Source organism: Chiloscyllium plagiosum, unplaced genomic scaffold, assembly GCF_037043375.1.
Source record: "Chiloscyllium plagiosum isolate Xiang-an unplaced genomic scaffold, Cpla_swu_hap1 HiC_scaffold_3, whole genome shotgun sequence".
Taxonomy (NCBI): Eukaryota; Metazoa; Chordata; class Chondrichthyes; order Orectolobiformes; family Hemiscylliidae; genus Chiloscyllium; species Chiloscyllium plagiosum.
In genome coordinates, this window is record NW_028270141.1 from 24,719,952 (window position 1) to 25,873,384 (window position 1,153,433).

Here is a 1,153,433-nt window from a genome sequence, read left to right on the forward strand (position 1 = left end):
AAGATTTTGTGAAGCACAGCCTTATTTCAGGTAGGACCAGAAGGGAGTAGAGAACAAGCAAATTGGCTATAGATATTTTCAAAGCAACTTTTTCGGAGAGGTTATTCCATACCTCCAGGCAGGAGGGACTTGAACCCAAACCTTCTGGCCCAGAGGCTGCTCCACAAGAGTACTTAAAAAGTGCACCAGCTACAAATCACCTACATGAGTTTTCCACCTGTCCACACCATTTTTACCCATTGATGGGACAAGCCAATTTTTTAGATATTTTAAACTGTTCAGAGGTATTAGTGATGTTTTGAACCCAAAGGGACACTAGCACTAATTCCTTGCTACCATTTGAAGTGGCTTAGTGGGTAATTAATGTCTTCAAAGGCAATCCCTGATTGACTTGGCATCAAAAAGAGAGTTCTCACCAAGAGCTGCCCCTGATGCCCTTTCTGATGACCTCTCTCCCCATCTCAGAACTGTCATCCTTAACATTTAGCTGTGTCTTGATCCATTCATGATCTTGTCCTTGAGCGGGTACCTGCAGGCACCACCACTTCCCCAGTGGCACCAATGATCAGCAGTGAACCTGGGATCTTCTACTGAAAGAGAAAATTGAGAAGGGATTCAACTGCGGTTTAAAAATCATAAAGGATTGAGATAGAGTGGATAGAGTAAATCATTGGCAGACAGCCGTGATCCAGAGGACCGATGTTTAAACTGATTAGCAAAAGAATCAAAGGGGTCATGAATATTTCTCTTTAAATGCAGTGGCTATGATCTAAAATGTACTGCCTGATCTGGAAGAGGCACATTTCAGAAAAGTAGCAAACAAAATCTACACTAGGGGGAAATGGGACTATGTAAACTGCTTTTATGCGGCATGGGACTCAACGGACCAATTGGTCATCTGCACTGCAACTATTCTATCATAACAGATCCTTTTGTTTGTTTGATGGGAGCCTGATTTTCTCATCTCCGTTTTTGTTAGAACTAACAAAGCAATATTTAAAAAAACATAATTTTATTTAATACCTTATTTTATCCTGAAAATTAATCTTTAATCTTTTGGAAACTAATCTTTAATCTAGGAAGACTTGACCACAGTACTGGAAAAGGCTGAAGGAGCTATTGAATTCCTTCTTTGTACAGCTGTTACACTGAATTTAATATTCTCTCTTTATGATTGTTACCATGTTATCTATTTTACTCCCTTAAGCATCTCATTATTCATCCAATTCATTTACTCTACAATCTATTCTGTCATCTATTCATATACTAAGAGATATTTTTCTCTATCATTGTCTACCATTACTCACAGTTCAAACTGATTGATAGGTCCTAAAACTTAAAGTGTTGATTCTCAACTACCATCCCCAGCCAAACAAGTATCCTAAAAATATATATTAAAGCATTATCTATAACAGCACCTGAACAAAATCAAGGAATAAGTGTTCCAGAGCTATTATCAACAAACTACTCATGAATAATTATCACTTATCAGTCCTTGCCTTTCCAAATACATGTAAATCTTGTTCCTCAGAATCCTGTCCAACAACTTACCTACCACTGATGTCAAGCTCACTGGTCTATAGTTCCCTAGTTTTTTCTTAGCACCTTTCTTAAATAATGGCAACACATTAGTCACTTTCCAGTCTTCCAGCACCTCACCCATAGCCATTGATGATACAAATATCTCAGCAATGTGTGACTTGATGAAATAAATGACAAATAAAGCAACTCACCTTATCTCATTTGATATATTTTCTAAAATTTCCCCAATTGGTTGGTACCACTATTTAAGAAAGGTGGTAAGGAAAAGCCAGCGAACTATAGACCGGTGAGCCTGACGTTGATGGTGGGCAAGTTGTTGGAGGGAATCCTGAGGGACAGGATTTACACGCAATTGGAAAGGCAAGGATTGATTAGGAATAGTCAACATGGTTTTGTGCATGGGAAATCATGTCTCACGAACTTGATTGAGTTTTTTTTTAAAATAACAAAGAGGATTGATGAGGACAGAGCAGTGGACGTGATCTATATGGACTTCAATAAGGCACTTGACAAGGTTCCCTATGGGAGACTGGTTAGCAAGGAGCTGAAAATGTGTTGCTGGAAAAGCAGGTCAGGCAGCATGCTGCGAATCCTGGTTAGCAAGGAGACTGGTTAGACAGGTTAGATCTCATGGAATACAGGAGAACTAGCCATTTGGATACAGAACTGGCTCGAAGGAAGAACACAGAGGGTGGTGGTGGAAGGTTGCTTTTCAGACTGGAAGCCTCAAGAATTGGTGCTGGGTCCACTGTTTTCCGTCATTTACATAAATGACTTGGATGTGAACATAGGCGATATAGTTAGCAAGTTTGCAGATGACAAAATTGGAGGTGTAGTGACAGCAAAGAAGTTTACCTAAGAGTACAATGGGATCTTGTTCAGAGGGGCGAATGGGCTGAGGAGTGGCAGGTGGAGTTTAAATTAGATAAATATGAAGTGCTGCATTTTGGAAAGGCAAATCTGAATAGGACTTATACACTTATACAGGTAAGGTCCTTGGGGATGTTGCTGAACAAAGAGACCTTAGAGTGCAGTTCATAGTTCCTTGAAAGTGGAGTTGCAGGTAGATAGGATAATAAAGAAGGCATTTGGTACGCTTTCCTTTATTGGGCAAAGCATTGAGTACAGGAGTTGGGAGGTCATGTTCCGGCTATGCAGGACATTGGTTAGGCCACTTTTGGAATATTGTGTGCAATTCTGGTCTCCTTTCTATCGGAAGGATATTGTGAAACTTGAAAGAGTTCAGAAAGGATTTACAAGGATACTGCCAAGGTTGAAGGTTTTGGGTTACAGAGAGAGGCTAAATAGGCTGGACCTGTTTTCCATTGAGCGTCAAAGGCTGAGGGGTGACCTCATAGAGATTTATAAATTAATGAGGGGGCATGGATAGGATAAATAGACAAGGTGTTTCCCCTGGTGTAAGGGTGTCCAGAACTAGAGGACATAGGTTTAGGGTGAGAGGGAAAAAATTTAAAAGGGACCTAAGGGGCAACTTTTTAACACAGGAGGTGGTGCGTTTATGGACGGAGCTGCCAGAGGATATGGTGGAGGCTGGTACAATTACAACATTTAAAAGGCATCTGGATGGGTATATGAATAGGAAGGGTTAAGAGGGACATGAGCCAAGTGCTGGCAAATGGGACTGGATTAGATTAAGATATCTGGTCAACATGGACGAGTTGGACCAAAGGGTTTGTTTCCGTGCTGTACTTCTCTCTAGTCAATTTTCTGAACTCGTGCTGCCAGAGTATTGCCTATCAGGCACCCATTCAAGCCCATACCAGGAAGTACAACAATAATTTCCTGATGTGTGCCGCAGACAAATGAGGATCCACATCATCATAGCCAGCAAAGAAAACGGAGTTTAAGAGATCTCCTAAACAACCGGAAACCCCAGAATCCTTTTCACTTGGATAGACAGGACAGAGTCATAAACAAACTCATCTATTCGAAGATAACTACACTGAGATGTTGCATTGTGCCTTTTTCTCCCTGTACAGCCACAGGTGACAGTTTAATTCCAAAATTGTGTTTACAAAACACAAACTATTTTGTTGTTGGCGCTGCTATTTGTATGTCACACAACTCACTGGAATAGTGCGCTAGAAATCAAGCCATGCTGTTCCCAATGTTGTCACAAAAGTTAAAGATTTAAAAAGAAATATACCAAATCCCTAAACTATCTGATTTTCAGACCCAGGTTGACAGAAAACATGGACTGTACTTAAAAAGAAATCACTCTTTATTACAGATAATTGGAGATTCTAGCTACAGGTGAACAATTATACAAAATTAGGTAATGTCTACAAACTAAAACTAAGTCACTTATAAACTCCCCTTTATACACATACATGCAGACAAACAGAAAAAAATATTAAAATTTGGACAAAGGGAAAACTGGGAGAGAGTTCTGTAATCTTTGTTCAGAAACTCTATTGGGTCAGTTCTTCTTGATCCAAAGGTTTCTCCTTGACCTTCCTAATTCTGAATGCTTCCACTGGTTTGCATGAGAGTGGGATGGCTATTTCACTTATGAAAGTTCTCTTATTTATCCAATTCGATGTCACAACTTGCAGCATCAGCTGATGGAAATATAAGTTGGTTTTCTTCAGGTTTAAAGTGGCTTATAGTTAAAAATGAGAGAGGGTGCGAGAGAAACAGAATTGCTCACAGCATGAATTGTTCAGCCAACAGATAACCAGTTATATAGTCATAGCAAACAGAGGACTTTTCTCATTGATAAATTGGTCCCTAGTCCACAAAACAATCAGCTAAACTTGTAAACACGGCTCAATTCCAGTTCGTCTGCATGTTGCTACAACCCAGGCAGCAAGAGAGTCGACGTTTCGAGCATTATCTCTATAGTCCTAATATGAGCTTATGCCAAAAACATCGACTGTCCTGCTTCTCAGATGCTGCCTGACCTGCTGTGCTTTTCCAGCGCTTTTTGACTCTGATCTCCAGCAGCTGCAGTCTTCACTTTTTCCTGTTGCTAGAACCCCACAACTACACAAATAGAATTTGCAGTTGGTATCGAATTCCTTCCTTTCAAAACATGCAGCTATCCTTGTAAAACAGTTGTCTCTCCTCTTTCAATCCATAGTTTTTTTTTCAAAAATGGAACAAAATTAAAAACACAATACCTTTACAGCTGAGGATGTCAGCAATTATACAAGGACCATCAGTTGGCAATTTGCAGAGTCAGCCTATCCTAGCATTAATTAGAATGTAATGCAGATTTGAGTTAGAGTTGCCATACTGAAGCTCAGCACTGAAAAAGGGCTTATGCCCAAAACGTCGATTCTCCTTCTCCTTTAATGCTGCCTGACCTGCTGCGCTTTTCCAGCAACACATTTTTAAGCTCTGAAGCTCAACACTATCTTCTAACACATTCTTCAATCTCACCCAGCTCACTATATGTTCGGCAGTGATGAGAATTTGCCAACACTGCTATTAAACAAAATCATCCATTACCTTAAGGTTGATTGCTGATTTATTCTGGCTGTTGCTGAGTTGCAGATGGTTTTTGTGTTTTAACTGTTACTTAAAGTTACTTAAGTGTGATGACGCTGTCACTTTAAGAGGTAATTTTGTCCTTATTTTTGAGGAGTGGTTGTAAGGCAGAGGTACCGAGCTGTCTCGAAGAAAGTAAACAATTTGTGAGGCCTTGGGTTTTTTTTTAAATTGGGATAATGGGAGCAGCCTGGGTGTGGCCAGCTCTCACAGACCAGGCTTTCTAGGTTTTTGTAATTTTTAGGTTTAGTTTTAAGCAGAAGCCTTTGGGGTCGCAAAAGAGTGGGAGCTTCAGTGAATATCTCCTACTTACTCTGAATTTTCTCTTGATGTTTTTGTCTTCCTGGATTGAGAACTGTACATGAGAATCTGTGTCTGAATTTGTCTTTTTGTCAAAGGGTCTGTGTATGAGATGTTACTATAGTGGAACAGTTAATTAATAATAGTTACTATATCTATTAATTGGATAAGTTTTCCAATAGTTAAGTTAATCTAAATTCTTCCTTGTGTTTGTATTTTAACTATCGTGTTTAAATAAATTATGTTATGCTTAATGTTGAGTAGTTTGACCAGTTGCATCACATCTGGAACACAGCACTTCACATCTATCTTTAAAATAAAAAAAAGGAAGGGTCTAGGTTACCGTAAAATATATTGAGGGGTCCAGTCTGGTCCATAATACAAGTCTCCAAAGGGTGACCTGACAAGTTGGGAATGACTTGTCTGACTTCCTTCGGTTCTGTATATAATATCTTCTGCCAGAGAACAGTAGCTTGTATTCACACTGGAGTCGAAGCTAACAGAGAGAATGAGCAGAGATTACAAAGAACAGGACAAGCTTCTGGAAGAAGGAGAATTGATCTCTGCAAGGAAAACTTCTCCTACTGTAACCCTAGATAGAAACAATGTTTCAGATATCTCCATTTTGCCAAGGAGGTACTCAAACCTGAAACCTGCTGCAGCCATACCTGAAACTCAGCAGGTTAGGGAAGGCATTCCCAGTGCTTAGGAATGTGACAGTAGCCTAACCATTTTTTTAAAATGTCAGATCTCTTCCAGGTTGGACAGCGCACTGTCCACTGCTGCATAAGGCAGGTGATGAGAGTTTAGAGTAGAAATTAGATTAGATTAGATTAGATTAGATTACTTACAGTGTGGAAACAGGCCCTTCGGCCCAACAAGTCCACACCGCCCCACCGAAGCGCAACCCACCCATACTCCTACATCTACTCCTACACCCATAACTGAATACATATTTTCATGCCAGAGAAGGATAGACAAAATGAACACATAGCTTTGCATGCAAGTATTGTAGGTTTCCCTGTAACACAGCCACCTGTGACTGTGCACCTGTCACACTGAAGACACAGTGTGCCATTTAAGTGTCTAGCTCAGATTGAGAATACTCAACCCGTCATGCAAGTTAATGGCTAGATTTCCAGAAAAAAAGTAATGTCGTAGGTCCCTTCGTTCTGAGGCAGCTCACTGTAGCATGTACATTTAAGTCACAATAACAGACTGTGAAATTGGGGGACTGCTGTTTGAACAGCTCTGGAGGAACCCTGCAGTACTTGTGACAAGATTAACGGTGGTCTGCTGCATGCTGCAGAACCTCACATTATCCTTCAGGGTGCACCCTATCTGCCAGTTATATAGCAAGAAGTGAAGGAGGAAAGGAGGAGGAACGCAATGCATTCTCTTTCTGAACAAAAACTCAACAGGTCTGGCAGAAGAACTGAGGAAGAATCATATTGTACTTGACACGTTCCCTCAGTTTCTCTCTCCACAGATGCTGATGAGTGTTTTTCCAGAAGTTTGTTATTATTTCATTAGCAGTATTTTCCTTTTATATCCCCTCTCTGGATGGGCTGTCTGTGTTCAACACAATTGATTGTGGTGACAGCAAACACAATCCAATTCCCCACTCACCAACAATCTGACCCCTTGCCTTTCCCATTACTGATAATCACCGCAGCTTCCAGGTTACGAATCAGGAATGCAGACCACCACAAAACAAACATTTCAAACTATATTTATAAACAAAGCCATCCACTATTCCATACAGAAGTCAACTGTGAGGGACATTTAGCTCTCTTGTGAAACTCTGCAAGCCTGTCATAACACCATCATGATTATGGGACAGCATGGTCACTCAGTAGTCAGCATTGCTGCTTCATAGTGCCAGGGACTTGGGTTTGAGTCAACCCTTAGGCAACTGCCTGTGGGGAGTTCGCATATTCTTCCCGTGTCTGTGTGGGTTTTCACTGAATGCTGTGGTTTCCTCCCATAGTCCAAAGATGTGCAGGTTAGTGGATTGGCAATGCTAAATTGGCCATTGTGTCAGGAATGTGTAGGTTAGGTGGGTTAGACATTGGAAATGCAGAGTTACGGGCTTAGAGTAGGATGATGGGTTTGGAGGTATGTTCTTCAGAGGGTCGGTGTACACTCGATGGATCAAATGGCCTGCTTCCACACCATTAAAGAAGAAATCACCCAGACCTGTGATAGAAACAATCTGATTTACATGGCATCAACCTTTACTAGTGCAAGTTCAGTCTGCAGTACTCAGAACCTGGTGGCTACTCTTTGTACTGTCTTGGAATCTGAGACCCGAGTCATCAATTACTGCATCACACATGGATCAACAAGTGTTCTTATGACCACCACTTACATGACAGAGAAGATGAGCTTCAAACTCTGTGTAAAGCACTATGCAATGTTGATGCCAGACTCCTCCATGCTCATTAACATTGACCTCAGGCTTTCTGTCAAACTTGCCAATTCACCAAGTATTTCAATGTACTGACCCAGGAGCTTGTGTCTATCACCATGGCTAAAACCTCATTTGAATCCTTTCCTGACCAACCTGGAAGCTGTGCCACCCTTGTCCCCTGCCCTGTTTGCAGGCCACTCAAATTTGCTATTTTACCATGAGCAGATCCAGTCTCTACGCTGGTCTCATATTTGAGCTGGTGGTGTGAACACCATTTGAGTGATGGCATTTCTTCATCTTGGCTGTCTTCCTGCTCTTCCATCTTGAAAGGAAACAGAGGACAAGTGGTGCATACTTAGACCATCAGCAGTTTGTAAATTAGAAACAAATTATGACTTAGAAATGGGATGTGACATGTAGGGTTTGGTACAAGCATACCATCATCTTTGATGGTTTCAGTCCCCACCTCTGTTTACAGCCTCAACCATGACCATAAGTATATAAGTAAATTTGTACCTATCTTATATTAATTAGATTCTGGATGTAGTTTTGCTCGCTGAGCTGGAAGGTTCATTTTCAGACAGTTCATCACCATACTAGGTAACATCTTCAGTGAGCCTCCGAATGAAGCACTGGTAGTAGCCTGTTTCTATTTATATGTTTGAGTTTCCTTGGGTTGGTGATGCCATTTTCTGTGGTGACATCATTTCTTATGGTGATGTCATTTCCTGTTGTTTTTTTCTCAGGGGTGGTAAATGGGATCCAAGTAAATGTATTTGTTGATAGAGTTCCGATTGGAACTAGACATTCTCTAGGAATGCCTCTAGAAATTCTCGTGTGTGTCTTTGTTTGGCTTGTCCTAGGATACATGTGTTGTCCTAATTGAGACAAATCTTCTCAAAACTCATTAATTAGATGTTGCTGACTTCAATTGTGCATCACCTTGTTCCAGAAAGAGAGGGAAGTGTATCAGTGAATGTGCTGCAGTCTGTTTGACTGATGTAACAGTCAGGATTTAATAGTTTGTGCAGGCTGGGGGATGACAGAGAGACTTGAAGCAATGCTAAATGTGTGAGGGTGAGGTGTAGCTATGAATGTTTCATATGAATCTCAAATTGCAGAAATTGTTGGCAAGTGAGTGGTGGGAATGTGGTAGATTAAGCAAGGCATGAGGTCATTGATAGGATTTGATGATTCATGGGAGGCAATGGAACGCCTTGCAGCACCATTGTCAAGCTATCAAAGTTTGACTTATGATGTTGATCATGATAGCTGGCTGGTCATTCTTTTCAAGTAAATCTCTGAAATTCTCTATCCCAGACAACAGTGGAGGTGAAGATGGGCAGATTCTTCAACTTTGCCGTTCTGGAAAACAAACACAAAATGGAGTTGAGGCTAAGGTTTGTTCAGCCATGATCTGTCTGACTGGCATAGCAGACCAGAAGGGCCGAATGGCTTACTCCTGGTCCTATTTATTAAGCTCAGCTGCCCTATTCCTTTCTATGAGAAAACATGTATCACCCTCTCCATCCTCTGCACCAAAGCCCCCAATCTGTAGCACACCTTCCCTGTTGCACACTTAGTCACTCTAACTTGCAGGTCTGACCCTCTAACCCAGCCTTTGCAAGCACCTGCTTCAGCCAGATCCATCTCTCCTTGAAGAAATGAAGGATAGTTTAATGTAATGCTAACATCTAAGGAACCTTTTTGAGGGAGACAGTCATCCAACTGCATGTTTAGTGCTGGGCTGCAACCCACCATCAGGTTTGTCCTGCACTGCAATTCTCAGGAGTCAATTTTCCCCAGGGTGTTTATGGCCTGCAATGAAAAGAAAATAGCATCTGTACTACCAGCAGATGTCACCATGCAGATGGACAACTCATAAGGTATAGATTTCTGGGAATGTACTGATCTGCTCAATACAGTGGAACCTCGATTTATCTGGCATCCGATTATCTGAATATTGGACAATCTGGCAAGATTGCAAGGTCCCGATGCTGGGCTAAACTATGTTATCTGGCATTCGATTATCTAGAATTCGATTAATCGAATGAAATACACCCTGCCCGTGTTCTTAGGATAGTCGAGGTTCCTCTGTAGTTCGATCTGAACTTCCTGGACCTCGGCATTATCAACGCCTCAGCACAGATATAACTTTATCAAACTCGCATTGCATCAGGATGAAAATATTACATTCAAAACAGACCTATGAAGGACTTATGCTTAAACAGGCACAGAGGAAAATAAAAGGGCAAAATAATTTGAGCCAATCAGAATTAATTATTGATCATGAAGGTTTAAAGTTCGAATTAGTAAATTCATGCTCCAATTTGATGCAACAATTATAAATTTTAAAAAGAGCCAAATTCGTTTAACTGCATTTACTGCAATATAAGGATAAGGTATTTCATATTACTTAAATCACAAAGTTATGAACCTAATTAGTTCTGATGTACCTATACGTGCTTGTAAACAAAATGTGAGATGTAAGAAAAATAACTTTTTGTACACCCCATCTCATCAACTTTCCAGTCACATCAAATGTTACAATGAACAGCCCTCTTTCAAAGAACAGATATGCCTGAACCTCCCATAGCAGGATATAATCGCAGAAAAGAGCAGGTACTCTTAATCAAGGTTGGCAAAAACCTGACTAATGTAAAGGCTCTTATTACAAAAATACGTTGTGTAGTTAATTGTGTAGTTTGAGTTAATGTGCCTTGGGGAAGGAAGTGTGCTATCCTTACCTGGTCTGGCCTACACGTGACTCCAGATCCACAGAAAAGTGATCAACTCTTAACAGCCTTCTGAAATGATCCAGAGAACCAGTTTGGAAGTAATTAGGGATGGGGAACAAATGGTGGCCTGGCCATTAACATGCACAGCCTATGTAAGAATAAGAAAAAGGAAAGAGATTGGATCATTTAAAACTCAACATGCCAAGAAGGTAAGTGAATTATAGGTTCTTTTCAACCTTGTTATTTTATTCCTTCAGAAGTATTGTATATGCGTTTGAAAAGGTCCAATAAGGATTTGTACTGAGGAGTGCCAGAAGTAGCATTCACTATGATAATAGAGAAACTATGGGCAGAACAGCTTAGAATCTTAAAGGACCTAACATTTGGTCCTTCTCAAAGTCCCTGTAAACAATGTCCATCATATCAATGTAACTTGTAACTAGTATATGTAACTATATATTGTAAATACACAAAACTCTACTAGTTAGAGTGGGAAATGGTTTTCCTTTACCTTGTAGATCAAGTAGGCCCTATTCTTTTCTGCATATAAAGCATACCGTGGCAACAACGTTTATTGTGAGCAACAACTCATACAGCTTAGTGAGCTGGCATAACTATAAAACACAAATGATTTACTATGCTCTACCTCACAACCTTGTCCTCATAAGAATCAGTCTCAAGAGTGTCAGTCTCTGGCAGACCAATGGAACAATTAAAATGGTGGATGAGTATACTTGGACATGACCTCAGATATCATCATAAGAAAGCCACATACCAAGTCTGCTGATGACATAAAGATTGTAAAGCAAACAGTGTAGAAAGCAACATAAAATTACAAAGGGGCATTAATATGTGAAGTGAATTGGTAAAATAGCAGCACAATTAAGCTTAGCGAGTGATTACTGGGGTGGCCTGGTGGCTCAGTGGTTAACACTGCTGCCTTACAGCACCAGGATCCCAGGTTTGCTTCCAGCCTTGTGGGACTGTCTGTGTGGAGTTTGCACATTCTCTCTGTGTCTGCATGGGTTTCATCCCACAGTCCAAAGATGAGCAGGTCAGGTGAATTGGCCATGCTAAATTGATCATAGTGTTAGGTGCATTAGTCAGAGGGAAATGGGTCTGGATGGCTTACTCTTCGGAGGGTCAGTGTGGACTGGTTAAGACAAAGGGCCTGTTTCCACATTATAGGGAATCTAATCTAATTGTTATTTATTTTGGACAAATTATTTAAATGGTGAAAACTTAGGAAGAGTGAATATCTTAAAATATCTTAAAAAGATATTTTAAGGACTGTATATATGCGCCTGTGTATAATATATATATATATATATATATATATATATGAATATGTTACTGAAATGTAGTAGTCAGGGACAAAAAAGTATTCAAATATTAAATCTTTAGATCGAAAGAACTGGAAAATGAAGAGAAATAAGTTTTGCCATGGTTACACAATGCATTGATTGGCGTACAGGGTTTTGGTGCTGTACATCAGATAAGTATGTTAGCCTTGAGTGAAAAACAGCACAGATTTACCAGAATGTTACCATGGCTCCAATGATTAGATTATTAGTAGAGATTACATAAATGTTCTATTCCCTAGAATATAGAAGGTTAAGGGATGATTGGATGGAACTTTTTAGGACTTGGAAAAGAATTGATAAGGTGAATGCAATGAATCTTGTTCCACAGTTGCAAGAATATAGGACAAGGGGACATAATTTTAAAATCAGATACAGGCCATTCAGGAAAGATTCATTCAGGAGTGAGAACACTTATTCAGCAGAAGGATGATTGAAATTTGGATCTTCTTGTCACAAAAAAAAATAGATTAGACACTAGCTCAGTTGGTAACTTTAAATCTGAATTTGATAGATTTTTGTACAGCTAAGTCTGTAGCAGGATATGGAGTCAAGGCAAGTTGATTGAGATTATATTAGATTCCTACAGTCTGGAAACAGGCCATTTGGCCCAACAAGTTCACACCGACCCTCTGAAGAGTAACCCACCAGACTCATTCTCTATCTACCCTGACTAATGCACCTAACACTATGGACAATTTAGCATGACCAATTCACCTGACCTGCACATCTTTGGATTGTGGGAGGAAACCCACACAGACACGGGGAGAATGTGTAAACTCCACATAGACAGTTGTCTGAGGCGGGAATTGAATCCAGGTCCTGGCGCTGTGAGGCAACCACTGAGCCACCATGCCACCCCAATATAAATCAGCCGTGATCTCATTGAATAGCTGAACAGCTTCAAAGGTATGAATGCCTTTTTCATGATCATCCATCGATGAGTTTTGTTTGGATAAAAAATAGGTTAAACTACCCCAACCCCTCTACCACATCAAAAAAAACAAAACAAACCAGTAACTCATAATGCAAGAGAAGAGCCTTTGCAAAAATGGCAAGAACAGAATGCATGGAAACTCCCAATGGTCTTGCAATGTTAACTATAGCAGACAGATAGGCTGTGTGCTGGCTTATCCTCTTCCATCCTCTCACATTCTGCTAATTTGGGACTTGATTCCACAAAATTTGTGGCATTCCTTGGCCCATTACGCTACAGCAGCACTTTATCTACTTGAGTTAAAGTTCCAATTTACCTCTCAATGGCAAGAACCACTCCTTGTTGAGCTTGCTGCTTTTAATCTTCCATCCATATTTAATTATCCCACAAAAAAATCCCTGTCAGAATTTTCTTTCAATTAATGTTCCTTCAAGTTACAAAAATAAAAACACAAAATGACCTAAATCAACTGTTTATCTTAGCCCAATCTAGTGTTTCTTTGACAGTAAGAAAGAATGCTTATCAGTGAAACCCATGGGATTAGGTGAACATATAAGTAGAGGTGAATTGATAGAAGGTGAAAAGAGTTTACTCTTTCACCAGTCATTGTCTGAGGGAGGGAACATGTAGGATAAGGGGGAAGACGGTGAAGTGAGTAATGGGTATGAGACTGTTGCAGAAGGGAAAGGGGATGGTGAGAATAGAAGGACGATGGGCTTCTATTAACTAAATAGAAGCTAAAACTTCTCAAGTTCCATCCTAATTGTAACTAAAGCTACTTCTTTTCTTTTCACACAATACCTCTCCAATGATCACCTCACCTGACAGGAAAGTTTAAAAAAACACAGAACCAGGAAAGGTAAAGAAAGGGTACTATTCAGGAAAGTAAATAGGAGAAGTTAGGGACAAAAGCAGAACAGGAGGGTCAGACCTTCCTTTCCAATGTGTGGAAAACTCACTGAAATATTAATATAGTTCAGAAATAATTTAAAATATTTTAGTCTCCAAAACTCTCTTCCTCTGAAGGTGGTGGAAGGAGAGTCTGACGATGTTTAGAACAGAGATAGTTAGATTTTTGATGAGCAAGTTAGTGAAAAGCTATCATAGGTAGGTGGGGATGTGGAGTAATCAGATCTGCCTCCTTTGTGAACATTGGCGGGTATGGTTCGTAAGTTTGCAGATAACACCAAAATTTAACATGTAGTGGACAGTAAAGAAGGTTACCTCAGAATACAATGGGACCTTGACCAGATGGGCCAATGGGCTGAAAAGTGGCAGATTAAGTTTGAATTTAGGTAAATCGAGGTGCTGCATTTTGGAAAGGCACATCAGGGCAGGACTTATACACTTAATGGTAAGGTCCTAGGGAGTGTTGCTGAACAAAGAGACCTTGGAGTGCAGATTCATAGTTCTTTGAAAGTGACATTCCAGGTAGACAGGGAAGTGAAGAAGGTGTTTGGTACGCTTGCATTTATTGGTCTGTGCACTGAGTAAAACAGTTGGGAAGAAAATTTTCTGGCTGTACAGGACATAGGTCACTTTTGGAACATTGCGTGCAATTCTGGTCCCCGACCTATGGGAAGGTTGTTGTGAAACTTAAAAGGATGTTGCTAGGGTTGGTGCATTTAAGCTATAGGGAAAGGTTGAATAGGTTGGAGCTACTTTCCCTGGAGTGTCGGAGGCTGAGCAATGACCTTATAAAAGTGTATAAAATCATGAGGGGCATGGATAGGGTGATTGGACAAGTTCTCTTTCCTGGGGTGGGGGAGTCCAGAACTACTCGGCATAGGTTTAAGGTGAAAGGGGAAAGATTTAAAAGGGACCTAAGCAGCAACATTTTCACACAGAGGGTACTGCGTGTATGGAATGAGCTACCAGAGGAAGTGGCGGAAGCTGGCTGGTATAATTACAACATTTAAAAGGTGTCTGGATAGGTATAGGAATAGAAAGGGTTTAGAGAGATATGGGCCAAATGCTGGCAAATGGGACTAGATTAACTTAGGATATCTGGTCGGCAGATATCGGACGAGTTGGACCGAAGGGTCAGTTTCCGTGGTATACATCTCTATGACTATCTTTGGACTGTGGGAGAAAACTGGAGCACCTGGTGACACATGTTGGTTGTAATGGAACCAAGAAAATTAACTTATTTTTTCTGTGCAAGATTTAAATGCACGTTGAAATGATGTAACAATTTGTACAGCAGGAGAAGAGGTTGCTGATTGGTTACACTGTGGTGAACATGGTTGCAGGAGTTATTCTTAAAGGCCTTAGTTAACTGAATATATTCAAACCAGGAAGATTGACTCTGATCACAGAGGTGCAAAGAAAATACTAAGCATTAATGGAATGACTCACATTTTAATGTGGAAGGGTAAATAAAATGCATCCAACAATGCAAGAATGAAAGTGCAAACATTCTCTACCAGGAGGAAGAACAAATACGGGAAAGGAAGTTGGAAATTAATGTGGACAACAAAAAAGTGAATGAAGGGGATAATGGATAAAAAAATTCAATTCATTTTTTTTAAAAAAAACTTACATTAGCTATAACATTGTCAATAAGGCAGTTACTGAAACAGTGAAAATGTTAAAGAAACTGATGAAAAGTGGTGAAATTAGGTCAATAAAGGTTTAGCACATACATGTGTGAAATGAATGACAAATGAAACAGTAAGATCTCTTTGTGATGGCATCTAACTGGATATTTTAAGAGTGTTCCTGAAAGTGAATAAGCCTGTCAAGAACATGAAGGTAGCCAAATATGGTGTGAATGTATACTAAAAGAAAGATGATAGACAATTACGCAAAAGTATAATACTGTGGACATTGAAAATTGGAAATAAAATCAAGAAAATACTGAAAAAACTTGCAGGTCAGGCAGTATCCATGAGAGAAATAGAGTTAAAAGATTAAAATCCTTTTATCTGAATGCTTCTTAACATTGATATTAGAGAGAGATTATTGAGGCATCAGGAAAAATATAGCATGATAGCAAGTAATAAAATTACCTTTACAGATGGTAGGCCTTACTCTAATAGAGCTTTTCAATAATTTTGGGTGTGAAAATGGTACTACTTTTGATTAATTCAGAAGATGTGCGCTTTGCTGGTAGGATTCTCATTTATCCCCATTTGCCTTGTGAAAGTCATGGTCAGCTGCCTTTTTGACTGCTGCAGACCATTTGGTGTAGATAGATTAACAATGCTATTAGGGAGGGAATTCCAGGATTTTGACCCAGTGACATTGAAGGAGCTTTTATATATTTCAAGTCAGGATGGCGTGTGGCTTGGAAGGGAATTTGCAGGTGGCATTGCACCCTTGTATCTGCTACCCTTGTCCTTTGAGATGATAGTGATCTTGCATTTGGAAGGCAAAAGTTTTGTAGATGGCATACAAACTGCAACTTGAGCATCGGTGAGAGGGAGTGAATGCTTACGGACGTGATGCGGATAGAGTAAGTTATTTCATCCAAATGGTGTCAAGCTTCTTAAATGTTGTTGGAGCTACACCCAGGCACTTGGGTATTATTCCAACTGACTCCTGCCTTGTAACTTGTGAACAGGCTCAGGGGAGTCAGGATGTGACTTGCTGCAATACTCCTAGCCTTGTCCTGTTCTTGTGGCCACTGTATTTATATGGCTAGTTCAGTTCAATTCCTGATCAATGGTGCCTTCAGGATGTTGGGAGTGAAGCAGTCATAATGCAAATGAATGTCAAGAGTGATGGTTAGATTCTGTTGTTTGGGATAGGTCAAAAGCAGCCATGACGGCAAGGGCTGTCATTTTCACCTCACCTCTGGAATTCAGCTCTTCTGTCCATGTTTGAACCAAAGCTGTAATGAGGTTAGGAGCTGACTGGCTTTGGGAGAATGAAGGCATCAGTTAGGAGGTTATTGCTGAGCAGGTGCTGCTTGATACCACTGTTGATGACACTTTCCAATACTTTACTGATGATTAAGAATAGACTGATGGAACACTTATTGGCCAGATTAGATTTGTCCTGCTTTTATTGGCATGACATTCTTTGACAATTTTCCACATTGTTGGGTAGATGCCAATGTTGTAGTTGTAGTGGAACAGCTCATCTAGGGAAGCAGCAAGTTCTGGTGCACAAATCTCAAGTGCTATCATTGGGATGTTGTCAGGGCTTATAGCCTTCGCAGTAATAGTGCCTCTAACCATTTCTCAATATCAGGTTGAAGGCTGGTATCTATGAGGTTGGAGAGCTCAGGAGAAGTTCGAGACAGATTATTCACTCAGCACTTCCAGCTAAAGATTGTTACAAATGTTTCAGCCTTATGGTTTGCAGTGATGTGCTGGGCTCTCTCATCATTGAAGATGAGGAGTTTTGTGCATCCTCCTCCTCCAGTAAGTTGTTTAATTGTCCTCCACGATTCAACATTGCTTAGCTCTGTGTAGTTCTTACTGCTAATGCTGTTGGGCATCCAAGTATCCCCATGTTGTTGCTTCATCAGGTCGGCATCTCATTTTAGTTTTACCTAATGCCTAATGCCTGGCACGCCCTTCTGCACTATCCTTTGAAGATGTTGTGTCTATCTTTCAAGCATGAAGAGGATTCATTAGTAATGGAACAGCTAGCGTACTGCTTGTGCAGATATTGGTGCCATTGGTCATCAGTTTATACAATCAGTTTTTGGCTTGTGCTTATAGAGGTCGAGCCTGGCAAATGCATCACTGTAAGGTCTGATATCTATTGAAGAATTGATTGAGTAATTAGTCTCAAACAGAATGGTTCAGCAACTCTGAAAGGAAGTAAGTGTTAAAAAAGACCCGCTGAGCAGTCAAAGGAACTGATAAGCTTCACCTTATTCCAGAGTTTGCCTGTGATCAATCCACCCCACCTATCCCTGAACATCGGTGCTGATGGCCATAACTGTGCATAGGTTTGAATACAATGGATGTAGAATGGCAGCAGCAGCTTGTTTTGAGTATGTAGACAACTTCCCGTGATCAATTTCTGGACTGGGGTTCAGGCTTTAATATCTGGGCACACGTCCCATATGAAGTTTCAGAATCTGGGTCAAAGGACAGATGCAGAATAATTTCTCTTTCAAAATGTAACTAATGATGAGAGGTGCCCAATAGATTTAATATATCTTGGCCTTAGAAGAGCACAAGACAAAACATCAAATGAAAAGCATAAATAGATTGGGGATATCATAGTGATTAACTGGATGAGACAGAGGTTATAAAATGTAATTGATAAGAAAGTAACATCAAATATGATGCTCCGGAGAGTACCACAGGGAACAGTTGTGTGACCATTGTTTTTTTCTGGTGTTTATTAATGATTTTGAGGAAAGGATTGTATCAATGTTCTTCAAATTTGTTAATAACGATATCGGAGGAATGGAGTCATTAATCACAAGCTTATTGTATAAAGAAGTAGACAGGTTGGAAGATTGGATCAAAACATGTCCTTAAAACTGTGAAAGAAAACAAATGGTGAAGTACAACAACAATCAGTAACACAATGTCGAAAACAAGCAAGCTCTTGTGATGAATATTGATATGTTATCGCACAAATCTGAGCAATTGATAAATTGTACAAATTCATTAATGTGCACCCAGCTGAAGTATCAAGGAAGATACCCTGTTCATGACCAGATTACAAACAGAAATAAGAGAATTCATAACTGTGACAACAATGTGAGTAAGATTCAATGTCAATTCAAAAAGGGGATCATCAGTATAAAAATTAGAATAACAATTTGGGCGAGAGCACATATCATAAAAATAAAGAACAAGTGAGTGAAGGTGAGCTGGAAGATGTTAAATATACAAGGATGTAATGAAACTATGCATGAAAATAAAATGCTCAGAGAGAGAGTGCAGACAGGATAGCCTGCTTCTGCTTTGTAAAAATTCCATGATTCAACCTGGGTGTATGTAATTGTGCTGCATTACTAGGGGCCCGCTTCCTGCATATGTACGGCTGCAGGGTTCTACCTTGTTGAGACTGCCTCTTCCGATGCAACCTCGCAAAACCATGCATAATGCAGTGGTGAGGCCACCACTGACCCAGCCTGTGGAATGTACAGCCTAGGTGTACAAGTCCTGTCCGGTGACAGCTGCTGATCAATGAGAGGCCAGTGGATCTTGCACTCAGCATTGCCACAGAGGCAGCCTTGTCTTTGTCTTCTTCAGTTTGCCTGGACTGTCGTGCCACTACTGAGATTGTTCTGTATTCCTTTTTACAGCTTCAGCGTGTTTCTATTAGGCTAACGGATCTGTAGTTGCCCACTTTCACTCTCCTCTCCTTTTTTAATTGGTGGAGTTACATCACCAACCCAAAGAAAACGGACAGAGCTGACCTACAAAGAATGAAACCGGAAAGCAACAACACCCCCAGATTCTATGGATTACACAAACCAGACTTCCCACTCAGACCCATAGTATCACTACCAGGGACACCATCATACAAACTGGCCAAAGAACTACAACAGAAACTGAAACACCTGGTTAGCGGATCCAAACACTCTATACAATCAACACAGGAATTCTTTGACATCATCAGAAACATACACATAGACAAAGAAGAAACCATGATATCATTCGACGTGATGGCACTGTTCACTTCGATTGACAAAACCTTAGTCAGAGAAACAATAGCCAACCTACTACACATACAGAACAGAAAACAGGACGCTGAACCTATCAACAAAGACGGCATACTTTAACTACTGGACTTGTGCCTCACAACACACTTCACATTCAACAACCAGATATACGAACAAATCAACGGAACACCCATGGGATCACCAATCTCGGGACTCATAGCAGAGGCAGTTATGCAAAGGTTAGAACAAACAGTCCTACCACAAATTCAACCCAAACTCTGGGTCAGATATGTCGATGACATGTTTGTAATCATTAAAAATACAGAAATAGAAAAAACACACCGGATCATCAACGCCACACTCACAGGAATCCGATTCACGAGAGAAGAAGAAAAGGATAGCCAACTCCCATTCCTAGACGTGATGGTACAGAGAACACCAGACGGAGAATTCACTACAAGGGTATACAGGAAAGCCACACACACAGACCAAGTCCTAAACTATGAAAGTAACCACCCCAACATACACAAACGAAGCTGCATCAGGACACTATTCAAAAGGGCCACAACACACTGCAGTACACCAGAACTGCAAAAAGAAGAAGAGGAACACCTATACAAGGTATTCGCCAAAAATGGATACCCGCGCAACTTCATCAACAGATGCCTAAGAGAAAGACCATGGAACGAGGACATACCACAACCAAAAGGACTAGCCACACTACCATACATCAGGAGCATCTCAGAACTGACAGCCAGACTACTGCGACCCCTAGGACTCATAACGGCACACAAACCAACAGCCACGCTCAGACAACAACTCACCAGAACGAAGGACCCGATACCCAACATGAGCAAAACTAATGTAGTGTACAAAATACCATGCAAGGACTGCACAAAACACTATATAGGACAAACAGGAAGACAGCTAACAATCCGCATACATGAACATCAACTAGCCACGAAACGACACGACCAGCTATCCTTAGTGGCCACACACGCAGACAACAAGCAACATGAATTCGACTGGGACAACACTACTATCATAGGGCAAGCCAGACAGAGAACAGCCAGGGAATTCCTAGAGGCATGGCATTCATCCACAAATTCCATCAACAAACACATCGACCTGGACCCAATATACCAACCACTACAGCGGACAGCTGAAACTGACAACCGGAAGCGGCAGGGACAGAGCACTATAAACACCGGAGGAAACATCAAAGAAGCGCTTCGCAGGAGGCTCCCAAGCACTGATGATGTCGCCTAGCCAGGGGACGAAACGTTTGCAACAAAAACTTCCAGCTCGGCGAACAGAACCACAACAATGAGTTCCATTCTTGAGTCTGTTTGCAAATTGATTTTTGTGCAAGTCAGATCACAACACACTACAGGACAATCTAAAGTAGCTGTTCGTAAGTTAGAAAATGTTTATATGTCAGATCTTTAAAATAAGTATGTGTGTTCATAAGTCAGGTGTTCATGAGTTGTACAAAGTATTTGTATAGTTCCTCTGCAGCTTCCTGATTTCAAATTTTAATTCTGACTCTGCTTGAAATTAAAAAAAAATTGCTAATGGCATCTTTTTTTACATACCTAGAAAAGCTTTTACAGAGCATTTTTACGATTCTGCAACTTTGCATTCATATGCTACTTTTCCTTTCTTAATCTTTTTCCAGGGATAATTTTCATAATCCAGAGTGAAAAACCAGTAAAACAAATGGTCATTCTGGGGCTCTGTTGCATTACACAAGGAATGTCAGATCAGTTTGTATCATTGAAAAGTTTTGCTATTCTTCTCTCATGGGAGATTTTACTGTACATTCATGAGATTGTTACATTCAAGTTGTTTTACAGTATGTTGCATTTGTATAAAATGCCATGTTAATCATTGTCAATAAATTTAAAGATGGAATTTTTATGTCTTATAATATATCTTAAATGCTAACAGCATTTGCGTTGTATTTGTTGCAATTGGGAACCAAAACGATGGCTTGTTCTGGTAAACAACTCAATTTTGGGAAGGTCTGCACCATTCTATACTTGGAAGAAACTCAGAACAAAAACCCGGAATTTTAAATTCAGAGAATTTCTCATAAAACAGACATTGATATGTTTATAAGCTTCAACACTAAGTTTATAAATGTTGTCGTGAGGTGAGAATGGCGAGATCACAAAATTTGCACAGCAGCAGCATGACAAAAGCTTATTTGGAGTACCCCTGCTAAGAATGAAGCTAAGAAATAAAACCAACGTGTCCTGGGCTAGATGATGCCTAGGGTTGGAGAAAGGGGCTCTTTCAAAAGATCTAAGGCAAGAAGGTATATACAAGTCTTTGGGGTGCAGTTGGATGCTACAATTAACAGAAGGTTAGCAGGAATGTGGTCTTTGTTCAGGAATTAACTGCAGAGGTAATACACTGTCTCATCTGCGAACAAAGGGCAAAGAAAATTTACAGCCCAGGAACAGGCCCTTCGGCCCTCCAAGCCTGAGCTGATCCAAATCCACTATCTAAACCAGTTGCCCAATTCCTAAGCATTTGTATCCCTCTGCTCCCCACCTACTCATGCATCTTAAATGAATCTACTGTGTCTGCTTCTACTACCTCTGCTGGCAACACATTCCAGGCACCTACCACCTTCTGTGTAAAGTACTTACTGCGTGTATCCTCCTTAAACTTTTCACCTCTCACCTCTCACCTAACGAGCGTGATCTCTCGTTATTGAATCCTTCAGCGAGTTTTGAGAAGATTTGTAGATCAAGTTGAGGTTCTGGATGTAGGTTTGCTCGCTGAGCTGGAAGGTTCATTTTCAGAGGTTTTGTCACCCTACTAGGTAACATCTTCAGTGGGCTTCCGGGCGAAGCACTGCTCCTGATTCCTGCTTTCTATTTATATTCTGGATTTCTTTGGGTTGGTGATGTCATTTCCTGTGGTGATGCCATTTCCTGTTCTTTTTCTCAGGGGGTGGTGGATGGGGTCTAACTCAATGTGTTTGTTCCATACACATACCACCCTCTATGTGAAAAAGTTGCCCTGTAGATCTCTTTTATATCTTTCCCCTCTCATCCTAAGCCTATGCCCTCTAGCTCTGGACTCCCCAACCCCAGGAAAAGACTATGCCTATTTACCCTATCCATGATCCTCATAATTGTGTAAACCTCTATAAGGTCACCGCTCAGTCTCCGACACTCCAGGAAAAACAGCCCCAGCCTGTTCAGCCTCTCCCCGTAGCTTAAATCGTCCAACCCTAGCAACATGCTTGTAAATCTTTTCTGAACACTTTCAAGTTTCACAACATCTTTTCAATAGGAAGGAGACCAGAATTACATGCAATATTCCAACAATGGCCTAACCAATGTCCGTAAAACTGCAACATGACCTCTCAACTCCTGTATTCAATAATCTGACCAATAAAAGAAAGCATACCAAACGCCTTCTTCACTATCCTATCTACCTGCGACTCCACTTTCAAGGACCTATGAACCTGCACTCCCAGGTCTCTTTGTTCAGCAACACTCCCTAGGACCTTACCATTAAGTATATAAGTCCTGCTAAGATTTGCTTTCCCAAAATGCAGCACCTCGCATTTATCTGAATTAAACTCCATCTGCCACTTCTCAGCCCATGGTCCATCTCGTCCAGATCCTGTTGTAATCTGAGATAACCCTCTTCGCTGTCCACTACACCTCCAATTTTGGTGTCATCTGCAAACTTACTAACTGTACCTCTTATGCTCACATCCAAATCATTTATGTAAATGACAAAAAGTAGAGGACCCTGCACTGATCCTTGTGGCACACCACTGGTCACAGGCCTCCAGTCTGAAAACAACCCTACGCCACCACCCTCTGTTTTCTACCTTTGAGCCAGTTCTGTATCCAAATGGCTAGTTCTCCCTGTATTCCATGAGATCTAACTTTGCTAATCAGTCTCCCATGGGGAACCTTGTCAAACGTTTTAGTGAAGTCCATATTGATCACATCTACCACTCTGCCCTCATCAATCTTCTTTGTTACTTCCTCAAAAAACTCAATCAAGTTTGTGAGACATGATTTCCCATGCACAAAGCCATGTTGACTATCCCTAATCAGTCCTTGCCTTTCCAAATACATGTACATCCTGTCCCTCAGGATTCCCTCCAACAACTTGCCCACCACTGAGGTCAGGCTCACTGGTCCTGGTTCCCTGGCTTGTCCTTACCACCTGTGAATATATGATGATTCAAATATCTCAGCAAGAGGCCCAGCATTCACTTCTCTAGCTTCCCATAGAGTTCTAGGGTATACCTGATCAGGTCCTGGGGAATTATCCACCTTTACCCATTTCAAGTCATCCAGCACTTCCTCCTCTGTAATATGGACATTTTTCAAGATGTCACCATCTATTTCCCTACAGTCTATATCTTCCATATCCTTTTCCACAGTAAATACTGATGCAAAATACTCATTTAGTACCTCCCCCATTTTCTGCAGCTCCACACAAAGGCCGCCTTGCTGATCTTTGAGGGGCTGAAAATGTGTTGCTGGAAAAGCGCAGCAGGTCAGGCATCCAAGGAACAGGAGAAGCGACGTTTCGGGCATAAGCCCTTCTTCAGGAAAGGGCTTTGAGGGGCCCTATTCTCTCCCTAGTTACCCTTTTGTCCTTGATGTATTTGTAAAAACTCTTTGGATTCTTCTTAATTCAATTTGCCAAAGCTATCTCATGTCTCCTTTTTGCCCTCCTTATTTCCCTTTTAAGTATACTCCTACTTCCTTTATTGTCTTTTAAGGATTCATTCAATTTATCCTTTCTATACCTGACATATGCATCCTTCTTTTTCTTAACCAAACCCTCAATTTCTTTCGTTATCCAGCATTTCGTACATCTAGCCTTTCCTTTCACCCTAACAGGAATATACTTTCTCTGGATTCACATTTCTCATTTCTGAAGGCTTCCCATTTTCCAGCCGTCCCTTTACCTGCAAAGATGTGCCCCCAATCAGCTTTCGAAAATTCTTGCCTAATACCGTCAAAATTGACCTTTCTCCAATTTTGAACTTCAACTTTTAGATCTGGTCTCTCCTTTTCCATCATTATTTTAAATCTAGTAGAATTATGGTCACGGGCCCCAAAATGCTCCCCCACTCACACCTCAGTCACCTGCCCTGCCTTATTTCCCAAGAGTAGGTCAAGTTTTACACCTTCTCTAGTAGGTACATCCACATACTGAATCAGAAAATTGTCTTGTATACACTTAATAAATTCCTCTCCATCTAAACCCTTGACACTATGGCAATCCCAGTCGATGTTTGGAAAGTTAAAATCCCCTACCATAACCACCCTATTATTCTTACAGATAGCTGAGGTCTCCTTACAAGTTTGTTTCTCAATTCCCCTCTGACTATTAGGGGGTTAAAAGTGCAATCCCAATACGGTTATCATCCCTTTCTTATTTCTCAGCTCCCCCCAAATAACTTCCCTGGATGTATTTCCGGAAATATCCTCTCTCAGCACAGCTGAAATGCTATCCCTTATCAGAAATGCCACCCCCCCCACTCCCCCCACTCCTCTCTTGCCTCCCTTTCTATCCATCTTGGAGCATTTATATCCTGGAACATTAAGCTGCCTGTCCTGCCCATCCCTGAGCCTTGTTTCTGTAATTGCTATGATATCTCAGTCCCATCTTCCTAACCATGCCCTGAATTCATCGGCCTTCCCTGTTAGGCCCCTTGCCTCGAAATAAATGCAGTTTAATTTATTAGTCCTACCTTGTCCCTGCCTGCCCTGACTGTTTGACTCGCTTCTGTTCTCAACTGTACCAGTCTCAGATTGATCTCTTTCCTCACTATCTCCCTGGGTCCCACCTACCCAACTTACTACTTTAAATCCTCCTGAGCAACTCAAGCAAATTCCCCTGCCAGTACACTTGTTCCCTTCCAATTTAGGTGCAATCCATCCTTCTTGTACAGGTCACTTCTACCCCAAAAGAGAATCCAATGATCCAAAAATGTGAATCCTTCTCCCATACACCAGCTCCTCAGCCATGTATTCATCTGCTCCTCCTATTCCTGCCCTCACTAGCTCGTAGCACCGGGAGTAATCCAGATATTACTACTCTCAAGGAAATCCTTTTTAAATTTCTGTCTAACTCCCTGTCATCTCCCTTCAGAATCTCAACCTTTTCCCTTCTTATGCCATTGGTTCCAATGTGGACAATGACCTCCTGCTGGCCCCTCTCCCCCGTGAGAACATTCTGCACCCTCTCTGAGACATCCTTGATCCTGGCACCAGGGAAGCAACACACCATTCTGCCTTTTCACTGCTTGTCACAGAAACGTCTGTCTGTAACTCAGACTAGAGAATCCCCTAAAACAATTGATCTCTTGGAACCCGACATACCCCTCGTTGCATTAGAGCCAGTCTCAATACCAGAAACTCGGCTGTTCGTGCTATGTTCCCCTGAGAATCCATCACCCCCTACATTTTCCAAAACAGCATATCTGTTTGAAATGGGTATATCCACAAAAGACTCCTGCACTAGCTGCCTACCTCTCTTACCTTGCCTGGAGTTAATCCATCTATGTGACTGTATCTGAGACTTGCCCCCCTTTCTATAACTGCTATCCATCACATACTGTTGCTGTTGCAAATTCCTCATTGCTTCTAACTGATCTGATAAGATTCACAGCCAATAGCATTTATGGCAGATATAATCCATAGTAACCCTTAAACTGTCTTTAAACTCCCACATCTGACAAGAAGTACATAACACTCTATTAAAGGCCATCTTTGCCCCTTCACAATCTACAAACCCAGAAATTAACACCACCTTATTCCTCTACAAACACTGCTCCAGGTTAAATTAATAATTATGTCTTATATTTTAAGTGTAATCAAGAGACATATCGCCAAAACATAGAATCAAGAAAGAACCCACTCTGCTCACTACTGCAGATTCTCTGTAGGCCACACTTAAAACAATGATTAACTTATCTGATTCTGTGCTGTGAACTTCACCCAACAGTTCCTCCAAGATCAGTTGTGAATTGCTCTGTTTGTTAATTTTCCCAGATGCACTCCGATGTCCAACGATACATGAATTCAAACAGCAAAAATAATCATTGCTATTTTTATTGACATTTGCTAACAGTGACTACAATTAAAAAATGAAAACTTGGCTCTAAAGTACTTTGGGATGTATTAGGTTGTAAACTGCTATACAGTTTATTTTCCCCAGAAGGATGACGATGGTAGAGGAATTCCCAAGTTCATTGTTTCCATTCCTGCCCTGAGTTCTGTGACAAAGACTTTTATTAAAGAAAGTCTTGTGGTATACAATCCATGCAGAGATTTTTATGTAATTCTGATATTTACTTTTAACTAGAGTCATATCGTGTCATACAGCATGGAAACAGACCCTTTGGTCCAACCAGTCCACACTGACCATGTTCCCAAACTAAACCATTCCCACCTGCCTGTGCTTGGCCCATATCTCCCCAAACCATTCCTATTCACAAATTTATCTGAATGTCTTTTAAACATGTTTCATGCACCTGCAGCTACCACTTTCTCTGGCAGTTCATTTCGCACACAAACCACTCTGTGAAAATTTTGTCCTTCACGTTCCTTTTAAATTTCATGTTAAAAATATGTCTCTTAATTCTTGAACCTTGCTACCCTAGGGAAAAGGCCTTTTTCATTCATCTTATTGATGCCCCTGATGATTTTATAATCTCAATAAGGTCACCCCTCAATCTCCTATGCACCAGTGAAAAAAGTTCCAGTCTATTTTTATCTCTCAAATTCCCCATTTCCAGCAACATCCTGTTAAAACTTTTCTGAATCCTCACCAATTTGTTAATACGTTCCTATGGCAGGATGATCAGAACTGCACACAGTACTCCATAAGAGGCCTCACCAATGTCTTCTACAACCTCAAAATGATGTCCCAACTTCTATACTCTAAGGTCTGAGCAATGAAGGTAAGCGCGCTAAATGCCTCTTTAACTATCCTGTGTACCTGTCCACTAATAGTGGCAGTGGATGAAGAAAAGATTATTTAATTTCTGAGAATCAATCGAAAAACACTTGTTTGCTGTTTCTTGGCAAGTTTCTTACAAGCTTTTTTCTTAATTATTTTTCTAAGATGGTAGAACTATTTCACACTTCCTTTCCACAGTAGCACCTTTGCAACAAAAATTCTGATCACTACAGGTAAAACATTGGAAGATGTATAAAATTATAAATTTAAATATATGTTTTACTCCTCATAATAGATGTGCTATGTTTCAAATTCTAAGCCTTTCTGCTTCGTTTTTGTGACTGACTGACTCAGTTTTCACGCAACAGCAAAAAGTTAGGACTGGACTATATTAGGAACATTGCAATCAGCAAGCATGAATGAAAAAAACCAAGAAACAATTGTGCCAGTCCTACAGATAGAAGCCTTCATATTTGCATATAAACCTTAGTCAGTTCCAGAGTAAAGAACTCTAACATACAAATTGTCTATAATGACCCAAATCATTATTGCTGTTGTATCCACTGAATTATCCTTTGGAAAGTGTTCTTTTCAAACATTCAAAATATATGCACATTTGCAACTAGTTGACATTAATATACATTAATATTTGAATCACCTATCTTCATAACAGTGTGGTAGGGCAAAGATTAATGGAAGTGGTGGGGGTTTGGTCTGCTGACTGGAGAGACCTGTGTCAGGCTCAATGCTTTAAGTAACTCAAGCACTCAATTGGAGCCTTCAAGTCCTCAACAGCAAGAAAAAAATGGAAAACCAAACCACATTTCACTGGTTATCAGAATTACAATGTTTTGCTTATTTGGTCCAACAATATGCAATTATTTAGAGTAAACAATAAATCTTTCACAACTACCAGGAGTTTGAGGAGATTTGTGCTTCTGTGCGTAATTCACTTTTCTAAATGGAACATTGGCAGGTGTGATATGTCAGCTGTACAAATCATGGAGCCCATTACACTTACCCTTAGTTTATCGGTGTTATGGTTATGAATTGGTTTTGCTCATTGAGTAAATGTAACATGTTCATTTCTGTACCTCCAAAACAGTTATGTTTATTTACTCATTTTGGATAGAATAAGAACCAGTTTTAACTTGGCAAATGAGGAGTTAAAAGAATACACACAATATTGAGCCAAAGACCAGACATGATTATCGATTAGGCGCCTTACTCAAACAACCACTTTGTCTGCAAGGTGATGCTGACTCATCCCAGGGATGTGGGGAACCTAATGTCAGAATACTGCAGCTGACTATTATCTTTAGTCATAAAGATTGTTCCCTGATGGAGAAGTGGGTGGATAGACAATGTGAGAAATAATTGAGCCACATAGATTCAAAAGGCTTGTCTTTAATTTGCAATCTGTGTTGATTTAGCTGATCCATATACAGCTGATAGCTGGGGAGTAATGAAGTTGATGATGGTGGTGCGGGGGGTGGTGGTGAAGGGGGGGGGGCGGGATCTATGTGGTGGCAGTAAGGTATTTGGTAAGCATTCTTTTTCCAGTTCAAGTGCCCATTGCCAAACATTAAGGATAGTGGGTGAGAAAAGGTTAAGATTGAGCTGTGATACCAGCTATGCCAATTCATCTTTGGATACTGGAGCCAAAAGAAATGCTGAATGTATCCAAATCCTGAGACTTACCCAGTCAATAACCTCATGTTGTTAAATCCGCCAACATTTACAAAGTGAGGAGGTTTATTCTTTACAATGGAAAAGATAAGCAGGGTGCTGCAGTCAAATACTTTTTGAAAAGAAAAACATGGTTGGGGAGGGTACCACCTGAGAGTCTGAGATTTGGAAATGCCGGTGGGAGTTTCAACTTCAGTGGCTTTGACTGGGATGATTGACATGTTTCCACCAATGACCTATCCAAAAAACTTTCAGAGAAGACAGAAATTCAATTGGTAACCCTTTGGCTGCAGTTAATTCAGAAAGCATCACAAATTGTCAGCTGCATTCACTGAAAAGGCTAAGATACAAAGAGCAGACACCTAGTGAGTACCAGATGGTTGCCTGTACTCACTCAACATAGAATAATCTGAAATCATACATTACCAAGGTAAGGAGACAGCATGAACAAATGATAGTAAGGGCCCAAAATTCCAGTGATATTGCTGCATAGTGTGGCCAGATGGAATGTCTGCCTGTCACGATGTAACATTGATCCCTGCATCAATTATTGGATCATGAGTTGGAATGCTGCCTCTGCTGTGTAAACCCAGCTTGTACTTACCTCTTATGACATTACAGATAGGCAGGAATATTGTAAAGCAGTGGGCATTAGGCCACAACTGCAGTGTGAATAGGTGTCATTTGATGAAAGGGATGGAAATTACTTGGAGGATACATGAAGAGACAAAAACCATATCACCGCTTAAGATGGCAATGACAGCAGGATTATTTGATTGAAAAGAAGATGACAGTAAGATTGTCATACTTGAATATTTCCCTCATGGGGGTGCAGAGCGTTAGAGCTGTTTAGCATTCAAGGTTGAAGTCTTCTCTGGAATGTGGAACACACCATGAACATTGATGAGTGCAGCTTTGAGTGATACCTCATTAACCACAGGACTTCATTACAGTGTGTGTAGGAATATAATAACATGACCTGAGTTACTGAGATAAGCAACTGCTCCTTTGACTTTTGTTTGCAGTTCCCAATGCACTAAGCAGTACTCTGAACAATAAATTGTCTCTTCTTCTTTCTTGACTTTTAGGGCCCTTTCTGTACTTTGTGTTACACATGAGCAAACCAGCCTAATTTATTACACCTTTGCTTTCTGCCTTCTTATAACCTCATAAGCTAATTTATAACAGCACATTTCATTACAATTCTCATACTGGTGTTAATTTATGCAGATAATGTGATCATTTTATCTGCAAGCTGATCAGGTGCAGTTCTGTGACAGGAAAATCTCTGGACAGCAGGTTTAGTTATTTTCATACATGTAAGGGCAGAGTGGATGACAGTCAGCTAGTAGCACCCAATTCCATCCGATTACAAAATTGTTCTAAAATCCCAACTTAATCAGTAATGTCCTGATTAAGGGACAATGCTGTTCTCGCTCATTCTGGTCCATACTGACCCCAGGCACAAAGCAATAGTTTTGTCTCTTAACTGCTCTCTGACCCAGCAAGTGGTTCACGTACAGTGCAATAAATGCTAGCATTTTCCACATTTTTTCTAAACGTTCTACAGAAGTATAAATTTCCTCAAACTAAATATTTGATTCTGTTCCTGCCACTAACTCTAACCTTCTTCCTTGCCTTTGTCTGAGTCTTGGACTTATAGTTTTGGAGTCCTATTTGACACTGAAATGATTTTGTGACCATGTATCCACCTCATTACCAAAATGGTCAACTTCATCAACTGTGGAAATCCTCATCCACGGATTTGTGACTTTTAGGCTTGACGATTCCAATACGTTCCTGGCTGGCCTCCCATCTTCCCCCCACCAAAAACTCAAATGCGGCCAGAAGTCTTCTTACTGTGTCTTAGTTTGCACCAGGTCCTATTCATACATTACTTCTGTGCCTCCTGACCTGCATTCCAGTCTGGAAACATCTCGCTTTTAACATTTTCATTTCTATTTTCACATCCCTCCATGACTTTTCCCTCTGTACTCCTCCCCAGCTCAATAAGCCACTGGGGATTGCAGCACTCATACAATTGTGGCCTTTTGTGCAACTCCATTTCTAATTGCTCCACAGTTGGAAGCCATGCCTTCAATAATCTTCAATGCAATCAGAGTATTTTCTACATTTAGAATTCTTTTTTTTTGAAAAGGTCGTCTGGCTTATACCTATATTCACTGTGTAGCAAGGCACAGCTGCAAAATGATTCAGCCGTCACAAACTTGACCTAGGCAGAACAAGAGTTGAATCAAGTCCACTGGGCTTTCAGTTTGAGGTTTTCAATAGTGTAATACATGCTACAACAGTCTTAGATGTGCAAGCGATGATTAACTATGCATTTGAACTTGTGCAGACTCGGGTTGGAGTTTCAGGTGATGACAGTCGTTTGGGGAAAAAGTTCCACAGGCAGGAAAAACACTGTCTGAAGTTTTAGAATTGATATTCTGTGCAGATAGCAGGATCAATACTGGAACATCAGAGCTCTACTGCAATAACCTTTCTATTCCACTGATAAGGAGGAAATGAGGACTGCAGGTGCTGGAGATCAAAGTTGTAATGTGTGCTGGAAAAGCACAGCTGGTCAGGCAGTATCCGAGGAGCAGGAGAATCGATGTTTCAAGCATAAGCTCTTCATCAGGAATGGGGTGAGGGGGTGCGGGGCCCAAGGCAGCTGAGAGATAAATGGGAGGGGGTGGGGATAGGGGGAAGGTAGCTGGGAATGCGATAGGCAGATAAAGCTGGGGGGTGAGGGTGATAGGTCGGAGAGGAGGGTGGAGCAGATAGGTGGGAAGGGAGATGGACAGGCAGGACAGTGCCGAGTTAGAGGGTTGGATCTGGGATAAGATGAGGGCAGGGCAAATATGGAAACTGATGAAATTAACATTGATCCTGTGTGGTTGGAGGGTTCCAAGGCAGAAGATGAGGCATTCTTCCTCCAGGTTTTAGATTAGATTACAGTTTACAGTGTGGAAACAGGCCCTTCGGCCCAACAAGTCCACACCGACCCGCCGAAGCGAAACCCACCCATACCCCTACATTTACCCCTTACCTAACACTACGGACAATTTAGCATGGCCAATTCACCTGACCCTGCACATCTTTGGACTGTGGGAGGAAACCGGAGCACCCGGAGGAAACCCACGCAGACACGGGGAGAATGTACAAACTCCACACAGTCAGTCGCCTGAGGCGGGAATTGAACCCGGGTCTCTGGCGCTGTGAGGCAGCAGTGCTAACCACTGTGCCACCGTGCCGCCCACGGTGTCGGGTGGCTAGAGTTTGGCAGTGGAGGAGGCCAAGGACTTGCATGTCTTTGGCACAGTGGGAAGGGGAGTTGAAGTGTTTGGCCACAGGGCGGTGGAGTTGCTTTGTGCATGTGTCTCAGAGATGGTCTCTGAACCGTTCTGCAAGTTGGAGTTTCAGTTAGGGATTACTTTGGGAGTAGTGATCACAATTCTGTAAGTTTTACAGTACTCATGGACAAAGGCAAAAGTGGTCCTAGAAGAAGAGTGCTAAATTAGGGGAAGGCCAACTAAACCAAAATTCGGCAGGAGCTGGGGAATGTGGATTGGGAACAGTTGTTTGAGGGTAAATCCATGTTTAATATTTAAGATGCTTTTAAAGAGAGATTTATTAGAGTGCAGGACACACATCTCCCTGCGAAATTGAGGAATAGAAATGGCAAGACTACGGTACCATGGATGCGAGGTGAAATTGTGAGACTAGCTAAGAGGAAAAAGGAAGCATACATAAGGTCTAGGTGACTGAAAACAAATGAAGCTTTGGAAGAATATTGGGAAAGTAGGACCAATCTGAAATGAGGAATTAAGAGGGCTAAAAGAGGTCATGAAATATCTTTCGCAAACAGGCTTAAGGAAAATCTGAAAGTCTTTTATTTGTGTATAAGGAAGAAGAAGGTAATCAGAGAAAGGGTTGGCCCACTCAAGGACAAAGAAGGAAAGTTATGCGTGGAATCAGAGAAAACAGGTGAGATTATTAATGAGTACTTTGCTTCGGTATTTTCCAAGGAAAGGAACATGAAGGATGTTGAGGTTAGGGATAGATGTTTGATTACTCTAGGTCACTTCGGCATAAGGAGGGAGGAAGTGTTGGGTATTCTAAAAGGTATTAAGGTGGACAAGTCCGCAGGTCCGGATGGGATCCATCCCAGGTTACTGAGGAAAGCAAGAGAGGAAATAGCTAGGGACTTAACAGATATCTTTTCAGCATCCTTGAACACGGAGAAGATACTGAGGGATAGGATCTATTTACATTTGGAAGAAAATGGGCTTATCAATGATAGGCAGCAGGTTTTGTGCAGGGAAGGTCATGTCTTACCAACTTAATAGAATTCTTTGAGGATGTGACCAAGTTCATTAATGAGGGAAGATGTCCCATTATACAGATGCAGTGTGGGTTTTCTTTGGTTTCCTACAGCATAGAAACAGGCCATTTGGCCCAACAAGTCCACACCGACCCTTTGAAAAGCAACCCACCCATACCCATTTCCATCTGACTAATGAACCTCGTACTATGGACAATTTAGCATGGCCAATTCACCTGACCTGCACATGTTTGGACTGTGGGAGGTAACTGGAGCCCCTGGAGGAACCCCACGCACACACAAGGAGAATGTGCAAACTCCACACAGGCAGTCACCCAAGGCAGGAATCGCACCATTCATGAAGGGCAGGTCATGCTTCACAAATCGTTTGGAATTCTATGAAGACATTTCAAGCAAGATGGACAACGGGGACCCAGTGGATGTGGTGTACCTAGATTTCAAAAAGGCCTTTGACAAGGTGCCACACATGAGGCTGCTGCATAAGATAAGGGGTGTTAGAGGTAGAGTATTAATGTGGATAGAGGATTGGTTGACTGACAGGAAGTAAAGAGTGAGGGTAAATGAGTGCTCTTCTGGCTGGCAATCAGTGGCTAGTGGTGTGCCTTGTGGGATCGGTGATGGGACGGCAATTATTTACAGTTTATATAGATGATTTGGAATTGGAGAACCACGTTTATGGCGTCAAAATTTGCCAATAACACAAAGATGAGTGGCAGAGCAAAGTGTGCAGAGGATTGTGAAATTTTGCAGAGAAACATAGATACACTGAGTGAGTAGGCAAAGGTCTGGCAGATGGAATACAATGTTAGTAAATGTGAAGTCATGTGAAGTTGGCCTTCGCTGAAACTTTATTGCTGGAACAGCACAGCAGGTCAGGCAGCATCTAGGGAACAGAAGATTCGACGTTTCGGGCACATGCCCTTCTTCAGGAAGTTGGCCTTCCCCTAATTTGGTAGGAATAACAGTAAATAGATTAATACTTGAATGGTAAAAAGTTGCAGGATGCTGATTTGCAAAGGGACCTGGGTATCCTTGTGCATGAATCACAGAAGGTTGGTCTGCAGATACAACAAATAATTAGGAAGGCAAATGGAATGTTGTCCTTCATTCCTAAAGGGGTTGAGTTTAAAAGCAGAGAGGTAATGTTCCAGCTGTACAAGGTGCTGGTGAGGCCACACCTGGACTAGTCTATGCAGATTTGGTCTCCTGACTTAAGAAAGGATGTACTGGCACTAAAGGGGGTGCAGAGGAGGTTCACTAGGTCGAGTAGACTGGAATTATATTCATTGGAATTCAGAAGAATGAGGGGGGAATCTTATAGAAACATAAAATTTTGAAGGGAATAGATAAGAGATAAGTAGAGAGGATGTTTCCTCTGGCAGATGAAACTAGTACAAGAGGGCATGACCTCAAGATAGAGGAAACAGGATTAGAACTGAACTGAGAAGGAACTTCTTCACCCAGAGGGTTGTTAATCTATGGATTTCCTTGCCCAGGAAAATAGTTGACGCTACTTCAGTAATCACTTTTAAAGCTAAGGTAGATACTTTTTTGAAAAGTAAAGCAATTAAGGGTTATGGTGAAAATGTGGGTAAGTGGAGCTGAGTCTATGAAAAGATCAGCCATGATCTTATTGAGTGGCAGAGCAGACTTAAAGGGCCAGAGAGCCTACTCCTGCTCCTAGTTCTTATGTTCTATCCGTGGACTTCAGTAAGGCATTTGATAAGGTTCCCCATGGTAGATAGATGGAGAAAATGAAGTCGCATGGAGTCCAGGGTGTACTAGCTAGATGGATATAGAACTGGCTGTGTAGCAGGAGACAGAGAGTAGTAGTGGAAGGGAGTTTCTCAAAATGGAGAACTGTGACCAGTGATATTCCACAGGGATCTGTACTGAGACTACTGTTGTTTGTAATATACGTAAATGATCTGGAGGAAGGAATAGGTGGTCTGATTAGCAAGTTTGCAGATGACACTATGATTGGTGGAGTAGCAGATAGTGAAGGGGACTGTCAGAGAATGCAGCAGAATATAGATAGAATAAAGAGTTGGGCAGAGAAATGGCAGATGGAGTTCGCTCTGGGCAAATGTGAGGTAAAGCATTTTGGAAGATCCAATTCAAGAGTGAACTATAAGAGCCAGATGCCATATCACTTGCCCTTCACTCCTCCCTAGAATATCTTGACACCAAGAACAGCTACGTAAGAATCCTACTCATTGCATACAGTTTAGCCTATTACCCCCTTGAGACTGATTACTAGCCTTAGTGATCTCGCACTAAGCCTCACTCTCTGCAACTGGTTCCTCAGTTTCCTGGTCCACAGGCCACAATCAGTGAAGATTGGGGACAATATTTCATTCTCACTAACATTCAACACTGGAGCCCCCCCAGGGGTGCATACTCAGCCCCTACTGTGCTCACTTTAAACCCTTGACCTGCGTCGTCAAATACCAGACTAATGCCATTTACAAGTTCGCTGATGACACCACCATAGTTGGTCAAATCTCAGATGGCGACGAAACAGACCTACAAATGAGAGGTGGAAGCCTGGAAAAATGATGCACTGAGAACAATCTAGCTCTCAATGCCAGCAAAACAAAAGAAATCATTATTGACTTTTGGCGGGATGTTACTCATGCCCCTCTACACATTAACAGCACAGAGGTGGAACAAGTGGAGAATGTCTAGCTCCTGGGAGTGACCATAGACAACAAACATTCTTGGACTCTTCATGTGGATGCACTGGTTACAAAGGCCCAACAATGTCTCTTCTTCCTCAGACAGCTGAGGAAATTCGGCATGATGGTGAATACCCTTGCCAACTTTTATAGGTGCACCATCAAGAGCATTCTGTCTGGATGTATCACCACCTGGAATTGCAACTGTGCCATTCAAGATTGGAGACAGTTACAGAGAGTGGTGAACTCGGCTTGGACAATCACAAAGGCCAACCTCCCATCTATAGAATCCATCTACCAGGCCCACTGTCAAGGAAAGGCCGCCAGCATTCTTAAAGTTCCATTCCATCCTGGCAATGTTTTTCTACAACCTCTACCATCAGGGAGAAGGTTTCGCAACAGTTTCTACCCTACTGTTGCTTGAATACTGAATGGACTCACAAACTCTTAATATTCGCCTGTACTGTGTTTTTGTTTTTGCCGCTGTTTCCCTATTATTTACTATCAATGCTACTTAACTGTGTGATCTGCCTGTATCGCTCAAAAGACAAAGCTTTTCAATGTGCCTTGGCACACATGACAATAAATTCAATTCAATTCAATTCAATTCAAGTATATGGTGAATGGAAAAGCCCTGGCGAAAATATACAGAGAGATCTGGGTGTTCAGATCCATTGTACCCAGAAGATGGTAACACAGATTGATAGCGTGGTCAAGAAGGCATAAGGCATGCTTTCCTTCATTGGACGGGGTATTGAGTACAAGAGTTGGTAGGTCACGTTACAGTTGTATAGGACTTTGGTTCGGTCACATTTGGAGTACTGCGTACAGTTCTGACCACCACATTGACCAGAAGAATGTGGATGCTTTAGAGAGGGTGCAGAACAGGTTCACCAGGATGTTACCTAGCATGGACGCACTAGCTATGAAGAGAGGTTGAGTAGAGTGATAGAGTCATAGAGATGTGCAGCATGGGAACAGACCCTTCAGTCCAACCTGTCCAGGCCGACCAGATATCCCAACGCAATCTAATCCCACCTGCCAGCACCCGGCCCATATCCATCCAAACCCTTCCTATTCATATATCCATCAAAACGCCTCTTAAATGTTGCAATTGTACGAGCCTCCACCATTTCCTCTGGCAGCTTATTCTATACGCGTACCACCCTCTGCGTGAAAAAGTTCCCCCGTAAGTCTCTTTTATATCTTATCCTAAACCTATGCCCTCTAGTTCTAGACTCCCCGACCTCAAGGAAAAGACTTTGCCTATTTACCCGATCCATGTTCCTCATAATTTTGTAAACCTCTATAAGGTCACCCCTCAGCCTCTGACGCTCTAGAGAAAACAGCCCCAGCCTGTTCAGCCTCTCGCTATAGCTCAAATCCTCCAACCCTGGCAACATCCTTGTAAATCTTCTCTGAACCCTTTCAAGTTTCACAACATCTTTCCAATAGGAAGGAGACCAGAATTACACGCAATATTCCAACAGTGGCCTAACCAATGCCCTGTACAGCCGCAACATGACCTCCCAACTCCTGTACTCAATACTCTGACCAATAAAGGAGAGCATACCAAACGCCTTCTTCACTATCCTATCTACCTGCGACTCCACTTTCAAGGAGCTATGAACCTGCACTCCAAGGTCTCTTTGTTCAGCAACACTCCCTAGGACCTTACCACGAAGTGTATAAATTCTGCTAAGATTTGCTTTCCCAAAATACAGCACATCGCATTTATCTGAATTAAATTCCATCTGCCACTTCTCAGCCCATTGGCCCATCTGGTCAAGATCCTGTTGTAATCTGAGGTAACCCTCTTCGCTGTCCACTACACCTCCAATTTTGGTGTCATCTGCAAACTTACTAACTACCTCTTATGCTTATTTTCATGCGAAAGATAGAGGTTGAGAGGGGACCTGATTGAGGTCTACAAAATCATAAGAGGTATAGATAGGGTGGATAGCAAGAAGCTTTTTTCCGGAGTGGGGGTCTCAATTACTAGGGGTCATGAGTTCAAGGTGAGAGAGGAAAAATTTAAGGGAAATATGCATGGAAAATTCTTTATGCAGAGGATGGTGGATGCCAGGAACGTGATAGAAGTGGGCACAACAGCATCATTTAAGATATATCTAGATAGAAGCATGAATGGACAGGGAGTAGAGGGATACAGATCCTTAGAAAATAGGTGACAGGTTTAGATTGAGGATCTGGATCAGCACAGGCTTGGAGGGCCAAAGGGCCTGTTCCTGGGCTGTAATTTGCTTTGTTCTTTGATATATTAATAGCTATTCATTCTCCCAGCCAAATCATTATCGACTCCTTTGTCTGTCCAAATGTTGTTCTCTCTCTTTGGGTTTTATCTCCACCTATCGTTTACTCCTTATTCTCTCCTCCACCTATCTTCTGCATAAGAAAAAACTTTTTCCTACCTTTGATCAGTTCTGAGGAAGGGTCACTCACCCAAAATGTTAATTCTGATTTTCTCTTCACAGACGCTGCCAGACTTGCTGAGCTTTTCCAGCAATTTCTACATTGGTTTCTGATTTTTAGCATCCATATTTCTTTCGGTTTTTATGAAATAATGGGAGGATTGCTGTGAAAATCAATTAAGCAGCATCCCGGAGTCATCATGTAACACAGCAAAAGCAGATAAAGGAAGGATATTAATAAGACTGAAGTTCTCACTGTGAAGGATTTGTCCTACAGTGTCTTGGTAAATATAATCCACCCCTGAGGCTCCCAGCCTCATTCCTGATGAAGGGCCTTTGCCCGAAGCGTTGATTTTCCTGCTCCTTAGATGCTGCTTGACCTGATGTGCTTTTCCAGCATCACTCTGATCTAAACTCTATTTTGGCTGTTAGCCAATTGACATTTTTTTGAGACTACGTAAGAGCAAATTAATTAACGTTAAACCCAAGGAAAATAATAAAAGAACCATCAAGCACATGGCCTTCATGCAGTCACTTGGGCTCTGACACAAACAGACATCATAGTGCATGTGGAAATTATTGAAAATGATCAGTTTTTTAAAAAAATAACTCATGCTGTGTAGGTCTTTCTGTAGGAAAAGGGTACCCTGCGGAGACAAAATGGAGACAACAGCTTCTTTTCAGTTGTTTGCAAAAAACAACTCTTGGAGCCTTGTTTGAAATATAGCTTCCAATGTATATTTCCAAAGGATTATTTGGTTGGTCCTTCTGTGACAGCCTTGTTAATTTTCAGTGCTCTGCACTTGTTTTATGTCCTCCTGAGATTAAAGTAGATTTTTGGGAGGTGAAAACCTAGCTGTTGTCCCTCAATGGGGGTCAATCCATTTTTGCAAAGAGAGTTTTAATGATCCATTGTTGGAGTTCCCATTATCCTTTTGACAGAAAGGGAAGCTTTACTTATCTGCTTTGGATAATGAGTTACAGATTTAAATCTTTGTTCCAGCAAAACCTGTAGTCAAGGAGTCTCATCCCTATGCAGCAGCATTTGAAGATTTTGTTGTAATAATAAATTCCAGATGAATGTCCATGTAATTACCCCTCAGATACTTTTTTTCCCCACTGTTATAGTCAGTTCTAGACTTTAGACATTCTTTTCTATATTCCTGGGAATATGACTATTTTTTAATGTTACAATGGGCCAATGGGCTGAGAAGTGGCAGATAGAGTTTAATTTAGATAAATGAGGTGCTGTATTTTGGAAAAGCAAATCTTAGCAGGACTTAATGGTAAGGTCCTAGGGAGTGTTGCTGAACAAAGAGACCTTGGAGTGCAGGTTCATAGCTCCTTGAAAGTGAAGTTGCATGTAGATAGGATAGTGAAGAAGGCGTTTGGTATGCTTTCCTTTATTGGTCAGAGTATTGAGTACAGGAGTTGGGAGGTCATGTTGCGACTGTACAGGACATTGGTTAGGCCACTGTTGGAATATTGCGTGCAATTCTGGTCTCCATCCAAGTGGAAAGATGTTGTGAAACTTGAAAAGTTTCAGAAAAGATTTACAAGGATGTTGCCAGGGTTGGAGGATTTCAGCTATAGGTAGAGGTTTAATACATCAGGCTGTTTTCCCTGGAGTGTCGGAGGCTGATGGGTGACCTCATAGAGATTTATAAAATCATGAGGGGCATGGATAGGATAAACAGACAAAGTCTCTTCCCTGGGTTTGGGGAGTCCAGAACCAGGGGGCATAGGTTTAGGGTGAGAGGGAAAGATGTAAAAGAGACCGAAGAGGCAACTTTTTCACACAGAGGGTGGTACGTGTATGGAATGAGATGCCAGTGGAAGTGGTGGGGGTTGGTACAATTGCAACATTTAAAAAGCATCTGTGTGGGTATATGAATAGGAAGCATTTGGAAGTATATGGGCCAGGTGCTGGCAGGTGGGACAAGATTGGGTTTGGATATCTGGTTGGTATGGACAAGTTGGACCCAAGGGTCTGTTTCCATTCTGTACATCTCTATGATTCTAAATCACTTTTAACTATAGTTTTGCTAATTTCTAAAGTCTAGGGCTTTTAAGTTAGGCAATGAGAATTTAAAGATTGATAAACTGTATTTTATATTATCATGACAGCACTTAAACTTTTCCAAAATAGTGTTTTTCTGGTTGCAATGATCTGGTGCTGATTATGGGCCAGTTCATTAATTGAGAGAAAACAAAAACAATGTTCAAGGTATGACAGTGGCATGGACATTTGATCATATGACGTTATGCAGGCAATACTGAGTAGAATTGGATGTCCGTAGTTCATTTAACTGAGGTATCTATGAAGACTTGTCTTTGTGACAGGCCATGTAATTATCAAAGTATTTTCATGTAAAAATAGTTCTCAAGTGTTATCCTAAGTTTGTAGAAGTGAGTTTTGGTAACATTCTGGAGCTGAAAAGTATGAATGAGGGATAAAGAGATGAATATGATCCTGCTAAGAGTATCAGCATCAGAACCTAGAATTACCTGGGCAATCTTGAGAGACAATTGAACCCTTTCTCCATTGTATGAAAGTTCTTGGTCTGATGCACAAAACAGCTTCAACATTTCCCTCAAGACAGTCTGCATGATACTTATATAGCGACTCCCCGATACAAGAGAGTCTGTTTCTTCTAGCCATGACTGCAGCCAAAAACACAAACACAAGTGCATCAGAAAACTTTCAGTACTCCTGCTGGCTTCACTCAGGAGATTGGTCCTCATTTACCTTGCATGAACTGTTGCTGAAAAAGAGATGTCTACCTACCATATAATTCATTACTGTCTTGTAACAGCTGTGCCTGTCCTAAATTTCCTTCCCTCACAGTAACAGTATGCTATCCTAATGGTCTTATTCCTGAAATCTCATCCTGCAAGCCATGTCTAGCGCCCCACAAGAAATAGCAAGGGGAAGTAGTAGATTCATATGGACTGGTCATATTCCCAGATCTCCACAGGACCAAACAACGGGAGGAGAGTTTAGCTGTTTGTGCCTTGCAAATAGAAGACAAGATACAGATTAAAGCTATGTTGGTAATGGTCCAAAAAAAAGGCTAAATATTTCTACACTACTTGTTTACATCAATTCACCACAACAAACTTCAGATTTCCACGTCTCAGGGTTCGTTTACGTAACCAATTTGTCACTGATATAAATCTGTTGTGGTTTTCCACATGATTGAACTGATTGTGTTAATCTGGACTTTCAGTACAACCTGAATCTACGATGAAGTGGAATGAAACTGTGGCAACAGTTAGTCTTATACTCCTTTAGTTAACATGAAATGGAGTGTATATCCAGTTGAGAGTCAAGCCTGGTTTTCAGAAATGCTCCCTTCCTTAATATTCTAAATAATTACATTTTGAACTTTAGGAGGCAGCTCTGCTCGATTAGGCATGCACATAGCTCTCTCCTAAAACCTTAGCTGGGCCTTTTAGTCATGAAAATATGAAGCAAGTAGTTAAAATTTTTAACTCTCTCTCTCCCAAAAGACTGTGGATGATGAGTCAATTGATGTTTTCAATTGATAGATTTTGTTCGTTCAGGATATTTTAGTGATAGGGATGAGAAATGGAGCTCAGGTACAGATCAGCAATGATAGAATTAAAGGGCAAAAAATGCTCAAAGGGCCGACTGGCTTATTATTATTACATTCCCCTGTCAGTTAAAGCTCCAGACAGGCTACATTATCTGGACAAGGTTTCCTCACTTGTGGGAACACAAAGGCAGACTACAATGTTAAATGTAACTTATTAAAGAGCACTTATATGCACAAATAATAAAAGACAACATATTTAGCAATGTAACATGAACTGTAACATTTGTAGCATTTGGGAATTGCTCAGCAGTGACTAGAAAATGTACAGTGATAATCTGTGAACTATAGCATATAAATTGCCTAAAAATACTATACTATTTTTAAAGCAAAGCCAATTTATGAGGCTTTTAACTGAAAGGCAATTGTAAATACACAGAATTATATCCATCAGCTTTTATAGTAGCTTCCAATAGAGTTATGTTTTCTACTAAGTAATTTGGGATTTCTGTTCTGGTGGAGTTTTGATTGGGTATGAATAACTATCTTGCCTAAAACTAAATATAGTATAATTTATTTGAAACAAAGCAGATGTAGAGAGAAATCTGGATATGTGGAAGTGGATTATGCTCTTCACAGGCCACGCTGCCATCATGGCAGGGAGGGAATTATGATCCTGCTGAATTTTCTGGGGTCAACATGATGCAAATATCTTATGTAGGGTGCTGAACCAGTCAGTCAACCATAATGGAGGAATGGTGAGTGAGATGGGCATTATGAAAATTCCTGACATTGTGGACCTTATTGCAAGGGGCAGAATGAAGTCTAGAGTGATTTCCTTTTGTTTAATAACATTCAATAGAATAGGATTTTCAATTTTAAAAGGGGCCTCCATTAATTCTGGAAATGTGGATAATAATGGCATTGTCTTTCTTACTATTTAGTGGCTAATAGAATACTCCCAGTGTGCACTATTTCTCTATTTCTCCTAACTTTAAACAAATAAACTGTGGCTATCATTGTCATCTGTACTCCAATATCAATACTGCTATTCATTCTTTTTTCTTCCATTTTCGTTGAACACCTTGTATGTAGCAATTTGCGATTTTGGAGAAGATTTGTAGCTCAGGTTGTGGATCCGGTTTTAAGTTTGCTCACTTAGCTGGTAGATTTGTTCACAGACATTTTGTCACCATGCCAGGTAACATCATCAGTGAGCCTCCGGTGAGGCGCTGGTGTTCTGTCCCACTTGCTATTTATGTGTCTCGGTTTGTTATGTTGGATGATATCACTTCCGGTTTGGTTCTCAGGGTTGGTAAATGGAGTCCAAATCGATATGTTTGTTAATGGAGTTCCAGTTTAAATGCCAGGCCTCTAGGAATTGCTGTACGTGTCTTTGTTTAGCCTGTCCCAGGATGGATATATTGTCCCAGTCGAACTGGTGCCCATTTACGTCGGTGTGTATGAATACCATTGATAGTTGGTCATGTTTTTTGGTGGCTAGTCTTTGCTCGTGTATTCTGGTTGATTGTTTTCTGTCCGTTTGTCCAATACACTGTTTGTTGCAGACCTTGCAGGGTATTTTATATATGACACTCGTCCTGCTGGTTGTTGGTCCTTTAAATTCATTAGGAGCTGTTTCAGTGTGGTGGTAGGTTCGTGGGCTACCATGATGCCCAGGGGCTGGAGTAGTCTGGGCATGTTATGTCTTCTTGTTTAGGTCTATTGTGTAGGAATCGGTGGACTGCGCTTATCGGATACCTGTTGTTCCTGAATACGTTGTAGAGGTGTTTTTCCTCAGCTTGTTATAGTTTCTGGGTGCTGCAGTGTTTTGTGGCTCGTTTAAATGAAGTTCTGATGCAGGTCCATTTGTGGGTGTTGAGATGGTTGCTCCAGTAGTATCTAATCAGTGTGTGTGGCTTTCCTGTAAACGCTGGTCTGCAGCTCTCCATGGGCTATTCATTCCACTCTAACATCTAGGAAGGAGAGTCTGTTGTTGTTCTCTTCCTCTTTGGTGAACTTTATACCAGTAAGGATGTTGCTTGTGGGTTTCTTCTAATTTGTTCTGTTTCGTGATGGCAAAGGTGTCATCCACATAGTGGACCCAAAGCTTGGACTGGATTGTGGGAAAGGCTGTTCATTCTAACCTCTGCATAACTGCTTCTGCTAAGAGTCCTGATATGTCTAGCGTATTTAGTACTTGTTTTTTGTTTGGTTCCTGATATCTGTCATTAGCACATAAAGGTTCCTATGTAACTGTTTGTGCTGTGATCTTAGTTACCATGCTTCAAACATTTATGAAGAGTATGTGTGCTATAAACGCAAATTAGATCTTTCTGCATTTTCTCTTCATCTGACTCTATCTAACAACTTGCTATTTCTTACTTTAATGCTTTCTGTTTCTCTCAATCCTTTATACATCTTTTTCATTCTTCCAGATGCTGTATTTTGGTTCACATTCCCAACAGCACTTATTAAACATCCTCATGATGACACTGGTCCAGCCCTGCTGAGGTACAGGTCTGTAGCAGTCCCATCTCCTTGAATCACTCTGAAAGTCACAGTATCAAAAGATCTTTATCCTACACTGTATCTCTTCTCCTCCTCTATGCTCAGTATGTGTGTCACCAGGAGTGATCCAGGGATTACTACATTTGAGGTCCTGTTCATTACTATCCTTTCTAGCTTCATGAAATCGCCTGAAAGACCTCATTTCTCTTTCTATGTATATCATTGGTATAGGAATGTACCACAGCCTTTGGTTGTTTACAGTCACCACACAGAGTGCTATGCAGCCATTCAGTGATACTCTTGGCCCTAGCACCAAGGTGGCAACATAGCATCCTTATCACCCAACCATAGAATCCTTTTTCCCAATCCTCCTGCAACCACTGATGTCAAGTCAGGCCATGCATGATGCAATGGACTTCCTGACTTTGCATTCCTGAGATGAACTATCACTCTTACCAGTATTGAAATAACAGTGGGGGCAAGATGCACTCAGGTAACTCCTGTGCTCCTTGTCTGATCATCTTTGACTGTCTAGCTGAGTGGTGACCACATCTAAACACATGCTATGCACTAAACACAGCTTCATGGATGCACTACAGTGATGCCAACTGTGATTCAGACTCCAAAATCTAGTTCTGAGAAGATTTGTAGCTCAGGTTGAGGTTCTGGATGTAGGTTTGCTGGAAGGTTTATTTTCAGACGTTTCGTCACCATACTAAGTAACATCTTCAGTGAGCCTCCAAATGACGTTCCAAAACCTAGCACGTTCCAGATATTCCAGCTGACAAAACTTCCGCAAATGGTTGTTTTAGACATAAGCACCATCCCTGGAGCTCCCATGTGGAACAGAATATGCATTCTATGGATCTGAGATAGCATGCCTTATCTCTATCTATTTGACAAACTAAACTGAACAGAAATAACTAAAGACTTATCAAAGACATATATTAAAAAAATGCTTAACCGGTTCAGTAATTTACTGGAGTAATTGTGAGTGGTTCACAGTTTGAGGAAAAATAAAGCTGCAATATTTGACAAACAATCCCCGTTCTGCTTTTCCTGTGACATCAATTCTTGATTCATTTTGTATTTTAGATTTCACTTTTGAGTGCTATGATAATTTTGTCTTTTGTTCTTTGTTTTTGTTCTTATATAATCTTTATTCTTTGTTTTTTGTTTATATATAATCTTCAGTACTCTCACACAACAGTTTTATTTCTGGTCTCCCTCACGAGTTGGGGCACACACTCCTAATGTTGGCATTGAATTTTTCACTGTCAAAATTTTTATGCAGAGTAATTGATTCCGCAGTGTATCCCTTTTCTCACAAAATCAAATTTATTTATTTCCCATGTGTCCCTAAAGGACACAAACACTTCCATATTTATCAACTCTTTTTATTTCTGAACACTCCCTGAATATTTTAGACACTTCTGTCTTCAAGATTTAATTTCTTAGATTCCCATTGTACACAGCAGTTTTCAATTCTTTTGTCTTGATTTTCAAGCTTCTGAGTTATTTTCAATCTATGTCCTTTCAGGTTACCTTGGATGTTTGTTCCTGCTCCCCATTTCATGTATGCTTTGCGTTTCTGTGATAATGCTCAACTTTAGACTATCTGCACCACCACCGCTCACCCTCCAACCATGGACTACTTTCAATCTCAACCCAGTTTGTGACAAGAGGGATGGGAAAGAACAATGATTATTAAAGCTATCTCAATTTCTTTTTGTGCATCTCCAAGATCTTAATTAATTTAAATACAATCTGTCCCTAGATACATCATTTTGACAAGAAGAACGTTCCCAGTTATTTAAAAAATGTGTTCCAAATGAATGTTTTTTGTTTTTTTTAAATGGTTAATATCAACTCAGTGCAACTTAACCGATGACAAAAGTTGAGTAGAATTCAACTTTAGCTACTATCATTAACTTGACGCAACCTAATTGATGATAAAATCTGGGTAGAATTCAGCTTTGGTGACTATCTTGATATGAGAGTACGGGTTGTTATACCATTTGGGAAATTTATTTTTTGATACATTCAGAAAAAGCCTGGACATTTGGCAAATAACTGTTCAACTCTGAAGTTTATTTATCATAAATAATACAAGGTTGAGCAGATATCTAGGAGAGCTGACAGTATCTGAATCAGGCAGGTGGGTAGTGCTGGCATTGGACCAAGTACAGCAATCTAATTATCTATTTGTATATTGCGACCTTACTTAACTTTAACTTCCAGCACTCATTTTGTTTTCTTCACAGAAGCTGAACATGCTCAACATCACACAGGGAACTGTGCACTCTAATGCAAAATGACAAACGCAGGGATGGAGCTGGTCTATAATTCAAAAGGTGGCTGTGACTGGGGAAGGAGTGATAAAGCATTTACGTGTCCTTGGAAATTAAGTGGTAACTTACAAAACGCAGTTAAAAACACACAACACCAGGTTATAGTCCAACAGGTTTAATTAGAAGCACTAATTCTAATTAAACCTGTTGGACTAGAACCTGGTGTGGTGTGATTTTTAACTTTGTACACCCCAGTCCAGCTGCGGCGTCTCCAAAATCATGACAAAACACAGTTTGCAAAACGTTGTCGGTTGCAGCTTTGCTTTTTTTTTGCCAAGAGTTCACACTTGAGTTGGTGTCATTGTATGTGCAGCTTTCAGAACACTCCCAGCCAAGAGCCAACTGCAAGCACGGTCAATAATGTGAACTCTCCTCCTTTCCCGCTGGTTGGAAAGTTAGAAACGAATCGGGATAACCTATCTGCGCTGTCTCATGGCCGCAATTTGAAACTTCCTTTTCCTACCCTGCTTTCATACAAGGTAAATAACCGGGGGAGCTCCCTTTTCTCAACCTCCAGAGTGGAAAATAAAGAACTTACTCATTATCTTGGCCAAGATGTAGTGCACCTTTTTTGGGGGGGATCCTTGATAAGGAAAGAAAGTTGGGAAACACAGATAAATATTAGTAAGATGTGTTAGTCAAAAGATCGACATTATTAATAGGAACTGTTAAAATGTGCGAATCAAGGCTTTCTTTGTATCCCGTGCATTAATGAGTTTGCAAATTAAAACACACTCCAGCATTTGCACAAATTTAATTCCAGACTTTTACAAAAGCAAGAGATTTCATTCTGTGAACAGCATTGTTTTATTTTCATCGATGGGGTGTATGTCTGATCGGGGAGACAGTGAGGTCTGCAGATGCTGGAGATCAGAGTTGAGAGTTTGTTGCTGGCCTGAAACGTGGATTTTCTTGTTCCCCGGATGCTGCCTGACTTGCTGTGCTTTTCCAGCAACACACTCTCTACGCTGTAAGTCTAATGGTATTGCTTTCTAAGACTGAGCGACGTTTTTGTGAATATTTTCTGTTCTTTTACTCCTTCCACATTTCTAACATCATTAATGTCCTTGCTGTATCTGGGAAAGAATTTCTGGAAAGTGACCATAAAGGAGATTTCGAGTTTCCACCTGTTAGTTTTACCTATTCGGAAAGTCCAGAAGGGAGGACTCTTCTAAAATATAGACAGAGTAAGTGTGCGGGTTACCACAATATAGATCATAAATTTGAAAGGTGAACGGAGTATATATGTATCTATTTTCACAGTATTGCATAGTATGGATTGATACATAAATATTTCTACATTAAAAATAGTTTAAAGTGGGTTTAGGGAGAAGCTGTTCCAGGGGCAGGAGGTTAGGAGCCACAGAATCAATGTAATTGGTAAAGGAACCAGAAGTGATACAAGGAATCCATCACATTGCATGGAAATACACTCTCAGGAATGGTAGTGGGAACCGAATTCAAAAGAAAATTGGCTAAATACGCAAAAAGAAAGTGCAAAACAGTAGTGGAAGACAAATAACTTACTGATAATCAAAGAGCTGGCTTTGGCACAATGGCTGAATGGCTTGCTATAATTCCTGATTGATATCAGTAATAACAGCACAGTTAACACAATTACTTACCAGTGTGTCAGTAGTGTGTTTAGTGCTGGTTTGCATGTGTGTTTATGCGTTTCTGAAATATGGCGTGTGTTCTGATCATCTGTCCTTTTGTGTTTGTGAATTATGTCTATACAATATGTGTAGTTGTCTGACTGAGTTGCATTTGATTAATGGTATGTTGGTCCCCGTGCTTGGGGGTTCCTTGATATGATTTCACAAAGTGTAATTTTGAGAATCTGCAAGTATGCTTAACTCTCAGGACAGTTGAATCAGCTTTGTGATTTCAGGGCTATAATGAGAAAAAGAACAGCTGTTGACCAGTAACACATCCAAATACTAGAGAAACCTTCTTGATAAAGGGAGCGCTGCCTCAGTTACAAATGTCTCCAGACAACTTGCAGCCAGTATCCAAAGAGGAAAGGTCAGGAATAACAATAGTTACTTATTTAAAAATTCAGTCAACGATTGGGGTTAGGTGAAATAATGAGGTTAGAGTGCTTTTCCAGCACCACTCTAAACTTGACTCTGATCTCCGGCATCTGCAGTATGCACTTTCGCCTTAGACAAAATAATGGCATTGCCTAACAGTGTGTGAGTGCAAATATACCAAATGCATTATTTTCAAGTTTTTTTAACAAAAGATCAATTGTGGATTGGTAATAGAATGTTTTCTTTAGTGATTTATTTATAGCACAGCAAACATGTTATGGATTAAATACACATTTTGAAAATGCCTGACTGGTTTAAAAAAAAGTCATGGAGTTCTAAAGAAATGTCACTGGATTCAAAATATTAATATTGTTTTCTCTCCGCAGATGCTGCCAGACCTATTGAGTTTCTCTAGCAATTTCTGTTTTTGATTGCCTCTGCTACCTATTTCAGATAGAATTATATTTACGTTGTCTGAAACCTCAGAGCATTTTTTCTCCTTCTACTTGAGCCATATTTGCACATTGTTACACTGCTTCAAGTACAGTGTAGCTTTAAGATCAGATTCTTCTTTTGCTCGTCATTTATCAGCCCTGTCCCTTCCTCCTCTTGAACCTTCTGGGACAGCTGTTTGAGACGGGTGCTTTTGCATCACCAAATAAAGCAGGACCTTGTATTGGCTTCAATTTTCATTCCACTGAATGCTCCCTCGTGAAATACAGCCAGTTTACCTGATACTCCTTAAGTTTGAGGATGAATTTCTGTTTCTGAATACCTGTGTGTTGTAATGTATTCTGGATCCTTGGCTCTTCTATCTACTTGCAGCTGTGCACAGTCTTAGTTGTCTTTTTTTGCTGGTCCATTTCCTGTTGAGTAGCTCCACAGTAAACAGATCATCTTCATTAAGTTGAGAAATGATTTGCAGAATTTCTGCACAAACTCACAGACACTTGCTGTAGCAACCAGAAACACATTTACAACTTAAAATACCAACCCAAGACCTATTAACGGAAACAAGGGTCCTCTTAAGTTGTGTTTGAGGGATCCATATGGTGACTGCTCCCTGCCATGAGTTGCTAGGTTATAATATTAACGTTTGGGTGCACAGGGATAGCTGTTGAATAAAACAACTCCAATTCAGACTCAGGACCCTTATTTACATATCTAAATGATCCCTGGATATGGTGACATCCAGTGGTATCCATGGTGTTGAGATCAATTATGTTACTGTTTGATGTGAATATCTCACTGTAAATTTGAATTTGTAATGCCTTCTTTGGCCGGGAATGAAAACAAAACATCTTAATTTCTATCCCATAAATTTAATCGCCTCTGTTCTCAGAAAGTTCTTGGAAGGTATATGCAACTAATACCTGAAGTGGGTATATTGCCTTATCTTAAGTAGGCCAATCTTGAGTCTGCTGAGTTTAGAAGAGTAAGTAGCAACTTGATATATAGCCCAAGATTCTGAGGGGCCTTGACAGGGTGCATGTGGAAAGCATGTTTCCCTTGTGAGAGAATCTAAGATGAGTAGTCACTGAATTAAAAGTAAGGCATCTTCCATTTAAGACAGGGATGAGGTGAAATTTTTTTCACAGTACAGGTCATGAGTCTTTAAACTCTTTCTCTGAAAAGGCAGTGGAAGCAGAGTATTTGAATATGTTTATGCTGGAGGTAGATGGATTCTTGATAAGTAAGGGCTAGATGGGAATGGGGAAGAATCAGATAAACTATGATCCTTTTGAATATTAGACCAGGCGCAAGGGAATAAGCAACTTACTTTTCCTAATTTCACATTCATCTAAAACATTCATTTTACTTTTTGTTCCAAATAAGCAAGTATCTACTTTAACTGGGAACTAGTTCCGTATACACTGTATATACAAGCTTTGTTTGGAGTATTATAGATTTTATTTTGCTATCATTTAGATCTTCTCCTAGAGTTGATTCCAAATAGTCCACTTGCATTGCGATTTAGCATTCTCAGCAATTTTAAAACATAAATCAAAAACTGAAATTGTTAGAGAAACTTTGCAGGTCTAGCAGCATCTATGGGGAGAAAGCAGAGTTAAGGTTTTGAGTCCAGTAACTTTTCTTTTTTGCTTTTAGCCCACAAATGCTGCCAGGCCTGCTAGGTTTCTCCAGCAATTTCTGTTTTTGTTTTGGATCCCCCAACATCCAGTTTCTTTGCTTTATTAAAAATATAGATCATAGCTCTGTTAGCTTTCCTTAAATGAACATTTAATTCTGTGTTGCTCTTGCTTCAGAATTGTGGAGAAAAGGTTTGCTTTTTGTGACGTGTAGCAAGGTGGTAATCTTACTGAATCTATCAGTTGACAGTATTGTCATATATTACTATGCAGATCTTGCTCTTTTTGATTGCACCACTGCCTTTTGTCCTTATTGATCATATTTTCCATACTTGCCAGTGTTATCAATTTTCCTATAAAATCTTTTTATATTATTGCGCTGCTCTCATTCTTACACAATACACACTAGTCACCACAGTAGTTGCAATTTTTATAACCTACTAGCAATAACAGTCAGCGTAAGGATAATCCAGATGTCATGCAGAAAAACTCCTGAGTTATTCTTTGCTACTTATCTGCGTGTTCAGAAATTAGTGCCTCACACAGCCACACTGTGGTGGCTGCTGCTAATCCTTGATTATATTAAGTGTATAATTTTCAGTGAGGCTGTGATTTTAGCTTGCAAAAATTAGGTGTAACAGTGAATTATATAACGGGTCTTTCAGAAGTTCATTTCTGTGGTTGCAGTTACCTTGAAAAGAGACTATTTGAATACAGGTGTATGAGCGATTTAGGTGAAATTTCTTTGATTTATATTTTGCACACTTATCATATTATTTGAAGTGCTTAATTTCTGGACAAATGTTGGCCTTGCTTGTTCCATTCATTGTATAGAATGATATCAAAATATCAGTGAGACCACACGACAACAAAAATTTGACTTGTGATCAGATAAAAAAAATGGCGTCCAGAACATTACAGCACAGCACTGGCCCTTCAGCTCTCGATATTGCACCGACCTGTGAAACTAATGTGAAGACTATTTATCCTACATTATTCCATTTCTGCCCGTATGTCTGTCCAATGACCATTTAAATGCCCTTAAAGTTGGCAAGTCTACTACTGCTTCAGGCAGTACCTTCCATGCCCCTACTACTCTCTGTGTTAAGATATTACCTCTGATATCCGTCCTATATCTATTACCCCTCATTTTAAAGCTATGCCCCCTCGTGCTAGCCATCATCATCTGAGGAAAAAGGCTCTCACTGTCCACCTGATCTAACCTTCTGATTGTCTTATATGTCTCAATTAAGTCACCTCTCCACCTATTTCTCTCCAACGAACACAGCCTCAAGTCCCTCAGCCTTTCCTCATTAGACCTTCCCTCCATACCAGGCAACATCCAAGTAAATCTCCTCTGATCCCTTTCCAAAGCTTCCACATCCTTCCTATAATGAGGTAACCAGAACTGTACACAATACCCCAAGTGCGGCCACACCAGAGTTTTGTACAGCTACAGCATGACCTCATCCGAAACTCAGTCCCTCTACAAGTAAAAGCTAACACACCGTATGCCTTCTTAACAACCCTATCAACTTGGGTGGCAACTTTCAGGGATCTATGTACATGGACACTGAGGTTCCTCTGCTCATTTGCACTACCAAGAATCTTACCATTAGCTCAGTACTCTGCATTCCTGTTACTCCTTCCAAAGTGAATCACCTCACACCTTACTGCATTAAACTCCATTTGCCACATCACAGCCCAGCTCTGCAGCTTATCTATGTCCCTCTATAACCTACAACATCCTTCTGCACTATCCACAACTCTACTGACCTCAGTGATATCTGCACATTTACCAACCCATCCTTCTATGCTCTCATCCAGGTCGCTTACAAAAATGGCAAACAGCAATGGACCCAAATCAGATCCTTGTGGTACACCACCTGTAACTGAACTCCAGAATGAACATTTCCCACCAACCACCACCTTCTGTCTTCCTTCAGCTAGCCAATTTCTGATCCAAACCATTAAATCACCCTCAATCCCATGCCTCTGTATTTTGTGCAATAGCCTACTGTGGGGAACTTTATCAAACACCTTACTGAAATCCATTTACACCACATCAACTACTTTACCCTCATCCACCTGTTTGGTCACCTTCTCAAGGAACTTATGTGAGGCATGATCTACCCTTCACAAAACTGTGTTAACTATCCCTAATCAACTTATTTATTTCTAGTTGATTAGAAATCCTATCTCTTAGAGCTTTTTTCAACACATTGCTCACAACTGAAGTAAAGCTCACTGATCTATAATTACTAGCGCTGTCTCTACTCCCCTTCTTGAACAAGGGAATAACATTTGCTATTATCCAGTCTTCTGGCACTATTCCTGTAGGCAATGACGACATAAAGATCAAAGCCAAAAGCTCAGCAATCTCCTCCTTCACTTCCCAGAGATTCTTAGGATAAATCCCATTTGGCTAAGGGGAGCTATCTATTTTTATGCTTTCCAGAATTGCTAACATCTCCTTCTTGTGAACCTCAATTCCATCTCGTCTAGTAGCCTGTATCTCAGTATTCTCCTCGACAACATTGTCTTTTTCCAGTGTGAATACTGACAGAAAATATTCATTTAGCACTTCCCCATCTCCTTTGACTCCACGCGCAACGTCCCACTACTATCCTTGATTGGCCCTAATCTTACTCTAGTCGTTCTTTTATTCCTGATATACCGATAGAAAGTCTTAGAGTTTTCCTTAATCCTATCTGCCAATGACTTTTCATGTCCCCTCCTGGCTCTTCTTAACTCTTTCTTTAGGTCTTTCCTGGCTAACCTGTAACTTTCAAGCACCCTAACTGACTGTTCACATCTCATCCTAACTTAAGCCTTCTTCTTCCATTTGACAAGAAATTCAACTTCCTTAGTAAACTACAGCTCCCGTGCTCGACAACTTCCTCATGCCTGACAGGTACATACGTATCAAAGACCCCGCAGTAGCTGTTTCTTGATTAAGCTCCACATTTCAATTGTGCCCATCCCCCGCAGTTTCCTTCCCCATTCTATGCATCCTAAGTCTTGCTTAATCACATCTTAATTGCCTTTCCTCCAGCTATAACTCTTGCCCTGCAGTGTATACCTATCCCTTTTCATCACTAAAGTAAACATGCTTGAATTGTGGTCACTATCACCAAAGTGCGCACCTAGCTCCAAATCTAACACCTGGCCGGGTTCATTACCCGGTACCAAATCCAATGTGGCCTCGCCCTTTATTGGCCTGTCTACATACTGTGTCAGGAAACCCTCCTACACACACTGGACAAAGGTTGATCCACCTAAAGTACTTGAACTATGGTATTCCCAGTCAATATTTGGGAAGCTAAAATCCCCCATAACAACTACCCTCTCACTCTCGCTCCTATCAAGAATGATCTGTGCTATCCTTTCCTCTGCATCTCTGGAACTATTTGGAGGCCTATGGAAAACTCCCAACAGGCTGATCTCTCCTTTCCTGTTTCTAAACTCAGCCCATACAACCTCAGTAGACAAGTCCTCAAAAGTCCTTTCTACAACCATAATACTGTCCTTGACTCACAATGTCTGTCCCTGTAACTATGGATTTCCCCAATGACTAATGCTCTGTTTTTCTCCCCCTTCCCTTCTGAGCAACAGGGATAGACTCTGTGTCAGAGACCTGTATCTCATGGCTTATTCCTTGTAAGTCATCCACCCCAACAGTATCCAAAATGGTATACTTGTTGTTGAGGGGAACGGACACAGGGGATCCCTGCACTTTCTGCCGGTTTCCTTTCCGTCTCCTGATGGTAACCCATCTACCTTCTTCTTGTCCCTGAGGTGTGACTACCTCCATGTAACTGCTCTCAATAGCCCCCTCCACCTCCCAAATGACCTGAAGTTCATCCAGCTCTGATTCCCTGATGCAGTTTTTGAGGAGCTGGAGTTTGTTGCATTTCCCACAGATGCAGTCAGCAGGGACACTAGACAATAGACAATAGCTGCAGGAGGAGGCCATTCTGCCCTTCGAGCCTGCACCACCATTCAATATGATCATGGCTGATCATCCTTAATCAGTATCCTGTTCCTGCCTTATCTCCATAACCCTTGATTCCACTATCCTTGAGAGCTCTATCCAACTCTTTCTTAAATGAATCCAGAGACTGGGCCTCCACTGCCCTCTGGGGCAGAGCATTCCACACAGCCACCACTCTCTGGGTGAAGAAGTTTCTCCTCATCTCTGTCCTAAATGGTCTACCCTGTATTTTTAAGCTGTGTCCTCTGGTTCGGCACTCACCCATCAGCAGAAACATGTTTCCTGCCTCCAGAGTGTCCAATTCTTTAATAATCTTATATGTCTCAATCAGATCCCCTCTAAGTCTTCTAAACTCAAGGGTATACAAGCCTAGTAGCTCCAGTCTTTCAGCATAAGTTAGTCCCGCCATTCCAGGAATTGACCTCGTGAACCTACGCTGCACTCCCTCAATAGCCAGAATGTCTTTCCTCAAATTTGGAGACCAGAACTGCACACAGTACTCCAGGTGTGGTCTCACCAGAGCCCTGTACAGCTGCAGAAGAACCTCTTTGCTTCTATACTCAATCCTGAAACTTTATTGCTGGAACAGCACAGCAGGTCAGACAGCATCTAGGGAACAGAAGATTCGACGTTTCGGGCACATGCCCTTCTTCAGGAATGAGCAGAGAGTGTTCAGCAGGAGAACACTCTCTGCTCATTCCTGAAGAAGGGCATGTGCCCGAAACGTCGAATCTTCTGTTCCCTAGATGCTGTCTGACCTGCTGTGCTGTTCCAGCAATAAAGTTTCAGCTTTGATCTCCAGCGTCTGCAGACCTCACTTTCTCCTCTATACTCAATCCCTCTTGTTATGAAGACCAGCATGCTATTAGCCTTCTTCACTACTTGCTGTACCTGCATGCTTACCTTCATTGACTTCAAGAACACTTAGATCTCTTTGTACTGCCCCTTTACCTAAATTGATTCCATTTAGGTCGTAATCTGCCTTCCTGTTCTTGCCACCAAAGTGGATAACCATACATTTATCCAATTTAAACTGCATCTGCCATGCATCTAACCTCTCACCCTGTAATCTCCTAACATCCTTCTCACATTTCACCCTGCCACCCAGCTTAGTATCATCAGCAAATTTACTAATGTTATTACTAATACCATCTTCTATATCATTAACATATATTGTAAAAAGCTGCGGTCCCAGCACTGATCCCTGCGGTACCCCACAGGTCACTGTCTGCCATTCCGAAATGGAGCCTATTTGTTTCCTATCAGCCAACCAACTTTCAATCCAAGTTAGTACCTTGCCCCCAATGCCACGTGCCCTAAGTTTGCTCACTAACCTCCTATGTGGGACTTTATCAAAGCTTTCTGAAAGTCCAGGTACACTACATCTACTGGATCTCCCTCATCCATCTTCAGAGTTACATCCTCAAAAAATTCCAGAAGATTAGTCAAGCATGATTTCCCCTTCATAAATCCATGCTGACTCTGACGTATCCTGTTACTACTATCCAGATGGATAGTGTGTAATCTCACACCAGATGTGTCGTAATTTCATCCTTTATAATAGACTCCAGCATCTTTCTCACCACTGAGGTCAGACTAACTGGTCTATAATTTCCTGCTTTCTCTCTCCCACATTCTTAAAAAGTGGTACAACATTAGCCACCCTCCAATCCGCAGGAACTGATCCCGAATCTATCGAACTCTGGAAAATAATCACCAACGCATCCACGATTTCTCGAGCCACCTCCTTCAGTACCCTGGGATGTAGACCATCAGGTCCCGGGGACTTATCAGCCTTCAGACCTAACAGTCTCTCCAACACCAATTCCTGGCAAATATAAATTCCCTTAAGTTCAGGCCCTTCAGCCACTGATACCTCAGGGAGATTGCTTGTGTCTTCCCCAGTGAACACAGATCTGAAGTACCAATTCAATTCTTCTGCCATTTCTTTGTTCCCTGTAATATATTCCCCTGTTTCTGTCTTCAAGGGCCCAATTTTAGTCTTAACCATTTTTTTGCCTTTCACATACCTAAAAAAGCTTTTACTCTTATCTCGTACATTCTGCAGGAGGAACATTCAACTGCTCTACCCTCCATTCCCACTATTCTAAATTCCTAACAAGTCAATTGAAAAACTAAAAAAAAACGAAAACTAGTCCGTTACCAATCCGGCGCATAGAACTATTTTTTTGGTTAGAGGAGGCGGACGTATGGGAGTAGTGTTTCGGGTAAAGTAACTGAGACTGAGGGGTGACCTTATAGAGGTTTACAAAATCATAAGGGGCTTGGATAGGATAAATAGACCAAGTCTGTTCCCTGGGGTGGGGGAGCCCGGAACTAGAGGGCATTGTTTAGGGTGAGAGGGGAAAGCTATAAAAGTGACCCAAGGGGCAACCTTTTCACGCAGAGAGTGGTACTTGTATGGAATGAGCTGCCAGAGGAAGGAGTGGATGCTAGTACAATTGCAACATTTAAAAGGCATCTGGATGGGTATATGAATAGGAGGGGTTTGGAGGCATATTGGCTGGGTGCTGGCAGTTTGGACTAGATTGGGTTGGGATATCTGGTCGACATTGACAAGTTGGACTGAAGGGTCTGTTTCTATGCTGTACATCTCTATTACTCTATAAAATATAAAGCCTCAATTACCAAGCAGACCCGTGCTCGCTCCTGCTCAGTTTATGCTTCCCCTCTCCATGAGGTAAGTTTATATACATTAAATTTGCCTCCCCGTCGGGCCTCTGGTCCTCATTGTCGCCCCTCCCACTCCAACTGCCACCGAAAAAATGTAGACCGCTGAACCCCCGCGGTAAGTTTACATGCCTTGGGGGTTCTTTCTGTGTCAGTTGAATCAATTGCTGCGTGAAACTTCAATTTTTCTCCCTTTCTGGTCAGGCAATGCTATACATCTTCCAACATCAGACAACTCTCTTTGAGCACAAACCTGTATTCATCCACACTGTGAGAGGGGTTTTAATTTCACGTGAATTGATTTGGGAGCCAGTGGGCATTCGAAATGTTAAAATTAATAGCAAGTCAGGAAAGCAATGGAACCCCAAGAGGCATTTAAACACCAGGCACTGGGGCACAGGCAATCTGTTGGCCCTTTAAGCCAAATGTACTGTCATTCAATAGGATTATAGGTGATCTTGTTGTGGCCTCTTGGCTTTCTGGTTGACTTTGCTCCCTTAAATAAATTTCATGTCCCTGCTTCCACTGCTTCCTGGGAAAGGTAATTCCACATACTAATTACCTTTTTGAGAGAGAAAGAGAAAATTCTCCTATCTCCATCTTGAAAGGGAGATCTGTTACTCTTTAAACTAAGATCCCTAGTTCCAGTGTTTCCACAACAGGAAAGTTTCTCTCAGTGTCTACTCTATTAAGCACCCCAAGGATCATTTATTTATTTTGAGTTTAGTGAGTTAAGTGGCGGTATTGTGGTAATGCCATAGTGGTAATGACATAGGGATCCAGGCTAATGTTCGAGTGACATGAAATCCCATCAAGGCAACTGGGTGAAAATTGTGTTCAATAAAAACTCGGAATTGAAAGCAATAGTGTAATTATTGTTGATTGTCATAAAAACCCGTCTGTTCACTGGAGAAGAAAATCTGCTCTTCTTACCTTTTCTAACATATGTGTGACTCCAGATCTGCAACAGCGCAATTAAATCATAACTGCCCTCTGAAATAGCCCAGGGAGCTAATAAAATAAGGTCAGTTAGGAGTGGGGAATACATGTCAACCTTGCCAGCAACGCCCACATCCTGTACAAGAATTTTAAAAAATCACTTCTCATTGTTCTAAACTCCAGTGAGTTAAGGTCTAACCTATCCAAGATGCTTAGTAAGGTAAGCACTTCATCTCAGGGTTTGAGTTTAGTAAACCTTCTCTGGACTGTTTCTCATGAAATTTAACTTTTATTTCACACAAGACTAAAACTGTATGCAGTCTATAAGATGTGGTCTCACCAGAGTTGTGTATGGCTCCAATAAAACATCCCTATTTTAATTTCCATTCCCCTTCCTACAAACACCAACATTCCTGTTGCCTTCCTAATTGCATACTAACTTTATGATTCATATACCTGCACACCCAGGTCCCTGTATACCTCATAGGTCTGCAGTCTGTCTCTATTTCAACAATGCTTTTCTCTTCTTCCTGCCAAAGTGGACAAGTTGACATTTTTCTGCATTATCCACCTTCTGCCTTATTTTGCCCACCATCTAATCACTGAATCTACTGACTTCTGCAGTATGTCAGGCTGCATGCAAGAAACTGCTAACTTATTGTTCAGATGGCACGATTTTTTAAAGGGGATTTCAACTGTAATTGTGGGTGCACAGGAGGCCCAGTCACCAGTTAATGCAAGGGGAGACCATAATGGCAATTGAGGGGACTGTAGAAATCAGAATTTAAAATTCCCACAGTGCTGAAAACTCTCAGTTGCTTCCTTGCCTAATTGTCTGAAAGGACTTTGCTGACAGAAATTGTCCTTGACAGTTCGCTTCTATTGCAGGTGACTTCTACTGCTCAGGTTTGTGCATCTGCAGGCTGCTTTGCATTTGTGATATTATCAGACTGGAATGGGTACTGCTTATGTTATTGTAGCTTGGAGCTCAGGAACAGGATGAATCAGCAGGATTAGCAGCAACAGTATCTTCAAAGGCCTGCAGCTCCACAGGGGGGAGAGAGAGAGAGAGACAGAATGAACAGGGAGGTGTGGATTGCAGGAGGAAGATATACATGCAGGAGGTTAGCTTTCTGGAAAGGTCTGAATATCTGTGGTCCCGTACAGGGTGTGATTAGATTAGATTCCCTACAGTGTGGAAACAGGTCCATCAGCCCAACAAGTCCACATTGATCCTCCGAAGAGTAACCCACCCAGACCCATTCCCCTACCCTTTACTTATGCCTGACTAATGCACCTAATGCTATGGGCAATTTAGTGCGGCCAATTCACCTGACCTGTACATCTTTGGATTTTGGGAGAATCCGGAGGAAACCCACACAGACACGGGGAGAATGTGCAAACTCCACCCAAGGAGGGAATCGAACAGGGTCCCTAGCACTGGGTGGCAGTAGTGCTAATCACTGAGCTACCGTGCCACCCTAATGTCTGCCGTGTGGGCAGACATTTTTAGACTGCCAGAACATGACCTGTTCCCAAGTGAACCTGGTAGCTGTGCTTTATTGGTTGCAAAATCAAAGTGACCACTGATCTAAACTTCTGCACCTCCAGCTTCTTGAAAGGATTTGCAGAGACTCTGAGACAGTTTCGCAGTTGGCTCACTATTGGTCACAGTATTGGTGACTGATACACTATTTGCAAGGCAGCCCATTATGTACACTTTGCTGTGATGGTGCCAGTTAGCATAATCAGGCACTTGGGTTTGTTTTTATCTCTGGCAGTAGTCATTGACTGCATGCTAATGGCAAACGAGGCAGACACAGATCATCTGGGGTGCCGGTGAACCGGAAAAGCTTTTATCCTAAGAGTTCAACAAATGTGCAATCACAAGAAATTACGTGCAGATCTGTGCAATTTTTCCAGGGAACAGCTGTGATGTTTTTGCCCAAGGAAATAGAATGACCAGCTGCTAGTTTGGGGTTTCAGGGGAGCTACTTAGACTATAGGTCTCGTCACCTCTGAGAAGCCAGGCAATGAAACCTGTCAGTCGTACAAGTCTAATGAGAATGGAATTAAGCAAGTTAGCAGGATGTTGAAATAACATTTCAAGCATCCTTCAATGTAGATCAACCAAGGAGCCTGGAATGATGCTGATTCACCAGCAGGAGTGTGTTCCCAGCTGTCAGCCATATGCTAACGCCACTTGTCACCCCATCCCCTCTCCACCCCAGTCAGTCAATCCAATAATGTATAAACCACCCAACTGCAAGTGTTTGTACAATTCTAAGTCTTTACGCTGCATTTTCCTACCCCTTCTAAATGGTACTATTGCTGTGACTCCAACAGTGCTTGAGGGAAGCTGCTTAGACCTTTGTTCTGACTGCCTGCACACTCTTAGCCAATTTGGGCTTTGGAGCCTTTGAGGGCCTTGCCAAAGACTCTCCAACCTGCATCTGTTAGTGAAGATTCCGCCATTGAGAGGTCAGACAGCCGGCTGGATTTTATTGAGTATAGCAGTCAATGTACCAACCCCCATTCCCTTTCTGGTAAAACATCAGGGCATGGGCTCCACCATTGCTCCCTGTTAGGAGCCGAGCTGATAGCAATAGTGGACAAGTCAGATCCCAAAGGGAAACTGGAATGATAGACCATAAGTTTTATTTTTGCTACATGTTTATCATGGTGTTAGTCATTGAACGTATTCACAAGACGCTGGCAATGGACTTGTGAAACAAGAGCATAATAATACAACAGAGAAGAAAGAACTTTGCTTTATTACACAGAATAATTTTAAAAACTGTCTTATCACAACATCCAGAAATAAACATTCAATTATATTGTCCTTAACAGCAACCTTATAGATAGTCAAAACTTAGTATAGTGTCACCCTGTCTCCTGTTTAAAGTACTTGGTTCAGTGCTCAAGGCTATACTTCATTTTTGGGGCTTTCGTCTTATTGACTTCTAAATACTTTCATGGCCAAACACATGACTTTTCCCTCAGCTTCCAGCAGTTTTTTTAATGTTTCTGGAGTTTTCCTCTGAGCTACTCAATGTTTTCCCCTGATTTGACTGTTATGAGTCTGATGCCCTAACAATGCCTTTTCACTTTAACAGAGCCTGCTCATACTGCCTGACCTGCTGAATGGTTCTGTTTTTCTGTAATACAGGACCTGGTTGCTCAGCTATAGCAGTTTATTTTTCCTCCTGATGCAGTGAACTGTTCACCTTGAATTCCACTTCAAGGCTTCAAAGCCGCATTAAAAATACATGGATCCAACAACCAACACACTGAAGCAAAACTATGCCTTTCCCTTTTCAGCACATCTAACATAGAAATATAACTAAAACTACATTGTTTCTTTACTTTAAAACCCACATTTCTAAATATTAATACTAAAATATTGTGAATCTTCACATTTTGATGCCTGCCCTACAGCAATGTAACACTCAATACAGCAGTAATTACTTAAAGGTGAGATTTCTACTCCTTTTTCGGGAGTAACTCCATAACTCAGAGTGGCCAACGTCTTTGTCGTCACAGGATGCCAACCAAAAGCACTGGCATCTGCTGCAGCTACAGGCAATCTCACCACACTGAGGAGCTCAGTTAAGTTGTCATTGGAGGTCTCAGTAATGGGTATGAGTGGGATGTGGGTTGTGGGGGCAAGTTCAAGAGACTGGAGGAACATTAAAAAGGATGACCACTAGAGGGGATGCCTAGATAGGTCCAGGGTACCGGCAAAGGAGGTTCCCCCTTTTTACCTAAAACCTATTAAAACTGGCAGGCTTCGCAAATGCTGTCGTCCCCCATTCATAACCACTTCCTATAGGGCTGGGATCTGGCCCTTGAGCAACCATTAATTGGTCACCTAAGGGCGTTAATAGGCTCAAGGGCAAGTGGCTGGACTTCTTTAAGGATCAAGGTATTGATTGCAGCTTTAGAGCTCTAATTACATCTTCACACTACAGTGGAGCATTAATAAACTGATAGGACAATCATTTTGTTTATGGACAGCCAGCCCAGACCTGCACAGGATCATGTAGGTCAATGTCAGCATTCCTGGCAGCTGTTATGTTGTCATTTTTGAAGCAATCCATCATTCAGTCTTTGTTTGACCTATGGAAGAAAAAAAGTACTTAGGCTTCTAAGAGACCAAGATATCCTCTCAGTCATGGTTCATAGCAGCAACTTTTCTGACCTGATATAGAGACTGCTTGATGTAAACCAGATTCATTGTGAAGCACTTTGATGTGAAGTGAATGTTTTAACATTTTGACAATTCACATATATTCTACATTGTCAGTGTGATATTTTGAACAGACTGCATTGGTTATATTCTCCATAGCTTTATGCACAACAGGGACCAGTCAGAACAGGATGTTATAATGTATTACCTTCGGAATCATTGTTCAAGAGCAATAGGATTTAGTTGAATAAGAATTTGTTCTAGCTGTGAGAGTTGTTCTGTTTTCTCTCTCATATACAGTATATCTTTTACTAGTTACCTCAGTGAACTTGCTGTAAGCTATCTTTCCTCTATCTTTCCGATGCTCTGCTATACACCTATACTGTAATAACAACCTAATTGTCAGCCAAACAGCGATGTATTTCCTTAATACAATTCAATACAATATCCTTTATTGTCACAAGTACTCCATTGTAGGAGTACAGTGGAAAGCTTTTACACTGTCTGCCTTCTTATAGCGACATCTTAGGTCCAAATACTTCGGTACAATTCTTGGATACAGCAGAGGAACAAAAGTAGTTGCACTACACAGAGTTGATAAATAAGTTGAAATAGAACAACATTAAAATCACATAAATGAGGTTCTCTAAATATGCAGTGACTTAAATGCCACCATCTATCTGTCTTATCAGGATCTCCACACTCTCCACCAGTGGCTTCTTTCTGTCCAGCTGTCTCCTCCTTTTGGTACCTTGGGCCAGAGTTGCAAAGTGGGCTGAGGAGCCCAGTGATGATGGACCAGACCAAACCCCTCAAAATATATTCAGAAGAAGGACTAGAACCTAACTTTTTCTTCTTTTAAAGGTAAGTGCAAGGTGTTGCCTTGCAAATGCAAATCAATTGGTCAAGCTACTGGACACTAAGCAAAACACACTTTATTTTTACGTGACAGTTAAAATACAGACAAAATAAAAGAAAATAACTGGCATAAGTGTAACTTTATTGAAATGCTTAACAAAATAGTAGATACATTAACTGCTACTAATTAACCACCAAGATAGTAACGCTCCATAAACATACCCTTTGTAAAGGCAAATTCAGTAAAATAGATTGTCTCACATGCAATTCTCGCAGCAGGAAGAGAATCCCCAGCTTTTAGCTGTAACAGAGAGAGGAAAAACAGCTTCCACATCCAGCTCCAAGACTTCAGAAGCTGCTACTGAAAAGTGAAACTGAAAAAAAAAAATTCCTGGTTCTGTGGTAGCTTGACCCCACCCATTTAGGGCTGTTTCTGTTGTTCCAACTTAAAATAAAAACAAGGCCTTACAAGCTGTTTCCTTTATTGAATTCGAATAGACAGTTCGTCACCTCTGTCTTTGAATCAGGACAAAATACACGTCTTAAAGCCATAGCATCATCACACAGTACCCAAGAGGACCCCAAGTCCCGAGCCTGTGCTTTACATTTAAACAACCTAATTAGCCAGGAGAACAACTCTGGGCCCAAATTAGATGCACTGAGCAGCTACATGAGGCAGGGGCTTCTCAATTAGTACCAATGACAAAGACTGATGCCAGCCATAATGGGGACAATGAGGGCAGGCAGCTCCTTCAAAGGTTGGAAGCTGGAGCTTGGAGACAAGTGGCCTTTGGTATTCATTCAGATATACATGAGATCTGATGCCAGTTCACCCATGAGGCTTTTGTTTTTAACAAATAAAAATAAAATTTCAAATGCCCCCTCAATGAACCTGAGAGCTGGGCACAGAGAGAAACCAGTGCCTTTGAGTCCACTGAAATAAAGGTTGAAATTTAACATTCCCCACTGCATGTGCCCTTTAACTGGCAGCGAGTGAATTGCCCACTCCATGCCCTATCCGCTGTCAGCTGTTTTGACAATATGAAACTCTTCCAGAGGTGTCAGGGTTGTGAGGTGACTGTGTAGTCCATGCTTTTTGAATAGTACCCACATTTGGATCCTGATCTGTCACCATTGGATGATTCTGGCCTTTGTGTCTGTGTCTCATCTACTGCATTCTCCTCAACTCACTTCCTAAATGCCCTTGTAAGGTAGACTAATTTGCTGCTATTATTGCGCATGTTGTGCCATCTTGCTCCACCTGAACACTTCCCTTCTACCCCTCTGGGGGAGGTGGGTGTTGACAAGATGAATCTATACTCACACAGTTATTATTAGCTGACACCACCTTGACTTTGATAATGCACAGAAGGGATAAGCCTCAAGTGCTAGTTTGAATTAAGGCCCCATTTGGGTGGATCTGTGCTCAAAGTATTGAAAATTCAAGTTGCTCCTGTCTTTCAGTATATCCCATCCTCTGTTGGTGGGAGATAGTGGCTGAATAGTCCCTTCCCGCATATCAAAGAGCTATGTCAGAGGAGGCATCCCTGTCGCTAGGTTGCGATTATCCACCCAGATCCCTGCCCTCTCTGTTACCTCATTGTCTCCCTTTGGTTTATAACATTTTCTCCTATATGATCCCTTCTCCTCTCCTCACCATCTCTTTTATTAAAACTGGCTTTACCCTGACATGACTCATCAGAGCACTGGCACCAGCATGGTTCAGGACATACCCATCCAAATTGGCACAGGTCCCAATTTTCCCCAGTACTGATACAGCTTCTCATTTCTTCAATACCCATTTCCCAAGGACATACATTTTTAAAACCTTATTAACCTCCAGCCAATTTGAATTAGTACAAGGAAAGTCTGCATGGAGGCACACTGTGACTTCACAGCGAGTGTCAGGATTGAGCAATGTTTTGATTAAGGAGGAAAATAATTTTCCTGCTGTAGACCATTTGACAACTGTACTGATAATAGCTGTGCCACAGTTCAGTCTTCTATTGTTAATTTCAGAGGATACCAAATGGTTTAGCTGCAGGTTCCTCACTTACATTTACCTAATCCCTGATAAAGACTTTTCAACAGCTTGACCATGACATCGGAACTGCACTTATTTCAGCAGCCCTACTGATCTAAGTATAATGTATTTTTCTTATCATTTTAACTAGGGAATTCAAGATTGAAAATGTCCTGCTAATACAGAGGGTCTGGTATTTCTTTGAACTGTGTAAGGTAACTAATCATTTAAATGGTTCATGTTTTATTAAGGCTGATTCTAAACAGTAACGTGCATGCTGACATGAAATTTTCTTTCGGCAAAATATGAATGGAGGTTTGGAGGAGAATAAGGAGATGGTCCTGTTTTTGAAATTCATGGAATCGAGGATCCCCTACTGTTCACTCCCACAGCAGTGCTGCTATTCCAAATAGAGATTCAGCTTGCCACAGACCAACATTGACTGCAGTCAGAATAATTGAACACATTCCTTGCAAGCTTCATGAATGCGGAGGATCAAAAATAAATCCATCCTTCTTTTGCTGGATTCCAAAATTTGTGTTGGTCAATTTAAATTTTCCTGCCTTTTTAGTTGATATATGATCAAAGTGGTACAGTTAGTCAATGCTCAGACATGTCAGCTGGATATAAATATATTATTTAAAATCAATTACTTTTGTTTGATAAAAGGAGACAGTGTCATTTTAAACAGGCTTGGAGTTAGAACATAAGAAATGAGTTGCTCTGAGTTTGCTCTGCTGCTCAGTAAATTATGTTTAATCTGTTTTGGGCCTTTAACTCCATTTCCTTGCCTGCTTTTCAGATTAAGAAACTGTCTAATTCAGCCTTGAGTATATTCAGTGACTCAGCCTCCACTGCTATCTGGGAGAGGAAATTACAAAGATTAACGACTGTCTAAGAGAAGAAATCTCATTTCAGTGGGCACCTCCATTTTGAAACTATGTACCTAGTTCCAGATTTTCTCATGAGGGGATACACTGTCATAGTACTGATCCCATCAATCCCTCTTAGAATCTTTTGACAATAAGATCACCTTAAATTTTTCTGAACTCCATTGCTCCCAATCTGCTCAACTTCTTCTGAGCAATCGACCCTTTTTGTTTGGGACACGATTGCAACACTGGACCGTAATGCCGCTTCGCTTGCTGTAGTCATGTGACTTCTATCACGAAGCACCAACTATGGGCATTCACATTGGAGCCAGTTTCAATAAATACACAAAAAAGGCAACATGGTACTGGATTGAATACGGAACGTGGTGTCAGGAGTAGAGTTGAGATTGAGTTGAGTTGGAAAGCTGTACTAAAGGAGAGATACGGGAATATTCAGAACTGTGAAAGCTGATCAAAGCCCCTGACAAAAACCAGAGAGGAACAAAGAATAAGGCCACAACTGAAACATCCGGTAAGACACAATGGCTGCAACCTTTCTTATGAACTGTTGAACCGACAGTTTATCCACTTGCAGTGGCAAAATTATGTAATTAGAAAAGATCTACTTAAGCTAGAGAAGTTGTAAGTAGCTTCCCTTTTACCACGGCTAGGGAAAGACTGTTTAAAGTGTATTCCACCCTGAATCTCTGAAGAGAACAGGGGAGAAAGGACAGACTGTGGAAATTTTGAAAGCCTTGAAGGTTTATTTTGAATCTAAAATGAATGTAGTGGGCGGCACGGTGGCCCAGTGGTTAGCACTGCTGCCTCACAGCGCCTGTAGACCCGGGTTCAATTCCCGACTCAGGCGACTGACTGTGTGGAGTTTGCACATTCTCCCCGTGTCTGCGTGGGTTTCCTCCGGGTGCTCCGGTTTCCTCCCACAGTCCAAAAGATGTGCGGGTCAGGTGAATTGGCCATGCTAAATTGCCCGTAGTGTTAGGTTAAAGGGGTAAAGGTAGGGGTATGGGTGGGTTGCGCTTCGGCGGGTCGGTGTGGACTTGTTGGGCCGAAGGGCCTGTTTCCACACTGTAAGTAATCTAAAAAAAAATCTAATCTAATATGTAAACAATATGCATTCAATGCTAGGCTATATTGAGAATGAGTCCACTGATCAATATATGGTCATATCAATACAGTTGACAGAATCCTGTGAATTTGAATTAAAAGGTGATCTAGTTGTAGACAGGATTGTATTAAACGTAAAAGATTTTCCAGCGAGAGCAAATCTACTGAGGGAGGAGAAACTTGCACTAAGGAAAGTGATTGATGTGTGGGAAGTGTTGAGGGTAAAAATCAGCAGCTATACCTTAAGCATGGCAGAACAGAGTAGGCCTCATGAAATGCTGATAGACATTCCAGGCCGAAAGGGCAAAATGATCATGGACAATATGCAAATACTTGGACATCAAGGGAAAACAGGCATGTCCAGCATGGATAGAGCTTTGCAGGAAGCCACATCATGTTGTGGACAGCTGTAGAGCTAGAAGGCAGCATCAAAATCAGGTACAACTGGCCAGTGGCAGGCTTTCAACCAAGGATTCTGACTTACCCTACATCATACAACGCGTTAGTTCAGTCAGGTCCATAGGTGACACATGGTTTGTGAGTGTTGGAATAATTACTACAAAAGAAGAACATTATATCAGTAGAAGATAGACATCAGTGCATCATCAGGACCTTCAGAAAACTGTAAAGTTCTTTATGTGATGAACTCTTGAAAGTAAGGTTGAGACCATGTGATGGCGCTGTCCTCATGACGAGAGGTCAAATTATTCAGAGCCTAATGAATAACAGAAATGAAGATCTGAAATTTCCAAATTAGAGACAATAAGCAAAAAACTACTCCTCTCAGCTGGAGCCTGACTGAAGGTTGAACTGAAAGTCTCACTGTGCCAAAGAGATTTGTAATGTGTCACAGCACATTAAATCATTGACCACGGAACTCTGTCCTGGAGGAGTGCAACATGATGTTATTGTAAACCTGTAAACACACTGTGGATGTCATCTTGAAGTCAGTGAGAGTGTAAGACCAATTTAGCATCTATTGAGGAAAGTTCCAGCTGCCCTTGAGGCTAACCTGAAAAGCAAGATAGGCCTCAAAAAGAAGGAAGTAATCAAAAGAGTGACAGAACTCTAACAGAATGGATTATCAGCATGGTAGCAGACAAACGACTTGGAAAGCTGAGAGTATGCATCAACCTAAAGCTCTAAAGAGATCTCACAGCCCCATGCTTACCATTGTGGGAATTTTGCCACAACTTGCAAAGGCAAAATATTCACCATCCTGGGTGTGAAGGATGGTTACTGGCATGGGAAGCTGAATGAAAGCAACATCTTTCCCCATTTTATATTCTGGGTTCTTAGTTAGGCGGTACAGATGGTTGAGTGCTGTTTGGAATTTCTAAATCTTTAGAACAGTTTCAACCCTGATAACATATTGTACAAGGGAAGTAGAGTTGTTATCACTCGGGAGCTGAGAGTTCCTAAAACACATTCAATCAAGCCACCAAGGAATTGAGTCAGAGAAAGACAAAGAGATGTGCTCTACTGGCCACTATGTACCAAAATCAATGACCACATCAGCCAGTGCATTTTTTGTAATGAATACCAAGCTAACAAGCTAGAAAGCGTCTGATGCAACATGACATCTCAGACAGTGAGCTGTGAGTGGATCTCTTCACTCTCGCAGCAACTAATTACCTTGTCACTGTTGATGAGTGTTCTAATAACTGGGAGGGGATCAACTGACTTCAAGAACTTTTGGTAAGATTGTTGAATACCTGAAAGCACACTTCAGCTGTTTTGCATTTCCGAGATTGTGATGAATGATACAACAAGTGACTGATTCAACTCTCTCTGATGGGGAAGTACAACGCAGTACATCATCTCCGTACCACTGACAGTCAAGTGGAAAGGCTGAGGTGGCAGTGACCTGGTCAAGTCGGAGCTCCTCTGCTCTCCTTTTTCTTTTTTTCTGCCTCTTTATATCTTTTTCTTCCCCTCACCCTCCCCCCCCCCCCCACAACGTTTGACTGCCCTGCCCTACCTGGAGGGTGGAGTGGAGGGAGATGGGTCATTGCTGGAGCCTAGGCAGGAGCACAACATGTGGGCCGGACCCTGCAGTGGAGACAGAGTGAGTGGGCCGATTCCGAGAGTGGTGGTGGAACGGGCAGAGACCAAAGCAGCAGCCGAATGAGTCCTAGACAGAGGCTGCCACATGGAGGCAGTATAGCCTCGTACTCTGGGGCTGGTGGGCAGGGACTCATGTTGGAGAGGGCTGGAACTTCACTACTTATGGTCACTTCTATTATGATTCTGGACTTTTTAAACTCAGTTCCCATGCTCACCTTTTCTTTTACTCTGTAACAACACTCAAAGTATCTCTACCTAGGTACGCTGTACCTAAGATAGCACCGAGAGGCTTTTCACTTTACTCATTCAAATACACTTGACAATAAAGGCTATTCTATCCTATCCTGTTCTGTTCCATTCAAAGTAATCATTAAGAAATTGCGCAAATCCAGCACAGTTAAATGCATGGCAATCCTTGAGTGGAGAATTGCATTGACTGAAGGCATGTCATGCCATAGCCAAACTCATGTTCCAATGACAAAAAAAGGTTACTGAAGCCAGAAATATAATAGCTGTGAGTGACAAAACCAAAGTGAACTGTCAGGAAACCAAAGTGCATTTTGACAAGATTACCAAACCATTGCCTCATTCCTGAAGAAGGGCTTATGCCCAAAATGTTGATTTTCCTGCTCCTTGGATGCTGCCTGACCTGCTGCGCTTTTCCAGCAACACATTTTTCAGCTCTGATCTCCAGCATCTGCAATCCTCACTTTCTCCTAAACCATTGCCAAACCTGAGCATTGCCAGTCACAAGTCAAATTTGCAGTGCTCTCACAAGAGTCAGCCCAAGCAGTAACTTTAGACTTGAGTAGCAAAGTTGTCACCTCAATGAAGTGCTGTAGAAGTGCTGTGAAAAGAGCAGAGATACCATAACTAACGTGAGCATGAAAACACAACTCAAAACTGTTCCTCAAAACACAGGAAGCCAATCAGGAAGGTGTCACCTCATTGTCTGCGCAGACCACAGATCAACCATTCAACCCAGAGGTCTACAGCACCTCAGTAATGGATATGTTACAATTACTGGTACCATAACAACGGCATGCCATGGAAACAACACTCCTCGGAGAAGGAACATCAATGAGATGAACTGTGCACATGTACTACTTGGATACTGCAATGGTTTAAAGGCTAAGTGCAATGCATGTGCAAAGACAAAAGGGGAAAATAAACTGATAATGTATGAGAACTGTTGTGTATGTAGTGGGTAACTTGGGGAACTCAATGCAAATAAAAATATATACAAGTTTCTTGTATAAAAATGGGTATTTTTGGACTGAAAGTATAATATTTAACCGATGTGCCTTCTGGCTTGCTGTCATGATATTATCTCAGCTGATGTTAATAAGGGCAAGTCAGATTCTAGAATGAAACTTGGGAAGATAAGTTTTATATTTGCTATCGGTCTATCATTGTGTCAGTTATTGCACGTATTTACAACTGGCTGCCAATGTGCTTTTAACAAATGTCATTACAATAAAATTTCATTACATACAGACCAAATTATATTATATAGGAACTAGTTGAAATAGTCTTGTTTCAAATGCCAGAAATAAAGATTCAACCATTTTACCCTCGACAACAAATAGTCAAACCTCAGTCACTTTTAGATTAGATTCCCTACAGTGTGGAAAGAGGCCCTTCGGCCCAACCAGTCCACACCGACCCTCCAAAGAGTAACCCACCCAGACCCATTTCCCTCTGACTACAGCACCTAATACTATGGGCTATTTAGCGTAGCCAATTCACCAGGCCTGCACATCTTTGGAATGTGGGAGGAAACCGGAGCACCCGGAGGAAACCCACGCAGACACAGGGAGAATGTGCAAACTCCACACAGACAGTCAACCCAGGCTGGAATTGAACCTGGAGACCCTAGTGCTGTGAGGCAGCAGTGCTAACCACTTAACACAGTGTTGCCCATATTAATGTTCTTTGTTTATTTGGCACAGTTGTTATTGGTTTCTAGAGCTTTCTTGATGCTGCTTTCTAGATTCTTTCACAGCAATCACATAGAACTTCCAAACCCGAAGCTTCCAGCAGTTTTTTTTTGCTTTTAGATGTTTTCTTTTTGAGCCACATTTCCCCACAGCTCTTGCTGGTTTAGGGATTGTCAAACTAACAGGTCTTTTTTTCGTCCTGACTGAGCTGATTGGAAAGCCTGACCATTTGTGAGACTGGATTCCTAATAAAGCAACATCAGTATGTGTATTTCTTTTAGCCTTTTGTTTTAATTAATAGATGGAATGTAGGTGTCACTGGCTCAACCAGCATTTATTGCCCACACCTATTTGCCTGTGAGAGGTGGTGGTGAGCTGCTTTCTTGAACCGCTGCAGTCCGTGCGCTGTAGATTGACCCATAGTGCTGTTAGGGAGGGAGTTCCAGGATTTCGACCTAGTGATAATGGCAATATATTCCCAAATCAGGATGGTGTATGACTTGGAGGGGAACTTGCAGCTGATGGATCTTCCCAGGTATTTGCTGCCCTGTTTTTTTTTGGAAAATATATTTATGAGCAAATTTTTTAAACTTTACAAACATATTGATTGTATTTTTCAATAATTTTATAACAAATATCAGTATAATAAAAGAAAAAGAAAAGCCAAAAAAACAAAAAAAAAAACACAAAATACAGAACAGCTATGCTCGGCGCAAAGCCCCAAAACAGAGGAAGGGGAGCATTGTATATATGCCCATATTAACTCAGGAGACCCCCTTCAGGGCTTGACAAACCTAGCCATCCTAGTTAAACAAATGGAGAAAGTGAGGTCTGCAGATGCTGGAGATCAGAGCTGAAAATGTGTTGCTGGAAAAGCGCAGCAGGTCAGGCAGCATCCAGGGAACAGGAGAATCGCGGGCATAAGCCCTTCTTCAGGAACCTAGTTAAACAAATGCCCTAGTTAAAGTAACTGACAAATCTATATCCAAATAACTCAAGTAGGGCTGCCATATCTTCTAAAAATGGTCTGTTGTGTGGTGCATCATATTTGTAAAAAAGTCCAAGGGAATGTGCTCCATAATTAATTTCTGCCATCCCAGCAAGCCCGGCGGGTTCTCAGACACCCAGTTCATCAGAATATTCTTCCGTGCACAGTATGCAAGAATATTCAAATAGTTTTTTCCCAGGCCTGTCTATAGATGGTAAATTTGGTAGACCTAAGAGGAGAGATATCGGGTATACTTTGACTTCAGTCCCCAAAACCCTCCCTATCTCTCCCGCCACAGCGCTCCAGTAAACACGGAGCCTGTGGCATATCCAGAAGCAATGGGTAAGAGTACCTACACTTATTTTACATTTGGGGCACACTGAAGATGCCCCTTTTTTAAACTTCGCCAGATGGTCTGGTGCCAGATGAGCCCTGTGCAGAACTTTTAACTACATAGCGCATTACAGATTGAGATCTTTTGAGCATTCTCCCATACGTTCTCCCATGTTTCAGAAGAGATCTCCACTCCTAGCTCTTACTCCCAGACCTCACATCCTCCATCTTGGAGGATATCCTGCCAGGCCCTGCCACCCAGCAGGTGATAGAGGGCACTAACTGAAAGGGTGCTTGTGGAACGTAGCAACAACCTCTCTTTATCAGGCTCATCGGGCTAAGTAAGAAGCGTAGTCTTTTGGATGAAATCCCTAACCTGAAAAAAATGGAAAAGGTCTCTGCTGGGCAACCCATATTTGTGGCTCAGTTGCTCAAAAGACATCATAACCTCCCCCTCAAACATGTCTCCCAAACTAGAAACTCCTCTCGCTGCCCATAGTTTGAACGCTGAGTCCATCATCCCTGGTCGGAACCCTGGCATGCCAACTATAGGCATAGGTGGTGAAGTCTTGGATAAACAACCCTCACTCTGACGCATTGCCCTCCATGCCTTGACTGTACTAATGACAATGGGGTTCCGGCAGTGGTCCATAACTGTCCTCATCCATGAACAACAGGTTAATAAGAGGGCACTTGCCTGGGAGGCCTCAATATCCAGTCATATTAAGTTTGGATCGTTACCTACCCAATCACAGACAAAGGACAGCAGCGAACTCAATTGATACCTGCCCTGTCTCTCTAGGTGGAAGTGGTTGTGGATTTGGAAGGTGCTCTCTCAGGAGCTTTGGTGAATTCCTGCAGTGCATCTTGTAAGTGACTTACACTACAGTTACTGAGTGTTGGTTGTAGAGGGAATGGATGTCGAACCAATCAGGTGGACTGCTTTGTCTCAGATAGTATCAAGCTTCTTGAGTATTTTTGGAGCTGTACACATCCAGGCAAGTGGGGAGTATTTTATCAAATACTTGACATGTGCCTTATCAGTAATTGACGGGCTTTGGGGAGTCACTCACTATGGTATTGCTAGCCTCCAATCTTCACTTGCAGTCACAGTATATATGTGACTGACCAGAAACCAAAGTTAAAAATCACACAACACCAGTGTGATTTTTAACCTTGTACACCCCAGTCCAACGCCAGCTTTTCCAAATCAGAAAACAAACTGGACGAGTGGGTAACCACCGAGATGTTGATAATGAGGTTCAGTGATGATAATGTCATTGATAATGCCATCACCAGTGATGGTTACATTCTCACTTGTTGGAGATGGTCATTGCCCGGCTTTTGTGTGGTGCAAATGTTAATTGCCAGTTGTCAACGAAATCTGGATATTGTTCAGATATTACTGAGTTTAGACATGGACTGATTCAGAATCTGAGGAGTCACAAATGGGACAGAAGATTGTGCAGGTATCCCCACTCTAATGGATTCTGGGTAATCCAAGATGGAGGACGGGAAAAATTTCTGGCTGTAACAGCTGCTCCTTTTTTGAGGTATTTTAGTTTTTGGAGGTGATTTTCTGGAATTCCAAGAGCAGCAATTACTGTTTTATATGCTGTTGCATTGTTTTGGAACCTTGGAAAAAAAAGTTAAAATAACAGTTTGAAAAGGAAAAAGAACAGACAAAGGAAGCAAATGGTGAGGTCATTGCAGGAGAGAGAGAAAGAGAGAACCTGCACAGTTACTGCCTTTGCTGTTTGAATTCATGTATCGTTGGACATCGGAGTGCATCTGGGAAAATTAACAAACAGTGAAATTCACAACTGATCTTGGAGGAACTGTTGGGTGAAGTTCACAGCACAGAATCAGATAAGTTAATTGTTGTTTTAAGTGTGGCCTACAGAGAATCTGCAGTAGTGAGTAGAGTGGGTTCTTTCTTGATTATATGTTTTTGGAGATATGTCTCTTGATTAAACTTAAAATATAAGCCATAACTATTAATTTAACCTGGGACAGTGTTTGTAGAGGAATAAGACAGTGTTAATTTCTGGGTCTGTAGATTAGGGGCAGCACGGAGGCACAGTGGTTAGCACTGCTCCCTCATAGCGCCAGAGACCCGGGCTCAATTCCCGCCTCGGGCAACTGTCTGTGTGGAGTTTGCACATTCTCCCCGTGTCTGCATGGGTTTCCTCTGGGTGCTCTGGTTTCCTCCCACAGTCCAAAGATTAGGTTAGGTGAATTGGCCAAGCTAAATTGCCTGTAGTGTTAGGTGAAGGGGAAAATGCAGGGGAATGGGTCTGGGTGGGTTGCTCTTTCGAGGGTCGGTGTGGACTTGTTGGGCCGAAGGGCCTATTTCCACACTGTAAGTAATCTAATCTAATCAAAAATTGTGAAGGAGAAAAAATGGCCTTTAATAGAGAGATATGTACTTCTTGTCAGATGTGGGAGTTTAAAGCGAGTTTAAGGGTTACTGCGGATTATATCTGCCATAAATGCTGTTGGCTGCGAATCTTATCAGATCGAATGGATTGGTTGGAGAGACAGTTTGAAGCAATGAGGAATTTGCAACAGCAACAGTATGTGATGGATGGCAGTTATAGGAAGGGGGGAAATCTCAGATACAGTCACATAGATAGGTTAACTCCAGGAAAGGTAATAGAGGTAGGCAGGTAGTGCAGGAGTCTTTTATGGATATATCCATTTCAAAGAGGTATGCTGTTTTGGAAAATGTAGGGGGTGATGGATTCTCAGGGCAACGTAGCACGAACAGCCAAGTTTCTGGTATTGAGACTGGCTCTAATGCAACGAGGGGTACGTCGGGTTCCAAGAGATCAATTGTGTAAGGGGATTCTGTAGTCCGAGGTACAGACAGACGTTTCTGTGGCCAGCAGAGAAAAAGCAGAATGGTGTGTTGTTTCCCTGGTGCCAGGATCAAAGATGTCTCAGAGAGGGTGCAGAATGTTCTTACGGGGGAGAGGGACCAGCAGGAGGTCATTGTCCACACTGGAACCAATGACACAGGAAGGGAAAAGGTTGAGATCCTAAAGGGAGATTGCAGGGGGTTAGGGAGAAATTTAAAAAGGAGGTCCTAGAGAGTAGTAATATCTGGATTACTCCCGGTGCTATGAGCTAGTGAGGGCAGAAATAGGAGGATAGAGCAGATGAATGCATGGCTGAGAAACTGGTGCATGGGAGAAGGATTCACATTTTTGGATCATTGGAATCTCTTTTGGGGTAGAAGTGACCTGTACAAGAAGGACGGATTGCACCTAATTTGGAAGGGGACTAATATACTGGCAGGGAAATTTGCTAGAGCAGCTCGGGAGGATTTAAACTAGTAAGGTGGGGGAGGAACCCAGGGAGATAGTGAGGAAGAGGTCAATCTGAGACTGGTACAGTTGAGAACAGAAGTGAGTCAAACAGTCAGCGCAGGCAGGGACAAGGTAGGACTAATCAATTAAACTGCATTTATTTCAATGCAAGGGGCCTAACAGGGAAGGGAGATGAACTCAGGGCATGGTTAGGAACATGGGACTGGGATATCATAGCAATTACAGAAACATGGCTCAGGGATGGGCAGGGCTGGCAGCTTAATGTTCCAGGATATAAATAAAACAGGAAGGATAGAAAGGGAGGCAAGAGAGGAGGGGGAGTGGCATTTTTGGTAAGGGATAGCATTACAGCTGTGCTGAGGGAGGATATTCCCAGAAATACATCCAGGAAAGTTATTTGGGGGGAACTGAGAAATAAGAAAGGGATGATAACCTTATTGGGATTGTATTATAGTCCCCCTAATAGTGAGAGGGAAATTGAGAAACAAACTTGTAAGGAGATCTCAGCTATCTGTAAGAATAATAGGATGGTTAAGGTAGGAGATTTTAACTTTCCAAACATAGACTGAGACTGCCATATTATTAAGGGTTTAAATGGAGAGGAATTTGTTAAGTGTGTACAAGACAATTTTCTGATTTAGTATGTGGATGTACCTACTAGAGAAGGTGCAAAACTTGACCTACTCTTGGGAAATAAGGCAGGCAGGTGACTGAGGTGTCAGTTGGGGAGCACTTTGGGGCCAGCGACCATAATTCTATTAGATTTAAAATAATGATGGAAAAGGATAGACCAATTCTAAAAGTTGAAGTTCTAAATTGGAGAAAGGCCAATTTTGACGGTATTAGGCAAGAACTTTTGAAAGCTGATTGGGGGTAGATGTTCACAGGTAAAAGGACGGCTGGAAAATGGGAAGCCTTCAGGAATGAGATAACGAGAATCCAGAGAAAGTATATTCCTGTCAGGATGAAAGGGAAAGCTGGTAGGTATAGGGAATGCTGGATGACTAAAGAAATTGAGGGTTTGGTTAAGAAAAAGAAGGAAGCATATATAAAATATAGACAGGATAGATCGAGTGAATACTTAAAAGAGTAGAAAGGAAGTAGGAGTATACTTAAGAGGGAAATCAGGAGGGCAAAAAGGGGACATGAGATAGCTTTGGCAAATTGAATTAAGAAGAATCCAAAGGGTTTTTACAAATACATTAAGGACAAGAGGGTAACTAGGGAGAGAATAGGGCGCCTCAAAGACGAGCAAGGCGGCCTTTGTGTGGAGCCGCAGAAAATGGGGGAGATACTAAATGAGTATTTTTGGAAGATATAGACTGAAGGGAAATAGATGGTGACATCTCGCAAAATGTCCAGATTACAAAGGAGGAAGTGTTGGATGTCTTGAAATGGGTAAAGATGGATAAATCCCCAGGACCTGATCAGGTGTACCTGAGAACTCTGTGAGAAGCTAGAGAAGTGATTGCTGGGCCTCTTGTTGAGATATTTGTATCATTGATAGTCACAGGTGAGCTGCCAGAAGACTGGAGGTTGGCTAACGTGGTGCCACTGTTTAAGAAGAGTGGTAAGGATAGGCCAGGGAACTATAGACCAGTGAGCCTGACGTTGGTGGTGGGCAAGTTGTTGGAGGGAATCCTGAGGGACAGGATGTACATGTATTTAGAAAGGCAAGGACTGATTAGGGATAGTCAACATGGCTTTGTGCGTGGGAAATCATGTCTCACAAATTTATTGACTTTTTTGAGGAAGTAACAAAGAGGATTGAAGAGGGCAGAGCGGTGGTCGTGATCTGTATGGACTTCAGTAAGGCATTTGACAAGGTTCCCCATGGGAGACTGGTTAGCAAGGTTAGATCTCATGGAATACAGGGAGAACTAGTCATTTGGATACAGAACTGGCTCAAAGGTCGAAGACAGTGGGTGGTGGTGGAGGCCTGTGCTCAGTGAAGTGCCACAAGGATTGGTGCTGGGTCCTCTACTTTTTGTCATTTACATAAACGATTTGGATGCGTGTATAAAAGGTACAGTTTGTAAGTTTGCAGATGGCACAAAAATTGGAGGTGTAGAGGGTTACCTCAAATTACAACAGGATCTTGACCAGATGGGCCAATGGGCTGAGAAGTGGCAGATGGAGTTTAATTCAGATAAATGCGAGGTGCTGCATTTTGGGAAAGCAAATCTTAGCAAGAATTATACACTTAATGATAAGGTCCTAGGGAGTGTTGCTGAACAAAGAGACCTTGGAGTGCAGGTTCATAGCTCCTTGAAAATGGAGTTGCAGGTAGATAGGATAGTGAAGAAGGCATTTAGTATGCTTTCCTGTATTGGTCAGATTAATGAGTCCAGGATTTGGAAGTTCATGTTGTGGCTGTACAGGACATTGGTTAGGCCACTGTTGGAATATTGCGTGCAATTCTGGTCTCCTTCCTATTGGAAAGATGTTGTGAAACTTGAAAGGGTTCAGAAAAGATTTACAAGGATGTTGCCAGGGTTGGAGGATTTGTGCTTTAGGGAGAGGCTGAACAGGCTGGGGCAGTTCTCCCTGGAGCGACCTTATAGAGGTTTACAAAATTATGAGGGTAATGGATAGGGTTGGGGAGTCCAGAACTAGAGGGCGTAGGTTTAGAATGAGAGGGAAAAGATATAAAAGGGACCTACGGGGCAACATTTTCACACAGAGGGTAGTACGTGTATGGAATGAGCTGCCAGAGGAAGTGGTGGAGGCTCGTACAATTGCAACATTTAAGAGGCATTTGGATGGGTATATGAATAGGAAGGGTTTGGGGGGATATGGGCCGGGTGCTGGCAGGTGGGACTAGATTGGGTTGGGATATCTGGTCAGCATGGACGGGTTGGACCAAAGGGTCTGTTTCCATGCTGTACATCTCGATGACTCTATGAACTGTTCACCCCACGTTCCACTCTAAGGCTGTGAATCCTCATTAAAATGCAAGCACCTGCAAGATTCAGACATCCTGAACTACTCAAAAAATAAATCTACAATGAAAAAAACTAACACTAAATGAATCTTAAATTACGACTGTCTTCCTTTTTAACATCAGCAAGATAGAAATACAACGGAAAGCTGTTCATCATTTCTACACTGTAAAACCTAATTTTCCAAAATGATGTAAATGTAAATCACGATAGTCATGTGACCACCACCAAATGGCAAAGACGTGGGGCTTCCATCTTGTAGCCTGTTTTACGAAGCCCACTGTGTAGGCAACATGGTTTTGAATTGAACCCTCAACACCCTTCATTCCCAGGAATCACCCTTGTGCACCTTCTCTGGACGGCTTCCAATGTAAGTGATCAAACTTGTACACTATTATAGGTATGGTTTTCTCAATGCCCTCACAGTAGTTTAATCTATAATGTTCTTTTCTCTTTTATTGGGAGGTTGCGGTGTAGTGTTATTATCACTCGGCTGTTAACCCAGAGAGAGAGATAATGTTTTGGGGACCCAGGATTGAATCCCGCTATGGCAGACATTGGAATTTGAAATCAAGAAAAAAACAATCAGGAATTAAGTTTCCAATGGTGTCGACCAAATGTTGTCAATTGTTGGAGAAAGCTATCTGTTTCATGAATGTCCTTTTGGAAAGGAAGTGCTGTCTTTAGCTAGTCTGGCTTATGTGTGACACCAGACCCACAGCAACATTGTTAACTCTTAACTACCCTCTGCACAATTCAGGTTAAGTCATAAATGCTGGTCTAACCAACAATGCCCATATCCTGTGAACAAATAAAAACAATTAGATCATTCCCTTCAGTCTGCTCTGAAGGAACCCTCCAGAACCCACTGGAACACATATCTCTGTTTGTGAGGGTTTGCTGCATCCTCAACAAGCTGGCAATCATGGAGGCATTGGTCGTGTCATCCTCATTCAGTGATGTCTTCAGGACGAAAGGAGGAGGCAGCCTGTACACCCATATTTGGGATTAACATCCAACATGCAGAATGTCTGTCCCCAGCAGAGAGCCACCTGGTCCGGCATAAAAGAGGAAAGTGTGCCACTCTTCGAGATGCAATGTGTTTGGGAGCTGCTCTGACTATAGTTGAATAATAATAATATTTTACGATTAAAATATGCAGCTTGAAATAGTGCTGAGTGTGTGATGATGGGATTATATGAATGTTGTGATTCATGGTTGCAACAAATTGTTGGTAATCAAGTGAAAGGGCTATATTGAACTGATTGGTGTGGGATAAGCTATCATGTTTGAAGATGTGTTCACCAACTTTGACCACCCGTGGGATCTCATTAAAACTTTCAGCACAGCATGCCGATCTTTGAGACTGGACTGTGGCATTGACTGTACTGATTACTTGCTTCCACTGTTTTGGCAGTATTTGTCGAGAGAACCTTCTGCTCCCCTGTGGAAATATGACCTCTGCCTTCTTGTATATTTCCAGCACTAAAACATTGAAACATAGAAGATAGGAGTAGGCTATTTGACCCCTTGAGCCTGTTCTGCCATTCAATGTGACTAAGGCTGATCATTGAGCTCAATACATTTAATCCAGCCTTTCCCCCCTATCTCTTGATTTCTTTAGCCACAAAAGCTACAGCTACCTCCTTAACATAGAACATTACAGTGCAGTACAGGCCCTTCAGCCCTCGATACTGCACCGACCAGTGAAACCAATCTGAAGCTTATCTAACATACACTATTCCATTCTCGTCCATATGCCTATCTAATGACCATTGAAATGCCCTTAAAGTTGGCGAGTCCACAACTGTTCCAGGCAGTGCATTCCATTCCCCTGCTATTCTCTGATGAAAGAAATTACCTCTGACATGTGTCCTATATCTATCACCCCTCAATTTGAAGCTATGCCCCCTCGTGCTATCCACCAACATCCTAGGAAAAAGGCTCTCACTGTCAACCCGATCTAACCCTCTAATTATCTTATATGTCTCAATTAAGTCACCTCTCAACCTACTTCTCTTCAACGAATAAAGCCTCATGTCCCTCAGCCTTTCCTTGTAAGACCTTCCCTCCATACCAGACAACATCCTAGTAAATCTCCTCTGAACCCTTTCCAAAGCTTCCACATCCTTCCTATAATGCGGTGACCAGAACTGCACACAATACTCCATTTGTGGCTGCACCAGAGTTTTGTACAGCTGCAGCATGACCTCATGGTTCTGAAACGCAATCCCTCTACAAACAAAAGCTAACACACTGTATGCCTTCTTAACAGCCCTATCCACCTGGGTGGCAACTTTGAGGAATCTATGTACATGGACACCGAGATCTCTCTGCTCATCTACCCCTTCCAAGAACCTTACCGTTTGCCCAGTACTCTACATTCCTGTTACTCCTTCCAAAGTGAATCAACTCACACTTTACTGCATTAAACTCCATTTGCCACCTCTCAGCCCAGCTCTGCAGCTTATCTATGTCCCTCTGTAACCTACAACATCCTTTGGCACTATCCACAACTATACCGACCTTAGTGTTGTCTGCAAATTTACTAACCCATCCTTGTACACCCTCATCCAGGTTATTTATGAAAATAACAAACAGCAGTGGGTCCAAAGCAGATCCTTGCTGTATACCACTAGTAACTGAACTCCAGGATGAATATTTCCCATCAACCACCGCCCTCTGTCTTCTTTCAGCTGGCCAATTTCTGATCCAAACAGCTAAATCACCCTCAATCCCATGCCTCCATATTTTGTGCAGTAGCCTATCATGTGGAACCTTATCAAACACCTTACTGATATCCTTCTTGAAAACACAATGTTTTGACCTCAGCCATGTTCTATGGTAGTGAATTCCCCAGTATCACCGCTCTCTGGGTGAAGAACTTTCTCAGTCCTTGAAGGTTTTTATCCTTAAATAATGGCCCCTGGTTCTAGACTACCCATCGTCAGGAACATCCTTCTTGCATTAACCTGTCTAATCGACTTAGAATCTTATAGGTTTCTATGAGAACCCCACTGCCAACCCTTCTTCTGAACAGTGATTATAATCCTAACTGACTCACTCTACCTATACATTATTCCTGCCATACCAGGAATCAATTTGGTGAATTTTTGCTGCATTCCCTCTTCAGCAGGAGCATCTTGCCTTAGATGAGGCGATCAAAACTATACACAGTATTCCAAACATAGGCTCACCAAGCAAGACATCCTCTCGCTGTGAAGGCCAGCATATAATTTGCCTTCTTTACTGTCTGTTGCTACCTGCTCACTTCCTTTCAATGACTGGTGGCATTGAACATCCCCCTCTCTAAATTTACAACCAAATAATTATCTGCCTTCCTATTTTTATACCAAAGTGGATAACCTCACATTTATCTGCATAACATTGCATCTGCCATGCATTTGCCCATTTATTCAGCCTGTCCAAATCACATTGTAACAAATCATATCCACCTGACTGTTCAACCTTCAACCCAACTTTTTGTTATCTGCAAATTTTGAGATATTACATTTAGTTGCTTTTCTAAATCATTAACAGAAATTGTGAATATCTGGTGTCCTAGTACCGTTCCCTCCAGTACCCCACTAGTAAGTGCCTGCCATTCAGGAAAAGATCTGTTTGTTGCGACTCTTTGTTTCCTGTCTGCTAACTATCTCAATAGACCACCATCAATCCAGTATATTTTAGTCTTACACATTAATGTCATGTGAAACTTTGTTGAAAGCCTTCTGAAAGTCCACATAAACCACGGCCATTGACTCCCCTGATCAACTCTACTCATCACATCCTCAAAGAATTACACTTGATTTATAGAGTCAGACAATAATACAGCATGGAAATAGACCCTTCAGTCCAATTCATTTGTGCGGAATGTTTCAGAGAACACCTCTGGGACACCCGGACCAACCAACCCAACCACCCCGTAGCCCAACACTTTAACTCCCCCTCCCACTCCACCAAGGACATGCAGGTCCTTGGACTCCTCCATCGCCAGACGATGGCAACACGATGGTTGGAGGAAGAGCGCCTCATCTTCTGCCTGGGAACCCTCCAACCACAAGGGATGAACTCAGATTTCACCAGTTTCCTCATTTCCCCTCCCCCCACCTTGTCTCAGTCAAATCCCTCGAACTCAGCACCGCCTTCCTAACCTGCAATCTTCTTCCTGACCTCTCCGCCCCCACCCCACTCCGGCTTATCACCCTCACCTTGACCTCCCTCCACCTATCGCAATTCCAACGCCCCTCCCCCAAGTCCCTCCTCCCTACCTTTTATCTTAGCCTGCTGGACACACTTTCCTCATTCCTGAAGAAGGGCTTATGCCCGAAACGTCGATTCTCCTGTTCCTTGGATGCTGCCTGACCTGCTGCGCTTTTCCAGCAACACATTTTCAGCTCAAACATCCCATCTGACCTCGTCCCATTTGTCAACATTTGGATCATTTCCCTCAAAACCCTTCCTATTCATATACTCATCTAGATACCTTTTAAATGTTGTAATTGTATCAGCCTCCACCACTTCCTTTGACAACTCGTTCCATTCATGCGCCACCCTCTGCATGTAAAAGTTACCTATCATGCGCTTTTCAAATCTTTTCCCTCACATCTTAAACCAATGCCATTTCGTTTTGGACTCCCCCACCGGAGGAAATAGACCTTGGCTATTCATCTTATCCATGCCCTTCACGATTTTATACACCTCTAATAAGGTTACTCCTCAGCCTCTAACGTTCCAGGGAAAAACCTCTAGCCTATTCAGCCTCTCCCTATTACTCAAGCCCTCCAATCCCAGCAACATCCTTGTAATTTTTTTCTGCATCCTCTCAAGTTTAGCAATATCTTTCCTAAAAAAGGCCAATCAGAATTGTACACAGTATTCTAAAAGTGGCCTCACCAATGTTCTGTGCAGCTGCAACATGGCCTCCCAACTCGTATACCCAATGTTCTGACAAATGAAGGCAAGTGTGCCAAACACTGTCTTCACCACCCTGTGTACCGATGACTCAATTTTCAAGGAACTATGCATCTGCACTCGTAGGTCTCTTTGTTTGACGACACTCATTGGCCCTACAATAAATTGTATAAGTCCTGCCCTGGCTTGCATTACCAAAATGCAACACCTCACATTTATCTAAATTAAACTTCTTCTGCTGCTCCTCAGCCCATTGGCCCTTGTGATTGAGATCCTGTTGTAATCTGAGATAATCTTCTTCACTATCCACCTAAAAACATATCATCTAAAAACACATAGAGTCATAGAGTTGTACAAAACAGAAACAAACCCTTCGGTCCAACTTGTTTCATGCTGACCAGATATCCTAAATTAACCCAGTCCCATTTGCCAGCATTTGTCCCATATCCCTCCAAACCCTTCCTATCCATGTACCCATCCAGATGCCTTTTGCATATTGGAATTGTGCCAGCCTCCACCACTTCCTCTGGCAGCTCATTCCATACATGCACCACCCTCATGATTTTCCTCTTGTAAATGCATGCTGATTGTGTCCGATTCTCCCACTATTTTCTAAGTGCTCTACTATAAACTCTTTCCTAGTCAACTCTAGCAGGTTTATCACTACCAATGTCAGACTCACTAATCCATCTATCTCCCTGTTAAATAGTAGAGTTACATGATCTACTCTCCAAACTGTAGGAATTGTTCCAGACTGTAAAAAATCTTAAAAGATGATCACCAATGCATCCCATATATCTTGGGCCACTTCCTTAAGTCAGTTGGGATGTAGATTACCAGGCCTTGGTTGTAGATCAGCCATCATGTCGATCTTAGATTAAGATAAATGCTCAGCACAACATCATGGGCCGAAGGGCCTGTACTGTGCTGTACCCAGGATGCCTGGGTTCAAGACTCATCAGTAATAACATCTCTGAACAAGTTTATTAGAAAGTAGTTTTCAATTTTCCATTGATTTCCCCAACACCATTTTTCTATTAATACGGATTTTCCTCAGCTCCTCCCTCTTTCTAAACCATGATAATTTAAGCATATATAATAGCGAGGACACCCTGCCAGGCCTCAGAGTATACAGGCTTTCAACATGACACTTGAGAACCCAACAGCTTGCTCACTAGCCTATTTCTTTATTTCTGTATGTGCTTGCTGGTCTTCGACCCTTTTATAAATAATCCTCATCCTGTGCAGATAGAATCTATCCATGTCTTTAACAAGTAGGATTTTAAATAGGATGATCCAGCTTTAAGTGGTGCTTACCTCATTTGAAGATGTCCCGCTACTGAAAAGTATAGCTGCTTGACAGAATGCTTAGTGCTGCTGTATGGCAGCATCATTAAAACGAGCAGTCAGTGTGAAGCTTGTTTGTCACCTGCACCACTTTGAACGTGTATGGGTTAATCATGCTTCATCACTGTTCTCAATTTTGGGATTGTCCAATTTTGCTTCCTAAGTCTTTCGGAATCCAGAGAAATATTGGAAAATTCGCACATCAGAAATGTCATTGGAGATATGCTAATTACTCTTCTCCCACAGAAAACATGAGCACAAAAGTGCGCAAACCATTTCCATACCAAGATCTAACCTTGTGTTAAGAAATGTGAGTCCATTAAATGGTTTCAGTGTACAGAGCACACGGTGACCCTGAGCCAAACCTCGACAGTGAAGCATCAATAAAAGGTGAGTGTTTTGGATTTAAGGAAATAAGCATCAGGAAATCCATTTAATCTTAACTTGAATGTTTGTCTTATTGTATCATAAATTTATCCCAAATGCCTGCAAGTTTTTAAATTCATTTCCCCTGAACGCAACTTTGTGGAAAGGTTTCTGTTGTGGATTATTGCAAGTGTTCATTTTACATGGTTCATGATTATCAGAAAAAAATGTAACTATGATTGCCCTAAGCTGCTGATTTAATAAATTTCATCTCAAAATAAAAGTAAGTTTTGTCTATTATTTCAGTTGTAAGTATTTCTCAAGTATTATGTTCATTATCCAAATCACTTGCTAGTTTTAAAAGCATAAAGCTGTGATGCTGCACTGTTTCTCTCTCCAGTATTAATGTTTCTGGTCTGTGATCTGGGTTCTAATGAAAGGATGCAGACTTGAGTGGATAATTGGACATTACCTGGTGTTAAAGGCACAATCTCAAAATTAGCTAATAATACAAAAATGGGAATTTGGCAAATAGGGAATACTCTTTTCAGAGAATATTCTATAGTGTACCAAGTTGGAGGAAAGAGGAACAGTTTTATAAGGAAATTTTATTGACGAGCAAAGAATAGTTGTAATGTTACTTGAGTTAAAAATAAAACTGGAATAGTAATAGTTTAAAGGGAAGCGAAGAACAAGACGTTTTGAAATGTGTTCGGGAGACGCTTCTGAATCAGTATGTTTCCAGCACAGCATGGAAGGCAACATTGGTGGATCTGGTTTTGGGGAATGAACTAAATCCAATGTCAGTAGAGGTCTATTTAGGGAACCTTAACCATAATATCAAAAGGTTTAGGTTAGCCATGGAAAAGAACAGTTCAGATCTCTCGTAACAAAATTATTGACTCATTCAATATTGGATAATTACAAGTCTTCCACTATCACTGCTGTACAGTTGACGAGCCATTTGGAAAATCTGCATCTTCCGATAGTTTGGTGGGTTTCAAAATATAACAATAAACTTTTAATGTTTATTAATTCCACAAATAGTAAGTTGGACCGTCAAGAAATTCTGTCCTTTTTGTACGATAACAGACAGTAAGACCATAAGAGACAGGAGCAGAATTAGGCTACTTGGCCCATCGAGTCACCAGTTGATCATGGCTGATCTGTTTCTCAACCCCATTCTCTTGCCTTCTCACAGTAACCCTTGATCCCCTTGCTGATCAACATTTGCCTTAAAACTGCTATCCCTTCCTTTTACATAAGAAGATAAGAACTAGGAACAGAAAAAGGCAATTCAATCCCTATAGCCTGCTCTGCCATTTAATACAATAATGGCTGATTTCATCTTGACCACACCTCTGTTTGCCTGCTCGCTCTCCATAGCTCTTTACCCCTTATGAATTACAAATCTGCAAGTCTCCTTTCATTCTTCAAAACTCCATCGAGTACAGGCCTAAACTGCTCAATCTCTCCTCATAAAACAAGCCCTTCAGCTCTGGAATTAATCTGATCTGAACTGCCTCCTTCTCTGAAATGCCTCCAAAGCAAATCCAAGTAAAGGGACCAAAATTTTATGCAATACTTCAGATGCAGTCTCACCCATGCCTTGCAACAACTCTTCCCTACTTTTATGTTTGATTCCTTTAGGAATAAATACGTATAATTAATGAATGAAGACACCCAGGTTCCTCTGTACTAAAGCCTTTTGAAGTATTGCTCCATATAGATAAATTGCTTTTTTAATCTCCTGACCAAGATGGACAACCTCATAATTTTTTTATGTTAAACTCTATTTGCTACATTTTGGCCCATTCACCTATTTATATATATTTGTAAATTTCTTATTTCTTTTCCGACTTACTGTCTCACCTATTTGAGTGTTTTTTTCTCCTTAATGTATGACTACCTTCTGAAATAACATCATGGAGGGCAATATCCCCTCTCCAAGTCACTCTTTATTTACACATGAACTTCCCTTGATGATACTGCCCTATATAGAGTCAGGCACCAGAGTGGCTATATCTCTGACACTCAATATTTTCATGTCAGCAGGGCTCTCTGATTAGATCAGAATAACAGCCTAATTAGGGAACATATATTCTATGATGTCCAGCTGGCTGACTACACCTTTTATTCAGGAATATTAAGCATTTAATCCTCCCCATTCCTGAACCAGAATTGGGATATTGATTAATTTTTCTCATTCTACTTTCTGGGAGTCCAAGTTCTCCATGCATTATTGCAAATAGAGATGGTATTGCTACTATATAATTGCATTATCTAGTAAATGAATCAGTGAGACTAAAAACGAAGCCCTTGAAAACCAAAAAGTAATCTCCCTTGAGAATTTTTCATGGGGCCTTCCAAAGAAATTAAGTACTATTTGTCACCGATGTTTATGGTTACAATAATGGCTGCATTCACGGTCTTTGCCTCTCTAATTCTCATTTTAAAATGCTCCTTAAATCCAGCTCTTTGATCAAAGTTGTAATCCCCTCTGATGTTATTTCTGGACAAGCAGATCCCAGACTGAAACCTGGCTTGATAGATCATGTGGTTTTAACGAAGTGGTTTGTTACTGAAACACAAACACACAATGTTGGAGATTTGGTTTTAACATAGAAGTTTATTATGTGAAAGAAATGGAGATAAATAAATTAAACCAAATTCCATATATATAAAACACATGTTTAAAGATTTCAAAACACACTGTAAGATACGGTACCACTAATCCCAATATTACTGATTTATAGTACTCACATCACCTGAGAAAATTCCCTTCTCCATCATATCAGTCTTACCTAACTGTGGCATCTATTTTTAGTCCTGAGAATCTGATAGCTCTTTCCTGAAGTTGTCATACAAGTGAGCTTTGACTTTCTTAGCTTCAGGTAATCTCTTCAGGGTTTAACCAAATACTTAGGGTCTGAAACTTTCAAACTAAACTCACAACACTGAGGTATCCTATTTCTAGCAGTTTAAAAAAGCCTCCTGTCTTCAGGAGCAACTTTTGTAGGCATCCATCTCCAACAACGCCTTGTGCAATACTGAAATTAAAAGGGCTTTCTATCAGCGTTACATGTTTAGATTAGATTACCTACAGTGTGGAAACAGGCCCTTCGGTCCAACAAGTGAACACCGACTCGCCGAAGCACAACCCACCCATACCCCTAACACTACGGGCAATTTAGCATGGCCAATTCACCTGTCCTGCACATCTTTGGACTGTGGGAGGAAATCGGAGCACCTGGAGGAAACCCACGCAGACACGGGGAGAATGTGCAAACTCCACACAGTCAGTCACCTGAGGCGGGAATTGAACCCGGGTCTCTGGCGCCGTGAGGCAGCAGTGCTAACCACTGTGCCACTGTGCCGCCCACCTAAGATGGGTGTTTCCCCTAAGATTGAAAGAAAAATTCTGGAAAATTGTACCTTAAAGCTCACCTAACATCTTACTCTCATACTGTGTTTGAAAAGAAATCACCATGGCTACAGAGCTTTTTTAAAGGTAATCATTAAACAAATTCATACTCACAGACTAAACCCAAATGCCACGTTTTCAAATTCCAAACTTTGCAGTGACTGATATTGAAGTATGTACCTCACACACATTGAATCGCACTGAGGTTTTAGTTATCTAGCCTAATACATGGATTGATGGCAGAATTGTTTGATAAGGCATCGTGAAACACCCTGGGACATTTTGCTGTTTTGAATATACTATATCAATGCAGATTGTACAGGAATAACGGCATTTCCCTTATGGGCAACAGAGCAAACTTGTAATGTAGTACTAGACTTGCATCTTATTCTTTGTGCTCAGTCATCCCAGGTGAGTATCACCAATTGCTAATGATGAACAGTGGTATGTTATAGTTGACAGATGGTCTTGATCAGTAGTACTACTGAATAAACCAATGTGCTTTCTGTGTTTATGATAATGTCCTTCTCTGATTGGGGAAAAAAAATTCAGAGTTGTTCTAGAATGTTACTTATTGTGTCTGTATCAGCTTTGAGAATTTTAACCTAGCAAGAATACCCTGCCTTTTCCCTATTACCCTGAACATTGTTTCTATTTAAATAATTATCCAGTACTCTTATGCATATTATGGTTTTACAGATCAATTTTAAAAGGATCCAAGCTTATTTTGCATGACAGTTGCACCAGGGTGTAACTGTAAGTATGAGGAAAATGCCCAGGTCTTGGACGCATTTTGACTGCAGTGCAGAAACGATCGAACTTTCCTTTTGCTGTATTTCTCAAAAAGCAATAGTCATGATTGAATATGTGATTTTCTACTGAACTGAAAATAGGAAAACTGTGATTTTTAGCAAGAAGAGGGGCATTTTAATTGCTCTGCATAAGGCTGAACTAATGTTGAGGCAGCAACAACATAATTCATAAACAGATGAACTGACTGTCTGACTGTCTATCTGTCTGTGCCTTTTCTAAAGGAGCAGTATATCTAACTTGAAATTGTGCCAATTTACCAGATTCCAAAACTAGCAAATAAAATTGAGCTTGTGCAACACTGGCTACACTGTATTGCAAAATCAGCATCACATTTATAGGTACATGTTGATTAACTTTGATGGAGTAGCTATCTGCATTAACGTGTATTGTTTCCTTTAAAATTTCAAACTGTCCATTTATTAACAAGAGTCAAAGCGTGAGTGCTTATTTTGTGTGCTGCTCTTCGTTATCAGCCTGTAATGACTTGAGATTGCTAGACTCTGCCTTTAAAAACATCTCACACCAAGTTCTAAAATTTAAATGCATTTTATGGAGAGATTAAAGAATTCAAATATATTTATATGTAAAAAAATGAAATCTTTTGTTAAATGTGATTAATTGCTGATTTCTTGGAGGTCTTTTGACAAAATGAGTAGCGTCCCTGAGCAAGAAACTTGGGGAGGTGATGGCTAGTGATAATAATGCTAGACTATTCATCTGGGTACCTTGGGTTCGAATCCTGCTATGGACTTGAATTCATTTAAAAAAGAAATTGGGAATTAAAAGTCTAATGATGGCCATAAAGCCAGTTGTCAGGAAAAGCCCATCTGGTTCACTAATGCCCTTCAGAATATTCTTACCTGATCTGGCCTACATGCAACTCCAGGCCAAGTGGCAAGGTGGTTGACTCTCAACTCTGTCTAAGCAATTAGGAATGGGCAATAAATGCTGGCCTAGCCAGTGCCGCCCACATTCTATGAATGAATAAAGAAAAATCCCCTTGAGTTCACTTCCTGTAAGGTAAAGGAAGTTGTGGCTGATCATGTCTGAAAGGAGTTTTGACACAATGATGTTGGATCATTTGGAATTTGAGTCTGTGTCTGTAGGGCTCCAAGTAAGATGCTTTATTTTTTGTCATCCTTTATACGTTGTTATGTTGAATAAAGTCAGTTGCTGCTCACTTGCAAGAGTCAAGATCTTTTTTTACTACAAGCCCTGCCCTAGGATTGAATGGCTAAGAAATATACATTAAAAACACCGCCAAACAGGTTGATTACCAACTTGTCGATCCTTGCAGCATACGCCAGTGGCACTTGGGGACACACCTGGCTTCTGGTAGTTGTATTATATCTAATTAGCTAATGTTAGTTATACCTATTGTTCTTGTGCAGTGAACTACACCTGTTATGTCAGACAAATGTCACGTATTGTTGAGATCCTCTAGTGGTCTATGCTACCACTGATAATTATGCAGGCCCTTCGACTCAGCATGGAAAAGAGGATTGATAAGCTTCTGTGTAAATTTCCATTACATATCTGAGCTTCTGTTACCTTGGCTCATGAGGAGGTTTCCAAACCGTTATTGTTTATTTTGGCAGATTAGAAAATAGGATTCGTGGCAGCACTCAACCATCATCTGCCAGTGGTTGATACCCAGAACCTAATATGACACTCAGTCAACTTATTTTACAAGTAATGGCAATAAATTCCTTCATGAATTCTCTGCCCAAAGGCAGGTCTGACCCACAACACTACAGCCTTCACCATGGTCAGGGTAAAAAGACAAGCCCGAAATTCAGCACATCCACAATAGAAATCCAATCCCATGCGGTCAATATCAATCCATAATGGTCATTCAGTCCACAAGGCCCATCACCTAAAACCCCCAACCCACACCCTTACTCCCACACTCAAAACATCTGAGTTGCTATGGCAACAAACATTTTACAGGCATGTTATAAATCCATAGCAATGGATAATGTTAGGAGCAATTTTTTTTACAAATGTTGAACTGAAGAGATTGAACTTGCTGGTTTAGAGCTTTAAAAAATTTGAAAGAAAAAACTGCTGTTGCCTAGCAACTGCGTTCTAGGGACACACAGAGAGATGAACAAAAAAATCCATAAGTCAGTCAGTCAGTGTAGGTGGGCCAGAGAGCAGAGGCAGGAGGGATAAATCTCTGGTAAGAAATCCTAATTACACCTATCAGCAGCCAGGTATGTCACATCTGACTCCTCCAGGACCTTGGGAAAGACTAACTGCTTGTCCACCCAAAAGCTGTGTGGCATCAAGAGGCTGGGTAGAGGTAATGCAATTTCAACATGAACTCTTTTCAGGACTATTACCTGTACAACACCAAGTGGAAGTAACTGTTGAAACACATCATTCATGTGGTAAAATGGCGGCATAATTCCAATAGCTAGATTAATCGAACTTTTATACTGGTTGAATCTATGTTTAAAAAATTATATCATAAATTTTGAGTGGTTTCCAGCTAATATGTTCAAATATGGAAGCTGAGTAATAAATTGAATTTCCAAATTTATTTAACCGAGTTATATAAATTTATAAACTAGAATCTAAATAGTTCTATATCCCTGAACAGTAATTTATTCAAAGTTCCAGTCTGATATTTCATTACTCCATTCAAGGAAAGTAATATAAGTAAAAATAATTTCTGCTTGTTGGTGTCCTTTAGAATTTATTAAAAAATACAAGCTGTCCTTTAGTATTCATGGGTAAATAAAATCACACTTGTCATTTCAAGTGGGTACTTGTGAGATAGAACTGAAGACCAGCACACAGTAATGAAAAGACATTCCTGAACTACTAGTGAATGGTATACTATTTCTTTTAATGATCTGGTACTTTATAAAACGTGATTATAAATTCAGAGGAGTCTTTTTTATATTTAGGAGATAGTGTAACGTGGGCAATACCAAATTATTTACCATTACACATTACCTTTGAAGTCAATTATATTGTAAATAGTCTCTGACAATTGAGGCTAGAGGAGAGGCACAGTGCTAGAGCACATTAGAATTGAACTATTAAACCGTATGATGCCAATCCATTCCTGCACAGCTTCATTTACTATCATTATTTATTGTAGGTGGATTTTCAGGGATAGTCCTGTAATTTGGCTTTCCATCACATGCTCAGGTATTGGTTCTCTGGGAAGTCATTTGTCCTGGATTCCTCTGGGCAGCGACCGAGAGGACTGCTCAAAATATCTACTGTCACTTTTGGGAACTTCCAGTAACTTGAGGCATGCAAGGGCTGAACTCAAGGTGAGTGAAAATTGTTGACATTCATTGATGAAAAACTATATACCTGACTGTGATGGAGGTGCAGTTTCCTAGTGCCTTCTTGCAGGTCTCAGTCCCATGTGATCTGAGCTCATTATGATACAGCTGTTAATATGTGCATAAGTAGATATTACTCTATTGGTACTGTTGACTTCTTACTCCACACTCAAGGACGTTTGTTGCTGCACCTTGAGTGTCTTTGGTGACTGCTCAAGTGCGGTGTGATCATACACATGCGCGGATTTGAGACAGTATCTATCCAATGACATCCATTGCATCAGCCCCACCAATACCTGAAACTCCCAATCCCAATCCGTCAGCCTAGAGTTTGCCATCCTGGAGTGGATGTGGGCAAGTGCTGACTGAGGCAAGGCACTTTAACAAAACCAAGGGAAAAAAATTTAAAATTTGGCATATGGTTTAAAAGGAAGATTTGCATTTCACAACCATAATACTGATTACATTATCATAAAATGAACAATGGAGGACTTTTTAAAAATGTGTAATCACAGTCATTGTGTAGGTAACGTGATGTCTGATATGCACACAATAAACAACCATGTGAAAATGACGTTTTTGCAATGAATTTTGAGACATAAATATTGGCCAGGACTCTGGGATAACTCTCCTGCACTTTGTGATGTTTGTCTGGAGTTGCACCAGTAATTATAGTATTTGATGCGTTGGTAGTCTGTTTCCCATACCTGGATTACATATGTTTGTGGGGATGTTAGTAGACATGTGGATCACTGGGGACTCCCAAGCTGTGGCTGTTCATCATAGGATGGTGGTCACTGATAACCTTCCAGGCATGCCAGACCCTGGACCCTGTTTGTTACTAAATGGTCAAAAGAATGGTTACTTGTTTTCCCGTTGACAGAAACAGATTGTGAGTTATAAGATTTCACTTGTAACCAATGTTTACATCTTTTTCTGGTCTCACTCAGTGTCACTGATCATTATCACCTTTTACAGCCCCGCTCATCTCAGGTCGAACCCGGGCCTATCTCGGGACCTCTTTATCAGAATCCATTTTGCCAAATTCTCCCCTCCCCCACCTTACTTGCCCCTTTCTCTTCACACTCTTCCCAATTTTTCTGATGTGCATCAACTTCCTAATTTTTAGCATTGATGCCAATGTCAGGATAAAGGTTTTGTGGCGTGTTTCACTGCCTGATCTATTCACTGATTCCCATGTTGACTTTCTCAAACAGAAAAAGGAGGCACAAATTTAGGAAACTGTAGTCAGACAGAGCCCTTGAAGAATACAAAAATAGCAGGAAAGAACTCAGACAAGGAATTAGTTGGGCTAAAAGGGGCAATGAAATGTCTTTGGCAAACAGGAAAATCCAAAGGTGTTCTATACCTATGTAAGGAACATGAGGGTATCTAGAGAAAAGGGTAGGTCAACTCATGGACTGAGTAGGGAATTGATACATGGAGCTGGAGGAAGTAGGTGAGGTCCTTACGAATACTTTGCATCAGTACTCACAAAGCAGTCGGACATGATGGTGAGACTCGGGAGAGGTATGTTATTATTCTAGGGCACGTCGATATAAAAAAGGAGGATGTTGGGTATTTTGAAAAGATTATGGTAGACAAGTCTCCAGGTCCTGATAAGATCTATCCTAGAACACTGAGGTAGGTAAGGAAATTGCTGTGTCCTTGTATGAAATCTTTGTATCTTTTTTGACCATAGTAGGGGTCCCAGGGGAGTGGCGAACAGCTAATATTGTTCTTTTGTTTAAGAAATAAAACAGGGATAAAACAGGAAATGACAGGCCGATGAGCCTTACGTCAGTGGTAGGAAAAGTATTGGAAAAGATTTTTAGTGTTAAGATTTACTCATATTTGGAAAAAAAATGGACATAATCACATTGCTTGGTGCAGAGAAGGTTATGTCTCGCAAAGTTGATTGAAGTTTTGAGGAAGTGACAAAGATGATTGATGAGAAAAGATGAGGTGGTAGACGTCTATGTGGACTTGAACAATGCCTTTGGCAAGGTCCCTCACGGCAGGCTGATATTAAAGGAGAAGTCACATGTGATCCGCGGTGAACTGGTAAGATGGATACAGAAGACACAGAGTAGTGGTGGGAAGGTGTTTTTCTGACTGGAGATCTGTGACAAGTGGTGTTCCAAATGGATCAGCGCTGGGACCCCTGTTGTTTGTAGTTTTTGTAAGTGATTTGGATGAAAATGTAGGTGGTCTAATTGGTAGGTTTGCAGATGACATAAAACTTAGGAGAGCTGCAGATAGTGAGGAGGATTGCCAGAGGATACAGCAGGATATGGATAGGCTGGAGACATGGGCAGAGAAATGGCATATGGAGTTTAATCTGGACCAATGAGATATGATGTATTTGGAAGATCTAATGTAGATGGGAAGCATGAAATAAATGGTACAACTTGGAACAACATCAACATATAGAGAGATCTAGGAATACAGGTTCACAGTTATCTAGCAACACAACTGGATAAGGTGGTCAAGGGGGCATATGGTTTGCTTGCCTTCATTAGATGGGGCATTGAATATAAAAGTTAACCAGTCATGTTGCAACTGTATAGAACTTTAGTTAGGGCAAATTTGAAATATTTTGTACAGTTCTGGTCACCGTACTACTAGAAGGATATGTAGGCTTTGGAGAGGACACAGAAATGGTTTAGCTGGATGTTGCCTGGTTTGGAGGGTTTTCACCATGAGGAGATATTGGACAAGCTAGGTTTGTTTTCACTTGAACATTGGAGGATTAGGGGCAACTTGAAGAAGGGCTTATGCCCGAAACGTCGATTCTCCTGTTCCTTGGATGCTGCCTGACCTGCTGCGCTTTTCCAGCAACACATTTTCAGCTCTGATCTCCAGCATCTGCAGTCCTCACTTTCTCCTAGGGGCAACTTGAGACAGGTTTACAAAATTATGAGACAAATAGATAGAATGGATAGTTGGAGTCTTATTCCCATGAGAAATGTCAATTACTAGGGGACAAAGTTTTCCGGTAAAAGGAGGTAAGTTAAAAGGAGATGTGAGAGGCAAGTTTTTTGCATGGAGGTGGTGGGTGCCTGGAATGCACTGCCAGAGAAGATGGTGGAGGTGGGTACAAGAGCAATATTTAAGAGGCATTTTAATAAATATATGAAGAGGCGAAGAATAGAGGGATACGACATGCGTAGAGGCAAAAAAAAATTAATTTTGAAAGGTATCATGTGTTGGTGCAATCCTGGTGGGCCGAAGGACCTGTTCTGTGCTGTTCTTTATTCTTTGAATGGGGTTATATGTTGTTAACCTTTATGACTGCCAGCTGATTTGACAGGTTTACTGCCTTCATCAGTGATTATATGATCTCCTTATGCTCGATTTGTCCTCCTCCTCAAGTTATGTATCATCTTCTGGCTCATGTACTATTCCCAAGACACATTGCCTAATCCAAAGTACTTTTTTTTAATATAAGGTTTTCCCTTTCTTATGTTAAATTACCTATCTCAGGTTTTTTCTGATTGACACATTTGAGATAGCACTTAAATTATTCTCTTCAATTATCTGCTTCTCGCTTTTCCTTATTTCATTCCAGGAATTATCTAGGGTCCCAGTCCTCTTTCATGTTCATGACCATCAAAGATTCAGTGAGTGACCCATTGAGTCTCCACCTTGGCTCGTGTTCCTGGTCTGAGGATTCCAGTCCGTCCATTGTCACACTTCTATGGGGAATGGATCATCCCATTTTACTCCATGATAATTTTATTAACTGTGGGAAATGGATCCTCTTGTTCTTCTCTATGGTTGTTCTCTAATTTACCTAATATACCTAAGGAACTACACCTTGTTTATCTGAGGAATCTATGACTATTCTTTACTTCCCAACATGGGTCCGGCAGAATCAAGAGTTCTAATCAGTTGCAATTTCTCAGACGCCTTGATTAAAAAAACTCCAGTGTCCCTCAATGAGCTTTCTTTTAAAGATATCAGTCCACAGTATTTCAACAAAACTTGAAACAAATTCCTTCAACAGACCCCTCCAAGAAGTATTAAATATGAAGCATCTTTGTAACTGCTGGGACAATGCCTTGTATATCTGAAGAATTACCCCTCATACATTCCTGAATATGTACTCTGTCCTGTTTTACCCTACAGTCATTCTTTGATTTTCCTTTGTTTACCCCAGAAACAATACTTGTTTCTGTAAGGGAACATGATCCATATGCTGCACTATCTTTGATTACTTCACCCACAGACCCAGATCCATTCCTTGGTTTGCACTCCTCATTTGACCTACTGACTTCTGATGGGAAAGTAAAGGTACACACCTATCTTTTGATGTCAACGTTTGATCCAGTAATGTTTATTGATCCTGGAAATCCTGTTGGCTACACCAGTTGTTCTGGTGAAAAGGCCACTCTCAGATATGCGGAGTTCAAAAAAGCAAAGATATTTATTTCAGCATACATGGAAGGGAGCAGATCTCATCGGTCAGGGAGCCTTACTCAATTCCACAGTATGTGTAGTCCATGTTTATAGCATTCAAGTCCTTTTTTCCCTCACACTGTTTCACTATTTGAAGACTCATTAGCCATTTGACATCTATTTGTGGGACAATTCTGTTCTGCATATAGCAGACACACAAAACCTAATATTACCACATATGATCTAATTTTGTTTTCCCCTGTTGTAATCTTACAGTGTAAGTTACTACTAAACAGTTCTTGTGAAGACAACATCCCATTTTTACATTGACAGTACCCTCAATTACCGTTGTGTTGACTATAACGTGGAGTTGCCAGTTTTGGACTATGGTGGATAAAGTCAGGAGTTACATGACACCAGGTTATAACCCAACAGGTTTGTTTGAAATCATAAGCTTTTGGAATGCTGCTCTTTCATCAGACGAAGTGTAGCACTCCGAAAGCTTGTGATTTAAAATAAATCTGTTGGACCATAACCTGCTGTCATGTGACTTCTGACATTGTGCTAGTTGAGAGAGATTTGAACAGGTCTACCAACTCTCACAGAGCATCCATGAGGGGCTGTGAGTCATTAGTGGATGCTGATTTGTATTTAACCAAAATGGCCTGGCATGGACCTCACACTACCATCAACTCAGTGGACAAACTGATTCAATGAAAGTTGCAGGAGAGCATGCTGGGAGCAGCACCAGACTTACCCAAAAATGAGGTGTCAACCTGGTGAATCTACAACAAAGAACTGCATACATACTAAATAGTGGAAGCAGCATGCGATAAACAGGGCTAAGCAATCCACAGCCATTGGGTTACAATGCATCTTGAACGTGAACTGCACATATTTAATCCATGTCATAGGGGTGCATGTGCTATAAGAATTTCTGCATTTCTTAGTCTTCAAGTGCCAGTCAGATCACAAATTCCCTTTTCATACTTCCTACACAGTGATTGCAGTTAGAAAGTGTTTTTGCATGAACATTGATTGAGAATAGAATTAAACTCTGCTCTCATACTGCATAGTTAAATAGCATGACAACATTCCCAATCCCGAACATACACACAACATAAGATTAGCGACACTGTGGGGCTTATTGCATGCTATTCTGGTGTGTATGCCATCTAAAGAGAAGAAGTTTGGAAATGGGGAAGAAACAGATGAGTTTTCTTGAGTCCTTAATGATGAACCATGTCAGCTGCGAGCTCTGTCAGAATCTCATGTTTTGATTTTGTGGCTGAAACATCTCATATTTCGTGTGTATATGCACGTGTGGGTGAGAGAGAGAGAGAAATGCTTGCATAACTGAAAAGACTTGAGAGAAAAAGTGAAAAATTGACAGACGGAGAAGACATGTTGGCTCGTTTTATTTCAATGTCAGAAAGATTAGATTTTACTTTTTACTTAATTGTATATTGTTAGAAGTTTGATCTCACAGCAAACTATGTAGTAAGTCACTGAAATTTTATCTATTGCATTTATTAAATGGCATACCAGCATCTACAAGTTACGCACCATTAACAACTTTGTTGTTCTCCATTAGCTCACCACATCCTCATTCCAAGCAGCTGTTAGTCTGAGGAAGCTCATTATTAATATTCATTAAGAACATTTGCTGTACATTGCTGGATTGAAGCGCTGAAAACACCAAGCACTTGGAACAAGAGAAGCTTTTGGATAATACTACAAAGTATAAAATGTACCATTGTCTATTGTGTAGTGGTTTGTTGATATCAAGCTTGGGTGTGCATGATTTCTTAACTTAATTTCCTTCCCTTAGCCCCTGCACCTTTATCCTGTCTTTTTGATCCATGTTTTTGGTCACTTGTCCTAACATTTCCTCCATTGGTTTTGTGTTAATTTTTACAGTGCTGTTACTTAAACAGAGAGTTGATGCTGCTGACTTGCTGGTTGCCCGAGCCTGCTGCCTCTCACTTCCTGTCTCATTCTCTGCTTCACTTGTTTCTTGCCCCAAACCTCACACATTTGCTGCCTTGCTCACCACCTTAGCTCCCCATTTCATCCGCATATGTTTGTAGATGAGGCAGCAAGGGCTCAAGGGTGTGGAGAAGGGTGGGGAGAGACTCAACAAGAGGGGCAGTGTGTTGCGTAGCAAGTGAGGTGGTGAAGGGTTGGCAAAGAACCAGCAATCTGAAACATTGTTCTTTGCTATTTGAAGTGGTCTTTGGCATTGTTATCAATAACGTCACAGGCACTGCAACTGCATGTGCAGTGAGTATGATCTTTGCAGTTGCAGTAGCAGCAAATGCAGCCTAATTTGTATTGGATGGATGAAAATGTAGGTGGTTTGATTAATAAGTTTGTAGGCAATAGAAAAATTGTTTGAGTTATAGATACTGAGGAAGGTTATTAAAGCTTACAGAAGGATATAGATCAGTGGGAAAGTTGGATGGAGAAATAGCAGATGGAGTTTAGTCTGGACAAGTGTGAGGTAATATATTTTGGAAGGTTAATTGCAAGAGCAGAATATACAGTACATGGCAGGACCCTTGGAAAAATTGATATACTTGGGGTCCAAGTTCATAGCTCCCTGAACGTGAGAACACTAGTGGATTAGTGGTAAAGGCGGCATACAGCATTCCTGCCTTCATTGGTTGGGGCACGGAATATAAAATTCATGTTGCAGCTGTGTAAGACTTTAGTTAGGCCATGTTTGGAGTATAGTATGCAGTTCTGGTCACCATATTATGGGAAGGATATGGAGCCTTTGGAGAGGCCAAGGAGGTTTTCCAGGATGTTGCCTGGATTTGAGTATATTAGCTATAAGGAGAAGTTGGACAAACTTGGATGTTTTTACTGGACCATTGGAGGCTGAGGGGCGACCTGATAGAAATATGTAAAATTGTGAGAGGCATGGATAGGTGGATAGTCAGAATCTTTTTCCCAGGATGGAAATGTCATGTACTAATGGGTATATGTTTAAAGTGAGAGGGGGAAAGTTTAAAGAAAATGTTCATGGAAGACTTTTTTACACCGAGGGTGGTAGGTGCCTGTAACATGCTGGTCAGGAAAGGTAGTAGAAGCAGATACATTACCAGAGTGTAAGAGGCATTTAGACAGATGTATGGACAGTCAGGGAAGCAAAGGATATGGACATATGCAGTCAAACGGAACTATTTCAGAATGGCATCAGGGTCAGCACAGAAATGATGATCCAAAGGCCCTGTTTCTGTGAATACATTATTTTACATATTATGTGCATGATATGTATTAAAGACACTACAGCCCAAATTATTGTTGTCATATTTCACAATGGCTCCATTATTTAGTATTTATAATTCAGAAGTCTTTATGATATGAAGACCTGGAAAATAAATTCTGTTCAGTTGTGTCACAGAGCATCTAATTTTATTTTCAAGCAGGCCTTAACTTAAAACCCAGAGCTTCCACTAAAAGCAGGGTAAACTCTCAATCAGGTTTTTAGGTTTTCCTAAGATGGATTTAGAACCTTGATACAGAATTCAGAGTCTTATGATGACCATGAACTCATTGTCGGAAAAATCAATCTGGTTCACTGAATGCCCTTTAGGGAGGAAAATGGCCATCCTTACTCGGTCGGACCGACATATGATTCCAGACCCACAGCAATATGGTTGACTCTTAACTGCCCTCTGGGAAATTGGGGATGGGCAATAAATTCTGGCCGAGCCAATGATTCCCTCATCCCATGAGTGAATGAAATAAAATTAAATTCTGGTCCTGCACCAACCAGAGCATATTCTGTATGCCCTCAAACGAGTGGAATTTAAGATTTTGGGAGCTATACAGTGGTCCTTAAAGAGAATGCTCAAGACTACTCTGGAAACCTTGAAGGTAATTTTTTAAACCATATTGGTGAGAACAGGAGGAACTTGATTCTGCTGGCCTGGCTTTGTAAAGGACTGCCAGATTTGTGTCACCTACTCTCCCCTCCCCACTCCCTAACTCCTTGGAATCAGTGAACTATCAGTGTTCATGTAGCACTGGCAGCTCACTCAGTACATTTGAGTGAGGTCCAAACCTGAAAATGTTGGACAGGTGGTGTGATTGCCAGACATCCAGTCAAGATGAAAAATACCCCCACTATCTGCTGTTCACATTCTTGTGCCAAGCTTGGTTTGCAAGTTTTGAACACTGAAGATGGGAATAATTCAAATTTATAGATCAGTGTGCAATTGTTTTACTTGGCTTGTGACTTAACCACAATTTTACAACAGTGAGAGAGCCTAAGTTGCAATAGAAACAATTTTGTTTGGATTGAAGCATCAATCTCTGCAAGTAACAATTGGTCAGTATGAAGCTTTTAAAAGATCAAAAAGTTATTGGAAATATCTGAGAAGCTTTTCACTTTAATAGAGGCTCTGACAATGCTAATGATTAAAAGCAGGAGAATTGTTGTCCATATCTCACAAAACATGTTTTAAAAAGCTTTAGATTAATTCTCATAGTGTTGATTTTTATTTGGCTTAGGTTACTTTGAGGAACAGTTTAATGGATTTTTCTATAGAGTTGCAGGTTCAGAAAGGGGTTAGTGTGACTAATACTCTACAGTGCAAGAGGAGGAAGATCCTCTGAGAACGAGCTATATGATAACTGTATTGTACTTGCTCCCTGAGAGAATAAGGACAGCCAGTCTACTGTCAGTGCGTTCTAAAGCAGGAGACCATCCAAATAGGATAGGAAGGGAAGTGTATGGTATTAACAGGAAATTCAGGACCTTGGTGGGGGACATTTAACACCCTTTGTAAGCTGAATCAAAAATCCCATGTCTGGTGTCAATGTGAAGGACATCTTGAACTAGCTTGGAAGCATATTAAAGAAGAAAGGGAGGGGCTCAGATCAAATCATTGCAATCCATGTTGGAACCAAACATAAAGAAGACTTCCAACAACATAAAGAAGAATACCAGGAGCAAGGAGCCAAATCAAAGAATTAGAAGTCAATGTTTATGGTGCAAATCATGTGCAAATTATAGGTGTAGGGATAAGCAGATAAGAGCGGTACGCACATGGCTGATGTAGTGGTGTGAGTGCCAGCATTACAACAAGAATGAACTATACTTTTGACTCTTACTAAGCCAAATAGCCCTTGTAGAATGGTTAAGTGGTGATCACAAGGACTCTAAAAGAATCAATGAGAGTGAGTGGAGCTCAAGTAATTTGAAACATTTGCAAAGGTAGAAATTAGAGAATCAACTAGAATGTATACCTTCAGCAGTGCAGGTGAAGGTACAATTTAACATAATGTAATTAATGTAGCTGAATTGTTTTTGTATGATTTCGTAAAGTAAGAAACAAATTGATTGAATTGCAGGCTCAAATGCAATTTGTAAAGTATGACATGGCAGCCATTACTGAGATATGACAGCAAGACAGTTTGGAATGGAATCAAATATTCTAGGTTAAAAATCCTTAGGAAAGGTGAAGAAATTAGTTGTGGGATGGGAGTGGCCTCTGTATTTCAGTGAAATCACTGCAGTGATGAAAGGGTATAACAAAAGTAAGCAGGTAATGGAGACTTTATGGATAAAATTGAAAAGGAAAAGATTTTATGATTATACAATGTAAGTTGTGTATCAAAGCTTTGATAGAACCTTTAAATCAGCATGTAGTAATGACAACATAGTTTTGATGGGGGATTTTAACTTTCATGTAGAGAGGGATAAGAAGATGAGTGAATGACAAACTGGTAGTGAATTGCTTAATTGTTTCTAAGATATTTTTCCGCAACAATATGCTCCAGTAGTGTGTGCCAGGCATATTAGACTCAGTCATGAGCTGGATTTAGTTAAAAGTGTAATGATACGTGACTATTTATCTCATAGCAGTCATGAAATGATTGATTTAACTTTGTCTTTGCAAGAGAGAAATATAAAACAGCTATAGAGATTCGGATTTAATTGAATTTAATAAGCGATAAAGAGGGTTCTATTTGATGGACTGACATCCGTACTCGGACAGGAGAGTGCTGGGACATGCTGTAACTGAATTGAGCAGGTCTCCAGCAGAAAGGATAAATAGGGTGATCTGTACAAGAGTAAATGAAGGAGAGGATTGTTGTCTGGAGTATATGACTTTCTGTTAATGGGTGAAATGACAGAAATTCAGTGAGAAGTACTGAAAGAGAATTAACACGACACAGAACTAGTATTATCTCTCAAGGGGCAAGACATCTATTTCCCAAAAACAAACATTGTAAAGACACAGAGCCAGACAGCTGAACCAAATCCACCTTTCCACCTCTTTTTTCCTAAATAGGTAAAATTAAAACCTTCAAAGACTCTCAAAATTGATCCCATTGGTTCCTGACCAGACTTTTCTTGAAAATCCAGTCTCAGTCTTTGCGAATAATTGATTCTTGACACTAGTTTATAGCTTAAACAAAAGATTTAGCAATTTATTAACAGTGTAGTAACTTTAGTAGAACAAAATTAAACAACCAAGTAATCTAATTGGATTCTGCTATAAACTCAAAAACCTTTGTTTTCAGCCCCATTCACCCAAAAGACAGGCAGACAAACACAAGCAAACACAATAATTTTTTTTTTTAAAACTGACCAGGTAATGTAAGTGGCTTTCATGATAGTTTCTTGGTTGATTTCCTGAGATGTTGATCAGCGTCACCTTTGCGGGTTCACTCAGATGAAAGCAGTATACTTATAACTTATTTTTAAATTCGCTGAGCTTCCAAGAGCTGCTTATGGGAGGTAAGGCAGGAAGCTTTCAAATTTTCATCCTATGGTGCCAACAACCAGATTCCTTTTTCTCAGAAAACACAGTCTAAAACCCAGTTCTAGCTTTAACTACTCCCTGACAGACTGACCATCTTCTCCGTGAGGGCCCAGTTACCATTCAACATCTGCTGTCTGCTTGAGCACAAGGTCTTTTCCAGACTTGCTAGAACCAGTTCCCAAATATTGACCTTGTTACTAGTCTACTTCTGCTGTCTGTAAGAAAGTGTATGTTTTCATCATTAACTTGAGGTGAAAGAAGGCTAAGGTATAGGAGTAGGGTGGCATGGTAGCTCAGTGATTAGCATGGTTGCCTCACGGTCCCAGGGACCCGGGTTTGATTCCCGCCTCAGGCGACTGTCTGTGTGGAGTTTACACATTCTCCCTGTGCCTGTGTGGATTTCTTCTGGGTGCTCTGGTTTCCTCCCACTGTCCAAAGATGTGCAGGTCAGGTGAATTGGCCATGCTAAATTACCCATAGGATTAGGTGCATTAGTCAGAGGGAAATGGTCTGGATGGGTTACTTTTTAGAGGGTAGGTGTGGACTCGTTGGGCTGAAGTGCCTGTTTTTACACTGTAGTGAATCTAATCTAATTGAGTACCATCATAATTGTCCCTGAGGGCCACAGCCTCAGTGATAACCCTACCTTTGATGGCCAGTACTGTCCAGTCCATAGGATTAAGCTGTGCAGAAGTTTATCCCTCTAGGTTTTTTTCTTGGAGGAAAGTGTAAAGTATGCATTGTTATGCAGGATGTATGGGTAGTATGGCTATCATGGTTGATTAGTTGGGAATATTTGCAAACTGAGTGTTCAAGGTGTGATTTATCACTGCACTTTGTGTATGATGGGGAGGCAAAACAAGCAAATGGTCTACTTGGGTGTTGTTTGGTTGGGATTGTTGGCCAATGTGCCAGTGGTGGAGCTAACAGTAAATCCCTCCTGAACGTTTACCTGGCAGCTGTCTTGCTTTCTTGACGTCACAGGGCACCCTTCTTTGTGGCACCTTTTTCACTTCCAGTGCAATGTGAAACTTTGATATATGTTGTCCAACATGCTCAGCAGTAGCTGAATCTCCCACACTTCTGAAAACACTTCCGACACCTCCAGCTGCCAGAATGCACCTTCCCTTTAAGAGGATCAGGCTAGCTTTAGATAGCTTGAAGCACATTTGAGATTTAGTCGTAACAAATAAATGCAGGCACTGAATAGTGTAGGGAGTATTAATTTCAGATGTTAGCTAGCAGCTCAAATCTAATGCAGCAACTTTAACAAAATAAATGGGCACTGATTAATGACTCGATAAATGCGGCCCCTATTTCAAAAGTCATCCAATGTATTTGCCAGCATTTGACACGCTGAATGAGAAAGTGAAACTGAGAAATCAAGGAAAGGATGATAAAAATGAGTGAAAATGATTGACAGAAGAGAATATTTGGTCCATCAACCATGCTCCACACAAGCCTGGTGCCTAAGACATGCTCTCACCTCCAGGAGTCATGTACTCCATTGGAATAGAAAACATATGAGAACATGACAGAGGTTGTGTGAGTTCAGAAAAACTTATCAAGTGAAGTAACCAGAAATGAAAACAATTCAGGATGTCACTCCAACTGAGAATCAGTTCTAAGGAAGAGAAGTACCATTAATGCTACCTGAAATGGGCTGCATGGTGGCACAGTGCCAGAGACCCGGGTTCAATTCTGCCTCAGGCAACTGTCTGTGTGGAGTTTGCACATTCTCCCCGTGTCTGTGTGGATTTCCTCCGGGTGCTCTGGTTTCCTCCCACAGTCCAAAGAAAAACGTGCAGGTTAGGCGAATTGGCCATGCTAAATTGGCCATAGTGTTAGATGAATGGGTAAATGTAGAGGAATGGGTCTGGGTGGGTTGCTCTTCGGAGGGTCAGTGTGGACTTGTTGGGCTGAAGGGCCTGTTTCTATATAGTTAGTAATCTAAATCTGAAATAACTCCACAGAGGTCAGTATCCCATCACCAAGTTGCCCTCACTTTACATGTGGAGAATCCTTGACACTGATCCAGCTTCCTCAGAACCAGCTCTCAGAGTGAAAAGAACCCCTTGCACTTCTGTTTATATCTATCAGCCAGGGCTCCCTGATTGGACCAGATTGACAGCCACAATCAGGGAACTCAGATTCTATGACGTCCATCTAGCTGACCTCGTTACAATCATTACACTACCAAGATAGAAACAGACATTTGAAGAAGGCTGAATTTATAAGAGGGTGGGCCTATTTTTCCCAGAACTTAATATTTGAACTGTTCAGAGTAGCGTGCAATGTGACACAGTACTAAAATAGTTGTCAAGAGTCCTGGTTCCTCAATGATAAATTCACTCCATCCCTATTCTGCCACAGGTATTTTGATAACACCATTCTCTCTGACTCACAATATTTGGTGTTCAACTCCCAGTCTAGGGCTCAAGGGCAAAAATCAAGTCTGACCATCCTGTCGAGTCCTGGTAGTCAGCTCCCAGCATTGTCGGGATGCCATCTGTGGGATGAGATGTTAAGCTCTGGCCCCTATGCTTGCGTTGGATAGACGTAAAAGATTCCATGGCATAATAATGAAGAGAAACTGGGTAGTTTTCTGTCCTGGCCAATATTTGTCTCTCGGTTAACATCACAAAAATATTTTCTGGTCATTATCATATTGCTCCCTTTGAGCAAGTGTGCTGTATGTAAATTTGTTACATTACTTATGTTAGTGCCACTTGGAATGACTACATTTGAAAGTACTTAATTAGATCCATATGAGACATCCAATGGCCATGCAAAATGCAAAATGAATGCAAGTTTTTATTTTATCAAAACTATAAATGATATTTTGTACAACTGTGATAAAGATAGACTTATTGCTCAGTCTGTACCCTTGCTCTCCATGTGGTGTTCAATGTGATTCATCAGTTGTGGGATGGTTGTAGCTGGGAATCAGCAAGAGATTTCCTTTGCCCACCGTGACTTGAAGGTTGAAGGATAAACATTGGCGAGGCCATTTAGATAAATCTAGAATTTTTTTCTTGATTAATATCATGGCTTCTCTCTCACTCAGTTAAAAAGGAGATAGTGTATCAATTTAATATTTTATGCAGAGATACACTGTTTTGACAGTACAACACTCACTCAGTACTGCTTTGAAATGCCAGTCTAGATAATGTGCTCAACTTGTGGGCTCCAGCTTTTGGTGGTTAGATTGGAGAAGTTTGAATGTCCTTTCCCTTCCCTCAACGTGAAGTAGGTAGGTGACCAGAGGCAGTGCGTCATGTAGATTCGATACCAGTGATTCAGCTGTTCTGGTGCAATCCTCTGTCACATTAGAACCATTGTAACCATTATAACAAATTGAAGGATACACAGTGAATGGCAAGGTTATTTATTCATGCTATCGCTTATGACTCCATTCTGGAACGCACACACATGTTTGTATCAGGCATGCCATACTATCACAAGGAGCATAATAGCATAGCAGACCCCAGCAGTACACAGCTGAGCAGGTTTCAAGGTTTGTGTTGGCATGCTGAATGCTGTACAACAGTTCCAGTATGAGGACCCATCAGGTGAGAAGCTGAGATTCGTGTGTTGACTGAGAGAGGAGGGAGGCTGCAACTTACATATCTCCTTTCAGCCTCGTCTGTCCATCATCAAAACGTTCATCACAATGATTTCTGACTTATACAATGGATTTCTTCCTCTTTCACCGAATTTCTTTTCATTGTCAAATGAATCCAAAACCTGTGGGTGGGTCTTTAAAGAAGCATTAACCCCAATAGTGTATTATATAATATTAAAACTTGTTGATCAAATGATTTCATAAGTTTTCTTTGTAAATTTGCTTCGCTATTCATGTAGGAAAACAATGAGTAAAAAATAAAGCCTGAATTTATATTTGGTTGTTACTATTGTGAAGTTGTCAGCTATTTAAATCTATTTTTGTTTATGTTAATTTAATGCTTCACTGAGCTTCCTTCATATAGGTGAGATATTAAAGCTGTTATCAGTCTCAATTACATTTATACTCAAAGATACATGCAGTTTAGCAATGAGATTTTTCAGACATCATACAAATTTGCCATCTAAAATAATTTATTTTATTGACCATATATTGCAGTGAGATGTGATACACTGGGGAAGTTTTCAGAATGTTCACCTCTGAAGGTCACTTTGTGTTATGTTGATGCAATTGATCTTCCCAATTTCTCATTCCCTGTAGCATGCACAAACTATCTGCATCTAAGGTTTTAGCACCAACAGCAGCTTTAATTCACACTGCCCCTATCGTGAAAGGGAGAGAGAGAGATTCCATATACAGTACTGGATTTAACAGGGAGCTGTGGATTCCTGCGTATTAGGCAAAAGTGAGGACTGCAGATGCTGGAAACCAGAGTTTAGATTAGAGTAGTGCTGGAAAGGCACAGCAGGTCAGACAGCATCCGAGGAGCAGGAAAATCGACATTTTGGGCAAAAGCCCTTCTTCAGGAATAGAGCCTGCGTATTAGTTTGCTTTAGGATTAGCTTGACTAGTTTTTGACTGGAACAATTAAATGTCAAACCCACATTAGTGTTCAATGAATAGGACAGTTCAAGTTGGAATGTGCCACTTGATGGAAACGTTGCAGGATATGGGCGGCACAGTGGCTCGGTGGTTTGCACTGCTGCCTCACAGCTCCAGGATCCCAGGTTTTCCATGCTGTACATCTCTATGACTCTATGACTGTCTGTGTGGAGTTTGCACATTCTCCCCGTGTCTGCGTGGTTTTCCTCTGGGTGCTCCGGTTTCCTCCCACGTCCAAAGATGTGCAGGTCAGGTGAATTGGCCATACTAAATTGCCCATATGTTAGGTGTGTTATTCAGAGGGAAATGGGTCTGGGTGAGTTACTCTTCAGAGGGTCGGTGTGGACTGGTTGGGCCGAAGGGCCTGTTTCCATACTGTAGGGAGTCTAATCTAATCATAAATTCTGCAAGTGGTTCCAAGAAAGAGCCTGAAGCATTGGTCAAAATCTGATTTGTCTGCCAGGCTCACTTTTCCATCATTCACATTGATTAAGCTCACTTAATTTATTGGTTTTGAAGTAGCAAGTGAGGGGAGGGGTTGATCACAGATGGCCTTATCAAGCCTTTAGTGAGGTAGACGAAATGCGTTTCCTGAGTATGATTAAAAAAAAACTCTGCATTAGGAGCTGTCTCATGTCCAGCCCCATAAAGACTGCATTTCCAAAGCCTTCAAGGTACCGTAAGATGAGCCAGTCACTTTTTGCAACAGGAAAGGCTGCCACTTGATTAATGTTCAGCTCACGTCTTCAATCTATCTGCTGGTGTTTGGGAGAAATGGAGTGCGTTGCAGTGTCTCCTCAGCAGGATAGTTCTCCTCAGAAGCGTGTCCTTGTGTGATTGTTTCTTTTGAGAAGGACCTTGAGGAAAGGGAATAAAGACTGGCACTGAGAGGCGGATGACAGGCTTCATAACTCAGCCTGAATTTGTCAAAATAGCTGAATATGCTTATTTCCGAGGTAGATGAAGGGTACAAGTCATAAGCAGAGATGTTGTACACCCTTTATAAACCCTACATGAACTACATTTCACAGAAGATTGCGTGGGGTGTTTAACAGATAACCAAACTCTTACTGCCCATTTTAGACCTTCCCAAATTATAAAGGTTATGATTTTTCTGAAAAATGCATTCATCAAAGTTGAATAATATAAGTTTGGAATTTTTCTTCTTTAACTTAGATTATGAAGAAGCTTCCTTTTAAAGATTATTTAATGTTTAAAGCGTTGGTATTCAAATTTCCAATGATGTTAAATGGGGAGAACCCCAGAGTGAAAACTCAATAAGAACGGTGAATGATTTCTTCTTTTTCATGTTCTTATCCACAAATACATTAGAGCTACGAACATTGCTGCAATTATAAAGTTCTTGTCACGTTTTGTTAATTTGTTCTTGGTTTCATGTATGCCAGGCTTGTCTGGTGTTATCTCGAAAGTTGTCATTCTGCCTAGCGGTTGTTAAGTGCCCCCTGCAAGCCCTATTTCAAGGAAAGGACAATCGGTGACTGACATATTGCTGATTGAAGTCCTTCCTTCCAAAGGAAAGATGTATTATTCGATTGCCCAACTAGCTTCTTCCGCGATGGCATCGCTTCCACAAATCAATCAATGCAACCTCTTACTCACTTGAACCTTTTCGAAATAAAGCAAAATTGGGATGGACAAAAGCGAAAATTTCTGTTTGGCTGTAGCTGCTAAGATACAACTTAAGGTTTTTTGCAGCAGTGATCACAGCTACCCAAATATGTTTGTGCCTCCTGTTTCTCTTAAGGAGCTGAATTAGCAGAGAGGTTGATGTAGAGTGGTGGGATCTTCTGCAAAGACACTGCTGCCGCCAAGATGCAGTGGGGAAAGACCACTGTATGAGGTCTTTCTGTCGAAGTTAAATGGCGGTCTGTTCAGTTAACAGGTCCTTCCGGTGCCTCAAATACATATAAATGTAGTCTTGCACAATTAAGAAATGCCTCTGTTTGCTGGAAAAAATCAAATTCCAATGTTTATTTGGTTTTTCATATGCTACTGTACGGAACCGAATTGCTTTAGTGACTAAGTATGTATATAAAGATCGTTTTATGAATAATGTACATTTCTGAAATAAAAAAAATTGTGGCTAGATTACAGCAAATGTTTGGTACACATGCGACTGTAACAGTTAGTTGTGGCCTGTGATTTGGCTGCAACCCTTTACTTCTCTCAGACAATCACCAAATCATGCAGGGCTGAAGGTGGCCATTCATCCTATTATAATGCTAATGCTGGTTCTTTGAAAGAATTGTAAACTTGTTCCATTCCCTTGTGCTGAAAATGTGTTGCTGGAAAAGCTGGAAAGTTCCTTGGATGCTGCCTGACCTGCTGCGCTTTTCCAGCAGCACATTTTCAGCTCTGATCTCCAGCATCTGCAGTCCTCACTTTCTGCCATTCCCTTGTGCTTCAATATACTTGTGAATTTTTTCAATGATATATTCAATTCACTTTTGAAACGTTGCTATGGATATACTTCCCTTTTTTTCCACAACAAGGCTCACAATAACTAGCTGTGTAAATAAAAATGAGAATAAAATTCTCCTTATTTCACCTCTGGTGCTTTTGCCTGTATCTTTAATGTATGCTTTGCTTCCAAGAAGAATAACTCCAGCTTCTCAAATGTCTCCACATAATTGTGGTCCCTTAGCACTGGTACCATTCCAGTAAATCTCTCCTATACCTTCTCTAAAGTTTTGACTTCCATCTTAAAGTGTTGTGCTCTGTATTGAGTACACTATTCAAATGGAGGCATAACCACTGTTTCTAAAACTTCCTTCCCTTTACCTTCTATCATCGGTTCATACAATCAAGGAATCGAGGACCCTGGAGTATTCTGTGCAGTTCTGCTCCTTACCTAATGAAGGATATACGTGTCATAGTGGGAATGCAGACTGATTTCTGGAATTATGTAACTGTCCTATAGGGAATGTTGAGGGGACAGGGACTGTATTCTATAAAGTCTAGAACAGAGAGAGAGGCAATCTAATTCAAACTTCTTACAGGAATAAACAGGGATGCAGAAAGGATGTTTCCCATGTCTGGTTGAGCTAAAACACTGGGCACAACCTTAGAAGAAGGTCTGATTTGGGGAGAAATTCATTTGGGGCTAGTGAATCTTTGGAATTTTATAACCTGCAGGGCTCATGAAGTTTAGTTATTGAATATGTTCAAAACAGAGATCAGTAGACTTCTTGATACTAGTGAAGTCAAGGAATATAGGGATGGGGGATAAGTAATGATGAGGTAGATACTTAGCCATGATCATTCTGCTCTATTGTTTCTGTGACTCAAGATCTTTTTTTAAACAGCTGTCTCAATCTGTTCTATTACTATTAAAAATTGGTGTATATACCGCTAAGGCTCTCTTCTAAACTCTTTTAAATTCAACTATTGAGATCTGTTATCCTTCCCCATTCCTCTCACCAAAATGTATCACTTCACACTTCTCCCCTCAAATTTGACTTGGCTTTTGTCTGTGTATGTCCTCCTGAGGTCTGTTATTACTGCTGCTTTGCTGAATACTTTTCAAAATGCCAAATAGTGTTCATTTTGTAATTACATCCCATATACCCAAGTCCAGATCATTAATGTATATCAAAATGAATAACAGTCCTAATAGTGACCCCAAGGGAAAACCATTATGAACTAATCCTTGGTCTGAAATGAAACATGAATGGTGCAGATAGAAATTGGTTGCAAACGTAATTCACAAGAAATGGGCACTATTTAAGGCAACAATTTTTAAAAAAAGGATTAAACATTCTGGAAAGCCTTGAAAGATATTTCAACTCATTAAACCCCACAGCCTGGCATAAAGAGACGGGTGTACAAACTGATGACAAAAATGAAAGAAATGCAAACGGCATGTGTAGCCATAAGGCTGCCAGTAAGTGATAGAGTTCTTCAGCATTTGCTGGCAGCTGTAGATGAGATGGTGCTACATCCTAAGTTCATAGCATCACCCCTACACAGTCACATTACCTTGAAGGAGAAGGAGACAGTCTCAGTTCATAGAGCCACCGGTTCTGTCAGCCACATGTTATACGTTACCACCAGGTGTCGTTACAGCATGTGGCACTGTTCTGCAACTGACATTTTTTGCTGACTTGAACCCAGTTAAGGAGAGATAGACTTGCATTTATATCATATCTCTCACTGCCTCAGGATTTTACTATTTTTGGAATGTAGTCACAATTGTAATGTAGGAGATTGTCAGTTTACATGCAGGAAGGCTTGTCAGTAGGTGCAGGGATTGTGGTGCCAAGTTTATTCTCACTTGCTGATTGCATTTCCTCCAGAAATTATATTTGTGCTGCCTGCTCTTTTAAATGATTTCTGCATACAACCAGCACGACCTGCATTGGTGTTTGCTTGCATGCATCAAAAGGGAACCTTATTAGTAGTAGAACTACAGAATCCTAGATTCCAATTGTTCACCATTTTAGAGATACTGTTTGAGGGCTAAATATTGAGCAAAATACCCAGGAGAGTTTCCCTACTCTTCTTTGAAGTAGTGTGACCTGATCTTTTACATCGATTAGAAAGAACAGACAGGCCTCAGTTTACTACTGAACTGTGAAAAGTGACACTGCTGAGTCCCTCAGTATTGCACTAGAGTGTTAGTTGAGATTGTGCGCTCTGGTTTCTGCTGTGAGGCTTGATTTAGAGCCTATGGTGCTGCCAACTAAGACACAATTGATAGACAATTGCAAGATTTCCATTCCCCCTTTATCAGGACTGATATCAAACAATTGATAATGGATTCACTTCATGTGACAAAGGAGCAGCTTGGGATTTCAAATAAACCTGTTGGACTATAACCTGGTGTTGTGTGACTTCTGACTTTGTCTATCCCAGTCCAACACCGGCACTTCCAAATCTGAATATCCAACATTATTCCTGCATTATTCCTGAGTAAGCAGCTGGGAAAGTAATGGCATAATTTTTTTGGTGAGAAGTGAATTGAATGAATTTGACAATGCAGCCTCTCGGTGGGTGAAATTCTGGTTCATTTGTAATTTCATAGTAATCAGGCAAATCCATCAGCACAGGTTTAGTTATGGAGATTAGTATTGGAACTAAACAAATCCTGCCTAACTCCTGGAAAAATTTCTAAGAAGATAAACTCAGTGGGATTCCCCATTGACTATTAATGATAATGTTGTGAAATTCTAGAACATAAACCAAACATGAAATGAACTTTATACAATTTGTATTTGCAAGTTGGTAATATGGACAGAAAGAGAACAGAGCAAGGCATGAAGAAAGAAAAGATTTTGAATGTAATAAGAACAAAGTTTCAGAAACAGCTCAGGTGAGATGGAGCTGGCAATGTTACAGACATTTTGGATTATAACAGGACAAAAGCCATCATCTAGAGATATATGTATTTAGTGTATTCACTTGATTTTTAACAGTTATCCATCCAGCTTAATTGACAGAATTAACTGCTTTTGCTAAAAGTCTTTTTCTATTGCTGCGCAAGAAGCAAAATTCCTAAAGTTATATCTTGTTACACAATATATATTTTTTGTTTTTTTTATGTTGAATGTCTCAATTGATACACTACTGCTTGATTATCGCATTAGAATTATCTCGAAGGTATTCAGACAATGCCCAGTTTTACCTCTGCAATGCCATTTTCTATTTGAGGGGGTTAAATAGTTATGGGGATCACAATATGCTTATTTATGCACTGTTGTATGCAATGCAGTGTTGCACTCCCATGACAATGACTTCTGTGTGCAGCCCCCACTTCATGCACTGGTCAGTTTTTTGCACACATCAGCAATACAAAGGTTAGTGAAAACCTTCACAACACGTGCTGCCTTAAAGATAAAGTTTTGTAAAAGGGAGGTGTGTTGGGGCTAAAGCAGGTGCTGGAAGTCATTCTACAAGTAAATTTGATCTGGGAGAAAGTAAACAATGGATGGTTATGTGACAGCACAGATTCTCAGGCTTTTAGACACTATACAGAAGGTCTCGCTGGAGAAATTAGGGAGGAGGACAGATACCCTGTATTGGAAAGATTAGGCCTTTCAGACACATGAAGAGAATGCAGATAAGGGGATAGATAATTACAGATGTCACCACAGTAATTAATCTGAAAAAGACTAGATATATTTCCGGAAGGAGGTCAATGGTTTCACTGACAGAGTCAAGGTCAGTTAATACATCTTAAGTAACAAATCAAAACAGTTACACCATTAGCATGGCCCAATGCTCAATTTACTGTATATACATCACTCACCTGGCAACAATCTTTTTCAGTAAGGACTCATACCTAACATGCATAACTTCAGATCACCCTCTCAGATTTAGCACAGTTAAGAGTTTCAACCCTATGCGTATCACAGCTTGCTTAGATCTGCCAGAGCATTTTTCCGCAAAGACCGTTTCCTCCGCGGCCACCTGGTCAGGTCCACGCCACTTAACAAGCCACCCCCCCCACGGCATCTTCCCCTGCCACCGCAGGAATTGTAAAACCTGCGTCCACACCTCCTCCCTCACCTCCATCCAAGGCCCCAAAGGAGCCTTCCACATCCATCAAAGTTTCACCTGCACTTCCACACATGTCATTTATTGTATCCGTTGCTCCCGATGTGGTCTCCTCTACGTTGGGGAGACTGGACGCCTACTTGCAGAACACTATAGTGAACATCTCCAGGACAGCCACACCAATCAACCCCACCCCATGGCTGAATATTTCAACTCCCTCTCCCACTCTGCTGAGGACATGCAAGTCCTGGCCTCCTCCATTGCCACTCCCTCACCACCACACACCTGGAGGAAGAACGCCTTATCTTCTGCCTCGGAACCCTTCAATCCCAGGGCTTCAGTGGACTTCACAAGTTCCTCATTTCCCCTCCCCCCTACCTTACTCCAGTTCCAATCAGCCAGCTAGGCCCCCGTCCTCATGACCTGTCCTCCCTGTTAATCTTCCTTCTCACCTATCTGCTCCACCCTCCTCTCCAACCTATCACCTTTACCTCTACCTCCATCTACCTATCGCACTCTCAGCTACCTTCCCCCAAGCCCCCCCCCCCCCACATTCATCTTTCCACCCCCGAGGCTCCCAGCCTCATTGCCCGAAACATCGATTTTCCTGCTCCTCGGATGCTGCCTGACCTGCTGTGCTTTTCCAGCACCACTCTAATCTAAACTCTAGTTTCCAGCATCTGCAGTCCTCACTTTTGCCTAATACGCAGGAATCCACAGCCCCTTGTTAAATCCAGTAATGTATATGGAATCTCTCTCTCTCTCTCCCTTTCACGATAGGGGCAGTGTGAATTAAAGCTGCTGTTGTTGTGCTTTTCCAGCAACACACTCTCAACTCTGATCTCCAGCATCTGCAGACCTCACTGTATTCTACATCTGCCAGTTATTCAATCGCGGCAGCTACATTACCTCAACAGATTACACAACGTTCGCTGACACATTGCCCTCTTTCAGTAAAGAAGATGGCACAGAATTGGAGACAACAGGAACTAACTGGAGAGGGAAAGGGATGCCTGGGTTGTGTTATATGACCTAATTATGACTGCTGTCATGTCATAGTCTCTGCCACTGCTGCCAGCATTTCGCCAGCGGGAAGTCATTGTACACATTAGAACTAATGACATAGGAAGGGAAAAGGATGAGATTTTGACAGGAGAATATAGAAAGTTAGGCAGAAATTTTAAAAGGAGGTCCTCGAGGGTAGTAATATCCGGATTACTCCCGGTGCTATGAGCTATTGAGGGTAGGAATAGGAGGATAGAGCAAATGATCGTGTGACTGAGGAGATGGTGCAGGGAGGATGGTTCACATTTTTGCATCATTAGAATCTCTTCTGGAGTAGAAATGACCTGTACAAGAAGGATGGATTGCACCTGAATTGGAAGGTGACTAATGTACTGGCAGGGAGTTTTGCTAGAGCTGCTCGAGAGGATTTAACCAATAAGGCGGGATGGGGGGGTACAGGCAGATTGTGAAGAAAGAGAACAATCTGAGACTGGTACAGTTGGGAAAAGAATTGAGTCCAACTGTCAGGGCAGGCAGGAACAAAGCAGAGAATGAGGTAGGGCTAATAAACTGCATTTATTTCAATTCAAGAGCCTAACAGGAAAGAGAGATGAACTCAGGGCATGGTTAGGAACATGGGACTGGGATATCATAGCAATTGCAGAAACATGGCTCAGGGATGGGCAGGGCTGGCAGCTTAATGTTCCAGGATACAAATGCTACAGGAAGGAGAGAAGAGGGAGTAAGAGAGGAGGGGGAGTAGCGTTTTTGATCAGGGATAGCATTATAGCTGTACTGAGGGAGGATATTCCCAGAAATACATCCAGGGAAGTTATTTGGATGGAACTGAGAAATAAGAAAAGGATGACCACCTGATTTTCTCATTCAGTATGTGGATGTCCTGACTGGAGAAGGTACAAAACTTGACCTACTCTTGGGAGATAAGGCAGGGCAGGTGACTAAGGTGTCAATTGGGGAGCACTTTGGGGCCAGCGACCATAATTCTATTAGATTTAAAATTGTAATGAAAAAGGATAGACCAGATCTAGCAGTTGAGGTTCTAAAGTGGAGGAAGGTCAATTTTGACCTTTCAAAACTTGATTGGGTGTAGATGTTCATAGATAAAGGGACGGCTGGAAAATGGGAAGCCTTCAGAAATGAGGTAACGAGCGTCCAAGACAGTATGTTCCAGCCAGGGTGAAAGGAAAGGCTGGTAGGTATAGGGAATGCTTGATGACTAAAGGAAGGATAGGAAGGGAGGCAAGAGAGGAGAGGTAGTGGCGTTTTTGATAAGGCATCGCATTACAGCTGTACTTAGGGAAGATATTTCTGGAAATACATCCAGGGAGGTTATTTGGGTGGAACTGAGAAATAAGAAAGGGATGATCACCTTATTGGGATTGTATTGTAGACCCCCCCCGCCCCCCCATAGTCAGCAGGAAATTGTGAAACAGATTTGTCAGGAGATCTCAGTTATCTCTAAGAATAAAAGGGTGGTGGTTATGGTAGGAGATTTTAACTTTCCAAACGTAGACTGGGACTGACATAATGTTAAGCGTTCAGATGGAGACGAATTTGTTAAATGTGTACAAGAAAATTTTCTGATTCATTTTGTGGATGGACAGGAGAAAGTGCAAAACTTGACCTACTCTTGGGAAATAAGGCAAGGCAAGTGGCTAAGGTGTCAGTGGAGGAGCACTTTGGGGCCAGTGACCATAATTCTAATAGTTTTAAAATAGTGATGGAAAAGGATAGACTGGAACTAAAAGTTGAAGTATTAAATTGGAGAAAGACTAATTTTGATGGTATTAGGCAATAACTTTCAAAAGCTGATTGGGGGCAGATGTTCGTAGGTAAAGGGACGGCTGGAAAATTGGAAGCCTTCAGAAATGAGATAATGAGAGTCCAGAGACAGTATACTCCTGTTAGGGTGAAAGGAAAGGCTGGTAGGTGTAGGGGATGCTAGATGACTGGAGAAATTGAGGGTTTGGTTAAGAAAAAGATGGAAGCATATGTCAGGTATAGACAGGAGAGATCGAGTGAATCTTTGGAAGAGTATAAAGGCAGTAGGAGTATACTTAAGAGGGAAATCAGGATGGCAAAAAGGAGACATGAGATAGCTTTGTCAAATAGAATTAAGGAGAATCCAAAGGATTTTTACAAATACATTAACTAGAGAGAGAATAGGTCCCCTCAAAGATCAGCAAGGCGGCCTTTGTGTGGAACTGCAGGAGATGGGGGAGATACTAAATGAGTATTTTGCATCAATATTTACTCAGGAGGAGGACATGGAAGATATAGACTGTGGGGAAATAGATGGTGACAGTCTGAAAATGTCCATATTACAGAGGAGGTGGTGCTGTCTGTCTTAAAATGCATAAAGGTGGACAAATCTCCAGGATCTAATCAGGTGAACCGTAGAACTCTGTTGGAAGCTGGGGAAGTGATTACTGGGCCTCTTGCTGAGATATTTGTATCATCAATAATCACAGATAAGGTGCCAGAAGACTGAAGATTGGCTATCATGGTACCACTATTTAAGAAATGTGTTAAGGACAAGCCAGGGAACTATAGATTGGTGAGCCTGACATTGGGGGTGGGCAAGTTCTTGGAGAGAATCCTGAGGGACAGGATTAATATGTATTTGGAAAGGCAAGGGATAGTCAACATAGGGATAGGAATACTGATTAGGGATAGTCAACATAGCATTGTCCACGGGAAATCATGTCTCATTAACTTGACTGAGTTTTTTGAAGAAGTAACAAATAGAATTGATGAGGGGAGAGTGGTGGACATGATCTGTATGGACTACAATAAGATATTCAACAAGGTTCCTCCTGGTAGACTGGTTAAAAAGGTTAGATCACATGGAATACAGGGAGAACTAGCCATTTGGATACAGAACTGGCTCAACGGTCGAAGACAGAGGGTGGTGGTGGAGGGGTGCCTTTCAGACTCCAGGCCAGTGACCAGTGGAGCGCGTCAAGAATCAGTGTTGGGTCCATTACTTTTCATCATTTATATAAATAATTTGGATGTGAACTTCGGAGGTATAGTTATTAAGTTTGCAGATGACACCAAAATTGAAGCTGTGTAGTGGACAGTGAAGAAGGTTATCTCAGAGTACAATGGGATCTTGATTTGATAGACCAATGGGTTGAGAAGTGGTAGATGGAGTTTAATTTAGATAAATGTGAGGTGCTGCATTTTGGAAATCAGAGCAGGACTAATACACTTAATGATACAGTCCTAGGGAGTGTTGCTGAACAAAGAGACCTTGAAGTGCAGGTTCATAATTCCTTGAAAGTGGAGTTGCAGATGGATAGGATTGTGAAGAAAGCATTTTCCATGCTTTCCTTTATTGGTCAGAGTATTGAGTACAGGAATTGGGATGTAACATTGCGACTGTACAGGATATTGGTTAGGTCACTTTTTGGAATATTGCATGCAATTCTGGTTTCCCTCCTATCGGAAGGATATTGTGAAAGTTGAAGGGTTCAGAGAAGATTTACAAGGATGTTGCCAAGGTTGCAGTGTTTGAGCAATAGGGAGAGGTTGAAGAGGCTGGGGCTGTTTTCCCTGGAGCATCAGAGGCTGAGGAGTGACCTTATAGAGGGGCATCGAAAGGGTAAATAGACAAGGATTTTTCCCTGGGGTGAGGGAGTCCAAAACTAGAGGCATAGGTTTAGGGTGAGTGGGGAAAGATTTAAAAGGTACTTAAGGGGCAACTTTTTCACACAGAATGTGGTGCGTTCATGGAATGAGCTGCCAGAGGAAGTGGTGGAGGTTGATACAATTACAACGTTTAAAAGGCATCTGGATGGGTACATGAATAGGAAGAGTTTAGCGAGATATGGGCCAAGCGATGGCAAATGGGAGTAGGTTAGGCTAGGATATCTGATCAGCATGAATGAGTTGGACCGAAGGGTCTGTTTCCATTCCATACATCTCTATGATCGAATGACTACACGACATACCTACTTCCCTGGGAGTGATAGTGCTTAGTGTGTTGTGAAGTGTCACTGAATGAGATGATATCATTCCGGTGTAATACACTGTGCAAGTCATTGAGTGTAATTAAGACAGAGATAGGATCTTGATTAATAAGGAGATTAAAGATTACTGGGAGAAAGGGGGAGAATGGGGCTGAGAAATGTATCAGCCATGATCGAATGGCAGATTAGACTCAGTGGGCCAAATGGACTCGCTCAGCTCTTATTATCTTATGGACTGATGACACAAGTGTCCATAGCCGAAGAAGATGGAAGGTGCGATTGTTTCAAATGTTATGGTCACACAGTTATTTCTGCAGTGGACTCAGATGATGAGTGATGGGCCACATTACAGGAGAAGAATATTAAGCATATAGCCAGAAATTCTTGCATATTGCAAAGCCTATCAAAAAGTCTGCATCCAGTGTCAAGCAGCATGGAAGAGTCCACACCAGCATGACACAGGGCTGCCTATCCTGGAAGTTAGATGCTAGCCCAGTATGTTGCCATGCTCCCCCAGGACCACAGATATAGTGTCAGACTACATGTTTGACATCACGTCAAAGATAAGTTATACTATGAGGTGGCACAGTGGCTCAGTGATTAGCACTGCTGCCTCACTGTGTCAGGGACCTGGGTTTGATTCCAGCCTTGGGTGACTGTGTGGACTTTGCACATTCTCCCTGTCTCTGCGTGGGTTTCCTCCCACAGTCCAAAGATGTGTGGGTTAGGTGAATTAGCCATGCTAAATTGCCCATAGTGTGCAGGGATGTGTAGGTTAGGTGCATTAGTGAGAATTGGCGGGGGGGGGGGGGGGGGAGGGGTGGGGGTTGCTCTTCACAGGGGTTTGATGTGGTCTTTTTGGGCCAAAGGCCTGTTTCCACACTATAGGGATTCTGATTCTAACTTCCAGCAAGACCAAAACCATCCTTTTCTCTTTGGATCGAGAAAGTACACTCTCATCCTTGTCAACCTTCAAAGTTGCTGTCAAAATTGACTGTGAAAATGGGCACCTTTGATTCAAGGGGTTGTGTTAGAAATATCATTTCTAATTCACCATGAAGGCTATTGATCCCAATCTTGGAAATATCTCTCACTCCCATCCTTGGCTCATCCCAAACGCTGCTGAAATTCTTCTCCATATTTTGGTGGCCTCCGGTCTTGACATTTTCCTGCACCTTTTTCAAAACTTCTTGAGCTCTTCACTGTCCTACGTTGTTCATCATCCTCATGTACAAAGATTTCATTCACTAGCCCCCATCTAAAGTTTCATTTAGTGTGTCAAGCTTTGGTACTTTTGCAATCAAGTCTACTCCTATTATTTGCTTTCATATTGTGCTATGTTTTGTTTGAATTGCTGTGCTTGACCTTTCTCTGTGTTCCACTTGCAATGGCAGAGCCTTCAATTATTACACAAGAAGCAATCAAAGGAACAGTTATAACAGCAGTGGGATGATGCCATTGAGGTCAAAGATAAAGACTGGTTGGCTGGAATTGCAGAGAAATAGGCTCGCAAATAGTTGGAAGATGACAGAAGTACAGATTTGTTGGCTGTTTGTGGAAAAGTACAAGAATTGCATAATATTAGACATGGCATGGTAGCTCAGTGGTTAGCACTGCTACCTCTCAGCACCAGGGACCCGGGTTTGATTCCAACCTCGGGCGACTGTCTGTGTGGAGTTTGCACATTCTCCCCATGTCTGTGTGGGTTTCCTCCAGGTGCTTCGCTTCCAAAGATTTGCAGGTTACGTGAATTGGCCATGCTAAATTGCCCATAGTGTTCAGGGATGTATAGGTTAAGTGCATTAGTCAGGGGTAAATGTACAGTAGCAGGAGAATGGGTCTGGGTGGGTTACTCTTCAGATGGTCGGTGTGGACTTGTTGGGCCAAGTGGCCTGTTTCCACGCTATAGGGATTCTATGAAAATTGATGACGGGGACTCCAAACATAGACACCAGTTGTAAAGCTGCAATTGACAAAGGAGGAAGAAATTCATGAAATATTTACAAGAGGATGTGTTTGGTCATTATTCTACCAACCCAATGAGATGATGTGGAGATGCTGGTGTCAGACTGGGGTGGCCAAAGTCAGAAGTCACATGACACCAGGTTATAGTTCAACAGGTTTATTTGAAATCACAAGCTTTCAGAGCGCTGCTCCTTTGTCAGATAAAGGCGCTTCATCTGATGAAGGAGTAGCGCTCCAAACGTTTGTGATTTCAAAAACACCAGTTGGACTATAACCTGGTGTCGTGTGACTTCTGACTTTGTCCAATGAGAAGGGAAGTGGTGTTTAACCCAGTTTTGGGAATGACCTGGAGCATATGTCAACGGGCGAGCGTTTTCAGAACGGTTCTTATAAATATCAAATTGTGATCAACGTTGGAAAAGTGTAATTTTTTGTACAATCAACAAGAAATACATTTGACTGGAGGAAGATGTGGTGAAAAGAGAAGTGGCCAAGGTGGATTTGAATCAAGGCAAAACAATGATTGAACAGTGGGAGACCTCCAAAGAGGTACAGCACAGGGAGATTTCTGAGAGAGAGGAAGGAAAGAGCATACAAATTAAATCTCTCAGAGTGATGGAAGTTGTTAACATGAGATAGACCAAGAACAGGTGATGAAGGGAAAATTGACTCCACTCTTTTCAACCTCCTTGGTTAGCTGCAACAACATTTATTTTCCTTTTAGCACAAGGGGATTTTAAAATGTAGTTTCACGGTGCCTCTTGTATCAGTAAGGAGCCAACTGCAAGGTTTTCTTGGATAAAAGAAAGAACAATTTTATTATTTGTTAATGAAGAAATTAGTAAAGATGTAACGTCAATTGTACTTGTATGCAAGTACAAAGTTAAAGAGCTATAGGACCTAGTTCAAAAAGGAAGGCTAAAGAAATTTAAATGCAGTTTAAAACCCATAAGGTGTCCTTTCAGTGGAAAGTTTTAACTTGAGACTACAACTACTTAAGTGATGTCGTATATCATCAGTAGTGGCATATACTTTGAATTGTTCTTGGCATTTTGAATTTTTAAAATTAATGTTCTCACTAAGTGCTTTGTCTCTTGAAAGAGTGAGAAGGATAGTTATCCATTTCTTCAAGTCACAAATCCATTTTTTCTGACCTGCTGGAAGCAGCTCCCTGGACTACAGCTGCCCTGTGTATTCCAGTGTCTAATTGTATCTAATTGTAGGCCATGTCTTTCATTCGTCAGTGTGCAAAACCCAACCTAGCGAGAGAAGCAGATGAAAGTGGGTAGCACAAGAGTTACTTTTGGTGGTCGTGAATGAGTGAGAAGGCAGCGTAGAGGGCATGTTGGATGAATGGAATGGTGTGTTGGAGTGGGTTTGAATGAGTAAGGGAAGAAGCTGCAAGCAGTAGTGCGAGTGGTAGAGTATGAGACTTAGTGGGAGGTGAGGGCAGTAATAGAGATAGAGTGAGTGTGAGATATCAAAGAGAAGAAAGTGCCACTTATGCTGGTAAAGAGGAGAAGATACTCTCCTATAATACTGTGCATTCCACTCTCAATTGGATGGCTGGGTTGCAATGCAGAGTGATGCCAACAGTTTAGGCACTATTCCCACATCTGATGAAGTCACCATGAAGGTCCGGTCTTCACAACCTTGCCTCTTGGTTGACCCTCAAGTTAAGCCATCACCAGTTACCCCTTTCTGTCATAAGAGAGGAACTTTATAGTCCTCTGGGAATATGGTAACTTTTACTATATGGTAAATCCATGACTGGTTTTCTCCATGAACAGGATGATGGCATCAAGTGAAAAAAAGGTGTGTTTAAGTGCTAGTATGATGCCAGGTACATCCCAATGACTGGCAGACTGTGTCAAACAACATATCACATTGACCATTCATAGCTGGCAGCAGAGCACTCATGTACACCAGGCTCGAGATTACAAGTTGTAGAAAAACATATCCACCTTTAAGATGTGATTCTGTCACTGAAAATTACTTATTAAATAATGCAGGCTATACTAGGGATTTCATCAGAAACCAATTTAAGATCATTATTTGGACCTGCAGTGTGATGGATTTTGCGTGTACTGGAAGCTATACACATTTATACACAGGACCCTCTTTTATTTGGAGAAAAAGAATTGATAAATGCATTGAAACTTCTTTTTAAAGAAGTGATTAGGGAGACAGCAAAGCTTAGGCAGTGCCCTGACCAATCAGAATTAAGCTGAGAATTAAGATTGACAGTCAACTGTTTTTCGTGTATCTCCGTGCCAATTATGGGTGACCTAGCAGCCTCTTCTTGCTCTGTGTAAAATGGTGCCTCCGTTTCAAGTCATAGAGTCAGCATGGAAACAGACCCTTTGGTCCAACCTGTCCCTGCTGACCAGATATCCCAACCCAATCTAGTCCCACCTGCCAGCACCCGGCCCATATCCCTCTAAACCCTTCCCATTCATATACCCATCCAAATGCCTCTTAAATGTTGCAATTGTAGCAGCCTCTACCATTTCCTCTGGCAGCTCATTCCATAAACGTACTACCCTCTGTGTGAAAAAGTTGCCCCTGAGGTCTCGTTTATATCTTTCCCCTCTCACTCTAAACCTATGCCCTCTAGTTCTGGACTCCCTGACCCCAGAGAAAAGACTTTGCCTATTTATCCTAGACACCATAGTTCTGATGAGAATAAGATGAAAAGCTTCAACTTCTTGCCTCCTTTTACCAGTCTTCAAGTTCTGTGGTAAAAGCATTTATTCATAAGTCCATAAATAGTAAAATGATATTGATTTTATTTTGTTTATTGTCACATGTGCCTCAGTGAAAAGCTTTGTTTACGAGTTGTACAGGCGGATCATAGTAAGCAAGGACATACAGATCATAGGGTGATCATGTGGGCGGCATGGTGGCACAGTGGTTAGCACTGCTGCCTCACAGCGCCAGAGACCCGGGTTCAATTCCCGACTCAGGCGACTGACTGTGTGGAGTTTGCACGTTCTCCCCGTGTCTGCGTGGGTTTCCTCCGGGTGCTCCGGTTTCCTCCCACAGTCCAAAGATGTGCAGGGTCAGGTGAATTGGCCATGCTAAATTGCCCATAGTGTTAGGTAAGGGGTAAATGTAGGGGTATGGGTGGGTTTCGCTTCGGCGGGTCGGTGTGGACTTGTTGGGCCGAAGGGCCTGTTTCCACACTGTAATCTAATCTAATCTAAAAAACTTAGACAGAGATGTACAGGTTACATTGCACAGCATGTGCGCTAGCAAGATCAGCATTCTTTGAAGTTACACAGTCCATTCATCAATCTAATAATGACCGGGAAGAAGCTGGTGCATGTGTTCTAGGCACTGTATCTTCTGCCTGACGGAAGAGGTTGTAGGAGAGCATTACCCGGGTGCAATAGTCTTTGATGATTTTGGCAAGAGCTGTGTAAATGGAGTCAATGAATGGAAGGTTGGCTTCCATGATGATCTGGGATGTGCACACCACCTTCTGTAGTTTCTTCCGGTCCGGGACAGGGCAGTTGCCACACCAGGCCGTTGTGCTACCAGATAGTATGCTTTCAATGATACATTTTTAGAAGTTGGTGAGGGTCCTTCTGGACATGCCAAATTTCCTGAGCTGCCTGAGGAAGAAGAATTATTGTTGTGCCTTCTTAACTGTTGCATCTATGTGGGAAGTCCAGGACGTTTTCGGTTATCGTCACTCCTAGGACCTTGACACTCTCCACCTTCTCAATCTCCACTCCGTTGATGTAAAGGGGGGGGTGTCCTCCTCCTTTCTTTCTGAAGTCAATTATCAGTTCTTTAGGTTTGCCAATGTTGAGAAAAAATTGTTCTCACTGCACTACGTCATCAAGCTTTTTGTACAATCTCCTTTTTGTACCTTGACTTGTTGTTGTCAGATATCCTTCTGACCATGGTGGTGTTGTCAGCAAACTTGTAGATGACATTTGTTTGGAATTTGGCAACATAGTCATGGATGCACAAGGAGTACGGTAAGGTGGTCCAAGAATCCATTCTTGGATTATTCCTATTGAGTGGAAGAGTGGGGCTGATTAAGGACTAAAGAGGAGATAATCTTGTCCAGGCAGAGCAAGCTTCTCCAACAGAGGGTTTTCTCGAGCCTGTGCAATACTGCCCCTTGAAAGAGACAGTCAGGAGTGCAGAATGGGGTAATTGGTGCAGTGAGGTGTTGGGTCAGAAAGTGAGAAAGGGTGTATGAGGAATGGAAAGACAGAAAGTGATTGATCGACTGTGGACTGGGTAGGGAGCAATGGGACCAAAGAACTGATCTGACTCTCCGTACTCCTCCTCTCTCCACAATCCTATTCACAAAGCAAGCTGAAAGAGGAGGCAACAAGCTGGTGACAGCCGAGTGGTATTATTTCTGGACTGTAAGACCAGAGACTGGACTGTTCATCCAGAGACCCAGATAATATTCTGGGGGACTCCGGTTCGAATCCCAGATGGTAGAATTTGAGTTTGGTAAAAATCTGGAATTAAGAATGTAATGACGACTGTGTGTCAATTGTTGGACAATGTGTAAAGGTTGGACAACCTGATGCAGAGACAGAGTCTATAGTTGAGGTTCTCAGTGATTACTTGGCAACTATCTTTACTGGAGAAAAGGATGTTGCCAATGTAGCAGTGAAAGTAGAAACAGTATTGAAATTGAGATTATGGATGCCCTCAGAATAAAATAATTCACTTTGTCTGGATGGGATATCATATGTTAAGGAAAATATAGGTGAATGTTCTGGATGTTTTGACCCTAATCTTTTAACTTGCCTTGGATATAGTGATGTTACCAGAGGACAGATGGATTGCAAATGACAACACCTTCCTCTCCCAATCTATTTAAATAGGGAGAGAAAGCTAAACCCAGCAACCTGGAGTAAGTCACCAAGTGTCCAATGGTGAGGAAACTATCAGAAGCAAAATCTGTCATTAAGTTAATTGGTTCTTGCTTTTTCAAGATCTGACTAACTTTAAAAGAAAGGACATCAGCGCAGGATTGGTCAGAGCAAATCACTAAGCTGGTCAAGTCTTTTAATGAAGTAGTGCGGGTCGTGTAGGAGATGGTCTCTGAAAGGGCATTTGATTAAATAACACATAATAGACATCCTTACTTCATAGGATACATATGGCATTATGCTAGAGTCCTTACCTCTGAACAAGGAGGCCAAGGCTCAAGTCCACCTACCCCTGAGGTAGCTAAGTGGTTGATTAAAAAAGTTCGAGACACGCTTGCAAAATAAAAGGTCATGGTTTAAAGGGACTGTGATAGTTTGGAAACAAATTTGGTCAAGGAACACAGGGTAGCGGGGGCAGGATTTCTTCAGACTGCTGGGAAACATACAATTTTGTGTGTGTCTTTCTCTCTCTCTTTCTTTCTTTTTCTCTCTCTCTTCCCCCACCCCCTCCACTCCTCTCTGTTCGCTTCCCCCATAAAAATAGTTTGTTGTGAGGACCCTCTGTTGCTTATAATGAGCTGGACTTGGGCATATGGGCCATTGTTTCAGTTTTGCAGTTGATGTAAAACTCAGAAATATAGCTTGCAATGTAGAAAATAATAATAGACTTCAGGAGGATGTGGAATTGTGAAATGGGCAGAAACTAGCCAGATGAAATTTAAAATGACTAGTGCGGAGTGATACATTTTGGTTAGAAGAATGAAAGCAGGCAAGAGGAATGAAATGGTGCAATTTTATAGGGGATGCAGGCATCAGAGTATCCAAGAGGTGTAAGTCTTTAACAGGGCCAGGACAAATTGAAAAGGCTGCAGAACAATGCAAATAGGAAGCTTGGTTTTATCAGTAGAGCATAAAAGTAAGACTGAATCTTTGAAAAATTCTGGTTCCACCTCAGCTGGAGGGTTATGTTCACTTGTGGGCACCACACTTAAGGATATCAAGGTGTTGGAGAGGCAGTGGAACATATTAACTAGCATATTCTCAAAGAGGTGAGACTGGAGAAGCTGGGCTAGTTGTTCTTAGCACAGAGAAAGTTGAGAAGACATTTGGTAGAAGTGAACAAATCATGAATGGCTTTTGATAGCATGAACAAAGAGAGTTTTTTTCATGGAGCGTAGTATCAGTAATCAGATGCTGCAAGAGGGCAAGTTTTTTTTTACACGTTCAGTTGTTGTGATGTGGCACATTCTGTCAGAAAGGGTGGTGAAAACAACTTCAATAGTAACATTTGAAAGAGAATTGGATATATACATGAAGGGAAAAGAATACAGGGCCTTCGGTAAAGAGCAAGACAGGGCATTATTTGGAAATCTCCAGCTAAGAACTGGCATAGAGACAGTGAGTCAAATGGCCTTGTGTGTTATAACTTCCCTTGAATCTATAAGTTATCTTGCCTCATCAATCTTCCTCAATATTTCTATTTTGCAAGATCATTCCCCAGCTTCAACAACATTCTCAACTCTTATCATTTCAATCACATCTTTGATGACTCCCCAAGTCTTTTCCTTATTCTTGCAGGGTGTGATGTGCCCTTTTGTAGAGTGGTTTGAGACTTCAGCCAGTTGTAAGTTGCTTCTGCACTTCCCACGGCTTTGAGTCTGTTTAGTTTCCCTATCTTCAAAGAAGTTCAATTCTGTGAGATGTCCTGAATGAAACCCAGAATTATCCCATCACTCATCTCTGAGCACTCTCCTCTACATCAATATGCCCTTGATGGTAGGATGTATCAAGCAGCACACAGTGTGCCAAATATTGCTTTATCAGTGAGTTGCATAGGATTAAAAAAACTCTGGCTTGAGTTAGAATCAAATACATTTGAGATGGATCATAGTACATGATTCGGATCATTAATACCAGCACCAGAGTGATTAATTAATGTCAATGAATGCTTTTCACAGCCAAAACACTTTTTCATTTTCCTCCTTTTGATAATGATATTCATTATGTGTATGCATTCTAAAGCTTCCTGTACAAAAAGCATACTTTTACATTCTCCCACTTAAATAATAAGAAACATAAACCTTCCTGCAGGAGGAGGGGAGCAGAAGGAGAACACTACATTGTACAAGAGTCCTTCAAGACATCTGTGCCTTGCTGAATATCAGATCTCTTTCTGGGGCGTGCTCTTAATTCTTTTATTCCCCTTTTCTCAGTACGTGATGTCTCTTTTGTTGCTGACCATGTGAGAAAGTTTAAATGCATTAATTTTCCACTCGACTATAAGTAGTTCAAATTCCTCTCTGATCCTCCCTGCAACTGCAGCAGTGAAACCTACCTTTTACGTTAATTTGTGCAATATTCTCACGCTGTTCTTTCAGTGATGTGGAGGTGATGAGGAATCAGTGCTCCAAAAGCTTATAATTTCAAATAAACCTGTTGGACTATAACCTGGTGTTGAGTGACTTCTGACCATATGCTTTCAGTGCCATCATTCTAATTGTTGGTCTGCTGCAACTTTAGCAGGATAGCTCCCCACATTCCTATTGTACAAACTAGCCCATTATAATTGTTGCTTTGTGTCATGGATTCTTCCCAGAAATCAGCTTCCACAGTAGCTTGTTATTGCCACTTTTCAGACAAAGCGCTAACGCCTGCTGTGACCAATGAATTCTTTCATTATGACAGGAAATACAATGTTCCGATTTGGTGACTCTTGATTCTTGGTGATGTTTGGGCCCAGATTCAACCGGAAATTTTTTGTGAAGTCTTGAACCTCATAATAACACTGCTGTAAAAGTATATAATTTAAACAATATGCATTTTGCGTATAAATTCAGGGAGAAAACATGAGTAGTGCTCAGGCTACAGATAATTTCTCTCAATGTCGTTCATAGACTAATCCAACCTCTAGATTTAGCTTCTAGTCAGGTTTTGGTTTGAGCAATCAGATCTTGGCCATAACATGGATAATCCACAGAGTGTTTTCACTCATTCAACACTGTACACAGCAGTCACTTCAGTCCTGGTGCTAATGCAATGAACAAAGGGTTAAGAGTAGATTATACATCCTGTACTGCTCAACCATTTCATAATATTATGGCTGATCGAACACTTCAATGCCTTTTATTCCCACTGTTCCCATAACCCTGGGCACCACTGATAGTGAGAAATTCATCAATCTTTAAACACACTCAATGCTTAAGTTTCTACAACACTCTGGGATTCACCAAAGATTCACAATGCAGTTTAACTTGCCAAGACAAAAGACTGTTTATATTTAAAAAGTTAGACTTCTCATGTGCTGAGGAGAAAGATATGTTCAACAGAGCCAACAGTATTGGTGAAAGGAACCCATCCTCAGAATTTAGTTAGCACTGGTAAGAATGCTTGTTTGCCTGAGTGCAGTCCCAGCTCACATCTTTACAAATTCAAACAAACAAAATTCAAAGATTGTCCTTTGTCGGAGACTCCATCCAAATGCACAAGCTGCAACTGACAAGGATGGAAGAATTAAACTTCTGGAAATATACATTTTTAGCGGAGCCCGTTTACTGTGTCCAATGCAACTGCAACAAAAATAATCTGGGTGTAAAATGTGTTCCAGGCAGTAAGTTCTGCAGAGTTCCTCAGCACTTACACAGCCACCTAATGAGGTTGTACCATTCTTCCAAGGGCTTTTACTTGGAATTAACAGATAACTATAAAGCAGTTTTCATCAATTGAACAGCACGACACCAAATGCTGTGAAGTATTTAATTCTACAGTATTTTAATCCAATAACATTGAAAACTGTGAGGAGCAAACTTGATCATTTATCAGATACATTGACTTACAACAAATGAAAGGTTTGTTCCAGTGTTACCAACACAAAGATCCAGAGTTAATGCTACCCTGGCAGTGGATTTCAAGGTGGGGGAAACATCCAATCCAGCAGGAACTGTGCCTGCCACCTCCCTGAGCACGGCTCAGGTTTACTTACTGCAGCTGCTATCAGACAACCTGCTCACTCAGGGTGAATTGAGATTCTTAAATTTAGGAGAAGAGGTATCTGATTTAAAATGGTGATGAAGTTGAAGCACTGCTCTTGAAAAGTTGTGAACTTCTGGAATTCACCACATCACAGTGCAGTAGACCACAGGACATGGAATAAGTTTAAGGAGGAGATTGACAGATATTTAATTATTAACCATTAAGGGTTATGGAGAGTGGACAGGAAAGTAGAGTTGAGAATGAGATGAGATCAGCTGTGATTGTATTAAATAGTGAAGGAGGCTTGAGGAGCTGAATTGCCCACTCATGCTCCCAGTTCTTATGATAAATGGGTACCTGAAGCCCACTTAAAGCCTGATTCCATCACCACTGAGATTTAACTGATGTCATACAGTCATAGAGTCATGCAGTATGGAAACAGGCCCTTTGGCCCAACTCTTTCATGCTGACCAAGTTTCCAAAACCGAACTAGTCCCGTTTGCCAGTGTTTTGCCCATATCCCTTGAAATCTTCCCTATCCATGGATAAAGTTGCCCTTCAGGTCCCTTTTAAATCTTTCCACTCTCACCTTAAACTTATACCCTTTAGTTTTAGATTGCCCCACCCTTGCCTATTCACTTTGTCTATGCCATTCATGATTTTATAAACCTCTCGGCCTCCTAATCTGCAGAGGAAAATGTCCCAGCCTATCCTGCCTCATTTAGAGCCATAGAGATATACATCATGGAAATAGACCCTTCGATCCAACTTCTTCATGCCAACCAGATACCCTTGCTAAATCCCATGTAGAGAATGTTTACCACTCTGCCTTCATTTTACTTCTTGGTCACCTCTTCAACAAACTCAATCAAATTTATGAGACATTATTTCCCACGCACAAAGCCATATTGACTGTGGTGGCAGAAGAGACCCATGCCAACCCCAAACCTAAGAGCTTTTCCAACACAAACTGGGGATGGGCAGGAGAGGTCCCACTTTAGTGGCTTGCTGGAGCCCCCACTTGCCCCTAGCACCTTTCACAGGGACCTGCTAGCTTAGCTCCAGTTTCTCTCTGGTCTGAGTCCAGTGCAGCATACACCTCTATAGACTACCTGTTGGACTAACACAATGCCCAGTGAGGTAAAAACAATGACTGCAGATGCTGGAAACCAGATTCTGGATCAGTGGTGCTGGAAGAGCACAGCAATTCAGGCAGCATCCGAGGACAGGCATCCTAGTGATGCAGTTGGTACTGGAAAGCTGCAGGTCATCAGTAGCTTCTTTGAAACTGGTTCCAAAGAGGTGTAATTCTCGTCCCTACTTAAATAATGACCAATTGGTTGTTTAATGGCTATGGAGTAGTTGCTTGGAAGCCGGTGATGGTGGCAGGGAGAGATGACTGCATTTGTGTTAAATTTTTTTTAGTGTTTACTTTTTCGATAGATATAATGCTGCAGTGATCAAAGCTGTTATATCTTTTAACCCAAAATTAAGATGTTTTGTTGATTTGTTACAAATAAATTTCCCAACCTGCAGGCACAGCGATGCCCCTCTTTCCAACCAGCTCCCCCTACTCTTGCAGTAGCTGTGCAATCCACTGTCACCAATCCCCATCTGAAACTCAGGCCCAGCACAGATTCTTAAGTAGTACGCCAAAGATAATCCTTTTTTCCTTCATGGACTGCAGTGGTTCAAGAAGGCAGTTCACCACCATCTTCTCAAGGACAATTAAGGATGGGCAATTAACGCTGGCCAGCCAGTGACACCCAGATCCCACAAGAGAATAAAAAAAAGCCACCTAAATGTTTATATTAGTCATGCAGAACCTAAAATTATTCAAAAGCTAAACATGATATTTTTCTAATTTTTTTTAATGCAAAGCTTGGGATTAAGATTATAAGATTTTAAAAGAGAATAAGAGAATTAAATGTGTTGCCCACTGTTGCAAAGTTGGGTAGAGTACTTGAGAATCGCGAGTCAGGAAGTTAGAATTTGGTGTTTATAAAGTGCTTGGGGGGCGGGGGGGAGCATTGCTTGGTCCTTTTGGAAGATCATGTGCTTTTTCTGTGTCTGTGAGCAACAGCTTGAAAGTTTGCAAGTATAGGGAGCACGAATTGAAACATTTGTATAGAGAGGCCATAGAGTTAGCAGGCCAAGCAGCAGTTTTTAACGAGACAACATTTAGCCAATCAATTTGAACCAGGTTCTTAGGTACCAAAAACCTATTAAATTTAGGTGATGGTTTTGACAACATAGGACCAATCCTATTATAAGAAATATTGATATGGCATCACGGGTAGAAAATAAGGGGGCAGTTGCACAAAGAGCCAGGACTCATACAAGAACAGAGAGCTTACGATAGAGTTACACAGAACTTTAGTGAGGGAACAGCTGGGAGATTGTGCAGTTTTGGTCATCGCACTACAGGAGGGATGTCATTGCACTGGACAAGGTACAGGAGGAGATTTTTCAGGACGTTGACTGAACTGTGGGAATATGTTATACAGGCTGGGGTTGTCTTCCTTAGAACAGTGGAGGTTGAGAGCGGGCCTGACAGGTTTATAAGATTATGAGGTGCCTGCATAGGGTGGATGGAAAGGCACCTCTTCCAATTACTAGCGGGCTTAGATTTAAGGGAAGACATAGAAAGCTAAGAAGAGGTAATTCATTTCAACCAGAGGTTGGAGGGATTCTGGAACTCGCTGTCTGAAAGGCTGGTTGAATGTCTGGTTATATTTTAGGCAGTATTTACATATTCAATTATAGCGCCAAAGTCTCCAGAGTTCAGAAAAGATTTATAAGGATGTTGCCAGAGGTGGAAGATTTGAGCTATCGGGAGAGGCTGGGACTGTTTTCCCTGGAGCGTCGGAGGCTGAGTGGTGACCTGATAGAGGTTTATAAAATAATGAGGGGCATGGATAGGATAAATAAACAAGGTCTTTTCCCTGGAATGGGGGAGTCCAGAACTAGAGGGCATAGGTTTAGGGTGAGAGGGAAAAGAGACTCAAGGGGCAACTTTTTCACACAGAGGGTGGTACGTGTATGGAATGAGCTGCCAGAGGAAATGGCGGAGGCTGGTACAATTGCAACATTGAAAAAGCATCTGGATGGGTAGATAAATAGGAAGGGTTTAGATGCATATGGGCCAACTGCTGGCAATGGGACTCTATTATGTTGGGACATCTGGTCGGTATGAACGGGTTGGACCAAAGGGTCTGTTTCCATGCTGTACATCTCTATGACTCTATGATTATGACTCACTGCCATCTGCCAAAGCTAATGGCCCTTGCCCTTAAGAGAGAATTGTTCACTCTCACAGCCTCGTCTTTGTCTTAGAGAAAGTACCATCCAAGTAACAATGGAAGACAGTAACCTGGCTGTAATTTCGAGAGACTAAATTCTACATTTTTTATACTAGTGGGATTTGTATTTATTGGAACAGCATGCCATTATAATCTTGCTTTATTCGGGACTAGTTAGTAGTTAAAAGGGATTTATTTGGTTTGTTAATAGTTTGGTTAATTTGTTCACTGTTAGAGTAAGATAAATAAATTATTCCTGGTTGGTTTTAAAGTGAGTGTCATGGATTTATTTAATTTAATCAGTATAAGTTGCTGAAAAGCAGGTTACACCACTTTTCCCACTCCTTTTACAGATTATGGACCCAGGAGCTCCTCTTTGGGTGTTTCGGTTTTAGTTCTTTGGGGGCATCAACTTCCACTTTATGACAGCCACATAAATCAGGTTGAGGATGAGCTAGGTAAATGTAGTGTGATTATAGCCAAGTCCTCTATATTCAGTGCACACTCTTCAAATACACCGACTCTTACGTTCCAATTTGCAGGAGACAAATCAAATAATGCATTCACTTGAACCATAATGTCCTTCAGGGAAGGAACTGCCATCCTGACCTGGTCTGGCCTACATGTGACTCCAGACCCACAGCAACATGGTTGACTCTTAACTGCACATTGGGCAATTAGGGATGGACAATAAATGCTGGCCTAGTCATCGACACCCTCATCCCATGAATTAATTAAAAAAAGAGCAAAACAAAGCAACACTGATGTAATGATATTAGGGTAGTCAGTTTCTCACTGAGTGTCCTGCCCCCTCAATTAAAACTCAAAATCAGCACCCTGCTCCCTTCACCATCTGAAACTCAGGTTGAGAAACCGGTAATCCAACTAACTGAGTTTCAGGCGTAACTCCCTCCACCTGACCTGATGAAACTTGTGACTCAACTCCACCTTGCCTTAGCCAGCTACATGATGGATTCCCCAGGCCTGCTCTGACCTCATTAAAATCTCCTTCATGCTGCCCCGGTATAGCTCCTCCAGCTACATGGTTCCAGCCTTCTGCACTTGCTTCACCTTGAAGTGGTAGTACTGACTCAAAGGAAGACAAGAATCTGAAGGAGCAGCAAGGGTACCAAAGGATTGTAGAGGGTTTCAGAAAGAGAAAAGCCTGTTTTTTCACCATCCACAGAGTGGCACAGTGGCTCAGTGGTTAGCACTGCTGCCTCACAGTGCCAGGGGCCTGGGTTCGATTCCCGCCTTGGGCAACTGTTTGTGTGGAGTTTGCACATTCTCCCTGTGTCTGCATGGGTGTCCAGGTGCTCAGGTCCCTTAAAGATGTGCTGGTCAGGTGAATTGACCATGCTAAATTGCCCATCATGTCAGGTGTCTTAGTCAGGGGTAAATACATGGGACTGGGTCTGGGTGGGTTGCTCTTTGGAGGGTCGGTGTGGACTTGTTGGGCTGACGGGCCTGTTTTCATGCTATAGGGAATCTAATCTAATCATCCAGTTATTAATAATACATTCACTAACAACTCGCCCATTCTGCATATTGATACCATACACATTCTCCATCATTTCACTTCACCATTAATTGATGGAAATATATCCAATGGCTCCGTGAAACATGGTTAACTTGTACGCTGAATGGGCTGAAGCCTCTGTTCTGTCATTAATCCTGGTGGAAGAAAACACCTCTGAGCAGTCCTCTTGATATTTTTGAAGTATCAGTTGGGCATGTAATCCTGGGCGAAATAACTTTCATCCTTGCAGGAAGTGCTTTACAACTAACCAGATTCAACAAAATATACTTTATTGCCACATCACTGTAAATAATTCAAAATTCTGCACCTCTGTCATTTTAAAGACACTGATTACATCACCCTTCAACCTTTTAGACTTATTGGGATATAAAACAGGTTTGTGCCTTTACCCTGATACTTTACCCCCTAAAATATTTCTAATATTTTGGTGAATCTCCACCATATTATATTCCCGCCCACACAGTATGTCTTTCAGATGTATAGTCTCCCAGGTTGAATACAACATTTCAGTTGAGCTCTGTACATGTATATTTTCCTATTTTATATTCAAAATCCCTGAATGATAAAGTCAACACTCCATTGGATCTTTACGTTTACTTTTGCATTTCATTGTTGTTGTTTTCTGTTTACTTTACCACCTAAATCTTTGCTTCTCCACAGGTCCAAATTTCTGACCATTAAGCAACTTTCCAAAAGAACCTTTCTTGGATCCAGAGTGGACAGCCTCACGCTTCCCCACATTGAATACTGTCTATGTTAGCTGTGCTCTCTGATTCTGTCTGTCACTGTCTGTAACTTCTCTGTCTTATCTAGACAACTTTCTGGTGGTGAAATTGACCTAACACAAGAGTGCAAATTGGGCAATAAGCAATTTGGTAACTTGCTTGTTTCACTGAAGCCAAGGAAAAGAAATTCAGATGTCGTGTAAATTCACTATTAGTTAATAATAATAATCCAATTTCATATTACTGACAGAAACCAATTTCATGTCCTCTATGCATCCTAGTTTTGTTTTAGCTGTAATCTCAATTATCTCCATTTGAGTTGTAAATGTATATGGTAGGAAACCAAGACCCAAATATAGGCCATTTGCCACGACCCACTGATAATAAAATGTTCTCTTTTACTCTCCTTTTTCTCTCAAACAACCAAAAACAATGTCATGAGGCTTGGCAGAATGTGCAACAATGAGAGATGAGTTTTACCCACAGTAACAGGAAGCATTTATTTTAGAATTTCATGCTTCAGATTATTTTCGGAATTAATGTCCTGTGAATCCAGTTCGAATCTCGCCAGTCCAGTTGTTGAAATTTAAATTCAATAAAAATATAGGGTTAAGAGCCCTATGATGACCATGAGGCTCTTGTCAATTGTTGGAAACATCCATTTGGTTCACTAATGTCCTTTAGGGCAGGAAATCTGTCATCCTTACCTTGGTTTAGCCTACTTGTGTCTCCAGACCCACATGAATGTGCCTGACCCTCAACTGCCCTCTGGGTAAGTAGGGAAAAGCAATGAATATTAGTCTGGTCAATAATGTCTAAATCCTGTAAATGAATAAAATATACACATGAGAAGAATCATTGGCTTAAATTCTCTATAAATTGGGAATAATGAATTGACAAACATAGCAAGAAACATTAGAAAAATTGAGTATGATTAATTCACATTGCATTGTGAAGCACCTAATGAAATGCCCCATGAAAATGATTGCACCACTTTGGGAAAATGTCCGATCGTTAACTAGAGAAAGGTATGGATATATATCCAAAAAGAGAACACACCTTCAATGAATTCATCTGCATGATGAAATAAAGCCCACGAGTTACCCACTATTCATTTCCTGTGCAAGAAAATCTCCATAAAATGTTTCTTGAACCACACGGAAGAAAATGTCACTGACACTTATGATTAGCTCTATCATCCCAGCACTTAACAATACTACTGCCTGATCAAGGTATGCAGTAGCTGTATTTGCTTTGTCAGTTACAGTGTGAGCCTGTCTGACCATTTGAAATTAGCTGTTAGTGCAATTCCTGCCAAACTCAGGATTGTTCATTAACTGCTGACTGGTCAGTGAGACATAATGTTATCCTGGGCTTTCCAAGCACAGGCTTCTTGAGTACAGTTAGTATTCTGCTTGTTTTGAACAGCTGAAGAAAAACAAACCTTTGGTTCAATACACATTTTTAGTTCTGAAGCAGTATAAATCACTGTTTACTTCAAAATTTGGTATTCTCGTGTCCGTCCTGATGAATACTAGATGAAATGGTTTCAAAAGCATGTTACTTTGTTCACCAACACTCAAACATAGAAAATAGGAACAGCAATAGGTAAAGCAAGCTGTACTGTTCAATATGGTCATGGCTGATCATCCAATATAGTTCTTCTTTGCTCCCCATATCCTTTGATCACTTTAATCCTAAAATGTGAAAATGTTGGGCCTTCTTTTTTTTCATAATGCAAAATCTTTGGAAATGTTTGGAAATTGAGTTCGTTGGAGTGGGTTGTGAAGAGATTAGCTTTGAAGGGATGATTTTAATTTATTTTTATTGCAAATTATACTTTTTTATTTCTTTAAAGCAATCAGTTGATCCAGCGAATGTTCTTCACTCTCTTTCTCCCACACTTTTTCCACTTGTGCTGTACTGTCTTGATGAAGAACAGTTGGCCACTTGCTGTTCTCCATCGCCATCCTTTTCACCTTTAGGAAGTACTACTGCAACAACATTAGGCAGCATCACTAGTTCTGGGGAAACTGAGTGTGCTACACAAGTTTTCAGAACATGCACATTTCCTGTTCTATTACACTTCCTGCAGCTCCAGGAATCTCATTTTATTTGTTGCTTGCATTGAGCCAAAATCTGCAAGTTTAACACTTGAAGCTTTGAAGGAAGTAATACTCTGAAAATGTGCTTGCTAAACCTGAAAGTATTTGTTGCAAAAAAATACTTTTGACCCTCATTTAATTTAAAATGTCTCTCACTTACCTGTTTGCTTAATTGGTCATTGCACCACGTGGTAGAATATTAGATAAATGAACATGATTTCAGATTTGATTCTGTTTTTTTCAATGAGTTGATCTGGCTGAGGATAACTATTGGATGCCTTATCTGGACCCAGCAACCAGGGCAAAGGAAAGAAAATGCCACTTATGGTATGTACCTTCACCTTTGACTGGGAGGCTTTTCAGTGTACTGTCCTTGCCTCTGACCAAGAATGGTCAGGTTTGAGTCTCATTCCAGGACTTGATGGCCAAAGGAGCTATATTTATAATGTACCTGAACAGATCAAATATCAACTTACAAATTCTTCCAAACCACACCAGTGGCAGTTTTTAAGAGTGGGAGATTTTCCTGCTCAGCCATGTGTTGGGAAGAATGTTGGAACCTTTGCCATTACCATTCAAAGCTCCAGACCATGTCATGCATGCAAGAAGTGTATGTGAATTCCCTGACCAAACAGTAAAACTCCACTGTTACATGTATGTGTATAGCTGACAGCTATGAGTGGATATTGATTCAATAATATTGCTCAAAGTGGTACAGTAGCTTACTAATGTTCATGATGTAGGCACCAAAATGGTAATATTCAAGTGGGCAAGATGTCCTGAGACATCAATCATATCTCAGTAAGATTCCTCTAGATGAGGAAAGGGTTAATTGGAATTGAGTGAATTGCCACTGACACCTTGACTATTGATTATCATTGATTCTTGTAATATATGAGACAGAGCAATGAAACAAATTGTACATTTGTTCCTAAATATGAAACTGCAGGCAGACTGAGAGACATACAGTAACATTAAAAAAAAATCCACAGGTACACTGGAGGTAGGATGAAAAATAGTAGTGTTCTTGATGAGAATCTTAGCCACCATCTGAGCATCAACAAAATAACATCAATAAGAAGGCATTGCTTCTCCCCACAAATCATAACTCATCAGCAATCTTTTCTATTAAGTAATGGCATCTACTATGTCTTCAGTAAAATAAACCCAATTTGATTACAAATAAAATTAGATCTATGAGTTGGTCAGGGCCAAAACTCACAAGAATTATGTACTGATGTTACACAAATTAGAAGGAAAATCAACAATAGACAATAATGAAGTATGTATAATGGAGTAAAAAAACCTTGTATTTAAGCAAAGGGGCAATACTGCCCAGTATTTATTATCTATCCCTGATGAACCTTGATTAAGGGATGGGGAGCTGCCAGTTGAACCACTGCAGTCTATCTGGTGAAGTTTGACCATCAGCTGTATTAAGTAGGAAGCTCCATGATTTTGATATAGTGATGATGAATGAATGGCAATACTTTTTTTAAGTCAGTATGCTGTATTAGGTAGTGATTCACCTACTATTAGAATATGGACTAATTGGAATATCAACACATTTTATATGTCCACCCTTTTGTTGGTTCAAAGACTATATTGTTCCTCAAAATTATATCAGCTATACTCAAATAGGCTGTTGCATTGGGGACTTGAGTTGTTCTGCTTCTTGCAGTCCATGTGAGCATTGCAATCTCCAATCATAAATAATCTTTTTGTACATCAAATTTCTCTGTTCTCCATATTTACATATCTCGCTACTTTATCACTGGTGTCAGGGATCTGCAGAGACAAACTCCACCAAGGCCTTGTATTTCTTTGTACTGATCGTAATAAGGCCAACCAGGTGGACTTCATAGAATATGAGTTCCCTGATTGGGGCTGTTAATCTGGTCCAATCAGGGAGCCCTTGGCTGACAGATGTGAATAGGAATGTCAGTCCCTCTGAGAGCTGGCTCTGGGGGAGCTGGATCAGCGTCAAGGTCTCTGCATGTGTAAGTAAGGGGTGACTTGTTGATGGGATACTGGCCCTGCAGAGTTATTTCTGTGTTCTTTCATTCTATATATCATGATGTTTCTAGTCTCTGCCCATATTCACTGAGATCTCCTCTTTCTAAAGCTCTGATAGTTTGATTGACATTATTGCTCCTCTTTTCCTCCTCTCCCTTACCACATTTCTTCTTCCTTTCTGAGGATTTATTGTACGAAATGCTCATTGTCCAGTCAGAGCCAACTTAGAGTTATGTTTGGGTGATATGTTACACCCTTTAAGGTGAATTTATTAATTGTTAAAAGTATCTTATGCTTGGTACATTTATATGTAGACATTAATTTGCCCAAATGACTATATGTTTTTTCTCTGATGTAATTTTACCCACACATTTTAATTTAAGACATTTTTCATCACTGTCATATTTTATGAGTTATTTCATTGTTTCCTGTATTGTTTTATGAACTTGAAGCATTTATTTGTCTTTAACAACATTTATGTTTTTTACCTAAAAATTAGAATAAGAGCTATTTTCACTTCTACTGACTGCTGTATGTATATGTCTATTGTTAGTTCTTGCCTGTGTGCCCTTTATTGCAACTAGGTAACTCATGATCACTAATGTCTAGTCTTCAGCTTCTTTGGTTTTCAGCTGACTGACTCATTACTAAACACCTCTCAAGTGGTAGTCTAGGTGGTGATCGACAAATGAGAAGCAAACTTTTCCTTCCTGTCCTATTTGTTACGTATTATTTCAGAGGATAAGGAAGAAATTGGAATGTTTGAAAGAGTTTCTGTTGAACAGAGTGTACACATTTCTACAGAGTAGTTCACAGGACTGATGTGATAATTTTATAATCAGATTTGTTGTCAGATTGTGTTTTGTGCAAGAGCACGAGAAGGAAAAGAAGCTGATTAACAAATTAACTAGAATTCCTTCTGATCTAGGACTTGGCCATTTTCAGTTTTATTTGCTTTCTCTTCCTCTTCTCCACTGTTACATCTTGAAGTGGCAAAGAGACAAATGTTGCAGTTTCATCACACATGGCCAGTCTCGAGGTTGAATTCAAAATAATGGAAGCTTTGCCCTTTCATAAGATGTCCTCAGAACCAAATGTAAGATGGACACCATGTGAGGCACATATTGGGCTCAGTGAATGAAAAAAACATGTTGCTGGAGTCTGGGTGTCTGCAGGTTCCTGCAGTATCTGAGCATTCATGGTGAACAATTGAAGCTCTAAAACTCAGTGATGGGAAGGCAAAAACGTTTAGTGGGGCATTTGCTGCTTTGATTATACTTTCTACTGTTCCCCAGCACATTCACCAGTTGACCTCCTCCCTACCATTCTCAAAATCACATCTCACCCCAATTTTATTTGGCCAATCAGTACTTCCACCAAAGATGGGAACATCTGGGGCACTGTGGCATTTGGGAGACAAGATTGACAATTCTTCTTGACCAAAAACCAAAACATCTTCTTAAGAAGCCCGGCCTAAAAGAAATCCCAGCACCGACGGAACATCCCTTGACATTGTATCTTTATGTGCCCAAAGAATAATGAGCTCTGAATAGGAGAAACAATACTGTTGGAAGCCTACTTAGAATTTTTAAAATCATGCCGACCCTTAACATTCAATGGAAGTCATCAATCAACCAGTTGATGGGAAAATAGTGTATGCGGAGTGAGGGGTTGGTGATGATTGGTGAAAGCTGGACACTGGCACTGGGATCCTGACATTACTAGTTTATTCAATTCTTTGGTTCTGATGTGGGCAATATTTGAACTGGTTGCTTCTGCCACCTAATTCAAGTGATATTGGAATCACTGATATCCATTAAAAAAAATCCTCACTCCATAGCTGCTCAATCCTGCGACAACATTGACAAGAGAAATGGTATTCTTTCTCATTTGCCCACAAAAAATAATTTCTACACTGATTAGGATTTCAGCCACCACGTGGTTAGTTTAATGTTTTTTGATTTATGATTTAAAATAAAAATGTCTCTCTGCTGATGCATTACTTTCAGGCTGCAGTAAAAATAATTGTTGTTGTCACGAGTTTGCTCTGGTTGAAAACTGGAGAGACGAATTTTTGCTCCTTCGTTTTCCTTCATTACTGTCAGCGATTAAGGAGTTTCATGTGAAACTTTCTCTCAGGAGATTAAGTGGGAAGGGCAGAATCAATGATGGAGTAGATTGTATATAGTTTGTGGCAGTTTGTTCAATTGTCTACCGCAAGGTGAAATTACAGACCGCACTTGGAACACTGATGTCACTGATGCCTTGACATTATCAGGTATGTTCTTCAAATAAATTCTGTCAAATGTTTGGTTTTGCATTTTACTGAGAAAATTATTCTTTAACAAGGTACTATGCTGCAAACATTCACAATGACAAAAAAATAATTTTTGAAGAGATATGGTTAAGAGGTAGTAATTAATGAATGCTGGAAAAATTACCATTTGCTCTCAAGCTGACCATTCAATATAACCAGTAAAATTTAACGTTTATAGTTGTCATCTTTCCATTTCGAGGGAGTACTATAATTGAACAGAGTTGAGGCAGACAGGGAGTTCCTCTTCTTGTTGTTAGGAGTGTGTGTGTGAATGATGCTGTGTTCCTATGTTTCCTGCAGGGTGTGGGTATGATTGCTGATCCACTGCCTGAGCACTGCAGGAGTTAGAAGGATGGAACACAGGCCTCAAGTTCAAAGCTACCTGTCAGTTCTAATGACTTCTTTTTAAGATGTTTTCTGTGTGTGAGCATAATGGCCTGCAGGGGTCCTAGCAGCTAGCTGTCTGAAAAACCACCAGAAAGTGCCTTATTTGTGACCTGAATAACAGAAGCACGTCTCTCAGCATTGCTGCTTTACATGCAGTGTGCGTACCTGAGAGGCACACAGCAGCCTCCCTGATACAGTTACTGTATGGCAGTTATTGCTGGGATGCATTTAGACATTGCTGCTGTAATTTGCCTCGACATGATATCGTCTTTTGACTAGGTCACAAACCCATAATTTTTAAAAAATATATTTCAAGTCTTGTTTGCATTGAACTCAGCTGGCAATGACACAAGACCTGAGCTCGTGGCAAACTGAAAATAATTTAACCTGAAAATCTCTTCTGAGCTAAAAATATTTGCATTTGAATGTTTCTGATGCCTTTTCTTTGCTGTTGCCAGCAGGTGTTGTTAGTCTGCCTGTACAGATGGATCTGTGGTCAATGTATGGTTGATCTGGTTTCTTTATTAGAATAGGATTAACAACATGGAACGAGGTTGTGGTATGGAAAGCTTTTTAAGAGCCTGTTTGCTATTTTGTCAGCACGCGCAACCTTTAGTTGAGGCTACAAGGCGAGATTAGATGGCTTGGATTGTTTTCTTTAGAGCAAGAAAGGCTGAGGGGGGAACATGATTCAGGTGTATAGGATTCTGAGGGGTATGGACAGGGTGAATAGATATCAGCTGTTCTCCTTGATGGAGGGATCAAACATGAGAGGGCATAGTTTTAGGGGAAAGAGCAGGAGGTTCACAATGGATTTGGGAAAAAAAACTTCTTCATTCAGCACGTGTTGGAAATCCGGAATGTGCTTCCTGGGAATGTAATGGAGGCTGGAAACCTTAAAACCTTTAAATACATTTGGATGAGTACTTCAAATATCATAACATTCAAGGATATCAGATAAGTACAGGAAACTGGGATTAGCGCACTTTTAGTGGTAGTTACCTCGGTGCAGACTTGATAGGATGAAGGGCCTTTTCTGCATTCTATGAATCTCTGAGTGTATAATGATCTTCCCGGGGTTGTTTTCTCAGTGTCTTACCCCTTTAACCATGTTCATTCTGGTTGTAGCTGCTGTGTAGAAATCAATCCATGATTGATAAGCCTGGAAAGGTTTCGCAAAATGTAACACTCACTCTCACTCCTGTGACATTTCTCCAGAACAAACTTTCACGGTCTACACATAGTGCTGCGGCTGCAAACTATGAGCTGTGGCCTTTGTTACACGGTGGCAAAACCAACCACTGGCTTCTACTGGATGGAAGATGGTGCTGCTACTTATCTTCCTTCCCAAATTTCTTTTTGCTCAGATGTGTTATGGTACACCTCCAGGACAGGTGGGACGTGAACCTAGACCATGTGATTGACCCAGATGGTACCACTGTATTACAAGCCATTGGCCTGAGCCCTAGATTACTTGTGCAGTGATGTCACCACTATACCATTGCCTTCCTTTTCGATATTTTCAAACCAAACTGTACAGGGATGTTCTTATACGTCTCTAGAGCAGTCGGTCCTCCTGGCCCAGAGGTAGAGATGCAACTGCCTTCTATACTGCCCAATTCTGCTCTTTCAAATGGAATTTATCTAGACTAGTTAAACAGCTCCTGATGGTGCACTGGAACAAAAATGCAAATTTATGATTAATGGAAATTTAGTTAAGGAGATTTGTAATTTATTAACTCATAATAATATTACCCAGGGTGGTGATGTGTCCCCTCTCTAGATATTTTCCAGTTAACCTATTCAAAGATGTTGTTACACACCTTTGAATCAGGCAGCACCTGAACCTAGGCCTCCTGCTAAGAGGTAGGGACACTACCACTGCACCACAAAATTCCCCCACCGTCGACTTCTGTGCTGAGTTTGAGAACCTATTTGTTTAACAGTGATAGAGGATAAACCACCAGTGAGTCGTAACAAAAGAGGCACTTGTATTGATGACGAGGTGTAGTTTTGTTTTGCATGATAGCAGTAGGTACAAGTTACATTAACTAGTTTAACCATTACTGAAATTGCTAGGAACCAGAGATGACATGTCAGTCTTCATTGGGACCTCATGCTAGACTGCTTCATCTCTACCCATAGACTATATGACATCATTAGGTTAGATGGACCCTGATGAAATCTCCAATTTTAACCCTTCCAGAGCCATTGCCTTCTACAACAGTTTTAACCAGGCCTACAGTCTGTGCAGTTAGTTAACCTGTTAACAGGTTAGCCTCCTGCCAACTGTCAAAACTCTCCTCTCCCAGCCTGTAACCATTCAGCACTACTTAATCATAGCTGACCATCTATTCGATTGATATATATTGGTATTGCTGGAAGAAACCAATGCAGTTCTACCCTTGTCCAAGGCCTGTGCCTGAAAAATGAAGTATAATGTGCAGTCAACAAGTGGGTATGTGCATTTAAAGGTATGCACATGCATATGGGGATGAGCCTTTTACATCAATTTTCATGAAAGCAGAAAATAAAAATTTGCATTAATATATAGAGCTGTTCACAACCACTTGAGGATGCAAATGGCTTTACAGGCAATTAAGGTAGTATTGCAGTACAGACATTGCAAAATCCCTGCATTACTACAATCAGTTTTGTGCATAGCAAACTCCCACAGACAGCAACATAATAACGATCAAATAATTTGTATTTGTAATGTTGGTTGAGAGATAAATATTAGTCAAGACTGAAGGGGTGATTTAAATCAGTGTGATGTGTATTCTGTCTTGTCCACACATATACAAGATGTACCTGCATATGAGTGCTCTGTGACCCTGCCTAAATTCTAAATTGACCAGACAGAAGTTTTCATCAATTTCATTTTTATTACAACATAGTTTTCCTGACATTGTTGCAACTACCTTAAAACGTTGAAAGAATTTTTTGTGCCTATAATGACCAGTGCAACATGTGTTTCTGTCATCTGTTGTGAGTTGTAAAAGCATAGTGTTCAAAGCTGGCTGCGCTGAAAAATCATGATTCCACCCCTCCTCAATCCACCAGCAGTTCCACCACCACCCTCCATAAGGCTTGGGATAAACTCCAAAAATCAGATTGGAACCTCTGGGTGCTAGAACTGTAGGCACATTTTGAAAGGTTTTCCTTTACACTTTTAAAGTGAGCTCACAACTGTGTCATGACTTAGCGAGAACACTGGTTTTCTGGATGTGATTTTTGATAATTTAAAATCAGGTTACTTACATTGACACTGTAAAATAGAAAACTCTATTGGATAATCCTAGTCAATCTTTACTAAGTTACTGCTAAATCTATCAAAGAATATGCTGTACTTTTTAAAAAAATAGATAACTTCTTTGGCAAATGAACTTAAGTGAAACTTCAGGGAAAATGCATTGCAAAATCGGTATGATTTCAGGCTCCATTTGCATTAGAATTCCACTTGAATCCAAAATGGAAATTTTACCCTACTAACTTTGCAGATTACCGTGAGTATTAACATTACAAACCTCCAGACACCTTTTAATGTTCTAGATCTTTCAATATAAGAGGTCTTTCAATATCAAAAGTAAGAATAAGACAATTTCATAAATGATTGCATTCATTTTGGAACTATACCACTATTCCTTCTGGGTTAAAAATCTGAGAACTCACTTCCTAAAAGCACTGTAGATGTACATAAATGCCCCTGCACCAGAGTTCAAGAAGGCAGCTCACCACCACCTTCTTGAGGCAATTAGGAATGGGCATTAAAAGCAGCTTGAGCCAGTGACGCCCACATCCCTTGAACAAATCTAAAAAACCTATGTAGTCATCACTGCCGAAGAATCAGATGCATATTCACTGCCAAACCACTAGGGAACAGTGATGCATCTCCCACCAAACTATCAGACAGCTTTGTCTGCCCACTAGGTGGCTGAGAAACAAATAAAAGGAAAAAATTGCAAATGCAGGAAATCTAAATTAAAACCGAAACTCTAGGAAATAAACAGCAAGTCTGTCACTTGATGTAACGTAGATGAATGTTTTGCAAAGAGGTGCTGTTTCCGAACTAATGAAGCTTTAGAGGAGAAAGAAATGAAGTAATAAAATTAAAAGGTAACAGGCTATCTCTTTCAGTACTTTGCCTGGGACTTTATAGGTTGATGTGACTGGAATTAAAAAATAAGTACAGATTAGTTGCTTTCTGACAACACCTTTTCCATTAAATGATTTTTTGGGATTTGGGAGCGAAGAAAGTATGAAGAAGCATTTTCTCACAAGGAAATCTTGAATCAACAAACCAGCTAATGATTGGCATTCTATTGAATTCGAAATGGGTAAGGGCTGAATGAAGACTAAGCACTTCCCACCAAGGGACAGCAAAGTGGTGCAGTGGTGTGTGCTGTTGTTAGGGTTGGTCAGGGAGTTTTGACCAGATTTCATTGTGGTTAAATTCAGTGGTGATATTGACGCACACTTAATCTGGTGTTTGTATTATTGTCGACAATTTGTGTGTGGCTCAAGAAGGCCCAAGTAAAAATAGGAAAAAACAAGTTGTAACAATTGGAACAAATAGAGGGTTGGATTTCCACCCTGACAAAAAAAGACTGCAAAGTCAATTTGACTAAATTATTTCGGAGATCCAAATTTAATAGCACTCCGTGAAATAACCTAAAACCAGTTACTACAGATTAGAATTAGAACTAAGCAATCAAATATTAACCATGGTCTGACATCCCTCTTTCCGATACATTATACAATGTGTACTTTTGGACTGCATTTCACATATTCTTGACTGGGACAAATTGTACATGTAGAGAAATTCATCCTAAACTGGTTAGTTAAAAAGAATCTCACACAACATTCTGTCTGCAACATAACTTTAAACTCATTCCTGCAGTATTTAGGCTATTCGCTACTGAGATAAAGCTTTTATTTCAAACTGGGTGAGAATAACATTGCATTTCACAGACTCTTTGAAGCTGCACTACATCTTGCATTTTTGAGATATTTTGTGGAGAGGGGAGTTCAAAGAGAAGTAGAATTTTGTACCATTGAGAAGAAGATTATCATAGGTGTATAGCAGAGCTACTTGACACAGCAGTTCCTTTGTGTAGCCTCAGCAGAGGTGTGCCTCCTTTTGACAGAACAGCTGTTTGTTTAATAAGGCGCTACCGTCCATCAACTGTAGGGATTAGTTTATATTTAAAGAGAGTTATTGGATCGCATTTTGAAAGCAGGTGAAACATCCATCTGTACACCATTTGCAGGATGAATTGTAGTCTGTATGAATTAAAGGATTCAAGAAGGTTGGATTTAGAAAATCCTGAAAAAAAGGTGTCGCTTTTAATGAAAAAAAGTAGGTGTTTCTAGGCAGAGATGCACCCAGTGATCATAACAAAGGAAAATTTCTCACGGATTAGTTCCGTCTAATTGTTTTTTAGCTGATTAGCCAGTAATGATATCATTGATTCACTCCTGTAGTAAAGAGAAATATCTATAATTTGAATGTAATGATGCTCAATTTTACTGTAATTTTCTGCTTTTTGATTAGCTTACACTCCAAAAATTGCAGTTGTACAATTACTTGAGGAATATCATTATTTGCTGGAAACTCTTGCTATTTTAGGTAACATGTAAATACCTAGTTTATTACCTACGTTGCTGGCATAAAACAGTATTCATAATTAGTTTAAAAAAAAACATTCACTAATTTAAGGCTCATTGCAGGTCTACAATTGAGGCTGTTGATACACTCATTCCTTGTTAACCATCAATTTGCTACCTTAGTGTCTGTGTAGTCATGAGGTCAGTCCCAGATCCCTTTCTCCCCATTGTTTGGTCTGGTCTGCCTTGGTAAACTGTTTGTAGTCCTTTTCAATACACTGGAGTGGTATTGTGTCTTTTATTATGTACAGGAAGTCCATTGCCCCTTTCTCTCATAGATTACACAAACTGAGTGTTGTAAGCTTATTTTTGTTTTACAATAGCACAGCTGTGCTAAAGGAGGAAACTATGGAGGTCTTGGGTAGTGAGGCATTATGGGTGGAACTGAGAAATAAGAAGGGTGCAGTTACATTGTTGGGGCTGAATTACAGGCCTCCCAGCAGTGAGCGTGAGGTAGAAGAACAAATAGGTAAACAGATTATGGAAAGATGTAGAGGCAACAGGGTAGTGGTGATGGGAGATTTTAATTTTTCCAACATTGGCTGGGATACACTTAGCGTCAGAGGTCTGGATGGGGACAAATTTGTAAGAAGTGTCCAGAAGAGTTTTCTAGAGCAGTATGTCAATAGTCCGACGAGGGAAGGGGCCATATTGGACCTGGTACTGGGGAATGAGCCAGGACAGGTGATAAAAGTTGCGGTGGGAGATTTCTTTGGGAACAGTGACCACAATTCTGTAAGTTTTAGAATACTCGTAGATAAAGATGAATCTGGTCCTAAGGGAAGAGAAGGCCAATTATATCAAAATTAGGCAGGAGCTCGGAAATGTGGATTAGACACAGCTTTTGGAGGGACGTCCACATTTGATATGTGGGAGGCTTTCAAAGATAGGTTAAAGATAGTGCAAGATAGGCATGTCCCGTTGAAGGGAAAAGATAGGAAGGGCAAGATTCGTGAACCGTGGATGACAGGAGAAATTGTATGACTAGCCAAGAGGAAAAGGAAAGCATACATAAGGTCTAGGCAGCTAAGAACAGAAAGGGCCTTGGAGGAATATCGGAAGAGTAGGACAAGTCTTAAATAAGGAATCAAGCAGGCTAAAAGGGGCCATGAAATAGTTTTAGCAAGCAGAATTAAGGAGAATCCCAAAGCATTTTATTCTAATATAAGAAGCAAGCGGGAACTAGAAAAAGGATTGGTCCACTAAGGGAGAATGAAGGAAGGCTGTGTGTCAAACCTGAGAGAATGGGTGAGATTCTGAATGATTACTTTACATCAGTGTTCACTGAGGAGAGGAACATGATGAATCTTGAGATTAGAGATAGAAGTTTGAGTAGTCTGGATCACGTTGACATAAGTAGGGAAGATGTTTTGGGTATGCTAGAGGTTATTAAGGTGGGCAAATCCCCAGGACCGGGTGGGATCTATCCCAGGTTGCTGAGGGATGCGAGAGAGGAAAAGGTGGGGCCCTGACAGATATCTTTTTGGAATCCTTGAATACAGGTGAGGTGCCGGAGGACTGGAAGATTGCTCATGTTGTCCCCCTGTATAAGAAGGGTAGTAGGGATATTCCAGGTAACTGTAGACCAGTGAACTTGATGTCGGTGGTGGGAAAGTACTGAGGGATAGGATCTATGTATATATAGAAAAGAATGGGCTTATCAGTGATAGGCAACATGGTTTTGTGCGGGGGAGATCATGCCTTACTAACTTAATAGAGTTCTTCGAGGAAGTGACCAAGCTGATAGATGAAGGAAGGGCTGTTGATGTCATATACATTGACTTTAGTAAGGCGTTTGATAAGGTTCCCCATGGTAGACTAATGGAGAAAGTGAAGTCACATGGTGTGCAGGGTGTTCAAGCTAGGTGGATAAAGAACTGGTTGAGCAACAGGAGACAGAGAGTAGTAGTTGAAGGGAGTTTCTCGAAATGGAGAAAGGTGACCAGTGTTGTTCCACAGGGGTCAGTATTGGGGCCACTGTTGAATGTGATATACATAAATGATCTAGAAGAGAGCATTGTTAGTATGATCAGCAAGTCTGCAGATGACACGAAGATTGGTGGAGTAGCAGAAAGCATAAGGGACTGTCAGAGAATATGGAGGATATAGAGAGACTGGAGAGTTGGGCGGAAAAGTGGCAGATGGATTTCAATCCAGACAAATATGAGGTGATACATTTAGGTAAGGCTAATTCTAGAGCGAATTATACAATGAATGGAAGAGCCTTGGGAAAAGTTGATGGGCAGAGAGATCTGGGAGTGCAGGTCCATTGTACCCTGAAGATTGCTGCACAGGTGGAAAGAATGGTCAAGAAGGCATATAGTATGCTTGCCTTCATTGGACGGGGTACTGAATATAAGAGCTGGCAAGTCATGTTAAAATTGTACAAGACGTTGGTTCGGCCATGTTTAGAATACTGTGTACAGTTCTGGTCGCCTTGGAGAGGGTGCAGAGAAGGTTTACGAGGATGTTGCCTGGTATGGAAGATGCTAGCTATGAAGAGGGGTTGAGTCGGTTAGGTTTGTTTTCATTAGAAAAAAGGAGATTGAGGGGGCTCCTGATTGAGGTTTATAAAATCATGAAGGGTACAGACAGGGTGGACAGAGACAAGCTTTTTCCCAGGGTGAAGGATTCAATAATGAGAGGTCATGGTTTCAAGGTGAGAGGTGGAAAGTTCAAGGGCGATACACGCGGCAAGTACTTCACACAGAGGGTGGCGGGCATCTGGAATGCGTTGCCAGCAGAGGTGGTAGAGGCAGGCACGGTAGATTCAATCAAGATGCGTCTGGACAGATGCATGAGTAGGTGGGGAGCAGAGGGATACAGATGCTAAGGAATTGGGCGACAGGTTTAGACAGTATATTTGGATCGGCTCAGGCTTGGAGGGCCGAAGGGCCTGTTCCTGGGCTGTAAATTTTCTTTGTTCTTTGTTCTTAATTCATTAATTCACTTTTACCAATTAATTTTCATTAGTCTTTTCCCAAATAAGATCACTATTTTTTATCTCTATATGCAAATACTATATAGCAGATTAAATCATTGGTTGCAATCCTGTACCCTTCCCACTGTGGTTTTTGGTAGCGGTGAGGGTATGACATTTAATCAGATGGGAGCACGATGAGTGGAGTCTCTGCCACCTTCTTACCTCCAACTTGATTAATTCTGTGATGAAAATGCTTATGCACAGCTGTCCTGCCCCTAATTGAGCCACTTGAATGGGCAGCTAATGCCCATGTAAGCACTTCATCCCAGTGTTACGGGTATTAACCCAGTGGTTTGTTGGATGCTGGCCAAATGGAGAGTATTAACAGACTGCCCCCACTAGTATGTTTGCTTTTGAGGGATGTTTCTTGATTGAAGACCCACAATCAAGATTAGAGTGGCGCTGGAAAAGTACAGCAAGTCTGGCAGCATCTGAGGAGCAAGAAAATCGATGTTTTGGGCAAAAGCTCTTCATCAAAGACCCACAATGTCTGATGAAGGGAACTGGCATTCTTTTGGCCATCCAAAAGATGGGAACCTGTGCACCATTAATTGTTTAGTGAAGCTCATTCTCTGTACACTAATTGGCCAATTCGTGGAAAATCTCTGCTGGGTGACTCTTTTCACAAAGTGCAGGCTTCTGATCCACATTGACACTGACAGAGGGTGGTTTTCACTTACAAAGAAGAATAGAATGGAGAAATATAGATGAACATGTGCCACACCTCAACCAATAGGCTATAATTCCAACATTTGTATTCTAGGATTAACACTTTGTATGTGGGATGTATAGTTTTTGGATGGCCAATATTAAATGGTTAAAAGAATCTTGTCTAAGGTGTTGCATTATACTATAAATGTCCTATGCTCCTTTGTGTTCTGTCAGAGTATTATAGTTGCTGCCTTTGAAGAATATACGCCTCTGCCTTTTAGAAGAATCACTCCCTTTTGCTTTTTCAGAGGCGTTTTGGTTTGTCACTGAAAGTTCTATCTACCTTCCCTTTAAATTATGCTGGCTGGCTAGATTTTGCAAGTGGCAGCTGTTAAAATGTTGGGTCTGACATCCTTCTCACGCTTTGTGTGCACAAGGAGCCAAAGTAAATAGTGGCTTTATTGGGAATCGGGAAGGACACAGCTATGCATTCAAGGTTTCTCAAGATCTTCCTCCTTTCACATTGATCACTAAGGTATTTGCCATGGTGATGAAAGAATGGGTCATTGATCATTGCAACATTAAACCATCAGAGGAAACTGTAGTTTTCACACCTGCGTCGGAGCCCTCATAGAAATGAGCTGCTCTTCAAAAAGGAAATAATTTTGGCGCAGCGCACAAAATAGTTAAACAGAAGGAAATTCACAACAGGTGCATTAGGTAGCATGTTTGAGCTGTAATGTTTATTAGGCAACTGTGGGTTAATTTTTACCTTGGACAAGTGTGAAACGGCTGCTATCGATTCAGCCTCCCGTTATAAATCTCTGCTGATTTTCATTACCATTGAAGTCAATAAAAAATCGGGAGAGATGCATAATGGGCAGCTGAATCAATATTGCCCATGTTACGCTATCTCCCAAAGTCAACATGTGCACCATCCCACCGCTGCCCCCCCAAAAAACAAATCCAAATTGTGATGAAGCAAAACAGTTCTGATGTATGATTCTTGGAGAGGGAGGAACACATCTCCAGTGTGTGTGATAGTCGTTTTATGCTGCAGTATCAAGCTAAAGAACAATTCTGACATAAATTATGCTGTTTACACTTCAGGCTGTCACCTCTCTTAGGTCTAATTTAACAAAAGGGATTAGGGAGTCTGCTGGAAGATTAATTCCCACCTGAGATTTGTATAAACTGATGCATACCTTTGATTCAAGCCTATAGCTATCATTAATATGATTTTTTTTTGGAAAACATGTCTGCTTCAGTCTCTTGTTTATGCTGGATTTGAGTGAATTAAACCAATAACCAATGCTTCATGGTATAAAATGAGGGCAAGACAGTCCTTTGCTCTCTACTCAAAGTCCTTATCTGAGGAGTTCAGTGGATTTTCCATTGATATAGATTTGGAACTTATTTTAAGCATGATATGACATCCGCCCAGTGTCGGGCACAGAGATGTGCCCCTGAGTCCTGACAATTTTCCACTCTCAGAATACGCCTGGAACACGGGTGGAGAATAAATATTATAAAGCTCAGAGGACCATTATCGTCACCAGCTTCACTGTCGATGACATAAATTCAGAAAGAGATCTTGGTTTGCTTTTGGTTTGATATAATGACTTAAGCAATTAGTCACTCGCCAACCCATCATTTGCCATCTTCAGCTATGTATCCATGGCCACATAAAGTGAAGGAGAAATAGTAAGCTCTCTCATAACTGAAAATATAGTGAGGCCCTCCATCATCATTAGGTCACATCATTTGTGTAATACAACTAATTGGCATGTGGTCACTTTACCTTCTCAACAAAGATCAGTATGCAGCTGTGCTTTCACAAAATAAATCCCAGAAAGTCAGGTGGTGTCTTTTGCAGATCCTGTACAGACATGGCTGAACGCATCTCTGGAAAGAAAGGCAAGTTATCTGATTCACTAGCACTTGTCACTTCAAAAGAAGAGATTTTAAAATGACAATGGGCGGTGGACATACAACCTTGGGTAGTCAGGAAATGGGTTTGTTGTTGCAGAATTCCTATCCTCTGGTCTATTTTTGGAGGCAGAGTATATATATATATAGTTAGTCCAGTTCAATTTCTGGCCATTGGTAACCCCCAAGATGGAGAAGAACTTTATTCATTCACAAGGGCAGCTCAAGTTAGTCTGGGATGAGCACCTTAGATGGAGAGATTTCATCTAGGAAAAGGAAAGAATCCTGCCTTGTAAACGTATCATCTCATGCAGTGAAGAGACGCTGATTTATTTTTGCTGGAAGATTACTTCTTCATCACAGAAGCTTAGCCAAATATCATCTGAAACACCAAGAAAGTTCGAGTTATCATTGGCTCAGGTGATTCAAGAAAGAATTGTTCAGATCTTCATCTTTTCAGCCACCATTGTAAAGGCTGTATGAACAAATGACCTGGTTCTGTTTTACTCTTCTCATAATCTAAGTGCATGTTACATCTCTAGGAATAAACTTGCCTTAATTGTGTGTGTCTCCGTGTTTGGGTGTTTGTTCTGTTTCATTTCAAATGCCATGGACACAAATGTGTATAATTTCTTTTGATTTGAATTTACAAAGAAGTCTAATGCTATTTGTTCTTTAAAATCATAGAGATGTACAGCACATCCTTTGGTCCAACTTGACTATGCCGACCAGATATCTTAACTTAATCTAGTCCCATTTGCCAGCACTTGGCCAATATTCCTCTAAACCCTTCCTATTCATATACGCATCTAGCTGCCTTTTAAATGTTGTAATTGTACAAACCTCCACCACTTCCTCTGGCAGCTTATTCCACCCTCTGCGTGAGAAGGTTTCCCCATAGGTCCCTTTTTAAATCTTTCCCCTCTCACCCTAAACTTATGCCTCTAGTTCTGGACTTTCCCCATCCCAGGGAAAAGACCTTTGTCTATTTACCCTTTCCAAGTCCTTCGTGATTTTATAAACCCTATAAGGTCACCCCTCAGCCTCTGCACTCCAGGAAAAACAGCCCCAGCCTATTCAGCCTCTCCCTATTGCTCAAACCCTCCAATCCTGGCAACATCCTTGTAAATCCTTTCTGAACCCTTTCACGTTTCACAGCATCCTTGAAAAGATTAAACACTCTTTTTCAACAATGCATCGGGTTGCGAACAGTTGAGAGGTGAAAAATGAGTGAGGGAGCCAATTATCTCTCATCTTTCCCTGTTTATAACCCCAATCAATTCTCCATCCATACCTACCCTGGGTTCCACACAGGAACGACCAGAAGTAGGGCAGAAGATCATATCAGAGACTGTATTCTGTATTTTGAGTAAACAATTTTTACTTCTCTTAGGCTCTGTCTTCATGTGTATAAACATGCATGATGTTTCAGTCTAATGGGAGGAGTGGCATTGTCAAATTTATGATAGTGTCATGATAAACATGATAGTTATTCTGCATGGTTTACCTTCGGGTCATTTGGAAAACATCCTTGCATTTGTTGAAGTCCATTAATTCTAAAACCTTACCTTAAACTGTGACCAAAAGGATAATGGCTCATTGAATAGTGAGCTTCAAACTTCTTTATTATTAGCGGGTGCTGACAAACTGATTATTAGTCCATTGCAATTATCCTCCATGAATCAGATACAGTTCTTGTGTTTCTCACGACACCTTGTATTAATTTATTTTTAAAAGCAGGCTATGTCTATTAAGATTGCAAAACTACTTGCAACTTTGAATTTTAAAATCGTTGAAAAGTTAAGCTGTTATTCAAAACTCCAATTCAAAAATGTTAATGTTTACTTTCCATACAAGTTCTGTAGGTAAGTGATGTAATGATTGACATTTTCAACATCAAAGGCTTGTTGTTGGTGAGAAGTTCAGTCTTGCATTGGCGGTCATACACCCATTGAACCCTAGTTCGTAAAACCATTCTATTTAGGTTTGGGTGAGGCAGGGTTGGAAATTCTGTCTTATTGCAGTTTTAATTTCCTTTTAGTTATGGTGACTCAATAACATGAAGTGAAGTTGTAAAACTTGAAAGGGTTCAGAAAAGATTTACAAGGATGTTGCCAGTTTGGAGGATTTGAGCTAGAGGGAGAGGCTGAATAGGCTTGGGCTGTTTTCCCTGGAGCGTCGGAGGCTGAAGGGTGACTTTACAGAGGTTTATAAGATCATGAGGGGCATGGGTAGAGTTAACAGATACAGTCTTTTCCCTACGGAGGGGGAGTCCAGAACTAAAGGCCATTGGTTTAGAGTGAGAGGGGAAAGATTTAAAAGGGACCTAAGGGGCAACTTTTTCATGCAGAGGGTGGTGCGCATATGGAATGAGCTGCTAGAGGAATTGGTGGAAGCTAATAGAACATTTAAAAGGTAACTGGATGGGTATATGAATAGAAAGGCTTTAGAGGGATATGGGCCAAGTGCTGGCAAATGGGACTAGATTAATTTAGGGTATCTTGTCAGCATGGACGAGTTGGACCAAAGAGTCTGTTTACAAGGAATACATCTCTATGACTTTATTTGGCAAACCAGGGTCGCCTCCATGTGGATACTGTTATAGTTGATCATCCGCAGCAGTAAAGAAACTCTATGTGGCAAAATGAATTTTTCTCTGATCACCTGCATTTCCCCTCCCAAATAGCTGAACAAGATCTTCACCTAACATTCAGCCAAAGCTCTGACCCATAACAGTAGCAGTTTTTGCCCCTGGGAGTTTTCATTGATCAGAAACACAACTGGACTCACGACATAAACGCAATGGCTACAAGAGCAAGTCAGAGATTAGGAATACTGCAGCGAGTAATTCATGTCCTGACTCCCCAAAGCCTGTCTACAAGGCACAAGTCAGGAACGTGATGGAATACTCCCCACTTGCCTGGATGAGTGCAGCCCCAACAACACTCAAGAAATTTGACACCATTCAGGACAAAGCAGCCCTCTTGATTGGCACTGCATCCACAAGCATCCGGTCTCCAGCACCGACGCTCAGCAGCAGCAGTGTGTACTGTCTACAAGATGCACTGCAGAAATTCACAGAAGATCTTCAATTAGCACCTTCCAAACCCATGACCACTTCCATCTAGAAGAACAAGGAGAGCAGATATATGGGGACACCACCGCCTTCAAGTTCCCCTCCAAGCCACTCATGATTCTGACTTGGAAATACATCATTTTTCCTCCACTATTGCTGAGTTCAAATCCTGGAATTCCTTCCCTAATGGCATTGTGGGACAACCCACAACAGGTGTACTGCAGCAGTTCAAGAAGGTAGCTCCCCTCCACCTTCTCAAGGGCAACTAGGGACAGGCAATAAATGCTGGCCAGCCAACAATGCCCACAAAATGAATAAAAAACAAAAGAACAATAAAGCCATGGACCAACAAGAAAAACAATTTGTCTTTTCCTCTTCCTACTAAGCAGAAAATGCATCTGTCTCTATTGAATGTAGTGTACAGTCCAGTGCCTGAAATCTGACACTTTTGGGCAGAGACTATTTTGGATTTGAGATTTTCCCATATTTCATATTACCTATTACCCACTGCTTCATGAATGGGTTTGCTGAAGAAAGGTGTAGTTAAGGACAGCTTCAGAATGAAAACAATGAATACAAATGGATGCAGGTTACAAGTGTGAGAAAAGGAATGTTCTGATAATTAAGCCTCACTACTCTACCAGTCACACCATTAGTGAAAATATATTGATTCAATTGATCAACTGGCCACTGAAGAGACGAAAATTTTTTGTTTTAAAAAGGGCGAAAGGGTAAAAACACAGTCTTTCTGGGCCAAGGATTTGAAAAGAAGGATAAAATGTATTGAGTTCTCAGGGCCACTGAACTTCCTGTCAATCACTGAAAGCTGTACACTGTTGATTAATGTCCATTTTGGATTCTAACTGACTTGGATTTATGTCGTTGGTGATTGGTCACAATTTTCCCCAACTCTTTTAGATTTTATGGGAATACTTGTATTTGGAAACTTTGTCAGGTTTCCAGAAACTTTTACTGAGAAGAGGATTTTGGAAGAGAGTGTGTAGCTTCTCCAGTGTAATCTGGATCTGCAGAATAAAACACAAAATTCAGAGTGGGTTATGAGACAACAATTAGCATAGGGACCCCAGTCCTTTCAATACGGGATTTTCACTGAAATGAAAGCACTGAAGCCCATCTCTTTCTTATCACAAAAATCTTTGTTTAGCTGCTTTTCCAAAGTCACTTGATTTCCACTAAAACAGCTGGTGACTCACAGCAAACATTAAATATTGGCTTCATTTCCAAGAAATCACATGGTAATCCTCCTAAATCCAGACAATGTCCCCATAGTCCAAAAGCTTCCAGTGTTCCTCAAATCATCTTTCAATGTAAATATGCATTCCTAAAATAGAGTAAATTATATCAATGTTGTAAAGATTGAGCAGTGGAAAAAAATGGACATTTCTGATTTTTGAATAGCTGGATTTGGTGGTACCAACCCAGCATTTATTAAAGTGAGGAGAGACTATATAAGTTAAAGAGTACAATTCTAACATGGAGCATAAAGAACTATTGGGGCATAAAGTACAAAAGTAAGGAATTTATGATAAAGTGGTAGAAAGCACTTACTGGCCAAAACTGGAGTACTACATTCATTTTTTATGTATAGGAGGTTGAGGGTAACCTTATAGAGGTTTATAAAATCATGAGGGGTGGCGATAAGGTGATTAGCAAAGGTTTTTTTTCCCCCTGTGTAGGGGCGTGCAAAACCAAAGGGCATAATTCTAAGGTGAGAGGAAAAAGATTTAAAAGGGGCCTGAGGGTCAACTTTTTCACACAGATCATGATTCATATGTAAAATGAACTGCCAGAGGAAGTGGTAGATGCAGGTACAGTTACAACATTTAAAAGACATTTGGACAGATAAATGAATAAGAAAGGTTGAGATGGATATGGGCCAAATGGGACTAGTTTAGTTTGGGAAACCTGGCCAGCATGGTGTATGACTCCGTGACTCTATAAGAATATGAAGGCATTAGGGAGAGTGTAAAAGATTTGTGTGAATATTTCCAAGGATGAGGGACTTCACCCATGTACGTCAATTGGAGTAGGTGGCTTGGATCTCCACAGGTAAGAGAAGATTGAGAGGAGATTTTGTGGAGGTGTTCAAAATCATGACAAATCTAAACAGAGGTGATGGAGAGAAACTGTTCCCATTGACAGAAAATTCAAGAACTAGAAAGCTCTGATTTAAAATGATAAAGAAAAGAAGCAGAAGGATCTAGAAAACACTGCCTAATCACAGCTCTCAAAAGGGCATTGGATAAGGGCCTCAGGGGAAATAAATGCAGATTTGCAGGTTAAGTGTAGAAGGGTAGCATGAGCTAAATTTTTACTGTAGTATACCAGGCATGGATTTGACAGTCTTGAAACTTCCTTCTGTGCTCTAACTATATTCTAATATTCCATCTGCCCTGTAAACTCAGAAACACAATCGATTTAGTGCAATGTCTGGGTGGAATTTCACAGGTTTTTTTTGGCTGAGTTTGAGTTGCGGTAAGTTTTGTTTTGAGAGATTCTTGCTACAAGGCCAGGCCAAGTTTCTTGCCAAACACATTTCATTACCAAACATGATGGAATCCACTATTGTCCCACACCAGCAAGGTAATGGCAGAGTAACTACAAAGCTGCACTGCCCATAACACAGAGCTGGCATGACTGGCACTCCCTCATATAAACAACCCCATTTTCTCAACCTAGTCACGATTGAACCAATAGGCTACACCATTCGCCTGTCCTTAGCTACGCCCCCTCTAAACACTCCCTCCTAGTCACTGTTACATTGCCCACTGGATACTTGCATCTTTTCATCGTCCAGTAGCAGATCAACACATACAGCAAAGCACTATGACAGCTCCAAACTTGAACTTTTATATGCAACCAGCAAATTGAAATGAGTATGGGCTGCAGTTTGCCCCCACAATGTAACCCAAACGCTGGCATCAACTATCTTGACATTCCATGATGGTCCTAGCTCCCCGCCCTGCCGTGTGTTCACCATCCCTCCAGACTTGCCCCTCTCTGAGGATGAAAGATCAGTCCTCAGCAGAGGCCTCACCTTCGTTCCCACACGTTCTCGGGTCAATGAATTCAATACACGGAGTGACATCGAACAATTCTTCCGCCGCCTTCGCCTCCGTGCCTTCTTCTTCAATCAAGACTCTCGCCCACCTTCTGACGACCCCTTCTCCCACCTCCAACACACCCCTTCCACCTGGACACCCCGTGCTGGCCTCCTACCTGCCCTCGACCTCTTCATAGCAAACTGCCGCCGCAATATTAACCGCTACCTGAACTCCCACACCCCTCCCACCCACTCCAACCTCTCACCCTCGGAACGCGCAGCCCTCCACTCCCTCCGTTCCAACCCCAACCTCACCATCAAACCAGCTGACAAGGGAGGCGCAGTAGTAGTTTGGCGCACTGACCTTTACACCGCTGAGGCCAAACGCCAGCTCGCAGATACCTCCTCCTACCGTCCCCTTGACCATGACCCCACCCCCCACCACCAAACCATCATCTCCCAGACCATCCATAACCTCATCACCTCAGGGGACCTCCCATCCACCGCCTCCAACCTCATATTCCCACAATCCCGCACCGCCCGTTTCTACCTCCTGCCCAAAATCCACAAACCTGACTGCCCCGGACGACCCATCGTCTCAGCCTGCTCCTGCCCAACCGAACTCATCTCGGCATACCTCGACACGGTCCTGTCCCCATTAGTCCAAGAACTCCCCACCTACGTTCGTGACACCACCCACGCCCTCCACCTCCTCCAGGATTTCCGCTTCCCCGGTCCCCAACGCCTCATCTTCACCATGGACATCCAGTCCCTGTACACCTCCATCCCCCATCATGAAGGACTCAAAGCACTCCGCTTCTTCCTTTCCCGCCGTACCACCCAGTACCCTTCCACCGACACCCTCCTTCGACTGACCGAACTGGTCCTCACCCTGAACAACTTTTCTTTCCAATCCTCCCACTTTCTCCAAACAAAAGGAGTAGCCATGGGCACCCGCATGGGCCCCAGCTATGCCTGCCTCTTCGTAGGGTATGTGGAACAATCCATCTTCCGCAACTACACTGGCCCCACCCCCCATCTTTTCCTTCGCTACATTGATGACTGTATCGGCGCTACCTCGTGCTCCCATGAGGAGGTTGAACAGTTCATCCACTACACTAACACCTTCCACCCCAACCTCAAATTCACCTGGACAGTCTCGGACTCCTCCCTCCCCTTCCTAGACCTTTCTGTTTCTATCTCAGGCGACCGAATCAACACGGACATCTACTACAAACCTACCGACTCCCACAGCTACCTGGACTACACCTCCTCCCATCCTGCCCCCTGTAAAAACGCCATCCCATTCTCCCAATTCCTTCGTCTCCGCCGCATCTGCTCCCAGGAGGACCAGTTCAAAATACGTACAACACAGATGGCCTCCTTCTTCAAGGACCGCAATGTCCCCCCCGACGTGGTCGACGGTGCCCTCCACCGCATCTCCTCCACTTCCCGCTCCTCCGCCCTTGAGCCCCGCCCCTCCAACCGCCACCAGGACAGAACCCCACTGGTCCTCACCTACCACCCCACCAATCTCCATGTACAGCGCATCATCCGCCGTCACTTCCGCCACCTCCAAACAGACCCCAGCACCAAGGATATATTTCCCTCCCCTCCCCTATCAGCTTTCCGTAGAGACCACTCCCTCCACGACTCCCTTGTCAGATCCACACCCCCCACCGACCCAACCTCCACTCCCGGCACCTTCCCTTGCAACCGCAGGAGGTGCAACACTTGCGCCCACACCTCCCCCCTCACTTCTCTCCAAGGCCCCAAAGGAAACTTCCATATCCGCCACAGATTCACCTGCACCTCCACCCACATCATCTACTGCATCCGCTGCAGCCGGTGTGGCCTCCTCTATATTGGGGAGACAGGCCGCCTACTTGCGGAGCGATTCAGAGAGCACCTCTGGGCCACCCGGACGAACCAACCCAACCACCCTGTAGCACAGCATTTCAACTCCCCCTCCCACTCCACCGAGGATATGCAGGTCATTGGACTCATCCACCGCCAAACCACAACAACGCGACGGTCGGAGGAGGAGCGTCTTATCTTCCGACTGGGAACCCTCCAACCACAGGGGATGAACTTGGACTTCACCAGTTTCTTCATCCCCCCTCCCCCCACCTTGTCTCAGCCGAATCCCTCCAGCCCGGCACCGCCTTCCTGACCTGCAGTCTTCTTCTTGACCTCTCCGCCTCCATCCTACTCCGACCTATCACCCTCACCTTGACCTCTTTCCACCTATCACATTTCCAACGCCCCTCCTCCAAGTCCCTCCTCCCTACCTTTTATCTTCTCCTGCTGAACACTCTCTGCTCATTCCTGAAGAAGGGCCTGTGCCCGAAACGTCGAATCTCCTGTTCCCTGGATGCTGCCTGACCTGCTGTGCTGTTCCAGCAATAAAGTTTCAACTTTGATCTCCAGCATCTGCAGACCTCACTTTCTCCCATTCCACGATGGTCCCCTGTACCCAACTCCATCCCAGCCCCAACATTACATCTTCATGATGTCCACCTTACTCCTCTATACTCTCCCTGTGGAGGCCATGATTACCATAATTACCGATAACTTCCCCGCTCTGGTTGTTGTTCTGAAAAGTGCCCACCCCAAACTCCCCAACAATCCTTGTGCCCACCCCCACAAATGTCTCTGCTTCTGTGCATTTGCATCTCAGCACACCCAACTCAGCCTATTCATGTCACACTTCCAAGTTTTCTCTCCTTTGTGGAGAGACTAGGTGGTGCAAAAACTCAACATGTTAAAGAGACTGGATATGTATTGACTGTAGCTGAGCAAATGCTTGAGCCAGCCATCATGTAACTACTCCTACTGCACAATGTCTGTGCATACTTCACCCTGATCATTCATCCATGCAATTTTGCATTGTTAAACCACCAGCTTCATTCACCACATTGTCACTGACTGCACTCAGACTAACTCAGACTTCACCAGCTCTTCAACATTCTATTTCGAAACTACTGGACGATTGTGACTTGCATGTTTCTGCACAGAGACAGCTGCCATCTCATGTGCCTGCACAGGATGCTTCTTGGGCTGATATGAACATAGGCATCCAATGACTCTGAGCTTGCAATGTTACCTCTCACTGACTTTAGTACTTGCGTGAATGTATCCAGCCTCTCTATGACTTACGTTGCTTTGTTAGTTCGCACTGACTTTAGCACTGAGCTATGGGCTGCCAGCCTCTCAAGTTGAGTGTAGGGGGAGAGGCAGGCAGGTTGTGACAGCAAAGAACACTGAATATTGAAGATACTATCAGACATGTTATGGCACAGAGACAGACACCAAACTAAATCAGCCATTCTATCTAAATGTTCGTAATTCAGTAAAATGAAGACCTTCAAAGACCCCTGATAGTTACTCCAATGGTTCATAACCAGATCTTTGAATAACCAATCCCAGTCTTCATGCATAATTAATTCTGGACACTAGTTTTGTAGCTTAAGCAAAAGATTTAGCACTTTTTGAAGTATACAATAAATTTAACAGAGATGAATGGTCAAACTACAATCTAATTAATGTCTAGGCTTCACACATCTGTTTTCAGCCCCCATTCACAGAAAATGCAGATGAACAAACATAGGGTAATGGATAAATAAAAGAAAATAATAAAACTAGCCAGGTTACTTAAAGGATTTTTACAAAGAATTGTTTCACAGGTATAGATGGGAACTCCTTGGTTGCTTTTCTGGAGACATCAGTCAGAGTCACCTTTCCAGTTCACTCAGACAAAGTCAATATTACTTCTAACTCAGCTTTCCCCCTCTTTGAGTTTCCAAAAGTGGCAAAGAGAAGTCAGGTAGGGAGCTTTCAAATCTTCATGCGGTGTCATCAGCAATCACACTCTTCTCTCCAGAAAACGCAATTCAAAAAAAGCAACTTTAGCTATAGTCCTGTCCTGATTGACTAACCATCTTTAAAAAAGCCATACTTACCATTCAATATCTGTCATCTGCTTGAATAGACGGTCTCTTCCATACTCGCCTAAACCAATTCCAAGGTACTGACTTTGTTAATAGCAAGTTTTGATTATGTGTTTACACACAAAGCTCGTCCCAAAGTTACTGTGTCTGTAGGAGTCCATTTAATCAAGAATCAGCCTGCAATTAACCTGGCATGGCCTCTTGAACAAAAGTTTACTTCGTCTGTTCTTTTCCTTCTACCGCAAGCTGTTTCCCATTGTCAGCTCACAATTTCTAGTTCTTGACTGAAAACCAAATTGATAAAAGATGAATAAATAAACATAATGAAAAATCAGCAAGGGTTCTAATAGATATGGATTACATTTGTTGTTGTATGGTACTCAGTTATGGGAATATCATACTAGTAGCATGTGCAAGCCTGTGGGAAGTTAGGGAAGAAATATTTGTGTCATCTATAAGCACAGGTGAGTCGCTGAAGCACTGGAGGGTGGCTAATGTTGCCTTTATTTAAGAGAAAGCGAGGGAACTATAGACCTGTGAGCTTGACATCAGTGGTGGATAAGCTTTTGGAGGTGATTCTGAAAGGTAGGATTACATGCATATGGAGAGGCATGGAATGTTTAGGAATAATCAGTTTTGTGCAAGGGAAAGCATGTCTCACAAACTTGACTGAGTTTTTTGAGGAAGTAACCAAAAGGATTTATGAGGGAAGAGCAGTAGACATTGTTGACATGAACTTTAGTTAAGCCTTTGACAAGGTTCTGCATGGTAGACTAATGAATAAAGTTAGATCACATGGGATTTGGGGTGGGCATGCCAATTGGATACAAAATTGGTTTGATGGTCAAAGATGGAAAGTGGTGGTGGAGGATTGTTTTTCGGACTGGAGGCCTGTGACCAGTGATGTTCCACAGGTACTGGGTCCACTTTTGTTTGTCATTTATATAAACAATTTGGATGAGAAAAAAGGAGCCATAGTTAGTAAGCTTGCGGATGACACCAAAATTGGTGGTGGAATGGACGGTGAAAAAAGTTATCTAAGATTACAAAAGGACCTTAATCAATTGGATCAATGAGCTAAGGAGTGATAGGTGGAGTTTAATTTGGATAAATTTGAGGTATTGCATTTTGGTAAAACAAACAGGGGCAGGACTTATACAATTCATCGTAGAGCTTTGGGTAGTGTTGTAGAACAGAGAGACTTAAGGGTTCAGATCCATAATTCTTTGAAATTTATGTCATGGATAGACAGGGTAGTTAAGAAGGCATTTAGCACACTTGCCTTTGTTGCTCAGAACTTTGAGCAAAGAAGTTGGAACCTCATATTGAGGTTTATAGTATGTTGGTGAGGCTTCTTCTAGAGTACTGTGTACAGTTCTGGTTGCCATGATAGAGGAAGGATATTATTAACTTGGAGAGGTTTCAGCAAAAAAAAATCAGCATGTTACTGGGAATAAAGGATTTAAATTACAAAAATAGATTGGATAGGCTTTGATATTTTGCAATTATAGAAAGTTGAGGGGTGAGGTTTATAAAACCATGAGGGGCATAGACAAGGTGAATAGCAAGGATAGGGGAGTTCATACTAAGGGGCATATTTTTAAGGTGATAGAAGAAAGGTTTATAAAGGAAATGAGGAAAAAGGAAAAAAAACGTTTTTTACACAGAGATTAATTGGTGTGTGAAATGAACTGCCAGAGGAAGTGGTGGATGCAGGTACGGTAACAACACTTAAAAGACTTTGGATAAGTGCATGAATAGGGTATGTTTGGAGGCATCTGTGCCAAACACAGGCAAGTAGGACAGGTTTAATTTGGGAACATGTTCAACATGGACTAGTTGGACCAAAGGGTCTGTTTTTTTGATTAGATTACTTACAGTGTGGAAACAATCCCTTCAGCCCAACAAGTCCACACCGACCTGCCAAAGCACAACCCAGCCAGACCCATTCCCCTACATTTATCCCTTCACCTGACACTATGGGCAATTTAGCATGGCCAATTCTGCACATTTTTTGGATTGTGGGAGGAAACCGGAGCACCCGGAGGAAACCCATGCAGATATGGGGAGAACGTGCAAACTCCACACAGAGAGTCGTCTGAGGCGGGAATTGAACCCGGGTCTCTGGCGCTGTGAGGCGGCAGTGCTAACCACTGTGCCATCGTGCCTCCCATATGGTTTTCATGCCATATGACTCCATGACATACTTTATGTGCTTCAGGCAAAAGGTCGTGTATCAAAATCAAGCAGGAATCTTTAATTGAGTGAAGGAGATGACAGTGAGTCAGTGGGATTTTTAAACATTCATTCATAGGATGTGGGTGTCTGTGGCCAGGCCAGCATTTATTACCCAACCCGAATTGCATTAAGAGTCAACCACATTGCTGAGAATCTGGAGTCCCATGTAAGCCAGACCAAGAAAGGATGTCAGTTTCCCTTCCCTAAAGGAGATTAATGAACCAGATCGGTTTTTGCTGATAATCAGCAATGGTTTCACAGTCATCATTAGGCTCCTAATTCCAGATGCTTATCAAATTCAACTTTAGCCATCTACCTTGACAGGATTCAAAACTAGGTCCCCAGACTCTCTGGATTAATAGTTCAGTGATAATACCACTAGGCCATCACCTCCCCATGGTACCAATATACTCAATCAATGGGCTCAATCTAATCCAATTCAGGGGTTTGGCCATGGTTAGTCAAGCACTAGATCCTACACAAGTCTGCGGATCTCTGACCTTGCAGACTAGAGACTAAGCAAAGATCAGACACAAGTAGTCCAGGGATTATAGCTGGTTAGCCTGGGTAAAGTGGAGAGATGGTGTAGGTACTCTGCCACATTGTCCTAGGCTTTGCTTGATAATGATCCGGGGCTAATCTGGGGTTGTCCATGGAGCCCTGGTGTAACAGGCAGTTCAGGAGCTGGACCTTTTTTGCACTGGTTTGTTGAGGGAATAGTCACCATAATAGAGGGCATTTGCAAATACTAGGCAGCTTATAGTGAATTGGAGAAGACAAGGAACCTTTGAAGAAGGCAGGTCACAGTAACTGTAGCTTCTACATTGGGAAGAAGTAAGATCCAGAAATATTCAATGTCATGGACTCTGGGATAAAGTGGGCACATGACAGTGATGCAACGAGGCTTAACTAAAACAGGGGAAACTGAAAGGTCGTTGAGGCAACAAAAGAGAAGGGATTTTTCACACTTCAGACTTTTATCAATTGTTTGACCTTCTGGCAAGCAACTCCTGTTCATATCAAAATACAAGTGGACCTGGGTATTTTTGCAGTCCTTTAACGATTATGTCAATGAATAAATGTCTCATTAACAATATGATCGTATGTATAATATCTTTGCATTATCCCCGCTTTAAAGTATCTACACATAAAATGCTTTACAAGATCCTTTGACAATCCACTTATGTTGCATGGCACTGATGTTATATACCTCTCAAGGCATCTGTGAGTACTTGATGTCTAAGTGCAATGTAATGCAGTTCCACATGACAACCACCAGATTGACATGAATTCTGAGAAAGCCACTATGACTCTTCCATCATCTATACCCTTCAGTGCTTCAGAGTACATGCAGAGTACCAAAACAATGCCTTAAAATGCTTGCACATCCTCTTTGTCAGCAATGAACCTGTGAGAGGCAGGGCTTTGTGTGGCCTTTTTCTGCAAAGTGGTGTGGAGTGACAGATGGTGGACTTGTGCGGTGCACATTGTGTATCTCCCAATCTTGAACGTCAATATGCTCCCTTGAAAGATTGATAGATGGAATGAACGTTGTCCCCAGAGATTTATGAAAGTATCACTTACTCCAAAATCTCACTCATAAAGTGGTAAATGCGTGGAATAATGTGTGCAGAAATGCAGATCTGTACAGATATACAGCAGATGCTGTGTATGCTGGACCTGGGTTCCAATGCTCTCTCTCACCTTTCCATAGAGGGAGCCAGATGCACACATGCTGTAGGCATTATGGTACTGGGAATGTTCATGGACATCTCCATCCTTCAGTCTGGTTTACCAAATGCCTCTGACAAACCTGTCTTCTGCCTAGGGATGAGCAGGTACCTGGTCACTTTTAGTCCTTTTGAATATTTCCACTGGCTGTGGCGATGTATTAATGATGGACTCAGCCAGTTTTGCCGTTGAGTCCAATCTTGATAGAGTTATAACTGTGAATGTTTCTGTGTTGTAAGGTGCAGGCAATCTGAGAAATCAAGGGATGGATTGAGCATGATGAAGTGGGTTTCAGAAATGTTTTGGCTCATGCCCGAGCAGGACAGCTGACGAGGTTTCCCTGGTGTGTTTTTAAAAATTCATTCATGAGCATTGCTGATCAGGCTAGCATTTATTGGCAATTAAGAATCAATCCACAGTACTGCAGTTCTGCAGTCATATGTAGGCCAGATCAGGTAAAGACAGCAGATTTCCTTCCCTGAACTATATTAATTAACTGAAAGAGTTTTTCTTATGAGAATCCAGTTATTTTATTCTAGTTGTTTTTAGAGTCAAAATGTCACCATCTGCCATTGTGGAATTTGAACCCATGTCCCTGGAACATTAACCTGGTGCACTGGATTACTCATTGAGTGAAGTGCAAAGGGCAGGAAGAGTTTGTAATTATAGAGTATGAACTGGGTGAGAGCCCATGAGTTGTACAATATGGAGGGTCATACTACATCAGCCTTGATGAGATCTGTGTGCAGTGGCAGAATTAGAGTGAGTGATGACCCTTTGAGTGTGTGGGATCTCCCCAGAGATAAGATGATAGTAGTTATCCTTGTGGAGGGCAGAAGATCATTAGCTTTCTTACTGCACGATTGGGTGGTCCTCTCATGTGAGACAGGATACTGCCCCCTGCTGCAAGCATGCTGGATCTGATGGTGTGGCTTCCTGTGGAGTCTGCTTGGAAGAGGACTGATCTCCTCTCTTCTACTCTGTTCACCAACACCTCCAGTTCTCCAGCCATGAAGCAGGAAAAGAACTTCATTTTCTGCTAGGACTTCTCCTCAGTGATTAGATTCAAGTACCACAGTGTGAGCTCATTCCTGGGTTACAGTGTCTGAAGTGCTGTCCAGCTGTGTCTTACATATGGCATCAGAGTAATGGGTGCCAAAGTCCTGGCAAGAACTTCTGACTCATATGGTATAAATTTCCCCAAGAAATGCATGTAAGAGCTCAGTTGCTTCTTTAACAATGTGAATGTTGCTCAAGAAAGCTCATCCCTGGCCTTGGCAAAGTGAAAGCCACAAAACTTACTCGCTACGACACTTGAACTGCAAATAGGAAAGTTCTGCCCAATGGCAATTTTCTGCCATCAGTTTTGTGCCATGGACAAAGATTCACACAAGAATCTTTTTGTATAAATTTTAAATTTTGCTAAGGTGAAATGAAATTGTTCGTGCATGCAAATTCATAACCCCCTCATTAATTCTTGTAATAGACAAAAGTTCCTTTTCTTTTGATATCTTTTTTTAATTTTTGTGGATTAATACAGCTATAGTTATCTTGTTAACTTTTGAGCTTCATTTGGATTTAGCCCTTACAGCTTAGAGGTTATCACTTTAGACTATACCTGAGGGCTGAAGTATCAATTGACAGTTGTACATATGAAAAATTGTATAATTGGTTTCTATTAACACGAGGTGTTATCATGATTTAAGACATATTTTCAGTTCAACAGTGCAACCAACATTATAAATGGATTTTATGTGTAATTTAGTATTTGCTTGCTTTCAGCTGTTAACTATTTATTTTTGATTTCCAATCATATTAAGCATTCTTTTGAAAATAACTTACTGATAGAACAGAACAGTGAATGCTTTCAGGTTTGGTAGAGTCATAGGGATGGACAGCACGGAAACAAACTCTTCAGTTCAACTTGTTTATGCCGACCAGATATTCCAACCCAATCTATCTCACCTGCCAGCCCCCAGCCCATATCCCTTCAAACCCTTCCTTTTCAGATACCCATCCAGATGCCTTTTAAATGTTGCAATTGTACCAGCCTCCACCATTTCCTCTGTGAGCCCATTCCACACATGCACCACCCTCTGAGTGAAAACGTTGCCCTTGAGGTCACTTTTATATCTTTCCCCTCTCACCCTAAACTCAGGCCCTCTAGTTCTGGACTCCCCCACCCCAGGGAAAAGACCTTGTCTATTTACCCTATCCTTGCCCCTCATGATTTTATTAACCTCTATAAGATCACCCCTCAACCTCTGACACTCCAGGGGAAACAGCCCCGGCCTATTCAACCTCTCCCTACAGCTTAAATCCTCTAACCCAGGCAACATCTTTGTAAATCTTTTCTGAACCCTTTCAAGTTGGACAACATCTTTCTGATAGGAAGGAGACCAGAATTGCACACAATATGTCAAAAGTGACCTAACCAATTTCCTGTACAGCCACAACATGACCTCCCAACTCCTGTACTCAGTACTCTGACCAATATCAAACACCTTCTTCACTATCCTATCTACCTGTGACTCCACTTTCAAGGAGCTACAAACCTGTACTCGAAGGTCTCTTTGATCAGCAACACTCCCTAGGACCTTATCATAAGTGTATAAGTCCTGCTAACATTTGCTTTCCCAAAATGCAGCACCTCGCATTTTTCTAAATTAAACTCCATCTGCCACTCCTCAGACGATTGGCTCATCTGATCAAGATCCCATTTTAATCTTCTTTGATGTCCACTACACCTCCAATTTTGGTGTTACCCTGCAAACTTACTAACTATACCTCTTATCCTTGCATCCAAATCATTTATATAAATGATGAAAAATAGTGGAGCCAGCACTGATCCTTGTGGCACTCCACTGGTCACAGGCCTCCAGTCTGACAAACAACCCTCCATCACCACCCTCTGTCTTCTACCTTTGAGCCAGTTCTGTATCCAACTGGCTAGTTCTCCCTGTATTCATGAGAACTAACCTTGCTAACCAGTTTCCCATGGGGAAACTTGTCGATCACCTTACTGAAGTCCATATAGACCACGTCTACCACTCTGCCCTCATCAATCCTCTTCAAGTTTGTGAGACATGATTTCCCACACACAAAGCGATGTTGACTATCCCTAATCAGTCCTTACCTTTCCAAATATATGTACATCCTGTCCCTCAGGATTCCCTCCAACAGCTTGCCCACCACCGACATCAAGCTCACAGGTCTATAGTTCCCTGGCTTGTCCTTACTACCTTTCTTAAATAGTAGTACCATGTTAGCCAACCTCCGGTCTTCTGGCACCTCATCTGTGATAAATATATCTCAACAAGGGGCCCAACAATCACTTCCTGAGCTTCCCACAGAGTTCTAGGGTACACCTGATCAGGTCCCGGGGATTTATCCACTTTTATGCATTTCAAGACATCCAGTACTTCCACCTCTGTGATATGGACATTTTTCAAGATGTGACCATCTATTTCCCTACATTCTGTATCTTTCATGCCCTTTTCCACAGTAAACACCGATGCAAAATACTCGTTTCATATCTCCCCCATCTCCTGTTCTCTCCCTAGTTACCCTTTTGTCCTTAATGTATTTGTAAAAATCTTTTGGTTCCACAGTAAACACTGATGCAAAGTACTCATTTTGTATCTCCCCCATCTCCTGCAGTTCCACACAAAGGCTGCCTTGTGATCTTTGAGGGGCCCAATTCTCTCCCTGGTTACCCTTTTGTCCTTAATGTTTTTGTAAAAACCCTTTGGATTCTCCTTAACTGTATTTGCCAAAGCTTCTCATGTCCCCTTTTTGCCCTCCTGATTTCCCTCTGAAGTGTTTTGGATTACAGGAGTTGGGAGGTCATATTGCACCTGTACACGACATTTGTTAGGCCACTGTTGGAATATTGTGTGCAGTTCTGGTCTCCTTCCTATTGGAACGATATTGTGAAACTTGAAAGGGTTCAGAAAAAAATTACAAGGATGTTGCCAGGGCTGGAGGATTTGAGCTATAGGGAGAGGTTGAGTAGGCAAGGGCTGTTTTCCCTGGTGAATCAGAGGCTGAGGGGTGACCTTCTCGAGGTTTATAAAATCATGAGGGGCATGGATAGGGAAAATAGACAAGGTCTTTTCCCTGGGGTGGGTGAATCCAGATCTAGAGGGCATAGATTTAGAGTGAGAGGGAAAAGATATAAAAGATACCTAAGGGGCAACTTTTTCATGCAGTGGTTGGTGCGTGTGTGGAATGGGCTGCCAGAGGAAGTGGTGGAGGTTGGTACAATTGCAACATTTAAGAGGCATTTGGATGGGTATATGAATAGGAAGGGTTTGGAGGGATATGGGCTGGGTGCTGGCAGGTAGGACTAGATTGGGTTGGGATATCTGGTTAGCATGAATGGGTAGGACCGAAGGTCTGTTTCCATGCTGTACATCTCTATGACTCAACAAATCTAAGTATACTCCTACTGCCTTTATACTGAGGACTCACTTATGGATCATGTCTATATCTGACATATGCTTCCTTCTTATTCTTAACCAAACCCTCAATTTTTTTAGAAATTCAGCATTCCCTACACCTACCAGCCTTTCCTTTCACCCTCACAGGAATACACTGTCTCTGGACTCCAGTTATCTCATTTCTGAAGCTTCCCATTTTCCAGCCATCCCTTTCCCTGCGACCATCTGCCCCCAGTCAGCTTTTGAAAGTTCTTGCGTGATACTGTCAAAATTGGCCTTTCTCTAATTTAGAACATTTTCTTTTAGATCTGGTCTATCATTTTCCATCACTATTTTAAAACTGTTAGAATTATGGTCGCTGGCCCCAAAGCGCTCCCTGACTGACGCCTCAGTCACCTGCCCTGCCTTATTTCCCAAGTTTTGCATTTTCTCTAGTAGGTTCATCCACGTCCTTAGGGCTAGTAAGGTATGCCACATTACTGACGCTCCTGAAGTTACAGTAGCCCCTCTTCTTTCCTATTGACCTACACTTCAAATCCAACTCCAACCTCTCCATTCCTCTGGCCCTCCAATGTTTTTATCACCGGGCATCATGTATTGGTACGAGATTCTTGGGTAATAAAAATAAAATACTTGCAACACAATTATTACAACAAATAATTGCAACACAAATGTCCAGTTATCTATTTCAATTTCAATTGAAGATCAGAATGTATTTTTTCTCACAGTGATTTTAATGATCTCCATCTTCAAAACTGGCAATTTCTTTTTCTAGCTTTGAGCTCTATATTTCTTGCTTTAAAGGAGAAAATACATCTATTTGGTCAAAGATGTATCATCTACTAATGTTAAAAGTACATCATATATTAAATCAAAACCTACACAAATAATTAAAATGCCTAAGTATGAGATGTAATGAACCTTGGATTTATAGTGGTACTTGGATTCGTTTCTAATAATTCACTTCCAGTCTGTGGGCATCACTGATAAGGTCAGTGTTTATCACACACACCTTCTGAAGCATCTGAGTGACTTGCTAGACTACTTCAGTGGGCAACTGCAGTTCAAGTATGAATAGAATGTAACATTTACAGGATAGCACACACATCTTTTGGTTGCGTGGCAATTATTTTATTTACAGTGATATATGGAGAGAGATGCAAATAAGCATCGGGCCATAAATTAAATATAGCATAGATATGGGGTCAGTAAGGCTAAGGAAAGAAGTTATACTTTTAAAAAGTGTTTTGCCTCGTCACATTTCAGTACTGTTAAATAATTTATGCAGTTCTGACAAGAGTGTTTTGGGCATATTGTAGCTATGCTTTTAGCAAATCAAAGTGTCCTATGTTGATGGCCAATTTCTCTGTCTGACAATTATTTGTTGGCATATAGGAGTAATTAAAGGAAAATTCTATTCATTTTCTCTCACTGATTAATTGCCACTCAGCAGCCAACATTATGCTTAACATGATTTCTCACTCCCTCCAAATACACACATGCATTCCAAACACACACACACTCTCTCTTTCTCTGTCTCTGTCTGTCTCTCTCTTTCACACACACACACACTCCTCCATTTGAAACATTGATTCTGATTTCTTTTTATTTTGCACTTGCAATGGGAGAATTTTCACCAATTACATACTGGTTACTTGTCCCCCTGCAATATCCCTTTAATTATTAATCACTAGACACATCTTAATTATGGTGCACTGCAATATTGTTGGATTAATCCAGAAAGTGTAGACTCATTATATTTTGATATAAAAGGTAACCAACACAGACAAAAATGTTCTCACTACAGCCATTTCAGATCAGCTACAATGTTATTGAGGGCTTAAACAGTTTTCTCTCCTAATCAATTAATTACGTATGTTGCTCTAGATTGGTTATTGTTCCCAGGAAGCCAGTAGCCTTAGATTGCCAGATGTTACAAGGACATTCTGTATGGACTGAATGGGCTGGATTTTTTGAGCAGTGGTCATCACATACAGATTGCCATTCCAATCCTTGTCTACAAAATGAGAGAGCTTCACATTTTTGGCAGGACACTTGTAATGCAGCAATATTGGGGAAAGGTAAACTTTGCCCCTTTTTGCATAGCAGTCATTTACCATGTTCTCTGATTTGATAGCTCTGGGTAAAAGGTAAAGGTGTAACAGTGAGACTAGGGTGCTAAGATGAGTAGGGTGCCAGGTGAAAAGTAGGAAAGGGGTACGTAATTGAATATTGAGGGTAGGTTAGGTGGATCAGAGATATCGGATCTAGCTGGGAAGGGTATTGTCAGGTCCTAGGGTGGGGAGGAGTCAGTTGGATCCCATGTGGAAAGAAACCATTGTAGGTGGGGTCCCAAGGGGTTTGAGATTGGGAGAGTGAGTGGAGATGTCAGGGGCTGGAAGCACGCTGGATCTGGTAGGCAGTGGGAGGTAAGTGTTGGAGAGGGAAGAGTGAGGGCCCCAGGTCCTGGGAGTTTGGATGCTGGGAAGAGAAGGAGCGTGTCAGTGGGTGCTAGGTCCCGTCAGAAAAGTTGTGGGGGACATTGAGTACCAGGTGGAAGTTTGTTCCTGGAGTTATGGATCCTGCCCGAGGTGGGGAAGGCTGTAGGAGGTGGATGGTGTGGGAGAATATGCTGGGACGAAGACAGGGGTGGGTGTTGTGACCCAGGCCATGAGGATTGTCTAGTCTCAAGGTGGAGTGTTGGGGTCTGACGGGAGACATAGGTGTTCTGAATCCCAGGCAGATGAGGGGTTGTGTTGGGCACCCAAGGGGAAGAGCTTGTTTCCAATCCTCGCAGGAGAAGGCTGGAGAGGGATAGATTTCAGGCTGTGGGGAACCAGGGGAGCATGTCAGGTCCTGGGGTAAAGGAGGTATCAAGTCCCTTGGGGAGAAATGTTGTCAGATTTTGGGAGCAAAGTAGGGTCCTGAATCCTAGGGAGAGGGTGTGCATAAAGTCTGCATCTGGGAACTGTGAAGAGGCTGGGTGAATTGTGGTTCTGTATGTATTTGGTAAATGGGGGAGATAGTTTAGTGGTTATTCAGAAATTAGGTGAGGTTTTCAAGAGTAACTTTTCTGAGTAATTGTTCACTTCACTGCAGTGACACCCTTAGAATTCTTCAACTTAAACAGATGTTTGCCAAGGTTTCCAGAGATATGGGAATTGCTAATCTGAATCTTCAATATCGCGGTCAATCCCTTGGATGCTACTAAATCAAGGATTCTACAGGTTCCCAGAGAGAAACTTCAATCTCTTTATTAGAAACTGCTGCCTGGTCATTGGAAAGTATGGGTCTGAAATATCAAATTTAGATGACAGTTTCAGTTAGTGATATGACTTGATTTAAGAATTCCATTCAGTGGAGTCTTTTCCATGCATTGTTTTGCACTCCCGTAATCCTCTCTTTGACAAGGTTCTTTGAATATATAGATTCATTTTCCACCAGAATAATTCATGTTTGTTTTGCCTTCTTTACTTCAGAGTTTCCATCTATTTGATATATGAATGCTTTCCATTCATGCAATAGGAGCTTCACCTGGCAAGCCAGAATTTGTTTCTAGTCATGAACTCCCTTGAAAAGTTGTGCTAAATTGTGTTCTTGAACCGCTACAGTCCAAGTGGTATAGTTAGACCTCAGTTCTAATCAGGAGGGTGCTTCAGGATTTTGACCTGGTGGGAGTGAAGAAATGTGATTGATTTCCAAATATTATAATTGTAGTGAAAATGTACTATTTATATTGCAGGGTTCATCATTTGATTGTAATATCTGAGGTTCTCATGGATGGTTTTAGACATGATATCTCTAAAGTGGTTGCTGTGATCACCTGACAAACCCAGGCAGCATACAGGAATATATAAACTGACAGCATCAGAATTATCAGTTTATATCTGTGAGATATCAAGAAATGTTCGTCTCTTGTTTTACTCATTCTTGCATGATAAACTTACATATTGGGGAAAGAAAGATTATCTGTGGAATGTTCAGTTTGGAAAAGATGATGGACCTAGACTTGGAATGTATATATAAAATTTAGTCTCTTGCTTTTAAAAACTTTAAACTACTGACTTACCTTAATGTCTGAATTGGACAATCTGAAGTATGTTACCTGCATTTGCGTGTTTTATGCCACTGTTTTTGGGGTATTAGGCAATAACATTTCTCTCTTTTGTTAAGAGAACATTGGAATTGGCTGCTTTATTTGGATTTAGTTAATTAAGTTTTAATTGATGTTTTAGAGCTACATGCTAAAAAGAAATAAAAGTGTTTGGTGCAACTGACTGGGGGGGATTTGAAATGACTCGCTCAAACCTCCTCACTTGGATGTAAGACAAGTCAAGATGGTGAATGCTAATTATGGTGTGGGTTGAGGGCTACTTACACTTGATGCCGTTCCTATGCATCTGCTGCCATTATGTTTCTAAGTGGTGGAGATTGTGGATTGAGTAGATGCTGTCAAAAGGTTCCTTAGTGAGTTGTTACTTTGATAAGGCAGGAGGAGAATTATTTTCTACATAACTCCCAGTCTTGAACCTGCCACTGCAGGTACAGTATTTATGTAGCTGGTTCACATAAGTTTCTGGCTAATGGTACCCTTCCCGATTGTTAAGGGTGTGGGATTCAATCATGGTAATGCTGTTAAAACTCAGTGGGCAATGGTTAGATTTTCTCTTGTTGTAAGTGGGAGTTGCCTGACATTTGTGTGATAGGAACTTTGCTTGCCATGAATCAACCGAAGATCTGCTGTCCAAAGTCTTCTTGTATATGGACATGGACTGCCTGAGTATCTGAGGAGTAGCGGTCAGTTGACTTATCCACTCCTGACTTAGGCTGAAGATTGCTTGGGTCTAACACACAATTCTGAAGATTCCTGCAGCAAAGATTATGGGACAGAGCTGATTGATATTTAGCAGCATATTTCCTTGGACTAGATATGACTTAAAAACATTGCAGGGTTTCCCTCTTGATTCTCATTAACTTAAATTTTGCAAGGCCTTCTTGAATCATTAATCATGGAGGATGAAAGAGTCTGTGTTTAATTGTTTAAACGTGAACACTTGTAAACAATAGGATACGATAGATCTGGCGAGCTTTGATCGGATTCATTGGTTGAGGAATTGCTTTGCTGTGTGTATCCTTTTGTGCTGCATTCAACTAGTCCTGTGTTATAGTTTTAATGGGTAAGTGTGTTCTTTCCAAGTGTTGGCAGTTAAACAGTAAGGTACTACTGACTTGCTTACCTATACTCCTTTTGAATGAGCATTGGGCAACCAGACTTGATGGTAACAGGAGAGTAAGGGATATGCTGTTACAGATTGAGTTCCTAGTCCTGGTCTGCTGCTGCTGATGGTCCACTTCATCTCATGGATGTCTGGTTTTGAGATGCCAGATATTTTCTGAAAACATACTGTTAATGTGGTTCCAATACACAGCACAATGGAAGGTTTCCTCAGTATAAAGATTACTTTGACTCTGCAAGGACTGTGTGACAATCACTCCTTCTGTCACGATCATGTCAGATATAATGACAGAAAACCTTGGTGGTGACAAGGAGCATTTATAATGGCTGGTTCACATCCCAGCGCTGTAGGAGCTTGAATCTTCCCTAAACCCTATTTGGTAATTGTTATTATTGTTGTTACTTTATGTTTATATAGATCAGGGAACTTTAGTCCAGGAGACTTGGTTCACTATTTCAATTTTGGACACCCAGAATTAGTATTGACCATTTACGACAAATCTCTTGCCTCTTTCAGAATCCAGTCTTTTGTTCCCAAAGGCCTTTCAGGTGACAAGACGTAAGTGTTGAAGTATTTTCATGCCCACATTTTTGGGGTGGTGTATATTGTCCCAGAGAATGAATTGTACTGTTAATCGACATTGAAGAGAAGATAATCCTTGATGTGAAATCTATCCCAGTTTGCTATAACCTGTTCATAGAATGGTACAGCACAGGAGGAGGCTGTTCAGCCCATCATGCCTGTGCTGCTACTGTGATTTGAAAGAGACATCCAATTAGTTGGTGTCCCTTGCTTGTTAATGGCACTTAGCTGTCTGACTTTTTTTTAATGGTTAAGGTAAATTGGACTGAATTTCACACAAATCCATTGCTTCAGTGCCTGCAGGCCCCCATTTCATCTCCTTTGTTGCACAAAAATGCACAAAAATGCACAACTCCAAAATTTAAAGCAACATAATAGATGCAGAGAGCTATTAGGACAGAGATTCTGGGTGATGAGATGTGAACATTTGCAAGTCCTTACTGGGCCTGCAGGTTGTCCATGATTAGCTCAGTTTCAATCATGGACAACATGTAGGCCCCTACCCACAAGGTATTCTTGTGCCTTGCGCCTCTCAAGTTGTAGGATCATAAAATTAATTTATATTTCTCAGCTCCTTTAGAGTATTGTGACTGTCTGTGTTTCGTATAGCAGCCAGAAAGCTTTGAAGTCAATAACCATTATAACTGGTGAAAGCTTTAAGCCCACAGCAGCAGTTGAATATTCACCCTGAGTTTTGAGTGCAAGTTCTGGCTAAGAAGTGAGCCTGAAATTAATGATTGTTCCGTCTCTGCACATTACCCAAACTGATTAATCCAGATTGGTATAGACAGGAGACAGGTATTTCAGTTGCACATTGCCTGACTTATGACCTGTTGTTGCAGGAAAGGGAATTGAGAATGAGTACTTTTAACTGAGTCAGTGTTCTCCATCCTTCACTGTGGTTAATACCTGAGTATGTGTGTATTCATTATTACTCTCTCTCTCTCTCCCCTGCCATGTCTCCCCCGTTCTCAGACTCTACCACTTCATTGCCATAGATCCCTTACGTGCTCTGCTTTCTTTTGATATACTCAAATGTAAATTGCTTAAAGTATAGTTGAATAGCTAAGGATTATCAATGAACAACTACCAAACCTATCAATTGAGCATCAGAAGTTCACTAATAACTACTAGCCAAAAACAAACAATAAGTAGAATAGTAATGAGGTTTTAAAAATTTAAGGTAACTCACAAAAGCAGCATTGTTGGGATATCTCTGCAGCAATCCCTAAATGGAGTATCCTGGGTCCAGCCATCTTCAGCTGCTTTACCAATGACCTTCCCTTCATCACAAGATCAAAAATCGAGATACTCGTCGATGATTGTACAATGTTCAACAGCATTTATAACTGTTCAAATATTGAAGCGGTCAGCAATTACAACAAGATCTGGACAACATTCAGGCTTTGGCTGATCAGTGGCAAGCAATATTCATGGGTCAGATGTGCCAGACAATGACCATCTCTAACAAGAAAGAAGAATCTAACTATCTCCCTTTAATATTCAATAGCATTGCCATTGTTGATCCCTATCTGTCACATTTCTGGGGATTACCATTGACCAAAAATTGAACTGGAGCAGCCACATATTACTGTTGCACAACAGTAGGTAATAGAGAGGGAATTCTGCAGTAACTCATCACCTGACTCTCCAGAACGTGTCCACAAGGAACAAACCATGAGTGTGATACTTTGTCCAGATGAGTGCAAATCCAACAATAATCGTGAAACTTAACACCATCCTGGATAAAGCAGTTCACTTGATTGGTACCCTATTTATACCTCCAGTGTTCATTCCCTCTACTACAACCACACTGTGGCAGCAGCATGCACTATTCATCATGTGTACTGCAGCAACCCCTCCTTCAACAGCATCTTGCACACAAACAACCTCTAATGAGAAGGTTAAAGGGAGCAGATCCAAGTTCAAGCCACACAGCGTCTTGGCATGTAACTGTATCGCCATTCAATTGGTGTCACTGTGTCAACATCCTGAAGCTGCCTTCCTAACAGTACTGCAGGTGTGCCTACATCCTAATGACTGCAGCAATTCAAGAAGACAACTCACCACTACCTTTTCTGTGGCAAATGGGGATTGGCACTAAATGCTGGCCCAACCAATGATGCCCACTTCTCACAAACAAACAGAATAATAATCAAGAGAATATTTGTTTCAGCAGTGAGTTATTCTAATGTGGAATGCACTATGTGAAAAGGTAATGGAAGCAGATTCAATAATAACTTCAAAAAGGGGATGAGATATATATGTGGTTGATTTTTCATTGATTTATTGTTGCCGAGATGCAGTGAAAAATGTTTTGTGTGTTAAAAGGGCAAATCATACCATACAAACTGCATCAGGTAGCAGAACAGAGTATACAGTTTTATAGCTGCAAAGGAGGTATACTGTATAGACAGAGATCAGAATTAGCATTTGAGAACTCTTCAAGTCTGATAACAGCAGTGAAGAAGTTGATCTTGAATCTGTTCGTACTTTTATTCAAACTTTTATAAATTCTGCCCGATGGAAGAGAATGGAAGAGAGCATAATAGTGTGGGAGGGGTCTTTGCTTATCTTAGTAGTTTTCCCGAGGCAGCAGAAAATATAGGTGGAGTCAGTCGATGGAAGGTTGGTTTGTGTGATGGACTGGGCTATGTTCACGACTCTCTGTAGTTTCTTGTGATTTTGGGAGAGCAGTTGTTCTTATTGAAAAGGAAAGATTTAGGAGGCTACAGGAAAGAGCAGGGAAATCGGGCTAAATGGGATAGTTCAGAACTGTGACGGACCTGGTAGGCAGAATTATCTTTGCTATAAGCTTCTATGAATTAACTGAGAAATTAGAAAAAAAAGACTTTACTGTCTTCAGTCATCCAAGTATGAGGTTAAGAGGAAACCTTGTTGTATAATACACATAACAGTTATGCAACGCACAGAAAAAAATCAGTGAACTTATTTATACTGCTACCTTTCTGTGTTTGAAATCTTATTTTCTATGTTAGCTGACTGAGCTGACCAAAGCTTTCTGTTTGTAGGGTGAGAATGGTGCAGAACTAAATGCCCTGTTATAAGTAAGGGATGCTTGATGGATCAGCTTGATGGACATTTGCTGCCTATGAGATTTGTACATTTGTGCTATTGGAGACAACAATTTACAGACCACACTGCTATTGTTCTGTGAGGGCATTCCGCAGGGTATAATTTCTGGAGCTGAGGCTGTTTTCTTTAGACACTAATGCACATGACCTTGGAATGTGAAGGGGAGATTCTTTCTAATGTTTTATTATTGATGGAGAATGTCTAAGCTTATAATGGTTGATTTTTAAATATGAAGGCAAAAACAATTAGACTTATGAATTGTGTTAATGGATAATCCTGGCCATAGTTTGTGAACTGCAACTATGGCTCCTGTTTCATAATGGAATAGGGCTGTAGCTCTAAAATCACACAGGTCATTATGAAACCCAGTAAAGGTTCAAAGGTAATTGTGCACTTTTTTATATTTAGAACAAAAAAAGTGAAAACAGCAAACTTCGAACTGTGTCTGACAGAAATAATAGTTTAAATAATTCAATATGAAGGCTTCTGCAGAGTCATTATAAAATAGAATACAATGATATTATCCAATAAATTGTCCAAAATGATGGCTTACTAATGCTAATTAATATGGATACAGATGGCGCCTCACTAGTAATATGAGCACTGCAGACAGAGGTCCATTTCCACATAGGTGTAAGGTAATCCAACACTAAGTAGAAAGACTTTAGGAACAGTAGCCAAAACTTGTTTATGCAATGAACAGGGTGGAGTATCTGAAAGAAGAAAGCATCAGGAAGTTAGGAGGAATAAATTGCAGAGATTGAGGTATAGCCAGTCAAACGTATTCTTGTCAATATTAGAGTAAAGAGAGAGTGCGAGAGACATACAAGTTGCTTGAATTCAGGTTGAAGAACATATTAAGAAAATAGTTAGCAAAGCACAGAGGGTCTTAGACATCAAGAGTAGAGGTAATTGGAGCTTTTAAGCTATAGGAGAGGCTGAATAGGCTGGGACTATTTTCCCTAGAGCGTCAGACGTTGAGGGGCATGGATAGGGTGAATAGCCAAGGTCTTTTTTTCTCAGGGTAAGGGAGTCCTAAACTAGAGGGTATGGATTTAAGGTGAGAGGGGAAAGATATAGTCAGTATCTAAGGGGCACCATTTTCCTGTAGATGGGGGTGCATGTATGGAATGAACTGCCAGAGGAAGTGGTGGGGGGTGGTACAACTACAAGCTGGTGGTTTCTTCTTTGAGCAAAGGAGATTGAATAGAAATTTGCTCGATGTACATGCTGGTGGTAATGGCTTAATTTACCATTGACCAAGTTTTTGCAACTCTGTTGGGGCTGGGGACAGAGGCAGGCAAGAACTGTAAATAGTTCCACAAGCTGGCATGCTGGTTCCCCAGCATCTCCCCTCTGTCTTATTTTCACTGCGCCTGATTCATTTGGTGTGGGGGTGTGGGCGCGGTGGTGGGTAAGGGAATCTTTGTAGCATGGGCACAGGGTGGATTGACGACACAAACAATTAAAAGCCTATTAAGGTGAATCTAAAGAGGTTAATGAGGATTTTCTATCAATTTCTAGGCAATAGGAGCCAGTTTAGATGCCAAGACCTGGCCTCTAAGTGGTTGCTTTTGGATGATCCTTTTGGCCAAATTATAGAATCCCTACTGTGTAGAAGCAAGCCATTTGGCCCATCGAGTCCACTCTACCCTTCCAAAGAGTACCCCGCTCACACCTTACCCGATCCCTGTAACCTGCATTCCCATGGAAAATCTATCTAGTCTGCACATCCCTGGACAATATGGGAAACTTGGTATGGCCAATCCACCGAACCTGCATGTCTTTGGATTGTGGGAGGAAACTGGTGCACCTACAGGAGACCCACACAGACACGGGGATAATGTGCAAACTCCACACATAGACTTGCCCAAGGGTGGAATCGAACCCTGGTCCCTCGTGCTGTGAGGCAGCAATGCTAACCACTGAGCCATTATACTGCCCAATTATACGATCGTGGCAGCCCGTCTTCTTGTTGAGGATTGGTTGGTTCAATCTCTGATTGCCTTATATTGAGTACACTTTTGTTTCATTTTACTTTCATCCAGCAATTATTTTGCATGTTCCTGCTCCTTCAGGTTTTCAATTCCTGGGACCAGTAAAGATCCTGAAAGATTTTCAAGTTGGATTGTTGAAATCCAGAAGGCGTTATCACTAAAACTTTGCCTTGAGCTTCATTGAGCTTCAAGATGTTTATCCTTTCCATCTTGTGTTTGTTGCTGTTCATTCTCTTTAGGATTTTGGCAATTAAATCTTTACGGAACAAGCAGTTGCATTTCCATTTTCTGATGCAGAGGTGGATGTTGCAGAGCTTAACTTTATCATCAATCATACACAATCAACCATGCTATAATGTGGGACATTGACTCCAGTAGTGGGGAAGAAGGGACTTGTTCCGATGGGATGGTCTTCATCTATACCTTGCTGGAACCAGAGTCCTCGTGAAATAGGAGGTGGGAAGGTTCAGTTATAGGAGAAATTAGAAAATCTGAATTAAAGTGCAGACTGGGTGGGTTACTCTTCAGACAGTCGATGTGGACTTGTTGGGCCAAAGGGTCTGCTTCCACACTGTAGGGAATCTAATCTAATCTAAGCTAAGATTAAAAAAAACTCAGGAGAGGTTATTAAAATCTTCAGCACAGACAGAAATAGGACTTGGTATCTGGAAAGGGTTAGCAGTTAAACTTCAAGTACACTGGACAAATGAATGACAATGAGAAGGGGGATGGTCAATACAGGACTGAAGGTGTTATATCTGAGTGCATGCAGCATAAGGAATAAGATAAATGAGCTTGTGACGCACATCGAAGTTGACAGGTGTGATGTGGTAGGCATTACAGAGACGTGGCTGCAAGGGGGTCAGGATTGGGAGCTGTCTATTCAAGAATATACATTGAAAAGATTGGCAGGGGGGCAGAGGGGCATGCGGTTACCCTATTAAAAAGAAATGAAACTAAATCAATCGTAAGAAACAAAGTAGGGTCAGATGGTGTAGAAGCTGTGTGGGTAGAATGAAGGAACTACAAAGGTTAAAAAAAACACATAGTTGGAATTATGTATAGGCCTCCAAACAGTAGCCAGGAGCTGGGGTGCAAGATACACCAGGAGATAGAAAAGATGTACAGGAAAGGCAAAGGTACTGTGATCATGGGGAATTTAAATCTGCAAGTGTATTGGGAAAATCAGGTTGGTTGTGATTCAGAAGAACCAGAATTTGTGGAATGTCCACAAGATTTTTTGGAACATGTAGGGGATGATGGATTCTCAGGGGAATGTAGCACGAACAGCCAAGTTTCTGGTATTGAGACTGGCTCTAATGCAACGAGGGGTATGTGGAGTTCCAAGAGATTGATTGTGTTAGGTGTTCTCTAGTCAAAGTTACAGACAGGCGTTTCTGTGGCCAGCAGCAAAAAATCACAATGGTGTGTTGCTTCCCTGGTGCCAGGGTCAAGGATGTCTCAGAGAGGGTGCAGAATGTTCTCAAAGGGGAGAGGGGCCAGCAGGAGGTCATTCTATACGTTGGAACCAATGACATGGAAAGGGAAAAGGTTGAGACTCTGAAGGGAGATTACAGAGAGTTAGGCAGGAATTTAAAAAGGACGTCCTCAAGAGTAGTAATATCTGGATTACTCCCAGTGCTAAGAGCTAGTGAGTGCAGCAATAGGAGGATAGATAGATGAATGCATGGCTGAGGAACTGGTTTTTGGGAGAAGTATTCACATTTTTGGATCATTGGAATCTCTTTTGGGGTAGAAGTAATCGGTAGAAGGACGGATTGCACCTAAATTGGAAGGGGACTAATATACTGGCAGGGAAATTTGCTTGAGCTGCTCAGGAGGATTTAAACTAGTAAGGTGGGTGGCAGGGGTGGGTGGGGGGCAGTGAAACCCAGGTGGATTGTCAGGAAAGAGATTCATCAGACACTGGTACAGTTGAGAATAGAAGAGATTCAAACAGTCAGGGCAGGCAGGGACAAAGCAGAGAACAAGGTAGGACTGATAAATTAAACTGCATTTATTTCAGTGCAAGAGACCTAACAGGGAAGGCAAATGAACTCAGGGCATGGTTAGGAACATGGAACTGGGATATCATCGCAATTACAGAAACATGGCTCAGGGATGGGCAGGACTGGCAGCTTAATGTTCCAGGATGCAAATGCTACAGGAAGGATAGAAAGGGAGGCAATAGAGGAGGTGGAGTGACGTTTTTGATAAGGGATAGCATTAGATTAGATTAGATTAGATTAGATTAGATTAGATTAGATTACTTACAGTGTGGAAACAGGCCCTTTGGCCCAACAAGTCCACACCGCCCCGCCGAAGCGCAACCCACTCATACCCCTACCTTTACCCCTTACCTAACACTATGGGCAATTTAGCATGGCCAATTCACCTGGCCTGCACATCTTTGGACTGTGGGAGGAAACCGGAGCACCCGGAGGAAACCCACGCAGACACAGGGAGAATGTGCAAACTCCACACAGTCAGTCGCCTGAGGCGGGAATTGAACCCGGGTCTCTGGCGCTGTGAGGCAGCAGTGCTAACCACTGTGCCACCGTGCCGCCCACACAGCAGTACTGAGGGAGGATATTCCCGGAAATACATCAAGGGATGTTATTTGGATGGAATTGAGAAATAAGAAAGGGATGATCACCTTATTGGGATTGTATTATAGACCCCCTAATAGTGAGTGGAAAATTGAGAAACAAATTTGTAAGGAGATAGTAGTTACCTGTAAGAATAATAGGTTGGTTATGGTAGGGGATTTTAACTTTCCAAACATAGACAGGGACTGCCATAGTGTTAAGGGTTTAGATGGAGAGGAATTTGTTAAGTGTGTGCAAGAAAATTTTCTGATTCAGTATGTGGATGTACATACTAGAGAAGGTGCAAGACTTGACTTACTCTTGGGAAATAAGGCAGGGCAGGTGACTGAGGTGTCAGTGGGGGAGCACTTTGGGGCCAGCGACCATAATTCTATTAGATTTAAAAATAGTGATGGAAAAATATAGACCAGATCTAAAAGTTGAAGTTCTAAATTGGAGAAAGGCCAATTTTGACAGTGTTAGGCAAGAACTTTCAAAACCTGATTGGAGGCAGATGTTTGCAGATAAAGGGATAGCTGGAAAATCAGAAGCCTTCAGAAATGAAATAACGAGAGACCAGAGACAGTATATTCCTGTTAGGATGAAAGGAAAAGCTGGTAGGTATAGGAAATGCTGGATGACTATAGAACTTGAGGGTTTGGTTAAGAAAAAGAAGGAAGCATATGTCATGTATGGATAGGATAGATCGAGTGAATTCATAGAAGAGTATAAAGGCAGTAGGGAGTATACTTAAGAGGGAAATCAGGATGGCAAAAAGGGGACATGAGATAGCTTTGGCAAATCGAGTTAAGGAGAATCCAAAGGGTTTTTGTAAATACATTACGGACAAAAGAGTAACTGGGGAGAGAATAGGTCCCCTCAAAGATCAGCAAGGTGGTCTTTGTGTGGAACTGCAGGAGATGGAGGAGATACTAAATGAGTATTTTGCATCAGTATTTACTGTGGAAAAGGACATGGAAGATATAGAATGCAGGAAAACAGATGGTGACATCTTGAAAAATGTCCATATTACAGAGGAGAAGTGCTGGATGTCTTGAAAACGCATAAAAGTGGATAAATTCCCAGGACCAGTTCCCTCGAACTCTGTGGGAAGCTAGAGAAGTGATTGATGGGCCTCTTGCTGAGATATTTGTATCATTGATAGTCACAGATGAGGTGCTGGAAGACTAGACGTTGGCCACTGTTTAAGAAAGGTGGTAAGGACAAACCAGGGAACTATAGACTGGTGAGCCTGAAGTTGGTGGTGGGCAAATTGTTGGTGGGAATCCTGAGGCTCAGGATATACATGTATTCAGAAAGGCAAGGACTGATTAGGGAGAGTCAACATGGCTTTGTGCATGGGAAATCATGTCTCCCAAACTTGATTGAGTTTTTGAAGAAGTAACAAAGAGGGTTGATGAGGGCAGAGTGGTAGATGTAATCTACATGGAATTCAGTAAGGCGTTCCCCATGGGAGACTGATTAGCAAGTTTAGATCTCATGGAATACAGGGAGAACTAGCCATTTGGATACAGAACTGGCTCAAAAATAGAAGACAGAGATTGGTGGTGGAGGGTTGTTTTTCATACTGGAGGCCTGTGACCAGTGGAGTGCCACAAGGATCGGTGCTGGGTCTACTACTTTTCGTCATTTATATAAATGATTTGGATGCGAGCATAAGAGGTATAGTTAATAAATTTGCAGATGACACCAAAATTGGAGGTGTAGTGGACAGCGTAGAGGCTTACCTCAGATGGGCCAGTGGGCTGAGAAGTGGCAGATAGAGTTTAATTCCGACAAATGCGAGGTGCTGCATTTTGGGAAAGCGAATCTTAGCAGGACTTATATACTTAATGGTAAGGTCCTAGGGAGTGTTGCTGAACAAAGAGACCTGGGAGTGCAGGTTCATAGCTCCTTGAAAGTGGACTCGCAGATAGATAGGATAGTGAAGAAGACGTTTGGTATGCTTTCCTTTATTGGTCAGAGTATTGAGTACCGGAGTTGGAAGGTCATGTTGCGGCTGTACAGGACGTTGGTTAGGCCATTGTTGGAATATTGCATGCAGTTCTGGTCTCCTTCCTATTGGAAAGATGTTGTGAAACTTGAAAGGGTTCAGAAAAGTTTTACAAGCATGTTGCCAGAGTTGGAGGATTTGAGCTACCGGGAGTGGTTGAATAGACTTCGGCTGTTTTCCCTGGAGCTGAGGAGTGACCTTATAGAGTGGCACAGATAGGGTAAATAGACAAAGTCTTTTCCCTGGGGTGGGGGAGTCCAGAACTAGAGGACATAGGTTTAGGATGAGAGGGGAAAGATATAAAAGAGACCTAAGGGGCAACTTTTTCACAGAGAGGATGGTACGTGTATGGTTTGAGCTGCCAGAGGAAGTGGTGGAGGCTGATACAATTGCAACATTTAAAAGGCATCTGAATTGGTATATGAATAGGAAGGGTTTAGAGGGATATGGGCCGGGTGCTGGCAGGTGGGACTAGGTTAGGTTGGGATATCTGGTCAGCATGGACAAGTTAGACTGAAGTGTCTGTTTCTGTGCTGTACATCTCTGTGACTCTATGACTCTAAGACAGCTTTTTGGAGTAGATTGTGATGTAGCCCACTAGTGAACAGATAATACTGGATTTACTGGTGTGCAAAGAGGCAGATTTGATAAAGGTGCTTAAGGTGAAGGAATCCTTAGGAAGCAGTGATCATATAATGATCAAATTTACTCTACTTGAGAGAGAGAAGATAGAATCAAAGGTATTTCAACTGAATTAAGGAAACTATAGAGGCATGAGGGAAGAGCTGGGTAAAATTGACTGCAATTGACAGCAGGAAAGGCAGTGGAACAGGAATGGCAGGAGTTTCTGGGAGTAATTCAGGAAACACAGCAGAGATTCATCCTGAGGAAAAAGCAGCATGGTACCAGGAGGTGGAGGCAACCATGGCTGACTGGGGAAGTCAGGGATAGTATAAAAGCAAAAGAGAAAGCATATAATGTGGCAAAGAACAGTTGGAAAGCAGAGGATTGTGAAGCTTACAAAGACCATCAGAGGGCAACAGAGAAAGAAATAAGGAGGGAAAAGACTAAATATGAGGGTAAGCGAGCCAGTAATATAAAGGAAAACTGTTAGAGTTTCTTTAGATGTATAAAGGACAAAAGAGAGGCAAATGTGAGCTTTGGGCCTCTGGAAAATGACACAGGAGAGATAGTAGTGCGGAACAAAGTAATGACAAAGAAATTTCTTCATGTCAGTCTTCACGGTGGAAGACATGAGTAATATCCCAAAAGTTCAAGAGAGTGATGGGGCAGAACTGACTATGGTGGCCATCACCAAGGAGAAGGTGCGAGAAAAACTGAATGGCCTGAGGGTGGATAAATCACCTGGACCAGATGGACTACACCCCTGAGTTCTAAGGGAGGTGAAGAGATAGTGGAGGTATTAGTGGTGATCTTTTAGGAATCACTGCAATTAGGGAGGGTCCCAATGGACTGGAAAATCACTAACGTGACACCCTGTTTAAAAATGTAAAGCAGAAGACGGAAAATTACGGACCAATTAGCCTAATCTTGGTCGTGGGTAAGATCCTGGATTCCTTTGTGAAGTACAAGATTTCTGAATACTTGGAAGTGTTTGGTAAAATAGGGCAGAGTCAGCATGGTTTTATCAAGGGGAGATCATGCCTGACAAATCTGCTCGAGTTCTTTGAGGAAGTAATGAGCAGATTAGGCCAAGGAGAGCCAATAGATGTTATCTACCTGGACTTCAAAAAGGCCTTTGACAAGGTGCCACACAGGAGGCTACTGAGTAAGATAAGTGCCCATGTTGTTAGAGGCAAGGTGCTAGCATGGATAGAAGCCTAGCTGTCTTAGAGAAAGAGCTGAAAATGTGTTGCTGGAAAAGCGGAGCAGGTCAGGCAGCATCCAAGGAACAGGAGAATCGATGTTTCGGGCATAAGAACCTTCTTCAGGAATGCTTATGCCCGAAATGTCGATTCTCCTGTTCCTTGGATGCTGCCTGACCTTCTGCGCTTTTCCAGAAACACATTTTCAGCTCTGATCTCCAGCATCTGCAGTCCTCACTTTCTCCTGTCTGAGAGAAAGCAGAGAGTGAGGATAAAAGGGTTCTTCTCCGGGTGGCACCCAGTGACAAGTGGTGTTCCGCAAGGCTCAGTGTTGGGACCACAACTTTTCATTTTAAATATTAATGATCTAGGTGAAGGAATGGAGGGCATTCTAACTAAGTTTGCAGAGAATACAAAGGTAGGTAGAGGGACAGATAGCATTGAGGATGTGGGAAGGCAACAGAAGGATTTGGACAGGTTAGGAGAGTGGGCAGCGAAGTGGCAGATGGAATACAAAGTGGGAAAGTGTGAGGTCATGCACCTTGGCAGGAAGAATAGAGGCATGTAATATTTTCTAAATGGGGAGAAAGTTCAGAAGTCTGAAGTGCAAAGAGACTTGTGAGTTCAAGTCCAGGATTCTGTCAAGGTAAACTTGCAGGTTGAGTTAGTAGTTAGGAAAGCAAATGCAATGATGGCATTTATTTCAAGAGGACTTGAATGTAAAAGCAGGGATGTACTTTTGAGGCTCTATAAAGCTCTGATCAGGCCACATTTGGGGTTATTTTGCACAGTTTTGGGCCCCATATCTCAGGAAGGATATAATGGCCCTGGAGCGTGTTCAGAGGAGGTTTGCACGAATGGTCTCAGCAATGAACAACTTAACATATGAGGAATATTTGAGGACTCTGGGTCTATACTTGATGGAGTTTAGAACGATGAGGGGGAGGGATCTAATTCACACTTACAGAATACTGAATGGCCCGGACAGAGAGGATGTTGCAAAGATGTTGCCATTGTTAGGAGAGACTAGGATCTGAGGGCACAGTCTTAGAGTAAAGGGAAGACCTTTTCAAACAGAGATAGGGAGAAACTTTTTCACCCCAGTGAATCTATGGAATTCACTGCCACGGAAGGCTGTGAAGGGCAGGTCATTGAATATATTTAAGACAGAGATAGATAGGATCTTGATTGATTAGATTAGATTAGATTAGATTACAGTGTGGAAACAGGCCCTTTGGCCCAACAAGTCCACACCGACCCGCCGAAGCGCAACCCACCCATACCCCTACATTTACCCCATACCTAACACGACGGGCAATTTAGCATGGCCAATTCACCTGACCTGCACATGTTTTGGATTGTGGGAGGAAACCGGAGCACCCGGAGGAAACCCACGCAGACACGGGGAGAATGTGCAAACTCCACGCAGTCAGTCGCCTGAGGCGGGAATTGAACCCGGGTCTCCGGCGCTGTGAGGCAGCAGTGCTAACCACTGTGCCACCGTGCCGCCCACCTGTAAAGGGGACCAAGAGTTATGGGGAAAAAGTGGGAGAATGGGGTTGAGAAACATATCAGCCTTGATGGGCATAGCAGACTTGATGGGCTGAATGGTTTAATTTCTGCTCCTAAGTCTTGTGGTCTTATAATGCAATGTGTCTTAAGTCTCTCAGTTTTCGAGCATGCATCAGGAACAACATGCTTTTGATAGCATGGCAGCAAAATTGTAAAATGTTGAAATAGAAATGTAGTCAAAGAGTGCAATTGCTATTGTTCATTAATTAGAAGCCTTGGAAAGTTAGACCAAGCATTCTGTATAACAGTGCACCAATTTGAAACATTGAAGGAAATCTTCATTTACCAACTTTAATCCAAATCCCAAGCAGTTCCATTTACATGCCTCACATGGCGCATACCAAAGGTTGTGCTGAACTTTCGGGCTTGTTGGATCATCTTTTCAGCATGTGTCTTTGGTAGTGACTGATCATCTATTTCAGTATTAAATAAACAATTTGATCCTCCAGAGCATATTATCATAGAATGCATACAGTGTGGAAACAGGCCCTTTGGCCCAACAAATCCACACCAACCCTCCAAAGTGTAACCCACCCTGAAGCATTCTCTTAACCTATTATCCTATATTTACCTCTGACTAAAGCACCTAATCGACACATCCCTGAACACTATCAACAATTTAGCAGGGCAAAAGTGAGGACTGCAGATGCTGGAAATCAGAGTCTAGATTAGAGTGGTGCTGGAAAAGAACAGGAGATCAGGCAGCATCTGAGGAGCAGGAAAATCCTGCAACAATTTAGCATGGCCAATACACCTAACCTGCACATCTTTGGAGGGAGGAAACCGAACACCCGGGGGAAACCCACACAGACACGGGAGAATGCGCAAACTCTGCACAGACAGTCGCCTGAGGATGGAATCAAACCTAGATCCCTGGTGCTGTGAGGCAGCAGTGCTAACCACTGAGCCAGTATGTCATCTGTGGTTTTGTATTTCTCCTTAAAAAAGGATTAAACCATCAGTAGCGATGTTACTTATGTTCCTGGAGCAACATTTTCTCTGTTCCTTAACAGTTCAAAGTTCAATACATATGCAATGGCACAGACAATAGTCTAGCTTTGATTGTTGAATAAATGACCATTGGTTTTGGAAAGAATTGTACAATATAAGCAGGCTTTAGGTGTGATGTAGGATTATCAAAACAGTGTCTTAGATACATGTCTAAGGCTAACGGAATGTTGCCATTTATATCAAACGGCTGGTTTACAAAGGGAACTAAATTATGTTTCAGTTGTACCAAGTCTTACATTAAAATATGGATGCTCGAAGGTACAACTGCGTAAAGATGGAAAAGTTCGATACTCTCAACTATTAAATGCAACATTCACTTCTCACCCAGTGTCAAAACTTGATATCTTCCTTGTCAGAAATAAAGCTGTTCCCACAGAGTCACTTCCTTCTGCTATGTGGTGGCAGCACTTTTGATCATGATGCCACATTTACACAGTGATGGTTCTCTTTGTCACTGCTTGGTCTAGATTGCCAAGGCCTCTAATTAACTAACAATAGCAACTGCACCCTTTGAATACATTTCTATTTACACATTTTACAATGTTGCTGCCATGCTATCAAAAGCATATTGTTCCTGATGGGTACTAAGTTCATAACTATTGAATCACTAGCCCCAAAACCTTGCCAAACAGCAATCAGTTATCCAAAGCCTTCACTTGGCTGTCAGTTGCTAATGGACTCAGCATGTTCTTTGGATTAGTGACAGGTATCTATTTTCTACTTTGCAATTGGTAATAATGCACCAGTATTTTTGCTTCCTTAGGCTATTTTACTGTAAATTGGTTCCACAGTGTGAATCAGAAGTAAGTGGAGTTACCTTTATGTGCACTGGACAACATGCTATTTTGTGGTATTATTTCATTGATATTTAATAACAATAAATCCAGCTGGTCAGTTCACTCTGTTATGCAGGCTCACAAAGTCAGAAATAGATTCCCTTTCCATTTGTGCTGAATTTGCTGAAATGTGGTTTGAGATTCCCTGATCTTGAGTAATCTCAGCAGAACAACATTATAGGGTATTCATTTCTGAAGGAGAGTCATATTAGGAGGTTGCAAGGCGATGTCATAGAAGTTTATGAAATCATGAGGGATATAGATAGAGTTAATGGTAGATGTCTTTCCCCTAGGATGGTGGATTTCAATACTCGGGGGCACATTTTTAAGGTGAGAGGAGAGAGATTTAAAAAAGACACAGATGTTCACATGTGGAATAGACTTCCTGAGGAAGTGATGGATACGTGCACAGTCACAACTTTTAAAAGACAGGTTAGTACATGGATTGGGAAGGTTTGGAGGGATTTGGGCCAGGAGCAAGCAGGTAGTACTAGTTTAATTTGGGATTATGTTCGGCATGGACTGGTTGGACCGGAGGGTCTGTTTCTGTGCTGTATGACTCTATGACTCGAGGCAAAATTGTCTCTTGGAAGCGGGCTGAGGGTGGGGAGCAAGCAAGATTCGATTGTGAATGCAACATCTTTCAGATCAGACATGAAATCCCTCTATCCCCTCAGGTAAACATCAACTATCGTCTTGCACAATTTCTAAGAAGAGCAGATTTGTTTGCCCTGCTGTCCAGCTCAATATTTATCTCCTTATTATCTAGGCATTTCATTTAAGCATTACTCGAATTATATTGCTGTATGTGGAACCTTGCTCGGCCAACATTAGCTGCTGCATTTCTGAGAACAGTGACTACACTCAAAAATATCTCAGTGGTCGTAAACTGCCAGGGCCTGAGATATCCTAAGGTCGTGTAAGAAAACAGTTATTTTTTACCTGAAAGTGGTATGTTATAGAAAGAAGGCCATCCTAGAAGGAAGAAGAACTGTTAGATGTTGAGATGTTATCAAAATATATCTATCAAAAAAGGCTGCAGTCAACACTTAGTGAGTTTCCCCAGAGAGCCTGTATAATTGATTGCCACTGTCCTCATTGAGTATAATTTATTTATTTATTTATTGGTTATTTAACTGGTTCATTTTCTTATGACCTGCGTCACTATGGTTTTTTTCAGTGAGCAGTCTTAAGGAGAAAACATCCTGTTTAATGGAGGACTTGCCCGAATCCACATCAATGGATTTCATACTTACTCCTTCCCAAACTGAGATTAACTAATTCATCTCATACTGAGGATTAAACTTGAACTATGCTTTCCAGTGTTGCTTAGCTTCCCACTGGATATGTTTTCTGACCTATTGGGGAGCGCATAGTTAATTTTTTTTATCAAGGTTGAATCCCATGCTTTTTGTTTAATATTTTTTGCAAAAATTTGTAACCTGCAGGTCAAACATCGACTGGGATTAAGATCCAAGTGCAAGGGATGTTTCTTGCAACAAGCACTATAATGGGACAAGAGTATGACAAAATATAGTTGTATTTTCCATTTTTATTTTACTATTATAAGTTTCAGAGGGAACTATGGAAATGGTATTCTGAAGTAGAATCAGAAAGTTCCAGAAAACATTCAGCAGTTAGGCAGGACCTGCATAGGGAAGAGAGTTAACTGAAAGGCAGTATAGTTAATGCTTGAACAGAAATAGACAGTAGAGGATGGTTAAATTGGTAAATATATGAAACATCACTCAAACACAGATGCATCTAACTCTGCAGTTTAATCTCTGAAAGGTTGAGGACATTGAGAGTAACCTGTGCTGTGGAGGCACGTCCATGATTACATTGTATTAAAGAGCTCCATCCATAAACCTTTGGTGGCAATCTCAAATTATCTCTGGCCTGCCAGGTTGAACAGGGCGAGGCAACCTGCCTGAGGGGAGGGCAGTGGCAATGAAGGAATAATGATTATACAGTGTTATGTGTAACTTGGAGGGGAACCCAAATGGCAATGGTCCCATAACCTTGTTGCTCTTGTTCTTTGAGTTTATAAAGGTTGTGAGTGAGGGAGAAGCTGCGAGAAACTTGGGCAAGATGCACTGAGTGCATTTTACAAATGGTATCCTCTATAGCCAGAGTGCACTATCACTGGAGAGAGTGAATGCTTAACATAGTGGATGGGGAGCCAATCAAACGAACGATGTCCAGTTTCTTGAATATGATTTGGAGGTGCCGGTGTTGGACTGGGGTGTACAAAGTTAAAAATCACACAACACCAGGTTATAGTCCAACAGGTTTATTTGGAAGCATAAGCTTTCAGAGTGCTGCTTCTTTGTCAGGTGGTTTTGCTATAAATTCTGTGAATTACAATCTTATATTTCACAACCACCTGATGAAGGAGCAGCGCTCCAAAGGCTAGTTCTTCCAAATTAACCTGTTGGACTAAAACCTGGTGTTGTGTGATTTTTAACTTTCTTGAGCATGTTGGAATTACACCCATCCTGACATCTATCATTTGAGCCTCAATTATTTATACTCTACATTAATCTCTTAGTTGAGGGGATAGAGTCTAATGTAGTTAGATGGGGATAGAAGTAGTGATGAGAATGCAAAGAGACTTCAAAGGGATATGGACAGGTTGGATGAGGCGTAAGAACATCTGAGATGGAGTACAATATGATGGAATTTGAAATGACCCACTTTGGTAGGAAGCATAAAAGAAAGTGGAATGTATTTTGCACGTGAGAGAATGGGAAAATATTACATTCACGGAAACCTAGGTATCCTCATGCACAATTTTTATGCATTCAAGTGGTCAAAGCATCATCAGCTGGGACAGCATTTATTGCCCAGCCCATGTTTCCATTGAGAAAGTAGTGGTGAACTGCCTTCACCAATCTCTGTAATCTATTTGTTGAGCACCCATAATGCTGTTAGGGAGTTCTGTCATTTTGACCCAGAAACACTGAAGGATCAGCGATATATTTCCAATTCAGGATGATGAATGTCTTCAGGTTGTAGTGTTTCCATATATCTACTACCCTTGACCTTCTTGATGCTGGTGAATTATTGGTTTGGAAGGTTCTAAGAGCCATGGTGGGTTACTGTAATGTATCTTGCAGTTGGTCAATATTGCTGCTATTCAGCATTGGTATTGGAGAGAGTCACTGTTTATGAATGTGGTGAAATCAAGTGGGCTGCTTTGACTTGGACGGTGCCAAGTTTCTTTAGTGTTGTTGGGGTTGCTCTGATGTAGACAAGTGGGAAGTATTCCATCACACTCCTGACTTGTAGTTTATGTGTGATGTGCAGGCTCTGGGGAGTCAGGAGGTGAGCTTCCCCCTGCAGAATGCCTAGCCTGTTGTGACCACCATATATAGTTAGTCCAGTTGAACTTTGTTTAATGGTGATTCCCAGGATGTTGATAGTGAGGGATTCAGTGTTGGTAATGCACTGAATATCAAGGGGCAGTGTTAGATTCCCACTTGTTTGAAATGGTCATTGATTGGGACTTGAATGGCATGATTGTGACTTGTCACTGGTCAGCCCAAATCTGGATATTGTCCAAATGGATTTTATTTGATTTATTGGAGTCATACATACCTAAGTACAGTGAAAAGTTTCGTTTTGCAAGTAGTACAGGCAGGTCATAGCAAACCAGGTCATGTTTTGACAGAATGAGGAATAAAGAGGAGGTGCACAAAGCAAGATCAATATTAGCAAGGTCAATATTATTTAAAATTAAAGAGGTTCATTCAGCAGTCTGATAAAGCAGGGAAGAAACTGTTCTTGAATCTGTTGGTGTGTGAGTGTGTTTTCAAGCTTCTGTATCTTCTACCTGATGGATATGGACTGTTTCAGTATGTAAGGAGTTGTAAATGGTGTGGAAAATTCTGTAATCATTATCGAAAAACCCCACTTCTGACCTTATGATAGAAGGCAGATCATTGATGAAGCAACTTAATATAATTGGCCCTAGGACACTCACCTGAGGAAATGCAGAGAAATCCTAGAGTTGAAATGAATGACCTCCAACAACCACAATCATCTTCCATTTTGCCAGAATGACTTTATTCCCTGATTCCCATTGACTCCAGTTTTGCTAGGGCTTCTTGATGCTGCACTGGGTCAAATGTCACACTGATGTCAAGAGCAGTCACCTCATCTCTGGAATTCAGCTGTTTTGTCTATGGGCTTTAATGAAGTCAAGTGGTGGAACCCAAACTGAGCTTTATTGATGATCAAGAATTGAATAAGAGGATGGTAATTGGATGAGTTGGATTTGTTCTACCTTTTGTGTACAAAATTGTATATTGACAATTTTTCACATTGTCAGGTAAATGCCTTTTTTTTTTAGCTGTAATGGAACACAAATTCCATTGGCTACCATGGTGAGATTTGAACCCAGGTTTTTGGGAAACCACCTGGATCCCTAGTTCAGTAACAATACCACTACATCATTAAAACTCTCAATTATTGAAAGCTAACTTGCAGTAAGAGCAAAAATTAGAAACACAAATGGTATGTTGCAGTTGTTCCAAAGAGATTATGTCCTCATATATAAATCTTTGGTGAGACCACATCCAAATACTGTGTACAGTTAACATCTCCTTATCTAAATGAGGACATACCTAACTTAGAGGGAGTGCAACCAATCTTCACTGGACTGAGATCTGTGATGTGGGTATTTTCATACATGAAGAGATTGAATAGATTAGGTCTAAAATCTGGATTTTAGACAATATGAGGTAATTTAATTGAACATATAAATTTCTAGAGACTTTTTGATGGGGAAGATGCTAAGAAAATGTATCCTGTAGCTGGGAATCTAAAACATGGGGTCACGTTCTCAAAATAAGTCATTAGTCATTTCTGACTGTGATTTGGAGAAATTTCTTCACTTAAACATTCAATTAAAAACCTATGGAGTTCTTTATCTCAGAGAGTTACAAGATGCTTGGTTATTAGTAATATTCGATACAGATGCTGATAGATTTTTGGATACTGAGGAAAGTAGGGAATATGGATCTAGTCCAGTAATGTGGAATTAAGGTGGAAGATCAACCATGGATTTCTTAAGTTGCTCAAAAGTCCAAATGATCTATTCCAGCTTCTATTTCAATGGTTATCACAATTCTGGCTTGTGCCTTGGGGATGCTGGAAAGGCTTTAGGGAGTCAAGAAGTGAATCACTTGTTGGAGAATAGCCAGCTTTGACCTGCTTTTGAAGTGACGGTATTTATGTGGTTAGTCTAGTTAAGCTTCAGGTTAATGGTAACCCCAGGGTACTGGGGATTGGATGATGATAATTGTACAAATGTCAAGGGACACAATTATGTTCTCTCTTGTCGGAGGTGATCTTTCCTGTCATTCATGTGGCATTGGTTTCACTTGTCTTAGTTATTACTGAGGTACTAGGAGTGTACTATCTCTCTGTAGTCCATTACTCCATGTGTCACTACAGAAATTAATTGTTTTACCAAGTTCTTGATATGGCCAATCGTATGCTTTCTCTATATTTAGGTCTGAAAACAGAAAGATCTATCAACCAGGTTCCTTTAATAAACACATAATAATTAATTTATTATAAACAAATTTCTTTAAGATTAATGCAAAAGCTGGTTGCACATACACAGTTTGCAATATAAATGTGCACCCCATTAAATAATCCAAACCACACACTCTGGATAAAGGGGAAAACATAGATTTTTCTTTGCAGAGATTCCATTTGGGCGATAAAAAAAGTACACTTTTCGCCAATAAGTCTGAGTTCTTGAAGGGAGAAAAAAAGTACAAATGCCAGTTGGCCATTCTGCTTCTCCAAGAGTGGTGTCACCAAACACAAGCAGAAATCGCTGGGAGTTTTGCCAAGGCTTACTCAGGTACCAAGTTATCAAGGACTCTTTGAGATGCCCTTCAAGAGAATAGGCGCAGACTAGATCAAGGTCCCAGTCACACATTGGATCACAACAAGAAGTTTTCAAGAGACAGGAAAGCTGAGCTGGGATGCTCTTAATTTATTCCAGGCTGCCAACAACTGGAAAATCCAAACAGTCTCCAAAGCTGAAGTTATAAACTGACAGCTGTAAGCTCAGGCAAACGGAGTCTACAGTACACAGGCAGTTACTGCAAGGCATGTAATTCTTGACAAATGTCTTACTAAAATAAAGTTCCACTGTCCTTTCATTGAGCTCTTTAAAAAATTCAAGCATCCACAAGCCTTCAAATTCAAGTTCAATAAAATGTTTAAATACCAAGCTATTGTAACACCGTTCATTAAGCCAAGCCTGAATGTTGTCCAGGTTTTGCTGCATTTGGATATGGACTGCTTCATCATCTAAGCAGCTGTGAATGGAACTGAATACTGTGCTCTCATGAGTGAACAACCCAACGTCTGACCTTGTGATGAAGGGAAAGTTGAAGAGATTGGACCAAGGATACTACCCTGAAGAATTCCTGCAATGATGTGCTGGAGATGAGTTGATCGGTCTCCAATAACTGCAGTCACCTTCCCTTGATCTTGGTCTGCCTCCAGCCAGTGGAAAGGTTCCCCCAGACTCTCATTACTTCAGTTTAACCTGTGCTGTTGATGCCTGCTTGATCAACTGTGACCTTGAGGTAAAGAGCAGAAATACCATCCTGGATTTCAGATGCTTTATCAATAGTTGGACCAAGGCAACAATGAGGTCAGGAGCTGAGTGACCCTGATGAAACCAAAATTGCATGTTGTGGAGCAATGCCTTTTGGTCACACTATCAAGAACACCTTCCTTCATTAGGTGTTAGATGGCTGCTTTCCTTCCTGAAAGGACATGTGTGAAGCAGATGAATCTCTTCTCACAATCTGGTCATTATATGGCCACAATTACTGATAATAAGGTTTTATTCCACATATTATTATTTTTAATAACTGATATTAAATTGCCTGATAGTACAGAAATTTGCTAAGCGGAGACACAAAATCAAAGCATTTCATCATGCACTTATCAGGACAAGAACGCAAGAAGCCAGGCTTGGAAAAGGAACACCAATTTATATGGTGTTGATTGATAGGGTTACATGTATGTGGAGCAGTTAACAGTTAATAACTGCTAATCTTTGAGAGTGCTCTGAATGCCATAAGTATGTTTCCGATAGACTTTTTTCCCATTGCTTTGTTCTTTTAGCTTCTTTAGTTTCATTTTCTTTGCTAATTTCTTAAAAACGTGTCTGTGTGTATGTGGGGTGTTCATAGAGACATAGAGATGTACAGCGTCCAACCCGTCCACGCTGACCAGATATCCCAACCCAATCTAGTCCCACCTGCCAGCACCCGGCCCATATCCCTCCAAACCCTTCCTATTCACATACCCATCCAAATGCCTCTTAAATGTTGCAATTGTACCAGCCTCCACCATTTCCTCTGGCAGCTCATTCCATACACGTACCACCCTCTGCATGAAAAAGTTGCCCCTTAGGTCTCTTTTATATCTTTCCCCCCTCACCCTAAACCTATGCCCTCTAGTTCTGGACTCTCCGATCCCAGGGAAAAGACTTTGTCTATTCATCCTATCCATGCCCCTCATAATTTTGTAAATCTCTATAAGGTCACCCCTCAGCCTCTCACGCTCCAGAGAAAACAGCCCCAGCCTGTTCAGCTTCTCTCTAGTGTGAAGGAGGTGAGTTATTAACTTTTTAGAGCTATCTATGGCCGTGCTGCTGCTCTTGTTTAATGGCTATCTTTGTCTCCATTCTGAAGCTTTCACCATTTGTAATGTTAATGTGATTGTTGAAGGTATTTTACTTCATTCTGAATCCCATCATAGTTTTGAGGATTTTTGCTTGTTGAAGCTGATGGGATGTAAGAAACACATTTGTGATTATGCAGTTATGGAATATTTCTCCTCTTTAGCCTGTTGTATGTTCTACTCTATTTCTTCCTTCAAGCATTGTTGTATTTGTGTTTAATGGTGCTAATATTTGAGGTTAAGGTCAAAAATGCTAATATTCGAGATGCAAAGCTGTTGCTGATTATGATAATGCTAATTGTGGAGTTCAATGTGATGTGTATGTCCATCCACATTAGTGCTGCAGCCAGATGTATGTCTGAGTTGGTGTTTGAACAGGAACACCAATGGCAGCTAGGACCCCTGGGAACAGTCCCAATCTTTGTGAGGGGAGTGAAACACTACCTTTGGGAAGACTGGGGACAGGTCAACAAATGGGTCAGGGAGCACCCATGCACCTAAACTAGTTTAGGGTTATGTTTGTCTATTACATTTTTTCACCTTGTCCAAGCTCTCACTTGGCTATCATGGAGGTGGGGGAACATTGGATGGGAGGAGAGTTAAGGGTCTCATGTAGACTACAAAAGTGCCCATTTTTCCTAACTTGGGCCTTGCAGGTTTTTACTTGATTCTAGTTCTATACTGTCGTCTTTATTTATTTTCCTTAGGCCCATTGTCAGCACAGGGAATTGTTGTTTACATATTGGCTCCAACTGAGCACATATTTAGCAAACAGGGTCACATAATGTAATTTCCCCGATGTAACAATAAACGTTGCACCTGAGCAAAAGTGTGCAACTTAACTGGTTATTCCAGCTTTCTCTCCACTTCACAGATTGAATACACCTTTATTGGTCATTATGGTTGGCATTTACTACAACAATTCTCAGTCACAATGTCTTGTTCTGATTGTGCTCTCTGTCTTCCATTAGTTTTCCATTGTGCACAGTTCTGGTCCCCACACTATCAAAAGTCTGTGGATGTTTTGGAGAGAGTACAGAAAAGGTATGCCAGGATGTTGCCTGATCTGGGGGGGATTTTAGCCATGAAGAAAGGTTGGACAGATTGGGTTTGTTTTTGCTGGAACACATGAGGTTGAGGGGTGACCTGATAGAAGCTTATAAGATTGTGAATGGCGTGGATAGAGCGGAATGTATAAGGCTTTTTCCCATGGTGGAGGAGTCAATTACTAGGGGTCACAGATTCAAGGTGCAGGCAGGGGGAGATGTTTGAAAGAGATGTGTGAAGCAAGTCTTTCACACAAAGCGTGGTGAGAGCCTGGAACTGCCAGAGGAGGTGGTGGAAGCAGACACAATCGCAGCATTCAAGAAGCACTTGAATGAATACATGAGTAGGAAGGGAATAGAGGGATATGGATCCTGTGAATGAAGATAGTTTTGGTATGGAAGGGCAGAATGTGTCAGCACAGGCTTGAAGGGCCAAAAGGCCTGTTCCTGTGCTGTATTGTTCTTTCTTCTTTGTACTTCTTTGCCCTATTATTCCATAGCTTGCTTCCCAGGCCACATTAAGGAGATGCATTCATTGGAGAGAATTCTGTTGGAAGTCTTGTCTCATGTGTAAATAAGCACGCAGATTTAAACTGAGGTGAAATGTAACATTGTGACAGTAGCACCAAAAGCCATTGTGATAGGAAAAATGTTCAAGGCACCTTAGCCTCTTAAAATTGTCTGGTGTACTGCCTTATTAGTGAGATGTCAAGCAGACAAATGGCAATAAAGACAATAAATTGCCAGTATTGGTATTGGTGTCTTAGTCCTAAGAGTTAATAATATTAAAAAAAAAAGACACAGAGAGGTAAGTGTTCACTCCCCTTCAGTCTTCACTCATTTCCCCGTCAAATTCTCTGTAAAGGATCCAATCACAACTTTTTGTTAATTATGCCTTTGATTTGGCTATCCAGGACACTTGCCTCCGATCTTGGTGGTAAAAACAATGACTGCAGATGCTGGAAACCAGATTCTGGATTAGTGGTGCTGGAAGAGTACAGCAGTTCAGGCAGCATCCGAGGAGCAGCAAAATCGACGTTTCGGACAAACGCCCTTCATCAGGAATAAAGGCAGAGAGCCTGAAGGGTGGAGAGATAAGCTAGAGGAGGGTGGGGGTGGGGGTGGGGGTGGGGAGAAAGGAGCACAGAGTACAATAGGTGAGTGGGGGAGGGGATGAAGGTGATAGGTCAGGGAGGAGAGGGTGGAGTGGATAGGTGGAAAAGGAGATAGGCAGGTAGGACAAGTCTGGACAAGTCATGGGGACAGCGCTGAGCTGGAAGTTTGGAACTAGGGTGATGTGGGGGAAGGGGAAATGAGGAAACTGTTGAAGTCCACATTGATGCCCTGGGGTTGAAATGTTCCGAGGCGGAAGATGAGGCGTTCTTCCTCCAGGCGTCGGGTGGTGAGGGAGCGGCGGTGAAGGAGGCCCAGGACCTCCATGTCCTCGACAGAGTGGGAGGGGGAGTTGAAATGTTGGGCCACGGGGCGGTGTGGTTGATTGGTGCGGGTGTCCCGGAGATGTTCCCTAAAGCGCTCTGCTGGGAGGCGCTCAGTCTCCCCAATGTAGAGGAGACCGCATCGGGAGCAACGGATATAATAAATTATATTAGTGAATGTGCAGGTAAAACTTTGATGGATGTGGAAGGCTCCTTTAGGGCCTTGGATAGAAGTGAGGGAGGAGGTGTGGGCGCAAGTTTTACAGTTCCTGCGGTGGCAGGGGAAGGTGCCAGGATGGGAGGGTGGGTTGTAGGGGGGCATGGACCAGACCAGGTAGTCACAAAGGGAACGGTCTTTGCGGAAGATGGAAAGGGGTGGGGAGGGAAATATATCCCTGGTGGTGGGGTATTTTTGGAGGTGGCGGAAATGTCGGCGGATGATTTGGTTTATGTGAAGGATGGTAGGGTGGAAGGTGAGCACCAGGGGCGTTCTGTCCTTGTTACGGTTGGAGGGGTGGGGTCTGAGGGCGGAGGTGCGGGATGTGGATGAGATGTGTTGGAGGGCATCTTTAACCACGTGGGAAGGGAATTTGCGGTCTCTAAAGAAGGAGGCCATCTGGTGTGTTCTGTGGTGGAACTGGTCCTCCTGGGAGCAGATACGGTGGAGGCGGAGGAATTGGGAATATGGGATGGCATTTTTGCAAGAGGTAGGGTGGGAAGAGGTGTAATCCAGGTAGCTGTGGGAGTCGGTGGGTTTGTAAAAAATGTCAGTGTCAAGTCAGTCATCATTAATAGAGATGAAGAGGTCCAGGAAGGGGAGGGAGGTGTCAGAGATGGTCCAGGTAAATTTAAGGTCAGGGTGGAATGTGTTGGTGAAGTTGATGAATTGCTCAACCTCCTCGCGGGAGCACGAGGTGGCGACAATGCAGTCATCAATGTAGCGGAGGAAGAGGTGGGGAGTGGTGTCAGTGTAATTACGGAAGATCAACTGTTCTACGTAGCCAACAAAGAGACAGGCATAGCTGGGGCCCATACATGTGTCCATGGCTACCCCTTTGGTCTGGAGAAAATGGGCGGATTCGAAGGAGAAATTGTTAACGGTGAGGACCAGTTCAGCCAAACGAATGAGAGTGTCAGTGGAAGGGTACTGTTGGGGATGTCTGGAGAGGAAAAAACGGAGGGCTTAGAGGCGGATGGAGGTGTAGAGGGATTGGATATCCATGGTGAAGATGAGGCTTTGGGGGCCGAGGAAACGGAAGTCTAGGAGGAGGTGGAGGGCGTGGGTGGTGTCTCGAACATATGTGGGGAGTTCCTGGACTAGGGGAGATAGGACAGTGTCGAAGTAGGTAGAAATGAGTTCAGTGGGGCAGGAGCATGCTGAGACAATGGGTCGGCCAGGGTGGTCAGGCTTGTGGATCTTGGGAAGGAGGTAGAACCAGGCAGTGTGGGGTTCCCGGACTATGAGGTTGGAAGCTGTGGGTGGGAGATCTCCTGAGATGATGAGGTTCTGTATGGTCTGGGAGATGATGGTTTGGTGATGGGGGGTGGGGTCATGGTTGAGGGAGCCGGAGGAAGAGGTGTCCTCGAGTTGGCGTTTGGCTTCAGCGGTGTAGAGGTCAGTGCACCAGACTACCACTGCGCCCCCTTTATCCGCTGGCTTGATGGTGAGGTCGGGATTGGAGCAGAGGGATTGGAGGGCTGCGCGTTGTGAGGGTGAGAGGTTGGAGTGGGGGAGGTGGGTAGACAGGTTGAGGCGGTTAATGTCCCGGTGGCAGTTGGAAATGAAGAGGTCGAGGGCAGGTAATAGGCCAGCGTGAGGTGTCCAGGTGGATGCAGTGTGTTGGAGGTGGGTGAAGGGGTTCTCGAAAGGTAGGTGGGAGTCCTGATTGTGAAAGTAAGCTCGGAGGTGGAGGCAGCAGAAGAAGTGTTCGACGTCGCGGTGTGTATTAAATTCATTGATGATGGTTTGGTGATGGGGGGTGGGGTCATGGTTGAGGGAGCAGGAGGAAGAGGTGTCCTCGAGTTGGCATTTGGCTTCAGCGGTGTAGAGGTCAGTGCACCAGACTACCACTGCGCCCCCTTTATCCGCTGGCTTGATGGTGAGGTTGAGATTGGAGCAGAGGGATTGGAGGGCTGCGCGTTGTGAGGGTGAGAGGTTGGAGTGGGGGAGGGGGTAGACAGGTTGAGGTTGTTAATGTGATGGTCCACCCATTCTGGCCCCTTCTCTCCTGGCATGCTACCCTCTGATACTGTTATGGGCCCCAACTGAACTAGGGAATGGGAAAAATAAACATCATTTTAGACAATGTTATCTTAAAGGTGGCTGGGATATTATGGATTTGTCTTTCCTTTCCTGTTCCAGCAGATTCTGTAGTCTTTTGCCAGACCTACAGTGGAAGTTCAGCAGAACCCTTGTGAATGTTAATCTTTTAAAAGAAATTCAAATATAATGCATTCTTCATTGCTGTCTTTATATTACATCTATAAAGAATAAAACTAAATTAAAATATTTGTTTATGATTGTGAGCATGGATCTCTAGTTACAATGAATGAAACAAAAAATGTACTTTGAAACATGGTTACTTGCACATTACTAATGCTGGTGGAGTGTTCGATTAAAGTGGAATAAATAACAGGGATTGGAGATTTATACAAAAATCAATTTAAGATGACAGGCTGCATGACCTGCTCGTCCTTTAGACCCAGGAATGACATGGCCCAATGATTTCCCTGTCTTAAATTGTGTTTATGGCCACTCCCTATTGTTTATCCTATGTATGAATCATGAATGTGAAGAGTTTGTGTCGGTAGGGAATGTGTAGGAGAAAGATGTAATAAATAAAGGCTTTCCTCCTTTTTGTGCATTTCCTGGTGCTGATGCTGAAGGACTAGAAGACTGAAATGTCTGCAATGATTAAAAGGGATGGTAGCAGAACTCAAGATTCCAATAAGAATCTTTATAAACTTTGGATTCACAGGGTAGGGGGTGGCAATATTAATTTGGGGATGTTTGATTCCACAACAAACCACAGCAAGATAGGATCTCAGAACCAAATTTTCTGTTTATAATGCTGGAAATGTCTTGCAACAGGTTGCGTAATGGTAGATTGTTAAATGTGTGAACCAATGTGTTTTTACAGCCTTACATCTACAACAGGATGAAAATCACGAAATATCCCACTTTTTGTGTTAATTCAAGGTGAAGTTAATGAAGGAGCCTGATGCGGTTAACTCAGGCCAGGAAAAGTAGCAGTAGCTACTGAACAGCACAATCTCTTTCATAGATATTGTTAGATGCTAAAACCTGCAGCTGTGATTTATAATTTGGAATTGCACATTCATTTTCAGTCAGTATTTGTTCAATGAATATTTAAGATTACCTGAATCTCACTGTTACAGATCTTCAAATCATTCATGATTTTTCCGTGGAGGTGAAATGGTGATTCTGTTATTTGTAAAATTGAGAGTCTTGAAAGCTTTAGAATAGTACAAAACAAGTGATGCAATTGTTTCTAATCTTCTTACTTTTTAATGCTATCCTGCAAGCTAACATCTAGCTGCTTCTAATTTCAAGATTAATTCTATTAATGTGATCATTTAGAGAATTGTGCCCTTACTGTGTGGATTTTGCTGTTTAGAAGGTACCATTTAAAACAAAAATGTTTAATAAACAATATTGCAAGTACACAGCTCATAAAGTGGCACCTAATTGAGGTCTGTTCGGATTTTGGATGGGACCCTTGGTCAAAAGTTAATGTGCTGTTTTATTTTCAGATATTTAATGTGTTGAATTTCTTTTTCAGGCTGCACAATGTCAAACTTTGAAATCAGATTGAATAATTTAATCAGTGTTTAAATTTCTGCATTATGTTTTAATGCTGTTCACCAAAAGGATTTGCTGTTCAGATCCTATTTCTAATATTCTAATGTTTAAATTAGAATCATCCTATTTCAGTTTGTGGGTTGGTTCGCAGATAAATTTGGCTCAAACGCTAATTAATGTCACATTACATTCAGATTATGACAATAAGAACAGTTTGTTCACAAGTGCTTTCCACAAGTGTGAAAGTCCCATGGCATCAGCACTCTAAACATGAAGGTTGAAGGTTTACCTTAATAGCTAGCCATCTTATTACATGTAGCATTGATTGACTAATTCGATAAAATTGAAGAGAACACATACAATAACAATAGTCTTCTGGTGCTCCTTAATACTATGGGTTATGCTTTTATACTGTCACCTGGATGCCTAAACTTGCATATGGCATGTTGTCCACAACTGTTGCTTGTATCTTTTAAGCTTTGGCCTTTACTCAATGTTAAGGCCCTCAAAAAATGAGTTTTTTGAAAACTGCTTTTCCACAATTTTGTATTATTAGGTTGAAAGCCCAGCTCCACCTCCAGAAACCTACTTTTTCAAATGGCTCTCCATGCCTCTAATGGTACTAATTGCAGTGCTATCTCCAAAGGCATCTGATGTATGAAAACAGAGCTATATTAATGTGGCAGCATAAACCATTATTAATTTGAATATATTCTTACTTTGTTCAATTGTGTAAATGACTATTCAATTATGTACAATTGGTCTCTTATAATAAAATTGTGCAAATAGAAAACAAGAAAGAAAAATGTGCAAATTGTTCAGCACTTTTCACAATCTCTGGATCTCTGAAGGTCCTACATTGAAAGTAAGCATCATTTTTCAAATGGTCATCGTTACAGTGCAGGAAATGTGCAGTCAATTTATTACAGAAATGTGTATTGTGAAAATAATGTGAAAATAGTTTATAGTGATGTTCATTAAGGGAAACAAATATGGCCAGGAGAACTAGAAGGTGAAGGAAGCATTTTTTTTCTGTAAATATCCAAAGCTCTTGTTTAGACCACACATGGATCACAGTATGATGTTATGGGATATATTAGAAGGAGTACAATGCAGATTCGTCAGAATGTTTTTATTTTCATTTATTTAGTTGTGGGCCATGGACATTGCTGACTGGTCAGCATTTATTGCCAATCCCGAGTTATCAGCATCCCAATGAGAAATAACATAAACTAAGTTTGTATTTTAAGTCTGAGATTTTTGGAGTTTTGCCAACCATGAGTATTAAGGGATGTGAAGCCAAGGCAGGAACCTGAAGTTAGCATACGGAACAGGCATGGCCTCATTGAATGGGAAACGGGATGAATTACTGATGCGTGTTTCTCTGTTCCCAGGACGTAGAACTTGTGATATCCTAAGAAGACAGTCGGAGACTTGATTTAATGTCTCATCAAACAGCACTGCAGATAGTGCAGCACTCCCTTGTTATAATGTTATGAATAAATTACATCACAGGAATGACATGGATGCATATTTCGATATCATCATTCAATATGACAGGAAGAGACTTTTCCACATAGTGGCAGGATTACTGACCATATGCCATACATTTAAAGGTAAGGGGCAAGAGGTTTCAAGTGGATGTGAGGAAAGTCCTTTTCACCCAGAGAGTGGTGAGAATCTGGAACTCACTGCCTGTGAGGATGGCAGAAGCAGAAAAGCTTAAAACATCGAAGAAGGGCAAGTGACAGAGGTGTGAGTAGGGGAGCATTTTGGGGCCAGTGACCACAAATCAGCCACAATAGAGGCTGATACAATTACAACATTTAAAAGGCATCTGGATGGGTATATGAATAGGAAGGGTTTAGAGAGATATGAGCCAAATGGGATTAGATTAATTTAGTATATGAGGTCAGCATGGATGAGTTGGACCGAAGGATCTGTTTCTCTATGACTCTTAGTATATGCATCTACACTTACAATGACAAGACACTCAAATATATGGACCAAGTGCTGGAAAATTTGATTAGAAATGTTATGTGGTTGTTTTTGACTGGCAGACATTTGATGGGCTAAAGGACCTTTTTCTGTTATGTAGATCTTTGTGACTCTATGACATTGTTTGGCTGTGCTAATGGATTCCCCATTATAACCTGTCAAATGGACAGAAATGAAACGACCCCTCTCCAGTGAATTTTATAATGGTGGTACCTATACAGCATTTCAACTGTGCAGCCTTTAAATTTTACTCACTTAATCTGTGTACTTCGTAGGAAATGATTTGATAGGAAAGAAAGGGATTTTCAATACCTGCTTGTGCAATATTATTGTATATTTATAGAAGGTGTGTTAGTAATGTTACTGTAATCGAAAATGTATGAATGTGAGCGTTTTGAGACACAAGCAAATTTCTCCAAACCCCATCACTGGATTTCACAGCCAATGTGTTGAGTCCATTTCTGTTCTGGAAGGGTTGCCGTTGTGCGCCTTTCACTTATTATGTGAAATCAGGCTGCTCTGTGACAGTGCGGGAGCAACAGCTTGGAGGTTATGGTGGTCACGTTGGTTTCAGGGAGAATTTTGCACTCGGTGCGCCTCCCAGTGCAGCCGAGGGTGGACGGGTGCAGCTTTCACTCTCCCTTGGACTGAAAAATCCAAGCTGCCATATATTTTTTTTTAAAAAAAGACAGACTGTAAATGATTCCTATTCCTTGGTTCACAGAACATCCGATGCGGTGCCCAATCAGCTGAAAAACCTCCACAGACGTCAGTGGCTGTTTTGAACACTGGAGTCTGCAGCTGCTCGGAAAGTGGAGCCTCCATTAGAGCGGCTCTATTGATTTCTGAATTAAAATGCACAAGAGCTCGCCGCAGAAGCACAAGCCGAGCAAACGGCAGACACAGCTGAGGAGAAAAGTCACACGTCTTTTTTTCTCTCTCTCTCTCTTTCCACCCCCTCCTTTCTCTCTCTTTCTGTGTCACAAGGACTTTGCCTTCGGTTCAGAATTTGCTCGTTTTCCTTTTGTTTATTTGGAAGACCCCAGACCTCCCTCCCTCAGTTTGGTCTGCCTGTGCCAATCAGCCCTGACTGAGGTGGTTTGCACCAAGCACCAGGCAGTGAGGCGCAGCAGTTCCGCCCAGACGTGTGCCTTTGCCATTTTCATTTTAATCAGTTTGATCAGGACGTCTGCTGATTCATTTTGCAGGACAGCCCCTTGAGGACCAGGGTGGAAGCCTGACGCGAGCCACTGTTGCATCATTGCAGCATTCTATATCAGCCAGAATGCAGCAAACTCGGGATTAGTACCTAGCATTTAAATCAAAACCCACCCCGATACAGTAAACCATCCCCAAACCCATTCCCCCCAATCAAAAACCAAAAACAAAATGCAATTTGCAACAAAGAAATGACTGCTTCGGTGACCAAGGCGATATTTTGTAAGAAAATCCATAATCATTCATTAAAAAACTCAGAAAATTCAAATATAAACGTTAACCTGCCTGTTATACCTGTTTCAGAGTGTGTGATTTTCAGAACTGACAACCTTATTATGCAGCACCTCTTATTATTGATATTATTCTGCTCTCGGTTGCCATGGCCACATAGCAAGAGACATTCAATTTTCTGTGTTCCATCATCATTATCTATGAGGCCATCTGTTGTGGAAAATGAATTCAGCCTCATTTGCATGACTGATAAGCTTTTTTTTATCTATTTAACAGAAGGTCATATGCCGGGGATTTGAAGCTGGTAAAAAGATGTGAAAAAAGCCTATCGAGAGGATGAGTGGGAGTGTGTGCATTAGTGGATGTATGTGGAAGTATAACAGATCCCTTAGGCCTGGTAGCCTATCGTGCTGCATTTGTCATCCTTGCCAAGGCGACATTTTTACCTAGGCTTCTGCACAGCGAAGAGTGTTGTTCCCTGCAGTCTGGTTCAAGTCACAGTATTTTGCTTATTGTGGTGGGTGTAGTTTGGTTTTCTCTTTTTTTTGTTCCCAATTTTTCTGAAGAGTCTTCTCACATTCAAATATTGCTAATGTGGATTTGATGAGACTCCTTGCTTTTTTATTTGTATCTGTGCTGTGCTCGAGTTACTGCGTTGAATGAGAAAGTAGGAATAACACAGGCAGTGCCGGCTATGATTCAGTTATATTCAGGCAATGGTTTAAAAAAAAGTCAAGAAAAATGGGCATTTCTGTGAAAATGCTGCATAATGCCCTTTGAGTTTGTTTATTGAATCCGGTGGTCCCGTATTCAGTTGTGTTTGTTGGTTACTAATGATAGCTGTGCACCCTGTCCGTTCTGATATGATATTCAGTTATCTGCCTTCTAAGCTTCTGGTAAAACTTGATCACTGATTGTTATTTCTTGAACCGATTTATTTGGTATGAAGTCAGGGCACACACTTAAAAGTGCTTGGAAGTTGCTATGTTTGCATGTGCCTATAAATATTTGCTGCCATATTTTCAAATAGTTTGCTCAACTTATTGTAAGTAACGAAAGCCACATTTGTTATCGAACAAATATAAAAAACATATTCTGAACTTCCATAAATGTTCAGACAAGTAAAAGGAAAAGAGCCACTGCTTAGAATTAGAGTCAGCAGATTTAGGCCATAAATTGAAACTATCAAACTTGAGCGATGTGATAGAACTTTCAAAATGCTGTTTTCAATTTGTCTCAATTAAATCTTCACAAAATTAGTTTGAATGCTACAAAGTTCTGAGTCAAGGTTAACATATAGAGGGTAAACTTACTTTAGAATAGTTTAGACGTTCTCTTAAAACTATACAAAGTAGAATTATTTGGTCTTGATATAGTTTACCTTTTAAGTCTCATCACATCACATTGACATAGACCACCATAATTTTCAGTGTCTCTTTTACAAATTTTTTAGTACTTTGCAAAGCTTTTATTGCTTTACTCTGGAGCTGCTTAATATTTTCAAACCTCTGTATGCTGCAAAAGCAAAATATTTATTCAATTATTTCCAAGTTTGGGAACCAGTAGTAACAGCTTTATGTTAAAATAAGTATGGTGCTATAGTTCACTGTTTTCTGTGGCCTGTCATTGCTTTTTTTTGTGAAGTCACTTTTGAATTATTCTAATTCCAAGATTAATTTAACCGATGTGATTATTTAAGGATGTACATTTATCTACTATAAATCTGTGAGCATTGCTATTTGGGTTTATATATAAATCTATCTGCAGGTGATTTTAAAGGGTAGCTTCAATTGGAAAATGTGTTTGAATGGCCCGTCAGCACTAGGAGCTGTCCATGGCTGACGTTCTGAGCTCTGACTGACCCCCTACCGGCTAATAGGCAGACTGAGAATTACTCTTTTGCTTTACCTTAGTTATGCGTCATGCTGATTTGTTAGCTAAGGATGTTTCCTTGTGTTGGGGACTTAATAATGCGTCCAGCGTGCTTCTTGTTGTGATAGGCGCAGAATATATTTGAGCATTCCAGTGTTATTTTAGAATGCTGCTTTTCTGAAGTCTTAATTGTAAAACTAATCAAATTGTGCAACTTGACTACTCTGAAACTTCTTAAAATCAAAGTGCAAAGTATTACATTGGGTATCTGACAGTACTGATGAAGATATGAGCACATACAGATTAATATAGGAATTAATTTAGGATATAAGTCAGTGAATCATGATTTCCTAATTGTATATCATTTATGATTTAGAACTTACACATTTGCAATGCTTACAATATTTTAAAAATCTCTTTAAAAATAGCAAACTTACAAGAATGTTTTCATATTAAATATTTCCTGGTCAGCGTACTCTTTTTGTACTGTTGTGTAATGTGACAAATACTTTTTATAATTTCTGCAGTTGGAGATATAATGCATTGATTTGTTTTTTGGTAGTATAACTATGGGGAAGTTTAGGTACCTAATTTGGTTGACAGTAGCAAGTGACAAATGTGGTTCACAAGGTGCAAAGGAAATTAATGCTCAAATGTTTAGCATGATAATTCATATACTTCATCCAATTTAAAAAGTAATGATGTGATGCAGATCACTCAGATTATTACTCTATACTATCTTTAAAGTTCAAACTCTAATTTTCTTCCTGTAATTTGGTAGTTTTCATTTTTGTTGACTTGATTGATATATCATAACTATGTATTTAATGTAATGACCTTTTGCAAATTTTTGAGTTTTTAAGTGTACATCAAGATGATAGTTTTTTTGTTCACAGTTTCAGCTTTTCCCTATATTACATTATATACAGCACTGCACATAATACCAGGCACATACAGCTCCAGAGATTCAAGGACCCATGGGTACTGTATTAGTAACACAAGGTATACAACCCCAAACCGTGGTCTAGTAGAATCGATCACAGAATTGATGACAGTGTTAGAAAACACTTGTCACGTATGCTTCCATTGTTCTGATATCCATGAAATTTTGGCCACACATTTTGATTTGGATGGAATATAACTTTTCCTGATCTAACACTCTAGCTAAGGAAGAGGTAAGTCAGCAATATGCTGGTGATTTTAAACTGCTGCAGAAGGATTGTCTCTTAAGGGAGCTCATATTTGATGCATGCTACATAGCTAGGCTTTCTGCAGTCTCTTGTCTGTCTGATGCCCTTAAGCTGAGGTTGTGTTTGATTCAGCAGCCATCGCGGAGTATGAGCACTTACTCTTTTGCTCCCTTTTATTGTTGTTTTTAACTATGAATTTCAGCTTCTGTCTTGGCCTGTTGATATTTCCACTAGGACTATTATCACTTTTGTCCATGTGGCAGAACCTATTAGCATACAGATGAACAGCAGTGATCTCCGGGAGTTTTGAAAAAGGCTGGAGACATACAGGTGAAATGTGCAATTAGACAAATGGAGAAAAAAGTACTGAGGTGGGTGAGAGTGTTGAGAACCAAGTTCATTGTTGAAGTTTACTATTTTAGGACAGACTAAGCAATTTGATGGATGTTGCACTGCAATATGCAAGCCAGGTTTTGTTTTTGCTTTTGGAATGTTTCCTTGATAGTCTCAGGCCTAGTTGAGAGTGCAGAATCTGACTGCAGTGGATAGGGAGTCCCTGATCTCGCCGACTCCTTTATGTCTGGGAGGTCACTAAACATCCAGTAAGGTAATTATTGTTTATTTTGCGTGTTTTTTGATATAAAGCTTAGTTCAGTTGTTGTTAAATGTGGATTTGAAAACTGTTGTTAATTATAAAAGGAAAAGGAAGTTGAAAGTTTAAAAATTATAATGGAAGTTTCTTGAAATATAATTTCTTTCATGCAGCTTGCCAGTCAAATAATTTTTAAATTGTCTGAGCTACATTTGTGGATATTTGTAACGTGTTGGTGTTCCTGACAAGTTTGGTTTCATGATGAATAAAGAGGAAATAAATCAATATTACTGAATGCATGAGATTATCTATCCTAACCTAATTTTCTGAATGCAATTGTTATTTATAATTATGTACTTAGTATTTATAATTAACTGTATACTTCAGGCACTGATTTTTATTCTCAGTCACGAAAGAATGTGTACATTTTGTTATTCCAGAAATAAATAGAACAAATATAAATAAAAACAGAGTCTCTAAGTGAGATAACAAAATGCAGAAATAGGAGGTTTATAAAGCAGCAGCTAACAAATTTCATTGACAAACTTTTGATAGTAGCTGAAATGCTGAGTAACAAAACTGTAAAGATTCACTAGCACAGGCAGCATGTATTAATTTTATTAAACCAGCCGCATAAAATCCAAGTGTCTGCCTTTGGCACCACGGAATTAATTTAAAAATACTGCAACTGGAGCACTACCTATAAAATGTGGAAAGTATGCTTCAGTGTCTAATAGCTACTTAAAGAAAAACATAGTTTGGAGTCCAAGTATTGATAAATTATTTCAAATAGAATGGAAAATGATAGAAATCATTTCTGAATCACAGTTTTCCTTTCCCTTATAGAGAAATAAAATAGTTAGCCTTTTTCTATTTACGTATGGTTAATGTAGAATTTTCCCTTCCACTATCTTTAACTTATTGCATATAGAAGAATTCCACCATATGTCAAATTAAATATTCATTGAATTACACATCCTAGTATTTAGTACAGCTTCCTCGTTGACTATAAATAGATCAGGAACACTAGCAATACAAAGTGAAAGAAAAAGCAAGAATATCAAAACAGTGCCAAACACATAGTTAGTTATTTAAACATCTTATCATCATGACCATAGCTTCCTTATAATGTTACCTAGCAACAGTTTTGAAACAAAATTGAAGAACTATGATCACAAGGAGATCTGGGTACTGTAAATAACGAGTCAACATTATGTGTGTAACCAGTGTATGATGGTAAGAGATAATGTACAGCTTTTGTGCTAGTACTTGAAATTGCAGGTCCAACGTACGAAACTGAATTGAAATTTAACATAGCACGACAATGTGTTTTTCTTTACATTGAAATGAATCACAAGGTCTTTGCACATTTTAACAGAGACCGCATCTTCTTTTGTCACAGTGTGTCTGGCCTTTATTTAAACTGTAAAAAGAGAAGATCAAAACTGCACAATGTAATTCATTCAAAATTTATCCATAGTGTTATTCCCATCTGAGCAAGTACCCAGTGCAGTCATTCCCTTCAGTGTTTTCCATTCTATTTCAGTGATACAAAGTATTTTTTTAAGTTGTTTAAAAAATCCTCGACACTGGTGCCTGTGACTGTCATTTCTTTTCACTCACCTTGTGAATATACTTTAAATTGAGGAAATTAAAAGGTATGATTTTAGCAGTATTATTGTCAGCCTGTCAACGGACAAATCTCTTAAGTTTTTCTTTGCAGAGAAGAAGTCACACTTTGAAATTACTGCATTATTATAGATATTTGAATGAGTTAGGTATATTCGCCAGAGACTGAAACTTTTCATGCACATTTTTAAGATATTAATAGGTGCTTAACTTTCTCTTGGATTGGAGGTTCACTTTGAGTTTAGTCCCATGTCATGATGAGGTATGGAATATTATTTTCATGTGCCTTGAGCTTTTCAATTTTTGAAAAAGTTGAGTATTTCCAAGTAACTAAAATAATAACCAAATCTGTACTGTGTTGAATAAAATTACATAAATCACTCGAGGTACATATGTGTATTGCATGTAAACCAACAAGATCGGTAGTTGATTATTGGTTGTTTACATATAAGGACTACATAGTACCACTTTCTGTTATTTTGAGTGATAAAGGATAAATTGTGGGTGGTTGGTAGCATATTTATTTTACTTCCTTACATTCCATCGATTTACTTGTGTTAAAATCGAACAACAGACTACCCCAGTCTCAACCTCAGCAGTTTTCACAAGTTAATCCGTACTTCCTTGGCCATGAAATGTTCTGTATAAAGTTGTGTTAGAATGTTGATGTCAAATGATCAACATTTCTATTGTTGTTTCCAAAGTATGAATGAGTTGAACAAACGACAATTTTTAGTAGGGGATGTTTAAATCCAAATTACCTTTTCTAATCCTGAGCTGATACAACATGGAGAATGATTGAGTTATATAAACAGCTATTGTAAGGATCTCCAAATAAGTGACTTGTAAACATAAGATTTATTTTCAAGTTAGTAAAGCAATTTTAAATCTGTGGCTGTCTCAATGTTTCTCAGTCTTTGAGGAAAGGTTGCATTGATCTCATTGTACAGAAGGATGTATTGGGATCTCAAGCTGTGTTTTGAAATATCGGGACATTAATTTTAATCTTCCCTGTCTGGCAGTAAAGGAGCAAATAGAGCTTTAAAATTTGGGGAGGGGGTGGAATCTACTCACAGTTCATTGCCATTTTAAAGACACTCCTGATTTTCATGGAGCAACTGACTCAGTTTAGGAACTGGTGGATGCTAAAGAATAGTTTTAAATAGCAGTTTCATGACCTTAGTTTCATCCTGATGCAATATTAATTGTTCAGATGCAAGGCATTCCTTGCAAACAACCTATTCAGTAAAGCCTCATGAATTTGCCTTTAGAAACTGAGTGATAATCTGTCAGAGAATTTAAAGGGACACGCGCCCCATTAATATTGATCAATATGGTTTCTATGCTTTTGTGATCGGTGTATCGAATTCAATATTGGGAATAGTGAAGTCATTGTTATCAGTCTCCACTCCACACTGTGTTTCCCGATTAGTGATTCCATCCTTCTCCCTAATAACAATCTGAGGTTAAATCAATTTGTTTGCAACCTTGGTGTAACATCTGATCTTGAGGTGAGCTTCTAATGGCTGCATCATCACTAAGACTGCATGTTTCTATCTCTGTACTGTTGCTCAACTGTGCCCTTGTCTTATCTCATTTGGTGCTGAAACCTTAATTCCTATATTTGTTTCCTTTACAATTGACAACTCTAGTGCATTTTTGGCATTTTACTTTCTGTAAACATGAGATAATTCAAAAATCTTTTAAGTCATGGAAAGTCCCATTCCCCTATCACCCCTGTACTCATTGACTTACGTTGGCACCTGGTCAGTGATGCTTTTCCTTGAAAATTCTCATTCTTGTTTTTGATCTCTCAGTGGCCTCAGCTCTCTCTATCTTGGTAATCTCCTCCAACCAAACATGAAGACATTGAATCTCTTCTCTGGACAACCTAGGAGAACAATGTGACAGGAGGTGGTTAACCTTTTAAGAAGCATCCTGCTCCTGCTGGAGCAGAGAACCATCCTTCACTGGAATCTCAACAGTTCACCTCTACTCTGAACTTCCACCTCATGCCCCTTTCAGACTGCCTCAGGGGACATCGTTACCATCTCTCAGACTTGCATTGTGCAGCAGGTCACCAAAGATTTCTTAATCAGAACCAACTAGTGCATTGGCAATGGATGCCAGCATCTAGAGTGGAGGACTTGTGACTGAGACTGGCTTCCCTTGTGTTCAGAACACTATTGAATGACAGAGCACAGAGATTCTTCCTTCTCATGGGGTAGGGTTAGCATTGACCAACTCGCGTGATCACCATTAACAGATTCTGCACGTTTCTGTAAAAATTCGCCGGCAGCTTCAATAAATATTTTGTCCCAAGATCTTTCCTATCTCAACCCTCTGAGTAGATTACAGGATGGAGGCTAGGGGGTAAGGAAATCACCATCTCCACACCTGACTGATCAAACCTCTCCCAGTGTTCCTCTCAACACCCTGGAACATTATTCATATGAAAAAAGGCTAAGGACCATCGGAAATCTCTTTGGCATCTTGGTACTTTGATCACCCTGTGGATTCCCTGCAAATTGACTAAGACAAGCTGTGTTGCACCACAGTAGTTTGCTGCATTCTGCATAACATAGCAGTATATTAAGGACTGGAGTGGAGGGGGCAAAGGAACAAGGGTCATTATCATTGCAGAAGAATTAGGTGCAAATGAAAGAAAGCTGGAAGAGAGTTTGGATTGAGAATATAAGATAAATCTTGTCTTATAAAATATACCTTTCTTACCTTCAGTTACCAACCTTTCTCTTTCTTGGAACTTGCCTCATTATCAACATCTATCTCCAGCCGATTCCTTTTGTAACTGCTCACAGAAATGCTGTTTTACATGAATGCTCAATTATATTATGTAAAGCACAAGATGCAATTAAGGCCTTTTTTGTCTACAGACTTTCCCTACTTTTAATTTGTAAATTCTGTAACTCCTCAAGGCAGATTTTTGTTTTTTTTGCTGTTTTACTTTAGTTTAATCAAGAAAGTGTGACTTGTGTACCATGGCAGAAACTCACTGTAATTCCTACAGGAAGTATTGCATGATGTGCCATATGCTGTGACACCATTCTTTATTCTCCTCTGCATTTCTGGAACCAAGATCCATTCCATAACTTAACTCATGCTTCCCAGGATGTCAGACATTTGGAATTCCTTAGCCCTTGCCTTAAACAAGTCTAGCAATGTGCAACTGCCTGGACATTTTGTAAATAACTGGCCCCTGCAATGTCATCTTTCCAACATCTCTGGTAACTATATATTTTTAATAGTTTTGTGTTTGGAACTTCAGTTTGAATTGTCCCATGTTATGAACATTGATATCTAAACATTGTACAGATTTATTTCAGGATACCAGGCAACAATTTACAAAATGGCAGCTTTCGTCCCCCTAGTGACCTTTTGAGGTGACCTGGAGGAAGTCCTAAATGCAATCTGTGTGATGTGCAGCACAGTTATTCTCAGACAGGGTGACAATACAAGCTATAAAATTGGCCTTATTGTCCATTGCTTTCGGAGAGAAGAATTGAGCAAGATTGGCAATGCTGATTGTTATCTGATCCTGTTGCCCTTTGCAATGTCAGGTCAGGACAACATTGGTTTTGGATGCCATCTCCCTGGTAGTTGAATAGTTGAGGCCTTTGAATTGAACAGTGTCATCTCAGGTAGGATATCGAATGGTCACCAGCACTTGTGGGGAGGAGGGAACCAAAGTTGCTTATTGTTGATGTTCAAAAACTCAATACAACATCATAAAAATGTTAAAACCAGCTATCTAAAATGACCATGCAATGACAAACCCGTTCTCGTTGATGCTTTTCAACGATTGAGAGTTAATCTCAGCATTAAGAGGCAGGCAGCGTGTTACACCAACTTATTATCAATCCCAAAGGTGTCTATTATTGCCTTTAGTATATCTCAAGAACATCATCATGGTGCTCACTATGGACGTTTATGCAGGCTTAAATTCTGGAACAGTCAAAATCATTCTCCTCCAAAGAGCCAATTTCTCAGGCAAATTGTTATCCATTAGAAATTAGGCATTGACTGTGGAATTCCTCAGAAAGTCACCCACACCACATTATTCTGACAGAATTGGAAATCCTGTTAACACATGTAAATGGGATTCCTCGTGATTTTCCAGTGAAGAAGGGTTGACAGCGCAAGAATTTCACATCAAGAATAATTGTGGTGCAATTTCCAGTCTAGTGTCTATTTTTTCTGTTGAAGCATTGACTTATACTGGGTCATTGTTCTAGGTTTGTTTGCAGATCTCCTCAGCAGACTAATAGTAATTCTGAATTAGCCGCAAATTTGACATATCAGTTGTCTGTTTATCATGCAGAGCAGTGCTATTGTCATTTCACAGAACTTGCTCTTGCCACCCAATGAGAGAAAATCAGTTGGTCCAGGAAAGTGTTACCGTGTTACTGAGTGCCCAGTTTACAACTTGCATTTTGCCGGCAGAGGTTTGCCTGTGCATTTTGGTCATATGTTGAATGGTTGATAGATGGAGGGTAAAAAATCATTTCAAATTCAGATGGTAACAGAAATACAGTGGAAAGAACATGACAAATACAGCAGTTCTTAAAAACTGCCAGTTTATGATGAGGATGTTTCCGTAGCCAAGGGCTGAAATTGCAAATCAGTCATAATTTATCTCACATTTATTTATGCAGAAAGAAACAAATGAAGGATTTTCTATTGTCCTTTCTTCAAAGTCTGAAGTTTTGTATTTGGCATTTATTACATATCATTTGCCATCTGTCGCTTCAGAACTAATAGCCAAGATTTCAGTTTGCAGGTGTGCTGTTTGTGAGGGGGTGCTATCTGAGGTTGGAAAATCCAGAAAAGTGGGTTCCCACTTGTCTTGTTGAAATTAAATGTATGATTTTTTAATATATATTCTTTTTTGTCTGTGTGTTTCCCACCCTCTGACAGCTTGACTGACAAGCTTCAGGCCTTTAGACATGAAATCTGTTTCATAAGGCTGGGGTTGATGGGAAGTTTGAGGGAATGAGAGGGAAGAAGGGAGGGATATGGGATTTGTTGCTGGGCCAAAGGGTCTTACTCCTGAAGAGGGTTCTCTGGTGCCCTGAAGGTTAATGACAATGGAGCGGCAGAGGAGAATCTGCTAATGAACCAAGGGAGCCAACAAGTTTGTGTCTGGAGGAAGCACTTCCGCTCCTCTTGGCCCAAGATCACTGCTGTAAGGGAACTCTTCTCAATTTAACCCTTAACACCTCGTGGAAACTGATGAGTTTCCTGAGGCTGTAGTTTAAACTAAAAATTAGGCTCGCAACATTATTATAATAGCTAAATGGCCAACCTTTTTACTGTGGCACTGGGAGCTTGATGCAAGTTAGCTTCCTGATTCAGATCTTTGCATTTTAAATAAACTCTGATTAAATATCACCCATCTATTTTTGGGATGGAAATGTGTTGCTGGAAAAGCGCAGCAGGTCAGGCAGCATCTAGGGAACAGGAGAATCGACGTTTCGGGCATTAGCCCTTCTTCAGGAATGAGGAAAGTTGGTCCAGCAGGCTAAGATAAAAGATAGGGAGGAGGGACTTGGGGGAGGGGCGTCGGAAATGTGATAGGTGGAAAGAGGTCAAGGTGAGGGTGATAGGTCAGACTGGGGTGGGGGCGGAGAGGTCGGGAAGAAGATTGCAGGTTAGGAAGGCGGTGCTGAATTTGATGGATTTGACTGAGACAGGCTGGGGGGAGGGGAAATGAGGAAACTGGTGAAATCCGAGTTCATCCCTTGTGGTAATTTTTGGGAGGTAATGTGCAGCTAGGTTCAACCCAATGGATGATTCCATATATTTTTTGATACGGTAATGCTCTTTCAATATTTTTGTATTCACTTTCATTCTGTCCACTGTGTGTCAGGAATCAAATGTATCACTTTCTCATTACGTGTGGTGTTCCTGCAGACTTGTAAACTGGAAAACATGGCATACCAAATTAGAGGCATCCTCATACTCAACAGGAAAACTAATGTGGTAAAGCTATCAAAGTCATGGGTATGTTTTATAATTATCTTTCCTGGAGTATTACAGCATAAACAAGGCCATTTGGTCCATCCAAAATTAACCTCATTGCCTTGCTCTCACCACTTGGCATCGTATCTGTTACTTACAAATGATGGAGAGGATGAATAACCTGTCTTTAGAAAAGTGCCTTTTGCATCCTGATGATACACCAAAGTGTTTTACAGTTAATTAGGTACTTTTAATCTGTAGACACTGCCTGATTATGAGAAATTTGTAGAGTGCAACTTCCTACAACCTGCGATATGGTAATGACCATGTAATTTTTTTTTGTGTTGATTGAAGGATAGAAGTTGGCCAGGAGTTTTGGGAGAACGCCCCTACTCTTAACAATAGTTCCTTTTTTTCACATCAGCATGAAAGGGAAGAATGACTCACTGATAGTGAAGCCCTCTTTTAGTATTGTATTGGAGTATCTGTTTCAGTAAGAATTGTATTTCGTCATGTGGCATTATGCCATACAGTTCAGGAAAGCTCTGGGGTTTGAGCCCTACTTTGTGCAGAATGAGACGAATTCAGCCAATAATGCGGTCTTGCAATTCAACGATTAGCCTCAGTTTCCCTGCTACAGGGTTGGAGCCAGATTGCTGTCAATTTCTGACATGCTTGTACATGAATATTTGAAATAAAGACAGGATCAGGTCCATCTGTGATAAACCCCAATAGCCCCCGTAACCCACTATCAATCCCCACGTGTGAAGCGTGACTACTTCAGCATGCAACTGGGAGGATGCCAATTTCCAGTCAACCAAGCAACGCATCTAGCAAAACCTTCAAAATCAAAATGAAGAAGATGGGCATACATATTCCAATTTTCTAATGAAACTAGAAAATAATAATCTGTTACTTTAGCTGACTGTTCAAAGTTAAATTGTATGAACAATACACATGCATTTTTAGCATGTAATGGGATACCCTGAGTGAATAGCTTGGTCAGAACTGTTTTTATGTATTTACTATTGTGAATTAATTCAAAATATGGCGGCTTATAGTAAATTCTTCTTTGGTTCAAAGAATTTAGGTCTAACCAAATGTAGATTACAACTGAAATGTAAGGAAGCCAAGTAATGTGGCGAAAATATATCACAACCCACCTCCACTTTGAGAAAAGTCAGGAGTTCAGTGAGTACACAATGTGCAGTATGCATGACGACTCAGGTGCTTAAAATATTAGCTAGATTCTCTGTGCATAGAAACTGTTTCCTCTAATGGTGGAATAAAGAACAGGGGAATGTAAACAATAGAGCTGAGCCATTCAGCTGCAAAATCAGGCTGTACTTTTTCACATGAAGGGTAATAAGAATTTTGGAACTCTATTCTTCAAAATGCAATGGATGATTTGAAGCTTTCAAGACTGAGATCAATTTTTGTTAGACATAGATATCAAAGGCAGGAAAATGGGATTAAGGAGTACATAGACCATTATCTTATTTAATGGCAGAGCATGCTTAAGGGACTGACTGAATGGCTTACTCTTGTTCCTGTGTTCCTAGATAGTCGAATTGGACTCAAGATTGGAGAGCCCATAATTGTGGTAGTAGGGCAATAGAGACTTTCAGTCAAGAGTTGATAGCTCTAGTAGAGTAGTATTATATTCATATTCAGAGTATAAGGAGACTATGGGAGAATGCTGGAGAACCATGAATCTGTCCCTGATCACTCAAGGTTAGAATAAGGCTCCGTATAATATTTCAAGAGCTGAATTTTCACTGGGACTTTCAGGAACTACTGCTATAACTTCAATGGATGATTTGTGGATACTGTAGAAAAACAATATTAGCAGACATTATATAACCGAAAGGACTGTGGACGCTGTAAATCAGAAACAAAAGCAATGGTTGCTGGAAAAGCTCAGCAGGTCTGGCAGCAGCTGTGAAGAGAAATCAGATTTAATGTTTCGTGTCCAATGATCCTTCCTCAGAAGTGATGCTAGCGAGGAACATGTTGGTTTATTTGCAAAAGATAGCGTGAGGAGAGAGGTAAGGAGTAAATGGTAGGTGAGGATAGAGCCCAAAGAGAGAGAAGAACAGACAAAGGAGTTGATAATGATCTGGCTATGAGGGTGAATAGCTGTTAATAGAGACTGTTACTGACTAACAATGATTAGTGTGTAATGGCAGATGATGTGATAACAAGGTCTGGTGGCTAGGACATGGGAGAGTTCAGGCCCTAAAATTAGTGAACTCAGTATTTAGTCCAGAGTGTTGCAGAGTCCCCAAGCGAAAAATAAGGTGTTATTCTTCCAGCTTGGACTGAGCTTCACTGCAGCAAGCCTGAGACGGAGATGTTAGCCAGGGAACAGCAGACTTTAACCTGCTGCTTCAGTGTTTCCATGGATCCTCTGCTGAAGTTACAATGGATGGCATGGGTGACTCCCACAGAAATCAACCCCTAATTTGCTCTTTGTAGTTTGTTGTACTGTCATGTGGAGGATTCTGCTCTAAAAGTGGATAGTGGAACTCCCCAAGCTGTATGCTTGATTGCTCAATCAATAAATCCAGTTACTTTACCGATATCAAAGCATTCAATCTTTTTGCATGCTTAAATCTTTAGCAGCAGATGATTGAACTTACACCCACAGTATTCGAGATTGAAACCCTAATCCTAGATGGGTCTGTGAACTCTCAATCCTTTGACTTCATGAGTGATTTCAACTTTTGACTAAACTACAGAATGTTTTACAGGGAAGGAACAGTCAGCACCAAGTGATTCTATCTCACAGAATGCCTCTCCTTTCACATTTGGAGAGACATTCATTGATAGTCTGTGACTCCAGACAATCACACCACTCAGAGGCAAAGGTTTTCCTTCGGAAGGAAACAAAAGCAGAAAGAAAATGGAGAAGGAACGAAACAGTATTGAATATAAAATGATTAAACGTGAGTGGTAGGCTCATCTTAGGAATTATCTCCTCACAATGTGGAACTGCTTCTTAAGTTAGTTCTGTAATTCAGACTGACTGCCAGATGTTTAAACTCATCCAGCTTTCAGATCTTAATGTGCCTCCAAAATGTCATGGATAGATGTATTCTGTGCAACATGGCAAGTCTGCAAATGACCCCACACATGGCCTAAAAAAATCAGCCCATGGCAGCTTAAGTACCAGGGCTAACTAGTTATGCTTAGCCTCCAGAAATTCTATCTTGTTGTGTTACCGGAGAGATTTAACAGATATTAAAATTAGATAATTTTTTTTTGTATGAATGAACCATTAGCTAAGTCTGAGATGCTTATTACCTGATGTTCATTATGAGATGATTCATCCATTACATAGGAACACAGGAGAGTATATTTCAAAATTCAAAAATAACGCACCAACCCTCATTCTGCTCAAATTTCTTACGTCAAAAGTATGCAGCTTCCTTTTGATCTATTTCTCTCTCGCTCTCTCTCTGTCTGCTTTCAGGCCTTAAAGCTGTCTCTAACCACTTTGTTAATTCTGTCTCCACCCAAATGGTTCTGTACTTGCCCGAGGAAAGAAAAAAGCTCCCAATTCATTCACAATGGCACTGTCAAAAGACAACCGCCTAGCATTTGACCCTCTGTTTGCCACCACATTCCTGCAGCTACTCATTTACTCAACTGTACCTTCATCTTCACTTTAAATACTCTAATCCCCAAAAATCCACTTTTACTACTTTTCACCTTGTCCATTCATCTCAACTCTTCAAGAGCAAGGGATGCAGACTTGAAAAGTGACAGCATGCAACTACTTTAGACATTTCTGACAAAGAGTCACTTGACTCAAAACGTTAGCTCTGTTTTCTTTCCACAGATGCTGCCAGACCTGTTGAATTTTCTCCAGCAATTTTTTTGATTTTTGTCTCAGGCCTCCAGCGTCTGCAATTCTTTGTTTGATCTGCTGTAGATATTCACCTTTAGATCTGACTGGGCCACATAAAGGATTATCAGATCTTGCCTTCATCTGTTAAAGCTGCTCACTATTTCAGGATCGTTCCTGATTGACTCCTCCACGTTCACCCAAAATAAAGTGCAAGGAGCAAATGGACTGTTTTGTCACTAAGATTCAGACCATCTGGTCAACTGCCTGTACCAGATCACTCCAGTAAAATCCTTTTCTCGTGTTTCTTTTTGATTGTGGTTAGTTGGTATCACTTGGAGCAAAATAATCCACTTTTCTGGACAGAGTGAGAGAGTTCATTCACCTACACCACAGGTGTGACTAGAGGGTGGTTCTTCAACTGTGACCTTCACAATTTGCCAGCACTTGTACCCAGCGTGGTATATATGAACCATAGTCCACTAGCACATCTTTCCTTCGTGCACCTTCTCTCAAGTAGCACACACAGAACAGCGTTGTAGTCAGTTCTTAACCCATTTTGTTTTAAATCTTGGAAGGGCAAAACACACCATGTCTGCCAGAAGTGTTTTTCTGTTGCAAGCAGAGGGGAGGAGATTACTTCCTCCTACATCTCTCTGTCTGTTTGAAGTTTCCCTCACATGCCACATGCCTCAACCTTCCATGGATTCCAATTTGCCAGACAGCACTGAATTTACTTCTGCAATCTTTTTTGATTATTTGTCACAGTCCTCTTTCAAAAAGCACATTTTGCAATTAAAAATCAAACAAAATTCCGTAGCACTTTGGGATTCTGATCTGTTGTCATGACACTCCACACGCCTTCTCTGAACTCATCTTGTCTATCTTGTCACATCCTGCTCCCTTGATCCCATGCCCACTAAACTGCTGACAGCCTTATTGATTCCCAATGTAGCCAGTATTGTAAACAGTTCTCTCTCTGCTGCGTTACCCCCCCCCCTCCCCCGGCGTAAATCTGTTACTAACGCCATTGCCCTCAGAAAAAAAACTTTGATTCCACTTGAAAACTGTCCTACCATCCTTCACCTTCCTTGAATTTGTTGTCGTCTTCTCAAACAATATCTATCTTTTTCAGCAATCCACATTTTAAACCCTTTAATCAGGTTTCCATTCCCACCATTGGAGAGCTCTCAGCAAATCTACAAATATTATCCCAAATGACTGTGACAAAAGTAAATTCCTCAACTTTTACAATTTGACTTCAGAATTGTTTGATGCACCTGTACGCCAGTGTTCAATGACTTGTGTTCATCAACTCTTCGTAGTCATTCAAGAAATACCGAAAATCTCCATTCGTTCAACTAAAATGGATAACCTCACCCTTATTCACATTATATGCCATCTGCCATGCTCTTGCCCAGTCAACTCAGTGTGTGTAAATTCGCTTGAACATCCCCCTCACAATTCTCATTCCCACCAATTGGGATCTGGGTTGTATGCACTTTGGAGGGTTGAAGTGTCGAAAAATAGATGGTGAATGGCTTGGGCCGAAGCACTGATCCTTGCAGAACCCCGTTGGTCACCCCTGTCAATCTGAAAATGACTACTTATTCCCACTGTTTTCTACATGTTAACCAATCCTTAATTCATGCCAATATATTATCACCAATCCCATGTACTTTAATATTATTTATTAACTTCCTGTGTGAGACTTTAACAAAAGCTTTTTGAAATCCAAATACATCCCATCCATCTTTTCTACCGGATCATCTCTGTTTATAAAATCCTCAGAAATCTCTAACAGGTTTGTCAAATATGATTTCTCCTACATAAACCCATGTTGACTCTGCCAATCAAATTATTATTTTCTAAACACCTAGTAATTGCATCCTTTGTAATAGATTCTAGTATTTTCCTTCACTGCTGAGGTCAGGTTAACAGGTCTCCATTGTCTCTTTCCCTCCTTTCTTGAACAACAAAGTTACGTTTTCAACTTTCCAATTTGCAGGGACTGTTGCATAGTTAATAGAATTTTGAAAGGTGATCACTAATACACCCATTATCTCTGTTGCTCCTCCTTTCAGCATTCTAGGGTAAACATCACTGGGTTCTGGAGATTTGTAAACTTGCACTCCCATTATTTCATTAATATGACTGCACCTGCATCCTAACTCACACCAAGTTCTATTTTCCTATCACCCCTTTGCTCATCAACTTAGGTTGACAGCTAATAAAGCAACAACTTTATTTTAAAATCTCTCTTTGGCTTTAAGCTTCTCCAAACCCTCCCTGTCTCTGTAAATTTATCCTGTCCCAGAATACTCCAATGTATTTGCACTCATCTAATTCTGCCCTTTATATTTGCTTGATTTTAATTGTTCCACCATTGATGGCTATGCCTTCTGTTGCATTGGACATGAAAGCTTGGCACTTCCTTCACATTAACTCTCTCCCTCTGTCTGTCCTCACTTTTCCTCCTTTAAGATATTTTTTAAACCTACTTCTTTGACCAAGCTTTTGGTTATCTGATCTAATATTTCTTTTCTTGACTTCATGTCAAATATTCTACATATTAAACCTGTGAAGTGTATTGGAAGATTTACCACATTAAAAGTGCTACATGTTGTACATTGGTTTTGCCCGATGTTTCTTTGGGCAGCTTGTTTTGCATGTTTGTTTGGAAGTAATTCCTAAATTATCCATTTTCTCTCCCTTACCTGAGCTTAAAAACTTGATCTGGTTACAGAATCCACAGTTAACTCAAGCAATGTTTTTATAATCCTAGGAATCCTTCAATGCTTATTTAAAATTCATTTTGTACAGCTTTATCCAGTTGTAAAATTTCATAATGCCTGACTCTCCCAGATTCCCTAGATTCTCTTCAGCATTCCTAATTTCTTAGGAGGACAGGGGACAGGACAACAATGACTAGTTTATTTTAGATTACCAAGAGTCAATTCCAGACAAAACAACTTTTACATGTGTACGTGTTTTTTTGAAATTACATCATTAAGCTGAAGAAAGAAAACTAAGTTTAATCATCTTTATGAGCAGCATTTCATGGAATAGCCTGTGTTAAATATTTAAGAAGTATATTTAAATATTTTGGCAGTTAGAGATACCAGTATCACTTTTATACTAAAGGGTAACTTCATCTCCCAGTGGGAACCCTCATTGGACATCAGTGCAGGTCTGAATATCCTGACACCCATTTATTTAGTGAAGTTTCACACTGGAAGTCTCCATACACTGAATTTACATTTATTTATGGGGAAATAATATTATTTGTGAAAGGAATTTTATTTTCTTACCAGCTAATTATTTTACAAAATAAGGGGTATCAAACTGAACCATAATTCCTTCAATATGGAAGTCTGACCATAAAAGCACACTCTTATCATTTGTGCTTAATTTTCTTATTTTTTGTTTTACCCTAAGGTTTACAGTTTGTTTAAAGTTTGTAGGCTTAGAAGAATCTGCTTATAGCACAGTTTCATTGGTCAATAAATGCTAAATCAAACCTGTTTGCATGGATGCAAATGAGAGGAACATGAAGTGAAACTTTAAATGCAGCCCAAGCCTTCATCATACACACCTCTGGTTAAAGTGGAAACTAAATGTCTGGACAGTTTTATTTTAAAAAATTACAACAAAATTGCACTTGCAGCCTATGAAATTCATTTTGTTTGTACAATTAGTGCATATACACTAATGTGAGTGTACATCAATATCCACTAAGTCTCTGTCTTCTGGCTAATTCTATTGATGTGTTTGGCACACTCTCCATCAGAACTGATGGTTACCATGCTGAACAAAGAGATCTTGGGGTGCAGATTCATAGTTCCTTGAAGGTGGAGTTGCAGTTTTACAGGGTAATGAAGAAGGAGTTTGGTATGCTTGTCTGAATTGCCTGGGGCTATTTTCCCTGCAGCATTGGAGGCGGAAGAGTGACCTTTATAGAGGTTTATAAAATCATGAATGGCATGGATAGGGTGAATGGCCAGGTCTTTTTCCCAAGGTCGGGAGTCCAAGACTAGAGGGTATGGGGTTATAGGTTTGAGGTGAGAGGCGAAAGATTTATAAGAGACCTAAGGGGCAATTTTTTCACGCAGAGGGTGGTGTGTGTATGGAATGAGCTACCTGAGGAAGTGGTAGAATCTTATACAATTACAACATTTAAAAGGCATCTGGATGGGTATATAAATAGGTGGGGTTTAGAAGGATATGGGCCAAATGCTGGCAAATAGGACTAGATTAATTTAGGATATCTTTTTGGCATGAATGAGTTGGACCAAAGAGTCCATTTCTGTGCAGTATAACTCAATGACTTTATGCGAAGCATTTGCATTTATTCCTCTATCAGATATTGACTAATCTGCTTTGTTTTTATGCAACTTTTTTCTGTTTTTATTTCACATTTCCAAAACCGTTCTTTCCTCTGATCAGTGCACTCTTGGGGACGATGCTCAGAAACTACTCAAGCTTCCCTCACTGTTTATTAAAAACATTTGATCTCTGCAAGTATGCGACAGTCTCAAATTACATGAAAGATGGTGAATTCTTTTGTCATTCATCCTTTAAAAAAATGTGAGATCCAGTGTTAATTTGGGTCAGTGGCCTGACGGTGTATGAAAGATTACATCATCAGCTTGTTGTGTCTGGTTGGGGTTTCACCTCGTGAAAACTGCAGTCGTGAAGTGATGAGGCTAGCAGATATTTTAAAACAAAAATCACATGACATGAAAAATAATGATGGATGGAGAAGGTAGTAATTCAGTCTCAGGTTAACGTGGCAACCAAATTTTTTTTGTGGTTATTTCTGAATAACGCTTTAGGATTACTGCCTTGTAATCTGTTTTTCACCCCCTCAGTATCTCCATACAGTGTAATTCCAAACGTATTTAAACATGCCTGTGTAAAACAATGTGTGACTTTAGTTACACTCTCACCTCCACATCACACTCTGGCCAGGGCAAGTCAAGACCTGCACAAACTGGCAGTACAAAACTCTGCTTAATGGCAGTCCAATTTATGTCAAGTGCTAATTTTAGCAAAATGCCTGCAGAATTGTTGACTTTGAAACTTCACAGTTAAAAGTGGCATGAAGTTGAAATGGTGTGACACCATACCCTGTACTTAAATTCAGTTCAGGTGCTTTCACACCTCATTCATATTACATGGCTTATATTGATGCAGAGCTGCTCTGTAACCATGCAAAATGTATGATGAAAGTGACTTGTAAGAAATTCTTCTGTATATGGCTCACAAAGTCATTTATGAGGACGTCTTGTACACTAGATGTCAGTTATTTATCACGGTTTAGCGCATATAGGAGTACGTCTAAGCCAGCTTTAATATTCAATGTTAGAATTTCTCATGCATCTTGAATAATAGAATGTTACAGCACAGAAGGAGGCTATTCAGTCCATCATACTGGTGCCAGCTGTTCAATCAGTCCCACACCATTGTTTTATCCCCATGGTGCAGAACATTTCAGCTGTTCATTTATGTCCTTTGAAAGTTGGCATCAAATTTGCTAGTTTATTCAGCCAGCACAGACATTGAATGGTCTGTTTCAAAGCCGTATTTTATTTGGTTCTTTGTACCTTCCACTCACTCCATTCCCAATCGCACCAACATGCTATTTAATTTTTATTCCCTCACCTGATATCTGGTACTTTTACAAATTATCTTAAATCTGTGACCCCTGGTTTTGTGTCCCATAAAACCCTTTCATAATTTTGAACATTTCTATCAGATCTCTTCTTAACCTTGGATAAAAGCAATTTACTGCAGATGCTGGTATCTGAAACCAAAAGAGAAAGTGCTGGAAAATCTCAGCAGATCTGGCAGCATCTGTAAGGAGAGAAAAGAGCTGACATTTCGAGTCTAACTGACTCTTTGTCAAAGTTCTGATAAAGCAGCTTTGACAAAGGGTCAGTTAGATTCGAAACATCAGCTCTTTTCTCTCCTTACAGATCTTGCCAGACCTGCTGAGATTTTCCAGCATTTTTTCTTTTGGTTTCTACTCTTAACCTTTTCTGTCCTGAAGAGACAAAGCCCACTCTCTCCTGTCAAACATCATGCTGAATTGTTTCATCCATGGTATCTCTTAAGTAGATATTTCTGCACAGTCTCAAAGGCTGCGAAAACCTTTTTTAAAGTTTGATGTTCACATTGCCACATTGGTTCAGCTGGTGTTTAGCCATTGGTTTGATGAGCTTCAGCATAACGTCTTTGTGATTGTACTCTGTATCTCCATTTGTACATCAGGCTCTGAATATTCCTTTTTAAGCAGTTCTCAGTTTGTCCTGCTCCCTTCAAAGATTTGTTTATATGCATCCTCTCTCTGTTCCTTCAGAAGATTTCTGTTAAATTGCATTGGTCTTTTCTTCCTAGCAAAATGAATCTCTTCATACTTCTGTGTAAAATTTCATCTGCCTCTTGCCTGCCCATTTCAGGGGTTTGCCTAAAGATTGACATAAAACCAGACTTAACTAACTTTTTGCTCTGTTTTAAATTAACTGAATCTGCCAGAAAGACAATAAGATACAGAAGCAGAATTAGGCCTTTCAACTCATCGAGGTTACTCCACCATTCAATCATGGCTGGTATGTTTCTGAACCCTATTATTAATGAAAAACATATCTATCGCTGTCTTAAATACGTTCAATGATTTGGACTCCATAGCCCACTGCAACAATGGGTGACACAGATTAGCTATTCTCTAGCTGAAGAAATTCCTCCTTGTCTCAGTTCTAAAGGGTTGTCCCTTCACTCTGAGATTATGCCCTCAGGTCTTAGTCTCTCCTATTAGTGGAAGCATCTTCTCCACATCCACTTTATCCAGGGCTCTCAATATCCTGAAAGTTTCAATGAAATCTCCCTCGTCCTTCTAAACTCCATCAAGTACAGACCCAGAATCCTCAACCAGTCCTCATATGAGAAGCCCTTCATTTCCTCACCTTGTTTCTTGGTAGGATTTTATAATTCATTAGTATGGACGAGGTTTTGGAGTGCTTGGAAGTGCATGGCAAAAGTGGAGCTGAGTCAGCATGACTTTGTCAAAAGGGAGATCATCCCTGACAAATCTGTTAGAATTCTATGAAGGCAATTCCAAGAACTTTGCTATCTCATCCTTAGTAATGGACTCTAAAATCTTAGCAACAACTCATGTCAGGCTAATTGACCTGTAATTTCCTGACTTCTACCTCTCTCTCTGCGTACATAGGGCTGTTACATTAGCTATTTTCCAGACTGCTGGCACTCTTCCTGACTACAATGATTCCTGAAAGCTTTCCACCAATGTGTCTACAATCTCTTCAGCTATTCTATCAGTTCTCTGGAGTTCAGGTGACTTATTGATCTTCAGACCTTTCAGCTTCCCCAGCACCTCTTTAGTGATCACCACTACATTTACCTCTGCCCTTTGATTCTCTTGAAGTTCTGGTTTGTTGCTGATGTCTTCCACTATGAAAACTGATACAAAGTACCTATTCAGTACCTCCATCTTTTCCTTGTTCCCCATTACTACTTCTGCAGCCTTATTTTTCCAGCAATCCAATTCCGCTTTTGATTAGATTAGATTCCCAACAGTTTGGAAACAGACCATTTGGCCCTACAAGTCCACACCGACCCTCTGAAGAGTAACCTATCCAGATCCATTCCTCTACCCTATATTTACCCCGGACTAATGCACTTAACACTATGGGAAATTTAGCATGGCCAATACACCTGACCTGCAGACCTTTGGATTGTGGGAGGAAACCCATGCAGACACGGGGAGAATGTGTTAACTCCACACAGACAGTTGCCCAAGATGGGAATCAAACCAGGTCCCTGACACTGTGAGGTAGCAGTGCTAACCACTGAGCCACCGTGCCACCCTAAAACATTCACCATTAATCTCTTAATTCTGGATTTTTGTTGAATCTGGTAGGATTTGAACCTATTTCCTGAGAACATTACATTGGTCTCTGGATTTATAGTCCACTGATAATACCATTAGGCCATTGTGTCCTCCTTTTGCTTCTCTCTTTCCTTTCAGATATCTAAAAATGTATTTTTTTGTCATATATTTGCAAATCCATTGATGTATAGTGCATGGAAAACATTGGATTAATTGATCTGTTGTTCCAGTACCTTTTTATCAATCTTTAACTCTTTCTATGTAGCATGACTCAAGAACTGCTTTTCATCATTTATATAAATAATTTGGATGTGAACATAGGAGGTATAGTTAGTAAGTTTGTAGATGACACCAAAATTGGAGGTGTAATTGACAGCGAAGAAGGTTACCTCAAAGTACAGCAGATCTTGATCAGATGAGCCAATGGGCTGAGGAGTGGCAGATGGAGTTTAATTTAGATAAATGTGAGGTGCTGCATTTTGGAAAAGCAAATCAAAGCAGGATGTATGCATTTAATCGAAAGGACCTGGGGAGTGTTGCTGAACAAAGAGACCTTGGAATGCAAGTTCATAGCTCCTTGCAAGTGGAGTCGCAGGTCGATAAAATAGTGAAGAAGACATTTGATATGCTTTCCAAGGTCAGAGTATTGAGTACAGGAATTGGGAGGTTATGTTGAGGCTGTACCTGACACTGTTGGAATATTGCATGCAGTTCTGGTCTCCTTCCTATTGGAAGGATGTTGTGAAACTTGAAAGGGTTCAGAAAAGATTTACAAGAATGTTGCAAGGGTTGGAGGATTTGAGCTATAGGGAGAGGCTGAATAGGCTGGGGCTCTTTTCCCTGGATTGTCGGAGGCTGAGTGGTGACCTCATAGAGATATATAAAATCATGAGGGGCATGGATACAATAAGTAGACAAGGTCTTTTTCCAGGGATGGGGGAATCCAGAACGAGAGGGCAGGGGTTTAGGGTGAGGGGGAATAATTTAATAAAAGCAAATTACTGCGGATGCTGCAATCTGAAACCAAAAGAGAAAATGCTGGAAAATCTCAGCAGGTCTGGCAGCATCTGTAAGGAGAGAAAAGAGCTGATATTTCGAGTCTAACTGACCCTTTGTCAAAGCTGGAAAAATTTAATGTTTGGAATGAGCTACCGAAGGAAGTGTTGGAGGCTAGTACAATTACAACATTTAAAAGGCATCTGAATGAGTATATGAATAGGAAGGATTTAGAAGGATATGGGCCAAGTACTGGCAAATGGAATTAGATTAGGTTAGGATATCTGGTCGGCATGGACGAGTTGGACCGAAGGGTCTGTTTCCATGCTGTACATCTCTATTACTGGTTTCACTTATGCGGGTAAATTCTGCATAAAACTTTACGCCCCTGACAGATGTGGTTTGCATTTTGTGGTGTTTAATTTTGGCAGATGGCATGGTATTATTCCACTGGCCTCACTGAAATACAGAAAATATGTTCTGTAAAAAAAATACAATCAATGGGATGTGGACCTTGCTGCCGGACCAGCACTTTTGTCCATCTTTCGATGTCCTTGAGAATATGGAGTGAGCTGCCTTCTTGAACTGCTGCAGTCCACGTGGTTTAGGTACCCCACACTGTACTGCACAACCATACTGAATTGTGGCAAGGCTTTGTGACAGGCCAATGAACAAACTGATAGCACCAGACCCTGGAACTTTGTCCACATATGTTCTTGAAAGAGATTTTTGATAAAAGTGTTTTTTGAAGAAAGATATTTCCATCCACACTTAATTCTTCTTCATGTGTTAGAGGAAGCAATTTTCCAGTTATATAGTCTTGTACTTTTGCTTTTTTAACACTATTGTCTTTAATTTGTTGACCACCTAAATTCCCTTTTCTGTTCTCAATGGTTGCTGATATTGTTCAAGGTTGTCTCCCTTCAAGTTCTGGTCATTTATCCTTTACATCAGTCACTGTCACCCCTTTCAGAAATTCTTCACCGCACCCTCATTACAAACCCAAAGAAACCAAAACATATAAATAGAAAGCAGGAATTTTCAGCATTGCTTCAGAGGTTCACTGAAGATGTTACCTAGTAAGGTAACAAAACGTCTGGAAATGAACCTTTCAGCTCAGCGAACAAACCTGCATCCAAAACCTCAACCTCAGCAACAAATCTTCTCAAAACTCGCTAAGAATAATATAACATTCTACGGTTTATTTATAGAAGATTATACAGAACGTATATGAGACACTGGTCAGACCTCAGCTGGAGCAGTGTAAATGTTAAGTCACCATATTCTTACCATATCGTGGAGCTCCTCTCTCATCAGAGAGAGACGTGACTGGTGGGTTAACTTTTATGGTAACCTCAGGCAGTGCAGGAATTGAACCCATGAAGGTAGATGGAGATGTTGTGACTGAGAGGAGAAGGCTGAGGGGAGATTTAATACCAGCGTTCAAAATTGTGAGGAATCTGAACAGAGTAGATAATGAGAAATTGTTCCCAATTTAAAAGGATTGAGAACCAGAGAGCATGATTTTAAAGTGTTTGCAAAAGAAGTAAATAGGGGGTGAGAATAATTTTTTTTTTATATAGTCAGTGGTACAAGCATGAAATGCATTACCTGGAAGTGTGGTTATGTGTTGAAGAGGATATGATTATTGAAATGGAAATAATGTGCAGGGTCACAGGGATAAGGCAGGAGTTTGGCTCAGAGTCAAAAGGTCAGAGAGTCAATGCAGACTCTGATCCAACTAGCTTCCCTCAGCACCTTACCAATTCCGTGCAACCTTGAAATCATACTTGAGTTCACAATGACTTATTTTTCCTCCCAGTCAAGCAATACCTTAATTGGAAAATGTTCATTCTCATTTTCAAATCTCTGTGCTCTCTCCTTTCCCTGTTTCTGTGATCTACATTCCCAGAACTCTGACACATCAGCACTACTCTAATACTAGCTTTATCAGCATCCTTGGGGCAGAATCATGTGGTGACCATCAAGACTTAGTTGCTGTTTGGAGAGCCAGTAAGATCCCCGCCCTACTTCTAGTAAGGCTCACCCACACCTTGTGCCTTCTCATGGGATCAAGGATCCTGAGGGTAGAATGTGGGTGAATCCTCACTTTCCCCTTTGAATAGCTTGCAGCCAGTTGGAGGCCAGCTACTGTATTGAACAATGGTGTCACTGGGGAAGTGGTGGATGCTTCCAGTACAACAGTCACTCAAGGCTTAGGATCCATAATGTGTGTCCCTGAGGCTCACAGATTAACAATGGCAGGAGGTGGCTTACTGCGGAATGCTGGAGAGGAAATCAGTGGCAGGAGTTCACTCTGGATTTTAATTGTTTAGCCAGAGGTGGTTGTGCCTTCAGTTGTCTTCTCACTAAGCGCTGGAACTCAGAACAGCACATGGATTTGCTTCAGGTGCAGCGTTTCCCCCAACGGTCCAAAGATGGATTGGCCATGCAAAATTGCCCTATAGTGTGCAGGGATGTGCGGGCTAGGTGAATTAGCCATGGTAAATGTGGGGTTTCGGAGATAGAGTAGTGTCTGGGTGTGATGCTGTTTGGTACAGGCTCAGTGCAGGCCCGAATAGCCTCTTTCCACACTGAAGGAATTCTATGAACTCATCTACTAAAAGTCCCAGCCTCTCTATCACTCCTTCCTCTTAGATGTTCCTTAATCTTTATCTATTTACCAAATCTTTGGTTGTCTGCCTTAATATTGCCTCATGTTGCTTTCTATCAAGTTTTGCAGTGTGTACACCCCCTTGAAGTATGTTGGGATGTTTCATTACTTGAAAGGTGCTATGTAAATATAAGTTAATGTGAGGGCTAAATCAACTTGAAGCTTTTGTGCTGTGCGATTCTTCCAAATAAGCCAAAGAAACATCTGTCACCTCAGGTAGCCTACTGTACACTCATGTATTAAGCAAACAGCACTTGCCAAATTTTCAGGAGACAACAGATTCATCACTCATTCTGCTGAAAAGTGGTTAAGACAGGGAGCACATATTTCACTGGATAACTGAATGTCCTCAGCTACAGAGCCTTAAACATGGTATTTAGCTTTGAATGAGAAGGATTTGAACTCAACTACTCTTCAAATTGTAGATCATAGATTGCAGAAATAACCCCGTAAACAGCAGAGGAACACCATGGCCTGGATGTCTTTGCATCCATTTTCTGTTCTTCATTTCCTATCTCCATCTTAGCTCCAGTGAAAGATTATGTGCAAAGGGCAATAGTTGTACGAAATGCTTGAAATGGCACCTTCCCAAGGCCGCTGCAGTTCCCAGATTAGGTTTGTGCAGTGGTCGATGGACCTGAAATGAAATGTGTGCAGAAGTGTCAAGTTCATTAATCTTCACTTTGCTCCTGATAACAGCAAGATTTTCCTCATTTGTAACCTAATCTGAGTGAACTCGGTGACTGCATTGACTGACTGGCAACTTCCCTCTATTCAGCTGGCCTTTCAACTTTTATTGAAGGTAGCCATCAGTTGTAAATTGGCCTGTAGTACATCGCACACTGTACAATGTCCGTCAGTGAAATGTAAGTATAGCTGTTTGCAAGACAGCCATAAGTTCTCCTTCAAAGCTGAACTACAACCCTCTCAGGGGTTCTGTTGTGCAAGTTATGGGGATCATTATGATCCTCAGATACAGGCCAACCCCTTCATGTTCCATTTGGCTGTTCAAGAAAGAAGAAGTGGCAGATGGAGTTTAATTCAGATAAATGCGAGGTGCTGCATTTTGGGAAAGCAAATCTTAGCAGGACTTATACACTTAATAGTAAGGTCCTAGGAAGTGTTGCTGAACAAAGAGACCTTAAAGTGCAGGTTCATAGCTCCTTTAAAGTGGAGTCACAGGTAGATAGGATAATGAAGGAGGTGTTTGGTATGCTTTCCTTTATTGGTCAGAGTATTGAGTACAGGAGTTGGGAGGTCATGTTGCGGCTGTACAGGACATTGGTTAGGCCACAGTTGGAATATTGCGTGCAATTATGGTCTCCATCCTATTGGAAAGATGTTGTGAAACTTGAAAGGGTTCAGAAAAGATTTACAAGGATATTGCCAGGGTTGGAGGATTTGAGCTGTAGGGAGAAGCTGAACAGGCTGTTTTCCCTGGAATGTCGGAGGCTGAGGGGTGACCTTATAGAGGTTTACAAAATTATGACGGGCATGGATAAGGTAAATAGTGGTTGGGGAGTCCAGAACTAGAGGGCATAGGTTTAGGGTGAGATTGGAAAGATATAAAAGAGACCTGAGGGGAACATTTTCACACAGAGGGTGATATGGGTATGGAATGAGCTGCCAGAGAAAGTGGTGGAGGCTGGTACAATTGCAACATTTAAGAGGCATTTGGATGGGTATACGAATAGGAAGTGTTTAGAGGGATATGGGCCGAGTGCTGGCAGGTGGGACTAGATTGGGTTGGGATATCTGGTCGGCATGGACGTGTTGAACCGAAAGGTCTGTTTCCATGCTGTACATCTCTATGAATCTAAGCACTCCTGATTGTTGCTGATCCTCACAATGTAGGCTCTGTTGTACACTCCAGTGGCTCCCTACGCAGCCTTCCACGCACCACCCTCTGTAAATTTGACCTTCTCCAAAGCTTTGTCGCTAATATTACATCAAATCCAATTCACACATCACCCCTGTTCTCACTGCTCCACACTGGTCTGACAGTATCTCCGTTTTAATGGTCTCATTATTGATTTGAACCTCTCAATGCCCTTACTTCTTTTTTATTTCTGTTGGGGTGATGGTGGTATAGTGGTGAGCATATACCAACTGCCTTTCAAGCAGTTGACCCGGGTTCGATTCCCGGCCATCGCAGTGTTGTGGTTTGTAAACAACCTTTTAAAGGAAAGGCACTGGGATAAATCAAGGAAACAAATCTTTCATTCTGGGGCAGCATGGTGGCACATTGGTTAGCGCTATTGCCTCACAGCGCCAGAGACCTGGGTTCAATTCCCGCCTCAGGTGACTCTCTGTGTGGAGTTTGCACATTCTCCCCGCATCTGCGTGCGTTTCCTCTGGGTGCTCCGGTTTCCTCCCACAATCCAAAAATGTGCAGGTTAGGTGAATTGGCCATGCTAAATTGTCCGTAGTGTTAGGTGAAGGGGTAAATGTAGGGGAATGGGTCTGGATGGGTTGCGCTTCGGCGGGTTGGTGTGGACTTGTTGGGCCGAAGGGCCTGTTTCCACGCTGTAAGTAATCTAATCTAATCTAATCTAAACCTTGTCTAACCAGACAATTGTCTGAGATGTTCGCATTGTTCCAGTGTTGATCTGTTGGACTCTTGCTAATTTCCTTTGCTCATACTTTGGGATGAAGACCTTCAGCTCCTTAAGTTTTAAATTCTGGAATTTTATTCCTGAACCTGCTCACCTCTCTTATGCTTTCCTCCTCTTTAAGCCCGTGTCTTAAAATCCATCTCTTTGTGTGACTGATGCCACGATGTACCATGAGACATTATACTGGAATGAGGGTAGTAAATGAGTACAAGTTATTATCAGTTTGTGTCATTCGTTTGAACTTAGGGTAAGAAGTGAACATTGTGTACAGTTCTGGTCACCGCATTATAGGAAGGGTTTGGAAGCTTTGTGAAGGATTCAGAAGAGATTTACTCGGATGTTGCCTGGTATGGAGGGAAAGTCATACGAGGAAAGGCTGAGGGACTTGAGGCTGTTTTCGTTAGAGAGAAGAAGGTTGAGAGGCAACTTAATTGAGATGTATAAGATAATCAGAGGGTGAGATAGGTTGGACAGTGAGAGCCTTATTCTTCAGATGGCGATGGCTGGCATGAGGGGAAATAGCTTTAAATTGAGGGTTGATAGATATAGAACAGATGTCAGAGGAAGTTTCTTTACTAAGAGAGTAGTAGGGGTGTGGAACGCACTGCCTGCAACAGTAGTGGACTTGCCGACTTTAATGACATTTAAATGGTCATTGGATAGACATATGGACGAGAATGGAATAGTTTAGGTTAGATGGGCTTCAGATTGTTTCACAGATCGGCGTAAAATCGAGTGCTGAAGGGCCTGTACTCGCTGTAATGTTCTATGTTTCTATAGATTAACTAATGTGTTGATTGATTGCATCTTTTGTGTTTCTTTTTTAAAAAAGTAATTCTTTTACCTTGACACACAAAGTTACACAGACCAGAAATAGCTAAATTAGAAGATCATGGGATAACAAAGGACTTAGTTAATGTTGAGAGACTAGGAACTGCATTGGAACAAAATACTTTTGTTACCCATATCCAGAAATCACTAAACATTAGTATATACTTATATAAAGTAATTAGAAAGGATGGTGGAAAATCTGCTTGAATCTCAGTGGGTTTGCAATGCAACAGGGAGGGGATTCACCTTCAGTTATAAAGGGAGGTGGGGATCCAGCATAACTTCCTCAGAATCATATGGGTTTTAAAAAATTAAATGATGAAAACTTTCACATTAATAATGTTTTCATTTTCTTAAGTTTAGAAGATGTATAATAGTTTGCATGGGGTGAAAGGAGCCTTTTAAAATAGCAAGAAGAGATTTTGTAGTGCAGATATGGGAAACATTTCTTTTGGAAATGAGATCAAGGATGTATAATCTTAATAATTTAAATTAAATCATTTTGTGTAAGATTAGAAAGCATTTTTTACACAGTGTTGTGATAATCTGGTTCTTTTTTCTCAAAAAACCTGAGTCCACTTAAAATGTTCAAAACTGACCAAAAGATATTTGTTTGGGGCGTTAGAGACGGGGAAATGGTTTTGAGGTGCGAATCTTCCATGATCAAGTCGAAAAATGGAAATATATTGCACATGTTAACTGCCCGTGTCTTATTGTGGGTTCCTATTTCACATAAAAATAGCAAAATTGCTGAACAATCTGGACAAAATTCTATATTTAAATTCTGTCGGCTGGTGTGGAGCAGGTACTTTGGGAAAGAAAGAACTATGGTCATTAGTGACAATGCCATATTCAGGAATGTGATAATTAACTGCAATGAAAATAAAGAATCAGACTTATTGGAGTTAATTAGCACTTAATGCTTCTCCCCTGTAAAACTCATTCCAAAAAGTATTTAGAAGTAAATCTGTGTGATAAATAAAACATCACACCACTGGCAGTGCAGCATGGACATTCTGTCATGCATGTAAACCCATCATAACTCACTTCTGCAGTCCTCATGATATACAGGTCTGTCATGGATGAAGGAATTTCCATGATGCATTTTAATTGGATGTAATTAAGATAAGTAACTTAAGTAAAATCATTTTGATGAAATGGGTCTTGGTATGATAAACAAATGTATGGAATTTTTTAAAAGTCTGGCATCAGAAAGCCTATTTAATATCTCAGAATTCATAACTTTGTAATAAAATTCATTCACCTTCAATTCTAATAGTCAACTACTTATTTGTAATAATTTTCCACAACCTAGAATCACAATTGCTATAGCCAGGTACAAAGGCTGTCTGGAGGGTCCAATATATTCAGTAGTATGCATGTGCTCAACCTGCACAAGAATCTGGCATCTGCCATATTTGATGAGACTGCTCAATTGACACCCCAGACGCAATCCAGGAACTGATGTTTGGCTCACTGCATAGGAAATCCAAGGACCAAACAGCAGTTTTAGCACCATTGATCACCGCATTCCCTTTTCGCCATCCAGTTTCTTGTTAGCTTTCCATTTTTAAAGAGCTCTACTTATCTCAGTTCCTGGGAAGAATATACCTTTCTTTCGTTCCTCCAGTGCATCTTTGGTCAGTGACATTGGCTTCTGAGGAGTTGCGTGTGTCGTAGTTTTAAGTCCCAATGCCAAATGTCCTAAGGGAAAAGAGAGAAATGTGTTATTGGGAGACTATGGAGGTCGCACCAGAAATATTTTTGCATGCTTATGTGACACTATAAGCTCACAATAAGGGAAAATGTCAAGTTAGATTCAAGTATTATCATTTAACTTTAATACAGCTTTTAATATTAACCGTAGTGGGCGGCATGGTGGCTCAGTGGTTAGCACTGTTTCCTCACAGCGCCAGGGACCTGGGTTTGATTCCAGTCTGTGGAGTTTCCAAATTCTCCCCGTGTCTGTGCGGGTCCTCTGGTTTCCTTCTATAACCCAAAGATGTGCAGGTCAGATGAATTGGCCATGCTAAATTGCCCATAGTGTTAGGTGCATTAGTCAGGGATAAATATAGGATAGGGGAATAGGTCTGGGTGGGTTGCTCTTCGGAGGATTAGTGTGGACTTGTTGAGCAGAAGGGCCTGTTTCCATACTGTGGGGAAGCTAATCTAATCTAATATGTACGTCATGGAAAAGAAAGATCTCTTTTTAGGGAACAAAAAGATGCACTATGTCTTTCTCTGGATTTGTTAGAACTGTATTTTTTTCTTTTGCTATTCTGTGGTGTTTCTCACAGACTCAGTGACTGAGGACATTTTTTTGTTTGGTGCTGTCATTCATTTTATGGGACAGGTCCCTCAACTCCAACTGTCCTTAGACTGTAGTAACTAGTTTGCTCCATGTACTCAGGCAGGCTTCCTTCCTGATGGAATGATGTGGTGTGCTGGATCTCACTACTTTCAGGCAATGAGGAACAGTCTCAGTTTTCTGTGGAACACACCTCCCATGTATGTTTTCTGAATTTTATTTTGTAGGCTTTTGACCAGCGTATCTGAATTATCAAGCCAGTCGTGTGTTCATACTCTGTGGATACTAGTTAGTTTAGGGCAGCACAGTGGAAGTGGTTAGCACTGCTGCCTCACAATGCCAGGGACACGGGTTCAATTCCTGCCTCGGGCAACTGTCTGTTTGGAGTTCGCACATTCTCCCCGTGTCTCCTCCGGGTGCTCCGGTTTCCTCCCACAGTCCAAAAATGTGCAGGCGCAGTGAATTGGCCGTGCTAAATTGCCCGTAATGTGAGGCGCATTAGTCAGGGGTGAATGTAGGGGAATGGGTCTGGGTGGGTTGCTCTTCGGAGGGTCGGTGTGGACTTGTTGGGCCGAAGGGCCTGTTTCCAAACTGTAGGGAATCTGATCTAATCTAATCTAAACTTTGTGATGCTGTCCATTGTCTGTCAGACTGTGAACAGTTCTTCCCTAGTGGAGTCTAACAAGTGACTTTTGCAAATTTGCTTTCACAATTACAAGTTGCTTATTTGGTAATTGTATTGCATCAAAGCCCATGTGCAGTTATGGTTTACATTAATTGTTTGAGTTGATAACAGTTGGAGGACATTATTACAAATGAAACAAATGAGAGACCTATCAAATATTTACATGTCTAAGAGAGGAATAATGTGCTGTATTTGCATGCAGTGCCTCAATTAGTGTAATTGTGTTGAGTTTTATTGTTCTATGTGTTTGTCTTAGAAGCATACTACCTCTTCTTTGCCCCATTAAGACTTTCCATAAAAACAAGCTCTTTGACCAAACATTTGGTTAACTGCCCTAATATCTTCTTGATGTGGCTGTGTGTCAAATTTGGTTTGTTAATGTTTCTGTGAAGCTTCCTGGGGTGTTGTATTACATTGCGGGTGCTGTATAAATGCAAGCTGTGACTGACCCACAGCTGTGCCATTTCCTTCAGTTGTAATTTGTTTGTTTCTAAATTATATTTAACATAACCTTTCAAGGTTAAATTGTCAAAATGTTCCAGGCTTGGAAAGGTAGCATTTTGCAATTCAATTTATTTTTTCTCCCTTTTCTTAGGGCACATTTAACTGTAAGGGAAAGTGATAACAACAGTATGACACCTGATTGCATGGTACATCACATGGCATGCTACCTGTTACCATTGAAAGCAATCCCGTGAAAAAAATTATTTACACTGGTCTAAAGTGTACTTATCTGTTAACCTTGCTATGATGATGAGATTATACTGAGAATGTAAGAATGCTACAAAACCTGAAATGAGAGCAAACATTTTGAGTGAGCAAGCCTACAGCTCTGACAAGCCATGTGCAATCCTCTACATTCAAGGTATTTCATTTCTTCAGGGATAGTTCTTCAAACATTTTCCTATATTTGAAGATAAATGATGCAAAACTCCAGAATGTGTATCTCACCATACACTGTTTATTATTCATCCTTGACCAGATGCCTTCCTTGCATGGTACTTCCATAGTTTCTGCTGTTGATGATCTAACATGTTCCACACAGACTACATTCATCCCTTTCTGTAAATGTTCGTGTAGCTGTCAGTCTTGACCCAATTCTGAAATCATCGATTTTTTTTAAGGGAGTTCATCATAAATATCAATTTCTAGTCATGGATGTTATCAGCTGACAGTAGGAGGTCAGATGGACACAGTATGGAATTATCGGTTTGAACTCAAATCTGGGATCATAATGACCATAACAGAAATACCAATCAAACAATTTATGGATGTTGGCATTATCTTGAGATTGAATCTTTTGTCATTTTTAACAGGCTAGAATTTTCTGTCATTCTACTTTTCCATTTGAGCTAGAAAAATTAAACCCAGTGTCTCATCTGTTCTAATTGCACTAAAGAATAGACCAAGTGGTGTGCTAATGTGTGGATGTGGGGGTGAGGCATTCATGTTGGTTGGAGATGTTGCTACAGTGCTGAGAGTATCAGAGCTGGTCTTAATAGCACAATATTAGATTAACATTATCACATGATTCACAACACAATGTTTTTAATCCTTGTTTTCTGAATAATTATCCAATTGATATGTACTGTAATGCTATTAACAGTTCCTTACCATACATAGTAACATACGATCAATCATGTGTTGCAGATGAGATTGATTTTAGCAATAAGGGAGTTTCACAAAGTAGGTAAAATTTCAATTTAAAACATCTGATCCTGCTCACTGCAGGCTGTAGTATCCTACTTTTCAGTTGTCACTCTTTCATTGACCCTTAGCTGTTGGATTATCCTGTAGTGTCCTTCTTACTTAGAAGTTAATAGTGAACAGACAACATGATGACCTGATCATGCTTGCCAGGGTGAAGACTGTTTTGACAATAGGATATGTCATTTAACTTCCGAGACAACTCCCACCTCCCGACACACACACACACCTTTCTCACCTTCTTTACTGAATCAGTTCTCTCTTTCCTTCCCTCCCTTCTATATTTTCTCTCATCTTTGATACAATGTAGGCATTTCATCTCTGATTGTAATCAAATTGAGTAGCCTGCCAGTCCATTTTAGAGGGACATTAAGAGTAAATTACATTGCTCTTGGTCTGGAGTCACATGTAGCTTGATCAGGTGAAGAAAACAGATTCCATCTGTACAGGACATTAGTTAAACTAGATGGGCTTTTACAACAATCAAAGATAGTTGCATACCCACTGTGACTGAGAATAGCTTTATGTTCCAGATTTTATCAATTGCATTTAAATTCCACCAGATTCACAAATGAATTTAATCTTGTGTTTCCAGAGCACGAGCCTGGGTGTCTGAATTACTGGACCAGTAATTCCCACTCTGCCATCCTCATCCCCTATAAGTGAGATATAGAATCTCTAATGTATAGAAAGAGTCCATTCAGTACTGACTCTCCAAAGAGTATCCCACCCAGATCGTCCCCCACCCTACCCTATCCCTTTAACTCATGACTAACTCACCTAGCCAGCACATCCCTTGATACTATAAGGCAATTTAGCACGGCCAATCCACCTAACTTTGAACTGTGGGAGGAAACAAAGAGAATGTGTAAACTCCACACAGCCACCCCAGGCTGAAGTTCAACCCAAGTCCCTGGTGCTGTGAGACAGTCATGCTAATCACTGAGTCATGTAGTTTCATAGGCATAAAATCACCATCAAGTCCAAAATCCTGGTGCTCATTTGCTGTAATTGAATCTAGACAGTGAATGTTGACTGGGTATTTGGTCACGGATTGCATGAAAACTCTTTTTATCACCTGATATCTTCATACTGATACTTCTGAGGAGGAGTCTTTGGTTAGCTATCAGGAGTAGACATTTTCTCTTTTCTGAGTCACTGGTAGAGTGGCAATATTGCTGTCAGAGTTTAATTTTTCTTCTTAACCAGTGATACTTATTTATTTCCTTACTCTATTCATCCACAGTGTCTATTCAGCTAATTGGCATCCTGTTTTCTGTCCTTTAAGTTTCTTTCCTTGAGTGTTGGTAATCTTTAATCATCCTCATTAAAATAGAATAAGCTACACTGAGCCACGTAAATTAATACACCCACTCACTTGTTTTGCATGTAATAGTATTGCTATTTATACTTACATAGCTCTGCATTGACTTGCTTCCTGTATCAGAGCTAGTCCATCGAGTTCTGATATCAATATGACAATGGTTCATGCCCATGCTGTTGTTAGGCTTTGGGCATTGCCAGCACTACAAATGGTGCCTCATTTCTCCTGCAATATCCAGATCTTTCACATATATTCATGTTTCAATCAATTCAACTGAATTAGCTCTGACTTGTATGGTGTAAATATTTTTGCATCTGATTAACTGTGCTTTTTGTGAATCAAAATGAATGGATGCAACTTTTAATTTTCCTCCATGCTCCTCTTAAGTGCATACTCAATGGGAGTGAAGTTAGTGGCTATTAAATTTTGTGTGCAGCTCCATAAAAAAAGGCTCATTGTCTCTTTTTACTGGGCTACATGTAGATCTTGTTAGTGAAAATTGTGCAGTCGTTGAAGAACTGACAAGCAACAGCTCTGCTGTAGTCAGTTGAGTGAAGTGGCATGGAATTTGACAAAAGCAGTTGTCTAAGAGGTTTTTTTCATCACCACTTGCTATTCTGCTGTTCCATGGTTATTGAATTCACCCTTGGTGATCTGTGTGGGAAGTGACTTCCGAGCGGCAGTGAGGCTATTGAAATTGACATCATGCTGATCTTGTTCTCCAACATTGTGAGGCCAGCAAAGTAATTAGATTAGATTAGAATTAACAGTCTCTACGTAATAGTCAATCCATTCCTGAGAGAAGCAACGCTTAAGCTTAGGATCTCAGTTTGCTGTGGGGTGTGGGGTGTGTGCTGGTGTCTTTTATTATCAAGAGCCCCAAACTAGCTATGTTTTCTTTATTTGGTTATAGATTCCAAACTTGTCCAGGGATCCAGCAACTCACCATACTGTAAGTATTGTTTGGCAGACACCCAAAAGATTCCACGAGGCTTCAATATGTAGCATTAGTGAAGGACATACAGAGACAGTTAGTTCAGTGTAAATGTGCAAGTTGTTGAAGGCACTGAGATTATCCTCTCTATAAATTCCAGCTGTTTTCCTGCTCTTTGGGTGGTTGACTAAGCAGGCTCCACCCACCCCTGACACACACACACACTCACCCATTCCTTGCCATTAGTTCACTTAGTAAGTTATAAAACAGATATTAAATTGCTTACACTTCTATTTTGAAATGGGGTGAATGACTGAAATTTGGTGAAAGGTAATATTGGCATGCTGGATTTTGATCAGTGTTTGAAGGATTAACTAAATGAGGGAAACTAAAGGAATAGTGACACTGGACCTTCTCCCCACATGAAATTGGTGGAGGGTTCTGATTTCACTTTTTCTCAATCTTTTGATTGCTCATAACCTTGTTGGGCACTTCACTTGAGAGGAGTTAAAGGTCATAGAGTTGATCATCCTCTCCTGCCTATATTTACATACTCCAGTAATATTACTTTGGGGGATTGTTGCGGGGTTGACCTTTTCGCTGAAACTGACACCATTTAGTGCATGTCTTCTTGTGACCAGGACCTCTAGCACCTGTTCCACTGAATGTCCCGAACTGATCCTTTAGTAGAACGTAAACACTGTTCGGTCTTGAGCATAGCCAACAGCCTCTTGGGAGCAGCTGGAAAGGAAACTTCACCCCCTGAACTTGGCAAACTCCAAGTACATCATGCTCAGTGCGTCTGGATGATTTAGAAATATGTAAATGAGCTGACTTCACATTGTGAGGCAAGCCCAGCACACTTAGGATAGGAAAAGCCAGTACCTGATAGACAGTGATCACGTACAAACAGCTTCAAAGTATATTGTATCTCTGCCAAGGAACATGGACATTTTAAGCTAACAGTAATGGCCTGGATTTTGCAATCACAGTCACATCAAAACTGTTAAGATTTGCCATTATTACTCCTCTCAAACTGACAGGGACTTCTGGAGTCTACACCTGCACAGTTAAAATCTGAAAATCCAGATGTTGCTGTCAGTGATTCTACCCTTCCCTATAGGGTGCACTGTTGAGTTGCATCTGGACTGTAATCAATTAAAAATCAGTGAACTGACAAGAACTTCTGCTCTTAGTTTCACTGTAAAAATCCTTGAAAATGTTTCATCTTGTAGAATGAATTGTAACTAAGCTTTCTGTGATGTTCTATGTTCATAAAATATTGCTCAGAAGGCAATTTGGCCCAGCAAGGCTAATTTCATAGTTGTTGAATATAACACTTCTTCATTAGAATAAGGTATTCTGTACATTCTTAAAATAATTTTGTTTTTGCTTCTATTAGAATCAGTATTTATTCCCAAATCATTTATTATACTTGCAGAAACAAAATAAAAATGAAGTGATGCAATGATGATTTGTTTGCTGTCTCTGAGAATTCTTCAATTTGACTGGCTTCTTGCCCTCCTTGATGTCATCAGTGTTGCTGGGATTGTGATGTGTCATCAGAAACAAACTGTCATTGGAAAATACATACTGTGAGATCTTCATGTACAGCTCCTCTCAAGGTCAAGTTGAGGGCTACTACTTCACAATTGATTGTCAAATCCAGTCCAAAGTTTGCCATCTCTCATTAATCTTGGGAGGATAGTGATGAGTCGCTTTCTTGAACAATTGCATTGCACACAGTGTAGGTACGCCCACAGCCATGTTATGTAAGGAGCACCAGAATTTTGACCCAGTTGCAAGCATTCTCCAGATTATAACAATCGTACAATCAAATTCAAAAAATGTTTGACCAAGATGAACTTGCATAATTTTAGTCTGAATCTACAGCAGTGAACTGTCGACATGTTTATTCAACTGTATCTATATGCAGAAAGGGTATGAGTAATCTTCACCACACTACCAGGTAGTCTATTACAGATTCTAACTGCTTACTGTTGAAAAGGTTTTCCCTCATGTCACATTTGCTACTTTTGGAAGTCACTATTATCTATGCTCTCTCATTCTTGCTCTCTTAATGAATAGGAACAGTTTCTCCCTATCCACACTATCCAGCATGCTGATATTGTTTGAAAACCTCTATCAGATCTTTTCTCCCAAGAGACCATTCTCAACTTCTTCAATCTGTCCTCATAACTAAAGTTTCTCGTCCCTGGAACCATTTTTTTGTAAATCACTTGTGCGCTCTCTCCAAGGTGTTCACATTCTTCCTATAATTTGGTGCTCAGAACTGTACACAATACTGCAGCTAAGATCTAAAAATCACCTTATACAAGCTTAACATCACCTCCTTGCTCTTGTACTTTATCCCCCTAAGTATTCACACCTTATGTCATTGTTGAATTGAATTGAATTTATTGTCACATGTACTGAGGCACAGTGACAAAGCTTTGTGTTGCGAGCAAATGTGAGTTGCACCATGATTGCAGTGTTATCTGCAAGATGAATTGCAATAACTCAACATTGATTTATTGAAAGCATCCTCAAAACCTCTGACCTCTGCTATTCTAGGAGAAACAAGGATAGCAGATATATGGAAACCATATCAGCATCAAGTTTCCCTCAAGGCCACGCACATTAACCTGAATTGGAACTATATCACCACACCCTGACTATCACTGGTCAAAATCCTGGAGCTTCCTACATAGCAGCGCTGTAACTGTACCTACACAGTAGAGGCTAAATGGTCTACTGTAGTCCAAGAAGGCAGCACAACCTTCCCAAGAGCAATTCTAGATGGGTCATAAATATTGGCCTCATCAGCAATGCATTATGATTGCCATAAACAATAAATAAAAGGAATAATTTGTTACTGACTTAAGATGTTGCTAATTTTAAAGTGGAAGGGATCTCAATAAGCATATGTAAGGGATGTGGCACCTGTTTTATTTGGACATCAGGATATTTTGAAGTTTCCAGCTTCCAAGTTAGCGATGGCACAATTCCAGAGGAGGTCATCCAGAAAATTCCTCTTCTCTGCTCTTTATTTAGAGACTCTTCTCCACAGCGTGGCTAACTTTGGAATTGCAGCATCTGAAACGCTGCAGATTTAAACTCCTGACTGACCCCTTTTTCACTGGTTGCAAATTTCTAAGTAATGTTTTAGAAGTGGAGAATCTCACAAGGTGACTACAGAAAATGAACCCCATGGTGTAGATGCTCCAGCCACTCACATAATAAATAGTCTAATAATAATACTTAGATCTCCCATCATGTGCAGTAGGCATGTGATAAAAAAGTAGTGATGGAAAGTAAACATCACATCATTCACTTCCATTTATGTTGGTAAGCACTTAACTATTGGGCGGCACAGTGGAACAGTGTCGCCGGGTGCTCCGGTTTCCTCCCACAGTCCAAAGATGTGCAGGTCAGGTGAATTGGCCATGCTAAATTGTCCGTAGTGTTAGGTAAGGGGTAAATGTAGGGGTATGGGTGGTTTGTGCTTCGGCGGTCGGTGTGGACTTGTTGGGCCGAAGGGCCTGTTTCCACACTGTAAAGTAATCTAATCTATTGTTGCTATGAAGCATTTTCCTTGGTGAAACTTACAATTAAGGTAGAGGATAGTGCTTCTTGGGAATAGGAAGTGTTGTCACTTTTGCCAGTCAGTTAAAGATCTTCAGGTTGAAACTGCTATTATCTGCCAAAGCAATGTTTTTAAATGGGGAGAAAGTGAGGTCTGCAGATGCTGGAGATCAGAGATGGAAATGTGTTGCTGGAAAAGCGCAGCAGGTCAGGCAGCATCTAGGGAACAGGAGAATCGACGTTTCGGGCATTAGCCTTCCTGAAGAAGGGCTAATGCCCGAAACGTCGATTCTCCTGTTCCCTAGATGCTGCCTGACCTGCTGCGCTTTTCCAGCAACACATTTCCATCAATGTTTTTAAATACCAACTTCAGAATAATATCTCACTGGTATTGATGTACGTATTTGCATCAACCATCTCGGCAGCTGTCTGGCAGGGATTACAAACCTTTGGGCATTTTTGTGGATCCCACTCATTTTAAATTATACCTGACTACTTGTCAAGCTCACCTTTGTGAGATGCTGAATTGAGGCAGAAAAAGTAGGTGTTCAGCCGCTGGATGTGACTTTTCTCCCTGGAGGTAGTGACAAAGGGGGGTGAGAAGGGGAAATAATTAATTGAGCAAGTCTTCCCTGGAAAGAAACTCAACTGTCCTTTCACCACCTTGTCAAATGTGTTGGGTGAGACAGTTCATAGATGCCAATGGAAGGCTTAAACTTGCCACTTAGACCATTATATGCCTCCCAACTGTACAACTGTGATGACATGCCTGTTGAGTTTATTGGGGGAGGTTGCCTCTGATAGTCACTCTCAGGTCTCACCTCTGACTCCTTTCCACCACACCTCCCCCTCCAGTGACCCCCCCCGCCCAACTTGGTAAGAAGTTGACAATAAGGACTTACCTCTACATCACTGGATCCCCTGAGGGGCAGTCCCCAATTAGTGTACACTAGGACCCAGAACAGTTGGCCTCTGATTGGCCATCAACTGCTGGTGTTTCAGGTTGCAAGTGGATGAAGCCAGTGCTAGGCTGAGCTATGTGCCTTTCCTCATCTATACAGTTTTAATGAGCTGAATGGGGGAGAGGGTAGTGTTCCAGTGAATTAGCCTGTTGGTGGGGATGATGTGTTCATCACCATTTAGCGTTCTTGCCCCCACATTTAGAGAAGAAAGGAAATTAACATAATTTGGATTCATACTAATGAGGTGAACAGACAGCAAACCAAACTGTTGTGCACATAATTGCCCTCAATTGATGTGTATGGGTGACTTACAAGTCCACAGAAGAAACAGAGGGAACTGTAGTCAATTAATACCACGTTTTCACATTTTTCAAGCCCATATGATACTATTTTATGTTTATTTCTGCTTATTTTCTGTGTTCTTTTGTGGTACTGCTTTTGCTCATTGTAAATCAGAGGCTTGTCGCCAAAATTAGGTGGAGGTGCCTCTGTGTTCACCAAAGAGATTTGGAAAATGGCCTGTCGGAGGCGTAGAAGGTGTGCTGACAACCCTGGGGTAAGTGTTCTTTGAATGGTGGAGCGTAGCTTGATCAAGGTTTCTGTCATGAAACTGCCTGGTTGCTGTTGGGGCTCACCATCATCTTTCTGGACATCTGATCTTACTTGTCAAGTCATCACTCAGTTGGTCAAACAGGAACTCACTACGTGAGGAATCCTAGATTTGGCTCCCACTATTCCAGCTGGAAAAGGCTCCATGGATGCTGCCTGACCTGCTGCGCTTTTCCAGTAACACATTTTCAGCTCTGATCTCCAGCATCTGCAGTCCTCACTTTCTCCCACTATCCCAGTAACAGTTTGCTCACAAGACAAGTGGGAAAATCCAAGGACCTGTCAAAACGCCATCACCACTGTTCCTTACCATGGGATCAATGTCCCTTGTGTTCCCAAGTTGGCTGCTGCTAACAGTTAGATTGTTTACCATTTTTAATTATCAACAGGAAACATTCAGGTAAAATAGGCTGTTTATTTTAATGTCAAACAAGTTGTGTGAAATTTACACTTAGTTTTGAGGAAGACATTTTTGGGCTGATCTTCATCTCGCCATTGCCTGGTTTTCCACATATGATTGGATGGTTGCAATACTGTACCAAGAGCCTTCCTGCTGAACGTAATTCTACGTTGACTCCAATGAGCTAGCTAGTGCTCTTAGAAGTCTCATTATTACACACAAATTGGAGTCCAGTGATGTTATTCGGATTCCAGTGCAATTTTTGTTTGAATTAATAAGGCTGAATGCTGAAGCCAGCCTATGTGACACAGTCTTCCCTTTGTGATACTCATGTGCAAGTACTCAAATCATTGGGATCTATTAGAAAACATGGTTTCACTTATGGAGGTGCTTTTTGGAGTTAGAAATCACTGCATTTTTGATTTACTTCAAGTTTAAAAAGGACCTGGTTACTGCAAAAATAGGAGGCAGCTTGGCCAGTTCATTCTGACTGGAAGAAGAGGAGAAAGCAGAACATTATTAGATGAGAGAGCATCTTGTCATTATGTTTAGGGCTCCATGGAAGTCACAGAGAAGAATGGCTGCTTACAGCTGTCATTATGGTGCTTATAGAGTCTATAGGCCCAGAATAACCTTTACCCAGCGTACTGATGATTGATGAATAAGAAGACTGTGCTTCTCCAGAGAGTTTTTTTTAAGCAATCCATTTACAGTAGTCCATTGAGCAGGACTCAAAACTCATTTCAGACGTGATCACATGCAAACCACTCTATATTTCTCAATTTTTTCGCCTCAGGTTCTATGCTGTGTATGGAGGAGATAAGTCACTGGGTCCGGATGGCTTGCATCCCAGGTTGTGAGAAAGTGGAGATGGAAATATTTCAAGGGCTTGTCTTTAAACTCTAATCTTCTCTAGATATGGGAGATCTAACAGAAGACTGGAGGGAGGCATAGCTGACAGCCTTATTTAAGAGAAAGTGTAAAGATAGTCCTGCCAACTCCACCCAGTTAAGTTATCGTCAGTAGTGATAAGGTTTTAGAAACAATAATCATGGAAGTAATGATTTGGTGATGCTGGTGTTGGACTGGGGTGTACAAAGTTAAGAATCATACAACACCAGGTTATAGTCCAACAGGTTTAATTGGAGGCACTAGCTTTTGGAGCGCTGCTCCTTTATCAGGTGGTTGTCCTGAAAGCTAGTGCTTCCAATTAAACCTGTTCAACTATAACCTGGTGTTGTGTGATTTTTAAAATGGAAGTAATGACCAAGCACTTGAAGAATTGTGCTTTAACTAAAGAGACCCAGCAGGGATTTGTGACTGTTGATCATGCTTAGCCAATCTAATTCAATGTCTGGATAAAATATCAGAGAAAGTTGATGTAGGAAATGCATGGATGTTGTGTACATGGATTTCAAGAAAATGTTTAGCAACTAACACATAAAAGACTGCTCAACAAAATCAAATTTCAAGGAATGGGATGGGGTGGGCAGAGAATCAATGTCTAATTGCACAAAAACAATTAGCTTACGGATTGGAAACACCAAGTTGTTGGAAGTAGTTATTTTTCAGACAGACAAATAGTGGTCCACTGGGTCGTTGCTATGACCACCATAAATGACATGGACTTGCGAAAACAGTAAAATTTTAAAATTTGCCGATTATATCAAACTTGGAAGATCAACCACCTGTAAGGATAATATGAATTGCCTGCAACAGTACATAGATAGGTTAGCAGAATGAGCAGGAAAGTAGCAGATGGATCTTAATACAGAGAAGTATGAGGTAATGCACTTTGCAAAAGGATAAGGAGGAGCAAGACAAATTTAATGGTACATTTCTAAAAAGTGTCAGGAAGATGGTGAACTGGAATATATGTGTATCATTCTTTAAAGTTGACAGATCATGTTGTGAGTGTTTAACAAAGGATATGGGGTCATGGGTTCATAAAACATAAATACAAAAACAGGCGAGTTATATAGAATCTTGATAAAACTCTGGCACAGATGAAATCCCAATAAAAGGACCAAATTAAGATCTGATCTACTTTAGGAAGTTTGTGAACAACCTTTGGAGGGTGCAGAGAAGACTTACCAGAATGGATCTAGTGCTGCAGAGCTTTAGTTTCAAGCTTAGCTGAGAAAGGTTAGAGTAAAGGAGATTCAGAGGAGATTGCTTGTGGTTTACAAGACTATAACAGGCTTAAATACAAAACCAGGGAAAACTGTTGTAATTAGCAGTTAGTACAAGGACCTGGGGATACAGACTTAAGATCTCAGGCAAGAAATTGTCAAGGAATATGATGAGAATCTTCTTCACATAGTGAGTTGGAATGACATGGAGCTCACTGCTCATGAGGATGGTGAAAGTGTAAACAATCAATGATTTCAAAATTGGGTAGGCTCTTGATGGAAATGAACTTGCAATGTTGGAATGGGTTTGGAGGATTGCCCTGAGCAGAGACAATACATCAAACAGGTGACTGATGCTGTCTGTGCAAAGGCCAGCCAGCAAGTAATTTTCTTCAGGAACCAGCAGGAAAAGTTTGTGAGGTTATAAATGTTCTCGGTTCCATGAAGTTCAGGATGTGATTGACTGCATCTTGTGTAGCCCACAAGAATCCTGTTGAAGAGGCACCAGCCATAAGCATTTCATTCCCTTCAGTTTAGATTAGTCTTTGCCCAGTGCCTGCAATTCATGCAGGTTCCATGCTTACATTTCCTATATTATACCTTTATACAGGGACAGATCACCATTTCCCCTGCTCCAACTATATACATGCATATTATGTTACAGCATGGATGCTTAGCAACGAAAGCTGCCTCTTCAAATGTGGCTTATTTCACCTCTGCAATAACAATGCAAGCCTGCTGAAATAAGATTCAAACAGATCATGTGATTACAAGAGCAGATGATTGGAGAGCACAAATAATGTCTGGACAGCTCTGGGGACGTTCTGCAGTACAGCCTGGGAAAAAGTGTCCCTGATCATTGTCATTTGTACAGTATTACAGTGCACTAGGGACGGCAATTGGAGACGGCACAGCAGAAAGGCCTTTTGCCTCCTGAGAAAGGAAACTCAAGTGACAACAAAGATGAAGCAAAAGGGAACAGCTCCAGCTCGTAGCTACGTTCTCTTGCAACAGTTAATTACTCAATGTGTTAGCTTCACTCCTCCCCAGCAACTCAGCACAGCTCCACACTCCAAATACGGGTTAGTGTAGGGATGTTATAAAGCATCGTTTTCAGACAGATGAAGAAATCATTCTTGCTTTTCTTGCACAGTTAAGATCAATGTACGGTTTTCAACATTTCAGACTAATACTACACACATTCTCTGCCATCTCTTCCTGTGCCTGTCAGCTACTCTGGTGCTGTAACTCCCTCTCAGGGAGAGGAGAACTCCTTGCACGCCATTGCCTGCTCTACTGGGACCCTGCATGCTGCAATGTGAAATCTGGGATGTCTTGCCTGTTATAGATCATTGCAAAAAAAATTGATCCTGGGGAAGTGTACCATGAATAGACAGCTCTGATTTCAGAGGAGAAAGTGAGGACTGCAGATGCTGGAGATCAGAGTCGTGAGTGTGGTGCTGGAAAAGCGCAGTAGATCAAGCAGCATCCGAGGAGCAGGACAATCGACGTTTCGGGCATAAGCCCTTCATCAAGAATGAGGTTTGTGAGTCAAGGGGTAGAGAGATAAATTGGAGGGGGGGTGAGGCTGGGGGGAATGTGGCTGAATGTGCGATAGGTAGATGAAAGTGGGGGTGTAGGTCGGAGAGGAGGGTGGAGCGGCTAGGTGGGAAGGAAGATGGACAGGTAGGACAGGTCTTGAAGGCAGTACTGAGTTAGAAGGTTGGATCTGGGATAATGCGGGGGGGAGGGGAAATAAGGAAACTGGTGAAATCCACATTAATCCTGTATGGTTGGATTTGACTTAAGCTCTGATTTCAGAGGTAGCTTCAAATCGACATCATACCAACTCTGCATTGTAAACAGTAATGCACCCATCTCAATACTGGAAATGGGAAATCAGTGAAACTCGCAAAATATTCTCATCTCACTGGTGGTATCAAGTGGCCATGTAAATCACTGTACCTGATGCACACAGGAAATTAATATCTCCCCCACCTCTATCTCTTTGGAATTAAAAATTTCTGAAACATAAATCAAAAGTTACCACGAGCATGTAATTAGTTGTTGTGCTTTAGTTTATATGGATATAGACACCACCACTCTGTTTAAAAAAGACACTCAAGCAACATTCATTCTTTATAAATGACAGGTTATGCCAATTCCAACTGGAAAGAATTGAACCATTTCCCTTTGACATTCAATGGCCATCACTGAATAACCTCTCCATGTCAACATCCTGGGGGCTACCATTGATCAGACACTGAACTGGACTAGCCATATAAATTCAGAGACTTCGAAGGCAGGCCAGAATTGAGAAATTCTGCAGCAAGGAGATCACCACCTGACTCCCCAGAGGCCCAACATCATCTCCCAGGCACAAGTCACAGTTGCCTGAATGAGTGCAGTTCCAACATCACTCAAGTAACTTGACAATAAGCAGCATTAAACAGCCATTTGATTGGTCCCATTTTTGTCACTTTTAAAACTCATTTCCTCCGCCACTTAAAAACAATGGTGTAAGTATGGGCCGTTTACAAAATACACTGCAGTATTCAACAAGGCTTCTTTGACAGCAGCTATAGCCATCATCACTTAGAAAGGCAGTTGCTGCATGGGAACACCATCACTTGCACTTCCACTCCCTCACCAAGTCAGTAACCATTATGAATTGCAAATACCATATATCACTTTTTCCTCAGTGTCTCTGAAACTCCCTTCTGAAGGGCTTTGGCTATAGTTCCCCAGTGACCATCGTTGTGGGCTTGAAATGATAGTGCACCAACACTTTTTCAACAGTATTTAGGGACGTGTAATAAATTATGCTCCAGCCAGCAGCATCCTTATCTTGTGAAAGAATCAAAAGAAAATAAATATTATCTGAACAATCTATTTTAAATTTGTTTCTAGCTTTTCTTAACATAATTATGAAAATTTTCTGAACTGGTGGCTCAGTGGTTAGTACTGCTGCTTTGCAGCGTCAGGGACCTGGGTTCAATTCCTGTCTTGGGTGACTGTCTGTGTGGAGTTCATACATTCTCCCTGTGTCTGCGTGGGTTTCCTCTGGGTAGTCCGGTTTCCTCCCAAAGTCCAAAGATGTGCAGGTTAGATGGATTGGCCAAGCTAAATCGCCCATAGTGTTCAGAGATGTGTAAGTTAGGTGGGTTGACCATGGGAAATGTGGGGTTGTAAGAATGGGGTAGCAGGATGGATATGGGTGGGTTGCTCTTCAAGGGGGTTGGTGTGGACATGATGGACTGAATGGCCTGCTTCAACACTGTAGAGATTCTATGGTAAGAAGCTCATTGAAGGGGAAACAGGTTTATTTGATGAATTCTGCTCGTTAAATGGTACAAATACATATGTCATAGATCTGGGAAAACACATCAATTCCAAATCTAGGCTTTAACGAGAGAGTAAGGCCTCAAATTAAATCTTTACTGAAAGCATTGTAGCCAATTTAGTGGATAAATATAATTATGTTTTTGTTTATTATGTAATTTTTGAATTTTTAAAATTATATTCGCCATATTCCGGAGAAATAAATTTCTGTCTTTGAAGATGTCAGTTAAGCTGAAGCATGTAAGTGCTAGGAAACTGAAATGTTGTAGCAAGGTGGCTTTGTGCATCAGTGGTGGAGGGAATTAATGTTGAAGCTCATGAATGAGGTGCCAATCAAGTCAGCTCCTTTGTTTGGGATGGTGGCAAGCTTCTTGGTTGTTGTTAGAGCTGCATTCATCTCGGCTGTTGTAGAGTATTCCATCATGTATCTCTGGCTAGATACCTTGTAGATGGTGGACAAGGATTGGAGTGGTAAGAGACTGCAAAATTTATGAACTCTGCTCTGCTCTCGTAACTACAGTTTTCACATAGCTGGTTGAATTCAGTTTCAGGTCAAGCCTAAACCCTATAATAGTCAAGAGTGTAATGCTGGAAAAGCATAGCAGGTCAAGCAGCATCTGAGGAGCAGGAGATTCGACGTTTTGGGCATAAGCCCTTCATCAGCCATTCCTGATGAAGGACTTATACCCGAAACGTTGATTCTCCTGCTCCTCGGATGCTGCCTGACTTGCTGTGCTTTTCCAGCATTACACTCTCGACTCTGAGCTCCAGCATATGCAGTCCTCACTTTCTCCTAAACCCAATAATAGCATAGAATCATTCAATAGAACATCTAAAGAGACAGTTACGTACTGTCTTGTTGGAGATAGTCATTTGTGTGCTGTGATTGATTATTGCACTTATCAGCCCAAGCTTGAATATTGTCTGGGTCTTGCTGCATCTGGGCATAGACTATATCTGAGGAGTCGTGAATTATGCTGAATTTTCTGCAATGTGGAAACAGGCCATTCAGCTCAACATGTCCACACCGACTCCCTGAAGAACATCCTACCTAGAGTCACCCTGCTACCTTATCCTTGTAACCCTGCATTTCCCATGGTCAACCCATCTCACCTACACATCTCTGGACACTATGGGCAATTTAGTTTGGCCAATCTATCTAACCTTTTTGCCCAAGCTATCTAACCTGCACATCTTTGGACTGTAGAATTTGAAGCTGTCCCTGGCACTGTGAGGCTGCAGCACTGGCTAACCACTGAGCCAGCGTGTCACCTCAGTCATGTTTGGACCACGAGCATAATTAGCTCAGAAGCTGAGTAACTTGAACAGAATCCAACTAAGCCTCAGTGAGCAGTTTATTGTGGAGCAAGTGCTGCTTGATTGCTCTGTTGACAATCTCTTCACTTGATAAGTGAGTTAAGATCACACAACACCAGGTTTTAATCCAACAGGTTTATCTTGGAAGCACTAGACCTAGCACAAATAAACCTGTTGGACAATAACCTGGTGTTGTGTGATTTTTAACTTTGTACACCCCAGTCCAACGCCGGCACCTCCAAATCATTGACGATTGAGAGTTGACTGGTGGGGCAGTAATTGGCTGGATAGAATTTGTCCTATTTTTTTTGTGCCCAGGTCATACAAGGGCAGATTTCCACAATGCAGGTAGATTGCAGTGCTGTACTGTTGGCTTGAGGTGTAACAAATTCTGGAGCATGAGTCTTCAGTTTTATTCCCAGAATTAGGGTGGCACAGTGGCTCAGTGATTAGCACTGCTCCCTCAGTGGGCCAGGAATCTGGGTTCAATTCCAACCTTGAGTGACTGACTGTGAGAAGTTTGCACATTCTCCCCGTATCTGTGTGTGATTGCTTAGCTCTGTCTATTCCAAGTTCCTTCCACTGTCTGGCGTGCAAGCTTTCTGTTTTGTAGTTACACCATCTTGGCAACTCAATTTTAGTTGTGCCTGGAACTGGTGCTGTTTTTGGCATACTTCTCTTTGATCCAGGTTCAGCACCACAGCGTGATGGCAATAATAGAGTAGGGGATGTGCCAGCCCAAAAGGTTGCAGATAGTGGTTGAACAAAATTCTGCAACTCTTGAAGTCCCAAGCATCTTATTGATGCACAGCTCCCAAGTGCTAGATCTGTTCAAAGTCGATGCTTTTCAGTACAGTAACCATTGCCAAGGTGCATTCAAACCCTGGTGCTCTGAGCATCAGCCTGTGTCTCCAGATCCAGGAATATTACCTTTGTGCCATCATGTTCTCTATTCTCACTTTTGTTAGTTAACCCACATTTGCTTCATACTGTCTTGAATCATAATTTTTAGAAGCAATCCTGCCACAGAAGTTAAACTGATTAGTATGTAGTTGCTGGGCTTGTCTTTGCACTACATTGAATGGGGGTGTAGCATTTGCAATTCTCCATTCTGTGGCACCATCCCTGAGTCTAAGAACAATGGGATAATTATGGCCATAGTCTTTGCAATTTCCACTCTCATTGTGTCAGTATCCATGGATGCATCTTATCCAGTCCTGGTGCCTTATTAATCTGATTACTGACAGCTTATCCACTAGCTCTTCCTTGCCAATTTAAGCCCCTCAAATTTCTGAAATAACTTTTTTTTCCCCTATGAATGGTGTAGCATTTTCATCTTTGGTAAAGATAGATGCAAAGTATTCACCATATACCTCAACTATGACCTCTGTCTGCAGATGTAAATCTTTTATTTAATCCCGAGTGAGTCCCATTCCTCCTCTTATTACCCTTCTACTATTTATATGTCTGGACAAAACTTTGGACCTCCCTTTTATGTTATCTACCAGTATCTTTTCATGTATTGTCTTAGCTGTGATTTGCTCTTTCACTCTCTTTCTGTACCTTCCATCTTCAGTCTGATGTCCATCCTAATAAACATCAATGATTTTCTATTTAAAACTGGTCAATTTAACTTGTTGGTCGCTTAAGAAGGCTGACATGGATGGTTGGCAAAGTATTAGAGGTGAAAGTAGAATTGAGAAAGACCAAAACCTGGAGTCCAACAACAGGAAATGAAATCTCCTGCAGTTTCAATTGGGAATGGCTGCAGTGCAGAAAAAAAACCCAGCTTGCACATATATAGCACCTTCAGTTGAGCCAAACCTCCCAAGGCATTTCATAAGAGCATTATCAAACCAAATTTGACATTGGCAGTGGATCAGTTAAAGTGGATGAGAACAGAGGACTTGGAAGGTTGCACAATCAGAGGAAGTCACAACAATATTTCCATGGTTGTGACCATGGAGCGATTTGAAAACAAGGATAATTGTGTTAAAAGTGAACATTGCTGAACTGGAAACAAAGGTAGTCAGTGAATATCTTGGTGACAGATGAGTGAGATGTTGAGATATGGGTCACAGTTTTGGATTAAATCAAACCTATAGAAAATAGATGATACAGCCAGCAAAGAATATTTTGGATTAGTCAATTTTAGAGTTCAACAAAGACATGCAGGAGACTTCTGGCAATGGAGAAGATGGATGATACTGGGGAGGTGGAAGTGGTACAATATGTCAGAAAGTATTCTTGGGATTAAGTATAACACCAAAGTTATGGAATCTGTTTCATCTGTCGACTGTTGCCATGGAGAGGAACGTAGAATCCCTACAGTGCATATCGAGGCCTTTCGGCCCACCAAGTCTGCACTGACCCTCTGGAGAACATCACCCCTACCTCCCCTATTCTATTTCTGTAAACCTGCATTTATCATGGCTAATCCACTGAGCCTGCATGTCTTTGGACTGTGGGAGAAAAAAAGTGCACCCAGCAGAAACCCACACGGGGAAGTGTGCAAATTTCACACAGTCACCCAATTAAACCTGGGTTTCTGGCACAGTAGAATAGCAGTGCTAACCACTGTACCCTAATTTTGAATTCTCGAGAAGCGGAAATTTCTTCTTAGTGTGTACCCTATCAAGCCCCCTCACAAATCTTGTATATTGCAATGATCAAGACCTAACCTATTTACCCATTTTTGATAAGTCAACCTTAATATCAGGAATCAGTCACGTGAATGTCTTTTGAACTGCCTCCAATGCCAGTGTACACTTTCTTAAAAACAGGGACCAAAACTACTCAGTACCCCAGATGCAGCCTCATAGTAACAAAATTTCCCTAGTTTTAAACTCCAAATCTAAAGGATAAAATTCAATTTGCTTGATTACTTACCTGCTGCATTTACATTGCAAACTCTTTGTATTTCATGCACAAGAAGACTCATCCTGCAGTATAGCACTAGTTAGAGTTTGTCCCTTTTACATAATATCTGCCTTTTGATTCTTTTTTCCAAAGTGTATTTTCCTGAATTAAACTTAATATATGACGTTATTGCCAACTCACTCAACCTGGAGAAAGTGAGGGCTGCAGATGCTGGAGATCAGAGCTGAATATGTGTTGCTGGAAAAGCGCAGCAGGTCAGGCAGCATCCAAGGAACAGGAGAATCGACGTTTCGGGCATAAGCCCTTCTCAAACAATTGCTTGAGAAGGTAGATCATGATTGGTTGATATTATTTTTGAAACTTCACTCAACCTGACTGTATTCCCTTGCAGATTCCTTATGTCTTCATCACAACATGCCCTCCCACCTATTTTCATATCATCAGCAAATTTGGATACATTGCTTTTCTCCCCCTCCTCCAAGTCGTAAACATGGATCGTAAACATGGATTGATCTTTGTCACACACTGTTAGTTATGACTTTCCATCCAGTAAAAGACCCATATTGAATGGAGTCATGACTAGGGAACAGAGTTTGTGATGGGGATGGAAAACAGTGACTTTGGTCTTATTTTGATATTATTTGGAGAAAATGTCTGATCCTCCAGTACTGAATCTTAGGAAATCAATGTAACAACCTGGAGACAGTAGAGGAGTTCAGAGGAACGGTGGTGAAGATAAATACAAGAAATTGCACAATTGAAGTGTTATGTGGGCAAACAATTGCTTGAGAAGGCAGATCATAATTGGTTGATATTAGTTTTGCAACTTCTGATGGAATTGTATTCTCAGGTTATTGCATTTAATGAAAATCTGGAAATGCGAGGTTAGCATCCCTCACCAAGCAGCTTTTGTTTCTTAATGATATTGGCTCATGTCAAATTCTCCTTTTGTGTATGAGGAGTGCTTCATGATACCACATCCCAAGTAATTATATTTCACTCTTACTAATAAGTGCAATCAAGGTAACGATATATAAGGTGGAGTGAAAATCACAGTCAACCTGCTCTTATCTGCAGCCAACGTCCACATGTTTGTAACACATTATAGATAGCAATCTTGAGCACAAACCTTAGCCATTCTGATTATTGCAAACTCAAGAGCATTGAGATTAATGTCACTGCCACTCCTAATGGCGTCCAAGTAGTTCAGCACAGATCAGTAATCTGCACCTGGGACTAGCCTTGTCTGGCGGATTGTGCCATTGAGATGATGTATTTGCCAAAAGAGGATGAATGAAGCTCTCTGCTTCACACTTGTGAAAAGGAACAGAGGATTTGGACGTCCGTTACTGATTCTCTGCCAAATGCTCACCACACTTAACTCATGACTTTGTCATTTACTATTTGTTCCATCATCGACACTGTGAAAACAAAACTAATATTTAATAATGAGGAATATGACATTTTAGTTGCTGTTTTTGTTGGGACTTTTAATGGCTGTATTTATTGATTTACAGATGTTGCATGTTTTGCTTTTCGAAGTTGTATCATTTTGCAAATATTTGGTACCATCAATTGATCATGACACAGTAAAGATAATTTTCAGTTTTATGGAATGTCTGATAGCAATAAAATTCCATTGATTTTGCTTCATTGAAATCAATAAAACAGAAAACAATGGTGATTTCAAGCAGAGGGAGTTTGGTTAATGCTGGGTTCAGAGCAGTGGGAGAAGATGCTTTTTAAAATTTATTTTCTTCACTGTCCAGAATTTGATACCTCCTTCAGTGCAGCTGAAGGAGCTGTTGGTAAACTATTCTACATGTAATAAATATTTGGTAAATATAATGGTGCAGTGGTTATTTCACCAGACTAATAACCACAGGCTAATGTTCTGGTGAACATGCGTTTGAATCCCAATGTGGCAGATAATAAAACTGGAATTCAGTAAAAATTCCAACATTTAATAAAAACGCTGGCCTAATGGCAACTACTGTCAATTGTCATTTTAAAAAAACAATCTGGTTCACTAATGCTCATTGCAGAAGGAAATCTGCCACCCTAACCTGATCTGGTGTACATGTGACTCCAGACCCACAGCATTGTCGTTGACTCCAAACTGTCCTCTGGATAATTAAGGATGTGCAATAACTACTGGCCCAGTCATGGATGATTTTTTAAAAAAAATACAGTTAAAAAATGGCAAGGCACCTCAACAATGTGGAATGTGGTAAGTCCTAAACACGGTATAAGTCCAAGACAACACATCCATAGGAATTGTCACTATCTGCACAAGCAGAGTTCTGGGTTTTGAAATTTGAGTAGTTGATGTCACTATTCACAATGTAGAGGACAATATGGTTGACATGTTCAGGGATGTGGTCATACTGCAGTTTCGGGGTGTTCAAGTAGAAGTGGATGACTTCTGCAATCTCTGCCTGATTTCAGAGAATTCAAGAGAATCAAGCAGAGAGTGCAGAAATCCCTTGAGAATACCTTGCTGACAAATTAGTAATCTGCTTTGGATACTGGTGAGAGTAATTGATACTCAGGAGAGTACTATTAGAGCCAAGTCAGTGACACCACAGGCAGCTCAGCTGTACAGGAGGAAAAGGAGGACAGTGGGTGTGCAATTCTGCAAGGGCTTTCTTTATTTTGGGAAACAGACAGACATTTCTATAGCTGTAACCATGAATCCAGGATAGTATGTTGCTTTCCTTGTGCCAAGGTCAACAGTGTGATAGAATGGGTGACATTCTTTTGGTCAAGAGTGAACAGCCAAAGATCATAGTCCATTTTGGTGGGGAAAAAAAAGGAGGTCCTGAAAGCAGGTTTCCTGGAGGACGTGCCGGGAAATGTAGTTGCATATTGTGTCGAGAGTATGAGTTGCTGTCGATGGCCCATAGCACCTCATGGATGCCGAGTGTTGAGTTTTGAATATATTCGAAATCTGTCCCATCTAGCATGGCGATAGTGCCACACAGATGAAGGGTGTTCTCAATGTGAAGGTAGAGCTGTGACTCCATGAGAACTGTGCAGTGGTCACTCTTACCAATACTGACTTGGTCACAGATGCATTTGTAGCAAGCAAGTTGGTGAGTTTACCTTTTGTTGGTTCCTTTGCCCTCTGCTGCAGACCCAGCTCAAGCAGCTATGTCCTTTAGGTAGTAAGCATTCAAGTACAATTCACAGTGTAGGTTTCGAGGCGATTGAGAAATATGCAAAATGATGTAACATGCAAGCAGTACTACATTAATCCTATAAATAGTTTGTATGAATAATATTTAATTAAAAATAAACAAGGTTATTGTTTGTGGTTCAAACAGGGATTGTGAACAATAAATAATATATAATTGAACTCAAAGTCTGAGAACTATGCAAAAACCAAATAAATTCAAGAGAATTCAATAAAACATAGGTGTTCCATTCTACAGCTTTGGTAGCCAGTGGGGGGGGGGGGGGGGGGGGGGTGGTATCTTAGATATTTACATTATATTAATGAATTGGATGTATGCACAGAATGTCTTGCAGATTCTCTGGTAGGACATGGTTAAGGAGCCAATCTAACACTGATCCCTCCATTTTAACCACCTTCTGCCACCATGATCTTCTTTCCTGAGGGCCAGAAACATTCTCCTCAAAGAGTCTGCAAATAGGGTATTGATAATTTCAGTGAGTAGACAAATCTTTGATAGATGAAGTATAATGCTGGAAGAACAGAATAGCAGAGTATTATATAAATGGGCAAAAACTGAAGGTGTGGAAGGATTTGAGTGTCCTTGTATATGACATGAAATCTTAGCAGGAAGGTATGACAAGTAATTAGGAAGATAAGTGGAATTTTGGCCTTTATTGCAAGGAAGGCAGAGTATGAAAGTAAGGAAGTCATTCTGTAATTATCCAGAACATTCAGAAGACCACGGAGAAAGTGAGGACTGCAGATGCTGGAGAGTCAGAGTCAAAGGGTGGCACTGGAAAAGCACAGGAGGTCAGGTAGCATCTGGAGAGCAGGAGAGTTGGTCTTATGCCCGAAACGTCAAATCTCCTGCTCCTCGGATGCTGCCTGACTTACTGTGCTTTTCCAGCACAACACTTTTCGACATTGAGAATACCACACCTAGAGTGCTATATCTAGTTTTGGTCTCCTAAACTAAGAAGGGATAAATTGTAATTGAAAGAATTCAGAGAAAGTTAACTGGACTGAATCCTGGGACGATGGGGCAATTTTATGTGGAAAAGATTGGGCCTATTAGAATTCAGAAGAATAAGTGATGATTATATTGATTTTCAGAGTGTTAACAGGGTATGTTTCTTCTCATTGGGAAATCTGGAACTAGTGGAAGAGGACACATTTTAAAAACAAAAAGTCTCACATTTAAGACTGAGGTAAGGAAAAACCATATTCTCTGATGGTTGTTAGTCTTTGAAATGCTCTAACATGAAGAGCAAAGGAAGACTGTGTTATTGAATATATTCAAGTCAGAGTTAGACAAATTTTGATCTACAGAGGAGTAAACGATTAAAGGGAAGAGTTGGTGAGCAGGCAGAAAGTGAATCAGAGTCATACAGCACGAAAACAGCCCCTTTGCTCCAACCAGTTCATGCCGACCATAATCCCAAACTAAATTAGTCCCACCTGCCTGTGCTTGGCCCATATCTTTCCAAACATTTTTTATTCATGTACTTATCCAAATGTCTTTTAAATATTGTGACTTTACCTGCATCTATCACCTCCTCTGCAGTTCATTCCAGACACGAACGATACTCTGTGTAAAAAAAGTTGCATCTCACGTCTTTTTAAAATCTTTCTGCTCTCACCTTAAAAGGTATGCCCCCTAGTCTTGAAATCCCCCACCTTAGGGAAAAGACATCTGCTATTCACCTTATCTATAATCCTCATGATTTTAATAAACCTTTGTAAGGTCATCCCATCAACCTCCTGTGCTGTAATGAAAAAAGTTGCAGTCTAGCCAGCCTCTCCTTATAACTCAAACCTTCCATTCAGTGGAGTTAAAGGAACAATTGTTTCTGTCATGATTTCAATGAATGACAGAGCAAACCTGAGAGGCCAAATGTTGTACCCTGCTCCTCTTTCTTCAGTTACGTTATAATACATAGCAAGAAATATTTTAGGAAATCATCAAATACATAGTAGTGTTTTCTGGATTTATGTTCTCCTTTGTCCCTAGAAATAATTGAGTGCTACATTTTAACAATATTCTCTGATGATTTACATAACATGTAAATTTAGTTTAATAATCATTGTTGTCTATGCAGTTATGTTTTTGATAATTTTTCATATGTGACACTTTAGCTTTCATTTTTAAGTATAAATGTGTTAAACATGTCATTCTGAGCAGTTTATGTTTGGGAAATAAAGTACCATAAGTTCATTGAAAACCAATGCATCTCCAGATCAGTGATCATGGAAAGGGTGGTAACATAAAATCAATGCAAATAGTCAGTTTTACATCTCTTCAATAGAAACGAAAACTGAGACACTCCCTGATTCAAGTTCACCCATTTTAGAGTCCAGGCTGGAAATCTGGCAGCTGAGGCCCTGTCCCAGATTGAACTAAGCCAGTTTTGATTCTTTTGATTTCAGCTGGAATGAAAATCAGACATATTCTAAAGGGCATTAAACTCCACAGCTTACCATCTAAACAACAGTGATAACAAATGTGGCCACAAAGTCCAGTTGCTTAAAAACCTCAACAGTTTACCTGACCTATATTTACTGGTCACTGTTTAAGTAGTAAGGTGACCCAATTGGAAAATTTGGATTATTGTAATTGTTTGTGATATCAAAGGCACTGGCACCTACTTGTAAATTTCTAACTCCAGTAGAAGGAATGACTTTTTCATGTATTTTGTTGAATTTTCATTTTGCATTCATAACAAACTTCAAAGTGTTACCTGTGGGGCTTGACATCTGGTGCAAAAAAATACTTAGAAAAGTAAATGAACTTTTTACTACCTGGGTTTTTCATTTAGTCCACATTGTGTTTAGTTTTACCTATTGTTTAAATACATACAGACTTTTTGGCTGAATTTCTTGATTATCGTTCTGGACAGGAATGAATTAAGACAGAATTTTATTCTGTAAACCTTCTATAATTTTTCTGTCTTAAAGGTGTACTTTGCAAACATTTGGGTGATTTGCTTGTTGATTGTGATAATGAAGGTAACCAGCTATGGGTATTGTAGCATAGTAATTACATGGCCTCAGAAACAAGAGAGCTGGATTAATAATTTGGGGACCTGAGTTTAAATCCCATCCTGACCATTTGTGACTTTTAATTTAGTTAATTAAATTATGAAGGTTCAAATAAAAAGCTGACATCAATGATGAAGATAATGGATTTCATTTTTAAAAATCCAATTGCACATGGACGGCAATAAATTGAGGGATGTGTAGGTCAGAATGATCTTAGATTAAGATAAATGCTTGCACAACATTGTGGGTCGAAGGGCCTGTACTGTACTTTACTGTTCTATGTTCTATGTTTTATTGGAAAGTCATGATAGAAAAGAAGTCTGCCTTTCTTACTGAATCTGGCCTAAATGTGACTTCCGTCCCTGAGCAACATGGTCAGAAACTGAACAACCATTTGATCGGCCGAGCAAGCCATTGAATGTAAAATTAAATTAAAGCCAGTTGGACCAACCATCATTGACACAGACACTGAACTTCCACTTGGTAAGGGTATACTATGCCCAGTTAATCCTGTAAAATCCTCCTCAATGACACTTGGGAATTTGTACTAAAATTGGTGGAACTATCCTGCAGGTGGGGAGTGAGGGGTGACCTGTGTAGGATCTTCTAGTCACGCACTCACAAGGCATCAGGACATTAATCGATGCTATCTTTGCAAGGTCACACTTCATGTTGTTTTCCCATGATGAGGTCAATGTTGCAGCCTGGGCAATTGGTTTCAGAAATCTAGCTGGGTACCACTGGGCATAGGATTGTACACACATGGCACTGAGAGACTGTACCTCAATACTCCAGAATTCATCAATAGGGAGGGATTCCATTTAATAATATGTCCAGGTGGTGTGAGATCACTATTACAGTTCTTGGAAGTAAATGCCGCTGCCAAGACTCCTACATCCTGTAGCAGCATTCTCAGGTACTTGATGTGTTTAAGGATCCAGGTGCCTTACAAGTGTGGCTACTGAGAGCAAGGCTACCTAATGCAACCATGACTGGTGACACCACTGCACAACCCCCTCACTGATGCAGAGGGCTGCGACAATGCTGTCTGTACTTCAACCAGATTTAGGGGACGAGTTGGTAAAGAGGTGGGAGGAAACAGGCGAAGGCACTATGAAAGATGTGGTTCAACTTCCTGGACTGGTCTAGTGGATCACCTCCAGTATAATCTGGATAGAGTTCACTGCATTCTCCTGGTGTGCTGTGCTCTACATGACTGGGACAGGCAATAATGTGGTGTACAATATGCTGAGGAACTGGGGAACGGATGCAGTCGAGCAGAGAAGGAGGATAGTGAGGAGGAGGATAGTGAGGAGGAGAAAGGTCTCCTTGTACAGGACAGGGATTAGCCATGTCAGATGCTACAAGACAAATAGGACCTGGTTGATTCCAGTAGATGGGAGCTGGGGGCAGCAGAACATCAGCAGACTGTAAAACAGTTTTTGGTCATGATACCCAGCACTTAATGCGTATTGTGGGTGCGAATTGCATTCTCTTTGACAAGTTGCAGGTGTCCCATGGACAATGGGGACATTGTTAGTGACCTAGAGAGAGTGGTTGCATGTGATATGCTAAGGATAGACAAACTGTATGGTCTGGTGGTTACACTGTGATGATGGTGAGAGAATAAGGCACAATAATGCCTTCAGTTGTGGATGATTAGCTGTCTTTCCTAAAGTTGGTTGCATTTGGGCTGACCAAACATCATCAGATTGTCTTTCAGCACATCTACTATTTCAATGTCCATACTGACTACCAGTAAATGGAGTGAAATTTCCACAATCATATTCAGATTTGGTAATCTCCTTATTGAGTCTGAGGTAAGTATTTTGTATCTGGTTTGTAGCAAATATCAATATCATAGCCCTCCACTTTTACCAGAGGTGCTTGTGGACTAGGTGGTATACTCATCAGATGTTTGTGCCAAATTATTCTAAACGGTTTGTAATCAGGTTTCATAGTGAATTGCTCACCAAACAGTGGGTATAGAATGCTGTAATACTGAATTCCAGAGCGAGTGTTTCTTCTCTTTTCTTGGAATAATGGAATTATTCTTGTGATTGATTCTTGGATACAAATGTAACTGATTTGCCATCTTGCATGATGCATGATCCTAGCCTTTTCTGAGATGCACCAACTCCTAGGATTGGCTTCTTCCTTGAACTATAGAATTTTAGAATACAAGTTTCTTCTGACATTGTCCATTTGAGCCTGTGTTGATAGTTCTCTTGATATAGATTTGGGAGATCTTTCCTTGAGAGATCTCTTAAAGACAATGCTTTAACAGAAAAGATTGATATGTATGGAAGTTACAAACTTCCAAGACATTCCGTAGGTCTTTTTTTATCATCATCAAAGGTTTGTCTTCAACAGCAAGAAGTGCCGGGTGAATGCAGGTCAGATAGCTTTTATTTAGGGGACTAGGCACATGTTGTGTCTTTGACTTGGTCTGAGTTGGTATGGATGTCATGAATAGATAGAGCTAAATAAAAGCTATCTGACCTGCATTCACCCGGCACTTCTTGCTGTTGAAGACAAACCTTTGATGATGAGCTCCTGCCATCAGCAAGTGTGGATTTTAGTTTTGGTTTTGCCATTATTGTGACATCAGCGACATGTCCAGGAATACTTCCTGTGATTCTGATCTTGTGCAGTTGGAACAGATCCTGACTGATAGGTAGATTTAAAGCTAGTCTCTGGAGTATTCTATTGGAGTATTTCCAAATCGTGTTCTGAAAGTAATAAGATTCTTTTCAGATTCCTTCACCAAGTGAACCAATCAATATCCATGCTTGAAGTCAAGCTTGGAAAAGAATCTAGTTCCTGTGAATGGGGGATTCATTTCTTCTGATGTTGAAATTTTGTGTGGGCACCTTGTTGAGAGAAATATTTAGGTGGCTTATGTCCAAACCTACCATGATTATGCAATCTTTCTTTTAGCACACACAAAATGATCTACATCAGTCTGTATGATGATGTATGAGACAGATATTACCATTACAGTTTGATCTGCTATAACGCGACAGTTGTATTCCTCTGCAATCTTGAGCTATAGAAAATCATGCTGTTGACGATCACTAATAGAAAATCTCCATACCTGTTCAGTAGAAAGTTTGTATTGTCTAAACAACATCCACAATTCGTCAATTACATTATAGCCAATTAGCGCAAATGAAACACGTGTTATAGCAGAGCGACCTGTAAATTCAATATCACCCAGCTCGCTTTTAATTTGTTCTTGTGTATACAAACAGCATAACTGTAAGACAGACCAGCTAAAAGTGACTGATTTCTTGCCCAATTAGTGAAACAGAGGAGTTTAAAGAGAATTGTCAATAGTTGTGTGGCCGCCATTAGACTTGCTTTTAATTCCAGATTTTACGGAATTCAAATGTCATGATCTGCCAATCTGAGATCTGAACCAATGTGCACTGAAGATTTTCTGTGTCTTGGATTATTAGCCCAGTGACATCTGGCTTTCTCTGCGGTGTTGCACTTATCACCTTTGAAGTTTTCAATGGTTCGGATTTGTCTAGATATATGTTGTTGAATACTAGGTTGAGTCATTTTGAATGTTCTTAACCTCTTCTATTGCACTTTGACAATTTGTGAATGCTCACATTGCTGAGATCCACACATGCTTGTCGGCCTGTTATTACTGGTCCATTAGATTAGATTAGATTAGATTACTTACAGTGTGGAAACAGGCCCTTCTGCCCAACAAGTCCACACCGACCCGCCGAAGCGCAACCCACCCATTCCCCTACATTTACCCCTTTACCTAACACTACGGGCAATTTAGCATGGCCAATTCACCTGACCTGCACAGCTTTGGACTGTGGGAGGAAACACAGACACGGGGAGAATGTGCAAACTCCATACAGTCAGTTGCCTGAGTCGGGAATTGAACCCGGGTCTCTGGCGCTGTGAGGCAGCAGTGCTAACCACTGTGCCACCCTGCCGCCCATTCATGTCCACTTGGTAAAATAACTGTGGCTTGCAAGCAGAATTGGTAAAGCTGCATTTAACCATCACTGTACCATTGCAAGGAAAGGCTGACTCATCATATGCAGTCACTTTTAATTTTCTATGATTCACATTTAGTGTTCTGACTGTAGGATGTTTGTGTTAGCTCCTACGTTGACTTTGGTTTTAAGTTTGTGTTTGCTCATTTCTTCAGGCATATAATGTTAATACTGGCAAAAGCTTCCAACTGTGGGACCGAATTCACAGATGTGTCACATTCACAACGTGGGAAGCCTGGCCTTCCACTCTGAATGCTCACCCTGATCAGCCTTGTTACAGCTCTCATGAATTTGCCAAAGCTTATGGAGGTCTCTTACACATTGCTGTTGTCACGGTCAATACGCACCACATGCTTTTTGTTTGGTTGCATCCAACAATATCCTCTCTGGTTGCACCTTTACAATGCATGATGTGCAAAGATCTTAGAATGCAGGCAGGTTTCAAAGTGGTTACAGCAGACTGCCCTCCCCACACAACCTTCTGCATCCTGGTTACTGCACCAGAACTGGGAACCACACTTAATATCTACAGCTGTTGTTGTCTGGCTGCAATGGCTTCCTATTTTCTGCCATCATAGCAGTGTGTCAATGTTGTGACCTTTCTTTTCCACCAAGAAATTTGTTTTGGAAATCTTCGATGGCCATTGAGGCTATAACCAGCTCCATTATCTGTTCAGACAGCTCAGCCTCTAAGAAATCACAGTCCTTGCTCTTGTTACAACACTTACTGATGAACTGATTCATTGATTTTCAAAGCTGTTGCCTGTAAGTCATCAGCTGTATGTGGTGATAAGCTCTCTTGTACTCAAAAATGATCATATGTTATTTCCCATAAGATCATGAAATCTCTGCAGTGTGGAAGCAGGCCATTCGGCCCATTGAGTCCACACTCACCCTCTGAAGAGCATATTATGGACAATTTAGCATGGCCAAGCCACCTAACCTGCACACCTTTTGACTGTGGGAGAATACCAGAGCACCCAGATGAAACCCACACAGATACAGGATTTAACATGTAAACTCCACACAGACAGTAACCTGAGGGTCGATTCGAACCCAGTGCTAACCACTGTACCACCATCTCATCCGGGATCTTCTCAGGATCTCTCTAGTCCTCTTTGGACAGACCCTAAGTGCTGACTCTTTGCAGTCCCTGGCTTCCAATATCTTTAACTTCATTATTTGCTCATCTGGTTCTGCAAAATCTAAATCAAAAGAAGCAGAGTTCCATCCTTGGTTTAAAAATAACTAAATTCAGAATGCACATCTATAGCCATCTACTTATGCTGAGAAATTTGCTAGTTACTTTCCAAATATTCCCTGTCTTTTACAAATACCATCAATATCTAGTAGCAAGACTAAAAGGCTATTCCATGTGCAGTTTCAGCTTTTTTTGCTTTTGCTTTTTAAACGTTTTACCTGCGCTGTTCTCTGTGCACCTTTTGGCATTTTTGCTTCATGCACCTTTTCCTTCTTGCGTGGGTACGGCACTAAAGGTAATCTTGATGACCCTGCAGGTACAAAAGCCCACCTTGCCATGGAATTGCTGCCTGCATGCGGCACTGATGTGGTCACCTCACAAATCAACTACTCATTGTACAGACAATATTAGAATCATAGAATCCCTACAGTGTGGAATCATTCAGCCCAACAAGTCCACAACAACCTTCCAAAGAGTAACCCACCCAGACCCATTCCCCTACCGTAATGCACCTAACCTATATATCCCTGAACACTACGGGCAATTTTAGCATGGCCTGGACATCTTTGGATTGTGGGAGGAAACCGAAGTAGACATGCAGGTAGACTGGGAGAATCAGGATGGTATTGGGCCACAAGAAAGAGACTTTGTGGAGTGCCTCAGAGATGGATTCTTAGAGCAGCTGGTGCTGGAGCCGACCAGGGAGAAGGCAATTCTGGATCTGGTGTTGTGTAACGAACCAGAATTGGTCAGAGATCTCGAAGTGAAGGAGCCATTGGGAAGTAGTGACCATAATACAATAAGCTTCAATCTGCAATTTGAGAGGGAGAGGGTACAGTCGGAAGTGACAGTACTTCTGTTGAATAAAGGGAATTATGGAGCTATGAGGGAGGAGCTGGCCAAAGTTCAATGGTGCAATACCTTAGCAGGGATGACCGTGGAGGAACAATGGCGGATATTTCTGTGTATAATGCAGAAGTTGCAGGATCAGTTCATTCCTAAAAGGAAGAAAGATCCCAGGAGGAGGCATGGGCGGCCGTGGCTGACGAGGGAAGTAAAGAAACATATAAAGTTAAAAGAGAAAAAGTATAACATAGCTAAGATAAGTGGGAAAACTGAGGACTGGGAAGCTTTTAAAGAGCAATAGAGGATTACTAAGAAGGAAATACGCAGAGGAAAAATGAGGTACGAAGGTAAACTGGCCAAGAATATTAAGGAGGATAGTAAAAGCTTTTTTAGGTATGTGCAAGGCAAAAAAATGGTTAGGACAAAAATTGGGCCCTTGAAGACAGAAACAGGGGAATATATTACTAGGAACAAAGAAATGGCAGAGGAATTAAATGGGTACTTCAGATCTGTGTTCACTTGGGAAGACACAAGCAATCTCCCTGAGGTAACAGTGGCTGAAGGACCTGAACTTAAGGGAATTTATATTTGCCAGGATTTGGTGTTGGAGAAGCTGTTAGGTCTGAAGGTTGATAAGTCTCCGGGGCCTGATGGTCTGCATCCCAGGGTACTGAAGGTGGTGGCTCGGGAAATCGTGGATGCGTTGGTGATTATTTTCCAGAGTTCAATAGATTCGGGGTCGGTTCCTGAGGATTGGAGGGTGGCTAATGTTATACCACTTTTTAAGAAAGGTGGGCGAGAGAAAGCAGGTAATTATAGACCAGTTAGTCTGACCTCAATGGTGGGAAAGATGCTGGAGTCTATTATAAAGGATGAAATTACTGCACATCTGGATAGTAGTAACAGGATAGGACAGAGTCAGCATGGATTTATGAAGGGGAAATCATGCTTGACTAATCTTCTTGAATTTTTTGAGGATGTAACTATGAAGTTGGACGAGGGAAATCCAGTAGATGTAGTGTACCTGGACTTTCAGAAAGCTTTTGATAAAGTCCCACACAGGAGGTTAGTGAGTAAAATTAGGGTGCATGGTATTGGGGGCAAAGTACTAGATTGGATTGAAAATTGGTTGGCTAATAGGAAACAAAGGGTAGTGATAAACGGCTCCATTTTGGAATGGCAGGCAGTGACCAGTGGGGTACCGCAGGGATCCGTGCTGGGGCCGCAGCTTTTTACAATATATGTTAATGATATAGAAGATGGTATCAGCAATAACATTAGCAAATTTGCTGATGATACAAAGCTGGGTGGCAGGGTGAAAAGTGATGAGGATGTTAAGAGATTACAGGGTGACCTGGACAAGTTAGGGGAGTGGGCAGATGCATGGCAGATGCAGTTTAATGTGGATAAATGTATGGTTATCCACTTTGGTAGCAAGAACAGGAAGGCAGACTACTACCTCAATGGAATCAATTTATGTAAAGGGGCAGTACAGAGAGATCTGGGTGTTCTTGTACACCAGTCAATGAAGGCAAGCATGCAGGTACAGCAGGTAGTGAAGAAGGCTAACAGCATGCTGGCCTTCATAACAAGAGGAATTGAGTATAGAAGCAAAGAGGTGCTTCTGCAGCTGTACAGGGCCCTGGTGAGACCACACCTGGAGTACTGTGTGCAGTTCTGGTCTCCAAATTTGAGAAAAGACATTCTGGCTATTGAGGGAATGCAGCGTAGGTTCACGAGGTCAATTCCTGGAATGGCAGGATTACCTTACGCCGAAAGACTGGAGCGACTGGGCTTGTATACCCTTGAGTTTCGAAGACTGAGAGGGGATCTGATTGAGACGTATAAGATTATGAAAGGATTGGACACTCTGGCAGTAGGAAACATATTTCCACTGATGGGTGAGTGCCGAACCAGAGGACACAGCTTAAAAATACGGGGTAGACCATTTAGGACAGAGCTCAAGAGAAACTTCTTCACCCAGAGAGTGGTGGCTGTGTGGAATGCTCTGCCACAGGGGGCAGTGGAGGACCACTCACTGGATTCATTTAAGAAGGAGTTGGATAGAGCTCTCAAAGATAGTGGAATCAAGGGTTATGGAGATAAGGCAGGAACAGGATACTAATTAGGAATGATCAGCCATGATTATATTGAATGGCGGTGCAGGCTCGAAGGGCTGAATGGCCTACTCCTGCATCTACTGTCTATTGTCTACCAACCATGCAGACACGGGGAAAATGTGCAAATGCCACACAGTCGTCCAAGGCGGGAATCGAACTAGGGTACTTGGCGCTGTGAGGTAGCAGTGCTAGCTACTGTGCGCCTTGTTATGAAGTGATCTTTTTTCTCTCATGAGGTCCTGGTGCAAATGTGACCTCTGTACTGCTTCAAATTTTGTTTGAAGTCTTTCCCTTTAGTTTTCAAGTTCACTTCGCTGCCTTCCTTTTTTAAAGAAACTCCCTGACCACTATTTTTAAAAAAACTTGTGCTGTGTCCTTTATCATGGAATAACCATTCTCATTCTTCATTGGTAAGCTAGCTTAAGTTCAAATGTGCTTAAATATCTCAATCATGTTTATGGCACAACAAACTGAAAACATGGGCCATTTCTCAAAACTTACAAACCTGCCTACCTCTCTCTTCTCCATCAAGAAACCAATGAAGTTTCTATTCATTCACAGGATGTGAGCATTGTTAGCTAGGCCTCTAATTGCCCAGAGCACCCTTAAGAGTCAATCACATTGCTGTGGATCTGGAGTTACATGTAGGCCAGACCAGGTAAGGACAACAGTTTCCTTCTCCAAAGGATGTTAGGAAAGTAGTTGAGTTTTTCAAGCATTCAACAGAGGCTTCATGATCATGAGATTCTACTTCCAGATTAAATAAAAATTGAATTCAAACTTCTTCATCTGCCATGGTGAGATTCAAACCAGGGTCCCCAGAAACATTAATAACAATAAAAACAGAAGTTGCTGGAAAAGCTCAGCAGGTCTGGCAGCATCTGTAAAGAGACGTCAGAGTTAATGTTTCGGGTCTGGTGACCTATCCTCACCAGACCTGAGATGTTAACTCTGATTTCTATTCATAGATGCTGCCAGACCTGCTGAGCTTTTCCAGCAACTTCTGTTTTTATTGTTGTTTTGGTTTTTGATTTACAGCATCTGCAGTTCTTTCGGTTTTTATTCCCCAGAACATTATCTGGGCCGCCGGATTAATCGTCGAGCAATACTCAGCGAGGCCATCACCTTCCCTTGTGGCAAGCCCGTGGTCATCTGTTTATTATTTCCATATCTGGCTCCTTGCCTAGTTTTGTTGAATCAAACTATTATTTTACTGCCCTAGAGGACAAATAATTGCAAGTTGTTGCAGATTATTCCTTCAACTTGAACTATGCGTTCAAAATATTACTTACCTTTGTATAAAAGATCAGTAGTCCGTGTGTGCAATTCACATAAGTCGTAGATGTTATCGCTGAAATTCAGTGTTGGCAGAGACCTTAAACTGTACCTGGACTATACCTCCTCCCACCCTGCCCCCTGTAAAAACGCCATCCCATATTCCCAATTCCTTCGACTCTGCCGCATCTGCTCCCAGGAGGACCAGTTCCAAAAACGTACAACCCAGATGGCCTCTTCTTCAAGGACCGCAGTTTCCCCCCCAACGTGGTCGATGATGCCCTCCACCGCATCTCTTCCACTTCCCGCTCCTCCGCCCTTGAGCCCCACCCCTCCAACCGCCACCAAGACAGAACCCCACTGGTCCTCACCTACCACCCCACCAATCTCCATGTACAGCGCATCATCCGCCGTCATTTCCGCCACCTCCAAACGGACCCCACCACCAAGGATATATTTCCCTCCCCTCCCCTATCAGCATTCCGTAAAGACCACTCCCTCCATGACTCCCTCGTCAGATCCACGCCCCCCACCAACCCAACCTCCACTCCCGGCACCTTCCCCTGCAACCGCAGGAGGTGCAAGACTTGCGCCCACACCTCCCCCCTCACCTCCCTCCCAGGCCCCAAAGGAAACTTCCATATCTGCCACAAATTCACCTGCACCTCCACACACATCATCTATTGCATCCTCTGCACCCGATGTGGCCTCCTCTATATTGGGGAGACAGGCCGCCTACTTGCGGAGCGTTTCAGAGAACACCTCTGGGACACCTGGACCAACCAACCCAACCACCCTGTGGCTCAACACTTCAACTCCCCCTCCCACTCCCACTCCACCAAGGATATGCAGGTCTTTGGACTCCTCTATCGCCAGACCACAACAACACGACGGTTGGAGGAAGAGCGCCTCATCTTCCGCCTAGGAACCCTCCAACCACAAGGGATGAACTCGGATTTCACCAGTTTCCTCATTTCCCCTCTCCCCACCTTGTCTCAGTCAAATCTATCGAACTCAGCACCGCCTTCCTAACCTGCAATCTTCTTCCTGACCTCTCCGCCCCCACCCCAGTCTGACCTATCACCCTCACCTTGACCTCTTTCCACCTATCGCATTTCCAACGCCCCTCCCCCAAGTCCCTCCTCCCTACCTTTTATCTTTGCCTACTGGACACACTTTGCTCATTCCTAAAGAAGGGCTTATGCCCGAAACGTCGATTCTCCTGTTCCCTGGATGCTGCCTGACCTGCTGCGCTGTTCCAGCAACATATTTTCAGCTCTGATCTCCAGCATCTGCAGACCTCACTTTCTCCACCTTAAACTGATAGTCGTGGATAACTGCCAAATATTCCTTTGTACTGAAGGCCTGGTGTACATTGGACAATTGGAACTGCTGCTGTTGACTTTGGTTGCCCAATGAAATTGAACGTCAACTTCTTCGAGGAGACGAAAATGCTTCTAAGTGTTCTAACTTCTGGTGACTAATCTTTTGCTTTTTTGGGCCTTGGCACTTGAACTTTAATCTCAGCAATTCACCCAAAAAAGGAACCAATTTGACTTTTGCACTTCGTACAAGAATGGGTTAAATTGCAGCCTTTACACAAGGAAAGAGCAAATAATTGGAGATATAAAGAATTATATTATGAAGTAACTGAAAAGTTTCTTCGCTTTGCAACCCAAGAGAGCTGAAATGAAATCTGTTTGAGTTTTATTGAAATATGGATTTTGACGTTCTTCCTTAAAATAAATCGTAGCGTCTCAGTGGTCTGACCAAGCATAATTATTCTGCTTGACTTGAAAATAATTTTGAGCATAGAAGGTACAACCTAAAAACAGATTGTTTGGGCACCTGGTGTGGAGGGGGGAGGGTAGGTCAGGTCAGAGGACCTCCCCGTGGGTCTGCTCCTGGGCCTGGCCAAACTGGCCATAAACAGGTCCAGGCAGTGGGCCATGAAGGGAGTTGTTAGGGCTGATTGCCTGCCCCTCTTCTGCGGTTATGTTAGAGCCTGGGTGTCCCTGGAGAAGGAGCATGCGGTGTCTACCAACACCCTTGAGATTTTCTGGGAAAGGTGGGCACCGCAGGGAGCGGAGTGTATTATTTCCCCGTCCAACTCTATTTTGATTTAATCCCTGCCCTCACCTTCACTGTTTGATCACGCAGCATTGCCTTTTGAGAAGGGTCCTGTTTGTCACTGGCCACGCGGGCGTTTCCTTTCTTCCTGGTGATGGAATATAAATGAAGATTTACACATTTATCATTTGTCAAAGTAAAAAAAAAGAAAAAAAAACATTGTTCAGGTGAAATAAATTATTCAGGCCAACTAATTAATGTTGGTATTTGTATTCATGTGAGCAGTATTCCTGATTGTGTATGGACATTCTGTTTGGATATTCCTCTATTGAACGAACTGGTTATTTAATATTGAAATGGAGCCCACCAGCCTCAAAGTGCACAGCGACCTACCTTGGTAAGGTAATTGGTATGTGCATGCCTATTGGTCACAGGCAGAGATATATTGACAAATGATCATACAATTCTTAATTCAAAGCCACCATTCCCATTTTCCAAGTTCTCACTTAACCAAATCCTTGTTCTTACTTCACTTAATAGAAACTGATACACAAGGTATGCACCTTTAATGCTTACGCAGGAATTACAGGCGTTAGATGTTTGATTATTGCTGAACATTTGAAAGGTTCTGTTTGATGCTAAATTCACTTGTAGAGAAAGAGAGTAGGCTCTTCCTGCAGTGCTGCTGCTTCACCAATTATTTTCTTCAGGCTTGGGTGGCCTGGAATAGAACATAACTGGGAGCATAAAGGAAAAGACCACAAGACATACTTCAGAAGTGGGAGGAGGTAGAATAAAAGACACGGCCACTTCTATGTGTCAGAGCTCTACAATCACAGCTTTCTACTGAACTCATCTCCATCTATTCATTCACTCACAAGCATTGTCATTCTTCTTCCCCTTGCTGTCTCAGTTAGCCCTCTTTGTCTTTCCACTCATTCATAACTCCTTCAATTGACTGGACATGAGAAAAATCCTAACAAATAGACATTTAAAATCACAATTTATTAGAATAACCATTGCAGCATTCTATTAAAACAAAGAACTCACCTTGTGTATTTCCTTATTCAAAAACCAAAAAACAGGAGCTGAAGGAGACTCCAAATATCTATTAATCACCATTCAATTTACTCAAATACTGAACAACCACAGATTCTGGGTTCCAGATTTCCAGAGATTCACCACTCTCTGGATGTTAATTGAATCAGTTGACTATTTCTTATCAACATGCTGTCTGTTAGTGACATCATCAAAAGCACAATAACATGGATGTGGATGATATTCAGCCAGAGCTCACTAGCATCTCTTCCAAGCAACCTTTCAATTTATGATTTCAGCTGTTTAGCTCTGAGCACAGAGTGCTTTAGGAATGGAATTTTTATCACTTTGCCTCAGAATCATGGAGAGGTACAGCATGGAAACAGACTCTTAAGTCCAACTTGTTGATGCTGGCCAGATATCTTAAATTAATCTAGTCCCATTTGCCAGCACTTGGCCCATATTCCTCTGAACCCTTCCTATTCTTACATCCATACAATCCATCTCTTTGATCAAACCTTTGGTCACCCATTGTGATATTTCCAAATTGGCTTAATGCCAAGCTTTTGTGAAATGTGTTGGTAGTTCTTGTTGCTTCTGCCTCTAGTACATCACCTTCTCCTGCAAGAAAGAGGGAAATATGTTTGAGTGTGCTGTGATATGTCCAGATGATGTTTGAAGAGCTAGCTATGTAGGTTGTGACTGTTAAATCTTCTATAGCAGCTAGTTTGTGAGGGGGATTTTAAGGAAATGGGTTGAAGTCCTGAATACTAATTGATAAAAATTGTAAATGAGTTAAGGGGAGAGGTATTGTGACTTGAGCAATCCATGATAATAATGCTGCAGTAGTTAGGAATAGCCACTTGAAAGCTGATCTTACCTTGTTAACCCTGATTAGATAATTGAACCTTTTCTGGTACCTCATCCAAGAACTTAATGGCATGTTCCTGGCATTCATTCATTTTGTCATCTCTTCCACCTGTCTCATCACATGACCTAATGACCTGACTCCACACCCCTTGTTTGATATTGGGAATCTCTCTTGCTGTTGATGTTGTGCAGCAAGACATGCATTGCAATAATAAGAGAATCTTGGTACACTCCCCCAGCTGCCAAAGTTCCAACACTTTCAATCCTGTCTTTAGCTCCATGTGTTCCTCTTCTTTAAGAGACATTTGTTGCCATTATACAGTGTTATCCACCTTCCCCCTCTCTTTGGGTAGAAAAAAATCTAGTAATCAGATATTTACAATTAATGATTGATCTAGCATCAACTACCATTTGTAAAATAGAATTCCAAACTTCTGCCAGCCATTACATGCCGTAATATTTTCTAATGTCACTCCTGAAAGCCCTGGTTTTAATTCTTAAATGGAAACCACTCTTGTCCTCGACTCCACAATCAGTGGAAATTGTTTCTTTCTCTATCTGTCCTCTCTCTTCCTCATAATACCTTGAAAACTTCAATCAAGTCACTCCTTAACCTTCTAATCTCCAGAGAATGCTTGGCTTTTAATCTCTCATCATGATTTAACACTTTGCAGTCACTTTTATTTCTATTCTGTTCTTCAAGCTGTGTGCTTGCATCTACTTCTGGCTAGCTCACTCCTCATCTTCCAAAAGCTCTGACATTTCAGATAGACACCCTGCTTATCAACTTACATTTTCACCTTTCTATTTGACTAGTAAGCATTCCTGATGAAGGGCTTTTGCCCGAAATGTTGATTCTCCTGCTCCTCGGATGCTGCCTGACCTGCTGTGCTTTTCCAGCACCACACTCTTGATTCTAATCTCTAGCATCTGCAGTCCTCACTTTTGCCTAGTAAACATTATTGCAGGTCACTACTCCGAAGGGTTTTGTTCCACCTCTCTCTTGGTAGATGTACAAATCTATTTCTGGCTGAATATATGCATTTTTAATTGTGATTACAGTTGAAATATGGCTTCAGCCACAGAAGTACCCAGAATTGAGTACTTTAATGATTATTGTGAAATGAGTAGTTAAGTTCACATGACTGTTTATCAAAGGCTTCTGCAGATCTCCAGTCTAGACATCTGTGAAATGACATTTTATCACCTGCAGGATGGAATTCCCTAGGCTGCAGTTTGGATTTTCTACTGGAATTTGTGCATTTATGTATTCGGAGAAGGTGATGCAGCCATTTCAACAAATAGAGAAATTAGATAGGATAAAAATAAAGACTTGGTAATGAGTAAGTTGGCAGTGATCCAAATAGAAAATCCAAATACCAAATGTGATGCATCTTGGATTTCTGAGGGACGTAAGATGGAAATAGGTACAGCTTTAGTGACAATCTTTCAATCCTCCTTGGATTGCTGCCAGAAGATGAGAGAATTGTAAATAAACTCCGTTCAGAAATTGGAGAGAGATAGGTCTGGTAGCTGGTGGATAGTTGGTGGTGGGGAAAATTTGAGAGACAATAATCCGGGTCAAAAATAAAAAGATAGTTGAACAAATTGAATAAATAAATGACATTCAGCACAGGTTTGTTCAGGCAAATCATTATCTGACAAACCTTCTTAGGTTCAAAGATTAAATACAAGAGACAAATAGTTGTGCACTTGGGGTTGCTTGTGTAGATTTTCAAAAGCTATCTGATAAAGTGCAACTTAGAAAACCTGCTACTAAAAGTGTAGCCCACAGGATTAAAGGGGCATTGGTTAAGTAGTTAAGAAATTGGCTGAAAAAGCAGAGTTGTAAATGTGGCCCTTTTCAGAATGAAGGAAAGTATAATGTTTTCCACTCAGATTGGCATTAGGACTGCTATCCTGCTTGACAGATCTGGACTTGGGTATGTATTCAGTGCCTAATTTCTAAGTTTGTGGGTGGTGTGAAATTTGGAAATGTAGTAAACAATAAAGATGGTAGTAACGGTTGTCAGAGATAGGCAGACATGTGGAGGAGTGGACTGTTTTATTTCAGACATAAATCACTCAGTTTCAGAAACAAGTCAACCAAACTCCTTAAGTAACAAATAAATAATTTCATTGCAATCAAAACCTATTCAGAAGAAAAATAGAGACTATAAACAAAGCTGGGAACTGTGCAAATATATGAAACTACCTTGAAAAATGAATGCACATCCGTTCTCCAAACCTGGAAAAGAAATATAAAACTCAGCAGGCTTACTATTATTTAGGCCAGATATTGCTTAAATTGAGAAAAAAATAATTGTTGTCTCAAGTACTGTTAAAGTCGCTTTGCGTATAATACATTTATTGGCACCAGGTTGTCCTGGATCAGCTGTGGATGGCTAAAATCTCTTTCACTTTTAAGAGGGCAAAGCTGAGAGTTCTGGTAGTGTCTTGTCTAGAGAGGAGAGAGGGCACCATACATTTTGATTAATTGCGACAATAGGTGTGACAGGACAATTGTCCAAGAGTGAGTGTTGTTACTTGCTTTTGTCTAGGTCTATGAGATGCCCAGAAAGAGGAATAAGTGGAGCTTCATGATGTGTTGTTTCGAGGAAGGCTGTTAGGAGAATGTTGGCAAGTCAGACTGGGGGATTTGGCACCTGCATTTTGATACCATTCTCCTGCCATATCATCCTGAAATCTAGGATTGACTTGCTGCACAACCTTCTGGTTGAAGTGAACACATCTTTCTGTGGACTTCCTTGGCTACTTCCATCCATGTTTGGTTAGAGAGATTATTTTCCTCCTCCTGTCTTTGGTTGAACTGACCTTTGACCCGATGGCAGGGCCTCCTGGTACGAATGATAGGCCCAGGTCTCCATTCCTGCGGTTGCTGTGGTCTCCAAATTCCCACCCCTGTCACTCATGTCCTGGTCTCTTTAATTAGAAATGCTTCCTCTGACAAAATGGACCTGTCACACCAACCATCATTTTTGATTGGTTGGAGAGACTGGAGAGAGGCTGATAATTGCTTTGCTTTGGGCAAAGCAATACAGTTGATCACGATCCTGACCTGAAAATGGTCCCACTCTTCTAGCAGTGACTAAGTGCATTCTGACCTGAATAGTATAAAAGAAAATGTTATGTTCTAAACCATTATAAATCACTGCTCAGATTGCAGGTGGATTATTTGACCCATTCTAGGCACTACACTTTAGGAATAATATAAAAGCCTCAGAGATAATGTGCAGGAGTTTTCTGAACTGAGAAATAAGAAATGGATGATCACCTTATTGGGATTGTATTATAGACCCCCCCCCAATAGTCAGAGGGAAATTGAGAAACAAACTTGTAAGGAGATCTCAGCTATCTGTAAGAATAATAGTGTAGTTATGGTAGGGGATTTTAACTTTCAAAACATCGACTGGGACTGCCATAGTGTTAAAGGTTTAGATGGAGAGGAATTTCTTAAGTGTGTACAAGACAATTTTCTGATTCGGTATGTGGATGTACCTACTAGAGAAAGTGCAAAACTTGACTGACTCTTGGGAAATAAGGCTGGGCAGGTGACTGAGGTGTCAGAGGGGGAGCACTTTGGGGCCAGTGATCATAATTCTATTCGTTTTAAAATAGTGATGGAAAAGGATAGACCAGATCTAAAAGTTGAAGTTCTAAATTGGAGAAAGGCCAATTTTGACGGTATTAGGCAAGAACTTTCAAATGCTGATTGGAGGCAGATGTTCACAGGTAAAGGGACAGCTGGAAAATGGGAAGCCTTCAGAAATGAGATAACAAGAATCCAGAGAAAGTACATTCCTGTTAGGATGAAAGGGAAAGCTGGTAGGTGTAGGGAATGCTGGATGACTAAAGAAATTGAGGGTTTAGTAAAGAAAAAGAAGGAAGCATATGTCACATATAGACAGGATAGATCGAGTGAATCCTTAGAAGAGGATTCTAAAAAAATAGGAGTATACTTAAGAGGGAAATCAGGAGGGAAAATGGGGAGTATCCAAAGGGTTTTTACAAATATGTTAAGGACAAAAGGGTAACTAGGGAGAGAATAGGGCCCCTCAAAGATCAGCAAGGTGGCCTTTGTGTGGAGCCACAAAAAATGGGGGAGATACTAAATGAATATTTGCATCAGTATTTACTGTGGAAAAGGATATGGAAGATATAGACTGTAGGGAAATAGATGGTGACATCTTGCAAAATTTATGGTGTAGCTTTGCTCGCTGAGCTGTAGGTTTGATATCCAGACGTTTCATTATCTGGCTCGGTCATGTTACGGCTGTACAGGACATTGGTCAGGCCACTGTTGGAATATTGCGTGCAATTCTGGTCTCCTTCCTATCGGAAAGATGTTGTGAAACTTGAAATGGTTCAGAAAAGATTTACAAGGATGTTGCCAGGGTTGGAGGATCTGAGCTACAGGGAGAGGCTGAACAGGCTGGGGCTGTTTTCCCTGGAGCATCGGAGGCTGAGGGGTGACCTCATAGAGGTTTACAAAATTATGAGGAGCATGGATAGGATAAATAGGCAAAGTCTTTTCCCTGGGATTGGGGAATCCAGAACTAGAGGGCATAGGTTTAGGGTGAGAGGGGAAAGATATAAAAGAGACCTAAGGGGCAACTTTTTCACGCAGAGGGTGGTACGTGTATGGAATGAGCTGCCAGAGGATGTGGTGGAGGCTGGTACAATTGCAACATTTAAGAGGCATTTGGATGGGTATATGAATAGGAAGGGTTTGGAGGGATATGGGCCGTGTGCTGGCAGGTGGGATCAGATTGGGTTGGGATATCTGGTCGGCATGGACCGAAGGACCTGTTTCCATGCTGTACATCTCTATGACTCTGAAAATGAAACCAGGAGTAAGTGGAAGCACCTCTGGTCCTGGGGACATTCTGGAGAAGTTGTCATGGGTCTTCACCCCACAGAGAAGATTAAGGCAAAATCCAATCGAGCTTTGGAAAATTGGATTGATAATCAGAGGACACAGCTTTTGGAAAATTAACAGAAGAACGAGAAAGGAAATGGGATTTTGTTTTCTCATTGCAGTGTTTTGAAATGCACTGCCTGAAAGGCTGGCGAAAGAAGATTGAATAGTAGCTTTCAAAAGGTAATTGGATACACACTTGGAAAGGAATAAAAAATGCGGGGCTATGGGAAAGAGCAGAGAAATGGGACTAATTGAAAGCTCTTTCAAAGAATCGTCAGAAACATGATGGACGGCAAGGCTTCCTTCTAAAACATAAAGTTATATAGCAGTAGAATGGGTTGGGAGTGGGGACATGGATCTGTCGAATATACTGATCACTGCAATGGATGTCTTGTTTTGTGTCCGTGCTCTTGTCCAGTTTCACCGCCCTATGACTTCCTATTGCATCACCAGCTGTATATTAGGCAGCTGACAGATTAAAAGCTTACTGTTACAATGTTAATGAAGTTGCTCCCAGAAGAAGAAAAGTAATGATTGTTTTAGAATTTGTTTTGAACGACTTGTTCATATTATGTTGTCTCATGTTAATTTTTAGTATCACTCTGAATTGATTTCAAATCATTACGTCTTTCTCAAGTAAACACTACACAGACTTTGGACATGCTGTAAGGATTCTCAATCAGCACAAGCATAGGTTCTTGGTCGTTTCATTGAATTGTGTCCTGAAAGTGACAGATTTGAAATTAGTAAATGCTGGATTGCAGTTCGGTGTTTCTTGCTGTTCTATTTGTCTTTGCAGTTGCAAACACAATACTATTGTATTTTTCACCATATATCAGTGACTGTAAATTATTTTTGTAACTGTTCCATGTTATTACATTCTGATTTAATGCCAGTTTTAAAGTTTCAGGTAACAAGCCTTTCAAAATCAAAAGATTTTGTGCAAACTACCTTTCTTAGGGTAAACTATCTATTTGTTGCAAAACACCTACATTGTTGATGGTACTGGTCATCATTGGAGTGCCAGTTCTGGTGAACATTATACCCGAAACATTTATTGATCCTGTTGGCATTTCCTCTTTTGGGTTTCCAACATTTATGGGTTTTATTTTAACTCAAGTAACTTCTGGAATATTGCGTGCAATTTTGGTCTCTCTCTTATAAGAAGAATGTCATGAAATTTGAATGGGGTCAAAAAAGATTTACAAGGATGTTGGCAGGGTTGGAAGGATTGAGCTATAGGGAAAGGCTAAATAGGCTCGGGCTATTTTTCTTGAAGCATTGGAGATTGAGGGGTGACCTGTTAGAGGTTTATAAAAGCATGAGGTGCATAGATAGGATAAATAGACAAGGTCTTTCCCCTGGGGTGGGAGAGTCCAGAACTAGAGGGCATAGGTTTGAGGTGAGAAGGAAAAGATTTAAAAGGGACCTAAGGGGCAATTTTTTCACACAGAGGGTGGTGTGTGTCAGGAATGAGCTGCCAGAGGAAGTGGTGGAGGCTGGTATAATTACAACATTTAAAACACACTTGGATGGGTGTATGAATAGGAAGGGTTTAGAGGGATATTGGCCAATTGCTGGTAAATGGGACTAGATGAATTTAGGATTTCTGGTTGGCATGGATGTATTGGACTGAAGGATCGTTTCCATGCTGTATACCTCTATGACTCTGTGACTCTTGCATTTGCAGAAGTGACGTGGTCTTTGGAACACTTTTTTTCCTTTATTCATTTGTGGGATGAGGGCGTCGCTGTCTGGGCCAGCATTTATTGCCCATCCCTAATTGCCCAGAGGGCTGTTAAGAGTCAAACACATTGTTGTGGGTCTGCAGTCACATGGAGGCCAGACCAAATAAGGATGGCCTGGGCCTTCTTCACCGCTGCTCCCTCACCACCAGATGCCTGGAGGAAGAACGCCTCATCTTCCGCCTCGGAATACTTCAACCCCAGGGCATCAATGTGGACTTCAACAGTTTCCTCATTTCCCCTTCCCCCACCTCACCCTAGTCCCAAACTAGTCCCTAGCTCAGCACTGTCCCCATTACTTGTCCGGACTTGTCCTACCTACCGATCTCCTTTTCCACCTATCCACTCCACCCTCTCCTCCCTGACCTATCACCTTCATCCCCTCCCCCACTCACCCATTGTACTCAATGCTACTTTCTCCCCACCCCCACCCTCCTCTAGCTTATCTCTCCCCGCTTCAGGCTCACTGCCTTTATTCCTGATGAAGGGCTTTTGCCCGAAACGTCGATTTCGCTACTCCTTGGATACTGCCTGAACTGCTGTGCTCTTCCAGCACCATTAATCCAGAATCTGGTTTCCAGCATCTGCAGTCATTGTTTTTACCTCTAGTTAACAGTCCAGTAACATAACTACTGCACTACAGCACTCAATGTAACGATAAGGGAGCCGATATGCTGTCGCACAAGGTACAAGTGGTGAGTTTTGGATCATTTACAAATTGTGAATGGTCGAAAGAGAATTTATGAGGAGCGCATTGAAGTCAAGTGAGGTGCCGGAGCGCAGAGTATGTCAGCAGCTGCAGGTGTGTTGGAGGCTTTGGCAGTGATGTTGCAGTTTTGATAAGGGAGAGAGGATATAAGGTTTAAAGATCAGCTCAGGTCCAAATAGGACATTGGAATACCACATAATCAAATTCAGCCTGAGTGCAAATGCAGAGAAAGAGGTGGAGTCAGACATTAAGCCGTAGTGTTTTTAATGAAAGCTAAACAGATGGATTTGCTCTCCCAAATACTGAGTGAAAGCAAGTTATCGCTTTTTCAGTACATAACGTTGGCTCAAGAGCCACAAAGCCTAATGGCGAGTGTTAAAGATGATGGCAATCATTGCATAAAGCCTCATTTAAATGACATACACTTATCAGTTTTCTGGAAAAGAGATTAATTTTTAGATTAGTTGACTGTTTTGTGTGCAGGTAGACTGACTTGTGCTAATAACATAAGAGTAGCAGAAAAATAGAATTTCATCGTTAGAGAGAAAACCTGATTAAATTATATTTTCTGAGTTGTTTTTAAAGGCTGAAAATAGCAGCACAGGAGAATAGAAAAAGCCTCATTTTGAAGCCAGTATCAGTGTCAAGAACTGCCAGTCAGGCACATCAAGTGAAGATACGTGCTTTCTGTCTCAAGAGAGTATTCACTGTTTCTCAGCCAAATGACTTCCTCTCCCATAGCAGTCACAGCGTTATAGCCACTGATAATTTAGTGACAATCTTGTAATGTGCTGTTTAATGTTGTGAACTCCCCCTTACTGGAAACTAAACTAAGACAGGTCAAAATCATTTCGGTTATGTTTTTGTGAGAAAGGAGGATTTCATTGCATAGGTCTGGGTTGCCTGGATTTCGAGGCAGGTTGTATGAGTGGGAACACATTGGACAAACATGAGATATCATGAAATTCATCAGTATTTTGAAAGTTTTTCTGCCTTAATGGCCTAATTTGTCATCTAAAATATATAGGAAGCTAGCAGTAAAATTGTGCATGTATATTTATGGATCCTGCATTTTCTTTGGCCTTGATGAATTTTTGAAGCTAATTTGTATTTACATTTTTTATTGCTAAATGTAGTTGGATGACAGACTTCTTAATTCTGCCAGTTTTTGCCCTTTTCTTAATGGGTTGTTCTCTTGTTGCCTCTGATAATTTTCTTAATTTTTTTCTGTAACATTTCCTGGTTGATTTTCATTACGTCTTACCTTTACTAATTTTTCGATTTTGGATCGAGTTTTACCTGCCTTATTCGCTAATTTAATTTCATTATACAATGCATATCATTGTATGCATTCTTCAGTTTTCTCCATATTTTCTTTTTTAGTGCCTCACTTTATAGTGCTTTCTCATTTCCTTCCATAGTCCATTCAATCCCCATTCTCTGCATATTTACTCCTCTGTTTGTCCAAATACCCAAACAGAATACATATGGGAGAAGTAACGTTAAATGATAAATTCAAATGAAGTGCAAAAAGATAATTAGAAACCAAAAAGTGAAAAAACACTGAAATGAAATATTGCAAGAAAAAGAGTAAAATGGTAGCATATAAGATGTGTAAAACTGATTGTTAAAGATATAATTCAGAATGCAAGAGAAAGCAATTAAGGATAAAATAGAGCAATAATAAATATAAATATCATTGGGAAAATAGTAAAATAAATGTAGTGGAAGAATACTTAATTCATAAAGAGCAGTCTTTTCCTTGTTATTTTTAAGGAATATGTTAACCGTACGTTTACAGTTGCATGTACCAGCTGTCATATGTGTGCGCACACTGGTGTGCCTATTTATATCAGTGACATCTGTATGTTTCACTTACTTTTGTGAATGTTTCTGAGGTCTGTGTCTTTTTTTTAACCAGAGTGCATCTGGTCCTTGTCCAAATGTTAGGTATGATGTTGCCAATAGATAGTACATGCAGATTAGTTTTATACTAATTTTTAATAGAGGTGGTTATATTAACGCTGTATGTTATAAAGAGGCAAATTCCTGGAAGGGAGGTGATCTTGATAAAATTTGATTTTTTTTTGTCTTGCATTTTTATAGTTATGACCTTTTTTGTAAGTGGATTTTTAAGGCTGCCCTGTAGAATCTGAAAAGTCTGTAACGTCACAGCTGGCAAGTGGCAATTAGTGAATTAAGCATGCCAGTGCACTTCAAAGCACTGCTGAGAGTGAGACGTGTGTAAAAGGAAGTCAGCAGGTAGGAGCTAGAAGGAGAATATGATTTCTTATGGTACATTTCAACTTTCTGGACAGTTCAAGAGACAGCAAATTGTATGCTGCAGAAAGAAACTATTAATCAACTGCACTGGTTTTTGAGAAGCAGAACATTTGCTAAGAATGAATCTGGGGATGAGCAGATTGCATAATCTTAAAATGTTGCAGCACAGCAGACTATTTGACTCATCCAATCTGGGCAGGGTTTTTTCTCCACATGAGCCACTTACTCTGGCTGCACTTCCCACCTCCATATCCTTTAATGTTCCCATTTTTGAGCAACAATCTAAGTCCCTTATAAATATAATGATGTGTTTTGCTCTCCTCTTCGAACAATAATTTCTACAGAGGAGCTGGACTCTGCTTAACTCCCTTGCACTATCTAATGAATCTATAATTACATTGATTTTATCTAAACAATTGGCAGGAAAGTGGGACTCACTGGTAAACCTTTCAAAAAGCTGACATCGGCATGATTGGCTCAATGTCCCCCTTCTGTGTTGTAACATTCTATATCTTTTATATAATGTGAAGTCTTAAATTGCCTACAGTGTAATTAAGGTATTGTGTAAGTACATCACCCTATTATATTTGTTTTCTAAGCCCATACATACAAAATCATGAGATGGAATTTTATAGGGGTCTGAGCAACGTAGGCTACATTGAGGTGTATAGCAGATTCAGGAGAGAGGTTCAATGAGGAGCAGCCCGACATCAAGATCATATTGTCCCCATCTTTTACTCTTAACAAATAGTGTGGTGAGACCTCAAATAGTGAGTTGCTAATTGACCATGATTAATGCTTGTTAAGGTTCTTGTTGATGGCCCGAATCATCTCATTAATATTCCGGTTATGGTCTTAGCTCATGAAGCAAAATAGGGGCAAACTCAACTTGAAAACCAGAGCGGGTCCCTGGTGCATTCAATTCACTGTCTCCTTTGAACAACCTCTATCTTGCCCACGCGTAAACTGCAGGGTGGGGCAATATCCACAAGCACCTGCCACATCAACGTTTCCACCAATAACATTGGTGTCTGATTTTCAGGGAGCCAATTCCACCATCATGGTATCTATCCAATGCACCGACAGTGTACCCTGCAGCCTAGATCAGTTTCACTGGCATGCGAGCAAGGCTGCATTGGTCATAATTACTGCACAAGTACAGGCACATGGTCCGCAGAGTGGACCAGGCTGCCTGCCAGGGCTGTTCCTGGTTCTCTCAGCACTCATTCACCTGGAACCCACTGGCATTCCCATTGTGCGGATGCCTTGTTTTGCACTGCTGTGCTTTGCAGTGGCAATCGGTATAATTCCACAAGCAGGTAAGTGGCCATGCAGTGTGGCAGTCAGTCATAGGCACAAATCATGGAATCAAGAATCCTGACAGTGTGGAAGTCCACACCGACCCCTCCGAAGAGCATCCCACCCAGCCCCCTCCCCTACTCTATCGCTGTAACCCTGCATTTCCCTCGGCTAATCCACCTAGCCTGCACATCCCTGGACACTACGGGCAATTTAGGCAAATATCTTGTAATACATTAGCATGCCAAGTCAGTCATCTACACCAGATGGCCTCAGTGTTTGCACCAAACATATGCATCTGCAGCAAGCAGTGCACCATATGTGAAGTCCATTGGGGGACCCATCAGTCAAACGGGTTTAGAGCAGTTAGTCAACCTCCCATACCCATCAAAAGATTTAGCTGCGTCCAAGCAGGTCCAGGTAGCTTTTCACAGTGCCTCATGCCTCTGCGGTTGCGGGGAAGGGAAGGGGGCAGGTAATGCTTCAGCCTTTACCTCCATAGGGGCCAGTCAGGGGTGGGCTGAAGGGGAGACCTGCTGCACTCAGGTACATGTGTGTCCAAAAGCCAAGGCCTGAGCAAATCTGGCCAGTGTACAATTCACTTGAGGGGTGGTTGAGGCATGATCATGCAATCACATCCATTCACAGAAATTAAGGGGAAAAGGGGAGGTGAGTGTTGCGGAGAGAGATCAGGTGTGCAGGTATGGGTACATGCACAAGGCTAGGGGATCTCAGCAATATGTCAGCGTTGAGGCTGAAAGCCTGTGATAGAGGACCACTCGCTGTCAATGCACATGGAGAGTGCAAAATGTTTAGGAGAACAGCTGCAAAAGCACTTACCATGGGCAGGGTAAGTGAACTAATATGTCAGGGAGAGGCTTCATCTGCAACCAGTTTTCACATGGGAAAGCCATTGGCTGTGAACACTTGATGTGCTGGCCAATCTCTGGCCATCCTGCAGTCTTGCACCTTCGCTGCTGGGGAACTGCCTGAGATAGACAACTTTCATGTACTGAGTTGCCAAACAGCTGCAACATTGAAGGGGGTGGGGTGCTAAGCTGTCAGAGTAAATAATGCCATGTACATATGCAATTACCTCTGCTCCCACACAAGGTACTTGGTACTTATCAAAAACCCACTACTACTGTGCCTTGTTCCCAAGGAGTAATGCCACTGGACACAATGGGCATCTCTAGGCCCAAGACAGAGACGTGGACAATCAGATCAACAATGAAAAACCAATACTTATTAGCAAAACATACTCTCTGAATTACCATTAGCCTTGGTTCTTAGTCCATCTTTTTCTCTCCCTGCCACTGAGCCTCACTACATTACCCTGTTCCACAGTTGGGGTGGAGGTGGTGTATTCTGTAGTGGAGCCCATTGGCAAGTTGACCCCTCGTACCTTGATTTTCCAAGGGTTGGAAGGAAACAGGCAGGATTGGGGAGGAGGAGGAACCTGGCTAACTTCAAAGTGCCCTGAGTGGAGACTTCTGAGAGACCTGTGTGTGGCTTGGGAGCCACCTGACACTGCCCTGTCTCCTTGTGAGATTGGAGAGACTCAGACTCTGAACCCGACTCTTACTCTGCCTTTGACCCTGAGGATCAAGGCCTGGGCTATGAAGTGCATAACTCTCTAGCGCATTCTGAGGGTCTGTCTTCCATTATAGTCACCAGCCCATCCATAGAATTTTATGGGTAGAGATAAAATCTGATTAAATTGTATTTTCTGAGTTGTTTTTACAGGCTGAAAGTAGAGGCAAACAGGAAGTAACTGGGCTGAATGCATTGCTCCAGGTTCTGAGCAATGATATCCAGTGCATCACAGGACTGGCTGCTTTGCCCTAGCCTTGCAGCGATGAGGGCCAGTCTGTCCTGAATGTCTGTCTACCAATGCTGCATCTCATTTTGTTTTTGAGGTTCTTGATTGCTAAGACCATGGTTTCTCTGACAGATTAGATTAGATTACTTACAGTGCAGAAACAGGCCCTTCAGCCCAACAAGTCCACACCGACCCTCTGAAGAACAACCTACCTAGACCCATTCACCTACATTTACCCTTGCACCTAACACTATGGGCACTTTTGCACGCCAATTCACCTAACCTGCACATATTTGGACTGTGGGAGGAAACCGGAGTACCCAGAGGAAACCCACGCAGACACGGGAAGAATGTACAAATTCCACACAGACAGTTGCCCGAGGCAGGAATTGAACCCAGGTCTCTGGTGCTGTGAGGCAGCAGTGCTAACCACTGTGCCACCGTTATCTCTTGTCTGGGGCTGAGCAAGTATTTGGTCTCTGGCTCCCCTCCGATTGCCGGTAGCATGGAGTGTTTCTGTCTTACCCATATATGTAACAGTCAATGTGAGGTGCTCTTCTGCCACTCATCTCCTGTGCATTTTGCATATCAAACCCACAAATATTTTGGCACCTAAGTTGGTTGGTATAGCGGGGACGCCAGGAGGTAACCTTGTTAATTATTCCGCCAGCCTTGTCAATTATTCTTCCAGTCCTGGAAATTGTTGTCCAAGGGTAAAGGATTATACCCTCTGGGAAGATAAGCAGCCCTCTGCCTATGTACCCACATCATTGGGTATATCTGTACAAGCCAAGAGGTCAAAGATGTCATAGCCACTGGTTACATGCATGCCCAATGATGACTGCCTAGATAATGTTCGTGATTCAGTGCAACATCAAGAGGTCCTTATTTGGTTGAAGAGTCATGGGATGTCTTTTCCTGCAAAGGGATCAATGGCTAAGACCCAAGTGGATGGATGACATGGCTGTTAGCGTTGGTGCATGCAAGGGAAAGGTATTGAGATATTCTGAGAGAGTGAAGAGACAATGCAGATGGAATGCAGGGCTCATGCTGGGGAAGGATGGAGAGATGAGAAAAGGAAATGAGGGAAGATGTGCATGCAACAGAGGGGATTGAAAAGCATGAGCCTCACTGGGAGGTGGGTGCGGAGTAGAGAAGGTCATTCACCTTCTTGCAGCACTGTCATATTGTTCTGTGCACACTGCGGAGATGGCACTGAACTGGGTACCAAGTTTTGTCCAGACTGACACAGTGCAGTATCAAGGTCTCCCCTGCCAATCCTTTGGGAGGAGGATTGTCCTCACTGAAGGCACCCTGTCTCCCAGGACCTCCAGAGAACCATGTGCCATCTCACCTCAGTCCCCAACAAAAAGCAGGGCAGGTGCCAATTGCCAGCACTAATCCAGGGCTCTCAAAGATGGCACTGATGCAAGGGATGCTGGTCTTAGGGTGGATAACCAATGAGTGGCAAGTTATTCCAGGACCAGCGCATGGCATGATAAGGTGGAAATAGGGGCTAATACTCAGCAGTAAGACAGGAATGGCATTTAATGTTGTGTGTTTTGTAAAATACAAAGAGAAATTTAATTCAGCCTAGATGCGAGAATCACATCATCAAACTCGTTGCAACTTGCACTTAACCAAGATACTGTAAAATTCAGCCCATGAATCCTGTTTATTTTTGTCACCTGTTAGACATTGGGATTTCTGTGTGAAGCATCTCATCTCCTCAAAAAGCCTGTCTGTAATCTGCAAGGCACAAAGTAGATTTATAATAGAATACTCTTCACTTTTGTGGATGAGTGCAACTTCAACAACACTCAGGAAGCTCTTCACCATCCAATACAATGCAACCCACTTGATCGACACCCCATCCACCATTCTAAGTATTCATTTCCTCCACTATTGGCACATAGTAGTAGTTGTATCAACTTCGAAGTGCAGTAAGCAACTCAGCAAGGATTCTTTGACAGTGCCTTCCAAAAGCATGACTTCAATCATTGAGAAAAACAAGAACAGCAGGAAAATGGGAAGAGCACCACCTACAAAGTTCCCATCAAAGTCACACCCCACCCTGATTTGGCAGTGTTTTGCCATTTCTTCATTTTTCACTGGATCAAAGCTTTGAACTCCTGCAGCGATATGGGATTTGTTTGTTAGAGGAACAGACAGACATTTTTGCAGCTGTAAACGTGACCTACTGCTTCTATGATACCAGGGTCAAAGATGGCACAGAGTGACTGAAGGACATTATTTTAAAGGAGCGTGAACATCTAGTGGTTATGGTCCACATTGGTAGCAATGAATCAAGTGGGGGGTGGGGGTGGGGGGGGGGGGGTGCGCGTGGTGATGTGGTCCTTCAGTCAGGTAGATAGATAGAAAATTAGCATGTAGGATCTCAAAAGCAAAAATCCCAGAATAACTCCCAATGTTACGTGCAAGTAAGAGGATAAGGCAAGTGAATATGTGGCTGGAAGGATGATGCGCAAGGGAGGGCTTTAGATTTCTGGGACACTGGGACTTGTTCTGGGGAAGATGGCACATGTAGAGGCCAGACAGGTACAACTGAACAGAGCCAGGATTGGGTTCCTTATGCAATGGCTGAGGGATCAGGTTTAAATCAGGTGGAAACCAGGGGAAAATATCAGGGAGGAATTTCACGGCATGCAAAATATTAAGAGTCAGTGGGGACTAGCACAGAGAACAGTAAGTTACTAGGTGGAGTCGGAATAAGGATGTAATGAGAACATTCTAAATCAGGGTTATAGTGCATGTGTGCAAACACACAGAGTATGGCATGTAAGATTGGTGTGTTACAAGCGCAAATTGCAATGTGGAACTATGATGTTGTGGCTGTGACAGTGACCTAGCTTGAGAGTAAATATTTTTGGACATAAGCCCCTCAGGAAAGACAGGAAAAGAAGGAAAGGAACATGACTGAAAATGTTGGTTAAGGAGAGCATTGCACTGCTGGAGAATGAGAATGTCTCGGAGAGGTCAAAGACTGAACTGATTTGCTCAAGCTAAGAAATAAAAATAAACGTTAGTACAATGCTATTCCACTAACAAATATTAAGGATATAAAGGAACAAATTGCGGGGAAGTTACAGAGAGGTGCAAGTTATGAGAGGGAACTTTAATTATCTAAATGTAGATTTGATTAGTCTTCATGTGAAGGGCAGATGGACATTCCTTGATTCTGTTCAGGAGAATTTCTGCAGTAGTATTTCTTCAGTCTCAAGAAAAGGGAAGCTTTACTGGGTGTGATTCTGGGGAATAACATGACTCAAATAGATCAAGTTTCAATTGGGGGCTGATTTTACTAAATTCAACCCTGGGATGTAGGTATCGCTGGCTGGGCCATGCTTTTATACTCATCCCTAAGCGCCCTCAGGAAGGTAGTGGCAATCTGCCCTAGTTGCTGCAGAATACCTTGCCTACTTTTGTAGCCACAGTATTTATATGGCTCATTCAATTTAGCTTCTGGTCTTGATAATCTTCAGATGTTGAAATTAGGGCATTCAGGAATGGCGATACAATTGAATGTCAATAGGTGATGATTGGATTCTGTCTTGTGGAGATGGTCATTACATGGCATGTGTGTGGCACGAATGTTACTTGCCTCTTGTCAGCGTGGATATTGTTGAGGTCTTGCTGCATATGGACACAGACTGCCTATGTATCTGTGGAGTTGCAAATGGTGCTGAACATTGTCATCACTGTACATCTCCATTTCTGACTTTATGATAGAGATAGGTCACTGACGAAACAGCTCTCAGTGGTTGGGCCTGGGACACTATCCTGATGTACCCCTGCAGAGATGTCCTGGAGCTGAGATGACTGACTTATAACAAGGGAACAGTGATCATGAACGTGGAAAAAGTTACAAAATTAGAATAATAATAATTAAGTGGAATGAGAACTAACTTCAATGGGCCACAAATGGAGTTGGGCCAAATAGACTGGAGTCAGAGGTTGGCAGAAAAGATATGTAGCTGAACAATGGGCCACCTTGAAATAAGAGATGGTTTAAGCACAGTCAAGATGTTTTCCCTCAAAAGAGAAATTTAGGGAAAAACAAATCCAGAGCTTCAAGGTGAAAAAGATGATAGAACATAGAACATAGAAGAATACAGCGCAGTACAGGCCCTTCGGCCCTCGATGTTGCGCTGATCCAAGCCCACCTAACCTACACAACCACTATCCTCCATATGCCTATCCAATGCCCGCTTAAATGCCCATAATGAGGGAGAGTCCACCACTGCTACTGGCAGGACATTCCATGAACTCGCGACTCGCTGAGTAAAGAACCTACCCCTAACATCTGTCCTATACCTACCCCCACTTAATTTAAAATTAAATAAATTAAGGTAAGGGAAAAAAAAATGCTTGTCACTGAGATAATATAATTGAATCCAAGCTGGAAATGAAAGATTCAAAATGGAGGCAAAAAAGCAAGGAAGAGAAGTAAATAGAGGTTATGATAAGGAATTGGCAGCTTACATAAAATGAATCCCAAAGTCTTATATCGGTATATAAATAGTAAAGGGGTAAAAAGAAGGAAGCTAATTAGGGATCAGTACACATGGAAACAGAGACATGGCTTAGGTCTTAATACTTTGAATCTGTCTTTATCAAGATAGTAGATGCTGTCCAGGTCATGGTGCCAAATGAGGAAATGTAATCAGTAGAAGGGTTTAAAACCTGTAAGGAAAACATACTGCATGGACTGTCAGTTGTTTAATTTGCCACAGCCTCAGAACCAGATGAAATGCATTCAAGGATAAAGTTAAATTTTCCTAAGTTCTTTCAGGTCATAGGGATGTTCTTTCATTAGAGAGAGAGAGAGAGTGGGGGGGACTGGTGGTGGTTTAACCTGAGGGTCGCCATGCTTCAGGCAAGGTTGAGTCACTTCAGCTATCACCTCAGCTGGTGCAGAAATTGAATCCATGTTGTTGGCATTACTCTACATTGCAAACAAGCCATCCAGGTAACTGACGCTTCATCCATGGATACCGAAGTACTGTAAACGAGAGTGAAAATTGTAGAGGCATAGACAAAATTTTTGTTTTCCTTAGACTCAGCGATGGTACCAGATGATTGGAGAATTGCAAACATCATACCCTGTTCAAAAATAGGTTTAAGGGTATGCCCAGCAATTACAGGCCAAAAAGTTTAATTTTGGTAGAGGGAAACTTCTTGAAACAGTAATTCAGAATAGGATTAGCAATCACACAGACAAATGTGGCATAATTAATGAGAGCCAGCATGGATGTTTTAAGGGAAAATCATGTTTAACTGACCTGCTGGAGTTTATTGAAGAGACAACAGAGAGTATTGATGAGAGTAATACTGTTGATGTGGTGTACATAGACATCTGAAAGGCATTTGATACAGTAATGTATCAAAATTTGAGCTCATGAAATAAGAAGGACAAGTAGCAGTGGAGAAATGAAATAGACTGTGGGATAGGAAACACAGAGTGATGGTTCATGGATATTTTCTGAGCTGAAGGAATTTTTGTCATAGAATTCTTCACGTAGTGGTATTGGAGCCCTTGCTTCCCCTATATAGAAATGGTCTAGAATTGGGACAGTTCCAAAGCTTCCAAAACTTGGAAGCCTTGTAAACAGTGAGAAGGACAGTGTAGGACTTAAAAAAGACATTGACTAGTTGACGGAGAGAGCAGACAAATGGCAGATGGATTTCTGTGTGAAGAAGTGTGAGGTGATATATTTTGATCAAAAGAACATGGAGACACAGTCTATTATACAGCATACTATTCTAAAGGGTATGCAGGAGAAAAGAGACCTGGGTGTATGTATGCGTAAGACATTAAACATGGTAGAACAGTTGGGGAGGTGGTGGAGAGAGAGAAAGAGAGAGTGAGGGAGAGAGTAGGTGAGGATGTTGGAGAGTCAGAGTCGAAAAGTATGACACTGGAAAAGCACAGCAGGGCAGGTAGCATCCAAGGAACAGGAGAGTCAACATTTCAGGCATAAGCCTTTCATCAGGAATGAGACAATTCGAGAGAGCAGTTAGTAAAGTGCATATATCCTTAGCCTTATTAATATGTATAAGAACATTGAAATTATGTTGAATTTGTGTAAGACACTGGTTCCAGGGGTGAGAAATTTCAGTTATGAAGATAGATTGGGTAAGTTGAGACTGTTTCCTTTGGAGAGGTGAAAGTAAGAAAATATTTGATAGAAGCTTTAAAATCATCTGAAGGGGGGGGGGGGGGGGGGGTGTGGGGGGAGGCTGCAAAGTGCAGATAGGGAGAAACTATTCCCATTCAGAATAGAATCAAAACAAAATAGCACAGATTTAAAATAATTGGCAAAAGAAGTAAATGCAATGTGAGAAGAACTGTTTTCACACAGTGAGTAGTTAGTGTCTGAAATGTACTGCCCAGAAATGTGGTGCAGGCAGGTTTAATTGAGGCATTCAAGAGTGCATGAAATGTACAGGGCTACAGGGAAGTGATAGGCAAGTAGCACATGTCATGATACACAGTCAGATAGGAACTGCAGACACAGTGGACCGAATGACCTCCTTCTACACTGTAGGCATTCTATAATCCTTCTCTAACAGCACTATGGGCATACCAAGACCAACACTACCTGCACCAGTTTAAGAATTTTTCCTTTAATGAGTTCTCAAGGGCAATTAAAGAATGGCAATCAATGCTGGTCTTGCTAGTAGTCCAATAATGAATAGGACAAAGATTTGACTAAACTGTGCACTTATGTACTGAGGTCTCTCTACTTCCTTGAAAACTTATCATTTAAGTTGTGTTTCCTTTTCCACCCTACTTGGAAGTGGAACACTTTCACATTTTTCACTTGAACTGCAGCTGCCACCTGTTTGGTGATCTCTTTAGGTTTTCCATCATTCTCATCACAATTCAACCATGTTAGCAAATGTTCATATTGTTCCACTGGGCAGATTCTTGTGGAGGTGTTGGTCTCGCCTGCTGGGAGGAGAACTGGTGCAAAACATTGTGGGGAAGGCGTGATGAACCATATGCCTATGAGGCTGTGGCAAGTCAACTAGTGGTTATTCCCCTGAAATAAAGACCCCAGAGATGGAAAATTTGTCTGGTGAGAGCTGCTAGCCAAAAGTCTACCTATACAGGTAGTACCTACCTTCTGGGTTCCAAGTTCATCACCTACAAAAGTAGAAGATCTCAGCCTCCTCTGTGTACTCTGCATCATTGGTGCAATAGAAAATTTTAAGTTGCCCCTGCAACCCCACCCCCCCCCACCCCCAACCCCCAAAGCAGACCTCTGTGAAACATAAAATCTGGAATTAAAAACTGATCTAAGGGCAGCAATGTATTGTTTTAAAAACCCAGCTGATTAGGTAATGGTGCTCACAGATGATTACGCCTGGCCTAACATACATGTGACTCCAGACCCACAGCAATGCAGTTGACTCTTTGTTGTCCTCTCAAATGTCCAAGAAAGCCAAAGGGTAGTTCAAAGGGCAATGAGAGCTGTGGAAAAAATGTTAACCTTGCCAACAACTTTCACATATGAGAAAAAAAATCCGTCAGCTATTGTCCTATTGTGTACATTATCTAGCTTGGAAACTTTTAGTGTGCATTTTGAAAATTATTTAAAGCTCATCTACGACTTTCTTTCGTAACTTATTTCTAAAGTGAAGAGATATGGTGAACATGTTCTGTTGATTCTCTGTACTGATTAGCCCTAGTGTTTAATAGTTTCAACTTGTATTTTAGAGTATTTCAGTTTACCAACAATTGAATTCAAGTTAACTGGGCATTGATTTCTAGGCATAGCTGTGTTTTCTTTTGAAAAAAGGGAAATAATATTTCTCCATGTCTCATGTTATGCACATATATGATCAAGGCCTCTTTTATTTTGTCAAAGGTTTCTTTGGTTGCTAATGTTCCATTTCACTGCAAATTTCCCTCCTTCATCTTTTAGCAGCCCAGGACCTACCTACACCCCAGCATCTGCTGCTACTATCAGTACAAGATCTGCTTACCACCAGTGTGGCCATAGAGAGATTTTTTTATTCATTCCAATATCATTTGCCCCATCTAATGTTCGAAACTCAATGACACTATTCAAAGAAGACCAATTGAATTCTCCTGGTATTCTAGCTAATTATCTATCAGTCAACATCATTCCGCTTTTTTGGGAGGGGCAGACTCAATGAATAGATGACTTTCTCTCACTCCCTTGTTTTAAGTGTCGTGGCAGGAAGCAGCATAACATAAATAAAACCAGGTACAAAGGAACATACCTATCTATATTAGAGATGCAATTTGTGGTAACTATTTGTGGAAGATGAGCATGATAATAAGAATCTTTAATATAAGCAACTGATAGCTAAAACATATTTTTCTTAAATGTAAAGTGACATATAGGTTCAGAAAAAAAGCTATACTTCTGTGTCTGCTAAAACTGGCAGAGCTTGTGGACAGTCTTTAATCCTACTGTATCAGGCAGCAGCTGATGGTTAATTGTCCTCAGTGACATTCATTTTGCTGTGGTGCTATTTAAAACAAAAACTCATTACAGAAGGCCATCTCTTTTTGGATGGGGCGGGGGAATGGGAGCTGGTCTTTTAAGTCCCAACTACAGAATAAAACAGAAAATGGATATTTTTTTCTATCATTTATGGAACAGCAGAAGCATGTTCAAAGTTTAATTCCTTGAAGCAGATAAGGTCATTTTTTTTTCAGGCAAGTTTAAAATATTCTGCTGTCTTGATGTATAATTAGTCAAAGTAATGAATTAATTAAAAATAACTTTTCATCCTATATTTGAGGCAGTGTAACCTAACTTTTGTGATTGGTACCAGAAAAGCATCATGACCACTGCAGTTGAAAACAGTCTATTACAAATGAGACATGCCTATTTTTTTTGTCTGGCCAGAGGCTTTTTGTTCTTTCTTGTGGGCCCAAGCCTCGTTTTCTCATTTCTGCTGCTCATCAATACAAAACTGATTTGACGCTGAGCTGTATAATAATAAGCCTTTCACCAGCCAGGCCTGACACTTGCCTTGTAATTAAGGCCTTGATAGTTGTGTTGATGGGAAATGAAAGAAAATGGCCTTGTTCTCATTCCAGAGAATGATTGCTGGTTCTGGTACTCACCTGAATTCGACCCATTCTGCATTGTGAACATGATTGCTGAAGTGTCAATAATTGCAGCACAGGCAGATGACATTTTCACAAAGCATGCTCCCCACTATTCCAAAGGGAGTTTGCAGAATATTTGTCTGTGAAGCTCATCAAACATGTATTTAAAAATGCCTCTTTAAAAATAGGGGTGTAGGCAAATCACAAATACTAAAACTCTCCTTAACCCTGTACTTGAAAACATTAATCTTGTGGTAGACATTTTATTCACTCTCCACCTCCCCCACCACCGGAAAGAAACATCAGTGATAACGTGTGTAAGAGATGTGACCGTATGCAACTCCTAAAACGTTTCTACCCGCTGTGGTTGCTCCATATTTTACACAACACCCTTGAGTCCAAATGGAAATAGCACCAAAATGCATTGACTGGTCATGGATAATTAACAGTTTGGATTATTAAAGCAGTTGTTCGGAGAGGAAATTTGAAAGATGGAACAGTAAATCTGCAGCCCTGTCCTAACTTTTTGTTCAGTTTTGATTCATTTGAGATAGTCCCGAAATAAACAATGACTGTCAAATCGCTGGTGCGGATTGAGTCTGTCTGTGGCTGCTGTCCTAGGTGCTGAAACACAAATGCACGCTCTTCTCATGGAAGACGGCAGGAGGAACAACATTTCTAACAGCTGCAGCCGACAAAAATAAATTAGATTTAACCTGAGTACTGTTTCATTTTAATGAAGAATAGAAAGATAGTTCCACCAAAATTTGCAATTGTTGTGAGATAAACAGCTTATTTTTAGAGGATGCCTATTCCAAGATTTCTGTTTAGATTTTAGAAAGATGGTTTCCTGCTTGAACAAAAGGATGAGAATGAAAATAATAATTTTACAGCAGATATTGACTAAACATGTAAGTAACAAAGTGTGAAGTTCAAAGTAGAAGCCTTGAAAATATCGTCCTTCTAGCCTTGAATATTTATCTGCACAATCTAAAAAAACTAACTTATTTCTGACAGATTACTACGCAAAATAAGGGTTACTTCGTTGGATTTTTATATCGTAGCAAGCAGGGTTAAATAATACTTGGAAGTGATTTTGTTCCTTTCAAATCTGCAGTGGTGCTTTCAAGCTATTAGGAGATTTATGGTAGAGCAGCTCTCCTGTGGATGCTGATTTTAGCTGATTATAAACACCGTGCCAGGCCCCCAAGGGTCCCTTCATTTTCCTGACACACTTGACTGCTGCCCCATTAACACTTCGTCTGTTATTGCAATATACCAATTTTAATTAGTATCATTGAATTTGGAGCTTGACGTGAAAATAATGCAGTATATATTTTTTTGTTACAAAAAAGATGTGACTTCTTCTACTACCATTCCTTTTTACTGGAAACAAAAGAAGTAAATACACTGTATTTTTTATAATTCCTTTCTGTTTGGTTTTTACACACTGTTTTCCTGGTTTGGATTTTATCTTCTCTCATTTTCCATAGAAAATGAATTCAGAAGAAAACTGGTGAATCGGCAGGCGTGGAATCACAGCTGTTGTAACAGGCTCAGAAGAGCAAAGTGTGGACCAAAGAAAATTCACGTCACCAAACGACTTCAGGTACAGAACCATAAAATGAAAGCTCTATTTGGAGACTTTGAACATTAGAGTTTTCCTCATCTTCTTCAGTCTTTTCTTTCAATTCGTTTAAAAAAAGTGATTACTGACTGATTTTTGTAATATCTGCTTTGCTCTTTCATGAGTAGTCACAGAAATCCCTGTTTCGATTTGTGGTAAAAGGCCTCATTTGGCATTCAGTTAGATCATGCACATACTGATCTAGTTGCTGAAGAACCTCAATCCAAAATAGAATGAGGCACTACAGAATCAGCAGCAGTACTTTGATAAGAAAGGAAGCTAGATAAATTGAAAAACCAGAACAAGATGAGAAGGGGAAAAAGGAAATCACAAACCTCTCTATCTAGTTTGCTTTTTTTTTTGAAATCAGTAGTGATTGTGCAGTGATGCTTTCAGATATAGTAGGCATTCAATTTAGTATTTTAACCATTATTCAGACATACAGGTTTTTGGCTGTTATTACTTTCAGTTGCAATTTTAAGGAGATGTGGAAATTATACCTTTTAAAAAATGAAGTATCTAATGCATTTATGTGGATGAAGATTATAAGAGAATATAAAATTTAAATCAAAAAATCCCCAAGCAATGATGTTTCAGTGAAATCAGTAACCAAGTGGTTAATAACAATCACATACTCATGCTTGAGAAAGCAATGTAGCATTTCTGTTGCTAGACAGGAAAATCCCAAGCAATGCTGCTTAGCAGGGCAGTTGCAAAGACCTCCTTGCAATGTAAATAATGTCTGCAATATTAAAACATTACCAAACTCTATTGAAAAGAGGGTAGAGAAAAAAAGGTTGTGTGCCATGAATAAATTAGCTGTTGTATCTGGGAACATCAATAATTTCATAAAACATCCCTGCTTCTAGAATGGGCTTAGTATTATTTAATATGCAATGCAACTAAAATGTTTTCTTGCTGTGAATTGTGTTCATTTTCACTGGCGTCTCCCTTTTCCTTGTCTGCTGTGGTCTTGTTCTTTTGAAGTAAGCTGCTAAGGAAGGAAATGTCATTATGAAATGTCTGGTGCATCAAGAACGGCAGCTTATTGTTCTATTTTTCAGGTGATCTGTCCCAGTCTCTCGAGTATTTGGGTTGCTCATAATTTGAATCATAGTTAACACATCCTTCGTTGGGAAATTTAGTAAATGCACCATCTTGATGTGGTATTTAGACATGTAGTCAGAGAAAGCCCAGGGTTCATGACCACAGAGAGAGCATTGCAGCAACTCTGCATGCAGTAGAGGAAAACTGGGGAAGCGTTCTGCTTTTGTCTGCCATCCAGCAATGCCTGCTGGAAACGTGTGCTAATGCCAACTGTGCAAAAGACTAGGCACAGCTATGCTGTACAATTTGATCAAGTAATCATGCTATACTCGATCTCTACCTGTGAATACAAGCGAGAGGCTTGACAGGAATAGACTTGCTGGTCAAACAGTATTTCAGTGTGCCCTGTAGTATTAAAGGCAAACAGAAAATTAACACACAGAAACATAAAGAGCTATTTAGAGTTGCTTTAAAAAACTCACATCACATCTGACATTGATGGGTCTGTTAACTGATAAAATTCTCAGTATCAAATACAGCCCATTGCTTTTATATCTTGGGGAAGAAGGAATGATCTTAGAACTTGAATTGCATTTGTGACATGCCTTGGCAGGAATGCAAGAGAAGTTCTGGTCCACCAGTGTGAATGCATAGCAGAAATGGATTGAAATGGACAATGAATATTTCTATGGCAGCCCATACTTGCATTTTTCATCATTGAATAGAATGCCCCAAGGTAAAGCAAAGCTCAGTACATCAGTGTGGATGCTAATACCTTACTGAAGAATGATCTTCTGGTAAGTATTGGTTTATTTTACTGTCTTGAAAAATTAATTACTTTTTTTAACTCTCCTGCGTGTGTCTTTACCTTAATTCCTTTCCATTGATGGGTGCCTGACAAAAAAGGCCATTGCCAATCTCATTCTCGGGTCATAACTGTGTGAAATGGAACATCACTGATAGACTTCCCCATTTGGAAACAATCCTGACTGAAAGCAGTTCTGCATGGATCACATCAAAGAAGGTCATGAACTAGTTAGGCCAACTGGAGATGAATCAGTTCTGTTGGGGGTCATGGTCTTGGGCTGGGAGGTGATCAGAGTCCGAATGAGGAAAACGGTGCTCTTGGGGAGGTGGGAAGAATGGAAATTACAGGCCTACAAGGAGAGGGTGAACCAAGAAACCTTGGATGGCTAGGGAGTGAAGCAGAGACTAACAGTAAAAGTTGGCATTCTCATGTGGGTTGTCCACATGGCATTTTTGGATTCAAAAGGTGAGTCAAGAGCTATGTCTCCTGTGCCAGCAGCCCTTCAGCTACGTTTAGACCCAGAGTCCCATAAAACTAAGTCTTCTAGCATTCAGTTTCAACAAGTGAATTCAAATGAGACTTGCCTGTTAAATTTAAAGTGACTACCTGCCATCTGTGAGCATTCTGGCTGTCTGCCATCCCAATCGCATATCTGATAAAACTGGAAATGGGTGGGTTGGGGGTGGATTGGATTCAGGTTACAGATCTTTATGAACTCACACCCAGTCCAATCCTTTCTGAGAGTCAGTCATAAACTTATTGGTGCCCTTGCAATGTCAAACAAGAATCCTACATCATCCGTTTTATTGCTTCTGGCTGGTCCACTCCTCACCATCCAAGGTTTCTTGGTTCACCCTCTTCTTAGGCCTGTGATTTCCATTCTGTCACCTCCCCAGGAGCACCCCTCTCCAAAATTGGCCTTTGATCACCTCCCATTACCAAGGATCATGACACTCAACAGAATTGATTCACCTCCAGTTGGCCTGTAGATCTAACCAGTCCGATGACTTTGTTCGATCTGATCACAGCACAACTGCTCCCTGTCAGTCAGGGTTATTTTAAAAAAGGAAACCTGTCAGTAAGGTTGCATGTTACACAGTTAAGTCTCTACAGGCTTCAAATTAAACTGACTTTTGGGTTTTCTGTGCTCTACTGCCCAGCTCCTCCCTTAAGGAAACAAGTTGAATTCCATCAGCATCATCACCGCTCCCCCACCAGTTCCCTCACTCCCACTGTGGAGAAATATGTGCCTTCTGCTTAGCATCCCTTATTGGTCAGGAATTAACACTTTATTGCTTCTATGCCCAAATATTTTGTCAGACTGCTCTGTGTCTTGTGGCTAATGTAACTTTCTATTTTATTTCTTCCTGTTTTGACTGTTGTCTCCGGTTTGATCAGCCACTTCAGCACAGAATCAAACCTGGACTCTGCTGTACAAGATAGCCACGCAGTACATCACAGAGTGTGCAAAGTCATTGACTAATCTACTTTTTAAAAATAAGATATTGTGAAATGCAAATATATTAGTTTTCAAGAAGCATATACTTTTTAAAATGTCTCTTTGCTCGGACAACTGGAGCTTTCAAGCAATAGAGTTGTGCTCAGTAAGCGTATCGAGGGATGTGGAGTTGAAGTGCAGGTCAGCCAGAACATAATTGAATGTAAGAGCAGACCCGAGGGGCTGAGTGGCCTACTTCTGTTCCTAATGTACCTATATTAGTTGGGTACTTGGGGTCATGTATTATCTATGGCAACTGGAACAATCAAAGTTCTCACTCCCAAACCTTTGCAAATGCTGTCAGGTAATGTGTAAGAATAGGCCAGCCATTGGTCAGTCTTCAATTTTCTCCCTGTTTCTGACTTTTACTCTGCATTAATGATGTAATAGAGCCAACTTTGTTTTCATTATCACCCTGTTTTGTTGACAGACATGGAGAGGTAGTAAGACCAAAATCACTCTGTAGTACTGAGATTGCAATTCCGTTCTGACTGCTCTCCGCTGTAGTGTGATTTTTAAGTAGGGTGGAAAAAAAACACAAGGTAATCTCACTGTAACTAGGCAGGAACACCACTTGTCAGTGACCTGTTGTAATTTCAGTGTTCTAATGGGCAGTAAACATTTTGCGTAAATCCACCTGTGTGGTGAGGCGTTTTTTTGTATTCATTTGAGGGCTGTGGGCTTTGTTGGCTGGACAGCATTTATTGCCTATCCCTAGTTGCCCTTGAGAAGGTGGTGGTGAGCTGCCTCTTTGAACCGCTGCAGTCCACCTGGTGACCAAAAGGCAGTGGGAGGCGACAATTAAATGCCCTAGGTTAGTTCTTGAAATGATTTTCTGTATGGGGCTCAAGGAACTCTTCCTGACCAAGCAAAAATTACTCTGCTTGTTGCTGGGCGCTGTTGATCTTCCCTTGTGATAACATGGTGTATCTCTCTGAATTAAGTACAATTGGGTTTGTTCCACCGAGATGCTGCTGGATGTCCTGCACCTCACCTCCACCTGATTGGTGGGCTGCTTTGACCAATGTACAGGGCCACACAAAGATTAACTCCAATTGGTCTAAAATTAAAAATGTTTAACAATTCTCTTGTGGGATATGGTGACCTCTGGCATGACAGGTATTTATTGCCCATCCCGAATTGCTTTTGAGAAGGTGATGGTGAGCCACCTTCTTGAACCGCTGCAGTGCATTTGCTGCAGGTTGACCCACAATGCCATTGGAGAGGAGATTCCTGCATTTTGAACCAGTGAAGGAATGGTAATATATTTTGTGGTTTGGAGGAGAACTTGCAGGTTGTGGTATTCATGTATCTCATAGTCATACAGCATGGAACCAGACCCTTTGGTCCAACCAGGAGAAAGGGAGGACTGCAGATGCTGGAGGTAAGAGTTGAGAGTGTGTTGCTGGAAATGCACAGCAGGTCAGGCAGCATCCGAGGAGCAGGAGAATCAACGTTTTGGGGCCAGAGCCCTTCACCAGGAATGAGGATGGGAGCCTTGGGGATGGAGAGATAAATTGGAGGGGGTGGGCTGGGAAGAAGATAGCTAAGAGTGCAATAGGTGGGTGGAGATAGGGTAAAGGTGATAGGTCGGAGAGGAGGATGAAGTGGATAAGTGGGAAGAAAGATTGACAGATGGGACAGGTCTTGAGGATGGTGCTGAGCTGGCTGATTGGAACTGGGGTAAGGTGGGGGGAGGGGAAATGAGGAAACTGGTGAAGTCCACTGATGCCCTTAGGTTGAAGGGTCCCGAGGCGGAAGATAAGGCATTCTTCCTCCAGGCGTTGGGTGGTAAGGGAGCGGCGATGGAGGATGCCCAAGACCTGCATGTCCTCGGCAGAGTGGGAGGGGGAGTTGAGATGTTGGGCCACGGGACGGTGGGGTTGATTGGTACGGGTGTCCCAGAGATGTTCCCTAAAGGGCTCTGCGAGGAGGCATCCAATCTCCACAATGTGAAGGAGACCGCATCGGGAGCAACGGATACAATAAATGATGTGTGGAAGTGCAGGTGAAACTTTGATAAATGTGGAAGGCTCCTTTGGGGCCTTGAATGGAGGTGAGGGAGGAGATGTGGGCACAGGTTTTGCAATTCCTACGGAGGCAAGGGAGGGTGCCAGGAAGGGAGGATAGCTTGTTAGGGGGCTTGGACCTGACCAGCTAGTCACGGAGGAAATGATCTTTGCAGAAAGCGGATAGGGTTGGGGAGGGAAATATATCCCTGGTGGTGGGGTCCATTTGTAGGTGGCAGAAATGTCGGCAGATGATCAATTTATGTGGACATTGGTAGGGTGGAAGGTGAGGACCAGGGGTGATTCTGTCCTTGTTGTGGTTGGAAGGGTGTGGTTTGAGAGCGGAGGTGCGTGATGTGGACGAATGCGTTGGAGGGCATCTTCAACCACGTGGGAGGGGAACTTTCGGTCTTGAAAGAAGGAGGATATCTGGTGTGTTCTGTTGTGGAACTGGTCCTCCTGAGAGCAGATATGGTGAAGGCAGAGGAATTGGGAATACGCAATGGCATTTTTGCAGGAAGTAGGGTGAGAGTAAGTGTATCCAGGTAGCTGTGGTAGTTGGCGGGTTTATAAAAAAAGGCAGTGTTTAGTCGGTCCTCGTGGATGGAGATGGAGAGGTCTAGGAAGGGGAGGGAGGTGTCAGAGATGGTCCAGGTGAATTTGAAGTTGTGGGGGAATGTGTTGGTGAAGTTGATGAACTGTTCGACCTCCTCCTGAGAGCATGAGGTGGCACCGATGCAGTCATCAATGTAATGGAGGAAGAGGTGGGGAGTGGTGCTGGTGTAACTCTGGAAGATGGACCATTCTACATAACCGACAAAGAGACAGGCATAGCTGGGGGCCATGCGGGTGACCATCCTACCCCTTTCATCTGGAGAAAGTGGGAGGATTGGAAGGAGAAATTGTTGAGGGTGAAGACCAGTTCAGCAAAATGAATAAGAGTGTCAGTTGAAGAATACTGGTGGGGACATCAGGAGAGGAAGACACCGAGGGCTTGGAGGTCCTGGTCATGGTAGGTGGAGGTGTAGAAGGATTGGATGTCCATGATGAAGATGAGGCATTGGGGGCCAGGGAAACGGAAGTCTTGGAGGAGGTCAAGGGCGTGGGTGGTGTCCCGAACGTATGCGGGGAGTTCCTGGACCGGGGGGATGGGACAGTATCATTGTAGGTGAAGGTAAGTTCGGTGGGGCAGGTGTAGGCTGAGACGATAGGTCGGTCAGGGTAGTCAGGCTTGTGGATCCTGGGTAGGAGGTAGAATCAGGCGGTTCAATCATCCCATGCCAACCATAATCCCGAACTAAACTTAGGTGGCACGGTGGCACAGTGGTTAGCACTGCTGTCTCACACCACCAGGGTCCCAGGTTCAATTCCAGCTTTGGGCAACTGCCTGTGTGGAGTTTGCACATTCTCCCCGTGTCTGTGTGGGTTTCCTCCGGGTCCTCCTTCTTTCAAGACCAAAAGTTCCCCTCCCATGTGGTTGAAGATGCCCTCCCACAATCCAAAGATGTGCAGGTCAGGTGAATTGGCCATGCTAAATTGCCCATACTGTTAGGGAAATGGTTCTGGGTTGGTTACTCTTTAGAGGGTCTAGTTGAGCCGAAGGGCCTGTTTCCACACTGTAGGTAATTTAATCTAATCCCACCTGCCTGTGCTTGGCCTATATCCTATCAAGGTGAGCACTTTGGGGACAGTGACCACAATTCGGTGACCTTTACTCTAGTGATGGAGAGGGATAAGTGTGCACTACAGGGCAAGAGTTATAGATGGGGGCAGGGAAATTATGATGCTGTGAGGCATGACTTAGGATGTGTGGCCTGGAAAAGTAAGCTTCAAGGCAAGGGTGTAATTGATATGTGGAGCTTGTTCAAGGAGCAACTATTGAGTGTCCTTGATAAGTATGTGCCCGTCAGGCAGGGAGGAAAGGATCGTGTGAGGGAGCCGTGGTTTAATAAGGAATTGGAATCCCTTGTTAAATGGAAGAGGGCGGCCTATGTAAAGATGAGGCGTGAAGGTTCAATTGGGGCGATTGAGAGTTATAAGGTAGCCAGGAAGGACCTGAAGAGAGAGCTAAGAGCAGCAAGGAGGGGACATGAAAGGTCCTTAGTTGGTAGGATTAGGGAAAACCCTAAGGCTTTCTATAGGTATGTCAGGAATAAAAGAATGACTAGGGTAGGAATAGGTCCAGTCAAGGATAGTAGTGGGAAGTTGCGTGTGGAGGCTGAAGAGATTGGGGAGACACTGAATGAATACTTTTCGTCAGTATTCAATCAGGAACAGGACATTGTTGTCAATGTGAGTACTGAGTCACAATTAAGTAGAATGGATGGCTTTGAGGTATGTAGAGAAGAGGTGTTGGAAATTCTGGAAAGGGTGAAAATAGATAAGTCCCCTCCTGATGGCATTTATCCTAGGATTCTCTGGGAAGCAAGGGAGGAGATTGCAGAGCCATTGGCCTTGATTTTTATGTCCTCGTTGTCTACAGGAGTAGTGCCAGAAGATTGGAGGCTAGCAAATGTGGTTCCCTTGTTCAAGAAGGGGAGTAGGGATAACCCTAGTAACTATAGGCCGGTGAGTCTCACTTCTGTTGTGGGCAAAATCTTAGAGAGAATTGTAAGGGATAGGACTTATGAACATCTGGATAGGAATAATGTGATCAAGGATAGTCAGCATGGTTTTGTGAAGGGCAGGTCGTGCCTCACAAACCTTATTGAATTCTTTGAGAAGGTGACTAAGGAGGTGGACGAGGGGAAAGCAGTAGATGTGGTGTATATGGATTTTAGTAAGGCGTTTGATAAGGTTCCCCATGGTAGACTACTGCAAAAAATACGGAGGTATGGCATTGAGGGTGAGTTGGAGGTTTGGATTAGGAGTTGGCTGGCTGGAAGAAGACAGAGGGTAGTAGTTGATGGCAAAGGTTCATCTTGGAGTGCCGTCACTAGCGGTGTTCCGCAAGGATCTGTTTTGGGACCATTGCTGTTTGTCATTTTTATAAATGACCTGGAGGAGGGGTTAGAAAGTTGGGTGAGCAAGTTTGCGGATGATACGAAAGTCGGAGGAGTTGTAGACAGTGAGGAAGGATGTGGCAGGTTACAGCGGGATATAGATAAGCTGCAGAACTGGGCAGAAAGGTGGCAAATGGAGTTCAATGTAGCTAATTGTGAGGTGATTCACTTTGGTAAGAGTAATAAAAAGATGGGGTACTGGGCTAATGGTCGGATACTTGGTAGTGTGGATGAGCAGAGGGATCTTGGTGTCCATGTACACAAATCTTTGAAAGTTGCCACCCAGGTAAATAGTGCGGTGAAGAAGGCATATGGCGTACTGGCTTTTATTGGTAGAGGAATTGAGTTCCGGAGTACTGAGGTCATGTTGCAGTTGTACAAGACTCTGGTGCGGCCGCATCTGGAGTATTGTGTGCAGTTTTGGTCGCCATACTTTCGGAAGGATGTGGAGGCACTGGAACGGGTGCAGAGGAGGTTTACCAGGATGTTGCCTGGTATGGTAGAAAGATCGTATGAGGAAAGGCTGAGGCACTTGGGGTTGTTTTCATTGGAGAAAAGAAGGTTTAGGGGTGACTTGATAGAGGTGTATAAGATGATTCGGGGTTTAGATAGGGTCGACAGTGAGAATCTTTTTCCTCGTATGGAGTCAGCTATTACAAGGGGGCATAGCTTTAAATTAAGGGGGGGGTAGGTATAGGACAGATGTTAGGGGTAGGTTCTTTACTCAGCGAGTCGTGAGTTCATGGAATGCCCTGCCAGTAGCAGTGGTGGACTCTCCCTCATTATGGGCATTTAAGCGGGCATTGGATAGGCATATGGAGGATAGTGGGCTAGTGTAGGTTAGGTGGGCTTGGATCGGCGCAACATCGAGGGCCGAAGGGCCTGTACTGAGCTGTATTCTTCTATGTTCTATGTTATTCATTACTTATCCGAATGTCTTTTAAGTGTTGCAACCATACCCACATTCAGCAGTTTCTCTGAAAGTTAATTCAACTGCTGTCCTTGTCCTTCAAGATGGAATAGTTGTGCGTTTTGAAAATGCTGTTTTTGGACCCTTGGTGAATTTCTGCAGTGCATCTTGTAAATAGTACACACTGCCACTACTGAGTGTCAGGTGGTAGAGTGGTTGACTGTTTGTGTATGTGGTACCACTCAAACAGGCTGCTTTGTCCTGGAGAGTCCCAAGCTATTGGTGTCAAGGGTGTAAATATAGAGGGGGAAGCAGTAAAAAGAAAGTGACATTGACAGCTCTGTATGGTGTCTGCTCCAGATTAATCCAAGATACGCCACTTTGGTGCTGCAGTATTCAGCAATATCATGTCATTAAAGTATGGACATATAAACTGGGAGCAAAAGTAGGTCATTTGTCCCTCAAGCCATTCAGCAAGTTCATGGCTAATCTGTGTATGGTTTGAATTCCACATTTCCCCCTACCTCAGATAACATTTGATTCCCTTCCCTGCTAAGAATCTATCCAGCAGGGCCTTCAAAATATTCAAAAGGCCCATCTCCAGCTACTTCTGAAGCAGGGGAATACCAAAGTTGCACAACCCCAGCGGAGATTTTAAAAAAAATTCCCCTTATCTTTGACCTGAAAGGAAAATTTTCAAATAGATTCTGGACAGTAAGTTAAATACAAATTGTATTATTAATACTAAAATGTGATGCTGTTACAAAACAACATCTGATAAACTGCAATTTTAGAATGTTATCCGAGTCCAGGAAATCTCTTTTGAGAAAGAATATCATAGAAATATGTGAGTCTTCAGGTACAAGCTATTCCTTGTTTGGACATCCAAATTTCAATTGGAGGAAACACTAATATGATCAGCAGAGCAGAACCACTCACTTTTTGTGCTTCTATCTTATTTGCATTAATTAGCAGTGACATGATGTATTGAGGGAGTTGCGTTCTGACTGGTTGAGAAAGACAGTAAACATCTACAAGTTAAGGTAATTAAAAATGCTGATTGCAAAGGTTCATTTCCAAGGTTAGTGGTTCATTTCATTGGTGTGCATCACGGAGCGAAAAAAAATCCTTTTCCTCATGAGTTCCCTACTTCAGGATATCCTTCTGCCTTTCCTGACAATTTCACGCTGAAAGAGAAAGGGAATCTGACAGAAGCTGAACCCAAGGTCATGAACGTTGAAGCATAGCTTTAGCTGCTCTGGTATTTACCACAAATGGACACAAAGAGGTTGAAACAAAGAAAATTGCAATACACTTTGGGAATGGGAAAGTTTGGCTTTTTCCCAAATAGCACTTGCACAGTTAATTCAGATTTTTTCCAGTGCTGTCTATATTCAAATAATAATCAATCTTGTCTGAGAGTTGAGCCCCAATCTTTAACCTCCAAATCCTTCATGTTTCGGGTGTCGCTTGTGCAAGACACCCCCCAGATTTTGGCTCCAATGAATCCTTCATTTTTCATTCCCCTTGTGCTCGTTTTGGGAGGAGGAATAATCTAGTGAGAATTTGTCACAATTGCTCTTTTCTCATTTAAACGTCAGAAATACCGGTAGATAGCCTGGGACATCTGTTCCCTGCTGCGCACCATGCCAGCAACGAGCGTCAGTGTCATTATTGGCGGCTTGGCTGTTCCAAAGATCTGGCATGGATTTTAACCCTGTGAAAGTATCACTAGTTTAAAAGTCAAAACCTCTGCTTTTTGTCTAAAGGTTTGACCTCATCTCGACTTTTACAGGCGTGTCAACCATAACCTTCTGGGTGTTTTTAACATTTGGGCAGCGGTATATGATCGATAAGAGCGAATTAGCAGCCTGTTTCATCGCATTCCTGACCTCAGTGAAAATCAAATCCAGGAGGGATGCACATCAGGATGCTGATTTGCTATCACATAGAACACTGGAGTAAAAGATTCTCAATGAATTCCTCCCTAAGAGATTATTCAAACCATTCACCTTTGTCGTAATAAACTGTTAACTCAAGAAGGAGAAAGTGAGGACTGCAAATGCTGGAGATCAGAGCTGAAAATGTGTTGCTGGAAAAGCGCAGCAGGTCAGGCAGCATCCAAGGAACAGGAGAATTGACGTTTCGGGCACAAGCTGTTAACTCAGGAATCAAGGCATAAGATCAAATGCAAATGTTTGAGGAAAGGACAGCGAGAGGAACAACCTAGATTCCTGTGAAAGTATGTGTTTTCCTGAGAGCTCTCCCGATATCCCAACATAATTTAGTGAAAGGTTCATGAGTCCCTGGAGAAGAACACCAGATTTCATAGGAATTTTCCCTCACTAACCACCAGTTGTATCTCACCAGATGCATTGGTATACTGATCCATTTGATTTATTATAGGGACTTTTCAATCTACACGTATCTCTATCTTTTGGGGTCCCAATTCATCTTTAAAATTTAAAAAGTTGCTAAGGTTAAATTTGTTTTTAAATTGGAATTGTTATTTCTGCCTCCTTAATTGTTGTTTTGCATTTGTTCATTCTCAAAAATGTGATCTACACATCAATATCTCCCTGTTCTAATGAAGGGGTGCTGGTGTTGGACTGGGATGGACAAAGTTAAAAATCACACATTACCAGGTTATAGTCCAACAGGTTTATTTGAAAGTACAAGCTTTTGGAGCACTGCTCCTTCGTCAGGTAACTAGTGGGGCAGGATAATAGGACACAGAATTTATGGTAAATGACCAAAGTGTCATACAATTGTTGCAATATGTTGAACAAGCCTAGATTGCTGTTAAGTCTTCAATCACTTAGAATGGGAACGTAGGTTTCAATTGATTAATATGTAAATCCCAGAACTACTTTAAAGTCACAGCCCCCAGATAACTTAAGGATTTATCAGTATAAATAAAGGTGACATCTCAGCTCAGACAATATATTAAAGGTGTGAATTAGAGTCTGAGTGCATCCCAACCTTGAGTCAGACAAGTTCTGTTTCCAAAGTAGGAATTTATAAAATGTCACTTGGACTGACTGCCTACAGATTGTGTGCTTTCTGAACAAAATAGAATCTATCCACAAATGCAAATTCATCCCAGAGTTGTGTATGTGTGTGTGTTTGGGGTGGGGGAGCAGAGAGAGGAAGAGATTGTGTGAGCATATGTGTGTGTGAGAATGTGCATGTGTGTGCATGCTTGATAGAGTGTTGCTTGAGTGTGATGGAGTATATGCCTGTGAGAGGTTATACATATGAGTGAGTGTGTGAGAGAGCGTGTGCATAAGTGAGTGTCTGTGTGAGTGTCATCATGTACGAGTGTGTCTATGTATGTGTGCTTGTGTGTGAGTGTACAGTGTGGTGGGGTCACATGTAGTGTGACATGAACCCAAGATCTCAGTTGAGGCCGTCCTCATGGATACCAAACTTGGCTATCAGCCTTGCTCGGTGACTCTGTTGTTGCATATCCCGAAGTCCATATTAGAGGATGATCACCTGAAGATCTGAGGCCAAATGTCCTTGACTGCTGAAGTGTTTCCTGACTATGAGGGAACATCCCTGTCTGGCGATTGTTATGCACTGTTGTAGTGTCTGCTTGGTTTCACCAATATACCATGCCTTGGGGCATCCTTGCCTGTAGTGTATGAGAGAAACAATGTTGGCGGAATCACATGAGTACCTGCCGTGCATGTGGTGGGCGGTGTCCCCATGTGTAATGGTAGTACCCATGTTGATGATCTGACATGCTTTGCAGTGGTTGCCATAGCAGGGTTGTACAATGTTGTGGTTAATGTTGTCCTGAAGGCTGGGCAGTTTGCTGCAAACAATGGTCTGTTTAAGGTTTGACAGTTGTTTAAAGGTGAGAAGTAGAGGCGTAGGGAAGATCTTGGTGAGGTGCTCATTCTCATTGATGTGTTGCAGGCTGTGAAGAACGTGGCGTAGTTTCTCCGCTCCCAGAAAGTACAGACTTTGACTGTGTCTGTCTCCTGAGGAGGTCATTATGGTTTCTCGCTGTGGCACGTTGGAACCAGCGATCGATGAGTTGAGCATTGTATCCTGTTCTTATGAAGGCATCCTTCAGCAACTTCAGGTGTCTGTCACGTTCCTCCTCATCTGAACAGATCCTGTGTATGCATAGGGCTTGTCCCTAGGGGATGGCTGTTTTAATATGTTCACATTGGAAACTAGAGAAATGCAGCATCATGAGGTTATCTGTAGGCTTGTGGTAGAGTGATGTACTGAAGTGTCTGTCCTTGATGGAGATGCATGTGTCCAAATATGATACTGATTCTAAAGAGTAGTCCACGATAAGTCCAATGATGGGATGAAACTTGTTGATATCACTGTGTAATTGTTTCAGTAATTCCTTGCCATGGGTCCAGAGGACGAAGATATCGTCAATGTATCTGGTGTATGGTGCTGGTCGGAGGTCCTGTGCAGCAAAGAAGTCTTGTGCAAACTTGTGCATGAAAATGTTGGCATATTGGAGTGCAAATTTGGTTCCCATGGCTGATCTTGCCCCTCCAACGAAGAAGCAGCCCTGCAAAAACTTGTACTTTCAAATAAAACTGTTGGACTATAACCTGGTGTTGTGTGATTTTTAACTTTGTTTAAATGAAACCATTGTTATGTTGATATCAATTATTGAACACATATCCAGAAACTAAAGTCTACTCTTTTATTGGCTCTATAGCTTCTAATTCACAAAGTATAATTTGTGGAATAAAATAATTATTGCCACATATTGGGTACAACAGCACTACTGAAAAATATTACTTTTTAATGCTAGTTGGTAGGGAGGACTTATGAATTCTGCCAGTGTGATTAGTTCATTATCAAAGATCACTGCTATTCAATAACATTTGCCACAGTGTGCTGAAATCAGGAACTCTCTAAAATTAATTTGTTGTTGGTGTGCTCATCTTGAATGCTGTTGTTTGAAAGAAGATGACAAAAAGAGTTTGATTTTGGAGTTGTTTCCATTTGGAAGAGATTGCAGAGATCTTTGTTTGAAGCTGTTCATTTTCACACTCTACTTCATGGAATACTCCTCTGAGTTTTATCTCAAGTATAAAAGATTCATTGTGAATGATTGTAATTTAAAATGAATACTCATTAGCATACTTACACTTGCTGGTTGCTATATATACTAAACAATGTTATTCTGTGAGAAGTGAGTACATTTCTACTTTACTCTGTAGTCTGCCAGGCTGTCAATGAGAAGAATCATTACAAGTGCATTCCCAATATAATGGCCCGGATTTTCCGATCAGGATCAGAATCTATGGGCAGAATCCTTGGCTCCTGGAAGTGGTGAGGAAGGAAGGGGGAAGCATGTTTAATTAGGCAGGATGATGGCGTAACTAACCTTGGTCCCATTCCAACCTCCACCAGAATAAAGTTCAGGACAGGAAGATACATGGCTTTCCTGCTCCACTGTCAATTGATACCCTGAGGTGATCCATTGAGGGAACGTATAAGGACCTTTTCTTGCTGCTGTTCTGAATAACTCAGTGTCAGGCTGGCCTGGCACGTAGAGTTCTAGAAGCAGAAAGGGTGTGGGTTGCCACCTAATGAGGGGTGTTGAATCAAAGGCACTTATTGCCTATTAGAGAGCATGGACAGCTGGCAGGCAGGGCACCCCTTACCATTATTCCTGGCCCTGAAACTCTTTTGCATTTAGTCTCAATGAATGAACCCTTCCATTCTATGCCCCTCATGCCATTCGCACACACATCACTGACCTCGCTCATGGGTTCCGGTTCTTCAGATTCGCTCCTCTGACCTTATCCTCCTTCCTGGTGTTGCCAAGCATAGGATCTGCTGCCCACTGATTGCACTATCACTCCTGGGTATCTAATTCCTGAGGTAGACCCTGTGATGTCCTTGGATTTGCTTGATTGGCAGAAGATCCAGGGGTTTTTCCTTAGAAGAGGTAGACTGGACCTCCCACTGTTTCTCCAGCCAACAAGCAACACCTCCATTGCTCACAGAAGGTTCCACTCCTTATTTATGACTCTGATCAGACAAAAGAAAGTACAGGTTTGCTTTTCTCTAATGTTACAATGGAAGATCTTTCAGAACTGACTCAGGACAGTAAACCTCAGAAGGTGCAGTGCAGAAGATTCACACTAAAGCCACACCCCATTATGTATGTTACTACTGTTGTATTCTGATCAATCAAGAGTTTATATGTTCTAAAGTTTTTTTAAAAAAAGCTATGGAAGAATGTGAGAACAACAGATAAATGGTCAAGGAGGTGTAGTGAACAGGTACATAGGATGATAGACAGTTGAAGTGGGCATGGATGGGGATTGTTAGGTTGAGTTGGGTTATGTTGTGGACTAGTCAGGTCAGGCTGCAATTAGTCAGGCAAGGCTCATGGGGATTAGTTGATGGATTAAGGGGCTGGCCAGGCTTGGCATGAGGACAGTATTGATGGCCAGTTCTATAGTTACACATGGAGTTTGACGAAGTTGTTTCTGGTCTAATGTTGCAGAGACTCCCAGAAATATATGGCCCAGAATGAGGCCACTCGGCCCATGTTGTCTGCTTCAGCATTCCAAATGAGGGTTAAAACTTGATGATATTCTCCTGAAATGAATAAAGTTCGAAGTTTTGAAGTCTCGACTCTAACTCAGATTGAGACACTGGTTCAGAAGGTTCTATGAAATTTGGGCATTGCCTAGTAGAAGTTCAAACTTTCTGGGCAATATCAGCAGAATCCCTGCATTGGGACTGCACAGTGAATTGTTGTTCACTTTCTGGAGTATTGCTGGTCTCCAAATGAACCCGAGACTTGAAGATCTGGGCTAGTGTTGTTGATGTTGGTCATGTGGTGGTATTAGGACAGTATTTATTTGATTTTTGATCCTTTAGTGCTGCATCATTTCATCTTTCTGGTAGCCTTCTTTCTGGTTCCCGCAATCAAACACCTCTCTGCGTTTCCTATAATCAGAAAGTTCATTCCATTAATGCATTGTTAAAATTCAAGTAATGATTTAAATGATATAAATACTGTTTTAAAGAATAGTTTATCTTCTCTGAAGTTTTAAGCATTACTTAAAGTACTTCATAGTGATGGATTTCCACAACTACTATTGGTTTTCAGACAGAAAATGGTGGAAAAAGTGAGCTGTCAGGCAGCAACTGCAGAGAGGAAAAAAACCCAGCAAGTATTTGTGGCATGGTGGCTCAGTTGTTAGCACTGTTCGCTCACAGCAGGAGGGACCCAGATTCAATTCCAACCTTGAGTGACTGTGTGGAGTTTGCACATTCTCTCCATACCTGCATGGGTGTCCTCCCACAATCCGAAGATGTGCAGGTTAGGTGGATTGGCCATGCTAAATTGTGTCGAGGGATGTGCAGGCTAGGTGGTTTAGTCGTGGGAAATGTAGGGTTATAGGGATAGGGTAAGGGGATGTTTCTGGGTGGAATGTCCTTTAGAGGGTCAGTCTGGACTTGATGGGCCGGGCCTCCTTCCACACGGTAGGGATTCCACGATTTCAGGTCCGTGACCTTCATCAGAACTAAGGAAAGTTAGAAAAGTGATAGGTTTTCGTCGAATGACAGGAAGAACACTTGTAGGAAGAAATGAAGGATTATGTAGAGGGCAGGATGAATTAATTGACAAAAGGTTTCTGATAGCAGTATGATTAACAAAATTAAGAGATGTCCAGAAGAGGTGTGAAAGTAATTGTCATCAACGTGAGGGAAATAAGAGGGAAATTAGAGCAACAATTGAAATCAACAAGAAACAATAAAGAAAATAGGATCAAAGGTTATTGTCTAAAATTGTTAAATTCGATGTTGAACTCAGGAGATTCTAAAATGTCCATTCTGAAGATAAGGTTCCTCAGCTGGCAGTGAGTTTCACTGGAACACTGCAGCAGGATGAAACAGAATAGTCAAAATGGGAGCAAAGTAGACAATTAAAATGTCAGGAGACTGAGAGCTCATGCTTAAAATATGAAAAACATGAAATTTTTGTATCGAATGCTGGAAATTAAGAAAAGGAAAAGTCTTTGGATTACTCAGTCGCACATTCTGGACGATATACGCAGCATAGGATTAGACAGGAAAATGTGTGTGGAAAAAATGTGACACAGGAGGAAAAGGATTTTGATCTTTGGAGCATGAAGTAAATTTTGGGAGAATAGAAACTGTACCAAATAGGGCTGAACTCCACTGACATCAATCTCTTGGTGGAGATGGTAAATAGAATAGTTAGCATGAATTGGAGAAGATTGAAGACATGAGGGGGAGCATTCAAAAATCAATAAGCAGACAGCCTAGAATTGAACAATTTCAGCATATGCAAAAGTACTGACTGTGGTGCTCCTTGTGAATTAAAACAGTTTAAAGGAAGAGGAATAAGACAGGACTTTATGAAGAAAGTGAGGACTGCAGGTGCTGGAGATCAGAGCTTAAAAATGTGTTGCGCTTTTCCAGGACCTTATGAAGGAGTGGAAATAAATTTCATTATAGGCATGATGGCACAGTGATTAGCACTGCTGCCTCACAGCATTGGGGACCCAGGTTCGATTCCAGCCTTAGGTAACTGTCTGTCTGTGTGGAGTTTGCATGTTCTCCCTTGTCTGTGTGGGGTTCCGCTGGGTGCTCTGGTTACTTCCCACAATTCAGAGATGGGCAAGTTAGGTGGATTGGCTGTGCTAAGTTGCCCTGCTGTGTTCAGGGGTGTGTAGTCTAGGTGATTAGCTATGATAAATGCGTGGTTACGTTGGTAGGATGGGTGGTTAGGTCTGGCTGGGAGCTCTTCGGATGATCAGTGAGACTCCATGAGCCAAAATAGCCTCTTTCTGCACAGTAGGGATTTCTGATTCTGTATGCATAACTCTCAACTGCTATTCTGTGAGAACTATAGTTATTCCATACTCATGGCGAAATAAAGATATAGAAATGGGTAGAGGAAAAGAACATACCAAAGGAGTGAATACTGATATGTAAAAATAAAGGAGATGGGCCAGGAAGGTTTTCCTAATTCTGCTTAAGGATATCGTAATATCTAGACTTAGTGTCGAGAAGACAGCAAAGATCTTTTCCTTTGGGGTAGGGTGATCAAAACCATACTGTATAATTTTAAGGTGAGAGGAGAAAGATTTAAAAGAGACTTGAAGGGCAACTTGTTCACACAGGAAGTAGTTTGTATGTTGAATGAATTGCCAGAGGAAGTGGTAGATGCAAGTACAGTTACGACATCTAAAAGACATTTGGACAGGGATATAAACTAGAAAGGTTTGGAGGGATGTGGGTTAGGTGCAGGCAAATGGGACTAGCTCAGTTTGGGAAACTTGGTCGCATGGATGAGTTGAACTGAAAGGTCTGTTTCCATGCTGTATGACTCTGTAAATTAGATATTACATAAGAGGTAATGAGTTAGTAATAGGTAACTGGTATGAGTTACGCAGTCAGAGTGATACAATGGATGCCGAGAACTATAGACCAATTAGGAAGGTATGATTAGAACCTGAATATGATTATTGTGAGGAGTTTAGTTCAGGGACAATTATCAATGAAAGCACAGTAAGAGGAGGAAAAGAAATAGACTTTGTACTGGGATTGAGCTAAATGTTTAAGATGGGAATATTTCAGGATTGAAGAGTTTCTAAATCTTTTTTCAGTAACAGATCAGAGATGACTGAACAATTTAAGGTTTTTGTTGTATTTGGTTTTGGGATACAATGACTGGCAGCTCTTGGTTGGATAGTTTGCTGCCACCAACAGAAACTCAATGAGAAGTGGCTGTTGACTTGATCACGATGTTCACATATTGCATTACAGCATTATCAAAATGAACATTGGAGTATTGGAGGCTGAGGGGTGACCTTACAGAGGTTTATAAAATCATGAGGGGAATGGATAGGATAAACAGACAAGGTCTTTTCCCTCGGGTGGGGGAGTCCAGAACTAGAGGGCATAGGTTTAGGGTGAGAGGGGAAAGATATAAAAGGGACCTCAGGAGCAACGTTTTCACGCAGAGGGTGGTGCATGAATGGAATGAACTGCCAGAGGAAGTGGTGGAGGCTGGTACAATTATGCCATTTAAAAGGCATCTGGTTGGGTATATGCATAGGAAGGGTTTAGAGGAATATGGGCCAAGTGCTGGAAAATGGGATTAGATTAGGTTAGGATATCTAGGCAGCATGGAGGAGTTGGACTAAAAAGTCTGTTTCCATGCTGTACATCTCAATGACTCTATTACTTGAACGAGATGTTATTTAATGCATTATAGCAAATGGTACAAGTTACCATGGTACAAAATAAACATTGCTGGCAAGATTGTGAGGAGATCTGCATATGCAGCACTGCACTCCACAAGGACTTAACTTATTCTGCGTTATTCCCATCCATGTCTGTGTGACATCATCAGATTAAGTGGAAATTAATGCCGTCTCCAACATAAGTCTGTTTAGAACCATTACCTTCTTCAATAGAAATATAAGGAACTTTTTGCAGCCAACAGAAGAGATATTGCAAAACGAAACCCAAGGCTTTTTTCAGATATAATCCTTCAGATTCAAGTGCCACCTGCTCCAAAGGCATGTAATAACATCACTGAACAGGCTGATTTAAAAATAGCTGAAATATAATCTAAAGAAAAAAATTTTAAAAAACAAAAATGTGAAAAAATGTCATGATTTTGGTGAAGGGAAAGTCACTCAGTTATGCAATTCTGGGCATTAAAGAAGGAAAAAAAGAAAAAATAGGGCTAGTTTTTGTGTGTAATAACATCTCTGGATATAAAAGTAAATAAAAGGCTAGTCTTGATGAATTCACCTCCCAACTCCATTTTGATTTAGCCTCTATCTTTTTTCCTACTCTTCCCTCATATTATTATTGCACTGCCCTGGTTGGTATTGTTTGTAACTTGTTTAAATTCTCACTTGGGTGATTTGGTGGTGGGTTTTCAAAAAAAAGGGGTTGTTTTTCCTGGAATCAGGCTGGATTAGGAAGTGGGAGAGAGTAAGTCAGTGTTTGTCTTGAGCTAAGAGATACAAATAAATTGTTTTGGTAGATAGACACTGGCTTCCACTTTCAGTATTTGTTAACTTCCCGGATTTTGGTGTGCATTTCCATGCAACAATCCATTGACTTCCTCTAAGAACAAGGGGGTTATTTTCAGGAAATGAGGACAAAATATTAAGGATAACAATAATTGATAAACAGGAAGTGATAGAAATGTTGAGAACAAAGGAATGCGACATTTAACATTTACCTATTTTTTAAAAATAAAACAAATGGGCTCACTTTGAAATTACAGGCTAGTGAAGTTGAGATTAATTGTGAAAAACATATTTGATGCTGAAAAAATGGTGCTGTGAGTTCCCTATAAAAAATATGAAGTTACGATTGCAAGTTAAAATGGGTTTATGGAGAGAAGAACCTTCTATCTGTCAGAAACCTTTCAGAAACCGTCTGCACTGTGGATTCTGAAACTCAGTTGTCATTGTTTATTGAGAGTTTACTGCTGTGCCACATAAGAGGTTGTTCAAAAAGTTTAGAAGAACCTTACAGAATCTTTGGGCAGATGTTGAAGTAGACTGACAACTGGTTGCATCAATGTTCAATCAACCAGGAGTGACCATTGACTGCCCGAACAATCTTTGCTTCACATTGTTTCTCAATGCTGGTGATGTCAAGGCAGAAGCCATTGTAACTCACCAAGAGCGGACTAACAAGAAACTGTAGATTCTAGATCGGGAAGTTGGAGTTAGAAATAATGAATAAAATTCAACATTATTATGGTGGCAGATTGTTTGCCAAGGATGAGGTGGCTGTCAGAAATATGCATTAAACCACTAAATTCCAGTGGGCTACTTCTGTTGGAACTTTGGCATCCTAGATACAGTACATTGCCTGAAATCCACAGACCCTGTAAGATTCTGATGGAATCTTGCTGTACCTTTCATGGTGTAGTCTTTCCAGAAGGATGGGCCTGGGGTAAGGATATGCCTATGCCAGGATTCCCATATCCACAGCCTCGGAGGGTCCTTTGTACACTTGAAGTTCCTAAGTGTTTTAAGAAGAGATTGACTAGTTTCATGATGGGTGACTGTGGACCCTTGGAATCCAGGTGGAGATCCTTTAGTAAAACTAGAAAATGCTGGAAATACTCAGCAGGTCAGGCAGCATCTATGACAGCAGAAACAGGATTAATGTTTTGTATCAATGATTTTGTCAGATGTCCATGAAGTTAGAAGCGGTAATGGTGTGGAAATGAAATTAGCTGAAGGACAGAATTTAGATTGTTGTGAAGAGTTAGTATTCAGATTGGAGGATATTGTGCAGAAGTGTTCTCAGGTGTCAGTACTGGGACTGCTGCTCTTTAGTTTATATTCACGACTTGGGTTTTGTTTCACACAGGGTATAATTTGTTTGCAGATAATGCAATAAACAGTGAGAAAGATAATAACAGAGCAGGAGGAAATGGGCAAACAGATGAAAGGGACAGACACATGGCAGATGCAGTTTAACTCAGAGAAATTTGAAGTAATTCAGTTTGGTAAGACAATTGAGACAATGGAATATGGTCTAAACAGACCAATTTTACAGGAAATGCTGAACAGAGAGAACTGGGAATGCACATGTTTTTGAAGAGTTCTGGACAAGTTAAGCTGGTTGTTAAAGTAGAATGCAGGACACTTGGCCTTGTAGATAGTGGCACAGGGATCAGTGTACATGTTGAAGGTTGGATTTCTTATTCCCACATAGCATAGAGTTTTATAACATAGAACATAGAACAGTACAGCACAGAACAGGCCCTTCAGCCCACGATGTTGTGCCGACCACTGATCCTCATGTATGCACCCTCAAATTTCTGTGACCATATGCATGTTCAGGAGTCTCTTAAATGTCCCCAATGACCCTGCCTCCACAACTGCTGCTGGCAACGCATTCCATGCTCTCACAACTCTCTATGTAAAAAACCCACCTCTGACATCCCCTCTATACTTTCCTCCAACCAGCTTAAAACTATGATCCCTCGTGTTAGTCATTTCTGCCCTGGGAAATAGTCTCTGGCTATCGACTCTATCCATGCCTCTCATTATCTTGCATACCTCAATTAGGTCCCTTCTTCTCCTCCTTTTCTCCAATGAAAAAGGTCCGAGCTCAGTCAACCTTTATCATAACATAAGCCCTCCAGTCCAGGCAGCATCCTGGTAAACCTCCTCTGAACCCTCTCCAAAGCATCCACATCTTTCTTATAATAGGGCAACCAGAACCGGATGCAGTATTCCAAGTGCGGTCTAACCAAAGTTTTATAGAGCTGCAGCAAGATCTCACGACTCTTAAACTCAAACCCCCTGTTAATGAAAGCCAAAACACCATATGCTTTCTTAACAACCCTGTCCACTTGGGTGGCCATTTTAAGGGATCTATGTACCTGCACACCAAGATCCCTCTGTTTCTCCACACTGCCAAGAATCCCATCTTTAACCCTGTACTCAGCTTTCAAACTCGACCTTCCAAAACGCATCACCTCGTATTTATCCAGGTTAACTCCATCTGCCACCTCTCAACCCATTTTTGCATCCTGTCAATGTCCCGCTGCAGCCTACAACGGCCCTCTAAACTGTCAACAACACCTCCAACCTTTGTGTCATCTGCAAACTTGCTGACCCATCCTTCAATCTCCTCATCCAAGTCATTAATAAAAATTACAAACAATAGAGGCCCAAGGACAGAGCCCTGTGGAACACCACTCACCACAGACTTCCAGGCAGAATATTTTCCTTCTACTACCACTCGCTGTCTTCTGTTGGCCAGTCAATTCTCTATCCAGACAGCCATGTTCACCTGAATCCCATTCCTCCTGACCTTCTGAATGAGCCTACCATGGGGAACCTTATCAAATGCCTTGCTGAAGTCCATATACACTACATCCACAGCTCAACCCTCATCAACTTTTCTGGTCACATCCTCAAAGAACTCAATAAGGTTTGTGAGGCATAACCTGCCCCTCACAAAGCCGTGTTGACTGCATTTAATCAAGCCATGCTCTTCGAGATGGTCATAAATCCTATCCCTCAAAATTCTTTTCCAACACCTTGCAGATGACAGACGTGAGACTTACTGGTCTGTAATAGGCGGGGATTTCCCTATTTCCTTTCTTGAAGAGAGGAATTACATTTTCCTCTCTCCAATCCTCAGGTATGACTCCAGTGGAGAGTGAGGATGAAAAGATCTTCGCAAGTGGTGAAGCAATTGCATTTCTCGTTTCCCAAAGCAGCCGAGGACAAATCTGGTCCAGGCCTGGCGACTTGTCAATCTTAATGTTTGACAAAATTTTCAGCACATCAGCTTCCTCTATCTCTATCCATTTCAGCATGCACACCTGCTCTTCAAAGGTTTCATTCACTACAAAGTTCATTTCTTTCATAAAGACAGAAGCAAAAAACTCATTTAGGGCTTCCTCTACCTCCTCAGACTCCACACACAAATTCTCTATGCTATCCCTGATCGGCCCTACTCTTTCTTTGACCATTCTCTTATTCCTCACATAAGTGTAAAATGCTTTTGTGTTCTCCCTAATCCGTTCTGCCAAGCCTTTCTCGTGCCCCCTCCTGGCTCTCCTCAGACCATTTTTAAGCTCCTTCCTTGCCTGCCTGTAATCGTCTAGAGCTGAGCTTGACCCTAGCTTCCTCCACCTTATGTAAGCTACCTTTTTCCTTTTGAAGAGAAGCTCCACCACTCTCGTCATCCAAGGTTCCTTTATCTTACCACTTCTTGCCTGTCTCAGAGGGACATATTTATTCATCACTTGCAACAACTGTTCCTTAAACAGTCTCCACATGTCTATAGTGCCTTTACCATGGAACAATTGCTCCCAATCCATGCTTCCTAACTCATGTCTAATCGCATCATAGTTTCCTTTTCCCCAAATCAATATCCTCCCATTTTGCCTAATCCTCTCCTTCTCCATAGCTATGTAGAATGTGAGGCAGTTGTGGTCACTATCACCAAAATCCTCTTCCACCACAAGATCTGATACCTGCCCCGGCTCGTTTCTGAGCTCTAAGTCTAGAATAGCTCTCCCCTCGTCGTCCTGTCAACGTACTGAGTTAGGAAACCCTCCTGAACACACCTTACAAAAACAGCTCCATTCAAATCTTCTGCTCGAAGGAGGTTCCAATCAATGTTGGGAAAGTTAAAGTCACCCATTACAACAACCCTACTACGTCCACACTTTTCCAAAATCTGCTGACCTATGCTTTCTTCCATCTCCCTGCTGCTATTGGGGGGCCTGTGGTAAACCCCTAAAGAGGTGACTGCTCCCTTGCTGTTCCTAATTTCCACCCATAATGACTTGGTAGTCAGACCTTCCTCGACAATGGAAGCTTCTGTAGCTGTGATACCCTCTCTGATTAGTAGTGTTACACCCCCTCCTCTTTTCCCCCCTCCCTACTCTTTTTAAATGCTCTAAACCCTGGAACATCCAGCAACCATTCCTGCCCCTGAGAAACTCATGTCTCTGTTATGGCCACATCATAGCACCAGGTACTGATCCATGCTCTAAGTTCATCACTTTTATTCCTGATACTCCTTGCATTAAAGCAAACACACTTTAACTGATACCTTGGTTCCTTGCCAGGAAAATCCTTCCCACTAGCTGGTCTACCTCTACATCTTATGCTTGTTCTTTTTCTAATAGGTTCCATAGCTAGATATCAGCCTGCTTGACTGTCTTGGTATCCTGGCAAGGAGCTGAACACTCCAGAACAAAGCAATGGAGTGCATGCAGAAGAGCTGAACTCGAATGATACTGCAGATCTAAGACTTCAGTTATGTGGAGAGACTGCAGATGCTGGCATTATTCTGCTTTGAGCTGAGAAGGTTAAAATGAGATTTAGCAGTGCTATTCAAAGTCACAAGGGATTTGATAAATTGCATGGGAGGCACCAGTGATTGCTCAGGAATGTGCAGTGAAGAGGATTTTTAGATTGAGGTGAGTAATAAATACTTGGAGATCATGAGGGATTAGGAAATAGGGAATTAAAAACAGGAGGTGAGTATTTGGAGTTTGTGATGGGGTGGACACTTATAGGGAGGCAATGTGGAAAATTGGAGATCCAGTGATGTCACTCTGACATGGGAGGGGGTGATGGTAAGGGGAATGTAAAATCACAATTGAGGGAAGCAGACATTCTATGGACGTGGGAGAGGCCTAAGATTGGGGAAGTGGAGTTTAATGCATCAGGTGCAAGCCTACACACTGGTGACTGGTGACAGGATCTATAAAATGGTACATTTAGAATGAAATATGCAGAGAGTGTCAATAAATAACTGCTCATTTGACTGTAATTTCCTTTATTTTGTGGACTGTTAATAGGATTATGACAGAATTAGTCCTCAATGAATTTGTCTGTAGAACCTGTTGCCATTGTGGATTTGAGTCTCCACCTTTGCAATATTTGGAAAAGCTCCCGCCGAGAGGCAGGACAGCACAAAATCCAAGAAGGAGCTCAACTAGGTACAATCTTGGTATGATAGACTAAGGTTGTCACCAATAAGCAAACTGCAATAACTCTGAACACAATTAGCTCACTGTGAGGAATATGCGGTCTACTGGCCATGACATTCTACATAGCTTGCAATTTTGATTATAAGTTTCCTAGTTAATCAGGAAAGAAAAAGGACTTTAGAAATGATCATTTTTTGTTATCAACTGGGCCTTCATTGAGGAAGAACAAATTTGCATTAATATTCTGCCTTACCAAGTCCTCTGGTTCTTTGCAAGAACTAATTTCACACAGTACGATCCACAAAAACAAATAAAATATAAAGTCAGATCACAACCTGAGTTGTCAAGGGAGGTATCTTGCCTGGGACTTCCAAAGAGCTCCCTGTTCTTTTATGCCCTGGGATATAGAAGGATCTTGGTTCATCCAAATGTTAGCATCTTCAGCAATGCAGAATTCCCGACTTCTCCCAGTGCTGTAAAAAATAAGTGATAGGTTTCCTTCCGTGAGTATGTCGGTGGGAAGAAAATCTACCCTCGATCTATTATTCTCATTGTAATGTAAGGTGTCAAAGTAATTGCAGAGACTCCTGCAAGTAACTGCTTATATGGTGTGGCACTGGGCCATACAGACCCTAGATGCAGTCCTTGATCTCTAACGAATGTGTAAAGCGCAGCCACATCAGGGGTGGTGGAACAGCAATTAATATTGTTGCCCCAGGCAAGTAAGGATAAAAATCACTCAAGGGTCATATACTTGATTGGTATCCAATGACCCTGTGGCTCTTAGTTTAGGACAGGAATGGGTGCCAAAAGCTAGTGTATAGGCTCATACACAAAGGATTCAGACAAAATGCCTGAAGATTGGATCGATTTAAATCAGCAGCACAGTAAAGTAGAAAACAAAACATGGAGATTTTTGGAAGCAGATCTTTTAGCTTCAGTAAAGAAGGTATCAGTAACCCAAATGTGTTGGAGGAATGGTCAATGAACAACCTTTTCTGAGGAGTGAAATTAATTTTGATCAAACAGTCAGGTAATGCAACTCTAATGAAATTAAATGCTGCTTACCTCACGTAGCCATTTAGGCATTGCACAGGCTGAAGAACCATAAGCACAAGACACTTGTATAATCCAGTCTGAATTATTGTGTTTCTGTGTCTGGAATTAGAAATAAGCCAGGGAAGTACTTTTGTGCCGTGTGGGAGGAGTGAAAGGTGTCACCTCACAGCATCAGACTAACAAAATAGCTTATAGAGACTGTATGCATAATGTTTCTTCCAGCTGGTAATCTAAAATTACTCAGTATATGGAAGCTAGTGCAATTGCAAAACAAAGATTATCCTAGAAAAGTAGACTTTTTAAATGTGCAAAATGATTACATCAAAGGCACTGATTGTCATGCATCACACAGTGACACAGTGCAGTTAATTAACAGTTGCTTAATTTTGAAAATGAATTCTATTTGCCAATATTTTATTCCAATACTTAACTTCTCGGAATAAAGCAAGCATTATCAGAAAAATATGCCTTCAGTGGTTAATATTCAGACAACAGTATGAAGCGATGAAGATCAGCTGGTGACCTTTGACACACGGCAAATCGTAAGGCTGCATGTAGTGTGCAGTTTCCCCCCTACCTGCTTGCCATACGTGCCTTGCATAGATGTGAAACAATGCGGATAAGATGCATTTAAAATAAGTAAAATAATTCCTTGCTGATCCATGCAAGTGATCAAAGCTAGTCTCGGAGATCACATGGACCGGGTGTTACTCATCAAATGTTACTCATCAAATGTTACTCATAAAGGCTCAGTCTATGACTTAGAAGTGATTCCTGCCCCAGTCAAGAACCATGGTTAGGGTTGTTGCTATTTCTATGATATTGCTACTATTTTCTTTCTTGGTCACAGGGCTGGAAGGTACTCTTGTAGGAAGCTTGGAGTGAGTTTCTGAAGGATACCCAACGGATAGCACCTAATTTAACTACATTGCATTGATTGTTTAATAAATGGATATTTAGTTAACTAGCATAAGTATGAGCAAGTGAACTACTCAGTTTGATGTAGTAGCTACACTCACTCGGGCAAAAATAATACATTCTGCACAGTTCTTACTTTAGCCATGGACTGTAGATGAGGTTTTGAGTAGTTAAGTATTGAGCCATTTGTTGCTGAATGCCATGATGTTGGTGTGGTTGGTAAATTTAAATGTTTGGTCATTGGTGATCTAAATGGTGTAAAGCTGGACATTTGAATGTCATGGGGAGGTGCATGAGCTTTGTCTTTGTCAAAATGGCCATTGCCTGCTCCCAATGTAATTCAGTAACAAGCCAAGCAAGGGTACTACTGAGATCCTGCTGCAGCCTGGCATAATACCCAGTCCAGCTTGGTTACTGTCAGGAGAGTGGCAAGTCTGAGAGGTGTAAGGAGCTCTGCAGTTTGAAGATTCTGGAAAATAATGTGCTATATTAAGAGATGGCAAAGCAAGCTTGGCTTTGATTAGAATCAGGACAAAGAAATGTGGAAGAGTATGATTCAAGAAGTGGCAAAGAAGCAATGTGTAACAATGATCATGCGTATGCAATGGAGTAGATAAAAGAAGAATGCGGCAAGTCAAAGATTGAAATTCAGATGTGAGAATTTTCATCTATCACGTAACTAGAAATTTCTATAGAGATGGGATTGGATGGTGGAATAGACAATAATTTCTGCAACTGCTGAACTGACTGTTGCACAGTATTTCACCTCCCTCTGTTAGAATAAAGGATTTCACTGATCCGAGTTTTTTATGGGGGTGCAGGGAAGAGGGACAGCTGAAGTCACAGTCCATTTTGAAATCAGTGACATGACGAGGAAAGATGCAGAGGTCCAATTGGCAGAGTTTCAGAAGCTGAGGAGGAAGCTGAAAAGCAGCACTTCTGCAGGATCACACACACACACACACATGAGAATGTGAAGAAGAGTCACTGGATCCTTAACCCTGATTTCACTCCATAGGTGCTGCCAGAGCTGCTGAGTTTTTCTAGCATTTTTTTGTTTTTGTTTCATGAACAGCTGAGTAGAGAAAATGGTCAGATAAGATAGGTTCATGCATGATAAGAGAGGGGGCTTCAGTTTGCTGGTGCATTAAGACCAATTCTAAGGCAGAAAGCACCAATAAAAGTTGGAAAGATTTCACTGCAATAGGACAAGAGACTTAAGAACATTGGCTGGTGTTGTAGGTAAAGATTTAAATTGACAAGGAAACAATTTAGCACGTAGAGACAAGATACAAGGTGCACAGAAGAGTGAAACTGACAAAATTCATTGAAGATAGTTTGGGGATAGGAAGGATTTGGACACAGGTGGGAATGAATGTGAGACAGACCTCGATTGAATTAGAATGTATGGAGAAAAAATGTATTCACATATGCCACTGCACAGATATATATTGACCCGCTGTGCAGACTGCTACCTTCACTGCATTGGTTCCCTCACTAATAACGTTAAAGGATGCTAGGGAAGCCATGCAGGTAGCAGCTCACCACATTGTTTGCTTCTGGAGAGTTGGTAGAGCATTCTGTTCAAAGCAATGTGCATTGCTGAACTTTTCCTCCTGTGTTTAAATGTGGTCAATAACATTGGTCAACCATATGCAGCCATGTGGGATTTTAATATTGTGGCTACAATGGAGACATACTCAGGGTAATGAGAGAAATGGACATTTCAAATTCCTAGTTACAATGTATTAAGGAAAAATAAGCAAAGAGGAAAGGAAGGGGAAGGCAGTTCATAGCAATTAATAATACCATTACAGTGGGAGAAAGGAACTATATACTTTACAGTTCAAAGGCAGAATCTATTTGTTTAGAATTAATAATAAAAGAGCTAATATACGTATAATTTACGTATTAGGCCCCCAAATAGCCTACCAAAGGAGATAGCAAAAAACATTTTGTTGAGAAATACAATGCTATAGAATAGTAATAACAGATGTCTTTAGTTATTCAAGTATAGACTGGGACAATGATAGTGTAAATCTCCATGAGGATAAAGAATATGTGAAAAAAAGTTTACTTGAATAGTCGTTTTCTTGCTCATGAGAAAGAAGGTAATACTAGATTGAGTTCTGGGAGCTGAAATGGTGCAAGTGGAGTACATAAAAGTAGACATTGCTGGAGAAACTCAGCAGGTGTAACTGCTTCTGTGCAGAGAAAGGAGAATCAATGTTTTGGGTCCAGCAAACCCTTCTGCAGGGAAGTGGAATATAGTTCAGTGCAAGAACATTGAAGAAGTGGTATCATTCATATTAATACCTTAATATCATTGGGTTTAGAATAGTTGTGGAAGATAATTTCGAGAGTTTCCTGTGAAAATGCTCTATTGATGGAGGTCTAATTTCATTGGGTTAAAAATGGGTTAGACTGGAATGAAAGATCATAGAGATAACAATAAATAAGTGGCAGGAGGCCAACAAAGAAGATTAGTTTGGGGACAGACTAGGCATATCATCAAGAGGAGAAAAAGAGGGAAAAGCTAGAACTCAAAAGATGGCTAAAAATGGTGTACAAAATTAGAATTTTGTGCCCATCATCATGACATGAGAATATGTTGCCAATTTCACAACAAAGAGATGGTACCAGAGACATGTTATAGGATAAACATTCGATTAAATTAAGACACTAACATGTTGGCAGGTGCCTATCATATACTTGTAGATCCAACCATGAGCAAGTTGTGGTTCAGATAGAGAGCTGCCACTAAACCTTCACCTTATCCTGGGGCTAAGGGCCTTTTCAGTTAATAGTGGGAGAGGATGAATGAGACACACATGGTTTAACACCAAGATGGAGTTTATTTCCTGATAGCAATGGGTAAAAGTTACCTTAACCAGTTAGGTATAACTACGACATTTATGAAGATGCAGACATGACACGTCTGATCCTATCAGGAGCATGAGCTGGACTCCTAATTCTCCATCCAAGAATATGTAACATCAGGATCATCACCTTCATGCAGAGTGCTCGAAGTAGAAATGCCATCTTGTCAGAATGGGATGAATGGGATGGTTGCTGGGTGAAGTAAAATAGAAATTGCAGTGGCTTTTGTCTGAAACGTTGATTTTCCTGCTCCTCAGATGCTGCCTGACCCGCTGTGCTTTTCCAGCACCACTCTAATCTAGACTCTGATTTCCAGCATCTGCATTCCTCACTTTTGCCCAGAAATTGCAGTGGGCCTAGCAAAAATCTTCCAATACTTCTCAGATATGGAATTGATACCAGAGCATTGGAAAATTGCATCCCTTCTCAGGGGGCAGAAAAGGGCAGAATAATAAACTCACTAACTGGAGACCAGTCTATCTAACATCCTCATGAGGAAACATTAAAGGTTTTATCCAGGGGGGGCAATACTAACTACCACTTGTAAAAATTATGTGTTATTGACTTAAAGCCAACAAAAAAATTGTGAAAGATACACTGTGATAGACTACTTGCATTCTTTCTGAAATAACTGAATTAATTGATGAGGATGGTGTTGTTGATGTTATGTATATGTACTTACAAAATGTATTTGACAAAGCACCACATAGCGGACTTGTGATCAGCAGGATGAATGTGGATACAGCTTTGGTGTAGGAAACTGGGAAAGGGACAGAAAATAGTGCTGAGTGGTTGCTTTACAGTGTGATATGAAGTGGCACTCCCCCAGATCACTGCTATGATCACTGATCTTTTTGATATATGTTACTGACATGGACTTGGGTATATAAGCGATAGTTTCAAAATTCGCAACTGAGACGGAACTTGGAAGTATAACAAACAATGAAGGCAGTTCACTCAAAGAAGTAGACAAACCAGTAAAATGGGATGATGCATATAAGTAAATCTAATAGACATTTTTCCAGAAGAAAGTGGGACAGGGAATGTAAATAAAATTATACACTTTTTAAAGGAGTGCAGGAAAAGTGAAACCAGTGGGTGTAGATTAGTGGATAAGTGGTGGAGACAGGTTCAGTTGAGGCATTTGAGAGGACATCGGATGATTATGTCAACAAAAACAAGGTTGGGGTGGGGGGGGGCGGTGTTAGTGGTTGGCAGAGGATGTGGGTAGAGGCAGGAAATTGGCACTCGGTTGAAATGTTTAGAGAGCCAATTCAGAAGCAATGGCTAAATGGTCTCCTTGTGCACCTTAACAATCTGTGATTCTGAGAGAACTTGGGCATAGGCTGTGTTATTCTTCTTTAAATGTTTTATGTATAGATTTCATAATAAACAACTTATTAAAATTCATTCATGGGATGTGGATGTTGCTGGCTGGGCCAACATTTATTGCCAATCTCTGGATGTTGTTGAGAAGGTGATGGTGAGCTGCCTTTGTAAACCACTGCAATCCATTTGATTTATGTGGACCTGTATGCTGTGAGGGAAGGAATTCAGGATTTTGATCCTGGAACAGTGAAAGAACAGTAATATATGGCTTTGAGGGCACATGGAGGTGGTGATGCTCTCATGTGTCTGCTGCCCTTGTCTTTCTTGATGGTAGTGATTATGGATTTGGCTCCTTTGTCTAAGGAACCTTTGTGGATTTTCAAATTGCAACTTGTAGATGGTTCACATTGCTGCTGCTAAGGGGGTGGAGGGAATGAATGTTTGTGGATGTAATGCCAACTAACTGGGTTGCTTTATCCTGGATGGTGTCAAGCTTCTTGAAGCGGACCTCATCCAGGCAAGCGGGGAGTACTCCATCACACTCCTGACTTGTACTTCATGGAAGGTGGACAAGCTTTAAGGAGTCGAGATGTGAGTTATTTATTGCAGAGTTCCCAACCTATCACTTGCTCTTTAGGTCACAATATTTATGTGGCTCATTCACTGCACTTTCTGGTCAATGATAACCCCCTGGCTATTGACACATGATCAGTATATCATTGGGAATCAATGATGGCAATGCTGTTGAATGTCAAGAGATGATGATTAGATCATCTTCTGCTGCAGATGGTCATTGCCTAGCATTTATGTAGTGTGAATATTACTTACCACTTGTCAGGCTGAACCTGGATATTTTCCAGGCCTTACTGAATTTGGACATGGACTGCTTCAGTATCTGAAGAGTCACAAATAATGCTGATCATTATGTAATCATTAACAGAATTCTGACTTCTGACCTTATGATAGAGGGATGGTTATTGATGAAGCAGCTAAAGATAGTTGGTCCTAGGAAACTACCCGAAGGATCTCCTGCAGAAATGCCCTGCATCTCAGAGCAGGGCTTATACACTTAATGGTAAGGTCCTGGGGAGTGTTACTGAACAAAGAGACCTTAGATGCAGGTTCATAGCTCATTGAAAGTGGAGTGGCAGGTAGATAGGTTAGTGAAAAAGGCGTTTGGTATGCTTTCCTTTATTGGTCAGAATGTTTAGTATCGGTGTTGGCAGGTCGTATTGCAGCTGTACATGACATTGTTTAGGCCACTTTTGAAATATTGTGTGCAATTCTGGTCTCCCTCCTATGGGAAGAGTGTTGTGAAACTTGAAAAGGTTCAGAAAAGATTTGCAAGGATGGTGCAAGGGTTGGAAGACTTGAGCTATAGGGAGAGGCTGAACATACTCTGGCTGTTTTCCCTGGAGCATCGGAGGCTAAGGGGTCACCTTACAGAGGTCTATAAAATCATGAGGGGCATGTTTAGGGTAAATAGAAAAGGTCTTTTTTCTTAGGTGGGGGAGTACAGGTGGGGGAGGGCATAGGTTTAGGGTGAGAGGGGAAAAAATTAAAAGGGATCTAAGGGGCAACTCTTTCACACAGAGGGCGGTGCATGTATGGAATGAGCTGCCAGAGGAAGTGGTGGAGGCTGGTACAGCATTTAAAAGGCAAAATGGGTATATGAATAGGAAGGGTTTAGAGGAATATGGGCCAAGTGCTGGCAAACGGGACTAGATTGGGGTGGGATATCTGGTCGGCATGGATGATTTGGATGGAAGGGTCTGTTTCTGTGCTGTACGTCTCTGTGGCTATGACTCTATGACTGTCCTCCAAAAATCACAGCCATCTCCCTGTGTGCCAGGTATGACACCAACCAGTGGAGAGTTTTTGTCTTGTTTACGTTTTGCCCTCTTCTTTATGCCACACTCAATCAAATGCAACTTTGATGGCACGAACAGTCACTTTCAACCTCACCTCTGGAATTCAGGTATTTTATCCATGGCTGCATCAGGCCTGTAAGATTTTCCCCTGACTGTTCTTCGATCCAGCTCCTGTGTTTACATGACCATTTCCTCCTTGTCTGATTAACGGGAGCACTAACCCATCGGTCTACATCCTAATAATGGGGGGTTTGTAAATGTAAATCATAACAAATTGTTGCCTGAGGCAGAAGAGCTAGTAACTGAAGGAAATAGGCTGGCAGAAGAACCGAATGTGAAATGAGGAAAACAAGATTATTCAGTTAAAAATCACACAACACCAGATTATAGTCCAACAGGTTTATTTAGAAGTGCTGCTTTTAGAGTACTGCTCCTTCATCAGATGGTTATCATTTCGTTGTTATAATCTGAAGCCTGAAAGGATGGTCTGCAAACTCACTATTAAATTCCAAAAGAGAACAGGATAAATATTTGGAGGGGTAACATTATATAAGCTATGGGAAAAGAGTCGTAAGGGGTATGAGGTGAACAAGAGAGCTTCTTCAAAGAGCTAGTACAATCACAATGAGCTGAATACTCTCTGAGATATAAGGTTCTATCATTTTACATAGGGGTTGAATAATTCCTCGTCACACGTTAATGTTTTAGTGTCTCAATGTCTAAATAAATTAATTGATGATGTTCTAAGCTGAATCAACCAGCCTGATATCTTAATTCAGGGTTAGATGAATCAGTATTCCCTGCTGGAGTACTATTAACCAACTAGAACTACAAACATATGAGAAGTTGATCCTGGAGAATACGCCCAATCTCTGCTTTGTTGATCTTTGTTGTCAAATCGGCCACTACTCCTGCTTGTGCAGCCAACAGTGTTACTTCTGTGAATACAGGAAGTTTTCCTGTCTGGAATGATATCCCAGACCAAAGAATGATTATTAGATTAGATTAGATTACATTACAGTATGGAAACAGGCCCTTCGGCCCAACAAGTCCACACCGACCCGCCGAAGCGAAACCCACCCATACCCCTACATTTACCCCTTACCTAACACTACGGGCAATTTAGCATGGCCAATTCACCTGACCCTGCACATCTTTGGACTGTGGGAGGAAACCGGAGCACCCGGAGGAAACCCTCGCAGACACGGGGAGAACGTGCAAACTCCACACACTCAGTCGCCTGAGGCGGGAAGTGAACCCGGGTCTCAGGCGCTGTGAGGCAGCAGTGCTAACCACTGTGCCACCGTGCCGCCCTTATTCTTCATCTGAAAACCCAGGATGTGATTGTGGTAACACTGTTTGAATCAGTAGGCATCATAATCGTACCCTCATGAGACTGAATGCACAGAAGGCCCAGAAACTGATTGCAGATGTGCACCTTGCAATGATACTGGCACTGAACCTGCTGATGGCCTCTGCTGCTGACATTCAGCCTACTGGATGCCAGGAATAGTGCCTGGAGCATTCTGAACCATCCCCTAACAAGAGAGTTGCGGTTAACTGAATTTCCCCCTCAAGCTTTGGAGTTTGATGCTCAGGTTGTGGCTTGGACTCCTTAGATCTGCTCCATGGCCACCAGTGAGAAAACTGGGAGTGTCCTGGCTGATCACCCAACTCGGTACCCTGTTCCTGCTTTCTCCTCATGGCTTTTGATCCCTTTAGCCCTCAGAGCCATATCTAACACCGTCTTGAAAACTTTCAATGTTTTGTCTTCAACTACTTTCTTTGGCAGAGAATTCCCCAGGCTCACTGCTCTCTGGAGAACAAGAGATTGTGGCTTATCTGAGTCCTAAATGTCCTGTCCCATAACCGCCTGATGAAGAAGCAGCGCTTCAAAAGCTAGTGCCTCCAAATAAACCTGCTGGACTATAACATGGTGCTGTGTGATTTTTAACCATATCTTTAAAATGTGACCTTGGTTCTGCACTTCCCATTCCTCATAACATACTTCCTGTGTTTACCCTCTCAATTCCTGTATAATTTTATAGGTATCCATGAGGTCTCCCCTCATTCTTTTAAACTCTGCTGAATTTGATCCAAACTGATCAAGTCTCACTTCGTAAGTCAGTCCTACTATCCCAGGAATCAGTCTGATAAACCTCTGTTGCTTTCCCTCTGAGCCAGAGCATCTTTCCTCATGTAAGGAGACCAAAACTGCACAATACTCCAGGTGTCATGTAGAATTGCAGCAAGAAATCACTGCTCTTGTCCTTGAATTCTTTTGCTATGAAGGCCAACATACCATTTGCCTTCTTCACTGCCTGCTGCAACTGCATGCTCACTTTTGGTGTCTGGTGTACAAAGGCACCCAGGTCTTGTTTCACTTTCCCCTTTCCCAATCTATTGCCATTCAGATAATCAGCATTCCTATTTTTGCTATCAAACTTTGCTTTTGTTTTAGCACAAGAATTGCCAACTTTTAGCAATTACTCACATCATACTTCATCAGCCATGTCTTTGCCCACTCACTCAAATTGGCCAAATTACACTGAAGCATCCCTGTATCCTCCTGAAAAATTACCCTCCCACTCAGCTTTGTATTGTCTGTAAACCGTGAGATATTACGTTTAGTTCCCTCATCTAAAGCATTAATATATATTGGGAATAGTTGGGTCCCAAAAAGGATCCCTGTGGTACCCCACTGGCTACTGCCTGCCTCAGAAAAGAAATCCATTTCTAATGGTATTATCGCTAGACCATTAATCCAGAGGCCCAAGTAATGTTCTGGAGACCCAAGTTTGAATTCTGCCATGGTAAATGGTGCTACTTAAATTCAATAAAAATCTAGAATAAAGAACCTAATGATGAACAGGAATCCATTGTCGATTGTCAGAAAAGCCCATCTGATTCACTATTGTCCTTTGGGGAGGGAAACTGCTATCCTCACCTGGTTTGACCTACATATAATTCCAGATCCACAGCTTTGTGGGTGACTGTTTACTGCCCTCTGGATAGTTAAGGGTGGGCAATAAATGCTGGCTTAGTCAGCGATGTCCTCATCGCATGAATGATTAAAGAATCAAACAAAGTCTGTCTGCCAACTAGTTTTCTGTCCATGTCAGTACATTACTCCCAATCCCAAGCACTTCAATTTTACATGCCAGTTGCTTAGTTGTGATATTTTCAAAAGACTTGTGAAAGTTCAAGTAAGCCACATCCACTGACTCCCCCTTGTCAACTTTACCAGTTACATCCTCAGAAAAGTCCAGTAGATTTGTCAAGTACAAATTCCCTTTCATAAATCCATACTGGATCCTGTCTCTATTCACCAATTGCTCACTTAATTCTGTTAAACTGACTCTACCATCTTCCCTTCTGTTGATGTCGAGCTTACTGGTCTATAATTCATTGTTTTCTCTCTTCCTCCTTTTTTTAAATGGTGGAGTTACATTAGCTAGACTCCAACCCATTGGAACTGTTGCAGCATCTTTAGATTCTCAAAAGATTCTCAATGCATCTACTATTTCTAGGGCCATTTCCTTAAGTATGAAATGCAGATTATCGCGCTGGGGATTTATCAGCCTTTTCACCCTCAATTTCCCCAACCTCATTTCCAAACTAAATCTTATTTCCATAAGTTCCTTCTGCTAAAGCTAGGACAACAGTGCCAGTATGGGGCGGCACGGTAGCTCAGTGGTTAGCACTGCTGCCTCACAGCACCAGGGACCCAGGTTCGATTCCAGCCATGGTCTGTGTGGAGTTTGCACATTCTCCCTGTGTCTGCGAGTTCTCCGAGTGCTCCGGTTTCCTCCCACAGTCCAAAGATGTGCAGGTTAGATGAATTGGCCATGCTAAATTGCCTGTAGTGTGAGGTGAAAGGGTAAATGTAGGGGAATGGGTCTGGGTGGGTTGCTGTCTGGAGGGTCGGTGTGGACTTGTTGGGCCGAAGGGCCTGTTTCCACACTGTAAGTAATCTAATCTAAGTAGAACCCCCATTCTCCAACATTCTTGGATGTTATTTGTGGAGAAAGTGAGGTCTGCAGATGCTGGAGATCAAAGTTGAAACTTTATTGCTGGAACAGCACAGCAGGTCAGGCAGCATCCAGGGAACAGGAGATTCGACGTTTCGGGCACAGGCCCTTCTTCAGGAATGAGGCCCTCATTCCTGAAGAAGGGCCTGTGCCCGAAACGTCGAATCTCCTGTTCCCTGGATGCTGCCTGACCTGCTGTGCTGTTCCAGCAATAAAGTTTCAACCTGGATGTTATTTGTCTCTTCCTTGGTGAAGACTGAACCAAAGTATTATTTCATTGGACTGCCCAGCAATTTCTGTTTCTGCTTCAGACCCTCAGCACCTTCAGTTCTCTATTCTATTATTATGGCATTTATACAGTGCCTTTACAGTGCCAATAGAAGCATCCCAAGGCTCTTCACAGGAACATAATCCAACACAATCCGATAATGTATCACAAGAATATTAAACAGGACACATGACCCAATGTTCTGTCAAAGAGATAGGTTTTTGGGAATGCAAAAAAGCTTTAACAGAAAATTTCAGAGTTTGGGGCCTAGACACCTGAAGACCTGCATTTTTCCCCATTATAACATGCTGTATTTCTGACTGTAGGTGTCATAGAAAAATAGGTGCAGGCGTAGGCCATTCAGCCCTTTGAGCCTGCACCACTATTCAATATGATCATGGCTGATCATCCACAATCAGTATCCCATTCCTGCTTTCCCCCATACCCCGTGATCCCTTTAGATACAAAAGGGACACATTCCTCTCCATCTTGAATGTATCTAAAGAAATAGCCTCAACAACTTTCTGTGGGAGAGAATTCCACAGATTTCCAAAGACCTAAATTTGTCTTCACTGATCATTTTCTCATCATGTACCTATTGAAGCTATTACAATCAGATTTTTTTTATTCCCTGCAAACTTACTCTCATACCTATATTTTGCTCCTTATAATCAACCCTTTTGTCCTCCTTTTTTGAAATCTAAACTGCTCCTCAGCTCTGCTGCTTTTTTGGCCAATTTTTATGCCACTAGCTTGGATCTAATACTATCCCTAATTTTCCTTGTTAGCCATCGTCAGGCCATCATTCCTGTTTTATTTTTGTGTGCAACAGGAATGATCGATTGTTGCAGTTCATTCATGTGCTCTTTAAATGTTTGCTATTACCTGATCTCCGTTATGCCTTGAAGTCATGTTCCCCAATTTATCATAACCAGCTCACTCCTTACATCAAATACCTGGTGTTTCACAGTTAAAATTTAACAAAACCTCTACTGCCTGGAATTCCACCTGTCTAGTTTAGATGCAGGAAATTGAAATGTGCTGGACACCTTAGACATTGTATATAAATTAAACTTGTTCCCTCTCATTATGTTGAATCAAAGTTGATTAAATGAGTCTTCCATCTTAAAATTACTGCTTTTGGAATCTCTCTTAGTAACTCAGCATATAAAAGTATTTCATGTATTGATAATGAGGATATAGGCCAAGAATATAACAGGAGCAGGCCTGCACCATGTTCAGTTAGCTTTGGAACACAGAGCCACAGTGATGCTTCCTGATTGTGCCAGGATAGTGAAGAGAAGCATCACTGTGGCTCTTTGTTCCAAAACTATGTCCCAGTTAAAAGCAGCCAGGCTGCCAATAACAACTCAACACCATATTTCTGTCACATCCTCCAATTTTCCACCAGGAGATAAAATTGGCTGCACCAGTTTCCCATTGGCTGTTCTGTGAATACATGTTGGCTGTAGTGCTTTTTTTATTTCATTGAATATCCTCATTACATCACTTCATACATGATATTCAAGGGAGAACAGGAACATGTGACCTACAGAGAATCCCGTTTAGCTATCAGACCTGTGCTTGCCAACCTACCTTTCTCCTGATCTGATGAGACCCTGTTTTGAAAATCCTCATCCTTGCTTTCAAAGTTCTGAGTTCTCTGCGCTTCTCCAATTTTGGCCTTCTCCTTGATCCCAATTTCCTTTGATGTACTATTGGTGGGCATGTCTTCAGGTGTCTAAGCCCCAAACTCTGAAATTTTCTGTTAAAGCTTTTTTGCATTCCCAAAAACCTATCTCTTTGACAGAACATTGGGTCACGTGTCCTGTTTAATATTCTTGTGATACATTATCGGATTGCGTTGGATTATGTTCCTGTGAAGAGCCTTGGGATGCTTCTATTGGCACTGTAAAGGCACTGTATAAATGCCATAATAATAGAATAGAGAACTGAAGGTGCTGAGGGTCTGAAGCAGAAACAGAAATTGCTGGAGAAACTCAACAGATCTGGCAGCATCTATGGAGAGAAAGCTGAGTAAATCTTTCAAAGCCCAGTGACCCTTTTTTAGAACTGATGGGAGCTGGAAAAAAGTGGTGTTTATGGTGACATCAGGGAGTGGGAGGAAAAAGAAGTGAGCAGATAGGTGGAGACAGAACCTAGAGAGAGAGAGAGAAAGCAAGTCAGACTGACAAAGGGATGGATAACAGTAAGCCAGGGAAGGAATAAAGCTGATAATGGACAATGAGTAGGTGAAAATGGGTTGGCTCTGATGAAAGTAGCCCATGTCATGATAGGTTCTGGGGTGTGTGTCTGTAAAGGAGATAAAAGGATGTTTATCATGCCTTAAAATTGTTGAATTTGATATTTTACTCCAAAAGTTGCAGGGTTCCCGAGTAAAGGATGAGATGCTGTCCTTCCAGCTTATGCTGGGCTTTGCTAGAGCACTGCAGAAAGTCTTTGACAGACGTTGGCCACGAACACGGTGGTGTGTTGAAGTGGTAGGCAACTGGAAGCTCATGGTCACTTTTATGGTTATTCAATTCTTTACCCACCCCCACTCCCAAGGTGATGCCCAGTTGTATCACTGATTAAGAACACAAAATTATTCACTTTTTAAAATTTAAAATTTTAAAATGTAATTGTCATTGCGATTACATTTGAGTGTCCCATATGAACAAAATTCAGTTGTGAATAATTTTGATCATTTCAATAGCTTTTTATCCTGTAATTTACTTTTGCCGAAGTAATAAAGTTAATGAAAGAATGAAGTACTCATTGGAGGAACAGTCAAAAGGTCTATTTATGTTGATGTCGGGCAGTTGATTAGTGTTTCACTTTTTTTATTCACTATGATTTTGAGAGTGCCTCTTTGATCCAGATAGAGTTCAAAAAAAGAAGGATCCCCAACATGTCTTCATTGGCCATCCAATAAATGTAAGTCCCTGGCCTTACTTGAAGGCATCGTGAATGCCTCCTTTGTACTGCTATCAGCATTAGGAGTGCTGTGAATGGCACACTGTCAACATAACAGGACATTCAATGATCTCCCAACATCAGAAATAACAGCAGCAAATTGTAATGCAGTTATCCAGAGCTGGATTAGTGACCATGCCATTAAAGCTGAATGTGTTTGAATCTATCCATGGTCTCATTATTCCCTGTCTGCATAATCAAGCCCAGAACGACTAACACTGCCCAAACCAGTCCTGATTCCAGTTACATCCCACTGATTGTGGCATCTACTGCATCTTTCCTTTCCTACACCCTGATAATGGTACCTATAACAATCTGGGTTCTACGCTTTGGAATTCCCTTCTTAAACCTTTGACATCCCTTTATATTCTGTGTTCTCCATTCATCACCATTCTTAATGCCTCTTTCATGGATCAACATTTTTCTTTCCCAAATACCTCATTAAAGCACATTGAGAATTTTTTGTTTAAATTAAAGGCACTACATAAATGCAAGTTATTATTACATGTATTAAGGTGGTTTTGTCAAGCCAGTTTCCCCAGTAATCCCGATGACCAACTTAAAAGCAAAATATATTGGCTTAATATTAACAGAAAATCTGTAGACTAAGAAAAGGAATATTATTCCTGATTGTTTTGGTAAAGGCATGCTAATGATGGCATTAATTTTTGAGCTGTTGTTTGGTGGACATATCAGCGTACATAAACTGCAAATGTTGAAAGCACTTGAAATGTTCAGCACATTCATCAGCATTAAAAAAAGGAAGGCTGGTTCATGTTTGAGAAGGCCCTTCTGAGGAAAATACTATTGATGCTGTGCACATTTATTTCAATGAGCAGCAGTAGTACTGAGCATGTCTCTAAAAACGGCAATGGTGGATGTCAGACCCTTGACCTTGTTCATCTGTGGTATTTAAATCAGGGAACAAGTGCCAAGTTTTGCTGCATCATTTATGTGCACAGTATACTTCCCTGAATTGGGAACATTACCTTCATGGGTAGATAGGTTCAGCCTGCACGTATTTTGTTTCTGAGCATTTCCTGTTGAACGCTCATCTTTCATTTGTCTCAGTCACTGTTTTCACAGCAATATTATTGACGCGATTGATGACATTGAACAAATGGCTGGTTCTTTAAACTGTGAATCTTTAATTTTAAATAGGTGATTAGAAGGGCCTCGTCAGTACATTTTAATTGTATCCATATCTCTGTTGGTTATAATGGTTTGGTACAGAAGTGGCGCTTGTGAGAAAGGTTAAGCTTGACTGTCCTGAAGAGGCAGAATATATATTGCATTTGAATATCAGATTCAAATAACAAAATCAAGTGTTTTTCTTACAGTGCAATTTGCAGGAAATTCACATATGTTGAATCAGATTACAGTATTCAACAGTATATCCTTTCTAGTTATCCATAAATGTATTTATCAACTTGAAAACATTGCAGTTTCCTTTCGCTTCTGAATAGGTGAAAATTGGTTTGCAGACTTTGGTAAGATAGACTATTCCATTTTTGATCATTTTCCTTAATGGTTACTATCAAAAATCATCTTAGGACAGTAAATGCATTGTTTTACAGAATGATCGCATATAATATTTACACTTGAATGTGATGTTGGATTTAAAAGTGATAAGTCATGTGTTTAATTCTAAATGTGATGTGAAGCTGAAAGGGTTTGAAAATGGTTTGCACTTTTATCGAAATGATAGATTGACTGAATGGCCTGTCCTTGTTTTGATTTTATGGTTGTGTGTTCCAAACGTAGCCAGGAAACTTTGCTTCCTAGCTTGGAACTGAAATGTCCTTGTGCTTACTCACCCCATCTGTCTTATCTCAGTGTCACTGATAAACTCTTGATTTGGTGCCCTCCAATATCTCTCAAAAGTGGCCATTCCTCTGGTGTGAATTCTGATAGTGAGTATTTTCAACAGCTTTTCAACCATGCAAGACATCATGATAAAATTTGTTGCTTTCCTTATCGAACAACTCCACATGTGCACTGATGCCTGGGATCATTGACTGCTTTATGCTTCTCTGGTTCAAGGTTCATCAGGCCATTAGCTCAGCTGAGAAAAGCTAACTCAATACAGATGAATTCCTCACATCGGACTTTCTGATCTGTTTTCTTCGTGATGTGTCACATGGTGCATTTGCTGATCGAATCATCGGAGAAATCCAATTGATGAAAATGCAATTAAAGAAGATGAAAATTTATTACAATTTGGCCAATTACAGCCGGCATTGAGTTTTGTTTAAATTCCCATTTGAAATTCATAGGTATTTTATTTTGCTTGCAACAAAGTAATATTTTGTGCAAGAGTATATAATCAAGAAAGGTACCTTAAAAATGCATCTAATATAGAAATAGGACTGAATTGCTGAGGCAACACTTTACAGTAATGCCCTGGCCACAGATAATGCATAAGATTCTCCTTCTGTGGTATCTAAAGCTTGTATTACTGTACTGGGAAGAACAGAGAATCATTTTGATGCAGCACCAAGTGTCTCAGCATTACCCCTCTGCAAGATGCTGAGCTGCAAAGGCATATTTACTTACTTACTTCAATCCATCTCTGATTCATCAGTCAAGGGTTCTCAACGGGCATTGTGTCTGTCAAGTTTTTTTTAAAAACTGCTCTGGCTTCTCCAACCGTGGGAGGAAATGACCTCATTATTCTTACAGTTTGATAGTTGAGAATTTCCTCCCTGGCGACCTGCTGTAATTTCAGTCTGCTGCTGTGTGAAGGATGCTGGAATCTCACACAACTCCTTTTGTTTGTTTCAGTCCAATGACACAAAGGAAACTTCCATTCAGATTAAAATACTACACCCCACTTTCATCCCCACCCCCACTGTTTTCTTAGCAGTTTCAACAAATTGCATTCTTATTTTTCATTCGGAAATTAACTTCATAGGAAAGAGGCAAAATGCACATGTTTACTGGCAAACTCCCTTTAGTCCTCATGGTGGGATCTATATGCTTCTGTGTCATGAAGCAATACAGGTTACAGTAATTACACTGAGGGCTGTCATTCCTTGGAGTTACTTCAGAGTATTCTGGCCAAGTTCATGACTCCCATCTACACTTAACACTTTGCTGTAATGATTTTTTTTCAGCCCTTTTTTTTTGATTTGTCCTTGTCAAGGTGAGGGCTTTCAGTGCAGGGATGGAAAGGCTTCTGCCACTTCTAACATCTAATGTTGAGCTCAGGCATGGCATTGGTTTGATGTAGAGTCCTCTGCACTTTGCTGTAGCAATGGGCATTAAACACATATCAGAGCAGCACCCCTGCTGCAGCATTGTGACATTTTCATTCAGCACACTGAATCCCCTTGAATATTTTTCTTGTGTAATTGCCAGTCTTTTTACTAAATTGGTGCCAAATTATGAATAGCTTTGTGCTGCTGAGTGGTGCCAAAGGAACTGGATTTAGAACGGGCAAATTAATTTGACCCTCTCAGCCAACGGAAAGGGCAGATTTCAATCGCATTAAAGGCTGGACAGGATTCAAAGATAGATCCGAGAAGGCAATGGTAGTGTCCAGGCAGCAGCCAAGAAATTGACATTTCTGAATAAAGATAAAGAGCACTGAACATGTGAAACGTGAAATTGCCGAAGTTCTTAGAAGCCTAAAATTAAATCATTGCTGAAATTTGCATGTCCACTTTTTTGTTGCTTTTTCTCATTTATTGCAGTCGAAACACTTCCTTCACTTTTTAGTTCTTTTTCACTAATTACAAGTCGTGTGATGTCTCGATGATTTGCATGCTTTTCTTTTCTAATAAATAGGAACTATTTTAGAATCTGAATTTCTTATAGGCAAGACTGGATGCCAGACCATTTTCTTTTTCTTGGTTGGGACTGCCTATGCAAAGAGATATTTAGCTGGTGACGTTAAACTAGTGTCACATAATAAAAAATATTATGGGGATGCAGAAGCGTGAAATTGATTGTGCATAATGGTTTCAAGTGCATCTAGTGAACACTTTGCACTTATGTTCCACACTAACCTTGGGTTCATGCCAAGGTTTGGGCAAGCAGATGTTCCCCAGTGATCTTCTGTCTCCTGGCCTTGCAGATGCTCATTGACTAGTTTAATGTTTTAAGGAAAGGTTGTTCCCATGGTGGCTGTGCATGCAGGCCAGGTTCTAATTGTAATCTATTAGCCAGATTACCTGATTAGCAGCAAAATTCTGTCCCATTATCCCATTGTGCTGAAGGGTTTGGCAATATGAATACTTTGGATATTTCTCAGAACAAGATTGTCATTTAGAAATTCAAATGCAATGGTTGGAAAAAAAGCTTTAGTGGTGAGACATTTGATCTTCTCCGAACAGAGTGTACATGAAGTATATTTCAATGTTTTTAAAAATATTTTTATTGTCTTCGTGAACCAATAGGTAGTTAGAAAATCAGCAATTATGTTGGTTTATTGATTCTTTAGCAATATTACCTAGAATAAAGAAGTGATAGACTCCCCTTAATACAGTGTTGTTGTCAGATTAATATAATACAATAGTGTATGGTACATGAACACTTTGCAGAATTTGAGACCCTCTGATTAAACAAGTTAACCTTTTAGCCTCGAGCTGAGTAACCCTTTAAGTATCAATAACAACCCGTCCATGACAAAGAAACTATTGGCACCTACCTTAATAAATCTACTGCCATCAGCCCTCTGCTGGACTTGACGTTAAAAAAAAGCCCTGAGAAATACAGTAGCCCAAGAATAAGAAAATTTAATTGGTATTGTTAAAGCAGTCGATTGTTGTTCTCTGTCAGATGTAGACTAAAGTTTTCTTCACTGTTTTAAGCAAAAAATAAGAGACAATGAAATCATTAATTTTACTAATTTCATGTATCAAAACATATGTGGAAGCAGGGAAAGGTGTGTTAATAAATCCTGTACCACACGTTGATATGTTGTGTATTAAAGGTCTGTGTGTGCTGGATAAGGACACTGAATGACTATTAATCTATTTTCAGATGGAGGCGGATGCAGACCAGAAGCGCCACCGCACACGCTCGAAAGGGATCCGAGGTAAGGCTATTGGCTCAGTAAATCAGTCAAACCCCTGCTCAGGGTGACCTTCATCCGCCAGAGCCTCTTTGCTTGTCTCATTCTGACTGTACTTTCATGGCAACTTACTAGCTGTTATATATGAAGAACCAGGTAATTATAAGACATGATAAATCTGTATTGTTTTCATTTCTCCCCAGTCCCCATAGAACCAGTAATCCAAGAACTCTTCAGGTGAGTGCTCATTGTTAAAATTAAAATTTCACCACATTAGCAATTTTGAAATTTCATGCCTCTAACTGGATAAAGCACATTGTCAATTGCATTGGTGGCTGGCTAATGCATGACTGCACTGAATAAATTAATTCTCCTGGGGCTTGCTAATAAAAAATTCAGTCTTCGCCATCTTCCATCCCTTTCTTATTTTATCCTTTTCACACATACACTCACGGGTGTGTACATAGGCACTTGTCTGCCCACACAAACCAGCGTCCATAATAATTATCACAATCAAGCATTTCTCTTTTATTTTCCAGTTGTCCAACTCCTGGTTGTGACGGCACAGGCCACGTTAGTGGAAAATACGCGAGGCACCGAAGGTAATTTGCGTGCTTGTATTTAATTATTTTCTTCCTGAATACTGGAGTGGTCCAAGAGCAATTAAAAATATAATGTCTGAGCTCAGGGCTGTGAATGTCCTAACTATGCTGCAAAGGTTTATTTTATTTTCATAATAATAGATAGCTCCACTAGGATGTGTGAAAATATCTTGCTCCTGACACTTTGAAGGCTATCTTCTACAAAGAGAGCACTGCTGAATGTCTGATGTAAACTGCGAGATAATTGGGAAGAATGACGAAGCTCTGTTGTATTTGTTGATTTGTAAATCATGAGTAATTCTGTAATATCTGCAAGTTGTTTATATTAACAATGAGCTTCCTCCACCAGACTCTCTTTGCTTGTCTCATCCTGACTGTGCTTGCATGGCAACCTACTGGCTGTTATATATGAAAAACCACGTTGGATCCAACAATGAGTTGGATTCTATGGCTCCGCAGCCACAAATGTTTGGTGGTGGTGGTGATTGGGGGCTGGGGGGTAGTGGTTGGTGGTGTGGTGGTAGTTCCTTAAATTATGATGGCTGGCCAATCACTCACCAGTGTTTCTTTTGAAATTAATTAATGAACATTGACCCAAATATTATACTGCCTCTGCCACAAAACAGTGAGCAAAAACAGGTCTGGGTGTGAAATCAAATGGCTGTATCTTAAATAACTTTATGGCGAAGCTTGGTACCCAAGATACGAGGAGTGTGTATGTTTTGGAGGCTACCTGTTGCGCAACAGGGACAACCCCCAGTAAGGTATTGTTACATCCCCACATTATTCTTTGCCATCTCTCCTTCAGAGTCCAAATACATTGATCTTGATCCCGTTTTGATGCTTTAAGCTCTGTTCCAAATTGTTGGTCTTCTTCCTGGGGCCTCCTTGCAGTTATGATGATATCCAGTACTGAATCAGATTGGCTGGCAGCCCTAAGAGCAGGACTTCCTTCAAGTCAGCATCAAGGGTCCAACGCTCATCTGCTTAAGACCATCTGCAGCATGTTACTACTATGGAGTCGCCTTGTTGAACTTTAGTTAACTGCCTGCCCCCTCTGTAAAATTCAACTATTGCAGCCATCAATGTAGCAATGAGACTAGAGTGACAATAACTTGGAAAATGCAAAAGGAAAACATTCTTTTGGCCCTGAGATTTACCAAGTTCATTGAAATCTATTTTATCTGCTTTACTGTTTCAGAATTCAATGGTTTGAACTGAAATTGTCGTGAAAATGTGCAACTGGAACTCTTTCCAGTTTTGTCAGTAAAGCAATGTTTGTTTAGGAAAGTACGGATTGAGAACTATTGTGATATTATGCTACTGTTAGTTGTTAGTCTGGATTTCACATTTTGATTGGGACCCCTGTTGGAATCAAAAGGGTATTGCTCTTTGGCAATCTGTCACCTGACAGGAATTTTCTGTGAATAGATCAATTAGTGTCCAGAAGGCAGGCTTGCTATTCAATGACAGACAGGCTTCAATAGAAGGTCCTTCAGCATAGGATGAGGAGAAACCTGCAGTTTAGTTAATGGAGAGGGAGATAGAGAGTGTGTACACCCCCATTTTGAGGTGCTCTCTCTCACATGTTTTAATCTCCTAAACCCCTTCTGGTCTCTCTGACCCTTCTGCCTGCCTCATTATTGGAAGGATATGAACAGAGAGATGGGAGAGAGTGCAGAAATTGTTTACAGGAATGGTTCCAGTTATGACCCATGTTATGAGGATAAATTGAAGAAGTTGAGACTGTTCTGAGGAGGAAACGAAGCCAAAATTTGATAGAGGGTTTCAAAATCATGAGCAAGCTAGTTAGAATAGATGGGGAAACCCTGCTTCCTTGCATAAAAGGAAGAAGAAAATGGCACAGATTTAAAGTCATCTACAAAAGAAGCAAGGTTGAGGTGAGGAAAAGTTTTTCATTTGGTGAGTGGTTAACATATAGAATGCACTGCCTGGAAGTGTGGTGGAGGCAGGTTTAGTTGAGGCATTCAAGAGAGCAATGATTGATTCTTCGGATAACAATTGAACATTTCAGTTAGCCTCTGACAATCAGGTCATCGTGGCCAGTCAGTGCCTTCATTAATTACCCACCACTTTTGGGAGGGCAGCCATGCTTAGGCCCCAAATGAACTTCTGGCAGGTAGTCCCCCCAGCTGGATGATAGCACTGGTAGGCTAGAGTGGCAAGAATGTCTGTACCTCCCTGCCTCCATGCTTGCCCACATGTGGGGATGCCCATTGTGTCTTGTACAGGCCACACCCATTATCACTTGAAGGATTCTCTAAAGGTTGTGTACTGTGCCCAATGAATATAGTACCTGATGGGGAAGAATAGTTCACCTCGTACATAACTTCAACACCGTTGTGGCTTTGAGAGATGTGAAACACGCCATAACAGTGAATAAGGTAGTGTCCCTTTCTGTTGTTGATAAAACAATCCTGTGGTAAAATCTCTGTTTTTTTTGGGAATGAACAGCAGAAAAATCGGACAATTCTATTCCCCTGACAACCAAAATATTTCAACAAAATCCCATGCTCCCTTTGTGAGGTTTTTATCTTTATATATGACTGTTTGTTTTTGTCAGTAGTTAATGAGGTAAACATTTTTAATGGTTTACTGAACAGTTCTTAGATACAAAACAATGTTTAATTTTGATAAGATTTTGAACAAAGAATCAGGCTTGGAGTCTCAGACCCTGATTTCCCCTGCTAGTCACATGCTTAAATTCAGTGATGTGCTGTTCCCAGGGGATTTAACTTGGCCTGAACTGAATCCAGCTGTTTTTCCACAATGGCCTAATTAAATAGGGTGAGGCAAGTACCAGGAAAGCCAACCTGATGAGAATTGGCACTCATTCCAAAATGGAGGAGAGCAGCTGCATGCTGACCACAGGCTTTTAAATCTGTAAATTCCAGATGTTTCTAACAGCCTTGCCAACCTCTCTCAGAAATAGTGGCAAATTGGTTTGTGGCCTTCGTCAAAGAGTGAGCAGCCACTTCCCCTAGGTAATGAGAAGTTGCAGTATTGTATTGCACTTGAAACAAGGGAGGTTCAAGGGTGAGAAAAAGGAGCAATGGGCTATCCTGACATGGTGGAACATGGGTCATAAAACCGAAGAAAAGGCTGTTACAGATTAGTTTGGAATCTATATCACGGGGCTGACTGGTGAGCACTGGCTAAAATTTAGATTATATTAGATTTCCTACAGTATGGAAACAGCCCTTCAGCCCAACATGTCCACACTGATCCTCCGAAGAGTAACCCACCCAGACCCATTCAAATCTCTCCCTGACTAATGCGCCTAACACTCTGGGCAATTTTGGCATGGTTAATTCACTTGATCTGCACATTTTTTGACTGTGGGAGGAAACCCATGCAGACACTGGGAGAATGTGCAAACTTTACACAAATGGTTGCCCAAGGTGGGAATCGAACCCGGGTCCCTGGCACTGTGAGGCAGCAGTGCTAACCACTGAGCCACTCTGCTACCCAAAAATTTTAATTAAATTTTTGTAAATATTTTTATTCCCAAGTTCTCGTTACTTTTTTTCCTTTCTCTGCAGAGTGATCTGTCTGATATACTGGAATTTTACCTTCTTTGCATAGGACAATGACAAGCCCCCATCCCTTTTCAAATCCTGGCTTGGTGCACACCAAGAGATGACTGCTTCATCCCTTCAACTCTTCCTAATGCTGATACATTTAGCCTTGCATCTTCTTGCTTTAACAATGAACAATTCACTGCCAGTTGACTGCTCGATCAAGGCAAACTTCTCAGTATACGAAGATCTTTGGCATGATTTTGAATCCAAAATCTTGGTGCTGTCCATTGTTTACCCAGTCATGTGCCTGTGGACTGCCACAGGAGAACATACTTCATGCATTGTATCCAATCATTAGGAGTGGTTAAAGCTAGGACAACAGTGCCAGTATGGGGCGGCATGGTGGCTCAGTGGTTAGCACTGCTGCCTCACAGCACCAGGGACCTGGGTTCAATTCCAGCCATGGAATATGTGGAGTTTGCACATTCTCCCCATGTCTGTGTGGGTTTCCTCCGGGTGCTCCGGTTTCCTCCCACAGTCCAAAGATGTGCAGGTCAGGTGAATTGGCCATTCTAAATTGCACGTAGTGTTAGGTGCATTAGTCAGAGGGAAATGGGTTACTCTTCAGAGGGTCGGTGTGGACTTGTTGGGCCGAAGGGCCTGTTTCCACACTATAGGAAATCTAAAAAATCAATACTAAATCTTGAGGAAGAGGGTCTTCGCACAGTTAAGATTTACTTCTAAAGACTTACAATCCTATTCCCAATCAGTTACTCTCTGCTGTTGTTTTGCCTGGGCCTTTTTCTTCAGAAGGCTGGGGCACTCTTAGCTGTGGAGTAGGGAGTCTTAGGGCTGCAGACTACTGTAAAATTATTCAAGTCCTGATGTCCCACTAACCGCTCAATAATGTGAACGTCGTCAGTGTTCATCTGCGTGCTCCTCTCCCCCACCACTACTCCAGCCATGCAACCATGCAAAAACCACATCCAGGACTTATCTAAACAAGCAGCTTACAGGCTGCTGTCTTTGCCTTCTGGCTGCCAGCTTCTTTTCATTCATCCGTCGCACGTGGGCATCACTGAAATTTTATTATCAATCAAACAGGCTACTTTGTCCTGGATGGTGTCAGGCTTCTTGAGTGCTTTTGGAGCTGCTCCCATCCAGGCAAGTGGGGAGTATGAACAACAATACAGCACATGTACAGGCCTTTCAGTCATTTCTATTCAATCGCAATCCTGTCTTTCGTTGACTTCCCACGAAGGGTCATTGAATAGCAATCACAAAAATGGAAACCCTGACCTGACTTTGACTTTCCACTCACATGCCCGCGTGAACAATTTTTCAAAATTTTGTCAGTCACATCATACATGCCAGAAGAACAACTACCGAGTACCCCTTTAACTAATTTTTTGGAAGAATTATCTCACAAGATTTTGGTAGACTGTGTAGGACTCTGATCAAAGACTAGGAATGCAATCAGTTCCTTTTAACAGTAATGCATGTTTCACCAAGATTTCTGGAAGCACTGGCTGTGGGAAAAATTACCATTAGAACATTTAATAGGAGCAGAAGTTGTCCATTTAGCCTACTCAGTCGCTTCTGCCATTCAATGATATTCTGGCAGATCTGATAATCCACAATTCCACTTACCTGCCTTTTGCCTAGAACCTTTGATTTCCCTATTGATTATAATTTTGGTCTCCCACCTATTGTTATGAAACTTGAAAGGGCTTAAAACACATTTACAAGGATGCTGCCAGGGTTCGAGGGTTTGAGCTATAGGGCGAGGCTGAATAGGCTGGGGCTGTTTTCTCTGTAGTGTTGGAGGCTGAGGAGTGACATTATAGAGATTTATAAAATCATGAGGAGTACAGCCAGGGTAAGTAGACAAGGTATTTTCCCTGGGATGGGGGAGTCCAGAAGTGGAGGGCATAAGTTTAGGATGAGAGGGGAAGGATTTAAAACATTTTTCTGCAAAGGGTGGTGCGCATATGGAATGAGCTGCCAGAGGGAGTGGTGGAGGCTGGTACAATTACAACATTTAAAAGGTATCTGGATGGGTATATGAGTAGGAAAGGTTTAGAGGGATATGGGCCAAGTACTTGCAAATGGGTCTAGATTAATTTAGGATATTTGGTCGGCATGGGCGAGTTGGACTGAAGAGTCTGTTTCCATGCTGTACCTCTCTCTGACTCAGACTCTCCAAGCCTGCACCAACACATTTTGCTTTTCCATACTAAAACTGGCTTCACTTACAGGATCCGTATCCCTCTATTGCCTTCCTAATCATGTATTCGTCCAGGTGCTACTTGAATTCATGTATTCATCCAAGTGCTTCTTGATTCCATCACCCTCCTGACTTTTACCTTATAAATGGTGGGCAGGCTTTGGGGAGTCAACAGGTGATTCACTCCTGAGAGTACTTCCAGCTTCTGACCCACAAGCGTAGCCATTGTATTTATACGGCGAGTGCAGTTCAGTTTCTGGTCAGTGGTAACCCCCAGGATTTTGATAGCTTCCCTCTTTTGTTCTTTCTGGATATGCAGCTGGATGATAGCTGGCAAGTATGTAAATGATGTCTCACGTAGACCAGCAATTGAGGCCTGAGTCTCAAATTGCTGACATGGGTCGGAATGGGGTTTAATGCGCATGCCGCCTGCAGAAATCTGCAACAATTAAAATGCCATTTTCTGCATTTTGAGACTGTCCTTGTTAGGGATTCCATTCGTGCTATATACAAAACTGGACAATGTTTGAGAGTAGGATATGGGACACAGTTCATGAAAATGCTTCTGTTTAATTCTCTTCAGTGAGATTATTTTAGCTATTATGTAGCATTGGTGTTCAATTGCTGCTGATGTATATTTATTTCTGTACAGATGATCTTTCTTTGTTTTGTAGAATATCCTAGTCAGCTCTTCATTCAGAACCTGCCCATGTAGGTTCAGCATTTCTGGCAGTTTATAATGTAATGCATTTGTATTAATAAATGTATGTTCTATGCATATAGTTTGTGTATTTTTATTATTCATTGATGGATGCTTCATTCGTAAGGATGCTTTTCCTTATTTTTGTTTTTGTTTTGTTTTGTTTCATTGGATATGGATTTGTTGTTGTTGTGTTGCCATAGCCTTACTACACCATAGGGGCTGCTCTCTCATCAGAGAGAAGTGACTGCTGGTGATTTAACCTAAGGGCCACCAGACCTTAGGCAAGGGAAGAGGTTGAGAAGGAGAGTCCTTCATGGAAACCTCAAACCAGTGATGAGAATTGAACCCAAACTGTTGGCGTCACAATACTCTGTAAACCAACAATCCAGCCAACTGTCTGGCAAAGCCAGCATTTGCTGTTCCCATTGAGAAGGTAGAGGTGAGCTGTCTTCTAGAACCGCCACAGCCCTTGGGGTGTTGTTACAGTGCTGTTGGGTGACCAGTGAAATTTTACTGTATTTATTTAGGCTGATGTTGTCTTTGCTCAGAAATTATTTTATATTCTGATCTGTTCCAGGTCTTGGTTATTTTTCCACTGCAGCAAATCTGAACCAATTCCTTTTTCATAGTTTACCTCAAAACAAAATCAAAACGTGAGTCCCGGGTATTATTATCCAGTTTACGTCAGGAATGAAAATTGAACTGTTTACTTAAAAACTGGACAGTCCAGTCAAGAACTAAATAACTGACATTGATACACAGTGGGACCTTGAGCTGGTCATGACCTTTAGTAAGAAAAAGTAGAATAACTCCCATGTTCTACATTTCTTTGTCAGTGCTTCATTAGAAGCCAGTGTATGCAGTAAAGTCCCAACAAATTTAAATGTAATAAAGACCACATGATCAATCTTTACAGCATTCGTTAAGGGATGAATATTCACCACGTCACTGGGGAGTAATCTCTGTGTCTTCATTGGAAAAGTGCCAACGGATTTTTCATGTGCACTGGAAAAAGCAAACTGCATATGGCTTAAAGTCTCATCTGCAAGATAGCACACCTCAAACAATCTACTTATCCCTCAGAGCCTATATGCACTGTCGTATCAACTTAGATTGTTGTAGTCAGGTCTGTGGGTTGGAACTGAGCTTCTGAATCTTCTAGCTGTGTAGTAAGAATGCTACCAATTAAGCCATGGCTGATTTTGTTGGCAACATCCGCAGAGGCACAAAATTGACCATCCCTTAACGTCCCTGTCTGACGTACTTTTCCACTGATTTCAGTGGCAAGGGAAATTAGGTGAAATTCATCATGGGCAACTAATCTAAAAGTACTCATTCTGTGCCAATGATCAAGGTAGACTTCACAAACATCCTCATGTTTTGTTACTTCCTCTATTTTGAGCTTCTCAACCATGCGTTCAGATAATATAATCATACTCAGGGATGCTGTCTTATGGACTTGATGGAGGTAAAGAGAACTCTTGTCCCCACCCCAAACTGGCAAGACAGCATGAACCCCTCCCCATGCCCCACGTCACCTTTTTTTGTCATGTATCACTCAACGACTCAACTTGGGCAATGGTGGGTCACCCTTGGGAGTGAGGACCTTGGTGGCAGAAATCCTGGAAGTCAAGAGTTGTTGGTCACTAAGAGGCTCTCAGCTTCATTGACTGGCAGTGCCCCAGGAAGGTAGAGTCTGCTGCTAATATGACACCCATCTGAGGCCCAGAATCATTATGGACACAGGCCAGAGGTAACTGATGGCAGAATGGGTGAGCAGGATCAGTAGCAAGGACTGAGGAGCGACAATCAACTGTCGCTTCCTGATGCCAAGTTCCTTGAGCACCAGGTGACTCTGAACGAGTGACTCCTCAAGCCATTGTTCATTCCAAAGGGTCTTTGTACTTTCTTTGAGGAGATCGCCCTGACCTGCCTGTTACTGGTGAATACTAACAGCAGGGGTGATGAGGTCCAACCCGGGCATCCTTTCCCTGCAAAAGAGCCTCAATTAGTTGCACAGCAGGAAAGTTGTCCAAGCAATTTCTCTTCACGAACTTAATCGGGGAACAGGAGGGAAGGAAACTGGCTCCCCACCTGCCTCCCTCCTATCTGAATAAACGCCCCACCCCCAACAACCAAATGTGCCATGGGCAAGGGAATTAAAACTCACATTTGATGACTGAAACGTTCGCTCTGGTTTTAGTGTACATGATTTAGGATATGTAACAATGTTTCGGGATCACATCCTGGGATTCTACATATTTCTAATTATGCCCATTGGTTTATCGTAACAATATAAGGCAGATTCTGTTTTTTTATTACATTCGAGTACTCAACTTCCCATGTTTGTTACAGTTGTCTTGTTTTGCTGTTGTCTTGAAATGGAATGTTGCTTCCTTTGCTAGAGGCTGAGATGCAGTGAAGGGTTGTTGATACAAGGGTTAGCCAGACAATATTGTCGAACAGAGATGTGCATATTGTTGAATACTCTGGAGTTTTGCTTCATAGTCAGCAGAGATCATGGAGTATTTGCTTTCTCTTAAGAGCTTAATTGGCTGGGTAGAGTACATGATCAGGTAGATTGTACATGGTCTTTGGAAGTAGCCAGCTTAATGGCATTGTCTCATTCTGTATTCTGTTTTATTTTTATATGTGGCTTAGTTAAGTCTCTGTCATGATTCAAGTTTTCACCCGATATGAGATTTACGACAAGAGGTAAAATATAAGTAATTCCAGCTCTTTTGGTGTTTGAAAGTTGACAGTTCTAAAGGCCATTTCTTTTGTTTCCATTCCTTGTCTCAATAATGAGCATTTTTAACTCAGGTAGGCTTGGCCAGTAGCACTTATTAATTCCTCAACCCTCACTTGTGATTCACTTTATTCTTTTAGTCAGAGTTTTGTTTTCCTATGGTTCTAAGATCCTTGTAAAAGATGAAGTATTTCCATTCTCTGTGTGTTTGCAAATAGAGTCATAGAGTCATAGAGATGTATAGCATGGAAACAGACCCTTTGGTCCAACCCGTCCATGCCGACCAGATATTCCAACCCAATCTAGTCCCACCTGTCAGCACCTGGCCCATATCCCCCCAAACCTTTCCTATTCATATACCCATCCAAATGCCTCTTAAATGTTGCAATTGTATCAGCCTCCACCACATCCTCTGGCAGCTCATTCCATACACGTACTATCCTCTGTGTGAAAAAGTTGCCCCTTAGGTCTCTTTTATATCTTTCCCCTCTCACCTGAAACCTATGCCCTCTAGTTCTGGACTCCCCGACCCCAGGGAAAAGACTTTGTCTATTTATCCTATCCATGCCCCTCATAATTTTGTAAAGCTCTATGAGGTCACCCCTTAGCCTCCGACGCTCCAGGGAAAACAGGCCCAGCCTGTTCAGCCTCACCCTGTAGCTCAGAAATGGATTCAAATGAAATTCTTGCTTATTTGTGCATTGTATATACAATTCCCATCCATCACTGAACACAACAGAATTTATTCCGATTGGTTCAGCCACTTTTGGAATATTGTGTGCAATTCTGGTCTCCATCCTATCTGAAAGATGTTGTGAAACTTGAAAGGGTTCAGAAGAGATTTACAAGATGTTGCCAGGCTTGGAGGATTTGAGCAATAGGGAGAGGTTGAATAGGCTGGGGCTGTTTTCCCTGGAGTGTCGGAGGCTGAGGGGCATGGATAGGATAAATAAACAAATAGGATAGGACAAACTCCCCGGGGTGGGGGAGTCCAGCACTAGAGGGCATAGGTTTAGGGGTGAGGGGGGAAAGATATAAAAACGACCTCAAGGGCAACTTTTTCACACAGAGAGTGGTACATGTATGGAATGAGCTGCCAGAGGAAGTTGTGGAGGCTGGTACAATTGCAACATTTAAAATGCACGTGGTTGGGTTTATGAATAGGAAGGGTTTGGAGGGATATGGGCTGGGTGCTGGCAGGTGGGACTAGATTGGGTTGGGATATCTGGTTGACATGGACAAGTTGGACCAAAGGGTCTGTTTCTGTGCTGTACATCTCTATGACCATGACTCTATAATCTGGAATATCAGTTATTCTTGGCAAGCAGGCTAAAGGGTTCACAGACAACACCATATGACATTTCCTAAACTTAAAACTTATTTGTATACTTAGAGACTTTGTTAAATATCTTAGGGGAATCTTTTTTAGTTGTTTACAAACACTTTGTATTGCGTGCGTATTGTTGTTGGGACTCTGATTATATCATGCATTGTTGAGAATACATTTTATAATATGGAAGCAACAAGCAAGAGGAGGATCCCTGCAGTGTGGAAGCAAGCCTTTTAGCCTGTTGAATCCACACTCACCCTCTGACAAGCATTCCACCCAGACCCATCCCCTACCCTATCCCTGTATTTCCCAAGGCTAATCCATTTAACCTACAAATCAGTGAACTGTATGAGCAATTTAGTACTGTCAATCCACCTAACCTGCACATTTTGGGACTGTGGGAGGACACCGGAGCACCTGGAGGAGATAAGGGAGAATGTGCAAACTTCACACAGGCAGTCACCCTGGAATTGAGCCCGTGAGGTATCTGTGAGACAGCAGTGCTAACCACTGAGCCATATCCTTCCATTTGTGTGTTGACTCTGGCTCTGTTCAGCTGTGATGAAGGGGTACTCAAAATCTCAGTTGGGGCTTTCTCCTTGTGATGTTTATCAGCTAGTTTCAACATTTTCTGAAGTATAAACAGAAAATGTTGGTAATACTCAGCAGGTGTGGCAGCATCTGTGAAGAAAGAAATAGGTTCAATGACTCATCAGCAGTGTTTATAGTATTTTGGCTTCACATCAACATTTTCTGGTTTCAGGTCAGATTTGCAGCAACCCCACTTGATTCCTCTTTGTCTCTGTTATAAATAATGTCTGTCGTACTGATAACCTTTATGAGAAAACCTTTATAAAAATAATAAATGCTGCTCGTTAACTTTTCCTCATGGTATTTTCTTTCAAATGTGCATGTCACTCTGCTGGCCTTTGTCGAATTTGTTAATACCAACAGCTTTTTCTTTATCTTTCTCGAGTTTTTGTCAAAGATTTCCATTATAAACAAGCATTGGAGTTCTGAGTGACTTCATGTACTGTAGTTGTGTCAATAAAAATATGACTTCAAGTTCTTTGTTCCACATTCAATAAGTATGAGCACTGGCAATTCTTAATATGTTTATGCCACTGTGATATTTCTAATGAGCATTTCAAATGACCTGCTGAAAGATAACCTAAAATGTAGTTTAATGCACAAAAGCTTAATCTTTCCCAAAAATGTCATTCTGAATTTTTATTTTGCTCTTTTGAATTGTTTCCTGTCTTATTCAGTAATAATTTATTGCTTCCTAATATTGTCTATGCATTTTCAGCAATCCATGAAAATCATATTTTGTAAATAGTTCTATAGAAAATTGGTCTGTTCTGTCTCTTGATAACAAATTATTGAATCTTTTCTGGCCTATTTTGCTGTATTTTATTTAAATTTTTTTTTTCATTTCATGTACCTTTTCACCCACCAGTTTGATTGCCATGGCTGCTGCAGTGGGTGAATAATTGCCTGTCTTAGTAGGAGCATGTTCTGGAGCTAAAGTCGAGTGCTTTCTTCGTGATGTATGCCTCATTTGGATTCAGCCGACAGCCTAGGGGCTGTATTATTCATGCCTTGACAGATAGCACTCACTAAAAGCATTGGACTAGGGCCAGGTACTGGCAGGGAGATTCTGGAACATTGCACCTTACTGCTCAGAGTATCATCTACAAAAGGAAAGCTGCTTCATTTCCATAGCTGTGTTAGCACCACAAAAATATAGAAATCCAATTTATATACAGCAAATTGCAGCATGCGGGGAATTGCAGCATGCATTAAGATTTTTAACGTAATTTTCTACATTTAATTGCAAGGCTTTTGTTTAATTAGTAAGTCACCACAAGTGAAAAATGAAGATTCACATGAGTGAATAGAACACAATGTAGTGACGCTGAATTCACTAATTAATGTATGGCTGCTGTACAACAGAATGCACTGTGGGATATTTATTAGAAATGTAATGTTTGTATGAAGGCCAGTTTTAAGTATTTGTTTTTCTCCTCCTTGATATTTCTATACCACATCAATGTGATTTTACATCTGCTGCCATTGTCCTCGACAAAGAAGAATCTGAAATAAATATTAGATTTATATTTTAGGCAAAGACTGAAGATTTTTTAAAAAATTTGTAAGCTTCTAACAACTGTGTTTTAAAAATAATCGTATGGGCACAAAGGTTTATAGTTTAATAGGCATGAAGCGAATTCTGAACATACGGCACACCCAGTAAGGTTTTCCATGTTATATGATGTATGACTTCATTAATGCTGTTTTTTTGCCATCAAATATAGATTTAAATCTGCAGTTGCTATGTGCAGTTCACATATTCCCATTTAACTTAGCCTCAAGCAGTGTCTTAAAATATTCCCCCATTTCCTAACTCGTTTCTCCTCCCCTTTCCTGAAGCAATGAGTATGATCTCAATTCTTGAGTACAATCCCACAGTCCTCACCCAAGTAGCTAAGCTTCATGTACAATCTGCTACCTAGAAGGAGAAACGAGTGTCTCAGTCTCAGGCTTCTGCCTACACACTTTCAGTATTTCCAGTAAGGTCACTTAAATGATGATCAGGAGCAGGAACGTTGACAGCCTCTTTTCCTTGAGTGTTAACCTTGTTCCAGTGAAATCAAGGCTAGTGCCTCACAATGCCTCCCCATGAGGTTCCGTGATCATTGGGTGTTGGCTGCATTGAAAATTTTATAATCTGGCAGTTTAAATATTTAGTTACTGTGTTAGTAAGCTTCAGAGAAAAAACGCTTTAACTAATGGTCAACATTATTTTATTATCATGGTCAATATTTTATTATAATGCTAAGCAATATTTATGGCTATGACGGCCACACTGAGGGGTTATGTAGACAGCTGGTGCATGATAAAAGTTGAAACCTAATTGGTTACAAGCTCCTGTTTATATATTGATGGTGATGTGTTACACGTTGCTGTGGCAACGTGCATTTTTACATGCATGTCGTGATCGGGAGCTTTGAATAGTGGCAGAGGATCCAATACTCTTTCAATCACATGGCTGACTAGTGATCTCTCCCATTCTTACCAACTGCTGTTGGTGTGTGTTGGAAGGAGTTATAAGGTGACACTCAACTTATTTGGCTTTGTTATGAATCCACCTTCCTTGGCCTCCTGCTCGATAGATGCTCGTCATATCTATGTCTAGTTCACAATGTTAATTAAAACCTGCTGTAAAGTTTAAGTACATTTTATCAAAGTATCTATTATAAAATGTAAGTTTATTTACAAGAAGGGCGTGCTGATCTCTTTACCTCTCTGCTTTCTTTTCCTCCTGTGATCTTGGCACTTTTAAAACCCAGACTTGGCATCAGCAAATTTTCCCCATTTATCTTGTTTTTTGAAAAAGTCTTTCTGACCATATTGACACCTGCATGATGGATCATGGTCCGTTGCCATGGTTTCTCAATTAATATGTGATAATTTCAATACTACCCATTGAGCCTGCGTAACTACAGAATATTTTTTGATTGAAAAAGAATTGTTATCTCTCTATAATCTCATCTGCAATTTAAATCACAAAATTAAGTCTTGTGGAGTCATAGGGATGTCCAGCATGGAAACAGACCCTTCGGTCCAACTCGTCCATGCCGACCACATATCCCAACCCAATCTAGTCCTACCTGCCAGCGCTTGACCCAAATCCCTCCAAATCCTTCCTATTCATATCCCCAAGATTTGACAATTTTTATATTTAAAGAAGTGCAACACATTTTGCTCCATAGGTAAACAATTATGTACATTGCCCTCAGATTATACGTTTTTGGCTCCAACATCATTAGCCATGGAACCATTGAGTCTTTGCCTCCATAAATCAAGCAAGAAACTATTTATAAAAACTGCACTTTCTGTAAACCTGAAACGAAAAACAGATTTTTTTTAGAAAAGCTGAGTAAGTCTGGCAGCATGTGTGGAGAGTTAACATTTTGGGTCAAGTGAGCCTTCCTCAGAACATAGAAACTGTTTATGCTGCCTTCAACCTTTTCTTCAATCCGATAGATTCCAATCAGCTGATCTGCTCACACCCACTTTGAAGATCAAAATTCATCAGAAGGGTTTTTTGTTTTTCTTGTTAACTTTGGAATCATAGAAATCAAGGGAACATGTAGCACCAAAGAAGGGCATTTGACGGACCATGTCTGCAACAACTAACAAGTAACTGTCCAGTCTATCCCCACTTCCTTGCAGTTGCTCCATTTCTTGAGGGTTATGACATTGCAACTACGTGTTTAAATACTTCTTAAATGTCATAAGGGTTCCTGCCTCTACCATTCTTACAGTCACTGAGTTCCAGTTCTCCATCACCTTCTGACTGAAAGGGGAAACTCCTTTTGTAACCCTTTTAATCTCCTCCCTCTGAACATAAAGCCATGCCCCCAGTTTTAGACCCCCTGAACTCAGGGAATTAGGCTTTACTAGATATTCTATATGCTCTCATAATTTTATACTTTTCTATTTAGTCTCCCTTGAGTCCTATGTTCTTGTTGGTAGTAAAATAGCTGCTTTAATCCCTTGGTATTCAACTATCTGCATTTCTACCTAAATACCCATCATTCCTTGCTCCCCCAACAATCTCCCAAACCACCCCCCACCCCTCTTCATCTTACCTTATTACCAGACAGCATGCCTACAGGTGCATTGTGAGTAATTCCACTGAAGATTTGCTTCTAGATAGGTGTCTTGCCTCGAGCATGTATCGGTCACACTGCAGTGGGTAGATTTGACATTGGCCAAAAACTGAGCAGTGGGTGATCAGCTACCTTCTAATGCAATCTTCTACCTCTTTGCAAAATTTGAAATGACAGTTCCACAGGGCTATGTAATAGGGCATTGATCTGCTGTCCATGGGCTACTATTGTTTTGATTGAAGTGGGAGGAGGGCATTGCCTTTATAAAGTCGCACTACTCCACAGGTTACAACAGAGTTGTAATTTCTTTTTATTTGATTTTTGATGTGGCCAATTGTAGGCTTTCTCTACATTAAACTTAAAAGATCCATCAACTAAATGTTATGATCCCAGCTGGAGTTATACTGGACAAATCTAATCCCAGACTGAAATCTGGTTTGACAGAGAACTTTTTTTTTGTTTTATTTAACAAGGCTTTTTTCACTGAAACCCAGACATACAATGCCACAGATCTGTAACATTTTTATTACTCAAAAGATGAGGCAAACTAAAATGAACAAAGTTATTCCATAGAACAGAATTTTACATATTTTGAAATAAATGGTAAAATACAATTTCATTTAACCGAACATCAGCACTCTACAGGACTCAAACATGAGAGAGACTTTGTTCCTTTATCACATCTATAGGGTCAACTTGATTTTTTTTTCAATTTTCAGTTTTGAATGTTTGGTGGCCTCTTCCTTATTATTCACACAACTCAGCTCAGACTTTCTCAGCTTCATATAGCCCTTTCAGCATTCTAACCAAACACTTTTGGTATGGAACTTTGAAACCAAAACCCTTACACTGAGACATCATATTTTTTAACGTGTCTGAACTAACCCATTTCTCTAGGAGAAAGGGATTTGTACATTTAACTTCAATCAGGATGTCTGTGCACTGAAATCAAAAGCTTTCAATGCAATTGGCATTGCCCTTTGGAGGGAAAAAATAATTTCTGATCCTTCTAACTGAAACTAACTAACCAATGTTCTTCAATAGTTACTTTAACCAGACATTAAAGTGTCCTAGTGTAAACAACTTACCATTATCACTCCAGGAAATACCTTTTTCATTCTATTTTTATAAATTCATAGTTCCAAATATACCAACAAATGAAATATTGGTACTGCCTCCTGCCCTGTACATGGAGACCTAGGTTCACTAGTTCAAAATCCAAGACCTTTGGTAAATTATTTTTAACAATATACGACACACCTTATATTTCACACTTTCCTTTTATAAGCATAATTATTGATTTATTAGAAATAAAAATTACTCAATGGTGATGTAAACTTGTTAACACACAGTTTCTCATCTGAAAATATAGATGTTTATCTCTTTAACTAACTCAAACCACATATGCAAACAAACATGCACACAAACTGGCGAAAGAGAAAATAATGGATTTCTCTTTGTAGAGATTCACTTTTGAGTGGGAAAAAAAATCACTATCGGCTGACAAGTTTTATTTCTTCAAAGAAAAGGATGAGGATCACATTTTCAGACTGTCAATCCAACATTCTTCTGTAAATAGACAGGTATCACTGAAAACAAGTCAAAGTGGTTTTCTCAGGAACCATTGCATTGGGAATGCTTTCATACACACTTCAAGAGAACATTCATGGTTCAGGCTCGTCCAGGGCTTGACGACCCTCATCAAGAAGGTTTTCAGAAACAGAAGGGCTGGGGTTGTGAGTACTGTTTTTTTTTTTGCCCCTGTGTGCCATTGCAAATTTTAAACAACCTCCAAAGCAAAAGGTGCAAGCTAGCAATCATAAACTGAGACAGGAGTTCTACCATAAACAATTAGTTAGCACAAGTCATGTGACATCAAGAAATGCCTTTACTAAGAAAAGAGATTCTGCTTTCCTTTCACTGACCCTCCATGTAGAGTGCTCCACGTCTTTTCAAACTCAAGTCAACAAAAAAAAATGAAGCCACTGTAAAACTACCACCAGACATTGAAAGTTAAAAAACTACTCCTCGGAGGTATACTTTATTATAGGAGAAAAGAATGTCAGGCAGTATGTACACAGTTCTTCTGTCCTTTACATACTGACCTCTTACAGACTGCAGGATTTTAAAAGCACTTACAATTTCTCAGATGTTTATAGAGAGTGTGAATAGCGATGGCTAGGTGAGCAGATAAAAACTTCACCATGTGCTTACATTATTAGGAAAGGATTCACAACTCTCCAGGAATTGGGGATTAATGTCTAAGAGACTTCAGTGAGCAACTCAAGAAAAATATAATGGGATTTGTAACAATAGTGTGTTTTTGCCTTTACTTTCTTTAAGCACTACAATTTATTTGTAAGAATTGGTGATATTGATAAGTGGGAATATTGTTGTTGACCGAGTCAAGGATTGTTTCAATGGGATGAAATAGACTGTCTTCATTTCCCATTTCACATGGTGAGGCCTGTGATGATTGGAGTATGAGATTACCAGTGATGAGTGTAAGGCAGCAGGGCAATTAGAAGTGGGATATCATGGGATGAAACCTCGAAGGAGAGTTTGCTATCCAAAAGTCTGCCAACTGAGCAAGCAACATGAAGAATTATCATGTTTCCCCTCACAATAACTTTGCTTTTTCCTTAAGTTGTCATTTAGTTCTATGTAAATATAAATATAAACAATATAATGAACAATAAAACTGGGAAAATGTAGTGATTGGATTGCGGGCCAAATGGATTTCATTGACTATGAGATCCTTGACTGGGGATGTTAACCTGTGACAATCAGGGAAGCCTGTCTGACAGATGTAAACAGAATCTCCTCATTGTAGAGAACTGGCTTGGAACTGGCTGGTCAGAGTCCACGTACTGTGCACATGTAAATAAAGGCTGACTTGGTGCTGGGATACCAACCTCTGTGCAGTTGCAGTTATTTCAGAAAGAAAACTCAAAAGAATTAGAAATTGGTTTGCCCACTTTGTGTCTGTGGGTGAGTAACAATGCCCATGCCCATTTAGAGTGAGGTAGGCTTAAGCACAAAGTTTCTGTCCTGACCTCCTCTGAATAATAATCCTCTGGCCCTGTGCTGCTATCTTCCCCTGAAAATTGCTGGTGAACTCTCTGCACAACCAGACTGTGGTTTATGGACCATACGGGATAGTTGGTTTACTATTGTTAAAGGCAAGATTAGAGTGGTACTGGAAAATTGGGGGTGAAGAGATAAATGGGAGGGGGTGGGGCTGGGGAGAAGGTAGCTGAGAGTGCAGTAGGTGGATGGAGATGGGGGTAAAGGTGATAGATCAGAGAGGAGAGTGGAGCGGATAGGTGCGAAGGAAGATTGACAGGTGGGACAAGTCATGAGGGCGGGGCTGAGCTGGAAGGTTGGAACTGGGATAAGGTAGGGGGAGGGGAAATGAGGAAATGGGTGAAGTCCACATTGATGCCATGGGGTTGAAGGATCCCTAGGCAGAAATTGAGGTGCTCTTCCTCCAGGTATCGGGTGGTGAGGGAGTGGCAGTGGAGGAGGCCCAGGACCTGCGTGTCCTCGGCAGAAAGGGAGGGGGAGTTGAAATGTTCAGCCACGGGGCAGTGGGTTGATTGTTAAAGGCAGGCTTGTGTTTCAGTTGAGGGCACAAAAAACTGTTGCTGTGGTATGAATTTTTGCAATGGGACAGACTGTAGGATCTGTAGGGGTGGAGGCATCACTGGTGCAGGGAGACGGGCGGAAAAACATGGGTGTTCAAACAGGCCAGGAGTTCGTCAAGGAGCACCATCTGAGGGGAATGGGAGCCAGTGGCGAGGAAGGTCAACTCCCAGAATCTGGACCCAGGGACCTTGCAGCAGAATCATAAGAAATGCAGTGGTCTTGTGAGCAATGTTCCTACAAAACTGTACAGGTGCATAGTGAAAGTGAGGACTGCAGATGTTGGAGATCAGAGTCGAGAGTGTGGCGCTGGAAAAGCACAGGAGGTCGGGCAGCAACCGAGGAGCAGGAGAGTCGATGTTTTGGGCATAAGCCCTTCATCAGGAATGAGACTTGTGGGCCAGGCAACTGAGAGATAAATGGGAGGGGGGTGGTGGGGGTGTGGGGTTGGGGGAAATGTAGCTGAGAATGTGGTTGGTAGATGAAGTTGGGAGAGAAGGTGATAGGTCAGTGAGGAAGGTGGAGCGGAAAGATGGGAAAGGTGATGGACAGGTCAGGAGGGCGGTGCAAGTTGGAGGCTTGGGACTGGGATAAGGTGGGGGAAGGAGAAATGAGGAAACTGGTGAAATCCGCATTAAGCTTGTATGGTTGCAGGGTCCCAAGGCAGAATATGAGGCATTCTTCCTCCAGGCGTCAGGTGGTTAGCATTTGGTGATGGAGGAGGCCCAGGACCTACATGTCCTTGGTGGAGTGGGAAGGGAAGTTGAAGTGTTCAGCCAGGGGGCAGTGGGATTGGTTGGTGCGGGTGTCCTGGAGATGTTCTCTGAAACAATCCACAAGTTGGCATCCTGTTCCCTGATGTAGAGGAGACCACATTGGGTGCAAATCATGCAGTCGATAACATTGGTGGAGGTACAGGCAAATTCCTGCTAGATGTAGAAGGAGGTTTTGGGGCCTTGGATGGAAGTGAGGGGGCAGGTGTGGGCGATGGTTTTGCACTTCCTGCAGTGGCAGGGGAAGGTGCCGGGAGTGGATATGGGCTGGTAGGGGGAGGCATGGATCTGATGAGGGAGACACTGAGGGAATGGTCTCGCTGGGATACTGATAGGGGTGTGGAGGAAAATATATCTCTGGTGGTGGGGTCCGTTTGTGGGTGACGGAAATGGTGGAGGATGATGCGATAAATAGAAATTGGTGGGGTGGAAGGTGAGGACAAGGAGTATTCTGTCCTTGTTGCATTGGGAGGGTTGGGATTCAAGGGCAGAGGTGCCAGAAGTGGAGGAGATGCGCTGGAGGGAAGGGAAATCGCAACCACAGAGTCACAGAGACATACAGCATGGAAACAGACCCTTCGGTCCAACTTGTCCACGCCGACCAGATATCCCAACCCAGTCCAGTCCCACTCACCAGCATCAGGCCCATGTCCTTCCAAACCCCTCCCATTCATCCACCATTCCAGATGTCTTTTAAATGTTGCAATTGTACCAGCCTCCACCACTTCCCCCGGCAGCCCACCTGGAAGAAAGAGACCATCTGGGATTTTCTGAGGTGAAATTGGTAGAAATTGTGGCCAGACATGTTAAAAGTAACTCAGCATTTGATCAAATGGACTGCACATGGCATCTACATTTTAAAGGAAATATTATTTGTGTGAGCACTCAATGCCAGAGAATACATCAATGCATGAAGTGCCTGACCCAAGCCTGTCTTGCTGCACAATGCACGACATGGCCATTATTCACCAATCACAGTCACTGGCACTCAGGCCTAACTTCCAAATATTTCATTTCGACCATAAATACCAGAATTGGCAGGGTATCCAAGATGCCTTTCTAGCTCCCAATGGCATGGTCTTAGCAACAAAGCACTCAGAGCAATGAACATTGCTGTTGATGGTGTGACTATGCAGACATATTATATTATGTTCCATTCAGCCTATATTTTCATTCCTCTTTCGAACTCTACATAACCTGCTGCTTTCCCTGCACCCAGACCCTCAGCAGGGTGAATGAATAATACCAAACAATGCCAATTGATCTGAAAATTGCAACCACCAGCTTATATGCTCGTTACTTATCTCAAAGCCAAGCATGTAACTGAGATCAGATTATGATGTATAGCCAGGCACAAGTTGGGTTGAGTAGGCCAGAGGATCAGGCTGGGTTGATTTTTAGAAATGCAAGGTTGAGGACATGATTTACTGCAGATGAGGACTTTAGTAGGAGAGTTCTGATGCACATACAGACCAAGATGCTGGGTGCTTTGGCTGTTCTGTCGCATTGCCTACTGTCACTGTGAAGGAGTTTGGAGAAGAGGGAGAGGCAGCTCCATTTCCCATCCTATCCATCCCCCTGTCAGACCCAAAGCCATTGCGGTTGCATTCGCCACAATTGTTAATGGCACGTGCATGCACGCACATGCTGGCACACACATACACACACACACACAAAAGACACAGAAACTTTGGGGGTGGTTATGGCCAAGTGGTCTTATCGCTGTGCTGTTAACCCAGACACCGATATGTTTGGGGTTCCCAGGTTGAATCGTGCCAAGGCAGATGATGGAATTTGAATTCAATAAAAAAAATCTTGGATTAAGAATCTAATGATGACCATGAATTCATTGTTGATTGTCAGAAAAACCCAACTGTTTCACTAATGTCCTTTAGAGAAGGAAGCTCCATCCTTACAGGTCTGGCCTACATGTGACTCCAGGTCCACAGCAGTGTGGTTGACTCTGAACTGCCCTCTGGGCAATTAGGGATGTGCAATAAATACTGGCCTGGCAAGCAACGTACTCATCCTGTGAATGAATTTTTAAAAAGCACTCTTTGACAAATTCAGGATCGCACTCCAACTCCAAAGAAATTTCCAGAGTACATCCTGAAACTTAGCAGTGGAAAAAGATCCAAACATTCAATTTAACTGCAAGCAATATTGTGGCCCTTCAAATAATGCAAGGGGACCATTTTTCTGCTTCATCCTTGCCTTGCACTGAGTAAATAACACAAATGCTGCCTGGACATTCAATATACCAAAGTGGAATCCTGGGATCACGTCAATTGGTTGGGCTGTTGTCACCTCAGGATAATACTGAATCCTATCGTTCCAGCATGATTAGGGAATGTGTAGGGAATGTTGTGTATTTCTTTAATTAGGAGGGATATTATGCAGGAAGTGCAGAATGCAGCCAGTAGTACGATAGAGATCCCAGAAATGGCATAGCCTTTTTGCAACGTGATGCAAGGGAATTTCGTGGTCGATGTATTGAAGTCCATAAATCTGAGCATAGAAAGACAAGTTAACGTTTTGGGTGGAATGTTTAATGAGAGTTTACGGTAATTTAATTCAAATCTTATTAATAATTAGAGCTCAGTTTGCTTATTAAGTATTATCGACCAGTGAAGTTTGCATAAAATGAAGCAATAAATAGCTGCTCAGTCAGCTGAGAGCTTTGATTCTCAACCAGAAGGTCATTTGCTCAAGTCCCTGAGCCTCTGTGATCCAGCACTGTGCACAACAGTAGAATGAATTTTGTCAGATATTAGCTTGATGGGGCTGAACGGGCATTGGTAGCTAGAGCATTGCAACAGAATCAAAGCCTTCAACCTGTGAAGGGAAGAAGGAGAGGAAAACGTAACACATCATTCAGATTTGCATCATTTAAATCTTGCCTCTCATCACTAATCATAAACAGCACCATCAGCCACTACTGCAGCCCAGATTGTTTCAACTCTCTGGCTCAGGGAAATGTCTGCTAATGAGAGGGCTACACTGGGGGGCTGGGAATGGAACCAAAAAACAGGATGAATTATTTTGCTGCACAGTGTTTAGTTCTTCAGCTCTAACTCTAAAATTAACTATGTTTGGGACACATCTTTAAGTGAAATGGAGTAAATTTAAATTAGGACAAATATAATGTTTTCTCTCTATTTCTTGCTGTAATTTCAGTTATACGTAGCTACTTAAAAATGCTTAGATTCTGCAAATTTAGCAACACATAAGTGGAATATGACCTGTAAATTATATTCTGCAATAATATACTTAAAGTATTGGTACAAAATCATTTTATTCTTTTTGGCTGGCCATGTAACTTACGTTCAAATATCAAAAGAAATGTTAGTACTCACAGGATCTGAAAGGATTAAAAATAAAGGATCAAGAAATTTGCATTTTTACATATCTGTTTTGCAGTGTTTCTGCTCAAAGCATTTCAGGAATTGACACAGATTCTTCAAGTCAAAACACAATTCAGGATTATGAGCAGATCACCGAATAAAAAGAAATGGCAGTCGTATTTTTTTAGCTTTTGTAGCCTACAGATATAAGGGTGTTCAACTGTAGCAAATGAACAAATGTTTGGCTCATTGAAATAAACATTGTCCCACAGGAAAATTAGTTTTAAATGAGGTTTAAAATGCTCGCCAGCAATTTTGGGCGATTAAAAGATGATCATTCAGATAAATTCTGACTTTGCACTCAAAGATTCCAAAAATCGAACCTGGCACCTATCCCCTGCTAGATAAAGACAGACCTTCCTGCTCTCTCCTCAACTTTTCCAACCCTGATTTCTTGCCCACATGTGCACAATCTAGACTGGCCATGAAAACAGGTATGTGGCACTTAATCACAAACGATATTTTTATAAATGAAAATAGCATTCAGATCCCAGCGTAGGATTTTAGTGTTGAAAAGTTATAAAATTTAGGTTTGCCGTTATGGTTTCCGCATTGTGGTAAGTTCCCAATGCCATGGAGGTAGTCTGAGTGAAACGCTGAAATGGAGGTGAGAAACTTGTCAACACGGGAGGGGGGGGTGGGGTGGAGGGGAGGGAGGAATCAGTCTTAACATGTGCCACTCTAGTGCACCACCTAGTGGTTCCATATGTCTTGACCAATGCAACAACAAATCATGAACATTGGATAAGGATAGAAAATGAAGGAAAGAACAAAACAAAATTTATATTTGCCAGTAGGTATAAAGATTATCTGAAGCAGAATGCTCTTGTGTTTGCTAATCTAAACTAGACCCAAAAAAAGTAACATCTCAATTTTAAATTCTCATCCTCGTGTTCAAATCCGACCATGACCTCGCTTCTCCTATCTCGGTAGTCTCTTCCAGCCTTGTAATCTTCCAAGATCTCTGTAATTATCCAGTTGTGATCTCTTTTTGTGCCTGATCCCTCATCTTAAATGCACTGCTATTTCAGCCATCTGATTGCTGTGCTCTGGAATTCGGTCCCTCACTCCTCTTTCTCTCCTTCACTCTCTACTCCTTTAAGATGGTCCCCCACTCTAACCTTTTTGATCATGCGATTGGTTTGCTGCCATGTTTTTATATGTAAATTACTGTCAAGTTCTGATTGAGAACTCTCCTGTGAAATGTCTTGGGGTATTTTAAGACATTAAAATGTCAGAGAATGTATGTTTGTGGTTTTGCATTTTGCCGCACTCCCCATGTAAAACACTCATTTTAAAGTGTGATAGTGTTTGATTGCCTAATATGAACAAAATTTGGTTTCATTTGAAGTGTTACATGGTAGATCAGAGAAAATGGGTTAAACAAGTGAATCTTGCACGAGTGCCAATAGCACTCAACAAAAGAAATGGACGTCAAAGAAGAGTAGTGTCGAGGGGAATAAAAAGCAAAATAATTTACGAAACTGGTGTTTTCTGAAACAATCTATGTTTGCCACCTTCAGCTATGTAGTATTGCAGATATTGGATTACTTTGTAGTCATAAAGTGTATTTTGCTCATTAAAATTAAAATGTAGCTAAAGCCATTGTTTATTAAGAGGACCAGCTCACTGAAGACCAGTTCAACTTTGCTTGTTGTAGACTGATTGAATATGTACATTAGCTGATGCAAAACACTCAGAAGGAATTCCCAATAATTGAGATTTATATTGGCTATGCATAACATGTTGGCAATGACTTAACTCTGGAGACTTGGGGTCAAGAATGAAATAATTTCAATCATGATTGTAATTAAAGAAATAGCTTATAAGCAAAAAGATTTGCTTGACTAATAACACACAATCAACTTCTGAAAACCTTTGAAGTACTATTTGTTCAAGGGACAGGGATTTCAATGGGTGAGCGTTATTTCCTGGTCCCCAGTTGCCCTTGAGAAGTTAATGTTGAGCTGTCTTCTTGAGATTCTGTAGTCCGTGTGCTCTAGGTATATCCAAATACTATTAGTGAGTGAATTCCAGAATGTTGACCCAGTGACACTTATGGTACGACAACATAGTTGCAAGTCAGGGAAATGAGTGGTTTGGAGGGGAATTCATGGGTACTGTATTTGCTTCCCTCATCTTTCCAAATGAATGTGTTGGGGGTTTTGAAGGTGCTGTTTCAGAAGCCTTGGTGAATTTCTGCAGTGGATCTTGTAGATAGTACATGCTGTTACTACTGAACATTGGTGGTGGTGAGTCTGAATGTTTGTGGATATGGTGGCAATCAAGCGAGCTGCTTTATCCTGGATGATGTGAAGCTTCTTGAATGTTGTTGGGCTGCTGAAGAAGGGCTTATGCCCGAAACGTCGATTCTCCTGTTCCCTGGATGCTGCCTGACCTGCTGCGCTTCTCCAGCAACACATTTTCAGCTCTGCACTTATGCAGGCAAGTAAAGAGTATTACTTCACACTCCTGTCTTATACTTTTAGATTGTCAGCAGGAGAGTCAGGAGGTGAGTTACTTACTGCAGGATTCCTAGTCCTTAACCTGCTCTGGTAGCCTGTGTATTCATATGACTAATCCTGTTGAGTTTCTGGTCCAGGGTAACCCCCAGGATGCTAATCATGAGGGATTAATGATAACACTACTGAATGCCAAGACAGGATGGTTAGATTGTCTCTTCTTGGAGATGGCCATTGCCTGGAATTTGTGTTGCAGGAATATTACATGCCACTTGTCAGTCCAAACCAGGATAGTACCCAGGCCATTTGAGTGTGTATCTGAGTATCTTCAATATCTGAAGAATTGATAATAGCACTGAATGTTGTGCAGACAATGGTGAACATCCCCAATTCTGACCTTATGATACAGGGCAGACTACACATATAAAAACTCTTGGTAAACTAAAAATTATGTCAAGTAAGAAACACAATGGTTTCTCAAAAACAATGCTTGTTAAAAAAAAATGGAACCAGTATGTTCATTAGTTCAGGACACAATATGCGCACATACTTAGTCACAAACCACTGAATATGGAATTTATGTCCTGCATGAAGGAAGAATATCATTACTTCTGGAAGAGTACAGAAGTGAACAACAAAGTTGACACATAGAGGCATTAACGTTTAAGGAAAGGTTAAGATCATTAGGTTGTTCCTTTGGAAAAGAGATGACCTTGAAGGGTTCTAATTGACCTATTCAAGATTGATTGATAATGTTCACTGCAGCAGAGATTCCAACTACAAGGGTAAGCAAGAAAGAAGTGAAGTGGAGTTTGCTTGGTTAAAGGATAATAGAACTGTGAATCTGGTTAGTAAAGGAGACGATGGAATCAAATGTTGCAACAGTCCCATTTAGCATTTCTGGTACGAAAGGATTGAGGATAATGGAGAGAATTGAATAAACTGGATTGATCTATGAAAAGGAAAAATGCTTGTTGAATTTAATAGTCTATGGCACAGAGGAACATTGCATGAAATTGAAAATCCTTTTCTTTGGGGGGGGCGGAGTTCTTTTTAAAATGTATGTACTTTTGGTTAGGGTACATGAATACATTTGTTGCTTGTTGCTTGATTACTCTGAGTCCAACCTTTGAATTTCTCTCAATCCTTTGCTGGGCTTTCTATTTTATTGATACTGATTCTGCCACTGCCATCCTTTAGTTTCTTGTAAGCTGTAGAGGTCTGTGCTTTTTCTTTCCCTACAGGGTTCTCCTTAACTGATAAGACCATAACACTATACTGGGACATAATAGTGTCCCCATTATTTCAAACCAAAAGACTCTTTCAATGCAATGAGTCTGAGTCAATTCTTTTTCCAAGCTGCTTGGGATAGATTTTTCATTTGCCTGTGGAGATTGGACCAGGTTCAAGTGAGGCCGAAATTTTGGATCTCGCAAGCTTTCTAGTCTGCCTGCTAATGATTTTGTAAACCAAGTAGAGCATGAAGGGGTGTGAGGGGGGAGGGGAGGTTCAGGTGATTCAGTAATTGATTGTGCAGACGCTGAGGAACTTGTCAAAGAGAAGGAAGCGACTTTGACACGTGGTCCACAAAGATTTGCAATTATATCCCTGTGTAAGAGGTGCCTTTGCATCAGGGAGCCAGTCATGGAGGCAGAAAGTGAGGACTGCAGATTCTAGAGATCAGAGTTGATGTGTGTGGCGCTGGAAAAGCACAGCAGGTCAGGCAGCATCCGAGGAGCAGGACAGTCAATGTTTCAAGCATAAGCTCTTCATTAGGAATCTGTCATGGAAGCAGTTCCATTTAGTACTGCTGCATGAAAGAGGGCAGGCTCAATAAATGGCTTAGGTAGTGACCAGTGGGTGGTTCAGAGTCATAGAGTCATAGAGATGTACAGCATGGAAACAGACCATTCAGTCCAACTCATCCATGCTGACCAGATATCCCAACCTAATCTAGTCCCATTTGCCAGCACTTGGCCCATATCCCTCCAAACACTTCCTATTCATATACCCATACAGATGCCTTTTAAATGTTGCAATTGTACCAGCCTCCACCACTTCCTCTGGCAGCTCATTTCATGCACGCACCACCCTCTGTGTGAAAATGTTGCTCCTTAGGTCGCTTTTATATCTTGCCCCTCCCAGAAGTTGTATAGACATGGCCTGTATGGCAGTAGATCAACTGTGGGCGAAGTGACTCCCATGGGTAAGTAAGGTGGGTCCAGGCAGCTGTGATAAGTGCTTCTAGAGGCACAGACCACCATCTGCATGCAACACATTGATCTCCCCAGAGGATATGAGGAGCAACAAAGAGCAGCAACAATCAAAACAAATGCATTGACCCTGAAGTGCAGTAGAGATGTTGCCTGATGGGTGGGGAGGGAAAGATGGTGATACTATTCATGTAGAGTACCCAATAAACTAATGGGCCTTTCAAATTTGCCAAAGCACACACCCAACAAGGGAGATGGTAGCAGAAATTGTGTGAATTGGTGAAGGACCACTTCAGTTTTGTCAGTTGCATTGGCACATCCTGACAGCTATCAGGTCAAAGTGGTACTGAACATCTTTGCCGTTGGTTCTTTTCGAGCAGTGGCAATGGAGCTACCAACATGCCCAACATGACAGATGGCAGATGATAGATGCCCTGTTTGATGGAGCCACACATGATTTGCTTCCATGGCTGGACTCCCTCCTTCCAGGAGATTACTGGAAGTGCTGGGAATTAAGACACTGGCATTGGAACGGGATTCTCCTCTTGACGTTTGGTTGGTATGTGACTTCCAGCAGTATTTTTTTGAGGTCCGTACAAATTATCTGGGTGCCTTTATTCATTCATGGGATGTGAGTGTCACTTGCTAGGCCAGCATTTATTATGCATCCCACATTGCTGTGGGTCTGGAGTCATATATAGGCCAGACCAGGTAAGGACAGCAGATTTCCTTCCGTCAAGGACATTAGTGAACCAGATGGGTTTTTCCTGACTTTGGCAATGGTTTCATGGTCATCATTTAGACTCTTAATTCCAGATATTTATTGAAGTCAAATTCCACCATCTGCCATGGCAGGATTTGAACCAAGGTCCCCGGAACATTGCTAGTATCTCTGGATTAATAATCTAGCGATAATATAACTAGATCATTACCTCCCCACTTACCATGCCTTCTTGATCCTTTGACAGTACAGGATCCTGCTTGGCTGATAAGACCAGAAGACCATAGGAGCAGAAATTAGGCCATTCAGCCCATCGAATCTGCTCCACCAGTTGATCATGGCTGTTAGGTTTTTCAATCCCATTTTCCAGGTTTTTCAATCCCATTCTCTTGCTTTCTCCCTGTAAGCTTTGATCCCCTTGGCAATCGAGAACTTATCTATCTCTGTTTTAAATATACTCAATGACCTGGACTCCACAGCCCTCTGTGGCAGTGAATTCCACAGATTCATCACTGTCTGGCTAAAGAAGTTTCTCCTTATCTCTGTTTGAAAGGGTTTTCCCTTTAGTCTAAGGCTGTGCCTCAGATGAGATCTTGTGCATGGCTGCTGGAGTTAAGTGACCACCGTCACATGTACATATTCTTTCTGTGGGGTCACAGGGGCCACACAGTCACTGTCACTTCAACACCAGGGACAGCATTCAGCAAGCCCTTGGACTGGCATCCTTCCCTGATATCATTGTTCTTCTGCCACTAAACCATCACCCATTACAAACACATCAGTCTGAGCCCAGTCATTAAACTTTCCATTAGGTTAAGCCTCTTAAATGGATCACATCTCGAACAGAAGTCGCCAAAGTGAGGTGCAAAGTGAGGTGGCAGACACGGCACTAACTACTCTCAGCTGCTCTGAAAGAATGAGTTGAAGACAGGCTTCTGACATGTGTGTGTAGATGTGGCTGAGATTCCTGTGCCAGTTTAATCATCACAGCAGTGCCAGTGAACATGCTGCACCAGTTGCCTCTAGCTGTGTTCAGGCAGAGGCAGATAAAGCCAAATGGCCTTCCTGCTGATGATGCCTGAGTGTGAGGTGTCAAGAAGGCAGCAGGTGATGACGGGTGGACAGTCCACCTCATTGCTGCCTGTCCCAGCTCTTTCCTGGTGCACGTCAACATCCAAAGGAACCACAGCTGGGCACACGCAGCGTTCACTCCCAATATCTTGATACCACCAATGCTACTGACACAGAAAGCAGTCAAGCCTAAAATATTAAATGTTTTCAAGAAGGATTTAGATATAGTTCTTTGGACTAAAAGAGGCAAGGGGTATGGTGAGAAAGCAGGAACCGGGTTCGATGTTGAATATTGAATGATGGAGCAGGCTTGAAGGGCTGAATGGTCTACTCCTGTTCCTATTTTCTATTTTTCTTTTCATGTTTCTATGACTGATCAGTGCAACAGAATGTGGCTTTTGTTTTACGGAGATTGCTGCCCTCCTCCTGACTGTACTGTTGAGAGCCGCCACTCAAAGGGTCAGTTCACATGCCCCAAACTCCTCTATTTTCCACCCATGATCTTGGATTGCCTGTGGGAATTCTTGATATTTCATCACAGAGTCTGTGGCTGCTGCTTCATGAAAACCCACTTTGTATCTGGCACCAAAGGTTATCCACCTTCTGCAGGCTGCACATGGTTGTGTCTGGATTAGTGGTGCTGGAAGAGCACAGCAGTTCAGACAGCACATGGTTGTGTCTGGATTAGTGGTGCTGGAAGAGCACAGCAGTTCAGACAGCACCCAAGGAGCAGCAAAATCGATGTTTCCGGCAAAAGCCCTTCATCATTCCTGATGAAGGGCTTTTGCCCGAAACGTCGATTTCACTGCTCCTTGGATGCTGCCTGAACTGCTGTGCTCTTCCAGCACCACTAATCCAGAATCTGGTTTCCAGCAGCTGCAGTCATTGTTTTTACCTCATGGTTGTGTCTGACCTACCTTTTCTAAAGGGTGGACTCCCTACACCTGCCTTGACTTCCGTCACTTCCCATGGCTGTTTATTTCACAAGATCACCGATAGCTACTTCATCCATTTGGCTGGCTTTCTTCTGCTACTTGCTCCTCTCTTCAACTATCACTTCCAGAGAACTCCAAGGGAGATGCTTGAAAATTGTGGTCTTCTGATCTGCTGCCGGTTTGATGTCCTCTTATCTCTCTCTTATGCCCTTCAGGAACTCTGCTCCCACAATAATGGGAGTCTTTACATTGAGAGTGTGACATCCAGCTTCCACCTCCTTAATTGCACAGTGATTGCACCATCCGCTGACTAATTGGCCACCTCATTAAAAATTGCATTGGTAGTCATGTGTGATCAAGGAGTGGGATCAGGGCCAGGAAATCATTCTGACACTTGGGTCCTGACCCTAGGACAAAGATCCAGCTCCTTATTCTCTCTTTCTCTCTATTTTTTCTGCTACAATCTTCAGGTTTTCCTTAAAATTAAAACTTAACATCACTAATTCCCTACTTGATAACCTCAGCAATTTTACTCTTTTCAACCTTAATCCTATGTTGAATTCCAGCCTTTCAAATTGCTTTCTCCTGCTAAGATAAACCATACTTCTGTGAGCTATAAATTATATACACTGTTTATACCATTGGAGATAAAGTTAGAATGACTTATCTTGTGATTTGATACATAATAAACAATATTTTGGTCACCTCGTCTTTTAAAGGATGGAAAGGCACTCGTGAAGATGCAAAAAAAAGTATAGTCATAACTGGAAAGACTGCATATTTGGGTTTTTAATTTTGGAAAGAAAAGATGGGAGTGGCCTAACTGGGGTCTTTAAAAGAGGTTTTTACTTGCAGGAAATTCCAAAACAAGGGTCATAAACATTTGACAGAAATGAACAAATCCAGGCAGAAAGAAAGGGGAAAGTTGCAGATCTAAAGAGCAGTGAGAATATGAAACCTGCTCCCAAAAGGAACAGTGAGATATAAAACATTACTGTATTTAAGGGAAAGTTTGATATGTGACATGAGGGATAAAAGAATGGAAAGAGCACCAATATGGTTAGGAGAAAAAGAGTAGAAGGCTCCTGTGGAAGAGAAAGATCATTATAGATCATTTTGGGCTAAATAGCCTATTTCCGTGATGTGACCTCCTATGTATGTCCAGTTATACCTACGATTTCACATAGTTTATGCTGCTGGTAAAAATTAAGATTAGAAATAATGATCTTACTGATAATTTAGCATTCAGCTTGTTTCTGGTTAGTAGTGCATTATTGAGAGTACAAATGTGAATAAATGATTTTGGGTTACAAAAAGAATGCTGCTGTGTCTGATTCCTTACCAAATTGCCAATTTAAACATAAATTTATAATAATGGTTCTAAAGTGTCATGGATGGAAATTTGCAATAAGACCGTGGCAATGATTCAAATATGCTACTTTTGGACCATTAGCTGAGGCAATTGTAAGCATTAAGGACAGTCAATGACTGATCCCAGTCCCTATGCTTGGTTAAGTTATGCAAATGAGAGACCATTGAATAACAAAATTGTATTCAATGATCTGTATCCCCACATGAATTGAATAGAAATAGATGGCATGCCAGATTGATTGCAGTGTCATTTTATAAGCTCAGATTTAGAAGGTGCTAGAAGCTCCAAAGTTGCAGCAACGTTTTAACTTTTGCTGGAATGACTAACTAATTTATATTTACGATTGTATTCTGCTTTATTGTTATGAAAGGGGGATTTCTACCTGTCACTGTCTCAATGTGAGTTTAGCATACACTAATGTTTCATATTAGGACTGGAAATGTTATGGTGGTGATGTGGATTTAAGAATCAGATGGCTGTTGATGATGACTGTTTTGAAGGGCAACAATATCATGCAAGACATTTTCATGCAACAATAAACTGGTGTTGAGCAGGACAGTGAAGAATAACGTTCTTAATTAGGTCACACTAAAGTAATCTAGATAGGTGAATGGCAGTTTAATGCCCAGTGACATCATAATGTTCGAATGTGAAGTGTCATTAAATAATCTTACCCATGATACATATTTCTTAATTTTTTTTATAAAACTTGGAAATAAGCCCCTAAAGAATAAATAAGAATTAATAGCTTTGGTAATAGATTGTTCTTGAGAGATTTGGGAAAGGAAACTTCATAGAACCAGGCAAAGAACAAAATGTTTTAAGGTAAATGCTTATAATTGCTGAGTTTGAAACTACATATGTTGATTAGCCAACATGTTGCCCAGTACATTTATTTATGAGGATATTTTCAATCCTTTAAAAATACTTTTTGCAGAGACCATTTCCGTGTTTTATCAAAAGAAGATTCTAGAAGACACCATCTAGTAGCAGTTGTAACTTAGAACAGTTTTCAGTTCAATAAGTCATTACCACACACTTTAAGCATTGTTTTCAAACTCAAGCATTAAATCTAAGCATCAAGTATGTAGATTTATTTATGAAAAAATGCACAGACTGAATTCATATTTCAGAAAAATGAATCTGATGGCAAAGCAATTGCTGGAGCATGGCATCTTGTGGAGTGAGTTGAATGTTTTTGCTGAACTTCCAGTTTGAATTTGTGTTGTAAGTTGCTGGACTTGCACCTTGATAACAGCACAATGCGGTCACTGGGGCATTTTATACCTTAATAACATGATCATCAGTTTATCTTCATCTCTGAAGACATCTAATGAACAATCGAGAAGCAGGAGTGGCAGAAATAGACTGAATTAGAGTTAGGAAAAAGTGAGATGTTGGAGAATCAGAATATAAAAGTGTGATGCTGGAAAAAGCTGAGCAGGTCAGGCAGCATCCGAGGAGTAGGAGAGTTGATGTTTCAGGCAGAAGTCCTTCATCAGGAATGTGGAGGGGGAAGGGGGATGAGAGATAAATAGGAGGGTAGGGGGTGGGGCTGGGGAAGATTGGTGGGATGGTGATCCATGGATGCAGGTGCGGGGTGATTGTGATTGGTCAGTGGGGAGGGTGGACAGAGAAAGTGAAATAAAAATTAAAAGAAAGATTGAATCCAGAGATTAAGCAGTCAGAAAGAAAAAGTACAAAAATAAATTCAAAATATAATGTTGGAAGTTTAATAAGACTTAGAATAATTACAGAAATGAGACTCCATAGTTTCAGTATGTGGAATGTCAGTTGGATAATCAAAATATCATGAGGAGGAGACTTCACAAACATCCCTATCATCAATGACGAGGGAGTCTAACATAGCGGTGTAAAAAATAAGGCTAAGGTATTTGCACCATCTTCAGCCACAAGTGCTGAGTGGATGATCTATCACATTGTCATCCTGAAGTGCCTAAAACTAAAGCTATCAGTCTTCATCCAATTCAATCACTCCACATGATCTTAATAATGGCTGAAGACACTGGATACTCTAAAGGACATGGGCCTGGCATCATTTGGCAATAATGCTGAAGACTTGTCCTCCAGAAGTAGCTGCTCTCCTAGCCAAGTTCCAGTGGAGTCGTAACACTGGCATTTACCCACCAATGTGGGGGTATATTTTGTCCACAAAAAGCAGAACAAATTCAACCTGGCCAAGCATCATGCTCTCTCTCTGCCTATTCTCAATCATCAGCCAGTGTCATTGGCACTGTGGCCAAGTTTGGGTTCTGCCAGGCCACTTAGCTCATCATTTCATTTCAGCTTTGGGCCAAACATGAAACCTCATAAGCTTAATGTTTTGGGTTCTTTGATGCTTCATCTGTTCTGATGAAAGGTCACCGGGCCAAATGTTGACTCTGCTTTCCCTCTACAGATGCTGTCTGATCTGCTGAGTTTCTCCAGCAATTTCTGTTTTTATTTCATATTTCCAACATCTGCAGTCCTTTGTTTTATTTATATTATTAACCTTTAAAAAGTACTTGGATGAGCACTTGAAGTGTTATAACATTCAAGACTATGGGCCACTTGGGGAAAATAGAAATACTGTAGGTAGGTGTATTTTGGTGGGACAGACTTGGTGGGTTTGAAGGGCCTCTTCAGTACACTATGATTCTCTGAACATAGACGAAGGAACTAAACTCCAGATATGAGACGAGAGTGACTGCCTTTGATATCGAGGCAGGATTTTACCAAATATAGCATCAAGGAACCCTAGCAAAACCAGAGTTAGTCGGAATAAGAGGTTAAAATGTCTATTGATTGAAGTCATATCTAGAGCAAACGATATTTGCTGTGGTTGTTGGATGAAAACATTACAATCCATGGAGTACTGGGAGTTTCTCAGGGAGTGTCCTAGGCCCAGCCATCTTGAGCTGCTTCATCATTGTTCATCATAAGGTCAGAAGTGGGGATGTTAACTGATGATTGCGCATGTTCAGCACTATTTATCACTCCTCAAATACTGAAGGAACTCATGTCCATATGCAGCAAGACAATATCCAGGCTTGGGCTGAAAGGTGGCCCACACAAGTGCAACCAATGACAATCTTCAACAAGAGAGAATCTAACCACTGGCCATCAATGTAGAATGGCATTGCTAACATTGAAACCACCACTAGCCATAATCTGGAGGTTACTATTGACCTAAAACTGACTGGACTAGTCATACTAATACAGTGGTTGCAAGAGCAGGTTAGAGGCCAGCAATACTGTGGCAAGTAACTCACCTCCTGCCTCGCAAGCCTGTTCACCATCTACAAGACACAAATTAGCCCATCTCCTCAGATTCACTGTGGATTAGCTCAGTGAATTTGATGAGCATTCTTCCTGTATGGAAATAAAAGCTGATCTACATGGTCATTGGTTAAACTTGCAATCTATCACTGTCAATCTACCATGAGGTTGAAACCAAAATCGATTTGGTTATATACAATTCCATTTATTCCAGTGTGCTGCATATGGACATGGACTCCTTCAGTAACTGAGAAGTGGTGAATGGTGTCAAACATTGTACAAACATCATTGAACATCACCATCTCTGATCTTATGATGGAGGGAAGATCAATAATGAAGTAATTGAAGATGATTGGGCCTTGAGGAACTCCAGAATGGATACCCTTGGACTGTAATGTTAGTCCATTAACTTCACTTGCCTAGATGAGTGTAGCTCAAAATGCACTCAAGAAACTAGACATCATTCAGGATAAAGCATTCTGTTTAATTTTCACCCCATCTGCCATATTTATCATTCACTTCCTTTCTCACTGGCATTGACTCTTAGTATGTGTACCATTTACAAGATGCATTGCAGTAACTCACCAAGCCTCCTGCAATAGCACCTTTAAACAGGTGAATTCTACCACCTAGAAGGACAGAAGCAGCAGCAGCAGATTCAAGGGTGCACCATTCTCCTGCATGTTCTCCTCCGAGCCACATACTTTCCTGGCACAGGACTATATTGTTGCTTCTTTGCTGTCACTAGGTTAAGATCCTGGAACCCCCCTCCCGAATAGCACTGTAACTGTCTCAATACTTCAAAGACTGCAACAATTCAGGAAGGCAGTTCACCACCACCTCCGGGACAATTAGAGATTTGGCAATAAGTGCCACCCAACTGGCAACACTAATGTTCCATGAACACATTTTTTTTTAAAAGTAGTTTTGTTTCTGGTGGCTGTGTTTCATTGGAGGAACATAAGTCTTCTCTTTAAACGCGTACTTATGGTGTTAACTGTTTGTGACAACTTAATTCCTTTTTACAGGGTGCAGGAGACAATTTTTTGAAACTCATGAGATTGATGACTGGATTCCATTTTTGTGAGAGCTGTGCAAAGCACCCAGCAATTTTGAGATACTTGCATCTTATGGCATGTTCCTTCAACTGTTTGACTCTTTGCACATTTACAGCAACAGTGAATGCACCTTGATTGTGGCAGAAATGTCTGGATCATTATATAATGTAGTCAGGGTTGTATTCGTGCAACCTAATAATGTAATTAAGTTTTTTACAGTTTTTACTGTTTAAAATCTGGGCATTTGAAGACCTTGGTGCCAGGAAAGCCGAAGGTTAAAGCAGGACAATTAAATGGTTGAATTGCTGATATTTAGGCCTAGCACACCTATCTCGATGTAAATGCTCAATTGGAGACAACTGAGTTAGACTCTCAGGGGAGGGAGAATGTCACATAAAACTCACAAATTTTCAATCAAAGCCAATTACGTTAACCTCAGAGGCAGATGTCAAATGTGCACCCATGCACATTTTTAATTAGAAATAAAATAATTAAGTTAAGTAGGACACTCGAAGGTCAACTTGCTGATCATTTTTTGTATAGTATTTAATTCAGTGATAATATTCCGCCCTCACTGTGAGGGAAACAAGGAAGTGAAATTAACAGCAATGTTTCGATGCAGTGTGCCAGGAGGTAACTACCTTTCTTATAAATCAGTAATATTTTGTCATCATGGGACATTTTCAGTTTTGCATCATTGAAGAAGTTCTGGAAAATGTGCAAATTGAATTGTGGCAATTAGGATCAGATTGCCATGCCTCTCGCTTCCTCCAGCTGCAACCCAACATCTGATACAAAACAATATTTCAGAAGATGACTGGATATTTGATGAACTTCTAAAACTCAATTTTAATTCCTTTAAAATTAGCAGAGTGCTGGCTGTTTGGTATTAACGTTTAACAGGCAGTTGGTTACCAGTTTTGCTGGTCGAAGCGTGATGACTGGATGTCATATAGTTTAGGATTGATGTCACTAATTTTGTAATAATATTCAAAGGACTGAAATCTGAATTCTTTTTATTTTGGGGTCGGGGTGGCACTGGTTGGTGTTGGCAGGAAGTTACTGACCCAATGAAGACATTAAGAATATTCTTTCTTTCAACTCTGTCATTTGTATATTTAAACTGAGATCAAAAGCAGAATTTAACAATTTTGGTTTTTGTTTTGGATGTTTTGCTTAAAATTTTCCAGATTTTAAACAAGCTTTTTATTTCTTCCTTTACTTAGGAATGCTATGGAAATGCTCTTGCTTTGTCTCTGCTGAGAGTTATGACAGAATCTATATTCAGAGCTGAATGAGATCATAATTTCTCAGTCCTTGTATTAAACATAAACTTCTGGTACGATTTTAGGTTTAAACTATTCCAATAAGAGTTGCTAGGCAGCTTTGATAAAATGCATTTTAAAAAAGGTTAATTTTAAAAAAACTGCAGTAGCACATAACAACTTGATACTTCAACAACTGTGGGCTGACAGGAAGTTGTCAGTTTTAGCTCGAGCTGATATTTACAGGTTAGTTCACCACCACCAAACCCAGTTTAATGTGCAGATGTATCATTCATCTGTTTGGAGAGGCTATTGGGGGATAATTTAATACTGAACCCTCCTGCTTATAAGCCTCAGTAGTTGGAGGTTGAACTCAGTGGTAACCAAACATGTGTCTATAACCCAGATCAGCTCATGCACTTTATTAAATAGTGAGTTAGATGTTTCTGCAATTGGACAGCATTTTCTGAACAATTCCAAGTATGTTTAGAAGCTGTTTGAGATTTACAGTCAGATTTGCAATGCAGGTCACTTAAGCTTACTACATGCTACATACACGGTGACTTAGTTGTTAGCACTGCTGCCTCACAGCACCAGGGTTCCAGGTTCAATTCCATCCTCGGGTGACTGTCTGTGTGGAGTTTGCATGTTCTCCCCGTGTCTGTGTGGGTTTCCTCCGGGTGCTCCGGTTTCCTCCCACAGTCCAAAGATGTGCAGGTCAGGTGGATTGGCCATGCTAAATTGCCCACAGTGTTAGGTGTGTTAGTCAGAGGGAAATGGGTTTGGGTGGGGTCTTTGGAGGGTCGGTGTGGACTGGATGGGCTGAAGTGCCTGTTTCCACACTGTAGGGAATCTAACCTAATCTAATATATTCAGACATTGGGACCTGGCCTTTTCAGAAAGCACAATCATGTCTAGGCATTATTCCTCTTTTGAATTAATAGTAAGTAACTGAGCAATCGTCCCTTGGGACATTCTCCATGACAATGCCTAGACCAATCTGCACCCTTTACAAAACAAATTTTTGTTCCCTTTGAAATTTAGCATTCTTGTAGCTGTCCTGAGCAAGCTTGAAAATTGCGTCTCATTGAAAGGCTTCAATAGTGCATTTCTGTTTTTAGTGCTGCTTAAGTTCTGCATTACCAAATGACTATAATTAGTGAGTGTTCTCAAAATGGAGGGAAGATATGAATTGAAGTTGGCATCCAGCCACTGGAACTTGTTCTGTTATTCAAGTAAATCATGGCTAATTTATATCATCAGTCCATTTAACTGCCTTGGTCCTGCTATCCTTATTAACTTAATCTTCTTTCTGAACAAAAATCTATCAATCTTAGTTTTCAAATTTTCATTTGACCGAACTATATCCTCTTTTTGGAAGAGAGTTCCAGATTTCCCACATCCTATTTGTGAAGAAGTGCTTCTTAACATTAATCTTGAACAGTCCAGCTCTCTGTTTTATGCTTAAACCCCTTCTTTTAGATTCCCCCTCCAAAGGAAATAATTTCTTACATTCTATCCAATAAATACCTCAATTAAGTTAGCCCTAATTTCCTATGCTGAAGGAGTTAAAAACTATACTGCCTCATGAATTATTAATAGATATTTTGAATGCCTGTTTGAAAAGAATCTAGGAGAAACTTATTGCATTTGCAAGGAGAGATTAAATCAATAAAGACTTTTAAGGCTGAACCAAGACTTAATGAGTCATTAATGGTCTTAGATTTTTATACCAATCTCTGTCTTTCATCCTGTTTATCAGCCTTTGAGAATTGAACAGATCTCTGCACTGACCAGCTAAAACTGCCATTACCTTATTTCCACTATAATTTTACCTGTGTCTCTCTTAAATGTAAATGTGGGCACATTAGAGACAGAGAAAGAAAGTTATGAGGGGAAATGAGAAAATGGCAGAGATGTCAAACAAATACTTTGTACCAATCTTCACTGTAGAAGACACAGAACAAATATCCAGAAATAACGGAGCATCAGGAGTTTAGCAAGAATGATGAATTCTCAAGAAACCTGTAGAAGGAAAGAAATGGTTATGAAGAAATTAATGGGTTCTTCACAACTTGTGTCCTAAGGTTTTCCAGATGATGGGTACAAAGATAGTAGATGTGTTGATTTTAATTTTTCAGAATTGCTTACATACGAGAGCAGCTCCTAAAAATTGGCAAGTAGCAAATATAACACAAACATTTATAAAAAGAGGTAGAGACAACAGGGAACTATAAGCCAATTAGCTCAACAGAAGTAAGAGGCAAAATGCTCAAATCTATTATTAGGAACAAGTGACAGTGAATTTAGAAAACCATAATATGATTAAACAGAGTTAACATGCACGTATTAAAGAGAAACCTTAAATGTTTACTCACTTAACTTCCAATGTGGAGTGGCAACAATATGTACCACCTAAAGGATGCACTGCAGCAACTTCCCAAGGCTCCTTCGACAGCACCTTCCAAACACACAACCTTCCAAACATGCAACAGATAAAGGGCAGATGCAGTGAAAATGGTTTCCCTGCAGGTTTCCCTCCAAGTCACAAGCCATCATGACTTGGAACTATGTCACTGTTCCCTCACTGTCGCTGAATAAAAATCCTGGAATTCCCTTCCTTAAAGTGCTGTGGTAGACCCTACATCACATGGACAGCAACAACTCCAACCATCCTCTCAAGGGCAGTCAGGGATAGTTAGTAAATGTTGGCTTTGCCAATACTGACCATTTGCCTGTGAACAATTCAGTAAAAGAAAATTGTTTTTGACAAATCAGTTTGAGCTTTTTGAAGGTGTATCTATAACCTGAAAGCATAATTTTGCCTCATGGAAGGCGAGATGCATTCCTCCAATTCAGAGGTGTGCCCAACGGGCTAATATTGCATTACTGTACTTATTAATTGATGTAGTATCTAGTACATGCAGTTGCACAACAATGCAAGCCTAACTGACAATCCTAAAGTGCTTGGCGAAAGTGGAATCTGTGAGGAATTATTCTGATTACCAATGTTCATAAGAAATTGTCATGATTTGGAGGTGTCAGTATTGGACTAGTGTGTTCAAAGTTAAAAATCACACAACACCAGGTTATAGTCCAATAGGTTTATTTGGAAGTGTTAGCTTTCGTAGCGCTGCTCCAACCTGCAACCACCTGATTAAGGAGCAGCGCTCCGAAAGCTAGTGCTTCCAAATAAACCTGTTGGACTATAACCTAGCGTTGTGTGATTTTTAATTTCATAAGAAATAGGAACAGGAACATGGCATTTGGTCCCTCATGCCTGTACATCATGCTCTAAGATCTGTACCAGGCCTTAATCCTCTTTTGTGCCTGTTCCTCATAGCCCACAACTCCTCCATATTTCAAAAATCTATCTACCTTGTTTTGAAATGCTTTCAGTGATACAGCCTCCATAGCTTTCTCGGGTAGAGAACTCAAGACATTCAATATCCACCAGGAAAAGAAATTCCTTTGTATATCAGTTTTGAATGAATGTCCTCTTATTTTGTGTTTGTGTCTTGTAGTTCAAGATATTTTCACTGGTGAAAACATCTTCTGAATATCTACCCTGTGAAGCCCCCTCAACATCTTGCCTTTTTCAATCAATCGCCCCCCATTCTTCTAAACTCGAATGAACAAAGGTTGAATGTGCTTAGTTGTTCTCGATAAATCAAATTCTTAATCATAGGAGTCAGCCTAGTGAATCTTTTGAACTGCCTCCAATATCTGTATGTCCTTTTTTTGTATCATATTTTCTTTGAGGTCTTTCCTCTTTCTGTTAACATTTCTATGTTACATTGGGTCACCACAATGTTGAGTTCATCACCTTTACATCAACCATATTTTTTTGGATTTACTGTGTGATTTTATTGTCAGATGTGCTTCCTGCTGGGTGACTCACCCAACTGTCTGCTTCTTGAGGTAGAAAGCAAGCTATAAAGCAACACACTAAAACAACTGGCAGATTTTATTTACAAATAATTCTATCTACAAAGCAATACTAATCCAAAATACCAATATCATTGAGAATGACCGTTACGTATTAACTCAAATAGCTGTTTCATGTCAGTAAGGGATAAGATTACAAAAGGGTTGAGAAATGGTGGCCAGCGGTGGCTAATGTAGGACCAAGAGGAGTATCCTACTGTGGTTTCTTTAAGGATGACCTGTAATTGCTGAAACAAGAAACATGTTGCCGAAGCTTTTCATCTTGTGCTCATCAGGACACATGCAAGAATGCCAAATTTCAAACGATCACAACAATTTATGCTACAGGAGAAAAGGGTGCTGATTGATTGGCAAGTCGACTCTGATTGATCAAGGCATTGCCATGGAGAAAGCATCGGGGTATTTTCCACTAACAGGATGCTGCCGTCAGTCCAAAAAGACATGCTGCCTGCCATACAATTGAGCGACGTCGTGCATGAATTTCAGGGCCGGTGCAATGCCAGGTATGTAGGCCTTGCCTCCCAATGATTGGCAGATCTAATCAAACCGCATGTTCCTTCACTTGTTTGTAATAGGCAGAGTGCAAAACCAAAAACAAAACATTTAAAGTTGGATTTGATTCTGTGATTGGGCAGCACTCCATTAATAACCTTGAATGCACCAATAGCGATACTAACAACCAGCTTAAGATAACCAGTTGAGTTTGTAACAGGACTTGCTATGGATGCATGTCAAGCATAAGTAGTGATCTGTTCTCTACATACAAAAGGAATATGTTCAAGGTTGCACTTCTATTGAATTATCTGGCAGCTTGAAGACCCTTATTTCCCTATTATATTCTCCATGACAACACATTGGCCAATCACAGTTGACTTGCCAAATAATTAACACTCTTTTCTCTTAAAGTATAATTTCTCGTGATTGTTAGAAATTGTATAATCATGTATTTGTCCTGCCGAGAGCAAGATGATAGGTTCCAGCAACGTTCTTCTCTTTTCAAAAATATTCAAGGTTTGTGCCACTGAGTAAGTCTGCAAAGCCAATCTTAGACCGTGTTCTCTGGCTTGTGATGAGTTTCTTGCTGCTTAATGTGAGAAAAATGGATGCCATATGATTAAGTTTTTGAGTCACTTTGTCTGTCATATTTTGTTTATTTCTGACAGCTTGCCATCTGGTCAGATGGACGTTTTTCAAAAGAGCTTTACTTCCAATTTTAGTCCTGATCTATGTACAAAGGAAAACAGCATTTCAGACAAACCAAAAGATTACTCATCCAGTTTTCTGATAAATATTAGAGACTGCTAAGGCAGTTTTCTGGAAAAAAAAATTAAACAATATTCAATGCATAAATTTAATTGAAGATAATAAATTGGTATAAACATTGCAAATAAATGGTGGACAGATTTTTTCTCAAAGACTATAGGATATCAGAGCAGAACTGGGCCATTCGGTCTATTGCGTCTGCTCCTCCATTCAATTGTGGCTGATATAGTTCTCAACCCCATTCTCCTGCCTTCTATGCTTAACCTTAAATTCCCTTGAGGAAAGGCAACTGTACAATTCAGAAATAAATAAAACATGAATATAGGACAGCACCTGCAGACAGGGATACAGACTGACGAGGAAGTGGGGGGGAGGGATGGGATTCTAAAATAATGGCACTAGTCGATTTTTAGGCATACTGCTGCCAAGACTGGTGCCAGCTGTGTTGGCAGAGCCAGAATTTGGACAAACTAACTTCAAATGGCAGGTGCCTGATTTGGCTTGGGTTCCGGTGGACTCTCTGAAGCCTAGAAGGGCCCAGTTCTCCAGGAAGGTCTCAAGGCCAACCAGGTATGGCTGATTGAGGATATAGCCCAATGCTTCCCGTGGAAGCCTCCCCTCCCTGACTAGCTTCATGGCTCAGTTTTTAATTTAAATATGAAAAAAGTTAGGTGCCTCCCTCCATGTTGAAGTCCCACCTTCAGAGTCTGCAGTTCCTCTGAAGTTGGAGTCCCTCTGCTTGGCCCTTTAGCTTGAAGAAACTGCCACTATCATAAAATATGCAGAGACAGTGTACATCCCAATAAGTGATAGTTTCTCCTGGAGTAGATTTGGGACCCAAAACAGTCCTCACTTATATTTTCTAACACCACCCTCCCCTACTCCATTACCACCATCGGGATAATCCAGGCCAACATTTTAGGTGCTTGAACTTCCATTTGAACTGTAGCACGGGACAGTATGGTGGCTCGGTGGTTAGCACTGATGCCTCACAGCGCCAGGGACCTGAGTTCGATTCCTGCCTCGGACGACTGCGTGGAGTTTGCACATTCTCCCCGTGTCTGTGTTGGGTTCCTCCGGATGCTCCGGTTTCCTCCCACAATCCAAAGATGTGCCGGTCAGGTGAATTGGCCATTCTAAATTGTCCATAGTGCCAGGTGCATTAGTCAGAGGGAAATGGATTTGGGTGGGTTGCTCTTTGGAGGGTTTGTGTGGACTTGTTTGGTCAAATAGCCTGTTTCCATGCTGTAGGGAATTTAATCTCATCATGTAGTTTGAAGTTGAAACCTACTCACATGTACGTGAAACAGATTAGGTGCTGGTTAGTTAGATGATCAGTTCTGTTGAAATGTCCTTGTCTTGAAACTTTGGATAGAATCTCCACCTCTGCAAAATAAATGTGGAGTAAAGCTTAAGCGGGGGAGGTAGTTTGTTTGGTTGGGGGTGGGGGGGGTGCGCGGGAATGGGCGCAGGTTGGATTTTGGTGCACAGTTACATTCCTTTAAGCCCATTACCAATGAGCATAGCCAAGTAAATGTCAAATCTTACCAGCAGGTGGGGCAGTAAGTCCCCTGCCATCCCCCCTTGGGGAACCTCCTGGCTCCAATTTCCAGGCACCATCTTAAAGAGGCACCCTGTCTGCACATCCGTCTCTGCATCCTTCAACCTCCGATGGTCATCTAGGAGAAAAACAAAGTTATTTCCTCCAGGGATGACAACAGAGGCATTCCTAACTGAAGCAGGCAGCCCCGAGAGAGGTTGCTAAGGAGGTCAGCGCCTGTGGACAGCTCAGAAGGTCCTGGCTCCAGTGCCGCATAAGGATGAGTAATCTGCTGTATCCCATCAAGGCATGTACCACTGTCTAGTCAACGCTGATTCACACTCGGGCATGAAACGTTTGAAGTTTTCCACTGCAGAGGACTGTTACACAGAAGGGTGAGTGCCAGGCATCTCAGTCAGATTATTTGTGTGCAACCAATGTCTCTCACTTCATGACATTAGTCAGGATAGCACAGCTGGCATCACTGTGGTACTTCCTCACACAATTACCAGGGTTCACAGTTACAATGTAAATTGAAATACAGTTTTCAGAAGCTTGACATTGTTAAGTCACAAAGACACAGTCAAACAGCACGGAAACAGACCCTTTGGCCCAACTTGACCATGCTGACCCATTTGCTTTTGTTCCATGTCCTTCTAAACATTTCCCATCTATACACATGTTCAAATGTCTTTTAAATGTTGTAGTTGTACCTGCTTTTACCACTTCCTCTGGCAGCTCTATACACATCACCCTCTGTGTGAAATGTTTGCCCCTCAGGTCCCTTTAAAATCTTTCCCATCTCACTTAAACCTATGCCCTCTCATTTTGGACTGCCCTACCTTGGGGAAAAGACCTTGGCTACTCATTCTATCCATGCCTCTCATGATTTTGTAAACCTCTATAAAGTCACCCCTCAGCCTCCTATGCTCAAGGGAAAATAGTGTGAGCCTATCCACCCTTGTAAATCTTTCTTGCGCGCTTTCCAGTTTCATAACATCCTTCTTATAACCATCACAATGAGGACAACATACATATCTCATGGCTTTTCATCAATAGCTTGTATGGGATGAGACCACAGGCATAAAAGATTTTTTCAGGATGAGCATTTCACACGAGAATGTCAGACACACACATAACATAATGCTTTGTCGCTTTTCATCAACTAGAGCCCTTTGATGACACTGAACAAACTTTCAATCAGAATTCTTTAACACCTAATAATTCCCATGTCACTGTCCTGGCAATTAATGCACATGACAATAACTGTTTTGGGTTTAACCTCTTTAATCTGTACCTATCAGCACAGACAAAGTACTCATATAGACATGTTAATGTCTGTTCATGCTCTGTGTCTGCAGTGGAAAATCGTGCATCACAAAACCAAATTTTCCCAGACAGAAGAGGGTGGCTGCTGAACATTAGACATCACCCGCTTTGAGGGACATGCTGTCAAGCTGGTAGTAGAGCAAGGGGGACAATCCTATGGCAAAGGCAAGACTGGACATCTACAGTCATGCCTTGGGAGAGTCTTCAAGCAGCTCCTGCTAACTGCAGAAAACAGTGATGCCTGAACTGGGTGTAAAGGTGGTAGCTCATTTCAACCAACAAATCTTTGTTCATTCTGAGTAGCTTCCTGATCTCACTTCCCAATCCAGGGGGTGAAGCCAGAAGACTCCCAGTCCCTAGACCAATCTCAACCTGCTCCTCAAGCCACACCACTGAAGAGCAACATTTATCAGCCTCAAAGAATACACCACCACATTCTTCCTCCCAAGACTATACCAGCACAATGTTTTTCAGTGGGAAATCTATTGAGAGTAGGCTCAGGATCACATTCTCGTGGCCACAGTTGGGGGAGGAAGAAAGGATCCGTACCCTCAGAGGACAGGCCCCAGCTGAGCTCAAGGATGGATGACGAGCCTCCGGACTCTGCCATTGAGGAGCTGATGGAGATTCATGGGCAAGCAGGGGAACATCTGGCAGAGTTTGCAAGAAGACCTAGTGCAAATTGGAGCAAAGTGCAGAGAGTTCTGGCCATTATGACTGATGTTGCGGATCCAAGAATATGGCTGACTCGATTGAATTGAGTGTCAGCAGCTAGGTCCAGCAAAACAGTCAGCATTTGCCAAAAATGTGGGATGACCTTCACTCCGTTACTCAAGCCTTGGATACATTCATGTATGAGCAGGCAAAACAAGGAGACAGAGGGAGCTTGACTCCCCCATCCAAGCGCCCAACCCCTCAGTTGTTGAGGGAGGTTCCATTACTTTCAGGGAGGAGAGTGACAGACAAGCATCCAGGGATTATCATCTCAGGACACTCCAGGAGCATGCTGGTTCTTTGCCAGGGTCCCGAATGCCCGAGGTGGTTGTAACTGTACTTATGCAGGATACATCAACAGGCCCAAACTCTTTACACCCTGCACCAGTAGAGGACATCTGGCAAAATCAATTAAGGCAATGCAATGATCAGGCTTCCTGAACCCCAGCTGCACTTATCAATGTTGCACTCATATGTAGTGGCAGGAATAGAAAGATGGGAGAACATTGAAGTCAGTTAGGGTGCATGGGTGCAGCATTACTCTGGAAACAAATGCAGCACTTTGTACAACTGTGTGTGGTCTCTTGCAATCTGTTGAGGTTTCGAACTGTTTACATTTTCTTTGTAGACTACCTTGAGGGTTGCAGTTGACTATATATGCTCCCAAGTGGGTCATATGCAGCAGTGCGAGTGCTGCAGTTCTCTCCAGGAGGAGCAGAACTCCTGGAAAGTGGATAGCTCAGCGAGATGTTCATATTTCAGGAGTCAATCAGCATAGTTTAGTCCCACTATATTTCTATAATGGATGAATTCCATTTGCAAACTGAGGTTCAAGTCAGAGAAGCACAGATCTCATGTAATCCTGCCTTATCCCCCTAACAAACTGTGTGGCTACAGATTTCCCTGCAGAAGGGGTAGATGTAGGTGATGGTTTGTCTAATCATGCAGATATATGCTGCATTTTATATCAGAGAATTCAGACCGCTGTTAAATAATCTCTGAGGAATAGTGAAATACTTTAAAAATGAGTCCAACTCCTGAGTAACTATTACACTGACACCCCCCCCCCCCCCCCCCCCAAAACATAACAGACTCACTCGCATCTACACCACTCCTGACCCTCTACACCACCAGACCCTGAACTAACAACTCCCCATCCCATGCTGCTGGTCCCAAAAATGTCTCCACTCTCCCTCCCCCACCCCTGACCTGATACCACCTCTCTCCCTAGAACCTGAGTCCCCACCTCCTGCACTCAACATGCATCCTAGGCTCTCAGAAAGTGCTGCTGGACACTTAAATCACCCATTACAGAAACTAATAAATCACCCATCACTAAATCACCCATTCCAGCAACTAACTGCCATCAAAAAGGGGGACACAGTTTCCCTTCCGCTGATTGTCCAGTATCATAAGAATAGTTGGACTTAAGGTACGCCCTGCATTGCTGCAGGAGTGGAGATCCTGCCAGAAATGTGGAGCACTTTCTTCAAGCAAAAGCTGAAGGAGCAGAGAAGCAATCTGACTGTGATTGCCACTCCTTGGTCACTCTGGCCCACTATGTTCTTGAGCAGACTTTTTTTTAAGTGGTAAGAAGAGAACAACATAAATATATTCTTATTATCATGATAGCATTTGAAGAACCAACATGAACCCCCAGCAGTGAACTGATAAAATTTCGGGTTTTTAAACAAACATACACTTCTTTTGTATACCTGAAGAATTAAATGAAGCAAACACTATTTATTTAAGGCTATCATTTATGATTACATAGGCTGTGAATCTTGTCTTTCCATTTCTCTCCCAAGAGTTCCCTTACCTTATGAAATCTAAAGGTTCATTCATTTTTCCTTGGGCCAATCCCAAGGTATGCCACATCCCACTAGAGGAGAAAGTGAGGTCTGCAGATGCTGGAGATCAAAGTTGAAACTTTATTGCTGGAACAGCACAGCAGGTCAGGCAGCATCCAGGGAACAGGAGATTCGACGTTTCGGGCACAGGCCCTTCTTCAGGAATGAGCAGAGAGTGTTCAGCAGGAGAAGATAAAAGGTAGGGAGGAGGGACTCCCACTAGAAGTCACTTTCATCTCTTCTCCATGTTCCATCTTTTTGCTGGGGTATGGAATTTAAGGTAACCCTTCTATTAACTTTCCACCAAGTGATCCTTCAATTTTCTTTGAAGATTTCACAGCTGAGGATCTTAGGTTCTAATGCTTAGCTGTCGACTGGCTTGCAGATTTAAACATCAGGAATATCTCGCCTTGGTCCCTAATAGTCTTTTGCATTCTCACTTCTGATTGGTTGCTTTTCCCACAGTTAATTCCCACAGTTAATTCCTAGCAGATTTTTTTTTTCTGTCTGTGATGCAGAGCTGACTAACATTTACTTCCTATGGGTCTCACAGCTCAGTAAGCTGTAGTGTGTACCTGGACCAAAACTGCAACTACCTCCTTGCACTGCAAACTGATCTGCTTGCTTCAAACAACAAACACACACAAACACATAAATTAAACTAAAAAACCTTCTATGCCACATCCTGCCACAATTAGTGTGCGGCACAGTGGCACAGTGGTCAGCACTGCTGCCTCACAGTGCCAGAGATCCGGGTTCCATTCCTGCCTCAGGTGACTGACTGCATGCCTTCCCCGTGTCTGCGTGGGTTTCCTCCGGGTGCTCCGGTTTCCTTCCACAGTCCAAAAATGTGCCGGTTAGGTGAATTGGCCGTGCTAAATTGCCCGTAAGGTTAGGGGCAGGGGTAAATGTAGGGGAATGGGTCTGGGCGCTTCGGCAAGTCGGTGTGGACTTGTTGGGCTGAAGGGCCTGTTTCCACACTGTAAGTAATCTAATCTAATTGCAATGTATCGTGCTTCGAGATGTTCTCAAACAGAAATATGCACAAATTATTTTACCTTAGTGCAACTCCTTGATTGTGTTAAATAATTTCAGTATGAATAACTTCAGTTTCTCCTGGAATTTTGCAATCTCTTTCCCAGAATTGTTAGCTTTAGAGGTAATCACACCCGGCTCGACAAAAAGCTCCAGAAGTGAATCACCTATTGTTTTTCTTTTGTTTCTATTGTTTATCTTTATCATCCTTGAGCTTGTATGATAAAATGCGGGTTAGTTAAACCGAGGCTTGTTGGATTTACCCTTATATGAGGGGAATTTATGAGTTTCTTATTCAGGCGTTTCCCTGTCTTTTTATCTGTCTTTTTTCCCTCTAATTCCTAAAACTATAACCTTCTAAAACATGAATTATATTTGTGTCCTTATATTTAATCTGTTAAGTCCTATAGATATATTTTGAACAGTAAGGTGCAATCTACCAGTACAATGTATTCATTGTAGAACAGTTGGTGATTTTAATTTTATTGAGACTGCAGGTTATATTTCAGTCACAGCCTGAAAATGGGGTTATTGGTGAGAAGTACAGATATAGTCTGTCCATTTGCTTTTTAAAGAATTGTAAATATGTAAAAACTGGACTCTGGCATTCTATCCATCACCACCTGACCATCTGAATTCTAATATTAGGCTATAAGGTAGCCAATTATTTACGATACAGGTGTATATGAAACTTGCATATGAAGACCACAAGCTGACTTTTATGTTTTTTGACTAAATGTCAGTTGCATCAAGTTTTGTGTTATGAGTCTAAGGGAGATTTCTCACTCTATCTTACCAAACTCATCTTGGTAACTACCTACTATGACCCTATAGTATTCCTCTGGCCCGATTCTAGTTCCATCTTACCACGTGTTGTTCTCAGAACAACTTAACACTCAATACATATCTAATGAGAGACTAGCCCCCATGCCATCTTTAAAAAGTTGGTGGGCACTCACTAGTCTGGTGTTATCTTTCCCTGCAATGACATGGCACACCAACTGCAAAGTCACATAACTCATGATGCATAGAAGGCATGGCTGACACTCCCTCACACTTACAAACCAATTCTTTCATCATAGTCATTGTGTAACCACCAGGCCACACACTTTACCTGTCCTGAACTACATTCTGTCTGAACACACTGTAAATCACACCTCTCCTGCCCCCAATACCCAGATCTTGTCAGTGTCCACTAGGGGAACATCACACATGAGCAAGCAATTGTACAACGTCAGTCATGAGCTTTTATTTACAGCCAGCAAAACAAAACAACTTAAACAATTAGTTCATCCCAACAATGCAAACCAAATGCCAGCATGATGACCAACAGCTATTTTACATTCCATCATGGCTTCTGCACCCAGCTCCTATCTACTGCAACTGGATATCAATCATGACAGTCTTGATGGAGGGCTTATGCCCAAATGTTGACCCTCCTGCTCCTCAGAAGGTGCCTGACCTGTTGTGCTTTTCCAGTGCCACATTTCTCGACTCTCCGTCTCCAGCATCTGCAGTCCTCACTTTCATGTAGTCAATCAGGTGCTGTCTGGCTTGTGGTACCTGGCACTGCAGCACTCTGTCATGCACAAGGGACAACACCCCGGATGAGCGGAATCTGTATCGGCATGACAATCCTCCTCAATGTCCTCCTTGAAAGACAGCTCCCATTCTCCCAATTCCTCTGTAACTATTAGATTGCCTCTTGCCCGCTCCAACTACGCAGACCACAGCACATCTACGATAATGTGCTACATTTAGTCTGGACTATACTGCACCTCAGACCCCACACCCCAGACTAGTCCAAGCAGTATAATCACTGTTTTCAGCAGCTCTATTGCCTACTGCATCATGGCCCTGATCAAAGCACCTGCACCAACCCGGTGAAAGTGTCACATCAGCTGCATGAGAAGCTCATTTCAATAAAAGCAGAGTTCCTGTTGCACTCTGACCCCCTTCCTATCTAGGCCGTGCATCAGTCATTCAAGCTTTACGTTGCATTCAGCAGAGTCCATTTTCGTACTTACATGGCAAATGACGAAGTGATGTTCTCCAACTCACGCAGCACCCTTCGGAGTTTCACAAGGGCCGAGTCACTTTTGGACAGCATTAGCCTTGTTTTAAGTCAATGCCGATGACTTCTGCATCAATGTGATGCCAGTGTTCATTTTATAAGTACCTAATGATGGTGAAAATTACCTCTGACCAGAATTTGAACCCTAAGCATGTGCACTCCACATTGCAGCACAAACAGGTGAAAAAGTGATTGGAAATTAAATGTAGCTGAAGTTTGCAAATCTATGCTTCATCTATTTGCCCCTTCAGTGCCCAAGTGCTGATCAGGCATGGATCCAGTGCTTTGACCTGTCATACTGACATGGACTCTGCTTATCCTGGGTGTAGTCCCAGATATTTTCCAGTAGCATTCTGCATCTAGAGAACAGCAAGTGAAGACTGACCGCATGAGGTCAAGCCCCTACCCACGATCCAAAATGGCCATTTGGTTGAATACAGTGTGTTTGTCACACAGGCATTTGGCAGCTGCTGTAGGTATTAGATTGATGTATCCATGTACTGTACAGTCTTGAGGTGCAGCCTGGTCCACTGTCTTGGTTCAGAGCCAATCCTTGCAAGCCGAGTGACCTTGTGACAGCCTTTTGATGCTAGTTGTCAGTACATCCTCCAACATAGTTTTGTGCTTCTGAAGCATCCTGCAGTTGATCGGAGAGGTGCCATGAGGATCCTGAGGGTTGAGAAATATCAGCTGGCAATGTCCATGGCAAAGGTTGCATGTATCCTGAGATGCTGTTGTGATGTGACCAACGTGGAGGCTCCTCACAGCTAGCGGTGAGCTGAAGCTACTGAGTACGCACAATCGCTTACATGCTTAGAATTTTTGGTGTCTAAGTTGTTCAATGGGTTTAATAAAAAGGTGTTTATTAATAAGGAGAGCTATGCAGTTAATAGGGTTGTTAATGAGCAATCTTCCTCCTTAATAGGCAACCTGCCGCTGACCAGTGAGAGTCTCACCTTGATTATCTTGCAGTCGTATAAAGGAAGCAGTGACTTGCTCCTGACATCAAGCTAGGCCTCATTGGACTTCTCATCACAAGTCTGGATGCTGCCACAAATTGCATCAAAACTCATGTCATTCAGACCTTTATAAGATTTGGCCACACAGAACTGTCTTCCAAAGCAAGATGACAAAAGACAATTTTGTAAAATCTCAGGAGGAAGTAACACACAGGTACTGCTAAATTGTAGTGAGAGACAGAATGTCAGTCTCTGCGCAGGATATATTTTATTGTTAACAAAGCTTAGTTAATGTTGAGCAGATTAAACAGTTTTTAAAATGTTCCCAGGCAACCCAGTGATCTTCTCAAGAATTTCTTAAACTTTTGCACTAAATCATCAAAGAGAATACATCTGACTTAATCAGCCTATAGAATTGACTGTCTTAATGTTGTTACTATTTATCTACAGTAAATAACTTTGTTGTTCTTTCTGTAGTTTGTTACTATGGAAATTCTTCTGGCTGTATTAAACGGCTGTGTTTCCTCGTTCTAGTGTTTATGGATGTCCCTTGGCAAAAAAACGGAAAATACAGGACAAGCAACCAAGTGAGCCAACTCCGAAGAGAAAACCATTCTTAGTGAGGACAGACAACTCTTCTGTAGATGAGTGCTATGAGACCGATGGTACGGAGGAACTGGATGAGAAAGATGAGGAATATTCTGATGAAAATGATGATCAAGAGGAAGATGAGGAAGAGGAGGAAGATGTGGAAGCAGAAGAGGAAGACGAGGATGAATTAGATGAGGAAGATGAGGAGGATGAAGAGTATGAAGATCAGAGTAATGAACAAGGTATGAATGAATGACAAAGCAATGCTTTTGCGGGATTCATTTTTAATTTGTATTGTTTGAAGAATAGCAGAGACTAAATATTGAAGCTTTACTTTATTTTCAGTATTTGCATCAATCTGATCCCATATTCCTTGTGATGAACTGTGTTTACAAGAAGCACAGTTTGATAATAGGGATTCTGTACTCTTTCAATTGATGAAATAGCCCTGTTGTTATGTGTTGTTGTGAATCAGCATAAATTTATTTTTAACACATCTTCAATTTCATTACCTGATCATAAAACAACCTCTTACCCTTACATGCCTATCATAGCGGGGCAATGTTTCAACCTTATTTCATGACAAGCCAATTAGTTCAAAATTTGTCAGTCAAGTGATTTCTTCTTAAGGTCAACATTCACTTAGAAATATTAATAATTACTGTATTTTTGTTAGCCATTATTATGCATGTAATAATCTTGCAGTTCTGACAGCAACCTGAGCTCAAACAATAATCATAAGATGTACTATTAATGCATATGAGTCAGTTTTGATTTTCTGCATTGTTTAGAGTATGACTTGCTTTTATAGAAAGAATAATAAAAATATGTTCCTAATTAGAGCTATGAAACCAGTATATACTATTTTAACTTTCAGATGAAAGTTACATTATTCCATGAGTTAGGTTTCTGTACTGCATCAGAATAAATTAATTCTAACAAGAATGATGAATTTGCATGATTTAATCATGGGCACCTTGTAAAGTCACCTTTTATTCTTGTGTCAATCATTCTGGCATGGCTCTTTTATCATTGCTCCATTACAGACCAATAGACCTGATGTAAATTGTTGACTCTATTAATTATTCTATTAATAATAGCCAATTACTGAGAAGAAATTGTTTATACTGTGCATGCATTTGTTAATCATCACGCTCACTGTCATTTGATAAGAGATATATGTTTTTAGAATATAAACCAAGCGTTTCTGAAGGCTCCATGGATAAATGCACCAAATGATATTGTACTGAGCCATACCTGAAGTTTATTAAGTTTTAACCCTGGCCTTTGTTGTTCTCAGCCTGGCCACCAACAGGCCACATCAGTTGGTCTCTGTTTCTTATCCGTGACAGAAGATATGAGAGTTTTCCCAGGGACAGAAATAAGGTTTCCACATTCGCTGGCTTCTGCTGAAACATGTGCAAAGTTCGGAGGTTCACTCAAAACAAAATTAACTGATTCCTTCCCCTCCCCATCTGACCATCGTAAAATTTATGTAACTTTTATGTAACCATCTAGCCTCCTGCCAAAGTCATTGTGGGAGGTTGGATGGATGCCCTATGGACTTCCAGGACCTTCCTATTCATGCATGGAAAATGATCACATGAGCAAGATGCCAGAGCTGTGCAGTGACTGACGGATCATACTGCCATTTGAGTCACTGCCTGTATCAGAATAGGGGGAAAGAATTGTGAGGAAAAGATTTAATGGTAATAAACTATATCCATTGAATAATTTCATCCATAGGTGAAAAACAATAATTAAGCTTTGCTTTCTTGTTTTCCATTAGAAGACCTTCAAGAAGAATCTGATAATATCAGGAGAAACCAGGACATTGAGAAAGATGATAACAACAATGATGAATATGACAATTATGATGAGCTTGTTGCAAAATCATTATTAAACCTGGGAAAAATAGCTGAAGATGCAGCATTTAGGGCTATGACAGAATCTGAAATGAGTGACAGCACGGCACGTGGCCTGGAGGATGATAGTGACACTAACGGGAGCAGGGGTAGAAAAACAAATAAAAGTGACTCCTGCCAGCTGAGTTTGGATGTTGACAGTGATGTTGTTAGGGAAACAGTGGATTCCCTTAAACTTCTGGCACAAGGACATGGTGTGGTACTTTCAGAAAATGCAAGTGTTAGGGGTCGCATAGATGGTTTAATACAGAATGAAATTAGAAATGTGAACTTAGGATCATGCAAGTCCACCAATGATGGTATGGAAAAGACTGTTGATGAAAGTGATGAGGCTGTTTGCTTGAGCAGTCTTGAGTGCCTAAGGAACCAATGTTTTGACTTGGCTAGGAAGCTAAGTGAGAGTCAGCATGAGGAAAGAAACCAGCAACATCATTTTAGTGACTGTCAACAGAACAGACCTGATGATGACATCACAAGAAGGATGTCAGATCGGAACTATTCGGATATGGTTAACCTGATGAAGCTCGAGGAACAGCTTAGTCCTCGTTCTAGAGCTTTCTCTTCTGGTGTAAAGGAAGAAGAATCACATGACAGAGATGATGACACTGGCTCAGTCAAATCTGACCGGTCTGAGGAAGTGTTTGATATGACCAAGGGCAACTTGACTCTGTTAGAAAAGGCGATTGCTCTGGAAACAGAGAGGGCGAAGGCGATGAGAGAAAAAATGGCAATGGAAACTGCAAAGAGAGATTCATCAGATCAAATTCCAAGGCATCATGTCGGAGATGAGAAGAAGTCTAGATCTTCTGATGGTCATGTTAAAAAGCCATACTACCCGAAAGGTACAACTTATGTCTGTTTCTAGAAAGTATAATAATATTCTGTTCAGAGCTATTGATTCAGCTCCTGGTTTTTACAATGAAATCTCCCAGAAAACTATTGAACAGTATTGGAATGATCAATAACGAAAGAGAGGAGCATTGATTATATGTTAATTATGTTAACATTGTGAGTTTATGGAAAATATTTACCATGTAACATAAAAACTGGTCTATTTTTAAATTCGTAAACAGTTACTTTGAGTCACACTCTATAAGAATTCCTCCTTTTGCAAATTCTGGTCAGGTCATATATATTATGAAGACATGCTCGACAAAAAGTGAAAACAAAATAGTTACATGGTGAATTTCCACAAAGGTTCTCCTGTTTATCATCAGAGGTTTGGCAGAACAGAAATCCCAGAAAAATGACACAAGCAATGCATGCACAATTTTTCTGTGGCACGTTTGCCAGAACATCTAGTTAATATGTGGGAGAACCTCATAGAAATTCAGTTTTTGGTTTCTCGAAATAGGAATACACACAGAAAGTCTTTTCGGCAATGTAACTATTTTCTTACAGTGATCTTATGATAATCTTGCATTAATATTGTTTTGTCATTTTTGTACATAATAAGACACTGTTATTTTCATTCCTAACCCAGTATTTGCTTGCTAATTGACTGGTATCTTGTGATGACACAGTCATACAAGAACTTACTAAAAAGGTCATAAGTATAATGTAATATGTCTACCTTGTATTAATTAATAGAATGTGTAACAGAGCTGTATAATGCTGGTTCGACTTGATTATTTAATATGTAGAGTCACATAAAATAAGAATCAGTGGGTTTAAGGATTATTAGAATGTCAACCAAAATGATGAGTTTGATGTGATTTTGGTGCTTCAGAATGTAGCCTGTCAATAGGTCCAAGCAAGTTTCAGTTTCCCTGCGCGAGTCAATTTTTAATATTCTTCAACCGATATGATGATGCTGAAACAAAGCTGCATATCACATTATTAAGTTGATCAAATATGAAGAATAACTTTACGACTATTTTCACTCTATAGAATTAAAATTCTTCCATCTGCCCATGTTCTTTTTTCCCTCTATTTTGTATTTTTATCTTTCCTTTCTTACTGTTTCCTATTTTTTTTTCCACAATGTCCTTTCTTAACTTTCTTTTTTTAAATATTTGCATTGTTTCCTCTGCCTCCAAAGGTCCCATTATCCTTTTTGGAGATGAGTGCAACTTTGGATAGTTTTCCCTCTAATTGGCTGAAAATCAGCAGCAGAGAATAATTTTCAACTAATCGAGAGCATCAAATCAACAGCTTTTCCGGGACAGTAGTTTATCTTGTCCAGGGCTGGGGCACTGCACTTGAAAAGAATGACAAGTCTTGCACGTGTACGTTACCAGTTAGCCTCTAAACGTTTACGGCTCATTAATTGTTCCTGGTCAGTATAAAAACACAGGAGGAATCCATCTCGTGGAAATGATAAAACAACAATGTATGATGTACTCAGCCAAATAACTGAAAAGAATAAGTTTAAACAGTTAAAATATGCAACAAAACTGACAATGGGGTCAAATACGAAACATGTTCAACTTCTAGCTTTAATAGTTGTATATTGAAAAGCAAATGAGAAACCATATCAAATGTATGAAAACCCATATGAGTATTATAAAACCACTTTTCAAGAGAATTCTGCAGACAAATTATAATTATAGATAGGATAGGTAAGCGATGCTTAACCATGTGGACATTAGTGAAGGGTGTGTTATATCGAAATGTAAAGATAAAATATCCAGAAGATTCCTGAATAAGAGAATATATCCTGTAATCCACCTTGAATTATAAGAATTCCATGGGATTTGAGGCAAGATTTTCCGAAGGGAGTAAAAATGAAAGTGTTATGTTTGTCAAAGTGTGATTTTTGGGTCTGAGTTTAACCAGTCCAGCTTTAGTCTTATCCATGGTTGGAGAAGTGACGGGAACCCTGAATGTTTTTCTATGGGAGGCCAAATGCAATTACTAAGTAATCAGGCACTTACTTAGACAGCTTTGGGCAATCACTTGCAATTAAACCCCTTGCAGGACAGAAATATTGCCCTTGAGAGTTGTTGGTCAGTCAGAGGTCAACAATTCGGCAGCATCATTGGAAGCAGTGGCTAGGGCCAGCATAAGATTTGGGTCTACCATAAGGATTAGTCATGGATACCCAAGTAAGCAGTCAGGATGGGGATTGCAGGGACTCGGGGCTTTGGAAGGCAGTTTAGGGGATGGTGTGGTGCAAGTTTCCTTCATTGGGTGCTCCCCTATCCTGCCTCATTCCTGATGCTAGGTTCCAGGATCGGGTATAGAGTGCCTATCAGTGAGGAATTTCCCCTGAGATGTGGCTGGCAAATCCGGCTGTTTGCGAGTGGTCCCCACACTTGATGAATCCCCATCTGTTGTTGGTAGAATACAGACAGTGCCTAAATGGAACCCTTAAATGGCTACTGACTCATTTTACCATTGCCCACCTGGAGCTTGCTTGGAGAGAAAGTGGAGAGAGAGCCCAGAGGGGATTGGGTCTCTACAGTCGCTTATGCACAATCAAGTGGTCCCTACTCTCCTTGAGGGTTGGAGTTGGGGGTAGTTAAAGTTCATTCCTGAAATGTGTTAAAACCACCAGGGTTTCAGAATGTATTCAAAAAGTGATAATAAGTTATAGGTGTTAAGATGGAATCGTAGCTAGCATGTTGGGGAGCCAGCAACAACTCCGTGGGACCTGAAGAAAATGAGCTGGCTAGTACAGCAGCAAGGTGACTGGCAAAGTCAAGTCTGCAGGAGGCAGAACCCATTTGGGTTCACTGAGGAAACTGGAAATGCTGCCGAATGAAATCACACAGAGGAAGAAAACATCACTTGGAACAGCGATATAGGCTCTCTTTGCAATTCAGAGGAATTGGAAGAGCATGAATACTCGTGGCAATAAGTACATGAAAAAGTTTTAACAACAGGCGAAGCAAGGTAGGACAGTTACCACACTAAGCTGACACTAAGGTTCCATCTGCAGAGCCTTGTCACATACTGTGCTAAAGTGCTTGCATTTTTCATCAGTAGGTATGAGGCAGCATGGAACATTTTACATCCATGCCTTCAATTGTAGGTTCTCTTTCACTTATAGCATTATATAAAACATCATATCAAAAGTCTCACTTAGATGCTTGGCATCAAGCAATTCAGTTCTGTCATTACAAGCACAGTGGGTTGCACTCTAACATTTGGATTTTATTGCATGCCATAGTAATCTATCATGTGCATCCTGTTTTTTAAAGGAGAGCACAGCCCACAGTGCCTCACAGCAAGTTGTAGAAGGTGATAATGCTTAAACCACCTCGCACTCAGCCCCAATGATGAAACATCTCTAAACGTGCTGTGGAATGAGACAGTGGTATCAGAAATATCAGTAGATTGGCAAGTGCAAGATGCAGAGTCATGATGACCTTCCTTCTCACCTTCCTGCACTTGACTTATCAGAAAAGCTTATTGCGAAATCCTCATGATGCTCCTTATACGACAAATAATATATAAACCCTGCTCCGAAGCATTCCTTCCTGTTCCTCTTTTCTCTCCCTCGATGTGCCAGAAAAAGCAGAACTAGACTGCTGTAAATCTGAGCCTGCTGTAATACGTCACACTCTAGCCTGCATACATACTCCCTCAGTAAAATTCATGAATGATCAAGATAAGGGTGCCACTGGATGACACACAGAGAAAAGATAGCTAGTGGTAAAACATGAGGAGGAACTTGTTAATAATTGAATGTTTGGCCTACATTACCACTTGGTGAGACAGAAATACTTATAAAAGAATCACCCTTGCATTAAACCAACAAACATATGTGCAGACCCTGAAGGCCAGGTCAAACAGTATAGGGTGGATGGATGTGAAGTGCACTAAACTGCACAGATGGTACAATGCTGGATGGCTTTGAAGCAATGCTGTCAATTCTGGATTGGTTTGTGACAACTCCAAGCATATCTGGAGCAGAGGCCACCAAATCCTTGAAGGCAGTCTGTGCTTTATCTGGTGATGCTCAGAATGTTGCATAAAAAGAGATATTGCCAGATTGATTCATTGGGATCACTGAATCAATTTTTCCTCAGATTAATGAGAATGCAAAGACTGTGTCAAGAATCAGTGGTGTGGTGGGAATAGGCATGCAGTAGTCTGGTCTCTCTGGATGTTGAGATATAAATGAATCCCTAAGTCAACACCTTTCATTGCTTGGAGGTGCAATAAGTCAGCAGATCACACAAGAGATGAGGACATCTCAAGCCCCGGAGGCAAATGGCAGCCTTGCCCCTTCTTGTGTTCTACTCACTCACTGAGGATTGAGGACAAACACAAGAATAGGTATTTTTATATTGCAAGGTCATCCTGCCATTCTGATTAGGGAAACCAGAGGCAAAGTTGAGCAAAGAAACTTCCAAACAAAAATCCCTTTCTAGCATAAACTTAAATAAGCTGCTTGACACTCTTAACAGTGATGGCTTCCATCAGGTATATAAAATTGTAAGGGGTGGAATTCTTGGAATAACATTTGGCAAGAATCCAGAGAATTCAGGTTCCACACTACTTGTGCCCACCAACCCCACAAGATCTCAGGATCTTTGAGTAGGAGCTTATTTTTTGTGGAAACATTTGGAATTTGCATTCATTATGTAGATCAATTGTTACTTAACAGTGAAGTAATTGTATGTTAATTGTGGGAAGCAGGAGGTATACACAGCACTGTAAAGGACAAGCCCAGTCATTGCAGATAAGGGAAGATCATAGAATTTCTCCAGTTTGAAAGCAGGCCATTCTACCCATTGAGTCCACACCAACCCTCTAAAGAGTATCCCATCCAGACCCACCATAACCCTACATTTCTCATGTCTAATCAACCGAGCCTGCACATCCCTAGATACTACAGGCAATTTAGCATAGCCAATCCACTGAACTTGCCTATCTTTGGATTGGGGGAGGAAATTGGAGCACCTAGAGGAAACCTGTGCAGACATGGCAAGAATATACAAACTCCACACAGACAGTCACCCGAGGCTGGAATTGAACCCAGGTCGCTGATGCTGTGAGGCAGCTGTGCAAACCACTGTGCCAGCTCCTTGTACCACATGGGTATGAGGCAGGACCTTCAATGTTCATCAACATTGTCCTCAATCAGTTACAGTTTCTGCTCCTCTTCTTGTTCACTTTGCTTCCTTAGACCTCCCTTGAGTTCTAAATAGGGATCCTCTTCATAAAATAAAGTTGAATAGCTTGCATTAGATCACCACAATCCTGGGCTCCCCACCTTGGTGACTTTACAGCATGCCTGCAGATCATTCCAGGCACCAGGGACACTCTTTCAACATCCTGTCGATGTGCTCAGTGATTACTTTGTTTTAGATAGTGTGCTACCTGTTGTCCTGAGAACAAGATCCACCCTGTTTTTATGGGTCAAAAGGAATTGGTAGAGCAGATTTCCTTAAACAAAAAGAATCAAAGGGATTCATAGGGAAACTGGATTCACTTACATTGTGGTTTGTTGCTGGTCCGAGAATCATGAGGAATTCTACGTCTCTGTAAACTTATAGTACTCTTTTATGTTACTGTCAATTAGTCAGTAGGTTAAATTGTTTGCACGAGAAAAGATTCTGTGACTTCCTGAAGATATCTGTGCACTGTGTTTTGGTGAAAATTAGAGACGTCCTCACTTGTAGCCCATAACATAGAAATTGATCAGTCAAACCTTAGCCATTCCCAGAACAAGGTCTGTGGTAGGGTTGCTACTTGTTCTGCGGACAGTACTTGGCGTAGCACAGAGGCCACTTCTGTTAGAAAGTGAAGTTTCTACAAACATGGCGGTGTCCTGTTTGGCATACCAGTGGGTCAGTGGGTTGTGCCTCCAGTGCAAACTCACAAACCTTGCCTCCCTCCAATGCTTATTGTTTTCTCTTTTCAATACATACAGATGGAAAGGAACTCCCCATGAAAAGTCCCCAAGGAACTTCCCATTAAAAGAAGCTGTGGTAGCAGATTTTTATTTTCACTGCCTCTGGCAAATAAACTTGTAAAGCAAATCATCAGCACCTTATCGAAGCCACTTGATTTTTACTCATTTGAGCTCATAAGACCATAAGATCTGGGAGCAGAATTAAACCATTCGACCCATCAAGTCTTCTCCACCATTCGATCATGGCTGCTGTCCTTCTCAACCCCATTCTCCTGTCTTCTCCATTTAACCCTTACAATTGAGAAACTTGTGTCCAACCGATGAAAATGTAACCTATTGTATCCTGTGTCACATGATGGTGGGATAACCTTTGAGCAAAGGGAAGAGAGAGATGGGCAAAGTAGTTGGAAGTAAGAAAAACAAAGATCTTAAATTCTTTTTCAAATATTTAATGACCGATCAACTTTTAACATGAACACAAAGCCAATTTGAACATGAATCAATGCATGAACTTGAAGTTTATGGTATATGTATACTACACAAAAAAAAAACTATGTAACATTGATTCATTTGCATGGAATAATAAGTGACAGTCTGTCTGGTAGTTGTCAGAAATAAGGCAGGAAATGAGCCAAGCATTAAAATGGTGAAAGATTTGTCACTAATCTCTGTCTTGTTTCCTGATGCCATCTTCCACATTTAACACAGAAATTTGGATGGTGGTCAGTTAATTTCTTGATATCAGTATCCATTGGCTTAGTGTCTGATACTTGGACAATAAAACTGTAGTTTCAATAATTGTAGGGCATATCTGCAGTAATTCAGGCTATTCAATCAAACGCCCTTGTTTGGACACAGTTGCAAGATGCTTTCAATGTATATAAAGAGCATGGACAGGGATTTTATGGAGCCCACAAGTGTGGGGAACATGTCCTGTGGAGATGACTGAATGAGACAGGATGTGAAATTTTGATTTCCCGACCACAGGTTGAGATGCAGTGATTAAGCCAGTTGTGTGCCTCTAGTGTGTCACGCCTCATGCTGTCATGTGGTGGCTTTGTACTTGTGATGTGTTTGCACGCTAAGAATACACATTAATGTAAAATGTTTTAAAATTACCTTCACAATATAGTCAGCAGTAAATGAGAATCTTGTGGCAATTGCTTCACATTCATTTCAAGGTGACATGTACCAGTCAGGCTTTGTGCAGTTATTGTTAAGGTCAGTGGTTTTCCTGTTGAGCTTTATGGCGTGAGAGAGAGGGAGGCAGGAGAATAGAAGCTTGCCTGGGGGCATGGGACCAGAGAGGACGAGTCAGGGATTCAGGTTTAAGAGATTGGGATTCAGGTGTATGAGAAGTGGAAGAAGGATCCAGGGCATCATGGATGGGATGTAATGGGATAGAATTGGGATTATGGCCATGGTGGATTGAAGTGAGAATGGACTGGCATCCGGGGCACTGTGGTGGGAGTGGGAACAGTCAGTCAAAATTAATGAAAAAGAACGAGATGCCTAAACTGCAGGATCCCCAAGTGTGAATCTATCTCAGGGAGTTGACAGGTTGTGTCCTTACATGGCTTTGAGTGCACCTCAAAATCAGCCCTCCTGCTTGCTGTGCAAAGAAGGGAGAGCCTTCTTGCAAATTTGGTGGTGAGCACAATACTGAACACTAACTGGAGTAGAAAGTGAGGTCTGCAGATGCTGGAGATCAGAGCTGGAAATGTGTTGCTGGAAAAGCGCAGCAGGTCAGGCAGCATCCAGGGAACAGGAGAATCGAAGTTTCGGGTTCCTGAAGAAGGGCTTATGCCCGAAACGTCGATTCTCCTGTTCCCTGGATGCTGCCTGACCTGCTACGCTTTTCCAGCAACACATTTCCAGCACTAACTGGAGTATTCAATAGAGATGAAGGAAGCAACACCAGATTATTTCTTCTACGATGAAGGAAATGTCCTGAACCACCTCCCAACCATCAATGAGTGCCAGCTATAAACTGTGTTAATACATTCAGATCTCTGATTCAGCAAGTAATAATGCTGCACAAATAAATAAAATGAAACCAAATTAATGCAAATTATTTATCACTGAAATTTAAAATGCCCCTGTCACCTTTGTGCTCTTAATACATTTTATGATAATAGCAATGGAGATTTGCAGAAGCACTTTGACCATGATGCAGAGCCTCCTTGTTTGATCTGGAGACTCTTTTACTGGCTTCACATTGTCAGCCGATGGAGAGATTTCCACTGAAAAAGTATTTCCTGCAACAGAGTCATGCCTGTTTTCAATGCACGCTGACAGCACTTTAAATTTTATTGGTATTCGGTTGTGAAACAGGTGAAAGAGCAAAAAAGTGAAAATAGTACACACTTCCAGTTTTGACGCTGAGAACACCACGCCACTGTTAGAATAAAACTCTGGCCTTTGTGAGAAGGAGCAATAATTTAGCCTTAGAAATAATAATTTATGTCAGACAGACTTAAATTCTTTCGGGTAATTAAGCCAGTTATCAAAGTCCCTGTTTGGTTTAGGTTTTTAAAAAGTGCTTAACAAATGTGCAAGCCTGACATACATGCACAACTAAGGTTTCTGGAATAGTTAAGAGTTTGATATTTTGAAAAAAATGCCTTAGCAATAAATATGGGGTGGTGACAAATGGGAAATATTTCGCCCAGGGAAAGTTTCATTGGGTTTCATTGGGTTCTCCTCTGGAATTCCAGTGCTCACATTATTTATGAATGACCTCAAACAGCATATGAATTTTGATGCCAGATGTCAGATGAGTGAACTGCATTCTGATACATGACCCCTGGGCAATTCCAATTCCAGGTGGCCTGAAAGCTGCTGGCAGACAGGTACGTCTGGGAATGAGTGTCATTATATCTCAGATTATGGGAAGTCCACAGTATTCTTGGAGCTTGAAGGAACACTCCTGTCATATTTCTATACTTAACTTTCTGGATCTTTGGTAAGTGAGGTGCACAGCTACAGGTCAGAAGAGCTTTAACAATGTAAGTGTAAGTTGGTAATGAGGCTAATATCTGGCCTACAATAAACTGCTTTGGTGAGGTGCATTAAATGTGATCAGGGTTATTCCATAACTAAATTATGAGTTGAAGAGTCCAAGGGCTCAATGCTTAACTCTGTGTCAGCCTTCAACAGCTCATCTGTTATTCCAGTCATGAGGTGAATGGTTGGGAAGAAAGTAACTTGCAGAAAGAGAGCTTGAAATATGCCTGCCCTTCAACTCCATAATGAAAGGTTTTTAAAAGCTTTACCTTTTTCGTTGCCTTATGACCAATATCCACCTCAACACTTGGTTGCTCTCTCTTGGAACACAATGTTGTGACTCCCTTAGGCATCCCAGTTAAAATTACTCTCATATCTCAATGGTACTACCAGAGTAGTAAAAAATCTGAATCTGTTCACTCCTGGTCATTCTAGGTCAGGCCAATGAATTAAGCAATGAACTAAGCAGACATTGATCTTTAAAATAGGGATAATTTAAGTAAGCCACGGACTCGGGATCGATTCCAGCCTAGGGCAATTATCCGTGTCGAGTTTGCACATTCTCCCTGTGTCTGCGTGGTTTTCCTCTGGCTGCTCCGGTTTCCTCCCACAGTGCAAAGATGTGCAGGTTAGGTGGATTGTCCATGCTCAATTGCCCATAGTGTCCTGGGATACGCAGGCCTGGTGGCTTAGCCATGGGAAACGCAGGGTTACAGGAATAGCGTTGGCTTGTTAGAGGGTCAGTGTTGGCTTGATGGGCAGAATGGCCTGCCTCCACATTGCATGGATTCTCTGAAATGAATGTGACACAAGAGGACACAATCACAAAATTCATAAGACCTTGGTAAATATCTGCCCACCACACCTCAAGCTGGTGGACACTTTGAATATGGTGGTCAATTCAGGATCAGTCAACTCCTTTTAAAAGGGCTTGGATCAGTGACATTTAGTAGGGGGTTTTATGTCAGGAACAATATTCTGTATTTTAACATTTATGTCTTAGCCAGTAAGAGCAGAATAAATGAACTTACCATTTATTTCTTGGTTGCTTGTCAGACCATTCTATATTTGAAATAATTGTTCCATTCTCTTGCAAAAAATCAATGAATATTGAAAATTGTCAGACAGGAAAAGATCAACTGATTTATTCAGACTGTCCCATACAGGTAACAGCAGTGAAAATGGTGGAGACTGGTACAATTACAACATTTAAAAGGCATCTGGAAGAGTATATGAATAGGAAGGTTTTAGAGGGATATGAGCCAAATTCTGGCAATTGGGATTCGATTCATTTAGGATATCTGGTCAGCATGGACGAGTTCCCCATGTGTCTGTTCTGCCTTTCAAAAGGCCATGCTGAATTGTTTTACTTCTATTCCATTTTTGTGGTCAACTCCTACACCATTGATTTCCATGGCATCCAAAAATCAGTTTTGAATATACTCAGCAACTATGCATACACTGTCTTCTTGTATTGAAAATTCCAAAAATGTCTTATATACCAGAACATGAAGACTTTGTACTGTGTGTCTCACCCGACCATACCTCTACGACAAGCAATCTGTGGCAGACGTGTAACATCTGACTGAAAAGCTCTGCCAGTTGTGGGGGGCAGAAATCATCAGAAAATCTAACTTAGGTTGATTGAAGCTAGTTTAGGAGAGTAAAATGACCCCGAGTTTTATTACAGCCTGCCTATCTCTGTCTGAGACAGATATAGATCTGGCTTTATCCGAAAGGTATACAGTGGTCAGCTTCACTACCCAAGCTGACAGCCAATTTCACAGCTCCACAATTCGACAAAAGAACAACGAGACCATCATGAAACACCCTAACATAATTGTGTCCTTTTCTAACTTGTAAAAGTACCCACCTATTCCCATATGACCTATCCATTTTAAGAAAGTGACTGTGATTTGAAAAGAATTCACTGTTTGGCACATATTAAGATATTCTGCAAACATTCATAGAATCATCGAGCTATACAGAATGGAAACCGATCTAACTCGTCCATGCTGACCAGATATCCTAAATGAATCGAATCCCAATTGCCAGCATTTGGCTCATATCCCTCTAAACCCTTCCTATTCATATATTCTTCCAGATACCTTTTAAATGTTGTGATTGTACCAGCCTCCACCTCTTTCACTGGCAACTCATTCCATTCATGCACAATCCTCTGTGTAAAAAAGTTGCCCCTTAGGTCCCTTTTAGATCTTCTCCCTTTCATGTTAAACCTATGCCGTCCAGTTTTGGACTCCCCAACCCTGGGGAAAAGATCTTAGCTAATCATCCTATCCATGCCCCTCATGATTTTATAGGTCTCGCTCCAGGAAAACAGCCCCAGCTTATTCAGTCTCTCCCTCTATCTCAAACCCTCCAACCCTGGCAGCATCCTTGTAAATCTTTACTGAACCCTTTCACGTTTCACAACATTCTTCCTATTGCAGGGAGATCAGAATTGAATGCAGAATTTCAAAAGTGGCCTAACCAATGCCCTGTACAGCCGCAACATGATTTCCCAACTCCTATAATCAATACACTGACCAATAAAGGCAAGCATACCAAATGATTTCTTCACTATCATGTCTATCAATGAGTTTACTTTCAAGGAACTATGAACCTGCACTCCATGGTCTCTTCGTTCAGCAACACTCCCCAGGACCTTATCATTAATGTTTAGGTTTGCCCTGATTTGCCGCTCCAAAAGGCAGCACCTTGCATTTATCTAAATTAAACTCCATCTGTCACTCCTCAGACCATTGGCCCATCCGATGAAGATCCTGATGTGCTCTGAGGTAACCTTCTTTACTGTCCACTATACCTCCGATTTTGGTGTCATCTGCAAACTTGCCAACCATTCCTCCTACATTTACATCAAAATCATTAATGTAAACAGTGAAAAGTAGCGGACCCAGCACCAATCCCGGTGGGACATGGCTGGCCTGCAGACTGAGAAACAACCCTCCACCACCACTCTCTGTCTCCTATCTTTGAGCCAGTTCTACATCCAAATGGCTAGCTTTCCCTGAATTCCTTGTGATCTAACCTTGCTAACCAGGCTACCATGCGGAACCTTGTCGAATCCTTACTGAAGTCCATTAGGCGAAAGTAAGGACTGCAGATGCTGGAGATCAGAGTCAAGATTAGAGTGGTGGTGGAAAAGCACATCAGGTCAGTCAGCATTCGAAGAGCGGGAAAATCGACGTATCGGGCAATTCCTGATGAAGGGCTCCTGCCCAAAACGTCGAATTTCCTGCTCCTCGGATGCTGCCTGACTTGCTGTGCTTTTCCATCACCACTCTAATCTTACGGATACACACAAGGAACAGAAGTAATCCATTGGCTCCTTGAGCCTCCTCAACTATTCAATAACATCATGACCAATCTGACTATCACCACAAATCCACATTCCCACCTACCCTCATAACAATTCACTCACCCAACCAACCCCACAATCTTCTTGCTTATCAAGAATCTGTGCATCTCTTAAAACCATCCAACAAAGTAATTTCCACTACCTTTTCACCAAGAGTTCTAAAGATAACAATCCCCTGAGAGTGAAAATAAAATCATCTCATCTTTATTTTAAATGAGCAACAGTGGTTCCTAGTTCCAGATTCTCCCATAAGAGAAAATATCCCTTCCTTGCTGTGATAAGGCAGTATAAACTCTGCCTTTCTGTAAGACATTAGGAAGTCTTGTTTTGGGGTACTTGCTGAATGGGCATATTATTAGTACTGTGCCCATTTATCTTTCAGCTTCAGATCCCATTTACATTTTATTGATGAGCTGTTGGCTCCAAATAAGAGACTCACTGCCTCTTGCCAATGTAGCCGACTTGATTTTTGAATACTCCAGCAAACACTGGAGATTGTTGTTGAAGGGTTGGGGTAAGAAAAAGCCAGCAACAGGCTCTCACTCCTGCAGAAACTTTGAAAGGCAACAATCTATAGAAAGCATTCTCTCTATTAGGGCCTTTCTATTCCTAGATCTTAGCAAAATGATACACACTGTAGCTACTGTGTATTACTGGTGGAGGGACAGGGTGTTTGTGGATGTGGTGCCAAACAAGTGGGCTGCTTTGTCCTTGAGAGTGTCAAGCTTCTTGATTGTTTTTGGAGCTGCAATCATTCAGGAAAATGCATAGTATTCCACCACACCCCTGAGTTTTGTCTTGTAGATGGTGGACAGAATATGGAGTTGCAGGAGTTGGATTACTCACTATAGGACTCCTACTTTCTGACCTTCTTCTGTAGACACAGAACTAATATGGCTGGTCCAGTTCAATTTCTGCTCAATGTAACCCCCCTAGGATATTGATAATAAATGTTTCAGAGATGGTGATGCCATTGAATATCAGGGGATAATTTCCAGATTCTCTCTTGCTGGAGGTGATCACTGCCTGGCGCTTGTGTGGCACAAATGTTACTTGCATACCAAAGCTGGATGTGACCAGGTCTTATTGCATTTGGACATGCACTGTTTCAGTATTCAGTGAGCCATACATGGTGCTAAATGTTGTGCAATCATCAGCAAAATTCCCTACATATGATTTTATGATGGACGGAAAATCATTGACACTCCTCTGAGGAACTCCTGCAGACATGTCCTGGAACTGAGGTGATTAACCTCCATCAACCACAACCATCTTCCTTTGTGCCAGGTATGACACCAACTAGTGGAGACTTTGTCCATTGCTTCCCATTGAGCTCAGTTTTGCTCAGACTCCTTGATTCCACATTCGGTCCAATGTGGCCTTAATGTCAAAGGCAAGTCATTCTCACCTCATCTCTGGAATTTAGCTGATTTTTTTTCCAAGCTTGAACAAAGGCTCTAATGAGTTCAGAAGCTAAACGTACCTGGTGAAGCCCAAATTGGGTGTAAGTGAGCAGGTTGTTGCTGAGCACGTGTTGCTGATGAAATATCATATTACCATGTGTTTAAAATATTCTTCGGCGATTTATCATAAATATTTAGCTCCAATTCTAAGATTACCATCTCACGTCCTGTATTCCTTCAGCAGAAGAACTACTTTCACCAAAACTGCTGACTTCCACACATATGCAATGTGGCCTTTCTGTCCCTAACGCAGCTCATCTGCTGCTGAAATGATCATCCATGATTTTGCAATCATCAAATATTGATGTAACAGTGCTCTCCTGGCTGACCTAACGTTATTTCCCCTCCAGAACATTGAACTCATTCAAAATTCTGCAGATTATATCATAATCTGGACCAAATTCCATTCGCTCATCACCCCTGTAGCTACGTTGGCTCCTGGTACAGCCACACCTGCATTTTAAAACTTCCATTTTAAAATTCTCATCCTTGTTCTCAAGTTGCTCCATTGCCTAATTACTCCTTATTGTCATAACTTCTTTCAGCCCTGTTAGCCCTCTCCTCTCCCAAAAGCTGTCCACCTCCAACTCTGAACAATCGCTGGTCATACCTTCACCTGCTTGGGTTCCATGTTCTGAAAGCCCCTCTATAAAGCTCTCCACCCACCTTCCTTTGAAATGCTTCTTAAAACCTATTCCTTTGACCAAATATTTGGTCACCTCTATTAATATCTTCTCATGTGGCTCGGTGTCAAGATGTACTTGCTAATGCTGTTGTGACATGCCGTGGGATATTTTACAATGCTACACAGATGCAAGTTGTTCTGTGGTTTCTTTATTCCCACATTTTTTTAGATCCTTTTAACATTTTAAACTCTTAATCAGGTCAACTGAAAAACCGTCTAAATTGGAGGAATGAAAGCTACAACTATACAATCTGGCCTTGTGATTTAACCCTTCATTATTCTGCACCTTTCAAAGGCTATGATTTGTTTGCAGAGACTCTGTCCACAGGACACAATGTAACACCTCCAATGAGAAGATGTGAGACTGGTCTGCATTGTGTATATTTCACTCATTTATACTTGTCAGTTGTAATCTGATGTCCTCGAACAGATTGGCTAGTTCTTTAAGTCTTCTAATCCTTGGTTAGTTTCTTTAAGCAGTTTTGGGTCTTTCTTGGCTGGATGTCCATTTAATGGTCTACCAAAAAGTTTATGTAGGTTGCCAGCTTGCTGGACAAGGCTCCCAAAGCCTTTCAAATGCTGGTCAACAATTTCTTATTTGAGAGACAGACAGTAGTTGATTGAACAACTTCCCCATTTCTTTTTGCTTATGAGTCTGTGAATAATTTGTGTACCTCCAAGTTTACTTTGTTTAGGTTATGTGACTTACAACTACTGGAAAAAGTTTAGAATTCTGGCATGGAAAGGTGCTGTTTTGGGTAAAAATTTTGGGAAGTGTAAGTTTTGCTTCAATTTTGCTTCAGTCTGTTCTCTACAAACCTAGAGATCTCATCAGTGGAAAATAGAAAGATAGCATTACCCTTTTGCAGAATTTGACTTAATCCCTTTGCACAATATATTTTTTGCCAACAGTTCTGATTCTTATTTTTTCATATTCACATTTAAAAGAAAAATAATTTCAATAGATATCGGGATTGATTTTGAAATCCACACTATTGGTTTTAATATGCAGTGGCTTAAACAGCCCGTAAAAGGGGCTGTTGCAGGCTGCTTTAATAATTGTGAAAGGTGTTTGTTTTACTCTATTTCTGAGGTGCAGAGGAGCTGCATTATTAGGTCTTCTATTTGGTCCCATCATGCAAGGACTTACTTCACCCCATAGTTCCCATTTCTCACCTTCCTGGATGGACAAGGCAACATAAAAAGCCTATTCAAAGGTCGTAGCTCTCTGGCTGCGTGATGACAGGGCCCAATCACCTTTACGTTCAGTGTCATAGACTGGTAGAAGTGAATGGTGGCCAGTTCTATGTCTATCCTGATTAATCTTTGCATTGACTTAATGGGGGCAGGTGACCGGCAAGTGCCATCCTTGTTGCCCCGCCCTCTGAAATTTGAGCAATAACTGCTGGGATTGGACTGGGATTGTCGGATGCAAGTTTGTTTTACTTTGCTAAACTCGTTAACTGATTTCTAATTTTAAAAAAAAAGTTCTTTCATTTTCGCAGAGTCGTCAAGGCTTGAAAAGAAAGAAAGCAAGTGTCCCACGCCAGGATGTGATGGAACCGGACATGTCACAGGCCTTTACCCTCATCATCGCAGTTTGTCAGGCTGTCCACACAAAGACAGGGTTCCTCCAGAAAGTAAGTGAAAAAGAAGTTCAAAGTGAAAGGTAAACATATTTATAGTTGCTATCATATTAACTTCCCCTAGCTCCTGAAAGAATGTCACTTTGTGTCAGTTTTGGTGCTTTCCTAATGTTTCTAATTATGGCCAAAACGGAGCATACAATTTTAAATTTTTGCTGACAAATCACAGAAAACAAAATAGAGGAAATTACTCAACAGGAATTTCGAACCCTGTAGGGATAATCTTTTCCCAGTGAACCCACAGTCTGCTTTTTGCTCTCCAAGTGACTTGGAGGACCAGTGTAAAACAGGATGTTGCTTTCCTATGAGACCAATTTCACTTGCAATGTATTATGACTTGTCATTATTAAATGCATAAATATTAGCCAGCTGTTCAGTTATCACTGGTTTTATGCCCATGCCAAAGTTAAAAGTTCTGCCCTCAAGGTCTTGTTTATGTCACCTTCAAATCGGATAACCTTTAATTCCATTTTTCAGTCAGGACCCATTTAGGAACAATTTGGTCCCTCCTGTTTCAGATGGTTGTCCTCTTGCCTTTGGTTTCAGAACGGGACCCTAACTGTTATTTCAACAAATTTGTGGATGTTTATGTGGAAAAGCTCAGAAGAATTTTTGGGAAGAACTTTTATGGAGTATTTGTCTAGTAGCCTGTGATTGCCATCTCACTTACCACCCTGGCATTCACAACATCATACCAACATGCTGTGTCCCAATGTAGGTGATGAGGCAGTGCCTGGCCGGACCACTGATTTGTTACCCTGGGGCTGAAAAGCTATTATAGGTTATCAGTTCAGGGCACACTCCCTGGCAGTTTGACAATTGGACCCAACCTCCAAATGAGTTGGAGCTCCTGCACGTAGGAATGGGCAGATGGCCAGTATGCTTTCCTAGCAGGCTATCCTAAATGTTTAAATCCATTCTTCTGTCCAATCCTGATGGCAAAGTTTGGAGACTCAGAAGTATGATCAGGTATCCCACCTATTCAACATCTCTTCCTGACTGCAATTTGAAGATAATCACAGTCACAAACAGACAATCTATACTCCATGATGTGTTATATCAGAATGTAAAGAAAATCATGACATTAATGCAGCAATCCAAGTGTTAAGTTTAAAGTTGAATGAGGCAGTATGAGGATCTGAAATCTTGCCAAGAGAAAGCTTTCAGATGGCATTGCACACAGCTAGAAAGGTGTGAATGACCTTGCTCCTGTTAAGGTGTTTAATGTGCACACGATTTTTTGAAAAGGGATTATATTGATCCATCAATAATTCTGCCGTTTATAAAATTGACCAATAAGCAAAAGCACCTTTTCTTTTCTGGACACACATAAGAAATTTCTTTAAAATGTCGGCTTCACAGGTCAATGCAGACCAGTCATTTTCTGTGATTGTACATAGAGTTGAAGTCTGCAAAGACTTGCACTGTCTTAAGAAATATTGAGACAAATGCCCTTCATTCTGCTAAGAAATTATACTGGATTGTGAGTATAACCTTCTTGAAGTATTAGCTTGAATATCCAATTTTTCATTAGGTGAATTTGAAGATTGTGTGTAAATTTAAAACAGAATTGTCATGTTTAACCACCTTCAATCGAGCAAAGAGCAAATCTCATTCAGGTGATACAGTATTGAATATTAACTTCTATTAGATTAGCTATTATATATAAGTACATTGACAATTGTGAATCACCATATGCTCTATGATATTGTACTCATTACTGTGATGTAATCTAGAATTTATTCTTATAATAAACATTCTGAAGCAATAATTAAAAGATTGTAGTCTCACACTTAATTCCTCAAGAACACGCAGAAAACAATATCCTAGAAATCTTAAGTTAGAATTCTCTATGCTGATATTAATTAATTTGTGGCACATTGGCTCAGTGTTTAGCACTGCTATCTCACAGCACCAAGAACCTGGGTTCGATTCTACCATTGGGTGACTGTGTAGAGTTTGCACATTCTCCCTGTGTCTGCGTGGGTTTCTTCCGGGTGCTCTGGTTTCCTCCCACAGTCCAAAGATACGCAGGTTAGGTGCATTGTCCATGCTAAAGTGTCCAGGAATGTGCAGGTTAGGTTGATTAGTCATGGGAAATACAGGGTTACAGGGATACAGGAAAGGAGTGGGTCTGGGTGGACTGCTCTTCGGAGGGTCGGAGTGGACTCAATGGGCCAAATGGCCTGCTTCCACACTGTAGGGCTTCTATGATTATGTTATTTCTACTATAATACACCTGTAGACATATACATCCCACCTTGAAATAATGTTGCTGGCTGGAAAATCTTAGAAAAGGAGACATTTCATTGCAGAATTTAGATGTCTATAGTTGAAAACAATGACTAAGTTCCTTTAATTAGCTGAAATATTTCTTAGCTGAGGTTTCAGTAAGTTAGTTGGATAGGTTGTCTTTGCGAAGGGGTATAGATAGTTGTTTCTTCCTCCCCTGCTCCGGCAAGAACGTGCAGGTCCTGGACCTCCTCCATCGCCACACCCTAACCACCCAATGCCTGGAGGAAGAACACCTCATCTTCCGCCTTGGGACCCTCCAACTCCAGGGCATCAATGTTGATTTCACTAGTTTCCTCATTTCCCCTCCCCCCCACTTTATCCCAGATCCACCCTTCCAATTCGGCACCGCCCTCATGACCTGTCCTACCTGTCCATCTTCCTTCCCAACTATCCACTCCAACTGCCTCTCTAACCTATCACTATTACCCCCATCTCCATCCACCTATCTCACTCTCACCTACCTTCCCCCCGGCCCCAGTCCCTCCCATTTATCTCTCTGCCCCCTTAGCTCACAAGCCTCATCCATGATGAAGGGCTTTTACCCGAAACATCGATTCACCTGCTCCTGGGATGCTGCCTGACCTGCTGTGCTTTCCCAGCACCACATTCTCCATTCTTGCCACTAAAGATTGATAACCGAAAATAAAAATTTTAAACTAAACATTAACGATGGCCTAGTGATATTATCAGGAGACTATTATTCCAGAAACCCACGTAATGTTCTGGGGACCTGGATTTGAATCTCACGTTGGCAAGCAATGGAATTTGAATTGAATAATAATCTGGAAATAAGAGTCTAATGATGACCATAAAACTTTTGACGATTGACAGGAAAAACCCATCTAGTTCACTAATGTCCTTTAGGGAAGGAAATCTGCCATCCTTAGCTGGCCTACGCATGACTCCAGACCCACAGCAATGTAGTTGACTCCTAACTGCTCTCCTGGTCATTAGGAATGGGCAGTAAATGATGGTGTAACTAGTGACACCCACATCTGTGAACGAATAAAAAAAGAAATTAACAGAGCTTAAGAAAAGAGTTACAAATAAAATGTAACAAAGACTAAAAGTGGAAAAAATAGGATAAGGTGATAAAACACAACACCCTGTGATCGGGAGTCAGTGATGTTATTGCCAAGTAGCACGATAACTAAGAATAGTTTTAGCTGTGCAGTAGTGCTATTTGATTAAAAAATGTTTTGAACTTTGGCTGAAAATTTCCTCAGAGCTGCTCCCACTCTATTGCCTTCACTGATTCTGAAAATTTGGTTGTGAGTGTAAGCAGGGATCCTGGTGTACTTTCAGGGGAACTTTGCTGGTGGGATTGGAACAGCTCCCAAAAAATCTCTGGCAATAGGGTCATAGAGTCATAGAGATGTACAGCATGGAAACAGACCCTTCGGTCCAACCCGTCCATGCCAACCAGATATCCCAGCCCAATCTAGTCCCCACCTGCCAGCATCCGGCCCATATCCCTCCAAACCCTTCCTATTCATATACCCATCCAAATGCCTCTTAAATGTTGCAATAGCAATGAAGTTACTGAAGTTTGCCTTTTGAATTTTGGAGGGAATTTTCCATATTAGCTTAGCTGTGATTTCCTTATGTAAACAAGAATTTGCAGCACTGAAGATATTTCTCACTTTGCCTGTTTTTTCTTGTAGCAACAATAGTTTTGAAGCATTCTGACAATATCATTTATTCCTAACATAGAAGTTTACATTAATTTTTGAGAAAGGACAGAAACAATTGGAGGCAGCATAGTGACTCAGTGGTTAGCACTGCAGCCTCACAACACCAGGGACCCGAGTTCGATCCCAGCCTCGGGTGACTGTCTGTGTGGAGTTTACACATTCTCCCCGTGTCAGCGTGGGTTTCCTCCGGGTGCTCCGGTTTCCTCCGGCAGTCCAAAGAAGTGCAAGTCAGGTGGACTGGCCATGCTAAATTGCCCATAGTGTTAGGTGCATTAGTCAGAGGGAAATGGGACTGGGTGAGTTACTCTTTGGAGGGTCGGTGTGGACTTGTTGGGCTGAAGGGCCTGCTTCCTCACTGTAGGGTATCTAATCTAATCTAATATAGGAGGAGGAAAACAAGTAGAATCCTATTTTTAGATAACAGGTTATACAAGCCAAGAATGAATGTCGTATTATTGGAGGAACAGCAATGAGGGACTTGAGGCTAAAAAGAGAGATAATAATCATTACATCAAATGCTGGCTCCAGATCTGGAAGTTCCCTCAGTAACTATGGTGCCATGGCCACAGTAATTGCAGCAAGTTGGCCAAGTGCCTCTGAGATAACAAAGCAGTAATCTGTCAGGTTTCCACTCTTAAAGCAGTTGTAGCTACTTAACAGTGGGCTTGCCCGTCACAGAGTAATGGGAAGAGACAAGATGTTGGCAAGGGCCTCATTAAAAGACATTTGAATTCAGAAAATCACCCTTCTGACAATGACCTCAGTTCGTGTTATGTTCTCAGAAGTTTCATTTTGCTATTCTCAATTAACTGCAGCTAGATATTATACATGCATTTATTCATATTGAATAACGGCATTGAATTATGCCCAACCATTCTCTGGAATATAGAATTAAACAAATTTGGCTATATATAAATTGCTCCCTTTATATAATGGATACAGAGGGGGAGAGAGAGAGAGACTGTATGTCTAGACTCTTTGCATGTGCATATTTCTTTACATGCAAACATAGAATTAGAAACAGAACTGGGCTATTCAGCCTTTTCAGCTAAACGGCCATTCGATAAGATCATTTCTAAACTCCACATTCCCATTGTCTCCCACTTACCTTTTGATTCCTTTGCTGAACAAGACACCACCTTCAGCAACCCCCCTCCACCACCTTCTGAGACAGAGTTCCACAGTCACACAATCCTCTGAATGAAAAAGTTATCTTCTCATCTGTGTACTTAAAAGGTAGCACCTAATTTTAAAACAGTGCCCTCTAGTTCTGCAATCTCCCAAAGAGGAAAAGTCCTTCCCATCTCCTCTGTGAACTGCCTCCAATGAATTTACATCCTTCCTTCAATAAAGAGATCAAAACTGCACATGGTGTTTGAGATGTAGTCATGTAGTCTCACGAGCACCATGTCAAACTGAGCATAACATTCTTATTTTAATGTTCGGTTCCTTTTGTGATGAAGGAAAGCATTTCATTAGCCTCTTTATTTTCTGCTGTACCTACCTGTTGTGACTCTTTACGCACCTGAACACCTGGATCCCTCTGTACCCCAGGATTCTGCAGTCGTTCTCTGTTTAAGTAATACTTTGCTACACTGTACATTCTTCCTATAAAAGGGAAAGGTGTCACATTTTCCCATATTATACTCCTTCTGCGGATACTGGTTAAATTGCAGCACAGTGGCAGCACTGCTGCCTCACAGCGCCAGGGACCGGGGTCCAATTCCATCCTTGGGTCACTGTCTGTGTGGAGTTTGCACATTCTCCCTGTGTCTGCGTAGTTTTCCTCCGGGTGCTCCAGTTTGCTCCCATTGTCCAAAGATGTGCAAGTTTAGTGGGTCGGCAATGCCAAATTGCCCATAGTCCCCAGGGTTGTGCAGGCTCGATGGATTAGCTGTGGAAAATGCTGGGCTACAGGATAGGCAGGGGGGTGGGCCTGGGTGGGATGCTGTTTGGAAGCTCTGCGTGGACATGATGGGCTTCCACACTGTAATGAATCTATGATTCACCTATGGAAAAGTGTAGTGTGAGGATGAAAAGGAGACCTATTAGCTGCAAAGCAAGAAAATTACCAAAATTGCACCACTGTTAAAGCTCTAGCTGAAAGTGGAGCAAATTGCATAAACTTTGACAAGAAACAAAGTTAATGGCCAAATTTGAAACAAGAACTTTTTTTTGCCAACTGAAAAATCAAATAAAATTGAGAAATATAAAGGGCATTGATTTCAGAAAGTGGAGTGAGGAACTGAAAAATGTTGTTAAAGAAATTAGTTATGGCAGTCGACAAGCTCAAGTGACAGTGTGTTGGGCAGGAAGAATGTGGATATAATTAGAGAAGAAAAAGTAATGAGCAGTAAGCATGAAGAAATCTGTAAGAGATGGATCTCAACTCACTCAATGATAAGAGTTTTCAGAATTTCATAGCCTCATTTTCATGAGATCCCAAGTCAGTTGTCTTGGTTCCTAACATAAGGTGGGATACTGTCGCTTTAATATCCGTTCTGCACAAGTGGCACTGGAACTGCATACTACTTAATGAATATCTTCACTTGCAGCTCAGCCATTTATCCAACATGGTCAGACTTCCCATTCAACAAATGGAATGCACCGTTGTGCAATATTTTGTCATGCATCTGGAACAGAACGCCTGCTAACAAAAGAACTGTCTACAAAGAATACTGTAAAACTAGGGGAAGTTTACCTTTGTCATTAACTCAATGCTATCATTGTGATTAGTAGTAGAAACATCTTCTCACACCAAGTATAATTTCTGAAGAATACAGTCCAATGAATGTAAAATCCAGGTGAAAGATTTGATTGAGTTTGATTGCCTTGTGACATATGTGTGATTTTGAACACTGTCTAATTGTGATTTATGACAGCGGATTGCTTGCCCTTAGGACCCCATTTAGATAGCACGACAAACTAAAACAATTTGTCTTAGTCCTGTTCAGTATTGAATTCAAAGAGAAACATGACCACCAATCAACACAGTAGGGGAGCACAGTTGGATGGATTATTTAATGGTGAAAGAACCTTAGTAGATAGCATTTCCTTTTCTGTATAAGGAGACAGCAAGTTCAAACGCTATACCTCAGTACTTGAATTCAGAATCTAAATTATACAGTAGTGGAAGTATGCTGCATCATCAGTAGCAACGTCCTTAAATTGAGATGTTCATCTGATGTTTATTATTGTTTTTATTTAAATTTCAGGCGTACCTACCCAGATCAATAGGGGATGCCAGGTCATGGTTAGTGGGCTCACGAAGCCTAGACAGTTCTGTTTGCACTTACCTGTAATGTTTTATTATTTGTCTTGGAATTCTGTGCACTTGGAAAAGAGCTGTCTAAAGAAATTTCAGATTATTGCTGTGTACATTCTGAGCCAGAACTTTAAGGGGTCAATTTTAAGTTCTTTCGGCCATCAAAAATGTGCCAGTAGAGATACAAAATTTACTAGTCATAATTTTGAATTACATTCTGTCCCAGTGGGCTCCCCAAAGCACTCTAGATCCCATTTCGTTTCAGGTGGAGTCAAAGTCTGATGTGCGAAAATTTATTAAAACTACATGAAAAGTTGATTCGACCTCAATTGGAGCTTTGGGTCCAGGTCTTGGACACTGCACTTTCAAAAGGATGTGAAGGTATTGGAGAGGGTGTAGAAAAGATTCATGAGAATGCTGGCAGTGATGAGGAACTTGTATACATAGAAAACTCAATGAAGTGGAACTGTTCTCCTTGAAGAAGAGGAGTGTTAAGAGATTTGATAGAGTTAATAAAAATTATGAAGTATCTTGACAAGGTAGTAAGGGAGACACTGTTCCCATTGGAAGGATCAAGAATAAAGGAGAGAAATTTAATCTAATTGGCTAAAGGAGAAATGATGACATGAGGAAAATATTTTCATCCAATGAGTGTTAGGATTTGGAACACCGCAACTTGAAAGTGTGGTAGGGGCAGAGTCAGATAAAACTTCCATAAAGGAAATGGAAAAATTATCAGGGCCGTGGGGAAAAGGTAACGAAGTGGTACTGGCTGAACTATTCATTGAGAAAGACAACACAGACATGATTGGTTGAATGGCCTCCTTCTGTACTGTAACACTTGTGAAATTCTCTAACCAATAGTGCTCTGGACTAACAACTGAGAAATGAATTTAGGCCAGTTCATGCATTTCTTTTGCTAGTGCTAACTTGTTGGACTGTTTGGTCTCTGATGCACAATTTTCTATTTTTCTGTTTCATTGCTGCTACAAACCTACCAACAACAATCTTTACTTTTAGTAATTTTGGCTGAGACCTAAGAAACAGATGTTGAATGTTCCACAGAGACAGTTAAATATAAGTATAGTATGATAATGAAATGGGAAAAGTTCATTGAAATGTCCAAAATAGTCAGCATGATTAATGTGTTGTAACTGGTGCCTTTATTAATTGAGTTCAGCAGAATGGTAAAATGATTAGAACCATTTGACCGAGATAAGTTGTTCACAGTGTGCATGTACGGCGTGGCTGGAGGGGAATGTATCTGTCGAGGTGCCACCGAACATAACTGCTTGCAGTGGCGCAGTGGTAATGGCACAGGATTAATAATCTGGAGGCCCAGGCTAATGTGTTGGAGAATAGGGTTCAAATACACCATGACACCTTGTGGAATTGAAACTCAAATCATAAATCTGGGATTTAAAATAGTGGCTATGAAATTACTGTTGATTGTCAATCTGATACACCAAAGGCTTTTGGGGAAGGATGTCTGACTTGAATGTGCTTTCAGATCCTTGTGGTTGATCCTTAAATGCCCTCTAAAATGCTCCAGCAAGCCACTCAACTGTGTCAAACTGGTACAAAATCTATAAGAAGAAACAAAACTGGATGGACCGCCTAGCATTAGCCAAGGCTCTGAAAATGTTAACAGCACATGTAACCCCGTCTATCCTGTGAAGTCCTCCTTACTAACATCTGAAGCTTGTGACAAAGTTGGGAGAACTATGCCTTTGATTTGTCAAGCATTATGTTCATGAACTCATAGCTTGGAGATGATGCCCGAGAAACCACCACGACTGTAACCATTTCTATCAATTTCCCACTGGCAGGACAATTGCAGTCAAGAGAGAAATGCTGTGAGAGACCTCACCCTTGACTTATGGACCCATGAACTCAAATGAGATCTGGTCAAACATGAACAAGGGAACTCTCTGCTGATTACCACTTCCCTTATCCACTCCCTCAGCTGGTGAATCAGTACTCCTTCATTTTGACTAACAATTGGCACAGAGGATGGCAAGGATATAGTATATACTTTGTGTGGGAGACATCTACATCAATCATCTAAGGTTGCTCTGTAGTACCATCAGTGACTGAGCTGGCCAAATTCTGAAGGATGGACTATATGGGTCTGTAGGGAACCAACAGGAAAGAAAAACATACTTGACCTTGTCCATATCAAACTACCTGTCACAGATGCATCTGTCCATGATGGTGTTGGCAGGAGTGACCGCCACATATTCTTTGTGGAGATGAAGTCCCCTCTTCACATTGAGGAGACCCTCCATTGTGTTGTGGCATCACCACTGTACTAAATGGAATAGACTTTGAACAAAGCTAATAGCTCGGAACTGAGCATCCGTGTGGCACCGTGCACAATCAGAGCAGAATTGTATTCAACTCCAATCTGTAACATCATGGGGCACCATATCCCCCACCCTGTATTGCCATCAAGCCAGAGGGGCAAACTGATTCAATTTGTAATGTAGGATGGTGTGCCAGGAACAGCGCCAGGCATAGTTTTAAAAAATGAGAGAGATCAAGCTGGTAAAGCTGTAACACAGGACTGTTTGTATGACAAGCAACATACGTAACATTCAATAAACAATGCTAAGCAATCTCACAACCAATGGATTAAATTTAAGTTGTAGTCCTGTCATGAATGGTGGTAGATAATTAAATTACTCAGAAAGAAGTTCCACATGTATTTCCTCCCTCAATATAAGTACTGAGTGGAAGATCTATTTTGTCCCCTTCCTGAGACACTCCAGGTGCAAGTCTTCAACAAATTCAATTCACTTCACATGATGGCTAAAGGTACAGGATTTTGTAAAGGCTTCGGATTCTCACAACAGTCGAAGAATAAGGAAGGCTATATTCCAAAATTAACTATGATCCTTAACCAAGCTACTCCACAACAGCTACACCGGTAGCATCCACCCAGCAATGTGGAAAATTGTCCAGGTATTTCACCAAACCGACAAATTTAATCTGCCAATTTCTGCCCTATCAGTCTGCTCTTGACTGTCAGCAAACTGATGGAAGCAGTCTTTGGATTAGTGGTGCTGGAAGGGCACAGCAGTTCAGGCAGCACCACTAATCCAAAATCTGGTTTCCAGCATCTGCAGTCATTGTTTTTACCTGATGGAAGCAGTTGTCAACATTGCTACCTAGTAGTGTTTACTTTACCATGGCCACTCAGCTTCTGACTTTATTACAGCCTTGGTTTAAGTATTGAGAAAAGAGCTAAACTCCAGAGATGAAGTGAGAGTGGCTGCTTTTGACATGAAGGCCAGAGTTGATCGAATGTGCAATGGAGAAACCTTAGGAACACCACAATTAATAATAAGAAGGGGGAACTTCACCTTTTGTTGAGTCACACCTAACAGAAGAAAATGGTTCTGGTCATTGGATGCCAATCTCTCCATGACTTCTCCAGGGTAGAGTCTTAGGCCCAACCTTCAGCTGATTTGTTAATGCCTTTCCTCCATCATAAAGTAAAAAATGGGTACTTTTGTTCAACACCATTCATGGCTCTTCAAATATTGAAGCAACCTGTGTCTATTTTACATCAAGACATAGACAATTTCCTGGCTTAGGTTGATAAGTGGCAAGTAACATTTGTATTATGCAATTGCCAGGCAATGACCATCTCCAACTATAAAGAATCTAGCCTTGACACTCAATGGGATTATCATAGTTGAATCTCCTATTATCAATGGGTTACCATTGATCAGAAACTGAACTGAACTGGCCATTTTAAGAATAAAAACAGAATTTGCTGGAGAAACTCAAGCAGTCTGGTATCGTCAGAGAAAACAGAGTTAACATTTTGAGTTCAGTGACCCTTCTTCAGAATTCAACTATATTAAGACTGTGGCTACCAATTGGCATGTCAGAGGCTGGGAATTCTGCAGTGAATAACTTACCTTCTAACTTCTCAATGCCTGTCCACCAGTTACAAGGCATGAGTCATGAAATACTGGTATACATACTAGTTGCCCGGTTGAATGCAGCTCCAATAACACATGACACCATTCAGGACAAAGCAAACTGCTTGTTTGGCATGTCACCACCACTTTCAACACTTACTCCCTTCACAAACAATGCACAGTAGCAATAGTGTGTGCTATCAACAAGACGCACTGCAGAAATTCACGAGACTCATTCAACAGTACCTTCTAAACCATCAATTTCTATTATGTAGAAGGATAAGGACAGCAATGCAAGTTCCATTCGAAGCCGGATAGCATCCTGACTAAAAACTAAATGACCACTTCTTCACTGTTGCTGTGTTAAAATCCTGGAATTTCTATTTTAACATCAATGTGGCTGCTCTTACACCCCAGGAAGGCACTTCATAACAATGTGCTCAATGGCAGTTAAGGGTGGGCATTAATTGTTGGCCAGCCAGCTTTGCTCACATTCCGTACACATTCTTTTGGGGAAACTGTCGTCATATGATTCTGTTCAACAGAGCAGAAGGGCATTAGCTTTGGGCTGTGGATTGCTCGTCCAGTGATATCGCCACACTGCCATGATCGCCTCACAGTCTCTTATCTGCAGAATTGTGCTTGACACTTGGTGCTTCCTTGTCCTCCATGCTAGCCTGGCATTTCTTTTCTCTTTCTCTCTTCTGCCTTAGCAAAGGATCAAAATGTCTTCCAAAGCTTTCCTGGTGTCTGTATCAATTTTTACTCCACTTTTCTGCCGCTTTCCCTCATTGTCCATATGTCTTTGATTCTTAAGAAATTCATCCACATGCTTTTTTTTTGCTCCTGTCATTACTGTCTGTCAATGTACTGTCCCTAATCTCGATCTGAAGTAGCTAATAATTATGCCAATAGCTGACCCTGAAGAACAGCTATTAGCACATTACCTCACACTTTGTTGAGATTTGCATCGGTTCTTAAGTATTTAAGTCAACAGATGGAATTAACCCCAGTCATTCCTTTGAGGAATTTAATCTAATGGTGTCGACAGTATTGAGATCTGCTCAATCCACTGGGGCTCTTTTAAGCCCCAGAAAAGGGTAGGTTGTGCTGGCTGGGAAACAAAAATGTAAAATGTCTCAAAATCTAGTCCTACACCTCTGGTTTGACTGGAAGTGGAGCTGGATGTCCAACAGGCTCCCAGGAGGTGGTTTGCTCATTAAAGTATTCTAATGAGGCTTTGTGCTCAAGGATTTTCTCTCTGTTTCAATGTTAATCTGGCAGCTAAAATGAGGCAAGGACTGCTTATATGGAAGAGACAGCTGCTTTGCATCCCTTACATGTAAGCTAGCAGAGCAAGCAATTTTTCACCTGGCACATCTCTTCACTCCCTGGTAATTAAATTGCCCCACCCATTATATTTGCCCATCTCCAAGGCCTATGATCCTATCCCACCCACTCCCATCCTCAATTGCCCCATGCAAGTTCCTCCTGAATCTCTCTCTAACTCTCACAATCGTTATTCTTTGCTGATCCTTTCAATTCCTGCCCCTCCATTAGAGCTTTTCCAATTTCTCATTTGCCCTAACATCTGAGCTAGATTAGAGTGGTGCTGGAAAAGCACAGCAGTTCAGGCAGCATCCGAGGAGCAGGAAAATCGACGTTTTGACCAAAAGCCCTTCATCAGGAATAGAGCATCTGAGCTTCCCATTGCATGCCAATTGATATATCTCCAGATCTGAGAGTGGTTATAATGCCCCTCCACCACCCTACCCATCAGAGTCTTTCCTTACCTCCTAATCTCTCTCTTGCTTCCCCTCTTGTCTTGTGGCCAACTGAAGGCTTGTCTGTCAGATACCCACCCCGACAATCTGACTGGCTGGCAAGGGAAACAGAAATCAAAAACGGTAAGTGCACGCTGCCGTTAAACCCGGCAGGAGCTAAAGGCAACACGTTCTTCTAGATTGATAGCAAAATTGCAAACAATCTTTCCCCATCCAATGCCATTCACATTTGTGATTTTAATGTCAGGATCAAGGCATTTTAAAAACCAACAGATATATACCCCAACATTTTCGTTGATTGTAGTTCTTTGCAAAAGAAAGCAAATTTTTTTTTATGATTTCTTTGGCCTTGAGTATTGTTGCAATTGTTTTCCACTCTTAATTGCCCTTGAGAAAGTGGTGGTGAGATGCTCCTTTGAACCACAGCAATCCTTGAGGAGTACAGATACACCCACTGTGCTGTTAGGGAGGGCATCTGTCCAAGTAACAGTGAAGGATGAGTGATTTAGTTCTGAGTCAGTTTGGCATGTGGCTTTGGAGATTACAAGTGATGGAGTTCCAATGCATGGACTGGAAAGATGCAACTATTGGGTTTCCAAAAATTTCAGTCCTATATTAATGATTTGGATATGTGCCAAATTGCAGGGATCACTACAACAGATGTGAAAGAAAGTTGCAACAAAAAAATAATAAGTTTGCAAAGGGATAAGAATAGATTAGGTGAATGGGCAAAAATTTGGCAGATGAGGTTTAACGTGGATAGAGCTATCCATTTTGGTTGAAGGAATAGAAAGGCAACTTATCTAAATGGAGAGAAACTTCAGTGTAGAGGGATCTGGATCTTCTTGTACAGGAAACATAGAAAATTAGTATTCAGGTACGGCAGGTAATAAGGAAGACAAATGGAATTTTGATAATTATTGCTAAAAGAATAGAGCATAAAACATAGGGGAGTGTTGCTGCAACTTTACACGACATTTGTGAGACTCTATCTGGAGTATTGCATACAATTTTGGTCCCCTTACTTGAGGAGGGATATAGTATGGGAGAATGTTCAGCAAAGTTTCACTAGATTTATCTCACAGATAAGGGCTTTTCTTAAAAAGACAGTAAGCAGTTTAGGCCTATGCTATCTGGGGTTTAGGTGAATGAATGGAGATGTAATTGAAGTGTATAAGATTCTTAAAGGCGATTGACAAAATAGACAGAGAAAGGATGTTTCTTCATGGGGGGCAATCTAGAACAAGAGGTCGCAGTTTGAGGAGAAAGGGTGACAGCTTTAAAACAGAAATGAGGAGAAATTCCTTCTCTCAGAGGGTTATGAATCTGTGGAAATAAGTATCCCTGATAGTGGTGGATGCTGGAACATTGAGTAACTTTAAGGAGAGAATAGACAGATTTCTAATTAGTAATGGGTTGGAGAGCAGGCAGGAAAGTGAAGTCGAGACTGAGATTGAATCAGCCATGATTAAATTAAATGGCAGAGCAGGCTCAAGGGGCTAAATTGCCTACTCCTTCTCCTAATGCTGAAGTTTTTATGTTCTTACAAGTTCTTCTACGTGTTAAAGCTCACAGGTTTTGAAGTTGTTGTGAAAGATGATCTGGCTCATTGATGCTGTGCACCTTGTGTATGGTGGACAATATTTACCATTATATTGGGATGAATGGAGTGAATGTTTAAGGTGACAGGTGGGGTGCTGCTGCATTCAACCGGGCAAGTGGAAAGTATTTCATTGTGTCTTTCAGGTACTGCTGCTCTTCGCTGGTATGGCATCCATGTGACTCCAGACCCACAGCAAAGTGGTTGACTTTTAACTGCCCTCTTGACAATTCTGGCTGGGCAATAAATATTGGCCTAGACAGCGATACCCACATCATGTGACTGAATAGTAACAAATTACACTCCCAACTTGTACGTTGTAGGTAGTGAATTCCTTTGTAGGTAGGGGCTCAGGAGGTGAGCTACTCACTGCAGAATTGCAAGTCTTTGACCTTGTCATTGACACTGATCACCTCACGCCTGAACTTTGACCAGATCTTGCTGTATAGAGATAGAGATAGCTTCAGTACTTGAGAGCTCATAAACATTCTAAACACTGTGAAATAATTCAGTGAAAACCACCATTTTTGATCTTAAGATAGAAGGATATATACAGAAAATGCACCGAATAAAATTCATGCAGTATTCTTCTCTGTGGTGAAGATTTCCTTTGTGCCTGAGGTGCATATCTATGATAAACAAGCTTTATAAAGTCTGACTGGACCTCTCACAAAGAGCATTTCTTCCCTTGCATGGATCACAGCAACTTCAATATAAAGACTTTTTTTTCTAAAACTAATATCAAATCGCTGAGATAATAACTGACTGACTAAATGCTTTCTTAGCTTAAATCTCTTTGACTCCTCAAGAAGCAGTTTGACAAGATGACTAGTACCTATTAAACCATAAACTATTACTTAATAATGAGCAATCTGATTAGTTTGCATCTGACTTTATTTTTGCTGTAATCATTATTCATTGGATATTACATTGAATGCAGCACTAATAAAGTAAGTGATGTTGAGCTTTGTTCCCCATCTATAGGTACAAATGACTTAGCTTAAAGCGTTAATGGAAGATTCCAAGGTCAATAATTACTTTAACCTTGGCTAGTCAACCAAATAAACACGTCTCTGACAGTAGGTAACGTACAATGTTGGAGGCAATTCAATCCACCAAGAAACTAGAAATTTAATGATGTATAAAGATATTCAGGACACTACAATGTTCACCAGGCCACGACTGCAGCATCCTCTGAGTTTCAAAGAAACTGCTACCGATTGTAGCTCAATGAGAGTGCACGCAGGCGATTCACACCTTCCTGAGCGACGGTGAATCAAACCAACTTTGGCCGGTCACTACTATTCACCTATTTTGTTTTGTCAGTCACATACCAATAAGATTATCACAAAAGAGAATTGCAGAAATGCTACCTCTTTAAATTAGCCTGAATAAAAACATTAACACAAACACAGAAGAAATAGCAGCAGGACGAAACCAAATGACCCCTTGAGTCTGCCCAGCCATTCGATATGATTGTGACTGATCTTCAGATTCCACGCCAGTTGTCCATTTGTTGCCTGTAGCCTCTTAATTTCCTGACTAAGACCAATAATCTGTCTGTCTCTTGTCCTAATGCCAAAATTCTGGACATGTTCATTTAGTTTCTCTTTTCCTATCTACACCTTCATCTTTTCCATATTTCAGTTTTTGGATATTGCACGAGGACGTAAAAGGCATTCAGAACATAGAACATTACAGCACAGTGCACACCCTTTGGCCCTCGATGTTGCACCGACCTGTGAAACTAATCTGAAGCCCATCTAACCTGCACTATTTCTTTTTCATCCATATGTCCATCCAATGGCCATTTAAATGCCTTTAAAGTTGGTAAGTCTATTACTATTGCAGGCACAGTGTTCCTCACCCCTACTACTCTCTGAGTAAAGAAACTGCTTCTGAAATCTCTCCTGTATCGATCACCCCTCAATTTAAAGCTATGTCCCCTTGTGTTAGCAATCACCATCCGAGGAAAAAGGCTCTTACTGTCCACCCAATCTAACCCTCTGATTATCTTATATGTTGCAATTAAGTCACTCCTCAACCTTCTTCTCTCTGAACAAAACAGCCTCAAGTCCCTCAGCCCTTTCCTCATAAGACATTCCCTCCATACCAGGCAAAATCCTAGTAAATCTCCTCTGGACCCCTTCCAAAGCTTCCACACCCTTCCTGTAATGCGGTGACGAGAACTGTATGCAATTCTCCAAATGCGACCGCACCAGAGTTTTGTACAGCTGCAGCATGACTTCATGGCTCCGAAATTCAATTCCTCTACTAATAAAAGCTAACACACCGTATGCCTTCTTAACAACCCTATCAACCTGGGTGGCAACTTTCAGGGATTTATGTGCGTGGACACCGAGATCTCTCTGTTCACCTACATTACCAAGAATCTTACCATTAGCCCAGTACTCAGTATTCCTGTTACTCCTTCCAGAGTAAATCACCTCACACTTTTCTGCATTAAACTCCATTTGCTACCTCTCAGCCCAGTCTGCAGCTCAGCTATGTCCCTCTGTAACCTGCAACATCCTTTGGTGCTATCCACAACTCCACCGACCTTAGTGTCATCTGCAAATTTACTAACCCATCCTGCTATGCCCTCATCCAGGTCATTTATAAAAATGACAATCAGCAGTGGCCACAAAGCATAACCACTCGTAACTGAACTTCAGGATGAACATTTCCCATTAACCACCACCCTCTGTCTTCTTTCAGCTAGCCAATTTCTCATCCAAACTGCTGAATCACACTCAATCCCATGCCTCTGTATTTTGTGCAATAGCCTACTGTGGGGAACCTTATCAAACACCTTACTTAAATCCATATACACTACATCAACCACTTAACCCTTATCCACCTGTTTTGTCACTTTGTCAAAGAACTCAATAAGGTTAGTTAGGTACGACCAACCCATCACTAATCTGTGTTGACTATCCCTAATCAATTTATTCCTTTCTAGATGATTATAAATCCAATCTCTTATAATGTTTCCAACACTTTACCCACACTCAAAGTAAGGCTTATTGGTCAATAATTACCAGGGTTGTTTCTACTCCCTTTCTTGAACAAGGGAACAACATTTGCTATCCTCCAGTCTTCCGGCACTATATCCGTGGACAATGACAGCATCAAGATCAAAGCCAAAGGCTCTGCAAACTCTTCCCTGGCTTCCCAGAGAATCCTGGGATAAATTCCAACCAGCAAAGGGGACTTATCTATTTTCACATTTTCCAGAATTGCTAACACCTCCTCCTTGTGAATCTCAATCCCATCTAGTCTGGTAGCCTGTATCTTAGTATTCTTCTCAAGAACATTGTCTTTTTGAATGCTGACAAAAAATATTCATTTAGTGCTTCCCCTATCTCCTCTGACTACATGCACAACTTCCCTCTACTATTTTGATTGGCCCTAGTCTTACTCTAGTCATTCTTTTATTCCTGATATACCGATAGAAAGTTCTAGAGTTTTCCTTGATCCTATCCACCAAGAACTTCTCATGTACCCTCCTAGCTCTTTTTAGCTTTCTCATTAGGTCTTTCCTGGCTACCTTGTAACTCTAAATCTCCCTAACTGAGATTCACGTCTCATCCTCACATAAGCCTTCTTCTACTTCTTAACAAGAGCTTCAACTTCGTTAGTAAACCAAGGCTCCCTCACTCGACAACTTCCTCCCTGCCTGACAGGTACATACTTATCAAGCACCCGCAGTAGCTGTTCCTTGAATAAGCTCCACATTTCAATTGTGCCCATCCTCTGCAGTTTCCTTCTCCATCCTATGCATCCTAAATCTTGCCTAATTGCATCATAATTGCCTTTACCCCAGCTTTAACTCTTGTGCTGTGATATATACCTAGCCCTTTCCATCACTGAAGTAGACATGACCGAATTGTGGTCACCATGAACAAAGTGCTCACCTACCTCCAATATAACACCTGTCCGGGTTCATTACCCAGTGCCAAATCCAATGTGGCCTCGGCCCTTGTTGGCCTGTCTACATATTGTGTCAAGAAACCCTCCTACACGCTTTGGTCAAAAACTGACCCAACTAAAGTACTTGAACTATAGTATTCCCAGTCAATATTTGGAAAGTTAAAATTACCCATAACAACTACCGTCTCACTCTCGCTTCTATCGAGAATCATCTTTACTATTCTTTCCTCTACATCTCTGGAACTATTCGGAGGCAGATAGAAAACCCCCAACAGGGTGACTTCTCCTTTCCTGTTTCTAACCTCAGCCCACACTACCTCAGTGGACGAGTCCTCAAATATCCTTTCTGCCACCATAATATTGACCTTGATTAGCAATGCCAAGCTCGCACCCCCTGCCGCCTTTACCATCTTCTCTGTTCTTACTGAATCATCTAAATTCCAGAACCTGCAACAACCATTCCTATCCCTGCTCTACCTATGTCTCCAAAATAGCCACAACATCAAAATCTCAGGTACCAACCCATGCTGCAAGTTCACCCAACTTATTCCGAATGGTCCTGGCATTGAAGTAGACACACTTCAAACCAACTTCTTGCTTGCCAGTGTGCTTTGGTGACCTTGAAACCTTATTTCTGATCTCACTTCTCTAAACCTCCTGTACTAGAACTACAATTTAGGTTCCCATCCCCGTACTGAATTAGTTTAAACCCTCCCGAAACGTTTTAACAAATGTTCCCCCACCCCCAATTGGTTTATTGGTACCCCTCTGGTTCATATGAAGACCATCCTGTTTGTAGAGGTCCCACCTACCACAAGAAGAGCCCCAATTATCCAAGAATTTAAAACCCTCCCTCCAACATCATCCCTGTAGCCACATGTTCAACTCCTCTCTGTTCCTATTCCTTGCCTCACTAGTTTGTGGCAAGGGTAACAAACCAGAAATAACAATGTTCCATGCTTTTGATAACGTTTCCAATATCTGCCGTGTTTATTTCTCAAGTCATGATTTGGAGGTGCCGGTGTTGGATTGGGGTGGCTGAAGTTAAAAATCACACCACACCAGGTTATAGTCCAACAGATTTATTTGGAAATACAAGTTTTCAGAGCACTGCTTCTTTATCAGGTAGCTCGTGATGTTACCAGCTATCTACCTGACAAAGGACCAGTGCTGCATTTGCTTATACTTCCAAATAAACCTGTTAGGCTAAAAAATCACACCTGGTGTTGTGTGATTCTTAACTATTTCGGAAGTATGATGGTACTGTCACAGTATCTGTTTTTCCAGAATCTACCAGCGGAAAATATCACCTGGTGTTGTAGGAGATCTTCTGAAGGCAGTGCACATGATAAATCCAGGAAAACATCAGATAGTGCCATGACTTCAATTGTGAGCCACTTTCTCCATGTCTGAAGCTCTCACAATGGGGATGGAGCTCTTTAAGCAAGAATTCAGAAATAGTTTTTGTATGCTGCACTTTGAGGCTTGTCATAAGCAGCTATCTAGTTTTGTCTCTTGTTAATGTATTCACTCATGGGGTGTGAGTATCAATGACAAGGTTGGCAATTATTGCCTGTCACTAACTTCCCTTGAGAAGGTGGCAATAAACCAAGTTCTTGAACCCTCACTGTGCATCTGGTGTGTGCTTAAGGAAGGACGCCCTCGGTCTTTGACTTAATTATAATGATGGAATGGCAATACAGTTCCAAATCAGGATGGTCTGCGGAACATGGAGATGGTGGAGTTCCCATCCATCAGCTGACCTTGTTCTTCTCTATGGTGGTGGTTATGAATGTGGAAAATGCTTTTGTAGGAGCTTTTGCAAGATATTGCAGTGCATTTGGTGGATGGTACATAGTGTGCATTTGTGGTGGACAGAGTGAATGTTTAAGGTAGGAAATGGGATACCCCCGTTCAAGTGGGCTGCTTTGTTCTGGATTCTGTCAAGTCTCCTGAGTGTTCCTGAATGCTACATTCCGCCAGGCAAACACATTGTCTGGCTAGTGCCTTAGAGATGTTAGGTGGTATTGGGAAGTTGGGAGCTGAGCTAATCATTGTCTGCTGCTTCAGTGACATAAATATTACTTGTCACTTATCAACCCAAACCTGAATCTCATTCAGATTTTGGGTGCCGCATACATACCGACACAGTCTACTTCAGTATCTGAGGAGGTGCAAAAACTACTAAACATTGTTCAATTATAAATGAACATCCCTTTTTCTGAACTCACGTTTAAAGAGGTGAAGAAGATGGTCCTTGGATGCTACCCTGAGAAATTTCTGCAGCAATGACTTAAGGCTATAACACCATAACCATCTTCCATTGTACTAAGTGTGACTCTAACCAGTGCAGAAGTTTCCTCCTAGTTCCCATTGACTTCAGTTTACCTTGTGTTCCAGTATACCAGGCTGGATCATATGATGCATTGATGTCAAAGATAGTCATTGCCTTCTTATTTTCATATTGGGGCCAAGGTTGTAGTGAGGTCTTGTGCTGAGCGCCCATAGCAAAACCCAAACTGTGCATCAATAAGATGGTTACTACTGATTAAATATCAGATAGCACTTTTAATGACAACCTCTATTGTTTTGCTGAAATCAAGAATAGGCTAATGTGGCTGATTGAATTTATCTTGCTTTTTGTGGATGGCTGTATTGAACCATTCATTTATCTTGTAACTACAATGGCCTCCCAAAGAGGTGATGTTGGATTAGGGTAGACCGTAGGTTTAAAACTGAGCAAGGTACAAAATTCCTTTTGATGGTAAATTTAGTGATAACCAATGTGAGGAAAAAGGGAAGTAAGTTTTCTATATTAATAGAGGACATTTTAAACCTAAAGATGACAACATATTAAAGATGCTTTCTTTACACCTAGATCACTGGACACTGCTTTGGTGCTGCTTTATGTCAAAGTTCAGCATCATTGAATACCAACATTCAAATGATTTTGCCTGATAAGTATTTGGGATGAGTCAGATGGATACCACAATATAACCAATTAGAACTAGCTGGCTCAGAAACCATCTCAGGAAGGAAATTCACTGTTTGGATTGTCTTACTCATCAGTTTTTAATACAATTAAAATATATTATAGATAACATTACCCGATAGCTGGGCATTAATAACTTTAATAACTGCAGCCCTTTATGATTTGCATTGCACCTATTGTTAACTGTGTGTTTTAGCTTATGAGGGGCATGGATAGGATAACTAGACATAGTCTTTTCCCTGGGGTGGGGGAGTCCAGAACTAGAGGGCATAGGTTTAGGGTGAGAGGGGAAAGATATAAACGAGACCTAAGGGACAACATTTTCACTCAGAGCGTGGTACGTGTATGGAATGAGCTGCCAGAGGAAGTGGTGGAGGCTGGTACAATTGCAACATTTAAAAGGCATTTGGATGGCTATATGAATAGGAAGGGTTTGAAGGGATATGTACAAGGTGCTGGTAGGTGGGACTAGATTGAGTTGGGATATATGGTTGGCGTGGATGGGTTGGACCAAAGTGCTGTACATCTCTATGACTCTATTACTCATACAGTAAACTTACATTGCTAGTAAAGTGTCTGAGTAAGGTCATTGATCTGGTGTCCCAAGAAAGGACTCACAAACCCTGTCTTCTGGCAAATTAACCATGCAGCATATTATGCACTATTAGTGTAAACCTATGCTCTTAATTACTCTCAAAACAGTGTTCCAATTCCAGCTATCATAGATAAATTATTCTTATTATTTTAAAGTAATGTGGTATTGATGATATTATTATTTCAATTTGCCATAGGCTCTTGTAAATCTTAAGAAGGGTCCATGTCTCAAATTGCATTTGGGGATCTTTAAATTAATATTGAAAAAATGTGGCTAATATCAAAATAAAACCTTTTGGATAAAATTATGAGTCATTTACTGAATTCTGTAACTGTACATTTGGTTGATTATGTGGGTGCTAATATTTCAAACATGTAGTGGACCATTACCTTCTCAAGGGCAATTAAGGATGGGCAATAAATCCTGGCTCAGGGAGTGATGCCAAATCCCATGAATGAGTGAAAAATGACCCTGTTTTGTTTCCTTATTTCCTCTTCATAACTTACTTTCCTTCCCACCTTTACATCATCAACAAATTTAGCAAACAATCTTTGGTCCCTTTATCTGTCTCATTTATACAAATTGTAAAATGTTAAAGCCTTAGCACTAATTTTTGTGGTACACCACTCACTATAATTAGTTATGTTTACTGTCTGTTTCCTGTTAATCAAACAATCTTCTAGCCATGTAACTGTGTTACCCCCAACACCCCCCCCACCATGAACTTCTAACTTCTGCAATTACCTTTGATTACCTTTGCTACAGGAAGCTATTGAGGTCAAAACATTGAGTGTTTCTAGAAATAGTTAGTTAAAAATCACACAACACCAGGTTATAGTCCAACAGGTTTAATTGGAAGCACACTAGCTTTCGGAGCAACGCTCCTTCATCAGGTGATAGTCGCTCATCAGGTGAAGGAGTGTTGCTCTGAAAGCTAGTGTGCTTCCAATTAAACCTGTTGGACTATAACCTGGTGTTGTGTGATTTTTAACTTTGTACACCCAGTCCAACACCGGCATCTCCGAATCATTAGAAATAGTTAGGTATAGTTCTAGGGCTAAAGGGATCATTGAGTCTGGGGAGAAAGTGGGAACAGAATATTGTGTTGGATGATCATTCACAATGGCAGAGCAGGCTCGAAGGGCTGAATGGCCTACAGCTGCTGCTTTTTATGTTTCTATGATATGTCACCTTCTATATGCCTTCTGGAAATTTATGTTCAGTTTCTCTATCAGTTCCCGTTTATCCACAGCACGTGTAACTTATGCCCTGTTTTAAAGTCTTTAATAATAGCTTCTAATATCTTTATACGAGATATTCAGTTAACCAGCCTCACGTTTCCTGTTTCCAGTTTCCCTCCCTTTTTGAATAAAGAAGTTATATTTGCTATTTTCCAAAACTAATAACTTTTCCCTCACTAAAGCTATCTTTGTCCATCTGATTTTTCCAGTCTATATCAGGATTAAACTCTCCCATGATTATTGATGTCCCTTTCTGACAAGTTGCTTTTATTTCTTCCTTTACCTTACATCATACCACGCCATTGCTGTTTGGGATCTGTCCTCCAGTCCCACTTCTTGTTTTCATTATTTTTCGTCTCGATCCGAAATGCTTCTGCATCCTGGTTTGCTGAATTCAGAGCATTGCTTTTTATTGAGCTAATAAAGTCATTAATACCCAACATCTTTTTCTGTACTTCCTGTACATTCTGTACTTCTTAAATGTCATGAGCCCTTCTGTATCGAGGTCCCAATCTGTTATCATGCAGTAAAGTCTCAGAAATGGTAATAATTATTAGATCATGGCAATATATTTCAATTTGTGCTATCAGTTCATCTGTTTTTTTTTTCAAATGTGATATGAATTCAAATACAGAGCCTTTAGTTTTATCCTTTCATTACTATTTAACCTCAAGCTTTATCTGTTGATTTAGTCTTAGATTTGTGCCCCCTATTCCTTTTTCTCATGGTCTGTTTATCAATTTCCATGTTAATATCTTTCTCTCTTGCCTTTTCTCAACTCTCTGGTTTACCATATTTTACCCTTGCCCACATTATTTAGTTTAGTGTCATCTCTATCACTGCAGTTATATGACTAACCAGATCAGACTAATCTGATCTCAACGGATGATCTCCTAATGATACACCTTCCTCAATGCTTCTGCCAGTGTCCCTATTTCACCAGTAGAAGGCGTTTGCTACACTTGCCTTTGTTGGTCAGAGCACTGAATATAAAAGTTAAAAATCACACAACACCAGGTTATAGTCCAACAGGTTTAATTGGACACCCCAGTCCAACACCGGCATCTCCAAATTATGAATATAAAAGTAGGGAGGTCATGTTGCAGCTATACAAGATGTTGGTTAAGTCACTTTGGAATACTGTGTTCAATTCTGGTCTCCCTGCTGTAGGAAAGAAGTGAAACGTGAAAGGGTTCAGAAAAGATTTACAAGGATGTTGCCAAGGTTGGAAGTATGAGCTATAATGAGAGACTGAATAGGCTGGGGCTGTTTTCCCTAGAGCATCGGAGGCTGAGGGATGACCTTATAAAATCATGAGAGGCGTGGATAGTGTAAATAGATAAGGTCTTTTCCCTCGGGTAGGAGAGAACTAAAGGGCATAGGTTTACGGTGAGATGGGAAAAAATTAAAAGGGACCTAGGGGGCAACCTAATTGGGTGGTGCATGTATGGAATGACCTGTCAGAGGAAGTGGTGGAGGCTGGTACAATTGCAACATTTGATAGGCATCTGGATGGGTACATGAATAGCAAGGGTTTAGAGGGATATAAGCTACATGCTGGCAAATGGGAGTAGATTAATTTAGAATACCTGGTCATCACGGATGAGTTGCACCGAAGGGTCTGTTTCCATGCTGTACAAGTCTATGACTCTACGACACTCATCAATCTTGTGCCATGCATTCACCTCCCTAATTTAATTTTATTTTATTTATTTGCTTCAGGCTCAGGTAATAATGCAGAGATGATTACTCTTGGAGTTCTGTTTTTTAATTTAGTCATAACCATTCATGTAATGTAACTATTCATCCATTTACTGAAGCAGGAAGCCACAGTCTACCTTCCACAATTATTTATTTGCATTTGATAGCTCAGTACAAACTCCAGTCTGTTCTCTCACATTCCAAACCAACTCCCTTTTTTGGGGAAATCCAGCCAGGAGTCAGAATTATTACAGTGCACAGGAAGGCCATTGTGTCTGTATCGCTCTCCAGTGAAAAATAAATACATTATTTTGCTTCTGAGGTGCTATTACACACCTCAGTATGTTTTTTTTTTACCACAGCCATATCAACTATGTTTCAACTTAAAAAAAATTAACGGCACAATGCACCAAGAGCACTGCAACAATAACAAATATAGGGGAGGGAAATAAATTTAACTAGAGTTGTATGTAGTAAATATGAGCTTTTTTGGTATCCAGAAATGCTCTTACACAAAACTTAATGTTTTTTTCCCATCATCTTTCTTTCCTCATCACCAAATCACCTGTGTAAATCTGTTAACCACCACGAGTCAATCACCTGCAGTAATTCAGTTGAGTACAGTCGGTTCTGCTATAATGCGGTAGTTCCGTTCTCAGGCAGCCCTGTGTTATAAGAAAATCGCATAGTTCTAGCATCATTTAAACTAATGGTGCTGGAATCATGTTATAAACAATGCTCGCTTTAGAAACAGTGTCCCTAATTCGTCAATCATGTTATAGCAGATTCGCATTAATAAAATGCACATTACAGCAAAACAACCTGTAATTCACATGCAAAGCCCGTTTTAAGGACGATTGAAACTATCAAAGGTCAGAAGAAGTATGGAGAACGAAAGGGAGCCAAATCAAAATGGAGTTGGAAGGGGATAAATAAGAGCCCTTTGTTCATATCCAGAAGTGCCCTTACACACAACTGAACATGTTTTTTCTTTCCATCTATTAACCACCTCCAGTTAATCATCCATGTTTCCAATTAAATGACTTACATGGGAAGCCCATTAAGGGTGATGCAAACCATCAAAGGTGAGGGAAAGATAAGGGGGGGGGGGGCTAAATCAAAATGGAGAAGGAAGGGGGTAAAGACAAATCCTTAAATGATGCTCCAATGAGTATCAGCTACTATACATTGTCATTGCAGCATGTACTGATTCATTCTTAAATAGGCCGTTGTTTACAACATTGGCAATGTATTCTCTCTCAATGGGAATTCTTTCCTAGTTCTACCTATATCTATATGATCAGAAAACCATAAGACGTAGGAGCAGAAGTCGACCATTCAGACCATCGAGTCTGCTCACACATTCAATGCAAACATGGCTGATCTGATAATCCTCCAATCCACTTTCTTGCCTTTTCACCATAACCCTTGATTTCCTTAATGGTTGAAAATCTATTCAGCTTTGAATATACTGAATCATCCAACTTTGAAAGTTCACTGTGAAGAAGAAATGCACACATTTACTACCTGCCTTCTGAGTGAAGAACTTTCTCTTCACTAACACCAAACTGGATCAGGTCCTCTTGCCACTGCAAGTTATTCACCAACCTAGAGCTGACGTTCTGATCTATGGTACTAGGCATGAATAATGGAGAAAAATAATGCTTTTGTAGTGATTTAATTATGAATGTTGTATAAACTTGGAATTTGACCTTGGAAGTCCTAGAATTGGTTTGTGATCTGTATTGATTTGACGGATTACAGTTGAAATACTACAGCGTTCACTAACAGGTGGCATGACATTCACTATCTGGGTTCAATCATGAGGAATTGAAACGTGGGTGTGCTGCTACAAGGCATCCGTGCTCATTGAACTGTATCCTTAGAAAAGCTGAGGAAAAAGGTTTGCAAAATAATAGAGTAGAATTTGCACTTGAGCTGCCCAATCCTTTCCTCGAACTTTGAACCAGCCAGTTATACCATTCCTCCAGGGATTTCTGCTGAAGCAACCGTGGAAGTGTCAGGAAAATTCATTCATAAATACTGGAGTGTTTATTTTATCAGATCTTCTTTATCATTCAATTAAAAGGCATCCTCCATGTGCTTGGCCAACTGAATGTTTAACAATCTCTTACCATCGTTTGAAAATGTTTGGATTCATTTTATTGTTGCTGAGCACTGTAAATTTTTAGCTTCCCCTACAACAGAGCTAATGGTTCCCAATACAGGTTAACATGGTGAGAGATCGTCACTCTGATAATGACACCCAAAATGTTTAAATTATCTTGAAGTGCATTGATTCTTATTATATTCTCTGGGTTTATCCAGGTCTTGAGTATGAATTGAAAGAATGAAGAAGGCAATCATACATAGCTATAAGGCATTACCTGTCTATAAGATGCTTATTTGTAGTCACCTTAATAATGATATAGACCATAATTCCTTCTGATTTGATCTCACTATATAATTATTTTATTTCACCTTTTGCAAATAACAACTTGTACTTTGCATTTTGATTTTTGTATATGTGTTAAAGCTCCACTATGAATTATCTGCAGTGTGGCATCAAGAAAATTGCTTCAGTCTAAACCGACTTAGCCATCTTTGATAATGCATAACTTCAGATTACTGTCTTTCTGAATTTTTCAGCTTGATGCTATTATTTTAAATAAAATATTTTTTTGGAAATCTAAATGTGGTCTTGCCTCTATTACAATCATGTATAATCAAATTGAGTTGGAGATCTGAACTTATTCCCTTTCTTGCCTGTTTGCCCTTCTGTATTCATTCTTTACTAATAGCTTCCACTCTTTTTTCTGTCAAGTTCTTGCCATGCATGAAAATGTGCTTAAGTGTCCTACACCAGGCTGCACTGGGCGAGGCCATGTAAATAGCAACAGGAATTCTCATCGAAGGTAAGCAAAGATTTTACTGTACTGTCATATCAGTCGAAATATCCTGTGTGGGTAATATTCTTAGATTCAAAAATTAGCTTCATGACATTTCCTGCTCCTCCCATTATGAGGAACGCCAATAATCATTTATCTAAGTAGCACAAACCTATGCTTAGCCATGTTTAGTTTGTTTTAATTAGATAATGGATGTTTCTAGGAATCTCTGGATAGTATTTTGTCAATTTTAATACTTTTCAACAGAGCTATATTCTCACCACCCTTGACGTCAGTACTGAAATAAATTGTTTCCATACTTTATCTGAACAGATATACAGACTGTTACACTTATTCTGAGTGGAAATAAACACCCCACCCTTCCCCGAGGAGATTGACAAACTACAAACAAGTCCAATATTTTTGCCAAATTTTGCAACTATTCACCTAGACTGTTTTAAAAATGGAATAAGAATTGATCAGTTTCCCTGTAAAAGTTCACTTTTTTTATTCATCCATGGGATGTGGATTTTGCTGGCTATGCCAGCATGTACTGTTCATCCCAAGTTATACTTAAGAAGGTGGTTATGAGCTGTCGTCTTGAATCACCACAGTACATTCTGTACCAACCATGCTGAGCTGGAATCTAATAAAATTCCACAATGCTGATCCATCCTTATCTTTCTGCCTCTGAAGCCTAACCTACCAGGCCCAACATGTTATTTTTCTTCCCCCGCCTTCCCAACCATCAGTCCAACATACAGCTGAAAATCATTTCACCAAGCACAGTATTTAGTGGTTGGACATGAAATGGAAAGTACAAAATTATATTTTCCATCAACATAGTGAGCACTAACATTCTGAATAGTATCCACAGCTATCTAGTCAGAAATAAAACTAAAAGGTGAATGTAATGGAATGGGTCTGGATGGGTTGGTCTTCGGAGGGTCAGTGTGGATTTGTTGGGCCGAAGGGCCTGTTTCCACAATGTAGGGAATCTAAGCACCACTAACTCACTCTAGCTGCAAACATACTTTATCAAATCTTACCATTTCATTTTCACATATCTTTCTATATTGATTTTTTCTACCATGACTGCCAGTCTTCTATAAACATTATTTTCAATTTTATGAATGATGGAAAAATATATTTACATTCAAAGTAATATCAGACTTATTTTTCACAACATAAAGTTAAGAACTTCACCAAAGACCACAAGAAACTCTTTACTGTCCAGTGGAAACAACAGTGCTATACTAAAATATGAAGCATTTTGGCAAGAAGAAAATTGGTGAACTATAGAAAAAAAAGTTTAGAAGTAAATCTACAAGGTTCTTTTCGCATGCACCTTTTGTATTTATATAGACTGAAGTGTACACATAACATTGTGCTGCATGTTTAATCACTTGCCTTGCATGTTTCCTGATATTTGTTAGAGTTAAGAAGCAATTAGCCGTATGCTTCCAATTTCATACTGCTAGTCTTGTACTATCATTCCTGTGGCTGCAAGAGTGTTTAATTGTTATTCTGTTTCCTCAGTCTCTCTGGATGTCCCATTGCTGCTGCAGAGAAGCTGGCTAAAGCTCAAGAAAAGCATCATAACAACGAAGCAACAAAATCTAACCAGGGTTCTGATCGTGTACTAAGGTAAGAGAGATTTGTTTGCTGAATTCTGACAATGTTTTTTGAGTTATGTTCACAATTCAAGCTATATGCTATGTTGATGTAACAAAGTTGAGCACTCATTCCAAATAAATTTATCTTCCTGTCTTGGGATTTTTCCAACCTTTACTGATAAATACTACCTTAATTCATTTTATTAGCCAGTTCATTCATCCCAAATGTTTTGTGTTGAACTGATTCATATTTGGTTCTGGAATATCTGCATCAACAAGGGATTGAAGAAGTCACTATGAATATTGGTATTGTTAATATAGTCTTGAAAATTTCTTCTGATTATTATTTCCAAAGCAGCTACAAGAATGTTGATAAAGATGTTTATGGTTTTTCGACATACAAGAACTAGAGGAAATCTTCAGAGACACATTTGTGACATTGTTACATTTAAAGAATATAGTATTTCCCCCCAAAATGTGATTCACTTTCAAAATTATCAGTTATATCAATCATTAAAGCGTGGAACTGATTTTAGACATTGCTTGCAGTGTTCTTTACTATTTTAAATTTTCTAAAGACATTAATGAACATTAATCTTACCAACCAACTATTAAGGTGAATTGGATGGTATTGCTGTTGAATGTTTTGCTATAGCGTGTGGTGACTATCAATCAGAAAAAAAACAGAACTAGTAAAGCGCTATTTAAATTTTTAAAACAAAAGACCTGAGATAGTGCCAGTAAATTGCCTTGAATTTTCTCGCAGAATGTGCCATAGAACGTAAGATGACAGTGAGGTTCTTTGTTGGTTGTGTGTTTTATATTATAATATGCAAAGAAGAAAGGTGCTTAGAACTTCTATTTTACATTGCATCAGCGTGATATCGAAAGATGTGAAGATTATAGATTCAAAGGTATCTCAGTCGGCACAGTGGGCCTTGTATCCAGGCCATTCGAAAAGCTATTTTACTCTGATTCATGCAGTTAAAAATTCTGAAATAAACTGAATCATTCAACTGTGAAGGGCAGCATTAATTTCATAAATTGGGTCTTTCGGGTTGGGTGGGTGTGGGGAAGAGAATTTCACTTCCATTTCAGAAAAAGAATGAGAAAACATCTTTCCATAAAAACTTGACTAAGTGCTCTGGGTAAGCAGTGTCTAGATTAGAGTGTGCTGGAAAAGCACAGCAGGTGAGGCAGCATCCGAGGAGCAGGAAAATGACGTTTCGGGCAAAAGCCCTTCATCCCTCCGAGTAAGCAGACTATCTCAGCAGTGGATAGATATTTTATGGAGCATTTGACCTTTCAATCTATGTGGACACACCAAACTGCAAAGCCTATTCCCAACCAGACACTCATTTAGGTACTTTTTGAAGAATAATTAATCAATGCAGCAATGAATTCCTTTTGACATCATCTCCCCACAGTGACACACCTGAAACGAGGACCTCACAGATGCATATTTCCCACTTTTAAAAACTAGGCTGTCAATTTTGCTAGGCATTTTTTTTTAATTTTACCAAAATGAGTCAAATTGTTAGTTATATAATTTTGCATTTGAATAAGTTTATTGCATTGGATTTCATGAGCTTTACTCAGAAAAAAGCTGGCCAAGTGAGGGCCCACAGCCAACACAGTCTGTTCCATTCCTCTTGTGGCTTAACAGCCACTGAACAAGTCAAATGGTGTCCAAATGCACAGTCCATTCTGGTGAGTGAAGCATTGAATTCAGAATTAAGCACAGCATTCACTTTGTGTTCACAAATGTGGTCATGGCCAGGGTTTACAAGTATTTGCTCATAATGTCTGTGATAAATTTCTGAAATTTGAAATCACCAATTCAGAATAAATTACAACTCAAGCCTTCAAAATTAAATGCATTGTCTGATTGTGTTGTTTCTGTTGAAAGTTATATTTAATTTCTTTTTTAGTTAATTCCAGCTTCGTTTGCATCTGTAATGATTTATTTATATATTCAAATGTTGATGCTGTTGACCTCCTGAGAATAAGTCATGGAAAATACAGCTGAGCAACACATCTGCGCTTTTCAACAATTTATTGCTCATCTGTTTGTAATGTTCTTGAGCTTCGTGCTGGATAGCTGCATACACTAATGATAAACACAGTACAGTGAACTGTGTAAGCCCTTGATGATCCATGGTGAGGTGGGTCCTCAATCTGCAGTGTAACCTGCACTCCTTATTCGTTTCTGTAACAATTGCAGCAATCTTCGTGCTGAATGTAAACACTGCTGTGTATTTTGCTGCTCCATTGTTCAAATAACTCTGGTTCAGTGGTTGATCCAGTTGCCACTACTCTTTTTAGCTTCTCCAATGAACATAACTGCATCTTTCTCTGAAAGGGAGAAAGGAACAAAAGATTTTTCAAAAAGAATTGTTACTCATTTAATTCTCTGAGGATAAATTTTGCCTTTTGATGATATTGCGAAAAGGATGATACCAGGTTGGCTGCGTTCATGTGTGCCGCATTTTCTTGCTCTCATGCAGATTTGGTGTCAGAATCAGTGCTGTTACTAACAGTAGTATCGCAGGCAACTGACTGCTTTGGATATTTATTCCAAGTTAATATGGATATTCCTGGGGATTCCCAGTAAAAGGAAAGGCTTAGGTCAGTGCCGTTTTAAGAATAGCTTATTGCCAGATAGGGTTAATAGACAAGGTCTTTTCCCTGGGGTGGGGGAGTCCAGGACTATAGGGCGTAGGTTTAAGGTGAGAGGGGTAAGATTTAAAAGGGACCTAAGGGAAATTTTTTCAACCTAAGAGGGTGATACATATATGGAATGAGCTGCCAGATAAGTGGTGGAGGCTGGTATAATTACAACATGGAAAAAGCATCTGAATGGGTATATGAATAGGAAGGGTTTAGATGGATATGGGCCAAGTGCTGGCAAATTGGAAAAGATGAATTTAGGATAACAGGTCAGCATGAATAAGTTGGACTGAAGGGTCTGTTTCCGTGCTGTACAACTCTAAGTCTTTATAATTGTTTGATCAATTACCTTTCTTTACAAACGCCAGAATTTATGCTTCTGTGCAAGTAACCTAGGAAGGGGGCCAGACATTTCGTGTTTTGCCTTCTGACTGCCTGCCCACCTCCACTATTTGCAATTTTATGTGGGATGGGCAAAGCTCACTTTGCTCTTAATTTGTCCTTAAAATTGATGCTCGTAGGGGACATCATGGAAGGAGTCCTGCCAATTGATTCTGCTCTGGTCATATCAGGGAACCACAACCAATCGTTACCCTGAAGGGTGCACACTCCACCCTACCCAGCCTCTTCTTTCAGTTCTCCATCCTCCTCTTATCAGCACCCGTGCTTCTCCACCCCGCAGTCCAAGTCCAGGCCCCTGTTGGAACTACAGAGCTGCTGTAGCTCTCTGAGGTAGACCTCCTCCCAAGTAAGAAGCAGAAGACCCTCCTCCAACCAATAATTGCTCCTCGGAACATTAAATAGCTGAGGGACAGCTGTGACCGTCCTGCCAACTATCATTCAGAAACCCCAGCTCAAGATGTTTCTGCTTAAGTGATTTGTTTATTTGATTGGTATTACAATAGCTGTAATGTTAAAGCTAGCAACATGACCGATCAATCAGATATCAGGTATTAGGCAACCACCTCAGCTATTTGAAAAGGAATGATAAATTGTCTTTTTTTTCATGAGATACGGATGTGACTGGTTAGGGATCATTTATTGCGCATACCGAATTGCCCTGGACAAGGTGGTAGTGAGGTACTTTTTTGAATTATTGCAGCCCTTAGGATGTTGGTACAACTGCAGTGCTGTTAAGAAGAGAATTCCAGGCTGTCAATGAGTGGCAATATAGTTACAAGTTAGGAGGGTGCATGGCTTGGAGGGCAATATGCAGATGGTGGTAGTCTCATGCATTGCTGCCCTTGTTCTTCTAGCTGTTAGAGGTTGTTGTTCAAAAGCTTGGCTGAATTGCTGCACTACATCTTATGGATGGTTCATGATACTGCCACTGTGAATTGATGGTGAAGGATGTGGCTTGTTGAAGTTGGCGGATACGATGCGAGTCAAGCAGCCTGCTCTGTCCTGAGTGATGTCGGGCTTCTTGAGTGTTGTTGGCGTCGCAATTACCAAGGCACATGGCAAGTCTTCCAACACACTCCGGACTTGTATCTTGTAGATGATGTACAGGCAGTGCCAAGATTGGAGTTACTTGCTGCAGAATTCTGAGCCTCTAACCTGCTTTTGTTGTGTATTAGCGTCTCAAATAAAAACATGATGCTGGAGATCTGTCATAAAAACAGAAAGTGCTGGAGAAATTCAGTGGGCCTGGCAGCATCTGAGAGAAGCATCTGAGAGCAAATGTTGCCAGATGAGCTGGGTTTCTCCAGCAATATCTATTTTTCTTTAATGATAATATTAATATGGCTGCTTCTGTTTAGTTTCTGGCAAATGGTTAACCATAGGATGTTTATAACTGAGGACTCAGCAATGGTGCGCACATATAAAGTAAGAGCAGAAGTAAAGAGCAGCACGATGGCTCAGTGGTTAACACTGTTGCCTCACAGCGCCAGGAACTCAGGTTTGATTCCAGCTTCATGCAACTGTCTGTGTGGAGTTTGCACATTCTCCCAGTGTCTGCGTGGGTTTCCTCTGGGTGCTCCGGTTTCCCCCCTAATCCAAAGATGTGCAGATTAGATGAATTGGCCATGCTAAATTGCCCATAAGATCAGGGATGTGTAGCTTAGGTGCATTGGTCAGGGGTAAATGTAGTGTAGTAGAGGAATGGGTCTGGGTGGGATACTCTTCAGAGGGTCAGTGTGGACTTGCTGGACCGAAGGACCTGTTTCCACACTGTAGGGATTCTATAAAAAGAAAGGATTCCATAGACCATTTAGTTCTTGAGTAGGCCTTTTGAACCTCCTTCACAATTCAAGAAGTTCATGGCTGATCTGCTTGTGTTTGAATTCCACATTCTTACCTATGTCCAATTACAATTGATTCCCCTGCTTAACAAGAATCTATCCAACTCTGGCTTAAAAGTATTCAGTGACCAACCTCCACTGCTTTCTGATGCAGAAAGTTCCAAAGTTGTACAACCCTCTGAAACAAAATCTCCAAACTTTCTCCGAAGTGGAAACAAGTCCAGCCTGTCCAATTTATCTTCATAAGAAAACCCATTCATTCTGGTTATCAATCAGGTAAACCTCCTCTGAATTCTCTCCAGAACATTTACAACCTCCCTTATATAAGGAGACCAAAACTGCACACAATATTTGAGATGTGGTCTCAACAGTGCTATGGTTAACTAAAGCATTATTACTTTATGTTCAACTGTTCCTTGGGTAAAAGGATAGCACTCCATTAGCCTGTCTTTCTATTTCTTTGTTCTGCCATTCCTTTCTGATGATAAACGAAAATAAAAATCCTTGGACAGAATCCTGAAATATTCTTCTCATAATGTCTTTCCAACATGAACGGTTTTCTTTTGTACCTGCAGTCTATTTCCTAGTTCAGTGTCCGATATTCTTTTGTTGGCTGTTATGCAATTTTCTCATTGCAGTGTTTATTATTGTGTTGACACTTTTTCTCATTCATTCTGTGATACTATCCCATTCAGTGTCCTCTCTTTAATAAATCTTCAACATGGTTTACACACAAATTCCATTACTAACCTACATTACAAGGCTGATTCTACGCAGCCTGTAAAAAGATCTTCTTCCACTGCCTTGGAGTATCAGGAAATTGCAGATATTTAATTGTAGTGGATGGAATGTTGCAGAAAATGCCTCTGAGAATTCCTGTTTTGTTGCTGGCAGATCAGGTTCCCTGCATGTTTTATGTTGCTGAAATAGGAAATGTGCCTGAGTGACGTGAAGTCTGATTCAGTCGGTAAGGGTCAGTGGGAATTCATTTATATTTAGTTGTTGACACACAGGTTGCAATATCAATAATTACTATTGTGCACAATGCTTTGACATGTGATGCAACACCCAGAGTTTTGATAGGGTAAAGTGGAAAAAATTGAGGTGCAATGTTTTTGAGACTTTTGATAAATACATGCTTGCTAGTTGGAAAACTTTTATTTATATGCTTTAATAGTCTCTGTTCATTGTTAAATATAAAAGAGGGTAATTACCTCTTACAGCAGGAATAAGATGTAACCGTTTTTGCCTTTTTTTCTGCTCTGATAGAAACATAAAGTTTTACTTTATGTATTCTTTAAGCTTGAATGCTTTCAAACTGATGCACAACTGAGTGGCAAAATAAAATATGTTTGCAGTCACACTGCTCTGCTAACTGACCAGGCATTGAACCAGTAAAAGTGGCCAACTGCAGGGTAATCCAGATGTGGAGCACACAATCTGTGAGTAACAAAGAGGAACGCAGTAGGTGAAAATTAAGATCATGATTAACAATATCAAAGCAATAATTGCTGGTTTGAGGATATAGGGCAGTTCACTACGTGGTGTGCAAGCAAGAAATGGAAATCCATCAATTTGAGCTTCTCGTACTTAGTAAAACTGGAAGAAATATCCCCAGGAATGCCTTGGATTTGAAGAAGTGATTCAAGATGTGAAATGAGGCTCACCATGACTGCTCAGATGCAGCACCATATTTATAAGACATTTTCTAATAATCAAAATTAAGTTTCAAGTGTGGTACATAGTACTTTAGGAAACACAAGTCTAATTGATCCATGAACCTATTATAAATTTCAATAAAAAGGTCAAAAATAGCAAATAAATCTGTGAAAGAAATACATTTCAAGCATGGTATCATTAATCACCTACTATTAAGAAATATGACAATATTATTTAAACAAACATTCTGCAGATAATGCAGAGACTTCGGATTGGATTTTCATTCCAGGAGTAGGGACCAGGAGTCAGGAGATTTCTAAGCTCGATGTACCCGACATGGGACAAGGTGCCTGCAAAGACAGGATTTTCATTCCTTGGTGTGAGGAAGTTAAGTACAGGTTGGAGAATGGGAGTCAGGCCAGCAGCCCTCTGGATAGTGTTCAGAGCTCTCAAGTGCTGAGAGGTCTCGTTAAAAGGCCATCTCAGTACTCCCAGTTGTTTGATTTAATATTAAGTACTTGAGGACTCTCTCCTCACACCTTCTAACTTCGCAATGACTCTCCATCCTTACCAATCATGCATCTCTATCTATCCACCGTCCCAAAGTCCTCTCACACCGTCCATGCCAGTTCATGCACTTCCCTGCCTACTCACCCAGAAAGTGCTCTGTACAGTAGCAATGAACCCTGTAGAAGGAATCGTGCATGTGGAAAAGCTTTAAAAAGACAATAACGCATTCAAACTTTATTTAAGAAACTGCTTCTCCCATAGCTCTGTGAAAATATTAATTATCTAGGCATTAAATTATCAATAACAGAAATTACTAATATTTGACACTAATTTATCTTGTGCTATTGATGAAATAAGAGAAAGGGCAGTCAATAGAGCATGATTTTCCCTTGGGTCTGGTTGTTTTAACAGACTACTGGACACCTAGGCTCTCAGTAAAATCTCATGATGCAGTGTTGAGGGGTTATTGGGAGTCGCATTGAAGCTATGAGGAGCCATGGAGATGGGGTGAAGGTCATAGATTGGTATGGAGGGTATGAAGGGCTGTGGAAATGTGTGTGGAGGTGTAGCAATTGGTATGGCAGAGCATGGTTAAGACCTTTGAATATACCTTTCAAGAAGGTTCCCTCATCTAAACTCTGATTCACAGCCCCTCAGAGAGACGTGTACCCTGAGTCTTTGAGAACTGGGCCAGTTCCTGAAACATTTCAGGAGCTGGGAGATGCCTATCTCTGCAATGGAGTCAGCCAAGTTAAGAGTTCAGGGATTGGGCTCATGATGTGCACTAGCCACCACCTAAATCTGAGGCAAACAAAATTTTGGAGGATCAGCAATGCAACCAGAAATCACTCCAACTTCGCAAAACTCCAGTCCTTTATAATTAGTTAAGCTGTGCACAACTTACAAAAACTATGTCGTAGAGACAGGTATTTCATACAAAATTTCTGCTCATAACTTTTTCTTCTTGCTGAAAATGGCAGCACAAACGCAAAGGCATTGAGCACAGATGGGCAATTGGTGTCAACAGATCAAACTTCTGGGAGGCAATGGCCTTGTGGTATTATCACTGGACTGTTAATGCAGGGACCCAAGTAATGATCTGGGGAACAGAGTTGGAATCCCACCATGGCAGATGGCGGAATTTGATATCAATTGTTTTTAAAAACTGGAATTACAGGTCTAATGATGACCATGAATCCATTGCCGATTGTTTGCGGAGACTGGGAGGTCTGGCTGACTTGGCTATTTCAGAGCTCGGAATCTCTTGGCTGGCTTGTGATGTCCTTGTCATTGTTAATGTCATCTGGTTCACTGATACCCACAGCAATGTGGATGACTCTTAACTACCCTCTGGGCAATTAGGGATGGAAAATAAATGGGGGCGAGCCAGCAACACCCTCTAAACCATGAATGAATATTAAACATAAATGTCATTGACTGGAAATCAGTACCCAGTGTTGCTGAAGTGTCAGTTAGTGTCCCTAGCATCCCATGTTTGGTCTTTGTCTTCCAGCATGATAACCTGTACTAAAGAAACTTTGAAATCAAATCATGAATTAAAGAAAATTAGGCCTTTTTAAGAGTTTTGTTGTCCACAACTGAAAATGCTGCTGATTTTTTTTAGTAGCTACTTTCAATGGGTGGATCTACAGAAGGTGTAAATCAGAAAAGGGTAGACAGATCAAATGTCACAGGTGATTTTCCAGCAAGTTGGTGGGTCTTATTTTTCAATCTTTGCTTACCCATTTTTTACCAGGTCATTGCAAGCCTTGAAGTAGCACATTTTTTGGAAAAGGCTAACCTAACAATTAATTAGTTTTATTAATAGTTCATTGACAAATTTTATACGCGGTGAAGCCTGATGCTGGGAATTTGTTAATATTGAACTTTTTGTACAGTGGCAGCTCTTAAAGTTATGCAGCTGCTAATTAACCTAATATTTTTGTTGATTCAGCAATAAATTGTAGGGACAGAAGCTTTGATGCATTAGGGAATAGCGCTGCTGAGCACTAAGTTTCATGAATGAAACAATGAAGATGATCCTACATTAAAGGAAGAAAGGAGACTTGTCTTTTTTGAAGCTAAAGAGGTGATTTATCAACAACAGTACAGAAGAGTCTCAATTGCACATTTAATCTGTGCAGACGAACACAACCTAAGCTGGAAATATGTTTTAGCCCTCAGAAAAAACATGCCACAGTAAGGCCATATTTCATTGGAATGCTGGCTTCAAAAAGAATTCACATTGCAACATTCTGCTATTAACAACAACTTGATAAATTAATTTTCTACAAATGGTTAAAACCATTCTCGCTTAGACCCTTGCGCTGTATTGCTGGATTCCATTGGCAGGAAAGTTCAACTTTACTTGCATTATTCTGTGCAGATGATAAAAAAAGGTCAAAGCATTGTTGTAGAGAGTCAGCTAACTATTTGAACAGAAGTGTCAATAATATCTGACACTTTAGGAATATTGACTTGTTGAAAAGTACAATATCATCTCATGCTGATTGCGATGTACAATGGGGAAAAAAGGATGATCAACATACCATCTGCATGGGTACACCATTGATAGACTTGTCTTGCATCCTCAGGTTTGGCTTGAGAGGGTCTATGGGCACCTTGACTGGAAGAGTCATCTTTAACAGCCATATGTAGGCTTCTGCTTTGAGGATATGCCATAACTCCCTCATTCTTTCCTAATTGAAACACAGCCTGCGAAGGCAGATCTTCTTGGTCACCAGCAGTTTACCTCTGTCTGAACCTTGAACATTGCCATGTTGAGAATGTTTAGGTGTGACACATCCATCTCTAGTGTCATCAGAACTGGCTGCTCTTCTACAAACATGTTTCTGTTTTTCCTTCAAACAACCAGACAGAGGAGAATTCCCAAGTCTTAAATTTTTGGTTGCAACAATCAAAAGGTCACTTATGAAGAGGAAAGCAAAAAAATACTCAACCAACTGAAGATCAAAATAAGGCTGTCCGGCACTGCCCATTTTATATTCATCAGATGAGCAAACAGCATTTTTTGCTTTGGCAGGAAACAGTTCCTTAGGGAATTTGAAGTATTTCAACAACATTCAGTCCACTAATGATCTCATGTATATTTCAGCGAAGAGAACATACCTGTGTACTTTACAAATCTCAGTGGAAGTAATGTTCATAGTACAGCGGGCAAGAAAAGGGCCGAAGTGATTTCTGTCTTTTTCCCCGGTCTTTTGTTGCAAGTTTTAATGTTGCAAAACTTACCCATTGAGTAACAACAACGGACTAAGAATAATTTCCTGAAAAATGGTGCATATTTTGGAGATTGTCTTTATTCTATTACTGTAAAAAGCTTTTAGGCCTACAATCATACTTGACTGAAGAGATTCAGTGCTGCACTGTTTCTACAGTGGAGTTTTCAAGTGGCTCTTAACATTTTCCTCAGCTGAAGGAGAGATCCTTCAAGTGATCAGGGATTTCCTGTTCTAAGCTTTTATTCTTCAAGGAGTGAAGCTTTCAAAAAGGAACAATATTTTTGATTAGTGATGGCAGACAAAAGTGACCAAGGCATCAGTGGATGCACTTTTGCTATTAATTTACTAGCTATGAATAAAGCCTAAAATGCCACAGAGATACATCCATTTTGTAAAATCTGGCCTTGGTATAACAATTAGGCAATCGGCATTAAGGTAATTAAGGGTAATTAAATCTTGGAATAAATTAGCACTTGACAGTGATCTCTTATAACGAAGTGCCTAAAATTCCCAAGTCTTTTTGGTGCAGAAGTGGTGCAACTCTTGAGTAGATAGCCATGCTTGGAGTAAATGTTAGATGCATTACCATTTCAGAGACTCACAACTCTCTGTAAGAAAAACAATTCTCATACCTGACTGAAATAGAAAACCTTAATTAGAAGCAGGGCAAGTTGGAGCAGAATAGACCTTTCATCCTGCTGTGCCATATGGTATGATCATAGCTAATCATCCAACTCCGTAAACTGATCCCATTTTCTCCCCAAGCCTTCAGATTACTTCAGCCCGAAGAACTATATCCAACTCCTTCATGAAAACATTCAATGCGTTGGCCTGAACGGTTTTCATCAACTGACCATTCTCTAGGTGAAGATATTTCTCCGTCCTTCAGTTCTACATGCTCTACCCTGTATCATAGAATTGCTGCAGAAGAAGATCATTCAGCCCATCGAGTCTGCACCAACCCTCTGAAGAGCATCCCATCCAGACCCAGCCCCCCTCCCTATCCCCATAACCCTGCTATGGTTAACCCACCTGGCCTGGATATTATGGGGCAACTTAGCGTGACCAATCCACCTAAACTTTACATCTTTCGATTGTGGGAGGAAACTAGAGCACCAGATGGAAACCCACGCAGACTTGGAGGATCTGTTTCTGGACTCCCCAGGGTACAATCTTGCTGCATTTACCATGTTTATTCTTGTTAGAACTTTAAAGGTTACTATGAGATTTCCTCCTCAATCTTGTGAACACAAGTAAACATAGTCCTATCTGATTCAGTCTCTCTTCATACATCAGTCCAGTCATCCCAGGAATAAGGCTGGTAAATCTTTTTTGCCCCACCTGCCCCCATGGCTAGAACATTTTGTAATAATGTTTTGTAACAAAATACCTTGCAAGAACAGTAACAAACAATACTTTGGACAAACAACCAGAAAAATAGCCATCAGGATACATGAACATCAAGTAGCCACAAAATGACATGACCCACTCTCACTAGTATCCTTACATACAGATTGAGGAAGGACACCACTTTGACTGGGACAACACATCCATCCTAGAAGTAGCCAAACAGAGACACGCACGAGAATTCCTGGAAGCATGGCATTCCAGCCGGAACTCTAAGAACAAAACACATTGACTTGGATCCCATTTACCACTACCTGAGAAAAAGAACAGTAAATGATGTCACCATAGGAAATGACATCACCACAGGAAATGGCTTCACCAAACCAAGGAAACCAAAACACATAAATAGAAAGCGGGCCATGCCATCAGTGCTTCATCCAGAGGCTCGCTGCTGATGTTACCCAGAATGGTGACAAAATGTCTGAAAACGAACCTTCCAGGTCAGCGAGCAAACCTACATCCAGAACCTCAACCTGAGCTACAAATCTTCTCAAAACTTACTAACCCTCCAGTCCATACAAAGTGTGCCTGAGTGTATAGAATCTTGAAAAGTGACCACCAGCTGCATCCAATATTTTTCAGGCCACTTTCACAAGTATCCTTGGATGTACATGATCAGACCTTGGAAAGTTATCAGCATTTCATTTTTAAATAGCAGCCCCGAGTTACAGATTGTCCCATAAGAGAGAACATCCTTTACACATACACTCTGTAAAGATGCCTCAGGATCTTTCAATCAAGTCACCTGTTATACCTCTAAACTCCCAATGGATGTTTGCCTGTTCTATCCCAGACAAGACAATCCACCCCTCCAAATATTTGGAAATGCATCCTATGCCCCTTAACTATAGTGCCTATAACTGCAACAGATATAAGATTCCTGGCATATGCAAATAAAGAGTCTCCTTTTCCACATTCAGAAATTGTAGTACTTTGTTCAAGTACATCAGATACAGGCCTGTCTGCAACCAGACCTGCAAGTATCTCAGAAAGCAATCCATTGAGGGAACTTGGAGTCTGCCAGTAAAAAATGCGAAAAGAAAATGAAAAGGCCTCACCCCAATGAACCTATGAGTTATGGACAAGAGATGCTCTTGGTCCCTTGAGATACTCTGTCATTTCATAAGATCATGGCTGACTGATTGTAACCTTAATTTTACCTTCCCACCTACCCGCAATTACCTTTCACTTCCTTGCTTTCCTTGAATCCATCCACTTCTGCCTTAAAAATATTCCAATACTCCACTTCTGCCACCTTCTCTGGAATAAGATCCGTGCATGAGGGGCCAGGAGGGGAAAGCGTGCTCTCCGGTCTGCACAGCAGCCACAAAGACTATGAGCAACCAGTTTGAGATTGTGTTTGTCATCTTTCTGTCATGATTGCCTGCCCTTTCTACAGATTGCCTCTTTCCACCACTGCTGCCAATACTAACCTGAGGAGGCAGTGCCCTAGAACTCAAAATATATAAGACTGAGTTAATTTAATAGATTTTCCAGTGTGCACGTAGACAGTGTCCAATTTTACACACAAGCTTTCTGTTTTTTCTTCTTTCTATTTGTACATGTTTTTCTCTCATTGTGTGTTTGTCTTTAATGAGCCAGAAATTGGAACTCTCTCTCACATAACCTCTTAGCACTGAACTTTACTCACTGTTGGCAAAAAAAGTAGAGATAATGAGTCACCTTCTAAATGAACTAATTAACTTGAACAACAGTCTGACAGCACCTTCCACTCTTCAGCATTTTTCGCTTTTGCTTTCTCTTTTATTCTCTCTGAAACTTATTTTACTATCATTCTTCTGCACACACACAAGAGTATAGATAGCTGACTGAGAAAGCAATTCTTCTCTCATTAATACCTGTGCCAGTAGGGCCTATTTGGAAAGTACACTTACTATCATGGGAACGTGATCAAATTGTACTCTGGTTGCTGCTCCTTGCCAATGTATTTAATAAAGAAAATAATTCTCCAATATACCTTGTTTAAGCTTGAATCAAATTATCAACAGGGGCAATGCATTGCGTGCCTCACTTTAATAATTCCAGATCAAGGAAATGTATTATTGTGGCAGATAAAGAGCACTGGAGCTTGTCGCTCTAGGGAGCAATAAGCTAGGTAACATTGCTTCTGAAAATAACTGAATGATCAAGATGGGAAGGAAGTGTCATAAAACCTTGTGTAGAATTTTGAAGAGTTCTCACTAGGGCCATCCACCTTCACAAGAGCGTGTGGCACAATTTCATTTTGTCCCTTCTCCAGAATTAAACTATCATTAGCTTTGCAACAATGTTAAATTGAAGCTGCATTTATAATAATACTGCTTTATGGAAACTATGAGACTAAGTCGATGAAGCTCTCTAATGATTTGAGGGGGTTTGCTGTGGTTAATGAAGTATGGCCTCACTTTCTAGATAATTACCTTTGATTCACCTACATTTTCTCGCCATGCCAAACACCCTTATATTCCCAGGTTATTATTCAGGAACTTCATAGTCCCTTTTAATTTCTGTCCAGTTTATGGTGCCAGCATCATTTTTGTCTACCCCAGTGTGAACTGAGTTCACATTTACTGCACAATGTCATAAATTAATCATTGCCTTCTTTCAAGCAAGAAAAGTCAGTTTTGAATAAAAAAATGTATTTGCAGCTCATTCAATTTTAAAGCTGCTCTAGCTTTCTGAGGGGTTCTTGTAATGATTCTCGATATTGGCTGCAGCTCAGAGACAGTGCATCTTGGCCACAGGTCAACAACTTTTGCGATCAAATTTTGCTCTGGAGATTTGAATTTAAAGGAATTGAAAAGTGACATCAGGCAGAGTGGAAAACGGATGGCCAATTAATGATTGGTTTTATTTTGGCTGGTGATAGGAGCTTACGTTGCACCCGTGAAACTTCATTTTAAATAAACCATCATTCCCTTGTGTGCAGCCTGCTTATCCTTTTTCAAATAACTCATGTTTCTTCAAATTCTTCTCCATTAGTTTTAGATTGACTTGAGTAATTTTGCTGTTTGTGTCATTTTTCATTAACTTTGCAATAAACATATCTAAAACTGATGAAAAGCGAAATAACGATTAATGAAATTCAAACAATCTAATGCCTAATTTACTGAAGAAGCAGAAATGCACAGGTTTCCTTGTCAATAGGTTTTCATGTAACCGTGTGTATGTGTTAGTATCTATGCAGTGTCATTTATGGTTTGGAAGGATCGGTTGGTACAAAAATATAGATATTTAAGTTTATCATACTAAAGGAATTAGGCTAGTAACTCAACAACTTCCAGGACTAACTTCTTAACTAACTTGAAGACTGGGATAAAATTCAACATCTTCTAATCCCCTGAGATTGCTGTTGAGTCCTGCTCTTGTTGCTTGGGTAGTAATCTCGGTTGAAAAAAGGAGAAAGTGAGGACTGCAGATGCTGGAGATCAGAGCTGAAAATGTGTTGCTGGAAAAGCGTTTCAGTAGTAATCTCGGTTTCATACCATCGGGTGCATTCTATGTGAGCACGATCTACAATGAGACTTTGTTATGGTCCAGTTTCTTGATCTCTTTTGTTTGTATCAATGTGAGGGATGCCACGTCTATGGAATGAGTCAACTTTCACATTTGGCACTTACTTGAGAAGTATTGTGAAGTATTGGGAAATGAATTAGGTTGCTGCTCTGGTATGTTATTTACATTTGCGACATCTCACATCCTTCTGACACTGGCAATTAGTCTCAATTTCTGATCAATATAATGCTGCAGATTCATATTTGGTTAGCCACAGTGTTAAACCTGCTAAATGAAAACGATTTATAAATTTTCTGATTGTACAAGTCCTGAGTAGCTTTTCAATGTGTATCATTTTTCTGATTGTACAGTAAGTTTCTTACTAAATTGTAGTTTAACAAGTAATGTTCCGCTCTTGTTTCCATAGTATAGATCAGGTACAGTTGACATGTCTCGGAGCTGAAGGTTGAAAATAGAAAAGAATGTTTGCTATTCCTCCAAAGTGGAAATAGGTGGACATCATCCTTGTTCCTTTTCAATATTTAACTGTGATGAATATAACACATTTATGCAGCACTGTATTTTTCTGCAGCCAATGGGTTGGTTAGGGAAAGCATTTATAACTTGATTTGCAGAATAGAGTCATAGAGATGTCCAGCATGGAAACAGACTCTTTGGTCCAACTTGTCCAGATATCCTGTATAAGTTGAGTCCCATTTTCAAGCATTTGGCCCATATCCCTCTAAATCCTTCCCTTTCATATAACCATCCAGATGCCTTTTAAATGTAACCGTACCAACCTCCACCACTTCCCTTGGCAGCTCATTCCATACATACAACACCCTCTGCATGGAAAGGTTGCTCCTTACATCCCTTTTATATCTTTCCCTCTCACCTTAAACTTATGCCCTCTAGTTTACTTTGCATGAAATACTTTAAATGTATAGTCACCATTGTATTGTAGTAAAAATTGCAGCCAATTTGTACAAGCTAGGTGCTTGTAATGTGGTAATGATCAGATAATTTGTTTCTAATGATGTTGGCTGAGGTATAAGTATTGACCAGAACTCAAAAGAGAACTTCCTATCCCCTTTTACAAGAGTGAATTTTTTGCCTCCAGCTGAGAGGGTAATTGCATATCTTGTTCAATTGCAGTCCAGCTTGCAGCACTCCCTCAATGCTGCACTGAAATGTCAGATTAGATTTTTGGCTGAAATCTGCAAAGTGTACATGGAAGGCACAGTGTGAAAAAATTGGCTTTTTGGCAATCATTTCCTGAGTACATCCCACACACAGACACATAGGGGGCAGTGTCAGTGTCAAAATCCTCATTAAACCTTGGAAAGTTCGTCATGTGTTCAGCATCGAAAAAGACCCCTCTGTTACTGGCATTGTGTAATGTTTGACAGATTAGTTGCAGGTTGATTTCTTTTGGCTGCGTTTCTACAAGTGTTTTATGCTTTCAACATTTGTCTTCAAGTTGCAAAACACCGTAGGGAACCAAAGGGTATTTAGCTGATTTCAAACCTTGGGGTTTGGGTGGGGAGTGGTCGGGCGTACAGACTATTTCCCTGTAAATCTCCTCCCCCTACCCTTCCTGCAGCTGTGACATACTGTGGATGGGCTGAATTGGTTAACAGTGGGGCTTGCGCCCCTCAGTGGGAGAAGTCGGGAATTTGGGAGCTATTGGCCAATTTGATTGGCCGCAATGTCCAGGTCAATGCCAGATGTCAGCAGTGGGCACTGTCAGGGCTGCAGAAGAAGAATGGGAGTCACAAGAAAGGCAAGTCCTCGGGTTTTAGGGGAAGTTGTAAAATACAGTTCAAGGGTTTACAGGTAGGCATTCATCTTTGGAGTGATCATGGCATGAAAAATGAACAGAGGTCATAAAGGACAGGTTGAGCTGCTGGAGAAAAGGAAGAGGAGAAAGGCTCACACATGGCCACAAAAATTAAAAACAACCACAAACTAAACATTGCAAACTGAACTTATCAACTAAATTCTGCCATATTACTATAAAGATAAACTAATCGCTATTAATGTCCCAATTCCATGTACCTTTTCCTATTCAGGTGTTTCTGTGCAGTGGCTACAGAATGATTGGTGGAAGGTTGCAGTTTTTCAATGGCAGAGGCTGTGGAGAATCCTGGAGGATGTCCTTCCAGCACAGCAGTGCCTGGACAGTGGACTGCACCTTCTACCTTTGTAATTGTGAAGGCAGACTTTGGGACAGGCAACAGCGGAAAGTGGCTGAGCAGAGCCTGATAGTCAAGTTCGGTACTCATGGGGATGGCCTCAACCGGGACTTTGGGTTCGTGTCACACGACAAGTGACCCCACTGCACTAAACACTCTGTCTCACACACACACTCCTACAGACCCACACACTCACGCAGACTCTCTCTCATACACAAGCTCTCTCTCATATGCTCACACATACACCCCATACACTCACACTCACACACGCACCCTCTCACAGACTTTTACCCCATCACATTCACACACATACACATACACACACTCTTTCACAGACACTCAGTCCCCCCCACATGCACACACTCACTCGACCTCCCCTGCACGCACACACACATAAGTTGGTGGGGTGAATTTGTACTTGCAGAATTACATGTTATTTTGCTCACAAACTGCACACATCCAGGTAAGATTCCATAAATCCCACTTTAGAAATAGGATCAGTCTGACCTAAATTGGGAACCTGACAGACTTTAACCTCACACGTTCAATGCATTGTCTGACCTGAGATGGCACCTATTGTTAAAGCTATCTTGAGAATGAAACTTTTAAAAAGTTCTCAGATTTACGTATGAAGGAACCAAAACTAACATGGTCATTCTAAAAGATGAAAAACTTAAGCTAAATTTGTTTAATGTTACGTTCCATGACACTGCAATCCTGTTGCTACAAATTCTGCATCGTATGATTCTGCTCCACAACCACCTGATGAAGAAACAGTACTTTGAAAGCCAGTGCTTCCAAATAAATCGGTTGGACTATAACCTGGTGTTGTGTGATTTTTAACTTTGTCCACCCCAGTCCAACACCGGCACCTCCACATGATGACTATCTTGTAAGATATGAGCTGAGCTATATCAAATCAAGCGACTGCTGTGTCTTCACTGTCACAGTCTTGTGGTGTTCCTAATCCTACACCAGAAGTGTTTCTCTTAGTTTCCTAGTGTTGGTTGTAATACCTTCCTCAGTGTCAGGTCAGAGATAATGGGGACATATTTAAGCAATACCCAAGAAATGAAATGGCCAGGAATCATGCTGAACAGGAAACCCATCCCCCCAAAGTGAGGAACAAGTTAACAGGTACTAATTAAGAGTAAAACAGACAATACTGGAAACACTCAGCAGGTTAGGCAGAATTATAGAGAGGAAAATGGAGTTAATGGGCCTGATTTTAACTCTGTGTCAATGATTAGTTTTTGAGTGATATAAAACCATCCCCTTAAAGCCATTAAAGGACATTAACATGCAAACATCCAAAATAACTCTCTTCACCTTAATCCAAGCTCAACTTGAACTTTAGTCTGAAAAAGATGAAGAGTGCAACTCAGGAATCCATATGGATTTCAGTCATAAAAATGATGGTAGTCTGTAGCAGCTGGATGTACAGCTAAACTGTACTATTTAACTAATTTGCTGTTTAGGGTGTAGGTTTGCTCGCTGAGCTGTAGGGTCGACCCTCTCTCCCTCGTAGCCCTACACACGGATGAAAAAAACCACCATTTCGACTGGGACAACACATCTATGCTGGGACAGCCTAAGCAAAGACATGCCAGAGAATTCCTAGAGGCCTGGCACTCCAACCACAACGCCATAAACAAACACATAGATCTAGATACCATCTATCAACCCCTCAGAAAATGAACAGGAAATGACATCACCACAAACCCCAGGAACCCCATCCAGGACAAACATATAAATAGAAAGCAGGAGACGACAGCTTCGCTTCACTTGGAGGTCGTCACTGATGATGTTACCTAGCCAGGTAATGAAACATCTGGATATCAAACCTACAGTTCAGCGAGCAAACCTACACCCTAAACCTCAACCTGAGCTACAAACCTTGCACTAATTTGCTGTGCTTGTTGAGCATCAGTGTTGTCACATAAAGTCCCAGTCTTTCATTGTGGAATCAAGTATACACACACCTGCATATTTTTCTCAAGAGAAACAATATTAACCTATTTTAAAAGTGTACCATTAAACAGGTTAAAAGTTAAATCCTGAAAATTGTATTCTACTTCTTAGAACCTCTAACAATTCTCTTCAGGGTCTTATGGAGTCAATGTTTATTATTTAATTTGTTGTCAATAAATTTGCAACTCTCACTTGAAGGACACTTGACCTGGTTAGCAGTGTAGGCTGCCTTAAAACTGGGTTGGAAAAATCTCCATTATTAAATTACATTTGAACAAATATGAGCACTCAGAAAGTAACCTGACATAGGTTGCCTGAAACGTCAATTTTCCTGCTTCTCAGATGCTGCCTGACCTGCTGTGCTTTTCAAGCACTACTCTAATCTTGACTCCAAACATAGTTAGCACAGGAGTCCAGGTTAATCATGTCATCACAACTGTGATGTTTGGTCACAGTTGGTACTCTTCCATAATTCAATTAAACAACGTAATAACCTCTCGCAGCTTATATCCCACTACCATGCAGTATTGCCCCAACTTAGTCACAATAAAATTGATATGTGTAATAAAATGTATTTGAAGAATTAATTTTCTTCCAATATTAAAATAATTTAACTTGGAATGTTCCTGTCATTTAGATGCCTTTGTATTCTAATAAAATCTCAAGTTTGAGATTTTCAGTTAAGAAATTGTTCTGGCACACAATATCTTCGTCTGTATCCTCTTGTTCTATTCCTTAGCATTCAAGAACTTCAGAACTGAATTTGCTCATCTTGAGAACATAGAAACTAGGGGCAGGAGTAGGCTATTTGGCTCTTTGAATCTGCTCAGTCATGGTTGATCCTCTATCTGAATGCCATGTATCTGCTTTATCTCGATACCCCTTTATCTCAAAAAAAAATCTTTCTTTCATACATTCAATGATTTAGCCCCAACAGCCTTCGGTGGCAGTGAATACCATAGATTAACAACCGTTTTAGTGAAGAAATGTTTCCTCATGTTGGTGCCTACCTCACTTGGCATCCAATCCAACAGTGATTTGTTTCTGGAGTTTTACCAAACCAAATTCAGAATGCAGACAGCCATATGTGCCTTTGCAATGTGCAAAGTACCACTTTACAAAAGCAATCTAAAACTAAATCCATCGCCCTGTTCTCTCCCCCCAGCTCCATTTCAAATGTTTATCTATTCTTCACTTCAAAGGTGCATAGGCCTTAGCCACGTTTTCCTTAGCATCTGTGACGGTTTTAAATTGATGACTCCTCATAGCTGACTCCTCAGCCAGAGGAAACAGTCTTTTCCTGGCAGTTCTATTAGAACCCTTCATAAATAAAAACCTTCATTATCGTCTCGATTCCTAGTAACCCAAGTCACTGCTCTTAGCAATAGTTTTTCATTCCTGCTCCCATTCTGGTAACTCCTCTCTACACCATTATTTTTTGAGAGTTTTGCAGGATACAAGAATTTACGTATAAACCTCCCACGCGCAGTTTATGAACTGCTTTCTGAAAAATTACAAAGCTAACCACCGCTGTCTTTATGATTTGAATTAGTTACTTGTTGATGAAAAAAAAAGACTGTATTCATCTTGTCAAATGTGATTTAGCTATAACAAATCCTTGCAGCCTGACCTTGAATAACCCATTTATTTCTACATGTTCATTAAGTTGATCGTGAATTGTGGCTTCTAAATGTTTCTCCTCACCTGACCTCGGCCTAATTCGTCCATAGTTACCCAATTATTACTTCATTACTTTCATGATTAAATGCTCCCTTTCAGTCACCTAGCATTATTTGTACAATCTAAGGAATACATTTTTAGCATTATAATTCAAGAACAATGTGGATGCTAGTGGGTTACAGCAAATTTGAAAGATTTTGTTCACTTCACTGCTGTCACCTTCGTTTGTTTACTGTAAAATAAGTGTATTGAGTTCCACTCTACTATGCCAAAATGATCAGAAATTGTCATCTTGGTCGATAAAAGAACCACAGTTTAAGAAAGCAATATTAACTAATTTCAAATACAAATGAAGGGGGGTTTTAGTGGATCTGGGTTAGAGTTTGGAAAGTATGGTACTGACTAAGCACAGGACTAATCTTCATTGAAGTGAAGTAGAGCATGTGTACAACTGGGATGGAGCCATATGGATGATCGCAGTGATTTCCCAACTGCCCAAGTCAGTGCTCACATATTTTAAAAGATATCTTTTTGGTGGTGGCTTCATGTATTCAATTATGGACAGTTGTTTGGGTCCCACATAGACATGATTAACCTGGACTCCTGTGCTAACTATGTTTGGAGTCAAGATTAGAGTAGTGTTTGAAAAGGACAGCAGGTCAGGCAGCATCTGAGAAGCAGGAAAATTGACGTTTCAGGCAAAAGCCCTTCAACAGGATGCTGCCTGACCTCCTGTGCTTTCCAGAACCACTCTAATCTTGACTCTGATCTCCAGCATCTGCAGTCCTCACTTTCGCCTAACTATGTTTGGGCCAACCCAGTTTCTACAAGACAACTTCAAGGTGTACTTGCAATGAAACTGATGTCTATTTTAGGTGAGGACACTGGGTATTTACGCTCTAGTCTTTACTAAATTCGTGAACGATGCTTGTCTGGTGTAGAAATTACGTGTGTATACACTTGATTCAGAGGAGTTTAGAAAATACCAACATGTGTGCCAACTCATCATGCTAATGCCCACTATTGGAAGTGTCAGGTCATCAGCATATCCTGCCATGGATAGGCTGCGTGTTTATATTTAAATCAGGCTTTTGGGAGCCCAATCTGAAATATCCATGGTTGGAAGAGGAACTGCTGGCTCTAAAAGGTAAATTCCCCTTTCAGCAGTCCTTGTAGCCCAGGAATGCTCTCTCAGATTCCTCCCTAATTCTGATTGCCAACCTCTCCTGATTTGCCAGTCATGGACCCCATGCCCAATAAGTTGCAGGCCAAGAACTATAGCTTCCTGCCATTGGTGCTCCCTCTTACCTAATAGCAGGACTGTCCATTTGGCTGACAAACTGGCAGAAGATGAATGTATAAAATGTTAATAAGGTCCTGCAGCTAGGAGCTCTGTGTCTGGCTGTCAGATTCTTATTATGGTATGTGTCAATGGTAATTCTAATTATTCTTCAACCATGGCTCTTCCCGTAAGTTTCCCATTTACATGTCTCTCAATATCTGCATAAATCTCTCCTTTATCTGTCTCTTCATATCTTCCTGATTTCTCTTTTGACTGAGTCTGTGTTTCTGTTTGGCCCTCGCAGTTTTCTTACTTTGCTTAATTTACAATCATGCTACCTTAAAACCGAGGGCAGAGGAAGATCCCAGCTGATATATGATAACATAGGATTTGGCTGTGGGAAATCCAACTCTGGGTGAGATCAAGCTGCTGTTGCAACATGCACAGATGCAAGAAATTTTAGTGAGAGGTGTGAGAAACAGGGGCCTGGAAATAAGCTCCTGCACTGGAGTCAGAAGGTGGTTACAGGTGAGGCTGGCTTGCAAAAGATTTTAGATTCTCCTGTTTTTTTTGTGGGGTAGGTCTGAGCATGTAGTTTCAGCAGCTTGTGCTTCCTTTAAATTTAGTTTCTATCTTATATTAATAAACTATAGGAAACAGATATGTGATAAATTTCTGCATTATTCATACAAAGTCAAACCGTTCAGTGGAAACCTTGATGCTTTTCAGCTTTTGTGTTTAGCTCCAGCTGCTGTATTCTGCTGGCATATAATAACCTTTATACCTTTGCTATACCACATATTTGTGGTCACAGAGTAAGGTGAAACCTTAGACATATGCACTGTTGTGTTTGTCTGAAAACTGGTGGAAAATTAGCTGATGTAGCGCAACTCTGCCAGACAGTAGACCTATCTCCTCTCACTATGCCACTATACTTCTGAATCTGTGGTAACCCTGCTTAACTATTCTAAACCCGTACTCTGTAAAACCATGTGGGAGTCTATTGTCTATAGGAATACAGTTCATTACTTTCACGCCAGCTGTCTTACTTCTCTCATCTGCGAAGAAATGTTTTAGACACATGCTGTGTGCCTATTTTCTTTCACTACAACACAAATTGCAATCTCTAAACTAGTTAACTCTTGGGATTTTCTGAGCAGGTCAAGTTACCCATGATCTGTTCTGCCCTCAAGATCTGGTATAGATGCTACTAAATGCTTTTTACCTTCAATGGGGTAATTCTACCTGACAAGACAACACTTATGTTAGCTCTTGTAACATAAAAACCAGACATGGCATGGTAGTACTGAAAGATTCAACTGATTTTTGTTGCAGCTCAATATATATTACAATTGCCGTGTCTGGGATCATGCTGAGAAATTTAGCTATTAATTGGAGCAAGTTTCCCTTGGTGCGCCATGCTGCAATGGCCTCACTGATTGAGACTTTTATACCATTAAGTCACATGCAGCCATTTCTTATATCACTTCTCAACCTTAAGATTGCACTCCTGCTGGAGTTTGGAAGCGACAGTCTTGCTGGGTCCTTGGAATACTCCAGGGATTGGGTAGGTGTCTGTGTATGTGGGAAGTGTGGTTTGACAACATAAGAATGCGCTGTTGTCAATTGTTGAACACCGCAAGATAGCAGTCAACATGTTGTGAATCTGATTGTGTGCTGATAACTCTGAGGCCAGAAAGATAGATCTTGAATGAAATCTTCCCATGCCCTGAACGATATGGACTACTAGTCGAAAGATGCCTCATTACCACTCTAATTATGACAGAATCGCACCTCATTAGTGTGCAGACTCCCTTTCTACCACCTGCTGAATAGAAACAAGTCTCTGAGAATTACCCACTTGGAAGTCAGAGTGGATGCCAGGCTCGCTGGTTGCGGCTCTCATTGTCATGTCAGAGGCCGGTCACCAATATCTCAGTGCACATTCCACGGCCAGCACCACACACACTTCACACTCATGGATACTGGCATTCAACACACAAGATTTCTGATCCACTTACGATGCACTTCTGTATTTCACTGCTACACATCAGTATGCACAGGCACTTCTCATTAGAGTCCTGCTACGAGGACATCTAACACACAGGGACAGGTACCTATCTCACGGATGGGACTGGCAACTGCTCAAGGCTTTCTCAATTCCTTTCTTAATTGTTTGTGCCTACTTGGATGCTCACAGAAACCTCACCTTGCCTGCTTACACTTTGTTCCCTCAGGCAGAGCTTCAAGGCTCAGAGTACTGCTGCATTGCATTACAATTTAGCACGAGCACAAAGCCAGGCAGCTTGTTGTGCTTGCCAGCATTCATCAGTCAAGAGGGTGGATATGTTGTTGTACAGCACATTGCAACATCAATCTCATCCGTACAGCATGTGCCAGAAGCTTACGTGGCAAACACACTGGATGTGCTGCAAGCAAACAATCATGTCTGCAAGTATAAGGGCAATAGTTCCTACTCAAGACCAGGAGGCACCCTTCAGCGAGGGGGCTCCTGACCCAGTAAGTTAAGAGAAGTCTATGATATCCAGTCTAAAGTACAGGGAATTGTTTGTGAACCTGAATTCCAGAGATGAGTTTTTGATTAGATTAGATTACTTACAGTGTGGAAATAGGCCCTTCAGCCCAACAAGTCCACACAGACCCGCCGAAGAGCAACCCACCCAGACCCATTCCCCTACATTTATCCCTTCACCTAACACTATGGGCAATTTAGCATGGCCAATTCATCTAACCTGCACATTTTTGGACTGTGGGAGGAAACCGGAGCACCCAGAGGAAACCCACGCAGACACGGGGAGAATGTGCAAACTCCACACAGACAGTTGCCTGAGGCGGGAGTTGAACCCAGGTCTCTGGCGCTGTGAGGCAGTAATGCTAACCACTGTGCCACCATGCTGCCCTGAGTTGAGAGTGACAATTCATGACATCAAGGCTGCACTTGAATGTGTGTAGTATCAAAGAGTCCTCACAAAACTGAAATCAGTGGGAATCAGGGGGACATTCCTGAAGTCATACCTGGCACGTGGGAAGATGGTTGTGGTGTTGGAGGTCAGTCATCTCAGTTCCAGCATATCTCTGCAAGAGTTCCTCAAGGGAGTGTTCTATGCCCAACTGTCTTCAGCTGCTTTATTAATGACCTTTGTCATAAGGTCAGAAGTGGGGTGTTTGCCTATGATTGCATGATATTCAATATCCTTCCTGACTCCTCAGATACTGAAGCAGCCCAACATAGTCCTGAATGCAGCAGGACTGAGACAATTTTCAGACTTGTGCTGACAAGTGGCAATTAACATTCATGTCAGGCAATGACTTTCCAACAAGAGAGAATCTAACCATTATCTGTTGACATCAATGATAAGGTGAATCCCCCACTATCTACATTCTCAGGTTACCATTGAGCAGAAACTAAGCTAGCCATATAAATAATGTGGCTATAAGAGCAGTCAGAGGCTGGGAATTCTGTGACGAGTAGCTCACCATAGACTCCCTGAAGTCTATCAAACATCTGCAAGGCACATTTCAGGAGTGTGATGGAATACTCCCTATTAGCTTGGATGAATGCAACTCCAAAAACACTCAAGAAGCTTTGTAGGCCTACTTATAGCGAGTGTACTGCAGTAGTTCAAGAAGACAGCTCCCCGTGACTTTCTCAAGGGCAACTAGAGGTGGGCAATAAATGTTGGCCCAGCCAGCAACACCTCACCTCATGAAGAGAAAAGCGCTGCAGTTGTTCAAGATATTGGCTCACTATTACCTTTTCAAGAACAATTAGCGATGGGCAATAAATGTAGGTCTTGCCAGTATTGCTCATCTATCACAAATGAACAAAAAGTTGCCAGAGATGAATATATTATCTGTACTTCAGACCTTATTAATTAAAATAATTTAGTTTTCCATTTGGGCCAAAGCTCTGGGTTCAAGTTCCATGCCATGATTTGTTGGTCATGAGTATTGCATTCAGAACTCAGCCAAACCCATTAATTGTCAGCCTGCAAATCTTTCCAATCCATTTGAAAACGGGCAGTAAGAGCAGAGTTTCCTGATTAGCTGTCCTGTGGAAGGTAATGGTAAACAGTACTTTGTCTATTAGCAGGTACCAACCCAAATGGACATCTGTGGTGTAACCCTTAGAAACACAGAAGAGAGAAATGACAGTTTCCCATTTAATGTAGGAATTGGAAACTTCTATCATAGTATATTTTCATTCATCTCAGAGTAACTTTCAATTTTTTAAAACCTTTTCCATGCCATTTTCTTTACCTTTTATCCTTCTGTCAATTCATTGACAAAGAAAATAATTTGAATGTAAGCATTTGCAAAATTTCGTACATCCAGCAATGATGTTCTGCTGTTGAGTCCAGTATCTATTCAACATAATGAAAAGTAATCCACATAACTTAAGAGCAGTAATGTGTGTCAGTAATGTTCACCAATATTATTAAAACTAATTTTACAACATGAGCCATCAGTGCATTTTAAGAATGAATGCATACAAAAATCTATTCAGCATGTTGAGAAAATGTGTAAAATTCTCATGTTTATCATTATTCTAATACATTCTGACAACATATTCAAAATGATAGAACATGACCAAGCTAACTTAATTGTTCTACTCCAATAATTGGCTCGATTGCTGTTCCGTATGAACCATGAGTAAACCTTGATCAAGAAACACTTATCAAGAAGGTGGGGTAATTATTTATAATACATTGTAAATGTGTGAGGGAAGAAAACTTTTTGTTCTTCTTTAGAGACCAGTCTGAAAAGCACAATTTCACATTGATTTCTGTGGTAACAGTGTGTTATAATTGATGTTGATTCAAGTTGTCAAGCACAGCTCATAAGAGATGATGATGCTAAGTCACTCCACAATTAACAAAATAGGTACTTAACCGATATAAGTCACGCTGAGGGGGTCGTTATGGCCGATTACCTGCCCCTCTTCTGTGGTTATGTTTGAGTCCGGGTGTCCCTGGAGAAGGAGCACGCGGTGTCTACCAACACTCTTGAGGTTTTCAGGGAGAGGTAGGCACCTCAGGGAGTGCAGCGCTTTATTTCCCCCTCCATCTCTATTTTGATTTAATCCCTGCCTTCCCCCCTAACTTTTTTTGATCACGCAACATTGTCCTTTGATAAGAAGGGCACTGCTTGTCACTGGCCACCCTGGTGTTTCCTCTCTTCCTGGTGGTGGAAAATGAATAAAGATTCATACACCTGTTGTCTTTCATTGTGTCTCACGTCTGCACACACACATCAAGGGTTAAAAAAAAATCTAAGTCAGGCTGAGAAGGACAATCCAGTGTGTGAAATGTCATTACTTCTATTGACCTTGGAACAGTGCAATGAATCAATATGACTGGCACCAAGCCTTCTGCAGAAACATCCTTCTACAGATGATATGAGGTCTTGCACACATATTCTTTTCAGAGTGAAAAGCCAGTCTGCTAATGAGCCAAAGGTTAAGGATATCTCTGATGCAGTTATGTGGGTGTGCTTTCCAGTAGGTGATATTGCTGCTGGTGGCAGGGCTTGGGTGCTTGGGGGCTAGGAAATCCAAAGCCTGCTGAAAGTGCATTCAAAATGCCTACTCCTAGTGGAGTTGTGCACTAACACATACAAAAATCTGTTCAGCATGTTGAGAAAAATATATAAAATTCCCATATTTTGCCAAAACTCTAATCTGATATACTCTGCCAGCATAATGGCTTCAGAATATTAGAAAATGACCAAGCTAACTTGATTGTTTTATCCCAACAATTGATTCAGTAGAAATTCAGAGGCATTTTATTCATAGCTGAAACATTGCTACTAATATATTTTTTAAAAGTGCTGAAATTTTGACTGCAGAGTCGGAACATCCTTTAAAATGTCTCTGATCAGTGTCTGTGTTTGTACCTCTAATGCATGCAAGGCCATATCCAATTGAAAGTGTTAATCACTACCACATCTTTTGATCAGGAGCCTTATTAAATACGTATGAAGCTTGTTAATGAAGACCTTTAGAATGCTTGTTTCACCAGTGACTGGATGGAATTCTCACTGATGAGATTTTCTGACTGTTATAGTAATGTGTGAAAATAAAGTTACATAAAATCCCAAATAAAGAGGAAATAAAATATATTCAACACTGCTTTGGAATTTTCTTTATTCATTTAGAATTTACAGTCTTTCTTTTAACTAAAATATCATAAATAATTGTCCTGTGTTTTCTGAGTTGAAACACAGAGGAATTTTTTCATAGAAATAGTAGCTGAAATATAGTTACCAATATATTAAGAGAACTGCCGAATAAGATTATACTTTAAGATGTTTCCAATCAGTATCTGTGTCTCTACCACTAATGCAAGCATAATTATGTCCAACTGGAAGTTACACTATAGGCAGTGCCCTTTGGTAATTTACTATTAGTTGACTACTGAGGCCTGGTTTGAAATCATTTTGAATTCATTGCTTTATGCTTTGAGGGTATAAAAAAACATAAAAGAGAGAAGACAGAACATCTGGATCAGTTGCACCTGCTGTGATATCATCAGCCATACTTATAGACCCCAGCCCTTTTACAATGGCATTAACCATAGGGAAGAGGCCAATCAGGCTTCTGGAAGCCAGTTGGTGAGCTGTGCCATCTGTTCTGAGGATGCCAGCTTCCTACCTGCAGCATGGGGGTGGTACTACTAGCTTGCAGTTTCATATGTAACTCATGTACTTCCCTTTTTTTCACTTTACATCTAACAATTTCACCAATGTTTTGCCCCCAGATCTGTGAAACCATTGTATAATGTATAGGTCAGCATGATCAGTTTTTAAAGCTCCTTTCCTTCTGGTCGACAGTCATTACTCAATGTCACTGAGCTGTTGTACTGCCCAAAGTATTCCTCCTCACCCTTCTCTTGGGCTTTGTTCAAGTCTTACTGACCCAAGCTCACTTCCTTCTTAAAGACAAGGATGACTTGGTGCCTCAGAACACCATGACATCTTGTCATCTCCTGGCCTTCAATATTGCAGACCGGAAACCACAGCCTTTTAATGACCAGAAAGGTGACAACCAACGACATCACCGTTTCAAAAGGCAACAGGATCTACGCTACCCTGTGCTACTTATATTGCATTGTGAATACCTGTGGCTTCATCTTTTCTTGTGCCCTCCATGTTCTTGCAAAGTTGTCCAGTTGTCTTCTTTAGAAGGGCGAAAGAGGTTGTACTTTTAAGTTCACATTCTGTTTGGGACTGTTCCCTCCTTGTGAAAGATTCTTGATTTGTAAGTGGAGGGAGAAGAGCACCAGGTGCACACCTTTCAGCTGGGATTTAATGCTTGCTTCAGAGGTAACTTTGGAGGCATGGGTGAGGCATTTGAACAGGCAGGACAGTGTCTGATAGTTAGCTCCTTGCCCTTCCAACTTATCAAGTTTGTGGCAGAATGATATGGGCACAACGTTTTCACTGGGCAGGCTTATGCCTGAAACTCCTGCTCCTCAGATGCTGCCTGATCTGCTGTGCTTTTCCAGCACCATACTCTCGACTCTGACCTCCAGCATCTGCAGTCCTCACTTCCTCCTAGTTGATTTGCCCCCTTAATTGGGCAAGTAATAGCCAATTAATGACCATATTCTCTCACCACTGCTTTTCAACCAGCATCAGATGTAGCACTCACTAATGCAGGGAGACTGATGAGTAGACCCAGAGTTTTTCTCAGCAGGGATACAGAATCCCTCAGTGTAGAAACAGGCCAGTCAGTCCATCAACTTCACATCATCCCTCCGAAGAGTATCCAATCCAGATTCACACCCCTACCCTATCCCCACAACCCTGCATTTACCATGGCTAGTCCACCTAATCTGCACCTCGAGTCATACAACATGGAAACGGACCCTTCAGTCCAAACAGTCCACTCTGAAAAGAATCCCAAAGTAAACTAGTCCCAATTGCCTTCAGATCACCCAGAGGAAACCCACATTGACAGCCGCCTAAGGGTAGAATTGAACCCAGGTTCCTGATGCTGTGGGGCAGCAGTGCTAACTACTGAGCCACTGCACCGTCCCATATTTCCCTCGCTCTCCCCAGGTAGAGATGTTCTTAACTCTAAGATACTCCACGCCCAATTGTGGGCCCCAGAATTGGGAAGGGAGGGAATTCCTGCTAAAGACCATCCCAGGTCACTGACAGCATCCCTCACCCAGTGACCTGGGCATGATAGTGATCCATCCACCTCCTCCTGGGTGCTTTACTGGGAGCTGCCACCACTCTCATGGCATAGCAGAGCTGCTGGGAAGAATTGAAGCCTTCAGGGCCCCAAATCCTAGGGGAAACCTAACATTAGCACTGAATTCAGTTGGGCCTTCTCCAATAGAGGCATTATGGACCTCCTGCCAGTTCTGCAACCAGTGGGGTGGACTCCTGTAGCCAAGATTGAATTCTGCCAGTTGAAGCCACAGTCCATCATGTTTGGCATTAAGTCCCAGTGCACCATGTAGCAAAGCTCTGTTGGAATGCTGTGCCCAATCTGGGAAACACTTTGATTCAATAATTGTTTAAAATGGTACAGATGGATGGCAGACTGCATGCTAGCAGTTCAAGGTTAGTTCGAATATCAAATCACTGTCTTATGATTCATATTATGAAAAATCCATTGTAATAAAGTATAAACTATTTCCTCCTTGTATATAAGCATATACAATAAACACGGTGGCACAGTGGTTAGCACTGCTGCCTCACTGCGCCAGAGACCCGGGTTCAATTCCCACCTCAGGTGACTGACTGTGTGGAGTTTGCACATTCTCCCCGTTTCCTCCGGGTGCTCCGGTTTCCTCCCATAGTCCAAAAATGTGCAGGTTACGTGAACTGGCCAGGCTAAATTGCCCGTAGAGTTAGGTGAAGGCGTAAATGTAGGAGAATAGGTCTGTGTGGGTTGTGCTTTGGTGGGTTGGTGTGGACTTGTCGGGCCGGAGGGCCTGTTTCCACACTGTAAGTAAGATATGATTTTTAAAAAATATACACATAATTAATTAAAATAGGCAGCAGCAAAAAGGTAACACAAACTAATCTAGTAGGGCTCACCCATATTCTGGTTTGAGTATCGAGGGAGTACCCAATTTGGGGTCATAATTTGTGCTTCCCCCATGATTTCTGCACTTTACCCAAGTCTGGCATACCTGTCCTTATACTGTGTCTCACCGGGTTTTGCTGGGGACTCAATGGGACCAGAGGGTTGGGGTGTAAGGCTGCCTGCTTGGCAGCTGCATACACTACCCCACTACTTTAGAGACAGTATCAGTTTCATCAGCATGAGCTGAACATTTTGATAATTGCCAGATTGATTGGACAAAATAGCATGACTATATCGCTGCCCCCTTGGAGGTTAAAAATCTTCAATGGGCCCACAAGGGTCATAATAAAAGCACAATGAAGAGTCAGTGTATATTAGTAGATTTTCCTTTTAATAGGATGAAAGCAACGTCAGCTCAGCAGTAACTTTAAAGGCACATTTACTCCCCATTGGCCACATTTCAACAGTTAAAGCAAGGCCAGGCATTTGTCCCTGGGGGATTTTGCTGTCTTGTTGCCAGTCTCAAAGGTGAAAAGCTGGGGCCTGCCTGTCCCCATTTTCAGGATCCCCTCAGGAAATGGTTGTCCAGCAGTGATCGTTAGGTGGACACATGAGGTGGGTTCGGCCACCAGTGAGTTTCCCGGTTCCAATCAGCCCTATCAGGGCTGGCATACAGCATTTGGGATCGTGAGGGTGCTGGGTATAATAGGTTTTACCTGTAACTTGCATCGTTTGGTTCTGGCCATCCCAATAGAGAACCACCGATCACCTCATTTGTGACTGGAAATTCCTGGACTGGTTTGTACTGCTGGTCTGTATCCTATCAGTGACTCCAGGTGGAAAACATTGCATAAGCATCGGGTTAAACAAAGGTAATTGAGCTTCTTGATATTGTTTAATTGTATGTCACTTCCATCAGACAGGTATATTTCAGTATTGTAACACAAGCCATTTGTATTCAGGTTACTCCCAGAATTTCACTGCACTTAAATTTGCATCACCCCTGGATATATTGAGCAAATTGGGCCGGTTTGGTCTTGCACTCAGGGGCATGCTTCATTAACATAACTCTAATTCCCGGGATGGGATCCGGTTTAGGATGGCGCAGGACACTCATCCTCATGATATCAGCTATGAAAATTGGATGCTTAATTTTTCGGGATCGGTCAAAAGAATCACGAGGAGTACGGTCTGTTGAAAGCAAGGTTACCAGTTTAATAAATTAAGGCAGCCTGGCGCAAATTTGTCCAGCAACACAGAGGTTAAAAGCTTCTGTGTTCCGTGGAGAAATGGCGCCGGGCTGCCTTAATTTGTTAAACTGGTAACCTTGCTTTAAACAGACCGTACTCCTAGTATTTCTTTTGACAGATCCCGAGACCGAGAGGCCCCCCAAGGGGGTCTAGATCTTCACCTGCCGCCATATTTGTTGGTCTGCAGCTCTCTAGTATTAGTTTCCTATGATTAAAACAAAATAACACACAGACCACTCAAAACGTTCTGAAGCAGGCAGCTTAGATCATAACTTTGCAGGTTATTTTGGTAAGTGTACAGTGAAAATTACCCGGATTATGTTAGCTAGGTTGACTACTAGATTTTAAAACAGACAAAATTTTATTCACAAAATTACACAATGAAACACAAAGAACAGAATAAAGAACCCCTAAAGAACTAAGCCTATCTAACTAGACTTAATTATGCTGTTCCGAATATGCACAACAGTCACAATAAGCAAACTCCCTTTAAAAAACAGTATAAAAATGGAACACATGCTTACAGGTTAAAGTTGAAGGGCAGAAAAGAGAGAGAGAGAGAGAGTTTCCACACAGCTCCTTGTTGAACTTCCAACCAGTTCAAGACTGAACTAAACTGCTCAGCTCAGCTAGAGAGCTGACCACTCCCCTTTCTTTATACAGATCACTTCTAAAACATGACCACTTTGGCCTGAAGTCTTATCTGTCTACATTAAACAAAAGGCCTCTCTGAATCCTTTTCATCTCTGTTCCAAACCAGACTGATCGGAGTTCGCCCGGCTTATTACCCCTCTGATAAAAATCAAGAACAGCGTATCCTTTAGCTAAGGAACAGCTTTTAGAGAAAAAAAATGGACTAGCTTTGTGACAGCACACACACACAGACACACACGCACAGCAGTATATCCACTTCACCAGGAATCGAGCAGGGATGTTTGTCTATTGATTGAATTTGTCACTCGTGCAATACCTCTATTACCTGCCTGGTCAACCGTAATTGAGTAATTGGATCATTGAGAGTTTGTAGCCATCTTTCTTTTATCTTCCAGCAGCTTTTGGTGAAAAAAATAACAAAGTTCTGCATCAAATTATTTCCCAACCTTTTTGGAGAAACCAATATTGTAATATTGTTTCAGCCCGTGGTGTGATATCTGCAATGCTGAACTTGATAGGACTTATGTTTCAGGTTTTGTTACATTTGGTTGACCACTCTGATGTCATTTGTCCCCACTGAGGATTGGCTTAGGGTGCCTATAGTCAATTATACAAGCAACATGGCCTAAATGATGGTCTCCATGCTGTTGAGCCCAGCTGAGTGAAGGATTTCATTGCTTATTAGCTTGTCCTCCCATCCTGTTTTCATGGTGGACTTCCAATGTTGTTCATGAAAATGTCCCAGAGCTATATTGCAGGGTATTAAGGACAGTCGCCTGGTTGACTTGTATTTTTCTTATCAGTTTAATGCCATGCTGCTTCTAGCCATGCTCATGAAGTTGGCTATCAGCAGACCTGGGGTTTTATTAAACCCTAATTGTCCCTGAGTAGGTGGTAGTGAGACACCCTTGCCCTCTCCAGTGCAACTCTTCTCCTTGCTACATTGTCCTGCAAAAGAGACTAAATAATGTTACTGGTTGGTTAGCACTGTTTGGAGGTCAGGCCTGTTACAGTTGAGTATCTGAAGACCATTGAAGTTGCTTATGAGTCTGGCAATGATGGTGGTTGTGTGAGGCTGAGTTGGAGTTAACAGCATCCTCAATGACTCCAACACCACAGCTTTCAGCCTGGATTATTGAGATTTTTGATCTGCAAAGGGGTGAAGGGTGACGAGGGAGCAAGCAGGAAATTGAGTTAAGGCTATCAGATCAGCCATGATCAAACTGAAAGATGGCACAGACTTGATGAGCCAATAGCTGTATTCTCCTATTTCTTATGATTTCACAATCACTCTGGCTGCTCTGGTGTTCACTTTCAATACATAATCTTTGTCATGCAGTTTCCCTTTAATCGACAGCCCATCATTAAGGAAGAGCAGGCTTCCTGTAACGCATGGTATTCAACAGTGTCTGGGCTTCCTGCAATCTCCAGAGGCCATTGGCAGTGTTAAGGAGAAAATAGATTTGAAGATGCAGGAACTATCCCAAAAATCATTCAGCTGAAGGCATAGATGAGCTTTATATCTCACCTACATTGATTTGAACAGGCGTACCATGAACTATAAATTGTAGTCAAAAATCAGGGTACATAAATTTTGAGCCCTGTTTTCCATCAATAAGTCACTGCTTTAGTAAAAAATCTACTTGCCGCATCTCACCAATCAGAGTTCATTGGCTTTTTCCAACTCTCTGTCTCTTCCTTCTCGACTGGCCTATTGTCACAAAGAAGCCTCAAGTTCGACATGCTCTAATTTTTCATGGGGTATGTATCAAATGTCCTCTGGAAGTTCATTCAACCAATATCCATCGATATTGTCCTACCAAACTGTGCTAGTGGCCTCCATTCGTAATCCAACTAATTTAATTAGGTATGATCTACTCTTTCAGACATCCGCAGTCAAAAGGTGTGGTGCTAAAAAAGCACAGCAAGTCAGGCAGCATCTGAGGAGCAGGAGAGTCAACATTTCAGGCATAAGCCCTTCATCAGGAATGTGGGGTGGAGCCCAAGGGAGCTGAAAGATAAATAGGAGGCGGGTGGGGCTAGGACTGGGAGGAAGGTAGCATGGAAGGCAATAGGTAGATGAAGATGGGGGGGGTAATGGTGATAGGTCAGGGAAAAGGGTGGAGCGGATAGATGGGACAGTTCAAGAGGGTGGCGCTGAGTTGGAGGGGTGGATCTGGGATAAGGTTGAGGGAGGGGAGATGAGGAAACTAGTGAAATCAACATTGATGCCATGTGGTTATCTCTCAGCCCACTTGGGCCCACTCATCTTCATCTTCCTATCGCATTCCCAGCTACCTTCCCCCAGCCCTAACCCCCTCTCATTTCTCTCTCAGCCCCCCCACACATTCCTGATGAAGGGCTTTTGCTGCTCCTCGGATGCTGCCTGACCGGCTGTGCCTTTCTAGCACCACACTTTTTGCCTCTGATCTCCAGCATCTGCAGTTCTCACTTTTTCCTTCGGAAATCCGCAGTCTATTTATGAACTATATTTTACAAAATAAAAATATGGCAAGTGAAAGATTTGAGGAGATGCATGGTCAGAAATCTTTCAAAAATAACATATTTATCGTAAGGGATATTAACCAAACCTAAATAGAAAGACTCATTATCACACAGCTGTTTGCAGGATTTTTAATTTTGTACATCTATTCTTGTATCTCTCATTGAGACATATTGTAGGGTAAGCTAAGATGAATCCAAACAATTGGCCAGTTGTAAGTATTTTAATCAAACTGTTCAGACATGTTATGACTCAACTCTGGAGAAGATGGGACTCACACCTTCAGACCTAGAGATAGGGACACTGCCACTTTGCCACAACAGTTCATTGGTCAATTCTGCACTTGTTATGATGCTCCTTCTCCAGTGATTGACCTTCATACTTTATTTTTATTTTGTGTGAGGAAATTGTATTATGGTTTTATAACCATTTCTTACCATATTAGCCATATCTCTGATTGACCAATATAAGGTCTAAATTCATTCTGATAAAGTAGAGAAGTCAGTTATTCCACGAGAATACTGTTCTGCTTCGTCCTGAGAAAACATGTTTTGATTACATAAACATTTTCATATGGCTAGTCACAGCTTGGAAGCTGAGAAAGTAATCATCTTTCCTGTTAATGAGTATAAGGGATTTTCTTCAGATAGTTGCATGACTAGATGACTGTATTTGTTGTCACACTGCACTACTGAGAATGCTGTTCCTGGGGTAAAAGTACTGTGGCTGGTTATATCCTGAATTAATGCAGTCATGAGCATGTTAGGGTTGTAGATGTTATCTCTGTAGTACAGTATTAGCTGTCTACCTGGTAAAATATGATGTTGTTCCATGCTGATGTGAGTTAGTTTGGTTAACTCAGTTAGCTGGACGGCTGGTTTGTGCAAGTTGATGTCAACAGTGTGGGTTCAGTTTCTGGACAGACTGAGGTTACTATGAAGATCTCTCCTTGTTAACCTTTCCTCTCACCTGAGGCAAGTTACCTTCAGGTTAAACAAGCACTAACTACCTCTTTAATGAGACAGCAGCATATAATGCATAAGGACTGTGGTAGTTTTATCTTTATCTAGTGCAGGCGACCAATATTGATACTCTGTAATGGTCTTTGTCAGATTTTGGGAAATTATATAATTCATAAACTACATCCTGGTGAGGTGTAGCTTCTTCATACAATTTGAGGTAATTCAGATATTGGCAAGAGGCAATCTGATTAATGTCCTTATGTTATGGCTGTTGATCTTCCCAGGGCTCTTCCTTTCTCTTTTGCCATTTCCAGCTATTGCAAAATTAGTCTTGCTGCGGCATGTACTGAAATGTGCTGTGAGTCTTATGTTTTAAAATAGATTTACTGATGCCATGGTTGACAGCTATAATCCAAGAAAATGTGAGTCAGAAAGTCAGAGTAACTCTGACTTTGACATTCTTCAAAAAAAAACAAATAACTATGGATGCTGGAAATCAGAAACAAAAGCAGAAAGTGTTGGAGAAACTCAACAGGTCTGGCAGCGTCTGGAGAGAAAGCAGAGTTAACATTTCTCTTAGTGTTTTAGAAATTCTTCCTATAGCTTTTTTAATGCCGATCATTCACAGTAGGCATTCACACACTTCATTTTTAAAAAAAAAATCATTCTCAGGATATGGGTGTCACTGGCTAGGCCAGCATTTATTTTCTGCCTTTAATTGCCCTTGAGAAACTGGTAATGAGCCACTTTCTTGAATCACTGCTGTCCATGTTATGTAGATATACACCCACTGTGCTGTTAGAGCTCCTTATTAATTTTATAATTCAAAAGTTGTCATCGAAAGTCACACACGGTGTACATCCTCCAGGCTTAGGTCCTGACGTGTTTCATATAGATGTACATAGTGTTGCATGAAAGTGGAGCTTTAGAGGTGCAAAATGCCAAACTGGTGGGGTATCTGGGAGATGGCTCTGCATCAGAAAATGCTGTGGGTGCCAGACATCCATGGACCCCAAATTAGTTAGAGTTTTGAGCAGAGTTTTGTAAAAAACATGAGGATTTGTTGCACTGAAGTCTGCATCAAATTCATCTGTCAGCAGGGGCCTTTATGTCCTTTTGCTCCTGAAGTTTTGAGGCTCCTGTCTCCAACTGCAGCAAAACTCATTTACTTGGAGTGGGGAATTGTTGTTACGTGCTTAGCCTCTGGTGGCAACATTGAATGGGGCCATTTGATTGGTTCAGCCAACAAACTGCAGGTTAGCCTTGTTGCTCCTGAAATAAGGGGACAAGCAAAACAACATGGTGTCAAATTTGATGGTTAACTTGCATTAACTACTTATCTTGTTGCAATTGGAAAATGTATGTTATTTTACACAAGATTGTAACATTAAATTTAAGGTGATTGAGAGGGATTATGTGAAATGTTCTGATGACAGTTTGACAATTCTCTGCTGGTTTGACTGTTAGAACACAAAGAAACTCTTAGATGATTTTGCTGGGCCAGGCTTCTGCTCTTCGAATTTACTCATAAATTCAGAGCTATCAATCAAAGTATCAGAAAGGTACTGGGTTGTGAACAATTATGCTGTAAACTATCAATTCACTTGTAGTTTGAAAGAAAGTTAGGATCAGGGATAACGCATATGCACTTTCAAATATGATGTCAATGTGTTGCACTTTTCTATGGAGAGGAGAGAAGAAGAAGCCACTTTTGACCTCAGGATACAGGCTTCTCTACAAAGCGAGGAACATGACAGACAGACAAAGGAGAGTTTTAGAACATAGAACATAGAACAATACAGCACAGAACAGGCCCTTCAGCCCACGATGTTGTGCCGAACATTTGTCCTAGCTTAAGCACCCATCCATGTACCTATCCAATTGCCGCTTAAAGGGCACCAAAGATTCTGACTCTACCACTCCCACAGGCAGCTCATTCCATGCCCCCACCACTCTCTGGGTAAAGAACCCACCCCTGACATCTCCCCTATACCATCCACCCTTCACCTTAAATTTATGTCCCCTTGTAACACTCTGATGTACCCGGGGAAAAAGTTTCTGACTGTCTATCTATTCCTCTGATCATCTTATAAACCTCTATCAAGTCACCCCTCATCCTTCGCCGTTCCAATGAGAAAAGGCCTCGCACTCTCAACCTATCCTCGTACGACCTATTCTCCATTCCAGGCAACATCCTGGTAAATCTTCTCTGCACCCTCTCCAAAGCTTCCACATCTTTCCTAAAGTGAGGCGACCAGAACTGCACACAGTACTCCAAATGTGGCCTAACCAAAGTCCTGTACAGTTGCAACATCACTTCACGACTCTTGAATTCAATCCCTCTGCTAATGAACGCTAATACACCATAGGCCTTCTTACAAGCTCTATCCACCTGAGTGGCAACTTTCAAAGACCTATGAACATAGACCCCAAGATCCCTCTGTTCCTCCACCTCACTAAGAACCCTACCGTTAACCCTGTATTCCGCATTCTTATTTGTCTTTCCAAAATGGACAACCTCACACTTGGCAGGGTTGAACTCCATCTGCCACTCCTCAGCCCAGCTCTGCATCATATCCAAGTCCCTTTGCAGCCGACAAGAGCCCTCTTCACTATCCACAACTCCACTATTCTTCGTATCATCTGCAAATTTACTGACCCACCCTTCGACTCCCTCATCCAAGTCATTAATAAAAATTACGAACAGCAGAGGACCCAGAACTGATCCCTGCGGAACTCCACTTGTAACTGGGCTCCAGGCTAAATATTTACCATCTACCACCACTCTCTGACTTCGACCGGTTAGCCAGTTTTCTATCCAGTTGGCCAAATTTCCCTCTATCCCATGCCTCCTGACTTTCCGCATAAGCCTACCATGGGGAACCTTATCAAATGCCTTACTAAAATCCATGTATACTACATCCACTGCTCTATCCTCATCCACATGCTTGGTCACCTCCTCAAAGAATTCAATCAGACTTGTAAGGCAAGACCTACCCTTCACAAATCCGTGCTGACTGTCCCTAATCAAGCAGTGCCTTTCCAGATACTCATAAATCCTATCCCTCAGTACCCTTTCCATTACTTTACCTACCACCGAAGTAAGACTAACTGGCCTGTAATTCCCAGGGTTATCCCAATTCCCTTTTTTGAACAGGGGCACAACATTCGCCACTCTCCAGTCCCCTGGTACCACCCCCGTTGACAGTGAAGATGAAAAGATCATTGCCAACGGTGCTGCAATTTCCTCTCTTGCTTCCCACATAATCCTAGGATATATCCCATCAGGCCCGGGGGACTTGTCTATCCTCAAGTTGTTCAAAATGTTCAACACATCTTCCTTCCTAACATGTATCTGCTCTAGCTTACCAGTCCGTTTCACACTCTCCTCTTCAACAATACGGTTCCTCTCATTTTGTATCATTATTCAAAAGAAAAGCCACTAGGCTTTGCACCCTATCACAGCCAGATTGAGAGGGAGCTGGACTCCTGTCAAAGAGTCATATTCTGCGGACATCACAGGATTCTGGGAGATTCTCCCTAGTGTGGCTGTGGTGGAGAGCCATTACTTGGAACAAGTTGTACTGCAGTTGCTAAATCTAAGAATTTTTCCTAAAACTGCATGGAGATGATTAATTCAAGTTACAGCTTGGCAAATCAGAGGTACAGGAATCTTTTAAAAGTTGGTAGCACCTTGGGCTGTTTTCTAGCAAGTTTGTAAATCCATGGAGAGTGTGATGTGGGCTAAGTATAAAAGGGGACTGTTCCTCTCTATTATAAAGTAGAAGTTACCTGCAAAAAGAAAATAGTGGTGCTTTTGATCCTTTGTTACAGTAAAAATTTTAAATGTGATGTCTTGACTTGTCATCTTTTCTGCGATCAACTGGAAGTTTGAATTTATTTTTAAAAAATTGACTTCTACAAAATATAACTAAATCCAAGAGAAATTTAGAACTTAAAGATAAAAACGAAAGCTGAATTAATTTATGTTAATTCCATGAATTTCTGAATATACTTTGCCCTTGCCTGCCAGCAGAGATAGTTCACGACTGACAAAAATTCTAAATGTCTATATTTATAGGCTTGATAAATATATATTAACATATTAAGGATTTGACTTGAGAGGACGTGCCAAAGTTCGAATACAAACCCTTAGCAGTCTTGGACTCTGCTGAATGTTAGTACATTTAAAATAAAGATTGCTGACTTTAAAGGGATAAAATAAATTAGTATTGTGGATTATTTAAGTATTGAACTTTGCTTATCTGAGGTTCTACTCTATGACTTTTCTCCCAACTGTGCAGTATTGAGTAAAAAAATTAATATATTACGTGAGCATGAATGTTTATCACAGTCTGCCATGTTTTTCTAATCTGAAGATTTGTTCTGGATCAAAGGATGAATGAATCTTTACTGAGACAGTGTAAAAGTGGTAATGTCACTGGACTAGTAATCTAGATGCCCAGGCAAATGCCCTCAGGGATGTGAGTTCACATCTCACCATGGCAACAGATTGCTAAATCTGGAATATTAAGCTAGTCTCAGTAATAGTGACAACGAATCTGTCATTGATTGTCACAAAGACCTTTCTGGTTCAATGATGTTCTGTAGAGAAGGAATCCTGGTCTGTTCTCCATGTGATCCCAGACCCACAGCAATGTGGTTGGCTCTTAACCGTGCTTTGAAATGGCTGACTGAGCCATTAAATTCAAGGACAATGATGGCTGAAGAATAAACATTGCTCAGCGTGCCCATAGCCACTGACAGAATGAAAAAAACTTTGATGCTCTCCATAATGTAATCTAAACAACTGAATATATTTAGTTACTGACAGTATTCCCTATAATTAGGTAACTAACTTCTGATTTTACCACCAAATGTTTAGTTGTATCCACTACATCATTTAATAAGGTCAACAGCAATGGTAAAATTTTAGGACTCCCCATTTCTTGGTTTAATTTTCCCAACATTAGTATAGAGACAAATATAAAGATGCTGATCTTTACTTGGGGAGATAAAGTTAAGTGGCCTCAGATGATACCAATGCCAGACCTGGCCCATTCTGGAGGAATCATATTAGAGTTTTCTTTTTCCTTATAAAGATGTTATTGACCTCTTTTCGTGATAGCAATTTTAATGGATACATTGGTGTGCCAATTGCGTTTCACCTCTGTGTGCCTGTGTTCCAGTCAAAAAGTCCACAGAAAGAATTAATTGGATAAATTGTCTTTTGTGCAATCAGAGACCTGTTTATGACTCCAAAATGAAACCTCATTTTATTTCCCCCTCCTCCATCCTGTGTCCCTGAATTTAAATGTTGTTAAGCTGCATTACGAGTCCATGGCTTATTATGTTAGGATGAGGCCATCAAATAGGAGAAACATCTTTGTTGTCAGAATAATTATTCATAAGTCAAAGTTAAGCCAACTGAATTTTATCATGTAGTGCTGTTATAATTGTTATCTTTTTCTTTTGTATGGTTTTAAGGGCAAAAGCTGTAATTGCAGTTTTAATATCAAGTTACTAACCAGTAAAATGCCCTGCTGGAGAGCAAATATCACCTCAGGATTCTACCCTCAACCTTGAATCAGGCATAAGTGATTACCATATTATAGGTGCCATGGTTTGGGCAGGGTTTCTGCAGTTGTGACTGACTCAAAGTGCCACTTGTCTATCTGGCGGCTCCAAACAGTATTCTATTGAGGGTTGTTCACATGCTCCTGGGAGATTCAAAACTCCTTGATGAAATGTTAAGTCAGTGTCAATGTGTTTATTTTAGAAGGCGTTTTCAGTTTCTCCAGATGTCATCACTGTTCTGAAGTTGGAGATGCCCCATACAAAATTCCTCTGCACACAAAAAAACCAGATGACAATTTGGGGGATCATGAAGATCTCTGTGGATGAGGAGCTGATGCATGTTATTTCTCTGTATCTTTCTGTCCTTTTGAATGGAGAGAGGGGCGATATTTGGGAGGACTGTTAGTCTCTGAACTGAAGCTGAGGTTCTGAAAAGGTTAAGGCAGTACAGTGGCTCAATGGTTAGCATTGCAGCCTCACAGTGTCAGGGACCCAGGCTTTATTCTACCCTTGGATATCTGTGTGGTGTTTGCATGTTCTCCCCACCTCTGCTTAGGTTTCCTCTGGGAGCTCCAGTTTCCTCCCACAATCCAAAGGTGTGCAAGATAGGGGGATTTGCAATGCAAAATTGCCCATAGTGTCTGGGGATGTGCAGACTAGATGGAGTAGCCATGGGAAATGCAGGGTTACAGGGATAGGGTTGGTCTGGGTAGGATGCTCTTCGGAGGCTCAGTGTGGACTCGATGGACCGAATGGCCTGACGCCAAATTGTAAAGATTCTATAATTCTATCCTTATCACTGAATGAAGGTCTGTGTCAATGAGTTTGGACAGTATCAACGTAGGACTTAGGACCACGAATAGGCCGGTTGGTCCTCCGATTGTGTTCCAACATTCAGTATGACCATGTTTATGATTATGTGACTGTCATATCATTTTCCAATGTGCACTCTATAAACTTTGACTCCCCTGTCAATCAAAAATCTGTCTCACTCAGCCTTAAATAAATTGAAAGAGCCATCCTCCATTATCTCATGGGAAAGAGGAATCCATAGATTTACCACCATTTGTGGGAATCTGTAGACTTATCGCTCTCACCTGTCCTGAAAGGGAGATCCTGTCTTAAACAATAATACCTAGTTTTGGACTCCCTCTAAATTCCATGCTTAAACTTATAATATGATTTGTAATTTCACCATTCAAGTTAATGATCAAACCATATTTTTATAGTGTAAATTTGTTGCAGTCTTATAATCCATGAACATTTTCACTCAACATTAACATGCATTTTGTGTAATAGCATAGGACCATAAGATCTAGGAGCAGAATTAGGCCATTTGGTCCTGCCTTCTCCCATAATCTTAGATTCAATTAAAAATCAAAAAAAATACCTATCTCTGTCTTAAATGCATTTGGTGATATGGTTACCACAACCTTCTGCGACAATGAGTTCCATGGATTCATCACCCTCTGGCTGAAGAAATTCCTTCTCATCTCAGTTGTTAAGGGCTGTCCCTTCAGCTCTCGGGCCTTGGTCTCTCCTACTAGTAGAAACATCTTGTCCACATCCACTCTATCCAGGCCTCTCAGTGTTCTGTAAGTTTCAATCAGATCCTCCCTCAACCTTCTAAACTCCATCTTACACAGGCACAGAGTCCTCAACTGTTCCTCATATGACAAGCCCTTCATCCCTGGGATCATTCTTGTAAACCTTCTTTTCCCCAGTTCAAAGGTCACCACGCACTTCCTTCAATGTGGATCCGAAAACTGCTCATAATATTCCAAATACAGTCTGGCCAGAGCTTTTTACTGCTTCAGCAGTACATCTCTGCTCTTGTATTCTAACTCTCTTGAAATGAATGCTAACATTGAATTTGCCTTCCTAACTGCCAACTGAACCTATGTGTTAACTTAAGAGAATCCTGAACGAGGACTCCTAAGTCCCTTTGTGCTTCAGATTTCTGAAGCCTTTCCCTTTCAGAAAATAGTCCACGCTTCTATTCTTCCAATCAAAGTACAAAATGTCACATTTTCCCACATGGTAGTCCATCTGCCTCTTCTTTGCCCACTTTCCTAGCCTGTCCACGTCCTTCTGCAGTCTCCCCACCTTATCAATGCCACCTGTTGCTCTGCCATATTTGTGTCATCTGCAAACTTAGCAACAATGCCCTCAGTTCGTTCATCCAGATTGTTAATTTATGATGTGAATAGTTGCGGTTCCAATACTTACCCCTGCAGAACTCCACTAGTCACCGGCTACCCTCTAAAAAAGACCTCTTTATCCCACTCTTCATCTTCTGCCAGTCAGCCAATCTTCTATCCATGCCATTATCCCTAACACCACGGTCTGTTTTCTCATTCCGCAACCTCCTATGTGGCACCATTTGAAAGGCCCTCTGGAAATCCAAATAAATCATATGGACTGGCTCTCCTTTATCTAAATTGCTTGTTACCTTCTCAAAAGAATTCTAACAGATTTGTCAGGCATGACCTCCCTTTAATGAAGCTGATCACTCAGGGATATTAAAGTTAATTTCCTCACCATCTTTTCAAGCTTGGTTCCTTTTGGCCTCTGAGATAACTTCAACATGTTCTGGTGGACAAAACAAGAGCATTGAGCAGGGTATTGCACTGACCTGTATATTGGTCTTTTGCTTTTGGGACTAGTGATCAAGTTCAGAACAGTAGTGGTGATAGTTTCTCTGTGCACTAACATTTTAGCACCCTATGTTAAATCAATCTCCAGTGCCTTAATACCTATAAGGCCATTGCAAAAGAATGGCATTAATTGGTATTAAATTGGAACTCACTTAGGATTTACAACATAGGAAATTGTTACAATGTTGAAGGATGGGTTGCTTATCTAAAATTGAAGGACAACAGAGGAAAAGCACCACCAAACTTCACCGGACCCATTGTCTGATGCTGACGCTGGGCACCCAGGCTGATATACCCGATTAAAAGTGCCTTACTTTGATGGCCACCAATTTCACACCGAATCATTATTTAATTTGGGGTTTTTTGTTTTTACTTGTTATGCATGTTTGAAAATGGACACTCAGGCTATTTGACCCCTCTGCCATTAACATGATCACAGCTGGTCTGTTTGTGTTTTGAATTCTACACTTTCCATCTATTTCTGATAACCTCTTATTCCTTGCCTAACAAGAGTCTGTCTACCTCTACCTTGAGAATATTCAGTTACCCCACTTTCACTGTTCTCTGAAGTAGAGACTTTCAAAAGTCACACAAACCTCTGACAGAAACAAAGTTCTCACCTTGGTCCAAAGATGACAAATACTCATTTTTACAAAGCTCACAGTTCTGGAGCCACACAAATTACACCCCATTTGCCACATCTTTTCTCACTTTCTCAATCTAACTCTATCTGTCTGCATCCTTCATATGTCTTCTACACATCATTCTTTCCTATTTGTCTTTGTAGTATCTACAAATTTAGTCACCATACCTTCACTCCCCTCGTCTAAATCATTGATATGAATTGTTGAAAGCTGACACCCCAGTGCAGACCCCTGAGGAACTCCACTCATCACATCATGCCAATCAGAAAAAGATCAATTTTTGCATGCTCTCTGCTTTTTGCCAGTCAGTATACATCTCCAATCCATGCTAATATGTTATCCCCGGGAGAAAGTGAGGACTGCAGATGCTGGAGATCAAGGTTGAGAGTGGGGTGCTGGTAAAGCACAGCAGATCAGGCAGCATCCGAGGAACAGGAGAATCAACATTATGGGCATAAGCCCTTATGCCCGAAACGTTGAATCTCCTGCTCTTTGGATGCTGCCTGACCTGTTGTGGTTTTCCAGCACCCTACTCCCGATTAATATATTACCCCCTACAACATGAGCTGCTACTTTGTATAATAATATTTAATAGAGATGCCATAACCATTGATGTGGCACCTTGTCAGATCATCATTGAATCCCTACAGTGTGGAAACAGGCCATTTGGCCCAACAATTTCACACCAACCCTCCAAAGAATAACCCACTCAGAGCCATTTCTCTATTCTATTACTCTACATTTACCCCGATTAATGCACCTAACTTATACATCCCTGAACACTCCGGGCAATTTAGCATAACCAGCTTACCTAACTTGCACCTTTGGGTTGTGGGAAGAAGCCCACGCAGACACCGGGAGAATGTGCAAACTCCACACACACTCACCCGAGGCTGGAATTGAACCCGGGTCTCTACCGCTGCGAGGCAGCCATGCTAACCACTGAGCCACTGGGTTTCTGGAAATGTAGATACATCTGCAGACTCCCCTTATTTATGGTGTATGTTACTCCTTCATAATACTCTTAATAACTTATACACATAATACTCTAATACTTAAGCACATCGTGACTGCTCTTAATTACCTTGCATTTTACTAATTGCATTTTCTAGCAATAATATACTTAATGGTCAATTCTACTATCTCCTCCATGATAGAGATCAAGCTAACTGACTTCTAGTTTTGTATTTTCTGCCTTCCTCCTTTCTTGAACAGGCATACCATATTTGTAACATTCCAGTCAAATGAAATCTTGCCAGCATTTATAAACATTTGGAAAATTAGTACCAATGCATGTCCTGCCACCTTAGCCACCTTCGAATAAATTACGTCAAGACCCCAGAGACATGTCAGCCTGTAGCTCTATCAGTTTGCTAATCGCCACAACGTTAGTGATAATAATTTCACCAAGTTCTTCTCTCCCTCCCTGCTGTACAACTATTATTGGAATGTTTTCAGATCCTCAGTAGTGAAGACAAATACAAATTATTTGTTCAGTTCACCTGTCATTTTCTTATTATCTTCTCTTGATTTCCAGTATTCTATCTGTGGAAGATTAGCAATAACCTTACTTATTTTATCTTTTTAAATACTTGTAGAAACTGTCGCTATCCATTTTTGCATTTCTCCCTTGCTTCCTCTCATACTCAGTTCTTTCTTCTGATTAATCTTCTAGGTATTTTTTACTGTTCTTTATACTCTGGCCAATTATCTGAATGGCTGCACAGCTTTGTGCAGTTGTATGTTTTTTTTCTTAGGTTTAATGATTTTCTTAACTTCTTTATTTAACAGCAGATGATGGGTCCACCAGTTAGAATGTTTCTTTGTCGTAGGAGTATGCATATTCTGAGAATTAGGAAATATCCTGTTAAATGTCAGTCACTGCTTCTATATTGATTTATCCCCTTGTCTAATATCCCAGTTCACTTCAGCAGCTCAACTTTCATGCTCAAATAGGTTCCCTTAATTAATTTTAACATACTACTCTTACACCTACTATTCTCCCTTTCAAATTGAATGTAAGGTATAATCATATGCAATCGCTGTTACTTAGAGAGTGCCTTTATTTTGAGGTCACTAATTAATCCTGTCATAATACACAATATCAAGTCAAGTATAACCTGTTCTCTTGTTGGCTCCAAAAAGTGATGCTCTAAAAACATCTCAAAACCATCCAGATTATCATTGCCAATCTAAATTCTCCAGCTCATTTGCAGATTAAATGAACCATACTTATTGCCATCCTTTATCACAAACACCCAATTTTTCTTTCTGTGTCCTAAGTTGTGGTTACTTTGAGGCAAGCTGTAGCCCACCTCGACCCGCAACTTATTTTGCCGACTATTCCTTTTCTCAAACCAAACTAATTCTACAGTCTGATCTCGGAAATCATCCTTGATTAACAGTGCTAACTCTGCAGGTTCACCTAGCTTCCTCTTTTTCTTGACTGTCATAAACCTCTCCAAGTTCAGGACACCATCCTTATTATCATGCAGTCATCTCTATAATGGCTATCAGAGCGAATATGTAAACTTCAATGTATGCTATCAATTTCTTCATTTTGTTATGAATTCTGCAGGCATTCAAATACAAAGTCTTTTGTGTTGTCTTTTTGTTATTTTTTGTAACTTCGCATCTTGACTGTTGGTGTAACCTCTCTGTCCCTTCCTGCCATTGTCTGACCTTCATTCCCTACGTGACTATTTTCAGTCCTATCTTGACTCTACCCCTTGATTTGCTATGTCTACCTGCACTTGATCATTCAATCCCATTGTTCAGTTTGAACACTGTCTACTTGTATGCTTTGCTAGAAGAATGAACCCAGCACAGTTCGAATACAGACCACCCCAACTTGTTCCACTGCCATTGTCAGTGCCTCTCAAAGAAAAACTCAGTTTTCCCGCATCAGTTTCCGATTCAGATATTCGGATCGGTAACCTAATGCACAAACTTTCAATTGCCATTTGGCTCAAGTAATAATCCAGAGATTAATATTCTTGAGGTTTGGTTTTACAAGCATTTGTGAAAGTAAATTGTGTACTTTTTTTAAAAAAAGTCTTTTTCCCTGTTACTTCTCAACCCATTGGATGCTGTTGGATCATGTTTCTGTGAGCGTTGACAATCCTCAGATGTGGCCTATGTTAGCAAACAGTGATACACTGCTGATGATCTCAGTTGAGCTCAGCACACAAGAAACTTCCAGTAGGCAGGAGTTGTGGTAGGGAATATGGGAGGATCAGGAGTGACAACACAGTAGATTTTAAACGTCCCTAATTCTGGAGTACTGGGTTTATATCTTGTGCCTATAAAGCACCATAGTGAGCACTGTTAATGTCTGAAAGACCGCTAGCTGAAGCATGGCCCTTTCTTGCCTTACATAATTTAAAGTCTGGCTGTGCAGCACTGATCTGTGCTGAGCCATTAATGGATCTATTACAGATGAGATTTTTCACCATTAAAAGAAAATTATTAATGGCTGGAAGTTGTATTGCAAGTTTGAATTCTCTTCCATTATTAAAACCATTTCAGTTGGAATAATGTTGTGCCATTAAAACATGCATAATCAAAATTACAGGCTCAGCTCTTTTGCTATTTATAAATTGTTGAGGAAGTGTGAAGACTATAGAATGAATTTTCTGCACCAAGGTTCCTGACCAGCAAGAAGAACATGACTTATAGACAGCAAGGCTCAGGCTGCAGATATGTCATTTTCCCATATATGCTCCCACTGGGGCCAGATACACACTGGCAACCCTGAAATGGAAAATTTTCCCTAAGAATTTACTCTGAAAATGTCTTATGAACAAAGTTTAAACTCTTTAGCAACTATATAAGAAACATAATGTACATATCTCTTTCATTTTAGGCCTATGTGTTTTGTTAAGCAGCTCGAGATACCACAGTACGGCTACAGACACAACGTCTCCACCACCACACCTCGTTCCAACCTGGCAAAGGAACTGGAGAAATACTCTAAGACTACTTTTGAATATAACAATTATGACAACCAAGCTTTTGGAAAACGAGCTATTGCTCCCAAAGTTCAGACTAGGGATGCATCTCCCAAAGGTTATGACGGTAAGAAAAGTAATGATTTTTAATGTTATTGGAAGACCGATAATGTACGCTAAAAGGAAACTTGTTCTCAAGAACTAAAACAAAGCAGTCCTTGCTTTTGCAGTTTATATTGTACTCTGTGTGTAACTATTGCTGACAGTTCTTTCAGTTGGGCCCTCTGGGAGTTGGACAACAAACAGGGATGGGAGTATGAAACTGGGTGGGATGGTGAGGGTGTCTTCTTTTCACTGCTAATGGCATCAGGTGCATTTGCTGAGGCTAGTTGAGGCCCTTAATTGGTCAATTAATGGCTGACCTCCTCCTACTGCTGTCATAATCTGTTAGTGGTGGGTTCAGTGAGGAAATTGCCCAGTAAAACTGAGGGCCCTCCACTTGCCTTCACAATAGACGATTCCTCAACCTCATTAGAACTCGGCAGTTTAGCTTCAAGCAATTCCCAACTTCCCATGAAGTCTGCCGCAGTCCCAGTACTGGTGACAACTTGCTGTGGTGCCACTGACCCTCTGTTTGGCCAGCATCTTTTAGGGACAAGATTTTTCTCCCAGAGAGTGGAATGCAAAACTGCAGACAGTTAACTGCCTACATAAAGAACAGCCATGCTTTCCACGGCTACCAGCGAAAGGGTTAAGCCTGACTCTTCAGACAGAGGAGAGGGTCACTTTATCCTCAACACTGATGCATAAACTGTTTGTGAACGTGACAACACCTTTAAAAGCTTTGTAACACAATTACAATCAAAATTGTGAATGCTTTTAAATATTAAATGGGATTAAATTGACTCTCAACGTGCCTTGTTTCTGGATGAAAAAGAGGAGCAAAAAGGTCTGACGTGGAAGGTCAAAAGCGTGCAGCTAGTCGCTATGGAAACATACCTGTTGCCATTTTTGATTAGGTGTAGTCGACTTGGCCTTGCTATCAAAGGAGGCTAACACCCATGTTTTCGGACCGAAACAGAAACTGGTGATACTGAATACAATGTGTTTGGGATTACCAGATCTAAAGGTAGAACAACAACTGATTCTTTCGGATCCTGCAGCCAAAAATGTAGGACTTTTAATAAAGTACTCAGCTGAATCTGAAGCCAGTAGGAAGTTTTCATGTTAAAGTTCCTGGCCTGTTGCCACCCATTGCTTCCTTCCTCCCCAGACTTGCCCTTGTGGCTGGTGAGCTACTTCTGGGTATGTGACCGATACCAAAATTAATAACCAATTAAGAAATTGGAACAGTCTGTTCTAGTCCTGCCAGCAGCTGCTTTGAGTATTGTTCCCTTATTATACCCTGATTGTGGAATTGGACTTCTTACTTTCTCTGTAAGTTGGAATTCTGGAGAAAGGCAAAAAAACGTAGTAAAGTTAAAAAAGCAATTAAAATTGTGAAGTGTTATTGTATGGCATATTTAGAAAACTTGTCTACTTTGTGTTTGTATTCTTATGTATCATATTATTATAAACATTGAGACGGCAGCACCGAAGTGTGACATTTAATGGTTTTCTTCCTGAAGAAATGTATTATCCCAGGGACACCTGATGAAATTTGTCAGAAAAAAAAAATTGCAAGAAGATGAACAGCAAAATGGATTTGTTGACAGCTTTAGTTTAGCCCTGGAGGAACAACACTTCTTCATCATACAAAGTGCCAAAATATGAATTTCTTATCACTGGAGCTTGAGTCAGACAAAGTATAGAATCTTACCTGCCATGTGGTTGAGATTAAATTGGCTTAGCAGTCAGGTAGTGTTCATTGTGGCCGCCAGCTACATGTGTGGATTAAGCTTGATTCATTCTGATAAGAGAATTGCATTGGAATGATTCTGATTCTTGAATAAATAGTTACTTCTGTATTAGTAAGGATGTTGGCAAAGGGAGCCAAGCACAAGAGCAGTTAAGGTAAGGGAAGTTCTAAGAAGGGCATTTTTAAGAGTACATTAGAAATAGGGAGCATAAACTCAGAAGATCACTGTCTGGGCCAACAGTGCATCCAAGTCCATTGTAGACATCTCTCAGTAGGGGTTGTTAAAAGTGGAAAGCACATTCCCTTGGCTGCATTGGGTGTTGCTTGGCTCAGCAATACCACATATCTTTGAATATTGCCTCATCCCCCTCAATATATGCTGACTAATTTGAAGGGCAACTTCCAGTGGGAACTAACAGTGTCCCTCAATTAAGAAACAGTGTTTTGTTTTTGTCTTTAGAGTAACATTTAGGAATATTTCATTGTCGAGTCTTCTGAATCTAGCTGAAACAGTTGTTAAAAGCAATTTGTTCTGCTTGCTTCAGTGTAGAGTTAAGGTAAAATTCCAAAGTTATGGGCGGCACGGTCGCTCAGTGATTAGCACTGCTGCCTCACAGCACCAGGGGCTTGGGTTCGATTACTGCCTCGGGTGGAGTTTGCATATTCTCCCTGTGTCTGTGTGTGTTTCCTCTGGGTGCTCTGGTTTCCTCCCACAATCCAAAGATGTGCGGGTCAGGTGAATTGGCCATGCTAAATTGCCCATAGTGTTAGGTGCATTAGTCAGAGGTAAATATAGGGTAGGGGAATGGGTCTGGGTAGGTTACTCTTCAGATGGTCAGTATGGACTTGTTGGGCTGAAGTGCCTGTTTCCATACTGTAGGAAATCTAATCTAAAAACTTGGCGTCAAATCAGCAAAGTGGAAGCTGAAAATTAAATATTTGTAATAATGAACATGACTGTCTGTAAACCGTTCCGTGCCAAAAGCAGCTGTCATACATCACTAGCTCCACTCTCAGTGCCTCCTCCCTGACGGATCTTCATTCAGCCATCTCTGTGTGATCTAGGCGACTGAAGGTGCGCTCTGCATCGATGCTGCCTGTTGCTACGGAGAGAAGATGAAGCGTACCCTGTGCCAAATGAAGAAAGCTGCCGCCTGTGTCACACCAGAACCGCAGTATGCCAACATTGACGTTTCCAGGTTTTTGTCAGGTTTAACCCTCATTTTGGCATTGATCCTTCTGTGAAGTGGGTGGGGTAACAATACTAAAATCAAAAGGCTGACTTAAATTCGTAGGAAGATTCAGTTCACAAGGTAACCAAATTCCTCAGAAACAAAACGTTAGTGCACTTCTTTTCCATTCAGTGTAAGGTAATATGTTAATACTGTTTGCATTTTTAGTCAAAAATTAGCAATTCTCACACTGTTTTGAATTTTAAAGGTAGATACCAAACCAATGTTTTATCTATGTTACATTTTGTAATTTAACAGCGGAAACATACAGTTATTAAATAGGCTTTTGGATTTGCCAGCACCTTTGACCAATACTTTGGCTGTATCTGTTTGATTGTCTAAGACAATGTGGGCAGCTAGGAAATGAGACCCAATATAGATATCTAGCAAAGTTGAGAAGACCTGAATTGGCACAAATACAAACCATGTCAAATCAGCCAAGCCCAGTGGAAAAGAATCATCTGCCTGGTACCTTTATTCATGACAAGCTGAGGGACAAGAGGGTCATGTACTCTCAGCTACCAAGCGAGACAGGAAGAGTGATTTTAATACACAACAACACACAGCATCTGTATATTTCTGGCATAACACCATTTTCTGACACATGTCCTCATTATAGATGGTGATCTGAGAGTCACTATGTACAATCAATAGGGCTCTAGACAGTTGTAAAGCCTGCCATTTAATTGAAATCATAGTTGGCTTGCTGTTACTCCTGCTGTGACCCAGGAATCCAGATACGGAGAGGTGCTCGCCTGAGAGCATCTGTCACCTAAGACATGCAACATGACATGGATGGCTAACTGACTGAGTTTCCCTGCATGACACACTTATCAAAACTATACTTCCTGATGACTTGGGCATCTCTCCAGTCCTGGAATTTTATTGTGCTAAACATCAACACATCTGAAAGAGGAGTGAGAGGGGATCTTGCCAACATTTTCCAACACTGTTATGAGAGTATTAAGGGAAGAAATGGTTTTTTTTGCATAGTGATGTGGGTCTGATTTCTGCAAAATTGCAGAAGTTATGTCTGCAAATCACTCCAGATTGCAGCTTATTTATCAGCAATGTTTAGTAAAGATAGATAACAATTAGTAAACAGTTATTCATTTCAATTTGAATCCTTTGTACACACCTAAAATTTATAAGTTGGAGCAATATTTTCACAATCCTACATTAGCTGCCAGAATAATTCTTATGGAAAAAAGTTTAAAATTATGGATATTTTACTGCTTTATGAATAAACTCCAGTTACTGTTTTAGTGGAGGAATTGCAACATTTCCTGAAAATGGCTTGGTTTGAATACTGCAGGACTGGTTAGACAGCTGTTAGGTGAACTGTCCACAGGGTTGAATAAGATCATTCACCCAGACCCATTCCCCTACCCTATATTTACCTCTGACTAATGCACCTAACACTATGGGCAATTTAGCATGGCCAATTCACCTGACCCGCACATCTTTGGATTGTGGGAGGAAACCGGAGCACCCAGAGAAACACACACAGACATAGGGAGAATATGCCTGGTGAAAACAAAGTGGAAATTTACAATAGTGGGCAGCACAGTGGCATAGTAGTTAGCACTGCTGCCTCACAGCGCCGAGACCTGGGTTCAATTCCCGCCTCAGGCGACTGACTGTGTGGAGTTTGCACATTCTCCCCGTGTCTGCGTGGGTTTCCTCCGGGTGCTCCGGTTTCCTCCCACAGTCCAAAAATGTGCAGGTTAGGTGAATTGGCCGAGCTAAATTGCCCGTAGTGTTAGGTGTAGGGGTAAATGTAGTAGAATGGGGTCTGGGTGGGTTGTGCTTCGGCGGGTCAGTGTGGACTTGTTGGGCTGAAGGGCCTGTTTCCATACTATAAGTAATCTAATCTAAAAACATTGAGCTGCCCATTTTAGAGGAATTTTGTAAGACTGCACAAAAACACTGTGCACAAGGAAAAATGGCATAATGTTAGTGATCATTAATAATGTAATAAAGTAATAAATTAGTGTTACATGTGTGGGGGAGTTTAAATCAGAAATTAAGTTACAACATGAAGGGTGTTGGAATATAGAAGCCAATACATATGGTATTCAGCCCTGAGACAAAGAAATATATATTTGTATGCAAAAAAAATTTGAAAGATGCAAGCATGAATTGGATGTGTGGAAATATTGAATTTCCTTCTTTGGTTAGTGAGCAATTGTAACCAAATTGATCAGATACAAGCAATCTCATTAGCAAAACTTTAGTTTTTCTTTCATTCAGATTAAGATAATAGATTAATTTACATTTTACTCACAAAGTAGCAATTCTTGTATTGTTCGGTATTTTTAAGGAAGAACCAAACAAATGTTTTATCTTATGTTTATTAATGAAACAGTGGAAACATACGGTTATGAAGTGTAAGTATTGTTTTGAGTTTGCCAGCACCCTGGACCAATGTTTTTCTGTGTCACTTAGTTGTCCTGGGGAGGTTGCCCGGGTGAATTTGAGCAGCTAGGCATTGAGGTCCAGCATCAATATAAAACAAAGTTGGGAAGGTCTGAATTGGCACATATACAAACCATGTCAAATCAGTGAACCCAGTGAAGGCGAATCAGCTCTTCTGTTGATTTAATTCAGGACATGTTGAGGGATAAGAGAATTATGTACTTGTAGATACCAAGTGAAAATGGAAGAGTGATTTTAGTACATAACAACACAGTATTTATATGCTTCTGGCATAACCCCATTATCTAACACATGCCCTCAATATAGATTATGATCTGAGAGTGGAATGGGAGGGTTGTTTTATGAGGAAACAGTAGGCTGATAACTATTGGAGTTTAGAAAAGTAAGAAGCAACTTGATTGACAAATATAAGATCCTGAGGAGTCCTAGCAGGGTGATGCAGAGAGGGAGAATGTAAAAATCTCCAATAGTGGATTCTTGAACTAGATATCATTGGTTAAGAATCGGGGTCTCCCAATTAAAACAAAGATAATGCAATTATTATTCTCTCAAAGTGTTTTAAGACTTTGGAAGTCTTCCTGAAAAGTTGTGAAAGCAGAATCCTTGAATATTTCTAAGGCAGAGGTAGGTAGATTTTCATTAAGCATAGAAGCGAAACGTTATTAGGGGTATGAGGAAGTGCAGATCTGAGATTGCAATCAGATTGGTTATGATCTTAGTGAATGGCAGAGCAAGCTCGAGGGGCTGAATGACCTACTTCGACACCTAATGCATACATTTGCATGTAGTCAGATATGCTTAAATTGATAAACATGATTTTTTGGGAAGAATGCTGCAGTGGAAATGACTGAAACTGTCTCCAAATGTTTGTTGTACTGAAGTAGTGAAGTTGACTTTTTGTTAAATGCATTTTACATCTTTCCTTCCCATTAATTTTAATTTAGGCATTTAGAATTACATGGCGGGTATCCAAATAATGAGGCTGTAAAGTTGATTGTTAGATTCCTTAAAAGCAGAGCTGTGATTGAGCATTCAGTATGTTTTTGTCTGCTAGGCACATCAGCCAACTGTTAACATTTGGTGTGCACTTAGGAGAGCAAGATGCGGTTTGAGGAATTGGAAATAAAAATGGCAAAGATCTCTTTTAAATATTTGCCCTCCATTTCATCCTGTGATCTAGCGCTGGTTGACTTAGTAGAATCATTGAACCCCTACAGTGTGAAAGCCATTTGGCCCATCGAGTCCACACTGACCCTCCAAAGAGCATCTAACCCAACCCCACCCTTCTACCCTGTCCCTGTAATCCTGCATTTTCCATGGTTCACCTACCTAGCCTGCACCAGTCCTGGACACTATGGGCAATTTAGCATGGCCAATCTGCCTAACTTCCACCTCTGTGGTCTGTGAGAGGAAACCGAAGCACCCGGAGAAAACCCATGCAGACACGGGGGAAATGTACAAACTTCACATAGTCCGACGCCCAGAGTTGAAATCCAACCCGGTCTCTGTGATGTGAGGCAGCAGTGCTAACCACTAAGCTACAGTGTCACCCTCATATTATTGTTAGTTAAACTATGCTGAAAATGTTTAATACAAAAAGACAAAACTCAGGGAGAGGAGTAAAACGTTATATTTATTGATATGAAATGTTAAATTTGCTTCTTTCAGGCTCAACGTTGCATTTCTTTTTCCCTGCCTACATTTACAACAGTGGTCCTGAAAGTTTGAGCCACAAGGGTCCTCCAGGCTGGTCAATGAACTTGTACAAAATACAGTTGGTGATGTCCAATGTCACAGCCATAGGAGAGACCAGGCCAGAACCCTTTATCCTTTTACTTGTCTAATGTCACACAACCAGACCAACTCCTGCCTGCATGCCATGAGTTGTGAAAATCACCAGCAACAAAAAAATGTTATTTCATCATCAAGATTTACAGAACAGCCTTGATTATCCGAATGAGATGGGCGGGCCATATTTCGTTCGGATAATTGATTATTCGGTTAATTGATTCAATGCCGATCCTCTGGGGCTCGGAGTTTTCTGTTAAGTCTGCTCCCCATTCAAGAAACTAGGAAGCAGCACACCCCGCGTTAGCCCCCGCCTCCCGAACCACACCCTTGCCCGCCCGTCCGCCCCCCCAATCCCGTCCAACACCATTCCCTGTCTGCCCGCACCCTGCCACCCCCCCATTCCCCCCACCCCTGCCCACCCCTTGACCCCATCCAACATCGCGCCCTATCCAACATACTGGACACCAACAACAAGACGACTGCTGCTGCTTTTCCTGCCTTTGGGGGGGTGAATCTCCAAATAGCACACACACTCACATATACACACACAACCACACACACCAACGTTTTACTACAACTTTTTGACAGGTTCCACTTTTGTCCTGCACAGGACAATGTTGGAGAGATTATCTGGGGAAGGGGTTTTAGGATACCCCACTGTGTAGAACTCCAGGGAAAGTGTGGGGAGAGAGAGAAAGGGCAGGCAGTCAGTCATTGGAGACAGTGCCTGGGCTCCCATCAGTCCAGGTCTGTTCTCGGCAGCATTTCAGTGAGCCAAGTTCATTTTTAATCACTGTAAACAAAAGACACGATCAGTGTTGGAAACACATCTTTGATGTAATGTTTCTATCAGGACCTCGAGATCTCCTTCGCATAATCTGATATTTGGATAATTGATTTTTGGACAATCGAGTTTCCTCTGTAAATTGCTCTGAAGGCTTGCAATTGTGAGCTCAGACCTTTAGCACTGGTGGGAGTGGATCCAATGAAGAGGAACAAGTTGCACCTGGTCTAAGACTGAGATTCCCCCAGATTAAAACTGATGTGACCTCATTGGTGTCTCATTGTAAGCAGCCCCATCCATCCTGTTAATTTTTAATGTTTCTTTTTTGTGGTGGTAAGTGAAAGTGGATGAGCAATATGGTTCACCATGTCTTTTGCCCTGCAGAACTGGTCCTCAGCCAAAACAGTTTGAAAGACATTGATTTTGGTTGGAATGAGGCAATAAAGATCCAGGTCTCCAAAATCCTAAGACTTAATTTTAACTTAACTTAGGTGTAGTTCAACACTACTTTAGTTTTGGAATATAATGCAACACAGAAACCGGCCCTTTGCCCACCAAGACTGCACCAATTCCTCTTCCTAATTTAGACTGGTTAGTTATTGCCCATGTGAGGTCCCTGCGGAACACCACTAGTTACTGATCTCCACTCCAAAAAGCAACCTTCCCACCGTTACTCTCTGTCTTCTATGACCAAGCCGGTTTTGTATCCATTTAGCCAGAGAGCCCTGGATCCCATGAGACTGCATACCAGCATGTCATGAGGTACCTTCTCAAATGGTTTTATATAGTTCATGGAGTCAATGTCCATTGCACTTTGCTCATCAAACATTCTTATCGCCTCCTCAAAAAACTTAACCAAGTTGGTGAGACGTGACCTTTGGCACACAAACACATGCTGCTTATCACTAACAAGTCCATTTACTTCCAAATCCTGTCTCTCAGCATCTTCTCCAACAGTTTCCCCACCACTGATGTCAGGCTCACTGGCCAATAATTACCTGGATTATCTCTGTTTCCTTTCTAAACCAAAGGAACCACATTTGCCATTCTCCAGACCTCTAGAACAACACCTGAGGCCAAAGAGGATGAAAAAATATCTGTCAGGCCTCCAAATATTTCTTCCCTTGCCTTCCACACTATCCTGGGATAGATCCTTTTTGACCCTGGAGATTTGGCTACCTCAGTGTATTTCAGTACGTGTCTGCCCAACCTCAACATCTCTCCTGACCATTTCTTTGGTGAATACCAATTTAAGTACTCATTAAGGATCTCACCCACTTTATCTGGCTTGAAACTTCATCTACCTCCTTTATTAAAGTGGTGCTGGAAAAGCACAGCAGGTCAGGCAGTATCCCAGGAGCTGGAAAGTCGACGTTCAGGCAAAAGCCCTTCATCCGGAGTTTTCATCAGGGCTTTTGCCCAAAATGTCGATTTTCCTGCTCCTCGGATGCTGCCTGACCTGCTGTGCTTTTTCAGCACCACTCTAATCTCAACTCCAATCTCCAGCATCTGTAGTCCTCACTTTTGCCTATCTCCTTTATTGTTGAGTGGGCCTACTCTTTCTCTAGTTACCCTCTTGTTTCTAACATATTGTATAAAATACTTTGGGATTCTCCTTAATCCTGCTGGCCAAGGACATTTCACAGCCCCTTTTATCCCTCCGAAAACCCTATTTGAGCTATTTCCTACTTTCTCTATATTCTTCAAGGAATTCATCTGTTTTAGTTGCCGACGTCTTAGGAATGCTTCATTTTTTTGGAACTGTTGGTATCTGAATGTTCAGTTACAGAATAGAGAAAATTAAATCAAGGAGCATTAAACCTAGAGAGTCCCAGATTAATGTTCTGAGGAGTCGCCGGACTCGAAATGTTACCTCTGCTTTCTTCCCACAGATGCTGCCTGACCTGCTGAGCTTCTTCAGCAATTTCTGCTTTTGTTTCAGATCTCCAGCATTCACAGTACTTTGTTTTGTAATATTCTGAGGAATCACACCTTGCAGGTGTTGAAACTTGAATTCAGTAACCATGTCGAATGTTGTAATTTTTTGTTAAAACTCACTTGTTTCACTCATGTCCTTAATGGAATGAAATCTGCCATCTTTAACTGGTCAGGCCTACTTGTGACTCCAGACCAATGTGTCAGCTCTAAACTGCCTTCTGGGTAATTAGATATTGGTGATAAATGCTGATCTAGCCAGTGACACCCACATCCCGTGCAAACATTCATTTTTTTAAAACGCTTATCGAAATGTTGTTTAAAAATCATTTAATAATTGACTTAAGCTAACATTCACTTTAAAATGACAGTGGGTGTCACTGGCTCGATCAGCATTTATCGCCAATATCTAATTACCCAGAAGGCAGTTTAGAGCTGACACATTGGTCTGGAGTCACATGTAGGCCAGAGCAGTTAAAGATGGCAGATTTCATTCCATAGAGTTTCCTTTGTCTCAGTTTTGGTAGATCACTCAGAAAATCCTATTCTTTTGCATTGATTTTCGTCTGGTTCAACGTTTGCTAATCTCACTTGCTAATCTTACACTGGGAATGGTTCAATTAATGTAGGTTATATTCATTTGAAGATACCTTACAGGATTACTCAACAGATAGGTTTGTATGAAGTAAAACATGGGTATTTTAAATCTGAAACAAATGCAGGGAACAGAGGATAAACTTGGGAGGTCTGGCAGCATCTGTGGAAAGAGAGGAAAACAGATGTAATTTAAGACTCAGCTATTATATTGTTACAGGATCACAACTTCCTCACACTACATGCAGCAAACACAACTGCGCAAAGGCTACTGGTTACATGTCCTACATCATGGATACTTGTTTACTAGCGTATGCCATCTTAAGGTGATATCACAAGAGATTTGTTTGGGAGAAGTTTGAAAGTGAGAAGAAAGGATTTTCGGGAAGTTATTCATAAAAGATAGACATGGCATCAGGACTTAGCCAATGAGGAAGAAGAAATTGAAAAAGGGGTAGTTTTGTTTTCACAGCCTGTTTTAAATTATTGTACACGTGGAAGAAAATGGAGCAGAAAAGTATTTGCAGTTGAAAAACTGCAATTTTCCTTCTGTTTAAATTAATTCAAGAAAATATTGAGTGGGTTTCATCTCTGATTCCTATCCTGTTCATCCAAATTTCCTCTCTGCAGTCTGCTAAGGTGATCTTTTTTGCCTGGACAAGAAAGACAAGCAGCTATTACATGGACTTATTGGTTTCCCTGGTCCATGCACCATTCTTGGACCAAAACATGGACAATCTCCAGCTTTCTGTCAATAATATTAGCCAGGAGTTGTGCAAGAGTGGTACCGGGTGTCTTACCATCCCTCCTTGCCTGACATTCATTTCATGCATTATGCATACTGAGATGACTCGCTATCTGCCCTGTGGGTAGTGCTGTTAATCTGTAGCACAGTGATGCATAGAGGAACTGCAAGCCTAGGCCAATAAACAGCATTCTATTTTGCTTTAACAATTTAGTGATTCTCCAATTTGCTAACTAGGAACTTTTAGGAACCACAAAAACAAAAATTGTTTGAGCTTACATTTGATTTATTATTGTAATGTACCAAGGAACAGTGAGAACTGCTGTTTTGCGTGCTATACAGTCATATCGTACCATACAAAATGCATCAAGGTTAGTAGGACAGAGTGCAGAATACAGTGTTACAGCTGCAGAGAAAATGTAGAGAGAGTAATCAACATTAATATTTGAGAGGTTCGTTCAAAATTTTTATAACAGCGGGGAAGAAGCAGTTCTTAAACCTGTTTGTATGTGTTTTCAAACTTTTGTATCTTCTGCCCAATGAAAGAGGGTAGAAGAGAGTATGACCAGGGTGGGAAGGGTATTGATTATGTCAGCAGAGGAAGTAGAGATGGAGTCAATGGATGGAAGGTTAGTTGCCTGATGGACTGGGCTGTGTTCACAACTCTCTGTAGTTTCTTGTGGACTTAGGAAGAGCAGTTGCCATTCCACACTATGCTGCGTCCAGGTAAGATGCTTTCTATGGTACATCCATGAAAAGGGGTAAGAGTTCTTGTGGACATGCTGAACTCCCTTAGCCTCCTGAGGAAGTAAAAGACTTTGTTGTGCTTTTTTGACTGTTATGTTGACATGGGTGAACCAGGACAGATTGTTGGTGATCATCACTCCCAGGAACTTGACCATCTCGACCACCTGTATCTCAGCACCATTGATGCAGACAGGAGCATGCTCTCCACTCCACTTCCTGAAGTCAATGACATTGGTGGAGAAATTATTGTCTTTACACCATGCCACTAAGCATGTCATCTCTTTCTTGTATTGTCTTATTGTTGTTTGAGATTCAACCCACAATGGTGGTATCGTCAGCAAACTTGTAAATGTAGTCGGGGTGGAATTTGTCCACAATTGTTGGAATTGTTTGAAAATCTCAGTAGGCCTGGCAGCATCTGTGGAGAGAAGTCAGAGTTAATATTTTGAGTCCAGTGATCCTTATTCAGCACTGATAGTAGCTAGGATAAGCTTGATATTTACGTAGAAGATAGTGTGGGAGAAGAGGGGGGGAGTAAATGATGGTTGGGGATAGAACAGTTGGACAGACAAAGTGGCAGATAAAGGTTAGCCTGGGAGAAGGAATAGCTGCTAATGGGGACCATTAGTAGCTGACAATGGTTATGTGTGGAAGTTGTGTATGTGGTAACAAGGCCTGGGTAGAGAAAAGATATGAGGGAAAGTGTTCAAGCCCTAAGAGTATTGAACTTGATATTAAGTCCGGAAGACTACCAAGTTCCCAAATGGAAAATAAGGTGCTGTTCTTCCAGCTTGCACTGAGCTTTGATGGAATACTGCAGCAAGCCTGAGATAGAGATGTTGATGAGGAAACACAGTGGTATATTGAAGTGACAGACTCTTAGTTGCTAAATTATCACAAAGCACCTTGACCCCTGATTGGATACTACTTGTCTCCACCCCTAATGAGTCTTACTCACCTCAAACACAAGTAATCTCCATTCATCTTGACCCTGAATGAGCACTATTTATCTGAACCGTGAATGATTGCTATTTATTAGCCAGCATAGATGCAATGGGCCAAATAGCCTCTTTCTTTGCTGGAATCTTTGCATGATTCCATTGCAAATATATATGATAATTATATTATGTACACACATATATGAAATTATCATATATATTTGCAATATAATATATATATGTATATATATTATGTGTGTGTGTTTCAACTCTGAATGAATATTATGTTTCTTGTCATTGTTTTCTGGAAAGAAAGTGGGAAGTGTTCATACTTGGAGACAATGGTAGCAGTATCTATGTTTAGAGCCATTAAACTACGAGTCTCTAAAGTCCCAAGAAGATATTAAGAACGTCGGTTTGTAAACACACATGCTTTAAACCATCGATTAACTTCCAAGGCAAAAGAGAGTTAGGGTTTCAAGGGTACATAATCAACGTTTCCACCTGGATACCAGAGCCATGTGATTCACATTGCCCTGGAGATGGGCTTTAAATGGGTATGGATTTCTAAATTGTCCCTGAAACTGTCAGACATTGGCAGCCCGGTGGGATTTAGGAAAGAGAGAGGAGCTGGATGTTGCAGGTCTTGTTGGTTCACCATACAGGAATGGAAGTAAACGTTTGATTTCAAATTGAAAAGACCAAATTCGTGAGGGTTTTGAAGCAAGACTGGAAGATTCATTGAGTTTATGCTAGAGGGCGAATTTTCAGGAAAACTCTTACCATGAAAGACAGTTCTCATGTTAGAAGTTACAAAGCTGGGAAAGGAAAATAATGGAAGTAACTCCCGAGGAGCTAAGAATGACTCAGACTGCTTCAAAACCAATTGAATGTTGACTTAAGAGACAGTGTAAAATATACCTGAGAAATCACAGAATTCCTACAGTGTGGAAGCAGGCTATTCAACCCTTTGATTCTGCACTGACCCTCTGCAGAACATTCCACCCAGACCAACCCCCATCCCTGTAACCCTGCACTTCCTATGGCTAATCCACCCTACTTGCACATCTTTGGACACTGTGGGCAATTTAGCAAAGCCAATCCACCCAAACGTGCACATCTTTGGACTGTGGGGAGAAAGCTGGAGTACCAAGAGGAAACCCACACAGACATGGAGAGAATGTGCAAACCTGACACAGATAGTCACCGGAGGCTGGAATCCAACCCGGGTCCCTGGAACTGTGTGGCAATAGTGTGAGCCATTGTGCCGCTCTAACTTGACTTCTCTCAGTGGGAACTTAATTTTGTTAAAAATAAGAGAATATTCTGTTCTGCAGTCTAAAGCATTGGTTGCGCAAAAAGAAACTTCAGTCTGTTTTGTTAGAGAAACTCTTTAAAATGTGAGTCTTCTCATGTCATCATTTCAGTTCAATTTCTTTACAAAACTCTATTAGGCTGTATTTGGATCATAACAAGATAAGCAGAAATAGATTGCATTGAGGAACATCTGGTCTATAAGAGCTTGCAGGTGCCATTTTCATAAGAATGTTAAACTGAAGTTCTGTTCAACTTATCTAGGAACATTAGAGGATCACACAGCACTATGCTGAAGAAGTGGCGGGTTCTGCCCAGACTCTTGGCCTGTGTTTTGCTCAAGATTTTCATTGGAATCAAATAGACCATTTTGAGTTATCAGAAACTAATTTTATAAGAAAAGATGCCTGAGTTGACAGTGTGTCACTCAACATATTATAATACATGACAATGATTATCGTAATTGTTGTGGATCATGTGATGCATCTCTACAATATCCCTAAATGTAGTTGGCACATTTTAGACAATGTGTGTGCATTGGTGATAATGTTATGGTGAAGGGGAAACAAAGGAAACCTTGTAACTCTCAATCACCCTAACTGAGCCTTCACATCTCAACCTAGCATAAGCCTTCTTCTTCCTCTTGACGTTTATAGCCTTAAGTTCTGAATTCCCTACAAGTGAAAGTAATTTCTGTAGAAATATCCCATCAAATCTCCCTTTCTCTTTAAGATCTCACCAATTCATGTCTCAGCCTTTTCTTTTCTACAGAATGTTTGGATTTCCCTTTGTTTTTGATTTTCCTTCGTTATAACCTTTCAGTACTAGATCATGGGAACAACCTTTCTACTATTTACCTTCTCTCTGATCTACAAGGATGTGGTTTAAAAAAAAGGGGCAAGAAGCTCAGATGCAGTTAGTAGCCCGCTGGCATATCGAGTTACATTGCATCTCCTGAATGGAAACGGATCACTTGGTCATTCTGGGTATATCCTGTTGTTTATGTACAGCGGGAGCCTCCATCCACCCTCTCCATGTAATCCTGGAAGTGCATCCTCCTATTCCTTTCTTCAGCTCCTTTAAAATGTATCCATGCTATTTGCCTTAACTACTCCTTAGAAAGTGGCAAGTCCACTTTCTTGCCACTTCATGGGTAACGATTCTCCTGAATTACCATTTGGATTTAGTTGTGGCTAGTACGGGAAGAGTTCTTGTGACACAATTTTTACCTCTGGACAAGAAAGCTCTGTGTTCAAGTCCCATTTAAGTATTAAAGCATAAAAGGTGCACTCATAATGTGGGCGGACAGGTTAACCATCAGATGTCCGATGGCAGATAGTAAGTATGGAAGACCTTCTTTGTCGGATAGAACATGACGGCAGTACATTGCAAAGCACAACCATAGAACAATCATCTGGAAATCCATGGTCACTAATGTCCTTTTAAAGCATGATACGGAGAGGAAGAGAGATAGAAAGGGAGAGACTACTGTATTTTTATAGAACATAGAACATTACAATGCAGCACAGGCCCTTCGGTCCTCGATGTTGCGCCCCTCTGTGAAATCAGTCTGAAGCCAATCTAGCCTACACTATTCCATTCTCATCCATATGCCGATCCAATGACCATTTAAATGCCCGTAAAGTTGGTGAGTCTACAACTATTCCAGGCAATGCATTCCATGCCCCTACTACTCTCTGAGTAAAGAAACTACCTCTGACATCTGTCCTATATCTATCACCCTTCAATTTAAAGCTATGTCCCCACATGCTAGCCATCACCATCCAAGGAAAAAGAATCTCACTGTCCACCCAATCTAACCCTCTGATTGTCTCAATTAAGTCACCTCTTAATCTTCTTCTCTCTAACGAAAACAGCATCAAGTCCTTTCTTTGTAAGACCTTCCCTGCATACCAGGCAACATCCTAGTAAAACTCCTCTGAACTTTTTCCAAAGCTTTCACATCCTTCCTATAATGCGGTGACTAAAACTGCACACAATATTCCAAGTGTGGCCGCACTAAAGTTTTGTACAGCTGCAGCATGACCTCATGGTTCTGAAACCCGATCCCTCTACTAATAAATATTAACACACCAAATGCATTCTTAACAGCCTGATCAATCTGGGTGGCAATTTTAAGGGATCTATGTACATGGACACCGAGATGTCTCTGCTCATCTACACTACCGAGAATCTTACCATTTGCCCAGTACTCTGCATTCCTGTTAATCCTTCCAAAGGGAATCACCTCACACTTTTCTGCATTAAACTCCATTTTTCACCTCTTAGCCCAGCTCTGCGTCTTATCTATGTCCCTCTGTAACCTACATCATCCTTCGGCACTACACAACTGTACTGACCTTAATGCTGTCCACAAATTTACTAACCCATCCTTCTCCGCCCTCATCCGGGTCGTTACAAAAATGACAAACAGCAGTGGTCCCAAAATAAATCTTTGTGGTACACCATTAGTAACTGAACTCCAGGATGAACATTTCCCATCAATCATCACCCTCTGTCTTCTTTCAGCTAGCCAATTTCTGATCCAAACTGCTAAATCACCCTCAATTCCATGTCTCCCTATTTTGTGCAGTAGCCTACAGTGGGGAAACTTATCAAACGCCTTACTGAAATCTATATACACCACATCAACAGCTTTACCCACATCCACCTGTTTGGTCACCTTCTCAAAGAACTCAATAAGGTTTGTGAGGCACAACCTACCCTTCACAAAACCCTGTTGACTATCCCTAATCAACATATTCCTTCCTAGATGATTATAAATCCTATCTCTTATAACCTTTTCCAATACTTTATCCACAACTGAGTAAGGCCCACTGGTCTATAATTACCAGGGTTGTCTCCACTCCCCTTCTTGAACATGGGAACAACATTTGCTATCCTCCAGTCTTCTGGCACTATTCCTGTAGACAATGATGACATAAAGATCAAAGCCAAAAGCTCAGCAATCTCCTCACTGGCCTCCCAGTGAACCCTAGGATAAATCCCATCTGGCCCAGGGGACTTATCTATTTTCACACTTTCCAGAATTTCTAACACCTCCTCCTTGTGAATCTCAATCCCATCTAGTCTAGTAGCCTGTATATTAGTGTTCTTTTTGACAACATTGTCTTCTTCCAGTGTGAATGCTAACAAAAACTATTCATTTAGCGCTTCCCCAATGACCTCTGAATCCGCACACAACTTCCAATTACTGTCCTTGATTAGCCCTCACCTTACCCTAGTCATTCTTTTATCCCTTATATACCTATAGAAAGCTTTAGGGTTTTCTCTGATCCTATTGACCAACAACTTCTCATGTCCTCTCCCCGCTCATCTTAGCTCTCTCTTTGATCTTTCCTGGCTACCTTGTAACTCTCAATCACCCTAACGGAGACTTCACATCTCATCCTAACATAAGCCTTCTTCCTCCTCTTGACGTTTATGGCCCTAAGTTCTGAATTCCCTACAAGTAAAAGTAATTTTGGTAAAACTACCCCATCAAATCTTCCTTTCTCTTGTAAGATCTCAGCAAGTCATGTCTCAGCCTTCTCTTTTCTACACAAAACAACCTCAGCCTGTTTGGATTTCTCTTTTGTTTTTGATTTTCCTTCATTATAACCTTTCAGTCCTAGATCATGGGAACAACCATGAGCACAGGAATAGCTAACTGGAGTGAGAGGTTCACAGACACCCATAGGCTGTGGAGAAAACTAGATATATCATTGAAGCTCACGGAAATCAAAGGGTGAACAAAATAGAAATATGAATAAAAGTAGAAAAAAGGCAAAACTAGTTCTACAAGAAGAAATACCTTTACAAACCTTCGACACACAGGCAGGGAAATAAGTGTAAAGACAGAATAAAAGAGATTGATAAGCTGGAATCTTAGGGGGTAATGGGACCTTAGCTGCTAGCCGGACAGTCAGTAAGAACACTGCATCGCTTCATTGCTGGAAGATTGGACTCTTGATGAGTGACTAAATGCGTTTTGAATAAGGGACCAACCTTGTGACCCTGCAAGCACAGGTTAGCATGCTGTGCTTCTCATAGTAAGCTCCCCTTCAACCCTCCCCCACCCCCACCCATCCACTTTACACCCCATAGAGCCGCGGGACATGGCTCTTTAGCAGACAATTATTGCTGTTCAACGGCCTCCCAACTAGGGACTCAATTGAGGTGGAGGCAAGAAGCTGGTGGAGTTCCCAGTCACCATTCTTCAACCTACTTAAGTGTCTCCCCTGTCACTAAACTTGGCTCAGGGAAGGTAGAAGATTCAAGAACAGAAGGAAACTGCAAGGCATGTGTTTTATCAATCAGTATCGTGGTGGGGGGGGCTTGCTCATTTTGTAAAATGTATGCAAAAGAAGTTTGACAGAGCAGGTTTCATCCATGGCTTCTGAATTTTCTTGTCATTTAAGTAAGCTCTTGCACACTGGAAAAGAGACTTGAAACACCAGCCAAATTTTTCAGACATAGTTTAGAAGGAATTCATGATTTTTTTAAACTGTCAACTAACTGCAAATGTTGTGTTTTACTGTAAATCAAATGGCTACAGAGAAATCTCTTAGCTCTGCAAACTGTCTTAGCAAGTGAGGTCATTGCAGAGTATCTGAGACTTCTAAGTATCTGCTATCATTGCTCAATGACACCTGGACTAACAGGAGAGTAAGGATGCTCTGCGGGGTCGGATGACCATTGTGATTACTTTTTACATGACTAGTATGTTTCAGGAACCTATTTCTCCCAAGATTCCCAATCCTGTCCAGTGTGATGTGAGCTATCATATCATAAAAGAACGAGAAACCTGTATTTATATACCACCTTTCAGGATGTCCCAGAAGGCTTTACAGTCAAGTACTTTTGAAGTGTGGTAGCTTTCATATAGAGGAACACAGCAGCCAATTTGCATACAAACAACAATATAGGAATAACATATTCTTTAAAATCATGCAATTGGATCATATGCAAGAGGTTCAAGGCTTTGGAATGGAATTTGAAGTCATGACCTCCTGACTCAGGGAGAGAGCGACAAACTGAGCTGTAGCTGATGCAGCTACAGATCCATCTCTTACTTGCAAACCAAACCATCAACAGCAGAAGAAGTCACATATATTTTCATATTCCCTTGGGGGTATATGTATTGTAATTCTGATACTATTCATGTGCCTATCATAAGTATGATGGTCCATATAAAACTGAAAATGCCCAGGGATTGAATTCTTATCTTGAACTGGGAGCCAGTTTGGAAATGTGAGCATGCCATCTGTGCTGACACTTCACTGCAATACTGTGGTTGTGCTACATGGTCTGAGCTGCTGTATGGCAGGTAAGTCATTAAGTCAAGGCCTCCTATACATTGCTCCATGACACTTTTTAAGGAAAAGCAGTGGAGTTCTCACAGTCCGATTATCTGATGTCACAGTTCTTGACGGAATCTTGCTCGGCACAAATTGGTAGTTGCACTTCAGTTTCTTACAAGAGTGGCTGCACATTAGTTCTTGCTCATTGAGTGCAGTGTGCTAGCGGGTTGGTCGATAATGCCAACAGCAAATCTGGCCTATTTTAAGGGTTGCTCCTCAAGACCATATCCGCACCAAGCAATGGATGAGAAAATGTTTGTTCTGGGAGCCTACTGATACAATAGTTGATGATCCAGAGACCAGTATGGCCCAGAAAAAAAAAAGACAAGAGTTAGGTTCATTTGTATGGATGAAAAGAACCAGCAGAAACTGCTGGAGGTTCTTTTGTGTGTAATCTCAAGAGTGCTCCGCCCTCTCCTGACCCTGCAAAAATGAATAAGTGTATTTACTTTGGCTAGATGACTCAGAAATATTGGACAGAAAAGGCAAAGTTCAGTCCTCAAGTGACAGTCAGGCCTATGAACGGGAGGGGCACTAAAATTCTCAAGTTGTAAGTTACCTCTGAAAATGGTGACTGTTGGAACTTCATTGAAAATTGGACACTAAGCCATGTTCGGGTCACCACTCTTTCATGGTGTGAGACCCAATTTGAAAACAAGCTAATAAAATTCATATGTACCTCTGATAACCAGTGAAGACTCATAGGGAACAATGCTGGCACTTCAATTATTTACAATCTCATTTGATATGAGTGCTAAGTATGACGATGGCACAATGATAGGAAGGAAATTAAACTGGGAAGAGGTCATAAGGAGTCTGCAAAGATATGAATATGAATAGCAAGTGGACAAAAAATTTGCAGATGGAGTATAACATAGTTAAGTGTGAATGTGTTCTCTTTGGCAGGAAGAATAGAAAATTGGTATACAATTTCTATGGTGCTGTTATTTTAGATTTAGGAATACTGTTCTTCAGAGATCAGGAGTGGCTGGCTCGTTGAATATTTTCAAAGACTAAGTTAGCCAAATTCTGACTGAGAAGAGAGTCAAAGTGTATAGCAATTGAAAGGAAAAGCCACGATCAGATCAGGCATGATTTTACCAAATGGCAGAGTAGATAGGAGAAGCCTCTACTCCACTTCCGAATTTGTATGATGGAATGTTGTAAAATTCAGATGCCAAGATATTTCCTGACTCAATTCATGTTGCAAAAGGTGACAGGCTACCCACGTACTTACTTACCAATAAACTTGTTAATAATGTGTGACCCAAACATAGTGCTCCATTAGTTATCACCGATCTCATCCAGAGCATTGAGTTTGACAGCATGATTAATGTTAAATGAGGAAATGTCTGGTTCTCCATCAACTCTTCATATCACCCTGCTCATGAGCTGGGCCACTGGTGATGCTATTCTCAGTGCATGGTAGATGTGTCACATGGAATGACTCCACTCTCACCCTCTCTCCTTGAATGAAATATAAGACCCTAAGACATAGAAGTAGAAATTTGACCATTCAGCCCATTGAGTCTGCTCTGCCATTCAATCATGGCTGATAAGTTTCACACCCCAATCTCCCACTTTCTCCCCGTAACCCTTGATCTCCTTGATCCTCAAGAACCTATCTATCTCAGTCTTAAATATATTCAATGACCTCACTTCCACAGCCTTCTGTGGCAATGAATTCCATAGATTCACCACTCTCTGACTGAAGAGGTTTCTCCTTGCCTCTGTTCTAACAGGTTTTCCATTTATTCTAAGACTGTGCCCTCGGGTTCTAGTCTCTCTTACCAATGGAAACATCTTCCCAACATCTACACTGTACAAGCCATTGAGTGTTCTGTATGTTTCAATTTGATCTCCCCTTATCCTTCTAAACTCCAATAAGTGCAGGCCCAGAGTCCTCAAACGTTCCTCATTTGTTAAGCGTGTCATTCCTGGGGCCATTCTCATGAAATGCCTCTGAACAAACTCCAAGGCCAGTACATTCTTCCTGAGATATAGGCTCCAAATCTGCATACAATACTCCAAATGAGGTCTGACCAGAGCCTTATAGAGCCTCAGAGGTACCCCGCTGCTTTTATGCCTCACTGAATGCAGAAATGTGAACATAATGTGATCTCTATAATCCGTAATATAAGTGCTATGTGGTCTCTGAGATCAGGAGCTGATTCCTGCTTATTTGCAAAATGTGAACTTGTGAGTGCTCCAAACCCAGGAATGTTAATCTAGTTATCCTTGGAATCAGCAGTGTGAGTAACTCGTTCTCTGAGCTCAGGAGCATGAGTGCTGCATATTATTTGAGCTCAAGAGTTGCTTTTTAATCATTATATGGGATGTAAGTGTCTTTGGCAAAGTCAACATTTGTTGCCCATTCTAATTGCGCTTGAACTAATTAACTCGCTAGGCCATTTTGGAGAGCATTTATAGTTTAACTGGAGTCACACCTTGCCCAGACCAGGTGAGATTGTCAGATTTCCTTCCCTAAAGGGCATTAGTGAATCAGATGGGCTTTTATATGAGTCCTGAACATTGTCAGAAATTGGGAGTGTGAATGCTGAATGTTGTCTGGATGTTGCTCATTCGGTGAAGTTGGGGATATGAACTTTGTGTCCCTCTGAGCTCAGTAGTGTGAACCTTCTCCTGACCTGGATCTGTGAGCCTTTTTTATTTGCTGAAAGCAGTAGAGTTAACATTATGAACTTTGTAACCTGCCTGACAAGGACTGGATCGGATTATGTAATGCAGAGATTGATATGCATATAATTAGAAAAATGGTAGTGAGAAAAGAGGTGGAGCTCATGAGGAAATAAAAGCAGAGGCAATTGCTGATATGCTAATTGAATACTTTGCATCTGTTTTAGTATGGAAGAAGATGCTGAAAGACATTGATAAAGAGGAGGGAGTTGAAATACTAGTTTGACTCATAATTGATATTTGAAATGCAGGCCCTACTTAAAGTTAATAAGTCCCCATGGTCAGATGAGATATATCTGAGTACACTGAGAAAAGTGATGATTGAAATTGTGGAGATATTGGCCACATTCTGTCAATTTTCCTGAGATGCCAAGGTGATAACAGAGGATTGGAGAATTGTAAACATTGACACCCTTGTTCAAAAAGGTATTCAGGATAAACCTATCAACTACAGGCCAGTCAGTTTAACCTCTGTGGTTGATAAATTGATAATCCAAGCCAAAAATAATAGTCGTTTGGACAGTGTAGATTAACTAAGAAAAGTCAGCTTGGATTTAATCAAGGCCAAAGATGTTTAACTAACCAATTTGGATTTTTCACTCAGATAACAGGGCAGGTTGATGAGGACAGTGCAGTTGACGTGCATATTTGGATTCCCAAAGCTATTTGATAAAATGCCACATGATAATCTTACAAACAAAGTTGAAGCCAATAGAATAGATTGTGATGGAATGGGTTTGAAGTATACTGACAGGGAAGAAACAGAGAGCAGTGGTAAATGGTCATTTTTCACCCTGGAGGAAGGCTTATATTGGGATTCGCAGAACTTTGGATGATACTTGGATGATGATTTTTGATGATACACTATGACCTCTCCAGTCTGAAATCTGGAAATGCCAGTTGTTTGAAATTGTTTCAAGCAAATCCACAGAACTTTCAGACACACCATGTACGGTGATGCAGAAATGGTGAATGCATGGTCTATTCTACTGGTCTATCTACTGGTCCTGCTTTGATTAAAGATGAGAGTAATGATTTTTGACTATTTCAGTGAAATAAGATTGATTGAAAGAGTGAGAGTGAAGGTGGATGACAAGAAGAAAAGTTAGCTAATTAGATGGAAATTAAAATTAAAAATAAAGCCTTTCGCACCAGCAGCACATTGCCTACTCTTCCGTGAAAAGAAGTTATTCTTAGTGTTATTTAATCCTAGTTTTCTGAACCTGTGACACTCATTAATGCCAATTCTTTACTGCTTGGTTTTTCCTGTTTCTCCAGCCTCATTCTAGGACACGAAAATTGCAAATTACATTATTTAGATAAATAAAACCAATATTATTAATGCCATATCATGTTTTATCACTGTTTGATGTCTCTAGTACATATTTATTTCTGATTCACACACTTTATATTCAGATATTCAGATGTTCTTCCAAAATTCAGAGATACCTTGGTCCCAAGTGTTTCAGACTGGAGAGGTCACAGTCTATACGTTAATGACTTGGATTTGGATGCAAAGGGAAGAATTTCAAACATTCCAGATGACACTAAACTTGAAAAGAGAACAGTGATAGACTTGTAAAGGACATATCAGGCTGATGGAATGAGTGGATACATGATAACAAAATAATTAACGTTGTTTGCTTAGCTTGCCATGACTGGTCAGATAGTTGGAAACATGTCCTCCATGCATATATTACCTGTTGTTAATTCATTCTGTAGCCTTACCACAGCATATGGCTGGCCTACACTTTCTTTCTGGACATTCCCTATTTTCCATATCGGATAAATGGGAATTTGACCTGTTCAGATTTCACATAGTTTGGGTTGGAGACTCTTAAGCAATGCTCAAAATACAGGGTGAAGGCAACACACACCCCTTCCCTGCCGCTGACACCCAGCAATTGTATTTTCAGACCTTAATAACGCTAGGTCATTTGGAACGTTAGTAGTCTTCATTGAATTCCACACGATGTCGTGGACATGGAAAAAGAGATGCCCTTATTAGCACATATTACTGTGTTGTTGCTACCACATTGGAAATGCCAAACCAAGAAGTCTGTAATGCTCCACGGTGGCCTGGATAGCATTACACATAAACATTAGTTTCCAACTTGGGAATAAAGCCATAGCTTTACTAATCCCACAGCTGCACAGTGACTTGCTGCATTTTAACCATTTGATCACTTGATCAGCTACTTGAGCAATATGAGACAAGGTATTTGTTAAAGATAATGGAAAAAGAGGCAGACTTTGGAGCTATTTGGGACTAGATGTTCAAGTGGTATGTTGTGTTAATTATACTTATAAGAAGATCAAACAGGAAAGAAAAACTAAAAAGGAGGAGCTTAGCCATATTAAAAAAAATCTAAATAGAAACAAAGGAATCTTGCAATGTGATGCCATTATTTATACTAACCATTATGTCCTCCCTTCACTCTTGTCGCCAATAGTCACAGAAACCTCAAACATATCAGCACTTTCCTTCTTTAGAACTACTCTGTCCTATGAATAGTGTTAAAAAATCTTTTACATCTGCTCTGTAGGGCTCAATACATAAACGATGGCTATAGGAAGACAAATATGATTCCCTTTTATATTAATAGAGATAGTAAGTATTAAACAGTGTTGGACTGTGACTACTTAAGACTTTTATATAAATCAATTGGAAAAAAAATCTAATTTTGGTCTGGGCATAGGACAACAAATATCAAAGAAAAGTGCAGAGGAAGCTGAGTAACTTGCCTTAACTATGTTTTGGTGTTTTATTTACTCCAATGTATTGCTATGGCTGAAAGCAACAAACTTAGCATTGAATAGGAGTCAGAACTAGAACTTTTAGATGTCTATTGCATAATATCACACCAAATTACAGCTGATTGACAATTAGAAAAATTCCCATTCATCCTTTCATAATTTGTTTCATAGTTCATGACAAAATATTTTGCTTGAGAAAAAATCCTACAATAATGATGATGTCACAACACCATAGCATAGATGCCTGCAATGGTTTCAATACATGACTCTGTATTGACGATGGTCCATCTTGAATATTTTTGATTTATTTTTCAAAATATGAAATAATTCCAAAAATAAGGAAACCAACTGCACTTGCCTCACTTTCCTTTAATAAAAGAAATAAAATGTTGCATGAGTTTGCTGTTCTCAAAGTTTAATATGAATGTAGAATACCAATAATCAAGTCCAGGAACAAAACTCCGTCCCCATTTTTGTTGACCCTTTTTCATTGTTATTTCTCGTAAACATATTCCGAACCAGAGGACACAGCTTAAAAATAAGGAGTAGGCCATTTAGGACAAAGATGAGGAGAAACTTCTTCACCCGGAGAGTGGTGGGTGTGTGGAATGCTCTGCCCCAGAAGGCAGTGGAGGCACAGTCTCTGGATTTGTTTAAGAAAGAGTTGGATAGAGCTCTCAAGGATAGTGGAATCAAGGGTTATGGAGATAAGGCAGGAACAGGATACTGATTGAGGATGATCAGGCCTGATCATAATGAATGCTGGTGCAGGCTCGAAGGGCAGAATGGCCTACTCCTGCACCTATTGTCTATTGTCTATTCTGATGCTTTTCATGAACTGAGCCTCCCAGCTATGAAGGGATCTCTTTGTCTCTAGATTTCTGCACTAGCTTCTTCTCATTTGGAAAGCACTAGACGATACACTGTAGGAGGACCATGCCTTCTTTCACTTAATGATAACAGCTCCACTTAGGGTATGTCACTGATACCATAAGTGCACATTTTCTTATTGATGTAAATGCTTTCATGTGAATTATGTTATGCTTTTATTGTGCACTTAGTACCGAATAAAAGGCAAAATGAATTCTATTTAACCCGACAATGAACTGTAAGCAACCAGCCATCATTTTGAAATTACTATTAATAGAGAAAGGCAGGAAGCTAATTTGGGATCAAACATACCTGAAGCATTTCTGTGTTACCTTGTCAAAAACAATGCTCCTAATGACGGTGGTGTGGCTTGAAATAATAACAAGAGCCTTAAATTAAACTGAACTGGCAGCTATGTCATTGGTCACTGAGATTAGGGCAAAGCATTCTGACAGTTTTAGGAGTTCTCTTCAAGCCAATTCTAAACCAAAAAAAAGGACATGAAAATTAACCATCTATCAGCCCCTAGAGTCCAAGACAATTTTCTTGCTAGCCATCCTGTTGCTGCCAAAAGTGTGAATTCTAATCGAGAAATAATAGCTCTTGACTGCCAGCCCTTGTCTACTGGAGAATGCATGGAGATTAATTAAATATATGCAAGCAGATAAGCTATTAATTTCAATTTCTGTCTTTTTATGCTCACTTATCCAGACTATTTATCAAGCTATTTAAAAGCATTTTCACTGATAAGGAAGAGCAAGAGATTTATTTATTTCAGCTCTGACAGCTTTCTCACCTGCTCACGTAATATATGCCTTCACTTTATCCATAAGCAGTAATGAAGAAGCAAGAGACATAGTACAGGGTATCATCAGGATTGAAAGAGTAGGAGAGAAAACTAGATAAATCAAGGAGTGATTAGGTGAAGCCAAGTTTTTGTTTGAAAGGTCTGTAAATTATAGGAGGAGGGGAAGATTGAATTTAACTGCTAACTGACTGACCTTGAAGGCTCAGTTTGGGTGTACATAAAGTATTTGTGTGAATTATTCTACTGAGCATTAGTAAAAGATGAAAATTTGACATTCAGTGCATTTTCTGTAACAATGATTGGTGTCTACATTAAAGTCAATTCTGTTATAATAGGGACTCATTTGATTCATTTTTAAAAAAATAACTGCATTGTTCTATGCAGTAAGATTAAAATATCTCACATATTCTAAATGGGTGATGGTTCTGTTGGATGAATGGCTCCATCCTTGACTCTGGACAAAATAGGAAACTATCACAGACTGAATATATGAGAGATGTGAAGTAGACTAATGCATGGTGCTATTTGTTAGTGTTAAATATTCCAGATTATCAGAAAGTCATCATCATTGTGGGCGGCACGGTGGCACAGTGGTTAGCACTGCTGCCTCACAGCGCCAGAGACCCGGGTTCAATTCCCGCCTCAGGCGACTGACTGTGTGGAGTTTGCACGTTCTCCCCGTGTCTGCGTGGGTTTCCTCCCACAGTCCAAAGATGTGCAGGTCAGGTGAATTGGCCATGCTAAATTGCCCGTAGTGTTAGGTAAGGGGCATATGTAGGGGTATGGGTGGGTTACGCTTCGGCGGGGCGGTGTGGACTTGTTGGGCCGAAGGGCCTGTTTCCACACTGTAATATAATCTAAAAAAAAAATTGTTTATCAAATCTGGGTGAACTTTAATTCATCACTTAAACTATTTGTCAATATTTTCCTTAAATTACGAAGATCTCAATTGATCAAGCAAAGATCCTTAAATGATTTGCTGAGAAAAGTCCAAGCCATTTAGGATCACACAGGCACACTGTTATTCATAGAGTGGGCTGCCCATCATCTCAACTCCCTCCTGCATGACGTTAATTAAATAATGACAATTACAAGTGACAGAAGAAAAATGGTGATGATGACAGCAGTTATTGATTGTAATGTGTAAACACAGTTTACACAAACTCTATACATGACAAACCTGCACCTCCTCTATATTATTTGTGCTTCAGGAAGATTACATTTCAAATAGAATTTCTGCTTTCAAATGGTAATGAAAATGTGGAAATCCTCCCAATATCTTGCAGTCAGAAAGGAATCTTTGTGGTCAGGCCCCCTCCCCAGGTGCTCCTTCAGGTCCCCCTCCAGGCCCCCATCCAGGTTCCCCGCCAGGTCCCCCTCCAGGCCCCCCTCCAGGTCACATTCCACGTCCCCCCTCCAGGTCCCATTCCAGGCCCCCGTTCAGGCCCCCCTCCAGGGTCCCCTCCAGGTCCCATTCCAGACACCCCTCCAGGCAGGCCCCCCTCCAGTCCTCCTTCCAGGTCCCCCTCCAGGTCCTCCTCCAGGACCCCCTCCAGATCCCATTCCAGGCCCCCTTCCAGGCCCCCATTCAGGTCCCATTCCAGGCCCCCTTCCAGGCCCCCATTCAGGTCCCATTCCAGGTCCCCCCACCAGGTCCCCCTCCAGGTCCCATTCCACGCCACCCGCCAGGACCCATTCCAGATCCCCCTCCAGGCCCTCCTCCAGGACCCCCTTCAGGTCCTCCTCCAGGTCCCATTCCAGGCCCCCCTCCAGGTCCCATTCCAGGCACCCCTCCAGGCCCCTCTCCAGGCAGCTCACCCCCCCCCAGGCCCCCTTCCAAGTCCCCCTCTGGGTCCTCCTCCAGGCCCCCCTCCAGATCCCATTCCAGGCCCCCCTCTAGGCCCCCCTCCAGGTCCCATTCCAGGCACCCCCACCAGGTCCCCCTCCAGGTCCCATTCCACGCCACCCGCCAGGACCCATTCCAGACCCCCCTCCAGGTCCCATTCAGGCCCCCCTCCAGGCCCCCCTCCAGGTCCCATTCAGGCCCCCCTCCAGGTTCCCCTCCAGGTCCCATTCCAGGCCCCCCTCCAGGTCATCCTCCAGGTCCCCCTCCAGGTCCCATTCCAGGCCCAAATGCAAAACTCAATGCCAGTACCCGCGTGCATGGTGAGGGAGTGCTGTACTGCCATCTTTCAGATTAAATGATCAGCCAATGCCTCATCGGCTTGCATATGTGGCGACGTAATATCCCTTGGTCCTATTTTGAACAAGAGCTGGGAGTTATCCCTAGTATCCTGTCCAATATGTATCCTTGTTACAATATCTCAAAAATTGATTATCTGTCCTTAATCACCTTGAGCTTTGTAGGAGTTTGCTGGAGTTTTCAGCGATTTTGCGGATAGTTGCCCAATGTTCACCCCATTCACTACTCTTCAGATAAAGAAGCAGTCCATGTCCACATGTAACAAGACCTGAATCAGGTTTCTGTCCGATAGGTAACAAGAAACATTCATTCTACACAATTGCCAGGCAATAACCAGCTTCAACATGAGAGAATCTAATTATTGCTGTTTGACATTCAATGGCATTACCATTGCTGAATCCCCCACTGTCAACATCCTTAGTGTTAGCATTGACCAAACACTTAACTTGACTTATCATATGTATACTGCAGCAACAGGAACAGATCAGATGCTGGGAATTGTGCGGCAAGTAATTCACCTCCTGATTCCCTAAACCCTGTCCATCATTTACCAGGCACATGTCATTTGTATGCTAAAATATTCTTCAGTTGCCTAAATGCATGCAGCTCCAACAGTAATCAATAATCTTGATTCCATCCAGCTGAAAATCTGTTTGATTGGAAACTTAAACATTCAATCCTTCCTGAAAGAGTATACACCCTCTACAAGGTACATTACAGCAATTCACTACAGCTCCTTTGAAAACATCTTTTCAACTCTACACCTCCACTGTAAGTTCAAAGTTCTAGGTTTTAAGGAAAATCTTAATGCATGAAAGCTGGGTAAAAATTTGGAAAGGGAGGGTATTCCAAAACATGAAGCCAAGGCAACTGAAAGTGTGGCCATTAATGGTAGTGTGATTAGAAAAAAAGATTACACAGAAAAGCAGCAACAGAGGAGTGGAGATACCTCAGAGGGCTGTGGGGCTAATTAAAGGGATAGGGAGAGGTATGGTCGTGAGGGGGTTTCAAATCAAGACTATGAACTTTAAAACCAAGATGTTGCTTGACCAGGGGACAGTGCTAGTCAGGAGCACAGGGCATTGTCAAACAGGACTTGCTATGAGAGATAGAGGAGCAGTACTTAATGCCAGCAAGATAATGGACAGTCAAATGTGGGAAACCATCCAGAAGAAGTCAAGTGCAGAGATAATGAAGACACAAATGAGGCTTTTGGCAGCAGAAGAGCTGAGGCAAAAGCAAAGTTGGATGATGCTTGAGTTGGAAATAAAATCGTTCCTAATGATGACAAAAACGCATCTTGGGCTCATGTGCCACTAAGCTTGCATCCAGATTGACACGATCTCAGACCACCATCTAGGAGAGCAGTGCATTGGTAAGTGGGAATGGAGGTTGGAAGGGACTCAGAAAACAATATTTGCTTTTCATGGTAACAAGGTGTTTAGCATGTACTGAGCAACCTGCAGTTTTGTATTTTGTAGAACCACCACAGTGTACTATTGGTTAGAAATTTGTCATGGACAATGTTTTTGGGTAGGGAATGGTTGATTGCTGTGTGAGCACAACACTGTTGTCTGGTAATTCCGATGAACTATATATGCCAGCCCAGAAACAGCTAACAGGTTTGATAAGATTGAATTTAGGATCTCAGTAACATTGGATACGTTCTAGTGGTTGGGAGTGAATAGAGGGCTGGTACGAGCTGACAGTTGTAAACAATGGTGTTTTAGACTAAGGAGGCGCACACCTTCTCCCCCTTGGCTCCACATCAAGGTAAGTCCAAAAGAAAACACTATTTTGATCATGGCCTTCTGATGTCACATTAATAACAACTGATTTTAAGGCTTTGAACAATCTAACACCCTGAGGTCAGTGTGTGTGGCACATGCTCAATGCTGTCAAATATATCGTAGTCCTAAAATTGGGCAATAATTTATTTACATATGTCTTTTTTTGGTGGCCAATAGGGCTGCTGGAATATTGCTTGTTTTTGCATGGCACAAATATATTTCAGATGATCGGGGAGGCAGCAACGGATAATCAGATCTGTTGACCTTCATTTTGTGCCCAATCAATGAGAATAATCAATGGTTATTCTCAGTCCTGCCCATTACCTAATCCATAATTTTCAGTTACCAAGTTTCAGAAAATAAATCTGTTTTGCAGTCTTTTATATTTCCATTCATTATTTATATCCCACCAGTAATCATTCACATTTCAAGCTTGTTGATAAAATTACTAACACTAATGCACAGAGAAGAAAAATAATTGCAAGTGTATCAATATATTAAAAACAATGTTCAGGGAATTTGCCATAACGTTGTAACATTTTGTGTAATCCACACCATGCTCTGTGCTGAAATACCTCTGAATGTTAATATAGAATGCTAATAGGTTTGTCTATGTTTCCTGATCCATAGGAAATCCTTCACTTGTTTAAAATAAATGTGTTAAAATCCTCAGTGAGCTATTCGAGGGAGGATTGTTTTTAAAGACGAACATTTTGCATCAGCGTTCCAGAATTTAATTTCAGGTCCTTTATTTGAGAAAACAGGACAGACTCTTGCAGTTGATGTTCGGTTAATGGAATAATTAGTCGTCATGTGTTCCCTTTATTGCTTGTTGTTACAGCAAAGCGATTTTGTAAGAACTCCAGTTCAGCCAGCAGCACGACGAGTAGCTATGCTCCCAGCAGTAGCAGTAGCAGTGTCAGCTGTGGTGGAGGCAGCAGTGCTAGCAGCACTTCGAGCAAGAGCAGCTTCGATTACACACACGACATGGAGGCAGCACACATGGCAGCCACGGCCATTCTGAATTTGTCCACCAGGTGCCGGGAAATGCCACAGAACCTCTCGACCAAGCCTCAGGATCTGTGTGCCAGGGTAAGTGACTTCCATTTGAAAAGCCCTTTCCCGGCGTACATGGCAGTCTCTGGCTCCACCATCCCATGCAAATATGTGTGTACATGTATACAGGCCTAAGCACAAAGCAAATCCAAATAATACTGATCAACACACAATGGAGTGGCATCATCGAAAAAGAACTGGCATGCAATCTGAATATTGCATCTGATCCTGTGAATCTAGAGCCTTAACAGGGATTTAGCAAAGCATTTTTGTGGATAAAAATTGGTTAAAAACCATTTTCATTTGTCCATTTTTGGATAATTCCAATTTAGAGCATCCTTTTTTTTTCCCTGATTAGGAAGAGGGTGCCATTGTTGGGAATCTTTGCATTGTAGACTTCACCATGCTGTCTCTGCCACATGGAGTAAAACCACTGGTTTAGCAAGTTCACTTTATAAATTGTTCAGAAATTCTGGCTATTTCATAAATTTAAGCACCTTCAACACATTTAAAATTTATGTGAGGAGAAGTGAAGCTCTTCACGTGTCAATAAGCAGAGACCTTTTCCAACTCAAGAGTCCAATTCTCATTCGTGCAGTATAACTAATGTGGTGCTAGCTAAAATTCATTATTGTAGCTGCTGGTCTGCAATTGGTAGCTGCAACTACAGCCTGACATTTTTCCATTGTTATTATGAGAACCAGTGTTAATCTTTCTGAGATGCCTTAACCTCCAACCTCAAGAAGTACTCCAATTATACCAGAGTAATTTTCTTTCTGTTTCCTACCCAAACCATTTTAAAGACTTGCCTGACAGCTCATTTGTGCAGTGGACCCATACCTATTAGGTCTTGCATTGAGACTGAACAAAATAATTTTCACTTGGCCTTTATTAAAGCAGGGAAAGACTTTCATGTTATTCTACCAGTTCCAGGAAAATTGAAGAGTTTGCACAGCAGTAACTAGACTGTCTGAAGCCCTCTGTTGTAATAATCCTTCAATAGTATTCCTGTACCTAATTACTTTAAACAAGTTTTTTTTTCCTTTCATTTCTTCAACTTCCATTACCAAAGTGCCTGGTTTTGTAGCATTACAAATGAAGATTGAGGCAGAGTTGACTGTCGGAAAAAATAAGCTGTAATAAAAAGTACAGCTCATCTATGAATTGAAGTCAGCCACTTATCCCCTTGAGCCTGCTGTGCCAATCAATTAGATCATAGCTGAATTGGTTATCCACCTTAGCTCTATATCCCTTGATAGCATTATGCAGCATAATCTAACAATCTCCGCAGTGAAGAGCTCCAATTGTTCCAGCACCCAAAGCCTTTTGGGTCGGATAATCCTAGATTTCTACTACTGTCTGCCTCTTGATTTCCTTCTGGAATGGTCTGGCTTTAATTATGATTACATTTTATCATTATTGTTTCTCCCACCAGGGGATCTATTTTCCTCGCAGTTGACGCAATCATTTCTCACTCTCATACATGAAAGCGAGTAAAGGTGAAATTTCTGAAACCTGACCTCATAATTTAGCCCTCTAAATTAAGGTTGTCCATCTGGTGAATCTGCAGTGCACTACCTCCAAGGCCAGACATCTGTTCTAAGGTGTGGTGCTCAAAACTTAATGCAATATTCCAGATAGATTCTGGCCAAGGGTCAATGGAGTTGAGCATTTCTAATTCAGTTGAGTCTTTCTAATTCAGTCATTTTTGGCTAAATACCAACTTTTCTTTCAGCATTTTGATCTGTTTTGTTTTGATTTAAATAGTTTCTGTACTCAAATCTCTGTAACCATCACAAAAAATTGCAGCAAGTCTAGCAACATCTCTGGAGAGAGAAACTGAGTTACATTTTGAGTCCAATACGATTTCTACAGAACCGCAGTTCCGAAGAAGAGTCATACTAGATTCAAAATCTGAACTCTGTTTCTCTCTGTACAGATGCTGCCTGACCTGGTGAGTTTCTTTAGCATTTACCAGGTTAGCTTTCAATACCAGATTTTCAGCATCTACAGTCTTTTGCTTTTATTTGAGTGTTCAAATCTCCATGTTCCTTCAACAGTTCCAATTTTTTCACCATTTAGAATTATTATGATTTGTTGTTCCTATATCCATATTCATCTGCTTTAATCTTGCCCACTCACCTAGTTTTTCCATGATCCTTCCCCCTCTCTCCTAAATTAGCATGATTCGTAAAAGTGAAAAGATAACTCTCTATTCCTGCATCTAAGTCATTTATAAAATAAATTTATAAAAGGGGCGGCACGGTGGCTCATTGGTTAGCACTGTAGTCTCACAGCAGCTAGGACCCGGGTTTTATTCTAGCCTCAGGCGACTATCTGTGTGGAGTTTGCACATTCTCCCCGTGTCTGCGTGGGTTTTCTCCGGGTGCTCCGGTTTCCTCCCACAGTCCAAAGATGTGCAGGTCAGGTGAATTGGCCATGCTAAATTGCCCATAGTGTTAGGGCATTAGTCAGAGGGAAATGGGTCTGGGTGGGTTACTGTTCTGAGGGTCGTTGTGGACTGGTCGGGCCGAAGGGCCTGTTTTCACACTGTAGGGAATCTAATCTAATCAAAAGTCATGAAAGGTTGAGTCACCAGAACAGATCATTGGTGAACATGATTTACTCCACTCTATATCTTACTATACGCCAGTGATCCACGTCTTTCTGTCACACAATAAATATCCAACTCCATTCAAAATGCTCTAATACCTCCAATTAAAAAGTGACTTTTTTTTGTTCATAGCCTTTTATGTGGAACTTTGTCAGAACCCTTCTGAAAGTACATGAATTTTTTTTTTTAGTTAATTCATGAGGCGTGGGTGTCACTGGTTGGGACAACATTTGTTGCCCCCTAATTACCACTTGAATGGAATGGCTTGTCAAGGCAATTTCAGAGGGCAGGGAAGAATCAACCACATTGTTGTGAGTCTGGAGTCACATGCTGGTCAGACCAAGCAAGGACAACAGATAGGTCAACCAGATGGTTACATAGTTGTTGCCAGGTTAGCTTTCAATACCAGATTTTTATTGATTTAATGTTGGTTATCTGCCATGATGGGATTCAAACCAATGTGCCCAGAGCAGTAGTCTGAGTCTGGATTACTAGCCCTGTAACAATACTGATACGCCACTGCCTCCACTAAATATTACTTCCCTGGCTAGGAATCAATTCCAGACTGCAGACGTGAGGGAGTCAAATCCTGACCACTATATCACCAGGGAGCCCCCTGTTAACCTCCCTTGTCTATGATACGATACTATGGTGAAGCACATTTGTACAAGATACTGAACAGGACCACATAATTTCTCATAAAACTAAACCAGTGTGCCCAGTGTCACAAGCTCAAAGAATAAATATAATCCAAACTTAATTGATCTTAATACAATTCAATAATGCTGAATCTATCTTATTTTTGGCATTATTATCATCCTCAATTTTCTGATAGACTTTGCTCAAAAAATGGGTGTAAATGTTGGTATAACTGCATTAAAATCAAGTTAGAATATCATCCTGCTGCTTCTCTGCTCCTTTCATTTTTCACATGAAAGATATTCCTGGTTCAATTTATGACTCCCTTAGATCTTTGTAAGGTCTGTCAAACTACTGCGAGTTGTTCTTGAGAGAAAAACCTGAATTCATCTTTTTGAATGGGGATGCCCACCTGTTTGCCATTTTGCACATGTTCAGAATGTTTCAGTGATTATCTTGTCACACCATTTATACAATTACTTTGCATTCCCACTGAGAAAGCACTGAATCAACACATTCATGTCAAGTGGGTATCCACATCAGCTAATGGCTGTAGAAGGATTACTATGTAAGAGTCCTTCTTGGAGACTGCCAGGATGGTTTACATGGCATCATTTATTTTTATTATTCTTTCTGTCACTTTTGCGTAAATGTATGTACCTTTCTGCCAGTTGCTTGTCAGCTGCCAGTTTTCTCCAAATCTCAATAATATTATCATGATAAAAATTCCACATTATTTTGGTTTCTGGGAGTAAGAAGACAAGAATCACTTGAGAGATACAAGGCTGCATCAAAATCATCAGCTCAACCTGCATTTTCAGAACCCTGTGCATATAATCACAACAGCACCGGCTTAGATTGAAGCTCTTCAAAATGATCTTCAACTAACCTTGTCCACAGGCATTGTTCTATAATGGCTGTGAAGACCTGTTCTGTGACCTAACCATTCAACGTGCCATGGATACATCACCCACATTAGTTTATGCACAGTCCACGGTATACTTAATGAATTGTTGTTTTGCTTTACCTAGAATTCAGGTTCTTCTCTCAAGAACAACTCACAATAGTTTAACAGACCTTACAAAGATCCAAAGGAATTATAAATTGAACCAATAACATCTTAAATCTTTCATTGCACCGTAATGAATGACAAATTATTCCACTTTAGCTTCTTACAAGGAAAAATGTGTTTTAGTTTCTATATAAGCATCAGCAAATGCTAATAAATATTTCTTAGACAGCAGCCTTAATGCCTTCATTGTGCCAAAGCTGTTGTCCTACCTTAATTACACCTCCTCAGATATTGAAGTGGTTGCTGAACAATCCCTGAAACAGAGGGCTTTTTGGTGTAATGGTAGAGTGCCTACCTTTGAGCCAGGAAGCCCAAGTTCATGTCTCATCTGTTCCAGAGGTGTTTCACAGCATCTCTCAACAGGTTGATCATTTTCATCTTTGCGTACTGTAATAAGGTGCATCTACTTCATTGAGTGTTGAAGCACAAGCTTCAAGCGTTGTGGTAGATTGCTGTATTCTGTATAATGTACCCTGCAAGAGATATCATCATGAAGGTTAAAGAGGAAGACAACATTGAGTGCAGAAACTAAAGGGTGGAGACAACTTGCAATGTTGTGAAACTCAATGCTTGTTGAAAGAGCCACTCATTTGCTCTCAATCCTAACTACCAATGCAATGGGCATTTTGAAATGTTCCTGTTGCATTCACTTTCCTGCCCATGCCTTCCACTGATATTTAAAAACAATACCTTAATCATTCTCACCAACTTTACATTCCTGTCATGTGATGGAACAAATGTGAAATGTTGGTCAACAATTTCATTTATAAATATTCAGCTAAATAATATCATAACATTTGCAGTGAAAACCTAGGGATTGGAGAAGTTAGTTGTGATATTTTGGGGACATTCCATATTACAGTAGAGAAGGTGTTGAATATATCAGAATGTATGAAGGTGGATAAATCTCCTGGTCCTGACCAGCTATATTCAAGAACACTGCAATAGGCTAGAGAAGAAATTGCAGGGCCCTGGCTGATATTCTTGCATCATCGTTAGTCACAGGTGAGGTCCCAGAAGACTGAAGGGTAGTGAATGTTGTGCCATTATTCAAGAAGAGCTGCAAAGAAAAGCTTGGGAAACATAGACCAGTAAGCTTAACATCTGTGGTGGGTAAATTATTTGAGAAAATTCTGAGGGATAAGATATACATGCATTTGGAAAGGCAGGGTTTGATTAGGAGTAGTCAGCATGGCTTTATGCATGGGCGATGATGCCTTACAAATTTGTTAGAGTTCTTTGATGAAGTGACCAGGAAGGTTGACGAGGGCAGGGTGATAGGAATCCTTATGGATTTCTGTAAGGCCTATGATAAGATTCCACATAGTAGGCTGCTCTGGAAAATTAGGTTGCATGAAATTCAGGGCAGACTGGCAAATTGGATACAAAATTGAGGTAGGAAGCAGAGGATAATAGTGGAAGGATGCTTGTTGGACTGGAGGCTTGTGACTAATGGAATGTCTCAGGCATTGGTGCTGGGCCCATTGTTGTTTGTTATCTATATCAATGATTTGGATGCAAATGTACAAGGCATGATTAGCAGGGAATATCGTGGACAGTAAGAAAGGTTATCAGAAATTGCAGCAGGACCTTAATCAGCTGTGGAAGTGGGCTGAGATATAGTAAATGGAGTTTAATATAGATAAGTGTGAGTTCTTGCATTTTGGAAAATCAAATCAAGGTAGGCATTTCATGGTGAATGGTAATGCCTTAAGGAGTATAGTGGAGCAGAGGAATTTTGAAGTTCAGGTGCACAATTCTCTAAAGTGGAGTCACAGGTAGACACGGTAGTGAAGAAGGCTTTTGGCACACTGGCCTTCATCAGTCAGGGCATTGAGTATAGAAGTTGGGAAGTTATGTTGCAGCTATACAGGATATTGGTAAGGCAACACTTGGAGTATTGTGTTCAGTTTTAGTCACCTTGCCATAGGAAGAATGTTATTAAACTGGAAAGAGTGTAGAAGAAATTTACAAGGATGTTGCCTGGACTCAATGGTCTGAGTTATAGGGAGAGGTTGATAAGCTGGGACTCTTTTCTTTAGAGAGTAGGAGACTGAGGGAGGACCTTATAGAGGGGTATAAGATCATGAGAGGCATGGATAAGGGGAAGGCACTCAGTCTTTTTCCTAGGATTGAGGACTAGACGGCATCAGTTTAAGGTTAAAGAGGAAAGAATAAAAGGGAACCTGAGGGACAATATTTTACACAGAGGGTGGTATGCACATGGAATGAGCTGCCAACAGAAGTGTGTTGATGCAGGTTCATTAAAACATTTAAAAGGCCTTTGGACAAATACGTGGATAGGAAAGGATTAGAAGGATATGAGCCTTCTAATTGAGGGGAAATGGGGTTAGCGTGAATGGGCACTTTGGCCAGCAGGGACCAGTTTGAGGCAAAGGGCCTGTCTCCGTGCTGTAGGACACTATCACTCTATATGATTATCTCATGTTTCCTTTCATCATGCATTCCTTTCATGATAGTGCATGACCTGATGGCTCTCATATCTACTCTTGTGCATTATCCAGTTGCTACCTGAGTCACTGGAGCATGTAACATGCCTGTCTTAAGTGTGCAAAAGACCCTTTGGGGTTGAGGTGCTCCTGAGATGAATCAGCAATATGCACTCAGGTTCTGTGGTATAAACAGTTTTTGCAGAGAGTTGTTGGAGTAGAGATAAAGTTGCATGTATTGAAATCCTGAAGGTCAGCATTAATATCCATATTTACAGAACTAATGGCACCAGTGTGACGAGTGAAGGATGTCTAGCTCATCCACAAATGTCTCTAAACAAAAGAGATAAAAATTCCACTGTTGACATGGAAATTTTTACAATAAAAATCTGAGCACTCTTGATGGATTGAAATGCCGCAAACAATTGTCAGAGTCAAAGAAGGAAAGATATTTTCACTGGTTTGCACTAGGAGCCATAAATATTCAAAGAAAGCATGTGGATGCTGAAAATCCAAATTGAAAACATAACATGCCAGTAACACTCAACAAGTCAAGCAAAATCTGTGGAGAGAAACAGAGTTAGTATTTCACATCAATTACCTCTCCTGAGAACTCTTAAATACAAAAGATCACAAATAACTTGAATAAGGAATTCAGGAGAAACTTTTTAATCAGAGAATGCTGAGCATTTTTTAAATTAATTAATGTTACGTGAGCATTGTTGGCTAGGTTATCAATAACTGCCCATCCCTAATTCCCCTGCAGAAGGTGCCATGAGCTGCCTTCTTGAACAGTTGCAGTCCTTGGGGTGTAAGGACACCTAAAATGCCTGTTAAAAAATTAGCCTCAGGATTCTGACTCAGCAATACTGAAGAAATAGTGATATATTTTCAAGTCAGGCTGGTGCACAACTTGGAGGGAAACTTGTGGGAGGTAGTGTTTGCATGCAACTGTTGACTTGTCCTCCCAGCTGATAGAGAGCGTGTGTTTGGAAGGTGTCCTCTGAGCCTGGGCAAGTTGTTAAAGTGCATTTTATAGATGGTCCATGTGGAATATGCTTCCTGATGGAGTGGTTGAGGTGAACAATATTTAACGGGAAGCTAGATACGTGTGTGATGAAGACCAGACTAGGGGAAGATGTTGAAAGCATGAGGTAAAAAGAGGTCGGAGAAGGCTCATGTTGAAAGTAAACTTTGGACTGACTGGTCTATTTCAGTGCAATAAAATTCTTTGTAAATCTGGCACATAGCATTAAGCATGTTATGACCTGAATGGAGAGAAACTTTGCTTTCGTCCAGAATGATCCAGGTATCTCATCCATGAATTGCAGACGCTAGTAGTAATGAATGCAATTAGAACGTTGGTATTTATTGCTGAAGGAGTAAAGTATAACAGCAGTGAAGTGCTGCTGCAACAGTATAATTAGTGAGTTTGCATCTGAAGTATTGCATACAGTTTTGGTGCCCTTACTTGAGGCCGGACATAGTTGTCTCGGAGGGTTTTGTATTATGAAGAGAGGTTTAAGAAATTTAGGCCTATTCCCTCTGCACTTCAGAAGAATAAGAAGAGATCTAATTGACATCTTTAGGATACTAAAGGAGATTGACAAATCAATTGTAGAAAGGATGTTTTCTCATGTGAGACAATCTAAAATACGGGGTCATAGTTTTAAGATAAGGCATAGCAGATATTTAAAACAATGAGGAAAAGCTTCTTTCAAATTGTGGTGAAGCTGTGGAATTCACTACCCTAGAGTATGGTGGATGCTGGATCATTGAGTAAATGTAAGGAGGAGATAGATTTTTAGTTAGTAACGGGTTGAAGGGTTATGGAGAGTGGGCAGAAAGTGGAACCGAGACTGAGGTGAGATCAGCAATGATCATATCAAATGGCAGAATAGGCACTAGAGACTGAACTACCTACTCCTGCTCCTAGTTCTTATATTCTTATAGACAGCCTCTGGATTTGTCTACACAGCCATCATCTGCAGCTATTTGCTTGTCACAAGCACTCATCCCCTCCCTATCTCTGCCATTCTTCCTTGCCAAGACCTTCTTCCTTTTGATCCCTGGATTTCTCAGCAAACGGATAATCACCTCCAGCTGACTCTCCAGACAATGGGCTCCTACACCTCCTCTGCCACTAATAGCTGCTTCAACTCACATTTAATTTGTACTCTATATTTTGGGGCACTCACTGCAGGCTCTGATAACAAATCATGACTGCATGGGAGGAGGCTTTTTGAAGTGAAATAATGGTTCTTACTACACACTGACCGTAGAGAATGATGTGGTGCATTGGATGACCTAGCAAGGTCATCAATTGGGTAATTCCGCAATACATTTGCACCCTGTGCTGCGATATGAAGGCAAGACATATGGATAAGGGTTACAACTTGAGAAAATTTCTTCATCATGCTGTTCCCACCTCTCTTATTGAACAGTTGGCCTGTGGTGCTGTGAGCACTGTCTTAAAGGCAGCCATGCTATTATTCTTCCATCAGAATTCTTGTGATGTCACGTCAGACTATATACATGTAATATCACAAACAGAAGGATAAGGTCTCCCCCTCCATTCTCTCCTTCAACTTCATTTCTACCGCAAAATTACTGCAGAACTTTTAATCCTGCTGCATCATGTCATTTGCAAACCTCTTTTCAGTATACTCTCAGTCTCATATATGTGCCCATGCTGGAAGATCATTGAGATTATGCGAACATCACACGTCTGGGAAATATATATGGGGTTAACATAATACAGGACATTCAGTTGTTGTTTCTGTGGGGAATATTTGTGGTCTGCTATAAGTGTTTAAACAGCCGACACAATTTGTTTAATGGGCGAAAGTGAGGACTGCAGATGCTGGAGATCAGAGTCAAGATTAGAGTGGTGCTGGAAAAGCACAGCAGGTCAGGCAGCATCCGAGGAGCAGAAAAACGTTGATTTTCCTGCTCCTCAGATGCTGCCTGACCTGCTGTGCTTTTCCAGAACCACACAATTTGTTTAATGGCCAATTCAGTAATGTCTTACGAATGAGTTAAATGTTTGTTTGCTATCATTGCCAAATTGAAATTGCATTTCATACTCAGTATACATCTGCATAAATTCTAGATATTAATTTAAATCATTTGCATTGCTTGGCTCAGTATTTTTTTTCAAGTCACTACCCCTGATAATGACCGCAGTTCTATATTTAAATGTAAACATTTCATGAATTATCAAAACAAAGCAGTAGGATGTTTGTATTGATTATATTTCTTTATATCCGTTGACATTTGAAATGGGTCACAATATAATGACCATGATTACCATAAATTGATAGGTTTTATTTTTCCTGATGACAGCTTGAGAATGAATGAGCTATATCCAGTGAGAACTGTACATGCCAAAAGATCAATGGTATGTTAAGAATAAATAGGTTGAAATCACAAAGATGGAGAGAAATGTAAGTGACAGTGAAAAAAAAGTGAAAAAGTGGAAGACATGTCCAGGAAAGAAATGAATGCAGTGAAAGAAATAGACTTGAAATGAGTTTAGACAGGCATGCATGAAAATAAACATATTATTTTCGGAAAAAAAGTGAGAATAAGAGACAGTACAGCTCAAAATCTACAGAAATTCCTTTTACATGAGTTGAATATTGAGGTTTCCTTTTAATTAAACTTATATTGGGGTTGCATTTTTGTTTAGTAATGGTGAATTAAGTCTCCTTCAATGAAAGTTGCTGACAGAATACTTCAGTGCACAATGTGATGCTGCATCAAGTGCATGGTGTACCAAGTGCATGATGCAGTGCATTAATTCTAGGTTGATGTTCCTGGCAATGTTAGGACAGATCTTCACAACAAACAGCTTTCTTTAACAATACTGTGAATAACAAATATGTTTAGCAGGTGGCCTGCTCCTGAACCAAACATCAGATAACTTCAATTGTGCACGCTTTCAATTATGGTTACATCTAATGCTGCAGCGCTGCCAAAGATTATGAGGCGAATGTTATCCGTGCTGCTCCTGCACAAAAAGAAATTCTGTCTAACTGATAGGTGTAACACAGACTTCCAAACACAAACAGGTTTTTGTTTAAACTTCCCCTGTAGCAGACAGCAATCTTAGGTAACCTGGACATTATAGTAATGAATACAAATACAAATCAGGCATTATTTTTTAATGGGCAGCCATTAGCCGGGTGCTAGTATTATGCCCAGACAGGAAGCTGAAAATGTACCCTGCTGCATCAGTACAGGAGGATTCACTAACTCTGATACAGAGATGTTGGAGCAGCATTCCAGCTTGTATTTGCTAATTTTGGAAGTTACACATGTGTGGCTAACTTGATTTGGCTATAATGGCTGATTCAGCAAATTGCTTCCCAATGCACACTATCTTAACGCATGAAGATAATTAAGTTAAATTGGAGAGCAACTGGTTCCCATGAAGTTACTACAACAAGGCTTACCACATGCAGGAAGGAAGGGGCAGGAGAGAAATCAGTTTGTTTTGATTATTTTGATTTCCTCCAATCAGTGGTCATCAAGAAGAGGAACCAAATAAATTACATTGAATTAAATATGTCTATTGCTAGCACAGTTTCTACTAAACACATGCTTTCCATTTCTAATGCCTCTTTCTGGTCAGCCCTGTCCAAATTGGCTCATTTATTTTGCTATCCTATTAAAATCTTTCATCTTATTTGCATGCCTTCGCCTTATTTCAATTCAATTTCAACATTGGAATCTAACCCCTTCTCATTTGTCTGCCATAATCTTTCTCACCTTCCCAGCTCTGATCTTATTGTTCCCTTTTTTATCTTAATTATCCCTTAACTCAACCATAATGCAGTGTAAAATCTGTAATCGTAACCTCTGCACAATTTAATCCCTTCCTCACACCAGTAGCTTTCTGTTTTTGCATTTGAAATGTTCTTTGCCAAGCGCTGAATGAATTTTGTTATCACAGGAGCAGTTGTTTCATATCATACCATGAGAACTAATGAAGTGCTTTCCAAGTTTCACAATTTTTCAAGGAAACGTAATTAGGTTTTTAATGATAGAAGCTCTGGGGTATGCCAAGTACATTAAGTCAGGTTGCCCTTCTGATGACAATACCAGGAACATTCATTGGAACCTGTTTGAGAATGAATAAGCAAGAAGGATAAAGAAGAGATATTCTTTAGTAGCTGACTGTCAATTTACTACTTCAGTCTGGGTCCTCTGTTATTTATGTCAGGCAGGGCAGTCAGCACTGAGAGAACAGCAAAGCACCTATCAGGGAAGGGGCGAGAATACATAGCTTTTATTGGTAGATGCAGATCATGTTGACAAACATATACATGAGGAGAGCCTTCAGTAACTGGGCCTGCAGCATCTCTTCAGGAATATGCCAGTGACATCCAGGTTCTAGAAAACATGTTGGAGGAAGAATAATTGGAGGCTAATCATAATGCATCTGTCATAGGAAGGATGTGCACCAACTGGGGCCTGTATTATCTCAGGAGTCACTATCACCAGGGGGATGGAACTAAGGTTGTGTTGTCCAGCTCTGCGTGACATTGATGGGCTTAAATTGCTTGAGGTTCGTCAAGCTGATTTGCAGGCCTTGGTTAATTTGTTGATCCCCGTTTGTCATTTTGTCTGTAATGCAGTGTGAACATGACATAATGAATTACATCACTCAGATTCTGGAGGGAGAGTACTGTACAGGTGGAACAGGTTCATGGTTCATTGAAAATTACATTTCCGACTCTTACACATGGACTTTTCTGTAGGTACCGACCACTTGAAATGTTATGTTATAGTTTTTGTGGCTACCTATAAAACTGGATTTTTAAACAGCCAAATTGAATACATTTTTCAGTAATCATTCTTCCTCTAATGTTTCCATCAGGAGTTTCCTTTTTCATAGATGAATTCTACCCCCAGCAAAAAGCAAAATGCCGAAATTCACAGCATGATTATTTTCTCTTTCAGTATGGAAAGTATGCTTAGTGTTTTTAAATTCAAAGAATGCAAAGAGGATGTTGTGCAAGGTGTAATTTTTCTTGGTTTTTAAGTCATTCTTTATCAGCTGAAGAAATGTTGATACCGAAAAGAACTAACAAAGAAATGATCTTCAAACAAAATGTGGATAAATTTCATGATTCTTAATAAGCTGCAATTGTATTGCAGGGTTTCAAATCTCTCATTTTTCTTGAGAGTCATTTTCACCAACTTGGCAGAGTACCTTCCATTGTTCACAACACTCTAAAATTGCTAAAAGGATTTAAAATAGTGTATAAACCCATCATTACTCTCAGAAGAGATTCAGAACAGACTAAAATGAGAGAGATTGCAGTGTAACTGGTATGGAGTGCAAAGTCAGTTAAAAGGGATGATCTTTATTATGCAGAATCCTGAGATCGAGGTGGATGAGAATGGAACCCTAGATCTGAGCATGAACAAACAGAGGCACAGGGATGGCAGCTCTGGCAGCAGCACTGGACTGCTGACTCCATTAGAGCCAATGTCCCCACAGCGACAGAACATGATGGTCAACAAGTGCTATACAATGAACGAGGCTGATTGCTGGGACTTTCCGGTAGACTACACCAAAATGAAACCTAGGACGATGGACGAGGAGGATCCCAAAGAGGTATTTGTGAAAGGCGGGTGTAAAATTAACCAACAGAAGAAAACAAAAGCTAAGTTTTACTGATTGTGCACAGTCATAATATGTAGAATTAGGAGTTTATGCCATCACTTTCTAAGACTTAGGATGCATTTTCATATCCTGTTGTGTTTGCCTTGTATTTTGATTTTCAAACATTCATCATTTTCAAACATCCTCTGAGGAACCCTTTTCAACAAATTAACATGTCCATATAGGTGATGGTGAAGCTCTTTGTGTTAATCATGATATAAACTGATGATAATTTATCACCTTTATAGTTAGAATCGGTGAACTCACCAATCCAGTGCTCTGACAGTGTAATTGGGATGGGATTTTGAACAAAAATAGTCAAAAAATGGGAGAAGAATGTCACAGATGTTCAAGTTAATCATAACCATTTGTGGTAGAGTTTCCTTCATAACAATCACACTAACAGTTAGTCTCCCTCTTGAAGCTTGACTAACATCCTTGACAGAATGTGACAGCCCTTCCATGAATGTTAATTTATATTTTATTTTAGCTAAAGATGTAAAATTGAAAAGGACAGTCGCATACTGGCATTTGTGCTTAAGCCTGTATATTTATATTTGCCTTCATTGGTTCAGCTACTGTATTTTCTTGTGTTGCCCAATCATTTTTACGTTGCCCATGAGTATCGACAACCTAATTCACCCCATAGAATAGAAAAGAGGAGCAAACAGCACCTGATAACAAAAATACCATCAACATTTCGAGAAAAATTCTTCAATTGGAAAAAATTGTAAATGCAAGTCATTAACCAACATTTTTAATGTCTCAGTTGCTGATGACTTATGTATTTTCATAATGTTCTGTATACATTTCAGTATCCAGAATTTATGGATTTTTAATTTACTTCCAATCAAGGATTGGCTGAAAAATTGGGCCTGGTGGTATTGGTTTTTGGATGTTATTAGTATTATTAGAGCTCCAGTGGGTGAATTGTACAGTATAGTATGTTTACATAGATGTTAGTTCAGAAAGAGTGAACGTGTAGCAGAAGTATTAAGAGTGAGCTGATCATGATTCTAATGTGATATGACACCAATAGCGCCATTTTGGACTTCTGCTCCAGCCGACGCTGTTTCCTAATCTCATGCAACCGAACGAACTTGCAGCAGCAGGAAGGCACCCCCAACTAGCACTGTTTAAAGGGATCACCGATTACTTACAGCTTAATAACTGGTTTATTTATTTCAACTGCAACTATTTCACAAATGTTTCTTGCTTTCTTTAATTGTTTAAAGTTGCAAAGCTCTACAAGGAGTTGCTTGAGTTATGCTAAAGGATCTTTTGCTAACTTTCATGGCTTTTACACAGGCCAGGTAAAGGAACACTAGTAGTGCTATGCTGAAAGTTTTAGAGAATGAACAGATGCAGTCAGAAAGAGAAACAGGTAAAGAACTCTTTGCAGGAAGAAAAATCTGTCTAATCTGCTTAGGGAGCGATTCTTTCATCTACAGCTCAGGGAAGAACAACGTGCAAGATGTCAGTAAGGATATGCTCATCAGCTGCTATAGCCAGAACTACAATCTTAATACAGGATGAGGATGGCATTACCAGTGACTGTCAACATGACTGTGCTGCTGAACCTTTATGCATCTGACTCCTTCTACATTTGAGCAAGAGATTTTTGCAACACCTCACCATTTGCTGTCCATTGTTGCAAATTGCCACCAGCTATGGGTTGAGAAGGGGAGGAGCATGTTAATGGAAAAGAAAGGAAGATGGTGAATAGAAGGCGAAAAGGAATAAAAAGCAAAATGAGAAGAGGACAGGAAGGGAGATGGTGACCTCAGCAACCATTTCCTGCCCTCGAAAAACTCCTCTAAATGTGATACTTCAACTTTAATTCTGCAACAGTACCACACTTTATTTTTCTGCTGTCATTGGCCAACACAGTGTCAACTTTACCAGAATAAAAAATAGAACTCATCAGACCATACACATTTCAGACCTAATCTTTAAGCGAAATTGTGCCTTGTTGAAACAATAGTCAATGAATTACCCTTTTGTAAAAGTAAAATAATGTGGATGCTCAAGATCTTAAGAAAAACAGCAAGTGCCAGAGAAACTCAGTCAGTCTGGCAGCATCTGTGGAGAGGGAAAAAACAGGTTTAACGATTTGAGTCTCATATGACTGTGTTGAAACACTTCAAAACCAGTACTGATGAAGAATCAAGTTGGACTGAAATGTTAACTTTGTTTCTCTCTCCACAAATGCTGCCAAAGCTGTTGAATTTCCCTCACACTTGCTGTTTTTGTTTCAAATTACCCTTTTGCATTTGTTTAGCATCTGTCTTTAAGTATCTTTGCCTGAGCTAGTGTTCCTACATAATGCCACTCCATAGATGATGGAAGGCTCCTGAATTTCTGTGGAGAAGGCTGCAGATGGCCTCAGAGGACTTCCTCAGCTTTAGGCCCTGAATACCCCCAGCTTCAAAATGCACTCTCCTACCGTCAGCAGCAGGTTCCTGCTCCGTGGGTTAGTGCTTCAGTATCTATTATAATCTATTGGAAGACAATTTGCTGTATTGTTGTGACACCCAGCACACACTTTGCACACTGTAATCCACAGCCGTGATGACAGTAGTCTGAGTTTCGACAATGAGCACTCACATTTTGGGTGACTTCTGCTTTTGTAGCTGTGAAATTGCAACACTGTTGGTTCTGATTCCATTACACAGATTCACCAATCCCATGTACAAGACTGCTAAGCTATAAGTAGTTCTGAAGGAGAGTTATATCAGACTTGAAATGTTAACTATATTTCTATCTCAACAGATGTGTTTGTTATAGACTTCCAGCACCCGCAGTATTACGCTTCTAATGAACCAAAAGTAGGTTTGTTTTATTGGAGACTCCAACTGATATGTACATGTTTCAGGATAGCTGAACAGACAGATCTACTCCAGGCATTCAGTTACACATATCCACAACAACATCTCTCACTCCTACACTACCAACTGGCTGCTTTATATTCTGATTTCTTGATTGTTTGTATATTCCCTTAAAGTGATATCACACTGGAGAAGATGGGCTCCAAGTTCTTCAAACGTCCCTATGTCAAACTGCTTCTGGAGTTCCCCATACTTTTGATGTTGGACACAATAACTTCAGCAGGTTTCCCAAAGCACTGAGCACTTTGTTGTGCCTAATCATCAGTGTTCCTGGGTACACTCTACTAGTGAAGAGCTGATCTGAGTTCTGTGCAGCAGGACTCATACGAAGCCTCACCCTACAACACAATGGCATGTGAACTATCCTTGTCTCCTGCCTGTCTGCAGCCCACTTTTTCTTGGTAGTCCACCATGTGCTAATCCCACCTCAAAGCTAAAATAAGTGCAGTGTCAATATTGGGGCTGGTGGCTATGAGTGTGCAATGACGGTGTTGACTTTTCATTAAGCAAAGACTGTACTTTTCTGTCCTTTGCAATGTGGACTGAAATGGGGAAAATAAAGACTTTTTTAAAAAATAAAACCAAGGATTTTGGAAAAGATTGTTGTGAGTAAATGCTGTTAACACTGCTGTTTGGCCAAGCAATAGGAGGAGGTTACTGCTGATAAGCTGGAGCTAGAGAGTGTGTATAAAGGAAGGTTCAGCCAGCAACAATTACCTGATTGGTCTGTAGAATGATGATACTTGTCAATAACTTCGGCCTGCCAACAACAACATGATTGGCTCTTAGGTAACTGAATAGCGTGGGGGTGTGAATGAGAAGTCAGAAGCCATGAGACCGCCATAAAGGAAGGAGCTGAGCTTGTTTCTGCAATTAAAGAAACACCTAAAGCCTTAAGATGGCCAGTTTGTTGGCCCTCATCAGTTGCTGTAAGGTGTTGTTTTTAACCAATGTGAGAGACTTAATAATTGTAAAACAGTTGTTCTGTGCCTTCTGCAAGCCAGTGAAAGTATCAGGAGATGATTGATCAATAAGTCCTAGCAAGTCAAAAATATCATCACAGCGAATGTTATGGACATAGACAACTGACTGTCTTCTCAGTCTTTCCCTGCACCTTTAAAACTCCTTTTTAATATATATTTAAACGTGTTTGTCACATGTGTTTGTATAGGGAGTTTTATAAGAGGTTAGGCTTTTAACTTGTAGTGTTGGATATCTATTGTTCACAATTGTTTACCCATAGCCAAAACCAATTTATTTATAGTAGATAGTAATTCTTGTTAAGTACAGAAACCTGATTCATGCTTTCTGTCAATCAGATCTAAAAGGCAGATCAATTGGGGAATTTTGTGTATTTTTATAAAATCATTAACTTTTGTGATGATGCCAGGAATAGTGGTTCTGATTTCCAGTATGATATCCCATTAAGGCATAGCAATGTTCACTCTCTTTTTGGTTTCCTCCATTGCTTGATGCGATTCTTCAGTATCCAGAAATCAATGGCATAAGGCTGTGTTGTGACACAAGGATTGAATTGGGGAGCATTCCTACACAATCCCCAGCTGGTAAAACAGAAGAGGTTGTGGTTTGTGAGTCAGTGAGATGTTAGAAGGAAGATTAAGTTTGAGAGTATTATTATCATCACTGATTTCAGTCCCACTGCTGTTTAGAACCACAGAAGTAGCTGATCCGATAATAGCCACCATATCAGTTTCATGGATTAGGAGATGTAGGGGTTCTGCCAGCCAGTTAGTGCTGGCTGCTTTCTGTTGTACCACCAGATTCTAAAAGAGGAAGGGAGACATGTCAAGCAATCTTTTTGGCTAACTTAGTGTCATAGAGTCATACAGCATGGAAACAGACCCTTTGGCCTAACCTGTGGGTTGTGTAGGTGGCAGTGTGTGCAAGCTGATGGATCTGGGTGTGAGGCTTGTATTACCACAAAGTGTGCAATGTTGCACTTTGTACGATATGGTATTTGATTTTGCATTAATTGACCATGACCAATTGTGTGAGATAGTTGTACTGCTTAATACCTGCTCTTGCAATGTTTGAAGTGTGGAAATGAAGAGACTCCTGTCCACCAATACAGGGCACAACTTCCACTTCCTTCACCAAAGCTTCCAGGGCTACATCTGAGTACCTTCGAGCTATTCTCTCTCTGTGTCACATCCCTCACTCTTTGTCAGGTCAGATTCTCTTCAACCATGACATCCAGCACCAGCTGCAGCCACATTGCAATGAAGGCTCACTTGAAGAAATGCTAGCCTCTAAAGATATCCCCAGCCAACAATCAGTGGCGTTAGCATTGGCTTCGCACAGACATAATACAAGGAGTATTCTTTGGTATGCTACCTGCATTGCAATCAAAGCATGCTGATGTTTCACACATTCTGACCCTTGACCCTGTTTTCAGGGACTGTTCAATTTTTCCTTTATTGTTTTCAATACGCAAGTCACTAAAGTGCCTACAGTAAATTCAACAGCACATACAGTTGTTCATATGCACGCCAATGTGCCTGTTATTTCAGATGGAGTACGCATATATGTAAATGAGATTCCAATACTGATGAGTAGACAGCAAAAAATTAAATGCTTTGTTTGACAACAAAAACTTTAATTCAATCAGATGATTTTCACCACCTTCATTGGTACAGATGATTTTTATTCATCACTGGATATAAACCACAGGAGAGCAAATACAGAGGAACCTCGATTTTCCGAACGAGATGGTCGGGCAGTACTTCAGATTAGATTTTCTTTAGAGATTAGATTACATTACAGTGTGGAAACAGGCCCTTCGGCCCAACAAGTCCACACTGACCCGCCGAAGCGAACCCACCCATACCCCTACATTTACCCCTTACCTAACACTACGGGTAATTTAGCATGGCCAATTCACCTGACCCCGCACATCTTTGGACTGTGGGAGGAAACCGGAGCACCCGGAGGAAACCCTCGCAGACACGGGGAGAACGTGCAAACTCCACACAGTCAGTCGCCTGAGGCGGGAATTGAACCCGGATCTCTGGCGCTGTGAGGCAACAGTGCTAACCACTGTGCCACCGTGCCGCCAACTTCATTCAGATAATTGATCATTCAGGTTATTGATTCATGCCTCTCCTCTGGGACTCAGACTTTCCTGAAGTTTCCTTTTCCCTCGCTCTGCCTGCCTTGCTGCCTCTCTCTGTCTCAGGATTTGTTTCTGAGCAGGCACACACTTGTGTGTAAGGGACCTGCAGCATTGTTGTAGCCTCTCCCCGCCGCTGCTTCTCTTCAGTGGGATTGACAGAGTGAGCACTTGCTATGTCCGCTCCCTGTACAGGAGACTAGGCAGCGGCTCACAGCTTGCAACCCCCTGTCCCAACTCCCTGGCCCCCACCCCCGCCCCGGAATGGAGACTGCAGCCGGATTGAACACCAACAGTTAGAGAGATTATCTGGGGAAGGGGGGGTTTAAGGTGCACCCCTGTGTAGAACTCCAGGGAAAGTGTGGGGAGAGAGGGTGAGAGGTTAGTCATTTGGAGACAGTGCCTGGGCTCCCAACGATGTGCAGGACTGTTCGCGGCAGCATTTCAGTAAGCCGGGTTCACGTCTAAGATTATAAACAAAAGATGTGATCAGTGTTGGTAACACCTCTTTGATGTAATGCTTCTGTTGGGACCTTAAGATCTTCTTTGGATAATCCGCAATTCAGATAATTGATATTCGGATAATCGAGGTTCCTGTGTAAAGACAAATGTATGTGACATACACATAGTAATGTCAGCTGCATTCCAAATATTCTTGACTGAGTCCTTAGAATGGTATGGGAGGAGGTGTAGAGGTATCTAAAAACCAAAAGAATTGTAGATGCTGTAAATTAGAAACAAAAACAGAAGTTTCTGGAAAAGCTCAGCAGGTCTGACAGCATCTGTCGAGAGAAATCAGAGTTAATGCTTCGGGTTGAATGACCCTTCCGCAGCTCATTGACTGAAGTTTTCAAGAGTTTCTGTCATAGTGTAAACATGACACCTTCCAGAGAGCAGCATCAGCTGAATAAATGGACAAAAAGGAAAGCCAGTTGTTTCCTGCTATGGTGCATTAAAGTTTACCAATTAGCCTGAGGCTGGACATTTTCAAGCATGGAGTAATTTGGGAATTTGAGTCAAAGAGTCATACAGCACAGAAACAGACCCTTCAGTCCAACTCATCCATACCACCAAGTTTCCCAAACTAAACTAGTCCCATTTGGCCCATATCCATCTAAACCGTTCCTATTCATGTAATTTGCATCAGTTTCATGAATAATGGTGGGGCTGAATCAGAGAATGAGAATGTAATTATCACTCAGCCGTTCATCAGTCCCACTTAGTTTCTCATGGACAAAAATGTCGGCAGTGTCCAGTTCAGTTGGAGCAAATAAATTGTGAATTATGTTTTCAAATGAATGCGTTCAGCACAGCTCATGCTAACACAAAATATGTAACTTTGCACTGCAATCTCTTATTGGCATTGATGTTGCTTATGCTCGTTCAATTGCACTAATTGCTTTTGGCTCCTTCAATGACAGAGAAACATTCTAACATCTTCAGAAAGTGGGATAATCTTGTTTTTATTGAGACACACTATGGTCTATGAATTCAACCCACTCTGAAAGGAGTCGATATTCTTTGATTCTATCTATCAATCTGCCGATACAAGAAAATGGTACATACCTGATCATTTCTGGTAGTTTAATTCTTCTGTAATAACCAGAGAACCTGTGTTTTTCTTAATGGGGTGGCACGGTGGCTCAGTGGTTAGCACTACTGCCTCACAGTGCCAGGGACCCAGGTTTGATTCCAGCCTCACATGACTGTCTGTGTGGAGTTTGCACATTCTCCCCATGTCTGTGTGGGTTTCCTCTGGGTGCTCCGGTTTCCTCCCACAGTCCAACAATGTGCAGGTTGGGTGAATTGGCCATGCTAAATAGCCCATGGTGTTCAGGGATGTGTAGGTTGGTTACATTAGGCAGGGGTTATTTGTGGGATAATAGGGTAGGGGAATGGATCTGAATGGATTACTCTTCAGAGGATCCATGTGGACCTGTTGGGCTGATGGGCCTGTTTCTACACTGTAGATTGTATGATTCTATGATTGATGTATAATCAATGATGTGGACCAACCTGCATTCAAGTAATTTTGGAGCTCGTTGATCCACTGCTAGGCTTGGCTTTTCCACTTCTATTTACTCTTGAGCTTCACTGTTTCCAGCTACTTTCAGCAAAGAATTAAACGTAACTGAAAACTCAGTGTGGGTTGTATAGTGAGAGATCAGCAGAAACTTCAGAGAAAGTGCAATGACAACTTTAAAATGGTCAATTGCTTGAGAATTTTCCCAACCAATTCAAGATACAGCAGGAAATTAAAAACTCTACAGAAATATCGAGTCATGTTGTTATCAGCCTTGACTTTCATAGTGCAGACTGGCTTTGTGCAATGCAACATTTGCAATCAGCCTTCTTTACCCTTTCCTGCCCTGAAGTTTCAGTGTGTGCTGCTCTTTAGGCACTGGCTCAGACAGCTTTCTCTTCATGTCTTAGCCCTGGTCCTAATTGCAACAGAAAGATCATTTAGCTGGGTAAGAATTGTGTTGTAATCTGGTCTTCTCTGCTTGTCCCATTCACCCTTAGCCCTTCTTCTTCCCCACTTGCTTCAATCTCCAAGTCCAGCCCTCCATCCATGATCTCTCAAAGTGGGCCTCACTCTCAATCTGAAGCCCATATTTACATTTTCTCTCCTTGCAGAATTCCCCACTGGCCTTTCCGATCTTGCCACTCTTAACACGCCATTGCTGATCAAGAATTGCATACCTCTCGGTTGCCACTTTAACCTGCATTGCATTTGCTTGACCATCTGTTTCTTCTTTTTTTATTTCAGTTTTACTACATCTGTGTTTTCCCTTTAATTCACTATTTGTATACAAGTGAGGGCTGCACATATTTTCGAGCACAGGGCGATAGTTGCCCTGAAGAAGGGCTCATGCCCGAAACGTCAATTCTCCCGCTCCTTGGATGTTGCCTGACCTGCTGCACTTTTCCAGCAACACATTTTCAGCAAGTCAAAATGATTATCAATCAACCCTTCTTGCCCAGAAGTGAACGATTATAAGTGTAGAGCCTTGTTCCTTCTGGTAGTGTATTCTTCTTGGCGATATTAAGATACCAAATTTTCCATTTTCGGTTTTTGTTCTCATTTCTGACTTTTTCACCCTCTCATTCTTGTGTTGTACTGATTTAACATTGGATTCCCATGCACCCTTCTCAATTCATTGATATAAAAATCAAAAAGTGCAGGACAAATTCAGCTGGTCTGGTAGAAAGTAACAGGGTTAGTATTTTGGTCTCTTATGACTCTCCTTTAGAAGTGAAATGGTTTGGAAAATGGTGAGTTTTTATTGATAGAGGGAGAGGAGGAGCAGTGAGTGGAATAGATTGTGAGGGCACTCAACATGAAAGACAAAAGAAGTGCTGTTTGAAGTGAAGAGGAGATAAACATGTAAAATGGGTGTAAATGAAGGTGTGAAAGGAGGAAAATGGGTCCGCTCTGCTGAGGTCAAAGTCAACAAGTCACAGCGATGAGAGAAGTGCAAAAGGATGTGAGGGAAAATGGATGACAGTTGTCATGCTCTGAAATTGTGGAACTCATTATGTCCCAGAGGCTAGAAAAATGCCTTAAGTGGAAAATGAGGTGGTGTTCCTCCAGCTTGCATTGCGTTTCATGGACGCAGACCGTGGACAGAAATTGTTGCATGGGAATAAGATGGTTTATTGAAAAGGTAAGCAATTAGAAGGTCAGGGTCATTCTTAAGGACAAGAGCAAAGATGCTCTGCAACGTAGTCACCCAGTCTAGCACTTGTTTTGGCCAATGTGAAGGAGACCACCTTGTGAGCAGCGCATATGAAAACAGTAGAATAGATTGAAAGAAGGAAAAAGTGAGGACTGCAGATGCTGGAGATCAGAGTCAAAAAGTGTGATGCTGGATAAGCACAGCCAGTCAGGCAGCATCCGAGGAGCAGGAGAGTTGACGTTTCAAGAATAAGCTCTTCATCAGGAATACAAATAAAATGCTACTTCACCTGGAAGTTGCATTTGGGACCTTGGACCCAAGTAAGGCGTTCACACAATTGTATAGGAAGGTGAATGGGGGGGAGGTGGTGAGGAATTGTTAGGAGTGGGCCAAGGTATGATGGCGGGAATAGGCCCTGTAGAATGCTTTCAGTAGAGGGTAAGTGTTTGGTGGTAGCATCCTCCTGGAGGTGGCAGAAATTGCAGTGGATGATCCTTTGAATGCAGAGACTGGTGGATTTGGGAATTAAGAACCTTGTGGGCGGGAGGAGAAGGGTTGATGGCAGCAGTGCGGGAGATGGGTCAGACATTGATGTGGAACTTATCAGCATGAGGGGAAACCCGAGTAATGGTACAGTGCGAGGGAAGCAAGTCCCAATACAACAGAACTTACCTTATTGCAGCTGAGTGCCGGTGAGGGAATGGACTGGAGGCTTGGAGTGAAGTGGGGCAGTTGGTGGACTTGTTCCTGGTGCAGGCAGTCAGACCATGTGCTTAGCTTCTGCCTCTGAAATTCTTTACCGGACTGCAATGTAAATCCATTAACTCTGTTAAAGCTACCTTACTTCTAACTTTTTTTTAGACAATGTAAGTAATGGTACTATTTTTCCTTTTAGTTCCCTTTTGTATCCAAGGTGCTTGTATCTCAGATGGCACCATTAAAGGCAGAAATTGTTAAAGCTTTTCACTGTATTCCTATACTTCTGTTTTGGAGTATATATGACAATAAAGATATTCTCTTCTATAAACCAAGGTAGGACAGGAGAGATTATCAGGTGACGACAAAGAAGAACATATCTCAGTTCTTTCTGTGCTTATTTCTCAAACTTTCAAACGTGCTCCCAACAACTTAGTGGGTAAAAAGTCTTAAGTCTAAACATGTGAAAGAAAATTTAAATAATGGAGCATATCCTGAGATTGCCTATGACAGAAAACCTGACCCACTGTTATCAGAAAATAGATTGAATTGAAGTGTCAGTTGGGAATAATGACATGTGAGAGATATCTAACCATTTGACAATTTATTATAACAGCTGGCATATTGGTCAAATTTATTTTAAACTTTTTTGCCCACACTTGACATTTCTGAAGAAGCAACTACAAATCTGGGGAAGGTGAACTTCTGAAGGACAAAAACGATCTTTTGTCAAAATTTTGTTCATTCCTCCAGGAACCAGTTGTCTTCCTGGAAATCTTTGTGCCATTTCCTGGAGTCACATCATAATGCAAGTGTCGTTCTTAGCTAACAAGAACTTTATTGATTCTGGATCAGTGGTGCTGGAAGAGCACAGCAATTCAGGCAGCATCCGAGGACAGGCAAAATCGACGTTTCGGGCAAAAGCCCTTCATCAGGAATAAGAACTTTATTGACCCTATCAAAGGCACAATGGGTAGAATTCACTCCACTCTGCTAATTGGCATGATTCTTGCAAGGAACAGAAACCTGACAGTGCCAGGTTTTGCCCCAAGCTTGTGTGCATGTTCCAATATTTCCTTCTCTCCACCAGGTGATTTGTCCTCTCTCTGCTGTTCTTGACCCCACATATTTCAGAGCCATTAAATCTTACCAGCCTTTACTCAGTGGTAGCACTCACATCTCTACGTCAGAAGCCTGTGCATTCACAAATCACTTGAAGTAACTGAGCACATAATCTGACCTGACACTTCACTGCATTACTCAGAGACCAGTGTGCCATCTTTCAGATGAACTGTTAAAACCGAGGTCCCATCTGCCCTCCCAGGGGAACGTACGAAGTTCCATGGGTGTGGGATGAAAAAGAACAAGAAAAATCAACCGGCCGACAGCTATTCCCAAATCAACATTATAATTGCATCTCTGTTTGTCAGAGCTTGCTGTGTTAATTTGCTGCCACCTTCTCTGCACTATAACAGGAAAGTGATATTCAAGTGACTGGAAAACACTTTAGGGTGCCCTGAGTAAAAGATGTGATATAAATGTAGTTTATTGTACCTCTTGCTGTTCTATAGTCTGGTTATCCTTATAACTTAAATCCAGAATGAAACCTGTTTGTACAATCTGACTGGTCAATTAACTGTAGCAAAGTGTAATTTTCTACAATTTAGTTGGTCTGTTAGTTGAACCCAATATTGAAATAATGTAAAGTGGTAGACAAATATAGTATTAATATTGTTATTGAATTGAGAATTAAAACTGCTGCCTTTTTTTAAAAGCAGTCACAAGAACATCTAACTTAGTGCACATCATCTGGATAATAAAGTGTTTGGGCTGCATTTCAAAATACATAGAATTCTAATGAAACAAACACAGAGAATGCTGGAAAAACTCAGCAAGTCTGGCAGCATCCATGGAGAAACAGAATTAATGCCTCAAGTCCATATCACTGTTCTTCAGAATGGAGAGGTGATGGAAAATTAGCTTATTTTTATATCCTTGACAAAGGCAGAGGCCCAATGCAAAAAGACAAAGGGGTTGTTAATGGTGGAGGAGAAAAGAGAGATGTACAATGGATGTAAATTAAAGTGTGGTAGAGAGTGAATTGGTCCTGGATTAGAGTGGTGCTGGAAAAGCACAGCAGGTCAGGCAGCATCCGAGGAACAGAAAAATCGACGTTTCGGGCAGGAGCCCTTCATCAGGAATGAGGCTGGAAGCCTCGGGGGTGGTCCTGTCTGCTTCGTGCAAAGTAGAGAAGACACAAGACAAAGCTTTGAGTGGGGTAGTTGGGGGAGAAGGTGCAGTGGGATGTGAGGAAGATAATGTAAGAAAATGATATAATGAGGACAGTTTCTGAAGTTGGATTGAAGAAGACTTAATGACAACAGCAAGGATCACTGTGGAGTAAATTAAATTCCACAATGCCTGTGAAAATTGGATGGAGAAGGCAGAAAACATGAAACATGGCACTTCTAGAAAGTCAACGGGAAAGTCACAAAGGCTCAGGGCATGAAGCAGGTAGAGAAGCCAACACAGGGTCATGAAACACAGATATCTAGAAGGTAATCTAGAAAAAGGTTGTTTCACATCAAGTAAAGAAGCAGTGTGAACAAAGGTAGCCTGTCATTTATGGAGGCAGTGATTCATGTTGTTAACAACTGATGCCAATCAAAGTAAATTACCAGTGTCAGGCAAGCTTTTTTTAATACCATCGTATACTTAAAGAAAATTGATCCAGATCCCTGGTGAAAATGCAACACAAAGGGAAGTAATGAACATAGTTGAGAACTAGCGCAGCAGGATCAGACAAGTTAAACCTACTGTGATGAACTGCAAAAAGCTTGATGGCTGATGATAATTATTGACAGAAATAGCTATCAATTAAAATGCACTCACTCACTCTCATTCTTTTCCATATTTTGTAGGCAAGGTACTTTATATTCAGGTGTATGGCTCATGAAACATTGCTGTTGACTGACAGAAACAGCTCTATATATTCACACATTCAATGAAATTTACCTTCTCTTCACCAAAAAAGGTTTGAATTTTCTTGTGATTTCGTCATTATTGCTCAAGCCAGGCAATCTTATCCAATGTGCAGGAGCACCCTGTCAATGTTCAGATGTCGTTTTCAATGAAACACACAGTATCCAGAACGGGTTAAAGAACTCAGCTGACCAAACCATCCAGTTCTTTGAAGATGCTGTTATTGGCTGGAAAATTGTAAACTGCATGGTTGACTTCCAAGCCTCTGCTCCAGGCTTTTATCATTATAATCACCTTATCTGCAGAAACACAGTTGTAAAGCTGTAACAGTGTCATGCATATGAAACGTATCAAGCTCCCTCTGGATAACAACAGCAACATGCACAAATATTTGCATTTCCCTGTTGCACCAAAGCTACAATCCAGATAAGTCAGACCCCTGCAACAGCAAAGCTCACCAGAGCACTCAGCATGACCACCACTAATATCACCTCAGCAGGAAACGCTACATATTTCAGAGTGTTTTTAGTAACTTAGAAGAGACAGCAATGGTGCAGACATGAAATTAATCTCATGAGCAGCATTTAAACAGAAGGTACTTCATGAGTGGATTGGGTTCAACATTCACTTGACTCCTTGCTGACTGTTGCACCACAGATTCCATTAATTGTTGTGTTGTGAAGCTGGTCTGCATATTGTCATTGAACAGCAGTCAGTATCAGTTAAGGGAGATCTTGGCCAAGCAATGCCAAGCACAGATGATGACGATGATGCATCTCTCAAACTGATCCTGCCTGATGATACATAGGCAGTGAGGTCTTCACTTGCTGGTGCGGTACTCATTGGTTTACATGAACTGGAGGAGATTTCACTGCAGCAAGTGTAGAGGTAGCTAATGGGATTCTCCAATAGGAACTAGTCCATCAAATGATGCCAGTTACATGCCTGTGCCTATCTCTGAACAAATGACTGAAGAAGCTCTTTAACATAAGTCAGCTTTTATATCTGAGCAGTGACAGGGTGCTCCTGCACATTGGATAGGATTGCCTGGCAATACCAATAATAACTAAATCACAAGAAGATCCAAAGCAGACATCCCAAGAAGTCTCCTACCATTCTCCTCATAAGGTTGTTGTGATAGAAATGTCAGTAATTCAAATGCCTCAAGATATTTGCAGAAAAACTAATCTTGTTCATCTCCAGTGTTTTAAAAACACAGGCAATATTATCATCATTTTCACAGCATTCTTTTGCAATTAATAGTTTCCACAAGTTACTTTAGAATAATTGTTAATTTCAAACTTATGGAAAAGAGTGGGAAGAATAGATAGCATCAGGTGGTTGGGTACCTCTAGACCTGATAATGAGCATTGAGACAGGATTAATCAGTAATTTAATAGTAAAGGAGCCCCTAGATAACAATGATCATAACTTGGTAGAATTTCACATTCAGTTTGAACAGGAGAAGTTAAGTTCTATATGAAAGTTTTAAACACAAAGTAAAGACAATTAACATAATATAACATTAAGACTAGGAGCAGGAGTAGGCCATCTGGCCCTTCGAACCTGCTCCACCATTCAATAAGATCATGGCTGATCGTTTCGTGAACTCAGTTCCATTTACCTGCCTTCTCACTGTATCCCTTAATTCCTTTATTGTTAAAAAAAATTCTATCTTAGCTTTAAAAACGTTTTCTGAAGTAACGTCAACTATGCCACCAGGCAGGGAATTCCATAAATTAACAACCCTCTGGGTGAAGAAATTCCTTCTCAATTCAGTCCTAAGTCTGCTCTCTCTAATTTTGAGGCTATGCCCTCTTGTCCTGGTTTCACCTGCCAGTGGAAACATCCTCTCTACTTCTATCTTATCTCTTCCCTTGATAATTTTATATGTTTCTATAAGATCTCTCCTTATTCTTCTAATGTCCAATGAATATAATCCCATTCTACTCAGTCTCTCCTCATAAGCCAACCCCCTCAACTCTGGAATCAACCTAGTGAACCTCTTCTGCACCCACTCTTGAGCCAGTACATCCTTTCTCAAGTAAGGAGACCAAAACTGCATATAGTACTCCAGATATGACCTCACCAGCAACCCATACAGCTGCAACATAACCTCCCTGCTTTTAAACTCAATCCCTTTAGCAACGAAGGATGAAATTCTATTTGCCTTTCTAATTACTTGTACCTGTACACCAACCCTCTGTGATTCATGTACAAGGACACCCAGGTCCCTCTGCATAGCAGTATGTTGCAACATTTTACCACTCAAGTAATAATCTTTTTTATTACCAAAATGGATGACATTGTATTCCATCTGCCAGACCTTTGCCCACTCACTTAATGTATCTATGTTCCTCTGTAAAGTTTCACAGTCCTCTGCACACTTTGCCACTCATCTTACTGTCATCTGCAAACTTTGACACACTACACATGGTCCCCAACTCCAAATCATCTCTTAGCATGGAGACTGAACTGTTTAAAATGAACTGGGAAACTAGGTTAAAAGGTAGCACAGGAGAGATGCAGTGGCATAATCTTTAGCAAATATTTATCCCAGTGAAAAAGAAAGGCCCTTTGAGAAGCGTCCATCATCCATCATGGCTAAGTAAGGAAGTTAAAGATAGTATCAATTGAAGGAATGCTGTGCAGTTCTACAAATGTTATCAGTGGTTCAGAGGAGTCTGCAAACTTTAAGGACAGTCATTATTCTGTGGAATTCCCATCTTCAGAAGACAGTAGAAGCTGGGTCATTCCAATTATTCATGACTGAATTCAGTGGATATTTGACAGACCAGAGAGGCATGGCTTGTGAAAGTAAGACAGAGAAGTAGAGTGGAGATGACAGCCAAGTCAGTCTTGATCTTATTGTATGGTGGAGCAAGCTTGTAGGACCGAATCATCTATTCCTGCTTATGTGTTCTATGAGTAACCGATTGTGGCTCCATTCTGTATCTTACAGCAGATGATAATCTCATACATTTCTATACCATGCAAGAGTGGGGAGGTCATGTTTTACTTATGTAGGGCTTCAGTGAGAATATATCTGCAGCACTGTGTAAGCACTGGTCACCATACTTGTGGAAAGATATTAATGTGTTGGAAGCAGTTCAGAGAAGGTTTACAAGACTAATACCTGGAATGAGCAGATTGATCTAAGAGGAAAGGCTAGTCAGGCTAAGCCTGTATCCTCTGGATGATATGTATAAGGTCCTGAGAGGATTTGTTGAAAGGATCAGTGTGGAAAGGATATTTTCTCTTATGGGAAAATCGCGAATAAGGGTCATGCTGTAAGTCTTTGGAATTACCTTCCTCAAAAGTCAGTTGATAGAGATGTTTTAAATATTTTTTAAGTCAGAGGTAGACTAAATAGTTAGATTCTTGTTTACCAAGGGTGGGAAAGATTGTTGCAAATGTGCAGGAATGTAAAGTTGAAGTTAAAGTCAGATCAGCGATGAACTTAATGAATGGTGGAGCAGACTCAAAGGGCTGAATGGCCTCCTGTTGTTTGGTGTGTTTGGACACCTCTCACTGTTTGAGCCATTACTCGTTGTGACTCCTCTGCAGCAGAAAGCTATACTGTTACATTCTGCTTCATGTTGCCCAGCAGCACAATTAGAAACTTGGTGATTCATTTTGGCCATTGGGCCAACTGAACTCAGTCTCAGTAGCTTTATGATTATTGATTTGAATTCCCAACTCCCACGTTACTTAAAACTCGCATTTTCCATTTTTCTGGCTTTTGAACACTTCAATTAGTTTGGCATTTATTGCCTTCAACAGTCATGTTTTCCATGTCCTTACAACATATTGTACAAAGAAGATTTTCCCGGATTAGCTTTTCATTACAAGTCTTTTCATTAATTCTTGGTGTTCCTAGCAGAGAAAGATATAGTCATTGTCGATCCAGTAAATTGCCTTACTTTTTTGAAACCTTCATAAGATTATCTCTTATCCCCTTCAGCTCCAGGGAATTTAGTCCCTGTGTTTTTAAAAATTTATTCTCTCATGGGACGTGGGCATTGCTGACTGGCCATCATTTATTGTCCATCCCTAATTGTCCAGTTCACCCAGTTGATCATTGTAACTCATTTTGTTCCTCTAGATATTATTTTGGAGCTTTGGACTTTATCTAGCAGGAATACTTCTATGTGAGTCACTAAAATTGAAGACTGTGGAGGTGAAGTTAATTAAGCCATAATGTCAAATTACCAATCTTGCTTGGCAGCTCACTTTACATCCCACCATAATGTATTTACCAATTAAATTCCCCCTTTCCTTTTCTGTATTGTTTGCTAATTTAACCAATTTACATTGAGCTTCTGAATCCAAGTCATTGTTGGAAATTAGAAACAGTACTGACCTCGGTCCTGATTCTTGAGTCACCCCACTTAAGTTTGTTTCCACTCCTGATGCTATTGTCTGTTGAAATAAAATCGATTCTTTCCATCCCTCTGCCAATTTCTTATCTACACCTAAGTTCTGTTTTCATATTCTGGGTCATTGAGGTGAAAGTTCTGTCTATAGTAAGAGATTTTCAGGCATACCTTTTACTAAATGACTTTCAGGATCTCAAAGTACATGATCTCCTAACGTCTTCTGCAGTCAACTAAACTGTCAATTGATGACTGCATTGGCGCCACCTCGTGCTCCCGCGAGGAGGTTGAGCAATTCATCAACTTCACCAACACATCCCACCCTGACCTTAAATTTACCTGGACCATCTCTGACACCTCCCTCCCCTTCCTGGACCTCTCCATCTCCATCAGTGACGACCGACTTGACACTGACATTTTTTACAAACCCACCGATTCCCACAGCTACCTGGATTACACCTCTTCCCACCCTACCTCTTGCAAAAATGCCATCCCGTATTCCCAATTCCTCCGCCTCCGCCGTATCTGCTCTCAGGAGGAGCGGTTCCACCATAGAACAAACCAGATGGCCTCCTTCTTTAGAGACCGCAATTTCCCTTCCCACGTGGTTAAAGATGCCCTTCAATGCATCTCATCCACATCCCGCACCTCCGCCCTCAGACCCAACCCCTCCAACCGCAACAAGGACAGAACGCCCCTGGTGCTCACCTTCCACCCTACCAACCTTCGCATAAACCAAATCATCCGCCGACATTTCCGCCACCTCCAAACAGACCCCACCACCAGGGATATATTTCCCTCCCCACCCCTCTCCGCCTTCCGCAAAGACCGTTCCCTCCGTGACTACCTGGTCAGGTCCACGCCCCTCTACGACCCACCCTCCCATCCTGGCACTTTCCCCTGCCACCGCAGGAACTGTAAAACCTGCGCCCACACCTCCTCCCTCACCTCTATCCAAGGCCCCAAAGGAGCTTTCCACATCCATCAAAGTTTTACCTGCACATCCACTAATATCATCTATTGTATCCGTTGCTCCCGATGCGGTCTCCTCTACATTGGGGAGACTGGGCGCCTCCTAGCAGAGCGCTTTAGGGAACATCTCCGAGATACCCGCATCAATCAACCAAATCGCCCAGTGGCTCAACATTTCAACTCCCCCTCCCACTCTGCCGAGGATATGGAGGTGCTGGGCCTCCTCCACCGCCTCTCCCTCACCACCAAACGCCTGGAGGAAGAACGCCTCATCTTCCGCCTCGGAACACTTCAACCCCAGGGCATCAATGTGGATTTCAACAGTTTCCTCATTTCCCCTTCCCCCACCTCATCCTAGCTTCTAACCTCAAGCAACTCGATCCCCTGACCTGTCCGGACTTGTCCGACCTGCCCAGCTCCTTTTCCACCTATCCACTCCACCCTCTCCTCCCTGACCTATCACCTTCATCTCCTTCCCCACTGACCTATTGTACTCTATGCCACTCTCTCCCCACCTCCACCCTCCTCTAGCTTATCTCTGCACGCTTCAGGCTCTCTGCCTTTATTCCTGATGAAGGGCTTTTGCCTGTCTTCGGATGCTGCCTGAATTGCTGTGCTCTTCCAGCACCACTGATCCAGAAACTGTCAATTCCTCAAGTCACCATGGATATTAGTCAGGTTGAGTCATTTCTGTCAAAACCTATACCAGTTGCTGTTTCTAAAGTTATTGTTTTATTGATAATCCTTAAGTTTATTTCTAAAAATCAATTTTTTATTTTGCAAGTAAGAGTCATGGGTTTGCTGTTACCTGTATAGATTTTAACACCCTTTTTCAATATGTGATCTATATTTGACACTTCCAATCCATTAACTTTCCCCACTATCCAATTTCTCCATTATAATGATTGTCAGCCCCTCCTAACTATGATCCTTTGTTCCGCTCAGCACTTTGGATTAAATATCATCTAACACTGAGTACTTGTTTGTTTCAAACCTTTTTGGCTCATCTCGGACTTTGATTGCTTTTTTCACACTTTACTGAATCATGCCTCTGTACATTGAGAAGGATGTACCATTCAGTCATAGAATCCCTACAGTGTGGAAGCAGGTCAATCAAGTCCACGGTGACCCTTTGAAGAGCATCCCACCTGGACCCACCCCATACCTTGAACCCTGCATTTCCCATGTCCAGTCCACCTAAACTGCACGTCTTTGGACTGTGGGAAGAAACCAAAAAACTGGAGGAGAGCACGCAGGGGAGAATGTACAAACTCCACACAAATCGCCCAAGGCTGGAATCAAACCCGGGTCCCTGCTGTTGTGAGGCAGCAGTGCTAACCACTGAGCCTCCATGTCACCCTTTCTTTGGAGAATTAATTTTAAAATGTATTTACTACTTCTTGCTGATCTGACGTTTTAATATATTTGTATATTTTACTGTTTGAAATTATTTCTTGCTCCTGCGGTATTGAAATAATTTTATACAATCATGTTTTGCCTTTATAGCTACCCACTACCCCTCTGATCAACATTTTAGCACATATCTACCTGTTCATGTATCACTCTTGGGAAAAAACAAATCCCCTTTCTCCCAGTTAACTAATTCACCTGTTTCTTTCACCTTGAATATAACAACTTGCATTTTTGTAGTACCATTAAAAAAAGTTCCACACAACATGTTTTTCGATCTACAAGGGTCACATTTGTTTAGTCTGCTGTTCTTGACCAATGTTTTGTCGTGCTTGCCCATCAGTCTTCTTTTGTCGCCTCCATCTACCGAAATATTTACAAGCAAACTCGTCCAATTTGTGACTCGGTACAACAAGAATCCCAGGTCAATTTGTGATCACTGTTCTCTGCGTGCAAAAATTTGGATTTCCTATATGATCTCTGGGTCACTTACAAATACTGGGTCAGGATGAACATTCTCTTCCGTATCCTGTGACTCATGAGTCAGTCACTCAATACATTTTGCAACAGTCAGAGCAAACTGCTTTGGTTTTCCAAGTATATATTGGTTGATTGAAGTCTTCAACCAAAATAGCTTCTCTCTGATTGCACACCATTCTCTTTGTAGAGCAAGTTGTTATTCTTCTTGAACCAACTTGTGGGCCTACACCTTCCTCCAGTGTCAGTTTTGATCCTTACCCATCAGAAATTCTTATATGCTGTGCTCTCATCATTCTCAGTTAATGAACTGAACTTCCCTGTTAATTATCTCTGATATAGCTGGCTATGACACCTTTTTATCCCATCCATACTGAACAATCTATGGCCTGGACTTCCATCCTTAATCGGGTTGCATGGCTTGGGAAAATGTGTGGCTTACCCACCTGCCTCGAGAGAAGATGCTCATAAAGATGGAAGGCAGCATGTGAGCTGCAGTCAGGCCAGCTAACCCGGGAAAGATTTTGAAGCAGCCATGGGGCTAGAGGGTACTAAACAAAGTTGTTAAAAGATCCAGCCCAGTGCTGTGTGATTTTTCTCCCACATTTAATGAGAAAGGGGGGACTCTCTCGCTCTCACTGTCACACACCTCCTTAACCCACATCCCTCCCTCTTCCCCATTCTTTCCACATTGTGCAGCCTAATCAACCTTTCCTCCCCTTCCCAATTGCCCTTCATGCTGTCCTATGCTACATAGTAGCAGTTCACCCAGTCTCCATGGTCCCTCATACAATCCCCATCCCATGCTATGACACTTTACCCACTTTCCAAGCAGCCTCATTCACCTATACAAAGCTATGGCATTTCAACTATTACCCTTAGACCTTTGTACCTCCAAAGCTTAGCATTGGTTATTCCATGCCCACTCACCCACTGTATACTATATAGGGTTTCCAGCCAAGAATACCTTGGCTGAGAGTCTAGGCATCTATTAGAGTGTTGAAGTACCTGAGCCCCACAGAAAACATTGTTTAATTATAAGGATCCAAGTGCTTGCGTTTTCTGAAAGTAGTATTTTAAATGTTCTGCATGATAACACATTTTATTGAGTTGCGGTAAATTGAAATCAATGTGTGAATAAAAGTTTTTTTGCACAACCTATAATCATATAGGAACAAGAAAAGGTCATCAGGCCTGCTTTCCCTTCAGTTAGATCATGTTTGATCACTGACTTCAATCCATGATGTCATTAATCTCCAGAAGTTTATCAATTTCTGTCATGAACTTGCTCAATGATTAACTTTCAGGTCCTCTATGCAGAGCATTCCTAATATTCACCTGCTTCCTCCTCATCAAAGTCTTAAACAGCCTACCCCTTATTCAGAGATGATTCCATCTGGTTCTAGACTCACCAGTCAGGGAAAATCTCATCCATGTCACCCTCCCATATGAGAATTGTGTTAGGTTTCAATTAGATCATCTCTCACTCTTCAGTATCCTACAGAATAGAGGCCTGCTGCTCATAAGCCAATTCTGCCACCCCAAGGATTAGTCTGACGAAACTCTGTTGCATTCCCTGTATGCCTGCAGTAGTCTTCCTTAACTAAGGAGTCCATAACTGTACACGATACTTAAGGTGAGGTCTTTCCAAAGCTCTTTGGATTTGCAGCAAGGCAATTGCACTCAAATCTCCCTTTGATAAAGGCCAGCATATCATTTGCCTTACATGTTGATTGTTACACCTGCATGCTAACTTTTAGTGACATAAACAAAGACATCCAAGACCCTTTGAACACCAACTCTTCCTTTTAAGAAATATTCTGTCTTTCTGTTTTGTTTTCTATCAAAGTAGGTGACTTCACAGTAATTCATGTTTTACTGCATCTGCCATGTCCTTACCATTCACTTATCCTGTCAAAGTCCACTTGAAACCATCTTGCATCTTGTTTGCAATATACATTCCCATCTAATTTTGTGTCATCAGCCAGTTTGAGTATATTACAATTGATCTCTACAACAAAATGATTTCTATAGACTGTGAACAGCTACGGACCTAGCATTGACCCTAGCAGTGACAGTCGGCAATCATGACAATGATCCTTTTATTCCTACTCTTTGCTTTCTGTCTATTAACAAATTCTAAAAACACTAATATATTACACCCAATCCATATGGGCCAATTTTATTTTACTAATCTGCACAGGAGCTCTGAAAATTCAAATACACCACATCCACTTGTTCTCTGATGCTAACAAGTAACATCCTCAAATAACTCCAATAGATTTGTCAAACATAGCTTTCCATTCATAGATCTATGTCTATTCTGCTCAATTTTACCACTATTTCTAAATGTCTAGTGATTAATAATACATTCTAATCAAAGTTTGTGAGAAGATTTGTAGCTCGGGTGCTCGTTGCTGTGGTTCTGTTCGCCGAGCTGGAAGTTTTTGTTGCAAACGTTTCGTCCCCTATCTAGGTGACATCCTCAGTGCTTGGGAGCCTCCTGTGAAGCGCTTCTGTGGTGTTTCCTCCAGCATTTATAGTGGCCTGTCCCTGCCGCTTCTGGTTGTCAGTTTCAGCTGTCCGCTGTAGTGGCCGGTATATTGGGTCCAGGTCGATGTCACATCGACCTGTACCCAATATACCGGCCACTACAGCGGACAGCTGAAACTGACAACCGGAAGCGGCAGGAACAGGCCACTATAAATGCCGAAGGAAACACCACAGAAGCTCGTCACAGGAGGCTCCCAAGCACTGAGGATGTCAACTAGACAGGGGACGAAACGTTTGCAACAAAAACTTCCAGCTCGGCGGACAGAACCACAGCATACATTCTAATAGTCATAGATTTTAACATTTTTGCTGCTATGTACATCAAACTAACAGGTCAGTAGTTCTCCATTCTCCTTCTCTCTTTAACTTCTTAAATGGGGTTACATTTGTTAGTTTGCAGGGTGCAGGACCTTTGCAGAATATATAGATTTTTCAAAGATAATTACTGATTCATCCATCATCTCAATAGCCAGTTCCTTCAAAGGTCTGGGTTGTAGTTCATCAAGGTTAGGGGATTATGAATCTTCAAGCCAGCTAATGTTTCAAATACTATCTCATTACTAATACTTTCCAGGTGTTATTCTTAAAAGACAGACACAAGTTAATTGTTTAGTTATTTTACCATTTCTCTGTCCTCCACTTAAATTCTCCTGTGTCCACCCATAATTGACCACAGTTATCCTAGCTAATCTTTCCCATTTCACATATCTAAAGAAAGTTACACAGTCTGCCTTGATTTTTCTCACCAGCTGTGTTCATATTCTCTTTACTTTTCCTTTATCTGCTTCTTGGCCATCCTTTGTTAGGTTCCAAATTATTCCCAATTCCCAGGTTTACCAGTCCTTCTGGATTTTTTATAACAACTTTTGTTAATCTAATGGAATCTTTAACTTCTTTTGGATGGTTTTGCCTGTTCTACAGTAAAAAGAACTTATTTAAGTATGAGTCATTGATGGTCTACCATCTAATGGTTTAATGTATTTTCCCAATCCATTGTAATCAACTTGTTCCTCTGAAATTCATAATTCCGTTCAGATTTAAGACCCTCGGTTCAAAATGAACTGCACCATTCTCAAACTTCATGTGAAATACTGTCATATTGTGGTCATTATTTCCTGAAGACTCCAATACAGAAAAATTATTGATTAGCCCTTTTTCATAGCATTAACTAAATTGACTGTAGAGGTTCAAGAAGGCAGCTCACTACCACCTTCTCAAGGGTACTGAGGCAATAAATGTTGGCCAGCCAGCAATGCCTACATTTGATGAGTAAGTAAAAATTATAGATTAGTCAAAACGTAATGTACTTCCCTGGAAATTTTTATCTAACTTTTGGTTTTCAAGAAGTTGCAATGTTGTCTGCCTCAACTGTTTCCTGCGGTGAAACACTTTATGCTCCATAGACCAGTTGGAGAAAGACATTTCTCATATATGCTGAAGCATTTAGGTCTCCTGTGAGGAAAGTAATAAGCCTTCAGGACCCGGAGAATGGAATGATTTGATCTTGACTAAAAATAGATACAAAAGAATATGGACTTCACAATGTGCATCCCAATCTGTAGGTTTCTACATCACCAAGTAGCGTTCTATTTAGAGCGTGGGACTAAGCGTCACTATGAGTGAAGAGCAAATTTTATGAAGTACAAGGTCCTGTATGTCCGACAAAGTTGGTTTCATTTCTCAGCCGTTTTTAATCTCAAAAACATTAATGTCTGATCTGAGGAACAAGTAGAAAAAAAAAACAACGGGTTAATTAAGGGAAAGATCAAAGTAAAACAGTGTATTTCTGAAATGTCCAGGCAAAATCAAAAGCCTGACATGTCTTTGTAGGAAGAAAAATAACCTCCCTGTTCGGAGGTATTAATTCTCTTGTGTCTAGTTCTTTACTAAAATGTATGTCTAGCGACCTCTGCCCAAAAAGCAAGAAGGTTAAGTGTTTTGCAGTGTATATATTGCGGTTTTGCTCTTTGCAAGGTGGATATCTGACTCATTTCTAATTAATCTGAGATGATCTGTGTTATCGATATTGGATTTTCCAAGAACGCAGTGAGGTAAGTATTTATTTTCATTTTATTGTCTAGTTTAATTAGGCGGAGGGACATTAACTTAATTATAGTTATCCCAAATTTACATAAACATGGATACCAATAAATCTTCAACAGACATAAAAAGCTGAAGTCACAGTTTTACTGCAACCATTATTTTCTGCACAGGAACAGTCTCAGACAACAAATTAACCCCGTGGCCTTTTTGAATAAGAGTGGCAGCTGAGTGCCCCTTTCCTTCTTTGGGTCAGAACCTCATATGAACTGAATTGACTCATTTCACATTGGACCTAATGACTGGGATAGAAAAAGACTTTGTGCTAGACTTCAGGTTTCAGAGGTGAGAGAGTAGTTACTAACTCAGTGTAAAATCCAGTTGATATTTCCATCTCTGAATATTAGCAGATAAGACTCTGTATAACTTACAGCTTCAGTCTAAACAGAAGGATCAAATAAAATTCATAATAAAATGAAGATAGTATATATTCTGTTCCAAGGAAAATCTCTGGTCTCATCACCCTTTTCCCATCAGATAAGCACTCTACCATGAAATATTCTTAATGTGGGAGTCCTCATATTGGTCATTTTAAAATCATGCGTAAATTGATCCACAAAAATTCACTGGGGATTTCCTCAAATTATTTACCATTTGATCAGAATAATTCCTGGACAGATCCAAAAGGTTTGGATGCACTTGGAGTGAATTTATGCAAGAGCTGATATGAGAACTATGTCATAAGCATTTCTTTGCAAGGGATATTCATTAATCACAGGGATGTGGACAGGCTACAGGATTCTGCTTGGTTTACACAAAACAAGCATGCTGCTTACACTCCCGTTTTCCAAAGGGTTTCCTTCTTCCAGGTGAGACCGATGCGTGAGAAAATCATTGCACGTCTCAATGTGACGCTTGAAATGCATGCAAGCATCTAGGGTGATTGCTATCTCTTCAATAACTCTAGAAGTGGATGCAAAACTGATAGAACTATGAAGAGATTGCAAGTTATTACAGCAATAGAAAAAAGCAATGGTGCAATTGTATGCATGTCAGTGCTTTACAAGAGGCTGACACCCATGCTCCCGAAGAGACTTGAATATTCTTTACTCATTTTGCCACCTGGATGCTTTCTCGGTAGCTGCAGCTGAGCTGGTGGATGCCTGCTGATTGTTTTGCTATGGGTGACTTTCATGGGTATCCTCCAATGTTGCGAGGTTTAGAGAGTTGTGCCTGGAATGTCTTGAGATAGAATTCTTGACTGCCTGCCTGGCACATCTCCTCAATTCAGTGTCAACTCCCGTTGAAGGAATGTGGCATCTGAAATGAGATCAAAGCCCAGCCAAAGGCTTTAAAGTCTGCACCTACATCCAGCAGGTACAAGTGATCCGATGGACCCGGTAGGACAATGTGATCACCACCTGTCCCAATGTTCTTACTTGCAGGACCACAACATCATATAGGAGAAAGTGAGGACTGCAGATGCTGGAGATCAGAGTCGAAAAGTGTGGTACAGCAGGTCAGGCAGCATCTGAGGAACAGGAGAATCGATGTTTCGATGTTGACTCTCCTGCTCCTCGGATGCTGCCTGACCTGCTGTGCTTTTCCAGCACCACATTTTTTGACACAACATCAAATAGAGCAGACGGACTCCTCTTCCCTTTGCTCCAATTTGTGCATCGCTGCCAGACACAAACATTGAACATAGGAACAGGAGGAGGCCTTTTGGCTCCTCAAGCCTGCTCCACCATTCATCACAATCGTGGCTGATCAGCCAACTCAATAGCCTAATCCTGCTTTCTCCCCTTAACCTTTGGTCCTTTTTATCCCACGTGCTGTATCCAGCTGTCCCTTGAATGTTTTGGCATCAACTTCTTCCTATGTCAATGCATTCCGCAGGCTCACCACTGTTTAGGTAAAGAAATGTCTCCTCATCTCTGTCCTAAATGGTGTACCCTGAATCCTCAGACTGTGACCACTGGTTCTGGTCACACCCACCAATGCGAACATCCTCCTGCATCTACCCTTTTAGAATTTTATAAATCTCCATGATTATCCTCTCTCACTCATCTGAACTCTACCGAAAACAACCCTAACCTAGTCAATCTCTCCTCATACGTAAGTCCTGCCATCCCCAGGAATCAGCCTGATAAATCTTTGCTGCACTCCCTTATTTTGTGCCTTTTCACGTACCTCAGCAGACCCCCATGAATATGGGAGACCTTGTCCACTTCCTCTACCTCAAGCTGCAGACCGTGTCAGTGCTGGCCTCACCAGAATGTGGTCTCGGAGCTGATGGAGAGGAGAGTCTTGGCAGTATTTCTCTGAAGGTCCTTGCTGCGCCTCCTCAGGTCAGTGCTGGAAAGGTCTGTGAGAGAGGATCCAGATGTTGGGATCCTTCCCCATCCTCCTTAGCTCTGTGAATGAAATCTGATGGTGACAAGAAAAGTATAAACATCTGGTAATGTCACAAGGTACACCCTGACCCAAGGTTGTATTGAATCTTTGGTGCTTAGTGTGCAAATAGGAAGAGGTGCTTGGAGGGTTTCTCATGAGATGGCTGGACATATCTAACTTCTTCTGCATAGGCCTATTAATTTGTCAGCCTGCTCCTCGAAGTTGGTGAAGACCCAGGGTTCAAGCACTCCACCCCCAGCATGGCAGACTGTTCTGGTTGTGAGACTTCTTGCCCTGCAGCAAACTAAAGGCATTAGGAGACATTACCATGAGTGGTTTGCAAGCATTAATAAGCACAGGGACAGATACTGATGTGAATCACCAGAGCTATGCTTGTCTGCCTATGCTGCAAGTAAGAAGACGGTAGTTTGGTGGATGTTATGATTGAGAGGGTCCTGATAAAATGTGCCAATGTATAATGGAACAGCTGGAATAATGGATTTCAACAAGGTTTCAGATGATGTATGTGCATAACATTCATATGAGCTGTTTATCCTGAATTGACCTTTGGTGGCTATGTTCTTGTCCACTCGAGTGTTTAGTGAGGAGGTATATGACCTGTTGGTGACTTTAGTTGTGATGAAAAATTGAAGGCATTGATGCTGTGTAAGCTGCTGGGTATTTTAGGTCCCTATCTGTTTGAAGTGTCTGTGTGAGATTACAGTATCGCTATGATGTTCATGATCCAACATGTGTTAATGCAATGAAGTGAAAGATTTAGATTAGACATGAGACATATGATGGAGATGTCTGTCATCCACATCATGTCCGTGTGTGATGGTCCTGTAGAGTAGGATATGGCCATAGATAAACTAAGGCTGTAATAGACAGTGGCAGTTACTATGGCAACAAACTGCAACAGATAATTCTTCCTGTTGTAGCAATTCATCCAGGATGATTGTGTATGGACTGCCTCATCAGGTGGGATGGTCTCTTGCTGCAATTCCTAGGGAATAGCATACCCCACACCTTGCTGGAATGATTACTAGATTTTGGGGCTGCCATCTACCTCTGCTGTACTATCTACAGGGTTGATCAAGGGCTAGGATGCAAGATTCACTAATGGTCCTGTGGTTCAGATCGAGAAAGGCTGTCCGTGTACCTTTTAACGATAACACTCAAAAGATGGATCTGGAAGATCCCAGCTTGGGGGAGAGATGGCAGAACTTCTTGCCCACTCATCATATAGTTTGTAATTTTACCCACACGTGCCTTTGTACTGAACTTTAAAGAATGCAATTGCGTGAGAAAATCTGCAACCTCCATCCCCCCACAAAAACAAATGAAAGTACCTCCCGTTTTTCGAGTCCACCATGAAAAGAAGGGAAAACTTTGCCCTTAGAACAGACATGCAGGCATGATCCAATCCATGGAGACGCTATTCAACCTATAGAGACACTATTCAATTCATTCAACCTGTGCTGGCTTTTGGAAAGAAACACCTAACTAGTTTTACTTAACATGTAAGGCGTTTGACGAGATTCCCCATGGGAGATTGGTTAGCAATGTTAGATCTCATGGAATACAAGGAGAACTAGCCATTTGGATAAAGAACTGACTCAAAGATAGAAGACAGAGGGTGGTGGTTGAGGGTTGCTTTTCAGATTGGAGACCTGTACCCAGTGGAGTGCCACAAGGATCGGTGCTGGGTCCACAACCTTGTGTCATTTATATAAATGATTTGGATGTGCACATAGGAGGTATACTTGGTAAGTTTGCAGATGACATCAAAATTGGAGTGTAATGGACAGCGAAGAAGGTTCCCTCAGATTACAGTAGGATCTTGATCAGATGGACCAATGGGCTGAGGAGTGGCAGATGGAGTTTAATTTAGATAAATGCAAGACGCTGCATTATGGAAAAACAAATCTTAGCAGGAATTATACACTTAATGGTAAGGTCCTCAGGAGTGTTGCTGAACAAAGAGACCTTGGAATACAGGTTCATAGCTCCTTGAAAGTAGAGTCACAGATAGATAGGATAGTGAAGAAGGCATCTGGGATGCTTTTCTTTATTGGTCAGAGTATTGAGTATGGGAGTTGGGAAGTCATGTTGTGGCTGTTCATGGCGTTGGTTAGGCCATTGTTGGAATATTGCATGCAATTCTGGTCTCCTTCCTATTGGAAAGATGTTGTGAAACTTGAAAGGCTTCAGAAAAGATTTACAAGGATGTTGCCAGGGTTGGAGGATTTGAGCTACAGGGAGAGGCTGAATAGTCTGGGGCTGTTTTCCCTGGAGAGTCGAAGGCTGAGGGGTAACCTTATAAAGGTTTATAAAATCATGAGGGGTATGGTTAAGATAAATAGACAAAGTCTTTCCCTGGGGTCTGGCAGTTCAGAACTAGAGGACACAGATTTAGGGTGAGAGTGGAAAGATATAAAAGAGACCTAAGGGGCAACCTTTTCACGCAGAGGGTGGTGTATGTATGGAATGAGCTTCCAGAAGAAGTGGTGGAGGCTGGTATATTTGCAACACCTAAAAGGCATTTGGATGAGTAAGAAGGGTTTGGAGGGATATAGGTAGGTGCTGGCAAGTGGGACTAGATCATGTTGGGATATCAGGTAGTCATGGACGAGTTGGACTAAAGGGTCTGTTTCCGTGCCGTACATCTCATTAACTGTATGTTGAATGTTCTGTCATTCTGTGAACTGCCAGGCCTTCTATAATCTCCGTGCCCCAGACACAGACTGTACCACAACCCATCTGCCAACTACCCTCAACTCCCTGGCTGTGTCATAACCAGTGAAGTTAAACTTTTGTCCAATTTTCAATAAAACTGGAAAGCTGCATTGTTCTTCATGAATTTTGTGCAGTGAGCTGAGCTGAGTTGGTGCAGAGATGGATACTTAACATCTGAGCAACATGTGGATCCTGGCATCTCTGGTGCACATGAGCAACCTCCAACTCTGACTTATCTCTTGAATCTTGTAGGATTTTAGCAGATGATAGAAGGTGGCTTGTTTCCACCAAGGACTTTTACCTGAGTGTATTGCTTGTGTAAAACTAGAAGATAAAGAATTGTCTACATGTCAATACTGTAGAAAATGCATTTGGGCTTTTAAGCCAAGTCAACTGGATCAGTTGCTTCTTAGTTCTGAATATTTTAGCAACAGTACAACTATTCATTCGTGGTCCAGGAAATTGCTGCAACAAGGAGTTAATATTCTATGAGCTCTATCAGTGACCAAGTTGGTAAATGTATTAATAGGCACCAGGTTGTATAAGGCTTTAAAAATAAAATTGAGCTGTATTAGAATCAGAGGTGCACTGAAAGCTCATAACTTGGATCCTCTCTATTAACTAACTCACCCGGTTTAATTGCTGACAGTTGCTAGCTTAGGGCTGCCCAGTGGCTCAGTTGTTAATAGTACTGCCTCACAGTGCCAGAGTCCTGGGTTCGATTCCAGTCCCTTGGGCGACTGTCTGTGTGGAGTTCTCTCTCTGACTGCATGGTTTTTCTCCAGTTTCCTCCCACAGTTTGAAGATGTGTGGGTTCGTTGGATTGGCCATGAGAAATGCAGGGTTATGGGGTAGGGGGTGGGTCTGGATGGGATGCTGTTTGGAGGGTCAGAGTGGACTTGATGTGCTGAATGTTCTGCTTCCACAATGTAGGAATTCCATGAATTGTCCTGCATAAATTGGAGTGCTTTACAATCCATGAGGTCTAACTGCTCTCAAGTATGTTTTGAAACCCACCTAATCAGCATGCCATATTTTCAACCATGACAACATTACACATTGTTGCAGAGCTCAGTGTATGAGAAGCCTGAATTCAAAGTACATGTTTTTTAGCAAGATAGTTTCTAAAAGGATATAATTCTGAATTTAATGCCGAATGTGTAAAGTGACTAAGTGCTACGGTTTAATCATATAGATACTGAATTGATAAGTATATAGTAACTGCCTTCTTCTCTTGTTCTTCCATTTGCCTACCTGTATTTGTGCTTGATGCAAGCAAAAGGTGTTGTCCTTTAGTGCAGAAGTAATGAAGGATAAATAAAAGTTATGCTGATGGGATGAGCTGAAAAGGAGTGGGAGAAAACTCATGAAGCATAAATGCCACATTAAATCAGAATGTGTTATCCAAGTGGAAACTAAACTCAGAAAGTTCATGCAGAAATTGCAAAGGTACACAAGAAAGTAAAATTTAATCAACGCATTTCAAATATAGACAATCAACTATAAGTTAATTACTGTAAGTTAGTCGATAGATACTGACTAATTTTAACCTTGAAGCTGGTTCCAAGAATGTGTATCTCCCCTGAACTTGCCAGCATTTATTTTTCAATCAACCGGGTTAAATGTGTTATGCCATACCTCCATGGCAGGTGGGAGTTGAAGAGATAGTGACACTATCTCTGTGTCATAAATCCCTGTTGACTGGTCAGTATTTATTTTCAGTTTCTAATATATTAAATAAATAAAACTTGATCAAATTTAGCCAAATTAGAATTGATGGTCCGTTAAAGTTAAATCAAGTCACAGAAGAAGCTTACAGAATTTTACATTACCTGTTACAATGCATCACAATATTATTTGAAGGATGATGGTGCAACCACCCCCATTCAGCCCACCATTTGTGAAAGTCTTGATGTGTACCACCAGGTACCAAGTGTTCCCTCTCCAAAGAATTGTGGATGTAGGTGTAACTATACAGTCTTCTGTTTCAATAATGTTGCTAATATAACAAATAATTATGGTTACAACGGAAATAGATGATGACTATTCATTGATTAATGGCTAGACATGTAATGGGAACTAGGTGGGTGAGGACTGCAAGACTGGTCTGACCAATAAACTCTCTATTTAAACAAAGTTTACATTTTGTGTTTTCTACTTGAACATTCTGGTTGGAATCCAATAACAACTGTGGCATTAAACCAAACATTAATACAGTAATATTTCAGTAATAAAGCTATGCAAATATCAGGAGTAAATATTATAATGTGTTTTTAGCTTATTGCAGTCTTTGCTTCATCTGCAGATTAGATGTCCTGTAGATTAAGTCTGCTTTGTAATTTTGTGAATGTCAAACTGGATAACAATTCTTCCTGAAACACACAAAATCAGAAATTGAGAGAGAAACTCAGCAGCTCTGACAGAGAGAGAGAGCAGAGTTAGCGTTTCATGTCCAGTGACCCTTCTTCAATCCTTTTGTTCTGAAGAAAGGTCACAGGACTCAAAATGACACTGAAGAAGTCCATGTGCAACAGCAACAAGACCTGAAAACCTACTGACTTGGGCTGATAATATGTCTCGTATACATGTGCTATTGAAGTGCCAGGCAATGATCAGCTCCAAAAAGAGAGAAGCAGACCACTGCCCCATGATGTTCAATACCATTATCATCACTGAATCCCCATTGTCAACATCCTGGCAGTTACCATAGCCCAGAACCAAAAGCATATAAATACTGTGGCTACAAGAGCAGTTCAGAGGCAAGACATGTTGCCCACCTCCTGACTCCCCAGTGCCTGTCTACTAAGGCAGGAGAAATATGGTTGAATACTCCCCCACTGGCCTGGATGATGACATCTATTGCTGTTGGTTCAATTTTCACTTGAACACGAACCAGGTCCAGACCAAGTGTTATCCAGAGTTAGGAGATATGAAGTTTAGTAACACCTGCAGGCAGCATCAATACTTAGAACGTAATATTGAGAGTATACATGGTTTAGAATGTCAGAGTTTAGCTACATTAGCTTCTGGAAATATTAGAGGCACCAGAGTGCAAGGTGACTTAAAAGCAGAGAGTCAATGAACTGTTGGAATTGGAATGGAATAGAAGAAAGGTGCATTTTTAAAATCTCATTCATGGGATCTGGCCATTGCTAGATCAACTACCTACTCTTAATTGAGCTGGAGAAAGTGGTGGTGAGCTACCTTCATGAACCACAGCAGTCCTTGAAGTGTAGCGACAGCCATGGTGTTATGAGGAATGGACAGCTGAGAGCAAGTCTGTGCAAATAAAGCACTAGGGAGATTGTCAGGAGGGCATAATCAGAATTGAGGTCTGTTTATAGAGTTGTAGAGTTGTACAGGACAGAAACAGACCCTTCGGTCCAACTTGTCCATGCTGATCAGATGTCCTCAATTAATCTAGTCACATCTGCCAGCATTTGGCCCATACCCCTCTAAACCCTTCCTATTCATATACCCATCCAAATGCCTTTTAAATGCTGTAATTGTACCAGCATTCACCACTTCCTCTGGCAGCTCATTCCATACATATACCACCCTCTGCATGAAAAAGTTGCCCCTTCGTTCCCTCTGCGTGAAAAAGTTGCCCCTTCGTTCCCTTTTAAAGCATCCCCCTCTCTCCTTCAACCTCTGCCCTCCAGTTTTGGGCTCCTCCACCGTGGGGAAATGGTTATTCACTGTATTTGTGTTCCTGCTGATCTTATAAAACTCTATAAGGTCCCCCTCAGCCTTTGACACTCAGACTATTCAGCTTCTCCTTATAGCTCAAACCCTGCAACCCTGGCAACATCCTGATAAATCTGTTTTAGATGTTGATTTATTATTATTGTCACATGTACTGAGACACAGTGAAAAATATTGTATTGCGTGCTATCCTGCGAAATCACACCTTACTTAAGTACATCAAGGAAATAGAATAAAATGCAGAATATAGTGTTACAGAGAAGACGTAGAGAAAGATCAACAGTCTCATAACAGTGGGGAAGAAACTTATTAAATTTGTTATTACATGTATTCAAACTTTTGTATCTTCCAACCTATGGAAGAGAGTATAACCGGGCTAGGAGGGGACTTTAAGTGTGTTGGCTTCTTTCCCAAGGCAGTGGGAAATATAGATGGAATCAATGGAAGGAAAGCTGGCTTTTGTGATGGACTAGGCTGCTGTATAAATCACTGAATTGGTTTTTGGGTTCAAAGGCTGTGGGATGTCTACATGGAAAATGAAGCATTGTTTCCTCAGCTTGTGTTGGGTTTCACTGGGGCACCTAAATTGAACATCTACTCATCATCTACCTCCTTCCTCTGACAGAATGAGCACTCCTATTGCCTTTTGTTCAGGGCACCTTTCCTATCGGTTCCATTTCCTCCTCTTCCACCCTTCTCCAAAGCATAAGACTATCATTTTTTTTTCAAATTTCCACTGAGTTTCCTTGCTCTTTTTTGGGGCTTACCGGACTCCATTCACTTTGTTTCCTTTGACTTTGTTTGCAAATATCAGAGGGAAAGCCCAGAGGCATAACCACTGAGAGTTTCCTGGATTTGCAAGATAATTGTGCCCTGGGAGACTGAGATTGGTGAGGGGCTGTAGCAGCCGATTTTAAGTGATCCAGGTAGATACATGAGACATTTCTGAGCTAGAAGAGTCTGGGAAGCAAGACAACTGCTTTCCCAAGTTTTTTCTCCTTTGTTTCTCCACCAAAACTTAAACTTCACAATTAACACATCGTAGAAGGATGGGAGGGGGCCTAATTGAAACATCCAGAATACTAAATGGCCTGGACAGATTAGATTACCTACAGTGTGGAAACAGGCCCTTCAGCCCATCAAGTCCACACCGACCCTCTGAAGAGTAATCCACCCAGATCCATTTCCCTCTGACTAATGCACCTAACACCATGGGCAATTTAGCATGGCCAATTCACCTGACCTGCACACCTTTGTGACTGTGGGAGGAAACTGGAGCACCTGGAGGAAACCCATACAGACACGGGAGAATGTGTAAACTCCACACAGACAGTCACCCGAGGCTGGAATCGAACTTGGGACCCTGGTGCTGTGTGGCAGCAATGCTAACCACTGAGCCACCATGCCACTCTAATAGTAGATGTTGAGAAGATGTTTCCACTGGTTGGAGAACCCGGCAGGTGTTAGATTTGGAGGTAAGTGAGCACTTTGGTGATAGTGACCACAATTCGATTGTGTTTAGTTTTGTGATGGAAAGAAATAGGTGTATACTGCACGGCAAGAGTTATAGCCGAGGGAAAGACAATTATGATGCAATTAGACAAGATTTAGGATGCATAGGATAGGGAAGAAAACTGCAGGGGATGGGCACAATTGAAATGTGGAGCTTATTCAAGGACCAGCTACTGAGGGTCCTTGATAAGTATTTACTGGTCAGGCAGGAAGGAAGTTGTCAAGCGTGAGAGCTGTGGTTTACTAAGAAACTTTGAATCTCTTGACAAGAGGAAGAAGAAGGCTTATGTTAGGATGAGATGTGAAGGCTCAGTTAGGGCACATGTGAGTTACAAGTTAGCCAGGAAAGGCCTAAAGAAAGAGTTAAGAGCCATGAGGGGACATGAGAAGTCATTGGCGGATAGGATCAAGGAAAACTCTAAGGCTTTCTGTAGGTAGTTCAGAAATAAAAGAATGACTAGAGCAAGATTAGGGCCAGTCAAGGATAGTAGTGGGAAATTGTGTGTGGAGTCAGAGGAGATAGGGAAAACGCTAAATGAATATTTCTCATCAGTATTCACACTGGAAAAAGACAATGTTGTTGAGGAGAATACTGAAATACAGGCTACTAGACTATATAGGATTGAGGTTCACATGGAGGAGGTATTAGCAATTCTGGAAAGTGTAAAAGTAGATAAGTCCCCTTGGCTGGATGGGATTTATCCTAGGATTCTCTGAGAAGCCAGGGAGGAGATTGCTGAGCTTTTGGCTTTGATCATTATGTTGTCATTGTCTACAGGAATAGTGCCAGAAGACTGCAGGATAGCAAATGTTATTCCCTTGTTCAAGATGGGGAGTAGAGACAACCCTGGTAATTATAGACCAGTGAGCCTTACTTCAGTTGTGGGTAAAGTGTTGGAAAACATTGTAAGAGATCGGACTTATAATCATCTTGACAGAAATAAGTTGATTAGGGATAGTCAACACAGCTTTGGGAAGGGTAGCTCATGCCTCACAAACCTTACTGAGTTCTTTAAAAAGGTGACCAAACAGGTGGATGAGGGTAAAGTAGTTGATATGGTGTAATGGATTTCAGTAAGGCATTTGATAAGGTTCCCGATGGTAGACTATTGCACAAAATATGAAGGCATGGGATTGGGGGTGATTCCGCAGTTTGGATCAGAAATTGGCTAGTTGAAAGATGACAGAGGATGATGGTTGATGGGAAATGTTCATCCTGGAGTTCAGTTACTAATGGTGTACTGCAATGGTCTGTTTTAGGTCCACTGTTGTTTATCATTTATATAAACGACCTGGATGAGGGCATAGAAGGATGGGTTAGTAAATTTGCAGCTGACACTAAGTTCGGTGGAGTTGTGAATAGGACAAAAGGATGTTGCAGGTTACAGAGGGACATAGATAAGCTGCAGAGCTAGGCTGAGCAGTGGCAAATGGAGTTTAATGTGAAAAAGTCTGAGGTGATTCACTTTGGAACAGGAATGCAGATTACTGGGCTAATGGTAAGATTCTTGGTAGTGTAGATGAGCAGAGACATCTCGGTGTCCATGTACATAGATCCCTGAAAGTTGCCACCCAGGTTGATAAGGTTGTTAAGAAAGCATACGGTGTGTTAGCCTTTATTAGTAGAGGGACTGAGTTTCAGAACTATGAGGTCATGCTGCAGCTGTACAAAACTCTAGTGCGGCCGCACTTGGAGTATTGCGTTCAGTCTGGTCACCGCATTATAGGAAGAATGTGGAAGCTTTGGAAAGGGTTCAGAGGAGATTTACTAGGATGTTGCCTGATTTGGAGGGAAGGTCTTATGAAGAAAGGCTGAGGAACTTGAGGGCCTCTTTTCCTTGGTTGAGAGGTCACCTAATTGTGGCATATAAGATAATCAGAGGGTTAGATAGAGTGGAAAATGAGAGCCTTTTTCCTCAGATGGTGATGGCTAGCATGAGGGGATGCAGCTTTAAATTGAGAGGTGATAGATACATAGACTCGTCAACTTTAAGGGCATTTAAATTGCCATTCGATAGTCATATGGATGAAAATGGAATAGTGCAGGTTAGATGGGATTCAGATTGCTTTCACAGGTCGGTGCAACATCAAGGGCCAAAGGACCTGTACTGAGCTGTAATGTTCTATGTTCTAAGAGTGACGATGATCCAAGAGCATAGCCATAGAGTAAAGGGAAGACCATTTAGAATGGAGATAAGGAGAAACGTCTTCAGCCAGAGAGTGGTGTTTCTATGGAATTCATTGCCACAGAAGGCTGTGGAGGTCAGGTCATCAAGTATATTTAAGACTAAGATAGATAGGTTCTTGAGGATCAAGAGTTACATGGAGAAAGCAGGAGAAGGGGGTTGAGAAACTTATCAGCCATGATTGAATGGTGGAACAGGCTAGATGGGCTGAATAGCCTAATTACTGCTCCTATATCTTATGGTCATCTCACTGGGACAGTCCAAAGGATAAGTGTCAAACATTACTCCCACACTCTTCCACGCAGAAATTACAACTCCAGGAATGGCTCTTTCCTGGGCCCTAACACTCTCCAGAGAAGGAGAAATAGCTGCACGGGATGGAAATTTGACAGATTAGTGGGCATGTTGCACATTGTAAATTCCTCTCATTGTCACTTTACCAATGTCAGAGGCCTCAGAAATATTCCAAGTGCAAGAGATGTCCATCATTGGCACATTTAATTAAGGATCTTCTCCCAACTGTTCGGATTTTGACAGAGTTAGAGGTGGAGATTCCCATATTTTATCCCCTACACCCACGGAGATTCCATGAGATTTGAACATTCTACCATAGCCACATCAAAAAATCTTGTCATGATTGTTTTGGCATTTAGCTTCAGCTGGCACTCAAAGTATTCATAAGGGTTGCAGTAAGAATGTGCTGGTACTAGAATCTCTGGAGAATTGCTATTATGTATTACAAATTGGCAGTGATGGAGAGGGTCCCCGATTTATGAACATCCGATTTACTGACCCTTGCATTTATAAACACAATCCATACAGGGATGTAATTTTAACCATTTTGACATATGCATGCTTCTTGGACTTGGGAACGGTTATTTTATATTATCCTGCATTGTGTTCTCATTTGCATAGAAATCATCTTGTGAACAAGCCTGTATGAGGCTTCACTTGAGTGTTTGGTATTTTACTTGGGCTGATACCTTTCAGTATTGCTGAATTTTTGCATCTACATCAACGTGGCAGAAAATAGCACAAGAACTATGCAAGGAATGCTATTTACATACATTACATTCATCAGAGTATTTTGAGATTGACTGCTGAAATTCTGAGGAAATACTATGCCTTTTATTTTTAATGAAGTCAAGAGATTAATCATCCTGTGTGTCTCTGTAATCAATCATCAGTAGGCGATGGTATATTTTCCGCTGACGGTGCGTTTGAGTTCATTTTGCATTTTATTTACATGCTCCAATTATGTGGCATCCCGCAGCCAGTCTTTATATCAATGTAGACCTGCTAGATTTCTTCAGACTGCAATTGAGGAAGACTGTTCTCCTATTAGATCTAACTGGCCTGCTGTGGATGTTACTGGTGGTTGCAAAAATGTTGATGCAGCAATTGAGGACCAGCAGGATTGAGATTGAATACTTTAAATTAGATGAGATTCCCTACAGTGTGGAAACAGGCCCTTCAGCCCAACAAGTCCACACCAACTCTCTGAAGAGTAACCCACCCAGACCCATTCCCCTGCATTTACCCCTTCTACTAACACTACAGGCAATTTAGCATGGCCAATTCAACTAACCTGCACATTTTTGGACTGTGGGAGGAAACTGGTGCACCCGAAGGAAACCCACGCAGAGATGGGGAGAATGTGCAAACTCCACACAGACAGTCACCCGCGGCTGGAATCAAACCTGGGACCCTGGTGCTGTGAGGCAGCAGTGCTAACCACTGAGCCACCGTGCCACCCAATTTTGTTCCCTTTCTGGAAGTGAAAGTTGATTGGCATTACATTTGTGATTATCGTGTCATTAAAACAAATGTACTCATGGACTTAATTATAAGAAGTAACTTCTTGTGACAAGTTTAATGGGTAGTTAATGTGCAAATCCAGAAAAATCCTTAAAAGTAATTGGCAGACTAAGGGTGAAATGGTGTTTGTTCAAAGCAAACAGCAAAATGAAATGAATTGACTCGTGAGTTCTGGAAATTTGCAAATCCTGGCACAGCTCTCAATCCCCAAACTCACTGTGTGATTTGTACATTAACAACATTTTGCATCATCACACGCCACTAACGTTCAGCAAAATCAATCTAATATTTTCAAACTTTTAAAAAGAACTCTGTCTTGCAGAAGATTAGTTTTAAGGCAAGGAAAGGGTGGAGCAGATTAAGAGTCTCCTCATAATATTCCAGCTATCAAAAATGCAAGGCAAGCTTGATAAAGCTGAGCTGGTCATCATTTTCAGGTGTTCATAAGCCACAATGCAAACAAAAGAGTTAAATAATAATGATTCATTTTCCTATAGCCAGAAGACATGGATCCATTTCAGGAAAGCCTGGAAGAACGAAGGTATCCTGGTGAGGTCACAATCCCAAGTCCCAAACCTAAATATGGACAATGCAAGGACATCAGCAAAAAAGATCTCATAACGTAAGCAGGCAGAATAGCATCAGCTCTTTTCAATTTTTTTTGCTAAAATTTTCAATTGAATAAACTTTTTACCTCTGTATTTTGGTAGCATGCATTTCAATCTGCGACGTTATTTTTTAATATTCATTTCCCAAAATGCTCTTGCTAGATAACGTTTCTTAATCTTAATGCAATTTAATTAAAGCAAGTAAAATGCCATTGATGTAATTGCTTCATTTTTCCAAGTTTTCCTTAGGATGCTTAGCGAGTCATTGCAGACAGTGAAGCTAAACTGGAAACAATGAAATATCAAAACAAAAGTTTTCTAAAAACATAATTACTATTTTTGGCTGTTTTCTTGTTTGGTGACAGATGTCCAACACCAGGGTGTGATGGGAGTGGTCATGTCACGGGTAATTACGCCTCACATAGAAGGTGTGACTTCCTTTTTCATGGTGGATACTGTCTTTTCAATTTATTGTTTTCAGCTTACCTGAACAATGCTGTCAAGTGAATTGCAAACAAAAAAACCTTGTACGTTAACCCTTTGAGAGTTGAATTTCCTTGACAGTTTGCAGCATGTTTGTCACAGAAATCTGTACATTAATCAGTAAGCTTTTCGGGTGGAAAGAATTCTTTATATGCAGAAATAATATTTCTTATTACCAGTATTTTGTACACAAACTGTAAACATATCCCTTCATATTTTATTTGGAGATATAACACAAAATGTTAAGCTACACTGATTAGTTGACTTCAATGTACTGCCATTGTATCGTAGAGATTTGATATTGAATGTAAATATTTTTAGAAGTTATTTATTGTGAAATGTATCCAAACAAAGGAGTAAGTGCAGTGCTTTATCAATTAGATATCATAACTATAAGGGTCATGATAAAGAAAATATTATTTAAATATTCAGAGGGTTAACTATTGGCATGAATCAATCAGCAATTCAGCAGTGAAACCATTGCTTCTCTGCATTTGTCAGGTTGTGTCATATATGTGTATGAAAATTTTGGATGGAATTGACATGAGTTGACTTTGCTGCCTTGCGTATCTTACAGTCTGTCCGGCTGTCCTTTGGCTGACAAAAGTATTCGAAGCATGATGGCCACCAGCTCACAAGAACTCAAGTAAGACTTAAGTTGCATTAATGCACGGATGAAGTCCTCATTCTATCATTACCATTATTATTTTGATAAACTGCAGGAAATAATTGGCATAGCATATGTGAATTCTGCAATTAAAGAAACCATTTTCAAATACATGTGTGCACAGATGTACACAAATTAAACATATTGGATTTGCTGCTTTCTGTGTTGGTCCTTTCCTGATTGCTTGTCTTAAAGGTGACTTTTGTATATCCAGACCTGTGTAACTTTGGTTTTCTTTTAAGTAGGTATGGCAAAATGTTTATGTACTGCACTTTATTAGTTGCCTGTTTATGAATTCTGTAATTCAGCATTGTTAAATTCATCTGATTCTCGTAAGGATGTCAATTTGCTGCATTTATGTTATTCACCCTAGTTTATAATGCTCTAACAAAACAATTATTTCAACCCCAACATGTATTTCCTTTTTGATGTTACGGTTCAAAATTTGACAATTCCAAACAAAGCTTTTCTTTTGGTTACCTGCAGAGTTTGTGTTATAAATATGTATAGAGCTGACCTACTTCCACAACCAACTGGGAAGAAAGAGCATAATAGGAGTGACAGGCAAAGAGAGAAAGGGAAATCCTGGACAAGAGGGGATGGAGAACTCTAGGAATCCTATTTCATTCTAATTTTTGTAACTGTGCACTCACGTAATTTAAGTGACAAACATTTTTGATGATTAAGACCATTAAGTACACTAGAAGCTCAGATACGCTTATTATGATTTTTCATTTTAATTGAAGTTTTCGTAAGAAGTATCATGCACTTTCAATTATTCTTTTCAAAATGTTTCAGCACCTACAATGCAAAGGAGAGTAAAATATTTATTTTGTCATGCACTTAGCAAATGCATCAAGATTAACAATTGTACAATTTATTATTATTTCATTTTTTAAATAAAAGACATTTCAGTTCCTTTATTTATTTATAAATTATTTCTTCTAGAGGCTGTAAAAATCATTCAAACATCAAACTTGTAGTTTTTGTCCTCTATATTTATTCACTGTGAATGTTTTATCCATTTGATCAATATGCTGACATCACATTTTCATTGATAGGTGTCCGACCCCTGGATGTGATGGATCTGGGCATATCACTGGAAACTATGCTTCTCATAGGAGGTAGGTGATATACCTTTCAATTGCATGATAATATTTTAAAATCCTCTTCTTATCCCCACAATTCCCCTTTCCTTCCTCTTTGTATGAAGATGTTAATTTCATGCTGAAGTTAGCTCTTCAGATAACATTCATAACTTGCCATTCTTCATGTGTGAATTTGAAAACTGAGTGTTGGCAGGCTAATCACACCAAGAACAACATAACCAATGCAGTTCCTGTCCTGACGAAGCATTCTCATAGCCAGATTTCCAGCAGGATGTCAATTCAGAACAAGATCCTTGCTTGATTTTTCTTCAGTAACTCATATGTGTTATTATAGTTCTCAACACACTGCAGCTACACTGGTCGGAGATCAAATAAATAAGCCACAACAAGAATTGAAACCAATAACCTTAATAGTCTTTATGAATCACCTAACTACGATTTTAACCAGCTAAACCATCAGGTGACCTGAAAGTGGTAAACTACAATTCTGCTACTGCACATGACCTACTGTGCCTAATGGATGCCATGTTTGAAGTCGCTGGATTTATTTGAAATCTCTTTAATTTAGTACAGTACCATTCAGCACAATGGATGGCATCCTTAGTGTTGGCTTTGCTAGGATTGTACGTAGGAGAAAGTGAGGACTGCAGATGCTTGAGATCAGAGTCGAAGAGTGTGGTGCTGGGGAAACATTGCCGCATCCAAGGAGCAAGAGATTCAACATTTCAGGCATAATCTTGATGAAAGACTTATACCTGAAAAGTCAATTCTCCTGCTCCTCAGATGCTGCCTGACTGGCTGTGCTTTCCCAGCACCACACTCTTCGACTAGGATTGTATGTAGACCTTCCTACAGTACTGTTATCAACGCATGGTTTCTTGGCAAATAGATTTTTGAGGATGAGTTCATACGGGTTTATTCCCACTAGTTCCGTCAACATCTGCCAGAAGCCCAGTCGGACAAATATGTTTTCAGGTCTTGCTCAGTAATAGTGCTCGAGTCAGTTTTGACTGTTGGTATTTATGTTCCCAACAGAACACGTACTGTGCTCTTACTACCCATAATGCTACTTTTAAGTGGTGTTACTGATTTGTTGAGGGAGGGCAGTAGTAGGTGATCAACAAAGGATGCCCTTGTCCACATTAGACCCAACACTGTGAGGGTTCAAGGGATCTGGAGTCAATATTTAGGGCTTCCTCCTGACTATTTCATCATTGTGTCACCACTCTCTGGTGGTTATGGTGATTGAGGATTCCAGGACATTGTCTGTTAGCTATGATTTGGTGAGTAAATCAAGCTTTTGCTTAAATAATTTGTGGGACAAGCCTGTGCATATTACTAAAGAAGACATTTCAGAGTTGACTGGGCAGGGTCTACCTATGTTGTTTCATGTGCCTAAGTCACAGCTAAATAATCGGTCTGCTAAACTTTCCACAGCAGTCTTATTACTTCTATGTTGTTTGTTATTCCATTTCAGAGAACAGTTAAGGTCAAATATATTGCTGTATATTCATATATCGGCCAGGCCAGATAATGACAGCAGATTTCCTTCCTTAATGGACACAATGGCGGCACAGTGGTTAGTACCGCTGCCTCACAGCATCAGGGATCGGGATTGGATTACTGCCTCAGTCAACTGTCTGTGTGGAGTTTGCACATTCTCCCTGTGTCTGTGTGGGTTTCCTCCGGGTGCTTCAGTTTCCTCCCACAGTCCAAAGAGGTGCTGGGTGGATTGGCCGTGCTAAATTGCCCATAGTGTCCATCGATGTGCAGGCTAGGTGGGAAATATAGGAATAGGGTAAGGGGGCTGAGTCTGGGTGGGATGTTCTTTGGAGGGTCAGTGTGGACTCGATGGGCCCAGTGGCCTGCTTCCGCACTGTAAGGATTCGATGATTAGTAAACTGTATGTATTTATCACAATGTAGTGGTTTCATTGTCACCATTACTGAACCTAGTTTTTGATTCCACATTTGTGAATTAATTGAATAAACTACCACCAGCAGCCAGGTGAGGCGTGAAGTGCTGTGCCAGACCACGATCCCGGGCCTCTGAATTGCTAGTGCAGGAACATTACTCCTACATCACAGATCGCAATGTTCCCATTACCTGCCAGATCCCAGGAGTACCCAAATTTCCTCTGTGCTGCAGACCTCAACAGCCCACCTCCCACATTGTACACTTGTATTTTGTAGTTGTTTGGTCATGTTCCCATCAGTGCACGCTTTTCCAAATAGCCTAAGCAAATGGGAACAGTCATTTTTACTTGTTCACATTGCGTTTGCTTTTTCATATCTTCTTCATTGAAAAATGCATTCTTGCAGGTTAGTTGATTTTCATAATACTTCTTCAAATTTTAAATTTCTTTATTGGTGTTATACTTGGACAGACACGTTTTTCTGACAGTATTAATGAGTTGTTAATGAAATAACTCCACACAGGGTTATAACTCCTGTCACCAAGTCACCCTTTATAGACACGTGGAGAGTCCTTGATACTGATCCAGCTCCCTCAGAGCTAGCTGAACCAGATGTCTGATGCTCCTGTTTATTTCTTTTCTCTTTGGTTTTTTTATTTCCTTTTTTAAGAGGCAACTCTCAGAGTGAGCCGGATGTCTGATACTCCAGCTTTTCTTTTTAATTTTCCCCCGCCTAACAGCGGTAGTGTTTATTTTTCCCCAGCAACCATGTCGTGTTTGTGCAGGTGATGCTTCTGTTTATTTTATTCCTTCAATTTTTTTTCCCACATGACCACCTAATGGCAGTCAGTGGGGGAAAAATAAGAGAAGAAACAAAATAGCGGTAGTGTTTATGTTTCCCCAGCACCCATGTTGTGTGTATGCAGGTGTCAGACACAGTGAAGAACACAAAGTGTATAAATCCTTATTTATATTCCACCACCAGGAAGAAAGGAGACACCTAAGTGTCCAATGACAAGCAGTGCCCTTCTTGAGAGAGAGTAGTGCTGCATGATCAAAATGTGAAGGGGAGGGCAGGGATTAAATCAAAATGGAGTTGGAGGGGGAAATAAAACACTCCACTCCCTGCGGTGCTCACCTCTCCCTGAAAATCTCGAGGGTGTTGGCGGACACTGCGTACTCCTTCTCCAGGGATAACCGCAGAAGAGGGGCAGACAATAGGCACGCTCCTGTTGAGACGTTAGCCAAGGCTCCCTGATTGGACCGGGTTAACAGTCCCAATCAGGGAACTTGTAGTCTAACCTCGCTACAGTCATTACAATTATGGTTCGCAGTGCATTGCCTGAAAAAGTGGTGGAGAAAGATTTGAATGGTCACTTTGCAAAGGCGATTAGATCTCTACTCAAAAAGCAATGATGTTTGGAGCTCTGAGGAGAAAAGATAGAAGTGGTGGCTAGTTGGGCGTCCCTTTCCAAGAGACGACTCAGACAGGATGAGATGAATGGCTCCTTTAGTGCTGGATGATTTTATGATTAACTATTCAAATAATAACACGATCATACTTCAGCGGTGTTGATTCGTGGCAATGAACAAACTTTCACACCTGCAAGGTCGAACTTTCTTTTCCCTTCAAATGTGTTGTAAATAAAAATCTCTGGAGACCTTCATACTGGGTAATTCCTAAGTCAAAGATGAATGTCAAGTTGCCAGAGGAACCCTTGCAAACACCTGCTGCCTATTTTAGTCATATAGATTGATTAACATTAACACAGCAGAAGCCAGTTTGTTACTAAGCAACTGATTGTCTGATGTAAACGCTTTGCGATTTCCTGCTCCTTGTCAGTTTAACCAGTGCTATCTGATTTGACAAGGAGAAAGTGAGGACTGCAGATGCTGGAGATCAGAGCCGAAAATGTGTTGCTGGAAAAGCGCAGCAGGTCTTGGATGCTGCCTGACCTATCTGATTTGACTACTGGTACCAAAAATGCATATTGTTTATAGTGACAGATCAAGACTACTTCCAATTTCTGAAGCACTTTGTTTTTAGAATTAATAGTGTAAATAACAGACTGCCCCGGTTCTGCCAACCCCAGAATAATTGATAGTCTGCAGATTTATTTTGGTTGGATCCAGAATGTTCCAAGATTCACCTGCTCCCAGAGTAAAATGTGAACGCAGCAACAGTTATCAATTAAGCTAAGCATGGAGTTGGTTGTATGGAAACATTTAAGATCCTTAGAGTGTTAAAACTAGAGAGTGATAAACATCATTTTAAATGCCACGTCGAAGCTGGTCCATTTGAAATTCTACAATAAATATTATATTATTCCTACAGCCTTTTAAAATGGTGCTTATCTCAACTGGAAGCTGTTACAGACACAGAAGGTGTGTTGACATCTGGACATATTCAAAAGCAACTCTCATACAAATCTAAATCTTCATAATTGTGATAAATCTTGCTTCCAAACAAAAATCTGTGAGATATGCCTGCATGATGGCCAAGCCTGTATATAACCTGAGCAATATGCTTCAAGTAAACATTGGTCTCTATTTTATTTTTGATATCTAAACATTAGCATGCGACAAATTTTGTGTTTTTATGTGCAGACAGGCCATAGATATAGATGTAGTATCTCATACATGTGAATGTGCAGAGTCATGTTCTAAGATGACTCATCTCCAGTCTGTAAATGAGATTCCTATTGTACTGTATGCTCAGGAACAAAGCCTTTCATTAGTCACAACTTATCACAAGGGTCGAATTTCTTTTTAAAAGAGGAAATTGGCACGGAAGAGAATGCCATCCAAAGCCATAAGAAACTGAAATGCCCGGTCAAGTAATGACATAAAAATAGAACATAAACTCTTGAATTAATGAGAAGGGAACAGAACTACCAGAATTAATGTTCAAAAAAATTCAGTGGTGCATCAGCTAGAAGATGGAAAGGATTATCTCTGTTGCACAAGGAGTCCTCTCAGCTTTTCTTGGCCAGAAATTGTAACTGGCCTGGCAGACAGAAAGCTAAGCTAATATCCCTTTAACCAGATAAGTCTGCCTTTTGTTGTTTCTAGTTCTTCTTTACAATTTAATATTCTCACTGAGTAAAGTGACCCCACTATTAAACATATTTATTGGTCATTTTTCTCAGTATTTGCACAAATGATTTAAATCAAAAGCCAATTTTTAACCGTTCAGGAATGCATTCAATGGTTAATTTGTCTGAGGATATTTTGTTATAGTGTACAAATACAAATATTTTCTTTTCAACGAATACAGGAACATTAACTAAAATGATGTCCATTTTCAGTCTTGAGCTCACTGTAAGAACACATGACTGTAGATGCTGAAATCTGTACTGTAAACAAAAAATGCTGGAAATCACAGCAGATCAGGCAGCTTTCATGGACAGACAGCAAGTTAACGGTCTGAGTCTAGATGACTCTTCTGGACTCGAAATGTTACCTTGCTCTCTCTCTAAGGTTGCTTCCTGATTCGCATTTTTGTTTTCCTTCAGTCTTTAGTTCATTGGCCAGTATCTGAAGTTAATTCCTTGAAATTCATTTATTACTTAACACAAACTGCCTCATTTTTATGTATTACTTGAACCTAGCAATAAATATCATAATCATTCCGTGCTTCTTATTCTCAGCTTCTATGAATTGGGCATGGCATTTGTTCAGGTCCATCCATCTCCTGTAATTAAATCAATAGAGGTTTACTTCCTTGAAGTGAAAATACAGGACTTTCAAGAGCCACAATAAAAGACAACATTTTGTTGCAAGGTTTTGATAGAGGAGGTGAATGCACATTAGGGCCTTGTGAATTTCTTGCAAGAGTCAAGGAGAGTAGGGAGGATAAATAGTCACACAAACGCAACCAAATATTTACAGCATCACTGAAAGTGTTCCTATCCAATGAGTTGCACAGCTTTAAGATGCTAACAGTTGGCTGTCAGCATAGGTAATAATTTCTATTCCTTCTGGTGAGTCTTGGAGATAAATTTAATGTTCTTGGGTAAAAGCGGTGATTACCATTCCAATCATGTGGTTGCATCAGTTGCATATTCATGCTTACAGCCACAAAGCCGGAGCAGGTCACTGTAACCTATCAAGGATCTGCAGAGAACAAGTAGCACAGAGTGCAGCATGTTTTCTCAAAAGGGTATTCTAAATGCTGATCAGGACTCTTCCACTGTCACCAATCATCCTTCAGCACTTCGATCAGACTTTGTGTGCCCTCACTAAATATCAGTCTCTTACAACAAAAATGACAAACCTTTAAAAGCTACTTAATAACAGAACACAAGTCATGGATGTAAGGGGAGGAGATGGAGGAATTGCTGAATTATTTGTAACTGGACTTGAAATCTGTCAGACATTGATCTCCCTGTGGCTATGATGGAGAGCAAAATGTAGCGCTCCAGTCTAGTAACATGGTATAGACATCATATCCCTCTCTCTCTAGGGTCTTCAGCAGCTGCAGTAGCGTCTGCAAATAAATGCAGCCTTCGACTTGCTGCATTCTCTCAAACTCAGCAATAATACTTAGCTACTATATATTTACATGTAAATTGGCAGAAGGTAAAAATTACACAATGCGCCATTTTCATGTATTGACACAGGCAACCTGTGAAGTGTTTAGCAATCGAAGAAGCTGTCACAAGGAGCCATTGTTTTGAAAGATGAGGCTGTAATAAGGAAGTACCTCATTAAAATGAGGAAGAACTCCTTGGACTTTCTGCTCTGACTTTACTCTGCAAAACACAGTGTTTTCTTCAACGTTATTGGCAATTTTCTCTTCCCCTGCTGAGGGTATTGATTCATTTCTCACCTGTTTCCCTCCATGTATAACTAACAAATGCCTGTTGTCTCCAAGTAGACAGACTATTTTGTCATGAACATATCACAGCTGAGCAAAATCCATTCCCTAATAATATTGACAGGTGGACAACTTTAGCAGAGACCCCATGGAACCATCTGGAACTCTCATCAGTTTTCTTCACTAACTCGAGGCGCTGGCCAAATGTACTGCTTTTACTGCTTCTCTGGCTTGTCCTACAGGCTCAGCACAAACTGCCAAATCAGAACTGGGACTGTCTTGATCCATGGTGTAGCTGCATCAGGAGAGAAAAACACATTGGCTCACCAAACGAACTGTGACTTTAGTGGAAAGAAAATCAGTCAGTGCACGTGCAACTCATCCATTACCATCTCCGTCAAAGTTCCACCCATTAGCTTCAGTCAAGTAAGCAGTTGAACAGAACATAGCTGGATGCTGGGAGGTAGATAGAACAAACTGGGAACAAGACTGTATGTTATTAACCCATTCCTTTAGCTGCCATTCCTTCTCTGACTGAGTCTTTGTGCTTCATGTACAGTGTGGAGAAAGATTTGGAGATGCCGATGTTGGACTGGGGTGTACAAAGTTAAAATCACACAACACCAGGTTATAGTCCAATAGGTTTAATTGGAAGCACACTAGCTTTTGGAACATCACTCCTTCATCAGGTGGTAGTGGAGGGCTCAATCCCAACACACACAATTTATAGCAAAAATTTACAGTGTGATGTAACTGAAATTATACTGTGGGGAAAGACATCTTTATGAGTGAGATGTCCCTGATGTCAGCGAGAAAGCTCCCTGGACCACCCTCCAATCAGCCACCTAAAAGCTGACTGGCAAGCCTCTCAGCGAATTGAAACAGTTGGTCTTACAATGGCATCACCACTAGGCCCCACCAAGTACTGAGAATATGGAAAACCAGGCGTTTGGGTGGATGGATTCTTCACGCCAAAGAAGGATCCTAGGATCTTAATAATTTGTCCCAATGTTCTATCTTTGTAGAGTGATTGTTGTCACTCAGTCATAATTCTGGACCTCCCTTTTTAATAGTGCGGTGAGTGGACTTACACACATGGACCGCAATGTCATAGAGTCATAGAGATGTACAGCATGGAAACAGATTCTTTGGTCCAACCTGTCTATGCTGACCAGATATCCCAACCCAATCTAGTCCCACCTGCCAGCACCCGGCCCATATCCCTCCAAACCCTTCCTATTCATATACCCATCCAAATGCCTCTTAAATGTTACAATTGTACCAGCCTCCACCACATCCTCTGGCAGCTCATTCCATACATGTACCATCCTCTGTGTAAAAAAGTTGTACCAGCCTCCACCACATCCTCTGGCAGCTCATTCCATACATGTACCATCCCCTGTGTGAAAAAGTTGGCCCTTAGGTCTCTTTTATATCTTTCCCCTCTCATCTTAAACCTATGCCCTCTAGTTCTGGACTCCCCCACCCCAAGGAAAAGACTAAGTCTATTTATCCTACCCATGCCCCTCATAGGTTTTAGGGTTACCCCTCAGCCTCTGATGCTCCAAGGAAAACACTCCCAGCCAGTTCAGCCTCTCCCTATAGCTCAAATCCTCCAACCCTGGCAACATCCTTGTAAATCTTTTCTGAACCCTTTCAAGTTTCACAACATCTTTCCAATAGGAAGGAGACCAGAATTGCACACAATATTCCAACAGTGGCCTAACCAATGTCCTGTACAGCTGCAACATGACCTCCCAACTCCTGTACTCAATACTCTGACCAATAAAGGAAAGCATACCAAACGCCTTCTTCACTATCCTATCTATCTGCGACTCCACTTTCAAGGAGCTATGAACCTGCACTCCAAGGTCTCTTTGTTCAGCAACACTCCCTAGGACCTTACCATTAAGTGTATTGGTCCGCTAAGATTTGCTTTCCCAAAATGCAGCAGTGTGTTAAGAAGGCAGTTCACCACTACCTTCTGAAGGTAACGAAGGATGAATATTAAATGGTGACCTTTTTTCTGACCCCCAGCTCCTGTGAATGTATTTATTTCTGAAACTGCTTCCTAGGAGGTGGAAGTTTCACCTCCACTTAAATAGTAGCTCTGGAGTGGTTGCCTGGAAGCTGGTTACAGTGGTCGGGCAAGATGCGAGCATTTGTGTTAAAGTTTGTTGAGTATTTACTTCTTCAAAGGTGTTCAGGAGGCGAGAGAGAGGCGGGGAAAACTGTCCCAGCTCCAGGAAAGTATGCAGAACCTGCTCCTGCTGCAGACGATGGGGGTGGATGTTACGGAGGACCTCAAGGAGGTGAAGGGCCAGCAAGCCTCGCTCTTTGCTTCGGAGGCCTCTAAGATAATCTTCCGGTCCAGGGTCCGCTCGGTGGAGCAGGACGAGACGTGCTCACGTTTCTTCTTCCAGAAGGTGCACAAAGAGAGCTCTGTGCTCAGCAGCCTGAAGGAAGAAGATGGCTCGATAACGTCATCTCAGGCTGACGTCATGAGGATCAGTAAATCCTTCTACGCCAGTCTGTATGACGCGAAGCCGACCGACAGCGCGGCCTCCCAGTCATTCCTGTCCTCTATCATGGAGGTCCTAGACGACATAACACGGGAGAGGCTGGACCAGCCGCTATCTCTGGACGAGCTGACCAAGGCCCTCGAGTCCTTCGAAAAGAATAAAACTCCTGGAAGCGACGGCTTACCGGTCGAGCTCTATTCCGCTCTGTGGGACTTGACTGGCCAGGACCTGCTGGAGGTGTATGTCAGTATGCTTCGGGCAGGTACCATGAGTGAATCCATGAGGAAAGGCATCATCACCCTCGTCTACAAGCGGAAGGGGGAGAGGGAGGAACTCAAAAATTGGAGACCAATCTCACTGTTGAATGCAGATTACAAAATTCTGTCAAAGGTAATCGCCAACCGGGTCAGGTCTGCTCTAGGGTCAGTGATTCACCCTGACCAAACCTGTGCTGTGCCGGGCAGGAAGATCACTGAGAGTCTCGCACTCCTCAGGGATACGATCGCCTGCGTGCAGGACAGAGGGTTGGACACCTGCCTGATCAGCCTGGACCAGGAGAAAGCCTTTGACAGGATATCACACAGGTATATGAGAGATGTTCTCTCCAAAATGGGTTTTGGGGAGGGAATCTGCAATTGGATCAGACTGCTCTACACCAACATTGTCAGTGCAGTCTCAATCAACGGGTGGGAATCAGATAGCTTCCCAGTCAGATCTGGAGTCAGGCAGGGCTGCCCCCTCTCTCCTGCCTTGTTTGTGTGCTGCATAGAGCCATTTGCCGAGTTCATCAGGAAGAATGCGAGCCTGAGAGGGGTTACTATTCCTGGCAGCGGGGGTCTGCAGGTTAAGGCTTCCCTGTACATGGATGACGTCACCGTTTTCTGCTCGGATCCGCTGTCCGTGCGCAGACTCATGTGCATTTGTGACCAGTTCGAACGGGCCTCGGGGGCCAAGGTAAAACGAGGCAAGAGCGAGGCCATGCTCTTCGGGAACTGGGCCAACCAATCCTCGATCCCCTTCACCGTCAGGACCGACCACCTGAAGGTGCTGGGTATTTGGTTCGGGGGGTTTGGGGCGTGCACCAAGTCTTGGGAGGAGGGTATCAGCAAAGTGAGGCAGAAACTGGGCAGATGGAAGTTACGGTCGCTCTCCATCGCGGGAAAAAACCTGGTCATCAGGTGTGAGGCACTGTCATTGCTGTTATACGTGGCACAGGTCTGGCCTATTCCCAGAACCTGTGCCGCTGCAGTCACCCGGGCCATCTTCTAGTTTATATGGAGGTCAAAGATGGACCGGGTCCGAAGGGACTCACTGTATAAAGATCTGGGCAACGGGGGAAAAAATACACCCAATGCCAATCTCACCCTGATGGCCACCTTTGTGTGTGGCTGCATCAAGCTGTGCATGGATTGCCGGTACGCAAACACCAAGTGTCACTACGTACTGAGGTTCTACCTGTCCCCGGTGTTGCAAAGGATGGACCTGGCCTCGCTGTCGCGGAACGCTCCGAGTAGTTGGACCGTTCCGTATCACCTGTCCTTCATGGAGAAATTTATCAAGAAAAACACCTTTGACCACAAGTCCATTAGGAAGTGGTCAGCACATAGTGTCCTTGAGACCCTTCGGGAAAAGGAGAGGGCGGATCCTATCGAGCGGTTCCCTGAGCAGACTGTCAAAGCCATTTGGCAGAATGCCTCATCGCCAGAACTTTCCAACAAGCACCAAGACATGGCTTGGCTGGTGGTGAGAAGGGCTCTGCCTGTGAGATCATTTATGCACGCCCGGACTCTCAGCCGCACAGCACGCTGCCCTCGAAGCGGCTGCGGGGGGGATGAGACTGTCACACACCTCCTTCTGGAATGTGCCTATGCAGAGGAAGTCTGGAGAGGAATGCAGTGGTGTTTGTCGAGGTTTGTCCCGAGCAGCGCCGTGACGCGGGATCCGTGCTCTACAGTCTGTTCCCCGGGACGCACACCGAGACGAACATCAACTGTGCCTGGAGGATCATCAACTCGGTGAAGGACGCTCTCTGGGTGGTCCGCAACCTGCTGATCTTCCAGCTGAAGGAGTTGACCCCGACTGAGTGCTGCAGACTGGCACATTCCATGGTCCAGGACTACGTGTTGAGGGACGCGCTGAAACTTGGGGCAGCTGCCGCCAAAGTGCGGTGGGGAAAGACCACTGTGTAAAGTCTGCCTGCCTAACGAAGAACAGGGGGCCCATGCAGTCATTTGGGCTCTGCTGACGCCTCAGCTAATTATATGGGCATATGATCAAAAAATGTACAGACCTGTATAAAAATGATAAGTTTTGATCTGTGTATGTAAATGTTTACATACGTATGGCATGACCAATTGTACAGACCATCAAATTATTTATGAATAAAGTATATTTTTGAAATAAAAAAAAGTTTACTTCTTTAGGGAGATGGAATACCACAATTATCAAAGATTGTATTCACACATATAACTTTAAATTAATAAATAAGATGTTACTGTTGATTTGTTGAAAATAAATCTCTCAAGCCCACAGACACAGCAAAGACCCTCTTTCCAGCCACCTCCCATTACTCATGCAGTAGCTGTGGGATCCACTGTCACCAATCCCCATCTGAAACTCAGGCCCAGCACACATTCTTCAGTAGTACGGCAAAAATGATCATTTTGTCTTGACACATGGACTGGAGTGGTTGAAGAGGAAGCTCATCACCATTTTCTCAAGGGCAACTTGGTACAGGCAATAAATGTTGGCCAGCCAGCGACCATCAGGTTCCATGAGCGATCTACAAAAAAGCCCCGTGAATTTACTCTGGGTATTGCTGTGATCTCTGCGAAGGAACCATGGTCCAAAATAACCAGATTTACTGAATGATGTTCAAATTAAGAAATTCCCAATTAGTTTGCAATTTCTGAAGCTTTTATTTCAACAAGAATGAGAACCAACTCAAATCTTAGATGATTTAACAGATAACTTATGCATCAAGTAAAAAGTTGAATTCCATTTTAAAAAGTTGATACAATAAAGTTAGGTGTTAAGCAACCAGAAGCAGTCACAACGTCCCTGATCTTGTGGCTTTCCGATGTTCAATTCAAATCAACTCAAGTCAACTCAATACACATTCACCTCCCATTCATGAATCCTGCTCATGTTCCTTTAGCTAATTATACCCTGACTGACCGGTTTGTTGGTTCTTGGAAAATACCAGCTCTTGCAAATCTGAGCGAACACAACTTTCCAGCTTTGAGACCTTTTCTTTACCCAGTTCAGACAATACCTCTATGAATTCCAAGTACTCTTCTGCCAAACTGCAAAACTGACCTTTTCCTGATAACAATTTGGCTCCTTTCCTAACGTGAACTTATATGCATGCATGTGAAATGATAAATAAGAGCATGAATAGATTATTCATCTCCTCAAGCCTGCTGTGACATTCAATAAGATGGCTGATGTGATTTTTGTCCTGAAATTCACACTTAAGAGAGTGCGGAAGAGGTCTATGAAAATGGTTCTAACAATGAAATATCTAATTTATAAAGATTATAGATTAGCAAAGTTAGGACTGTTTATCTTGGAGAAGGATAAGAGGAGATTTAATTGAAGTTTTCAAACTCATCAGAGGTCTAGACAAAGGAGGAGAGAATCTGTTCCCACTCGTAAATGGATTAAGACTAGGAGGAATGAATGGATTCCTTCACCATTGTAATGATTCTGTATTTCTTGCCTCCCTACTAATCTTTGACTCCCTTGTTAGTCAAGAATTTACTTACCTCTGACTTAACAATATTCAGTAATTCTGCCTCAACTGCTCTCTAGGAAGAGAATTCTCTGTGTTCTTCTTTCTGTCTCAGTCTGTTCACTTGCTTCAATGCACTGACTGCCTTCACCCTCCAACTCAGTTGCTCACAACTCTCCTGTGTGTCTGCCAACCACACAGCTTCTTTATTTCCTTCCTTCCTGTTGGCACCACTTCCAGGTTGAAGGTCAGTAAGGCCACATGTTTACTATTATGCAAGAAAAGTCCAATTTTTTATCCTTTTGCAATTGATGCATATTCATAGAACTCCCTTAAACTGTTCTTTAAAGTAATTACTTATTGCACAGACATTGTGAAGAAATTAGAAGTCTTCCTCAATATGGTATTCTGGGTCATTGATCATCACAGTGTGTCCTGGAAGGGCGACAAATTTTAGCACCTGGTACTCCCCACTCAGAGATTGTTAATTTTAAATTTTCCATCCAATTCAAATAACTTAGATATTTACATTATTCACGTCGAGCAGCATTAAAGATCTACAGTGCCCACTTACAGTTTTTTCATGAAAGTCATTTTAGCTCCGTCAGATTGCCCCTTAATCTAGAAGCCTTTGTGAAACATAATTCCACACACATCCTCAACCTGAACTATACCAATTTAGAGTATTTTAATTTGACTAATAACCAGGCGTCTTGAGTTTCATCCTGTCATTGTTTTTGTTCAAATGAGCTCAATATGCCAAATTGCTGCATTTTTTTTATGTTGGACTAGAAATATCATCCAATTTCTATAGTACCATTGTCCAATCACATATTTAACTTTGGTTTTCCATTCCTTCTTGCAAACATGCTTAATGATTTTTCGTTCACTAAGCCAGGTTCAAATGATCGAATGGGATTTTTCTTTCTTTTCTCTTTGATTTCCCTGTCATTTTGATTCCATCAAACAGCATCAAGAGACTCAGGTACTGTTTTCAATATATTTTACAGTTATCCTCACAGAGACCATAGTCCCACCAGAGAGTGCTTGAAGGGAGTGCAGGTTGGAGAAATTATACTTTAATAATGCTGCCCTATCTTTGATCTTGCTTCGCATGGAATTTAATATGACTTCACTAACTTTTATGGACTGTTCTACTGCACTCTCCCTTCTTCCCTACTCAAAATAGTTTTCTTGTGACTTGGGAATGATTGTATATTTTGTTATTAATTGTGACCCATCTCTATAGATTGTTTGTATGGGCTTCAAATACCTAAACAACAACATTGTTCTACGGGTTTTTGAGGTGCACATTGACTTTTTCTTTTGGGATGTCTTATTTCTCTGCTCCCGTTCCAACCCCAGCCCACTTGGGGAATTGTATAGGCCAGTGGTTGTAGGGCTAATTATCAACCTGTTTGAACTATCCATGAACATTCCTTCTGTAGCCAACAAGTGATTTGAACCCAGAGATTCAGGCCCAGAGGTAGGGACACCATCACTGCACCACAAACCCTTCTGAGTAGATGAATAATAAAACATAACTATAACATCTATTAGAAACAGTTTGTGCCATTGACTTATTATTAAAATGTCCAGACTGAAATAGTCAGGTATGGCATCATATTTTGAGGTATTGAAGCTCCAATGGTAGTCCCATTATAACAATATGATTTCTCCAAGTGATCTCTTTAAGATTTCACCACTTGGATTCGGCGATTTCTGATCTTAATCACGCTGTTGTATGGAGCTTTAGAAGAAGTCAGCTATGTCTCCTGGAGGAGGAGAGAAGAGAAAGAGGAAAAGCCTAGTCTAGCCAGTCCAGCCTAAGTTGTGTACTCCCAGCATTGCAAAGACTTAGCAGTGGCTTTCAAACTATGTATTCACTTTGTCAAGAAACGTGTCACATGGCAATTGAAAAAAGGAAAAGGAGAAGTAACAACAAAAAGTAGAGCTTTCATTTTTTAGATTTCATGAGAGCACTGAAGTCGCAAAAATATGTTTTAAGTATATATTATATATTTAATTTATTATTTATATATAGCACAACTAAATAGTTATTATTGTTTGTCATAAGTTCTGTGTAAGTCTGTAGTGATTTTAACATAAATTGTCCCTGAAGCTTTTTGATGTCAAGAAACAAAATGTCATTTGTACAGCGTCTTTTAAATGTAAGTTACCTGCTCAGGTTAAATGCGTTGACATTAGCATAAACAGTGCAAAGGCTGCGCTGATAGTGAACATCTCTCTGAAATATATTTTAGTTATCTAATGTATTTAGAAAATTCTAACTGAAGGTTGCTGCACACATTTCAGAATTGCCAACATTTGAAAGAACTCAAAAGAACATTTCATTGTGTTATAAGCCAAAAGACTCCGCTCAATTGCTTTCAAGTCATAGAGTCATAGAGATATACAGCATGGAAACAGACCCTTCGGTCCAACCCATCCATGCTGACCAGATATCCCAACCCAATCTAGTCCCACCTGCCAGCATCCAGCCCATATCCCTCCAAACCCTTCCAATCAAATACGCATCCAAATGCCTCTTAAATGTTACAATTGTACCAGCCTCCATCACTTCCTCTGGCAGCTCATTCCGTGCCCGTACCACCTTCTGTGTGAAAAAGTTGGCCCTTAGGTCTCTTTTATATCTTTCTCCTCTCACCCTAAACCTATGCCCTCTAGTTCTGGACTCCCCAACCCCAGGGAAAAGACTTTGTCTATTTACCCTATCCATGCCCCTCATAATTTTATAAACCTATAAGGTCACCCCTCAGCCTCCGATGCTCCAGGGAAAACAGCCTCAGCCTGTTCAGCCTCTCCCTATAGCTGAAATCCTCCAACCCTGGCAACATCCTTGTAAATCCTTTCTGAACCCTTTCAAGTTTCATAACATCTTTCTGATAGGAAGGAGACTAGAATTGCATGCAATATTCCAACAGTGACCTAACCAATGTCCTGTACAGCCACAACATGACCTCCCAACTTCTGACCAATAAAGGAAAGCATACCAAAGGCCTTCTTCACTATCCTATCTACCTACAACTCCACTTTCAAGGAGCTATGAACCTGTACTCCAAGGTCTCTTTGTTCAGCAACACTCCCTAGGACCTTACCTCATGTTGTTGAAATGGCTGCTTTTTTTAATTTGTTGATGACTGATTCAAAGTTTGCAGAATCAGTGGAAAGGTATTTCATTGGAAAAGCTGGGTGGGTAAAAGTGCTTTCTGAGTGTATCTGCAGTGTTGACTCCTTTCACACCTCATTGCAACTCCATGCACACTGATAGTGGAGAGGTGCGATGATGTCCAAAATAAATGCTAACCCCTTGAAACACTGATTCAGCCTCCCGGCTGTAACCCTCAGAAATGCAATGGACCAGTTCTGATTCGAGCCAATTGAACAGAAATTCACAACAGATGGAGTCCTGATCTCAGCTTTTACCTCAGACCCCAAGCCTGACAAGTATGTGCATGGTAAACTGGATTTTGACCTCAAAAGGCATTTTATAAGACAGGCTCTCTCACACTTGCCTGGAGTTGGGAAAGGGTTGTGCCAGTTGCCCACCCGCAATAACAGGCAGCTGACCGAATCCTATAAATCTCTGGGCCCAGTGAGAAAACTCATCAAATTGCTCTGATTTCTAGTCCTGTTGATTCATCCAAGCAGATAAAAAAAATCAGTGAATCGTTGAAGCTGAACTGATGACTGTGACCAACTCGACAGCTCTGATAATGCAGCTTGTGGATGTAGCGAAATGCTCAGTTGTAAAGCAGCAGGAAGCAGCTTGCACCTATTGTTGCGCTAGTCCCACATTTGTGATGCTGGATAGGCGTTGAACAGAAATCAGTCATTTGTTCACACGAGGGAGAGATCAGAGAGGGAAATTAGCTGATCTGCTCTTCTGCACCAGTTCCCAGACATATCACAAATGACACTGCAGACATTTGAGAGTTTGTTCTCAGCCCAGTACCATTACAGATTGGAAACTGGGTGAGAGAAAAAGAGATAAATATTTAATGCAAAGAAAATAAGCTTTGGGTTTGAGATTTGCCAATCACACAAAACAATTCAGTAAATTATTTTTGAGCTCTGAAACAATTGAAGCTTGCTCAAAGTAACTGGTCAGATAAATATCTGGGAATGACCAGCGAATACAGAATGTTTGATTTCACAGAGCCATTACTTGGCTTCCAATTAAAATGGATTTAGCAGCACGTTTTCCAGTTTTGTTTTACTCCAGCACCACCTGCTGGTTTTGTCATTTTACTGCTTTGCACCATCAACGTCGGCAGAGAATTTTCACAGGACCTGCTTGCACAACGAATGCACTCAATGGTTACATTTGTTAAAAGAAGTTCAATAGATTTGCCTTAAATATGTCCTCACAGACTAAGGTTTGTGAGAGGTAGCTGTCTCGGGCAAAACTACCTGGTTGACATGATATACGAAACATAATGATTACATTTTTAAATATTTCAATAAATGATAAATAATGAGAAAGTCATCTGTGCAAGTCCCTTACCTTGCAAAATGCCAACCAAAACTCATGGCAACCGAATCAATGAGCGAAACCTACAAGTGTACTTTAAAACTTCATTCTGCATGAGGACGCAGATTGAATCCCGTCTCTGTTAGGATTACAGGTCTCTGCTGGTTGGTGTGCTACACCTCATGACAGTAATCTGGGTGAGAGACAAATTGCTTCTAGAAATGCAACTACGAATTACGGGTGAGAGCAGGGTCAGGGGATACCTGTAACCCTCAGGTATCCTACTGGAAAACACTGTCAAAACTCAGAGAAAACATCACACGTGAATAATGGACATCAGGGCAATGAATGAGAGAGTGATGGCATATGAATTATGCTCCAGTGACAAGTGGAGGAGCAGAGGAAGGTGAAATGTCAAAAGAAAACTTGTGATTGGTGCCATGCATTCACAAATATTTTAACAATAGCTTTAATATTTTTGAAAAATGATAACGGCTATAAACAGAAATCGTGTTTTGAATTATGTAGCTAATGGTACATATATTTCTCTAGTCTTTCAGGCTGTCCCCGAGCAAAGAAAAGTGGAATCAAAATTGCTCAAAGCAAGGATGACAAAGAAGATCAGGAGCCCATCAAGTGAGTACAGCTTTCGTCAGCGATAATGGCTCAACAACATCAGCTTCAAACCATTAGAAGTACAAGCGACTGTCCAATCAAACCAAACATTTGGTGCTAATTTTGAGCAACTTCAGATTCATATCAATACAAGCATGTGGTACACACCTCGGTGCTTTGGTATGTTAGACTAGATTAAATTCCCTACAGTGTGGAAACAGGCCCTTCGGCCCAACAAGTCCACACCAACCCTCCAAAGAGTAACCCACCCAGACCCATTTCCCTCTGACTAATGCACCCAACACTGGGTAATTTAGCATGGCCAATTCACCTGACCTGCACATCTTTGATTTGTGGGAGGAAACCCACAGAGACACGGGGAGAACGTGCAAACTCCACACAGACAGTCACCCAAGGCTGAGAATTGAACCTGGGACCCTGGTGCTGCGAAGCAGCAGTGCTAACCACTGAGTCACTGTGCCACCCTGTGATGTTGAACTAGAACTTTGGTTCTGTCTTCATAAGAGGACACAGGTAATCTCCCAGGAATGTTAATGATCCAAAGTTCTAGTGAGAGAGTGAAATTGAAGGAAATCAGTCTTACTAAGAAAATGGTAGTAAGTAGACCTGGAAATATTGGATTCTAAAATGCTGTAGACCCTGGAGCTGTTCCCACAGTTTGAAGGGTGGCAGATGTAATCCACAATTTTAAAAAAGGAGAGAGAGAAAAAACAGAATTATAGGCCAGTTAGCCTAACGTCAGTAATGGGGAAAATGCTAGAACCTATTATAAAGGACAGAACAATTGGAAAGCATTATCAGAATTGGACAAAGCCAGCATAGCATTATGGAAAGCAAATCATACTTTAAAAATCTACTGGAATTTTATTTGAGGATGTAACTAGTGGGATAGATAAAGGAGAACTGGGGATGTGATGTCTTTGGATTTTCAAATGTACTTTGATAAGATCCCTTATAAGAGGTTGGTAGGCAAAGCTAAAGCACATGGGACAGGAGGTAATATAGGCATGGATCAGGAATTGGTTGGCAGATACGAAACAGAGGGCATAAATTGGTCTTTTTCTGAGCAGCAGGTTGTGATACTTGGAATACTGCAAGGATCAGTGCCTGGGCCCCAGCCATTCACAAGATATATAAATGACCTGAATGAGGGAAGCAAATGTAAGATTTCCAAGTTTGCTGATGACTCAAAACTGAATGGGATTATATGGGGATGCAAGGAGGTTTTGTGGTAGTGTAGTCAAGGTGAGTGAATGGGCATACACGCGGCAGGTGCACACATCCTGGCTAAATGTGAGGTTATACATTTCGGTGTAAAAAATAGAAAGGAAGGGAATCACTTAAATCACTTAAATGGTCATATATTGGAAAGTGTGGATGTATAAAGGGATCTGGCTAAGTCACTGAATGTATTCAAGAAGGAGATAGGTATTTTTTTTTATTTTAAATGCATCAAGGGGTACAGGCAGAAAGTGGGAGTATGACATTAAGACAGAGGATCAGCCATGATCATATTGAATGACGGAATAGGCTCAAAGGACTGAATGGCCCACTCCTGCTCCTAGTTTCTATGTTTCTGTTATTCTAATTGCAAATTCTCCTGTTGTCGTGATTAAAACTGGAATGAGAGAGCACCTGGAGCCGGGAATCTCACATCACTCTGGCTCCACACCAGTGGGAATTGCAATCGATGGAAAGAAAATTTTAAAATGTTCTGAGGACATCCTTCATTTTTCACACATCAGCAAAGTTTCAGACCATTTGACACCAGCAGTGTAAATCTGCCTGTTAGGACATGCCAGAAAAGATTTAAAAGATAACCTAGAATGATGTACTTCAGCACACTTGATGACCTTCTCCTTCTTTCATGCGATCTCTTTCATTTCACATTCAAGTGGGAGGCTGAGAGGCGACCTTATAGAGGTTTATAATATCGTGGGGGGTATAAGTAGGATTAATGGTACATGTCTTTTCCCTAAAATGGGGATTCCAAGATTAGGGGACACATTTTTAAGGTGGGAGGAAAGAGATTTTAAAAAGACATGACGGGCAATTTTGTTTTACACAGAGGATGGTTTGCTTGTGAAGTCAACCTCCTGAGGAAGTGGTGAATGACAGCAGAGTTCCAATATCTCAAAGACAATTGGTTATGTACGTGAACAGGGAAGATTTGGAGGGATGTGGGCCAGGAGCAGGCAGGTGGGACTAGGTTAGTTTGGAATTATGTTCGGCATGGACAGGTTGGACTGCAGGGTCTGTTTCCGTGCTGTCTGCTTCTAAGTCAGCTAAGTATGATTGTAACTTGTGGGCAGTTTTGATTTGTAGAGATGAACCCGCTGGAAGCTAAATTAAGACTGATTAAGTTGGTTCACACGGGTCCCTCCCAGCTGAGAATCACAATCAAGGAAACAAAAAGGTGATCAGCAACATATACAATAACAATTATTTGGGCCGTATCTTTTGCCTGCTTGTATTCAGAGCTGTTTGTTCCCTTGTTCACGCTGTGTGGGTTTGAAATATGTAAAGTGAGATAAGAATGCTTATTGTTATACTCTTACTGCAGATGTCCTGTTCCTGGATGTGATGGTCAAGGGCATGTGACTGGGAAATATGCATCTCATCGGAGTGCGTCAGGGTGCCCGCTCGCTGCTAAGCGACAAAAGGATGGCTACCTGAACGGCTCACAGTTTTCATGGAAGTCTGGGAAAACGGAAGGCATGTCCTGTCCGACTCCAGGATGTGATGGTTCGGGACACGTAAGCGGCAGCTTCCTAACCCATCGCAGGTGAGAAATCAGGTAACAGTCTCTCGAACACAAAAGCCATCTTTTGCAGATGCTGGACATCTGAATTTTTTTAAAAAGTAGAAAATGCTAAAAGCACTCAGCAGGTCTGGCAGCATCTGTGGAGAGAGAAAGACAGAGTTAATGTTTCAGTCCAACAATCTTCTTGTGCAAGGTCAGCAACCTGAAATCTGAATTCTGTTTATCGCTCAACAGTTTCTCAAAACGGTTGTTTCAAAGTTAAGGCTGCAATAGGTTTATTTTTGCATTTCTGGAATTAATTAGGAAAAAAAAAATCATTTTAAAGCTCAAACAATTGTATCTAACCATCTCATCTTGCATATGGTATATGAGGTGCAGGGTTGCCACGTGCCCCGGATTGTCCTGGAAGATTCCAAGAATTAGATGCTCAGCTTTCTAAACCCTGAAGTAGAGAATGCAGACGTCAAAATGTCATCTTAAAAAAAATCAATGTATTTTAAATTTAATTTTGTTGAATTCCTTTGTTTATTAATTATAAAAACATTAGTAACAGGCAGAAAGTCTTTTTGACTAGGCAGGGTGGCCTGAAGGAAAGGATTATTGTAGAATCCTTTCAGTATGGAAGCTGGCCATTCGAGTCCTCATTAACCCTCCAAAGAGGCTTCCACCCCATCCCACATTTTCCATGGTTAATTTACCCAGCCTGCACGTCCCTCGACAATTTAGCATAGCCAATCCACCTGACCTGCACATCTTTGGATTGTGGGAGGTAACTGGAGCACCCAGAGGAAACCCATACAAGCAAGGGGAGAACATGCCAACTCCACACAGACAGTCGCCCAAGGCTGGAATCAAACCCATGACCCTGGCACTGTGAGGTAGCTTTGCTAGCCACTGTGCCACCCAGTTACAGGATGAAACTTCCACAAATATGTTTAATTGGAGTTGGAAAATTTAATTGGGATGAAATCAAATGCACCTTCTCTCGCAGTATAAAATGTTTGCCTTGCTGAATGATGGAAAATAACCCGGCATGCTGTCTGAGCAATGTAGAATGTTTGCAGTCACTCATCAGTAAGATCACAATATTTTTCAGAATATTTATTGTATTAGTGAATTATCTTGAAGGAAACCAAGATTGGAAATTATGGTTTAATCACGGGGTGGACAGCATTAATTCAGTCCTCATTTTAAATGTGCTTAAAACTTCCTTAATTTAATGTAGTACTTTCATTTTACTTTTCACAGTGAAGCAGAAAGACTGATGGTAATTTGGAAAGGCTAACGTAGAATTGGTTGGAGCAGAGGAGCTTTGCTGCAGTATAAGTTAAGGAACTAGAAATCATGAAACTGGGGTCATAAAAAACCACTGCTAGCAGGAGGATGTGACTATAAGTATAGCATCTATTGTAAAGTTGCATATAGGAATCTATAACAGAAGACTTGACAATCAGAAGTAAGATTTATAAATGGGAATTTCTCACAGCTTTGTTTTTCCTTAAAAAAGTCTTTGGAGTTAGATTAAGGTAATATTTCGAAAAAAACCAAATATGTAGAGTTCTACAACCCTGGAGAAACTTATTGTATAAGGTAATGGTTCTGAAAGGGTTAATGTTAGAGACCGCATTAAGCTCCACACAATTTGATGACATCACAAAGACAGATTGGGAAAGTCAGAACATTTTAGGATCTTATAGATGAAGACCTATATTGTCAGGTTTCTCAATAGTCTTTAGAACAATGTCTAACTTATTAATCTAATATGTGTCTGTTTGCTGTTATTGAGTGAATGTTTATCATGTTTAAGACAAGAGCCTTTCCTCATGGAGAGTCAATGGTGGGGTTTTTCCACCACTGTAAAGTAATTAGGCCCTTAGATAGTCACAGGGAGAGGATGTTGGCAGCAAACCATAAAATTAATAGTGGTTGTTTCCACAGTATACAAAAGAAAACCTCCCAGTGAATCAGCACTCTCACGCCATGGAACTTTGTTAGTTTTGCCACAGAAATTGAGGTGGCCCCAAATTCTAAGGACACTGAATGTATCTGGAAACATCGTTCATCAGAGCAGGGCACCTTAGTCAGCTATGTCTATTAATCCAGTTCCTGCATTCTGCAGCTCAAAATGTTCTGACGACAAAGTTCCTGGAATTGTGGGCTGGTAATACCACAGCGAGGGCAACAGGCTCACTGGAACCTGAGGGTATGAATAGCAAGACAATTGATGTGCCTTGTTGACTGATGAAATTGAAGTGTCGAGAAATAACCAGTGGAAGAATTGGGAAAGGTGAATTGAATCAAGTACAGGAAAAGATATAAAGAGAAGGGAAAGAAAGGATCAGGTTAACAGGCAGAGGGAAAAGCTGAACAAATACATGCATAGATTCTTGGAAAGGGCAACAAAAATTGATAGTGCAACATTCTCCTTCAACTCACACCAAAATTATACCATGGAAACAGCTCTCTGAGTCCAACAAGCCTTTTTTAGTGTTTCTCCTCCAACTTTCGGCAGTTTATTGTAAAAGTATAATGGTAAATGAAATAAAGTATTGATAAAACAATTATTTTTTGGCAACTAATGTTTTTTTTAAGAACTGGAAGTAATTATGTGATTACATGAGCAGTTAGCAGCTGCACTTCAATTCTTTTGTGCAATATGAGGAAAATAGCTTTTCACCTTTGTTCTATTCATGGGGACAGACAACATCACATGGGGGTCAGTTCTTGACCACTCACAACCATAATGCCAAGAGAAGAGTTAAAGTGTCATGTCTGAAGTCTAAAGGAAACCATATTCAAATGTAATGAGGATGAATAGTTTATACTTTACACATCCAGCTACCAGTGAACTTTATGGGGAAGATTAGGCAAGTGGGTCAAATTGTATTACTTTATGAAAGAGCCCACATCGATTTACTTGACCAAATAATCTCTTTCTGGCCTGTTCAATGAGACAGAAAAGAAAGATAAATAAATAATACTTTGAAGTTTAAAGTCTATAACAACAATTCACCATCTGAAGGAATAAGAGTGCATTCTTTTAATTTTTCACCTTTTGGACAAGAGAGATTAATTGGCAAAGTTGACAATATCTGTTCCTCATCACACGTTCCTGGCTTTGCACATTGTATGTGGCTCATACGCCACTGTTTCTTCATGAAATTCCTGATCAGTTTTCGGAAGGATTTATTTAAGGTGTCCAATTTGATCAATTTTGATGTATGATTTTGAATGAGGTGTATTTGTGGAGCTGAAAATACACAATGTGACAAGGTATTGCTAAGATAATCATGAGCAATGATGATCAATTATTTGTTTGTGCGTATCTGTTTGTTTGACTGTTTCTTCCATAAACATACTGTCACATTACAGAACCTAGAGACTGCATTTTGTTCAAATCTAAATCTGGATGATGGGATTAAAAAGTGGCAACAGTCAAAAAACAGATGTGCAATTATCATTATTTCTACCTATGTAAAATCACTCTCAATTATACATGATTAGAATTTTAAAAGACTATTTGTTTTTAGAACTAACTTCAGCTGGTTAATGTTCAATCAGTAAAAAGATTTCACCGTTCGGAACTCTAGCCCAGTAAATATTGTATCTGCATTACCTAAAAATAATCAGCAGGGAGTCTTGGATTTTTAAACACAAAGGATGGAAAACATCACCTTAGGTTTTTGTCAGTAGCCAGGACCATTTCCAACTCTGATAGTCTTTGAGGTCTGCACACTGGCATGATCAAACTGGCATTAGCCAGATAAGATGCCGGCTTGGTGAACATTTTCCAATTAAAGATGGCTGGATTGTTTGTACAGGTGGTAAGACCAATGGGAGCACCAGGCAGTCCCATAGGTGAGACAGCTACTGTTCATGTAGGAAAGAGACTCTGAGTGTGCTTTAAGATGGAGAAGACAGTGAAAACAAAGTTTAAAATTAATTGTGAGCACAGCTGCCAGGCCGTTGGTATGGAAAGAGGAGCCCTCCACGACATGGCCTGCGATCACAGTTGTGGTTCTCTGCACTAAGGCACTGGGAATGGTGCACAGTTACATGAGGCTGGTCCATCAGCAGGGCACCTATCTGCTCAGGGTTTCCAATTCAGGTGCCAATCTATCATAATTATTTTTATTATTCTGCATGCAGTTATCAACATTTTGTTTTGTGGTTGTGCCTGTGATTTGATTTAATAAATCATGACTATCCCAACATAATTTAAAAGATTGGATGAAAATGATCACTTGTGTTAAGTGTTTTGAGCCCATTTCTGTCATTTTGTTAATTTAGTTTGTTTCACTTTCCTGCATTTTCTTGGATCCAGTCTGTCGGGATGTCCAAGAGCGACTTCTGCAATGAAGAAAGCAAGGTTGTCGGGAGAGGACATGTTGACGATAAAGCAACGAGCCAGTAATGGTAAAGAGATTTCACCTATCTTGCAGAACAGTGCAATGTATGACATAAGTTCAATGTATGATATAAAGCAGACTTTCTTCATACACATTTTCTCATAAGATAGTCTTGTGCTTCCTTGCCAGTTAACCACATGAAATATGCTACAATTAAATGGTTTCTTGTTTAAAATAGCTCTATTAATCAACAAAGCTGTCATTCATGATTTTTTGTTTGAAAAGAAAATACTTGGAGGGTGAACATGCATGAAAACATGTTTGCTTATTAGAATTAGACACAAAGGTTGTTAAAGCTCAAAATAACACTTGGAAAATGACATTCTGCTCTGCAAGAAGTGTTATGCAAAATGTTTGGACTGTCCTTTAAATATACAGTGGACCTGAAATTGAAAGTAGATTTAACTGCTATGATCAGTATCAAAAAGTGTGGCGCTGGAAAAGCACAGCAGGTCAGGCAGCATCCAAGGAGCAGGAGGGTCGACGTTTCGGGCATAAGCTCTTCATCAGGAATGTGGGGGAGGGGGGCTGTGAGATAAATAGGAGGGTGGGTGGGGCTGGGAGAAGTGGCTGGAAAGGCGATAGGTGGATGCAGATGAGTGGTGATGGTGATAGGTCGGAGCGATGGGTGGAGCATATATTTGGGAAGGAAGATAGCAAAGTGCAAGAGGACAGTGTCAAGTTGGAGGATTGGGTCTGGGATGAGGTGGTGGGTGAGGGGAAATGAGGAAACCGGTGAAATCCACATTAATCCTGTGGGGTTGGAGGGTCCCAATATGGAAAATGAAGTGTTTTTCCTTCAGGCATTGGGTGGCTTGGATTTGGCGGCAGAGGCGGCCCAGGAATTGCATGTCGTTGGTGGATGGGAGGGGGAACTGAAGTAGTCGGCCACAGGACGGTGGGGTTGTTTGGTGCGTCTGTCCCAGAGATGTTCTCTGAAATGTTCTGCATGTTGGTGTCCTGTCTCCTCAATTTAGAGGAGACCACATCATGAGCAATATGGTGCTGGAAAAGCACAGCCAGTCAGGCAGCATCTGAGGAGCAGGACAATTGACATTTCGAGCACAAGCTCTTCATCAGGAATGAGGGTGTGGCCCAAGGGGGCTGAGAGATAAATGGGAGGGGGTGGGCCTGGGGGGAAGGTAAATGGGAATGCTGTAGGCTGATGAAGTTGGGGGTAAAGGCAATAAGTTGGACAGGAAGGTGGAGCAGATAGGTGGGAAGGAAGATGGACAGGAAGGACAGGTCAAGAGGGTGGTGCCGATTGGAAGTTAGATCTGGGATTAGGTGGGGGGGGAGGGGAAATGATGAAACTGGTGAAATCCACATTAATCCTGCGGGTTTGGAGGGTCCCAAGGCAGAAAATGAGGCGTTCTTCCTCCAAGCATCAGTTGGTAAAGATTTGGCAGTGGAGGAGGCCCAGGACTTGCGTGTTATCGGGGGAGTGGGAGGGGGGAGTTGAAGTGGTCAGCCACAGCTTCGTATGTGTGTCCCAGACGTGTTCTCTGAAGCGTTCTTCAAGTAGGCAGCCTGACTCCCCAATGTACAGCAGACGGACAGAGTAGATGACGTGTGTAGAAGTGCGAGTAAATCTCTGATGAATGTGGAAGGCTCCTATGGGTCCTTGGATGGAGGTAAGCGGGGAGGTGTGGGGGCAGATTTTGCAATTCTTGCAGTGGCAGAGGAAGGTACTGTGAGGGGAGGGTGGGTTGGTTGGTATGGGGGAGGGAGGTTGTTGGTGGTGGCCATGGAGCTAACAAGTGAGTCACAGAGGAAATGGTCTTTACAGAACACAGATAGGGTCGGGGAGGGAAATATATCCCTGGTGGTGGGGTCTGGTTATAGGTGGCGGAGATGGTGGAGGATAATGTGATGTGTCCGGAGGTTGGTGGGGTGGAAGATGAGGACTAGGGGTTTCAGTCCTTGTTGCAGTTTGAGGGGTGGAGGTGAAGGAAGTGGATGAGATGCACTGGAGGGCATCATCGACCATGTGAAAGTGGAAATTGCGGTCTTTGAAGGAGGCATGTGTTCTATGGTGGAACTGGTTCTCCTGGGAGCAGATGCAATGGAGGCAGAGAATTGGAAATAAGGGATAGCATTTTTACAGGAGGCAAAGTTGGAGCAGGTGTAGTCCAGGTAGCTGTGGGAGTCGGTGGATTTGTAGTAGATGTCCATGTTGAGTCTGTCACTGTTAATGGAGATCCAGGAAGGGGAGTGAGGTGTCCGAATTGGTCCAGGTGAAATTACGGTCAGGATGGAATGTGTTAGTGAAGTTGATAAACTGTTCAACCTCCTTTTGGGAGCATGAGATGGCACCAATACAGTTATCGGTGTAGTGGAGGAAAAGGTGGGGAATGATGCTGGTGTAACTGCGGATGTGGATGGAGGTGTGGGCATAGGTTTTACATCTCTTGTGGGGCTTGGGAAGGTGCTGAGAGTGGAGAGTGGCTTGGTGGGGAGGGAAGGTGGGGGTGTGGACCTAACAAGAGAATCACAGAGGAAATGGTCTCTGCGGAATGCTGATAGGGGTTGGGTGGGAAAAATATCTCTGGTGATGGGGTCTGACTTTAGGTGGTGGAAATGGTAGAAGATGATGCGCTGTACCCGGACATTGGTGGGGCGGAAGGTGAGGATCGGGGGGGGTGGTCTGTCCCTGTTGGGTTGGAGTGGTGGAGTTCAAGTGCAGAGGTATAGGATGTTATAATCAGTATGACAACTGACCAGAAAATACTTTAGTGAGAAGCTTTGAAACAAGTTATGGGGATGTAATACAATTCATATTGTAGAAAAGAATTGCATTGGACTCTGAATCAATTTTCTGTTGAAATGCTCTAAGTATTAAATTCCATAAAACAGGTTGGAAGAAATTATGTTGTGCCATGTGTGTGCCAAAGATTTTATTAATAGAAAAGTTCCTGGAAATCTTGCTGATGTTTTATGCAGATGTAACGCACTTGGTAAATGAATGAGGTGATGGTGTACAACATCAATCAGTGGACAGTTCAGTACAATGGATCAAGCGATTTTGGAAGCAAAAGGATTTCTGAAGCTGTAGGGGGGTGGGGGGGTGGGGGTTGGGGTTAGTTGTCAACGGTTGTTTTGAATTCAAAATGACATCAACAGCATGGGTTCAATTCCCACCCTGGCTGAGGTTACCATGAAGGACTCTCCTTCTCAATCTCTCCCCTCACCTAAGACGTGGCGATCCTCAGGTTAACCCACAACGAGTCATCGGTGTCTAATAAGAGAGCAGCCCTGTAGTCTGGTAAGAATCTGGTGACTTTTTCTCGGCCTGTGCTGGGTTAAGTGTGAATTGATTTGTAACATGGCGATAGTAGTGCATTGGTAATGTCACTGCACCAGGAACACGGAATCCCAGGGTAGTTTTCTGGGGACGTGTGTTCAAATCCCACTTTGGTAGATGGTGAAATTTGAATCCAATAAAGATCTAGAATGGAAATGTCTTGTTTTATGGTGACCATAACCACTGTTGATTGTTATAAAAAGCCCTATAGTGCACAGTGTCCTTGAGGGAAGAAAATCTTCCAAGATTTTCCACACACATGACTCCAGATTCACAGTAATGTGGTCGGCTTTAACTGCCCTCTGGGAGTTAGGGGTAGGCAATAAATGCTAACAATGACTCCCACATCCCAAGAATGTTTTTTTATAAAGCAGCAAAATAAAAAAAAAAAATAACTACAAGATATAAAATGATTAAAGACTGAATATTTTGAAGAGACAGAAATGTTCTCTAACTCCGAATGATGCCAAGGGCCAGACCTTACTGACCCTATCATTTTTGCAGGTTATAAGGAGTTGAGTGGGGGTGGATTGCATTTTGCATATCTGTGGATCACAGAGACAATTGCACATGTTAAAGTATAGTTGCCTTCAGTCAGGTCCAAATTTCATGAATAGGATATGCAAAACACAATGTGTGCTCTTTTGACCTCTCAGGAGATGGTGTAAAGTTTGCAAGGTTCTCCAAAAAGGTATGGTGCCTTTTGGGGAGGTAAGGTACTGTTTTGGATATGGTCACATGGGAGGGGTCACATGGGATCTGGAAAGGGAAAGTGTCCATTGGGAGAGGTACTAGGTACCCTGTGATTCTGAAAAGTAGACGGGTATGTACATAAAAAGTGGACAAACTCATTAGAGCTTTCAAGCAAGCTATCATTGGGGCTGTCGGAGGATACTGTCAAGCTGTCATGGCATTTGAACATCTGGCCTTTAAATGAAAGAAAACACCATCTGCAGTGTTAAACATATCAATGTTTTCCATTTCATTGCATCTGTTCACATGGACATCAGTGCTAAATTTAATGGATCGGTGCTCTATAAATCATTTCATAACCCATGATTATCACAGTGCGGTACCTGTCAGTTTTGATTGACAGCTTCAAGTCTTTCTAGAGTTGTTCAAGTGGAAATATGAAAGGAAGCTCTTTTTTTAAATGGATTAAATAGTTGAAAGAAGAAAAATATGGCTAATGATTTTCATCAATGAGAGTGTTTTTAACACAGTGAATTAAGCAATAGACACTTAGAAATTTATCAAATTTCATCTCAGCATGGGTCCAGAGGTGTACACATGGTGGGCACTAAATGAGTTGGTATGGAACATAAAAGGCAAATGAGTTGACATTAACTTTCTGTAGAGATTCTGAATGGTCATTGGGTGTGGGTAAGTGCTGCATTGTTTGACTTGCAGGATATGAGGCCCTATTGGGGGTGGGGGGGGGGGGGGCGGGGGAAGGGTAGAGGCAGGAACTGACGTAGGTTGACAAGGATGGTGCATGAGGTGTGTATGGTGGGGGCTGATGGATGGCAAGAGCTCAAGGGCTGTGATTTGTTTTTGTTGTCTTTATTTTGCAGCCAGGGTAAAGTTCTGGATCATTGAGGCACTCCTTTTTCATAGCCCTTCAGTGAACCAGACAAGCTCTGTGTGGCTGCCTCTAAGCTCTTTATGGGGTTACAACAACAAAGATTCCTGGAGAGAAAGCGGAGTTAACCTTTTGGGTCCGGTGGCCCTTCTTCAGATGCTGCCAAGTTTCTCACATTACTTCTGGTTTTGTTTCAGATTTCCAGAATCCACATTTTTTTTTTAATCTTTGCAATGTTAACTGATCAAACTCCCTAGCACTTTCTCTCTCTCCCAACCAACATTTGCTCTCAGCGCAATGCCACTGAGAAGATCTAAACTGGCACGTTAGCTTACACTTACGGAAGCCACTGATGTCCATGAAATTTGAAGGTCTGTGCAGTGTGAAGCAAAATCACAGGAAACATTACTCCTAAACTCATCCCTACCACCAAGAAAATAAAAATTGAAATATTGAGACCCTTTTACACAGGTCAGATTTGCAGAACCAGCAATTTTCCCAAATTTGCCTGTGCTTCTGGCTTGGAAATGAAAATCCAGACCGGCTTATAACTTGCCAAAAGAGGTGTAACAGATTTTGCACCTTCTTAAATCTCGTGTCTGGCTCTTGCAGTTTTGAAGCCTGTAAACTCTGCATAAGTAATATATTAAATCATGCAATAACAACAATGGTAAAACTGTTGTCATTTTAATGAGCTGTGATATATGAGAAAGGTGCAGATATTCAATTCTTTCTCCCACACCCTCTCCCATCTACGTTAAGCTCTGAGCTTGTCATGAGCATCTGTATTGGTTTGAAGGAGAATTTGATTTTTCTGTATAGTGGATGGTAGAGGAAAGGAATCAGAGGTCAAATATTCCTGCAGGTTTCTCTCATACACATTTGATGGTTTGTTACAGGCTTATAAGCCTGCCCGAAGAAATACAAAATTGTGTTTAGGGCATCGAAAAGAGAAAAGGGTGGAACAGAGCATTGGAATAGGAACATGGCATGAATTTAGAAATTTAATACTTACGTAGTGTTAGTATTAATTGTAACAACATGTGAAAAATATGTGCTGGTGTGGTCCTAATTCTCCTAAACTGTGGTGGAATTGTCATGGTTCTTATTACATTCTGGTTAATAACTTAATTTTCTCAAAGTTTCTCTACTTTGTTTCCCATACGCTATGACTTTTCAATTCTGTAGACCTATTTTGTATCAATATGTAGAGCATGTGGTTAATGCATACATGGAAAATAATTGCAATCCTGAACAAAATTACCCAGGAATCGTTTAAAATACAATAGATTTAAGCATTGCTTTAAAGACTGTAAGACCATCAGATCAAGTTGTAATGATTTTTATCGATGGGTTATGAGAGCAACGCATAACTCATTATTGTTTTGATTCTCATTTCTACCCATTTCTATATATATATATATATATATAAACCATCCCTGATAACCCGAAGGTATCTCAAAGTACTTCACTCTAAAGTCTGTTTTTGATGTCTAGTGACTATTATGGATTCATAGAGGAGGAACTGGGCACTGGTGTTAAAGGCATCTTCCATTTGCTGCAAGCCCATTTTGCACCACTGCTAATGACCACAGAGTCATAGCGTCATGCAGCATGGAAACAGACACTTCAGTCCAACCAGTGTATACCAGCCATGTCCCCAAACTAAACTTGTCCCACCAGCCTTCGCTTGGCCCATATCCCTCCAAACCTTTCCTATTCAAGAACTTATACAAACATCATTTAAATATTGTAACTGTACCTGCAACATTTCTTCTGGCAGTTTACTCCACACACAAATCACACGAAGTTGCCCATTGTCCTTTTCAAATCTTTGTCCTCTTACTTTAAAAATGTGCCCCCTAGTTTTGAACTTCCCCACCCTAGGGAAAAGAACCTTGCTATTTGCCTTATCAATGTCCCACATGATTTCACTAACCTAAATAAGGTCACCCTCAACCTCCTGCGCTTTAGTGAAAAAAGTCCCAGTCTTTCCAGTCTATCTTTATATCTCAAACCCTCCATTCCCAGCAACATCCTGGTAAATATTTTCTGAGCTTTCTCCCGTTTAATAATAGCCTTCCTATAACAGGGCCACCAGAACTGCACACTGTACTCCAGAAGAGGCCTCATCAATGTCCTGTACAACTTCAACATGATGTCCCTGTCCCAATATTCCAAGGTCTGAGCAATGAAGCAAGTATGCTAAATGCCTTCTTAACTATCCTGTTTACCTGTGATGCAAATTTCAAAGAATCATGCACCTGAACTCCTCGGTCTCTCTATTCTCCAACAATACCCAAGGTCCTACCATTAATCATTTAAGTCCTGCCCTTATTTGTATTACCAAAATGCAATACCTCACATTTATCCAAATTAAACTCCATCTGCCACTCCTCAGCCCATTGGCCGAATTGATCAAGATCTCTTTGTAATCTTAGATAATCTTCTTCACTGCCCACTATACCACCAACTTTAGTGTCATCTGCAAACTGACTAACCATGCTTCCTATAGTCTCATCTGAATCATTTATATAAATGACAAACAAAAATGGACCAATATCAATCCCTGAGGAACACCATTGGTCACAGGCCTCCATTCCGACAAACAAGCCACCACCTTCTATCTCCTACCCTAAAGCCAATTTTGTCCCAGTTGTGATTTATCTATTCTAACTGCAATGGATAGAAAGCTAATAATTTCAGTTGTAGTTCACTTTGTAACATTTTAGCAGTCTTACTGGCACAGGCCTTGCTTAACCATGGCTTAGCTACAATCATAGAGTCATAGAGATGTACAGCATGGAAACAGACCTTTTAGTCCAACACGTTCATGCCAACCAGATATCCCAACCTAATGTGGTCCCACTTGCCAGCATTTGGCCCATTGCCCTATAGCTTTACACCTAACTGGTCAAGTAATGGCCAAGGATGTAGCGGTGTTATGTAGAGGGACAAATTGCAGGAAATTAAATTTATATTTTTTTTAAAAAAGGAATTAAATAGGCAAAGAATATTTGCTTAAATTTAATATGATGTTTATTTTGAGCAGAAGGAAACAAAATGCATGAGGTTCAACTAATTATGAGCTCATATTTTGCAGAGTTACAAAATCATCATTTGAAAAGTGGTAGGCAGCACCTGGATTCAGAAGTCCTAACCCCATTTTGAACATATCCCATTTTTTTGAGTAGGGAAAAATAGGCAGAGTATGATTCACACATAAAGGAAACCTGAATTTATTTGAATTCCATGCTATTGATCCCATTTTCACCAAGGATTTCAACCTGCAATGAGGGAGCTAGACATTTTCAAGTAGATATAGTGAGAATCTAAAATATGGATTTAGGCTGTTGTCAGGAGCAACCATTTAATGCATGTTTTTACTAACTACAAAATGGCTACTTAATGCAAGTAACATAAAATAACATAACAGAATGGTTTCTAGGAGCAATGGCATCTAACTCTGCTGAAAACTGCATTCCTGACCTTATTGAAAGAGATTAGCAAACAATGCCCTGTTCATAGTATGAATTAACTAAGTAAGATATGACATTATTAAAGTATCCTAATTGACCTTGGAAACCAGGTGTCCAAGAGATAAAGAAGCGCAAAACAAGTCAGTTCCCAGGAAATATCATTGGTTTAATTTTTTGTCTGTTTGTCATAGCATTACATTTCATTGGATTAATTTTGAAATTAAAGCTGTTCTGTTTGTTAAGAGACCTATGAAAGTTGTCTGTGTTTTAAGATTGTGGGCAGCTTTTCCAGAGTACACAGAGATTCTTAACCCCAGTGTTGCTGGATAACCTATAAATTGTTAAATCTTGCTGAAATCAGACTGCGCTGCTCGTATTTATTTGACCGATCACAGAACCGAGAGGCCCCTCTCGGGGGACCAGATCTTCAGTAGTTCAAGAAGGGCAGATACTGCTTGTGGAATTGTCAAGCTGGGAAGCTATTTAAATCGTATGTCCCTTGAAATTTTTAAAAATCTCAATGATGCAGGCAGTTTATTTTACAAAGTAAGCAGTTTATTTTTAAAAAAAACCTCAATCTGGGAAATTATTTACATCCTCAGACCTTTAAAAATTTAAAAGGAAATTGCCTGTGTTAAAATTGGAAAAAGTCTGGTCTAGCTGTTTGCTGTCATTATCCTAAGATAATCATGGTGGCATTATTAATACTTGGCAAATTTCTACAACCTACCATTATCTCTGGATAAAAGTTCATAATTTGATTGCAACTTAAAGTTGTTCTGAGAGGATTTTCAGCCTTTGATGTAAGCTTATGAAGTCTTTTTCTCATAAGGAAATAAATACTTGAGTTTTTTTATTATTTTGAATGGACTTTTCATAAATGGCAGGTTTTTTAAACATTTAGTGTAATATATAGTAACTGTTTAGAGATTTTTTTTAAGATGAGTGGAAGGCATTGTTTTGCATGGAAAATATGAGGTTCCTTTGGGGCTGGTGACAGCATGAGTTAGCTTGTGAGGGAGTTGGTGAGCGGATGTAAGGGCAGGGGGTGCTAGCGGGCGTACTATTTAACAATGTAACTAGGATAAAGACAAAGAGAACCAAAGTGAACCTTTCAATCAGTCACCCTGATTGGTCAACGTTCACGTGGCTTCTTCAATCTGTATCCTGGGTGGAGTCCAAAATCCATCTCTCACCTACACCTCCCCCCACCTCCTTGTAATATAAGGTAATTGCTCTGAAAGAGCATTTATATAAATGATTTAGATGAGATTATAGAAGGCGTGGTTAGTAAGTTTGTGGATGACACTAAAGTTAGTGGTATAGTAGACAGTGAAGAAGGTTATCTCAGATTACAAAGAGATCTTGATTGATTGGGTCAATGGATTGAGGAGTGGCAGATGCAGTTTAATTTGCATAAATGTGAGGTTTTGTGTTTTAGCAAAGCAAACAAGGGCAAGACCTATACATTTAAAAGTAGAGTCTTGGATAGTATTGTAGAACAGAGAAACCTAGGGGTTCAGGTACATAACATAAATGAAGTTTGTGTCACATGTACACAGATGGTTAAGAAAGTGTTTAGCATGCTTCATTGCTCAGACCTTTGAGATTTAGGAGTTGGGAAGTCATGCTGAGGTTTTACAGAATGTTAGTGAGGTCTCTTCTGGTATATTGTGTCCAATTCTGGTTGCCTTATTTTATTATTATTAAGCTGGAGGGGGTTCAGAAAAGATTTACCAGGGTGTTGCTGGGAATGGAAGGTTTGAGTTATAGAGAGAGGCTGGACAGTCTGGGACTCTTTTCACTGGAGTATATGAGGTTATAGAGGTTTTATCATCATGATAAGGTAAATGGCAGCTGTCTTCTGCTTCTGGTGGGGGATTTCAAGACTAAGGTGCATATTTTTAAGATGAAAGGAGAAAGATTTAAAAAAAACATGAGGGGCAATTTTTTTACACAGAGAGTGGTTTGTGTGCATAATGAACTTCCAGAGGAAGTGGTGGATGAGAGTATGTTTAAAAGACATTTGGATAAGTCCATGAATAAGAAATATTTGGAGGGATATGGGCCAAGCACAGGCAGGTGGGAGTAGTTTAGTTGGGAATTATGGTTGACACGGTTAGACCAAAGGGTCTGTTTCCATGCTATATGACTCGATTATGACTTTATGATGTCATACAGTCTTTGGCTGAAGAAAAGTCAGTGTATCGTCCCAATGGAGACAGACAGCCTCCCTTGATCCTGACACTCTTTGTAACTATGTCTGACTGGACAGTGTAACTTGTACCTATTGCTGTCATGCAATAAACTACATCTTGTCTTCTGATTAAGACCTCCATAGTGCTTTAACCTCTGCACTGTTAATTAAAAAGTCCCTTAGGTGCAGCACATAAAGGAGGATTGGTGACCACATGCTACCTCTACTGTTTAGTACTGCAATGTACAACACTCTCACTCCATTTCAAAGAAACAACCTTGACACTTGGGGGGGAGTTTGTTTCAAGGAAGCCACTGAGAGCAGGGGAATTTTCTGCTCTACGTTTCCTAATTCAGGAATGAAATTCCAAGCTGTGACCTCAAATTGGTTTCCCAAGTAACTGTTGTGATGATGATCCCAGTATGGACAAGTGTAAAGAAAATTAGTTATGTTTCAGTTTTTATTTAGTTCAGGAAATAATCTGATAATATGACATTGATTGATTATGGACAAAACAATTTGATTTATGATGGTGTTAAAGAACTTCATATTCAGCAGTTTATTTGAACTTGCAAACACGTCTTGTCAATCTAAAAGGTTGTTTCGTTGCACCATCAATATTGCATTTTCTGCTGTTGAGTGAATATCTTTACATCATCTGAGTTAAATTGCCATTTCAATAGATTAAAGGCACTATAGTTGGCTAATAAAGAGAAAATCAGCAAGGTTTCTATTCCTGATTACTATCCAGTGAATCTACGAGGACAAGCTCACAGATCCCAGCCTAGATCCCACAGGCTTTGAATTTCCCACCATGATTCAAGAAGGCCATCATTGTACCTGCTTAAATGTCTTCACCTGGAAATGGATAGCAACAAATTGCAAATTAACTCTTAATATTTCCACCACAGAAATAAACTAGTCATTCCAATAGATCTATCTCGGTCTCACATTACTAGGACAGTCAACTTACTTCATTCTCGATCACCATTTCTGGTTGGAAAGATATAATGAATGGTATGCTACAGGGATCAATGTGAGTCCACAACTTTTTACAATTTAAATCAATGGCTTGGCTGAAGTGACCAAATGTATGATTGCTAAATTTGCTTTGACACAGCGACAAGTAGGAGGATGTAAGAAATCTACAAAGGGCTATAGGTAGGTTAAGTGAATGGGCAAATATCTGGCAAATGGAATGGAATGTGGGAAAATGTGAAATTATCCAAATTGGCAGGAAACATTAAAAAGAAATATATTAATTAAGCGGAGAGAAATTGCAGAGATCTGAGATGGAGAGAGATCTGGTGTCCTGGTGCATGAATTGCAGATGGTTAGTTGGCAGGTACAGCAGGTAATCAGGAAACATAAGAAAATGTTTTTTGCAAGGAGAATTGAATGCAGGAGTAGGGAGGTTATGCTTCAGTTATACAGGGCATTGGTGAAACTGCATCTGGAATACTGTGTAAAGTATTGGTCACCATACTTGGAGAAGGATATAAATGCAATCAGAGAAGTTTTACAAAACTAATATCTGGAGTGAATGAATTGTCTTATGAGGAAAGGCTAGACAGGCTAGATCTGACTGTCCTAGTACATGAACTGCAAAAGATTAGCATGCATATACAGCAAATAATTTGGAAAGCAAATAGTATGTTATTATTTATTGCAACTGAATGCAAAAGTAGGAAGGTTATACTGCAGCTATACAGGGCATTTGTGAGCATTGTGTATTGTAATGGTCTCTTTATTTAAGGTGGGATATAAATATGTTGGAAGCAGTTCAGAAAAAGTTTGTTATTTTAATATCTGGAATGGGCTGGTTGTTTTATGAGTAAATTGGACAGTATGGGCTTATTTCACGGACTTTAGAAGGCGAGGAGAAAACTTGATTTGAAACATACAGCATCCTTTGGGTTCTTGACATCATGAATGAGACAAAGATGTTTCTTCTTGCAAGACAATCTCGAACTGGAGGGCACTGTTTAAGAATAAGGCATCAACCATTTAAAACCAAGATAAGGAATTTTTTTCCCTCTCAAAGATCTTGAGTCTCTTCCTTCAAAAAGGCAATGGAAGCAGAGACTTTGAATGTTTTTAAGTCAGAGGTAATTAGATTTTTGATAAGTGAGGGATTGAAAGATAATCATGGGTTGCCGGGGATGTGGAGTAACTAGATTGGCTACAATCTTATTGAATAGCTGAGCACTCAAGGGACTGAGTGCTCTTAATTGATATATTCAGACATAACCTCGTATTCCTTTCTCCATCATATGTTTAATTAGCTTCCCTCTAAATGTTACTTGCCTCCACGATTCCATGTGCAAATGAGTCAAGCATTTTAATGGTCTGAGTACAGAGTCTCTTCTTCATCTGTCTGCAGTTGTGACAAATTCAGCCACACCATCATCCCCAATGCCTCTCCACTGTCATCTCCTCTGTATGTGCTCCTCTAACTGTAGCCAGAACGTCACTTGAAATCTTAATGGAGGGCTGATGCCTGAAACGTTGACTCTCCTGCTCTACAGGATGCTGCCTGACCTGCTGTGCTTTTCCAGTACCACACGTTTTGACTCTGTCCCTTGCATTATCTTCTCTTTGTGTTCCTGCACTGTTGCCTGTGGTATCAGCTGAAAGTTTTGGGCTTTAACATTAGGGAACCATTGTAAAGGCTCATATTTAGAGGTGCAGGCATTTGGCAATTTACGTATCCAAGCAGTGATTTATCTCCTTTCCGAAGTTCATTACCAACTAACTGCAACATGAATCATACAAGATGCCATCAGAATTGTCAGGCAGTTAGTGGCTGAATCAGTTGCTGTGAAGGTATCACTGGAAGTTGCCTCCCTAAAGTATTTATTTTACATCTCTCATTGAGGAACTCAAAGATACCAATCACTCGATCCTCCCTGTTTCATCCTCAGCACTGCTTACTACCTCAGCTAACATCGGACCAGGCTGGTCTTTGACCTTGGGATATGCAAACTATGTGAAAAATGCCCATGGTTCATGGAAATACATTAGGCAAGCGAATAATTTCTGTGCGGCAGCATTAGGCATATGTGGCAGTTTCTAGGCCAGAGTTTTTTAGTGTAACATATTTGAGTAAGTCCAAGTCCAGAAGATGAATTATCCTGGTAATTCACCATGCATTATCTTAGTAATGGAAAATCTGCAATTTCCAAGTTTAGTAAATGGTTCTGATGTTTTTGAATGACTGTTGCTGTCAGTGGCAAAAGAACAACAGAGTCTGTTTTGGCTTAGAGCAGAAATTCTTCAAATCCAGCATTTGATCCAGCACAACGTACTTCAACAAGGCATCTATAAGCAAACAAAACACACCTAGGTTTTCAATCAGGCAGTTTAAGAATCCTCACCGAGGCCCCAATCTGAATTCTGTGCAAGGCAGCAGGTTATGCAGGAGTTAACATCTCACCCACAGATTCCAGGTTAAATAAAAAAATGAAGTCATAAATTAAATTTAAATGATGTACATAAAGCAAAATGATATTTGGAAAAGCAGATGGAATTAGAAGAACATGAGAACATATGTTTTTGATACAATTTTGAAATCCAAAACATTCTTTAACTCCTGAAGGAATGGTACTCTCAATTGTAAAACAGAATTGTCAAAGCCACTAATTATCACTTTAACACAATGTTAAAACTTTGTTTATTTCAGAATGTATCAGCCCTATTTTAATTCTACTATGTTTACTGGGAAGTCAATGGGCAACTGCCCAATATCATGCCATTGCATTGAGTAACATGCACTGTTGAGTAACTGGCCATCTTTGACAGCAACTTTCAAATTTCTGGATATAATGGTGCATGTGCAGATGCCTGAAGTTTAAAAATTAGGCATCACCCATTTAAAACCAAGGCAAGGAATTATTTTCCCTCTCAAAGGTCGTGAGTATCATCCTTAGAAAGGGCAATGGAAGCAGAGACTTTGAATGTTTTTAAGTCAAAGGTAATTAGATTTTTGTCCAATTTTCTCTTATAACAGTGAGTACTGTTTGCTTCGTTATTCTTTTCCAGGCAAAAATCCAGGCCTGTATACTTTGGTTAGTAGAGTGCTTACTGTTGCAAATAATCTGGTCTGCTTCAAAATATATGCTAATTATTTGTTGATATTTGTACAATCCCATCAAAAGGAGCATAGTAAAATGTTTTGTTTCCGAAACATTCACTTGTCACTGCTGGGGGAGACATGGGAAGGAAGGAGAGGGCTACAAAGTGTTTTCAAATCTTTCTAATGGTTTAACTTTTTAAAAAAATGTTCATGGCATTAACAATACTTTGGGCTGATGTTGATTGAAACATATACTTAATTGAGGTCGATGCTACTCCTAGAGAAAATAAGATTGAAAACAAAAGAAAAAAACTCTCAGTAAAAAAAGAAGTTTAAATTTACGATCTTTGTTTTTTGGTTTGTTTTGATTATACTTGAATTCGCCTGTTAAAAATAAGAAGCGAGGAAAATGGTGGAGGGTAACTCTGTCAATTAAAGATGTCATTAGTGTAATAGTGAGTGATGAGATTGTCTCAAAAAACCAAGAAAGAGATTAGAAATACGAAAGGCAAGATATCACATGGGAGCACAGTTACACTGTGGGTAAGAGCAGACAAGAAATAATAAATGGGGCATGTTAGAAAGGGACCATAATAATTGTGGGTAACTTCAATCTACATTGTAGATTTGATCCACCCACATTTTCAATTTGAACACCCATGATATGGCTGAAGACACTGGATACTGCAGAGGCTACAGGGCTTGAACAACATTCTGGTAATAATATGAAGACTTGTGCTTCAGAATGCGCTGCACACCTACCCAAGCTATTCCACTGCTATACTGGCATTTGCCTGCCATTGTGGAAAATTGCCCAGGAATGCCCTGTGTTGAAAAAGCAGGACAATTCCGACACAGCCAATTCCTGGCCGATCTGTCTATGCTACATCATCAACAATATTGATTGATTGAGTCATCAGCAATTCTGGTAAGTGGCACTTGCAAAGGATTGACCTGCTCACTATCATTCAGTTTTGATTCTGCAAGGCCCATTCAGCTTCTGACCTCATTGCAGTCTTGATCTAAACGTGAACAAAAAGAGCTGAGCTGCAGAGATAAGGTGTGAATGAATGCTCTTATTATCAAAGCCACATTTTTCTGGGTGTAACGTCAAGGAGCCTGAGTAAAACTAGATTCAGTAGTAATTAGAGGGAAACTTCTCAACCAATTGGAGTTGAATGTGGCACAAAGGAAGACAGTGTGGTTGTTGGAAATCAAGCATCTCAGCTCCTGGACATCCAACCACCTTCAGCTGCTTTATCAATATCCTTGCCTCCATCATAAAGTCATAAGTGGGAATGTTTGGTGGTGATTGCACAACATTCAGTACTAATCGCATTGTCTCAGATACTGAAACAGTCTGTGTCCATGTGCAGTAAGACCTGGACAACATCCAGGCTTGGGCTAATAACTGATGGGTAATGTTCTCATCACATAATTGCCAGTCACTGACCATCACCTTGAAAACAGAATCTAACTATTGCCTCTTGATGTTCAATGGCATTGCTATCATTGGTTACCCATTATCAAAACCCTGAGGGTTCCATTGACCAGTAACTGCACTGGACCAGCTAAATATGCATTGTGGCTACAAGAGCAAGTCAGAGACTAGGAATTGTGTGGTAATTAACATGCCTCCTGTTTTCCCACTGTCTGTCCACTTTCTGTAAGGCACAAGAGTGTTGTGGAATTCTCTCTACTTACCTGTATGATTGCAGCACTTATAAGATTCAAAAAGCTTAAAACAGTGCAAGTCCACACAGCTGGCTTGATCAGCACTCACATCCACCACCTTCAACATTCACTTCCTTCACCATCGACACATTGTGGCAGCAGCGTGTATCATTTACAAGATGCACTTCAATAACCCACCCAGGCTCCCTAGAAAGCACCTTCCAACCCCGTAACTTCTACTACCTACTACAAGGGCAGCAGATGCATGGCAACGTCAGCAGCTGCAAGTTCACCTCCAAGGCACACAGAATCCTAGGAAGGAACTTCACTGTTTCTTCATTGTCACTGGCTTAAAATCTTGGAACCCTCATCCTAACAGCACTGTAGGTGTCCTCATATCCCAACCATTCGAGAAGGAAGCTCATCACCACCTTCTTCAGGGAAGTCAGTGTGGGCAGTAAGTGCTGGCCTAAACAGCAGCACCACATTACCATGAACAAAAATAAAATTATTGAGAAAATTAGGTTTGCAAGCATAGCCTGATATATGAGTTCATAAAGCAGCAATGGTAGAATGAAGAGAGGCTTTGTTGCAGAAGCACCAAAGAGGTGTTTCTGCAGCTGTACAGGGCCCTGGTGAGACCACACCTGGAGTACTGTGTGCAGTTCTGGTCTCCAAATTTGAGAAAAGACATTCTGGCTATTGAGGGAGTGCAGCGTAGGTTCACGAGGTCAATTCCTGGAATGGCAGGATTACCTTACACTGAAAGACTGAAGCAACTGGGCTTGTATACCCTTGAGTTTCGAAGACTGAGAGGGGATCTGATTGAGACGTATAAGATTATGAAAGGATTGGACACTCTGGCAGTAGGAAACATATTTCCACTGATGGGTAAGTGCCGAACCAGAGGACACAGCTTAAAAATACGGGGTAGACCATTTAGGACAGAGCTCAGGAGAAACTTCTTCACCCAGAGAGTGGTGGCTGTGTGGAATGCTCTGCCCCAGAGGGCAGTGGAGGCCCACTCTCTGGATTCATTTAAGAAGGAGTTGGATAGAGCTCTCAAAGATAGTGGAATCAAGGGTTATGGAGATAAGGCAGGAACAGGATACTGATTAGGAATGATCAGCCATGATTATATTGAATGGCGGTGCAGGCTCAAAGGGCTGAATGGCCTACTCCTGCACCTCTTGTCTATTGTCTATTGTCTATTGTCTAAGTCATGCCTATGGTCTACTACCAACTTAAATACTCTGGTGTCTTAGAAATTAATTCTTTCCTTGTCTGTCATAGTTTAATTTTAATGGATTATTGGTAATTATTGAGGATCTTGATGAATTCATCTAATCCCCCTAAATCCTCAAATGATAACACAAATACAGAAGGCATTTTCACAATGTGAATATATCACATAATAAATGAGTTAGTGAGAGAGCAAAAAGGAACCCTCATAATCAAAAAAACAGCCTCTGAGAAAGTCTCAAGGACAGCCCTCAAAAACAAAAGGAACTTTTGTGCCCCGTGTAGGGAACATAGTCGCGTTCATAAAGAATTGTTTAGCCTTCAAGAAGCTCAGACCCATGATAAATTCATTCTTTTCGAGTTGACTAGCTGAAAGTAGAAAGTGCCACAGGGACCAGTGCAGAGGTCTAAACATAATCTGTATCAATAACTTGGATATGGCAAGCCTATGCACGGTAGCTAAATTTGCCAATTACATCAAGATAATTAGGAAAGTAAGTTTCCAAGATTTGGCAGATTGATTAAAACATGGGCAAATGTGAAATTGCCCATTTTGGTAGGAAGATTAGAAAAGCAGTATAATATCTTTTATGGAAAGAGATTGACACAGATGGATCTGCGTATACTGGTACATGAGTCACATAAAGTTAATAGTTGGTCCAGAAAATAACTAGGAAGCCAAATGGAATGTCCAAGCTTATTGCAAGAGGAATGGAATATAAAACAAAGAACATTTTACAGCAGTTGCCAGGGCACTGGTGAGACTAATCTGAAGCGCTAATTCAATTTTTGTCTCCTTATTTGAAAAAAAATGATACAGTTGTTTCAAAAGTTGTTCAGGGAATGTTCACTCATATGTAAGGCTCATATTATGTTGGCTGTTTGAATTAGTTGGATCTAATATCCATGGCAGTGTCGGAGAATGAGAGGTAATCTTATTGAATGATCCACACAAAACACAAATATGAAGGAACTTGAAAGGGTGAACATAGATGATGTATCATTTTGTGGAGGACAGTAGAATTAGGGTACATGGTTTAGAATGAAGTCTCTTTTTAATATAGAAATAATGACAATGATTTTGCCTCAAAGGGTCGTTAATATGTGGAATTCTCTTTCCCAGAATGCATTGAATGATGGTCATTGAATTTATTCAAGACAGTTAGATTTTTGATAGACAAGGAAGTTAAGGGTTATAGGGGCAAATAGGAAAGTTGAGTTGAGACCACAGCTCAGCATAATTTCATTATTGCTGGAGCAGCTTCAAAGGACTGAATGACTTACTACTGCTCTTCGGACCGACATTCCTGTGTAACTAACACTGACACTGAATAAGAATTCACAAATCAGATTATGGTTTTTAAGAGAATTCATCAGTAATTTCCATCTAAAAGCTTAAAGTTTCAAAAGTTTCAGTCAATACTACCTCTCTTATAAACACAGTGCCATGTTAACATTAAATGAGAAAACTGAAGTTGATGTTTTCATTTTATTTGATGGCTAATATTTGCAGTTAATACCTCAATGAATAAAAATGTAAATTCTGAACTGTGCTCAAATAATTCAACAATTATCTGTGATTTTTTTTAGCTTTTATTTTTATTCCCTAGGGATAGAGAATGATGAAGAAATCAAGCAGCTGGATGAAGAAATTAAGGAATTAAGTGAATCTAATTCTCAAGTGGAAGCAGACATGATCAAACTTAGAACCCAGGTAGCATGTCTTTAAAGTCACAGTGTGTGTGCATGCCCAGAAAGTCATGCAGCCCTTCTGGTAAAGGTGCTGTATATTATTATCACAATAAAAGAATCAAATTGGATCCAGCCTTCTGGGTCTCTTCATCATTAACCCATTCATTGCTGCCAAACCCTAAAGTAGGCATGTTCTTGGGTTTCCTCCTAGCCACAGCCCATCATTGCACCCAACTAGCAATAGCCATGTCCTGCTGTTTAGTCAAAGAGAAAAGAGATGGTATTTTTAAAAGATTGGCACAGTCCAGAGGCAGAACCAGGAATCTGGTTTAAAAATCCAGCCTCAGCTCAGATTTCGCTGCTCCTCGGATGCTGTCTGAACTGCTGTGCTCTTCCAGCACCACTAATCCAGAATCTGGTTTCCAGTATCTGCAGTCATTGTTTTTACCTCCTACCTACTGAAGCCTATTACTCCTAATGTTTTATACACCAAAAGGGGTGTACTATACTTCAACCATCACAAATGGACCAGTGCACAGTGCTGGCACTGAACTATCCAGTGGTAATATTGGTTAGTAGACTGAAAAAGGCACTGCAGAGTGTAATTTGCAACTATCAGTGCCTGAGTTACAATGAATGCATCTCCGAGCTTCAGAATGTTGTTTTGCTCCTGGTCAGTGAATTTCCACTGTTTGGAATTTGATCTATGTGATTAGGACCATTAATTTTCTTAAAATATTGTATATGTTTCCTTTTAAAACTGCTCAGAAAGTGCCACTGAGCTCTTTTAAAACCCAAAATGACTCCACACTGGAGTAAAGTTAATATGCTATCAAGCCTAAGTATTAAGTTTATACACTGGTGAAATGATCATTCCCGAGTCAGATCAGAGCCTGGCCTGACAATAATATTGCCACTTTAGTGTCACTGCAAAGGGGAAACTGCTTCACAGTGACATAAAAGAGACAAAATAACAGTACCCTTGTGGATCAGCACAAGTGGATACCACCATCCCTTCATGAAATAATCTCCAAGCATATTTGGTTCCCAACTCACTACAAACTCTCTCACAATCACAATGTATGGTTCCATCATGTTAATGTCAAACAAATGTATGAGGTGTTGTAGCCAAAACAAGAATCTCAACGTGCTCTTCAGATGAAGTTCTCTATAGTAAATTTCTTGAATTCTTTATAATAGAAAGCATTTATTCATTTATATTTTCCCTTCTTTAGGTCCCCCACACCATGCATCAATCCCTGGCTGAGAGGGGGGTAGGTGATCTGCTGTCTTTGCCACTTTGTAACAGGCTACTCAGAGCTCTTCCGGAGTGTCCCAGGTTGACTTGCATGATGGCGTTATAAGTCTGAGCCGGTGGGGAAGCATCTGCTGGCCTTTGCTCTGCAATTCTCACAGTTACCTGGCTGAGATCACCAGATGTGAACCCACTTACTACCACTCAGCAGTTTAGTGAATTACTAAACCAGCACCAAATATATATCCTTATCAATATTTAGAAAATCTGCTAAAAAGAAGGAAAGGTGGGTTTTTGAACTTAAAAGGAGTAAAGAACTTCTAAGTAGTTAGGATAACCTTCAGTGTATGCAGCTTCCTAGGCCGCTGACAAACAAGAATGTACATGTAAAATTCTCCAACACCCCATCCATTATTATATTTTATAGAGATAAAAAACAAGGGTATCACTATTTTTGTACAACCTGGGACTGGATGCAGCATTATCAGCCCATCAGCATTACCAGACAAATTGGATACATCATCCATTAGGTAATTATGAATGGGATACTCCAACTGCCAAATTGCCATTGATTAGATTCCAGTGCTAAACTGTCTGAAATTGAAGCCCTTCCATTGGACAATGAATCAATTATCAGACTCCAGATACAGACACGCACTTTTCATTTTAAGTAGTCATGTTGGGAAGCTGATGGCCTGATTTTCACAAAGCTGGCATAGACACAAGCTTTGAAATTACTGTTGGTGATATTAGCAGATCAAAGTTAATGTGGAAGTATGATGTTCCTTTGTCTATTATCTTACCAGGGCATTAATCTATTTATTCCAAGTGGATTAATGCAGCTGATGGAATAGTGGATTTAGGAATGTCCTAGAGAGGAGTTAATATTGCCAACACTTATTTCCAGGCTATGGAGGAGTAGATTTTAAATGACAGGCCTCCCAAACACAAAATCTAGTTGACAATTTATGAATTACCCCTAGACTATTCAATTCAATTTGTCTTGGCCTTGTGATTGTACTGGACAAAGATTAAAATCTGAACATTTAATATTTTTGTTTTTTGTCATAAAAGTTACATGCAATTCCTTTATTCATAATTCAAATAAAAATGTTAAGTGATTCACAGTAAAGGAATTATTTAGGAGAGTGCAAGGCTTTACTACATTAATCTTCACACAGTAGAATTTCAAGGCCTCTGGTTCTGAATTTGGTACAGAACTTTTCCCTAATTTTCAGTCCTTCAGAATTAATCTTGATGTATTTTAATTGGTATTGTATGTTACTTTTCAGATTACTAATTGGCATTGCACATTTTACATATAGATTCTTAATTGTGTTTCTAGGGATTAGTAATTAATAATTGCTGTTGTATTCTTTTTATTAGTACCTAGTTTTGTATGCTTTACCTTTAAGTTCCTAATTGATGTTGTGTGTGTTACCTTAAAGATTAGTAATTGATGTTGTATAATTTAACTTCGAGGTTAAGACTTGGTGTTGCATGTTTTGCTTTGCAGATCACAACAATGGAAAATAACTTAAAAACGATAGAAGAGGAAAACAAAGTAATTGAACAACAGAACGAATCCCTTCTGCATGAGTTGGCCAATCTCAGTCAGTCTTTGATCCACAGCTTAGCCAACATTCAATTGCCACACATGGTAAGGTCAAAAATAAAAATACTTATATGATACATTTGTCAAAACCATGGCATGACAGAACTGTGATCATCTGCCCTGTGAATTACTCAGATGTATCTTTCAGTGATAACTTGTTCAATCTATTTAAAATCTACAATATCACCATAAGAGTTTGCACTTGCCAGAGAAAATATCCTTTTCCAAGAATATCGGGTTGACTTAATCCTTAAAGAGGATTTGGGTGGAACAAATACAAAATGCTGCGCTGGGTGTATTTTCACTCACATAAATCAATTAGATGCCTTTGAGCAATAAGTGAGAAAGGCTGTCTGCTGCCATGGAAACATTTGTTACTCAAGATGAAGAGCAGCAGGAGTTTGAGGAAGTTTCCCAAGGTTGGAGATGGTTATCCAGGTGGGGGAGGCAACAGATTTCCTTGAGGGTTCCACAAGAAGACTTTTTTCTTGTGTTATAAATGGAAATTTCAGTGCCGCCATGCAGGGATTCTATCTGCAGATCTGCTTCAGCTGCAAGGAAACCATCAGGTTTCCATGCTTGGATTGCACTAGAGGATTACATTAATGTATTAGGAACTCAGTCTCTACTTGTTCATTATCCTCCACCCTGCTTCTCCTGCTTCTGATGAGTAATTCACCTGCCCACAAACCATTTCAGGTTAAGATTGAAAATAGCACGGAAGGATCAAGTTTCCCAGGGGTAAGTACTCTGCTTATTTGGAGCTGCCCACACTTCTAATTTCATAGCTGATCCATCCAAATATTTCTGGAAGGAAACTAACAGAGAATTGTAATCCTTCTAATGTACCATTCACACCCACGTCTTGCCTTCTTGCAGTGGCTAGAGATAATTTCTCAGTCAATACTGTGTATTTCCTGATGCAGAGGCATACAACTCCCCTTCCACTGCCAATCTATAAAATCCACCATAAAGCCAATCCGCCCACCCAAAACCTGATTGCCCTCAGTGATATTACACTGGGAACAACCTTAATTCATTTAGCCCCCATCTGAGAAGAGGTCATGCATTAGAGAGCTGCTGACCAATCAGATTCACCCAAAGCTCATAGTCGCAGCAGCATTTGGTCCGATTGGTCGTCACTGCTGGCATTATTCGTGTAGGAATGTTCATTCATATCAAAATATTTCCAAATTTTCCAACTCCATCTTCAACTTTCTCATTTATTAGTGCATCCAAATATTGTAGCAAAATGCATTAGATAAGGAAAATAAGGAAAAGATTGAGACAGAATCTGGTCTCAGTCAGTTAATTCTGGTAAACTTGTTTATTCTGTGTTCAACTCTTATATATTGAGTCTGTGTCAGTAGTGAGCCTGGGTCACCTGGAGTACATGTTGCAAATTCAGTTGCCCACTGCAACATCTTTCTGGTCACAATGACCATTTGGTAGTCTAGGGAGGGGTGCAGTCTCAACAGGTAGCACATATCAGAACATCAGCAACTCATGTGAAGTTTATAATCCGACAGTCAGTATGCATCAAGCGCTTGTTCCCTGACAAAGTACAGATTCATAAAATAATCATCAAGTATTAATTAAAGGCTAATGGAAGACTGACAGGATTTCTCATTTGATCATTTTCAAAGATTCGGGTTAATTTTTGGTGTTGTTTGCCAAGGCATAAACAGGGTTGTAAAGACTTGAAGTGGTCTGAGCTCACATACAGCCACATTTACAATGGCACTTTGGTTGCTGCTATCTTAGAATGCTTGATCTGAGTTCAGAGCAATATTCACTGCCTGCTGCCAGCCCAGGATTCCTTTGCAACCACCTCTGTCTCAGCTCCAACTACTAGCTTATTTCCCTTAGAAAACAATTTTCTCAATAGCATTTGTACACACAAGTTCTGGGAAATGATCATTTCCAACAAGATGGAATCCAACCATCGACCCTTGACATTTAGTGGCATAACTGTAGCTGAATCCCCCCCATCCATAACCTGGGGATTGTCATTCATCAGAAACTGAATGGAACCAGCCACTTAAGTGCTGTGAGATTAGGTCAGAGGCTGAGATTTCTGTGATGAAAAACTTACCTCATGACTCCTCAAAGCCTGTCCACCATCTACAAGGCACAAGTCAGGAGTGTGATGGGATACTCTGAAGCTGCCTGGATGCGTGCAGCTCCAAACACTCAAGAAGGTCAACACCAAACAGAACAAAGCAGCCTGCTTAATTGGCACCCCATCTAACACCCTCGGCATGCACTCTGTTCACTCCTGAAGTACAGCAGCATCAGTGTGTACCAACTATGAAAGAATTGCAGGAACTCAACTGCCTCTAAAACTACATCTTACAAACATATATCGAGAGAGGGTTTTTTATAGGACAGAAAATACCCTTAACCCATCATGTCCACATTGGTCATCAAGCATCTAATTGTTCTAATCCCATTTTCTAACACTTGGCCCATAGCCTTGTCTGCTCTGACATTTCAAATGCTCATCTTAATATTTCACAAATGTCTTGACCATTCCTTTTAAGTAATGAGTGCCCAAAACCCTCAATTACCTTAAAGCAGTGTCCCCTTGTTCTCAACCCCTTGAGCAAAGGTAAAAGTTTCTCCCTATATACCCGACCTATGCTCCTCAAAACTTTGTACACCTCAAACAGATGTAGGCCCCACCCCATCCCTGCCCCCCTCGATTTTCTCTGCTCCAAGAGAAACAACTCTATATGGTCTCCCTTCAAAGCTAAGTCATTCCAGTCCAGGGAATATTCAGGTGAATCCTCTCTGTGGATTCTCCAGTGCAACTCCAATCCATCCGATGGTGTGGCAGCCAGAACTACACACAGTATGCCAGCTATTGCCTAACTAATGTCTTACACAGCCCCAGTCAAAGGCAGTATCCCACAGGCTTTCGTAAACACCTTACCTACCAGTCCTGCCACTTCCAAGGACAATTGGAAATGCAACCCAAGTTTCTCTGAACGTCTGCACTTGTTAGGGTCTTGCCATTCAACATCTACTCTCTTGTTTTATTTGTTCTCCCATCACCTCATATGTTTCAGGAACAAATTCCATTTCCTATTGTTCAGCCCATCTGACCAGTCCATCTATACCATCCTGTAACCTCAGACTTGTCTCCTCACTGTTAACTACACCACCAAGTTTTGTGTCATCTCCAGATTTATTGATCACATCTCCTATATTCATTAATTTACACAGCAAACAGCAAGTGATCCAGCACTGAATGCTATGGTAACATCACTGACCATAGGCTTCCAGTCACAGAAACACCCTTCAAGCATCACTCTCATCTGCCTTATGGTCATGGCAAAAAAAAACACAGAAGGATCTTTCTTTCAGGATTAGATTAGATTAGATTACTTACAGTGTGGAAACAGGCCCTTCGGCCCAACAAGTCCACACCGACCCGCTGAAGCGCAACCCACCCATACCCCAACATTTACCCCTTACCTAACACTACGGGCAATTTAGCATGGCCAATTCACCTGACCTGCACATCTTTGGACTGTGGGAGGAAACCGGAGCACCCGGAGGAAACCCACGCAGACACGGGGAGAATGTGCAAACTCCACACAGTTAGTCGCCTGAGTCGGGAATTGAACCCGGGTCTCTGGCGCTGTGAGGCAGCAGTGCTAACCACTGTGCCACCGTGCCGCCCACGGTGTTAAATGGATCAGGTAGATCCGGTGGACTTGCTGCTCAAGACTAAAAGAATCGACTCAATGAGGCCAATGATGCAGATAAAGAGCTGGACTTTATTTAAATGGAGATAAACTGCACAGAGCTACAGAACAGGGAAATACAGACTTGCATGAATCACAAAAATGTAGCATCCAAGTTCAGTGTGGGAAACAGAAAAAGCAAATGAAGCATTAGTCTTTCTTTCAAAGAGGTTGGAGTTTGAAACTGTTGAGGTCTTGCTAAATCTCTACAAGGAACTAGTCTGACCACACCTAGAATAATGTGAAAAGCTATGGTTCCTTTATCGAAGGAATGATAAAATGACATTGGAGGCAGCCTGGAGAAAGTTCAGGAGGTAGGATTTGAGTTATAGGGAGAGGCTGAACAGGCTGGAGCTGTTTTCCCTGGAGCGTCGGAGGCTGAGGGGTATGGATACGGTAAATAGACAAAGTCTTTTCCCTGGGGTCGGGGAGTCCAGAACTAGAGGGCATAGGTTTAGGGTGAGAGGGGAAAGATATAAAAGAGACCTAAGGGGCAACTTTTTCACACAGAGGGTGGTACGTGTGTGGAATGAGCTACCAAAGGAAGTGGTGGAGGCTGGTACAATTGCAACATTTAAGAGGCATTTAGATGGGTATATGAATAGGAAGGGTTTGGAGGGATAGGGGCCGGGTACTGGCAGGTGGGACTAGATTGGGTGGGGATATCTGGTCGGCATGGACGGGTTGGACCGAAGGGTCTGTTTCCATGCTGTACATCTCTTTGACTCTATGACTCTAGAGGGATTTTCTTATGGGGTGAGGTTGGGTCAGTTGGACCTGTAAGCATTGAACTTTAGAAGGATATGAAATGTTATTGAAACATAAGATTTTTCAGGGCCTTGACAGATGTTGAGAGGTTGTTTGTTCTGTGAGAGAGTCTGGGAACAGAGGGCATCAGTAAGGGATCAGTCATTTAAAACAGTTGATTTGCCCAGAGCGAGATTTCCATCCCCAAGTGGGAGGAAGCCCTGCCTTAGAGAGCCCCCAGCCAGTCAGTTTGGCCACAGGTCTATACTCCTCACAAGACCAGGCCACAGGTCTATACTCCTCGCATGGCCAGGTATGAGTGGTGGCCAATGTTGGGACTATAGCCAGTCCCCAAAGAAGAGGGTTTGGAGTATGCTGAAGGTGGCAGGGCCCAGTGAGAAGAATCTGGGAGGGGTGTCAGGTTCAAAAGGACAGCAATGTGGTTGTTGAAAAGCATGTATGATCTGCGGTGGAGAGGTTGGGATGTTCATTACCTTTGATGTGTCTCCCAATAGAAGATCCCCTCTGTACCTAACACCAGCCCATTCTGTAAAAGCAGTCAGGCCTGAATAGCATGGGTTCCTCCTATTGCAAGTAAAATCAGTGAGATGAAGCACATCAGTGGCTCAATGTGCCTAAGGGCAGTCAGGTCACAACGTCTTTCAACCCCCTCTCCCTCCCTTTCCTCTATAAATTGTCTGGAGCAGAGGAAAAGGCAGTGGGCAAAATTCATGCTGCCTTTTACAAACCCCTCCCTTCAAAGTTGCCAATGAATGGCTATGAAATTCTACCCTTCCTTTACAAAGATTACAATGGCTTAATAACAACTATGAGCATCGGAAAATGTGTAGGAAAATTAGTCCACTAAGCTAGCCCTGCAATACCATCACATTTGATCAATACCTCAGCTGGAAGTCAGTTAGCTCATTGGCTGGATGACCAATTCACAGTGCAGAGTGATGCCAACAGCATGTGTTTGATTCCTGCACCAGCTTAGGTTGCCAGGGAGGACTGTCCTCAACCTGAGGCATGGTGACCCTCAAGTTAAAACACTACCAGTTGTCTGCCTCTAATGAGAGACCAGCCCTACAGTAGGACGATGAGTGCTTTATACCTCAACTCCATTTAACCACCTTTGTTGCAGAGACCTTGCAGCTCTCACGAAAATCTATCAATCTCAACGTCTATAATTTACAATGTTCACAACTTTGTGAGGCAACAAGTTGCAGATTTCATTACTCTATCTGAGGTGTATCGCTCGCTTCCAGCTTTCACTCTTAAATGTACTTTTAAATTTTGGCCTCTTCAGAATATTCCAAATTTTTCTGCCAAAAGAAATATTTTTCCTTTATTACCTTGTTGACTCCCTAATTTTTTTTTCGACACCTCAGTTACATCAGGCCCTCAATCTGATAAATTCACATCCATACAACACATATTTGTCTATCTGTTCTTCAAATTTAATCATTCAATCCATGTGTTAATTCAGTAAATCTGTGCTGTGCATCCTGGATCAGTATATACCTCCTGAGCTCAATTCTAAATGCTATCCTCCAGATCGTGTTTGACCAAAGTTCTATTCAACTGAAGGTCACTTCTTTAATTTCCAACACCTTAGGCTTTTTGATGACTTTTTGTACATATATTTTCAGTGATTTGCATGGTCTGAAACCAAAGTTTCTGTAGTGCTCCACAGCTGCCATGGTTTTTACCACATTTACTTTGAAATCTAAAATAACCTTTTGAGTTCAGGTCTGATGACTACACATTAAGAGCCCAGCTGTCTTAAACAGCACTCTGTAGATGTTAAAGGATTAAGCCAATAAATTATGCTGTACAGTATTTGTACTTAATTGTGTTTCATTATTATAAGTCCACAACCTGAATGGACATAATATGCTCTTTATAATAAATAGCATAAACCAAATAGAATATGCAAAAATTACTTCATTAATGTTCAAATGAACGTAGCTGTGTTTATCAAATATTTTTAATCATCAAGGAGATTCAATCCACTTCAAAGCCAATCTTGCATAAATTTCATTATACTATAATCTCGAAGACCAATTGTATTTATTCATCCTGTCAAATAGTTGAGTATAGTGAACGGAGAGTACAGATGGGCATTCTGAGTAAAAGCTTTACAATTTATGCAGAGGGTACAGCAGATCGATCCACTGTCCTTTTGCCTCTGGAACCTGAGTTTCAATCTGACACTAGTTAGAATCATACAATCACTAAAAGGTACCCTACAAAAGAGGCCCTTCGTCCCATCAAGTCTGCACTACAAAAAAAATACTGTAAATCTGCACTAGTCTCACTTTCCAGTGCTTGGCCCATAGCCTTGAGTGTTATACTGTTTCAAATGCTCATCCAAGTACTTTTGAAGGTTGAGTTTTACCGACTTAACTATCCTCTTTGGCAATGTCTTGCAGATTGACACTACTTTCTGGATGAAATAAATTTTCCTCAAATTCTCCTTTAAGCTTTTAGTTAAAATTAAGCCTCCTTGTTATTGACCTTTCAACTAAGGGGATTAGCTGCTTTCAATCCACCCTGACCATGCCCCTCATATTTCTATACACCTCAATCAGATCCCCTCTCAGCCTTACCCTCTCTAAAGAAAACAAGCCAAACTTTCTTTCTAGCTTATAGCTATGTAATAGCGAAACTGTTGCACTCTTAGCAACATCCTGGTGAATGTCCTCTACACACCATCCAATGCAATCACATCCTTCCTTTAGTGCAGTGACCAGAACTGCACACTGTACTCCAGATGTGGCCAAACCAATGTTTTCACAGCTCCAATGTAATCTCCCTGCTGTTATAATCTATGACTCAGCTGGTAAGTGAAGTATGCCACATGCCTTTGTAACTACCATATTAACCTGTCTTGCCACCTCAAGAATCTGTGGACCACACCACAAGATCCCTTTGTTCCTCTGAGCTTCCCAGTGACAGAGAGCCATTCACTAAGTATCCCTTTGCCTTGTTACTTCGTCTGTATCACCTCACACTTATCAGGATTAAATTCCATCTGCCCTTCTCACCAATCCACCAATATACTCCAGGAGCCTAAGACTTCTCATTGTCAACTACCTGGGCAAGTTACATGTCATCCACCAACTTACTTATCGTTCGCCCATATTCTAATCTATCTCCTTTATATATTATCACAAAATATAAGATGTCCAACAACGAGCCCTGTGGTACGCCCCTGGGCACCATCCTTGGTCACACAAACAGCCTTCTGCCACCATCTTCTGGATCCAACTTGTCAAGCTACCCTGGATCCCATGTGCTTTAACCTTCTTTAACAGTCTCCCTTGTTGGACCTTGTCAAAGGATTTGCTGAAATCCATGGAAATTACATCAACTGCAGTACCATCACTGACATACCTGGTCACTTCCTTGAGAAATTCAATCCAAAATTTGTTAGGCATAACCTTTCTCTGACAAAGCCATGTTGATGATCTCTGATTGCACCATGGCTGTCCTAGGAGAAATAAATTCTCTCCTTCAGAATTTTTTTCAATCGTTTTCCTACCAATGATGTGAGATTCACAGTCTGTAATTCCCTGGTTTATCTCTACCACTCTTCTTGAAAAATGGAACCACAATAGCTGTCATCCAGTCTTCCTGTACTTCTCCTGTGGCTAGAGAGGAGCTAAAAAATTGGATTATAGGCCCTGTAATTTCATCCCTCATCTCCAATAGCAGTCTGAGGTACCACTCACCAAGACCTAGGGATTGGTTCAATTTTAAGTCCGCCAAAACCTCCAATATCTTCTCACTCCCTATCTCAAACTGCTGAAGAAACCCACTTCCTGAAATTGTACCGAAATCCTCCTTCTCCCTGATGAAGATAGATGTGAAGTAATCATTTTACAACCTAACAGTGTCCTCCAGCATCAAGTGCAAATTACACTCCTGATCCCTAAAGGGCCCTACTCTATCCTTGGTTATCCTCTTACCTTGACACACTTATACAATATCTTTGGATTCTCCCTAATTTTATGCACCAATGTTTCTTCATGTGTCTTATTTTCTTTCCGAATTGCTTTCTGAAGTTTCCCCCTGCGCTTTCTATATTCCTCGAGGGCCTGTGCTAATTTGTTCCCTTTGTCCCTGTTAGTAATATAAAAATCACTTTCTGATGGCAGTCCTAAATAATATTAGTTTGAACAGCAAAACTCTTGTCACTATTGGGTGAATACCCAAAAAAGAAGTTGATTATTTTACCTTATTATAAAAAATATATGCAATCCTTAAGTTAATTTGGATGTGAAACATTAAAACATAATGTGGCGATCATGGGATTTTTTTTTGTGGGGTCAAAGTCAAAGCCCAATTGCAGGACAGGTTAGAAATCATTTGTCTGACATTAACTTAATGTAAAATGGAAATTTGAAAGGTAATGCTCCCAGCGCTTACATTGTTCAATACAAAATATAGATCCAAATAATCATTGTTGCAGCAACTTTTTTTTCCTCATCTTTTATGAGTTAGGGAGCTTCACTATCCATTACCATGCAGTGTTTACTTGATATTTCCTGTATAGATATGCTACAATTTGATAATGCGCTTGAATTAGCAAACGTAAATGATACACAAACGCATTGATGTGTCGATAAACTGGTGGCTTAAAATTGCATGTGTGAGGATGAAGCGTAACTTTGTATGGCATTTTACAGTTCAGAAAATTAATCAGGTTCATTGAAAAATTAACTGATTGCCAAAGGATTAAAGAGTTATTACAGATTGCTTTGCAATGTTTATTAGAGATTGGTTGATGTTACTAAATCAAAGGTGTCACATAGGGTGCATCATTCCTCATGACCACCAGCCAAACTTGAAGGCAAGTTGCAGAGACATTTTTTGGATTTGCAAAGAGGTGATAACCTGACCAGCAGTGTGTGTGATAGGATTTGTCCTTACAGCTCATAGCATCCTTGCATGTATGAACTACACAAAGTGATATTCCTTTTCACAACTTATGTGGTACTGATGAAATGGTGTGTGATGCATTCATTTAAACTATTCTTACTTGATGCGTGAAGGATATTTTTCATAAGATGTCTGACATTTGTTTTCTATTGTGTAGGATCCAATAAACGAACAGAATTTTGATGCCTATGTGACGACTTTAACGGACATGTATACAAATCAAGATCGTTACCAGAGCCCAGAAAACAAGGCCCTTCTGGAAAACATAAAGCAAGCTGTGAAAGGAATTCAGGTCTAAGGACCGCTTTCTGGTTTAAAAAGAGATCTTGCTAGGATGCCTCACGTTTTTGCTGCTCTAATTTACCAGACAGTGTTGAATATCAAAACTTTATTTCTGTTACAAAAGGTGTTATGCGTAGGAGACTTCATAATGATTTTATGTCCTGCTTTGAAAATAGTAATTGCATTTAATATATAGTTTTTAAAAACATTCACATTTTGTACGTTTTCATATGAGATGACATAGTGTAATATGCCATGTAATGTTTATAGCTGCCAACGTATGCACTTTTTTTTGAGTGTATACCCTTGAATGGTTGACGGAACAAAAAAAGAATAGGATACGAATTCTTTCAAATGCTTTACAAAAATGGGAAGAATTCAATGTAACAAATTGACTTTGACAGATAACAGAAAGCTTGGGAGCATGTGAGCTATGATCTGACTATGTATCGCTATCACTTGGATACTCTGATTTTGTGTCTCATATGGGAGATTGTGTTTTACAGAATTTAAAAAAAAGAATTTATGTGCATATTGTTTAATAGACAAGGATTGGTAGCGAAAATGCTCTAGTTTTGAACAACGCTTTAAAAATATTATGCGCTTTAGTTTTAAAAGGATTACAGTTAGGTAGGGACACTCAAATGAAATTATTGTTTTGGGGATTTTAGAACAATGATTGAAATAATGAGTAGCTTTAAGACTGTTTTACTTTAAGGTTTGGTGAATTAGCCCTATGTCCTCACTGTCCTGCATTACTTCTAGTTAAAGAGAAAAGCAGTGGGGTTCATGCTTAAAACAAAGTAGCCCAGTGAGGGCCCAGGGCTAAGCTCCAAGACAAGATAACTTGACAGGAGGATTACTTACATACTGCACTGATTGGTGCTGTGACTTCAGCAGCCTTCTAGGCCATAAGATGCTTACAGCAATGCACTTCAATGAACATAGGACGGCCACTGAATGCCACAGCACACTTTCTGTGAAGTTAATTTGTCTTGAAGTTTACAGTACATGTTAATCTGTACTATGGGTCTCTGTAGAAGGAAGTATGGGTTTTATACCTTATTAATAATTTCATCTGACTGGAACTTACAGGGTCACTGTCCCTCGAAACCTGCCAGTTCTACTTTGCACTTACCTTGTCCTATATCCACAGTGTAATAAGGTGTGCAATTGTTGATTGTCATCAGTCACATGACACAAATCGCATGAGTCTGAACAAATGAAACACAGAAGCCTGCGTGGCCACCGTTGCGGCAATAGCCATAATGGAAACTACTGGGTACAATGCTGTCATAACAGGAATATGATACAATGTTCAATGTGAATATGTAGTCCCAGCAGCACTTTATTCATAGTCGTTGTGCAAAACTTGCAAAGTTTTCCCAATGGACAAATTCTTAACTAGCTGGGAAAAAGATTCTGTAATTATTATGGGTGTGTGCGGCATTGAGCCTGCACGGTGCCCACTTTCTGTTGTGCTATTAGTTGTAGCTGCCATGTTCAGAATTGCCTTTTTGAGAGCTAAAGCAAGGTGCTTGTCTTTCACCTTATGCCATATATATACATATATACTTGCCCTAGCCTCTTTTAGGGCTTTGTTCTTCATTGACTGCATACGCCTTTTTTTCCACTGCATTGTGTCTGCAGCTTCTATGCCAATATAGTAATGCTTTTAATAGAGTAAGAGCTAGTTTGACTTTTGGATTATTACTGTTCTCACCTATGTAAATGGAAAAGGGATTTTAAGCACAAATCTGCTGCTCATCTAATGTTGGTACATAATATCGAATCAAAACGTACCTGTGACTCCGACATAGTGAACACAGACGTGTCACGTATTAGAATGCTAACATTTCATAAGGATTATTGCAGATTCGTCAGAGTTTATTTATAATAACTTATTGTTCATATTCATTTCTAAGTTAATTTAAGTGATATTCATTTATTAAGACAGGATTTTGTATAAACTATTTATTGTGCTCTCTGTGGAACTGAAGTTTGATTTATTTTTGTACAACACAGCATGGATTTGTTGACATTTTAATTTTGCTATAAATGTGTAAAATCACAAGTTGCTGTGATGATTCATTTTTAAATTGTGAACTTTGTACAATTTTGTCATGCTGGATGTTGACACATCTTACTATAAATAAAATTGTGTTGCCACATTTGTAGCACAGTGGTTCTCTGATCAGTGTTAACATTTTAACTTTAATGTATGTACTGGCAGCTGTGGCAAATAAATATTCAGCTAATATAATAAGTATTTCATGAATTCTGCCCTCTTATTGTCATACTTTTGCATGCCACGCCTTATCAGGCATGGACCTCGCTTATGCATGCAACTTTGTAGTCTTGGGGCTTACTGGCCTTCTAGGGAGTTACGCCCTTGATATCACCTCTAAAGAAAGCACCAGGAGTTAGACAAGAGGACGCAGAATTTAGTTAAAGGCTATCGCTTTTGTTCCCAAACATAATGAAAACAGGATAATGGAAAACCTGACTTGACCTGAGGGCAACCTTCTCAGTGCAAAGTCAAATTAAATTAAAATAAACCTCCAAACAAGAATTGCTTTCCTGCTGGCACCGCAGGTGGTTACAATGGCCTGGATGTCTCTCTGACGGCCTCGTATCACCGCCTGGCTGTGAGAGTCTATCATTTCATTGCAAATCTTCCCTTTTACTGAAAGAGGGGCAAACCCACAAAGATGTAAACAAATGTTTAATACTTTGTACATTGCAGCAGCTTGGCAAGTAAATACTGTTAGGTGAAATAATGCACTTAATTATTCAGTTAATGGCAAAGAAATGATGGATTTAAGACATCAACTGCTTTGATGAAGAACGTAGGATGGGCAAACTCCAGGCTGATTGGAAGCCTGTTGCTCTGATAATTAAACCAGATGTTTAGTGGATGTGGATTCTCAGTGAGGCATCACTATTTTGAACTGCTTCATTGCTACGTATATCAAGATTTCATTTGTGTTCATTAAGTAAGCTATAATATCTATGTTGTGTTCAAGTCTTAGTTATGCAGAAGCACAGATGTTCGGGAAATAATGTACCAGACATTTTTTTTAAAATACACATGCAAGTAAAGACTATTAATTCCAGCATACTGCTCCATCCAGACCATTCATGCACCATTTAATCATTCAACCTCAGGAAGAGGCATAAAGGGAAAGGAAGGTATTTGGGAAAGCTCAAAGCGAAGATGTGGGGAGAGCAGTGTAGGACACCTAAATAAAGAAAATAAATGAACGGTATTCTTTGTTAATTGATTGCAAAAAATGCTAAGTTTGCTGAAAAGACACATTTTGTCAAAGCTTTCTTCTTGCACCAATCAGGACATTTGCAAGCATATTAATATAAATTAGAGCAGGAGTTTTATGTTGCAGAGTGATACAGCACGGAAATAGACCCTTTGGTCTAACCAGTCCATGCCCAACATAAGCTCAAACTGAACTAGTCCCACCTGCTTGCTCCTGGCCCATATCCCTCTAAACCTTTCCTATTCATATATCCATCCAAGCGACTTACAAATGTTGTAATTTTATCCACGTCCACCACTTCCTCAGGATGTTCATTCCACATGTGAACCATCCTCCGTGTAAAACATTTTTCTCATATCATTTTTAAATCTCTCTGCTCTCAACTTATAAATGTGCCCCCTAATCTGGGGAAAGGACAACTACCATCAACTCTATACCTCTCATTATTTTATAAACGTCTATCAGGTCACCACTCGACCTCCCACACTAACCAGCCTCTCCAGTCCTCCTTATAACTCAAACTTTCCATTCTCGACAATATCCAGGTAAATCTGTTCCCAACCCTCTCCAGCTAGATAATATCCTTCCTATAACTGGGTGACCAGAATTGGACACAGTATTCCAGAAGAGGCCAATGTCTTGTGCAACCTCAAAATAACGTCCCAACTCCTATTCTCGAGGGACTGAGCAATGAAGGCAAGTGTGCCAAATGCCTTTTTAACCATCCTGTTTATGTGTGATAGAAACTTTAAAGAATTATGTACCTGCACCCATAGATTCCTCTCTTCTACAACACTAACCCAGGCTCTACCATTAATTGTATAAGCCCTCCCCATCGAAGAAGAGCATAGTAATGGTTGGCAAATGAACTCAACATGCTCTTCGCATATCATATGAAAATGCTCTTCCCCTTGATACTGTCAATTATGCAAAATCTTGATGAGTGCAAGACAAGCTTTAAAAATCTGGGTTTTTTTTTCAACAGTCACCAAGTCCTGTATTGTTCAATGATTCATTTTAATTTTGATGAAAATATAGAGTTAGTTAATTTTTTAAATGTTTGATACTGTTAATTTTCATAGCTTTTCTTATATAAACAGCCAAGCCTTGGGTTATCATTACAGCAATATGGAATTTAGGATCGTTTAGATTCAAGCTGCACAGGGAGCTGGTGATGCTGAGCAGAGTGTCAGGATCACATGAGGCACAGTTACATTTCTGTAGGTGAATGAAGCAACTGCTGGGACTCAGGATGTTGAGGAGATGTTAACTGAATGGGTAGGCAACATCGGGCCTGGTGCAGCTTTTATAAGTAAACTAGCATTTTGACAAATAGCATTGGTGATTCCTATTAAAAAGAAAATGCATCTCTTTTTCAGGGATAGCACTTTGTCGAGCCTCTGGATTCGGTGTCAAGCTATTTCACAAAAGCAGGTAAGAGCCGAGTGAAGTTTAAAATTTTAGAAGGAGCCGATAGAATGAGAAGGAGACAAAAGATTAACATTGCATGTTTTTCTTTTAAAACTAATTGAAGTGATGACTTACCTGTAGAGAGAGAATATGCATCGCCGTTCCAACTTGAGCAAGTGAAACTTTAGTGTTGAAAATATGTCGATGGGATATATGGTCGAATGTTGTTATAATGTCAGGGATCTAAACTTTGGGCCGGAGAGCTGGTGAGGCCACTTTTTGAGAAGGCCCAGTCAACCACAAAGTGGCAAAGCCAGTAGTGGGCATTCAGCCAGAGTCAAAACCATAGAGGTACCAAGAGCCACTAACAAATCAGAGACTGGCATCTCTTTAGTTAAGCAGCGCCACAGGGAAGGCCATGGCTGATTCAGAAGAAACACCATCAGGAGTCCAGGGTGGCAGTATACCCAAGGTCACAGATAAGTAACATGGGCTGAGGGCAGCAAAGGGATGTGCAGCAGGCAAACTGAAACAGCTGATGGTGATGGGTGAAACTATAAGGGCCATCACAGCCCAAATTGAAACCTTTTTGGACCCGGAAAGACTGCATCATAGTCGAGGATAACATTATTATGGAAACCAAAAGTGATTGTGCCAAAGGTCACTGCCAGATACTGGCTGAACTCTACCAGTTTCATCCAGCAGTTTCCAAAATGAAGATGTTGGCAAGAAGTTATGTCTGGTGGCCAGGATTGGATGCAGGCATAACTGTGTTGGTGAGGCAGTGCCCAGAGTGCCAATAGAGAACCTAACCACCAGCACCGCCCCCACATTCGTGGAAATGACTGGGTAAACCCTAGATTCAGTTACATGTCAACTCTGTGGGTCCTTTCATGGGCTCAATGTTCTTAGTCATTGTGGATGCCCACTCAAAGTGGCTGGATGTGCATAAAGTTTGTTCATCAAACATAGGGACCATGAGAGAAAAACTGCACACATCTTTGCAATACATAGACTCCTGGAAGTGTTGGTCACAGATAATGGACCATCGTTTACCAGCAGAGAACTTGGGTATTTCCTAAAGTGACATGGTATTTGTCATATAAGAACAGCTCCGTACTATCCATCATCCAACAGCCTACAACTTCACTAGTTTTGATTATAGGACCACCCCTCATGCAACTACACAGACAGGTCCAGCAGAGTTGCTCATGGGGAGAAAACTCCTCACCAGGTTAAATCTGACCTTCCTAGATCTGTGTGTATGGAGTGAGGGGGTGGGGAGTGAAATGACATCAGGAACGCAAATACCAGACACAAGTTTCCACTAAGTGAGAGAGACAGTTTGGTGTAGGAACCATGGGAATGGCCCTTCATTGGTAAGAGTTATGGTCAACACGAGGTCAGGTTCAGTAAAATACAAACTTTGGGTAGGTGCGACAGCCTGGAATAAGCATGCGGACCCGATGAAAGCTGCAAACTCACAAACGGTGCAAGAGCAAGACCTGCCTGGCTTCTGAACTGCCTTTCTGACTGTTCCAGAATCCATGGATTCTCCCTCTCCATCAAGCATTGAAGATACCTTGGAATCTGAGATGGACACAGTAGATGTTGCAGCTTCCATGCCTTTACTGCCTGAAGAAGAGAGTGAATTTCTTCCAAGATGCTCCAGGCGCAAGATGCTAGCTACTGTGTGTTATACACTGCCATATCAGAGGCAGAGCTGGACGAACCGGACCCAGGAGTCAGCCTACATCCTCAGATACGGTTTGGGAAGATGTCACGATTGTCACAAGGTCAGCCAGGTGGATCTCATAGAATATGAGTTCCCTGATTGAGGCTATTAATCTGGTCCAATCAGGGAGCGCTGGCTGACAGATAAGAACTGGAGTGTCCGATATCCTGTTCACTGTGAGAGCTGGCTCTGAGGAAGCTAGATCAGTGTCAAGGACTCTCCACATGTAAATAAAGGGTGACTTGGTGATGGGAAACCAGCCTCTATGGAGTTATTTCCCCCTCCCTTTCTCAAATTTCAGTCAGGCGCCAAATGCCTTTGCTTGAAAGTCTGTGCTCCAACATCGCACCCCATTAATTGACCTCCTTAGGGTTTCAATTTGCAGAGTGCGTGACATTTGACCACAGGCCTTCCTGATCCGAAATTCATTCTAGTGGAGATGAGAAGATGCCTGGAACTTTAGTGCACCACCATCCTGCCTAATTCCATTACTTTCCGCTTCCAAACATACCACCTGCAAGCGCAGAAAATTCCAATCAAGGCATCGCAATAGCAATACAGACCTAAGTATAGATTATCCACATTCTCCTGAATTTGATACCTCATCAATATTTTTTGTGTAGCAATATTTTTACTGGATCAGGAAAATGACAATGGAAATAGTAGGGAAAATGCTTACTTGACAGTACATGTTCCAACAATATTTAGGACTATCAGAAGTTCATTTCGATGCCTGAGAGTAAACTGCTCACGACGACTTAAGGTGGCAAATTAATTGTTGCAATCAAAACAGAAAATGCTGGAGGAACTCAGAAGGTCTGGCAGCAAGTGCAGAAACAGAAAGAGTTAACATTTTGAATCCAATGACTCTTCAGGACTCTGAAGCTCACTTACTACAATTTTCAGTGTTTCAGATCCCTTTATCAAATATTTATCAGACAGCTCTCTCATTGATGTAGATGTAAGTGGTTTGGGTGTTTTTTTTTAACAGCACATCAAATGAGGAAGACAATCCTGTCTAGCGCAGTATAACAAGCAGTATAACTGCAGTGGTGGAATCAGCACATGGACAGGATTGGGTTACACAGAAATAGGCACATAGAGAGAGAGATGTTCAGGAGAGCACGGTGAACGGGAGGAAGGAGTAGTGTAAGATGATACAGAGGAGGGGATTAAGGTGCATGAGGCATGATCTGCACAAGAGGTTTGTAGACAGAGGCTCAATTTCCATGATCTAGTGTAGGAGCAATGCATCTTTAAACTGAGGTTGTCATTTCAGCTTGTAGCATGCATCTGCAATCTCATGAAAGATTCACCACATACTGGACCTGATAGACACCCGTGGCTGTAAAATTGACTTGCATTCTGAACGTTTTTTGGCTCTTGACTCAGGTGCTAGAGAGACATATTATGGGTTTTGTAATCTGAAACAAGTAAACGCACAAGACAGGTGACTGATGAGTTCTTTGCCAAGGATGGAAGTATATCGAATTCCCTGTGATGAGCTTCTTGGCTGATTCCCACAAGTACAGGGTGCTATCGAACACACACACACACTCACACCCACACACCCCCATGCACACACACACACACTTACACACCCACACACACACACACACACACTCACACCCAGCCCCCCGCCGACACACACACACACACACACACTCACACACACCCCAAGCCTAAGTATCAGCATAGCCACTCAGAGATTTTAAAACCACAAGGAGGCTTCCTCCATCTATGGAGACCAATCACAGGAGGTTTCTGCCAGATTCTCTGGCAGCCATCAGTAGACTTTTGTAGTAAGGCAGTTCATTTCTGGAAGCAGACTGAAGGACAGATGTGAAGGAAATGAGAGACAAATGCTAAATGACAGCTGTTAGCAATCCACAGTGAGGTCCATGAGCATGACACTGTGAGACATATGATCACCAGTTTTGTCATTGAGCAAGTTATTGCAAAGCTGAAGTTATGCTTCAGGAGCTTAGATAAGTCTATGGCGCCCTTCAGTGCCTGTCACAAAAATATATAGAAAGGGAAGGCACACCGCAGCTTAAAGTTCTGGGGCTGAGTGATGTATGAATGAGGAATGATTTATTTGTTGCCACTTGCATTTTACAGTGAATAATGCAGTAAAATGCAAGGGTGAAAAGCTTCAACAGTTGCCACTATCTGATGCCAGTTTTAATAGTTTAAGAGTAATAAGGAAAGAAGTTATAACTGGAAGTGAATAGTTTAAGAATAAAAAGGATAAAAGATGTAATGGAGAGAGCCCTGAGATGGCTCATCAATGATACCTGGACTGCCATTCCCCCTCCAGTGCCGAACCACTATCTGCGTCAGACTTACCAAAGTCGCAGTTGCCCCTCTTCAGGAGCCATCTCTTCGCCGCTAGGCCTGCCTCGCTGATGCCAATGCCAATGCCGGGTCCTGCATTGAACCCACACTTGCCCCGCAACCAGGGATCCCCATTTCAATGATGGCAAGAGTCCCAGCTCTGGGCATACCATGCTGCTGCTGCTGTTGCAACTGCCCCTCAGCAATACCAGGAAACCCCACTCTGGGCCTACTACAACCAAAAGTCCCTGGATCCACTGCCAGACCAGGCCCGCTGCTGCTATCTCGCCAAGAGTTCCCCGCTGGCCACCCTCCTCTGAGCTGTTGCCTTGCCAGTGCTTCCATCTTGAACAGGCCGCTGCTGCTGCCACTTCCAATTGTTCTCAAATACGTTAGACTCCCAGATATAGGGACAGAGTTAGGCCATTTGGCCCATCAAGTCTGACCTGCCATGCAATCATGGCTGATATGTTTCTCAACCCTATTCTCCTGCCTCCCCCACAAAACTTTGATCCCCTTACTAATCTAAAACCTATCTATCTCTATCTTAAATACACTCAATGACTTGGTCTCCACAGTGTTCTGTGGCAATGAGTTCCATAGATTCATCACCCTCTGGCTGATGAAATTCCTCCTCATCTCAATTCTTTACGGTCATGTTTCACTCGGAGGCTATGCCCTTGCATTCTACTCTCTCCCTATGAATGAAAAGCTTTTCTTTTCTCCACATCCACTCTATCTGGGCCTCTCAATATTCTGTAAATTTTAATGAGACTCCACCCCCCACCCCTCGCCATCTTTCTAATCTTCATCGAGTACAGACCCAAAGACTTCAACCGTTCCTCATATGACAAGTAGAGTGAAAGGATGTGGGGAAGGAGGTTTAAACAACAGGATACAGGTAGTTGCAAATGTACAAAGAGTTCCCTATCTGATTAGGGCTTTGAATTTTTTCTTTAATGTATCCAAGACCAACTAGGACACAATGGTTATCTCTTCCGTTGCATCTTCCTGGTCTATTTGGGTATTGCCTTATTTCTCTTAGCACATTGCTGGTGAAAAGTTTGTTCCACCTACTTCTGGTTGCACCCAGCAGTATCTCCAGTAAGATCCATTTAAATTTTGTTCAATGTGCAACCATTATAAAACCTATCTGAAGCTTTCAATTTCTATTTGTGCAGTGTATCTGTAGGTAGAACTGAAATTGTAAGATGCAGACATAAATCACAACTGCTGGATAGCTTGGGTGGGGGGGGGGGGGGCGGGGGTTCACAGAATCAGAAGGTTACCATTTATGGTGTCAAATTGGCAAATTCCAATCTTCAGACCTGACATTTGAATTTCAAATATGCAATTCCAACTCCATGCACTTTGGGTTTGAAACAGCCTTTGGATGTCCACCTTACAAATTAAAAAATTGGAGGTAAAATGTTTATTTTCTTTGGCATAACAAGGCATTATGCTTTGAGAATGTACCAATGACATGCGTCGGGTAATAAGAATGTTTTGGTTTTATTAATTCAAAGACGATGGGCATTGTTGACTGGGCCAGCATTTATCATCTGTCTTTAGCTGTCCTTGATAGGAGATCAAGTGATGAAGCCTTCAGGAATGTACCCAATCAGAGTTAGCAGCACAACACACTGTCGAGTTACCAAACTCACCTGTATTAAGCTAAAGCCAAATGGTTGCAAACAGATAGGCCATTCATCTGTATGAACAATACATAGCAGTGCTGATGATGCAGTGTCCTTTTGCCATTATGGCAGCAAATGATAGCGTCAAACTGCCATCTCTTCCCTTTGTTTGATTAATGCAATCATTGCTAATGATTACTCCAGATGTATTTCATTCGTGCTCTGTCCAAATGCAAGACCTTAGCTCAATATAGAGTCAGAAAGTCATAGAGATGTACAGCACGGAAACAGACCCTTCGGTCCACCTCGTCCATGCTGACCAGTTATCCCAACTCAGTCTAGTCCCACCTGTCAGCACCCATATCCCTCCAAACCCTTCCTATTCATATATTATCTAAATGCCTCTTAAATGTTGCAATTTCTGCTGATTCTTCCTCCTGAGCTATTTCCATGGCAGTTCTTGGCAAATGGTGGCTTTCCATTGGCTTCCAGTCTCAGGGCTGGGCAAGGAAACAGGTTCCAAGATAACTTCAGCTGAAACAGGAATGGAAACCACGCTGTGGCCGTTACTTTGATTGCCTCATGAATATTGGAATTATCTGCAGTAATGAACAAATTTCTATCAATTTTCCAATCGATAAGCTATGCAGGTGACCAGCACCTACCTAGTTTGATTCCACGTTAGGCTGAAGAAGCAACAGAAGTCCTACATTTGGCAACAGGACCACCGAACAGGCAACAGGAAAGCCGGCCATCATTGCTGTTACTGGTAGTTGCTGGCTTGTGTGTTGACATGACAAATTAGATAAGTGTGCTTGTCAGAAAACGACAGACTATCTTGTCAATGCTTGCTATCAAGTCACCCAGGGAATAAAGCCACCTGTATGAGTCTGTACCATTCGCTTCCTAATACCATGGTAAGTGTATACTCTAGCATTTGAGTGGGATGCTTGCCCCTGCCTCTTATGGATCATAAGGAATGAGCAATAAATACTGATCTGGTCAGCTATGTTCACATCCCATGGATAAAAGAATACTTTTTAAAAGTTTGCACCAAGCAGAGGATGCGTCTTCATACTTCATCTAAGGTCAGAAGTCACATGACACCAGGTTATTGTCCAACAGATTTATTTGAAATCACAAGCTTTTGGAGCGCTGCTCCTTCATCAAGTTAGAGCTTCACGCAGGAGCAGCAGTCCGAAAGCTTGTGATTTCAAATAAACCTGTTGGACAATAATCTGGAGTCATGTGATTTCTGACCTTATTCACCCTGGTCCAACACTTGCACCTCCACATCATACTTCATCTAAAGCATGCGCAAAGAGTACGATCATATCACTGACAGTTTTAGTGCATGCCACTTAAGTATAAATTTAAGGTGAATTTAGGTGAAGTTAAATATAGAAATAAGCAAGATTTGCTAGACTGATCTGGACAGGCAAGGCCAGCATCATAACATCAGTTGTGTCATCATGTTAAAAGGCATCAAACAATCTCGAACTCCCAAAGAAATGAATTGATGTTGCCTGAGAAAAGATCCCAGAAAAAACAAGTTGTGAAAATCTGCATATGGTATGGAAGGTTGGCACCCCAAAATATTACTACACCAGAACTAAAAAGGAGCAATATATAATTGCAACAGAAAATTTGTCTGAAAATGTAATTTTAATTGAAAAATGTGGTGCTGGAAAAACACAGCAGGCCAGGCAGGTCTTCAGAAGGCTTATGCCCGAAACGTCGATTCTCCTGCTCCTCGGATGCTGCCTGGCCTGCTGTGTTTTTCCAGCACCACATTTTTCAACTCTGGTCTCCAGCATCTGCAGTCCTCACTTTCTCCCAATGTAATTTTAATGTCCAGTATTGAGACCCATCTATTGAAAGCCGTACACCAATGAAACATAGTCAATGGAAAAACACCAGAGAAACAGAATTCTCAAAATTGTCATGGTGCAGCACCAAACCATGGAGACCAGAATCCAGAAACAATGATGGAGAAACATAAAACTTTGCTGCTACTCACTCTAGGCAAGACTGTACTATGCTGGCATTTTGATTTCTTCACTAATTCTAAGCGTAAGTCCATACTGAATCCCTAAACCTCATTGATGTTGATTGTTTAAAATGGCATTGAGCCCAAAGTGACACTCAAAGCAATACATTAAGAATTATATTCTAAGTAGAAATGATCTGCATTGCATTCATCCAAACAAATAAATATAATATACATAGCTGAAGAAACCTTCAGAGCCTCAGAAAATCCTAAAGCAATTTTTACAGCCAACAAAATAATTCAAAGAGATAGGGATACTGCCGCTGAGACTCTAACCTAAAGGAAAATGTTTACAGGCCTAAGTGATTAAACACAGAAGTGAAATGTTTGTTTTCCCAAGTCTGTGTGATGATACTATGGCTTTCAGAAATGTAATTTGTCCTTTTTTCTCATGAAGAATGATTGAGACAGAGGTGCTGAGCTATCTGCTCCAGAGTTAATAAAGTAAACCATTTCTGAGGCTTTGGGGTCTTTTTAAGTTGGAACAATAGAAACAGCCTGAATGAGAAGGGTTAAGCTCCCATAGAACCAGGATTTATTTTAGTTTTAGCCTTCAGTAGCAGTTGCTGCAGTCTTGAAGCTGGATGTGGAAGCTTTTATTCCTCCCTTTGTTACAGCTAAAAGCTGGGGTTCTTTTCCTGCTGCTAGAATTGGAGGTGAGACAATCTATTTTACTGAATTTGCCTTTGCCAAAGGGGTGTTTATAAGATGTTGCTATATTGGAACAGTTAATTAGTACTTGTTCGCACATATTATTTTGTTAAGGTTACAGTTAAGCCAATTCTTTTATTTTTATTTTGTTTGTATTTTAATTATAGTATAAGGATAAAATGTGTTTTGTTTCAAGCCTGATAGTTCGACCAATTGAATTGTATTTGGAACATAATGCCTTCCACTTATCTTTAAAATAAGAAAAATTAGGATCTGAACTATCTTTTTAATATATTTTGAGGGAGTTTGGTCTGGTCCATAAAATCCATGAGGTCTTTAAGTGAAATATTTGTTTTCACAAGAGATTAGTTGAAGCAATTTCAATGTATTGGATGGTTGTTTGGTACTAATGAGAGCATACCTTTTACAATAAGGACACCTTCTATACTCAAGTGATTTCATTTTCATTCAATGCATCCTACTGGGACAAAGATGGTACAGGGAGTAGGCTTACGGGTGCTTAAAGGGTCACAGATTGGCAGATAGGTGAATGAGGGGTTATGGATGTGGGTACTAATTTGGCATGAATGGGGCATGGAGTGTTAGGAGATAACAGCAAGAGAGATAGTTTCTGTTTTAATCTTTATTTGTAAATTTTGAACACTATGTTCAAGTCCCTAAAAGGCATTCCACCCAGCCTGCTTCAGCACCTGGGTAGTCATTTGGGCTCTTCCATGGTGGACTGGCCTGATTCCCAAACCAGCCCACCACCCAAAACTAAAATCCAAGAGGTGGGCAGCCATTTTTAAAGGTATGATTTCTCCTGACTTTGTGCAACTAACCCAGGATCAAAAATCAGAGCCTTAGTTTACTATTTCATAGAAGAAAGTTATTACCTGCAGTAGTTCTTCAGTAACACACACAATTTTGTACTTAGATATTTTGAGTGGATCTTAATTGCTCATATAATATCAAGTAAACAGTTCACAACTATTTAACTATACATTTAAACAAATGGTCATTGATTAGGGGCGGTGTAGTGGATAGCACTGCTACCTTACAGTGCGAGGGACCCAGGTTCAATTCCAGCTTTGAGAGACAATCTGTGTGGAGTTCGCACATCCGCCCCGTGTCTGAGTGGGTTTCCTCCAGGTGCTCTGGATTCCACCACAGTCCAACAATGTGCAGGTTAGATGGATTGCCCATGCTGAATAATCCAAAATGTCCAGGGATGTGTTGGCTGAGTGGATTAGCCATGGTAAATACTAGTTACAGGAATAGGGTGAGGGGGTGTATCTGGGTGGGATGCTCTTCAGAGGCTTGATGCAGACTCAATGGGCTGAATGGCCTCTATCTGCACTGTGGACTTTCTATGATTGTGCAGAGTGAAATGCTTTTTTTCATCAACTCTAGAATTTGCTACTTAACCAATAACACTGCAAGTGTTGCAAGAGTGCTATCAATTGAACAAAATGCATCACAACAGCAACAAAGTTGAGTGTTTAAACCCTTTCAGCTGGACAAGAAAAGTAGGTCATTGTTGCAAAGTTTTGCAGTCATACCTATATTGGAGAGTGGAATAGAGCTTTGGAGTTTTGATTTTATCAACACAATTTATAAAACAGATGAGAATCAAGCTGGCTGCAAAGATAAGATGGTAATATAAACAAGATAAAAATGAAGCATTTTTCTACAGTTTAATATGGTAGTGGGTTCTTTAATTTAATCATGGTGCATTAGGGTTACAAACCAGCTTCAGGCACAGACATCATGTCCCAGCTTAACTCAATATAGTTTGACAACTAACCAGTTGTCTTCAGGCAGTGTGCTTAAGGAAATAACCAAGTCTCATAATTCAACACAGATCAATCTGCAATTTGTTTAGACATGGCTGTCCATGACAGTGCCTTTTGAATTTAACATGCAATACCTTAAATTCAAAAAACAGCCACTTAACTGTTTTCAAAATATTTATTGGACTTGACCATTCCGAACAGTAAGTTCCATCTGGAGTCTTTGAGTATCCATATCGCATGTCTGAATGTTATTAGTTAAGCAGCCAAGTTCTTCAGTTGATGGCAAAGAGGGGACAATTACAATACGTTTCACACAGAATTGTGAGCAATTTATTTGACATCATATGAGTAATCAGCAAAAGTGAACCAGTCTTTAGAAAATAGTTTAAATGGCTGCTAAATTTGCTCGCTGTTTTACAATATATTTGTTCGGAAGTTCTAAACAAGGTGGGATTTCAGTCCATTAATTTTTGAAGACTAGATGAATCCTATAGATATCTGGGATAGAACCAATAGGTAAAGCAGTAAAAAGAAAGGCTTGTTATCCTGAACTTGGTTAGATCTCAAGGAAAATGTAAACACTCTTAAGAAGAGATACTCACCAGTGAAAGTAGTCTGAACACAGAAGCCAAGAATAGATAAAAAGAACAAAATTGCAACAATATAATTGAAAAAAAAGGGAAGTTTTCTTTCCATTATATGTAATCTGTTTATTCCTTTGTAGTGGTTTACAGTTTTTTTAACATGTTGAAGATATCCATTCCCATTGATAGAAAACATTTAACAAAAGCATTACTAATTACTTTATTCCTTATAGTGATTAGGTACTCATTTCTTTCTTCTGTGAATTAGGAAGATTTTAAAATAAAAATGTCAACTTCGGAATCAATTAATACCATATCTTGACAAGCAAAAATTTAAAAAATAATGCAAAATATTTCCATTTTTATTAAGGTGTCAAAAATCAAATCTGATATTTCGACAGGCTGCAATTTTTTGCCATTGAGTGAAACGTGACAACAAAGCAGTCATTAAAAACCTCCTGTCTTGCAGGAAAATGTTTTAGACAGCTACCAAAAGTCACGAACAAGAAAGTTGATCCTACTTACACACAGCTTCTCCAATGAAAATAAAAACTGGTCAATCTCCATTGGCACAGGAATAATCATGGCCATAGGGTGAGCAATGCCAGAGGAGATATTGCCCAGGGTTTCTTTGCACACTTATTCTTTAAATTATACTCTCTTCTATCTTGTCCCATGGGCCTCACTCTATACACAATAGTATATTCCACCAGCCACTTACTTCTTTGTCCTTTCTGATCAAAAAGCCTTTCCTTATAGAATCCCAACAGTGTGGAAACAGGCCATTTGGCCCATCAAGTCCACACCAACCCTCTAAACAGCATCCCACTAAGACCCAATCCCTAATCCACCTGGTATACATATCTTTGATCAGTAGGAGGAAACTAGAGCACCCAGAGAAAACCCAGGGAAGAATGCAAACTCCACATAGACAGTCACCTGAGGAATCAAACCCAGGTCCCTGGCACTGTGAGGCAGCAGTACTAACCACTGCGCCACCATGCTAACTCCCACTCTTACATTTCATGTGCTCCAAATGTGTAGATTTCTCTGTCATGTCAGGAGGAGGAGGTAAGCTTTCTTAAAGATGCAGCGTGACTCAATCTTTCATGTAGGTTTTAGCTCAGAGATGAGCACTAATAGGCAGGTGGTGGAGTAGACTGGAAGATGGGGCATCGTGTGTGAATCAACAGCCATAAATATCCCGCAGTGAGGATTATATGTACCTGCTCAATGAAAGGTGCAGTTGTGTACAGTAGTACCTGCGCTGCAGAGAATTCAACTGCTGACTTTGACAGCTTGGGTATACTAAAGAAGGTCACTGATTATATGTGAGGAAATACATGAGATAGAATCCCTAGTGTGCCAAATGCCAGTTCCATTTGCAGAAACTGTGTTTGTCTGGGCGATACACAAGTTAAGGAAACATGGCCATGGAACAAGAAGAGACTGACTAGCATGGTACGTTTATTTAAGAAAGGTGGTAAGGACAAGCTAGGAAACTATAGACCAGTGAGCCTGACGTCGGTGGTGGGCAAGTTGTTGGAGGGAATCCTGAGGGACAGGATGTACATGTATTTGGAAAGGCAGGAATGATTAGGGAAATCATGTGCGTGGGAAATCATGTCTCACAAAATTGATTGAGGTTTTTGAAGAAGTAATAAAGAGGATTGATGAGGGCAGAGCGGTAGATGTGATCTATATAGACTTCAGGAAGGCGTTTGACAAGGTTCCCCATGGGAGACTGGTTAGCAATGTGATAGCTCATGGATAGCAGGGAGAACTAGCCATTTGGAAACACAACTGGTTCAAAGGTAGAAGACAGAGGGTGGTGATGGAGGGGAGTGCCACAAGGATCGGTGCTGGGTCCTCTACTTTTTGTCATTTACATAAATGATTTGATGTGAACTTAAGAGGTACAGTTAGTTTGTAGATGGCACCAAAATTGGAGGTGTAGTAGACAGCGAAGAAGGTTACCTCGGATTACAATGGGATTTTGATCAGATGAGTCAATGGGCTGAGGAGTGGCAGATAGAGTTCATAAAAATGCAAGGTGCTGCATTTTGGGAAAGCAAATCTCAACGGAACTTATACACTTAACGGTAAGGTCCTAGGGAGTGTTGCTGAACAAAAAGACCTTGGTTCATAGCTCCTTGAAACAGAGTTGCAGGTAGATAAGGTAGTGAAGAAGGTGTTTGGTATGCTTTCCTTTATTAGCAGAGTATTGAGTACACGAGTTGGGAGGTCATGTTGTGGCTGTACAGGACATTGGTTAGGCCACTTTTGAAATATTGCGTGCAATTCTGGTCTCTTTCCTGTTGGAAGGATGTTGTGAAATTTGATAAGGTTCAGAAAAGATTTACAAGGATGTTTTCAAGGGTTGGAAGACTTGAGCTATAGGGAGAGGCTGAACAGGCTGGGGCTGTTTTCCCTGGAGTGTTAGGTTGAGGGTTGACCTTATCGAGGTTTATAAAACTATGAGGGACATAGGGTAAATAGGCAAGGTCTTTTCCATGGGGTGGGAGTCCAGAACTAGAGGGCATAGGTTTCGGGTGACAAGGGAAAAGATATAAAAGGGATCTAGGGGGCAACCTTTTCACGCAGAGGGTGGGACGTGTATGGAATGAGCTGCCAGAGGATGTGGTGGAGGCTGGTAAAATTGCAACATATAAAAGGCATCTGGAGGGGTATATGAATAGGAAGGGTTGGAGGGATATGGGCCAGGTGCTGGCAGGTGGGACTAGATTGAGTTGGGATATCTGGTCGGCATGGACAGATTGGACCGAAGGGTCTGTTTCCATGCTGTACATCTCAATGACTCTAAGTCCTACAAGCAGAATTTAGGGAGGTAGGTTGGAAATTGAAAAGCAGAACATCAAAGATAGAAACTTCTGGGTTACTTACATTACCATGAAGAAGTGAGAATAGGAATAAAAGGACATAGCAGGTGAGTGTGTGACTGAAGAGAACATGCAGGAGAGATGGCTTTAGATTCCTGAGGGATTGGGACTGTTTCCAGAGGAGGTGGGAAGCATGCGAGTTTGATGGATTTCATCTGAACAGGATCAGGATCAACATCATTGTGAGAGGTTTCCTAATGCTGCTGGGAGGATTTAAATTAGATTGGCAGGGGATGGAATCCTGACAAGTAGATCAGGCGGGAGAGAAGCTGATACAGAAATAAAAGTTAAATGCGACTGAGTCTGGAAAGCAGACAAAACATAGATTAGTTAAGAAAAACGTAAGTCTAGCATGGCTAAGTGAAATAAACTTTAATGCAAGGAGCCTAAGGAATTAAATACAGGAACTGAGGGCACAGATAGGCGTAGATGGTTATGAACAAGAGTCCGCTAAAAGATGGGCAGGTTTGCCAGCTCAACGTTCCTGGTTATTGGATATTCAGATGAGGTAAAAAGGGAAGTGGAAGAGTGGAGGAGATTTATGAAATATTGAACAATGAATTAATTAATGAGGAGGGATAATAGATTGGAAGAATCACCAAATGAGATCTTATGGGTAGAAATAAAAACACAAAAGGGCCAACATATTGATGGGTTTGTACCAAAGACTCCCAAACAGTCAGGGAGAGAGATCAAATTTGTAAGCAAACTTCAGAGAAGTATAAAAATAATAAGGTACTAACACGGATGCTCCGAATAGCATCCCATCCCATAACCGTGCAATTCCCATGGGTAATCCACCTCACCTGAGCATCTTTGGACTGTAGGAGGAAACCCACACTGACAAAGGGAGAATATGCAAACTCCACCAGACTGTCGCCTGAGGGTGGAATCAAATCCAAGGCCCTAGCACTGTAAGGCAGCAGTGCTAACCACTGTGACAACATGGCTGATCATTTAAATGATCATGCCAAACATTCAACTCAATATGTTGATCCCTCCTCCTCCCCATACCCTTTGATTCCTTTAACCTTAAGAACTATGTACTCATTGAGTCATAGAGCTGTACAGCATGGAAACAGACCCTTCGGTCCAACTCATCCATGCCAACCAGATATCCTAAATTAATCTAGCCCCATTTGCCAGCATTTGGCCCATATCACTCTAAACCCTTCCTATTCATATACCCATCCAGATGCCTTTTAAATGTTGTAATTGTACCAGCATCCACCGCTTCCTCTGGTAGCTCATTCCATATACTCACCACCTTCTGCGTGAAAAAGTTTCCCTTTCGGTCCCTTTTAAATCTTTCCCCTCTCACCTTAAATCGGTCCCCTCTAATTTTGGACTTCCTCACCCCAGGGAAAAGACCTTGTCTTTTCACTGCATCCATGCCCCTCATGATTTTATAAACCTCTATAAGGTCACCCCTCCACCTCCAACACTCCAGGGAAAACAGCCCCGGTCTATTCAGCCTCTCCCTGTTACTCAAGTTTCACAACATCCTTCCTATAGGAGGGAGACCAGAATTGCACACAATATTCCAAAAATGGCCTTGTCAAATGTCCTGTGCAGCTGCAACATGGCCTCCCAACTCCTGTACTCAATACTCTGATCAATAAACGAAAGCATACCAAATGCCATCTTCACTGTCCTAACTACCTGCAACTCCATTTTCAAGGAGCTATGAACCTGCACTCTAAGGTCTCTTTGTTCAGCAACACGCTCCAGGACCTTACCATTAAGTGTATAAGTCATGCTCTGATTTGCCTTTCCAAAATACAGCACCTCGCATTTATCTAAATTAAACTCCATCTGCCACTCTTCGGTCCATTGTTTAAGGTCCTGTTCTACTCTGAGGTAACTTTCTTCACTGTGCAATACACCTCCAGTTTTGATGTCATGTGGAAATTTACTCAAAAGAGAGAGAGAAAGTACTGAAGGATTTGGCAGCATTAAGCAGGTCTTTATATGATATATCCCAGGCTATTGGAGAAGATAGGAGAGGAGGTATCAGGGGTTCTGGCAGTAATTTCCAAAAAATCTCTCACAACACTTGAAGTACTAGAGGACTGGAGAACCGCTAATGTCCTGCCATTGTTTAAAAAAAGAAGGGATGTACCAGAACAAACAAAGGGCCAGTTTTATAGAGTATCAGGCTATGAGAAGCATAGTTAGGGTTCATAGGAAAGCACTTATTACAGTAGTAGAGGGGTTAATAACCAAGAAGCATTGAATTTAGGTAAGAGATCAAAAGCTAACTGAGAGTTGAGAATTTTTATTCACTTAGAATGTGGCAGGGGTTTGGAACTCATGGCCAAAAAGGCTGGTTCAGTCAGAAAGACTTGTAACATTAAAGCAGTATTTAGATCTTAACTTCTGTTGCCATAGCCTTCAGGGCGATGGTACAAAAACTGGATAATAGGATTAATGTAGTCAGATCTTGACTGGCGTGGACACGATGGGTTGAATGACCTCTTTCAGTGCTGTTAATGTAAGACTGAGTAATAGTAATAGGCCACTTGGCCCTTTGTGCTGGCTCCACTATTCAATAAGATCATTATTATTCTCATTGTGTATTCAATGCACTTTACTGGTTTGCACACCACAGTCTTTTACTCACTGTGCTTCCTGTCACTAATACGGCTGGGAAATGGATACAGAGACTTATTACACCCTGACCTTCAGCCATTGGTAGCACAAATGGAAAAGTGGCCTATGCAAGCATTTTCAGAGTTCTGGAATGCAAAGGAAAATATTACATTTACAGTTTGCCCACCCTGGTTGTCTCTTTATGCTCCTTATGATAGATCTCTGATTACTGCAACTTCCTAACCATGCACAGGGGACTTCTCTTCCCACATGATGTTGACCCCATGGCCAGAATATTGGCCAAGTCTGAGGAAGGCACAATACATCTCTGTTGATGGAGAAAGCCGAAGTCTCTGACCTTAATAATTTCACACCTTTGCTAACTGCTCCATGTTTTTAAAATAAAAACAAAGAATTGTAGATGCTGGACATCTGAAAGCAAACCAAAACAGAAATTGCTGGAGAAATTCAGCAGGTCTAGCACCTGTGGAGAGAAAACAGAGTTAACATTTTGAGTCCAGCGGCCATTTTTCAGAATGGTTCCATGTTCCTGCCTGTTTTTCCAAAGATGGAAATGTGTTGCTGGAAAAGCGCAGCAGGTCAGGCAGCATCTAGGGAACAGGAGAATCGACGTTTCGGGCATTAGCCCTTCTTCAGGAATGAGGAAAGTTGGTCCAGCAGGCTAAGATAAAAGATAGGGAGAAGGGACTTGGGGGAGGGGCGTCGGAAATGTGATAGGTGGAAAGAGGTCAAGGTGAGGGTGATAGGTCAGACTGGGGTGGGGGCGGAGAGGTCGGGAAGAAGATTGCAGGTTAGGAAGGCGGTGCTGAATTTGATGGATTTGACTGAGACAGGCTGGGGGGAGGGGAAATGAGGAAACTGGTGAAATCCGAGTTCATCCCTTGTGGTTGGAGGGTTCCTAGCCGGAAGATGAGGCGTTCTTCCTCCAACCGTCGTTTCGCTGTGGTCTGACGATGGAGGAGTCCAAAGACCTGCATATCCTTGGTGGAGTGGGAGGGGGAATTGAAATGTTGAGCTACAGGGTGGTTGGGTTGGTTGGTCCGGGTGTCCCAGAGGTGTTCCCTGAAACGCTCCGCAAGTAGGCGGCCCATCTCCCCAATATAGAGGAGGCCACATCGGGTGCAAAGGATGCAATAGATGATATGTGTGGAGGTACAGGTGAATCTGTGGCGGATATGGAAGTTTCCTTTGGGGCCTTGGAGGGAGGTGTGGGCGCAAGTCTTGCACCTCCTGCGGTTGCAGGGGAAGGTGCCGGGAGTGGAGGTTGGGTTGGTGGGGGGTGTGGATCTGACGAGGGAGTCACGGAGGGAGTGGTCTTTACGGAATGCTGATAGGGGAGGGGAGGGAAATATATCCTTGGTGGTGGGGTCCGTTTGGAGGTGGCGGAAATGGCGGCGGATGATGCGCTGTACATGGAGGTTAGTGGGGTGGTAGGTGAGGACCAGTGGGGTTCTGTCCTGGTGGCGGTTGGAGGGGCGGGGTTCAAGGACGGAGGATCGGGAAGTGGAAGAGATGCGGTGGAGAGCATCGTCGACCACGTCGGGGGGGAAAATTGCGGTCCTTGAAGAAGGAGGCCATCTGGGATGTGCGTTTTTGGAACTGGTCCTCCTGGGAGCAGATGCGGCGGAGTCGAAGGAATTGGGAGAATGGGATGGCGTTTTTACAGGGGGCAGGATGGGAGGAGGTGTAGTCCAGGTAGCTGTGGGAGTCGGTTGGTTTGTAGTAGATGTCCGTGTTGATTTCCAAAGACTATCTCATTTCTTTACTTAGAATTTTGATGTTACTTCATCCCATTTTGTTTTTATAGTGCATCTTTATGATGAGTGAAATAATCTTTGTTTAGTAAGGGGATTAGGAACCTGGAGGAACTTTATGATGATGTAATGGAGTTAGACACTACACTGAGTATAAATATCATAATGTGGGCAGAATTAGAACACACTTGCAATTTAGAGATTAGAAGGATCACTCTGGAAAACACGAGAGTCAGACTCTCTGGAAGAAACACAGATTGCTTGGAATTAAATGTATGAAGAAGAGAAATTAGTGACTGCGTAATGTAACCATAACTATATATTTTAAGGTCTATGAGCATATACCAAGACAGCAATTCTGTATTATCCAAATGACCACTGGGTGGCAACAGTCAGCACCGTTAAACTTTATAGAGAAACACAAATAAAACACTAGATGGCAGCATCAAATGTGTCAAAATAAGCTTCAATTAAAAGTAAATAAAAGTTATATTTAGTCGTTGGTTTGGTTAAATCTGAGAGAAAAGCAATAAGTCTGATGAACTATGATTGTGACTATATTTATAATGTGCATCACTGTCAATGTCAATCTTCTGAAGTCAAACAGTAAGATTTGTTATGTCAACTTTCAACTCGTTAATGAAGTCCGTAGCTTTGAGGAGCTCTTCGTGAGTAGAGAGCAGCAACTAGTTATTGATAGTCATCAACACATAGTTTTCTACACGGAACAACCCACAAAAGCCAAATTGGTCACTTTCCTGAACATTCCCACTGTAGCTATCTCAAGAGTCCCTCGAGTTATTGTAAAAAATTAAATGCAAAATGAGAGAGCTTAATAAGTGTCATTCAATCTCAAGATTGTTTAGCATTTAGGAGTTTGTATTGAAAGAGATATGAATTGAAATTGACGTAAACGTTATTTTTAATTGGAGACAGACAGAAAACTTGGTGAAAGATGCTCTAGATCTGTCCGAAACTTGCTGATCTTCCAGTATATGCAGTTGTCCTTCACCAAATGCAGCAGACTGGCACATTCTAAGGTCCAGGATTACCTATAGAAAGATGCAGTAAAGCTTGGAATAGCCTCTGCAGGGGCACAATGGGGAATGTTCACTTACTAAGGCCATTCACACAACACCAGGTGAGAGTCCAACAGGTTTCATTGGAAGCACTAGGTTTCAGAGTGCCGCTCCTTCATCACAACCACTTGATGAAAGAACGCTGCTCCGAAAGCTAGTGTGCTTCCATTGAAACCTGTTGGACTATAACCTGGTGTGGTGTGATTTTTAACTTTGTACACCCCAGTCCAACACCAGCATCTCCAAATTAAGGCCATTCAGCTAGAGAACATTGAAAGACTGGGAACAGTAACACCACTTACGCTGTGTGCCTAACAAAGAATGCATGGTGTAAATTAAGAGTGTCCAAGATGTATTGGGGCATATCAGAGTGAAGCATGTGCAGAGAACTTGATTTTGATTTTACTTTCTATCAGTTTGTTATTTGAAATGTTTTCCCCTCAGGCTGGTTACCTGATGTGGAATATATTTGCTAAATATAAAACTATTACAATTGCACATGTTAAGTTTGTTTGCAAGCTCTCCATTATTCAAGTTAAAATGTTTCTGTATAGTTTTTAATTTGCAAGTTGTATGAATAAAAGATATACTTTTAGAAGAAAGTCCTTAGCATTCTCACTTCTGTGTCAGGTCCCAATCAAGAACCATAAGTTCTTTATTTGATTCCCTACAGAGTGGAAACAGGCCCTTCAGCTCAACAAGTACACACTGATCCTCCGAAGAGTAATCCACCCTGACTCATTTCCCTATATTTCCTCCTGATGAATGCACCTAACACTATGGGCAATTTAGCATGGCCAGTTCACCTGAATGTGGGAGGGAACCAGAGCAACTGGAGGAAACCCACACAGACACGGGGAGAATGTGCAAACTCCACACAGACAGTCGCCCAAGGCTGGCATGGAACGCAGGTTCCTGGTGCTGTGAGGCAGCAGTACCAACCACTGAGTCACTGTGCCACCCCAATTTTGACTGATATTTGTCATAGTGTGTTATGATGAGTGCAATATTGAACAGTGTCGTATTGTCAAAGATCCAGTCTTTCTGAAGAGGTTTAAAGACTTATTCACAGATGAGTGGAAACATCGCCCATTGTCCCAGGCAACAGGAAATCTTAACCAGTATTGGTTACTAAATCAATAACTGAGGAACACTGCTGTGTGTTAATTGCTTGCAATTCCATACACCACTGTACTGGCCTTTGAGGAAAAACAGTGCAGACTTCCTACTGAGAATCCAATGGTTCAATTATGATGAAATCCATGTGGGGTAAGTCTGAGCCTTCTGGGCTTAATATTTAGTTCAAATTGTGAACCCACTCTCATTCCTTCCCTTTCTTTTAGCTTTGCTTGTTTCCTTCTCTGTCACCATGTCCTCTTTCCCCTCCTCCCATCCCAGTGGGACAATCTGTTCTCTTCAGTCTGCTAGTTAGACACACTATTGTTCTGTCATCCTCACATTCCGATCACTTAATCTGAACTATCAACATCTTTTCTCCCCCAGCACTCCAACATCTCTTCCTACCCTCTGCTTGTCCTCCACACTTCACTTCAGCTCTGATGAAGAGTCATCTAGACTCGAAACATTAGCTTGCTCTCTCTCCATGGATGCTGCCTAACTCACTGTGATCTCCAACATTTTTTTTTGTTTTCAGCTCAATTAGGATGACAGATTTACACAAACCAGGGATATATTTCTTGGAATTTAGAAGTTTAAGGGGTTGTTTGATTGTGTGCAGAAAAATTTACAAGAATGTTTCGAGGTTTGAATAATAAGGAGAGGCTGGATATGCTTGGACTTTTCTCCTTGAAGCGTTGGAGACTGAGGGGTGACCTTATATAAGTTTATAAAATCATGAGGGGCAAGGATAAAGTGAATAGCTGAGGTCTTTTCCCAAGAGTAGGGGAGTTCAAAACAGGAGGGCATAGGTTTAAGGTGAGAGGGGGAAGATTTAAAAAAGACCTGAGGGGCAACATTTTCACACAGAGGTGGTGCATACATGGAATGAGCTGACAGAGGAAGTGGTAGAGGCTAGTACAATTACAACATTTAAAAGATATTTGTACAGGTGCGTGAGTAAGGGAGATTTAAAGGGATGCGAGACAATCGCAAGCAAATGGGACTAGTTCAGTTTGGGATACCTGGTTGGCATGGATTAGTTGGACTGAAGGGTGTGCTTCCATGCTGTATGACTCTAAGACTAAAACAAAGTTGCTGCTAGGTGGGGAGTTTAGGATTAGGGACATAGTCTAAAGATTAGAGTCAGCCATTTCAGAGGTGAAGTGAAGAAACACTTCTACACACAAATGGTGGTAGAATTTTAGTGTTCTTTCTCCAAATGGCAATTGACGCTTAGCTCATTGTTAATATTAGATCTGTAATTCTGATTTATGTTAACTAAAGTATTATGGGACACAGGACAAATCTGAGTATATGGAGTTACGTTACAGATCAGCCATAATCTCATTGAATGACAGAACAGGATCAAGAGGCTACGTGGCTTGCTTCTGTTGCTTTGTTCCTTTGTGTGAGGAGGTGCATCCTGGTAACATCACACCCGACTTGGCTGCCTCTAGCGGTATTGCTCCCAGTTTTGGAAATAGTTTCTGTCCAGCCTATCAAATTGATTAATAATCCAAAATGTTTCAATTAGATCATCCCTTTTACACGCAAGGAAATACAAGATTAGACTATCCAACCTGTCCTCATGATTTAACTCTTTTTGGCCCCAATATTGTGTTGCTGAGTCGGGCCTGTTCATACTTAAAGGCTAATAAATCCTTCCTGAGGCATGATTCAGAGTTTGGGGGAGCAGCTCTGAGTGCCACACATTGTAGGGGTAATACATTAGAATTGAAAAGGGTCCAGTGAAGATTTATTAGAACTGAAAGGCTAATATTTATTGGCCTTTCAATTTCTTTTGTAATGCCCACCAGCTTGCAGTGATTTTTATTTTTATCTCTCTACTCCTCCACTGTCCTGGCTTTTAGAAATTCACTGATCCCTTGTATCTGGGTCTGAACAGTGTTCCCCGCATTGGTTGGAATTTACCGTCAGAGGCTTGGTAGAGCTGTTAGATCAGGAGGTGTGCAGCATTGCCTTTTAGGACAGAAGCAGCTGACCAAATGCAATCATGAGGCTGCTGGCCAATGAGCAAGCTCTGGTTTTAAGGCCAATCAAATCACGTTGGGGCAGACAGGAAGGCATTTATCAGGTGTCAGGTGATGAGAATGTATGTGCTACCATTATTTCTAAGTGACAGCCAGACCTTACTGCAGTGTTTCAGAGCTTTCTACAGTGAGTTATCAGCTATTGTGAGGATCTACTTCTTGCACAGACTGAGTGACTTCATCTCCTGTGTCTCCTCCAGTAGAAGCCAATGTGCCCCAGACCAGGAGTAATCGTGTCCTGGACCAGGAGCCATCAACTCTCAAACCATGTCTATCATTTACCAAGGCAGAGGCTGTCAACTCCCACAGAGGGAACCATTCTGTCCAGGCCAGGATCAAAGATCTCCCATGTCTCCAGGGCACGTTTAAAGGAGTGTACCTTCATACTTTCAGTGGCAGGTGTACAAAGCCACCCAGGTCTAGTTACATCTCTCCCTTTCCCAATCTATTGCCATTCACCTATCTTCTTTCCTGATTTTGCTACCAAAGTAGATAACCTCACATTTAACCCTTTTGAACTTTATCTGTCATGTATTTGCCCAATCAGTCAACTTGTCCAAATCACACTGAAGCACCGCTGCATCCTCCTCACAGTTCACCCTCCCACTCCCAGCTTTGTGTTGTCTGCAAACATGGAGATATTACATTTACTCCCCCCCACCTAAATCATTAATATATATCGTGAATAGTTGATACCCTGCGAGTCACTAGCTGCCACTTGGAAAAAGACCCAAATATTCTGACTCTTTGTTTCCTTTCTGTCAACCAATTTCTTATCCATGTCGGTACACCCTCACTTCCCCAATTCTATGCACTACAATTTTACATACTAATTTCTTATTTGGGACCTTGTTGAAAACTTCTGAAAGTCTAGATCTACTTACTCACTCTAATCAACACTACCAGTGACATCATTAAAATCACAATTTATCAAACATGATTTCCCATTTGTAAATTCATGCTGAGTCTGTCGAATTCTGTCGGAATGTTGAAAAACATTGGTTTTCAAGTTGTTAAATATTTTATAATAGACTTGAGCACTTTCACCAATGTCAGTCTGACTGGCGTATTATAATCTGAATTCTCTCTACTTTTTTTAAATAGTGGGTTACATTAGCTCCACTCCAATCCATAGGAATTATTCCAGAGTCTGTAGAATATTGAAACATCGCCGCCAATGCAGCCACTATTTCTAAGGCCACTTCCCTTAGTTACTCTGCGATTAACAGGCCCTAGGGATTTATTGGCCTTTAATCTCATCAATTTATCCAATGCCATTTCTCAACTAATATTGATTTCCTTCGGTTCCTGCCTCGTTCTAGACCCTGTTTTTTCCAAACATTTTTGTTATTTATGTTGTCCTTTGTGAAGTCAAAACCTAAGTTGCTCAAATAGTGCACAGACGTTCATCAGTCCCTCTGCCAGTGACCACAGAAGAGACAACCCATTCTGTCGCAACATGCTGGAGCTCTCTAAGCCTGAGGGACACAGGAGTTCAGCCATGGATGACTGCATTCGTTAACCTGCCTCTCCTTCCCCTGGACTTGAAGGGGAGGTGCTGATGTCGGACAGGGGCGGACGAAGTCAAAAGTCACATGACACATAGTCCAACAAGTTTATTGTCAACATATTGTCTAGCTATCACCATTGTTAACAGCTAACCCGAGAATGCAACTTTAAAAAAAAGGTTTTGTGATTTACACATGGAAGAAGTGAAACTGTCATTGTATTCTAACAGATGAAAGGCTTAACAGACAATCAATTTTTCAATGTATAATTTCAGTTACATCACACTGCAAATTTTTGCTATAAATTCTGTGTTACGATCGAGCCCTCCACTATCACCTGATGAAGGAGCGGCGCTCCGAAAGCTAGTGTGCTTCCAATTAAACCTGTTGGACTATAACCTGGTGCTGTGTGATTTTTAACTTTGTACACCCCAGTCCAACACCGGCATCTCCACATCAAGTTTATTTGGAATTGCTGCTCCTTTGTCAGGTGAAGTCACTTCAAATAAACCTGTTGAACTATAATCTGGTGTTGTGTAACTTCTTACTTTGTTCCCTGGACTTGATTGAATGTGTCCGAGGATACTAAAAAAGACATAATGGGTGCTTTAGTAGTCATCTCGCAAGAATTCTTAAATTCTGGAGAAGTCGCAGAGGATTGAAAAGCAGCCATTTAAGCTGCCTTATTACCCAATAAAATTAACAGCTGAAAATGTGTTGCTGGAAAAGCGCAGCAGGTCAGGCAGCATCCAAGGAGCAGGAGAATCGACGTTTCGGGCATGAGCCCTTCTTCAGGAATGAGGAAAGTGTGTCCAGCAGGCTAAGATAAAAGGTAGGGAGTAGGGACTTGGGGGAGGGGCGTTGGAAATGCAATAGGTGGAAGGAGGTCAAGGTGAGGGTGATAGGCCGGAGTGGGGGTGGGGGCGGAGAGGTCAGGAAGAAGATTTCAGGTTAGGAAGGCGGTGCTGAGTTCGAGGGATTTGACTGAGACAAGGTGGGGGGAGGGGAAATGAGGAAACTGGAGAAATCTGAGTTCATCCTTTGTGGTTGGAGGGTTCCTAGGCGGAAGATGAGGCGCTCTTCCTCTAACTGTTGCTATGGTCTGGCGATGGAGAAGTCCAAGGACCTGCATGTCCTTGGTGGAGTGGGAGGGGGAGTTAAAGTGTTGAGCCACGGGGTGGTTGGGTTGGTTGGTCCGGGTGTCCCAGAGGTGTTCTCTGAAATGTTCCGCAAGTAGCCGGCCTGTCTCCCCAATATAGAGGAGGCCACATTGGGTGCAGCGGATGCAATAGATGATGTGTGTGGAGGTGCAGGTGAATATGTGGCAGATATGGAAGGATCCCTTGGGGCCTTGGAAGGAAGTAAGGGGCGGAAGTTGTGGGCGGAAGTTTTGCATTTCTTGCGATTGCAGGGGAAGGTGCCGGGAGTAGAGGTTGGGTTGGTGGGGGGTGTGGACCTGATGAGCGAGTCACGGAGGGAGTGGTCTTTTCGGAACGCTAATAGGGGAGGGAAGGGGAGGGAAATATATCCCTGGTGGTGGGGTCTGTTTGGAAGTGGCAGAAATGACGACGGATGATACGATGTGCATCCGTCGTCATTTCCGCCACCTCCAAACGGACCCCACCACCAGGGATATATTTCCCTCCCCTCCCCTATCAGCGTTCCAAAAAGACCACTCCCTCCGTGACTCCCTCGTTAGGTCCACACCCCCCACCAACCCAACCTCCACTCCCGGCACCTTGCGCCCCCACCCCCACTCCGGCCTATCACCCTCACCTTGACCTCCTTCCATCTATCGCATTTCCAACGCCCCTCCCCCAAGTCCCTCCTCCCTAACTTTTATCTTAGCCTGCTGGACACACTTTCCTCATTCCTGAAGAAGGGCTCATGCCAGAAACGTCGATTCTCCTGTTCCTTGGATGCTGCCTGACCTGCTGCGCTTTTCCAGCAACACATTTTCAGCTCTGATCTCCAGCATCTGCAGTTCTCACTTTCTCCTCCAATAAAAGTAACACCCTTATTCAAAAAGTGAAAGTGACAATAAACCAGTAACTAAAGACCAGTTACTCTAATATCTATTATTGGGAAAATGTTAGGGTCTATTTTCATGAATGTAATAACAAAGCCTTAGAATGTATATTATAACCTAGTAGAGTTAGCATGGCTCCCTGAAGGGGAAATCATGCTTGATAGACTTATTATAATTTTTTTTTGAAGATGTAGCAAACAGGACAGATAAAGGGGAAGCTGTGGATGTTGGATTTTCAGAAGAAATTTGTTAAGATACCACACATTAGGCTAATTAATAAAAGTCCATGTAACTGGAGGCCCATGGATAAAGGATTGGAAGATAGAAATTAGGATACTGAGGTCATTTTTAGGATGACAGCAGGCAATTAGTGGAATCCCACAGGGATCAATGCTGGACCACAATTATTTACTATGTATTAATGACTTGGATGAGGAAAGTGAATGTACAATAATAAAACTTAAAGATGGCATAAGGATAGGTGGGAAGACAAGACTCTGCAGAAAGATACAGACAGGTTAACTGAGAGGGCAGATGAAGTATTTTGTGGGAAAATATAAGATTATGCACTTTGGCAGGAAGATTAGAGGAGTGAATCCCTCTGTGCTGTATCTTTCTACAGTCTTTCCTCATTTAACTGAGTGAGTCCTGAGTGGGCTGAGTAGCCTAATTTCTGACACGAATCTTATAGTCATATGGTCAGCTGTGGATGTCAGGGCCACGCTTTATCAGGGTATTCAGAATCACATTAGAAACACCACCTAGACTCACAAGGGTGTCATGGGCAGTTATAATTTAACTTTTGTATTTTTCTAAATAGTGTGCATTTATTTCTGCATCCTTTATTCACTGACTCTTTTCCCCTGTATTGGAATATGAATCCATGCATCCCCATCTGGAGTTGGAGGAAGTTGATGGAGTGAGGCTTCTCTGTTTTGCTGGTTGCCTCCTCCTCTCTGCTGCACTCATTTGAAAAGAATGCAGCGGATGATTTTCAGCCGGGAAACTTTGCTGAGTCATATTGCAGTGATCCTTTGGAACACAGCAGATAATGGAATAGCATCTTCAGTCGGTTGATAAAAAAATAAAATACTGCAGGTGCTGGATATCTGAGGTAAATCAGAAAATCCTGGAGAAACACAGGAGATTTGGCAGCACGTAGACAGAGAAAACCAGAGTTAATGTTTTGAGTCCAAAGACTCTTCTTCAGAACTGAAGGGAGCTGGGAAATGGTTCTTATGCTGCTGATTATTTGGGAGGAGAAACAAGTGGAATAAGTTGGTTTGGTGAGCACACTATTGATAGTAAAGGAGAAATGCAAAATGGTGTTAATTGTAGGTTAAATCAGCCAAATCCACTGAGAGCAAGCCAATGTAAATAAGGGACTGGGCAGGGAAGGGGATGTAATCCAAATGGGAAACAGTGTTCATGTTGTGAAGTTCTGAACTCAATGTTAGGTCCTGACAATCCAGCTAGTGTTGAGGATCATTGAAACACTAATAGCAGGCTTAGGATGGAAATGTTGGAATGAGAGCAAGATGGTTTATTGAAAGGAAAAGAACTGGAAGGTTATGTCATTTTTATGGACAGAACAGAGGTTTTCAGCAAAGTAGTCAGCCAGTTTGTGTTTGATCTCATCAGTGTAGAGGAGACTGTATTGTGAGCAGCAAATACAGCAGTCAAAATTGAAAAGAGTACAAGTAAACTGTTGCTTCAGCTGGATGGAGTGTTTGGAGCTTTGGACAGCAAAGAGCGAAGAGGTAAATGGGCAAGTGTTACATCTTCTGTGACTGTCATGGAGGCATGGGCAGGCATTAAGAGTGATGGAGGATAAAGGAATGGACTTGGATGTTGAAGAGTGAATGTTCTCTATGGAATGCTGCCTATCAGGTGAGGAAAAATGTGTTTGGTGTGGTTTTTGCCAGAGGTGCATAAATTGTAGGATAAGATCCTATGAATACAGGGATTGCTGAAATAGAAAGTGATGACAAGGGGAACTCAGTTATTGTTCTGGGAAAGAGGGGAAGGAGTAAGGCAGAGGTGCAGGGATGGACATGGTTGAGGGCCCTGGCAACCAGAGTGGGTGGGGAGGGGGGGGGGGGGCAGGGGGGTGGGGGGCAGTCATCTTTGGTTGAGGGAAAGCAAGAACATGTCAGAGGCATCCCTCTGACATCATCAGAGTGTATGAGGTGGGGATACGGAGGGAATGGAATGGAACCCTTGCAGGAAGTAGGATATGAGGACGCGCAGTCAAGTTAATTGTGGGAGTTGATCAGTCCATAATGTATATTGGTGAAGATCCTATCCCTAGAAATACAAACATAGAAATCAAAAAAATGTTATGGACCAGACCAAACTCAATTCAAATATACTAAGGAGATAGCCGAGACCCAAACCATTGTCTTATTTAAAGTTAAGTGTAAGGTGCTGTGTTCCAGATATAATTTGATTGATGATACTACTCGGCTTTATGCAAAAAACACACTTTATTCTTATCCTACAGTTAAAATACAAACTAAAGAAAGAAAAAAATGATATAAAATTAAATCTATTGGAAAACTTAACAGAATTATAGATTATATAACAACTAAACAGTATCTGTTCCAACAGAGTAACATCCCATAAATGTACCCTTGGCAAAGGCAGATTCAGTAAAATGGATTGTCTTACATGCAATGTTTCTCTAATCCAGAAGGAAAGAACACAAACAGAACCTCTGATACAGAGAGGGAACTCCGACTTTTTACAATGGCCGAGAGAGATGTAACAGCTTCAACAACCAGCTTCAAAACCCCCAACAGCTACGACAGCTAAACTAAAAGCCTGGTTCTGTGGGAATCTGACTACCCATTCATGCTGCTTCTGTTGTTGCAACTTCAAAAAAGCACAAGCATCTTTACTTTATTGTCTTGAATGAGACAGCTCAGCGCCTATGGCTCAAAACCTCTCCTTAAAAAAAACCCAGGATAAAATGCGCCTCTTAAAACCATGGTTTTGCCACAATAGGTACAGTCAAAAGTGGATCAGGTAAAGGTGAGAGAAGGAAATTCTGGATGAGAGAAAACAGTAAATAGCACTGGTGATGTCATTGACATACTGGAGCAAGGTTTGTGGGAAGGGAACAAATAGGAATGGAATGCTCCACATAACCCACATAGTGATTCCTGCAGGTACTCATAGCCACACCTTTGACTTGGAAAAATGTGTGATGAGTTAAAGGAGAAGTTATTTAAAGTCAGAATGAGGGAAGGTGATGGTGAATGGACACTGTTCGGGCCTCTGCTGAAGTGGACAGTCTTCAGACCATCCAGATGGAGAAATGGACATGTAGAGGGATTGCCATCCATGGTGAAGACAAGGCGACTAGCACCAGAAAACTGGAAATTATGGAACCAACATAAAGCATCAGAAGAATAACAAATGCGAGTGGGAAAACAGTGGGTGTGATAAAAGAGAGTCAAGAAAGGAAGAAATAGATCCAGTGGCTTTTCCTAAGGCCGGAATGATGGATCTGTCTGTGGATTTAGGAAAGAAGGTAGAAGCAGACTGTCTGGGTCTGGGTGACTAACAAGTAGGTAGCTGTGGAGGGGAGTCACAGTCCTGGAAACTACAGCTTGATGTACAATGGTGGGGTCATGATATGACAAAGATAGGAGAAATTGCCAGAGAATTGGCACTCAGTCTCTGCTAATTGGTAGAGGGATTGAGTTTTGGGACCACGAGGTCATGCCTGCAGCTGTACAAAGCTCTGGTGCGGCTACATTTGGAGTACTGCGTGCAATTCTGGTCACCGCATTATAGAAAGGATGTGGAAGTTTTAAAAAGGTTTCAGAGGAAATTTACTAGGACGTTGTCTGGAAAGGAGGGAAGGTCTTAGGAGGAAAGTCTGAGGGACTTGAGGCTGTTTTGGTTTGAGAAAAGAAGGTTGAGAGGTGACTTAATTGAAACATATGAAACAATCAGAGGGTTAGATGGGTTGGATAGTCCTCGGATGGCAATGAACATGGCTTTAAATTGAGGGGTGATAGATATAGGAGAGATGTCAGAGGTAGTTTCCTTACTCAGAGAGTAGTAGTGTCGTGGAATGCACTGCCTGCAATAGTATACTCGCCAACTTTAAGGGCATATAAAAGGTCATTGGATAGACATATGGATGAGAATGTAGGTTAGATGGGCTTCAGATTGGTTATGCAGGTCGGTACAACATCGAGGGTCGAAGGGCCTGTACTGCACTGTAACATTCTATGTTCTAAGTTTCTATGTTCTAAGTAGATGTTGGCATGTCAGACAACGACATCACATTTCTCAGCATGTTTGGTAACAGGTCAGGGTTGGACCTGAGGGCATGGAGTGTAGCAAATTCAGACGTGTCAGGTTAGCGTGGATGAGTGGGGCGGAGAAAATAAGGCAGCTGATTGTCCCGTTCTCAATGAAGATGTCACAAGCAGGCAAATGGCCAGAGCAAAGAGTCCATGTGGTGGGTTGTGTTGAAGGTGGTTTGAAAGGGTCAGTGTGGAGAAGGAGCACTTCTGTCCAAAGAAATGGGCACAGAGGCATTTCGACGGAAGAAGAGATCGGCGTCATGTTGGAAATGGGGGCATAAAATGGATAAAATTAAATGCTTCGCTGAACAGAAAAGAGGAGAAAGTCAAAGGATATAGTGACCACATGACATGATGTGGGATTAGAAGAAGAGATAGAGACAGAGGAAAGAGGGTGAAGAATCTAAGAATGTATTGCACCTATGAGTTTTTTGTTCCATAATTCCTCAGCACTGTCCCCTCTCTGTTTGGAGGACTAAATGAATAATTTCCTGTCATTATCAAAATGTTTTATAGTGAATCCCAGGTCTTGCTGATACATCTGATTTGCTGCCCCCCTGAGCTGCCCTTTGCTCTGCACTCTGTGCTTTCTCTATGCTCTGCAGCTCTGCCCTTCTGCAGTTGTTCTTTTGCTCTGCAGTTCTGTCTCTATACTCCTGAGCCTACATTCAGCTTGGTGAAATTATTGGCCTCCTCTCCTCCTTCGGTAAAAAGTTTTCACTCCAATGGAAGGCAGTTCCAAAATGGCTGATCTTCCCTTCTGAGTCTGAGGCCTTTCCTGGAAAAAATTACACATGAATGGTTAGGAACCTGGTATCCATGATCCCAGTCTGCCATGCGGTTAATGTACAAGATAACATTTACTGTAAATTCATTCAGAGCCATGAAATTGCATTCTGGGAGCTCTTTAACAAGTCTAATTTGCTTTCCCACTACAGGCATCATGCAGTCCAGAATTCCTGGCATCAGGAATCTGAGAGAATGCCTCCAGCATGACTCTATGTTTCCCCCTGCCTTCCACTGCACCATTTCTTTTTCCTTTGCATTCTACTAAATTCTTCTATTGAATTACATCTGTCAAAGCTTTGTCCATTCATTTAGTATATTCATGCCCTTTCGCAAATCTATGCTCTCATCCATACTAGTAACTAAGAAAACAGAGGGTGCTGGTGGAGAGTTGTTTTTCAGACTGGAGGCCTGTGACCAGTGGAGTGCCACAAGGATCGGTGCTGGGTCCTCTACGTTTTGTCATTTACATAAATGATTTGGATGCGAGCATAAGAGGTACAGTTAGTAAGTTTGCAGGTGACACCAAAATTGGAGGTGTAGTGGACAGCGAAGAGGGTTACCTCAGATTACAACAGGATCTTGGCCAGATGGGCCAATGGGTTGAGAAGTGGCAGATGGAGTTTAATTCAGATAAATACGAGGTGCTGCATTTTGGGAAAGCAAACCTTAGCAGGACTTATACACTTAATAGTAAGGTCCTAGGGAGTGTTGCTGAACAAAGAGACCTTGGAGTGCAGGTTCATAGCTCCTTGAAAGTGGAATTGCAGGTAGATAGGATAGTGAAGAAGGCATTTGGTATGCTTTCCTTTATTGGTCAGAGTATTGAGTACAGGAGTTGGGAGGTCATGTTGCGGCTGTACAGGACATTGGTTAGGCCACTGTTGGAATATTGCGTGCAATCCTGGTCTCCTTCCTATCAGAAAGATGTTGTGAAACATGAAAGGGCTCAGAAAAGATTTACTAGGATGTTGCCAAGGTTGGAGGATTTGAGCTATAGGGAGAGACTGAACAGGATGGGGCTATTTTCCCTGGAGCGTCGGAGGCTGAGGGGTGACCTTATAAAGGTTTATTAAATTATGAGGGGCATGGATAGGGTAAATAGGCAAAGTCTTTTCCCTGGAGTCGGGGAGTCCAGAACTAGAGGGCGTAGGTTTAGGGTGAGAGGGGAAAGATATAAAAGAGACCTAAGGAGCAACTTTTTCACACAGAGGGTAGTACGTGTATGGAATGAGCTTCCAGAGGAAGTGGTGGAGGCTGGTACAATTGCAACATTTAAAAGGCATTTGGATGGGTATATGAATAGGAAGGGTTTGGAGGGATATGGGCCGGGTGCTGGCAGGTGAGTCTAGATTGTGTTGGGATATCTGGTCAGCATGGATGGGTTGGACCGAAGGGTCTGTTTCCATGCTGTACATCTCTATGACTCTATCTGAGTGATATCAGCAACTTCTCTCTTCCTTAATTTAAGAAACTGATAAAAATTTGAAAAGTTGAAGTCCCTGTGACTAATAGTATTCTTGCAATTGGTGCACATACTTGCTAACTCTTTTCATAATCCTTTTGCTTGCAACCTATTACTTTTACCATAATTTGGTATATTTAGTTATTTCTACTTTATTTTCTAAAGGCATTATGAACATTGAAACAACTTCCCAGCTGATGTAATACTGCTGTAGAGTGTTTACTTTATTAACATTTCAGCAATTATAAACAGAGCCATATGCTTCACATTGATCCTCAGGAGTGAATCATAATCATCCAGATATATTTTTCATTGTTTGCAACAAAATCTCTGACATTTCTATTGCATAGATAACTTTCCATTCAACTAACATACAAGCTAAAATGCAAAAGTTAGTTAACCCACAAACATATTTGTCTAATGAATTGAATGCTATTGTTGAAAAATGTTTGTCCATTGTTTTTCAATGTTGTTATTGTAATGTTCCTAAGAGTTTGCAAGTGGGAAATCATTTGCTAATTTCTTTAAAAACTAGATATGTGGAATGTAGTGTTCCACTTTGATTCCCAATTCAGGCAAGTGTACTTGGATAGAGAATGTTCCAAGTAGTAATTTGTAACTGGCTGTTGATCTAGTTTAATTATAATTATATGTCTGTTGCCTTTACTTTATATCTTCAAAGCTGTGGGTTTTGACCTTTGTTAAAAGACGTGGTTTATTGGCTGTAACTTGTGTTGGCTAGTGAAAAGCTTCAGTTACCTTGAAATTGTGGCATGTTTTACAAAATAGTAAGTGAGCTTCTGTATTAACATCAATATTCAGAAAGAATATAAGTATTGTGAATGTGAACACTGGTGTCCCGCAAGGTTGCGTACTCAGTCCCTTACTATACTCCTTGTACAGTTAAGACCGAGTGGCCAAATTCTTTTCTAACTCCATTTACAAATTTGCTGATAACACAACCATAATGGGTTGGAACTCGAGCAATGATGAGAGTACAGGAAACAGATAGTTTAGTGGCATGTGTAATGGCAACAATCTCTTCCTCAATGTCAGCAAAACGAAGGAGCTGGTCATCAACTTCAGGAAGCAATACAGACACGCCCTTGTCTGTATCAATGGTGCTGAGGTGAAGGTGGTCTAGAGCTTCAGGTTCCTACAATTGAGGATCACCCCAACAATTTGCCCTGGTCTATCCATGTCAAAGCACAAAAATGTCTCTACTTTCTCAGAACACTAAAGATCCTTGTTAATCTTTTCTGAACCCTTTCAAGTTTCACAACATCTTTCCGATAGGAAGAAGACCAGAATTGCACGCAATATTCCAACAGTGGCCTAACCAATGTCCTGTACATCCGCAACATGACCTCCCAACTCCTGTACTCAATACTCTGACCAAAGAAAGGAAAGCATACCAAACGCCTTCTTCATTATCCTATCTACCTGCGACTCCACTTTCAAGGAGCTATGAACTTGCACTCCAAGGTCTCTTTGTTCAGCAACACTCCCTCGGACCTTACCATTAAGTGTCTAAGCCCTGCTAAGATTTGCTTTCCCAAAATGCAGCACCTCACATTTATCTGAATTAAACTCCATTTGCCACTTCTCAGTCCTTTCCCTGGGGTCAGGGAGTCCAGAACTAGAGGGGATAGGTTTAGGGTGGGAGGGGAAAGATATAAAAGAGACCTAAGGGGCAACTTTTTCACGCAGAGGGTGGTACGTGTTTGGAATGAGCTGCGAGAGGATGTGGTGGAGGCTGGCACAATTGCAACATTTAAGAGGCATTTGGATGGGTATATGAATAGGAAGGGTTTGGAGGGATATGGGCTGGATGCTGGCAGGTGGGACTAGATTGGGTTGGGATATTTGGTCGGCATGGACGGGTTGGACCGAAGGGTCTGTTTCCATGCTGTGCATCTCTATGACTATGACTCTAAATAATAAATCAAATCAAATCATTGACTTTTATTATTTCATGGATGGAGAAATATAATGTTTCACAGTAAAGATTAACTTTTAACCCTTCATGTATCAACTTCAAAATCACTTTATCCATTCTTAGTCTCTCTACACTTAACCTTGAGACTTTATTCTGCCTTTCTTCCTCGGCTGCATTTATTTTCTTCCAATAAAGATATATTCTCCTATCCATCATCGCTGCATTGTAGGGTATAAAAAAATTATAAATCTGCTCTGTTTCCAAAAGGTTTTCTGATTGGTGCCCTCGCCAACATTTCTCTCTCTAACCACATCAATGAAATAAATATGATCATTTATCTTCTGGTGATTTTGAGGATCCTGTTCTGTGCCAAACTGCTCCACTTTTATTTCTAGATTATATGACTACACTGCATGTAATATTCACATGTAAGATGTACAATGCATGTACACTGCATTGAATGTAAGACTTTTGGGTGGATATTCTGATGCTATATAAATGCAGTTTGGTTCTTTTTAACTCTCTGGAATTCCACATGATGTCTGTTTTCATTTATGTTAATGCTTTGAAACATTTTGCTGCCTTTAAATCAAATGCTATATTTTCAATCACTGTTCAAATCGCAGTGCCTGTTGTTGAGTTGGCTGTTCGCTGCTCTAATAAATTGGGCAGAATTACTGCATCTCCTATTATCTCCTGCCAATTTGCAAAAACCTCATTTTCAGAACAATGTTCTCGAGCTGCTGCTCCAAATTAAATCGTTCCTCCAAATTCCAGGCCAAAGCATCTGAATGCCTTGCATAGAAATTGTAAGACACAAACCGGCTATTTAACAGTTCATATTGTACAGTATGCCAAAGAAATCCCAGCAAAGATTTCCATCTACTCACTTTAACATCTCAACTTTTACGAGAGCTACCTCTTCGTATAACACACAGTATTTAATTAGCTTTATGGTATCTTCATCGAATTGATTGTCTTTTCAACTTGAGCCTGAAAAACTCTCTCCCAGCTTTCTTTTATTCAATGTCTAATTCGTACTTTTAAAACTAAACGGGTTCGTATCGCCTGCACATTTGGCCGTTCCTATATCTCTTGCACCATTCATTGGTCTGAACAGAGGTTACTCCCCAACACAGAATCATACCAAACGCTACCCACCTAAGAAAATCCCTTGAGCCCTATTCTCTGTTTCCTTTGTACAGTCCAGTCTACCATCCTCGTCCACACGGTACATCATATCCTCCCACGTCTTGGTCATAGGGTGTCCGACGGTCCCATCCCCACTATAACCAGTGCATTTCCCTCCCTTGCTCAACCCTTATCTGACCATCCCGCAAAACTCTCGAAACAAAAAAAAGGAACTGGTCCACCTAAAACTTTCAGTTTCTCCACGACAGGGCAGGTGAAGCAAAAACCAAACAGAAATACAGCGCATCTTCAAGAGGGTTGAGAACTTTGCAAGTTTTATTTTCTTTTAAAAAAGAAAAGCACACGAACAGCGAGAGGTTAATCGGGATAGGGAAGGCAAACATCAGTAAACTTTCAGGAATAGTGCTCTTCCCCCTCCGCAGACGAAATGTTGCAAAGCCCTGACACACAACCCAACGTGCTGGCACGTCCTCACGTCTCCGATTGGGTGTTCGGTGGGCGGGGTCTTATGTCCGGCGAGGCGGTTTGCCGGCCATGGCTGTCAATCGGGTGACATCACAATGCCCGAGGGGTGCCAGGTTCGGTTGAGCGGTCGCGGCTGCTGGTTGTTCCGCTGACTCTCAGCTGCCGACTCTCTTGCTGCTCCCAATTGCAAGTGAGCGAGCGTTCGCTCAGAGGCAGAGCGGCCGCTGCGATGCGCTGGAAACTCCGCTCTCTTTTCCTGGCAGTAGCATGGCTCTTCGTGGCCGCCTTCCCAACGCGCAGCGCTGCTTGCCCGAGCCGGTGCCTTTGTTTCCGCACCACGGTGAGGTGCATGCATCTCATGCTGGAGCACATACCTGCTGTCTCCCCGCAAACGACTATCTTGTGAGTATATCATTAGACGCCCCGTACACGGGCTTTCAGGCTCAGCGCTGACCGACCTTGCTGCCGTCGCTTTCAGAGGTCAGATGCAGCAGCAAACCCGAGCCACTCTGCTCGACTGATGCTTGTTGTTGAGTAGGTGTTCAACGTTGTGTATGTTTGTTCATTCAACACTGAATTTAGATTGAAAGCATTTCTCTAAAAGTGCTGACTCCTTTCTCCCTCTTGCATCTGTGGATTGGCATTCTGATTTTACAGAGATCGGTGCACACTGTAAATTGGGAGTTTTTTTTACTCTAATCGCAGCCATGCACGTAACTGTCAGTACTTAAAGCGTTTAACAGATTTTAGTTTGGGAGGAAGCTGGTGAATACAGTTCTGTTGCTGATAAATGGAACGTGCTAAAACCGAGCCAAAGGTATTGTTGAATGGAAAATATAGGCACAGCACATCTGGCCTTTAGGATGATTGGGAAGCTATTTGAGGTGTTATCCTTTAATGTGGAGCCACATTTTAAATCAAGGAGCAGGAAAGAAAAATGGGAAGAAAACTTGCAAGTGACAATTTAGATTTTGTTGCAAATACAAATTCTCATTAAGGGCCGCCTGCCAGAGGTCGCTTGGAGTTAATCACTTCTCTCTATTCATTCTGATTCGACCCATTGACCAAGTGAACCCGCTTTCTGTTTGGTTAAAAAACAGTTTTGTGCCTGACCTGGAAACTGTGGGTAACTGGATTGAGATCAGTCAAATATATAGGTGGCAGCTTTTCAACAATTCTGAATAAACGGATACTTGCAAGATAGAAAAGTTATATTTAATAGCAAGTGCTTCCAAAGAGCAGCGGATTATATGTTTTTTCAATTGTCGCCGAGTTGTGGCTCACTTTTGGGAGTGGGGGAGAAATTGGAAGCCGTAATGGAAACGTTATTGGATCAGGAAGCATGTTTTTGTATCGAAATGTTGTTGCACATTTCCAGAATGACTGGACTTCATTCCCACTGTGGAATACAGATACTCATATCGAATGTTTCAACTGGAGGGAGCAGGGACAAACGCTGCTGTTTGCCTTGCAGCTGAAACACAGGCTGCCCGTGAAGAAGATGCCTTGTTAAAGCCTTGAGTGCGGAACAAGCCATGCCTTAAACCTGATATCTCCAATTTTGTCTTTTTTTTACTGGACTGGGAGGGAAGTGTTTCCCCTCTGTTACTGCGCTTAACCCCTTGCCCTCTTAGAGACTCTAGAATCTGGTTCACTCAATATACATCGATTGGATTGATGCTGCCTTTCTGGCGAGGGCAAAAGGTTAATAATATGCTTGTAACCGAGTCTGAGGTAATTTGTGAGTCATGTTTTGTTTTACTGTTAGAAGCAGGCTTTAAAATGAGAATTTAAAAAAAAGGCACTCATTGACCAAAGACGATCTTTGTTGGGATTCACCAGGAGACAAGTTGGACGTGCTCATATTTTGTTCATATTTGGTGTCTTCCTTCAGCTGAGTTGACCGTATTCTTTATGCTGTTATTATAAGTGATTGGACATTGTTTTAGACTTTTTGGGTAGTCTAATGGCAGTGTCACTGGGCAAGTAATCCAGAATTCTAGGCTAATTTTATGAGGACATAAATTTAATACCACTATACAGATGGTGACATTTGAATTAAATGAAAAAGTTTAGAATTTAGCCTAATAGTGATTATGACCACTGTTTTAATACCCATCTGGTACACTAATGGGAAAGTGATCTGCCATCCTTACCTAGTCTGGCCAACATGCGACTCCAGACCCACAGCAATGTTGTTGAGTGCTCCTGGTGGTTAGGAATGGGCAATAAATATTGGCCTTGCCAGTGATGCCAAGTGCAAATTGAAAAAAAGTCTTTTTTTAAATGCATTGATATCAAACACTATAAAGACGAACCATATTTGTGTCTATTGAATTTAATTTCCTGAACATGAAGGATTTTCCTTTTTTGAACATTGGATCAGAATATAGTGAAGGTCTACTCACTGGGAAGCGAGCACACATTTCACTGCTTAACACTTTACGCATATTTAATGTACGATTAGTTGAAAATTATGTGCAGGAAAGGCCAGCTGTCCATTGAGCTTTTTCCCACAGTCATGATGACAGGAGAATCATGACCAGACATTACATACCTCTACCAGTCATTGGAAAAGGTCAGTAACAGAATCCAGGCCCAAAGGTTGTAGGGGCAATTGTGCGTTGGAAAGCAAGATGTGGTGTATTTCTCTCATATCCCCAACCAGATGGCTGCATTGACTTTATGATCAATTGCTTTTTTTCACTGGAAGTAACCTCAAACTTTCTTTTGAAGATCTTTAGAGATGCACTGTATTCCAAAGGTTTGATATTCTCTTTGAAAGGAAAAAAAATCATATAGTTAAACGTCCTCAGAGCTTGCCGACTTGGATTGAGCAGAGTGGAATGGGGAGAGGAGGCTTGGAATGGTTATGTGATGGGGGGGGGGGGGGGGGCGATAAGTTATGGTGCAGCTGTAGAGGGATGCTTTTAAATGTCAGGCAGAATGTAGCAGCTAATCATTGAACTTTCTGGAAGGACATGAATACTGAGCAAATTCTGTTGTGTAATTTTAATTCCATCTATCATTGATTGGAATTTTTGCATTTTAGAACTAACACAATGAAAATGGTATTGTTTCATAGAACCTTTATTATATATGTACATAAAATATATAAGCACAATGTTTCTTTGCCCTAACGTTGAGCTAGACTGGACTAAGTAATGCATCTTCTGGCTTGGCACGAATGGTGGAAGGATTTGGTATAAAGATGGTCATTGACACCTTTGTTTTCCACAGAAATAAAATAAAGTACTGCAGATGCTTGAAACATGAAACAAAAACATGAATTGCTGGAGAAACTCAGCAGGTCTGGCAACACCTGTGGAGAGAAAGCAGAGTTAACATTTCGAGTTCAGTGACCCTTCTTCAAAATAGTTCTGAAGCAGGGTTGCTGGATTCAAAACATTGGTTCTGCTTTCCCTTCACAGCTGTTGCCAGACCCAGTGAGTTTCCTCAGCAATTTCTGTATTTGTTTTGTTGACCTGGGTCTTGTCCATCTTCTTAGAAGTTTGGTACAGAGTTGGTTTCACACCAAAATAATTACATTTTCATTTTACGTTCCATGTTTTGCATTGGTCATGCAGAAAGGTGCTCTGAAAAGAGTGATGGGTATTTTTTTGCTGGGGCAATGTAAACCTATACCCTTGCAGTAAAGCTACATTAAGTTACCACTTCTTTTTGTTGTAAAGTATCCTTTGTTTGTGTATGCAAGCACACGCGTGAGTATGTGTGTTTTCTCTTTTTGGGCAATGTGTGATGGGAGTACTAATTTGATCCTTTGAACATTGCTGCCACAAGTATTTTTTCATAGATACATTCTTAAGTGAATTGGTGTGAAAACTGCTGTGGTAGAACCACACATTGAATATGTAAGAATTCTAATTTTACAAGGTTATAAAATGTGATGTGCTGTTGCATGTTTTTGATGTGTAGTAATTTGGAGTGGTGCCAGCTGAGATTCAAACAACATTTACAGCCAAACAGGGGAAATAAAATCAGATATGTACTGGAGCTACTTTTATTGCTGGAGTGCTGGAAGTACCATGATTCCTGTTTATTTTTTTTTAGCAGAATGTTCCAAGCAAAAGTTAACTTAATTTGGAACACAGGAATTCACATTCTTTTTGTCACACTGTAAATCAAGAATCTTTAGTGTGATTACTGTTTTCATGCAGACTGTTCTGTTAATTTTCAGATAAAGATTGCTGAAGCATTGTTGACATTTGAAGAATGAGTTGTGTTTGTCTTCAATTTTGTATAAATATACGCTTCGAAACCAACGATTATGCTCTTAAAATCTCCTTGTTTTTACTTTTTCTTTCATACTGTCAAAGAGGATTTTACATGGTGTCAGTTTGTGTAAATGAGTCACAGGCAGCACTAAAGCTTAAGTTCATTTGTAATGGCTCAGATCATGGTGGATAAACCATGGCATGTTGACAACGTATGCAGTTATTTTTGAGCATATTGGCCTGCAAGTTTGGGAAAAGGGAAAAGAAAAGGAGTTTCAGTTGCGAATTTTTGAACTCACTTGTGATTCTCCTGTTTGTATAGACAACACTTTGCATTTGGCTTCACTGCTATTTTTGAGAACTTGTTGAAATTACAAATTAATTCTCCCTTAAAATTGCTGCAGATAGTTTGACCAGATTTGACAGCAAAACCGCATTTTCATCAATATGATTTGTCAGTGCAAGATCAGCCAGTATTCTCCTTCCCGAAATGGATCAGCTTAAACTTGTCTAATTCCTGCACGTAGCTGGAGCAAATTTGGCTTTGAGATTCTTAAAACTTCTGATTTTAAAAGTGACAGATAAAGGATTGATGACTTGCATGGTTACAACTAAGTGCATATATTGGCATCTTTCATCTGCTTTCTGTTTGGTGGAGTCAGTTGCAAGTCTTGATGCGCTGTGTCCTAAAAGATCTTTGGCCCCAGATTTTCTGAGGAAATGGCAACCACGCTCGAATTACCACCGTTCTCCTTTTTATTATGTTAAGAAAGAGCACCTTATTTCTAACAGGAGGTTCTGATCAGGGCTGCTCCAGAGATGTGAAGCACCCTTTAAATCTGACAGCTCCCTTTGTATTGCAGGATAGATGCAGGAAGTCAAGCCAAGCTGGTCTTTCACAGTAATCAGCTGCTGTATTCTGTGATTTTACTGACCAACCACACAGACAGCCGCTTTGACAACTTATGTGAAAAGGCAAGTATGAGGGTTAGGGTGTCACTGAGGTAAGGTGCCAGGTGGGTAGGGTGCAAGGGGAGAAGCAGACAGGTAAATGATGGATGGTTTGGGGTGGTTGGAGATTATTGAGTCCAAGTGGTGAGTACATGTTGGGAAAGGCAGCAGAGGGGAGGATGCTGCATCGCAGTGCAGAAGGGGTGGTGTCATGTCTCGCAGAAAGGTGGAGGGGAGGAGAGTCATGTCCTGAGAGGAGTCAGTCAGCGCCAGGTTCATGGGAGAGGGGGGTGCCAAGACAAATTCTGTGGGTTGTAAGCTGCATTCCCTGTAATTTTTATTTTTGCTGCATGGAACTATGAAGTCAGTGTGTGGTAATGGAATTCAGTGTGCAGCACACTATGTGTGGACTCTCAAAGTGGCTGTGCAGCAGTGCAGCCTAGAGGGAATGGTAGGAAAAAGAGGATCTGGAGTAGGTGTAGTCTGTGTGCGTGGTGATAATGGTTTATGCTATATTGGGGTCAGGTTACTAGCTGGAGAAAGTGAGGACTGCAGATGCTGGAGATCAGAGCTGAAAATGTGTTGCTGGAAAAGCGCAGCAGGTCAGGCAGCATCCAAGGAACAGGAGAATCGACGTTTCGGGCATAAGCCCTTCTTCAGAAGCCCTTCTTCAGATGCTTTTCCAGCAACACATTTTCAGGTCAGGTTACTAGCTACCCAGATATTAGATGAAGGTTTCTAAATTGTCTCACCATTCCTGTGTAACTATTGACTGAAGTGTAACCCTGTGAATTCTCCAGTTTTTTTTTAAATTGATATGTTTGGAAGGTTCCAGGTGTTGGGTAACTGACTACCAGAATCTTCTACCCTGGGTAATTCTCAAAGCATACTACATCGGAGATTTCTTGGGTCTCAATATACAACTTCCATCCATGTTACAGAAGTGTTTGTCTGGATATTGGAATATTTGGACCAGTGTTACTAATCTAAGTCAGGACATTTAAGCATGTACAGTATCAGAAATGTACTGCATTTTAAAGAAAAACAAAATTTGATGATTACCAAACAGAAATATGATGAAAACATTGACCTTTACTCTCATAAGTTTGGAGTGTTAATGTGTTGCCTTGCATTTATTTGGTGAGTTTATCAACCTCAGGATATCCTACAGGACCTCAGTGCTTTTAAAGTATCATTAGGGAAATAGAGTTGCCCATTTGCATGTAGCAAGTTCTTGCAAACAGCAATGAGAAAAAAAATAGTTTGTGATTTCAAATAAACCTGTTGGCCTATAATTTGGTCAAAGTGTGGCACTGGAAAAGCACAGCAGGCCAGGTAGCATCCAAGGAGCAGGGGGATTGATGTTTCGACCATTAGTCCATCATCAGGAATGTTGTAGGGAAGGGGTCTGAGAGATAAATAGGGGGGTGGGGCTTGGGGGGCCAGACAGCTGGGAATGCAATAGGTAGATGCAGGTGGGATGTAATGTTGATAGGTCAGAGTGGAGGGTATGAGGTAGAAACGGGCGCTGCGGGGTTCTGAGACTGTGTGGTTGGAGACTTTTGGATGGGACATCCCCTGAGCTGATGAGGTTGTGGATGGTCCGGTAAGATGATGGTTTGGTGATGGGAGGTGAGGTCGTGGTTGACGGGGTGGTAGGAAGAGGTGTCCATGAGTTGGCGCCTGGCTTCAGTGGTGTACAAGTCGGTGTGCTAAACTATCACCGCTCCACCCTCCCTTCCAACCTATCAGCATGACCCCTCATCTACATCTACCTACCATCTTCCCAGGTACCTCCCCACCCCTTTCTATTTATATCTCAGCTCCCCAACCCCTACCTATTCCTGATGAAGGGCTTATGCTCAAAAGCTCGAATCTCCTGCTCCTCGGATGCTCCCTGACCTGCTGTGCTTTTCTCGTGCCACACTTTTCGATTCTGACTCTCCAGCATCTGCAGTCCTCACTTTCCCCTCTAATTTGATTTTGTGTGACTTCTGACTTAGTGAAAGCCTTATGAAAATCCAGGTAAGTAACATCTTGTGCATTATCATTGTCTACCCTCTGTCACCTTTTCAAATCTTCAGTAAAGTTGGTAAAGCTAAATTTTCCCTTCTGAAATCCATGCTGACTATTTGTTATAATTTTTTTTATTTTTTGACATTATTTTCTTCTCTCCTTAGTAGGGAGTCCTGTTCTTTTTCCTACCACTGATGTTAATGTCTTTCATTGCTGTGTCACAAACAATGAACACATTCTAACAAAACAAATGTGCCTCTGAAAAGGTTATCAAGTGATACACTATGCAGTTCAAATTACTCATTAGCTTGGTGACTGAAAATGGCAACTAGACTACTTATGGAATGAAAATCGTAGGAATGGTTTCTGAATTATTGATGAAGACTTTACTTTAATCCTGTCCATGAATTTGTAAATCAGAAATCTGATGGAAAGATATTCATTTAATGTTAGTTATGGCACTTAGAGGGAAGGTAATGTTCATTTTACAGTGAAATACTTTTATTTCGTTTGATTTATTTTCTGAAGAGTGATTGGCTCTCATGGTTTAAATTTTCAGGCCATTTTTCCACCACCTATTTGAAAGAATTTCTGTTGCTGCAGTTGAACTACTGTGACTTGAAACCAGTTAACTTAAAACATTGAGAGGGTTTGATTGAAACTGATGTGACCAGGTGAACATGACTGCCTGAGGCAGGGTTAGATATGATAGATTAAGAAGCTGGGTACACAACAAAAAGGAGAAAGACCCAGCCTCAAACAGTGGGAAATAGCTCTTCTGTGGAATTTGCTACAGTTTGGTTTTCCATTCTTTGTGCTGTTGTTGGAATGCAAAGCCAGAAATCCCTAAAGCATTGTAAATTCCTGCAGATGTCTGTAGTGTTTTTCAGTGACATTGGATGCAATACTTTGTTTCCCGTGTGTTGTTGTAAGATTTGGTGTTTTCTTCCCCTACTTTTGAAATGTAACCTGTCTGCTTTTCGATAACTCACATTTTGAAATAAAAGTGATTTGAACTGCGACGTCCAGAGTTCTATTTTGTTAGCACAGTGACTGATCATTGCAAATCTTTTCACATATTATCAGTAACTGAGAAGCTATCGAGGAAATGAAATAGACAATAGCATAATAGTCCCTTTCATAAAACATGTTGCTAATGGAGGGTATAGTCCTGAGTCAGAAGACCTCTACAGTTGCATGTGATGTTTTCAATTGTTCATGATTGCAACTACTTCTAGCAATCGTGAGTTGCCAGAGTCTTCTAAAGTGCTGTACTGATTAAAAATGAGTAAGTGATTAAGTAGCTGAATTGTACAGACCAATCGTTGCCAGCAATCCTTTGTTTATAGAATAATTCTTCCTTGTGATTGCTTGAGCTTGAGTAACACATTCGAGGGTTTACAAATGGCTTACGTGCTCCATCTTAGCCTTGCAGCCTCTCCCACAACAAATGCACGTGCTGCTGTACAGTGAAAGAGGTGGCAGTTGTCCTGTCTTTCCATGTCTCGCACTGTTTTATCTCAGTTGCTTTTCTTATTGGTTTGAAGGTTTTGACTTTTTTTGATGCTTGTCATTTTGATTGCATTTGGACATCTGCTTCTCAAGTGCAAATCTTAATAGAGTAAACCCTTTCTGGAGGCTTTAATGTTGCTTTCAAAGTGTTTCCTTTGGTCCCTTTGTGAAGGAGCTTCCTGGTGTGGCTCTGAGTGGAGCACCTGCTTGGTTAGTCTTGAGTCAGGCATTCTGACAACATGCCGCGGATCAAGAAGGTGACTCACCACTAGCTCCTCAAGGGCAATTAAGGATAGGCAAGTAATGCTGCCTAGCCAGCAATGCCCACACTCAACAAAAGAATACGATAACAATGCCCTGCTCATCTCGGCTGAGAGATTATCACAGCCTCTGTACTTGGCATGTCTACATCCAGAAAGACACTCACGTTTGTTCTTTTGTTCACCTGTTTGATTTCCAAGTTCTCCTAAGATAGTATTGGTGATGTTCTAGGGACTAGATGCAGTGTTTTTAGTTAGCCAGCTTTCAAAGCTTGGGAAGAACCACTGGCCAGTAGACTTTGACTTTAATGTTGGGTCTATGGTGGGTTCTTAAACCAGAGTACATGATGCATCTGCGGCTGAGCTCGTGTATCAGATTGAGTGGTGTACCTATTCGTCAACATCAGCTTTCTGGGATGGATAGCTTCCAAGACATAGGTCATGAGGGTCATTTTTCAACACTTGGTTGGAACTCTCCGAAATACTTAAAAAACTTGGAAGCTGGAATGTAATGTGGGAAAATGTGAAGTTTGGCAGGGAAAACAGAAGAGCTGAATATTATTTAAATGGAGAAAGCTGTAGCACTGAATGGTTTGGGGGTTGGAGTACATGATAGACAAAGACCAACATCCAAGTTCACTGCGTAATAAGGAAGGCAAATGGAATGTTGGCCTTTATTTCAAAACTTTTGAAGCATAAAAAGTTTGGCTAAAACATACAAGGTACTAGTCAGACCAAGACTGTGATACTTCTGAATGGGTTTTGGTTCTGTTATCTAAGTTAGGCTGTCCAGTCAAGTTTCACTAGGTTCGTGCTGAGCATGGAATGATTTTCTTCTGAGGAGAGGAGTTTGGGCTTGTACTCATTGGAATTTAGAAGAATAAAGAGAAACCTTTTTGAAACATAAAATTCTTCAGGGGCTTGACAAGGTAGATGTTAAGAGGTTGTTTCCCCTTGTGAGAAAATCTAGGACCAGAAGGAGTATTCTCACAGTAAGGGCTTGTCCGTTTAAGACAGAGAGGATAATTTTTTTTACTGCAGAAGGCTGCTGAGGATAGGTGATTAAATATATTCAAGGTTGAGATAGACGGATTTTTAACCATTAAAAGAATTAAGGATTATGGGGTTAAAGCAGGAAAGTGGAGTTGGGGGTAATCCGATCAACCATGATCTCATTGAATGATCTTGGGGTGTACTTGATGGATCGAAATATCCTACATCAACTCTTATGTCTTATGGTTTTATCTCACTGTTAATTTCAACTGCAGATGTTGCATTCGTTACATTTGGAATAGTTAATGGAGAGAGGATTTTAATATTCCTGGTTTACTTGACAAGTCCCATGCTATCATGGGGTTTGGTGGATGTGTCAACAATGTTGTATTTCATTAGTGTAAACACTAACTTGGGCCTTATCAGCATACAATAGTTCAGATAAAGAAATAGATGTCAAGTTGAGGAGCATGGTAAGTTATTGTCACACGTAAGGGAGGAACCTGTAAGTATAATTGCTGCAAGAACGATAAAGAATAGTGTTAGTGCAATGATACACTCCTGTATGATGCCTGTTTTGAGAGGGAATATTGTTTGGTAGAGCCATTGCATAGGACTACTCTTTGATATTGTTATATAAGAGACAGATGATATTAATGAACTCTGCTAGGCATCTATCTTGCTGTTGCACTTTGCAGAATGTAGTTTTATTCATCAAGCCAAAGCTTTTCGTAAAATGGAGCAAGGCCGTGTACGAAGGGCTGTTCTCCTCAGTGCACTTTTCCGAGATAAGTTGTGCTGCATAGATTATGCCAGTTGTTTCTCTGGAGCTTGGAAGCCATCGTGTTTCTCGAGAAGAATCTTGTCTGCTTTTGATGAGAGGCAGTTTTTTGGGAAACTGTGCTAAAATAATAATACTGTAGTTTCCATATTTTCGGTTCTGTCTCTGTTTTTGACGATTGTTATTACAGTAACTCTCAGACTGCTTGAAATTTCTATATTTTCCCAAGCTATGCAAGAACAGTATATCTCGATATTTAAGTGCATCCGCAGGGGCATGTTAATAGTATTCCTGCTAATTTTTCCTTCCTTCTATGCGGTTCATTGAGACATGGTTATTTTTTAACACAAAAGTCATAGAGATGTACAGCATGTCCTTCGGTCTAACTTGTCCATGCCGACCAGATATCCCAACCTAATCTAGTCCCATTTGCCAGCACTTGGCCCATATCCCTCTAAACCCTCCCTCTTTCATATGCCCATCCAGATGCCTTTTAAATGTTGTAATTGTTTCCTGTGCTGTGAGCTCCCCTGCACAGGTTCCTCCGAGGTCACCTGTGAATTTTACTGTTTGTTAATTTTTCCTAGACGCACTCTGATGTCCAGAGATACATGAACTTCAACAGCAAAGGCAGTAACTGTGTAGATTCACTGCTGTGTCAGTTAACAGTGTAGGTTTCTTTCTCTCTCTCTCACTGACCATGTGGTCGCTGCCTTTTGCCTGTCTTCCTCCTTTGTTCCCTTTTCTGAATTCTTATTTTACACTGAAACTTGCAAACCTAGAAAATAAGAGCAGAATAGGCTATTTGGCCCATCAAGCCTGTGCCATCCATCAACATGATATGGCTGATCTTTTGTTTCGACATCATAGTCCCAATCTTGCCCCATATCCATTGACAAGTTTAGCATCCCGATACCTATTGCTATCTTAAATATATTCAGTGACTTGGTGTGCTCTACAGGTCTCTATAGTAGTGTTTCTCCACTTTGTGACTGAAGAAATTTCTCCTATCTCAGTCTGAACTAAACTACTCCACAACCTTTCTTCTCGAGCCTCTTTGCCTAGGGAAGCATCATCCCTGCAACCAGTCTGCCCAGCCCCATCAGAACTTCCTACATTTCAATGAGATGCCTTCTCATTCTTCTAAGCTCCAGGGAATGCAGACCCAGTCAATCCAATGTCTCCTTATACAAAAACAGTCTCACCCAGGAATCAGTATGTTGAATCTTCACTGCACTCTCTCACACCCTGCAAGTGTGCCATCTAAGGTAAAGAGAACAAAATTGGTCACACTTTATTTTTGCGTATGTATAGAAGATTTTACAGTCTGCTTTTAAGCCTGTAACAAGTTTGCTCTCATACCCCAGTTTTCCCCCTAAAACAACCTCTTGGCTCTCCTTTGCTAAATTTTATACTGCACTCATCCTTAGCTTAAATACTTTTCTTAACCATGTCACCCTTTGGACCTAATGCTATCCTTAATTTCTTCTGTTAACTGTAGTGAGACAAGGTATGTTCTTCCACATGAAAGGAATATTATCTTCTAATCAATACAGTAATGTTGCAGTACATGTATTTGTACCTTGAATATTAATCATTTCATTTCCACTGACATGTCATTTAATGAAGTTACCTGATGTATCACAGATGACTCACCTCTCATACAGTTGCAGTTTCTTTTGTTTACATTTCGGATCCTAGTTTTGGACTTGACTATTTCCTTTTCTTTTTTAATGAGGAATTCAATAATGTTGTGATCCTCGGCCTCGATCCTCAGTGAAATACAGGTATCCCGCCAGATGGCATTCAGACTGAAACTCGACTGGTCTGTCAGCCAGGTAGGTGCAATTCGCTGACGAGCAAATCATGAGCCTCAGTCTTGGCCCTAAGAGGTACAGTAAGTGTACCATTTGCTGCCAAAAAATACATTCCTTGTGGTTTTCACAGGTTATACACATTTTACTGGCTTATGAAACAGAGGATCTCCTCCAACAGTATAACATTTCTGGGAAACCAGATGTTATCCTGATCTCTTTGATCCTCTGGATATGGTCAGATGGCATGGAGACTGTAGTGGATGCCAGTCTCACTCACTCAAGTACAAACAAGTGGAAGTTACTCCCAAACCTGCCCCTGGAGCTACTTCACCTGTGCAGAATCAGCCTTTCAATGCATCGGCAAGTGCTTTTCCCTCTGCGTTGTTTCTCAATTATAAGGTTGCCTCAACAAAGGAAGCTCACATAGTTCAGAAAGAACTCCTCCAAGAAAATAACATCATCTCCTCCTGTGTTCCCACTGTCTTCTCTCTGCACCAGGGCTGACATCAGTGTGGGTCTTAGCTCCACTAAAACAGACCAACAGGAATCATGAATTTATCCTGATAGCTTGAGGAACCTGAGACCTAATTGATGTCACTGGTTGGTGTCTTTCTGTATGGACTATGCAATGGCAGCACTATAAATAATCTGCAATATACACTGCAGCAAATCAACGAGGTTCTTCCCACAGCACTTTCAAAGCCTGCAACTTTAACACCTCGAAAGACGAGGCCAGCAGATGCATGGTAAAACCACCGTCTGCAACCCCCCCCCCCCGTTTCAAACCATGGGTCATGCTGAAAAATGTTGTTGTTTGAATAATTTGGAACTGCCTTCAAAGTAGCAGTGTGGATGTTGCTTCACTGAATGACTGAAGCGGTTGAACAAGTAGATCACTGCCACTTCTTGAGGATAATTAAGGCTGGACAATATGTTCTGACCAAGCCAGCGGGTGTCTATATTCCATTACAATTTCTTTTTTTTTGAAAGAAAAATCTTTGTCTGTGATGTGAAAGAGAATGTCCCGAGGATCCAAATGTCAAAACAATTTTGCTTGTAATCCTTGAACAATATCCATTCTCTTGCCATGTTACCTCCTTGCCATTGCACTCTGCCACAACCCAACTTTTATTTCTTTATCCTCATGAGCTTACATTGCTAGCACTCTTGTTTTCTCATTCTCTCTCCTGCACATTTCTCTTTCACTGTGTCGCCACTCTCTTTCTGTTCTCATTCTCTTACTTTTATTTCTGCTTTTTTTTTTCTATTCCTTTTTATTTCTATTCATTTTTTCCCCTTAGTTTTGTTTTTGTCTCTTAGATTATTTCTGTAACTGTGGAGCCAGTGATCCAGATTCTCAAAACACTTTTAAGATGAGGGGTGAGTTAGCAGTGGGAGCATTAGTCTGTTAAATTGTTGGCAGCATCATTGGTGAGAGTTAATTCTAGAGATGATTGTGCTGGGAGGAGCACATTTGGCTTTCTGTCATCCAGAGATTAGATTAGATTACTTACAGTGTGGAAACAGGCCCTTTGGCCCAACAAGTCCACACCGACCCTCCGAAGAGCAACCCAACCAGACCCATTCCTCTTCTTTTACCCCTTCACCTAACACTACGGGCAATTTAGCATGGCCAATTCACCTAACCTGCACATTTTTGGACTGTGGGAGGAAACCGGAGCACCCGGAGGAAACCCACGCAGACACGGGGAGAATGTGCAAACTACACACAGACAGTTGCCTGAGGCGGGAATTGAACCTGGGTCTCTGGCACTGTGAGGCAACAGTGCTAACCACTGTGCCACCGTGCCGCCCACAAGGTTTTGGAGCAGCCCAAAAATGTCCCATGTGAGCTTTCTTAAGGACATTTTCTTTTCTTGTACAAGACTGCAAACTTTCTCCATGACCAGGTTAAGCAGAAGCACACTATGTGAGTCAAGTGTTGTGAGAAATGTCTGAGTCTTAGATTATTTACAGCACAGAAAGCAACCATTTGGTCCATTGTGCCTGTGCTGGAGCAATTCATCTAGTGCCACTCCCAATTCATCCCTATACCCTGCAAATGTTTCCTTTGCAGACAGAAACTGGGGAGCATATTGGCTTAAAAAAAACAAATAAAAGCTTGGGTGCTGGGGGAGTGACCGAATGGATTCATTTCCGTCGTAAAATTGCTAGTTCTCTTTGCAGAATTACAGAAGTTTTCCATTCATTCCTTTCCAAAAGTACATCTTGTCCCTTGTCATGACAACAGTGATTTCTGCTCAAGGTTGGCGCTAGTCATACCTGGAGTGGAAGTTTGAAGACTGGCCTTGCCTGGTTAATGACAGATTCCACCCAATCTGTTGTTTGAGTTCCCTGCTGGTGGATCAGTTGGTTTTACTGCTGAGATCTCTGTCACAGTTATTTTCAGTAAAATTGCAAAGTGGTCTTTCAGGAAAGTTTGGATGTAGAAAACTGGCTGGATTTGACCTATGAATGAGAGGTAGTTTAGTAGTGTGCATTAATGAAGAATTTGAAGGTTTTGCACTCCAAGTGTCATTGATTGGTTACCTGACAGATTAAAAAGTTAAAAATCACACAACACCAGGTTATAGTCCAACAGGTTTAATTGGAAGCACACTAGCTTTTGGAGCGCCGCTCCTTCATCAGGTGATTGTGGTGGGCTCGATTGTGGAGCCCTCCACAATCACCTGATGAAGGAGCGTCGCTCCGAAAGCTAGTACACCCCAGTTCAACACCGGCATCTCCGAATCATGACAGATTATAGATTACCTACAGTGTGGACACAGGTCCTTCAGCCCAACAAGTTCACACTGATCCTCTGAAGACTAACCCACCCAGACCCATTATCTGACTTATCCACCTAACCCTATGGTCAATTTTGAATGGTCAATTCACCTGATCTGCACACCTTTGGACTGTGGGAGGAAACGGGAGCACCTGGAGGAAACCCACACAGACAGGGGCAGAATATGCAAACTCCACACAGTCGCTCCATGCTGGAATTGAACCTGGGTCCTTGGTGCTGTGAGGCAGCAGTGCTAACCACTGAGCCACCGTGCCGCCCCCAGCACGTTACAAAGGAAAGCTGCTCAAGGACACAGTGAGCAAGAGCAGAGGATGACAGTTTGACAGTTGAACCCAGAAAAGACTTTACAACCATTTGGAATAGTAGGCAGCAAAGTCCATTGAGGTATTTGCTTTAGGATGCTAAATCTGATTTAAAAAATTAAAGTTATTGTACTTTGATTCCTTCCCAGAAACATCACCTCTGACTACATGTAATTTGTACGGGACACATTCCCTGAGAGGAAAATGGAAATATTTAACTTTTTGCATCAACTCAAATAAAAATAAAATATGTGGAAGGTTTCATGAGGACAAAAAGTATGTGGTCTAGAAAATACTCTGAATTTTACTTGTGTAAGGAGAATTGTTCCCTTTTCACTGTCCCTTTAGTTTAAACAAAATGTTAATCCCTAACTTGCCTTCTCTGCCCAAGTGATCATTTTGGAGAATTTCCGATCCAAGTAATTTTGTTTCCTGCAACTTGATTTGACTTAACATCATGTTTAGATTATGTGATTTTAAGAATGGGCAAAACTGAATTTAGCTAGAGCTAGATTAGTCTCTCACACTTGGCCTTGATCTCAGAGCTGACTGAAATCAATGCCTCCTTAGTCTGGCTGTAACCATTTGTGGGAAGTTAAATTTGACATGGCTACCAATGCTGCAATGATTGTCACCGGGGGGGCGAGAGAGGCCAGGATTATAGGAGAGCAAATATCTGAGAGAGATTTTGAGGGCGAGAGGAGCTTTAAAAGCTTGGAGGATCCAGACCACGAAGGGATTTGAAAACTAAGGTTGAAGGTTTTAAAATTGGTTCCAGGTTAAACCACTGTCAATGTAACATGCAAACCTGGGGAATGGATGATATCATTTGGTGTGAATTGGGATATGGGGGCAGGATTTTGAATGGCTTCATGGTAACAGAGATTAAAATATGAGAGAGCAGTCAGCAATGTGTTTGAATAGTCAACTAAGATAACAAGATGTAGATGAGGATTTTAGCAGTAGACAAGCTGAGGTAGAGATGGTGTTCCAGTGGTGGGTGTAGTCAGATATGGTGGTGGGATGGATATGTGGTTGAAAACTCATGTTGGCATCACATATGACACTGCGGTTGTAAATGATTTGATTCAGTCTTGGACAATTGAATGAGAGAAGGATTGGAATCATTGGTAAGGGAGTTGAGTTTGTGATGAAAGACAGTCGTTTCACTCTTTGCAATACTGAGTTGAGGAAATTCCTGTTCATCCCATTTTGAATGTTGGTCAACCAATCTGATAATGTAGAGACAAGAGTTGGGCAGTTATAAGTGGCTTTTCTCACTGTGTACAGTATGTGGTTGCTGACATGATTTTGGAAGATGTCACCAGTGTGCAGATGAGAAATAGGAGTGCTACTAGGATATAATTATGGAGGACACCAGATGTAATCATAGATAATGCAAAGTGCAGATACAATTGGATGTGGTAAAACTAATGTAACATTAGCAGTCGAAGTTAAAAATCACACAGCACCACGTTGTAGTCCAACAGGTTTATTTGGAAGCACCAGCTTTTGAAACGCTGCTTCTTCACCAGGTGGTTGTGGAGCAGAATCATACAACACAGAATTTATAGCAACAGGATTGCAGTGTCAGGGAATCTAATAGTAAACAAATTTAGCTCGGGTCTTTCACCTTTTCGAATGATCGTGTTGATTTTGGTTCCTTCATATGTAATCCAAAGATGTGCAGGTTAGGTGAATTGGCCATGCTGAATTGTCCATAGTGTTCAGGAATGTACAGGTTAAGCGCATTCATCAGGGGTGTAAATATAAAATAACGGGAAATGGGTTTGGATGGGATATTCTTCAGAGGGTCAGTGTGGATTTGTTGGGCCGAAGGGCCTGTTTTCACACTGTAGGGATTCTAAGAACTAGTATGTAAATCCCAGAACTTTTTTAAAGTAACATTCTCAAGATAGCTTTAACAATAGATGTCATGTCAGCTCAGATAATGCATTGAAAGTGTGAGGCTAAAGTCTGACTGTGTCCCAATGTTAGGTCAGACTGATTCTATTTCTAAAGTGGGATTTACAGAATCTTACATGGGTTTATGCAGTTTTCGAGCAAAATAAAATATAATTCCGCAAGTACAAATTCTGGGTGTGTGGGTGGGTGTGTGGGTGGGTGGGTGTGTGTGGGTGGGTGTGTGTGTGGGTGTGTATATACATGATGCAGTAGGGTCACCCAACTTACATAGCAGTCAATGTAACTATATGTAGAAAGTGAATATCCTGTTCCTGACCAAGACATAGGAAGGAAACAATGCAGCAAGACCAGAGAGTTAATCATAAGCCCCTGCTATGCGTTAGTTAGGCAAAGTCAGCCTAAAGCTGAGTGAACCTTTCTGTATGTTTGGAAATGCTGTGGGTGGTGAGCAAACTCGGTTGCAGTTTGAAGCCTGGAGGAATCCCCTTTTGGAATGAAGATCCAGGAGGTGTGCAGAATTGGTTGCAGGGCAGAAGACAACAGTAGAGTTGGAGGTCACGTTTAGATCCAGAAGTGAGGTATGAATGAGTAGCCCTAGCCAGGGAGCAGACTGCAGCTGAAGCTGACAAACCAGAACAAGAGATCCAGTCACAGACTTGGTAGGCTCCAAGATGGTCAGATGTTTCATTACTGCAGCAGTGTGGGAAGAGGGATGAGGCTGATCAAACTTATTTTAAAGAACGGTACGGCTGCAAATCCTCTGCCCAATAGCTGGTTCTTTCCATGTAATTCCATGTAGTCCAGTGATGACCTTTAGTCACTTTCCAATGATTTCAGGAATTTGATGCCAAGTTTCAGGAGCTCACTATGGAAGGCAGTGCAGTGAATTGGCAGAGGCCACACACAGGTAGGTACACATATTCTCAATCTTGTTCAAGAGGTACTGATTGTGGGTAAGTTTATTTAGATTCCAATTGCTTTGATAAATTGAGCTATTTGCATTCAGACTGCAACACATTTCAGTGCTTTATGCATGACAAACCTTTTATTTAAAAAAAAAGTGTGCTTTGCAGCATCATGTCACTTGGTTCAGTGATATAGATCTTGTTCTTTAGAAAATGTTTTTGTTGGCACCCCTGATGGTTCATTTGGTAAGTTCACTTGCATGGTGTGTAAATGAGATCTAAAGGTCAGGAAGGTCTTGCTTTGATTCTTGTTCTATAATGAGCTGGAATGATCTCTGCCAAAATGTTAATCGTGTAGCTATAATTAAACTGAGGTGGGGTGGGGAGGTCGGGATTCCCATTCCTGATCGCTTGGCTGCTGATGGAAAATATATGCCCCTCCTGAGAAAACAGTTGACTCTCATCCACTGCCTTTGCTTTTGTGGGAACAATAGCCCGTTCTGGTAGTGGTATTTTGTGTAATTGAATGAAAAGTAGATAGGTTGGTTTGGAACGATCAAACTTTCATTCTTTTATATAAGTTTTAGTGGAACAAAATGGGGAATGCAAAATGTGAAAACTTGTCTGTATTTGTTAATGTAGGTTCTAAGCTTTGAATTATTGTACACTGTAACTGTTGGAAAGAAAGCCAGTCATCACTTTATTTGTCTACACGCAGCACTTGGATATAACTCAGCCTGTAGCTTTTAATACTGCATACACACAGACTACACAGGGGGAGAAAAAAGGATTGAAAACTATTCGCATGTTAATAAGCTTTCTCTTGTTTTATAGCTTTCAACAAATGCATTCAGAAAATACGTTGTAATGCATAAAAAGACAAGAATTTGAGAGCAATGGTATTGTGTTTACACTCCTCTTCATTTGCAGTAGTTGATATTGTCTAACATTTAGTAGCTGTGAGTGAGTGATTTTCACTGCACTATACACAAAGCCTCTTTGGATATTCCATATATACACCAAAAAATTTTGAAAAACAGAATTTTCACTTTTGTTTGGGTGGAGTGGTATTAAAACTGGGCAAGGTTTACATCCTTTAGGTCACCCGTTGTGAAATGAAGGGGAAAAATCACTTCCAGTAAGTGCCAGTTTTTTTTTCCCCTAAAGTGTGGAAAAAGGCTTGTTATTAAACATTTTCAGCATTTGTTAATAAAGTTCATCAAGTTTGAAGATGTTCAGTGCATAAATAGTCCATATGTTTGCATAAATTTCATGCAGGAAATAACAGATTGAGTTTATTGCATAGCTTATTAATAAAAGCTTAGCTATTGCATAGCTTATTAATAGCTTATTAATAATTCAGAAGTGAAGAAAGTATATCTATTAATTCTCTTCAATGCAACAGAACAGCTTTTTAAAAAAAAGTCTCATTAATGCTGTTTTTACGATGATTTGTCAGACCAATAGTGATTCCTCAACTGCCACCTCTTGTGCTGCAGTTGATTAAGTATCTGAAGATTTTAAGTAAAAACCCAGCAACAGCTGCTGTGAATTTCCTTGCTGGTTCATTTGGTTTGGAATTTAGCCAGGACATTCATCCAGAATCAGATTATGGACTCTTGCACTGGTTTTGTCCTTTTAAAATTATTTTTGTAAACCCTTTGTTGATCACTTGGATCTTGCATTGTTTCTGTGGTCCTTTTATTCCAAGATTTTTGGAAGGTTTTTGAGCAATAAGCGTGCACAGGAGCAATGAACTTGTTAAAATTATACATATCTGTAATAAACTGTTGTGAAGGTGAGAAAGTATTGCTATCCATTGTCTTCCTACATTCAGTAAGTTTAAAAAATCACACAACACAATTGTAAGACACAGAATTTATAGCAGAGTTTTGCCATAAATTCTGTGTCTTAGTATTACGTAGTTCACAACCACCTGATGAAGGAGCAGCACTCTGAAAGCTAGTGCGTCCAATTAAACCTGTTGGACTATAATCTGGTGTTGTGTGATTTTTAACTTTGTATGGCCAGTCCAGCACTGGCATCTCCAAATCATGAATACATTCAGTAAGGCTTTGTCACCAGTGAAGTAAGTGTTCTACAGCTGACGTGTTTTATTGCTATTAATCTAAAACGTTTAAGGCTATGATTCAGACTGTAAAGTAATAAATAAGAGATATGTTACACAATCTTACATTAGTTTTGAGGCCAAAGTTTTATAACTGTAATTTTAGCTCCATAATCTAGACTAATTCAACAAATAATAGATGTGAGCTAGTTGACTCTGAATTTCTGTTGACCTTCATTGTTGTGATTGAACTGGTGTGAAGGTCTGATTCACTTTGTAGTTTTCATGCTTGTCTCTTTTTGTTGAAAGTCTTTTGTCTGTTTTCTGCCTCTTGCTGTGTTACTTGTCTCTTGATTTTGTATGGAAACAAAGTGGATACAAGTTGAACAAGTTCCCTGATTTTTGATGTATTAAACCCCTTGGCAGGAGACCAAAGACAATGGTGTGGATTTTCCAATGGCCAGAGAGCCATTGTTCCAGTGTAGATGGGATTTGCACAGGGGACCCACTTCAAAAGGATTGTGTGGGGATTTGAATTATCTGCTGAGCAATTCCTCTACACATAAAACCCTCTGCGAGTCACCATTTGAATGGGAAACTTTAGTTTCTTCAGTAAAGTTGATCTATTAAATATTCTAATTCCTGAGTAACTGCCAAACTGATTCTACGTGTAATTCACACAAGCCAAGCTACACTTCTCAAGAGTACACCCCGACCCTAAACTGACCAGGTTTCTGCCCCAACCCCACAACATTTGGGGTCGAAGTGACCTGTACAAGAAGGATGGATTGCACCTAAATTGGAAGGGGACGAATATACTGACAGTGAGATTTGCTAAAGCTGCTCGGGAGGATTTAAACTAGGAAGGTTGGGGACGTGGTACCCAGGGGGATAGTGAGGAAAGAGATCAATCTGAGACTGGTACAAGGTAAAAACAATGACTGCAGATGCTGGAAACCAGATTCTGGATTAGTGGTGCTGGAAGAGCACAGCAGTTCAGGCAGCATCCCGGCCTGAGACTGGTACAGTTGAGAACAGAAACGAGTCAAACAGTCAGGGTAAGCAGGCACAAGGTGGGACTAATAAATTAAACTGCATTTATTTCAATGCAAGGGACCTAACGGGGAAGGCAGATAAACTTAGGGCACGGTTAGGAACATGGGACTGGGATATCATAGCAATTACAGAAACATGGCTCAAGGATGGGCAGGACTGGCAGTTTAATGTTCCAGGATACAAATGCTATAGGAAGGATAGAAAGGGAGGGAAGAGAGGAGGGAGAGTGACGTTTTTGATAAGGGATAGCATTACCGCTGTACTGAGGGAGGATATTCCCGGAACTTAATTTGGGTGGAACTGAGAAATAAGAAAGGGATGATCACCTTATTAGGATTTTATTATAAACCCCCTAATAGTCATAGGGAAATTGAGAAGCAAATTTGTAAGGAGATTTCCGCTATCTGTAAGAATAATAGGGTGGTTATGGTAGAGGATTTAGCTTGCCAAACATAGGCTGGAACTGCCATAATGTTAGGGGTTTAGATAGAGAGGAATTTATTAAGTGTGTACAAGACAATTTTCTGATTCAGTATGTGGATGTACCTACGAGAGAAGGTGCAGAACTTGATCTACTCTTGGGAAATAAGACAGGGCAGGTGACTGAGGTGTCAGGGAGCACTTTGGGGTAAGCAACCATAATTCAATTAGGTTTAAAATAGTGATGGAAAAGGATAGACCAGATCTAAAAGTTGAAGTTCTAAATTGGAGAAAGGCAAATTTTGATGGTATTCGGCAAGAACTTTCGAAAGCTGTTTGGGGGCAGATGTTCGCAGGAAAAGGGATGGCTGGAAAATGGAAAGCCTTCAGAAATGAAGTAACGTGAGTCCAGAGAAAGTATATTCCTGTCAGGGTGAAAGGGAAGGCTGGTAGGTATAGGGAATGCTGGATGACTAAAGAAATTGAGGGTTTGGTTAAGAAAAAGAAGGAAGCTTTTGTCAGGTATAGACAGGATACATCGAATGAACCCTCAGGAGAGTATAAAGACAGTAGGAGTATAATTAAGAAGGAAATCAGGAGGGCAAAAAAGGGACATGAGATAGCTTTGGCAAAAAGAATTAAGGAGAATCTAAAGGGCTTTTACAAATACATTTAAGGACAAAAGGGAGACAATAGGGCTCCTCAAAGATCAGCAAGAAGGTCTTTGTGTGGAGCTGCAGAAAATGGGGGAGATACTAAACGAGTATTTTGTATCAGTATTTACTGTGGAAAAGGACATGGAAGATATAGACTGTAGGGAAATAGATGGTGACATCTTGAAAAGTGTCCATATTACAGAGGAGAAAGTGCTGAAATGCATAATGGTGGATAAATCCCCGGATACAGTTAGTATGTTTGCAGTTGACACCAAAATTGGAGGTGTAGTGGACAGCAAAGAAGGTTACCTCAGATTACAACAGGATCTTGATCAGATGGGCCAATGGGCTGAGAAGTGACAGATGGAGTTTAATTCAGATAAATGCGAGGTGCTGCATTTTGCGAAAGCAAAACTTCGCAGGACTTATACACTTAATGGTAAGGTCATAGGGACTGTTGCCGAAGAAAGAGACCTTGGAGTTCAGGTTCATAGCTCCTTGAAAGTGGAGTTGCAGGTAGATAGAATAGTGAAGAAGGCATTTGGTATGCTTTCCTTTATTGGTCAGAGTATTGAGTACAGGAGTTGGGAGGTCATGTTGCGGCTGTACAGGACATTGGTGAGACCACTGTTGGAATATTACATGCAATTCTGGTGTCCTTCCTATCGGAACGATTAGATTAGATTCCCTACAGTGTGGAAACAGGCCCTTCGGCTCAACCAGTGCACACCAACCCTCTGAAGAGTAACCCACCCAAACCCATTTCCCTCTGACTGATGGTCCTAACACTACGGGCAATCTAGCATGGCCAATTCACCTAACCTGCACATCTTTGGACTGTGGAAGGAATCTGGAGCACCCAGAGGAAACCCACGCAGACACGTGGAGAATATGCAAACTCCACACAGACAGTCGCCCGAGGCTGGAATCGAACCTGGAACCCTGGTGCTGTGAGGCACCAGTGCTAACCGCTGAGCCATGGTGCCACCCTAATGTTGTGAAACTTGAAAGGGTTCAGAAAAGATTTGAGCTATAGGGAGAGTTTGAACAGGCTAAGGCTGCTTTCGCTGGAGGTATTGGAGGCTGAGGAGTGACCTTAGAGGTTTACAAATTTATGAGGGGCACGGAGAGGATAAATAGACAAAGTCTTTTCCCTGGGGTCGGGGAGTCCAGAACTAGAGGGCATAGGTTTAGGATGAGAGAGGGAAGATATAAAAGAGACCTAAGGGGCAACTTTTTCATGCAGAGGGTGGTACGTGTATGGAATGAGCTGCCAGAGGAAGTGGTGGAGACCAGTACAATTGCAACATTTAAAAGGCATTTGGATGGGTATATGAATAGGCAGAGTTTAGAAGAATATGGGCTGGGTGCTGGCAGTTGGGACTAGATTGGGTTGGGATATCTGGTTGGCATGGACGGGTTGGACTGAAGGGCCTGTTTCTATGCTGTACATCTCTGTGACTCTATTACTTGCCAACTTGACACTGTACCATTTTCCTACTGGGAATTGTACCCATCTGACAGCCTACTCTCCCACCACCTTGACTTCACTTCTTATTTGACAGCAGTTATCAAAACAGCTGTCAGGACCTTTGAATATTCAGAATACCGTGGTTGACAGCCTTGAAAATAAACGGTTTTCCTGACTCTGACAGTTCTCTGCTCTGAAGGGACTGTCAGATGGAAGTACAGCTCTGCATTTCTGAACCCTAAATAGAATCTCTTTTCAAAACTGTGCAAGTCTTCACAAAAGAGAAGAGCTAGAGTGGTAATCTGTGTGGGATTGCCAGTCACTTGAAAACTCAGCCTATTATTTTCCTTCCCCTCCATGCCCTGAAGGGACATTTTGTTTTAGGTTACTATTCTGTGGATTCCTGCTCTTACTACTTCACTGAGGTGGTCATTATTTCTCTCAGTGAGCATTGAGTTAAAATAAGGAAAATGAGTCAGATAATCCACTAACCTCATTAAAAGTACATGTCTTTTTGGACTTTGGGTTTATTTATTCTCTATCCTCCTGATAAAATATCTGGCTAATTGATGAATAATAGCCACTCGTGCAGAGTTTGACTCCCATGGAATCCTAACTTCACTTTAGATGTATATCTTGTTTTTAAGATGACTATTTTGAGTGTTTCAACTTCAAAATTATATAGATTGTATATCACCTTTAGGCAGTTTGTTAACAAATGCTGTTTTTCTTCCTTATATCTATTTGTTTCTCCATTGAACTAACACCAAATGTCCTTTGTCTTCTACAGTTGGAGTAACTTCTGTCAAGATCACTTTGTGAATGTCTGTTGTTTTGCCCAGTGATTTACTTGTTGCTTAGCAATGCTCGTTATTCATTACTTTTCAGACAGCTTCCTGTTTCCTATAACAGCACCTGAGAATAGATTGTTCTGATCAGTAATAGCTTAATGCATGGGGCTGTCTTTAAAATCTAATGAGACTTTAAACTTTGAGCCTTTGCCATCTTCATCCATTGTTTATGAATCGTTTATATTCATTCACTGGGTGAGGGCATTGCTGATTGGGTCAGCACATATTGCCCCTTCCAGAGGGCAGTTAAGAGTCAACCTCATTGCTGTGGGTCTGGAGTCACATGTAGTCCAGAGCAGGTAAGGATGGCAGTTTCCTTAAGGACATTAGTGAACCAGATGGGTTTTTCCAACAATGGTTTCATGGTCACCATTAGACTCTTGCTTCCAGATTTTTATTATAATTAAATTGAATTTCCACCATTTGCCATGATAGGGTTGAAAGCTGGTCTCTGGGTTATAATACCATTGGGCTATAATCTCTCCCGATATCTACATATTGAAAATGTGATTGCACTAAATCTGGGAGGTACTTGTAACATTGATGTCAGATGCATCCAGGTGACTCCTCTTGTATAATCAGTAGGAGGATGCACCAAAGCTTTTGAGACCAATCAAACAAAGTTTGTTTTGTAACAGTTATGTAATGATTGTTTTATTAAACTGGTAACCCATAGGCCTGGACTAATGTTTCAAAAGCATGAGTTCAAATCCGTAGCCAGCAATTGGAGAATTTCATTTCACTTTAATGTGGAAGAGAGAGTTTATATGAGCAATGATAGTATCTGTGAGCTTGCCAGATGGCCAGATCTGCTCCTTTAGGGAAAGCAATCTGCCGTTATTGCCTGTTATGGCTGTGTGTAACTCCAGACCCACAGAAGCATGGTCAAGTTAGCTGAATTAGAACTGGTATAACAAAAGTCTCAATAGCATTTAAAAATGTGGATGACCACCATCATCCTGACAGCAATTAGGATGTGCAATAAATGATGACCTCACATTGAATGAATGTTTTAAAGAAACTCATTACTAGAATTTTGCTTATTTCATTAATACTGGTGCTATTTTGGGTACTGGATTAGAGGTGCCAGAAGAGCACAGTAGGTCAGGCAGCAAGCGAAAAACAGGAATATCGACGTTTTGGGCAAAAGCCCTTCATCAGGAATGAAGGCAGGGAACCTCCGGGATGGAGAGATAAATGGGAGGGGGTAGGGCTGGGGAGAAGGTAGCAAAGAGTACAATAGGTGGATGGGGGTGGGGATGAAGGTGATAGATCAGAGAGGAGGTTGGAGCAGATAGGTGGGAAGGAAGATTGGCAGGTAGGACTGGTCATGAGGATGATGCTGAGCTGGAAGGTTGGAACTGGGGTAAGGTGGAGGGAGGGGAAATGAGGAAATTGCTGAAGTCCACATTGATGCGCTGGGGTTGATGTGTTCTGAGGCGGAAGATGGGCCATCGATTTTCCTGCTCCTCAGATGCTATGTCGATTTTACTGCTTCTCGGATGCTTCTCATCTTCTGCTTCGGAACACTTCAACCCAAGGGCATCAATGCGGACTTCAGCAGTTTCCTCATTTCCCCTTCCCCCCACATTACCCTAGTTCCAATCTTCCAGCTCAGCACCATCCTCCTGACCTGTCCTACCTTCCAATCTTCCTTCCCATCTATCTGCTCCACCCTCCTCTCTGACCTATCACCTTCATCCTCACCCCCATCCACCTATTGTACTCTTTGCTACCTTCTCCCCATCCCCACCCCCCTCCCATTTATCTCTCCACCTCGGAGGTTCCCTGCCTTCATTCCTGATGAAGGGCTTTTGCCCAAAATGTTGATTTTCCTGCTGCTCGGATGCTGCCTGACCTGCTGTGCTTTTCCAGCACCACTCTGATCTAAACTCTGATTTCCAGCATCTGCAGTCCTCACTTTGGCTTATTTTAGGTACTGTTGCTTTGAATGTCCTTCACTGGCTCTTTTTAAACTGGAAGTACTAATCTTGCGTACTCTTCCTATTCCAATCAGTTTTTGTGTTAAAGACTCATTGCCCTGTTGAATGCTGTAATCCAAAACTGTAACTTTTTATTTCTTCCTCATTGCTTGTTCCCTCCTACAATCTAAAGTGCGTTCAAATCCATCTTGGCATTATACAATCATAACTTCCTGATTTGTCTTGTTTTCTGTTTTGTTTCCAAGTTTTTTGGTCTCCCACACTGTTAGTCTTGGCGTATCTATTCTCTATTTAAAAAAAAAATCAATGTGTGTCAATGGTAATGGCTGAACTGCTTGAATGTTTTAATTGATCCCATATATATTTATACCAAGTGACTGGTTTCTGCACGGACTGTCTGCCCAGTTGGCACGGACTGTCGCTCCAGTTGACTCCAAATGAACTCCAGTGGCGCGATACTAACATTCCCACTCCCATCCCAACCCCAGTACAAGGTTCTGCTTCATTGAGAATCTGGTAAAACCCTCGCCATTATCATTATTAAATGGAATCTACTTAAAGCTGTGCTGAAGCTGCCGTGTAAACATCTTCTTTGTTGCACTGGGGAATATGTGGGAAGAGTCCAGGTGCTTCCACATGGGAAGGAGAACACGTCTTGGATTGCTATCACATACTTGGAACAGATGGCTAAAAAGAACTATTGAAGTGGAGTTTCCAGCAGTCTGTTCTTTTTAGCTGGACAGTCTATTATTTTTAATGGACAACAGAAAAATATTCCATTTTTCAATGTCGTTCTTTTCATGCATTTCTCCAGCCCATGTGGAAACTCAGCTATACTTAGTTCAACCTGACTTTCACTGTTTCCCTCATAAGTATTACAACATGTAGTTCTTTAAACAGTTTTTGATAAACTGATCACTTACAACCCTGCAGTTGTCCATACCACAAGAAAAGCAACATAATTTGGTGGATCTGTAATATTTTCTCACATGGTACAGCTCATTAGGATGTGTTGCTGCCTGGAGGTTTTAAACCAAGCCCAATTTGGTTAGTGGTATGATCTCTGTCATCAATGTGGACTGTATTTAGAAAGAAATTAAACTCACTAAACTCAACAATATTTGAATAAATAAACTCTTCTCCGTGTGACCAAGTGATAGTGAGACTATGACATAAGTGTGGTACTTCACTTTCCTATACAATGTGTTATTGGATCAGCAGAAGGTAAGATCTCTACGTGGACAGAAACCTGGGATTGGATAACCAGTTATGACTATGGATGGAAATGGTGCACTTGAGAAAGGAAATCTTTTCTTTCAGGTTTCCATCAACCATCACCAACTCCCCCTCCACCCCACCCCCCATCACCGTTACCACCATCACTATTACTCTTGGGGGAAAGAAATGGGGATGACTTGGGAATATGGCAGCCTATTTGTACTTGTGCAGTTTAAGCTGACATTTTAAAAGAAATGTTATCTGCTGAATCTGTCACCTTCCTTGATGGAATCATTATCATTGACCTTCCAGTGTGGAAACAGGCCATTTGACCCAACCAGTTCACACCGATCCTCCAAAGATATCCAACCCAGGCCCATTCTCCTACCTCTAATACTCTACATTTCCCCTGACTAATGTGCCAAGCCTACCCATCTCTGAACACTGTGGGCAATTTAGCATGGCCAATTCACCTAACCAGCTACCTTCCCCTCCCCACCCCCAACCCCCCTCCCATTTATCTCTCAGCCCCCTTGGCCCAGAAGCCTCATTTCCGATGAAGGACTTATGCCTGAAACATTGATTCTCCTGTACCTCAGATGCTGCCTGACTGGCTGTTCTTTTCCAGCACCCCACTCTTCGACACAATTCACCTAACCAGCACAACTTTGGACTGTGGGAGGAAACCGGAGCACCCAGAGGAAACCTACGCAGACACGGGGAGAATGTGCAAACTCTACACACAGTCGCCTGAGGCTGGAATCGAACCCCAAACTCTCGTGCTGTGACGCAGCAGTGCTAACAACTGAGCCACTGCGCCATCCAACCATTGAACCATCGTGCCACCCATTATGGCACAGAGGGAGGCCATTTTGCCCACTGAGTGCATCCAGCTGTTTATCGAGTGATTGTAGTGAGTCCCATTCTGCTGCTGTATGTCTCGCGAATGTCTTAGCCTTGAATGTCCATCCAATTTCCTTTCGAAAATAATAGTGCTCTCCACTTCCACCAAATTCATCACCCCTTCCAGGTGATTACCACTCATTGTGTGAGCATTTCTTTTCTCCACATTCCCTGCATTCTGATGAATCTCTTCCAACTACTGCTTGGATCATTCCTGAACTATGGTTGCCAGACCCGATGTACTTCGTTATACCCCACTTGGGGTACTATAAGCAGATCTGGGCACTACACCTTAAAGAAGATATACTGACCTTGGAGGTAGTACAGCGTAGGCTAACAACAAAGATACCTGGACTTCAGGAGTTACGTAATGGGGAGAGATTACACAAATTGGATCTATTATCTCTAGAATTTAGAAAGTTAAGGGATGATCTGATCTAAGTGTTCAAGATATTAACAGAAAAGACAGAGTACATAAAGATAAACTATTTCCACTGGTTGGAGATTCTAGAACTAGCATCGTCTAAGAATGAGGGCTGGACCTTTCAGGAGAGGTGGTCACACATACAAACGGTGGTAGATATTTGGAACACTCTTCCACAAACTGCAGTGGATGCTGGATCAGTTGTTAATTTTAAATCTGAAATAGATAAATATTTGTCAAGCAAATGAAGGGATATGAGTCAAAGGCAAGTATAGTTAAGCCACAGATCCGCCATGATCTCATTGAATGGCCAAATAGGTTTGAGCAACTAAATAGCCTAATCCTGTTCTTATGTTCCTATATTTCAATGTTCTCTAATAGTGGCCTAACAAGATCTTTACAAAAGTTAGTGTATTTTAGTAGTTATCAATTGTAATAGCAATTTCAAGTCCAGATTTTTCTTGTACATGATAATTGGTTATGTATCTGTAGTTAAAATATCAATATATATAAACAGTGATGCCCAGGAAAATATCCCTGGTCCATCCAGCATGTCCCAAGGGAATGTGATGAATTGGGAATCATATAACCATGTAATCTTTTGGGAAAAGTGATTATCATGATTAGAAATTCATGCCAACTGGGGAAAACAAAATGTGGAAAATTCTTTTCTGTGCGTGCATGCAAATATGCACACACACCCCCAGCCCATCCACAGACAGAAATTAGATAGAGGGCTACATTGTGCCTTATTAATGCCATGCATCATTGCTGTTGGTTGCCTCTTCCTTAGACAGTACACCTACTTAAGACCATGGGCGTGTGTCAGTTCTCAGACCTCATATCTTTGGGCACAGGGTAGGACATGTTCAGTGAGGTAATAGGATGCAGGGTGAAGGATTTGCTTCCTTTTATTGCCTTGTCTACTGTCACTAAGCTTCCTCATTAAGCAATGGGTACTTAAAGCACGATGAGCTTGATGGACAAGTTGCCTTCATTCTTAATGATTGGTAACAAACTCCACCCATTCTATAAGGTTGATGTTGCTGTGCTTGGAGGAGACCTTCAGAGAGGCTTCGAAGCATTTTCTTTTGTTCTCCTCTGGAATGTGGGCAACTCAAGAGTTGAGAAAACTGGGGGGAGAAGCTTTTTGGGATCTGGACACAGCACTCAGTCCATCGAAGTTGGTTTTGCCTGAATACTTCTGAAGCTCACTTCAACAAGGACACCAGCGTTTGGGTTCTCCTGTCGAGTCTGGAATGAAATCTCTTTGGCTGCCTTACTTGTCATTGATGCACAGCCAGTTCCTGCTGCAGTAGAAGAGTATGGTAACAGCAACTGCTCTGTGCACTCAGGGATTTGATGATTTGCAAAGTTCTTTATTGCCAACAGTGGCTGGTGTGGTTTATAGGAGGCAGAGCTGGTATTGTTGATTAGCTGAAGTGGGCATTGAGGAGAGACATGGCTGCCAACCCAGTTATGCAGTGCCTATCCTTTGTATGATTGGTCTTCACCACACCAAGTCCACTTGTTTAAGTTTTATTTATCTTTTTTTGAGCACAATGAGCACAAATCACTGTGGTGAAGTTGCTCAATAGTTGATTCTCAGAATTTTGTGTGGAATTTTAATGGATGACTCCCTCACTCACAGGGTGGGGGAGTTGGCAGTGAGTCAGGAATCTGATTTTTTTTTGCAGCTGCATTTGCTTTGGCAGTTTATTTTGACCTTGACATTAAAGGGAGCTCTTGTGGTGCAGTGTTAGTGTCCCTACCTCCGAGGCAGGGAGGGCTGGGTTCTAGATCCATCTGCTCCAAAGGTGTGTCATTATATCTCCTGACAACTTGATTGGAAAAAATAATAATCTGGCCATGGCATTAACATCTTACATCTGGTTTTCTGACCCAATATCAAATATAGGTATGCCTGTGGAAGGATCCTTTATTTAAGGGGACTTTGGCAGGAGTTGTATTCTGTGTTCACCCTGAAGACTGGATGTGAGCTGGCTCCACCTGATTGTTCCCAGGAGCTGATGATAGAGGCTGAGGAACTGAAGAGACCTGTTCTTTCCCAGGACAGGTTGAACAAGCTGACTAAGCAGATTTAATATGTGTGAGCTGTTTAGAACGTGGACATATTGCTTCAAGAGTTTCAGTAACCTAACAAGGACAAGATAGATGAGTCCACCTTCTAACTTCACCAGAATTCTCCTGCACAGTACTCGGCAGAGCGAACACGCCCTGCAGATTTACCCTTTTCCTTCTCTCTGCTTCTCACTCCATCCTCATCTGGACATTTGACATGAACCCTCACAGCCATCCTCCATAATAGTCCTAATTTTGTCATCTCCAAGCATGCTGTCTCTCTCAGTCCAAATTCTCTCATTTCAGAAGAAGAGCGCCAGTCTCCAGGGCTTTGCAGAGAACCCGGGTAATGGGCCATGAGTCACAGCCACCCTAACTGATGTGGATGAGGGTGTCTTGGAGATTGGCAGGGTGGTTGGATTGAGGGGCATCGGAAGTGCCAACAGATCTGCTGACTGCAGTAGATTTCACACTGCCACATGATCAATTGCCATTGCCGCTGACTGAAATGTTGAGATGTACAAGTTGGATACTTTCAGTCTCAGGAAACCTATCCCGAGTGACCGGGGGTGGGGGGAAGCAGATTGTGAAATACGCCTGATGCTGATTACCTCGGTGATCTCTGACAAGGTGTGCCCACCTGGTCATTTTTGCAGGGGTGGCTTGTGCCAAGAGACTGCAGATGTCAGCCCAACCCTTGAGCCGAGGCTTCCTGAGGCAGTGTCGCTCTGTCATGTTGAGAAAGCTGCTACTACAACTGCTGCCATGCTGTACTGAAGGCTGAAAACAGCCCTGTGCAGATGCAGGTTAGGAAAGGCCGAGGTCAGTCATGCTCGAAATCACCTGTAAAGCAATCAGATTAGGCTCTTGGAAGAAATAATGTGCATATAACTTATTTACATCGGCAGCCTGGTCACTGTGCAGTTTCATTGTTCTGAGGCTTTTCGAACCTGTTGGTTTTGTCCGTCATTGCTGTGCTGTCACATTATTGAATCCAGTGAGTTCCATGTCACTCAGAAACAGTGCTCTCGCCATTAAAATGAGAATTCTGATTTAATTGGTTATTTAGGTGACTGACCCCATATCTCCATAGGATTTCTAAGCATTTCTCAAAACTCATCCCAGTAAAAATGAAAGTAGGTGGATCATGTCAGGAATTTGATTCAGCAACACATTTCAGGGATTTAACCACCTCCCCCATCTCTATCAGTACAAATTCTGCCCCTTGGCTCAATTAAATAAAAACTCCAAATGTTGCTGTTGAAATGTGGGTACAAACCATTGTTGTATTCAGTGAAAATTGCATTGTTCCAGTGATGAGCTGACAGGGTTTTGCTAATAAACTCAACAATGGTGGAATTACCTAGTTTGAGGCAATTACTAGAAAGTCCTGGAGCTGGATTTTCTGGCTGCTTGATAACAGGCTTGAAAATGGGAGGCTCATAGGCTGCAGGATGCAATTGTTTCACAATTTCACCCTCCACTGCCAACTCTCTGCATCTGCTATAGTTGTGTCAGCATCACAGATGAATGTTCATGTTCTGCCAACACTTAAATGGTTAGCACTCAGTGGTCCGTACTTCTGATAATGAAACAATCCATGGTTTTGAAGATCTTGACCCTTTTTTGCGTAGCGGGGAAGAGCATCCGCTGGCCCAGTTGCCCACATTTCGGTCAGTTAAGGCCAATTAATGTCCATTTAAGTGCTGTATTTTGCCTCTGGCACTGCACTACCTTGAAGAGAGGAAGGCCCACACCAAGTAGCAAGGTTAGCAGCAGCATTTGCTGCATGGTTGGGGTCTGATAGTGGAGGGGATCTTGTATTTGGAGTTTATTGTGTCCGTTTGCCTCTTTTTGTGATCTTTCTCTCTCTCTCTGTCTATGTCTGTATCTCTCTCTCTCTATTTTCTCATCCTTTCATACATTCAAGCCATGTTGCCCTCAACCTCCTCCTTGCTTTCAGCCAGCCAGGCACCATTCATACCCTGGAATTACCTTCTAGTCTTACTGCAGAGCTCTTCTTCGGACTGAGGATCCAGCAACAGACACCACTTGGTGCTACTTAATGACCAGTATCTCTCCAAGGTGGGACTTTCACTGTTGGAAATCTCCAGTGGGAAGTGCTTATGTGACAGCCATCTTTGTGATGGACAGTTTCCTCACCAACTCTTTATTGGACAGGGGTGTGGCATGGGAAGGTGGCTGGGTGGAATATTACACCCCAGAAATCCAGTCACTGGGGTTTTAGTTTGAGTCATAACCATGTTGCATATCTGCTTCCTTGTTGCTGGATCAGTCTGATTTCATTTGGTGTTTTCTGTGTTTAACACATTTGGTCTGTGAAAATGCTCACAAGTGCAAAAAATGTGTTCATAATTTCTCCTGTCTCATGTGAAAAGCCTTCACATGGTGACTGACCGCAATCTCAAAAATCTTCTCTGCAATGACCCTAAGCTTGGGACAGCCTGGCTTCCAGATGCTACTCTTGTCTCACAGACTTCGAATGAATTGTGACTCCATTTGAAGGCACGTTTTGGGATTAAGGTGTCAATAGCTGCTCAGTCAGAGAATCACCCGGTTTCCTGTCTATGAAGCTTATACCAGAAAATTCCTGCATGCATTAAATCAGCACCAGCAGATTTGGATAGGAGACATCTAAAAAGCAGAAACATTGTGTAACAAATGTGTCGACATTTTTGTGGAAAGTTTGGGCTATCTTGTGACACAGTGGTAGTGTCCCAACCTTTGACTAGTTCCAGAGATGTGAATAATGTCTGAAAGATAGGATTTACGTGCATTTGGAGAGGCAAAGATTGCTTAGGGATAGTCAGCATGATTTCGTCTGAGGGAAATCATGTCTCACAAACTTGATTTGAGTTCTTTAGTGAAGTAACCAAAAGGATTGATGAGGGTAGATGTTGTTTATTTGGACTTTGGTAAAGCTGTTGACAAGGTCTGCAAGGTGTTCTAATGAGTAAAGTTAGATTACATAGGATTCAGGGTGAGCTTGCTAATTGGGTATAAAATTGGCTTTCTGGTAGGAGACAGAGGGTGGTGGTGGAGGATTGTTATTTGGACTGGAGGCCTATGACCAGCAGTGTTCCACAGTGATCGGTACCGGGTCTACTTTTGTTTGTCAATTATATAAATGATTTGGATGAGAATATACAAAGCATGATTAGTAAGAATGACACCAAAATTGTTGGTATAGTGGACAGTGAAGAAGGTTATCTAAGATTTTGATCAATTGGGTCAATGGACTGAGGAGTAGCAGATGGAGTTTAATTTGGATAAATATGAGGGCAGAACTTATATAATTAATGATAGGGCCCTGGGTTATATTGTGGAACAGACAAACCTAGAGGGTTCAGCTACATAATTCTTTGAAACTTGCATCACATACATACAGGGTGGTTAAGAAGGCTTTTAGCACGCTTGCCTTCATTGAGTATAGGATTTAAGACATGATGTTGAGGTTGTACAGGATATTGGTGAAGCCTCTTCTGGACTACTGTGTACCCTATTAGAGGAAGGATATTATTAAACTGGAGAAGGTTCAGAAAAGATTTACTAGGATATTTCCAGGAATGGAAGGTTTGGTTAGTATATAAGTTAGCTCCCTGAGCTGGAAGGTTTGTTAATCCTCTTTAAAAATTGCACAAAGAGGGTTTGAGTTACAAGGAGAGGCTGGATAGCTGGGACTTTTTCACTCGAGCACAGGAAGTTGAGGAGTGACCTTGTAGAGGTTAATAAAATCATCAGTGGCATACATAAGGTGAATGACAAAGGTCTTTTCCCTAGGATAGGGGAGCTTAAAACCTGGGGGCATATGTTTAAGGTGAGGGGAAAAAAATTTGAAAAGGACATGAGGGACAACTTTATTTTACACTGGGACTGGTTCATGTCATAGAGTCATAGAGATGTACAGCATGGAAACAGACCCTTCGGTCCAACCTGTCCATGCCAACCAGATATCCCAACCCAATCTAGTCCCACCTGCCAGCACCCGGCCCATATCCCTCCAAACCCTTCCTATTCATATACCCATCCAAATGCCTCTTAAATGTTGCAATTGTATCAGCCTCCACCACATCCTCTGGCAGCTCATTCCATACACGTACCACCCTCTGCAAGAAAAAGTTGCCCCTTAGATCTCTTTTATATCTTTCCCCTCTCACCGACCCCAGGGAAAAGACTTTGCCTATTTATCCTATCCATGCCCGTCATAATTTTGTAAACCTCTATAAGGTTTACAGCCTCCGACATTCCAGGGAAAACAGCCCCAGCCTGTTCAGCCTCTCCCGGTAGCTCAGATCCTCCAACCCTGGCAACATCCTTATAAATCTTTTCTGAACCCTTTCAAGTTTCACAACATCTTTCCGATAGGATGGAGACCAGAATTGCATGCAATATTCCAACAGTGGCCTAACCAATGTCCTGTACAGCCGCAACATGACCTCCCAACTCCTGTACTCAATAGTCTGACTAATAAAGGAAAGCATACTAAATGCCTTCTTCACTATCCTATCTACCTGCGACTCCACTTTCAAGGAGCTATGAACCTGCACTCCAAGGTCTCTTTGTTCAGCAACACTCCCTAGGATCTTACCATTAAGTGTATAAGTCCTGCTAAGATTTCCTTTCCCAAAATGCAGCACCTCGCATTTATCTGAATTAAACTCCATCTGCCACTTCTCAGCCCATTGGTCCATCTGGTCCAGATCCTGTTGTAATCTGAGGTAATCCTCTTCGCTGTTCACTACACCTCCAATTTTTTGTGTCATCTGCATACTTACTAACTGTACCTCTACTGCTCGAGAAAGCAGTGGATGCAGGTACAGTTACAACGTTTTAAAACATTTCGAGAAGTTCATGATTAGGAAAGATTTGGATTGATAAGAGCAGGTGGGGCTAGTTTAGTTTGGAAACATGGTCAGCATGGACTTGTTAGACTGAAGGGTCTGTTTCAATGCTGTATGACTCTATGACTATAACATTTCTGAACAGGTTGATTGGAAAAATAGGTTACATTTGAAAATAAAATAAACATCCATTACATAGATTAGTGCTGGCTACTATGTGTTTCTTGTAAACCTGTGATGGTCACCAGACCTACACAGCTCTGTGATCACTCAATCTGTGCATCATAAAATGCTCACATTTCTCCCCCAACACCCGACCTGCATGGCTTAGCCTGAGCTATTAACATCTGACTGGTTCAACACAAATGTCTGAAAGAGCAAATTCACCATTTTCTTCAACAGTTGTAACACATAACATAATTGCAAAAAGCTGCTTTGATTCTGTTTGAAATTCATTGATCTCCTGTGCTGTTGTACAAATGGGGAAAATGGATTGTTTCGTAATGGAATTCCCAATAAAATAAAATTGACTGCCAGTGACTATTTATTTCCAGCCAGAGGTTTTTCCTACTCTTGTGTTTTCAAACATTTTCTTCACTTTGCCATGAATCAACAAGATTTTTTTTTCTCCCTTTTGGCACAAGCAGATTCTCTCTCTCTCCATCTGCTTTAGCAAATCACAGTAAAGTTTTCATTATCCAGGAATGTGCTGGTACAAATATTCCCTCATAATCCATATAAAAACACAGAGAAACTCTAGAGTGCAAGCAGGCCATTTGACATATTGAGTTCACACCGACCTTTCGAAGAGCATCCCACCCCTATCCCTGGAACCCTGCATTTCCCATTTCTAATCCACCTCGCCTGTACCTTTCTGGATACTATGGGCAATTTTAGCATGGCCAATCCACCTAACATGCATATCTTTGGAATGTGGAAGGAAATCGGAGCATCTGGAGGAAACCCACATAGACTTGAGGAGAATGTGCAAGCTGCACACAGTCACCCAAGGGTGGAATTGAACTTGGGTCCCTGACGCTGTGAGGCTCAGTGCTAACCCCTGAGCTACTGTGCTGCTTGCTATTACATACTCAGTAATGGAAATGTAATGTAGGGCGTATGCACCTCACTGTTAGACTTCATTTACCTGAGTCACTTAAACGAAAATGCAATTTTGCCTTAAATAAATTTACTGCCAGTGCGCCTTCTGACTCATACCCTCAACTGATTACTCTGACATTGCGGTTGATTGCGGTATTTGAGGAGAAATTGATCGAAAATAAATCAATTGTTGATAGTTTGTGTGACCACTCGATTGAACAACAAGTATATTTACATTGAGTTAAATACATTTTAAATAAACCATAATAATTGATCATAATAATAGAGTAAACTTTGCAGAATTTGAGTTCTGTAATATTTGCTGGTTTATCAAGAGTGTTGATTAAGGCGTCAGTTAAAGCAGCATTTGCTGTACTACGAATACCCTTTGAGTCACATCTCTGTCATTTTAACTGCAGCCATTCACTATTTGTCTTGTTTGATTAGATCAGTGTCTGTACACTTATATTGCATGTTTGCACTGTCTCATTTCCTCATGTTCTCCTAACCAGTAATGTGTGTCTGATAGTGTTTGTTTAGATATGTACTTATTTGTTTACCTGCCCATTTCCACTTCTATTTTGTTGGTTTGTTTAAAAATGGATGAACATATCGAAAAAATATTGATCATGTAAAGTCTAAGATGGGTCATTTCCTTTAATGGGTGCTTGTAAGCCAGATTGGAGTGTAGGTTCTTGTATCTTACGTCACTTTCTGTACCCTACTACACTTTATTTACATCCATGTCCTTTTGATAAGTGTTGCTTGAAGGATTATGTGATGAACTTAGATCTTCTAGTCTGAGGGCGATTTGAAACATTGGCTGACATGTTTACAAAGGGACTGTATAAAAAGTAATTTTCGAAAGGGTACTTTTGCAGTGCGTTGGGTGACAAATTGAGTGTTGGATGTCCTTTTCATAATCATCATGAAGTTGGAGTCTTTTTGGCCCATTGAGTCCATGCGGGCTGTCTTTTTAAAGCAACCTGATCAGCCCCATCTATTCTTGTGGCCATGCAGCTTATTTTTTTCAAGAGCCTCTCCAAATTCCTTTTGAAATCGCTATCCGTGCCTGCATCATCCTCATAGACAGAGAGATCCTAAAGTGTGGTGTGCTCTAATAGTGGTCTAATCAGAGCTTTATAAAATTTGATTGTAATCTCACGGCTTTTGTATTCATTACTACATTCATGACGTTACACTAGCTGTTCGCTTTTTATGTCTTGGCACCTTCAAAAATGTATGCACATGAATTCTAAGTCCTACTGTCTGTGCGTTCATTTTACTTAATTGTCTGGCAAGATTAGATTAGATTACTTACTGGAAACAGGCCCTTCAGCCCAACAAGTCCACACCGACCCTCCGAAGAGCAACCCACCCAGACCCATTCCTCTTCATTTACCCCTTCACCTAACACTACGGGCAATTTAGCATGGCCGATTCACCTAATCTGCACATTTTTGGACTGAGAGGAAACCAGAGCACCCGGAGGAAACCCACACAGACACGGGGAGAATGTGCAAACTCCACACAGACAGTTGCCTGAGGGTGGAATTGAACCCGGGTCTCTGGCGCTGTGAGGCAGCAGTGCTAACACCAACTAATGTCAACACCAACATTAAATTTGCCAAACTATCAGGAGCTTTCAGAAGAAAATTGAGAATTACAAATAGATTTCATTATGATGGGAATGTGAGCCCTGATTGATCTACACTACAATTATATTCAGATATGAAGCATGACATGATTGACTGTGCAGGAGCTAAATGCAGCTGTACTGGTCAACTAGGTGGAAGTGAACATCAATCTCTTAAAGTTTAGACAGTGTTACGAAACAACATCCAAGGCAAATTTGCTTCTGAGTGTTGCTGTGCAGATTAACCATTTCAACAGCCACAGCAGTAATACCTGGGAGACATCATTTGGAGAACCGTGTCTAGGTTTGTTTCTTCCATTTCGGGAGGAATGTTGTCACATGGATTTTGATCTTCCTGCCCTTTTGTAAATCCCACATGGGTTACCTGCCAATTATTTCATTAATTTCCCCAGTTTTATTCTCTGTCAGTACCAAGTAGTAGCTCTGAAGAAGGTACATCAAGGGGGAGCAAGGCTAATCCCTAAACAATGAGTATTGAACTGTGAACTTGCTATCTTGATTGCGCATGTTGATGGAACCGGGACTGAAAATGGCATCTGAATTAGTTGTTAGACTCTTGCAGGTGTGGCTAAACTAAAAACAGATAAACAATATGTTTGAGGTGACTAAGGTCTAATCATGGCTGTCCATGAAAACTAAGGGAGTATGAAATGAAGTTGAATTTCTGAAAGTCTTGCACTTCTCAAAGGCATGACTACCTTGTTTGTCTGGGAGTGATGTTTTGCCTATCTGAAATCCAGAAGATATTCTGAATTATGCTTGCGTATGAGACTCATTGGGCCTCGCCATAAGTGGCTAAAGAATTATCTGTAGATCCCCATTTATTTTGCCGCCTCTTGGATGTTTGCTGAATGGAGATGTACAGAGAATGATACTTGAATAAACTTAAATCATATCACAAACTGTGAGAATTGATGGGTCTCCTGGCTGTAATGGGGGAGGCGGGGGGGGGGGGGATGTTGATGGTGGAAAAAGAGACTTTTGCCTGAGTTCTGAATATTTGAAGATCTGATGAGGTACATGTGCTTTCCTACTGACAGTGCTTTTGCAATCTACTTTAATTTTCATTGCATTTTATGTGCTGAGTTTATTTCAAAAGGTACATAATGGCAAGGAGCTGCATAGGCATTGTTACTGATTGCCTCAAATAAAATGTTTTTTTTGGTAGGATGTGACTGAGTTCTGACTTGGTTATCTAGTCAATAGTTATAAGACTGTGGAATCTGGTGAGTCGTAGAGACAGTGGTCTTTTACTAGCTGCGTCTCTACCCAGTTTTCAGCTGGATGTTGGGAGTGGGAATGGAAAGGTTGGGAAAATTAACTTTGATTAAGGTGTGTTGCTGTTGCGAAGTAAAGCCATGTTTTCTACTGATTGTCGAACATATGAACCATTTGAATGGCAAAGCACAAAAAGAGTGATGTCTCACTGCTCCATTTATTGAGTTCCAGTCAATCCAGCAACAAAGACAACTACGTCTCCAAATTATTTCTATGACATAAGTGAGGTTTTCAGAATACTCCATTCATTTGAATGACAGTAGATTATTTCGAGTACTTTGGAGGCGATCCTACTTTACTTAAACATGGTGAATAATTCATGACTGGGTAGTCTTAAGGTACACAGAGTTTGTGGCTTTTCATGTGTCACGTAGTTTGGATCAACTTTCTCAACAGGCAGATACTCTCCTGCTGAATTGAGTGAACACCATCTAGTTTGATCTCTGTAAATCTGAAAGTAGATCCTAAACCAAGCACAATTTCTGCTTGGTAAAATATGATACTGAGATTTTTTAATCTTTTGAAGGGAGCTTTGACAGATTCAATGTCTGGAAAATATTTCTCTTTGAAATGACAGGGATCTTTGTAGAGCTCAAGCAAATTTTACTTGAATGTAACTGATTTTTTTTCAGATAGCAGAATTCTCAGAAACAATCAGTGCTCTAACCTTTCCCAACAGGTCAGAAACATGATTGTAGACATTTATAGGCCCATTAACTTGACATCCATATTGAAAAGTATATTCTGGAGCCTGTTATAAAGGAAGCATTTGAAGAGCACTTAACAAGTAATAAATTTTAACCTGATGCAGATTTAGGAAGTGAAGGTTCCGCCTGACACATTTATTGGTGTTCGTAGAGAAGGCATGGAAAATTCTGATGTATAATTAAGCAATATGCTGAAATTTTATTTTCTGTGGAAAGTTGGGAGGGAATTACAGAAATTAACTGATTACAAATGCCACATGATTTTATTATACTGATCTCCATATGCCAGTCACCTTAAGAAAGCTTACATTCATAATATGCCTTTCATGACGTCAAGTATAAATTATAGAAGGGCCTTTGTAAAGTGGCTTGGAAAAAATACAATTTGAAAATAAATTGAAAGAGTGAAAAAAGAACAAAAAGGCTTCTTTTTTTGGTGAATCCTGTAGTGAAATATTAATAAATAGGCCACGCCAACAATCAGAAATTGAATCATGTAAGTCAACAGTGACCTAGAAGCTTTGAGGAGAAAGTGAGGACTGCAGATGCTGGAGATCAGAGCTGAAAATGTGTTGCTGGAAAAGCGCAGCAGGTCAGGCAGCATCCAGGGAACAGGAGAATCGACGTTTCGGGCATAAGCCCTTCTTCAGGAAAAGATTCCTGAAGAAGGGCTTATGCCCGAAACGTCGATTTTCCTGTTCCCTGGATGCTGCCTGACCTGCTGCACTTTTCCAGCAACACATTTTCAGCAGTGACCTAGAAGCCAAAATCTGGTTTGTCCTTCAGGATAAGTGTGTATTTTAATGTCTCTTTGGAGTAAAAAGGTACATTGATGCTTGATATTTTGGATAAAGTATATATATTTGAAGTGGAATCTAAAGGAAAACAGTAGACAAACTTGCATCCTCAACACTTTCTGACTGATCCATCCTCTAGTATGACCCTTGGCAAATAATAGCAATGTTTCCTGATGCAAGGGCAGGATTCATGCTCTGAAACCTCGAAATATGTGTTGCCTGAACACTGAAGTTTTAACTCTTGGGCATGTGATGATTTTTATCTTTTGGTGCCCTGGTCAACGACCGGCCTTATAGATGGAGCTGCCAGCTTTTCAGATCAGCTGTTGATAGGTTAGGGGAAGGTTTGTGGAATGTCTTTTGGTTAGTGTCAAGTAACATGGCAAGGGCTGACATAGTTGGGCTGGTGATCTTAGAAGTGGTTGAGAGCTTAGATTGGCAATCAATAGATCAGCACTGGGGCTTTCCTTTAAAGCAAGGAAAAGGTCAGAGTCCTTTGAGAATAGTGATTCCAATTATAATTTTTTTCTTTTTTTTGCAATAAAGCAGGCGACTGCAGACCCGTGTGGCATTAATAAACCGACATTCTATAACATTGGATTGTGATGGGTGGGGTAAACATGCAAGAACATTAGCTTGGTTTTTTTTGCATTAACAAGAATCTGGGACTAAGCAGGTCTTTTTTGGAAAAAAAAAGCTTAGAAGACACCAGTGTTGAACTAAGAAGTAAATTTACTTCTCAGCTAGATGCACTTGACTTAACTGAGAATGACTCCCCTTAGACTCTGGGACATAGCCTTTTGGTTGAAGCACAGGCAGTAGGTTTGCCACATAAGCTGCTGGCACATGATGCACGTGACAGTGTTGTTAGATTGTTTGCTTTCTAGCTTTGTTTGGTAAACGTGTTTTTTTTTAAACAACATCTGCAGTCTTGTTTGAAGTTGTTTTAGCGATAAGCCACCATGTTATTTTAAAAAACCAAACCTTTCAAGCCAGGTTTCAATCTGGAATATGACTTATCCAGAAAAGGCCTAGTTGGGATCATAACGATGTGAAGAATTAAAAAAAAACTACCTGTTTTACTCAAAAATAAATGACAGGGGATACTACGTAGTTCTTCTGAATTATCGGCAAGATAAATTTAATATGTTTCATGTGGTAGTGGGAATCTTAGCTTATTAATGAAGAAAATCCTATCTAACTGCAAATTACCCTGTTTATTCCTACCTATCTGATGCTGGAATATGTTAAGTAAAATACCCTATGCTGACTAGGCTAACTTGCTGCAAGCCTTGCCCTTTATGCTATGCTTCAAACCTTAATCTCACTATAAATGCTTGTATTCATACTATCACGTACTATACATTCATAGTCTGGAGGAAATGAGAGAATTCATTGTGTACAGTTAACGTAAGCGAGCCATGTCTGTATTGACCTCAACTTTCAACTTCTCCTCTCTTTCTTTTCCCATCCACGTCTCCTGACATTTTTTTTGTCAAATCTGGGGTAGAGAGAGGCAGACAGCAATGTGGGGAAACTCTGAGCTTTGTTCTTACTTTCCAGTTGCTTTGTGGCTGATCGTGGGAAACTGTCCATTCATAATAACCAAATAAATGATGGAAATGTGGCATTGACCATGTTTCCTACCATGTGTAAAGCTGCATGCAGACCACCTGTTGGGCCCTGATCTCCAGTGTTGAGACTGGCAGAGAGATCTCCTAGACAACTTGAAGAATGGCCAGCAGAGGTTCTGTCATAGTGTTGTCCTGCAGAGGCCTAATTGTATTTTTCTTGAAAAGCTTTCAAGACAATTTCTTTTCTTCCATGAAGGAATGCACCAGTCACCTCTTCTTCTCCCCCCCCACCCCCCCAGTGCATTAGCCATTCAAAAGTAAGTCTTTGCCCTCAAATAGTTGTGGCTCTCAAAGTGGTCCATCTATTCATGATACCCCTTGGGGAGAAAGGAATACAGCTGGGAGCAGTGAGTTGTGGCTTTGTGGGATCTTGGAAATGGATGAAAATGCTTTTCTGTGGCAGATTTGAACAGAGTCAGAGCTAGGGTGCTTTTGGTGCTGGAGTGATAGATCTGTGTTGGGTAACGCCTAGAACCACAAGGGATGAATGTAGATTTCTCCAGCTTCCTCATTTCCACTCCCCCCACCTTATCTCAGTCCCAACCCTCGGACTCAGCACCGCCTTCTTGACCTGCAGTCTTCATCCCGGCCCCACCCCCTCACCTTAACCTCCTTCCACCTATCGCATTCCCAACACCCCTCCCTCAAGTCCCTCCTCCTTACCTTTTATCTTAGCCTGCTTGGCACACCTTCCTCATTCCTGAAGAAGGGCTTATGCCTGAATCGTCGATTCTCTTGCTCCTTGGATGCTGCCTGACCTGCTGTGCTTTTCCAGCAACACATTTTTCAGCTCTGATCTCCAGCATCTGCAGTCCTCACTTTCTCCAACGTGTCAAGTTGTTTTTTGTTCAAATAAAGAGCAAACTGGACAGATTGTGTGTACTGAGAATTAGTATATGACCAGCTAGAGTATTTAAGCTAGCAACTGAATAACTAATTTATGCGTTTGTGCAATATTGGCAGCGCAAGGCCAGAATTTAATGGTCATCCTTAATTGATCATGACAAAGGAATCAAGGTTTTTTTAGATTAGATTACTTACAATGTGAAAACAGGCCCTTCGGCCCAACAAGTCCACACGGACCCGCCGAAGCACTACCCACCCAGACCCATTCCCCTACATTTACCCCTTCACCCAACACTACGGGCAATTTAGCATGGCCAATTCACCTAACCCGCACATTTCGGATTGTGGGAGGAAACCGGAGCACCCGAAGGAAACCCACGCAGGCACGGGGAGAATGTGCAAACTCCACACAGAGAGTCGCCTGAGGTGGGAATCTCTGGCACTGTGAGGCAGCAGTGTGCCACCGTGCCGCTCTTGAAAATGACAATCAGGATTTTGATCCAGTGACAATAAAGGAACAGAAATATCTTTCTGAACTTAAATGGCATGTTATCCAGAGAGATGCCATTCCCAGGAATTTGTTACTGAAGACGGGCTTATGCCCGAAACGTCGATTCTCCTGTTCCCTGGATGCTGCCTGACCTGCTGCGCTTTTCCAGCATCACATTTTCAGCTCTGATCTCCAGCATCTGCAGACCTCACTTTCTCCCTAGGAATTTGTTAACCTTGTCCTCCTTGATGTTAATTTGTCACAAGTTTGGAGGGTGATGTTAGAGAGGCTGTGGCAAGATGCTGCAGTGCGCAGTATAGGTGATACATTGTGCTCTCTGTTTGTTAGACGTCGAGTGAGTGGACGTTTATTGTGATAAACAGAGGGTAATACAAGCGTCCTGCTTTGTCTGGATAATGTTGAACTTCTTAAGAGTTGGAGCTGTGCACATCCCCAGACATATGGTGCATATTCCGTCACACTCTTGACTTGAGAGTTCTGGAGCATGGGAAACTGCAGAATATCTAAGTTGTAGCCTGTATATCTAGTTTCAGCTTATGATCGTACAAACTAGGCCTTACAAATTCTCTAGAATTTAGAAGGTTAATGGGTGATCTGATCAAAGTCTTCAAGATATTAACAGAAAAGGAAGGATGGAATACTAATTCCACATTTTGGGAACTAGGGGGCATAGTGTGAGAAACTAAGGCTAGACCATTCGGGAGAATGTTTGAAGCACTTTGACAGACAAAGGGTGCTAGATGTTTGGATCTGTCATCCACATAAAGCAGTGGATGCTGGATCAGTTGTTAATTTTAAATCTGTGATAAATAAACTTAAGCAAAGATATTAAGAGATATAGGTCAGTGACAGGCAGATGGAGGGCATGATCTCATTGCATGGCAGAACAGTTAGGAGGGTTGAATGACCTACACCTGTTTCCATGTCTGGCTCATTTAAGTATCTGGTCAGTGGAGATTTTGGTTGTTTTTTGGTGGAGTGGGTGAGTTGAGTTATTGATGGGGCTGATAGAAGGTCATGCTAGCCTTGGGGGCGGAGTTATGTTGGTTTGGAGGTTTCTGGTTGGGCTGTGGATATCTGGGTCCGGTTAACCTAGTGAGCTAAGTTAGAGGGTCAGCTCAATAGTTATCCAGCAGTTAGAGCAGGTTTTTAATCACATCACTTTTCATGGGTAGCTATTAACATACATGAATCAGAACCTTCTGTGTTTTGTCATGGGGATGCTTCAGATGTTTCCATGGAAATTGCCCATTTGAATTTTCAAGTTCCTGTGCAATTCTGCTGGAGTTTGCTGCATTTGAGATTTTATATGGTCCGACTGCCACATCTCCAGTCTGCACTATTGCAATGACAATTCTGCCATCAAAATAAATGGGGCTTTCGGTTTTGTCAATTAAATGCATTTGGGTGGAAGTGTTGTACTGTGGCATCTGGTGCATAAACTTTATCCATGTGTTATCAAAAAACAAAAAAAAACAAGCCTTGAGTTTGAAAGCAGAATTAAGTCATGTGCCCTTCAGTTGAAAAGTCCTCAGCTTCATGGTTGGAAAGAATTGTGAAGTGTGCATTGAGATATAAAATAATAACATAACATGGTATCTACACAACCAATCAAAATTAGTTATTCAGACTCTCAGGTTAGAGCCCTCACATCTTTTTATATATATATCACATCTCCTGCTGTTGAAGTCTGAAATCCAGTGGAGTCCTGCTCCACTTGTAGTGAATTTCATGTCAATTACAAACTGCCCACATAATAGTTTAGGTTGTTAAAACAGCAGGTATTGTGCAAATATGATGATTTAGCATGATGGCACATTATACAAATAAAGTGCTTTATTATTGAGTTTTGATTGGGAAATGAACTAGTTTGATGTTTTCTGGTTTGTTTACTGTAATCCAGTAATGACTGGTCTTTGTTGTTTAATGTTCTCCACAAGTTTTTATGCAGTTATTAGTTTTCAAAATGTTGAGCTATAGGGAAAGGCTGAACAGGCTGGGGTTGTTTTCCCTGGAGCTCGGAGGCTGAGAGGTGACCTCATAGAGGTTTATAAAATCATGAGGGGCAAGGATAAGATAAATAGACAAAGTCTTTTCCCTGGGGTGGGGGAGTCCAGAACTAGAGGGCATAGGTTTAGGGTGAGAGGGGAAAGACATGAAAGGGACCTAAGGGGCAACATTTTTCACGCAGAGGGTAGTGCATGTATGGAATGAGCTGCCAGAGGATGTGGTGGAGGCTGGTACAATTACAACATGTAAAAGGCATCTGGATTGGTATATGAATAGGAAGCATTCAATGGATATGGGCCAAATGCTGGCAAATGGGACTAGATTAGGATATCTGATTGGCATGGATGAGTTGGACCAATGGGTCTGTTTCCGTGCTGTACATCTCTATGACTCTATGACTTTAGTATATTCATAGGAAAATCATGTTTAAATGCTTACATGTAAATTGTTTAATATTACTTTCAAGTGAATGTGCTACTTCAGGTTAGGGAAGTGTAAGCAGTTTTAATGTAAGGTAAGAAGTACACTTGTGAGAAAAAAAAACACTGAATTTTTTAAAGTACATTTCACACGCTTAATTTGCACAGGCAATAGATGTATGGAAAATGTCTCAAACATGTTGGCCTGTTTGCAGGTGACAAGCTCCCAAGTAAACATTAAATTTTTTCAGTGTTTTTTTTTAGAGGAGGAATTTAACTTATGCCAGATGGAATGGAAAACTTCCTGGATTCTTTTCTGAATGGTGTCTTAGATCCCTTTACCTCTCCTTTGGTGAGAGGGCTACCTAGCAGACCCAGTGTCTGCAAGTTCCACTCCAAGCCACTTGGCATCTTTGATGTGGAATGATTTCACCTTGTCGTTCAGTCACTGTCACTAGGTTTAAAATCTTGAAGCTCCTTTCCTAATAAGCACAGTGGGTGTACTTACAGCACATGGACTGCCATGGTTCACAGAGAAGGATCACGACCTCGTTCTGAAGGGCAATTAGGGATAGACAATATCTAGTCTCGTCTAGTCAGTAATACTCTCATCTCAGCAAAGAATAAAAGCATAGTAATTAGGAATTGGAAGGCTATTTAATGTGAATTGCTAAAACTGGTGATGTATACTTGTAATTGAAGATGCCGTTGCTCTAGAAATCCTTGGGTAGTTTGTTGCTTTTGCTGCAGTTAGAGTATCATGTTATTTAGTTAGCTGTAATATGTGTTATCCCCAATTTAGAATAACAGATCCCATGTGGAAAAACTATAAAAGTATAATGTTTCTGTTTTATGTTGCCATATATAGCATGATCTAGTAAATTTGTTAAAAAGTATTTATTGAGGGATTTGCTCAGCACCAATTCCTTGGGTTATGACTGCTCCTTCCAAGCCTTTCTTATTTCACCCCTCTATCTCCAACTGAGTTGTGCCCGATGCTCTGCTCTTTTTGCTGCATACTGCTAAGTCTTCAAATATTTTGAAATATACATGAATCAGAACAACTTATCTAGAACTTCCAAAGTGGAAACCATCAGAGAATTCCATTGTTAAAATATCACAAGACTATCGAGGAAATACATGAATGGTACTTACTTCCTTGAGGTAAACATCACTCTAGGTGAAAGTGAGGACTGCAGGTGCTGGAGATTAGAGTGGCGAGTGTGGTGCTGGAAAAGCACAGCAGGTCAGGCAGCATCCGAGGAGCAGGAGAATCGACGCTGCAGGCAAAAGCCCATCAGGAATGAGGCTGTGAGCTGAGAGGGTGGAGAGATAAATGGGGGTGGGGGGGGTAATGGTGATAGGTCAGAGAGGAGGATGGAGCAGATAGGTGGGAAGGAAGATGGACACTCTACATAGTAAAGCAGCACTTCCTTCAACACTGCGCAATTGTTGGAGGTCTGTTCAATGGAGATTAATTCAATTGGTGTTTGTTGTCCTCCAAGAGTCATGTTTTCAGAAAGAAGTGTAAAAATGCTAGCAAAAAAAAGCAACAACTGGAGCGTCTGCAGTCTTATTAGCTTACCTCAAGTTTGATTTCCATATTAGCTTGCTTTGCTTACTAATTTGCAAAGGTACACTGAGTTGCATGTTCCTAACTTCATAAAATGTTGCAAACTGCTTTTTTGTAGCTTTTACATCCATAATAAAAAAGAACTGTTGAATGTGTATTTTCTATAGCACAGAAGCAAATGCTTTCAAATAAACATAAAATTTTGCAGTGCTGGAAATTAATATTGAAAATGCTGAAGAAACTCAGTCAGTGTGACAGTATCGGGGGAGAGAGAAACAGAGACTGAGATCTGAAGGTATATCATATTGCCTCAGGCAATATCAGGTATATCATATCGCCTCAGGCGACTGACTGTGTGGAGTTTGCATGTTCTCCCTGTGTCTGCGTGGGTTTCCTCCAGGTGCTCCAGTTTCCTCCCACAGTCCAAAGATGTGCAGGTCAGGTGAATTGGACATGCTAAATTTTCCGTAGTGTTAGGTAAGGGGTAAATGTAGGGGTATGGGTGGGTTGCGCTTCGGCGGGTTGGTGTGGACTTGTTGGGCCGAAGGGCCTGTTTCCACACTGTAATGTAATCTAATGTAATCTAATCTAAACTGAAAACTTTAATTCTGTCTCTCTCCTCATGGATTTTCCAGATCTGCTGAGTTCCTCCAGCATTTTCAGTTTAAGCAAATTCCTTCATTTTTATTAATTCCAGAAATTACGGTGGGGAAAAAAAGTCACTTGAAATGTGTAGGGAGAAACTACCCTATCGAAACAAAAAGATTAACATAGGTATCACATCAACCTAACGTTTGTCTTGAAGTTCTCGTGTAATCTATTCTATTGTAAAGAAAAGGTTATAAAATGTGTTCAGTTAATATTGAGTTCTAATCCCCGAACCTAAGAGCAAGGAATCTTAAAGTCCTTTTTAATCTACAGGCTGAAACTTAAAAAGTGTAGTTAAATCTCAGAATTAACCAACAAGGCTGCATTTAATATCTGAGTGAGTTGAAGCTTTGTTCAGTTGATCATTTAGTCGCTGTGGCCTTTAAAGAGCACAGTTCCACCATATTGGTTGAGTGACATATACTACATGGTACAACATGACACTTTTCAACAAACCAAGCATCTTGGCCGAGGTGTTCCGATTGCCAGTTAAGTCATTGTCACAACTGGAGATGTGCATTTGGACCATACATTATTCCTGATACAGCTGTGTCCATGGGAGTTGGGAAATTCACGATTGTGACGGACAATTCCCTGCGTCTGAAAGCTTCTGATAAAGCCCCTCAAAGTCAGAATTTGTCGGGTTTTGACTCACTAAAGCTTAAGGGTTACACAGGAAAAGGTGGAAGTTTATAAAACCTATACCTCGGTGTCTAGTAAACTGAATCCCCAACTTACTACCAACTCCCTCCATAGCTACATTGACTGACACCCAGTCGTACTAACCTGAACTTAATGGATTTGAGACATCTGATCCATTGGAGATGAACAGGTGCCAATCTGTAAAAGCTTCAAACAACAGCAGTTGGAACATTTTGGATCTTTTCTCCACATGGCTTGCCAGAGTACTGAGCGAACCTGAGTTGGCACTTCAATATCACAGTTTTGTTCCAGACACCAAGGCGAAAGGAACACTTACGCTTATTTCTCATCTTTCAGCGACCTCAGGACATGCCATGTGTTCGACAGCTGATTAAATACTTGCTGAAGTAAAGTGGACAATGCAGCAGCAATTTGTGCAAGCAAGCTCCCACACAAAGCAATGTAGCGATATTCGGATTTTGATCTTGTGATTTTAATTTGAAGGATAAATATTGACCAGGGCCCACTTAGCTTTCTGAAGTACTGCCAGGAGATCTTTAACACGCAGCAGACTTCAAGGTCTCACCCAGAAGATGGCACCTCCAAAACTGCAGTACTTCCTCCGCTGCGGCGGAGCGTGTGCTTTGAATTTTGAAGCTGCCATGCTGTAAATCCGATCCTTAAATTACAACTGGTCATACTTTATATTAATCAGCCCAAGTCCAAGAGCAGAGTGAATGACTTTGAAATATGGACTGGATTACACTTGCACATCCTGCACTAATCTGTCTTCCTTTTAAGTCCCTCATACTATGGAAAATTGGCCAGTATTTCATAATCACCTCGAGCATAAAATTGAGGCATAGAAATAAATAGTATTTCTAAAAAAATGCATACACTTTTTTGAAACTTAATCAATTTATTTCTTATTCTATCCAGAATTTCACTGTGTGCAATGTGCTTTAATGTTCATTCACATCTACTGGTTACAGTGGAATAGATAAGATTCGGAATTAGGATTCCTTTTACCAATACAATAATTATGTAGTAATGTCATTGTAGTTGAATTAGCTGAGGTAGATTTCAGCTGTTTTGCGTACAAAGCAAGCTTTGGAGAGAACTGGAAGAACTGTGCATGCTGTAAATCAAAGCCAAAATCAGAAATTGCTGGAAAGGCTCAGCAGGTCTGACAGCATCTGTGAAGAGAAATCAGAGTCAACCTTTTAGGTTGAGTGACCCTTTCTCAGAAGTGTAAGTTTCCCATCACCAAATCACCCTTTATTTACAGATGGGAAGTCCTTGACACTGATCCAGCTCTCTGAGCGTCATATTTATATTCGTCAGCCCGGTCTTTCTGATCAGGACTGTTAATCTGGTCGAATCAGGGAGTTCATTCTGGCTAACCTTGCTACAATGATAACTCTACTGCTCCTTCTTAATCCTCCTCCTTGGAGGAACCAATTCACCCACACCACAGTCTAACCAGCAAGCAGCTAGTATACAGTGCCTCAGGGAAAGTTATGCTCCGAATAATCGAAAAAACCACGTGAGTCCACACGCTATCCTAAGGATTACTCTGCCCCAATTTCATTTGCCTGGAAAAAATAACACATTCTGTCCACATACTGGGCCCTGTCTTCGGCAGATTTGAACAAGTCTAGCTTCCCACTTTACAGCATGACGCCAGGAGTGCTGAACCACAACTCAAAGACGATGGTTGCAAGTGAGCTTTTTTTTTTAGAACATGATTTACTCTCGTTGCCACTGAAATAACTCCACAGAGGCCGATATCCAGTCACCAAGTCACTCTTTATGTACAGGTCGTGAGTCCTTGACACTGGACCAGCTCAGTCAGAGCCAGCTCTCAGACATTCTGACAAAAAGCATTCTAATTCTAGTCATGTTATACTTCACAGAATGTCATTACTGCAGAAAGGGCTCTTTCTGCATGTTGTGGATACTTCTCCTTCTCTCCATAGAGTCATAGAGACATACAGCACGGAAACGGACCCTTTGGTTCAACTTGGTCATGCCAACCAGGTGTCCTAAATAAATCTAGTCCCATTTGCTAGCATTTGGACCATATCCCTCAACCCTTCATAGAAAGGTCCTGCAGTGTGGACGCAGTCCATTCGGCTGATCGAGTCCACATCAAACCTCTGAAGAGCACCTCATCCAGATCCATCCTTCTCCTCCTGTATTTCCCATGGCTAACCCACACATCCCATGACACTATGGGTAATTTAGCATGGTAAAAACAATGACTGCCGATGCTGGAGACCCGATTCTAGATTAGGGTGGTGTTGGAAAAGCATAGCAGTTCAGGCAGCATCCGAGAAGCAGGAAAATCGACGTTTCGGGCAAAAGCTCTTCATCAGGAATACAGGCAGAGTGCCTGAAGGGTAGAGAGATAAATGAGAGGAGGGTGGGGGTGGGGAGAAAATAGCATAGAGTACAATAGGTGAGTAGGGGTGGGGATGAAGGTGATAGGTCAGGGAGGAGGGTGGGGGAAGGTAGCAAAGAGTACAATGGGTGAATGGGGGTGAAATGAAGGTGATAGGTCAGAGAGGAGGGTGGAGTGGATAGGTGGAAAGGAAGATAGGCAAGTAGGACAAGTCATGCGGACAGTGCTGAGCTGGAAGTTTGGAACTGGGGTGACCCCAGGGCATTAATGTGGACCTCACCAGTTTCCTCATTTCCCCTTCCCCCACCTCACCCCAGCTCCAAACTTCCAGCTCAGCACTGTCCGCATGACTTGTCCTACCTGCCTATCTTCCTTTCCACCTATGCACTCCACCCTCCTGCCTGACCTATCACCTTCATACCCACCCCCATTCACTTATTGTACTCTATGCTACTTTCTCCCCACCCCCACCCTCCTCTCATTTATCTCTCAACCCTTCAGGCACTCTGCCTGTATTCCTGATGAAGGGCTTTTGCCCAAAATGTCGATTTTCCTGCTCCTCGGATGCTGCCTGAACTGCTGTCCTTTTCCAGCACTACTCTAATCCAGAATTGGGTCATTTAGCATGGCCAATCCATCCAACCTGCATATCTTTGGACTGTGGGAGGAAACCAGACCACCCAGAGGAAACCCATGCAAACGCGAGGAGAATGTACAAACTCCACACAGTCACCTGAGGGTGAAATCAAAACCAGTTTCCTGGCATTGTGAGACAGCAGTGCTATCCACTGAGCCAATGTGCCTTCCTATTCATGTACCCATGCAGATGCCTTTTAACTGTTGTAATTGTATCACTTTCTCTAGCAGCTCGTTCCATACAGGCACAGCGTGAAAATGTTGCCCCCTAGATCCCTTTTAACTCTTTCTCCTGTCACCTTAAACCTATGCCGTCTAGTTTTAGATTCCCCCCACCCGAGCGAAAAGACCTTGTTCTATTTACCCTCTCCATGCTCCTCATGATTTTATAAACCTTGACTAGGTCATCCCTTAGCCTCTGCCGCTCCAGGGAAAATAGCTCCAGTCTATTTAGCCTGTCCATATAGCTCAAACCCTCCAACCCTGGAAACATCCTTGTAAATATTTTCTGAACCCTTTCAAGTTTCACAACATTGTTCCTACAGCAGAGAGACCAGAATTGCATGCAGTATTCCGAAAGTGGTCTTATCAATGTCCTGTACAGCTGCAACATGACCTCCCAATTCCTATAATGTTCTGACCAATAAAGGTGAGCATACCAAATGCCTTTTTACTGTCATGTACACCTGGGACCAATGAACCTGTATTCCCAAGGACCTTGCCATTAACTGATTAAGACCTGCCCTGATTTGCCTTTCCAAAGTGCAGCACCTCACGGTTATCTAAATTAAACTCTTATCGACCACTCCTCAGCCCATTGGCCCATCTGGTCAAGATTCTGTTGTACCTTCTTGCCTGTCCATACTACCTCCAATTTTGCTGTCATCTGCAAACATACTAACCATATCTTCTATATTTATATAAATGGCAAAAACTATTGGGCCCAGCACTGATCCTTAAGTCACACTGCAGGACACAGGCCTCCAGTCTGAAAAGCAACCCTCCACTACCACCCTCTGTCTTCTACCTTCAAGCCAGTTCTGTATCCAAATAGCTAGTTCTCCCTCTATGCTTTGTGATCTAACTTCGCTAACCAGTGTACCATGAGCAACCTTGTTGAACACTTCATTGAAGTCCATGTAGATCACATCCACCACTCTGCCCTCATAATCCTCTTTGCTACTCCTTCAAAAAAAATCAAGTTCATGAGACATGATTTCCCGTGCACAAAGCCATGTTGACTATCCCCAATCAGTCCCTACCTTTCCAAATGCATGTAAATCCTGTCCCTCAGGATCTCCTCCAACAACTTGCCAACTACCGATGTCAGACTCATCAGTCTATAGTTCCCTGGCTTTTCCTTACCACCTTTCTTAAATAATGGCACCACGTTAACCAAACTCCAGTCTCCCAGCACCTCACCTGTGACTATTGATGATACAAATATCTCAGCAAAGGGTTCAGCAATCTCTTCCCTAACTTCCCACAGTTTAGGGTATACCTGATCAGGTCCTAGGGATTTATCCACCCTTATGCTTTTTAAGATGTCCAGCGCCACCACCTCTGTAATATGAACATTTTTCAAGATGTCTGCTTCTGTCCAATTGGTTTGATTATTTTTATCATTATTATCCATTCATTTTGTGGCACATTTAACATTGACAAAATCTAACACAACATTTAATGGAGTATAAGGTAATTAGTATTTTTTTCAATTAATTAGGTGCCTATTCAACAAGTTTCATAGGCAACATGTAAATTATCCAGTTTTCCATTAGTCTGAAAATACTTTTGTGTTTCAGATTAATATTGTTCAGTTTACCAAAATAAATTCTTTTAACTATTGTGCCATCAGGGTACACCAGTTTAGAGAGAGAATTTTATATTTGCGATCTATTATAAATTACAATAGTCTGCATGAAAGGTTGATGAAAACAGATATAATAACTTATAAAAGACAATTGCTATTTAGAAAGAACATGGAAGCAGGACTCGTTTAATTACAATATTGTTTGAATAGAAGCACCATGAACTGATTTGTTTTATGATTCTATCTCCACATTGATAAGCTTTAATGCAGTTCTCAGTTGATTTTAAGTTGAGAAAATCTCTAAAATACTGAAGATACTAAGTTCTTGAATTGCCTTTAGGCTTTTCAAGTCCTACTAGTTAATATTTCATCTTGTAAAAACTTGCCCTTGCTATTTTCTGAAGGTATCCACAGTTCTGCCAATCTGGTGTAATAGTAACCTTCGGTCAACAATTTGATTGTTGTCTGTGCTGTATCTTTTTAAGAAATAAATAAACAACTAACTGGGGGCGGGGAAACAATCTGAATTCTGCTTTGACTTGTTCCTACAAATTATTGAGTGTTCTAAGAAGTCTCTTTAATGACATTTGATAGCAACAAGAATCAGCTTGGTCAAATTACAGAATCATAAGATGGTTAGCACTCAGCTGGAGACCATTTGGTCCATCATATTCATGCTGGTTCTCTGGGAGTGTATCTCACTAATACCACCCACCACGTTTTCCATGTAATTCTGCATTTTTTAAAATCTCTCATCAAATTCCTTTTGAAAGTCATGACTAGACCTGTTATCACCACACTCTAAATCCTAATCTGACCACCTGCTGTATAAAAATAGTTCTCCATGTGCTGCTACAGGGTTGATGGCCAATCATCTTAAATTATTGTCCTTCAACTTTTGGTTCTTCCAGCTTTGGGTCTATGCGTTACATGACATTGCTGTATGATTGTGTGTATATTAATAAAAAATGAAAGGACTTTGCTGTAAAGTATGTAAGGCTGTGGAATCAGTACTGTTGTTTGTGCACTACACTATTGCATCATTTTATGGTTTCTATCCATCTACTGTACTTGGACATCTCCATCCAATCTCTTTTCTCAGGAGAGTAGTCCTAGCTTTTACAATCTGTCCACATGTCAGAAGTCTCTCAATACTGGAACATTGTGATAAATCTTCAGTTTGTGTCAGTCAGTTCCATACCCCCAATCATCCTTTGCCCTAATGGTCTGGCTCTAATTTTCTCTGTTAGGGCAGATAGAAACTCTCTCTCCTATCTGTTTATTTTCAAAATCCAATTTTAGGAATTTGTCAGCTGTGCTGGTAGTTGGTTCTTGCTAAATGGTCTCCAGTTCTGCTATAATGGTTCCATTAAGTGAAAGGTCATTAGCCTGCTTACTGATTTTCAGTTTGTGTTCTGCCAGGATCGCTGAGCTCTTGACCTCGTTACATCCTTGACTCAAACAAAAGAGCTGAATTCCAAAGGTGAGGTAAAAGTGACATCCCTTCACATCATATTTGACAGAGTGTGGCATCGTGAAGCCCCAGTGAAGCTGGAATCAATGGAAATCAGGATGGGGAGAGGAGGGGATCTTTCTGCTGGTTGGAGTCATGTCTGGCACATGGGAAAATGGTTGTGGAGATCAGTCATCTCAGCTCCAGGATATCTCTGCAGGAGTTCCTCAGGGCAGAGTCCTCGGCCCAACCATCTTCAACAGCTTCATCAATGGCCTTCCCTCCATTTTAAGGTCAGAAGTAGGGATGTTCGCCGATAATTGTCAAAGTTCAGCACCATTTGTGACTCCTGGGATCATGAAGCAGCCCGTGACCACATACAGCAAGACTTGGACAATATCCAGGCTTGGTTTGAAAAGTGGCCAGTAACATTCACATCACGCCAGGCAATGAACATCTCAAAAAAGAGACAACTGAACTGTCACCCCGTGACATTCAATGACATTACCACCAGGGAGTCACCCATTCTCAGCTCTCTGGGGGTTTCCATTAACCAAAAGCTGCAAGAACAGATCAGAAGCTAAGAATGCTGCTGTGACTAACTCCCCTCCTGACTCCCCGAAGCCCGTCCACCATCTAGAAGGCAGAGTTCAGGAGGGTGGTGGATTACTCTCCACTTTCCTTGATGGGTACAACTCCAGCAACACTCAAGAACCTTGACACTATGTAGACAAAACAATACTCAGTGTTGGCACCACATCAAGAGCATCTACTCCCTCCACCACTAATGCTCAGTAGCAGTAGTGTGTACATCTAAAAGATTTACTGCAGAAATTCACCAAGGATCTTTATACTGCACTATCCATCCCCACAACCACCTCCAAGTAGAAAGACAAGGGCAGCAGAAGCATGGGAACACTATCCGTTGCAAGTTCCCTCCAAGTCAGTCACCATCCTGACTTGGAAACATATTGCCTTTCCTACAGTGTCATTGCGGCAACATTTGGAAACACTTTCCCTCATGACACTGGGTTTATCTATAGAATACAGACTGCAGAAGTTCAACAAGGCAGCTCACCACCACCTTCTCAAGGGCAATCCAAAGATATGCAGGTTAGGTGAATTGGCCATAGTATTCAGGGATGTGTAGGTTAAGTGCATTAGTCAGGGGAAATGTAGAGTAATGGGGAATGGCTTTGGGTGGGATACTCTTTGGAGGGTCGGTGTGCACTTGTTGCGCCAAAGGGCCTGTTTCTAAGGGATTCTAATAACTAGGATGAGCAATAAATGCTGGCCAACTCAGTTTCTTCACATCCCATGAATGAATAAAAAAAAACAACAGCTGTAGTGTCTATAAAATATTGAACTGCTTTTACTTCTGTAAAACACTGAGATATTTAACAATAGAAAACAGAACACTGCTTCAAAGAGACAGTGCATGAAATACAGAAAGTTTGTTACTTCAGTCCTGTTGTTCCACAACACTTGTATTTTCTAATGTTTCTTGTCAGCATTCAAGTCCTTTCACTTTTCATCCAACAACGGAATTTTCACTGAACTCTCTTCTTACTCTTTGTTCCTTTTCACAAGAATGGCCACTCTAACAAAACTTTAAAATCTCCTGACTAAGCCAGTACATTTGTTGGTCAGTAATAGAGTCAGAGTTATACAGCACAAAAACAGATCCTTCGGCCCAACTCATCCATGCTGAGCAGCTATCCTAAGCTGATCTAGTCCCATTTGTCTTATCCCTCTAAACCCTTCCTATTCATGTATCCATCCAGGTCCCTTTTAAATATTGTAATTGTACCAGCCTCCACCACTTCTTCTGGCACCTTGTTCCACATACACGCAACTCACTGTGTGAAAAACTTGCCCTTTAGGTCCCTTTAAAATCTTTCCTCTCTCACGTTAAACCTTTGCTGTCTAGTTTTGAACTCTCCTACCCTGGGAATAAGACTGTGGCTATTCACTCTATCCAGGCTCATCATGATGTTAGAAACTTCAATCAGGCCACCATTCAGCCTCCATTGCTACAGCTTTAAATTCTGAACTTCTTCCTGTACTCCTGTGCTCAGCTGGTTTGTTTATTTTCTTTTTTTTCCAAAGATAATCCTTATGGCCATTTGAAAACTGCAGTACCATTGATGCTACCAACTCCATCTTGTTCCAGGTGTGTGTAAATCTCTACAAAACCATCCATATGGCCTTGTATGGTTTTAAACGTTTCTTCTTTCCCTTCTTTAAAATGAAAGAGCTCCTTGCTGATTTGTTATTGCATAATAAGTATTGTGAACCTAGAGCAGATCTTTACACAAGGACAGATGTTGGGACAACTTTTCAGAGATCGGAAGCTAAGGCTGTCTTTAAGTGAAGGTTTTTTGGGGAAAGTAAGAGTGTTTGGGACACCTTTTTGTTTTGCCATGTGTTTCCAGTACAGAATGAAGTATTTCAATCATTGCATGATACAGTCATGGCAAAACTTAGAATAATTTGCCATGATTAACTGAAAAACAGTAATGATATATCGCTTCTTAAAGTTGTAAAGGATCTTATTCACTGCTGTTACAAACAAAAATAGCCCCGTAATAAAATGTTCTTGAAGTGTCTGGCTTTCACACTTCATAATGAGAATATTTATTCAATCTTAAGTTTTCTTTGACGTAACGTTTATGTGTTATGACATGGGGTAAACCCTCCTGCTTAATTTAAAACCAGCAACACAGAAAAGATTTACCCCATGCAGCAATCTGTACAACTTTGACTAGCCAAGAACCAATTAAAGTAAAAATTAACAACTTTATTTCTTAAAGTATAACAGAGAATAATTAAGTAACAACTATTTACAATTTCTTCCTCTAACCTTCCCTTCTTTAATACTAGTTGGATAAAACTCACAATTAGATTTACAGAAAAATTCAAATTTTAAAATCAGCCAGCGGTCGAATCATCTCTTCATCTTTATCAGTAAATTGGCTCTCCAAGTCAGTGTTGAGGTTTTCTCTGTGAAAACTCCTTCTCTGGACAGGTACCTCTGAGAGTTCTGACTAGCAGTCTACAGCTGTTGGCCTGGTGGCAGTTCTCCTCCCAACTGTTCAAATAGCCTCAGTCTTATACCCCCAAAGCATTGGATTATGTCATTGGCTTTGAAGATTGTCGATATACTCAATTCAAACTTGATTGGAATTTGGTATTTTTTGGGGTATAATTTGAACTGATAGGCCTAATTTGAATCTGTTTTGTCGTTTCCAGGCAACTAACTACCCCAGTAGCTGGAGCACATGTTACATTGTGTCTTGTTGAGAACACTTGATGCTGTCACTGCTAGCGTTTACTCTTAAAGGTATAGTACATCCACATCTTCATAACATATGTCATTGCAGGAACAGAAATTATGTACAGCAAACCTTTTATTAACTGGTACCTGTGAGAGCAGGAGTGTGCTGCTTCGTAAAATAATAATCGAGAGGTACACATAACTGCAATAAACCCTGATCAGGTGAATCTTCGAGATATCAACATCCCTCAAAAAATCTACATAAAAACATCAACACATCACCTAAAGTCCATGTAAAAACACACCAGCGAGTGTTAGACTTTATTTACAACTTCAATACTCTGGCATCGCGAATGATCACGGTATTTTGAGGTATATAATTTTACAGGTTTATCAAGAGTGTCCTATGATAAGTTGCCAGTTAAAACAAAGTGTTCAAAAACAAATACAGCAAAATCAGTCATGAGACATGGCTACTACCCGTGAGGCCAGCATTTGTTACCTACCCTAATTACCCTTGGAAAAAGTCGATTTGGCTGCCATTTTGAATCTTGCCATGTAAGTATACCCACAGGCATTGGGAAGGGAATACCAGGATTTTGACCCAGCAATAGTGAAGGGACTTTAATATAGTTTCATGCTAAGATGGGTGTGTGACTGCTGTCAGTGTATGTCAGTGGTGAAAGGAATGAATATTTAGAGGTTAGTGAGATTCTTTGTTCTGGATGGTGTTGACCATCTTAAGCGTTGTTGGAGCTGCTCCCATCCAGGTAAGAGCAGGGGAGAGGGGGTAATCCCATCACACTACTGAATTGTAACTTATAGAGAGGTGGAGAGACTGGTGATTTTTCACAGAATTCTTAGCCACTGAACTGCTCTGTAACTACAGTATTTATATGGCTGATCCAGGTCAGTTGCTGGTTACCTGGGCTTGTCAGTAGTGGAAGATTCAGCAATGATAATGTCAGTAAACATCAAAGGAAGAGAGTTAGATTCTCTCTTGTTGCTGAACGTTATTTACCACTTACCAATTAGATGTTGTCTGGATCTTGCTGTATAGGGACACAGGCTGCTTTAGTATGGGAGGAGTTGTGAATAGTGCTGAGTGTTGTACAATCATCAGTGAGCAACTGTATTTCTGACCTTCTGATGGAGAGAAAGTGATTGATGAAGCAACTGAACATCTTTGGAGCTAGGACAGTACCCTGAGGAGCAGTTGCAGTGACATTCCTCAGACTTTGCATTGTATTTACATGATCTCAATTGTTTGCTCTTGTTTGAGTTTAAAATATTGTCAGCTGCCAGTTGAAAAAGCTGGTTTCCACATCTTCAGAAATAACTAATCAATAAAACAGTGATCATACCTAGGTGCCCCTTTGCATGTGGTATTGTATCATCATTCACACTGTCTTATCATGGACCAGAATTTGTGCTGAAATAATGGTGAGCTTACTTGTCCTCTATTATATATAAATGATAAACATCTTCAGCTGAGGAGCTGAATCATGCCAGTGTCCAGAAGGTCCAAGTTTAAGTTCCACCTACTCCAGAGGTGTGCCACAACATCTCTGAATTAGAAAAATATTCAAACGTTATACTAGGAAGGGAGCTGGCATTTCCTCCATGAAACTAATCACTTACTCTTGTCTCCTCATTGAAATTCACTGAGTACCAGTAGCTTGCTGAATTTTTTTGGTAGCGGTAAATCACAATCTTGTTTGAAAGGTGAGTCTTGATATTACAAGTCTGTGTATTTTTAAAAAATGTTCTTTGTGATAAATACTGCCACATCTATGGTGGCTCAGTGGTTAGCACTACTGCCTCACAGCACCAGTGACCCAGGTTTGATTTCAACCTCGGCCGAGTGTCTGTGTGGAGTTTGCACATTCTCCCTGTGTCTGCGTGGGTTTCCTCCGGGTGCTAAGGTTTCCTCCCACAATCCAAACATATGCAAGTCAGGTGGATTGGCCATGCTAAATTGCCCATAGTGTTAGGTGCATTAGTCAGAGTGAAATAGGTCTGGGTGGGTTACTCTTCGGAGGGTCAGTGTGGACTTGTTGGGCCAAAGGACCTGTTTTCACACTGTAGGGAACCTAATCTCATCTCTTGGGTATTGAAAAAGTGCAAGGGTATTGCTCCTTTCATTCTTGCACTAATTATTGAAAATTTCAGGCAAGTCACATTTACATTTTTAATCTTTAAACTTAATTATCTCCCACTATTTATCTTTCTTGCCCTGATTTGATATTGAGTGCAGCTACATCTGGCATTCTTTGGTTTTTGTGTGTGAGAGAGGCCATACGAGCCTTAACGTTTCCTTCACCCGTGTCTGACGGTCTGATTACTTAAACAGATACAACGCTGCTGGCACTGTTTGTTTGGGTCTCCAATGCTAGGTATCCAGCAATGCAACATCGTCAGCTCACACTTCTAGTCGCTTAGTGGGCCAAAATGTTTGAGCTGCAGTGGATAAGGGTAAGACTAACTAAAGCTGAAAATGTGTTGCTGGAAAAGCGCAGCAGGTCAGGCAGGTCCTCCGCCCTTGAGCCCCGCCCCTCCAACCACCACCAGGACAGAACCCCACTGGTCCTCACCTACCACCCCACCAATCTCCATGTACAGCGCATCATCCGCCGTCATTTCCGCCACCTCCAAACGGACCCCACCACCAAGGATATATTTCCCTCCCCTCCCCTATCAGCATTCCGTAAAGACCACTCCCTCCGTGACTCCCTCGTCAGATCCACACCCCCCACCAACCCAACCTCCACTCCCGGTACCTTCTCCTGCAACCGCAGGAGGTGCAAGACTTGCGCCCACACCTCCCCCCTCACCTCCCTCCCAGGCCCCAAAGGAAACTTCCATATCTGCCACAGATTCACCTGCACCTCCACACACATCATCTGTTGCATCCTCTGCACCCGATGTGGCCTCCTCTATATTGGGGAGACAGGCTGGCTACTTGCGGAGCATTTCAGAGAATACCTCTGGGACACCCGGACCAACCAACCCAACCACCCTGTGGCTCAACACTTCAACCCCCCCTCCCACACCACCAAGGATATGCAGGTCTTTGGACTCCTCCATCGCCAGACCACAGCAACACGACGGTTGGAGGAAGAGCGCCTCATCTTCCGCCTAGGAACCCTCCAACCACAAGGGATGAACTCGGATTTCACCAGTTTCCTCATTTCCCCTCCCCCCACCTTGTCTCAGTCAAATCCATCGAATTCAGCACTGCCTTCCTAACCTGCAATCTTCTTCCTGACCTCTCCGCCCCCACCCCAGTCTGACCTATCACCCTCACCTTGACCTCTTTCCACCTATCACATTTCCGACGCCCCTCCCCCAAGTCCCTCCTCCCTACCTTTTATCTTAGCCTGCTGGACAAACTTTCCTCATTCCTGAAGAAGGGCTTATGCCCGAAACGTCGATTCTCCTGTTCCCTGGATGCTGCCTGACCTGCTGCGCATTTCCAGCAACACATTTTCAGCTCTGATCTCCAGCATCTGCAGTCCTCACTTTCTCCTCTAAGACTAACTAAAGCCAGATGGCATGAGGAGCTCAGTGAATTGTCCTTGGTGGATTAGATCTGCATTAATGTTGGCCTAGTTGACGTGGGTAGTAGCAGCTAAGAGATCTTTGAGATCCAACCCCAAAAAAACAATCTGTTAAAATCATATAACCCTGACCAGTGATTGCCTTGCATAATATAAACACTTACTCCCTCTGTCCTCATATTAAGAACTTTTCTTGTGTTTTGTAAATGCCTCTTGAGTTTTCAAGACCATTGCATTGTATTTTTAACACTTGAGTTGATGTCATTTTCACGAGTTAATTGTGACTAATGTTTCCAGTGTTGTTAACGGAGTTGTTTCAATTTATGAAACAGTGCTGATGTGTGTATTGCTAGTTATTCTTTGAGTGATAACAAATCAAACAAAATCCTTTCCATTTAATCATATCCATATCAACATTTTAACTACTAAATGTGATATAACTCAGAATCTTGCATACTCTTTATCCTTGTGTACGAGAGAGAGGACCTATGAGCCTGATCCTGTTTATGCCCATACACTTCAGGTAAGGGCTGCCTTCAAGTGCTTGTTCATGGGAACCCTGAGTGTTGTTTACAACTTTGTTCCTAATCTCAATGTAGATGAGGCCAGATGTAGCAACTCTCTTAAACTGTATTGGCTTAGACGGGAGCTTGGATCTGAAACCGTATTCATTAGTGCAGTACAGCTGCTCACTGGGTAAAATTACTGAGCCGTCTAGGATAAATCCATCTGCAAAAACAGTGAAGGAAATTTTTTGGAACCTTTCATTTTAGCTGCAATTTGATTGAATTATGGACTTGTGTATTATGTTGTAATATGCTGCGAAACTAGTTTGAAGGACAATGGGTTCCATTAACTGTTATGCGTGGATCACAATATTATATCCATCTATGACTTTGCAAGATTTTCTCGGGAACTTCACTCTTACACTGTTTATTTACCTCAAAAGTTTTCACCCCCTGATTTCCCACAGCGATATTGTGTCATTTCCTGGTAATGCAGCTAGCTAGTCCTGGCTACCGCAGTATTCCCTTCGCTTGGCCTTTCTGTGACTCACTTTCCATGCTGTGGAAATCCTCAGATTGTAGCCAAGATCTTACCAGAAGCTCTTTCTCATTGTGGACTTTGAGCTTTGGGTCGTCGAAGCCTGATTGGATTTTGCTGTGGTGATGCATGTGAGAACACACGTGGATCAGCACTGCAATGAAGTGTGCTCATTGCCTGATGTGTTGTCGCTTTTCTAGATGTGGCTTCACAGGGCTGACAGTCGAGAGTATGGTGCTGGAAAAGCCCAGCAGGTCAGGCAGTATCTGAGGAGCAGGAGAATCGACACTTTGGGCAAAATTCTGCTGCTGCTCGGATGCTGCCTGACCTGCTGTGCTTTTCCAGCACCACACTCTCAATTCTGATGTCCAGCATCTGCAATCCTCACTTTGTCACAGGGATGACAGTCAACCGTCTGGCAACAGTGGGCAGTTTGAGTGACTGTGAGACTGATACCATGTTTGTCGGAGATAAACAGGTCCCCTTGCTGCGGTCGTACCTCATTCATGTGGATGTGAAAGCCACATAAGCAGGAGCACCTTGGGTCAAGCGACAGATTCACCATTGGCAAAAAGTTACCTCTACATCATGAGCTCCTACTGTGTGTAATAACTTTCCACATTGCATCTTGTTAAGTGCTTCCAGGAAAGTCAAATCAAATGGCTCCTGTTTTCCCACGGCACATGTTACTCCTTGAAACATGTAACACCCATATCAAATGAATGAATACAAAACATGTGGTTTTCCTTAAGTTTGATGCATTACTTAACTTGTTTACTTAGGCAAATGTAGTGGGTCCTCCCTTGAATTTTGCTTTATAGAAAGGATATACTTATTTTGAGTATTTGGATTGGGAGCGTCGAATGAGAAGGTGGGTCTTGGAGAATGTTGACAATTTGAATAACTAGCAGGAAGTTCTAAAAACTATAACTAGGTGAGGCCCAGTTAGGAATGTGATATGCCTGAGTGATTGCAGGTTTCTTTGGTCGGGGGTGGGGAGCGGTTTCCTTTGCAGGCCGTAAAGTTGATTGTTTATTGCCTTAGGACTAGAATGTTGATTTTTTTTTGTACTGGTATACCTCAAAAAGGCACAGACTTGGACAGTGTGTTGGCAAGGTGGTTCAGTGGTTAGAACAGGACCTGGGTTTGAGTTCAGCCTCGGGCGACTGTGTGGAGTTTGCACATTTTCCTTGTATCTGCATGGGTTTCCTCCAGGTACTCCAGTTTCCTCCCACAGTCCAAAGATGTTATGAAGTTGAAGATGTATGCTGTACCATTAAGGGAGAGTGATTGCTGATTTGCACTGAGAGTGTACAAGCAGTCCCAGAGTTTATTGGAAAATTGAAAATATGTAACACTTGGCTGTGAAATAGAGTTGGTTGCTGTTTTGACAACAATTCAAATTTAACCAATCAGTTTAAATTACGCCCCAGCATACTGAAACCCAATTCAGTTTGAATTTATTATTTTCGCCAACATCAAAGCAATGAGATGGTCTGATGTTGAAGGTATTAAAATGGCAGGCAGTTTGAAAGTTAGACAGAGTAACTGCCATCGACAGAGTAACTGCCTTTGAAACACTCTCTATCAAAGGTACCTTTTCATATGAAGCATCTTCACAGTAAAAAGAAAGAAGATGACCCAGGGAGATCTCCAGCCGGAAGAAGACAGACACTGAAGACGACAGCTGCTGTCTGGTTTTGAAGTTAAGTTGAAGTAATTTGAAGAAATTTTTTTTTCTTTTTTATTTGTTGCCACTGTAATGATGCACTCCAGTCTTGGCTAACATAGCATAATACTCAATCTCCGACAACCTTCTGTTTATTTTTTTTCTTTTTTTTCTTTTTTCCCCTTTTTTTCTTTTTTTTTCTCTTAACCCCCACACTACCACCTAAGTGCGGTAGTGCTTATTTTTTCCCCAGCACCCATGGTGTGTGTGTGCAGGTGTGAGACACAGTGAAAGACACAAAGTGCATGAATCTTTATTCAATTTCCACCACCAGGAAGATAGGAAAACACCCGGGTGGCCAGTGACAAGCACTGCCCTTCACATCAAAGGGCAGTGCTGTGTGAAAGAAATGTTTTATTGGAACAGTATATTGTTATGGAGTTGGAGGCAGGTAATAAGCAATTAAGAGAAACCGGGGGTGGGGGGGGGGGGGGTTAGAATTGTGAATAGTTGTTGTTTAATGTTCACTTTTAGAGTTAAATAATAAATTCGTATTATTTTCTTTCAATCGTGGAATTTGTCACTCATATTTTAACAGATTACGAGGCGAGGTGAGCTTTTCTGGGTGTTTGGTTTAATTAACAGAAGGGTTCACGACCGTGTCGTAACACAGGTAAGGTGAATTGGTCATGCTAAATTGCCCAGTGTTCAGGGATGTGTAGGTTAGGTGCATTAATCATGCGAAATGTAGAGTAATAGGGTAGGGGAATGGGTTTGGATACTCTTTGGAGGGTCAGTGTGGAGTAGTTGAGCCAAATGGCCTGTTTCCACACTGTAGGGATTCTGTGATACTATGTGTCATGTTTCTATCTCCATTCTTGAGGCATAGATGTTGCTGTCATTGCTTCTGTTGTTTCTTGTTGCTTTAATAAAGTTTTCCCCACATGCTTTGAGTAAGTTTTTGATGTTCTGATGTCAGTTTTTATCAGTTGACCATCTGACCATTACTTCTATTGTACACTCCGAATGACTTCAAGTTGAAAGTCGTTGCTACACATTAGGGATGGGTGGCGACTCTTCACGCTCACTGACGAACTAACTTTTTTTCTTCCATCTCTTTTATTTTTAAGTTTTGACTCCAAGACAGTGCATCAAGGAACTCATAGATTTGGATCTTTTTGGTAGGTTCGCAAACAATAGGCTCTGTCTTGATATGTGCCTTCAAGGGAAGTTGTCCAGCCAGGATCAATTAACTAGAGCACTTGAGATCATTCTGAGCATGTGCAGAATTTGCAAAAGTCATCTGACCCTCAGCAGGCACACAAACAGCCATTTAACATCATGGAAGTTTTACCTGGCTTGTTGGAGCAGTAGTGCCACTGGTTTCTGTCCCTTTTACAATAGCTGGTGTTTGGTACATGTGGAGGATGACATTAAATCAAAGGATACAGTAGGATACTCTATCACAGGATCTCTGCAATGCAGTTCGAGGCCATTCAGCCCATCAGGTCTTCATCAACCCTCTGAAGAGCATCCCATCCAGACCTGCCCTTTCCCAATAATCCTGCATCTACCATTGCTAATCCACCTAACCTGCACATTTTGGACTGTGAAAGGAAACCAGAGCACCCAGAGGAAACCCATGCAGACATGGGTGAACATGCAAACTCTGCACGTTGATGGCTAGCCTATTCCCAGAAACAGAAACTGATGTCAAGGGGGGAGGGAGATGGCCACTACTGATTAGATCTTTGAAAAGGTTGAGTGGCCTAACCCCACCTCTGCAAAAATGACCCAGGGGAAATAACTGGAAAATGAGTACACTGGCTAACAAAGGCCTGACTGCCTTTGAAACCAGCCCCAGGTAAACAAATACTGCAAAAAAGTTTAGATCTCCAATCATGCTGAAGGAATGCGACTTTGCATCTTAAGGTTCAATTTTTTTTTCGAGCAAGAGAGATTGCTAAGCAGTAATTATAACTGGTCATGCTTTTCAGTTCACTCACACCAGAATGCACTGGCTGTAGGTTTTTCTGGAAGGTGTAGTAGGTGGGTAATTAAATAATGTCATACTCTTGCATTGGATTTTAAAGCAAAGTATACAACAGAACACAATGCTTGCAATCACTAGTGAACTGGTTTTCATGGACTTGGCTGAGGATAAGACTGAAACAGGTGATCAGCCTTTTCTTACTTGCTCACCATCCAACCGTTGATTAAACCAGCTCTTCTGCCAGTTAACTATGCTCTGAGGCAAACTTTCTCTTTTTATACAGACAAGGCTGTGTATTCAGACTTTGATGCGGAACAGTCTCCAACAAATTAATCAGTTGACGAGTGACAAATGTCATAAGTGTGTCATCCACCACAGCTGGCTTGAACACTTAACTCATCAAGGGCTTGCTCGTTTCTCCTTGAAAAGAGGCTTATTTCGTGATCCTACCAAACTTTGACCTCAGCTGTAGCTCACTGATGCTGTTATCAACTTTTGGACATCCAGTATGATATATATACACAGCACAATCCTATGATCAAGTACAGAATTTCTGAGTTACTGTGACAGTTCAGTCCACTACTGCTGAGTTACACCACTTAATTAAACACACGCTGCTTTCTTCAGCAAAACTCAGAAATATTAAGATCTTTCTAACCATTAGGTCATCACCAGGCTTCCTATGTTTTTGTTTTCATTTCATTTTGTCTAACCCAGCAAATTTAAAGAATTCAAATGAGATTTTTATTATCCAAATGAAAAGCATGGAGAGGTCAACTTAGAGTCATAGAGATGTATAGCATGGAAACTGTCCAGCTTGTCCATACTGACCAGATATCCTTAATTAATCTCGTCTCATTTGCCAGCACTTGGCCCATATCCCTCTAAACTCTTCCTATTCATATACCCACCCAGATGCCTTTTAAATGTTGTAATTGTCCCAGCCAACACCACTTTCTCTGGCAGTTTATTACATCCACGCAGCACCCTTTGCTTAGAAACAGTTGTCCCATAGGTCCCTTTTAAATCTTTCCCCTCTCACCCTAATCTATGCCTTCTAGCTCTGGTCTCCCCCCACTCCAGGGAAAAGACCATGTCTATTTACAGATTCCATGATTTTACTGGACGCCTGTGCATCCTTGGCATTTAATTTGATGTTGCCTGTAAAGTGACATTATTAATAAAAGAATGGATGATATTAGGTGCAGAGTGGTAGAGGTCATGGAAGAAAGGTTTGACAAGTGAGGTCTGTGGAGCATCATAATGGAGAAAATCATAGGAAATGCATCACTTGGAGACTTCTATGTTATTTGTAATAGCACATCAAAAGGAATTTGGGATTGCGATTTGCAGAGTTCTAACATTGGTTTGTTTTGAATGAGAATAGTAGGTTGCACAATCTAGGGGTACTTGATGGGACTTTGTTTACTGGGAGCAGAAATGTGTTGAAGCTTAAATATTCACAAAGGTACTTAAGTGCAGTAGTCCCAGATAGAGCTGTACATGATCTCCTGAGAAATCCAGGTACTTGAGGGAATGAGGTGCCATTAAGCACACGATCTTGCAGAAAACCAAAATGTGGATTATGTTATGAGAGAATTGTGTGGTACAGTTTGAAAAGGACATCCTTATTAAATGCACACTGAAAGAATGTAAAAACGCATGTCAAACAAGACTACATTGCTTTGGTCTTGCTTGTTGGAAAGGTGAATGCAGCAGGATGGTGGTAATAGGTTTTACATATGAATTTCCGTGAAACAGTAGTCTTGTCCTCCGTTCAGTTTGTCTGTGGCGTATCAATCATTCCAGATATATTCTAGAAATCTCTGCAGCGTGCCTCTGATTTGCCTTAGTGGGAATTTTCATTTCAAAGTTGATTTGTTGTAAGTTGGAGGCTGAATTGATGCCAATGTTAATTTCAGTATGCCCAACTTCTCTACTCTTTGTGAAATGCCTTCGTATGTTTCACTGTGAAGATGTGGAGATGCCGATGTTGGATTGGAACTGGCTATCTGTATTCAAGTAAAGAGGAAATGCTTTGTTATATTTTGCCTCGGCACCTCATGTCTTGCCAATTCCAAATTGTCATCTTACTGGCTTCACCACCCTACTCCAGATTTATCAAATTTCAGAAAGCTCTTCTGTACAGCCTGGCTGTGGGTTCCCTTCGAATGAGAAGAGTGGCAAAATTTTATGCGATGTCTGTAAGAAATATTGTGTGTCGTTCAGTTATAAAAATAGTTCGATAATTGGTAAAATATTATTGCAGTTTGACTGTAAGTGACGCTGAATTCCCTATGACAGTGAAGGAAGGTTTGAGACTTTGCTGATGTAACAACGGCTATACGCCAGAGGTCGACTTTGTGAAATGTTTTTGAGAAGTACCAGTGAAGTAATGATGCACTGCATAGTTGCAAGAGTTTGCTTTCTTGTGAACAGATACAAAATAGATTCCCTGTCATTGCAAAGTGATAATCAGTAAAGTCGGGCTGTGTGCCCAGAGGAGTGGAGCACTATCAAATGCCATTGTGTTTAAAATGAAATCCTCTGGTCAGGTCACCTTTTGAGCACTGCATTCAGTTCTGATCACCTGAGGCAAAAGGGAATAATTCACACCAGTCGGTTGTCTACATTTGGCCATGGGGCTGATTAGTAGGATTGTGACGACGAAGGCATAGGTTTAAGGTGAGAGGGGAAAGATTTAAATGGGACTTAAGGGGTGATTTTTTTAGCGCAGAGCGAGGTGAGTGTATGGAATGAGCTGCTAGAGGAAGTGATGGAGGCTGGTACAATTACCACATTTAAAGGGCATCTGGATGGGTACAAGAATAGGAAGGATTTAGAGGGATATGGGTTGAGTGCTGGCAAATGGGACTAGATTAATTTAGGATTTCTAGTTGGCATGGACAAGTTGGACCGACAGGTGTGTTTCTTGGCTGTACATCTCCATGACTCTTGAAGTTGAAGAGAGGTCATGAAAACCTGTATGCATCAGGCTTGAAAGAAGAGTGTAATGGACTTTATTAAGGTATACATTTGGAGTATGAAAGGTAAATGTCAAAACTATTTCCAATTAAGTGTTTCATGTTCTTAATGAACCTCTTCCTGACCTCCTGCTTTTTGTCTTGTTCACTGTGTGCCATAAGAGTGTTAAAAGAGTGCATTTTGGGATATAGTGGGATGAATGTGATGGAGTTAGGAGTGCAAACAAAGACAGTCTGTGGGTGTGTTGATGACATTGGAGATAGATTGTGCTTAGTTAGCACCACTACGTAGTCTTGGAAAAAGTGAGGACTGAGGATGCTGGAGATCAGAGTTGAAAAGTGTGGCACTAGAAAGTCACAGCATGTCAGGCAGCATCCAAGGGGCAGGAGAATCAACATTTTGGGCATAAGTCCTTCATCAGGAATTCTGATCTACTTTTTGACCAACTACATAGTCTTGTCTGTCTACTTTCGGCATCTCGATAAGTCAGGGTGAGTGGAGATGTTGTTGACTGTAGTAGTTGGTTGGTGCCCTGTTGATGAGTTTTGCAGTTATCTGCACAGTTGCACAGCGATGCATTTGGTACCAGCGGCAAATGACAATTCCTCTATTACATCGTTAAGTCAGCTGTGCACTCAGGAGAAAAGGTGATAGGATTTGGTTTTCTCCCTCACATGGCCTGCAGCCTTAAGGCTTTTCTCACCTGGCTTGGCCTGTGAACCAGCTCCATCACTGGGCTTTGCTCAAGCAGCTAGATGGAGATGCAAATGATAGCAAGGTGAGTTTTGAGAACCAAGGGTTATTATAACCCAGCTATGAACTAGGATACAAGGACTCTTACACAAGAGACTACATCTGACACTCACTCCATGCATCCCATCCCCACCTTATCCAACACTATAATTATATGCTGCTATTTCTTTCTCTCATACTCTCATGAGCTTCTCCTTAAATATATCAATAATATTGGTCTCAATCTTTCCACATGATAGCGAACTTCACATTCTAACCACACATTCTAAATACATTTCCTTGTTGCACTTATTAGCGCTTATTTTACATTTATCATGCCTAAATTTACATTTACTCCACACAGACCCTATCAAGCTCTTTAAGTTCTTGAAGACCACTGTCAAATCTAGAGGAAAAACGTTCAATCCTGTTCAGCCTTGCTTGTTAAGTATAACTTCTCATTTGGTATCGTTATCTGCTGCATTGAATTTGTATTGCTGTGCTTTACACTGCTACTTCTACAATCTACACTGTTGGTCATCATGGCCTTCCCATGGAATCCATCTTGTCTTATAATGATACTAAAATCCTGCAGGTGCTGGAAATCTGAAACAGACACAGAGAATGCTGGAGAAACTCAGAACTTCAGAAACTGGTAGAGTCATACCGGACTCAAAATGTTAATTCTGTGCTTCCCTTCACTGATGCTACCAGACCTCCTGAATTTCTCCAGCATTCTCTGTATTTGTTACTCATCTTGTCCTGTTTCCTTTCTTCAACTTTAGATGCCTCTTTAAACTTGTTGGCTCACTTCTAAGCTTGTGGCTGATTTTCCCTCCCTCTGTGCAAGCTTTCACTATTTTAGAGGATAACGAGGGGAGAAACCATACTCAAAGGAAATGTGGCTTGGATGGAGTTGAACAAATAACGGAGCCTTAATTCTCTCAGTCCCAGGTGACCTCCAGAGCATGGAATTTTCCTTCTGTATGTACTTGACGTTGGGTAACAACATGAGCACGTGGAATTTATTCATCAACGTTTTCTCAATCTCAGACAGTGCATCTATAATCTTCAGTTTGCCTGTATTCTATGCGGATTATTTCTGATCTTTAGCAACTACTTCCCCCAGAGTGAAAACAATAGGCTCCGGAAATCAAGATAATGGTTATGGTTCCAATCATACACTTCAATCTGTTAGCTTGGATGTAATGCATGATGTACTATTTGTGCATTCAGAGCTGAGAGATCAGAAATGCTGCAACTATAATCATTATGTTCGCCCTGTATATTGCACAGGCATGGGCAGACACTTTATTTTGCTCTTTGTTTGTTGTTGTTGCCAGCAAATGACAAGATATTATGATTGGCTGATGTGAATTGAAATGTTACTACTATGCACCATATTGTGTAAGCTTATGTCAACATAGAGTTTTATCAGAATACCTTGTTCATTGTGCCTTACACTGCATGATCATCAGTAAAGTTAATTTTGTAGGGGGGCTGATCCAAGCTACAGAAAGCTAGTCACAGAACTGTGTGATTGTGATTGCTGACCCGGATTGACAGCTTGATTTTTGCTTTGAAGAATAGGATCACAGTGCAGTTGTTGCTGCCAGAACACAACGCTGCAAACTCTAGCATTGTGATATTTAGCAGTTGCCTTGCAGGCCAGTGGTGGCCCATGAACTCTTTTGACCTTGACATTTTGCTTTGGGCTGGTGCACAAATCCAACTCCCGGGTCCCAATTTCAATTCTTTGAAGTTCCCAGCTCTGCAGGGCTAAGAACTAAAACCGCCCTTTCTCTGTAAAAATTTCACTTTGGAGCAGATTAAATGTTCAGATGTTACAGGTCGTTCTTTGGTGTGAACAAGCGAGTTAACCAATGTTAGGTCTGAAGATAGAGAAGGAGACTAACTTAATCAGGCTAATGCAGACTGTAGTATAAACAGAATGCAGACCTTTTGTTTCTTTGTTGATTGTAAGTAGTCAAAGGAAGCTAGTAAGGAGTGCAGTGAATTTGAGTTGATTGTGGTTGGTATTCTTTTAATTAACCTTCCACTTATTCTCCTCTTCTGATTCTTAATGGTGTATGGTCCTGCAGCTGCCAGCAGTCTTCACTGTTTTAAAGAAGTGATCATTGTTTGTGCATGGCAGGTATTGAAAGATAACATTGAAAGAAACATAAGAGCCTGGAGCAGGAATAGAACATTTGGCACTTTGAGCCTGCTCTGCCATTCAATAAAATCATGGCTGATCTTTTCCTGGCCTCAGCCCCACTCACCTGCCCCCTCACCCGAACCTTTAATTCCCTTACTGTTCAAAAATGTATCTATCCTAGTATTAAAAGCATTTACTGAGGAAACCTCAACTACTTCACTGGGCAAGGAATTCCATACATTCACAACCCTCTGGGTGAAGACGTTCCTTCTCCATTTAGTCCTAAATCTGCTCCCCCTAATTTTGAGGCAATGCCCTCTTGTCCTAGTTTCACCCATCAGTGGAAACATCTTCTGTACTTGTATCTTAGATATTCACTTCATAATTTTATGTGTTTCTATAAGACTCTCCCCTCAATCTTCTAAATTCCAATAAATATCATAGAGTCCATACAGTGTGGATGCAGGCTATTTGGCCCACAAAGTCCATACTGACTGCCTGAAGAGAAACCCACCCAGACCCGTTCCCCTACTACTCTACATTTCTCCTGACTAATGCACCTAACCTACACATCCCTGAACACTATGGGCAATTTAGCATGGCCAATCCACCTGACCTGTACATCTTTGGACTGTGTGAGGAAACCCACGCAGACACGGGGAGAATGTGCAAACTCCACACAGACAGTCGCTTGAGGCTGGAATCGAACCTGGGCCCCTGATGTTGTAAGGCAGCAGTGCTAACCACTGAACCATTGTGTTGCCAGTCTACTCAATCTCTCCTCATAAGGCAACCCCCTCAACTCCAGAATCAACCTAGTGAACCTCCTCTGCAACCCTCTAGTGCCAGTACATCCTTTCTCAAGTAAAGAGACCAAAACTGCACGCAGTACTCCAGATATGACCTCACCAGCACCCCGTACAGCTGCGACATAAACTCTCTGCTTTTAAACTCTATCCCTTTAGCAATGAAGGACATAATACCATTTGCCTTCTAAATACCTGCTGCACCTGCAGACTAGCCTTCTGTGATTCATGCACAAGGACATCCAGGTCCCTCAGTTCAGCAGCATGCTGCAATCTTTTTACCATTCAAGTAATAATCCTTTTTACTGTTATTCCTTCCGAAATGGATGATTTCACATTTATTAACATTGTACTCCATCTGCCAGACGTTTACCCACTCACTTAAACTATCTCTGTCCCTTTGCAAAAGTTCACAATCCTCTGCACACTTTGCTGTATCACTCACCTTAGTGTCATCTGCAAACTTTGACAAACTACAGGGCGAACTAAATTCTCTACTCCCGTTTTAAAAAAGTTCTGGATTGCTTTTTCTGGGAATACGTAGGAAAGTTGTAACATTGCCCCATTGCTGTTCTGTCTAACTTGTTACAGATCAAGATTTGTCTGACACAGTATCACTATATGATATATTAGCTGACAAAGTAAAGCCTATGAGAGAAGCCAAAGGTTAAACTTAAAAACCCTGTGTTGATCACTAAACATATTTTAAAAGTATCATTTTGTTGCGATGTTTTTTGAAAATCCCAGTTTAATCTGAATTTTTGGGGCACTAACTGAAAATGCAGATTCCTGAATCAAATTACAGACAGTTCATTATAATGTATCAGTTTAAAGGGGTTGTGCTGTTTTACTATGAGCTATTTTTCCCAATGGGCAATGTGTCGGCACAAACTGCTGTTTCAGAAATGTTATGTTTAGAATTCATGAACATGGTGGAGGCTGGTACAGTTGCAACATTTAAGAGGCATTTGGATGGGTATATGAATAGGAAGGGTTTGGAGGGATATGGGCCGGCTGCTGGCAGGTGCGACTAGATTGGGTTGGGATATCTGGTCGGCATAGACGGGTTGGATCGAAGGTCAGTTTCCATGCTGTACATCTCTATGACTCCATGACTCTATTAATTGACATTGACATTTGATTCAATCTATCTTGAAATGCCCCTCTCCCTAGCTGTTATACCTTTTGCCTCGTGTGCTGGTCTGCAGAGGTAAATAGGCCCACATAGGGCCTTTGGAGTTTTCAGTTGTTTTATCTCTTCAATGCATCCTGGCCCTGAAAAATAGTTCCTTGATTGACCTGACCTCAATTACAAATTGAATAAATCTTTTAAACACAATATTGCAATTGTATGAAGCCAGCCACACTATAAAGGAAATTGAAGTCATTTGATTCACTGGTGAAATGGATTTTCCTGGGCTGTTGGTGACACTGGGTTAGCAACTGAAATGTTTATTTGAAAGATTTGGAGCCAGCAATGCCAGTTATGCAGTCAGTGATGATTAGTCCCCATTTTAAAAGCAATTTGTTCACAAGAGAAAAGGAAAATGTGTCCAAGTCACTTTTGCTCTTGCTCTCATTCTCACGCTCCCACTTTCGCTCTTGCCCTTTCACGTTCCCGCACTCTCTCCCACTCTCCTGCTTGCTCTCTCTTGTTTTTTGTCTCTCACACTCTCTCCCTCTGTCTCTCATACTACCTCTTTTGCTTTTGCTTCCATTATCTCTCTCTCTCTCTCTCTCTCTCTCTCTCTCTCTCTCTCATGTGCTGTCTCTTGTCTATTGCTCTTGCTCTCACTGTCTCGTTCTCTGCCTCCCTCTCTCTCTCACACACGTACGACACAGTAATGTTATCAGCTAGTTTTGGGTCAAGTATCAAAGATAGAAGCGAAACCTTCTAATTTCTATTCCACGGACATTCATAAATATTTTCATCTCCTGTTCAAGTAATAAGTAGACTGAGCTGAAAATGTGTTGCTGGAAAAGCGCAGCAGGTCAGGCAGCATCCAAGGAACAGGAGAATCGACATTTCGGGCATAAGCCCTTCTTCAGGAAGATCTCCAGCATCTCCAGATCTCCAGCATCTGCAGCCCTCACTTTCTCCCCTAATAAGTAGACTGAACAAACTTACTTTTGTCTTAACCTCTCAAAAGCTCTTAGAATGTCTGTTAATATTCAGTGGGTATGAAATAGTGTTCAAGAAGATACGGGGTATATGTGGAAGCAAAAACTAGTAACATTTGGATGTTTCAGTTTTTTTTAGGAAAGAAGTTTCGTTCTCTGAATAAACAAAAACAGCTTTCACGAGAAAGGAATATTTTCCAGTTAAATGTTCGTTAGATGTGCAGCAACGCTTGTGATCCTTGTGACTAAAAACCATAAAATTGAAAGCAGGACTGAAATATTTTATGTTGGGTAAATCACTGCAGGCTGAATTTCAGTCATGCTGACACAGAATTTCAGTTGAAGCAGCTTTCTAGTCTGATTTGGAACAGCTTGGTTTTGTTTGATATCATATGTAGAGTAACAGTTGGCCATTGGAGGTGAAGTGTGTGTGGTCCCACCTTTCTTTTGCCGCTGTGATAAAGCAAAACCAAAACTCCCCCTCATCTTGACTATTGTTTTGAATAGTGAAGACCTGCTTTTTGTTTTAAAAGAACTCCGCAGAGTGGTGAGTAACATAAAAAGAAAGAATTGTGGATGCTGGAAATCTGAAACTGAAACAGAAATTGCCAGAGAAACCCAGCAGGTTTGACAGCATCTTTGGAGAGAAAGCAGTGGTAACGTTTTGGTTCCAGTGACCTTTCTTCAAGGAATGACCCAAAACGTTACCTCTACTTTCTCTTCTCTGATATTGCCAGACCGGCCGAATTTCTCCGGCAATCTTTGTTTCTGTTTCAGAGTGGTGACTAAATTGATTTGTCACCGATTGAAAATCTATCCTTCAATTAATATATGGTAACAACCCCCTTGGGGACGCGTGCACACACACACTTTCAAAGAATGTAGGACACTTTTGATTATGGAAGTAAGTTGGAGCAACATCCTGCTCACAGGATTTATGTGTGTGCATACTGTGTACCAATAGACCTGTTTTGGACAGTATGTGAGTTGGTTGTCCAGACAGCAGAGGACTTTAGTAATATTCAAATATTGGAGTCTGACGATTTATTTCAAACACTGACGATGTTTTGTGCTGGTGTAATGCTTGGAACACACGTCTCTGGCCGCAACAGAGATGCTGGATGCCAAGAGACAGCAGGCCCAGGAGACGGCCAACTAGGTTAATCGCTTTCATTCTGTGACCATTTCCTCGTACTAAATGGAGTGCTCCCCTTGTACTCCATAAGGGATCAGAGGCTTTCCTCTCATTCTCCACACTGGGGACTGTTCCCATTAGCTCTCCTGGTGTGGCATCAAACAGCACCTGTTGATTGGCGTTAGTTTGTTGATTCTGGGTTTAGGTGGGATTTGTGTTAGTTTATTTCAATGTATCCAAGAGGGCTGGAGTTTATGTCAGTGAGCTGGGATGATCTTTGCATTGGGCTCAATACTTGGTTCTCTTCCAGCTAAAATCTGTTCTGTAGAGGCTCAGGTGCGCTAAGATATCGTTACATTGTTAGGCCTCCCTTCAATAATGTACTGGAAATCAGGCTCAGATACTTCCACAATGGTTTAAAAAAGTGGAAGATTTTCTTATTTAAAAATATACAGAATTTTCTGATTTGGAGTCATAGAGATGTACAGAATGGAAACAGACCCTTAGGTCCAACTCGTCTATGCCAACTATATATCCCTACCTAATCTAGTCCCACTTGCCAGCATTTGGCCCATATCCCTCTAAATCCTTCCTATTCATATACCCATCCAGATGCCTTCTATACACGCACCACCATCTGTGTGAAAATGTTACCCCATAGGTCCCTTTTAAATTCCCTGACTTTGAGACCCAGCTTGACTATGCGGACCTGGTGACTACACTTAACAATAATTATTATTTATTACAAATAAATAGACTAGAGCTATAGGGTAAGCAATTATGAACTGTTGGCATATAACTCTACTTGTTAAATTCTAATACCTTATAAACTGTCCCTTTTACTACTGCACACACGCACAGTCGAGAGAAAAAAACAGGATATTATGGATGGAGGGAAAACTAGGAATAGAATTCAGTGGTCTCTGTTCACATATCTGCTGAGATGGTTTATGTACTGATCAGAAGACTGCTTTTCTGTCTTCTTTCTCCAGATGTTTTCATTGGTTTATGAGAGTCACAAGGTAGCTGGTTCACTAATAAGATCACTGACTTATTAGTGAAAACGTCATCGGTTACAGCATCTGATGGCAAAATAAATTAATTTTCTTAGGCTTTAAATGGCATTGACTACAGAGAACTCCTGAGCTTGTGGAGGTCTGAAGGCTTTGATGAATGTTATTCATGGGGCAGCACGGTAGCTCAGTGGTTAGCTCTGCTGCCTCACAGCGCGAGGCACCTGGGTTCGATTCTAGCTTCGGGCGATTGTGTGGAGTTTGCACATTCTCCCTGTGTCTGCGTGGGTTTCCCCCCACAATCCAAAGATGTACGGGTGAGGTGGATTGGCAATTCTAAATTGCCCTTGGTTTTCGGGGATGTGTAGGTTAGGTGCAGTAGTCAGAGGTAAATGCAGAATAATTGGGTAGGTGAATAGGTTTTGGGTGTGATACTCTTCAGAGGGTCGGTGTGCACTTGTTGGGCCGAAGAACCTATTTCTATACTCTCGGGGTTCTATGAATCTATTCTGGTCTCAAGCTGTTCAGCTACCTGCAAACCAATCTATTAGCAGGCAAGAAGGCTTTATCATTGATAACTGGTCACTGGTCCACAACCAATCACCTACTTGGTGCCAGCCAAAGTTCTATTTGCACTGAATCCTTTGTCTCTCGCTCATCTGCAAACTAACTTCAACTAGTGCTGAAACAAGCAACTACGTAAAACATGTTATAGAGAGTGTCAGGGTGCTTGCTTTCAGTACATGCATCAATCCTCTAGTTATCCTTGGTTTTAAAACAGTTTGTTTCTTATATCAGTCCACAAACAAAATACAGAAAAATAAAAAGAAACAGACTTTACAAAGTGTAGATAAGGAAATTTCTGATTAATTTGCCGTTCATAATATGGAAATACTGAAGTTGAGTTTTGCAGGAACAGGATTAAGCCGGCAAGCTTTTTCCACCATTCAGTGAGGTGTCTGATTATTACCATATATTCTTTAGCCTATATATCCATAATACCTTGAATGAACAAAAACCTTACTAATCTCAAATGTAAAAATGAACAACTGATCCGTCATCAGTTGCTGTTTGTACAACAGGATTTTTATGTGAAAAGAGGTATTTTGTAATTTCACTCCTGAAAAAAAATCTGGCTGTAATTTTTATATTATGCTTCCAGTCTTATATTCTGCAACTGGTGGAAATAATTCCTGCCAATCTACCCCATCTGTTCCTTTGAAATATCTTGAAAACTTCAATCGAATCATTCTTGACGATCCAAATTCCAGGGAATACAAGCTGTATTTGTTTAGTCTCTCATCGTAGTTTGGTCCTTGAAGTCCAGGTATCATTCTAGTAAACTTTCATTGCATTTCCTGTATTCTCATGTAAGTATTTATAGTCCATATCTCATACCAATGGTGTTGTGTCCAAAGCTGCTTGGAATAATGCAAATTTGATCTATAGTTGAAAAAAGATATTGACCCTTTGGTTCTGCACAATCTAAATGCTGGAATTCTGTTACCATCTTGGATTATTTTCTGAATATGATTGATGGCAAAAGAAGGTGGCTGGCACTGTTTATTGTGGCTGGCTGTCTGGGTACTTTCTATTCTAACCAGAGAGAAGCAGGGAGTATTTGCGGGAGAACAGGCTTGCCTATCATGCAGGATTCAATGTATATGACTTCACAGAAGCTGCCTCCAACTGCAGAGGTGTACCTTGATGCAAAGACGTCCTCCCCCCAAATGTAGAGTTGGTGCAGGATTATCCTTCGCGCTTCCTGTGGATACATGCTCAGTATCTGGACAACAGTTTTTATGGTTTCGCTGCAACTAGTCTGCGTTTGAGCTGCCACATCAATCCAGAGAGTGGCTGCTGGGTGAAAAATGTTATCCACTGACCACCTGGCTTGTGATACCACTGGACAATACAAACTCACTGGGCCAGTTAGGTACCACATAAACCGTCACTGAGCAGATCACTGGGATGTTCATGTAAAGGTCCAACTACCTGAAACCTTCTGGAGTAACCTTGCAGTAGAGCATATATCTTCATACTAATTATGATCTGCTGTATCCTGTACAGCCTCACCAATGTCTCTTGCCATCAGGGATAGGTGGCTGCTGCAGAGGAGATGGATAAGACGAGGCAATCCACACACCCTTGTTTTGTGTAAGAATACCTCAACCAACTATGATGCCAGTGAACACCACCTCAGATTCTGCAACAGTCATGTACCTTTCCTTACCTTCATCACTGACCATCACAGCATTCTCTCGGTTCCAGTGCTGAAATAAAAGCTATTATAAATAACCTCCTCCAATTCACAACCATTCAATATTCCTCACAAAAGTTAACTAATCGCCTTAACGCCTGTCTTGGATGTGCCTTTGGCATTGGGTTGGGTTGTCCACCACCTTCCTGACTCCATCCAGTTCACTAGAGTTGGGGCTGGTCATAACAGCCTTGCTGCCTAGAGGCCATTTGAAGCTCTTATTACCACTAGCAGCAGACAAAGGGTCCCCTCCTTCCTCTCTGGGCCTACTGGGGAGCCATACCCAATCCTCTGGCTTCTGGGGTCGCTTGAGGAGAAAGTGAGGTCTGCAGATGCTGGAGATCAGAGCTGGAAATGTGTTGCTGGAAAAGCGCAGCAGGTCAGGCAGCATCCAGGGAACAGGAGAATCGACGTTTCGGGCATAAGCCTTTCCTGAAGAAGGGCTTATGCCCGAAACGTCGATTCTCCTGTTCCCTGGATGCTGCCTGACCTGCTGCGCTTTTCCAGCAACACATTTCCAGTTCTGGGGTCGCTTCCATTGTTGCTGCTCAGCTGCAGTACCAGCAGTGGCCACTGTATGCAGGGAAAGTGAGGATTGCAAATGATGAGGATCAGAGTTGAGAGTGTGTCGCTGGAAAAGCACAGCAAGTCAGGCAGCATTCGAGGAACATGAGAATCAACGTTTCAGGCATAAGCCCTTGATAAGCTGATGTTTTCTGATGATGCCTGAAACGTCGATTCTCCTGCTCCTCGGATGCTGCCTGACTTGCTGGGCTTTTCCGGCGCCACACTCTCAACTCTGATCCCCATCATTTGCAGTCCTCACTTTCCCCTGCATACAGTGGCCACTGCTGGTTTTCCTGCTCCTCAGATGCTGTCTGATATGTTGTGCTTTTCCAGTACCACACTCTTAACTGTATCTAAGGGCAATGCTGACATGGAGAAGCTGCCCAGTCTGTTGAATTGTGTCAGCCCTTTGAAAGTGGGTGTGGCAGAGGTGTTTTCTGTGGCTAGCCACCAGGACCATCACTGTTGTTAAGTTCAGCTGACCAAGTGCTGACTATATTTCGGCCCAAATGTCAGTGTGCGCAAATAATCTCTTGAGATTATTTGGTGTTGCCATTTGAGCTGATGACTGCAAGCATGAGATCCTGTGGTCGTGTTTTCTCATTGGCCTCCTAACTCTCTTGGGCTTCATGCTGCTGGTCGGGGCCAGATCTGTGATATCTGAAAGAAGTCAGACATAAGTGAATGGTTGTCGTAAGAGGTTTTTGTGTGTGTGTGTGTGTGTTGTGGGGGGAGTGAGTTGGGAGAACAGGAGCTGCCAGTTTAAACACGTCATCTGCAACTTTTAAATCGTAAGGAATTGTGTGATGAGAGCAAATTGGATATTGGATGGTGGATCAAGTAGAATTATTCCCTCATCTCTGGCTTTGGCCTGCCGCTAATGCTAGACACTACAATTTCCTGTCCATGAGGATGAGAGCTCCTGCCACTTTAATGATGCTGTCTGTGGCTATGTATTACTTTATCCTGCAAGGGAGGGAGGGAAGGTGTGTCAGTGAAAATAGTTTAGTTTGGATGATGTGCCTGTCACAGTTGAATAGCTGACCATGTCTGCAAGCTGTAAGACTTGCAGCAAGGCAAAATGTGTGAGTGTGAGGTAAAACAGTGAATATTTTGCATACTTGAGGCCTATATGGGATTTGAATATTTGTCCAGTCCTTGACCATTACTATAAAGTCAGAAACCGTCTTCCTGCATTGCACCCCAGTTCCTGGAAGTGGACATTGACAGAGCTGCCTGTATTATCCCACTGCCTTTTCAGTACTTTTTCTGAAGGTTAACTGACCACTTGTGGGTGGGCAGAGATTTCTCCTCCTGCCCTCCACCTGCTCCAAAGCCTGCTGTGCCATGTCAGAAAACCTTGGAAAACACATTCTCCTCCTATAATGTGCCATTTTTACTTTTGCTATCTTGAGTCTCATCTACAAAATGTTGTTGTACCTGCTGCACCCAGAATGCACTGCCCCTTTAAGGAGGGTAGGTGAACCTTGTGTGATGCTAGCCTTGAGTGAAATTTGGCCCCATGCTGTCATGCAGTCGCTCAATAGTGTATTTTCACGCTGAGTTCAAAACATAACGTTTGTGAAGTCAACAGATCTCATAAAACTTGCCTGCATCGTAACAACTAAGTGTGGATTAATAATGCATCACAAGCTGCACACCTCTCTACAGGCATTCTGCAATTTTTCTTCCCCCACCATGCATCTAGGTTTCCAGCCATCCCTATTGTTATTTGCATTATCTAGTTGCTCTTAACCCTCCATTGCTTAGCTCAGCACTTAGCTATTCTCTGCAATATCTCTCTTTCTCTACAATGAAAGTGCAGTTATAAATGATGACTGTATATTGCTTTCCCAACCTTCTTTTACTCCAGCTTCTTACCACATAATTTCCCAGCCCATGCTTGCCAACATTCTCAAAGTGTCTGGCAGTGTGCCTGCTTCCTTTTAGATTGCAATTATCATTTCCTTTTCAAGAAGCCAACTCTGAAAACTTGCATTCTGTCCACAAGTCAGTCTTGTCTGCAACCTTGAACTTTTCTTCTAGAATTCTGAACTTTATTGTTGCTTCACAACTGAGTGTCTGCTGTTTTATTTTGGTTCAACCCTTTCAATTTTAGTATAGTCCCGTCTACAATGTCATCACAATTGACATCCTTGTCATTCACACCACAGTGTGTAAAGCATAAAAGTTTTCTCTGCATCCTGCCATGTTCCTTCTAATCTTTATCACTTTTGTTGCTTGGTCTTTTCTTTTCTGTCTTTCTCAGGCTACTTCTTTTCTTCTCCCGATGCCTATTGCTGTATTCTCCCTTCTCTCTCCTCCTGTCACTTCCACCTCTCAACTTTGACCTTTCTGCTGTATTTGATGTTGTTTTCCAATTCATTACGGTTTAACACCCCTTACCTGTCAGAAGGTGGTGCTGTATTTGGAGACTTGTATAGTTACCTCTTCAACCAATATTTGCCATTTGTGGGAATTTGTGGGTCAAGGAGCTGCTTGGATTTGCCATATAATCACAATAACTGCATTTCACAAATAATCCAAAGACATGAAGTATGTTGAAATGGGCTGAGAATGTGAAAGGCAGAAAATAAGTGCAAATTCATTTTGTGTGTGTTATATATAACTGGACAGTCTAGTTGCATCTTGAACTGTCGCCTAATTTGATTTAGTGTTTTCACATGTACAGTGAAAAGTTTTGTTTTGCGAGGAGTACAGCTAGATCATACCATACAAGGACATATAGGTCATAGGGTGTTTAGCAGAGTGAGGCATACAAGGTTATGGCTGCATAGGAGGTGTGCAAAGCAAGATCAATATTAGATTTGAAATTTGAGAGGTCCAATCAGCAGTCTAATAAGAGTATGGAAGAAGCTGTTCTTGAACCTGTTGGTACATCTTTTAAGATTCTGTATCTTCTGAGTGCCTTACCAGGGTAGGAGGGGTCTTTGATGATGTTGACAGCCTTTCTGCAGCAACGAGAAGTGTAGGAGAGCCCATGGATGGGAAGTTGGCTTTCGTGATGGGCTGGACTGTGCACACAACTTTCTGTAGTTTGTTGCTGTGTATCATTAATCTTCTTTTTCCCCTAGTAATGGGTAACAGAGCTAATGGAGGAGGCAAGCCACATTACAGTGAAGATGCTGCCCTGCTTGTTATCATGTCAAGGCTCAGTTTCTGTGGCTGTGTAGACTAGCTATCCTGAATCTGTGCAGGTTACAATACATTTAAAAGGTACCACTGTCATCAGCTGCATAAAGTGTAATTTTCATATCGCATCAGTCCCCATCAAGTTTTAATTTAATTCTTGTCCTTGCTCTCAAATCTTACCAGATCTTCTGGCCAGTACACTGATATTGCTCAAACCTTGTACATTCTCTCTTACCAATGTCTTCTGCTCTACCATTTTATCACCCCATTCAGCCATTGCATTCCTAATCTAGAAATTCAGTGCTGAGTTTTCTTGTACAATTCTCCTCCTGTTTTTAAAAGCTTGACAAAATCCTCCATGCCAAGCTCATTGATCCTTTATACCTTCCACTCGCCTCTAATTACTCCTATCCTCTTTCATGTGAAACATTTTGAAGTGTCTATCTACATGTTAGGTACAACAACCCCCCTCAGTCGGTCAAACAAAGATTTAAATTCCTAGCACGAGTCAGCATCTCAGTTAAAATCGAGTAAACAGTTTTCTGCTGTAAGCAATGCGGAGCTAATCACAAAGTTTTCTTGAGTTAAAGAAGAGTAGAAATTTCTTAGTTGTTGAATCTCCTTTGAAATATTGGTTCCGGTGTGTGTTTCCAAGTATCTGTTTTGGAATAGTCTGTCTGCAACAGCCATTGCATTAGTGCCCATTACTTTACATTTGTTTACGTCCTCCTAAGACTAGGTTCTGTTTCAGTGGGTGTGTGTGGATTGTAAGGAATCTCTCTCCTTTCATTCTCTGGGAATGATTTGTTTGTTTTCTTGCCCCTACCTTGGAAGGTTGCCTTGCATTTTTTAAGTAGTTTGTCTTGTCTTTGCCTCCGAAGATATTTGAAGGTTCTATTATGCTGAGGAATTTTAATACCTGGATAATTAATTCTTTGACATTTCTGAGAGCTTTGAATGTTCCTGTGAGCTTGACTAGTTTCAGGTCTGCTGAGACTTTCGTGGCCATTTTAGTGTTCTAGCTCACTTTAAGGTGGTTTCTCTCAACCCCACCCCCCCACCACCAGTCCCCAAAGTCAATAGCTTATACATTTGTCAGTGTGATTTTACAGATTAATACAGGGGGTCCCTAATTTATGGACGTCCGACTTATGAACGTTTGTACTTACAAACTGGTCCTATACTGGATTGTAATATTAAAGATCCAACACACGACCATTTCCTGCACTCATGAATGGCTACTTCATATTGTCCTGCATTGTGGAGAAAGACAGCACCCAGGGACTGGGCTGGAGTCTGTATTTTATCACTGTGACACTAGGTAGTGACAAGTTAAACAGCTGGATTGAAATGCTTTGACAGGAGGTAGCAGAAAGTGACTGCTGCTAGAGAAACCTATTGATGGAGTCTGTTCTGTATTACTGATGTGGACAGGAATTCTGTGGAGCTAGCAGTGTTCCAGACACACTTTTTACTGATTTTTTTTTTTGTTTCTCGGAAGTGCTACTTGTTGCTGTGAGAAATTGAAGTGTGCTCTTACGATGAGCATCGCCTCGAGATGCTGTTGTTCTCAATCTAAGATTCAGTTTGGACAGATCAAAACAAAAGGTGATTTTGTAGGATTTAGACCTCCCATGTGCTTCTTGCTCAGGTCATCTATCAGCCTGTACTAAATTAATCTCTTGATTCAGTTTGACATTATTTCCTTGGTGGGTTTTGTTTTAGAAAGGAAATTGTGTGTAAGTTGGAAGTTTTGTATTAATCTCCTTACCTAGCTGTGTAGTGGATAGTCTTTGCTGGTTGAACAAGTGACATTTCATTGTTTTACATCACTATTTCTGAATGTTGAAACCTGTAATCTAATCACTTCATACAAAGAAATCCTGGCAGTAACACAGTGAAACATATAACTAAGTGTTTCTTGAAGAGCAGACAATGTGCAAGTGATCTTTGTCTAAACAACTACTGAGAGCTGCCACATAACTGGAGAGTACAGTTACTGATAATATTACAGCCACTGTTGAAAGTTTGAGTAATTTGAGGCCTAACAGCTAGTGGCCTTGTTGTTTCCCAACTGTTGAAGTGTGAAAAGTACAAAGCAATGTCACTGGAGGATCTGCTTGAAGAGTTTGATTTAAAACATAATACAGTAGTTAAAATGTAATCTGAGAAACAGGAAAGACCAGGAAAAGAAATTGGCAGTCGATAAAGTGCAATTAACCATGATGCAATAGAAATGGCATTCTTCTGGATCATGGGAAAGAATTTCTGAGCTGATGTGGTGATGTCAACCTCATAGTGGTTAATGAACCAAGTACAAATATCTCTATGTCTGAGTCTGCAGCATTATCATGTGTTTCTGTCTAACGTTAAATGTAATAAAGTATGTGCCTGACAGAGAGCTGGCTGTAACTTAGTGTATTTTTAAAATTCTTACACAGGATGAGGGTGTCACAGGCTTGTCCAACATTTATTGCCCACCCTGAATTTCTGTTGAAAGAATAAAAGTTATTATTGATGTTGTTTTCTTCAGTTACTTAGCAACAGCAAAGTTTCAAAAGATTCAAATCACTTTTTCTCAGGTAGAACATTGTGGCATATCTCTGGCATCTCCAAATAAAGTTACAGCTCCACATTAGGTTAAAGAAATATTAAATACTGGGATAGAGGATGTGAATTAGAATATTGGTATTCAGAACCAGGGTGGGTGTGGGGCAGGGTTGGTTTCTTCACTTGGCTGGATGGCTGGTTTGTGATGTAGAGTGATGCCTATACCATAGGTTCAATGCCTAAACTCTCCTCCTTAACTTCACCTGTGGCATGGTGACCCTCAGATTAAAACATAACCTGTCTCTGTCTAATTGAGAGGACAGCCCAGTGGTCTGTTAGGATGATGGCGACTTTGCCTTTACCTCTGTTCAGAACCAGAAGGTGAGAGTTGCAAAGTGGTCCAAATCCAAATCATGAAATGCCAAGCAGTGCTGGTGGTGCCTTCTTTAGGAGCATTCAGAAATGAAAGGTCACATTTGGAACTTCTGGTACTTTGAAGCAAGAAGGGACAGAGTCACTGTTGGCAATCTGGTGGTAGACTGTCCACCGTTAACTTGGTGACAAAAGTACCCGAGCTCCAAACAGGATGGCAAATGTGACTGATTTTCCAGAGAAATAAAATTTCCAACCACTTGAAAAAAACTTTCAGACAACGCTAATGTCTAGTTCTCTTTCAAAAATGTGCAGTGCATTGTTTCAAACATATCATTAGCATCACTTTAGAAGGTGAGCTTTAATAATTCCAGGTGGAGACGCAGTATTGTCAACCATCTAATAATATCTTGGATATCTAACAATAAGTTCTAGATCTAACAATAATCTATCATCAGTATAATTATTGGTTTCATGCTATATAGACTGTAGGGAAGTAGATGGTGACATCTTGCAAAATGTCCAGATTACAGAGGAGGAAGTGCTGGATGTCTTGAAACGGTGAAAGGTGGATAAATCCCCAGGACTGATCAGGTGTACCCGAGAACTCTGTGGGAAGATAGAGAAGTGATTGCGGGGCCTCTTGCTGAGATATTTATATCATCGAGAGTCACAGGTGAGGTGCCGGAAGACTGAAGGTTGGCAAACATGGTGCCACTGTTTAAGAAGGGTGGTAAAGACAAGCCAGGGAACTATAGACCAGTGAGCCTGACCTCGGTGGTGGGCAAGTTGTTGGAGGAAATCCTGAGGGACAGGATGTGCACGTATTTGGAAAGGCAATAACTGATTCAAGATAGTCAACATGGCTTTGTGCGTGGGAAATCATGTCTCACAAAATTGATTGAGTTTTTTGAAGAAGTAACAAAGAAGATTGATGAGGGCAGAGTAGTAGATGTGATCAATATGGACTTCAGTAATGCGTTCGACAAGGTTCCCATGGGAGACTGATTTGCAAGGTTAGATCTCATGGAAGACAGGGAGAACTAGCCATTTGGATACAGAATTGGCTCAAAGGAAGAAGACAGAGGGTGGTGGTGGAGGGTTGTTTTTCAGACTGGAGGCCTGTGACCAGTGGAGTGCCACAAGGATTGGTGCTGGGCCCTCTACTTTTTGTCATTTTCATAAATGATTTGGATGCGAGCATAAGAGGTACAGTTAGTAAGTTTGCAGATGACACCAAAATTGGAGGTGTAGTGGACAGCGAAGAGGGTTACCTCAGATTACAACAGGATCTGGACCAGATGGGCCAATGGGCTGAGAAGTGGCAGATGGAGTTTAATTCAGATAAATGCGAGGTGCTGCATTTTGGGAAAGGAAATCTTAGCAGGATTTATACACTTAACAGTAAGGTCCGAGGGAGTGTTGCTGAACAAAGAGACCTTGGAGTGCAGGTTCATAGCTCCTTGAAAGTGGAGTCGCAGGTAGATAGGATAGTGAAGAAGGCGTTTGGCATGCTTTCCTTTATTGGTCAGAGTATTGAGTACAGGAGTTGGGAGGTCATGTTGCGGCTGTACAGGACATTGGTTAGGCCACTGTTGGAATATTGCATGCAATTCTGGTCTCCTTCCTATCGGAAAGATGTTGTGAAACTTGAAAGGGTTCAGAAAAGATTTACAAGGATTTTGCCAGAGTTGGAGGATCTGATTTACAGGGAGAGTCTGAACAGGCTGGGCTGTTTTCCCTGGAGCGTCGGAGGCTGAGGGGTGACTTTATAGAGGTTTAAAAAATGATGTGGGACATAAATAGGATAAATAGACAGAGTCTTTTCCCTGGGGTCGGGAGTCCAGAACTCGAGGGCATAGGTTTAGGATGAGAGGGGAAAGATATAAAAGAGACCTAAGGGGCAACATTTTCACGCAGAAGCTGGTACCTGCTGAAAAATGTGTTGTTGGAAAAGCGCAGCAGGCCAGGCGGCATCCAAGGAGCAGGAGAATCGACGTTTCAGGCATAAGCCCTTCTTCAAGAAATCCTTCCGGACTCCTGCTCCTTGGATGCTGCCTGACCTGCTGCGCTTTTCCAGCAACACATTTTTGAGCTCTGATCTCCAGCATCTGCAGTCCTCACCTTTTCCTAGAAGGTGATACGTGTTTGGAATGAGCTGCCAGAGGATGTCGTGGAGGCTGATACAGTTGCAATATTTAAGAGGCATTTGGATGTGTATAAGAACAGGAAGGGTTTGGAGGGATATGGGCCGGGTGCTGGCAGGTGACACTAGATTGGGTTGGGATATCTGGTCGGCATGGACGGGTTGGACATCTCTATGACTCTATAACAATAGTTTGGGTTTTAAATCTCAGATTTTGTAAATTTGGACCATTTTTACTTATTGTAGAGAGGGGGACGGATGGCTATGGATCAACCCACAACACACTTGAAAACATAGTTTGAACGTAAGAACTCTGAGCAGGAGTAGGCCATCTGGCCCCTCGAACCTGCTGTGCCATTCATGGCTGATCTTTTCATGGACTCAGCCCCCCCATACCCACCCACTCACCATAATCATTTGTTGCTTTACTAACCAAAAATCTATCTCTCTTTTGTCTTAAAAACATTAAACAAGGTGGCCTCAACTATTTCACTGGCCAGGGAATTCCACAGATTCACAACCCTTTTGAGTGAAATTCATCCTCAACGCAGTCCTAAATCTGCTTCATCTTATTTTGAGGCTATGCCCCCTAATTCTAGTTTAATCACCAGCAGAAACAACCCCCTCTTCTATCTTATCTATTCCCTTCATAATTATATATGTTTCCATAAGATCCCTCGCATTCTTCTAAATGTCAATGAGTGTAGTCCCAGTCTTCTCAATCTCTCCTCATCAGCTGGGTTACACAAAGAAGGTCATAGAGTCATAGACATACACAGCACGAAAACAGACCCTACGATCCAACTCGTCCATGCCGACCAGATATCCCAGCCTAATTAGTTCCACCTACCAGCACCCCACCCATATCCCCAGAGCACTCTGTAAAGCCATAGATTTGTACAAGTCAAAACAGGTCCTTCAGTCAAACTCGCCTGTGCCGACCAGATATCTTAAATTAATCTAGTCCCATTTGCCAACACATGGCTCATATCCCTCTAAACCCTTCCTATTCATATACCCATCCAGATGCCTTTTAAATGCTGCAATGTACCAGCCCCCGCCACTTCCTCTGGCAGCTCATTCCATAATGCACCACCCTCTGCGTAAAAACGTTGCCCCTTAGGTCCCTTTTATATCTTTCTCCTCTCACCTTAAACCTATGCCCTCTAATTCTGGACTCCCCCACCACAGGGAAAAGAGATTGTCTGTTTATCCTATCCATACCCCTCATGACCTTATAAATCTCTATAAGGTCGCCCCTCAGCCTCCAACACTCCAGGGAAAACAGCCCCAGCCTATTCAGCCTCTCCCTATAGCTCAAACCCTTCAACCCTGGCAAAATCTCTGTAGTATTTTTGAAGAGTATGATATAGGAAACATAACAATTTTCACACAATAAACCTACACAAAACGCAACAAAATAGTGACTAACTAATCTCTCCAAGTGATGTTGATTGAGGTGTAAACATTGGGCCTGTACACTTGACCCTCTCTGGAATAGTGTCATGGGATCATTTAAATCCAGCTGAGAGGGAAGGTGGTTAAGTGTCTTATCTGAAAGACAGAGCCTGTGACTGTACAGCATTTCCTCAATGCTGCAGAGGGGCAGCCTCGGCTGTGTGTTTTGAATCTCTGAGTTTGGGCTTTACCCTGAGAAAGATGGACTTCAGGCTGTCAATTGTTCTCAGAACTGCTGCAGTGTTCTATTGATTTTATTCTTACATGGGGTATGGTCACTGGTGGCAAGGCCATCATGTTTGCTCATTCCTAATTGCACTTGAATTGCCTGGTTAGCTACAGTGTAGGGAAGACTCAACCATTCAATCATGTGTGCATACAGGTCAGAGTACATCAGAGCAACATTCTCCATCCTTAAAGGACGTTAGTGAACCAGATGGGTTTTTATGACAATCAATGATGGTTTCATGGTCACCATCACTGAAACTAGCTTTCCATTCCAGATTTTATTAGTTGGATTTAAATTCTAGCAGCTACAGTGGATTACTGGCCCAGTTACTTTATCATTAGTTCACCATCTCCCCAAAGGTTGAGAAAGATATTATTGGTTTAAACACAGAGAGAAGAATTGAACCAAATATAAATACGTATTGAACACTGATTGAAATTTGCAGACTTGAGTGTTATTTAACAGTATTCGAAGTAATTTAGTCAAAAGCAGTTTGTGCAAAATTGACTTGAAACACTGTTGCCCACAACCGCATTGAACATCCTGCATGTAAACAATGGCATGTGACATAAAAGTGAGTGGGCATTTTTAACTCAAGTTGTCTATGTTAAAGTCTGTAACTATATATGTGTATGCAAGATTCTTAATGTATACATTTAAATATTACCAAGAACTATACTGCCTCCTTTGTCGTCAGTCACATAACCCTCTACTTGTGTCTTCGTTAGCAGGTTGTAAAGTCTGTTTGGTCTTTCTCAGTCATATAGCTATAGTATTTACTTACCCATTCTTCTGTAACATTACATTTGTAAAGACATCTGGCTTTGCTTAACTTCTGATTAGTGTGCAATAATAGTAGCATTCTGTGAAGACTAATATTTTCAAGGTAATTGCAGTGAATTTGTGGTATATCATGTTGGACTCTTTACATGAATTCGAAGATCTTTCATGAAAAGGTGAAACCTTGAGATTGCTTTTACGGGTGCCTGGCTATAATTTAACCCACTCTATTATTAACATCTAATATCTTTTGGCAGCACTTGAGCTCTGTGTTGTGTGTAATGTTTACTTTTCGTCTTGCTGACAAAGGCCAATATGGTTTCATTATGTGGCATATCCCTTAATTCGGAGAAAGTAAGGACTACAGGTGCTGGGGATCAGAGTCGAAGAGTGTGGTGCTGGAAAAGCACAATGGGTCAGGCAGCATCCGAGGAGCAGGAGAGTCAACGTTTCGAGCATAAGCTCTTCATCCCTTAATTCCGCAAGTTTGGCTCGTAAACTTAGACCAAGGCTTATTCCCTCTTTGGAACTGAGGTCTGGATCTTATTGTGTGGGAGGGTGAGATTTCCCACCTGTTGCTAAGAAAAGTTGCAATCAAACTCAACTCCACTCTGATGAAGGGTCGAGAGTGTAGTGCTGGAAAAGCACAGCACGTCAGAGAGCATCTGAGGAGCAGGAATGAGGCTTGTGAGCCGGAGGCTGAGAGATAAATGGGGGGGGGGGGGGGGCTGGGGGGAAGGTAGCTGAGAGTGTGATAGGTAAATAGAGGTGGGGGTCAAGGTGATAGGTCAGAGAGGAGGCTGGAGCTGATAGGCGGGAAGGAAGATGGACAGGTAGAACAGGTCATGAGGGCGGTGCCGAGTTGGAAGGTTGGATCTTGGATAAGGTGGGGGAAGGGGAAATGAGCAAACTGGTGAAAACCACATTAATCCCATGTGGTTGGAGGGCCCCTAGACAGAAGATGAGGCATACTTCCTCCAGGTGTCAGGTGGTCAGGATTTGGCGATGGAGGAGGCCCAGAATCTGCATGTCCTTAGTGGAGTGGGAGGGAGAGTTAAAGTGTTCGGCCACAGGGCGGTGGGATTGCTTTGTGCACGTGTCCCAGAGATGTTCTCTGAAGTGTTCTGCGAGTAGGCATCTTGTTTCCCTGATTTACACGAGACTGCATCAGGAGCAGTGGATACAGTAAATGACATGTGTGGAAGTGCAGGTAAAACTCTGATGGATGTGGAAGGCTCCTTTGGGGCCTTGGATGAGATGAGGGGGGAGGTGTGGGCACAGGTTTCACAATTTGTGCGGTGGCAGGGGAAGCTGCTGCTGGGAGGATGGGTTGATGGAGGGCATGGACCTGACGAGTCGCAGAGGGAATGGTCTTTCCCAAAAGCGGATAGAGGAGGGGAGGGAAATATATCTGATGGTGGGGTCTGTTTGTAGGTGGCAGAAATGGTGGAGGATGATGCAATGTATTTGGAGGTTGCTGGAGTGGAAGGTGAGGGCCGGGTTACGGTTGTTACAGTTGGAGAGGTGGGGTTCGAGGGCAGAGATGCAGGAAGTGAATGAGTTGCGCTGGAGGGCATCATCGACTGCGGGGAAAGGGATCTCCGGCTCACGAGCCTCAACCCTGATGAAGGGCTTATGTCCGAAATGTTGACTGTCCTGCTCTTGGGATGCTGCCTGACCTGCTGTGCTTTTCCAGCTCCATACTCTCGAATCTGATCTCCAGCGTCTGCAGTCCTCACTTCTTCCACTCTGATGAACTCCAGTCCACTCCTACAGCACCTCACCAAAACCTCAGCTCACCCCTGCCCTAAGGAGGATTACCTGCTGAGCTTCCTGCTCATTGCCACTTCCATTCACTGGCTGAGCAATGGTGAGAGGCCAGGAATTAATCTTTCTACAGCCAGGTTGTTAGAAGGGATGTGGCTAGTGGGCAAGACATCTGTGCGATTTTGGCCCCTTCCCCAACCCCATTGATTTGCAAACCTGTCTACAATGGACCATGTAACTTTCCCCAGCGTTCACAACGGTTTGATAACATCCAGTCGAGATGAGTTTTACACTCGCCCTGTACGTTGTCGACAGCACTGGTGAGCTTCATTGGTATGTTGTTTTTGCTGTTGCTGGAATGAAATGCTTTTAGTCCTTTTGTTTATAGACATAACAATCCTGTGATGACAGTGCAGAATGAATGTGGATCGCCTTATCCAGGCATTCTTGTTAGTGGGTTCTACCAAAATTTACAGGGAAACTTTTAAGATCTAAATAGCAAATCTTTTACTGTGAAATTCTGAAAAAATATCAGCAGTGCTTCTCCACATTGTCTCTCTCATGTGCTGCTTTCGTAGTTCAATTCACTGATTGTGCTACGGGTACACTCAATTATCCGCTGGAGGGTGGTGGAGGGTATACCCTGGTAAATTGATATTGCCATGAAACCTGAACTTACCAAGTTGTGGGCGGAGGCTGAAGATTCCAATTCCTGATGAGTTGTCAAAAATGCTCAGCATGGCAGTGTCACAGACTGTGCATGCTGTATTCAAGTTTTTTTTTTCACAGCTGAAAGACCCATAGATTTTAAAGGGAATAGTGTGCTTTGATGGTGAATTGATGTGCTAAAACTCAGACCACAGAGCACGTCATGGTAGTATGAAAGGCATGTCCCATAACGGGGTTGTGTGGGGGCGGGGGTGGAGGGGAGACACACAGACAGATAGGTCAGGCTCAGAACAACTACAAGCAATCAAACTCAGCAGAGAGTTGGGGTTAGGGTTCAAGAGCAACTCAGGAAACGTTTCAATGCAGTTGAAGCTCGGAAGAAGCCATGAGCTGAAGACTTTTGATTCTATGTTCGGCCTGTGGGCTAAAGGAAACCCTTCTAAGAAGTAGTATTGTGCTCAAGGGTGGCTGAAGAGTTGAGAGTGTACCTGGGGTCACTATGAAAATACAACATTGGGAATGCAGGCAAAAACAGTCTCAGGAGAAGAGATTGAACCACGGGCAATTTCGTAGGCATGAAAACCATGCGAGTCAGAGTGACATTTGAAATTTCAAAGGCTGGATCTTCAGATGTTAAAAGTTGAAATCCTTTAGGAGGAAGACATTGTTAGCAAGGTTTTGTGACCCTCATTTAATATTGATGGCTGGGTAGGTTGCTGACCAATCCACCTTGGTCGCATCAACCATTCAATGTATGGTGTGGTTTTTGTGCTTGGTCACAGTTTGTGTGCTTGGCTACAGTTTGCCTATTATTTCACCTTGAGTCAATTCTTGGTATTTTAGTGTGTTAGATTGTTTATTCCTTTGACTTTATAAAGTTCATTTAATTTTTATTTTGCTTTAAAATTCTGGAATTTTGTAGCTAAATTTTATTAATGTGTACCTAGGAGTTTAAGTTTTGTCTGCTTCAAACAGGAAAGCTACCGGTCCTTAACCAAGTCATAAGATAAATTTGGCAGTATCATCTTAACAAAGAAAGCTGCCATTATTCCATTTCTACAAAAGTGTCTGCCCACATGCTATGATATTTATGGGATCACCTTCGGAAACAACATTCTTTCGCCTCCACACATGGAAGTTGAGTGAGATACTGACCATATATCTTCTGGCAGGTTTTATTTGTGCATTTGTATACCCAATAGCTTTCATTCGTCGTAAAAGTACATTCTTCTCAGCTGTTGTCCACAATCTGTTTGTGTTTCAAGCAGTTCCATGTGTCAAACCTTTCAGTCATATGAAATGACTTGCTGTATGAATGCAGTGATTTGATCCCTCTTCATTCTTGGCCTGACTACAGCCAACTTGATCACACGATCTTCACTGAGTGCTTCTCCTTCACAGTGCAGCTTGGTGAGATTATCCTGATCTGGTGTCTTCTCTATTTATCCTGTGAATTGAAATAAACTCCTTCAATGACTTCTCTACCTACTCTTACACTGTTGTCTCTGGAATCTCCCAAGTCTTGAACCTACTCAGCTTCCTGCTGCCTGTCGACAATTATTATTTGAAGGTAATAGGCTGAAATCACCCAGTTCTATTTCACCACCACCTTCCTTGAAGAATAATAATCGAGACACAACTTTTACTTGAGAAGTATGTGGGGGAGTGAATGACAACTAGCCAAACAGAAGTTGTTGGAAAAGTTCGGCAGGTCTGGCAGCGTCTGTGAAGAGACATCAAAGTTAACTGAATTCGGAGGGACGGTCACCGGACCTGAAATGTTAACTTTACTTGATTTACAGCATCTGCGGTTATTTAGGTTTTTGTTTGGCATGACAGCCAGTAGAGATTTGTTAATGGTGAATTGAGTTTCACTGCTTATATTAAGTTGATTGAAGAAACAGAGAGGGATTATTGAAGGCAATGTAATTGGTGTTTAGTTATATGAACTTTAAACAGAAATACTTTTGTCAGTTTGATTGAGATATCAGCACCTCGTTATACTCAGTATTATCTCTTAGCAAAATACCACATGTCACTGATCAGAAATGAACACAGTGAGCTGAATCCCCGTTGATGGTGAGCTGTTAGGTAGCAAGGACATCTAATGAAGTGAAGTCAGGGTGTACTCAAATCCTGTCACCTTTACCTCACCTGAAATAAGTCCAGGGCAGCAAGGATTGTAGGTTACCCTTATACCCCAGAGGAGAAAGTGAGGACTGCAGATGCTGGAGATCAGAGCTGAAAATGTGTTGCTGGAAAAGCGCAGCATGTCAGGCAGCATCCAAGGAACAGGAGAATCGATGTTGCAGGCATAAGCCCTTCTTCAGGAATCCTGAAGAAGGGCTTATGCCCGAAATGTCGATTCTCCTGTTCCTTGGATGCTGCCTGACATGCTGCGCTTCTCGCTACCCTTATACCCCACCATCGGTTGGAAGATGTTAAGTGGACAATCAATGACTGCCATTTGGATTAAACCAGCAAGTAGTTTGACACCTTGTCGAGGAGGTTGAGAGAGTCCTGCACCCTCTCGTCGATCAAAAGTAATCAGTGCCCGTCGACCAAAAGTGATCAGTACCTGATCAAGAGACTGGACAACAGGCAGGTGTGTATCCTATCCACTGAAAACTAACCATCTCCTAGAAAGAAACAAACAGGCAATGTCCTAACCTTAAAATCGTAGGATTCCTTCTCAGAATCTGACGGAAACCCATGCAGACACGTGGGAGAATGCGCAAACTCCACAGAGACAGGAATCAACCCAGAGTCCCTGGTGCTGTGAGGCAGCAGTGCTAACCACTGAGCCACAGTGCTGGCCTCCTTGGTGGCTGCACTTCCAGCTGCATCTGGCTGTCTCTGTGGTGTCGCTGAGTAATAGGAAGGACTTGTGTCCCCAGGGTCTTCATTTGAGGCAGAAGTCCTGTGGTGGCCTTGCCAATACCTGATTGAGATGAGAATGGTGGACATTGCATGGAAGTGGCAGCAGGGTGTTGTGAAACGCTCTGTCTCAACAAGACTCAAACCAATATTCAAGCTCTGGTAACCACTGTTTCGTCACATGTGTGTCTGCTGTCTGAGTTCAAGATTACGTTGGCTTTTCCTGATTGTTCTGCACTGGTTGGCCTTACTGAGTGTTAAATTGAATGAAGTGCTTGCAATCCGGGCATCACTGTTTATGGAGGGTTAAGGAGAAGATTTCTTGGGAATGTACCTGGATGGTGGATTTCAGTGACTGAGGTGGTTCTCCTTGGTGCACACAGCAAAGCAGGTTTGGCAGAGATCTTCAAAATCATGGGGATATTTTTAATTGACCTGTTCAGAGATGATGGGACATACCTCTGGAGAAGGCATGACTTGAATGTTGACCTGGCTCAGAGGTAGGGACACTACCACCGCACCACAAAAACCCTCAAAATCAGGAAGAGTGTTGGTACAGTGACATGCGAGTTGACGCTTATCTAATAATAATGGTGACAACAACAGTTACCTAGCAGTAACATACTGCTTCCAGTATGGAATGAATGGTCGATTAATGGAGGATTCAGATTAAAGTTACTGGGCAGAATAGAAGGTTGGTTAGCTCAGTGAGCTGTTTGGCTGGTTTATGAAGCAGGGTGACATCAACATTCCTACACCAGCTGAAGTGACCACAAAGGTCCCACTTTTTCAACCTTAGCCCTTGCCTGAGGTATGGTGAAAATCGGGTTAAACCTTCCCGAAAGGCTGCTGGTAACAGACTTATTGTTTTTAAATTGAAATTGAATCTTAGAAACATAAACAAAATTGAGCAGCAACAGGCCATTTGGCCCTTCAGCCCTCTTGCACCATTCAGGATGATCATGGCTGAACATCCAATTCAGTAGACTGTACCCTGCTTTCTCCACATACTTGTTAATCTCTGTAGCCCAAAGAACTATAACTAACTCCTTCTTCAAAACATTCAATATTTTGGCCTCAACCACTTCTTGTGCAAGAGAATTCCACTGACTCACCACTGTCTGGGTGAAGAAATTCCTCCCCAGTGATAGTACGAGATAATTTGCAGCATAACATATTTGCTAACTTTCCCAGAGTCACAGTACAGCCCTGATGGGCGATTCTTTGAAAAAACACTTCTCGTCCAAAGCTCACAATTGAACTATCATCTCTGAGAAATAATATGCTCTTTTTTGTTTGAATAATGCTCCTTTTGCTTTTCCCTTATCTACAACAGCCTTAAGCTAAATAACTGTTCTCACCAATATTTCCAGAGAATGCAAATATCAGTAAACTTGGAGTGGTAAGACAGAGTGAGAAGATGCTGTGAGTACAGTATAGGAGTACTCCCTGAAGAAGGGCTTGTGCCCGAAACGTCGATTCTCCTGTTCCTTGGATGCTGCCTGACCTGCTGCGCTTTTCCAGCAACACATTTTCAGCTCTGATCTCCAGCATCTGCAGCCCTCACTTTCTCCCCATAGGAGTTCAGATGTCATGTTGAGGTTTTACAGGACATTGGTGATGCCTGTTCTGGGTACTGTCTACAGTTCTGGTCACCCTGTTAATGGGAGTGTATTATTAAGCTAGAGAGGGTTCAGAAGAGATTTACCAGAATATTGCTGGCTATGGAAGCCTTGAGTTCTAAAGAAAGGCTGGGACCTTTTTTCCATTGGAGCGTAGAATGTTGAGAGGTGACAGAGGTTTATAAAACCATGAAGGGTACGGATAGGATTGAAGGAAGGTGTCTTTTTCCTAGGTTGGGGGATTTCAAGCCTAGGGGTTATATTTTAAGGTGAGAGTGTGTGGAATGAACGTCCTGAAGAAGTGGTGGACGCAGGTACAATTACAATGCTTAAAGGACACTTAGGGAAGTACATGAATACGAAAGGTTTGAAGGGATATGGAACTAGTTTATTTTAGCATTATGTTTGGCAAGGACTGGTTGGACCAAAGGGTCTGTTTCCGTGCTGTATGTTGGGTAGGGATTAGCCATGGGGTATAAAGGGTTACAGGGATAGGGTAGGGGGTGGGTCTGGGTGGGATGCTGTTTGGAGGGTTGGTGTGGACTTGTTGGGCCAGATGGCCTGTTTCTACACTGTAGGGATTCTAAGAAGATACTACCTGCATGTTGTTCATCAGTTGCTCCACTGCTGTCGGATGTGACATCTGTAAGGGACGGGCTGATTGTCCAGCATTGGCACCCTTATCCTGTAATGCACAGCGACTGTTCAACCCTGATGTATTTACAAACAATTCATTCTCATGATTGATCATGAGTTTGCACAGAGTTTACAAAGCTCTTTCATGAACCAAAGACTTCTCTTAATTCATGCACAGGTACCTGGATTTTAATGTCCGTGTACTCCACTTGTAGCTGAACTCGGTCTCAATGCCTTGGGTAGCACTATCAGGTCCCTTTAATTAAACACAGCTTGTATTTCAGTAATACATTTGACTCAAGTGTTCCAAGGCATCTCACAAGGCATCAACAGAAGTAAATGTGAAACTAAAGTATTGGGGAAGGAGTGCCTTGGGAAAGAGAGATAGAAAGTTACAGAGTGTTTGAACAGAATTCCAGAATTTAGGGCCTTGATAGCTAAAGTCACGGCCACCTGTCATAGAACAATTAAAATTAAATTAAATTGTTTAAGTCTGGAGCCTGGAAAGCTGGTGAAAGTTCTTTGGCAAGGTGTGATCAGCAATCAGCATTTACCAGTTTAGCAGGTGAATAAACGGTTTTGAACAGAAGCATTTTCTGCCATTACCCATGTTTTGAAGAAATTCCCCATACAAAGGAGAATTCTTTTAAAAAGGGAAGTGCAACATAAATGTGTAACCACAAAAAAAAGGGACAAGGAGTTGAGACCCTTTCCTGTCTGATCCTCTCTCATTCTCCTCTCTTTCTTCAAGTGGTCTTGCTGGTTAATAATTATGCATCTTCTTTATCTATTGGGTTTGTACTTCACTGTACGAAGGTGCATATTGTTACTTAATCATGCACATTCCAATGACTGACTTGGATATGGGTAATCAGCTCCTTCTGTGTGAGATTGCTTGAATTCAAGCAGTAATGCTATTTGACATTCACGTGTTTCATTGCCGGTATTAATCAATGACTGCTGACTTACTGACAAAGGCTGCCATTGAAGTATATTGTATTCGTTTCTAGTATATTGTTACAATACAGGGTAAACCCCTCTGTTAATTTAAACCTAACACACACACACACCTTGTGCTGTAATCTGTTAAATTTAAGAGGCAAAGAACTATTCCAGAAGTCACTATTTCAAATAAAAATTAACAACTTTATTCTTAACGTCCAACAGAAAACATTAAAACAACAACTATTTACAACTCCTTTCTCTTAAACCTATCTTTTACCTCCCACTCAACAATACTGATCCGATTTTTAAAAAAATGATTAAGATTTACAAAAAATAATCACGTTTCAAAACCAGTCAGCCACTATCTCTCCCCTCACCTGAGTATATTTTTCTCTAGAACAGATTTGATGTTCTGCTGCACAAATTTCTTATGGACAGGTACTTTCAGAGAGCTGTTTGGCTAGCAGTCTATACTTGTTGGTGTTCTCGGCAGTTCTCCTGCTAAGTGTTCAAAGTGTCTGGTTTTATACCCCAAAACATCAGATCATTTCATTGGTTTGAGGTTGTCAAAATGCTAAATTCAAATTTGACTGGAATTTGGTATCTGGGGCATAATTTAAACTGATTGGCCAAATTCAATCAAATTAAATTCAAATTTGGCCAATCAGTTTAAAGTATGCCCCAGATACCAACATCCAATCAAATTTGAATTTGTGCAGCTGAGTTGTCATGATACAAAAACAAATTCAAATTTGATTGGACGTTGGTATCCGGTGCATAACTTAAACCGATTGATTGACTGAATTTGAATGTGTTTTTCTGTCATGACAACTCAGTGTTACAATTGGTTTCACAGTCAAATTTTACATTTTAAATTATTTCAGCGCACTCTGTGCCTCTCTAAGTCCGTGCCAGTTTCCAGTCTCTCTTAAAGGTACAGTACACCCCCACAACTTCATAACAATATGCTTTCTTCCCTTTTCTGCACCACTGTGATACCCTTTGATCTGAAAGTAGTTCAGTGAGGATTTTGTTTTGATATAGCTTGTTTAGATCAAATGTAGATTTTAAGGATGGTTGAAAAGTACTTTTAGGAGTTTGCAATGATTGCGAAGGAACTAAATGTAATTTTCTTGAAAGTCCATCATGTGACTGGGCAAACCTTGACCTAAAAGCAGGAAGGATGTTCAAGTGTGGATGTTGTGTGGCCACACACACCCAGCGGAGCTGCAGGTACAACAGAACTGGAGAAGAGATCAAAGAGATGGCTGTCAAATGAAGCTACTGCTGTAAAGAACAAAGGTTACAGCAGGAAAAGAATAGAAGTTAAATTTATAAGACACTGCACTCTTACTCAGTGGGGGGCTCAGTTAGCTAAAATAACTGAATGACTGGTTTGTAATACAGAGTTTTGCTAACAGCATAGGTTCGGTTCCTGCACTGACTGAGGTAAACGCCACTATCTCTCCCCTCACCTGAGGTGCGGTGACCCTCAGGTTAAACCACCACCATTGATCGGCACGGTGGCACAGTGGTTAGTACTTCTGCCTCACAGCGCCAGGGACCCGGGTTCAATTCCTGCGTCGGTCAACTGCCTGTGTGGAATTTGCACATTCTCCCCGTTTCTATGTGGGTTTGCTCTGGTTTCCTCCCACAATACAAAGATGTGCAGGTTAGGTGAATTGACCATGCTAAATTGCACATAGTGTTAGGTGCAGGGGTAAATGTAAGGGAATGGGTCTGGGTGGGTTGTCTTTGGAGGGTTGGTGTGGACTTTTGGGGCCAAAGGGCCTGTTTCCACACTGTAGGGAATCTAATCTAATCATAATCTCTATAATCAGAGAGCAGCCTTATGATCTTGTAAGACTGTGGGGACTTTAGCTTTGGAATCTCAGTGAGCCTGTACTTGTAATATTATTGACAGTTTTTGTCTCCTTACCTCAGGAAGGATAGACTTCAAATTAAGGAGATGGAGTGGAGTTTTACTAAATTAATCCCTAGGATGATCTGAATAGACCACTATACTAAAAAGACATAGGAGCAGAATGAGGCCATTTAGCCTGTCGGGTCTGCTCCTGTATTCAATCGTGGCTGATATATTTCTCAGCTGAAAATGTGTTGCTGAATCCTGAAGAAGGGCTTATGCCCGAAACATTGATTCTCCTGTTCCCTTGATGCTGCCTGACCTGCTGCGCTATTCCAGCAACACATTTTCAGCTCTGATCTCCAGCATCTGCAGACCTCACTTTCTCCTCCTGATGTATTTCTCAACCATGTTCTCCTCACTGCTCCCCGTAACCTTTGTTCCTCTTAATAATCAAGAACTCATCTCTCTCTATCTTGGATACGTGCATTGATTCGGCCTCCACAGATTCACCACCCTCTGGCTGAAGAAATTCCTTCTCATCTCCCTTCTAAAGGGTTGTCACATCACTTTGAGGCTGTGCCTTTGGGTGCTAGTGTGTCCTACTAGTGGAAACATCTCTCCATGTCCACTCTAGCCAGGCCCTCAATTTTCAATGAGATATTCCACACCCAGCCACCATCCTTCTAAACTCCATCGAGTGCAGACCTAGATCCTGAACATGACATGCCCTTAATCCTTTGGATCATTCCTCTGAATCTCCTCTGGGCACCCTTGAAGGCCTCCACGTCTTTCCTTAGACACAGGTCCCAAAACTGCTCACAGCATTCCAAATGCAGAATGACTGGAGCCTTATTACCGCCTCAGCAGTACATTCCTGCTCTTGAGTTCTAGCCCTCTCAAAATGAAGGTTAGCATTGAAATTGCCTCCCTAGCTGCTGGGGGAACCTGCATGTTAACCTTGAGATTGAGGAAACTGGGTCTGTGATTTCCATATTTCCAACGAATGAAGTGATCTTATTGAAAAATACAGATATCTTGCAGGATGTGATAGGGCTGTTGAAGGTAGGATGTTTCTCATGGCTGGAGAGTCTAAAACATGGAGATCTTGTCTACCCCTTGTTCCAGGTCTGAGATAAGGAGGCATTTCTTATTGAGGGCGAATCTTTGAAATTCTCCGTGTTAAAGGGCTGTGGATATGCAATCATTGAGCAAGTTCAGGACAAAAGTTGCTAGATTTCTAGAGATTAAAGATGTCAAGGATGTAATACCGGAGAGTTGCATTGAAGTAGATGATCAGCTGTGATCCATTTGAATGGCAAAACAGGTTCTGACGGCTCAAAAGGCAGTTCTGGGGAATTTGTGCCGTCAGTACTGTTCTAAACCTAGCTAAGGAGATTCTGCAACAGTGTGCTGTTTGGGTAACAATTATCTCCAGGGAACTCGAGTGATGGAACTACTTTTGGAGATGACATGAGGACCAAATTTATTGAGTAAGTCTGAAAGCCGAGGTGGAAAGACTGTGTGGTTCCACATTTCTGAGGGATGTGAGGTCATCTCTGCAATTCCATGTGTAATCCATAGTTAATACTGCCTGTAATTTGCCTGTTAATTCATGCCTATGTTGATTCTGACTTGCTTTATGTCTACAAAGTGATCTTTTAGTTTGTATGCTTCACATCAGAGAAGGATTTTGAAGGATCAGAGAGAGCTCTGCCAGCAGAAGTTCTTTTCAGATTTTTATTTTACTAAAAGTTTGATAAAGTGAAATCAATTCCTTCAGATTTGTTAATATTGAATGTGATGGTTGTACTGTAGAGACACATGGATCAAACCAGCGACCAGTCATATAAATGAATCTCTATACGTCTCAGTCACTTGCAATGGCCTGTATGAAAGTTTGATTTTAGGCATTTGTGTAACCTTTCCTGCACTGCGAAGTCATCTTGGCTGTGTTGGAGTTGGAAACTTGAGAAAGACAGAGCAGTGCATGTCAGTAATTGTTTCTTTCCATAAAATCTATCTTTTCAATAAAAACTATTTCATACAGTTTTACTGGAATATGACTATTTTCCATGCAGCTTGTTTGCTGGTGGAAGTTGATTTATAACATGCCCTTATAGTTCTGTTTACTCTGAATGACAAGACCTACTGTGACTTCCTCCAGAATGGATTGTTGGTTTGAGCTTTTCAAAGCAGATGCTGGTGACAACCGCATGTGATCCGCAGATTTTTCTTTCATTTATGTGACATGAGTTTGTGCATATTTTATGATAAACGCAAGCCTCTTGTGGTTTTTGGCAACTGTGCGTAGCTTTCTGTGAATCATTCAACCATCCAAATGCTCCTCGGGCCGTGCGCCTCTTTATCTGGCCAACTGCACCACTTTCCCATAATCTTTGTCACTGAGAGATTAGTTTTTTTTGTCTTTTCTCCTTATTGATCACTCATCTCAAGTCATATTCTGGAATCAGCCGCATGTATTGAATGCTGATATGATAGTGACAGACTGTTACAATTTGCAGCCCACTTTGCAGATGGATGCTATCATGTAGTGAAATTGGCCTTGGTCAATTTGATGTGACAATGTTCTGTATCATTTCAATTTCTGTTATTAGAATACTGTCCAAAGTGTCTTGGGGGCAAAAAGTATGAATGGTCATTAAAATTTTTTAAGACTTTATGCCTTAGTCCTCAAATACCTTATGTTAAACTTTCCATCAGATTATTTAAACATGTTTAAATAAAACATGTACAGCAAATATTTTGTACCTAAGCTGTCCATGCTAAGAGGGGCTGAGGGAGAGGAAAGACAAATGTAGGATTTTTTTGTACACAATGGTAGGATTTCATATTTTATCGCAAGATCTTACAAGACCTGTTTCAAGTAAAAAAAAAGAGCAAAAATAGAATCTTGATTCCCTCAGTTGTGATTTATCCTTGTTATTTTTTTTTATGTTTCTTTCAGGGATTTGCGATTCAATAAAATCAAAGATATCCCATCTGGAGCTTTCAGACGTTTGAAGCACCTCAATACATTGTAAGTGGCCTTTTCAAAAATTCTTTATTCTCAGCAGAACTCCGCTAGATTTGTGTTTTTCTGTGTCACTTCCAGATTAGATTACATTACAGTGTAGAAACAGGCCCTTCGGCCCAACAAGTCCACACCGACCCGCCGAAGCGAAACCCACCCATACCCCTACATTTACCCCTTACCTAACACTACGGGCAATTTAGCATGGCCAATTCACCTGACCCTGCACATCTTTTGGACTGTGGGAGGAAACCGGAGCACCCGGAGGAAACCCACGCAGACACGGGGAGAACGTGCAAACTCCACACAGTCAGTCGCCTGAGGCGGGAATTGAACCCGGGTCTACAGGCGCTGTGAGGCAGCAGTGCTAACCACTGTGCCACCGTGCCGCCCACTGTGCCACCGTGCCGGTTCCCTGTCATCTGCGACAAAACAGAAATATTGGAGAGTGCTTATGAAATGATTTGGGAAGCTATTCCAATGTAATATTCTTCAGCCAAAATGTAAATAAAAGAACTCAAAGTAATTTTGCCATCGCCCAAGCAGCAGTGTCTTTCTGTGTTTAAATGTTTAAAGCAGTATCTTTTCCGGTTTTTTTTTAAAGTTTGTAGTCCAAACAAACCTAGTTTTTAACATGGAATGCAAGTACAACTCACTTATTTTTAGCTAAATATTGGTCTCGAATTTTATTTTGTGAAAATTCTGTTGATTCTTTAGTGAGTTGGTAACATTGTTCACTTGGCGCCAAAAGATAGTGAACTCAATGCAACTTGCCTTGAACACATATACTTCAATGCAGTTCTGAAAGAGTGTTGTGGTGCTGTATTTTGACTGAGAAATTATGTTGCCTGTTTGGCTTTCACTGGCAGAACAAATTTCTTAGGGCTTGCCTGAGATGTAGCCATCGTTGGTATGATCAGCATCTGTCCCCAGTTGCCTTTGTGTCTTGCCAGGCCATAGCAGAGGGCAGACAAGAATCGACTGCATTGCTATACGTTTCCAATCACATGTAGGCCAGAGCAGTAGGAATAGCAGATTTCCACAGGCCAGTGAGAGGAGGCAGCGAGGCCTGGAGTTCTGAAGCCTGGCGGGCATTGACTCAGTGAAAGGGGCTATACTTTTTAAGATACTTCTTTTTATTCTGAACATAGTTCAAAATACTTTGAGAACTTTTTAAAACTCCTTCAATTCTTTAGCAAACGCTTAAGCACCTGTACCAGGGTATCCCCTACCTAACTGGCACCAAAGCATTGACATTACAGACTTTTCAGTGCAGTCATTTGAGTGCATATGACAAAGGCTCCTGTACCCCACCCTCCTGTACCCCACCCTCCTGTACCCCACCCTCCTGTACCCCACCCTCCTGTACCCCACTCTCCTGTACACCACTCTCCTGTACACCACTCTCCTGTACACCACTCTCCTGTACACCACCCTCCTGTACACCACCCTCCTGTACACCACCCTCCTGTACACCACCCTCCTGTACACCACCCTCCTGTACCCCACCCTCCTGTACACCACCCTCCTGTACACCACCCTCCTCGACACCACCCTCCTCGACACCACCCTCCTCGACACCACCCTCCTCGACACCACCCTCCTCGACACCACCTTCCTCGACACCACCTTCCTCGACACCACCTTCCTCGACACCACCTTCCTCGACACCACCTTCCTCTACTCCACCCTCTTGTACCCCACCCTCTTGTACCCCACCCTCTTGTACCCCACCCTCCTGTACCCCATCCACCTGTACCCCATCCACTTCTACTCAACCCTCCTCAACTCCACCCTTCTGTTCTCCAGCCTCCTGTACTCCGCCCTCCTGTACTCTGCCCGCCTCTATTCCGCCCTCCTATACTCCGCCCTCCTCTACTCCAACCTCCTCTGCTCCACCCTCCTCCGCTCCACCCTCCTCCGCTCCACCCTCCTCCGCTCCACCTTCCTCCGCTCCACCTTCCTCCGCTCCACCTTCCTCCGCTCCACCTTCCTCCGCTCCACCTTCCTCCGCTCCACCTTCCTCCGCTCCACCTTCCTCCGCTCCACCTTCCTCCGCTCCACCTTCCTCCGCTCCACCTTCCTCCGCTCCACCTTCCTCCGCTCCACCTTCCTCCGCTCCACCTTCCTCCGCTCCACCCTCCTCCGCTCCACCTTCCTCCGCTCCACCTTCCTCCGCTCCACCTTCCTCCGCTCCACCTTCCTCCGCTCCACCTTCCTCCGCTCCACCTTCCTCCGCTCCACCCTCCTCCGCTCCACCCTCCTCCGCTCCACCCTCCTCCGCTCCACCCTCCTCCGCTCCACCCTCCTCCGCTCCACCCTCCTCCGCTCCACCCTCCTCCGCTCCACCCTCCTCCGCCCCACCCTCCTCCGCCCCACCCTCCTCCGCCCCACCCTCCTCCGCCCCACCCTCCTCCGCCCCACCCTCCTCGACTCCACCCTCTTCTACACCCTCCTGTACCCCACTCTCCTGTACCCCACTCTCTTGTACCCCACCCTCTTGTACCCCACTCTTCAGTACACCATCCCCCAGTACCCCACTCTCCTCTACTCCACCATCCTCTATCCCACTCTCCTGTACCCCCCTCCTCCTCTACTCCACACTCCTGTACCCCACGCTCCTTTACTCAACCCTCCTCCACTCCACCATCCTCTACCCCACCATCCTCTACCCCACCATCCTCTACCCCACCATCCTCTACCCCACCATCCTCTACCCCACCCTCCTCTACCCCACCCTCCTCTACCCCACCCTCCTCTACCCCACCCTCCTCTACCCCACCCTCCTCTACCCCACCCTCCTCTACCCCACTCTCCTCTACCCCACCCTCCTCTACCCACCCTCCTCTACCCACCCTCCTCTACCCACCCTCCTCTACCCACTCTCCTCTACCCACCTTCCTCTACCCACCCTCCTCTACCCACCCTCCTCTACCCACCCTCCTCTACCCACCTTCCTCTACCCACCTTCCTCTACCCACCTTCCTCTACCCACCTTCCTCTACCCCACCTTCCTCTACCCCACCTTCCTCTACCCCACCTTCCTCTACCCCACCTTCCTCTACCCCACCTTCCTCTACCCCACCTTCCTCTACCCCACCTTCCTCTACCCCACCTTCCTCTACCCCACCTTCCTCTACCCCACCTTCCACTACCCCACCTTCCACTACCCCACCTTCCACTACCCCACTCTCCTCTACTCCTGTACCCCACCCTCTTCTACTCAACCGTCCTCTACTCCACCCTTCTGTTCCCCAGCCTCCTGTACCCCGCCCTCCTGTACCCCGCCCGCCTCTATCCCGCCCTCCTATATCCCACCCTCCTCTGCTCCACCTTCCTGTACCCCACCTTCCTGTACCCCACCTTCCTGTACCCCACCTTCCTGTATAGCACCCTCCTCCACCCCACCCTCCTCCACCCCACCCTCTTCTACACCCTCCTCCACCCCATCCTCCTCCACCCCATCCTCCTCCACCCCATCCTCCTCCACCCCACCCTCCTCCACCCCACCCTCCTCCACCCCACCCTCCTGTACCCCACCCCCCTCTACCCCACCCCCCTCTACCCCACCCCCCTCTACCCCATCCTCCTCTACCCCACACTCCTCTACTCCACCCTTCTCTACTCCACCCTTCTCTACTCCACCCTTCTCTACTCCACCCTTCTCTACTCCACCCTTCTCTACTCCACCCTTCTCTACTCCACCCTTCTCTACTCCACCCTTCTCTACTCCACCCTTCTCTACTCCACCCTCCTGTATTCCACCCTCCTGTATTCCACCCTCCTGTATTCCACCCTCCTGTATTCCACCCTCCTGTATTCCACCCTCCTGTATTCCACCCTCCTGTATTCCACCCTCCTGTATTCCACCCTCCTGTATTCCACCCTCCTCTACTCCTCCCTCCTCTACTCCTCCCTCCTCTACTCCTCCCTCCTCTACTCCTCCCTCCTCTACTCCTCCCTCCTCTACTCCTCCCTCCTCTACTCCACCCTCCTCTACTCCACCCTCCTCTACTCCACCCTCCTCTACTCCACCCTCCTCCACTCCACCCTCCTCCACTCCACCCTCCTCCACTCCACCCTCCTCCACTCCACCCTCCTCCACTCCACCCTCCTCCACTCCACCCTCCTCTACCCCAACCTCCTGTACTCCACCCTCCTGTACCCCGACCTCCTCTACCTCACCCTCCTCTACCATTACCTCCTGTTCCCCACCCTTCTCTACCCCACTCTCCTCTGCTCCACCCTCCTCTACCCCAACCTCCTCTACCCCACCCTTCTTTACTCCACCCTCCTCTATTGTGTTTTGTTCTGCCCTGCCCTGATCTGCTCCCTCTGCTCTTCTCTATTCCAAGTCATCTTTGCCTCTTCACTAAGATTTAAGTCTGACTTGATTTGCGTTCAAAATACTATTGATTTATTCTCCGCCCTGAGCTGGTCTGCTTGAGACTGGTCTTGAAGGCAGCTGAAATTTTCAAAGGGTGACTTGCTTAATTGGCCCCATTATCATTAAGCATTAACAAACTAAAAAAGGTCACCATGTTCCCTCTTTTGTCCAAGTTGCGAAGGGTGGGAATAGAGACAACAGGGTGTCAACACCATTTTCTTCGTCTTACACCACTGCTCCGACCCGATTTAGTATGTGCAACTTCTGCCCCTGATTTCTATATGACTTCTGACCTCAATGGTATCCTTTTCATTGTCTTGCTGTTATTTCCCTCCTAACTTGTTGCTGCCATCCAATATCATCATTCAAGCTCTCCTACACCTGATCCATGTTCATTCTCCTCGGAATTTCATCATCCTTATGCGGTTCCCAGAAAGGGGTCCTCTAACCCTAACAAACAGCTAGTTCATGGTCAAATTCACCAATTTCTACATCATTTCGACCGAATCCTTAACTCATTTTCTATATTGTTCTTGGTCGTCTTCATTTTTTGGATAGGTCAATTTCCTTATGCCATCTCTTCCTCCTTTTATCTCAGCTGTCACTCAATTTGTAGCACATTGCCTCTGAATCACAAGATGTCGGATTCAGGTCCCAATCCAGGGCTTGGTTGCAGACGTCAAGTCTGAAGGAACATTGCATTGTTGGAGGTGCCATCTTTTCAATGAAACTCTAAACCAAATCCTTGCTCTGCTACTGGGCTGATAAATGATTCTATGGCATGACTTTGAAAAAGTGTAGAGAAGATACATAACTGGCTTATAATTAACCCTCCATCATTCAGACTAAGAAAAGCCAGATTATTTATCTGAATGTTATCACATTACTGTCTGTGGAAGTTTGCTGAACACCAATCACATTTCCTTTGCTATAACTGTGACTACATTCAATAGAAAAAATAACTTTATTGGCTGCAAAGCACTTTGAGATGTCCTCTGGCCATGAAAAGTGCTATGTGGGTGCAAAATTTATTTTCTCTTTATTTTTCAATTATTCACAGGATATTGTTAGAACTCGTTTGGAAGTGAACTGATGCCTTTCCTTGCTCTACTCCAGTGATCACGAAGTTTGTGTTTAAAAAGGGAAGTCATATTGTCAATTTATCAGGCTGTGAATGACTCACTGTCAGAAACATGTTAACATGTTCCTCTGGTTACAAGAAATAGTTTCTTGCAAACAAAATATCCTCAAGAAAGATGTAAAGATTATTAACAATAGCTGTAAATTGTGCAAATATGTACAACTGCTCTCCTTGAGAAGTCATAGCCGTAGAGATGTGCAGCATGGAAACAGACCCTTCAGTCCAACCTGTCTACGCCGACCAGATATCCCAACCCAATCTAATCCCACCTGCCAGCACCCGGCCCATATCCCTCCAAACCTTTCCGATTCATATCCCCATCCAAATGCCTCTTAAATGTTGTAATTTTACCAGCCTCCACCACTTCCTCTGGCAGTGCATTCTATACCCGTACCACGCTGTGCGAGAAAACGTTCCCCCTTAGGTCTCTTTTATATCTTTTCCCTCACCCTAAACCCATGCCCTCTAGTTCTGGACTCCCTGACCCCAGGGAGAAGACTTTGCCTATTTACCATATCCATGTCCCTCATATGCTCTTAGGAAGGTTGATGCAGACTCAATGGTTTGAATGCTCCCTTTCTGCACTGTAGGGTTTCTATGAGACAGTGGCGTTCATTTTGAATTTTCCTTTATCCACCTCGACTCGTGATAAGGAAATTTTCCAGTGAAAGTACAACTCTTAGCCTTTGAGAAAGGGGGGGAGAAGAAAAGAAAAATAGAGAGGGTGGGGGCTGGTGGTTGGGATTTGGCTGGGGGTGGGCTGAAGGTCCAGGAGAGGAGTCAAAGGCTAAGTAATCTCTCTGACTGCCTGTGTTCAGTTCCACCAACTGACCTTTCTCGCAAGGTGTTGCAAACATGGCGTTTCTATATAGACGGCTTGTTCCATGAAAATGCAGCATTCTTGCTGTTATAGCCCGAGACGTCTGCTTTGCGAAGTGTTCCTTTTGAAATGTTCTGGGTTTATAGCTTAAACCAGTAATACTATAAATCAATATTTTAGATATCAAATCTTCATAACAGTATGAAATGAACTCATGATTTTCATGCCATCAAAACATTGCTCCATCCTCAATGAATGTCTCGTGAAAGTCGATGCAGAACTCATGGAAAGATTGTAATAATTAACCCGTATCTTTCTCAATGAGGGTTAATTCTTACATGTAGAAGGACAGAGTCTACTGGCCCCTAGCCCCTAGCCCGCATCCACCGTTCGACTACTGTTTCTGGGGGAGTTGCCAATCCAATCCATCAGTGATTTCCCAAGGATTTCCTCATTGTCAGATCTCATCTCAATGACAACCTGAATCACATGATTCTTGTGTTTGGGGAGAATGCTGATTAGCTATTCCTTGTATCTCAATCCTACTGAATCTTGCAATTAAATTGACCTTTTTAAAAAATAGCCATTTAAATCTGACCACCTTCCTGGGACGTCAGCGGCTAACAGCTGGTTTGCTATCAGCCAGGCACACCATGCCATTGTATAATATTGTGAACACTCTGCTCCTACTTCGTGCCCCTCTAATCTTTTAGCAATCAAACTGCACAGGTTTGCTTTTAGCCAGTAACTCACTTTATTCCTCCATTTTAATTAGTTCCAAAGTGTAACAAACTTATAAGCATTGCATTTGTAATGCACTCTACAACCTTCTCTCTGGCAATCTTGCCTAGATTGCCCTTAAACATCAACCATTTCAACCACTCTTCATGATGGCAAGTTCTACATTCCACTATTCTTGGGGCAAAGAACTTTCTCCTGAATTACCTATTGCATGTCTTGGCCACTGTCTTCTTATTGATGATGTCTATTAATGTCCTTGCCCACAGGAGGAAATTTTTCGGTACTCACTCTATCCACTCTATTTCTAATACTCCAACCACCTCTCAATCTGTTTGTTCTCTTAAAAGAAGGACGCAGTCTTTGATCTATACCTGGTATCATGCTTGTAAATTCCACTCGGTACCCTCTCCACTGTCACTATCTCCTTCTCACAATATGGAAACGAACTGCAAACAGCATTCTGAAGTGGGAGAAATATTCGATTCTGGTTCACTCTAAAAATAAAGCATAGCCTTTGGTTTGCTACTTTAATGGTACTTGGTAACCTGTGCTGCTAATATTCGTGATTGATATACTAGTACTGTGACATTATTCCCATTATAGATCTGAACCTTCCCAGTAATATGACCTCTATTTGTGGCAAAATGCACTCACTCACATTTATGTGTTGAACTTTACTTCCCAATTTTTTGACCTTGATCAGGCGGGCCAGTGGCAGATGGAGTTTAACTTTGATAAATGTAAGGTGTTGCATTTTGGTAAGGCAAACCAGGGCAGGACTTGTACAGTTAATGGTAAGGCCCTGGGGAGTGTTGCTGAACAAAGAGAACTAGGGGTGGAGATGGATGGTCCCTTGAAAGTGGAGTTGCAGATACACTGGGCAGTGAAGAAGGCGTTGGCATGCTTGCCTTCCTTGTCAGTGGATTGAGTCCAGGAGTTGGGATGTCATGTTGCGGCTCTATAGTAGATTGATGACGTCACTTTTAGAATACTGCATTCAATTCTAGTCTCCTTGCTATAGGAAAGACGTTGTGAAACTTGGAAGCATTCCGAAGAGACTCATAAGGATGTTGCTGGGTTTGGAAGGTTTGAGCTTTGGGGAGAAGCTGAAAATGCTGGCGCTTTTCCCTGGAGTGTCAGATACTGAGGGATAACCTGATTAGGTTTTTAAAGTCATGAGGGACATGGAATAGCCAAGGTCATTTTCCCAGGGTAGGGCAGTCCAAAACTAAAGGGCTTAGGTTTAAGGTGAGAGGGGAAATGTTAAAAAGGAACCTGAGGGGAAATGTTTTCACACAGAGGAATGAGCATATATGGAATGAGCTGTCAGAGGAAGTAGTGGAGGCTGGTATGATTGCAACATTTAAAAAAGCATCTGGATGGGTATATGATAGGAAGGGATTAGAGGGATATGGGCCAAATGCTGGCAACTGGGATTAGATTTATTTTGGATACCTGGCCGGCATGGTTGAGTTGGACCAAAGGGTCTGTTTCCATGCCGTACAATTGTATGATTGTATAACTGTAAACTCTTGTGTGATATGTTGCAGTCATCCTTAGTGTTGACTGTTGCACCAAATGCAAATTCGGAAATTGTGTTTTTGATTCCAAACTGTAAACCATGACGGTAATTTGTGAACAGCAGTGGTTCCAGCACTGAACGTTGTGTACCACAATTTGCCATTTCCGCCACTTTTTTTATTCTGAACATTGAGATTTTGTGTGGAATATTCCTTGATATTCAGCACGTTTGTGTATATTTTAATGAAGCCTTTCATTTGGGTAAACACACGATTCTGAGAGTATTATAATTAAAATTGATAGTCGTTTGCACAGTTTTACAAAAGAAAATGTTTTGTCCTGAAGCGCATCGATGAGGGGCAACCTTTTTGTACACAGTGAGTGGTTGGTGTGTGGAATGAACTTCCAGAGGAAGTGGTGGATGTGGGTGCAGTTGCAATGTTTAAAAGACATTTGGATAAAAACAAGAATAAGAAGTGTTTGGAGGGATTTGGGCCAAGTGTAGCCAGGTGTGACTAGTTTAGTTTGGAATTATGGTCGGCATGGGCTGGTTGGAAGGAAGAGTTCGTTTCCATGCTGTGTGACTCTGAGGCTGGTTACTTTAAATCGCCTCAGGATAAACAAAAGAGCCTTTATTGTAGCTAAGGCTTATTACACATAAAAAGACAGAAACAGCTTATGTGATGGGTTGTGCTGTTTTTGTCTCTCTGGGCTACACTTGCTTATTTTGCATTTACAAAACAGGCTTGAAAAGAGATGTCAGTTCAATATGTGGTGTGGAAGTACAAGAATGCCTGTACTATTACGGCCGCAGCAAATATATTGTTAACAGTTATTGGTTAATGCAAGTAACTGGTTTATTTTTGGTAGAATTTCTCGCATTACATAGGTGTGCAGTGCAACCTATGCAGCATTAATAAACCATTCAAAATGTTTAAAATTGCACGCGTCCCAATTATAAAATGCTGATGCATTTTCCCAATTAAATCATGGCTTGAGTGTTGTTCAATGCTTCTTAATTGCTGTAGTATTAGAACTGCTTATTTTATAGAAACAAGGTTTTGAGGGTTTGACTGTTTTGGCACTATTTAGGAGGTCATATGTCCTGAATTCTACTGGGCAATAACCTTGGGTAATTTGATTTTTAAAAGCTAAAGGGCACCGAGGTTGTTTTACTGGGAAGAAAATGCAAGATGATTATACCTATGGACTATGGGAAGGGCATATAACTGTGCGTTGACTGTTAGTTTCTAGTTTCACAGAGTGTTATTTTCAGTGTCCATTTTAAGAATGATTTTACTTGAAAATGTCTAATTACAGGACATTGGTGAGGCCTCTTTTGAAGGACTGTTTACAGTTCTAGTCGCCCTATTATGGGAAGGAGATTATCAAGCGAGAGAGGGTTCAGAAAAGATCTACCAGGATGTTTCTGGGAATGGAGGGGGACAGGTTGGATAGGCTGGGACCTTTTTCACTGGAGTGTAAGAGTTTGAGGGGTGGCCTTATAGCATTAACTAAAATTATGAGGACATTATAAGGTGAATGACGGGTGTCTTTTCCCTAGGCTTGGGGTTTTCAAGATTCAAGGGCATATCTTTAAGGTGAAAAGACAGTCGGGGTAACATTTTTACACAGAGAGTGGTTCATGTGTGGAATGAACTTCCAGAGGTAGTTATGGATGCGGGTGCAACATTTAAAAGATATTTGTATAGGTACATGAATGAGAAATGTTTGAAGAGATATGGCCCAAGCACAGACAGGTGGAACTAGTTTAGTTTGGCATTATGGTCAGGATAGACTGATTGGACCAAAGGGTGTTTTTCCTTGCTGTATGACTCGATGACAGTGACTTCAATTGTTTTTGAGATGAACTGCCATGGGATGTTTAGAGGATAGTTAATCAACTTGCTACATAAATACAAGGCTCACATGTTTCACATTACCATGGATATGGGCTTTCAGAAAGGAACAGGGTAACAAAACAAGGGTTAATTTTTTTGAAGGCTCTTGAGATTACTCAAATGCAAACTTTTGATGTTTCAGGTGTACTGTGCTGTTTCAAGGGGCTACTTTCTCATTTTCACCAACTCCATCAGATAAGACACAGTCACAGTAATATTATCTTCTGTATTTTTACTGACATATTTGATATTTAGACCAAGAGAAACAGAATTAGAATAATTTAACATAATTGTCACAACTGCATTAAACTTTAAACCACAACACACAAGGAAAGCTTCAACTTACTGAGTTACAAATCACACAACACCAGGTTATAGTCCAACAGGTTTAATTGGAAGCACTAGCTTTCGGAGCGCTGCTCCTTCATCATGTGGTTGTGGACAACTTACTGGGTATTATATCAGCTATTTAAAATGGCAGAAGGTAACAAACATGAGATTCAACTGTTGTCAGTACTGATAGCCTGTTGGGACATTGTCAAACTGGACATTAGAATAATAATTTCAATTCAAAATTATGAAGAACGCCAATGAATGTTTGTGTTCCCCACTAACTTATGACAGTGAAAATCAGATATTTTTTTTGGGTGGAAAAGACAAATGGATGCAGAATGCAGTTTAAAAGAAATAAAGTTACCTTCTTTCAGCTTGTAATACATTTTTTCTGAATTTTTCAGACTGTTAAACAACAACCAAATTAGGAGAATACCCAAGGGTGCATTTGAAGATCTGGAGAACTTAAAATATCTGTGAGTAAATCACTTTGTTTGAATTTGGAATAGCCAGTTGAACTGCTCTTAAATTTTGAACAAACACATTTTCAGTTCCTGTTTCCTTTCTCTTTTGTCAAATTCTCATTAATGCCTGAAGATAAAGGTTCAAAAAATGATTAAAGATGATTGCCTCAATGTCATGCAGGCCAGTTGGATTTTAGAGTCTGTATGTGTCTAATATGAAAATACACTGGAAGATATTTTTATAGAAGTGGACATGACTATTTAACCTTTGCTTTTTGTATTCTTGGTGAACACCAGCAATTGAACACACTACACACAACTTAAAGAGTTTGTTTTGCAGCTGTTGCTGTTAGAGAGGTCAGCCTTGATCAAGTTCTTTGACCTTCTGTTTTCTCTCTGTGTGAAGATTCCTCTGAGCACAGCCAATTTTAAAACTGTTTATTATACATTTTTGACATGTGAAAAGCCAAACCTACTGAAGACTTTTAGTGCTGCAGACAGGGAAACAAATAAAGGAATGGTGTGTATAACTTTAAAATAAAGTTGGTAATTTGCTTCTTTAAAAATTCTTCATAATTTGTTGCTGATGATTATTACTCCTGTGTTGTGTCTTTTGGAGATTGGCATCCTTTTTTGTAGTTGGATAAGAGAATGTTGAAGATTTGAGCCATTCTACCATGAGTTCTCAGGTTCTAAGCTTTTAATGAAGCACCGAAAGGGATCTCTTAATACATTACTTCCAAACTAACTGGGTTCTTTAAACTCCAAAATGCAAGGAGCAAGTGTGAAAGCTGAAGGAGAAAAGGAAGGAAAAATGCATTCCATTCTAAACATTTTAAAGTTTAAATTTGAGAAGAATCTGTGTAAAGAAAGACTGAAATTAGCCAAAAATACAAAAGAGAGTAGAATAAATCTGGGGTGAGCACAAGCGAAATGTGCAATTTTTAATTTATATTCTGTTGTGTTTTTGTTGCAAGGTGATAAGACAGTAATGTTTAATCATTCTGTTCCTTATATTGGAGTGGTAAATTGCTGCAACAAATTTTTCAGCACCTTCATTAAAACTCACAATTGCTGCAGCACCAGGAGAGGGAAGTTTCCCAAGATTAAAACTATATACAGAGTAACCTCAATTATCCAAAGGATACAGGCGGGGAGTGTTTTGTTTGGTTAATTGAATTCTGCGTAACCGAATGCCGGATAACATAGTTTAGCCAAGCATCGGGACCTTGCAATCTTGCCAGATAAGCAAATGCTGGATAATCAAGGTTCCTCTGTATTGTTTGGAAGAGCAAAGTGCGCTGTATAAAATCTGACAAGTACCAGTTAATACAGATAGGTAGTATTACCAACTTCCTTCCTGCCCCTATTAAAAGGGATGACTCATGCTGCGTTATGTCTCCAGGGCACAGGCAGTCCTCCTGGGCACTGTTCAAATAGCCTATCACCATATTCAATCACAATGATGAGTTCAGAATATCACAGTTTATACCACGATTCATTTACATGATTTCCAGGAGGAGTGACTTTCTTACAATCTGGAGTTGTAATTCTGTGCTATTTTTGTCCTCTGTCTTTCCCCACCTCCCAACCTTTCCTTCATCTTGGGCTTCTTTAATGCTCCAGTAGCTGAGCTCAGGAGTTCAGTCCAGCATGTTGCTCACTTGTCTTGGTCATGCATCACTGGTGGACATTTTGTGTAAGTTACAGTAATTTTTTAAAAATGATAGAGCACATCAGTTTGGCTTCAGCATTGAGAGGCACAGAGGTGAAGTGACGTCATTGTGCAGCAGTTAATATACTGTGTACAAGAGTTTAGCTCTGTGAACAACTGTCTAATTCAGTTTCAAAGCTGTTGAATGTGAAGTAAAACAAAGAAGAACAGCATTAGGACTGCATTAACTTGTGAAGTATGTTTATTTCATTTGCACAAGTTTAGATGTGGAGATTGTAGTTGTGTTTAGATATCTTCGTACTTTGATTTCATGTTTTTATTAGTTTGCATCAAGCATTTTGCAGCATTTCCAAAGAGAATCTGGTGAATTTTGTGTTCAGTTTTTGTTTGAAAGGCCAATTTTTGTTTGTTCTTGTTTACATTAGACATACCATCACTGTATGCAGACAGAATAAAAAATTCAGCAATGTATCTTGTGCTTTCATGCATTTTGTTATATGAGTAGCACTGTTCTAAACTGATGGGCACGTCTTTTAGTTTCGATGAAAGAGCAAAGGAGTTTTGCGAATGTGGGCAGAGTCAAATGAGAATTGTTTTCTCCCTTCATGCAGCTTTATTGGAAACCTTTGTTTCTGGCATGTTGACAGTAATCAGGGTACATTATTGGCATATACATATGTTCAAACTGTATTTAAAAGCATCATTTCATATTGTTCAATGGCTTTGGGCACTGCCTCCATTACTCATGATGGTCCTGAGTTTATGGTCACTGGTGAAGCAAATCTATTGTCACTAAAGTTAAAGAAAGTCTGTCTAAGAGTGGTATCTCAGTGCCAAGAACTTCATCAACCTTTAGTGCAAGTTATTGTCAGAGTTCCTTTTCAGTAGAAGTTAACCCAGTTGGAGCTACAGTGTTGTCAATCATATCCAAGAATTCTGGAACAAACAAACAGACAATGAAAAATACCAAGTTCCAATTGCTTTTCTTTCTGTTACTTAAAAAAGAAAGTTTGGATGAGCTTGAGGTTAAGTAGAAACTGAGAAAACATCTTTAAAAAAAAAATGTAAGTAGTTATAATGGAGACATTGGATTTGTTGTTTAGCAATAGTTGTTAACAGAATATTATCAAAAATCTAGTTGTCCCTGAGTGGGCAAAATGTAACTTTTAATGACATTTCTGACTAGGATGTGAGAATTGGCAGGATGAAATTCTCACTGTATTGATTGATTCCAGTGATTTTTGGCTCTGTTGTAGTGATTCACAGTGCAGTTGATGGTGGAGCAGTCAGTGATGGATACCAACGTCAGACTTTCTACATTGATCTGCCATACACTAAATTCGGAAGTTGCTGGGCATTTCAAAGGAGAAATGACAACAAACGCTGACAGATTATTGTCAGAACCCACGCCAAATCTGGCAGTTATCTAGCAGTTTTAAATATAGCACGCAACGTAAAATCCGAGCACAGTGAAGCACATTTCCCTACCCCATACTTATTTGATTAAAAATATTCTTATGCAATAAGTTCATTGGTTTACTGCCAAAATTCGTTATACAGAAAAAATGGTTGCATAAGATGAAGTGCTTTTCTCTTATTGTGGATCAGGTTGAACTTGAGATTGCTTAAATAATATGAGCTACTAAGACTAAAACAGATTACTAATACATGGTGTGGTTCGCAATTTTGACTTAAACATAGTTTTCTCTTCAAAATGTGTACATTTTAGTCATCTAAATATATTCAGTCCTCTGTGTATAATAGTGTTTAACAAACTGTGGATAATAAATTTGCCTGAAATACCATTTATGAGAACTGTTTAGTGGATTCAGCTCTTGTTCTTTGCTAAGTGTTTAAGCATGTCTGTTTAGGTTTAATTAGTATATGCTGGTTGGAATTAACCACCTTTTTTAAATTCACTCATGGGATGAGGGTGTCACTGGCTAGGCCAGCATTAATTGCCCATCCCCAAATGCCCAGAAGGCAGTTAAAAGTCAACTGCAATTTTTAGGGTTTGGAATCACGTTTAGGCCAAACCAGGTAAAGATTGGAGACAAAAAAAACTGCAGATACTGGAATCCAAAGTAGACAGGCAGGAGGATGGAAGAACACAGCAAGCCAGGCAATATCAGGAGGTGGTAAACCTTCATCAAACCAGGTAAAGCAAATAACATGTTAAAACAAATCATCAGATGTAAACAATATAGCGATTATCTACATCTCCTTCAAGTTTCGATGAATTGTGTGGAGCATTTTAAGGAAGAAGACCAGGTTGTGTGATTTTGACCAAACCATGAGCAAGGTAACAGGTTTTCACAAGTGTTGTAGGCCAGGCACCGACAAATAACTGGTTTTACTTTAGACAGAGGAGTGATGTGACACATAACAATTCCTGATGTCCAGGCTTTAAACTATCACAAATTCCATCATAAGTTATTTCACCAGATCAGAATTCAGCAGGGAGAATCATAAGCACTATGGGTGTAATCTTCTCCATCCAATGAAGGCAGACAAAGAGGCCAAGTAGGTCGGAAACCGGGAATTACCTCATCAGATCAGGACGTCTATATATTCCATCTCTGAGCAATCTTGTCAAAGGTAAAGCTGAGTGCCTTATTGGCCTTATCTAGAGGAAACAATTCTGGTATGAACACACCTTAAATTCATGAGATAGCATGCATTCCATTATTTGTGATGTATCCCAGTCAAACAGTAGCTACAAACTGTATAACATGTTTAGGACCTGACTGTTGTGCATTATTGGTTCAGTCAAAGTAACCTTCAGTGATTTTAGTTTGAGATTTTCTTCTCCATTTGTGGAAACTGCGAGAAGCAACAAAATTTGACAGTGTGTATGTTCCGAAACATATAACTTATGGAAACAAATTGTGGGTGCCATTTTGTACTGAATAGCAGAACAATCATCGCTGAGATAAAACCAACAAAGTGAAAATAAACACAAACAGTCTTCTTCTCGATTTAGTTTCTTTCTCCATTACTTTCACCCCCCTCTTGGCAACTGAGTCTTTAACAGTATAGGGCTTAAGCTTTCAATCACTCGCCTTGACATTTTCACTTATCCATCTCTGTGTCATCCTTTAAGATCTCCCACCCGCAGCACCCCACAAAGCAACTGACTCAAAGCCTTCGTACCACTTTGTTGGCAAAGGTTTTAATCACCCCCTCCTTATAGCTTCTGTTCTGGTTCAGTGGTGATTATTGTCTGCTATGCTTCTGTGAAACATCTTGGAACCTTTTTCTGCTTTAAAAACACTGCAAGTATAAGCTATGATGAATGAATGGACTAGTGCAGTAGATGTATGGTATGAATTATTTGAAAGAGGCATAAAACATGATAACAATTATATAAATAGCAAACAAACAGCTCTACAGTTAGGCAAATGATGTCACTGAGAAAATCAGTTTTTCAATTGTTCATCATTAATAGAAGAACAGGTAAATAGCTTTTTTCTCTCTAATTTTAAAACAGGATGAGGTCGAATAATGGTGGATCCTAAACTCTGCTGCAACTTGCTTGATATGTGAGATAAAACAACCACATTCTGCATGGAATTGAGAATGAGTACTTTGATTCAAGTCTCTTCAGAGTTTGCACACCCATTAATATCCACAATATAAATAAATTCACAGGTATTTAAAAATTATATAGTTATGAAGACACTTCCATTATTAATTTTGTTTTGGGGATACAAATTTAAATTATCATTATGGTTGATTCATTGAAAAAATTGAAGGTGAATAGACTTTGTTCTGAAAAGCCAACTTTTATATTTCAAGTCAAGTGACCAGCCAGTGCATTATGAACTATGATTTGGAGGTGCCAGTGTTGGACTGAGGTGGACAAAGTTAAAAATCACACAACACCAGGTTGTGGTTCAACAGGTTTATTTGGAAGCGGAGCTTCGAAAACTAGTGCTTCCAAATAAACCTGTTGGATTATAACCTGGTGTTGTGTGATTTTTAACTTTATAAATTATAGAACAGTTGGACCTATATACCTTGTAATTACATGTCTGGGCATATGCTATTAGGAGTTTGGGGATTTTTTTGGATAATGTTTGAAAAAAAAATAGTTGACAACCTATTGTATAACGTACTGAGGTAAGTCACACAATCCACCTGAAAGGAAGAATCTTATGTGAAACCAGTTTTGAGAAGTGCAAAACCAGAGGCAGCTATTCCCTTTTGATATCTCCTGAATAAACTGCTTCTGAAAATATCCCAGTGACAGACACGTGTTTATTGATACCTGTCTGCATGAGCCAGGGCCCCAGACCCAAAGCCATCTGGAAGATTTCATATCTTATTCTTCTTTCCTTAATAAACTACCAATTCGTTGGTCAAATTCTTTTCTTTTTGTATAGTTTGTCTCTGCTGGGAAATTCTGTCTACTTTTTTCTTTAACTAACATTTGCATATATAGTAGGGTATTTAGAAGGCTAAATGTTTAAACTGTTATATTTAATACACTTTGAAGCTTTATGAAGGTTTTTTTAAAATAAATTGATCATTCATTGTTTACCAGAGAAAGTTGGTTGGCTGATTTGTATTTGGAAATTGATAGATTTACATACACAAATGGCCAACATTTTCTTTAAGCATATGTCGTGACTACTGAAATAGTAAGACCTCAGAGAAACACTATACTTCTCCCACCTCAGTCATAAGATATGATTGGGGGCTTTTGAGGGATTTGAAATCCACTGACAAACATCAGTGCTGTTGCTTTCAGAGGCTAAGGCTGGTTATGATTTTCACGGTGACTTTTGCTATATGCATTGAAAACCAGATGGCTTTGTCTGTTGCTACGGCCTTTCTGCAGAGGGACAATTTATCCCCAAGTGATTTGCAAAAATTAACCATAGCTAGCCTAATTGCATGGCAGAAATGTTAGCGTTAGACTTAAAAGCAGTGGTCAAGAAATTAAATATAATTGAGGTAAGAGCCCAGCATTTGAAATTTAGTAAAGGTAAAGGTAATCCAGTTGCAAGTTCAGGAACATTAGCTACAATTCTTTTGCAGATGATGCAGATTGAAATAGAAAAGGAAAAATAACTGCAGATGGTCCTTGATTTACAAATATCTGACTTATAACTGCTGAACTTATGAATGAGATCCCAAATTCATCATAATTCTTAAGATTAACATGCAAACATTTGGGATTCAAGATGGCGGCGATCCAATAGGTCTGCCCTGCTGAGCTCTGCATCAGAACCCAGACGAAGTGGTGCACTCACCCTCCCTCTATTACCCATTGTGGTAGATATTGTTAGTTTTTGACCCCCAGAATTGCTGTGTGTTAATTTAAAATAGTTACAAAAATAACTAAAGGGAAGGGGCCATGAGGATCGCAACAAGCAGGGCACCCCCCTGCTTGGACACGCCCACTGTCATGGTATCTGCCTCCGTGAACGCTCCCGGGGACTGAGCTGTGGAGCAGAGCCTAGTCTCGGAGTTTGTGATATTCCGAGAGAAGATCGATTCAGCGATGGAGGAGACCCAGACCAGGCTGGAACCAATCTCGGCCATGCTGCAGAAGCATGACCAGGAGATCCAGCGTCTCGGGCAGTGTGTCATGGAGGTGAAGCAGCATACCGCGGCCTTCAAAACCACGTGGAATCCTTGGCGGGTCTGGTCCAGGCCCTGGACGGCAGGTATGGGCCTTGGAGGAGCAGGTAGACGCCCTTGAAAATCGAGGCCATTGGAAGAACATTGGCCTGGTGGGGCTGTTTGAACAGGAGGAGGAAGGTCAGCTCCTCAGCTTCTTGGAGCAATGGCTACCGCAGTTTTTGAAGCTGGAAGTCAAGGCAGGCCGGGCGTGGGTCGAGTGAGTCCACCGCGTCGCAATGCGCAGGTCTGGATCAGATTAGCATCCCCGCCCGGTCCTACTGCGACTCCAGCATTCCAGAGATAAGCAAATGGTCTGGAAACCTCCAGAGTGCTTGGGAAGGATCCACAGGCTCTGATATACAAAGGATCACAAATTATGCATTTCCAAGATTTTTCTGCAGTCGTGATTCATAAGAGGAAGGCCTTTGATGAGGTAAAAAGGCAGCTGAGGGATTTGAATATCCAGTATTCCGTAAAATATCTGGAAATATTATGTTCTAGCCAAGGAGGGTCCGTGCTTAATTTTGACTTACCGGAAAAGGCAAAGGACTTCCTGGATATCTTAAAATAGACAGATTGCCTCAAATAATATGGACAATCATGTTTACTTTTGTTTTCTCTGTAGTTTGCCTGGTTTATCGGGGTTTGTTTTTTAATATATGTGGGGATCCTAACTGTGTTTTTCTTTTTCTGTCTCTTCTACCTTCTCCCTCCCCTCCTGTTATCCTTTTTTTTTTGTCTCATTTCCTTTTTGTTTCTCTCCTTTCTCTTCTTTGGTATGGGATGGGGCAGGAGCACCTAGGGTTGAAGTATGGATAGGGCATGTTGAATGCCCACTTTCAATTTTCTTGTTATAAGACGCTTGTAACTTTTTCTTACTGTGTTGTCTGGGCCTGGGGCATGGCTTCAGCTAGAAGGAGCCATGGAGGGGTTAGTGGGTGGTATGAGCGCCCCCTGTGGGCCAAGGGGAAGTCTCCTTTCATTTTGTTATTTTGGTCTGTTGCAGAAGTAGTTGTTAGAAGTTTTGATTTGGTAGTTTTGGCAGTTGTAATTTTAATTTATTCAAACTGTTTGTTGTTTTCACTCTGTGCGCTATGAATGGGGTTCTTCCTCCCGGAGGAGTCACACACTGTTTCGGATGGCTATGGCTAACCGTTCATTTAAATGGTGCACCTGGAATGTTAAGGGGTGTCATTCACCAATTAAGAGAAAAAAGGTATTTTCAAGCCTTAGAAAAGAGAGGGTTGATGTAACCTTGCTGCAAGAAAAGCATAGGACCGATAAGGAACACTTGAAGTTACAGCAGGGACGGTTCAGACAGGTGTCTTTCTCATCCTTTGATTTGAAAAGTAGAGGAGTTGCTACACTCATCCAGAAGAATCTCCCATTTCAACTATTAGACAAAATTAAGGATGAATATGGGTAGTTTATAATTCTTAAAGCTTTAATACATGGTAAGGAGTACTGGATCTTGAATGTATATTGCACCCCCCCCCCCCCCCCAACCCCAGCACATTACCCTCAAATTTTTAACGGATGAGCTTTCCAGGTTGATGGCCCTTGGGTGCATCATACAATTACAGGGAGAGACTTTCACCGACCAATGGACCCTGAGGTGGATAGAATGCTTAGGGGCCTTGCGGGTATGTCCCTGCAATCCAAGCAGTTGGTGGACCTGAGCAGGGAGCTGGGGATTGGTGGATGTTAGGAGATGTCTTCACTCTGAGGGTAGGGATTTCACCATTTCCTTTAACCCACCTAAGCACTACACTAGGATTGACATGCCTTTTACCCCATTGACCTTTTGAATTTGGTGCTGTCTTGCAGAATCGAGAGCATAGCCATTTTCGATCATGCAGCAGTGTACATGGAGGTCAAGGTCGGTGGTAAAGGGACAGGCTCGCGGCACTGGTGCATGGATCCTTTCCTCTTGAAGGAGAGCAAGTTTACTGAGTATTTCTCCCGGGAATTTAAAATTTTTGGAACAAAACTCCAGGTACAGCCAGTAATCCGTTGGTGCTCTGGGAGACTGCCAAGGCCTATGCACGGGGTTTGATTATTTCTTACTTGGCGACCCGGAAGCGGCAAAGGGGAGAGCAACAGCGTTTGCTCGAGGCTCGCCTGAAGGCAGCTGGGTTAGCATATTTTGACAGACCGTCTGTAACCAAGTTGCAGCGGATTACAGCCCTCAGGGCTACTTTGAATGCTACGCTCACCCAGACAGCAAAGAGGGAAATCTCTTTTGCAAAACAGAGGTTATTTGAGTATGGCAATGAACCGGGTAGATATCTAGCATACCTGGCCAGAAAGAAGAATGCCCCCCAATCTATCACATCGATCAGAGAGAGTGCTGGTACTCTTACTTGCGATGACAAAATAATTAACCCAGCATTTAGGAAGTTCTGCTCTGAGCTGTACCGGTTGGAGGGCTGTGAGGACAGATTGGCGAAGATCGAGTCCTTTTTTATGACCTTGGACTTTCCAGGTGTAACTTCTGAGCAAGTGTCTTTTCTGAATGCTCCCCCTGACAATCCAAGCGATAAAGGAGGTGGTGAGGCAGCTCCAGAGTGGTAAAGTATCTGGCCCAGACAGACTCCAGAGTGAATTCTACAAGGACTTTACAGACACTTTGGCCTAGCCACTCTTGGATATGTACATCAACTAGTACAGTCAGGATTGCTTCCTATCCTCTCTGAGAGATGCAAATATCTCTCTTATTATCAAGAAAGGGAAAGCCCCAGAGGATTGCACTTCGTACAGGCCCAAATCGATACTGAACGTGGATTTTAAAATTCTGTCGAAAATGCTGGTGTTGAGTTGGAGAGGGTTTTGCCCTTCATTGTAAAGGAGCAGACAAATTTTATTAAGGGTCGTAGGTCTACTAATAATATTAGAAGCATATTAAACATGGTCCAGGTAAGCCAGCAAGTGTCAATTCCAGGTTTGGTCATCTCCCTGGATGCAGAGAAAGCGTTTGACCGGGTGGAGTGGCCATATTTCTTTTATGTACTGGAGCGGTTTGGTATTGGAGGGGTTTTTACCAGGTGGGTGACAGTGTTATATAGTAATCTGAAAATGACGGTTCTCACTAATGGTATAAAGTCAGACAATTTTAGTATCGTCAGAGGCAGCTGACAAGGGTGCCCTCTCTCACCGTTATTATTTACATTGGTGATTGAGCTGTTGGCAGAGGCCATCCGGAGGAACTCCAATATAATTGCCTGGAAGGTAGGATCAGGCAGGCATAAGGTCACCCTTTACACAGATGATGTTTTTCTCTTTTTAACTGATCCGCTGATATCTGTGCCCCATTTAATACAAGTGATTAATCTATTTGGTTTGTTATCGGGATATAAAATTAATTTTATGAAGCCAGAGGCCATTCCTGTGGGGGGGCCTTACTAGAATATCTGATCTTGGGGATAGAACCTGTTTCCCTTTCAGGTAGTCACAGGGAGGTTTCTTGTATTTAGACATTTTTATCACCCCGGCCTTTGATCAATTATATAAAGCTAACTTTGTGCAGTTGCGAGAAAAGATCAGGCAGGACCTACGGCGTTGGGAGGATCTTCTGATAATCTGGTTGGTTTCCTCCCACAGTCCAAAGATGTGCACGTCAGGTGAATTGGCTATGCTAAATTGCCCGTTGTGCTAGGTGCATTAGTCAGGGGTAAATATAGGGTACGGGAATGGGTCTGGGTGAGTTACTCTTCAGGGGGTCAGTGTGGACTTGGGGGGGCCGAAGAGCCTGTTTCCATACTGTAGGGAATCTAATCAATTTACAAAAAACTTCCCCTTTCACCTCCATAGTAGGAATGTTAGGATTCCAGCCAGAGTCGATGGACTCCGGCTTTAAGTTCTGGGAGTCGAGAGGAGTCTCCTGTTTGGGAGATTTATTTGACAGGAACATAAAGATGTCTTTCGAGCAGCTGAGCCAGAAATATGGGCTATCTAGGAGGGACCTATTTTGTTACTTTCAGGTTTGGGACTTCGTACAGAAAAATACTATGTTTAGTCCCTATAAGTCGGACATGGAGAGGAGAGTGCTTCGGTCCACGGGTGCTCTCCCAGTCAGCACTCTCTATCATTTGTTAGGAGGTAATGTCTCAAAGGACATTGAGCGGCTGTGAGGAATCTGGACTCAAGAATTGGGGGTGGAGACCTCATCAGAGGCTTGAGAGGATATTTGGGAGAACATAAGGAAGATTTTGATTTATATTAGGACACAGGTTATGCAATTCAAGGTACACCGAAGGGCTCATTTGGCACAGGAGCATCCCCCATGTGCCCCAAATGTTAAAACAGATGATGGCACTCTTACTCATTGCGTATGGTCATGCCACAAACTGCGTAGGTATTGGGGTGTCATAGCGAGTGTGTTGGAAGGGGTCTTGGGAGCTGAGGTCAAGGTGGATCCGGTGTCCGTCCTCTTGAGTTTGCTGAATCTCCCTTTTTTGGATGCGCATGGGAAGAAACTGTTTAGTATTCTTTTATTCTGTGTGAGGAAGAACAGTCTAATGAGCTGGGTGTCGGAGAACTCCCGCAGGACTCTCGAGCTGGCGTTGATTAGTTATGGAGTACATCCCCCTGCTCTTCCTTCCCAGTATGATGCACCAGAAAACTAAACTGTTTTATAGAACGTGATGGCCCTTTCTGAATTATATAGATGCAGACTTGTCGGTTATATTGGTCAGGTCCTTTGTGTAGTCATGAGGACTATATCTGGTCGTCCAGAGGCCCCTGGGAGGAAGAACCCTGAACAAATACAGGTTTGCCTACTGTTGCCTCCAGTGGTGTAGAGCTTTGGTGGGATTGCGCTGAGCGTGGTAACTTAACTGAATGTACTTTAATCTACCTTGGATCAACTTGGTTTAATATTAATGTTTTTTTAGTTATTTATTAATTTGGAGTTTTCGTAGGGTTTTTTTTCTCTCTCTCCTCAGTGATTTGTGGAGTAGAGTAGTTTGTTTACTGTTATTGTCATTATATGAAAAAGTTGTTATACTGTTTTGTCGTGATTTTATAATGTAAAAAATTTGAAATCTTTTTTCTGAATGAAGAGCAAACATTTTCTTGTACTTAGGCTCAGCTGTTTTATGTTGTATTGTGTTCCAACTGTACTCAAGAATGATACCCACTGATAACCTGGAGACTGCCTGTGTGCAGACTTGAACAGCAAAGAGGATTGGAAATAGTAAAACTTAGAAAGAAGCAGAAGAAAGGATACTTCAGAGAGTGAAAATGGAAAAGGAGAGTGCATTTAAGAAGCTGAGAGTAGAACAAAAATAAAAAGAAGAGAGATCAGAGATAGAGAGGTTGAGATTCTAGGAATACTGCCTTAAAAGGCTGCAATTTGAAAAAGATGGGTGTACTTGTCTCCAATCAACCTCCGATGAGGACGGATCTGAATCCAACTTAGGGTCAAGTGATGAGCTGCTAATATTTCTAGAGTTTGAGGGAAAGGACACACAGGCATTTTTCATTTCTAAACAAAAATGGCTAAACAGAGGAGGTTGCAAAAAGAAAACTGAACACTGCTCAGGCAGTGCAGGCTTTTTGACAGCACTCAGTTTATGTTGTGCTTTCTGAAGAGGTTTCTATAGATGGAGAAAGCAAAAGAAAAATTCTCTGTGCTAATAATTTGGTCCCTGTGGCTTACAGAGAGAATTATTTCAGAGCTTGCAGAAGCAGCCTGGGCAGAATGATATTAAACTTGTGATAGTAAAGCAATTTGTCTTGGACTGTTGAATGTGAACACTAAAGGTAGAGGCCAGCAATGAGATCCTTAGGCCAATAATTCACTGCCTGAGGCCTCACTGGGCCCTTCAAGATAACAATTGCGAGTGACCAGAGGGTAGCTATGGTCTTGGTACAGAGAGTTTCCAAAAGAGCCAAGTCAACATCAGAAGAGATACTTTACAATGAAAAAAACTAACTCTAAGATTGCAACTTGCTTCTAAACATTTTGATTTGTATGTCTGCCATATCTAGAAGGTGACGCTAGTCATAATCATTTACACTTTGTGGAAAAATGAAAAGAAATTATGGCATTCTATTTTCAGGAAGTTTACTATTGCAACCCTGTCACTTAAAGCTTGTCCACATTATGACTGAAGAAAAATAATGTAATTGCCAATATTATGTTTAAAGTTTACCTTTGAATTCTCTGATTGTCAAGATGGTTCTTGGCAGAGTAACATTTGTTACATATAATGAGTGATGAAAATGAGTTTTTAAATATGGCTTTTCATACTTTGCGTTTATGTCCACACTTTGTCATGAAACACTGTTTGAAAATAGTGTTTAATTCCTCCAAGGTTAGAGGTGGTAGGAAGATACTACCATCTTTTTAACAACTCCTTGATGAAATAATTATGAATATTTGTTCATTGTTCAAAACTGAGGAGGCTTTTTTCAAAGAAAAGCTGGAAAGACACTGAATTTTTTTTAAACTTACTGGAAGAGACAATTAAGCTATGTAAACATCTGGAGCTTTATAGACTATAGAACTCCTTGGAATTGTTTACAGAGAAGTAGCATCTGGTTTATGGCTGTGGGAGTTTTGCTTTTTTTAACATATTGTGTGGAAGAGGTGATTGGTATGTAGCCTGAATAAAGTCACCATTTCAGTTCACCTGTTTTGAAAAAAAATTTGGAAAAGCCAGTGTGAGATCTGATAAACATGCACACAGCAATTCTCCTGAGAAGCTTCGAGAAGTATTGTTCTTGACATCACCTAAACAAGCAACTTCTGAAATGGTCCCAGTGACAACCTCATGCCTAGTGACAAGTGTCTTTGTATGCTAGAAGGCCAGAATGATAGCCATTTGTACTATTTCATATTTTATCCTTACTTCACAAATCAATAATTATTTGGGCAACATTCTTTGTCAAGTTAATATATGCAGAGACACTGGTGTGAGTTAGGCTATTTAGAAGGGTGACTATTTAAACTGTCTTATTTCAATTTGTGCTAATAAGCTTTGCCTCCTTTTTGAATAGAAAAAAAATGAAATATAGTTTAGGTTATCAAAGAAACCTGGATGTCAGATTTATGTTGTAAAATTGATAGATTTACATATCATTTGGACATCAGGTGAAAGACTAAGGACTGTACCCTAATTATTATAATTTTTTCTTTGGCTTTCAGTACTCATGTCAGTCATGCCAATGAGATTTTCAAAATTTCTTGTGTCCACTTTAAATTATACTTGTACTGTGGAATTATTAAAATAACTTCTAGACAAAATAACACTATGGACTGCAATTCCATTCACTCGCCACAAATGAGAAGACTGAGTTGACCAATTCTTAGTTTTTCAAATTGCCCAGTCAGAAATCTTATAAAAGATCTGTATTTTCACCAATTGCCATTTTAATTTTTCCAGTTAAGATGCTTTTAGAGTTCTCACCCTTGTTTTCTGTCCTCTCATGACCTCACCTCTCTCCATCTGTGTACCTTCTTCCTTAAACTCTGCAATACTCTGAGATAATTGTGCTCCTTCAGTCTGACACAGCCTCAGTTTCCATGTTCAGCATGAAATGGGACCTGTTTAGACAAAATATTGAAGCCATCAGGAGGTACAGAGCACTCTTGATGGTCCAGCTGATCTGTTTCTGCCATTCAGTTTTATACACTTGTGTGTTCTGCCATTTGCAATAGTGTGAGCATGTAAGAGTGTGTGCTTGTCTTTGAGTGTTTGTGTGAGAGTGTATCGTGTAAAGGGGTCACCTGTAATATGGCATGAATCCAAGGTCCCAGTTGAAGCCTACCTCATGGGTATCAAGCTGTTGCACTATAACGTGGTGTTGTGTGAGTTTTAACTTAGGCAGCATAGACATGGTGGGTTGAAGGGCTTGTTTTTATGCCATAAGACTCTATGACTTTATTTGCTGATGTACATTTATTAGGTAGTTAAAATGCAAATCTAGCAAACTCCTAAAATAAACACGGTAAGGTACCTTTAGTGTGAAGCAAATGGCACAACAATATGAATCAAAAAGTAAGTTCTAAGATTCAAATCTTGCAGCTTTTGAAATTGCAGGCTGCTTTGCACATAAAAAACACATTCAATCAACGCACTCCATTTACCAGCAAAATTGAACTGATTATGTATTTGTAAATGGTGACCAGACTTAAGATTTAAAATATACTTTCCATCTTTAGGATTTCCCATTGCTTACATTTTCCATTGATAAGCAGATCGGTTGTGTTCAACAATTATTTCATTGAAGCATTGCAAATTTTTGTTAGATTCCACGTTGAGCCCAATAAGTTTAAAAAGAGGAATTCAAAACTCCAGTTGGTCGCTGAAAGGATAACACAGCAAGCTTTCCCCTTTTTAAGGCTTTTGCTGCAGCAAACAGAGTAAAAGCACTTGGACTAAACACTACCTTTGTAGACAACTTATGTTTTAAAGAATAGAACAGAACTTTCCCTTTTTAACAAATGGGTATTCTTTTATGCTGTCCTGAAGTTAATTTTCAAACGTTTTGGACCAGGTCCAAAGTGTTCTGGGTCATCCGAAGTGGAAGACGAGTAAAAGTTCTGATTGTAACAGGCTGCACCTTTTTTGAGGTAGTTTAGGTGTTGGAGGTGATGTCCTCAAATTCTAAGAACAGCAATTACTATTTTTTTTATGCTGCTGCATTGTTTTGGAACTTCAGAGAAAAAAAGTCAAAACAATGGCACTTTTAAAAGGGAGAATAATAGACAATAGGCAGCACATGGTTAGTGAAGGCGAGAGAGAGAGAGAGAGAAAGAAACCCACACTGCTAACTGACACAGCAGTGGACCTATGCAGTGACTGCCTTTGCTGTTTGAATTTATGTATCTCTGGACATCGGAGTGCATCCAAAAAAAACTTAACAAACCGTGAAATTCACAACTGATCTTGGAGGAATCTGTGTGGGACAGCTCACAACACAGGAACAGATAAGTGAATAGTTTTTGAGTGTAGCCTTGCTGAGTCGAGTGGGTTCTTTCTTGATGATATGTTTTATTGAGTTCAGTCTCTTGATGAAATTTTAAGAATATAGCCATATGTATTAAGTTAGCCTGGAGCAGTGCATTTTTTAGGGTAATAAGGTGGTGCTATTTTCTGGGTCTAGATTGTGAAGGAGCAAAGATGGCCTTTAGTACAGTTAAATGCTCTTCCTGTCAGATGTGGGAGTTTCGGGAGAGTGTACATGTTACTGATGATGATATCTGCAGGAAGTGTCTTTGGTTGCGAATCCTATCAGATCGAATGGGTCAGTTGACACAACAGTTAGATGCAATAATTCTATTAGATTTAAAATAGTGATGGAAAAGGATAGACCAGATCTAAAAGTTGAAGTTCTAAATTGGAAGAAGGCTAGTTTTGATGATATGAGGCAAGAACTTTCGAAAGCTGATTGGGAGCAGATGTTCACAGGTAAAGGGACGGCTGGAAAATGGGAAACCTTCAAAAATGAGATAATGAGAGTCCAGAGACAATATATTCCTGTTAGGGTGAAAGGCAAGGCTGGTAGGTGTAGGGAATACTGGATGACTAGAGAAATTGAGAGTTTGGTTAAGAAAAAGAAGGAAGCATATGTCAGGTATAGACAGCAGAGATCAAGTGGTTCATTCGAAGAGTGTAAAGGCAGTAGGAGTATACTGAAGAGGGAAATCAGGAAAGCAAAAAAGGGAACATGAGGTAGCTTTGGCAAATAGGGTTAAGGAGAATCCAAAGGGTTTTTAATAAAAAAAAATTAAGGACAAAGGGGTAATTAGGGAGAGAAGATGACCCCTCAAAGATCCGCAAGACAGCAGCAAGAGATGGGGGAGAAAATAAACGAGTATTATGCATCAGTATTTACTGTGGACAAGGATATGGAAGATATAAACTGTGGGGAAAAAGATGCTGATATCTTGAAAAATGTCCACATTACAGAGCAGAAGGTGCTGGATGTCTTGAAATGCATAAAAGTGGATAAATTCCCCAGGACCTGGTCAGGTGTACCCTCAAACTCTGTGGGAAGCTATGGAAGTGATTGCTGGACTACTTGCTGAGATATTTGTATCATCAATAGTCACAGGTGAGGTGCTGAAAGATTGGAGGTTGGCTAACGTGGTGCTAATGTTTAAGAAGGGTAGTAAGGACAAGCCAAGGAACTACAGACTGGTGAGCCTGAGACCGGTGGTGGGCAAGTTGTTGGAGTGAATCCTGAGGGACATGATTTACATGTGTTTGGAAAGGCAAGGGCTGAATAGGGATAGTCGACATGGCTTTGTCCATGGGAAATCATATCTCACAAACTTGATTGAGTTTTTTGAAGAAGTAACAAAGAGGATTGATGAGGGCAGAGTGGTGGGTGTGATCTATATCGACTTTAGTAAGGCATTTAACAGGGTTTCCCATGCGAGACTGGTGAGCAAGGTTAGATATTATTGAATACAGGGAGAACTAGTTCAAAGGTAGAAGACAGAAGGTGGTGTTGGAGGGTTGTTTTTCAGACTGGAGGCCTGAGACCAGTGGAGTGCCACAAGGTTTGGTGCTGGGTCCTCTACTTTTAGTCATTTATGTGAATGATTTGGATGTGAACAAAGGAGATATAGTTAGTAAGTTTACAGATGAAACCAAAATTGGAGGTGTAGTGGAGGTAACAGTGAAGAAGGTTACCTCAGAGTACAATGTGATCTTGATCAAATGGGCCAATGGGCTAATGAGAGGTAGATGGAGTATAATTTAGATAAATGTGAGGTGCTGTATTTTGGAAAAGCAAACCTTAGCAGGACTTGTACACTTCATTGTAAAGTCCTAAGGCATGTTGCTGAACAAAGACACCTTGGAGTGAGGGTTCATAGCTCCTTGAAAGTCAAGTCACAGATAGTTAGGATAGTGAAGAAGGCATTTGCTATGCTTTCCTCTATTGATCAGAACATTGAGTACAGAGGTTGGTAGGTCATGTTGCAGCTGTATAGGACATTAGTTAGGCCATTTTTGGAATATTGCGTGCAATTCTGGTTTCCTTCCCATTGGAAGGATGTTGTGAAACTTGAAAGGGTTCATAAAAGATTTATATGGAGGTTGCCAGGATTGGAGGATTTGAGTTATAGGGAGAGGTTGAATAGGCTGGGGCTGTTTTCTCTGGAGCGTCGGAGGCTGAGAAGGTGACCTTGTAGAGGTTTATAAAATCATGAGGGGCAAGGATAGGATAAGTAGAGAAATTTGTTTCCCCGGGGTTGGGGAGTCCAGAACTAGAGGGCATAGATTTACGGTGGGGAAAGATATAAAAGGGGCCTAAGAGGCAACTTTTTCATGGAGTGTTGTGCATGTATGGAATGAGCTGCAGAGGAAGTGGTGGAGGTTGGTACAATTGCTACATTTAAAAGACATCAGGATGGGTCTTTGAATAAGAAGGGTTTAGCGGGATATGGGCCGGGTGCTGGCGGCTAGGACTAGATTGGGTTGGGATATCTGGTCAACATGGACAAGTTGGACCAATGAATCTGTTTCTGTGCTACTCATTTCTATGACTCCTGAAGTTGAGAGTAAACTTCCATTTCTTCCCTCTCTTAGCCTGGTCATAGTGACCCCAAAACAGTCTTTCGCAGTGCAGGTTTTCCTTTGATTCTCCCTCTCATGGAAACGAGGCAAGTTTTCCAGCTTGATCATGAATTTGGTCTTTTCAGTCGAGGGCAAAACTCTCACTCTCATTCCTGCACAGCAAACTGTTGAAAGGTTCAGACCCTTGCTGTTCTCTTTTCTCTTGGATCCTGACAGACTGCCTGTGTCTGACTCGCTGTTCTTTCGTCCTCCGTTCTATTGTACCATGAAAGTAATTGACTATAGTTTGACATATAATAATTTAACCATTCTCAATATCCTTCTTGAAGTTGGAGACTTGCGGTCTAATTGCTGTAAGCACAAATAACTGGTGCAAAACTTCTAAGTGTGAACACTTTACACTCTCTTTCCAGCAAACAACTTGGGGTTTACCTTAATGTTGAACAGCACCCATCACCCATGCCTGTTATTCGGCAGGCTTCAGAACAATCATGTGACCTCCTTCATTTCAATCTCAATTTAAAGAGACAGTCGCAATACATCGAGAGGGTCTGATGCTGCAATTGCAATTACAGATATCATCATCAAACGATTGTGAAAAGCATGGAACTGCACAACTATTTTCCAAAGTGACCAAATTATGCAGCAATGAGATGGTATCCGGTTTGAGCACACTCCTCATTCTCGAGTGTGATATCAAATAATTAACTCAAGCAGAAGTTCTGTGTGCTCCAATTATATGCATTCTTCAAATAGCTCTTAAAAATTAATAGACAGATTAATCTCTTTTTCACTCTCCATATGATTTAAATATTTTTGTTTGCGTACCTAAATTATTAGCCAGTTTCTCTGGCCCAACTGATCATTCATCAAATAGGTTACCATTGCTTTTTGATCATGCTAAGAAACCTTCCCAGTCTCATTTTATCACCAATGCCCGTTTTCCTTGGTCTTGCTTTCTGTCTACATTCTTTGTATTATTACTTGTTTCTCTATCAAGTCATTCAGTCTTCTTTACAATTTCCCTCAATCTGTGTATACCTGTTCAGTTATCTTGTACGCTAACTTTACTGTTTTTCCTTAAGCGTTCAGGTCTTGCTTTTCTTGCGACAATCTCTTCCGTCAGGCAGATGATACAGAAGCTTGAACGCATGCGCTAACAGGTTCAAGAACAGCATCTTCCCTGCTGTTATGAGATGAATGGACTCATTAACTACAATAATGTTGGCCTTGTTAATGTCGATCTTAGATTGCGCACCTTCTGTGGAGAAACCTGCATACCTCACACTATCTAAGCACCTTATGATCTGTTTGTCCTTACTTGCTATGGTCTGCCTATACTGCTCACAAAACAAAGCTTTTCACTGTATTTGGATCCATATGACTACAATAAATCAAATCAAATGTTCACTCTAAAGTAGATATATATACAGGCAAGATGACAGACAAGAAACAAGCCTGCTTCACAGCCACCTAATACTGAGGGCGGGCTAAATTAGTTCAGAGTGAGTCCTCTGCTGCTTCACTGTGGATGAAGTCCACCCTGAGGAGCTGCTGGCCAAACTGATTAACTGGTAGTGCCACAGTTTTGTAGTGGCCACTGCTGGCACTGCAGGCAGGTTAAGGAAAAATCCAATGAATCTCCATCCAGGTAAGTTGGAGGGGCTTTAAGAAGGGCCGCTTTCTTTGCAGCTAAAGGGGGGTGGTTTTCGGTGTTGGATGTGGAAGGGTTTTAAAGGCAGTGAAGGTAGAAAGGAAGATGGGTGTACTATTTTTTCGAGGGGTGATTTGAACTGATAGGCTAAGAGTACCTTCCTGCCATTTTAAAAGGTTTTAGGGAAAACGGTTGCCCACGACCATCATATTACAGCATGTGCAGGGTAATATTAGTGGGGGGGTGGGGGGATAAGACGGATGGTCAGTTGAGCTTTGTACAAGTTCAGTTGACTGTTAATTATTTAATTACATATGGTGAGAAAGAGTGGATTTTAGCAGCTACCCATACCTGTAGTGTGTGGGTGATATCAGGTAAAGGTGGCAGGCAACTGACAAGCCACTTGACCTATTTTAGGTGGTCCACGAATGAAAACAGACCAAGGTGGAAGCATGGAATATCCAGATGTTTGAATCTTTGTCTTTCTCAGATTCATTATTTCTTTCTACTTTGTTGCTACTCCATTCTTTGATTGACATTCATTTCCAATACTCTGCCATTTCTCTCATATATCTTTGCTTTTCCCACAATCTCTTGGTTCTTAAGACCATAAGACATTGGAGCAGAATTTAGGCATTCAGTCCATCAGGTCTGCTCCACCATTCGATCATGGCTGATAGGTTTTTCAATCCCACTTTCTCACTTTCTCCCCATAATCTTTGAATCCCTTGCCAATCAAGAGCTTACCTAAACTGTTTTAAATATATTCAAAGACCTGACCTCCACAGCCTTCTGTGACAGTGAATTCCCACAGATTCACCACTCTCTGGCTAAAGAAGTTTCTCCTTATTTCTATTCTAAAGGGTCTTCCCTTTACTCTGAAGCTGTTTCCTCAGGTCCTTGTCTCTCCTACCAATGGAAACATTTTCTCAACGTCTAATCTGTCCAGACCATTCAGCATTCTGTAAGTTTCAACCAGCTCTCCCCTCATCTTTCTAAACTCCATTGAGTATACTCTCAGAGCCCTCAAGCATTCCTCAGTTAAACCTTTCATTCCTGGGATCACTATCGAGAATCTCCTCTGGACGTGCTCCAAGGCTAATACGTCTTCCCTGAGGTATGGGGACCAAAATTGCTCACAATACTCTAAATGTGGTCTGACCAGAGCCTTATAAAACCTCAGAAGCTCAGCCCTGCTTTTATATTCTCGTCACAGAGACCAAAGTAAGTCTTTGCTGTAAACAATTGGATAATAGTAACAACTCAAGCAATTGTCATGTGGCAAAACCTACAACGGAAACATATGGAGATGGAGTTGAGACTGGAAGCAAATGCATTTAAGCAGAGGATTGCCAACATTAAGCGGGAGGGAATTTTGATGGATCCAGAGTTGAATGTCATGTAGAAAATCGGCTCGATCTGTCACAGTAATGTGGTTAATGGAAGTAATGAATATCTGTTGTCATAAAGCCAAGTGACAGCTGAAATGTGCTTTTGGGTAATATCTCCCTGGCCTGGAACACAAGTAACCTTGTGGTGCTCTGGAATGAGCGAAATGAATGTATTCCAAAACTGCCTGATTGGTTACAGTTGCCATGGTCAGATATCATCCCCCAACTGTCCTAAATCTTTTTCAGATAGTACTAATCTATTGCTTATTTTACCAGTTTGGGATTTTTGTGGAGCTCTGAATTTTCAATGTGAAATACACATAGCTTTTGGTGTACTGTGATAAAATACAGTTAATCACGAGATGTGTTTGAATTAAGCTCAAGTTTTGCTTGATTTTATGCTTCAGGAGAACAAACTTATTGTGTCATAATGCTGCATTTTTCTTTCTTATAAAGTAGCATGGCCCAGGCCTTAATTACCTTTTCAACACCAAATCCAAGCTCTTGATGGCAGTGTGTCCTGGACTTTGTCAGAATGTTATGTTACCTTGAACAATGTAGGCAACAGTGAGAAAGTTGGGAAAAGTTGTCCAAAAATAGAAAATGGAAAAATGAGACCGTAGATGTCAAATATAAAGTTTCCAATTTTTTTCTCCTTGGGGTTTAAGCAAGCTCTGAATTTCGTTATTGAGCAGTGATTGTTATATTTCCACACATTTGCATCTTTTTGTTAACTAATTCGCGTCATCTCTCGCTCCCAATTCTCCCCTTCAGTGAGAAACCAGATGACACCAGTTCCTGACATGAAAGACTGAGCAGTTACCAGGCAACTGCATTTCACCACTTGCTTCTCCAGCCTACACTGTGCTCCACTATTTACATGAATGCGCCATGGACACCATCCTCATCTAACCTTCCTTCATGCAATGAAACCTTAACAGACCACCAACCCTACCACATTATCATGACTGCTTTCAGTACAATCCACACTGTACTTCAACCCTCCTCATTGGAGCTCAGGGACTCTTATGCCTTGCATGTTTCTACCAGGTTTGTATTGCCCACAGGAACATGCACAAATTTCTTGTATTTACACAGAATACATTTGATGGCTCTGAGCTTAATTTCTTAGCACGCACTGACTTTGTGCTTATTTAGAAGCTGCTAGGCTCTGTGCCTTGTATTGATTTTTGACATTGAGCTAAAAGTAGGCAGCTTGTCATGGGTTGGAGCACTGAATGGTCAGGGGGATGGACGTGTTGCTGAATGGCCACGTACTGCTGGAATGTCAGATTTACAGCAGGTATCAAAAGCTTACACTGCAAACAGACTGTAAGGAAGTGGTCATCCTGGAGAGGCAAAAGAATTAATCCTTAGTGGGATTAAAGGTAACTCTAGTCAGTCAGGGGCTTGTCTGATTCCAGTCCGAATGGTCAGCCACACTCAGTGCTGCAGGCCATGGACAACCGATGGCAGTGCTAGGAGACATCAGCCCAGGATTGGGTCAGTTTTTCTTGGGCTGTTTTAGTGTGGTGGAAGTAGATGGAAGGCCCATCAATGGTGATGCAGGAGAAGTAAAGAAGTGAGCGAACAGGAAATGCAGAGAGCAAGAAGGGTTTGTAGTTTGGGCGGGTAAGGAAGTGGGAGCCCTTGTTTGATTTTGATGCATGGAATGATGAGGGTTGTTGTCTAGCATCTGTGGTGAGATGAGTGTGCAGTGGTACAGTTAGAGTTACTGGTGCCTACGTGAGTTTGGAGGTAGCAGGGAGACGATAGTGACACTTAGAGAACAGACGATTATGAACGTCTCCCTTACATTGCTGTGTGTTGTGTTTCACCTGGGACACTACACTGAATTGGGCCTCTATCTCACTCAAGCATGACCTGCTTTTACATATTCACTTGTGGGATACTGGTATCACTGGCAGGTCAGCATTTATTGACCATTTGTTGCCCGAGAGTAGATGGTAGTGAGCTGCCTTCTTGAAACGGTCCACATGCCTTTATGTCCTTAGAGAGGCAATTCCAGGATTTTGACCCAGTGACAGTGAACGAGCGGCAGTATATTTCCAAGTCGGGTGGTGAGTGGATGGAGGGGAACTTGCAGGTAATAGAGTTGTTCTTGTGTATCTGCTGCTCTTGATCTTATAAATGGAGTGGTCATGGGCTTGGAAGGTGCTGCCTAAGAGTCTTTGGTGAATGTTTACAGTGCATCTTGTAGAGAGAGACACACACACACACACACAGACACACACTGGTGAATATTGACAGTGCATTTTGTAGATAGTATGTACTGCTGCATCTGAGCATTGATGATGGAGGGAGTGGATGCTTGTAGATATGATGTCAATCAAGCGGGCTGCTTTATTCTAGATGGTATCAGGCTTCTTGAATGTTGTTGGAGCTGTACCCATCTTAGCAAGTGGGGTGTATCTTATCAGTCTGAACTTGTGCCTTGATGGTGACAGGCTTTGGCAGCCAGGAGGTGAGTTGCCTGCTGCAGGATTCCTAACCTCTGACCTCATCGTATGATGACTGTGGCAAGTCCAGTTGAGTTTCTTGTGAAAGTAACCCACAGCATGTTGATGGTGGGGTATTCATTGATGCCTACACCATTGAATGGGAACTGGTTTAGGGTGAGAGGGGAAAGATGTAAAAGAGACCTAAGGGGCAACTTTTTCAAGCAGAGGGTGGTACGTGTATGGAATGAGCTGCCAGAGGATGTGGTGGAGGCTGGTACAATTGCAGCATTTAAGAGGCATTTGGATGGGTATATAAATAGGGAGGGTTTGGAGGGATATGGGCCGGGTGCAGGCAGGTGGGACTAGATTGGGTTGGGATATCTGGTCGGCATGGACAGGCTGGACTGAAGGGTCTGTTTCCATGCTGTACATCTCTATGACTCTATGGCGATGGTTAGATGACCTGTTATTGGAAATGGTCATTGTCTAGCATTTGTGTGCTCCCAAGTTTGCTTGTCACTTGTCAGCCCAAGCCTGGATAGTGTCCAGATCATGTTGTATTCGAATATGGACTGCTTCAATATGTGAAGTTGCAATTGATGCTGAACACTCTGCAATCATTGGCAAAGGTCCCCACTTATGACTTTATTGGAGGAAGGTTATTGATGAAGTAGCTGAAGATGGTCGGGCCAAGCAGACTACCCTGAGGAACTCCTGCAGCGATGTCGTGGAGCTGAGATGACTGACTTCCAACAACCACAACCTTTTTCCTATGTGCGGAGTCGAAGGCATGGGCTCCTTTGTCAGTTAGCAAGAGAAAGCAGCGGTCTCTTTTCCATCACACCAGCAATTCCAGGTTCATACGGGGTGAACTGTGGAGATAACTTACATTTCTGGGGAATTTTTTGCAGGATTACTGTGCAGATTCACAGAATGGAGAGCAGCTCCTAGCTTGCAGATTGAGAAATGCTCTGCAGCTGGTGTTTAAAAATGATTGTATATCTCGGTTATGCTGAACGTTTTTACTGTTCTTGCCACACGATTCCATGATCCTAGTGCTGGAAAGGCCAGTTGCTTACTTAACGAGCTGAAAAGCAGAAGATTGCTTGAGAAAAGTCGAAATGGACCATAGCAGACTCTGAATCTCCCCAAAAAGCCATTGCTGAAAAATTTGGAAAAATCAGTCCTGTGTCTACTTGATTATTTTCTCTTGATTTGGTCTGGGATATCTGAAGCTATTGTTTGGGGTACACCTATCATTCCTGTCCCCTGTTCTGACAATCATCCTTCTTTGCTTATTATTAACCTTGTGTTGCGCACTGAGTTATGACTCAACGTACACACCTCAAGTCTGGTCCAACTTTCCCTGCATCCTCTACCAGTTCAACCAGTCAATGGATATACTCGGTTGATATTAGCATGGCTATCCTCACACTTTGTGATGCCTCCCAGTGCAGTCGTCTTCTCGATGTCACCCAGCCTAGCGGCTCTACATTTGTGAGGATTGGGGCGAAAGATTTTTGTCCTATCTGACTCTGATTATCTCACAGTGCAAGTGTGGGTCCACAACTCAATGAAAAGTGCTAACCCTGGCATAATTTCATGAAATGACTTGGTCAATGGTAATCAAAAGTGTTGTTAGTACTGCCTGCTTCTTCTGAAGAAAGGTTGAGCTAGGGCTTTTCTCATTGGACCAAAGAAGGATGAGAGGTGACTTGATAGAGGTGGACAAGGTGTTGAGAGGCATAGATAGAGTGGATAGCCAGACCTTTTCCGATGTACTCATGCTTCTGACTTACCTTGCTGGCTGAGTTATAATATCTCTTTAAGGAAAGGAACAGAAATTAAGATTTAAAAGGAGCAAAATGCCAACAAGAGGTGCGGGGAGTTAGAAATGGAGAGAGAGAGAGAGAAAGTCAGAGTGAATAAGGAAAGATGTAGCGGTGGGGATGGAGCAAGGTCAGGAAGGAAAGAGAGAGAAGATTTGGCTAAGAGGAGATTGAAAGTATTGTATCACTGTTGAGGGATTTGGGAGAGTAGAGCTGAAGGATAACAATTCAGCTCGAGTAGCCGGGACTGAGACCAACAATGCTTGGGTTGTAAAAGGTGCAGGAAGAAAGGAATCTGGAAGTCTGACTACTGTGGCAGTTTCTTCTTGTTCCAAGTATGTTAGACTTTTTCATGCTGTTTTTATGCTGATGACATCTCATTCACATTCCAAATAACCATTTATTAGGAAGGTAATCAAATTATCAGATTTTTAAAAAATAAATTGACTCATTTCCTTCATTGTTAAGGTATGAATGAGTTTTGAAATAACCTAATCGGCCTTAATTGACCGGCAAAGACATGTTTTTCAGCCTGTCATCACTCTGTTCATACTCTTATTACCTGGAATTATATTGCCATTATCTCTTTGCCTATATATTCTGTGCCTCCCTCCATTTCACCTGACATAGGAGCAATGCTTCGTATGTTTCTGATTTTAAATAAACCTGTTGGACGATACCTGGTGTTGTCTGACTTCTAACTTTGTCCATCCCATTACAATACTGGTGTCCCCACATCATTGGCCTTTTCTTCATTGTGTTTTACTTTATTGCCGTTATCTGTTGTTGTTCCTCAACCTTCCTTCAATTTGACATTCTACACAAAAAATATTTTTTTCCCCATTTCTGCTATTGTATGGCTTTCCTGTCAGTATGATGTAGAGTATTGCATGATAAGACGTACTGGTGCAGAATTTTTCTTCTCTCTCTTCTGCTTTGCTGTTGTTTGAGAACTACAGGAAAGATGGTAGTATCGGTTATATTAATTTTTTCAGTGCAGTTCACTTTGAACATTCCTTTTATGTTAAATATGTATGCTATAAACCTCATCGGCAGATTGCCCTCACTTGATCCAAGATTCAGGATAGTGATGCTATCAACTTGTGTTGAAACAGAGTTTGTTTTAAACAAAAAGTGTGTCAGTCCATTCATCTGAAAGTAAAACATAAAATCATGGAAAAACCCACTGAATGGTGTGTACCAGAATATTTTAACTGGTGTAAAATGGAAAATGTTGGTATTCAGAGGGATTTGGGTGTTACTGTCTAAAAATCCAAGTTAGATTGCAGTTACAAGAAGCTGTTAGGGAGGAAAATTGGTATTTCTTGCAAAGAGAAAGTAGGTGTCATTGTAATTGTGCATGGCTTTGCTGGGACCAGAGCTGGAATAATGTGTACCTTACCTGAAGAAGGATACTTGCTTTAGAAGTGGTACAACAAAAAAAAGCATTAGACTGCTTTCTGGGACGTGGGGAAGAATAGAGTTTAAGAGTGACTTGCAATCTCATTTAAATGCATCAAGTTTTGAGAGGACTTGACAAGAGAGATGCTGGAGAGCTTAGAACTGGTGTTATGAATCTCAGGATAAAGGGCTTGTCATTTCGAACTGAACTGCAGAGCAGTTTCTTTACTGTGTGGTGGGACTCAGACCTCAAGGCCCCAGAGAGATGTGGCTGCTCTCTCAATAAGGAATTTTAAGGCTGAGATTGATCGTTGTTGGGACGCCAAGAATATCAAGACAAGAAAGTTAGATTGACATCTAAGGTCAGCCATGATCTTCTTGAACGACAGAGCAGGTTTGATGGTCAACATGGCCATCCCCCTGCTCACGGTTTTTATGTTTCTAATCGGAGATGATGACTGGCCGATGTGTATTACCTGGATTTTATGTATTTATTTTAAGATTTCCAGCTTTTGCAGTTTTTCCTTTTGATTTTAGTGGTCCATTAATACCAGATTGGAAGGCCACTGTCTAAGTTGGGTTGAAGTTCCTTTTAAAGGTTAGTGTTTCTGTATAAGTTTCAGCACCTGTTTAAGTGGCGATTAAAAATATTATCTTTTGCATACCCACCAACAGACAACATCTGCTTGGATGGCCAGAATGCCTTTTGAGTGCTGTAGGTGGCCAGGTCACTAATACCAATGATTATTTCTTGTTTCAGCTATTTGTACAAGAATGAAATCCAATCACTTGACAGGCAAGCATTTAAGGGACTTGTCTCTCTAGAACAACTGTAAGTGCCTTTGCTATTCGTGTTCCATTGCCATTTTATTGTCTTATCTCTGTAGTATCTTATGCTTGGATTTTTTTAATCAATCTACCAGTAAAGTTTCTTCAGCCAGTTGTATTCTCAGCACCTGCATGTTTTGCATGGCCCATTTTCACAATGTAACTGAAAATTGGAAAGATAGTTTTGGGGCTGTGGTTTGTAAGGGTTGTGCATCTAGTACTTTTAATGAGTATGATCAGTAGCACTGCCCATGTGTAATCGATTTATTTTGATCAATGTTTGTTAATGAGTTAAGAGCACCTTGTATTCTTCATATATTGAACACCCCATCAGAAACTTGAGATCATTAGTTGACTCTGTATCTAGGTATTTTATCTAAAATTATTGGAGAGCCCATTGGAATATAAATCCATTTCTAGAAAGCCAGCACACTAAAAGTTTTGTCAGCATGTCAACTAACTTGTATTTTTTTGCATATAAATTCTTTAATACTTATATTATTATTCACAGACTCCACTTGCAATCCTTTACTATAAGGGTCTGCATTTATGAAGTTAAATTTTTTTGCCACTGACAATCTTTACATTCAGCAAAATTTAACACTAACTGAACTAATATGTTAAATTTGTTAAGTAACTAACACATTATCCCATTATTTTGGATCCTCTTTCCTGTAACTTCTGTAAAATCTTGATGTTAATGTGTTTTATTAGAAACAGGTTGATTTTAATTAACATTTCTGTTTGCTAATTTAAAATCACTTCAAATAGTTGAATCACAGTCTTTTGTTTGCAAATTTGCATAAAATTGCTACATTTTGATGCTGAATTCAACTTACAAACCACTCCCTAATATATGCAGAGTTCCAATTAAGCAGTTTGGTTACTTTTTATTTGTAATTAAACTTTCCCTTGACTGAGGAAACCTGCATACATATATTCAAACTATCTAGTGCCACCCCTCACATAAACAAGTACTTTCACTAAATAAGAATATGCATATTTATGCACTCAAAAATTTAAATTTCTACTTTGAACTTTACAGAGAGAAAAAAGGTATCAGTATTGGAGCTATACAAAAACACTTATTTTTGATGTATGTTGATTAAACTGGTGTTACTTATCTCTGAGACAGTATCATAACAGAAAAATAAGTTGCTAATTTTAACATGACCATGTGTCAGGTAAATCCAATGTAATTTTCAACTAATCCACAATAGAAAAGTGCCAACTTTCTTTTCAACTGTCCAGCATTTATGAAGACATGAATAATAAATAAAGGTGTGTTATTTTAATACTTTATTTTAATGAAAGGAAGCTGAATCACTGCTGTGATGACCTTTGATCTGAAGCCAACCACATCAGTTTTTGCGTACTGCCCTTCTCCATTGAACAATTCTTCCAAAACATTTTGTCCTCTGAAACTCCATTTTGAGGCTTGAAAATTGCCGCAGACCGACCGTGAGAACAGTTACTATCGGAAGATAGCTGTAAGGCAGTTATAACTTGGTTGGATATCCATAGCAGCCATTGCTCCCTCGTAAGCCCAAAAAGTCAGCTTGTGACCTGGCTCGGGGTCGTGACCCTGCTTTGTGTGCTCTGTCTTTGGATTGATGACTGGAAAAGTACATTGCATCTCGACTGAACGGTTTTATTCCTCCGCTTCTGCTCTAGCTGCAATCTGTATGAGAACAGTTGTTGATTAATAGTGACTATTTGCTGAAATTGGTGCTATATGTATTTCAAAAAGATACTGCTTCACGCAACCTGATTTGGGTGACAGCATGACATTATAATCATGTCCCAGCTGGTGTGGAGATGCATCTGAAAGCTTTTTGCCTCTGCTCGCTGGATGCAAGTTCCCCACTGGCAGCAGATGTAAATAGTTATCCCTATTTTCCGGTCACAAGCACACAGGTTTTACATGGGCCTGCAGTGGGATATTTACTCTTGCTTGGCTGGCTTGCCTGGATGCTTTCTGGCAGGGAAAGACTGTGACCGCAAGTCTGAAGTATGAACATCAAGTGGGTGTTGCTGGGCACATATGATCTGGAGCTTATGTAATCATATCGATGTTGTTATTGGCACACTGTACACCATCCAGCACGTTACGCAGAATGTCAGCTGCGTTAACACCTTGTTAAAGATAAGTATAACACCAGTTTGTCAATCTGGGTCTTGCGGCATATTCTGATTGTAACTGCTGAAAATTGGAGTGGAATCAGGATAATTGGGATTTTCAATAGGTCCTGTCTAGAATGGCAAACCTGGTCTCCATTAAGGGGACTTATTGGGTATTTCTGTGTCTCTGATCTCACTGGGATGTGGTGGGGGAAACTGAGTCATGTCCACCCTGAGACCTCCTTAAAGGAAGGGGATCTGAACCTCTGAACAAAAGGTAATATTCAGGAAAGAAATGTGCATCTCCCCCACCCCAATTTCCATGCTACTGTGCTCCATCTTGTAATAAAGATAATGTTTTCATTATATTATGCTTTTATTTTCTTGTGTTTGCATTTTCAGGAAGCTACATATTTGAGGCAGCTACTACCCTTGTCCTTTCAGTATCTTTCTGTCGAGTATCTCATGCCTTTCCTTATTCACCTTCCTTATTGCTTAATACTGTCAAAATTACAATAACAATCGCTGCTAGACTGTCTGTGCAGTTGGCTTATTGATTTCCCGCCGAAGACTCCTGCATGGTCCTTGCTGTGCTTGATTTAATGTTGTCAGCAAATCTAAAAGTTCTGCTCCAGTTCCCTGCAGACTGAGAGACCTCTTAACCCAGGGTGTCCCAGTTTCAGTGCTTTTACACTTGGAGCCAAGCCCATGGGGAAACCGAATCACTGGATTACTCCATTGAAATCCACCATTATGGCTTATATGACCAGTGATACTTTTGAAATGTCTTAAATGATAAAAAATATTTGCCAGAATTTGCATCTTGATAGCTGCAGTATGGTGGCTTTGAGATTTTAGACAGTGGTTTTTGTTTTGATAGTTTCATGTGTTGTAGCCAAAGAACAGCCAGAAGGAAAGTAACTTGTGGATTGCTTAACAGATTCTTATCAAAGGTTGCAAGTAGTCTTCCGGGAGGGTGGTAACTTCCCCTCCCAACCAAAATAAATCAGGTTAAAACTGATCACTTCTTGCTCATGTGACTGCAAAATATTTGGCCTGTGTGTTTCGAGACAACAATTTTTTTTAAACATGTATTGATATGTACACAAGAGAAGTCCTTGAGACTGTTAGTTATGTTTTATATGTGCAAATATCATAGGCATGGCGGCCAAGTTGGAATAAACCAAATCTGATCATCCAGAGTAGATTGTTTTGAGGATCTTGTCCACACAAATGATATTATAGCATTCCAGGTCAAAAATCAATCAAATAATGCCTGTAAAACTGCAACAATGTAGCAGATTGCATTTCATAAAAGGTCTGCACATGCAATGTTAGTCAAAATAAGTGTCAGAATTCCTTGTGTTAAAAGTGTGTTGGCCATAAAATTGTAAAACTGTTTTAGCAGCAGTCAGATTGTGTGGTGATTGCAGCAAGCAGAGAGGATACTGTGGTAGTGGCTGTTTATTTACCATAACTGATGGTATCATCACCATGCAGATAGTTCAGAACTATTGTTTTTCCTTTTTCTCTTTGGTAAAAAGGGTCTTAGTTTCTCTGTTCCATCAAGAAGATTGTTTACCTCCTCAAAATCTACTGCCAAGTGAAAACCTATGGTTCAGTCTAAGGATCTATAGTTTTGAGTGATAAGATTGGGGCTGTCTTATAGTTAAATATATACAGTAGATCCCCCCTGTATCTGCAGATTCAGTTTCCATGGTTTCAGTTATCTGCGGTTTACCGGGGCCCAAAGATATTACATGGAACAATCCAGAAATAATTCCTGGGAGCTGCCAGGGAGGTAAGTTTCCCATTTAAATGATAGGGTTCGTTACTATCCGCAGGTTTGGGTATCAGCAGTAGGTCCTGGAACGTATCACCTGCAGATACGGGGAGGTGGGGGTTGGGGGGCAGGGGAGGATGGGGTTGTGGGGGGATGTGTGGTGGGAACACCTGAATTACAAACCTGAAAGAGCTGCTGGCTCAAACACAATGTATAATTGAAAAACAGCTATCAGAAAAGGGACGACAATGAAGACGGCTGATTGAAGTTGGCTAATTGGAACCTAATTCCAAAAGTCAGAGGAAATTAAACTGACAAATTAATAAAACTGGACTTCCTTCCAAAATACGCAATCATACAGCCACCCTCCCTATTACATTTTGATTTCTGATATGTTTGCTGCATTTTAAATTTCCGGCACTGAGTTTTTTTGCTGACCTGTTGTTTTGTGGTACTCACTCTCTTCGAAATCGGTTCAATTGTGATGGTCTGTGTGGTCAATTTGATGCTGACTAGTTTTCACTTTGCCACTACTTTTGACATGAAGGAGATTGTCATCTGTTAGATCTCTGCTAACATTGTACTGTGTATATTTGTTGAGCTTGGTTTGGGTATTTTTTTTACATAAGCAAGTATCAGTACTTTATCTGGCAATCTGGACACCTACGCCTTTGTTTTCAATCCACATCACATTTTGCTAAAGTGGTAAAATGTTTATTTAGGTTGAAACTTTATTGCTGGAACAGCACAGCAGGTCAGGCAGCATCCAGGGAACAGGAGATTCGACGTTTCGGGCACAGGCCCTTCTTCAGGAATGAGCAGAGAGTGTTCAGCAGGAGAAGATAAAAGGTAGGGAGGAGGGACTTGGAGGAGGGGAGTTGGAAATGTGATAGGTGGAAAGAGGTCAAGGTGAGGGTGATAGGTCGGAGTAGGGTGGAGGCGGAGAGGTCAAGAAGAAATGTTTATTTACACAACGGCTGCCTTTGTAGTACAAGTTGTTGGATTACTGCAAACTGCATCAGCTCTTAAATCAACAAAGTTGTATCATATTTGGGGGTTTATTTGCATGTTGTGGGGAGAGGTGATGGTGGTGAGGCTTAATCTTACTCATTCACTCAGAAAAAAATTAGTTAGCACCCACGTATATTCTAATTCGTTTAGGCCAGGGCTAAGTAATTTTTGGCAATGAATTTAGTCCAGGAATCCAATAGAATAGTTTGAAAGACAGGGTCAGATGCTTTTTGCAGACCCAGAACGGGATTTACAATCAGACTGGCAAGAGCTGGCTGACCACAATCAAATGGTCCACTTGGTGAAGCTGGGCCATTTCCTGCTCTCTTGATAATGGCGCCACTGGTAACTGCAGGCAACTCTTGAGTGTTGCTCCAGCCATATACCTAACATGATGTCACCATTAAAAATGGAGAAGACGGAGGTGTACTGTTGTAGAAAGACCAACATTAATCTTGAGCATAAACAGAAATTGCTGGAGAAACTTAGCAGGTCTGGCAGCATCTATGGAGACAAAGCACAGTTAATGTTTCGGGGCATAGAAACCCTACAGTGTGGAAACAGGCCATTTGGCCCAACAAGTCCACACCGACCTTCCGAAAAGTAACTCGCCCATTCCCATTCCCCTACATTTCCCTGGACTAATGCACCTCACCCACACATTCCTGAACACAATGGACAATTTAGCATGGCCAATACACTGAACCTGCAAGTCTTTGGTCGGGAGGAAACCAGGGCAATCAGAGGAAATCCTTGCCGACACAGGGAGAATGTGCAAACTTCACAGAGGCAGTCACCTGAGGTTGGAATTGAACCCGAGTCCCAGCGTTGTGGAATAGCAGTGCTAGCCACTGAGTCACCGCCATCCAGTAACCCTTTTTCAGAACTAATTAATCTTGTTCCATATCAGGGTGCTGTAAGATTACTCTTTACTGATGGTAAACCGACAAACAATGTCTTTGGCGGTGTGCCGGATTTGACTTCTACTGTACCCATCAGACTTTTGCATTGGTTCCAGCCTCTCTGCTCTGTGTCCCCTCCCTATCACAGCCAGGCAGTGACTTAGCAAACTACTTGCCTTGTGCAATGGAAAACAGAGTTAGAAAAGCTTCCCTTACACTTACCCATTTCACTATTATCAAGGATCTGATGGCCCACACTCGCCCTTCACTTAATCCCAGAAGTGAGGTGAAATGCCATTTCAGGAGCACACAGCAGAATTGTGGACAGTCTTACTGAATAAAATCCCGTTGCACTGATGTGTGTTCATTCCATTCTCACCAGCGGTTTAGTTCTGTCATCCATTTCTGCCCTTGTGATTCTTACCTCGCCCACTTCTGTCTGATCCTCTGGTTCCTACTGCCACAGAACCTGCATGGGCTGGTTGCAGTAAATTGAATGCCTGATATTGTTGACTGAATGCATCCTCCTCATTCCTTATTACTGTGGGGCCACTTTTAAGAAGTTGAACCATGCATGCTTCCAACCGCTCTCTTCGAATTTCTGACTGACTGAGAGAATAATCCCTGTCGGCAGTTCAGGCAGCTCCCATATCAAAGCATTCATTAAGGCTGGATTTCCAGGTTGACTTTCTCCAGTATCATCCAGTTATTGTAACACAACAGTATCAGAGAAGAACGGCACCACAATAGCTAACCTGTTTGGGTAACTGAGATGGAGTGAATGTGAGGAAAAGTAAAAAGTGTGGATTGCAATAGAAATGGGCCATCACATCACTGAAATGTTGTATTCAGGATTCTAATTTGCATTTGTGATGTTTTTCTAAAATGTTTTCATCACTTGCAGCTGAGTTTCGGCCTAGTCCAAGTGGATCTAACAAAAATCATCTATTGGCCATAAAAATCCAGTATTTTTTTTTTAAATGAGTGATTGAAATTCTTTTGATCACTGAATCACAGCACTATGCTGTCCTTAATTTATTCCATCTTATGGCTAAATTTAGAATTTCACTCTGGCCTGTTTGAAAATTGTAGATTCCATTCCAGTGGACAGTATTTTGTGGATCATGTAGAATGAGGAGTCATGGGTACAGGACCTTGAAATGTTGGATTGTTACTGGATGTCTGAATGTTAAAGATATTTGATTTTCCAGTGCCTGCAGCCAACACGATGAAGGTCAAATAGCCAAAAGAGTTGTTCATTTTTATGACTATTTTTAGCAATCTGTGAAGTTTGGGTGACAAGGTACAAACAGTGATGTAAATAGTCATTTTTTGTTTGGGAGTGCGCAAAACTTAGTGTTTCCTGGCAGATGAAGAAGTTGCAGTTTTACGCAGTAAGCCCAGAAATTGACATGATTGACTGAGGTTAATGAAATCTGCATGATATGTGCACTGTCCTTGATATGATTGATATGTAATCCTCCAGTATGTTTGACAAATTTCATGTCAAATGTATCTCATTTTTCTCCTTTATCTTTTGAAATATGATGTATGTGTGATAATAAGAAATAGTTGCAGTTCTACTTGGTTGCCTTTGAGATGTATAGTTAGTGAAACTCGAAAGAATGAATTGTTTGATCTAGAAGAGGAATAAAAAGAGGAATAAAAAACACAAAAATTTCGATCAGTACAAGATTAGATTAGATTAGATTACTTACAGTGTGGAAACAGGCCCTTCGGCCCAACAAGTCCACACCGACCCTCCGAAGAGCAACACACCCAGACCCATTCCCCTACATTTACCCCTTCACCTAACACTATGGGCAATTTAGCGTGGCCAATTCACCTAACCTGCACATTTTTGGACTGTGGGAGGAAACCGGAGCACCCGGAGGAAACCCACGCAGACACAACTTTGTTTCTTCAGTAGAAATTAAGAATGGTGATGACTTACCATTGATCATTCTGCAGTTTCACTTCTGAACTCTGATGTTAATTTAACCATTGATTTGTATGAGAATTGTAAAATCACATGTTTGAATATCTTAACCTAGAAAAGCACTGGTTCGTTTACAATAATGTTCTAATTTGGAGAGAGAGCAGCAGAATTATGCATCGATTGGACATCGGACTTCAAAGAGGGCCTTGCTAAGCCAGCAGGTCATGTTTCTGCAAGGGAAGATGTGAGAAAGGTGCAGAATTAGATTGATGAGGAAATCATCTTCGGGCTGTGGTGCAACTTCAGGGGCTGAGGAGGAAAATTATCCTTATTGAAAATTGGAACATTGTTTGTGAGTCTGTTCAATGATAACACCACAGAATGCTGTAACATGAACTCTGACATTTCATGTCAGTGAGTCATGTCTGTTCTGAACACTTAACATCAGAATATATCTCAGCTTTTAGTGTAAAGCAAAATTGTGTCCTGTAGGCGATGAGATGAGGTCAGTTGCTTGTAAATGGATCATGTATTTAAGGAGCTTGTCTAAGTACCCGAACTAATAAATATGGTTTTCAATTTATTGTGCACAGCAGTTTTACTCATCTGATCGCGTCCACACTTGTTTTGTGCTGAACAAGATTTTTATTTTCCAGAGCATCCAATTAAAACAGATGATGACTTCTGTCTGTCTTGAGAAAGACTGGAAGTCTGGGAATTTGATATGTCACAGCTTTTAGTGTAAGATGAAACTGTATGCTATAAGTGATCTGTGTGATATTCTTTGGACTAGGATTTAGCAAGGTTACGTTAACTTTAGTTATTTAGTTTTGTTCAGTAGTAAATTATGGCTTATTGGAAGTGAATAGCCATGTTAAAACAGTGAATTATGACTGATTACAGCTATACTAATAAGAGTTTAGGTGAATGGTATGCATTGTGCGTGTTTTGAAAGTAGTATAGTAGAATTGGAACTTATATCATTGGGTTTTTTGCTTTGTTTTTGCAGAGATCATGTCTTTGAAGTACAGGCCAGATTTGGATGCAGCGTCAAGATTAGAGTGGTGCTGGAAAAGCACAGCAGGTCAGACAGCATCCGAGGAGCAGGATTTTCCTGCTTAACGGATGCTGCCTGACCGATTTTCCTGCTCCTCGATGCTGCCTGACCTGCTGTGCTTTTCCGGGACCACTCTAATCTTGACTCTGATCTCCAGCATCTGCAGTCCTCACTTTCGTCCAGATATGGATAGTCTGTTGATAATTAAAAGTCACTTCTTGCGCTAAGAACTATCTGAATTATCCAGTAATTTGAAGTAAATAATGTGGATAAAAAAATGACTTGGTGGTAAGAGGGCACATTTTCTGGTGGGAAGTGCCAAGTAGTGCTGTCCATTGATCTGTAGTAGGGGTCTCAGGTTTTCACCATATTCATCAATGACTGGAACTCATTCCTCTAAAGGTGGTTGAGGTAAAGACGGTTGAGGATCTCAGAGATGAGATTGTGAAGCAACTGACAAAACCAGGGGTCCTAATCTCTGAATAAGGGGTTGTACATTTATGATGGAGTCGAGGAAGAACTTCTTCTCTCTGAGGATTGTGAATCTGTGGATTTTTCTTTGACCACAGAGGGCTGTTGAGGCTGGGTCGTTAAGTATATTCAAGGCTGAGATAGGTTGTTAAGCAGTAAAGGAATTGAGGGTTGTGGGGAAATTGATGTTGAGTATTATCAAATCAGCCGCGGTCTCATTGAATGGCAGCATTTGTAAGATTCAGCCTGTCGAGGTGCCTGTAAGGCAGGATTATGCATAACACATGAGCAGCTTGATGAGAGCCAACAGGGTAGATCAACTATGTGAAGAACTCAAATGGAAAATATGATTTCCTCTCAGACCAGTATTCCCATGCCTGCTTTAACCCAGGAGCTATGGAAGCATCACAAAGCTAGAAGTAAATAAGGAGGAAGAGGAGAAGGAAGAATGACAATTCCAATAGAATCAGAGGGAAGAGACTCATGGAGTGGGGGACAAGGGTCTTCAGCACAGTCTAGAAGTGCACCAAGAAAGGATTTACAGAAAACATTCCTCCTTCCTGCAGATGAGTGAACAACTGTGTATGTGGTGAATGATGTTTAACTAGAGAAGCTGTCACTGGCATCTGCCACCTTTGTGCAGGAAAATTTGGGAGATGGCACTGTGCCTGTGGCATAAAAATCGCAACTGTATATACATTGTACATTGTATCCACTGGTGCCCGCCAAAGCTCAACTAGGAATGTGTGGCATCTCCAAATTGGCAGCCTGCCAGTGCACTCATAAATACACTAACATGCTTCACAGGAGAGCAATATGTTTTTGTCCAGTTCATCATGGACCCAGAGACTCAAGGTGCCTGACCCTGTGGGATTTGTGGTGATTGCAAGATTCCCTTTGGTTCCATAAGGCCTTTGACTGCACACATGTAGCACTCAGTTCTCCCTGACACCATCCTGTCAGATTCTAGAAGGGATTTCATTCCTTCAATGTCAAGCTGGTCTGTGACCAGAGGAACCCATAATCCAGGGATTCTGCAACATCTACATTTTGCACAGCTCCCATGTTCCACTAATGTTCAATTTCCCACATCACAGGTGACCAGGGGTATCCCGAGAAGACATGGCTAATGGCCCTAGTGAGAAACTCACAACTGATGCAAACAGCACTCTAATGCCTCTGCTAGGTTCACCATCAAATACACAATTGGTCTTCTTCAGTTGTGTTTCTATTGCTGGGACCACTCAGGAGGGGCACGCAGGAGGGGCACTCCAGTATACATCAGACTGGATCTCCAGGATGGTAATTGTATGCAGTGCACAATCTAGCTCAGCAAGGGTAAGTTAGCTGGAGCAGTTACTTGTCTCCTTGGATGAGGAAGAGCAATAGTCTGTTGGAAATTCTGAGGATGCCATTGCTAATACTGAGGATATTGTGGTGGTCAGGGCAGTGAGACCAAGAGTAGGCTGATAACACCTAGAAATGAGGTGATTAACTTCACATGAACATGTGTGGGCATTCAGAAACAGGAGCCAATTTGGTGTAAAGCCATTTCTCCTCTTTTCTCCAGGGTAGGGGAGTCCAAAACTAGAGAGAGCATAAGCTTAAAATAAGAGAGGAAAGGTTTAAAAGGGACTTAAGGGGTATCTTTTTCACGCAGAGGGTAGTGCATGATTGGAATGAGCTGCCAGAGGAACTGGTGGACGCTAGTACAATTACAACATTTAAAAACCATCTGCATGGATGCATGAATAGGAAGGGTTTAGACGGATATGGGTCAAATAAGCAAATGGGACCAGATTAATTTAGGATATCTGATCAGCACGGCCGAGTTGGACCGAAGGGTCTCTTTCCGTGCTGTACAGCTCTGTGACTATTTGAAAAGAGCATTTGCCTAACACTGGAATATAGAGGTACTGAGCTAAGAGTGATTCCCAGAGCAGAAACATCTAGCTGAAAATACCACTTCCCAGAATCATGTTTCCCCCAGATGACAGCAGAGAGTGAGAGCCTCAGAAGCTCCTGCATTGCTGCATAAAGTACACATGAGCTTCTGGGGTAAATGTTGCCCTTTAAGGCGATTTAGAATGAAAACATGTATTGTCATAAACCTTAACGTATTGAAAGAGACCACAGCACCATTGTTCAAAGTAGTGTAATTATTTCTAGTGCAGTCCAAAGCCACCTGTGCACCCTGGGGGAGTTACCTACACTTTAGTCTTGCCTTCTGTATGACTGCACCGTGATGCCACCATGGCAACCAGAGCCGAGCATGATGAAGCCTGCCGACTGCTTTACTGCTTTCCCTCCGGTTGTTTTTGGTAAGTGGCCTCTCAGTGGAGCTTAGACCTGCAGCGATATGCTGCACAGCTACAGCTGTAAACCCATTGGCCTGACCTCATGGAGGCATTTGACAGAAGGAAGGTGGTGTGGAGGACATTTCCGGAGTGTCCCGAGATCACAATCCTTGGGGGCCTGTCTGTTGCACTGCCTTCTGGTCAGTAAAGGCACCCTCATGAAGGGATCAAGTTCCTTTGGTGTCAGTGACTTGAGAGAGGGAGTGAATTTCCCTTCCCCAAATCAGCAGATACTGACTGCTGGAAAAGCTCAGCAGGTCTGATAGATTCTGTGGTGAGAAATCAGGGTTATTGTTTCGGGTTCACTGACCCTTCCTCACAACTCTGTGGAATTGCAGTTGGACCAGGGAGTGAGGAAGATGTTTGGCATGCTTGTCTTCATTGGTCAGTGTATTAGGTACAGGAGTTGGGATGTCATGTTGCAGCTGTACTGGACATTGGTGAGACCATTCTCAGAATACTGCATGCAATTCCACTTGCCCTTCTATAGGGAAGATATTGTTAAACTCTAGAGGGTGCAGCAACAATTTATAAGGATGTTGCCAGGATTGGAGGGTTTGAGTTACAGGGAGAGGCTTAACAGACTGGGTTTTTTTTCCCTGGAGCGTCGGAGGCTGAAGAATGACCTTCTAGAGGTTTATAAAATCATGAGGGACATAGATCAGGTGAATAGCCGAGGTCTTTTTCCCAGTGTAAGGAAGTCCAAAAACAGAGGGTGTAGGTTTAAAGTGAAGGGGAAAGCTTTAAAAGGGACCTGAAGGGTAGCTTTTTCACACAGAGGGTGTGTGTGTGTGTGGAACGAGCTGCCAGAGGAAATTGTGGAGGCTGGTCCAATTATGACATTTAAAAGGAATCCACATGGGTACATGAATAGGAAGGTTTAGAGGGATATGGGCCAAATGCTGGCAAATGGAACTAGATTTATTTAGAATATCTGGTCGGCATGGACGAGTTTGACCCAAAGGTCTGTTTCCGTGCCGTATAACTCTATGATTCAATTGTGCAGTGACAGCTTATAGTGCTGACTCTCAGTCATTGGAGCATGAAACATTGAGTACAGAGAGGTGCAACAGATTATTCAAACTTTTTGTGGCATTTGAACCAGCTTCTTGAAAGCCTACCTTGGGCACAGATGTGCAAAGCCTCTGTACAGGCTACCTTCATGAGTTGGAATGGCCTCTTGTTGTCAACCCTCACTTACCTTCTCTCCTGGATAGCCTTCAGTAGAACCTCTCAAGAGGCATCGCTGAACTTAGCATTGGGGTCTTTGGCTGGTCTTTGACATCTGCAGGGCTGAGTTGGAGTGATGAGCATAAATTGGGTGATGCTGCTGAATTGCAGAGAGAAAATTGCATATACAATGAATTTGGAAGAGCACAATTGCACGAGAAATCCTGTTTCGCCCCTGAACAGAAACACCTCCTGTTTTGAAATCTTCCTCGACCACAGTCTCAAAAAATAACAATCCAACCCGTTGTGTTACTTGCCTAACCTGATCAAATCTGCAAACCTGCTCTCGGATTTGTGCTCGCTTTGTGTGATTGCATAAATCATATTTTCTCTGGAGTAGCCAAAATCGAAGCAATTCTACGTAGCATTTCTGTCTTGCGTTATAAAGACTTTTCCAACAAATCGTCCACAGCCTCTCTCTTGTATTATCTGTGTCTGTGTTCCAAAATGTTTATTTTTTGTAATTGATAATCATATTGCTACACTCTTTAACAGTTTAAATGGCTAACTGCCCTTTGAATAAGTGGGGTCATTGAGCTTCTGTAGAGAATCCATCTTCAGAAAAGGCATATGGAAAAGGAGAGGGGGAGGGAACTGTTCATTTCCTAGGACTACTTGACTGTTGAGCAAGATTCTTGGAGAAATTTGTTTGGTTTTACCATGTGAACTAAGGATCGTTTAGGCTGATCTGAAGTGTGTCTTATTCAAACAATTTGATTTATTAAATGTTGAGTATTTGCTCAGTCCAATGTAAGAAATACATTTGCAGGGTAAAGTTTTGTCTGTTCTGCCACTTCAGAGGAACATGACCCTGTAGCATCAGTGGAGTATTTCTGTATCTCTTTCATACTGCCTTAATGATGTTCCCCTGACCGAGAATACCACTTACTGCTGGATTTTGCATCATAAGCACAACAGAGAATGGCTGGCACAGCTCATTTCATACAACTCGGATGCTAACTGTACTGCTCCTCCTGCCGTCTCAGTTCAAGTCAGATCAAACATGAAAACCTTCTCCCATGTAACTCGGTAACTAGCTGTGTTAAGGGGTGATGCTGCATCTCCTTCAATGATGATCTGCAATTGTGACAGTGTGGAATGATGCTTCCTGAAATGCATCACTCAAGAAATTTCAGTTATGATAACTCTCTCAATGTAATGTTAGTGGACAGGATTGACTGGTTAGGTAAAGCTTAGATTAGAGTGGTGCTGGAAAAGCACAGCAGGTCAGGCAGCATCTGAGGAGCAGGAAGATCGATGTTTTGGGCAAAAGCCCTTCATCAGGAATGGAGAGGGAGCCTATGGGGTGGAGAGATAAATGGGAGAGGCTGTGGCTGGGGAGAAGGTAGCTAAGAGTGCAATACATGGGTGGAGGTGGGGATGAAGGTTTGCATGATGCCCTGAGATCTGCACAATGCCATCTTGTTGCTTGTTAGACACAGCTGATTATGCAATCTCTACTTTTGATATATATCTCCAGTGACATTAAAAGGTTTACTAATTAATTAGACATTGGGTTTATTGTAGCATTCATGTGAAGCCATCTTCAAAGTGAAGCACTTTGTTTTGAGTGTAAGTTTTTTTGTTTATAATGAAACAGTTTGTGTTTCAGAAGTGATGGTTTGAAGTTTTTATATTGAAAGCACAAACAAAATAAATAACTGTTTTTGCACAGTGTGACAGAGATGAGAGCATTGTTAAAGCTTTTTAATTTAAATGTCGAGAAATAATGCAATCTTTACATGATGGGGCTGAAGGAAGAGATTGTCATGACTGTTCCTTGTGGTTAATTTAAGCTTATTCAATTTTACAGAGAATGCTCTGCTTGAATTTAACAAAACTTTTTCCTGATATTGTATAGCTTTTTACCCCTTGGATGTTAAAAAATAAACCCAAATTACAATATGTAAGTAATTTGGCTATTAATAGTTCACACGTGGTAAAATAAACTATGCTCGAATACCTATTTTTATTATTGGTTGAAAGTCTCAATGTTACCTGGATTTTCTATTTATTTTTAAATAGGTATCTCCACTTCAATCAAATAGAATCTTTAGAACCTGAATCCTTCAGTGACCTTCCAAAGCTTGAAAGGCTGTAAGTGCCACTATTTCCTAATACATTTAATATATTGCCACTTGAGAAAAACTTTCAAGGGTATTGTCAGCCAAACCTGGTCGTAAAATGAGGCCAGTTCAGGGGGATTGGAGATGACAGACTCGCTAGTTTACTGTTAAGATGAAAGAGGTTTATTTTGAAAGAGTCCGTGGAGCGGCTGCAACAATATTCACTCCCAAATAACTCCAATTCATGTGGACTTGCTACCAATATTCTGTCTTGGGCTTACCTGGTTGTACAGCTGTCTCAGACACCCAGCTGCCTGTACGGTTGAACTGTGGTCTCTGGAGCAGTACCAGACAGCGTTCGTGTTGATGAAAAAAATGGAAATAACAGAAATCGAAGGGAAAATATGTTGTGCTACTGTTAACGCCCCAAGCACCTCTTTAAAAAGTCGGCACGTCATATATTTTGTGTTTCAGCCCTTAAACGTTAATCTTTTAATGTATTTTTGACAGGCAGAAACTAACTTTAATGCGTAAAAGCTGCTCTGTTACTGCACTTTACGATACAATGTTTATTACTGTACGAACAAAATCATTTTGCTTTCAAAGGATTGAGAGTTTTTCCGCATGTTTGTGTGAAAGTCCAGTGAACACCTTTGATATAGCCCAACAGCTGTGTTGTTGAATGTAATTCAACAGTCCCAGCACTGATTACTAGTTGCGGATTGACTTTAGAGGCTGAGGAATGAATAATATTATCTCAACCTCAACTGTGCTTGGTAGTTTTTCATACTGCCTGCAATCTACAGTGTGACTCATCTTATGTTTAAAAAAAATAGCAGTGACATTTATCTCGTTTGGAACGCTTTTTTTTAGTTTCAGGTTAGATTTAACTCCAGCCTGGCACCATTCTTTTGGTGCCACACTGGACAAGCATGCAGATATTTCTTGTTTACAATGGCTGTGATCTCTTAGTACAGACTAACTTTGCAATCTGTAAGGGGTATTCAAATAATATTACAGTAGAATCGTTGGATCCCTACAGTGTGGAAGCAGGCTATTTGGCCCATCGAGTCCACGCTGACCCTCGAATAGCATCTCATCCAGACCCACCCTATACCCGTAACCTTGCATTTCCCATGGCTTAGGCACCCAGCCTCCACATCCCTGGACATTATGGGCAACTTACCTTGGCCAATCCACCTAACCTGCAACATTTTTGGACATTGGGAGGAAACCGGAGCACCGGGAGAAAACCCACGCACACACTGAGAGAATGTGCATACTCCACACAGACAGTCACCCAAGGGTGGAATCGAACCCAGGTCCCTGATGTTGTGAGGCAGCAGTGTCAACCATTAAGCCACTGTGCACTTTACTGGATCTTCAATTTGCCCATGTATGAGTCTAAAGCCAAGCTATAAATTTGCTAGGTTAGCTTCTCATTAGCTTTGTCAGAGGATGGTGAAATTACACTGATGCATTTTTGGCAAATTTTGCTTTTCATCATAATCCCTCAGAAGGTCTTGGAAGCAGGGTCATTATGTACTTTTAAGGCAGTGGTAGATAAATCATTACTAGTCAGGAGAATCAAGGATTATTGGGGGAAGTTAGAAATGTAGAATTTCAAAAACAAACAGATCAACCATGATCTTATTCAACAGGGAGCATGCCTAATCTATTTCTCTTAATTTTGTATGCTTGAATGGCCTTTTTAGCATACATAAAATGATCAACCTATGTTCTGTCAGGGGGAGTGGAGATACATGTCTATCTCTTTCGTGAAAACCAAAATGCTGGAAATCACAGCAGGTCAGGCTGCACCCGTGGAAAGAGAGCAAACTAATGTTTTGAATCTGGCTGACTCTTCATCAGAAGATCTGATGAAGACTCATCTAGACTTGAAACGTTAGCTTGCTGTCTGTCCATGGATGCTACCTGACCCACTATGATAGCCAACAATTTTTGTTTTCAGTATAGATTCCAATGCCTACAGTAATTTGCTCCTTATCTCTTTACTACTGAGCTCCTCAAAGATGGAACTAGCTTGCTGCTTGATTACTAGTTTGCTGCCTGCTTCACTAAAGGAACTTAGAGAAGTAGTCCTGTAATTGACCACTTTAATTTTTCCCATTTGTTGCTGGAAACGTGATGCCCTAATCGGTCTGGAAGCCAATGGACAATGAGAAACTAAACTCCAGCAATGCCACTGTGGGGGCAGCAAGGTGGCTCATGGGTTAGTACTACTGCCTCACAGCAGCACTGACCTGGGTTCAATTCTAGCCTCTGGCGACTGTCTGTATGGAGTTTGCACATTCTCCCCATGTCTGTGTGGGTTTCCTCTGAGTGCTCCAGTTTCTTCCCACATTCCAAAAGATGTGCAAGTCAGGTGAACTGGCCATGCTAAATTGCCCATGGTGTTAGGTACTGGGGTAAGGGACTGGGTCTAGGTGGGTTACTGTTCAGAGGGTCAGTGTGGACTTGTGGGCTGAAGGGCCTGTTTCCATACTGTAGGGAATCTAATATCTTTTGCACATTTGGTGAACCCTAAATTTAGACTTTTGGCTGAGAACTGAGGACTACGCCAACAAAAAAAAAACATGACTGTTCAATTGAACAATGTTTACATGAACCTCTTTGTGATTTGTGTTGGAAAATATTGAGCAGTTCCCACAACTGGTGCAAACATCATGGGCCAATTAACATTCATGTTCATCTTATATTTTCAATGTTTCAATGATCTATTCAGGCAGATGTCTCATATCTGGCTGATCAAAAAATCATATACTGATTGCACACAATTGTCTATCGATATGAAAGCCAATATTAAATTGACAATTGGTTAAAATTTAGAACTGTCCATTAACTGTTGTATACCCTGTGTTATGAACTAAAGGAAGTGCTGAGGATGCAGCAAATCATGTGAAGATTTTTCAGGCTTTTTTAATATTAGGTAATTTATTTGTACAACCAAATTTGCTTATTTACCAAAATTCTGGTTTAGTTTTGACCCATGAAGAAGGTATTTGTGTACAACTTGTTGTTTCTCTTTATTTATTTGAATTTTAAAAAGGAACCAAGACATTTTTTTTACTAAATGCATATTGTTCAATTCATAGCTGCTGAACAATTACTTCTTCTCTATAAAATAGGCAAATACCTTTTGTGCATTAGGTTGACAGACAAATAATATTTTGATATTTTCTTTTCTTTTACAGTTTTTTGCACAACAATAGATTATCGCAGATTTTACCAAGAACGTTCAGTCAGTTACAGTCCATGAAAAGACTGTAAGTAATAGAAACTAATTTTGTTTATGGGGATGTGGGAAAGGGAGAGATTATAATTAATGGAGCAATATGGTGCAAGCAAGCTTTATAATTAATCAGTGCTCATTGCTTGCATAAAGGTGTACAGTGCCAGTCCAGTTATAGCGTCATAGAGATGTACAACATGGAAACAGACCCTTATGTCCAACCAGATATCCTAACCTAATCTCATCCCATTTTCCAGCACTTGTCCCTATCCTTCCCATTCATATAACAATGCAACAGCATATAAAACAGGAATTCCTGCTCCTAGAATTTGCGGAAATCACCTCCAACACCTAAAATGCCTTGAAAAAGGAACAGCTCTTACAGCCACAATTTTTTCCAGTCCAGTTACTTTAATATTGAAGATGGAACTGGACCATTGAAGCTGTTCACATCAATCACATGTGCATTGTATCAAATCAAAAGGTACCAAGGCAGATTTTCCTGTGCCTGCTTTTAGTTATGTTGAACTTTTTGAGATTCAGGACATTGTGGAAATCCTAATCTTTGACAGTGCACATTTATAACAGTGGTCCCACAGTTGTTTTGTGGATTACATTGGAGTGAGTGAAATATCAGATGGGTATCTCTACGATCTGGGGACTTTTAGATTACTTACAGTGTGGAAACAGACCCTTCAGCCCAACAAGTCCACACCGACCCGCCACCCACTCAGACCCATTCCCCTACATTTACCCCTTCACCTAACACTATGGGTAATTTAGCATGGCCAATTCACCTGACCTGCACATTTTTGCATTGTGGGAGGAAACAGAAGCACCCGGAGGAAACCCACGCAGACACGGGGAGAATGTGCAAACTCCACACCTGAGGCGGGAACTGAACCTGGGTCTCTGGCGCTGTGAGGCAGCAGTGCTAACCACTGTGCCACTGTGCCACTTCCATCATAGTTTCCTGTAGTTGTTGCATCCTGGCAGCCACAATCGGGAAAAGCTGCCCCAGTGTATTTGCCCGGTAATTGTAAATAAAGCAGTTGGTTTGCACATACCTTGTTGAGTCATATTAGTGGAGTTTTCCCAAATACTGGGGTTTATATTAAAGATAAAAACTCAAAGGATTGAGATACTGGAAAACAGTTCCAGTTCTGAAGAAGGATCATCGAGTCATACAGCACCAAAACAGATCCTTTGGTCCAACCAGTCCATGCCACTCATCATCCCAACTAAACTAGTTCCATCTGCCCGCACTTGGCCCGTATCCCTTTAAACACTTCCTATTCATGTATTTATCTTTTAAACGTTGTAACTACCCGCATCTACCACTTCCTCTGGAAGGTCATTCCACACACAAACCATTCTCCGTGTAACAAAAAAACTCCCCCATGTCTTTCTTTAAATCTTTCTCCTCTCACCTTAAAAACTTCTAAGGTGAGAGGAGAAAAAATGTGGCTTCACAGCACCAGGGACCTGGGTTTGATTCCACCCCCGAGCAGCTGTCTGTGTAGTTTTGCACATTCTCCGTGGGTTTCATCCAGATACTCTGGTTTCCTCCCACAGCCCAAAGATGTACCAGTTAGGTGGTTTGGGCATTCTGATTTGCCTATGGCGTCCAGGGATGTGTGGGCTAACTGGATTACGGGGATACAGGATTAGAGGGAAGGTGTGTCGGGGGATGGGATGCTCTTCGGAGGATTGGTGTGGACTCTAATCACTTGCCCTGCTTCTACAGTGGAGTGATTCTATGATATGTCCCCTAGTCTTGAAATCCCCCACCCTAGGGAAAAGACACCTGACATTCACCTTATCTATACCCTTCATTATTTTATAAACCTTTATAAAATCACCTCTCAAACTCCTATGCTCCAGTTAAAAAAAATCTCAGCCTGTCAAGCCTCTCCTTTAAAACTCAAATCATCCATTCCCAGCAACATTCTGGCAAATCTCTTCTGAATCCTCTCCGGCTTAATAATAACCTTCCTATAACGGAGACCAGAACTGCACACAGTACTCTAAAAGAGGCCTCATCAACATCCTGTACAAACTCAACATAATGTCCAAACTCGTGTATTCAAAGGTCTGAGCAATGAAGGCAAGTGAACGAAACTGGACTCTGCTTTCTGTCCACAGATGCTACCCAGACCTGCTGAATCTCTCTAGCAATTTCAGGATTTATGTTGATTCTGATTTAACTTAGACATGAATGTTTTTCTAAAAAGTACATTCCAAATTGTTTGTTACAATATTCCTTTCATGTTGAAGGTATAAAAACATCTAGTAATGAAGTAAAATTGTCTTTTATCACATCATGTGTATGTCTTTGTTCAGCTTAGGAACAATAATTTTCATTGACTCATGCCTTTATAAACTAGTCTTTTAAGTTTTTCATACAAAGCAATGGGTTTAAAATAACAGTTTGTCTTCACTTGAAGATACTTCTTTTTAATAGGAGATTGGATTCCAATAGCCTGAATTGTAACTGCGATCTAATGTGGTTGGCGGAGATGCTGCAGCAGTATGCAGAATCTGGTAACACGCAAGCAGCAGCGACCTGTGAGTATCCCAAAAGGCTGCAGGGAAGGTCCGTTGCCACAGTTACTCCTGAGGAATTTAACTGTGGTGAGTTTCACCTTGGTCAAGCTTTGCTCTATAGTTTTTAAATTATTGATCACCAGTTTATGATCAACTTTCCATTTTGAATCCTATGTTTTGTTTTGTATAAGCTGATGGTCTGATAGTTTATAGTCACCACATAGTAACTCTGACTTTGTTAGCTTTAAAGCAGTTTGAGAGACACTTGTTCAACTCACATTGATGTGCCGTCTTTGCTTCAGGAACACTCAAAGACACTTCAAAGACAGGCATAAGGAAAATTGATATTGAATCAGGAAGGGCAAGGTGAGGAGCAGTGATTAAAGGTTTGGTGAAAAAGAATGGTTTTGAGACAGTTATTGAAAAAAATAAGAGACACGTTTAGGTTTGCAATGTGACATTTTCAAGGACCTGAGTCTTTAGTAAGTGCGTTAAGAGAAGGAGACAAAAGACTAGGGTGAAAAATGAGGGAAGTTTGGGAATGAATTATATGTCTCAGTTTGAGCTAGTGGCTCCTTAAGTATCTTATTTTATGAATTTGTTACAACTAAGCAGCTCATCATCTTCCTGGCTGCTTCTCTGTACCATGAGGTGTGCAAGAGAAGTACCTGGGGATGTTTTCTTCTGTGTCAAAGGACCTTTCTACATGCAAGGCATTGTTGTTAGATTCCTTCTGGATTCTGCCTCCTATCCCCCTCTCTAAAGTATTGACCACTGGCATGTCCTACAATAATGCAGACAAGATGCCCGATCACTGGTGCTGAGAATCATAAGCATTGATTACATTCCACCATTCTTTGACTTAAACCATTTATTCTGCTATAGGTTGCACCATTTCCCAATATTTTATTTGCTGTGCTAATGACAGAGCTTGGTTGACCATTTTCAATGTGTTCCTCATCATAAAATGTCTTGCTCATAGTCAATCGTTTCTCCAAATCTTAGGCTGCTTCAGAGTCATTGAGACATAAAGCACGGAAACATTCTCTTCAGTCCAACTTGTCCATGCCAACCAGATATCCGATATAAATCTAGTCCTATTTGCCAGCACTTGGCCCATATCCCCCCAAACCCTTCTTATTCATATACCCATCCAGATGCCTTTTAGATGCTAGAATTGTACCAGCCTCTACCATTTCCTCTAGCAGCTCATTTCATACACGCACCACCCTCTGCATGAAAAGGTTGCCCCTTAGGTCCCTGTTATATCTCTCCCCTTTCACTCTGAACCTATGCGGCGGGACGGTGGCTCAGTGGTTAGAACTGCTTTCTCACAGCGCCAGGGACCCAGCTTTGATTCCAGCCTTGGATGTCTGCCAGTGTGGAGTTAGCACATTCTTCCCATATCTGCGTGGGTTTCCTCTGGGTGCTCCAGTTTCGTCCCATGATCCCCATGGTGTGTTGGTTAGGTAAATTGGCCATGCTAAATTGCCCCATAATGTTCAGGGATATATGGGTTAGGTGCATTAGCGAGTGGTAAATGGGTCTGGGTGGGTTACTCTTCAGACGGTCGGTGTGGACTTGTTGAGCCGAATGGCCTGTTTTCACACTTTAGGATTCTATTCTATTTTATGCCTTCTAGTTCTGGACCTCCCCACCCCAGGGAAATCCTTGCCTTGTCTTTTTTTAAAAAGTAAATCTGGGAAAGGTTGGTTATTGTAGCATTGTTAACTGATGAAGCTGTGACGCTTGAATATTTTAACAGAGCTGCGATTTTATCCTGGCCCACGGATACACTGTGGCTTGAAATTTATAAGTTTTGCTTTATGTTTGCTGTTGGCTTTTAATAACCAATTTTTTTCATCCATTTGTGTAATGTAGATGATGAATTCTGATCAGACAGTCACCGATGTTGGATTATGTAGGAATGCGTATAATGTGATTTTAGGCCTGTTGATTTTGGCAACAATTTTAAAATAAATGTTCAATTTGTGTAGAGAAGCCACGAATAACGACCCAGCCACAGGATGCAGATGTAACATCTGGGAACACTGTGTACTTTACCTGCAGGGCTGAGGGTAATCCAAAACCTGAAATAATATGGCTGCGGAACAAGTAAGTAGATGTACAACTCTTATTGAATGAAATGTAAAGGTTTAGGTTTATTTTTAATGGTTTTCAAACAGCTCAGTCATAAGCCCACTCACATACACCGTGCTTGCATCCCAATTTTCAGAGATTGACTTGGCACAGCTGTGTAAATGCTTGCCCCATTATTTTATGAAGCCTGGCAGAGCAGTACGCATCAATGTACTTTTGTGAGATACGACTGATATTTTAGTGAAAATAGCTGCCACTTACAATAGGGACAATTACTTGGAAAGACTGTCCATTTTTGATAAGTGTGATAACCATGTAATCCTCATCGCCGAAATGGTATCAGGTGAAAATAGGTTATTTACTTAGAAAATATCGAGGTAGTTAATAGTTGATTGAGCATGTGATGTCAACCACTGCCAAGGTGTGGTTGGACGGATAGCTGTCAGTATCCCCTGTTCTGAGTCCACAAGACCTAATTTGTTTAAAGTGGTAGAGGAAGCCCCTGAGGTAGACTAGACTAATGGGAAGAGGCTCTTGTTCTAAGCAAAATGTAATTTATTACATGATAACAATCAAGTCCACATTGCATGAATAAGACAGACATTGTTATCTAGACAATGAGGAGACCTATACGGTCTGTCTTCCATAATATCCTGAGCTGTCCTACCTTTTCCCAACCAAGTCCTTATGACATAATCAGAATGAATGAGGCAGTCTTCAGCAAAAAAACAAAGTACCTTGATTGCTCCTTTCTCAGTCCAAAATGGATAAGCACGCACTTGCTTGAATTCCATTTACCACAGTTTTGCCCATTCACTTAATCTATCGATAGTCCTTTGTAATTTTATGCCATCATCTACACTGACTACAATGTTGCCCATATTTCTGGCATCAACACACTTCGATGTATGACTTTCTATGCCATTTTCCAAATCTTTAATAAATAATGTTAATAATTGAACCCCCAACAAAGATCCATGTGGGACATCACTGGTCACATCCTGCCAGTTTGAGTACCTACTTATTATTCATACTTCCTGTTGCCTGTCACTGAACCAATGTCTCACTCATGGCAGTAATTTGCCCTTAATTCCATGGGCTTCTACCTTGATTATAGACCCTAGGCTACAAATTCCCCAGGCTAACTGGTCTGTACTTCCCTGGTTTTCCTCTTTTTCCCTTCTTAAAAAGTGGAATGACGCACAATTTTTCCAATCCAGAGGAATGGCTCCTAAATCTAGGGAATTCTGAAAGATTATATTTCGGACATCTGCAATGTGCTCCTCAGACTCATTTAAGACCATTGAAGAAAAGCTATTTGGCAACAGGGATTTGTCACTCTGTAATTCCATTTATTTCCTCATTACTGATGTTTACTTCCATTAATTATATTCAGTCCCCGTTCCCAATCCACTTTTAATTTCCTCGGAATTTTCAGCAAGCTATCCTCCTTTTCCATTGTGCTTACTGAGACAAAGTAATTATTCAACACATCTGCCATTTCCCCACAGTCATTGACAATGCCCTCACCTTCAGTCAGATGCTTCTGACCATCCTCTTCCCATTTATGTAACTATAAAATTTTTAAATTGATTTTGATGTCCTTGACAAGTTTCCCTTCATAATCCATTTTAGTAGCTCTTATGAGCTGAATTTTGACCTTTTGCTGATCATTGTATCTTTCCCATTCAGGATCTGTGCTGTTTCTTGCATTTTTGTAAATCCTATCTTTTAATTTTATGCTGTCTCTTATTTTTTTAACGGCCTGTGGCTGATTTTATCTGTGAATTGGAGTTCTCCCTTCTTAGGGGTACAAACTGGTTTTGTATTGTGTTAAATATTGCTTTAAACATCCCCCACTGTTCCTCAGTTGTTTTACCCATGAATAGATTTTCCGGTTTACTGTGGACAGTCTCTGTCTGATTCTATTAAAGTCGACCTAAGCTAAATCTTAAACTCTAGCAGCCGATTCATGTTTTGCGATTTGCTGCATTGAACTTGGTCATGTTATGATCACTTTGTGAGGGTAGCTATTTGACCTCCTGTTACTTTATGTCCTACCTCTGTACAACTTTTTGGAATTAACCTATTATCTTATAATGCTGCAATCTTTTTTAATAGCTAGGCACTGCTTATGCATACAAGGCTTTTTTTTCCATAACGTTGATGTTGACGCATAATAACTACTGTGTGACTTTCTGTTTGTGTTGGTTTGTCACATGTGTCTTCAGTGATTTAATCGCATATAAACTGAATGGTTTCTGTGGAACTCCTGTGAGGGAGTTGATCTTCTCCTGCCAGGGTTCTCTGTGGCCCTTTCTGATCTCTCGCCATGACATACCACAAACAGCTGCAGGCTATTTGCGCAAGTTTCTCTTCAGGCTCATAAATCTGTAACTGAAATTTCTTCTAGATTTACATTCATTCTGTACAACTAAATCAAAATTCAATCTGTACTGTTGTGTATTGTATCTGATGTCAACTGTGCTTTGATCAGAAACTCAACTGGACTCACTGCATAAACTCTGGTTGCAAGAGCAGGTTGGAAGCTAGGAATACTGCATCGAATAACTCACCACCTGGCTCCCAAAGCCCGTCCACCATCTACAAAGCACAAGTTAGATGTGTGATAAAATACTCAGCACTTGCTTGGATGAGTGCAGCTCCAACAACACTCAAAAGCTTGACACCATCCAGGACAAAGCAGCTCACTTGATTGGCACTACTCCCACCAGTATCCACCACTGACACTCAGTAGCAGCAGTGTGCAGTATCTACAAGATGCACTGAGAAATTCACCAAAGATCCTCAGACAGCACCTTCCAAACCAAAACCACTTCCATCTAGAAGAACAAAGAAAGTAGGTATATGGGAACACCACCACCTTCAAGTTTCCCTCCAAGCCACTCACCATCCCGACTTGGAAATATATCACTCTTCCTTCACTGTCGCTGGGTCAACCAATGGCAGGTGGGCTGCAGCGGTTCAAGAAGGCAGCTCACCACACCTCAAGGGCAACTAGGGATGCACACTATATACTGGCCTGGCCAGTGATGCCCATATCCAACAAAGGAATATTTTTTTTTTAAATCTACAGGACCTACCTGATCTAAAGTGGTGGCAGAAAACTAGGTAATTTCACAAAAAGAGACTCTTTTCTCAAACAATATGCACTTTCTTTGCATGTTAGCAATTAGATACAAGAAGACATTGTTCCTCAAACTTTATGACTGAGATGGTAAGTCTGTCTTCATTGAGATCCAGACCTGATTCGCCTTTACTTTCCTAAGACTTTGCAAGATCATTAGATTGGTTCTTCTGCATTAATCCATTCATTGCCATTACCGATACAAGATTAATAAGTCTTTGCAATGCATTTTATTTTAACGGAAATGCTGTTTCATCCCCAGTTCAAGTGCAGGAAATTAAATCTGTGTCAACTTTGCCCAGTTGAGAGCACTTTTATGTCAGAGAGTGTAGTCATTGAGTTCAATTCTGAAATAGATTTCAACACAGAGCTCACCCAACAGTTCCGTGTAGCGCTGAGAACTTCAACATCGCAAAGATTGCTGCCTCTTAACTATCAGTTGATCACCGAGACCCTACCCTCTGCTTTTTTAGATGTTTGTTAGAGATCCCTCAGCAATTTTCAAAGTGCAAGCTTTCTTAGCACTTTGCCCAACTTTCTCAACCAATAGAAAAGGTATAAATTGGCACCTGTGAATCACGGAAAACCATTTCTTCCAACATCCACCTCTTGACTCTCTACGTATTTGTTTTCCTTTGCATTGTTCCGAATCACATCTAGATAACAGACTGATGATTCCATAAATACTTTCCATGGAATACAAAAATTATACCAAACAAGATAATCTTCAGACTAGTTGAGATTATTAGATGTCAGTGCAAGATTCAAGTGCTTGTGTGAAACTACTATTTCACAGTATATTCCAAAGAAAATAATGCTCTTGAAATATTTCATTTTGATTTGGAAAAGTCATGGATTTTGTTTTACCAAAGGTGCAGAAATCCTGTGTGTTTTGTTCTGTGGCAAATGGAAACCGAGAAGCTGATTTCCTCACTTTGCACATGGACGTTTTTTTGCATGAATAGAAAAACACAAACAAATGAAATATGGTATAATTTTGTGTATGTGACCATTATCCAGCTTTTTAATCACCTTGCATTTATTTTAATTCTGCCTTATCCACTTCATTCATTAATTCTGTAATATTTATCACATGTTTGAGGTAATTTCAAAATACGCCAACAATTAAGGTGGCACAGTGGCTCAGTGGTTAGCACTGCTGCCTCACAGTGCCATGGACCTGGGTTTGATTCCTGCCTCAGGCAACTGTCTGTGTGGCATTTGCACATTCTCCCTGTGGCTGCATGGGTTTCCTCCCACAATCCAAAGATGTGCAGGTCAGGTGAATTGGCCAATGCTAAATTAATTGCCCATAGTGTTCAGGGATGTGTAGGTTCGGGGTAAATATAGGGTTTGGGTGGCTTACTCTTTGGAGGGTTGATGGGGATGTTTTGGGCCGTAGGGCCTGTTTCCACACTGTAGGGAATCTGTGATTGTATTAATCCTAAATTTTTGAATATGGATCAAAATGCCTACCAAGCAGTGCTTTTAATTCCTTCCAATTTATCTCCAGAGAAATGTCACTAATTCAAAGGTATGGAAAATATTTGAGTAAATTGTTTCCCTTTGATAGGCGATGTTGAAATATTATTGCTGAATTTATTTATTGTAGGTAGCTCAATTAACATCGAATTGTTATCAGCCAGTGCACTTAGTGTAGATGTAGCTACAACTGGCAAGGACCTGGTTTTGATTCCAGTCTCGGGTGACTGTGCAAACTCCACACAGACAGACATTCTCCCGATGTCTGCTTGAGTTTCCTCCGGGTGCTCCATTTTCGTACTACAGTCCAAAGATGTACAGGTTAAGTGAATTGGCCATGCTAAATTGCCCATAGTGTTCAGGGATGTGTAGGTTAGATGTAGGGATTCTATGATAACATCAACACATCTTAATTTTTATTAACCCCAAAGATAAATAAATTAGTGGGATTTAAAGAATTCTAATTACTTTTAGATTTATAGTTGTTTGGTGATGGATGCTTTCGTTTCTTTGTAGTAATGCTTTAGATATGAAATACAACCCACGCTTAAACCTACTGGATGATGGTACTTTAATGATCAAGAATACTCAGGAGGATGACCAAGGAGTCTATCAATGCATGGCCAAAAATGTAGCAGGAGAAGTGAAAACTCCTGAAGTTATTCTTCGGTACTTTGAGATACCAGGTAAGCTCTTTCTGCTTTAAGATAGTTACGTGTGAACATATGGGTGGGTGGCGCTGAGTGGAGGTGACAGAAGGTGAATGAAAACCTACATTGGTGCTCCTTACAGAAATAATAGATATAAGTACATTACTACAGAGATAAGATTGTTTTCATGCAATACTGTCTCTTTACTCTCAGACAAGAAATCAAAAATTTGCAACATGCTAGTGGAGATATAGTGTTAGTTTTACTTCCAGTGGGAGGTGAACTTTTCAGAACAAGATTTAGTGGGCCTTATCAAACTGAAAGGAGATTGAGTGAGGTGAATTATTTTATAAGAATGCCAGCTGGAAAGGAATCTCACAGAGTGTGTCATGTTAATATGCTCAAAAGTTATTTTGATAGGGAAGGAAAGCAAAAGGAGAAGGTTTTATTGGTTATAGGAGAAAGTGAGGACTGCAGATGCTGGAGATCAGAGCTGAAAATGTGTTGCTGGAAAAGCGCAGCAGGTCCGGCAGCATCCAAGGAACAGGAGAATCGACGTTTCGGGCATAAGCCCTTCTTCAGGAATGGTTTATTGGTTATAGCACAGAGTGAAGATCCAAGTTCAGATGAGACTGAATTGGACATTCCTCAAATATTAAAAAATGTGAATTAATTATTGCGTTACCTTCCAGAGGAGAATCGAAATAACCTAAAAGAGTTATGACATTTCCATTGGAGATATGTGAGAATAAGCTGGGAAGTACTAATCTGATTATGCGTGATGTATGTATAGTTAATACTGTTCTATTTAAGCAATTAGCATATAGACCTAACCCTCTAAAGTGGCTCAGGTTCAAAAGGGGTTGAACGCATGCTGAAAGATAATACAATCAAAGTTGAGTTGAATGGAGCTTACTTATAGTAATGTGGTAAAACCACGTAATACCCAATGATTATGTGTTGGGTCAATGAAGTTATAAAATCTGATTCATACCCACTCAACATTTAGAAGGCTGTAGTGAGAAGGTGGGACAAGCAACTTATATTTCAAAATTAGACTTACTCAGAAGACACTTGCAGGTTCCTTTATCCGAAAGAGCAAAGGAAATTTTGGCTTCTCTGATTCTGAATAGACTGCCACTTGGTATGAAAAATGCACAAAGCTACATTTCAAAGATTAACCAGTAAGGTCATTTCAGGATTACCCAATTGTATGGTGTATTTTCATGATCTGGTGATTTTTACTCACAAATGGAAAGAACATTTGGAGCATCTAGAGGAATTGCTCAAAGGACTTCGGGCGGTGGGCTTGGTAGAAAACCAGGCTATGAGTGAGTTTGCAAAAGCCCAAGTCACATTTCTGGGCCATTTCATTAGACGTGGACAAATGGCCCCACGAGATGAGAAAGCAAAAGTTATTGTGGTGTTTCCCATACCATCTACAAAGAGAGAAGAACTGACTGATCTTTATTGGAAGTTCATACTGAATTTTAGCAGTGTGTTTGCTCCCCTGACTGACTTGTTAAAGAAGTGCAGAAAATTTCAGTGGACGGTGGACTGTCAGAAGGCACTTGACAGCCTGAAAGTTGTATTCACCACTACCCCAGTGTTAGCCACATCCAATTATTCAAAGTCATTCAAGGTAGCTATCAATATGAGTGATGTGGATGTCTGCGATTCTCTTGCAAGAAGATGACGAGAAGTTAGAAAGACCTAGTGTGTATTTTTTGACTAATCATCAAGAGACATATTTTATGGTTGAGAAGGAAACCTTAACCTTGGTTGACTGAGAGGGGATCTGATTAAGACATTTAAGATTATTAAACGATTGGACACTCTGGAGGCAGGAAACATGTTTCCGCTGATGGGTGAGTGCCGAACCAGAGGACACAGCTTAAAAATACGGGGTAGACCATTTAGGACAGAGATGAGGAGAAACTTCTTCACTCAGAGAGTGGTGGCTGTGTGGAATGCTCTTCCCCAGACGGCAGTGGAGGCCCAGTCTCTGGATTCATTTAAGAAAGAGTTGGATAGAGCTCTCAAGGATAGTGGAATCAAGGGTTATGGAGATAAGGCAGGAACAGGATACTGATTAAGGATGATCAGCCATGATCATATTGAATGGTGGTGCAGGCTCGAAAGGCAGAATGGCCTACTCCTGCACCTATTGTCTATTGACATTTTAACATTTGTATTGCCAGTAATATGCTTGAGACAATTGAATATACTGATTGTAACCCTTTAAAAGTTTTGGAAAAAAATTAAGAATAAAAATTCCAGACTGTGTAGATGGAGCTTATTATTGCACCCATTCAAATTAACAATTATACATGTGGCAGGATGAGGCAACGTAATTGCTGATGCATTGTCACGACTTTGATGAGGAGGCGGTCAGTGGCAGGAGAAAAATGGACTGAAATGGAATGTGGTAGCGAATGTTTGCATGCTTAGAGTCCATGTAATGTATATGTATTGTAGTGTACTCATTACATTAGGCTGAAGCTTTTTAAAACTAGAACCATTTTTGTATTTTGATGGTTCTTTCTTTTTTTTTAATGAGTGAGGCATGACCATACTATGGCTTTCAGAGATGTATTTTGTCTTATTTTCTTTTATGAAGAAAGGTTAAGACACAGGTGATTAGTGGTCTGCTCAAAACCAATGAAGTAAACAGCTTATGACGCCTTGGGTTTGTTTTTAAAATTGTAACAATAAAAGCATCCTGAATGGGTGGAGTCAAGCTCCCACAGAGCCGAGACTTTTAATTTTAGCTTTCAGCAGTTGATGGGGTCTTGAAGCTGGATATGGAAGCTCTTATTCCTCTCTCCCTGTTACAGCTAGAAGCTGGGGTTCTCTTCCTACTGCTAGAATTGCATGTGAGGCAATCTATTTTATTGAATTTGCCTTTGCCAAGTGTGTGTTTGTGGGATGTTAATATATTGGAACAGTTAATTATTAGTAGTTTATATATATAATTTTGTTAAACATTTTGATAGCGTTATAGTTAAGCTAATACTTTTTTTATTTTGTCTGTTTTCTAACTGTAGATCAAAAAGAGTGTGTCTGTTTTAAGTCCAGTAGTTTGACCAATTGAATTGCATCCAGAATGCAATGCTTAGCACATAGCCTAGACCTTAACTTTTTGTTATTTTAAAGATATCTTCTCAATATATTTTGAGGGAGTTTGGTCTGGTCCACAGTATTAGTATTGGTGCCGTCTGAAATGTATCTGTAAGGAGTAATATGTGATTACAAAACTTTGAAGTGTAGATGTAATTTAGAAGCTTGTGTAAATCTCTGCATTTTGGCATTTTCAGCTCATTTGCTGTCAGTGAAGTTCTGTATTGAATTGACCTCAGCAATTTATGTGGAGTTTGAACATCTGAGACAAAAGTCTTCTGTTTCCCATTCTTTGAATGTCGTTCCATTTCTGCTTAAGTTCTGTATTTCGGACCTGCAGCATTTGTAGTTTCTCATTTGTACGAATTTCACAGCATAAAATGATGATTCAGTGTGTCTTTTGACCGCCTTTGTGACACTTCAGCTTCATGGGTGCCTTATAAATGCAAGTATCATCCTCTATTAATTCCTCTTATTAGCTAGCATTGCCATTGCAATCTGATGAAAAGACTTGAAATATACTCAATAATACACTCATAGGGAGATGACGGCATAGTGGGCTATTAATTCAGTGACCCAAGTAGTGTTCTGGGGCACTGGGCTCGAATCCCACCATGGTAGATGGGGGAAATTGAATTCATTAAAAATCTGGAATTAAGTGTCTACAGATACCTATGAATCCATTGTCAATTGTAGGACAAACCCATCTGGTTCACTAATGTCCTTTAGGGAAAGAAACTGGCATCCTTCTCTGATCTGGTCTATGTATGACTCCAGACCCACACCAATGTAGTTGACACTTTATTGCCCTCTGGCAGTTAGTGATGGACAATAAATGCTGGCCTAGCCAGTGATACCCACATCCCATGAATGAAGTTACAAAAAAAAGACATGATGTTGGAAAGGTCAATTGGACCAACATATTTGAAAGTACGTGCAAATTCAGACCATCGGATATCCTGACAGACACACAACTTCTGTGACACCAAACTGTTTATTTAGACTCTGATAAACAATGTAGGCATGCAGTTACAAAGCTTTTTGGCACAACTATTTGCTCCGTTCTAGAGCATAGTTGGCTGATGGTTAATTTGTTTTAGAGTGATGGAGCTTATAAACAATTGGATGTTTGTACAACACAGGAAGGTTAGTGAGACTGAGTGCTTAACTCTGGGAGATTCATCATGGAAGGATGTTGGTCCAATGAGGGAGGAAATAATGTCCTCCATGAGGGAGGAAGTGTTAGCCCAAGAGATGGAGCCAAAGACAGCAAGACATTCAACCTGAAGCAGAGAGGTATTAATTAGGTTGGCAGGTAATTAATTGGTACGATAATATTTTTTTCTCTAAACTAGTAGTGGGTGATGTAAGCAGAGGTGATTGGTAAATGTCTGTATCTAAACTTATTTTTGTTTGTAGCTATATCAAGTCTTATGAGTTGTGCTGTACATGCCTGGCAATAAATTTCCTTTACCTGAAATGTTTAAACAGCATCGACATTCTTAATTTTTATAACTTTGCTGCTGGGCTTCTGGCCAGGATTTCAGTATGAGTATCAGTGTATGAAGTTGTGGGGTTTTGTGCTTATTGCGATGTTACCATTCATAACATCAGATACAGGTGATTGACATGCATTTCCTTCATTTGGATATGGAACATTTGGACATTTCTGAGAAAAGATTCCAAGAGAAGATTTTGAAAGAAAACATGATATTAATCAGCTTGCTCTCTCAGAGCAAAAGGAAATGGAGTCATTAACCAAGAAATGTTTTGTTTTGATTTGACTTGATTTTATGTGTACTGAGGTACAATGAAAAGTGTTGTCTTAACGTGCTTTACAGGCGGATCAGGGTAACAGAACAGCGTGCAGACTACACTGTTGAGAATGTGCAGAGAGGTCAACATTAACATTAGGAGGTCCATTCAAGAGTCTGAATACAGCAGGGAAGAAGCTGTTCTTGAAGCAGTTCGTACATGTACTCAAACTTTTATATCTTCTGCCTGACGGAAGGGGCGGAAGAGAGTATAACTGAGGTGGAGGGCTCTTTGATTATGATGGTTGCTTTTCCGATGCAGTGGGAAGTATAGATAAAGTCCGTGGATGGAAGACTGGTTTGCATAATGGAAAAGGCTATGTTCACAACTCTCTGTAGTTTGTTTCAGTCTTGGGAAGAACAGCTGCCACACCACGCTGTGACGTATCTAGATGCTTTTTATGGTGCATCTGTGCAAATTGATAAGAGTCTTTAAGAACATGCTGAATTTCCTGAGCCTCTTGAGGAAGTAAAGATGTTGTGCTTTCTTGGTCGTAGTCTCAACCTGGGTAGACCAGACAGATTGGTGATCATCACTCCCAGCAACTTGATGCTCTCGACCATTTCCGCCTCAGCACCATTGATACAAAAAGGGTATTCTCTCCATTCTGCTTCCTAAAGTCAATGACTAGCTCCTTTGTTTTGTTGATGTTAATGAAAAGATTGCTGTGTTTACACCATGCCCTTAAGCACTCAGTCTCTTTCCTATATTCTGACTCATCATTGTTTGAGGTCCGACCTGCAATGCTGGTGTCATCAGCAAACTTGTAAATGGACAGGTGTGGAATTTGACCATGCAGTTATGTTTGCATAAGGAGTATAGTAGGAGGCTGAGTATGCAGCTTTGTAGGGCACCAGTGTTGAGGATTATCATGGAGGGCATGTTGTCGGCTATCCTTATTATCCTTACTGACTGCGATCGTTTGGTCAGAAGGTTGAGAATTCAGTTACAGAATGGGGAGCAGAGACTTGGGTCCCAGAGTTTGGAGATGTGTTGTTTTGGAATTAAGTGTAGAAGGCAGAGATGTATTCAATAAGTAGGAGCCTGATGTGGATGTCATTGTCGTCCAGATGTTCCAGGGATGAGTGCAGGGCCAGAGTCATGGTGAGGCTCTACTCTAATGTGGGGATGTAGTGATGCACATGCAGTGAAATCTTTTACCTGTTAATGTCCATAAATTTGATACATTAACAATTGGGCATCCTCCTCTTCTACACATTTGATTCTAAAGTCCATATTCCCTTCAATTGGGACGACACTGGGGTTGACATTGTACAATTCTGGGGCTGTTAATTTTTTTTAGGAGATTGTATGATATTATACTCTAGTGGGCGGCACGGTGGCACAGTGGTTAGCACTGCTGCTTCACAGCGCCTGAGACCCGGGTTCAATTCCCGCCTCAGGCGACTGACTGTGTGGAGTTTGCACGTTCTCCCCGTGTCTGCGTGGGTTTCCTCCGGGTGCTCCGGTTTCCTCCCACAGTCCAAAAAAGATGTGCAGGGTCAGGTGAATTGGCTATGCTAAATTGCCCGTAGTGTTAGGTAAGGGGTAAATGTAGGGGTATGGGTGGGTTTCGCTTCGGCGGGTCGGTGTGGACTTGTTGGGCCGAAGGGCCTGTTTCCACACTGTAATGTAATCTAATCTAATCTAATCTATACATGCGTTGACATTGTACAATTCTGGGGCTGTTAATTTTTTTTAGGAGATTGTATGATATACATGCTGACAATTACTCAAAGTAAATTGTGGTGTGTGATATGCAAATTTCCATTAGTTGCTGATGCTATGATCCCCATAGAAACTGATAGCTTTTCTTTTAAATAAGGAAAGGAAATTCCTATACAGCCAATGGAAAGAGATCCATTGAATAGTGAATAAGATTTCACTATTTAAAACCTTTACTGTAACACATGAACTAAAATCAATATAATTTTAAAATTAATTAATAATGATGGGTATGTTACAGTAAAAAGTAAATTTCTCTTTAATTAGCAGTGAAAACAAAAATACATGGTTATAAGCATGCTATTGTCACCTCCTGCACAAATGTATGACCCCATGCAATTTCAGAACTTTTCCCAATTGGCCTCTGCTATGTAGGATCTTCCATTTGCCATGTGACCGTTTGACCTTTTGAATCATATTCACCAGCAGCTATAATCTATCTAAAGCCCTTGGATGGGATTCACACCAACACCATGTTTACGCTGTTCACGACAGTCCCAATAGCACATAATTGTAGTTGAAGGGAGTTTCTCGAAATGGAGAAAGGTGACCAATGGTGTTCCACAGGGGTCAGTGTTGGGGCTACTGTTGTTTGTAATATACATAAATAATCTGGAAAAGGACACTGTTGGTATGATCAGCAAGTTTGCAAATGACACGAAGATTGGTGGAGTAGCAGAAAGCATAAGGGACTGTCAGAGAATACGGGGGATATAGAGAGACTGGAGAGTTGGGCGGAAAAGTGGCAGATGGGTTTCAATCCAGACAAATGTGATGTGATGCATTTAGGCAAGACTAATTCTAGAGCGAATTATACAATGAACGGTAGAGCCTTTTTGAAAAATTGATGGGCAGAAAGACTCTGGGAGTACAGGTCCATTGTACCCTGAAGGTTGCTGCACAGGTGGATAGAGTGGTCAAGAAGGCATATAGTATGCTTGCCTTCATTGAACAGGGTATTGCATATAGGAGCTGGCAAGTCATGTTAAAATTGTACAAGACATTGGTTCGGCCGCATTTAGAATTCTGTGTACAGTTCTGGTCACCACATTACCAAAAGGAGGTGGACGCTTTGGAGAGGGTGCAGAGAAGGTTTACGAGGATATTGCCTGGTATGGAAGGTGCTAGCTATGAAGAGAGGTTGAGTAGGTTAGGTTTACTTTCATTAGAAAAAAGGAGATTGAGAGGGTACCTGATTGAGGTTTACAAGATCATGAAGGGTACAGACAGGGTGGATAGAGACAAGCTTTTTCCCAGGGTGAAGGATTCAATAACAGGAGGTCATGCTTTCAAAGTGAGATGTGGAAAGTTTAAGGGGGATACACATGGCAAGTACTTCACACAGAGGGTGGTGGGCATTTGGAATGCATTGCCAATAGTGGTGGTAGAGGCAGGCATGGTAGATTTATTTAAGATGTGTCTGGACAGATGCATGAGTAGGTGGGGAGCAGAGGGATACAGATGCTTAGGAATTGACCGACAGGTTTAGACAGTACATTTGGATCGGCTCAGGCTTGGAGGGCCGAAGGGCCTGTTCCTGGGCTGTAAACTTTCTTTGTTCTCTTTCCAGACTCCCATCGTGACCTCTTTATATGGTCCATTGAGCTCTGGCAGCACTGAAGTTTCAACATTTGGTTTGTCCAATATGCAACGCCTTAAGCTTCCTGTTGTCAGTATTCTGAACTTTCCAACTATAATAACAGATACGTTAACATAGCCCCTGCTGTATTCTTAGAGCTGTGCTTTAACACCAGGATGTGTTCTAAAACGGCTAAAGAGAAAATTGCTTTATTACCCAACCTGTTTCCTCTATACACACATCCTCAATGTTATGAAACAAAATAATGTCTACAGCAACTCCACTGGACTTATTTTTCTGTTTACCTTTTGCTTCTTAGTTAATTATCCCCAAGGCAACCCTTGGTCACATGAGCATTTATTGGAACCTAATGGTTTAATGATCAGGAAAGCAACTTACTCTCTGTCAGAATATTCTGTTTCCCATTTCAGTCTTGATACAACATTACCCATGAAGAAAATGCACACTTCCCACTGCACATGGTTTCAAAATCACAAACTTACCTTCAAGTAAAACATACGTTATTGAGTTTAGAAGCTTGGATAATATTCTCAAAAATATGTTTCATAGAATCCAGCAGTGCACAAAGAGGCCTTTCAGCCCACTGAGTCTGCAGTAACCCCCCCGCCCCGCCCCGCCCCCAAGGTGTCCCACCCACACTTGTACCTGTAACCCTGCATTTCTCATGGCTAACTCACCGAGCCTGTACATTCCTGGACACTACAGACAACTTAGCAAGGCCAATCCACCTAACCATCTTTGGACTGCGGGAGGAAACTAGAGCACCCAGAGGAAACCCATGCAAACACAGGGAGAATGTGCAGACTCCACACAGACAGTCACCCGACACTGGACTTGAACCTGGGTCCTTGGCGCTGTGAGGCAACAACGCTGACCACTGAGCTACCGTGCCGCCCCTAATGAGGGCTGCCCAAATATTTAGCCCCTGAATGAATGTGAAATATTACAGCAATGTGAATGGTTAACATCATGGTGTTTATGGTAATGCAAACCAGATATCAACGCTACTTGAAAAGTTGGACATCTTTTCATTATCAGAGGAAGGAATCATAGTGTTAAGCCCAGAATCTAGATATTGAGTCGACTGTGTAGAAATATTGACTTGCTACTCCATGGTTTTGAAATGAATTTGATTCTTCTTCCCTAAAATAGCTCGGCCTGCCTTTGTAATTCAACCACAAAATACGGAAGTGTTGGTTGGTGAGAGTGTCACTTTGGAATGCAGTGCAACAGGAAACCCTCAGCCGCGGATTACCTGGATGAGAAGTGATGGGTCGCCCTTACCCCATGATCCTCGCTATACCATAACTTCCTCAGGAGGACTGTACATACAGAATGTAGTCCAAGCAGATGGTGGGCAATATACATGTCATGCAAACAACAATCAGGACTCCATTCAAGCAAATGCATTCATTATAATCAAAGGTATGTACAGAAAGTGTCATAGTAAAATTCATGTGTGATAGACTTGGGTTGTTACCCTGGGAGCAGAAGAGACAGAGGACAGATATTTTTGAGATGTATAAAATTATGATGGGCATACACAGAGAAGAACCTTTTCCCCTTGGTGAAGGGATCATTGCCCAGGGACATAGATTAAAGATAAGGGGCAGGAGGTTTAAAGGGAATGTGAGGACTTTTTTTTCACCCAGAGATTGGTGAGAAACTGGACCTCACTGCCTGTAAAGGTGGTAGAGGCATAAATCCTTATATGTATTATTTAGTATTTAGATGTGCACTTGTGATGCAAACGCATACAACGCTATAGGCCAAGTGCTGGAAAATGGGATTACAATAAACAGGTGGTTGATTTTGACTGGTGCAGATTTGATGGACCAAAGGGCCTTTTCTGTGCTATAGATCTTTTATGACTCTACGTGGGCATCACTGTCAGGGCTGGCCTTTGTTATCCCCCTGAACTGATTGGCTGTCTAGGCCATTTCAAAGGGCAATTAAAGCTCAGCCACGTTGCTCATGTCATCAGATTCCACTCCTGAAAGAACAATAGTGAAAGAGATGGATTTCTACAATAATCAACAACGATGATATAGTCACCGTTAGAGTATATTTTAATTCCAGATTTCACTATGTGTCATGTTCTCCAGAACACAAGATTGCTACTTCAATTACTTTACCATAATGCCGCAGCATCCTCTATCTAGTTTAGAGCAAATTCAGATCCATTTAAACTGTGATAACTATTTCAACGTATTTGTGCTTTTCTTTCTCTGAACTCATCAATATATCCTTACATTCCTTTGTCCCAGATGTTTTTATCTCATTGCATCTTAACTTCATCTGTACTGTTTACCTCAAATGGCTCTTATGATAGAGAGCCAAATTCTAACTGCACTGTACATCAGATGCTCCCCCAAATTCTTCTGTAGACACACTCACACGCACACATTCCCATCTCATCAATAAATGAAAACATGTCCTCCACATCTAGTCTAAAAAATAATTACATTATCTTACATATTTTTATTAGATCACACCTCTGCAGAAAATGTTTTATCTTGAAATAACTCCACAGAGGCCAGTATTCCATCACCAAGTCACTCTTTATTTACATGTGGAGAGTCCTTGACACTGTTCTAGCCTCTCAGAGCCAGCTCTCAGAATGAACAAGATGTCTGACACTCCTGTTTACATCGGGGAGACAGGTCGCCAACTTGCGGATTGTTTCAGAGAACATCTCTGGGACACCTGCACCAAAAAATACCCCAACACCCCGTGGCTGAACACTTCAACTCCACTTCCCACTCCTTTAAGGAAATGTAAGTCTTGGGCCTCCTCCATTGCCAAACCCTAACCACCCGACGCCCGGGGGAAGAATGCCTCATTTTCCGCCTTGGGACCCTGAATCCACACAGGATTAATTTGGATTTCACCAGTTTCCTCATTTCCCCTCCCCCCAACTTATCCCAGTCCCATGCCTCCAACTCGGCACTGCCCTCTTGACCAGTCCATCATCTTTTCCATCTATCTGCTCCACCCTCCTCTCCAACCTATCGCATTCTCCCCCACCGTCATCTACCTATCGATTCTCAGCTACCTTCTACCCCCATCTCCACCCGCCCTCCCATTTATCTCTCAGGCCCCCGGCCCATAAGCCTCATTGCTGATGAAGGGCTTACACCTGAAACGTCGATCCTCCTGCTTCTGGGATGCTGCCTGACCTACTGTGCTTTTCCAGCACCACACTCTCGACTCTGATCTCCAGCACCTGCAGTCCTCACTTTCTCCTGTGTGTATCTGTCAGCTCGGACTCCTTGATGGATCAAATTAACAGCCCCAGTCAGGGAACTCGTATTCGATGAGGTCCACTTGGCTGACATCGTTGCAATCACTGCCCATCTTCTCAATCTTTCCCTGATGTCTATCATACCTTAGTTCAGATATGCTTTGAATAAATCTTTGTTCACCTTCTATAGAACATGTTATGTCCTTGTTAGTAATGTTATCCAGAACAGCTCATAGAACTCCCAAATGTTACCCAGTTGAGGTTCTGTATCTCCTAGATAAAATTCCAAATGTTCAGCGCAGTCCTCTCTAGAAGTGAGTGCCTGTGCATTGCTTTGCTTGTTGAATTACTTTCTGAAATGTAAATAACTTTATTTCACTTATGTTGTGTTTATGTTTGAAGTTAAAAAGAGTTTCTTTTGAAAAAAATCAATTTCTCCCCCTTTCCTTTGTTCTGTAGCTCCACCTCAGTTTACAATCTTGCCGCAAGATCAAACCATTATCGAGGGACATACTGTGGATTTTCATTGTGAGGCTGAGGGTAATCCTGCACCAACTATAACATGGACTAAAGGAGGTATGATGTGCAGGCTATTGTCAGGGATGAATTTGGGCAAAGCACCAACGAAACAAATTGACATTATCTCTATTAACTGTTGGACTCAATCGTTGCTGTCAACATATGCTGCCACACTTGCTGAGCTTCTCCAGCATTTTCTAATTTCATCTTTGTCTTTTTTGCTTTGTAGAATGAAGCCTGTACCCAATTGAGTTGCGTTTTGTGTAGATAGTTTTGATGTTACTAACTGGAGGTTTTTTTTTTACTGTTCCTATAAGATTAATGAACATAGAATATGAGTGATGATTTGAGAACTTATTATAATCTGTTGGTTGTGACTTCCCTTTTTGGCCAGTTTTCCTCTTTTTTATCATAGTGCATTAAAATAATTTTCTGTATTATTCCAATTTGCACTGTTAGTTACATGGAGACCACATCAGTAAAAGCTTGGCATTTTTATAAAGAACTCACTTTCAGTTTTTCCAGTAGATAGATTAAGGAATAATTTGCACATATGCTTGTTTTTTTCAGACACTGCTCATTATCCCAAAAGTGATATTTATTTCATGAAAACACTTGTTTTAAAGATTTGCACATTGCTCAGTATGGTAATTTTGGCCTTGGCTACCAAACATGCTCCATGAATGTAAGCATTGCTGATGTTGTTGAGGTAGATCTCTTCAGGTAAGAAATGACCTAGCTTAGAGTGCAGCAATTTTAAAAAAAAAATCACATGGAGCTGGTGTTGCTGTGCTGCTATCAGAAATCTGACCAGTTTTTGAAGTGTAATAGAAATCCTCTTTGGTTTATAGGCAGTCCGCTTCCTGGGGACAGGCGGCATGTAATCCTCTCCCCAGGGACACTGAGGATTTCCAGCGTTGCTCTTCATGACGAAGGGCAATACGAATGCCAAGCTGATAACATAGTCGGTGCTCTCCGAGTTCCAGCCCAGCTGACTGTACAGCGCAGAGGTATTCTTCAGATCTAGCATTATTAAAAAAGTCTGAAATGAATGTAAAGAAATCTTTTTTTTGGAACCGTAATGACAACTTAGAAGTGAGATGTTGCTCCGTTTTGTAGACCAGTCCACGTACCCCCTACTTCTCTTTATTGTTGTTCTAACAAAAAAATTACAGGTAGGATCATAAACACCCAGATGAAGTTAATTCTTGAATTACGTCTGATATTAGAACTTGCTTTATTATCACATGTACTCACATGGATACAGTGAAAAGTTTACAGATCGCAACTTGGCCATCTTCGGTAGCAAGGTACTGATTCTTAAGTCCAAATTTTTAAGAAAAAATTAGAAAAATAAAGAGATTATAAAGTCCAGCAATAATTTGGAAAACTGGAGAAATAAAAGTTCTTCCAAGCCAGACCATACTGGGCTTCATCTCGGGGCCGGGAGTCTGATTACACACCGAGACGCATATTCATCCTCTGTAGAATTGGATAGAACATGCAATCTTAGCAAAAGACCCACTGGCCAACGTCTGTTCCATGCACTCTGTACGCACACCAACCCCAACCAAAACTGAGAACAAGATGATAGCCATGGCTAACAAAGTTGGAATACATTTGCACAACAGATTTGCTTGCTTTTACCTTGTTTGGCAGAGACTTGAGGTCACATGGGAAGAAAATAATCACACAGCAGCAGTTCCAAATTCATGTGTCCACCATAAACAAGTTTTATTTTCCTTTTTTCTCTTGGTGCCTGTAGTATCACTGGTCATTATAAACACCCCAGCTGATCTGACGGTTGCTGCTGGATCAGACGTGCAGATTCCCTGCGGTTCTCGGGGGGATCCTGAGCCAACTGTAACATGGAGTAAGGTAGGTGAGAACTTCAGTAAAAGCTGCTTTGAAAGGTGAACCAAGTGGTAGTTTAAAACACATGCACATCTTTTAAAAGGAAACTGATTTCACCTCACTGAGGAGAGATCAAAAACAGAATTAAGAGCGTCAGTGCATATCATGGTTTGGAGCTGCCGGTGTTGGACTGGTGTGTACAAAGTTAAAAACTTTACCACAACCACCTGATGAAGGAGCAGCTCTCCGAAAGCTAGTGCTTCCAAATAAACCTGTTGGACTATGACCTGGTGTTGTGTGATTTTTAACTTAGTACACATCATGTTTACTTTGAATACCGTTTATGGACATTGTGTCTTACAGACAAACTTCCGTAGTTTCTAGATTTCATTGGAATGTTTACAAAGTAGAATTATAAAATTAACTGTAAAATTGATCTTCTATTTTGCCTTGATTCCGCAAACTCAAAATTAGTGTAAGGAGCAATTATAACTGTCAATTATAAACACATACAATGCAGATAAGAGCTCAGCAACAATGAAAGCGTCAGTTTGAAAAACTTGTGACTGCCACATTTTATTTTATATAGATAATGCATAAAAGGTTATCTGTTACTGTTTTTGGTTAACAATTTGACACTTCTACATTTATTGTCAGCAGAATGAAAAAGAAAATTATTTTCTAGAGATTATCCTCCAGATGAACTAAAGAGAGGGTAGGACCCCTTAAAGATCAAGGAGGTCAGCTTTGTGTTAAACCCCAGGAGTTGAGGGAGATTCTAAATTAATATTTTGTGTTGGTGTTTACTGTGGAGAAAGAAATGGAACCTAGAGCATGTAGAGAAATAAATTTTGATGTTTTAGAAGCAGTTAACATGACAGAAGAGGAAGTTCTGGAGGTCTTGCAATATGTAAAGGTAGATAAATCTCCAGGACCTGACCTAATGTATCCCAGAATGTTGTGGGATGTAAGGGAGGATACTATGAGAACCCTTGTGGAAATATTTGCATAATTTAGAACTACGGGTGAGTGCCTGATGACTGGAGGGTGGCTTAAACCTTTGTTTAAGAAAGGTTGGATGATATACCTGTGAGTCTGACTTTGGTTCTGAGTAAATTGATAGAATTTATGCACATTTAGAGAGGCAAAATTCTATTAGGGATAGTCAGAATGGTTTAGTACAAGAAAATCATGTCTCCCAAACTTGATTAGGTTTTTTGAGAAAGTTACCAAAAAGATTGATGAGGGCAGAGCAGTAGATGTTATTTAGAAAAGCCTTCAACAGGGTTCCACATGATAGAATAGTTAGTAAAGTTAGGTCACATGGGATTCAGAGTGAGCCTGCCAAATGGATACATAATTGGCTTAATGGCAGGAGATAGCGTAATGGTGGAGGGTTGATTTTCGGACTGCAGGTCTGTGAACAGCGGTGTTCGATAGGGATCAGTTCTGGGTCCTCTTTTGTTTGTCATTTACATAATGATTTGGATGAGAATGTGGAAAGCATGGTTGGTAAGTTTGCGGATGACTCTAAAATTGGTGGCATAGTAGACAGTGAAGAAGGTTATCTAAGGTTACAAAGTGATCTTTATCAATGGGTCAATCTGTTGAAAAATGGCAGATGGAATTCAATCTAGATAAATGCAAGATACTGCATTTTGGTACAGGGTAGGGCATTGGGTAGCATTGTAAAACAGTGGGACCTAAGGGTGCAGGTACATAATTCTTTGAAGTTTGTGTCAGAGACAGACATACAAAAAGGCACTTAGCACGCTTGCCTTCATTGCTCAAACCTTTTGAGTATAGGAGTTGGGGAGTCATGTGGAGGTTGCACAGGACATTGGTAAGGCCTCTTCTGGAATACTGTGTCCAGTGTTGGTCACCCAGTTATGGGAAGGATATTATTAAGCTGGAGAGGGTTTAGAAGAGATTTACCAGGATGTTGCCGGGTATGGAATATTTGAGTTACAAAGAAAGGCTGGATATGCTAGGACTTTTTTTGCTGGAGCATAGGAGGTTGAGAGGTGACCTTATAAAATCATGAGAGACGTAGGTAAGGTCAATAGCAAAGGTCTTTTCTCTAGGATGGGGAGTCCAAAACTATGGGACATAATTTTAAGGTGAAAGGAGAAAGCTTTAAAAGGGACCTGAGGCGCAACTTCTTCCCACACAGGTTGGTTTGTATGTAGACTGAATTACCAGAGAAAGTGGTCAATGTAGGTATAGTTACAACATTTAAAAGATGTTTGGACAATTACATGAATAGGAAAGATCTAGAGGGATATGGACCAAATGCAGGCAAGTGAGACTAGATTAGCTTGGGAAATTTGGTCAGCATGTTCAAGTTGAATCAAAGGGTCTGTTTCCCTACTGTTTGATTATTATTCTATGTTGATAATTTAATGATAAATATAAGCTCCCTTAACCTAGGGCTGTTTTTTAAAACTTCAGGCAAACTTTTTTAACAAAAATCCACATGCCTGGAAGGTTAATGTTTACATTAAGTTTGGTGATTAATTTCATTGGAAGATAACAGCATAGTGGTTCAGTAGCTAGCACTGTAGCCTCACAGTGCTATGGACCTGGGTTCGATTCCAGCCTCAGACGATTGTTTGTGTGAAGTTTGCACGTTCTCCCTGTGTCTGTGTGGGCTTCCTCCCACAATCTAAAGATGTGCACGTCAGGTGGATTGGCCATATTAAATTGTCCTTAATGTTAGGTGCATTAGTCAGAGGGAAATGGGTCTGGGTGGCTTACTCTTCGGAGGGTTGGTGTACACTTCCACACTGTAGGAGATCTAATCTACGACTGAATTTGAAGTTAATTGAATCCTTAATGTGCATAACATTTGCTCTTATTTCACATGTAATACTATATATACCTCACTTATTTTACAATCTTTTTCAACCTGACTGTATAGATACTGCCAAAAAGCCATTTGTGCTTAATCTCATTTCAGTTGGCTTCTCAATCTCAACACCTGATTGCTATTGAAGTGTTAAAGTATGTGGTATGCATCTGTTGGAAGCAGCCAAATACTCCAACAGACATAAAACCTCCAACCTCTGGACTTGGATTCTGATTCATGTCAATCAACGTATTTTATCCTCCTTGTCTGATGTCCTCTGCCATATTTTAAGAAGCTTAAAGTCTATCATTTTGACCATTGCTTTAACTTTTTAACTTTAATGGACTGTAGATCTTCATCAGATTGTACTGGGTGCTTAATTAGACATGAAGACTCATGTTTGGACTCATGAGAGATTTGCACCTCTCAATTTTGCCAGATTGAATTTCTGTTTGTGACTTCTGTACAGGGTGCCAGAGTATCTTTGAAAAGTAAATGCACCTGGTGGTTTACACTTGCACTAAAAATGGAATGGGATTGAAAGAGAGATTTCAAAAATAAACAAGTTGGTGCTATTCTTCCCACGAAAATCCTGTAGTTGAAGTAGAATATAACTGTAAACATGCAAGCCATCTGAGTGATGCAAAGTGGATACACACACACACCCTGTTAATTTCCTTGTATTTAAAATGTTTGTTATACAAAAACATCAATTGTAGGGAATCTCCATCTCCATTGGATGGGAGATAAATTTGGAGATGGAGCACTTTGAACTGTTCTCATGTATCCAAGCAGCAGACATTCGAGCAGCTAAAGCAGCTTTGGGTGAGACCTGGGAACATGTGATAATCAGTTATATGACTTTAGAGAAGACTGAGGAAGAAGACAGAAACAAACATGGAGTCTTATCATGGGAAAGGTTGGAACACAAAGTTTCACAATTGTCTTAATTATAAACCTCTGAAACATTGAACCATGATGTGGTTACACAGACACAGTTGTTTGTGTTTGCAGAGATTATCTTCATGGGAGAGAGAATGTCAAAGATTTGTTGGGCTCATTATAAAGAAGAAGGCAAGTGTTGAGAATATGTGAACCTGAGGTTTCAACCTGTACATTAGCCCCACATTTTAACACAATACAAAGATTTTGATTTTATATGGTCTATCTAAAACTTCTGATTTCAAAACTGAGAGGTATCCACACATTTTATAAAATTAATAGAGGCCCAAGGGCTAGGTGAGCTTTGCATTTTATTCAGGTTAATTGCACTTTAGCAGTTACATAATGTTTATGCATCTATTGACACGTAATGTGACCACACTGTTTTCGTGGTGAGACAATTCTGATGAATTATTAATCCTCATTAATTTTTGATGTGTAATAGATCCCAAAATATCATAGATTCTGCTTCCTTAAGAACAGCATGAGCAGGAAGGGCAAGTCAATGTGGGAAGCATGATGTCATTCATTTTGTACCGAAGAAAAATAAAAGTTGGAAACGTATACCAGCAGATTCAAGATTAGTTCCTCTTATCAGACTTATGAATGTACCTCTCATATCTTAGAGGTGATCATTCTCTGTACCTTCTCTGTAGCTGTAGCACTATATTCAGTGGTCTGTTCTATTACCCTGATATACTGATGTAAGGTATGATTTGCCTGGATAACATGCAAAACATTACTTTTCCCTGTATCTCATTGCTTATGACAATAATAAGTGAAAAAAATTCTAAAAATGATTTGAAGGTAGGAACAATGGCACAGCGAAGAGATGTGGAGGTTCAAGGAAAACAAATGTCAAAATCTGGTGAACAGGTACAGAGAAAAAAAAAAAGTGTTAGTAGAATTAATCTTTATCTCAAAAGGACTTACATCAAAAGAATTGTTTCAGTTTGAGAAAGGTCTTGTTCGATAATGTCTGCAGTACTGCTCCATGCTTCAGAAAGTATGTATTGTTTTGTGAATGAAGAGTCACAAAAATGATACCAGTATGATCTGGTTAATTTATAAGATCAGTTTGCATCGACTAGGATTGCATTCGTTAAAGTAATGAAAATTAATTTGCGATCTAGTCATGCTAATTTGATGAGAAAATACTCTGTAGGGGAGAGGGAAGTCTAGAAGTCAGGGAGATAGATGTAATATACTTGAGAACAAATTGAGAAGGAGCAAGTATTAGTGATTTAGCGATAAATCCCTACGCAAATGAAGTGTATCCAAGGCTGCTGCGGGAGGTGAGGGAGGAGATTGCAAAGGCTCTTGCACTAATTTTGTCTTTTAATTCGGCCACAGCTAGAGTAGTGTGTGTCATTCTGGTTGACACACATAGGAAGGATGTGATTGCTTTAGAAAGGGTGCAGAACATTTCACCAAGATGTTGCCTGGAATAGACAGGCTGGAGAGGCTGAGGGTATTTTCCTTTGAATAGAGAAGGCTGATGGGGGAACACAGTTGAGGTGTACAAAGTTCTCTTTTGTTTCTTTCTTCTGCTCTTTCTTTCATTCGTTCTTTCTTTTGCTCTTTCTTTCATTCGTTCTTTCTTTTGCTCTTTCTTTCACTGTTCTTTCACTTGCTTTCTTTCACTTTTTTTTGCTTTCTCATTTTTTACTCTTTATTTTGTTCTTCATTTCTTTCCCTGCTCTCTCTTTCTTCACTCCTACTTTGGCTGTTTTTTCACACTTTCTTTTTCTTTCTTGTTTTCACTTTCTCACTCTCTTTTTCTTGCAGTTTTTCTTTCTTTCAGCAGCACTGCCAATCCATGTGAATGTTTTAGAATGCAGTCACAAAAACTTTAAAAAGATGTGCTGTGGCCAAGTTGGTCACAGTTGTGGATTCAAGGCCCACTCTAAGGGGAAGGGGGGGGGTGTTCTATAAAGCCCCATACCCATTTCCTGTCTGTCTGCCCCTTCCCCCCCTCCCCCCCACCAGTACATTTTTATCAGCACTGGCGAGGTATATGGAGACTCCTGTGCCTATGGACTAGTTGAGATCCTTAGATGGTCATTTGACCGTCCCTTAATAATCTCGTCCTTCCCCTAGTATAGTTTTCACTTGTTGTGGGAGAACTGCATGCCAAGTGTCTGTTCCAGAAACACTCACTGCGTGGGCTGACAGTAGACATTTGAGAGGATCTTGCCTTGGAACAATAATTACCACTTTTTTATTATTAAGAGCTTTGGGTTTGAAACTGATGGTTACATCATTGGGAGCAATGGGACTGGGGTAAGGTGCAGGGACCCCAGTGTCCTCTGACATCTGACCTCAGGATTTAACAACAAACATTAAGCCTGATACTGAAGTACTGAGGGAGTACTGTCTTTTGGATAAGATGTTAAAGAGAGAGCCTGTGTGTTCTGTCAAGTGGGTGTAAAAGATACCACAGCACTGTTTTTGGGGAAGATTCTGGAATTATTCCTGATGTCATGGTCAATGTTGATCTTCAATCAACTTCAGTAAAACAGATTACCTGACCATTGATGTCCTCACACGCCATATTGTGCATGAATTGGTTGGCACATTTTTTACATTATGACAATTTAGGAATATTTCACTGACTACGGGCCCCATTGAGAGATCCTGTCATCAGGAAAGGCACTATATAAATGCCTTTCGGTTGCTTTCTTTTGTTGTTAACGACTTGTTCAGAGTCAAGCAAGTTATTTAAAGATAACTTTGGTTATATCTTGGGAAGCTATGTTGTACTGGAAATTTTCTTTCCAGAATACTTCAAATTTGTTGCCTAAATGCTGAAATGATATTTAATCTAATATGTATTTAGTAAGTCCTTGTTCAGACATAATACAAAGCTATAATGGCAGCAGTGAATGTCTTTAATCTACTTAAGCTGTTGATTGATAATCTGCGAAGTAATATCAAAGCATTATCTCAAAGATAATGACATTGTCTGTATAAATATACAACAGTGACACAATGTTTTCAATATAGGATGGAATTCAGATTACAGAGAGTGGAAAATTCCACATTAGCCCTGAAGGATTCCTTTTTATTCATGATGTTGGACCTGCAGATCAGGGACGATATGAGTGTGTGGCCAGGAACAGCATTGATCATTCTGCAGCTAGTATGGTGCTGACTGTTGTTGGTAAGTCTATAACATGGGCTTGTGCTGGATCTAATGAGTCTGTTATCATTAACATTGATTGTGAAATTCATGTGGATTAATTTATGAATTTGGTTTAGAATGGATGTGAACACATGGTCAACCTTGCCCTTCCATTTCCTTTTTATTTTGTTACCTCACCTTCACTAAGATTTTCGTGTTTTTCATTTACTGGAATAGCACGGTGGCTCAGTGGTTAGCACTGCTGCCTCACAGCGCCAGGAACCCAGGTTTGCTTCCAGTCTCGGGCAACTGTCTGTGTGGAGTTTATCCAATCTCCTTGTGTCTGCGTGGGTTTCCTCCGGGTGCTCCAGTTTCCTCCCACAGTCCAAAGATGTGCAGGTTAGGTGAATTGGCCTGGCTAAATTGCCTATAGTGTTCAGGGATGTTTTGGTTAGGTGCATTAGTTAGGGGTAAAGGTAGGGAAATGGTTTGGGTGGGATACTGTTGAGAGGATTGGTGTGGACTAGTTGGGCCAATGGGCCTGTTTCCACACTGTAGGAATTCTATGATTCCATGACTTAGCAGCCAGCAGATAAGGGTCCAGATTGTCCCAATGTTGCTACTGTGGCTAATCATCACCTTAACTACCGTGAAAGTTACATGTTTCTGTTATAATGAATAATGCAAAATATGTAGCATTTGGAATTTGTAGCGTGATTGCATAGATACTTTAGTTTTCCTTTGTCATATATCAGCTGTTGATATAAAGTTAAAAATATAATCTAAAATTATCTCTGCTTCCGTCATGTCTAACTTCCCTGTCACCTCAACAGTCCCAGACATTGTTCGAAGTGGAGACACTTTTGTCGAGTCCTCAATCAAAGAAGCCATTCACAGTGTTGACAGTGCCATCAATTCCACTCGTAGAGATTTATTTGAAAGGTAAAAGCAAATTCTGCCGATATGTTCTGCTGGTTTGTGGAGTGTTACTCCGGAATTTCTTTTATATTCCTTGTACAATCTGCTTTTCAAATAGCGCTTTTTGACGGTACATTTAAAAATATTTCACACTTTTGACATTTTCAGAAGAACTTAGGTTCATCCCGTGTTCCAAAAGAAAACAGCTGAAAAGTTACTAGGCATCCTTCATGCCAAGTATCACAGCAGTTATTACTGATTCCAAAAGCACTTAAGTAAATTCCTGCTCCTTCTGCAGAAGTACCTGGTACAGTGCTTAGATTCTGTGTTTACTTATTCCATAGTCCTAGACTCTCTGATATATCTAAAGGGTACACATGTGAGGCTAGCAGCTAATGCCTAAGTTGCAAACCAGTTGTTGGGGAAGATGTAAGTGTGAAAAGTACTGCAAGTATGATGGCCTTTTTTTCTGGATTTAGGCATTTTTGGGTGGATATAACTCAACCAGTTACATCCAGAAAGTATGTGCGACCTGTTGAATTGATCTTGGGAAGAAATGAAATATACAATCTGTATTACAAGTGGTGTGCAAAAGAGAACTTAATTAAGTAAAAAAATGAGGTACTGCCAAATGATACAGTATAGTTTGTTAGACTGCGTGGTCCAAGCATAATCTTATTTTCATTATTACGTTACTGTCCCAATCTTCATCGTGTTTGTAAGAAATGTGTCTGTTAACATGAAAATGTGACATGTCTTAGCTAAAAGCCTTAAGGGTAGACAGCTTTATCTGTCCTTCCATGTCGAGGTGAGGCAGATGGAGTTTTTTGTTTGCCGGGTTGGGGGGGTGGGGGGGGCTAGTATATCTGCAATTTGTTCAGTTGGTCTGCTGCTTCCATTGAGACAACCCAGTGTACCATAGATCACAAAGGGAAAACAATTTTGTGCGAAGTAATTGGGGAGAGAGCAAGGGGCAAGATGAGGAATGAGAGAGAAAGGGCAAGGTGAAATGTGTGGTTAGAACTTCACATTCATCATTGCTTCCACATTGCGTGGCTTGTTCCATTGGTCTTATCGCCCTGAAATGCATTTTTTACGTTTCATTAGTTGTGATTAACAATATAGAGTATTTGGATCAGTTTTATTTTCTTAAAATTGTTCTTGACTTCTAGATTCAGATTGGATAGAGAAAAAATATTATTACAGATCAGCAAAAGCGTCAGAAATGAAGACATTGTCACTTTCTGTGTTTACACTTGTTTATCTTGTTTTCTTATTTAACAGTGTCTCCTTTTTTTTCTTACCTTTCTAACCATGTTGGACGATATAGTGCAGGTATAGTATCAGCTGTATTAGCATTTTATATATTTTGTGAGCTATTGTTGTATCAATTACTTTTGATGCAGCATGATTTGTTTCTATTTATCTGTTAATTTCCCCCTTTAAAATACACTTGAACCTTTTGGCCAGAAAACATTTGTTTTATTTGACACCAGATATTATGGTTTGAGGCCCTTTTTTTTGCACTGGGCTACGTTTTGCATTCAGCAGGATTTGTCAATGTAGTTTGGATATTATGGATTTTATTACATTAAGCATAAAGACATCTTCCTCCTTAACGCAACACACTGACCTCTACACTTCTGAAGCCAGGTGCCAACTCACGGATACCTCCTCCTACTGCCCCCAAGACCACAACGTCGCTTCCCATCGCCAAACTATCACCTCCCAGACCATCCACAACCTTATCACTTCAGGGGATCTCCCACTGTTAGCCTCAAACCTTAGAGTCCGGGAACCCCGCACCGCCTAGTTCCATGTCTTACCCAATATTCACAAACCTGGCCAACTCAGTCGAGGCATCGGCTCCACCTACTCCTGCCCCACCTAAGTTATCTCCGCATACCTTGATACCATCCTGTTGCCTTGGTCCAGGAATTCCCCACATACATTTGGGACACCACCCACACCCTCCACCTCCTCCATGACTTTCAGTTCCCCGAATCCCATAGCCTTATCTTCAGCAAAGACACTAAGTCCTTGTACATATTCATCCGCCATGGCGAAGGCCTCTAAGCCCTCCATTTCTTCTTTTCCCACTGACCCAAGCAGTACCCTTCCACTTATACACTCATCCGATAGGCTGAACTGATTCTCACCCTCTTTCATTTCTCCTTCGAATCCTCCCACTTCCTTCAGACCAAAGGGGTAGCCATGACCACCCACATTGGCCCCAGCTATGCCTGCGTCTTCGTCAAGTACGTGGAACAGTCCATCTTCTGCAGCCATCCCGGCACCATCTTCCACAGCTACACCGGCACACCTTTTCCTCCGTGACATTGATGCCTGCATCGGTGCCACCTCGTGTTCCCACGAGGAGGTTGAACCTTCACGAGCACGTTCCACCCTAACCTCAAGCTCACCTGGACCATTTCGGACACCTCCCTCTCCTTCCTGGACCTCTCTATCTCCATTTCCAGCAACCGACTCAACACAGACATTTACTTCAAACCCACCGATTCCTTCAGTTACCTGGACTACACCTCCCCACCACCCCTGTAAAAATGCTATCCCTTATTCCCAATTCCTCTTCCTCCTCCGTATCTACTCCCAGGAGGACCAATTCCACTCCAGAACATCCCAGATGGCCTCCTTCATCAAGGACCAAAATTTCCCTCCCACATGATCAGCAATACCCTCCAGTGGATCTTCTCCGCTTCCTGCACCTCCATCCTTGAACCCCACCACTCCAAGGACAAACACCCTGGTCCTCACCATCCACCCCACCAGTCTCCAGATATAGTGCATCATCCTCCACCATTTCCGCCACCTACAAACAGTCCCCACAACCAGAGATATATATCCATGTCCACCCCAATCTTTGTTCCACAGAGACCATTCCCTCTGCAATGCCCTTATCAGATCCATGTTCCCCACAAATTCACCATCCACTCCCAGCACCTACCCTTGCCACCACGAGATGTGTAAGACCTGTGCCCACACCTCCCCCTTCACCTCCATCCAAAGGATCCTTTCACGTCTGGCAGATACTTACCTCACCTACCTCATCTACTGTGTCAGTTGCTCTCGATGTGGACCTCTCTACATTGGGGAGACAGGATGCCAACTTGTGGAACGTTTAAGAGAACATCTTTGGGACACATGCACTAAACACCCCACCGCCCTGTGGTCGAATCCTTCAACTTCCCTCCCACTCCGCCAAGAACATGCAAGTTCTCGGCCTCCTCCACTGCCGGATTCTAGCCACCTGACACTTGGAGGAAGAACGCCTCATCTTCCACCTTGGGACCTTACAAACACACAGGATCGCTGTTGATTTCACCAGTTTCCTGATCTCCCCTCCCTTCACCTTATCCCAGAGCCAGTCCCCTTGAACTGTCAATGTTCCTTCCCACCTGTCCACTCCATCACCCACCTTCATCTACCTATCATATTTCCATCTACTTTCCTCCAGCCCCACCGCAGACTCCCATTTATCTCTCAGCCCCCTTGGGCCTCCCATATTCCTAATGAAGAGCTTATGCTCGAAACATTGATTCTCCTGCTCTTCGGATGCTACCTGATTGACTGTGCTTTTCCAGCACCACACTACTTGACTCTGATCTTAAGTGCCTGCAGTCCTCACTTTCTCCTTAACATATCCCCCTTTCAATGTGATTTATTCATGAATGTAACTGGAACAAATGGAAATGATGAAAATGCACTAGAGTAAGATGACAAAAGAGCGAGTATAGTTTTAACACTTTACTTTTTAAGATAGCTGGACTATGTTGAACTGAACCATGTTTCAAAAGAATCCAATTTGATCATCACATATGTAACAATTGCATGCGTTTGGATTGGAATACTAATGAGGTCTTCTTTGTCTCAAAATTATCCTCTGACAGACGGCCTCAAACCCCAAATGAACTACTTGCCTTGTTCCGATATCCACGACTTCCGATTGTTTTTGATCTCGCAAGAGCAGGAGAAATTTTTGAACGAACTCTGCAGCTCATTCAGGAACATGTCAACAATGGACTGATGGTTGATCTGAATGGAACGGGTCAGTAAGGATGGACACCACTATTTGCTTCAATGTGATAGAACTTTAATAAGCAAGTCTTTCCATGATCAAACTAATTAACTTACACCTTTGTTGATGCACATGTTAATTTATTGATATTATGCAATGTAGCTTAATTAAAGCGGCTGAAGTTTTGCCATTTTTGTTTCCTTGGGGATTGTCAACATACATCCACCAAACAACCCCGAAAACAGATTATATTGTCAAAAAACTAGTTGCTGTTGATGTAAGGAAGTTGTCTGTTATATTTACTAGATTTCAGTAGTGGCCATTCTTTAAATATGTTGTATCGTGTTTTGAAAGAAAGGAAGACATTCATTTCACAGCAAGCATTAACATGATTTGGATAGCCATGGTGTGCTGGTTGTTGCTGGGAATGGGAGATTTGAGTTAATAGGAGAGGCTGGATAGGTTGGGACTTTTTTTCCCACTGGAGTGTAAGAGTTTGAGAGGTGACCTGATAAAGGTTCATAAAATCAAAGGGGGTGTCAGTGAGATGAATGGCAGGTGTCTTTTCAAGAGGATAGGGGATTTTAAGACTGGGGTCTGTTTTTAAAGGGAGAGGAGAAGGATTTAAAAATGATATGAGGGCAACTGAGAGAGTGGTTCATGTGTGGAACAAACTTTGAAGAAGTGGTGGATGCAGGTACAGTTACAATGTTTAAAAGACATTTGGATATGTGCATGAATAAGAAAGGTTTGGAGGGAACTGGGCTACACAAAGGTGTATAGGACCACATTAGTTTAAGATTATGGTTGACATGGACAAATTGGACTGAAGGACTGTTTTGATGCTGTATGACTCTATGACTATTAGTTTTAGTGCGCTCAATTTCTGCATCAAGCTTGCAAGGTGAACAAATGCTAAGAGCGTTAGTTGCAAGTTTCCTGATGAGGCCTATATTATAGCATGAGGAGCCACATGAATGCAAGTGTGTGTATTGACCAATGATGATAGGCTTTCAGAAATCACAATGGGCAACCCAGTGCGGGGCTACCTAATGTACAGACCTCTGAACAATTCCATACAGGGTTTAGTTTTAAAGACAGACTATATAAACATTTCCTGTACTTATCAACAGTGGACTTAGATTGTCCTGTGGCAGAAGTGGGTTGCTGCAAATGCTGGAGATTAGAGTCAAGATTAGAGTGGTGCTGGAAAAGCACAGCAGGTCAGACAGCATCTGAGGAGCAGGAAAGTCGACATTTCGGGTAAAAGCCTGATGAAGGGACTTTGCCCAAAATGTTGATTTTCCTGCTCCTCGGATGTTGCCTGATCTGCTGTGCTTTTCCAGCACCACTCTAATCTTGACTCGCATTGTCCTACATTGTGTTCTGACATGCGTAAAAATTAGCTTGTGAACAGACTCCAGAATGGAACCCATTCACAACCCAGGGACGCAATAGATCTCCCAACAAGAACACCAAGGGAAGTAACTGGTCTATCTCAAACTTGAATTTGAGCTTGGGATGCAGTGTATTGAGGTGTGCACAGAAATCATTACACATGGTAGCAGATTTAAAAATCAGAAACACATTGCCTAAATATCAGAAATATGCAAGGAGTCAAACTTTATTTACATAAGCTTCATGTCCAACAGTTGGCTGAGGGATTCAACCAGGATGTTCCTTCAGTTGTCTGTAATAGGCAGAGTCAAGACCAGACTCCTCTGTCTATGCTTCTGAAACCCAAAACAAAACACTTACTGTAAGATGCTATTCCATGATTGGGTAGCACTTGCCAAACAAGCCTGAGATTTTAAAATGTTTAGCCAAGCTTGTAACATAGCTCATTTATCCTTGCTAGAATTGACATACACTTTTATGCAGCGATGTGTTCTTTGTAAACAACAGGAATATGTTCAAATAAAGTAAAGAAGATCTGAAACAACAACAGAAATTGCTGGTGAAACTCAGCAGGTCTGGCAACATCTGTGGGAAAAAAGCTGAGTTAACGTTTGGAGTCTTGTGACTCTTGCTCAGGAATATGTTCAAGCCTTAGCCCTCTTTTTGAACAACACTGGAAGTTGCCAATACCTCAGCCAATGAAAGGCGACTTTCAGCTAATCCTTCAAAGCTGTTTCCTCTTAATATAAATTGTTGCGGTGGTTTAAAAGTCTGACATTCTTATGTTTGTCTTGATGTGTACAAGATGAAAACCTTTAGCAACATGCCATTATTTTCAACAATATTCAAGCCCTGCACATCTTAGTGACTGAGAGATAAATAATGGGATGTAATGGCAATAACTGGGTTCTGTTAATTGCCTGCGTGGAATAGCTTTGTTTCTGATTTTGAAACTGATTAAATTCCATGGGGCTGTTAAGTTTCCTAATGCACATTCAACAAATTAGTTGAAATATTTGCCTCTCCTGAGTTTGAATACAAAAAAACTCTAAATATTTTCCAACAAGCTGCTGGTGTCATCATTTTCGTAGTTTTATCTTGCTTATTTAAGCAAAGGAATCACAAAGTCAAGATTAGAGTGATGCTGGAAAAGCACAGCAGGTTAGGCAGCATCCACAGAGCAGGAAAATCAATGTTTCAGGCAGGAGTAACTCATCAGCCTGAAACGTTGATTTTTCTGCTCCTCGCATGCTGCCTGACCTGCTGTGCTTTTCCAGCACCACTCTAATCTTGACTCTAAACTCCAGCACCTGCAGTCCTCACTTTCGCCAAAAGGAATCACAAAGTCTAACACTGAGTTAGGGCAAGTGTGCTGCTTTAATTTTACACAATGTACAGCTCCCTGCTGGATAAATAATATCACTGAAACAAATGTGGTCTTAACTGGAACATCCAGAAGCTGTGTTTACTTGCCATCCCCATTGTTTTGTCATTCAAATGAGTGCATCCTTGCCCCAACTCTAATTATGAGTATGTTGCAATAAGTCACTATTGTTTATATTATTTTGGAATAAAGGTAACCATATTACAAATATCTAACTATGAAACTGTGTATCCAGTCCCCTCCCATTTCTCTCGGTGGTAATGACAGGAGATGTTCCCGTTTTCGTTTTACACTGTGAGATTTAATTTCGGGACAATGGTGTGAATTTCTCCAAATCAGAGAGCTGTCATCCCAACTCCCAGTGAACTCACATCATTGTAGGAGTTCCTCAAGGTGACAATCTTCAGCTGCACCTCATTGTAAGGTCAAAGGTGGGGAGGTTTGTTGATGATTGCGCAATGTTCTCCACCATTTCAAACTGAAGCAATCCATATCCAAATGTCTGGATGAGATGGATAGACTTGAGTCTTGGTCTGATGAATGGCAAGTAACATCTGTGCCATAGAAGGACCAGGCAATGACTGTCACCAGCAAAAGGCAATCCAGTCATCACCCCTTGATTATTAATGACATTTTCACCACTCAATCCACCACTGAGCATGTTAATTGAGCCATAGGGAAAGCAAATAGAACATTGATCTTTACTTCAAAAGAAATAGCATTTTGAAAATAGGGAGGTATTACTAAAAGGCACTAGTCAGATCACAGCTGAAATACTGTGACCAGTTTCAGCCTCTTTATCTAAGGAAGATGCACTGGCACTGGAGGCAGTCCAGAGAAGGCTCACCAGGCTGATTCTGGGTATGGAAGGACTGTTTTGTGCATAGTTGTTGAGTAGGTTGAACCAGTGCTCATTGGAGTTTAGATTGAGAGACTGCCTTATTGAAATGTTCACGATTCTCAGGGGGCTTGACAGGGTGGATGCTAAGATGTTGTTTCCCCTTGTGGTAGAACCTAGGGCCAATGTGCCTAATCTTAGAAAAAGGGTGTCTCCCATTTAAGACAGAGGTGTGGAGGTATTTCCTCTCAGAAGGTAATGAATCTGTGGAATTCTTTACCACTGTAGGCTATAAAGATTGGGTTGTTGAGTGTATGCAAGATGTATATCGAATCTTCTGTAATGGGTAAGGGAAACAAGGGTATGAGGAAAAGGCAGGAAAGTGAAGTTGAGGATGATCAGATCAAACAGACTATATCTGCTTTTACATCTTGTTATACTGTGGTCACCACGCAGAATATTTTGATACATACTCTGATTGGATTTTTCTCTACAACTAACGTTGGATATTTCATTCACGTGCACACAGTGTTTGAATATATGCAGAAAAATGATTTCAATTTGTTTTTCTCTTCTTCTAATAGGTTTTCGCTATAATGACCTTTTGTCTCCAAGGTTCTTGAACTTGGTTGCCAATCTGTCTGGCTGCACTGCCCACCGCCGAATCAATAACTGCTCGGACATTTGTTTTCATCAGAAGTACCGATCACATGACGGAACATGCAACAATCTCCAGCATCCCATGTGGGGAGCTTCTCTTACTGCCTTTGAGCGCCTCTTGAAACCAGTCTATGAAAACGGGTTTAATTTGCCAAGAGGCATTAATCGCAACCAATTTTACAATGGATTTCCTCTCCCCTTACCCCGTCTCATTTCAACCACTCTAGTCGGCACTGAGACCATTACACCCGATGACCAGTACACACACATGTTAATGCAGTGGGGTCAGTTCCTTGACCATGACATAGACCTAACCGTTGCAGCACTAAGCCTTTCCAGGTTTTCAGATGGTCAGCACTGCAGTTCCGTCTGCACCAACGATCCTCCGTGCTTTCCCATCCTAATTCCTCAAAATGACCCCAGAGTGCGGAACGGAGCACGATGCATGTTCTTCGTGCGCTCCAGCCCCGTATGTGGAAGTGGGATGACGTCTTTGTTAATGGAGTCGGTGTATCCCCGCGAGCAGATCAACCAGTTGACTTCGTATATCGATGCGTCCAATGTCTATGGGAGTTCAGACCAGGAAGCTGGAGAAATACGTGACTTAGCCAGTCAACGGGGCCTGTTAAAGCAAGGGATAGCGCATCGATTAGGGAAACCACTTCTACCATTTGCTACGGGTCCACCAACTGAATGTATGAGAGATGAAAATGAAAGTCCCATTCCTTGTTTCTTGGCAGGGGATCAGCGTTCCAACGAACACATGGGTTTAACGAGTATGCACACAGTCTGGTTCAGGGAACACAATCGAATCGCCACCGAGCTCCTCAAATTAAATCCACATTGGGATGGTGAAACAATCTATCATGAATCCCGTAAAATCGTGGGTGCCCAGATGCAGCACATAACCTATAGCCATTGGCTACCTAAAATCCTCGGTGACATTGGAATGAAGAAGGTTGGAGATTATAAAGGCTATGATCCAAATGTTAATGCGGGAATAGTGAATGTATTTGCCACTGCGGCTTTTAGGTTTGGACACTCGTTGATCAACCCTATCCTCTACCGCTTGGGCGATACATTTCAACCCATTCCTCAAGGCCACCTTCCCCTTCACAAAGCATTCTTCTCCCCCTTCAGGATAGTGAACGAGGGTGGCATTGACCCATTGCTTCGAGGTTTGTTTGCTGTACCAGGGAAAATGCGAGTCCCAACAGAGCTGGTTAACACAGAACTAACCGAGCGACTCTTCTCCATGGCACATGCAGTGGCACTGGATCTAGCTTCAATGAACATTCAGAGAGGTAGAGATCATGGGATACCTCCTTACAATGATTACAGAGTGTACTGCAATCTAAGTTCGGCTCATGAATTTGAGGACCTGAAAAAGGAAATTAAGAATCCACGAATTAGGGAGAAACTCATGAAGTAAGTGTTATCTGTTGGAAACCTTATCCTGTAAATACAGATTATTGACATATAGGGGCACCAATTTTTACACTAACGGTAATTCTGACATCCTTTAATTGTGGTGCTTCATTTGCATCGTACCAATTTTATTTTTATTCATTCATGTGGGTATCACCAGCTAGGCCTGCACTTATTGTCCATCTCTAGTTGCCCAGCGGGCTGATAAGAGTCAACCACATATGCTGTGGGTCTGGAGTCACATGTTGGCCAGACCAGGTAGGGATGACAGTTTCCTTCCCTAAAGGATGTTAGTGAGCCAGATAGATTTTTCCACAAATCGACAATGGATTCATGGTCATCAGTACACTCTTAATTCACGATTTTCATTTAATTCAGATTCCACCATATGCCATGGCAAGATCCAGACTCAGGTCCCCAGAACGGGACCTGGGTCTCTGGACTAAGAGTCCAGTGATAATGCCATAGGCTGTCACCTCAAGAGGCTAACAAAATGGATAACTTGACAGGACAACTGGGAGAGAATAGGCCTGTGGAGCCAGGTCAGGAGAGATCTAGAGTCAATAGGTGTGAAGCAGGAAAAGCACGGTCAGGCAGCATCTGAGAAGCAGCAAAGTCAATGCTTTGTGCTCCTCTTCTGCTGCCTGACCTGCTGTGCTTTTCCAGCTTCACATCAATTGGCTCTGGCTTCCAGCATCTGCAGTCCTTACTATCTCCAGCGGAGACATCTAGCCTCTGTGGAGCTGGCATAAGACTGAAGGCTCCTCTGAGAGATGTGATGGCATAGTGCTGGCCGGGTAACAAGTGCAAAGAGCCACTTGTCTTCAGAGTTAGCAGTGCCCACCTCCATTCTACTGGAAAGTTTTCCAATCCCTGTCAGTTCCACATTATGCTCACAATTGCATTGCAGGAACCCAATTTAAATAGGTTCATAAGTGTGTCGATTTTAAGGCCACAGTGAGGCCTGAAATGTGTGAAAATGAATGAAAAAGTTTCAATTAGATGGATCCAGCACACAAACTGAATGTGGAATTAATGATCAACTGACATACAGGTCACACTAGTGACTACCAGACTGACTAATGAGGACATTCTGCCTTCGCCCAAGTTATCCTGAGTGGCTTGCTAAGCTTCAGTGTGGACTTGCTGGGCTGAAGGGCCTGGATCCACACTGTAGGGATTCTAATTCTTTTGTTGGCCACCGAGGTGAAATTCAGAGGACTTTTCTATGTTGTATCTTCACATACTTTCTCCCCTTTGGGTTAAAACTAGTTGATGATGGTCTGACATCACTCACAGACCAGACTGGATAATGATGGCCGGTTTTCTTCCTTTACCACTATCCTGGCTACTTGCTTCAAACTACTTTGGTAGGAGTTGGACACACATCCCCATGTTTTTAATCCAGGCCTTTAAATGACTATTACCAATGAAGTAACCACTATATTATCATACCCCCTAAAATTGAATTGAATGAGCTACTTTAAAACTCAAGTAAGTAAAGATCAAAAACTTCTGATGTTAGAAATCTGAAACAGATAATGTTGAAAATGCTAACTGGTCAGTTAAGCAGAGAGCAGATTAATTAATATTTCAGGTATGTAACTTTTATCAAAACTCCATGTAATGTTTCTCTTCTCTTATTGATTCTTACAGTTTATATGGTACACCCTTGAACATAGATCTGTTTCCTGCGTTACTGGTGGAGGACTTGATACCTGGAACCAGACTAGGACCAACACTTCTGTGCTTATTGGTTACACAATTTAAACGCCTTAGAGATGGCGATAGGTAAGCAGCAACCAGTGTAATGTAAGTTTATTTTGTTTATTTCAGCCCTGCCTTCAGTTTCGTACTTAAGATCTCCGTGATATGTAAATACGTCTTAGAAGACCACCGTCCCTGAGGGAGATTCGTTTCCAAATATGTGCATTTGCATTCCTAATAAGCTATTGGGTTATGATCGTCTGGTAGAATACAAGTCACTTAGCCTGGAGGATGCCAAATTTGACTGCTGTTGAGGGGCTATAAGTCAGACACAATGCTCTGAAGTCGAAAGTGGAGAAAACAACTTAGATTCCTACTCCAGATTTGCTTCCAGTGCACTGTTCCAGACTGAGGACATGTGTAAGGCAGACTTGTCCTTTTGTCAAGCTTTAGTCTCATGTCAAGATCTGCTGAAGATCCATGACCTTCTCACTCCAGATGAAAATCCTTTCAATTGAACCACGTTGATGCATTTGGAGGTAGCCTTATCTCATTTCTTCACAATTCCTCAACATTGCTTCCCAGCCACCAAATCATTTTCAGCTGCAATTGCTTTTGTTACATCGACAAATAAGTTCAATATCTTACACACTAAGGTTCCAGAAATGAGATGAGTGATTTGGCTTGTGATGAGAAAGGAATTTTGGATGGGTCATAGGGCTGTCATCATTTGCGAAGAGCTGTGAGATTTTTCCAGACTTACTTGACCCAATGTAGAAATGAAATGAGGCCCTATGTTAACACCTCATCTGGAAATTGCACTTCTTAGACATAGTGTTCCCTTAGTACCATGCTACAGAGTGTATTTGATGCCAAAGATCCAGAGTATGGCAGTGATTCCATGACCACCTCATTTAAGATGAAAATCCTCACAATTGAGCCAAACATGCAGATGTACATTTTTACTGAGGGGGAACATGATCACAATTAGCTATTATGCTACTTAACCTTCTGACATTCCTTGTCTGAGTAAAGAGAGCATGAACTCTTGGACAGATATTGGAGAGATTGCAACCAGATCACCAAGATCTTCTGACTGAGAGAGCAGGGTCGAGTGGCCTTATCCTGCATGTATTTTCTTAAGTTACTCTCCTGCCCTTCCCACCTACCATGTTTATCCCTGACCTGCACTTTCTTGTCTCTGTCTCCTGACCTTCTCTCTCTCTCCAGACCCTTCCCTCTCCGTCTCTCCCAACTCTCCCTCTCTTCCTTGCCTTTCCTGACTGTCCCTCTCATTTCCTTCCCTCTCCCGCCGTCCCTCCTTTTTCCCTTTCCCTCTTATCTTCACGCTCATTCCAGATCGCAAAAATAAGTGGCTATTGAGATAGTAGATGCGTTAATTTTAATTTTCCAGAATTCCCTAGATTATGTAAAGCTTACAAAATAATTATTACAGCACTTCTATTCAAGAAAGGAGGGAAACAGAAAGTCAGGACAGTTTGCCTGAATTCTGTCATGGAGAAAATTGAGGAATATGTTATTGAGGAGGTTGAAGCAGGAAGCTTAGAACATCTGAATGCAGTATGTCAGATTGTATTGTGGCTTTGTGCAAGGGAAATTGTGTTTGACAATTTATTAGTGTTCTACAAAGAAGTAACAAGCAACACGAATAAAGAGGAGCCTATAGATTTGGTGTGCTTAAATTTCCAAAAGACTTTTTGGCAAGCTGTCATTTTAAAGGTTATTGCATAATATAAGAGCTCATAATGTATGAGCAACATATTTATCATGGGTAAAAGGATTGGATAACCAACAGGAAGCAAGATGTAGGGATAAATAGTTTATTTCAGGTTGGCACACTATAACCACCAGAGCAGCACAGGGATCAGAGCCGGGGCCTCAACTATTTACAATGTAAATTAATGACTTGGATCAAAGGATCATATATTTAGATTTGCTGACAACACAAAGATAGGTGGAAGAATCAGTTGTGAAGAGTACATGGGTAGAATTTTGTTGAGACACAAATCTCCCATCAGCTGGCCAGTGAGAGACCAATGCTGCTGCTTCTAGGGAAGATTTGATGAACCAGACATCAATCAGTCATTGATGAGGCCACCGGCTGGTGTCCTCCTCAGAGAGAGAGATGGGAGGCTGAGAAATTTTGTGGTAAGCAGTGCCTTAGAGGATTAGTGGTTGCTGGCAGAAGACCATCCCAGAATCACAGAATTGCATAGAACCCAGGGCAAAGGTCAGAGATATCACTTGAGGACCTCAATTGGTGACAGTGCAGCAAGCTTCACCATGAACCTTTTGCCCAGAACTTAATTCTGACAAATGTGGGTTGGCAGTGGGGCTTTGATACACCTCTACTCTGCCTAATTACTTCCTTTCCCCAGACACATATTCCCCTCCCCTCTCCCATCAGCATTCTGCAGGGACTGTTCCTGCAGGACACCCTGGCCCACTTCTCCTGCACTCCCAACACCTGCCCACATCCCCATGACACTTTCCCTTTCAACTGCTAAAGGTGCAACACTTGTCTGTTACCTCCCACCCCACCACCACCACAACGACCACAGAAGTTGGCATCATCCAAACAGATGTGACATAGCTGGAGAAACTGGGTATGTGGAATAAAGTACGTACAACTAGGGCACATAGTTTCAAAATAAGGAGTTTTCAGTTGCAGGTAAGGAGAATTTTGTCTGTTTAAGGTTTGTTACTCAGCAAAGTTCTTCCTGCGGAAAGCAATGGAGGCAAGGTCATGAATATTTTTAAGGCAAAGTTCAATTCTTGATTGCCAAGCAAGTCAAAGTTAATACAGGGCAAACAGGAAAGTAAAAGTGAGTCCTAAGTCAGATCCACCATGATCTTAACAAAGGCAGAGCACACTCAAGTCACTGAGTAGCCTACTCCTGTTCCTATTTTGTGTTTTCATATATAGGGAGAGTGGAAGGGGTTGAAGACACCAGCAGCAAGTGAGGACAGCAGTGAGCCAGAGGAAACTGGAGATTGGGTGAAGACATGAAGCGAGAAGGAAGAGGATCATGGTAGGAAAGCAGCCAGTGGGGAGGCAGGATGGAACAATCAGGCAGGAAGGAGAATGAGTTCTTAAATTATTCAGAGTTAGCGAGTTTCAGCCAGTGAGGTTCAAGGCAGAACTAGGTATTTCATGTAAAAGTTATAGGGCCAGGTTATATGTTTCCTTATGGGTAAGTAGATTTTCCATTAACAAGTTTTTGTTTAACATGCAGCATTATGGGAGTACATTAGAAGTGCTTATATGGGAGATTTTCTTTTAACTGCCTTCCAATATTGTCATATTTACTCAGGTAAGTTTCATTCCCAATTAATAATCGAGTATTTCCATTCAGCATGAGCATGGTTTGATTGGTAAACAACAGGGAGATTGGTAAACTACAAAAGAAGCTGAGTTGAAAACACTTCATCTTCCTCCTGCAACTCTGTGTCAGGCTGCCTTTTGGGGTTTGTTATACATGCAGAGCTTGGTGAAATTTATCTCCTTCATCGTAATGAAGATGATAGGTTTCAAACGTTTCCACTTTGTCCCAAGGTCACTCATGCCCACTTCTCTCAAAATCCACAGCTATCCTCTCATTGTTTTAAGATTGTTCTGCTGTCTAGTAGTCTGTCCTGTTTCCACTTCCACCGGTAATTTAGAATTCCAAAACATGTGTTTAAACATGTGCATAGTCCCAGATCTACATGGACTTCAGTAAGGTGTTCAACAAGATTCCCCATTGGAGACTGGTTTAGCAAAGTTAGATCTCATGGAAACAGGGAGAACTAGCCATTTGGATACAGAACTGGCTCAAAGGTAGAAGACAGAGGGTGGTGGTGGAGGGTTGTTTTTCAGACTGGAGGCCTGAGACCAGTGGAGTGCCACAAGGATCGATGCTGGGTCCTCGACTTTTCATCGTTTATATAAATGATTTGGATGTGAACATATGAGATGCAGTTAGTAAGTTTGCAGGTGACACCAAAATTGGAGTTGTAGTCAACAGTGAAGAAAGTTACCTCAGATTACAACAGGAGCTTGATCAGATGCGCTAATGGGCTGAGGAGTGGCAGATGGAATGTAATTTCGATAAATGCGAGGTGCTGCATTTTGGGAAAGCAAATCTTAGTAGGATTTATTCACTTAATGGTAAGGTCCCAGAGAGTGTTACTGAACAAAGAGACCTTGGAGTGCAGGTTCATAGCTCCTTGAAAGTAGAGTCTCAGGTAGATAGGATAGTGAAGAAGGTGTTTGGTATGCTTTCCTTGATTGGTCAGAGCATTGAGTACAGGAGTTGGGAGGTCATGTTGCAGCTGTACAGGACATTGGTTAGGCCACTTTTGGAATATTGCGTGCAGTTCTGGTCTTCCTATCGGAAGGATGTTGTGAAACTTGAAAGGGTTCAGAAAAGATTTAGAAGGATGTTGCCAGGATTGGAGGATTTGAGTTATAGGGAGAGGTTGAATAGGCTGGGGCTGTTTTCCTGGAGCATCAGAGGATTGACCTTGTAGAGGTTTATAAAATCATGAGGGGCATGGATAGGATAAATAGACAAAATCTTTTTCCCTGGTGTGGGGGAGTCCAGAGCTAGAGGGCATAGATTTAGGGTGAGAGGAGAAAGATATAAAAGAGACCTAAGGGCAACCTTTTCACACAGAGGGTAGTGCGTGTATGAAATGAGCTGCCAGAAGAAATGGTGGAGATTGGTACAATTACAACATTTAAGAGGCATTTGGATGGGTATATGAATAGGAAAGGTTAGATGGATGTGGGCTGGGTGCTTGCAAATGGGACTAAATTAGGTTGGGACATCTGGTCGGCATGGACGAGTTGGACCGAAGGGTCTGTTTCCGTACTGTACACCTCTATGTAATCGACCCACTGTTTCCAAGGGTGAACTTTTCTGCAGTAAATAGATCTTTAAATTCCTTTTCTTTCTTTCAAATCTCTACATGGCCTCAATCCACCCTGACCAGGCAATCGACTGAAGTTGATTCTGAAGTTAACCCTTTCTGATTCTTTCCCTGTGTTGCTTTCAAAAGTCTCCCACAAACTCTTCTCTTTATTTCCTTTCTACTGCTTAAAGGTTACTTTCTGTGTTAGCACTGTGCAATGTGGTTGGAGTTGTTTTCTTAATGCAAGAGAACTGTAACAATATAAATCATGACTGAACCCATATATGTCTGCAATTAAGTTGTTTAATTATTTTACAATAATCTAGTAAACCAGTGCATGTGAACATTGCAATTAAATTTATTTAAAGTAACGCTTCTGAATTGTTTACATTTATTTCATTTTTGTAGGATGTCATGTCAAAAGGGAATTGATGAAATATAAATTAACGTTTTTTGAAACTGTGCTAATCGAAGTACTGACACTAAATCAAAAGTAACAAATCTGAATAGATCAAGGAATGTAAAATTAAAAATAAGAGACACTCGACATCTCATTAATGACACAATTAATGGAAAAGGTTTTGAAGGACTATGATAGATATTAAATTTTTCTTTTTCTTCTGTGCAAACAGGTTCTGGTATGAGAATCCTTGGGTGTTCACTCCAGCCCAGCTGACTCAAATCAAGCAGACATCTCTTGCCCGTGTCCTGTGTGATAATGGAGACAACATCACCAGGATACAGCCTGATGTGTTCAGAGTGGCAGAATATCCTCATGGTTATCAGAGTTGTGATGATATACCAAAAATGGACTTGCGGATGTGGCAAGATTGTTGTGAAGGTTTGTCATTATTTAATGGATGATGTTTGAGTGTTGCATGGACAAAATGGAGAAAATGAGGACTGCAGTTGCTGGAGATTGGAGTCTAAGAGTGTGGTGCTAGAAAAGCACAGCCGGATCCGGCAACATCGGAGGAGCAGGAGAATCGACGTTTCGTGAAGGAATGGCTTATGCCTGCTTCTCCTATTCCTTGGATGCTGCCTGACCGGATGTGCTTTACCAGCACCCCACTTGTCGACTGTTGCATGGATAGTTGAACATTTTAAAGCTATTTAGTGTTTTGTGAATTGTTGATGAGGAATATGTTACAGAATTCCTGCTCATCGTAACAATTCCCACAGTAAATATGAATAATTCTTTGCATCTGTTGTAAAAGTTCTAGCTATTTGGCTGGAATTATTGCTTGAGACAACAGATTGGGCCTAATTTTAATGTTACGTTTAGAAAATTCTACATATTTGTCAATTTGTTCTGACCTTCATGCTTCCCAAAAATTCAGTGATAAGGGTCTTTTAAAATTGAAAGCCAGAAAAAGAGTTTATTTGTAACAATCAGATGTAACTTCCCATCTTCTTTATGCTTTTTTTCATTTTTTTGGAGGGTGCTAGTTTCTCCATAACATCTTGTCTTATACATTTGATTCATAATATTATAATATTGCTGTGAGGGTTTTGGGTTGGGGGAGCGGCTGTGCAGTGGGTGGTGGTCAGTTGACATTGGTGAGAGTGCTGCACTTTTAGTCCCTGTTATGGCTGTGATAGTTCATCAAGGCTGCCTCCTCACCATATCTCATGCTTCAGGGATTAAGCTATACATAATCAGTTGTCTCTGTCTAATGGGGGAAAACAAAACTGCCCATGGTTCATTGTGGATTATGTCTCAAAATTATGTTATGTTATGGTGAATGGAGGGCACCATGTGACCTGCAGTGCACCTGATGGGTAATGTTGGGCATTTTGATAGCATCACCTTGGAGTCTTTGCTGTTGCCTCCTCATATAACCCAGAACTTAATCAGGATGCTTTGGCATGTTAATAAGCATACATGCAATCCATATGTAGTCACCTCCACTCTTTTCAAATTATTGTGATGTATTTTCTTCTGGTGAATTCGCGTTGGAATTGTTACTTTGCTTCAAATCCTCTGCTGACTCATTCTTGTAATTCCTTTTTCGCATTAATTGTATTTCTTTGCCCTTCATTCCCTGACAGAGGGTTTAATGCTTTTTCTCTGCAATCAAAGAGAGACTCAACTTGTTTTACTGAGAACACAGTCCATGATATTCTGCACTTGGGGACAATGGCAGTAGTCTCTGATTTTGCAACAAGTCGACTGGGTTGACCAAAGTCATAGGTAACAAGTTGTGCAATAAATTATTCACTTACGCTTAGCATGAAAGGGGAGTTGGAACCAATGAAAACCAATTAGCGTTTTTATGTGTATATAAGGTTAATGTGTTACATATTACCATAGGAAGAGGGCAAAGGAAGATATTCTTGAGATCAGATTACAGATATCCCCCCAGAATATGAATATCTTAGATAGATGTGCAGTAGTTCTGTGGGGTCACTGGAACCCAGATGTTGTTTGGCTTTGTGATCTACCATAACTAGATGTAGAATGAAGGTGATCTCTAATCAAAGAGACACATCCTAGAGCCATTCTAAGGATGCTGGGAGGATTGCTGTGCTGCGGTGAGGGAAGGAGAACAGCTGCAACAGGATTTTACTAGTGCTGGTGGATTTAGGACATTCTCCAAAAACTGAGAAAAGCCACAAGATAGTCTCTCAAAGTTACCACACAAAGCAAGCAGAATATAGCAACCCACTGGAAGCTGGGAGCAAGTGTGGACTATTTGCTATAAGGACTGTGATTCTGTGGAGACCACAATGCGTGATAAGTATCAAAGAGAAACGTTTTTCTCTTTGTAGCTTGTGTTTATTGGTGCTGTTTGCCACTTTGGCTGACACTGTCTCTCTGATTTTCAATCTTTCCCTTCCCTCTCCTTCCACTTCATGTTCTGAGTACAGAAAATCCTGATATCTTTGTTCCATCTGGGTTTGGCATTATTTTACATACATCCCTTCTGTTCCTGGCCAACTGGAAAGTTTTCCAACTGCAAAATGGTTTAGCCATTTGTCAAACCCAAGCACGTTCTTGGCTGTGATTTAGTCAAAAATAGTGCGATTGTGATTGCAGCTGCATTTTTTAAAATGAAATATTCTGTGCAAGAAGTGTTAAGTAACTAGATCCTGCTACTCTGGGGAGGTGATGGTGGATGGTAATGTCACTGGACGAGCAAGCTGGAGGCCCAGGATAGTGTTCTGGGGACAGTTGGATCATTTGGTTCACTGTGACAGCGAGTGGAATCTAAATTGGCTAATGAAGCGAGAATCTAAAGATGAAACTGTCAATGATTTTGTTTTTGTTTGACATTCTGGATTACCTCAGTTCCTTAGGAAATGAAAGCTGCTGTGCTTCTCCGTTCTGGATTACATGTGACTCCAGGCATGTGATTGACTCTTAACTATCCTCTGAAATGACCTAACAAGACATTCAATTTACAGGAAAATAGGCTTGAGTAACAAATGCTGGCTTTGTCACTGATGCCCATATTCCATAAAAGAATTATTAAAAAAATAAATGGTAGGTTGTAATGTCCACTTTCAGAACATTTTTGAGAACTACCTGTCTCTCAAAGATTAGCTTTTGTATGTTTGTATGTTAGTTAGTGTGCCTGTGGAATGAAACACAATATTGTCAGAAGGGTCTTAATGTAGCCCCAGGGACAACAAAGCCTACTCATTCTTTTAGAGACAATTTGGTGGAAGTGTTTAAGGATAATGTGTTGGGTGCAGAGACTGATGGGGTGGTACCCACCACCAAGAACATCTTCCCCTCCCCACCCCCTCTGCCTTCTGCAAGGACCATTCCCTTCACCAATCCTTGTATTGTGCTACTATTCCAAACACCACCAACACTCCCACCGAACTCCCAGGTCCCTTCCCCTGCAACCGGAAAAGTTGCAAAACTTGCCATACACTACCTCCCTCACCTCTGTCCAGGGCTCCAAACAGTCCTTCCAGGTGAGACAGAGGTTCATCTGCCTCTCTTCCAACCTAGTTTACTGTATCAGGTGCTCCCGATGTGGTCTTCTCTACATCGGGGAGACCGAACGTAAACTTAGGGAAAGGTTCACTAAGTTTCTCAGCCAGGCCTGCAGGGGCCAACCTGACCTCCCAGTCACCGCCCATTTCAATTCCCCTTCACACTCCCTTTCCAACATGACCATCCTTGGCCTCCTCCATTGCCACAACAAACCAAACCACAAATTGGAGGAACAACATTTCATCTTCTGCCTGGGCAGCCTACATGGAGTTCTCCAATTTCAAATAACCTCCCTCCCCATTCCCCGACCCCCTTCCCGACCCCTCCCCCTCTCTTTAACTCCTCCCTGCCACCAACCGGATCTATTCCTTCCATTGACCAGCCAGGACGTACTCTCTACCTATTTGCACCTATCCCCACTTCACCACCCTGCCCCCGCCTCCCCCTTTATCTGCAGCTTCCCCATACCCACCCCCAGTCCTGAAGAAGGGTTACACCTGAAACGTCGACTTCGCCACCTCCTGATGCTGCCTGGCTTGCTGTGTTCTTCTAGCCTCCTGCCTGCTCATTCTTTTAAGCTATCTTTGCTTCTATTCTGATTTTCAATGTATCGTTTGATTGAAGATTTCCTGTTTTGGGGTACAGTTGTGATATTTTCCTGACAGGTATTTGTACAACTGTTCATTCTAAATGCACTTTGTCATCTTATAGTAATCTCTTCAGGTTCCTAATAGTGAACTGAAAAATAACCCGAAGGTGCGGTAGCACTGTATTCTTCTGTGTGAAGTCGCTGGCAGAGTGAAATGATTTCCATTCATTCAGCCTTGGCTGGACATTGTCTAGACCAATACACTGTAGAGAATATAGCTGTTACTTCTGTTTATATTTGCTACTTCAGAGGGAGCCAATGTTCTTGTCTGAAGTTGCACATGTCTTTAATTAAAGGCACAGCCAAAAGTGATGTAGTTTTTTTTAAATCTTGCACAAATTTCAATTACTACTGGAATTCTTTGATTTATCTTAATATTAATAGAGTCATCAAGTTATACAGCACGGAAACAGACCCTTTGATCCAACTTGTCTATACCAACTGGATATCCTAAATTAATCTAGTCCTATTTGGCAGTATTTAGCCAAATACTCTTCCTATTCATGCACCCATCCTTTTAAATGTTGTAACTGTACCCATTTCTACCACCTTTTCTGGCAGCTTGTTCCATCCACGCACTACCTTCTGCGTGAAAAAGTTGCTCACCAGGTCCCTTTTAATCCTTTCCCTTCTCACCTTAAATCCACGCCCTCTATTTTTGGATTCCCGTACCCTGGAAAAAAGACCTTGGCTACTCACCCTGTCCATGCCTCTCATTATTTTATAAACCTCTAGAAGGTCACCCTTTAGCCTCTGACACTCCAGGGAAAACAGCCCCAGCCGATGCACCCTCTCACTATAGATCAAATCCTTCAATCCTGGCAACATTCTTGTAAACTTTACTGAACCCTTTCAAGTTTAGCCACATCTTTTCTCCAGCAGGAAGACCAAATTGAATGCCGCATTCTAACAGTGTACTGCTGCAACATGTCCGAACCCCTGTACTCAGTGACCTGACCATGAAGGCAAGCGTGCCAAATGCCTTCTTCACTACCCTGTGGACATGCATTCCTTGGTCTCATTATTCAAGGAACTTACCATGAAGTTTATGTCCTGCCCTACCAAAATGCAACACCTCATATTTATCTAAATTAAATTTCATCTGTCACCACTTGGCCCATTGGCCCATCTGATCAAGATCCTGTGCAATCAATGCTGCAATCGATACCTGTTACCTCATTTCATTTATCAATTTAGAACTAGCAATGCTGCAGAATTGGTGCCTCTCGAACCACTCCCAGAGCTCACACTTAAAACAAAAAAGGAGGTATGGCACTGACAGAAGTTGAACCCGTCACCAGCTCATTGGCCTTTCATCACAGGGAAGAGTATGTGCAGCATCTGACAGCATTTCACCAAACTACTGCCTGAAACACGGACACAAAACATGCCCCGAAGAGTTATCTAGCCTCGAAAGGTTGGCATGTTTTTTCTCTCTCTCTCTCCACTGCTGCTCCCTGACTGGCTGTGATTTCTAACAATTAGTGTTTTCATTACAGATTCCCACATCTGCAGTAATTTGCTCCTGTCACAAAAAGTGGCTTGGGGATGAACGTCTCATAGGTATTGCAGGCACACCCATCACTTAGTGATTTACTGGTTTTCATTAGCTCCAGACCCTTGCTGACACTGAGACACTTTTCACTCAGAATCCTTTAACTCACAAATTCCCCAAACTACATTCTATTTACTAGCAACATATGGACAATTACAGCTCTGGGGATTCACATCTCCCTGTGCCTTGAACGATACAGATAAAGTGCTCACACACCAACGCAAATGTCTCAGAATGCCTCTCTCCTTCTCACAGAAGGGAATGTGCACAGGCAGTGGGTGGGGGATGCCTGACATAATGCTCCTCACTTAGTTTGAGGGCCAGGCCAGCAGCTGGCAGGAAAGCAAGGAGAACATGCCTTTGCTGTTGGGCAGATTGGATATCTCCAGCCAGCTGGTGAGAAAACCTCCAATCTCTTCCTCCCAGCTGCACGTCAAGCAGCAGTGTCTTAAATTAAAACCCTTGATTAAGGGTGACTGCTCACAATACTGACAAATCTTTGTTTTGTTGAAAATAAAATTCCCTACAGTTCTTGGATGTTTATTTTGCCTGCAGTACCCTTCTTTTCAACTTAAAGGTTTGAAATGCGAATGATTGCTCCTGTGACAACTCAGCAGAAATCGGTGCCATAGAAAATGTCAACCAAAAGGAAGGCTGAGTGTGGCGATTAGGCAGCAATACTGTCAACAAATAGCCCCCTTAGTTATGTGACCCTGATCACAGAATGAAGGGACTGAAATATCACTTCACACTGGAGCAATATCAAACTTCAACAGCTCGCAATTACATGGCCCCATTAGCATAATAAACTTCAGAGGAAAGTTGTTCAACAAAACCTGGCACCAAGGAGATATTGAGGCAGGTGACAAAGACTTGTCCAAGTCCAGAAATTTTAAGGAATGTCTTAAAGAGAGTTTACAAGGTTAAATGTGAGAAATGTCAAGCGTGTAGCACTGGCAACCAAGATTTTCAATGAGGAATATGTTCAAAAGATTAAATGCTTTACAATTGTTGACTTGTATAAAGGAAAGGTAATTTTGACCTTGCTGAATATTATGCCTGAGACTTTCTTTTAATTCATCCATGGGAGCATTTGCTGGCAGGGACAGCATTTATGAACCACTGCAACCCAGGTGATGAATTTTGGCACTTACTGTCAAAAGAGGCTTACCAAATAACTGCAGTGAATCTTGCAGACAGTATGCAGTTGCCACAGTGAATCGTTGGTGGAGAGAGTGAATGTTTAAGGTTGTGGATTGAATGACGATCTATCATGCAGCTGTATCTGTTCAATGTTGAACTTCTTGGGTTTTTTAAAAGGCATATGGAGAGTATACTTTCAATACAGCTAACCTTTTGGATAGTAAACAGGCTGTGGGGAATTATTTGAGTTGTTTGCCACAGAATTCCCAGCATCTGATTTGCTCTTGCACCCATCATTATAATATAGCTAGCTTGTTCACCAAATGATTCTCTCTGATGTTATGATGGAGAATTCAATCATGGTAACGCCACTGAACTTCAAGGTGAGCTTGTGAGACTCTCCATTGTCATGGCTTTGCAGTTATATGAAATGAACATTACTTGTGACTTAACGGCCCTCAGCTGAATGCTATCTCGATCTTTCTGCATGGGTGTTCCAGCTGCTTCACTATCTGAGGTGCTGAAAATGGGTTGAACATGGTGTAATCTTCAGTAAACAATACCACTTCTGAAGAGGGAATGACATTGATAAAGCAGCTAAAATGTTCCATTTATCCTGACTCTCTGTTTCCAGTTAGTTAGCCAATCCTCTATCCATGCTAATATTCCACCCCAACAGCACAAACCTTTTTATGTGGAATCACTGAAACCCTACACTGTGGAAACAGGCCATTTTGGCCCAACAAGTCCACACCAACCCTCCCAGACCCATTCCCCTACCCTATTACTCTACATTTACCCCAACTAATATACCTAACCTACACACCCCTGAACACTACGGGCAATTTAGCATGGCCAATTCACCCAACCTGCACATCTTTGAATTGTGGGAGGAAACCGGAGCACCCGGAAGAAACCCCATGCAGACACTGGGAGAATGTGCAAACTCCACACAGACAGTTGGTCGAGGCTGGAATCGAACCTGGATCACTGGTGCTGTGCTGGGTCACTGAGTCACCGTGTCACTAAATGCAGTGCCCCTACTGTGTCATGACCAAACACCAGACATTTCCTTCAAGTGTTACACGAGCTAAGAATTTTTGTGTGTTTATAAAACCCCTTTTTAGTTTGGGACTGATTAAAAATAACATTAAAACCAGCAGCAGCAAGGTTTACCTTAAACATATTATGGCTTAATTTATTACAATCTACAGCTGGAAGTTATTTACATGACAGTTACTTGAATGGGTAACTAAATAAAAGATACTTATAAAGATGCAAGTCATTTCGGCCTTCAGAATATCATTGCAGGCCCATAGCTTGTAGTTGAGATGTTGTTTGTCTGGAAAGAAGAGATGATGGTGAAGAGTTGTGGTCAGCAAATGCAATGGCTTCTACAGTCGAGTAATCGTTGTTTGTCATTGTAAGTGGACTCAGTTGGCAGAGCAACATCAGGGAGCCAGTGAAGTTCTCTTTTCCTTTCTGGTTCTACCAGCAAGATACTAAAAATTAATGGATTCCTTTTCAGCAGAATAGAGGTGATTTCTGGGCGTCTACCCCTATAACTCCTGGTTGCAAAATCTAAGCTCTTGCATACTGTTCGCAGTTAGTACAGTGGAGAGAGGTATCTAGAACCATCTTCACTGCATCTCTTGAGATCTCTGCAAAAGAGAGCTTTTCCCAGCCAGACCGCAATTTGAAACAAAACCCAACATGGCGGTGCCCAAATAGTGGAATCATGCTTCTCTATTGGTATCTGGGCTAGTCCAAGATTGGTACAGAGTCTCAACTGTGGTCTTTTACCTGAAGTAATCTTTAATTGACTTCCAGTTGTGTCAGTCATTAACTTGAATGGCTTCCATTCTTCCAGGTTTGATGAGAAAGGATAGAGTTATTCACATCTCCAGGAAAGTCGTTTTCATGTGTTTCCCTGTATTGAAATGCCCACTGAATTTCATATGTCCCTTCTGATCCTTCTTAAGATTAGTATAGGCTGGTTTTTCCAGCCCGCTAGTCACAGTTACATCTACAAGTGAGGTCAGGTAACCATATTTAAAAACCTCCATTGTGAATATTTTGAAAAAGATAAGTTTGTTGCAAAATCTATATTACAACTACCTATTCATGACAATTATTAACCCATTATTAACTCTTCGTGTTTTCCTTCTCAAAGAATTCTAATACATCTGTCAATTTTGATTTCATTTTCACCAAATTAATAATGATTGTGAAATAACTCCACAGAGGCCGGTACCCCATCACCATCACCCTTTTTTTACATGGGGAGAATCCAGCTCCCTCAGAGCCAGCTTTCAGATACTCTCGTTTGTATCTGTCAACCAAGGCTCCCTGAGTGAACCAGATTAACAGCCTCAATCAGGAAACTCATATTCTGAGGTCCACCTGGCTGACCTTGTTATCACCACTTTAGATTATATTATGATTTTCTAAATGCCCTGTTACCATTTCCTTAATAATTCATTCTAGTATTTCCAAATGACAGATTTAGCCCAACTGGCCTGTGGTTCCCTGTTTTCTTTCTCCATCCTTCCTTGAATGAATGACTTATTTTGAAGTTCTCCAATATGTTGAGGCCCTTCCAGAATCAGCGGGATTTTGGAAGTTTACAACTATTGCATCCACTTTCTCTGTAGCCACTTCCTTTCGGATCCTAGGCCTTCAGGTCAAGAGGGCTTGTCAGCATTTAGTGCAATTAATTTTCCTTCTGCAATACGTAGTTCTCTCGTAATTGTTTAAAAAATCCTTACCTCCTTTAGCCCACTGTTTTTCTGTTATTCTTGGTATGATTTCTTTGCTTCTTCCACTGTCAAAAGACAGAGTACTTTGTGGTACTGTGGTTTTGCCGACCGTGACAAGGTGTGAATTCCTGGGATCTGCTTTGTACACAGATGTTAAATTGCAGCTAATACAGTGTAACCACATATCTAGACTACAACTTTGGAGCGATTCAAGTGTAGTTTGAATTGTTTCTGACAATCTTATAATAGGATTTTGTGCATTGTTAATGCATATAATAATATTGTGTAACAGTGACTATATGGAGGCTATTAACTTAGTTTAATCAGGTTCCTAAGTCTGTCAGTTTATTGATTTGTAGTGCTTATATATAGCTTCACATAGTTGCTTCCAACTTTTAGTCTGAAGTTAATTGATTTTTGAATCCAAAAGGAAATTTGTCCATTAAAAGGAAAAGATTTTAAATTTGAAATTTTAAAAAAGGGGTACTTTTACTTTCTCCATAATTTCTTGTTTCATAAATTAGAATAAGATTCATTGTGGATTTGCTATTTACAGGTGAAAACTTCTGTTTTTCCAAAGGACCCTGCTATAGAGCAGTGTTGCTGATCAGACCAGTCTGGAAAATATCATAATCTCAACCAGAAATGAATATGTGTGAGGCTGTTATTAAAGTCATGTTAATGATAGTTTGGAGGAAATGGGGTGTTTTTAACTAATGCTGAAATAACAATGAACATCACGTTTGATACACTGACTGGGATGTCAACGTTTTCTTTAAAGAAAGGAAAGGAAAGCACCTTTCACAGCCCCAAAATGTTCTAAAGCCCTTCAAAGCCAACAAAACATTTTTGAAGTGGAGCCAATGGTGAAAGTGTGTGTGTGTGTGTGTATCTACCACACATATATGTCACATTTACTATAGATCATAAACATATATCAGATTTATGTTATGTATACATATAAATCACAATATATAAATATATGTAAATTGATATGTAGATAAATCACAAATCGTCACAAATTGTAATTGATACAATGTGGAATGCATGGCTGCCGAGTGTGATGGAAGATGTTTCAATAATAACACAATTTGGAGGTGCCAGTGTTGGACTGGAGTGGACAAAGTTTAAAAATCACACAACACCAGGTTATAGTCCAACAGGTTTATTTGGAAGCACTAGCTTTCGGAGCACCGATCCTTCGCTCCTTGATGAAGGAGCAGTGCACCAAAAGATAGTGCTTCCAAGTAAGCCTGTTGGACTTTAACCTGGTGTTGTGTGATTTAAAGTAATAACATAACTATTTTTCTTGTTTCTTTTATGAGGTGTAGGTAGTACTGGCAAGGCTGGTATTTACCACTGTCCTTGTAGGTCATGGGAAATCAGTGTACATCCACATTGTTATTAAGGAAGGAGTTCCAGGATGATTGACCCAGAGAGAGTGATATAGTTCCAAGTTAGTTTATGTGTTGCTTGGGGAGCTTATGGATATTGGTATTCCCATATATACTGTTGCTGAGTTTCTGCAGTATGACTTCTTGATGATGAACACTCCACCAGTGTTTAAATGAATTTTTAATGAGGCAGGTCAAAACTCCAATCACACGGGCTGCTTTTTCCAAACTGATGTTGAGCTGCTTAAACAATGCTGCACCTCCAGACAAGCAGGGAGTGTTGCATTACACTGCTGATGTGTGCTTTGCCAGTGGAAAATAGGATGTCAGGTAGTGAGTTACTTGCTACAGAATCCCCTGTGCTCCTGCAGCAATGACATTTATGTACCTGGTCTAGCTGCTGGTCAGTGATAACCTTGCCAATGATGTTGGTAGGGGAGTTAGCAATAGTAATACCAAGAATGATAGATGATGATGTTGAAACATACACAATCCTAAGAGGACTTGACAAGATAAATGTTGAGAAGATATTTCCATTGTGGAGGGAATCTTGAAATAGAGTAAAGTTACAGTGAAAGGAACAGTCATTTAAAACTGGGATACAAAGGAATTTCTTCTCTGAGGGTAGTGAATAACTGGAATTCTCTACCCAAAAATGTAATGAAGGCTAGATCATGGCAAGCATTTAAAGAGGAGACATATTTTTGAAATATTGAGTTGAAGGCAATGAGGAGTTGCACAAAAGAGTACTTGAAGCCTAGGGCAGATCAGCCATGATCTTATAGAATGACAGGTTAGTCTTGAGGGCCTTTGTATGTTCTTTAAGTGCCCAGTTTATGTCTAACTAGATCCCACAAACAGCTTTGGTGATAAGCAGCTAGATAATCTGCATCAGTCTCCTGAGGTATAAATGGTGTCAGCTCCCTTGCTCTGTTTCTGATAATAGTTGACATCATTTGCATTCGCCTGAGAGAGAAAATGAGGCCACTCTGAAACCAATTTACTTGCTTTAAAAATGACACCTCCAAAGTGCAGTTTTCCCTCAGTTCTGTGCTGAAGTGTCAGCCGAGTCTGTCATTCTCAGGAGTCGGGATTGTGCCTTAATTTGTCCAGTATGCTCAAACTTTAGAAACGACAGTATTCTTATTGACTTACATGGCAATTGCTGTAACCTCTGGTCTATTGCAATGACAACCCTGTAGAATTAAATGTACTAGTTTCAAAGGTGTCTTTTTAATGATTTTGTAATTTTAATGTTTCTATTTGCTACACCAAAGATTTGATAAGTGCAATTCTGAAATCATTTTACTGCATTAAAAGGCAGAAGCACAGTGCTAATAATTGTGCTCCTGGAGCTTGAGGGCACCAAGACAAAAACATAGTGCATCGTGTTGAAAAGTTGGCATTGTCATTTTGTTCTTCCATCACTTGAGGCTAAAATGCAATTGAAGCTAGTATTCCTTGACTTTCCATGGCCCTACATATCACATGTTCAAATTTTAACTTTGGAGGATTCAGTGGATGGGACAAAGAGCTACCAATCTTATCTTTTGACCCGAGAGTGTGACAAATGATTGATCTAATATCATTAGAGATTACTGATTATAATGTTTTGACATTTCCAATGACCTTGCCACAGAAAAACATTGATGTAAGTAGTTCACAAGATGTTAAATCAGAGGCAATCTCTTCTGGAGATATGGATCAGAATTTAAATGAAGCATTTAGTAACTGTTTTTGACAAAGTTAATGAGCTGAATTTTCCATTGTTTTTGGCTCCATGTAATTTCAGAAAACTTTCATGGAGAGTTTCCAGCCGTGGCCCATGGTGACTTCTCTCATGCAATCTTCTGCTGCTCGCCTCATTAACTATACACACAGGCTGTCCAACTCTCTTCTTGTTCACTTGCTCAGGAGCAGAGCAATTGCTTGCCACTGCCTGAACCTTGTGTCTTTCACAGCGATTGGCACCCTCTATTCCTGATGAAGAGCTTTTGCCCGAAACGTAGATTTTCCTGCTCCTGGATGCTGCCTGACTTGCTGTGCTTTTCCAGCACCACTCTGATCTAAATTATATTGAAAGCCCAGCTGCCAATCAATTCGAATGCTTCAGACCTCAAGCTACCATTCATTTTTTTTAATATTTACTCATGGGACATGGTGTCACTGGCTGGCCAACATTTATTGCCTGTCCCTAACTGCTCTTGAGAAGGTGTGGTGAGCTGCCTTCTTGAACCACTGCAGTCCATGTGCTAAGGTTGACCAACACTGCCCTTAGGGAGGGAATTCCAGGATTTTGACCCAGCAACAATAAAGGAATGGCAATATATTTCCAAGTCATTATGGTGAGTACATGGAGCAGAACCTGAAGGTGGTGATGTCTCCATGTATCTCCTGCCCTTGTCCCACTGGATGGAAGTGGTTGTGGGTTTGGAAGGTGCTGTCTAAGGATCTTTGGTAAATTTTTGTTACTAGCGTCAGTGGTGGAGAGAATGGATTCTTGGTGGATGTAGTGCCAGTCAAGGGGCTGCTTGGTCCTGGTTGGTGTCAAGTTTCTTGAGTGGTGTTGCAGCTGCAGCCATCCAGGCAAGTGGGGAGAGTATTCCCATCTTACTCTTGACTTATTCCTTGTAGATACTGGACAGGGTTTGGGGATTCAGTGGTAAGTTAATTGCCACAGTATTCCAAACCTCTGACCTTGCTGTTATAGTCACAGTATTCATAAAACGAGTCCAGTGCGGTTTTTGGTCAATGGTAACACGTAGATGTTGATAGTGGGGGTTTCAGTGATGTTAATATTGAATGTCAAGGGGCAGTGATTAGTTTGTCTCTTAGTGGAGATGGTCATTGTTTGGCATTTATGTGCACAACCTTCTTTCTGTGTGCCAGATATGACTCCAACCAACAGAGTTTGTCTGATGATTTCCATTGATTCCAGTTTTGCTCAGGCCCCTTGATGTCAAAGGCTGTCATTCTAACTTCAATTCTGGAATTTATTGCTTTTGTCAATGATTGGACCAAGACTGTAATGAGGTCAGGAACTTGAGTGGTCATGGTGGAACCCAAACTTGGCATCAGTGAGTAGGATGTTGTTTGGCAGGTGCTGCTTGATAGCCTGTTGATTACATCTTATTGATGATTGAGAATAGACTGATGGGGTGATAATTGGATTTGTTCTACTTTTGTGTACAGAATATACCTGGTCAACATTTCACACTGTCGAGTAGATGTTAGTGTTGTCATTGTAATGGAACAACTTTGGCTAGGTGAATGGCATGTTCTGTGGCACAAGTCTTCAGTACTATTGCCAGAGTGTTGTGAGGACCCATAGCCTTTTTGCAGAATCCAGGACCTCTATGTTACCACGTGGAGTGAATCAAATTGGCTGAAGACTGATGTCTGTGATGCTGGGAACCACCGGAGGAGGCTGAGATGAATCATCTATTTGACACTACTGGTCGAAGATTGTTGAAATGCTTCGGCCTTCTCTTTTGCACTGATGTGCTGGGCTCTTCCTTCATTGTGGATTGGGATATTTGTGGAGCCTCCTCCTCCAGAATGTGTCAATTCTGAATATTCTGAAATAATCTCTTTCATGTCTTCCTCTGCATCTTGGATGACCTGTCCTTTAAACTAATTTGCCACTTCACTTTAGCTTATTCTGCTTTCATCTACGCATAATTGCCTGTATTCAAGTTTAAGATGTTAATCATGCACCTATAATTCTCTCCCTCAAACTGAATGTAAAACTTAAAAACATGTTATGATTATTACTACCTAGGGTGCCTTCAGTATTAATTAATTGTATCTTGTATCCAGTCTAATTTACCCCTTTCTGCTTAGTTGGCTCCAGAATATGTTCTTCTGAGAAACTGCCCTGAAACCAATTTATAAACTCCTCATCTGGACTAACTTTGATTTTTCCAATACTTATGTAGATTAAAGTAGCCTGTGATTATCAATATACGTTTCTGACAAACTCAAAATTATTTCTTCCTTTATATTTCATCCTACTGTGCTTATTGTAAGGGAGGAGTGTACCTCACTTCCATAAGTGACTTTTTGCATTTATTATCTCATATCTCATCTCTACATAATCACTCCTGCATCCTGTTTTCCTAAACTTAGATCACCCTCCTCAATTATTCTAATACCAATATTAATTAACCAACCACTCCTCCAGAGTTTTGCATATTTCTGTCCTTCCTAAATGTCTTGTAGTGTTTAGAATGCAGGTTCAACCCAACATAATCTTGCAGTTATGTCCCTGTGAAGGCGATAAAATTGTAATTACTTAATTTTATTTGCTCAGTCAGTTTGATTTCAAACCTCTGTGCATTTTGAAACAGAGCCTTTAGCTTTACATTGTATTATTTGTCAACTCTCACCTGATTTACTGATATATTCTTGGATTTGTACTCTCTATCCCTCCTGACACGCTCTCTTTAACCTTTTCCCATCCTAATACATTTCAGTTCTTACCTCGTCTCTACTCTCTGATTTACCATTTCTTCCTGAGTTTCATCCCTTGCCCACACTGTTTATTTCCCTAGTCACAAGGCTAGGTAGAATGTCGGTCCCAGTATGGTTTAGGTATAGATTGTTCCGATGGTAGGGACACACTTTCCCCAGTGGCTAGTATCAGTGCCCTACAAAGCAGAACCAAATTCTCCCTCACCATCTTTGAGCCACATTCATTTCTCCAATCTTACTTGCAACATGTCAGTTTGCGCATGGCTCAGGTAATCCGATGTTATTACCTTTTCAGGTTATACAGCTTAATTTGGTGTCTAACTCTACTTACTGACTATTGTGAACTTCTTTCCTTGTCCTGCCATTTACATACAAAGATGTCACAGTCGGTTAGCTCATGCACAGTGCAGCAATCGCACTCATCCAGATGAGCTGAAAAAACTCGAAGCATATTGAACAGTTGCAAAAGTTGATGTTTCTGCACTCTGGCCCTCTGGATCCACTTAGCTACCTCATTTGTAGTCACGCCTTCCATCCCCTGACCATTGACCAAATCAGTATACTGTATCTTAAGGGGAGTAAAACAATTTCATGGAATAATGTCTTAGCCTCTCCCCATATGCCACAATTTCTCAGCCTCTAGTTCACTGACTCTGAGCTGAAATTCCTACAGCCGTAGGCTGTTTTTGCAGATGTTTGTGTCCTGGATCACATTAAAGTGTGGAGGCACCCATATCCTGCAAGCAAAGTACATCAACTGCCCTGCTATCTTCATCATGTGTTTATTAATTAATAATTTGTACTTAATTTTAAATTAATTAATAAACTGTTCACTTCCCAATAGCTTTTATTACTGACAATTAAGCTACATTTATTCCAATGAATTGCATGCAATTACTCATAATTGTACGGACTTAATGGTCTAAAATATGTTGCATTTTTTCAAATTCCAACAACGTACATGAATGGCAGAATTTTCCGAGGGTTCGAGTGGCATGGGAAATGGTGAGAATGAAAATGAAGTTTTCATGACTCTCAATATCAACAAAAAAAAGTTTGATTTTCTCCTTTTCAACAGCTGGTTTGAAATCTGACTAGTAAGCAGTGAGCACTGAACTTGTTGTTGTAATGTACCACATTGCTAACTTACCTTTCTCAACAATTTATAGAACTTAGAATCCCTACAGTGTGGAAATCAGATCCCTTCGGCCCAACAAGTCTACATTGACCCTCTGAAGAATATCCCACCCAGACTCAATCCCCTACCCTATCACTATACATTTTACCCCAAACACATCCCTGAACACTGGGCAATTTAGCATGGCCAGTTCACCTAACCTGCGCATCTTTGGACTATGGGAAGAAATTGGAGCATTCGAGAAAACCCACGCAGGCACAGGGAGAATGTGCAAACTCCACGCAGACAGTTGCCCGAGGCTAGAATCGAACTCGGGTCCCTGGCGCTGTGAGGCAGCAGTACTAACCCATTGAGCCACCATGCCGCCCCAAGCACCTCTGTATTAATGGTCGAACTGCAGACTTTGCATGGCAGTTTCTGATTTGCAGCTTGTGAACTGGTGAGCAGCTGGGGTTTCAATACCGTAGCCAGCCGTCAACAGCGTAAGATCCCAGGAGTTGCAAGCAATTCCACCTCAGCGACTGCATTATTGATTAAGAAGGTTAGTGTGGAGCGTAGATGCATAAGGTGAGCAGTGGAATGTTGTTACAGAGTCGGAGTCTGGGCCTCAATTGATTCTCTTCCTTTGCTTTTAGGAATTCCCTTCCAGGTCCACCTCTGCCTCCCTTCTCTCTCTTCTATCTTCTGCCCTATCGTGACAGTCGTTTCTCTTTGCTGCTGGCGCTGGGCAGATTAACTGAAGCTGCTTGATGACTCCAAGTGGGCCATAAGCCTGACTCCTACATGATCAGGGCATGAAACAGTGGCCGTAAGGAGGCATTGCGTTCCCAAACCATTTGGAAATACTTTATAGAGACACTAATTTCCAATATAAGTGCTCTACTCTGAGCCAGGAGACTCAGGCTTAAGTTCCAGCAGCTCCAGAGAAGTGTCATAATATTTCTGAACAGGTTGATGTGAATATATTCCAGATGCTGGGAAGATGCATGTATTCCTGACAAGTATCAAGGACATAGAGACAGAGCATTTGGAGGTAGAAAAGGCAGGAAATGAAAAGTGGTTTACATCCAGCAGAATTAATAACCCTAGAGAAAGTCAGATTGTGAGAACTGGTAAAACATACAGTCAAACAGTGAAAATACTGCTTTACCATCAGAATACTTTTATGATTAATGTCAAGATCCATCATTTGTTACGAATTGTATACGGTAAAATGGAATTGTTGTCTTCCAGTATGGCCTCAATCGATGGTGATATAAATTGCTGCTGAAGCAGTCCCAAAGCCTATATTCACAACCTTTTTTGTTGAGTTGTGTAGATATTTAAAGAATTTGCTTTATCGTGCATAGCCTGTGTATGAATTTTACACAGAGCGTTAATTGTTTAATGCACGAGTTATCCTGTGAGATATATTTTAAGTTTGTTTACTCAGTAGTCTAGTCATCATCTGGCACTTGCTCGGATATGGCTGACAAAAGATGTAAAGAAATTTGTCTGGGTTTCCCATGGTTGCTATGGAAACACGGGTTTTTTTTTCCCGAGATCATTCTTGAGAATGGGGCTATTTATTGAAGCAGGATTTGCAGATATGTCAGATTTATTTTTGTTGATGAAAGCAGATGGACACTGTGCATCTGTGTGGGTGATGAAAGGGAAATATGTTTAAAATGTGCTTTACTGAGGTGCTTGTACTGACGAGCATTGCTGTGGCTTGCCTGCAAAACAAAGAAGCCGTGGTGAAGTGTTTGTGTCAAGTTCCCTCTAAAACAGAAGGTGATGAATTAGACTTACATGTGGATCCTCAAACTGCATAACTGCCTTTTTTGGTATCAGTGCCTAAAAATAAATGTAAACGTTGAGTATATGTAAATTAGGATCATTGGCTATAATATTTAAGGGGAGTTGGGAAATGTGTACAGGTGTAAAGGGAGATTCATGAAGCAAGGGAATTGGAGGTCCTGCCATACTTTCTGTCTGTGGGGACAGAAGGTGGGTTGGGGAGGGGAGTGGTGCCACAGCACATAGTCTCTCTAACCCTGAGCAGCCTGGAGATGGGGGAAGTTAGGGGAAGAAGGCAGGTTGCAAGGCAAGTCGACATGCCTGCGCTGGAAGAAAGGGAAGTCTTTTCCAGGACTCCTCAGGGAGTTAGGCTTGAAAGGTGATGGTCCTCAATTCAGGGCTGGTTGTATGGGAGGGGAGGTTGAAAGTTTTCTCCATTGGAGATGTTGGGACAGCATTTATGGAAGTCACCCATTGTGGGACAGGGTGCAGATCATAGTGAGGAAGTGCTTCGGACTTAGTGGGATCAGATGTTGGTAGAGGAAGTGTCTCTATGGGTTGGAGGAGGAAGCATTCCCAGTACACCTGGCCCAGAAAGTATGTAATAAAAGGCATTTACCTTCCGGGGTTGTTTCACTGCGAACCCAAAGAAACCTCACCATCAGCTGTTTAATTGATACCAGGCTCTCAGTTGTGCAGTAAGAGATTGAGTTTAATATGTTAGTGAAGTACCTGTACATCCAAACCAGAACAGGCACAAAGCACACTCCTAACCAAAGTGAAAAAGGGAACGTGCATTAGCATTGTCATGTTGAAGACTCCTATTTAGGATTTAATCCTCCATCATTTGATTCATGTTGAAAGGCTTCACATTAATCTTATTCTGTACTTTGTGAGGAGTAGCTCTGGTCTAGTTTACCACCTCCCTTCCTGCCAAAGTTTGTCACTCCTTATTGATTAGCCTTTAACTTGAGCCCAAACTAACCAGTATAAATATGCTAATTATTCTTAAATACAAACATAAATCAACATTCTTCACTTCCTTTCTGAACTGTTTTGAATATCTGCTTCTTATTAAATAAAATGTTTCCTTTCCCAGTGATCTCATTGTATTCTTGCTACGGTATCATTGCAGAATATTGTTTGTAAACAGTTTCTGGTGTAATCAGTGAACCTAGATTCTCTGACCATAAAATATTCTATTTTAATATTCTGACAAAGGCTGACTATGTTTGTTTCTTTCTTTCCTTATTAAGTATAATATTGTAATATATGGAAACAGTCAGTTCCAGGTATGAACTGGAATTTAGTTCAGTTTTTTTGGTGGTGTTATTGTGATCCTACTGACAGACAGGAGACCGCCCCTGTGGATAATGTGTGGAGTTCTCCTGATCTGAGAGTGAAGCTGATTTGAGATGTTTGGTCTGCAGTGTACCTTGAAGAACTACAGTGTGGGTCTTTTCTCTTCATGCACTGACTCTCAAGATGGCAGCAAGGTAGGATGCTCCAGTCAGAGCTCCTCTGCTTGCCCATTTCTTTTCCTTTCTTTTTTTCTCCTCTTTGTCGCTTTGCTTCTTTGCTCCCAACCCCCTCCTCCAACTTTTGAATGCCCTGCCCTACCCGGAGAGTCGGCTCTAGAAAACAGGTCACAGCCGGAGCCCAGGCGGGAGCAGAACACGTGGGCCGAGCTGCATGGCGGTGGCAGAGCAAGCACAGACCGAGACTCACGGCAGAGAGAGTAGGCCAAATCGTGGACTGAGACCCGTGGCAGCGGCGGAGCGAGCATGGACTGAGACCTGCAGCAGAAATAGTAGGCCAAATCGTGGGACAAGAACCACGGCAACAACGGAGCGAACCCGGCCCAAGACCGCGGCAGAGAGAGTAGGCCAAATCGTGAGCTGAGACCCGCGGCAGCCACGGAGTGAGCACAGACTGAGACTCAGGGCAGAGAGAGTAGGCCAAATCATGGGCCAAGACCTGCGGCAGCTGTGCAGCGAGCACGGGCTGATTCCTGGAGTGGTGGCTGAATGGGCGCAGGCCAGAGCCTGAGCGGTGGCCGAGCGAGTCCTGGACTGAGGCCGGCACATGGAGTCATTGTGACCTCAGGTTCTGGGGTTGGTGGGCACAGACTCATGTTGGAGAGGGACTGGAACTTAACTACTTACGGTCACTTCTGTTATGATTCTGGACTCGTTAAACTCTGTTCCAGGTTAACCTTTTTTTTAACTGTGTAACAGCACTTACAGTATCTGTACATGGATACATTGCGCCTAAGATAGGCGACATTACAAACTTTTCACTGCATTCATTTGAGTGCGCATGATAACGAAGATTATTCTATTCAACTGTTATGAATGCATGCCATTTTCTACAGTTCATTTCCAACGATATTGTATCCTCAGTAGCAAAGTTCTATGAACCTGGGAATTTGTGAGGGTACGATATGCTTTATTTTGAAGAGAAAGTCATACCAAACTGACCCATTTTCTGCTTAAGTCTAATCTTATTTCCTTTCTTTATTAATGAGACTTGGAAGTACCAGGAGTTTGAAAGCGCGATGCATTTTTAAGCATTTTCACTTGTCGAAAGCAAAGGCAATTGTCAAAGAACCACTGTATTAAGTCTGCCAGGCATTGAGTTTATTTCTAAACCTGTTTACAAATCATATTCTACATCTTCCCATCTTGAGGCCCTGCAAACTTCGTTCGGTCTATGAAAAATTAGCATTCTCAATTGTTCATTCATCACAGAGCCCATTCTCTCTCCATCTGTCTCACCTCATTCTAAGTTTGGTGCTTCATAATGCTTCTCTTTAACCGTCTTCAGTTTTTCAGTTTAGCAAAGTGCAGGTTTATGCTGGGTTAAGATACTGCATCAGACTGCCCTCTTGAAAGCTTGTTTTTGTGGTGTTCTTGAGTGCATAACAAGAAAGGAGGGCAATGAAACCTATTCATACACTCAACTGAAGTCCACCCCATGCATGTGTATCGAAGGTCGTTTAATGGTGATAAAGGTGAGAAAACTTAATAAATACAGAGGAACCTCGATTATCCAAAGGATGTGGGCAGGGAGTATTTTGTTCGTTTAATCGAATGCCGGATAACATGGTTTAGTCAAGCATCTGGACCTTGCTGGATAAGCCGATATTTGGAAAATCGAATGTTGGATAATCGAGGTTCCTCCGTGTAAAAGGAGGCTGATATGAATTGTCGGAACCCAGCACTGCTTTGGCTAAGATCTTAGTTCCATGCCATACTTCCAACTCATTAACTAAGTTAACAAAAGAAGGAAAAAACCTTACGATTGTAAAATGTCCTTTTATTTCTGAATTGCATTTTTACTATTGGTAATGTGTTTTGACAGGAGGTCTGGGTGGGATGATCTTTGGAGGGTCAGTGCGGCCTGCTTCCACTCTGTGAGGTTTCCATGATATTGGGAAGTACGGGAAGAATTCCAACTCTTCAAAAAGATAAATTACAAACACACAAACAAGGATCCTCACGCACTCAATATTGTCTACAGTGTCCCAAACCAAATTGGTCCCACCTGCCTGCGCTTGGCCCATATCCCTCTAAATCTTTCCTTTTCATGTACTTATCCAAATGTCCCAAATTACTTCATGCTCACTGGGGTCATGTGCTGCACCATTATTCTGAGGGTTATCACGAAAGTTGGAGCTTTTTAAAACAAAGGAAAAATCGGATCCCTTGTCTTTCTCATTTCAGTCCACAGTTTTTAAAAAGCATAGAAATAAAAAGACAGCGTCTTTACACAGAACATAACATTTTTTTTTAATCTGCTCTCTGCTTCCAGTCAGCTAGCCAGTCTTCTAACTGGACCAAATTATTGTCCCTTTCACCATAGCTTTTATTTTCTGCAATTTCCTTTGATGAGGCACTTTATCAAATGACTTTGGAAACCAAAGTACAGTACATCTACCAATTTGCCTTTCTCCACAGCACACATTACTTTCTCAAACAACTTAAACAGATTGGTGAACCATGACTCCCCTTAGCAAAAAATCTTTGTAGTCTGCATAATTATCTTGAACCTATCTAAATACTTTAAACATTTTCCCTATGGCAGATATTTAGCTAACTTGCCGATAGTTTCCTGTTTTCAGTCACCCTCACTTTTTGAAGAAAGGAATTCCATTTTGTATCTTCCATTCCAGTTGGGCTTCCTCAAATCAAATGGATCTTGGAACATTCAAACCACTGTATGAGCTACCACACTAGCCACTTCCTTTATCTAAAGTGATGAGATTGAATGAATTTGTAAAGTGGCTACAGCATCTGACTGACCCTTGAAACACTAGGTGAAATAAATTATACATGTTCCACGTGGTGTCAAATTAAAATGGTTTGAAACGGATAAAGCACAGTGATGCGAAGTGTAAATCCTGTTACAGTCAGAGGGTGAGCTCAATCTATTAATGCACCTTTTTGGGGTTGAGTCAAACAAATTTTATTTTCAAAAGCCTGTCCTATATCAGGCAACAAATGCAGAAAGAGGAACTGCATTCCCAATCCTGTTTTCATGAGCACAATCTTCAACGTTCTTCACTTTTTGTATTTGTTACACAGAGGCTAACAAATTTCTTCAGGAAACTCTGTTTTTCTTCATTTACGATTCTTACGCCAGAAATTGTTAGCCACCATTTTAAAAAATCCCTAATGTATAAAATCTGTGCATTTCTGGAAATATTTTACCACACCTACGTGTTGAGGCGTGTCCACTCCCCAGAGCTCAATTTGTAAAACCATTTGGCAATCAGGCCAGTTTTACTTTCTGATTGAATCCACTTTTTTTGCTTGCCTATACAAATACCCCATACTTCTCATGAGGCAGACTCTACCTTTTTGATCTTTAAAATCTGATTCAAGTGTAACTGGGATCTAACTGGAATAATCTTGCATTCAGCTGCACAAAATGTTGTGTAAGTCAGACATTCATTATTGAACTGCAATAAAATGTCAGTGCCAAATTTTTTTTAACGTCAAAAGTTTGAACCATGGAGCCAAGTAAATAAATAACTCATTGATAATCCATTCATGTTAAAAGAACAAGATAGAATAATGAAAAGCAGAGGAAACTCTTCCAAGTGAAGATATAGAATAGTGAATCAGTTTTAAATCATTTTTGTGCTATTGTATTTTAAGTACTAAAGAACTACTTTCGATTATGCATTTCAAAAAAGTACTTTTCACACTTTCATCTCTTTTTAAACCTGACCCCTTCAGGCTGCCCTTAATTTTATTTCAGCAAGACGAAAGTGAGGGCTGCAGATACTGGAGATCAGAATCAAGATTAGATTGGTGCTGGAAAAGCACAGCAGGTCAGGCAGCATCCAAAATGCAGGAAAACCTGCTCCTCGATGCTGCCTGACCTGCTGTGCTTTTCCAGCACCACTCTAATCTTGACTTTTAATTTTATTTCACCTTGCTAGTGAAGCTGCTTGGAATATTCAGGAACATGTCTATCAATTTCCTGGTCTGATTCCATTTTTTTGATTTGCCAGTAATCATACAAATTAAATTAATAAATTCATTCCTTCACGAAAACTGACATAATTATTTTGAAAGATCCTAATCATACTTCTAATTATTGATGTTGGGACATGCATTTAAGTGCAAGTTAATGTATTTATCAAAGTGATTGGGTTAATATTTATTCCATAAGTTTAACATATAGGAATAAATTAACTGGAAACATCTGAAAGTCCAGGCTAAAGTATACTAAAGGGATACTTGGAATGTTGTTTTCTCATTTGTTGAAGGAAAATGTTAAATGAACTATTAATGAAAGGTTATGATGTGTGAAACTGGCACATATTCAATGATAGTAGAATTTTTATGAACTCTTTATTGTTAAGACAGTGCTTTAACAGAAACTTTTACTTTATTCTCCAGACTGCAGAACCAGAGGGCAGTTCAATGCGCTGTCACACCACTTCCGTGGCAGACGGTCACCTGAATACAGCTTCCGGGATGAGTCACCTTTAAGGAAATTGAAAAACCTGACACATTCCAGGTCCATTTCAGTTGACGACAGCTCTGTGGCATGATCAGTTAATTTGCACATGGGAAGGTCATCAGTAACAGTTAATCAATTAGGAAGCATTTCAAATAACGTAGCAAAGGTTGGGATTGAAAGAGCAACAGCGTGGGCTTCTATACTCTTCAAATTAGCAACTTTTGGCTCCTAATCCCAATTTAATCAGAGTTAACAATCTGGAAAATCTGCTAATTTTGTTTTTTGGAATTAAGGGGATTTCATGATAAAGTGGCATATTGTTCTGGTTTTGTATGTTACCTCTCCATACTTATGTTGCAAAAGTGCTGGGTCTTCTTTTTTTTTAAAAGAAAGATTGTTTTGGATATCTTATTTAAAGCAGCATCTGACATGTTTTGCAGAGTTAAATGCACTTCTAGTTTTGTGTCGTCCCCTGTCAGTTGAGTATAGATCACTGTGTTCATGTTGATTGCTGCACTACCTCAAGTCTGAATGCTCTTATCATGTGTTATGAAGGGGAGTCTTAAAAGAAAAGCACTGTTGTAATCAGTGCTAGGTAGAAGCATATGGCAAGTTGGTGAGTGTGAGGAATACTGTAAGAGCTACGCCCTAGTGTAACTGTGATACTTACCTCTTCATTCATAGTAATGTGGAGTGGATGCCTGATTAAGAGAGGTTATGTTCAGAAAGCCATTTCTCATGGCTCAGATGATTTATATCGAATGTCTTCAGAAATTATCAAGGGATTGACTTTGCTTGTATTAATCTGCCTCTAATGAATCCTTGTTACAAAATGAGAGTAACACAGTAATAAATGACACCTATTACAAGCCTGCTTTCATTTGCTTTTGAAAACACTGGTTAGGGCTCAACTGGAATAATGTATTTAATTGTGATAACCATTCTCTTGGAAGGTTGTGAAGAGAATTACAATGACATTTCCTAAAACATGACTGGGGACGTGGGATCTCAGTTATTGAACCAAGTAGAGAAACAAATTGATCTCGTCTGAACAGGGCAGATGAAGGACAGACTTATCAAGCGTGTTCAAAATAATGAGGGCTTTTGATGGAGTTAGTTAGGAGAAACTATTCATTTGCAGGAGCATTAAAGACCAGATTTAAGCTCAAAAGGAGAAGAACCATAAGATCGTAAGACATAGGAGTGAAAGTAAGACCATTCGGCCCATCAAGTCCACTCCGCCATTCAATCATGGCTGATAGGAATTTCAGTGCCACTTACCCGCACTCTCCCCATATCCCTTAATTCCTTGAGAGATTAAGAATTTATCAATCTCTGCCTTGAAGACATTTAACGTCCCAGCCTCTACTGTGCTCCATGGCAATGAATTCCAAAGGTCCACCAGTGGAGGGGCAAGCGATTATTTTTATGGCAGTGGCTTAATATAATCTGAAATATACTTCCCGAAAGGATGATCGAAAACAGTTTAAATGATAACTTTCACAATAGGAAATTGTATATGTATAATTGAAAAAAATGAAAAATTAGTAGTGCTGTGGAGAAAGAGCAGGTGATAAGGACTAATGGGTTAACTTTTTCAAAGAGTTGGCACAGGCAAGATTGGAAAAAAAATCTTTTGTCAAGTTATGCCATATTTCAGGAAAGCTTTCACTGAAGATTCCAACGTAGTATCCCTGACATGAGTTTACATACTTTGCTGCTGTTGCCACATGTAATTTTGGTAGATTATTTCACTTAGTCATCTATTGGGTTCCTTGTGCCTTTCTGACTATAACTTTGAAAGATTTTGTTTCGTCTTTCCTTATATTGGGTCCAGCAAAGGCCTTCATTATCCACACACAGGAGCATACATGATCATACAGGAGCACATATGATAAATGTTCATTTATGTAGAAGGTTTGCATGGGCCCTGTACAAGGATGAAATGCAGATTTGTAATAGTTTATTTTTAATTTTCCAGTAAATGTTAACTTTCCACAGATGAAAAAAACTTTTAAATTGTTTCTGAATGAACAAACTCCTATGGCTGTCATCCCCCAGTAACCTGTTTTATGAAATTGTTCAGTATATTTAGAATCATGATCATTTATGGAGAGGCTGGGGTGCGGGGGAGGATCATAATGACATAGTGGTTAGCATGGCTGCCTCACAGCACCAGGAACCTGGGTTCAATTTCACCCTTGAGCGACTGTCTTTGCAGAGTTTGCCCATTCTCCCGTGTCTACATGGATTTTCTCTGGGTGCTCCAGGTTTCCTCCTACAGCCCAAAGATGTGCAGCTTAGGTGGATTAGCCATGATAAATTGCCCATAGTGTCCAAGGATGTGTAGGTTACGTTGATTAGCCATGGGAAATGCAGGGTTACCGGGATAGGGTGGGACGGGATGCTCTTTGGAGGGTCGGTATGAATTTGATGCGCTGAATGGCCTACTTCCACACTGTAGGTATTCTGTGAATTCTATCATGTTATTTTAAGTAGCTACAAATAGCCAAATTAACGAGGCATCGTATATTTTTGTTGACATTTAATTGTTACTGATATGTTCTTGTATTTTTCTATGTCCTTGCAGTTCTTTGACAAACACACTTCACAATGAAAATGCAACTGTGTCTTTACAATCTGCCTCTGAAAAGGATGAGGCTAGTTTAGATGATTTCCAGGACTTTGTGTCTGAAATACAGAAAACTATCACTGGTCTTCAGAATCAGGTGGGAATACAATTGAAGATAATAAGAGTTTGTGAGAAGATTTGTAGCTCGGGTGCTTGTTGTTGTGGTTCTGTTCGCTGAGCTGGGAATTTGTGTTGCAGACGTTTCGTCCCCTGTCTAGGTGACATCCTCAGTGCTTGGGAGCCTCCTGTGAAGCGCTTCTGTGATGTTTCCTCCGGCATTTATAGTGGTTTGTCTCTGCCGCTTCCGGTTGTCAGTTCCAGCTGTCTGCTGCAGTGGCCGGTATATTGGGTCCAGGTCGATGTGTTTGTTGATAGAAACTGTGGATGAGTGCCATGCCTCTAGGAATTCCCTGGCTGTTCTCTGTTTGGCTTGCAAAGATTAGAACAAACAGTCTTACCGCAAATTCAACCCAAACTCTGGGTCCGATATGTAGATGACACCTTTGTAATAGTTAAAAACGCAGAAATAGAAAACACACACCGGATCATCAATGCCACACTCACAGGAATCCGATTCACTAGAGAGGAAGAAAAGGACAACCAACTCCCATTCCTAGATGTGACGGTACACAAAGGTATACAGGAAAACCACACATACAGACCAAGTCCTGAACTACGAAAGCAACCACCCGAACACACACAAAAGAAGTTGCATCAAGACGCTGTTCAAAAGGGCCACAACACACTGCAGCACACCAGAACTGCAAAAAGAGGAAGAAGAACACCAATGTATTCGCCAAAAACGGATACCCCCACAATTTCATCAACGGATGCCTAAGGGAAAGACAACGGAATGAGGACATGCCACAACCCAAAGGACTAGCCACGTTATCATACATCAAGAATGTTTCTGAACTTACAGCCAGACTACTACGACCACTAGGACTCATAACAGCACACAAACCAACAGCCACTCTCAGACAACATCTCACCAGGACAAAGGACCCGATACCCAACATGAGCAAAACCAATCTAGTGTACAAAATCCCATGCAAGGACTGCACAAAACACTACATAGGACAAACAGGAAGACAGCTAACGATCCGTATCCATGAACACCAACTAACCACGAAACGACATGACCAGCTATCCTTAGTATCCACACACGCAGATGACAAGCAACATGAGTTGGACTGGGACAATACTACTATTATAGACAAGCCAAACAGAGAATAGCCAGGGAATTCCTAGAGGCATGGCACTCATCCACAGATTCTATCAACAAACACATCGACCTGGACCCAATATATCAGCCACTGCAGCGGACAGCTGGAACTGACAACCGGAAGCGACAGAGACAAACCACTATAAATGCCAGAGGAAACATCACAGAAGCGCTTCACAGGAGGCTCCCAAGCACTGAGGATGTCACCTAGACAGGGGACGAAACGTCTGCAACACAAATTCCCAGCTCGGCGAAAAGAACCACAACAAAGATAACAAGACTTTTAGTTTTCATTGGTTTTCATTTAAATAACTGACACAGAAACGGGCCTGAGAGAAATCAGTAATTGGGTATCCCAAAATGAAATTAACAAGAATAGTAAATTGTGAGGAAGGATGCAGAGAGTGATGAAAGATTAGTACAACGGGAACCTAGTAAAAACACAGTTCTGTGCAGAAAATTGTGCCTTAGTATGTTTGGGTAGAGAAAAAGCAGGGAAAGTATGTGCTAAATAGTTAAAATTCTGAAAAGTTAAGGAAGAGTGATCTAGGAGAATACACAGATGATGGGAGAAATTGGTTATGTCACTTTTTTAAAATATAACAGTGTAACTCTAAAAAATATAAAAATATTTTAAAAATTCTTCAGTGGCAATCAGCAATACAAGTGCTGGATATTGGATAATCAAACAAACACAACCTTCTTAAAGACTCTGTCCCAAATGCGAGAAAATAAGTTGGCGAGTAGAGGTAAAGAAACTTGCTTCCACCTCATCAACCCCCCCCCCCCTCCAAACTGCCTTCCTTCCAAAGTTGTCACCTGTGGTCCTAGAGGTGTGGAAACATGTCAGACATCATCTCATTATTACTGCAATGTCCTATAATCAATGCATTAAAAGGACTGCACAGCACTCCTTTAATAGCCTAACAGTCAGGGTGACATTGGCGACCATCTTTCTTTCCCAATTAAACATTGTAGCATCAGTGCTATGACTGCTTATTAAAGCAAGTGTGTCAAAAGCAGGCAATGATTCTTAAGATCTAGATATCAAGGCAGGCATTATCTGCAGCCAGGTCTTTATGGATTCCATGTAAGACTACCTCCCTTCTAACTTTAAAAGATTTTAGCACACTTCAGAATAAAAATATTAACCAAATGTCCATTAAGGTGACCCAAACATTGATATTTGAGTGTAGTATGTGAGCATTGTCTTTCTACTGAAGTGTAGTGGTTTTTCCAATAGCAATAACGATTTTGATGTTTAGTTTTGCAGACAAGTGGAATCAAAGTGTGGGTGACTGCATAGGAGAATACGTAATTTTCTTTGTTAGACCTCAATACTATGTCATACTCCTAATGTGCATGATGTTCAATATAGTGTTCCTTCACTGCATGAGCAAGACATTGTGTTGTCCCCAGTTTTTAACTTTGTTGGTTATGGCTGATTAATGACAAATAAGAGTTCACTTCGCTTTGTTTTCAAATGTGCCCTTGATTGCCTATTTTGTATTTTTCCACAGATTAAAAAACTTGAAGGTCAACTCCATAAATCCGGATGCACTGATGGAAAGGCAAGAGAACGCTCTGACAAAGAAGAGTGGAAGGAGGACTCATGCACCACCTGCAAGTGCAAGGTATGAAGCAGCAGGTCTTCATCAAATCAGAGGAATTTATGGTAGTGCACAATGAATTACCTTCAGGTTTCATTTTGGTGAAATTATATCTGAGATTGCATTTGGCTCATCAAAAAGAGTGTTGTACAAAATTATCTTGGGATGTAGTCTGAAGTTCTGGGGTGGCATAGTGGCTCGGTGATTAGCACTGCTGCCTTGCAGCACCAGGGTCCCAGGTTCAATGCCTGCTTTTGTCGAATGTCTGTATGGAGTTTGCACGTTCATCCCATGTCTATGTGGGTTTCCCCTGGGTGTTCTGGTTTCCTCCCACAATCCAAGGACATACAGGTTCGGTGAATTGGCTATGCTAAGTTGTCCATAGTGTTCGGTGCATTAGTCATGGGAATGGGTCTGGGTGGGTTACTCTTCAGAGGGTTGGTGTGGACTTGCTGGGCCGGAGGACCTGTTTCCATACTGTAGGGAATCTAATCTTCTGCTAAAGATCATTGCTTTGAGCTGGAATATTGTTATTTAGTTGTTAATCTCCTAAATGTTGCTTAGCTTGGTCCCTGCGAAATTAACCTGACAGCAGGGCTCATTCTGCAACCTTTGCGGTTTACACTTGGACTTTAACTACCCATTAGCTGCAATAGGATCACCAACCTGACTGTGGGGATTAGCTGCAGCAGGAGCTGCACTTCTTATCAATGGAGCATTCTCACTACAAGTCATCGCAGTACCGTGGTCTCCCAATTGTTTCACATTTAGGTTACCACCACAGCATCCCCTCCATTTGCAACTGTTTATTTGGATTTTAAAAATTGCATGTCTTTTCAATCTTTTTTTTTCAAATCTAAAAGTCTACAGAATGTACATGCATTGGTGCGGTGGTGAAGTAGAAATTCGGAAAAATTCTTAATTGATATTGGCCTGATTGATATCCAATTCCTGGGAGAAAGCAGGAAGGGACAAGTTGCATTTTGAGAATGACTGACTGGGTTGCAGCTTTTGATTTGATTCCAATTGGACTCAGAAAAAAAATCTTTCTGTTTTGCATTGCAGGCGGGACAGCTTACTTGCTTTGTTGAAACATGCCCACCAGTCAGATGTACTGATCCTGTGAAGGTGGCGGGAGCTTGCTGCTCAGTCTGTGCAGAAGAAATGATCAAGCAAAATGAATGGTCCTAAAGCCACACTGCAGGACTGGAGGAGATGGATTGTCTTTGTAGTTGTACAGTGAATTGTGATGTCTGGACGTCAGTGTGCTTTCAAACACTACCCACGAGTATTCAGTCAGAGTTGCAAAGAAAGCATCAATTTGAAGAAATCCCGAGAAATATTCAAAGAAAGTGCTCAAATGCATGCTTCACTGATTTCAAATCAACAGCATTTTATATGCACGAACCATGTGTGTACTGTCAAAGAAAAACACCACAATGCAAAAGTATTGAAAGGGAAGTAATGTGTGGTATGACATGGTGATTTCAATTTATCTGTCAATGTTTTCCTGGTGAGAAGCTTCTCAGGTTAGAAATGCCAAAATAAAAATTGGTGCTATATGTAATTTCTTGTATAAAACACTACAGTGATAAGGAGGAGATAACGTACCATAACGTTTCCAAACTACTTTTTATGTTTAAAGGCAAAAAACTATCTCAAGAACTTCTCTAGCTCATCGTATATATGTTAATTGTGCAAGTTTTTGTTTTGAATGGGTGCGAGAAAATGTTTCGGAGGAGAGAAAAAAACATTAAAAGCAGTGGTTTTATATATTTCACTCAGTCAGTGAGTCCCAGGTATATTGCGTGCTTAAAATCTAAAGGCTCAGATCTTCTGGTCTCTAACCAATTGGCAATTGGACATATCCTCAAAACTACAAATGAAAATTATGGAACTGACCACCCCCAACACCTGCCCCATTTGGCCCTAACCATCCGACACATATCACCTTCCAACTCACCCTCCACTCATCCTCTGACTCCCTCTTTGCCTTCCAACTTCCTACCACCTCCCCGATTGTCCTGCTTCGCACTCCCCAATACTTTAACTGTGTGGGTGATCATTTGTCTGGTCAGTGTCAGATAAAGGGGTTCTATCAGTGGCCGGAAGATAAGGGCCACAAAGTAATTTCACTCTCTTAAGGTGTTGAGACATATATGTAGGCTCATCCTATAGTTACTAATGTGAAGTTGTTACTCATACTTGTTTGGACGTTTGATAAATAGATGCCTACTAATTTGCAGATTGGTGTACATACTACATTGAAAAATTGCCCATGCTATTTCACTAATTGGCACTATATATCAGCGTTTTTATACAATGAGTGCAAATCATTTGTCAATCTATCAGAGCATTTAAAAGAAATCTTTTTTTTTGATTATCTTTGTGGCTTGGCTACTGAATTTTCAACTCGAACAATTACACCTTATTGGATTTATGGCATTTTGCACTTCTGAATTTTTTTTTGGATTACTGTTTTTATATACTAGCAGATATTTTTTACATTGTAGTAATTTGTTATTGTAAACAAACATAAGCAATGGTGGGGGTGGGGAGGGAGGGAGATCCATAAGAGGGGTTTCTTGCTCCCTAATTATCCATTGAAAAGCTCTGCTAAAACAGTATTAAATGTCATTTAACATTTCTAACCATTGTTTCTTTATTGTTGGGAAGATTTTTTTTATTTATTTACTCAGATGTTAATTGGTCACTTTTAACCATCAATGAAGGACATTGAATAGCTTTTGTTTTAAAAATCATACCTCAACCTTTCATTTATGGTGCTATTTGATTTTAAGGCAACATTCCCATGTTACTTTTAAAAAAAAACACATTTGTTACATGCCAACCTCTTTACAAATCCAAGTTTTTAACTTGCACAAAAGATTTTGGGTGAAAAGTATCAGTGCATCAGAACAGGAACAAGACCTCTCATGTTTTTAATTTTGTTTTTAAGTACATTAAGCAAAAATGATGAGTTACCAACCATTTACAAAAGAAGTTGGACTTTGCGACATTTGACCTAAAGATACTGACCATTTTTTTTCAGGGGTTCTAGGATATAAAGGAGCAAGTTAGTTTATTGAAAATTATTTAAGTATGTGCTCTGCTTATATTTTAAGTAAAGTAATTTGGTTTTCATTCTTTGTTTGCATGTCTTTTTTTATTTTTGTCTTGAGCATGCGAACAGGACTTTGAAATACGAGGCCTCCACCTGGTGCTGAATGATTCTCTGCAGGTTCTAACACCATTGAGTGGATTGCTCTGCCAGAACAAAATGAAGCAATTCCACTGCTTTGTTTCACATTTTTTCTCTCTCCTAACAGCAGTGCTGATGTAGTTTTTCATTCTGACCATTGTCATCTTTGTTTTTGTACACATTGTCCTGAGACCCGAGTGTCTTAATAGCCATATTGCTTTAATAAGACAGAAGAGGAACATAGCGTAAAACAATAAATTTACCAAAGAGATGTTTGCACTGTGTAATGCATTTGTATGAACCAAATTAAATGGACCACATTATCTGAAATATGCAGTGTCATTTTCCTAGTGTCACTCAGTCGCATGCATCAAATAAATAGTTGCTTTACAGTTGGCAATGGAAGAACCAACCTGTTTTATTTTAGATGGTGTTTGTTGGTATTCTGTGTCATTTAACATCACTGACAATAACAGCATTATGTAAATCATTATTACCCAAGTGAAACTTGTGGAATAAATGCTGGGTGTGGACTTTCTCACCATTTCATGGAGATTAGAAATGTTTTACACACCAAGAAAGCGAATTCTGAATTTTCTGCGTCACATTAAATACATCCTGCCGCTGGCAATTCCATTTTTTTTGGATCACCATGAGTTAAAGTCCCAGATGCATCATCAAGAATGGATGAAATGAATGGAGTCATAATGATTTAACCTTAACTTGTGTTTTAAAAGTCTGAATATTGTCAGAAATGACTAAACAATTCAACATTTTTAAGATGCTGGAAAAGATTGGTCGGGGTTTTACTGGCCAGAAGTAAGCCCTGTCTTTAGGTGCAGATTCAGAGCTACACGAGTGGATAGACGGCAAGACTGCATCAGCAATCTGCCCAGTGTGACCTTTTAAGGACAACAATTCTCCATGCTGACAGGCCAAGAAATCATCACTGCTAGGATCTCAAAGAAGACTATTTTTTGAGGCAGTCTCAGAGATGATAAAACCTTTTTTTTCCTAGGCCAATTGGGTACAACTAATCCCTCTAAAGGCAGCCCCTCCATCAGAAGTAGCTGTTGCTCTCCTTGAGCCTGAGAGCCTCTCGTACTGGAGCTCTAAACAGTTGATAGTCTTTCACTGCTACAGGGGAATGGTCTTCCCCAGTGCCAAGTTGAAATTCATTTGATGCCATTTACACATACCAGTACTCTAATACTGTGTATTTGGTTCTTCAATCTCTTCCAGTATGTTATGTTGTTTCCACGGTATTTCCTTTACATTTTCCCAGTTTTTCCATCTCCTTTGCATTCGTTCAGATGATATCGCTGCTGAAACTTTATTGCTGGAACAGCACAGCAGGTCAGACAGCATCCAGGGAACAGGAGATTCGACGTTTCGGGCACAGGCCCTTCTTCAGGAATGAGCAGAGAGTGTTCAGCAGGAGAAGATAAAAGGTAGGGAGGAGGGACTTGGAGGAGGGGCGTTGGAAATGTGATAGGTGGAAAGAGGTCAAGGTGAGGGTGATAGGTCGGAGTAGGATGGAGGCGGAGAGGTCAAGAAGAAGACTGCAGGTCAGGAAGGCGGTGCCGGGCTGGAGGGATCCGGCTGAGACAAGGTGGGGGGAGGGGGGATGAAGAAACTGGTGAAGTCCAAGTTCATCCCCTGCGGTTGGAGGGTTCCCAGTCGGAAGATAAGACGCTCCTCCTCCGGCCTTCGGGTTGTTGTGGTTTGGCGGTGGATGAGTCCAATGACCTGCATATCCTCGGTGGAGTGGGAGGGGGAGTTGAAATGCTGTGCTACAGGTTGGTTGGGTTGGTTCGTCCGGGTGGCCCAGAGGTGCTCTCTGAATCGCTCCGCAAGTAGGCGGCCTGTCTTCCCAATATAGAGGAGGCCACACCGGCTGCAGCGGATGCAGTAGATGATGTGGGTGGAGGTGCAGGTGAATCTGTGGCGGATATGGAAGTTCCCTTTGGGGCCTTGGAGAGAAGTGAGGGGGGAGGTGTGGGCGCAAGTGTTGCACCTCCTGCGGTTGCAAGGGAAGGTGCCGGGAGTGGAGGTTGGGTCGGTGGGGGGTGTGGATCTGACAAGGGAGTCGCGGAGGGAGTGGTCTCTACGGAAAGCTGATAGGGGAGGGGAGGGAAATATATCCTTGGTGCTGGGGTCTGTTTGGAGGTGGCGGAAGTGACGGCGGATGATGCGCTGTACATGGAGATTGGTGGGGTGGTAGGTGAGGACCAGTGGGGTTCTGTCCAGGTGGCGGTTGGAGGGGCGGGGCTCAAGGGCGGAGGAGCGGGAAGTGGAGGAGATGCAGTGGAGGGCACCGTCGACCACGTCGGGGGGGAAATTGCGGTCCTTGAAGAAGGAGGCCATCTGTGTTGTACGTATTTTGAACTGGTCCTCCTGGGAGCAGATGCGGCGGAGACGAAGGAATTGGGAGAATGGGATGGCGTTTTTACAGGGGGCAGGATGGGAGGAGGTGTAGTCCAGGTAGCTGTGGGAGTCGGTTGGTTTGTAGTAGATGTCCGTGTTGATTCGGTCGCCTGAGATAGAAACAGAAAGGTCTAGGAAGGGGAGGGAGGAGTCCGAGACTGTCCAGGTGAATTTGAGGTTGGGGTGGAAGGTGTTAGTGTAGTGGATGAACTGTTCAACCTCCTCGTGGGAGCACGAGGTAGCGCCGATACAGTCATCAATGTAGCGAAGGAAAAGATGGGGGGTGGGGCCAGTGTAGTTGCGGAAGATGGATTGTTCCACATACCCTACGAAGAGGCAGGCATAGCTGGGGCCCATGCGGGTGCCCATGGCTACTCCTTTTGTTTGGAGAAAGTGGGAGGATTGGAAAGAAAAGTTGTTCAGGGTGAGGACCAGTTCGGTCAGTCGAAGGAGGGTGTCGGTGGAAGGGTACTGGGTGGTACGGCGGGAAAGGAAGAAGCGGAGTGCTTTGAGTCCTTCGTAATGGGGGATGGAGGTGTACAGGGACTGGATGTCCATGGTGAAGATGAGGCGTTGGGGACCGGGGAAGCGGAAATCCTGGAGGAGGTGGAGGGCGTGGGTTGTGTCAGATGATATCACCTTCCACCAGATTGCTCCTGATATGACCACCTTTTTCCTTAATGGAGGATTCCCCCTGACTGTGGTTAACAGGGCTTTAGCCATGTTCAGCTTATCTCTTGCCAACATCACTTTCCCAGAATAATGATTGGGTTCCACTTTCCACCCCATTAGTCTCCATATTCAAAGGATCATCCTCCATCATTTCCGCCACCTCCAGCAGGATGCCACCACCAAATACATTTTCTCCTTCAGAGTCATATGGATGTACAGCACAGGAACAGACAGTTTGGTCCAACTCGTCCATGCTGACTAGATATCCTAAATTAATCCAGTCCCATTTGCCAGCATTTGGCCCATATCCTTCTCAACCCTTCCTATTCAGATGCCTTTTAAATGTTGTACCAGTCTCCATCACTTCCTGTAGAATTCATTCCATATATACACCACCATCTGTGCGAAAAAGTTGCTGCTTTGGTCCCTTTTGAATCCTTCCCTCCTCTTCTTAATCCCATGCCCTCTAGTTTTGGACTCCCCTACCCTGAGGAAAAGACCTTGAGTCTTCACCTTATGAGTTTATAAACTTCTATAAAGTCACCTCTCAGCATAGGACATTCCAGAGAAAATATCCCCAGCCTCCCTTTTAACTGGTAGCCTCCATCACTTCCTCTAGCAGCTCATTCCAAATACACACCACCTGAGTTACAAATCTTCTCAAAACTTGTTAAAACACCACTTTCTACAAGAAAAAGTTGCTTAGCTGAACTCCGGTGTCCAGAGATATTTGAAATCAAACAGCAGAGTGTGCAGCTATAATGCTCTGTTTGATTTACCTCCAATGTAGTTACTGCCTTTGTCCTGCTTCCTCCTTTTTAAAGTGCTGTTGTTTTGATCTTTTCTTTCCTCAAAGTTCCAAAACAATACAGCAGCTTATATAACAGTTGTTACTGCTCCTAGAATTCAAGGAAATCAGCTGCAAAACTGAAATTACCTAAAAAGAAATGGAGTAGCTCAAACAGCCACTATTTTTTCTTATCCTCCATCTTGGATTACCCAGAATTCTTCATCCCTCCACTGTGTGCATTCCGCAGGGACTGATCCACTTCTCCCTCATTCCTAATGCTTCCTTCATGACTGTATCCCATAGCAGAAGGTATCCTGCCTCCAAGGCTCCAAACACACCTTCCAGATGAAGCAGCATTTCATTTGTATGTCTTTCAATCTAGTCTACTGTGTTTGCTGCCAAAATTACCATATCCTTTACATCAAGGAGACCAAAAGTAGACTGTGACCATTTTGCAGAACACCTCCATTCATGTCTATAGGAATGACCCTTGCCTCCCAGTTGCTTGTCATTTTAATCAACCATCTTGACCTCATGCTAACATTTCTGCTGCAATGTTCTAATGAAGCACAACACAAGTTTGAGGAATATCACCTTTTTTTTGCTTCTAAACTTTACAGTCTTGAGGGCTCAACATGGAATTGAGAAACTGCTTGCTTTATCTCTGCCCTTCATTTTCTTTACATACTCTTACCTTACCCAACTCCTCACTCTTTCCCCACAGCTGTGGCATGTTTGTATCATCTTTACCTTGCACTGAGTAGCAAGGACTAATTCTCTCTGTTTCAAACCTTATTTTACACCCTTTTTTAAGAGCAGCACATTGTCAATAGCATGTCATGTTTCAAGTTATCCAAGTTAAGATGCAATTTGTGATCTTTATATCCTTGGGTGGCATGCTGTGATATGGTAATGTCGTGAGCATGTCTCTTTAAGGTAAACTGGCAGACCAATAACGTGACATAATGTAACACTGCCAATAAGGCTTCCAAAAAAGTTGAGGCAATTTGATGACTCTGCCTTCAAGGGTGACCTCCTTCAAATCCATGCACAAATTGGTCTAACTTTGTTATGTTGACCTGACCATGCAATGACTTCAAATGAATGTAAAGGATTGGCGGATGAGTGAAAAGCAGAAAGTATCTTCATTTTAAAATTTTGGAATTAATGAATTTTCTACATAATTCATGGCTTCCCTCGATCCCTGTTATTTCTAACAGGATAGAAGTAGTTGAACAATTTTATTTTGTTATTCATCATTCACTAACTCTTCAGATACATATTACTCCCACGATCAAACTGAAAGTAGGATTGGTCTGAGTGCGGCCAAAAAGCAATGTTGGGTTGACAGAAAAATTCTAAGATTCTTGTAGGGTACAGAACCTCTGAAAACACTCCAATTCCCTCCCCAATCTGAAAGATAAAATTTGTACAATTGAAAACTAACATAGCCTTCTCATGTAGAGAGCTTAAATATATCAAATTCTGCATTTTGGGTTATTTTGTGAAGAGAGTTTGAAACTGACAGTCGTTTCATTTTGGAACTGTCTCCACAAACTGTACAGTATTACAATCAAACCCCATCTATCATCCCAATCCAAGCATCTGAATAGAACTTCGAAGCATGACAAACTTAGGAAGTGACATAAAATTGGGGAAAAAAAACTGCAATGAGCAAGGTTACTGAACTTGAGATGTCATTTATGAAGGCACTGGCCTCAGCATTGAGTTGAGATCCAAATATAGGCCCCGATAAATATTAATTTCCACCCCCTGCCCAAAATTTTGTTGGTTATTTAGTTATCAGTGTTTGCTCTTTGGGCAAATAAGGATGAAATATTAAGCTATGCTGTTCTTTGTCAGTTGGACTGCCAAGCGAACAGGAAAACTGCAGGGTTTGAGAAGCTAGAATTGTTTCCAGTTACCCAGCTCCCAAGTGGCAAATAAAAGAATTGGTTTTCCAAGAGCTGCTAAAGGAATACCACCAAAAAAAAAAGCTGGGTCAAAATCAAGTGACAACGAATGTAAAAACGTGGTTAATTTTAAACATAAATCTTCCATTTATTAAGTTGCTGGAATAATAGGTCCTTTCTTCTGCTGGAATGTTTTGCAGTCTTGACAAATAAAGCTTTTAAAATATTAAGTTATGCAACATATAAAGGAGAATAATATCACCACATACACTCAGCTTCATTTTCCAACTCATGTTAGAATTACGTTTTAGGTTCACATCCTTGTACATAACACTGAAAGCTGCTTCAAGGACTGTGAGTATATTCGTTCAGTAACAAGTTGATCTTGAGTCAACTGCTGTTTGTGGAAGAGAATTCCAGACATCTTCTAGCATTTGCATACCGACTAATATCCACAGTCTCCACAGTATTACAATGGAAAAGCCCACCCACTTAATCCCATCACCAGGATTTACCTTAGGGCATGTCTCCAAAACCTTTCCCCACTGTGATCCTACCTTAATGCCTTAGATTATGGAGGAGAGATGGGAGATGGGGCAGGTAAGAGGGGGGGATGGGAGGTGGTGAGGGAAGCAGACAGATGGGAGTGGGGAGAGATGGGAGGTGGCGAGGAAGGGGGTGGAGTGGGGTTCCAACTAGAGGATCAGCACAATGGGAATTAACTGCAGGTTTTTATTTTGCAAAAAACAACACCTACAATTTTAGCTTTTTATTGCAACCAACCTCAAAATTCTGTTTATTAGGTCTTGCCTGTCAATAGACAAAGAGGTAAAGATATATTGGAGTTTCCTCAGCTCTTCGCACAAAAACCGTTTCTGCCTCAAGATCTCATGACCCAAAAACCTTGTCTGTCAAGGCCAAATTGGAAACGTTGATAAACTGCCAGTACTTGAGCATGTGTTAAAATCAAGCCCAAGGCACCAACCCAATATGGGACCAAAAATTGGGCCTAGATAACTTTCATTCCTCATCCTGAAATGCTATTTATTTTGTAAAAAAGTGTTGATAACAGCTGTATTAATTCCATGTGTATCGCAGAGCTGTCCTGTTCATCTTTTGAGTGGGGCCAACTTTAGAATTTGGATTGACCTACTTAAATGGATTGAGTATTGTCCTGAACTTTCTGTCATTTGGTACTTCCATGAACATGTTGAGTCTGTATCTGGTTTAACTCTGAATCTATTCTTCCTGAAGAATTGATCGCGATTACGCGATAAACATGTTGGCAGTGGCAACAGAAATTGCTGACGTTTTGTTTTGAAATGTGCCATTTGCATTGGCAACCTGCCACTGTTTTGGAAAAAAAATTGGGTTGAAGTAAAAGCAGCTTTGTGAAATGTTACATTGTACCACCAAGAAGATGCAAACACGAGAAATCCAGACAAAAAGCAAATCTGGCGCAATTGCATTGACAGTGGAGATGGAGATCATTCTCTGTGCCTCTTACATCTAAATCAAAAGAAGTTCCATAAATTCAACTACAGAGTAATTTTTTTAATGGTTTGTCACTTTCTCAATTTTTAATAGTCAATTATTTTGCACCAAAAGATTTTGACAGCACAAACAGTTAACCAGCAGTGGTATGAGCTTTGTAAGAGATCACAAAGGCTATCTGACATAGGCTGGGTTCAGACTCAAGGAAGAGGAAACTTAAGTAGGCATTATTCATCTTGTGAAAGAATTTAGATGAGTGGACTTAAATGTACTTAGATAATTTTAACTGAGTGAGGCTGTCTGTAAATAAGGGTGTATTAGGATTTTGCCACTCTGAGTTAGTCCTTACAATATCTTTAATACTTGGCTAACTAGATAGAAGAACGCACCTTCTTAGATGCTGCCAATTTCACGCTAACCTTTTGAAGGCTGTGTTATTTATTGATGCCCAGAATTTGAACCAGTTTTGTAACCCTATCATATTTCCTCACTTTAGACATTGGAGCCAATTCCCCTGTCCTGCATTACTCTTGCTTTTACTAACACATGCTCCTCAGTATGCAATATCAGCAGGGCATGAAGAGAGAATGTGCATGATGACAAACTACATATACTCTCACGCTGCTGCAAACCTAATGATTGCGCATATGTTTACAAACCTGTTAAATGTGTAAAAGTTTAAAAAGTTGTCAATAAAGAGCTTCATACATAAAGATGTTGAGAATTCGTATCTGATCTTTGTTACTGATAAACCAAATTAGGTTATGTTATTCTGAAACAAAATCACTAATTGCTGGAAAAAACTTGGCAAGTCTGGCAGCATCTGTAGAGAGAAAAAAAGTGATTGTTTTGGACTAGTGCCCTTTCTTTCGCGACTGACTTGTAGCTTTGAAAAGTTGGTAAATATGATAGAAAAGGGGTGGGGTAGGAGTAAACAGTAGGTGAAGATGGAGCCCAGAGAGAGATGGGTAAAGGTCAGGTTAGGAGAAAGAATAGCCTGCTAATGAGGATCATTAGTATCTGACAATGGGTTGTTTACCTTGGCAGCTGATGTGTTGACAAGGCTTCGTGTTATGGAGGTTGGGTAAAGTCAGGTAATAAGGTGTTCAGGCCCTACAATTGTTGAATTCTACAGCGAGTCCTGAAGGCTGCAGGGTTCCCAAGCGAAAGATGAAGTGTTGTTCTTCTAGCTTGTGCTGATCCTTGCTGGAGCAGTGTAGCAAACCTGAGAGAAAAACTTGCAACAAGAAATGACCAAAAATGCTGTACTACAATTTTTCAGGACTTTTTCCAACTTTCTGTCATCTGTTGGTTTGTTGATTGGTTGATTTGTCCACGCCAAGACCATGCATGGTTATCTGCAATCCAATGTTTCTACACCACTTTGAGTGTGGTGCAACTGGCATCAGCTCAGTTGACTGGGTAGCTGGTTTTTAAATGCAGAGTGACACCAACAGTATAAGTTCAATTCCCACACTGGCTGAGGTTACCATGAAGGACTTTTCTTCTCAACCTTTCCCTTCACCTGAGGTGTGGTGATCCTCAGCTTAAATGACCACTGGTTACATTTAACAAGAAAGTAGCCCTAGCCAAGCTGTCCCAGTACAATTACAACACTAGCATCTATGTGACCAATGTGTAAATCGTCCAAGTATGTCCTGTACATAAAGAGCAAGATATATCCAACCCAGCCAATTACCGCCTCATCAGTCAATTCTTGATCATCCGTAAAGTGATGGAAGGTGTTTTCGACGTGCTATCAAGCAGCATCTCCTCAGCAATAACCTGCTCAGTGATGCCTAGGTTTGGTTCCACCAGGGCCACTCAGCTCCTGACCTCATTACAGCCTTAGTTCAAACATTAACAGAAGAGCTAAATTCCAGAGGTGAGGTGAGAGTAATAGCCCTTGACATTAAGGCTGCTTTCAACCAAGTGTGTCATCAAGATGCTCTGGCAAAACTCGAATCAATAGGAATCCAGGGGCAAACTATCTACTGGTTGGAGCCATACCTGACACACAGCAAGATGGTTGTGGCTGTTGGAGGCCAGTCACCTAAACTCCAGGACATCTCTGCAGGAGTTCTTCAGAGTAGTGTCCTCTACCCAATCATCTTCAGCTGCTTCACCAATGACCTTTCCTCGATCATAAGGTCAGAAGTGGGAATGTTCGTCGATGATTGCATAATGTTCGGCAACATTCGCGACTCCTCAAATACTGAAGCAGTCCATGTTCAACTGCAACAAGATCTGGACGATATCCAGGCTTGGGCTAACAAGTGGCAAGCAACATTTGCATCACAAAAATGCCAGGCTATGACAGTCACCAATAAGAGACAATCTAAGCACCACCCCTTGACACTCAGTGGTGTTACCATCATTGAATCTCCCACTATCAACCTCCTGGGGGTTTACCATTGACCAGAAACTTAACCGGACTCATCACATGTCTGCCACAGAGTGCTGTAGAAACTCAAACATTGAGTAAATTCAAAAGAAAAATTGATAGGTTTCTGGAAATAATAAGGGATATGAAGTTAGTGTGAGGAAATGGCATTGACGAAACAATCAGCCAGGATCTCGAATGGTGGGACAGGCTTACCTTGCTGAAAAGCCTAGTCATGTTCCTATTTTTGGAACAGAGACTATGACTGGGAAAAAGTGGGAGAGTGATACTAGATGAATCTCTCCTTCGGAGAGGCAGCTCAGATGCAATATGCTGAATTGCCTCTTCTTTGCTGGAACCACACTGTGACTTTTTTTAAGTTGACAAGACACTGCATTTATCGGGAAGGTTTATAGGGTTTGAGGGATATAGCAGTAAAGTGACAGCTCTGGAGTCAACAGACAAATAGGCTGAATGGGCTCCTTCTGTACTGCATTAAATCATGATTCTACGGTGGGCTTCATCCAATAGCCAATCCCCCTACCCCACTCCCAAAACCTAGAGTGGGAATTTGGATGCACAATTAGCCCACACTTGTAATGAAGGCAATGATCCACTGTTTTTAATTATTTCAGCTTCCATCCAAAACTAACTGCCAACTGGTTGCCTGAATAGTTGAATGAAGTTCATTATGAGGGGGTGCAATTAGAGCAAGCCTGCACAGCTGAAAGTTAAACTGGAGATTGTCGAGGTACATTGCAGCTGAAGCATGTTTGAAGTTCTGTGGAAAATGAATCTCACCTGCTAAAGATGGCGGAATGTTACAAATGGAAGAAAGCGAGCTCCAGAGGTTTCGGACTCTGATCCAAATGTGACAATGTAAACTTCAGAACCTTAATAACTGTTCATCGTTTGAAAGAAGCAGCGATAATCCTTTCTGGAATAAATTGTTTCCCAAGATTTAGATTAGATTACATTACATTACAGTGTGGAAACAGGCCCTTCGGCCCAACAAGTCCACACCGACCCGCCGAATCGAAACCCACCCATACCCCTACATTTACCCCTTACCTAACACTACGGGCAATTTAGTATGGCCAATTCACCTGACCCTGCACATCTTTGGATGGTGGGAGGAAACCCACGCAGACACGGGGATAACGTGCAAACTCCACACAGTCAGTCGCCTGAGGCGGGAATTGAACCCGGGTCCCTGGCGCTGTGAGGCAGCAGTGCTAACTGCTGTGCCACCGTGCCGCCCAGATAAAAGGAACAAGCATAAACCGTTGTAAAGGAAGTAAAAAAACATGTTGCTGAACAAAGAGATCTTGGAGTGCAGGTTCATAGCTCCTTGAAAGTAAAGTTGCAGGTAGATAGGGTAGTAAAGAGGGAGTTTAGGATGCATTCCTTTATTGGTCAGAGCACGGAGTACAGGAGTTGGGAGGTCATGTTGCAGCTGTACAGGACATTGGTTAAGCCACTTTAGCAATATTGCATGCAATTCTGGTTTCCTTCCTATTGGAAGGATGTTCTGAAACTTAAAAAGTTCAGAAAAAGTTTACCAGGATGTTGCCAGGATTGGAAGATTTGAGCTATAGGAAGAGGCTGAATAGGCTGGAGCAGTTTTCCCTGGAGCATCAGAGGCTGAGGGGTGACCTTATAGAGGTGTATACAATCATGAGAGGCATGGATAGGGTAAATAGACAAGGTCTTTTTCCTGGGATGGTGGAGTCCAGAACTGGAGGGTATAGCTTTAGGGTGAGAGGGAAAAGATTTAAGAGGGACAAAAAGTGCAAATTTTTCACACAGAGGATGATGCATGTATGGAATCAGCTGCCAGAGGAAGTGGTGGAGGCTGGTACAATTGCAACATTTAAAAGGTATCTGAATGGGTATATGAATAAAAAGGGCATAGAGGGATATGGGCCAAGTGCTGGCAAATGGGATTAGATTAGGTTAGGATTACTGATTGACATGGATGAGTTGGACTGAAGGGTCTGTTTCCGTTCTGTACCTCTCTATGACTCTATGACATAAACACAGTGGTGACAAGAGCAGGTCAGAGGTTAGGAATATTGTGTGGTGAGTAACTCACTTCCTGACTGCCCAAAGCCTGTTCACTATCTACAAGGAACAAGTCAGGAGCGTGACCGAATACTCCCCACTTGCTTGGATGGGTGCAGCGCCAACAACAGTCAAAAAGCTTGTCATAATCCAGGACAAAGCAGTCTACATCCACAAGCATCCGCTCCCTTCACCACTGATGCTTCGGAGCAGCAATGTGTACTATCTGCATGTTGCCCTGCAGAAACTCACCATGAAGTGATTTTCCTCCACCAAATCAGATCAAGCAGGGAAAAGCAGCACTGCCTAAAATGGATCTATTTTAATGGAAGTTTTAAAACATCAGAATATAAAAAAAAACTTGGGGCACACAGAGGGTAATGTGTGTACGGAATAAGCTGCCAGAGGAAGAGTTTGAAGCAGGTACAATTACAACATTTGAAAGGCATGTGGATGGGTGTATGGATAGGAAGGGTTTAGAAGGCAAATGGGATGAGATTAATTTAGGATATCCGGTCGGCATGGATGAGTTTGCCCAGTCATTTGGGCTCCGCTGACGCCTCAGCAGAAGAGCTGGATAGTAAATGTACAGACTTGTATATACGAAAAATAAATTTCGATGTCTGTAGGTAAAGCAATGTAATGTGTGCACAAGAATGGCATGACCAATTGTATAGAGATCCAAATAATTTTATGAATAAAGTATATTTTTGAAATTAAAAAAAAGTTTGCCCAAAGGATCTGTTTCCATGCTGTACAACACTATGATTCTAACAGGGGCAAAGTTAGGGGCTGGTGCAGGAGGCAGGGGTAGAGTTAAGGGCAGGAGCAGGGGCAGGAGCAGAGGTAGAGTTAAGGGCAGCGGCAGGGACAGGGGCAGGAGCAGGGGCAGGAACAGGAGCAGGGTCAGGAGCATGGGTAGAGTTAAGGGCAGGTTCAGGGGCAGAAGCATGAGCAGGGGCAGAAGCATGGGCAAGGGCAGGATCAGGGGCTTGCCTTCAACTCCACATTCTTGCCCATTTTCCATAACCCTTCAATCTGCTAATAAATAAAATTTGTACATCTCCTCTTTAAGTTTAATCCATATCCTGCCATCCAGCACACTCGGAGGTAGTGAATCTACAGATTCATGGCCCTTTGATAGAAGTAATTTCTCCTCAGTGCTGGATCAAATCTGCTAGCCCTTATCCTAAAACTACAACATCCTGCTCTATGTTGCCCCAGAAGAGGAAACATCCTCTCTACATCTATCCTGTTAATCCCTTTCAGCATCTTGTGTACCTCAATGCGATCTTCTCTCATTCTTCTAAACTCCAGAGAATATGGGCCTGAACTACTCAAACCTCTTCCTAAGACAAACCCTTGATCTATGGAATTGATGAAGTGAAGCTCCTCTGAACCACATTCCTCTATGCAACTACATTCCTCCTGAAAGGGACTAAAATGTGTGCAATACTCCAACTATGGTCTCACGAATGCTTTGTACAATTGCAGCAACACTTCCTTACTTTTATACTTTGTTCCTTCAGCAGTAAATGCCAACATTTCACTTGCCTTCCTTATTACCTGCTATATTTGCATACTAATTTGCTGCAATTCATGCACAAGGAGACCTGAATCCCTCTGTACCAGAACGGTCTTAACTTTCAATTTAGGTAACGAATTGTCTTCTTAGTCTACCAGTCAAAATGGTTAAATCTCATACTTAAACAGGTTTAAAGTCAAAACCTTAATCTATTCTTTGATGTTTTTTTCCTTTGAACCATTGACTAGCCAACTGCAGAATGCAAAACCTTGTTAGAGCTTGTCTTAGTCAGCTGTAACTAATTGCTTAACAATTTGAGAAACCCGGTGTTATACTGTTATATTATTCATATGACAGCCAGCAGCTGTTGCACTGTAGTCATGTGCTGAATAACAAAACATTACTCTACCAAACACATGGAAAGACTTGAGAAATACACTGGATGAAAATCCAGAAGTTTGAATCTAAATTGATTACTTCTAACTTTTAGGAACAAGATGACATAATTGGTTGTGCTAAAATAGACTCAAGATGCTTTGTAGACATATTTAAGGTATTGTTACTATATTTGCTGCACACAAGCAGCTCTTTAGTTACACAGATCCTGTGGTTCATATTGGCATCACTGTTGACATTCAACTTTATGCATTTTGATGAAAATCTGACAATAGTGAGTGGCTGCTTTGTTAAAATATAAATGTGAAAGGATGAATTCACATGTAACTCATAAACACTGAGGTTATGATTCGGGTGACAAATCCAGTGGGACTATTTCACTACTGGTTTTGAGTCTGCTAAAAACTGATCATTGAAATCTTTAATTTCAAGTCAACAAAATCTATTTCTGATGTTCACAGGAAATAAACTTTAAGAGTCTTTGCTATTTTTTGGCTCAGACTTACACTGCCTCGAAGTGAGGACGTTTCTTCCATTTAACCAGTGCCAACACTTGACCAGATTATTAGTATGTGTCCCTAAAATATTTCTGGATTAATCAAAGAACACATTTAGTCTCAGTAAAGTGCAACCAAAATGCAACTTGCAACTGCAATTAGTCATTTCTTTGTTCACATTCAGTGGACTGTTAGCTTTGTAATTTGCTCCACATTGATAGTGCAAAGTAAGTATGGATCAGGGGGTGGGACATTCTATGCATATCAACTCATCCATCAAGGAGGAAAATTTAGAATATAACTTTAAGCTACTGATGTGAAGGGTACAACGAATAGGACTTGTTCTGAGAGTGTGCTTTTACTGCATCGCAAATGATTCCAATATTTTGGATGTCAGTTCACCTTCCTAGAACTTTTCTTCTGACAGCATTTTCCACAATCACCTGATGAAAGAGCGGTGCTTCGAAAGCTAGTGTGCTTCCAATGAAACCTGTTGGACTATAACCTGGTGTTGTGTAATTTTTAACTTTGTACATCCCAGTCCACCTTTTGGCTAAGATCAAGTGTCTGTTCTTATCAGGACAGGGGTCGAGTTGCGAGTCATCAGAGCTAGTGGAGATCATCACTGGATCGTGATTGGACGTTGGAGGATCGTTTGGTTGTGCTGACCTGCTATTGGTGGATCTTCATGCTGGCTTCGGCCTAACACCAATTCAGGGACCAGCCAACCTCAGAGCTATGGCCTCAACAGCTGTGCGCAGCCCTGGGCAGGGGGTTCGAAACACCGTCCGGGTGTCTGTCAAGAAGGTGGAGGAGCATACACCAGTCGATCGGACGGTGTTCGTCAAGAAGGTGTTGTTCGAGTGCTGTGGATTCGCTGCAGCAGACGTGTACTGCCTGCAGGATTTCCCTGGAGCAGGCTACTTCGATGTCACCTTCAGGAGCGTGAAGCAATGTGAGCAGCTCCTGAAGGTCTTCAAAGAAAAGGAAGGGGAGCCGCTGTTCTCCATCTTGTCGGCGGTCCCGTTGTGTGTGCTTCCTGCACAGAGGAGCCGGGTTGTTACAATCCACATGTACAACCCCTACGTGCCAGCAACTGATGTCCTGACGTTCCTGGGAAGATATGTGCAGGTCGAGGGTCAAAGCACCGATGTGGTTGACCCTTTCGGGATCTGGACCAGCAAACGACAGGTCAAGGTAACCCTAAGGGTGGATGCCAGCGGGAATATCCTCCACCCACCCTCCAGCTTTGCTATTGGAGGGAGCAGAGGGTACCTGACTTATGCAGGGCAGCCGAAAGTGTGCCGAACCTGTGGGAGGTCAGGCCACATGGCGGCGGACTGCAAGGTCACGATCTGTCGCAATTGCAAGAAGGAGGGCCACCCGATCAAAGAGTGCAAGGAGGAAAAGAACTGCAATCTGTGCGGGGAGGCGGGCCACGTGTACAGGGCCTGCCCAAGACGAGGGGCCGCCACCTACACGCAGATGGCCGGAGGCGGGCCACAAAAGAACGGCAAGGCACCGCAAACCGGCAAGGGAATGGTGTCAGGGGGCATGCAACAGGAAGGACAGGCCGGAGCAGAGCAGATGACAGTTACCGGAGAGGTACAGCTGCCGAGCGAAGCTCCGACAGGACAGGAGGAGGAGTCAGAGAAGGGAAAGAAGGAGGCAGAGGAAAGGACCGTGGTGAAAAACAGGAAGAGGAAAACCCACCCGGTCACCAAGACCTCCCAAAAAAAAGGGAAAAGGCAGCTGCAGGTGGAAGACACAGACAGCTCTTCGGAGGGTGAGGACGGAAGAAAGGAGGGTCGTCACCAAAAGAAGAGGCAGAGCGCTGCGAGGAAAAAGGAGAGCAGCAACTGCCAACCAAGGGATGAACCTCCTGAGGAAATGGGAAACCTCCACCCCCCACCAGGTGAAAGCCAGGAGGGCCCCGCCTCCACACAGCTCCAGGTCACTGGGAGCAGCGACCCTCTGACAGCCCCGCTGTCAGATATAGAAACAGACAGCGTGGACCCTGGTCTCGGCCCGATGACACCGAAGCGGGCAAATGGGCCGAGTGAGGAACTGGACAGCTACCTCAGCCCTGCGAGGGTCCAGCAGTTTGCGTACTGCATGGGGATGCAGACAGCTACCCCAGAGGGGCAGGACCAGCGACAATCGGACATGGGTAACCTTACAACCTGTTAACAAAATGGGGTTTAAAATTGCAACTATCAATGTGCGCAGCATAAAATCTGCTGCGCGATGTGTTTCAACTCTGGCCTTCCTGGCCAACGTAAAAGCCGATGTCCTGTTTCTGCAGGAGTGCGGGGTACCGCACCTCAGCAGTTACAGGAGATGGTCGAGCTTGTGGGCCCATGGGCTGTCAGTGTGGTCGGGGGGTAACGATAACCGCTCCTCGGGCCTGGGTATTCTGTTACGGGGAGGCAACTTCACCATCTCCGAGGTTAAGGAGGTGGTGGGCGGGCGCCTCCTCGTTGCTGATGTTACATACAGAAACGCTCCCGTGAGACTAATCAACGTGTACGCCCCAGCGGGTAAGAGTGAACGGTTGGCCGTCCTGCAGCAGCTTCCACTGTTGCTGGCTATGTCCAGGCCGGTCATTCTGGCCGGAGACTTCAACTGTATCATCAATGCAGACGGACGATCCGGCGGAGGGGACAGTAAACTGGACGCCACGTTTAGAGCCCTGATGGACACGGTCAAAGACGCCAAGCTGCACGACGTCTTCAGCACCCCTGCAGACGGAGCGCAGCGTAGATACACCTGGTCACGGGCAGACGGGTCTATCCGCTCAAGGATAGATTACCTGTTTGTGTCCCGAACGCTCTCGGTCAGATCCACCGACGTCAAGCCGGTGTTCTTCTCTGACCACTGCCTCCTGCTGGCCGACTGTCACCTACAGGACGAGCAGCGGGCTGGTAAGGAACGTGGAAACTGAACACCAAGCTGTTGACCCCGGGAAACATCGAGGAGCTCAAGAGGGATTACGCAGGTTGGAGAACCGTGAAGCCCCTCTTTGAGTCTCCAGCGGACTGGTGGGAAACAGTAAAAGGGAACATCAAGAGGTTCTTCATCCTCAAAGGTGTTCAGGAGGTGAGAGAGAGACGGGGAAAACTGTCCCAGCTCCAGGAAAATATGCAGAACCTGCTCCTGCTGCAGACATTGGGGGTCGATGTCACGGAGGACCTCAAGGAGGTGAAGGGCCAGCAAGCCTCGCTCTTTGCCTCGGAGGCCTCCAAGATAATCTTCCGGTCCAGGGTCCGCTCGGTGGAGCAGGACGAGACGTGCTCATGTTTCTTCTTCCAGAAGGTGTACAAAGAGAGCTCTGTGCTCAGCAGCCTGAAGGAAGAAGATGGCTCGGTAACGTCATCTCAGGCTGACATCATGAGGATCAGCAAATCCTTCTACGCCAGTCTGTATGACTCGAAGCCAACCGACAGCGCGGCCTCCAAGTCGTTCCTGTCCTCTATCATGGAGGTCCTAGACGACGGAACACGAGAGAGGCTGGACCAGCCGCTATCTCTGGAAGAGCTGACCAAGGCCCTCGAGTCCTTCGAAACGAATAAAACTCCCGGAAGCGACAGCTTACCGTTCGAGCTCTATTCCGCTCTTTGGGACTTGATTGGTCGGGACCTGCTGGTGGTGTATGTCAGTATGCTTCGGGCAGGTACCATGAGTGAATCCATGAGGAAAGGCATCATCACCCTCATCTACAAGCAGAAGGGAGAGAGGGAAGAAATTAGAAATTGGAGACCGATCTCACTGTTAAACACAGACTACAAAATCTTGTCAAAGGTCATCGCCAACCGGGTCAGGTCTGCTCTGGGATCGGTGATTCACCCTGACCAAACCTGTGCTGTACCGGGCAGGAAGATCGCTGAGAGTCTCGCACTCCTCAGGGATACGATCGCCTACGTGCAGGACAGGGGGGTGGACACCTGCCTCATCAGCCTGGACTAGGAGAAAGCCTTTGACAGGATATCGCATACATATATGAGGGATATCCTCTCCAAAATGGGCTTCGGGGAGGGAATCACTAATTGGATCAGACTGCTCTACACCAACATTGTCAGTGCAGTCTCAATCAATGGGTGGGAATCAGATAGCTTCCCAGTCAGATCTGGAGTCAGGCAGGGCTGCCCTCTCTCTCCTGCCTTGTTTGTGTGTTGCATAGAGCCATTTGCTGAATCCATCAGGAAGGATGCGAGCCTGAGAGGGGTGACTATTCCTGGCAGCGGAGGCCTGCAGGTTAAGGCCTCCCTGTACATGGATGACGTCGCCGTTTTCTGCTCGGATCCGCTGTCCGTGCGCAGACTCATGTGCATCTGTGACCAGTTCGAACGGGCCTCGGGGGCCAAAGTAAACCGAGGCAAGAGCGAAGCCATGCTCTTCGGGAACTGGGCCGACCAATCCTCTATCCCCTTCACCGTCAGGACTGACCACCTGAAGGTGCTGGGTATTTGGTTCGGGGGGGCTGGGGCGTGCGCCAAGACCTGGGAGGAGCGGATCAGGAAAGTGAGACAGAAACTGGGCAGATGGGAGCAACGGTCGCTCTCCATCGCGGGTAAAAACCTGGTCATCACGTGTGAGGTACTCTCAGTATTGTTATACGTGGCACAGGTCTGGCCTATCCCCAGGACCTGTGCCGCCGCAGTCACCCAGGCCATCTTCCACTTCGTGTGGAGATCAAAGATGGACCGGGTCCGAAGAGATCTAATTTACAAAGACCAGTGCAATGGGGGAAAAAACACACCCAATGCAACCCTCACCCTGATGGCCACCTTTGTGTGTGGCTGCATCAAGCTGTGCGTGGATCCCCGGTACGCAAACACCAAGTGTCACTACGTACTGAGGTTCTACCTGTCCCCGGTGTTGCGAAGGATGGGCCTGGCCTCGCTGCCGCGGAACGCTCCGAGTAGTTGGACCGTTCCGTACCACCTGTCCTTCGTGGAGAAATTTATCAAGAAAAACACCTTTGACCACAAGTCCATCAGGAAGTGGTCAGCACGTAGTGTCCTTGAGACCCTTCGGGAAAAGGAGAGGGCAGATCCTGTCGAGCGGTTCCCTGAGCAGACTGTCAAAGCCATTTGGCAGAATGCCTCATTGCCAGAACTTGCCAACAAGCACCAAGACATGGCTTGGCTGGTGGTGAGAAGGGCTCTGCCTGTGAGATCATTTATGCACGCCCGGACTCTCTGCCGCACCGCACGCTGCCCTCGAAGCGGCTGCGGGGGGGACGAGACTGTCACACACCTCCTTCTGGAATGTGCCTATGCAGAGGAAGTCTGGAGAGGAATGCAGTGGTGTTTGTCGAGGTTCGTCCCGAGCAGCGCCGTGACGTGGGACTCCGTGCTCTACGGCCTGTTCCCCGGGACGCACACTGAGACGAACATCAACTGTGCCTGGAGGATCATCAACTCGGTGAAGGACGCTCTCTGGGTGGTCTGAAACCTGTTGATCTTCCAGCTGAAGGAGTTGACCCCGACTGAGTGTTGCAGACTGGCACATTCCATGGTCCAGGACTACGTGTTGAGGGACGCGCTGAAGCTTGGGGCAGCTGCCGCCAAGGCGCGGTGGGGAAAGACCACCGTCTAACATCTGCCTGCCTCAGAAGAACAGGGGGCCCACGCAGTCATTTGGGCTGCGCTGGCGTCTGAGCTCAATGTAACCGCACCAACCTGTGAATACGAATGATTACCCTGTTTCGATACGCAAAGAAATGGAATGCTTACAGAATGATGACATGTCCAATTGTATAGATTAAATATATATGAATAAAGTATATTTTTGAAATAAAAAAAAAATCCCAGTCCACCTTGTGGATGGGTTCAGAAATAGGGCACTTATTTACTATTAGGGATCGCCCTTTCTGAACAGAGATGGGAGGATTTTTATTCTCTCAGAGGATTGTGTGACTTTGGAACTCTGTTAGAAGGCAGTGATACAAGGGGAATATCTTTAAGTTAGGAGTGGATAGATTCTTGATAGTTAATGGGGAATTAAAGGTTTTCAGAGTGGTTGGGAAACACAAACAGACCAACTGTGACCTTATTGAATGTTTCAGGCAGGCTTGAAAAGACAATGGTCATCTGTTCCTATATCTTACATTTGTACATGATACTGAACAGGACAGAGGGAGCTGCATTCTTGAAATATTGCAGTTGATATGGTGTAGATACACCACAATGCTGTTAGAAAAGTTCAACAATTTTGAACCAGTGACAACAAAGGAATGGCGATGTAGTTCCAAGTTAAGATAGTGTGAAGCTTAGAGGGAGACTCAAAGGTGATGGTATTTCTATTGCATCTGCTGCTCTTGTCCTAGTAGGTGGTAGAAATTGTGGCTTTGGAAGGTGTTGCCAAAGGAACCTCAGTGAATTGCAAGTGATATGCACTGCTGCTACTGTGCTCCAGTAGTGGAGGGACTGAATGCCTAAGGAGAATGGGCTGTCTATCCAGTGAGCTGCATTGTACTTAATAGTGTTGAGTATAGATGGAGCTGCACCAGTCCAGGTAAGTGGAGAGTATTCCATCATAGGGACAAGACTTCTTTTCTTCCTTCCCTGTGAGGAGATAGACAAGTGGGTAATGAGTGTGAGAAGTGATTTTATTGGGCAGGAAATCACTATTTGGAATTTGTTTCAGGGAATTTGTTTCTCTGGTGTTCGGCAGTGGATCATATGAGAGGTGCAATAATACAGAAGGTTCTCTTAAAGAAACATTAAACTCCTAGTTTGCCTGTGCAAAGGACCTAATGACTTCTGGTGGATAGTACATTGCATTTGTCCTCACCTAATCTGGTGGATGGCAGATAGAAAATTGTACATTCTCCCTTCCTAATAATAGGGTCTTGGTGAACACCCCCCCCCCCAAAATGTACTTGTGTGGATTAATTTTTAGGCCAATTACTTTTGATTTTTATTTTTATTTTTCTTTCTTCATAGTGAAGTTGACCTTTTCGGAACTGTATTCTCACCTGTTGAATGAATACTATATCAAATTGAACTTCATAACTGAGAAGACCAGTGTCATTTATAAATTGATGAATAGTAAATGCTTTATCGAAACATAGGTTTTCAATGAAGACAAAGCAGCTACTTGAGTGCCATCTCATCCACTCCTTCCACCATGAACCTATACCATTATTTCTTCGCTGTCAGTGGGTTAAAATCCTGGAATTCCCCAATGACGTTGTTGTCAAACTACAGCAATGATTCAAGACGGCAGTTGACCACCACGTTTTCAAGGAGAACTAGGGATGAGCAATAAATACTAGACATGCCTGTGACACCCATGTCCCAAATCCCATATCTCAATAAATACTGGACATGCCAGTGGCACCCACGTTCCATGTTTGAATTATTTAAAAGGATTAGTGCATAAGATATGAGCAATGGGCAAGTCAACCTGTCGGTAAACAATATTGATTACTTTAGCTACAAGAGGAAAAATGTACAGTTGTTTGAAATTAATCTTTGTTTTTTGAAAAATTATGGATATATTCCTGATGGCACATAGCCATGTTTAAAGTACAGTCTGATTGACTAAACAGGTTCCATCTTGTTTGATGTTGCATATTCTCTGCCTCCAGTGAAATAAAGTCAAGGATGACTTTTTACCAGCGTTCTCAACTTATCCTGCCATCATTAAAGATGTGTTTTAGTATATCCGAGGACGTTCTGTCCCTGCATGGCCTTTGATACACTGTTTATATGGCCTTCCAATTCTTCCCAAAATGAATCAGTTAGTCCATTTCCTCTATCTACTCAATTGCATCAGTCATGTCTTTATTCAGTTCATTGTTCTGCTACAGAATCCTGAAGCCTGTTATTATCCTACTCACTGTTCACTACGTTTGATTTGGCACAGCTTAGGAAGAATATATTGACTTTGGAGGGAGTACGACGTACGTTTACAAGAATGACATCAGGACTTCAGGGATTGCATTATGATGGGAGATTACACAAATTTGGCCCATCTTCTTTAGAATTTGCAAGTTTAAGAGGTGATCTGATTGAAGTCATCAAGATATTAACAGGAAAGGAAAGATTTAAAAGGGACCTGGGGGGTAATATTTTCACGCAGAGAATGGTGTGGAACGAGCTGCCAGAAGAGGTGATGGAAGCAGGTACAATTACAACTTTAAAAGGCATCAGAATGAGTACATGAAGAGGAATGGTTTTGAGGGAAATGGGCCAAATGCTGGCATATGGGACTTGATCAGTTTAGATGGATGGAAGGGTCTGTTTCCATGCTGTATTACTCTCTGACTCTATGAAAAGGCTGGGTAGACAAAGAGAAACTATTTCCACAGGTGGGGAATTCTAGAATTGGGAGACTTAATTAGATTAGATTAGATTAGATTACTTACAGTGTGGAAACAGGCCCTTCGGCCCAACAAGTCCACACCGCCCTGCCGAAGCGCAACCCACCCATACCCCTACATGTACCCCTTACCTAACACTACGGGCAATTTAGCATGGCCAATTCACCTGACCTGCACATCTTTGGACTGTGGGAGGAAACCGGAGCACCCGGAGGAAACCCACGCAGACACGGGGAGAACGTGCAAACTCCACACAGTCGGTCGCCTGAGGAGGGAATTGAACCCGGGTCTCTGGCGCTGTGAGGTAGCAGTGCTAACCACTGTGCCACCGTGCCGCCCACTTAATGTAAAGTATTGGGCCAGTCCAATCAGGTGAGATGTTTGGAAATACTTCTACACAGAAAGGCTAATAGATATTTGGAACTCTCTTCTATGAATGGCAGTGGGTGCTGGATCAGTGGATAGTTTTAAATCTGAGATCGATAATTTTTGACCAAGCGAATCATTAGGGGATGTAGGTCAAATGCAGGTAGATGGTGTTTGGCCACAGATCAACCATGATCTAACTGAATGGCGGAAATGTGAATTTTGGGTAATCCAAGATGGAGGATAAGAAACAAATTGTGGCTGGAGGAGTTGCTGCTTTTTTGAGGTATTTTCAGTGTTGGAGCTGATTTCCTTGAATTCTAGGAGCAGTTTATATGCTGTGCATTGCTTTGGAACTTTTGGGATCTATGATCAAAACAATAGCACGTTAAAAAAATGAGGAGGGGAAATCAACGTTAGTGACCACATGGTGGGAAGCCAATCAACAGGGAAAGAAAAAAAAGCTGTCTGATCCAGCAGTGAACCTTCACAGCTTCTGCCTCTGCTGCAAGTTTAAGAGGTTTGATTTCAAGTGTCTCTGGCCATCGGAGTTCATCTAAGAAAAATAAGCAAACAGCAAAATTCACAGCTGACCTTGGAGAAACCTGTGTACAGAGATGGCAACAAGGGAGCAGCTAAGTATCTAATTTTTTTTTGTGAATCTACAGTAGTGAGTAGAGTGGTTTCTTTTTGATTGTATATTGTTATTGAGATCTGTCTCTTAATTCAACTCTAAAAATATAAAACATAGGTACAATGTTATCCTGGAGAAGTATTTTTAGAGCAGCAAGACTGCTATTTTATAGGTCTGGAGATTGATAAGATGCAAAGGTGGCCTTTAGTCAAGTCACATGCTCTTCCTGCCAGATGTGAGAGATTAGGAAGAATTCTCATGTTATTAGAGTCATAGAGGTGTACAGCATGGAAACAGACCCTTCGGTCCAACCCATCCATGCTGACCAGATATCCCATAACAATCTAGTCCCACCTGCCAGCACCTGGCTCATATCCCTCTAAACCCTTCCTATTCATATACCCATCCAAATGCCTCTTAAATGTTGCAATTGTACCAGCCTCCACCACTTCTTCTGGCAACTCATTCCATACCCGTAACACCCTTGATGATTATGTCTGCAGGAAATATGTTTCATTGCGATTCCAATCAAATCACATGGATTGGTTGGAGCAGCAGTTAGAGTCAATGAGGAATCTAATAAACGAGCTAAGGGATGGATGGCAGAGTTGCAGGGAGGGAGATAAACTGAAGATACAGTCAGGTAGATAGGGTTACCGTCAGTAAAAGTAGGAGAGGGAGGCAGGTAGTGGAGGGGTTTCCTGTGACTATCCCCATTCAAACAGCCAGAAATTTGGCTGTTTTGGAAAATGTAAGGGACGATTGACTCTCAGGGAAATGTAGCATGAACAGCCAAATTTCTGGTACCGAGACTGGCTCTAATGCAACAAGGGGTAAGTCAGGTTCCAAGTGATCGATGGTGATAGGGGACTCTCTAGTCAGAGGCACTAACAGACATTTCTGTGACCATTAGTGAGACATTAGAATGGTGTGCTGCCTTCCTCGAACCAGGATCAAGGATATCTTGGAGAGAGTGCAGAATATTCTCAAAGGAGAGAGGGAAAAGCAAGAGGTGATGGTACACATTGGCATTAGTAACATAGGAAGAGATAAGGATGAGATTCTGAGGAGAGAATATAGGAAGTTAGGCAGGAATTTAAAAAGGAGTTCCTCGAGGTTAGTAATATCTGGATTACTCCTGGTCCTACAAGCTAGCGAAGGTGGGAATAGGAGGATAGAACAGGTGAATACATGGCTGAGAAGCAGGTGCAGGGGAGAAGCATTCACTTTTTTGGATCATTGGAATCTCTTCTGAGGTAGAAGTGACCTGTACAAACTGGCTCAAAGGTAGGAGACAGAGGGTGATAGCGGAGGGTTGCTTCTCAGACTGGAGGTCTGTGACCAGTGGAGTGCCACAAGGATCGGTTCAGAGTCCTCTACTTTTTGTCACTTACATAAATGATTTGGATGCAAGCATAAGAGGTACAGTTAGTAAGTTTGCAGATGACACCAAAATTGGAGGTGTAGTGGACAGTGAAGAGGGTTACCTCAGATTATAACAGGATCTGGACCAGATGGACCAATGGGCTGAGAAGTGGCAGAGCTTAATTCAGATAAATGTGAAGTGCTGCATTTTGGGAAAGCAAATCTTAGCAGAACTTATACACTTAATGGTAAGGTCCTAGGGAGTGTTGCTGAACAAAGAGACCTTGGAGCACAGTTCATAGCTCCTTGAAAGTGGAGTCATAAGTAGATAGGATAGTGAAGAAGGCGTTTGGTGTGCTTTCTTTTGTTGGTCGGAGTATTGAGTACAGAAGTTGGTAGGTCATGTTGTGGCTGTACAGGACATTGGTTAGGCCACTGTTGGAATATTGCGTGCAATTCTGGTCCCCTTCCTATCGGAAAGATGTTGTGAAACTTGAAAGGGTTCAGTAAATTTTTACAAGGATGTTGCCAGGATTGGAGGATTTGAGCTATAGGGAGAGGCTGAACAGGCTGGGGCTGTTTTCGCTGGAGCGTTGGAGGCTGAGGGGTGACCTTATAGAGGTTTACAAAATTATGTGGGGCATGGATAGGGTAAATAGGCAAAGTCTTTTACCTGGGGTTCGGGGAGTCCAGAACTAGAGGGGATAGATTTAGGATGAGAGGGGAAAGATATAAAAGAGACTTAAGGGGCAACTTTTTCACACAGAGAGTGGTACGGGTATGGACTGAATATGTTTCCATGCTGTACATCTCTATGACTCTATGACCTGAATTGAAAGGGGACCAACATACTGGCAGGGAGATTTGCTAGAACTGCTTGGGAGGATTTAAACTAATAAATGGTGTGCATGCAACCCAGAGAGATAGTGAGGGAAGAGAGCAGGCTGAGACTGATAAGGTTGAGAAAAAATGTAAGTTACACAGTTAGGGCAGGCAGAGACAAAACAGAGAACGAGGTAGCACTGATAAATTAAGCTGAATTTATTTCAATGCAAGAGACCTGACAGGTAAAGCAGATGAACTGGTTGGAAACATGCAACTTGGATATCATAGCAATTGCAGAGGTAGCCCAGGGATGGACAGGACTGGCAGCTTAATGGTCCAGGGTATAAAAAGGGGAGTAAGATAGGAGGAGTGGCATTTTTGATTAAGGATAACATTTTTGCTGTAATTTGGAGATGCCAGTGTTGGGCTGGGTGTACGAAGTTAAAAATCACACAACACCAGGTTATAGTCCAACAGGTTTAATTGGAAGCACTGGCTTTCGGACGGCTGCCACCTGATGAAGGAGCAGCGCTCCAAAAGCTAGTGCTTCCAATTAAAGCTGTTGGACTATAACCTGCTGTTGTGTGATTTTAAATTATTGCTGTACTTAGGGAGGATATTCCTGGGAATATGTCCAGGTAATTTATTTGGGTTGAACAGAGAATTAAGAAAGGGATGATCACCTTATTGGGATTGTACTATAGACCCCCCCCCACCCACACTCACCCCCAATAGTCAGCGGGAAATTGAGAAATAAATTTGTAAGGAGATCTCAGTTACTTGTGAGAATAATAGGGTGATTATGATAGGAGATTTTAGTTTTCCAAACATTGATTGGGACTGCCACACTGTTAAGGGCTTAGACGGAAAGGAATTTGTCAAGTGTGCACAAGAAGGTTTTCTGATTCAGTTTGTGGATGTACTTATTGAAGAAAGTGCAAAACTTGATCTACGCTTGGGTATTAAGGCAGGGCAGGTGACTGAGGTGTCAGTGGGAGAGACCATAGTTCTATTGGTTTTAAAATAGTAATGGAAAAGGATAGACAGGATCTAAAAGTTAAAGTTATAAATTGGAGGAAAGCCAATTTTAACAGTATTAGGCAAAAAGTGTATGGGGACAGATGCTTGCATGTAAAGGGATGGCTGGAAAAGGGAAGTCTTCAGAAATGAGATAATGAGAGTCCAGAGACAGTATATTCCTGTTAGGGTGAAAGGGTGGTAGGTATAGGGAATGCTGGATGACTAGAAAAATTGAAGATTCTGTCAAGAAAAATAAAGAAGCAATGTCAGGTATAGACAGGAGAGATCAAGTAAATCCCTGGAAGAGTATAAAGGCAGTAGGCGTACACTTAAGAGGGAAATCAGGAGGACAAAAAGGGAACATAAAGTAGCTTTGGCAAATAGGGCTAAGAAGAATAGAAAGGGATTCTACAAATATATTAAGAACAAAAGGGTTTCAAGGGAGAGAATAGGGCCCTTTAAAGATCAGCAAGACCACCTACATGTGGACCTGCAGGAGATGGATGAGATACTTTATGAGTATTTTGTGTCAGTGTTTAATGTGCAGAAGGATATGGAAGGTATGGAGTGTCGGGAAATAAATAGCCCCCTCTTGAAAAATGTCCATATGACAGACAAGGAGGTGCTGGACATCTTAAAATGCATAAAGATGAATAAATCCCCAGGACATGATCAGATGTAACCTAGAATATTGTGGGAAGCTAAGAAACTGATTGCTGAGTCCCTTTCTGAGATATTTGTATCATTGATACCCGCAGGTGAGGTGCCAGAAGACTGGAGGTTGACCAATGTTGTGCCACTATTTAAAACAGATGGTAAGGAAAAGCCAGGGAACGATAGATTGGTGAGCCTGACGTTGGTGGTGGGCAAACTGTTAGAGCTGTGAGATATTGTGTTGTAGGTTAACTTTATTAACTCACTCACCAGCTTGATATAGTGATTAATACTGGCTTCCTATTCATTCATTCATAGCCCTTTACTAACCTGTTATTTACTATAACACGATGTCGTTCGTTCATTCATTCATTCATTAAAACCGCAGTTCTGTAGTATATTTTACGATCATGAGATAGACCACATTTAAAACAACACTTTCTAATCAAAACAATCCTTTCAAACCATGAAAAGCATTTTCACAGCTTATTGCTGCCTCTGAATAAGTGTAGCATACAGAACAATACGATCTCTGCCATCATGTCTCCATGCACCTGAATAGATTACAGAACACCAAGCAGTTTCCCCAATTAGAATGTATGTGTTTAATACCTTTTAACTGTGCCGTTCTCCCTTTAAGAAAGTAGCTGTTAAAACACCGCGTCGGCGAAATTGTGTAAATGAATGAAACCCACACCGGCAAATACTAAACAAATCTCACAACCCAGCTGCGGTAAACAGTTTATTATCCTTTATTCGTTTATTAAGTATGGGTATAACTTCTAATTTATTTAGAGTTTATAGGGCGAGTATTTTTACAAACATTTACTAACTTAAAAGACAAAAGAACTAACACTTCTTAATTTATGCAAACAGACCGGACAGACACTCTTAATCTCATCAGAAGTAGCAGCCAGCACTTAACACATGTTTTAACCCATCTCCTGTCTCGCAGGATAGAAGCCGTTCAAACATTGGTGTACTATAGATAAGAAATGTAACACCATAGTGATGGAATTTTAATACAGTAGTTCCCCGTACCTGCGGGAGATACGTTCCAAGGCGTATTGCAGAAGCCCAAAACCGCGGATCGTCACAAACCCATTCATTTAAATGGGAAACGTACCTTCCCGACAGCCTCTTTATCCTCTGGTTCTTGAACGTTCCCTGTAATATCTTCAGGCACAGTAAACAGCGGACAACTGAATCTGTGGAAACCGAACCCACGGATACAGCGGTCAGCCTGCATATGTAAAAACTACGTATAAACGGGCTGTTGTGAGAACTGTATTTTGGGATTCTATTGCTGCCTCGAACTTGTGCTACTTGTGGCTGCTGAATAAAGGAGGCCATTTTCGCCACTCATCGATTTCTGTCGTTATTTGAACCCAGTCTCACAGAGGGAATCCTGAGGTACAGGTTCACATGTGTTTGGAAAGGCAATGACTTAGGGACAGTTAACATGGTTTTATGTGTGGGAAATCATGTCTCACTGACTTCATTGAATTTTTTTGAACAAGTAATGAAGAGGATTGATGAGGGCAGCGTGGTGACTGTGATCTATATAGACTTCAGTAAGGCTTTTGATGAGGATCCTCATGATAGATTGGCTAGCAAGGTTAGATCACATGGAACACGGAGAACTAGCCATTTGTATACAGAACTGGATTGAAGGTAGAAGACAGAGGGGTGATACTGAAAGGTTGCTTTACAGATGGGAGACCTTGGATCAGTGGTGCTGGAAGAGCACAGCAATTCAGGCAGCATCAGACGAGCAGCAAAATCGACGTTTCGGGCAAAAGCCCTTCACCAGGAAGGGCTTTTGCCCGAAACGTCGATTTTGCTGCTCGTCTGATGCTGCCTGAATTGCTGTGCTCTTCCAGCACCACTGATCCAGAATCTGGTTTCCAGCATCTGCAGTCATTGTTTTTACCTAGATGGGAGACCTTGACCAGTAGTGTGCCACAAGGATCGGTGCTGGGCCCACTGCTTTTTGTTATTTGTATAAATGATTTGGACATGAACATAAGATGTATGGTTAGTAAGTTTGCAGATGCCTCCAAAATTGTAGGTTTAATTGATAGCAAAGAAGGTTACCTCAGAGTACAACGCGATCTTGATCAGATGGGCCAATGGGCTGAGTAGTAGCAGATAGAGTTTAGTTTAGATAAATGTGAGATGCTGCATTTTGAAAACGCAAGTCAGGGCAGGACTTACTCACTTAATGTTAAGGTACAGGGGAGTGTTGCTGAACAAAGAGACCCTGGCGTGCAGGTTCATCGTTCCTTGAAAGTGGAGTTGTAGGTCGATAGGATAGTGAAGAATGCATTTAGTATGTTTGCTTTTATTGATCAGTGCATTGAGTATAGGTGTTGGGAGGTCATTATGCAGCTGAAGGGACATTGGTTCAGCCATTTTGGAATATTGTGTGCAATTCTGGTGTCCCTCCTATAGGAAGGATGTTGTGAAATTTGGAAGTGTTCAAAAAAGATTTACAAGGATGTTGCCAGGGTTGGGGGGTTTGAGCTACAGGTTATTTTCCCTGGAGCATTGAGGTTGAGGGGTGACCTTAAAGAGTTTATAAAATCATGAGGGGCATGGATAAGGTAAATAGACAAGGTCTTTTCCCTGGGCTGGGGGAGTCCAGAACTAGAGGGCACAGGTTTAGGGTGAGTGGGGCAAGATATAAAAGAGATCTAAGGGGCAACTTCTTCACACAGAGGGTGGTGAGTGTATGGAATGAGCTTCCAGAGGAAAAAGTGGAGGCTGGTACAATTACAGCATTTAAAAGGCATCTGGATGGGTATATGAATTGGACAGATTTAGAAGTATATGGGACAAGTGCTAACAAATGGGAATAGATTAATTTAGGATATCTGGTCAGCATGGATGAGTCAGACCAAAGGGTTTGTTTCCATCCATGGACAATATGACTCTATGAAATGAAAGCAGTTACTTTGAGTGAAAACTAATTATTACTTTGACTCCTGCACATCCTTTCTACTGGTATTGGTCATTAGTGATGTGAAAGGTCTAATTGGTATTTGTATGAAGGACGTTAACTGGAGATTACACAATTATTCAATTTTAGGCTCACATTGCAAAAATTTCAAGCTTCCAGCCTTGGAGTATGTTGGTGTAGAGCAGCTGTACCAACGAAATATACTTTGAATAATATAAGGGAAGGGAGAATTAAAAACAAAAGCCACTTGGCACACAAAAGCTTTACATTTTGAAGCCTTCACTCCCCCATCATGGTGTAGATCCTATTCAACTTTGAAAAGTTTTATCTGTTACCCATTCATTTTTAATCGTTCAGAATGTATGTTTAGCACTATTCAAGCACACAGGCTTTGGCTTGACAAAGCTGCCTGGAACATTTGTGATATTTAGGAATACTGGACATTCATTTCCCAACCTTCTGGAGTCTAAATGCCATTTCCAATTTATTAAAAATTCTTGATGAATTGTGTTTCAATTTGATTTTTAGGCTGAAGCTGACCAGAAACCAAGATGAAGGTGTCCAAATAATCTTTCTTAGGACATATACAGGGAAAGGAATCCTCAAGGATTTAAATTCGAAACGATTCCAGATTGGCAGAGCAAAGTGTTTTATTCCATCAACCACACAGATGACCAACTATGAACTTCATTCCATTCTTGACATGTATTTAGCCAGCTTCCTATTAAGGAATTGACTGAGAGGATTGAATGTTTTTTTCAGGTTGGCCAATTCACTTATCAATTTTAACCTTGCTTGAAGGCCTTTAATTTTTTGCTTTTGATTGACACTGTGCAAGCTGAATAACTTGTTCAATGTTTTCATGCCTGGTACTCTATAAGCCAACATGATGACTAAGGCTGGAGTCTTCTCCACCTTTCCATGTGAAATGTTGTGGTTTACCAAGTTTCACAACATTCTTTCTACAGCAGGGAGACCAGAATTGCAAGCAATTTGCCAGTAGTAGCCTAGAGTTGATCTTTCTCTGTACCTTCTCTTTTTTTTTATTTCAAAATATACTTTATTCATAGAAATAAATCTTTGGTACTTGTACAATTTGTCATGTTGTTCATAGATATATACATTGCATGTCTTAAACATTACAAAGAACAGATTGAATTACTCGAATTTACAGTTATCCTATTTACAGTTCCCTTTATTAACCATCCAGTCTCTTGTTATTTAGCTGTGGCTTCAGCAGAACCCACCTACTGAGTGGGTGCCTTGTTATACTACGGCAAATGCACCTTTTTTAATCCCAGTTTATGGGGTTACCGTTGTCCATTTGACTGTCCTGTCTCTGGGGTAGCTGTCTGTATCCCCATGGTGAGCACGAACTGCTGGACCCTCGCTGGGCTGAGGTAGCTATCCAGGCTCTCACTGTGGTCATTTACCTGCTCTGGAGTCATTGATCCAAGGCAAGGGTCTGCACCGTCCAGTTCTGTGTCTGACAATGGGACTGTCAAAGGATCGCAGCTCTCAGTTGTCTGTAGTTGTGGGGCAGTGGGTACCCCCTGGTTCTCACTGGGTGGAGGGTGGACTTCAGGGGGTCCGTTGTTTCCTGGTTGGGAGGAAATGCCCTCCTCTTTATCTACGGCGCTCTGTCTCTCCTTCTGGTGGTGATGACATTCTTTGCGCCCGTCTTCCCCATCCGAAGAGCTGGCCGTCCCTCCCTTGTGCAGCTGTCTTTTTCCCTTTTGCTGGGAGGCTTTGGGGGCCTGGCCGGATTTTCTCTTCCTGTTTTTAACAGGTATCCACTCCTCTGTCTGCTCGATTACCTTCTCCTCCATTGCTTCCATCTGCCCAGCTAGAGCTAGGATCAGCTGCTGTGTCTCTCCGCTGTCTGCCACCTCCTCTACTCCAGCCTGTTCTTCTTTCTTGGTGCCACCAGGCTCCATTTCTCTGCTGTCTGGATGCGCCTTACTGGTCTTTGGGGGTCCACGGTTCACATTGCTACATCCAGCCATCTGTGCGTAAGTGGGGGCCCCCTGTCTTGGGCAGGTCTTGTACATGTGGCCCACCTCTCCGCACAGGTTGCAGCTCTTTGCTTCCTGACAGTCCTTAGTCAGGTGACCCTCCTGTTTGCAGTTCCTGCAGATGGCCCCCTTGCAGTCCGCCGCCACGTGTCCCGACTTCCCGCAGGTTCGGCACACTTTCGGCTGCCCTGTATATGTCAGGTAGCCTCAGTTCCCTCCAATTACGAAGCTCGAGGGTGGGTGAAGAATGTTCCCATTTCCATCGACCCTCAGAATCACCCTAACCTGCCGCTTACTGGTCCAAATCCCAAAGGGGTCGATCACATCGGTGGCTTCTCTCTCAACTTAGACGTACCTTCCCAGGAAGGTCAGGACATCAGCTGCTGGAACATAGGGGTTGTACATATTTAGATTAGATTAGATTACTTACAGTGTGGAAACAGGCCCATCGGCCCAACAAGTCCACACCGACTCGCCAAAGCGCAACCCACCCATACCCCTACATTTACCCCTTTAACCTAACACTACGGGCAATTTAGCATTGCCAATTCACCTGACCCGCACATCTTTGTGACTGTGGGAGGAAACCGGAGCACCCGGAGGAAACCCACGCAGACACGGGGAGAATGTGCAAACTCCACACAGTCAGTCGCCTGAGTCGGGAATTGAACCCGGGTCTCTGGCGCTGTGAGGCAGCAGTGCTAATATGGATTGTAACAACCCAATTCCTCTGTGCAGGAAGCACACACAATGGGGTTGCCGACAAGATGGAAAACAGCGGCTCCCCTTCCTTCTCCTTGAAGACCTTCAGGAGCTGTTCGCACTGCTTCACACTTCTGAAGGTCACATCAAAGTAGCCTGCCTCAGGGAAATCCTGCAGGCAGTACACATCCGCTGCAGCGAACCGACAGCATCCCAGCAGCACTTTCTTGATAAACAGCAAGCGGTCAAGCGGCGTACGATCCTCTATCTTCTTCACAGTCACCCGGACAGTGTTTTGAACCCCCTGCCCAGGGCTGCGGGCAGCTGCTGAGGCCATAGCTCTGAGATTGGCTGGTCCCTGAATTGGCGTTAGGCCGAAGCCAGCATGAAGATCCACCAATAGCAGGTCAGCACAACCTAACAATCTTCCAATGTCCAATCACGGTCCAGCGATGATCTCCACTAGCTCTGATGACTCGCACCTCGACCCCTGTCCTGATAAGAACAGACACTTGATCTTAGCCAAAAGGCCGAGAAGCGATCATGAACCCACAACACTTCAGGCATAAGCCCTCATCAACTCTAAGTCAGAGTTCCTCAAGCAACCAATGGCTATTGTAACATTATATACATTGCTTAGCTCTGTCTTATGCTGTTTGGCATGCAGGTGATCCTGTTAGGTAGTTTCACCAGGTTGACACCTCATTTTTAAGTATGCCTGGTGCTGCTCCTGGCATGCCCTCCTGCACTCTCCATGGAACCAGGGTTGATCTACTGGTTTGAATAGGGATATAGTGGACCACGAGGTTGCAGTTTGAGTTGAATTCTGATTCTGCTGCTGCTGTTACTTATTGAAGCAATAGTTTGCACGAGCACATGAAGATTGGTTCTTCTGAATTTGAAAGGACAAATATTTCTGTGCCATGACCTCTTAAGATGTCTGAATTTGTTCTGTGCTCTTGGCTAACATATTGGCAGTGAAACCACAAGCAATCTGTACTCGTCATGCTACATACATATTATCATACAACATATGTGACTTGAGTCAATATTGCTCTAAGCTTTACAATTTAACAAAATTGTAACTTCTGAATGCCAATTGTTAAAATGTGTACTGTTAAGTGTGCTAGCTGTTCAGTTTGAAGGTCAAATTCCAATCGAGCTGGGTAATTTCTTGTTCACTGAGATTTGAACCAAAACAAGCAAAGATGGCATATCCATCACTACTTTGGATGCAGCTGGGCATTGTTCAACATTTTTCTGCCAGCACACATTCCAGAAGACTTGTCCAGTCTTTGAAACCAGTAACTCTTGAGGTCAAAGCAAAGTCATTTTGAGCAGCATTGAGTCATTTTAATTCATAAGTAACAGCATCATGGATTGATAAAAGTGTCTTTCGTAAAGAAAGAAAACATTGCAAACAGCCTCACAGAAGTATAAGTAAAGAAGTGGATGTGAGCCAGCAGAGTAGAGACCATAAGAAGTGACAAAAGCTTTGTCAAAATAATAAGTTCTTAAGAGGATTTTCAGGAAGGTGTGGTCAAAGACTTTCTTGATAAACAGCATGCGGTCAAGCGGCGTACGATCCTCTATCTTCTTCACAGTCACCCGGACAGTGTTTTGAACCCCCTGCCCAGGGCTGCGGGCAGCTGCTGAGGCCATAGCTCTGAGATTGGCTGGTCCCTGAATTGGCGTTAGGCCGAAGCCAGCATGAAGATCCACCAATAGCAGGTCAGCACAACCTAACAATCTTCCAATGTCCAATCACGGTCCAGCGATGATCTCAGCGATGAGGTGGAATTTCTGTGCCGAGGACTGTACTTAATGAGTAGGAGGCAAGGTGACATCAGTAGAATGAAAGGAAGGAGAAATTGTGCAAGACAGCAGAGTTAGATGAATCCTGAATGTATTGAGTAGGAGATTTAAGACTGGAGAAATAGGATGGGTCACGAGGATTAAAAATATCAAACTGATGGCACTACAGAACCTGAAAGTCAATATAGATTGGGCAAGATCTCATGAATGAGTGATGAATGAGTGAAGCCTTGATGAGATACTGTCAGAGAGCTTTATGTCTGCTGAATCGAGGGAACTGGAGAAACTGGAGGTAGTATTAATTTGGAGGAGCGGTGAACTGGGGTGGACAAAGTTAAAAATTGCAAATGAAGTGAGGTAGGGACAGATCTGAACATCATTTTGGAGTTTGAAACTCAAACCAAACAAGGCCGTTGAGTTGTATAAAGAAAGCAGAAAGAACTTAAACAAGAAATTAGGAGAGTGAGAAGAGGCCATGAAATGTCCATGGCATTTAGAAGAAACCCAAAAGATATACATATATTTGGAGCAAGAGGGTAGGTAAGGAAAGGGTGCATCCACTCAAGGACAAAGGAAGAAATTTATGTGTGGAGCCAGAGGAAGTGGGTGACGTCCTTAATGAGTACTTTGCATTGATAGTCACCAAGAACGAGGCCAGGAATGATGGTAAGGTGAAGGAGGGTATGTTGGCATTCTGGGGCATGTTGATATTAAGAGGGAGGTGTTGAGTGTCTTTAAAAAAAAATTACGGTCTCCAGACCCTCATGGGATCTCTCCCACGAAACTGAGAGATGCAAGGGAGAAGATTGTCGGGGCCATGACAGAGATCTTTGTATCCTCTTTAGCCACAGGCGAGGTCCCAGAAGACTGGATAATGGTCAGTTTTGTTGTTCCTTTGTTTAAAACGGTTAACAGGGATGATCCAGGAAATTTTTGTCCGATCAGCTTTACATCAGTGGTAGGGAAATATTGGAGAAGATTCTTAGAGACAGGATTTACTTGCATTTGGAGAAGAGTTTACTTATTAGTGAGCGTCAGCATGGCTTTATGTGGGGAAGGTCTTGTCTCATAAACTTGATTGAGATTTTTGAAAAAGTCACAAAGGTGATTGATGAGGGTAGGATAGTCAACGTTGTCTACTGTATTAAAGTATTTGACTAGGTCCCTTACGGTAGGCTGGTTCAGAGATTAAGGAATGTAGCATTCATGGTGATTTTGCTGGTTGGATACAAACTTGGCTTAGTCATAGAAGAGAGAGGGTAGTTGTGGAAGGATGTTTTTCTGACAGGAAGTCTGCTCCACAAATATCAGTGCTGGGACCATTGTTGTTTATAATGTATATAAATGACTTGGATGAAAATGTAGGTGGCTTGATTATAGCTGACAGAAAAATTGGTGGCATTGTAGATAATGAGGAAGGTTGTCAAATAATGCAACAGGATTTGATCATTAGGAAAGTTGGGTGGAGAAAAAGTGATTGGAGTTTAAGTTGGATAAGTGTGAGGTGATGGATCTTAGGAGGTCAAATGGGAGGGGGAGGTTTGCAGTAAATGGCATGACCTTCAGGAGCATTGGTGTATAAAGAATTCATTTCCTTAGCTCCTTTAAAGTAGCAAAACACATAGATAAGGTGGTGAAGAAGGAATACAAAATGCTTGCCTTCATCAGTCAAAGCATCCAGTATGAAAGTTGGTAAGTCATGTTGTAGCTGTTTAAAACGTTAGTTAGGCCACTTTTGGAGTATTGTGGATAGTTCTGGTCATTACACTGTAGAAATGAGGCTTAGCAAGGGTATAAACACTCTCCTGGATTGGAAAGTGTTAGCTGTAAGGACAGATTGGACAAACTTGGATTGTTTTCTGTACAGCATCAGAGACTGAGGGGTGACCTGATAAAAAAAAAAAAATTATGAGAGACATGGATATGGTGGATAGTCAAAGTCTCTTTCCCAGGGTGGAAATGTTAAATACTACCGGGCATAGATTTGAGAGGAGGAAAGTTTAAAGGAGATGTGCAAAGAAAGGTTTTTACACAGTGGGTGGCAGGGGCCTGGAATGTGCTGCCAGGGTACATGGTAGAAGCAGAGACTATAGCAATGTTTAAGAGGCATCAAGACAGACAGATGAATAGGCAGGGAATAGATGGATGTGGACCAAGTGCAGGCAGCTGAGATTAGTTTAGAATGGCATCATGGTCAGCACAGATACTGTGGCAGAAGGGCCTGTTCCTGTGCTATATTGTTCTATGTTCTATAGTCTGGTGAGGAGGGTATGGTGATTAGTGTTGAACATTGAGACTTTTTATCTTCACCAAATGAGGAAGGTATACCTCATACATGTAAGAAAAGATATTGAACAAGCAATTTGGCAAAACTGGTGGAGTTGAGAGAAACGATGAAAAGGCAGAGCTTTTTCCTTACGTGTTGTGTGGGAGCTATCTAATAATCATGGTTCTAAAAGGAAAAGTGATGGTATCTGATGAGAGTGAACTACACTGGCAAATGAAAACTGTGTAGAAGAAGTTTAACAGGAATGACCATCAAGAGGGGAGAAGATTAGTATCTTGGATGAAAAGCTTGCTGAGGGCTTGGAGGAATTGGGAGAGGCCTGAAGGCTTTGTGTTAGGATAGGAAAGACCCCTATATCAGTGATATTTAGTATCGATGAGTGGTCAGGAAGAAACAGCTGAACAGAGGTGATGAAGAAAATGAAGTATTCCTGGCACTTGAGAGAGGTAATAGCTGAAGTGGAGAGGTAACAGGCAGTTAAATACAAAGGGGCCTGGGATAACCTTCCCTTCCAGGATGATCTTAGAATAATGGTTCCTTTGATAATAAAGGACAAAGAACAACAAATGTTATTGTAATTGCACGTCTGAAGAAGTAAAAAGCCACGTATGGTTTGCACCCAATGTATCTGAGAAAATAAAAACAGAAGCTATATTGGGTGACTGTTATGGAGAAAAGGTTATCAATGTTTATTTGTGCTTGAAGTTACAGAAATGAGGAAATGGAGAAAATTGCATGTAATTCACTGGAATGTGTTATCATGCAGTTGAGACTTCCATTCCATCACCAGGATTGAAAATGGCCTCTCTTCCCTCAAGTAACATGCTGGTGGGAATGGAATGTGGGACCTGGGTCCCCTCAGCTCAACAAAGAAAAATGTTGCAATTTTGGGCTCACTGCTTCTCTGGCTGTGATCCTTGAGCATGTCCTGGATATGGCGTTGACTGGAGTAAGAAGGAAGGGCCATGAGGGAAAGAGATGAAAGGCCATCAGGAGACAAAAGGGCATGCTGTTTAAAAGGAGAGGGATATTTAGAGAGAGGAGGAGATTGGGTGATTGAAAGATGGAGATGGTTGATTGGAGAGAAAGGGAGATGTGAGGCAATGATTGGAGAGAGATGTTGGGCATTTGGTGGCATTGAGTGACTGAGAGAGACAATAGCATTGTTTAAGAGGCACTTAGACAAAGAGGAGTTGGTCCCATGCATTCAGGATTGAAGTGTAGTCAGGAGGAACCCTCTTCCTCTTTGACATTTTTTTGTTTTTCTATTTGACTTTTCCTTCTCCAGGAATCCTGCTATTTTTCACCTGAATACAAATATTGGTTTCCAATGTTTGTTGCATGATAGAGTTCATTGAGCTCGGCTAAGATGGGAGTGATTGAAATATTCAAAATCTCAACAAAATAAACAGGGAGAAAATATTCCTATGTAAGAAAAGATTGGGAATGAAAGGACACAGGTTAGAAACAATTAGTAAAAGAAATATTGATTCCTTGATTTATTGTTATCACTTATTGAAATATAGTGAGATGTGTTGTTTTGTGTGTTATATGGGCAGATTGTACCATAAAGTCCATCAGCCTCGCAGAACAGAGTGCAGAGTACAGGGTCCCAGTCATAGAAAAGGCACAGAGAGAGACAGAGAGAGAGAGAGAGAGATCAAAATTAACATTTGAGCGATTTGTCCAAAAGTTTGATAACAGCGCGGAAGAAGCTGTTCTTTAATGAATTTGTATGCTTAGTCAAACATTTATATCATCTGCCTGACAAAAGAAAATGGAAGAGGATATAACCAGGGTGGGGCCTTTGATTATGTTGGTTGTTTTCCCGAGGCAGTGGCAAGGATAAGGTGGAGTCAATGAATTAAAGGCTGGTTTGCGTGATGGACTGGGCTGTATTCTCAACTCTCTGGAGTTTCTGGTGGTCTTGGGAAAAGCAGTTGACATATCAAGCTGTGATGCATATTGATAGGCTTCTTTCCATGGTGCATCTATAAAAGTTGGTAAGAATTCTTGTGGATATACTGAATTTCCCTAGCCTCCTGAGGAAGTAGAGATAACGCTGTGCTTTCTTGACTGTCACATTGACATGGGTGGACCTGGAAAGATTATTGATGATCATAACTCCCAGGAACCTGACCCTCTCAACCATCTTCATATCAACATCATTGATGCAGATAGGGTGTGCCCTCCACTCTGCTTCCTGAAGATATGTGGAGGAACCTTTTTACACAGCAAGTTCACTGCCTGAAAGTGTAATGGAGGCAGGATCAATTAAGACATTCAAATGGAAATTAGGTGATCTTTTGAGAAGTGACAATGCGCTTGGTTCGGGTTACAGGAAGAAAGCAGAAGAATGGCATTAGGTGCGATGCTTATCTGGAGAGCTGGCACAGTTATGGGCGGTACGGTGGCACAGTGGTTAGCACTGCTGCCTCACAGCGCCAGAGACCCTGGTTCAATTCTCGCCTCAGGCGACTCTCTGTGTGGAGTTTGCACATTCTCCCCGTGTCTGCGTGGGTTTCCTCCGGGTGCTCCGGTTTCCTCCCACAGTCCAAAGATGTGCAGGTTAGGTGAATTGGCCATGCTAAATTACCCGTAGTGTTGGGTGAAGGGATAAATGTAGGGGAATGGGTCTGGGTGGGTACGCTTCGGCGGGTCGGTGTGGACTTGTTGGGCTGAAGGGCCTGTTTCCACACTGTAAGTAATCTAATCTAAATAACAGTACACATGACTGGCTTCCATTCTTCCCCTATATTGGTCCATTGGGTGCTGTGACTTTGTACGACTTGGATTCACTGCACAGCTTGGATGCCTTTGCAGGTAAGTGGGTTCCCCTTGTCAGAGGGTGACATTTGCCCTGTGTCTTGCATATATTTGAGATCGTTCCACACCTGCAAAGCTTTCCTGCATTATTTTCCTTGTTTTTCAAGAAGCATTTCCTCTGTCTCGGTGACCTTGGATCAGTGATGGCTTGACAAAATAATTTTCACTTGCCTTCCAACCATACATTCTGTTAGCTCCATATCCAGAGGTGTAACTCGGAAGTGACACAGAAATCTTTTACTGTTATCCTAGACATCAGGGTAAGTTATTCATTCAGCTAGATAATTTATTCTGGGTAAGCGTGATGAGGATGTCAAATGGCATATACATCCTTGACAGTTCTGCCCTTTCTCTGCTAACAATGTTTGTTTGTGAGACTCACAGATATATTGAGGGCCACCCTGCTGTACAAATTGTATGTTTTTTCTTTAGGAGCTCTCTCAACTGATGATGCTTTGTTGGAAAAGTTTGGAATATTTGGTGCCAGCTCTATAGGTCGTCTTTGCCTTGTAGAATATTGTTATGAAGATGTGGGTATACTGTACCTTTAAGAGAACTATCTGACAGAACCAAGTGTTCTGAAAAGAAATGTAACATTTGGTTGAACAACGCGCTTAGCTGGTTGCCTGGAAATGACAAAACAGATTCAAATTAGGCCAGTCAGTTTAAATTATACCCCCAAAAATGCCAAACTCCAATCTAGTTTGAATTTAGTATATTGACAAGCTTAAAAGCCAACGACACGATCCGATGTTTTGGGGGGTATAAGACCAGGGAAAATTGAACAGTTGAGAGGAGAACTACCAAACCACCAGGATGTAAAAAGACTGCCAAAAAATACCTCTCTCAAAGGTACCTTTATCGATCAGTGACCTGTGAAGCATAATCCCCAAGAAGAAGAAAAGAAGACAGGAATACAGAGAACCGAAAGCTGCCTGGTTTTGAGATAAGAAGTTTTGTTTTGGAAATCTTAATCGGGAGTTTTATCAGATTAGTATTATAGAAGGGAAGGTAAAAGATAGGTTAGAGAGAGTTGTTAGTTAATTATTCTCTGTTATACTTTAAGAAATAAAGTTGTTAATTTTTTACTTTAACTAGTTCTTGGCCTATTGAACTTTCACAGATCACTGCATGGGATAAAGCTTTGCTGTGTTACTGGTTTTAAATTAAACAGGAGATTTTACGCCGTGAGGTGCAATATGAATGTATCATATATCTTTGACTTTGCTGGGCTAGAATGGATTTCACAACTTGGACATATAGTGAGAATAAGTTGTTCTAACTTACATTTACCTGGCACTTTTTTGCCATTGAAAACACTCCCTTTGTGACAAGGTAATGCCATCATTGTGTGAAGGCACCAATCGTGTTCTGTGTTAGTTTTGTTCATTGCCACAATATCATCAGCAATTCATAAGCATCCAACAACACTTTCTGTAATTCCATTTACATGTTGCTGAAACAAATCTTGACTGACAGATAAACTGAAAAGTAGTCTCTGAAAGCAATATCTTCCGAATGGTGTTTTGAAAGTGGTGAGTTTCTAACATTCTTTAGCTATGCGTGTCAACAAATAAGCATGCTTGGCATCCAACTTGGAAAAGAAGTTTGCTTTTTGTGCACTTGAAGTTAAATTCTCTAGTTCTCTGGAATCCTATCTGGTCAAAACCAGACGGTGAAGTTCAGACGTCTTGAATTGAAACATACCTTGACTGCGCTGTCCTTTAATAAGGCCATAATTGAACTACACCGATTTTTGTGATGATGCATACATTGGGAGATACACATTGTGTTCATGCAGTGTCATCCAATTTATATCTAAGCTTTTCTTGTACATGAACACTGCACTTTCTGGGAGTGTCGATTGGTTGAACTGCATCTTCTCTGAGGGGCAACACAACATTGTTCCTGAAATTTCCTGTGATGTTGAACATGTTCATGTACAATTATTGTACTGGATTGACTCAATATGGTCTGTTCTGCCATTGTGGACGCATTGATGATCTTGTGACATTTGCACTGTTGAGATCTGTACATGTTGATAGTGCTGAAATGACTGGTATACTCATGTTTGCCCAGTAATACATTTGTGGTTTTCATGCCACATTGCATTGTTAATGTATAAATCCAATACAGTCAATTTAGTAGCTCTTGGTTGTACAATTGAGTTCTGACAAACCAACTATATGTACCTCAGAATTCAGACTGGTTGAATATTTGCATTAGATCCTTTGTTTTGAGTCTGTGTTTGATGGTTTTCTTTGAGCAAGTAACGTTGATTGTCAAAACAGCTTCCAATTGCTTGTTTCTGTCTGCACAACATTACACATTGCAATGTGGAAAGCTTATTTGTCCTATGGTCAGATATTATTCCACTCAGGTCTTGAGTCTATTTCGTTGTGAACTTTGATTTATGTTTACAAAGGTCTTTGGCACTCTCACTGCTGTTGCCATACTGCAGCAGAGGTTTTTGGTCTGATGGCGCCCTGCTGTTACCTCTGGTTGCATCTTTGGAGTCAGATTTCTTGCATTAATGAGCCCAATGTCCTTTTGTACTACATGCCTTGCATAGATCCTGGAGAATACAGGATGGCTTTGCAGTAGGTGAGAGAAACCACACTTACCGGATGCCTTGGTTGTTTTTGTGTCTTGTATACAGTGAGCTGCACCTAGTGCTTGCAGGTACTGTTGGTTGATTGCAGTAAATAAGTACTTTCTGCACTTGTTGCCCTCGTTGTAGCACTTGCTAATAAATTAATTTATCGATTCCTCTTGTTATGCCTATAGGAGATCGATTCCAAGTGATGGATTCGTAAATTTGATCAGACATGCAGCAATTTGCATATCTTTGGGAATCTTTTTTCTCCTCTCTATGCTAGAATTATTGATCCTACCCAACACCACATTTTCAACTACTATCATAATTTTCGCAGCTGCTTGATGTGAGAGGCATATCTGCATTCTTTGCTTAAAAGGTTTGAACTTGGATAAGACATCAGTAGCCTTCATTCTGGATTAGTGGTGCTGGAAGAGCACAGCAGTTCAGGCAGCATCCAAGGAGCTTCGAAATCGACGTTTCGGGCAAAAGCCCTTCATCAGGAATAAACGTCGATTTCGAAGCTCCTTGGATGCTGCCTGAACTGTTGTGCTCTTCCAGCACCACTAATCCAGAATCTGGTTTCCAGCATCTGCAGTCATTGTTTTTATCAGTAGCCTTCATGTTGATACACTGCTATCCATCCTTCCACTATTCTTTTGTGTCAGATCCTATTGATGTATGGGGTTGTTTCAGTCGTTTTATAATGATGTAGCCACTCTGTATATTACTTCAGCAGTGTCTCTGCTGTTTGCTTTTTCATTTCACTTTATAGTTTACTTAGCATTCTCCTTGTGTGCCTTCATTATGGCATTTAATGTTCCTATTCTATTTTTGCTTGCAACCCACTCTTTTTTTACTTTGCTTGAACTTAAGTACACTTTTTCTTTGTTCAGGGCAAAAAACTCTCTCAAGTTTAAGTTCTCTTTTAGTAGCAAGCTTTTGTTTATCGGCCTGACTTTGTCCAGCTCAAAGGTGCTCACAGTTTGAGAATCATAGAATCACTACGTTAAAGCAGGCCATTCGGCCCATCAAGTCCACATTGAAACTCTGAACAGCATTTCACCCAGATCCATTTCCCTATTTAACCCAATAACCCTACATTTCCCATGGTTAATCCACCTTGCCTGCACATCCCTGGATGCTATGTAGGATGGTAAATTTGTGGATGATACTAAAATTGGTGGGGTGGTAAGTAGTGAGGAGGTTAGTCTTAAATTATAGAAAGACATAGAGGAGCTGATCAGATGGGCTGGTCAGTGACAAATTGAATGCAATCCATATAAGTGTGAGGTGATGCACTTGGAGAGGATAAACAAGGTAAGAGAATACATGATGAACAGTAGGACCCTGAGAAGCACTGAGAATCAGACAGACCTTGGTGTGCATGTCCACCAGTTCCTTGAGGTAGCAGGACAGGTAGATAAAACCATAGGAACAGGACAAGACTATTCACTGCCTTGTGCCTGCTCGGCCATTTAAAATGACGACAGATAATCTGACATTCCTCATGTCCAGTTTCCTAACCTTTTTCTCTATAATGCTTGATTCCCTACTGACTAAGAATATACCTATTGCAGCTTTAAATCTCCACAAGGACACAGCCACCGTGACTTTCTGTGGCAAGGAGATCTAAAGTCTCGCAACCCTCAATTCCTGTTTATCTCAGTCTTAAAGTGGCATCCCTTTACTCTGAGATTATGCTGTCTTGTCTTAGACCATCCCATAAGGGGAAACATCCTCTCAGCATTTACGCCATCAAGCCCTTAAGAATCTGTAATGTTTCAATGAGAGCACCTCTCATTCAGGTAAATTTCAATGTGTAGTGTCCCAAACTGTTTAGCCTTTGCTGGTAAAATAATCCTTGTGTACCAGGGATCATCCTAGTGAACCTTCTCTCAACAGTCTTGAATGAGATAGTAATAATAAGTAAAGTGATTCAGAAGGGATATGGTATACTTGCCTTCATTAGCCAAGGCATGCAGTTTAAGTGCAGGGATGTTATATTGGAACTGTATATCTCATAGGTTAGCCCACAGCTAGAGTATTATGTGCAGTTCTGGAGTCCACATTATAGGATAAATGTGATACCACTGGATAGGGTGCAGAGGAGATTTGCCAGGATGTTGCCAAGGATGGAAAGTTTTAGCGCTGAAAAGAGATTGGACAGACTGTGGTTGTTTTCCTTGGAGCTGAGGAGACTGAGTGGGGACATCTTTAAGAAGTATAAAATTATGAGGGCCTTAGTTAGGGTAGACAAGGAGGATCTTTTCCTCTTGGGGGTGTATCAATGGCCAGGGGTATAAATTTATGGTAAAGGGCAGGAGGTTTAGAGAAGACGTGATGATAAGTGTTTTCACTCAGAGTGTGTGGGCATTTGTAACTCACTGGCTGTAAGGCTGATAGAGACAAAAACCCTTACAACATTTAATCAGCATTTGGGTGTGCACTTGTGGTGCTCTGGCACACAAGACTATGGGCCAACTGCTGGAAAATGGGGCTAAAGGAGTTCAGGGGGAGATGATGGCCTAATGGGATTATAGCTGGCCTGCTAATTCTGACTCCAGGCAATGCTCTGGGGTCCTGAGTTCAAACCATGCCACAGCAGATGGTGGAATTTGCATTCAATTTTAAAAATCTGGAATCAAGAGTCTAATGATGACCATGACTCCAGTGTCAGTTGTCAGGGAAAACTCATATCATTCACTAATAGACAATAGGTGCAGGAGTAGGCCATTCTGCCCTTCGAGCCAGCACCACCATTCATTATGATCATGGCTGATCATCCTCAATGCCCTTTAAGGAAGGGAACTGCCATCTTTACCTGGTTTGAGGAGAAAGTGAGGTCTGCAGATGCTGGAGATCAAAGTTGAAACTTTATTGCTGGAACAGCACAGCAGGTCAGGCAGCATCCAGGGAACAGGAGATTCGACGTTTCGGGCACAGGCCCTTCTTATTCCTGAAGAAGGGCCTTTACCTGGTTTGAAGAAGGTTTACACGAAACATCGACTTCTCCACCTCCTGATGTTACCTGGTTTGCTGTGTTCTTCCAGTCTCCTGCCTGTCTACTTTGGATTCCAGTATCTGCAGTTTTTTTGTCTCCAATCTTTACCTGGTTTGGCCTACACGTGATTCCAAACCCTAAAAATTGCAGTTGACTTTTAACTGCCTTCTGGGCAGTTGGGGATCGGTAATAAATGCTGGCCTAGCCAGTGACACCCTCATCCCAGAGTGAATTTAAAAAAGATGGTTAATTCCAACCAGCATAGACTCGATGGGCTGAAAGGTATATTTCTGTGCTGTAGGCCTCTTTGACAACCCAAGAGTGGGCATCCATTAAGCAGTTTGGTCTGTCAGAAGCAACAGAATTGTACTCCAATACAATCTGCAGCCTAATGGCCCAACAATCTCCCATTCTACCATTACTGGAATACTTAAAAAAGAGGTGCCAAACTAATTGAGTGAAACCTACAATGCAGCACTACATATGTGCCAAGAAGAAAGCAGACTGCCATCTTCTCAAGAGTAAGTAAGTGGGTAATAAATGCTGGCACAGCCAGCAATGCTCACATCACATGGATGAATAAAAAATCTTATAATGAATGCACATTGTGTAAGGTAATTTGGTAACAAGAGGACAGCATTATAATAAGATAGTAATTGGAGAAATACAAATTTCCAATAATGCACTGAAACATTGACCTGTATCAGCTGATGTTATTAGTCATTTTGTCACGAGCCTAATGTAACAGTAGCACACACCATATTGTTCAGTGCTAATCCTAGCCAGACTTGCAATAGGGTGTTCACATTTTCCAACAGTATTCTGGCGAGAAGAAGGAGAAAAATATAAGCCACTGTTTAAATCATTAATTATTATCCAGTGGTTCTGGTTGCCAAATCGTACTCGCCACAATCAAATATTATGCTAACACACATTGTCCAGCTTATTACATGAATAATGTTCTGATGGATGAGCTCACTATCTCAGTAAATGGAGCAGAACTGAAAGAATTTCTTTGCCTTCCATGTGGTTGCTCAGTATAAAAACAGACCTGTTCAAAGATCACTCATGGGATGCTTTGCAGTCTGACTATGGAATACTGTAAACTTATTTAACTGGGGTCTTAATTGGTGTATGCTGTTCAAACAGCAGGGGCATTCCAAGCACCTTTGGAACTGTAACAAACGTCACTTTACAGTGTAATCTCACAAGCCGTCTAAAGTGTTAGTGAGGGGACTACTTTGTATTTCATCTATCTTACTGATAGTCTCTGCAGCTTTTATATGATGGGGTTAGGAAGAAATGTGAAGAAAGAAGCTCTGTGATCCATCAGTTTGGTTTCAAGCCAGATGGGAGTGAAAGTTTAATGCCTTGCTCAGTGCCCTGCCAAATACACTTTGCTGTAATTTCTAATTGTTGTAACAGAATATGTGGAAGTCTGGAAGAAGAATAAGTTCTTGTTTATGTGAACAGGCATGTTCTTCTGTTTTGTGACCAGCATTGAATTCTAACAGTTGAACCTGGTTTCATCAACTTGAAAAGTAGTTGCAATTACGTAACATAGCTTAGGTTCATTCTTCGTGTTATTTCTGTGAATTTTTCATTTGTACCTATGTGAAACGTTTTGAATGCTGGAAATTTAGGTACATTAATTCTTCTCGCTGTAACTTTAAAAAAAAATTAGAAACCATTTCAGTGGAGTCTATGAAACATCTGTTTTTTTAAAAAACCCATAGTGTTCCAAAAAACATATGCAAAATAATTTATATTCTACAAATTATAAACTGTTTTAAATTAGTTCTTCATATTTAAATAATTAGAGCTCATTCTGTTATAACTTGGAACAACATGAGAGAATATTGCATTGTGACAATTGCAGGACCAGCTGTTGTATTCATTTAGAAATATTTGGTGAAATTTGATTTTGCTTTCTGCTCATGCACATGAAATGATGATCAAATAGCTAGGGAGATTTGGTTTTCCATCTGGGAATTTGAGGTTCATGAACAACTCAGCCAACTGTCAAAGCTTTGGAAAGAAGTCATTCAGTCCACTTTATAGGTACTGGCTTTTTAACTGGCATGGTATGCTAATTCGTAGAATCCCTACAGTGTGGAAATGGGCCACTTGGCCCGTCAAGTCCAGACCAACAGCACCCGAACCAGACTCACCCCCGACCCCTATCCCTCTAACCTGCATTCGCAATGGCTAATCTACCTAGCTTGCACATCCCATAACAGCGTGGTGGGGTATTGGATTTCTGTGAGAAAGTGAGGACTGCAGAAGCTGGAGATCAGAGCTGAAAATGTGTTGCTGGAAAAGCACAGCAGGTCAGGCAGCATCCAAGGTGCAGGAGAATCGATGTTTTGGGCATGAGCCGCCCAACATCACCCTGTCTTTTCTTGATGCTCATTCTGTCAACTCCACACATTTCTCTCTTTTGCCAGTGATCCCTCAAGTTGTGTATGTGTCATTGTAACTGCCTATCGTCTCCTTAATTCCCGTGACTGTGGAGGTGATGGCACAACAATAGCCCACCCTTTCGAGCAATATAAGCTTCCACATGTTTAGACCCCTAGCTAGTGGATACACATATCCCCAACTACATCAATTCTCTCCTCCACATTTTTCCCTCTATGAAGGGAAAGGCCTGACTGTGACCTACTCTTCCTGGAGAGACTACTCCCCTGTGCATTGCCACTCAGACCTGACCAGACACCTAACTGTGGCTGAACTGGTGTGGGAGCTGTTCTTAACTAACTGTGCTAGGCACCTCCAGATTGCTGGGTTCGCTTGTTGACTTCAATGTGGGCCATTCCTGTAGAAATGCCTCACCCCTTGCTGCAGATGGAGTGTGCTTATGAGAACACTGAAGCCACATAGTACAGGTGCTTGGCTGATGTAACACACAGAGGTATGACATAATGTACGTGCCCTTGACTGAGAAATGCTGCACAGCATGGCCACCTGCCTGGTGTGCAACTGTGCCAATTGCCAATGCAAGGCAAGGCCCTGGTAGGCACACTGAGAGAGCAAGGGAGCAGTCCTGGTAGGCACCTGTACCCGATGGAACCATCCAGTGTTGGTTTCCGGTGTGCCCTGCTAGTCAAGTCTGCCCCTTGCAGTGTGCAGTATCAGAGGATTGGAGGATTCTGGATGTTAGTGATAATGTCCTGCAAATTGGCTGCTGCTGGATCGTATTCTGCTTTCCAGTTTATCCATAAGCGATAGCGAAGGTTTGTTTTCAGCAAGTTGAACCTGCTAAAAATCCACTCTGGTTTCCATGTCTGATGGCTAGGTTTTATGGTGAGCACCCATGGCTATTTGGACTGCTAACAAGGTGTTCAAGAAGTAATGATGCATGTCAGTTGAGAGGTCGCCACTGAGTAGTGAGAATCTCACCATTCCAGTGAGTTGGCCTTGATAGCGAGATATGCCTCACTGACCATCTTACCTGGTCCTACCACTAAAAATCCCATTCAGAGTCTGATATGATTCTGCCCACTGTCTGTATTGAATATTTGATTCTGTCATTTTATTGAAAATATGGATAATTACAGAAAACATGGGCAAATTCTTGTTGCAAAGAACGAATTCTTCTCACACAAATGAAAATAAAATCCATGAAAAAAATACTCCACAGCCTACTTTGAAGTACAATGTTAAAAAGTGCCTGATCTCCAGCTCCTGGCTGTCATCCATCTTCCTTCTATTGCAGCTCTTTCTCTTCCTGTTGACTCTTACATGCCTCATTTGCAAAGCCTTTGGATCAATGGCCACACTGGGCAGTACATTAACTATCTTCATCATTTTTAAAGGGCAATATGAATAAGACTTCACTGTTTCAGCATAATTCAAGCATCAGAAGTAATACTGGCGTACAATAGTTTTACTCTGAATTACTCCATTATGTGACTTGAGGGTGTGTTTGCTGAGCTTTCATACAGAGTTTAACCAGAGACATTACCCTTGATGGGTGTCTCATGGGAGCTCCGAAATCCCCTGCATAAACCACTCCCCCCTCCTGTGCGTCCTTTCAGGTGGATCTTAAGGCCCACTCAAGTTTTTGATCCTAAAACTTTATGCTTTTCAGTGTCAAATTTTGTTTGGTAGTACTCCTGTGAAGCACCTTGGGACGCTTTATTGTGTCAAAGGTGCTGTAAAGATACAATTTGTTGTTGCACTTTCAATAATGTGATGCCCAGTACTGAAGAGTGTGTGCTGTTGTGCGTTTGTTGAAAGCTATTGTGTGTGCTTTTGTAATTTAAGAAATATGGCAGTAAGAATGCAGGAAGGCCTTAAATATAGCAATAAATCAGAATTTTTCTTTAATAGTGATGCTGATTGAGGGTTAAGTGTTATCCCGAACAGTGGAGATAACAATCTGTGTTTCTTCAAAAAGTACCATTGAATCTTTGACAGCCACCTGAGAGGAATGCTGCTGTTCAGGATTTTTGACATGCAGATCTTAAACGGTGATAAATATTTTATATGTTCACTCATGGGATCTGGGTGTCACTAGCTAGGACAGCATTTATTGCACATCCTTAATTGTCAAAAGGCAGTGAAGAATCATCCGCATTGCTGTGGGTCTAGAGTCACATGTAGTCCAGACCAGATAATGATGACAGTTTCCTTCCCTAAAGGATATTAGTAAACCAGTTTTTCCTGGCAATCATTAATGGTTTCATGGTCATCATCAGACTCTTAGTTCCAGATTATTATTGAATGATGGGATCGGAACCCAGATCCCCAGAATATTACCTTGGTCGCTGGATTAATAGCCTAGCAATAATATCCTTGCCTACCCTAAATGACTTAGGCAGAGTAGCACAATATAATTTTAAAAATTAAAATGAAGAAATGGTACTGCACAACAAATTTTGAAGGGAACTTTTACTCTAAATTTCACCTGAAAGACACCACTTTACGTTCTCCCCGTGTCTGCGTGGGTTTCCTCCGGGTGCTCCGGTTTCCTCCCACAGTCCAAAGATGTGCAGGTCAGGTGAATTGGCCATGCTAAATTGCCCGTAGTGTTAGGTAAGGGGTAAATGTAGGGGTATGGGTGGGTTGCGCTTCGGCGGGTCGGTGTGGACTTGTTGGGCCGAAGGGCCTGTTTCCACACTGTAATGTAATCTAATCTAAAATCTAATCTAATCTTTACCGGTACAGCAGTCCATCAGTCCTACACTGACAAGGCAATGGCACATGAGCCTACAAGCTTCTGACTTGAAGGTGATTTACTGAGCTATGTGGATAAAATTCAGTCAACTGTTTTCACACTGCACAGTAATGGAATTCATTCTCCGGTAAGAGCATTAAAAGCATCTTTCCTACAGTGTTCATGCAATGCAATATTTCACTGAAAATTTACCTCTCGATTCCGTATCCACAAAGCGACTGTCTCGTCAATGTGTGTGGGAAATGGGCACCCATACATGCAACAGCAAATTTCCTCTGAAGTTGAGACTTAAGTATTAAGTAAGTTTATATTCTGCCTGTCTATTTGGTACCTCATCTAGAATACCATACACAGCTGCAAAGTACAAAAATGGCCCACTTCTCATAGCTGTCCTCATAATATCAATAAATGCAGTCATCGTTCAGAACAAGCTTTGCAAGACTTAATTACTTATTCATCACTCTCTTGGGTATTAATTAGACAGGCTTGGAAACATGGATCGGAAAAACCTGAAACATTCCAGAGAGGGCCTGGAATGTCAGTTAGGCAAACCTGGAGGATCCATCAGAGGAAGTGTAGAATGTTGGCCAGAAGGTTCATATGTGTCTTGGGGAAAGCCTAAACCACAGACGACAGACCATCTGATGGATCAGTTTAAGATCAACTGACTGAACCTTTTTGGTCCAGCGATCACCACAGCTTAGGTAATTGCTTAATAACTAGAACAGAACTGTCAAACATTAGCTTGAAGAAATTTGTTATTTTAGCTTAAATCTTAATGAAATTGTACTGACTTTATCCTTCTGTTTGAACAAGAAGATCAAAGCCTAATCACAAACAGTTGGACAGAGGAGTTTACTTTACCAATGTGAATTCATTTGTACTGAGAAAGTGGTGCAAACATGTAAATCTGAAAAGCAAAACTTCTTTCCAAGGCTGTCGGTAGTTGCTGATGGTGTAGCAGCACTTCATTATCTCCCAACATTGTGTGGGGAGGTCAGCACCTTCATGAAGGTCTGCGTAGCCGTCTGCAGTGGAGAGAAAGGACTTTGGAGCTGGGATCTCTATCCCACAAACATGGGCTTTGGGCTGGGAAGGATGAGCAGATCTGGCACTCTCATTTAGTAAGGTCACAAATCCTGTAGTAAAGTTCAGTGCAATATTTTAAATAGATATATTCAACCCGTGTTAATGGTTTGAGCAATTGATTTAAGCTAATTCTCCAGTGCAGGTCGAGTTATAGAGTCATATAGCATGGAAACAGACCCTTTGGTCCAACCAGTCCATGTCAAACATAATCCTAAACTAAACTAGTCCCATCTGCCTGCTCCTGGCCCATATCCCCCCAACCATTCCTATTTACATATCTGTCCAAATGTATTTTAAATATTGCAATTGTACCCACATCCACCACTTCCGCAGGAAGTTGATTTCAAATGTGAATCACCCTCTGTGTAAGCAATGTGTTGTTTATGTCTTTTTAAAATCTATCTCCTCTCACCTTAAAAGAAAATGGCTCTTAGTTTTGAAATCCTCCATTCTATGGAAAAGACAAGAACCATTAACTCCATCCATATCTCTCATTATTTTATAAACTTCTATAAGGTCACCTCTCAATTGCCTACAATCCATTGAAAAAATTCCCAGCCTATCCAGCCTTTCTTTATAACTCAAACCTTCCATACCCATCAACATCCGTGTAAATCTCTACTGAACCTTCTCCAGCTTAATAACATTGTTACTCTAACTGGGTGACCATAACTGGACACTGTGTTGCAGAGAGGCCTCACCAATGTCCTGTACAATCTCGACATGACTTCCCAACTCCTATCTATACTCAAAGGACTGAGTAATGAAGGCAAGTGTGCCAAAAACCTTTTTAACTACCCTGTCTACATGTGATGCAAACTTCAAAGAATTGTGTACCTGCATCCCTCAGTCCCTCTGTTCTACAAAACTACCCAAGGCCCCATCATTAATTGTGTAGGCCTCTACCCTTGTTTGCTGTACTAAAATGCAATACCCCGCATTTATCCATTGAATTTCCATCTGCCATTTTTCAGACCATTGACCCATTTGATCACGATCCCTTTGCTATCTTAGAAAACATTCTTCACTGTCTACAATGCCACCAATTTTGGTGTCGGCTGCAAACTCACTAACCATGCCTTCCATGCTCTCACCCAAATCTTTATATAAAAGACAAACAAAAGAAAGCGTATAGTTTCACATATTCACCATCTCATAACTCAACACTGGAATATTCTAGTGATCTAAATTTCATAAATTGGGCTGCCAATCTAAGCCAGGCTCCCTTGCAATTCCTGACTCCCCAAAACCTGTCCATCGTTTATAAAGCACAAGTCAGGGGTGTGATGGAATAGTCCCCACTTCCTTGGATGGGTGCAGCTCCTATAACACTCAAGAAGCTTGACACCATCCACAAAAAAAAAAGCTTGGTTCATTGAAATCCCATTCACAAGCATTCACTACTTCCACACCTCCGACACTCGGTAGCAGCAGTGTGTACTATCTACAAGATGCACTGCAGAAATTTATCAAAGATCCTCAGGCTGCACTTTCCAAATCCACAATCACTTCCATCTATCAGGTCAAGGGCAGCAGATATGTGGGAACTTCACCACCTTCAATTTCCATTCCATGCCTCTCACCATCCTAAAAAAGTTGTTTTATTGGAAATATATTGCTGTTCCTGTCATTGGTTCAAAATCCTGGAATTTGCTCCCCTAAGGGCATTGTGGGTCAACCCACAGCAGGTGGACTTGCAGTTATTCAAGAAGGCAGCTTACCACCATCTTCACAAGGGCAACTAGGGATTGGCAATAAATGCTAGCCATCCATGAATCCATGAATGAATAAAAAGAAAAGTTCATGTCAAGATGTAAAATCAAGACTTTATCTGGCTTCCTAAGTGGAAGCAAAAGCTCCCTTGACCACTGTTTTGAATAACAGTAAGGAAGCTCTCCTCCACAGACTGACTAGTTTTCATCCCCTAACCAACGCTGGGATACAGTATCATGGTGATAGTGCCACTGGATCAGCAATCCAGGGGCCCAGGCTAATGCAATGCTGTTTCACCAACATGGCAGCTGGTGGACTTTAAATTCAATAAATAAATCTGGAGATAAAAGCTGGAACCTACCACTAATCATCAAATCAATTCCTCTGGTTCACTTTCAGGTAGGATATCTGCCATCCTTACCCAGTCTGGCCTATGAAAGACCCACAGTATGATTTGACTCATAAAGACAAGAATGGGGAACAGATGCTAGTCTTACCAGCCACACCCTCATCCCATGAAAGAATAAAGGTGTAGATAATCCTGGCCATTATTACATTGTAAATCACTAGATATTTTGAGTATGATTAGTTGTTACATTTCCTACACTGCAGGTGTGACCAGGCTTAAAGTGTGCTTGTTTGACTGTAAGCAATTTTGGAGGTCCTAAGAGTGTGAAAGAAGTTAAAGAAATGCAAATTCTTGCTTCTTACTGGTTCCACAGTCTGGTAGTCTCTTTCATGGCAGGAAATTGTGAGTCAATTTAAATGAATACAAATACATTTGGCTTTCATTCTTAGATTGACCAGTAAACAATATTGGCATACAGCTGGACAGAAAGTTTTCATAAACTTCTATTGCGGAGTGGACCCGATGAGCCGAATGGCCTTACTTCCACTCCTATGTCTTATGGTCTTTCTGCTAATTCTCCATGCTACTTAATACCAACAGCCTTATTATTACTGGCCAGAATCCAATACAATCTGTAAACAATCCTAAAATGTAACATCTGCTTCTTCATTCTCTCCCCTACATATGTATATGCCTACATTTGTTTTTCATAATGGGATCATCAGTCTTCTTGTCTTTCTCTAATATTTATTTCTATCAGCAGCTAAATGAGACCATCCATAGTGTAGGTAATTAGATATATATGTAGACCATCGAAACCTCCTATATCATAACATGTTAACTTCTGTAGAAATGCTTAAGACCACCTGGTTATTATGTCAGAGAGTGTAAGTTAGGACTAAAGAGATATAATTCACCAGGACTAGATAAATCAATATGTGCATATGTATATTATATATTAAAGTATTTGTCATACTTTACAATGAAATGAGAATTGATTGAAGAACTTTAAATTACATGTTCATTTTTTTAGTAAAAGGACACATAGTTGGTTGCTGACGAAACCTTGGAATGTCAGCTCTGATAGGTCTTTGGGAAGCTGCGAATGGATTGACTTCAAAGAGAAAAAATATATTGAGATCTGTATGATTATCTTCGAGGGATTATGCACAAGTATGGACATGATGGGAGAAAAGGATAGAAATTTGGATGAGAAACATGTTTTGTGTCCTCCCTGTTGAAGAATTCACAACTTCAAGGGTTAAGGGCCAGTTCAACTCTATTCTGTATGTGCTTGTCAAAGAAGGTGTGCTAGTGAACTGTGATGCTCATGGATGTGCCAATGGGCTGAGATATTTGTACGCAGTTTGGATTTGAGTTCGAGTGTACTATAAAGGTCACAGTGTCAGAACTACTCACTAGTCACCCCTGTATTGCAGGTAAAGGTAAATATTGCTCCAAATGCTAGAAGTAATCTATCGAGCAAACTTCAACCAGAACTAGTACAAAATGACTCTTTCACTCTGAGTGCTGTCAATAATCCAAAATTGGAAGACTTAGGCTAAAAAATTTCAATCAACCCGCAAAGCCAAAAATTTCAACATTCACTGTTCCACTTGCAATATCGCAACATTCATTCTTCATGAGTGAATCAGAGACTGACTCATGTCTCTTGTAACTTCTTTGGTTGCAGGGGGTGAAGGCAGGACAGGGACTCATTTCATATTCCTAATCTGGGTATTTATGTCTTTTGTTCTCACATTTAGTAGCAAATAAATTCATGTTTGTTAACTCAAATGTTTTAAATGGGCTCCTTTTAAAGTAAAAACTGATTTGGTCATAGAGAAAGAGATTAGGATCCTTTGTAAATTAATCTTGTTGCAACCAACTAAGGAGGCATGTCAATAATGAAGCAGAATTTTGTCTCTCCTCACAGGGAGCTTGACAATTGGGGTTGTCCTGTCTGGAACTGCAATAAATTTAGAAGTCTTGCCCGAGATTAATTTCTAAAGAAACTGCAAGGAGAGTCAGAAGCAAGACTACAATGAACAGTTACTATTTAGGCTCAGAATGGATTGATCAACTTTGAATCATATCTAAAGGGAATTGAAAGGATGGAAAGAAGGGGAGATCACAGTTATTGAATAACCTGATTATATTGTCCTTTTTTTTCACAGTGATATGAACGCGGTACAATTTCACAGTCAGTTAAATCTTGACAGTTTACACATCATGGTGAGTAAGACCAGATGATAATGATCTTTCTGAAGGCAGGTTGCGGAATTATACACACACAGCATCCAGTTCTTCTGTGCCACAAATCTAAAGATTTTCACTGGGAAATACTCCATGATTTAAAATGTAGATTTGCCTGAGTAGTGCACCACAGCTGGATTCTTCAACCAAAGTCAATTGTTGCAAAGTCAGACATATCGTCCCCTGGAAAAGAAAAGATCACAATAACAAGATGCTTCTTTCGCACTGTGGCCATTGCTGATCATGCAGCCTGAATAATTTTCAACCTAAGGAACATTTTATGATGATATAGATCCTGCCAAATGCTGAAGGCATAATCTGTAACTGGATTTGTTAAAAATTAAGAAAGCACTTACAGCTTGCAGAAATGTTGGCTTCTTTCAATCAATTCTGTTTCTCTGGCAAACAATATGAAGTAATTTGAATAATAAGTAATTTGAATAATAATAAAAATAATATTTTTTCTCAAATGTGCAATGAATTATTCAGAAAAAAGTCATTATTGGATTAAATTTTGGAATTCTACACTTAGACACAAACTTTGAACTTACACCTGCCCCTAACTTCTACCCAAGACCTGCAGTCAGACGTTTAGAGATTCTGAGGTGTAGTTGGGTGACATGACAACACTTTGCTACAGTATTCCCTTCCTCCCACCCCCTGTAATGCAGGAGGGGCCAATATGACATCCACTAGTCCACTTTTCTTAGGTCTACTGAGGTCCTCAATGGCCTAATTAAGTAACAGTGACGGCCTCAATCCTTCTCCACTTCCACAAAGCCCTGGGCATCAGGGCTCTTGTAGTGCATTAGTAGTGTCTCTACCCCTGAGGCAAGAGGTCAGGAAGCCTGTGCTCAAGTCCTATTGGCTCCAGAGATCCCTGAATATCTAAAGCCTTGGTTAGATGGCCTGTGGTGGTGAGTGGCAGTGGCCCTAAGTCTGGGCCAGGAGGCCCAGATTTCCTGTGTCTGCATGGGTTTCCTCCCACAGTCTGAAACTATGCAGGTTATGTGGATTGACCATGTTAAATTGCTTGTAGTGACCAGATGTGCAGGCTAGAGAAATGCAGGGTGAGAGGGTAGGGGGCACGGGTCTGGATGAGATGCTGTTTGGAAGGTCAGTGTAGACTTGATGGGTCAAATGGCCTTTTTTTTCACACTGGAGGAATTCTATGTTGCACTATATCTTGTAGATGCTGAAGGTTTAGCGATAGTAATGTAATGTCAGTTATCACAATTCATCAATGCAACTACTTTTAACTGGTGGAATAAAAGATCTTTGAAATGTTACAGTTTTATTTCCTAATAAGGCCATAAATAGACATAGTCTAAAATATTACTCACTGCATCCTGACCTAGCATCGAATAAATGCATGAGGGCAATTGAAAGTAAACACACAATGAATAATGTAGTTACTTCTGACTTGTAAGAACAGCCCATCTATCATTCTTCTAAAGTTGCTTAAAGAAAAATATCTTCTATTTAAATGGTACTTTTCGCAGCCTCATGATGCTGCAATATGTTCCATAGTCAATTCAGCACTTACAAAGCTTACACACTATTGTCATATAGGGAATTCTTTTCTGGGCACTACTACAGCACATAAAAAGTAATGAGATAACTGTCCCTGTAACATGTTTTCTTCCTGATGATGAATCAAGTATAAATATTGTCCAAGATATCAGGAGAACTCCCTTGCTCATGAATGAGTACTGGCATGGAGTCTTTTGCCTCTGTCTGTGACAGCCATCTTGGCTTCAATTTAAGTCCAAACAATTGATAGCTCTGACAGCAATACATCAATGTTAGCCCTGATTATGTGCTGAGGCCATTATTTTAGTATTGTTGGAACTTATACCATCAGTTCTTTTCCTTCTTTCCTTCCTTCTCCTTCCCTCCCATCCTTCTTCACTCCTTCCCTCCCTCTGTCCCTTCCTTTCTATTTCTGAAGGTTGGAGGTGGTGCAAATCTCTTTGCATGTTAAATAGCATATTTGTGACCATTGAGCAAATAATCATGGTCCTGATCAAGACTAAACAGAGGTGGAACTAGAAGAGAATGACTGCTCAGTTGGGTGACTTGAATTTCCTAACTCTACTTTCACTCTTTGCCATTTTCACAAGAGTGGGGAGGAGTTCAGCAGATTCTGGAATCAGTCTTTCATATAAAGAGTTAAGTACCAATGTTGTAAGTTCTGTGGGAGCCTGCCCCATACAGGCTTTGTGACTTACGTGGCTTGACTTCAGCGGCTGTTTGGCTTTGTACGAGCTATGGATGTGTGAACCATGGATTGAAGCTGGAAAGAGTTGACAGGTAAGTGAAGCATTTTTGCCTGCTTTAGGGTTCATCTTAAATGCTCTAGCAGAAATTGTATTTATGTTTTGTGGAGGGATTTATGCTTTGTTTGGAAGATAACGGGTCACCTAGCTCAGTTAACTGGATGGCTGGTTTGTGATAGAGAGTGATGCTAACCCTGTGGGTTCAATTCCCACACCATCTGAAGTCACTGTGAGGTCATGCCTTCTGATCTGTGCCCTTTATCAGAGGTGTGTTGACCCTCAGGTTAAACTCACCACCACTCTCTCGAAATAGACCCTGACGTCAGGTGTAATTAATATCTAATAAAGCTATACATTGTTCATTAAGATAGAATCTGCCTAGTGACTGAATATCCTTTCCTACCTATTGTCAATAGAGTAAGGTGATAATAACAAGATTGGTGGCAGTGAATCTACACAATGTTTCTCTGTCACACCTTAAATGATTTTGGCAGTATGAACCCACAACATTGTAATATGATGAACAGTCATGAGGATTTAACATTATAATAATTATCAAATAGAAAATCAGTTTGGATGAAAGAAAAATGGTCATCTTTTGAATAAAAAGATGAGTTATTTTCAGATCATTGGAAAAGTAGCTTAGTACAATAACCAAGTGCAGAAGTTTAATCCTTTCCAATTCCTTTAATCTATTCAGTCTTCACATCTGTTGAGGCAAGGGTTCTGAAGACTTTTACATTACTTGGCGAATTCTATGGACTCTTGACTGCAATCCAACTGCCTAATCATTTTATAAGCACTTGACTTCAATTGCATAGTTGGTTTGAAAAGTCTGTTTGTTTACTGAGAGTGTTTTAGTGGATAATCAGAGGATTCCAATTGTTATAATAGGGGTTGTGAGTTTTGTTTATAAGGTGGATAAAAAGTGATTGAGTTGATAGTGGGGTTGTGGGGGTTAGTTAAAGTGGTCAAAAGAGTTATAAATATTCAGCTGACTGCACTACAAGCACTGGGCTGAGGCTTTGTGAACAGATTCTGCACTAGCCTAGCTCCATATCAACTTTATTTTCTAGGCCATTGAGGGCTTGGACCTTTTATTGTATTGTATGGACAACATTGGATCAATGAGAGGAAATGAAGTTGGAAGTATAAAAAAATGCAGGCATTTTGAAAATTGGTCAGAGCATCTGCCACCGATCGGCAGAGCAACTGCTGTAGAACTGGAGAGCTAACTGCCCATCTAATATCTTGCGCACAATGAAATAAGAAGGCACTCACTCTCTATCAAAAGGTACCTTTTCCTGTATAAGCAGTAAAATGAAAGAAGAAGACCCAGGGAGATCAGCAAATGGAAGATTGAAGACAGTGGAGAAGGCAGAGACTATGTGGACTTGAGATTAACTTGATGTAATGTTTAATAATTGTCATGACATGAAGAAGGGCTTATGCCCGAAACGTCGATTCTCCTGTTCCCTGGATGCTGCCTGACCAGCTGCGCTTTTCCAGCAACACATTTTCAGCCATGACATGGAGGTGCCAGTGTTGGACTGGGGTGTACAAAGTTAAAAATCACACAACACCAGGTTGTAGTCCAACAGGTTATTCGGAAGCACTACCTTTTCGAGCACTGCTCCTTCATCAGGAGGTTGTCAATCACCTGATGAAGGAGCAGCCCTCCGAAAGCTAGTGCTTCCAATTAAACCTGTTGGACTATAACCTGGTGTTGTGTGATTTTAAATGTTAATAATTGTGTTATTAGAACATCATGTTAATAGGATTGTTGTCAGTTAGGGGAAAGGGTGTTCAGTTTGTTAATAGTTTTGTCTAGTGTTCTGTTAGGAAAATAAATTGTTATTTTTCTTTACATAGTGGAAATTAGGCGTTCTCTGTCACTTACTGTCATTTTAACAGATGATGAGGCGATCTTGACAGAGGCAGGAATAATGTGACAGGATTAGAATTCCTACCTCCAGCCTGAAAATCCAGCTCGAGATTTCATTGCTAACTTCATAAGCTTTCCTCTACTTGTCACCCTGTAGCAAGATGAACAATGGATACTTTTAGAGGTGGTTACCAAATATCAAAGAGATCATCAGAGGCAAGGCAATTCCAAATTGAACTCAAGAGAAAAGTTGTCATATTTGTGAAAATTAAAGGCTTTTGTTTTTATGGAGGAGCCAGAAACATCGCAATCCTGTACACCTCTCTGCCATATATTTATTACAGAGAGACAATGATGAAATGGAATCAGGCCTCCTACCTCTATTAGCAAGTCAGAGACAACAACAGAGATTGGCAGATGGTGAGGTTAGCAGCCTGAAACACCTAACTCCATTTCCTGACCCAGTAAGATTAAGTCCAGGTGAAATCCAGTGAATCAGATATAATGTGGTGTCACTTTGTGCTTGTGGTTTCATAGCAGTTAAACATTAATACATTATGGACAGTGGTGGCCATTGCTGGGCTGGAGGGAATGGTCATTGCTGGGAGATTGGTTAGCAACATGCCAAGTGTGATGCTTTAAATATGAACACTGAATCTGGTCAGAATTGCAGACAAAATGTCATTAATTGCAGCTCAGTTATCGACCAACTTAGCAATTAGACTTGAAAGTGCGGGGGAATGTCTTTCAATACTACTTCATTGTTAGTCTTATTTGAAATTTAGCAATTTACTGTATGTGTGAACCTTGGAATGTGGTGCATTTTAGAATGACGTATTGATTATATAAGCAATGCAAATCAATTAACTTTTGATATGATGATAGTCCTAAGTTCCTTCTAACAACAAAAAATGCAACTTTAATTATTGAACTGAAAAGACAAATCCCAGATATACTGAGAGAAAGGGTCTACACACTGGGTCAGGAACTTTGTTCCAAAGATGTAAACTTGACATTGAGTTAATCTGTCAGATAATATCTGTGCCTTTGAACTTTACTAGGATTGGAAGCTGTATTTGATTGAAAAATACACCCTTTTGATCTTTTGTGGTTTCAGTTCAGTCTTCAAAGTGAAATAGGTGAGTTATAATTAAAGTCTTGTATCAAAGCTTCTTCGGTGAATTTTTGCTTCCACAGATGCATTGGAGTTCTCAGTGATTTCTGAGTTCATATGTTGATTCTACTTGACAAATGTACATTCCAAATAATAAAAAGAACTAAACTGTTTTGCTGTTTGCTGTGAGGAAAAAGGTCAAAACTAATATTGAGAAGCCAAATAACTTTTAAATGTATTCAAGTGAAATTTGCTGCTAGCTGTCACTTCTCATTGAGGAAGCTTCATGTTGTAATTAACGGCATTGTTTTCAAATACTTAAGGGCTTTTCCAGGATAAGTTTTGTCCTACTGTCCCTGTCTTTTGTTATTTTCAGGAGATTACAAGCCTGCAAGGGTGAGGGCAAGGTTTAGATGGTGAAGAAACATTTGGAAATGTTGGTTCCTGCATCACAATGTGGGTCCAACGTGATGGACCAGCTGACCTTTCACTGCCTGACAATTTCCTCCACTCAATAAAACACAAAATCTGCATATGCTGGAAATCAGAAATAAAATCAGAAATTGCTGGAGGAGCTCAGCAGGTATGGCAGCGTCTGTAGAGAGAAAGCAGAGTTAATATTTACAGTTCAGTGACCCTTCTTCAGAATTATGCTTGTTCCTTTGTGAAGTTGTTGATCATTGTCTTTCCACCAGGGGGACAGGTAGAGAGCCAAATCGCTTTTGGGTATTTGCACCTTATCTCTCAAGCTGTCGCTGTGTGCTTAACTATAAGAGATGGAACTATTACAAACATTCAATCTCTTTCGAATCAGTGTCAAACTCTGCTAATTCCATATCATTTTTTAACTTTGATTAACTGTCTTGAGGAGGGGATTTGAGTTTCTAATGAATGCATGTAAGTTATAGACGCAGGAGTAAGCCATTTGGCCTGTCTTATCAGCTTTGCCATGCCATAAGATTGGGGCTAATCTGTTTTGTACCCAACTTCCCACACCACCCATTAATTATCTTATTAAGCAAACATCTATTGAATCAACTGCTGAGCATCTATAAAACTCTGGAGTAAAGAATTCCAAAGATTCATAGCCCTTTGAGTAAAATATTCCTCCTCATTGCATTCCTAAATGGTTGAATCTTTATTCTGGGACTGTAACTGAGTACGTGGGGTAGAAAATTAATGGGGGAGTTGGGGAAGTCATCAGGGAGCCAAGAGACCAAAAGAAACCTACCCAGCAATAGTAACATGCTATGGAGATGGATGCATGCCTGTGTGTTAGAGGTGAAGAAAGGGTGTGTGTAGATTGCTTACTCACTCAACCCGCCATACACTCTGCTGTCTCTTTGCATTCCCCTCACTACTTAGTGTCCCACTTCACTTTGTACCATCTGCAAACTTGGACACTTTAAATTCAGTCTCCTCATCTAACTCATCAGTACAGATTCTAATTGGATGAAGCCCAAGTATTACTCTACCTTGCTGTACCCAATAGTTAGAGCTGTCAGTTTGAAAATATCCCACTTAATTCTACTTGCTGTTTCTGAAGAAGGGCCTGTGCCCGAAACGTCGAATCTCCTGTTCCCTGGATGCTGCCTGACCTGCTGTGCTGTTCCAGCAATAAAGTTTCAACACTGATTATTTTCACCTGACCTAAGACGATGTTCAAAATCTTTGGTTAGCCATGGCTAGTCCACTCATACATTTCATATTTTTTGGATTTTATAATCATGTATATTTGTCACAAATTATTTATTCATTCTGTAACTACGAGCTATTGTTTACCTCCTGTCATAACCTATCACATAACTTCCCAGACTACCTTGGCCATATTACCCATCATGCTTACATAGCTTGCGTTGTTTAGATTTATGACCCAAAAGCAGGTTCCTGTATGTAGCTTAAGGTCAAATGGTTTGTGTTACTTGCCATCTGTACCGAGGGTAGCCATGTCAGTTTATGAAACTAAAACACTCACTCTCTTTATTTTTCTGCTTCCAGTAAGGAGATAATAAACTGCAAGTCATGTTAGTCTAGGAGGCCATTATGCAATGGCCAGGTACTGTCTCACCAGGAAAGCAAATGCCATCTGAGGTTACTGCAAGAGTTAAGTGCATCTTTCTGGTACACATACTGGGAGGGAAATCCAAGTAAGCATTCTTGTTTTGTAATCCTGTGGCTGTTGACTCGATGAAAACAGATGTCCTCTGTGATGCTTTATTGTGAGTTCCTCCAGTCTATCCGGTTCCGCTCCTCAATTTTCTCCTCATTATAACATTGGATGAAAGTGCTTCCCATTAGGGAATTAGGGAATTTAATTTCTCCATTTTAAAATATAAACTTTTCCAGTCTCTCAGTAAATGGCAGGAGAGCTGTTTGTGCAATTTCAGAACTTAAGCCAAAAGGAAAACTGCTGTCTCAAGAATTTATTTGAGAAAACTGCAGTAATTTTATGAAAGGTGGCCTGATTGTTACACCATCTGCCTCAGTGATATTTTTATACTGCCTCTGCTATCACTTTTACTGTGTTAGTTTTTGCCATGGTCAACATCTGCACTCAAGGAAGAGGCCATTCAGCTCATCGAGTCTGCACTGACCCTCTGAAGAACATCCCACCTAGATCCAGCATTCCCCCCTCCCATCCCCATAACCCTGCATTTACCATGGCTGACCCACCTAGCCTGCATATCTCTGGACTCTACAAGGCAATTTAGCATGGCCAATCCACCTAACCCGCACATCTGGGAGGAAACTGGAGCACTCAACTGAAACCCACGAAGGCAGGGGGAGAATGTGCAAACTCTACACAGACAGCTATCCAAGGATGGAATCAAACCTGGGCTCCTGCCTCTGTAAGGCAGCAGTGCCAACCGCTGAGCCATGTCCCACTCAATTGAAGATTATTTGGCAGAACTGCAGAAGCATGTCCAACCATCCATTTGCATTCAGAGCAATAGGTTCAGGAATGGGAAGTAATGTTATTGGTGAGTTCTTCAGAAGATATTCATTTCAGTAACATTCTGGGGCAGAGTTGTTCCAGTGACACTTTTTAATATTTAAAAACAGGCATGTTTACTAAAGGAAAATCATTGTCTGTATTTTGGCAAGACCTACAAGGCAGGCTATTGACTCATATTGTTTCCCTTGAGGTCACCAGCACCATTAGATATGCTCTATTGTAAGCTGCTTTACATATAACATTATGTTCCATTTTATAAGGGATGATATCTTACATCTTGGTGTAACCTCTCATGGTGAGCATAGGGAAAAGCATCTGGTGAAAACCTGGACTATGATATACGATAGCCCTGAGAATATTGCTCGAACATATCATTAGAATCAATAATCATTTCCAATATATGAATTTTTCGGTGGTGAATGATATGGATGTTTCCTCTTCTTTTGGATGTTTCTTTTATTTCTGCTTCTCTTTTTTAAAATTCTGTTTTTGTATTCTAATATGTTGCTGTAGAATGGTGATTTGTACACTTTCACTGTATTCCTGCACAAGCGACAATAAAATCTATTAAATCCAGGAAACAAATAAAACATTATTTCATAAGAAATTTCTTATAAACTCGAATTACAAACTCATTGAACTGGTACAGTTCTTTTATTTTCACTGCCAAATTTCAAGAAGTCTGAATGATATTTTCTCTGGCAAAGTACAGACCACTTAAGATGAAGAAAAAACTTTGTTTTGAGTATAGTATCAACATGTCCTTCAATCGTTGCTGGAATTCAGGAGTAAATTAATTTAGTAATGGTAATGAAAAGCCAGTGAATTTATTTTTTTAAAATTCTATTATCCTTCCCTTGCATCAGATCCCTTTGCTTGATGAGAATGAGCAAATGCATCTTCACTATCTTTCACTTCCTCCAGATGGCTTGAGTGAGCATGGAAGCTCTCTGTCACTCACATGCTGAGACACTGTTCCTCTTGGCATGCTGCTATGCAGTGTGGGTTCAATTCTCACACCAGCTGAGGTTACCATGAAAGCTCCAGCCTCTTCCCTCACTTGAGGCATGATAGCCCTCAGGTAAAACTCACCAATAGTCATCTCTCTCTTGTGAGAGAGCACCCTAAAGTCCTCAGGAACTATGGCAACTTTATCTTTACTGTGCAGCATATTACATTGGTACATCACTAGCCATCTTAGCTAATATATTTTCAGATATGGAAATTTTAATGCAATCAATACTGCAAACTCTTGAAATGCAGTGTAATTTTCATTATGACATTCACATCATTTTAGAGTCCAAAGTAAAGATAACAGACACACTAACATTTGAGACCCAGATGCACACATTATGTTCTCAACAGAACCTGAATACAAATAATTGATTTGAGGCTGTTTGGGGATGGAAAATAAACTCCAGACTGGACATGACTTCATCTAAAGCTGGTGAAATATGACACTACTATGGGTTCAATGGAACACACCAGCTTTAGCCACTCAATTGAAATTCTTTATTGGAAAAAGTGGCCCAGCTGGGGTTCATTTTTCTTCCTGGGAATTAAGGTAAAATTATATTTTATCATAGACCTTTACAATGCAATGCTAACTTTCCTGTGCGGTTTCCTGGTTAACCTTTGCCAGTACAGCTGGAAGATTCAGGCCTCCAGAGATGCAACAGCCAGAACTACAGCTGCTGCAATACAAAGTGCTATATACATGCAGGCAGATGGTTCAAATGAGTTGCAAGACTATAATTCAGTTCACATGAGACCACAAACCATCAGAGCATCCATTAAGTGATTCACAAACATCAGCAGAACTTTTAAGGCTCAACTTATTCCCCCAATGCATGTGGCAGCTATTTGATGTAAACTGATTTTTCTTCACATTTGCTTTCCACTTGTGCTTCATATCAAACATTCGTGCACTACGTTGGCAGCATGACAATACATGAAAATCTGTCCCGTACTCCTTTATTAACTGTACTGTGGCAAGTTAAACAAGGGCTAGGGAAACAGGATCCCACTTGAAGGTTGTGTTGAGGGAAGTTGTGTTTAAAAGGCAAATGTCGAACTGATTTTCATCTAAAATGCCGAATTAACTAAAGGGGTCTGCTCTTTTTTCTGCACATGGTGATATAAGGGGAGTACACATTACACAGTCTATACAAATTAGAATATTAAATGGTACCTTAAAATTAAATGTCAGTTAAGTCTTGGTTTTGAAAACAATTCATGAAAATATGCTAAATTATCGATTCCTTATGCCTCATTCAACTAGACTCAACTAGGCCAATGCACCAGGAAACATGAGTACGTGTCATAATTGATGCTACCATAAGAATGAGTACGCAACTGAATCGAATTCCTATCACCATTATTTTACTTGGATACTAACCCATTTTTCAAAAGCAGATTATTAATGCCATTGAAATAATGGAGAGAATAATTTTATCGAGGTGCATTATGAATGATTATAATGCCAACAGTAAACTCTAGTGTTTAATTAAAAATAATTAACTCAATTTAATCACTATTTGATATCAGAATGATCAGTTTATATTTGACTGGAAGCTCAATTTTCAGGAGCGTCTGGCAATCAGTGGAATTGAAGCTTTAATTTTGCATAGAACAACAAAGCCAAACTGAGTATGTTGAGCAGATTCAATTTTCACAGTTGCTTTGGTTCTTGCCCCAGCTGCATAATTTGTTATTATCTGGACGTCTGGTTTTTGGCAGATGTGCTAGCGAAGCAACTGTAACCTCTACCCTAATGGGACTTGACCCTCCCAATTCTGGAAAACCAGCAGAACTAAACATCTTTGTCGGGTACGCAGGCAGGAGATACACTGTCACTTATAAGAAAATCTCACTTTTAAGATCATATCACTTATTTGGTGACGCTACTGCTCTTCTGCTAAAAGATTGTTGGGTACAACATGGTAATGTTGGGGAACCACATTTGAGAACTGTTGATTATTACGTACTCCTACAACAGTAGGAAAATGAAAGAATGTGGAGATAAACAGGAAGGGTTGATGAAATGACATTACCACACACTGAAGGAACCTGACCATATTTACATTTAGTGGCTTAACTTACAATTAGTGGTAAGCACATTAAATCCTACATCACCACTCAGGTAGTGAATGTGACTAATTCTGGGCTGGTTACTGCCCCAATGAATTTAATATCTGCAATATACCATACTGCCAATTAGTTGGACTGGGATCCAATAATTTATGACGCATAATTAAGGTTGTAATCTAATACTTCTTTTGAAGTGACATTTTTTCAATGTTTATACTCTCTGTAAAGTGAGACCTTGTCAAAGAAACTTAGAATCCCTACAGTTTGGAAGCAAGCCATTTGGTCTATTGAGTCCAAACCAACCCTCCACTTGCCACCCAGACCTACCCATTCCTATAACGCTACATTTCCCATGGCTAATCTACCTAGGCTGCACATCGCTGAACACTATGGATAATTTAGCACGGCCAACCTATCAAACTTGCACATATTTGGATTGTGGGAGGAAACTGGAGGAAACCCACACTGACACAGGGAGAAGGTGCTAACTCCACACAGACAGTTGCTTGAGGGGGGAATTGAACCTAGGTCCCTGAGTCACCCATTAAATGTGTAATGACTTATGAAGATGCATCGTGAACTAGAGAATAGACAATTAGTAAAGGGAATCCAGTGTTTCAGGTAACCAAGATAACCAGGTAATATATACATTAACCAGGTAACCAACAATGCCTCTAAACTCTGTATTCTATAGCTTGAATTATTCTGTAATCTCTCAGGGTGATACCTTCTCAACCCTTGAACCCTTCTCAACCCTTGACATCAGTGAGAGCATTGGAAAAATCTTGTGCAAGTGGCAGTGGAAGCAAAAAAACCAAGTTGTGAACAGTGAGATTAGATTCTCATGAGTAAGCAGTGAGAAGCTTGTTTGTATATACTAACTCACTCATTATTATGTTATCTCACCTCTCTGTGTTTTCCCATTCTCCTCCTGCCAGAACGAAACTAAATATCAATTGCTCCAGACGAGCAAATCATTCCTTGCTGGACCTCCATCAGTCACCAGCATCTCAGAGGATTCTCCATTGGAAGTGATTGCACGTTCTCCTCATCCAACAGGACCATGCCCCCTTTATTAAACATGGGAGCTGATTACCTTCTGTCTGACACGTTTGTGTTGAATAAAATGAACTATGCAAGACACCTGCGGATTGCCAGTGCTTGACTGAGTGCACGGCTGGAATTGAAAAATGACGCTAAAGAATCACAAAAGTGCTGGCAGTGACCAATACCTGCGGTGTGTGGTAGGATAGGATTGTAGCGGGATACCGTAAGAGGATGATCATAGTGAATGACATGAATTTGGAAAGATAATGTGACAGATCCTGCTAGCGATCAAGGAGAGAAACTCTCCATGTCACTCACCAATACTGACAGAGCCAATTTCTATTAAGATTCAGCCCTAAGAATTGCATCTTAGTTTGACCTTCAACATGTAAATTTATCCCAATGGATGGGATTAGTAATAGATCATCTGTAGCTACTTCTGCATGTCCCAACTGCACCCCTTTCCTATTCTCTGTGAAGGGAAAGTGAGGTCTGCAGATGCTGGAGATCAGAGCTGAAAATGTGTTGCTGGAAAAGCGCAGCAGGTCAGGCAGCATCCAGGGAACAGGAGAATCAACGTTTCGGGCATAGGCCCTTCTTCAGGAATGAGGAAAGTTTGTCCAGCAGGCTAAGATAAAAGGTAGGGAGGAGGGACTTGGGGGAGGGGGGTCGGAAATGTGATAGGTGGAAAGAGGTCAAGGTGAGGGTGATAGGTCAGACTGGGGTGGGGGCGGAGAGGTCGGGAAGAAGATTGCAGGTTAGAAGGCGGTGCTGAATTCGATGGATTTGACTGAGACAGGGTGGGGGGAGGGGAAATGAGGAAACTGGTGAAATCCGAGTTCATCCCTTGTGGTTGGAGGGTTCCTAGGCGGAAAATGAGGCGTTCTTCCTCCAACCGTCGTTTTGTTGAGGTCTGACGATGGAGGAGTCCAACCTGCAATCTTCTTCCCGACCTCTCCGCCCCCACCCCAGTCTGACCTATCACCCTCACCTTGACCTCTTTCCACCTATCACATTTCCGACGCCCCTCCCCCAAGTCCCTCCTCCCTACCTTTTATCTTAGCCTGCTGGACAAATTTTCCTCATTCCTGAAGAAGGGCTTATGCCCGAAATGTCGATTCTCCTGTTCCCTGGATGCTGCCTGACCTGCTGCGCTTTTCCAGCAACACATTTTCAGCTCTATTCTCTGTGAAGCCAAAATTCCTCCCAGTCCCTAGGTTCGCAATTAAAGCTGTTCAAATTTCAGAAACAGGAATCTAGCCATTGGATGCCAGGTTTAATATCTAGCCTCCAAAAGAGAACAAAAGAAAGGTCACTGGACGCGAAGCATTGGCTCTGGTTTCTCTCCACAGATGCTGCTGGACCTGTTGAGATTTTTCAGCATTTTTTGTTGTTGTTTCCCATTTCTAGTATCTGTGGTTCTTTTGTTTTTTTTAAATGTAATATCCAGTGTGTGAGTGAAGCATACCTTAACCAAAGAGTGAGATCAGACCCTGAAGGGGATATCACATTCTTGCATTGCTAGAGTTCCCCCTCCCTCTGCAAGAAAAATGTAGATTTTGTTTTGTCATTCTGCCAACATACCCTGAAGGTCAAGAGTTTGAGTCCCAGAGTTATCTGTCACACGAGCCAATCTGTCTCAGATCAAGTTCATTCGCTCTTTACTGTCTGAGTGCCACAGAGGAAACCTATTCTCTTGTGGTGGGGATAAAAACAACTCATTTCTTTTCAATCGTCTCTTGCCAGATGATCATTTAATAACATTGAATACTCGCATGCAGAGGAATACATTGGCAAGTGGCCCATAACAGTAGGAAAATGAGAGATCGTGGAGATAAACAGGAAGGTTAGTGAAATAACATTACCTCACACTGGATGAACCTGAGCATGTTTCCATTTAGTGGCTTAATTTACATTTAGTGGTAAGCACATTAAAGCCTACATCACCACACAGGTGGTGAGCGTGAACAATCCCTGGGTAGTTACTGCTCAAATCATTATAATAGCTGCGATCCACCATGATGGCGATGTTCAGCAAAGTTCATTGTTCAGTTCACTTGATAAATTGTAGTGTAATAGGCCTCACAGAACAAAAGCAATGAGTATTCTCAATGAGGAAGTGTTCTGATTTTCTCTCTCTCTCACACAGCTTTACTTCAACGCATTTTAGAGCCAAAAATGGTTACTTCAAGCTCCTCCTTTGGAAAGTGAACAGATAACCCCTGTTCAGTTCAGTAGTCAGGGGTTGTTTCTGTTTCCGGGTGCCGTCTTTTGGTTGAGACATTAAATCCACTCACCTTCTCAGGTTTAAAGGTCCCACGGTATGTTTTTCCAATGGCCTGGTCAATACTTATCCCTCAACATTATACAAGAATAAAACGTATCTGGCAATTCATCTCATTGCTGTTTTTAGAAACTTGCCGTGTGTAAATTGGCAGTTGCCTTTCCCTGCACTAAAAGCCACTGGACTCCACAATAAATAAACTTTCGTTGGAAGTGCTTTGGAATGTTCGAAGGTCGTGAGAAGTCTAAGGTTTTTCTTCTGACAGAACTGTGTTAAAATATCCATTCCCACTCAACCACAGTTAAATAGAGTGTAGGGACTGTGACCCCCTTGACAGATGCAGAGCCTGGAACTGACTGTGTATTTCATTAGGAGGTCACAGTCTTGATGCTGACTTTGTTATTGTAACTGAGCTGGAACTTCCTCGCTGCATTTAACTGTAAGTCATGTTCAGTCAGCTGGCCCTGCAAACTCTGAGTGTAACATCGTGATGGGGTTTCATTCAAACTTATCTCAAAATGATTACACATGGTTCTGTAAATCTTAACCAACTTTGCGTTTAACATTAATTCTCCTTTAGAAACAGGCTTACCATGTTCTGCTTCATATCTTCATGTCCTTCAGTGTCATTCGCCATTCCTGGATAAAGGTGCCAGATGTATTGAAATTGATTGCTGGGAAATATACAGCAGTTTCTTTGTTTTAACTGCCATTTGAATTTTTCTCTTTCCCTACATCCAGAATCACCTCACTTTTCACTTGATGCTTATTCCTGTGGCATTGCTGCCAGCAGAAGTTCCCCACATGGGGATCTGTGGGTGAAAAGCCACTTCCTACAGCCACTTGGATTTCACAGAAGTAAGTTGTCAAGCATGAGAGTAATACTTTCTGAAAAGCAAAGCAAGCTGTTAATGGCTGGAACAAGGCACGTGATGGGAATAAAAATAGGCTGTTTTCATCTTTTATGAATAGGCTATTAACAGAGTCTGAAGCTTTGCTTTATGTAACTGTGGATCATTAACGAGAGACTGTTTTGTTAAGATGCTTTTGAATCGGGCAAGGTCACCTCAGATCCATGTTGTCCAGTGTAGCTAAAAGATCAAGCAGATTTCTAAATCGAGTAGGAATTAATGCAACTTCAAGACCTAATCATTTTCTCTTTCAAGGCAAGTTAACAGATTCGTAAATGCGGCAGTGCAAAAATGCATTTAGCAATACAGTGATGCTGTTGAATCATCTGTGACTTAACTCATTGAAAAAATATATGCAGTTTGGAGATCTACACTAAATGTAAAATCCATATATCCTGACTGAATACATGGTCTTGCATGCAGGGTACTCATCTCAGGAGGGCGGATGCGACAAATGGTGCCGGCATACATGAACTTGTGAAGGCAAAAACAATCAATCACGATTTTTCGACCTGTTCACGATTTAGTGGTTACTGCTGAGAGATACGACTGCAAGGTTGACAGAAAATACAAAGTTATTGAAGCACAAAGCAGAGAAGGGCACTGTTTTGCATGTTCTGCCTGCGTCATCTCTCTAACATGATACTTAATTAATGCCTTCTGTTGTAAGATGACTATCTTCTCCATAGTTCACTATGTCATTGAGAAAACCACTTGCAGTCTAATGAGAAGAGACTCTAATCTTAAACAAGTTTATTTAGTGTCAGTTACATTGATATGATAGGCTATGGCCTGAATCTTATGATATATAATCATTTTCATCGTTTTACACAGAGGGTTCAAGTCCTACCTCTTCCAGGCATGTATAAAAATGTCCCTGAACAGCTCGATTAGAAAATAGACTTTTGTTTGCCACAGAGGATTTCTTTCCAGCATGATTGTTTGCACTATTGTCTCAAACTTGCCTCATTAACTACCTATAACACCCAATGAAGCCCTTCTCATCCAGTGCTAACCTGATTCTCCCCACTTGCTGTGGCTTGAAGTACTCAAGACTGTCCAGATATTCCAGGATACTGCAGGATCCTTGCCACTGACAACAGCTTAAGAAGACACAGCCAGTCAAAGCCTGTCAGTCAGGAGTTGCCCTGCATGGTTCATGACAGTTGTAAAGGACGTGATAGACACCAGGAACTTGGTGTCCTGCTTTGCCAACAGATTCTAATGGATAGGATATTGAAGAGGAGGGACGTCTTTTTACCACAAGACCAGCAGAGGAGGCCATGACACCAGACCATGCCAAACTGGTTCAAGATTGCTGGTCAATGATGTTATTGAATTTAGGCTGCACAGTGGTGATACTACAATAATTTCTGATAATCTATCCAGCCTTGTTCAACCATTGACTGTTTCCCTAAACAAGGCCTTCATGCATCGCATGAGAAAAAAGTGGATTGACCGGATAAAGAAAATTTTTAGCAAGTGAGGCACCTTGCCTTTCTGATATTGGTGGTCCTGCGTGAATGGATTGTGAAGGCCTGGGGTGAAATCCAAATGCAGACTGGCATCAAACCATTAAAGCAATGTGGGACATTTGGTGCACGTGATGGCACAGGAGATGATTATTTGCAGACTGGTACAGCCGTGGATGATGTGCTTGTTGATGTAGATTGTGCTGAATGTATTCAAGAGGCAGAGTGGAATGAGTTATTTTGTTCTGAAGCTGAAGAGGAGGTTGATTTTTATGTATTTCAATCAGCATTCAGCGTTTGCTCTTCTGCTACATAATATTATTTACTGTGCTGTGATGAAAATTGAGCGAAAATATATGCATTTTCTTAATGGATGTTTCACTGGAATGGAGTAGTGTGTTTTTAATAAAGCGTCATTCTTGGTGGAAGATCCAAAATGGCGGCAGAGTTGGATGGTCCAGCCAGAGATTGTCTGCTCTGCCCATTATTTTTTCTCTTTTCTTCCTCTTAGTGATTTTTTTGCTTCTTGTCTCCTGGCCCCTGGTGACGATTCCCAGCCCCCAATGATAACTCACAGCCTCTGATGACTGGGTGACATCCCGGTTTGGCACAGCAACCTCTCACCCTGGCACAGCAACATTCCAACCTGGCACAGTGATGTCCTGGTCTGGCACAGCAGCCTGTCACCCTGGTATAGCAACCTCTCCACCTGGCAGAACAACATCCCACCCTGGCACTATGTCCTCCCAGACTGGCACAACCTTTCTGCCTGGCATTGCAACCTCCCACCCTGGCACAGCAGCCTTCCACCCTGGCCCAGCTACCTCCTGACCTGGCACAGTGACCTCCCACCCTGCCACAATGACCTCCTGGCCTGGCCCATCGACCGCCCGGCCTGCCACTCCAAAATACCACCCTGGCACAGTGATCTTCTTGCCTGGCACTGAAACCTCCCACCATTGCACAGTGACCTCCCGGCCTGGCACAGTGATCTCCCACGCCGGCATAGCGACCTCCTGACTTGGCACAGTGGCATCCCACACGAGCACAATGATGTCCCACCCTGGCAACGTGACCACCCACCCTGGCACTGCAAACTCCCAGCCTGGCACAGCAACACCCCACCCTGGCAAAATGACCGTTTGGCTTGGCACAGCATCCTCCCACCCTGGCACAGCAACCTCTCCACCTGGCACAACAATATCCCACTGACACTGTGTCCTCCCACCCTGGCATAGCAGCCTTCTACCCTGACACAGCTACCTCCCGGCCTGGCACAGCGACCACACAGATGGGCACAGTGACCACCCACCCTGGCACAATGACCTCTTGGCCTGGTACAATGACCTCCTGGCCTACCAGTGCGATTTCCCACCCTCCCAGCCTGGCACAGTGACCTCCCCCCCTGGTACAGCGATCTCCCACCCTGGCACAGTGACCTCCCACCGCAACATCCCGCCATGGCACAACAACCTCCCATCCACGAACAGTAACATCCCAGCCTGGCACAGTAACATCCGAGCCTGGCACAATGACCTCCCACTCTGGCAAAGCGATGTTCTGGCCTGGCACTGTGACCACCCAGACTGGCACAACAAGCACCCACCCTGGCACAACCACCTCCCACTCTGGTACAATGACCTCCTGGGAGAAAGTGAGGACTGCAGATGCTGGAGATCAGAGCTGAAAATGTGTTGCTGGGAGCATGAGAATTGACGTTTTGGGCATGAGCCCTTCTTCAGCCATTCCTGAAGAAGAACTCATGCTCGAAACGTCGATTCTCCTGCTCCTTGGACAATGACTTCCTGGCCTGGTACAATGACCCCCTGGCCTACCACTGCGATTTCCCACCCTGGCACAGCAACCTTCATGCCTGGCACAGCAACCTCCCCGCCTGGCACAGTAACAACCCACCCTGGTACACTGACCTCTTGGCCTGGGACAGCAACCTCACGACCTGACATACCAACCTCCCACCCTGGCATAGCGACCACCCAGATGGGCAGAATGACCACCCACTCTGGCACAATTGCCTCCCACTCTGGCACAATGACCTCTTGGCCTGGCACAATGACCTCCTGGCCTACCACTGTGACCACTCCCCGGCACAGCAGCCTCCTAACCTGGCATGGCGGCCTCCCAGCCTGGCAAGGAGACCTCCCAACCTGGCCAGTGACCTCCCACCCTGCCACAATGACCTCCTGGCCTGGCACAATGACCTCCTGGCCTACCACTCCAAAATACCAACCTGGCACAGTGATCTTCTTGCCTGGCACAGCAACATCCCACTCTGGCCCACAACCTGGCACAGTTACCACCCCCTCTGGCACAGTGAGCTCCCAGCATGGGGCAACGACCTCCCAGCCTGACAGAGTGACCACCCGCCCTGGCACAGTGACCTCCCAGTCTGGCACAGTGAACTCCCGCTATGGCACAACAACCTTCCAATCTGGCACAGTGAACTCCCGCCTGGCAGAGCAACCTCCCATCCTGACACAGCTACCTCCCATCCTGGCTCAGTGACCTCCTGGCCTGGCACTGAAACCTCCCACCATTGCACAGTGGCCTCCCGGCCTGGCACAGTGATCTCCCATGCCGGCATAGCGACCTCCTGACTTGGCACAGTGGCATTCCACACGAGCACAATGATGTCCCACCCTGGCAGCGTGACCACCCACCCTGGCACTTCAATCTCCCAGCCTGGCACAGCAACACCCCACCCTGGCACAGCAACCTCTCCACCTGGTACAGCAATATCCCATTGACACTGCGTCCTCCCACCCTGGCACAGCAGCCTTTTACCCTGGCGCAACCACCTCCCACCCTGGCACAATGACCTCTTGGCCTGGTACAATGACCTCCTGGCCTACTAGTGTGATTTCCCACCCTGGCAAATGACATTCTTGCCTGGCACAGCAACCTCCCAGCCTGGCTCAGTGACTCCCCTCCCCCCAGCATAGCGACCTCCCACCCTGGCACAGTGACCTCCCACCACAACATCCCGCCTTGGCACAACAACCTCCCACCCAGGCACAGTAACCTCTAATGCCTGGCACAATGACCTCCCACTCTGGCACAGAGATATCCTGGCCTGGCACGATGACCTCCTGGCCTACCACTGTGACCTCCTGGCCTCCCACGCTGGCACAGCAGACTCTCACCCTGGCACAGCAGACTCCCACCTTGGCACAGCTATCTCCCACTTTGGCACAATGACATCTTGGCCTGGCACAATGACCTCCTGGCCTGCCACTGTTACCTCTCCCCTGGCACAGCAGCCTCCTAATCTGGCATGGCGGCCTCCCTGCCTGGCATGGTGATCTCCCAACCTGGCACAGTGACTTCCCACCCTGGCACAGTGACCTCCCACCCTGACACAGTGCCTTCCCACCCTGGCACAGTGACCTCCCACCCTGACACAGTGACCTCCCAGCCTGACACAGTGACCTCCCACCCTGACACAGTGACTTCTCACCCTGGCAAGTGCCTTCCCACCCTGTCACAGTGACCTCCCATCCTGACACAGTGCCTTCCCACCCTGGCACAGTGGCCCCCACCCTTACACAATGGCCTCCCAGCCTGGCAGAGTGACTGCCTACCCTGGCCAGCAACCACCTGGCCTGGCACAGTGACCTCTCACCCTCGTACAAGTGACCTCTCATCCTGGCACAGCGACCTTCTTGCCGGGCACAGTGACCTCCCACCCTGGCACAGTGACCTCCCACCCTGGCACAGCCACCTCCCATCCTGGCACAGCCACCTCCTGGCCTGGCATAGTGACCTCCTATCCTGGCACCATGACATCCCATCCTGGCACAGCAACCTCCCCCCCGGGCACAGTGACCTCCCACCCTGGCACAGCAGCCTCATGGCCTGGCACAGTGACGTCCCTCCCTGGCACGGGAAAACTCACTCTGGCACAGAGGCCTCCCCACCTATTTTAGTGGCCTTCCCGGGCAACCTACTGGCATGTGTCCTCTCGGTCTGGCATGGTGGTCTGAAGCACTCTTCCAGCTCATGATCGTCAAGACAAAAGTCCAGTGCGGTCTGGAGCCAGGGCCTGGTGCGGACTGGGGACTCGCTGCCAGCATGGTCTGGGCCTAAAATGTCGACTCGCCTGCTCCTCGGTTGCTGCCTGACCTGCTGTGTTTTTCAGAACCACACGTTTTGACTCTGATTCTCCAGGATCTGCAGTCCTCACTTTCTCCTGGGTTGGAAGACTATTGTTGTGAACTGTTGTTTCTGCAATGCTGGACATTTTATTTTCCTATTTTCTAACATCCAGTAACTAAAGAAGCTATACCTACATACCTTTACACTGGGATAGTGCTAATAATAGTGACATATAAACCTTTCACTGTACTCATTGGGTATATGTGACAATAAAGCTAATAATAATAATTTTTATGAATCGCTTTTAGCTTTGATTAATTTGTTGCTTTTGGCATATATAAATCCGTCTCAGAGTCGATTGAAGTTATTATTTATTTATAATGTAAATTCAGTTGTGAAACTAACCTTTTGGCTCTCCCTTTTTTGCTACTTTTGAGGAGTTGACCAGAACAATCTCCAACCCGGTGACACTATGTTAGTGAGATAATGAGCAAGGCTGGCTACCTGAGCTGTGTGGCTGACGTTGGTTTTGCTTGTTTGGTGCTCTGACTTTTTGTGAGGTCGTCTTTCATATTTCTTCTTGAGCTGAGTATTTGAGATTAAACGCAGACATAGGCTGCTTTATGTTCCAACACCTGCATGAATTCACTTTATTTACGCATTCATGCTTCATTCCTGCATTTTCAAGAACTGGAATTGTTCCTGTATGGCTCTAAGTTATGCAGATTATTTTGATGAGTTCTCCGAATGGATGATATCCCCTAATGGATCATTCCATCAATTGACTGAACTTCAAAGCATTCTTCTTGATAATATCTCTGTGGGTGATTTATGGTTTGGACTAAATTCTTGTCCTCCTCACATATGTTTGTTTCTGATAAGATCAGCTTTTTGTCTGGTACGCATAGTTGAGATATGATTGTAGATGGGGGTGGATCAGATGGGTGAGTTGTGCAGATCAGGTGGTTGATAGATACAGCATCCTACCTCACAATATTGGCATAACTCATAGAGTCATACAGATGTACAGCACGGAAACAGATCCTTCGGTCCAACCCGTCCATGCCGACCAGATATCCCAACTCAGTCTCGTCCCACCTGCCAGCACCTGGCCCATATCCCTCCAAAATCTTCCTTTTCATATACCCATCCAGATGCCTTTTAACTGTTGCAATTGTACTTGCCTCCACCCTTCCTCTGGCAACGTTTCCATACACATACCACCCTCAGCTTGAAAAGGTTGCCCTTTAGGTCTCTTTCATATCTTTCCTGTCTCAACCTAAACCTATGCCCTTTAGTTCTGGACTCCCCTAAACCAGGGAAGAAACTTTGTCTATTTACCCTATCCATGCCCCTCCATGATTTTATAAACCTCTATAAGGTCACCCCTCAGCCTCCGACACTCCAGGGAAAACAGCTCCAGCCTGTTCAGCCTCTCCCAAATAGCTCAAATCTTCCAACCCTGGCAACATGCTTATAATTTTTTTCTGAACCCTTTCTAGTTTCACAACATCTTTCCAATAGGAAGGAGACCAAAATTGCACACAATATTCCAACAGTGGCCTAACCAATGTCATGTACAGCTGCAACATGACCTCCCAACTCCTGTACTCAATACTCTGACCAATAAAGGAAAGCATACCAAACACCTTCTTCACTATCCAATCTACCTACGACTCTACTTTCAAGGAGCTATGAACCTGCACTCCAAGGTCTCTTTGTTCAGCAACACTCTCTAGGACCTTACCATTAAGTGCATAAGTCCTGCTAAGATTTGCTTTCCCAAAATGCAGCACCTCACATTTATCAAAATTGAACACCTTCTGCCATTTCTCAGCCCAATGGCCCATCTGATCATCTCCAATAATTTTGCTCTGCCATGCTGCTGTTTTCCACTGTGTTAATTTCAACATCTTGCCTTGAAAATGAAGGACAGGGGCATTAAGGCTTAAGTAGAATAGTAGATTCTCAGGGCCAAAGTGATTGTATGAGCAAACAGAGCAAGAGAAGATGAACATACAGTGATCTTGAAGGCTTAAAGCTCTCAAAACTGGATGTAACACTCAGTGCCATATCTGATTCCAGCTTCGATAGACTGCACTTACAGATCCTTTAATTACTGCCATAAAAATGATATGGAGGTGCTGGTGTTGGACTGGGGTGGACAAAGTTAAAAATCACACAACACCAGATTATAGTCCAACAGGTGTATTTGAAAGTTAAAGTTTTCAGAGCACTGCTTCTTTGTCAGATGGAAGTTTGTGCTGGCAGGAAGATCAGTCAGATTCATTCTGATTGGATCAGTTCCCTGTTCAGCAAGCAATATTTACATTCTCAAATAGTAGACAATATGCATTACATCCATTGATTTAACAAGAAGGAGATTCTAATTCTGAAGAGGAGAAATACTGTGATGTTAGGAATCTGGAGTTTGCAACATGGTTTGATTTGAAACTTCATTTCATGCGCATACAATTCTTATTTTTGCCCATTTATGATAGTGGGGACACTGCAGGGGCAACTAAAAAATATGTTTTGTTGCATGTAACACCTCTCTTCTTATTTTATTATATCCAAATTACCACCAGTGAGAAAGTTGCCTACATGTGAAACTTATCTGAGTGACACTCATCATTATAGCCAATTTTGCCACACATGAGTCAACAGTGAGGGCTTCCCAAGAAATTAGAAAAAAAATGTTGACTCATGCAAAGAATGTTCTCGAATGCATATCATCTTTAGAGTTTGGTGAGGTTGCCAAGTACTGGAGTCAGTTTGAGTCTCCTTCCTTAAGGAGAACACACCTGCCTGAGAGGGATCCCATTGAAGGTTCACCGGGCACATTTTTGGGATGGGTCATCATCCTCTGAGGAGAGATTGAGTAGACCAGACTCAAAATTCTTTTGAGTTTTGAAGAATACAAAATGATCTGAGAACATAGATTTAGGATCTCTGAACAAGTGATCAAAATTTGCAACCCTTTTGATTTCTCGCTCCCAGGCAGATTGAAGTGCTCAGTTGTTGATTAAATTTAATAAAGGGGTTGATGGCTTTTCAGCTACCAAGCAAGTTAACGCACATGAGGATGAATTTAAAGTTGAACATGAATTTATTGAATGGTAGAGCAGGGTTGAGGGTCCGAATGGTCTAATCCTGCTCCATTTCGTATTCTCAAAGGTTGACTTGCCGCGGGTTGAGGCTAGCAAATTATAACACTGCCTAAAGCCTCCGGATCAGATAGGCTTTCTATGAGTCACAAAAACCTTTCTCTAGAGTTTTGTGTCACACTTTGTCTATGGTTAATGCTCAGTTGTTCTAAATGGATTAGAAAGGAATGTGTTTATTCTTTCTCTGTTGTGACTTCCTGCTGCTGAACAAGTTCTGTTATTCTTTTCCTTAACCTCCTGGTGTCACCTGGTGTGAGACTGCTTCTCCAGGGAAGGTTTAGGACTCCTCACTGAAACATTTTTCTCACCATCCCACCCTGCCCCTCCTCCTGAAACCCTGTTCGTTGTCACTGTTGACCATTTCTTGGTGATTTCCTGCTGCCCATCATGCCAGCCCCACCTGCTGGCCAGCAGCTGTTACTCACCCATTCTGGAGCTGAATGGCAGCAGGCATGTGAGGTCCACGGATGAATTTGCCCGGGTCTCATGCTGCCAAGGCTGAGGAGGGGAGGGGCTCGCATCTCCCTCGCCCATTCACACTTGACTCTGACCATTGTTACAATGAGGTCTCCTGGTTTTCATTGCAACTGTGTGGCCTGTAAAGTCGTGTAGAGTGCATTGTTCCCCAAAGCTGGGAACTACACTCCATCCCACCAACTTTACTGCACCAGCAATTGAGATTGTCAATGAGCGAGTGCCAATTGTGAATCCCTAACCTCTCACTGAGGGTGAATACGGAACAGTTTCTCAGCTCGTTGGCAACAAGGCCAGTTGTGTCTCTTGCAGGGTCCGAAGAAATTTAATAACTTATCCTGTAACTCCACAGATCACATCTCAAAACAAAGTTCTGCCACTTTTAACTTGTCATTATTTACTCTCATGGGATGATGATGCAAGTCATTGGTTGAACACCAGTCCCATTTATTGAAATAGTTGCAAATCACTGCTCTGTACCATCCGTGCATGTACGTTGAGAAGATCCATATCACAAAGTTAGCCATAGCGCTGCCATTTTGTGGCAGAAATGCAACTTAATTGCGATCTGTGCTGGGATTTGGTACACTTGTTGCAAACTGCATCTCATCAGAAACTGTGAGAAAAATCTAGACCCTTGTATTTTAATTTATAAATCTTTTGCAATGTCTTTTTAGCTGTAAATAGGTTTATGCACTGTTACTTCTTTCAGACAAGACTTATTTGATAACATAATTTCCTCACATTTCCTCCAGTTTGTTTATCCTTGTTACAAGTAATCTGTTCCTTCATTCCTTCCGGATTTCTGCACAGCCTATAATCTCTCCTTGCTGGTGAGCTTTATTTTGGCCTCAGTTTTCATCCTCTATCTGCTAACCTGGGCCACACGGTCACGAGAAAACAAAGCTGAGCTGAGGGACTCAAGAACTCTTTGTTTCACACTGGCCTAACTCTGTTAACAATTTAGTGCTTGCTGCTCTGCGTATGCAAACAGTAGCCAAGATCTTAAACTGGTCTTCTTAGCCGACGTCTGGAATATGTTTTAGAATGAGGAATGTTTTCACTAGGTGCATCTTTCATTTACTTTACATGATCTTGTAGAGGATGTTTTTGCAGGAATACTTTTGTTGGCAAGTGTTTGTTGATTGTTTGACAATATATTGTCAAGCTTCTATTTCCTGCAGTTTCTGCTTGGAAATTGAGAGTGAATGTGGCATGTGCAGAATTAGTTTATTTCAAAAGAATACTTTCAATCTAATTTATCCGCTGTTAGAGAGTCATAGAAATGTACAGCATGGAAAGAGACCCTTAAGTCTAACTCATCCAAGCTGACTAGATATCCTAAATTAATCTAGTCCCATTTGCCAGCATTTGGCCCGTATCCCTCTAAACCGTTCCTATTCATGTACCCATCCAGATGCCTTTTAAATGTTGTAACTGTACCAGCCTCCACCACCTCCTCTGGCAGCTCATTTTATACATGCACCACCCTCTGCGTGAAAAGGTTGCCCCTTAGATCTCTTTAAACCTTTCCCCTCTCACCTCAAATCTATGCCCGCTACTCTGGACTCCCCCACCCCAATGAAAACATGTTACCTATTTACCCTCTCCATGTCCCTCATGATCTTATAAATTACTATAAGGTCACCCCTGTGCCTTCGATGCTTCAGCGAAAACAGCCCCAGCCTGTTCAGCCTCTCCCTATAGCTCAAACCCTCCAACCCTGGCAACAGCCTTGTAAATCTTTTCTGAACCCTGTCAAGTTTCACAACATCCTTATTGTGGAAATCTCTGATTTTTTTTCCCCCAATATATGACTTTTTTATGAGAAATTTAAATATAAAAGATCCTGTAAAATATTCCAAAAAGTGTTTTTATACTATAATATTGAATACAATACAAAATTTCTAATGAAGAAATTTATAATCTACAATTATCAAACATATAGGCATACTATGGTACCATATTGGTATACATTTGCAATGTTAGTGATAGGACGAGTTTATCTTTCAGGCATCTCAATCTACTGTGTCAGTTTGTAATGCCTCCCTTTTGATGTTCATTGGGTGCCAATGATCTGAGTCATGGTCCATGCACCGATCTGCTCAAGTTGATGTTTGACCTACTGCTACCTTGGGTAGAATTCTGATGTAATACCAAGTTCTGACAGAATTAATAGGATTCCCATTATAATGTTACGATACAAATGAGTAAAGCATGTGCCATGTATTTTGTTCAAGCATTGAATAGCTCCACCAACAGTCTTTACAGCTCAACTTACATTTATATAGTGCCTTTGATGTAGCTAATTGTCCCAAGATGATTCACAGGGTTGTTAAGCGACAGAACCTGACATTGAGCCACATGGAAACATATTGAGACAGATGTCTGACTGCGAACTCTACAACCCTCTGGACTCATATCGAACTCAACAATTTTCGGACTTAAGGCACCTTCTCCTACGTCCTTACCCAACCCCCACCCATCAGGCCTTGTTATCAACATGGTCTGCTATGACACACAACCCATTGTTTGCTGCCAATTGTCCCCATTAGTAGCGATTCATTCTCCCAGCCAGATCATTATCCACTCCTTTGTCTGTCCAACTGTTCTTCTCTCTCTTTGGACTCTATCTCCACCTGGTGTTTACTCCTTAACATCCCCAACCCCCACCCAATCCGATCTTCTGCATAAAAAGCAACTTTATCCAAGCTACCGTCAGTTCTGAGGAAGGGTCAGTGGACCCAAATTGTTAACTCTGATTTCTCTTCATGGATGCTGTCAGACTTGCTGAGCTTTACCAGCAATTTCTGCCTTTTGTCCAAATATTTGATCAGAGAAACAGGTTTTTAAGGTGCATTTTGAACAGAAAGAAAGAAAAGAAGAAGAGGAAGGGAAGTCCAAAGGTTGAGCCATCAGCAGCTGGAGGCCAGCAATGCAGGATGCAATGAAACAAGCCAAGGTATCTCAGAGGATTGTAGTAAGGCTAGAGCAAGTTACAAAGATGGGGAAGGTCAAGACTGAGAGGGGACTTTCAAACAAGAATAAGAGTTTTAAAATTGATCTACTTCAAAAACAGTCCATGTATTATCTGCAGCCTTGATTTTTCATGGGTCCTGAGAGACAAGAGTGACTGTTGACCATTGCTAGAGCTGTGCAGACACTCCCACAATCCCGCTCCAACCCCACTGTGGTCATTATCGCTCCCCAGCCTCTCACTGTCATCGGGTTTTGCACAGGAGTCAGCCAGTTTCCTGTCATTCAAGGGCACTGAATTGGTGTTAACAATTTGCCAGTTACATTGAAATGATTCCTTGCCCTCACGGCAGTAATGAAGGGTGGCTGGTGGGTTGTTTTTGCCAGATAACCATCTGGTGTGCACTTCAAATTAAATGTGGCCCCTACTGGGAGTTAGGTCGCTAAATGCCTCATATCAAGAGTGCAGCATGTGGAGCGTATGAATTGTCAAATAGCACAAACAGATTGCACATAGATCCTGTGTACTTTATAGGTGATAATTGTATATTAATTGAGCGTGTTATTGTATTCAGGTGGATGGCATTAATTGAGGATTTACTTGTGCTCCTGTGACTAAGAGAAGACTGAAACTGTTGTTAGAGTGTTAGGAGATGGCTGTTTGTAATGTAAGCATGTGTTTATAAAGTGAGTAATGATTTGACTCCAGTTTTATCCTTCACTATCTGAATCAGGCTCCCATCTGAATAAATAAGTTCCATGGCCCTTGGGAAAGTAACAGCAGACAGAAGGTGAATAGTTTTCAGGGTATTACTGCCTCATACCCAGAAGGCATACAGAACTTAAATCAAACCTTAACGCTCCATCGAGATAAGGCATGGTTTTGGTTCACAATTGTGCACTTGTACTTGAACTAATTTCCATAAACGCTCCAATTTGAGGAAAATTCTTTAATTTACTTTAAAGTTTCATAAGATTTTATTCCACGTTGTAAATAAAGTTTAAAAGTCACACAACACTAGGTTATTTTTCAACAGATTTATTTAAAATTACAAGCTCCTTTGTCAAGCTCCAAGAGTTTGGGCTTTTAATTAAATGTGTTGGATTATCACCTGGTGTAGTGTGAGTTCTGACTTTGTCCATCCCAGTCCAACACTGGCATGTCCACGCCAAAAAATAAAGGCTGATTCTGATTCTTGAATCACCATTTTAAATATGATGCTTTGCTCTGTCCATGTGAAAATATAGACTAATCCTTTTTGCTATCTGCATTCTCTCAGGAATCTGAGACATTGAACCACATTGTATTCTTTGTTTTCTCAACGATATCTTTCCTGAACTGCAGCAAAATCCAAATGGGACTGGTAAATGCCGAGACTGTGGATAAAGGCATGTGGGAATTCTAATCTCATTCCTTTCCTGTTGCGTTGATGGTAATCCTATTTCACTGTAAAATGCTCCAGGAGAGGTTTCATTTTGTGTTGACCAATGGTCCCCAGGTTCTCTTGTTCTCCTATTTAATACCACAAGTGAATTGAGCGCTGCTGATTTATTTCACATGACTATTTCCGAAATGTATACTTATTTCATTCCCAAAGTCCCATAGAGTCACATGAAATCCAAGTTGCACAACCAGTAATGGCAACCTTTCAAGACTGTCTTTCCTGACACCAGTTATTACTACTTTTACCTGTGCTACAAAATACACTCTTCCTCATTCAGTTATTTCCTTCCTGCAATTGTGCATTTCTATTGTTAAAAGAAATCAGGATATAAGATCAGAGTTTTTTCCTAGTATAGCCAAATGACTTTTTCTATTACGACAAAAATGCATTGCTTGATTATCCATCCCGTTTCATATCTGTGGGATTTTGCTGTGTATAGATTGGCTATTATGTTCACTTAAGTAACAGCTTATCTGCAACCCTTCCATATCTGCAGCTGTGGAATATTTAACTTCGTAACAGTTAAAGATAATTTTCTTCATGTAACGTGTGAAGTCTGTCAGGCATAAGGAGAATAAGTATTTAAACTTTCTCAGTGGGTGTGGTTTTACGTTTATGAAAGTGAACACATGACAATGTCATAGAGTCATATTCATCCACATTTTTAAAACTTCAGAGTAGGAAGAGTATAAAGAGAAGCCAATTCAAAGCCAATGGAATCCTACAGGATCATTGCACTCTATATAGTGAACAGAAGCCCTACAGCGAGGAAACAAGCCATTCAGCCCACGGCCTTTCTCCAATTTAGAAATTTAACTTGTGATCTGGTTTTATCCTTTTCCTTCAATATTTTAAAACAAAAAGAATTATAGTCACTGGCCCCAAAGTGCCACCCCCCCCCCCCCCCCCCCCGCCACTGATACCTCAGTCACCTGCCCTGCCTTATTTCCCAAGAGTAGGTCAGGTTTTGCACCTTTGCAAGTAGGTACATCCACATACTCAATCAGAAAATTGTCTTGTACACACTTAATAAATTCCTCTCCTTCTAAACCTTTAATACAATGGCAGTTCCGTTCTATGTTTGGAAAGTTAAAATCCCCTACCATAACCACCCTACTTTTCTTATAGATAGCTGAGATCTCCTTACAAGTTTGTTTCTCAATTTCCATCTGACTATTAGGGGATCTATAATACAATCACAATAAGGTGATCATCCCTTTCTTTTTTTCTCAGTTCAACCCAAATAACTTCCCTTGATGTATTTCCAGGAATATCCTTCCTCAGTACAGCTGTCATGCTACCCCTTAAGAAAAACACCACTCCCCCTCCTCTCTTGCCTCCGTTTCTCTCCTTCCTGTAGCATTTGTATCCTGGAACATTAAGCTGCCAGTCCTGTCCATCCCTGAGCCATGTTTCTGTAAATGCTATGATATCCCAGTCCCATGTTCCTAACTATACCCTGAGTTAATCTGCCTTCCCTGTTAGGCCTCATGCATTGAAATAAATGCAGTTTAATTTATCAGTCCTACCTCGCGCTCTACCTTGTTCCTGCCTGCTTTAACTGTTTGACTTGCTCCTTTTCCTATCTGTATCAGACTCTATCTCTTTCCTCACTATCTCGCTGGGTTACACCTCCCCCCTCCCTCCACCTTATTAGTTTAAATCCTCATGAACAGCTCTAGCAAATCTCTCTGCCAGTATATCAGTCTTCTTCCAATTCAGGTGCAAATGTCCTTCTTGTACAGGTCACCTCTACCCCAGAAGAGATTCCAATGACTCAAAAATGTGGCATCCCCCTCTCCATTTCCTTTTTGCTTATTCTTTCAGAATGTTGAACGTTAAGTTCCCAGTCTTAATGATACTTCTCCCCTGCACCTGACTCTTCTTCCTGTGGCTCCTCAGCCAAGCAATAATCTGCTCTATCCTCCTATTCCTACTCTCATTAGCTCATGGCACCGGGAGTAATACCAGATATTACTACCCTTGAGGACCTCCTTTTAAAATTCCTGCCTAACTTCCCATTGTCTCCCTTCAAGATCTCATCCTTTTCCTTCCTATGTCATTAGTTCCAATGACCTCCTCCTGACCCCACTCCCCTCTGAGAACACTTTGCACTTTCTCTGAGATATCCTTGAGCCGGGTACCAGGGAGGCAACACAGCCATTCTGATGTCTTGCTGTTGGCTGCAGAAATGTCTGTGCCTCCCACTAGAGTGTCTCCTATCACAGTTGATCACTTGGAGCCTGACATACCCCTTGTTACATTGAAGCCAGTCTTGGTACCTGAAACTTGGCTGTTCATCATCCCCTACATTTTCCAAAACAGCATACTTGCTTGAGATGGGGATAGCCACAGGAGACTCCTGCACTACCTGCCTTCCTCTTCTATTTTTTTCTGGAGGTAACCCATCTACCTAACTGTATCTGTGGTTTTTCTCTCTCCCTGCAACTTCCACTCATCAGACCCCTATTTCTTGTAAATTCCTTATTGCCTCTAACTGCCACTCCAACCGATCCATGCAATCTGATAGGATTTGCAACCAAACAGACTTCCTGTAGATATAATCATCAGTAGCAATGGAAACTCTCCCTAAGCTCCAACATCCAACAGGAAGAGCACATCGCTCTAGTAAAAGCCATCTTTATACCTTAACAATCTACAGACTAGAAAATAGCCTAGTCTTACTGCTCTAAAAACACTGCTCCAGGCTAACTTACTACTTATGTTTTATATTTTTAAATTTGACTCAAGAGACAGATCTCAATAGAACATATAATCAAAAAGAACCCACTCTACTCACTATTGTAGATTTACAAAACAAAAAAGAACAGCAAAGTTACACCTAAAAACATATCTGTTCCTGTGCTGTGAACTCTCCCACACAGGTTCCTCCAAGGTCAGCTGTGATTTTTGCTGTTTGTTCATTTTCCTTTGATGCACTCTAATGTCCAGGTCAGGTGAGGTGGGGAAATGAGAGGATGCAGAAGGCAAGAGAAAGTGGGAGGGAGAAGGAAGTGAAATGGAGAGGGATGTCAGTATGGAAAATATGCAGGGAGGTGGTTAGTCAAGAGCAAATGAAGATTGAAGAGCCAACCAAATCCGTGTCCATCTTAATTTCCCTGCTAAACCCAAAACAAATGGCTAGTGATGGAAATTTAGAGTGATGACCGCCTGCACCTAAAGGGAGGCTAATCCAGTGTGAAGACAGATCAAAAAAGTGTTTCTATCTTTCTTTCGGTTATTTCCTGTGAATCAACATGTATAGGAAGCTGAAGCTTCTTGTAAAGAAACTGCCACAACAATGTTAGATCATGAAGTACAACTTGCCCTATTAAATATTAATAGATTTAAAATAGCCTGCTCCTGGGTAGATTCTGCAATGTACTGCTCTCAGAAACATTTACTGATGCACTCTACAAATTTGGCTTTCATGTCATCCTCGTCCATATGATTTGCCTATTCAGTGTGCAGATTAAAATCACCAATTATAGTGCCCTTATACACACCTCCATTATTTTTCACTTTATGCTTTTTCCGTTGAGGCAAGGGCGGCATGGTGGCACAGTGGTTAGCGCCAGCGACTTGGGTTCAATTCCCACCTCGGGCAACTGTCTGTGTGGAGTTTGCACATTCTCCCCGTGTCTGTGTGAGTTTCCTCTGGGTGCTCCGGTTTCCTCGCACAGTCCAAAGATGTGCAGGTTAGGTGAATTAGCAGGCTGTTTCTTCACAGAGCTGATGGATAGCCCATCAATACCTGCAAGACAAAAGATAGAGAAGGTGTTGCAGTCAGTGGTTAGATGTGTGTGCAATGAATGACACCAACAGTGAGGTTAATGTGAGAGTTGTAGTGGAATGAAGAATGGCACTTACTTGGTTAGCAGGACATCGATGTTTTGGCATCCCTGGAGAAGCCTTTCTGGTAAGGTTTAGAGAGTTAGGGGAGAAAGTGAGGTCTGCAGATGCTGGAGATCAGAGCTGAAAATGTGTTGCTGGAACAGCGCAGCAGGTCAGGCAGCATCAAGGGAACAGGAGAATCGACATTTCGGGCATAAGTCCGAAGAAGGGCTTCCTGAAGAAGGGCTTATGCCCGAAACGTCGATTCTCCTGTTCCCTGGATGCTGCCTGACCTGCTGCGCTGTTCCAGCAACACATTTTCAGTTTAGAGAGTTAGGGGCAAATTCTCTCCTGTATCTGGTGAGGAATTGAATGTTAATCATCACTTCACTCAGCTGGGTCCAATCTGTCTTACGGTAGACTGTGTGTGGGGGTCTGTTGGGGCTATTAGTGAAGGCGAGACGAGAAGGTGTTACAGGCAATAGTGAGAGTGGCAGAGCGTGAGCCTCGGTGGAACATGGTGCAGTAACAGACGGATGGTGTTGTAAAGTGTGGCTCTTATCTTGGTGGAGCAGAGAAGTTCATTGACTTTCCTGTGGCTTTGCTGGTCATTCGTCCACATTATTGAGAGTGTACTGACCTGAGTGGCAATATCAGAGCAGGCTGCCAATGTCTCGTGGAATGGCCTCCTCTGCTGGTTCTAGAAAGAGGACGTTCGTCCTTTGCACCATCTTGTCCATCATGACCTTCAGGTCCATATCTGAGAATCATGGCTCCATCTTTCCCCTTCTCTGTCATGTTCAGATTTTGACCTCGACTGGAAGGACAGTGTCAGAGAGCCAGTATTTGTCAGGGAATGTAGCATTCTTTTAAATGTGGTGCGCTTGCCAGGGATGCTGGTCTTCCGGTGGAAGCGTGTGGTAGAATGGGACTAGAATCAGATCTAAGGGACACCAAGGATGTTAGGTAGATTATTAATGAGGTGAGTTTGGTAAGTTACACCAAGAAATGCCACTAGACCTCAGGACGAATATCCCTCCAAAAAAACCCTCTCCAACTCCCAGTTAGCCCAATAAACAGGATTCAGCCCTTTATGTTTCCTTGCCTGGCCACTGAACATTTCGATTGGCTATTCCCTTCTGTTATTTCCTTCTTTATCTGACCCAGTTCCATTCTTACTCTATTTAAATTGGTTTTTCCACAGTTAATCATTTGTCAGCTGGATTGTTCTTTGTCCTTTCCAATAGCTAATCTAAACTTAAACCTTCTCCTACTGACACTTGACCTGTTTGGCCCAGCTGGTTTCAAAGGGTCACCTCAAACAGTGCCCCCTTTGGCCTGAATTGGAAACACATCTCTGTATGAAATTCCCTTGAGGATACATTCAGAACCTTGTCCTTCTCTGCCATTTACACTATTACAATCTCAATTGATAATCAGAGCATTAAAATTCCTTGTTATAACTACTTTAAAATGTTATGTTTGTACCTCTCTAACATCTTCTGTTTGGTGTGTTACAGACACCAGAAAATGGAATGGAGTTTTTAGTTTGTTGACTCGAGCTAATTAGACTCTGTTACTGACCCCCTTTGAAAGATCCCCTCTTGCTGAAATGCATAGGAATCTTTAATCAACACTGTCACCTCCCGACCCACTTTCTTTCCTTTCCTAAACAACTTGTATCCTGGAATATTTAATAAACTGTCCTATTCTCCATTGAAGTAAACAGGCAGGAGGCTGGAAGAGCACAGCAAGCCAAGCAGCATCAGGAGGTGGAGAAGTTGATGTTTCGGGTGTCACCCTTTTTCAATATATCTGTAACATCGACAAAGAAGGGTTATACCCAAAACATCGACTTCTCCACCTCCTGATGCTGCCTGACTTGCTGAGTTCTTTCAGCCTCCTGCCTGTCTAATTTGGGTTCCAACATTTGCAGTTTTTAAAATCTCTAACTATGCTTCATTGAGTTAGGTCTTCATTATCACCATAACATCATGTTTCCAAAGTAATCATCTGCGTCTGTTAATTCACCAATCCTTTTACCACATTCTGTGCATTTACACACTTGCTCAGTATGCCTAATTTATACTTTATTACTTCTGTGCTTACTTTGATCCCAAACAGTAACTAACTTCAGTATTTCCATCTCTCATGCTACCTTTCTCTCCTAGTATTTTCTGCATCTTGTTATTCCTGGATTAGTGGTGCTGGAAAAGCACAGCAGTTCAGGCAGCATCCGAGGAGCAGTAAAATCGACGTTTTGGGCAAAAGCCCTTCATCAGGAATACACGCAGAGTGCCTGAAGGGTGGAGAGATAAATGAGAGGAGGGTGGGGTTGGGGAGAAAGTAGCATAGAGTACAATAGGTGAGTGGGGGAGGGGATGAGGTGATAGGTCAGGGAGGAGAGGGTGGAGTGAATAGGTGGAAAAAAAGATAGGCAGGTAGGACAAGTCATGGAGACAGTGCTGAGCTGGAAATTTGGAACTAGGATGAGGTGGGGGAAGGGGAAATGAGGAAACTGTAGAAGTTCACATTGATGCCCTGGGGTTGAAGTGTTCCAAGGCGGAAGATGAGGCGTTCTTCCTCCAGGCGTCTGGTGGTGAGGGAGCGGCGGTGAAGGAGGCCCAGGACCTCCATGTCCTTGGCAGAGTGGGAGGGGGAGTTGAAATGTTGGGCCACGGGGCGGTGTGGTTGATTGGTGCGGGTGTCCCGGAGATGTTCCCTAAAGCGCTCTGCTAGCAGGCTTCCAGTCTCCCCAATGTAGAGGAGACTGCATCGGGAGCAACAGATACAATAAATGATATTGGTGGATGTGCAGGTAAAACTTTGATGGATGTGGAAGACTCCTTTAGGGCCTTGGATGGAGGTGAGGGAGGAGGTGTGGGTGCAGGTTTTGCAATTCCTGCGGTGGCAGGGGAAGGTGCCAGGACGGGAGGGTGGGTTGTAGAGGGGCGTGGACCTGACCAGGTAGTCACAGAGAGAACAGTCTTTGCGGAAGGTGGAAAGGGGTGGGGAGGGAAATATATCCCTGGTGGTGGGGTCCGATTGGAGGTGGCGGAAATGTCGGTGGATGATTTGGTTTATGCGAAGGTTGGTAGGGTGGAAGGTGAGAACCAGGGGTGTTCTGTCCTTGTTACAGTTGGAGAGGTGGGGTCTGAGGACAGAGGTGCGGGATGTGGACACGATGGGTTGGAGGGCATCTTTAACCATGTGGGAAGGGAAATTGCGGTCTCTAAAGAAGGAGGCCATCTGGTGGGTTCTGTGGTGGAGCTGGTCCTCCTAGGAGCAGATGCGGTGGAGGCAGAGAAATTGGGAATACGGGATGGCATTTTTTGCAGGAGGTAGAGTGGGAAGAGGTGTAATCCAGGTAGCTGTGGGAGTCGGTGGGTTTGTAAAAAATGTCGGTGTCAAGTTGGTCATCATTAATGGAGATGGAGAGGTCTGGGAAGGGGACGGAGCTGTCAGAGATGGTCCAGGTAAATTTAAGGTCAGGGTGGAATGTGTTGGAGAAGTTGATGAATTGCTCAATCTCCTCGCGGGAGCATGAGGTGGCACCAATGCAGTCATCAATGTTGCGGAGGAAGAGGTGGGGAGTGGTGCCGGTGTAATTACGGAAGATCAACTGCTCTATGTAGCCAACAAAGAGACAGGCATAGCTGGGGCCCATACATGTGCCCATGGCTACCCCTTTGGTCTGGAGGAAGTGGGCGGATTCGAAGGAGAAATTGTTAATGGTGAGGACCAGTTCGGCCAAACGAATGAGAGTGTCGGTGGAAGGATACTGTTGGGGACGTTGGGAGAGGAAAAAACGGAGGGCTTGGAGGCCCTTGTCATGGCGGATGGAGGTGTAGAGGGATTGGATATCCATGGTGAAGATGAGGCATTGGGGGCCGGGGAAATGGAAGTCTTGGAGGAGGTGGAGGGCGTGGGTGGTGTCTCGAGCGTATGTGGGGAGTTCCTGGACTAGCGGGGGATAGGACAGTGTCGAGGTAGGTAGAGATGTAAAGGGGGCGCAGTGGTAGTCTGGCGCACTGACCTCTACACCGCTGAAGCCAAACGCCAACTCGAGGACACCTCTTCCTACTGCCCATGACTCCACCCCACATCACCAAACCATCATCTCCCAGACCATACAGAACCTCATCATCTCAGGAGATCTCCCACCCACAGCTTCCAACCTCATAGTGCGGGAACCCCGCACTGCCCGGTTCTACCTCCTTCCCAAGATCCACAAGCCTGACCACCCTGGCCAACCCATTGTCTCAGCATGCTCCTGCCCCACTGAACTCATCTCTACCTACCTCGACACTGTCCTATCCCCCCTAGTCCAGGAACTCCCCACATACATTCAAGACACCACCCACGCCCTCCATCTCCTCCAAGACCTCCGTTATCTCTCCATGCTTCAGGCTCACTGCCTTTAATCCTGATGAAGGGCTTTTGCCCAAACATCGATTTCGCTGCTCCTTGGATGCTGCCTGAACTGCTGTGCTCTTCCAGCACCACTAATCCAAAAGTAGAAATTGGGCCAATCCAAATTGGTGCAGGAAGGCTAGTGATGTGAGATAAGGAAAAAGCTGAAGAACAGAAAAAGTACTTTGCGTCAGTCTTCACAGTAGAAGACATGAGTAATATCCCAACAATTAAGGAGATTTAGGGGGCAGAGTTGAATATGGTAGCCATTACAAAAGAGAGAGTGCTACAAAAACTAAAAAGCCTAAAATTTGATAAATCTCCTGGCTCCGAAGGGGTACCTCCTAGAGTTCTGAGGGAGGTGGCTGAGGAAATAGCTGAGGCACTGACTGATTTTTCAAAAATCACTGGAGTCAGGGAAAGTCCCAGATGATTGGAAAATCACTGTTGTAACCCCCTTGTTCAAGAAAGGATCAAGACAAAAGATGGAAAATTATAGGCCGATTAGCCTAACCTCGGTTGTAGGTAAAATTCTAGAATCCATCATTAAGGATGAGATTTCTGAATTCTTGGAAGTGCAGGGTTGGATTAAAACAAGTCAGCATGGGAGTTAGTAAGGGAAGGTCATGCCTGACAAACCTGTTAGAATTCTTTGATGAGGCAGCAAGTAGGTTAGATCAGGGAACCGCAGTGAATGTTATCTATCTATACTTCCAAAAGGCCTTTGATAAGGTGCCTCATGGGAGGCTGCTGCCTATGGTGTTTGAGGTGAGCTGCTGGCATGGATTGTGGATTGGCTGTCTGACAGAAGGCAGGGAGTTGGGATAAAAGATTATTTTTCGGAATAGCTGCTGATGATAAGTGGGGTTCCGCAGGGTTCAATTGTGGTCACAACTGTTCACTTTATATATTAATGATCTGGATGAAGGGACTGGGGGCATTCTGGCAAAGTTCACCGATGACATGAGGTTAGGCGGACAGACAGGTAGTCCTGAGGAGGTGGGGAGGCTGCAGAAAGATTTAGACAGTTTAGGAGAGTGATCCAGGAAATGGCTGATGAAATTCAACATGAACGAGTGCAAGGTCTTGCAGTTTGGAAAAAAGAATACAGGCATGAACTATTTTTTAAACGGTGAGAAAATTCATAAAACCAAAGTACAAATGGATCTGAGAGTGCTACTCCAGGGTTCTCTAAAGGTTGATTCGCAGGTTGAGTCTGTGGTTAAGAAAGCAAATATAATGCTGTAATTTATCTCAAGAGGGTTGGAATATAAAAGGAGCAACATGCTTCTGAGACTTTTTAAAGCTCTAGTTAGTCCCCATTTAGAATGTTGTGTCCAATTTTGGGACCCACACCTCAGGAAGGACATACTGGCACTGAAGCGTGTCCAGTGGAGATTCACATGGATGATCCCTGGAATGGTAGGCCTAACATATGATGAACGGCTAAGGCTCCTGGGATTATATTCATTAGAATTTAGAAGGTTGAGGGGAGGTCTAATAGAAACTTACAAGATAATGCATGGCTTAGAAAGGGAGGATGCTGAAAAGTTGTTTCTGTTAGGCAGGGAGTCTAGGACCCATGGGCACAGCCTTAAAATTAGACGGGGTCAATTTAGAATGGACATAAGGGGACATTTCTTCAACCAGAGAGTGTTGGTCCTGTGGAATTCATTGCCACGGAGTGCAGTGGAGGCCAGGACGTTAGGCATCTTCAAGGCAGAGATTGATAAATTCTTGGTCTCGTAAGGAATTAAGGGCTATGGGGAGAGTGCGGGTGAGTGGAATTGAAGTGCCCATCAGCCATGATTAAATGGTGGAATGGAGTTGATGGGCCGAGTGGCCTTGCTTCCACTCCTATGTCTTATATGCAAACTCAACACCATGTTTCCTATCTTGTAACTGTGACTATAATTCAAAACACTTAACTGGCTGTAAAATTCTTTACTTGCCATATAATTTTTCTCTTTATTTTCTGGGAACCCCATATGTTTTGTGATGCCTTCTATAGGGAAGGTGCTGCATGCACACTTTTTCTTTAATATCCATTAAAATATGAATAAGCTACTTGTGCTATAATAAAACGTACTACCGCCATGCAGATTTTTAATTCGAGGTGCCTGAAAAAGTAGAAGTGCTGGTGTTGTGTTCCAAGAAATTGCTGGAACCTACTAAGGAAATCTCACTGGCAAGCACTCATCTTTGTTGCACCCAGGTCAAGAGAAGGATTGTTTTGTTTAGGAAAATCTGTCGTGTATAATAAGCTAGATTTGAGTAATAAAGGGAGCCAAAACTACTCACTATCCTTGAGAGTAATTTTCCAAACTTCACACAACAGTTGGAAAGAAAACAAGAAGACTTTGATTTATTTCTGTAGAACCTCCTTCATCATAATACTTCCAGTTGCCTGCCATTTCAATGCACCGTCTTGTTCCCAGGCTAACCTCTCTGTCTCAGGCATGCTGCAGCACTCCAGTGAAGCGAGCTGGAAGAACAGCACCTCACTTTCCGCTTGGGAACTCGACAGTCTTCTGGACTGCATATTGAGTTCAACAATTTTAGAGCTTTCGGCACCTTCTCCCATGTCCTTATCCCAAACACCACACACCAGACCTTGTTTTCATGGGCTGTTATTACGTGCAATCCATTGTTAGCCACTAACTGCCCCCATTAGTGGCTATTCATTCTCCCAGGCTGATTGTTATCCACTCTTTTATCTGTCCAACTATTATTCTCTCTCTTTGGGCCCTATCCCCACCTATCGTTTACTCCTACCCCCTCCACTCACTTATCATCTGCATAGAAAAGCAACATTTTCCTAGTTACCATCAGTTCTGGGGCAGGGTCGCTGGACTGAAAACATTAACTCTGATTTCTCTCCACAGATGCTGTCAGACCTGCTGAGCTTTTCCAGAAACTTCTGTTTCTGATCATAATTCCCTTTGGTTCTTTTGTTGATCTACAAGAAAACAAAACCTAAGAGGCTTTTTGTCATCCAAATTCAAATTCCATTCTTTCTGCTATGTGAAGGATCACAACCCTTCAAACTAACAGCGCTTGATATAAACATCTAGCTGTGATTGTTTATTATGTCCATCTCATTTTATGATGACCCTTCCACAAGCAGACTGCTTCATGACTTTATACTGGGTAGTGCCTCATAATCAGGTACCTCACATTCTGTGAGAAATATTGGGTGCAGTTCAGATCTCCTTATCTAAGGAAGTATGTTCTTGCTATAGAGGGAGTGCAATGAAGGTTTACCAAATTGTTTTCTAGGATCGCAGGACTGACATATAAGGAGAAATTGAGTCAGTTGGGATTGCGTTTATTTGAGTTTCGGAGAATAAGTGGGAATCTCATAGAAGCCTATAACATTCGAAGTGGAATAGGCGGGGTAGATGCGGGACGGATGTTCCCGACGGTGGAGGAGGGGTTGGATGAAAACCAGGGGTCATAGTTCGAGGATAAGGAATAAACCTTTTAGGACTGAGATGAGGAGACAATTCTTCACCCAGAAAGTGGTGAGCCTGGGGAATTCACCACCAAAGGAAGTATTTGAGACTAAATTATTATGTGTTTTCAAGTAGTAGGAAGACATAGCTCTTGCGTCTAAAGGGATCTAAGGACATGAAGGGAGGGCAGGATTATTCAACTCAGTGATCGGCCATGATCAAACTGAATGGCAGAGCAGACTCAGGGGGTTGAATAGCCTACTCTTGCTCCTAGTTTTCATGTTTCAATGAGTGCACTTTATGATATAGTACTTAACCAAATCCTGAAAGACAATATCACTCGTAGGATGTGGGTGCCACTGGCTGGGCCAGCATTTATTGCCTATCCTTACTTGACACACAATGATAAAATGACTGGAGCACTCAGATGTCTTGCTATGTGCACTGCGTATACTGTCTTACATAAACTATCACCTACAATTTCCTGTTTTATTTGAGAAATGGAAGGAAAAGCATTCTGGTGACTTTAGATCAACTTTACATCAACAAACTTAAAATGTCTTTACGTGAAACATATACATGATGTAGAACATGATCAATTCCCTTCCCATTCTTCTAATATATATATATATTAAAAAATCATATTGTTAAATGAACTAACATTCATTCTATGAGGAGAAAGAGAGGACTGCAGATGCTGGAATATCAGAATCGAGAATGTGGTGCTGGAAAAACACAGCCAGTCAGGCAGCATCCGAGGAGCAGGAAAATTGAAGTTTTGGGAATAAGTCCTTTATCAGGACTGAAGCTTGTGGGTGGTGGTTGAGAGGTAAATGAGAAGGGGTTGGGGTTGGGGGGTGGTAGCTGGGTAAATGATAGTTGGATGAAGATGAAGGAGAAGATGATAGGTCAGAGGGGGGAGTGATGGACGGGTCTACATTTATCCCGTGTGGTTGCAGGGTAAATCCGCATTTATACTGTGTGGTCCCAAGCCTCCATCTCGGTTTCCTCATTTCCCCTACCCCCACATTGTCCCAGTCACAAGCCTCCATCTCGGCACCGCCCTCCAGACCCGTCTGCCACTCCCCCCTCTGACCTATCACCTTCTTCCTCACCTTCATCCACCTATCACTTTCCCAGCTACCTTCACCTCCCAACCCCATGCCCCTCCCATTTAACTGTCATCCCTGACCCACAAGCCTCAATCCTGATGAAGAGCTTATGCCCAAAATGTCGATTCTCCTTCTTCTTGGATGCTGCCTGACCTGCTGTGCCTTTCTAGCACTATACTCTTGACTCTAACATGCACTCTATCTATGTTATAAACTGTATGCGTATGCTTTGTCTGCATGGATCATCTATATTTTTGACTGTCTTAAAGGAGAGAAACATTGACAACATTCTGATCCTTCTTTGAAGTTTGCATTATATATAGACAGGATGGTAAAGGCATTTAGCAGACTTGCCCTTATTGCTCAGTCCTTTGAGTACAGGAGTTGGGAATTCATGTTGAGGCTGTACAGGACATTGGTGGTCTCTTCTCAAAATTTATGTGCAGTTCTGGCTGCAGAGTTATAGGAAGGATACTATTAAACTGGAGAGGGTTCAAAAGAGATTTACCAAGATGTTACCATTTTAGAAGATTTGAGTTATTAAAAAAAGGCTGGATACGCTTTTTTCACTGGAGCATAAAAGGTTGAGAGGCGACCTTACAGAAGTTCATAAAATAATGAAGGGTTTAGATAGAGTTAAAGGTAGTTGCCTTTTACCTAGGATGGGGAATTTCAAAACTAGGGGGAACATTTTTAAGGTGAGAGGAGAGAGATTTAAAAAAGACATGAGGGGCAATTTCTTTGCACAGAGAATGTTTTGTGTGTGGAATGGACTTTCTGAGGAAGTGGTGGATGTGGGTACAGTTATAATGTTTAAAAGACATGTGGATGAGTATATGAACAGGAAAGCTTTGGAGGGGTATGTGCCAGGAGCAAGCAAGTGGAACTAGTTTAGTTTGAGGTTATGTTTGCATGGACTGGTTTGACGAAGGGTCTGTTTCCATGCTGTATGATGCAATGACTCTATTGTCTGAAAGATATTGTATAACATTAAACAATTTGATATCAGGTCTGTCTTGTGACTCTATCAGAAAGGTATTCTTATCAATGTTCTAAATAGTTTGAACGTCAATGGGGGTTAACTGTGTATGCTGAACTGGATTTATTCATTAATTAAATATCCTGGCATAAAGTAAGATTAACTCCATTCTAGGTCATATAGATTACTGTCTCCAGTTGCTACATAGACCTAGCTCAGCAGTGTACCTTGGTCCAGTTATCCCAGCTGAAAGCATACATTGCTTCATTCCAATTCTGTGTTAGTATGACATTCGTTGATGGATTGTGAAGATTGTTTGCTAGACCAACATTTGTTGTCCATCCCTGATTGTGCTTAAGAAGGTGGTGGACTGCTGTCTTGTGCACCCACTGCTTTTAATAACATGTGATGACACTGAGTGTAAACCAACAAGTCCTAGTGGAATAAGCATCCATAATAATTGTTTCATTTTATGCTTTTGAATTATGTAACTGTATTAACCCAACTAAGGAAAGTTGTTTTCATAGTTTACATATCAATTCTTCAGTGTTCTGCTTTCTACTGTGGGCCCACTTATTCAAATATAATTAATTAGAATTAGCTTCTATCTGAAAGGAAGATACTATGCCCAGTTTCAAATCAATGTAATTTGTATGTTAGGGATTGTTTTCATTGTTGTGCCTTCTGGTCAGTATGTTAATATATCTTTATGAGACAGGCTCATGATATCATCATAATATCAGAGTGTGTGACCTCACAATACAAACTTCTCGCACTCCATCTTACTTTGGATCAGTTGAAGCATGGCATGCTACTGAAACCATGCTGCTCATTGTAACCTATTAACTCAAAATTTAAACTAGGCCCTTAAAAGCTTTTGATTGTAATAGTTGTAATTTAGCTGAAAGCAACATTGGATTATAAAAGACATGTAGATGAGTATATGAATAGGAAAGCGTTGGAGGAATATGTGCCAGGAGCAGGCAGATGGAACTAGTTTAGATTGAGCTTATGTTCGAAATGGACTGGTTTGAGACCATGAGACCATAAGGTGCAGGAGCAGAATTAGGTCATTCAGCCCATCAAGTCTGCTCCACCATTTGATTGTGGCTGGTATGCTTTTCAATCCCATTCTCCTGCCTTTTCTCCATAACACTTCATCCTCTCACTAATTAAGAACGTGCCTATTTCTGTCTGAAATACACTTAACGACTTAGTCTCTATGGCCTTCTGTAGCAATGAATTCCACAGGTGGACCACCCTCTGGCTAAAGAAATTCCTCCTTCACACTGAGGCTGTGCCCTTGAGTCTTAATTTCTCCTACCAGTGGAAACATCTTCTCCACATCCACTCTATCTGGTTCTCTCAGTATTCTGTAAGTTTCAGTGAGAAACCCCACCATCCTTCGAAACTCCAGAGTCTTCAACAGTTCCTAATAGGACCAGTCATTAATCCCTGGGATCATCCTTGTAAACCTCCTCCAGACCACCTCCCACCAGCACATTCTTCCTTCGATATGGAGCTTAAACTGCTCACAATATTCCCAGTGCAGTCTAACTGGAGCATTATACAGGCTCTGCAATACATCTCTGCTCTTGTATCCTAGCCCCCTTGCAATGAATGAAAGCATTGCCTTTCTTCAATACCACAGCACTCAGGTTATGAGAGCTAACATTAGCATTGCTGCATCACACAATATACCCTGCTGGAAGCAAAATGGCATTCGTTCCAGTGTTATTTTAGCTGAGTGTTTTACCTTCTGCTTTTTTGCTTTTGCAGTTGATGCTCCTTTGGTCAAAAATAACTTTTCAAGTCTAAATTAGTTGAGAAGTCATCTTGCTGCAAAATGCTCACAAATAACTTTGGTTAAGTTCTGAGAAAGGGAGACAGTTTGTCATCTGGAAAACATTACTGTGTAAAGACATACAAAGACCCACACTGATAAACAGCAGAAAGCAGAAAGCTGCTAAAAATTCTTATCTGTGTTGACTATGGATAATGCCAATTTTGGTCAACGTTGTGATAATTTCAAAGTGGTATGAATGAGAACAAAAAGCTTTAGTCAGTACTATTACTGTCTAAAAGGCTGCATAGAATGTTGAAGGCAACTCCATGTAAACACATGCTCTTTCTCGACACAATTTTTAACCAAGGAATGAATTCCAGTTTTCCAAACCACTTTCCATTCCAATGGGTTCAAAATTCTTAATGCAATCATAATTTATAAATGAAGACTAAATCCTGATCAAAGCATAAAATGTTTCCATCTCATCCATTTTGCTTCGCATTAATAGGTTCAGTCTTACTTCATGTAGGATGACTGCAGTGTTTTTGAAGTCTGATTACATTTTGTACAATGTACATCTAATTAAGTGTTTACTTTTTCTTCTGTTTAGATGGTTTGCTGAATGAATGTGCAAATGGACCCTGGTACAAGGGTTTGAAAATTAGATTTATTTATATAAAGTTTATATGATCCTGATCCAATCATAACAATGGGCGTTGGATAAATCTTACAGGATGTAATTTCAAACACAGTTTATTCCTTTCATATTTAAGAGACAAATAATAATGAGGTTGGCTGACTGGTAAATAGGCATGCGAAAAGGACTAACTCATTTTAACTTCATTTCATTAATTAATCAATTTGGTCTGGCTAAAGTTGCACATTCTAAGAGCCATACTTTGTTTTCCATTTTGGTATTTTTCATCTTTTTATGGTTAATAATTTCAGGATGAATAAATATTTCATGCATTGCTTTACTTTGTTCACCCTATTTTATTGAGGGTATTTTGACTTCCAGAGCTATCGTTTGATGTATTTCTAGACTAAACATTGGAGTTGGTTTGTGAGGAACAGGTCATGTAGATAGCAATGTAACCCAATGTAATTATCATAATTTTTTTGGAAATTGACAGAGATGCAATTAGTTGGTTTTTGAAACTGTTTAAAAGATAGCTGTAAGGCATACTTGAAGGATGTGGTACCCTTATTTTAGACCGACCTTTATTGACAACAACAGACAACTGACTTAAACTTAAGTACGGTTCTTCAGCATGCTAAATATTTGATCATAAAACAAAAGCAGAAATTGCTGGAGAAATTCAGCAGGTCTGGCCACATATGTAGGAAGAAAGCGGAGGGAATGTTTTGAGTCCAGTGACTCTTCATCAGAACTGTTAGCAGTGAAGAAAAAGTCATATTTATTGCTGAAGACGATAAGTGGAGATGGAACCCAGGGAAGAGAGCTGGATGGATGAGCAATGAGCTCATGGATAGCAGACCAGGGCGGAAGAAAAACAGAATAATTGATCATAAGAGCTAAGAGTGAAGAAAATGGGAGAGCTGTACTGAATGCCATCCAACCATATAATGTGATAAAGGACCTAGGAATGTATGGGGCCTGGGAATGGGTGACTGCCCTAAAAACAGCCCCTGTAGTAACAAGACCTAGTGTGAGGGAGGTAAAAAACATGGGAGGATTGAATCAGCCTCAATTGAACTGTATGTTGATCAAATATTTGACCATGTTCTTTTTAAACCACTGTATGTTTGTGTGTGTACATGGGTTGGATCTATTAAAGCAGTCTCAATGACTGTGGATCCTATTGCAAATGGCAAGTATATGTGCAAATACCATGCTCCCTTTTAAGGCTGTTGGTTCTCAGTGATATGATAGTATACTTGCAATATAATTACATGAAATAAAGATGTTTTTGAAAACAATAATTCAGCTTCTGATCTTGTTAAACAACTGGGGTAGGATCTTTTGGGGCTATATTTGGGCTGGGAATCACAGCAGATGGGTTCATAGTTATGTGGTGTTGGTTGGCACCAACCTCCTACCCATCCCCTAGCCCAAATCTGAGCCATTTTCCTGTGGGCTGGATCCAGGGCCTAACCGGGTGTTCAACCTCAATCAGTGGGTAGCTTATGAAGATAATTAATAAACTGTAGAAAATGCTGGGATTACTCAGCAGGCTAGGAAATGTCTGTGAAAACACACAGCATCAATCTTGCACATCAACGATCTTTCACCAGAACTAAAACGTTATGTAAATGTCAGCGTTTATAGGGCCTGAAGGCACTGGAAGAACACAAAAGAAAGGCTGTGAAAGGGTGGAAGGCAGGAAAGATTAATTAACAAGAACTTTTGTGGTACAAAAACCAAACAGATTAATAATATGTAAAGGAAAGAAAAGAAATCCAGATGTAGACTGACTGGCAATGGAGCAGTCTCTTACAGGTGACAGAGCTTATGGTCTTAAATTGTGAAACTTATTGTTGAGTCTAGAAGACAGTATTGAGTGCCAAGATCAATGTTGAGGGATTGTCCCTCAAGTGTGCATTGGGTTAACTGGAACACTGCAGCAAGGCATGGACAGAAGGGAAGGGAGCAAGGCTGTGGATTAAAATGATAAACTACCAAAGGCTCAGAGCCGTGATTGTTAATTGAAAGGAAGTGCCCCAAAGTGCTTGCAACTATCTGCTTTTGATCTTCTTAGTGAAGTGGAGATCATGTCATTAACAATGAGCTACCAAGCTGAAAGAACAGGTAAAATACTCTTTCACCTGAAAGGAAGGTTGGGAATCTTGGATAGTGAAATAGAAGAAGGTAAAAGGACAGCTCTTCTGCACCAGCATGACCAAGGATACTCCATTAAATATAGAGGCTGGCAGGGTAGAAAGTTAATTCAAGGGGAATCCTGCAAAGGAGGGGTGGGTGTAGGAGCAGAAGAGTGTGAAATAGATGGGATATTGTAGAGGGACTTGTCAAACATGGAGGAAGGAACCCTTGATTGGAAAACAAAGGTTGATATACCAGCAGTGTTAGTATGGGAGATTGCTTTCCTTAAATAGATGTGACTGAAATGGGGAAACATTGAAATGGAAGTATGGATTACAATCCTTGCAGGAAGGAGGCTATGAAGAAGTGCTGTCAAGACAGCTGCAGGAGTCTTTGGGCTTGTAGTAAATATGAATTGGTAGCCTACCCCAAGAAATAGATACAAACAAGTCAAGGACAGACAGGTCAGATATAGAAAGTTGAAAATTGAAGACAAGGACAAGAATATTCTCCACTTCATGCCACATTTCCCAATATATAATCATCAAAGTACTAGACAAAAGTGAAAAGAGAGGGGGCTTATGTAGGACTGATGAAAGGAATATTCCACAGATCCCACATTAAAACCGGCATAACTGGAAACTTTGTAGGTACACTCAGGAACGTTCTTTATTTTGAATAAGTGTGCAGATTTGAAGGGAAAATCATTTCAATTTGAAAGCAGGAAACATTGGGCTCAGAAAATTGGAAATTGTTGAAGTGATGTAGGGCAATGGAAGAGTCTCAGATGCAGTTAAGAAGAGATTGGACTATGGGAGAGACAAATAGAGTTGAGATAGAAAGAAATATGTTCAGTAAACAAGACATTGACTGAGACAGTTGGTTGACTAGGGCAGTCCAATTAAAAGCCATTTAAAAATGATAATCAGAGGCCAACTGGAATGTTGTGGTCATCTTACAAATGCCACCACTTCCCCATCACTTCTGTTGCCTGAAGGTAAGTTCCAGATGACAGGCTGGTTGGAGAGGTGGTGGGGAAAGGGCAGCTCTGCAGAAAGGGTTGGGAAACTCAATCTCTCCCTAGCTTACACGTAGACCTATAGGTCATCGGAGGAAAGGTTTGCCAGCTGTAGCCATTCACCTTCAAAAACTTTGGAAGTTTGGAAAGTTGTGAACAGTGTGCTCACTCTCTGCCTGCAATAGGGCAGAATTCAGCTCATTCGGGACTGGAGGGTTCCCAATGACCTTTCCAGCTTTGTACGCCTTCATAACATCCTCACCTGGAGAAAAGTACATTCTCTGGCCAATAGTGCGTGTGTGGAATGAGCTACCAGATGATGTAGTGGAGACTAGTACAATTGCAACATTTAAAAGGCATCTGGATGGCTACATGAATAAGAAGGGTTTGGAGGGATATGGGCCGGGGGCTGGCAAATGGGACTAGCTTGGGTTGGGATGTCTGGTCGGCATGGACGAGTTGGACCAACGTGTCTGTTCCGTGCTGTACATCTTTATGACTCTATGACTAATTGGTCAGGCCAAGTTAAATCCATGTTGCTTTGCTAGTAAGGTACAGGTTTAGGATCCATCTTTGACAAGAATGTTGAAATCCTGATCTGAAATGCAAAGTCATATCCCAGGACAATAAACACAGCAAAATTTCCTGTAAGATTTTCTTGCGTTCTGTACAATATGGATTGGATTTTCCCTTAGAGTCATTGGCAATGAACGAATGAAAAATTGCTACAATAATTAAAGCATAGAATGAGGAGGGGATTAAAGTATGTTAGTACTTGAATTAAATCAAATACTTATTTTAAGGGAACATCATAGTTTGCTTCTGCTTAAGTTAACATTGAAATATTTTTGTCATTTGTAAATGACAAAGTACTTTGCTTTGTTCTGATGCTGCAATCTATTAGAAAATAAAAACATATTATGTAAAAGCATTACTTGGAGACACAGTTCCAATGCTCATGCCATCTTTTGGTTCCTTTGTTTTATAGTGATGCCACACAGGCAGGGCTGACATTACAAAGTGAAGCTTTGTAAATAGAGAGGAAAAGAAGGCAATACTGGGAGAACTTTATAAACCAGTTTTTTGGCCTCAGCTGGAGTATTGTACCCATTCTGGACAGCATGCTTCAGGAAGGAGGTCACGGAAAGGATGAAGAAAAAAAATAGTAAATCTGGTGTATGAAACATTCTTACTTGTTTTGTATACTTTAAAATGGAAGACTAGTACAACCAGTATGCTCAGTTCCAGTATCTCATTTCAGGCAATTACTTTATTTCACTGGATTTTCTCTCTCTGGGTGGGAAAGTGATGCTATAGAATGTTATCAGAGCTTAGGGATATAAAGCACAGAGACGGGGGGGGGGGGGGGTGGGGATGGGGAAGTTGGTTGTTCTCCTTTCAACAGAGAAGGTTAAAACAAAATTTAATAGAGGTGTTGAAATATTTGGTAGAGTCATTCGGGAGAAACTGGTTTCACTGACCTCCCTCCACCTATCGCAATTCCAACGCCCCTCCCCCAAGTCCCTCCTCCCTACCTTTTATCTTAGCCTGCTGGACACTTTCCTCATTCCTGAAGAAGGGCTTATGCCCAAAACATCGATTCTCCTGTTCCTTGGATGCTGCCTAACCTTCTGCGCTTTTCCAGCAACACATTTTCAGCTCTTCACTGGCAGGAGGACCAGTAACTGAAGGATGCAGATTCAATCCTAAAATTCAGATGGGAATTGAATCAGGGAAGTTTGTAGGGCTAAAAGGAGAGAGCAGGGGAGGGGGACTCACCACAACATTTTCAAAAAGTTAGCAGGGGCTTAATGGGCAAAAGGACATCCTGCTGTGCTGTGTGATTCAACGATTGGAGATCTTATTTTCTAACATCTGAGCGAACAGCGAGCCACTTCTGACAGTGGTTTTCCAAAGCTGCTCTTAAAGCAGAAATGCTGGCGACAGCAAACATAATCTTTTGCATCTGCAGCTGTTTTCCTTTTGATTCCCTCTCTTGTAATCCAGCACCACAAATGTAAAAGAACAAATTGGGCACAATAGGGAGCTGCCATACTGTGCACAACTGCCTGGATTAAAATTAGGCATAACATGCAGCAAAGATCTCAGAGCAATAGTTTACTGCATTTACAGTAGCATCAGGGTTAATGCACCACAGATGTCTTCACAACATAGATATTATCTTATTGCAAGGTTGCAAGCTATAGCCTGAGGATATATGTATTGTGAACTATTATTGATAGGGATTGCACAGAATGCCTCAGTACAAATGTTTACAGTCAGGATTTCAAGAAATAAGCTCTTGAGCACAGTAATTGGTCAATTCTGATGGTTACATCCATGACTCTTGTAGTCATAATGGCAGATAACAATGGAAAAGAATGGTAGATAGGATAAATGCAGATAAATGCATTGTGCAGATATAATGCACATTGGCCAAAGAAATCGTACACCAGGAATCAGGGAATTTAGGAACAATAAGACTACCATTTTAGAGAGTACTATTTACAATCATCTCATGTGAGGAATGTCTGGAATTCTTTGAGGAGGTAACCCCAGTGGCTGAGGGCTATTCAAAGGACATAATTTACTCAGACTTTGAGAAACTTGATAACATCTGTTCTTCAGGCGTTTTAAAGAAGACAAAAACACACAGAATTAATGGGAGTGTTGTTCGTCTGGCCTGAAAATTGGCTTCGCAATAAAAAAACAGAGGGGGATGTTAATGAGAAAGATTTTGCCTCTGCACCAAAGATTAATTGGGTTCAACAGAGCTGGGTTGGTAGTATTCCACAGTTTATACTTTTCATGAATGATCCAGGAAATATTCTTTCCTGTGATTCTATAGAATTTATTAATGGCACCAGAAAAAAAACTTGTGTTTATGTTGCAGCTATCAAGTAGATGAAAAGGTCCATGGACGGTGAGGCTTTGTAAGGATTGAAGACAAATAACTGAAGCAATGATCAAGGAGATGATCAGAAAGCTTTTAAATTGGCAGCCACTCACTGTACAGTACGTGAATGTTGCTGAAGCTCTTTGTCTTGTACTCATCAGGACTAATGCAGGAATTCCAAATTTCAAACAATCAGAATAATTTGTATTCTCGGTTAACAAGATGCTAATTGTTCGACAAGTTAACTCAGATTGGTCGATGTGTTACCATACTGAAACAGCCATTCTGATGAAGCATCATCTAGACTTGAAACATTAACTTACTTTCTCTCCATGGATGCTGCATGACCCGTTGTGATCTCCAGCGTTTTTTTTTGTTTTTAGTTAAGATTCCAGGATTTGCAATAATTTATTCCTATATTCTAATGAAGGGTCATGGACCTGAAATGTTAACTCTGCTTTCTCTCCTCAGATGTTGCTGGACTTGCTGAGTTTCTCCAGTAGTTTCTGATTTTGCCACGTCTTCTAATGCTATCTTTCCTCAGCTTTGATGAAGGGTTATCAACCTGATACTGTAACTCTTCTTTCTCCACAGATTCTGCCTGATCTTTGAGTCCTTTCAGTATCTTGTTTTTGAATAAGTACTTCACTCTTGGAAGGTTGTCATTATAGTATATCTTTACACCCTTCCCTGCTAGAGGGCGACAGAAACCTTGGCATGTTCATAGCAGTAGTATTAAGCACTCAGAGGAGTTGGCAGCAGTGCGAGTGATCTATTGTTTGCAGCTTAACACCACGGTCACACACCACTGAGTTGCTGTCAGTACAAGCTCATTCCATATCACTACTCCTGAATGGCTTGTAACATGTAAATGGCTGAAGCATTGCCAGATAGGCGATGGCTCAGAGTCTCCAATTGGCAGATTCTCATTGGGTTTGACATCCAGACAATTTTGTAGATGGCTTATTCTGTAGGTAACTTAACCCTCTCCTGTTTCACACTGCAGTCAAGTAGATTAATAGAGTGTGCAGGAAACTAGATCTTAGTTTCAATCTGCTTGGATCATCGTGGCTGCTGTAATTTGTTTGAGAGGCATTATTCATCAACAGATACAGCTCATCTCTCTGGGTAGGTTAGATTCAGCATGTAATGTAATGGCAGCAGAAATTACAAACCAAGCATCCTTATACTGTACAAACATTTTCAGCAGCACATTCTTCATCACCTTTGAGTCAGTGTCCACTTCGAGTTAGCCAGGTTTTGTGTTGTCCCAAGTGTTATGGATCAGACCAGACCCTTTCAGAACACTTGAAGAAGGTAGCCCAGACCCTAACTTTGCTGGTTATTTTAAGCAGGTGGACATTCCAGGAGAGAATCAGCTGGTCAAACCATTGGGAGTCATAGAGCCATAGAGATGCATAGCTTTTAAATAAAAGCTTTTTAGCTTTTAAACAAAACAGAATTTATTTACAAGATTACTGAATGAAACACAAACAACTGAAAACAGAATACCGAATAACATCACCTCTCCGAAAACCCAACAGATCATCCCAATTTAAGATGCTGTTCCAAATACTTGCAACAATCCCCATCAACAACCCTTGGCACAAAAGGTAAAATCAAACACAAGTTCTTACAGGATGGATGTCAATGAGAGAGTACCAGCCTGGACCTGCTTCTCCCCGTCCAGCAGCTTTTTATTTCACACCATTGCTAAAAAAAACAAACCACTGAAAAGCTGAGCTGGGAGAACTGGCTACTCCCCTTTCACTGTACAAATGTTTTTTTTCTCTAAAATTGAAAGCCTCTGCCTGAGGCAGTATCTGTTAGCTATTATTAAATTGGCCCTAAAACCCTACACTCAAGACTTTTCGGAGTCTGTGTCATTTACAACATCTCTGAACAAAAACCAAGGACAGCATAACCTTGTTAAAAAGGAGCAGCATCGTCACAACAGTTCCAGCACATCTTTCGTCTTGATGACCAATTCCTTGTAATTGAAGGTGCAGTCTGCATAATCAAACAATTCTGATTCCTGATAAAGGGCTTTTGCCCGAAATGTTGATTTTCCTGCTCCTCAGATGCTGCCTGACCTGCTGTGCTTTTCCAGCATCACTCTGATCTAAACTCTGGTTTCCAGCATCTGCAGTCCTCACTTTTGCCATAATCAAACAATTGTCAAACCTTTTCCCGTTCAAATCGATATATCATTCCTGTTCTCTATTTTTAATACGGAATGCATGGAGCTATGTCTTCTGTGAAATAGTCTTCAGTTAATCAGAGATATAATAATGTTGTCAGTTTGAGTTAATCTGATCCTCATCCCCATTTTGCTGCCTTCCTAGGTAGACTTTCTTCAACCCATATAGTTCCCTGAAGGGATGGTGATTTGCTCATTAAGTCATATGAGAAGTTGAGATAAGGATCCTGTATCACCTTGAGACGCTCCATACAAATGGAATGTGTGCTTGAATGATTACCAGTACAGGTTGTTCCTCTATAACACGCATTTGGTTAATGCGAATTTCGTTTAACAAATTGATGAATTGGGTACACTATTTCTATAGCGTCAACCTTTAAAGCCTGTATTGATTATAATGTGATTCCTGTCCCATTAGTTTAAATGGTGCTGCTATTATGCGATTTTCTTATAACATGGGATTGCATGAGAGTGGAATTACGGCGTTATAGCAGAACTGTCTGCAGTTCCAATTATTCAGTCTTGTTCAAGTCCGTTTTTATTATGTTGGGTCAGATTGCATAGTTGGTTTGTGCAGACGTTCCAAGGAGGAAAACTTCTTATTCCAATATAAGCCATTTCTCCACCTAGGGAGAGAGAGAGATTATTCAAGATAATGGCTATATGTTGTGGCTGCTGTTGTGCTATTAAGGAACCTGAAAGCCTTCTGCTACACTAGAATATACTTTACAATGCAGATGCAGGCCATTTAGCCCTTTTTTGTTTATACTGACCCTCTGATGAGTATCCCACCCAGGACTCACTCCCCTACCTTTTCCCTGTAATCCTGCAAATCCCATGGTTAATCCATCTAGCCAGCATATCCCTGGACACTATGGGCAATTTACCATGTCCAAATCACCTATACTGCACATCTTTGGACTCTGTGAGGAAACCAGAACACCCAGAGGAAACCCATCCAGACATTGGGAAAACAACCAAACTCCATGCTGACATTAGGCCAAGGGTGGGATTGAACTCAGGTCCCTGGTGCTGTGAAGCAGCAGTGCTAGCCACTGAACCACCACACTGCCACTAACTGTAGTCTCAAGAGAATGTTTAATGTCCACATTGATTGACTTGCTTGAAAACAGCTGTATTGAAGGTCACCTGGACAAATAAAAATGTAGATGATCAATCAGTTTGTAGAATATAATGGTTGTTGTGTTTCTAGCAACATTATATGTGAATTGCGACTGGTGATGCTTAAGCCACTTAAAATTGGCATATGATTGAAAGCTAGAATTTTCAATGAATCATCAGCAGCAGTGGGGAAATATTAGGGACTTTTGATATCTTTTCCTACTTTCGCTGCCATCAAGTAAGAGAAAAGGTGGTGGCAGATCCACAATTCTGCACATTGTGTGAACTAACGGGTTAATTAAATATTTAAGGACAGCTACCAAGCATGTGCATAAGGAGCTAGGATTCAATGATGTCAGGTAACATGTGGCATGAGTCTGCGTATGATGTAATTCAGAAAATGTCCCCTCTCCCCATCCTGTGTAAACAGTTATGTTTAATAGACGTTCGTCATTTTTACTCACCTGAGCGTCAATCTAATCTTACTCTGTAGTGCCAGACTTGCAGAACTGAAACCAAGTGGCAACAAGACCAGTGACCCTCCTTCAGTGTTCTGAGAAGGGCCACTGGAACTGAAACCTTGACTCTGCCTTCTCTCCCCAGATGCTGCCAGATCTGCTGAGTTTCTCCTGCCATTTCTGTTTTTGTTTCAGATTTCCAGCACCCATGGTTCTTTGTTTTTTTTTATTTAGACACTGAGGTTAACCAGAATCGTACTCCACTCCAGAATCTCTGGCCCCAGCAACATAAAAATAGAATATAAATCCTTCTTTCCATGCTTAAAATGCTTGGGGCAGAAAAAAAAGCATCAAAACTGGAGGTGACCAGATCGTAAGAAGAAATTCACAGTGATGTTAAATCACATGGAAATAGAACCTGAGTCTGTAAGGTTGCAAAAGTCATCATCTTTTACCTTTCCTTGTGTACGTCAAATAAAACCTCTTAATGTTAGTTAGCTCACCTGAGTGCAGACCTTGCCTTCCTGCACAGGGTTAATTACCTGGCTTAATGGCTGGTTTGCAATGCCAACAGCGTGGGTTCAATCCCTGCGTGGCTGAGATTACCGCCAAGGTCCACCTTCTCAATCTTCCCCTTGCCTGAGAAATGGTGATCGTCAGGTTAAACCACCACCGTTTGTCTCTCTCTCTCTAATTAGAATCATAGACGCTAAAACAAAAACAGCAAGTGAATGCAGCTGGTCCATTAGTATCTGAAAATGGAAATAACAAGCCCACTACGAAGTGCTTTTGCTGATTACTTTTCAGAGTTATGTATTTTTTTAATTGCAAATTGTATTTATTATAATAATTAAGGTTACTGAGCTGTGCCCTTTCCTGCAATGCATCTGACATTCTTACTAAGTCTGAAAGCTCCACACTTTGTGATATATATTCCCTCCTTGGAGGGAAAAATGAAAATCCACATTGCTTATCAGTGATTTCATTATGGAATAAAGGCTCCTTTATTAAATGGAATAAAGAGGTTTGCATTTCCTATATGATTGTATCTGAAACCACTAAATTCAACCATTCCTAAACTGACGGATAAAGATTTAGCAGAGTGTTTCAATCTCTCTGATGTGTTAGAAGCAGACATGCAGTCTGCTGATCTGCCACAGGGTTACTCCCCATCCAGTTTTTTTTTTCTGACACACTTTTGTCTCATTCTTTTTGTCCTAATCTCTCCTCAAAATGTCAAAAGATAAAATAGGAGTGAAAAGAGACATTTCACAGGGAAGTTGCCTGAAAAGCAAAAAAGGTCTGGTACAATTATGGGACCAGTCAAAAACTATGTCTATGAATTATAATATTTTATATTTTAAAAGTCATCTGTTGGTCAACTTTCATAGAAAAGCTAAATTGTCCTCACAAGATATGTTGAGTGTGTAACTACAGATGCACAGGGATTGTAGTTTTGTGCACCCTGTTAAAAGATTTAATGTTGAATTTCTCCCCCACTTCCATAATGAGGAGGACTAGCTCAGAAAGTCTTTGGCATTCTTGGTAAGTTTTCCCAGAAAATATTTCAAACAGCAAGTAATACAGCTGTTTGGATTTTCCAATAAAATCTGCTAGATTAACTGCAATAGTGAATAGAAAGTTTGAAACAACAGGCACGGTGGCTCAGTGGTTCGCACTGCTGCCTCACAGTGCCAGGGACCTGGATTTGATTCCCATCTTGGGCAATTGTCTATGTGGAGTTTGCACACACTCTCCGTGTTTGTGTGGGTATGCTCCAGTTTCCATCCACAATCCAAAGATGTGCAGGTCAGGTGAATTAGTCATGCTAAATCCTCTGTAGTGTTAGGTGCATTAGTCAGGCGTAAATATAGGGGAGGGGGTGGGTGACTCTTTGAAGGGTCAGTGTGGACTTGTTGGGCTGAAGGGCCTGTTTCCGTACTATAGGGAATCTAACCTAATCAAAACAAGAAATAATTGTCGTAGCTACAGTGGCTCAAATCTCTCAAAAGGATTTGGCAACACAGAGAATTAACTACTGTCGCATTCTTGGTCAAAAGCCTCCCACTGTGTTTCTTTAGTGCCATAGTTGAGGGCTGATCCACTCTTTATTGGATTGAGAAGTGTGGGCGATTGCTGGCTGATGGAATGGGACTCAAGTTCTTTTCCAGAGATAATAACTGATTTTCTGACTCTGTCACATCGATTTACTGCATTAGGAGACCTAGTTCCTGCTTCACCTTATTTTTCTGGAGATTAGTATCAATGTTTTAAAATTTGCCAGCCCATATGTGACGCAGAGTCAAAACTGTGATGCTGGAAAAGCACAGCTAGTCAGGCAGCATCCGAGGAGCAGGAGAGTAACATTTCAAGAATAAGCTCTTCAACAGACGGCATAGTGGCTCAATTGTTAGCACTGCTGCCTCACAGCGCCAGAGACGCAGGCTCGATTCCAGCCTCGGGTGACTATGTGGAGTTTGCACATTCTCCCCGTGTCTGTGTGGGCTTTCTCCGGTTGCTCCTTTTTCCTCCCACAGTCCAAAGATGTGCAGGTCAGGTGTATTGGCCATTCTGAATTGCCCATAATGTTAGGTGCATTAGTCAGAGGGAAATGAGATTGGGCGGGTTACTCTTCAGAGGGTCGGTGTGGACTTGTTGGGCTGAAGGGCCTGTTTCTACACTGTAGAGAATCAAATCTAATTTAATCAGGAATGTTGGGGAGGCCCAAGGGGGCTGAGAGATAAATGGAAGGGGGTGGGGGGTTGGGGGGGAAGGTAGGTGGGAATGCGATAGATAGATAAAGGTGGGAGTGGTCCATCTTCCGCAGCTACACTGGCACCATTCCGCATCTTTTCCTCCGCTACATCGATGACTATATCAGCGCCACCTTGTGCTCCCACGTGGAAGTTGAACAGTTCATCAACTTCACGAACACCTTCCACCCTGCCCTCAAGTTCACCTGGACCATCTTGGACACCTCCCTCCCCTTCCTGGACCTCTCCATCTCCATTTATGGTGATCCACTCAACATGGACACCTACTTCAGACCCACCAACTCCCACAGCTACCTGGACCACACCTCCTCCCTCCCACCCTATTTCCTACAAGAAAGCTATCCTTTATTCCTAACTTCTGGATACAGCGCATCATCCTCTGCCATTTCTGCCACTACAAACAGACCCAACTGCCAGAAATACATTTCCATCCCCACCTCCATGCATGTTCCACTGAGATCATTGTTAGGTCCATGCCCCCCACCAACCCACCTTCCATTCCTGGCACCTTTCCTTGCCACTGCAAGAGGTGCAAAACCTGCACCACACCTCCCCCCTCACATCCACGCAAGGTCCAAAGGATCCTTCCTTTCCTGTACGTCTACACATGTCATCTATTGTGTCCGTTGCTCCCGATGTGGTCTCCTCTAACTGGGGAGACAGGATGCCAACTTGCAGAACGTTTCAGGGAACATCGCTGGGACACATGCACAAAACAACCACACCGCCCTGTGACTGAACACTTTAACTCCCCTCCCACTCCGCCAAGGACATGCAAGTCCTTGGCTCCCTCCACTGCCAGATTCTAGCCACCCGACACCTGGAGGAAGAACGCCTCATCTTCCACCTTGGGACCCTCCAACCTCACAGGACCACTGCCGATTTCACCAGTTTCCTCATCTCCTCTCCCCTCACCTTACCCCAGATCCAACCCTCCAAATCGGTATCGCCCTCTTGAACTGTCCTACTCCATCTTCCTTCCCACCGATCCGCTCTGACCTATCACAATCACCCCCCCACTTTCATTCACCTATCACATTCTCAGTTACCTTCCCCTCAGTCCCACACCTCTCCCCCATTTATCTCTCAACCCGTTTAGGCCTCCCCCACGTTCCTGATGAAGAATTTATGCTCGAAACATTGACTCTGCTGTTCCTCGGATGCTGCCTGACTGGCTGTGCTTTTCCAGCACCACGCTTTTTGGGGGCTCTGGTCTCCAGCATCTGCAGCCCTCAGTTTCTCCCAGACATGAGGCAGTCACATACAATCACATAAAATATAACATCTGCTATATTTTCTACCTGGTGCCTGTAATGAAGGTTGGATGTTGGGTCTGCCTGTTGGATTCCAGGTTCCAATGTTTGAATCCTAGTGGAGGGGTTATATTGCATTTATAATTTTGCCAGGTTGCCTTGCTCCAGTTAGATAATCAAAAATCATCATTGTGAGAGGTGGGCCAGAGAAACAGATGGAAGGATGATAGGGCAGGTAGTCAATGACTTGTGCAATGTTCAGTCCACAGTTTAACACAACAGATGCAACTGTCTCTCCTTTATATGAGAAAAGACAGTTAACTTTGCAATTATTGACAGTCTATAGTGCTCTGTTGCCACTCATTCACTTATGCATTCCTTTTTTACAGTTTTGTACAAACACAATGCATACTTCTGTTTCTAAAATCAAGGAAGATTAAGTGAGGGTGTGTGATATAGCCATTCAGATGAACTTCAGTGAAAATGGCTTCATGCTCAGCTCCTATACCCGCCGCAATATGACCTGCTTGTGAGTTGGACAGAGGTGCATTGTGTCTTCAACAGAGTGAGAGAACATCAACAAACAATTTTCCAAAAAGGTGAAACCTCTAAAAATATTTGGATTGCAAACCCAGAAAATGGACAGTGAAGACCGTTAGCACTGTGATAATGATAAAGAAGATGGAAACTAATCAGAAATATGATTAATGAGATTCCAGTCACTATTTCCTTCCATTTGCCTTTCATTAATTAAGTATGCAGTCGATCCTGTTATAACACATGTTCCTTCAATGCAAATTGACTGTAATGTGATTGAAGAATTTAGACCATTATTTGTAGAATGCAAACTTCTTTTACCTATATTGGTTATTAACACAATTCTGGCCTCATTAGTTTAAATGATGCTGCTATTGCGCAATTTTCTTCTAATGTGGGATCACATGGGATTGGGACTATCATGTTATATCAGAACTGACTGTCCAAAGCATGTATGATACATAAAAAACACTGGCATTTATACATTAACTTTCATGACCACAGAATACCACAAAGTGCTTTACATTTGATAAAGTACATTTAAAGTGTAGCCGTTGGAATATTGCGTGCAATTCTGGTCTCCTTCCTATCAGAAAGATGTTATGAAACTTGAAAGAGTTCAGAAAAGGTTTACAAGGATGTTGCCAGGGTTGGAGGATCTGAGCTATAGGGAGAGACTGAACAGGCTGGGGCTGTTTTCCCTGGAGCGCCGGAGGCTGAGGGGTGACCTTATAAAGGTTTACAAAATCATGAGGGGCATGGATAGGGTAAATAGGCAAAGTCTTTTCCCTGGGTTCGGGGAGTCCAGAACTAGAGGGCATAGGTTTAGGGTAAGAGGGGAAAGATATAAAAGAGACCTACGGGGCAACTTTTTCACACAGAGGGTGGTATGTGTATAGAATGAGCTGCCAGAGGAAGTGGTGGAGGCTGGTACAATTGCAACAGTTAAGAGGCATTTGGATGGGTATATGAAGAGAAAGGATTTGGAGGGATATGGGCCAGGTGCTGGCAGGTGGGACTAGATTGGGTTGGGATATCTGGTCGGCATGGACGGTTGGACCAAAGGATCTGTTTCCGTGCTGTACAACCCTATGACTATGACTCTATGTCACTGTCACAATATAGGAAATATTTGCTTTTCACAAATCGATAATCTGTTGTTTTTGTATTGATTAAGAGATCAAAATGGCCAGGTTGCTGGATAGAATTCCCCTGCTCAACTTCAAATTGTTGCTGTTGGGTCTTCTTGCATCCAGCAGAACCTTAACTTTGCATCTGATCCAAAAGACAACACCTCCAACAAATGCAGTCCTGCCTCAGAATTGGGCTGGAAATCAATTTGCTTTTGTTCTTAAGGCCTGGAATGAATTTGGAATCAACAACTTGCCAGTTAAAAGCAACTCTACTGCCTGTTGAACCACAGCTGACCCACTAGACCACTGGTGACACAGAATTGACCGACAATTCTCTCTGCCCAACTTTGTTTTTTCATGCTATAGAAGTTCATTACTCTGCAGTTACAGTTTATATCATAGAACAATACAACACAGGAACAGGCCCTTTGAGTCTGTGCCAATCATGATGCCATTCTCAATTAGACTCATCTTCCTACAAATAGTCCACACACCACTATTCCTGCCCCCTGCCTGTTCATGTGTCTGTCTAAATGGCTCTTAAGCCTTTGAGTCATAGAATCATAGAGTCATACAGCACACAGATAGACCATTCTGTCCCACCCCTTTATGCCTTGCTAACGTATCTGCTTCTATCATCTCTCCTGACAGCATGTCCCATTCCTCCTGTTTCTCCTTTAAACGTTCCCCGTCTCACCTTAAAGCTATATCCCCAAGCATTTGACATTTCAGTGGCCTTTCCCTGGAAATCTGTACTCACAAGCAAATGTTCCCATCTAATGTAACTGCATTTACTTATGACTGCAACCATTCTTGGTTGAACAGTTATGTGCAAACATCAGTGTGACCTCATAAATCACAGGACTTCCAATACACTACCATCAGGTGAAAGTGTGTCACAAGTCCTGGAAGTTGGATAAAGCCAAGATATGTAGGCCAAGCTTTCACCAATAAAATCTGCTGGAGGCTTTGTTCTCAGGTTGAATTTCTGTCATTAATCTCAACTACATCTTGAGTACTGTGCGCATTAAAAGAAAGATCTATTTTTGGAAGAAGTTCAAACAAGCTTTACTGGACCAATACCTGGAATAGACAATTTTCTTATGAAGAAATGGTCAAGGATGGTCAAGGCTTGCATCCACTGGTCTTTAGAAAAATAAGAGACCACTTGATTGAAATGCACAAGAACCTTAGGAGTCTTGACAGGGTCAATGTGGAAAGTCTGTTTCATCTTGTAGGGGAATCTAGAACTTGGAATCAATGTAGAACAGTACAGGATTGCCCATTTTAGACAGATGAGGAGATTTGTTTTCTCTCAGAATCATGAGTCTTTTATACCTTTTCCCCAAAAAGAGCTTGAAGTAGGGTTCTTAACTATTTTTGAGGTAATGGTAGGTAGGTTTTTAATAATCAAAGGAATTAAAGGCTATCAGAAGTAGGTGTGAATGTGGAATAATCAGATCAGCCACACTCAAGGACCTGAGATGTCTATTCCTGCTCCTAATTCATAGGTATGTTTGTATGTAAGAAAATTGGGTGAAGTGTAAAATGGGCTCCCTATCTCCTATTTTGTGCCATTGTACACGTCAAAATTCACTATTGTAGTTTAAAGAAAACAACTGACAACAAACAAATATATGTTGATAATATAAGAACAGAATGTGTTGGAGAAACTCAGCAGGTCTGATAGCCTTCGTAGAGAAAGAAACGGACCTATTGGCCTGTATTTTATGAAGAAAAAGCTAACTATCAATTTTGGGGAGTTTCATGGAGGGTTTCTCTCTATGAGTTCCAGAGATTTTTCTCCAGCTATTTCCAAAACTCACCTCATGACCTATACACATGTCTCTCTGGTACCACATTTAGATTAATTTGCAATGAATAATCACAGAAGTATTCACCACTGCTGGGATCTCCTAAGATTCCTGTACCTGTGCCATTTTAAAAATGAAGCTATGTCAGTCAGCAAATACTCTACATGGTTCCTGTGTGTTAATCCCAGTTACCATGTGAGTCTGTGCAATGTGCACAGTGCAGAGGAATGCTCAACAATATCTCAAGAGGTTAATGACCTTCTGTGCTCTCATCATTTCTGTGCTTCCTCAAAATCACTATAACTCCTCCTTAGCAAGGCTCATAGTTAACCGCTCTTCCTTTACTTGTTTTCACCCATCCAACCCTTCCAGACTACTAACCCTGCGTGGACTTTGTGCTGCTTACTCGCTCACTCAGGACATCTCACCATCTTTCCACCACTTGCTCCAGTGCTGATAACAATGATGTCTACTTTCAACTTACTCAATCCCTCCTTTTGTCTCCCTTTCCAGGAGAAAACAGCCCACAATAGATTTGAGAAAGCCAAGTGAAGTAGACATCATCCAGCTCTTCAGCTGCTATGAAGAGAGGACCTTTGCCTTAGGGGAGAGAACAGAGACCATTTACGAAGTGATACCAAAACCTCCATGTACTGACAAACAATTAAGAATCATTGTCACATGTTATGCAGCTCTCCCATTGACCCCATGTGAATGTATTCTTAACATGCTCAAACTTCTACCACTATTCTGCGACTCAGTCTCTCTTTTATCTTCTAAGGCACCAATAGAATCGGCATTGTCTCCTCCTTCAAGGGAACAGTCCCACAAGTTCTTACTGCTTCTAATCTGAGCAAGAAGACACAGATCCCTCAAAGGATGCACTGACAAAGCTACCTCCTGCCAACTTAGACTCCGACATTTTGATGGATACATTAATCCGATTAGCATTAATCCGAGAGGACATTCTGGTGACCACATCGTCGCAGACATCTCTCCAGCTGGCCAACGAAGAAATGTCCCAGATCACTTGCAGTTGGAGGACTGCCAGAGAGCAGGCACCTGTTCAGTCTCAGGTAGGAGACTCCCATATGGGAGTCAGCTATAATAACTGCATAGAAATGCATGGTACATTGGGGAAACCGAGCAAAGGCTACGACAACGGATGAATGGGCACTGCACAACAATCAACAGATAGGAGGGTTCCCTCCCAGTTGGGGAACACTTCAGTGGTCCAGGACATTCAGCCTCGGACCTTCAGGTGACCATCCTCCAAGCTGGACTTCGGGACAGGCAGCAGAGGAAAGTGGCCGAGCAGAGGCTGATAGCTAAGTTCGGTACCCATAGGGAGGGCCTCAACCGGGACCTTGGGTTCATGTCACATTACAGGTGATCACTATTGCACTACACACACACACACAGATATTCCTACACACACACACACACTCTCATATATACACGGACACAGGTACACACAGACGCGCACACAGACACCCACACACACCCTTATAGACATACACACTCCCACACTCACACATGCACCCCCTCACAGACTTAAGACACTCTGCATTCACTACACACACACACACATACACACACTTTCTCACACTCACAACCCACACCCCAGACAGACACACACACACACAGACAGACAAAGACCCACATGCACACATATATTTTGTGGGGTGAATTTGCACTTGCAGAGTTATATTGCACTTTGCTCAAAAACTGTATACATTCATGTAGAACTCTGAGCTCAAAAACTGCATGAATTTATGTAAAACTCTGTTATCTCACTTCTTAGATTAGAATCAATCTAAACATCAGGTCATAGACAGAGAACACAGGGGGCTAACACCTTCAACATATTGTCTAGCTATCACCATTGTTAACAGCTAACCTGAGAATGCAACTTTAAAAAAAAGGTTTTGTGATTTACACATGAAAGAAGTGAAACTATCACTGTATTCTAACAGATGAAAGGCTTAACAGACAATCAATTTTTCAATGTATAATTTCAGTTACATCACACTGTAAATTTTTGCTATAAATTCTGTGTTACGATCGAGCCCTCCACTATCACCTGATGAAGGAGCGTCACTCCGAAAGCTAGTGTGCTTCCAATTAAACCTGTTGGACTATAACCTGTACACCCTAGTCCAACACCGGCATCTCCAAATCATAGAAATGCAAAGCTGAAAAAGTGTTGCTGGAAAAGCGCAGCAGGTCAGACAGCATCCAAGGAACAGGAGAATCGACGTTTAGGGCATAAGCCCTTCTTCAGGAATGAGGAAAGTGCGTCCAGCAGGCTAAGATAAAAGGTAGGGAGGAGGGACTTGGGGGAGGGGCGTTGGAAATGCGATAGGTGGAAGGAGGTCAAGGTGAGGGTGATAGGCCGGAGTGGGGTGGGGGCGGAGAGGTCAGGAAGAAGATTGCAGGTTAGGAAGGCGTTGCTGAGTTCGAGGGATTTGACTGAGACAAGGTGGGGGAGGGGAAATGAGGAAACTGGAGAAATCTGAGTTCATCCCTTGTGGTTGGAGGGTTCCTGGGCGGAAGATGAGGCGCTCTTCCTCCAACCGTCGTGTTGCTATGGTCTGGCGATGGAAGAGTCCAAGGACCTGCATGTCCTTGGTGGAGTGGGAGGGGGGGTTGAAGTGTTGAGCCACGGGGTGGTTGGGTTGGTTGGTCCGGGTGTCCCAAGATATGTGGTATCTTGGATAGTGAGGAGGGAAGTAGTAAACAGGCAGATGTTACACTTTCTGCAATTGCATGGGAAGCTGCCGTGGGGTGTGAGGAGGTGTTTGAAGTGGAGGAAAATGGGATCAGAGTGTCCCAAAGGGATAGTCCCTGTGGAATGCTGACAAGGAGGGAAGGGAATATAATCTGGTCATGGTGTCCCTCTGGAGGTGATAGAGATGACATCTTACAATCCTTTGGCTGTGTAGGCTGGTGGGCTGGTAAATGAGGAGCAGAGCACTCTGTCATTTTTATGGAAAGGAAAGGGTGAGGGCAAAAGTGCAGGAGTTGGGTCGCTGTTATTTTAGTTCTTTATTTTAATAAAGTAGTCTGAAGTCTGCTATAAGCTGCACACAAGTGGATGGAAAAAATTATCCAAATGCCAAGTAAAACCCAGAAAAACAGGCGACAATATAAAGAAAAAAGAAATCATGCAATCTGCTCCAAAAGTAAACAGGTGATTTCCTGCACTTACATCATTTTTCTTTTCATCTAGTTGTTTTCTCTCATCTCTTTATTTGTTTTAACTTAGTTTGTTCTTGCCTTTTGGAAATGTTATAGTAGATCATTCAACAGAGTATGAATTGAACCAGATTGTTTAGTGAGCCACATGGAACATTTCTGGAAATGTTCCTGAAAAGAATTAATGCCAGGAAATGGACCTAACTGGTTTGGGACATTTCAAATGTATTTCTTTTATTCTTTTTGCAATTTTTTTCAGTAATTTATGTGGTTCCTACATCAACATATATATCTTCAATATTGTTAAGGTCAAAGTAAGTAGGTTCTTGAGTATCAAAGGAATTCAAGATTATTGGGGATATGCAGGAATGTACAGTTAAGGTTAAAACGTGATCAACCATGATCTTATTGAATGAAGGAGCTTACTTGAAGGGCCGAATGTCCTAGTCTTGTTCCTTGTTTGTAAGTAACTTTCCTTTGCCTGGTGAGAAGCTGTAATGTTCACTTCAAGAAGGTACCAAAGACCTATCTTTAATTTAATTATTTGTGGGACCTACCTTTAGTTTATTTATTTATGGGACATTTGTGGGACCTACCGTTAATTGATTTATTTCTCCCAAGCTGAGCTGTTACTTGCAGAACTTTAGTCCAGCATCTGGATTTCACATCTAATAACACTCGTACAATACTACTCTCTCCCAGCTAAATGATAATCTCATTGAATAGAGGAACAGGTTCAAGGGGCTGAATGATCTAATAATCTTGTATCTATGTTCCTATGTTTTCATGGATCTAGGAATTAAGGAGGAAAAAAATGGAACAAGGCAACATGATAGGGTTAAAATCACTTATGCTGAACCCTTTTAAATTTTGCTGTAGTAAAATATTGAAGCAAAGTGGGGCATCGGATCTGTTGGTGGGATGGGGGAAGAGTGGTGTATGAGCCCAAGGTGGAGCAGACCATAAAAGTTTCATTGGGAGTGGGGGTGTGGGGTGGGAGGGTGTTGGGTGGTGAAGTGTTGAATCATAGTTTGGAGCACGTGGTAAGGTGTGGGTTCAATTTAAAAGTTACACAGGAGTTAGACAGGAAGTCTTAACCTTTTAGGTTTTCCTGGATAACTAGTTCCTTAACCACAGTGAATTCTGAACCTCTGAATTCTCCAATTTACATGAATACTTTTGGAGGGTTTCAAGTGCAGAGGAAGTTGCCCTGCAGAATCTTTCATTTTCTGGGCAATTAATTCAGTGTCTGCTCCATTGGGGAATGTTCAGGGTCCTGATACACAATTCCCACGTATGCAGGAAAATGACAACTGTCTTACTACCATTTTGAACAGGATATATAGCACTGAAATTGGCCATTCAACTCAGTTGGTCCATGCTGGTTGTCCAGTGAGATATAACCAAATCTGGTAAAGACAATTATAATTTCCAATTTTAAAATACGGCTGGTATTTGGTTTGTTTTTTTTATGCCCTTGCTAACCCCTGATGCAATGTTTAGTGATTGATATATTCATAATCTGAGAACACTCTGTTCCTCCACTCCATTTACATTTGCACCTTTCAAATAATGTGACCTTCCTGTTCTTCCTGCCAAAATATACAACCTCACATTTATCTGTTGAAACTCATTTGAGAATTTAGTTACCTGTTCTGCGAACTAACTAAAGTCGCCCTTTAATTTGTTGTAATCCTCCCCAGTATTAACTATCCCCCTGCCATTTGGTGCCATGTGCAAACTTGTGTTTTTGAAATTGTGAATATAAATATTGAAGAACAGTGATTCAGTCCTGGTCCTTATCCATTCCAGTTGACTACTCTGCTCCAACTCTTGCTTTCTGTCTTCAACTCAGCGAGAAATCTGCCATTTATTCCTGAACCCAGATTCTTTTAGCCCTGTTCGTGGGTTTAATCATGGTGAACAGGGATTGAAATCTCAGTTATGATAAATTGACAGCAGATAAAGTGAAAATTGCATTATATCTGATAATTATGAAAGGATTGCGGTTAAAAATGAGTGCCCTATTTCCAATTTCTAAGTGCATATGTAACAGCAGTTACAGTCTAGTTATATGAATTATCCAAAGTATATCGTCTCCCTTCTTCCTCATTTTGGCAGTGAATAGAACTCATTATTGACATCTGATAATTTCTGTGCAACAGCAAACACATTGAAGCAACATTTTCTATGTGGATTTGTCAATAACCAAAATGCAACTGGAGTAAAAGTAGAAATTATTGGTGAATCGGAGCAGGTCTAGCAGCAATTGTTGGAAGAAAGCAGAGCTAACGTTATAGTCTGCTAATTCAAACTGAAACTGCTTTCATTTGATTACACATTCCAAGTAAAAACAATCAAGAGCTCAAATGTCCTGTTAGTTGAGGGGTATGCCAGAAGAACTGATATATATGGGGGAGAACTTCTGTGCCTTTTTGATCCCATAAACAACATAACCAAACAGAATCATCTGATCATTATATCCTCCAAAGACATTCTTAAAATATTAGTAATGAATGCTAAATGATCCTATCAGGCACTAGATTACAGCAAAATATAAGGTTTCATCAAGATGATCAATGTTACTTTAATGGAAATTGGTAACACACGCATGTGCAGTGTGTACAGGGTAGAATGCTGTCAGAATAGGAGGACATCCACACTTTCATCAAAAAGGTAACATTTTTACCAGAGAGACAACTGATGGTGGTTGAACCTGAGGGTCACCACACCTCAGGTGAGGGGGCATGTTAAGGTGGAGAGTCTTTCATAGTAACCTCAGTTGGTGTGGGAAATTAATGCATCCTACTGGTGTCACTGCTGCTTCACAAGTCAGCTATCCAGCCAATTGAGCTAACTGCCCTCCACTTCCATAATACTAATATTACTGAAAAATACATTTTTTTTTTACAATAAATATTCTTTTGTTACCATTTTGACAAAAAGTTGAAAAAGAAGAGAATGAAATAAAATAATGACTTCCATTTATTTAACATCCGTTACAACCGTACAAATACCTACATCTAATTAAAGGATTTTCAAGTGTAATTACTATTGCATCAGAAACAGGACTGTCAATGAACACACAGCAAGGGCCCTCATGTAGTTATGTAAAAGCTGATAAATAAACTGCTTTTGTAATATTGATAGAGATAAAATATTGGCCAGGCGGACTTTCTTTCTTTTGAAATAATAAATATCACCTGAGACACCAGATAATGGTTTCAGTTTAATGTTTCATCTGAAAAATGTTAATACTTGTAACATTGCAATAAAAGTAATATGTCTACCTTAATTCATGAGTTCCCAAAATCCTGTTATTAGTTTAATATAATATAGATGCAATAGCATTATAGATCTACAGAGGAACCTCGATTATCCGGCATTCGATTATCCGAATATCGGATTGTTTGGCAAGTTCATAAGATCCCGATGCTTGACTAAACTATGTTTTCCAGTATTCAATTATCCAGGTTCAATTAACCAAATGAAATGCTCCCCGCCCGCGTCCTTCGGATAATCGAGGTTCCACTGTATACAAATGATTTATGTATATGTTTCAGTTTTAAAAAATATCATTAATTTATGGGACTTGGGCTTCATTTGCTGGTATACCATTTATTGCCCATCCCTAGTTGCTTTTGAGAAGGTGAACTGAATTCTTGACTGCTGCATTCACTTCATGGAGGAAGAGCTATAATTCCTTTAAGGAGAGAGTTCCAAGATTTTGACCCAGCGGCACTAAAGGAACGGTGATAAGTGAACAGGATGGTAAGTATCTTGAGAAAGAACTTGCAGGTGGTGTTCCAATTCCTTCTGTTCTGATTCCCTAAGCTCCAGTTTTGCGAAGGACTCCTTGATGCACCACTTGGTCAAATGTGGCCTTGATGTCAATCACCGTCACTCTCACCTCACCTCTGGAATTCAGAATTTTGTCCATGTGTGAACCAGAATTGTCATCAGGCTGGGAGCTGAGTGGCCATTGTGGAGCACAAACTGAGCATGATGGGCATAGAGCTATAGAGGTCTACAGCACAGAAAAAGACATTTTTCAGTCCATTGAGTCTGTGCCAGTCAAAATCAACCAGCTAACTATTCTAATCCCATTTTCCAGCGAAATCAGCGAGCAGATTATTCAAAAGCAAATGTTGCTTGTTAGCACTGTGGATGAAACCTTTCATCGCTTGACCTGTCTTCACTTTGTTCATTTTCCTGTCTGTTATTTTTCTTTTGTACTTATTTTCCGTATCTATATCTGGATTTTGTTTTTGCATCCATATGCGTTGTTTGCACTGTTTCAAAATAAAACAAGATTTCATTTTAAAAATTGAAAACTGTGTGAATCATGACACTGTGAGTGATTTGAACTTCTGCTAACCTCACCATTAGGTTTAAAGAATTTGGTTAGCCAGTTTTGTATTTTGAAACTAACTGACTTACAAAGTTTTTTAGAATTTATTTTTAAACTTAGATTTATACATGGAGACACAGTTCGTTGTGGTCTATAACACTTACTTAAGTCTCTTTTCTGAGTAATGCCTAAAATATAAAAATATATTATAGCCTAAACAAAGCTAGAAATCAAAATAAAACGTTTGACCACTTGAAGAAATAGCAGCCTTAAAATTACAATGTGGGAAGAACATTCATTTGAAATTTAATTTCTTTTAAATAGGTTGAATCCTGCACTAAAATAAGCATTGAAATAATTTTAGATGGAACATAAACATTGCCTCTTGTGGTTTCAGCTGGAAATCTTTTGCACATTTCTTTTTGTGATGCTAAATTATTCCTAGAGATTTCACCAGAAAATGTAGCTTTCATATCCCCAATTTTCATCAGGTTTGCAACACTAACTTAGTGTACTTTTAAATGTAATGATTCAACCATGTGGTCTCACATCCTGAATTGGGACCTCCTGGCTCATGGCTAGGGACACTATCATTGCATCACAACTGGGAACTTGCCTTGGAACAAGTTAGCACTTTTTTTTAAATAACCTGTTTGAACAGCAAACTTCCATGATGATCACATCCTATGGTAGTACTTGATACGAGACCTTCTGATCTAGGAGTTGAGCACTACCACTGAGCCGCAAGATGCTTGCAAGGACATATGCACTTTCCTTGATTTGGCAGTAGACTTTCTGGGCAGTACAAGGATTAAATCCATGGCTTAGTCATCAGTAGCATCACACACTATTAGCTTTTTGAGATAACTGGCTGTCAGTTGGTACTTCTGCATATTAATGAACAATTAAACTTGACACAAAAAAGTTATGTTTAGTTTTTAATAGCATTGTACTTTTTAAAGAAATGATTAACGGTCATGCCAATTTGATTTGAGAGATGTTAAAAATGTTCAAATTGAACATCTTGCCTTTTTTTAATCTTACAGACTGAAAAGGGATCAATATGGGGGTGGCAGGGTGGCTCAGTGGTTAGCACTGCTGCCTCACAGCATCAGGGACCAGCATTCAATTCCAGCATCAGGTGACTGTCTGTGTGGATGAGGTGGAGTTGCCGGTGTAGGACTTAGGTGGACAAACTTAAAAATCACACAACACCAGGTTATAGTCCAAAGGTTTATTTGGAAGTACTAGCTTTCGGAATGCTGGTCCTTCATCAGGTAGCTTGTCTGTTTGGAGTTTGCACATTGTCCCTATGTCTGTGTGGGTTTCCTCCCACAGTCCAAAGATATGCAGGTTAGGTGAATTGGCCTTTCTAAATTGCCCATGATTTACTGGGGTGGGGGGGGATTCAAAATTAATGAACTTGAATGTACCACCCTCTTCCCTGCACGATATCTCTGCCTCAGGCTTGTCACAGTGCTTCAGGGCAAGCTGGAAGAAGAATACCCATTTTTGACTTGAGGGCCCTGCAGCCCTCTGGACTCAATATTGAGTTCAATAATTCTTGGGCCTGAGCTCCCCCATGTCCTAGCTCCCTACCAGGCCTTGTTATCACAAAATCGGCCATTACACGCAAAGTATTGTCAACCACTAACAATCTCCAGTAACAGCTATTCAACCTCTCAGCCATTCGTCATCCACTCCTTCGTCTGTCCAACTGTTCTTTTCTCTCTTTAGGCTCTGTCCCCACCTATCATTTACTCCTTAGCCCCTCCCCATCCTATCTTCTGCACATAAACCAACATTTTCCTTGCTACCATCAGTTCTGAAGAACGGGCACCAGACCTAAAATGTTAATCTTGATTTCCCCTCACAGACACTGCTAGGCCTGCTGAGCTTTTCCAGCAACTTCAGTTTTTGGTTCTGATTTACGGCATCCACAGTGCTTTTGATTTTTACTCTCTCTGTTCCATTGCTGATCAAGCTTCTGGATGCCTTCTTGTTCTTTGCCACACTGCCCCTTTCACCAATTTTACGGGCTAAACATGCTCGAACAAGTCCCACATTCTGGACATAGCGCGGGAGCCCCTGCTCAGGTATAATGTGGCCCACCGAGGAACTGAAGGTGATGGAAGAAATTGCAAAACCTTTGCTCCACATTTCCACCAGGTGGCCATAGCCTGAAACTGATCCTATGTTAATGGAAAGGTCCTGATAAAAATATAAAATAGTTATATTCATAATTAACTTCCGAATCTCCATGAAAAATTTGAACACCTGACAGGATATAAGTGACAGGTGAGGTGGGGTGACAGTGGTCATTTCCAACTGCGGGTGTGGGAATGGATCAGCCTCCCATTTTATGCCTCACCCTATTCTCTTTTCAAAGTACATGAGGATGATAACCAAAGGACGTTATAGGGAACTAGTCTTCCCTCCCTGCCTTTTTGATAGCATTTATAGAGTCATAGAGTCAGAGAGATGTACAGCACGGAAACAGACCCTTTGGTTTAACTCGTCCATGCTGACCAGATATCCTAACCCAATCTCGTCCCACCTGCCAGCACCCAGCCCATATCCCTCCAAACCCTTCCTATACATATACCCATCCAGATGCCTTTTAAATGTTGCAATTGTACTGGCCTCCACCACTTCCTCTGGCAGTTCATTCTGTACACGTTCCACCCTCTGTGTGAAAAGGTTGCCCCTTAGGTCTCTTTTATATCTTTCCCCTCTCACCCTAAACCTATACCCCCGGTTCTGGACTCCCCCACCCCAGGTAAGAGACTTTGTCTATTTATCTTATACATGCCCCTCATGATTTTGTAAACCTTTTGCTGGGACATAAAATCACACCTTGTAGCTTTTGATTTCTGGAGCCATCTTGCCTTCCTTGTTCTTTGGGGAAGGTCTATTCAGTCATAGGGATGAACAGCATGGAAACAGACCCTTCTGTTCAACCTGTCCCTACCGACCAGATATCCTAACCCAATATAGTCCCACCTGCCAGCACCCACCTCCAAACCCTTCCTATTCATATATCCATCCAAATGCCTCTTAAATGTTGCAATTGTACCTGCCTCTGCCACATCCTCTGGCAGCTCATTCCATACACGTACCACCCTCTGCATGAAAAAGCTGCCCCTTAGGTCTCTTTTATATCTTACCCCTCTCACCCTAAACCTATGCCCTCTAGTTCTGGACTCCCTGGCCCCAGGGAAACGACTTTGCCTATTTATCCTATCCATGCCCCTCATAATTCTGTACACCTCTATAAGCCTCCAATGCTGCAGGGAAAACAGCCCCAGCCTATTCAGCCTCTCCCCGTAGCTCAAACCCTCCAACCCTGGCAACATGCTTGTAAATCTTTATTGAACCCCTTCAAGTTTTGCAACATCTTTCCAATAGGAAGGAGACTAGAATTGCACACAATATTCCAACAGTGGCCTAACCAATGTCCTGTACAGCTGCAACATGACCTCCCAACTCCTGTACTCAATACTTTGACCAATAAAGGAAAGCATACCAAACGCCTTCTTCACTATTCTATCTACCTGCGACTCCACTTTCAAGGAGCTATGAACTTGCACTCCAAGGTCCCTTTGTTCAGCAACACTCCTTAGGACCTTACCTTTAAGTGTATAAGTCATGCTAAGATTTGCTTTCCCAAAATGCAGCACCTCGCATTTATCTGAATTAAACTCCATCTGCCACTTCTCAGCCCATTGGACCATCTGGTCCAGATCCTGTTGTAATCTGAGGTAACCCTCTTGACTGTCCACTACACCTCCAATTTTGGTGTCATCTGCAAACTTACTAACTGTACCTCTTATGCTCGCATCCAAATCATTTGTATAAACGACAAAAAGTAGAGGACACAGCACCGATTCTTGTGGGACTCCACTGGTCACAGGCCTCCAGTCTGAAAAACAACCCTCCACCACCACCCTCTGTCTTCTACCTTGGAGCCAGTTCTGCATTCTAATGGCTAGTTCTCCCTGTATTCCATGAGATCTAACCTTGCTAATCAGTCTCCCATGGGGAACTTTATCGAATACCTCACTGAAGTCCATATAGATCACATCTACTGCTCTGCCCTCATCAATCCTCTTTGTTACTTCTTCAAAAAACTCAATCAATTTTGTGAGACATGATTTCCCACGCACAAAGCCATGTTGACTGTACCTAATCAGTCTTTGCCTTTCCAAATACATGTGCATCCTGTCCCTCAGGATTCCCTCCAACAACTTGCCCACCACTGAGGTCAGGCTCACCGGTCTATAGTTCCCAGGCTTGTCTTTACCGCCCTTCTTAAACAGTGGCACCACGTTTGCCAACCTCCAGTCTTCCGGCACCTCACCTGTGATTATCGATGATACAAATATATCAGCAAGAGGCCCAGCAATCACCTCTCTAGCTTCCCACAGAGTTCTCAGGTACACCTGATCAGGTCCTGGGGATTTATCCACCATTAACCGTTTCAAGACATCCAGCACTTCATCCTCTGTAATCTGGACATTTTGCAAGATGTCACCATCTATTTCCCTACAGTCTTTATCTTCCATTTCCTTTTCCACAGTAAATACTGATGCAAAATATTCATTTAGTATCTCCCCCATTTTCTGTGGCTCCACACAAAGGCCGCCTTGCTGATCTTTGAGGGGCTGAAAATGTGTTGCTGGAAATGCGCAGCAGGTCAGGCATCATCCAAGGAGCAGGAAAATCGCCGTTTTGGGCATGAGCCCTTCTTCAGGAACCGATGTTTCATGCCCAAAACGTCGATTCTCCTGCTCCTTGGATGCTGCCTGACCTGCTGTGCTTTTCCAGCAACACATTTTCAGCTCTGATCTCCAGCATCTGCAGTCCTCACTTTCTCCGAGATGATCTTTGAGGGGTCCCATTCTCTCCCTAGTTATCCTTTTGTCCTTAATATATTTGTAAAACCCTTTGGATTCTCCTTAATTCTATTTGCCAAAGCTATCTCATGTCCGCTTTTTGCCCTCCTGATTTTCCTCTTAAGTATATTCCTACTTCCTTTATAATTTTCTAAGGATTCACTCGATCTATCCTGTCTATACCTGACATATGCTTCCTTTTTTTTCTTATCCAAACCCTCAATTTCTTTAATCATCCAGCATTTCCTATGCCTACCAGCCTTCCCTTTCACCCTGACAGGAATATACTTTCTCTGGATTCTTGTTATCTCATTTATGAAGGCTTCCCATTTTCCAGCCGTCCCTTTACCTGTGAACATTGGCCTCCAATCAGCTTTTGAAAGTTCTTGCCTAATACCGTCAAAATTGGCCTTTCTCCAATTTAGAATTTCAACTTTTAGATCTGGTCTATCCTTTTCCATCACTATTTTAATACAAATAGAATTATGGTCGCTAGCCCCAAAGTGCTCCCCCACTGACACCTCAGTCACCTGCCCTGCCTTATTTCCCAATAGTAGGTCAAGTTTTGCACCTTCTCCAGTTGGTACATCCACATACTGAAGCAGAAAATTGTCCTGTATGCACTTAAGAAATTCCTCTCCATCTAAACCTTTAACACTATGGCAGTCCCAGTTGATGTTTGGAAAGTTAAAATCCCCTACCATAACTACCCTATTATTCTTACAGATAACTGAGATCTCCTTATAAATTTGTTTCTCAATTTCCCTCTGACTATTGGGGGGTCTATAATAAAATCCCAATAAGGTGATCTTCCCTTTCTTATTTCTCAGTTCCACCCAAATAATTTCCCTTGATGTATTTCCAGGAATATCCTCCCTCAGCACAGCTGTAATGCTATCCATTATCAAAAATGCCACTCCCCTCCTCTCTTGCCTCCCTTTCTATCCTTCCTGTAGCATTTGTATCCTGGAACATTAAGCTGCCAGTCCTGCCCATCCATGAGCTTGTTTCTGTTATTGCTATGATATTCCAGTCCCATGTTCCTAACCATGCCCTGAGTTCATCTGCCTTCTTGTTAGGCCCCTTGCATTGAAATAAATGCCGTTTAATTGATCAGTCCTACCTTGTCCCTGCCTGTCCTGACTGTTTGACTCACTTCTGTTCTCAACTGTACCAGTCTCAGATTGAGCTCTTTCCTCACTATCTCCCTGGGTCCCATTCCTCACTATCTCCCTGGGTCCCACCCCAACCCCCTCCCCCAACCCCCCCCCCTCACCTTACTAGTTTAAATTCTCCCAAGCAGTTCTAGCAAATTTCCCTGCCAGTATATTAGTCCCTTTCCAATTTAGGTGCAATCCGTGCTTCTTGTACAGGTCACTTCTGCCCCAAAAGAGATTCCAACAATCCAAAAATGTGAATCCTTCTCCCATACACCAGCTCCTCAGCCATGCATTCATCAGCTCTATCCTCATATTCCTGAAAACCTGCTGCTTCTCTCTTCAACATCACTAGCTCGTAGCACTGGGAGTAATCCAGATATTACTACCCTTGAGGACCTTTTTAAATTTCTGCCTAACTCTCTGTAACCTCCCTTCAGAAGCTCAACCTTTTCCCTTCCTATATCGTTGGTTTCAATGTGGACAATGCCCTCTTGCTGGCCCCTCTCCCCCGTGAGAACATTCTGCCCCCTCTCTGAGACATCTTTGATCCTGGCACCAGGGAAACAACACACCATTTTGCTTTTTCTCTGTTGGCCACAGAAATGTCTGTCTGTACCTCAGACTACAGAATCAGTCAGGTGAATGAAAAAGCAGGGAACAGTGATGAAAGCTTGGCACAGCTTTAACCATGGCCTGAAAACCTGCTGCTTCTCTCTTCAACATCACTATTTCCTCAGTGTTGTCATGTCAGCTGTAGCTTCCCAATATGTCGGCTGATGATCATCCTTGGCTCTCTCGTCACAGTGGCACTGTCTTTTGTATTGTATTATTTTAAATCCAATCTTTCCTTTCTTCCCTCTTTGTCTCTTTCTGTAATACTGGAGTGTGTACTGATGTATTGCTGAGTAGTGACACCTGTCAATTAGAGGAAGGTTGGAAGTCATATTATCTTCCATATTATCCACTAAGGAAGCTGTTAGAATATAAATTTTGTGGTTGGAGCAGATGACTATCTGATTCCAGAAGTGCATATTATCTGATAACTGGTAATGGAGAAAGATAGTGTGAATATATAGTACATTATTAGATATCCTGACAACAAATTGTAGTAAAATGCTGGTCTTGCCAGATTACATATAAAGACTACAGTTATCATTCGTTATGAATTCTTGGGGAGATCCAAATAGATGTTTTTGTTTTGAACTGATGACAAAACCTGCCTTCTAGCAACAAGAATAGAAAAACAAATTATAAATTTAAAATAAAGTTGAAATGTTTTGAAATCCAATTTTTAAATAGAAAGTTTTGACATTTACAAGTTAAGCGGGCTCAGTATTGACTATACGAAAATCTTATTCATACTTGCACAAGGTTTTCAAATCGCCACCTCCGAAAAACTAAAACTTGGAAAGAAAAGTGGTTATTCAGAGAAAAATGAGGAATGAGCGGAATCCACGCTTTTCTATTGAGTCCACTTTTTCCACAGATAGAGGTTACCATTATGATTCAGCATGGGGTCTGTTAAGATCTGAAATATCAAAAGACTTCATGAAACTTCTATTAATTTAAAAAGAAATCACAGGATGCGGACAACACTGGCTAGACGAGCATTCATTGCCAACCTTTAATTGCCCAGAGGGCAGTTAAAGTCAACCACATGGGGGATTCAAGATGGCAGCGACCTAGTAGGTCTGAGCTGTGCACCAGAATCCAGACAAAGTGGGGCACTCACCCTCCCTTCACTGTTCAATTTGTTGAGAATAACTATTTCCTGACCCTGAGAACTACTTAGCATCAGTTCTGAACAGTTTTGCACAGTTTAAAAGATGACTCAAGGGAAGGGAGCACGAGGCTTACATCAGGTAGGGACCTCCCCTGCAGCAACGGATGCACCCATGGCCGTAGCGTCAGCTTCCGCGGCCACCCCAGAAGATTCACCTGCAGAGGAGAGCCTGATCTCGGAGTTCGACAAGATCGACTCGTTGGTGGAAGAGACCCAGGCCAGATGGGAATCGATCTCGGTCATGCTGCAGAGGCATGACCTGGAGATCCAGTGACTCGGGCAGTGTGTCGGGGAGTGGAGCAACGGGCTGCTGCTTCAAAGACTGCGGCTGAATATTCAGCGTGTTGAATTCAGACCCTGTAACGTCGAATGCAGGCCTTGGAGGAGCAGGTTGACGACCTCGAGGTTATTAGAAGAACATCCAGCTGCTAGGGCTTCCCGAATGGGAGGAAGAAGGCCAGCCTGTCAGTTTTCTGGAGCAATGGCTCCCACAGTTTCTGAGGCTGGAAGTTGAGGTAGGCCCGATGTGGGTTGAGTGGGCCCACCAGGTCACAGTGCGCAGGCCCAAGTCGGACCAGCGTCCCCACCTGGTCCTCGTGCGACTCCAGCATTATAGAGACAAACAAATGATGCTGGAAGCCTCCAGAGTACTCGGGAAGGGTCCCCAGGCTATGGTATATAAAGGATCACGAATCACGCTTTTTCAGGACTTTTCCCTGGTTGTGATTTGATGAGATAAAAAGGCAGCTGAGGGACCTGAATATCCAGCATTTCATTAGATATCCGGCGATACTGTGTTTCAGCCATGGACGGTCCGTGTTCAAATTTGATTCACCAGAAAAGGCAAAGGACTTCTTGGATGCTCCAAAATAGACTGATTGGCCTGAATTATATGGACAATTATTCTATTCTGCTTTTGCTTCTGTTATTTGCCTGGTTTAGCTGGTTGACGGGAGGTGATCTTCGTCTTCCTTTGAATATATGTCGGGGGCATAATTATCTTTTCTTTCTTTTGCTCCCTCTCCCCTCTCTTTCCCTTTCCATCATTCTTTGTTTGGATGGGGGGAGGGGCAGTGGGGAGAAGTGTGGAGAGGGTATTATTTTTTGCTGTACTACCAAGAGTGTCTCAGATTACAGTATGCAGGGGATGGGTTGGGTGCCCACTTTTAACTTTCATGTCATAAACTATTGATATTTTTTTCCTTACTTGGTGGTGTCTGGGGCAGGGGCATGGCTCCAGGTAGAAGGAGTCATGGTGAGATTAATGGGTGGTATGATCGCCTCCTGTGGGCAAGGGGAAAAGTCGCCTTTCAGTTATGTTTTATGCTGTTATGTTGTAGAAGTATTTGTCAGAAGTTTTGATATAGTAGTTTTGGAAGTTGCATTTTAAATCTTATACATACTGTTTATGGTTTTCACTCGGCGGGCAATGAGTGGGGTTCTTCCTTCCGGGGGGTCTTGGAATGTTTCGAATGATCATAGCTAACCATTAGTTTAAGTGGTGCACCTGGAGTGTTAAGGGGAGTTACTCACCAATTAAGAGAAAAAAGATACTGCCAAGCCTTAGAAAAGAGAGGGTCGATGTAGCCTTGTTGCAAGAAACACATTCGACCGATAAGGAGTATTTGAAGTTGCAACAGGGAGGATTGGTCAGGTGTTTTTCTCATCTTTTAATTTTAAAAGTAGAGGAGTAGCGGTTCTCATTTGGAAGAACCTCCCATTTCAAATGCTAGGCCAACTGAAGGATGAGTCTGAGCGATTCATAATACTTAAAGCTTTAATGCATAGAGAGGATTATGGGATTCTGAATGTATACTGCCCCCTGGCACATCCCTTTAAATTCGTAATGGATGCACTTTCTGGATTGATGGCTCTTAAGGTGCATCATACAATTATAGGGGGAGACTTTAACCGCATTATTGACCCCGAGGTGGACAGGATGCCTAGGCGTCTTGCGGGTATGTCACCGCAATCCAGGCAGTTGGTGGACTTGAACAAGGAGTTGGGGTTGGTGGATGTGTGGAGATGTCTTCACCCCGAAGTTCGGGATCTTACCTTTTTTTCCAATCCATATAAGTGCTATACCAGAATTGACATGATTTTTGTTCCATTGGCCTATTTGAACTTGGTACAGTCCTGCAGGCTAGGGAATATAGCTGTTTCTGATCATGTGGCAGTGTACAGTATATGGAGGTCAAGGCCGGAGGTGGTGAGGCGGGTTCCCTTTCCTCCTGAAAAATAGCAAGTTTATAGAGTATTCTTTGCGGGGATTTAAAATTTTTTGGGATATCAATTCATGTACGACCAGCAACCCATCGGTGCTGTGGGAGACTGCCAAGGCCTATGCATGGGGTTTGATTATTTCTTTCTCTGTGATCCAGAAACGACAGAGGGGAGGACAGCAACGTTTGCCCAAGGTTTGCCTGAAGGTGGCTGAGTTAGCATACTTTGATAGGCCGTTTATAACTAAATTACAGCCGATTACAGCCCTCAGGGACACTTTGAATGCTGCAGTTACCCAAACAGCAAAGGGGGAAATCTCTTTTGCGAAACAGAGGTTATTTGAGTATGGTGATGAACTGGGTAGATTTCTAGCATACCTGGCCAGAAAGAAGAATGCCTCTCAATCTAATGCCTCTCAATCAAAGAGTGCTGGTACTCTTACACGGTAGCACAGTGGTTAGCATTGTTACCTCACAGTGCCAGGACCTGGCTTCAGTTCCTGCCTCGCATGACTGCCTGTGTGGAGTTTGCACATTCCCCCCTTGTCTGCATGGGTTTCCTCCAGGTGCTCCGCCTTCCTCCCACAGTCCAAAGATGTGCAGGTTAGCTGAATTGACCATGCTAAACTGCCCGTAGTGTTAGGTGAAGGGGTAAATGTAGGGGAATGGGTCTGGGTGGGTTACTCTTCAGAGGGTTGGTGTGGACTTGTTGGGCCGAAGGGCCTGTTTCCACACTGTAGGGAATCTAACCTAATCTACTTGCAGTGCCATAAAGATTAATGCAGCATTTAGAAAATTTTCTTTTGAGCTGTATCAGTCAGAGGGCTGTGTGGCTAGAACGATGAAGATGGTGTCCTTTTTTTAAGACCTTGGACCTTTCGGGTGTAAGCTCAGAGCAGGTGTCCTTTCTCAATGCCCCCACCTTGACAATTCAGGAAGTACAGGAGGCATTGAGGCTGCTCCAGAGTGGTAAAGCGCCCCGACCAGATGGATTTCAAAGTGAGTTTTATAAAAAGTTCACAGACAAGCTGGCCGGGCCACTCTTAGATATGTACAATTACTCATTCAGTAATCATCATCTTTGAGAGAAGCAAATTTTTCTCTTATCCTTAAGAAAGGAAAAGTCCCAGAAGATTGTACTTCGGACAGGCCCATATCATTAATGAACGTGGACTTTAAAATCATGTCGAAAATGTTAACGTTAAGGCTGGAGAGGGTATTGCCTTTTATTGTAAAGGAGGGCCAGACGGGTTTTATTAAGGGTCATAGGTCCACCAATAATATTACAAGAATATTAAATATGGTCCAAATATGTCAGCAAAGAGCGATCCCGGGTTTGGTAGTCTCCCTGGATGCAGAGAAAGCATTTGATGGGGTGGAGAGGCCGTACCTCTTTTATGTCATGGATCGGTTTGGTCTTGGAGAAGTTTTTGCCAAATGAATGGCAGTGTTGTATATTGATCCGAACGCAGCGGTGCTCACTAATGGTATAAGGTCAAATAGTTTTAATGTCGGCAGAGGCTGCCGTCGAGGGTGCCCTGTCTCGCCGCTATTATTTACATTGGTGATCGAGCCGCTTGTGGAAGCCATTCGGACAAATCCCAATATAATTGCCCCGGAGATAGGGTCAGGCAGACATAAAATTATCCTCTATGTGAATGATGCCCTTCTCTTTTTAACTGATCCAATGACATCAGTGCCCAGCTTAATACAAGTGATTAATCTATTTGGTTTGTTTCCAGGTTATAAAATTAATTTCATGAAATTAGAGGCCATGCCTGTGGTGGGTTTCACTAGTGTATCCAACTTTGGGGATGGAACCCATTTCCCCTTCCGGTGGTCACTGGGAAATTTTCTGTATTTAGGCGTTTTTATTATCCCAGTTTTCGATCAATTAGATAAAGCTAACTCTGTGTAACTGCTAGAGAAAATCAGGCAGGACCTTCGGTGCTGGGAGGATCTTCCAATATCTTGGTTGGGCAAGATAGCTTTGGTTAAGATATATGTTCTTCCTCGCTTTTTATATCCCATGAGATTGCTCCCTTTGATGCTGCCAAGGCAAACACTGCGCAGGCTTTCCAGCTGGCTTGGATTTTTTATTTGGCATCATTAAGCTGGACAAATTGCAGCTTCTGCAAGAGAGGGGGTCTAGATTTTCTGGACTTTAGGCAGTAGTTGTTATCCTATGTGGCTGAATGGGCCTATCACGATCTGCGATCAATTTAGCTAGACATTGAGGCCCCCCAGACAAAATGCCCCTTCACTAATTTGTTGCTTATGGACAAGATGAGAACTGTTATGGATCACTGTAAAATCTGATTGTCTTAAGCACAGTTAAAACATGGAGAATGATGTGACAGAGCGAGTACAATTTACAAACTTCCCCTTTCACTCCCATAGTGGGAATATTGGGATTCCAGCCAGGTTCGTTGGACTCTAACTTTAAGCTCTGGGAGTCCAGAGGAATCTACTGTTTGGGAGGTCTATTTGACAGGGAGGTCATGATGTCCTTCAAATAGCTGAGTCAGAAGTTCAAGTTACCGAGAAAAGATCTCTTTTGTTACTTTCAGGTTAGAGACTTCATACAAAAAAAAGACTACATTGATGGTCAATCGTTAAAAATTGGACATGGAGAGGAGAGTGCTCTGGTCTACTGGCACCCTCTCGGTTAGCAATCTCTATCACTTGTTAGGTAGCAATGATTCGAAGGACATTGAATGGCTATATAAAACCTGAACTCAAGAATTTGGGGTGGAAATCTCCTCAGAGATGTGGGAAAATGTTAGGAAGATCTCGATTTTTAATGGGACCCAGGCTATTCAACTGAAGGATCTTCATATGTCTCATCTGGCACCAGAACGGCTTGCGAAGTTCAAGACAGGAGTGTCCCCAGTGTGCCCCAAGTGTAAAATGGTCATGCCACAAGCTCCACAGGTATTGAGATGACATAGCGAGTGCTTTGGTAAAGGTTTTGGGAACTGAGGTTTGCTTGGATCCAGTATCCCTCCTTTTGGGTCTCCCAAATCTTCCCTCCCTGGATGTGCATGGGAAGAAATTGTTTAATAGTCTTTCTTTTTGTGCGAGGAAGAACATTCTACTGAGCTGGGTGTCGGAGAATCCCCCAGGACTCTTGAGTTGGCCTCGGATAGTCATGGAACACATCTCTCTGGACTTCCTTACGAGTATGGTGCACCAGAAAACGGAATTGCTTTACAGAACATGGTGGCCCTTTTTGAATTATATTGATGTTGATATATGTCAATTTATATTATTTAACCATGAGGACTGTGCCTGTTGGTTTGGGAGCCTCTGGGAGGAAGAATCCCCAACAAATACTTACTATTGCTCCCAGTGCTGGGGAGCTATGATGAGATTGCGCTGAGCGCAGTAATTTCATTGAATATCATTTATGTTACCTTGTTATAACTTGGTTTAATTTTATTTCATCTGTTTATTTATTTTTCTTCTTTCTCCTTGGTTATTTATTGAAATGTAACTTTTATAGGATTTTTTGGACAAAAGGATAACGAGGGAGAGAATAGGGCCCCTCAAAGATCAGAAAGGCAGCCTTTGTGTGGAGCCACAGAAGATGGGGCAGATACTAAACAAATATTTTGCGTCAGTATTTACTGTGGAAAAGGACATGGAAGGTATTGAATGTAGGGAAATAGATGGTGACATCTTGAAAAATGTCCATATTACAGAGGATGAAGTGCTGGATGTCTTGAAACGGTTAATGGTGGATAAATCCCCAGGACCTGATCAGGTGTACCTGAGAACTATGTGGGAAGCTATAGAAGTGATTGCTGGGCATTTTGCTGAGATATTTGTATCATCGATAGTCACAGGTGAGGTGCCGGAAGACTGGAGGTTGGCAAACGTGGTGCCACTGTTTAAGAAGGGCGGTAAAGACAAGCCTGGGAACTATAGACCTGTGAGCCTGACCTCAGTGCTGGGCAAGTTGTTGGAGGGAATCCTGAGGGACAGGATGTACATGTATTTGGAAAGGCAAAGACTGATTCGGGATAGTCAACATGGCTTTGTGTGTGGGAAATTATGTCTCATAAACTTGATTGAGTTTTTTTGAGGAAGTAACAAAGAGGATTGATGAGGGCAGAGCGGTAGATGTGATCTATATGGAATTCAGTAAGGTATTTGACAAGGTTCCCTATGGATGACTGGTGAGCAAGGTTAGATCTCATGGAATACAAGGAGAACTTGCCATTTAGATATAGTACTGGCTCGAGGTTAGAAGACAAAGGGTGGGGGATGAGGGTTGTTTTTCAGACTGGAGGCCTGTGACTAGTGGAGTCCCACAAGAATCGACGCTGGGTCCTCTACTTTTCTTCATTTATATAAATTATTTAGATCAGAGCATAAGAGGTATAGTTTGTAAGTTTGCAGATGACACCAAAATTGGAGGTGTAGTGGACAGCGAAGAGGGTTACCTCAGATTACAACAGGATCTTGATCAGATGGGCCAATGGGCTGAGAAGTGGCAGATGGAGTTTAACTTAAAAAAATGCGAGATGCTGCATTTTGGGAAAGCAAAACTTAGCAGGACTTATACACTTTATGGTAAGGTCCTAGGGATTGTTGCTGAACAAAGAGACTTGGAGTGCAGGTTCATAGCTCCTTGAAAGTGGAGTCGCAGGTAGATAGGATAGTGAAGATGGCGTTTGGTATGCTTTCCTTTATTGGTCAGAGTACAGGAGTTGGGAGGTCATGTTGCAGATGTACAGAACATTGGTTAGGCCACTATTGGAATATTGCGTGCAATTCTGGTCTCCTTGCTATCGGAAAGATGTTCTGAAACTTGAAAGGGTTCAAAAAAGATTTACAAGGATGTTGCCAGGGTCGGATGATTTGAGCTTATAGGGAGAGGTTGAATAGGCCAGGGCTGTTTTCCCTGGAGCGTCGGAGGCTGAGGGGTGATGTTATAGAGGTTTATAAGATCATGTGAGGCATGTATAGGATAAATAGACAAAGTCTTTTCCCTGGGGTGGGGGAGTCCATAACTGGAGGGCATAGGTTTAGGGTGAGAGGGGCAAGATATAAAAGAGACCTAAGGGGCAACTTCTTCACTCAGAGGGTGATGCAAGTAGGGAATGAGCTGCCAGAGGAAGTGGTGGAGGCTGGTACAATTACAACATTTAAAAGGCATCTGGATGGGTATATGAAAAGGAAAGGTTTAGAGGGATATGGGCTAGGTGCTGGCAGGTGGGACTCGACTGGGTTGGGATATCTGGTCAGCATGGATGTGTTGGACCAAGGGGTCTGTTTCCATGCTGTACATCTCTATGACTCTATGTAGTCTGTGGAGTAGAGTAGTAGTTGGTTTTCTATTATTGCTATTATATTATAAAGTTTTCATACTATTTTGTACTGGCCTTGTAATTTTGTAAAAAACCTAAAATATTTCTTTTCAGTAAAAATATCTATAAAAATATCTATACTGCAGGCTGGAATTACATGCAGGCCAGAATTACATGCAGGCCAGACCAGTTAAGGATGGCAATTTCCACCCCTAAAGAACATTAGTGAACCAGAGAGGCTTTTCTTGACAATCAACAATAGCTTCACGGCCACCATCAGAGTTTTGATTCCATATTTATATTGAATTCAAATTGCACTGTCTGACATGGTAGAATTCAAACCCAGCTGCCCAGAACATTAGTTGGGTCTCTGGATTAATAGTCAAGATTAAAGTGGTGCTGATAAAGCACAGCAGGTCAGGCAGTATCCAAGGAGCAGGAAAATCGACGTTACAGGCAAAAGTCCTTCATCATGAATGAAGGATTGTCATCTGGATTAATAGTCTAGCAATAACGCCACTAGGCCATCACTTCTCCAATTAATTAAATTGCCATGAAATATAATTACACATTTTAAAATTGATTACAACAAACTCAACATAACTTCATAGATTCTTCCACATGTGACATTTTTGTAGTTTGAGGAAGTTAGATTAAAACTACACACTGATAAACATAGAATGAGTACTTTTTTTTATCTTAACACAAGATATCACTTGTTCAGCTATCTAGGATTGTCTCTTCAAAGGCTGTAAACTGTTCTCCCTGACTAAGAACGTCAGGAGAATGTGCCTATGGGACAAGGTATTACAGCCCTACACTAGATTGCACCAAATAGCACCCTTCTGAAAAAGTTCAGCAAATTGTGCCATATTGAGTTAATGGTGACAGACAATATAACTTTTCAATGCAGAACTCAATACATGCATAGAGAAAGCAGGCTTTGGCCGAATCATGAAATCTTCGAGGAGAAAGTGAGGTCTGCAGATGCTGGAGATCAAAGTTGAAACTTTATTGCTGGAACAGCACAGCAGGTCAGGCAGCATCCAGGGAACAGGAGATTCGACGTTTCGGGCACAGGCCCTTCTTCGGCCTGTGCCCGAAACGTCGAATCTCCTGTTCCCTGGATGCTGCCTGACCTGCTGTGCTGTTCCAGCAATAAAGTTTCAACCCGAATCATGAAATGCACAGGAAAAAAACATCAAACTGATCTACAAGACCAAGGTCCTTTGGACCCAATATCTTATTGTATGACTGTGAAACATTGTTGACTTACAGTTATCAAGAAAGAAAGTTCAACAACTTTCACCTTCTGCAGCACACTCTCGGCATCTCAACATGGAGGACAAATGTCATGAAATTGGCAGTTGTCTCCAAGTTAAGTCCTCAAGGTGTATTAGCAGCCATTACACAGAAATAATTTCCCTGGCTCAGGCATGTTTTCAGGATGGAACACCGTAGTAATCTAAAGGTCCTCTGTACAGTGAGGTAAGCCAGAGCCAGACGAACAAGAGGACATTTGAAACTCGGACCACAGGAAAATGAGGACACAAGAACATTACTGTGGGTCAAAAAGAACAACCACGGGTCCCAGCACTGAACACAAAAATTCACAACCTAATAACCTACACATGGCAATGTTGGCAAAACCTGCTTCTCATGGATTAGTCCCTTCAGCCATCAGCAGAAGTGCAGCATACAAACTATTTCATATCCAACAAATCTGATTTGGGGCTTGTCCATTATCTTATGTAGGTGCAAGAATCCCAATGTGATATTGTCAGAATCAAAATAGTATACTCAGCTGCAATCTTGGGCTTCACAGTGAGTTTGCCACATGCCCAGTTGGTTACAGGTTGTTGATCTTGAGCCTGATATTCACCATGCAGTTTCAGAGGACGCTGAAGCAAGCCTTGGCTATCTTTTATTCCAATGCAGATACTTGGTCTCAAATTTCTCTCTGCTGTTTTTGCTGAGTTGTTGCCCAATTGCAATAAATAAGTAATTACCTAATGTAAACTGGTAGAGTGGAAATTGAGTCAAATATGGGGAGCTTTAATACTGCAGTTGCCCCACTGAAGTCTTTCAGAAATCAGCTCTGTCAATTATGAGTCTTATGGAGGGCTTCTCACACCATGCTCCAAAACCTACCTCATTAACTGCACACCATGCCTCTATAGCATCTGTCCTCTCACAAGAGATGGAAGTACCTGCCACTGCCAGGGGCTCTTGTGATTGCTCATGCTGGCACTATGTCTGAAATGCAGCTGTGCTGTAGGTCATACTGTGGGCACAAAGTGAGTGAGTGCTAACACAGCATTGTCAGTGCAGAGCTGCTCTGCAATGATCCCTTTGTGTGAAAGGTTGACCTGGAGAAGACGTGGAGAGGTAAATTGACATTCTGATTTATCAACAGGGACCTGGAGGACCTGTTGGGTGGGATGGTGCAGAGGGATGCTCTTCCCTCAGTGCTGACAGAAGAAAACAGAGCACCAGATCCTGCCAGCCTCGTCTGATGTTGCCACCTTCCACCTGGTGTAGGGCAGTGTTGACGGTTTGGGGCAACAGGCAACAATTTTGCATGGAAGTCAGTGATAGGCTCCATTTGGCTAGGTTAAGTTCTATTGTTTTCTATCTGCCACCTTTCTTTGCTGATGCCCTCTCCTCCACCGAGGCTCATTGTCTATGACTTTCACTATCGCATGCTGTACTTCAATGCTACACTTTGGAGTGCACAGGTACCTTTCAATGTAAAGCTGCTGCCTGGACATCTCTTAGACAGCGGCAGACACCCAGCTCCTGGATTGGGGTCCCTCACTTGCTGTGTTAGCACTCACTCACTTTGTGCCCACTTGCACACTTACAACCTGCGAAATTCTCCACCGCAGAAAGCTGTTGATGCCAATTCATTAGATATATTCAACAGGGAGCTGGATGTGGTCCTTGCAGTAAAGGTATCAGAAGTATGGAGAGAAAGTGGGAGCAGGATACTGAGATTGCATGATTAGCTATTATCATATTGAAGGTGGTGCAATCTGTCAACAGCTTTCTGCGGTGGAGAATTTCGCAGGTTGTAAGTGTGCAAGTGGGCACAAAGTGAGTGAGTGCTAACACAGCAAGTGAGGGACCCCAATCCAGGAGCTGGGTGTCTGCCGCTGTCTAAGAGATGTCCAGGCAGCAGCTTTACATTGAAAGGTACCTGTGCACTCCAAAGTATAGCATTGAAGTACAGAATTGTATTGCAGCTGGCTCAGAGATGTGCCATGAGTGTGGGGCCAGTATGAGTCCTAGGCCCAATATTAGTGGGTGGGGTTGTGCTACCCATGGTGTGTGCCTGTGAGAAACGAAGCTCACTCACTTCAATAATTTCAGTCCGAGATAAGATCTGAAGCAATCAGTATGTTTATTATACGCTTGCAAGCGTGGTGCCTAAAATAGATACACAGAGTTTAGCAATTACGTATCTTATATCGGATTCACTACTCCAAACCCGGTGCCCATTACTATTGTTTATCTCTTGCCTTATCCGGCCTTGTGCATAACAAAGTACAAGTTTTACTTGGTCATTTCACCACATCCTGCTGAGGTCCATTTTGTAAAAGTGGGAAACAGATGCTTATAACTACTGCTTGTACAAGCATATCTGGCTTAACCTACATCCTCACAGCACCTTATCTATTTGTCTGTAACATCTACCATTGTTTGCAGGCACGTTTCATTCTTGTATGCACATTTTAGCTAATACAAAAACAATTATATATTTCCTTCACATAGCTGAGTTGACTCAGCTCTTGGTTGAAACAATTATACACTGGTGTGAGTGCATTTACCTTGCATAATTGCAGAAGTAACACTACTTTACCTATATTCCACAGTGCCCTAAGATGTTGATGACTGTTATTGAAGGTGGAAGCCTGGAGGAGCAAGTGTTGAGTTGGAGTCACCAGGTACCCTCTCACACGATCACGTTAGGAAATGTCACTATCTAATTTCCAACTGGTGGGACAGAGAATGGCAAACTGCATGTCAATGAGTTCAGATGATGTAATAATAAGGATACTAATGGATGTAAATAGGACTCTCACTGTTTTCCTGTTCAAAACCTGGTTGGAGAATTGAACCTTAATATCAAGAATCTCTTTTGGTTGATCTTATCCTATTTCCTCAACTGCCAGGGGCTGGCCAGATTCCTTTCTCTGTTTCCTGGTGACCATTTCTCTATTTACAAGTTTCTGCTGTATGCACACACTTACCGAAGTCACCCCTCCATCATTACTGCCAGTGCTTTGGAAGTAAGTCCAGTCTGCTCAGCACACAAATATGTCCAGTTTTTTTCCCTTTCTCACTTCCACTCCCTGCACCAGTATAAAATATGGTGAAGCCCCAATTAGTTGCTCAAGGAAAGTTTGTCAAGTCTTAGCGACAAACCTTGAGTGATGGACGGATGTACAGCCACCAATATTGACCATCTGTTATCTTTTAGAACAAGGAAAATAAGTCTGCACACATTTTATGCACGTCTGACACATTTCTGTTATTTCAAGACTGTACACTTTGAGAGTTCATGCCCTCTTACTGGAAACTCAAATGTGCCCAGTCCCATGGAGAGTAACAGCTGCTATGGAACACTGTAAATCAACATTAATCTATACATAGAATATATCACTGAAACATAACACTATATAGAATATAGTGTTATGTTTCAGTGCACAACATAACACTACAATTTAATTTTTGCATTTCTCTCATGATTTGTTTATTGTGAAACATAGATAACTCAACCCATACATCATGTGCAGTTACCTTTCGTCTTGGATTTCATTTGTTCTTAGCAGCCTTTCTTAAGGTTGGCAGCTTGATTTCAGTTTGTCTTCATTGGCAGCTGTTAAAAGCAAAGTTTTCCCCTGTATATTTTGCCTCTTTTGTTAAAACAAAACTGAAGTAATTACATCAGAACCTTTGGAAATGGATCTTTTCTCGTCTGCAGATTTATTTTGGGAATTGTCTGAGTGCCACCATTGTTTGAAAATTACCTGACCAATGGCTCATTATTTTAGGATTGTTAGTGATTTCATCTCCAGAAAGAACTGGATTCATTCACGTGTAAGCATCAGAATAAAATGATGGTGCATGATGTTATACGCATATTTCAGAAATGCATTAGAAATACACACTAACTCGGGAAAGTAGTAACAGCTAGTCACAATTCCCAAAAGCAGTAACTGATTTTGTTAGCCTGAATATTGGCATGTTATGTGTGAACCAACGGTACAGACATGTGTGACTTAAGCTGCACCAACAACTAAATTGCATTGGTGGAAGCAAGTAATCTGAAGGACAAGAAACTGATATTTATAACTATTGCTACGTTGGATACTTTTGACCAGGAAAGTGAACACTACATACATAGAATTTATTTTCTTGAAATATTTGTTCTTTCTTTCTCCAGAACATGAGAGTTTTGCTTCATTGCAGTTTTTCTCTAGAGATGGAAGACGTGCCATTTGCTAAAGATTATTGACCCATTGACCTATGGCTCAGTGGTTAGCACTGCTGCCTCACAACACCAGGGACCCAGTTTGATTCCAGCCTCGGGTGACTGTCTGCGTAAGAGTTTGCACATTCTCCCCATGTCCACATTGGTTTCGTCCCACGATTCAATGATGTGTAGATCTAGTGAATTGGCCATGCTAAATTTCTCATAGTGTTAGGTGCATTAATCAAGGGTAAGTAGAGGGTAGAGGAATGGGTCTGGGTGGGTTACACTTCAGAGGGTCAGTGTGGACTTGTTGGGCCAAAGGGCCTGTTTCCATACTGTAGGGAATCTAAATTTAAAATTGCGTCATTAATTTTTAAACTCTATAAAGTCACATTGCCCTCATCAATCTGTTCCGACACATCATGACACACCTCTGGAGTATTCAGGGGCCTTGAAACTGGGCCTCCTGACTCAGCGTAGGTACAATAGTTGATATCAGCTGCAAATGTTTCTACTCGCATTACAAGATTTTACTCTTTAAGAAAATGTTTGCTTTCCCTGAGTAATCTCTGTTAAATGAAACTTCAAAGGCTCTGTTTCCTAAGCTTACTCTAGAAATAAAGTACAGTATGAGCAATTAGGCAGATTGTTGAAAATTTAAACAATTTTTATCTATTGATATGATTTGGAGATGCCGATGTTGGACTGGGGTGTACAAAGTTAAAAATCACACAACACCAGGTTATAGTCCAACAGGTTTAATTGGAAGCACACTAGCTTTCGGAGCGATGCTCCTTCATCAGGTGATCACCTGATGAAGGAGCGTCGCTCCGAAAGCTAGTGTGCTTCCAATATAAACCTGTTGGACTATAACCTGGTGTTGTGTGATTTTTATCTATTGATAATAATAGACCAACTCAACCAATGCACACCATTTGAAAATGGAAATGTGAATTCTGAGTCAGCATTCATCCATATGGGTGAACATTCCTCTGTCACATTCTGTTTTTACAGTAACATGTTATGTACCTTTTTCATAATCTGAACTCTGAGATACTGTGTAACCTTTGAGGATGGCTCATTGGTCTGCACTGCTGACTCACAGCACCAGGGACAAGGGTTTGAGTCAACTCTTGGGTGACTGTCTGTGTGGAGTTTGCACATTCTCCCAGTGTCTTTGTGGGTTTCCTCCAGGTGCTCTGGCTTCCTCCCACAGTCAAACAATGTGCAGGTTCGGTGGAAAGGTCATGCTAAATTGCCTGTAGTGTCCAGGGACGTGTAGGTTAGGTGGCAAATGCAGGCTTATAGTGAATAAGGTTAGAGGGGGATGAATCTGGATGGGTTCCTTTTCAGAGGATTGGCATGGACTTGATGAGTCGAATGGCCTGCTTTCACTCTGAAGAGATTCTATAATTCTATTACTTCCACATTTGGTCATTTGATAAACTGATGCATATCCTTATTGTAAAAATATATCACATCTCAATTCACAATGACTTTTCTCATGTAATTTCTAGCTGCAACACAACGATTATTTGAGTCAGAAGTATGTTCTCACCATGGTAAGACATTTTGAAGCTGTTTTACTGCAGAAATAGTTTCTTCTAATTAAATTAGCACTTAAGAGTTTGGTCAAATTCTGAGTAAAATAAAATGTTTAATTTAATATAACTCTATTTGCCCTTTGTACGTTACTCCATGACATATCGTTAGAAGTCTCACATATTTAGGATTATATCATGGTACTAATCTCATTCAACAAATAATGAACAGGAGTGTGTTTATTTTGTCTGGGTTTTAGTTTACAAACTGTAGAGTCATAGAGTCATAGAAATGTACAGCATGGAAATAGAGGCTTCAGTCCAACTCATCCATGCTGACTAGTTATCCTAACTTAATCTAGTCACATTTGCCAGCACTTGGCACATATCCCTCTAAACCCTTCCTGTTGATATACCCATCCATTCTAAAAGTGTCCTAACCAACGATCTGTACAGCCCCAACATGATATCCCAACTCCTATACTCAATGCTCTGACCAATAAACAAAAGTGTATGAAATACCTTCTTCACTATTCTATCTACCTGAGACTCCATCTTCAAGAAACTATGACCCTGCACTCCAAGTCTCTTTGTTCAAGTTCTGGGTTTTTACTATTTTTTTCCAGAATATTCTCTATGTTTTTATTAAGTGTATTATTGTGATACTGCTGCCAACTGTGACAATACTATGGCTTTAAGAGGTGTGCTTTGTCCTTTTTTTTAATGAAGAAAGGTTAATACACAGGTATTGAGTGGTCTGCTCAAAGCCAAAAAACAGCTTGTGAGACCTTGGGTCCTTTTCTCAGGCTGGAACAATAGAAGCAGCCTGAATGGTTAAGCTCCAACACAACCAGGATTTTTTTTTTTTTAGTTTTAGCCTTCAGTAGCAATTGCTGGATGTGGAAGGTCTTATTCCTCTCTCTGTCACAGGTAAAATCTGGGATTCTCTTCCTGCTGCATGTGAGATAAACTATTTTACTGAATTTGCCTTTGCCAAGGGTAACATTATGGGATGTTACTGTATTAGAACAGATAATTAGTAATAATTAATATAAATATTATTTTATTAAACATTTTGATAGAGTAACAGTTAAGTCAATACTTTTCTTTTTATTTTGTCTGTACTTGAAATTTAGTGTAAAAGTAAGTGTCATTTGTTTCAAGCCTGGTAGCTTGACCAATTGAATTGTGTGCAAAACATAATGTCTTACACTTATCTTTAAAATAAGAGAAAGTTAAGATCTACACTATCTTCTTAGCATATTTTCAGGGGATTGATCTGGTTCATAATGCAGCAGACATGTTAATTTTAAATGATCACACTATCTGATTTATTGATAAATAATTGGAAGCAATCACACATTATATATTACCTGATGAATATATAACATCATCTATTACAGCCCTGTGAAGCCCAACAAATTGAATAACCACAACAGAAGATGTTGATGCAATCAATATTTCAATATTTATAACTTTTACATAACAATCAAATGGGAATCCGCAAAATTAAGCATGAACTAACAAGCATATTGTATTCCATAAAAGCAATAAATTACACTTTAAATAACCAGTACAACACAGATAGGTCTTATGGATTTACTGACCATTTTCCAAGCACATATACCTCCATGTGCAATCTTTAAAGTTTTTCCCAACTCTGACTTCCCCAAGTAAAGTTTAACTTTGTCCTTTCACGCAGAATTTGATGATCAAATATTCTCCAACCATTAAACCACAACAGAAAATTCTGCAGAAATGATTGTCACCGACAGAATGATTACTTCTGCAGAATCTGCAGGCTCTTGCTAACCCCAATTGGCCAATCTTTGAGGAGTCACCTTCATCTTAACACTCAATAACGTTCTGGTACATGCCTCAAGCAGTCGGGGCCATTTGCAAAGCTTTTTAGTATGGGTCTGTTCTAACCACTAACTAAACACATTGAAGAACAGGACCCCCAACTCTTGTCTGAAATCCAATCTCCCAGAGAGATTGATGACGTAGAAAAATTCCCTTTGGCCCACTAAGTCTTTATGGGGTACAAACAAGCAACTGACAATTCTAATCCTATTTTCCAGCATTTGGTGTAGATGCCTTTGGATTGCAAGTGTCTGTATCAATACTTCTTAAATGACTTTTTCTGCCTCTACTACCCTTATGGTAGACAAGCAGGAAGCTGGGAGAACACAGCAAGCCAGCCAGCATCATGAGGTGGATAAGTCGACGTTTCAGGTCTAACCCTTCTTCGATGTCTCCACCTCCTGATGCTGCCTGGCTTGCTGTGTTTTGCTGTTGAAAAAGACATTCAAGTGTGTGGATCAAATTTATTTGACAGAATCACCAATAATGTGGAACAATCAGTTCAAGAGGTTTGGAGAAAAAGTCATAACTCCTACGATCATAACTTGAATGATGGTGTAAAATGTTTGAGGTTGACTCAGTCATCTTTTTATTACTTTTATCATTGGATGTGGGCACTGCTGGCTGGGCCAGCATTTCTTGCCCCTCCCTAATTATCATGGTGAAAGCAGAGGTGAGCTGCCATTTGAAATGCTACAGCTCTTGGGATGTAAGAACATGAAAACTGCTGTTTGGAAGGGAGTTCCAGGGTTTCAGAAGGAATGATGATATGATTGCAAGTTAGGATGATGATCGATGACATGGGGGAGAACTTGCAGGTGGTGGTGTTCCTGTGCGTCGGTTGGTTTTGTCCTTGTATATCTTGTGGACTTACGACAAACAAACAAGTTCAATAAAATCATGATTAATCTGATTAAAAGCTCGAACCTGCACCCCTATCTATTCCTGATAACTTCTTAACAATTGGCTTACCTACGTCTGCCTTACAAATAATGAAGGGCTCTGGCTGCACCGCTTTTCGGGAAGGACGTGCCAAAGGCTCGTGATTCTCTGAGATAAAAATGTTCAACTCATCTCTTCTTTACACAGGCAACTCCAGATTTTTAAACAGTGGCTCCTCATTCTAGATCATCCTATAAAAGCGAATCATTCTCTCCACATCTACCCGGTCGGGATCTATACGAAGATCATGCTCAAGGAGCCTTGGTGTGCTACTACAGTGCATTCTGTCACTGCGTCAGCATCAAGCCAGGAGATCAATCCTGGCTCATTGAGGGGTGCAGCAGGAAATGTCAGGATCAGGAGCAGATAGTCTTAAAAATGAGATACAACACAGGACCACTTGCATGCTAAATAGTGGAAGCAGTGTACACTTTACAGAGCTAAGTGATTACACAACTACAGATGAGATTTAAGCTCTTCAGTACTGCCACTCCAATCATGTTTGATGGCAGGCAACTAAAAAAATTGACTTCACAATTATTTCCATCCTTAATGATGGTGGAGATCAGCACATCAGTATGAAAAGGGAAGGCTGACAGACTTGCAAACATCTTCAGCCTGAAATGCAAAGTGGAAGATCCATCTCCTCCTGAGATCCCCAGCATCACAGCTGCCTGGCTTCAGCCAATTTGATTCACTCCATGAAATGGAAAGATTTTGCTTAGGACTCAATACTGTAAAGGAGTTAGCTCTGTCAACATGTCAGCAATACACTTGAAGCTTTCTGCTCTGGAACTTGCAGTGCCCTGATCAAGCTGTTTAGTGGCGATGAGAAAAAAGCATGCTCCTGAAGAGATCTGCTTGCAGTAGTCGTCTTTGAGTTGGGGTAAACATTTCTGGCATCATATCATTATTTGGGTAGCTTGACCCGTTCGATCCTGCTGTCGAAGACTGGATCCAGTATGTGGAAAAAATCTGTTTTTTTTCTGGGCAATAGACATTCGGTCATATGAAAAACAATGAGTAACTCTCCTGACACTTGGTGGATCTGCAGCTTTTTGGGTTATTAGGAAACGAACTTTCCCTGAGACGCCAGGTAATAAAACCTGTCAAGAGTTGACAGATTTAGTTAAAGAATATTACAATACCAAGCCTCCTCTAATTTTGAGATGCTATTGGTTTTACTCAGCAATTCATGAACCAGGAGAATCCATATCATGATTTTTGACTAGGTTAAGATGACTGGCAGAGGCATGTGACTTAGGTTTAACTCTTAAGGAGATGCTGAGAAACCGTTTGGTATGTGGGATTAATGATGTAACTGTGCAAACGTGCCTACCAGATGAAGCTCAACTGCACTTCAAATAGGCACTACAACTGGCTTTGTCATTGGAAAATGCTACACAAGTGGAGCATGGTGTTCTAATGGAAGTGGACACCCTTCCCAGTCTGACCGAGGTTGGGGAACACCACTTGAGTGAGGGCAATTGTACAGCTTTACGCAGGACATAATCTTAACAGAGGGACTCTAAATTATAATTTTCTTCAGGATCTGAGGCAGCAAGCTATTGTAGAGAACATACATGGTTTGCAGACACGTGACAGCAAATGTTTCCCACTGGATCTAAATTGGGTAAGAGAATTCATAGGCCGGTATCCAAGAGAGTGCATGCCCTGGATAGTCCACCTACATCTGGTTTGGAACAGTTAAATTTCCAAGCAACATCCAAATCAGAACCAATCAAAATAAAGATCTGGCTAAGTGGTTACTGGGTTCTAATGGAGGTCAATACCGATACAGACATTTCAATGATTGCAGAACCAATCTCTAACAAGATTCGTTCTGGACTCCAGTCCTTACGTTTGTGAAAAACTTTGACTAGACTGAGTCCCTATACAGGAGAACCTTTACAGATTAAGGGTGCAACTTCGGTTTCAGTCTCTTATGAGATGCACCTAGTTCAGTTATCATTGATTGTAGTAAATAGCTCGGGCTCAAGATTAACAGAGTGAAATTGGTTGAGAAACATTCACCGAGATTGGCTCAACATTTTTCAATTAGAAAATGGCTGCCTGACTGAAGTCCTAATGAAACACTTAGGCATATTTCAATAAAGTCTCGGAACTATCAAAGGAGCTAAGGCCACCTTGCAATTCTTTGATTCTGCAAGGCCCGCCCTGTTCCATTTGCCTTACAGCCAATTCAGAAGATCGAAGGAATGATCAAAACAGAATGGTTTGCGGAAGAGGTAACACTGGTCATACTGGATAAATACCCAATCCCTCGCATTGAGGATTTATATGCAAAATTGGACCTGAGCCCTGTATACTTGCAATTGAGATTAGATGATATTTCCCAGAAGTATGGTACAATTAATAACTAAAAAGCTTTGTAGCAATATATGAGACTGCCATTTGGGGTGTATCCGCCGACAACGGGGAGTATTTCAGAAGGTCTACCCAAGGTTGCCATTTATTCAGATGATGTGCTAATAACAGGGAAGATGTACTTAGATAACTTGACCATAGTCCTTTGATGTTTCTCCCCAGGTGAGTGTAGGCCTTAAAAGGGAAAAATGTGTGTTCCAGGCACATTAGGGCTACAGAATTGACAACACCAGGTTACACCCATTGGAAGATCAATGGTGCCCCGGCTCCCACGTCAGTACCACAGCTTAGAATTTTTACAGAAAGTTCAAACATAGCCTGGCTTCCATCCTGGCGCCTTTGTATCAACTCTTTAAAAAAAGGTCAGCCTTGGAAATGGTCACATACCTAAGCCATAGCTTTCAGAGTAGTGAAGATACCAATATCATCCCCTAAGGTGTTGGCTCATTATGATCCCAAGTAAGATTTGGTATTGACATACAATGCCTCCCCCTATGACATCAGAGTAGTATTAGCTTATAGATGGCCCAATGGAGAGAAACGTCCAATAGCATATGCATCTCGGACTTTGGATAATTCAGTGCGTAATTACATCCAGATAGAGAAGGAAGGTTTGACGGTCATATTTGAAATCAGGAAGTTCCATTAATACCTTTATGGATCTAAGTTATAATAATAAAGGACAACAAACCCCTGCTAGGTCTACTTAAAGAAGATGAGGTAGTGCTGCCCATAGCTTCAGCAGTGGGCTATGATACTATATGCAAATAATTACGAGTTGGAACAGCATCTGGGAGTCGCCTCTTGCTGGCAGATTCTCTGTCAATGGTACTGTTACTGGAACAGTCATAGAGTCATAGTGTCATAGAGATGTATAGCATGGAAACCAACCCTTTGGTCCAACTCATCCATGCCGACCAAATATCCCAACCTAACTTAGTCCCACCTGCCAGCATCTGGCCCATATCTGTCTAAACCCCGCCCCCTCCCCACCCCATTCATACAGCCATCCAGAAGCCCTCCAAATGTTGCAATTGTATCAAATTTTCTGGACACACTAACAGTCACAGCTGAGACTATCAGACTTAGGATGACGAAAGATCTGGTTCTGGTAAAACTGAAACAGCTGGTGGTGATGGAGGGGAACCAAACGGTCATCACAACCAAATTTAAAACCATTTTGGACCTGGAGTGACTGGATCACAGGAGAGGATAGCATTTTAATATGACAAGCAAAAGTGATTGGCCAAGCAAAGGTCCCTACCAGATACTGACTGACCTCCAGCAAAGTTATTCAGCAGTTTTCAAAATGAAGATATTAGGGTGTAGCGAGTCCAGAAATGGAGGGCATAAGTTTATGGTGAGAGGGGAAAGATTTAAAACCAACCTCAGCGGCAACTTTTTCATGCAGAGGGTGGTGCGTGCATGGAATGAACTGCCAGAGGCAGTGGTGGAGGCTGGTACAAATCCAATATTTAAAAGACATCTGGATGGGTATATGAAAAGGAAAGGTTTAGAGGGATATGGGCCAAATGCTGGCAAACGGGACTAGATTTATTTAGGATAGCTGGTCAGCATGGATGAGTTGGACCAAGGGGTCTGTTTCTGTGCTGTCTATCTCTATGACTCTCAATTATGTCTCGTGGCCAGGATTGCGTGCAGACATAGTCATGTTTGTGGGGCAGTGCCCAGAGTGCCAACAAGGACAAAAATTACCACCAGCAGCTCCCCCAAATTTGTAGGAATGGCCGTGTAAACTCTGGTCTCTGTTACACCTTGATCATGGAAGTTCTTTCATGAGTTGAATGTTCTTAATTGTGATTGCCTACTCAAAGTGTTTGGACGCGCATAGAGTTCTTTCATCAAACACGAGAACGACGATAGAAAACTGCGCGCATCTTTTGCAGTACACGGAATCTGGAATTATTGGTTACAGATAATGAGCCATTGTTTACCAGCAGAGAGTTCGAGTATTTCCTAAAGTTGAATGATATCATTACATAAGGACAGCTCCAAACCATCCATCATCCAATGGTTTGGCAAAAGAGCAGAAAATCTTTAAAGGCAGGCTTAAAGAAACAGGCTACAGCTTCACTAGATACCAAACTGCCCCGGTTTGTATTTGTTTATTGGACCACCCCTTATGCATCAGCAGAGTTGCTAATGGGGAGAAGTCTGCACAGCAGATTACATTTTTCCTCCCAGACTTTGGAGGGGCGAGGGGGGAGGGTGAAATAGCATCAAGAATGTCAATACAGGTAAAAGATCCTTTATCCGAAATGCTCGGGACCAGCTGTTTTTCGGAATTCGGAATCTTTCAGTTTTCAGAATGTGACAGTGTAATGGTGAAATTTTAAAAAAAATCTTACCGGAGAAGCAAACTTCTAATTAAGAACGTGCTTGGCCACGCACCCCCCTGCTCCCCCCCACCCCCCCCCGATGTCGCATCTGAATGACACACATCAAATAGTTGTTGACTTGGGTTAACTGTTTGCTCGCCAAACAACCTTGTTAATTAGAAAAAAAACCTCACAAAAGATCCTTTGGATTTTGGAGCTTTTTGGTTTTTAGATGTTTGGATAAATGATCTGGTACCTGTACTGGACACAAGACTCAACTAAGTGAGAGAGACAGGTTATTTTAGGGAGTGAAGTGTATAATCCCTGGAAATGGCCCTGCATGGGTAAGAGGCATGGTTGGCACTAGGTCACTGATGTAGGGTAGGTGTGAAATCTCTGAACAAGGACATGAATAATATGGAAGCTACAAATTTGCAAATGGTGTGGGGGCAAAATGTACCCAGCTCATTGATTGCCTTTCTAACTGTTCCGGAATTCATGGTTTCTCCCTCTCATTCAAGCCTTGAAGATACCTCGGAATCTGAGGTGGAGACGGTGGATATCGCTGCCTCGATGCCTTTGCTGCCTGATGAGGAGAATGAGTTTCTTTCAAGATGGATGGAGGAGGTGAGCTACTGTGAGCTACCTGCATCTGAGGCAGAGTTGGAAGAACCTTGAACCAGTGCTAAAATGCCTGAGGAGGAGCTACAAAGACGGAACCAGCCTACGTCTTCCAGTTCAGAGCAGGACTGATGTAGTGACTGTAACAAGATCAGCCAGATAGACCTCATAGAATACGAGTTCCCTGATTGGGGCTGGTGAACCGGTCCAATGAGGGAGCCCTATCTGACAGATATAACCAAGAGTGTCAGAAGTTCTATTCACTTTGTGAGCTGGCTCTGGGGGAGCTGGATCAGTGTCAAGGATTCTCCATGTGTAAATAAAGGGTAACTTGGGCTTAGTGAAGTTATTTCACCACTCTTTTGAGGATAAAGATAAGTATTCATTGTTGGATCCAGATAAAGGGAGTTTAGTCAATATCAAATTTCATAATAAATGATCTGAGTGTATGCATTAATTGGTCATCTGATACAGAAACGTTTTCCATTTGCCAATAAAATATGTCTCATCTGGAAGAGTAAATGAAAACGTGAATGTATTAAAAGGTACAGGCATCGTAAAAAAAAAATGTTGTAATGCTTTACATTCCGAATGTAGAGAAGACACTTATCATTATCTGTCCCAGTAATGTATCCTGACTGACAAGAAGCACTTTGACATTTGTTTTCAAAAAGAGTTGTTTGGTATATGCATCTTTAGCTAGGCCAGCCCTTATTGACCATTCCAGGGCATTTAGACCAATTACTGTAGGCCAGAGTGGAAGACTTCTCTCCCTGAGGTTCTTTGGAGAACCAGATGGACTATTATGACAATCGACAATAGTTACATGATCACCACTAACCCGTTTTTCAAAAAAAATCAAATTTAAATTTTACCATCTCACATGGTGGGATGCAGACCTACATCCTCAGAACTGGGATTACTGAATTCCTAGTCCAGTGACACCGCCACAGTACTACCAATTCCTCAGTTGGGAATAAGTGGATATCAAAGTGCTGTATTGAAATAAAATTTGGCCTTATTGTTTGGACACCTGTTATAAAAACTGCCAGATTCTCATTTCCATTGGTACCAATTCATGATGCTGGCTTTGTGTCCAGGAAACAGAAGTGGAAGATTGCCTCTGATCCCTTTCAATATGATTTAATATCAGCTGCAAATGAGCCAGCTGATAATTTTCAATGAACACATGCTTAGTTGAAATGATTTATTTTTCAATAATGTAGGCTGTGTACATTAACGTATGCGACAGCATGAGAACTGCTTGCTGCAAGATTTGTGCAAATTGTTTAAGATTTGTGCTTAATATCAATATTGTTAATTTCTTTAGGGATTGAACAAGAAGATGCTTTTAATTGGGCAGAAGGACTAGCTTGTAAGTGTCACAATTTATACTAATAAGGTCTTGCGTTTTTGAGATGTTATAATGTGGATGTTATTTCATTAGCCACGCATTAGAAGCGAACACTTTCCCTAAGCCAAGACCTTGAAATGACTTTACATGCAGATACTTAAGACAACTTTGCAGGAATATCCTACTTTATGTATTTAGTTTGCTGTTATAAATTCTGATAATGATTATATTCTATTCCTATTCAATGCTAAGTATGAGAAACTCAATTATACAAATACTCCTCATCCATTTTATTTTTAAACTTTGATAGTAAAGCTATTACTAATCAGATTTTTATTTTCAAAGGATATTGCACAACTTTGTGATCAGATAATCAAAATTCAACTCTTTTAAATGTCTGTTTTGAATTGTTATTTTGTACATTCTGGGTATGAATGAGTCACCGAGGTCATACAACACCAACGTGACTCTAACAAAAAGTGCTACAGTGGTGGATGATAGAAAACATCTTTATTCAGCATGTGAAACTCTTCTTTCAAAAACAGAAGCTGTTGTCATGGTGAAAGCAAATTAATTAGATTTTATGACTATGACTAATGTCAGACAGCTTCATTGCAAGACAAGTTATAAACTGCCCACACACTACAGCCACAGACAATCGTCTACAAAGCACTGTGTCTACAACGTCTACTCAGACCACATTTTTAAACCTTTGTTGATTCTAGTAATATGAGAAAAACAAAATCTTTTTGTGCAAACTTTTCAAAGATGTTGAATAATTAAACATTCTATATTTTACTGATTAAACTTTTACTCTGATGTCATATTATTTTTCAAGATCATCCAACAGTGAGGTGGAATTTGCATAGAAGATGTTACCAATAGGTCAGTTAATGGACAATTAGGAGAGTAGGGAATGAGCAAGTTGAATTTGGACTACACTGTTAAAGTCATCATTAGGACTTCTAAATGCATGGTGAAATCCAGTAAGAAGACAGATGCACTCTGAGGCTATCTGAGAAATAAACAATCCTCAAGCCAAAGAGCTATCAGAAATCAAAAGAACTACAGATGTCGTAAATTAGAAACAAGCTTTTACTGTAAAAGCTCAGCAGGCCTGGCAGCATCTGTGAAGAGAAATCAAAGTTAATGTATCGGGTCCGGTGACCCTTCCTCAGAACTGATTGTACCACACTACAGGTGACCTCACCACGCTGCACACTTTCACATATACAGTACACGCACACACAAGCACACATACACACACACTCTCACACATGATCACACTCACATAAACCCACTCTCATATACATTCTCTGTCTCTCTCACACACACTCTCAAACTCATGCACACACTCAATCAAACATCTGCACATGCATTCCCATGCACATTCACGCACTCTCTCCCTCTTTCACCAACACACACACAATGCACACACTCATATAAGTCTATATGGTGAATTTGCATTTGCAGATTTGTATTTGCAGATACATTCTATTTTGTTCAAAAAGAACATGATCTGTAGCCAATCTATCAATGTGACATTTTAAAAATGCATGTTTTGGAAATAGAACTAGTCTGATTGCAATACAGACAGACTCTAACCTCACACTTTTAATGCATTGTCTGAGATGAGATGTCACTTTTTTTATATACTGATAAAATCTTAAGTTATCTCAGGGCTGTGACTTAAAAACAATTCTGCGATTTGCATATTAATCAATTGAAACCTGCATCCCCATTTTAAGCAATTAAAGACTTAACACCCATCTAGGTTTGTTCAATACATCGCATCAGTTGTCAGACACTTTGATCTTTTACTATGATCCTGTTGCACTAGCTACCTGACGAAGGAAGCTTATACAATCAAATAAACCTGTTGGACTATAACCTGGTGTTGTGTGATTTTTAACTTTGTGATTTTTTTAAAGTAAAATGGTGATGTTGGGTGGGTTTCCTGCCCATGGCTTAATTGAGGCCTTTAGGTAGGAAATTAATTGCCAACTAATGGACTCATCTGACACTTGTCAGCATGCAGAGTGACTGGCCTTCAACTGATCAATGCCTCTGTGAAACATAGAAAATTCTTCAAAGGACACTTGACACAGTGAATGCAAAAAGATTGTTTCCCATTGTGGGAGAGTCTATGACCAGGGGGCATCATCTTAGAGTAAGAGCACAAGAACTTGAAGCAGGAATAAGCAATTCATTCCCTCAAGGTATTCTGCCATTTAATTTGATCACAGCCGATCTCATCTCAACCTAATTCCACTTGACAATGGCTCCTTTGCATCCTGCATGTCTAGTTTACGTTTTGCTGGTACATGTCCTGACATACTTTAAGGTCAAAAGGTTAACACAGAGATTTACTATTCAAAATGTGTGTAGAATCTTATCAATTGCAAAAATTCAGTGCCCGGCTTCCCATTCTGATAGGCATTTCTGATATGAAGCTTGCTCCTCCAAGTGTTGGTCAGATCTCTTCCAGTGAAAGGGTAGCATAGTGATCCCTCTTTGTGGCTTAGTTAAAATGATGGCAGGATGCTTTTCATTGGACAAAGTTAAAAATCAGACACTAGGTTATAGTCCAACAGGGTTATTTGGAAGCACTAGCTATTGGATCACTGCTCCTTCATCAGGTGGTTGTGGTTGACTCTACAACCAGCTGATGAAGGAGTAGTGCTCCAAAAGCTAGTGTTTCCAATTAAACCTGTTGGACTATAACCTGGTGTAGTGTGATTTTTAACTTTGTACACCCCAGTCCAACACCGGCATCTCCTAATCATGACTTTCAATAGGCAAACTACCTTCAACCCTTAATGCTGCCTCCTTCCACTCATGATTGACTGAGATAATCTTTAGTTCTTCATAATTTTTCAACTCCAGGATAGCTGGACCCCATCTATTTCAGTGTAAAGCAAATATTTTGTTTGTCAATTTAATTTAGGTTGTTATAGCTATTGAATCTCAATTCCTTCATTCGCTGTTAACATGACATTTCTCAATTTTAGAACACCTTTCCTTGGAAAACCATTTTCTTCCAGAATTTCATGAAAAGTTTCTGGTATAACTCAAGTGGAATGATGTTAGTCTGCACTCCAGTATAAACTTTTACCTTTAGATTTATGGTCATAGGTTGATTTTTAAGCTTTTTTCTGATCTGAACTGTTGTGATTTCTTTTTTCTGGGAAGTGTCACATCAAAACATTTCAGGTAGTTCAATGAGTCCTGTGTGAATTGTGTTCTCCTAATCACTGAGGATATGGATGTTTTTGGTTCTTTTCCTACCTATTCTCCCTGCTGTTCTGGTGGCTTATCTATCATCTTCTGCATGTCTCTTCCCAGTGACTGGCCTTCTCACAAGCTCTTCAGATCCATTCACATGCAGGATGTTTCATTTTGTCTGTGAATTCATGAGGTCGTCCACAATTCCTGCCATCTCACTGCTTGGTGCTCTTCTGTTGCTGTTTTACTGCATCATGCCTGCTGCCTATTTCTTGGCTTAACTGAAAGCTTCTTGTCTGAGGAGTCAATATCTTGGGGAATCAGTGTGCTCATGGTCTCCTGTGCTCTTTCAGTGTCTACAGCCTATGGTATTGTGTGCACCTCCTTTCTGATTAGTACTGTCTGCGTTGCAGGCTGTGCAGAACTTCAAAATTAGTTGAGCTCCCAGCCTTTCATCTGTGTCCTTAAACCTGCACATTCTGGCTGCATTCCAGCTTCCATCCATTGGCTCCATCTAATTTGATTCTTTTCCTACCCTTTTCTTCCGCCTGTTCTGGTGAGGTTTATCAGAACCACGATTATCTGAATGAGATGGGTGGGCACTATTTATTTTGGAATTGATTATTCGGATAACTGATTTTACCTTAAACAAGGGAAGTCATACTAATCTAATACTGTGCTCTACTGGAGAATCTGTTTAAATCTATAATTTTTTTAAATAGATATTTTTATTGAAGAAAAAGGAATTTTTAAAAACTTTTTTTTACAAACTTACAAAATAACACAAACAAATATAAACACTAATATACAATTAAATATTAAATAAATAATAACCAAAACACAACAAACAAATAAAAAGGAAAAGAAAGACTCAACTAAGTACCAGTCTAACCAAAGCATATCATAAAATATCTTACATTACTAAATCTATAATTTTAATGAGCCTGCTATTTAAACAGACTAATCTTTGCATTCTGCAAATTACAGGTTAAACTAAGAATGACTAATCTCAACAGCTTCTACAAGCATTTGTCTGTTTCCGGGAACTCAGTGTCGTGATAGAAAGACAGAAGCACCACCTCGCGCATGCGTTTACTTTCTTGGACATTTTTTTCATGAGCGGCCTGGTCAAGTGATGGGAATACTATAAAACATTTACTTTTGCAGAGGGCTGTGAAACTAACCTTTACCTAAAAAATATCCAATCGCTGATGCTTAAGGTGCTTGTGTTTCTTTGTTTTTGCCAGTGTTTTCACATGTTCTTCAGTACAGGTAATCCGAATATGCTTACCTCTTTGATGTAATGTTTTTGCGGGACGTTGAGATCCCCTTCAGATAATCTGAAATTTGGATAATTGATATTCGGATAATCGTGTTTCCTCTGTATTTCCCGCTGCCTTGAGAAAGTAGTCAACATAATCAAAGACGCCTCCCATCCTGGTTACATCCACTCCAACTGGCAGAAAACATAAAAGTTTGAACACATTCATGAATAGAATCAAGAACAGCTTCTTCCCCTTCATTATCAGACTATTAAACAAACCTCTCAATTGCTAATTCTGAGTGCTCTCTCTACATCTTCTCTGCAGCTGTAACATTATATTCTGCATGCTGTTCTGCTGCCCTGATGCAGTTTGTATGGTACAATCTGCCTATATAACATACAAAACAACACTTTTCATTGTATCTCGGTACATGTGAAGGATCACCCAATAGGCTCACCCAGCAGGTCTGATGGTTTGATTTTGGCTGGAAGTAGGTGCTGAATTTTGTCTGTGTTTCTGATTTCTTCTTCAGTAAGCTTCCAGCTGTTAAACAAATTAAACCCTAATTTCAGGCCATCATAAGGCTGTAACCGGTCCTCTCTTAATTGCTGGCACCTTTTAAGAAACCACTGAATATCAGTCTGCACTTTTGATTAAATTTCTCCAAGTCTTCACTATCAGGATTAGCTACCTTAATTGTGCATTCATTATTGTGTCAGTTGAAATAACTGCTATTCTTTTTTATATGATACATTTGATGTTTCGTTCTCCCTCTCTGTGGCACAGTTGGGTCAATTTGACTGATCAGCATTATGATGTTTTAGGCTTAAACCAGTTTAGTCACAATTGCCACCATGTATGAATTCTGAATGCTTTCTTGTTCTCATACATTAAAAGCAATCGGGGTGCTCTGGTTCCCTCTCAAACATGTGCAGGTTAGGGTGAATTGGCCATGCTAAATTGCCCATAGTATTCGGGGCAATTTAGGTGTGTCGATTAGGTGCCTCCAACTCTTTGGAGGGTCGGTGTGGCCTTGTTGGGCCAAATGGGATTCTATGATTCTGTGATAGACTGTGGGGATAAGTGGGTAAGAGCCATTGAGAGTGGTAGACCATTGGCATTGGTGGGAAGTGGGTGCACTGTTAGAGTTAGAGGGAGTGTGAAGTTCCAGATAGAAGATGGTGACAATTACCTTTGTGAGAGTACAGAAGTCATTCACCTCCTTCCTACATGGCTGGGCAGTTATCCAGACTGTCAACACCAAACTGACCCTGCCAGAGATCTGAAACGATTGAAACAAATGTAATGGAGAAACTCAGCAGGTCTGCCAGCATATTATTGAGAGTAAAACAGAGTTAACATTTCAAGTCTATTGACCCTTCCAAGAACTGAAAGCAGATGGGAAATGGTGGTTTTTATGTTGATGACAAGGGTAGGGGTTGGGGGCATGGAGGAGTGATTTGAATAGAGGGACACAGTGCCTGGAGAGAAAACAAAGAATAATTAAACAAAGGGATTGCTGAGGATAAGTCAGGAGAGAGCGAAAACTGCAAATGGGTTTCAGTTGAAAGTGTGAATAGTTGAAAATGTTCTGGGAGCAACCATATTGACCAAGGCTTGAGGTTATAGGGGAAGCTAATGAACATAGAGGGAAGTGTTCACGCTCTGAAACTGTTAAACGTGATACTGAGTCTTAAGGGCTGTATGGTACTTGGGCAGGAGATGAGGTGCTGTTCCTTCAGCTTTTGCTGAGTTTCGCTAGAGCTCTGCAGCAAGCCGGGGATAGAAATATTGGAATGGGAACATGAAGGTGCATTGATTTGGCAGTCTATGGGAAGCCCAGTTCAGTTTTATGAACAGAACATTAGTGTCTAGCAAAGCGGTCAGCCAATCTGCATTTTTACCTCCCCAGTGTAGAGAATTCTCTTCCCTTTCTTAGCCATATCGTTTAGAGTTGGACAGCAACACACTGAGAATGGAGCTTCCTGGCTTGCAGTTTCAATCTGGTTTTTGGCTGGGATTTAAATATGACTATATGGTGGCTCAAATACTGCAATTTCTCAGCAGAGATGTGTACCTCTGCCACTGATAAATGCCAAATAGCATGAGAGCAGTGTTGTACATATATAATGAGGTGTGTAGTGGAGAAATGCATTCGATAACTCACTGGAACACAGAGAGAACCCTCAATGCAACAGCCTGACATTAACACTTACTTGACTTAAGTCAAACTGAGCCTAAAGATTATGCAGACTTGTCTTCATTTTTGTTATACAAATCCTTTGATGGATTTACAAGCATGTAACTTAATTGCACATATCTATTATATCATTTGTTTTCTGTTTAGATATTTCTTAAATTCACATTTAATGATTTGCAATGTTTCTCTTTGTAATTGGAAAATAATGATTTCTCTCCCATATAGACTCTGAATTGTGCCACACAGCTTAGCCTTGGGAGACTAAGATTTAATGTTGCTGTGCAGCTAGACAGTGTGCATAGTTATCTCATGTTAAATCAGCCTTCAAATTCCACTTCATTTAATGACACTACCAACATCATGAACATGTTACACTATAAATCTCACTTATTGCTAAATGGTCTGCACACCACCTTGAATCAAATCTCTGCTTTTGTTGTGTTTAACATGCAATTCTCGTTCTTTTTTTGTGATCATAATTTGTCTGGCCTATGGAGTTCTGCACTGCTTGTTAGGTTCTGTTGAGTCTTATGACTTGCTAGTATACCTAGAGTCATAGAGTCATCAAGGTGTACAGCATGGAAACAGACCGTCCAACTCGTCAATGCTGACCAGATATCCCAACCCAATCTAGTCCCACCTGCCAGCACCCAGCCCATATCCCTCCAAACCCTTCCTATTCATACACCCATCCAAATGACCCTTAAATTTTGCAATTGTACCAGCCTCCACCACTTCCTCTCATTCCATACACGCACTACCCTCTGTGTGAAATAATTGCCCCTTAGGTCTCTTTTATATCTTGCCCCTTTCAGCCTAAACCTAAGCCCTGTCATTCTGAACTCCCTGACCCCAGGGAAAAGACTTTGCCTATTTAACCGATCCATGTCCCTCATAATTTTGTAAACATCTATAAGGTCACCCCTCAGCCTCCAATCCTCCAGGGAAAACAACCCCAGCCCATTCAGCCTCTCCCTATAGCTCAAATCCTCCAACCCTGGCAACATCCTTGTAAATCTTTTCTGAACCCTTGCAAGTTTCACAACATCTTTCCGATAGGAAAGAGACCAGAATCGCACGCAATATTCCAACAGTGGCCTAACCAATGTCCTGTACAGCCGCAACATGACCTACCAACTCCTGTACTCAATACTTTGACCAATAAAGGAAAGCATACCAAACGCTTTCTTCACTATCCTATCTACCTGTGACTCCACTTTCAAGGAGCTATGAACCTGCACTCCAAGGTTTCTTTTTTCAGCAACATTCCTTAGGATCTTACCATTAAGTGTATAAGTCCTGTTAAGATTTGCTTTCCCAAAATGCAGCACCTCGCATTCATCTGAATTAAACTGCATCTGCCACTTCTCAGTCCATTGGCCCATCTGATCACGATCTTGTTGTAATCTGAGGCAACCCTCTTCGCTGTCCATTCCACCTCCAATTTTGGTGTCATCTGCAAACTTACTAACTGTACCTCTTATGCTCGCATCCAAATCATTTATGTAAATGACAAAAAGTAGAGGACCCAGCACCGATCCTTGTGGCACTCCACTGGTCACAGGCCTCCAGTCTGAAAAACAACCTTCCACCACCATCCTCTGTCTTCTACCTTTGAGCCAGTTCTGTATCCAAGTGGCTAGTTCTCCCTGTATTCCGTGAGATCTAACCTTGCTAATCAGTCTCCCATGGGGAACCTTGTTGAATACCTTACTGAAGTCCATATAGACCACATCTACTGCTCTGGCCTCATCAATCCTTTTTGTATGTCCTCAAAAAACTCAATCAATTTTGTGAGACATGATTTTCCATGCAGAAAGCCATGTTGACTATGCCTAATCAGTCCTTGCCTTTCCAAATACATATACATCCTGTCGCTCAGGATTCCCTCCAACAAGTTGCCAACCACTGATGTCAGGCTCATTGGTCTATAGTTCCCTGGCTCGTCCTTACCACCCTTCTTAAATAGTGGCACCACGTTCGCCATCCTCCAGTCTTCCGACACCTCATCTGTGACTATCGATGATACAAATATCTCAGCAAGAGGCCCAGCAATCACTCCTCTAGCTTCCCACAGTTCTAGGTTACACCTGATCAGGACCTGGAAATTTATCCACTTTTATGCATTTGGACAAGTGGTTTCAATTGAGTGAACAGCCTCAAAGAAAAACTATATAGAGCATGGCTCAGTGTAGGATTGATTTTGTTCCAAAGAAGACTTGAAACATTCAGTCTGTTTCTCTCTCCACAGATGTTGCCAAACCTCTTGCGTTTCTCCCGCAGTTTCTGTTTTTAATTCATATCTCCAGTGCCCTGCAGTACTTTGTTTTAATTAGGAAATTAATTTGAATCAATAATCTTCAGTACTTTTAATTAGCTAAAATCAGAAGAATATGAAGCACATTATAATGATATACCTGATTAGAATCCCTACAGTGTGGAAACAGGCCCTTTGGCCCAACAAGTCCACACTGGCCCTCTGAAGAGTAACTCACCTAGACCCATTTCCCTCTGACTAATGCATCTAACACTACGGGCAATTTAGCATGGCCAATTCACCTGACCTGCACAACTTTGGACTGTGGGAGGAAACCAGAGCACCCAGAGGAAACCCATGCAGACACGGGGAGAATGTGCAAACTCCACACAGACAGTTGCCCAAGGCTGGAATTGAACCTGGGTCCCTGGCGCTGTGAGGCAGCAGTGCTTTGATGCCACTGTGCCTCCCCAACTGGATAAAACCTCTTAGTGTGCAGTGTTGCATCCCATGACATCTGTAGATAAGCAAAAGTTAATGCCACATTGGGTGATAACAGTGGGGATAAGTGAATTTATGAAGAGAGAAACTGCAACTGACACTGGTAGTTCTTGAAATGAACAGCAACACCATGTTTACTCTCAAACTGGATGATGTTGGAAGACAGTGTTAGAGGAAGTGCTTGCCAGCAAGATGCTCTGCAGCCTCCTTCTTGAGCAGTAGCAAACACTTACACAATGTGTGTATCATCTAAAAGATGCATGATCGAAATTTAGCAGAACTCCTTAGACTTTCAAACCCATGACCACTACCATCTAGAAGGACAAGGGCAGTATCCTAATACCATCCTAACTACAAGCTTCTTCTGGGTCGTTGACCATGCTGACTTCGAAACATATCACTGTTCCTTCAGTGTTGCTGCATCAAAATCCAGGATTTCCGTCCTCAATGGCAGTGTGGGTGTGCCGACAGCAAATGGACTGCAACTGTTCAAGCCAGCAGTTTATCTTTACCTTGTCAAAGGCAACTAAAGATGGATAATAAATGTTAACTCCACCATTGATGCCCACGTCCCGTGAATGAATATTTGAAACACTGGTGATTGAAGTACCGGTGGCCATTTGTACCCCTTTATCAACATAGTGTCTTATATTAAGTATGAACTAAATTGGAGTTGCAACTCAAGATCCTATCTAAGACATTTTGGAAGCGCTTGTGTATCTAAGCTGTTTACCCCTTTAATCTCTGTGAGTATGTTCACTTCTTTATTTTTATTGGTAGTTTCCTGTAGTATGATAGCACAAAAAGAACAAAGTTCTTGGTATCATTGTATCATTCAGGTTTGTATAGATTTACATCTGCACCTCACTCTGACATTGATCTTAATTCTTTTAATTCATGGTCAAATCTACTTTTTTTTAATTATTAAACTCAGCGATGAAGGGCTTATGCCCAAAATATTAATTCTCCTGCTCCTCGGATGCTGCCTGACTGGCTGTGCTTTTCCAGCACCACACTCTTCAACTCTCATCTCCAGCATCTGCAGTCCTTACTATCTCCTAGTTGATTATAACCTGACTGTGAAGCCTCTTCCAAGGATGCCTACCTCCTCCTCCCTCTATAAGGATCTCAGTGAGTCTCTCTCTCTCTCTCTCTCTCTTTCTCTCTCACTGCACCCACAAGGTCATCTCCTTGGCCCTGAAGCTTGTCAGTCACATCCCAAAGCAACAGCCCCACCTTCATCTCCCTATCACATACCCAGCTACCTTGCCTACCCCACAGCCCCACCCCTTCCCATTTATCTCTCAGCCCCCTTGGCCCACATGCCTCATTACTGATGAAAAGCTTATGCCTGAAACGTTGATTCCTTGGATGCTGCCTGACCTGCTGTGCTTTTCCAGCAGCACACTCTTCGACTCTGATCTTCAGTATCTGCAGTCCTCACTTTCTCCCTGTGTGGATTTGTTGGCAAACTTTTCCATCAGTTATTAATAAGGGGGAGATCCTAACCTGAAATGCCTGGATGAAACCTGAAGGATTGTGTAATTAAAACTTCCTGGGATGTTTAGCTGTCAGAAATTTGTGTGGCTTCCACCATTTCTGATTGAAAGACATGGCTTGTGGTAGTTAAGGTCATTTACACCAGCTACCCGTAGCCAGCAGGTTGTAATCCACAGGGCTGATTGGACGTTGAGGCACAATTGTAATCAATGTGTAATCAATCCGTTCAGTGAAGATGGAATCAACAAGTGGTGCTTAATATGAAAAGGATTGGGAATCTGAAAAGAATCTGTTGGTAAGGGCTGGGCTTTACCTTCTCTGTGTTCCATCCTCCCCTACTCTGCCAAGTGTGAGTTTGGTGGGGGCCATCATCTTCCTGTCTACTCCCAATCACAAATCTCTAGTCACGTGAACACCCAAAAATTAGCAGCCTGATTGCCATTTAAAGAAAAATAATTAACATGAGAATATTAAAAGACAATTGAGCTGAATATAAGGCAAAATATGGTTGGAGTGGGCAGGCAAGAATGAGTTGGAAGGTCATTGTTTAACAATATCCAACAAACACAGATTTTTATTGTGCCTGAGAGCAGAACAATCTTGTCTGTTCCCTTCCACTTTTCCTTGGAGTATATGTAACCAGATTTTGGCTTGGTTCTTGGCTGGAAACTATGTGTGGACTTAATGTTAAGCTATGTGTATGTGAATGACACACTATCTGCAGATTAGCACATTTACTGTATATTGTTTACTTGCAATGTGTTCTTTAAATGTATCACATTCTGTTCTGACATCCTCATGTCTTAATGGATGAAACTACGATCCATTGCTCCCAGAGGAGGTATGCCTGGAATATATCATTTTCGACACGTTGACTTGAAAGTAGTTCTGGGATTTACATACTAATCAATTGAAACCTGCAGCTCCATTTTAAGTGATCAAAGACTTAACAGCAATCTAGGTTTGTTCAATATATGGCATCAGTTAGATGACACTTTGATCTTTTACTATAACCTCTGTGCCTGCCCCACAAGCTATCTGATGAAGGAGCAGTGCTCCGAAAGCTTGTACTTCCAAATAAACCTGTTGGACTATAACCTGGTATTGTGTGGCTTTTGCCTTTAACCACCCCAGTCCAACACCGACACATTCACACCATGATTTTCTGTCCATTCAAATGAAAGGTTGGAAATCATTGGCTGGACACTTGCGTTATCATTGCATGTGCTGCTTCCCACTGAGAACACTGGATTATTGAAAAAACACTTTTTTCGAAATTAAAAGTCAAGGAATAATGATGATCAGACATTTAGGATTAAGTTCTCCACTGCTTTCTTTGCATCTCTTGTGGCAGAGCGGTAATGTCCCTCCCTCAGAGTCAGCAGGCTCGGGTTTGAGTCCCACCTGCTCCATAGATCAGGTTGATTAAAAAATTTCTACATCTAGGCTGTAGTGTCTTCAGGGGTGAAGCTCACCTGAAGTATGCAAGTGTACCTATAATACTTTGTATGGTAACAACTAACATGCATGATAATCTAAAGGAAAGTCAGGCTTTAGAGGTCGAGTAGGCCATTCAGGCTTTGAACCTGAGTTGATATTTGATAAAATCACACCAATCTGGTAAAAGGCTGGCCTGGTTGTGGTCTCATCTCGCACCATCTGTCTGTTTCCCATAATCCTTGACTCTCTTGTCTATCAAAAATCTGCCTAACTCCAACTAGATTAAATTTGATGACCCAGCCTCAAGTACTTCTTGGGAAGAAAAGACCATTGCCTAATGACCTTCTGAGAGAAAATATTTCTCCTTATCTCCACCTTTGAAGGAAGATCTCTTATTCTTAAACTCTGGCCCGGTTGCAGTCTGCCCCACAAAAGCAACATCTTCCCAGTTATTCTCTCCACCCCTGAGGCTCCCAGCCTCATTTCGGCTTTTGCCCGAAATGTTGATTTCCCTGCTCCTCGGATGCTGCCTGACCTGCTGTGCTTTTCCAACACCACATTCTCAACTCTATTTCTTGTAGTAGCATGTTCTATATTCTCACTGCTCTTTGGGTAAAGATATTTTCCCTGAATGCTACGATGGGTTTATTAGTGATGATCTTTAGTTTTCATACATGAATGTTTTCTCTATGTCTGTACTACTGAGCACTTCGTTTTTTTTGAAGATCTCTATCAAGTCACCCATCAATTTATTACTTTCTGGAGAATGGTGTCCCAGCACATTCAGTCTTTTCTGATAAGTACATCCTCTTCATTCTGGTATTATCTCCAAGGCCTCTATATCTTTTTTATAATATGAAGATTACAATTATGCACAATACTTCAGTGTGAACTAACTAAGGTTCTACACAAGCTCAACATGTTTTTAAAAACAAAGCAAAATAGAAATTGCTGTAAAATCTCAACAGCTCTGGCAGCATCTGTAGAGAGAAAGCAGAGTTAATGTGATTTCTCTCCATATATGCTGCCAGACCTGCTGAGCTTTTCCAGCAATTTCTGTTTTGGTTTCGTTTCTGATTTCCGGCATCCACAGCTCTTTTGGTTTTTATTTGATATGACTTTGTTCATTTTCAAATCTTTTCTTTTGGAAATGAACTTCAGTGCTTGCTTTACTTTCTTTCAGGCCATATTAACCCACTTCTCACCTTTCACTGGTGCACCTTTAGCCTGATAACTCTTCGGGGTGCAGTACACTATTTGGACTCCAACGTTTCAAGCATGTGACCTCCTAATCTTCTGAACAAAATATATCACCTCACACTTGTCTATATTGAATTGTTATCAATCCATGGGAAATTGAGGTAGGCATGGGTAACAGAGGTTCCCTAGTTCAGTCTCCTGAGGATATTAAGCCTATTATTTTTGCATGAGAGTTTATTTAAAAATAAAATACCCAAACAGTATTTTTGTTAAGAATAGCACTAAACTAATGTGACATGCTGGGATTCACAATCAAATCCTTCTGATTTTCAAGTGTGATTACTACCAACTTAACCAACCTGATACTGCGAATGAACTTCAGTACTTATACAGGGGAACCTCGATTATCCGAATGTGATTGGCGGGCACTATTTCGTTCAGATAATCGATTATTCGGTTAATCGATTAAATGCCTTTCCTCTGGGACTCGGAGTTTTTAAAATCTGCTCCCCGTTCAGGAGACAAGGCAGCACACAGCGTGCGAGCCCCCCACCCCCAACACCTCCCCCCCCACCCCAAACCCTGTTCAACACTGACCCTCCCCACCCCCCTCCCCTCTCCGGGGCAACTGGACTAGACACCAGCGACAAGACTGCTGCAGTTGCCTTTGTGGGGCAAGTCTCCAAATAGCGCGCGCACACACACACACACACACACACATATACACACACACACACATACACACACACACATACACACACACACACATACACACACACACACATACACACACACACACACATACACACACACACACACACACATACACACACACACATACACATACACACAAAGCCACTGTCACACACACACACACACACATACACACACACACACACACAGCCACTGTCACACACACACACACACACACAGCCACTGTCACACATACACACACACACACACATACACACATACACACACACACACACACACACACACACACACACACACACACACACACACACACACACACACACACACACACACATAGAGCCACTGTCACACGCACAACCTTTTGACAGGTTCCACCTTTGCCCTGTACAGGACAATGTTGGAGAGATTATCTGGGGAAGGAGGAGTGGGGGGGGGGGTTAGGGTACACCCCTGTGTAGAACTCCAGGGAAAGTGTGGGGAGCGAGAGAGGGTGGGTAGTCAGTCATTTGGAGACAGTGCCTGTTTAATCAGTGTAAACAAAAGACGTGATCACTGTTGGAAACGCATCTTTGATGTAATGTTTCCATCAGGACCTTGAGATCTCCTTTGGATAATCCAATTTTCAGCAAATTGGTATTCGGATAATCGAGATTCCTCTGTACTCCCCAACTACCTGATGAAGGAGCAGCGCTCTGAAAGCTAGTGCTTCCTGTTGGACTATAAGCTGGTGTTGTGTGATTTTTAACTTTCATACAAGCTCGTGGGTAAAATGCATCTGGCAGCAATGTGATTTTGAATCCCATATGTGGTCTTGAGTCATATTCCTACCCAACCAAAATGCTGTCTACATGCAGAAAATCTTTGACAGAATGTAATCTTTGATACAAGTCAACTCATCTATTGTGCTATGTTCAGGGAGGCCTAAAGACATCTAAATGTCTACTAGTAGCTTTGTGAAAACATTAGTAGGAGTCTGGGTGAGACTGCTTGTTCAGCACTCTCTATAACATTACCCAGATAGTCCAATCTTATAAATAAGAACATACACATTATAAATATTTATAAACTCTTAATACTTCAGATTTCTAGTTGCTTCACAAGCAATTTCCATTGATGAATGCTTCCTGTGTTCTTTTGTTATCTTTGTCTTTTTCACATTATTCAAGAGGTCAATGGAAGCCTGAAGGCTGAATGGCAGAATTTAAATTACTGGAGCCATTGATTATATTCTGTTTGATCTTCCTTGATTTTACCCTCTATGTCAACTACCCCCACTTAACCACAGGGTCAGACTCCCACACATTCAATGCAATTAAAGCTGTACTACAAGTCTGCAATTTGTTCCTGGGAAATATGCTTACAATGTAACCAGTCTCCTGTGGTCAGATGATTCAGCAAGTTTTTTTCCATTGAATTTTCTATCAATAGTAATGACATTAGCAAAAAAACAGTTGACAAAACAATTAATTTCCCTTTTTCCTATGTGCAAATGAGAGCAAGAGATATGGAAGCTAGTCCAGACAAGTCTTAAAAATTCTCCTCTTAAAGACAAATGTTCAAAGGTCTTTTTGTTTACCAAATAAGCATTGACAGAACTGTGGACACTGTAAATCAGAAACAAAAACAGATATTCATGGTAAGACTCAGCATGTCTGGCAGCATCTATGGAGAGAAATCAGAGTTAACGTTTGAGTTGAGTTCTGAGGAAGACTTCCAGCACAAAGTGTAGCAGATTCGCACATTCCAAGGCTCAAACCAACATGCTGAGTGAAGCGCCGAAGCTTGGGCTAGCTGCAGCAGACGTGTAATGGGGCAAGGTTACCGCGGTGACCTTTAGTCATGTCGAAAATCTTTCAGGTATAATATACTGAGGGGTTGAAAGTTGTGTAGAAACCCATGGGCCTGACATGGAATGTATAGTGTAAATATAAAGTTTATTAAAATTGTAATGGGGCACCCCAGTGTGGAACATTCTGACCGATGACAATTTGGACTCTACCGCACTTCCTGTAATATTTAAGCTAAACAGTTTCTTATAAATTTTATGAAGAAAATATATTTTTGAAAAATGTCTGTTGACGCTATAAAAAGAAGTTAAGTGTATAGATGATTAATTGAGTTGATATCTAGAAAGAAACAATTTCAACTGGTGGGGGTGGGAGGGGGGTGGGGGGGAGTCTAGAACAAAGGGCTAGAGTACTATGGGGATGTCAGGAAATTTATTTTGGACATGCATGGGAATCTGGGCACTCCACCTCTCTGTGGAGATGAACTTCTCACATTGAGAGTAGCCTCTATCCTGCTGTGTGGCTCTATCACCATGCTCAATTAGACAGGTTTTAAACAAATCTAGCAACTTAAGACTTGGCAGCTGTGAGGCACTGTGAGCCATCAAGAGCAGCAGTACTCCAAAGCAATCTGTAACCTCATGGCTTGACATATCCCCCTCTCAACCATTACCATCAAGTCTGAGGATCAACCCTGATTCAATGGGGAGTGCAGGAGGTGCGCAGGGAGTCCCAAAAGGCATACCTAAAAATGAGGTGTCAACTTGATGAAGGCACCAAACAGGACTACCTGCATGCCAAACAACATAAGAAGCAAATGATGGACAGTACTAAGTGATCCCATGACCAAAGGATCACATGTAAGCTCTGCAGTCTTGCAACACCTGGTTGTGAGTGTTAGTGGACAATTAAACAACCCATGGGAGGAGGAGGGTCCACAAACATGATGAGCACAGTGATGGAAGAGCGCAACTCATCAACGCAAAAGCAAAGGCAGAAGTATTTGCAGCAATTTTCAGTTAGAAGTGCCAAGTGAATGACCCATCATGGCCTTGTCCAGTGGTCCCCAGCATCTCAGATGCTAGTCTTCAGCCAATTCAATTGACTCTATTTAATATCAACAAACAGTTGGAGACACTGGGTACTGCAAATGCTATAGGTCCTGACAACATTCTGGCAATAGTGCTTGTGCTCCAGAACTTGCTGCTCTCCTAGCCAAGCTCTTCCAGCACAGTTAAACACTGGCATCTTCCTGACAATGTGGAAAATTGCCCAGGTTATCTTGTACTGAAAAAGCAGGACAAATTCAACCCAGCCAACTACTGAACCATGAGTCATCAGAAAAGTGATGGAAGGTGCTCAGTAATAACCTGCTCAATGACACCCAGTTTAGATTCCGCCAAAGCCAATCCACTTCTGACCTCATTACAACCTTAGTTCAAACATGGACAAAACTGCTGAATTTCAGAGGTAAATTGAGAGTGACAGCCCTGGATATCAAAGCCACATTTGACAAAGTGTAGCATCAAGGAGCCCTGACAAAACTGGAATCAATGTGAACCGGGGTAACTCTCTGCTGTTTGCAGTCATACCTGGCACACAGGAAGATAATTGAAATTTTTGGAGATCAGTCACCTCAGTTCCAGGACATCTCTGCAGGAGTTCCTCAGGATAGTGTCCATCTCCCAACCATCTTCACCTCCTTCATAAATGACCTTCACTCCATCATAAAGTCAGAAGTGGGAGTGTTCACTGATGATTGCACAGCGTTTGCTGATGATTGCACAGTGTTTGGCATCATTCATGACCCTTAGTTGCTGAAACAGTTCATGTTCAAATGCAATAAGATCTGGGCAGGCCTGGGCTGTTAAATGGCAAATAACATTCACATCAAACAAATGCCAGGCAATGATCTTCTCCCTCGTGAGACAATCTAACCATTATCCCTTAATATTCAATGGTGTTACCATTGCTGAATCCCCCATTCTCAATATCCTTGGAGTTACCATTGATTTGAAACTCAGTTGGATGAGCCACATACACACAATGGCTAGAACAGCAGGTTAGAAGCTAGGAATACTGCAGCGAGTAGTACTGCACCTCCTGACTCCTCAAAGTCCATCCACCATCTACATGGCAGAAGTCAGGAGTGTAATGGAATACTCCCCACCTGCCTGGATGGGCTCAGCAACAACAACAGTCCAAAGATGTGCAGGTTAGATGAATTTGCCATGCTAAATTGCCCATAGTGTTTGGGGATGTGTAGGTTAGGTGCATTAGTCAGGGGGAATGTAAAAGTAATAGGGTAGGGAAATTGGTCTGATTGGGATACTCTTCAGAGGGTCAACGTGGACTCGTTGGCCCAAATGGCCACACTGTAGGGATTCTATGATGATTCTATGAATACTCAAGAAGCTTGACATCATCCTGGAGAAAGCAGACTGCTTTATTGGCACCACATGCAGAAGCATCCACAACGTCCACCACTAATGCTGACATGTAGCAGTGTGTTCTATGAACAAGATGCACTCCAGAAATTCACCAAAGATCCTTCTGAACACATGGCCACTTCCATTTGAAGGACAAGGGCACTTGCAAATATTGTTATGGTTTAGGCCAGACCACTCAAAATATTATTGAGGCAGCCCAGACCATAACTTTTCAATTTGTTTCAGTAAGTGTACAGTAAAAATTAAGTTAGCACGGTTGACTACTAGGTTTTAAAACAGACAGAAATTTATTCACAAAATTACACAATGAAACACAAAGAACAGAATAAAGAAGCCCTACAGAACTCAGTCTATCCAAACTAGACTTAATTATGCTGTTCCGAATATACACAACAATCCCACTAAGCAAACCCCATTAAAAACCAGTAAAAATATGGAACAGTTTATTTTGGGTTGAAGTTAGAAGGACAGAAAGAGAGAGAAAGTTTCCCCACAGCTCATTGTTGAACTCCCAACTAGCTCTGGACTGAACTGCTTAGCTAGAGAGCTGACCACTCCCCTTTCATCATACAGGTCACTTTTAAAATGTGACCACTTTGGCCTGAAGTCTCATCTGGCTACATATAAACAAAAAGGCCTCTCAATACCCTTTAATCTCTGTACCAAACCAGTATAATTGGAACTGGGAGCTGGTTCATGACCCCTCTGAGAAAAGCCAAGGGCACAGTATCCTTGAGAAAAGGAATTGCTTTTAGAAAAAAGGGACCAGCTTTGTGACAATATATCGCTGCTCCTTCACTATCATTGTGTCAGAATCCTGCAGTTCTCTCCCTAAGGGCATTGTGGACCCAGCTACAGCACATGGCCTCCAGCAGTTCAAGAAGCGAGCTTGCCATCACCTTTTCAAGAGCAATGAGGAATGGGCAATAAATGCAGGCCAGCCACATCTCACATCCCTTGTCCAATGAGTGAATTAAAACTAATTTCCATGGGTGCTGTGCCTGCTACCTATGCAAACTACTAATGGCGGCCAAGCACCCAACCTGGCAGCTTTCCCTGTATGGGATGGTGACACTATGCAGCTCCTCAGTGGGAGTTTTGGGTCCATCAAAGTCTCCTCTGTGAAGGTCTTCCTCCTGCCTCACTTCCCCTACTCACTTACATTGTCTACTCCAGCCCTCCACCTCCCCCTTTACCTCTTTGCGTGTTGTTAGCCTGGACCCATCAAGTACCTTTCTCCTCCTTGCATTTAGCTCTGGCCCTATAGCTCATACGAGCACACAGATTAGGAGCAAACAGCCCCTGGAATGCGATCCACCATTTGTTAAGATCATGGCTGACCTAACTGTGGCCTCAGCTCTTTTTTCCCACTTTTCCCCTCAATCCTTCTTCTTGACTAACAACAACCTACTTTCGCATTAAAAACACTCAAGTAACCTGCTTCCATTGCTCTCCGGGAAAAAGGCTTTCACAGACTCATGGACCTTTGAGAGAAGTATATTCTCCTTTATCTGTCGTAATGGGAGATCCCTTACTTCTGTTGCCAAGCTCATTTTTGCACTTTAGTTTTCTACACTTAAAGAGGGTGGTGTCAGCAAATCTTCATCCTGAGCAGTGGTATGGCATGCCGTACAACACTGTTAGGCCTCTGTGCTGGCCTATCCCCTCTGTTTAACATGTCTGCTGCCTTTTGTAAGGGTGGGAAAGTGAAATTGCCCAACATTGATACTTGCCAGTTTTATGAAATTAAAGAAAGAATTCTGCACTTGACTTTGAATATCCTGAGGTGTTTGCAGAGGTGAGTAACCATTAGAAACTGTGAAAACTGACCAGCTCCAGCCTGTCAGCATTGATAGCATAGAAAATGCTTCAAATGTTTTTAACAAGCGCAAGTCTCAAAGAAAATCTATTGCATGGCAATTGAATTTTAATAACAATACCTTTTCGGCAACATATGCTTTTCTGGCTCCCAGCTCTCATTTGTCCTGACTGATTTGAAGATATGGATACCTTTTCAACACTCATTCAATGACAACTGTGGCTGTTGTGACAAGCCTGAATGTGGTCCACTTCCGTGGTGTCTCACCTCATCCCACATTAGTTTGCAAGCACACCTAACACCTTTCCTCAGCAAAAATGGAACTTGTTCCTAGCTACAATGAGATGGTTGATGGTCAGAAGTAAACCTGCCCCCTGTTTTCCCACCTTCAATGGGAGAATATGTCCTTAGATTCCTAAATTCTAACCAACCTCTGACGTTGCTTTTTTAGCTACAGTATATGGCTGGTCCAGTCCTGTTCTGATCAATGATAAAGAGACTTTGGAATGCAGGTTTATAGTCCCTCGGAAGTAGAGTTGCAGGTAGATAGGATAGTGAAGATGGTGTTTGGTATGCTTTCTTTATTGGTCAGAGTATTGACTATTGGAGTTGGGAGGTCATGTTGCGGCTATACAGGACATTATTTCGGCCATTTTTAGAGTATTGTGTGCAATTCTGGTCTCCCTGCTATAGGAAAGACGTTGTGAAACTTGAAAAGGGTTCAGAAAAGATTTGCAAGGAAGCTACTAGGGTTGGAGGGCATTAACTATAAGGAAAGGCTGAATAGGCTACAGCTGTTACCCCTGGAGAGTCAGAGGCTGAGGGGTGACCTTATAGAGGTTTATAAAATCATGTTTTTTTTGTCCCTGAGGTGGGAGAATCCAGAACCAGAGGGCATAGGTTTAGAGTAAGGGGGTAAGAGTTAAGAGGGACCTAAGGGGCAACTTTTACATGTAGAGAGTGGGGTGCGTGTATAGAATGGGCTGCCAGAGGAAGTGGTGGAGATTGGTACAATTATAACATTTAAAAGGCATCTGGATGGGTATATTAATAAGAAGGGTTTAGGGGAATATGGGCCAAGTGCTGGTAAATGGAACTTGATTAATTTAGGATAGCTGGTCGGCATGGACAAGTTGGACTGAAGGATCTGTTTCTGTGCTGTACATCTCTATGACTCTATGACCCCCACATTGTTGACAGTGGGAACTTCAGTGATGTTAATGCCATTTAATGTCAAGTAATGATGGTTAGATTCATTTTTGTTGCAGATGGTCAATACTTGGCACTTGTATGATATAAACTTTTCAGCCATTTATCAGTGTAATCTGAATCTTGTCTAGGTCTTGCATATGACATAAATGGCTTCAGCTTTTAAGTAGTCAAAATTTTGGTAGTCATGTAGAAAATGGTGTTGTAACGTAGAAAATGATGGAATGTAGGAAACATGGCAGCCAATAACAAATACCAACGTTATATTGACCAGATAATCTAGTTTTGTGATGATGATTGAGGGATATGTATTTGTTCAAGACTGGAAGGATTACTCTCTCCTCTTAAAAATAGTGCCATGGAATCTTTTGCATTAACCAGAACAGACAAAACATCACTGTAATATCTCACCTGAAAGACTGGAGTACTGGTACTACCACAGTACTGCACTGAAATGTCAGCTTTGACTCCAGTATTCAAATCCTGGAATGGAACTTAAATCCAGAACTTGGTGATTCAGAACAAAAGTGAAACCCACTGAGCCACAGCTGACCCTCAGTGCTGTGCTATACAGAAAGAGAAAGAATAAATGTGGCTACAATCTGATGACTTGACCGAGATTCTGAAAGCACTTTACTAACCTGGTCATCTTTTACAAATGGTGTGGAGGTGCCGGTATTGGACTGGGGTGGACAAAGTTGAAAATCACACAACACACGGTTACAGTGATTTTGTAAGTATAAGCTTTTGTAGTGCTGCTCCTTTGTCAGGTTGTCAGCCAGAATCAAAGACATAGAATTTTGAACCTCCAAGCACATAAAATATACCCCTTTGCTTAATTCTTAGACTGGGTGTATTCTCTTGAATGCCGAACTAAAGAAAATCTCGAGATTAACAGTTTCCTGTCAACAGTCTTGCTTGACCTCAGTTCTACAGTGTCAAATTTTACAGGAGAATTCACACATCCTTTTATTTCACCCAAACAGTGGCTGCATGTTTTCTTTTGGAGACATTACACATGCACGCACGTGCACACACACTCACATACACAAACACACTACTATAGACCCCCCATACTCTCACACAGACTCTCTCTCATACATAAGTTCTCTCTCATACGCTCACACATACACTCCCACACTCATGCATGCACCCTCTGACAGACCTATACCCCTTTACACTCACACTCACGCACATACACATACATACACTCTCTCACAGACACTCATACACCCCGCACACACACACACCCACATGCATGCACACACACACACATATAAGTTTGTGGGGTGAATTTGTACTTGCAGAATTACATTTTATCTTGCTCGAAAACTGCATGAATTCATATAAGATTCTGTAAATCCCTTTTTTTAGATTCGAATCAATCTGACTATTGGGGCACAGACAGCCTCACACGGAGCACCTCACACCTTCAATGCATTATCTGGGCTAACATGGCACCTATTGTTAAATTCTGGATCAGTGGTGCTGGAAGAGCACAACAATTCAGGCAGCATCCGAGGAGCTTCGAAATCGACGTTTCGGGCAAAAGCCCTTCATCAGGAATAAAGGCAGAGAGCCTGAAGTGTGGAGAGATAAGCTAGAGGAGGGTGGGGGTGGGGATAGAGTAGCATAGAGTACAATAGGTCAGTGGGGGAGGAGATGAAGGTGATAGGTCAGGGAGGAGAGGGTGGAGTGGATAGGTGGAAAAGGAGCTGGGCAGGTCGGACAAGTCTGGACAAGTCAAGGGGACAGTTTTGCTGGAGGTTAGAAACTAGGATGAGGTGGGGGAAGGGGAAATGAGGAAACTGTTGAAATCCACATTGATGCCCTGGGGTTGAAGTGTTCCGAGGCGGAAGATGAGGCGTTCTTCTTCCATGCGTCTGGTGGTGAGGGAGCGGCGGTGGAGGAGGCCCAGCACCTCCATATCCTCGGCAAAGTGGGAGGGGGAGTTGAAATGTTGAGCCACGGGGCGGTTTGGTTGATTGGTGCGGGTGTCTCGGAGATGTTCCCTAAAGCGCTCTGCTAGGAGCCGCCCAGTCTCCCCAATGTAGAGGAGACCGCATCGGGAGCAACGGATACAATAAATGATATTAGTGGATGTGCAGGTAAAACTTTGATGGATGTGGAAGGCTCCTTTAGGGCCTTGGATGGAGGTGAGGGAGGAGGTGTGGGCTCAGGTTTTACAGTTCCTGCGGTGGCAGGGGAAAGTGCCAGGATGGGAGGGTGGGTCGTAGGGGGGCGTGGACCTGACCAGGTAGTCACGGAGGGAACGGTCTTTGCGGAAGGTGGAGAGGGATGGGGAGGGAAATATATCCCTGGTGGTGGGGTCTGTTTGGAGGTGGCGGAAATGTTGGCGGATGATTTGGTTTATGCGAAGGTTGGTAGGGTGGAAGGTGAGCACCAGGGGCGTTCTGCCCTTGTTGCGGTTTGAGGGGTTGGGTCTGAGGGCGGAGGTGCGGGATGTGGACGAGATGCGTTGGAGGGCATCTTTAACCACGTGGGAAGGGAAATTGCGGTCTCTAAAGAAGGAGGCCATCTGGTGTGTTCTATGGTGGAACTGGTCCTCCTGGGAGCAGATACGGCGGAGGTGGAGGAATTGGGAATACGGGATGGCATTTTTGCAAGAGGTAGGGTGGGAAGAGGTGTAATCCAGGTAGCTGTGGGAGTCGGTGGGTTTGTAAAAAATATCAGTGTCAAGTCGGTCGTCACTGATGGAGATGGAGAGGTCCAGGAAGGGGAGGGAGGTGTCAGAGATGGTCCAGGTAAATTTAAGGTCAGGGTGGAATATGTTGGTGAAGTTGATCAATTGCTCAACCTCCTCGCGGGAGCACGAGGTGGCGCCAATGCAGTCATCAATGTAGCGGAGGAAGAGGTGGGGAGTGGTGCCGGTGTAATTACGGAACAAAGAGACAGGCATAGCTGGGGCCCATACGTGTGCCCATGGCTACCCCTTTGGTCTGGAGGAAGTGGGAGGATTCAAAGGAGAAATTGTTAAGGGTGAGGACCAGTTCGGCCAAACGAATGAGAGTGTCGGTGGAGGGGTACTGTTGGGAACGTCTGGAGAGGAAAAAACGGAGGGCTTGGAGGCCCTGGTCATGGCGGATGGAGGTTTAGAAGGATTGGATATCCATGGTGAAGATGAGGCGTTGGGGGCCGAGGAAACGGAAGTCTTGGAGGTGGTGGAGGGTGTGGGTGGTGTCTCGAACATATGTGAGGAGTTCCTGGACTAGGGGGGATAGGACAGTGTCGAGGTAGGTAGAGATGAGTTCAGTGGGGCAGGAGCATGCTGAGACAATGAGTCGGCCAGGGTGGTCAGGCTTGTGGATCTTGGGAAGGAGGTAGAACCGGGCAGTGTGGGGTTCCCAGACTATGAGGTTGGAAGCTGTGGGTGGGAGATCTCCTGAGGTGATGAGATTCTGTATGGTCTGGGAGATGATGGTTTGGTGATGGGGGGTGGGGTCATGGTCAAGGGGGCGGTAGGAAGAGGTGTCCTCGAGTTGGCGTTTGGCTTCAGTGATGTAGAGGTCAGTGCGCCAGACTACCACTGCGCCCCCTTTGTCCGCTGGCTTGATGGTGAGGTCAGGATTGGAGCAGAGGGATTGGAGGGCTGCGCGTTGTGCGGGTGAGAGGTTGGAGTGGGGGAGGGGGGTCAACAGGTTGAGGCGGTTAATGTCCCGGCGGCAGTTGGAAATGAAGAGGTCGAGGGCAGGTAATAGGCCAGCACGGGGTGTCCAGGTGGATGCAGTGTGTTGGAGGTGGGCGAAGTTCCTATTGTTAAAGTTCACTTGAGAATGTAACTTTAAGAAAGTTCTGGGATTTACATATGAAAGAACTGAAACCAACATGGTCATTCTAAAAGATAAGAGACTTAACAAACAATCCAGGTCTTTTTCAATATATAATTTCAGTTACATCACACTGTAAACTTTTGCGATAAATTCTGTGCCCTACAGTCTCATACTCCACAACCATCTGATGAAGTAGCAATGCTCCGAAAGCTAGTGCTTCCAAATAAACCTGTTGGTCTATATCCTGATGTTGTGTGATTTTTAACTTTGTACACAGATGGAGTTCAATCCAGACAGATGTGAGGTGATGCATTTTGGGAAGTCTAATTCTAGAGCAAACTATACTGTGAACGGAAGAGCCTTGAGAAAAGTTGATGAGCAGAGAGATCTGGGAGTTCAGGTCCATTGTACCCTGAAGGTGGCTGCACAGGTGAATAGAGCGGTCAAGAAGGCATATGGTATGCTTGCCTTCATTGGACGGGGTATTGAGTGTAAGAGCTGGCAGGTCATGTTAAAATTGTACAAGGCTTTGGATCAGCCACATTTAGAACACTTGTACATCTCTGGTCACCACACTACCAAAATGATGTGGATGCTTTGGAGAGGGTGCAGAGAAGGTTTACAAGGATGTTGCTGGTATGGAAGGTGCTAGCTATGAAGAGAGGTTGAGTAGGTTAGGATTGTTTTCATCAGAAAAAAAGAGATTGAGGGGGGACCTGATTGAGGTCTGCGAAATTATGTAAGTTATAGACAGGGTGGATAGAGATAAGCTTTTTCACAAGGTGAAGGATTCAGTAACGAGAGGTCACGTGTTCAAGGTGAGAGGTGGAAAGTTTAAGGGGGTTACATGTGGAAAGTACTTTACACAGAGGGCAGTAGGTGCCTGGAACGCGTTGCCAGCAGAGGTAGTAGAGGCAGGCACAGTAGGTTATTTAAGGTGCATCTGGACAGATGCATTTGTAGGTGTGGAGCAGAGGGATACAGATCCTTAGGAATTGGGCGATAGGGGATTTGGATCAGCCACATTTGAAGGGTGAAAGGATCTGTTCCTTTGCTGAACATTTTCTTTATTCTTTGTTTTTTCTACCACAGTCCAACACTGGTACCTCCAAATTTGGGTGGCACGATGGCACAGTGGTTAGCACTGCTGCCTCACAGCGCCAGAGACCCGGGTTCAATTCCCACCTCAGGCGACTGACTGTGTGGAGTTTGCACATTCTCCCCATGTCTGCGTGGGTTTCCTCAGGGTGCTCTGGTTTCCTCCCACAGTCCAAAGATGTGCAGGTCAGGTGAATTGGCCATGCTAAATTGCCTGTAGTGTTAGGTAAGGGGTAAAGATAGGGGTATGGGTGGGTTACGCTTCGGCGGGTCGGTGTGGACTTGTTGGGCCGAAAGGCCTGTTTCCACGCTGTAAGTAATCTAATCATATATATTCTTGCTCAATCTCTAGAGCAAAGGTTTGACAAATCATATGTCAGGCAGATAAGTGTAAAAGCTGATGCCTATCACTCAAGCTGAGCATGTAGCCTTCTGTGAGTTTAATGTGTTCAAACAGCAAACAGCTAGAAGAGTGTCAGGTCATTCCCAATTTCCCATTTACATTTCAATTTTACATGAAGTTTACTTAACACATGTTTTCCACCATGAGACCGAATGAGATCGCTCTCACTTTATTACCAAACTCACCGCATAAATTATCTACAACGTCCATGTGTCATCTTTCATATCTGATTTCCACTGCTGATATTGAAGTGGAAATTCCCTCAACAAGGTGACACTCAGCAGATACAGGTAGAGTCATAGAGTCATAGAGATGTACAGCATGGAAACAGACCCTTCGGTCCAACCCATCCATGCCGACCAGATATCCCAACCCAATCTAGTCCCACCTGCCAGCACTCGGCCCATATCCCTCCAAATCCTTCCTATTCATATCTTAAATGTTACAATTGTACCAGCCTCCACCACATCCTCTGGCAGCTCATTCCAAACACGTACCACCCTCTGCTTGAAAACGTTGCCCCTTAGGTCTCTTTTATATCTTTCCCCTCTCACCCTAAACCTATGCCCTCTAGTTCTGGACTCCCCGACCCCAGGGAAAAGACTTTGCCTATCTATCCTATCCATGCCCCTCATAATTTTGTAAACCTCTATAAGGTCACCCCTCAGCCTCTGACACTACAGGGAAAACAGCCCCAGCCTATTCAGCCTCTCCCTGGAACTCAGATCCTCCAACCCTGGCAACATCCTTGTAAATCTTTTCTGAACCCTTTCAAATTTCACAACATCTTTCCGATAGGAAGGAGACCAGAATTGCACACAATATTCCAACAGTGGCCTGACCAATGTCCTGTACAGCCGCAACATGACCTCCCAACTCCTGTACTCAATACTCTGACCAATAAAGGAAAGCATACCAAACGCCTTCTTCACTATCCTATCTACCTGCGATTCCACTTTCAAGGAGCTATGAACCTGCACTCCAAGGTCCCTTTGTTCAGCAACACTCCTTAGGACCTTATCATTAAGTGTATAAGTCATGCTAAGATTTGCTTTCCCAAAATGCAGCACTTCGCATTTATCTGAATTAACCACTTCTCAGCCCATTGGCCCATCTGGTCCAGATCCTGTTGTAATCTAAGGTAACCCTCTTTGCTGTCCACTACACCTCCAATTTTGGTGTCATCTGTCAACTTACTAACTGCTCGCATCCAAATCATTTATGTAAATGACAAAAAGTAGAGGGCCCAGCACCAATCCTTGTGACATTCCACTGGTCACAGGCCTCCAGTCGGAAAAACAACCCTCCACCACCACCCTCTGTCTTCTACCTTTAAGCCAGTTCTGTATCCAAATGGCTAGTTCTCCCTGTATTCCATGAGATCTAACCTTGCTAATCAGTGTCCCATGGGGAATCTTGTCGAAAGTCTTACTGAAGTCCATATAGATCACATCTACTGCTCGGCCCTCATCAATCTTCTTTGTTCCTTCATCAAAAAACTCAATCAAGTTTGTGAGACATGATTTCCCATGCACAAAGCTATGTTGACTATCCCGAATCAGTCTTTGCCTTTCCAAATACATGTACATCCTGTCCCTCAGGATTCCCTCCAACAACTTGCCCACCACTGAGGTCAGGCTCACTGGTCTATAGTTCCCTGGCTTGTCCTTACCACCCTTCTTAAATAGTGGCACCACGTTTGCCAACCTCCAGTCTTCCGGCACTTCACCTGTGACTATCAATGATACAAATATCTCAGCAAGAGGCCCAGCAATCACTTCTCCAGCTTCCCACAGAGTTCTCAGGTACACCTGAGATTTATCCATCTTTAACCGTTTCAAGACATCCAGCACTTCCTCCTCTGTAATCTGGACATTTTGCAAGATGTCACTATCTATTTCCTTACAGTCTATATCTTCCATATCCTTTTCCACAGTAAATACTGATGCAAAATATTCATTTAGTATCTCCCCCATTTTCTGCGGCTCCACACAAAGGCCGCCTTGCTGATCTTTGAGGCGCCCTATTCTCTCCCTAGTTGCCCTTTTGTCCTTAATATATTTGTAAAAACCCTTTGGATTCTCCTTAATTCTACTTGCCAAAGCTATCTCATGTCCCCATTTTGCCCTCCTGATTTCCCTCTTAAGTATACTCCTACTTCCTTTATACTCTTCTAAGGATTCACTCGATCTATCCTGTCTATACCTGACGTATGCTTCCTTCTTTTTCTTAACCAAACCCTAAATTTCTTTAGTCATCCAGCATTCCCTATACCTACCAGCCTTTTCTTTCACCCTGACAGGAATATACTTTGTCTGGATTCTTGCTATCTCATTTCTGAAGGCTTCCCATTTTCCAGCCGTCCCTTTACCTGCGAACATCTGCCTCCAATCAACTTTTGAAAGTTCTTGCCTAATACCATCAAAATTGGCCTTTCTCCAATTTAGAACTTCAACTTTTAGATCTGGTCTATCCTTTTCCATCACTATTTTAAAATGAATAGAATTATGGTCGCTGGCCCCAAAGTGCTCCCCCACTGACACCTCAGTCACCTGCCCTGCCTTATTTCCCAAGAGTAGGTCAAGGTTTGCAACTTCTCTAGTAGGTACATCCACATACTGAATCAGAAAATTGTCTTGTACACACTTAAGAAATTCCTCTCTATCTAAACCTTTAACACTATGGCAGTCCCAGCCGATGTTTGGAAAGTTAAAATCCCCTACCATAACTACCCTACTATTCTTACAGATAGCTGAGATCTCCTTACAAGTTTGTTTCTCAATTTCCCAATAAGGTGATCTTCCCTTTCTTATTTCTCAGTTCCACCCAAATAACTTCCCTCGATGTATTTCCAGGAATAACCTCCCTTAGCACAACTGTAATGCTATCCCTTATCAAAAGTGCCACTCCCCCTCCTCTCTTGCCTCCCTTTCTATCCTTCCTGTAGCATTTGTATCCTGGAACATTCAGCTGCCAGTCCTGCCCATCTCTGAGCCATTTTTCTGTTATTGCTATGATATCCCAGTCCCATGTTCCTAACCATGCCCTTAGTTCATCTGCCTTCCCTATTAGGCGCCTTGCATTGAAATAAATGCAGTTTAATTTATTAGTCCTACCTTGTCCCTGCCTGCCCTGACTGTTTGACTCACGTCTGTTCTCAACTGTACCAGTCTCAGATCGATCTCTTTCCTCACTATCTCTCTGGGTCCCCCCCACCTCACCTTACTAGTTTAAATCCTCCCAAGCAGTTCTAGCAAATTTCCCTGCCAGTATATTAGTCCCCTTCCAATTTAGGTGCAATCCGTCCTTCTTGTACAGGTCACTTCTACCCCAAAAAGATTCCAATGATCCAAAAACGTGAATCCTTCTCCCATACACCAGCTCCTCAGTCATGCATTCATCTGCTCTATCCTCCTATTCCTGCCCTCACTAGCTCAAAGCACTGGGAGTAAACCAGATATTACTACCCTTGAGGACCTCCTTTTTAAATTTCTGCCTAACTCTCTGTAATCTCCCTTCAGAGTCTCAACCTTTTCCCTTCCAATGTCGTTGGTTCCAATGTGGACAATGGCCTCCTGCTGGCCCCTCTCCCCTGTGAGAACATTCTGCCCCCTCTCTGAGACATCCTTGATCCTTGCACCAGGGAAACAACACACCATTCTGCTTTTTCTCTGTTGGCCACAGAAACATCTGTCTGTACCTCTGACTACAGAATCCCCTAACACAAATTATCTATTGGAAGCCGACGTACCCTCATTGCATTAGAGCTAGTCTCAATACCAGAAACTTGGCTGTTCGTGCTACGTTCCCCTGAGAATCCATCATCCCCTACATTTTCCAAAACAGCATACCTGTTTGAAATAGGTATATCCAAAAAAAGACTCCTGCTCTAGTTGCCTACCTCTCTTACCCTTCCTGGAGTTAACCCATCTATGTGACTCTATCTGAGACTTTCTATAACTGCCATCCATCACATAATTTTGCTGTTGCAAATTCCTCATCGCTTCTATTTGACTCTCCAACCGATCCACTTGATCTGATAAGATTCACATCCAACAGCATTTATGGCAGATATAATCTGCAGTAACCCTTAAACTCCCACATCTGACAAGAAGTACATATCACTGTAAAGACCATTTTTGCTCCTTCACAATCTACAGACCCAGAAAATAACACTGTCTTATTCCTCTACAAACACGGCCCCAGGTTAAATTAATAGCTATGACTTATATTTTAAGTTTAATCAAGAGACTTATCTCCAAAACCATATAATCAAGAAAGAATCCACTGTACCCACTACTGCAGCCTTTCTCTTGGACAGACTTAAAACAACAATTAACTTATCTGATTCTGTGCTGTGAACTTTGCCCAACAGTTCCTCCAAGATTAGTTGTGAATTTCACTGTTTGTTAATTTTCCCAGATGCACTCCGATGTACAGCGATGCACGAATTCAAACAGCAAAGGCAGTAACTGGGTAGTTCTGCTATAACACGCCTTTGGTTAACTCGCATCGGCTATAACACAATTGATTAAATAGTGAGCATCATTTTTCAAGTGTTTGTTGGCTATAACATGATTACATCGCTGACGCTTTCAGTGTTGTTAGTATTGCATGATTTTTGTATAGCATCGGGTCACACAGGAATGGAACTGTCATGTTCTGGAAGAACTGCCAGTATTCAGCCACAATCCAACATCCCTGATGCCCATGCCATCTTTAAAAGACCTCTATGCACCTGGATGAACGCTAGCATTCCAAAGCTGCCCTGCTCATTGGCAGAGGAACCAGAATGGTGAAGAGAGCATTGCATTTCCCTAACAGGGACTTGGCGCTCCTGGTGGATGGAATGGTGCAAAGGAGACATGTCATCTTCTGAGAAGGCAGGCAGAGATGGCTGCATCTCAAACCCTGGTCTGGGGTCACTACCCAGGTCAGGGCCATCTCCAGAGTGCATTGGAACAGCCAGCAATGCAGAAATCCTTCTCCAATCCACCAGGGTAAACTTTCTCTCTTTCACACTCACACCATCTCTGCTATTGTGCCCACCTTCCATTAAGACAACTACTCTGGCACTCTCACTATTTCATGGAGTATGATCCCTCACTCACTCTTGTTCCTGCGCCCTCCAAACTCCCACATCTTGAAGCCTGCATGCCCTCTGTGGTGTCTCCTCAGTCCTTCGGAGCAGCTAACCACCTTTTCCTGATATGTACCAGCACTAACAGCCACGTCACCCATTGTAATCTCACTTATTGCCTGTTTTTGCTCACTACAGGAGAAGCTAATTCATAAAATGGAGATTCTGTGGTGATGGTTGGGAGTGAGGTGGACCATCATCTGTTTCCTCAACCGGTCCAAGGAGAGAATCCTGGACCCCCTCAGAACAAGGCAGAGACTGTCTTACAGGGATGCAGAAACATCCATGTCCCACCAAACACATCCTATAGTCTATAGTATCTCTCACATTAATGCCACTGTCACTCTCAATCAATGCACTCTACTTAAACCAATGGCCTTATGTCTTCTCTCTCATTTGTCTTACAGGTTCTGCCAGCCCACCCCAAACCTTCTCCCCCCAACTCCCGACTCCTGTGGAGAAATGCATGACTCCACTAGAAGGTCCATCCCCGATCTCTGAGGATGAGAGTATAGTTCCTCACAGGAAGCATTGATAAGGCTACCTCTTGCACATCTCACCAGTTCAGATACAGACACCTCGGTGAGAACTGTAGATGTGGATGTGGAGATGTAGGGTGTGGGTACACAATAAGTGGACAGGCATCTCACAGTGATAGTTCTGAGCGAGAAAAGGACCAGGTTACATACATCTAGAGGACTGGAGATCAGCCCTAGGCAGTGGAGGAACTCATCTGGTTGAAAATCAGGAACTTCATCCAAATACACTGAGTGGGGCAGCAGCAGCATCAGGATGGCATATGGGATGCAATGGCCCTCAGTGCCTGAAAGCTGTGCCAGTGCAGCAAACCATCTGGCTGCCTCCATGGTGGCAGCTGCCATGGTGACTTAGGCCCAAGAATCCCTTGGGCTATTGGGTAGACATAAAGAACTGCATTCTATCACCCTAGCCATTGGTACTGAGGACCAAAATCATGGCAACTGAAGGGCAAGTTTACTTCCCAGTTCAAGAGCTCCAGCCACACAAGGAGGCAACCATCCAGGAGTTGTAACCACACAGAGGTCCCTCCAGAGGTGGTTGGATTCCTTATCTCCACACTCCCTTTCCTCTAACAAGAAGACCCTCAACTCGCCTGACCGGATGAGAGGCAAACACCCTCAGGGTCACCCCACCGAACCTCCAAGGTCAATGTTGCCAGGATTGGAGGATTTGAGCTATAGGGAGAGGCTGAACAGGCTGGGGCTACTTTCCCTGGAGCGTCAGTGGCTGAGGGGTGATCTTACAGAGGTTTACAAAATTATGAGGGGCATGGAGACGATAAATAGACAAAGTCTTTTCCCTGGGGTCAGGGAGTCCAGAACAAGAGGGCATAGGTTTAGGGTGAGAGGGGAAAGATGTAAAAGAGACCTAAGGGGCAACGTTTTCATGCAGAGGGTGGTACGTGTATGGAATGATGTGGTGGAGGATGTGGTGGAGGCTGGTACAATTGCAACATTTAAGAGGCATTTGGATGGGTATATGAATAGGAAGGATTTTGACGGATATAGGCCAGTTGCTGGCAGGTGGGACTAGATTGTGTTGGGATATCTGGTCGGCATGGACGGGTTGGACCGAAGGGTCTGTTTCCATGCTGTACATCTCTATGACTATCTATGACTCTAATTGTTCTGCGCTCCTGTCCAGAGCCTGCAGCCCTCAGTCCTGAAGGGACCTGCTGAGGTTCAGTCCTATGGCAATGACCACACTTGCCCATTCCCTTACCTTCACCCATGGTTTCTAAGGGTGGATCCGACAAACTGACTGTGGCCCATTCCCCCAGGCAGACATGACACCTCAGCCTGAGACAGGATTTGCCCAGAAAACTGACTTGTGCATTTGTATCTCCCCAGCTACAATAGCCTTACCCCTTAGTCTTGCTGCTATGAAGCTGATGGACTGACTGTTAATCCCATCCTGGACTGCAGAGGTACAAACCCCCCGACAGATAAAACACCAACCAGATGCCTGACTGTCATTAATTCTCAGGACTGGTGTAGGAAACCTCCCTTGACTTACTGTGCCAGGACCCCCGACTGGCAGGTGCCTCCATAGACTTTGCAGAGAAGTATTTCTCTAAGACTTTGAGACATGAATGGCTGCTTACAGTACATATAGTGTGATTGTCACATAAGCTGCTGGCACATGGAGCAGGTCAGAGATTAATGTAGCATATTGCCACACTACAAAGCATATGCTCCCTACAATGAAGACTGCTTAGGAACAAGGCAGACTACTTCTCTCTGTCTCTCTCTCTCATTGTGTTGATTGGCATAGCAAAGCAAGGCATGGATGCTATAACAATGCAGTCACTAAATGAGTGGACTCTAAGATAGCAAGCTACTATTCCTGAGATAGAGCCTTGTCCAGTCTGTAAGCTGAGTATCTGTCCCCATGCACACACTGTTCCTTCTGCAGCCTTTCAATGCTTTTTGCTGGTGTGTCCTGCAATGCTTATCTGTGTTTCCCGAGCACACTGCTAGTGAACAGGAGAACAGCCAAGATGGTTGTGAGTCGGGAGTGTGGTGCTGGAAAAGTGCAGCAGGTCAGGCAGCATCTGAGGAGCAGGAGAATTGATGTTTCGGGCATAAGGCCTTCGTCAGGGCTCATCCTAATGAAGGACTTTGCCTGAAACGTCGATTCTCTTGCTCCTCAGATGCTGCTTGACCTGCTGTGCTTTTCCAGCACCACACTCTCGACCTGATCTCCAGCATCTGCAGTCCTCCCTTTCTTCTCCAAGATGGTTGTGATGCCATTTGTCAATATCCGTGGAGGAGTATATGCCACTGGTGCCAATTGATAATGCCCTGGGATGCAGTTTTGTTGCAGTCAACATGGAAGTCATTTGGAAAAAGTGGCAAGGTGAGTCCGCCAGATATTTACTCTGGTTTCCTTGTCACTTTTTCCTGACATAGACATGTCTGGTTAGTTGGGCAAGATGAGACGCTGAATATTAATGTGGCAAAGTGAGGCTTAACAAGGTGTTTAACAAACAAGAACTCTCATCAATAGGGATCTTGTTGCTGTTCAGTGAGAATCGCACCACATTGTTTATGAAAAGAATAAAAGATACAGTGAGCTGTTGTCAATGTTGAGATGGGCCTTGCTGTTTCTCATCTGATTCTTGCCGCAAAACTAAATGTCAGGGTGGGGCACCCTATCCCTTATGTGAGCTTAGCTGTGTACAGGCAGAAATATTGCTCCAGGCAACTAGTTGTTGCATTTTAAAACACATTTCTTGGCTTTTAATTACAAATATCCTTAAAGGTGCCTGGCTTGCTTTGAGATGGGAGATGTTTTTGTTTGGTTTGTTTTTGTTTCAATTAGTTTGCTGCTTTTCAATTTCTCTGCTTTTTATATGATTTTTTCTTTTCATCTCCCTTCAGTCATATATTTATTCAACAGCAGAGTGACAGAAAGAGGCAATTTGTACTGTTGTGCCAACATATGGTCTCATCCCATTCCCACAATCTTATCCCCATAACTCTGCCAAGTCTTCACCTTTCAGTATTAATCCAGTTTACTTTAGACTGATACTGTTTCATTGACTCCAACATTCACTCATACATAGGAACTCACTGAGTAGAAAAATGATTTTGACATTAACCCACTGATTATTTTACCAATTACCTTACATCTGAGTCCATGGTTGTGGTATTTGTGGATATAAAGATACTTTCTCTCATTGTCTTTCCTTTGGATAAAAAGGACTGACCTGATTTTAAGTGATAGAGACTCTTCAGCTTGAATGAGTTGTTGGAGCAAATTACTGCAGATGCTGGAATCTATTTTGAAAATAAAGTATGTTGGAAATTACAGGAAGCATCCATGGAAGAGCAAACTAATGTTTCGAGTCTAGATGACTCTTCATAGAGGTGATGTGGACTGTGGAAGGTGCTGCATTTATGCTATGATGGGGTGTGGGGAGTGAGTGCTAGGGAAGAAGGATGTTGATAGTGCAGATTAAGTGCTGAAAATGTGTTGCTGGAAAAGCGCAGCAGGTCAGGCAGCATCCAAGGAGCAGGAGAATCGACGTTTCGGGCATGAGCCCTTCTTCAGGAAAGCTCATGCCCAAAACGTCGATTCTCCTGCTCCTTGGATGCTGCCTGACCTGCTGCGCTTTTCCAGCAACACATTTTCAGCTCTGATTTCCAGCATCTGCAGTTCTCACTTTCTCCTCAGTGCAGATTAAGTGATCAGAATGTGAGAATGGCAGAATAATAGTGTGTCTAACTGCCAGACTGGAAAGAACTGTACATTGGAGAAACTGAACGCAGACTGGGTGACTGCTTTGCAGAATACCTCTGGTCTGTGCACAAGCATGGCCCTGACCTTCCCATAGCCATTCATTTTAACGCAGCATCCTGTTCACACGCCCATTGTCTGTCCTTGCCATGCTGTAGTGCTCCAGTGAATCACAGCGCAAGCTGGAGGAACAATTTCTCATCTTCAGACCTGGCACTTGACAGCCGTTTGGTCTCAATATTGACTTTCAGATTGTGAATCCACTCCCATTCCTCTCCTTTCTTTTAGCTCTTCTAGTTACATTCTCTGTCACCATGTCCTCTCTCCACTTCACCCAAGTGGGACAGTCTGTTCTTTACAATCTGGCAATTAGACACGCTGTTGTTCTGCCATTCTCACAGTCTGATTACTTAATGTGCACTATCAACATCCTTTCTCGCGCAGCACTCCACCCCTGTCACTATTATTGCACAAATGCTGCCCCCTTCACACTTCACATTAGCTCTGATGTAGAGTCATCTAGACTCGTAACGTTAGACTACACTCTCTCCATGGATAGAAGTCACACAACACCATGTGAGTTTGACTTTGTCCACCCCAGTCCAACACCGGCATGTCCACATCATCTCTCCATGAATGCTACCTGATTTGTTTGATCTCCATCACTTTTGGTTATGAAAAAATTATAGATTATTTCATGATAGCAATTAGTTCGAAATGACACTAGTCTTACTGACAGTACTTATGAGGAAACCTGGATATCAGGGTGCACTTCACAACAATTTACCTGAATTCTTACTCAAGCCAACATGAATAGGTGGAGTTTAATACAGTCGCTAACACTATTAACCTTTTCAGAACTATTGCTTTACATAACACTGATCATTGAATATCTGCCAGAAAAATTACAAGACCTAATTATTTTGATGATTCGGAGGTGCCGGTGTTGGACTGGGGTGTACAAAGTTAAAAATCACACAACACCAGGTTATAGTCCAACAGGTTTAATTGGAAGCACACTAGCTTTCGGAGCGACGCTCCTTCACCTGACAATCACCTGATGAAGGAGCGGCGCTCCGAATGCTAGTGCTTCCAATTAAACCTGTTGGACTATAACCTGGTGTTGTATGATTTTTAATTATTTTGAATGTCATTGCCAAATCTCTGACTTCTCTCCTTGCCACAAAGAGCATCTTTAGTGCTTCTGATCTCTGCACATAACTGCTCCCAAATGCCTGATGTCTCTCACATTATTTGTTGACCTCTGCATACTCCCTTGAGAGACAGGATTCCATAGATCCTGACGGCCTTATTTCTGTATAAGGTTAATCAATGATGCTTCATTCACATTGTAACGTTAACCTAAATTAAACATCACTCCTCAAATTCCACATCGAAGAAACAGGACAATATAAATATTGTATGTCTGAAAAACCTGCAGGGGATAAGTCTGGCTTTGAATTATCCATTAACAAGTTTTATCTTTCTTTGTGCTGATCAAAGTGGGGAATGTCAAAGCTCTGGAATGGAACACTCTTCCAGTTTTATCATCGAGTGTCAGGATCAAGCACTCCCAGGTCAGATATGGTGCAAGTTAATGCATCGTAATTGTCCTTTCCCATTCTCTTGAAAACTATGTGTTGGTCTGTAATCTCATAAGAGTCCCCCTACGGCAGTGACATGGCATTTATATTTCCTGACCCCAGCTATTCTACATACTTTCTGAGTGGGATTGTTAATTTAAGCAATTTTGTGCACTGTGGGTTTGCACCTATCGGAAACTGGAAACCTGCTATTTTAAAAATGTTCTGTTGAGGCTCTTATGAAAGATCTCGATATGAAGAATTAGCTTGAAAGACAATTGTTCCAAATCAGATCTCAGCGATCACCTGTCATTGACAGTGTACAATCTTGATGACTAATTGCTTAATTTTCAAAGTCCAAAACTTACCATGCGCAAGCATTGCCTTCAGCCCTGAATGGTGCTTTTTGATTCCCTCTTACCTTATAGAGGTGCAAATTTCACATTTTCAAGTGTCCAACCAATTTTGTTTTGAAGTTTACTATTGAATTGTCTTCCATCACCTTTCCATGCAGTTTTTCATATTTGATACACATTAAAAAGAATAGACCTCATCCCCTCTCTCCCCCCCACCCCACTTTACCATGTCCTGCCTCGGACTATAGGAAACTGTGGTAAGCTGTGAGCACAGCCCAGACCATCACACAAGCTAATCTCCTGCTCCTCGACTGCTGCCTGACCACTTGTGCTTTTCTAATGCCGCACTATTTGACTTCTATCCAGTGACTCCATCTACATTTCCCATTGCCATTGGAAAGGCAACCAACATCATCAAGGACCTTTTCCAACCTCTTCCATCAGGCAGAAGATACAAAAGCGTAAACACATGAACCAACAGGTTCAAGAACAGCTTCTTCCCCGCTGTTATTAGTCTTCCGAATGGACCTCGCAAATTTCAAACCTAATGTTGATCTTGCTTTTTGTGCACATTCTTCACAACAGTAACTTTGTATTCCTTGCTCTGTTCAATCATCTTATGATTATTGTATTTTATGATCTACCTGGAATACTGTATGCAAAACAAAACTTTTCACTGTATTTAGGTACGTATGACAGTAATAAATCAAATCAAATCTAATGGTTATTCGCCAGTTAGCTTAAACCCATGTCCCCTGGAATCGCTGATTTCTTTAATGAAAGGTCTACACTAATAAAGAATTTTATCACCTTTCAAAACTATCTCCCATGAAATGCAAAGTGCAGTTGTTGTTTTGTAGGCCAACAAAATGAATGTTTATGATACAGTACAATAGCTTTGCAATAAATAACTATTATTTCAGACCATTTGTTGAGGTAGCAGCTTTGGCCGTGGGAAGAACTCGCTAAAGCTTGCAATAGGTTCCAATAGTGTGCCTTTTTGATGTTACATTCAGCAGCAGAAATTAAATATTTAAACGTAACATATGAAGCTCCTTGAATGATTGCTGGCGACAACAAAGAATTTTGGAGAAAAAGATGCTTTTCTCACTGTATCTGAAACTTTCAAGCAGCCAGCTTGGATTTGGTATTCATGGCTGATATAGTAGACTGGAATATAATTACTGAGGCAGGTTTCTCATTATCTTGCTTATGATCAGCGTTAATGGTGTATGATGTTAGATAAGAAACCACTCCTCCAGGCTGGCTTCTGGCCAAATTCCAGTTCTAATGGCAGATTAGATCACATAAGAAATGCACAGCCTGAAGCAGACTGAGAGATTTTATACACTATGGACTGAATTTTAACCTGCACCAATGCATGGGTTTGGGAACTGGGAGTGTGTGGGGTTGGGGAGAGGACAGGATGAAGTTAAAACTGTGGAATGCTTTTGTCTTCTGCATATGACTCCAGTGAGTTAGGCTGGATGCAAAAACTCTCTGGGAAGAGGGACGGGTTGTCAATTTCAAAACGTTCAATTTCATACTAAACGATATTAGCATGAGTTTAGGAATTGGATTATGGGCTCTTCCATGGGTTTAGGAGAAAGTGAGGACTGCAGATGCTAGGGATCAGAGCTTAAAAATGTGTTGCTGGAAAAGCGCAGCAGGTCAGGCAGCATCAAAGGAGAAGGAGAATCGACGTTTCGGGCATAAGCAATTGGATGGGTATATGAATAGAAAGGTTTGGAGGGAAATGGGTCAAGTGCTGGCAAATGGGATTAGTTAGGTTAGGTTATCTAGGCAGCATAAACATTTTGGACGGAAGGGTTTGCTTCCATGTTATATATCTCTATGATTCTAAGTTTTTTTTTTACAAAAACAAAGTTTATTCATAAAATTATTTGCTATCTATACAATTGGTGATGCCATACATACGTATACATTCCATTCCTTTACATACCAAGATCAGAATTAATCATTCGATTAGATTAGATTAGATTTCTTACAGTGTGGAAACAGGCCCTTCGGCCCAACAAGTCCACACCGACCCGCCGAAGCGCAACCCAGCCATACCTCTAAATTTACCCCTTACCTAACACTACGGGCAATTTAGCATGGCCAATTCACCTGACCTGCATATCTTTGGACTGTAGGAGGAAACCAGAGCATCCTGAGGAAACCCACGCAGACACGGGGAGAATGTGCAAACTCCACACAGTCAGTCGCCAGGGGCGGGAATTGAACCTGGGTCTCTGGCGCTGTGCGGCAGCAGTGCTAACCACTGTGCCACTGTGCCACCCACAAACATTCGTATGTACAAATCTGAACATTGACTATCAGCTATTCTGCTGAGGCGTCAGCGGAGTTCAAATTACTGAGTGGGCGCCCTGTTCTTCTTAGGCAGGCAAATGTTACACGGTGGTCTTTCTCCACCGCGCCTTGGCAGCAGCTGCCCCAAGCTTCAGCGTGTCCCTCAGCACGTAGTCCTGGACCTTGGAATGTGCCAGTCTGCAACACTCAGTCGGGGTCAACTCCGTCAGCTGGAAGACCAACAGGTTTCGTACAGACCAAAGAGCGTCTTTCACTGAGTTGATGATCCTCCAGGCACAGTTGATGTTCCTCTCGGTGTGCGTCCCGAGGAACAGACCATAGAGCACGGAGTCCCGCGTCATGGAGCTGCTCGGGACGAACCTCGACAAACACCTTTACATTCGTCTCCAGACTTCCTTTGCGTAGGCACATTGCAGAAGGAGGTGTGTGACAATCTCGTCCCCTCCACAGCCACTTCGAGGGCAGCATGCAGTGTGGCTGAGAGTCCAGGCGTGCATAAAGGATCTTAACGGCAGAGCCCTTCTCACCACCAGCCAAGCCATGTCTTGGTGCTTGTTGGAAAGTTCTGGCGATGAGGCATTCTGCCAAATGACTTTGACAGTCTGCCCAGGGAACCGCTCGATAGGATCTGCCCTCTCCTTTTCCCAAAGGGTCTCAAGGACACTACGTGCTGACCACTTCCTGATGGACTTGTGGTCAAAGGTGTTTTTCATCATAAACTTCTCCACAAAGGAAAGGTGATACGGAACGGTCCAACTACTTGGAGTGTTCCGCGGCAGTGAGGCCAGGCCCATCCTTCGGAACACCGGGGACAGTTAGAACCTCAGTATGTAGTGATACTTGGTGTTTGCGTACCGGGGGTCCACGCACAGCTTGATGCAGCCATACACAAAGGTGGCCATCAAGGTGAGGGTGGCATTGGGTGTGTTTTTTCCCCCGTTGCCCAGATCTTTATACATTGAGTCCCTTTGGACCCAGTCCATCTTTGATCCCCATATAAATTGGATGATGGCCCGGGTAGCTGCAGTGGCACAGTACTGGGAATAGGCCAGGCCTGTGCCACGTATAACAGCAATGACAGTACCTCACATCTGATGACCAGGTTTTTTCCAGCGATGTAGAGCGACCGTAGCTTCCATCTGCCCAGTTTCTGCCTCACTTTGCTGATACGCTCCTCCCAAGACTTGGCGCACACTCCAACCCTCCCGAACCAAATACCCAGCACCTTCAGGCGGTCAGTCCTGACGGCGAAGGGGATCAAGGATTGGTCGATGAAGGGCTTTTGCCCGAAACGTCGATTTTACTGCTCCTCGGATGCTGCCTGAACTGCTGTGTTTTTCCAGCACCACTCTAATCTAGACTCTGGTTTCCAGCATCTGCAGTCATTGTTTTTACCTCGAGTATTGGTCAGCCCAGTTCCCTATGACTCTAAGTTGCCTCAGCTTTGCCAACCACATATTGCTTCGTTAGGTGGGGTAGAATATCTCCACATGAGATCTTACAGTGCACCACATCACACTGAGGGTGGTGTTGTCCTGAAATGTGAGGTCCCGAATCTGCCAATTCTGTCTGTTGAGCTCACAACTCTAAAACCATTACAATGCCCATTGGGAAAGTGCCAGTGAATATTGGAGTTGAAGTCACGTCATACAGGTTGTTGTCATGCTTGAATATGCTAATTGGTTTGGAAACCCCATTATGATCGAGCAACACAGTGGCTGTGTTGTGAAGCCACCAATAGATGCAGTTCTTCTACCTTCAGATTTCTTGCACGACAGATTTTCACAATTGTCCCCACAAAACCCCACAGAGTGGGTCAGAGCTTAAAATCCAGCCTGATGTCTCCGTGCACATATGGCTCTTTGTTACCCATGAAAATAAATCAAAGCAATTACAAGAAACCACCCTGAATCCCCCATCCCTTTTATCTACTTCTGAACAATTGCACTGTTCCTTCCTAGCAACCTGTAATAACTGTTGACACTATTCATTCCAGATGTTCAAAACCACTCTTTGAGACCTTGCACCACGGAAGCAAATCTCCTTTGTGACTCAAGTAACAAATTTCCTTAGGTTATTGATGTCTGCTTTTGGTAAAAGAATCTTCATTTAAAGCCAAAAAATATTGTATGCAAATTAACACAGATCTGATTGGCCGCAGATATACTAAGGAGAAGAATTCTGTCTGGAAAATGTCAAAATTGTTTCAACAACAACATTTGTCTTCAGGCCTTCTGTTACTTACACCTGATATCACATTTAATAGTTTAGAATATACAGAACAGATGAAAGATGTTGGACGAAGTAACATTTCCTGTAGTACACAGTGAGTATAATTCCATGGGGCATTATTGCTTTGGAACATTCTGGGGTTGTGAAAGGTACTATATAAATACAAGTCTTTTTTCTTTCTAAAGACTATTCAATTAAACTAAGGAAGAAACAATATTCTTTGTCAAATTTGATTGATGAATTAAAAAACATTAAAAAATTAAACATGAAACGTATTTAATATTCATGCATTTTGATCAAATTCAAATAGCTTTTTAATAGTCATTGAAAATAATTTCAAATTCAAAATTTATTACCTATAAGACAATGTGTGCATTTGAATACCATAGAATCCTGACAGTAAGGAAGTAGGCAATTCAGCCTGTTGAGTTCATACCAACCCTCTGAAGAGCATAGAGTGGCATGGTAGCTCAGTGGTTCGGATTGCTGTCTCACAGTGGCAGTGTCCAGGGTTCAGTCCCAACCTTGGGCAATGTCTGTGTGGAGTTTGCAATTCTCCCCCTGTCTGTGTGGGCTTGCTCCAATTTCTTCCCACAATCCAAAGAGGTGCAAGTAAGGTGAATTGGCCAAGCTAAATTGCCCCTAGTGTTCAGGGGTATGTAGGTTAGATACATTAGTTGGGAGCAAATGTAGAGGAATGGGTCTGGGTGGGTTGGTATTTGGAGGATCAGTGTGGGCTTGTTGGGCTAAATGACCTGCTTCCACACTGTAGGAATTCTATGAAAGCATCCCACTCAGACCCACCTTTATTTCTATAACCTTGCATTTCCCTATGGCAAATCCACCTAGCCTGCACATGCTTGGACACTATGGTCAATTTAGCATGGTCAATCCATCTAACCTGCACATCCTGGACTGTGGGAGGAAACTGGACCACCCAGAGTAAACCCATGTGCAACCTAAGGATGGAATTGAATCCTGGTCCCTGGTACTGTGAGGCAACTGTGCTAACAAATGGGCCACTATGTCATCTGTGCTGCTAATTGTTCTTTGGACATTCTTCTTCAGAAAACCTGTTGGGTAATTAGAATTTCTAACCATGGTCTGTAAGCTCCGTCATTGTCCTCCTGAAGGCTTACAATCTATGTTGTGAAAACGCTAGCTTTTGATACAACATTTTCCCTATCAGTTAATTGACTACAAAGTCTCATATACATAGAATCGCTACAATGTAGAAGAGATTGTTTGGCTGAGTAAGTGACTGAATGACCAGAAATCTTTGTCTCTCTGTCTCTCTGTCTGCAGTCTTTCCCTACGTTGGTCATTCACCTACTCAGCAAAACAATCTCCTTCTCCACTATAGCAATTCTGTGTATATGTGACTCTGTAGTCAATTAACTGAGAGAAACAGAGAGATAGAGTGAAACAGTGAGAGACAGAGAGAGAGAGAGACCTCATTTGCTGCAGGAAGATGGGTCAGGAAAGTCTGTGTGAGGTGGTGAAGGAGCTCCTGTTGGAGGGAAGACCATTTCAGAGTGGGGAGAGGAGGTCTTCACAGGGGATGGGGTATGGTGCAATCATGGCTGGTCAATTGAGGAATAGGGGTTGCTCTCTAAGGGGGGTTGGAAGTTGGTTGAGGCAGAGAGCCTGTCAAGTAGGTGAGTTGTTTAAATGTCTGGGGAAGGACTCGAAGACCCAGAGGTGCAGCAGAGGCCTGCTAAAAATTAACATTCCCGTATGATGATGGGGGAGGGGTGGACCATTTGAATTGGTGACCCGGTGGTTGTCACGGTGATAGTAGATCAGGAACTTTGTGAGAGAGAGCTGCAGTGTTAGAGTCCTGGTGGTGAGGTTGTGTTTTTGTGGTGGGCAGGAAAGGTCTGGTGAGTGCTGGTGCTACACAGAAACCAGGCGCTTCTTGAAGGTGGGGGGAGCTGTGGTGAAGGTTGGGGCCCAGGTAGTGGGGTTGGAGTCCTTGCTGGTGTTGGGGTGGGGCAGAGGATAAAGTTGGGGGTGTAGCCAAGGTAGGGGGAGAATGCTCAAATTTGTATATTTTTCAGTGAAGCACTTGGATCAAGCAGGTAGATTGAAGGCATTGTAGCTCTGACCCTACCGAGTGCTCACCTTCATACTGAGTTCCCCATACCACAGGATAATCATTCGACAATCATTAAAGTTGACAATCAGAAAGATAATGAAACTTGCAGCCTCTTTATTGTTTTTAAAGATTCCACCACCTTCCTTGGAAGGAGTTAGCTGCCCATCCACTGCAGCCTCAGTGAAAGCTCAATGTGAGCAGGTTGGAGACAGATTTGACTCAGCAAATATATTTGAAAAGTTTATATGAGAAACAGCTCTTTCACATTTCGACTTCCATCATGTCTAAGTCGAACCTCGTGTGTGTCTGTGTGTGTGTATATGTATGTTTGTGTTTGTGTGTGTGTGTGTGTGCATGTGTTTCTGTGTCTGTGTGTGTGTGTGCATGTGTGTGTGTCTGTGTGTGTGGATGCGTACATGTCTCTGTGGGTGTCTGTGTATGTGTGTGTGCGTGCGCCTGTGTATGTGTGTCTGTGTGTCTGTGTGTGCGCGCGTGCATGTATGCCTGTGTAAGTGTGTCTGCGTATGTGTGTGTGCATGTGCCTGTGTAAGGTGTGTCTGTGTATCTGTGTGTGTGTGTGTGTGCATGTGCCTGTGTAAGTGTGTCTGTGTGTCTCTGTGTGCGCGCGTGCATGTATGCCTGTGTAAGTGTGTCTGCGTATGTGTGTGTGCATGTGCCTGTGTAAGGTGTGTCTGTGTATGTGTGTGTGTGTGCATGTGCCTGTGTAAGTGTGTCTGTGTATGTGTGTGTGCATGTGCCTGTGTAAGGTGTGTCTGTGTATGTGTGTGTGTGCACATGTGCCTGTGTAAGGTGTGTCTGTGTATGTGTGTCTCTGTGTCTCTGTGTGTGCGCATGCATGTATGCCTGTATAAGTGTGCCTGTGTAAGGTGTGTCTGTGTATGTGTGTGTGTGCATGTGCTTGTGTAAGGTGTGTCTGTGTATGTGTGTGTGTGTGCATGTGCCTGTGTAAGGTGTGTCTGTGTATGTGTGTGTGTGCATGTGCTTGTGTAAGGTGTGTCTGTGTATGTGTGTGTGCATGTGCCTGTGTAAGGTGTGTCTGTGTATGTGTGTGTGTGCATGTGCCTGTGTAAGGTGTGTCTGTGTGTGCGCGTGCATGTATGCCTGTATAAGTGTGTCTGTGTATGTGTGCATGTGCCTGTGTAAGATGTGTCTGTGTGTGCGCATGCATGTATGCCTGTATAAGTGTGTCTGTGTATGTGTGTGTGTGCATGTGCTTGTGTAAGGTGTGTCTGTGTATGTGTGTGTGTGCGCATGTGCCTGTGTAAGGTGTGTCTGTGTATGTGTGTCTCTGTGTGTGCGCATGCATGTATGCCTGTATAAGTGTGTCTGTGTATGTGTGCATGTGCCTGTGTAAGATGTGTCTGTGTGTGCGCATGCATGTATGCCTGTATAAGTGTATCTGTGTATGTGTGTGTGTGCATGTGCTTGTGTAAGGTGTGTCTGTGTATGCGCGTGCATGTATGCCTGGACAAGTGTATCTGTGTATGTGTGTGTGTGCATGTGCCTGTGTAAGGTGTGTCTGTGTGTCTCTGTGTGTGTGCGTGCATGTATGCCTGTATAACTGTGTCTGTGTATGTGTGTGTGCATGTGCCTGTGTAAGGTGTGTCTGTGTGTCTCTATGTGTGCGCGTGCATGTATACCTGTGTAAGTGTGACTGTGTATGTGTGTGTGTGCATGTGCCTGTGTAAGGTGTGTCTGCGTATGTGTGTGTGCATGTGCCTGTGTAAGGTGTGTCTGTGTATGTGTGTGTGTGTATGTGCCTGTGTAAGGTGTGTCTGTGTGTGCGTGCGTGTGCTTCTGTGTACATGTGCTAAAGCAGTGGCAAGTTATCACTGAAGGGAAATTGCTGCTTATTAAATACCTTGTTGATAGCCCAATTTGCCTCATTAATATTCAGCATTCTATTTTACCAAATAAGCCAAGCATCAAGCAATCTCAAGATGGAAACCAGAGTGGGTATCTGGCAGATTCAGCTCTCTGAGGAGAAAGTGAGGGCTGCAGATGCTGTAGATCAAAGCTGATAATGTGTTGCTGGAAAAGCACAGCAGGTCAGGCAGCATCCAAGGAGCAGGAGAATCGACGTTTCGGGCATGAGCCTGAAGAGGGGCTCATGCATGTATGCCTGTATAAGTGTGTCTGTGTATGTGTGTGTGCATGTGCCTGTGTAAGGTGTGTCTGTGTGTCTCTATGTGTGCGCGTGCATGTATACCTGTGTAAGTGTGACTGTGTATGTGTGTGTGTGCATGTGCCTGTGTAAGGTGTGTCTGCATATGTGTGTGTGCATCTGATAATGTTCCAGCAACACATAATCAGACTCAGCTCTCTGCCGATCCAAATGATCTCCATGTTGCCTATGACCAAATAATGTGCCAGGGCTCAATCTACAGGCAGCAGCCATATGCATCCCTCATCCACTAATCTTGACACCTGACATTAGCCAACTCCTCATGACCATCATGGCACCTTTCCAATACACTGGCAGTGTGCTCTGGAAGCCCAGACTTCCATTGCAGCTGCACTGTCAACTGGAATTGGAAGGCTGCAGCAGGAACACCATATGTGCATGGACAGGAACCCAGCTCAGTGGCTGGATGCTCACTGTCTGTCTTAGTGCTCACTCACTGAATGCTCACGCCAGCCACACTGCCTCGTTGCCTGAGCACAATCTCAGAACCAGGCAGCTTGCTTTGCTGGGCCTCAGTCCTTAGCCAAGGGAACATACATCTTGCTTTAAAGCAGTGCACTACATCAATCTCACACCAACAGCTTTGATGCCAAACGCACTGCATTGTGCAGCAAGCAGGCAGCCTGGTCTGAAAATATGAGGGGGAGTATTCTCACCAAACTGCACTGAGGTAACTGTCAGCCAAGAGGTCCCAGCACTGTAGGTCAAGGGCAGTCTCTGAACCAATCCAGAGGATTAGCCATAGTCATGTGCCTGGTCGAGGTGGTCTTCGTCAAAGGATCTGTTGTGCTTCTGCAGTCCAGGAAATGGCTCACGGTCAGCCCTGTGCTAACTCAAATTGCTTTGGATGATTTTAGAATCTAAATTCCATAATTTCTTGCAGCAGTTATGCTGATTTTGACTGCATTGTGCCAAAAACAAAAACAATGCAATCTGGTGGAAACTCCAGGTACTAGTTTAACCCTTGGGTCGATTTTTAACTCGATAAACAGAAATGATGGGATCACGTTGACTTCCTGGGGGTTGACTTTGGCTTTGTGCCTCAGTATAAAACAATTCTATTCCAAATGGCTCCAATACCAATAAACATCATTACAGATGGAAAACTGGTTGTTATCACTCAGTTTACACAGGCTCACCAAGTCAAGAACTCTAGCTGTTTTCTGTTATTCTCTAGGCGATGAGAGTTGTTATAATTTGGCAGCCAATGTAGACTGGGAGATGAGGGGCTGGAGCCACAGTTTAACATCAAAATAAAAAAGACCATGCCTATTTGCACACTAGCTTTCAGAGCACCGCTCATCACCTGATGAAGGAGCGGCGCTCCGAAAGCTAGTGTGCTTCCAATTAAATCTGCTGGACTATAACCTGGTGTTGTGTGAATTTTAACTTTCTACAACTCAGTCCAACACCGGCATCTCCAAATCATGCCTATTTGCAGCTGCCTTTATAGAAATTACTGTGCTTCGGGATAAACAATGCAATTTCTCTCCAATTCTACACATAGATTTCCGACCAACTTGTTCAGAAACTTATCTTAGTGAAACATTTGTAAACAGCGATAACCTTTCCAAAGCTGAGGAACTAAGTGAACAGCATCTCACCAGGAATTCAGATTGAGGTGGATTTGAAAACTATTCATTGTTTATCAGCACCACCTTGTGGCGTTGTAAAGCAATGATAAAAGTCTCTTTTGCTTTTGCTACTTTTCATCAGGAACATAATAATTTATTATATTCAGGGCCAGTGTGTTGAGTGAACTGAACATGTTTTATAATGTTCTGCTTTGTTTAAAGACAAGGATTTCTGGGAAGGAAATTCCATGGCAGTGTAAATGCTCCATGTAAACTGCAAAGGTAACCTTGTTATGACATTACACACTCTAGCCTGGAAGTTGAAGGACACTATTAAAACTATGAAGAATTTGTCAGCTAACCACAATAAGAGAGAATCTTTGTGGACATCTATCTTGTAATCTGCAATTTTAGTGCATCTTTTAACTTAATCACCAGTGAAGTCATACTGGAAAAATATGTTTGAAAGCGGATGTGAGTTGTCCTGATTTTTGCAGACATTAAATTTGATGAAACTACCTCGAAGAGATATGCTTGTGTTACCATCATGGTCTCATAGTATTTGATCTGGGGATAGAAAGGTTTCATACTCCATTTTATCCTAGAATCACCTGAAGTATGACACACTACTAGAAGCATGTTGTTTTATGAAACGTACAAGATTAATAAAGCTGAGACACTATTTACCAGAAGACTACCATAATTGTCTGTAATAATAACTAGCTGTAATAAATGTCTTTGGATTCTACCTCAGATTACAACAGGATCTTGACCAGATGGGCCAATGGGCTGAGAAGTGGCAGATGGAGTCTAATTCAGATAAATGCGAAGTGCTGCATTTTGGGAAAGCAAATCTTAGCAGGACTTATACACTTAATGGTGAGGTCCTAGGGAGTATTGCTGAACAAAGAGACCTTGGAGTGTAGGTTCATAGCTCCTTGAAAGTGGAGTCACAGGTAGATAGGATAGTGAAGATGGCGTTTGGTATGCTTTCCTTTATTGGTCAGAGTATTGAGTACAGGAGTTGGGAGGTCATGTTGCGGCTGTACAGGACATTGGTTAGGCCACTGTTGGACTATTGCGTGCAATTCTGGTCTCCTTCCTATCGGAAAGATGTTGTGAAACTTGAAAGGGTTCAGAAAAGATTTACAAGGATGTTGCCAGGGTTGGAGGATTTGAGCTATAGGGAGAGGCTGAACAGGCTGGAGCTGTTTTCCCTGGAGCATCGGAGGCTGAGGGGTGACCTTATAGATGTTTACAAAATTATGAGGGGCATGGATAGGGTAAATAGGCAAAGTCTTTTCCCTGGGATCAGGGAGTCCAGAACTAGAGGGCATAGGTTTAGAGTGAGAGGGGCAAGAAATAAAAGAGACCTAAGGGGCAATCTTTTCACGCAGAGGGTAGTACGTGGATGGAACGAGCTGCCAGAGGAAGTGGTGGAGGCTGGTACAATTGCAACATTTAAGAGGCACTTGGATGGGTATATGAATAGGAAGGGTTTGGAGGGATATGGGCCGAGTGCTGACAGGTGAGACTAAATTGGGTTGGGATATCTGGTCGGCATGGACGGGTTGGACCGAAGGGTCTGCTTCCATGCTGTACATCTCTATGACTATATGACTCCATTCTTCAATAGCATAATATCCACACCCAGTTTCTTACGTTGTGAATAATAAAGGGTTGGTTGGCAGGTACAGTAGATAATTAAGAGGGCAAGTGAAATATCGTCCTTCATTGCTAAAGGGGTAAAGTTTTCAAACTGGGGGGTTATACTGCAGCTGTATTGAGTGCTGGTGAGGCCACACATGGAGTACTGCATGCAGTTTTAGTCTCTTTACTTGAGAAAGGATGTACTGGCACTGGATGGGATGCAGAGGAGGTTCACTAGATTGATTCTAGAATTGAGAGGATTGGATTATGAGGACAGATTGCGTTGACTTGGACTATACTCAATGGAATTTGGAAGAATGAGGGGGATATCTTATAGAAAAATGTAAATATTGAAAGGAATAGATAAGATAGAAGCAGGGCAGTTATTTCCATTTGGTGGTGAAACTAGAACTAGGGGATATAGCCTTAAAATAAGGGGGAGCCATTTAAGACTGAGTTGAGTAGGAATTCTTCACCCAAAGGGCTGTGAATCTTTGGAATTCCTTGCCCAGTGAAACACTTCAGGTTACCTTGTTTTTAAGAACATAGGAACATACAAACTAGAAGCAGGTGTAGGCCATCTGCCCCTTCGAGTCTGCTCTGCCATTCAATAAGACCATGGCTGATTTTTTTTGTGGCCCCAGCTCCACTTACCCACCCTCTCAACACAACCCTTAACTCCTTTACTGTTCAAAATATCGATCTTAGCTTTAAAAACATTTACGGAGGAAGTCTCAACTACTTCACTGGTCAGTGAATTCCATAGATTTACAACCCTCTGGGTGAAGAAGTCCCACCTCAGTTCAGTCCTAAATCTGCTCCCTCTAATTTTGAGGCATTGCCCTCTTGTCCTAGTTTCACCTGCCAATGGAAATGTCCTCTCTACTTCTAATTATCTATTTCCTTCATAATTTTGAATGTTTCTATAAGATCCCCCATCATTCTTCTGAGTTCCAATGAATATAACCCTAGTCTACTCAATCTCACCTCATAAACCAACCCCCTCAACTCCAGAATCAACCTAGTGAACCTCCTCTGCACTCCCTCCAGTGCCAGTACATCCTTCTCAAGTAAGGAGACCGAAACTACTAGTAATATTCCTGGTGTGGCCTCACCAGCACCTTGTACAGCTGCAACATAACCTCTCGGCTTTTAAACTCAATCCCTTTAGCTATGAAGATCACAATTCCATTTGCCTTCTTAACTATCTGTTGCATCTGCAGACCAACCTTCTGTGATTTATACACAAAGACACCCAGGTCCCTCTGTACAGCAGCATGATGCATTTTTTTTACCATCCAAGTAATAATAATTTTTACTGTTATTCCTATCAAAATGGATGACTTCACATTTATCAACATTGTACTCCATCTGCCAGACCTTTGCCCACTTACTTAAACTACCTATGTCCTTTTGCAAAGTTTCAAAGTCCTCTGCACACTTTGTTATACCACTCATCTTAGTGTCATCTGCAAACTTTGACGCTCTACAAATGATCGTCAACTCCCAAACATCTATGTAAATTGTGAATAATTGCAGTCCCAATACTCATCCATGAGGCACACCAGAAAACCATTCATTTATCTCCACTCTTTGTTTCCTGTTAGTTAGCCAATTCTCTATCCATGCTGATACATTTCCAGTAATGCCTTGCATCTTTATTTTATGCAACAGTCTTTTGTTAGGCTCCTCATCGAATGCCTTTTGGAAATTTAGATACATCACATCTACTGGGTCCCCGTTGTCCAATGTGCTCGTAATTTCTTCTTAGAATTCCAATAGATTAGTTATGCATGACCTACCTTTCATGAATCCATGCTGCATCTGTCCAATATGACAATTTCTAACTAGATGCCTTGCTATTTATTTCTTGATAATAGCCTTAAGAAACATTTTCCTCACTACAGACATCAAGCTAACCGATCTTTAATACCTCAGCTTTTGCCTACCTCCTTTTTTAAACAGTGGTGCCACTTTTCCTGTTTTCCAATCTGTTGGGACTGCTCCATAAATTATCATAAGTGCATTTGCTATTTCTCCCACCATCTCTTTTAGCACCCTGGGATACATTCTATCAGGGCCAGGAGACTTGTCGACCCTTAGCTTCATTAGCTTGCCCAACACTATCACTTTTGTGCAAATGATTGTTTCTAGGTCCTCACCTACCTTTATCTCCTTGTCAATTACTGGCATGCTGTTCATGTCCTCCACTGTGAAGACTGACACAAAATACCTGTTCAATGCCTCAGCGATTTCCTCCTATTCCATAACTAAATCCTCCCTTCTCATCCTTGAAAGGACCGAAGTTTACTTTAGCTACTGTTTTTCATTTTATATATTTATGGAAAGTTTTGATAAATGTCTTTATATTCTGAGCTAGTTTATTCTCATAATTTATTTTACTTAACTTTATAATTTTTTAAATGGTTTTATGTTGTCCTTTAAAACTTTCCCAATCTTAAGGCGAGGGATTTTTGAATAGTAAGGAAATTAAGGGTTATGGTGTGCGAGTGGGTGAGTGGAGCTGAGTCCACAAAAAGATCAGCCATGATCTTATTGAATGACAGAGCAGGCTCAAGGGGCCAGATGGCATACTCCTGCTCCTGGTTCTTATGTTCTTACGTTCTTATGTTATGGAAGGAAGCAAACATTGCCTCATCCTCAATATACATTGTCGGCAAAACCTCATCATGATTGGCCCTCGTGAATGAGTGGCTACCTCAGCTGAAATCATCACCATGTTACTATGAAAGAAAACTAGAAATGAAAAATAAAATAAGTGAGGGGAAAGATATAAAAGAGACCTAAGTGGCAACTTTTTCACACAGAGCGTGGTACGGGTATGGAATGAGCTGCCAGAGGAAGTGTTGGAGGCTGGTACAATTGCAACATTTAAGAGGCATTTGGATGGGTATGTGAATAGGAAGGGTTTGGAGGGATATGGGCCGGGTGCTGGCAGGTGGGACTAAATTGGGTTGGGATATCTGGTCGGCATGGACAGGTTGGACCGAAGGGTCTGTTCCATGCTGTACATCTCTATGACTCTATGACTCTATGACTGCAATTACCAATCAGAAGTAACCTACTTGTCAAACCTTATGCTGCACTTGTTGAATAACTTGCTGCTATATTGGCTCCTGGACTGGCGATGCCTCCAATTTAAAATTTTCACCTTTGTCTATGGTACTGGCTTTGTTGTATTGTGACCTCTTTCAGCCTTACAACCTAAATTAAATTATGGGCCTTGTGGATTGAAAGGAAACAAATGTTTAAGGAAGGAGGAAAAGAAAAAACAAAATACATGTTTCAATTGGTCTGAAATTGGTAATAGAAAAAAACGCTGGATGTTTTTACCAGATAAAGATAAAAAGGCACAAAGAAATTAATGAAATAATTGGTCATCGACAACACGGGTTTATGAAAGAGAAACCATGTAGGCAGATCTTGTCGAGTTTTGAGGTTATATCTATTGTAGTAGGGTACTTGAAGGGGACTTCTGGATTTAATGCATTTGCACTTTTTAAAAGCTTTCAATAAGCTGCTAAATGAAGATTATTACATAAAATTAGGATTCGTGGGACAGGTGCAAAAGTCCTGGCATAGATTAAGGTTGAATTTGTAATAAGCATCACCAAAGCCACACAGAAATTAACATGTTAAACTTGATACTAATTAGCATTAGGAGTAAAATCAGAAGCAACCTTCTGTCCTTCTGTCTATAATGCTGTGAAGTTCAAAAAACCTTGGAGTGAGAAACATGAAAGGAAATTCCTTAAAACCTACATCAATTTTCAAGAATACTCTCTAACAGAATAAATAATGAGCAAAAGAAATAATTTCTCAGAGTATTCTTTATAAAGTGATAATGGATTTATTTAAGGCCGGCTTGGAATAAAAGACAGACCCAGAACAGCTATCTTGGTCACACCATTAGTGTTGAGACCTCTGAAAAATTCACTCTGCAAAATGGCTGAGATAAGACAGAAAGAAATGGGCTTTTAAACTGGGATTTAATGAATTTAAACTGGGATTGTAGGTATATTTTTGTGTAATATTTGTTTGTATGCCCTTCTTATTTTTAAGCGAATGAGAAAATTGTTTTACACTTCGATATAGAACTGTTTTTTATCTGTATTTCTAGGTGAATATGTAGTCAACACTATTTTAAATGGCTACTTTACAGAAGATTTACTCCAAAGTAGGTTGGCTATTGCTGATGGGTGAATTGACAATTTTGATTATCCTTTAGTCAATAATATTGTCACCACTATAATCTAATCCAGGATTGATTCTTGTAATAGAATTGTACTAAGCAATCATTCTAAAGTTATAGACACTGTTATTATAGGTATATTTTATTTTGAGGTAAACGTTGTCGACTGTAGCTAGTAATAAAGTTAAAAATTACACAACACCAAGTTGTAGTCCAACAGGTTTATATTTGGAATCACTAACTTTTGAAGCATGACTTCTTCATCAGGTGACCTGATGAAGAAGCAGGGCTTCAAAATCTAATGATTCCAAATAAACCTGTGGGACTATAACCTGGTGTTGTGTGATTTTTAGCTTTGCCCAACCCGGTCCAACACCAGCACCTCCAAATCGTAGCTAATAATACTACTTAAATTCTAATTATTTAAACTCACCTTGAATTGAGATTTAGGCCAATACTGGATAAGACCATAAAAATAACACCCTCATTAACCAATTAATAGACAGCATTCGGATAAATGGAAGAAATATATCAGTTTTGGCCTAACAGAGTTTAACTAATAGGGCACCACAATGGTCAATACATAACCTCAATTGTTTTCAATCAATGTCAATAAATTAGTTGCGAGGAACAATTATAATTTATCCAAGTTTTCTGATGAAGCAAAGTTTGGTGGGAAAGTTTGTGGAGGGAAGAGACTCAATGAGGCTGCAGAAGAATATAGAAAGGCCATGAGAGGAGGCAAGAAAGTGGCAGATAGAAGGTGCAGAACTGGGAATTTATCAACTTTTGTAGAAAAAAATAGAAAGCAGAATATTTGTTCAATGGTGAGAGACTGTAAATATTTATATTCAAAGGGACTGTGTGTCCTTGTACATGAATCATATAAACTTAATGTGCAGGGCCCTCGTACTACTCCCTGCTGTACCCTACTATCACTGCCTGCCATTCAGAAGAACACGCATTTATTCCTCCTCTTTGTTTTCTGTCTGCTAACCAATTTTCAATCCATCTCAATACACTGTACACAATCCCGTGCACTTTCATTTTACCCATTAATCTCTTATGTGGGACTTTATCGAAAGCCTTCTGTAAGTCCAAATAAACCATATCCATTGGTTCTCCCAATCAAATCTACTGGTTAAATTCTCAAAGAAGATTTTTCAAGCACAATTTTCCTTTTTGTGAATCATTGCCAACTGGCAAAGAACCATCAACAGATAACGAGCCAAGGATCTGTCTTCAGACAGAGCACACATACCATGTTAGTAGGCGAGCAGTTCGGAAAATGTGAGTTCAAAACCCCACTCTAAGAAATAGAAATCATTTTATTATTGAAATTTTGGAAATAAAATACTTTTGTAAGCTAAATTAATGTCCTTGTTCATTTAAGTTCTATCCTTCCTTGTTTTGTTCTGAAGCACTCCAATGCCCTTTTATTACCCTCTGTAGTGTTCTGTCAAGATGTTCAGCTGTCAGTTTGAAGACGGCTTACTGGATTCCAAATTTGAACTGTTTTCTTTCACAGATGTTGCCAGATCTGCTGAGTTTCTCCAGTAATTTCTGTACTTCTGTTTGTATCAGAATCTTCTCAGGGCAACAAAAGAGTCAAACTAAATGATTACCTTATCTGCAATGTTCACATTTTGAGTGTGTTTTATTTTGAACTATTCTGTCTCAGTTTCTCATTCCAAAATTCTTCCTGGTTTCCAGGGCTGCCCCAATACTGGCAAGACATTCCGAGCTGGTGGTGTAATGGTGGCAATATCACTGGGCAAGAAATCCAGAAGTCCATTCTAATCTCTCAGGGCTCCAAGTAACATATTATAATATTCTGAGAATAGTACTCTGATTAACTAAAGTAATGTCATGGGTCAGTGACCAGATCAGGGATAGAGGGTTGCTTTGCTAAGCCTGTTTCTCTCCCTAAATAATGGTTGATGTGCCAATTATTTGAAACATTTTCTGTTTCTGTTTTAGATTTGCAACATTTTCTATAATTCACTCTTCTGATTAGACTTGATTTTCAATCGCTTTGACACTAGATGGCATTGCTGCACCTCCAAGCTCCTATTTCCCGCTCAATGCAAAACTTGCTGTTCTGTCAACTCAGTAGGCGTCCGGTCCTTTATTGATAAAGAAAACCTGTTGATGAATCTGTAACAAGCCTACTATCACACTCTGAAAAATAATTTAATTTGGATCATTTTGCAAATGCTTGCATTGTCACTACAGTCATGTGTTCCTGATTGTAATTAATTTGTTTAAGAAGGATATGCTTGTACTGCGGTCGCCATCTCCAACAGTATCTGTCAAAGTCCTTCAAAGCTTCTTGCTGATTAGCCCTAACTACATGTTATTACTTGGGCCTCTTGCTTTTGGAATTGTACCAATTCCTGACCCTCTGACTCTTTCTGTATGTCCTGCGGCACTCTCAGTCAGCCATTGTTTCTGCCCTCCTGTCTCCATCTCTCTTTTCTTTTGTTTTCACAGAATTAAATTTAATTACAAAAGCTGTTTCTGAAACAAAGTGGCAATATCAACTTCGAGTTCCATAATTTGTCTTGATATTGCTAAAAAAAACCCTCTCTTTTTTTCAAATTCCAATATCTGATGTCAATCTCTGGGAGATCCATAGGCTAAATTGGTTTTAAGAAGACAGAATACACAGAGTTAAAATGGACACAAGCATCAGCTGACCACATGGGTCAGCTAAACATTGTGAAATTAACGCAGAATGAAGAAAATAATCTGAATCAAAATGAACCATTTTATCAAAAGGTGTGAAGAAAACCTTATCTCTTACTTTGATTTAAAACTTGTTTGCTTTGTTCCATGAACTGGGACTGAAAGACATTGCCCACAATTAGCAAGCTTGGAAAGTAGGAGCCCAGAAATTGGAATGCAAAAAAAAATTGCATTTCAGGAATCCGCTCTTGGCTGAACAGAGGACTTGGAAATGTGACTGGGATGAACTGGGGTCAGCTTTCTCTCTCTTTCTCTTTGCCTTTTGAGAAGGAAAAATGCTCAGTGACTGAATTGATTAAAAGGAAATATCAGAACAGTACAGACTGAAAGAGCAATGAAATATTTGATATTGCAATGGACACAAGACATCAATTTGAACAACTATGGTCTCAGGTTAAAATCTTTTCCCCTCAAGTTTAAACTGTTTCTTTCTTTCATTCTCCTTTTGAAATAGACACTATTCATTTTCAGAAATTGCTGGAGAAACTCAGCAGGTCTGGCAACATCTGTGGAGAGAAAACAGATGGAGACAGGAGGGCAGAAACAATGGCTGACCCTTATTTAGAATGGAGTTGAAAGGATAAAAAATAAAAAAAAACACTTCCAGCTAGGTGAGAATTAGACAATGTGGGCTAAGGTTAGAAAGTTAAGCAAGATCTTTCTGACATTAGGAGCAACATGTTGCATTTTCGAATTAGAGCCCAGACATTGAGATGCGGTTCTCATACTGGATGCTGGATTCAAAATGTTAACTCTGCTTTCTTTCCACAGATGCTGCTAGACCTGTTGAGTTATTCCAGCAATTTCCAATTTTGTTACAGATTTCCAGCATCCATAATTCTTTGTTTTATACCATTGTGTGAGACATCTCATCTTCAGACGATGCACTTTACAGCCTTCTGGACTAAATATTGAGTTCAACACCTTCAAATTGTGAACCATCTCCCATTCCTTCCCTTTCTGTTAGCTCTACTTGTTACATTCTCTGTCACCATGTCCTCTCTCCCCTTCCCCCATCCCAGTGGGACTGTCTGTTCTCTTCAGTCTGGCAGTTAGACACACCGACATTCTGTCATCCTCACATTCTGATTACTTAATCTGAACTATCAACATCCTTTCTCCCCCCACACCCCATCCCCACAACTATTGCATAAATGCTGTCCCCTCCACACTTCACTTCAGCTCTGATGAAGAGTCATCTAGACTCGAAACGTTAGCTTACTATCTCTCCATGGATGCTGTCTTATCCATTGTGATCCCCAGCATTTGTTAGTTTCAGCGCAGACTCCAGCATCTGCAGTAACTTTCTTCTTTCTCTAGCAGATAGAAGCCTGCCCAACCTTTCCTCATAAGAGTACTCACACATTGCAGGAAGATGGTGGTAATGGAGCAAATCAATGAACTATCAGTCCAGGGTCACAGCTAAATGCTATACATAAAAGTGTTCAACACCTAGCATGGCAGCTGGTGGAATTTAAATTCAATTAATAAATCTAGAATATATAACTAATCTCAATAATTGTGACCATGAAAATATCATTTATTTTTTTAAAAATCCCATCAGGTTGACTCATGTTTTTCAGTGAAGCAGATCTCTGCCATCCTTTCCTGATGTGATCTACATGTGAGAGACTTTTAACTACTTTCTGGAATTGCTTAGCAAGTCAATCAGTTCAAGGGCAATTAGAGATGAGCAGCATATACAGGCCTGTCAGTCATGTCTACATCCCATGAAAAAAATAAATAACTTTTATATTTCTGACGCATTGCAGAGTATGTAGTTCAGCCTTCA

General features: G+C 41.6%; 2 protein-coding genes and 1 long non-coding RNA gene across 25 annotated transcripts; 2 read left to right on the top strand and 1 right to left on the bottom strand.

Moving 5' to 3' along the window:
• Positions 1 to 93,315: 93,315 nt before the first annotated feature.
• LOC122541729 (myelin transcription factor 1-like protein) lies at positions 93,316 to 652,190 on the top strand. Of its 21 annotated transcripts, none has more exons than XM_087978075.1 (26): positions 212,231 to 212,477; positions 249,035 to 249,073; positions 307,353 to 307,468; positions 309,147 to 309,330; positions 353,565 to 353,619; positions 353,799 to 353,832; positions 354,135 to 354,197; positions 406,872 to 407,170; positions 408,718 to 409,695; positions 425,700 to 425,834; positions 453,697 to 453,787; positions 455,300 to 455,407; positions 504,907 to 505,118; positions 536,698 to 536,948; positions 550,073 to 550,315; positions 590,422 to 590,546; positions 590,898 to 590,960; positions 591,593 to 591,661; positions 592,744 to 592,806; positions 610,828 to 610,911; positions 613,475 to 613,696; positions 618,000 to 618,091; positions 637,248 to 637,351; positions 638,565 to 638,603; positions 640,101 to 640,244; positions 649,803 to 652,190. In XM_087978075.1, the coding sequence occupies exons 5-26, from the start codon at positions 353,565 to 353,567 to the stop codon at positions 649,941 to 649,943; spliced, it is 3,615 nt and encodes a 1,204-aa protein (XP_087834201.1). In that variant the 5' UTR covers positions 212,231 to 212,477; positions 249,035 to 249,073; positions 307,353 to 307,468; positions 309,147 to 309,330; the 3' UTR covers positions 649,944 to 652,190. The 21 variants fall into 21 exon arrangements, with proteins under 21 accessions (XP_087834163.1, XP_087834177.1, XP_087834201.1 ...); XM_087978087.1 differs by having other exon boundaries at positions 309,259 to 309,330; XM_087978062.1 differs by lacking the exon at positions 249,035 to 249,073.
• Positions 652,191 to 690,433: 38,243 nt separating this feature from the next.
• On the top strand, positions 690,434 to 936,393 carry pxdn (peroxidasin). Of its 2 annotated transcripts, XM_043678736.2 has the most exons (23): positions 690,434 to 690,986; positions 796,528 to 796,599; positions 807,842 to 807,913; positions 836,239 to 836,310; positions 851,203 to 851,274; positions 854,459 to 854,530; positions 856,961 to 857,130; positions 859,041 to 859,158; positions 864,290 to 864,459; positions 873,836 to 874,108; positions 876,387 to 876,503; positions 877,298 to 877,456; positions 878,212 to 878,324; positions 885,097 to 885,253; positions 886,048 to 886,156; positions 890,041 to 890,198; positions 894,373 to 895,876; positions 897,533 to 897,667; positions 903,133 to 903,341; positions 927,252 to 927,372; positions 929,906 to 930,044; positions 932,693 to 932,806; positions 933,848 to 936,393. In XM_043678736.2, the coding sequence occupies exons 1-23, from the start codon at positions 690,814 to 690,816 to the stop codon at positions 933,971 to 933,973; spliced, it is 4,425 nt and encodes a 1,474-aa protein (XP_043534671.2). In that variant the 5' UTR covers positions 690,434 to 690,813; the 3' UTR covers positions 933,974 to 936,393. The 2 variants fall into 2 exon arrangements, with proteins under 2 accessions (XP_043534671.2, XP_043534679.2); XM_043678744.2 differs by lacking the exon at positions 836,239 to 836,310.
• Positions 936,394 to 990,704: 54,311 nt separating this feature from the next.
• On the bottom strand, positions 990,705 to 1,007,640 carry LOC148150538 (uncharacterized). Of its 2 annotated transcripts, none has more exons than XR_015751786.1 (3): positions 1,007,385 to 1,007,640; positions 996,317 to 996,452; positions 990,705 to 992,320 (listed from the first exon to the last, which is right to left on the bottom strand). It is a non-coding gene; the product is annotated as an uncharacterized LOC148150538 (long non-coding RNA). The 2 variants fall into 2 exon arrangements; XR_015751785.1 differs by having other exon boundaries at positions 990,706 to 992,320; positions 996,387 to 996,452.
• Between the last annotated feature and the right edge of the window lie 145,793 nt (positions 1,007,641 to 1,153,433).

Coding starts and splice junctions, on each gene's coding strand:
- LOC122541729 (XM_087978037.1), top strand. CDS start 353,565: ATGGAGGCGGATGCAGACCAGAAGCGCCACCGCACACGCTCGAAAGGG. Junction 354,198..406,871: donor AAATACGCGAGGCACCGAAG/GTAATTTGCGTG, acceptor TCCTCGTTCTAG/TGTTTATGGATGTCCCTTGG. Junction 591,662..592,743: donor ACCAGCTCACAAGAACTCAA/GTAAGACTTAAG, acceptor TTTCATTGATAG/GTGTCCGACCCCTGGATGTG.
- pxdn (XM_043678736.2), top strand. CDS start 690,814: ATGCGCTGGAAACTCCGCTCTCTTTTCCTGGCAGTAGCATGGCTCTTC. Junction 807,914..836,238: donor CTGGAGAACTTAAAATATCT/GTGAGTAAATCA, acceptor TTCTTGTTTCAG/CTATTTGTACAAGAATGAAA. Junction 851,275..854,458: donor CTTCCAAAGCTTGAAAGGCT/GTAAGTGCCACT, acceptor TTTCTTTTACAG/TTTTTTGCACAACAATAGAT.